This window comes from Agelaius phoeniceus, chromosome 14 (assembly GCF_051311805.1).
Source record: "Agelaius phoeniceus isolate bAgePho1 chromosome 14, bAgePho1.hap1, whole genome shotgun sequence".
In the NCBI taxonomy this organism is placed as follows: Eukaryota; Metazoa; Chordata; class Aves; order Passeriformes; family Icteridae; genus Agelaius; species Agelaius phoeniceus.
Genome location: NC_135278.1, coordinates 10211210 through 11149436, shown reverse-complemented (window position 1 = coordinate 11149436; position 938227 = coordinate 10211210). Strand labels below are relative to the sequence as shown.

Sequence of the window (938227 nt, the reverse complement as noted above, 5' to 3'; positions counted from 1 at the left end):
TGGAGTCAGTATGGGAGCTCTGTCTGCAGGGGACAAGCACCAGAAAAGTCATTCTTGCTTCAAATGGGTGTTTTGCAAAACAGATGTACCAGAAATAACAATTGGACATCTGCAGCACAATTTAGGACTTTTATAACTTTGTCAACAGTTGCTTTCCTAAAGGGCTAATTGGCAATTGCAAGTTTCTTTTAGGAAGATCCATGTTCCAGGTTGGAAGCTTCACTTCTGCTAGACCTACAGTTGGAACCAGAGGTACAGGGAAGGGAGAAGTGGGGGGTCCCTGGGGGACTGAGAGTGGGAGTTGCTGTGCTTGGTGTTTATGGTGAGCATCCCAGGTGTGCCCCTTGCCACAGAGGGGAAAACACTTCCTTCACAGCTGGCACTTTGCAGGACTGCTACTGTCACTCAAGAAACTCAAGAAAGTTAGAGTCTGAAAGAAGTATTTTTATCTTAACGGTTTTGAACATCTGTGCAACCCCCCAACATGCCATAAACTGCTGTATTCCTTGCTGCTTGTTATGCATTGTGCCATTTACAAAAACCTTTAATCTCAGCTAATGACACCATCACACTTTGCTCTGCTTCCACCACCCACTGTGTCAGAGCTGAGGCAGCAGAAAAGGCCTTGAGCCCCAGACACAACTGGCAGTAGGGGAGTGACTTGTGAGCAACACAGTCTGAAAGAAACCTTGAAGCTGCTTGAAAATTAAACCAAAGGAAACTTGTGTTAGGGACAGTCATACATAAAGGATTTTGGGAATGTGGTAGGTCAGCCCCAGAAAACCATACAAGTTGATCTGAAGAGTTAATCTGTTCCTTGATTTTATCTGTCAGTAACAACTTCCCATTGCCTAGACTTCCCCTTTAGGCCCCTAAGTTCCAGACTCAGTAATTTGTGGGGAAAAGACCAAGGTGCATCATCTAAATCTTGTGTTTGCCTGCACATACAGAGTGCTGTCCCATATATTTAATAGAGGATTTTCTTCAGAGCTTTAACACAAAAGTATTTGACTTTGTTGTTCATAATTGTTTTGCTCTATGATCCTGGGCAGAAGTTGAGCTGAATAATGTTGTTTCTGTCTCACTTCCACTCTAATTTCACCTAACCACAAGCCAGCCTCCTTTCTCCCCTTTTTAGGCAAGCCCTGGCTCCGTGTCAGAGTCTCTGGAGAGGGGTCTGGGGCCCCATGAGCTCTGACCAGCTGAGAACTGCTTTGTGTTCCTGATGGGTTAGGTGCCCTACACATCCAGAGAATGATAGAGTTTCACTGGGTTTTAGCTGTTTCTCAGCTAAAGCTGCTGCCCTTACTTGGCATCAGTTGTGCTGTTTGGCCTGCTTGACTTTATTTCAGTCCTTGGCAGCTTCCTACCCCAGCCCTTTTTCTGTCACACACTCTGTTCTTTGCTGCCTTTAAGGGAGCCCTGCCACTTACCTGGCTTACCCAGTTTCAAACATGTTTCTCTGGTTCCTGTGCTTCCTCCTCAGACTTTGTCACTGATGCTGTCACAGTGCCCGACCCATCAAATGGACCTTGATTCATGGTCCCTCTGCCTGGACTTAGCTACAGAACACAAATAATGTCCTGCCTGTCTTCAAAAACTTCCCTGCATCCAGAAACTGGAGCACATTGTGTCCTGAATCCAAGAGAGGTGGCCTGATTGGTAACACTTGCTCCTGTACCTAGGGTGAGGTGATGCCTCAGGTGAAAATGGCTTGTCCTGACTGCAGCCAGGGGAAGGGCTTTTCACTATTTCCTACCAAAAACTGCTGTGGCCTTTACAGCAGTTTGCTGATGGAACTTTAGAATCCAGCTAAGGGATTTTTCTCTCAAAGAATGAGACATAGAAAGAGTACCTCACTCAAACAGGGGAGCTCAGGACTTTGGGTAACAAGTGGCACAGGGGACTGAGTAAAGCTGCTGCTCATAATGCAATTGGCAGGAAGGCATCTGCAGCTTACTGGGATTCTGTTCATTTTTAGAGCTGATGATGAAGGGGAGTTAAAACTTCCTTTGTAGTGGTACAGGACAAATTGATTCTGTGCTCCTTCACAGAAGGAGCAGGCAGAAACTTACTGAATCAAAGAAAATTCAGACATGAGTTGGGTGTTCTGGAAAGACCTGGTGAGAAATAGGGGCACACAAGGGAGACTTACATAAATGGAAAAAGGAAGAAATTATTCACAGAGCAGGGAAAGACCTAAGGAGCTACTGATGTGCAATCTCCTGCAAATTATGGGAAAGTAACCCATTTTTTTGTCTTTATTTTTGTTTCTTATGTAATAGCTCATCTTCAAAAGGATTTAGAGCAGATTTCCCTGGAGTGACTAAGCCAGATTCAAAAATCTGGGAAAAAAATTTTAACTGGGAAGACTGCTTTTTCCCTCTGTATCCATCTCAACAGACAAAAGTATGGTCATGGCTTATTCAGTACAGGCCATCAAAGCTAACACCTCACCTTGGGAGAAATCCAGTATACAAATTCTGGTTTATTTTTCCAATTCTCAAAAAGAAAAGTCTTTAAAGAAATAAATGATTGTGGGTGGTGGTGTGTTGTTGGTGGGTTTTTGTTGTTGTTTGTTATTTTTGGGTTTTGTTGTTTGTTTTTGCTCGGTTGTTTTGTTTTGTTTATTTGGGTTTTTTAAATAATACAAATGAGGAAATGGACCTCCAGAGGGGCTTCCTATTCTGCAGGAGAAAGAAAAGGAAGAAACATGAAAAGAAAAGGAAGCAGCATGAGCATGAATCTCCTGCCTGGGAAAATGAATCAGCCATCTGGCAGTTTGAGTTTATTCTGATCTTCTTTCGTGGTGAACCTCTGGCCATTAATTCAGACACAGAATTGATATCTGCCCTCTCCCTGCTCAGTTTCCTGTGTCACTGATCATGAAGCTCTCTTTGGATCAAGCATAACAGTGCCTGTAAAGTCTTTGTTAAATCCTCTCTAAATTGGGCTCAATATCAGAAACGGTGGAATTTGAAGCACCTAAAGAGTAGCTTTTTTGAAAAAGATTACATAGTCCTGTGAAATACTTTCTCCTACTTTTTCACAGAACTTCTTTTCTATCAGATATAAATCCTTTCTAGACGGGTCAGAATTTAAAATATCTCTTTTTCTTTACAATGCTTAGATAGCACTTATTTTTCTTTTACATTTTTCTTTGTATTGGAAAGGATGCTAGTATGCTAAAACTATACAGAAACTTCAGGATGATCTTGTTTCTTTTCCCAAAGTCTGAACTGATGGTAGAAGCCCACTCTGGAAGTCGTAGCTTAGAAAGAAGTGATGAGCTTGCAGAGGAATTGCTTTTCATCATCTTCCCTGTTGTACCAACTCAGTCCCAGCACGATCTCTTCATGAGGAAAATGCAGGAGTCAGGCTCTTCAGAGAGCCACTTTGGCGCCCTTAAAGGAGGAATCCTCACAGGGCTCAGTTGACTTAAGAAATTCCTGTCTTCTGGTCACTGGAGCAGAGCAGAAACTTTCCTGGCCTCAGCACAGCGCTCAGCACCTTCAGCTGTGCTGACTTCAGTGCTCTGCAGCTGTACTGGAACAGCTCAGAGAAATGATCTGGGCTGGGGGAATCAAACTTCAGAAAACAAATGTTCTCTCCCCTTCTCCGATGAGGCAACAGCCTTGCTAAGACAGGACTGAGCAAACAGCTGAATGAAACAACTGCAAGGGAGGAAACTGAACTGCAGAGTGTGAAATCCTCTTAGGCAGGCTCTGTGACCAGGGGTGTGTAGTGTGCTGCTGCACCTGGAGCCTGGGTTCTAGAGCACTTCCATGTTTTGGCTCAAGCAGAAAAAAGCAAATTCTGTCCTGTGAGTCAGGACACCCAGAAGTGTTATGGATCTGGGCTTTCAAGGCCTGAGTCAGCTTTGGGAATGGGCTGAACTCTGCCATGGTATTGTCAGCACTTGCACACTCATTCGAAACCACACCTTAAAAACTATGTCATGTTGGCTTCACATTAGGTAAGCACATTTACCTAAAACCTCTCAGCTGTGAGCTCGAGTGTGAACTGCAGTGCTTTTGGAATAGAACAAAATCCATGTGCTGTACATGTATTTCATGTACAGCTGACTGGAGCTGCCTCGGGTTCCTGCCAGCTCCTGCAGTAAACTGCTATAATCTTGCAAAGTTTTGGATTGGAGTTTTAATATGAATTATCCCTATTGTATCTCAAGCAGAAGGCACGTTATTGGAATTCTGTGTGCAGGCAAAATGTTGTAGTTTATTTTTATGGAAAGGTTGTCTATATGGCAGCTGTCAGAAGTTGACTTTGTGTGGGAAAGGCACAAAAGGATCCAGCTCCTTTCCATGTATTCCTAAAAGTTGTTTTATAACAATATAGAAAAATTTTAAGGCTTACATTAAATGCAGTGGGTTTGTTTATTTTTAATACACAATTCTTCAACATTTTCCAGACACTATCAGAGTAACATTAAAGATCATCAGCAGCACCTGTAGCTGTAATTGAAACCGTGAACATGGTTGTATGACTGGGCACTTAGGATGCTATTTTAAAGTGTTCCCTACCAGGCAGTCTTTCTGCCTTTTTTGTTTTGTTTTGTTTTGTTTCCCCTGAACTTGACAGAAGGTGCAAAATTATTCTGAAATGTGAATTCAAGCTACAGAACATAATTTATTTTTGTAAGCCTGTCTCATGTACCGACAGATTGTATCTAGTATTCCTAGGTGTGATCAGTTTATATTATACTGGCTTTAGTTTTTGGGGGTTTTTTTAAGTTTTATTTTAAACACTCCTAATCTGATCACGGTTTCCATTGTACGCATTATTTTCTCTGCGGGATGCCTCATCTTAGTTTTGAAAAGACTGGAGCTGGTGGATACTCTTTTCTTAAATACCCTGCCTTTGTTAGGCAGGTGAGCAGAGTAACTCGCTTGAGCGACTGCTTAGTTATGCTAACGCTGTCCCCAAAATTATAAGTAGATAAACACAAGAGGGTGATTGGAACCTAATTACCAGGACAAAACTATTATTGTGCTGACTGATCTAAAGATAATCGTAAGTGGAACTACTCAGCATGAGCAATGTGCTTACCATTACAAAATAAAGTGAAAAAAAAAAATCAGGCGTCACAAATTGCATATCTGGTTACTTTAAGAATTCTGCACTGCTTATATGGATCGCTTTAGGTTCACATAATCCTCATGCAGGGAGAATTAAGGAATCCCACAAACGCTCATTGAACTGGGAGCACACGGGGCGATGGGCAGAAGCAGAACGCATTTCTGGAGAATGCTGAGTCCACGGGAGCTGCCAGCGGTGCCAGCAGCCCTGGCTGCGTGCTCGTCCTGCAGTGCCCGAGATAAGGCACCCGGCCCCCGCGAGGGAACCGCGCGTTTATCTCCCGGGCCAGGGCTCCCTCCGGCCCAGCCCCGCTTCCCGCGGCACAGCGCGGGGGGCGAGCAGGACCCTGCGGCATCGGCTCCGCGGGGCACTTCCGTGAGGCCCAGCTTTGCCTCGGCCAGACAATTACATCCAATTACTGCAGGGTTACAGCAGCAAAGCCCGTGCCTGCGTGCGGCCGGGCGCGTCCCGCGGGCTGGCCCCGTGTCCGAGCGGCCGCTCCTTTTTAGGCCGCGCCGGGCCCCTCTGCCGAGCCCAACCCGGGCCCGCCCCGAGCATGCGCCGCACCTTGTTTACCCCGCTCGGCGCGGTGCTGCCGCGGGCGGCCGGCAGGTGTCGCCCCACGCCCAGGAGAGCGGGCCCCGCTGGGCGGCCGCCAGGTGGCGCCTGCGCCCTCCATTCGCCCGCGAGCCGCCGAGCAGCGAACACCCCAAACAATCCCCAGCGCCGCCGCCAAATTAAATAACCCCGACCCGCCCGCGCCCCGCGCCCCCTCCGCGCCCACAGCCCGGCACCGGCCGGGACGGGCGCGCAGCCGGCGAGCCGCGCCGGGGATACGGGAGCGGAGCTGCGCGCCGGGGCCTCCTCGCTGCCTACGCCGACACTGGGCAAGGTAAGTTAGAAAATGGCGGCGAAGCTTCTGGAAGTTTGGCGGGGGGACACGGGATCGCGGAGCGCGGCGGCGATGAGAGGCCGGGCCAGGGCCCGCGGCGCCCGGGCCCGCACGGGGCGCCAGGCCGGCTAGCCGCGGGGACTGCGCGCAGCCAAGATGGAGGACGGTGGGGCCGAGCCGCGAAAACACTCCAGCCCCCCGCTTCCCCACCCCCCGTTCCCGGCGCGCCGCGGCGGGGAGGGGGGAGGTGAGCGGAGCACGAGTGAGGGAGCGAGAGGGCGCCGAAAGCGGCCCCCCTGCCCGCCCCGGCCCCCTTCCTCCTCCCCAGAGCCGGCCGCGGGCAGGCCGGGCCCGGCGCTCGGCGAGCTAAAATGGAGAACCGCCTTCTCCTCCTCCTCCTCCTCCCCCCTTCTGCCGAGCCGAGCAGGGGCTGCCGGCAAGATGGAGGACTCGGGCATTGTGTGCGTGGGGTGTGTGTGCGGGCGAGCCGGGCCGGGCCGGGCCGCTCGGGTGGGCAAGCCAGGGGGATGGGGTCGGGGCCCGAGCCGCGCTCGGGGGGAGCGCTGGGCCGCGCAGAGAAAATGGTGGGGCTGCTGCCGGTGCCCCGGGGTCGAATGTCGGGGGAGGCCGCGGGCAGGGGACTCGCACCCCTGACAGCGCTCCCTTCCCCCTGCTCCCCGCTGCCCAGCAGCCGAGTTCTTCCTTCCAGCCCGCTCCCGGCGGGTTCCCCGCGCAGGGAAGTGCCGAGGGATCGGGGTTTGTCTCCTCAGTCTCTTCCCAGAGCTGGGGAACTCTGGCTGCCCTTCCCCGTGGTTGCATAGGAGGGCTGGCGGAAGCGGGGCTCCTTCGGCCCAAGTGAGGACGTAGGTAGGGACTGACCTGCACCTTCCCCCCCCCGCCTCCATTCGCTGCCCCCCCGCCCCGGCGCCCAGCTCGGCGAAGGCCTTTGTGGGTCGAGTTTTCCCCTCCGAGTGACTTTGGCCGAGCTCCTCGGCTGCTGTCCGCTAAGAGGAAGAGTTGTGGCAGTTTCCGTTCGGCTTCCTTTATTTTTTTTATAAAGAAAGGGCGCTTGCCAACTTGTGCCGGGGACGCCCGATGCCGGGAGCCGCGTGTTGCTGGAACCCCGCTGGGCTCTCGCCGGCCCCGGTGGGGGAGGGGGGCAGGAGGAGGAGGAGGAGGAAGGAGAATGCTTCTTACTGGGGGGTTTTGGCGCCACTTTTGTTTTAGATAGTGCTCCTCTGCCCCCTCCTCCTCGGCACGCACTGAACTGAGCTGAACCCTGCCCAGGTAGGAAACGAGAGCTTTCCTGGTGTTTCTCTTTTCTGGGCGCTTATTTTTTCTACACGGATTTAAAAAATTAATATATATATATATAGATATACGTGTAGATATAAATAGTTGCTGCGGTTAGGGACGGAGGGACAGAGGAGTGAGCGGCCGCAGATGGCTGGGCTGGGAGGCCCTGTTTTCCGGGAATTCCTCTCCCTGCCCGAGCGCATCCCTTGGTGCTGGGCGTGCTGGCCTTGGGGGCCCGCACCGCTGTGCTCCCGGCCGCGCTGCCTCCATGCCTTCCTCTGTTCTGCTAGCGTTGTATAATCCGTCTACCCCGTGGAAATCCGGGACCCACCGACCTCAATTTTTTTTTTGCCCCTCTCTCCTCGCCCCCGCGAGCGGGCGTGGAAGCGATCGGGCTCTTCTGTCGCTGCTTTTATTTATTTATCGTACTGCCCGGGCCCGGCTCTCCTTTCTTGTGTTCCCACGGGATGCGGCGTTAGGAGGTGACACAAAGTTTCGATCACCGCCGAGTCCGGTGTTCTAGTTACTGAGGGGGAGTGTGTGGCTGGTTGTTTAGTTTGGAGTTGAGTTTTCTTGTTTTTTGTTTGTTTAGGGTTTTTTTTTCCGTTTGTTTTATTTTTTAATTACTTTTTGGCAGCCCGGGTAGCGCTGCTGCCCCCCCGCCTGCCCTCTCTGCCCGCGCTCGAAAGCTCTCCCTTCCCGTTCGCTCCCCGAGCCACACCCTGGCGTGTCCGGTCTCCCGAGGCGCCCGAGCCGCCGGTGTGACCCCGCGTTGTCGCTGCGCGGCCCGGGGCCGCCGCCCGGCGCGGTTGCGGGGGGGCCGTGCCGGCGCGGCCCGGGCGGGCGGGCGGTTGCCCAAGTGCGTCACGGCGGCCCCGCCGGGCCTGCTCGCCGCGCCTCGGGCCGCGCCCGCCGCCCATTGGCCGCCGCCGCGCGGGAGGCGGCCGCTTCCTCCGCGCCCGGCCGGGCCCCTCCGCTCCGCTCCCCGTCCCGCTGGCGCGGCTCGCCGGGCTGCTGGGAGGGAACCGCAGGAAAACGCCTTTTGGATCGCTTCTCTGGAAGCCTTTGCACGACCGCTTTCGGGCTCTCTGGGAGCTGTGTTGAATCCTGTGTTAAATGACCAAGATTGAGAGTGCCTAGGGTTTCCTACAGAGAGGGGTTGTTCTCCAAGAATAAGTCTCCCTGTTAAGTCTCCCTGTTAACTCTTGGCAGTTCCGTCCCCATTTGTGATTGATTACTTCTTTCTCGTTTGTAGTGCTTGCCCATTCGACGCAACTTTTTCTGTTTTTCATGGTCTCTTTTCTTTAAATCAGTAGTCTATTTATTATTATTCCTGGAGTATTTATCTGGTGTTGAACTCTCCTAAGACTTACCCATGTGCAGGCTGGCTGATTGTGTGCAGAGAAATAAATACCACGAGTGTTTGTGCAATTGACCATCATTAATCTCTGTCATCTTGGTATCACTTGTTCATTATCCTCAACTCATAATTTTGTGGATCTGTCTTCCTGGTGATCAGTCACAAACTCCATACCACAGATCTGGTATAGGGCTCGTTATTGGGTAACATAGTTTGTTTTCTTTTATGGCACAATAACAGTTTCATTGCTAAATGAAACAAGGTGTGAGAAATGCATTTCTTTTAACATTAACATGAATATTTTTTGCTGCTGAACGCCCTGGAGGTGAACGGGCTGGAATCCCCACACTGTTCTGCTTAATCAAAGACTAAAAAAACTTCAAAGTTATACAAAGGAGAAAAATATTGATTGAATCTCATCTCTGGCAAATAGATCTTGCTATGTAACTCATATGGCTCATGTTGGTCCTTCTTGACAAAACCAGTGACATTTCATTGTGTTGTCTACAGGTGGGCTTTGTGCAACCTGTGACACAACCCCCTGAATTTCTGTTGCTGTTGTTTGTATCAAGTTACCTGTGGTAAACTTTAAGTTGGCTGTTGTATAAGCTTGAATTCAACCAACCAAAAAACCCACAGGCATGGAACTGGGAGAGAGGAGAAACTTTAATTTTTCTGTGATGCTTCCTAGCCTTCAGATAACTTCCAAGTTATTACTTAGGCCAGTTATGCTTTTGGAGCTTTTTCATACATCTACAGTTTCAAGAAGATAATGCTGAATAAAGTCAATAACCAATGTAAGGATTTTTTAAACTTGTATTTAAGAAGTTAAGGTAAAATTTGTGTACAGGTCTCATCTTTCAGATATAAAGTCTTGATGTTTTGTGACTGAAAACAAATTAATTTGAGTTGATTTAAATCAAGGATTCTGTGATATTTGAATATATCTTTAAAAAACTGGGTTCTGTGAAGTGACAAAAAATTGCTATTTCATAGCTTATTTAAATACTTAGTTTAAAAATGCATTATGTTACTTGAATAGCATTCATTTTATAAATTGGACTATTCAGTTAGCTGGTTGGTAATCTAACTTAGATTCCATAAATATATCACATTTGAACTTTACGTGATCAAGTCTTTACACATTTGGAGTGAAATAATTTCCACTTGGAAGGAGTGTAAATAGAATTGTCAGTTAAATACTCTCTAGGTTTATTTCATCCCAGTATAACTTACCAACAGTAACTGAATTATAAAAAAATAAAGTAATGTAGACAGCTTCTCTTGAATATTACATGCTACTGCATTCTCCTGTAGAAAATAGCTGCAGGCAACAAACCACTTGAAAGTTCCTGCTCTTGGTGGTGGGAGCAACTGTGTTAGACTTAGTTAAGTCATGAAATGATGTTGGCACATCAAAGCTTTATAAACTTTTTAAAATTAGATTGCTCTTTGTCACTTATGGCTCAAATTTAGAATGATTCCAGAATCCTCGTTTGTCATTTTCATTTGTGGTCTTACTGTCTCAGTTGTTTTGCTGCAGGCAAATATTTTAGGAGAGATGAGCTTTTCTGAGACTTGTGTGCCAGTAAAAACAGGTTGTATGTTTTACAGAAACCTGAAATACTTCAGTTGATTATTTTCACCAAATGAATCCCAGAAAATAAGCAAATATTTCTGCTTGTTACTTGTGCTTGTTGGTTATGGTACTGGAATTCAGTGTTTTGTCAGGTGAGACAAGGTTTCCAACTTAGTGGGATCTCTTCCTACAGTGGCCATTTCTTCTCTGACTGATTTGAAAACTTAGAAGAATATTGTAGGTGTGAACTTCCAAAATGGTACTGTTGGGTTTTGGTGGTGGATGTTGTTTTGTTTTGTGTTGTTTGTTTGTTCCTCCTTTTTCCTCTTTTCTTTTTTTCGATGTGTGCAATTAAGAAAACATACTGGATAGAGGAATATGTTGTCGATGTGGTCTCTGTCAGGGAGATGTGAGAATTTCCAAGAGCATCATCTGGTTCAGTACTTGTTTTGTCATGGAAAGAAGTGATTGATAGCAGCCAGCCACATACCAGTTTAATACTCTTAAATAAAAGCTTTGCTCTCTTTCTCAGCATCACTTACAACATTCATATTCTGAAAGCTTCATCTTATATGAGGATCATTGACAAGAAGAGAGTGATAATCTAGTCCTTGGGAAACAGAGGTGAGCGGGCAATTGGAGTTTTAGGTAGGAAAAAAAGCTTGCACACAGCAAATATATTGAGGAATGGAAAGAGCTCTTTTTCACGTGCATCTCAAGAACTTAAATGGTGACATACCCTGTAGCTGTAGTTTCGATTCAGTGCCGTCCAGCGTTTTAGGTGATCTCCCTTTAAACTCAAAGGCTGAGTACAAACGGGAGTTCCTCAAGGTCCCGCAGTTCCTGGGTCATTGGCACCGGCAGTCGTGCGGCGTGGGCTGTTCCGGGGCTCCTTTTGCCTCCTGCCGCTGCCGTCCTTTGGCTCCGCGCAGAGGTGGAGCGGAACGGGCCGGGGGCGGAGGAACCGCCTGGTCCGGAGCGGGAGCCCCCCCGGCCGGCCGGGACCGGGCGCGGGGCGTGCCGGGCTGGCGGGGGTGCAGCGGCCGCCCCCGGTCCCCAGGGGGCGCCCCGGCGGCGGGGCCCGCACGGGGAGGGGGCGCGGGGGGCGGGAGCGCCTTGGGTCACCCTGGCCCTGTCACATCTGCGAACTGCAGCTCTCGGGGCAGCGTTCGTTCCCCTAAAGGCTGCTCTGAACAGTACACCAGTGAAGCTCTTCCACTCAGTGAACAGGTTTTGTGTTTGGAGATTGGTACAGTGACTTCAGTTGGCTTTTTATATTAGAAAAAAATCTGCTTTCAAAAAGTTCTGCATCTTTGTAGTTTAAGGGTAATAAGCCTTGAGATCTGATGTGACTTTTGACAAGGTCGAGTATTTATTTAAGAGTGATGTAGCAAAAACTCATTTTGAGAGTACAAGGTTAAAATTGTAGTTTTAATCCTATGCTGTTTTAACTAGAATTTAGTTTCATTAAATATTCTCATCTTGAAGTTCATAAAAATCTGGTGAAGTTGGAAATTAATTTTTTTGTGAGAATAAATACAAAGTAAGGGAAATACCTGAAGGTGACCCTCATTTAGATCATCACAGATAATTGGAGGACTGGTGTTGGTTTGTTGAAGTTGGGAAGCTTGTATCAAGAAAGATGTTTCAGTGTTTGGGGGTATCAACACATAAACTGTGGGTCTTTTTCTATATCTTGTCAGTTTGATGGGTGAGATCACTGAGACTAGACCAGAATTCTAGATTTAATGGGTTATGCCATTCCATTATTTCACAGAATACTCAATCAGTTTTTAGTTTTTAGTATTTCTGTATTTCCAAGTTTTCCACTGTTTAATTTTCCTAGATCTGTGAGATCTTGGGTAGAGAAGAGGGAAAGGAAAACCTTTCACAACATTTTCTGAGATCTGGCACCCAATTTTGGGGATAGGAATGTGGGAAAATTTGATCACCCAGGGTACCCCTGTGGCTTTCATGTGGCACCTGGGTTTTCCTAGCCTTTACTGGCTACAGATTTGCATGGAGGAGCCTAGGACCAGTCTCTATTTAAACCTGTTTATGCCAATTTGAGTCAGAAATGAAGGACAGGTAGGACTCGATTTGTGTGCAGCTATCTCTTGTGTTGAGGGAAAATAATTCAGTGGTCTGGTAGCTGCTTTGTCCATGTATATACTTCATTGTTGTCTATTCTGCACATTTTTTACTTGAGTAGCTAGCTATGATTTCTGCCTTTGGAAGGCTTATTTTTGTAAAAGAATATGATCAGAAGAGGGAGTAGATGTAAGAAGATTGGCATATATAGCAGGGTAGTTTGTGATCTGTGATTGAGAGGCTGATCACAATACCTACCCAAAAAAGTATCTGAGAACATGTGTTGGTTGGTTATGGGTTTCTTTGTGAAATTTTTTTTGGTAGGTAGGTGAATGGTTTATTTTCTTATGGCTCTGAATTTAATGGCTTATTAGTCCTGCCCTTACACAACATTATATGCATTTTACTTTTCTATGCTTTATTTCAGTAAATGTTAGTTATTATATTGGAGCAAGGGAATATGTGTGACACTAGAAATCATTTTGTTTCCTGCAGCAGGTTTTTGTTACTGCTTCTGTATAGCTCTAGAGAGGAAAGTATTTTTGTATCTGTTCAAGGGTTGATAGAACAAGCTGATGACTTCTGCTTGTGTTTTGAAAAAGGTCTCAAAAGGTGCCTATTGCCACGTAATGGATCTCTCTGCAGTGGTTTAGATTTATAAGAATTATAGCTGAAATTTTATGGTTTCCTATTAACAAAATAATGAATCTGAATATACTGGCATTTCAGAAAAGACAAAATATTCCTGAAATTACTGACTATTTAAAAAAGTAACAACTTAGGTATGCATATTTTATTTAGTTGTGGTTGCATTCCAAATCTGGCTTTGGAGTTGCTGCAAAGCTTTGGTGAGATGCTGCTTAGCTTGTGGCCCGTGGGTGAGAGCTGTGGGTGATGTGGAGGACACCTGACCCTACCTGCAGGCTCCATCAGCTTTCTCCCTGCTCCCCTCAGTCCCTCAGTGCAGGCCCCGTGTGCTGAGCAGTGCCCGATGCTGCTGGGAGGGTGTGTGCTGTGCTTGGTGAGGTCACACAGCAAAGAGGACTTCATGCAGGTATTTTCCTATTGCTTAGGCCAGGGAACTGACTGCAAAGAGGTGGGCATTGTTGATGGGGACTAATGTTGCAGTTCTTGGTTGTGGCTGGATTGCAGTTTTTTACTGAAAAAAGGATTTCAGCCTCAGTTTTAAGGCCTTCCTTGCAGCATCCTATCTGGGTAAAAGAAAATTGACTTCTACTTTGTTTACAAATAAAAATAAGCTGTACAAGCTAAGGCTTTTTCAGTCTTTCAAGTTATTACCTATTATTCCTTTATGTAAAACTTTTGGTTCATCCCTTAATAAGAATCAACAGAAAATTTGGACAATATCAAGTCTTAGTAAGCAGATAATAAGCAAGTGATATAATTGGTTGTTTTTTTTTTCTTTTTTGGTCAGAGTATAATGTTCTGGCAAGGAGAGTTCATTATAAGTAGAGTTTGTATGGAGTAAGGATGTGAATATTGAAGGTCTGTATTTTTTCATCTCTTATTTTTTTAATGTGCTGTGGGTATTTGAATGTATAGATTACTGAAGTACCAAAAATCCCCAATGTAAGTCATAAATATGAAGAACACAGCTTCATAATTAATGCATGCATTTGAGGTGTCTGGTTTTCAATTTGAAGGTGACTGACTGACAGGAATCCTGGAATAAGACATTTTTTATAATTATGGATGTGGTGGTGAACTAATTTAATTTGTGTAAGATGGTGGTGCATCCTGACCACTGGCCATTTCACTTCTGATTTTCTTGGAAACAGAGGACTGATTATGATGATGTTCTTTCCAAGGAAGGAAACTGGGAAGGCTTGATCAAGCCTTTTTTTTCAAAGCAAGAATGACCAGTGGCTACAGTCTGTATATCATGTGGCAGAGCTGTGCTTGCAGCAGGGAAATAGAGAATTGATATATTATGTTTTGATTTAGGGTAAAGAATACAATTTAAATATATTTGAACAAGAAAGATGATCATATTAATAATTTAAGATTAACATAAGAATTTGTAAAACATGGCTGGTTTGTACTATTTGGGGATGGGAACAGTATCCTTGCAGGGAAGGTCCAGTTTGTTGGTGTGTGGCTATGTACTATTTTTGTTGTTTCTTATGTAGCTGTTTGGACAACTGTATCCAAAATGCTTTGTTTTAACACCACATGAAATAAAGCTTTGCGTAATGAATGCACAGTTGCTTCCTAGAAGTGATGCCACAATGGAAGAATTGTGTTCTTGGTCCCAGAATTGCTTAGGTGGGAATGGAGCCCTGGAGGTCTGATCCAGCCTTCTCCTTAAATCTTGTCCTGTAAGGCCACTTGTCAAGTTTTGAATGTCTCAGAGGATGAGGTTAAGTTTCTCAATGTCTCTGGCAATCTTTTAGGCTGTTCCTATTGGAAGTTTCTTCTTTATTTCAGATTGTAAAGTTATCTAAAATTCCTGAGAAGATTCATGTTTTTCACCCCCAGTATATGTTTAGAAAGTATCCTTTGATGTGGGAGGATTGGAGCTCTAATGTCCTGATTTAGAGCTGGTGATAGATTTTGCTGGGAATTTTAGAAGAAGAGTCAGGTAAATGGCTACTGAATGGCTTTTTGGTACCTACTTTTCCCTCTTTTTCCATGTGCTCTATTTATCCTTCTTCTGTCTGTGCTCAGGCTTCACTTATTCTGTCTGACAAAGTCTTGCAAATAAAACTTCCTTTCCTGAGCATTTACCTGTTCACTTAAGTGCCATTCCTACACTAATCAAAATGATTCTTCTTGCAGTTTTCATATTTAAGCAGTGATATTTTTATTCCTTCTCATAAGTATTATTTCTAGAGATCTACAGTTCATTTGAAACTATGGTAACCAGAAAGGAAAGCTGCACAAGTATCTCTCTTGGATCTGTGGCATAGGTCTGTTGTTACTTGCCTAATAAACAATTGACTAAAGAAAGGTGAAACTGGCTTTTGCATGTTGATTTATCAAATGTAGAAATGGTTTAACAAGGCAAATGCTTCAATAACACTGGAAAATGTTTGGGTTTTCTTCCCCACTCAAGTACATTTATTTTCAATATTCTACATTTAAGCTGTTCTTGTTTTATTAAGTGTGCTTCCCTTCAACTAGTTTTGATAAGTTCTGTTTTCAAAACTGATACATATTAGTATTTGATTAATTTAAAAATGTTTATCAATTAAAAGGTATTGCTGATGCAGTGACATATTTATTGTATTACCACTCTGCTATGAAACAAACCAGAATTTGTACACATGAGCTGTACAGATGAGATGTGACTTGACAGTTGAAATATAATTTTAAAAAAATCAGCTTTTAGGAATTTTATTTATCTTGCTGCATTGCATTGTCTCTGTTATACTGCTCAATTTCTATTTGGCAAAACAGTGATTTTATTAAAGTTAGCTTAGAGCCTCAGAGCAGTACTTAGTGCTAAGTAGAAATTTTCAAAGGTGGCAAGACAGATTGTTTACATCAATATGATATAAAAATGTCAAAAACATTTTTAGACACTTTCAGTTCAATAGCATTGGATAAAAGAAAATACAGAAAGTCATCCTCTTCATGTACAGTAGGGTACTCATTAAGATTCTTCCTATTCCCCCCAAATGCTGTAACAGTCTCTGTAAAATTGAATTCTCAAGGGTTTCCTTTTTGTGCCAAGAGGCTGTAAACTGCAAAGCATACCTTGCATTCAAAACTGGTTAGAGAAGTTTTGTTTACAAGAGAGGATTTATGCATTATTGCAAGAGCCTACAAATGGGTTTGGTCTTCCCCTATCTCCAGTGAAGGGAAGCATGGAAAAATTCAGATGGTTCTTTTGGATGCATGATTGACTCAATGTTCCTGGGAACTTGGGAATTTAAGAAACTTACTGAAGTTTTTCAGTTCCTTTACAATAAGCATTATCTGTTAGTGTATAAGGAGTTAAGCATCCTGGGAGAGGAAATGGGATTACTATGATAAAGGAAAATAGAGCAAGAAAGATAGGAAAGGTAGGAATGTGGAAGAAAATGGGGATGAATACTAGAGCCATTTCAAAAGTACCTTGTGTGTCCAGTTCTATCATCTTCTCTTTTTTATTCTGTTGTGGAATATGCTGGCATTGAGTTATTAGATACATACAGTACAAGTAAATGCTTTAATGTAAAAACTTAATCTTGGAATACATTGCCAGATGTGGAAAGGTGCAGATGTTTGTTTTGAATGTTTAATTTTTGAATGCCAAACTATCAAACATTTCAAGGCTTTTTGAATGGGATTTGGAGGGAGAACTCAAACTGGCAATCTGTTGAAAACAGTTTTTTCTGTCAGGGTAGTTGGTGGAGAGACTAGTTACTTCATTGATATGAAAGAACAGCATGGAGCAGTTATGTAACTAGGTAATTTTTCAAGATAACGTCACGTGCAGAGTTTCCTCTCTCATTCATAGTGTTCTTCCTTCCACACTTGTTCACTTCAAGCTACTGAAGATGAGTCTTCCCATTCACAGGGCAGTTCCATGAGTAGGTGCTGCTGCTGGGTGGTTCTGTCTCTGTGTCCTGATCCCCTGCTCTGTTGTAGCCTTGTGCCTGTGTTTTATGGCCACTTGAGCCCTACAGGTGAACTGGTTTAAGGAGCTAGATTCTGAAAAAAAGTATTTTTCTGTGGGTTAAATTCCTTTGAAGTCAAATGTGTGCTGCTTCTGCATGAAAGAGGATATTGCAGCTTCTGGCTGGTAAGAATACAGAAATACTCAGTATTTCAGTAGTTGAAGTGCTTTAGCACTTACCTTGTTCAACAGTAGTAGCAATCTCTTCTGTTACTGTAGAGCCAGGAAAAGGAAACTTTATTCCTGCTGTCATCTACTTTTCCACCTGGTCTTACTCATAAAAACCAGGCTGGCATGCCAATTGCAAAAGTAGCTCTCTAATCTCTGCAGTGATCTCCATTTTATCTTTTTTTTCTTCCCCTGAACTGTTGCAAAGTCTGTCACAGATCAATTAGAACTCCGCAAGGAAATTCAGGACTGTGGTTGATTTACATTAATTTATGCCGGCAGGAGGATGATGTACATTTTTCTCTGGTTTCAGTCTGTGTGCTGGTTAGAAGTTGTGCAGGTGTTACTGGGAATAAGATGGAAGGGCTAAGAGAAGATTTTAAGAACAGTTGCAGAAGATTTTTCTTGCAGCTTTGGCATGGTTAATCAGATGCTGTTGTAAAAACCCTGCTAGACCTCCTCCTTCAGCTGGATGCTTACCAGCCTGCTGTGGTTAGATCTTATTATGAGCCTTTGCACTCTTGAGTTTTCTGTGGTTCCTGGAAGCTGCAGTGCCAGTTCTATACATGAGGTCTGGCTTTGGCCTGTTCACAGAGCATGGACCATGCTCTGCAATCCTCTGAAGTCCCATCCCTCCTAGCTTTGGAGATTTTTGGGGCATCCTGAGGCTACAGGATGGTCTTATCTCGAAGAGCACCTGATAATTAAATCAGACATACCCTTTTTTAATCTTGTAAAGTAATAATATTGTCCTTCAGAAATATTGCAAAATGCCTGAACATGCTCTGTGCCTCTCCTCTTTACCTCACTTTTGGCACAATTTAGACCATTTTGTTTTCTTCCATTCTTGGAAGAAAGCTTGTAGAGTGTTTTTTGCAGCATGGGATCCTAGCTAAGAAGGTGCTGGCTTTCTTTACATGTTTGGGAAGAACTTTGCTCTTGAATGATCAGAAGCTAATACATTGTGATTCATTGCCTAAATCCTCACCATTTTAGATTTTAAATCTGGGAAAACTAGTCTGCTCTAGACAGAACTGTGATGTATTGAAAATAAGATTCTATAAGAAAATCAAACTGACACCTACATTGTAGGCTGACTTTGCTTTGTGAAGTTGTAATCTGGTCAGGAATACTAGGCAACAGGAAAGTCATATTTACAAGATGTTTGGAGTTCTGCAGATCATTTCAGGTTGTACAGAGGATTAGAGAGATGTGGGTTGTTCAGCATGCGTTTATATAAGCTGTGTTGGAACAGGAGTTTCTTTTTTGGTGTTGGAATTTGTAGCAGGCAGTGGGCATTGGTTCTCCCCAGTTCTGCAGGTGCTCCTTAGAAGGGCTGTTGTGAATATAGCTGCAGTTGCCTGAGCTCTCTGTTTCTCCTTACTGCTGTTGAAATGTTTCTGTGGGACTTCCCTGCTTGGAAGCATGCCAGAATGAGTGTGTGGGAAGACTTAATACTGGCTACTTACATAGCATTTTGTATGTTCAAACTCTTCTGCAAATATTAACTAATCTTGATTTAACATTTGAGCCTAATTTCTGTCAGTATAAATCAATAACAGGCAGTTATGACCCCTATTTTTTTATGTCAAATGAACAAAATACTGTAACTAGAATAGTAAGAATAATCTGTATCATCTCATTAACATAGCATTTTTTGTCACTGTACCCTTCTGGTTTCACGTGGTGTAGAGAAGAGTTACTGATGGAGTGCAGTGCTGCTCTTCAGGAGGTCTCTGCATTGTAGGATGCTGACTGTGGGAATGAATTGCATTGTGTTCATTTTGTGTGTGGTATTTCAAGCTCTTCTGTGTTGGTTTTTGTTTCTGCAGTATTAAGGTTTATTTCTTTCCAGTCTGGGGAGCTGTAGCATATTCATAACAAGTAATGCTGTGAGAATAATGTTCATTCTGAGCTTGCTGCTTAAGAGCTATCATTCATCTAAAAATGTATAGTTAGGTTGAAAATTCCTGTAAAAGTTACTAAGGTTTACCCTACTTGTGTTTTGGCACTGTAAATGCCAGTTTTCAGTTAACTGGTATTTATTAAATGGAACTGCTATGACAAATTCATTAAGCTGGTAGTGTTTTAATTACTGTAAGGTTCTTGCAGCACCAAACCTAAAGCAGCTGGGGATGTTTTTATTGGAGTCCCATATTTTACTTTGAAAATTACTGTCACATTGTTTTTGTGGATGCTGTTGATCAGCTCTAAATGACTACTGTGATGTAGGGAATTGTTTTGCTGCAGCAGTGTATAAAATATCAGCATATGGATTTCAAACAGATTTATAATTAATAAAAATGTCCCTTCTGAGTGGCAGTTTTTGCAGATAGTTTGTTTTAGTTTATGTTAGCCGGATTTTCTACAGCTTCTTTTTATTTTGAAGAGATAATAAAATAGTTTTCTTCATGTAATTTACAACTGTAGTTTGCATGAAGTGATAAATGTGTGTTTTTGCCATTTGGATTGGATATGTTTTCATGTTAAACATCCTTTTAAAATGTGGCCTCAATTCTGGCTTAAGTGTTAAGATTTTGTCATTCCAGTTTTGCTTTGTGAGTTAAACATGAAATAGGTTTATACAGTGAATTGCATGCTGGAAAGAGAGTGGATTAATAGGAGGAAATATTGAGGTCAGGGTCCTTAGCATAGGTGTGGTTGTGTGCTAAACCAGCTCCTTTTTTGCACCACAGCTGGCCTGGACACTCTGCCATTGTATTGGGCTCCATCTTGGAGACACTCAATGAAGTGGTGGATTGGGTTTATTTGTCTTAAACTTTTAACAGAGAATTTAAAGAGAAATTTCCTAAGTTAGTGAAAATTTTCTTTTCATTTGTAATAGCATTATTTGTAGAAACTACACAGATCAATGAAGAAAATAATTGGAATGAGAACTAGTTCTCATTACATACTCATGGAGTATTGAACTACTCAGTAGTGAATGCTCTCTGTGTTGGAATAAAGCTGCTCCTGGCTTTGCATGGACAAATGGTAGATTCTGATCATATCTCATGTGTTGAAGTAACTTTGTAGTAGTAATGGAGTAGAGAACCTAGATGAGACCACTTCAGGTTGTACTTGGTAAAATGAGTTAGTGGTTCATTTTTCTGCAGGAATTAAACAATTTCCTATTTCTGTCACATTTCTGCTGCTTTCATTGCCATTTTATGTAGGCTTTAGGCAAAGGTGGTCAACTGTTGGTTTATCAGAACATTGACTTTATTCAGACAGCACAAACCAGAGCGAGTTAAGAATTTTCATTACTGTGGGAAAAACAGCATGTGGGGCCAGGCTTTTCTGTTTCATAGCTGGCTAGGTACCACTTGGTACAGGCCCTTGGGTGTTGTACTAAATATTCCTCATGGTGCCATGGCCAGAGAGAGTAGGCTGGATTTGGAGCAGGGTATGGCAACTTCTAAAGCAGTTGTAGCTACCAGAACAGAACAGACATCTCTGTTTGCTTTTGATGGAATTGGACAGTTGATTTTGTCTGCCATAGTGTCTCACTGACTTTCAAAAGAGCTGTTCTGCACCAGCCACAGGACTCTTTTGTTGAGCCAGCTCAGCTTATTAAACTGTTGGAAAGCTAATTTATTTGAAAAGAAATTAATAGATTGTTGCTCAACAAAGAGTATGACAAGTGCCCTTGACTATGAAGTATAGCCAGAAGTAAGTGCAAGAAGGGGGCAGTGGGACAGCTCTTTTTTCCAGTAGCAACTCCTCTATTTTATTGTATTATCAAGCTACTATGATTATTGTTTGTAGTTTTGTTCATTATTTAGCAAAAAAGAGGATAGTTAAAGCAATCTCTTCAAATACTGGTATAAATGTTGAATCACTTAGTTGATAAGTGAAAGGAATAACAGAATAAAATTTGAAATAACTAGATTTTGGCCAAATTGTTACTGTTGAACAGCTTCCTTTGCTGCAGGTCAGTGGCAAGTTGAGAAGGTGTAGAAAAGGCAAAGATTGTGAAATAGGGAGGTAAGTGGGAATGGTGGAAATGCTTAAGTTGTAGACTGCATTTTGTATAATATGTTTTATATTCTCAGTATTCAATAATAGTGGTGTAAAGCCTTTTAACTGCTGGAGGGCATGATGGTTTAAAATTTTTAGATTTGGTAGCTTCTGTACAAAATACTTAATAACAATACATAACAATTTAGAGTTGAAGGGTTTGTTTCATAGGTCATATATTGGACTGGTGTACTACAGTATCATAGAACATAGTCATGAGTCTTAGAATCATGGGGATATCTGTGTTACTTCTATTTAAGTGGTTCTCTGGAGCCACTAATCTGGGAATATATTGTAGTCCAAATGAAATGGAGGAGGATTCTTCACGTGTTTTGGGGAACCTGTAAATGGCTGAATTAATCTGTTAGATATCAAACAGTATAAGCTGCATATTGCTGTAAAATCACTGCTGTTGTGGGCATCATGCAAAACTTTAATTATTGCAATTGTCACATCCTGAAATAGTATATTGTAGCAAATCAGAAGTTTTTATCTTCTATGGTAATAAACAACAGGCAAAAAAGTTACTTAAAAATGTGTTTCACCCGTGTTGTTACTAAATCCTCAAATCTTGAGAAAGTGATGCTAAGGAATGTCTGTCTATGGATATACATGGAATGAGTTCAAAAGGAGAACAAAATAGGTTGTTTATGTTAAGAGAAACATGAATGGCTGAGAAATAGAGTTGCCAAAAGTGGTAAGAAAACACTGGTTTAGACTATTTTAATGATAAAGTATAATGATAAATCAGCATTGAAGAAGATGCAGACTCATGGCAATAAGGAGTGTCTTTAAGGAAAATGTAGTTGGGCATATACTACATTATTTTGGTTTGTTTTAGTCTATATTTGTTCTACTGGACAAATAAGGTGTTTACTTTTGGAGATACTTGGTCCTACTCTTATAAGTTAAGGTTTCTATTTCAAAAATACTATTGTATTTTAATTCTTTAGTGACTTTTGAAGCTGTGTTCTCTACGTGTCTTCTCTTTCTGCATTCTTGACATCTTTTCCTCCAAAGCACAAAATTCAACTGGTACTATGTAAAGGAAAGGTTTCCATTGTCTGTAATACTGCTTTTAGTATTGCTTCAGACTTTTTAAAATTATAAAATAATTAACTATCATATTTAGTGCCCACCTCTTGTGCTTAAGGCCTGGCAGCACTCTTAAGTGTCAGTAAATCAAAAATGCCACACCTACATGTTAGGAAGATGCTGACTTATTCTTCCTATGCTGACTTCTTCTTCCTGTTGGTAAAATCAGTCTGTAATCCAGCAGGTTTAATGATGGATCACATATCTTCTGTCCAGGACAGGTCTGGTTAATGCAGAATTGCAGAAATGTGGTTGTGGGCCTCAGTCTTAGGGACATCAGGGTTTTGTGAGTGTGTGATCTGGTACTGGTTTGTACTTGTCCAGGTATAAACACTTGTGGTATCACTGTCAAAGGACTCCTGGGTGTGCTTGTGTGTCTTGTTGGCACAGAAGGCAGATGCTCATGCAGAAGCCTGGAAGATGGTGTGATTGAAGTATCATGCTGCAATTTTTGACTGTCTCGTAAATTAATCTGTGTTCAGACTCCTTGGTGGCTCAGTTTTGGAGTGAGATGGTTTTTGTTCAGAAAATTCCGTGCGGTAGCTTGGAACAGGCTGGGTTATTGTTCCCCTGAGTGCTGTTGCTTGGGGACTGTGGATGTTGACACTAGAGGTGGGCATACCTGTTGTGTGCATTGTCTCCTTGTATTGCATCATGGGGTACAAAATGAAATTCATAGGTTGTATTGTTGTTGAACTTCCTAATAACTGTGAAGTGTTACTAGACTACTAAACTGCTCTTCATTGAGAGCTTAATTAAAACAAAGACAAAAGATACTACAGAAAAGCCTAATTTTACTTAAAGAATACTAATTTTACTTAATAAATACTGAAATATATGGTAGGTAAATACAGTCCATTTCATAATGGCAGAATATTGATCTTCTGATCATAATTTGGTAGCAGTTACTTTCCTGAAGTAATTCTTTACCATACCATTTTAATTTTTTCCTCCTGCTCGCTCATTCCTGCCCCCAGATATTTAGGTTTATGATTAGCATCTGTCATTTAACACTGTTAACTCCTCTGTCTTCTGGAATTCTCTGCAAGACACGGTAGTGCTGCCCTATTTAATTGCATTAAATTTTTTTCTTGCATTGATGTTTGCTAATTCATCTCATGAGGTAAGTGGTCTTTGGAGTAACAAGTAGGAAGGGGGGAGTTGTCAGTAATGGAGATGAAGGCTAATGGGTGCACATCAACCACTGCCACTGACAAGGCATAAGAACTCTACCAGGACCTTTTAAAAAAATCTGCTAAACCAGAGGAAGTGTAAGGGGCACCCTGGGGCTTTGGGGACCTGTTCATTGCTATGGAATAGACTTGATCACTTAATACCAGTTAGGGCAAAAGACTGGAAAGGGAGAAATAAAGTATTTTCCCTGATTTGGTCACTCATAATTCTTTAGCTAGGTGTGCAGTTTCCTGTGCAGTGTTACAAAGGATTTTTAAATTTTTTTTTAAGAAAACATTTTAGGCTTCTACAGATAAGCCTACCTGTAAGATTGTGAAGGCCCACAATCTTCTTAGTCATGAATTCAAGTTCATAAAGCAGTCCTTGAACTTAAATTTTGTTTTGTTCTTGTATATATTGATGGAGAGGGTGAAAAGCAAACACTTTCAAAGCAACAGCTTTAATTGAAATTATTCATTACTTTGCAGTGAGAAGTGCAGAATTGTACTCATTAATAAATGTTTGTAAGAAATTTTCAGGTCATAACATTCTCTTTTTTTTTTAAGTGCATACTGCTTCTGATCTAACTCGGGTGTGTAATAATGTGTGCTACATAAACTGGGCTGTGAAAACCCAAGCTTAGAAAAGTGATTGTTGGAGCCCCAAATGAACAGGCAAGCAGGTGGATTGCTGAGCTCTTGAGGGAAGTGGGGTTTGTTGGGGCTAAGTCAGATGGGCACTGCAGCTCTTGCAAAGCTAAGGGAAGAATTTAAAAGGAAGGTGTGAGCTTTGGTGGTCTCACTCTTTCCTTTATATGATTTTAGTGATGGAAGCCTGAAATGTTATAGCTCATCTCAGTTTCAATTTTTTAACTTTGGGGTAGCCTAAAACCCCCAGGTAGACTGACCATAGTGGAGAGTCATGCCACTCCTTATGCTTTGACCAACCATGTTTAACTTGGTGCAATATACCTTGCTTAAAGGTCCGTTGTAAAACTCACATCCTGCTAAAAAATCCTCCAGTTTCTTGTCAGTAGCATTTATACTGCACTTGTGTCCAGCTGTGGAGGAAAAAAAAATTGCATGCACTGGGTGCTGGGTGCTTTTTCACATACACGAATAGTGTGTGAGATTCAGGAGGTAGCCACTAGAAGATTCCATAGTATTTTTCACAATTTTGTGCCTTAAATATAAAAAAAAAAATTGTTGTCTTACAGCATTTATTGAGAACACTTGTGTCAATCTTTTGGCTTTTTCAGGGAGCAATACAAGATTGCCTTGTCTGAAGGGTGACTGTTAGGTTAACAGCCTGTTTTAAGGACTGAGCTTATATAGTTAAAAAGCTGCCTTTTTAAAAAATAATGGTTACATATTTGCAAATATTTATGGGGGCAATATTTTTGAATTTATACACTTTCTCCAAGTGGATTTCCCTGAACATCATTCTCCTTGTGGCATTAGAACCACCAGTGAATCAGCTGATGGGTTTATAATTGGACTGCCCATATTCCATGCAATTGTAGGATTTTAATTAGGGAATTGCAGAAGCCTTCCAGGAGTTCATAGCAGTTGTCACATGTTAAAATGAGACTTAAAATTTTTGTGAGAATGCCTGGTTCTTGATTTTCTTCTGATGGATAAGAGATCTTAAAGGAGACTGTGCTACAAGGATGGATAAATAGGCATGCAAGTGTGAGTGCTGTCTATATGCTAATGTTCAAGAAGGTTTTGAAGAACTAGATATCATCTGTTACAATGTCTTTTTTTCTTGCTCCTCACATGAAAATACAGTCAGCACTGGAGCAGCCAAAGCAAAAAAAAAAAAATTGTCTACTATAAAATGGCTGAGGTAAGATTAGAAAGATGAATACTTTTTATTCCAGGTTTATAGTTTTGTTCAGGCTTTTTGTGTTCTTTTTTTTTTTGGCTTTCGAACTGTTTCATTGGAGCACAGATAATTTGTGTCTGGTGTCACTTATGAAAGTTTGAGAGGTTTGTTTCACATGACTGGAAAATAATGAATTATAATTGTATCAGTTTTTCTTTAAAAACTACTCTTCATGAGTAATTTGGTCTGGATTAAAAATACTCAGATACCAGTATTTCCTGTGAAAGAGGAGAATTTTGTCAATTGTGGCTCAAAGATTTTTAGTAGTAAGTTCTCTCCACTCATGACCAAATGTTTGTGTATCCCTCCTTTACTGTGACTGAGGGACTGGAACGCTGCAGTAGTGCTGTTTGATATTTGTGGCTTTGAGCTGAGAAGGTAACCAAGTCATGTGTTTGTTCACTTTTTATGTTTGTTCACTTTTTATTCCCTCCCTGGCAGTGGGGGGGCATTGCTACCTGGGTGTGCATCCCTGTTATTGATGCTGCTTCAATCAACCACAAGCAGCTTCAAGAGAACATCTTGAAGACATATTGTTTCCTTGGGGATTTCCTGCACTTGCAGCCTCACACCTCTGATCCTGCTGCTTACAGAATATGATTAGCAGCCATTAGGGCTGAATATTTAAACGTGGTCACTACAAAGTGTTTCCCTTCTCATGTCTGTTTTTTTTGTTATTGTTTTTCATCATTAAAGATATCTCTCCAGTCTGTTTAGTTTTTGTGGACTTTTTCCATGTGATGTTTCTCCTGTATTCATTGTTCCAGTAAGAGTTCTGTCTACTACTTATTCTTGCTGACAGACGTGCTGATAGATTTTTACAAAATGAATTTCTATACCAAATGCATTTTCTTCATTTTCCTGAGGAAGATAAAAGTTCTTTTTTTCTAGTCATCAATTAATCTGTAGATGCTTTATATTCTTTCTAACCCCTGACCCCCTGTTCACCTTGTGTGCTCCAGAAAACAAAAAAAAAAATTACATAAAAATGTTTAGGTTTTGCCATCATGTTGCCTATATGAGAACTGCTGAGAAGTAGTATGTCATTGCACATTAGAGACTGTGTGGTATAGAAAGCATCAAATGGTATTTTTACCTGGATAGTTTAATTTTTTTTGGTTGGTTTTGTTTGTTCCAGCACACCATACAGTCATACTTAGTTTACATTACACTTGTGCGGGAGAGGCACATGTTTTAAATCATCTAATGTATTAGTAAATAATAAAAAAGATTTGTTTACTGTGTTATTTTAATGTGGATTTGGGGAATGGTAAGTATTAACACTTGTATTTTGTCTTTTAGTTTCAGAATAGGGAATTGTCATGGTGCATGTACCCTGATGTGTTAATTGGTGAGAGATGTGGTTTAAATAGGCAGCCAGGGCACTTCTTTGTCTTCTCTCCCCTGCAAATATTAGCTGCAATTTTGAACATTGTTTTGGTAAAGGGGAAACATTTAATAGCATAATTTTATGCCAGTGCTTGAGGGTTGTAGATATTGCAGTCCAGCAAGTACTCAGAGATTCCTTGAGCTGGGAATTGCTGCATGTGTTGCTCCAAGGTTGTATCTCAGATGTGAAGTGAAATGCTTGATGACATAAATGAATTGCTTGATGAGCACTTTGTTTTCTTCAGTTATTGGAGGACATGAAAATACTTTGGTATCTGCTTCTGGAAATAGTGTTCGACAATTGTCTTTTTCTCTTCAAATTGATGTTTTTCCTTCTATTTAAACTAAGGGTATTAATTCTTGGGAAAGTCAGGTTGTTGATATTGTTAAGATTCTCAATTTATACTGTGCAGTGCTTAACATATCAATTGAAGCAACTTTAATTTTCTCCATTAAATGTTCTTTTGGGGGGCTTTAGGGGATTGTGATTGCCATTCTAAAATGTGTATATTCAGGTTGGGCTGTAATACAGAATTAAATACAGAAATACTGTAATGTAAAGAATGATTAACTTTTTCTTGCTGCAGAATGTAGTCTGTAATCATTATACAATTCTTTTGCTTGGAAGGAAGAGATGTGTATGTGTGTATGGTACAGAGAGTCCTGAGGACATTCTGTTGGTCCTAAAAGGGTAAGGTATCCTTTGTGGACTGGATTTTTTTGTAGTCATAAAATGCCAGAATTATTTGCTTAATTATGTCCTAGGTGTTAAGAGCTTTATGCATTTGTTTGTGAGAAAGCTGTGTGAACAACAATTTTGATGGAGTACTATTTTTAGATATTGCTACAAGAGTGAAAAGGCTTATTTAGAGCTTGTCACTGGTGATATGTTTACTGTGTGTAAATGCAGTACTAATATCTGATATCTAAATTTTAACACTTGCTATGCTGTCTTGTTCTTATTAACATACATGGATGTTAATTGGAGTTAATTGCCTTGGAGACCTATGCAGATTTCTGTAAATTAAATGATATCTCTGGGTCTTGCAAAGCTTTTTTTCATTTCTCAGATGGTGTTTGTGTGCTGTGATTTTCTTTGGCTGTTGAACAGCTGTGACTTTCCCATTCTCACGCTTTAGTCTTTCAACTACTCCAGCTGTGTCCTTAGACCTTTCCTTACCAGTAAGTGAAGTTCAGGAGGAGCTAATTGCTGCTTGTTTGGGGCCTTCATCCATCTTCCCTGACCTTTGCAGAGGTTCGGTGCTGCTGCCTGGCTCCCTCTGTGCTGGGCTCTGTTCTTACCTTTGTTCCTTCCCTGCAGCTAACACTTGCACAACAGGAATTTTACTGCTTTGTGGCCTAGCAGGTCTATCTTGCTATGATCAGCTGCAAGAAGTGCTTACATACCTTTCTGGTGGTTTTTTCCTTCTACCTTGTTTTCTTAGTATACTGTGTATTATACCAGGATCTGCAGTTCTGGGATAGTTTTGCACTTAGCATACCAAGTCTTAAGTTAATTCACATAGTAATAAAATTTATGTTCTGTAATTAATTTTTTTGGCAGGCATCTGTTTCACAGTAATGAATTGGTAGCAGTTCCTAAAATGTCTGTTGACTGTCTAGAGAATTGTAGGAAAGTTGGCATTTAAAAATGTTTCTCATAACTGAAAGAAGTGGGCAGCTTTGTCTTAACCCATCTTTTCTCAGAAAAAGTTCAAAAACTTCCAACTGAAATCTCTCTATCTAAATTTTAAAGAACAGGATGTTGTTTTTGTCTTGGTCTCTGAATTTAAAGGATAGTTACTTTCCCTTAATCTCAAAAACACCCTGAAATAAAAATCATATACTAAGGATAGAGATAGCAGTTGTGTTTCTTAAAAAAAAACACAAAAAAAACCAAACCTAAAATCTGCTAAAGAAAAGCCCAATTTAACATTGTGTTATCCATTATCACTATTATCTGCAACACTTAACAGCAGTTGAAAACTGTGGCTCTGATTGTAGATTCACTTTAGGTTGCTTGCAAGACTAAATTTGTAGCATTTAATGATCTAGGATTTTCATACCCTAGGGCAAGATTATAGTAAGTGGAGGTCAAGCTGAACAACTGCCAGACCTGATTTACACTCGGATAAAAATGTTCTTGTCTAACAATTAGATTGAATGATATTACCTCTTCTTAACTTCTGCTGGAAATTGTTCTATACTGTTTCAAGACCAAGGCAGTCAGATGCCCAGAAAGCATCCTCTGCATGGAATATAGTCTTGGAATCACAGAGGATCCAGGTATATGCATCAATGGCCCCTGCCACGTGTATTGTGGGGGATAGGAAACTTACTGCAAACAGAATCTGATTTATATACATTATATATAAATATATATTTATATATAACATTTATATATAACTCTTCTTAATGTTATGTCCATGTGTAGGCAATGGTCAGTGATGCTGAAATAGGGAGAAGAAAAATCTTGGAAAGATGTAACTTTTGGTTATTGATGTTTGAGTCTTCTCAGACATGCCTGCTGCGTGTGTTTCAATAAGGTTTGTACAGTTACTCCTCCAGAGCAGGTGATTGACCAGTAACCGATGTTTTGACACTTGTGTAATAGATCATAACCAAAACAATGAGAGTTTTCTAATATATGTTAGGTGAGCAATTAAACCATACTCTGAAACATTAAAAGTGATTACATTTAGGTAATGTGGGCAACCTAAAGGAGAGATGGTAAATACATTTCAATTGGAGCATTGTGTTGCTGTAACTAAACATTGTGTAGCTACTTTGTCAGGTGATACTAACTTCAGTGGAATGCCTGTGTTGAATTCCATTTCTGTTGAAACAAGATATTACACTTGTAATCCTGATTAGTGGTACAACAGCATGAGAATCCTATACTGCTGATTTATTGCCACAGCAGTTCTAAACAGTAAGTGACTTTTTGAGTAAGAACACAAAGTTGGCAGTTTGCATTAGTAATGTAAAGAGATTACTGTAGTGTAGTAGTAGAACAAGCTCACTGTTCATCCACTGTTTTTGAAATTGGTGCCTGGGGCATTAAAATGATGACTTGAAAAAATTTGCTACTTGATGATACTGAAGTGTGCTAGGTTATTTTCTGTATACAGGTATTTAAACATGCATGAATCCTAATCCAGTTACCGAATTTTAAATATCTTCCCTTTTCCCATAATATATAGCCCAACCCTGTGTTGACAAACTGCATGTAATTAGGTTTTCTTTTGTAAGCAAATCATGTTTCAGGAGCTGTGAACTTGTTGTAAGTAGTAAATGCCTTTGCAGAATCTTACCTCGTTAAAAAGTTATTTGCCATTAGGTGTTATGATTTGATGTAACAATCCTGAGTGGTGATCACAGATTTCTGGTAGAAGTAATTGGAGAAGCAAACCTGTTAGACATGAGTAAGAGCAGAGCCTGCTGAGTTCAACACAGGAGTAATAAATTATATCATTGATGGTAACTAATTAAGTCAAAGAAACACTGCTCTTGAGTAGGTATCTAGGAGAACTGAATAACTTAATATGAGGGATTCAACAAGATTGAAATTCTATTTCAGAAAATTAAATATGTGTTTAGAGAAAATGTATTGAGTTATTTCAGCATTGCATCAGTGTACAACATAAAATGGAGTAGAAAGATCAAAGCACTCTGCAAGAGGTATTGCCTATTTTAAAAAATCCCTCTTCTGTCCACCTGTTCAAAATACTTGGAATTTTGGTTTACTGAGATATGTCAGAGAATGAGAGTTTAAAAACTCAACATGTAACAGTATGTTGTGTTCTCAGTTGCTGAGTTACCTGTTTCTGATTTGAGTGTGGGGAGGTGGAGGGCAGGTATTTGGTACAAAACAGAGAACCCTGTGCTAGGAGTAGGAATGCAGATCATTGCAGAACAGCAGCAATTGTTGGGGAAGACCTGGTGAGAGATACAGCACTTGCATTCTGGCCATTCTTGTTCTAATAATTAGAGGTAATTGCAAACTGATAAGGTAAATATTATCATAAACTGAAAACCACAAGAAGAAGACACAGTTCAAATAAATTAAAAGCAGAAACTATGGTGAACAAAGTATCTTTCCATGCAGTTGTTGGACAACTATAGATTTGTTAGTTGTCCTCTGGTGGCTTTCTCTGTGGCAGTTGACTTTTCCATTCCTCTGTCAGAGGTTACCCCCCATACCCTCCCAGCAGGATGGGATTTGTCAGCTCTTCAGTCTTCTCTGTTTGCAAGTTCAGAATATTAGCTTTAATTGTCACTGCAGATGAATTGCCATCAATAGATCTGACTGTATGCCAGAGCATACAAAATGGTTTCTTTAGGTTTTTTTTGAGTTGGGTTGGTGGGGTTTTTTGGGGTGATATTTTTGTTTGGTTTTTTTTCTTCTCCAGTGGAATGGTAATTATCAGTCTAGTAAAGTTCTCCCCCCAAGCTCCTCCCCTCCCCAAAAGCATCCTGATAAGGATCCTAGAAGATTGGTCAGCATTAACTGTGTCTGAATTTGCCACACAAAATCGTGATTATGAAACTGCTGTACAAGCTAAGCTGTAGCTGATGTAAATTCAGTCAACACTGCAATGTAACCTTATTCTGTCTTTTGTACATACTTACCAACTAACATTTAGCAGGCAGAAATGATTTTTGGTATGCCCTATGGTGAAGGAGCTGGTGAACTGTGATGGCTAAAAAAGGATGTTCTTTTTGTGTGTGACATTGGCTAAAAACAATCACTGGATTTCTTTCCCTATGCCCAAAATGGCATTTTTGTCTCAGCTGGAAGGAAGAAAAAAGAAAGCAATCTTTAGCCTGCAAGCCTTGTTCCATGTGCTGGAGGTGAGGGGATTGGTACCTCCAGGTGCTGCAAAAATGTGCAGGTTTCAGGCACCTCCAGGAGCGTGGGGCAGTTGGGAATTCAGCTCACCGGTGCTATAGGGTACACCCTGCTCCAGAATGCCTCTCTTGGAGTGGGGGAAGGGGGAGAAATCATAGCACATGTAGCTTGTTTAAGAGACATCTGGCACTACTGCTCTTTTTTTTTTTTTTTGTAAAGAAAATACAGGAAAAAGGCTGAAAGTAAATACCTTATCTCAATAGCTTCTACTGTGTTGTTGAGTTGGTAAGTCTGATAGTTTTAGTTTTAATATTTTCATTGTATTGAACATGGCTCAAATAAAATATTTACTACAAATTGTGGTACTTGCATAATGTCATCAGTGAATTTTCAACATAATATAAATTTAGCTGTAGGGTATAACTATCTTTTGAAAGAGGAGGGAGCTACTAGCTTTATTTACATGATGAATTTACTTGAAAGCAAACATGTAGGGGTACAGCTTTATGGATATATTTTTTTCTTTTAAGATTAAATGAAGAAACTAAAGGTTTAATTTTGATTGATTTAACTACCTCTACTTATATATTTTAGGTCTGTGTAGAATGGATGCTTCTGTGTAAAGGATAGTCCTGCACAGTAATAGAGGCACTTATAATGGAAGATAACTTCAAAAGGACAAATTTCACTACCCTTTTCCTCAGAATACTTTACACACATGAAGACTTGCTCAATATTTGTCAGCTTACTTGGGAAAATGAGATTGGTCTCTAAATAACCTGGGTTTGATACTCTTTTTCATGTTAGCTTTCATAAAACAGGCCTGGTTTGTTAGAGCACTCCCAGCTGGCTTAATTTTTTACCTGCCCCAAGTAAGCAATTACAGAGTTGAAATGCCAATATTTTTGCAATGTTCTTAAGACACATTCAGGTGGCCAGGCTGCTTTCCTCTGGATGTTCAGTGAATGGCAGTGGTTAACTCTAGGTCTCCATACATGAGGTTTCAGTGCCAGGTATCTCTCTCACAAAATTATTTTAAGAGGAATCTGTTTTAGGATGAATAAAGGAAAAGGGGAGAGTCGTGTTTAGACGTAGTGGTGATAATATATTTTTTTTGTCCATTAATTAATTAATTAATTAATGGGTTATGAAAAATTTTCATTGTGGATATATTCAGTTCTCTAAGTCGGATGGGGGAGAGGCATGCACATCACAACTACTGCTTTGTATAAAATTGGTATTCAGTACTGCAGATCTCTGAACAAACCAATTGGGCTTTTAGCCCAAATGTTATGAGGGAGAACAAGAACAAAATGTTGGGTATTAAAAATGTTTAAGCTATGACTGAGGATGTATGGAGCACAGATGTTCTGAGGTTGGCAGAGTTGCTGAGATAAGTTTTTAATGAGCGATAACAAGGTTTTTATCTTCATTTCTTCTGTTTTAGAAGCAAAGCCAACTCTTGCATACGTGTGTAGTTTGCTTGAATTTTATTTTGTAAGGATGATTATTTAGTTTGATTGTTGAAAGAACCATAATCCACTTATGAAAGGCTTAGGTTTTAGCTTCCTACTGCTTGGTTTGGATGTGCAGAATATTTTTTAATTTTTTTCTTAAATACTCCTTTTCCTTTTTGATGACATAGATTTTCATTTGGGCCAGGAAGGATGGGCATGGATGGCAAGGTAATGGCAGTCTTTGGAGCTGCCCTTTGAATTAGTTTTCCAGTGCTGCTGTGAGGCTGTGGGTGATGGATGGGGTGGGTGGGAGAGCGCCCAGCACTGGGTGCAGAGCAGCCATGGCCCTGCAGGTGGCCTAGGGCACCCTGGGCAGCGATGGCCTTGCTGTAGCCCAGGCCTGGTAGAAAAAAAAGCCTGGGCTGGTTGGGCAGAACAGGATTATAGTGAATGAAGTATCCTCCCCACCATTTAAAATTTTTTTGTTGTTGTTATTGTTGTTTTAAAATTAAAGGTCCAGGTAAGACTAACACCATTTGGCTTGTGTCTGTATTCTTTTCTATTTACTTCTGTGGTGAATTTAGTATCTTTTAGTTACTGTGTGGAGCCAGTTCAAACATTTTGAATGGTGTGAAGCTTCAGCTAATAAACTGGTGAATCTGAGCTGACCAAACATAGAACAGAGTTGGTCTCTTTTTGCCTTCAGATGTTGGGAGGCTTGGGATCAACATGCAGGGGAGTGCAGGGGGCTCTGCCAAGGACTATCCCAAGTGTGCTGTGACCTGGGCTGATACAAGCTGACTGGGAGATGTGCTTGAGAGATTTTACTTCCCACTCTTCAGTAGTTTTATTTTATAGGATTTTCCCTTATTTCAGCCATCTAATACTGACTGTATCTTAGAATAGCAGCTGAAACTGTTGGAGTGTGCTCTTGTATAGTCCCTCCTCCAGAATTTGTAATCAAACATAGTTGTTCTTAAAAATGCCCAAAGTTTTGGGCACAAACCCCTAGTGACCTGGACCTTTTAAAGAGGAAAATCTATATGGTAGGAGAGAAAGCAGTGGGGCTCCACTAAGCGAGGCAACTTGCAGGCTCACATTGATCAGTGGCAGAACAAAAACCAGAACTTGCTGGATGGAGGATGCGGTGTCAGTTGGAAAAGCCTGCTTCCACCCTGTGTACTGAAGTGATTCCTTGCTCTTGGCTGTGCATTGAACAATGCTAATTCTGCTCAAGGATTTGCTCTGGAGCAGTTTACCTGCTTGCTGTGGACTGTGCGTGTCTTCATCCCTGGCTTTTACAAGAGCAAAGATTTGGGGGGGATGCACAAAGTACATTTTTGAGAAATCAGTATGTGAAGAGGCAAATTGTTGTATTCTGTAGTTTAGTTTGGAAATTTATGGTGTTCAGGCAGCTGGAGGGTGTGCTTGCCTTGTATCATAAATGAACCAGTACTCCTTTTTTGACTTAAGTAGGCATGTGTGGCTTTTCCCCCCACTTTTTTCCCCCATTTATTTATTTTTTTCAAGTCTTGGTTGTTATCTGACTTGGCTTTTATTCTTCCTAAGAGCCTAATTTTCCACGCAGTCAGACTAGAACATCTGGAAGCAATCTCTTCTTTGGCAAGGAAAGATGTGACAAACACAATGAGGTGTAACTTCTACTTTTGTTATCTTACCTTTGCGTTTCTTAACACATCCAAACTCAAACCATTTAAAAGATATATGGGAATTTCAGGTGTGTTTTAACAAAGCTTGGGAATATTGTTGGGCAGGATCACTAGAGAATAACACAGGTATTTTCCCCTTTAATAAGCATAATAGTTGCATTACTTTACAGTTCAATAATCTTTCAGATATTGTAATGCATGTATTGAGTGTTTTACAGCCACATTTTACTGGACAGTGTGAATTACTAGTTGCCACTATTAAAACCTCATAGGACTCAAGCAGTAACAGTGTACTTATGTTTCAAAATAGCATTTAACTTCATTAAAGATATGGATGTTATTAATGGTACTTTAATGAGCAATCCTATGACTGTGAAGCACTCACTGTAGCAAGCTCTTTTCCTTCTGTAATAGTTGTTCCACATATTTAATAAAACCAGCAAAAATCAAAAAAGTACTTTTAATGAGAGGAGAATTATTTGGTGGTGCAGTTGAGATTGGCAGACTTATTAGGGTGCCACAAAGGTCCTTGTATATTATTCACTTTTCAAGCCTCTAAAATTGGGGTAAAGTCTCAACTTTCGCTTTGAATTTTAGCCTGACTTCTTTCATATGCCATTTAAATTTGTTTTTTCTTTCTTCTCCCCCTCAATAAAGCCTGTTTAAGATTTTGCTTTCATAGCATTGAACTGTGAAAACAAATTTTGCTTTGTGTTGACCAGTGTGTGCATTACCTCTGGGGGCCTGTGTTCTTGGCTGTTTCCTGGCTGTCCCCCTCAGGTTCTAGGGGTCCTCAGATGCTCTCAGCTGGCTTCTGGCTGAGGGGTGGTGAGAGGTGGATGGCTGCTGTATAATGAAAATGGAGGAGAAATGCATGTGGAAAAGGGATAGGGAGAATGCTTGAGGAGACAGCTGGGACAGGGCAGGTGCCTGATGAGCTCAGAGACAGAAGGTGCTGTCACAGGTGCTGTGTGTGTCCCAGGCATGGTTCTTGTCTGCAGGGCTGCTCCTCCCTTGGCAGCTGTGTGACATGGGCCATTGGGGCCTTGGTGCCTGCTCAGCCCCACGGAACTGCAGGCTTGGCAGTGCCCCTCCCAAGAGAAGGGTGGGAATCCTGGCAGGAACCATGCAGGGCCTGCAGTTTGCCTCGTTGGTGCAGGAGGTGCTGTGTCACAGCAGAGCTCTGCTGCTGCTGGGGATGCTCTGACCCTGGCAAAGCTCCTCATTGCCTTTGTTGAGAAGGTAGAGTTCAGCTGCCCCTGCTGCACCATCCAGGGACTTGGGTGGCTGCAGGAGGAGTTGATTCAGTCGGTTGATCCAATGGAGGGCTAATCATGGGGGAAGGAAATGGCTTTGGTTTTATAATTTGCTTGCTGCTGGTTTGCTTGAATGCCAGAATGAGCAGAAACTTTCCTGTGTGTTTGAAGAGAGGAAAGGAAAACCTACTGCTTGCAGTAACAGCCCACGGTGTTGGAAAAGCATGTTCTGAGATGGCTCTTTCCCACTTATTCAGCAGAGTTTTTGTATGAACTAAAGAGCAAATGTTATAAAAAATTAATAAAGAGCAGGCCAGGGGAAAAATTGTAGTGATGGCATAAAATCAACAACCATCATAACATGGCTTTTAAAAAATTTTTGAAAGATGGAGGGATGTATGGTCCCAAGTGGTGTGGAGGGGGTGTAACAGCTGGAAGTTGAGGGAAAAAAATGTGAAGAAAGAGACTAAAAGACAAGAGCTGTGTGAATTCAGTCATTTAGGTTCTTTGTTGGCATGTTCACTGTTCAGTGGCTTTGGCACAGTGGGCTGGTGCTGGGTATATTGACCATGTCTCTCTTGGTAAGCAAGGAGGATGTAGATTGATGGTCTCTAGTTCAGGTCTTTCTGCAAAGGAATTGCAAGTCTCATTTGTTAAGCAAACAGTACAGAAATAACCACACAGATAAAGGTATTAATTGCATTATTGTTTTGTTTACTCTTGATTGCACTATCTTAATATGATCAAAACTGCTGATATGGTTATAACTAATATTAAAGTACAGTCACATCACAGAATTACACTTGAAGTATGTTTTCTGTATTTTACTCAAATTGCAGAATTGCTTCAAAGCTTGTTGGCAGCTGAAATACTAGGTTGTGTACTGTTAGTAGAAATAACACACTCTTTGAGGTCTATAGAGAATGTCATGCACTTGCTCAAATCTTGCTTACAAGTCCACTTACAGAAACAGAAGCAAAAGGAATATGAAGAAGCAGATTTGTCTTTTTTTCCCCTGAATAACTAACCCTTTTTAATCAAACAAAAGGTTAGGCACATTCTAGTTTGTCAGAAAAAGGGGTGAGAGGTATAATATAGTTGATGCTTTCTCTTATAAAAGAGTTGAGGGAAAATACTGGACGTATTTCTGATCCTTTATTTAAATTTTATCTGACTAGCATTTTAACTGTTGCTGCTGCATAATTGGTCCTGAATCAACAGCATCTCTTATTCATGGATAGGTAAATGATTCAGAGATGAACTTCAGCCATACTCTTCAGCATCATAGTTGGAGAAGTTCTAATTTTCTGAATTAAGTGAGGTCCTTGATTTTACAGGTGATTAATTGAATTACAGAGGAAAAAAATCAATACATCTCTGAACAGCCTATTCTGCATTACCCAAATCTTTGTCCTGGCCACGTAGCCATTTTTAAAATTTGCACCTTTGCCTTCCCAACAAAATGATAACTGTCTTACTGATTTGCATTATAAAACTACCATGTGATAGATTCCAAGGATCCAACAGCATCCAAAATAAACAGGCTGTGTAGAAAATAATCCCCAACCAAAACCCATCTACCTGAAACCTCACAGTGAGCTTGATCAGTAACACTGGAGTTGCTGCATTTACACAAGTGTGCAAAACACAAACATTTGGGACTGGTTTTGTGATTGTTTATAGTGTATGTGTATACATATATAATTAGGTATATCTTAGAGCAAACACTGCTCACTGAATTGCGTTCATAGATCTGTGCATGTAACAGGAATTGTGGGAGGACAGGTAGCCCTCAGCAAGTGCTGATGACAGCATATGTGTTACTGTGTGAATTGTGCTGGGGAATTCTGTCCACTTTGGCAGAGTCAACATTTGACCAGTGTATTTGAGTAATCACAACCATACCTAAATATTTATGTAATAGGGATAAATAGCCTTTAAGGTTTAAATCTGTTTTTCAATGAATATGCTTTTGGAGTTTTAATAGTGTTTCATGCTTGCCTCTTGCTTTTAACAGTCAAATTCTTTTAAGTAGGAACCCCTCCTAAATCTATAGTTGGAAGCATTATATATGATTACTATTGCTGGACTGCTCCTGTTGTTCCAGTAGGGTTTTTAGTTCAGTAATGTTTTGTTAGCAAAGTTTTAAATAGCAAGGTACAATAAAGGGATGCATTATTTCTGCTCTTACAATGTTTTTTGAAATCCTTCTGCTTGTTTTGAAAGCCAAATACTGAGACGAGTCATACTACAGTAGCTGTATGCATTTTTGTCTTTGTAAGAGTCATTGGAATCAAACATGTATGTGCCTTTATTTCAGAAAGATGAAGAAATCCTCTGGTGTCATAACAATCTAAATACAAATCTAAAGGAAATGTGCTACAATATTATTGCAATTTTAGCAATCTGTTATAAAGTTTATTGCAGAGAAATAACTAGGTCAACCTCTGGATGACCTGTCTTTTGGAGTTTCTTCAGTTAGCTTTAGGCTAGAGCTCCACCTTGTGATCCTTCAGCAGGATACATTTTCTTTTTATAGTTAATAATTTAATTATGAGTTCACAAAGTTGAATGCCTTTTAAAGTTTTCACAGGCTTGAGAGGTTTCAGTATCTGCTTGGGAAAATTAAAGTTAAAATTCTGTGAACATGCCAAAAAAGAAACTCAAAAGCTAATTTTTGATAGTTTAGTTTAGAGTTAACTTTCTAGAGTTCTTAAAACAATTTGTTTATTAGAACTCATTTAATAGAGAATGTAGACTTGCACTGTTTGGAATGACATGTGCAAGAATTTCCTTTCTTTGTTTTCAGATTTCACTGTGATATATGAAGTTGATATATTTAAAAAGTTTAGGTAGGAAAATTATTCGTATAAGCATCCTTCCTTATTGACTTCCTGAACCACATGCTTTGAATGAGTCACCCAGTGTGGGCATGAAGAAGACATGGCTGGCAGTAGTCTTGAATTCCCAGAAGGTGTTTAATGAGATGAAGGATCTTGAGGAATGACCGGTGTCACTCTTCTCCCATACCAGAACAAGAGAACATGACATAAAGTTGGAAAGTAATAAATTCAAGGCAAAGAATATGCCTTTTTGTAGTATGGAATTTGGCTGTGGGAGTTCTTGGATGGAAGACCCTCCATTGAGTATTGAGTTCAAAAACTATTTGGAAATATTAATGGAAAAAATAAGGTGTTGTGAAGTATAGAGACAACCTCTCTTGCCAGCAAAATCCATAGATTATTTCTGGATGCCAGGAAGGCATTCAGGGAAACTTTGCTCTAAAGAAAGTAGAGTTGTTCCTTGGGCAGCTTCTCTTGGCCACTGCCAGAAGGGGATTACTGGACTGGGTTGACCCTGCTGGCTGAGCATTCTGGATATGTGCAAATCTTGTAAGATTATTCTCTAGTAGGACAAATGCAAGGGGGTTTTTGCTCATTGCTGGAATTTAAGCGTGATGCCTGAGATCTGTTACACTCTTTCTTTGTACACCATTGCCAGGTGTTCATCTCTAGCTTCTGTTTTCCAGAATACCAGTATATAATTGCACACATGAGGGCTAAGTTTGTTCTACCTTCAAGAAAAACAAAAAATATGAATCTCAGTAGTTAATGCTTCAGCAAGAACTTGATATGTCTGTTCTGTTCCAGGAGGTGATTCTGACAAATGCTGCGTTTCCTCTCATGTTTTGTGGTCTGTACTAAGATGAACAGTTCTGACAAGAAGTTCAAGTTGGTGTAAATGGCAGACAGCTTTTGTTACTGATTTATTTGGCTTGTTTGATGTAGAGAACAAGTACTCTAATAATTTGCCCATTCTTTTTCATAGTTTTTGAATTTTTTCTTTAATTTCTGTGATGATAAGATTTTACTGAGATTTTTGCAAAATTTTGTAGTATGGTATGTTTGGGTTTCATATAAGGAGCCAATTTGCTTGTAAGGATCCAGATTGTCACTTTAGTAGATGTCTTGCCTCTTAACATTGAAAAATGTAAACTAGAAAGAATCAAATACCAGCACATTGATAGACAGGTTGAACTTGAAACTGGTGGTTTTTGAAGTTTGCATCTCTGCTTTGCACTGGGACTGAATCACAAGCAGGCCTCAAAAAGAACTTGTGTAGATGTTTAATCTTTCTTGTTCGTTTTTCTTTTTCCTGTTCCCCCCTCCCTGTACAGCTGAGCAGGTGCCAAGCCTGATGACCAAGTCATTAAAGTGTGTCCTTCTTTCCAAGTTCGAGTTGCTGATTGGAATAAAAGTAAATCTTAAGAGATAAATAAATACAAAGTACACAAAACAATTCCAAAGTATAAAGCTTTTCGATATGTTAGCTTCTGAGCAGGGCATTTCACAGATGGCCTGGATGGTATAATAGCACCTTGCCACCAAAGAAGGGAATTTTACCCTTCCCTCCCCTGCTGGTGGCTATGCAGTCTTGTGTTTCCTGTGGCTTGACTCTGGAAATCTGCTATTGAACCAGTTTAACTTGAGAATCTCAGGGAAAAATCCTTGAGTTGTATTTTGCCCATTTTAGTGGGGACTTTGATTGGATGATACTGAATTGGCAGAGCCTGCCATGGTGAGTGGCTGGGCAGAGGTTGCTACAGAAAGTGTGACTGGAGTGCATTGGTCGTGTGCCCATGTGGTGCCTTTAGAGAAGGGAGGAATGCAGTGGCAGAGGGTGCTGCCATTCTGCAGCATGGTTTTTCTTGAAGCTTTTTACCTTCTGCTGTGTTTTGGATGGAAGATGCTTTTGTGTTTGCAGCCTGTCTTGAGATTGATCATCTTGAATCTCCCTGCCTTTGCCACTATTTATTTCCACTGTGGTTCTCTAATGTAATTATGTGAAATGTGAAGAAAGAGAACTTCATAAGTTCAGAGTTTATGGTTTCTCTCATTTCTCTAAATCTGGAAGCTACAGTGTCCCCTAGCATTCAGAATAAGCACTTGCAGGAGAAAACCTGTCCAGCCTCTGCCACACGCTCAGTTGAAATGCAGTCTCTGGAGCAGAGCTCCCAGACTTTGAGCAACGTGTGCTCAGCATGCCAAAGTGAAATCTTTCCCTCAAATACCTCATCACTCCAGAAAGCTGTAGAGTCAGCAGACTGACTCTGAAGGTTTTTCTACTTGGTATTCTGTCTTTACAATACCTGAACATCACACTTTCTTAATTTCTCTGTGTAAAAGTTAGCCGGGGGAGCAAAGTGACACAGAAAACTTAGCAGATGGCTAAAACTTGAAGTATCCAGGGAAATTTTTTCCCCCCATTGATAATAGGAAAAATAAGAGAAAAAACTATATTTATTATAATGAACAGTAGTATAATGAAGTTTAAAATAAGTATTTCACAATCTTTAGTTTTCTTGCTAATACAGTTGTGTTTCCAATGTTTTCCTTTATACTATGTGGATAGTGTTATCTTCCTTGATACTCCTAAGAGTCTTGGCAAATGCTTCAAATGTTAAACCTGCTTTAAGTCTGGTTTATCAGCTCTGGAAGACATGGAGTTGTGAAGCAGCTGGTTATAAGAACTTGTTGTAAGAGATTATATTTATGGAAAATTACATGGAAGTTGGCAAGTAGGAGATGTAAAGTTGCTATATGTAATATCTTGAAGTATACACATATTGTGCTTCAAGTTCAACATCAAGTCTGGTTTTGGTTTGGTCAACTAGAACTGGAATTACCCTAGTGTGGTCAGTTCTGGGCTCTGCTGCTTAGAGGTGTTAATGAAAACTATTCCAGTTTGCTCATCGTCATCAGAAAATGTGGGATGGTTGGTGGTTTGTTTGGTTGGTTGGTTGGTTTTTTGGGTGTTTTTTTTTTTTTATTGTTACATTTTGTTTGGTTGAGTTTTTTTAACAGTATTTCTGTATTATTATTTTTCTGCAATGCTTTTACCATTTGTGGAGTCACTTTGTAGTAGGATCATGAGAGGACTTAAAATCTTTAAAATGGGGAAAAGCTTGGTTAGAAACAGATGATAGTGTGGTTTATATTTTCTGTGTTTCCAACTCTTTATCCTTCCATATGTGGAATAATTTTCACTGTATTTTTTGATTTATTTCATTCTAGAAGTTGTCTGCTACAAAGGAAGAAAGAAAAGTAAGCTTGCACTTCAGACTGCTTTTTGAATATCTTTCTAATACAGTGGTGTTCCAGAAGATGATAAAGAAATGATAGCAGCTCCAGAAATACCAACTGATTTTACTCTCCTTCAGTAAGTGTTTTAAAAATTTGTTGTTCTGTTTGTAAATGTATTGTGTCTTTTTTGTGTTATGGTTTACTTTCTCTTGGAAACAAGGAAACATAATAAAGGATGGTGTTCTAGTTTTATTTTCTAGTGAGAAGTTGGTAGAAGCATTTTAAAATTTTTCATTGAGTATTAATTCAGCAGTAACTTAAATCGGATTTTAAAAAAATATTTTAAAAACTTTATTTTAAATCAAATAGTTGAAATATTTGCCCTTAACTGGGGTGAGTCACTTAATATTTAAAATATGTCATTCCAAATGCTTTAGTTAAAGCCAAATTAATGGCTTCCCTCAGGCATCAGTTCCTTGGTGTTTTTGACATAATTTTACTAAACCTTTTGTCTTCCCACAGTTTTTAAGAAACTGACATTTGAGTTTTCAAGATTTAGAATTGGGTACCGATTACGCTTTTGGATAGAGAAGTGATTATTTTAAGCAGACCAAACGAATCCAGTTCATCCCCTTTGGTGTTGACTTACTAGACTGAGAACATACTGTGATTTTATATAGTATATTTAAGAATGTTTCTGATGAAATGTGTGAATGGTTTGTCTTTTTATCCTTGCAGGGAGTCTGAAACACACTTCTCTTCAGATACAGACTTTGAGGATATTGAAGGAAAAAACCAAAAACAAGGCAAAGGCAAAGTATGTTCACTCTTTAGGGATACTGAAACATTTCTACTATTATAAATTGAAGACTTTAGCACTTTCTTTGAAATTGAATGAGCAAGAAGGAATATTTTCTGAAAATGCAAGTGTTCTGTGAAGAGAGTTCATATTTGTATTTGCATGGAAATTCTTCATCTTGATTGTTCCTGTGATATTTCCTTAGTGCTCTGAAGGCATAAGGGAGGCAGGGGAGGAAAGGATAAGCTTTGATTTGATCAGTCTTTTGGCATATTTTCCATCCTATACTTAAATTCATCATATATTCTGTGTTTTTTAGTTTGAAAAGCAAACAGAACAATAATTCAGTTAAGAGTTTTTTTAACAGGTTGCAGACAGGAGGTTACAGTAGTGGGGTGGGAGGTCTAAACCCAGCCCTTGCCTCCCTTCCTGGGACAGTTGTCCTCCCATGTGCCTTTCACAGGCTACACAGCCACCACGTGTGGCTCCTTCCCTCCCGTGCTGGCCTGGGCTGTGACCCTCACTGGGCACCCCCTGAGCCTGCACCAGTGCAGGGCACCTGCTTGTGGACAGGTGCTGATGGATTTTACACTGTGCTCATGTCATTTGTACTTTATGTTCTTTCTACAAACACATCTGTCTGCTCTTCCTCACCCCCCACTTGCCAACTTAGTCAAATGAAAAAACAAAAGGTTAATGAATTGCAGAGAGACTTTGTGATGTGTTAAGGAAATTGCTGTAGCTGTTTAAAAGGAAATATGTAAAATCTCTTTTACAATTTAAACACAAGAAAGATCTGTGTTGTACACTATCACTAATCGCATATTTAGTTGCTTAAAGATTTTAAATGAGGGAAGGAGGAACCTGTAGAGTTCTTGCTGGTCTTTGTATCACTCAGGATCAGCTGCTCTCAACTTTTGAATTTTTGTTTTATATATATATAAACATACACACAGATACACTGACATGTAAAAAATATGGTTGCTGAAAATCAAAGGCCTTGCCCCTATTTTTCATGGTATGGATAATGATTTTTTTTTAATACTTCATGATAATTAAATAAAATCTCTGTGTGTGTGCTTGCAGACCTGTAAAAAAGGAAAAAAAGGACCAGCAGAGAAGGGAAAAAGTGGAAACGGAGGAGGGAAACCCGGTGGTCCGAATCGGATGAATGGACATCACCAACAGAATGGTGTGGAAAACATGATGCTCTTTGAAGTAGTTAAAATGGGCAAGAGTGCTATGCAGGTAAGACCTGGGATAGCTCTTTGGCTTGGATGTAGATACAATTTAAATATAACAATATTTTCTTCTACATGCATTTTAATCAAATGAAGTCTAAAGTAATTTTTTCCCCTTCAATTTGCTGTTTTTACTTATATATAAGAATCAAAATAAAGTGGTTTTGCTTTGTTGATGTTTGAATTTGAATGAATTGATTTTTCATTTCTGAATGTTATTAATAAATAATCACATATGAAATGATTAAATTTGTACTACAATTCAAAATAAGTTTTTGGTATCCTGACCAAAGAAAGGTTATTTTAGATTGCATGACTTTAAAGTCCTTCATGTGTGGTGGTAACTAAATACAAATGTGGCTTAGACTTATTGTTGTCACAGAACTTAACAAGAATCTGTAGTTTTTACATGCATCCAGAGCTTAGATTATCTGAAAATAAATAGTTGCTTCTCTTCTCTCATGTAAAGTGAAATCACTAGCTAAAACTTACAGGCTCCTCTTTAAATTTCCTGACCCAAATTCCAGCCAATTGCAGTGCAGCAATATACTCTGGCCAAGTCAACTTAGGGTAGATTTAACCCCTTCAAGTGTCTATATTAGGTACTCCCCCCACTGCATTTACTAACAGGATGGAAGTCAGACTATATAAGAAATACAGCACTGTTTTTGTTGGTTTTTTAAAATATTCAGATAGGTAACTGAAGTGTTAGCTTGGCTGTGAGTCTCCCAGTCGAGATAGGGTTAAAGTGTAATAAGTGTAAGCCTGTCAGCCATGAAGCTTTGCTGCTGACTCACTCATGTGACTCCTGGCAGTGTGGAAGCAGGACTATCTTTAGCACTGGAAATGGGGAGTTTGCAGCTCCTGTAATACACATGCAGGAAGCTGGGTTGCTGTGCAGTTCTCTCAGGGCTTACAGCTGGGAACAAGAACAAATTACTTGGATGTATTTGCACAGAGAAATTCTGATTCTCCCATTATTGGTTTTGTTCTATTTCAAAGCAGATGGAAAAGCAATACTTCTCTAACTGTTGCTCTGTGTGCAACTTCTTCAGCCAGTAATCAGTAATTGTATCTTCATGAATTTTTAACTGTTTGAAATTATATACAGTCAAAATATTTTGCTTTCCAAGAGCAGAATTAACCTTTGCCAGGTCTGATTACTTTTTTGAATTGGGAAATTGATACCTGAATCTTGGTCAATTCTTTTTAAGCTAGGAAGAAAAAAAATATCAAATTATTTTTAAACTAAAGTCCATTTAAGCAGTCAGAGTACAAAGTTTTCTCCATGGCCCTCAGCGTTTGCTTATCTGGGAAAATTTTGGTAATAATTTAAAGTTAACTGTTTTATTTTAAATTCTATTCTGTACCTTCTGAATTAGTTGACAAGGTGCTGTTAAGTCATAGGTTGGACTTGACGACCTCAAAGGTCTTTTCCAACCGAATCCATTCTCTGATCCTGTGAATTAGTGTCTGTTCCCCGCCAAAAAGAGGTGGTTCATTCACTGAGACAAAATGTTTCATGAAACAGCTGTTTTGCTGGCACTTCTTTAAATTGAATAGATTCTGAACACAAGGCTGCCTAATGGAAATACTTGTTCCATTCCTATCATTCTTCAGTTCTTATGTGGTGGCCTTCTTTGAAAGCCAAATTTGTTTTCTCCATATTTCATTCTCCCCTTCAGGTCAGTCCACTCAGGTCCAGTTCATAGGTTCTTTTCCTACTGGAAATAGCATGACAGTTTCACTTGGAGTTTTTCATTCTTTTTGTTGTGCTGACAACAGTTGTGCATCAAACTATAAAAAATCTGAGATTCAGGGAAGAGGGATTTAGCTGTATCTCTGTTCAGTAATTTTTCTTCAATATGTTTTATTTGTCCTCACAGCAATATTGGCTGTGAGAGTGAGCACTGAGAATACAGACAGGGAGCCTTGGAGATGGTGCATGGTCCAGCTGTCTTTTGAAATTCTGAATTATTCCATCATTTAGGGAAGGGTACTAACATATTAAAAAAAGTCAAACATGAAAACTTGATGCTACAGCGAATCTGTTGTACCTGTGTTAATAAAATTGCATGTCTGTGTTTTATGACCTTGGCAGTAAATGGTTTGTACTCTACAAATGGATGGTTAAAACATAATTGCATGTAAATTCTGTTTTCTCAAAATGTTTTTCACAGGTTGAATTGCTTCACATTAAGGTCTTTTAATAAAACGTGCTTGTTCCTCTTTGGCTTAGTGACTCCAGAGTAATTAATATCCATGGAGTGTAGGGCAGTGCTGTTCATCCTGGTATGGCAAATGTGGATGAAGCAAAGTTCATCCAAGGGACACATTGTTTGAAGAATATAGGGAGCTGTAGCTGTTGGAATTGGATGCACAAACAATATCTTCAGAGAAATATCAATGGCTTGGCAGAGCCAGGGGGAGGGTGTAAATAAAAAACCTGATTCTGTAAAATACCCCAATTATTTTTTGGATTCTTCCCAAAAATGTTCCTGTAGAAGGATATGGTATTCCTGCACTTTATGTTCAGGTGTCAGTTTTGTACTGGTATATGTTTATAGAATAAAATGAGTTCTTGAGAACATACAGCAGTAAAAGAACATTTAAACATTTAGTTCTGTATAATCAAAAAAGAGTTCAAGTTACTTAAAGGGATGAAGAAGAATCACTTACTTGAAAGCAGTTAAGTAAGAATGCCTTCAATTTATGAAAACTGAGCAGTGCCTTTTTATTTGTTTTCTTTCAGTCTGTAGTGGATGACTGGATAGAGTCATACAAACATGACCGAGATATAGCACTTCTTGATCTCATTAACTTCTTTATTCAGTGTTCAGGCTGCAAAGGTAAGATACTGAATTGATTACTCATCCATTTAAGCAATATTACAGCATGATTCTCAATCTTTGCTTTCATAGCACTGAGGCTGTAAGACTGCTTCATCCCCAGAGCTAGTTTACATTTTCAGGTTCTTGGAGTTAAACAAGTATTTCTGAATGTGGGAACAGGAGGTTCAGAAATCTTAAACTGTACTTTAAAGTGTTGATTAAGCCTTTTGTATTTACAGCAGATAGAAATCAGTACTGGTACTTAACATGTGCTTCCTCTTCCTTTGTTTCTGCTATTATTTCAGAAAATCATCTCTCTTATCACTGATAGTTCAGGTTATTCAGTCTTGGAATTCTAATTTGGATGTACCTATGTTTTATCATTGATTAAGATTGCTTCATAGCTTTTGTAGACATGCTTGTTTCAAAAGATATTACAGACAACTTTATGGTAGCCTGTCTACAGTAAGGTTGTGCTTCCATATTTTTTCTTTATTTTCTGATTTTTCTTTCCTCATTTCCGTGTCCTCCATTCTTTTATCTCTCACCTCCTCTTGAGGAGAAGGTAACTTGCTTTGCAGTGTCACTATGCATGATAGTGGAGGACTAGATGTAATTTGTTCTGCTCAAGTGCTTCTCTGTCCTGATAAACTTTTAAACAAGTGTAAATCTCCAGAAAGCTAACAGTGTTCCTCAGGGGTTATTTGCACTTTCAGGAGTAGTGACCTTTTGATTTTTGTTACAAGATAAAGCTGCAGAATCTTTTAATGATATCTGTGATGATCCTTGTCATGAATTTTTGCAGTAAACTTTGGGAGGTCTAACAATTTGAGGCCAAGACAAATAGAAATTTTATGAAAGTGCTCTGTTTATTACAGTGCAGAAGATAATAAGTAGCAGTACAGCTGTTGGAAATTGTCTTGCACTATTTAGAATCTTGAGTCCCAAAAGGTCACTTCAGATGGTGGAATGCTCACTGGTACAGAGGCCTGGCACAAGTACCTTTGACTTCTGATTGAGTGAATGAGTAAATTCTAGATGTGTGTGAACATGCCTCTTAAGAAGAGTAAGACTAAACCCCACATAAATAAATTGATACTTGTTATACATGAATGCTAGAAGAAAAAAAGTGAAATTTATTAAAAACACACATGTGTAATCAGTAGGTTAGGTGAAAATGGGTTATTTTGAAATTGTAGCAGGACCTATGTCATCTGCCATCTACAGCTTTCATATTAACACTGCTAATGACCTAATATCTAAATTGTAGGAGTTGTTACAGCAGAGATGTTCCGACATATGCAGAATTCTGAAATTATCCGAAAAATGACTGAAGAATTTGATGAGGTAATTAAATGAAGTGCTGGTTATATATTCATTTTTATTTTCTTTGTACCTGTCCTAATCTTGCTGGATCAGGTTGATTTCAAGATATTTATTTCAAGAATATGGAGTTACAGAAATTACAGGATTTTTATGAATGAAAATGTTTAACTCTTCTTTCACTGAACTTAAAAGACTAGGAAATAAAGCTCTGCATGTATGCAACTTATTTTATTAATGGTTTAAGAAATCAATATTGACTTTCAGTTTTTAAATAGTGGGAACTCCTACTTTGGTGGCACTGTGGGGGATGCCTCCCTATCTTGCTGTTTATATAGGGCCTTATATTGTCTCTTAAAATGGTTGCTGAATTTCTTTCTATGCATTCATTAATCTACAAATCGTGGGGATTTAAATTTGATTATTTTCCAGTTGAAGACTAATGCTTTTCCTTTGATGGGGATTATAGTTTTTTTCCCTTTAAATTGTCACTTTCTGTTCCACAGAGTGTTGGGGTAAATGAGATGTATTGGTTTTTTTTTTTTTTGGTGGGCGATGGGGTTCTTTTTGTTTTGTTTGTTTTTTGTAGTTTTTATTTTGTTTTTGTTTTGGGGTTTTTTTTGTTTGTTTGTTTCATTTGGCTTTCATTTGTTTTTGATTTTCCTGGGTTTGAGTGGTGTTCCTTTCATCCTGTGTTCAGAGAACGTAAATGTAGCTTTAAAACCTCCTCCCCAAATTCTCTCCACTGCCACTCCTCCAATAATTAAAAAAATCAATAACTTTAACTGAGGAGAAAATGTAATATCCTTTTCTTTAAAGGAATTTTAGTGTTCCCTAAAACTACCTCAATGCATAAATAGATTTGATTACTCTAAGGCAATATTGTGTGAAATTCATAAAGCCACACCTGGGACTGTTGGTACACGGGTTTTTTAATCACTATGTCATGCTGACTCTTTTTCATAAAGAATTCTAATGAGCAGCTCTCAGATTTCTAATCCCTTTTCTTGGATACTTTCTTTATTTTTCAACCTGTTTTGTTGCTCAGCCTCTTAAAGAAACTGTTCACAGTGGCACTGACACGAATTATTCTTTATTTCTCCCCGTCATTTTACCGTTATTTGTAAAGGCTCCCATATCAGGAGAGGGCACACATTTGTTATATTTGAGGTGTTGTAGTTGGTAATTTTATGACTTCAGGAAGTTTCAGTCTGATATGTAAGCATTTCCCTGTGAACTTCCTTATGATCCTAGCCTGTTCCTAAACTTGTCACCTAACTGTTCATGTGATGATTCTAGTGTAACGAAGATTTGTAAGGCAAATCAGTTTTTTCCATTTATTTTGTGTCAAACAAAAAAGAGGAACTTCTAGTTAGAATGTTGTCTTCGTGTTATAACAAGCCTCAGCTGCAAAGTATATTCATATTTATGGAATCATATTCTTCTGATGTATCATTTTTAAGGCCTCTGAGCTTTTTGCCTTTAAAGTTGCATGTATCTCTTCTTAATCTTTATTTAATGAAATAACTTTTCAAGTGTTTGAAAGAGTTTCCTGTTTCCCTTTCTGTGTTTGAATAGGATAGTGGAGATTATCCACTAACTATGGCTGGCCCCCAGTGGAAAAAGTTCAAATCCAGTTTTTGTGAGTTCATTGGAGTGCTCGTCCGACAGTGTCAGTATAGCATCATCTATGATGAGTACATGATGGACACTGTCATTTCCCTGCTCACGGGGCTGTCAGACTCTCAAGTCAGAGCCTTTCGGCACACTAGCACACTGGCAGGTCAGTGAATTCTGTTTATATGACTATTATTATTAATTATATTTATTTGGGTATTGCTTACATTTAATGTTTTGTGTTGCACAGGACAGAATTACTCTGCTTGAACTTCTTGAGATTCAACATTCAACTTGTGTTTTATTTTGTGATACAGTTTTCATCTTTGGGACAGCTTTTTATCTTGGACTTTTGTTACCTTTAGTAGAAAAGTAAATATAAGGAAACTTTTCAGTTGATTCTAATAGATTGTCTTTGATCATAAATAAGGGTGTAGGTGTCTTTTAATCTCAAATGCAGTTGAACCTCTACGTGCTCTGCATTAAGTGAAACAGAAGTTGTAGTTTATGTTGGATGCAATTTTTGCTACAAACTTAAATTGTGCTACATATTGAGGTCATGGCACTACATAAAGTAGCATTTCCAGTCTTTGCATTAGAAATAATTAAAAATATTTTTTTCATCAGTAATACAGTCTCTAAATTTTTTTATGTTTTATGTAATTGACCTCTTCACATAATTTTTTTCCCAATATGTTAAATTGTGAAGAAATCCTTTATGAGATAAGTATAGAGTGTTTCAAAGAAACATCTATTTGTGTGGACAAAGGATGAGCTTGGATAAGGGAGTCCTAAACTTGCACTGATTACTGAGGAAGGATTGTGAATGGCGTTGTGTGGCTGTCAGCTTATGTGAGGTTGTGGTAACAATTTTACTTTGAACAAAGTAAAATGAGGCAGAGTGTGAAACTCAGGTTTTGCCACACTGGGAGTAATTATTGTTAGCGTCCCTTGACCTGGCTGATGTACAGCTGGCTTCAGTCCTGACTGTCATGTCAGTCCTTCTGTATCCTTGATAGCCCTCTTGAATTTACATTAGCACACTGCACTGGGGCTGCTGCTGAGTGACTTCTACCAGCCAGAACATTTCTTATGGACATGGAGAGAGGAACAAAACTTATTATTTCAGGAGAGTTTACAGATTCTGCTGTATCATCAGTTTTGACTGTTGTACTATATGACTTAATACAAATTCTATTCTAGGTCTTAAAAAGCAAGTTATTACCTTGGTTTTTTGGGTTTTTTTTGATTGGAGTTGTGCCTGAATAAAAGTTGCAGAAATTGCCCCGTTGTGTTTTAGTTTCTGTCAAACAAAGTATTTTTTAATGAGCCATGTGTTTTCATTTTTTCACATCAGCAGTCAGTTCTGTTGGCTTTGTGCATTCATCTGAGTTTTACTGTTTGTATTGTTGAAGATCATATTTTATATGGAAAAGAGTGCCAGCAAAATCCTAGTATCCATATTTACTGGTACTTCTGTTAATTTCAGCTTCTGTGATTAACTCAGATTTCCTCTTTAATCTTGGAGATCACAATGTGAGATAATATTTCAATATAACTGCATGTCTTTAAGCCTTGCTTATTAGCTTTATGCTGGTGATACATGCACAAGAATTTTCTGTGGCTGCTCTGCCAGTGCAAGCCCTCGTATGCCTTATTACTGAAGCTCACAAGACAAGCAAGTATACAATTGATCACCTTCTAGTTTCTGAAAAAGGGGTTATTTGTCTGCACTCTTTTAAAAAGGATTGAGCTAAAAATAAAAGGACACAAAAATCCCACGCAAGTGTGTTTTATATTTTGGTTTTCTTAGCTTGTAGTCAGCTAATGTGCTTTCTCTGCTTCTGCTAATAATTGAATCTTTGGAAAACTTGCACCTTTTTAAAATTAAATTGAGGAAAAAGACTGGTGTGATATGGTGGTGTTGGTTGTCTAAGACATTTCCTTTCGAAGAAAGAAACTTCTTGTATATTTAAGACTGAATGGTGTCAGTCTAACTGACTCTGATAACAATTTTTCTAGTATTTCTTGGGCTAAGTTTATTAATCTTACATTCTACCTTCATTTTGGGGAGGAAACAGATCCTGTATCTCTCAATTCAATCCTAATAATGTACATGTAATAAAAATAATGATTATAGTATTAAAGAAGTGACAAAAAAAGAACAGAATAGCAATATCGCATCTATTGTCTTGATAAATAATGATGCAGTGCTTGATAAAACATTGCATAAGTTTGTGTAGCAGAAAATTACACTAAATATATTTTCATAGATACAGCAAGGGTTGACCAGAAAAGGTGTCAAGATTTTTCTTCTAAGTTTTCTTAGATCAGGTAACCTTTTAAATAATCCTTATTCTTTTCACTTACTTTTGTAGCCATGAAACTGATGACTGCTTTAGTGAATGTGGCATTAAATCTAAGTATTAACATGGACAACACACAGCGGCAGTATGAAGCAGAACGGAATAAAATCATTGGGAAACGAGCTAATGATAGGCTGGAACTCTTGCTACAGAAGAGAAAGGAGGTTAGTCTAACTATGTGTTCATAAATATAAATGTTCATAAATGGCCACTAAGAATTAATTTTGTTCTCTAATTGGTTTTGGTAGTTATCCATCTCTTTATCTCTTCAGGTTGTTCATATTTAATGCTTCAACAACTTTGCGAGGTGCTTCCTACTGTCTGGTTTTCTGTAAAAAGAAGTAAATGTAGAGTCTTAAAAATAGTAGTGTTGCAGTGGGGTTAGTGAGAGAGATTGCAATCAGTAATAGATACATTTTTGTTGTATTTCTTGAGGAGTTTCCTCCATTGAGCTCAAATATGTATTGAAAATTACCACACATTGACAGGTTTTGGCTTCCAGAGAAGATCTCCATGATCTTGGAGCAAAATACTGCTTTTATAATGTCAGTAATGATCTCAGCAGGAAATACATTTAAAGGCTTTAGATAAGGCTTTTTTCATGTACAGAAAGCACTATCAAAGTTGAAAATGCAGTCTACTTCTGTTTTCTTTCTTTTGTGTAAAAGAGACTTGCTGATTCATTGCTGACAATGTTGTCTTGTTGAAAGCCCTAATTCAATCAGGTTTCAGTTTGTACTTCTGGGGCAATTGGTGGTTTGGTTTTTGTTTGTTTTTTGGGTGGTGGTGGTGATGTTTGTTTTCTTTTAGGTTTTTGGTTTTTAGACGTTAGGAGTAACTTTTTCATGATCAAAGATCACCTTTGCTCTTCAGCATTTGTACTGTTACCTGTTAAGGGTTGTTTTTCCTGACAGTTGAGACAAACTAACAAGTTTGCCTTCTGATCATCTCCCAAAGATCTTGCAGTTTGAGACTGATCTCTGAACAACCCATTCAATGTAGTTTTGTTAGATGCCTGTGCAGGGCCTGTCCTAGTGTGAGTAATACATAGATATGTTAAAAAGCAATTATGTTACTAGAAAATTAAATCAGTCTTTCTTACAAATTAAGAAGGACCTTTCAGAAACACAAGATGTCTTTGTTACACTTGAAGAACAGTTTCCCAGTAACCAGAATTACTAAAATTTGTATACTGTGGTAGATACAATTTCTTAAATAATAGCATATTGTACTGTGAAACAGATCTGTGAATATTTCTGAATCTGTGAAAGGATTTAATGGTCACACTTCTAAATGTTAATTTAGTTTGTCTAGCATCAGCACCATCTGATCTGACTGTAAAAATGCTGCTCACTGTTTATGTACTCTCTACATTCTTTCAGCTTCAAGAAAATCAGGATGAAATAGAAAACATGATGAATGCAATATTTAAGGGTGTTTTTGTGCATAGATATCGGTAAGTTTCTCTCAGTAAATAATGTGTAACATCATTAATTTATTCTGGAAGCTGGGGGCAGGTTATTTCTAATTATTCATCTCTTTGAACTTACTGCCCCACTTCTCTCCACAGAGATGCAATTGCTGAAATAAGAGCCATCTGCATTGAGGAGATTGGAATATGGATGAAAATGTACAGTGATGCCTTCCTCAATGACAGCTACTTAAAATATGTGGGGTGGACTATGCATGACAAGGTAACCTGCACAGAGCAGGAGGAGCAGAACCAAGAGGCAGAACTCCTTGGTTTTAGTTATTGATCTTTCCAGACTAGGTTTGGATCTCTTAACTATTTGAACTGATCACTGCTTTCCTTATCACTCAGAAGTACTGGCATTTCAAAATGCATATAAGCCAGGCTTGAATGTTTTTAGAAAGAACGTATAGATTTTTTTAAGAAACTGTTATTTGTAGGCAAATGGTCTTTTCTGTTTATTTGTTGCTGATGCAAACTTGTAGTTCATCATGCTTAACTACTTCAAATTAACTCATCATCCCTACAGCCTGGCAGTACTCTGTTTTGCCAAGTTATGAAACTCTGGCATTCTCATCTAGCTGCAAAAAGTATGGGAAAAGCCCCCTTTTGTGCTGGCTAGTGCCTCAAGCTGTTATTTACCAACTACCATCTGAGACTATTCTCTGCTTGGAGGGGTCAGTATGGTTTACAAATAGTCCCTGACTCATTATTGAGTCAGCACATATCAGAAACTTCAAGCTGTTGAATTTTAAGTGAAAGAACTGAGGGATGCTTGGTCTTGCTGTTCATGGGCTTGGTGTAAAAACCCAATAACCTCTGGCAGTGGGGTGAGGTCATCTTTACCTTAGAGCATGTTCTCTGCTGAAGCAGCTCTTGTATTTCAAGAGGAGTATTTCTCTCATTATCTACTTAGTAATTTTGATTGACCAAGGAATGGTCATCAATGATAGAAATATTTTGAGTGTTTAGAAAGAATGAAACAGATGTATTTTGATTTATGGAGATGGTAACTGCAGGGAGACCTTGGAGGGTTTTGTTAGTTTTTGTTGCTTCACTGCCTTGTTACAAAGAAGGTTATATCCTTATGTCATTAATATGATTATTCGTAGAGTATTGTGACAGCATTTAATCTTTGTTTTTGAATTAATTCTCACTGTAAAAGAAACTTGTCCTGTATGACATGAAGATCACATCAGTATCCTATATTTGACTTTTAATTCAGTTCTTAATTTTATTTTAGCAAGGAGAAGTAAGACTCAAATGCCTAACTGCTTTGCAAGGGCTTTACTATAATAAGGAGCTTAATTCCAAATTGGAACTCTTCACTAGTCGGTTCAAGGTTAGTGTTATTTCTTACTTTGAGTATATATGATTTTTTTAAAAGTTGCATCACACATCTTTCCTCTTCAAAAACATTTTCTTTTATGTTCTTAGGATAGAATTGTGTCTATGACTCTTGACAAAGAATATGATGTTGCAGTCCAAGCAATAAAATTACTCACTCTTGTTTTACAGTAAGTACATGTATATTTCCTTATTTGACATACAACAAATACCAAAACTTAAGTGTTGCCCTTGTGGGTGAGGCCAGCAGCATGACACTTCAAATAATCTGAAGGCTATAGAAATGTCTGTGCATCTTACTCTCAAAGAAAATGGAATTCCAAAAGTAATCTGTCTAGAACAGTGTTACTGCTTATCTCCCACAGGTCAGTAGGTGTAAGGGCTAGGGACTCATAGTTAAAAGCTATCATGGAATGGTTGAAATGAAGAACACAGAATATGTTGAATGTTACACTATATTCGAACTCTTGAGCATGACCTTCTAGCAATAGCTCATACTTCATCAGTGTATTTTGTTCAGGAAGACTTTGGAGCTAAGACTGGAGTTTTAGGATGATAAATTGAAGGAAAAAGTTGAGGTTCTCATTCATTTCCATCTCCCTCATTAGAGTTCATACTTTGTTGACTCAGTCTTTTTGGTTTTTTCTTTCTTTTTTCTTTCCTTCTTCCCATCCCTACCCCTAGGAGTAGTGAAGAAGTTCTGACTGCAGAAGACTGTGAAAATGTCTACCACCTGGTTTATTCAGCTCATCGGCCAGTGGCAGTTGCCGCAGGGGAATTTCTTTATAAAAAGTAAGATGGAGAAATTACAGTTAACTTCTTGGTCCTGTAGATTTGTGTGCATTAATATAATGATTCTTATTAGATTTAATCAAGAAAAGGAAAAAATGAAACATAAAGTGGCCTTAAGAAAGAAGAGACAATGTAACATTACTCTATTTTCTAAACTGCTGTAGTTTTTCTAAATGGGAAGTAGAAGTTTGGATTGCACTTTGAAAGCTTTAGGGAATATAATAAAAATGTTCCTTTGTCTTCTCCTTTCCCATTCTTCCTGTGAAACATCTTAAAATGCTTATGTAGTTTGAGGCCTAAAACTTGGGCTTACATCATGAGTGTTTTCCCATTTGTAGTTCCTCCCCTGTGCCTGTCTCCTCCCCATTGTCCCATATGACCATTTCATAAAATATTTTTCATTTAAAAAATCCACTAAAAATCCAGCATGTCAGGTGTGTAGGAGAACAAAATAGAGTTTCCATCTAGTATTTTTCAGACCTCCTTCCAATATTTCTTAGCTGCTTTAAAGTCTCCTATAGGGAGGTTCAGAAAATAGCATTTGCTGAGGAGGAGCATAGGACCTCAAGCACCTGCAATTATCACTGATGTTTGTAAAGCATTTTGTTGTAATCATACATCCTACTGGAAACAGTCAGTGGCATATTAACTCAGCATATATAAAATGCATATTTGAAATTGGTCAAATGATACTTGGCCCAGATTACTTCCTTTCAAAGTAAAATATGGAGTGAAGCAACAAGGTATTTAGAGTGTAAAAACCCAGTATCTTGATGTGAATTGACTGGTGAAGACAATGAAGAAGAAAGTTGTCAAGAAATAATTTTTCTTTTAGGCTTTTCAGCCGCAGAGATGCTGAAGATGATGGAATACTGAAAAGGAGGGGAAGACAAAGTCCAAATGCTAATCTTGTGAAGACATTAGTGTTTTTCTTTTTGGAAAGTGAAGTAAGTAGGGTTTCAGGGATGTCCTTGTTTTTGTGGTGGGGGGGGGGGGGGGGGGGGGGGGTTTGTTGTTGTTCTAATTTTTGTCAGTTAAATTTTGTTGGTGTTTTTTTTCCCACTCATTGGCTAATAACCATGGTCCATGTCCTGGTTTTCCTGTTGTTTGAGCAACCTGGGGGTCAAAAGACTGTTTTGTAAGGTTGTGTTTGTTTGAAAGATCTGTCAGTACAGTATTGAGACAGGCTGTGAGTGCTGCTCTGACAAACATGATGATGTGTAAGTGTAAAGAAATCGTGAATTGATAGATTTAAAAGGGGAGAGAGAAAAAAGCAAAAAATCCCACAATCCCTACCCACCTATCCCCCAGTTTCTGACAGATCTTGTAGCTGTTGGTCTGGATTAATCTTTTTAAGTTAATTGGGGAAGAAAATCTTCTGTTTAACCAGAGAGCTTGCAAAACTTGCTCTGTATTTTTGCCACAGGCAGGAGCCAAGCATGAGAAATACTCTGTATTATAGTTCTGTAATAATCTTCATTGCTGATAAAATACTTAACCTGTTCTTATTTTAGTTGCATGAACATGCTGCTTATCTTGTGGACAGCATGTGGGACTGTGCAACAGACCTCTTGAAGGACTGGGAATGTATGAACAGTCTTCTGCTGGAGGAGCCTCTCAATGGAGAAGAACGTAAGAGATTTTTGTAGATCTTTGTTTATATTGCTGTGCAGTTTTTGTTAGGCTTGAAAACAGGAAAAAATATGTTTACATATATTTTCTGTGTTTCCATGACTATAAGAAGTCACTAATACCAATTATGAAATGTGAGGAAGTGTAGAAAGAGATCACCACCTGGTATGGAAGTGTTACACAAGAGCAATGGTTAGAAGAAAAGAGAAGGAATTAGCATGCAGTGTTGCCTTGGTGTTCCACAAGTTCAGGCTGCACTTTTGGCATAGAGAAACTAAGTTACTTGTGAAACTGGTTAATTTATTGTTAAAACTACCATAAGGAAAAATACCATCATTTCTTTGACAGTAGACCCAAACAAAACCCCCTGGTATAATTCTGTATTTCATAGGTCCTACTAAATGGACCTCTGAAAAATTGAAAGGAAGTAAAATAATTATAAAACTTGGGTGTTTATTCCATCCTATCCTGTGACCCATCCAGTGATATTCCCTAAATTTTTCAGTATTTTCTGGTGGTGTTTTTTAAGGTACTTACTTTCTATATCCCCTCTGTCACCCCCATCTCTGGAAATGAACTGTTGGTCTACATGTCTGTCTTTTTGCCTTAAACAAAAAAGCTGGAAAAACCCTCAAAACCCTAACAAAAACCCCAACATATCTCAATCCTTGTGGAAAATAAAAAATAAGTTGTGTGTTAACATCTGTTTCTCAAATTTCAGCTTTAACAGACAGGCAGGAAAGCGCTCTGATTGAAATCATGCTTTGTACAATTCGGCAAGCGGCTGAATGTCATCCTCCGGTGGGAAGAGGAACGGGGAAAAGGGTAGGAAGCAAAAAACCTGCTCATCTAGAGATGTGGGAATGGCTCTGTGGGCCACTGGGGGAAGAAGGAAGAGATTATAGGCTATTGCTGCTGAAGGGACTGAGATGGGAGATTGAGCTTTGCTCTCCACAACTGACTACCCTGGCTAGTTTGCTTTTTCTGGACTTGGGCACGTGCTCGGTACTGTTCAAACTACTGCATTTGTTTGTACTAGTAAAGATAATAAAAATTGATTTTTAAAACAGTATTGATTTGAGGGAGGACTAGAATCAATGTTTGGGAAATGCTAGAACTATTTTCAGTGGGAAAGAACAAAATGAGGGAAAGGAAAATACACCACATAGTCTCTTGAAAGAAGGCCAGTCCACCAGCTGGCCTTTCTGTGATTGTATGGAGTTTAGACAGCCTCTTTTAGGAAGACATTAAGCAGTCTTCTCTCAAGACTGGTTCATGTTTTGGTAAGAAACACATTTAAGAACAGGTTGAAAACTTGTATGAAAATAGGATCGAGAAATTAATTGAGTAAATATTGCTAAAAATTGTAAGCTGAAGGGGTCCCCATTCTTGCATTATCATTTCAGTCATGTTATTTTGTTGCAGGAAAGGTAAACCTTTTGTTATAGGTTATCACTTCTGTTTTCAAGATTATCTTAATAGTGTTAGGACTGACTTTTAATTGCATTTTTTGAATGCTGAATGTTGGGGTTTTTTTTTAATTGCACACTTTCCTCCTGCTTTACATTGATACCTTACAGTGATTTTAGAGGTCTGTGTACCTAATCATCATTTCATTAATGTTAATGAAGCTTTGCATCAGAGCTTTTAGCTGTAAAATCCTCACAATGCCAATATTTTAGGTGCTGACAGCAAAGGAAAAGAAAACCCAGTTGGATGACAGGACAAAAATTACTGAGCTTTTTGCAGTGGCACTTCCTCAGTTGCTAGCAAAGGTAGGTTTAATTCCATTTCTTGCTGATGGATGATTGCTGAAATGTTTACAAGTATATTTCTGTAATTAGTTATACAGCTAGCCATGAGTTTTATAGTCTTTTTTACTAATCTTTGTTTATATTTACTTGTTCTCTAATGAATTGTGTTGTCCAAGACCTTTTCAACTAAACTTTTTTCCTTGCCAATTTTACAGTATTCTGTAGATGCAGAAAAAGTCACCAACTTACTGCAGTTGCCACAATACTTTGATTTGGAAATTTATACAACGGGGCGATTAGAAAAGGTACAGTAACATCCCCACATAAACATGAAAGGAAAAGTCCCAGAATTTAGACTTTGGCACTGGAATTTCAGTCACCATTTTAGGAGTGGTTTTTTGTGTAAAGAAGATTTTATTTATTGTAACCCTTACTGATAGTGTGACTTCAATTTCAGAGTTGTGACTGGCTGCTCTTCTTAGAGATAATGAAAATAGGAGTTTTCTGAGGCCTATCTGGCCAGCTTTAACAGAAAATCTTCCAGTTAAATGAACTTAAATTGAGAACATTTATTGCTGGGTTATGGTCATATTTGTGATAGCTGTTTGACAGATAAAGCTTGTAGAAACAGCTCAGTAAGTTCTCTTTTTCTGTCACTGAAGCTAGAAAACCATCATCGCATGAAAAAGAGGAAGGATACCAGATCACAAATGTAGTTACTGCTCTCATTTTATCTGCTATGATGATGAAGTTGAAGCTGTCCTCATCTGTCTCCTTCTCAGATGTGCTACTGCATTGTGAAGGAAGTGGCTGGAAATCATTAGAGTCACAAAGTGTTAAAATGTGTAGTTGACAGCACAGCCAGCAGTGATCAAGCAGCAGTGAGCACCTCAGGTTGAGGGGAGGAATATATGAAGTTGGCTTTAGTTGATGGACAGCTGAAGTTGGCTTTAGTTGGTGGACAGTAGATTGTTATGAAACTAAAACTTCAATTATACAACTTTTAAGGCACACATAAACATGCATAAATGTTTGTGTGAGTGGGAGGTAAATACTTCTGTGTTGTTCAGTTGTCATTGCAAATTCAAATGTTAGATAAGACCATACCAACAATAGCAAACTTTTAATTACTTCTGTGATTTGGTCTTTGACAAGCTCCAACTTAATTTTTGATAAATAGACAATTTCTCAGAAGCTTCACTGATTTTCTAGAAGGTGTTTGTGTTCTGTATCATAGTACAAAAGTAATTATCAGAATTTACCTTTTAAAATTCTTGAAGGTTTATTAAATATGCCTGTGTATGTTTGCATGTATATATATATATGAAAATAAAAATACATCTTTTCTTCTTTGGCTGGTCTTCCTTGTAGCATTTGGATGCCTTACTGCGACAAATCCGGGACATTGTGGAGAAGCACACAGATATAGATGTTTTGGAAGCCTGTTCAAAAACCTACCATGCTCTCTGTAATGAAGAATTCACAATCTTTAACAGGGTTGACATTGCAAGAAGTCAGTTAATAGATGAATTGGCAGACAAGTTTAATCGACTGCTTGAGGACTTCCTGCAAGAGGTATTTTAATGTGCAAGATCACCTTTTCCTGCCCTTGTAAATATTTTCGGTATTTTTTTTCTGTCTTTCTCTGCAAGTCAGAGCTAGGGATGGGAGCTTCCCTCTGGCTTTCAAAACTCTTAAGTCAAGTGCAATAATACTACAGTGTCACTGCTGTGATAGTGTGAACATAGACTGTTCTTGTAGTGAGTCTTTAATTTTGGTCTGCTTTTGACAAGAATCCTTTGGGAATTTGAGTAAGTTTCAGATAAACAATTAAATACATAAACTTTTTACTCTTAGCTTTTGAGGCTTACATTTTTGCAAGTTGTAGTATTGTAATTCCCCTAGGATTCTCCTCAGATGTACTACTGTTGCTAGTCTTGCCTGTGGTTGCATATTGCTGTTGTTAAATATCAAAATCTCTAGAAAACACTCCCTCTCCCTTCCTGAATGCAAGCAGATGCAGTTAGTAGATCAAAAATAACTTTGTTCCCACACTGTGTTGATCTGAGAAGTGAGAATCTCCTGATAGAGTATTTAACTTCACTATGTGGGATCTCTGACATTCAGACAAAATTTGTTTCTCCTTTTCATCGGTGGTGAGGAGCATAGGAAGTGTCTTTTTGACAGCTTCATTCTTGACATTTCTCAGATGCATGTAGTTTATCAAGCTCTCCTTTTTTCTCTTGCTTTTTGTTCTGAACTAGAATTCCATTCTAGAAATCCCAAACAAAAAATGTGGCCATTTGTTTCCTTTGTGATGAAAAGAATGAGAGGTAAAGCAAGGAAAGAAGTTGGAAAGCATGTCAGAAGTTGGCTTGAAGGAAAAATGCAAATACTCTGGTGGAAGTGTTGAAATCCTTAGTTCTTTGATAGGTTGTGCAACTATAGAATAGTAAAACTTGCATTATCTCTGCTAGACTAAGGAGGAGTTTCTTGACCTCAGATAGTTTATCTTATGTACAAATAGATACTTTTTTGACCCTTTGATTTTTACTTTTTTTTTTACTAAATTCAAGTTTGTCAGAACTTACAGGAAAATTAGAACAAGCCAGTTCCCATACCTCACTCAAAGACTCTTTTCTGTGATTAAAGGAAGACTGAAGTACTGACCTGTGGCCCATCTAGTCCGGTGTCTTTTGTCTGACAGTGGCCTCTGCTGGATTCTTCAGAGAAAATAGAAGCACCTACATTATACATTGTATTTCACTAGCCTAGGCTTCTCCCTTTTCCCTTCTCCTTCCTCCCTGCCCCCCTCCCCCTCTCTCTTCCTCAGCTGCTATTTTATAGAATCCTAGAATTGTCAAGGTTGGAAAAGACATTTAACATCATTGACTCCATCTCTAGATATGAACTGCTGACTGCCCTGTCTCTCTGACTCTTCTGAAAGCATATATGACATGATAAATATTTTATCAATAATTTAGAATCAGGTCTGCACCCTCTCCTGCCCCCAGTGTGGGGGTTTGTGGGTTTGGTTGTTTTAAGTTCCCCAGTTCACTGAGAGTACACTGCTTGAGATATCTCACTGTATGATTATTAAATAGGGGGAGGAACCTGATGAAGATGATGCATATCAAGTTTTGTCAACACTGAAGAGAATCACTGCTTTTCACAAGTAAGTGGCTTCTGCACATGTCAGTCAGGGTTTGTGGTGGGGGGAATTGTTTGTTTTTAATTCAGGATCAGGGTTTGTGGTGAGGGGGTTGTTTGTTCTTAATGTGATGCATCTTACTTTTTAATGCAACTTAATGGGATTGTTTTGGGGTTTTTATTATTTTTTGTGTGTATGTTGGTTTGGGTGGGGAGGTATTCAGTGGCTGGGTTTTTTCAACATAAATTTAAAAACTTAATTAATTACTTAATTAATTTTGACCAGTTAAGCTTTTAGTAGTTGTTACCCTCAAATTGCAGAAAAAGTATTAGTTAAATAATACTTTTTGCTTCATTTCTAATGCTTCCAGTGCTCATGACCTATCAAGATGGGACTTGTTTGGCTGCAACTACAAGCTATTGAAAACTGGCATTGAAAATGGAGACATGCCAGAACAGGTCTGTAGTTAAAATGTGTTCTTTAGACACAACAACAAATACCTTTTGTTGGTGTCTTTTATTGGTCTTTGTCATCTAATGCTTTCTTTCCTTTTGATTTCAGATTGTTATTCATGCACTGCAGTGTACTCATTATGTAATCCTTTGGCAGCTAGCAAAAGTTACTGAAAGCAGTTCCACAAAGGTATGCCTTGTTCCAGTTGTATTAATAAATAAACATTTGTACATAGTGCAGTGTCATCAAGTGGGAACTGTGATGGCATTAATTAAAACTAGGAATGTTCTTTATATTGATACCTACCTAATCATGCTTTTTGAATAAGTTCTTCTGAATTAATACTTTTAGTAGTCACATTCTTTACTTTTACAAACCTAGTACTTCCTTTAATTGGTTTTATTATTTAAATGTCAGTATTATATTTCATTTGACTGAATTTTAAAATAACAGTAAATCAGCACGATTTGTTGATTTAGTATCAGCCTATCAGCCACAATAACAATACCAAGAAGGGATAGAATGGAAGTTACCAAACACAGTATAGTTGGTCTTTCTACTCTCAGGTAGTGGGTTTGGATTTGTTTGGAAACCTTGAAGTATCAGTGACAAGTTGGTGAGATCTAAGAATTTGTACTATCATAGTCTTCTTATTGCTCAGTATGTCACAATCCTACTTTACCCTTCATCAGTCTTTTAAATCTATTGTTAAATAAAGATGTGAAAAGATTAAGTTAGTTTTTTTCAGGGAATGATGAGAGGCCCTGTTCTGGTTCTATGTATAGTAATCTTGAAGGGCAAAGCTCTGGCAAATGTCATCTTTCCAATTTCACTTCTTGAAAAATCTTAGAGAAAGGATTAAGGTTTCCTGTATCCAGCATTACTTGAAGAAGTTGATTAGGTGGTTCACTGTGTGAACTGCCAAATAAAAAAAGGCTTTTTTCAAAAGGCCTAGCTAGTTTAGAATGGAGTTTGTAAGTGCTGAAGCATTTTAATTATTTTTCAAAAATTAAAAAATGTAATCCCTGTAATCAAACATACTTTTTCTGCAGTTTCCAGTTTTTTACTGGAAATCTATGCTGGAGTTGCACTTCATTATTGGAGTTCCTGTTAACACACCTTTCTTTTTGTCAGAGGGGAGAAAAGGAAATTCTTCACCTTTTTTAAACACTTTGATTATCATGCCTGTAATTAATACAAGGAAAAAAAGTTATGACTGTCACAGTTTACTAGGGAGAAAACAAAGGGAACTCATGACATTAATAGTGTATGAGTAATTAATAATCCATTACTACACAATACTCTCATTTTAATGTGAGGACATAAACGTTTTTCCTTTAATTTTTTTTTATTTTATTTTAGGATGTTGTAGTTTGAGCTTCTGGTAGATGCAGGAGTGGAAAATCATGCTATGTAACTTGTACTAATGATCTTATAACAGAGAACACCTGTATCACATTACTGTGGCTTTCCCCTATCTGTTGAGACTTCTTTAGTCCAGTGAGTAATTATAGTCTGAAGGTGTTAGAGATGAATATGAACTTCACCACTGGCTGGTTAGTTTACCCATCTGTGTCTAATGGCTTTGAACAGTTCCAACCCCAAATACCTGATAAGAAGTGGCTGCACAGATTGTTGAGAGGTGGCGTAGGTGTATGAAGGATCTGGAGGTTTTGTTACCTTATTCCTTAAAGGGTAAACAGCAGTCTTGAGGTTTTTGTAATTGTGATTAAAGCTTTATCACAAGCCTAATGGCAGATGAGCTAAATACTGACAAGTTAGTTTAGAAATGAAGATTAACCTAGCTGTTTTGCAGCAAAATGTAATTTGTAGTACTTTCAGAAGGAATGAAAAGAACCTAATGGAAAGTTGTCCCTTATTGAAATTATTTTCTGCTCCTACATAACAGGTTTTTTAGTTACTACTTTTTTTAATAAAATAACATGATTTTCATCCCAACTACCATCTCTTCTGTGCTACACAGAATGACAAAATTAAGGAAATTGCTACTTGCTAATTTTATTTGTAATAGTGATTTTTTAAAATAATATAGTGGACTTGAATGTTGCCACTGAGGTCTGGTGGAATGCTCTGTGGAAGTGAATGCACTGTATGGGACTATAAAATTGGAAAAGCAAAACTGTTACATGAAATGATTCTTTTTAAAGGAGGATCTTCTACGTCTAAAGAAGCAGATGAGAGTGTTCTGTCAAATCTGTCAACACTACCTGACCAATGTAAATACTGCTGTTAAGGAACAGGTTAGTGGCTGTTGTTACTTGGAGTCTTCTAATACTGTACTTTAAAGCAGCTGAAAATTCCTCTTGCCAATATTTTTGGCACTTATGTGGGAGCGTGATGTCCTGGCTGTTGAGGCTGAGTGCCCTTTGAGTGTCAGTGCACATGGTGCTTGTATGCTTGTCCTCCTCCTGTACATAGGATTTCAGAATCCATTTAAACTTGATTCTTTTGAGTAATTTTAGGCAGCATAATGTTTTATGCAAAGGAACTTTTTGCTACTTTTAGTAATGACTCTGCAGGTGCACTGTAGAAGCCTCTGGGTATAAGCTGAGTGAGAGTTCCATTTCAAACCTCTTGCTTACCATGTGCTAATGACCCACATCTCCTGTGGAGCTGTGGATTCATAGCCTCAAAACTGGCTAAGGACAGCAAGTTAAAAGGGTTTTTTTTAGTTCTGTCTTTGAATGCATCCAGGTGCAGCTTCTCTTCTCCTCCTTCTCTCTGTTGCTTCATAACACAATATATTCCTCAGTTTTTCAGAGTCCCAAGAATTTGGGCATCTCAAAATCAGGAGGAAAAAAAAGACTACTCAAGATGAGTGTGTAAATGTTTATAAGTGCACAAAGTATTCACTGTAACCTGGGAGAGTTTATTGTTGGGAACACTCACACTGCTCTGTTGCTAATAGTGTTGTTCAGAGATGCTGTAGCAAATGCTTGGAAGCCTCAGCAATGATACACTGCTTGATGAGCAGTTTTATAGTTAGTCCCTCATATAGTTGCCCTTTGTGGGGAGAGTTTTAGCTCCTGAATGTTTCAGACATAAAAAATGTAGATATTGAGCTTGAGTAAGTAATGTGTGACAGTTCAGGCAGGAAACAGAAGTCCTGACTTTTTTTTTGAAATGCTTGCATGGAGGTTTTGGGGGTGGTCCTTATTTTTTGTTTCTGTTTCAAAAAGAATTGAGACACTGGGAAACACTTGTCCTGAGTTCTGAGAATAACAGAGTTAAAAAAAAAATTAAATTGAATTGTAGGGGCTGAGTCTCTTCAATCTGTGAGCAAATATTTCTTTGGCCAGGATACTCATAGGATTTTGAGGTTCCAGTGAAGAGCACAGGTTACTGATAGCAGAATTAATTCTAAGTAAATGCCTTTAACAATCTTTAAAATGCTAAAATGAAAGAAAATGAAGTATGTCTCTACAGGGGAAGGACCAGATTATCTTCTAGGTAGACTGTTTAATTAAAGACATAGAAAGCCAGGAGCCTTTTTGCTGCTGAAGATAATAATAACCTGGTTAAAGTGGAAAATCTGGTCTGCTGAGTCGCACAACTGCAGCTTTTGAAACTCTTGCTAGAACAAAAATATTCCTGGAGCTTAATAGGCATGTTCTATGTCAAAGAGCTATCTAGTGTAATAATCACAAGGTGTAGGGTGTGAATGTGCTAGTAACAAAAATTACTGAAGCTCTGAGTAGGTCCCTCTAAGAGGCTGTATGACTCTGACTCTGGTGAACACTCTAGAAACTGGAGCTGCCTGGTTACACAGGGTAGCTGTCACACAGGTACAGTGTTCCACTTCCTGTGGGTTCCACTTCCCTCCTTTAATCTCATGGAAGGACACAAGGGACTTCAGAGGAGCACATGTATTTTTTGTGATCAGGAATTAGTAATATTCATTATGAGGAGTTAGAGAACAGAGCTGTTCATGGAAGTACTTAGGAGATTAGAGCCAAAGAGAAGATGCAGCACAAAGCAAGTTCTTGCCTTGGTCTGCTAGCTTGAAGAATGTCAGGTACTAAGTCATTTGAGCCTTCTGGGGCAGTGGAGTACAGACATTTAAATCTGATATCAGAAGTACAAGTTAGCCAGCAAAAGAAAAATTTGGTTGCACTTTTGCATTTTTGGACATTAGGATTTAAAGGGATTGAATAATCTCAGCTGTTGTATGTTAAACAAATGTGATTGAAACATTTTTAAGAAAAGACAGCAAAAAGGAGATTGTACTATGGTCAGAGTCCACAAAGTTCTCTAGTGACCAAATGTAGTATCAGTCAGGTAGAATTTGGGAGTTTCAGGCTTCTCATGTTTTATTCTTGCAATATTTTCACATATAATTTGGCATCTATGCAATATTTTTATTTGGAGACCCAGTCTTGATACAGTAACCAGCTATGTGAAGCTATGCACATTTTAAATTCAGCTGGCCTTTGTAGTTGTGTAGGACTTTCGTGGCCTGTGTACACTGTTGAGATCTTGAGTATTTTGTCAAGTGCAAATACATTATTCTAAACAAAATCCACTTTCCAAACAAGGATTTATTAAGGTTTCTTTTTAACAGGCTTTCACAATTCTGTGTGATGTGTTGATGATCTTCAGCCATCAGATTATGACAGGAGGACGTGACATGTTGGAGCCACTTGTTTACACTCCTGATTCTTCCTTGCAATCTGAACTACTCAGTTTTATTTTAGATCATGTCTTCATTGATCAGGATGATGATAATAATAGTGCAGGTTTGTACAAAACTTAAATTACCTTTTCATTTTTTATTTTCTAATTAATATCTTTGTTTCCTTGTGCATTTCTGGGTTTTTGTGGTAGTGGTATTTTGTTGTTGGTTTTTTTCTTGTTTGTCTGGTTATTTTTGTTTTAATTTTGTTTTGTCATTGAGAGGTGTGCATGTACAAAAAGGTAGGGGTGGCTTTTAGATGTCAGCAGCTGATTAAAGGATTTTCTGTATTGGGAACATGTAGGATAATTGCAATAAAGGTTTGGTTGAATAGGTTCAAATATTTATCTCTGTATCAGGGTAACAGACATGTCAGTGGACAGTGAAGTGCTTTGCCATCAGAACTGGGATCTGATTTTCTGAATCATGACCACTACCCCAAATCAGTTTTATATATAAATGTTTAAACATAGAGTTTTAAACCTGACAGGTTTCCTGTTCTGAACTCTTTCTAGATGGACAGCAGGATGATGAAGCCAGCAAAATTGAAGCATTGCACAAAAGAAGAAACCTGCTTGCAGCTTTCTGTAAGCTTATTGTGTATACTGTGGTGGAAATGAACACAGCCGCGGACATTTTCAAGCAATATATGAAGGTAAAGTTGAAGCTTAGTAGTGCTACTTAATAAAACTACTAGAATACAGTAGTTGTAGGATTTCTAACTATTGTTTTTTACCTTGCAAGGTAACAGGTTCAAAATGTGAAGAACTCAAACCTCCAGAGTTGTAGGCCCTTTTTTGTATGTAGGGAGAAAAATTACTAAGATGAGATTTACAGTTCCAGTGTTGTGTGGGTGGTGGGGACAGAGGAGGGAAACTAATTATTTTAATGTTGTTTTTACTAGTTTTATTTTCTTACTCTGATTGATGGTGTCTTTTTAATTCACTTATTAGTTTAGTAGGCCTTTTGAGAATGTTCTTCCCAAGATCAACTCCATAATGTCTAGTCTCATCCAATAATTTAAGTTTAAACTTTGTAGAAGAGAAGTAAAATTTGAGTTCCCTCTCCCCATTATCTTTATATCTGTTTCAATCTTACTTAAATATAAAAATCTCTCCTGGCTCATGGGATTCATAGCTGCACACTAATATGAGTTCTCATTTTGTGAACATGATAAAGCTTTGCTCCTTGGTGATTACCTTAAAATCCTAAAATTTCAGCAGCCTGCTTTTATATCTGTCTTGAGTGCCCTACATATAATTTTGATTCTCCAAATAACTAATTGGGTCTTTCTTAAACCTGAAATACTTAAAAAACTGAACAGACAGCTGTCTTTGTTGGACAAATTATGCCTATGATGCTGTCTGTAAGTGCATCCTTTCAGCAAAGAAAATAAAACTCCCCACCAGAGTTACAGGAGTTGGTAAAAAGATTAGATTCCAATACTGTACCCTGAAGGGGTGAACACGTGTCATTAACAAATATGTCATGGCCCTGAAGATAAATAGGTCATTCTGCCTCTAAAGTAATACTGCAAGATTGAAAAGTGGGTTTGTTCTTTCTGCATTTAGGTCTTTTTTCAATTATGATTCTGGAGGTAGTTTAGGGTGTAATTTTGATGTAATCATGAACATGTTGGGGTTTTTTTCCCTTTAGATAATGTTAGATTGTTTTCAGCTAACAATGACAGTTAACCTTTTTTGTTGTTGTTTTTTTGTTTTTCCTAGTATTACAATGACTATGGTGATATTATTAAAGAAACAATGAGTAAAACAAGACAGATAGACAAAATCCAGTGTGCTAAAACACTTATTCTTAGTTTGCAGCAGGTAAGAGTTTACAATATTTTTATGCATGAGGTTCCATACTGTAGTGATGTCCTGTTGTTTAGTAACTAGTTTGAGATATCAGTGATGAAATTGAAATGGGCGGTAGGGATAAGGTGGTCTAAACCAAAACACATTTTCTGCAACTATGTGAAAAGCTGCCAGAAGTCTTCCTATACTTACCAAATATTGTACCACAAAAGATGTAAGAGAGGTCAATCAATAAAAAATTAATGAACTCTTAGGAAACCTTCATAACTCTAAAACAATAGTTTAAGTATTTAGATATATGTTGTGAAATGGCCAGTTTACTTGTTTGTGAACAGATAAATACTTCCTGCCTGGTTTGGGGGTTTTTTGTGGGGGTTTTGTTTTGCTTTTGGTGTGTTGTTTTGGGTTTTTTAAACTATTCTGAGAATTAATTTGAAGTTTTTGTAATTTCTTAATGTTTAGTAGAGACTTCACACATTTGACAATAAAACATACTTTAATGCTCTCTTCAGTAAAGTTTGTATGGAAACCTGATGAATTCAGTTAAAGTTAGCATTTGATTCATCTGCTCACTTAAACCATCTGCATGGATTTTATTCACAGGCTCAGAACATTAGAGACATATATCTCCAAAGCACTGTAATCCAGCATAGATCACTGCTATCCATGAAAGGAAAATCTACCCAAATATATTTTCTCTATCCCTGGTTTTTGACTAAAGGTTATAAAGCTACATAGTGACTGTGGATCTGGATATTGAGCCTGGTGGAGGCCAAATGGAAATAGTCCTTACTAAAGTAAGGACTGGTTTATCAGTGTGGATATTGCCAAAACAAGGCAGGATGAGGCCTTTCCTTTTGATAGCAGCATGACTCTTAAGTAGCTGGTGGAACTGCAGTGTAAAATATGTAACTAAACACTCCTTGTTTCATTCTTTGTGATACAAAAGAGTGAAGGGTGTGTTAAATAATAAATTTTTCTATTTTTTAAATTTTGTCTAAGTGAATTATAGTTGAATTCAGTAGGATTGAGAAAGGATTGATCAGAGAAAAGACTGAAGTTCAGAATATTTGGCTTTGACAACTATTGATAAGTACTTAAAAATCTCATTGGTGACAGAATTTCTGGTTTCTTTGGCAGTTTCCCTGAACATGTTTCCATTTTAGGGTTTCTTTTTGATACTTGTATTTTGAGAAGTAAAAAAAAAAAGAATTGGGAACTAGTAGTTTGATGAAGTATTTTAGTGAAGACCAGGTGAAGATCACCCTGTTTATTTCTTCTCTGTCAGTGTATGTAATTAGGGAATCCTACTAATTTTTTGAATTCTCAACTTTAGAACACCTGATTTAGTGAAGCACTGAAATCTGTCATCCACTATATCTACAATTTGATGACTGCTTGATCAGTGCATTTCAAATTATCTCTGGGCTGCAGACTCTTCAAGAGTAGCTTTGACTTCATTGTCCAAAATGTCCATGTTTGTCTCCTGGTGTTGTCAGATTAGGAGTGGGGGGAAAAAGCTGTGAAACATACTTTTAAACTGAAACTAATCTCTGGTCCAAAGTTTGACATAATCTTTTAATACATGAAAATTTCCCTTTTTATTCCATGCAGCTCTTCAATGAAATGATTCAAGAAAATGGTTATAATTTTGACAGATCATCACCAACATTCAGTGGCATAAAGGAACTTGCTCGACGTTTTGCTTTAACATTTGGATTGGATCAGTTGAAAACAAGAGAAGCTATTGCTATGTTACACAAGTAATTGTGTGCTTTGTATTACTTCCATTTTTGACAACACTTCTTGACTAACATAAGATAATCTTAATCTTTGAAAATGAGTTTGTTAATATTAAGTGCCTCAGCCCTAGAGATGATATAGCCTATATATTAATTAGGGGATGACTGCAGTTTTGTCTCTGAGTAAAACCTAAATGTTTAATATTGTTGGTGTTCTCCAGCATCATTGGATATGCATGTAAATTATAGCAGTGGTGCTATAATGAAAAAGCCTTTTTAATGTCTGGTCCATAACAATAAGAAAAGATCCACTTCATTGTCAGTGGTGATCATGTTGGCCTCATGCAGAAAAGCTGCGATGCAAGGTAGAAATTCTGACAGAAAGAGTGTGTCTAGATTAAAATAATAACTAGTGTTCACTTTTTTTGCTGGAATATGGAAACATCAAATTACGGCTTTCTTGATGTAAAGGAAAGGGGTTTGGTTTTGGTAGCTCACAGTGCTTTGAACTTCTGTTCTTTGTCTGATGTAATTTTTTGTTTGTTCTTAGGGATGGCATAGAATTTGCTTTTAAGGAGCCTAATCCACAAGGTGAGAGCCACCCACCATTAAATTTGGCATTTCTTGACATTCTCAGTGAGTTCTCCTCGAAACTTCTCAGACAAGACAAAAGAACAGTGTAAGTATTTTCTTAATATTCTTAGTATTTGTAATGATAACCACAAAAGATGTGCTTCAGAGTAAATATTTGTGTATTGTATTCATCTAAAATGGATTCTTTGACACATCAAGGTAAGTTTACATAATGTAGTCAATATACTCACAGAAGGTAAATTGTGCTTATTGTTGTTATTTTTCATTTTATGGTGGATAAACAGAAATTGTGTTCCAGATTTGCTGTTGTCAGGTCTTTATGTTAACTAGATAAGAAACATTGGCTGTTAATTTCAGTAGTTACTTATCTTGACATGGTAACATTCATTTTGTTACAGATTTTTGCATCTCTGTATTTCTTGTTTCATTTAAAGGTATGTTTACTTGGAGAAGTTCATGACCTTTCAGATGTCTCTACGAAGAGAAGATGTGTGGCTTCCTCTCATGTCCTACCGGAACTCGTTATTAGCGGGTGGGGATGATGACACCATGTCAGTGATCAGTGGAATCAGCAGTCGAGGATCTACAGTAAGAAATAAGAAGACAAAGCCAGCAACAGGCAAGCGGAAAGTACCCGAAGGTAGAACTTCTCTCATCTTAAATTTACTAGAATAGATTTTCATATAAACTGCACACATTGTTCCATATTTTTTAGTGTGACTGTATTGGTATGCCTTTATGTATTTTTTCCTGAAGAGGTAGCTTCTGATCATGTATGTGTCTTAGTGGGAAAAGTATTCATTTTATTCTCAAAAGAAGATACGGGCACTATACAGTGTTGAGTCATACAATAGAAAAGTATAGAAATGCTCCAGCCAGTGATTATAAATCAGGTCCTTTGAGGCACATATAAGACTTTGTGGCAAAAAGTAAAGCAATTGATTCTCTGTATCACGCATTTAATTTGTGTTTCAGCATTCACTTTTAGACTAGTTTGAAAAAAAACTTCACTTATGTTCTTGCTGTGTTTGCTTCCAGCTGAAGAAAGCAGCAGTAGTGACAGTATGTGGCTGAACAGGGAGCAGTCAATGCACACACCAGTGATGATGCAGACACCTCAGCTCACCTCCACGATAATGAGGGAGCCCAAGAGATTGCGACCCGACGAGAACTACATGGGTGTCTATCCTATGCAGCCCGAGCACCACCAACCGCCGCTCGACTACAAGTACGTACAGCAGTAGGTCTGCTTTGTCTTAGTGTCCATACACAAAACCAGTACATGTTTAAAATAGAATAATGGTCTTTTTAAGCACGCAAGTAACGTGGATGTTGGCTCAAAGGCAACAGGAAGAAGCCGCGCGACAACAACAGGAGAGGGCAGCGATGAACTACGTCAAGCTGAGAAGCAACTTGCAACACGCCATGTGAGTGGAGTGAAATGCTCCTTCCTTCTGTGGGTTGGGGAGGGGAGGGCAGGGTTTATAAATGCAAGTGGTAACACCTGTATCTTTTAAGAGAGATACATCTTCTAAGTTCAAAAGTTCTCTTCATTCTTAAGGACAGTGTAGTTCTGCAGAAAAAAAGTACATGTTGCAAACAAAAACAAATGTATTGAGGAGCTTTGCATCTTTCCCCTACTTTTGATTGTTTTATATCCAGTACTTCATATAACATTGTTTAAGTGGTGGCTTTTTTTTAATACAATGACACCAATTAGTATAATTAGAATGACTCCTTAGCTTTCTCATAAGTTCTGGTATTTCATGTGGAATTTATGAGGAGAGAGGATGAAGGACTGTGTGGGTGTATTTGTAATGGTTTTACACATCTACTTTATTTCAAAGGCATTCTTTCTGGCCTTTTTTTCTTTAAGTGGCAGAACTTAAGTTCTTTCTCACTTGAGCATAAATTAGGTATGGTGTAGATCTGCTTACCAGTTCTCACACCCTCTCAGAACACCTATTTAGAAATGTCCCATTGTTGTCTAAACTGACTTTTTTTAGGCACTGTCTCATGCTCTCTTAATATCTTCTGGTTAAATACCAGCTTTCTTTAGTAGTAGTTGTGCATTCATTTCATTACTTCATTTCTGCTTTATCTAATGGAATCATCATTTGTTAGGAGTCCCTTACTGAGCATTAGCTTTTTAAATAGATAGAAGTTAACTTGATTTAGTGCTAAACAGTATTGCTTTTCATTTCAGTCGACGTGGCACAAGTCTAATGGAAGATGATGAAGAGCCAATCGTTGAAGATGTGATGATGTCATCAGAAGGGCGGATTGAAGATCTTAATGAAGGCATGGATTTTGACACCATGGACATAGACCTAGTAAGAAATTTACTTGCTTTTAGTGGTCTTGGGATTTGTATTTCTGCTTTTAAAGTAAAATATTTGAATTACATTTTCTTTCTTATAAAAGAAAAATACTTCTGGTTGCTTTCTGCCTTGCTGAAGGGCTGTGCCGTTGTCTGTATACAAGAGCCATCTGCTCCAACTGCCTTACAAAAACAAGAGCACTTCCTGTTGTAACTAATACCATTTATCCCTTGTGAATTTCTACCCCTTGAGAGTTCAGCTTCACTGACTACAGTGTAAAACCTCTGTTTTTCTGGTGAAATTGCACTTAACCTGTTTGTTTGTTTGCTTTCTAAAGCCACCATCAAAGAACAGGAGAGAACGAACGGAGCTAAAACCAGATTTCTTTGACCCTGCTTCAATCATGGATGAATCGGTAGGTTCACTTACATAAGGGGAAAGTAATGTAAATCAGTCTTAAGGTTGCCATACTCTCTTACTTCAGATTTTAAATGGAAAGAATGCAATCTTCAGGTTGTCATTGTTAGCTTATTTTGACAGACTGGTACAGTAATTCAGCTCCATACATTCTAGGATAGTCAGTGTTCCTTGCAATTTTATGGAATTTTTGTTCTTAATATCTATATATAGCTCTGTAAAAGTTAAAAGCCTATGATTCTGAGCAGAAAACACATTTGTTATGGAAAAGACTGTAGCAGAGACTGATAGCAAAGAGCATTAGAAAAACGAAGAAATGTGCATACACAGTATTAAAGGCAAATTTCCTGTTGTGCTGAGCTTAGTTCAGTGACTGATGTCATTACCAAATGTCAGCAATAGATGATTTGCATTTTGTGGTTTTTTTTTTTAATTGGCATATTTACTTTTGTGCATAAATAAGATAATGGAGAAAATAAGAGATAATACAGATATCTGTTTATAGAGATGAGAGGTATTTTTTCTTTCCATATAAAGTTTTAGGTCCAAAACATCCGAAGTCTGTAGTTTCTGCTTGCAGTTGCCCTTTTATCCGACTTGATAAATCTGCAGTCTCTATTCTCTTTTAAAAATCTGCATGAGGGATTCCTTCTGTCTTGAACCACTTGTAAAGTATGCAGCCATTTTTGACCTTGGGTAGCTGGTACAAAATTACACTGGAAATAACAAGCTGCAGCAAGCCAGCAGAGGACAGTACAACAAGGCTTCCTGGGAATCTTGGACAGCTTGGTGGAATTTGGAAGATGGTTATGTATTTTTTTACAGTAATGTTGCAGCGTGAACCTGTTCTTGTTTATGGGAGAAAGAAGTCCTAAATACTGTTTTAATAATTGCAAATCCATATATTTTGTACCAGTAGGGCTTTGCTTTAGTAATAATGAATCAGTTAGGCTGTGCGTCTGGCTGTTGTGTGTTCTTTTCCTGAATTAACACCAAGAAAATATCTCGCCTGTTCTCTGACATTCTGTTTTACAATAATTCTTCCCCTCCTCTTCTCAATTTTTCCTGGACTGATCTGTGAAGTACCAGTCACTTTTTAGTCTGACAATGCTGAAACCTTGGCCTTCTCCAGGTTGCATTTAATTGCTGTGAGAGCCCTTTTAGCTCCAGCTCTAAACTCCTTGGGCTGCTCGAGCAGGGCGAGGTTCCCGCCCGGCCCCGCCGTGCCGGGTGCAGTGCGCGGGAGCGGCCGCGCGGGGGCAGCCGCCGGCAGCGCAGCGAGCGCTGGGCGGGGCCGGGAACCAGCTCAGTCTGACAGAGAGCGTTCAGCGTGAAAACATCACCGCATAAACGCAAAAAGTTCTCCGAATAAAGTTAATTTGCTTTAGTCATATAATTTATTTCAGAGGTCCCTTATTCTTGGAGCTGTTGCACTTGTTTTTAATAGGCGTAGACATAATAAAGCTGTTTAATTTATTCAGATGCACATGGTTTATGACTAGACTTCTAGTCGGATGTGCCCAGTTATTGCTGGCACCAGAGGCAGTTCTGTCTGTGTGCTCTGTTATAGGAGGCACCTAAAGTGAATTTAATTCAAAGAACAGTAAAAATTGATTTGTAAACAGATAAATATGAACAGCATTGTCAAGGTTCAGGAAAATTTGGTCTGTTTTGACTCTTGCTGATTCTATAAAGTCTTACAAACATTAGGACAGTCACATAATCTGGATCTTCTTTTTGGCACATCAGTGGTCATACATACTTTCATTGACATAGAAAGCTGTACAGCTTGTTCTCACATGGGAAGTGGAAACTGATTTTTTGTTTCTTTCCCTAGTTACACAATCTCCTGAAGTACAGTTGCTTGATTTTACCTGATGATTGTTTGATTTTTCACTGTCTTCCTGACAGAGTGAATACATTTCCTAGGAAATGTTAAATTTGTGTCCTGGTTGGCTGATGTGGGATGGCCTGTGGTTTCTGTGATCACAGACACAGCAGCAGCCAGTGTCTGCAGTGTTTTGTCCCAGGTTTAGTAGCTGGTAATAACACATTTGATTTCAGGTTAGTGCCAATAGAATGTCAAAGAAGTCTGAGTTAGGCACCTCACTAAAAATTCTTCTGCAATTATTACCTAAAATAATTAAAACACAGGCTTTATTCCTACTGGATCTAGTTAATTTCAAGCGTCAGAAAAATATTTCTAATGAATGAGCAGCCCTTTTCATATTATTATCTAAATCAGAAGTGTGGTTAATCTGGTTTGAAAGAAAAATAAACTTAATAATGCCTTAACATATCTTGAAGTGTCTTAATCTTAAATTATATACTAATTGCTTTGTTATTTGTTAAATGTGTATTAGACTACAAATTGACACCATTTCTAACTTTTTTTTTAGGTTCTTGGGGTGTCAATGTTTTAATACCAGAGCAGCAAATAAATCAGTGGTGAAGTCATTTTCTAAGTGGAAGAGGAAGTTTTTCAATACAAAATTGTGGTAGATACAGTGAAATTCTGAACAGATTTTTCTCTAAGGAGAATGACATGCTTTCAAGATCAAGTGCATTGAAGGGGCAGTTTTGTTTGCCTGAAAGAAAAAAAGAAATGTAAAGGACAAGTAAACAATTGAGGATAAGCTACACTTTTTGTTGGGAAAAAAATTCAATATTTTATTTATGTGCTATCAGTTTATTTCTGGATCATAAGAAGTATTCCCTCTGAGTTTTAATCTTAACAGTCTGAGAGGTGTTTGGTACAGATTTGAGCCCCTCTCTACACATTTGCTGGCTATACTAAATAATCATGAGCTCTGCTGGATTGCTGTTCACGTCCATGAGCTGTAATAGTAGATGGATTGGTTTTCTCACAGTGTAGAACGAACCAGAAGAGTTGTCAGTATTTTCAATTAAATGCAAACTTCAGCAACAGAAGGTTTGTATCAATTAATCATGGAAATAAATACATAAAGCAGAATTTTAACAGGTTTTTAATCTAAAACACACTTTTTATTCCAAAAGCTTCATGTTAGCCTTCTCAGAAAGGTCCATAAGCTATAAGCTACCAGAACGTAACAGATTTCACTCTTGCTTGCCCATTACCAACCCTGAAAGTTTGCTTGTCCTTTAAGAAAAATGTAATGTTGTGAAATTCCTTCCAGTAGTGCCACTGTATTTTGTCTCCAAATAAAAGAAGCTTATTGTAGTATGTTTGCAGAAAAATTCTAAACAAAAATTATACAGCTTATTAGAGTGTGGGAATAGGGATCTAAATTTTAAATAAAATTATATATATATATAAATTGGTGCTGATTTTATAATTGCGCAGTTTGTTTAGTTTTTTCTTACTTTTAAATTCCAACTTAAAATTATGAGGTTTCAGAAATATATTGAAAGTTTAACAATGTTTAAAAATAGAAGAGCATGAGAATTCATGCTTTAAAAATGATTTTTAAATTTGTATTTTATATTGTTTTATCTATCTGTCTTTGCAAGCAGTCTTCAGGTTAAAGATACTTCTAACAGGTTACAGTACATTTCCTCTATATGTAAATTAGATTGGATAATAGAAACTCATAAACAACCCATAATATTCTTTGAAAGCTAAGCTTTAAATTTCATTTTGTGTCCATTCACAAATAAATTAAATTTGGTCTAAAACAGAAAGTGGATCTATGCCATTTTGACATTGACTCATTTTGCAAGGCTTAGGCAGCTAGACATCATTTTAAAGGAAATATTAACTTATATTACATATGTATATTTTTTGTCAGTTGTCTCTCAGTTCTTGAGGTATATTATTTTAATCATTCCATGCCTTAATACGCTTGCAATACAAGAATCTCCCCAAATGGGTGAATACAAAAAGGCTTCCTGTTTTTAGACTCAGAAATTAAACATTCGGCTGTGGTAGCCAAAAACCATAGATTATCTAAAGGATCATGATAAAATATAATTATTTTACTAGGTCATGGGGTAACAACAAAATGAAAACTAGATCTGCCTAACTCATTTTACATAAATAAATACTCTCATGTCTAAAAGTACTGCCTATATTGTTTTCCACACCACTGCATTTAATAGAACTGCTGAGAGGACTGTATATATGATTTTAAACTTAAGTTGATTTTTCTTACTCTTGAAGGAGTGTTTCTTTGTGAAAGCAGTTCTTACAGCTTTGTTTTCAACCAGCTAAAAATGTTTTATATATTTACCTTAACCTGTTGTCCTCCACATTCTATTGTCCTAATTGTACTGTTTTCTGATTTGTATTTATGTCTTGAGACAGTAACTTTTTGAATAAAAATAAACCTACAGTATGTTGTATGTTTGATCTTTTTAAATTGGGGTTATGGGAGGACAGTGAAGAAAGGGGTATGAGTAATGCAAATGTTATGTTTATAGAAATCAAAATCTTTTTCCATGTCTTTTAAGTGTTTGTCTCAGAGTTGGGATAATGTATGAAAAACTGCACTGTTTTATATTTGTAATAAATTGTACAAGTTTTTAAAATGTGAATAAAGCACTAATTGGGTAATAATTTAAAGCAGAAAAGTTAATGCAATCATGATTGTTTTAAATATGCTTTAATTTGAGATAAACTTGTTAAAAGAATTAGTGTAAATACAGAGTGAGCTTTTGAAGAGGTTAGTACCTGCAAATAAAATTTTTAAAATTTGTATAGAACTTTTACATGCCAAGAAAGCAGTGGTTAATTATTTTTGTGTTACGTTTTTTAAAGGTGTATTAATAACCTTTCTGTTGGTTTCTTTTTCCTAATAACTATTATCTGATTTTACTCAGAATGCTTTTGATTCTGACATTGGAGATGCTGTACATAGTCCAATGGAAATGCCATTAATTGTGTATGCTACTTTCCATTCCATAAATTGATCATACACCTGGTAAGCATTTTGAGCTTAATTGGCCAGACAGCAAGGGAATGAGGGGAAAACCCTAAACATCCCCTCCCATTCCCCTCTCCTCAACTACTGAGCACCTCTAGCTGGGAATTGAAAACTCCTTTCTGGTACGAGACTTTTTAAAGCAGTAGTTTTAAGATCTTAGAGAGAGAAAACTTTTAATCCTTGCTAATGTAGCCTTAGGAGTTTTGGGTTGGTTTTCATTTTAGTTATGATTATTGCAAATGTTCATTATTCCTGTCTCTAAATCCTGCTGTAAGTTCAATAGTATCTTGTGGAAAATTGTTTTAGTAAGTTCTAAGTTTACAATGCAAGAAAAATACCTTCACTATACGATGTAAAGTCTGTTCTAGTTAAGCTGCTTTGGTACAAAAGCCTGTAAATGGAAAAATTGGAGTTTTGAAGAGAGAGATGATAAAAATGTAGGAAAAAACAAACTATTCAGAGAAAGTAAAGCCTGTCCTCTGGTGTACCAGAGAGGCCACAGGGAACGTATTGACACAGAATGAGTTTCAAAGGAATAGTTTCCACATATTCTGTAAAAAGTATTTCTTGATATTAAACAACCAAAGACAATATCTAAGACGTTAGTGATGGCTGTTGTTTGTTTGTTTGTTTGTTTTTGTCTCTCTTGGATGGTGTGATGCTGGTTCCTGTAGCATCTTAGAGATCATAAATCCCCACCTTTAATCTCAGTGTAACTAAAAATGCACCTCTTTAAAATCTGCCCCTCTATTCCCCCCACATTTACCCATACACTTGTCCTTGTGTGGGATTTCAGCACAGCAATACAATTAACTTCCTACACACACTGGATTTTTGGAGCTGCTTTGATTTCACAACAGTGCTTTGCTACTTTTTTACCTATAGATTTTTTTTTTTATCATTATCACCTGATTAATATCAAGGACTTGTTCATTCTTTGAAGCATTTGTCAAAATTGTGGATTTGTGCTTCAGAATTCTTTTGATAAAACACAATTTGATTCTTTAAGAAATATTTTCATTCCTACTTAACTGCTTTAATTTAATATTCTCTGACTAATTTGTGATACTGAAATGTAGCTTATGCCATTGCCTCATTTTTCATAATCCTATGCAATTTCTTGTCCTGAGATTGTTTAATTTCATACATATTCGTTGGCATCCAAAAGTGATCATATTTTTGATGGAGGTGGATGATGACACGTACTCAGAAAACAAGATAATGCAGGACAATACTGTTCTATAATAATTCTCTTTTAAAAGTAACAATTCCATGTGAATTGTGCCTGTCATTTTCCTCAGCTGTCATTCTCTCCTGTATCCCATCTTCATGTTGCTGTTCTTTCTTGAATCTATTTCTTTGATTAAATATCAATTTTCATATTTCTTTATAACTTTTACCAGTTAGATGTTGTTACAACTGTTGCAAATGGTGCCTTCCAGCTAGAGATTCAGTTGCTGCTTTTTGTTGTGGTTTTTTGGAGCTACTGCCAGGTTTTATGGATGTAAGTCATAGTGGCAGTACAGTGGTAAGAAGCTCTAACTGTGCCCAGAAAAATGATCCAAAGTGTGGTTGAGTGGCTGGCTGACAGAAAATGTCCCTGTCCTTCAGAGAACGTGTACGGTTCCATAATGTCATCATGCTTCCCAAACCTGACTGGGTCATTTCTGCTGAGCTTTTCTCAGCAGTTTTTTGATTGGAAAATAAGAGGAAAAGTCATCATGTTTTGTGTATATTAACTGTTTTTGTTGAAGAAAAAGCTGCAGTTGCCAGCTTTAAAAGTGAAAGTTGTGTTCAGCTGATAACAGCTTGAATTCTGCACTTTCAGAAAAGCTATTTAAAAGAATCTAATAAAATATAAAAGTAATAAAACCTGGAGGCCTAGAACATCTCAAATTATTAAGGAGAGATGTGAAGTTGGTAGTTACTCCGTGAAAGCATTCAAGTAATACAGCAGGACCTGGGACAATGGATTAATGAGCTTGCAGACAGGTTCCTGTTGGTTGAGGTGGGTGATGGCAGGAGCACAGAGCAGCAGCTTGTTCCCAGTCTGGTGGGCTCAGGGTACAGCTCAAATGATCCCTCAGAAATTTAGCAGGGAGGGTCACCTTGTGCTCATCTAGCCCTTCTCCAGACTGCTCGTTCAGTACCTTTGCCCTTAGGCTTTTGTCCCTAAATCCCCTGTGCCATCTGTAGGCCCTGGCTGTGGGACATTGATTGGTGTGAGCCCTGTGCTGTGGTTCCTGCAGCTCCTGGGAGGCTGGGCTGGCTCAGGGCTTCAGCAGCCTCTGATATCCCGAGCTGCCCAGCCCTGGGGTGTCCCTGCTGCAGAGCTGCAGCCTCTGTGTCCTGGCCAGCAGCTCCACATGACACCTGTTTGCCAGGCCACATTGCCAGCAGGGAAGCCTTCAGCTGGCTGCTGCCTTGTGAAAAGCAGTTAAACCACAGCTCTTGAGTGACAAATGCACCCATCTCTTATTATTTTAACGCACTCTTTTCACAGGCTTAAATTCTGTTTTCTTCTTTTCAAACTGCTGCACTCCACCAAAAGCAAAAAAGCAAACCACATCCACTTGTTTTTCATATCATGCACAAAAGCACTTAAAGATGTGGCGTATCTTATATTTAGCCTGCTCTTTATTGTTCATCTTAAAGCATTGAGCTGTCTTTTACACAACTGTTCTTACGTATCAACTGACAAAAGCTGTCTTTCCATTATTTCTGTTGCCAGTTTATAATCTTCTGAATCTTGAAAAGCAGATTTCTTGGGGTGTTTTATTTTCAACTGAATTCTTCCATTACAGACAAGAATCAAAGTGCTCTGTGAAACCTAGCGTGGATTAGGGAAGTGGCATTGTCAGTGAAAACAGTATCTTGTCAGTTCCATCCTGTTTGAGGGACTGATGGTGTTCCAGTTTAAGGGCTTATTGTGTAAATGTTTGTAACTGGAGAAATCTACAGATTTGGACTATTGCTCCTTTCCCTTGTTAGGGACTCTTTTATTCTTGCTCATATCAATAGCTTGTGTGTGGTGAAAGCAGCTTGTTGAAGTGCTGTGAAGTAAAAGAAGCACATGTTCTATTTAAAGCTGCTTTCATTACAAATCCTCTCTTTTATTTATTTTTTAACCTTGCAATGCTTCATCTTCTACTTCAGACTGACTTTTAAATGCATAGTTAAAACTCACTTGGGTCAGATTTGTAGATCTGACAAGAAAGGTGCCCTGTGGAGCAGAGAGGCTGCCAATGATGCAATATCAGCTGTTTGTGTTGGCTTTTCCTGGGAATTGTGTTGAGTTAGCCAAAGAGAAATAGGCTGTTTGTGTTTGTTCTGGCACACTACTGATTAGTCTCAGATTGTGACAGAGCTACAGATTTTGTGGATTTAGACAGTTTAGAAGCATTTTCTCTCCACATGCTGTTTCTGTAGTTAACTGTTCAATGCAGGCCACTTGATCCATTAGTAAAGTTCAAAATATATGTGTCTTTTAGTTTTTTCCTAGTCCCTACTCACAAGGAAAGTAAAATTTCTTCTTTTCTTTTTGAATTTGATTTGCTGTTAGTATCTCATTCATTTATAAGAAATGAATCATGTGTGGAGTGTTCCATGGAGCCAAACCACAGCACTCAGTGATGTATAATCAACACTGTGGTAACCTGGCAGGGTGAGTCTTGTGGGTGGGTAACGACTGGTGTTGCACCAACCACAAACATTCACACAATGACAGCTCCAGATCCCCTTCACACTGGCACAACTCACAGCTGGAGAGCAGAGATGCTCTGACATGTTGGGCCCTGGCCACCGTGTGGTTCCTCCTCAGGCTCTGCCTCCTGCATGGCATCAGACATGTGGGGTGCCCATCTTCTCTGAAATGGCAGTTAATTATTATTATTATTAATTATCATTCCTATTATCACCAAGCTGTCAGCAGCCTTCCCAGTCCTGTAACCCGGGGTCAGCCACCTTATGACTCCCCCAATTTAATTTTAAATTGCTTAGTGTGGTCAGCCTGAGCCAGGAAATGCAATCATGTCTCACCTGCCTGCAGAGTGAGATAATTAATTTTTTTTCCAGGAAAATGTTAGAAATAAACCAACTTGATTTTGGGTCAAGGCTTTCAAGGTGTTGTGGTCTAGGAATAAAAGTACAGATCTGATGCATCAGCACACCCCTGATCCCTGTCAGAGTTGGTGGGGAAGAGGAGTGGGGACCCTCCTTCACTGTGTAACATTGAATTGGGGTGATTATTTTCTGAATTTCAGAACAATGGTTCTTGTGATGAGGGACTTTTCCCACACAATTTTAGGGTGAAGGAGGGTGCATGTTACGGGAATTTGGACTGAATGAGCCATGTCTTGGCTCAGGTACACATCATTAAATTGATATTTGTGGTACAGCTGATTATAAAGAGCTCTGCTTCCAAAGGACAAGTCTGGCAATTACACAGTGTAAAGCTCAAGTCAGTAGTGCAGACAGCCCAAATCAGTGTATTTTATAAGGGATGCCTTGCAGCTTTTGCAAAGTCAAAGAATTCATTCTATTTTCATTCTAGTACCATAAGATTTAGGTAGAAAGTTCCCTGGCTTTGTATGAGAGTTAGCTCTGGGTAGATAATGATAATTTCTGGTAACTTAATAATTGAATTTGGCCTCTTTGATTTGTCCAAACATTGGGTATTCTCTCCATTATTTCTGTTTCTGGTGCTACTATCTTTGGTGGAGATTCAGGTTTTTGGGTTTTTTGTTTTTTTTTTTTTTTTTTTTTTTTGGTCACTGTTCCAAAATACAGGGAGTTTTTCTACTTATCTTTGGTCCCTGTTGTATTTTTTAATAGATATCATCTTTGGACAACCAAGGCTTTTTAATGCTATTTCAGTATAGTTCTTGACACCTAACAGATTACCAGGTGAAGATAACCTTCATATTGGCAGACAACTTGAGACTTTTATCACAGCTCCTATCTCCAACCAGGAGAAGAAATTGCAACCAGATTGAGGAAAAGTTGCAGGTAATTTTTTATGACATCCAAAAGGTTGTAAAAGCAACAAAATGTTTGTTACTATATCCAAAGCAGACATAACTTTTAGTGTGATTGTAGAGATGTAGGATGGGAAAGGGGTTCTGTGCCTGTCCCAGTGGAGCACCCTGTGCCCCAATTCCTGTTCCCATCACTTGGCCCAGCCAGGAGGAGCCTGACCCCTGTGCTGGGGCTGCCCTGTGTCCAGCAGGCACAGCCTGGTCCCTGCTCTCTCCCAGCCTTCCTGGGGCTGCCTGTGACCTGGCATCCTGCTGGGAATGTTGCTGCCATGCCTGGTTCACAGCTGTCTTCCCTCTGCAGTAAGGTCTCTTGGAGGGCTGGGAATTCCCACCCCCCCTTTTTATTCCTCTATCACTTTGTTCCTGCAGATCTTCACAAACTGCATCTCTACAAGAACATACAAATAAGGAGAACTGGTTTTGTTACTTTGCAGTAACAAAAAAATCAATCCTTTTTTCAGAGCAGAGAAACCACAGCAGGGTGAAAGTAAACTTGGTTAACAAAACTTTCATAGAGAAGAATAAAAGTGATTAAGAGAGCAATTCTGTTAAAGAATACTTGCAGGGGTGTTGTGGTGAGAGCAGGGCATTAATTCTCCACTGTGTTTTGTGAACTGTGTCTGGGGGCTCCAGCTCTCCCCTGTCACTGGGGAGCTGTGCCAGGACAGTGGGAAGGGCTGTGGGTGCAGTGGTGTCTGACTGTCCCTGGAGCCTCTCTGCAGTTTGAAGTGCTGAATGCTGTTCCTGCCTGAGAGCAGCTCTGCAGAGGGTGAGGGCTTACCTCTGCATTAATGAACAAAATGGAGATAGTTCAGGAGTCAGCAGGAATTAATTTATCAAAATGGGCTGAGTTCTTTGTCTTACAAAAATATTAATATGGAAGAAAAATATTAAATTACAGGAGCCTCTGAAATGAAGGACCTGACAGAATAGAAAAATAAACCAGGAGATTTTAGCATGCTTTCAATTTTCAGAGAAATTTGAGAGCAGATTGTACTTTTTAGTAGGGTCAGGATGTGCTTTACAGATGCTGTGGTTCAGATGTGTAATGGAAAATAGGTTTTCAGTGCTGGAATGTTGCTGTGGTGAGGATGGCTGTACCTCCTGGAGAGGGGCTGGGTGAGGGATGCTGGGCTCCCTGGAGAAGGTTTCAACATTCTTCGTTGCCAGAAGTTGTGGGAAGAGAGAGACTGCTTTCTGTTCAGGCCTGGGTGCAGTGTAGAAGTAGCTAAATTTACACTAGCACCCAAATAGCCCAGCAGTGGATGTTGTGGTGCTTTATGCTGTACAGAAACTTTTGTCTCCCCATGTGGCTCCTGCAGTAGCCTGAGAGATGAATGTGTGACCCCTGCAACAGCAGGGATGTCTCCCTGGTGTTCTGGGGATACATGGCCACCAGAAGGGCTCCCTTAAGAGACTCCAATTGCAGTATAAATTCTATATTCTCACTCTGATGTCTCTGGGGAACTATCTGGGCTTGTTTCAAATCCACACTTCATTATGGATCAGTGGGGATGAATGCTGTGTGAGCTGGTTGTTCCATTTCCATCCCAGGGGCTGCTCCCTGTTCTCCTATAGGGCCCTTCTCAAGATAAAAATTAAAATGAGAGGTCCTCACCACATGGTAGTGGTCTCTAGCTGGGGCCTTATGAAGATGTTCTCTCTGAATCATCAGCAAAAAAAGCTGTGTATCAATGTCTTCTGGATTGTGTTCTCTGCTGATATGTCTTACCATGTCCTCTCAGTGGCCCTCCAGCTAAAAAGAAAAAATAAATTAAAAAGTCTGAGTATGTTCAGCAGGAATTTGGGATGGCAGTTACATAGAAGCCAGTCATTCAGCTTTATGTATTTTCCCTGCATTTCCTTTTTCTTTTAGTCTGTCTTCTGAATGAATTTGTCACAGTGACAGAGTTTTTCAGTCTTGGAAATACTGATGATTTCCCCCCTTTTGTGGCTGCCTGACCTAGCTGTAGGGCAGACATCTGGCAGTGGTGCCTGGGAGCACCCACCTTGGCCTTTGGAGCCTGTGGATACCAGTAAAGCATAAAAGCAGTAACATGGGAAACACCAGGGCTACTGCCAGGTAGCTGATGGTAGAAGATACACAGCTGTATCATTTCAGTAATAGCCATTAACTTCATCAGTTCTCTTCAGCCTTGGGTATGAAATTGGCAGCCTGACCAGAGTGCTGTCCTTGACTCTTTACTGCCTTCCTTAAACATTTCTTCTCAAATTGTTCCAATTTCTTGACTCGTTCAACATTTGCACAATTGTCAAATATATTCTTGGCATAGGAAAAGAAAAAGAAACCCACAATTTTTATTTAAAATTTGAATAGTTTTCAACTAGACTTTGACTAAGTGTTCAGGTCCTTAGCGGATGTCAGGGCTGAGGTAATGCCAACTCCTGCACTAATTAGGACTAATCAGTGTCATTTAAAAAGGAATTTAGGATCTATCAAACTTGATATGCTTTCCATTAAATAATGAATGTTTCTGTCTCCACCCTCTCTGTGGTAGTTGAAGTCTCCTTGGCTCTGTAGAGGGGTTTGTTTTAAGCCAGACTAAAACTCTGCAGGTTCTTCTTTCCATCAGTGGGGCATTGTTTGAGTGATAAAATAAATGCTAGAGGAAATGGGAGCAAAACCCTCATTTCCTTCTTGAGGAAATGACCACAACACCTTGGATGACTTGGTTTTCTTTGCCTCCCTTTTGTGCTTTGTGTAAGTGGATCCATTTATTGCATCTCTTCAGTGCCACTGTGCAGAGCATTGTGGCCATGGAGCTGAGCTGGGGGCTCTGTGTTTCCAGAGCTCTCTCCCCAAGGAGGGGCTCCGGGCTGGGGAGCCCTGGGGGAGAGGCAGCAGTTCCCTGGAGATGGACTGGGAGTGGCTGCTGAGCTGGGAATGGGAATGGGAATGGGAATGGGAATGGGAATGGGAATGGGAATGGTGCCTTCCATCAGCAGGGAAACGGGCCCAGGAGAGCCTCCCTGGAAGGGTTTGAAACTGCTCCTCATTGCCCTCCTTGGAGCTGCAGGACAGTGCCCCCAGCTCAGAGGGGCTCATGCTGGAGGGGCTTTGCAGAGGTGAGTTCTCAACACCCCATGACATCAAATTCTTTGTGTTGAGCAGGGCTGCTCCCCACAGCAGCACAGTGAAGGTTCTGCAGTGCTCTGGGTGCAGCAGAGGTGGAGGGGATGGGGGTTTGAGCTGCTGTGAACATTCCCCTGGGCTGTTGGTGAGGCCACACATCCTGTGCTGCCCTGTCTCACAGCTGTGTCTGGGTGGCACGTGTGGGTGTGAACATCCAGGGCTGGGTTCTGGCTCAGCAGGTGCTCAGTTCACTCCCCAGTGGAGTTTTAGCAAAAACCTGATCCTCTCTCACTGTGACTGCTCAGAAGGCTGAGCTGTGGGAGTGGCTGAGCTGTCTGATGGACACACATCTTCTCCAGGGCCAGGGTGGTGTCCAAGCCAGATTTTCTCAAGTCATTACAGTATCTTTCAATAGTGGTGAAGTCTGTGATTCCCTGCAATACTGTTGGAGGCCACGTGGAGCCTCCCATCTAAATTGTCATTTCCTATGATTTCCTTCATTCTATCAAAAAAGACCACCTTCTGCAGCTTTTAAAAGTTCATGTGCAAATTAAAACCAGAATTCCACTTGAAATGTTTCTACATATGTCTGAATAGCACAGCAGAACACAGAAGTTGAAATTTCACAGTATTAGGGCACATCTCTACAAACAGCATCACACAGTGGTACTGAGTGCTCTCCATAGACAGGGGATGCCACAGTCCTCTCAGTGCCTTCCCAGCTCCTGGGAGCCCCCCTAGCTCAGAGGCAGGGAGTGCCAGGGCTGCACAGCCTTGGGACAGCAGGGCAGGAAATGCCTTGAGGGAAGATGGGCAGTACCAGTTGTCTTCCTTCATTTAGGAGCCCTGGGAGTCCTTTCTGCTGTTTCTCTGCCACACAGCAGAGCTCTGTGTTTGTCTTCCAGCCATAAATGAGGCTGAGGAGAGCTATGGGTTGTACAGGGCATGCACCTAAAAACTCAGTGTGAGAGGAGCTGTGACATCGTGGGGCCAGCTGAGGGCTGGCCTGTGCAGCTGTGGTGAGCTGGAGTAATTGAGTTTTGGGGGAGAGACTGGGAGGGGATAAGAGGAATGGGAATCAAATGAGATATAGGTTATGAAATTAAAAAATACTGTAAGAGAGGGGAAAACAGGGAAATTTGTTAATACCAGTCAAGCTGGTTATTTGTTGGTTAGGTGGACCCACGCATGTCCTGGGAAAAGAAGCCATTAAGGAAAATGGACCTGCCAGCACGTGGAGAGAGATGTGATTGAGGAGGAAACTACTGGTGCTGCTCTAAAAACCTGGGCTTTGAAGGAAACTTAAGTGTTGGGTGGAAAATCTGAAGTCACTAAAATGGAAAGGAAGTTGGGAAGCCACAGAAGGCAGAAAGCTCTGCCTGAACCTGCTTGGTGATGCTGAGTTGGCAGAAGCCCTGCTCAGGTAGGTGAGGCAGCTCCTTCCTGCACAGAATGGGCCCCTGTGGCAGGACAGTTCCCCTGGCAGTGGGGCTCTAATGCTCCTCACCATGGGGCTATTGCAGCTTTTTGAATCTTGTTCATCACAAAATCCTGTCTACAGCAGATGAACGAGAGGCCCTGACTCGCTTCTTGTAGGTCTTGGTTCAAACCCCAGGGGGTGAGAGAAAAGCAGCTCCAAGGCCTGTGCTGGGTTCTGGCTCCTCTCCAGGCCCCCAGCTCTGTGTGATCCCACAGAGGAACACTCAGCCTTTCTCCATGCTGGAGAGGCTTTGCTGGTGTTGCAGGATCTATGGGTACAGCCCCTCATCCCTGTGCTCACAGAGCCATTCCAGGGAGCCCCTGGGTACTGGGATGGGGCAGTGCTTGCAGATGGCTCCAATCCCACACCCACTCAGCTGTGGGCAAGAGCTGAGACCTGGGTGGAAGCAAGAGCTTGTGGATTTCCAGTGCACTGAGCAGCAGTGCCCTCCCTTTAAAGAGGTACGTGAATGATGTAAGAACTGATTTAGTCAAACACCTCCAGTCCCTGGTCAAGCGTCTCCAGCTGGGAACAACAGTGTTTCCTGTCCCTGACAGCCTCCAGCTCTCCCCCTGCTGGGTGAGGGGCCATGAGTGCTGGACCCTGGGAACATTAAGCCATAGAATTCTTTAGGTTGGGAAGGATCTCTAAGAACATCTTGTGGTTTGACACTGGCCAGACACCAGGCAACCACAACAGCCAATTGCCCTCCCCTGCCACAGCTGGGCAGAGGAGAGGGGAAAAAATTAAGTAAGGGTTCATGAGTGGAGATAAAGACTGGGAGAAAAACACTCCAGGGGCAAAACAGGCTCAGCTTAGAGGTACAAAGTGAATTTATTACTAACAAAATCAGAGGAGGATCATGAGAAGTAAAATAAGCCCTTAAAACACCTTTTCTTCTCCCAACCTCTCCCTCCTTCCCACTGATAGTGCAGGGAGACAGGGCCTGGGGGTTTGGTCAGCACATCCTGGCTTTCCATGCCCTGGAGCCTGGGTGTGAATACTCCCACCATCTTGGCATGGGACCCTACTGGCTGGAGAGGAAGCCCACTGTATTCTGGGCTTGTGACAGGAGTCTGCAAAAGTTTTGTGACCTTTCTTCATGGTTCAGGAAGGGGAAAGGAAAAAAGTGGATTTTTTTTTAATGCTTTATTCTTGCTCTGGGGTTCTGCAGCCTTTCAGGCACCTCAGTAAATGTTTGTTCTGATGAACTGCTCACTCTGCATTGCTGTGGTCAGACTGAAGTGGTTTGTGCTGGGTCACTGATGAAAAATAGATATTTGTATTTCTGTTCCAAACTGTGTTCAAAGCACCAGGCACGAGCGATGGCACTCAGTGAGTGATCACCTTTCATTGCTTGGCCTGTGACTCCTGCCTGTCTGCTGTTTTGATGCCAGATCTCCAAAAAGGCCCAGAACTCACCTGGGGATGAGTTTTTAAATGTGCATCATCTAATTCAAGTACAAAGCAGATGAAGTCTTATAAATGTGATCAGTCACTCAGGTGCTGAAGTTAAAGCACGATCTCTTTGTAAATCCCAACACCTGTTAATCTTCAATCAGAGCTGCTGGCTGCTGTGTTTTTACCCAATTTATTTATTTTTAATATCTAGCTACTGGTATGGCAGCACTTCACTCTTCAATGCCAGGGGGAAAACCTGTGCAGCCTTGCTGGCAAGAATGTCTGGGGAAAGCAATGTGATTTGTGTGTGTGCACAAGCAGTGACAGAATTGAAGTGTAAATAAAGGTTTGGGCTGTGTAAATCTGTGCTGCAGGAGGTGCTGCTTGGTGGTAAATCCCTGTGTCCCAGAGGGAGGAGGCAGCAGGAGCCTGTCTGCATGAGGAAGGAAGCAGTGACCACACAACTTTCCCCCTGTCCCAGGTGAGACCTGGGCACTTTGCAGCGGTGGGGTTTGTGCTGCCCCATGGCTGAGCCCATGGAGATCCCACTGGGTGCTCCAGGACACATTCCCTGGCTGTGCTCGGTGCCCCTGGGACAGGGAGGGAGGGTTTCAGCAGGCTGGGGTTAGTGAGTTAACCCTGGATGGGCCCCAGAGCAGTGGGCAGCAGTGCTGGACAGTGCTGTAGTCCCCTGAAATGGGCTTTGTTTGCTGGCACTGGGGAAGGTGCTGAAATCACCCCCAGAGCCCTGCAGTGGGAGCCCCTCTCCCCAGGAAATGCACCTGAACCTCCTTGCAGCTCACACTCAGCAGGCACTGGGTGGAAGCTCCCTCAATAGCTGTGTCTGGGGAGAAAGTTTCAAATCCAGAAGGAATTTTGCTCAGGGAAGAGAGGAGGCCAGGTGCAAAGAGGAGAGGTGAGGGGCTGGGCAGAGGTTTGGCCTCTGCCTCTGAGGGTGGTTTCCAGACAAAAGGCATATTTATAGAACAGTCCAGAAATAGCACTGGGATCTGTCTGCTAGACACCTGTTCCCTGCCAAGACATTTGGGGGGCTTAGCCATTTAAAATACTTTAGGTGCAGAGCAGCATCAGCTGCCATCAAAGCTGGCATGGAAGAGAAGAAGTGTCTGGGAGCAGTGGCAGCAGCAGCTCTGAGCCCTTTGCCCATGACTGCACACCAGCCATGCTGTATTTGCAAGCAATGAAGTCTAATATTAGGTCCTTTAACTTATTTATGTTTGGAGTGTAAGGATGATGGAGAGAAAAACAGTTAAACTTCTCTTAATCCCTTTATTTGTGCCTCCTCCTGCTCAAGCCTGGCTTTCCCAAGGAAGCTGCAGCTCAGCCCTTTCCTTCTCTCCTTTCACAGAAGGGGACAGAGGAAGGCCTGTCCCACACCCAGATAAAAAAAAATCCAAAGTCTCTTTTGTTTATTTGTTAATGGTTCATGTGTGAAATGAAAATCCCCACATCACCACCTCCTATCTGGTGTAACCAGGTTTTCCTTATGGCAATGCCTGCTGCTGCTGCTCTGCAAGAACAGAGATGCTCTGCCCTGTAAGTGTGGTAAATGCAACCATCTTTCAGCAGTTTGGTGTTTCAGGGGCTGGAGGTTTTCCCCATTGCATTTGTTGTGTTTCACAGGCTCATAGGAGAGGCAAATGGCAGAAATCAGACCCGAGCTATAAAACTCATTTAAAAATTATGAATAAGTAATAATGAATACATAATCCTGACCCAAAAGCAAGCTGTGCCCATCTCATCCCTTTGTTTTGAGCCAGACAAAGCAGGATTACTGGGCTGCATCCCAGGAAAGAGGAAAGCCTGAAGCCTCCCTGTGTGCCCGAGTGGAGTCAGTGCTGGCACTCCCAGGGATGCTCCAGGTGATGATGGGGCAGTGAGGCCGGGCTGTGTGAGTGCCAGAGCCTCCACCTGCCCCGTGAGCACCGAGAGCTGCAGGTGCCCCAGGTGGTGATCCCTGGCAAAAGCATGAAGCTGTTCAGGATTGGGCTGACCTTTCCATCCTTTTAATCTGGAGGAAGTGGTAAAAAACCCTCAGAGGCCCAAAGCAGGGAAGATCAGAGTGCTTTGCAGAGCCTGTGTGATCACTAAAGCCACAGACATTGTTTTTCTTTTGTTTAACTAAAGCCCAGGAAATGTAAACTGTGATGGTTCTGCAAGGAGGAAGCTGTAGCACAGATCACTTCCTTGGCAAAGGCCAGGAAGGAAAAAATCAGGAATTTGTGGGTTTTTTGTGGTCTGCAGCTGCCAGTGTGACCACTGGGCACTGGCTGTCCCTGTGCCCTGCTCACACTGGCACCTGTGGCAGCAGTGATGTGTGTGGTGCCAAGGAACAGGCACACAAAGGTTAAAGCCCACAATGCTGTCTGCTCTTGGAGGATGGAGAGAATTTAATTCAGCAGCTCATAGCCAGGTACCACACAAGCCAGGAGGAGAGCTGGCTGAGAGGTGCTGGGGGGAAGGAGATGGGAAGCTGAGGGAGTGGATTTGCAGGTGCTGGAATGGCAAATGAACAGGTCAAACAGAAAACCAAGCAGCTGCTGTGCTGTACCTGAGCCTGGTGCTGGGAGCACCACAGTGAGCACAGCTTGGCTGGGGAGCCACTGACTGCACCCTCTGCTGTGTCCTGGGTCCATCCAGCTCAGGAACTGCTGACTCCAGAGCAGCTCCCACACGTCCCTTGTTGCATCAACCACTTCTGCTGCGACTGATTTACCCAGGGACCAAATTTTGTCCAGCAAACCCTCTGAACTTTGTGAAATACTAATTCTTTCTTCCCTGTGAGGGTGGTGAGGCCCTGGCACAGGTTGCTCAGAGAAGCTGTGGCTGCCCCATCCCTGGAAGTGTTCCAGTTGGATGGGACCCTGAGGAACCTGGTCTGAAGGAAGACATCCCTGCCCATAGCAGGGGTTTGGAACAGGATGATGGCTGAACTCTGTGATTCTGTGGTAAGAACTGGGCTGAGCTCTCCCACCCTCTCTCTCACCCCTGGGTGAGACAAGGGGCAGCTGCTGCCCTTGAGCAGGGTTGGGCTGTGGGCTCTCAGGGGGGAGGAGATGGCTTCTCTGTCTTCCTTTATTGCCAGGGTCTTGTGCCAAGTGCCCAGCGCTGCTCAGACAGCAGCAGAGAGCCTGCAGAGGGCAGAACTGGAACCTGCCTTTATTTCTGTGGGAATCACTGAAGTCTCTTGGCAGTGGGAATGCCTCACCTGGCTCAGTGCTCCCAGTGGATTAAAGCTCCTGGTGTTAGATGTGTGTATTTGTTACCCTGGCAGAGCTAGCAGTGCTTGGCTCTACAGGAGCATTGTAAATCTGAGCCTTTCCCTGTCATCCACACTCGTCTTGATTTTAGAGCACTTGGTGGTACCTGGAGTATTTAACAGCACCTGGCTCTGACTAATGGTTACAGAAGCATATAAGATAGAAAGATTAGCAGCTCAGCTGTCTGATTAATATGTAAATGTACCCAGATATGTGTGAGGGCTCTTAATGAAGTAGCTCACACTTCTGCCTCTGTATATCAAAGGTGATTGATGGGAAAGTACTTCAGGTGCCTGCTGGAAAGTGTAAAAGTTGTTTTTGTCTACATCTTGCCTTCAAAAAATATCTGTAGACCTAGGGCTGAGATTTCCTAAGGGAGGAAAACCAACCCAGTCTGAGTTTAATCTCAACTAATCCAAATTGTTGGCCATGCTCCTGCAGTATCTGTAAATTCTCAGATAGGAATAATCCATCAGGATCTTGTATAACAATCCACACGGTGTCTTAAATAAACCTTCCTTTTGGCTGTAGCCTGCAGCTGACACCTCCTGTAAATTATTTGATGATACTTTATATGAAAGGCTGGAGGCTGAGCTGAATGTTGTGGTGAAGGCAGGAGGCCCCAGCCCCATGGAAGGGGCTCCTGTGCTGCTGCTTCCACCCAGCTCATTTCACATCCCAGCCCCAGTCCCTGAGCCTTCCCCTGGGCAACCTGGGGCAGCTGCATGGGTCAGGGGAATCACATGAAAATCCTGGGGCACCAATGGATGTGTGGAATGCAGGGGTTTCCCTGCTGGAGAAGGAACACCCTGGATGTCAGCCCTGCACCCAGGGCAGGGGCTGTCACCGCTCTGTGCCCTGGTGGGTGCCCTGAGGTCACTGTCCTGAGTCATGCTGGGCTTTCATCCCGCCCCTACAAACCATTGTGTGCATTTCAAGATTACTCTGCAAAATAAAGCCCATTCTGCTGAAACTGGTGGTGGAGTGGAAATTTGGCAGTGGCAGTGAGCCCCGGGGTGCTGCAGCAAGCGGAGCAGAGCTGGTGCCGGCTGCTGGCTGCGAGTGATCTCTCACAGATAAGGTGTGTTACAGCACCTGGCTGCCAGAGCAGTTCAAAACATTCAAACCCTGTTACAGCTCTCTTTTGCTGCCTCTTTCTCGCTCTCACAGGTATCTTGGGGGCTCAGAGCCCACATTGTTTCCACCTCTCTCCAGGCTGTGGGGAAGCCCAGCCTGTCCCCCTGGAGTGAGCCCAGCAGCTCCACCTGGAATGTGTCTCATGTTGCTCTCCCTTTGTCAGGATGTCTCAGAGCTGGCTGAGGCTGCAATTACTTTGTTTAAAATTTTCCATGCCTCTAGCCAGGCTTTTTTTGGTGCTGATTTTAAACAGAGAAGGGATTGGAGCAGTGTGAAGTTTCCTTACAGAAGGTATTTGCTGATGTTCTCTCTGTGAGCAGAAATGTCATCGCAGTCGGTGAGCGAGGGAAGAGGGAGTGAGTGACAGGGCGGAAAGGCAGCAGGCTGCAGTGCCACCAGCCACCTCACAAACCATGGCCACACACTTGCCATTCCCTGGTTTCAGCTCTGGGGAGGAGCATTTGGGACACAGGTGCCCTTCAGCACTTGCAGGGAGCCCTGCAGAAGGTGTGAGGGCAGCAGGGTGACCCCTGACCAGCCAGGGCAGGGCTGTCAGGGTGGGTGCAGCCCCTGGCCACCATCTGGGCAATTCTCCATAAATAAACACTTCTGCTGGCTCTGAAGGGTTTTTTCCTATCATCACATTTATTGGCAATCATTCACATAATTTTTCCCCTATCTGCAGCAACCTGGGTGCACACTCTGGCATTTTTAAGTGTAGCTTCTTATTTCCTTCCAGTTCCTCTGGTGCAGGAGAATCACCTCCCTGGAGGCACTGCCTCAGATAATGGTTTTCTGTATTCCTGATGACAAATCGGTTCACAATAATTATTAGGCTGATGTTTAAAGCTTTCAGTGTAGATCAATGCAATTAAAAAGAAAATAATACTCCATAATTCATACAGATAAAGATATTTGTCGATGGCTTATGTTTCAGAAGAAAGTTTTATCTGAGGATTGTTCTGTCCCTGTGACACCAGTGTCCAGCCAATGATGCTGCACTGGGACTGTAACTGGGACTGTTTTCTCTGTGTTTCATGGCTACCACGTGTGTGGGTCCCCAGCACCACCTGAAATGCTGAGGGGCTCAGAGTTCCCTCTCCTGATTCTTCATGACAGCAGAAAGAGTCGGTGACTTCAGCATCTTGTTCCAGACTTCCATGATCCTTCTGCTGTGTTCCCTGCTGTGCCCTCTCTTCCCACCCTTCCATGAAAGGTAGGTAGGAGAGCAAATCAATGGGTATTTGGGTGTGTTCCTGTGAGTTGGTCTGTTCTTCAGCTGGAAGATATTTCTGAGACTGAATTCACAATTTATGGCTTTAACAGCTTCATGTAGGCCTCTTCATGCCTGTTATAGCAAAACTGTATTGCCAAGGCTGCAGAGAAGACCACCACACCCTGAACTGAGTGACCACCACACTCAGAACCCTCAGGCCTTCTGACTGAGGCCCTGAACTGCCATGAGCTCCAGCTCCATCACTGATGGAGATAAGAAAGGAAACTCAGCTCTGGGGAGAAAAGAAGACCTTCACAGAGGGATCAAGCTCAGCACCTTTGGGGTGGAGACCACAGCTTGCTTTCCCTCTTTCCCTCTTTTGCTAATGTATCCATTTTTTGACACCAACATCTAACCTCATTTAGTTTTAATCACATTTTTGGGTATATTTTGAACCTTTCTGGGTCCAATAAATTTTATTCACAGAGGCTTAGCTTCCTTTGGTCTTCTGTGTTAAACCAGTTCGTAAACAAGATATTTAAGGGTTCACAAAGTACAGAAGAGTCAAATAGCTTTGATCTCCCAGCAGAATGGGGAAAAACACAGGGAAATATCCAGCCCTCCTTTGACAGACTGAGGAAGGGGACTGGTCCATCACTCCCTCACATGATAAGCCACTGTTTGTAGCAGGTGGGAGACACCCAGAGTGGACTTTCATTCCTGCCCGAGCTGGCTTTGTGTCACACCTCCTTTTTTTGGGGCTGTCCCTCCCTGTCAGGCTCTGGGCTCCCCTGGGCACCTGCCCTCTCCCACTCAGCCCCCAGCAGCAGCAGCAGGAGAAGGTTCACTGGGCTGGGAGGGAAGGACCATGGCTGGTGGGCTCAGGCTGTCCTGGAAGATTGGCAGTCTGGGTTCTGACTTTTGTGACAAAATTATTAATAGAATTTTACCCAATGACCATTTGGTGGGTTTGAAAGGTTAATATTCTCAGTGTAGAGTGAAATTTAGGAACTGCAGAAAATTGGGTCACTCCAGGGTCACTCCTTTACAAAATGATATTGTAACTCACAGGCCTAATATATACCTATATTTACACATCTATTTCTATATATTAAAATATGTATACCATATATATTCACTTTGCTGTCGTGTAGCAGGTTACTCATATATTAATAATTACTAACAACACAGATCTTAGATCTGGGTGAATATCCAAAGTTTCTGCAGATCAGTTTTGTTTTAAAACTTCAAATCCTTTGATTCTACATTATAAAAACAGGCCTAAAATTATTCAAGAGAAACCCAGTATTTCAAAGCCATGTTTTTTAATGTGACAATGCATTAAAATTTGGTCACTCAGCAGAGTCAGCCCGTGTCCCTTGCTAAGGGACAGTGCTGTGGGTGTGCACTGCAGAGTGCTAAAGCGACATCACAATGAGTTCAGCTTCACCCTGGAATTTGCATTCAGCTGTTTACAGCTCTCTCTGGGTCTTTTGGGGTAGATTTTTTTTTTTCCAACTCTAAACCAGTTGAAAGCCTTTTAATGGCAGTAAGTGTACAGCGGATCTGCCGTTTTCAAGCAGCAACTTAGGTTGTCTCACAGCAGCTTTAATTCCAGCCCCAAGGCAGGAGAAGGGCTCAGGGCAGCCAGGCTGATGAGCAGGAATGGATCTGTGCTGTTTAATTAGGAGCTGCCAGCACAGGACCTGCAGGGAGCCCAAGCACCAGACACCCCATGGGGCATGGGCAGCCCTGGCCCCTGCCCAGCGCCCACCGTGGGGTGGAACCCTCTGGGTGGGCAGAGCAGGAGAGAAACTGGAGAGATCTGGGTGGGCAGAGCAGGAGGGCAGCTGGAGAGATCTGGGTGGGCAGAGCAGGAGGGCAGCTGGAGAGGTTGGGTGGGCAGAGCAGGAGAGAAACTGGAGAGATCTGGGTGGGCAGAGCAGGAGGGCAGCTGGAGAGGATGGGTGGGCAGAGCAGGAGAGAAACTGGAGAGATCTGGGTGGGCAGAGCAGGAGGGCAGCTGGAGAGATCTGGGTGGGCAGAGCAGGAGGGCAGCTGGAGAGGTTGGGTGGGCAGAGCAGGAGAGAAACTGGAGAGATCTGGGTGGGCAGAGCAGGAGGGCAGCTGGAGAGGATGGGTGGGCAGAGCAGGAGAGAAACTGGAGAGATCTGGGTGGGCAGAGCAGGAGAGAAACTGGAGAGATCTGGGTGGGCAGAGCAGGAGGGCAGCTGGAGAGGATGGGTGGGCAGAGCAAGAGGGCAGCTGGCTCACAGCTCCAAGCCCTCACCAGCACTCACTCCCAGGTGCAGATTTCCCATATCAACCTCTGGGCACAGCCTCCATCACTTTTGAATTGGGATTCAGTCTCGTTCTGAGAATCCTAAAGATTATGTGTAGCACTGTGTAGAGTAAGAGAGGAAAACCCCAATTTTCAAACTCAAATTTCCCTTTCTGTGGTAAAGCACTGATTGTTTTTGTGCTACAAATTGCTCTTTGTTTTTAGGAAGACTTTCTGACGGCCCTGCTGGCTCAAAACCACCTGGGACTGTGAAGTTGTCACTCTTGGAGGGAGGATGGCTGACTATAAACTCTCTGTGATTCCTAAAACCAGAGAAAAATTGTCAAGAAAGCTACATTGCCATGCATACTGGCGAAGGTCTTTCAGGTGTTTTTCAAGGGCAGAAGTGAAACTGCACACAATGTGACAGACATGAACCATCACAAAACCTGTGTGTGTCAGAAGAGGTGTAATGTTTGTTTCTCTGCCTTTTCCACTTCCTATGTCCCTGGCCTTGCAAGTGGGACAAATGCTTCTCAAATGCTGCTGGGACAAATGCAAGTGGGACAAATGCTTCTGGGAGACTCTGGGGGAAGGGAAAGAAAAGATGAGGAAAGAGAGAGGCAGATAAAACGGGAAGCAGCAGGACGTGATGGATATATTTGCATATCATTTTGCATTCATGAGAACAATCATAACCCACTTATAGAACGATGACATCAAGCAAATGACATATCAGCAAATCAGTTTTAAGGCTTTTCATTTTGTTTCCAAAATAAGTTCTCTGCAGTTATTTTCCTTTTTAATCTAGCTCCATCCAATCTATTTACCGGAATTTATGGACTGAAATTTGGGATAGCTTTGTTTTATCTGTCATGCCAAAAATCAGATAAATAAACACAGCCTTGTTAAGTGGGACTGGAAACTGTGGGGCCAAGGGATAATGATGAGAAATGTGCCTGAATAGGGGATGGGAGCATGGCCAGGCTCCGGCACTGTCACGGGGTGGGGCCAGTCCTTAATCATCCCGTTTAATCACACAGAGCCCCTGCCCCTGGGGGAAACCAGTCCCGAACCCTTCTTTTCAAACATTTCCCTGCCTAATTCTGGTTCCAAAACTTTCCTATATCTGAGAAAATGGGGCTTCCTTTTATGTGAGAAGAAAATTATACAAGAAGAGCTCAATAATTTCCAGAATTTATTGGGAAGAAAAGGCATTTATTTCGTCAGGTACCAGCTGAGCCCTGCAAAAAATTTTTTTGCTAATGCAGAAAAGCCACTGATGATGCAGAAAAGGCATTTGATCCTTGCAGAAACGTTCAATAAATGTGTCATGTTTGGGGGAAACCAGTTTCAGCTGTGGCCATACTGCAGGATGGAGTGTCCCACTGTGCCCCTGAGTGAGCAGCACAGCACAGGGCACCACTGGTCACTGATGCTGGCCACACAGCTCTGTGTTTGTAATGATTGTCAGTGGTGCTGGGGCCATCACAGATGGGCAGCAGGGCAGGGAAAGCAAGCTTGGAAACCAGCTGAGGACAGCCCAGCTTAACAGCAGACTGAGGCATGGATCAGCACATGGGAGGGTGTGGCTAATGAAGGATGGGGACCTATTCCAAGTTATTCCATTCACTGTAGGGTTACAGAAAAGAACTTCATATCTTTTTAATGAGATTGAAAATTAGACTGCTAAAGGTAATAATGTTGTTGTGATTTACGGAGGTATTTGATTCTTCAAAACTGTTGATTAAGGAATTAGATCAAATTAATGTAGTACATACTGAGTGTATTTCAAGGCAAGGGACTTACAAGCCTCACAACAGAACTGCAAACAGGGGAGCAAGAGAGCTTGTGTCTGCCCAGCTCTGGTGGGGCACAGGTCTTGCTCTGTCACAGTTTAACACTTCTATCTGTGGTTTTGGGGAGAAAATGAAACACTCACAGATGACATAAAATGAGAAGAAAGGTGAAAAATGAGGTAGGAAGTCAGAGAGGCTGAACATTTGGGCTTTCTACCTGGGCACAAACAAAGAATGTTTGTTTGTTTGTTTTTAAATAAGGTCAAGCATCAAGCCCTGCATCCTGGAAGCCAGGAGCCAGGCTGTGTTTGCAGGACAGGAACTGCTGCCCAGACAAGCAGGGAGCCAGAGAACAACTAAGAGATTATGGAGACTTAAAGCACTGTATCTTGAAGGTAAAGGAATGATTGTGGTGGGATAGAGGGAGGAATTTCAGCACTGGTAAGGAGACACTTTTGCTTCTGTGTTGGATGGCACATGAAGATTTTTGAGACAGAACCTAGCAGGGTCTGAGACAGGGCTGGTAATCTATGAACTGTGCTGTGTGTTTGAAATAATGCCCAGCATGGGTGGATGAAATATGTGCCAGCTCAACCCAGATGTGCCTTGTGCTCCTGGAGCCTCTTGTTGGAGCCAGGTGCTCACTCCCACCTCCTTGCTGAGGCTTTGTGTGCTCTGAACACACTGATGAGTACAGAGGCAGGGAAAGAGGGATTCAGGTGATGCATTTTACATTTCCCCTTTGCTGCTGCCTTTTGCTCCTCTGTAGCTGCTTGGTGAGAGCCAGCTGTAGCCTTCAAGCATTAGAAATATTTAAAAATCATCCCCTTTGCTCAGGGGAAAGGTGGCATAGCAAACAACTGCCACGTTCCCCGAGAGATCAATAACACCCTGCAGGAAGCTAAATCGTCCTTTATTAATCTGATGAATTAGCCTGATACAGGGAGGAAGAGATCAACAGCATGGAAAATAAATGCATGCCCTGAGGCAAAGCTTGTCAGCTATGGAAATAGAAGTGTCTTTTGTTTTATCCATAACAAATAATGTTGAAAGTTAGGCTGGAAGACCAAAGTGACTTCTGAGATTTGTTAGTGCAATGTGGATAGAGAAACTCACTTCTCTTTGAAAAGCAATTACACAATCACTCAGAGACAAGCAGTTTCCCTGCTGTGCTGCTGGATTAGAGAGCCTGAATATCTTCCTCCTTATACTTCAAGAGGGACTGATTCAGCCAAGTGCTTAGGTATATGCTTCAGCTCCAGAGTCATTCCAGGGAGCTCAGCTTTAGCCTTGAAGAATCAGGATCTAGGGAAAAAGACAAGATTAGATGGCATCAAATGTCTATCTTTTATTGAAGAAGGAAAAGAGAGTTTTCATAATAAGAAACAAAAATCAGCACCCCTGACCAACTACCCTGGAGAGGCAGCTCTGGCCCTGGGTTATTCCCTTGCCCCTATGGGAACAAGTTGCACACGGCCAAGAATCACTGTGGTTTTCTCTCTGAAATGGCATAATTCAGCCATTGCTTAGAAAATGTGATCAGCTTTTTGAAAGTCCCCACACTACCTTTGGTTGCATTTATTTGACCAAATCAGGGCTAGCTATTTTGAGTTTTCAAAGCTTATTCAATTTCCCAGTGTGGAGAGACTTCTGCTGTGACTTAGGGATGTGGTTTGGTGGTGGACTCGGCAATGTGAGTTAATGGTTGGACCCAATGATCTTTGGGTCCTTCCCAACCTAAATGATTCAATGACTTTATGGTTTGTGCCTGTTTTCTTTCAGGAGCATGGTGCAGCATCACCCAACCATGCTCTGCCTGGGCCAGAGCAACCTGAACCCAGCAGCTCTGCAGAACTGGGGCAGCTTCTTGTGGCTGCTGGAGAGTTTTGTTTCCTGCAGGTGCAGGGGCTCAGCAGGAGCTTTTGAAGACCTGCTCATTTCCCAGTAAAACAAGCATGAATGCTCATTCTGGAGCCAGGATGGTTGACATGTCAACTCTCATGTCATGTAGTGTTTTCACAAGAGTGAGAATTTCAGTGTTCATGTCAAAAGTCCACAATTCCTACTTAAACTGTCAGAAACTGCTTGAAAAAATTTCAAGTCAGGTTTAGGATTTAAGGGCATGTCAGAATTTGCAAATGGCTGTACATGGCAATGTGAATTGATAGACATGGCTCTAAAATTGCCATTGGGGGTGGTTTTTTGAAGGCGTGCTGTAGTAACTCTGGAAGGTCTTCAAGCAGAGTCCACCAGGATCTTGGTGTATTTTCTTGGTGTAGAGTTAAGGGCTACATTTTCCCCACCAAACTCCACAGCCTGAATCAAAACCAAAATAAACTGAGGTCTCTAATTCAATCTTCACAACTTACTATTATTTTTTATTAGATAGAAAATTCAAATATACAAATGGTCCCTTACAGTTATTGGGTCCGTGCAAGTCACAAGGTGTTGCCAAAAAGCAAGAGAAGAATTCTGCAGGTGCAAAACCCAATTCAAAAGATAAACTACCTTCAGTGTCACTGCTTTGCTCATTTCCCATCCCTATGGGCAAATATGAATTTTTTCTGAACCTTTAATCTACAACACTGAATAAAGTTATGTAAATCTGGTGCAATGAAGAAGGCTTTTAAGCTGTGGTAGGTATATCATGGTCCTCTCCCATTCTGTGAAATTGCTTTACAGCCAGGCCATAATCACAATGACAGACATGCTTGATTGAGTTTTGTCTCTCTGTTAATCTATGGAGTAATTTTCAGGTGCAAATGAAGAGCTGTGTGTATCTGGGAAACTGGGGATGCACTGAAAAATAATCCTTTTAATACTGAGCATGGAGATTCCCTTGTGCTATTATAGGAGTGCATTTTAGGATTAGAGTCTTTGGAACCTTCTCGTTATAACTGTAATTTATTTTTAGTGGTTTTTCCCCATATAGTAATATTAGATATTAAAGAGCATATATTTCAGGTGATAGTGAAAAACTGAAGATTTAGGCAAGGTACTGTGAATGTGAATGCATGAGAGATGGTGAAGATGACTCATTTCTCTAATGCACAGGGTGAAAGCTTAACTGAAAGGGTGAACAGATGAGAGGCAGAGCACAAGTGGTGTTTTATTGTCAAATCCTGAGAAATGTCATTTCAGACTCTCAGGGGAATTCTGCCTGGGCTCTCCTGTTATAAGTACAATTTGTTGTACATGAAAGAAGCTGGTGATGAGGAGACGGGTGGCCTTTGGCAGTGGGATGAGGAGAGCCAGGTGCTCCAGGCAGGGTGGACTTGCAATGGCAATGATACCAAAGTAGCCAGGAAGGCTGGCTGTGTCCTGTCCTGGTTAGGATGAGCCAAGGAGAGCTACATCAAAGTGGGGGAAGGTTATCTTGAGTCTACAATAACAGACTTGGTGGCACTCACCAGATCCTGGAGCAGTGAATGGGGTTAAATCCACCACAGTGCAGACTGGAAGGGTTTTTCTCCTCTTTTTTTTTGCACAAGGAGGTGCACACTGCTGCTGGAACCTGGTGTGGCTGCAATCATCCTGTGCAGACCCAGAGGGTTCACATTGCCGCTGTGAAAAGGAGATGAAAGCTCTTCTTATCTACATAGCTCCTCTCAGATATCAAGATGATTAAGCACATGCATTTGTAAAATGTGCCCCAGCACCTCTTATTATTGATGACAGGGATGACTGGCAGCAATGAGTCAAAGTGAAAAATCAAAAGACAAGGTGAGGCAGTGGGGAAATCACGACTCCCAATCACCAAGGCTGTGCCATGGTTCTTGCTGAAGGACTGCTTCCCACCCAGAAGGAAGGACCCTGACAACAACCAGGTTGCAGATGGGGCAAAGAGGTTCTGGTTGCTCCTTGTCTAGTTATCATCATATGAGCTGTCCCCCTCTCCTGAGAAGGCTGTCCCTGGACAGGTGACAGTGTGGAGCAGTCCCAGAGCAGATGTCAAGAGGCTGAAGCAAGGAGGGAGTCACTGGAGAGGGCTTGGTCCTCCTTGTGCAGACCCCTTTGATTTTCTCGTTTCCCTTGGAGAAAGAAGAGGAAGAGTATACCAAGTGAAACAAAGAATACCTTGACATGTTGACTCATTTCCATGCCCAAACCTGTTTCCTCAGGCTCCCGGCTGACTCCCCCTATCTGCATCCAATTAGATGATGACTCTAATGGGATGGTGATACTGAGAGATCTGATCATATTTCTGTGAAAATCAATGGCAAGCCTTCCCTGGTGCCAGGCCAGGCTTCTCTGAGGGAAATGCTTCTTGTGAACTAGGAAAGCTGGTGGGAGAAAAAACCCAACTTCTTAAAAATCCTTTGCGGTGATCAGCATTTAAATTTAGCCATTCAGGGACTTTCGATCCAGTGTAAGTGGAAAATTGTAACCTTTGCTGATGAGTGTGATCCTGCTCAGGAGGTGGTAGAGTGCTCCGGATCCCGTGGGCTTGGACCCAGAGGGAGGTTTATTTTTAGGTCTCATGTTGACTAAGTTCTCCTCTCTCGTTCAGAAAGGGCAGCCTTACTGTAAGGAGGGATATTGAGACGATCGTTGCCTTGGGCCCTTCAGAAGAATTGCCACATTTTACATTAAGGGCAACCTTCCTCACATAGCACATCTCTGCAATTAATTGTCTTGACACATGATTAGTACCTAGGGGCAAGGACGGATCGTTCTGTTGATTGGGCAGGGATGCGTTATTAATTGTATAAACTGGCTTATAGTCAAAGGACACAAACCAGTGGCTGCAGTTGCTGTCACCATGGATATTTGAAAGAGCACTGGAGATTTGTGTCAGGGCAATGCTCCTTTGCCATCCCAATATGATTAAGATTCTCTTGCTGCAACTCCTAAGAAATTAGTCTTTAAACCTGATCCCCTGCAACACCAGGTCAGCTGGTGTTTCTGGTACCATGCTGCACCCTCTCATTGTCTCTTGTTTGTTTTCCTTTATTGCCCACACATGGAATGTGGCAGACAGAAGCATGCAGGCAGCTTCTCCCCAGCTGGGAGGGAGCAGTGTGGGGTTTTGTACTTAAAAAAAGGAACCTAGCCGACCTTGACTCATTCTGAAATGATGTGATATCCATTTTAGAGTTCTAATGCCATTTTTTCTGCCAAGAAGTCATTCTGAAAGAAAATAAGTTTATGAAGGATGTTACAAAATTTAGCAGAAGCAAATGTCAAAAAACTCAAAAATAATAATAATGATCATATAGTGTAATTTCTTCTCTCTGCTTCCCATGTAGCTGAAAAAATTTTATAGCTGTTGTTACACTGCACAGGATCTCCTCATAGTATTAATTGCCAGATGAGATAATACAGTTCAGGCCTTACATACTTCACTAAAATGAAACCTAAAGTTTTTCACTGCTGATTACACACTGTTCATACCAATGAGGATGCTTTGGAGAGCAGACCTGGACTTACAGGAGGCAGCCACAGATGAGTAGGAATGGTGGCTCCTTCCACAGGTAACCTTGTACAGGAGGAGATGCGACGTGGAGCCAAAGGAAAGTCCAGCAGCCCAAGGTGGGGGGAACATGTGAGATGTGATGAAGGTGGAGCCAAATATCAAGGGTTTTTTTCAGGTTAATGCTAATAGCTGTGAGTTGTGCATTGCAGCACCAGCACCAGCTCTGCTGACAGGAGGCCGTTCCATGCACTGCGTTTATTCATGTTTGTTCTCTTTGTTCCCAGCTCTGTGGGCTCTGAGGGGAGCAGTTGATGCTTGCAGGTTTTCAGTACCTCTCACATGAGCAGCTCCCATGCTCATTTCTAAACCTGTCTGGCATCTCTGGAACTGGTGGCAGTGCCAGGTCTCTGGTGGTGCCCGGGTGGGGAGGACACTCCTGCCCTCAGCCTTGGGGTGACCCTCGTGCCCCCAAGTCCTGCCCAGGTGTGTGACAAACTGCCTGCCTGTGTGCAGCTTCACACAATGCTGCCAAAATTCCTCATCTTGACAGCATCACCCTCTGCTCTCATTACTTTAGAAACAGAAATTGTCCATACCAACCTTTAAGAGTGACACCTGAAGGGAAATGCATGTTATGTTACACACTGTTATTAAGTGCCTCAGGCACCAGCAATCTTTTTTCCAGCCAGCATTGATTCATTAAGCAGCACACGGAAGTACAACAGTGACTGGTATTAGCTTATATCTCCCTTGCTAACCAGACTCTAATTTGTCTTATTCATTTTTATTTCCAGTCTTTTGCATTGTTGTAATGAAGAACAAATAGCACAGGAGAAAAAGCACCTTCAGAGCTGTAGCTTTTTGGCTTGTGCATTTCTACTAGGCCCAAGTTGTCCACTGATAGGACTTTTATATATTGCAAATTCAAAAAGAAAGGCTTCTTGGTCTAAAAATTGTCTTGATTTAAATGGGATCTCAAATTGAGAATAAGCTTCTCAAGTTTAAGCACATTCAAGAGTTGCAGCCATCGTACCCGGTAATACACAGAGGTGTCCAGGGCCCTGGAAAGCTTATTTAGAAGCATAGGGAGGAAAAACAGATAAACCAGATAAAGACAACAGCCAAAAAAGGCATAATGAGAAATGTTGACCATGTACACTCTCCCCACAGAAGAAAACCACTCAAACGTCAAGAGCAGCCCAGTCTGGCTCAGCTGGAGCACGGTGGGTGCACGAGGCTCCTGGGCTCGAGCAGGACCTGCTAAAGGCTGCGGTTCCTTGGTTTTCACAGGCCTGTGCAGCACTTTACATTTACAGTTGATCACCTTTGTGTTCGTGTCAAACCTCATGGAAACAGAATTAAAAATAAACTGAAGTAAACCACTCAATGTACCGAGGCATGGGACCGCTCAGGGGACGCGGTGGAGATGGACTGGCAGCCCCAGTGCACAGCAAGGCTGAACCCCCAAAATGCTGCCTGGCCCTGGGTAACTTTTTACACCTTGCTGGACATTTTTCTCAGCCAGTTGTGCAGAATTTCCTTTGTTTCTGCCTTCTCCCCTCTGTAACATCTGTGGCGATTGTGCAGGAGGAGAAGTGACAAAAAGCTCATCAAATAGGAGCCCCAGTGCCTCAACCCTGTACACCTTCCACAGTATGGACACTTTTACAAATGCCTTTTTATTTTAAAGCCACGTCCTGGGAAGGCCCAGGTTTGTTGCTGGGCTCTGTGGTGCTGCCCCAGGGCTCTCAGTGCCCTGTGCCAAGAGTGGCTGGGTGGTGGCAATGGCCCCTCTGCCTTCAGAGCTTGGACCCCGTAACATTTCTTTCCTTGTCCTGTCCAAAATTACCCCCCTGCTCTTCATCTGCTCACATCCTGAATTTTTAAGTGTCTTCAGAGAGTAATGACTTCAGAGCAGCTCCTGAAAAGAACCCCGAGATTAACACTGCAACAGCAGTAAAAGTGATGCACTAACCTCTAATAAAGTTTAAGTGCCCTGTTAACCAAATACTTCATGTCTCAACTCAATTTAAACCCTACTATGAAATATTTGTTCCTTTGAAGTGGACAAAAAATGTTTTCAAGTGATGATGCACATTTAAAATTAATTTTTAAAGTATTATATTAAGGTGTGCACTAATGACAATGAAGAGACATGTAGGTGCTTGGGGCAAGACCAGAGCAGACACATTCTTCAATATCAATTAATTTCTGTTATCACCTAATATGTAATCACACATTGTGTGTTTTATTATTGTTATTAATTAATTTGCATTATATTAATATTTATTATTGTTCTGGCCCTCAGAAGAATCCCAGGGGTCTGGGGAGCAAAACGAGCTCTGTCAAACTCCTCATGTTCCAGCTGCAATGGGAGGCTGTGATCACATTGCTCCATGTAGGCAGAGGTGAGCCCTGTGTCTGAATTTAGAACATCACTGAAACAAAAATGGAGAGATACTTCTGAGGATGGGTGGGTTTCCCCAGGTCTTGCAGTGTCTCTGGTGCTCTGGGTGTGGACAATCTCCTGTTTTATTTATTTTTGTTGTAGGCAGTAATTTTGTGAGAGGTTTTCTAGACAGAGCAAAGGTTGAACTTTTGAAGCAAATGCACACAGCATGACCTTTATGTCTCTTAGACACTGTCAGGCTTCGCTGAGTGCTCTGCACCCTGACATTCAGTAGGGCAATAAAGAAATGAAAAGTACTAATGTAACCTTTATAAAAATAGTTGAAATGATAGTTTAATTTTTAATCTCCCACTATGGTGTTAAAATAAGCTCAATAAACTTTGGTGGTAAATTACATTCAGAAGGAATTCAATTTAAATAACATTATGGTTATGGTAGTCAGCAAATTATGTCCTAAACTGCTGCTTCAAGAAAAGAAAGACACATTTAGGGTGGGATTGTTGACCTTACCAATTTTTGCATAATACTTCGGCCACTATTTATTTTTTGGTAGTTGATCTGGAACCTGAGGTGCTTTTGTCTTGCATATCCTGCCAGTCAATCAAGAGGATGTTGTAGATTAGCACCTCTCAGCAGCCAGGGCAGATGAGTATTTGAGCTGCAACATTGTGCTTCATCATCTTTAGAAAAGACCTGCACAAAAAATAGGACCAAAAAACCTGTTTGAAGTGAAGAGGAAGAAATTAAACAAAATCATGTTTTAAACAAGGTTATAAAGTTGTTTGATAGTGGAAATAATTTCTTGGCCTTCATATAAAGTGACATGGTTTGCAGGGTGATCACTGCAGATCAGGCTATAAAATCAGGCTGAGCTTGTGACTCTGAGGTACCTGTTGGAAACTGCCATAGGCTCACACAAATGAACACGTGCTGGAAACAAGTGCTGTGTGCTGATTGAAGCCTGAATGTGAGATACAACTTAAGCAGAGCTGTATATACAAGACTGTGTCTCACATCTTACATGGAAGGATCTGAAACTATTTCTCAAACACGTATTTATCAGAATTTTTTTAACCTAAAATGCTCTCCTTTTGCGGTCTGTGGTGATACAGCAATATTTTTCCATTGCCCTGGATGCAATTTTGAGCTCTGTTTTTTTTTAACTGCACAAAACATACTCAGGAAGGTAAGGGACATGTGCCCTTACCAGTTTTGTTGGATATCTTAATTCATGAGAGATATCACTGTTCTACTTGTTCTCTTGCAAAATTAAACCCTCTCCCATGTACCAGCCTTTAAATGCTGGTAGCATTTAGACAGAGCTTGGAGAGGAACAATAAAGTAATTTTTTAAAACAGGTAGGACTAGAGAAAGCAATGGTTCCTGAGCTCTGCTCACCCTCTCCTGCCTCTGTGTGCTCAGCCTGACAGCCTCTCTCCCAGTGGGACATGTGGCCTGTCAGGGGGACAGCAGCAGGGAACATGAACACAGGGAAAAAATGCAGTATTGCCACCAGTTCAGATGGACCAGGAGCTATTATTGGAGGACTGACTTTATTTCTTACAGCTGTTGGGAGGTTTCTGTTCCTTTGAAGCTGAGGAAAGCACAGTGAAGGTGTGGGAGATGATGTTCAGTGTGGGGAAGAGGGACAGAGGAAAAGCAGTTTGCACTACCAGGGAAAATGCACTGAAGGGAAAGAAACTGATCTGGCCTGTGGGTGATAAAAAGATTGATGCACATTATAGACTAGTGGGGGCTATTTTCTGGAGAAATGGTGATCTCTACTAGCAGGCGAGTGGGATTGCAGTGCTAAAGACTCATTGCATTGTTCCCAATGCTGCTCTAGGCTTAAGTAATTTCACACTTTCTCACTTTCTCTATGAAGAAATAATCTGCTGAACGAGTTTAACTGTATAATTTTCAATGAATATAATTTAAAAAGGTTTCAGTAAAACAGCTCTTTACCCCTTGAAGGAAACTGAGAAGTAGGAGGTCAAAAATTAGTGATCTAGTTTCATGTTATTAGATTTCCCCCAATCAAGGCAGCAGCAAATATACTGCATTAATAGAGCACCAACTGTGTAGAACAAATGGATTATGATTTTTTTTAATGGTGTTGCTATAAATACTTTGTCCCTACCTAGATTTGCCATTGGAAGTGAAGTATGAAATTTTAACACATGTAAAGAAAGCACATAACCATATCTGCATAAGCTTTTAACTTTTTGTGACTGATTAGGAATATGGGGACTTTTAAAAAAAATCTTGGTTCTTTCTTCTTGAAAATTAAGGCAGATAAGTGTGTTCCAGATGCTGAATTGGAGGGGGTTTCAAACCTACATTGTTGCTAGTTGGACTTTAATCAAACTGGGGGCATTTATATATCCTTATGAATGCAAGGTGTGGCTGGTTCCAGGGGGTAAAACTGATAAGAAAGGAATGGGCTAAAAATGTGACACTCCATGAAATTACCTGACCTCAAATATCTGGGAGTTAAGAGAAACATTTCCACTGGCTTGTACTCAGGACATGGCTTAGTAAAGGAAAAAGCATATTTTGTTTTTATTCAGTGACTGTCCCCTCTTTCTATGAAATGCAGCATGTTATCTAGAATTCACTCATTTCTTGCCATTTATAAGTTTTCCCTTTTTTCACTCAGTATGCACTCAGTAGTTTTGCAGTTAAAGTAGGTACATGTTTTCATAGAATATTGAAGTTGGGTTTACTTTGCTGAAATTTTTGTAAAAACAGAGGAAATTTTGGAGAAGTTATGAAAATAGAATGCTCTAAATTCTGCCAGATTTGTTCTATTGTCTCTTAGAAATTTTAGGTGAAAATATTGCAGGAAGAACAATAAAGAAAGTGATTCAACAACACAAGAAGGAAAGTATTTAAGGAAGTATTTATGTAAAAAACTAATTACATGAAACTAAAATCAGAATTGTATCTTACTTTAAAGTTTGCAGTACAATATCCGGTGGGGGAAAACCCCTTCATATTTGGTGAGAAGCCCTCTAAGGCAGGAAAAGAATTCAGGTCAGAGATTTCTGCCTGCTTTATCTGTCAAACAAGAGCAGGAAACTGAAGTCAAACACCTACATTTAGGAGCACAGAATGATGTGCTTTCTACAGCCCACAGGGCTGGCACTGTTTCCTCACCTGGCACCAGTGTGGTCCCCGAGGGTCCCATTGCCACTGGATTGCCCCAGACCCAAGGGCTGGGTCTCCCTGGAGGGCTGGAGTCTCTCTCAGGGCAGGTCACTGCAACCTGGCACTTGAAGTTGTTCCTGAGCACATTGTTCCTCTGAATGTAAAGCCCTGATGGGTTTTTTTGGACAACCTGAATGTGCTTATGAATAGTTCATAGTAAAAGCTTCCACGGAGAATATAAAAAGCAATTAAATCTTAATGGCCTGATGTTTACATTTTTTGAACTACAGGTTGGAAAGCCTGAGTGCAAATTGTTCCGACACAGCTAATGTTTCTGCTGTGAGGGGATTTGTGATAAGCACTGGGCAAAAAAAAATGTATCTAACCAATCTAGTCTCTCATTTTTCCATACACATTTTCCTTGTACCTCTAGAAGTGAGGGTTTTCAGTGGTATTTTAGGTGACAGTTCTCTCAGCAAAATGACCGTCAGTACCTGCAGATTTACAGTCCCAGGGAGAGGGCAACGTGGTCTCACCTGGGCAGGGAGGTCAGGATGAAAATGCTGTCCCCAAGCACCATCAGGGTACTTAGACACTGTCCCCACGCGAGCCATGATGAGTACACACAAATAAAACAGGACCCAAGTACTCAAAGTACTTTATAGTTGCTTTTAAGGAGCCAATCCTGCAGGGGCAGCAGCCTCAAGGGAGGTTTCTACCCAGGCTGGCACTTGGGACCCACCTACACAGACCTGCTACCAGCCTTTCATGGGTGTGTTATGCCAAGTCAAGCAGCAGGTTTCAGCTCTAAATAAAACTTCCCCTTTGACATGAGGGAGGATGATATTTTTGGTGCTTTTGGCTTTTTCCGCTCCCTATTGGCCTTTGCCATCTCAAATTTTGTTACCCAAGAGACACATCAAGGGAGGCAAAGGTGAGGCTTCCCTTTCATCCTTGAAGATTGTGTGTCTTTGTGCCTGACACAGTTTTATTTATCTTAAAATACAGTAGTAAGCCACCACACAGTCATAGAATATCCTGAGCTGGAAGGGACCCACAAAGATCATCGAGTCCAATTTCTGGCTTCGCAGGGGACAACCCCAAAAATCACACCATGTGTTTGAGAGTGTGTTCCAAATGCTTTTTGAGCTCTGACAGGCTTGCATCCCATGCACTCTTGCTGATCTTGTCCTTCTGGCTCACCTTGCCTCTGACACGGAGGGCTCAGCCGTGCCTGGGCCAAGGCTCCCCAGCCAGCAGGGCTGCCAAGGCACGCCAGCCACGGGAACGGCTTCCTGCAGGCCCTTGCAGGAGTGTGCTGGCTCTCAGAGGGGACCCATCTGTACAGACCCATCTGTACAACTGAAAGCAGTGACCCAGAGTCATGTGGATCCTCTGCATCACCCAGACTTCATCTGCTTAGCTTCTAACCTTTGAAAAACCCTCTTCTGCCTCAGGGAATGGCCTTAAATGCACAGAGCTGTGACAGTGATACAAGGAGTAAGAGTCTCTTGAGGCATGTAAATGTTGTTGTCTTGGCCAGCTCAATTTCTTTTGCTCTTTTCTCTCAGTGTATTTGAGTCTGTAATCAATAGTGAAATTAAAAGGACATGGGTTTACTCCACCCACAGACTTTCACTGCCCTGCCTGGGGATGCCAGATCTGCAGTGTTCTGCTAATCTGCACTCAAATGCTGGGTAGTCCTTGCCTAAAGATTGCTGCTCTCCAAAAAACCCCACGTTTCCTGTTGTCTGTCAAGGGAAGTTTCACTGGCTCACGCTCTCACTAGAAGCAGGGCAGCTCTGCTGTTGATTTCAATCAGAACAGGATTGGAACTACTGTCATCTTAGTATCTGTGTAGGTTATGAGCAGATGGTATTGCCTGACATTGAGTTCAGTGCAAGGTTTCTGGCTTGGGCTGAAGCAAAATAACTCTACTGCAGTCTTCTATCAGTGAGGAAAGATAACATTTAATGAGGGCATTTTTCAGGATCTGCCAGAAAAATAAAAGAAATTTAATACACATAGATAATTTAAAATGCATAAGCTCCACACGCATGTGTGTGTGTACACATGAACACATCGGTTCTGGGTTTTTTGGTTTTGGGTTTTTTGTACAGAAACATAATTTTTCTTATTGCTGAAGTCTGTGATGTAGGCCAGAAAAGTAAGCTGTGCCCAAAATACTAAGGCAAAACTTTCCAAGAACTATTAATATAACCATAATATGTCTGTGTTTTTTCCCTTCTGGTTTGATGACCGCCTGGTGTCTGAAGCAAGCATGCAATGAGGGCCACAGTTAGTGTGGTATCTATATAAAATACTCAGTGCAGGTATGGGTGTGTATTTCTCTGTGCTGAGACCAATAGAATATCACCACAGTAGCTTTTGAACAACTCTTAAAATGAAAAATCCCAGTGCAATGAGGGAATACCTGCTGGGCTGTACTGAACTATCTGTTCAAACTGTTAGCCTAAACTTGGTTAATAAGCAACCAAACGCCTCCCATCCATATATTTTCCCTTTGTGCTATTACAGGTAGACTTATGATTGGAATCTCAAAATATTAGAAACTCTGGCTGGACACAGAAATGTGCAGAGAGCACATTTTCATTTTGCCATGAGCAATGTTTGGTTTCAGGGGAAGCAGTTTGTGTATCACCACAAATTGATAGTATGGGATGATGAGGTGAGAACTGTTATAAAAGAAACCTGGATTATACCATAAACTGCTCCCATTGGGATCAACTGGTACATTGTGAATTCTGTAGTTATGAGCGTTCAGCACAGTGTCATTTGCCTCACCCCACAGCTGGGTACTGTGGAGGAGAGACTTCATTATAGGCTAGAAGTTCCTAACAGGAAAGCAGCTCAGGATGTGCTGCCAGGGCAGCAGAGACTCCTCTGCTCCTTGTGTGCATCGTTGGTACTAAGAGAAAAGTCTCGGCACTGTTGAAATAGATACCAGGTAAAATAAAAATACACAGAAGGACTGCAAAAACAATTTTGCCTTGTGAATTTTCAGAGTTCATCAAAGCTTATTAGATAAAACCAAAACAAAATACTTGAGACGTGACTTGACTCCAGGGAATAAACACTTATACAGGGGAAAAAATAGTGGGTGTCAAAGAGCTTTTTGACTTAGCTCTGAAAAGTGTAATGAGATCCAGTGGATGGAGTCTGGAGCCAGACACATTCAAATTGGAAACATGACCTACATTTTTAATGGCGAGTGTGCTTAGCCATTGGAACAAAGTACTCACAAAGTGGTGGATTCTCTCCTCTTGATGGCCTCAAATCAAGACTAGGTGCCTTACTGGGAGATAAGCTTTAGTCAAAAATAGTTATGCTTTAGTCAAACACATGTTACAGGGCTCGATAGAGAGGTAATTGGGAAAATGTAATGGTCTGTGGCATCCAGGAGGTCAGGCCAGATGGTATAATGATCCCTTCTGGCCTCAAACTCAATGAATCTCAGAATGAATATAAATGCCATTATCTGGATCTGCATTTGAAATAATTGCAGGCAGAGATTAGGCACGCAATTGCATATGGTTCAGAACTGATAAAACTTTCCTGCCCTCCAGAAAAAGGCCCTTATTTATGCCTAATTACATGGTGCTGTTGTAATTCAGGTAAATATCTGTTAGAAACTCAGATGCCATGTCAGCAAATCAACTTTAACTTCTGTGTGTGTGTGATGTGAAGATCTAGTCTCTAAAGCTGAATATTCAACTGCAGACTTGCTCACACGGGAATGTATCCAGGTAGAGCTCCTGTGTGGACTTTTGCTTCACCCTAAGAGTACCCTGACATGATTTAGCCCTATCAACTTTGAAGTTGGTTCAGCTAAATCATAAAGACATGGAGGTTCTGGGCTTCAAAGCAGCTGGGTGCCTAATGCTGATGACTGCCCGCACATTGCTGAATTTTACGGGAAAGAGTTGTTGAAAGAGTAATAGCAATAGCAAAAACTGAAAAGGTTCAAGCTTCTCTGAGTAGATGTTCCTATGCTGATATTATCACAAACAGCATCTCTGCTTGGCAATGCACACGCACCTGCAAAATAGCCCGCTCTTGCATCGCTTCTGCAGAAAAAAGATATAAGAAATATTAGCTGGCAAAAGAAACCGCATTAAAACACAGATGACTCTTAATATGAATTTCACCTATATTATGTAGCTTTCAATTTTAGTGTTATCTCACTCACAAAACTTTCAAAACAACTGCACAGGTAAGCAGTGAGGCTACGCAGAGGAAATAATATTGTTAAAGTTCAGTGAAATGTCGTCATTTATGGTATTGTGTGCATTTACCTGTGCTCAGAAGATAAATGTTGATGAGTTTCATTCATAAAGGTCCATAACCTTTTGCATTCTCAGTTGTTCTCCACGATGAGTTCTGACGGATGGCACCAAACACCTAATTTCCAGGTGATATGAGAAAGTTTATTTTTTCAAGTTCTCAGCACCATAGGGGAATTCTTACAGTAGCTAATGTGCACCTTGAAGACTGAAAATGCTGAGGTAATGAGGTTTTTCCCTAGGCTATACATTTAATTTAAAGGGACAAAAGCCTGGATCTGCAACCACTTTCACAACTACCATGTCCACCATTAAATAATGTCCTCAAGTTCCATGCCCACACATTTTTTAACACTTCCAGGGATGGTGACTCCACCACTTCCCTGGACAGTCTTTTCCAGTGCTTTACCATCCTTTCCAAGTAAAAAACTTTTCCTAATATCTAATTTAGTTCTCCCCTGGTGCAGCTTGAGGCCATTCCTCTCATCCTGTCACTTGTTACCTGGGAGAAGAGCCTGACCCTCACCTTCCATCACCCTCCTTTTGGGGAGTTGAAAGAGAGCAAGAGGCCCCCCTCCTTTTCTCCAGGCTAAACAAGGTTGGCCTTTCTCAATATGAACAATGTGTGTGTCCCTGAATATAAAGCTGCAATCCACACCTACATCCAAACTCTATTTATTATAATCAGCTTTCATTTCTGCCCCCTTTTTCCCCAGCAACACTCATAGAATATGATGACTAACGTGGAGGCTGTATAAATACATGCTTATCTGTGAATTTTAAGCCACAAGTTCTTTGTATTCTCCCTCTGCATTGATGCCCAGAACCTTGCAGCTAATTACACATTTGCTAATTGTAGCCTGCTTTTCTCAACCTCTTTCATTTCAGCTCAAAAAGGAAACATGATAATGGTGACTCTGCAGATACTCTAAAATAATCAATGTTTTTCTGAATCTCAGCATTATTTTCTTATGTGAATAGCGAATATCTCCCTGCAGATACTATTCTATACTATTCTGGATATTTTTTCAGGTTACACTAAAAATGAAAGTGACATGAAATAGTGAAAATCATATTTAAAGTTAGCTGTGTTTTAATGTGGCATTTTACCAATTAGATATTCTGTCAAAAACTTTACAAAAGCTCTTGATTTTGAAGGTGCTTTTTCCGTACTTCTCCAGGGATGGCATTTATGGTAACACTGTTGTATCAGCAAAACTACCAATGCAGGTATTTTGCTTTTTATCTTGCTTTATAGCCCTTTATACAAGGCCTTCCTATAACAGTTCTGCAGTAGCATTAATTTCATAAAGGTCTCAAAGGTCGTTCTTATTTTCAGTCAAATAACAATAACTGAGAATTTTAATGACGCTCTTGCATTAGTGTTATAATATTCAGAATTGTTATAAAATTCAACAACGTATGAAAATGTCATTGCTAGGGATGAATGAAGCAGCTCCTCTGAAAATGAAAATCAGCCAAATCTTTCAAAAGGTGTTAAAGAAACTTCAGGTAATTTCATTTTCTCTCTCCCTTCTGCCACTTCTCAGGTACTTCTACAAGTTCCGGCACCTGAAATATCATCATAATTGATTTTTCTAGACAAAGGAAGTGCTTACAGCTAATTATCTAAACTTAAGTACAGGATTTGGTACAGTGCCATGTGGAAAATTATTACCTAAAAGGGGAGATAAAGACAGAAATCAAAAAGTGAATAAGAATGTGAGGGTAGGAGGAGATCAGTATTGAGGGAAGGTAGTAAGGCTTCTCAAACATCAGTCTTGGGCCTACTAATATTTAACATTTTTAATTAATGATGATCCCATAAAAAATAAGTCTGTGCTAATGGAATTTACCAGTGGCATAAGGGAGGCAGGCACTGTCACTGCAAAGACAAATAACACTCTCATTTAGGAAGAACTGAGTGATCTTGAGAGTAGGATAAATTAGAAAAAATTCAGAAGGGTTTGACTGCCAGTTCATGCATCTGGGTTTTGTCAATCAGGTTTCTACTATACCTGCTCATAGGTAAGAAAATACTAAGGAAGGGAAAACACAGGCCATACAAATCTGGGTATTTTCACCAGGGTAATGAAACACCTGTAATGGTATATGAGGCAAGTGTTAGAAATCAGCCAGGATGGTGCACACTCTTCACAAATTATTTGCTTCAGTTTTGGGAAACTATGGAAAAAGCTGATTAGGGTGTCCATGGAAAGGAAAGCCTGCAGTGCAGAGGAATTTGGCAAAATGAATGCTGAGGGAGGCCACTATAAAAACTGCATGGGCAAAAGCTCTAGGAAGAGCAAACATCTATTTAAACTGAAGGACAACATTGGCACAAGAACAAATGAGCATAAATTGATCATGAATAAATTTAGGATAGGAACTGGAAGCAGGTTTCCAAACAACAGAATAGCAATGTTCTGCAATTGCTTTCCAGTGAGAACAGTGGAAACAACAACAAAAACAAATCCCAAGCTACTTTTAAGATGGACTTAAATGAGTTTCTGAAGGGTATTATATGATGTGTTTGGTTAGATAGCAGAGAAGTAGACTTGATGACCCAAGAGATCTATGCAGTCCTATCTGTCTGAACCTGTTTTTCATGACCAAATATTTCAGAGCACTTTTAAGTACTTCCTTTCCTTCATGTATTTTTTAGATAAATTTTTTATAGCATATTGCAGGGATTGCTAGCTGGACTGATTTAGGAAAGGCATAAAACAGTGGTGTCCAAAATATACTGAATACTCTCCAAACAAAACAAGACAAGTGTGCAGTGTCCTACAGGGCAGTGCTTGGGTGCTTAAAGAAATCACCATTTTCTGTGGAAGGTGACGGGGACATAATCCCAACAGAAGCAGCATCCCTTTGAGCCTCAATTCTCTCTCATTTCCCTATGCTCCCAACCTGCTGCTCTATTTTGCCTTCTCAGCCCCATGGCACAGATGCAGTGTGAAATAGGACGCCAAACAATGCTTTAGATCCACAAGATTAAAGGGATGAAACCTGGAGCGGTCAGTATGAGTGTGACTGGATGCCAAACTGCAGTGAAGATGGCTTGTTTGGGGGCATTCCTCCAGCCTCACTAGTGTGGTACAGAGCTGTGTTAGCATGTCGTGGTTTGTCTTCTTTCAGCCCTATGTCCTTTAGTTTAGTGTATCCTGCTTGGTGCTGTTATGGTCTGGTTTTACAGTTATTAGAAAAGCCTCTGCCTGAATTAAGGTGCAAATGAGACCATATGCCAAAGTCAATAGTACGGATTTTATTTAATAGTAAACATGAGAGAGAGAGAGAGAGAGAGAGAGAGTGCAAAAGGAAGAGAAAGAAATAGAAAAGTGGGAGGGATGGGGACAAGAGAAAGAGGGACAGAGACAGAGTAAAGACAATATCACCACTTTGTGGATCCCAATGATGTTCTGTTGATCCTCTCCAGCTGGTCTTCTTGGTGGTGAGGGTGCCCTGAAAAGCACAGAATCCAATGGAATAATATATGCTCAGGCCAGGTGGGAATGTCCAGGTACCTCCCCCCAGCTTGGGGGGCAGTTTGGTGGCATCTTGCAACAGACTCTTGGTCTGTTACATCACTTTGTGTCACCTGCAATGCTGTAGTGCAAGGGCACAGGAAGGAGTCTGGGGAGCACTTTGGGGGGTCTTTGATGGATTATGACACCCCTTCAGCTGCCTCTCACGTGATGTCCCATGCATGTGGCCTGTGGGGCTGGGGATTTCACAGCTAGGCCTATTTATGTAAGGAAAGATGGGTGTTCAGTGCCTGTGACCAGAGGTTATGCCACACACAAGAAACCTCCTCTCCCCACCCTCAGTTGTGGGAGGGTCTGTGTAAACCTGGCCTCTGTAGGCTGTGGTCTCCCTCACCCCAAACATGGCCAGAGATGATTCTCAGCACAGCTGCTGGGCTTGGATTTCTTGGGGATGCATTCTTCTCCCTCAGCCTGAGATTACTGAACAATAGTGTCCCCTTTATCTTATCTACGTGGCTTAACTCAAGGTCTAAAGTTCCAGTCAGGCATCTTCAGGGAGGGGTGGATGCAGCTTCTTTATACCGTTTTGCTATAATGGGAAAAACCTCTTCATAACAATGTTTAAGGCATGAACCATTTCAGTCCCTGACAGGTGCTTCAGTGTTACTGTCCCTTGTTCCCAAACACAGCATTTCCATGATTTCTTAATAGCTGCAATTCCCCTAGTCAGTGGGGCTGTAAAGGGATTTGTATGGAAGCCTGGGGTTGAGATTCAGTACCTGGACTTTTATAGATTCTTAACCAGACTAGCAAAGTTGTGTGTTTACAGCTGTTTTACAGTAATAGATGCTTCTTCATCCAAGTGCTGGAGAATGCAGGTTGGCTGGGTAAGGTGGTGACTCCACATTAGGAGAGGATCTCACAGTGAAAAGTTTTATGATTTTCTTTAGTTGAAGTCTGATGAGTGGGACAATGAAATCTGCAGAATTAAATTATTCTGGCTGGTTTTCCTCTCCAGCTAATTACACAAATACTTTTTCTGATATCAGCTATTAATATTGAGAATAGGTTAAGAAATGGGAAACTTGGATGAAATCCCCAAGAGCACAGGTAGTTTGGAAAATGAGAAGAAATAGGCAGCAGCTTTACAGCTTGTTGCTGTCCACATTAATCAGATTTGCAGTAGGCAGCAGCTACTTTATGTGCAAATACTTTAACAACTGGCTTAAAAAACCAAGCAGGATGTCTGAGTCCCCAGGTTCACGTAAAGGGGGTAATGAATACCTGCATAATGAGATAGAAAGGCCATAAACTCGGTGGTGGTAGTTTTCAGACTCTCTTCAGCTGAAGTTTCTGCAGCTTTCTCAGCCTCCCAGTGCCAGCCAGGGAGGCAGTCACTTACCAGGGTCCCCCTGTGGGGAAAGAGGCTCTTGGCCTCCAAACGCTGCAGCTTTGCCATCAGTGACTTTGTGCAGTGCCCCATGCACGAGCTACCCTCTGACTCTCACATCAGAAATGCCCATCCCTCAAAAGGAAGAACTAAAGCTAGTTTGAAAAAAATATTTCCAAGGAAAAACTATATTGAAGACCAAAAAGTAAAGACGTGCACTGTGAAATGGTTGAGAGAAAACACTTTGATTGATTGAGGTTTAAAAAGAGCAGCTATTATTTTTGCTATGTTTTAATTTCATTTCTGTTCCTCAACTTTGTGTATCTTAAAAGCTATTTTTTCACCTATCCTTAACTTCAGCAAGGACACAGCATCTGTGAGCAGCTGGATGAGATTATTTAATTCTGTCCTGTCCTGCTAGTAAACTCAATTTAAAAGCAATCAATCATAACCACAACCCATACTTATTGCTATATTTTACTGACTTCTTGCTCACGTACACAGATGTGGGAAGGTGGTTCTTTGAGAGAGGGTGGCATCCTCATGCCAGGGATGAATTTAGCCCTGAGCTTGCTGAAGCCTCATGGTGACCATAACTGCAGGGAAACATGTTCAGTTTTTCCATGGGTGGAAATATCTGTGGGGTGGAAATATCTGTGGGGCACATTAAAGCACATTGACAGCTTGTTTGCAAACAGCTGTGCATGTGCGTGTGGGAACATTCAGTTGACAGGTATACCGAGGAATTGTCTTCAGCCACAGCAGGTGAAGAGAAATGGCTCTTTCAGACACGGCTCAGGGTTTTGGATGCCAGCTCATGCCCCACATGAAGACAGCATTGGCATGGATGGCATCCAGGGAGATGTGAGCCTTGTACGTGCCAAGGCTGTTGCCTGCCTCCAAGTAGGAGTAATGACCACCCCGACATTAACAGCGATTGAACAGCACCAAAGGCTTTGAAAACAACCCCTGGTGAAGTGAATCAGCTGGGGCTGGTGTCTGTGGGCACTGGAGCAGCTGCTGTGGAGCAGGGGCTGTGCTTGCACCTGCAGCCTGAGGTGAGTGCTCTGGTGGGACAGGGAGATCAGCTGACTTCCTCCAGTCTCATATCTGGGGATTTTAAAAACAAGAGGTTTAAAAACAATCCCTCCTTGGAGTAATAATCGCCTTGGGTTAACAGCAGAAGAGGGAAGAGCCTGGCACAGCCGCTGACAGCAGTGCCCTGGTCCTGTCCCAGCCAGGGCAGCCGCTGCCCCCCTGGCCATCGTGTGCCCCAGTGCCATCTCTGCTGAGCAGGAGCCACATGGCCGAGAGCCGATGTGAGATGACACCTCTGCAGGAGAGCTGTGAGGGTGTGAAGATGTTATAGTCTACGTAAAAGGAAGACAGAAACGGGCACAGGAAAAAAAAAAAACCACAAAAATTGTGTGTTCGTTCCTCACTCTTCCCTCAGTGCTGTCTCACCCCGTGCAGAGGTTCAGAGGTGTGAACACATCCTGTTTACATCTGCCACCAAGCCGGGAGGCTGAGGGAGCACACGGCTGAGGCACGGGAGAGCAGCTGCAGCGGGACAGGCCCTGGCATGGACACGGTGCCCGTCTACCACGGGGCCATCACCCGAGAGGCTGGGGAGAAGCTGCTGCTGGCGGCGGGCACGGACGGCAGCTACCTGCTGCGGGACAGCGAGAGCATCCCGGGGGTCTACTGCCTCTGCGTGCTGTGAGAGCGGGCCGGGAGCAGGCCGGGAGCGGGCCGGGAGTGCGGGGCTGGCTGGGATAGAGGGCCGGGGGTGCGGGGCTGGCTGGGACAGCAGGCCGGGAGTGCGGGGCTGGCCGGGGTAGCGGGTCGGGAGCGGGCCGGGAGTGCGGGGATGGCTGGGATAGCGGGCCGGGAGCGCCGGGCTGGCCAGGGTAGCGGGCCGGGAGCGCCGGGCTGCCAGGGCTGCTCAGGCGGCAGCTGATTGCTGACAGTCCCCTCCACAATACGGGATGCCCCACAACAAAATATATTCTAGTGTTACCATCTGCTTGTGTGAGTGAGACTTTTGGGTCCTTGACGTTGGCTTAAGAGAGAGGGGTGCAAAAAGTGGTGTGGGGTCCCTTGCAAAGCAAAGAGGAGCAGGTTTTGCCTTGCAGAGCCCACGCTTCCCACAGACAAAAAGCCATAAAGAGAAAGCAGGCAGGCACATGGGAAGGATAAGCAAGGTGCCATGGAGAAATGCCAGGCTACTTGGCTCAGGATGGTGTGTGTATCCTCTTTGTGCTGGATAACCCTCTTGCTTTCTGTCTGTGTTCTTCTGCTTCCCTGGTGTGCTCATGGGTGTGCTCAGCAGCATCCCCAGTGACCCTGTCATTGGGAAACATAACACGGAGTGCTGCCATCCACAATGTGCCTTTGTTCAGGATGCTCTCAGTCCCACAAGGTTGTGGCTTGTCCCACAGGCCACGAGGCTTGGAGCAAACTTTCTGTAATGCACATGAAATACTGATGGTAACAAACTAGGTGATAATGTTTCATCAAATTGGGTGAAAAGGGAGACATCTGATGGGATGGTCTGTCAGAGAGAGAGTAAAGGTTCCCCTGGGAGAGCTAAGGGGCTTTCTATTCATAGGACATCATTTTAATGAGGAAACTTAATTACCCTACTGTTGGCGAAATTCTCGGAAGTCCTGGTGACACTGTACTGTTGCATCAGAAGAACAAAGATGACACTTATGCTGTACTTCAGTAGGAGAAGGAACACTAGAGAAAACCCTTTTAGGTCCAGCATGAAATCAGCTAACAGAAGGAACTCAGGTACCTGGCAAAAAACACAAGGGGAAGAAGGGTCCTAAGTCAGATTTTCCCCAAATCTCTTGAATAGATTTCTGATAATAATGTAATTGTCATTTCTGTCATGTTATTGTCAAAGCCCTGGGTGAGCATCATTATCTTCATGTTATAGACCAACAAATGGAGACATGCAAGATGGTTATAGACAATCCAAAAATACACAATACTCTTCTCAGGGAAAGTCTTTGTGGCAGAGGATGTATTTTTTCTTCTCTCATGAAATCAGGTGAACCAAGTTAGGTGTTCCTGCTAACAAATACCTTAACAGCAAGCTGAAAATGGGAAATAAGAAGCATCTTGAGTTAAATGAAAATGGAAGAGACATAGCAAGAGGTAAGGAGTGCTATGATTCCTGGGATGGGAATAGGCAATAAAAGCAGAATCTCTTTAAAATAACTATCAGAGGAAATGGGGATATACCACCCTTACACTCAGAAGTCATTCAGTGCAGGTGAAACACTAAGGCATTAGAGAAAGGGTCAGGAAGAGTGTTACAATGCTGAATAAGACAGAGAATACTAAAATTAGTCCACCATCAGGATGTAGGTATGTATCAAGGTCTTTCAGTTGTACACTATCAGCTGGGATTTTTTGTATATTGGTAGTAATTTATGCCCTTTTAAAGAAATTTCATTAATGAAATAAAATATAGAAAATGAAAATAGGAAGAAATTAAAGCTTTGCTAGCTGTGAAGCTCTGCAGTCTTTGAAGGAAAAGATACTTCAGTAAGAAACAGACCAAATTGCTCCTAAAATTATGGGCCATTCATGTCTCCATGGTATGTTGCATTGAAACATATGTATGATAAACAAAAGGGTAAAAGCAAAAACCCAAAAATTAATGATGAGTGTTCTGCAGGCTCAGAACATAGATCCTTAATAGTTATTCTATAAAGGAAATTTGAAATAGCATCTTGGATAAATCCAGATGAAATTTAAATGAAAACTCTTATGATGAGTATGAACTGATACAGAAAGAAAGGTGGCTGAAAATGGTAGAATTAAGCCTTGGTTCCAATACTTCTTAATAGTCAATTCAAATAATTACGTAAGAAATAGCAGATATGGTAAACAGCATGTCACACACTAACTGTGGAGACAGTTTTTATACCAGGAAAAGATCCCACACTGAGATAGCAGTGACAGTTTGAAGAAATGTGGGCTATAAACCAGAGAAGTGCTTTGACAAGCTAAGTTTGCCAGAGCAGAGCACTTTAGTGGAGAGACTGCAGGAGCAGGAAAGGAAGGTGTGAGAGGTAGAGATCTGTGTTTGGTGGAGAGTGCTAAGCCTGGCTTTTGCAAAAGGAGCCAATGGACATAACCTGTCCAAATTCCAGTCTGAACATCATGGGCAGAGATGGAACAGGTAACAAACATGCATGTGCAGGGCAGCTCTGGTAAAAACTGAGGGAAGCGTGCAGTTGCTGTTTTCACTCTGTAAGAAAAAGAAAATTAAAGAAAGAATAAGTATTTCTCTGCTTTTTAAAATGCTTCATTCTAAATAAATCATGGAAATTATTAGGAATAAATAACAAAGTTATTAAGCAGTTTACATTATGGTTCAGAATCCATGCCAAGGATCACTATAGGAATATATAGACATATGAAGATCAGACAAAAGATGAATTTGCTAGAAGTAATGAAGTGATCTTTGAAACATGGGAAATAAAGCTGGTCAGCCATTAGATATACTGCAGTAAGTATCAGAGCTAAACAAAATATTTTTCATGTTTCCAGTGAAAATTTCTACCAGGAGTGTATGTGTTTTATGCTGTCAGTAGTGTTTCTATTTCCCTTAGAAAACAAAAAGAGAAAAATAGTCCAGTTTTCCAAAATCAAGACATGTTCAGTCTGTCTTCTTTGCCCTCTCCCTCCACTTCCCTGGGGAAATAAAACAAACTAAAACAAATATAAAGTCCTGCACCTTCCTAGTTCTAACCATTTTTAGGGTTCCTTTTCCCGTCACAGGGAAATAACAAGGCACAGTTCTGATCAAGAGAAAAGAAATATTTATCAAAAGAGCAATTAAGCATATATTTGGATGACAGTGGTGTCATCTACTTGAATTCACATTAGTGGCTGCTCTGCACTTCCAGCTCCAGGTACTGTAATGGTCAAGCCCTGTGCTTTCACTGCATTGCTTATGCTCAAGCAATGTCTCCTTTTCCCAAGAAACTGCATGAATTTGTGATGCCACGATCACCACCACATCCTCTCCCTCAAAAAAGCCCTGACATATTTTGGCAGGCTTTGAGCCTCTTAAGGCACACAATGAGGACTGCAGTGTTCATGGTCAGGCTCATTCACCTTTTGCTTTTCCAATTAAAAAGCAGAGCCCTGACCTTTAAAAAGGAGAAGAGTCAAAGACTTCATGAATCCCTTGTGACTGATGCTGATTTTACAGGGCAAGCATAAAAGAGACAGGTAGTAGCATAAAACCTGACCTATAGAGGTGGGTAGCTGCAGCAGGCAGGACCCTGTTGGAGCATTCATCTAGAAAACACTCTGCTTTCTCTCTTCTTTGTTTCTCCTGAGCTACTGATTTATCTCTCTTGAATGCCACTTTCCACTTTCTGAAGCTGGGATGTGCACATGGTGTGCCTGAAAGCTTTCAAAGAGACAATGAATATTTTCTTGGTGTGACTGCAGCAAAGCACAAAGGACCTACTTTCAAAAATATTTTAAGACCACAATTAAACAATGCATGGAAGAGTAGGAAGGTTTTGATTTGCAATTGTATGCTCTGGGGCTCTTGCAAACAGAGGTGCTGCTCTCAAATTTTGGCAAAGATTTTAATACCAGATGCTCCTGGGTCTTCATTGTATGAATATTATTATTGAATTGATAATGTCTACTTTAAGGATGTTGTGAATATGTCAACAGAGGTACACAATTCTTTCCTAGAAGTTTTTAGAGTTGAATTGAAAAGCAAGATTTTTGCTGTTCCTGAGAACTGTCTAGAAGAATTGCATACGCTTTATAAAACATACACGTTTTACCCATAAACAAGTTAGACACTACACACAGTACACCAGGGTTTTAATATCAAGCCTGATTGTTCCAGGGAGCTTTCTTTACTGGTTTGGTTTCCTCTCTGCTCAATGCCCCGTTTGACATTTTTAGCACACTCAGAAATCCTCTGTGCTCACAGCTCCTAATGAAGTCAATGGGGGACACGGGACACACTAATGGCAACAACTTTGAGGAGCAGCCTCTTCAACCCTGCCTGAAAATGTATAAAGAAAATGCCTGAGAGTGCCAAAAGCCCCATGTTCCTTTACAGATATATGAGCACACATGGAGAAACAAGCAGCTCATGCCTGAATTGGCAAAGATAAAGCCTTTGTAGTTTGGGTTTTAAAATCCGCATGCTTGAAAATACTGAGAATGTTAGTAGTTGTTTCAGAGCTGTAAGTAAGACAAACACGACGTGCTTGTCAAAGTGTATGTTCAGATGATTTGTTTGAAACCAGCCGTTTGTGTACTGTGCTGCATTAAATTTGTGGAGAATAATCAAAAGCTGGAATTGAAAGCTGTTTAGAGCTCTTGAAGCAACAGTAATGGCAACAGGGATAGGCTGCAGTCCTATCAGATTTTACGTGTGCTATTTTTTCTGTCACTGTAACCACGGTGCAGAAGTTCAAGGCAACGTGCTGAAACTTTCTGATGAGACAGATACATCAGCTGTGCAGTATGAAGGTGTAATACAGGATCACAAGCCAGCTTCTGCTTAGCATTTCCTTTGTTTCCTATGTATTCTTTTTGATAGACATGGCAGAATAATTGCATTTTTTATAACACTGCACATAATCATCATCATCATTTAAGATGTAATTTGAAACAAAAGAAGAAACCCCTCAATTCAACATCACTGTTGCAAATATCACATGCTGTTTTCAGCTTTGAAAAAAGTCTTCTGTAGCACAGTGGTAAATTTTACTGAGGTGAGTATTTCAGGTGCCTGCTAACCAGAGTGAGTCTTGTCTTTGCTGAGCATAACTTGGCTAATGACCTTCACATATTCCAAGGACTTTACTTGGAAAGGTAGGCAGCCTGAATCATGGAATTGATGAAACTTAGTGGGAAGCTAAGTTATTGGCCTGCCATAAAGTAATATCCTTTTAACTAGTATCTCAGATTTGAATAAATTCTTACTTTATTTCTGAATTTCAAGAAATTCCTCTTTGAGGTATTGTTTTTGGCTGGAATCTCCTTGTACCACACTGACACAAACCCTGCTCAGAAAGGCTACACACTTGCTCTTTAGGTAAATCAGCAGCATTTCTTCAGAGAGTTAGGAGTGTTGAAGTGGTAAAGATATTGACAATCTTCCACAGAAATCCCTGCATAAATTCAGAGCTATTTCACAAGACTTAACTTTCTCTTTTAAGCTTTTGTTAATTTCAGAAGAGAAAATCAAGATAATGCATTTTTTTAAATAATGCTACAGCATTACAGCAAGTTAATATGTATTACTCATGCAGTATTGAGGGTAAATTTTTCCCACAAGAAGTGTTGATAAAGGAATCAGTGACAGAAATCAGTGACAGGAGTGTTCACTCAAGTGCTGCTGTGATTTAAGCTACAGTCACTCCGTTGGGCTTTTCAAATGTTGTAAACACCAGTTTAACCTATTTTATTCACTCTTGCAGTATCTTGCACATGATCTCAATGTGAAGGCTATTTCTTCAGCTTGAGTTAGCTGAAGGGTGGTGATTTCTGAGTTGCTGTACTTAGCTGAGACCTAAATAAGGGGAGAATCAGTCTGTTTGTCAAAAAGAAAACACAAATTCTAAGAGAGAGTGAGGAGAAGCTTAAAGGCTCTGAGGCACTGCTGTGTATTCCCCTAAATTCAGGAGTTTTGGCTTTGTGGTAGCCATCTCCCACCTCTGTATCTCCTGTTGTGCCCATGCCATCACCCACATTCCCTGTCCAGGGTTGCCCACCAGGAAACTGCCTGAAGTTGTTTCCTCTGGGCACTCAGGAGCTGATCTGCACCTACATCAAACCCCTGTGGTGGGGCAGAAGTGGCTCCAGCCTGAGCTCTGGTGCTCATTTGCTCCGTGCCATTGACCCCACTCCGGAGCCCCCTTGAGCTCCCAGCAGGGCTCCCCTCCAGAGCAGTGTGGTGCTCATCTCCACAGATCTCCATAGCATTCAGTGGTTTCTGAGCATTATCTCTGCTTGAGACATGAAGAGTTTAACCCTGTTTCACAGAAGAGAAAGGTGACACAGGAGCCCCAGGTCTGCAGTACCCTCTAGCTTTGGGTTCCCAGTATAAGGGCCATGGGAGGGGATTCTGAGGCTGCCCAAAGTTATTCTGCACAACTTGCTGACTTTGCTTGCATTGCTGAGGTCTGTTTCCTTCTTTCATACAACTTTGGCTTCCAAAACACCCATCTTCTTCTCCTGGTTGTTTCAGCATTTTGTGCTCCTCCCAGACCAAGTCCCCTCATACTTAACTTTTGTATATCCCCTTCCTTACTCATTTAGTCTTTCTGTCAGGGGTTCAATGTTTGTTGCTGTTTCCTTGCCCAGCTTGCATAGATATTGGTCCCCTTTTCTTTCCTTCCACATCCATCCCACCTAATCCCAAACTTCCTGCCCAAGACATCCAATTACTAAATTACCTTCTGGTTTTAATCTCACTAATCTAGGCCAGGCAACACACATGCATTTGAGATCATGGACACTGCTTGTCTGAGTGCCCATGGTACAGCCAGCCCAGACATGGTGATGCTACAACTGCTAACAACCTTTAGAGGGTGCTTCTCTTGCAGCCTAGAGAGCTACTACTGCTTTCAGAGAGTGCAAGAGACATACCATCTTTCCAACAAATTTTATGTCTTACTCTGAAAACTGGGCACCCCCTCCTCTGACAATTAGAAATTTTTTTTTTAAACATGGGAAAAGCACTGTTTTGCTTAACATGTTCCCTTCTGCCTTCTTCATCCCTAAAGGAGGGTGAGGCAAATACCTAAGAAATGAAATTTCAGTCTGAACTGCTGAAATGTGGCAAAGTTATAAGAAACAGACTCTGGGCAGTCTAATGCTCAGAACCACTGTTTGTAGACTACACCATGGTCTGGTTCTTAAACTATGTTGTAAAATGAAATCCCAAGGTAAGGTCAGGTTGTAAATGTACCAGGTAAGAAGACCTGATTGACATAACACAATGACATCTGAAGAGAAAGATATGTACAGAGGAAGAAATTGATGTAATTTATTGCTGACATGGCTTTCCCTGTTCTCTGTTTTTCTCCCTTTTAATGTGTTCAATTTTGGGCTCAGAAATGAATAAAAATTAGTTTAATAAAATTTCCCAACTGAGATGCAAAGTATTTGGAAATGATGTTAAAGTATACCATGCAGCTGAAATGCCATCATTAATTTTAATTTGCAGCATGCGTGTAATGTCCTTGGGCTATTTCAATGGTGCAGAAGATTGTAAACATTCACCTGTTAAAGTAAATGCAGCTTTAACAGGGCTGATCACAGCTAAAAAGGAGGAATGGAGAGGACAGGTAGACAGATGGTGTTTCAGTATGTCATCTGTGAACGATGCCTTGGTAACTCTTTGGGAGGAATTATCTGGCTGTAAAGAAAAAAGAAGCCTATAATATAAAGTATTCCTGTAATAGCAACTTTTTCTAGGTTTTCCTTTGACAAAGTTTTCCAAGGGAAAGTATTGAAACAGAGCCTGTGTTAGTGCAGTTCCCAGCTGGTATAACATATCCTTCCCTATGGAGACAAAAGAAAAGTGAGATGTCACAAAAATGTCATTAGTGGTGACCAAAGCACTTTTCGTAAGTGCTATCTGGTATTGTCCTTACAGCAATGGCTCTTTTCTGCTTCCCCTCACCAGCATTTTGGTATTTTTTGCCTATGATCAAAAACTTATAGAGCCTCATCAAGATGTTAATTCATGATTGTTCCTGTCCCCTGAGCTTCACTGACAGGAGAGAGGAGCTTTGCTGTTGTGAGTGGGGCTGTGTCTGTCCTTGGGACAGGTGAAGCAATGGGGGAGCCCCTCAGTGAATCTTTACCTGGGTGTCATGAACTGGTCCTCCTCCAAGATGTGCTGATACACCAGGGTCACTGAGAGTGCTCCCTGAGCTCAGACTACATATAGGAACTTTATGTCTCTCTAGGAGCTTTTTTCCTTCCCTGAAGAGAGTAAAATGTAGAAAATTGAGCTGTCCTCTCATGTTAGCTGGGGAATTTCTCATTTCCTGAGATGTAATCTTCAGTAAATGAACTTTTTCACCTGCTTTTTTCCAGTGTTACATGCTTTACTCTTTGGAAGGTAATGTCCTCTGCAATCTCAATTTTAATTTGTGTATATAATTTTTCTTTTAAGAAAAATACCTTGATCTTCCTTCAGCCCACACTGATCTTAGTTCATGTAAGGTAGATTAAATCATAAAAACCTTTCTCATGGGAGGCTTTTGCCCATGTAGCAGTAAACTTTACCCAAAATCATATCACTAAATATGGAAGGTAAAAAATTCTTTGAAGTGGTAATGAAGTAAGTTCCTGCTGCATGACAGAAAGTTTTGATAAGATCACATTCACTGGGAGAGTACTGATCCGAAGAGCTGTAATTCATTTGGTGGAGACCAAGGTCCCAATGGAAAGTAATTCAATGGGAAGATCTAGCTGTTCATCCTCTTAACAAAATGCACCTTTCTTCCTTTGTGCATTGCCTTTGAAGAGGCAGATGGGGATGTCCAGGTCATCTCCCATTTACACAGTGTCTTGCTTTCCTGGTGGCTTCAGAGCTGATAACAGATGATAATGTTTTGTTTTTCAACTTAAGCACAATAAAATTCCTTAGACCTTTCAGTCTTTCCTTCTCTGGGAAAAACATGAACATTTTCCAAGAGAGTGGAGAACTCTCACTTGTCCCTCAGGAAGCTGTGATAACAATGTCATTCTCTTCCCACTCTCCACACTGTGCTCAAAGCATCCATCTTCTCAAATTCTTGTTCCTTTTTCAGAACCTCATGGGCTTTTAATCTGAACTATCCTTTGTGCTTTCCCTGTGCTCAGCTGAAATATTTTACAGTGTTATATTTTGAAAAATGCAGGATAGCTGCATTGTATCTCACCATACTTCAATACTGAATATTATTTTACCTGACCTCTATTTTTCAATTCATTCTGCTTAGAAAACCTTTCTGGTATAGAGCTGAGAGCCAACAGACAGAGTCAGAATAGCACCACAGCCCTTCAGCCTCTTCAACTCATGCAATCTCTTATGTAGAGAAAACAGTGAAAGAAACAACAAATAGTGGCTTTCCAGATAACCGCGCTGTTTGTGGAAAAAATCAGATTTTAAGGGGACTGAAGCAGTTGGGAAAACCAAGAATCAAGCAAGGGTAGTAGAATCATAGAATCATAAAATGGCTTGGATTGGAAGGGACTCTAAACATCACCTAGTTCATCTACTCATCTAGTTCCAACTTACCCTGACGTGGGCAGGGATGCCACCCACTAGACCAGGTTGCTCATATCCTTATGCACAGTGTAGTGTTGAAAATAGAAGTCAAGAAAGTGAGTTTTAGATGTGTAGAATCATACTGGCAGATTTGAGACTTGAAACAAAATCACTGTGTAAAAGGTTAAATACCCACTTCAAAGAGATGGAACAAAATGCCAGGACCTCTCTGGTATTTTCCAGTACATTATGGCCTGTAAAATCCTCATTTCAGTAACCATGTGTTGGCTGGTGTTCTACATGTTTAGGTACAGCAAAGCTCCGTGTGATTTTAAAGAAAAAGATTCATGTGAACATAATGCTATAAAAAGCTGATGACACAGGCACAGCTCTCAGTCTTTAAGAAGAGATGGTACAAGACTGTCTGGGGGCCCTAAAGGGAGACACTGGATTCCCTGAACAAGAAGAACATACATAATCTAGTGACTTAGAGGAATGTGCTTTTAGTCAACTGGGCTTGAGTTGTGGCTTCAAACACCACTGACCATGGTGCTATGGCATGGGCAGAAAAGCAGCTCCACATTCTTCCCTCCTCCTGCAGCCACAGCAGGTTGTTCATGTCTCTCCCCAAGGTCCAAATCCCTGATGGACTGCAGTTTGCTGGGGAAAAAAGAGGGGAAAAGCAGTGATGGCTGTTTTCCTCCTTGGGTTTCCATGAAGTGAGCGTGGCCAGCTGCTTTTCATGTCTGACTGGTGGCATACATAAAGTCAGGGAAAAGGCTCTCTTGGTAGACATGAAGAGGTGGATGAAGCTGGGGTTGTGGGGCAGTATCAGCACATTCCCATATTTGAGGAGAGGAGGGCTGTGTCTCAGCTGTGCACAGGGAGCTTGTCCCTGCAGCAGCCCGGATGGGAGGGAATGGCTTTGTGTCCTTCACCTCTGTGTCTAATCACAGTGGGACTGGTGGGGGCAGAGCTCACAAATCACCACAGGCATTTTGCTCCCACTTTTCTGGGTTGTAGCAGAGTGCCAGCTCTTAAAAACTTCCTTCTATTATCAGCCACCACTTTGCAAAGGTTGCTGTAATGACTTTTAAACAGGAATTTGACACAGATCATGAGTAATTGCAATCATATGATGTCTGTGTCACTGATGGTTTCTCATATTTTGTAGTAACTGCTATAATGCCATGCATAACTGGAAATAAATACAGTACATTTCTGCTTTCTTAAGAATAAGAATTGATGGCCAAATAGGGAATGGTCCTTAAAATCCTGCTGTGTATTGATGTAAATCTCTGTAGTGTGAAATAGAAGCACAAAATAATAGAATATGCTGAGTTAGAAGGGCCCCAGCAGGGATCCCATCATTGAGTCCAGTTCCTGGCACAGCAGAGGACATCCCAAGAAACACACCATGTGCCTGAGAGCCCAGTCCAAATCTGCTTGAACTCAATACAGTCTTTCTTATCTGATACCATCTAAACTAATGTTGTACCCATGGAGCTCCTATTAATTGATTCTGAGTTAAATTTTTGGATATTAGTGTAGTAATCTACCATGGAAATCATTCACTGAGTTGGGTTTGTGAGAGAAGCAAGAGTGACTTTGGCACAAGTTGTGCCTTGTGTTATTAGTCTATGGCTCCTTATTCCCCAAAGACTCTGATTTTAAAAGAAGGAAGATTCCATACTCTTGTATGTCTCTTTTTGGAGACAGTATTTGAAAGTTGGGAACGTATGGGCAAAGCAAAGAGTAATTGATTTAACTCCTTTTTGTGGGTATAGCTTTCCAAATAAATTACAGTAATGACATTGCTGCTGTTAACATCTGCATTTAAATGAGTCACAGAACATTAATGTTACCTGTCAATAATACACCTTCTCTTTTTGCAGGGAAAGTGTTTCTGGTGTGTGTCAGTGAAAGGACATCACTAAAAAAAATTAATAAAAATGCTGAGGAAGGAATAAAAGCAACACCATTTAATCTAAAATAACTGAATACTGCTAAACTAGATCCCAGCCAGACCAATCCCTCTCATCCCAAAAAAACCCAGTAGGTTTAGCACTGCATCTAGCCAGTGGGTTTTTTAGCTACCCTGAGCCTTTAGAGGTGAATTTATTTTTAAGGAAAAGTTAGCAAATGAGCTAACTCTCACATAACAGTGTAGCTCTTGTGAAAACTGTCAGGAGAAATTAATAATAAATACCTGTTTTTTTTGGTTTTTTTTTTCCCACAGGCATCAGGGTTATGTTTATACCTACAGAGTGTCCCAGACAGAAACTGGATCCTGGAGTGCTGAGGTGTGTACTTCTCCTTTCCCTTCTGAAAATTTCTACATCCTGTTTGATATAGATTATAGATTTAATGAAATATATTCAAATTATTCATGTTTCTGCCTAGTCTGATTTTCATTGATGGTAATCGATCTAGAGTGCATCCATCAGTAAGATGTCTTGGTGCCACTTCTGACAGTCTAGAACTCATAAATTAATTCCCTGTTTCATTTCAGCTGTTGCATAATGCAATAGTGCATCATTTTGCATCATTTTAAATGGCAAAAATATTGTGGTTTTATAATTTGACAAGCACAATCTGTTTCCGTCTATCCTACGTACCATCAATGTCAGAATACTAAAGAAATAATTTTCAGTGTACAGAGTTTTAATTCATTAATCCAGATCAATTCATCATTAGTGCAAAATATAGCTAAATCTTGATACAAAATATATTTTCGCCCATCTGACGGGAAACTGGTAATTTGGGTGCAGAAAAACATTATTTGTAATACAGACAACATTTAGGTTGATGAAATTGGGATGTTAATCTCTATTTATTTTATGATTTTTTTCCCTTTGGATGTACTCTGTGTATTAATTCATAATTGCTTTCTGTTTGTATGTTAATGAACATTTATTTAAAATACTATATAATTTCTAGACAGGCATAATTCCTTGGCCATTACTGTATTAGAAGTGATTCTGGAACACAAAACTGATTCTTGGGGTTACTCTGAACAGATCAGGGGATGGAAATGACTGACATTACTGTGGAGTAGATAATTATCCATGTGACCCTTGGGAATAGTGCCCAGTAATTCTTTCTATAAGACATCAGGAGGTTGATGTAAGGGTTAGGATTTGTAGTACCCAAGACAGAAGTTTTTCAGGACAGGGTGAGGGTGACAGTGCCCCCTTCATGCCAGGGTAAGCACTGGCATCTGTGGAAGGATTCCAGGATTCCAGGGACCTCCACCTGTGGAGGGTAATTCCCTGGCTGAGGCTGCAGCCTCCTTTAGCCCTAGATGACATCAGCATCTGCAGTGAGGTTTTTCTGGTGCTATATAGACCTGCAATGATGTCTGGCCTGTGACCTCCACTGGCACTCTGTGTGTGGCTTTTGGGCTTTCCCTGGCTGTATTTTAGGCAAACCTTACCTGAATTTCACGTCATAGGTGTGTTGAAGGCCCAGGCTTCTCTGTACGTCCTCTGCAGGAGAAGGTTCTAGCTACAGATCCATGATGCCAACCCTTCCCTTAAGGAACAGAAGCCTTTAAGTAAATGTTGCTAAGGCCATGCTGGCAGCAGCCTAGGTCCAGCTGATCCCCATAGAGTGTGTCTGCAGGGCCAAAACAGACTCCAGAGGCAGCTGGTCCTTTCCTGCTTCTGCTTCCTTCCCTGTGGCTGGTTAGTCTGAGCAAGCCCAGGTCACACCCATCTTTCAAGGATGAGGTAGGGAATTTAAAACAGTGCTGTGAAATCTCAGCTAGAGTGAGGATTCCAGCTGGTGCCAGGGAGGCTGGATTTAGCTCACAGCTGCTGGGTGAGAGCAGTGTCCCTTGAGTGGGACTATGCTGGCAGGACCCATACTTGTCCTCCCTTGACTTTGGTGAAGAGGAGTTATCATGAGAATGCCCTGAAGGATTTAACACAAACGTTGGATTTTTGATTAAAAGCACACATAGTTTCATTTAATACTGTTTGAAAAATTGCTAATGTAGAGAGATAGAAAGCGTCTCACTTTTAATAAATAGGTAACATTTGGCTGCTCTTTGTACAAGAAGTAGACAGGAATACTCAATGAACACATAAGCCAACATTGAATGCTCCAAGAAGGGTTTGCAAAGAGGCAGTGTCCTTGCTGGAATTTAGTGGTGTGAGGACTCCTTCTCTATAGTAAGCCCAGGCTGCTCTCTAGGTTTTCTCACTGGTGTTTCTAGGATGGAACTATTTTACTGATACAGGCTAGAAAGTTATTGGTAAGGAGGTTAAATCACTGGCTGCAGTAAGTCAGGGTCAGAAATAGCAAGGGGTCCTTGTAAGTCTGCCTAATTAGTGTGGCAGATGACTGTGGGTAATTAGTGTTGGTTTCTCTTGTATTGATTTAGAAATTGTCCCTCTTCCACCTTTCTATCACCGCGCTGCTGGGAACGGCTCAGTGTAGGAAGGCTGGGGTGCCCCGGGGAAAGCAGAGAGCAGTACAGCTCACTGACTCACCTGGAACTGGCACATCAGGGGTTCACATCCATGGCTGGCTCCTTCCCTGGGAGCTGTGTGCGTTTCTGAGGACAAGGCCTGTGTGCCAGCACAGGTACCCAGCAGCCCTCCTCACCTCTCCCCTCTGGCTTTGCAGACAGCGCCCGGGGTCCCCCGGAGGCTCTTTCGGAAAGTGCACAACCTCATTTCAGCCTTCCAGAAACCCAACCAAGGCATTGTAACACCCCTGAAGAACCCCGTTGTCAACCACGTGAAAGCCAACTACTCCCCAGGTACTGGTGGGGGGAGGAAACCTTGGAACCTTGGCTGCAGCTGAGCAGAGCCCTCCATGGTGGCAGGGATAGAGGTCTTAGACTTACTTGTATATTTGACCTGAACTGCCAGCAGAGTGACATTCCCAAAAATGTGCTGTAACTTTGCTATAGTGTAATTTGAAATGTTGTCACTCAGGTGCTCATTACAGACAAGGCCTGTCAATGTGATAAGAAAATGGATTTTGAATATGTATTCCTGAGCACTAGGGCAGCAATGGCTGCCTTCCCTCACCACCACCCTCGCCCATGGAAGTATGAGCCTTCTGGACTGTCCATTTTCTTACAGTGTTCATCTGTTCAAATATTTGTGATTATTTCTCTTAGGGAGGAATGAAGGCTATGACTTCCACCTGCAGCCATCATGAGGATGTCTCCCCAAGTGTGACAATAACCACATCTTCCAGCATCTCCTCTAGTCTATGGTTTAAACAGAATGGTTTATATGATAGTAAATACAACTCTGTGAGTTTTCTTGTAACATTTGCAGAAATGTGTATTTCATAGAACTTATTGCTTAAGATGTAGAAGTTTAGATTTCAGAGTACTTTGAACTCAGGGTAGGATTTTTTTGTTTTTGTTTTTGTTTTTCCCAAGAGAGGATAAAAAAGCATGAACTGCTAAATCCTTTATGTCTTTTTTTTCCTCTTTGTACTGTCAAGTAAAGACATTTCTCCCTTCAAGATCAGTTCTTAATTAATAATTAGTCATTAATTTTACATTGCTTAACTTTGAATCCTGCTTTGCTTTGTTCTGGTTGGCATTTATGCAGAATTGGGCAAGTCTCCTTTCATAACCTTAGGAGAATTGTTTACATTAAAGTGTCCTTGCCTTGCATGGTCTGTGTGTTTGTCATTCATATAGTTCCTAAAGATATTCCAGATGTGATACCATGAGGATCCCCAATAACTGATTTCCCATCAAAGCAGTTGCTCTGCCCTCTAACAAAATCTGTAGTTTTCACCAATGACCAAGAACATAAGTAATGCACAGAGTAACCAAGAACACCCAATGAAGTGGAAAGCCTTGTTCTTTGCTTTTAGGTGTTCCCTGTACTTGAAACAAGCCATTCTTGCATACGAGTTAAAAAAATAAATTATTTTGGCATGACAGCTTTTCTTTTCCTCTCTGTGTGTTTCTATGCTGCTGCTGGGCTCCTGGAGGGGAGTTTTGAATCTAGAGGACTTGTCAGCTGTGCAGGGTTAGGTGAGGCTGCTGGAGAACTCAGAGGATGTGCCTTTTTTGCACTTGGGCTGGAACAAGTGTGATGGCACTGGGCTAATGGACTGGTAGACAGTAGGAAACACTTTTGAATACTTTTTTTGGGTGTCCTATGGCCCTCTTGTTTGAGGAGACAGGGCTGTGTTTGAGGAGATATGCCTGTGTTGCACTGCTGTCCACAGTCCAGACTACCTCCAGGTGGGTTTTTGCCAGGTAGGTTTGTGTGAGTTCCTGTGGGCTTTGGGAGGGACCCCAGTAGGGCCCAACCTTGTTTGTGTGCAAGGGGGATACATCTGGTCCAGATGCTGGTTTGTGCCACCAATGGCCATGCTTCAACAAACAGAAATGGTCCTGACTACCAAAAGAAAGAGAGTCTCACATGCTCCCTTCCAAAGCAGAAGACTAAGAGTGATTACAGATGGTCCACAAAAATATATGTAATTACAGAAAAACAACCCTTAAACATTGTATAGGAACCTTTGGGTTGCTCTAGTTATGTTTTATGCCTGTACTTGTCTCTTCTGCAGATCTTGGAAGGCTAAAAATATTTCCTAAGAGAGAAAGAGGCTTTTTCCAGAAATGCCAGGAGACAGACTCAGGGAGAACATGACTGACTGAATTTCACCAGACACTGTCACCTGTGGCTTGGTGGCACAGTAAGAGGCCCCATACCTGCCTTGTTTTCACCTCACTAAAGGCAAGTTGGATGTGAGCAATGACAGAACTAAGTGGGGTGCAAGTCCATGATGCAGCAAGGTGGATGCTCCAAGTAACATTTGATAAGGCTGAAAGGTTTACCTTTTTACCCCCTCTGAGTGTGTGAGTGAGACACTGCAAACAATAAAAGATTTTCTATGGAACTCAAGTTTCTTGTAAATAGGAATAAGTGCAATAAATGAACAGCCAGGTCTTAACAGGGACTACTGGGCAACAATGTTGTAAAGTTGTGGTTGAGACATTTTCAATTCATTACTCAGTTTCTGTCTAATTGAAGGCCAAATTTAATCTACGGTGAACTGTCCCATCATATTTTACACTGCCTGTACATGTGTTTCTCTGTGCCTTTTTTTGTATGTGTGCTTGTTGGCTGAAATTAGTCTTACCTTAATACAGTGCCATACAGTGGCAGATCCAGCATGATTTTCTCTTTAGTAAAATATTTAAAGGCTGGTTTTTTTTATCATTACATAACTCAGCAAATGCTCTGTCTGGTTTGCTGTCACTTGTGCCCACTGAAGCTTTCCCTTCTCCTCCCTGCCTTAAAGGTTTTCCAGCCTGCTGTGAGCCTGTGGCATCTGGTCCCTGGCAGTTCCTCTCCAGCTTTGCAAACCACGCTTCCCCAAAGCCTGCTGAGCTGCTGGGTGCTGGCAGTGTGTCTGTGCAGCCCCAGCCTTCCCAGGGAGCTCCTCTGCTTCCCAAGTGCTGGGTGTAAACCCCTCATTCTCCTGGCCTCTCCTGGGAGCAGGAACAGGTGTGCCTGGAAATCATCCCTGGCAGATGATGGCACAGTGTAGGGATGCATGCAGTGGGAAGAACTCTGCCCAGGGGCTGTTTCCTATTGAACTGTCCTCTATTGACTCGAGGCTGAGGCTGCATGTGGAAAACCTGCAGCACTCAAGCAGCAGCTGCTCACCCGCTTTGCAGTGCAGTGAGCTGAGGATAACTGGTTTGACTGTGGTTGACTCCAGAAGTGCATTGTTCTTCTGAAAAATACATAAAATAGGCCAGAAGATGCCATTTCTGTTTAAAGCTGAGAATGCTGTTTCAGTTTCTGGTGTAAATTATTAAGACAGAGGCTTGTATTGTTTCTTTTGGATACCCAAGGGTCTGGAATTGCTGTAGGCTTAAAGAAGGTGGAAACAGAGAGAAGCTGGTGGTGCCTGTGAGACAAGTAGATGCTTGGTTATCTTGGTTATGGGAACAGTAATTTGGAGATTATATTGATTTCCTACAATGACTTAAGTGTCAAGAGCTACAGATCCTTGTAGAGAGCAGCAACTGCATTTTGCTGGTATGACTTCCCACATGATGTCAGTATTGCCTGCTGCTTCCCTCCCACCATCTCCTTCAGGCTGCAGCCCCACTGGGCCCAGCCCCTCGCTGTGCCCTGTTCCCCTGCCAGCCCTCCCACCCCTGTCCCCTCGCTGCCACAGCCCCAGCTCTGCAAGGCTTTGTGGCTCACTGGGCTGCCCCCTGTTCTGGCTCCCTCCCCAGCACAGACAATGCTGCTCCTCTGCAGCAGCCGAGGCTCCCTCAGCTCTGGCTTTGCCTCCACTAAGCCCTCCCCTGTCCCTGCCTATGGCTGTGACAGCCCACCTGCAGCACTCAATCAATACAATATCCCAGGCTGGCTTTCTTCCCTTTCTACTGGAGCACCCACCCCTTTGGAATCACTTCCTTCTCATCCACCCAGCACAGCCTCAGCCCTCCTGCTTGGTTCTTACCCAGCCCAGCTGTTCCATGGTTTTTCACCATGTAACCTTTCCTTTAGCCTCATGCATTCCCTGTGCCCCTCCATTCATGTGCTCCTTCTCTCTGCTGCATGTACTGGGCTTTTAATGTTTTATTTTCCTGAGCACATACTTTTGATAACACAGAATCATTCATCATCATCTATTTGAGGCAGCTCTAACGAACATGCAGATACTTAAACTTTGCTGCTCACACTGCCAGCACTTCACTCACACTGTTATCAGAAGTGCAAAGGCATTTAATAGAATAGTTTTTCTCTCTCACCATTGCTTTGATGAAATATAATAACCTTTACACAGAAACTGGCTGGGATTTCACCTGCAGTGAAACCTGCAGAGTTATAAGCATGAACTTTGGTGAATCAGAATTACAATTAAATCTTGCTAAGCAACATCCTGCCCCCAACTTTTGAGTCAATCAATATTGGCTGAAGTCCTCATTTAGCTCTATGGAAGTACCTTTTACTGACATGACCAGAATATCTCAAATACTGATGTAAACTGATGTAAACAAAGACAACATCACATGCCATAAGTTTGCACCTTTATTTTTTAAAAATGAAATAGTCAAAGTACTTTCTTTTTCAAATATCGACACATAATATATTAACTTTCAATATTTACAGTGTGTTGCTGGGATGTTCTTGTAGAAAATGCATGCTTCTGGTCTGAAACCCAGAGCAAAATGCATCAGACCATTTAACTGCAGCCATATAACATAAACCTGTACAGTATCCAGTCACTATTCAGCACAGGAGTTAGAGCAGGAATAAAAAAATTGGGATCTATTGTTTCCTAGCAACGAGGCTGAGGCCATTATAACACAATTTCTGTAAGATCAGAACCTCTAACTGGTGTTAGACAGAAAGTGAAGATCTTGGCATACATTGTAAACATTTTTTACTGTTGATGAGAAAGCTAAAAAGGAACATTACTTTGACATATATTGTATGCTATGCTTCTCGTTCTTGTTTATTGACACTTCTGCCAGAAGAGTATGAAGATTTTAATGTTTTATCATGGTTCATACAAGTAAAATACTGTCAAGGACACAATCTGATATACTAACATTTATTAAAAGGCTAAAGTCCACCACGAGATCTAAGGAAAAACTGGAAATTGTCAAACACGTTTCCTTAGACAAATAATGGCAGGTGACAAATGCCCAGACAAATCCACAGCGAGTCCAACTCCACCATTCCCAGTTTCTGCCTGGAAGCGATTCCTCTGGCAGTCAGGGTGCTTTCAACCTGGTCATGTTTTGTATCAAGGAGAGGTTTCAATAGCAGCCAGCGTTTGATGGGCAAACCCCTGGGGCTGTTGGTGCAGCCTGAGCCGGGTGTCACCCGGGTGTCACCGCGCCGGATCGGCCGCACCTGGCGAGCGCCCGGACACGCGGACGGACACCCCCGGGCACTGCCTGTCTCCTGTGGCTCGGCTGAACCGTGAGCTCCTCTGCCTAAACCACTTTCCCTTCTGGAACAGCACCTTGGCTTCCAACAGCTCACCTTGGAGGAGCCGCTGCCCCTGGCCCAGCCCTCGGGGCTCCGCGGGCAGGGGGTGCAGGGTGGGACCCCAGAGCACGGCCAGGGCACGAGGCCACCTCTGCCCAGGGCCAGCTGAGGGATCAAACCAGAGCGCTCCAACCACAGAGCCAAGGTGTGTATACCCACTTGCACATTGACCAGTTCATATATATTTATTTGGCTATGTTCTACATAGATATCTATATATATATATTTATAACTTTGAAATGTTCTAGATTTACTAAATAAATATGAAAGCAAAGGAAATGTTACTTGTACACACTATTTGTTTGGCGGTCATAAAAAATATAGCATGTATTTCTTATGGTAGGTACTTTGCTACAGGATAGTGTGCAATAGTGGATTTTATTTATTTTTATTTATTTTTATTTTATACTTTATTTTAATTATTTTATTTTATTTTTCCCTCTTTCAGAGCCTTGTTTGCAGTGCAGAATGCTAGCATCAAATTATCTGATCTAAATAACAGTAAAAATTTCCATGCTATTGTTTTTCTTTTTTCTCAATTGGGTCTCTAGGTTATAGTGCAAAATACAAAATTAAAAAAAGCAAAAAAAAAGAAAAAGGAGAACTATATTAAAAAAACCCCAAACCCACTGAGAAATTGCTCTAACTACTCAGGAGAAAAAAATGGAGACTGAAATATTCCCTGCCTCCATCTGAGGTTGTTGATGAACAAGACTGTCCAAAGCTATTTGTTCATGTAGTTCTCACAAATCACTGCTGGCTGGCCCATGTGGAGCTGTGATATGACTTCAATCTCCCATGTTTGCTTTTTCAGCAATAACTTGTTTCTTGAGCACTGTCATCTCAACACAACATTTATATTTAGTTTCCTGAATTTAAGAAACTGTTATGACAAAGGCATTTTTTTGCTTTTGTAACTGGGCCATGTAATGTCATGTGACTCTTAATGAAACCATATTCTCATAAGAAATATTGTTCAAAATGCACCTTAGACTGCACCCAGGAAATGGGAAAATGCCAAATCTACTTTCAAAGACAAACTTTTAACACATTTAACTCTTTGACCTTTTGGCATAACATGAGAACAACAGTAATCAAGGCAGTATTAAAAACCACAGCTGTAGGTAATACAAAGTGCATTTCCTGCATATAATACAAATATAACTTTAAGAAACTAAAGGCACAAGCTAACTAAATATGTATTACATACTAGAAATGCACTGTTCAAGGTAACTCTAATAGCTCCAAATATTTGTTTATAATGGATATTTAAAGCAGTTTGAAAATGATCCTCATTAGTGAATTGCAAAAAAGTATAATTGCTTAAAATATAAGTAAAATAGACTCTAATATTGACATCTTGGATCAGTGATAAAATACATCATCACATTTATGAATGCACTCTCTATATACAATTCATAAATTATTCTTCCATTGATTAAAAGTGTATTAGAGGCTCAAGGATTTGAAGGTCCATTTTTAGGCTGGTGTGGAGGTATTCAAATTCTCTGTGATTTGATGGAAAATTACAGAAATCTGAGCTGTCAAACCTGGATGTTGCCAGCTCCCTGTTCTGTACATTAGTTAATGATGAGCCTGATCACGATGTGTATGTGCAGATTTTGGTCCACGGGTCCCCCTGGCTGGGGACAGAGGAGGATTTCAGGGGCCAGGCTCCCACTCAGCCTGATCCTGCACCCCCAAAGCTGCGCTGGCTCCCAGGGGAGCAAAAGGAATCTGGGAAGAGACTGTAATGGGCTGAGGCTGAGACCTGAGCTCAAACCCCAGGGAGGGGGGCTCAGATCTCAGCTGCCAATTCAGGCTCATCTCTAACTTGGGTACAGTCTGCTCCACTTGCCCAAAAACAAAGGAAAAAGAAAACTGGGGGGGGGAAAGACAGAAAGATAAAGAATGCACTTTGTTTGCTTCTGTAAATATGAGCAGAAATTGTTTCAATATATTTACTACGGTTGTTCTGAAAGAAATGTGCAATAAATTCATTGTTACGGATACACAGGCTCTATAACAAGACTTCTAGATCCCTCTGGAAAGCTGCTTGCCCGTCCTCCCCTCCCTGTGTGCCTGGCCCACCTCCTGAAAATCAGGTACTTTAAAAATGACAAGCTGGAGGAAGGATCACCTATTCTGCTATGAAGTAACTGTGCCAGTAGTGCATGTTACCTTGGGAAATAAAAATTTCTGTCCATGCAATATAATGCTTTTCTATGTGCTCTAGATATTGAGCTGAAAAGTGAAGAGTCATCCCCGAAATGTTCTATGTTTATCAACATATTTACTATCCACACTTAGGTTCATCAACTCCCAACCCACCAATCTTCTTCAGACTCGAAAAAATGAGTACTACAACAGGATTATTAATCTGAGATGAAAAGAATGTGATGTCTAAACCAAACAACACTGCACCTTCCAAATCATCTGAGTGAAGACAAGTCCTGGCCCAGTGACTATGGACAGGACTGATGATGCACAGCCTTACAGTGCTCTGTGAGGGCTCCCAGCTGGGGTGTCCCCAGAGCACTGGGTTAAAGCCCAGCCTGGAGCACACACGCCATTGGAGAGCCTCCTGAAGACTACAGTGCCCACTAAGCCTGCTTTAGCCACCCCATCTCTGGCTGAAGCCTGGCCAGCACAGTGCCACTGGCAGCTCTGTGTGTGCTGCCAGACCCCAGTATATCCCAGTGCCGAGCAAAACCCTGGGAGAGAGGCCTGACATGCACGGATGGACACAATGTGATGTTCAGCATGGAGCAGCTGGCAGGTGGCCATGGCTGAGCAAAGGCCATAGGAACATCCTTGTACGTACTGAATCCAACTCAAGTCAGATTTCCCAGGTTAGAAAATCCCTTTGCTTTTAACTGTGAGGAACATGTGTGGGGTTGGTGAGCAGCTGCAAAGTTTCCATACACAGTCTGGTTTCTGTATGCAATCCCTTGAACTTAGGGGAGATCTCACTGGGATAAAAGACACCCAGTAAATAAGGGTTGCAGAATCAGGCTCTGTAACCATTTAAATAACTGGTGAATTATTAAATCAACAGCAACAAAAAACTTGTGTTTCTTTAGGGGAAGGCAGAGCACGTGGCGCTCGCCCCTACCCCGCAGGGCTGTGCGGCGTCACCCTGGGCACCTCGCGCGCAGGTCGCGCCGCTCGGCTCGCAGGACTCTGCTTCTGAAATTTTTGAATACTGCCACACAAGAACTAAAAATTGTCACTGTCATCTCTCAAAGAGTTAAACAAACGATATTAAAATACCATCTTCTGTCACATTTAAAGGCAGTTGGATATGTTTTTTCCTCTATATTTATATATACAGAGTTCTGATCTAGAAAAACCAATACAATAAACCATTTTACGTTTAAAAACAGGCAGTCTTTGGTGACGCAAAGGCAGAGATTTTCTTTGTTACCTTCTGCCTATTTCACTCTGTCTCATGAAGTGAATATTATTGGCACTGTCAGAAAGTTCGAGATACTGCTCCACAGATAAAACAAAATATCCATCGTAGCCTTGTACCCGCCCAGTGCTTAAAAGCTGCTGTTTCTCTCCATCTGTCCACGCCCGAATTCCTTCCTCCCCCTCCTGCAGCCGCCTCTGCTCCTTAGTCCAGGCCTGAGCCACAGCTCGCTGCCTGGCTATCTCCAGGACGTGGTTCTTCTCCTCCTCCACCGTGGTTCCGTAGCGCACGTTGAAGCAGAGCGCGCCGTGCTGCAGCTGGATGTCGGCAAAGCGTCTAGTCCTGCCGTTGATCACCGACGTCATCTGCGACACCGTCACGTTGACGCCGTTCTCCAGGATGCGGCGCCCGCCGGTGCTGCCAATCAGGGCCAAATCTTCTTCCAAAGAGCCCAGCTTGATGAAGTAATGGGTGTCCCGGCCCTCAATGGTGAAATGCAGATTCTCCAGATAATGAGCGTTGTTGAGGATGGCAGCAATGCGCCGGCTGTCCTCGTTAGCCACCCCGATAATGTCAGCTGTCACTATACCGTCCTTTATAGCGAATTTGATGCCTTTTCCAAATACTGAAGGAACAGCTGCAAATCTCAGTTGCTTCACTCCTTCAGAACACTTGCCATCACTATACCTGGGTGTCATAGGAAGTTGGTCTAAGGATATAAAGTTGCGGAGTTGCTTTTGTAGCTCACATTGAATACCAAGGATAGTCTGGAAAAGAAAACATCAGTCAAGTTTGCAGGCAAGGTACCTCGCCCTACTCATCTCCTAATTGCTTAGAATGGCTCTTCAATTTGTTTGGAAAGTATCGTGTACTCCTACAGAACCTGGACATTTGCACAGGCTTTTTAATTGCTTATGGTAGTGCTTTCTGTCTCTTGGATTCCTTAATTTCTAGGAAACAAATGCAAACAACATATTTATCACAAATGCTATTTTTGTATTTGTTCTTTTTATTTTTCCTCCCCCTTGAACTGTTACTCTAATGTCTTTTATTTCAGCCCTTAGCAGTTCAGGGAAACCTGAATTCAAAGCTATGCCCTTTCATGTGGCTCTACTTAGTCTCTGTGTGTTTAATTACATCTTCTGTAGAACTGTGGTAATGACTTTTATAGCCCATTCTTTAAGGAAAGCAGGTTGTGAAGGTCTTGAGACACTAGAACAATAGGCAAGTACGTCACATCTTGCTCCCCATAGAGGCCAGAAGAAACCTCACTCCAAGCCCCTCATTGTCTTTTAACACTATCACTACATCTTTTCTGTGCCTTGGAAAAGCTTAACATCTCAGTGATAATTTTCCATGGACATGCTCCACATCTGGCATGAGCTCTGACCCTCCAGCCTTCTGCACTTGGTGAATGGTAACTGTCTTAAATGCTGGGAACATGAATGTGAGCTCTCAAATGCTCTATGCATCTCTTTCCTGACTACAATAGAGGAAAGGCATCTTTACAAAATCATGTTTTTTTGTTAACAGATGCTCATATGCAGAATGTGAATGCCTGCTCAGAATATCGGCAGTTGGTCCTGTTGCAGTCACATTGATTGCTGGACTCTGATAGCTGCTGTCTGGCTCTTTGTTACTGAAAACAAGCCCTGGAGTAAGGCTAAGATTTACAGGCCCCTTACAAATCCATAGCAGCATTTCTGTTTCCTGCAATAATTATGCAGAGCTACTGACTTGTAAAGCTGTTTATACCCTCAGTGATTTTCCACTGCTTGTGGCATCTTTGCTAACAAAGATGAAAATCTGCTGTTCTGGTTTTTTAATTCCATAAGATTTTCTGTGGTTTTTTTCAATATTCACAACAAATACTTTTTACCCTTTTGTGTATTCTGAGCCTCAAATTTGGATATTTTCTCTATAAATAGCTGCAGATTTTCTTTACTGTGTTGCTAAAAGCTTCTCCTTGAACCTCTCCTCCACTCTGATGACAGTACATAATCGACAACATTAAAGTTTCTAGCACTTTTAAACAATTTGCTTTGCCTTATACGTTAAAAGATATAGTCACATTTTTTCTTGGTATCCAATATTTTCTATTAAAACTCCTTAATTTAGTATTAAAAGCAGCTGAAGAGAATGTTTGCTAACCTTTCCAGGATCCCACTCCTGGGTTTTTGTTTGAAGCTGTAGAAGTTCGTATGTTGTCCCCAAAGCTTCTATCTCTGGTTTTGGGAATCCAGGCAGCACGTTGTGCAACTGGAAACCAAACAGCTCTAGCCAACTTCCAATGTCTACAAAACAAGAAAAGGATGCTGGCAAAAAGGCCCATAAATCCTAGAAAAAGTGAGGGCTGTCTGCAGAAATTCCAGCTATGCAGAAATAATGATTTCACATCAATTTATGTTTCCTGCACTAGCTACAGCATTTACTGTAGCAAAGAAATTATTTGGTTACAAAGCATAGCTATACTAAAATCAATAGTGTTCCTTCTATCTGTTTGTAACAGAAAAAATTCAAATTAAGCTGCTTCCATTCTTCCCCTTATTTTAGCACTGAGAAAAGCAACAGAAGCAGCTATTAATTATTTTCTTGGTTACCATAAATGCTAGAGAAAACAGATCAAGCTCAGTAAGATGCAGTCTATTAAATAAATTACTTCAATAGATTTAAGATTAGAGACTTTTTGTATGCAAAAGATTTCCGGAATGTTGAATACATACCACAATTCAAGAGGAAGTTTTATTTTTGTTAAGAGACATTTTCATGAGAGACAGGGTACTTTTACCTGTTGTATACTTAGCAACATCTTGGATTTTGCCAACTGGGTAATTATTTTCAAACGAGTAGAGATTAAATGGTTGTGGGACAGCATTCAGGTGCTTCCATATACGGTGATTTGGTGTTGTCCACCGACCAGCAATGACATCATAGTCCCGCTGCCCCAGATGAACTAATTTAGTAAGAGGATCATAGAGTCCTCCATGAAAACCAATGATAACCTCGAAATCTGGATTAGTGTCCTGGTAGATCTCTCCATAAGGGGTGTACAAAATTTCTTTTATGACTTGGCCTCGACTGCTAAACACAGCTAGAGGTGTCCCAGTGTTATCACAAGCAACATAATATTCTTCTCCACTGCTTAATTCCATTGCAATGAGATGACCTTGCAGATCATAATATAGGGATGTTATTTCTGAGCTAGTGTGATTGTACAAGTGAGTAACTCTTATTGGGTTGGAGAGATCAGCATAAAAGAACTGTAAGTGTTGTCCTAGGCTTGATTTGCTTGCAACTCGTCTTCCAAGACCATCATAACAGTATTGCACAGTCCAGCCAGACACTTTGTTATACGCTTTGTTCAGCAAACCATTAGAGTTGTACTCAAAGATCTCATTGCCTCTTTGCCTGAGAAAGCCGTCTTCGTCCATTTTATATTGAATTTCCCCAAGCCTGGTAATGCGATCTCTCAGGTCGTATCTCAGAGGAGTGAGGCGCGCGCTGTTCCCGTGGCTCAGTAAGTTGATGTTGCCATTAAGGTCGTAGCTGTAGCGCCACTGGGTTTTATCATTCACAGACACAGTCTGGAGCTGACCATCAGCGTCATATTCATAAAAATACCTCGTAATGTTGGCATCTACACCCACGCGTATGTCACAGATCACCATGCGACCCATGTTATCATACTGGATGGTCATCCAGTAAGCAATAGACTTGAGAATTTCATACTGTACTTCTATCACCTGACCATTGGCACTGAAGATTTTGGTATGCTTCATCACAGTGGTGGTTATCACTTGGTTTAAATCGTAATTAATGACACTGAATTTTCCAAATTGTTCAGTCCTGCCAGAAACATCGACGTAACGGTACAGATCTATGGGGAGGGGCGTCTCGTTGATCATGGCCTGCATGCTCGTGACACGGAAGTTGTTATAGCTGTAGTCAAATCGGGCATTTACAAGCCCTTCTTCACTAAACCTGAAGATTTGGCGACCAATAAGTGGACCTGTCCAAAACAGATATGGGAAAGAGGAAAAACAAGAAAAATAATGAATTATGTCCCTGGTTTACCTACCCTACAGATCTAGGACAGACAGGACATGACCTCAGGTATGCCCTTTAGCCTTACTACTCCTTAGCTGTCTCAGAAAATACCATTTACTAAGAATATGTTAGATTGTTCTCTCACAAACCTTCATTAATGCTTGCTCTACAAATTATTTCTATTTTATTAGTATTTGTTTAAATGAATGCTGTTTTATTCCTAATTATGATTTCTATTTACTTACAAGATAATTCTAAACTAAATTTATTTCACATGGTGATTTCCTTCCTCATGTAAGCAGTCCTTTTGAATTTATGTTATATTACAGTGTAAACAGGGAAACTTGAAAATACAAACAATAAACCAACTTGATTTAGTATTTAGCAAATATCCACACAGAGGAATAAAACCAACAAAACATCCTAAGAGCTATTCCATACCAAGCAATAAAAAGAAAACTGTATTTCATGTGGGACAGCTATATTCACCTATGGACACAGACACAGATATACACACATATTTTTCTGGTGAAACATAAAATATAAGAACTTGTAGACATAAAAATAATGGAATTTCATGCCAGGTAAGTGCGAGATCAGGGTGTTGCGAATGAGGAATGAAGAGACAAAAACTTTAGCAAAGCAGTCACAGTTAGACAAACCTGTTTGCCTGTATCTGATGGTACAGATGAACCCATCGTGCATTAAATGTATTGTTTTAATAACCCCAGAAGACTCCTCGTAGGTGAAGGTGACTTGCGTGGTGTCGTAGAGGATCTCGGAGAGCCGGGACTGTTTGGTGTACTTGTAGAGGACCCTGCGGCCCGTGCCGGGGTACAAGGTCTGCAGCAGCCGCCCGTCCCGGGCCAGGTCCTGGACGAAGGCGGCGCCGCTGTCGGGCGGGGTGTAGATGTTGCGGTAGTAGCCCACGGACAGCATGGTCTGCAGGGCGTGGCGCACCATGCTGGGCATTGTCACCGACTGCAGCGACTCCGACTGGTCGTACTCGAAGATGTAACGCCGCTGGCTGTGCAGCAGGAGCATCACCGACTGCAAGCAAACAGCAACGGCACGGTCAGGGGGGACCAGGCACATGGGGAGCCAGCTAGGGAGAGCCTGGAGCCTATGGAAATGCTGAAACAACCACTCACTCTTGTAGTTTGCTCTTACTGTTTGTACAATTCCAAGTGAAGCTTTCAGCTCCAGGAGACCTGGCCAGCAAGGTGGTACAAAACAGGAGGAGAATCATAGTAAGTCTAGAGGTAAGGGCCTCCAAACTGGAAGGCAGATGTGGCTCTCAGTAGCATTTCAGCCTCATGCTGACTTGCTATGTTGCTTTGAAATATTTAGGGCATCCTCTCAGGAAGCAAAAACACAGGGAACCTCTTCCTCACACACAGGCAGGGCATCGGCACCGGCAGATGTGTCTAGAGGAGTAGGAAAGGGGAAATTTTGTGCATGTACAATGTGTTTAGCTTTTATTGGCATTCTGCTTATCTCCAGCACAGACCTAGCCCTTTTTCTGTCTATCTTCTTTTAAATACACATGGCCCCAGAGTTCATAATATCTCCATGCCTACAGATGGATAAAAATACTCTGCAGATGCTTTGGTGTGACTACTTCTATTGCTTATTTTTAATGTTTCCAGAGAATATAATTTCTGCACAGGTAATTGGTATTTGCCCTGTGTTGGTTAATTGTGGCTGATTAATAAAATCTGGTTTGCTTATCTGACAGATGAATGTGCAAGCACAGCAGACTTTTCCTATTGATAATTAAAGTTTGGGTTCTGCGTGCCTTCTCACCCACCATGGAAAGTCAACAGTGTCACAGAGCACTGGCCCTGACTGGTGAACAGTCACTGTTGAAACAAAGATATTGAAAACACAGATTGAAAATGTATGGGGAGCTCTGTCACCTTCCCCCAGCTCTAGCAAGTGGCTTGGCTGGACCAGAGCACTGCACATTCCTTGCCTTGTCTGAGCTGTGCTGGAGCACCAACACTGCCCAGCTCTTAAGCCACAGCTCAAACCTACCAGGCACAAAAGCAAATTTGTCAGGCTTCTGCAGGACTGAGACATCACACAAAAGAAACAGCACAACTACTTTGTCATAGAGTGGTGGGGAAAGAAACGACTTTCTTTCCAGTAGTGGGAACAGCACAACTACTTTGTCATAGAGTAGTGGGGAAAGAAATCAGAAAAATAGGATCTTTTCCCCTCTAAGCTCAAAAATCTTCTCTGGGAAGGAAACACCTTAAGATCAGCCCTGCAGTGTATTAAGTAACACTGGCCCTGAGCCACTTTTCTCTGACAAATAAAACAAATGCCCATTCAAAGGGCCAGAGACAGGCTCAGCCTTGGCCATCCTCTCTGCACCCCCAGCCCCCTGCCTGCCCAAGATGTGTCTCTTCCTGCCCTTGGCAAAAGACATCTGTCACCTGTACAGCAGCCAGAGAGCACCAACATATGGCACTCCAGCTCCCTCTCTGCCAACTGGTGACGGCAGACCTTCACACCCAGCCTTTTCTGATCGCTTTACTGCTGCTCCACCAACCATTTCCAACATGCACCGTGTTCATTTTGTTTCCACCTTCAGTCAAGAGTCTCCAGTCTGCAGTAAACCACTGGCTGAACTCTCTCCTAGCCCTGCTGTGACGCCTCTCTCTATATACTGCTCCCGTGCCTGTTTTTAAGCTGTCTGCCATTGACAGAGTATGAATAACAATATCAGAAACATCCCCAATATAACTTTAGTGCCCCTGTGTACCATTTTTACAGCACTTTGTAAAAGTGCTTTGGCTTTTTCACTATTGTCCAGGATAATAAAAAGATAGACAGTACAAGGGCTGGAGACTGAGTATCCTCTCAAGCCTATTAGAGGATACCATAAAGAGAAAAAAAAAATTAATTCCCAATTCATCCTAATAACATTACAATAGATTTTTCAACACTGCACAAATTGGGTTCTAATTGTTTTAAAGGATTTCAGAGGGTAGCTCATAAAACATCCAAAAATCTGTCATTTTATTAAAGCAACCAGAGCCTGGTCAACCACATAATGATTGATGCCGTATGGCCTATCAAGACAAACAGCCAGTGGCCAATTACTGGGAGCTCTGCTGGGAATAGACAAATGCTGAGCATCACCACTAGATGTCATTTCTGTCCAACAGACACACACAGACACTCATCTGTTTTGTCTACCAGATTTTGAAAGCGAGTTTGGAGTATTCAGATTTTATTGCAGTTTTAACTAATTGAGGAAAGTGACCAAACAAGAGGAACTGAATCTCATCAGTAAGAATTATTTACAATGCTAATGTCATAGTGCTTTTTAAAATCATATTTATTTTAGCTAATTTTCTAAGGGGCAGAGATTTTTGAAGGTGTACAATTAACTCATCTAGTGATAAAAATGAAGAATTAAATAACTATGAATTGGAAGTGACCTATATAATTGATTTTTTTTAATGTAAGGAATTATTGGATCTTACAAGGCTTCAGAAAACCTTTAGCAATCATTACATAATTAACACAATGAGTTATTGACTTTAATGGAGCCACAAAGTTATATTTCAATGTCTAATTTTGACAGTGAATTAATCTTTCTTTGGCACAAGAAACAACAGTCACGGAAGTACATTAAATAGCTTGGAGATTATTGTCCATGATGTGAATGACTTTCCATTATTTTAATGACAAGTTACAGCATTACCCAAGCTACTACCTGAACCAGTAAGCTTTTGCCACTGCTTCTACAAGATCAGGATTTGGCCTTTTGTGTAGAATTCTAGAATAACAGTGTTAAGTTATATGACTTTATTTATAAGCTCATCATAAACTAAGAACAAACAAAGTGGTTTGGAAAGATAAGAAGCATACATCTTTCCAAAATTACAGTCCATTAGGTCCAAAGAAAAAAATAAGAGATTCCTCCAAAAGGCACATTGCACAAATATTTGAAAGCTGTAGAAAATGCCTGTTTACTTGTAATTTGCTAAAGAGCATACAGACAAAAAAAGCCCTGACAAATTTATCTGAAACAAACTTCTGAAGCTCCTGGGGTTTGCCAATCTTGTTAACACATGCAAGAACCACATTGCATGCAGACAAGGAGGAATCACATTTCTATGCATTTTCCAGTCTTGATAATTTTTTTTCACTGGGTTAGGTTTAAGTTTTCTGAGGATCTTAAATATATTCAAAATAAGTACAGCACAGTTTATCTTAAAAGTACACATTTGGAACTCTTTAATATACAAGTAACTTCAAAGTCATTGGATTTCCTGTGTGGATTTCCTCCTATCAGTGTTACCTCTTCTCCCCCACACCTCCCATAGCCTTTTCCTGTGGTTTACAGGTTCAGACAAAATGTTCTGCTAACTCTGGGTGTATTGGATAGTCCAAGATGCTGCTATTTAAAAAACTTTGTATATGAGTTTGCACTGAGTTCTGAAAGCTTTAAAAATACAGACTGGCTTTCTGGTTTTGAAAGACAAGACCAAACAAAATGTTACTACAGATGAAGATGGTCCTCCTTGGTTTGTACAATATTTATCTCCACATTTTGTGACCACTGCCTCTAGACATACATGGAACTTAAAATATTCAGGGAATTTAGATGCAAGTCACCAAAAAAGCAGGGCAATAACTCATTTCATATCAGTATTTCCCCCCAGAATGGCCCCCATAAATACTGCAGTAAGCTTTCTCCTCACAGGATCAATCCCTTGTTTAAAATACAGCCTTGAATAGGTAAGCTTGTGCTCATGGGTTCCTAATTTTGGCCTGAAAGAACTGTTTGTGGGGAGAAAATATTATCTTTCAGGACTGTTATCTTTCTGACTTATCCAGAGTAGCAACATGATTTTCAGCAGTTTCTTCAGAACTTTCTTCAGAACTAAACTGTGTCAGGTTTGAGCAGGTGATATATAGGTCTGAGCATATCCAGAGCCATTTTTATCTAGTTATGTATTTCTATGCATTTTCTGTTTTAAAAGCCTTAAATACTCTTGCAAGAGGCAGCATTATAACATAGTTCAAAATATAATATAATAAATAAATATAATAAATAAATACAATATAGTAAATAAATATAATAAACCAATGGTTGGGTTTTTTTTTTTTGCCTTGGCACAAACCCCACTTTTAAACTAACTTACCTTTTCTAGATATGTGTAACTCCATATTTTACCATCTGCCCATGTTCTGGAGACGATGTTCCCACTTGCATCATACTCCATTTTCTCAGTCCAGGTTCCTCTTTGGATGTAGGTGACCAATCCAGAGTGGGAATAGGTGATATTGACCTCATTGTACTTGCTGATGGGGGACCATAAAATGGGGCGTCCTGTCTGGTCGTACATGATTCGAAGAGTGAATTTCCGATGGTCATCATAAATCTTCCCTGTTCTGGTCACGTGGTCAAAGTCAATGGAGAGCAGGTTTCTGTTGTGGGTCTAAACACAGAGGTACAGTACAGTAAGAACACAATGCATCCTAAGCACAGCCAACACAGACAGGTCAGGCCTAATCAAAGCGAGCGATGCTTTAACTTTGTGAGTTGGGCCTTACTGAAGACAAGAAAAGAGAAAAGATTCAGATGAGAAACAGAAAAATTGTTCCTTGCACTCAGTGTTATTGTATTTGGCATTACAAGATGTTATTATATTTGGCATTACAAGATGTTTCCATGTGATAAACCCTCACCTCTGCTCTCGCCTTTTCCTGAATTTTTCTTCCTTCTTCTCAGCTGTGGATCAAATTCTTGATTCCAGCCAAAGATGTGTAATTAAATCCACACAGTAAGAAAGATCTGCTATCTCACATCCTCTCTTGAGCACAGTTAACACTGCCAGGTCAGCTGGTGCTCTGGGACAGCCCTCCCAGCCCAGGTCACATCCTGGTGCTGCAAAGGGCAGAGCTGACCCTGCTCACCAGTGTCCTCATGCCTCCTCACAAAGCCACCTCACTCCCAGACTCCTGAGATCCAGCAGTAGCCATGCCTGGCACTGGCCATGCTCCTTGTTGCTGCTCTCACCACATCTGGGACCAGCAACTTGCTGTGTCTGACAGGTGGAACACAGCCCAGGGCTCAATTTGAAATCAAGTTCAGAACTGAGTCAAACTCATGAAGACAGAATACATTTATCCAGTGCTATCATCATCTTTACAGGATGGCATCTTTAGATCATTCAGTCACTGGGAAGTCTCTATTAAACACCATTTAAATCTGATAAATAATTTAAGGAACCATAAAATATTGTTCATTGACATGTCTTTTTCAGATCAATGCTCAATGTGCTTGTTGCATTAATCTACCACATTTTATCTGATCCCTCTGTTCCCATGAATAACTTCCTGACAGCACAGACAATGCCAGTGCAGGTGTCAGCACAGAGAGGGGCTCAGTGCTTGCTCCTCTCTGAGACCTGGAGGCACAGGCACAGAGTAAAGGGTTAATAAACCCTGGTAAAGAATTCAAGATGTGATTAGAATGAACATTTCTTTTTTGTTCCTCTTGCTGTTTTTAGATACAAAATAATCTGAGAATCTAGAAGAAGCAGGTGTTCTTTCTTCAACTACCATTTCTGGAGTTTTATATACACACATGTCTAACTTTGATAGTGTTCATTTACAATAGCTGTAAAATACCTATATACCCCTGTAGACTGCTGTAACTATTACAATTTATGCTCTAATGATAGTTAAGGAGCCCAAGTAAAATGTGATGCTCAGTTCAACTACATTTGCTTGTATACAGACTGATGGTTTAAGTTTAATATAATATAATATATTTTTTAGCAAACTTCTTAAAATTTCTGAAATTTTTATTTTTCTTGGTGGAAAAATAACTGAAAAGCAAGCAGGAGGCATACCCTGTGTCTTATTCATTTATGTTCCATGTACAAGTTTAATGTTCTTATTGCTATTACTATCATTGTAGAATGCAGTTAGGAGAAAGAAGAGCCTTGAAAACAAATTGCTTGCAATCTGAATTTCAGAGACTATACAAAAAATAAGAATGAAAACCAAACAGAGGCAGAATTAGCAGTGAAGTGGAAAGCAGCAGTAATTGAAAACTCACAGAGTTAAAATAAGGTTAAAATACTTCCCTCATATTGCACATTTTATGTCTCATTTGTTTACTTTCTTCTATTAAAGTGAAGTTTAACACCCTTCTCAAAGCAAGACAGGATCATAAATGGGTAGGAGGACTCATCTCAATGTTGCTATTGACAAGCTGATTTCAAATCCCAGTGGCTTCATAAGATGACTCCTCCAAGATACATAAACCATAGCAAGGAGCCCCCTGAGAGTGGCTGGAACTTGTGCTCTGCTATGAGCCAGGGAAAACTGGTTTCAGAAAGCAATGTCAGGTTGGAATACCAGCTAATGAAAATAGGGAGAAAATTCAGCTGACTTCAGTAATGTTAGAAGTACATAAAAAGATATATTTATTCTATATTTTTAAAACATTTGTTGACTCTACTTCCATTAGTTTTTACCTAGAAATTTTGCAGTGTAAATATCACATAAATGTGCACTTCTTTTGATTTAATTTCCACCCTGCCTGGTATGTAAGTCAGATGAGATAATTGCATTCTTTCTTTGTCTGTGTTTTGGTTTCAGCCAATGCAAACTCATACACCCTGGCAGAGGACTTAGTCCCATCTTTAGAATTTGCTGTAAGACTGGTAAATTAAGGGAGATCATTTGCTAAGTGCAATAATGAACATGGCTGTCAAAGCCTGAGTCTGCAGGACTTTTGAACTGAGGCCAGTGAGTTACTTTTGTTGTTGTTATTAAAAAAAATTAAAAAAAAGAGGAAAAAATTAAGACTGGCCAAGCATTCAATTTTCAATTTTGTAGACATTCAGTTATAAAACCTGGACTGCATCCAATGCCACGTTCCTCAAGTTATGCAAAAGTCAGGAGGGAGCAGAGCTGCATTCTAATCAGTGTATTACTATGCATCATGCTCATCAGATTTAACAGCAGTCTTTGCTTCATTTTTAGAAGTCAATTAAAATAGCAGTTCAATTGATAAAAACGAAGTCTTGCTAGATTAAGATTGATGTTAAAATGCCTGATTGTACATAGATTTATTATTAATATAAAATGCATACATGCCCACAGACTATTTTATATATGTTCAGGAAGTGCTGGGGCAAGCAGTTCTTCACTTAAAGGAAACTTGTGGTTAATTTCTGTTTCCCACATTGATTTAGATCCTGAGATAAAGTTAGATGACTGTTCCAGCATTTCAGTTAACTTACTTCTGTCCTATCTCCAGAGCAGGGTATTCACACCATGCAGAAATCCAATCTTTTAAAACCCAATATTTCCAGAATTATTCAAAACATGCTAACAGTGGCCTCTTTCCAAAACTGGAAATAACACTAATAGAGTCACATGCTTTCAAGATGGTTGCTAATTGCCAGTAGAATTAAAAAAGTTAGGACCAGGCAGATAAGGAAAAGCTTTATTCTCTTTCTTCTCTTCAAGTAGGTCATCCTTTATCTCATCTCCAGCTACCTGCCTTCTAATTTATACCTTTTAGCAGTCAAAGCCATTTGTTTCACTGATGGTATCAGGACTGATTTCTAAGTAACATCTTTATACCTCATTTCTATGCTATTTTTTTCTCTCTTAGAAAACTCTTCCATTGTGCTGTTTTTCTTTCTTTAACTGAGGGCTCCTGCAAGTCTGTTCATTTCCATTGAGAACTGCTCCAGTCCCCAGAGCTTTTCTTTACATGTATTTTCAAAGTTCAGCATAGCTCTTTCTGCCCTACATTACAAGCTTTCTAAAACACTTCCTATTGTGCCAGGCATAGCATATTAAGTGTTTAAATACTTTATTTTAAAAATATAAAAAGTTTTCAGAATGTCTGTCCAGAATCTCATCCAGCATAATGACTTTCAATGCTACTATTTTTTTTCCCAGCAGTACTCAAGGATCTGTCCACAGCAAGCCCTAAATCCATTTCATTATTTGGTCTACTGTTTCAAACACACTATAGGATGGTACTTTTGTTCCTGCTGTGCTGCATTTCCTATAATCACCAAGAAAAGAGAGCTGTCTCTGGGTAGATTCCTTTGCTCTACTGTTCCAGCTCCTTCCATCTCCACTGACTCTCCATTCCACCAGCATACCATGCAGGCATCTCAGTGCTACAGATGAACTCCAGGATCCAGATATTTCTGCTATTCTCCAAAGTCCTTCTTCATGGTCTTACCAGGCTCAGGAGTCCCTGTGTCCCTTTCTCTTGTGCCTATTTACATGGTGTCTCCTTTGTGCAGAATACAATTGGACTTGATGATCTTAGAGGTCTTTTCAAATATAAATGATTCTGTAATTCTAACATTTCTCCTCCTTTCCACTCAAAAACCCTCCTGTTAGAGGAACCTGTGCTGTCCCACCAGGTTCCCTGAGAGCTCTCAGAACAACAATCCTAGAGCTCAGTACAGCCAGGACTGCAATAAAGGCAGCTGGCTTGTCCTTCTGAGCAGGCAGGGACAATTCCTCAGTCCTCTTGATCTTGGGTAGGTATAAAAAGACACAGCTTACAGAAATAAGAATGCAATGTTCAAGAGCTGTGTTGCTAGTGCATACTTTAGAAGGACAAAGAGTAAAAGACATCAGCATACTAAAATTATTCTTATGCTTGTCTTTCGCCTTCCATCCTCTCTCCGGATGGAAGTGAAGGGGAAGGAGGAGGAATACATGAGTGGTTCTGTCCACCAACAGCCTATTCCAAAGGCAGGTCAATCAGTTGACCTCTGGATGCCTTCAGTGTTGCAATATTTCAATGAACATCTTATGCCTCCAGCCAGAATGCATTTAATCCTGAGCAATTTGTGAATTTCCTTTTTTTGTTTGTTTTTTTGCCAGGCAGTGTTAAAGATCACATAGAAACAAGTGAAAATGCAAAAGAAACTGCAGTCAATTTCAACAATAGAAAACACAAACTGCATAACTGCATAATGGAGAAACTCTGCAAGATGAAGTAGTTGTATTAAACAGAATTGTGATGAACAACCAGTCCCTGGCAATGTAAGCAGAATAGATGACTGATTACATCCTTTCTGTTTACCATTTTTTACATAAGATTCTTGTAGAAAAATGTGCCATGCTGTTATTTAAGCACAAAGTTACACAGAAAGCCTCCAACTGAACAGGCAGCATGAGCCAAGGAAGCCACAGCTTGGATCCTGCCATCTTAACATGTTTGTCACAGTGCTAAGTTCAGCTGCCTCCCCAGACAGGGCTATGAGGCCTCACACTAATTTGGAGAGGAAGGAAGCAGGAAGTGGGCAAGAAGAACTAAAAGAAGCTTTTGCCTGCTTGCAAAATCCTAAAAAGTAACTGTGACTGTCAAATCTGAACAATGCCCTTTCAAACAGGTGTTTTACATACAGTGCCCAGTCTGGCCAGATCTTCCAAGTTTTGCATTTTTGATTGAGCAGTTCAAAAGCAAACAGATGGTACACTTTAAAAAAAATCTATAGTATCTCATAATCAAAATAAGGTGGTTTTGATGTTGGTGGTTTTGACAATCCAGGGATTTTAATAACCATCTCTGTATTTTCAAAGCTAACAGGTGTACCTTCAGACATAATTCCTATCCAGAAAGGTTGTAGTCAATAACACAGTATTTTTAAGGCAAAAATTCCCAGTTGTACTATTGGTACAGGCATTTTAAGTGGTATTCATGTGAAAACCAGAACTGATTTAATAAAAAACCTGTTTAGCAAAGTAGCAATCTCTTTGAGCCATGGTGTTATGTAATTAAATGCTAAATGTTGACCATCTGTCATTGTACTCACAGGTAAAAATAAACCAACGATGCAATGTTAAAGCAAGTCTTTCTTAGAGCTGTGGTGTAACCCATGCAGAGGGAGTTGGGGGTTTGAGAGCATGTGGCAGAGGGCAGAATTAATACACAGCCTGTCTGGATACACAGGGAGGCTCTACATCACTCTGAGTCCAAGGAAAGACACAAAAAACATGTCCTGCAAGAGGCTCTGCCCTGGGCAGCAGCTGCCACCCCTCAGCTCCCCCAGAAGAAAAAGGGTTGATAGATCTGAGAGATGCAGAATGTGGCTCCAACTTTGCTGCTGTGCCAGAGTAACTATGCACTGTCCTCTGCTCACAGCTTCTTCCAAAGCCATAATTAAGTTCTTAGTTGAAAAATAATGGGAAGAAAAGAACTAATTATGTCTTGAGGTCAAATCTTACAATCAAAATCAAACAGAGATCAAACATCCCTGAGACTGTTGGAGGAGTTTGGTTTTGAAATTCATGGCTGGGGCCCACCACTGATACAAAATTTTCATTCTTATGAAGTCTAACATTTCAACATGATTTTACTTCGATGGCTTTCAAAGGCAACACTGCACTTACACAAGAGGAAGCCTTACCCTTAGCCTTCTCTCAAATGTAGAGATATTGCCTTTGGTCTGCTCCCTCCTTTGCCTCCATTCAATGAGATTTGAGTTATGCTCTCCAGGGAGGGAGATATTGCACTTCCCCAGCGTGGGGCTGACAACCCCTGCTAGAATGTGAGGTTCTGTGTTCAGAGTGATTTCCATGCCGCTGGCAAAGGTGACTCTCAGGGACCCATCTGGGCTGATCCGGTAGATGTTCTGTGTGTTATCTGTCAAAAAACAACAAAAATCAGGGAACAGAGAGAAGTGCAGATCTCCAGATTTATAAACCAAATTTTAGGCACAGCAGGGCTCAGTTTGTAACCCATGGAGGTTACAGACAGCTGAGCCCCAACCTCAGTGTGAGTTTTGCAAGCTGTAACCTCCAGGCCTTCCCAAGTCTGAAGAGCTTTTTATTACATTTGGCCTGATCATTTCCATTGTGAAGGTTTCCTGCAGCAGGAATAAAGGATTTTTGCTTTCAGCTTAAAAGTATATAAAACCATAAGCTGAGTACTGACCACAGATATTGTGGTGATCTTAGCATGTTGCAGAAAACAACAGGAAAATGTACAGCTTGAACAACTGCAAGAGTGTCTGAGGTCAAACAAGAAAGCTGGTTTCCAAATGTCTAGGATGACAGCCAGTCTCCCATTCTGTCCCTTTTCCCTGTGTCACTGTACAAAAGGCTCATCCTCTCCCCCACTAGCAGCAGGACCCAGGGCTGAGGCACAAGGATGATCAGCCACAAGGCTGAAGCTTGGTGCAACACAACAACTGGGAAGTGACTGTGGCCAGAAAAATCAATGGATCAGCAGTGGTGGCACAGTGAGCAGCTCCAGGGGCTCAGGACTGTGCCACAGAGGGCTGTTAAGGGAGCTGAGGTGACCCAACACAGCCTCCCTCTCCTCCCCAAAACTACCAGAAGTGTGTGGAAGGTCCAGAGCAGGTCTCCACTGAGAGTAAATGAAGGCAACAGACACTGGAGCTCCTTTCCCTTGCCTGGGCAGTGCAATTCCTCCTCTGCAGGCAGAGCTGTGCCACACTGGCATCTGCTCACCTGGGATATGGAGGTCCCTGCAGCTCAGCTGCCAGGGGGAACTCCAACATGAGCCTGAGTTTAGTGCTAACATACAAAACAAATGTCTCACCCTTACTGAACTCACTCCAGCTAGGGAGTATCCAAAGCATCCTTTTTTTTAAGCCAGTCCACATGGAAGTAACTGGTCCAGCTCTTGAGATGTGAGTACAAGGAAAATAGTAGGGTATGCCAGAAAGTAAAGATAATTGGATGTAAGGATATCACATCTGACTGGCTGTTCACAGGGTGCTTTGTGCTAGTTTTTCAGAGATATGTAAACATGTAAATTATATGAATTTATGAGACACATACAATAATAACTATAGTTGTTAATTTCTGGCACTGCCTGTTGTGTGCAAGCACTTTCCTGAGACAGACTTTGATAATTGAACAACTTTGAAGAGTTTCAGATTTAAGGACAGACAGATCAGGCAGCAGACGGTGCAGAGAGCAGATGGAGTCACTTGGACAAAGCCTAGCAGGTGACAGAACTATATAATTATTTCTATTTATGCAGCGCTGTCTCTACCACACAATAGTAAAGAGGAATGCATGGGTATCTTTTGAGATGAGTTCTTCCTAGTTTTTTCTTATAGATCAAAACTTGAGAGAAAGAAAAGTTCTGTGATGAGCTCAATTACAAAGCTTTTTTATAGCAGACCTGGAAAGACATCAGAGAGCAATTTCCCAGCACCTGCTCTCTCAAAGCCTGAGCAATCCATTGACAACAAAAAAACCCAACAAGGACAAAAGACCCCAGATCGATTAAACTATGTAAACCCAGAACTCTGGTGATAAATCTGCAAAATCTGCAGGAGGACACTGGCACACTTCTATTAGGCAGAAAGCAGGGGTTTTTTGAGATATATGATATTACCAGGGAAATACTGTGGTTTCTACAGGGATAAAGTCAAAATCTAATCCCTGAGGTAGCCACTAGCAGAGATGGGCCACATTCTCCCCTTTCCTACAAGTGCTGTCACCAGGTCACAGAACTACCAGAGAGAATGCACAGTAATGGCCACAGAAGGCATTTCAGTGCTAAAATGTCAATGGAACCTGCCACTCTTCTGGGATGTATTTCTTAGAATAACAAAGCTCCGTGTATTGCAGGTTAGTTGAAGTCCTCCAAATACTGCAGCAAAAAGTAGCATGTAAAGCCTGAAGACATCAGAGATTTCAATAATTAGGTTTTATCCATGGAATTCTTCTGGGATAAAAAGAATTCACTTGTGGCTTGTTTCTAACTGGTAACCCAGCACAATTGTAGCTGTTGGTGCTGAAACAAGGAAGAAACAAATGAACTAATTCTAATGTGTTTTTTTTTTTCTGGCTGCATTAAGAAAGCACTAATGTCTAGTGTTTAGGGGAGAAACAACAGAAATGCTTTTATTACCTTGTTTTAAAGTATATATTGTAGAGGTAGCTGAGAAGTTTGTGGCTGTGATCACATTCTCCCTGTTTGAAGTATCAAGTTCCACTCGTGTCAGTTTTTCAACATCGCTGTGGAAGCTGCTGACTTCCCCTGTTGGGAAGGTTGCATTGGTCAGGTGGCCATCAGAGTCATACCTGCAAAATGATGTTAAAGAGCCATCAAAATACACCCCTGCTGTTGTGCAGATACTCCTAAAAGCAGAAAAAATAGTGAAAGAAGTAGGAAGTATTGTCAATGCTGTGCAGTAAGTAAAAAGGTAAGAATTGGTCCATTTAGTCACTCAAAATGCACTCAGTACCTAGTCTGAATTCCTGCCTGGAGGCTTTTTCAGTGGTTCTGGATCAGATACAGTTATCTGGATCAGATAACTGTCAATACTATGAGATGCTACCTACATCACTCAGCCCCTGCCAGAGGTTTCTGTGCTGCTCATGGCTGGGCTTCCCCCAGTGGGCTGTGATGCAGGAATGAGGCCACTGGAGGTCACTCGGTGGTCAGGCATCCAACTCACCCTAAAACAGCATTTCCATACCATAAAATTAAATAAAACCAGTTCTTACCTCTGCAACACTTAAAAGCTGCCTTTTGTCACAGATGTGTGAAGCACATAATATGAGTGGTGAATGCAAAAAGGGGACCTAAAGCGTAACAACAGTGATAAAATTAGATTGAAATCTGCAGGAAATAAGTTGCCTACATGGATTTTGCTCTTGTGTTTTGTTTCCCATGGGTCTACTTAAATCAGCAGGAGCTTCTCACCTAGAATCTAGAGCACTACATTTCAGTTCACCTAAACTTCATCAGGGCTAAAGAAATTCTTGCAGCTCAAGGTACTTGATTGTGAATCAGGCCATGTTACCAAAAAGTCAATAATTAATTCCAGAGCTCTGGAGCAGCATTTCTAACAGGTCATTTCAGTTCTATCAACATATTTCTTCTTTCTGATGGTTCACACGGAAACCAGCACAAAGCATTGCTTGGTGCTTCATATTGCTTCATAATAATGCCTCACATCTTAAAAATCTTATTGATGCTGACATGTTTTTATTCACCTAGGACAACTCACTGATATTGCAGAGTATTTGCATGAGCAAAACCAACTCATCTTCATAAAATAGAAACTTATTGTGCAGGTATGAAAGCATAATTAAGTTTTCATGTTTTATTAGTTGTCTCCTCTCACAGACCAAACCAGTACATCAGCTGGCAGAACTGCACTGTTGCCAATGAAGCTCTTTCCATTCACATCAGCAGATGATCTGGCTTTGTTCTTTCCTTTCAGGTATTGGCATAATTTCTCTAGGATCTTTATTTGCCCCTAATTAGTCAGACAAAATCTATATGTCACAAAAAGTATTGGTGAAAAAATAACAGGATTTTTTTGTCTTCCCTCCAATACAAAAAAAGAAAAATAGAGCTGCTATTCTTTTCCAAACAAACACTAGAGAATGAACACCAGAGAATGAACTAGTGACCATCTTGTAGTTTTTTAACAAATAAGTTAAAATTAATCAAATGTTAAATTAAAAATAATCTCTCTCCTTTTCACCTCTCACTGCCCTTATATATATTGTGTGACTTATTTACATTCTCCCCTTATGCTGGTTCTGTGCAAGTTGACTGGGTGCCACAGGCAGTGACTAAAATTGACTCAGATCACTACTTTTCATCATTAGAAAACTCCATGAACATTAGGCAGTTATATTTCATTTACTGCTTGATCAAACAGGTGTGACAGCTTGGTAGACTATTTGGATTTGCTACTGTACCACAGAAAATCCCCCCTAACTGCATTTTTAAGGTGCAAATACAGCTGGTTTATTGTATGTACTTGTGCTCAAGACACGGGATCCATCTTCACTAAGGATCCAGTTTGGCTGCTGATAGTGCAGCTGCTGAAATGCAGAACTCCCTGTGTAGCTGAAAATGGGATAAACTGGTCCTGGCTGGCTGGCCAGAAAGGTGCTGGTTTGTAATGAGACCCAGCACATGCCAGAGGCCTCTCACTCCTGTAGATGGTCCCACTGACTTCAGGAGGACACACAGAAGAGTGTCTCAGTATTGATTCCACACCATGATCATCTAAAGGGTTTTTTTTCCTTCCAGATTGCTCCAAGAAACTCAGCCCTCTGAGGACAGGTTCTGTCACCTTCCACATGATGAATAGCAGCACGCTGGGACTCAGCTCCTGCAATGTCCTACCCATACTAATAGGGGTGGAATCATGACATATTTCTTAATGTTAATTTGGGGCTCAGTTATGCCACTGTTAATCATGTCAGTGACCATTTAATCATGCAAATAATTGCATTGATTTCAGTACTCACATGAGGAAGTGCTCACTAGTATTTGAAATGCACACATGGGGATATTGCTTCACAATCCATTTGCATTTCTATGTGTAGCACAGTTAAGAGTTATATCATTTCAAAGGGAAAGCAGTCTAATTAATTTTTTCAGAGAGAGTTGTTTCTTGCAGGTGTTTTCTTGTCCTTGATTTAATAGAGGACTACTGCTTCTCCTCCCCTTTTACAGCTTTAATGACACAATATTAAAAGAAATCTAGATGACTTAAAATTGTACATTAGCTATAATTGTATGCAAGAGCTCTTTCAGCACTTCAATTCCATCAGATTAGAGTAGATGGATGACAAGTACTTTTGTAGGTGGTTTTCTACCTCTTAATAATTTCTCTCTGCGAGTGAATCTGACATAAAAGTAGATGTTCTGAACAGGTCATTATCTTTGCTCATATTCCCAACTATGTGTGATATGTGTTGTTAAACTGACTCCTCCCTATTTCAGCTTGACAGTGCCACGGGTTGAACTTTTGGATGGGAATGCAAATCTAGCTTAAGCACCAAAGATGATTTCAAACAATTTCGAAGTTGCTCTTAGTTCCAATGCTACATTCTCATAGTGCTCACAAGCAATTCATATAAACCCTTCAAAAATTCTAATTTTCGAACTGAAATTGGCTGTCAGTACAGAATGTGACCTCCCTGGAAAACAGTATCTGGGTAAAAGATAACTAAGGCCATCATAGTCCATGACCTATTCATGGTAGCAGGTGAGCAGCATCTCCTGAAAGCACAACTATTCAGCACAGAGGTAATTACAGTCCACTGTCTCTCTGACTGGAGCAGATCAAGTGACATTCTGCATTTCAGCCATTGAGGAATTTGTAATGTATTATGAAAATGACATAATACATTGGATTGAATATAAATATTAATGACATGATTTTATTTAACTGATATTATTTAATTTTGTTGCTGTTTTTGCAATGCTAAAGCTGTAATTCTGTTAATTTTCCCTGACTGATGTAGGCTGGCAGGAGTGTGTGGCCATGCAAAGCCTGGACAACTTGAAGCATTGGTGAGGACAGTGTTACCCAGCCTGTAGTTAAAGCTGGGAAAGTATGTAAAACTGTTTAATTTAGCAAAATTTCTTTGTATTAATCATATACATCATATAAATCCTCCCAAGGTACAGGTACTTCTTAATGAATAAATCTATCCTACACACTGCAGGAGGCAGTTGCAAGCAGGTAAAGTCCTTTAAAAGATCTTTCAGCACTTGAGCCCTACTTTGAAAAGAGGACCAAGCAACAGTATAGCAAGAGCAATAGTGTGAAATGGTTTATGCTCAGGGTCAGTGGGACAGAGTAAGAATGCCAGGACTGAAAGGCACATGACTAAAAATAATCCGCTCTCCTAAGCTCTAACAATCAAGGCCCTGCTACAAGGCCTGCTGTTCAGCATTTTAATAGACATGGAGTTAACTGTAAAGGCTCTTTGAAAGTGTCATTGGTCCGTGGTCTGGACTGACATCATCATCAAGTGAGGATATAAATGGCCAACTCTCAGCACTGAAATTATTAAAAAGAAGCATACATACATTTACAGTCAGTTCTGTTTATAAAAGGTGACTCTGATCAGTATTTAAACAGCACCAGGTATCAGTGAGTTTGTGTTGTTGCAAGAGAGTAGAAATTTCAATCAACAGATGTTTGATAATGGTAACTGAACCAGGAAGATCCTGTATGCTTTTGTTTCCCAGCTACTGTAAAAAAGGCCCTCTCGAATGGCTTATACTTATGCCCACCCTATTAATTTAGTCTTTGGCAGAATAACAGAGAACAGGATGAAGAAACATCCTGTTGAATAAAAACCCACACACACTAGGCAGCATTTTCACCGCTTTTATCCTACTTTCATTTGAAGAAATTATAATTCTAAAAACCTGTAATGACAGGGACTCAACTACCTCTCCAGGTGACTCAGGCAGTAACTCACTTCTTATCAATGTGTTTTTTTGTTCCAATCTCACCTAGATGGGTTTCGTTTTAGTTTTTGTCCATAAACTCCTATGCTCTACAGAAAATAGGTACTATTATCCTCCTTAAGGACTCAGAACTAGGGACAGGATTTCCATCCAGCATTTGTTCCATCCTCAAACAGGGATTAGGACAATTAATTACAAATAATGAGAAATCCTGATACAAGGCACCTCTTTGTAAATCAAAAATGAGCTTTTTCTTGGGTTGTTCTTTTTCTGGGACCAGACTGAGATGTCCTGACTCCATCTTTAATTATCTTGTCTTGCTTTTTAGAAGTTCTGTCAATGGTCTTGTTTATGAAGCCTTCCCCACTCCCCTTATAAACAGCCTTTTGCTATTATATATCCTTTTGCTTTTATTAAATATCTTCCTCCCCTGCTGGTAGAGACAAGCTCACTCTTGTCTTTGGATATTCTTTCCACTGATATTCTCAATTTCCTTTGCAACACCCTGTTCCCTGATGAGTATGCTAATTTTCCCCTTTTTGCCTTCTTCGGGAATTTTGCAAATTCCTGATTCATATCACAACTTGCCTGTACCACTTAAGCTACCAAAAAAAAAAAAATCTCATCTTTTCATTTAGAGAAACAGATTCATAACAAGAAAGTGCAAATAAAGTGTAATTTCAGGCAATTTCTGCTGCACTTAACAGGCACTGTGCACAGAGATTTTACATATGACAGGTTTAGGCACCTAAGAAACAGCAGTGCTTCATTTTAAAAGCTTGTGCAACAGCACTGCTTGTCCTGTCTCACACAGTGTTAGTAGCAGGGTGTCTTTTTAAATGGCTAGAACTGTCTAAGAAAGTTTTAGTGCTCATATATAAGTTTCAGTCCTCATAAAAGAGGACTCCTTGCACCAGGCATTTAATGTCGTGGACTCACTCATAGACAGTTGTCCATCCGTTCTCATCGCTCTTGGTTGCTAAAAGCCCCGTGTTTCCAGGATATGTCATCAGGGCCAGGTTGTATCCTTGGGCATAGACCCTTTTCAGAACCCCATTGCTGCTGATGGTGAGCCAGTAGACCTGGCCCCCTGGCACCACCACCCAGAGGGGCAGCCCGCTGGTGTCCCTGCGGATGTGCACCGAGTTCCCGTTGCTGCTGGTGATGGTGGCCACGTCCCCGTCGCCGCTGTAGGAGAAGTTGTAGATGTAGTCCCTGGTGATGAGGTTGAGCGTGTGCAGGTGGGTGCCGTTGATGGTGAACTGGTAGAGCTCCTGGTCGGCGGGCGAGGCGATCTCGTACAGGCTGGAGTCGCTGAGGTGAGCCCTGTTGCGGCTCACGGCGCGGATGCGCACGTTGCCCAGGTCCGCCACGTACAGCGTGTCGTCGGGAGACACCGCGAGGGAGGAAGGTGCTTTCAGCCTTGCATCTTTGGCGTATCCGCCATCACCTGGAGGAGAAACGGGAATTTTAGCGATCTCTAATGCCCTTGTTAAGCTGATCTTCTTAAGCCTGACACGCTGCTTCTCTGCAGTATCATTTACAGGTCAATAAAACAATATCCTCTTCCAACTAATTAAATCCCTATTATCTAAGGTTGGTGCAATTCTAAATTAGTCTCAGTGAAGACAAACAGGAATATAAATTATCTAATTCACAGCATTTTTGCTGAGTCCCAAATCCTGCTGTTCAGGAAAGCTTTAATGCAGAATTGTGAAAGAAAAGACTGTGATACCTGAAGTTTCATTCCCTACTTACTGTCTGTTGGCATGTTGTTAAAGTAGAATTGTGTTGTAAACAAAAAGAAAATAAAACCCAGTAATTCAGCTAAAATGACACTGAAAGAAAGATTAGTTTATACTTATTAAAGACTCAACACTGCAGGAAAACAAAATCAGAACAGTAGCCAAAAAGTGCCTTGAGAAACAATCCCTTTCAATATCTCTTGACAATTTACTTGATTTGTGTCATTTAAAGTTTCAAAAGGATTTTTACATTATCATGGTCTGTATGTGTCTATCAAAATGAGTTTACATGAGCAGGATTTCCTGTAAATAGCAAGAAAGCATATTAAAACCTCACTCTTAGGGAAAACCACATTACTGTGTGTATTTCTCTACTTCTCCTGACTGAGTCAAGAAATTGCTGGAGTGTTTGAGCACACCCTATGCTTCCTTGGAAATGGAAAAATCAGTGGATCTTTCTGCCAAGCTGACCCTGCCTTTCACCAAACCAGGCTGGCACAATCATTATATTTGCCACAGTTTTTTTCATTTTTCAGCACTGAGACTAGTTTTCCTCAATAGGAATATGGTCCAGGATTCTGTTCCTCACTGATCTCCTGCAGCCACTGCTAAAGCTGGCAGCACTCGGCAATGCACAGGAGCCTTTGATTATCATCACAATGCTGGGTCAGTAACCCACCTTCTGTGGAAGACCATTTGCATTTTTTCCTCTCTGTTCTTGACATACTTAATGTTTTCGTGTCAGTAATTAACCTTTTACTTGAAATGAGAGGCTTAAGAATTATGATGACATTATTATGGAGCTGAACATGGCGGTTCTTAGAGATGACAAGATGGCAACATACTGCACACCTCTGTATGGGAATGCTGCCCTTTGTTCCATTATGTTTTATGAAATAAAAGAGCCAAACTTTGTTTTGGTGCATGCAGGGGAGAGTGGCTGTGTTGCTGAGAATGTCCAGCAGTGCAGTGCAGGTCTGGAACTAATTCCAGTTTAAAACACACAAAGAAAAAGGAATTCTGCACAGTATATGTTTGCACCATTTTTCTGGTGGTGCAGTATGACATGAGTGATGAGAAAGCATAAGCTGGTGTTTTGCACTTTATATGAAACCTCTTGCTGAGCAGGGCTGCCTGTTCCAGTAGCATTTAGGTACAATTTGGTACCACCTTCAACAGGGGCAAATGCAGCTTTGACAAATGACACAGCAAGGCAGATCTGGAAGTAATTCTGAACAGTGTGTAATCACTGTATCAAAAGAGAAAAAGCCTGCACCATCCTGAAGTTCCTCCAGTGGCATTGGAAGACTCGCATCTCAGAAGTGAATGGATTAAATTCCTGAAGATCTGCTGATAAGGTTTTGGGCTTTCCAAGGAAACCCAGTCACTGCTTGTCTCTCCCTCCCTTGTTACTTTGCTGATCTGAAGCTTTATCAGAGAATCCCAACAGATGACAGACAGAAGTAAAAAGCATCTCCTTACCTGAAAAACAATCACAATTGGGATCAATCTTGCAGTCACAATCTGACGGGGCTCCAGCAATGACAGAGATTTCCCCGTTGGTGGTGACCTGCTGGATGCGGTTGATTTTCCTCTCGTCGGTCTCGGCGATGTAGAGGACGCCGCTGTGGGACACGGCGATGGCGCGGGCGGACTCCAGGGTGGAGTGGATGGCCACCTTGCTGACCAGGAAATGGTCGATGCCGGGCACCTGGCAGTGGATGGGGCGCCCCGCGATGATCCGCACGCGCCGGCTCTCGGAGATCTGCAGGACTATGTTGTTGTCCAGGACATACAGGGAGTTGTCCAGAGGGTTCACTGTCAGGTCTGTTGGCCACTCTAACCGCACCTGGAACAAACATAAAAGGGAAAGCAGGCAAAAAAGGGAAGGAGAATGATTAGGGCAGTACGGCAGTTTAATTTAACCATCTCTGATCACATCATCAGGACGCCTGGCGGATTCTCTCAGCACTGATTCTCTAGTACCTTTAATTAGGTTTGGAACAAATTTCAACAAGTATACTCTTTTCTGAGGTCCCACTCCAGTGTGGAACAAAATGTGATTTGAAAAGTAATTTAGCACCCTCTGAGAGGTATTTGCACAAGTCCATTAAAGCAGGAACTTTATTACACCTATGCAGTCATGCAAATAAAAACACACACTTCATGTCATGCAACATCAGCCAGAAAATTTTTTAGGTCTGAATGTTATTGTTTCAAGGTTGCAGTCAATGCTGGCAGAGTGGAGAACAGTGAGAGGTTGTCAATGTCGTGACACTTTAATTGCCTGTTAGCACAAAAGGAAAATGACATAGCAGAAGAGTAGGACTCATTTCCACTGTTATTTACTAAGCAAGAAATGTTTATAAGACTTATATGCTACAAGAAATACTAGCTTAATTCTTCGTAGCAAAATAATACACCAATTATATCTTACTTTGTATGATAATGCAGCCAAGCTTAATTATTTATAATGATTTTGCTTTGTGAATCCATTATTTCAGTCATGGAATAAGTAAATTTGTCATACTTAAGGGCAGCTTTTTGCCTTTCTTCATGCAGGTGAGAGTGCTGACCAAAGAAGTTTCAAACCAAGCTGGAGGAAATGGCTGAAGAATGACCTCACTCAAAAGGTATCCTCTGATACCTTTTGCATTGTGATCTGGAGGAATTAAACATGCTTCAAATTAAAAGTGGGGCTCCCTGTCAACCTGAAAGGCAACGAGTACACAGGCTGCTGATTACAGCATGTGCTGTCCGGAGCTTCAAACTGCTTCTGCTGAGAAAGGCATTGCAGGACTGCTGAACTAGGAAACAACAACAGAGAAGGCTGGTCCCTGTCCCCAGCTCATGCCAGTGGAAGATTTGGATTCCAGGTTGTCTCTGGAAAGGTCAGAAAACAACTGAGCCCCTGGGATTGCAAGAGATCATATTTAGGTCTGTCTCAGGATGCTTTACTTGTTATCCTTCATGAAGAGATGGCTGCTTTTATCTGAGTGGAATTTTTCTGGTCTAAATATTTCAATCATCAGAAGACAATAATAACCAGCCTAAAATGTGACTGTTTTATATGCTTTATATGCCACAGAAGCTTTTACTATTTCACTTATTCTCACTTTGATGCTGGTTTTGCTCATTTTTCCACTGTGCTAATTAAAAGCATTATGAGTGCAGAGACTGCTGATGCTACCACAATGCTCAATGCCATATGCTAGAGTGTGTGGCCATCAGCAGCCACCTGCTTGCCTGGGGTCAGCTCAGCACCAGGCTGGAGGCCAAGTCTCTCCCTTCCTCAAGCAGCAGTATTTCCTGAATCATCTCATTTCCAGAAGTGCATTGCTGGTTTGGTAAGTGATGTTTTAATAATGTGAGGAGGGCACTGTGGCTGCTGTGTCTCATCTTGTGTGGGTACCACACCATTACAAAGGTTCACAGAGCAATCCCACTCCTCCTTGTGCCCAGGCCTTTTGGCCAGGCAGCATCATAACTGGCATTAAGATTAATGCTCTTGGGCTCAAGATTTCTTCTGAACCATGTGGTGGAGTCCCTCCAAATGATGCTAAATGTGGTGAAGCAGTTGGAAACAGATTCCTCCCATAGCAGTGCTAATTTCTGTGCACGTGTGACTGCCTGGGTTCCACCCACTGCTCTGAGGCTGGTTTGCACACCACTGTTAGCTCTTGCTTCAGCTGAGAGCTCACTGGGACACCAAATAAAACTCTTCACTTAACAGAAAAATCTCTACATGGTTTTCTCCAAGAAGCTTGGGAAAAACCATATTTGCAATGCACCTTTTAATGCAGAATAATTGCTTTTCCTTCCAAAGTAGATGGATTAGTTTTAATGGCAAATAGACACCTTCAACTTTAGGGCCTCTACAGATGGCATTGCTGTAAAAATAATCTTTGATTATCTGCAACTAGATTATTCATAATTAAAAATCTGGGACAAAACAATCTATTTTACCATAATGACCTTGCCTAGCACCTGCCATGTTTTGATAGCTGGTTTTCTTCTTTGGACCAGCTACACTGCCTTTGCCCAGCAAATAATGTGAATTTCTCCTGCTGTGAAGGTATATGTCTGGCGTCCTGCAGATAAACAGGGACTGGTGTGGGCCTAGAAAACTTTTTCTCTGGTTTATTTGAGGTGGATTTGGTTTACTGAAATAGAAGAAACTCTTATGCAGTTGCACATTTCACTTGAAGCAATGTGCCTAAAGCTTAACAGCTGTTAACTGCGAGCATATTTGCTTTCATACTGCTCACATCTGAAAAACTAGCTGCAGTGAGGTAAAAATAAATAAAATTTTAGTTGGATACATCCAAACAATGTTTGTTACTACACCAGAACTGCTGCCCAGCTCTCTGCACTGCAAAGCTAACTGAAAGTTATTCCTACAGCTTCCCTTCTGCAGTTTAAAGCAGTCATGGATGTATCCCTGCTTAAATTTCATCTGAAATATTGAAGGTAGCATACACCTGTCTGGAGTCTGCAGCATAAAAACCAGCTGCTGCACACTGCAAGCTTGTGCTGGTCAAATTGGAGGGAGAAAAAAGGTGAAATAGCTCAATTAAAATCAAACATACACAATAACACAAATCACTGAGCATTCCTAATCTGAACAAGAATTTCAGAGATTTAGATGAAATCTGCACTCTCTTGTCAGGATTCGCCTTCATGACATCTTAAAGTGGTGGAAGATGGGACTGCTGCTGTCCCACTCCATCCCTTCTCCCTGTGCAGTCCCCAGCAGCAAGGCCAGTTTATGCCTTCCTACAGAGAGCAGGTTCAGGACAGGTTGCTGGTAAAAAACTAATCACCTAAATCAGCTTAAGCTGAAGTGTAACTGCACCCTCAGGTTCACTGTTACCTTGAAAAGTCACTGGTTGTTTACTCCTCGTTAAAGCAAGCTGCCCTCTGGCAGCTTCTGTGACCAAACCATCAGTTGTGCTTCATTCAAAGGTAATAAACATATTACAGAGAAGCACCTCGATTTTCATCTGATACCACTGTGCCTGCTACAAAGTTTTTCCAGACAAAACCTCAGTTAGAGTTAGAACATTAAATCAGTTAATATACCTTTAAATTTGAAGCAGTACTTCACAATTCTGTGTAAAAAAAGACTTTTCCATATATGTATATGTTTTTTGTAACTCAAAATTGGGCCAATTCCATTTTTTCTTATATTCAGTGGGGCTTTTTTTTTTTTTAAAGTGTTGAGCAGAAATGGCATTGCTGATTATCCCATTATAAACAACCAGCCAGGGTTTGTTTATTCATCACAGACTGAAATTTTCAGGTGACAATACAATTCTGATTTGGTTCATGGGAGACTTGAGTATATGCAATAGAAATCACTGACAAAACAAGTGAACCCTTGAGCAATGAGACTTTTTGCATATAAGTATTAACATGTCAGCTTTTCTGGGAATTCAGCATTTAACTGTTCACATAAAGACTCCAGCTATATCTAATAATCCATCTCTGGTTTGAGAAGGGCAAAATTAACATCCACCAGGTCTGGCTTTCTAATGTATTTTTTCATGTCAAGTGCTCTGGAAAACACAAAGTGCACTAAGGTGGCTTTAGTTTAAATGAATTTTCACTGGGAGATCTTACCATGGGCTGCAACAAAGGCTGCAAAGGAATCTCTGCTCCAGCACCTGGAGCATCTCCTCCTCCTTCCTCGTTGACCTGGGTGTCTGCAGAGCTGTTCCTCTCACATATTCCCACTCCTCTCTCTTGAGGAGGTTTTTTTCTCCTTAGACACATCATCCCAGAGGTGTTAGCAGTGCTGCTAATGCCTTGGCCAGCCTTGGATCCACTGGACATGGGAGCTTCTCACAGAAGCCATCCCTGGGGCCCCCCTGCTAAAGCAAACCTTGCCACACAAAGCCACTCCATCCTCCCACAGCAAAGCTTGACAACTAAATTAAACAGCATCAGGTTTTTGCCCAATGGCACTGCTAGGAGACTCTACACATATACTTAACCATAGGTGTCTGTAGATGTACACACATCCACGGGTTAGTTTGTAAAGAACACTGCTTCACTTGTGGTTTTGAGCACATGGAGAAAACTTTCTGCACATTTTGCATGATGTTTGATGGCTGAGCCATTTTTGGTACTGTTTTAAACAAATCATATCAAACAATTTATACTCTTCATATCAAAGTAAGACAAGTAAAGAGTGAAAAATTTATCCTTGTCTGCAAATGCCAGTTTCAAGAGCTTAACTGTTTGGTTGTAGGGGTAAATTTCACTGGGATAAGTTTCATTTATCATGGATTAAAAGAAGCTGCATAAATCCCTAGAAAGGCTTCACCATTGCTTTGATTTCTTGCCATGCATTGCTTGTTTATTTTGATTCAATTTCACGTAACAGCATGAAATTCATGCCAAAATTTTTCTGATAGTCCTGACTGATGGATTACTTCCTATCTGTGCTGCTCAGCTTCAAGCACTTCTGTTTATGCTACTTCTGCCTTTCTTCAGCTCTATGATATGCACTTGCAGACCTGCTCATGGCCTCCTCTGTATTTCTCTTTTGCTGCTAACTTCCTTTTTAAATTTACTTTTATTTATCTTAAGAGTCATAGAATATCCTGAGAGGGATGGACCTGCATGTATCAAGTCCAACTCCTGACCTTGCACAGCACAGCCCCAAAAATCACACCACGTTCCTGAGGACATCATCCCAATGCTCCTTGAACTCTGTCAGGCTTGGTGCTATGAACCCTTCCTGTTCTGGAGCCTGGCCACCCTCTGGGTGAAGAACCTTTTCCTAATATCCAGCCTACATCTCTCCTGACACAGCTTCATGCCATTCCCATGGGTCCTATTTATACTCCAGATGTTGTTTCCAAACCCTTTTACTCACCACAACGTCCTTCTAAATGCATTTTTCTCTCTTCCTGCCTAAACCCTTCTTTCTCCTTCCTCCTGGAGAGAAGTGGCTCCAAAGAAGGGCTCACACAGGCAGGCCATTAGGAGTGAGCTGGTAGTTTACAAGGCTGAAGGAGACTGGTTCTGCCTCCCTGAACTCTTCACAGGATGTCTCACTACATATATTTCTCTCTATTTTTTTCCCTGTAGACAATCATGGATATTTTTTCATCATTTTCTGTCAGTTTGCTCTCACTCTGGGCTCTTCCTTTTGTTGACACTGACACTGTCAGCTCCCCTCATCAGCTTTGCTCCTTTATTAATGGCACACAGCAACACAATTTGGGTCCTGTGGTTTGACACTGGGGAACCCTTCCCTGTGGTGGGATTACAGCCTCATCCCACGCTGGAGGAGCCTTTGTGTCTCCTGCTTCTGATGCTGCATAGCATAAAATCCAGAATTTTACAGTTCAGCTGTAGCAGTCCCTGCCCTAGACTTCACAAATGTTGCTCTCTGCACCCACTGGTTCCCAGTGAAAAACTCAAATAAATGAGTTTTACAGCCTAATGGCTGCTGTTTTGTACCCTGGGCTGGGAAAGCAGCTGTGGCACATTTACAGATGCAGCTCAGAGGTCTGAGGCCACCAGTTTTCCAGGATCTTGGCTCAGAGAATCTCCCTGCCAACCTGCTTTTGCTGTCAATTATTTCCAGCTGATGAGGGACCTGCTGCAGAAGTATGAAGGAAAAGCACCACTTCAACAGTTTTCACTGCCTGTCTTTGCTTGCCACAAGACTTGCTGTGCTCTCATTTCCCAGCTCTCTTCTTGTTTCATAATTTCTTGTTATTTTTTACTGCTTCACAACTTCCAAGACTGTATCTGGGGTCTAGTAAATCGATAGGAAAAGTTGATTTCTATGGGGACGGTTTTCAAATCGTCCTTATTTAACAATAGAGGGAATATTATCCAGTGTCACATAAGCACACTGACTATAAAAATCAATGGGACTTAGATTGCTAAGCCATTTAAGTCTGCTTAAATATGGTACCCATGGTTTACACAGGCTGTGAAAGGAACACTTTGTTAAATGCCCAGAAGGAATTTATGAAGTATTTAGAACAGACTGGTACCTCAGAGAGGAGGAATCTTGGACTCTTCAATTAAACTATCTCAAAATAGACCATGAATTTGAATCTAACCCAAACATGTCTCCAGTGCTGGAGTGGGAATAGATGTCCTCCAAACATGCTGCTGCAGGTAATTTGCACAGCCAAAAGGAGGGAATGGGACCAGGTGGAAATCTAGCTAATAACAGGACTGGCTCCATTCTGCCTCACTTTGTAACTCACGGTTCCAGGTCCTGGGGCTTGTCAGACAAGATGGCACAAAAGTGGGGTTGCATAAATCTTGAGTTTTGGCTTCATCTCTCTGTTTTGGGCTCAGAAGTTCTGGATACAGAAAGCCAGTGTGCTGCCAATGCAGATAAGGGAAAGGAGTATCTGGAAAAGCTTTAATTGAGACAGTAATTAAGAGCTGTTTGAGAACAGTGAGGGGCTGGAGCTAGCATGTTATTGTGTCTTTCGTTTCCAATAACTGCTGAGGTTCATAAAAGCATCTGGCCTGAAAACTGAGAGGATGAAAGGATACATAAAGTGAAATTTCCAAAACTGAAAAAGGCAAACCCCCTGCCTTTCAGCAACACCAGCCACTGTGAATATATCACCTAAATACTCAGACTCTTCCCTGAATTCTGAATGAAACTCATAATGAAAATTTAAATTAAATTATTGAAATTAAAACTTCCTGCAGATTTGTGCTCAGGAAACTGTGTGCCTCTGCAGGATCTTCACCTCTGACAACTCCAGGGATGGCAGAAAGCAGGACTGGGGGCAGAGAAGGATGAGGAGCTGCTGCCAGGTTTCCAGTTGAGATGTGGGAGCCAAAACTGCTCCTCAGCCAGCTCAGGGCTGTGAAACACATTCCCACAAGGATCAGAACAAATGCCAACTCCACAGCTTTCACAAGAAAATACAAATCCACTTCTGTGGTTTAAGCCTTCCCTTAAGAGTTAAACTCACAAATACAACTTCTGCAAGGGAAAGAAAATAGGATGGGAAAAATAGCTATCCTGAAATTCATGCTTAGGGCAGAGCATCTTCTATGGCAAATTCCTACAACATTAGGCAAGTCAACAGTAACAGCTTTTTAAAATCCATTGTAAGAGTGAACTAATCATTTACTAAATTTTAGCAGAGCGTTAAAGCAAAATAGCTACAGAAAAGTTTCATGATTACATTTAAATGATACACTTTTTTCTTCATGGATATAAAAAATGGTAGGCAGAAAAACCAACAGAAGTAATTTGACTTCTTACTTTTACAGAAATTAGCACCAAGATCAATTGTTATCACAAGATGATTTTCTGCAACTAATCTTTCACAAGTATTTACACAATAGGTCTTTCAACTGAGGAAAATAAATGCAAACACACTAACTGTGGTGCTGAACAGAAAGCAAACACATACTGCTGTAAGACTTCAAACAGCTAACAGAAAAAAAAAGGCACCTTGCATTTTGCAGAACAAACAAGACAACAGCATTCTGTGCAGCAACCCTTCAGTGTGAGCATTTGTATTGATTAAATGCAAGGAAATGCACTGGAGAATGTTTGATTCTAGTCTGAGACTGTAAGCAGGCACTCTGCTTTAAATTTCTGTCAGTTCAGGGCTTTGGTTACTGCTGTGATGCTTATTTGGATATGCATTGTCAGACTGTGCCAGAACGGCTTACAAGGATAACGTTTAAGACTAAAGTTTTTTAAGCAAAATTCAATAACTACCACTTGACTGAATAACATATCTCAAGCCTGTGATGGATTAACTTGGACATAGAAGGAGAGGCATTCTCTTTTCTTGCCTTCCAAAAAGGCTCTAGAAAAGAGATAGTAAAAGTGCACCTGAAAATAGTTTCACAACAGGTTCCTAATCAGATCAAGCAACAGTTTTTGATTTTCAGTAGCTGAGTTCTAGATCTAGAAAGACACAGCATGGCTTCAGGGCTAGGAAGGCTGAAAGGGCTCCACAGAAATGCCAGGCAGGCTCTAAGAAAAAGCTCTAAAAGGCTTCCAAACTACTCCAGGAGAGAGATCCAGTGGCTCTCTGGCCATGCTCCAGAAGCCATCATGGGTTCTCCTGCTCCTTAAGCTGTAGATCTAGAAAGGCTGCATACCTTAAAAAGTCCTAAATGCCTTCAGAATGATCCTCAACATCTCTAGTGAGGTCCTAAATATCTCTATGTCAGGCTTCCAGCAGCTTCTAGACCCAGAAAGCTAAAGGAATCCCTAGCAAGTTCTAGGTCTAGAAATGTCCTTTTAAGTCTCTTCCTTATTCCTTCAAACCAAATTAAAAAAAAAAAAAAAAAAGGAAATAGCATAAGTCCTTCTGGCTGACTGAAAGCATACAAAAATGATTTCACAATGAAATTAATTCCTTAGGACTAGACTACTTATACAAGTTTCAACCATTGGAACTCTTCTGATTCCCTAAATTTTTGGCACACCTTTTGTGAGCCACCCAACAGATTTATAGCTTATGGTTACAATAGCAAAAATCACATTGTTTTTATTACCACTATTGATATGACAAAGAATTTTAATTCTGAAGTGGCAAGAAAAAAGAAATAAAAATGTAGTATATATGGATGGAGGACCTAAAGGGTTTTACATCATATCATGACTTTGCCTGGTTCTCACTGGAGACAACTACACACTGTTCAGTTTCCCATTTTGCTTTGAGCAGTTGATTGAATGGCTATTGAGTGATGTTCAGACATTTATGATTTCCTGCAATGTGACCTACATTGCTAAACTTCATAAATTTATTCTCCAAGGCAGTGTATCATTTTGCATGCCATACTCATCCCAAAGGAAGCTATCAGCAGGAGATGAGGCCCAGTTTATAAAAGCTCAATGTCCTTCAGACACTTTCAACTAATTTGTTTGTAAATGTGCTATTGTCAGAGTAACATACTGTATAAAACATCTATCATTCTGTTTACAGCTCTCTGTGACCTGAACTCCATCATGCACAGCTTTAAGAACACCCTCTCTGTGGCACACTACAAATGGGTAGAACCCATTTCTGTCCTGACATTTGCAATTTTTTCCCTCCACTGACACGGTGTCTTTTCATTACTTTTTTCCTTGGCACAGCCAATGGTAGAAAAGATGCTGCAGCAAACATGGTATCATGGAGAGGTGAACTCAGGCATTCTTAGCTGTCACTGCCCAGGCTGCAGCTCCTGCCATGGTACTTACTCTGACCAAGCCAATGCAAGAGTTTCTATCCCTGCAGTGTGACATCTCTGCAGGACAGATCACCTCTGGTGCCCTCAAACTCCAGACTTGTGACAACCCATTTGCTTGTCACTCCCCTGGCCCCCTCCCTAAAAAACAGCTGTGCAACATTTCCAAATGGCCAAACCAGAACACAGCATGCAATCCAAAAGGTTTGGAACAGAGGCAGTAAAGACAGCTCCACACAGAGCTCAGTCATTAGTGTTATGCACTTCGTAACACAAAAAACCTGTTACAGCTGTGGGAGGTCCTTTGGCCCATAAATATGTGAAGGACTGCTTGGTGAGAGGAGGGAAGCAACGTGCACACAGTTCTAGTCCTGACAATTTTAAAAACCATGGCTAAAGTAGGAACTGCCTCCATCAAAATAGCTGTTTCTTAAATCACAGGCAAACCTTGCTAGTGGATGTGGATGAACCACTGGGTTAAAACAAAAGGAGGGACATTGCCTGCTTGGCTTGGCTCTGCATCTTCCCTTCAACACCCACATTCTCTTTTCAGCAGACTGGCTTGGGGCTTGGAGCCCAGGAGGGCAGGGACCAGCTTTCACTATCTGATTAGTTATGGTAGCTCTGCAGTGTAGGGAGAAACCACACACACCTGTATGTATACAGACACAGTTAAATATGCATATATAGATAATAGATTAGGTATCAGTATCTCCTTCATGCTTACATTTTGTCCATTATGTCTCTGCAACAGATGAAAAAAGACAGATGCAGTAACCAATGTATCTCAACACATTGCAGACTCCCACCAGTCTGACAAAGTTGTACTGAACATTTTCTGCAGTGCAATTCAACACAGTAGAGATAATAATTTTCTGCCAAAAATAACTGATCCACTATACTCCATCGTACATATTTAGACAGAGAGATAACCAAAGGCTACTTGCACATATGGAATAAAAGGGAGCTTTGAGAGATGCTGGTTGCTCATGAAAGCCTGACAGAAGAGCCCAAAATAAGACAGGCTTCTCATCTGGGAACCCATTCCCCAGGTGGCTAAGACAGAGTCAGGGGTTTGTGGAGCTGGGCAGTGTGACATGGGCAGAGAAAGTCTGGGGGTGGCAGGGCAGCTTGGACAAGCTGGTGGATGGTTATGTGCAAGGGCTTTGAGCATGTGCAGGCAGCATTTGGTGAGCATGGAGGTTTCTTCTAGTTGGAAGGATGCATCTAAGAGCACCTGGACTCAGGGTTCAGCTGCCTCCTTCTCACCAGCCATGCAATTCTTACAGAAGATTTTTCCTTCTTGCAGTTGCTTATTAGAAACAAATTTTTGAAAAAAGGATTAAAACCTGTGTCTGTGTAGCAGGAAGTAAGAGGGAAGTCATGAGCAGAGTCTCCTTCACTTCCCCATCAGGTGTCTAATACTGCCTCAACAATCAAAGGAAAGGATGCAAGCGCTGGAGAGTTCATTAAAATGTACATAGTCTTTTACTCAGTCATAATGGATTATTTATGGCAGATAATTGAAATAAATTGCTGCTTTGCAGGTGCTCAATACAAACAGAATATCTGGGCTTTAAGAGAGAAATTGCAGTATGACTTCATCGGATGCTATCTTGTGTCTATGACTAATTTCAAATTCACTGATAGAATAATTTGATTGGAATATAAATTAGTTCTGACGAAACCAGTCTACTTTCTGTCTGATATTCAAAAAATGACATTGTACACCTCCAAGTTTGATTTATGAGCTCTCAGACTTTTTTTCACCTGCGGTTCTAATCCTATGAGCCTCTTTCCTCTCAGCTTCTGTTGAAGAGAGGCTACTTAGCTGATCCTGTACCCCTGGGAAAAGATATTTGCCCTTATACCCAAAGATCCTCTTTTAAAAAGGCTTTCAGCTTGGTTTTGCTTCGAAGTATGGATGCTAGTGACTGATTCTTCCTGCATATGCTATTATGGCTGGAACAGTTTTGTTACAGCTTCTGAAGAGTAACACTTAATTAATTGGAGGGACAGCTCATTTTTGAAAAGGTTTGAAAATGCCTCAGTGAAGACCTGTTCTGGTCTATTTCTCAGAAGCACATACTTTCTTGTGAGATACAGCTGCTCCTTACTGCACACTCACCTCTCACTACCCTTTCAATTAAGCTTGGCAAAGTCCTGGTTCCACTGAAGTCAGTGGCAAAACAGTTGCTGACTTTGCTGGGGCCACGACTTCCACTCCAGCAAAGCCAGAGAAGAAAGAACATGAAATTAAGCAGTAGAGTAAAAAGAAGCAGAGAACAAGACGACTTCATTTTGGAAAAAAAACTAACAGCTTTGTGGGCTCCTTCATCCAGCAAGACCCAGAAAAAATAATAGAGTTCTTTTCTAAAAAGAAAAAAGCTCTGAAATTCTTCTGTAAGGGAAGACCACAAGTAAAATAAAAGGGTCTATTAACTGTTATTTCTGCTTTGTGTGTTTTTGTTCAGCAATTTGGAATATTTATGCTACATTAATTACAGCTAGAATAATGTATCAAAAGACACAGTAGAGGACTAAAAGGAAAGGAAGAACAGGAGTAGTTTTGCAATACTTTGCTACAGTGAAAACACAGTTGTCCCTTCTTGATGGCACAATTAGAATATTGTGCATCTAATGTTAAAAGGTGCCTTTTCTTCTTTCTGCTTTTACAAGAATGCAGTTTATAATGGCAGGTACGTAGAGAAATATCTAAAGCAATGGTGTGTGTTCTGACCTACAATACTAATTAATTAATCAGCCTCATGTAATATTGCAGTTACCCTGCAATATTCTATTCTCAACCTGGCTTAGAAGTACTTCAGCCTAAATCAATTTGGTTTTTTCTGGCAGCTCGCTTCCCCTGGTCTCACCTGGTCATCAGATCATATTTTTGTCTTTCACATATTTCTTTCCTTCCTCCAAATGTACCCAGTGAAAGTTCTGTTCAGGCTGTGCTTGCTCCGATGAGCAGACCCTCATTGCTGCTTTCAAGCGAGGTCACCATGTCCTGGGAGCTTTTTGTTCTGCTCAAAAGGCTTCCACAATGCCACTGAAGCATATTGTGCCTGTGCAGATGCTGCTGGGGAGCGCCTGCAGCACTTGTGACTGCGGGAGCAATGTCAGCGTTTGCATTTTTGAGATAGAGAATACATTTTCAAGCAATTCTGCTCATCTCACTCCTGCTTCCCAGCAGTCTGTCTCTCACTTCACTATTTCAAGTAGGTCATCAACAGCATCACTTATTACCCTCTCCCCTCTTCTCCATCATTCAAAGCAGGCTGTCCAGGACACAACATTCCTGCCATGCATGGGTCCCCTTTAAACCCTGTTCTAGAATTCTGCCTTTTAATTTGACCTGTGCAAGCAAATTGCTTACGTAAGTAACACTGTCACATTTTTATAAGGGAGCAAAACATTTTGCAGTGTCACTGAAGTTTATGTGAGGCAACACAATATAGATGGTTCCCTCACGTGGAGAACTGCTGAACAAAGGCTGATGAAGTGCAAATGTCAAGAAAAAGTCTTCAAAGCAGACCTTTCATTTTGGAACACAGCGGTGACAGTTATTAACACCATCAATCAGGTCGGAGCTATTGCTTTGGCACAGACTCGTGCCTAGTGGGACTGACATAAGCACAAGAACAAGACCATGGTTACAGGCAAAGAAAAAGCTCTTGGGATTCATTTTCTGTTGACTTGCAAATGTTTGGTCTCTGTATTTGCAGTGACTGTGCTCGAGATTGGTTTAAACAGCTCCCAAATAATACCTGCAGCCACTCACACAGATATAAATGACTTGTGGTTTGGAGCAGTGGAAATTCAGCCCACATATTTCTCATGGGAGGAAAGATACAGGATGAAATTGCAAGATGGTAGAAATATCTGCTAATTCTCTCAGCTTTCACTGTAGCATTGGAGGCAGAACAGCAAAGCTTATCACTCAAGATGAGCTGTAGTGTTTTTACTTTCACACAAAAACTCCCACAACGTCAATATAACTTCCAAGAACACTGGATCTGATGAAGTCTGGTTTCCTAAGGACTTCTGTCGCATGGCTGACTGGCTTGGGAGTTTAATAAGATCCAAGTGCGAAATGAAGTTTTCTGTGAATGGGGCATTTATTACATCCTGAGTAGAATCTCTGGAGTTTAATAAAAGAAAGCTTATGCTGCAATATTTCCTTTTGAAAGGGCACTTTAGGTTTCTGTCCTCCAGCTGGATTAATATTTTTTATGGAACATGTAGGAATTTAATTGCTGTGAAGGTGGGTGTTTCTCTACAAATTTGTTTGAAATTGGCCCAAGCTTTTAATTTACTGTGAGGAGGAGAATACTGACAGACAGACAGACTGACAGACAGACAGACACATACCCACACAATGTGCTCTCAGCTGCTATCAATAAACTAGCTAAAAAATATCAGAGTACCCTAGGGATGTGCAAACACGAAGAGAGTGTGTACATGTGAGATAAAAAACAATCTAGAGAGGCCTCTGGTCTAGACAAGGATCCAGCCCAAAGCCATCAGGCAGTGAAACTGAATGATGATCCCATCTCTTTTCTTTCTCTCTCCATCCAAGTCCCTTCCCTTGGCACTCCTGTTGTGGCTCATGACCATGTAGGTGCCTGCTGAGCTCCTGGCATCAATAGTGAGTGTTGAGCACATCCACACAGATATTCACATGCAGAGCTCTGAAGAGCCATTTTCTTTAGGTTTGCTCTATTAACTAATTGAAGAACACTGAAATGATCTGTGCAGAGAACAAAAGTCATCCAAGTTCTGAACAGGCTGAAACAGTACTGAGAATGCTGGTGCACCATTTAAACAGTTCAACTGAGTGTCCCTTTCCTTCTAAATTCAGATTAAAAGCCCCCAGTGAAGTATGGGATCAAAGTAATTAGAGCTTGGTCATTTATTTCCCACAACCTATAATCTTTTCAGCCCCATCTGTCCTTTCTTGCCCTGGTTATGAATGCAGAATATTATGCTTAAGAAGGAGAAGGTGGTAAATAACAAACACATAACAATTACCAAGAATAATACCATGAAAACTGATATTGGAAGTAATGATTAAATCCTTTCATAATCAACTCATTTATTAAAGTGAATGCCTTAAAGCTAAAGCTTGTCATTTATGGTGGTGTTTGCAATAGACAGTTACTCTACATATTTACTCCAAGAGTACATTTTTGTACTTCAGTAAATTAAGAAATACTGATTTTGGGCAAGTTGTTGATTTTACTGTCAGAACAAATTTAGCTTTGAGAAATGATTTTATTAACCTATTTCCTAAGTCTCCCTATATACACAATTTGTGAGCAACCCACATTTCTCTTGATTTAAATGCCATTTGTAACTTAGCCAAAAACTAATTTAAGTGGAGATGGGCCAAATGCATTTTTCATTTATGTTTATGCCATTCTGGAATAAACTCAGCAGTCTTGCAAGGATATACACTTGTTTCTAAGTGACAATATCATTCCGTTATTTTCATTGATATAATTCCAGATCAACATGCTTGACTTCAAGGGGGTGTGGTTATACCATAGGCTTTTCTGGTTATCAGCAACAGTTTTAGAAGAAGATGATTGAGCAAATTTGATACAGTTACTTTTCAGAACATGCAGTCTCGGTATTTATTCCATGTCTATGATCTACTGCGTATGTGAAATATCTCAAGGGTGTGGATTTTGTGGAACTTCAATAAAGAGGTTTACTTAAATCCCCTCAAAACAAATCCTCCAAACAAGAAATGCATCCAAAGGCTTCATGTTGCAGTGTCCACACTGTGACTTCCCTTGAGTGAAAAATATACAGAAAATTATATAGTATTGCTACCCTTAGAAAATGAGACTGGCCACTTTTTAGGAATATGTTTATAATCCATAATTTATTATGTTTTTTAGAATATTTACTGTCATGCCTTCATAATTTAATTGAAGACTATCTCAATTTAGGGGTAAGGCCATTTCTCAGTTTCCCAGAATACTGACAAAATTGAAATTTTTTGCAAAATATGCAGCCATATTTTCTTGTAGCATGGAAACATCTGAAGTGTTCATAAAAAAAAAAAAAAAGGGTTTATTCCTGCTTCTGTGAAAAGGAGACTGTACCCCAGATGAATGAAGAATGATTTGCTCTATGACATCTTTCTACTTACCTATGACTTTGTAGAAGCCCATCCTCCATGGAATTGAACTATGTTGTAGGGTGAGCTAAATGAAACTGGTTTCTGGCAAGTAGCCATCCTAAGAAGAACTAGGATTTTAGGGCTACTTAAATCTACTTTACACATTCAGCACATTTGATTTCAGCCCCAAATGTTTACTTTTGAAATTCAGTTTTAATTTAATAAAAAAAAAAAAAAATTCTAAATTTGCCAGCCCTCCTGCTGAGACTTATTTGCTAACGGGGAGTCACATTTTTCAAAAGGAAATGAAAACGATTAAAACTCCCAATTTGAGATGTAGCGAGACATTTTCTTACTGAGCAAAATCAGCAAAAATTTGAACACAAATACACAGCACATATTACATTAGGCAAATAAAGCAATTATTTGTAGAGCCTGAGAGTGCAGATCCAGAAGGAGAAGGCAGGGAGCAGACGCTGCACCTGGCACCCTTCCCTGACCTCAGAGATACCTGATCTGGTTAGGGGTGCCCCAGGCAGTTGTTAGATGCATCCAAGGAGTGAGTGCATGTGCTGCAGGCAGCTGTGGCTCCATGAGGCACAGCTCCTGCCAGCTGGTGGGCAGCAGTGCAGCAGGAATGCTGCTGCCTGCCAGCTGCTGCTCAGCACCTGCAGGACAGGCTGGCCTCAAGGCCAGGGGCAGAGCAAGAGCCAAGGTGCCCAGAAGCTGTTTAATCTTAAAACAATTACCAGAATAATTGAAGTTTGGGTTTAGCACAACTAAGCCAGTTGACTCTGTTCTGCTTTATATGGAATAATTGCACATCAACTGCACCTGAGAGAATACAAAGGCCTGTCTGTATTAGAACAGGGAGGCTGAGATTACCCTCCCCACATTTGCAAACACATAGGGTCTACTGAAACAGTAAACACACAAAAGAGAAAGAAGTTTCAGCTCAACATGAGGAAGAAGTTCTTTCTGTTGAGTGTGGCAGAGCACTTGGACACCAGGAACACTGGAACACCTCCCAGGGAGGTCTTGGAGTCTTCCTTCTCTGGAGACATCCAAACCCTCTGGATGCATTCCTGTGTCACCTGCCCCAAGTGACCCTGCCTCAGCAGGAGGTTTGGATTGGGTGATCTCCAGAGGTCCCTTCCAACCATAAGAATTCTGTGATTTGGTGACATGTGAAATGGAACACAGACACTTTTCCCTGTTCTGATTCTAGTAACAAAATCCCTGAGTGCTTCTGCGACAGCAGCATTAGATCCCTTCATTTGACCCTTCTTTCATAAGAACTAACCAAAACATTGACCACACATTCTTCAGGTATGTGAATGCAACACCACAGTCATTTGCTATTACTCAAAATCTACTTAGAAACAAGCAACAAGCTCTTACCATTGTTATGCATTGAATTTTAACTGTGATTCTCCAGTTGTGAAGGACGGAGGAAAGGGCAGGGAGAAAATGAAATGAAAAATTAACCTGATCTTGGTTATTAGCTGACACAGTCCATAATAGCTTAGTATGTCACTTGAATGCCTCAAGATTTTTTCAAGTACAGCTTCTCCCCTGTTTTGAAGCTGATTAATTCAATTATTTCTTGGCAAAGGCCAAGTCCTTCCTTGTGCTGTCTGTAGGTATGGCTCACTGACTAGCCAAGAGTACCATTTATGTTTCTCCATTATTATCCATATTTCTTTTTTAGCACAAACTAGAGATGTGATGAGTTCTTTCTTTTATTCCTACTTCTTTCACTATTCTTTTTTTTGCTCTTGATATAAGAACTGAAAAGCATTTTGAGAAATGGAAATGCAATAGTTTCACCACAATATTGCTGCTGTGTAATTACTTATTCTAATTCTCCTCCATGACTTAGGAGAGATTTAGATGTAAACAGAATATCTATTTTTTTCCATTTACTAGTTCAAGCAAATCAGGCTGAATGCTGGACTAAAGGAAAGCACTTTAAACTTCTGATTACCTTCTTAGAAGATCAGAGTAGCAAGCAACTTTTTAAAGCAGTTTGTATTTACCTAAGAATGTATATATATTCTCTATATATTCACAGGCCATCTCCTGGGAAAAAAAAACAACCAAGTGTAGTTTTCCATTTATACACCTTAAAATAATCATGTGAGTGGAAGAACTACTCCATACGGTGCCATTCAGAATGATCTGACTCATCCAGCATATTCGATATACAATCTTGGTACAAGACAGTAGGTGATCTGTCTCTACAATGTGTATCAAAGTGACAACACATAAAAACGAGGTGTCTACCTGAGTGATGTCCATCCCAGAGTCACAGCTCAATGGCTGGGTTGATGTGAGGCCATTTGAACCTATTATTGTTGTGATCACACCATTCTCATCAATTTTCCGTATCATTGTACCATCAACGAAGTAAATAAATCCGTGCTTATCTACAGTGATACCTGGATGAAGAGGAAGAGTAAGAAGAGTGTTAGTGCTGGCATTATCTGGATTAAAAAGTAACAGCTTAAAATGTTTCCTCTCTTCTTACACTACAAAAATCTGCCACTTTAAAAAAGTACGATTTTTTTCCCCCACCCATTACTATTTGAGGCTTAGACAAACTGTATATGGAATGCTCATTCCCATCTATCAGATTAGCTTTGACTTAAAGAGGGAACATGTGAGGATGAAACAAAACAAAACAGCAGAGGCTTTGCTTTTAATGTAATTTTACATATAGAGAACAAGGCTCTTCAACAACTTAATGTCTATCACCAAGTGGGCAATATTAGCTTTTCTAAAAACTTATCTTACAGTTGATTTGTCTTCATTTCCATTTCACTTTCTTCATTCTTATGCACAGACAATTTTTAAATTGCTGCAGTCTCTGAATGATGAAGAGTGTCTGAGCAAGGAAGAAGAACCCACAGAAGGCCAAAGAGACCTGTTCTGATACGGGCTGCACATACAAGTGGGCAGATCAGGCTCTACTCAGCAGGCAGAAGGAGCAGCTGTGCTGCAGGATGGATCACAGTGCAGTGCTGCCCAAAATGATGGTCCTGCACTGGAACCAGGCTCATGACATTTGTGGTCATCAGCTGGGGCAGTTCTCCCATTCCTGGATCTGCAGCAGCTCCTGCAGCACTGCACTGCACAAGGGATGGAACTCAAATGCCAGGGATGGAACTGCAATTCCAGGGCTCTGCACAGGAAAGGTCATGGTCCTCTGCATTTCAGTGGGGAAACTGAGGAATGGAAGGTTTGCTGTCTCCACCAGCACCTCATGCCACAACTCATGCTCAGCCCTGTTCTGCCTCAGTTTAACAGCTCCTCTGCAGCTCTTCCTGCATTGGAACTGTAAGTAAGATCTAATTTCCCTCAAATATTGAAAATATAACTAGAAGAGCACTTCTATTCATGTTAGACTTGTGAAATCCTTTCTACCAAAACCGCTCAATTTCTTGCTTTAAACTACTTCCTAATTTCCCATTTAAAATTGCATAACTTTGCAATTACAGCAGCTGCTGTGCACAGCCAAGCTATTTTAATAATGAATTTATGTTCTGCTACACAGAAATGAAAGGCAGAGGACTTGAACAGATGGTCTGGACAGTGGCTTATATGGTTCTTGATTTTTGTCCCCTGCATTTAGCACAACTGAAGGCTGTATGTACTCTGAGTTTACAAAATACTTGTCTGCAGGCCAGCTTAGGATCCCATACAGCAATTCCACATGCCATTAAAAAAGAAAAATAGCCTCAAACTGAATTTCCTCAGCTTCCAACCCCAACTCCTTGTACTTAAGGTTTTTTTTTTGTTTGATATATAGGAGCAGTTACAGCTGGAAGAAAGGGAGATTAAGCAGTCTGGGGGGAAAAGGCAAGACCAGGAAACCCTGATGCAGAACATGCATCTCAGGACTGGGAAGAGGGGTGATGGTGTCTCCAAGCCCCTAAACATATCTTTACCTGGCAGCTGGAAGTGCCTGGGGATTGAGTTTGAGTTGCACACATAACTGAGTGTAATATGCTTTCTCTTGCAGTGTTAACACCTGGGGGCAGGCTCCCAAGACAAACTGCCCATGACTGGTTCTGAGGTGCCTCTTCACCACAGGTGATGTTCAGGCACCTTGCAAAGGCCTGAGGGTATGATCAGAACGTTCTGAGGGTATCACCACATAAAAAATCCAAAAGCCACAGCAGTTAACTTTAGTGTGCAACACTCCCGACTGCATCCAGCTCTCAGGTTATCGGAAAAGTGTTGGGAATTGAAACTAATTCTTTAAATTACCAATGCAATGTCTCCATCTGGCTGTGAAATGCCCTTAGAGGAGGGTATTCACCATCCTGTCACCTCCTCCATCCAGGACAAAAAGTGCCCAAGGTACAGGGCTAGGCTCTATCTCCTCATTATGTGAGATGGCTGAAGGTTCTGCAGGACAGATGTCACCTAGGGAACTGAAATCATCTGGTGGGGGTTGGATGGGTCAGCTGGGTAAAACTGGAAGGTTATAAAAAGGCTGAAAGAGGAGCAGACAGTCTCAGAGCCTGACTCCCTGCCAGCCTGCGAGCTCATAAATCGTGACTCCTTGGTACTGGCTCCCTTAGAGGATCTTCACTCTTTAATTAGAAAGTAACTGCACCTTTGGAAACTCCAGAGTGACTGGCAAGCTCCTGGCTGTCATCTGTTCCTGAGAAGTCCAAACCTAAAAGGCTGAAGGTGAGCTGAGGTAAAGAGCGAGTCTGAGAAGCAAAGAGGTTTGCTTTGGTGTTGGGGTGACATGTGCACTGCAGCTTTGGGAAGGGATGGGCCCATGTACCTCTATCACTGATCCTGCATCATGTAGTGACATTAGATGGGATCTGATTTGCTTTCCAGTGTGCTTCACAAGCTGAAATGAGAAACCTGCTGTGGGTGGGAAGGGCAGCAATGGGCTGTGTCTGAGCCTGCCTTTGCAGAGGGGAGGTGCTGCACGGTGAGCTTTGCTTCTCAGCTGGATCAGATCCACAGCACAGACAGCACAAGGCCAGGATCTGTCACCAGGGCAAGTGCATCTTCTGTTTTGCGCAATTTGCCTGAGAACAGATGGCTGTGTTGGCTGCAAACCATCCATTATATAAAAATCAAAAATTATGCTGCAATGAAATAAAGCTACTCAGCTGTGTTGTTGAATGGATTTCAAACACTGACTATATAAGAAAATCAAGGATCTTTTAATGTTTCTAGTGTTTCTAGCCCTCCAGCCACTGCAGAAAAGCAACCTGCCTGCAAGGGAAGGATATAGGCCAGTGCAATGGCATAAATAAAACCATCTCTTGAGTATTTGCACTAAATTCCTGGTACTTCCTAATAAGCCACTTTCTTCAAGTACCACTGACTGTATAGATGTTCAGCAATGACTGCTTCCAGAGCTTATGACTCTACAGTAAAACAACACAACTTTACCTACCTCAAAAAATGACTTATGCATTTAAGTCTTGTTGACAAATACCCTACATAAAGCATCCACTGGAAAACAATACAGATTGGTGGCTAAACTGTCCCAATTTATTCATTAGAGTTGGATTCATTAATGCTCCTGTCACATCTTACATGATGCTACATATAATCTGTACTCCAAGAGCTTATTTTAATCCTTTTCTGACGTACAGTGTAGTGCAGAATCAAATCACACACAGCACAGCAATTGTGCTTTAATCACCAAGGAACTGGGGGAGGAAACATGCACATGCTGAGGGTAATGAATTGCACTTGAGTGCAAGTGGGAGCATTGCTCAACCCTTGAGTGAGTAAGAAAGGTAATTTTTTTTTTTCCAGAGAAGGAGATGTACTTTGTATCAGGATCTGGGTCTGATTCTGTTTTTCTTTTTTTAAGGAACTGTAACACTAAATTCTATGCCTAAATGATGATGTCTTTGGGCACTAAAGGGACCTATGACCTATTGCACATATGACAGACTTACCCTGCTTACATACAGATTGCTCATTAAAAACTGATGGCTGGGTAAGGACAAAATAAATCTGTGCCAGGATTTAGTCTCATTGTTTGACTCAGAGCTGAGTATCAGTCTTGCTGAGTGAGATGCTCATGCTGCAGGACTGGTTTTGTCATATTTTAGTCCTGGGAATGCCCTACATAGGATTGAATTTTGTACCTGAATGTGAAACAGTAGTTTTTATGAAGATCTATCTCCAGTGGATTTACATGCAGACATTTTTGAGCAATATTTATAACACTCAGAGGTCTTTTAATCAGTACCATTTGAATTCTGTTAACTAACATTAAAAATTAACTGCCAGTAATGCTGTCAAATGTGGTGACTAAGTATTATTACTAGAAAGACTATTTTATATAACTGTTTTCTCCAACAAATAGTAATTAGTACAGGAGCTGGGTACACCCATGATAAACATGACTCTAACCTCTCCTGTTATTTGCTCTCCAGAGTTTTGGTTAAAGGGTTATTTCCCTTGGCAGCTCTGCCTTAGAGCACATACATACACCATTATAAATGCAAATAGCACTCAGAAAGCAAACTGACTGCTTTTTGTGTAGTTATCATAGGTATAAATTCAAAATATATATGATCATTCAGTCTAGAAATTTTGGCATTTCAGGAGTTAACCTTATAGTGCTAAAAATATGGATTAAAAGTAATATAGTAAATACCCTATTAAGATATTTTCTTTTTTACCCTGTGTCATATCCCACACTTGCATTCTAAGAGAAGCTTTTTTTGGGAACAAATCCTTTTCAAACATGTCAATAAGGAGCAGCTAGAACTATATGTTTCCCACTTCTTGAAATTCTGCTTTACACTTTTTGCTCAGCTGAAAAGTTACAAATGAGCATTCTATATTGAAAACTTCTAATTAAACTTCTGAAGAATTTTTAAAACACCATCTACAGCTACTGGTGAGGATGGATAAAAGAGAATGCCACCTTCTGCTGAAGAACAACTGTATTTAGAAGGAACTTGAGATTCTCATAAAACTTTTAATAGGAAGAAGTGAATCAAATTGGTTAATTACCATTTTATGGTGCTAAAAGGGCAAATTGCATGCCATCCATTTCTAAACTTCTAAATGTCTTCGATGCTTTTAATTAAAGCTGCCATCCAGGAACTAAAGCAATTTTATGCAATTAGTTATTTATAGGTTACCATAATACGCCACTCAAAATATGATTCAAGTGATTTGCAGTCTGTTGCCTTGTGATCTTTGTCATCTTTACTTCCTTACTGTCTCAGCACTAGCTGCAAAATATTCAGTAGTTTTTGTCAGTTGGAACACGACTTCAGCACTTGCACTTGAGTGCTGTTCTCTTTAGAGGCAGATCAGTAGCCTTGGAGCAAACAGTGTTTTTAACTACTGACTGTGAATGAAAATGTTCAGCTTCCAGCCTGAGACATGATGACTGGGGTCATCCTGCTGACATGGGTGAATGGAAAAGTGAATGATTTATGAATTCAGATGAATGTTGGATGAAATTTAGGAGAAAAACCTGCTATCCAAAAAGTTTATAATGTTCTACAAGTTTCCCATAGTTTGGAAATCATAGGTGGCTAAGGCCACTGAAAAGAAAAATAAGGAATAAATTTAAATGAATTAAAAAATACATGAGATTGGTGTTTTTTTTGCTGATTTTATGATGCATATATAACAATGACTTGAGGCTGAAAATTACTTTGGCTTGTCTATTTCTAACTTTATATACTGCTAATGAAAAATCTAACCCATTCTACTTTCCTTTTTGACTTCTATGGAAAGGTTAAAAAGGTCTTAGGAATTTACAGAATAGCAAAGATTGCTGGAAAAATAGCATTAATCATTACCTTTGGCAAGTGTGTCTGTTGTCACAAAAGGCTGTAATAGGAATTTGGTTGTGCATCCTACTGAAAGTAAAAGGAATCTTCCAGCTGAACAGGAGCAATCCTAAATGGGCTACTGCCACTTGACAAGAGCAAAGGTTTAGTATGAACAGCTCTTACAACTTTATTTCCTTTAGAATGTATTGCTGAGGATGAGGAGCAACAAAACTGATTATTTCAGGATGCAAGCTACTAGGATGAACACATCTTCAAAACCATGATTTCTTAAAGGAATATTTCCTTAGTAAAGTAATTGCAAGCAAAATAGATAAAACTACACTGAAGAACTGATTTTTAAATTATGCTTCATTTGTGTTTTTATCTCATGGCCATTGGTCTGAGTGAAAAAGTTCTTTCCTACAGCTGTGGATAAGGTATTTTTGTGCATTGGATTTAGAACTTACTCCAACCTTCTCCATTCCCCATGTGCTTTCTCTGAGGTCACTGCACCTGCAGTGAGGTCACTGCAGTGCATCCACTGTACTCAGTGTGCAGTCAAATTCCTCGAGGCACTGACATGGCTTGCACAGTGTGGGCACCTAGTTCCAGACACTGGTCTGGACCCAGGAATCAAAAAGTAGACACTGCAGGACCTTAAACGTTTACATCTTTAAATTTAGTCCTTGGGTTTCCAAAAGGTGTAAATCACCCTGATGTTTAGGGTGGCATCACTGGAGGCACCTACTGTTTTCACAGAAGTTACACAGCTTGCATTCCAGCAGAGCTGTCCTGGGTGAGTGCTGCTCACAGACACAAGGCAATGAAATCAGATGTTAATGGACACTTTTCTCACCCTGCTGCTCAGCAAGAAAGTGGTAACCTGATTGTCTCAAACTCTCACTGCCTCTGTCAATTATGCTTAGAAAGTCAAATCTATTTACAGGTCTAAAGCCCACTGATTTCAGAAGGGGAGGGTAGGTAAGTGTTTAATGGTGTTGATTCAAGCATTGGCTTTGCACAAGTCCCAAGTATTTCCACTCATTTTAGTGCCTCTCACTGCTCCAATACTTGATGACTAATCCAGTTAAAATCAGAACATGACCCTCAAGTACCTTACCATAAATACTAATCAGATTGTTCAAAAGATAGTGCTGGCAACTAGATGTGCCATAAATTATTTCTATTAAAAAAATCTCCAAACCCACCAAACAGAATTCCCCACCCCAAAATTAAAATCTGATACTTGGTAAAGTTCAAGTGATTGGAATTCAGTCAATGATTAATATCTTGTGTAGTTACTTCTTCATTTTCAATATCTTCTTGTGTAATAAATGTGTTCAGCTTGTCACAGATCTTATTTTATGTCCCCACCTTGTATCATTTCACATTCTGCTTAAGTACTTGGTCATCTATTACATGACTCATTAGTCTGAGATCTCTACAGAATTAAAGAAAGTTGCAGTAAAAATAATATATTGAAGTTCAAATTTCAACTACATCAGCCATGCATGTTTGAAAGCATCTTTCAAAGTCAGCTCAACATACAATAGTGTAAGATTAATTTTCACTAAGCCCCATCTCCAGTCCTTCACAGAGAATTGGGAACAGACTGAACAAAGCTACATGTGTTGGCTATCTGTAAAATGAAAATTGTGGAAAGATGAAATCAGAATTGATTAGTGTTACTTCATTGTATTTTCCTGTCTGACATTTAATTCCTGGTCACTAGGCAAAGACAGTCTTACCAAATAAAGATAATGAGAAAATAAACATTGATGAAAGAAATAATTAAATAACAATGTAGGACTCTCCTCAAACCTCCCTGCATGTTCAAGGAACTAGAAAAATGGGTATGAGTTCAGAAAAGTTAAAGCACTTTTCAAAGCAACTTTCATCCAGAAAAGTAAGTAAGAAAGAGAATTTGAATTTCCACCTATTAACAAAGCTTTGAGGATGTTACCAAACAGGATTAAGTTTCACAAGTGTTACACAGTAGGTTTTTCATATCAATTTTGCAAATGGAAAAAGAGGTAACTAGATAACTCCTTATACTCTAGATAACCCCTTATATGCTTATACAAGCAGCTATTAGCAAAAATTAGAGTCCAACTTTTAAGATATAACTAACCAAGGTCAAACAACCACTAAATGGAGTCCTTTTTCACATACTATCTTTCTATCAAGTAAGAGGGAAAATAATTTTTCATTTTTAATGGGAAAAAGGAATACTCAGGACAAAAAAAAAGAATGCAAGCAAAGTAAAAAAGCTAGCAATATTCATGTATCAGCTTAAGAAATAAATACAAATTATTTATTGAATAATGCAAGCTATTAGATTTAATAACTTGGCAATTACTGTGTCTGGGACCTATGGTTGCACTGTAAAAATCTCAGAGGTATAAAACCAGAAACAATTCATTTATTTCTGTGGTCAAATGCTATATAAAACTGTGTGTCTGTGTGTCTAAGGACTTTTAAACATAGTTGAGTAGTTTTTGTCAAAATTTCCTGCTTCCTACAGGGAAGTTTTCTTTACACTGTTTGAATGCAATTTCAATAAAATTATGACATCTTCTGACTTGACAAATATTTCAAGAACAAAGAAAATAAGTGATCCAAAAGAATCTCTAAAACTGTAAAGTATGAGAGACATCTCTGTTTCTTAACAAAGATCTATGGGTACCAGGAAAACACCTCCTTCTACTTTCCAGGGTTATTCAACCTCTTTCAGTTCAGGGGAAAACAAGGACCTGTAGCTACTTGGCTGTTACTGATCCCACTGCTGGGGACCACGAGCTGATGCTGAATTTTGTTAGGGCCTGCACAAAAAGGGCATGTGGCTGTCCAGACTTACTTGAGATTAAAATAAAAACCTAACAAATTGGATCATTTCAAACTGATGTTATTTAGAGGAGATGCATAAATCTAAAGCACCTGGGAGTCATTGCCTGAATTTGCCAACAGAAGAGTCACTGTCTGCCCACCATTTCTTTTTAGTAATTGCTGTCTGCCCAAGAACTCCTGACTTTTGTTCTTATTCCTCCTCATTTCTTTATGACTAGAACCTTCTATTAAGGAAGCAAGTATGAGTATCTTCAAAGTAAACAGTGTATCACAACATTTTCATCAACATATTTCCCACTAAGAAAAAAAGATGGAACAACTGATTGTATTGTAATTGGATATCATCAATTGTAATCAGAAATAAAACATTGATCACTTTCATAGAATCACACGTTCCTGATAAAGGATCTGAAAACCTTTGTTTTCTACTATTTTTAGAAGTGATTCATTACATTAATTAGCTGCCTGAGATCAACATTTATTTGTACTTACCTCACACTTACCTTCTATCATTAAAGACATACTAGTCACTCTATAATTACAATGTGTCTCTTGCTAAACCTTAAACCAGGATTATTTGCTTGTCTTAGAGGTATTTCTGCCTGGATGTACATTCTAATATCCTACTGATGTACAGCCTTCCTTTATTAGCTCAGGAAAAAGAATCAAAGCCCTTCCTTGGAGCCAGCTGTGAGCAGGCGCAGGGGAAGCGCAGCTCAGCCCACGCAGGGCTCTGCCTTGGGAGCTGCTGAGCACCCTTTGTTCCAAGGATTTCAGGGGGAGCTGAGGGTGATCAGCTGCTTTAGAGCACCAAATCCAGAGACTTTATCACAGTTCTAGTGCACACTGCAAGGGGATTAATTGTGGCTTTGGTGGGGATTCAAGGCTTCACATGCATTTTGCCTGTGACAATACTGGATGTACACTGACAGGGAGGCTGCAGGAAAATGCTTATTTCATGTGCAGCAGGGGAGATGCTCATCTTTTGCACAGTGTGTTAATAAGAAAGGACGAACTAGAGTTCCAAATAAACTCAATTTTGCTCGCTGATTTGAACAGCCCTGACTTACTGTGTATGAGTAAGCTCTGTTAACATTACAACACTCACCTGATGCATAACATCTGAAAAATGGACTTTGAAACCATATAATTTGTTTCAGAGTTACATATAATTAAATGTTGCCACCTTGCAATTGAAAGGTAATGAAAGAGGAGTGCTGTCAGACAGGGAAGAGTAGTCAGAGAATTCTAGCTGGAGCCTGCTGCCCATGCTGATCTCTCATAAAGGCTATATGGCAGACATGAGTAAGCCTCATGAAGTGATTTGGTTAATAGTTGGTTAAATCATTGCCACAGACACATTTCTGTACATCCAGTTGCATCTGAGTTGCTCACTAATGACAGGAAATACAGGTGACCAACCCTAAGTACCCCAGATACAGACTTTTCTTACCTCTTGGGCTGTTGAGAGAGGCCTCGGCTGCCTTTCCGCCATCCCCACAGTGACTCTGGTCAAAAGGAAGGCACTGATCACCTGTTCCTGCCACCACGTCTGCATTTTTGGCCAGATCCTTTGTTTCAGTGAGAGACTTTGCTTTGTAGACTTTTCTGGTGTTGGTATCTGATAAGTAAAGGGATTCTGACACTGGATCAACAGCCAAATAATATTTATGTGCAGGACTTGTACTGAAACAGAAGAGAAGAGCATCAAAGTCAACTTGTTTTTTTCTTGATAGTTTCTGCAGCAGCACAACAATTGTACTCTACTAATCTGAAGACATCAGCTCAGAGATTTGAAGAGGACAGAAGTGTGAGCAAGAGCAGCTCAAAACACCACCAGTGTCCTGCTACAGAGCATGACCAATGAGTTATGGGTCAGGGAGCTGGGGCAGAGACTGGTACTGGGGCAGTTGATCTGCCCATCAGTAGCAAACCACTCAGGACAAAGCTAACTGGAGTGAATTCAGCTTAGTTGTAATTATTAGTATCAAAAGCAAGATCATTTTTCTATATCTGATACCTCCTAGTACTCTTGGCACTGAAAACAAATCTATGAGTCGCAGCAAAGTGAATCACAGGCAGTTCTGGATAGGCACAAATACCTACTCTTGGTTATTTTTATCTGTTTCTAAACCTTAGGAAATACGAAGGTGTGAAATATGGTGCCTTAATTCATGCCGCCTCTATTGTCAGGAGCAAGGCAGAAGGCCAAGCACTGTCAGTGCAACCAGGGATGAATTAATGCACCATAATTCATGCACTGTCACTGCCTTATTGAGATTATAAAATGTTATTTAAAAAAATATTTACATATGTTAATTAAATGGTGGGGATCATAAATTCTAATCTGAAAACCGAGCTGCATCTTATTATCTAGTAAGACTTTAAGTTTCTTTTTCAGTGCAAAGTTAATTTCCAGTTAGAAGAAAATTTTTAAGCACATGGCACACCATGCTAGTGTCCTGAGCCTGCAGTAGGGCCTTACTAAAAATCCAGATAGAGAGCCTTTAAATCACACTGCTGGTTACTGAAATGGTGGGAGAGAGGCACAGGCTGAGAGTTTAGGTGCTCAGAAAATATTTTTAACAACTACTGTGCTCCTCTTAGGGGGAGGAGGAGATTTCTGGAAAGTGGCTGGGTTCTATATGCCCAGTTAGATTAAAGAAATTGCAAAATATATCCCCCCTTCTTATTTTTTCAGGAGATATTTTATTAATATTGGTAAAATTAACTAACACCTAAGATTGCTGCAACAAAGTTGTGAAGTGAGTTCCTCCTCTCACCTGGGCCAGTTCTGTTTGTGGTGGGTTTGACAATGCTCAGTGATATCCCCAGAGCTGGGGAACAGATGTGAAACCCAGTCCTAGGAACCACAGGGAATGAGAGGGCAGTGGTATGATGAAAGATGAGTAAGAGGATGAGCTAAAAGCAATTAATCCCAAGGTATCACCACTATAAAATTTGTTTCATGAAAATATCAAGAATCATTTTTGCTCTTTGGATTGAGGTCAGGAGTCACTGGCCAGCCAAATGATGACTTTTAAATAAAACATTTCTATGAAAAAAGTTGCAAGGAGAATTCTAGATTTTAAATAAACATGTTGTTCAGTATGCAGAAACTGCAGAGAACCAGGGGTCACTCTATATTCTCCTTGTAGACACATTTTCTGTCATCCTTGTCGTTAGATTTAATAGACCAGCTGTTAGAAAACTCTTCATGTTTATGCTTAAAGCCTTGCATACTAAAATGCTTAGAGTATAGTAAAAAATGGAACACAATTAAAAAAACTTGCTATTTTTGCAGAAGATTGTAATCGATATAAATCTGAGTTGACTTAAATTAACCTTTTGAAAACTATATGAAGTAGACTAGGATTTAAAATTAATCTTTGCAGTACTGTTCTGTACTAAATTTTTCTCTGTACTTTTCTTGAAGTTTAGTTTCCATTTTTACCAGTTAAATAGCTTTGCTATAGCTTATTAAAATCATGATGACAAGAAAAACAAATGGGATAAGGTGTTTGTAAACACCAAAAATAAGATCAGTGGCATTTTCTATTTACTGGTTGCCAAACTCTCCCTTTTTACACTTTATTGTCTTTTTTACATGGTAGAAAGAACTCCTTTGAAGGCTAAAAGTTGTGTAGAGGAGTTGGATTTTGAAGCCTTTTCCTGCCTGTAATGTCAGGAGCCATCTTTTACCTGCTGCTTCTACGTGTTTTTTTGAGCAGTCTATAAATTTCCACCATGACTATGACCTTTACAGCCTCAAGAGAATGGCACACAGTGGGATTGTTGAGCACTCCCCTATGACCTCAAAGACTACATTAACTTCAAGTGATTTCCTTTTATTTTCTCCCAAATTTGCTTGGACAGAATAGCGACAGAGACACTATTATTGTAATTAATAGGGCTGGAGTACTTGATATTGTCATAATTAATTAAGGTTGAAGCTCATCTCAAGAAACGAGTACTAGTGAACAGGCGTTAAAAAGAAAAAAATCTACTTTATGAAAGAAACCTCTAAATGTAAAAGCTGCTTTATGCTTTGAATGCATTATAGAGAAATTTAGTTTACAAACATACTGGTCAGTTTAAAGCAAGTGGAAACGACCCTTCAGTTAAAAAATGGAACTTTGCACTTACCAACTAGGAATTATTCTTCCTTTTTAAGTTTTAATTGCAAAATATATGAGATGTGACATAATCTGGTAAATAATTTATAGTACTCAATAGCAGTCCTGTGGCTAAAGTGAGCAATTCCAACCAATATTCTCACGCTGTAAACACAGCTCAGTCCACACTCTGCTCCCTACTATGCCATGCAGTTACTGTTTTATATTGTACTAGTGCTGGTTTATTAATCTCATTTAAGTACTGGAATGCTAAAAAGTTTATTTCTAAGGAGACAGAGTGCCTTGCTGCCTCTTTCTAGCATGCAACATCACTTCTGCAGCTGGACTGTTGGAACCAACTCCCTCACCGTCTGTCACAGCAGCCGAATGTGCAATGTTCATTCCTTTAAAGAAATCCCTAAATTGCAATGCAAAAATGTCAGCTGGAAAGGGGGAAAGCCACTTGCTTTGTCTTTAACTGGAGCAGCAAGGACTGAACTTTGACACAGCATCTTCAGCTCTGGGCTCTGCTGTGTGCTCTGTAACTGGCAGGTTTTAAAGCTCATGGTACCCCAGAACCTCTGAAGCACAGAACACCAAAGTACAGTGTGTTTCTGTAGCCCTTTAAACTATTTTTTAAGTAGCTAAAGCTCTTGTTTCCTTGGATTGCTATATCTGTGATCAGTTAAACATCATGTGAAATGGGCATGACAGCTATGAAATGTACTCTCAGTGTTCAGGTTTAAACCTGTCCATCTCTTCTTGGTGATCAGGAAACTGATATTTAGAGGGAGACTTTACTCCTTTACGGAGAACAAATCAAACTTTCTGAACTATAAAGGAAGGTGAATTTGATTAACATTTGCATTTATTACCATTTATATTTATTAAATTCAGAGTGTTTCTCTATATCCTGACTTTTAAAAGGACTTTTGTAAGACTGTTTCCTCGAACGTGGTTTACATACCAGTTATTACATTTTACTTACCTGTGTCTTGTGTCTCTATTCCTGGAAAGGCAGATTGGTTCAGGTTTAAAAGGAAAGAGAAAGACAAGGAATGTTAGTCCCTGACAGAACTGTGCTCTTTGCCTGACTGCTCACAGACCTGTATCCCACTAACAAAATACTGTTTATCCTCTTACTCGGTATTTCATTCTCTCAAAATGTTTCCTTTGCGCTGCCCACACATTGCCAAGTTAATTCTGAACAATCAGCACACAGAATCATCACCAGAAATGTTAGCTAGGTGGATGCTAAATAAGACAAATTTCATGTATTAATGTCCAAAATCTTTCCTGCCTTCCCCTGTGTACCTCAAAGGGAAAGGGAAACTGAGGTGATAATTACAGGGGAGTCATTAAGGGCAGCCCAGGCTCAGCCTCTGGCATGTCTGTGATGCCAGGTTTGCTCCTGCCTGCTTGAACTGAGCTCCATCCTCTGCTCATGAGAGGATTAATTGCATTAACTGTAAACATGGTAAGTCACAGTGCTGTGACTTGACATGATACTCTGCATGTTTGCTGTGGAATTATGCAGCTTTCTTCAAAAATATGCATCATGATATATTTTAACTATTGGAGAAAATGTATGGAAAACCTCACAGGAAGAAAAATCAGCTTTATTAATTCTGCAATTATTCATTATGCAAGACCTGTTCTACAGGCCACTTAAAACATCCTATTTAAGTGATAACTACAAGTAGGTGTAAGTTTTCTGCTAAGTTGGTTTGATAGTTGATAACACACATGGCCTCAAAGCAACTACATGTGGCTATTTCATCAAGTCCCAAGAGATAAAAGCTCACCCAAGTTTTTACAGGCATATCACAGCCAGGATTATGCACACTGATCAGAGAAAGCCAATTATTTTTTTACCTTAATTCTAATATACCAATGGAATTTCCAGAGGGGAAGATCCGTCTGACATAATTGAAATCCCCAATATAGACACTTCCATCAGGCCCAGAAGCAAGTGCAACTGGGGCAAAGAGTTTGCTGTTGAGGGCAAGCCCATTGCAGTTGGAGCAAGAGACACTCCTCTGGTGCCCATTGCCCATCACAGTGGAGATGACTGGAGGCTGCTGGGAAATGAACATGTTTTCCCCATTTCCTTTGTGCACAATTCCTAAAGGGAGGGGAGGGAAGAAAACAGAGACAAAATAAGCAAATGAATGGCATTTAAACTATTCTGCAGGTTTGGATTACAAAATCCTCTAGAAAACCAGATTACCAAAATAGCAATAAACATCTGATATTTTAAAGTCGCAGGGTTCCCCTAATCTTTTCCAATTTTGTTCATCATTTTTTTTCACTGTCACCATTTTGTTCAGCAGTGGCTAGTGGCTATTTTAAAGCCAACATCAGGAGGAAAACTCATGGTTGGTTAATGCTCTAACAAATTGACTGCTAATTGCAGTGCTATCTGATTTCTTGGGGATTACTGCTTTAATATTCATTTTATTCATAAATTTTTATTAGGTAGCAGAGGAATTTCTTAGGCAGTTTGAATATTTAATTAAAGGAGATTAATAGCAGGACTACTCTGCATTTTTCACAAAAGAGCACCAAGTGGCAGTACAAAATCAATATTCAAATTCAGCTGTGAGTCCTTCATGGTATATGAAAATGGTGCCAAGTGCAGCAAAGCCAAGTGAAGAGTCAAGGAGCAATTGTGAAGCACCAGTGGCTTCCCAGCAATATCCTACCTTCTGCCATAAAGGCTAGAACAGTTTATTCTAGCCCTGCTCTGCAGCATACACTGTTTAAAGTCTTCCCAATTACCAGGTTGGTGATACCAGAACTAGTACAAAGATGTGTTTTCTCAAGCTGACAGCTATAGTGTTTATTTTAAGTAACAATGTGGTAATATATTTAAGAAGCATCTTTGAAATGACATGTTATTCCAAGAATTTGGCTTCTGCAAACAGAAGATAGGTACTGTTTTAGATCCTAGTCCAAAATTTCTTATTTCCCTTGAAAGGCCCAGTACTTCATCAGAACATTGACTCTATTAAAGGAACAAACACAAGGGAATTTACTTTCTGGAGGACTCCTGCTGGGAAATGAGAATATTCTAGACACTGTAGGAAGTACATGTTGAGACATGTCTGAGTTTTCCCAAAGTACAGCAAATGTATTTATGTATCGTCTCTACCAACTTCTATTTAAACTATTTTTTGTGACTTTCAGGTAAATCTGAAGATAAAATTCACCTTGGAAATTACTGAATGTTGCCAAAGCTATTCTGAAGGGAATTATATTAAAAAAAAAAATCTAGGAACAATAGAGGACAGAATGCACAGATTTGTTTGAATGATGGCTAAAAAAAAGCATCCTGGAAATATTCCAGTAAAATAAGTGGCAATATTCTCTCTTATGCAGGGGATAAAAATACTATGAAATGAAGATGCTGCCCTTTGTCTGAAATTACAATGTTAAGGTAATCTTTCAACATCCTCTTACAAATGCCAGTAAATAATTAGGGCTCTGGAGAATATGTTTTGCTGTCAATAAATGTGTGTGCTTAATATCAGGCTTGAGAGCTGCTGCTTTAATTTCAGTTGATGCTCTGTTCCACTGGGGTTGAAATTACCTTAAAGCATAAAGTTCCTCTAAAACTACTCCTCCTTGCACCAAAATGGAATCAGTCCACTTTTCCATCAGAAAAAAAATTTAATTCAAATAACACCCTGAAAAATTGGTTAATACCACATTCATTTGTATTCATGAGACACAGGTGTCTTTAAAAGACATCAGTGTAGGAGCTAATACTTACAGTATCTGTTTTCTTCTTGATTATGAGAAATGCCCTGATGATCTTCCAAACTGACAAAAACCTTGGTACCAGAAAACATCAAACTCTAATCATGTCACAAATTAAAAAGTGATCAAACCTCCAAACTAGCGAGGAAAAGAAAGTAGGAAAACAGCAGAGGAGTACAGCTGAGAACAGGATGTGATCCTTTGTTAACCTAACAGCCAGACTGATGCTAAACTGCATACATTTAAAAGAACTGAGCTTCCAGTGACAGCCCCATTGGAACAGTATTTGTTATTTCACATCAATTCTACTGGAATCAGGCAGAATTTTTTTGTCTTTCTTTTTGTAAATCCTTACATCTGTCAGTAGAACACAGTTTTCACTTGCTAAGGTTTCTGCATGTCAATACATGTACTTCCACATTACTATGAAAGGCAAGTCTGTAAAATTGCATCTATTTCTTGTAACTCAGTTTATTTTGTAACTTCTCAAAATTGAGCAACCTTCATGGGGAGGGAAAGAAGAGTATCTATCCTGGCTCTGAGCAGAAATGTTGTGCACAGTAGCAGACCTGCTGGGCAACCAGGCTTAACAGCTGAAGTTAGATATAAGCTCTTCAGGACTAGTAAATCAAGCAAAATGCTTCTGCTTTTAGTTCGAAAATAAAATTGCAATTTGCAGTAGAGCACGTTATATTCCAATGATGTTTCTGTAGTTAATCCAGTGGCAGTGTTTCAAAATCATAAAAGTTTCATCCTTCTAAAAAGAGCAGTTCTTCATACATACAGAGGAGATGCTTTAATTAAAAAGTGAAAAATCTTAATATATTCATACTCAAGCAGGCTACTCAATGCTTTTCATATCTGTCTTGGTGGCATGGAGAGAAGTCTAAAATACATAATTCTAGTCTGAATCATATTCTTGTCTTTATTTAAAGCCCATGTTATATATCTGAAATGGAAGTGCAGTTCACTTGTTTTTAGGTAAGACCAGAAGCACACTTGTTATTTTTATCCTTTTGGTTACCACAGTTCATTATTTTGTTTTGTTGCTTTAATATGAACCTACAGGCTGCTCTGGTAGGTGTGCACCAGCTTTGTTATAGTAATTGTTTTCCTAGCTGCTGTACATGAGCCAGGTGTGGGTGCCCAAAGCCTGTAACAGTCCTGAGGAAGCCCTGGCACACCCCTGAGCCTGGGCTTTGCCACCTTGCTGGAGATGCTCTGACAGGCAAACTGCAAGCAGAACAGCCCCTGGATTTCAAGTCAGATGTCCTTATGCCCTCTCCTTCCCTCCTGTGTCTGCAAGTGATGGATAAAGGTGTTTGGCAGCTTTCCCTGCCTTCACCTTTGATGGTGTCCAGCACAGGGGGAACATGTGAGGAAGAGGAGCAGCTGCAGGAAGCTGCACATTCCCCATCAGTGCAGTGGGCACAGCCCAGCTGACCTGAGAGGAGGTGGCCTGGAGCTGACAGCTCAGGGCTCTCTGGCATTCTCAGGCACACAGCTGAGATGGGGACAGGAAGCAATTTGTCACCACACTCCTCGTGCTCAGGAGAGCAATGGCTTAGCCCAGCTTGGATTATAATTGTGTACTTTACAAAATCTCAGAACATGTTAGTGCCTACGGGGTGAATTGTGGTAGTAACCACTGCAGTTATCAGACAGTCATATAAATTAGAGTTACTGCCAGCAATTTAGTCTTGAAATTAAACTATGCAAGTGGTAAATTGGCACTAAGGAGCAGACTATGGGACTCACAGTTGGGGGCTCAGCTGACTGAGGTCAGATTTCTCTTTGTTAAATGTCAATAGCTGGCATTTAAAAGAGACAATCTATACAAACCAATAAGACAGGGAATGAAAGAACTGCTGTTTAAAATGTCAAACTATTTTAAATCAAAACAGAAATCCAGATAATTTACAAACTAAATCTGACCTTTTGTATTTGGAATATTTATACTGTAGCTGTGCATTCAGCAACAGAACTTGTAAAACTTGAGAGCCATACATCTGTGCATGCATCTTTTTACCAACAGAAATTTGCAGATGGAAATAGATTTTATTGGACTGACTCTCAGCTGGAGCAAATTGAGAGAACTTTTCTGAATCCAATACTCTGTTGACTTATAAAGTGCTAAAATATGACCTCAAGTTTCTCTTCTCCTGGACGAGATATCAGTTTATTGGCAAAACCATATATAGTTACCATAACTTATCTACAAGAATTGTTTTAATAATTCAGCCCCACTAGTTCCTGATCACAGATGGTCATAGAGGAAAAGAAATCTCCCCAGGTGTAAAATAAAAGCACTGGGAAAAAAATATTCAAGCCTCCATGCCTGAAGAATATCTCTGCAGGGTTAATGTTATGACACCAAAAGCATTTACAGTTTGTTTTACTAATGGTTTGAAATGTGTTGGATTGCTTTTACTGAGGAGGGACTTACTGTGCTTCTGCACAGAGTGGGAGCCACAGAAACTGTACAGGGACTGGCAGTGTAGGATTGGAAGTGCTGCTCCGTGATCAAGCAGGGGTTTGTCTGCCTGGGGCTGTGGCTGTAACAAACTGGTGGCAGCCATAGGATGAATTAGGGGTGAAGACACTTCACTGGGAATGTAACACTACAGACTGACCTGAAATGTGGCACTTCTATACCAGCTGGGTGAGAATGAACCCAAATTAGTTTGCCCTTTTCCCATCTGAATGACCACAATGTGTTAACAATTGCAAGAGTCAGTGATATTAATGTCTAAACCCTGAGAGCTAGAACGTTCAAAATATCCTTTCACATGGCATTTACAGTTCAGCTCTCAATACATGAGGGTGCACCTTCAAAGAGGATTACACACTAGGAAGTGTAACACTTAAAATCTGAACAATTAATTCCTTTAAAATTTGCATTCTCCTTCTGCGTGGGCAGTTAATAAAGGAGGGACTTACCACTTTGTGGATTTAATACATGGTGTTTGTTTATAGACCAGCCACCCAGATTTGAAGCATCCATTTCAAAGCCTTGAAGGATTACTGTTCTCTTCTCCCACAGAATAAAATCAGGACATGTTTCATATTCATATCCCACCGACACTGCAAACAAATAATTAAAGATCTCTCAGTCTACCTTTTCCTCTGTGAACTGCAAGGCACTTTTACATTCCAGGTTTTGATATTCATCTGTCAAGTAATGATGCCACTAATTTTCCTCTGCCTGATTGTTATTGTATGGTATTTTTTGAAAAAAGGGTTTAAAAAGATTATTATGTTATTACAGCTATAGTTACTACTGCTTCAAAGCAGAAAATAGTCTGTGGTATCAGTTATGGATTTCATAAGATTACAAATCTCCTCCAATGACTCCTGACTTGATTGTTTATTGCATTTCTGCTAATTACCTGAATAACAGCTTAAATAGAAAGGAATCCATGCTAAAACAAATTGGTTTTAATTTGTTTGCAGACTATAAAAATTATAGTTAGGCAGACATGGATTGACAAGCTGAACATTTCTAGAATTACTCATTTATCTTAACAAGCTTGCATATTACCAAAATACCTGATGAAAAATCTTGAATTTCCCTAAGGATGGTGGGTCTTGGGAACTCAAATTGATTACAATCCTTTTCCTTTAGTTTCCATAAAACAAAACAAAACTTCTACTTTTTGGTATCTCTAACATACCAAACATTCAAAAAATTATATATCTCTAACTTTACTAGATTTCAGTGAAATCCATTAATAAAGGAAGAAAAATTTTTTGACACCAAATTCCATAATTTGATCTAGGAAATACTGAAATAGTTCAATCTTTCCAAAATAGAAATGTTTAAAAAAAGATTTTAAAATAGAAAAAAAAAAATTAAACATTTTTAATAGTTTCTTTTCACTTTTTCTATGTAACAGCTTTAGATATATTTTACTTTAACCATAAATAGTTTTAATACCACCTAAATTCCATTATTGTATACAATCAAAATATTTTGACCAGCTCTAACAGGGAACATTTCTGTTTGTAAGATAAATGTTTTATGGCAAACTGAAAGCTGTTCCTTACAGTAACAGCCCTAGAGCTCCTTCACCATTTTAGCAGAAAGAACCTGTTTTTGCAGCAGAACTCTGACTTGTAAAGATCACATTTCCTTAAGTACTGTAAATATGGTACATTTCAAACATTACAGGTTTCAGTTTGAGGGTCCAGCAGCCACTTTGTCCAATTCCTCTGTTCCAGGAGCTCTTACAACCAACACCAGCAAAGCTTCTGGGTTCACCCTGAGCTGAGAGCCCAAGAAAGGGCAGGGAACTTCCAGGGCAGCCACATCCTGTGCTGGCATGAGTCACAAGGGTTCAGTAACCAAGCACACTATTCTCTAGGTGTTAATGCAGAGAGAAGATAAAGGGCAGATTTTTCCTCTGAAGCAACCTCACATTTGCCACCTACACATGAAAATTTTTCCTCTGTTCGTGTGCTTAACACGTTCAATCCTGGGTCAGCTGTGTGTGCCCTTCAACACAGCCCCCAGCCTGGCTCAGGGACCCATCAGGGACACACAGCACAGTTGGCAGCTCCTGGGAGGGACCGTGCTGAGAGCTGGGCAAGGGAGGGATAACAATTTACAGAGCCTGGAATCTGGGCCCATGGATCCACTAGGGCATCCTTACCAGGGTTGGAGCTAACTCTGCAAACCTCAGTTTTCCCTGCCTACATCTGATGTTTCTGAGCTGCCAAATACTCTCCAGGGGTTGTATCACCCCCTTTCTTAGAAGTTCACTGCTCCCTGCTCTCTTACTGTGCATAGCTGTCATTTTGTCCCCTCTCATCAGTGAGACACATATGGACTACACTCTGTGTGTCTACAACCAGATTTCTATGTGAATTTATCCATATTTATGAAAGACACCTCTGCTCTGTGCTCCAAAAAGAAATATCTGTGTGATCTTAGACCAGGGTTCTCCTGATCCATCTAACTGGAAGTCCTGGTGTTACTCCCATGAAAACTTCCTATCAGGCATTTTGCAAGCCGAGTAATCAAGGCAAAGCATAACACTGGTAAAGTCAGTAGGATGATTACAGTGCCACGTGAGAAGTATTCTGTTAGGCACAGGTTTGGAGAAATGTCATTTTGTAACTGAAACTAAAATCTTGGCCAGCTTACCCTCGTTGTGGGTTGTTACTTTCTGGTCCAATTAATTTATAGCAGATTTGAGGTGACTGAGATTTCACTGTATAAATGTGAACTTGAGCAACTATGGCTTTAGATTTTAAGAGTCAGCAAGTAGTGTTCCTTGCAGTCTCAAAACGGATTTCAAAAGATCTACTGATCATCTGTATCAAAACCCAATTCTTTTCATACAACTACTAAGAATAATCAGTGCCAGACCTACAGCTTAAGACATAAAAGACACAATTAACCAGGACAGTAACCTCGACTTCAACCTCCCCTGAAATATTTGTACTTATCTGCATCCATCTTCTTTGGACAATGAATAAAATTCAACCACAGCACCAGGTAGGGCTGCTGGAGAGCTCATTTATGCTCATCCCCAAGAGAGTTCATCCTTTCAGTCCCCTCAGTGCTGCTGTGTGGGATGCAGGGATTTGCACGAGTCTCTATGGAGTTCACAGGAGCATTTATTGAGGATTTGACTGAAATCCTTTTCCTGGGTTAGATTACAAGGGGACATAGACTTTACCCCCAAACTTTTATGTGTCAATATTCACATGATGCTTATTTATTCAGAACAAAAAATGCTGCTTTGTCATCTCAGTTGTTACTCTGAGAAAATGGCCTCTTTTGGGGACTGGACACATGCCAGCAAACATTTCTCCAGCAAGTTTAAACAGAACCATTTGCATGCAGAAATATGCTCAGAAAGTCTTGTTTTCTGTAACTGGTTATGTGACCAGTGCTGTCAATAACCCCAAAGAAAAATATAGATGTTTATAGTATTCAGAAAACCAAAAGCAGATGGTTATAATCCTGAGTTCTAAGACTTCAACCTGCTCCAATTTAATTTAATTAAAATGAAAACTGAACAGAATGCATTATTAAATATTGGTAATATACTGACAGAAGAAATTATTTTGACAAAAATTCATATAATGCATGCAGATAAAGGTCCCTGAGTAACCACAGTGTGTCAAATTAAATAAAGCTTTATTGGAATCTAACAAAGCATGCGAGTAATGCACTTAAAATATCAAGATTTTTGCTTCTATTTTGAAAGAAGCATAATTAACCTAACTTTAAGGAAAAGAAAAAAAAATTAAGCACCAATTAAATAATTTAATAGCTGTTACCCAGCGCTATTGTGCAAGCTTTATTCATATTTAAACACATGAAGCTCATCTACTCCTAATTTGGGAAACTAACTACAGTATCATTTCATGAGATGCTATGTATTAGAATTAAAATGTTTTAAATTCTGGCTGTGTACTGGACTTCCCAATCATTAGAGGACTCTTAGATGATGCAGTGGGAGCAGTGTAGTCAACTGCTCCCTCTCAAACATGAGACAGTGACAGCCTCTGGACACAGGGCACACACAGCTGTGCTGAGGAAAGCCCCAGGTGGCACCTGTGACCCACCTGGTCCTGCCTGATCACCCATGGCAGTGCCAAAGGGGAAGCTGGAATATTTTTTATTGGTGGATTTGCACAAATATGTGCCAACAACTCACCTGATACCTTCCTTTGCTGCAAAAACAAAAGGAACTGGTATCAGCAATGGGACAAGGCTGGATTTGCCCTCTCACAGGGTCTCTTGTATCTCAAGAAGCTGAGAAGGGCACTGCTGTTCCTTGCCACACACCACACCTGGGATGTTCAGAACCTTGGTGTCAGTGCCAGCACCTGACTGATCTCAGGAAAAAGTTGGGGAGTCTGATTTCTGAGGTTGGAGTTTGGACTCCTTGAAGCCAATGCAGTATGTGAGCTACAGCTGGAATGAGAAGACCTGAGCTTCTGCATGAGCATTCATAGCAGATGAGGAAACTAATGAAGCCAAAAATGTATCACTTATTCCTTGGTTGCTTCAGTTTTCAGCTGAATTTGTTCCTGATCTGGCTCATTTCATGATCAAATGAATGTGAGTGGTGGCCCATGGGTAAGGAGAGAACGTGGGACTGTCCCTGCAGGCAGCAGCTTGTGTTGTGTGGGGTCAAGGAGACAGCAGGACCACAGCCCTAGGAAAACCTTCATCTGACCTTTTCCTTAGCATATTGCATTATGTAATCACACTGCACAGCTTGCTCTCATAACCCATCATGGACATCCCTGTCTGTCTATGCCTGCATCATTCTCAGGGAAGAAATGCCAAGGAAAATGCTGAAATGCTCATTTTCCCCACTGCCTCCCCACAGAGCCACGTCCCAGACCACCTGTCTGGGAGCACACAGCAACACTGTCACACACCAGAGCCCTGTCACACACCAGAGCCTGGCTGGCACCTTTTGCCTCTGCACAGGCCACTCTTCATGGACAACACAACAGGTCCTGAAGGAAGCTCCTGGCTGCCCCTCAGAGCAGCATTTCAATGTGGAATGAAGCAGATTCCTTGAGAGGGTGCACAGCTCTGTCACCCCTCCCCTGCTACTCTTGCCTGACAGCCTGATCTGCCAGTGCTGCTGCTTATTATTGCCCTAAAAAAAAGAAAACAGAACTGCTACCAAAGTGAATGGGGTTGATTCACAATTCTAAGCTTTGCTTGTGAAGTAAGTAATTCTAATACAAAGCATCTATCAGTCCATTAAACAACATAACATCAAATTGAATTAAAAAATAGAAAGCCCTTACAAAAACAAATAACAAAATTAATGAAAAAAAAATGCTGGCTAAATAAAATGTGTTTGCACAGACAGCACTTTTGTAGCAATTCTCAGAATAGCCTGTGCTGCTTGCTGAACAAAGCCTATGAAACATGATGATTTTTGGATAAACATCTTTAAACAACAAATCAATTAGTTTTAACTATTGGGGACATGAAACGTAGTAAGAAAAGATGCCCAAAAGTTAGAATTTTGCAAACCCTAAGTGGAAATGACATTTTAAATGTCACAGCCAAAAAATGACAGAAACAATGACACACCAAAGGTCATATTCAGAGTAACATTCAAAAACAGAGACAGCTGAATATAATGCCATTAGTACATAACCATTCTCTGAGGGAAAAAGGAATTTTCAAATTGATTAAATTAGAAAGATGACATTGGAAGAACAAGAAAATAAATGTTCTTGGGAAATCATACAAGTCATTTCAGTGACTTTAGCTAAAGAGGCATTTGATTTAAAAGAATGTAGGAGCAGCAACAAAATTTATCTGCCATATTTTCCTGGCTTGATGTATGTGAGTGCTTCTGCTTACATCAAGGTGATTGTACATACCCATTGCCTCAGCCAGACCAGAAACCTTCTGTCCATATATATCTGTCTTATTCCAGGCAAACGTGTACACCAAATTGGCTGCAGCAGGAAACCATTTCTGAAGCAGACGACCTTCAACAGCAACCATGAGATGGACTTTGGCCATTCCAGAAGGGATGGCTGTGTGTGTCAGAATAATGCGCAGCAAAGTTTTGTACCCCGGTGTCCGACTGCTGAGATAACTGAGCTTCACAAAACTTGATGGAATTGCGATTTCCTCTTGGACCACCTTGGAAAAAAACACATCATTGTATCTACAGCCAAGAAAAATGCAAAAATTGTAACACTAAGACAAGGTAATTATTTCACATTTCACAGTTATGGTGTGAACACAGCACCACTGAAACAACTGGGTTTATTTCAGCAATGCAGTAGTCAGGCACATGACAAAATGTCCAACATCAGACCCTGCTTGGTCAACTTACTGGATAGCAGCCTGTCTGTCTGATAAAGAATCTCTTCCTCTGATGCTTTACTCTTATCTACTGGGGAGCAAATACTGCATCCATGCACATATATTCTTACATATAAGCTGCACAGTTTTACCTTGTCTTTATACTTGGTTTACTTAATAAGTGCTCTTAACTGGAATACAATAAATTTTTTTTAAATATTCACATGCCTTCTATCATATACATTGTGATGTAAAGATACTATCTTACTTTGGAGACAATAACTTTAACTTGGGGAGTGTTAAGAAAGAAAAAAAACCTTCCTGCTAAACCATCTGTGCAGTTAGGCCAAGCTCCAGCAAGAAGAGGCACGGTGTATAAAGGAGCAGCATTAGGAACCTAGCAAGCTACCTGGGAAGACACAGCAGTGAGGATCAAACAGCCTGAGCAACAGAGTCACCCTGCTCACAGGTAAGTCCCCAGGGAGTGCAAGTGCACTCAAATCCCAGGGCCCTGCTCTCAGTGCTGCTGTCTGAACCACCTGGATTAAAGCAAGCTTGGATATGCCCACTGCGGGCTGGTACTGATTCCCACTGCAGTGGAGATGAGCCCTCAGCTACACGAGGACTGCAAAGGCTCTGAGCTTGTTAGGTGAAAAAAGAAATTTGTTCTTGACCTTTTGAATGATGTGGGCCTTGGAGCTACAAAAAGGGATTTAGCTCCTGAGAGAAAAGAGCTGTTCTGGGACAGACTGTGAGGAAGAACAGGCAAGAGACAAGAACAGCTTCTTGGAGGATGCTACCACAGTCACTCAAAAGCCACCTGAAAACTAGACTGTGCTTAACAAGGTTAATGATGTTTGTGCATTTCTGTACTAATGAATAAACCTGTCACAATGTTAAATTCATCACGCTTGGAAAAAGACAAACTCTTTTGTTTATATTTTCCAGTTTTAAAATTTTCCTTATTTAACAATAGATTACTTCACTTTCAGCCAATTTTATTTACACACTGCAACAGTATCACTGTCACAGCATTGCTGCAGTACAGCTGGAGGCCTGCCAGCACTTGTCGTTTCAACATATGAAATGTAGTGTTGCCAGGGAAATCCTGCTCCCTTTATTGTTCCTGATTTTCAGAGTTCCCCTTCTTTCCTGCTGACATCCCAGCTGCCCTCTCTGTCATGCATCTGACATTCCTTTTCATTTTGTAATAAAAAAGTAGGAAGGAATACTCACACATTAATACATGCTAATGTAGCTCTGTCTCCTATTATTCTCAGTTAATTTTTGCTCAATTCCCAGAACCATACAATGAAACTCAACACTATGAAACCTCCAATGACAAAAAAAAAAAAAAAGCAAAGAACTGGGGAGTGGTTTCTGAGTAGACTGCATCTTTGAGTACCCCACTGTTCAAAAAAGACCATGGCATACCTCATGTGGAGCACTGTGACCCAGTTTTTTCTTACTAGTGTGCAGCACTTATTCTTAATTTATGTTCATTAGTTTCACTTAGTACATTCTGTGAAGCAATGCTATGACCATCAACTGGATGAAGCATGATAACAGTTATGGAGGTGTTTAGACATAATTCAGTTCAAGCAGAGGTGTCTCACATGTAGAATAAAGTAGCAACACTTTTATGAGGCTACAGGTACCCCCCAAAGTATCTTCCAGGCTTGCTTAGTGAAATTAAAAGAGAACCCAGAAGAGGTCAGACTCTTTAAAATCTAACTGCTCAAACAACATACTAAAAATTAAGGACTTTAATATGACCTGAGCTGTGTTTTGTTGTGTGCTTGACTCTCAAATGTCTTTTAAGTCCCAAGTAAAACAACAGTTTCTCACAACGTTAATTAGAAATTACTTTAAACACTTAAGAGAGAGTCCAGAAAAAATATATTGAAATTTAAAAAAGAAGTCCTAAAGATCATGTTAAAATTGCTCTCTACCTTGGTAATAAGTAATGAAAGTAATAAAACCCAAGAATCTGACATAAAGCTGTGAATGGATGAAACACCCCTAGGAATGTTCAAAGCATCATGTCTCACATTGATGTCTGGGAAGTTGTACAGTTCATCTGTAACTAGGAATGATTTTGTGCTTCACTACCAACAAATCAGGATTTCAATAATAATTCATATTAGCATTCCCCACTTTCTTCTACTTGAAGGTAAGAAATAAAACACTTTTAAATATTAAAAGTAAAGAAAGAATAGAGACAACAGAATCTTGTTAAACAGTGCCAAAGAGATGCATTGGTGCTATTCTGCCAAGTGAGTGGCATTACAGCAGTTACTGGCTCACTATCTTTGAAGATTGTCTAAACCTGGTTCTGCAACAGAACAAACTGTTAATTTAGAAGTCTTTTCATTACCTGTAGTTCTGGAATAACAGTTCCTCTTTCAGGACAGGACCCTCCAAATGCTGTCAAGGGGGAAGGGAGTACAATTGGATTTGGACTGATAAAACTACTGATGTCACAGGATGGTGTGTCCGACTCTGTTCTTTGCATTACAACTTTGTCTACAATGATAAATCTATTCCAAGGCAACCAAAGTGTTCTTTTTTCAGATAAGAAAGGAGATCTGTCAAAAACTAGAGTGACAGAGATTCCTCCAACAGCCACAAGGTCAAAACTGAAAAAGAAAAAACAAATAGTTTTGTTTCTTTTTGTTTTTCTTTTAAATCACATTACCACACCTTTCAATGCATCACAAAAACTTTATGTTTGTTATTACAGCTCTTAATTTAGTATGTGAAACCATTCAAGTGCACATTCCCTGTATCCACAAAGAAGCTTTACCTCTGTGTGCTTTCTCCCTGTATGCATCAATACCAAGACACAGAATTTCACTGTTACTTGGCCTCTCTCCCCTCTATTTATCTACTAGCATCAACACCAGTGAGCCATCTGTAACAGAACTATCAACCCAGTTGTTTTGGTTTATATGAAAAGACATTCCTATCTCAGAAAAAGGATGCCACTCATCATCTGTGCAGGAAGAGCATGCAGAATAAGAAGGCTTAAAGCCTGTTAGGCCTTAGCTCTATTAACATAACCCTTTCCCTTCTTCTAAAAGCAGCAGGAGGAAAAGGTTGAGCACACTGAGCATATGACCTCCCTGAACAGGATATGGAATTTTTGTGAAGGATGGTGATTAATTGCACTGAGAACTGATGAGCTCTTGAACACAAGGAGGGTGATCCTCTGGGAGCTAACTGTGAAGAACTTTTGGCACATCTGGGCTGCAAAACAGTGGGATATAGAAGGTATGATGTACAGTCTCAGTTTCCAGAGTTTCTGACATCCAGAGTCAGGCAACACAAGGTAATATGTAAATAGCTACTTCACTCTCTGTATTACTGAATGCATCTACTATGGAGGTTTTGATGGTAACAAACTGTGATAAGAAGTCAGACTTAATTATGCATATCTCATCACATTTCCCAAATGACACCGATTACATTCACAGCAAAATACAGGTAGCATATTTTAATGCAACAACTTTATCCAGGCTAGTGTAAGGAGGAAATTATAATTACTAACTTTCAGTAGTGTGATTTGAAAGTCAATAAACCCAGGTGAAATAAATATGCACACTCCCTGCTTCTATAAATTGGCAAAGCCAAACAAAAAAAATAATTGTGGAAACAGTGACAAATTGCACCACTTTTTCCCTGCTGGAAGACAGCTTCAGATTTCTTGTAATTCACAATCCAGCCAAGAAAGATGAAGTCTTAAACTGCCCTTAAGAGCTTAATTGAAGTTCAGGAGCAAGTCATGACCCTATTGCAAATGGATGGCCAGCCCTGGAGTGCAATATAGAATACATTGAAACCTCACCTGCTTTGAGAACTGAACTTAGACCTGTGAGGGTGGGGAAGAAGGGGAAGCCAGGGCTGGTTATGGAGCAGCAATTTAACCATCTGTCTTTGGAAAAAGTCTGCTCCCACTTTTCCCTGTATGCCTCAGGTGATCAACTAAAGGATTTGACTTCACTGACACCTCAATAAACTACTCGGATGATTCACACTTTACAACAAAAAAAAAAAAAGCAGAAGACAGGATATTTCCTGGAAAACCTGACTTGTGAAAATATTCCAATGTCAAGAAGGTACTGTTACAGCAGACCTGGCACATTTTGACTCCAGGAGTTTGAATGTCACTGTAGTTTTGTTGCAGTTTAGGCTTTTTTCTTCTCTTTCTTTGGTCCCTTCTCTACAGAGAGCTCCAATCAACTATGCTGGCAGAGCAGACGGCCAGATGTCATCCTCAAGCCACACTGTGAACTGTGATGTCAATGAAAATTCTGTACATGAATAGAAGTTGGCAGATGGCCTTAACCACACAAACCTAAACCAGTGGAGGATAATACATGAAAGCCTGACCTGCCATCCTGTCGACTGATGGTGTATCCATACTCATTGTGGTGCAGGAAACTGACGTTCACTCCAACCAAAGGTGTTCCGTCGATTGCTACAACCTGGCCTCGGATGACACACGCCCGTCTGCAACAAGAAGAGTAGAAGGCAACAAGTTACAAACTTGTGAGTTACAATGAGGAGGGTGAGAAGGACATCGATTCCAGAAACTGGGCTGTGCTTTGGTCCCAAACAGACAGAACCACTCTGATATCAGAATGACTGCTGATTTTTGGAAGAGAAGTCATACAAGCCCAAAACATTAATTTGAAAAAGCATTCTCTCATAAGGATGACACACAGACTCTCCCATGAACTATTGGTATGAGGAGAATATGCTCCTGTTTCCTCACATATTTTAGGGTACTATTTGCTCTGCCACTGAATGGCACTGCAAAGGTTTCACTGATAGTGTGATTTAGCTGGCTGCAGCTCTAGGGAGTGATGGTTTGTGAAAGGAGAGAATGAAACCTCATTCTCTGCTGCTAGGTATAGGGCATTGCTGTCTATTAGAAAAAAGCAGAACTAATGTGATAAGGCAGCAGTGAGATACAGGGGCTTCACCGAACTTCAGAAAGTTATACAGGTAAATTCACAGGGTGCCTAATCAAGTGTAACATACATTTTTCTCCATCCCCCATCACATGTGATGTTATTCTGAATTCCCTCCGGGATGCATTGACTTGCACCCACTTTCCACTTTATCCTCACATTCCAGTGAAGAGGGTGGAACATGGCAGCACAGCAGAAGACATCAAAGTCAATGGACAGGAAAGTGAACTCATTACTAAGTGTGTCTAATCAGAGGCTAACAGGATCACAAAGTCATAGAAAATGAGAGCTGAAAGGAAATACAAGACTTTATCTTGTCCACTCCTTTGCCTCGGGTTAGATCAACTATGCCTACATCAGTCCAGACAGATGCTTGTCTAACTCTATAAGCTCACCAAGTTACCCATTCCAATGCCTCTGCATGAGTGCTCTACTCATGGTAAGTTCTGTCCAATTTGAACTTCCACTGCTGTACTGTCAGACCATTGCTTTCATCTTAGTCACAGAAATGGTGAAGAAATTACTCTTTTTCTTAGCTTTAGCCTTTTACCTTTCTGAATAAAGAAATATACAGGAATCAAGTCTCCTAAGGATGAGAAATAAGACATAAAATATCCTTATGATGTAGATTAGGACCCAGTGGGATTTTCTAAGGGCTTACACAGCTACATTCCACTGAAATTCCTCCCAGGAATTTTGCTCTGGGCTGTCAGCTACACCACACCCCCACTGGCTGAACCAACCCAGATCCTGGAAACTCATGGAACTACTGCAGCTATTTCCTGGAACTGCAGTTTGAGATAAAGTGATGTGAGCAGTGTATGCAGAAGTCTTTTGCTAACATTAAGACATTTAGGGTCAAAACCAATGCAATACTTTTAAAGTGAACTGGCATTAATTACTCAATATAAATGACAAGCATAAATATAGGCATTGTTTTGTTTCTTTCTCAACTTGAAAATTTGTGGCAAACCTCAATAGACACATCCACTGCACAGTGACTATGTGATCTAAAGGAAAAAACTTAATAGCTCCTCAGGCAAAAATAATTTAGGAGTCTACGTATGAATTTTAAAAATATACCTAGAGAGATTAATTGACCATGATCCAATGAAATCATATGCAGAAACTGGAGAACATAAATTTCTGAAAATTTTGACATGCTTCTCAAGATCCCATTCTCCCAAGCCACTAACAGGACACTGATTTATCACCATGATATCATCAAACCCGTCTGACTATGACTTGAGAAAATACAACTGGTAAAAATTAACCTCTTTGCCACTACAGCATTCACCACAGTTGCTAATAGGAATTCCATGCTCCCAGGCCATGAAAAGATGCTGATAAATCCTAGAGGAATGGGAGATGCTGCATTACTGCTAATATGCAAACAAGAGTTCTGACTTATCACCTGTTTTGTTTCCTACATGAAGTAAATGGTTTGTGGCTCTATTTGTGGCCCAAAATCTGCTGCTCCACTGAAGGAAATTGAGCTCCTGTTTGTCTCAACAGACTCACAAGACTCACTCAAAAGAACATAGCCAGGTCTAATTACTCTGATTTCTTAGAGCAAAAAAATACTTGTTTATATTATTTTCCTGTATTTCTAACATCAACAGATTTGCATTTTCTTTTCTAATACCTTTATTAATGCACTCCACATATTTACAACACACTTTGGTGTGAGAGTGAGACCCCTGAGAGTAATCACTTTTAACTGCATTATTCTTGCACTCCTGTTTGTTCATTCCACACAGACCTGTCTTCTGTGCTCATATTTTATCAAGCACTCAGATTTGTACGATAAAAGCTCATCAAAATCTCCATCCATGGTCTTTCTTTCCTTTACTTATTCACTTTACTTCCCATTATTCTTAAATAATATTAAGAGACTTATATTTCAACATTCTCCATTTTATAAATCATATTTTACAAGCCACACATATTTATGGTATGTGATAAAGACACATAAACCTCATTATTCTCCATTTATCTGTACTGAGTTGTCTTTCTAATCTCTTAGATTTTAAATGTCCTAAGCCTGCCTCTGTGCTTCTACATTTGTCCTCATTATTTAATGTCTCTTTATGACCTATTCTGAGTTGAAGAGTCTTCTCTGGCCTCTTTTTGAATTACCAGAACCTACTAAATCTTTGACTAAGCATTTGATCAGAATTAGCTTTAATTCTGGCAGTTACTGCAGCTATGAAAACATTTTTCACTTCCTTCATGACCAGCACGAGTCTCCAAGGCTCAGGAGGTAACCAAGAGCCCCCGCTTGCAGCCAGTTCCCCCTTGGCAGCTGACAGAGCAGACCCCACGTCCCCAGGCACGCTGGCAGGCAGGTTCCCTGCAGCTCTGCTGCTCACACAACACCCCACTCAGTTCCTTCCCTTACAGAGCTTTTAGAGCATGTTCCCTGCAGCTCTGCTGCTCACAGCACACCTCAGTTCCTTCCCTTACAGAGCTTTTAGAGCATGTTCCCTGCAGCTCTGCTGCTCAGAGCACACCTCAGTTCCTTCCCTTACAGAGCTTTTAGAGCACGTTCCCTGCAGTGATGTCCCTTCACAGTCAGCTGCCACTTCACGCTTCCTTGCTTCAACATCCATCCTCTTCCCAGATGAGCTGGAGGCCTTGCTACCACTCACTGCTTCTCTTCATTTGAGCAGAGAAACCTCTAAAGATCATGATGTCTCCTCAATGCACTGTAGTTTCTGCCTCTAAGACTTATTCCACACTCTTGTGACTGCCCTGCTTTGCTTTCTCACGGGGGATAACTTGTACTATCTGTCCAACAGCCACCTATTTGTGATGATTGCATAAGCTCAGACCTAAGGCTTTCCAAGTTGTTTTAACTTGAAAGTCAGTGCAAAAATGTCTTTTCTAATTTGGTGAAGCTGGGCAAGAGCATGCCCCTGATAAGCTGCCTTAGTGTTTTCAAATGCATTAAAAATGTTCCCAGTCCCCTGGCAAGCTGTACTAATTCTGCAACTCCAGAGGGAGCAGTTGGCTTTTTGAGAGAAAGCTGAGATTCCCACGGGTTGCAGGTGGCCTGAAAGTAGAATTCCTCTGTCAATGCTTCATGGGTCATTCCAGGAGCAACTGAGGAACTCACTACTCTTCACTACTCTGGTGATCTCAGATCTCTGCTGTCAGGCAGTTTGTTTGACATCTCTAATTTAAAATATGAATAGAACTTTAAATTTCAGATGTATTCTTTCAGTACTTGTGAAGTATTTTATTATTTTACCATCATTTTGCCTTGCTCTGCTGCTACTTACCTGCTATTTTTTTGCATGTTAAGTTTCCAATAATCACCTCAGGCTGAGACATTAGGCTCAGATATGGAACTCTATCAAGCAGCTTGTGAATTTGCAAGTGTCACATTACCAGAAGATGTCATTTACTATATTACATTTCTGATTAAAAATCTTCAATGAGAGAAATGAAGCTGAAGGCTAGTGAGGTACATTCGTTTCCTCCTGCTGACAATGTTGCTGTAAGCAGCATTTGAAGGGTAATTAATTCAGTACCATACACTGGACCCTTTTCGTGGGCAATTTACAGTGAGTCAAAGAGCTTGCCTGCAGCATGCATTAAAACAAAAAAAACCTCAGCAAACAAACAAGCTAAAAACCTTCCTGAGAACAGAAGTTGACAAAAACATTATAATCTGCTACACCCTGCCACATGCAGTAGGTTAAAACCATGCCTGATGTAAGCAAGTACATTTCCATTTATCCAGAACGCCTCTAATCTGCCTTTCAGCATGCCACAGTTCAAGTGGGAGTTGTAAAAACCCAATGTATATGACGTAGATTTGACATAACAAAAAGTCAAATGTTTTCCAAACATGTAGCCCCTTAAGATTATTTTTGGTGTAGTATTTAGCCATGGCTCAAGCAACATCCTGACTGTACTGTAAAGGCCAAATGATTAAATATTAGACCTAAGCTGAAGTCCAAGATGCAAATGCAGAGGGATAGATGTCTCAGCAGCTGTCAGAACAACTAGTTTTACTATTTCAGATTATTTGGAAAATTCCAGGATATGGCAGAGACCAAACACATCCAAGTATGAAGGACAGAGACAGTCTTTACCATTTTTGATAGCTTTCCAAGATCTAATCAACATAATTTTGTCTCCAGCCAGATTCATGCAAACATCACCCATACTAGAGTTCCACTGACCTGTGGTACAGTAAAACACTGCACAATGTCATTTGAATCAGAAGACTGAAAACACTGGGTAGATGTCTCTTCCTTAATGCTCCTAATGGCCTCAGAGATGTCTTGTAAAGGGAAATGAAAAAAAAAAAAAAGGCAGATAGGGCTTTGCAAAATTGGAGCACCAGTGGGAATGGATGGCAGTACTCTGAAATAAATACATGCCACTATTCCATCCAATCCTTCCAACTTTTCATGCTGAACCACCAATGCTATAAAATCAGTGCCATTGCAGGCAGACATGAGTTAATATCATTTGCCTAGACACAACCTTTTCAGCAACAGCCCAAAGGAGATTAAAGCCCCTCAAGCATTCTTTGCAGATAGGCTGGATCACAGATTTCTGATGTTTTTTTACTGTAGCAGCAGTTGTCTTTCTATATTTTTTTCAGTAATCTTAATTCCCAGGAGAAGAACCGACACAAGATGACAGTCAGATTGGCAATGTCAGAGGAAGATTTCTGAACAGAAGCACCACAGTTTAGCTATTGCCTCTTTCCAAAACCCTGCTTTTATCTCTCATCCTTGAGTAAAATTCTGGCAGTTTTTAATAACATTTGACTTCTGGATGAACAATATTTCAACAGCCTGGAAGACTCAAGAATCAAGCAAAGTGTGGACTGAGGAACCCTTTGGGGTGCCCAGTACATTGCAGATTGATGTTGACAAACCTCAGGAGACACAGCACAGCACGAGTCTCCAGGCACTGCCCTGTCTCCTAAGATGCAGCCACCCCCATCTGAATCCCAATGATCTTCTCAAAACAGCTATGAATTTTTCTACAGTGGGAGGAAATGGTATCTGGGGTGTCAGTGATACACCAATTCCAGCAGAGTCCTACTCCTCAGTGGCAGGAAGTCAGAAGCCATGGCGAGGGTGGGCTGCTGCTCCCACAGGGAACTTCACTGCTCTTCAGTCTTCAAAGGCATGGCAGGTAACAGAGTAAAGAAATGAAATACTCAGAAACAGCTTTTAAATCCAAGTTAAATCCCATCAATGATAGCTTTAAAAGATCAATTCCTTATATCTATAAAAGCACGTTGATGGGATTATGTACAATCTGGCTGCTAACATTTGCAGTGTCACAGAACACTGTACAGGCAACTTGAGCACTCACCTCCTCTTTGGAAACTCCCCACTGTGAGGCATTTTGATGAGGAAAATTTTTCAGTGGCGAATTTTGGTTTAAACTGCACACAGAGCCAGCCAAGGACCCTGGCCCAAGTACAGTGGCCTCATTCATAAGTGCAACAGTCCAGGAGACCCACCAGCAGCAGGTGGGTGCTTCTCATGCAGTTCATCTTCATGGCCTATTGCTCTACATATTTATAACATCCTGTTACATTATTGATAGTGATGAAATGTTTAGGTATTTCAGATCAATAATGACTGTTTACAAATTTACTTTATTAAAAATTAATGCTGAAGAAAAAAGTGCACTGAATTTGTGTGCAGGATTGCGTTGAGGTCGTAAACTAAGTGCTGTGTAGTGTGAAAATAAAAAATTCTTATATGCTTATTACTGGAACATGGTTTATCTAGTGCAGAGGCCTAGTTGACAGGGTAACAGTCAGGTGATGTGGATGATTTGTGGATCTCTTTGTCAGCATGTAAGTTATAGCTTCCCAAGTGAACTGCAGCATAAAAACTTATATGCCCCTTTACTTCAAATGTTCAAGAAAATATGTGTTACCAGGTTTTCTGAGCAAGTAAGTGCCCTTTTCCTGCTGCACAGTTCCTTCCTGTTAAAGGGCAAAGCCAATCTCACAAACACTCAGGGATCACTCCACTCTTTGCATGATAACCTGCAGCACAAAGCAGTAAACTCCACACTGCTTCATAAAGGTGTAGCAAAACCAAGGAAGTTTTTAAATTATGTAACACATAATAAATTAATTGCACTGTAAATACTGATCGAATTGTACTGGGCAGAAATGTGACTGAAGACAGCAGATGTGAATCCAATTTGTCCTTCTTCATCCTGCCATTACATATGCACAGTGGGAAGGGTTGAACTTCCTCTGCTGATTTTACAAGTATGAAACAACTTACCTTCCAGAACAGCCAGTCTTGTTAATAAGAGCATTAGAGTGTGTTGGTGGGACACTTCCACCAATCAGACAGGTAACACAAGATTCTCAGCTGTTGGGACTTTAAAGTTTGCTATCCTCTTAAATATTTTATGAGCAATGGTGAAAAATTTCCAGCTACCCAGGTATCCCCAATTTTTTCCTGGTTAAATAATTAAATTGCAATTCTCAATATTCAGAAAAGTCTTTCATTTAAAAGACGACTCACCTGCTCTCAAAGGAGACATCTCCTGGGATTACATGAGTGCTTTCCTTCCCAATAAGGAACCTGATTCGATCATAGAAGAGCCTTGGAGGATGCTGAGAGAAGGGTGGTTGGCTGTGCTGGATAAGGTCAAGGGGATCAGGTGAACCCTGGCAGAGAGGACTTGAGTAACAATTGCTTTGCTGACAACAGTCAGGGTCTACACAGTCTGTCAAGCCATCTAAAATGGAAAAAATGGAAACTTCAGGAAATTGAGCAGTTCTGAGAATAAAGCAGCACATTTATTATCAGAGAGCACAGGAGGGCTGTAATCAATGTGAAGGCATGCTGATTATGACACAGTCACATTCACTAAAGCATGCTTAGTCCAGGAGTGTTATTTGTCTGTCATTAACACTGTATCACCTCACCAAATCCCCACTTGGTAAGAAGAAAACAGAACCTATAACCAAGTGAAAAGGGAAGAGCAGCACAGTCTTCCCTGCAGACCAGGCAGAAGAAAGGCACTACATTTCACCTGTCAGTGCAATGTGATCCACACTGTGCAGCTGCTCCCTCTAACAGCCCTTTACTGTCAGCACTGCCTGGCCACCCCAGGTGGGACATCCACTCACTAACTAGACCCCAGTAACGAGCTCAGAAATTTACCCAATTCTCCTAAGTGTCCCCACTGCAGTAAAAAAATGTATTTTTTATAGTTGTCTAACTTCTGTTTAAGCCTTACAATAGTTTTACAAGTGGTTTAGGATATTTACTTTTCATTTATTGGTTGTAATACCAGAATGATCCAGGAAGGGCGTAATTGTAACTACACTCCTGCAGCTGATACATGAATACACACCCAGATTCAGGCTCTATCCCAGTGACCAGACAGTTACAATCCTCTCTACAGATGTTTGCACCATGAAAGCAAATTTGGAAAGTGAAAATAAAGCTACTTCTCCTCTGTCCATTTTCAAGTATGAAAAATAGAAGAAATAATAGATTTTTTCAGAAATCTACATTTCTTCATGAACAAACTTGCAGCAACACTTGTGGGTGAAATTAAGTTACTTAAATATCTAAAGCTTAAGATGAAAATTGAAGCACTGAAGTGCATCTAAATTAAGCACCTAAATAAAACTTAAAATTGGGCTGTTGACATTTAATTGTTTCTATCAGCAGCTTAGATGTCCAAATTGGCTAAATTACATACTCAGTCAGAAACAGATTTAATAGGAGATGGTAAAATGTCCAACAATCTTCTTCAACATCCACTTTATGACTTAGCAGCTGCAGTGTTCCTTGCATCTAAAGCAAGATAAAGGTGTTTTATCCTTCAACAAAGACACTTTGTATTTCTAACAAGGTTGGTCTGAATAAATGCAGAGTTGTCACATCAAAGTATGGATCTTATTTGTGTTGAAATTGGAATGCTATAGGATCAACATACTGTTGATATTTTCAGATATTTTGTTGATACTGTCAGATATTTTCACTTCATGTTTTGACTTTCTATGTTCTGTTTGTACCAACACTTTGAAGTCTATCAAACTGCACCTCAGGGGTGCTCTTGGAGGGAGCAGGGGAGCTCCTGGAGTTTTGTTGTTGACTTTAATGGGTGCAAGACCAATCCCCAGCCAAGCAGCTGCTGCTTCCTCAACAGAGCTCTGTGTGAATGCTCAGTAAATGGCAGCATAAAACATTCACTTTGAAAAGAAAGCAAAAGCCCTTCTACAGAACAAACATATATAATGAAATAGGCTTTCCTGGCATCTGAAAATCCTTGCCTGACCTAGAGCAAGATAATTGCTTGGCTAAGCAAAAAAATATTAACAAATCTATCCTCTGCAACTGGGAAATCAGATAGAGCATGCTAGTTTTTGTAAAGATGAGCCAAGGGCAACTGTAGATAGCTAGCAACAATAATCTAGGACCCTCAGCTCCAGCAGAGCTGGCATGGCTACAGGTCAGTGTGTACTTTCCACATTCCCCAAATCCTGGAGACAACAGGCATTTGCCAGCAGTGGAAGAATAACTTCACAGGGCAATGTTGAGTTTATTGACTTTGAGTGTAGAAGTCACTTTAGATTCAGGAAAGCCTAGGAAGCAACTGAAATCTGCTAGGAAGTCAGGAAGCTAAAACAATAACAAGGGGCCTCCAGTCTAAACAAAAGCACACAGGAAGGGATGGAGGGGTTCACAACATAAACCAGTCTTTTTCAGTGTGTTCTGATGGGAAAAAAAGTGTTTTGGGTTGAAACTTGAAGAGCATGCTTGGAACTGCAAGGAAAAAAGTTGTTTCATCTATTTTTCATCCAAGGAATAAAGCTCTCTATATTCTTAATAAGAATTGAAAATCATCAAGTTACAGATGCTTTTCAGCAGATCATCCAAGAATACAAATATTAGAGAATTCTACTAGATCTGAAAATGTCATAAAGACATGGAAATCTCTGTGGTTTATAGTAGTGGCTCTGCCAGGGGAAGGGTTATTGCAGTGACAAGTCTTGTTCAAGGAATCCACAGATTTTCTGGAAGATAGCAATTTCTACAAGCTCACCACTGTCTATCTGAGAAACCTGACAAACTTTGGTCTAGCAGATTTTGTGCTAATTAAAAAAAAGGAGCACTTATTTCAGAATAACAGTATCCATGGGGAAGCTATTTTGGAGTAATTTATTCCACACTAGCAATTCTGATTAATTTTTTTCCTTGTCAACAAGCTATTAGATGTGGGAACTGAGCTGACCTGATTCTCTAATATATGTAAGAAATAAGAGTGAAAGGTCACAGAAATATTAGAATATGAAGGTCTGCTAGGAAAGAAACAGCTACAAAAATAACACTTAACTATTTTGCTTTTTCTAATAGAGTCCTCATTTTCCTCTGCTTCAGTCAAGAGCTTACATACCTGGTGACCAACACAGTGCATTCAGGCTGGACACAAAAAGAAACCAAGGAAAGGGAAAGCAGTTTTCCATCTTCCAGTCAGACTAAATTTTCCTCTTTTCTTTGCAGCTTACTTGTCAGCAACAAGACTGCCTTATAAAGGCTTCCAGGTTGTGCTAATGGAGTTATTCTGGTTTGAATTACCTGCACCTGGTTTCATTTGCCTCTTCAGCCTCCCAGGGCTACAATAGGGAAGGTTTCCCATTAGGAGGGTGTGAAGTCCCAGAAGCACATCTGAACAGGTCATTTTGAGACTGGTGTGAGTCCTAACAGTACTACAAATGTATGAAATGCTGGATTCAGCAGGAACAGCTTACAGGCAACAAAGGCTACAAAGTCATCAGAGAAAGAAACTCCCTACCCAAAATATCAGTATTAATGCAAAGGAGCACGGTTCTAGGTCACACACCATCATTCATGGGCTCTCTTTCTCTCTCATGGTGTTTTTTTTTTTAAATATTTTGATTGATCAGATGGGAATTTATTTCCATCTCCTCTCACAACCATGCAGAATGAAAGAGAAGACATGTTAGGCTCAGAGAAGATGCTTCATGGGCAGTAAGGCAAGAAGTGAAGAAGCGGCAGCTTCTCTGTGCACCACTCAAATAATGTATTTGGCCCAGACTGCTGTGTGTATTTTAGGATAATTAACTACAATTATCTGAATAATGAAATTCCAGCTTTTCTCCAAACAACCAAAATTTGGAAGAGAAACTGACTTGCATAGAACTTAAAAATATTTTTATCATTTTGTGAAGAAGTAAAATAATAAAACACCTGTTTCAGGGCAAACAGGGCACTCTTAAGCCAAAACAAAATCTTTTTTCCTCTTTAGGCTCATTCAAGACATTGGTTTTGAATTAAACAATTTAAAAGAAAAAAAAGTAAGAAAATCCAAATCTAAGACCTGAAAAGAAAACTATAATTTAGCACAATATCCATCAAAATGAGCCAGGCAAACCAAGCTGGTACAGAATCACAAGCTACATATGGAGGGAGGTCATGACAATGCAAATTGTATTAATAAGTGCACATGAGGATAAAATTTTCAACAAGCCAATCCTATTTGAAATTAGATTTTTAATCCAGGAGAATAACCCAGGAAAAAAAACCAAACAAATAAATCTTGTTTATAAACTATATTGTCAAATTCATGCACTTGAAAATGCTACAAATACATTAGTAGTTCTCAACCAGTGGTCACAATTTTAGTTAAATTTCTGTATCAGGAACCAACTATTAAAAAGCTCACTGTGTTAGAAAATCAGCAGGGTTTCTTTTAAATCTCAGAAGACAACAGCCAGGAGTATGAACAAACTACTACAAACAGCAAACACTGTAATTCATACAGCAGGAGATCCTTGTACACTGAAGTTTTTACTGTCAATTACTCCAAAGAGCATCACAGCATAGGTGCAGACTAAAATGTATTACAGATGTGTAAATGGTTTTGGTTTGTTAATAGCATTTTAAAATTTATTTTACATGAAAGACAGGCACATTCACTGTACACTACAGACTTATTATATAAAGTAATTTCCATTTTGATGAATCTGAAATTAGGGCTTCCCATCCTCCAGGTACTTTCTTTTGTATGCAAGGATAATGATGAACTGGGATTTTTGTTTTGAAAGTGAATTAGAAGATTAAAATATGTTTAATATTACTGCTAAAACAGAATTTACAAAGATCAACTTCAAGATAGAAAGCACTTCATAGTACTCTTCAATAATTTAAACAACCTCAAAGAGAAGGCAGAGCATGCCAAAACAAGTTCCTCTGTTTTCAGTCACAGCATTCCTATCTGTATTGCAATAGATCTCAGAACTAGGACAAGATTTTCTCATTCCTTTGCTGGGGAACAGATTTTTTCAGGAAGCCTTCTATAAGGAATGATATTAATATTTATTGGGTCAGGACTGTGTGTCAATGGAATCACACAAAGTTTTCCATCAAACAAAATACATTTTCTTGCTTATACATTTATATATATATTCCTTCTTCTATATGATGGAAGGGATGTCACAAGTGCTGTGAAATTACTTCCTCAGCCATGCTTCTGCTGCAGTCATAGAAGGCTCATGTTGTCCTTGGTGCAGCACATTTTCTGATGTACACATTGGGCAGCAATCTCTCTTCTACAGGCATGATCACCTTCAGCAGCCAGAAAAATTGGCAATGGACCTGTGGCTATGGACCTACCCCTCCACTGGCTACTTTCCAGCAATATATATCTCTCTACTATCTATGTCTGGAAAAATGCTGCACAGAGAGTGCATTTCACATGTTTTGCATTTGAGCTTTCCATGTGCTGCAGAATACTTGTGTTAAGTTATCTTTAAAATAAAATAACAGTTGGAAACAAAAACGGCATTTTGTCAGCTCTAAGTTAATTGCAAGAACATTGAACAAGTCATATATTCTGTGCCTGATACAAACACCTGTCACCTACTTTTAAAATCCCAGCATCTCTATTCTTCTCATGCACCCTTGTAGTACTTGCAATTCATGAGCACAAATATGGCAATATCACAATAACTCTCATCCCATCCCTGAAAATGGATCTGTGTCCACAATTGGTACAAATTGTCTAGATACAATTTCAGGAGCACCCAAGGACAGGAGAGAGGCACTGCATGGGAACACTGGTAAGGGGACAAAGAACAAAATGGTTCACACCAACAGTGGTGGCTTCCCTACCTCACCAGTGAAGCAGACAACAACCTGCACAGCAGCTTCTTTTCTATTAAACCACTCAGACACTTCATTAACTGGCTATGAAAATGAAAAATTCAATCAGACTCTACCTCCCATGTTGCTGATGTTAGTTATTTTAATAAACCATCCACTATCATTAAATTCTGGTGAGGAAAACATAGCTAGTTAGCAATAAAACTTACAATTGCTCTTCTTCTGCTTAAAAGTTCATTAAATGAGCAGAGCTCTCACCCTTTCAATATTTTTTCACACATGCAGAAGATGTACTGAAATTAACTACCTGGTTAATGTAAACAAATAGATTTGAAGTTTTATGGTAATGTCAAACCCAGAATACTACAAGAAGTGGTGTAGATGCTTATATGGTGCACAAACATGAATGCAGACATGCTCACAAACACATCCTAATGATGCACTTGCTCAGTGGCACAAAAATCTAATCTCTAAATTAGATATGTTGTGCTTAGTTTTGGGCACCATGACATAAAGCCACCAGAAAATGTCCAAAGCAGAGCTATGAAGATGGTGAAAGCCCTCTAGGGGAAGCCCTAAGAGGAACATCAGAGGTCACCTGGCTTGTTCCTGGAGGAGACTGAGGAAGACCTCACTGTGGTCTCCACAGTGCAACACCTGCAAAGGACAGGCACTCATCCCTCCTCTCTAGTGACCAGTGACAGGACTTGGGGGGACACCATGAAGCTGTGTCAGAGGAGGTTTAGGTTGGATGTTAGGAAAAGGTTCTTCACTCAGAGGGTGGTAGGACACTGGAACAGGCTCTCCTGGAAAGCTGTCACAGCACAAAACCTGACAGAGTTCAACAAGTGTTTGAATTACTCTCAGATACATGGTGTAATTTTTGGGGCTGTCCTGTGCAGGGTCAAGAGCCACACTTGGATGATTCTTGTGGGTTCTGTCCAACTCAGGATATTCTATAATTCTGTAAGTACCAATGAGTTTCATTTTCACTGCTGCAGAACTACCCAGAGGGGTGTGAGTGTATCAGTGCACTCCTGCTCCATCCATACTGATCCCAGTGAGTGCAAGCCAGAGATGGAGCTCTGAGATCTGTGTTCAGAACATTTTCACAGAAAGTAAAAAATGGGATTTAAGTGTCTCCTTAAATATTGCCTGTGCTGACTTTATTCACCACAGGCTCAGTTCAGTCTAATTAGTGTTGCCAGGAATCTAAGCAAACGGAATCAAAGAGTAACTTCAGAAGAGACGAAGCAGCAGCAGCAACTGTCAAGAGTCTCTAATGCTTATTCATATGCATTAATTCAAAGTGCCCAAATTTTATCCATAATACATAGCAGGCAGCAGACAGTGAGGCTGTTAACTGGGAATGCTGGTGTTTATATAAGGAAACCCATCAGTGTACCTATGGAAAGGCTGTGAGCGTTTTACCCAGTGAGTACCAGCAGTGTTTGGCCTTCCACACTCGGGACAATATGAATATATCAAGGTTTTCAGAAACTCTAAGTATCCCTAGAGAGTCCTTGCTGCTCAGCAACAATGAAAACCATTCCCATCAGTATTATTTATATTGGGTAATAATAGCATATTACTTATATATGGACTCAATATCTCTGTGATGGATGGGTTATTAAAACGCCAATGGACGGGTCAGAAATACATCAATATTTTAGCAGCACTGGTTATCAACCCAAGGCTATGCTGAGTCATATATTTCCTTGTGCTGGGAAAAGCTTGGAGAATGCTACAATAAGTGTCTGAAGTGACTGAAGGCATATTTGGAAAAGAATTCAAAGCTTGTAGTAAACAGCATTTTCCTTAAAAACAAACTGGCAAGATTGATTCATGAAAGACAAATGATAAAAGGAGATGCAGGCAAATTTAAAAGGGAGATCTGTATCAAAGAAACTAATGGGAGTGACAGGCTGCAACTTTCAGCTTGAGACAAAGACCTGTTTGTGCAGCAGCTGGGTGAAGGTATGTTCAAAAACCAGGCAAATTGTAGCTTGGCTACAACTGAGTGGGGTGTGACCCAAGAGTGCCCTGTGCGTCCCCACACCTCAGCAGTGTGCTCTGCCTCCTGCCCCAAGACACAGGCACCTTGCCTGCAAAGAGCTCAGCAGAGCTTTCTAGAGATCTTCTGGAGCTACTGGAGCTTCCAATGAATCTAAATTAGTGGCAGGACATGAGGAAATGACTTGCTTAGATGAGCTGAATGGCTCATCTTATAAACTGAAATCAACTCAGTTGTGACAGGAAAGGAGGAGGATAAGGAATGGGGAATTATGCTGAGGGAAGCCACAGTGAGGGAAAGGCCCCACTGCAAAGGACACTTGCTTGACTCCTTGGCATTTTTTAATGGACATCACACTGCTAACAGACTGCAGAAGCACTCCATGAGAGCAAGTGCAAACCATGCCATCGTGCATCTGTTATAATGCTAAGACCTTTCCACTGATATTTGTAGTGATATTTGAACAGGTAAACATGCCCTTAAGCCTGCAAGCAGGAAAAAGCTAACAGAGACTTATGAGCTGGAATGGGAAAGGCAGCTCTGGTACAGCCAGGGAACAAGTGCAGCAAATCCTAATGGGGCTCTAAAAGAAATTACACTTTCCCTGCCCCTGAGAATAGCTCCACATGTGTTTTATCTTATCACCAGCAGTAACTGCACCAAGGGGGTCCTGGTGCTTCAGTGGCTGCAGGACCAGGATGACTGTGAATATGCAAATGGCTTTTCTTTATATGATTATATCAGTCCTTAAAAAATTAATTCAAGTCTTTCCCCCTCCCAAAGCCTTTGTGCTCTTAATACAGGGTAAACAACAACATTAACTCTTCCTCATGCCAATTAAATGACATTACTGAATCCTTATGGTTGGGACTAACCTGTTTTTTTTTTTTTTTTTACTGTGTCACTGAATGTAGTTTTGAATTATAAAAATCTCAGGTTTTCCATCTCCAAAAGTACCATGTGACAAATTAACTGAAAAAATAACGTAAAACTACACAAAATTATCCCTTTGTCTAAGTCCTAAAATTAGATTTTGTTTGAAATTATAATTGCTGAACTTGACTGCAGCTTTGTTCCTTGGTGGTGACCTCCTCCTCACGTACTTGAAGTACAATAGGACTGAGATATAAATGTTTGATTTTAACACAAATGGAATGATTAAGACCTTTGCTAGGTGAGAATTCCATGATTTGGCCTATAAAAGGGCACTTAATTATCGCTTGGGCTATGTGTCACTGACTATGTCACATCCTAAGGCCTTAGGAAGCCACCACCTGTCAGCTGTGTTTAACTCACCTGAGCTGCAGGGGAAAATACTATTAACTTCCATCCTGATGAACCTACTCCAGGTGTTTAGCTTGGTGGATGAAAACTTGCTATGCCACCATAATATTCTCATAGTCTAAGGCCCAACCTCCCAGCAAACAGGACTTAGGAGGTAATGTCACACCTCCTTCCCACTTCCTGATTTTCCTGCTGTGTTGGTATACAAACCCTGAAACACACAGCTTCTAATTTATTCTAACACTGGTATAACTCCAATGATTTTGGGGGAATTTTTCTAATTTATACTTATGGCAAATTAGGTCCTACAAACTTCATATATATATATAAAGAGAAGTGGTTATAATATGTAGATATAATTTTCTTTTCTTATAGAAAATTGTGAAGAAAATTTAATTACATTTAGCCCATCTGTAGTAGTCAGATTAATTAAATATTTCTCTCTGCACTTATCTCTAATTTTAATGTCAACAGAGCTGTCCTAGTCCATGTTATGTTCCCATTAAAAGGGAAAAGAAAATTGCTTTTAAAACCTGCAGTGAAATGATGTGAAGTGTCTGCCTTAAACTGACAAATTCAAGGAGATTTAGAGTTAAAAGTGCCAACTCTTCCAATAACTCAGTGTTATTGCGGAATATAAAGCACCCAAAATCACAGTACAGGGCAGTTTATACAGAGCCAGTTCACAGAGAGTATCAGAAAATGCTTTCCATACATTGAGGCTAACCAGGGTTTCAGTGGGCAGATCTAAGAGCGCAGTGAGTCAGAGGCTCCAGCAGCGGGGGAGAGCAGCGACAGATGGGAGAGCACAGGGGGCAGGGACACCAGCTGTGGGACCTTGTGTGACAGGGACACACTCCAGTGCAGGAGAGCACAGACAGTGGGCAGAGACAGGGCTCTTGGACCTCTTGGAAATAAAGTGGAAAAGGAAGGATATGAGAGGAATAAGGCAATTTTGAATAGGGTTCAGAAATGAGGAATGTCCTTTGCCAAAGGACAGCAGGGTCTTAGAGGCCACAGGATACAAAATCAGAAGGTCTCAAAATATATCTGTAAATGAGGAATCATCACTGAGTCAGAATGTTTCTATTGAGGTCCCACAGTGACCTCAGCTCTTGGACCTACATCAAGCTTGATTTATCAATGACCTAGAAGAAAACAGACAATCATCATAGCAAGCTTTGCTCCTACAGTCAAGTGTAAGATCTCATCCAGGATACTGATATGGTCTTTAGGTGTGACACAATAAGATAATATGTATTTTAATACAACTCACTGTACAATCTAAGAAAAAAGAAATTAACCATGTTTGGGGCTGATCATATAATCATAGAACTGTATGGGTTGGAAGGGACCTTAAAGATCACCCTGTTCCAAGCCCCTGCCATGGGGAGGGACATCTTTTGCACTGTTGCAAGTTTCTGAAAGCCTGACAAAACCTGGCCTTGAATCCACCCTCTGCTGCACAGCTCTGAGGATGGGACAAGCACACAGTAAAGGATGGTAGCAGGTGAAGGAGAGAAAAGCAATAGTCCTTGACCGTTCAGTAAATGACTATTCCTAAGATAGACAGGAAAAATAATTAACTCTGAGAGAAACCAGTCAGGAATATTGTGCCTTCTCTCCCACTGGCAAGTTTGAAATAGAGCTGGATGTTTTTTCTTAAAAAAAAAAAAAAAACAACAAAACTCCAACTCTTGTATTAGAGCAAACTATTGGAAAGGAAGCAGAGACCAATGTATGAAAGAACTATGTTTTCCCCAGCAAACCTAAAACTTATGCAACATTAGAGTGAAATCAAGATCACAGAGGACTGAGGGGAGCACTTAGTGCCAAATGCCCTTATTCAACTGATAGAAAGAAGCAAATGATTATTTCAGTACAGGGCTCTGTTTACAGTACTTTCCAGAATCTCTTCTGTGCACTTTCTACACTAGTCTCCTCAACAGTCTTTCAAAAGTAGGTCCAGATAATTGCAAGAACTGGGCTGTGTCTCAGTAGAAATATTAAGAGAGACTAATGTTAAAAGCAACTGCAAATGTGCACTTTATTCCGGCATATATATTAAATTAATAATAATAGAAGTCTAACTGGATGCATTTTGACAGGCACAGAGGTTTCTTTCATTTGGGTTTCTCTTGGCTGTTTTTTCTGAAAGACTGACAGAATTATGAGGAAGAGTGGAAAGGAGATACAGGAAATTACTTATTACACTTTTGTTTTGCTTTGCTTTTTATGAGAAGAAAAGCAAGTAGTGGGATGGTAAATATGGCCACAGATATTTTCTGCCTTCAGTAGCATCCAGCTCAAGGGTCTGTTTCCTCGCTGTGTTACTTCAGATGAAGTCAGTGGAACAACTGTCTTGAGCAAACAGACAAACAATGACATTTTGTGATAAAAAGGAAAGCATACACCAAAACTATGGATTTAAATGGCAGTCAAGAATGTGACAGATAAACAGAGACACATGAATTATGTATCATACCTCCATCATTGTCCAGGTTATCTGCACACACCATTTCCATGACAACGTTACATCCCGAGCCACTCCAGCCCACTTGACAAACACAATGCCACCCATTCTGATCAAGAGTGCACCTCCCATTTCCATAACAGAGACCTGGGCAACCATCTAAAAGAGAAAGTATGAAAAAAAGCTTTCATGAAGGGATATTTTCTCTTATTTTGCAGTTGCAATTATTCATTAACATTCCTACTTCTAGCACTATACTTGCTGCCTTCAAATGTTCACAGCTTGAGAGCCACTTACATTTCTGGCCAAATATGGAAAAATCCCCAACTTTGTCCTTCCCTTTGCTTGGCCAAAAGTAGTTTTTCAGTGAGGAATAAGGATTTTTAGTGTTTAATATCTTGTTTACAGGAGTAAAGTCATGATATAAAGTTCTGAAGTCATGTCCATCTCTTTCTCTATTGAAAAATAAACTATAGTTCACTAACAATATCACACACATAGTCAAGATTTATATCAAAGATGCACACGGAATATATTGTCTAAATGACAAACTGGCATCTGTGGACCTAATCCTACACATTGCAGGGAGTGGAAGTGACCTTTTTATTCTGTTCATAAATACTCATCTGACTGAGAAAAAGCCAATTTGATTTATACTACAACACACTCTTCCCACAGAAGGCAATTGAGGGAGCACTGCCTTCCTGTTCCACTCTCTTCCTTTAGAGCTGATTCCAATAGGACCAACACATGCCCCTTGGTGGTGCTGATTCTAGATCAAAACTGGACCAAGGGCTGTAGCATCCACTCAATTATAGACTTGCAAGCTCTGAATCAATAGTAATTTGGACATTCACATTTAGATTTCTTGCCTGTAAGAGTGAGAGAGGAATGGTCTCTTGGATGTGTACACTCATGTCCATCTGCTTGCATGGTGCAGTGCCAGCTCAGACATTTCTCAGATCCTCACCATGTCACACATGGAGCCAAAGGACAATGGATAAAGCTTGGCAGTAAGACTGACAGAGTGAGTGGCATCACTTCTAAGCTGGCTCCTTTCTTTTTGCCAGCATGGACATACAGGGTCTGAAAGCCCCTGTGCACCTGATACTGATCATCAACACATAGGTGCTATCAGAGAGAGGGGTTTTTTGAGAAGGAGAGAAGAATCAGTGCCTGACAGCCCCAAGATCCTCCAATGGAGTTTGGAGGAGCCAGTTGGAGAGTCTGGTGTGTCAGGCTGTGATTCACAGCCCCACATGCAGCACATTTCCTGGTAACTTTACATGAGACACATGATCTCCCTCCTTCTCACCCTTGGCACAGTTTATCAATCACATCTGCAAACAGAGGAATCAGAGAGTCTGACTCTCTTACTCAGAAAAACTGGAGATGGGTGGCACCATTTTCTCACACTGAGTTATGGAAGATGCTACTCCAAAACAACATGAACTTGGCAACCACCAAAGATACAGTAAAAGCCTCTTTCAGGGAGCTGGGGGAAAGGGCAGGATGTGAGAGCTCTTTTGGGTAATGTGGACGTTTTTCCACTTTCAATCACTGTCCTGCTGAATTAATTAATTTCTTGTACATTATTATATTTTGCTACTGTGTATGGTTACCCCCTAAGTCTATAAATGCAACAAAATGAATGCTTAGGTGCTTTTATTATTATCTAATTCCAAAGAAATAAAACAAGAAACAGAAAATAAGCACTGAGATCTTTCTGAACTCATGGTTATTTTGGTGTTTCAGTGAGCAGCATTTTTGGGAGGGGCTGTGCACCACTGGTGTGGGGCAGGCACAGGGAGTGCTGTCACACTGGGAAGGTTCTCACACTGACATGAACGAGCAGGACCTGCAGCAATGCACGGGAATCAAATGAGCAGCACCAGACACAAAGCAACATCAAACTTAACTCTTGGATCGTATGATTTGAAGAGAACTAGATCACATCTGGCACAGACAGCTTTAGAAAACAAGAGCATTGCTCTAGCAAAAGAAACTTACTTCAAGCATAAATGACAAAAGAATACTTTTATTACTTCTCATGGGAGACAGTATCAATACAAGTCCTCAGCTCTGGCATTACTTTGGATGGTAAACAAGACCAAAAAATGGATTTGCCTAACAGAACATCAGATGGCCCTGTAAAACATGCTTACATTGGTACAACTTTGCAAATGAGTTGAGCACATTACTTATTAAAAACTGCACTTTCTGCTGTAAATCTCTGTGTGTGCATATATATCTGTATATATTTCCATAAACAAATGTGTCATCTATTCTGGGAACCTAGCAGTACAGAAGCTCAAACAAAATGAGTAACAGAAAACACTCCATTCCCAATACTTTTGTATATTTTCATTACTTTTTTTGGAATGCTGATATGAAAAACTTACCTTGAACAGCATCTAAGTAGTGAGCTTAAAAAAGAAAAGAACAAAACTGAGATGGATCAAACTTCTGTACCAAATGAAAATACATTTGCTTATGGCTTGACACCTGGGGGTTGATATACAATGTCTCCCTCTTCCTGCAGGTAGAGCTATTCCTGCTGCTGTGACCAGAGCATTGTGTTTGTGATCGTTCTCCATTTGATGACAAGCGTGCAGGGACCACACCTGGCACTGCCTACAATGTGAACAGCAGGTCTTTTTATCCCTTCAAGTATTTTGGTCCTTCTCTGGATTTGCTCTAAACAATCTTCAGAAAATTAGGCTGTTCCTCCATCACAAACCTAATTCTTGACTTAGTAAATTCTAGAGCCAGGGAACTGAATTATCTTAAAATGCTCCAGATAAAGATAACACATTTTAGATTTTTTTTCAAGAAACAAATGTGAGATCTTATGCTGCTCATCTCTGACAATTAGATAATAATTTCACTTTGGGACATTTTAGGAAGAAACTCTCTTAGACTTTTCAAAAAACTGTTGAATTTCATTAAAAATAAAACGATTACACTTTAATAGTAGACTAATGACTTCTAAAAAGATCCAAAAGCTTTACCTTATTAGGAGTATTGTTAGCAGTCAGCTCTAGGAAAAATACCATTAGCAGTAAGTAAAATATGTAAATCCTCAGACAGAAAGGCAAGAGATTTAATGCAAGAATTATGTAATGTAAATAATAGCTTTGTTTCCTCACACCTTCTACTTTTTAAACATTTTTTTCCTTCCTGACTATAACATTCATGTTTGAACACATCCCAAAGATATGTTAGGACTGAGCTATCTTTCCTTTCTGTTTTTTTTTTTAATTAATCTGTTATTTCCTCTACACAGAAAGCTGTGCCACGCTGCTATTCTGTGGGACAAACAGAGTGCAGAGGCACCTTTTTTACACCTGCCTGGATTCTGAGTCTCAGTTTTTCCAAACAGATTTCAATCAGAATGATGGTTATCTGTATAGGACTGGATTAAGGTTTTATGTATTTCATTTCTTGAGGTACAAAAGCCCCTTACCTATGGTGCAGTGGTCCCCTTCCCATCCTGGGCTGCACTCACACTTGCCATCCTTGCACTGCCCGTGCTCGGCGCAGTGGGAGTGGCAGGTCCGCTCTTCGCAGGTGGGTCCCACCCAGCCCTCCTCACACTGGCAAATCCCTCGGGAGCAGACACCGTGGCTGCCACAGTCCAGGGTACACAGCTCTGCACAGAAAAACAGAAGTACAGCACGTGGAACAGCACTTCCATACTGCAAACAGACTTTGCATCAAGACTAATTCACTTCTGTATGAATGTCACTCATCAGCTGGACCAAACATGGGATTTTATCACTCAGTACTGACCTTATGCAATCTGGCTGCCTCCTTCTTTAGCAGTTACTTTATTTATTTGGGGTGTGGACTGCAAATGTTGGCTTTGCAGAGTAGAGTAATAGGTCTGAAGCAGACAAACAATGACATGAAAGAGTCTGTATCTTTTGACTAATTCTTCTGAGACTCAGTTCTAAAATCTCTTACAAACTCAAATATTGTGAACTGAATTAAAGGATAAAGTAGCACATAAAATACATATAAGCAAACCAATCTTATAGATATTCAAATGTCTGCAGTGATGACAAAATGCCCTTCACTTGTAGGACAGAGAGCCACCAGAAAGGGAGTAAGAGATGAGGCAAGCACCTCACTCTGACAGCAGCATGCAACATGACATGACCTACAGGCCATTCAGATCCCCCCAGTTCTAAAATGGCTTTCGAGGATTCAGACTTTTTTTCCTTCCTGACCTTCATGAGTCAACTGCTAAGAAACCAGGAAAGCTGTTTCAAGTAATACCTCCTTCATTGCCCTTGGAAGATTTCTCTACCTGGGCACTGTAGAACAGCCCTGATTGTGAAGTGGTATGAAAGTCCTGAATTGTTTCAACACATCACCATAGGCTAATTGCAATTCTGCTTCTATGTATACTAAAGTTGTTCTGTGAAAAGAATGGTTTCATTATAGAAAGGTTCCACGTAGTTTGAATTTATTTAGAATAATTATTGTAAAGATACAGAATTTGCTTGTTATCCTGTAATTAACCTGCTACAGAAATGTCTCCTCCTTCTTCCTCTCAGAAAGCAGCTGATAGCACTTAAAGTATAAGCCAAGCTCATGTCTACTCCCATTTCAAATGTCAATTCTACATATTTAGTTGTGGCAGGATTTTTCTCTTGACAGATTTTAAACAATGATCATTTAGATCTTGGAACTATTGTATATAAGCATCCTTAAAACCATTTGTAGTGACAAATGCTGTCACTTACATACCAAGAAAAGTTTTTAAAGTTTAAATTGAAATCTTATCTTCCAATCATTTTAATACAAAGGAAAAAGCAGCACAGAACTGGAACAGCACAGTGACATCAAAGACATGCTGGGCTCTGTCTTGAGTGAGAGCTTAGCCCTTATTTTTGGTAATAGCCAGGGTGACAGCACAGTGCACAGTCAAAAGGATGAGTGAGTGACAAACTGCAAGAGCATTGTCCAACTCAAATTCAGAAACAGAAGGCACAGTAAAGAACATCACACAAAATTCAGTAAAAGCAACTTTAAAGTATTGTCCTTAGGAATGAGGATATGATTCTATGATATTCCTGAAAGACAATATGTAAGACAAGAAAAGAGACTGCTCTATTATATTCAAATGAAAAACTGTGCTGAGTCTGGGGCATTATACCTTAGAAAGTCTTGATTGCTGCCTGCTGATCACATATTCATCTACTGCTTCATGCCTTGGACTGCCTGCCTGCAGGTACTGGAAAGGATTTCTTCCCCCTTGCTGCATAATTTGTCTTGGCTGTTTTGTTTTGTTACTTGTTTGTTCTTGGAAACCTGGGAGATTGCTTGGAGGACCATAGGAGGACTTGATTTCTTACTCCATTGGTACTGAAGATGTCCAAATACTTGCTCCTATGTTTAGAAAGTGAATTGATCCCACCAGTTCACAAAAGCATCACTCCCAAGCAGACTGGCAGAGGATCACTGGTTTTATTTGAACCTATTGTTCCAGCTTGGACATTGGTCTACTCGTAAAATTAAATCTAGCAAATACTTTAAGAATTTAGGCTGCTAGAGGGATGTGTTTGATCTCCCCATATCTCCCTCTAGTTCACTATAATTATTGCTTATGATATTTTACTTCAACTGGAAAAGATTGTTAAGAGAATATTAATAAATATTGTGTAGTTTACAATATACTGAGCTAAGTGGAACTGATGGCCATCTTGACCCTCTGGATTGACATTCTACTACACAGACTGTTGCAGCTTTGGGACTGGCTTAGTTCAACTGATTCCAAAACTTCAGGGAAGACTGTAGGCATTGGAATACAGAAGTGGCAATGGCTGAAGTGGGGAAATCAAGCAATACAGAGAGTTTCTGACCCTCTCAGCAGTGCTAACAGCTCCTGCCACTTCTCTGTCTGTAACCAGACCCAAGCACCAGCTGTGGAAAAGCTTGAACACATTCCCACACACGGCATGCATGGCTGCACTACCCCACAGAATCTGATCATGACAAACTCATCTTCCAAACAAACAAAAGAAATAACAGCATGGAGCTGAAGGCAATGTAGGCACACTCCTACCACAGGGACAGGGATAGATCTTGCACACATCTCCCTTTTAAAACCAAAAAATTTAACGGACCTTAAACTGTTAAAAAGTTTTCCACTGTTTTCCCTACACATGGAATAAAATGTTTAAACATAACCTAATCTTTAATGAAGTGGAGATACTAGATTACTATCTTATAAAAAATATCCTAGGTCAGTATATACAGTATTCACTCATAAGGCTACTTTTTGTTCTGTTTTCCAACACAAGATCATACTTGAAATTAACTTACCTAGTTATTGCATTTCCTGCTAAAAATTAATTTTTCCCCAAAATATTGAGTCTGAATGTTCTTTAATGAAAACCAAACCAAATTTTGTAAGCACCAGATGCAATGATATGAGGCATCTTAGTTTGGACCAGACACTTTCCTCAGCTACCCTAGCTGACCTGCAGTTCAGCCAATTCACACTTTGTCATCACTGAGGCAACCTTGAGACTTACATTCTTTTTGGTGATTTCATAAGCCTTCAGAAGTGCTGTTTACCATGATAATGTATTCTTCTGCCAAGCAAATCCAAGATTCTCCACAGACTTCTCATGCAAAGCAAGGGAAATCAAGCCTAATGTCATCTTATTAATGCTGTGGTAGAACATGCAGCTTTAATCCACAGCTAATTCAAACAACTAAGATCAAAAAAAGGATTATCAGTTCAGGTTGTCCTGCTTTTAAATGCAAAACTATTTCTTAACTCCTCCTGCAGATAAACAAGCCCAGAAACCTTTGTGTAGCAGGGAGCCACATTAGCATTTGTGTTTGTATTGAGGGCTTCTGCCAGAGACTGGACAAAATGAGATACTCCAGTGAGTGCTCAGGGACCAACTGCAATGGGAAATTATACAGTAACTTTAACTAGGTAAATAGCTTCAAATAAAGCTGATGTGGCAAAAATTCACACAGAGGTGAAGGTGGACAGCAAGTCATACAGCTGTTCAGCTCATGGGAGCATCTTCTTCCTTCCAAAGCAGTTGGTCCTAGAGGACACAGAAGCCCCACAAAATGCAGCAGAGCCAGCACAGTGGGGAAGGGCTCTGAGCTGTGGGTCAGTGCAAGCAGCTGAGACAGCCAAAAATGTCTTTGACTGAAATAGCTACTCCTCCTCCTCCTCCTCCTCTCCATCCATCTCGTGGCTCTGTGATCCCTGCCTAGTGCTTAGCATGGGAACACTGGTGAGATGATTCAGATCATGGAACTGTCAGATAATTATTCAGTTTATTTTCCTGGGTTAATACCTGCCAGCTAGCTCAGCTAAATCAGCCCAAGGAGAGATCAAAGCAGCCATAGAGGCAGGATGAGGGAGGAGATGCAAATCCCAGCCTGGACAGAGACTGTCCTGCTGAGGAGCCACAAGCTGTGCCATCATCTGACTGCAAAGGACAAGAGCAGAGAGATGACTTCTGTAAGGTAACAAGGGAGGCAGGTGACAAGAGGAACAGTTTGGATTAGTTGATTCAGGGATATTACATCACAAGCCTTTACTTGTGCTGCTCCATTAATTGCCATTCATTCCTGCCATGTACAGTGCCATGCTCACAATACCTTAGCTCCTTGACCATGCTGGTGTTTAGGTTACACAAACCCATCTCTTCACTGCCACTCCTGTGTGTCACAGTTTAGTGGGACCTACACCTGCCTGCCTCAGCTCTGGGCAGACCTTGTGCAGCAAGCTGGGCTTCAGGCTGGTCTGTGGCTGAGACCCCACGCCTCAGCACATGTGAATTTTCAGGGTTCCCAGGACACCGAGTCACCCAAATTCACAGTAATTCATGGCCCCGTGGCAGTTTTTGTACCTGTACACTTTGAAATTCAATAAGGTTCTCTAAATGTAGGCCTGGAAAGTCAATTTTGGTTTTGAAAAAAGCCCAGGCATGCAGAGTCACTGTGAGCATCCTGCTGGCACAGCACTGGGGATGGCCTCAGCTGACCCCAGCAGCTTCCCTCAGACTTTCATCAAATACAGTTTGCATCAAATCTGAAATTCCAAGTCCTTAGACTCACACCAATTAATGAAGAAGAGACTTAAAAAATGTTCAATTCAGTCTAGAATTTTTACTGACATGCCCTTAATTCTGAATGCTCATTAATTTCTTGGAAAAAGGCAAATGTGAGCTGTGAACCATTATTTGTACATATTCTTGAGGAGGAGACAAATAGTTGATCATTCCTGAGCTAATCTAAAAAGCATTAAAAATTCACTCCACACTCTTCATTTTAATTACCTAAGTCAACAATAAGTTCTTTCAAATGTGTTTTATAATAAGTTCCTACTTATGTGTTATGAAAAGGGAAATTAAAGCTAAATATTTTATAATTTGTAATGATAGGGAAGATTTTAATGTTAATTCAACATGTGTCAGAAATAACTCCTAGAAAATCATGCTAAGAATACAAAACTATATGTAAACAAAAGTGGCCAAATACTATGAAATACTCATTATACTTTTGTTCAGTGGTGAGTCTTGTTCTACAGACAGTCTAAACTTTCAGTATTATATTCATAATTTTGCTATCCATTTTTTAATAAGTGGTTTTCCATAAAGATTAGAAATTAATCTACCCTGACTTTCACCCAATAAGCCTAACTGCTAGAGGCAGCAAAAAAAATCACCTATCTAGCCCTAATAAAGAAGTTTTTTCAATTTAAATATACATTACATTTAATAAGTTTGCATGATAATTTCAACAATGTTCCTGAGCTTTTTAAATTACCTTCCTGCTGTGTCCTGGAGACAACACTGTTCTAGCTTTTATTTTCAGCAACTGACTATATTAATATAATTTTTTACACCACAAGAAAGTTCAAAAATATAAAGTTTTAGGAGTTTCAAAAGCATTTGAGTTTTTTTTTTCTTTAAAACCTAATGGAAATTTGTTCCCCTTAAAGAAGGTTACCTAGGAGTGCCCAGTAGAGCTTTCATGCAGACATCAAGTTGTACATATCTGTATTAGAGAGATGTTATTTTTATGGTGCAGCTTATCTTATTTTCCCAATTCACATGAATTTCTTTGGTAATCTGGATGTTAACTGCATCTGATCTTGGCTTTCCCAGCAGTGTCACAGAACCTTAGTTAGGTGTGTAATTTTGAACATTCTTAGTAAGCCACAGCTATGCCAATAAACCATCCCTGGAAGTGTTCAAGGCCAGGCTGGATGGGGCTTGGAGCATGCTGGTCTTGTGGAAGATGCCTTTGCCCATGGCAGGGGAGTTGGAATTGGATCATCTTTAAGATCCCTTCTAACCCAAACCATTCTGTGACCTATGATCAAGCAAGGGACAGCTTTTTTAGGGGCAACACAGCAGTACTACATGGGTTATGCCAGTGTCCGGTGAGACTGGCTCTTCAAGCTTGAGATGGAAATCAAAGGGATTTGCAAATGTCTTCAAAACATTAATGCTGAAGTCCTCCTCTGTCACCTGCCAGGTTTTGTGAACATATTGCCTTTGGAAAACTGAAATCAGGTTCCTGTGTGGAGAGGCAGCAATGGTGCATTGCCCATCTCTTCCCTATCCTCCACACCACTGAGGAACATGTGATGGGAACTTGCCACAGAACTTAATGTGAAATTTAGTACCATAAGAAATAAATCAATACGATAGATTATCCCCAAATGACTGATCTATTTTAACATAAATTTATAAAGAATACAGCTGCAAAAGACTTCAGAGGATTATCTATTATCATTTCAAATTAAATCATACCTGGCATCCCTGAAAGCTCCCAGCAACAGAGAGCAGGACTGTACTATGACAGGTAATTCATACCACTATCAGACCATCTTCACAAAAAAATATTCTCACAATCTGAGTTTCTCTTGCTGCAACACTCTTCATGCATTGCATGCTAATATCTGACACTGAAATATATTAAAGGTCACCTCACAATACCACAACAATGTGCTACCGTTGTGCGAATAAATTCAAAGCAACTCTTTCTGGAAAACGATTGCATTGAATTTATTATCATATATCTTTCCAAAATAATTTTCACAGTCATTTCCAAAGATTCTGCCCTTGCCCAAAGTGGGACATGGTGGCCCATCCCAACAAAAGACTCAAAGAGTGAGATTCATCTCACCTGACCTGAAACATTTGTCTGAAATACTTTTCTATTACAGTCTGTTATCAGACTAGAATGCTTAAATTTATTCAGCTATTGATATTTATCCTTTCTGACACTGTCACGAAGCAAGACTGTAGCATGCATATAAAACTACGTTAAGCGAAAGAAGAATTATTTGGGAAAAAACTTAAGGAGAAAGCAAGTCCAACTCTAAATTGCATCTGCCCTCATTTCTGGCTCTGAACGATGTTAGAGAGGTTCATAACATATTCCAACTATTTACAGTTTTCCATGAATTACACAAACATGCCTTAGCCCCCTCAAATACCATTTCTTTCTTGTGTCTTCTTGATGTCTTCCAATACTTAAATTCATATTAAGTACCCTCTTTCCTGCATGATTACATGACTGATAACCTGTTTCTATTTTCTCTTCAATAGATCATTGGGTTTTGTTATGAAATGAATTAGTGATTCCAGAAAATAAGCTTTTGTGTGGTCTCACTAGCATTTAAAAAAAAAACAAACCAGCACAGCTGAAATCTGAGTAAAGGACTGGCCCAGGCACTCTTTACGTTTTGCTCAGTATTATTTCAGGAGCTGTTCTACCAGGAGGCAAAGAGGCATTTCAGGAGGCCGGGTCTTCCTCAGAGAGACAAGAGTAGCAGAAAAGAACTATTGAATAGCCAGTAATTCAGAAAATAAATGGGGGGGGGCAGATCTAAACTTCACACAGCCCTGACTTATTTGGGCTAAGTCAAACACAATTATTGCACAACCACAACCATCAACTATATCTACCAAAGGTAAAACTTCCCCAAAACTTCTTAATTCCCCAAACATTACTTCATTTTAAACCTTCCTACTCTAAGTTCTATGTAGAAAACCTGCCTGGTGTCTTGCCTTGCAGTTACCTAACTACCTTTCTTATCTTCTTACCACAGGCCACAGCATATAAAATAAACCCACTGGAACTGAAATGCCATATCCTCACTGTTTGTTACTCACAATGTTTCACTACCCATAAAGTGGTGGTTTTAATTGCTCTCTGGAAATAATCCTTCCATCATCTCATTGAACTTATTCTTGATGCATTAGGTACTCTATAAATAACTCTTCTAGCCTCCAGTAGGAAGGTTACCATTAGCACTACCGTGTATCACAAAATATATGAATGCATTGCATTTAAAAAGCCCTTTTAGGTAGTTTCTGATAATGCTACATCTATTTACAAGTATCTTTTTGAAACAGGAAGCCTCAATTTGCTTGAAAATTTATTTGTGTAGAAAAGTAATCAGTGGACAGACAGAAAGGTCTAGAGGGCAAATACAACAGAGGCTGGGGAAATGACAGAGCAACTTTTTCCTCTTCTGAGATCTTTTATCAAACTTTTTTCACCCAGCTTTATTTTTCATCTGATGAAGATTTTCTTCCTGATCCAAATCCAATTTATATATATATAAAACCTCACTCTATATCGATTTTGCTGGGGTTCAAAATGGTATTTTTACAGTACAAAAATTTAATCAATACAGCCTGAAGAAGCTGGACTGGTAATGGTAAACATACTAACAGATATTTCATTTCAGGCAGCCAGAGCACTGAAAATTGATACCACTGAAAAGGATTCCTCATTTGGCACTGGGAACATCTCTGTTTACCCAGCCACAGCACTGGGGTAAAAGAGAACACAACTATGCTGGGCTTGCCACACAAGAGACTTCAGCTGCAGAACTTGTCTCTTTTTTAGATATGATACAGGTTGGCAGGTTGGACGAGACCAGTGTGGGCAATGTTTAAAATAAATGAGCAGAAGTGTAACTTAATAGCAAGGAAGATTAGACTGACACAAGGGCAAGGAGAAGCACAAAGAAATCTGACCAAGACATTTTTAAAATATTGTTACCCAAGTAAATGTGGAGTTTCCTTGTCAAATTTGGTCCTGTTTTATAATTTGTCTTCACTGTTTCATTTCAAGTTGTACTTGTAGCACAGCAGTGAGATGTCACTCATCACTGGAGACTTACACTCTGATTAACAAGCTCTGAAATTCTCTGCAACACCCCAAGAACCACAAGAGGAAGTGCTGTGCAACATCTACCTTGTTGGATATTTTGTTTGATCAGGAGACTGGTATGAAAGCAGTCCAGAACAATCTGTCATGAGCTGTGATGAGCGAGATGAAAGCAATGCCTTTGTGCTCACTCACAAGGGGAAATGCAATTCACAGCTCCTCGGACTGAAAAGCCAGTTGTGCAGGAAAAATGGGAAATGTGTTGAGCAAGTGATAGACCACAAGAATCAGGGAAGGCATGAGGCCTGTGATAACCACGAGGAACATGGAGAACAACCATGGCTTTGTGGGGAAAAGGGAAATAGGCAAAGAGATGGCTCAGTAGGTTCATACACTGTAGCTGTCTCACAGGTACAGCCTGAACTAATACAGCATCAAAAGAAAATAAAGGTTTTGAGACACCTATTTTCAGCAAAAGTTCACCAGATTGTCTGAGGGGATCAGGATATGTCTATATAAGCAATAAATCTTCTGTGGTACACAGAACAATGATTGCTAACACTGATTCAGGCTCTGCTCAAAGCTTTCCACAATTATTCAATTACTAAGTTTGATTAGTGATATCCAGTAAAGATGTAATGTTTATTTAAGCATTATTTGTGACAAATAGGCACCATCTTTAATTCACTGGCTTACAGGATGACCTTTGGATATGGGTCCACTCCCAAAAATTGTGCTGGTCTGTGCTCTGCATGTTGGATGTACTTGCTGACTTTAGTAATGAAGATATATTTTACTTATCCTATTTGAAAGAGCTAAATATGCTGAAATTGGCAATACTTCTCAATGTATAAGAGGAACAGCTATTCAGATTCAGCTGTGTAAAAGCAATTGCAGCCCAAAAGTGACAGAGATGCCATTGCTGCCCAAATCAGACACAGAGCTGGCACTCAGAAGGAAAGGGGATAATGATCTGCAGAACACACATCTATGCACTGGGACTGAATGCTTTTAAAAGGATGTGATTTTTATCTTATTTTTTACACTGAAGAGCCAGTCTACATGGACAGATGGAAATCATGTTAAGCCTGGAAAAGAGAAGCTTCAGGGTGACCTGACTGTGGCCTCCCAATACCCGAAGGGAGCAAGGAGGAGGGAGAGGAACAGTGGACAAAGGCATGTAGTGATAGGACACAGGGAAATGGCTTTAAACTGAAAGAGAGAAGGTTTAGATTAGGTAGGAACAAATTTTTAACTCTGGGGATGGTGAGTCACAGACACAGGTTGTCCAGAGAAGTGTGGGTGCCTCATCCCTGGAAGTGTTCTGTGCCAGGTTGGATGAGGCTCTGAGCAACCTGATCTAGTGGAAGATGTCCCTGCTCACAGCAGGGAAGTTGGAGGGTGCCTTTAAACCCAAGTCATTCTGTGATTCAATGAAAGAGCGAATCAACTAAAATAAGGCTCTGTGTGTTCCCAACAATCAGTCTGTATGACAAGAAAAACTATTGTGAGAAATCAAAAGTCATTACCAGCTTCTAAGTAACATCTCAAGTTCACAGGCAAAAGCAGATGAAGAAGCTGGCCTTGCTTCCTCCCATTTTAGCACAAATAAACAATTCCTTGGACAAACTCAGCAGTGAGGCATAACAAGCTCTTGCACAAACCCAAGGAACACAGCCTCAATCAGCACAAGTTCCACAGCGCTCAGCATCTGCCTACAAACACTGTGTCCCTCCACAGGCAGGGAGCAAATGTCCCTGGGCTCACAGCTGAGCCTGGGCAGGTGAGTGCAGACACAAAGCAGCTCCCAGTAAATAAACCATAACTTCCTCTGTGTCAGCAGCACAAACAGAAATAGCAGCATGCATCTGGCAGCTGCTCTCTGCCCGACTGCTGCCAAACCAAAGGTGCAGCTCATGACTTGCATTTTTTCTGTGGAGCCTGGTACCAGCTCCTCAGAGCTGGCAGAGGCACCACCAGGCTGGCCACCCTTTTTCAGGGCATTTTTTAATTCAGCATATGGGGGACCAGAGCAGGAACTGAACAATCATGTGTCATGTGAACAATCAGCTCTCTGCACTCCATCAGAAAATGATTTTGGACCCCAAGGTGATAGACACTATTTTAACAATGTCTTTATAAAATAGCCAAGGCTTCCTGGACTGAAGAATGACATACCTGAATGTACACTGTAGCTACAATACACAAGGAGTTTTTGCCCCGTTGCCATTAAAATATTCTTAGATAATTATTATAAATTTAATTTTCTTTAAACATATTTAAGCAAATGTCCTTAAGGAGGGCAGTGACTGGGAGACCCTTATATGTCTACAGATATTACCCTTGCAACAATACACACAACCAAAACCCTTAGAAATGCATTATGTAGGGAAGTTCTCATGGGTTTGACTTCTACCAATAACAATTGCCTATTTTCAGAGGAAGTTAAAATTCACAGACTCTGCTGCATAAATATTTTGAAATGATAGCTATTTTTGTACAACACTTACCATGACAACAAAAGATATTATAAATATCTGCCTTTTAGGGACTGATGCAGCACATTTTACACAATAGTTGCTCTGAAATTCACTGAAGGACAAAACCTCTAGTTCTATTGCTCTTTTGTACCCTTGCTCTTACAATTCTCATTTGTGAGGAAACAGAAGGTCACTCTAACACAAGAGCCCTCCTTTAAACCATGGTGGTATGGATAATTTGTGAGAGTTTCATCTTTGGATTCAGCTTAGCAAATTAAAAATGTAAGATTTCCTATGTCATTCCTGTTCTGTTCATCTGGGCTACTTTTCCACCTCCACTGCAGCATCCACCAGCAGAATTCTCCCACAGCTCCTCTACCTCAGAGTCCTCTTTTACAAAGGGTTATTGTAGACTACAAGCCTTCCAAAGTCAGAATATCCATCTTGACATTTTCTTGAATACAGACTGTTCATGAACGACCTTTCCATCCTATACCCTGTCAGTTGTTTCAGCATGGTTCTTAACCCTGTTCAGTACATTGAGTTCTGTGCAGGTGAGAAGGCTGAGATGTGAAAGAGGAATGCAGGCATTTAACTATAAATATACACCCTTAAACCCCTTGCTTACCCTACTTAATTCAAAGGTCCTTGAACCACTTCAGCACCTGAGTTGCTACTGAAATCCCACTTACCAGGTTTTGCTACTAGATAATGACAGCAGCTTTATGTTAAGAGCTCTACCTTTGCAATCTGTAGGACCTTGCACCAGTGCTGCCCAAGGATCCTAAGGAGCATCCCTCCCCTGTAGAGGCACAATGCCGTGCAGACAGAGAGGAAAGGCTCTGTCAGCCTCCAGAGTGGAGGATAAACAGAGCCATTTTGCCATCACCAGAGCAATTTGGGTCCCTCCCTCCTGGGTAAGCCAGGAGTTTCTGAGACAGAAGCATCCAAAACTGGGTCTGTGGATTCCACCCTGTTGAAAAAGTAATAGCTGGCTGTGAATTAGACTAGGATTTACAAAAGCTGACTTAACTAAATTGCATTTACATTGGAATGAGGAGTATTTCCATAAATTGCTGAATGAGGTGCAGACAGCAATAGATTAAGAAACTTAATTTTCAGGAAGAAAAAGGAAAGGAAAAGGCCATTAATTTTGGCATATCTGCAAAATAAGCAGCAATCAGTTGAAAAACACCCCATGTTTCCTCATTGTATATCTCATACCCTTGACTTATCCTATTTCTTAAATCAATAAATTACTACATCAAGTATTTTTGGTTCCCTGCGGACTGATTTAAACATGAAGGATAATTAATTTTTATTAGAGTGCTTCTTCACTGTCTTAAATTTCTCATGTTTTAAATTTTGCAGCAACACGTATTAAGTGTTCCAATCTTTAACTAGTATGTTTTTAATAGAAACCTTGCTCACCAGATATGTTTTTGCAAACTCTTGTAACTCTACAGGAGATACAAATCAAACTAGTCACACATTGTTTTTTCTCCTCAATGAAATATACAGTAGTAGGGAAGAGTCTTTCTACAATGTCAGACAATGTACAGCAGGGGAACTTCAATCATCCTTTTAATTAGCAGAGCAGTACCAGGCAAAGCTCCTCACAAATTACAGAAAGAGGACAGTTAGATGAAATTAAGCAAGTCCATCATTTCTTAAGAACAAAACAGCGAAGGACGTTTCCAGTATAATTAAAAAGTTCTTGAGATTTGTCTAAAATAGGGAGCAGAGTGGCAGCACCAATGTGCAACTGAGCAGTCTACAGAAAATGCACGACATTTCATAATGTACTGAGGAAATTTCAAGGCTATTTTCACTACTGCAAGCTCTTTGTAGTGAACATCCTTGTCCTTGGTAAATGAGAACGACTGACACCCATACACTGCAATTCCCTAAACCTGAAGAGTTTCTGATTACGATGAAATGGGTTCACCTAATTATTTTTTCAAGCTGCAGTTTTTGATGTTTAATTTTGAAACCTATTTGAGATTTCTTGAACTACATTAATATACTGTATTATGCCTTAATTTCTTTTTGAAGTACTTTACTGTAAAAAATGCAGACTTCTAATGATTTTTAAATTACTCCACTCTGCACATATCAATTTACAACAATTACAGCATTTTGCATTTTTCAAAGCACTTCAGTTTTAAAGACGTTTTTTGCTTCACAAGATATCGAAGGAAGAGGCTGCTGATTCATTTTTACCCTTTGTAAAATTACCACCAATCTTGCTAGGAGAGCTTAACCAAAAATAGATATGCTAAATATATACCATCTCCATATAATCATTTTAGGATGAATGTTTTTGTGACTAAGAACTGCCAGTATTCTTTTCCCAATCATAATTAGGTTGCTTCAGTGATATAAATGGATTCAGCAGAATTATGACAAATGTCCTGGAGTAAGGGGACAGAAACTGGCCTACTTTGTCTGAATAGAGTCTAAAGAAATGAATGCAGGACAGGATGTCAGAGGCATCAGCTCTGTCACAGATTTCTCAGTCTATAATATTTTAGGCACAGTGCTGCAATTAATTAGTGACTCAGGGCTGGATTCTCACCTAAAACACACTGAGACTGCACCGCTGGTATCACTGCAGTTACACTAATTTATGCAAGGCTGTGCCCCCCTGAACAACTCTGTCATCCATTTTCTCTTGATTTCTCTCCCTTAATCTCAAGGCTCCATGTTAAAGGTGTCAATCTGAGAACAGAAGATGAGCTTTTTTGTTCAGTTGATGCTGCACCTTCAATTAGCCAGAGCTTGCCTTCTACCTGACAGGAGCAGTCAGCACCACGAGTTTGATTTTCTCTTTCTGAAAAGCACTGCCTAGACACCTCAAGGGGAGATGACTCATTAACATCAAGGCATTTTGGGTGACAGCCTATAAACAAAGCAACAAAGATCCATAGACAGTAAGTAGAAAGATGACTATACTGAAGTCCTGGTGATATTAAAATAGTGCAATATCAGTCTTCCATCCTACTGACTGTGTCATTTATCAGTAGATCACACCCCTACTGCCCAGGTCAGCTGAAATGTATGCTGAAGGTCTCTAATGGATTTTCACAAACTATCATAACAGGGTTCAGCATGGTATAAAAATGCTGAGACTCTGAAATACTCCAAGGATGACCTTTTTCAGTACAGGTGACTTTCACAAAACATATTATATAATCAGTCTGACTTGGAACAAAGTATGAAATTTCTGTTCTCCACATCTCGTAGAGGCAGGGGAAGACTAAATGAGAAATGGAACTCAGCCTCTTGTGCATTTCTCTTGGGCACATCTACTGTCAGATGGCTAAATTGGTAATGGCTGAACGTCCTCAAGCACTTTGGTGTGACTTGCCAAAGGATGACCAAACTAGGGAAAAACCCTAAAATTAAATGGGCAAAGTGACAAACAAGATAGCAACGAATTAATTCCAAAAGAGAAGGTGTTCATCTGTGTTGTGAGCATTATAATGGATTTTTAATTTTCAGTGCTTTATATCAGAGAAACATTTGTTTTTTCACAGGCTAATTAATCTTTTTTTTAGCATGAGCTAAAGCCATTTCAATGTTTGAAGATGACATGTTTGCTCTATAGTTGATGTTACTGTTGGGAACATCTTGGATAATGTAGAGCTGTAACAGAGCTGGTGCTGTTTCTTTTTGCCTTGGAAACACTCTGAGAATCAAAATGGTGAAAGACAGCTCTTCTCAGAGATGTCTGTGGATCACTGCCTGAGATCAGCTTGGCTTGAGCCTGATGCCTGTGCCTCTCTTCAGGCAAAATGCACCTAACTCCCCTTAATCCTTGCACAGTCCTGCAGAAAGCAGGACAGATGACTGTTGAAGGTACAGCAAGTAAAACAACAACAAAAAATAAAGTTCCTGTAGAAGAAGATGCTGGATCTCTGTGTATTTCAGCATGGACCACACCACAGGTAAAGGCAGCAAGCAGCATCTGCCCAGGGCCAGTAGGAATGGAAGAATCAACCATATTACTTGAATAATGACTGCAGGCTTGGGATCCTTGCAACTGGAATTATAAACTGTGTCCCAGGTACAGCACAGAACTCTGCTGGAATAACTCTGCATGGTTTCTCTACAAATTTCTGACACTGATATAATTTTGAAGCAGTGAAAGCCACAGCTTGTTTTTGACCTTCAGCATTAAGGCCAGTTGGCAAATTGGCACAACAGACTAATCCATCTCCCTCATGGTAAATACATGTCAGTATATATCCACATAGAACACCTTGATCTTGTCCGTATAATAAACCAAAGACAGACAGAAGGTACTTTTAAAATTTCTTCTCCTGATCACATATGGCTGTCAAAAAGACACAACAATGTTGTTTTGATTGGTGTAGCTAAAAATCTGCCAGAATCCTTCCAGGGTGAAGTTCAGTTGATGCTGCCTAAAGAAAGCAGAAGACTCAGAGGCATATTACCTGTGTGTTTGTAGTTAGCTGATAGGAAGAGCCTTTACAAAGATGCTCATAAGGAGCAAGGCAAAGCTTAAACAAAAACCGCATCATCTCTGGGGGAGGTAAATTGAAATCTGAGCTAACAAGTGAAAATGACTTCTCATGGAAGTTCAATATCGTAGGGTGGAAAGAGGCCAAATATATCTGAAACAGATATCCAGCCAAGGATATTGAGAGGATGGATCTTAACAGAGCTGAACAAAAATGCAGCCTAAGTTGTGTCCTACAAGTAGTATAGGATTAGCAATACTAAGTGTCAGAACAACTTTCAAGCCATATTGAACTGCTTTTATTGAGAACCAATTTAAACACAATGAAAACATATCCTGACAGCTGCTTTGGAGTTCTGCAAAAGGATTTTCTGGCCCCCAAGGGATGGCAATTGTGTGGCAATAACTTTAAAATAGAAGTATCTGGAGGTGGTGCAGTGATATTGGGTTGTGCCAGTACACAGGTCAGAGCAGAGATCAGGCTGGACACTGGAAAGGACTTCAAATAATTTGCCAGTCTTTCACCTCACAGAAAGAAACATGATTGCAAGACTTAGCACCTATTCAAACTAGGAGTGGACGGTGCACTTCTTAGCAGAGAGGGCCAGACACAATTGAAACAATTTATCTAGGAAATGGTAGACTACTCTTCATTTTCTGTCTCTGTGTGAAGCTTCACGTTCAAAAAACTAAACTGAAACTATGAGTGTCAAGCAAAAACTGAAGGATGACTGTTATTTTTTGGTAATACAGAAAATCAAACAACATGAACAACGTGGTGTTTTCCAGCCTCAAAAAAAAATCCATGAATGATTCCAGAGCTCAGGCAGGGCCTCCAAACGTGGCAATTCTTAAGGATATGCACAGATCACAGTTACTTTCATCTCTCTTCTTCCACCCATACTGATTCTCGTCTTTCCCCAGTCTGCCACTTTTAAAGTTTCTATTGTTTGAAGAGCTAGGGATGGGTAGATAGGGGAAGGTATCATAGATTTGGCTCATCCCTCTTCAGGTTGGGCCACACTGTATTGGGACCAATATATTCAAAAACATTCTAGAACCTTTGCTATTTCTGCCTTTTTAAGTCTGCTAAGATATACTAATTTCCATTTAAAAAATATCATAAAACTAAATATAATGTATCCCTGTGTTTTGAAAGTATTTGCAATTTGCTGGGGAACACAGAAATCCTCAAGGCAAGACCCTATATTCTTCAAGGTGCTACAGAAAGGCAACTTTTCACAGCACTGAGAATGATGTGCTACAGAGACAGCAAAGTTGCAAGAGTTTGAGGCAGGCTGAGAGACTGCTGCCTTCTCAGCTGCAAAGCTCTGCTGTTGGCTGACTCCAGACAAGCAGTCTGTGCCTTTACCATTTCATCCTCTTCATTGCACAGAACCTCATAACTTTCTCCATTCACATGTGACAACTCCTTTATTGTGACCTTGTTACTCCTCTTATGTTTCCTTACTAAATTCATTTAGTGTTTTCCTTACTCACTAAAATCAAGTTTTATTTTCAACATGTACAGCAATCACTGATCCTAGGAAGAGCATCTCAGGCACAAATGAACATCTATACTTCAGTCTAACACTCAGCATATTGCCAAGAGCATCCTGAATCTAGTCTAACACCTAAGAAGAAACATATTTGAAAGGAGAAGTCTGAAGCATCTGGCTATGCTGCCTGTTGGTAGTTGGAAAAGCTTCCTTTGATAACTCAGGATACACTAGGGGTGAAGAGAGGTATTTTCTCTACTGATTGAGGTAAAGAGGTTTCCTTCCAAAACTGTTCAAAACAGCACTGGAGGTTATTTATTAGCCTTTTGATTCCTTAATTAATATCTAACTGCCCCATGCAGCTGACACAACAGACCCATCTGAGACTAACATTGCTTTTTGAGCTACAATAACATTTTATTAAAACAGAATTCGTTTGCAATAATTTTGAGTAAAAAATTAGTACATAGCTAACACCTCTCTTAATTATTTGCTTCATCAGTGGAAATATTACTATAATACTAAGCTTCAGAGAGTATTTTTAATATGTAATAAAATACAGGATAAAAATGCAAGCAACTAGGCTTTTGCTGAAAACCAATAAAAAGTCAATTCTTATCAAAGCAGGTGCCATATCTGACAGTGTCAGACTGAAATTGCATGCATTAATTTGGGAGTGTAGAATGAATGCAAGGTCCTTGTAACAAACACTGAAAATTATTAGCAGGTCAATATTTTGTTGCTTAAAAATTCATCATGTAGAGGAGCATTTTTATAAGTCCCTACTTACAGACCATAATCACACACTTTGAAGAGCTCTGCAGAAATTTATACTGTTCCAAGTGCTCTTCTGAATGATGATTTCTAAGAAAAATTGGTGACTTGGACCACTGGCTGTATTCCACAGTATTCAGCAGATCTGTCACTTGCATCTATTCTCTACTGGGATGTGCTACTTATCATCTGAGATTCTGGCTCTGTGGGCTCTATAGGGGAAAAATAGTAGTACATGCACTGGTAATGACATGCTCCATTACAGAGCAAAATGTGCAGAGTGCATTTATTTCAGAAAAACGAAATGTAAATGTATAAAGCATGTAGGAAATCTATTTCAACTCTTAATCTTAATCCAGTTTAGGGGGATCAAACCTTGATGGTCCTTTGAGGAAGAAGGACCCAGCATGAGAGAATTATGGTCTTTTTTGTTTAAAGATTTTTTTTCTTGACAGAGCTTTCTTACTCATCAGTCATTGTATTTGGAATTTTTTTTTTTAAAACATCTTCCCAATCTCTCTTGGAACTGTGGCTTCCCTGATTGCTTGAGCCTGACAGGTGCTCAGCAGCTCAGGTGAGAGTCACATTTGCCCCCAGTGCATGCCAGGAGGCATCTGCCCTCTTGCAGGACTACTGTTCTCAGTGTCATGCCACCAGACAGAAACATTTTTGTCACAGAGAAAATACATTTCTTATCCTTGGCAACTGAAAGCCAGCTGCTGACAGCCATGAAGTGCCATGCCACAGTACTCATGGCTCATCCCTATCTTGTTTTTTAAATTCCTATTAGCACAGCAACAGCAACTACTTTCTTTCATGCCTCCAGCAGAAAGCGCAGGCAATGCTGATAGAGCCAAGTCTCATCCTACCTGTGGAGCAGTCTGGTCCTGTCCACTGAGGCTCACAGCTGCAGAGTCCTGTGTCCAGCAGGAAGGTGCCATGGCCTGAGCACTGCTCCTGGCACACGGGCAGCGCAGTCTCGCAGTTGACCCCGCCCCAGCCCGTGGAGCAGTGACATTCCCCCTGCACGCACACGCCGTGCCCAGAGCACATGGGGTCCAGGCAGTCCTCTGGAAAGCAGGGAGAATACAACTTAGAGCACGAAACTCACACCTTTACAGTTATTTACTAGTGAAATACAACAGGGATTTAGATTCATTTGATGGTTTTTTTGGTGCAAATACTCAACTGAAACAATGTTAGCAAACACAAGGGAAAAAGAGTCTGTTAACATCTGTGCAAAAGTATAAGTAAAAAACAAGGGAAAAAGCAAGCACATAGACTGTTAGAGGCCATATGAATCACTTGTTGTGGATTTTGTCTTATTTTTAAAACACAGATTCCCAGGACAGATCTAGTGGTCTAAGTTGGGGAGGTCTGTGCTTCAGTAGTAGGGCTGGGAAACAGCTGGAGCAATTAATAGTTAATTCTGTAACTGTGCTTTGTATTTCCATTTGGGTATTAGTGCACTGTGTTTTATTTACATCTGGGAAAAGAAAGATTTATTCTTTCACCTTCCTGTGAAAAGCTATCTCTATAGCTGAAAATCTGCTACAAAAAAAAAGGTTATCCGCTAAGATTGAGTAGTGAATCTCTGACTCAATGCTTGCTGTAAAAAAAAAAATTCCCATACACATAAAAAATATGTGCTGGGCAATTGCAGGTAATGAACAGCTTCATAAAAGTCATAACATACTGATGAACAATTTGCAAACAAAGAACTAAATTTGTTCTCAATTTGGATTAAACTATTCCTAGTGAAAAATTCAGGAGCTCTGTAGAGGAATTTAAATCAGCTGGTTAGTGCTGTATGAGCAGCATATTCTTTCACAAAGCCCCAGCACTGCTTTAGCAAGACAGGTTTTAAGCAGGAAGCAGCCAGCCTTCCCTGGAGGCTGCAGGAAGACCATGGAGCTGAAGGATCTGTGGGGTCTGAATATGGGAAACAATTAGCCAGAAGCCCATTGATGTTATACTGTGCTTCAGACTGATGTTAAAGAGACACTGTGAAAGTTCTGCTAGGTATTTCTCAAGTATCAGCACAAGTACTGTTTTAATAATTAAACTGTAAACAACAGTATCCTGTGTTACAGGAATGAAAAGATGTCTTCTGCTCCAGGAAGGGAAAGCTAAATACTTCAGACATAGAAATTAATGGCCTCCAGTTTATAGGACATTTCAATCTAAAAATAAAGAAGTACAGCTTTATCTTTTGAACTGCTTTGCCACCAATTCAACATTTTGTTTCAGGATTTATTCTGTACCTTTTTAAGCCTTCCAGGCTTGTGCACAGTGTAATTCTGAGAGAGGGAATCAAGTGTTTCTGGACAATGCACATCTTGCTAAGCATAGGACAAAAATACACAGCAATTTTCCCTCATCCTGAGACAGCTCTTTATTTTGCTGATATTTTAAAATTAATAGAATGACTCCATTTTAGGAATGATAATCTGGCAGGACAAATTCAAGGGACCCCCAGAGCAATGAATACATGGAGTTACTGGTGCTCCCTGGATAGTACATCTGCTGCTGTGTCTGTTAACAGCACTGCTATAAGACTAAATCTTGTTTACATATAATAAAATAATCTTAATTCCTTACAGAATTCCTTAACTACTGCACAAGCTATGTTTTACAATACAAACTGAACCGTCATATCAAGGACACACTGTTACAATAAAACCCCACCATACTTGGTTACACAGGTTTGTTTCATCCACCATATTTCAGTATTTCTACATAATTACACCTTATTTTATAATTTAAATAAGTTTCTTACTGTAAAAATCTAGTGTTTTCCCAGTCTCAGTTTCAATAGCTGTCTGAGTACATTTATGTCAGTTTTTCCCCTAACCATTTTGCAGGATCTCATTATGGCAAGAAACAAAGCAACTAAAAACAGCAGTCAGCCTCTCACCAGCCACAGGCTTGTTCAGCATCATGGCCTCACTGAGGAAATCTGTGTATTACTTGCTTTTTCCCATTTGGGTTTTCTTGGTTTCTGAAACTACCAACAATTGACTATGTCAGAAGCATTTTCTTGATCCTCCCTTTAAAAACCATTCCAGGTATGTCAAATCTATCAAATTCATCCTGGACATTTTTCTGACTAGAGAATTCAAGCAACATAAAAAGCCTCCAGTGTGTGCTACTCAAAAGAATTACTGAAAATCTCTATAGCAGGACACACAAAGTATGCTGTCAGAAGCTCCAGGCTAAGGGGACTAGTGAAAAATCATCAAATCAGGGAAAGCAAGAGCAAGGCTTCTGCTTTCTGAGGCTATGCACAAGGGAAAAAAGTCAAAGCTGATGAGCAATCTCAGACATGCTGAGGGAAACAACAACTGCTTCTGTTTATAGATGAGGGCAGAGACACATCAGTACCATAACCAGCAAAAACACAATACCTTCTTCTCACAGAATTCCCCACTTTTTGTTAGCCAAGCCTTAAAGGATGCCAGTTTAGTGCTGTGAGCAAAGGCTCCCAGTAAAAATGACATATGACAATAGAATTACACAATATGTTCTGGTAAACTAACCTGTTTGCTGCCCTTTCAGCTTTATATTGTTAGAACAATCTAAGATGTAACAGAATGAAAAAGGGAAAAGCTGATTACAGTTGCCTGATTGCTTTGGAGAACTAACATATCTTGTTTTGTTTAAACGATCTTCTGACTGCCTTACCCTGAGCTTTTGGCCAAATAAAAAGAAATAATTTTATCTTTTCAATTAAAAATGTGAACTTAATGTGATCAGTTCACAGGACTGTTACCAGGACACGAATACCTTTACCTTTGAGAAACTTCTATTTAACATTACTTTCTGTGAGATGGTAAAGGTAGGTTTGAGCAAAATAGTTCTGCTTCACAGAAAACTGATCACGTCCATGTGAGTTTTTAACTACCTCAAACCAGGCGGAAATTAAAGACAAAAATCAAACCCCCCTGACTACAGAGAAGGAAATTTCACAAACCTTCCTCACAAATCTCTCCTTTGTATCCAGGGACACAGATGCAGACGCCCATGATACAGGTACCATGGCCAAAGCAGGTTGGATCAATACACTGCTCTTCTGGAACATCACACTCTGGACCTTTCCAGCCATTTCGACACACACAGTGACCTTTCTCATATTCTCCATTTCCACTGCATAGCACTGGACAGGAATCTGAAGAAGGCAGTTTGACCTTTTTAATGTATTTACATACTTACATAGATTAACATTTATTGCATTTATCGTTCTGTAAAATTACTTTTCCACTCCAGCTCCTCAATTCTTCATTTGGTTCAAGGGTTGTCACAGAATGAAATCTTTGAACTAGGCAGTGCAGCAGTAATACAATGTCCTTGTCTCCTCAGTCTGCCTCTCTTGTATACCTTCATTTTGACCAGAAATGGGATATCTTAAAAGATAAGACCAACTCTCCCCTTGACTGGCCTCTGCAGAAAATTTGCAAGGGTGCCTGATTTTCAGTAAGATTAATATTTATTTCCTGTGAAGTGAAGCAAGATCTTGCCTTTTTCCTCTAGGAAGCTTTAATATCATTGAAATTGTAGCCATTGCTGATCTGTATGTAAACCAGCAATGTGGAAGCTTACTTTTACAATCCAGTATCAATTTCTGAGCCAACTGAGTCTTAAAAAAATAAACTCTACATTTGGGGAGACATTGGGAAATCATGAGAACTTCTGGACATCACATGCAGCGGATAATGGATAATACTGACAGAAATATCTGAAACAGAAGTAAGCTCACTTAACATGCTTTTTTGCCTTAATGCTGGAAAACTGTCTCTAAGCTGCTTTAGGTTTCTTATTTGCACCCTATTCAAGTTAAGACTACAGAAGCATTTGATTTACTTATGTTTTCTCCAAAGTGAAACTGTTTGTCACTTTTAAGTAGCAGAAAACATTATGCTATGCTAACCACCTATTAAAAATGTATTTTACAATTACAGACAGGATGCAAAGGTGGATGGAGGAACCTATTAAATTTGAAAGTCGGGGAGGGAGAAGTGGTTGATCCGTGTTAACTCAAGTACAGCATAAAGAAACTTTCCACATGTGTGCTTGTACTGTATCTGCCATCTGGCTGGAAAAAGGAATTTAATCTCCTTTAATCACTTTGAATCTTTGCAAGCCCAGCAGTCACACACCATAATCATGATCCCTGTCATGCACCATGGGTCAGTTAATATGAGATTACCTTTTGCACAATCAGGACCAAGGAATCCTGGGAAGCAGTGGCAGTGGCCTGAGATACATTCTCCATTCCCATTGCAATTAGTAGAGCAGTCATCCAGGATTTCTGTTTATTCAGGCAATTGTGCACAAAGAAAAACATAAATTGGTTGAATTTGAAATGAATGGCATCTTCACCTCACTCTGCAGGACACATCGCAACATACAAATAGGTGCAGAAGCAGTAAAAAGCCCATTTTCATTCATAGGGAGCATAAAACAAAACTCCTGTTCAAGCAGCTTACAAATATTTATTAGATTTTTTCTTGATAGCTTTGAGATAACAGGTGCATCATTTATATTACAACAAAAAGCTTTTAAACTAAGTGTTCATGTAAAATTTACCACCATTAAAAGCACTGCAGGAACCTGAGTATTTGCTGAAAAATGTCCACCTTAAACACTTTCTTTTCTTGCTGAAGTAATTTGTTTGAAACCTGTTTATAGAGTAAATTGCCTTCTATCGTGTTCATTTGAACCATGTGAATTGAATCCCTTAGAGAAGGGCAGGATTTCCACTTCTATACAATCAGATAAACAAAAAAATAATCTTTTGTACAGTGATGAAATTCAATGTGATAAAGAACTAAGAACTAGATTTGAAGGGAAAAACACCCACCTACAGTTCTGATCATAAACTTGCCCATGTTTTATCTCACAGCTTTGGATATTAAGCCACTTAACCTCACACATCTGAGGACAGGCTCCTATCTGTACATGGATTAGCTGGCTCCAATTTACACATGTATTTCCAACAGGAATGCAGTGGATTCACTGATTTCTATGGATTTTCCATAAAGAATATGGAGTAAATTCAAGCTAAGATGGTCCTGTGTGGAGTAGGTGACTGTCAGACCAGCTCCAGGACTGAGGGGCTCTGCAGCCCATGCAGGTGCTGGGTGGGAGAGAGGCTCTGGAGCCAGGGGAGCTGGGACTGTCCAGTAGCCACATCCACTAAGAGATGGGGTAAAGTACCTCTGGCTATAGGAAAATGGGAAACTTGACACCTTTCCCACAAAGTATTTGAGGAGAAAAAAGAAAAATCAGACATACAATTAATAAAAATAACTGATACATTTTGATCATAATTATGGACACTTAGATAACGATTAGCTCCTCTTGAAAGCTCCTATGGTTATAAGAATTCATTCTTTTCAGGCTATCAGTTTTTACCAAAGAACAGACATTTGATATTCATCTATTCACCAGATAACCACAACCTGTACACAGATGTCTGTTTCAAAGTTAAAAATTAGCTCATTTTTAGAATGAAGATTTTTTTCTCAGAAATGCTGGTCATTACTAATTTGGTTATATTAGTTATATAATAGTTATATTACTGTTCATTATCAACTCTTTTATTGCTCTATGTGTGCACTTGCCTGCCTTCTCTCAGTTTTCCTAGAATCACATGGCAAATGATCCCTACACTGGCCTGAAGTGAAGAATGAATGGTTTGAGAGGTTACTTCCCCTCTGTGCAATGCCCACTTTGGGCTGCCCTTTCTTTAGTTAACAGAAGTACTTGAAGCATGTCACATTTTGCATGCAATTTACCCTCCTCAGGAAAGTCTGATCAGAATTTCAGTAAAAATCAATTTTGTACATAACTAACATGGAGCATCTTGAAATAGAATCTGACAGATGCTGATGAGGGGCATGGCTGGTTCTCAGGAGCATTTGGCAGAGATCCAGCCAAGCTCTTGCTCTGTTCTAAGGGCTTCTGGTCCTGGCTGATTCCTTTGTTGGCAGAGATGTCAAATATGACTAGACCAGTCTGGGTAAGAACAAGAAGAATGCCTCAAGGATATAGATTTTTTTTTTTGGTGGAAAAGAAGAAACAATCAAGTTATGATGCACATAAAGGACATATATATATATATATCCTCTAGATATAGATATCCTTGATATATATATCCTAGATATATATATCAAGGATATAGATTATTTTTTTTTTGTGAAAAAGAAGAAACAATCAAGTTATGATGCACAGAAAACCAGGAGAAAATGATACACAGGTTATGCAAACACAATTTCTGGCAGCATGCTCAAATGTACAAGCAGTAGAGCCTTGCAGCAGCATGAACAGACTTTTTCCCAAAAATATCTTCTTGCAGGCATTTTGAAGATGAAGCACAAGGATTCCTGCCTGCACTGTGGCTCACAAGCTTGCCCCTTTAATAGTCTCTTCTGCTTATTGGCCACAGAGGGGATGGAACAACAATTTTTTTACCACATGCAACATGAATTAAAGTCTGGCAATTAATTTCATTTTTGGGGTGGGGGGTGTGGGGAAGGGGAGGAGTAGAAGTTATGCTACTAAATGAAATATTATTTAAACCCTCCTGTATAAACCCTGCTGTCTTACAATAAAAATAAACAAGGGATCAGGAATTTGGACACTGGGCTGGGCTGGAGTTTGGACAGGTTTTATGGTCTTTGTAGAGCATCTGCAAAGATGCTTCATAAATTGCTTGACTCTTATTTTCTCAGATAAAATTGAATAATGGCATATTTTCTTGTAGAAGCTCAACTTTTTTGAACAGAGCAAATATGAAATTTTACACCAGAACTAGTCAATACAACTCTTCCTCAATTTCTAATTTTTTTCTTCTATGCAAGTCCTTCAGAATCATACTGTCCTGCTCTGCAAGGTGTTTATCACACAGTAAAAATAGTATCCACTTGCTCTGAAGAGCAGATGGCACGTCCATTACTAGTAAAGACATCTTGCTCAACATATGGTAGAACAGGTTAACTAAAGGGTATAGTGGTTAAAGTCTTGCAGCAAACTGAGACTGTCATAAATACAACACTTCACCTAAATTTAAATTCCAAAAGAGCCCTATGTGTGAGGACTGCTCACTCACAACACCTACATCTGCAAACACTTGCCCACCTATGCATGTTAAAAAGGCAGGAAGAATCTCATATGCAACCAGGACACTGCTTCCTGTATTTGTCCTCTGTATTCCAAACAAAATGGTGCATTTGAGTAACTGCATAAAAACCCAGCATCCATCCATCAAAAAACACTCACAAACAAATCCACAAAAGATTTTCTAAATTACAGCTGACTAAAATACTGGAAATAAAGACTTAAAGCCTGGATAATTTTTGTAGGATTTATGGCCCACATAAGTAGAGAGGGCAGATATAATCTCTTTTACTTGGAAAAAGATAACACCAGAAATCATTCAAGCATTTAAGCTATCATATAAAAATCTTAACACATGAAAACTTCACACTTAATTTGATAACATCCATCTGTAATATACAAATATTGCTATTTGTCTAATATTGGCTTAACACGCTGTTACTCCACTGAGGTTAATTAAACTAAGCTGAAATAAAACGTATTTAAGAGGATACTTAAGAGGAGCTGGAATACATCAAATACATTTTTGCAATGTAATAATCATAATAATAATAATTATATAGTGATTTTTCTTACCAATAGCTGTAGTTAGTACAAACACTTGCTCTACTTTCTTTCCATCATTGTAGAATGCCATATGCCAAGCTCCTTGATCCATGTACTCGATGAAACCTGTCTCTTGCAGTGAAGTCAAGATCAGGTTCCTGGGAGCTTGCTGAGGCTCCTCTGAGTTTTTTGGTTCCTGTTTAATTAACTGTTTTCCATCCATCAGTTTTACAAAATCAAACTGAAATAATAATGAGCAAAAATTAACCACCTAGCAAATATTCATGAATCTACTCTGCATGTCTCCTTCAAACATGAATTAACAGTTGAAATCTTAAGAGGAATTGCCTAAGTATTCACCAATGTAGACAGCAATTGCATAACCTAATCAATTTGGCTTAAGTTTACATACAGAAAGCATTATCATAGTTCAGAAATGTGGCATCAAAACTGGTATAACTGTTTGCTATGGCAGGGTAAAATCAGACTTGCTACACTAGATACAGCAGAGTCAGTCCAAAAATTGCATCTCTTCAATGGGAATAATTCCAAAATTCCCAAAGTGTAGTGCCTGTGTTATGGAGCTATTCATCTCAAATGCCAAGAGCAGATTAAAAACCTGTAGTTCTTTATCAGATTTTTAAATCCTTAATCCCCTTGATATCACTATCAGATATCAAAACCTCAATCTACTTTTTCTTTATATTTAGTTTTAGTAATGCAAATAAGTATATATTTTTTTACAGGAAAGTTCTTAATACCAGGTGGATGCTGACAACTTCAATGCCTGTTAACCTCAAAGCACCAGAGATTTCTATGAATCCCTGTTCAAGAAATACATATATTTCTCCAGGTTTTTTAGGCATTCTGATTTTCAGTAACGTTCATTGTCAGCTCAACGGAAGATCCAGCTTCAATTAAAGTCAGTGACAGCTGAAAGTGCATATTTCTAATATCAAAACTCTAGTAAAAATTTTTTGAGGCTAGAGTAGATGATCTCCAGTGGTCCATTATAGACAATCTTTCCATGATTCCACATATGTTTATCACACTCTGTGGAGTGTGATCCTGCTATAAAGAAAGATGAAAAATTTACTATCCATAAAAATGACAGCTTCATATGCCAAATACATTAGGCCTAAACAAAAAAATTGAATGTGACCAGCAATATTGCATGTGACTGCTTAGCTAGATTTTCTCTTGCAAAATCCCCAGGAGTACGCACTCAAAAATAATTTTGATCTTAGCAACCAGAGACAGTTTTTTCCTTTTCTATTAACTCTTTAGACTGACTGTACAATCTATTTCTTTTAAGGGAATCATATAAAAATTAAAGCACTTTCAAGTGAACTGGACTGCATAGAAGACAATGGATCTATGCAGCAGGACAGTGTGTACCTGTCACATCCCTGAGGTCACAGCTGCTGACTTGTGTGCTATGACACTGTGCTCTGAGAGAGCATGGTTTGAGATATTGCCAGAGCTCAGTAAAAAGAAAAGGATAACCAGACTGGTTACAGCCAGTCCTTCCCTCCCTCTCTGCTTTGAAAGCATCTTTTGATGCTTTCTGATTGAAAACATAAGTGTGATAGAACCAGGATCATTTCCAATTACCTGAGTGTGAGTAGGTGGGATGTTTCTTCTGCCATAAATCCCCAGCAGAGAATCCTTTGCCAGTGAAATGTTGAATTTCAGGTACACGGGGTGATGTATGGTAATTTGGAAGCGCCAGAATAAACCAGGTGGGATGGTCTGCATAACCTGTGCTCCAATCTCCACTTCTCCCGTGTCTATGGCCCGGCCCTTCTGAAACACTGATTTTCCAGAAACAAACATAGTCAGTTGAGTATTTACAGTGGGTGAAGAGACAAGGTTACAAGGTATAAACGTGCCTTAGATATACTGGAATATACAAAAATCAACTTCTAACACTGATATCTGCATTTTTTATTCAACAAGTCGGAAGACACAAACAAACATGAACAACATATTTCCAACAAGTGTCACAGCGTATTTTTTGTCATGATTTTTGCTGATTATGAACACTTTACTGATTATGAAAAGGTAGAACTGCTGCTGTGTAAACCATGGTCTTTGCCCATCAACTATGCAACCAAAACACATTTAACTGTGAATACACAGAGTGAGGACAGTGGAAATTCTCCCTCTGGCACAGATTTCAGACTGCTCCTGAAGGGATATTGCAGAAGCTACACAAATGGTCCCCAGTGAGGACAGAAAATCCACCAAATCTGGTAGTTCAGAGCCCCTGTCCAAGGCCCAGATTTCTATTGATCACCATTCCTAATGGTTTCATTATGGTAGTGTTAATCCAGTCCTGAAGAAGTGAAGAACATCTGTTCTGGCTTGGTCTTCAGGAAAGAATAATAGGGGCATGAGGACAGGCAAAGGCACTCTGGAGATAAAACTGGCATAATTTCATAATGCTGGACAATAAATTTGCAGACATTTACAATGTGTACCTTCACACATGTGTGTGAGAGTGCTGAAACACAAAGGGAAATGGAAAGCATAAGGAAGACTTTGCCAAACTAAATTGGAGCTGGCTTGCTTTGCTGGCTTATATCACCATCTTTATGTTTTTTACTGCCTGTCTGTGATCAGCATTGTGACATGCTGCAAATCCTGACTCAATCCTGCTAACATTTGAGCTAATTCCACTGAAAGGTTTGCAAAACTCTCTTGACATTTCCATACTCTGAACTAAAGTAAAAGCAGCATAGTGTGTGGCATTAGAGGACAAGTCAAGAGAAGATTGAATTCAGCAGCCATACCCATCTATGCTTCATTTCATTCCAGAATCACAATGAAAAATAACCAGCAGCAAAGTGACTGAAGCCTCATCTTTTAAAATACATGGATATAAATATCTAAACCAACATAATGTACATGAAATTTTATCAATCACCCATGGAAATGAAAACAGCAGTAGCAAAGCTAGGGCCAGCTTTTGCCTGAGTGTGTTAATAACAAAGCCCCTCTGTGGGACCTTACATAGGCTTTAACCAGCGTAGGAAGTACTTAGCATTCTTAATGAATAGAGATTTAATTTACAAGGCAGGAGCAATTCTCAGGGCACCAGATCTTCCAGCTTTACAGCTGCTTTGTGTCATCAAACCCACAGCAAGAATGAGGGACTAACTTATAACACCTCACCATGTAAATACATCTATTTTTAGAGTAGGAATTTGTAATATAGTACTCTAAAAATATACCACTTAGTTTCTGAGTTAAAATATTTCCAAATTGCTACTTGAACAATGTTCAGAATGAGACTACTTCTGCCCAACTTGCTTCACGGAAAGAATTTTGAATGTTGAGTTATGAAAAGAGAATTAAACTTTCTCTGTTGTACAATGAAAGTGGATCCCTTTCCACCCAAACCCATAGAAGATCCTACTTATGTAAATTTAAAAACCTTCTCCCCTATTTCCAATACTCTAGAGATATTAAATCTTAATGATTCTTTTCAAGCAATTACCCTGGGTTAAGTAAAACACTATGGTACTTTTTGATGATATTGACACATGGTAATTAATATGATTCAATTACAAGACAGTAGAGCACTAAGTAAAAAGCCAAGGATACAGTATAATTTTTGAAGTTAAAGGCATTACTGGTCAGTGTTCAAGGTCTTTAACAGACAGTAACTACTTCTTGTATTTTGGAATGAGAAGGTCTGTTTCTTTGTTGAAAAGAAAAAGTGTTATGTTGTCAGCCTGGGTAAATTCTCACTAATTGATATTATCAAATTATCCTGAATATGATATTATATTGCGATGTACACCTTGGGAGTTTTTCCACATTGGGCTGAATACCTTTGCTTTAGCAATAATTTAATATAAGCTTAAAAAAAACCCAGATGCACTTATATGTACATATATCTCCTCCCTTGGGAAAGAAGTGCAGGCTGCTGTTCACAATGCTAGCAGGAAAATACACATACTGTGTATCTGCCCCTACTGATAGGATGCAGCCACAGAATCTCCACCTTTCAAATGGTAATTTTTCACACAAGCACAGAGCATGGAAAGGCCTTTGTAGGAGTCCTATCTGAAATGCATATTTTCATCTTCCTGGTGCCACTCTGCTTTCTTTACAGAAAAATAATTTAGCTTTGTTTCTGTGTTTAGTTGAACTAAGCAGGTATTTGGCTGTACAAAAAAGGCACCTGAAAACACGCTCCTCACAGACTAAGCCTGTGTACTTTTTTGCTCTTTCTTGAAAAAGTCCAAAATAAGCTTCTAAAGTTACAGCACTGCAATACAATTCTGCCCTTGTTGTAAAAACATTTTTTTTTATGACAAAGTATCATTTAATTATCTATATTCAATTCCTTGTACAGCTCCAATATTGCCAACTGGGATATTAATTCTCCCCTATGCTTTCTAAGCACAGTTTCCTCAGAAGTCTAAAACAGAAGATAGATTCCTAATCACAGCTTTCTCTTGGCTTCAAGAAAGAAAAACTCTGAACAGCGTGGTGCCAATTACCTCCACAAGAATATACCCATACCCACATGCTTATTACTACTGATCCTGCAACAATCAATTTCCTTGTACTCCCCTGATAAATACCAACATCAATAGGATATCTGACTTTTTAATCACATTACTACATATTAAAATGTTAACTCGTGTTAACTCATAGCTGTGGGTCAGTGTGTTATAAGGTGACTTCTTGAAGAAATTTGACTTACTGGTTTAAATTATTGATTTTCATTAAAAGATTAGTTTAAAATACACACTTTCAAAGTCTGGAAAAGCACTCTCTGCTGCTGCATTGAGTTCGGAAAATGTGAGGTCACCAGCATCTGACAGCAGTTATTTATTCCTATGAAATTACATCAGAGGCTTCAAGTTTACAGGCAAAGCATCAAATTTCTGTGGTTCCTGCTGCAGGGAAAGGAGTTGCCTGTTTCCAAGTCCTCCTTTTCATCACTTCTAGACGGAGAATTTGTTAGGAGGATTGGGAATAAAATTACTGATACATATAAAAATGATGGAGAGAAAGAAAATGAGGAAAGACTAGCCAGAGTCAGACTATGCATGTACTAATTCCACAAGATTTTCCTTGTGTTTTCCCAACAAGTGTATACTCCTTGCTACTTAAACTCTGGATTACATGTTACTCCCAAAATGTGAAAGGGGACAAGTGAGACAACAATGCAGATCTATTCCTGACTGACCTCTGAAACTGCTGGATAAGCCCTCAGTGAACTGGCTCTGCTATTACAGGACTCTGTTCTTTAGTGTTGTGGGGGAGTTGTGTAGCTACAATAAAACTGGGATTCCCAGGGGCAAGGCAGGTGGTTTCCATTTTTACCTACTACACTGAGTCTTTATTGACTTGCATATTCTTTTCTCTATTCCAACCATCTAACTTGGAAGCTATCTGATGTTTTTGATGTTTTTCTACACATCCTTCTTTGGAAGCCAAATGCATTGGAAAAGCTTTTATTAAATCTGTAATACATTGACAAAATGATTTAACACAGTTGGGGAGAACTATTGGAGATATTTTCCATGGTGCACCAGGACAAAAATACAAAAGTGTACAAAACATTTTCTACAACTCATTACAAATCCATTCTAAGGGATGAAATAATGCAAAACAACATCATTGTCTCCTTACATGTATTTCTATTGCTCATTTATCTAATATGATCTCTATCCAGTTGTGCCACACTGATTTGCAAGATTATTGATGTGTGGTGCAATCCTCCTCCTGGAGGGCCTGGTACAACAATGTTCCACTTTGTTGCCTATTTTCAGCCATGGATCTTACCCAGAACACACAAAATCAGATTCCTGCTCTGCTCTAAAATTCAAAAGCTCTGTAAGTCTCCTATCACTGCAGAGCTACCAGTACAATTTTACTTTTTTCCTAACAACTGGAAAGATTAGGTTTCATATTCCACTCCCATTGACTTTGATCTGATCTGATTTATCCACTTTTTCTGTGTACCATAAAAAGAAATGGGAAAGTCATTTTCTATTTTCTTTTTATGGTCAGAAAGCATTGTCATGATGGTTGATGGGAAGCACGGCCAGAGCATGTGACCAGTACTGGAGCAGGTGATCAAACAACAAAAACATCAAATGACAGGACTTAAGAGGAAGGAATTGCACATCTCAGACAGATCCTTCTCTCTGTTTCCCACCCTGGCTGCACAGCCCACTCCTTTCCTATCCTAGCTCAGGCATTTCAAGAGCTCTGGTTCAGCCACTTCCTTGGCAGAAGATGATTTGCATTCTTTAACAAAGCCATTTTCTGCTGCCATGAAGGACTGATGTGGGCAGGCTGTGGAGGTGACAATCCCTGCAGTGGGCACAGGGACACAGCGAGCTGCAGAGGGAGGTGGGAGGGCAGAGCAGGGCTGTGCCCCTGGCAGCAGGGAGCTGCCACACTGGCTCAGGCATTTTGTGAGAGCTGTGGGAGATTGCTGGGAGCTGATTCACTGTGACTGGGTCAGCTGGGATGTGACAGGATGCTGTGCTTTAGCTTACAGCTTCAAGAACTGCCCTGATGCCTTGAAAAGCATTAAGATTTCTACTCTTCTGCACTTCTGACCTGTCAATACAAAGAGGTTCCCTTTGTCTGAGACTGACTTTGGTCTGCATGACAGGCACAGTGTCAGGCCCTCTGCACAAGAGGGAACAAGGCAAATATGGTCTCCCCTTCCTTGTCTTAAGACAGAAGCCAAACACTCATCTCTTCTCTCACTGTGCTACTGAACCTTCCTTTTCTAATGGGCTGGGTGCTAATTTCAGAGAGAGTTCTGCTAAAGGAACCTATCTGGTTATGGGATTTTCTTACCTGTTTTAAAATTACACTAAAGAAGATAGAACCTGAACTGAAAATACTGTCAAAATGTAGACAATAAAGGACCTGAAGAGCAGTAATGTTTAACTATTCATCATCTGCCTCCTTCTCATTTACACTTACCTTTTTTTTCCGTTTTGTCTGAAGCTTTTCCTCCGATTGGTGAGTAAGTTGTATCCATGGATTCTGTTCCTTTATTTCCTTTGCTAACTCCATTTTCATAGAGCTGCCCTTCCACAGGCTGTAGTTGCCAGGTTAAACCAAACAAGTGTACTGCTGCAAAAAAATGAAGACCAATTAATTGGTGTCTAAACTACAGCACCTTCAGTGAGACTATGGAAGAATGCTATGACCCAGTTTCTGCAAAGTCAAGTATTACTTTATTCTGTTAGTAATAAATCAGAATTTCAAGGGGGTAATGAGCAATTTACCATTTTACCTTAAAACTCAATGTTTAATTAGTTTCCACACTTTCTTCTGGAGCTCAGCCAGGTCAGGGTGATGCATTTCTGCAGCAATTAATGGAGTTACTCGCATTTAAAAGGATAACAGTTGAATAAATTCAATATTGCGTGATAGATTCTAATGCTATATCAGTGTTGTCCCTCAGCTTTTGACTGTTAAAGATCTCAGATTTTGTTGACAAAAACAATGACACCAACTAAAACATCTCATCTTTCCAATCCAGTTTGAAGTGAAACTGTGCCCACTGCACTCTGAAACCCTTTTGTTTAGGTTAAACATTAGCAAAAACGTACTCTTACTTACTGGTTACTTACTTAACCAGACTTAGTCTAGAACTGCACTGCAGATAAAAAGCTGGCTCTACATCTAAAATATATGCAATTATTTAACAACACAAATTAACAGAAATATAGTTGTTATTTATGTATGTACAAGGAAAATTACTAAATAATCCTTTTTAGAAGTTATAAACTATCTTTATTGCCATATGCAAGGGTTGCCTACTCTACTTTGCCTGCAGAGCCATTCATGTTTTCTGCTTTCCCTTCTTTCTTTCTGATCTGAGGCCTTGAAGGATGGTTGGAGAAAGACAGCAACAGAGGATCTTATTTTAGTACAACATGACAGTACTGCAGTTAGTCTAGACAATGGCTTAGGTCTTAGTGAGAAGGGCAAATTATTCTAAGGAAGAGGTTGCCTTAGCATTGAAGCAGCTCAGCAGGGAGGACTGATGACCCATTAAAATATGGATTGAGGCTGATCCCTACTGAGGAGCTGAAATTGTCACATGAAGAACAAAGCCTGAGCAGCAGCTCTTTAGCCACATGCAGCAATTTGCACTGAGTAGGATCTGCCCACAGTGGGAGCCTAAAAGGCAATATATTTGCTCTTCCTGAACCATGTAGAACCTCAGAGACTCCCAGGAGAAATAAGTGTGATCTAGAATAGGTCTTGCATTAAGAAAGTACATTCTGCACTTGCACATACTTCAAGGAAAATATCTCAATACAACCAGAAAACTTGGAGTCTATTTCCCATGTGTTTGGTTACAAGTCTCCCTTGCACACTGAAAAGTTAAATTATAAAAATTCAACAAAATCCCAAGCCTTGAATGCATTCCTGTCCAGGGCTTGGGAACACTGCTGCAAGAATGCAAAGCTGCCAAACTACAGCCATTAATTCCAGGTCGCTGCACTCCAGGGTCACCCAACTACAGATACGTGATCCAAATCAAGCAAATGAGAGCATTACTACTGAATTAGTGAGGTGACAGTATTTGAGAGAAATTTACTGCATCTCAAACCACTGACTCACCATCAGATCTGGACTCTGGAGACTGGGCAGCACATACCCACTCCCCACAAGAGGTATTAGAAGTGTACTTCTAAGCTTTCTGGCGTCAGTGGTGAGATCTCAAGCCTGGATTGCTTCATATTCTATGGTCTATAGTCTTGAAATCACCAAGGGACCATGATAATACTTGGAAATGTGTCTTGCAGTCAGATCACACAGAGTTAAGGTCTGCGTTTTGAGATTCTTAATGTGAATCACTGCCACGTACAACGAGAAGCAGCCCTGACATCTCTAGAGTAAGTGCTCTTACTCCTGACTTGAGCTTCTGGACGTTATTATTATTTAAAGAGTCATTAACAACAGAAGGGAACACAGTTCAATGAGACTGATAGCTAATGAATGCACATTTCATTTATACTAATGCAAATAATTATATAAGCACTTGAAACAGATCACTGGAAGCAAAACTCAACTGCCCACATCAATAATAAGCTTTTAGTGGTTATGGAATCCTGAATATGATATTGTTGCTTTCTTACACTATTCCCATTGTTGTTATCATTCATTTCCCAGGTCAGCATTTGCACATGCTGCAGAGGGTAGGTCACAAAGCCAGGGCTGAATGTTTTCCTTGGTGCATGCCCCTGCTCACATTATCATCCACTCAACAATTCCAGTCCTTTACTGGCTTTGTCTTGCCTCAGGCTGGGGAAGTGCTGTTGTTTTTATAGCTTGTGCCAAAGCTTGGCAAGCTGCAAAACGATCTAGGTTTGACAGTCAGCTTCCTCCTTGGAAACACCAAGTGTGTGGCACAGAGGATGGGCTCTGCCAGCCCGGATGTCTCATCCCCAGGCGCTGACACGGGGCACTGGACTGGGCTACACAATGGGCACCACTGAGGGCTGTACACCAAAGCACATGGCTGTGACAGTAAGAGCTACGTGAACTGATCTGAATGACTTCAAACACTGCAGAAACCCAGTCACCTTGCAGTCTTAAAACCATTCCAATTTTTATTACATTAATTATAGCTATTGAGGAGTTACCTTCAGATCCAGGTGACACTCTGGGACTAACCAGACCACAAACACCATTGAAGGCATTAATTCTGAGAGATACTTTATTCAGAAGTTAACTATAGATATTTATTTAGCAGACACAGAGCCCTCCCTAACTTCTTCATTTCTGTGATACTTTTCTTTTACCTGGGGTATACAAAATTCCTATGGAGCTTTTTTCCTACAACATATGTACAATTATTTCACCAAATAAGATTACAGAAAACTTTCAAATCTCCATCTCTCAAATCTCTTTAGAAATAAGTAGGCATGTACTGAATTTCATTAAAAAGCTCAAAAGAACCTCTCTTTTGAGTTATTTGCCCTTTGATTTTTTTTTCTATTGGATTTCTGGCTTTTACAAAAAGGGGCACAGAAAATGCTGTGCAATTCAAATGTGGGCCACAATGTCACTTCCCCCAGCATAAATCCATTTGCAAGGTTCTCAGCTGTATTTCCCATGTGTAATACCCAGGTGTAAGCTCCTACTCCACAGAACAAATAGGAGATGATACCATCACTCTGTCTAACTTAGCCTAACTTAGGGCTAGGTAAGAAGGAGGGAGATTCACTTTCTGATCAATGTCTCTGCCCTTTCCTCCAAGCTCAACCTTCTCAAGATCTTGACTGCAGCACCCTTGAGGGCTGACTAACAGTGTGAAACCCACCATTAGGGGTAAGGATGCATTAGATGATGCAGCTCAACTTCACACAGAACAGCCCTTGAAGTTTGATGACTACACTTACTTTACAGAAGGAGCAAAAGCTACTCTGGCTCTCCCTATCTGGCATTCCAAAAAATTCTGCAATCACATACCCTGTATTTTGCAGCACCTAAAACACTTCAGGTACTGGTAGGGCGTGTAAAATCACTGCTGAGCTGCTACAGTTCCAGGCAATGCTCAAGGGCCAGCAGGCAAGTGGAGATGAAACAGCCTGTTAGCTGGCATGATTGCAAAATTCACACTCCTCTTAGGAGGAGCTGTGGTGAGTCAGCATGAGCATCAGACCCTGACTTCCATCAGCTGGCCTAACCAAACCTCTCCTCTGACAGCTGAGTGCAATATTCTCCCTGCTGGGAGGAACTGCAGTCATCTGAAGAGATATTCTTTTTTGGCTTGCTTGAACATCCAGTATAATCCCCTGTAAATAATTACATCATTACTTTGCTCTGTACAATCTATGAGTTGCACATTGCCATGACCAGAATTGTACATTGCTTTCACTGAGGTGATCTGGAGGCAAAATTAATTTGAGGTCAAAATTTGATCCTCTTTACATAATGTGGGGAGATAGGGCTTACATGATGGATACTACCATACCTATATTTCATTTATATTTTATTAGATAGCCCTTTTAAATTCAAAGTCTATGATAAAATTCTAACACAAAAGTTGACACAGATTTTTTTTTTAACATGCATTATGAATGTTATGGCAAAAGCTAAATCTGGAGGAGTCTGTAGTCTGTGGATTAGAAGAGACTGGAGGATGCCACAGGATCATGATGAACCTAAAGAATGTTCTCCTCAGCCATGCTGCCCTGGCCAGGCCACACAGTGGAGCTGTGCAGGGAAATTTTAAATGACCTCTCTCTAGTACAGAAGATCCTAGTCATAGTACAGAGGTTTTCTTAGGTAAATTATTATGCTTCTTAGGTAAAAGAATAATTATTAGGTATAAAACAGATCTCTTGCAGAACAAGAAATAAGGCCTACATCATCTAACCTTTCAATAAATTTCTTTCATGGAATCTCTCAGCAAAGAGATGAAAAGTGAGTGTAACTTTATGCTGCCTAAGGGATTTTCCCCACTCACAGGCAGGTTTCTGTTGCTTCACATTACTGCTGTAAGTAAAACCAGTAGGGCCACGCTCAGAACAAAATTTGAGTCTTTATCTCTGAAGTAACTGACCAGATCACTTATTTTGTTCAACATTTAAACAAAACAAACTGACAGTTCCAGACTGACTACCTCAGTCCCCACAATTCTACCGCATACTCAGGTAAATATCCACAAAAATACAAGCAATTTTTTCAGAACTCGCTTTGTAAACTGCATTAACCTGCCATCTGCTAGGAAGCCAATGATCTAATTTAATTTATTCTTATCTACCTTCTGTGTAAGCACAGCTTGTCAACTCCGGTGCTACATGTTTGGCAGAATGTGAATAAGAGCCTTGGCTCCAGTGCAAAAGAGACACTCAGTAGTGAGGAGACATCAAAAAAGTCCTGTGCAATAAGTACTTACTACCTGCAAGATGAACTTCAAAGGACAAAAAAATCCTGCAAATGTGAAGCCCCTCCAAATTGCTGACCTCCACTAAAGGCTTCTGTTTAGCTTTCTCTTTTTTTTCTCTGCTTTTTTACAGAATCTCAGTAGATCATCCCCCTGAAGCCCAGACTTCAGAAGAGCTGTTAGAGAATGTATATCAGCAGCTGACTACTCCTTCTGCACCTGCTCTAAGTGCCAGAAAATTGTTTCTGTAGCTGCTAGCAGGTTCTGTTTATAAAACTGGATTTCACTTTGGCATAAAGCCACAGATACATCAGTGTCTCAGTTCCAGTAAAGGTGAATTAATGAGAAAAATACCTGGACACAAGAGCCAGAATCTAAGTTTTGATCATGACCTTTAGAAGAGGTGATCTTCTGTAAGCTCATTTTACAAATAAAATACTATTTCATTCTGCTGTAAACAGATTTCATGATTTGAGACTTTAAATATTTGATAATTCAGATTATTTTTTAAAATCCATATTAAAGTGTTAAATTGTTTTGATCATGCAGGGCATTTAATGAAATAACGACTTCTTCCATGTGTTTGTTAAAGCCATCTTAACTCTCAGCACTCTCCTCTTTCTCAAGAAGTCTTACCTTTATACCTAATATATTTCTATACCTGAAAATACAAATATACCCCCCTCTCCTGCAATCCTCCTAGAGAAGGAGGTGAAATGATGGTTCATTTTTCATTACTGAGTCATATTTTATACTTAGGAACAAACAAAACCTAGTCTTGGGCAACAGTAAATGTTTCTCCTTTGAATACTTAGAGATTTGTGATAGTATCAAGCTCCTCAGTAATCCAGGAGAGCAGACACGACAATTCCCAGCTGAGACCCCTGATGAATCTGTCTCAGTGAGAGTTCCCCCAGTAAAGAGTTCAATGACATTTCAGGGTTATGCATCTGTATCTCAATGTTTGCATAGCCCTGAAATGCCTAGCACTGTTTGCTATACCATTATATTCTTCAGTGTACAGCAGTGTATTTTCCCCTTGATCCCTCTCTGCATAATTCCTTTTTTGTTACTGTTATACATTGTCTAAAGAGATGCAACCAATGTTATAAATTCATGCACTGAGATACATATGTCCTTAAAATTTGGTCTGGCCTTTCCCAATGTTGAAACCATCACTCCTCTCCCTTGTACATGGAGTGAGAAATGACAGGTCACAGTGTCAGGCAGCACAGAGGCTTTAATTTCCTTACCCTTCATGTGAATATAATTTAAGACCCAACACCCACCTCCAGTGCCTACTCATAAATAGTGATAATATCATGAAGGATAGGGACGACTTCATATTCATACTTGAGAATTCATTTGTATATAAAATAGTCATTTCATAGTCAGGGATGGTTAAATCCAAGAACATGAGATGCAATTTTCAGAGGCACTGAACATTTGCATCACCTGCTGAAATCAATAGGAGCAGTAGGAGCTCTGCACCTTTGATCAATACGACCAGTGATTTGCAAGTCCAGAATCAGCTGCTGATAAAATGGTAAAGTATCATGGAAGAAAAATCCTATTCACTAATGGGCTAAAAATAACTACTAAATGAGCAGCCACAGCACCCATTCTACTGGGCTTAAAGGAAATGATGTGCTGTTGCAAAAAACCAAAAGAAATACTGTATTTCTTATTCTATCTCTTGTATTTGCCTAATTTACTCTAGAATTTTTTAGCAAGACTCTCAGGCAGACCAGGAACTGCTGGTGGAGCTGCTGCAGCCCCCCATGTATTGGTGAGAGGCACCAGCATCACCTCCCTGAGGTGCATCCCAACTGCTCACCTGCCTCTCTTGTGGGCAAACTCAACAACCTTGCCCCAGATTTACGTGATTTACATTTCTCAACTCATAGAAATACAGAAAAAATGAAAAATAAAAATATGTAGGACTTTTTCCATAGAAAGTAATTCAACAAATTTACAATTACACCTCCAACAGTCTGAAGACCAAACATTCACTTTATGAAATAAGGTTTTTTTGGAGTAACTACTATGACTTTAGAACCTATTCACAGAGATTACTCCTGTTGAAGTGAAAATATGTGTTTTTCTTGATAAACTAAAGATTTTCGATAAATCTGCTGTTACACAACCATCAACGGTGTTCTATAATTTCCTTACTGTCCATATAATAGTCAAATTTATTTCAGAAAGGCAAAATAATAAACACAGCAATTATAGGCCAAAAGAGGATTAATGGAGAAATAATATTTTTTTAACTGAGTAGTAGTTCAAAGGAGAGAAAATATAGAAGAATTACATGTTCTTATGTAAAAGCTTTGCTATTGAGTCTCACTGATAAGAGGGAAAGGATGAAAAATAAAAGAACAAAATCATTTTGCTAGTTTACCTTTTGATTGGAAAGAAATCACAGCTTAGAGCACTCTGGCACAGGTCTCAGCTCATTACAAATGTGAGAGCCACTTGTAAATTTTGATGTGGAATAAGCTTCATGTCTCTAAGACTTTGGAGATGCTCTGACTTGAGGCTGAGATTGGGCGTAGTTTTAAAAGTAATGTATAGCTTAAGCATTAAATGGCAATGAAAAATACTTGAAAAAGAACATTTAAGTTCTTAGATAAGGAGAAGAAAAAGCTTGATGTTAAATTTTCATCAACACTCATTTGGCCTGAAATTGTAGTTCATGGTAAGTTAATGCAGGCTATGCCAAAAAATACAATGATGAAAACAATTTTGCCTTTTAGAAGTCTCCATTATTTTTCCAGTAACAACTGCTGAGCTATCACAGGTTAAGTTTGGTCCTGAAATTAAAATGAGCTTTGTTTTACAATGTAGGCCCATATCTTTTGTGATTGCTCAGACACAACTTCCTCTGATTTGAAGAAAACCTGGTGGAGTGAGTGATCTGAATCATGGTGAGCAAAGAGAAAACACTTGGGGGAGTGAATTTTAACTTCAGTGTTACATACAGTCTGAATGCCTGTATTCAGCTACTCATTTAAAACATGCACATTTAAATTTTTGATGTGAAAAGATATGTAAATATACAAGCCTACAGAGCCAGTGAACTCTGGAAACAGTTTCTATGCTATGATTCAAACCCAGCAAAAGGGAAAGAATTTAGGTATCTGAGTCACAAAAAGAGACCATAAACTTATTTAAATATTTAACCAACCAGAAATGGACAGAGGGAATATTCACTTGGAATAATCTAACTAAGACTACCTGCAACTCAAAAATTCCTGGGAAAAACAAGAGCAAATAATGGCATCCTGAAAATTTTTCTGAATTAGAACTCCTGGTTGAAAAAATTGTAATTTTTCCATAGAAAACATAAATACAAATTGTAATAATTTATAAAATGCAAATACATTTCCATTTTACCTGCTTCTGCTTAACTAAAGAAAACATGCTATATCCTTGTGTTACCAAGATATGACAGACAGACACATCTACAGGAGAGTCACACAGAGCTCTTTAATTCCTGGTGACAAGGAGTGCTTCCAGCCTTCTGAGGGTGATGACATACAGCAGTATATCCCCAGAAAGTTACAGAAATTTCAGTGGCAGACTTGAAATCTAAACAGGGATGAAAGAGGCACTGCTTCAATCCAGATAAAATCTAAATGGTGTGGGTGGGATAAAATGTGCAGCAAACAGATGAGGCTGCAAAAATGATACAGCCTGTCCTAACCGAGGGCATATGCTCACCAGCTGTTATGTAAATCTGCAATTAATGGAGCTTACAAGATCCTCAGGTGCTTTCAAATCATCATGCACCAGAAATGCTCAAATCTGCTTTCCCATATGCATTAGGTGAGGATGTTAGGAAAAAATCCCTCCTGATGAGCACCTTGCTGACAATCACCAGAACTTTGTCACTATGGGACCAAAGAAAACCTCAGTGGGAAACAAGAAATTATTGAAATTTTAGTAATTTTCACTATAGATTCAGAGTTATTCAGAGAGTATAGAAAATCAGTGGCCATTTATCAGTTTGGAGGTATCTGTACTTGTATTTCTGTCGAGTTTTACCAGGTACGAACTGCACTCTTTCAGGCAAACCTGGAATTATTCCTATTCAAGCTACAGGGTATCAGGAATACTCTGGCTCCTGCCACCTGTGAACTGCCATCTAAAACAACAGCCTAAGAGTGTGTGAGATAGCAAAAAGAAATTAGTTTTCCCTTTGTTTACAGAAGCCACAGTCACATTCTTAAATTCTACACACAGAATGTTAATATTTTCAATTCAGATTAAAAACCCAAATGCAATAATTCAATTTCAGGCTAAATGTTATGTAGGAAACTAGAAAGAATTGCTCTCTTATGTATACTTGTAACCACATTGACTTCAAGCAACCTCCAATACACCTGTCCTCCAAAAAGAAAAAAAACCAAACCAAATAAACCTCAAACCTGAGGAAGCCCTTTCTTGCTACTCTGATAAACCTGTCCAATGTATTTTGCTAACAAAATGGCAAAGTTGGTACTATGTAACCCACTTTTTAAACAAAAATTCAATAAAGAGATACCAAAATCTATCTTAGACAACAAGGTATAAAATTATTTTAGAGCTAGTTGTCATTCTAGCAAATGATATAACAATTAGGAGGAAAATCATGTAAGATTTAAATGGTGATGAGACTGAAGAAATTAACTAAGGGTAGCAAGGCAAAACACAATTAAACATTACCAGTCTTTCCAAATAATTCTTTAAGAGAACCAATGTTGTAAGGCATAATATGGAAATCAAACGTTTAAGAAAATATCGCAGCAATTAAAATCAGCAGGAGTCCTCTGCCAGTATAAACATGCAAACTTGAATAATATTTCCTTCTCTGTTAGGCAGCATCAAGGTTAACAGAGTAGAAAGTTAATGAGAATTCTATGTTCAACCTTTAGCCAATTCAGTGTTTTGTCTGCCAGGATTTAAAAAGCACCAATGGCAAATATTACCAGTAAGACATGATTTGTATTAGTGCAGAGCAAGCAAGACAGAGCAGAGGAGGTGAAAGAATAATTCAGCAGAGGAAAGGGTCAGCGCTTACCGATGACATAGGTGAGCAACAGTGCCAGGGTCACTGTGATAGCAGTGGCACTCAGAGCTGTGCACTTCCAGTTGCAACACCTGTAAGGTTTGTTAAAAGTGAAGGCAGGTCTGGAAAAGGTACTTCTAGGAAGAGGCCTAGGAGGTGGAGAGTAAACAGTATTGGATGTTAAGGGATAGTTCTGACTGGCTGCGCTGAAGATAGCTGAAGACCCAGATCCATGTTTAAACAGGAAATGCCTACAAGAGAAGACAAAGAATGATGTTGTAAAACCACTTGGTGATGTAAAAAGCAAAAGGAACTATATAAGCACTGTATAGCACATACTTCATACAGCCACAGAAAATATCAAAGACAGGAAAATATGTATTTGAATACCCTCTGCAAGGTTTTTAACCATACCACAAGATGTCCAGCAATGTTTTAGTGAAACAACACACCATAAATAAATTCTAAGCAATTTCCCCGTGTTTCAGAGTAATGCTGAGGGAAGGTTGTTTCTCAGTAGAGTACTGGGATCCTCCAAGATGAGCAGCCCATGTACCTTCACACAGGTGTGACAGAGACATGGGAACTGCTGCCAGCAGTATCCCCTCCATCCACACCTAACTGGTTGATTCACCTGGAATACTCCCAAAATGCTAAAGCCAGTGCCACTGTGAACATCTATTTTTTACCATGGAATATAGGAAATTTAAAAAAAAGTAACTAGCCACCTGATTTACAAGGATAATCCATTCTGAAACTGTAGTTACTATATAGGTGAGCACAATTGCTTTACTGCTCTTAATTGAGCAATTCTGAGAGTAGTTTTTATTCAAATGCTTTTGCCTACTGCGGTGATTCTCAAACATACTAAGAAAGAATTCATTTGGAGACCTATTTCAGCATACTTTACAGGACTGATTGCCTTCAAGAAAAAACAGTGAAGACTTACATTAGCACAAAAAATGAGGTACAAAAAATGTGCCTTGCAGAACAGGCTCTGCTGCAGAACTACAGAGTAGTTTTTTATAGGAGGAAGGATGGTTTTTTAGGACTGGTAAGGGCTCTCCAAGAGAATTTAAGAAAGGTTATTTAATGTTAAACAATAACTTACTGTGATATGTGCTCAGAAATTGTGGCAGAAAGGGCTACTTCAGGGCTGACCATACCAACCACATATTCTTTTAGAAACACCAGCTTTCTTTGGTCCTTCTTGCCTTTGTTTTATCTAAGGGAGCAAGCTTCTTCAGTGCCCTCTTTTCTGACAGGTGCACCTCTAAAACTCATGCCACAGCATGCACCCAAAGGAGTTTAGAGCAGCCTGGTGTTCCTCTGTCTCAAGCTGAGAAAGCAAGTGACATGGTCCAGAATCTTCCCAATGACAAATGTCTTTATGCCTTCAGCAAGGCACAAGAAGAGTTTTTGAATGTATAAATGGATCAACCAATCCATGCTGGGAGAATTTCTTTGACGAACACACAGCGGGATGTATGCAGGATCAAACACTCAAGAGTATGAAACATTGTTATACTGTGACATTTGACTTTAAGAATATTGTAAATACATGTTCCTGAAATGGTAATTGCTAAAATGGTGTAATGAGTATGGTATTATGTATTTCTATTATAAAATTTTGAAAGAAAGGTTACGGTTTTCAAATGCCAGATTATAGAAAATAAAAAGGTATTACAGAGCAGTTTTATCTTTTAAAGAGTCCTTTAGTTACATAAAAAAGAAAGCAAATGAGAATAAAGGTTAGCTTGCCTTGCAGTTTACAGGGCTTCTGTATCAGGAGTTTTATGACTAAACCACAAGAATGAAATTTGAGTATTAGTTACTTCTGCTTCATGAATATTATCCAAATGAGCTGCATTCAGACAAAACTGGACATCTGACCCTGACTGAGTACAGCACCCTGGCAGTGCATCAGACAACACATTCTAGCTTTCCTTCCCACTGACTTCTACAGCTGTAAATGCACACATTAGAAAGATGGCATTGCTCTCCACATTGTAATGTTACCTCTATTTTAGTCCAAAAATTATAAACTCATATACAGTAAAATAATAAATTCAAATGAAGTAATATAACTGTTTACAGGACTATATAAACCTGCTTCCTTCCTATCAGGCCACGAGAGCACAGTTGGTTATTTTGGATTCAATGCTTTGCTGTCACACATGAAAGCCTCTGCAAGTATGAGAAGTTTTTTCTCAGTCAGCAGTTAACGAGATACACAGCCACTGAGACTTCTGGAAGGAAAAAATGTCATGGCAAAATTCCTACTGATATTCAGGGAAATAGAAGCAGAATCACCACATAAAATAAGACATGTTATTAGATACAAGCACATACATATGACAAGTATGTATGCATATATACATACATACACATATACACAAATACTACAAATATAAAAAGTCAATTATTCTTTGCATGCTTTACTTGTTCAAGACATAATGATAAAAGCCTACTTATCTGATAATTTCTCATTTAAATTTTTTTGGAAATTACAGCAAAAAGGTCTGATATTGGCAGTATTGATTGTCCTTTATGGTGCATAGCTCAAAGGTATCAGAGGTAAAGGGAAGGAAATGCTGAACAGAAAATTGTTATTATTACAGTTCTAACAACCTGCAATCAATAGCCAGGAATAATTTCATACTCTTGCACAGGAATTTATAACAAGGGCTTGATGATATAGTGCTAATGTGCAGAGGCACTTCTCTATTAGCAGCAGAGTGCACAGAACCTGGATCCAGGTCACTCTCTTCTGGACAGATGAGTCCATTCACACAGAGGAGAATTTACATTGCTCTTATTTGTAATAAAACTGAGATTCTGAAGCAATGGCACACTGAAACTGAGCTACTAGTGAAATGCTGAGAAAACGTTTAAAAAACCCAATTGTTTACAACCTCAATTTTTGGGAGTGTATATTGAGTACCCAAAGACATTTCTATAGAATTTGAAAAACACTGGTGGCACAAAGACAAATTTCCAAAGCCAGACTGTGACTATGTTCTCATAAACTCAGATGACTCCTCATCTGTCTGAGCACACCACAGTTCCCAAAGGAGTCAGGACATGCTAAACTGTTGCTATCAATTCTATAAAATCAGGCTCTCTTTCTAAAGAGCAAAATAATAAAACCTGCAGTTCAAAAGTTTAGATTTGACTGCAGCCTGATGTGTGCTTTAATATTTGATCTAAGAGAAAAGCTAAGGCCTGTGGTGGATTTTTTTGGTAAACTGAGAACACAAGAAAAATTAGAGCATTTATAAGGGTGATTGATAACACCACTTCTTCCAAGTGGAGAAAAACTAAATGTTCACAAAAACATCAAAAACATCCATAAAGAAGATAATAATATTCTCTTAAAAAAAGAAATATAGGACATAATCTGTAAGGCTTTTGTTGGTGAAATGAAAGTCACTTAATATTATTACACTGATAACTCCAATACATAAATAAATACTAAAGGCTCAGAAATAACTTCACATATAGAAGAGGCAGTTGGAATTCTTAGCTAGGAGAAGGCTGGAGAAGAGTTCATTTCTTTACACACCTCTCCATCAGGATATTTCTTTATGTACTTTTGGCTTCTTATCTGGAACAGCAATTTAAGTCTTATAAAAGCTTGAAGCAACATTCCAACTGAATTCATGTGGCAATAACATAATACTATTGCCAGAAAGCAGATTAACCTCACACAGAATTCTGTAATTAAATTCTGAGAAAATATTTTTATATCCTGATACTGTAGAAATGTCCCTCAACTTTGTCAAGGGCTTGGTATCACTTCTGTAACTTTTTATGCATCAACTCTGTACCAAGCATCTGTAGGCTCACACCTTCATTTGTTCCTATAACATGCTTTCCTTCCATTTCCATTAAAAATCATCAGTTTGTAAGAAGAAAAAATGAAGAACAACAGCAGACTTGAAAGGGAGCCAACAGCTAAGTTAGAAACACAAATCTTGCTGTACCTTGGCCGAAAAATTAGTCTGCATTTCTCCTGGATAAACCAAGTAGGAATACATTTGCACTTGTATATGTTTCACATTCAAGAAGTAGTTACCCACAGCATTACAAATTGCTGCAAATCTATGTGATAGAAAAACTAGGAAGACTTCAGTTCAATCATTAAAGTTGATCAATTTATTTTCAACTACATTTTACAACTGCATACCATGTATGTAATTGTATATCTATACTGATATTTAATTGAGTAATTCCTTTAGATGTCAACAGAAGTGCAAAGGAAATTTTTAAGAGGCATAGCAAATGAAACAGAAAAAGGATTGTTTTTTTGGCATAGCCAGAAAATATATAGAGATGGTAGCCAAAAGGGACTTGGAACCCATACAGTTTCCCATTTACTCTGGCAAACACTGACAAGAAGACATTGGTACCAGCCCATTTTAAGTCACTTAATATTTCCTGTGACAGTAGTAAGAAGCAGAAATTCACTCTCTTCTGGTTTTCTATCCATTCTATTCTGTACTCAAAGTGGGAAGGGAAAGAAGAGGACACTTCTAAACTTACATAAAAATCAGAATATATTTTTTTTATAAATCTCCCATATGGCTCTCAACAAACTATACAGTATAAAACCACGGCAACTATTTTATATATATATATATATATATATAAACCAAGACTCCCACTTGATCACAAAGATATACACACTATACCCTCATCTTGAAAAACAACCCAGGAAAACTGTATCTAAATATAAGACATGACTTATAATTATAGATAGACCTGATCTGTAATTTTATAGGCTTTGTTTCACCTTTTTGTGTACAAGAACTATGGGAACAAAATAGTCATGGGTGAAGACAGAAATTGCCATGAAAACTACTTATCTAATTTATTTTATAATTGTATTTTTCCATGATTTCCATCCAGAGATTTGTCTTTGGGAACAGAACCACTTTGTTAAAATTTCCTCTTTGAGCTGGACTTGCATTTTGAATCATTCACACAGAATTGCTTCCCTTTATTCACTCATGTTTTCTTTACAAGGTATCTGAAAACTGAGCAGTGTGACCCTGGATGTGAAAGGATGTAAAAGGAACCTGTGTCCCTCTCTTTTTGCCCAAGCAGTGAACAAGTGATGTGATTCTGGCTCACTTGTCTGCTCTTGCTGTAGGCAAGCTAGGCCTGCTAACCAGGTGACTAAACTTCAAAGTCTGGCAGAAATCTGGGATAATAATTATATAAATATAGGATGGTGCCAAAATCAATCAACAACAGCTTCTATATTGGAACTGTTGTCCAAAATACAACTGCTTTCTGCTTTCATTTGCTATTTAATGAAGAAAATAAAATGAAAATTACCACACTGAGGACATAAATTACTCTTGCATATACCAGTATGAGCTTTGTTACTGTGATACATGGTGACATCTCCACATTAATTCAGTAATCCTCAAAAGTGCTTTCTGTGGTTTAAAATTTGCTGTAGTACTCCAACTCAAACAGCAGTTGAGTAAAACAACCAATCGACACAGAAATTTGTGATATAAGGAAGGAATAATCTCATGGCTAGCTCTATCTTTTTTCCCCTCAAGAAATTTTAAGATTATTTTGTGGAAAATATGAAAAACAGTAACTACAAGAATATTTATGAAAGTCATATAAAGTACATAATATTTGCAGAGCACTTTGAAACCAGGAATCAAGAAGGATAAAAATCCTAATATTGTAATTTTATTGCCTATATTCTATGGTTGGAAGCATGACTTAAAGAAAGGAATGAGTGAATGAAGTAGCTGTCCCTCAGTTCTATTTGCCATCAATTTCCTTCTATGAATATTCATGCATATTCTGACTTTTGTTCCCAGCATTTCAGTCTGCTACCAAGTACCTACACTCACCTGCATATGATCTAATCCAAGCTGTACAGCTACTGTGAAAAATAAGACAAAGTTTACCAGACAAGAGATGTATCACATTAACTACATAGATATATTTAGTCTTTGAAACCACCTTAACTACATAAATACCATGTAGTCTTTGAAACCAGCTTACCTAGAAATAGCTAGCCAGAAAATAGTAACATCACACATACATATCTGATTTTTTTGGAAATGAAAAGGTAGAATTGTTTGCATGCCTCTGACCACTTCTCACAACCTAGACTCTTTGTATTAACCTGTATTTATTGTTCTCTTTCAAAGTTTAGATTCAGTCTATTTCTGGTTTTGTAAAATGAGACACTATTTCATAGAAAGCTAAAAGGCTGTTTGCTCATTGGTGGCCATAAAATGACAGCATAGCTTTACACTTAGTTATAACTTTATATACCATCACATTATTCAAAATAATGAGCAAGGAGTATCTGCAATTGATTATTCAAGTTACTATATTTAGTCTCCATAAAAAACCCTTACACAAATATATCCCACTATTCCAGGGAAGTCCACACCAGAGTTTCTCACAAACAAAAAATACAACAGAGTGCATGAACAATTTAAATTGCCCTACTGTCCTTAGTGACTGGATCTCAAACTGCTCAAGGCAGGACCCTCAAGTGCCATTGCTGCTGACATCAAAGTTGCACTTCATTGTAGCTGACAAATGTTTATATTTTTATTTCCATAAAAGACAGCTTCCTTCTCCCATTATTAAATTTAAGGTCATATTTACAACTTTTATTTTCAGTTCATGGTCATCTTGACAATCTTCAATTTATCTTTTGGAATTCAGAAGACAAATATTTTCAGATCTTTTGTGCTGTGCACTGAAAACACATGGGACTCAGAATTAATTTAAAATCCTTGCTGTGTGTCTGTTTTTAACATGGTCAGCCTCTGTATGTGTTGATTTATTGTTTAATTAGGTAGAAAATGAGAAAATACAAGAGAAATATCATAATAGAAAATACTGACCACTGTAATTTGAAGAAAAGATCATAAAGGAAGCTCTCTCCTCCATTTACTCTTGGAAAGCCCCAAATCTGGTCATTTAACAGGGGAGAAGGCTCCATTGGCAAGCAAGTTCCCAGTGAATTGCATTGCTCAGGTAGCCAGTGTCTCCCTGTTTGGTGGCTTATGATCATTAACACCTGTCTGCCTCAGGAGCTCTAAAAGTTGCTCTGTTTGCTATGGAAACCTTGAACTGGGAAAAAATCTCAAGGCATAAAAAAGTGTTTTCTGAGTCTCTGCACTGGAGGCAAGATTCATGAGACGCACAAGATGTTCAAATGCCAAGACCAAGAAAAAAGATCAAACCTTCCAAGAGCCCACACTGAACTGAGTGTGAATTTCTAGATGCAGTTTTATTTAATAATTTTTCCTTTTAAAATTACTCAGCTTACACAGAAAGGGACTATATACAGATGTCTGTGATTTGAAAGGCCATCAATGTACTTCCTGAAGAGAAAAAAGTAATTATGAGGTTGATTTAAAAAGATAAACAGTAGCACAGAATTACATCAAACAGAAGTATAACCAAGTTATTTCCAGGAAAAAAAAATAGAGCTAATCATACCTATACACCTCAAATAACTATGTAACAGAGAAAGGAATGATTCCATCTATATGATGATTCAAATACACTTCTTGAACTCCAAAACTCTCAATGTTTTCAAGTGTTTAGAGACATAATCAAACTTTTGGGCTCTGAAATATTGCTGAATTTTTACTAAAAATAATAACTGCCTTGAACCCCAAATACTCTTCTTATTATTCTCGTACTTCAAAGTTTTATATAAATTAATGATAATTGCATCTCAGGTTTATGGTCTGGTACCTCACTGTCCCCTTAGAGCAGCTATTACCATGGTGATAAGATTGCTTAAATTAAGCTGTCTTTTTCCACAGGACTTGGCTCATTGCCAGTGCAGTGAAGGGAGATTTCAGTCCATTCAGCACAGCATTAACCTTACTGCCAACACTGCTAAATGGGCTAGAGGAACTAGGAAGAAATCTGATTTAAAAAAGGAAGGAACAAGCAAATATCTTAAATACTGACGCACAAAACAGGAGTAAGAACTCCACTTTGAAACAAAATCAAAATTAGCTAAATTTTGAGATTTAGGCATAAAACTTAAAAATTCTAATGCTTTGGTAATCTATGTCAAAACTTAACTCAAAATAAGTGTGACCAATGGTTTATCCATGACGGATCAGCAACAGACTATAAGGAGGATAAGAAAAATGTCAGGTAAAAATCCCTACTTAACATCTAGATTTTACTTCTTTGGGGATTTCACTGAGGTGGGAAAATAAATAGCAAACAGCAGGAAAAAATAAAGAAAGTAAGAAAGCAATATATGGAAACAAATACTGAGTTAACTAGAAGGACATGGAGAAAATGAAAAACATTCCTTGGAGTTATCAGGGTTTAATACTTACTCCATAAAAAGCAGTAAGCTATGTTCAGATCGGGCTGTCAGAGATAATGACAATGTATTACACTGTAAATCACAAGATTTGAAGCATTAGAGCAAAGTATCTATGAAGCCTGATAAAACAATTATTTTAGTGGAAAGGAAGGGAATAGGCAATAGGTTGCAAGTACTTTATTCTGGGGGAGAGGGAAAAAATCAATTTTTGTGAGAGCCCAGTAACATTATCCTAAAAAAAGAGAGTCAATGTTTCCTGTGTTTTTATGTGGTGTGAGAGATCCTTGCAGTCATTTTCTGGCAACACATAAAAATTATTTCTTTGTGTGACAGTGAAATTACTGCATGTTCATAAGTAATTTTAATAATGGCTATGTTTATTTTTCCCAAACCGTCTGTGCATGCATAGATGGAGATTGCATTTGCATCTCTGGGCACATTACAGCGTTGAAGGTTGCAGCACAGTCACCAGTTTGAGCTGCTACACCTCCTACAGGTACAACTCTTCTCCAATTCCCTCAGCAGCAGGTGTTCCATAACATGTCCTCTGGAGTTCTAAAGCTGTTAATTCTTATTTTTATTTGGGTTGCTTATAATCAGAATAACTGCCAGAGTTAGGGAACTGGCCTTGGCAACCACACACAGACAGACTTTAATTTTAGCTTTTAGTGTGAACTTGAACAAGAAATTTCATCTTTCCAAGTCACTGTCATCATTAAACAGTTGCATTAGTAAGCTAGGTCTTGACAAAACTGCTTTGCAGATTAGTGCGTGTAACACCTCTAGATGAAGCACAAAACAAAATTTCTGATTTGCCCTTTTCTATAAAAATGTAACTACATTTCACTGTACAACATATATGTATATGGACACATACTGTACCACAGTATATGTCTTTACTGCAGCCCTTTGCCATCTAACCTAGGGTTTCAAACTCTAATTATATAAGAGAACATGTTTCATCTGAGTATTGCAAATATTTTCAGAACTAGAGAATTTTCTTTTACATAAATATGACACATTATGAGCAGACTCAAAGTTGCTTCATTTCTGTCTGTCCAGAGTGAATAGGTTTTACAGTCACATGATTAGATTCAGGAAATCTTTTCCTGTCTGAAAATTCTCTAATATTCCATGGCAGTAAAGATAACATCAAACACGTTCTGTTTATGGATTACCAAGGGATACAGTCGGAAGAAAAGCTGAACATGTGTATTCTGATTTTTGCCTACTTGTTACAGTAGGGAATACATTACTGTCTAAGTTTTCTTTTTGATTGCAAATGTTCTAAATTTAACAACAACAAAAAAACCTCCTTAGCTATATTAGGTATGTAGATATTAGCTAGATTTGGTATTATTAAAGATCTGGCACAAAACACATCATTGAAATGTTTCACTTTACTTTTAGGATTATTTTTAATGGGCAGCTAAACACTAATGGAGAAGGAAAACAAGGGAATCCAGATCTTAGGCCAAAGCACCAGTTCAATTCTAGCAGAATCATTCCTTGGTAAAGGAGGGATAAACAAGCTGCAAGCCCTTCATTTTCCCTAAGGCTGTGCTGTGCACTGTAGACTTCTGGGAAGTGGTGATCACAAATGTTTCTTATTACAGTGGTCCCCTGCTATAGCACTTGTCTGCACACAAACTGCAGATATATTCTGGCAAATACACTCACAGGTTTTCCTTATGGATTACCCAGCCTTTCAGCCAGCTTCTTCAGAGGCTTCTGGAGTGACCAGTGGGGGCATGAAATCAGCTGCAACAACCACTGAAGGGTCAGAACATGGAAAATTCCCAGGCTCTGTGAATGACTAACATGTAGCCCAAAGGATGTTTTCCAGTCTGAATTCTTACTTCACTGCACAGCCCTTTATATAATTATAGATATAGCTACATATCTCTGTATTTGTCCTTGAAGAGAAGCTTCAAATTGCAAAAAATAGTAAGAAACCAGAAAATTTAAACCAAACTCAAAAGAAAAATAAATTGCAAAGTATTGTCCCCAATGAAGTCTGATGGAAATGACATGAACGGGGATGCAGAGCCTTAAAAAGATCTACTTGACTTTTAATTCAAGAGAACCAAAAGTTAATGGGACAGAACACCCAGAGATCACCTTGCTTGCAGAATTAAGTATAGACAGATAGATAGATAAGCTTGTTACACCAGAAACAGAGAAATTTATCTTTATAAAGACTGTAAGCCAAAGCTTCTAGCTCCAGACAGATCAGCTGAACTAAAGTGTTGTTTATGTTCACTTTTGCAGAAAAGTTTCCATCCTCCTTGATTCTTTTTGAGATTTGTCCTTAAGACAAATAAGGAAAGTTTTCTTTCAGAATGAATTGGCGTGTTCTTCAATCCCAACTTAATAGCAGAACTAAACTTGACACTTCTGATGAGCAGCAGTCAAGTGTTTAAAGACATATATTAAGATTAATTTTTGTAATAAAATAAAACCAACCTTGTTATAAAAGAACAAAATTTAGATTTCAGTGATTAATTGTGCTAACTGGGTCTCTGGCATATGTAAAAATCAGACATATGTTAAAAATCCCCCAAACATTTCCGTGCATAATATTTTATATTTTCTGGATCTAATTAGGTGCATGTCAGAAATTTATCTGTTTCATCAGACACAAATTTCACAAACTCTTGCCCTTTACATGGTTTAGAATGGCAAAACCCAAAGGAAACCATAGTTAAAACCTCCTGGTGCTCTGTTGACAATGAAGAGGAAGAAGACTGAAAATTAAGATCTTGTTTTAAAAATCAAGTCAGCAAACACAGCTGTAGTTGAAAGCCATCAAATTAGCTAATACTTATCAGGCACAGGTGAAAAAAAAAGCTTATTATGGCCAAAAAGACAAAGGAGATTGTGCAGAGTTTGGGTACTGAAAAGTAAGTTGCCTGAATACAGAATGTGTTTGCTCTCAATTGTTTTTCAGAGTAGATTATTTGTGTAAATTGTGAATGATCCTGAATTTGAACCCTCCCTTTCCAGCCATACCCAATGTCCATCTTGGTATCGTTTCTCCATTGCCAAATGATTATAAAATTATATTTGGCTATCTATGCAATAAAGTATTAAATACATATTGAGGAAAAGATAATTTTAGTATTGTTTCTGGTCTTTTCTTATCCACAGAAAAGCTACAGCTACTAGATAAAAAAAAGATACTAGATGATCTCCAAAGGTCCCTTCAAACCTCAACCATTCCTGACTCTGCATGACTCCAGAAGTGCCAAAGTACACTGATTAAACCAAACTCCTATTTGCTGGTTACAAAATGGTCCTGGGAGAATATGGGAGGGCAAGACAAACCCACAAGCACAAATCCTGAAAGCACACAACCATAAAATGCCAGTGTAACCTACACACGTTAAAGGAAGTGCTATCTTCCAAAACTTTGCATAAATGTGCTTTTTTGTGTATTTTTGACCTAGATCAATCAAGCAAAAACCACCACACGTGGCTACTTGAGATGGGCTCAGAGTAAAACACATTGGCATGTCCTGAAGGACACCACCAGCTTGTGTCCATGCCAGGCCTCCTCCCCATCTCGTGTCTTTTCCCCTCTGTGCAGAGCCGCGGTCCATACCTGGTTTCCAGCGGGATGTTGCTGTTCAAGACCCAGCTGTTATGAAGGTGCACTGAGTCCTGCGTGCTGGTGGGGGGCGTGGGGGCAGCGGGGCTGGGCTGGCTGCGGGTGGTCATGGATCTCCTCTGCAGCGAGTCGGCCGACGGAGGCGGCTTCCTGGCGCACGTGCACGCGTGAGGCGGCGGAGGCGGCGGCGGCAGCGGCCTGAAGGTGAACTGGTTGTGAGGGCTACCAGGCATGTCTGAAACAGCAAGGAAAAGACAACCAAACACACACGGAGGGTTATTATTTTAGAAAGATCAAGACTGTCTTTAGAGGTTGTTTTGCCTTTCGCAGCTGCAGTGTGCCTGGAGCTCAGGGCTTTCTGCTTTAAACATCCTAACCCTAGGCGTAACCCTAACCAGATAAATCAGCCTAGGGTTAGGGATGGTTCATCTGAATTAAAAAAAGGAATGGGGAGACTGAAGTCTTAAACTGAAGGAGGGCAGATTTCCATGAGGTATTAGGAAATAAATCTTTGTTGTAAGGGTGGTTAGGCACTGGAACAGGTTCCCCAGAGAAGTTTTGGGTGACACACACCTGTAGGAGTTCCAGGCCAGGTTGGACAGGGCTTGGAGCAACCTGGTCTAGTGGAATGCATCCCTGCCCACAACACGTGGTTGAAACTAGTCCCTTCCAACCCAAACCATTCTGTGATCCTGTGGTACATTATTAATGGGAATAAATCATTGTACGTTATCACTTTACCCTGTTTCCTGTAAATGTTGCTGCAATATTTGAAATAATTTAAAATAAAACAGTCTATTGAAACACGAACAATCAGATACAGACACACCCTACAGCAGTGTAATTCAATAACAGCCAAACAAACAAAACCCAAAAAAAAACCAAAAAAGAAGAAGAAAAAAAAAGGTGGTATAACATTCACCTAATTTGTCAGGATTTTTTGGGGATGAAGGTAAAGAACATATAAATTAACAGTGAATAGCATCACAGATACTAACTGATTTTACAAGGTATAATTCTCATTTAAAACATCTATGAAAAAAATAGACAGTATAAAAATTAGTCTTGCTCTTCAATTTGAGAGAGAAAATGACTGAATAAGTCCAACCCTCCCTAACAAACATCTTCCCTAAAATAATGTTAACAGATTTCTGGAGTCTGTTACTGCATTTGTTAAACAGAGCTGAGAAAAGGTCTCTGAAGCACGAATGATCCAGACACTCAGAGAAAAGGTTTTATGGCAGATGAGCCGGCAGGGAGCTCCCAGCCACTGGACCAGTCTGAGAAGGAGCCTGAGCCTGTGGTGGGTGCCCAAGGCCCTGCTCCCCGTGCTGCCACTGCCCTATGGGGCACTCAGGCTGGCCCCAGGACCTCCAAGGGATGTTGTACCTGCACAGGCTCCTGTCCCATGCTAACAAATGCTGCCACATGGCTCAGGGTGGCTCAGCCTCAGCCGCTTCAACCCTCCTGCAAAGGACAATGAAGACACAAACATGGTGCAATGGTACTTTCAAGAAACAACAAATCTTGCTTTCTCTACTTCTTCAAAGTCTCCAAAGAATCTCACTACAGCCAGATACACAGCTATGGACAATAGTGCTGTGGTATTTATAAAGAAGATAGGGGTAAAAATTGCTGCCTGATTGAGTAATCAGTGAACTTTTTCACCTGAAACTCCTCCAGCTACTTCACCTCAGTGTCTAACGAGGCTTTATCCTATTTCTGTACTCACCCTCACTCTCCCTTTCACCTTAGCAGATGTCCAGTTAAATTTGCAGAAATCCAGCTGGAGCAAAGCTCTGATGAACCTGCAAAAACTCCCTGCAAGGAGCTGTTGCCATCCATTTAAAACACGTATTTTCTTTATATTATGACATGATGTGTCTTCAAGGAAAAAGATGAAAGTGTATTCCCTCCTTTCCTGGAATGGCTGGTGGAAAAAAAAAGCACCTTTTTCTGTGTGACAGTCCCAATTTACCCCAGCTGGAGAAACAAGGCTGTTTAGTGCTCCACATAAGCTTTTCAATGCTGTGGTAAGCAAAGCTGTCACAGATTTGGCCCAGGCTTAATCCTTTTAATTTCATTGATCTTTTATCAAGGCAGCATTCTTACAGTTGCACTAAGGTTTATGCTGTAATATTTGTTTGCATACACCAGAAAAGCAGTTCTAAGCATAATTAGAAAACTGGAGACCTCAGTAAATTAAATCACCAGAGTCAACAGTCCAGGGCTCCAAAATAATCTGCTAAGGCACTTTCATATAATAATTAATCTAGGTAAATCCTGTATCCCGCTATTTTAGAATTGAAAGCTACCCAGATTTTGCACATATTTGATGTCCAGCATCCTTATGTATTTGATCAATTACACTTCCTTACTTAAGGTATCAACTTTAAACCCTCTCTACAGAAAATTTGCAGGATTATTAAACAACCTATAATTTGCATGACAAGCCATTTCAATGGTTGAGCCACTGTCCTGTTAGAAAAATGCTGATTTCTGCCAGGACACACAGTTAGACTCTACAAGGTACATCAAGAGCTGTGCAGTAAATGCCAAGCAGCCAAGGTGACACTGCTTCTCTAGGTATTTGGGAAAAACCTGTATAATCTATATGGAAGCACAACTTTTAGTTCCCTTCTTCCCCTTTCATCTATCCTGTCCCTATCCCATCAATGGCACACAATTGTCTGACAGAGTTTAGTTTGTTCCATGCAATAGATTGGTTCTGCTTTTGAACCATAAAGTCTCTATGGCTCAGAGGGTACCTTAAATCTCCCAGTGCAATTTATCACAATACATCAACACATCAGATTTCCTGGGGGAATTCCTTTTTAATTATCACACTTGTCACCCTTTCATCTAGCTACTGGCATCACAGAAAACCTCACACTGGAGCCTGATTATTTTGGTGATTTAAAAAGTCTTCATCAGACCCTCATTTCAGTGAAGCACTGCAAACTCATTAGGCTGAGAATCAGCCCTAGTTTCCAATTAGTTTTTACAGACTTTCTTATTTGGCAGAGTTGGTTTTATTTTGCTTGAAACTAAGTCTATAGCTCATTATTTTTATAACACAAAAAATATTGCTTGGGATATAAAGCAGCACTAAATCTCAATATGCACACTTAGGATGCTTCAGGACTCTAAATAAACAGCAGACTATGTAAAATAACTTACTGCAAAATCATTTAAATACCTAAAAGGGAATATTATGCAAGATAATATGTCTAAAGCAAACAAACTTCCAAAATATATGAGACTGATACAGGAATTGGCTTACCTAATGCTATCTCTAACAACTGCTGCTTTTATTGTAATGGCTGCTAATAATGTTCATATTTTTAATTCTTGTACATCAAAACATTTATGTATGATATGCAAAGACAGACTTACTTGTTTTCATTGTCTCCATTGATGAGATAGAAATTTCCATTTATCTAAAAATGTAGCTATATAACATTATTTCAGCTCAAACTTTACACTTGGAATAATTCACTTCAAATCAGATTTCCACCTGAGGAATAACCAAGCCAGAAATTGTCCTCTGGATCTTCATCACTGGCTTTCTCATCTGCATTTAGCCCATTTTTTTTACAGACAAAAGAGACTGCTTAAAAAATTTATAAATTCTTTCCCCTGAGAAGTAATTTTTTAAAAATAGTCCTCTCCTTTCAGCAGAACACATCTAAAACTGCAAAGTTTCCTGAAAAGATCCAGACAACATTCTGGTGATTTCTTTTACTCCAACTTGCACATTCCCCATCCACTTCACAAACTCAAACTTCTTTCTAGCTGTTGATTTTTAAAATATGTATTTATTTTTAGGGGTTTTGCTTTCATTGTTCAATTACAAGAATAACACAGTAAGTGTTAATTTGATTAGCTCTTCTGCTTTGAGGCACTTTGCAAACTTCATGCACTCACACCAAGAGAAACTGCAGAGGAGATGGCAGCTGGAAATAAGAATTTCTTGCCTTGAAATTCTGCTAGCATGAAGGAGTTCTACTTTCTCTCTTTCCTTTGAAATTGAAGAAAGGAGTTATTTTTATCCCCTGAATATTTCTTCTAACATAAACTCATTTTCCTTAAGAGTCAGGCTAAAATGCCTTTGTAATCATAAACATGTAGCTAAATTGCTTTACAGACTGGCAAAAAGGAAATAAACAGCTTAATCAACTAGTTAGCACATAATTTAAAGTTAGTTTTGAAAATTAGCCAAGCCTTGGCAAAACTATTTTCCTAACAGTTCTGAAATATATTTCACTATACTTTCTGGATCCATATAAAAGACAGGGTAATTGAACTGTTTTATCATTTACTGACAAGGCTACAATAGCCTGTACTGTTATTAGGTGAAGTATATCAGAGAGAGTATACTAAAATGTAATGAACCATAAAAGGTTTGCATCTAACCTGTAGTGCTTTTAAAATATTTTAATTTTTTCAGTTCCTGAATTTATTATTTCTTCGTATGTTTGGATTTTTTTTTTTAATTTATTGGATGTGTCTCAGTAGAGAGTGAATTAGTTGGCAATCCATTATTTAATGAACGAAACAGCAACATATGTTCAGGGAGCTTAATTCAGTTTATTTAAAAGTTCTGTGGGTATACTACTGCTCAATTACAAACCACTCTGTGATTATTTTTTAAGCATGCTTAGAAATATAGAATGGTTTGGGCTGGAAGGGACCTTAAAGATCATCTAGTTTCAAGCCCCCTGCTGTGGACAGGGACACCTTCCACTGTCCCAGGTTGCTCCAAACCCCATCCAGCCTGGCCTTGGACACTTCCAGGGATCCAGGGGCAGCCACAGCTGCTCTGGGCACCCTGTGCCAGGGCCTCACCACCCTCACAGGGAAGAATTTCTTCCCAGTATCTGATCTAAGTTTGCTCTCTGTCAGTTTAAATCCATTGCTCCTGTCACTGCATGCCCTTGTAAAAAGTCCCTCTGATGCTCCTATAACCCCTTTATGGACTGGAAAGCTCTGTAAGCTCTCTGTGTTCTGCACAGGAGCAGTAAGGACTGCTGACGATGGCAGCACTTCCTTTTCTTAATGTTTTTATATTAAAAGCTAAACTTGTCCTGTAAGACCTAAGTAACTATATTTTATAAACACTCATACTGGACCTCATTCTAGGAAACTACAAAAATGTAATTACCCAGTTTTGAACACCAGAGGAAAAAGGAATGATGAGACCACCACCAGCATATCTTTCTTTAAAACTCTCTTATTTTCACAGAAGTGCACGTTTTATACTTCTTTAATTCTGATTAATCCAAGTCTTTTGTAGTACAGCACTAAACTTGCCTGAAGTTCCTAATGGAGTCCATATTTATTTAGGTAGGCTAACATGACCCTGGGATTTTCCCATATTTTAATCTACACTCTCGATTCATTTCTAAGAAACAAATGCTGTCTACTAGAAAATCTTGACAAGTCAAATAGCATAAGTGGACTTTATTACCTGCATATGATATCAGCTATTAATGCCTTAAAACCCTTAGCAACGGTGAGCATAAGGAATTTTCATCATCAAGACTTCTGCAATTGCCAATAATTTTCCATTATCATTGCACATCAGGATGGTAACACTGCTGAGCTCCATTTCTGGTAAAACTTCCATTACTGATGTGACAAAAGTGAAAAAATACTAGAGATCTCAGAGTTTTCAAAAATAAAATCTAAGTTTCTTGAAAGGGTCTCTGTAAACAACTATATCTTGACTCAGCTGCAGAAAGATGTGGGAGAATTTTATCAGGCAAAAGAATGGAGGTTAGAACTTATTAGAGAAGAAGAGGCAGTGATTTCACTCTAGGGAACTATCACACAACCACCTTTTCCAACTTTCTGGATGGGATGCATTTAATAATGTCTTTCAGGACTCAAAATATTCTGGCATCTGTTGTCTTTGTACTGTATACTTGTCAGTTTTACTCTGCACAATTCTTGAAATAAGACCGATATACTTGTTTTTAAAGGTGTGTGTGGGGGAATGTTTTTGCTTTTTCTGATGATAGAGCTGTTAATATACTCAAGCCAAAAGAAGGGCTTCTGGGCCCAAAGCTAGCACTTTTTTCTCTGCAGCTGTATCAGCTGGTGCATTGAAAGACATTACCTTTCCTGACAAACTTTGCCTCACTTTAGAAGCACTTATATATGTACAGCATTAGAGCTGCAACAGCACTACTCCTCCTTAATTAACTCCATCACTCAGTGTTTTAACTTGGGAGCCTGATTGCTGAAGTAGAATAATTTTGGTCATAAACACTGCACTCTAAAATGTCCCTCTCTGTGTTGTAGTTTGTAACCTGAAACGAGTTTCAGGTTATAATGCTGTGTACTGTGGGTGAGATGCAAGGTTTAAATGTTATCATACAGAAGCACCTGACAATATAAGCATGCCAATATGTGTTCATATAAAATTAACATTGCCAGAGGGGAATGAAGAGCAACAGTTCCTGAGGTGCTTTTATTCTACTGAACTGCCTGAATTACAGCTTTGTTCTATGGTACTTCGCATAGCTGCTAAATACTAATGTGCTCTATGTACAATATTTATGTGAAAAACATTCCATTTATGCGAAATGCTCACATTTATGTCAATTAATTTGAAAAATTTGCACTGAAACTACTACTCACTTCCTTCACTCTCCTTCATTGCAGGTGGTACAACTGCCAGATTTTAATACCCATCCAGCTGAGACAGGACTCTCTCAAATCACCACAGTCTGTGCCAACACAAGACAGGCCCCTCGGAGGCTGAGTCAGAGAGGTCAAGGACAAAATGTGAAGGGGGAAGAAAAGCAGCACTCCAGCCCTGATGGAGTCTGAGGGAACAGCCTAAACAACCAGCTCAGGCTTCCAGTGGTTTGTTTAGCAGATCAAGCAGCTGCTGGTACAATTAACATCACACAGCATTCAAAGGACAGAGTGAAGATTGACAGCTCCCAGCCAGCTTAAAGGTGGTATTTTCAGGGGAATGTGTAATTCCTGCCATTACTTAGAAGTGGTGTGTTCAGTCAATATCATGAGCTGTAACTTCTATCAGTGGGAACTCACAGCGGATAGTACAATCACTATTCTAAAACTCTGAACAAAGTGGGAGAGATTATATGTTACAGAGTAAGCCTATCATCTAGGTTTGCAAAAGACAGGCTCTTACAAGTAGCCTGGCAGAAAATTTTTGATGACCTTAGAGGTGAACAGATTTTGATTAAAGAGCAGTTTATGATTGCTAAAATAGGTTGCAAGCAGTCAGGGCTGTAAAAATTAATGTTTCTGCAGTTATTGATGGTTTTGGTGGTGAAAAATATTCAAGTTTTGGCCCTTGTGTTATTAAATTCATTAGCTGTGAGGGCTTTCTGAAAGGGATCTGTGGGTAATGGAATTAGCAACTATAAATCATATTGAAATACCCTGTGTATTCAGCCCAATAGGTCAGTGGAAATATCATGAATACAGACATATTAAACCACTTTGTCACCACCCTGCCTGCCTCTTACCTGCTTCATCTGTGTTCCTGTTATTTTGCAACATTTTCAGGGAAAAAAGACTGCTTGAGGATGTGCCCTGTTACAGACCCAAATAACATAAAGCTCTGCAGCATCTGAGCTTGCTGCCCCTGTCAGGGCTGAGGGGAAGACTCTTTCCTTTTAGTTCTTGCCTCCTTTGGGAGGGGGACAGTGACACCAGTTCACCAAAGTACAGAATCCTCTTCAGCTTAAAGCCCAGCCATCAGAGACATCTGTTTGTTGATTCATATTTTTTGCAAACATAGACTATTCTGTGGCTCTACAGAAACATGATAAGCTCCAAGTCATGGTTAAATCTGCCAGTTATATCAGGACCCAAACTTCAACCCTGATGGGCTCTGAAATTACTGGGGGCAAGATCCCAAGTGTCTTGGAGCTATCTGCACTGAGACTGAGCTGGTGCTTTGTTGGCAGCACTGCAAACTTACTCTATGTTTACTTCAAGTAAACTTCAAGAACTTTATCACTTCAAGGATGAACCATACTCCAGTTTCTCCCACCTGGCTATATAAAAGCATTTCTCAGGATACCTATCTGCACTGCAGATTATCCTGTCAAAACCAGACATCCAGAATGTCTCCTGAACATGATTTTGCAGAGCATAATCCTGCATCTATTTTTACAATCAATATCAAGTACAGATGTAGAAACTTGAGGCTCTTCTGGATCATTTGGGACTTGACTCTACCCACATCTATTTACTTCATTTTTAAGACAAACCTTTTTAGAAAAATACTAATTAGGGAACATACACAGAAACACAAACTAGTGCCTATGTTCATAATAATCTGAAGAACATGTTTATAGCTTAAAGAGAAAAAATAATGCCTCTTTTATTCAATAAAACTGCATTCCATATGCTTTATTATGGATTTCATCTTGACATTAAATTGCTTGATATGAGCATCTTCACATATATTTACAGTGACTGTTATAGGGAGTATTAAAAAAAAATCACTTATAATATGTGGTTATATAATAACCTGTGGAGGGTGAGAAAAAGCTGTTGAATGCCTCCATAATATGTAAACATATATAGAATGTGGCTCTATATGCACATCAGCCTCAAATTTGTCATAATCTGGTAGTGGGCAGCAGGGCAGTGCTGGGGCTGTCCAAATGGCTGCACTCTACAGGAGCAGGGAAGTGGGAGACAGCTTGCTCAAAGTTGGCTGTTCAGGACAAACATCCCTTTTCCTAAAAAGTTTAACCAGCATTCACTGGGTGGCATCTGATTATAAATCTGTATCCCCTGTACTGGCTCTGCAGAGATGAATTCTGGTATATTCCCTGAGATTCAGTTTAAGAGATTCTTCTTTCTCTGTAGACTGTAAAGCATAGCAGAGCTGTTCCTACCATTTCCTGCTTGTCATTTTGGATATCAGAGAGAAATCTTTATACAGAACCAGGCTATCACCCAGGAAAATGAAGGGCTTTTGGTGAAACCAGTAAAGCCTTTATCTGTCTCTTCCTGAATTCAAATTTCAATTTTCCTGAATTCACCTACATTCAAATTTGTTATGGGAATTAGGAATATGATCACCCACCCCTTCCCAGTCAAGAAGAGATTTTCACTTCATTTTAGTGGAATTTAGTTTTAGCCACAGTTAATAAACTGACCAACAGCAAGCACGTGTGCTTAGTACTGGTCAAGAAATATAATTTACAGCATTTAAAAAAATAAAATCCAAGTACATGTGCCCCTTCCTATCCTTTCATCAGAGCAGTATGACCTATAAACCAATTTGCAAATAAAGCAAATTATGCTAGGACAAATTTTTCTCAGCAACCTTATTAGTTCCCTGTTGACCAGGATAGAGAGCTCACAGGAAATCAGAGACTGTTTCCTTCATCTTCACTTGCATTCCACTTCACAAATTTTACTTGAAGAATTTCTTAGAGAAAAGTTCTTTAAGACAAATTACAGTTTTAAAACATATATTGTCCTTTTGAAGTTTTGCTTTAGAAGAGAAACAAATTTTAAAATTGACACTAATTTCAAATTATCTTTTAATTCTCTATTTAAAGAGCGAAATACTGTTTTTAAAAAGGGAAACATTTTTTTTAAAAAGGAAGAAGAATGGTAACCTTAGCTGTAGGACAGTTAGCATCAATTTTTCCTTGGTAACCCTTAGAATTACAAGGGACCACTTAAGGAGGCTGCATGTAACTGTCAGATAGCATAATAGAAGGCTATTTGTTGCCCACCAAATGATTTTACATGGTGTCTAAATTACATGATATTAGTTAAAGGATATACCTCAGTGAAGAATTAGCTGATTGACTACTCCTGCCTTTTATCCCTGGAGGAAGTTTACAAGTTCTTGTCCCTCTCAATGCACAAATAAAACAAATACTTCTACAAAAAGATCTATACCTGCATTGATGTTTGCTAACATTTTATTCAGGAATGCTGACACTTCTCCTATAGTCCTGAGCTGGCTGGGAGGAGAGACAATGGAACATGTGTAACTGATGGTAAACAGCAAATCCATTATTTTTCAAAGAAAAGCTAAACTTCCGTAGGGAAAGACAAAATAAAAACATAGAAACAGGTAATGTAATGCCTGAAAATGACTATGAGACAAGGCCACAGCCTCCAAAGCAGTCTCTCTAAAGCACATTTGGGCACTTAGAAGCAAGCATATGCATTTTCTGAAATACCAATAGGCTTCAACCTCTCCACTAAACTGGGGATTATGCCCTGATTCCACAGAACTATTCAACACTTTTAACTCCTCTGTCATGTTTATTGTTAGGAGCCCTGAACTCTCTTAACCATCTGCAGTTCTGAGCAGAGCATCCATCAAGCACCAACAAGGCCACTGCTGCAGAAGCAGATTGAGCTGGGTAACTTCAGCCTGGAAGGTTCAACAAGCTTCTGCTAATCTGGCTCAACTTGCACAGGAATCTAGTGCAACTCAAAATGAACAAAGATTACATTATTTCACAGCATCAATAGGCTATAAAAGTTCTTTGTGACCGTAACCTCAGTTCACCTCACAAGACATTTCTTTGTGTTTCGCTCAAAGCTTATCTATATACAGTTATTTAAACTCATTGTAAATAAGACACACATTTTTGAATATTACTAGAAATTACATCTATAAAATACTGAATAAAACCTTCAAAACAAATGCATAAAGAAGTATCAAGGGAAAAATACTTTTTCATATGAATCTACCCAACAAAGTATTTTAATGAGCGCAGATCTATTAAGAGAATTCTCAGGATACCGTAATTATTATTCATTTTCTAGAATTGTTTCACCATGAAGCTTTATGCTACTATGGGGACTTTAATGTTTATGTTTTGTGACGGCTGCGTTGACTATTAAAAAGCAATTTGGCTGACATTTTAAGTCTTTTGTTGCCAGTTTTAATTGGATTGTTCACCAAGCATCAACTCCCCCGTTAACTGCAAAAATTACAGGCCGACGTCAGTTTATAGTAATGACTGTTTAATGATTTTATGCTTTCAGGATGCCAGCTTCATATGGATGCATGCATGATTAGCTTCATATCAAGACCTGTAATTAAATAATTGAAACCTCAACAAAAGAAAACATCAAATGCGAAGACATCCTTAATAAAGACTCCAAGATTTATCAAAACACTCATTCCAAATAAGAAATGATTACTATTTTGAGGTCAGACAGTGCAAGAGTTGGTGCTAAGGCAAAAACTTCTCTCACCCTTTTCTACAGAAGAAATTATCCTTTAACTGATTCAAAGTCTGAGAGCTTGATGCAGTAAATAATTGCACACCATTCTGAAACTTAACTCCAAATTATTTAGAACTCATTATTAGCTATTTTTGTTTACTTTCCAGACTAGGTGAAGCTGCTTTTATAACAATAAGATATAAAAATAATTATAACAGGAAATGGCATCACACTGCAACATCTCAACTGAAACTTACAGTACTTACAACCAAAGAAAACAAGCCCACTAACTTCTCAGTAATTCTTGACAGAAAACAGATTATTAGTCTTTGTTCAGCTCTGAATCCCATGCCAAACTCCCACATATTTCAGAATTTCAAACAGAGAAAAAATGGCTTTTAGAAGAAAACTCTTTGAAAGTGTGAAATATCCATGAAAATAAAGCCAGAACAAAGACTCACAAAGCAGGGCCAGCACTGCACAGGCAGCGAGTGCCTCCTGACAGTGCTCAGAGAATTTCACACCTGATGGCCACCCAACATGGCTGGAAAATTCCTGTAGGCAGCTCAGCATTTGAATTTTGGAAAGAACTTGGTATTTCACACATTTTTATACTTACCAAGTCCAGGGAGAAAAATTACCAACCAAAGGCTTTCACTGTCTTAATCACAACAGGGCACATTTTCACTAGAAAATTTGGGATAAGGTTCCTCTTTAAACTGAGGCTATATATATATGGATTCCGATTAATTTTACACCTCTAAGGTCAAACATCAGACTTTATTGTGTTACACAGTTGGTATTCAGGCAAATTTCAGCAATTTATAGGAACTTCAAAGAACTCAGGTTAATCTGTTTCAGGCTTGACTTTTATAGACTATAGTCACCTAGTAGAAAATATTAACCTACTGGAAAGTCAATAGGGTTTTAAGGCTGCTTCATTTTCATGTACAAAAAGCTGTATGCCTCACAGAATCATTCATTCTCCTTTTATTGCCAGGATGATGGCTTAAAATCTGTTGTGATCAAACACCTGAGCAGAGGGCTTTATTTGAAAGATTTAGGGGTAAATTTAGGGCCCATCTCTTTTTCCAGTTACAACAGCACAATATGGGATTAACTCCATTGATTTCAATTATGTTATTCTGCCTTGGTTTGCTAGATGTAACCACAGAAGGAAACAGCCCAACTTTGAGAGGGCGTACCTACTTTTAATATGTTTCGAAACAGAAAATTTGCCACCTCAAAATATGAGCTGTGCAACACTGTACAGTTCTATTCCAGGAACAGAGTTATTGTATTTGTAATTTAGAAAGGAATGAAGCACTGAACCAGGAAAATACAGGTTGGCACAAACGTACTTCAATTCGTAAAATAAGAACATCCAGCAGAGGAATGTGAAAGGACCCTACATCAGCAGCTGAAAACCCACACAGGCAAAGGCAAGGTACCTCAAATTGATTGCTGAGATCTAAATTAACTCCAAGTCCTCAGAAAATGGCCCTGGGTATGTCTGCAAACAGCTCAACGAAAATTTCTTTTCTATGTACAGGTTTAGTAAAAGAATGTAGCAGCATGGAAAATAAAGTAAAAAGGCAAGTAGTGTTAAATCCTCACACACACATCTTGTAGAATACTTTGTTCTATTCTTGACATGGTTCTTCAGGAAAAAAAATGGTGCAAATAGAAGGGATCTTACAAACAGATGAGTAGATTGCTGATGTTACACTAAACAGATTATGTCACCTAAAGGAAAGGAAAATGCAAATGACAGAGAAACACCATCATGAACTCAGGTACCCAACTATTTATACTCACAATAAAACCACAGTATCACTAAATGAAACTGTTAGGACAGAAATTTAAAATTGATAATAAGGAATACTCCGGAGTAGGTTTTGTTTGTTTCAACAACAAATTTAACCTAGAAACTTGTTGCTACTAACTGTCATTGAGAGGAAAAGGTTGCAATATTTAATGTGCAGAATTTCATATAGATAATTATTTATCCACATAGAGTAAGCACGCAGTATACACACAAATGTCAGTGTACATAAATTTAAACCCTACGTATGAAAAACAATGTGTGTACATATGTAACATAAATGTATATATTTTACACACACAGAAAGTCTCCACTGAATTTCCACCCAATTGAAAGAATAGAAGTTAGGTTGATATTTCCTTAGTTTATTTCCAAAACTAAATTTCTGTAATCTTGAAGGATTTCATTTTAGAACATTATTAAAATAGCATGGAGCAAAACTGCACTCACTGACTGCTTCCTGCTCCAGCCAGAGAACCTCATCCAAATTCCAGAAATTGGTGAATTTCTTCCTATGTGATCAGGTCATCACTAGTCTAGTCAGAAGACATTTAGGGAGAAGCGTGTAATTTACAAGGAGTGTGTAATTTACTCAGCCAACTGGTGAAACAAGTTTAAGGCAATCCCTTCTGATGGCTGAAAAGAAATGAATGGATCTGCCTTGAAGTCATGTACCACTAGGAATAAAAAAGTTAAAAGCTAAAGAAAAAATAGTTTATTGACAGATCTCAGAGTGAGCTGGGTACTGACACTTGAACAGCAATTTGAAACTTAGCATATGACTTACTGTACAGAACAGAATAGCCTCCTTCTAATCCTCATGTTGATGTTTAAATTCTAATTTTGCTGTCTCCTTGCAGTCTTTTGAAACACATGACTCTTAGCAATAACCTCATACAGATTTTGTGAGCAGTACAAATGGGACTCCTGCTCTTCAAGCTGAATGATGCAATAACCAAGTAACAAAGCACCCTCTGCCAAACTCAGGCACTGAGGAACAGAATAACCAAGGAAACAAGGATAGAACAAGTTCTGTTCATTGCACTGTGCTTTATCCACCTGCCTCCCCTTACTATGGAATATCCAAACCAAATGCAAACAAAGCAATCGTACCAGGGAAGTGGCTGGGAACAATATGTGCAACAGTTAGCTTTTACCAAAGAGGATGGACAAAATGGATGAAGATCTGTAGGTGGTTTCAGCTTATAAAATTTCAAAATGTTCTTTTAAAAGTAATTATCAGAGCTGAAATGCAGCATTCAGCTGAAATGGAACTTTGCAGAATTTCATGTTAAATAGAAATGAAGAAAGGAAAAAAAAAAATCATACACATGAAAAAGGAGAGGGCTGCTCAAATATAGCTTTCCTCCTCCTCATCCTCCACTTGGTCTTTTACAATCTTATATTGAAGGAAAAGCAACACACCATATATCTATCAAAATGAAGCATATCCTACTGCAGAAAAAAACACAGGGCTGAAAAATGTTCAAGTAAACATGTCAGTGAATTGGTTCCAGCTGAAAAAAGAAGAACTGAGTATAAAGACATAATCTAAGCCAGCTGTACGGCAGTTCACAGTCCAAATTCAGATGAAAATTTTGCCTAACATAAGAGGGAACATCAGATGGCTGCAGAGACACTTCCAGGCTAGTTTACAGCCTGCAGTGATCTTGAAAGATCTAATTCTGTCCTGTTGATTAGACAGTAAAAAAGAGGGAAGGGAAGGATCTGTCACCAGCTCAGCTCTGCAGTGCATGTGCCAGCACCCAGACTTGCTCTGCGAGCTGCAAACACCGGCGCTGGTCCCAAAGAGCCTGTGCAGAGAGAACATCTGCCGAGCTAAAATTCATCTCGTGGGAGTATCTCTGCCATTTGATAGCACAATGTGATTATATTGCTGCATCATCTGTATAAAAACACTGCTGCACACACGTGACAGCGTAGCTAATGCAAAAATGTTTACTTCAGGAGACCAAACTGAATGACAGAAACTGTAGTTGACATTTATGGTATTGATCAAGCTCCAACGTTAATACAAAGTAAATGGTTTGGGAAGTTTATTCATCTACTGATTAGTGATTCATCCCCTTCCAGATGATCCCTGAGGATGACAGCATTGTCTATGTTTGCGTTCATCTTCATTGTGAAGCATTTGCTTCATTTCACATGCTGTATAGGCAGCACTAAAATTATCGTGGGTTAACTATACAAAACCAAACACGTCATCCTGCTTTCAAAATGACTATTTCCCTACAGAAAACCCCTTGCAATCCCATAGCAACAGCAAAGACCTCCATGTCTCCTCATAAAAGCCTCCCCACAGACACTAGTCAAAGACAAAGCTGCTCTTTTAGGTTGTATTATTAAAAGAATCATTAAATGGCTGCTATTAAAGCAAATGACGTTGTCCACATTATCATTGAATATGCAAAATCACCTGGAGAATTTCCAGAACACATTTTTTGAATTATAAGAACATTATGAATCTGAAATGCCACAGATTCCAGCAGGACTGCAGGAAGTTACTACTGGAAGCACACAGAGAGCACAAGCACAAGCGGTCCGTATGTGTATCAAAACCAGGTGGCAAGCTGCTATCATTAAAGGCAATGATGCTCCCCACCCAAAAGCAGGAATGGAAAAGCATAAACCAAGTGAGACACTCTGTTATTTTCCTTTCACATAAGCCAGGTGAATACAAGGGAACTGCCAAGTGCACTCTCTTGATGGACATAGTAACACATTCCTTCTCTCTCACAGTCTGCTGATGATTCCACTGGTGCAATGAAGCCCTTTATTTTCTGTCCCAAGTTCTTACTGTCAAGCAAAACTGAGCAATGAATGGGGATCCAGTTCAGCTGAGAGCAGTATTTGATTTAATATTCCTATAACACTTTGAACATAAAAATGCACTATAGAAGTGCTAAGTCTTATTAAGCTTGGCAGTAGTGAATGTAGGGTGACAAGTTTCCTGAGACTTGACAGTATGGCTCAGCAGACTCCAATGCACACAGGCACAACCAGGCAGTGCAGAGAACACTTAGGGGTAGAAAGCAGAGGAAACACGACTCCTCATAAATCTAGAAAGCCAATCTTTACAGCTTTCATCTGAGCATGGGAGGCCCAGCTTTGATTATTTATATGCAGTGAGGTAGCTTACAAGAGATTAGAGAGAGTGAGGAAGGGAGAAGACTAATTGTGTATCAGGTATGAGGGTATAATTTGCAACCCTCTTCCTCACCATTATCTGACTTTCCAGGTGAGTATCTTGACAACTGCCTTTCCTGTTTGACTCTCTTGCTCTGATGAGGAGCTTCCCCTAGAAACAGAGATCTCTTCTTTGGGGAAATGTCACTGGCATTGACACATTTCCTGAAATATCTGGGTTTCAGCACATATTCAAAGAAATGAGATTTTACATTTTAAAGTCTTACCACAGAGATACAGGCAACACTTAGTGCAAGGCAGGAGTCAGGGAGGCAGATTTCTCTGTCAGAGACTGCACTCTGAAGTCAGGGAGCTGTTCTGAGGAGGCACAAGGGCTCCTGCACAGCGCGGGGCTGGTGCCTGGGGCAGTGTGTCTGCCCTGACCAACGTGTCACCAGTGCTCTGGTCTTTTATTCCTTTACCTGCCAAGCCAAGTAAACAAAACATAGCCTAAATATAGCCAATGGGGGCTTCTTGTTGATTGCAGTAGGAACTAAGGAAAACTCTGTGCATAACTTCAGTCCATTTGAATAATTTACTTTTTTTTTTTAATCTACAAGAGAAACACTGTGGATTCTGAATACATGCACATACCCCTGATGCTATATAAACAGTCTGATTCTACTCTATAGCCCAATAAAAGACAAGATACCTGGTAATCTGCCTCTTTGTGAAGCAGTACTTCTCATCTCACACAGGAGAGATAAGAGACAGCACAGAAAGCTGAAAGGACAGCACTTTATCCCTTTGTTTGAAAATCTTCAATAGACAGCATTAAAAAAAATAAAATGAGTTCTATTCAAATGCAGCAAGAAAGAAAATGGTACCTAGTCCAGGCTGGGCACAGCGACCTGCCCTAGTTTGTCACTTAAACAAAGGCATAAAGGCAAATGATAAATTTCCATTTTGTTACACAATATTTCATTAGGGAGCTAATTAAACAAGCTCTACTCAAACACAGCATATAAACAATTTATACTGGAAGGGGAGCATTTCTCAGAAGATATTAGCTGATAGTCCTAATATAAATGATTTAATATTTTTTTTCTTTTCTCAACAGTTAGGAACAAAAAGCTTTTCTCCCCATTACCTCATCCCAAGTAGTTTGGCAAATCAAGCCCATGTTCGCATTCATGCTGTCACTGATAATGGATCTTGTGTCAAATAAGAAGAGAGTAAAGGACCTGATAATAAGTGCAATTATAAAACATCAAAAATGGTAGATCAAAGTGGATTTCCTTTATTCCACTGTGTACAGTCACTTCAGAGCTTTTCAATGTTCCTGTCAGGCGGTCCTGACAGGATGTATTAATTTTCTCCATTATCCTAGCAACAAGTATGGCACACTTCAGAAAGCAGCTGACAAATGCAGCTTCTCATTATTACTCTGTCTTACTTTTATTCATTTTGTTTATAAAAACACTTTTAAAATCCCCTTCTCCTGAGATTCTCAGGCATGATGATAGCCATCAAATGGCTGATAACCTTGTGATAAACAAAATTCAGGGACAAAGCCTCAAGCCTTCCAAGTACTGACACTTCAAAAAAGGACTGAAATTTAAAGCCTCAAAAAATTTCAGTTCTACAGAGCTGATGTTAGACAAGCTTGAAAACTTCATCAAAATATTGCTTTCTAATTAATTTTGGAAGATTATCAATTCTCAGCATATTTACTAAATTCTGGATGAGAATTTATGGCATAGAGTGCCAATTTAACATACAAATTGCCTCTGGAAAAAAAAAATGGTCAGGAGTTGAGCAAACTAGCTCAGCTTCATCCTTCCTGCCTCAGCCCCATGGGTACCATGACTCAACTCCTGGTGTGGCTGCTCAGGTTTATCACTCCAACAATAGTCAGAAGCTTCTGAAATGAAACATGCATGACAAGAAAATAGTTCTACAGCATTTTCCCCACAGGAAGAAATTAGGAGAGAGGCTTTGAGCTGGTGGTCTCTTCAATAATCTCTGCTAACACTTCCCAACATTCAGGCTTGCTCAGGGGGTGATTGCTTTTGAGCTGATCACAAAATGCTGCAGCTGGTATTGCCAATATACAAAGGAACACACACTCCAACACTAAGAAAGCAAAATACAGATCAAGCAAATTGCACAATATAAACAAGCGCACAGAAAATTTAGTCCTGAAGCAATACATTGTCATAGAAAATTGCATATCCTTGCTGAAGTGAGTAAACCATGACAATTTGCACTAAGTGAGAAGATAATATTCACACAAACCCCTAAAAACTATTATATCTGACATGCAGGATTTCATAGGATAAAATCTACTCTAAGTATGCATGCTAATGTAAAGTGCCGTGTTCAAAAGTATACAACGTTATTCTGAATTTAGAGCATACTTGACTAGTATTGACTTTCATTACTAGTTTGAAAAATAAATCTAAATTCATTAATTCAGTTGACTGTGACATGGCCCTACACAGTTGGAAATAAACTGAGGAACTGCACCATGCTGCCATCACAAAGAGTATCTGTCTTAAATATCAGTAGAAAAGCGGATGCAGCAGTTTCATACCCTATCATAAGAATATTATGGCAATGATGCGTGGAAGTGATTTACATCTTCATTATTTCTAGGCTGCAAGAATTGCTATTGCAAGTACTTTGCAGAGTCATTTGCTAACATTTAAGCAAGTTATGATTAATGCAATTTGAGTAGAATACATATTGGACAGATAGATTATAGCCCTGCTGACACTGTATGTACAATAATTAGCACTGTGACAACAGCTAATTATTTATAATTTTAAAGCTTAAGGATTTTATCCATAAATATTGTCGTTGAAGTTAATAGATCGGTTCTTTCCATAGCCAAAATAAGGTGACAGAAATTATGTATTAAATAAATGAACAATTTCTTATCAATATTTAAAACTAATGGAATGCCAATCAATAACATCCCTAGACATTTAAAGCACTGCTGCAAATTATTACTGCCAAAATTAGTATATAAAGCACCCACATCTCATCCTACTTGCTGTGCAACACAATGAAACTCACTAAAAGACAATTGAAAACATAGAAACTACCTCCTTAAAATTCAAAAGATCTAAGATATCAGTATGAAACACTGCTCCAGCTGTATGGAAGACCATCTGTCTGTGTAAGAACTGGAGTGAAAAAACAGATTCTCAGATGGAATCCAAAGGAATTACTTCATTGATTTCAATATGGCCACTCTAGAAGAGCATACCTAAATTGTCCAGGCTGCAGTCAGCAGCAGGACCTGACTTACCTGCTAAAGGCCAAAGCACTGTTCTGTACAGAATGAACACAAACACCTAAGAATTCAGGTATCAGAATGCCAAGAAAACTGTGAGGACTTCACTCATGAATGAATGATCACATGGCCTTTTTCAGAGTGGAAGTCCTGACTTTGAAATATTCCAGCAAGTTTGAAACTTTAGGAAAAGAGATTTGAAAGACCTTAAGGTGATGTGGTGGGATAGGGGAAGGAAAAAATGTGTTTTGCTGACACATTAAGATGATGCACAACTTGCAGCAATCCCGAACGGGCAATGAAGGACCTATTCCAATATACATGGCACTTTTCACTTACCCATGCCCCAGGTATAATTTGGGAGGGGAGAACAGCACTGAAGTGATTGCTGCAAGCATTAGTGCCCACTTTTCCTACCCCTGCAAACTCCATTAACCAATAAGCAACTTTTGATTTGTGCACAAACAATAGCTACTGGCAATAGCAGTGCACAGCAAGAGCAGGCAGCCCAGCACAGGGCTGAGAGGTGGGACTGAGCTGCTGCCAAACTGCGTGGTCAGATCCAACACAGTGAGCAAATCAATGGGGCACTGAACACCATATAGGGATGCAAACAATAATTATGACTGAATTGTATAGAAGTAATGACTAAAGCTCCAAAAAACAAGGTACAGCTCTAAATGATGAAATTTTCTTAAGCCCTTTAATCCATTTCCCTGTGAGTGCCTTGAGGCCCAATGGAAATAATTTCATGCTTTCCCATGACTGAGGAACACTGTTTTCCTTGAAACAAAAGCTGAAATCCTCACATCACCCTGTCAGCACTGCCTCCCAACACGCTCTCAGGGAAGCAGGCAAAGCTGGGGAAAGCTCAGCTGGCAGAACCTTGGGTGTGCTCATTGTTCTCTGGGATTGGAGCATACCGATTTTCTTTCAGTTCTTCCAATTTTCCAGCATTACAAAGCATTAATAATTGATGTTTCATTGATTTGATTATTTTCTTTAGAAAGCTGTCCAGTTCCTCCACAGCTCAGAGCTGCAGAATGCCCTCAGAGGCATTCACATTTATCAGTATTTCTCTGACTCACTCAGTATCAGTTTATTAGCCTTAATTTGTACCTTTGTGTTTAACATCAAGGAAGTTGCTTTTTGATTGACTCTGAAGAAACAACCCTTAAAAACAGAAACTCAAACAAAAGCTTTCCCAGCAGAACAATTTTTAAAACTTAATGATACTTGAACAAACTTCTTGGTTTCATTACTTGGGTAGCAACTGCTCAGTGCAGCAAAGAAGCCGTTTCTAACAGAAGACTCATATCTCCCCAGCTCCTTTAAGTGCTTTTGGTATCAGATTAAATATTAATACAAAACAAACTGTACTGTTCAACTATTTTTTTTGCATTACTATTCTGTGAAGGATCCCACGATGAAGCAGATCTAAGACTGATGTCAATATTAAATGTACTTAGCTTTTCTTTAAAGTCAATGTGTCAATTTACACAAACAGAAAGGTACTCATCTTCCAGCACTTGGGATTTTCTTGAACATCTGCATCTCAGAATCATCATGAGATGAAAGAACTGGTCAGAAATGCACTGAGGTTGAATTACATTAAGAACAGAAGAATCTAGGAAAGCAGTGAGATAACTATGCCACCCCATTAGTTCATTAAGAGATCTGACAAGACAGAAGAAGCAGTCTTAATTTCAAGGTACATTGAAAAAGAGAGAAAACAGTTAGTACAAAAGATTCACATTTTACTTGTCACTACATTACTGCCACAAACATGTATAAATGTAAATAGCACTACAAATACCTTATTCTGTTTTATTTAGAATTCACCATATTTTGTCTCATAGGCAGAGAATGATGAAGAACCAACTTTTTTTTCAAGTACTTAAAATATGCTCTCAACAGCATGCAATTGAAGAGGTAGCAAGATCTCCTGTCACAAGTGGAAAGTGAGACATGATACTTTCAGTCCCAATAATTGTTGGGGAAGGAAGAGTAGGGAAGAGCTCTCTGCCAAAGGAAGGGGGCTATCAAAGAACTCAGATCTATGAGGGACTCCCAGATCACTGCAGAAGCTCAGGCTTCTGTGGAAATGCAGTCCAAGTAGAGTACCTGACAGAAATTTTAGGCCCACTAATTAGGGTATAATTAATATTAGCTTGCCTTGAGCTCAAATGGAAGCACGCAGAAGTAGCATGTAACCAATACCAGTAACAGCTCCACACAAATATAAGCATTTTATTAACACATGGGAGCAATACAACCAGAAAGACAGAAACAATGACTGATGCTCAGGTGTCACAGGAAAACATGTCTTTAGTACCCAAGTAACAAAATTTACAAGGTAAAGTAGGGTATATACACTAGGTATTGCAAAGTGACAGGACATCCCAGCAAGGGGTGTGTCATTCCTGAATAAATCTAATAAAGTCTCAGACTGGCTGATCAGATTTACCATTCTTCTAAAACCCACCCCACAGCTGCCATCTGGTTCACACATATTCAACAACAGCTAAGAGCACCCCAGCTTCCCTGGGATCTGGGCAGTTTGCCGTAGACCTTATGTCCTTTAGATGTATAATAAAAGAGAGAATTAAGTGATTAAGTGCAATCTGACCCAAGTTCCCCTTTCTGCATTATCACCCAGACTCTCTTCTCCTCACACATCTAACCTGTCCATGCAAATGTCAGCTTGAAGCCCTAATCAAGACTGAAAGTAAGAACAGATGCCTAAAAAATGAAGCAAAAGCAGGAAACCACAAAAAAGTATGGGTGACAAACTGTGTTCCTGCAGGTTTTATTGTTTCTTTTTAAATCATAATTGGCCCTAATTGCACTACTTAAATGTTAATGCACAACACCTGGCCTCAGCTGGATAGAAGGAAGCTAACAATGTTTTCCTCTCACCTCATTGACAAGGAATTAAAATACAGTCTCTCAAAGCTAGGCTTGCCAAATATAAGGCATCAATAATTAGGACAATGTGAAAGCAATCCAATTTAGTCACAAAAATTAAACATGTGCAAAGCCACTGAACATTCATTTTGAATTATTAATGAATTAGACTGAAAATAAGTCCAAAACACACAGATACAGGAGAAAAAACAATACCAATAGGCAAAAAGCTTGAACAAAAAACTTGTCTTTGGACTTAAAAGAGGAAAGTGACACACCCCCACCAAAAAAAAAAAAAAAAAAAAAAAAAAAAAAAAAAAAAAAAACAAAAAAACCCCAAACCAGCCAAAAAACCCCAACAAACAAAAGAGAAAGATTCAGTTACCTTTTGGACAGCATAAAAAAGGTTTCTGGCTGTTCTAGCTGGATGGGTGATCTGCTGTATTATCCTTATAATAAAAGTTCAGTGCTGCCCTGACAAAGGTAAGTAAGTACCCACAGAAAACTTTATCAGTCAGAATAAACCAATGGTAAGGAAGCTCAAAATGCCAACGCAGCTTCTAACCAAAGAGTGTCCTTCCTCCTTCCTGCAGAGCTGCCCTGGACCAACTGAAAACCATGTTACCTCTTTTGTTTAATCACTGAGCCATTTCCAGTACAACTGCTCTTAAAAACGTCCCCAGCTAATTCACTTTTATCTCTTTTAAACACTTGGTATTTCAGCAAAATTACCATGGCTATACAAGTACTGCTCCTGAAAGCACTCAATTATTGCTGCTAACCAGCACATCTCCAGAATTCATTTCAGAACTCTCAGTCTTCAGCATCTTGCAACCTGCAAACAAAGAAAGGCAGATACTGATGTGTGCCTTATCCAAGGCCAGTGCACGCCAACACTCTCCATCTAACATTACACTACAGCACAGCCTGAAGGATTCAGCCCAGCTTTTGTAGATCATACAAAACAATCTCGAGATATGATCTAATGAACTCTGACTCTTTAGGCTATCTATTCAGATTTCCTAATAATTCTAACTGGATTTTTGTAGTAAGTATGTTCAGGAAATACTTTTTTGAGGCTAAATTTTTAGTTCTGCTTTGTTTCAGAAACTTAGTAATATCCTCTTGAATAGAAACAACATAATTAGCCATATGTGGCTAATTTAATGTTGTTTGAGAAAATATTGCTCAACTACTGGGTTTATTCTAATGTTCTAATTAGAAAATTCCTAAACATTATTATAGATCAAATTAATATTGTCCTATATGATATTTCTCAGAAAAAATTTGCAGAAAAGCTAAATCCATTGAATACACTGTCACCTAAGAACAAACCACACCAAAGTTCTATTACAGACACACAGGGATCAATTATATGTCAGAAAATAAATTTGCATATAATGAAACAGCTCGTGCAATTAAAACACGTTCAGAATAATAACATTTAATTTCTTTTTAATAATGTAAAAAAAATGGAATAAAATTTTGTATTACTTCAGTTTGACTGAAGTCAAAAATATTATACAGATTTGGCCTATTAACCAGAAAAAGGCCACTGAATTCCCTATGGTTTTCCCAAGGGCACTTATGAGTTCAGTCCAATGGTGGAGCTGCACCTCTCTCCAATGAAGTGACAGGAATTATGCTTTCAGAAGAACAGTGTCCCAGCAAACACCTGGGATACAGCAAGATGAGCCACAACCTCTTCTGTGCACACCCCCCCAGAGCTCCACTGGCCTTTGCACCCCTCTGAACTTCCTCCTGTGGTGTAAACTGATGCCAAAATCAGCTCTCTTTCCTCTCCCAAGTAACAAACCCATCCCAGCTCATGCAAATCAAACCTTTTTACTGAACCATGAAATAATCTTTACATCAGTAATTTTCCCAATAATTTAAAAACAGGACAGTAACTTCAACACCATTGACATTTAACACAATAAAACATTCAATGTTCATGTACATAGAGACGTATTTCAGAAAAAAGAAAAAGAATATCTTTGCATACTTTTCCCTCCAGTTACCTCTTACTCCATTTGTCCCACTACTGAGTACTTGCTAGAAAAGACCAAAATAACAAACCTGGTATGTCCACACAGACACATAGTCAGTTCAAGAACATACGGATAGGAAAGAAGTATACAAACACTAGATGATGACAGTGGACAACAGAAATCATTTATGTTGTGAGAAGCAGAAAAGATTCATCCCTAAATCTATTTCTGAGCCCAAGTCTAGTATCAAACTGTGTGCAAGTGAGTGCCCATACTAAACACATGTAAACACCTTGCTGTGCATGCAATAATTAAATTGTTGACAAACCCCGGCTTCTAAACCTGCTTGGCTTTTTAGTAACAATATTGAGAAACACCAGCAGAGGATATGAAATGCAATCTTTATGAAATTCAGAGCGCCATCCATCCACCAAGGAAAAAACCAACTTTATGAGAGTTCAGGAAGAAAAATCTAAATCTGCAGCAGAATGTGAGAGGCATTCCTAAAGGTATGTTTTTCCCACTATGTTTTAGGTCTGGGGGGAAAAGATTTAATGTGAGATGAGAGGCTATACTTTATATAATATCTAATTGACACAGAAAAAAAATAGTTATTTTTGTGGAAAATCAATAGAGAAAGACAAATCTGAAAATAAATAGTGATTTAAGAACTCAAGAGTGTGAAACAGAATGACAAAACATTCATTACAGTTAAGGCTGACATTCTGTAACAAATGACTTTGCAACTCACATCTGACAATGCTGATTTTATAGAAGAGAATTCATTTATAGGGACAATTAGGTAAAGATTTAGTATTTGAATTAAATTTCTCGCTTTTTGTCAATTTAAGTTATGACTCTCTTATTTATTTGTATTTTAAAAATCACAACTCATGTTGAAGAATTCTTTTGATGAAAGCTAAAATTGTATTGTACTTATGGTTTCTAAAATATTGATTTGTAACATAGATCAGCAAATACAAGTGCTGATGTAACTTCTTTCCCAAAGGAAACCAGAGCTTGCAATGGTCTTTACATCGACTTAAATCAGACAATCAGAAAACTACAATTTTAATACTGAAGCAACTTTTGAACAGACTGGTTTGAACCTATCAGTTTTCCTTCATTGTGAAGAAAATACTTTATTAGAAATTCTCTTCCTCTCTCTCCTTTCCATAAACAACAGAACTTTCTGGCAGTTGTTTTATACCCTGAAGCATCTCTAGTTGTTTTCCCAAGTGATATTTGACAGAGGAAGTCAGTTCCTTTTCTTTACATCTGCTGGCAGTTTTTCTCATTCACGTTAATTAAAGTACATTTACATTTGGAAAAGAAAACAATGGTCTTTGCCTTCTTTATATGAGAATCTTCTACTATCATAAAGAAAACACAACTCAACTGAAATCATCAAATACGTGTCCTCAACTCTGCAAGAACTGATGGAACAAGGAAAAAGATCCTACACAGGAAGAGTTACTACATAAATGCTTATCTTGTAATATTAAAAATAAAAAATTCCAAACACAGATTCTTGCTTTAGCTCTATGGAAGATTACGATTCTAGAAGTCCAGATTTTGAAGAAAACTATATTCAGTTAATAACATCATAGTAATTTTAACTCTGCTTGTTGTCATCCTGAAGCCCACCACTTCCTGTGAATGCAAATCTTTAATGTATTAGGTTAGAATTTAGAAATAAGGGCTATCAACCAGTACACCTATTATACTGTCATCTAAGTCACACTTAGATTGGTAAGATTTTTCATTTTGAAGAGCCCAAATTTCCCTTTTGTGATATGTTAGTCATTGATGTTTTTACAGTTGTAGCTTTAATTACCCTTTCTCTCACTTCAGAGATTCAGGAAATAAAACTTGCATTAGTAAATATCATGAGAAATCCTTGTCTGACATTTCAACCTGACTTTCGAATTTAATATGCATTTTTTCAATTATGTTTATTAATAAGGTTGGAGGTAACTTTCCTGTTATTAATATGAATTGCTTTGCCATATCCCCATAGTTCTGAGGTACCTGTGTATGGTATGAGACACACATGGATGAGAGAAGGTTTCAGGCTTCTACAGGAGAATGACTTGCATTTGAGAGCTGTCATATTCTGTGGAGGTAAGGGAAGAGCTGGCAGAGCTCCAAGCACATCTGGAGAACTTGTCTCAGTTCTCCTCACTCCCACACATGCTCCAGGGACCACAGAGGAAACGCTTCATACGCCCCCCTCTCCATCCTCTTCCCCAAACCCCAAACCAAAACAGGCATGAGGAAATTAAATAAAGCAGCTCTGGATAATTGAATCGATTATCACAGGAGCACAGCAGCTAACTGGAATTTGGAGGGGATGGTGTAGGCTGGGGAGATCACACCAATCCCAGCAACACTGCCTTAGGAAGTTGATTTCAAGACTGTCTTTCATAAGAATCAAGATTTTTGGTGATCATTACTATTCAAGGTAAACTGGAGGCTGAAGCTGCTCCTCCCAAATGTCCTAGTTTACATAGAAAAAAAACAAAGCGGAAGAAAAACACACTTTAATGAACATGGAGAGATAAGGAAAAGTCTTCTATATTCTATTCTATAATATTCTATATTTTCTGCTGTACTCAAAGGGTATGAAGAACATCTCCTATGTGCCTTGACAAATTGTTAGATATATTTCTAGTTAGTCAAACTATTAGGAAAAATATTAATCTAAGAAGTTGTTAGGAATCAATTCTATCACATATTTGGATTAGATGGTGCAGAAGAAAATGAGATTTCACAATCCAGTAACAGAACTACAAAGCCTAATGGGAAAGATTTTCCTGTATTGTCTGTTGTTGTGGATTTAAAAGATCAGCATGCACAAACACACAGGAGAAAATAATGCAAATGTCAATTGGTAAAGCTCCAGCTCTGCTCACTGAGCCTAAGTACTGAGTGAGATCCAATGGCATCAGCACCAGCAGAGGGGAGAGCTCCTGTTCAGGAGGCACCAGCTGTGGCATTTGGTGACTCTTGGAAGGAAAAGAAAGTAGAAAAATAAAGATATGAAAACCAGCTGCAGGGCTGAATTCCCAAGAGCACTCTTGATAAGATCACTGAGGTCTCTCTCTCCACTGAGATCAGAAATATCTTTGCAAAGGAATATGGTTATTTTACAAATATATTGCTGAAACAAGTGCACAGGGAACAACTCACTCAGCAGAATCTGCAATTCTTTTATCATCAGTTTAACTGAGAACAAAATCACAGGGTATTTATATGTATTCTCAGAGAAAAGTGAGGATTTTTTCCCAACTGACCCTTCAAAACAATTCTGCAGAATCGAGACCTTATGATACCTAAGCTTGAGGATCTCTCCTGGCAGTGAAAAGTCAGAGGCAGTTCCCACCTTCCTGAGTGTCTAGAAACAATCTCAGTGCTACTGGGGAAACTGGTGCTAAGCAGTCAACCTCCACCAGCCATTTCCAAGCCTTCAGCCATAACGGGAATGTGGGGAGGAGAAAGGAAGAGAGCATCAATGGAAGTAACCACTGAGCACAAAACAGTCATGAAAACTAAACTTACATGAAAATAAACATGACAAATAAGACTGAACTGATGAGCAAAGACCAATTACATGAAGAGCCTGAGTATATTTGGCTAGATCTTACCTCTATACCTCTCAAAACCCAAAAGGAAACCAAAAAATAAGCTGATCTGAAAAATGATAATATAGCAGTGTGAAGAACCTTTTGTAGGGCAAAAAGAAGTTATTAAGTAAGAAGCACATCAAGCCAGAAGGTGCTGCATAAGCTTCAGATCCCCCCTCTGACTCACAGGGTATTACCATGAACAGAAAACCATCAGTATGGGAAAAGTGAAGGAAAGACTAATATCACAAAATGGAGCTTGCAGCCTATTATACTTGGAAAATCTATTGAGAGTGAGCCTTTCCTGTGATGCAAGAGTTTATGATTTCATTAGCTGTGCTAGAACACAAATAAATTGAGATATTAATCAAAACAATTAAATGGAAGACAAAACTTGTTGAAAACAAAGTCTAGTGGGCTTTCCAAATGTGATTTTACAAGCACATATTGTTACAACTGGGGTTTTTTTAAATTCCCTGCCAACTTTTCATTACCCATCAGCAGGTCTTCACTGATCACATGTCAATTAATAAACCTGCAGACAAGCTGGATACTGTAAATTAATTTAATGTGTGAGAGAAAAGTTGGAGAAACCACAATTCTGCTTGACCTCCTCTGGTTGCTTCACCTGGCTTGGACCCCTGTACAACTGCATTGTGAACTAGCTCAGGGTTCTGCATTGAGAATTAACAGAGAAAAGGAACTGGTTTTTTTGTACAAGTCAGTTCTGATCTTGAGCAGAAGCAGGGTCACCAGGCCATCACAGAGATGGCAGGCTGGGGGTGGTCAGGGTGATCTAAGGTGTAAGTGCATTTTAGGAGTGATAAAAGAACAGCTTCAGGGTAACACAACAAACAGTGTCCTTCCCACCCCTGCAGTGCTGCCAGTCCAAAACCTGCAAACACACAGGAATTGACTTCTAATCATCTCCACAGTACTCAAAATGGAATTTAAAAAATAAAAATTGAGGCAAAACCACAGAAGTCCAGCTGGTACATACCTATGCATTTAGTTTTCCAACCTCAGACTGAGTTTACAAAAAAAAAAAAAAAAAAAAGCAAGAAAAGAAAGTTAATTTAATTGAGCTATGGACTGTGGAATACAGGCTGACTGAATTGGAACCACAAAGGGTTCCAATCCAGGAACAGTTGGAACCATAAAGGGTTCAAATTCAAGGGCAGTTGCACATTCTTTTCCTGCTGTCTCTTCTCTACTATCTCCAATTCCCAATGCAAACATGGGAAGGAAATTAGGAGGACCTCTCCTTTCCTCCTAGCAGTACAGTCACTAAAGTCAACCCCAGCTTTGAGTATGTGCTGGGAAGACAAGGGACTCCTGTGGAAAAATGGTTTCAGAAAGCAAGTATTTAAAAACAAGACTTCTTTTTATTTAATCATCTCACTATGGATCTTTGTCATTCTGGGCAAACAGCCAGTAAGGGGAAGACAAAAATCTCCTGCGATCCATGAAACAAGAGAACACATGAAAATCATAATGTTATGATTCAGCCATCTTTTCCACCTTCCACAGATACAATACATTGTACTTGGAGTTTGAAATAGGCTCTATCTCTTATTACAGAAAAAATAAACTTTGCAGACATCATCAAAGGTGCCTCAGGGTGTGTCCAGCTGATGCTCCCTGCGCTCTGCTGGACTCACAACCAGGGCACCCTCATGACCCACTGTGATTTCTGACAGGAAACCTGCAGGGCTGATTATGAGCACCAGGATCCCTTATCAACCACTTCACTGCAGAATTGTGCTAAAGCAAAATGGAGCTAATGCACTTTCTAATGCAGCAAAACATTCTTGCATCCTGACCTGTTATCCATTTGGAAAGAGGCTCTGTGAGAGGCAAGTTAATACCATATTTCTCTCTTTTTGGCAGCATTTTTAAATACTCTTGTGGATATTGAAACAGGTGTCAGCTCAGGGACACTGCTGCTTGAGCAGGTTGTTTGATGGGACTGCATTCACTGCTGGATGGAATAAAAACACTTCCTACATGTTTTATCCATGGAAAAAGAATAAATCACTTCAATAGCTTATCTAGGATTCAAAGTGCACAGCATGAGAGTATGTTGTTTCCTACAACATTTTCAGGACCTCATTACTCTTTTTTTGAGGCTGGCTTCCACCAGCTTCACAAATTCCCTCTATTTTCCCCCTCTTTCTTCTTTCCACCACAATTTGTTTGTGGTTTTGCTTCTAATAAATTAGGCTTTTCAATTATTACATTTTATTAATTTAAAAAAGTTGAATCTGGTTTTTGAACAAAATATATGGTTCTTAGTGAAGACCATCAGATTTTCTCAAGTTCAGTATCTTCTTCCCTCTTAACCTGGAAGCCAGATTGGCCTCCAAGCCAAACAGTCAAACATTTTCCCCTACAAGTGTTATAAAAGCAAGAATTTCCAACCTCAGTGGATCTTAACAGATTATAAAACTGCCTCTATGACTGGACTAGAATGCTGAGCTTTTTTTTATTTTAATGCCATAGGAAAAATCCTCAAGTAGAGGAAGGCTGAAGAAATTCTGCTTCTATTTATGGATTTTTTCCCCCCTCTGTTAGTTTTACTGGCACAAACTCCTAAAACTAGTACTGGTGGTGTAGACAGGCTTGCTGGTAGCCTCACCTGCCCTTCTCTGGCATTATTAATACATCATGTGTGACCTCTAGGAAGGCCTCAAAGTGACTGGAAGACTCCTGAGGAGGAGACCCTCTAGAGGAACAGCACACTGAGCACTTCTTGGAACACATCTATTATAAAGTATTTCAGCAGCCTGAAAAACAGAGGAAAAAATATAAGCTGAAAGGATTTAAGGACCATAAAGCTGCTAGCTCAGAGAGCTGTGAAGGATGGAAGGAAAGCACTACATCTGCTAAATTTGAGTTTCATATTCTAGAACACAAAGATGCAAAGAGCCTATACTTTGGTCTATGTTCAGAAACTACATTTCTCTTGGGAAAAGTGTCAGGAAACGTGTGTCAGAAAAAGTGTCAGTTTAAAACCACTGATGAACAAAATGTAGGTGTGAAATAAAAGTGTGGCAGAGGAAGTGAGTAGATTTAGGGTTAATGGAAGGCCCTGGATAAAATACAAAAAGAAGATATTTCCTTTCTCAAAGCATGGAGATGAAGAAGAGAAGTAACAAACAAGAGGAGAAAAAATTCCTCCAGCATGCCACTTTTCAGAGGAGGAAATGTGGCAGTGGGTCTCTTTTACCACTCAGACCACAGCTGTGTGCCAAGGCACTGCAGAACAGCTCAGGTGAACCCCAGCTAAACCTTCAGAACAACAGTAAAATCTGCAGAGGCAAAATTATTTGCTCCTTACAGTATCTGTTTGTAGCTTTTAGTAACCACAAAACACAGAGAATGTGGGATTTTCACTTTCTAAGAGCCTAACTCAACCAATAAAAATGAAGAGCAAGGAAGCTTTCTCCATTTGTCTGGTCACTAAGTGGCAGCACATGCTTAATTTCATAAATAATTCAAGGTAATAGGAAGTATTAACTTTAAAGTAATTATTAGCAAAAATAGTGCTTTCTATAAGAAGCCTAACCAGCAGCATAAACAAATACTTGTACTCTTGGGAATAATTACATTTATATTCATGAAATGAATATTTTTCAAGGACATCAGTTTAGATAAGCAAGGGTTAGGGCATAGCATTTCTTGCAACTTACTCATGATGCTGCATGGAAAAATGTATTTGGCTCAATCACAGTTTCAGAAAGGAACTAGGGTGAGACATGCTGCAACACAACTACACATAAATCCAGACATATTAGCAATAGAAATTAAAAGCCAGAGTTTTGAATTAATTTATGTGATATCAGTCTTTTTAGTGCTCCTAAATAAAGTTGATTCTACCAGGAATGGATTTTTTTGTTTGTTTGCCCCCAACAGTTAGGACAGGTTCCCTGGAACCCTGCACTTCTCAAACCATCAAATATGCATCAGAACAAATGAGAGCAATCCAAACTAAGGATTCATACTCCCTGGCTGGATTGTGTGTGTCATTCACACCCATCAATAAAACAGAACTCTTCAGTAAACTCTGCATAATGTTTCACTCAGAAGCCAGGTGACACTGGACATTTGTCTCACCTCTCCAGCAGAGCAGGTGAATTATTTGGTATACAATCATGCTGACTATTTGGTGAATGTGTTTATTCCAGAATGGCTTCTGGAATATTGCAAGAATGAGAACTAATGTAAAACACTGCAATATGACTGTTCACTGGCTGTTTTTTAAACTGAAATTATAGCATGATAATCACTACACAGCTGAAAATCAGGAAACAACCATCACATTACCTGTAAATTAAAAAACCCTCAGGCCACACATCACATCTTTCACTGAGCTGAGATCTGTATGTGTGCTTACATATATTTTTAATGCTGTCAATCAATTGTTATGTACTGTGTGCAGAAATTACATTAACCAGTGTGTGGATTTACAAAGCAAAACTACAACAGGCTCTGGATGTTCTGGGGAACAAGGGTAGGGAGCAGATCACTAACCTAATGTCACAGAACTTCAGAAATTGAATTAGTTTTGAAAGCATTATTTTCAGGGGAAAGTTGTAGGAAGCTGGTTTATCACTGAAACTATTTGTCTAATCTTCATTCCTTACTGCAATATGACATTTGGTTTTTTCTAAAATTTTAACCATTTGGAATGAATCTGTCATACCAGGCCCCTACCTCAGGGTGTTCAGGGAAGCAGGATGGTTATTCAGATTCACCCAGACATCTCTGAGGATGATGCTGGGGACAATGTGTTTTACATATGTCACTGGAGACCACTCTGAAATGCTCCAGGGCCCCCAGCTGTTGCTGGAGCTAATCTTAGTCATATATTGTACTAATATTTGAAGTATTCTAAAAAATACGGCGTTGAGCAGTTCAAAATAGATGCCCAAGTTTAGCAGGTATTTTTCGCTTAATTTATATTAATTTGAATCCCTACCCATAAAAGAGAGGTAAATATCCCCCACTGTTTCCCAGGGTTATTGCAAAGAGAAATACATAAACATAGATGAAGTATTTGAATAACATAGTGATGAACACCATAGTGATGAACACCACAGAATTGCCAATAGGAATTTAATACTACTGTAAGAACAAGGTATGATCAGAGGCAATATGTAAGACTGAAGGTTATACACTGAACAATTAAAATGAACTGAAACATCAAATAGTTTGCCATCATGGTGGCAACAGTCTCTTCTGTGGACTCAAAATGACAGGGAGAGGTCACAGGCAGAAAATGCAATCAGTGACTGTAACACAATGTATATACGGGAGATCTTTAATTCTGACACTAGAAATATTTCTGATGATCATTATTGTAAATGATCATTATTGTAAGAGTAGGAGAATAAATATAGAAAAGCAGCATTGTTTCACATGAAAAAATCAAACAACACTGAAAATACACCTCTAGGGACATAGAGATATTCAGAGGGCTGCAAAGATTCAAGTTTAACAGTGATGACAACACATTGTTAAATTATTTTTGCTAGAAGCCTTTGATTTCCCATTGCATTTTTACACTAACTGAGGAATATAGGAACATGAGTTTCCTTTGTTCCAGAACTCTTTCCCTTGGCACATTTCTGTTCTCAATACAGAAGATCACTATTCCAGCTTGCTTGGGAACATGTTTTGTTTAATTTCATGACATAGTGATATACAAAATACATACACATTCGTATTTCATTCCCCTGCTCAATTTTCTGTGATCTTGGCCTATATGAAGAATTAAGGTAGAGATTTCAGTATTTGTTGTGGCAATGTGATGAAGCAAATTCTGCTCCTGTATAAATGGGTTTATATAGCAGGTCTGAAACCTTCTCATTCATAAAACGTATGGATTAATCAGCATGTAAATGACAGCAAGAATTAAATTAATTTAGTCACGTGTATTTACACATAATGAGTGCCTTTGCCATGAGCTATTATTAGCTCTTATAAGTTAATTCATAATGAGGTAGTAGAATTATGTATTATAATGCCAGCAAAGTGCTTGAATTTTAGAACTTCCAGAGCACAAGATTGTGTTCTGTTCCTATTTTGGCAAGTGGCTCAGTGAATGTCAAATCACACAGCCCTTCCTCAGGTAAAACTCCCAGCTCAAACAAATGTTTTCACCCAAGGAAACAAGTCAGAAGCCCACTAAAAGTGCTGGCTACTTTTTTAAACAAAACAAATTGTGACTGGGCTTTGCCACCAGCGCTGAGCTGGGCTGAGCTGCTCGGATGCCCTGTAATTGCCAGCTCACAGAACACACTGCTGTAGGAGCTCACTACAGTCCCTCACCGCGCTTTCAAAACAAAACCAGACTGACATAACTTGAATTCTGGACATTGCTAAAAAAAATTCTAGGCCAAGGGTCATTGTTTCCTATGCCTTAATGCTCATAGGGCAGTCATGAAGTGTAATGCTCTAGTGTGAGATAATAAAATGCCTTTAGTACATTTCTTTGCATCAGTAGATGCAGCAGTCACAAAAGAAGAGTAGCACACAACTGCAATAGATAATGAAAGGGAAGGCAGCCTTTTCCACAGACCAAATGCATGTGTAAATGTATTTAAAAACACTGATCTTTTGCAGTAAAGTTAATATACTGTTTTATATTCAAATACAAGTCAAATTTCTCTGGTTCTCAATGAACAGTGGCAGCCCTTGATTTACATTTGTTTCAAAGCAATTTAAATTTTTCCAATGGTCTCAAAATAGCCACATTTCAGCCCACAGATAAGAAAATCACTGTTAGCTCTATTCCAAAGAAAGTCTGTAAGGTTTAGACAAGCAGAATTCTCCTCACAATAACTTTCAGTTAAGGATTGCCTCAAACCAGGTGCTGGACTTTGCACTTGGTCTTGTCCAATTTCATGAGGTTTGTGCAGACTCACCTCTCCAGCCCATCAAGGTCCCTCTGCATGGCATCCCATCCCTCCATCATCACCCACACCCCACAGCTCAGGGGCACTGGCAAACCTGCTGAGGGTGCTCCCACTGCTCATGTCACAACAAAGATGTTAAACTGCACTGGTCCCATTTCTGACCTGACCAATGTCCCTCACTCCTCACTGGCTTCCACTTGGGCATGGAGATGTTGACAGCAACTCTCTAAGTCCAGCCATCCACCCAAGTGGTCCTTCTATCAAATCCATGGCTCTCCAGTGCAGAGACAAGGATGTCACAAGGACAATATCAAGTTCCAGGCAGATGATGTCAGCTCTTCCTCCATTATCCACCAACACTGTAACCTTGTCATTGAAAGGCCACCAAATTTTTCAGGCATGATTTGCCCTTAGTGAAGGGATGTTGGCTATCACCAATCATCTCCTTTTTTTCCATGTGTCTTAGCACAGTTTCCAGGAGGATTTGCTCCCTGATCTTGTCCAGCATCAAAGGGAAAATGACCAGCCAGGTCTTACCTCAATTTCCATGTCAAGCATTTGGCAAGATATACAGACAATGCTCAAGAGATAGAGCACATCCCCAGTTCAAAGTTTGCCACAGGAAGTATTCACAAAGCCTGCTTCTAACAGAGGAGATGAAATATAACTACAGGTGAGATCCACTGCACTGACAGGCACTTTGCAGATCAGCCACTCAAAATGCAAACTGGATTAATTAGCAGTCCCCACCCTTAATCAAGAGCCCTAGGAACCAAAAGATTAGATCTGTCTGGACCCACCAAAAGACTTCAAAAAAGGTTCTCAATCTTGGCACAATTTGATTAGATGTAGATTTCTTTAATTTCTTTCCTTAAGTCTTTAATAAACATTTGCCTGTTTGGGTTACATAGATAAATATCTTGACCTGTATTCTACCAAAAATCCCCTTTATTTAATGACTAACTGATTATTGTACAAGTCCTTCTGTGATGTGTAGGCATTATTATTTTACAAATGGATCCCACCAGCCTGTTCCCAGATGTATCATCTTCAGATTCAATAAGCTTCCTGCATAAACAAGATATTGAATGGCCTTTGTCCTTATTAGCTAATAGAAAATTAATTTTTTAGTGTTAATTTTTGGGCTTGGGCCAGTTGCCAAATGTTTAGGGCAGCTGCTACATCTACAGACAATACACACAAGTCAGAGATGGAAAGATCTATTGGGTTATTTCTTTTGACTACAAAATGATGAACAGCAATCAATAATCACATGCTTGTCACGTCCTCTGCAGTATATAATCAGATGTGTTGGCTGGTTTTTAACAACTGCAGCCACAAAACCTCTACCACTTCATTTATTGCTTCATACTACTCTAAAACAAGCAAGTTGGAAAAAAATAATAGTCAGTAGAAACATAATAGCCTTACAGAAGCAAAGAGAGAGCCAATGCACCCATCCAGTCTGATCACGTTCACACCAGAACAAGTTTGAACCAGTGACCCTCACATTAACCCTCATAGCACAAGGGCTCCAAGTACTAAGTACGGTTCCTTGGCAAATTATTCCCATGTTGAATGACTACACTGTTTAGAAACTGTTTCTGATTTCATATCTAAGTTCTCAGACTGCCAGTTGCAGCCCCTGAGCCAGCCCTGCTGGGTGTCCTGTGCGCTCCTGGTGACAACAGCATCACCCGGGAGGCGAGAGACACGCAGAGCACCTCCCTCCCTGCACCCCAAGCTTGCTTCAGTCATCTGAGTCACTCAGACTTTCTCTACAGGTGCAGGCCCTTAACAAAACCCTTTCCTTGAGTAACAAGTCCCAAAGACACAACTGCATTTTGTGCTGCTCTGAGATTCTTTGATTTTATACATCCCTGGTGTTGAACTGCTTGGAAGTGACTCATCTGAGAAGCGTTAATGACAGCTGCTGTACTTCATAGTTCCCTGACAAGACACATGTACACATACAGCCCTACAAGTAGCATTTGACTTGTTGGCTCCATTTATCTCATTTACTGGCCCTTTAGGCCCCTTTCAGCATTACTGCTTTCCAGAGTAGCTCCTATTAAATATTTTATATTTGGTTACTATCCCACACACTGAATTTCATTCAATTTGCTGTGTATCCTTCTGGATATTTGAAATGTTCAGTCTTGACTTTTGTGTTGGGGATGATGCTTTAATGTCTGCAGTTTAAATATTAGATTGGAATCATATTTCTAATATTTCATGAAAATTTCTCATAAAGATTTTTATGTCCCTAACACTGTGTCATGTTATCATCCCCATATTTCAGATATTAAAAGCCCAGGCAGCTAAATTTTAATACTGTAATAAACACCTATATTTTTTAAATTTAAAAACTGAAAATACTATATTTAAGTATATTTGGTAATTAATGCTTCAAAACATAGCCAACAGCAATAAAGGCAGCAAGTATTCCTTTTAATAGTCTACTTCATTTTCCTGTTTCAACAGCTACTACCCCTATGCTACAAAATATGACATAGGAAACAAAGGTTTCAATAAATTAAAAATGCAAAATCCAATTATCCTTGACATAATAAAATCTTTTTTCTGCAGAAACGAAACAGTTGTGCAAAGTCTGATCTGATACCACCTGAAAAACAGATAAGAATAATAAAGTTCTTCCCAGTTAATAACAAAATTCTTTACTGAAGAGTTTTATGCAGATTACATGAGGCTTAGAATGAACCTGTGGAAGATAAGAGATAAAATAATCAATGTGTATATAAGTATACATATACCATTTGGGCTCTTCAGAGGACTGGCTCATCTTTTACCTGTATCTGTATAATGTAAAGTAACATAAGTCTTGATTTTGATGAGAATCTGTTAGCTTTCTTCTAATGCAAATAATAAAAATCACTGTCTGGACGCAATGTTTGGGAGATTAGAAAACAGCCAGCTAATAAGGCTAGCAAAGTTAACTAAGTCTTTGGTTATGTCCTCTATCTATGACAGTGCGTTATTCTGATTTGGCTTCTTTTTTGCATTTTTCCTACTATTTCATTAACTGATAAAACTTCAATGCATATACTGAACACAGGTAAGCATTTCTAGTCCTTCTAGACAACCTGCAAAGAAGAGGAGAGCTGGTGTAATGAACACAGAGTATTTCCAAATGCTTTCAATTCCACCCAGCAGAATGGGAGTAACTATGGCTCCCTCTATGCTTTCACTACAGTTTGTCATATTTCAGCCTCTGAAATAACAGCTCAATGAAACCAGGTTTGCTACTTCTTGGATATTTTCTTTTAGGATGACTGTAAATTTCAGTCACAGTTACCAGTTTATCACAGAAGTGAGGTGACCCAGCAGCAGGTCTCTAACTAATGCCCTGGGTGCCCTCACATTAGCAGAACAAGCTACATTTGAGAGAAAAGTCAAGAAACTAATTTAAAGATGATGAGTTAAGAAATGCCACTGAATTTGGTAGGTATTAATAATCAACCAGGTTAGATGAGCAGGTTATTTCCTATTCTGCTAGTCTTAAGGAAATAAAATGGCCAATAAGAAAAAACACCAAATCAACATTGAAATATTTATCATCTGTTTTCAGATCACTACCTCTAAAACACATGTAGAGGAAATATTTTTAGAAGCAATTAAATCAAACAAACAGTGAGCCTCCAAGAAAGACCTACTTGTGGTAGAGAATTGTCCCTGTTTGTCTTCTTCCTGCTCTGGTGACACACTGTAAGCACTCAAAGAAGGACCCATATTTGAAATTACCATCACAAGCTGCTGGGCAGAAGCCAGTTGAAGAACTCTTCCAAATACTATTATTATTCATATGAAAAGAAGGAAATGCTTGACTGCCCCATCAGCTGCTTTTTGGGATGTTTGCTTTTCTTGTATTTGCACACTGATCAATACATGAAACCAAGAGAAGAAATTCTCTTAGCTGAGGAATTTTGCAACATTTTTCAAATTAACTGGAATTTTGATGTATTAGTTGTACAAATCAATCCAAATGCCAACAAAAAATTTACAGAGATAAACAAATTCCACACTTTTTACCTGCTTACCTTTTTAACTTGTGTAGTGATGGATTTCAGCACAAGCACTCACACTTATGAGGTATAAAGATACTGCAGCCTCAAAGTGACTAAGCTGCTACAAGAAGCAGCTGTACTGAGGCAGAGCAGGTGTGCATTTACCACCTACCAGAATAAGCAATGCAGCCAGCTCCAAACTTGCATCCTAGAAGGGGTTGACAAGCACTTTAAAAGATCTTTCACTCTATCTCAGGAGTATTATTATTAATTTTAAAATACATGTAGAACTTTGCAAAGCAGTTCTCTAGGAATAACTGCTTTGCAAAATTGTACATGTATTTTAAAATTCATTTGACACCTCAGGTTTCCACTTCTTCAGTTGAGTAAGCTGGTTTTTCAGATTTAGCAGAATATCACCAGTCAAGGACTTCACTAACACCATCACTAAAATATGTTGGTGTTCTCAAAGGACATAAGGAATCTTTAAGACAGACAAGCACCCAGAGAATGTTATGGCAGGAAGGAGGCAAAGCAGCAGGATGCAAAGCTTCTGCCATGTATTTTCTGGCTGCTTTGTCATACACCTGAGCTAGACAACTACACTCTAAAGAGTACTCAATGCTGTTTTCATTTCTCTTCCAGGGGCATATAAAACTTCAAATTCCATCATCACAAGCTGAAAGGGCAGCAGCAAGAGGGAGAGCTGGGCAGGAGACTGGGGGTGGGTTTTGTGATACAGAAAACTTCTGCCAAAGATGATCATCAAAACATGATCTGAGCTGGCAAAGCCAACAGTCAAACATCTCCACTTTGTGGACTGCCCCTCCTGCTCCCCAGCTGGCTGAGGCTCTGCTTTCACACTATGACTCTTAAATTTTCGCTGTGGGAACCCAGAACCTGAGCTCTGCCAGCTGTCCAGAGCCCAGATCCACCTACATGAGTCCATGCACAGGAACTATTTTTTTTCATGACTGCACAAATCTGGAGTTTTGGAAGAAAATAATCTGAAACCATTTGAAAATGGCAACTCACTGCCATTTCTCTTAGCAGAAGCTTTTTTCCATAAGAGTGGCCATGATTCAGTATCTCAAGAGCTCTTACTGAGCCCAAAAGAGAAACTTAACTGAAACTGCAGGATTTGATTTAGCTTTCTGCAAAACCTGAAGGGACACGCAGTTGTTTTTTCTTTCTCCCAAACAGAAGGTAGTTAATAATTCAATCTAAACTGTTATACAAGCAATGAATGAAAAAAAATTCTACACAGATTTACACAAAAACTCAGTTGTTTTAGACTCTATTTATTATGGCTATTTAACATTAATAAGCACTGTTTGAGTTGCAAAGCAACTGCAAATAAATGTGTTTATTTTATTGCATGTACAACTGTAGTATTGTTTTTTGCCATTATTAGCCACCAAGCAATGTATAAGCTAGAAGAAAGCTCAAAAGATTCCACTAGAGTTGACTGGTGAAGTACAGAAAAAGCTTTCTATTTGATTTTGTATTAAAAAGAAATTGGATATCACAAGTCTAAAATGGTGATGCCAGAAAGATATTTTGAGAGAAATCATAGAAGACTGCCTTTAGAGAAAAGACGTCAACAAAAATGAGTGACTGAAATAATGTGGAGTACTTCAGACATGGACAAGAGGTACTAGGGATCAGAAATGAATTATTATGCTCTAAAATGATCCAATAAAAATTGAACTGTAGTGCAGTAATCAGAAAATGTATTGAAGAAGAGATAGGTTATAAAAAGAAAAAGGAGCTTTCAAGTACTGTAGGCTATTAGCTACTACTGAGAAATCTGGATTCAGGAGATTGTATTTCTAAAAAAACATGCACACAACCAAACATAGCTGAATTTGCTGTTCAATAGGTAGTGAACTATAAAAATTAAAAAGATAGATTGGAGACAGAATTACAGGCTAAAATAAAAATAATCAATGCAACCATCAATAGGAGTTTTGAAATGAACCCTGTACTGGCTGAACACACAACCACGCAGGCTTCAGGAAGAATGACTCAATTATGTTTTTCCCCACAGGCAAAGATATAAAAGATAGTTGTAGACACATTGAGCACATCAGAGAAAAGCATTTGGGCAGTGCCCCTTGCTGCAGAGGAAGAACTGCAATTCTGAAGGGTGAATAATTAGGGACAGCCTGGAAGAAATCCATTTGGGCTCTGATGCCTTTGGCAGAGCAGCCCTGGCCCCTGCAGCCCCTGTGCCCACCTTCACAAATGCTCACCAGCACATGCTGCCCACAAACCCACACAAAATGGGAGGGAAGGTCTTCCTTAGGGAGAAGCACTGGAACAACTCAGCTGGGAGAGAGGAAGGCTGAGGATTTTTAAAAAAGGCACAATTTAAAGTTTTATTTCTAGTCCTATACGCTTCCTTATAAATATATATCATCTTCCTTATAAAAGGAAATTACGTAATATTCTGGGAAACTTTTTTGGCCTCAACAAAAATTTACAAGCACATAAAAAAATAAATTTGGAGATTTTCCCTTCACCAGGAGCTTTATTGCTTTACAGCAAAAGTTCCACCCCCCATCTGTGATCAGCAGCATAACCTAAACCTCTCCATGGTAATCAAAAGGTGCAAGCATCCACAAGTTGTTTTGTCATAAAGAAAATAACTGAGAAGTCTCTAGTGCTGAGCTGTAAATCCTGCATCACTCATCAGGTCCCACTGACAGTGCACAGCTCACAAGCAGCTCTCTTACTCAACAATTCAAGGAGATTCAAGTAAGATTCAATTCAAGCAAATTACATCAGATACTTTCTGATTGTGTAACTGGAGGTATGTTTATACCAAACTATGCAGAAAAACAAATTCCAAGCATGCATTATGACCCTGCCACATCTGCCACACTAAAATACTTGCTCTAAAAGACCTTGGTGTGATTGGGCAATAACAGAGTTTGCTGTCTCAAAAGCACAATTTGGTGGAAAATTAATAAAATAGAATGTTCCCAAACCCTAAGTGCCACTTGACACTGATGTTGAACAAAGCAATGAGAAGGGCAGACAAGTCTGAACAACACTTACTGTGACTTTGGTACATATAAAAGGTGTGTATCAATTTATAATACACATTTACTCAAAAATCATTATAGGAAGAGAGGGGAAAAGTTTAGAAGCTACATTAAAAGATGAGAGTAAAACCCTTTCAATTAAACAGGAGGGAGAAGTACTAGGAACCATAATTAATACAACACACAGTCTAGAAATACCCTTAACTTTTGTCCCTTGGTTACCTGCTTTTGAGATCTTTTCACAAAGTTTCCAGCAATAGAGCTGAACAACCCTAGCCTGATGTTCTAAGCCATCCCCACTTGCAGGTATTTCCTCTCACATGGATATTTTTTAGGATATCTGGTTTCTTGGAATAAAACCCCATCCCCAGCTCCCCTTGTGGATCACCCAAGGCAAAGGAACGTGGTTACTCCACAACAGGTGGCTTGTGGTGCCCAGGGGCTGCCCCTCTGCGCTGCCAGAGCAGCTCCTGGCCAGCAGCTCATGACCAGAGGCTGACATGTGCTGCTCTGCTCAAAGCCAAAGCTGGGAATATGGTAAAAAAATCCACATTGCACATCATCTGGGGTAGAAATTTAAGACAAAATAAAAACCACTGGCAATATAATTAGTGATCAGAATATGTGAATCTGATTAAAATATTACTCAAAAATATCTGTAAGGGAAAAGCAGCAGCCTGCAAGAATTATTCAGTGCTCCTGACCCCATATGCTAGAAGAGCTAATTGCATACATTTCCTCTTATGCTCATGTTACAGAGTGAGGGTATGGAACTAGATAAGATTAAATAAACAAAATTAATATAGAAAATGCTGAATTTTATTTTGTAAACTCTTTATATAAAAGCAAATTGAAACAAGCAGCATTCAAATCTGCTTTATTCTGAAAAATCAACTCCAATTTCATATACAGCTTCTCATTCTTAACCTATTTTCTATTGCAGAAATTAGAAACTGGCTAATACATTAAGTTTAGCTTTCACTTTTAGAAGACTGCAGCCATAGGCCACTGCGTTTCTTCTAGATGAAGCAGTCACTATGTTTCTTCTAGATGAAAGCTACTTGCTACTATTAATACTCCCCTTTTGTGAGACTTTTGTGAGATATGCTAATATTCCTAACCCTGAATAATACAGATTTATGCTGATCTTCATCTTACTCCCAAGCCCAAGAGGAAATGAAATACTAACAAATTTGAAAATGTAAGATAATACTTTCTCATGTAATTTAAAACACAATGAATTAAATGAGTAAAAATTAAAAAAGGTTGGAAAAGAAGAATGAACAACCTTTACACCCATAAGACGACAATAAATTCTTAGATCTCACATCATCAAGAAAAAATAATATTTAGATTAAACCTTGCTAGACTCTAAAATGGTAATTTGTCAGTATTTGTCACTTCTGTATCCATCCTGCACTCATTTGCTGGATCCCTTCTTATTTCACTAATGGTATCACAGTTTGGGCAAGTCAGGGGGAGGCCATGAAGATGCTCAGAGAGCTGGAGCTAAGGAGACAGGTTTGGGCTGGAGAAGAGAAGGTTCTGGGGAGATCTCAGCACCTCCCAGTAAGGAGGTGCCCTAAAAGGGCTACAACATAGATGGAGATGGCATGGAATGATAAGACAAGAGGGAATGGCTTTAAACTGACAGAGGGTGGGTTTAGAGGAGATATTGGGAAGAATTATTTCCCTGTGAGGGAGGGGAGGCCCTGGCACAGGGTGCCCAGAGCAGCTGGGGCTGCCCCTGGATCCCTGGCAGTGTCCAAGGCCAGGCTGGATGGGGCTGGGAACATCCTGGGACAGTGGAAGGTGTCCCTGCCATGGCAGGGCTGGACAAGATCATCTTCAAGGTCACCTCAAACACAAACCATTCTGTGATGTGGCAGCTGTAACTCATTCTGCTCATTTCTAACTCATTGTGCGGGTGTAAAAAGCTCCAGTTCTTTTTGTATTTAAAACCATGCTGGCTGCCAGTATAAGGAACCAAATGAGAGCAACTTGATCTCATTTATCTAGCAGCCTTAACTGTAACCTTACATGATCAGAGTTCACAAGTTTTTCCTTAGCCTTATTTTACACTAATGATATTCAACTTTCAGCTTTAAGCAGAACATCCAAAACTTTAAAGAAAACCAGGTTCCAACTGGTAGTAATATCCACATTTTAAGACATATAAGGAAAATGGATTATATTTCAAAATAACTACAAAACTAAACTAAGTAATTCCAAAGGACATAAATACAAAATATGACTGAAGGTTGTTTCTGTAAATCAGATTGCTGATCTCCTAAAACATTAAAAAAAAAAAAATTTAAAAATTTAACCAAAAGAGAATAGAAATAAACAACACTGTAAACTTAATAAAACAACATAAATAAAACATCAGGATAGACATGCTGACTGTTTAGAATGGAACTGTTCCCAGCAACACACTTGTCCAGAGATGCCCTCCTGTAGAATTCACAGTAAATGCTCAACAAGAGAAAAAGTATTTTGTTCAGTATTTCAGTATTTGCCTGGTCTCATAAATACTGTGAAATGAGAAGTCAGACAATCCTCACCTTTCTGCACTGCAGCACCCTGACAGAAAGCAGACACTTATCTGTCTACCCCATCTCAGTTTCCCCCCCTGTGGCAGCCTAAATAAACTGAGCTCCCAGAATTGCAGAATCACTGCAAAGTACTTTTGCACTGTGAAGTATTTCTGGAGATAATTTTCCTTCGCATTCATACCCAGAATACAGAGAAAATAAAAAGGATTTAAATGAAAGGAGTAATAATTTATATTGCTGCTGGCTCCTCAAGGCACATCCACTATACTTGCTGTATCACACAGGGGAGGAAAGCCAAGATGTTTCTTCCTGAGCTCTAATGCCAATTTACTAATTTCTGGAATAAAAATCAGACTTGACTCTTCTCCTCAAGCCTTCCTGCCTCCTTTCCTCCCCCACCATGAGAAAAAAAAAAAACATTCAGAGAAAACAATATTACACAACCTTGTACAAATGGACTGATAATTTTTACTATGCTGTGGGAAAAGGTCATTTAGATTCTGGAATATAGAAAGTATCAGAAAGTATTTCTGCTACATTCTAAACACTGTTTCATTATCTTTAATGTAAGATTCTAAATACTGATATTTGTCTTTAAATTAGTGTTCATTGTGCTTAAAAGAGAACCACAAAAAAGGGAATGTTTTAATAACGTGTAATGATTTTAACAGACCACATGAAAATTGTAAAGATTAAAATAGCAGGCATGCAGATGCAATGCCCTTGTTAGTCAGAAAAAGTAATAAAGATGGTAATTTTAAAAGGCAGAATTTCCCCCACAATACTGACAAAAAAGTCGTTAGCTGAATTTCCATACATAAACAATTTCAGAAATGGCTTAAATACTGGGGGCACAAGCTCAAGACTTGCATGATATTGCAGCTGAGGTGATGCTGCAGTGCTTTCAGAAGCATCTCACACTTATCCAAGGCAATTTGGATAACTTACATGCTGCCTTTGAGACAGTAACATTTCCAGAGGAACCACTCTAAGGTCAACAAAAGCATCTTACACTCTGAACAACTGCAGCAGAGCAGCTCCCCTGTCAGTGGATATGCCAATGCTCCCCAAAAGACATTGCTCTGTTACTGCAGGGGCTCACATCCCTCCTTTCACTCTGAGGAGCTGCCTTTGAAACAACAGCAGAAGAAACCAACATAAACACCATGTAAACACTAAATGATCAAAAAACCTCCACAACAAAAGCAACAGAGGTCTTTTATTAAGGGAAGGTAAGCAGCCCTTTTCTGTCAAATATCTGAAAGTATCATAAATCAAATATCTGACAAGCTATAGCAAACTACAGAAGGAATTTCACCATGAGGGCTTTTGCATTTTATTGATGAGGTTGCCTTAATCTATTAGGTGCCTTACAAGATCTGATAGGCAGGAGTGTACAAACAGAATGGAATCCATACCACAACAAAAAGGCAAAATAAAGCATACAAGGAACAAAGAGAAAAATATTAAATGACACAGAGGGAATGGGATTAAGACCAATATTTACCTTTATATTTTCAAGACTACTTACACATATTTAACCTAATGGGTCTACTTGCAAATTAGTAATTCAATTTCTTAATTGCACCACTGTAAATAGAAAGTGACAGGACAGGAGCTAATGGATATACTTCAGCCATCATTATTAGAAACAAAATCCTGCCTAGAGAGGCAGCCACATGCCCACTTCTCAGAGCATGTATTGCTATTGTAATGTAGCTGTTGGTAATAATTTCCTGGAGAAATGAGAAAGCCAGAGATCAGCTTAATGCCTGAGTTGTTTACAAAATAACCGTAAATAACAGCAACATTAATCACAATGCTGTCACTTTCTTACATTAAACACAAGACTTTTATGAAGAGCCAGATCCAAGCCTAATTTAAACAGGTGTGAATTCACAGTAGGTCTATTGTCACACACCATAAATTAAATCAGAGCCTTGTCCTTAGCTAAATCCTCCCCATGTCTGCATAGCTACAGCATTCACAAAGCTGGGCTTCTCACAGAGCATCAGCCATTGCAGTATTTCCTTTACTAATTAAGTATCTTTACCCCTTTAACAGATACTGTAAGGATACTGAATATGAAGTGCAAAGAACTAAGGTGACTTGTCCAAAACTCACCCATCTGCCCAGCAATCAAAAAGAAAAATCCCCAGAGATTTAGAGACAGTCAAAAGCTCTGTTAAATGGATCACTGCTCCCAGGCTATAAAACAAATACTTGGATGAATTACACAAGAATAATCTTACATGTTTCTAGCTCATTAAACTTAGCTTTGATCTGTAACCTACTAAATTCTCTACTACATCTACTTATTAAAATATGGCTAATACTATTACCCCATCTTTGCAGCCTGCTGTTTAAAATGTTTGTTATTATTAGAAGTATCGTTTCAAAGAGAATCTGATACCATACACTCATGATAAGAAAAAATTTTCCCAACACTTTATGGTGGGCAAAAAGGAAAAATTACATTTTTCCACAGCTGTTTTTCCCCCCCTCTTGCTTTGCTTTTAACAAGACAAGTATGTTATTAAAAAAGTCCCCACACCCAATCTCACAAGCACTCTAATGCTACATTGCATGACCAGTGGTATTGCAGCCTGTACTAAAACCCTACTTTCTTTCCTACAAATCTCAAAGAAGTCATTGTGAACTACAGCTAATACCCACATGTCATAAAATAATTCAGCCAAAGAAATTGAGCAGAAATCTGGATCCAAGGTGAGTCTGCATTTCACAGTACACTCCTCCAGCACTGGGAATCGTGCACTCTCCTACTGGTTGTCACTGTGGTGTAGAGAAAGAGTTACCAATTACATAAAAACATCTAAGCAGATGTCAGGAATGAGCCAAACAAGTCAGACTTAAAAGTACATCAAAGCAATCTGACAAAATAAAAGAGGTCAAAAATTGTGTTATTGTAGGAATGGCTGTAGTTCCACACTAGCTCTCAGCTGAGATGTAGCAGCTAAAAGTAAAAGAGTTGATGGCTGTGCAGATGTGCTAAATGTGGCTCAAAATGGATTATGGAATGGCATAAATGCACTTGAGGTCAAATTCATCATGTCACAGCTGCATAGACATCCTGTAAAGGCAAACATAAGAATTGAATGAACAACAATGAGAAAGGTTATATGGACACAAAATGGACTGTGGGCTGCCTTTTAATACACTACCTAGTGTGGGAGGCAGATCTGTGTCAAGTCATGTAATTTTAGGGATATATCTGGAGATCATGCTTTCTGCAGATCAGGTTTGTATGCTCTTCTTGACCACATACTCCAGAAAAACAAACAAACAAACAAACAAATAAATTTGCCAGCTCAGTAATCCAGCAGACGAAAGCACTGAATTGGGTGTTCTGACACACAGCAGTGACAGATACCATTGGACCAGAGAACTGAGGGCAAGTGCAGTCTCCAATGGAATAAAGGAACTATTTTTGATATGGTTATTCTGTGGTGCTGCTGTCTGAAATTTACATTCATATACCATAGAGTAACACTGTGTTTAAATGGGGCTATTTACACTATACCAGAGATAAGCAATGGTCCCCAAGAAATTAGTCATTCATTTTGTGCAGTCAATATATATTTTGCTTAGCCTCAGGCAAAGCTGAAGGCAGCCTGTGCCCTAATAGGCTATTATTAGTTGCCATTAACTTGACAACAATAAATGGGAACGTTGGTGTTTCATACAATCTGTTTAATGCTGCCAAAACAACCAGAGTGTGTTTTAACAGTGATTATGACAGAGTTGGTGTGTCTACTAAGGAAAACAAGCCTTAAATAAATTCTCAAATTGGGCTACCCACAATGAACAGAGAAGTATATATCCTGTACCAGGGAACTTCAAGCTAGAGCTAAGAATGAATAGGAGAATGTCAAGAAATAGCTAAAAAGAAGAGAATTTTACAAAGTATATTAGCTCCAGATCAATGTAAAGCAAAAAACTGCCTTGAAAACACATCTACTGGAGTCCACACAATTAATTGTCCCAGTATTACCACAAAAAGACCTGTCCTGCGTTTGTAGCAAAAATTGTGTTCTTAGAGGAAGAAAAAAAACCAAACCCAAACCCGAAACCCTACTGACCCTTTCAAAATATGGAAAACAATTACAATGTTTTCTCAAATCATGCAACAACTATGCCTTTCTCATTAATTTTACTCCAGTTCCAAATAGCTGCATTCACATACCATGTGGTCAATCTCTCGAAATCCAGAATTTCTAAAATACTTTTACAGAAATTAGGAAGTATAATTGAAACTAATATTTCATGTACTTGCAGCAACAGATCTTATGCACTCTCCCATTTTCACACCAGAGTAGTTACTGGCAGGCAGAAAAAAATACATTTCCATGGCAGAAACTGACAAGGATAAATGCAGCACTCGTGGCTCTCTGATAAAGCCCCTGGCACACAGGGCTGCATAGAAACAGGAAGATGTGCCATCTGTGACATAATTTAAGTAGAGATTTATGAACTTCTGTATTCAAAGAGTGCTTTGTTGCTGAGTGCCAGCCCAGATGAAAAACACACTGCTCTCTGGATCAGCAATCTTGGCTATGAACTTACCTGTGAAATAATAGATAATATAAACAAATATAGCTTGAACTGCAGTGTTCAAATTTATTCAGACTTAAACTTTCAAGACTGTAATTATTATAATGCCTCAAGAGCACAGGAAGCACTGATACCTGTGGAGTTGGCCCTGCCTGGAGACATCTAAAGAGTTCAAGTGAACCTGTGCTCTCAGCTTCTCTCTCTTCCAACTTGCTCTTGCCCTCACTTTCCTCTCCCAACTATTGAGTTAAAACTGGTACTCAGGCACCTCAAACTTGAATCCCCAGTTTAAAAATTGTTATAAGGCTTACAAGAAATGAAATATTAAAGCCACATGCAAAAAGATTATCTACACCAGTTTAAATTGATTAAAATCCTTTTCAGAGACAAACCTTTAGAGGAAAGCATTCTCTGGTGGGGAAGCACAATGCTATGGGTCCCTATCTTAACAACACTTAACCCATAGCTCTTGCTGCATCTGTGCAAGATGAAGGTGCACTACTTACAGCAATCTTCATCTACAGAAGATTACTTATTTAGTGGTACATGTACTACTAAGCAACATATCAATACCCAGCTGCACCACTGCACTCCAGACTGAAATACAGAACTCAGTTACATGATTTATTTGCTTTCAATACTTCTGCTCCCCAGCACCTTACAAGAGAAATGTGTATTTTTTAGTCTAAATGGCACAAGTATGCACATTCCTTGCATGTAGCATTCCCTTTCAATCATTTTCACAGTTAAGGGCCAACCAATGCCAGGCAGACCTGATTCAACTCCTTCAGCCACCACCTAAAACCCAGTGTCTCTAGGAAAACACAAACACAATTCCCCCTCAAGCCCAAAGAAAACCTCTCTATGCAGCAAACTTGACAGAGGATGGATCCCACAGAAGCAGGAAGCTGGAAGACAGGCAGCCATTGCACACTGGAAATGGGGTGGCATCTAAAAATTACCTGATTCCACCAACACAATAAAATGTGGTAGTGCAGAATGCTTAATCCTCAATGGAATATTTAATTAGAAACAAGCTGTGCACTAAAATCTCTTTTTTAACCTCAACCAGATAATGTAATGTTTTTGAGCCTAATATTGGACATTATCATTGGTACTGGCAGACATCCAGGTGAAATTATATAATTACGAGCTTCATGTTTGATAAATTCAAACATGTAAGTATAGAAACGCCATTTGTACTGAATCAGTTGTATTAACCTTATGACTACAGAGGCACTAAAATATGATGTTGTCAACATTGAAGTGTCAATATTTAATGACATCTAGACCTGCCATAACATGCAGCTATTAAACACAGAAATCAAAATATCAGCTAAGCTTGTTGATCTTAAGCATGATAAATTTGTTTACTTACTATACTTTGTAAGGAAGCAGAGTAAATTTTAATCAATTTTAATGCAGAGATAAAAACCACTAATTCCTCACATTACTTCATTAAATACACATTTTTTTCTTCTGTGACACACTTAATTGTAAGAAAAGCAAATGAGTAAAAAAAATCCCAAATGAGAATGAATATTTAGAAAACACAGATAGACAAAAACCAAGCCCATGTGACGCACAAGCCCACTCTCTATATGCAGAGAAATACAGAACTGAGACATGACAAAGACCTGTTCAGTCTATCCTACTGATGAAGACACATGTTCAGGTGGAGCATAAGATTAGAGGTAAATAGAGAACTCAGGACTGCAGGTTGTCTTTCTCAAGTCATCTGGCTGAAGAGCCTTAAAACTATGCCCAGAAGTAACTGTATGCAAAACACAGTATAGATGTACATATATAGATATATTTTAGAACCTAATTCATAGGCCACCAAATTCAAATGATAAATATCTTACCACATAAAAATGAAGAATGTGGGAAAGTTATTAGCCTTTAGAGAAATTATGTTTTAACAAAAACACTGTTTCATTTTTTTCACTTATTTTCTGTCTAAACTATAAATACAATACACACAGCAAACAACCCCTTCACCTCACATACAGTACAGGGATCTAGGAAGGAAGGGGGAAAAAAGAAAGAAAATAAGGGAGAAAAAAAGAAAAAAGGAAAATAAGTAGGAAAAGAAAGCTTTGAATAAATTACTACTACTATTGAGTACATGAGATGCATTTCTTTATTACCATTCTCCCCATCAGACTTCCTCTCATGGTCAGTGTCAGTGAGGGACAGTGCTGAGTTTGCCCGGCTGGACAAGCAGGAGCTGTGCTCTGATTTGATGCCCCTCATCCACATCCTCAGGGCGTGGTCCGGGGATGCTCCTCCTTCTGTCTCAGTGTCCACATCCGAGCCCACCTCCAGAGGGTAACTGTGCTCAGCTACACCATGGAGGTCAGTCTGATAGCCAGAGCACAGGATATGGGGAGTCTCACAGAATTCCATGTCTGCAAAAAACAAAAGTTCAGAAAAAAATGTAGCAGTGAAAAGCAATATAACTTTGATTTTCTTTTGGAGAATCTGTTTTGAGAATTAACACTGTTCACACTATTAGAAGACTTTTTTTTGGTCAGTGACTCACTCTGCTATCTAATCTGCTCTAAAGGTAATACAACTAGAAGAATATATAGTAAAATATATAGTGCTGCACTGTAATTGTGCCTTTTTGTCTGATAGAAATATGCATTATAGCTCAAACATGTGCACACCCACACACTGATAGCTGCACATCAATTTACAACTGAAGTGAGCATCTGCAAACACAGACACTTTCTCACATTTTGCCAGGAAGGCAACAGCTCTAAATTAATCTCAGTATGTTTTTATCTTAGGGAAAGTGTAGCAAATTTCCCAATAGAGAAGTTAAAAAAATAACATTTAAAGTACTTGGTTTATGGTGGAAGACAAAGAAAGGGTACTTACCATTGGCTTGCTCTTTGAGAGTGCTGTCCTTGCATATTCACACCAGTGGGTTTGGGTTCTCCAGTGCTGGTGGCCTACAGGAACTTCCTAGAAGAGCAGTGACTACTAGGACTGTACAAGGGCCATCTCATGACACCAAGCCATCTGAGATTTGAGAGCTGTACAGTGCTACAAGTTATTCTTACTGAACACAGCAGCTGCTGGGCAGCAGAAATCCAAGGACAAACAGAAGGTGGACACGACCCATAATGTGAATATGCAGAGGAAACATTCTCGAAGAACTACAGGTAAGTAACACACATCAGCAAATTGCAACTCCCCTTTGAGGTAGCCTCTGCATATTCTCACTTGTGAGAATCCAATTACAAATGCAACTCACAGGGACTATGACAGGGAGTTCTAATTAAATAAGGATTACAGAACTGCACTTCCTAATTGAACATCAGACCTGGGATGCCATCTTAAGAGACTAAATACAATATCAAATATGCATACAGTATTTCAGTTTCTAGAAAAGAAACATTAGAGACAAGAGTCATTGTTTAAGATTAAGGACAAATACTCTTTCCTACTGCCATCCTAACCAAAGCTTTAATTTGCCAAACTAATCCACTTACCAGCTAGTGAGAGGAATGATTCTGATTTTAATCACTCTCTCTGAAATAACAAAAAGCCCTAGTATTTTCTTGAAGGTATCAACCAAAACCTACAAACCAAATGCTAAGACATAAATTTAACCACCTGAGGAAACTGTAATTCATCTGTCTCTATACATCTTTCTTCCGCCATACAAAAATTCCTGAAGGTCTTGGCTGTAGTCTTGGCTTTGAGCTCAGGGAATGGCAACCTCATTTGTGGAGGGCAAGGGAAGAAGGCAGGCAGCAAACAGAAAAGCATGGCCACAGCCTCACTGTCCTGCAGGAGTCATGGAAGGTCACCCTGTCTTGCCTGGTGTTGCTGCATCCCCTCGGAGCAGCCAGACAGGTGTGGGGATGATCCCAAGTGCTCCAGCACCACTCTGGTCTTTTCTTCTTGTTCACAGGAGGAGGAGGAGGAGGATGTGGTCTCAGCCCTATCCTTGAGAAGCTGAGATGTGCCTTCACAAGCCCTGTCCTTCAAGACTCTCAAATGCACTGAGGCTGACTCCAAAGTTTGATGGAGATGGCTAAAACAGCCAAAATACGTGGAAGCAGTTGTGTAGGGAATATTTGGCATTTGAATTTTGTCTACCTTACAAGTATGATTTCAAGAAACATCATCTGATCCTTCTTCCCCTTTAAAATAGATCTTTGCTTGTTTTCACCATCTGAGGAACTTCCCCATAATTAAAAATCTTCCTATAACTTCAAGAATCACCTCAGCTGATGCCAGGTCCTCAGGGGACAAGGATGCAGGATTTTTTTACACGGCTGTCCCTCCAGGCAGATGTCTGCCATTAGCAGCCTGGAGCCCATCTTCTCCCTGTTTGCATTTGCATATGCCACAGGGAAAACTCATCCCAGTAAATCCCACAAAATGCTAATTAGATTACACATTTTTAAGAAGGACAGAATTTACCCTTCAGTCTATATGTTAATTCCTTTTTTTTTCTTTTTATACTCTAACTCATGTTCAACTCAAGTTTAACACAATCTATTGCCTTAATAGTCTATTTCTTAAGTATACAAGCCTTTGCAGGATTTTAACTCCCACAGGAAGAATTTTCTGAAAAGCTTTTACAACGGCAGAAGTGGCTGCTTTTAGTCTGCATATCTAACCTTTTTACCTAAAATACTACATATTTCCACAAGGAGATAAAGTTCAAGTAGATTTATGATAGATTCGGTATTACCACAAAGACATAGTCACAAGAGAAATGAGAGAACATTAATACAAAATTCAAGGTTTTGCATGAACAGAGGACAGAGGAAAAAAAAGTGGCAGTTATGAAGATGATGAAAGGATTTTCAACTCTGGACCCTCACAGAGCCTGCTGTAACACAACCATTAAAAAACAAGTATTTTATCTCACATTGATACTAATTAGTTTTTTTCAAAAAAGTAAAGCATGAAGAAATATGAAATAGCTAATGAGCAATAAAAGGAAAAAAGACTTGTTAAAAAAAACAGCATTGCAATTAAGAGACCCCTTTCTTTCTACCACTAAATACAATTTTCTATTAAAAAAAATAAATCTTCAGAGATAAGCAGTTAAAGAGAAGTTGGAGAGTGGTGCCTCTGCTATTTAAGGCTGATATGAGAATTGGGCAGCTGACCAGGCAGTTCTAACACAGCTGCAGCTTTGCTCACAGAGTTCCTGAAAATGCCAGGCAACTCACGAAGGGTTTATTTACTGTGGCATCAATTTAGTCACCAGTACAGCTCAAAACCTAAGTTAGGATTTTCATGCAGATACAAAACACTTATCCCAGTGCATCTTCCATTGTATGCTCAGGAGTAACTGTGTGCCAGCTACTCTTTCTGCAACTCTTTTAGTTTTTCTGGCACAGGTTAAAAAAAATAATAAAATTACCCCAGTGAAAGACCACTGAGGCCCTTCTCTCCAACCTAGTAATTCTGCAAACTGGGACTTGCAGGACTTGTGCAACCTCCTCACTGTGTCCATTTACCAAGAATTCTGCTAATGTCTATCAACTAACCATGAGTATAAGTAAGTATTTATTTCAATAAATAAATATTTAAAATATAGAAAAAATGATCCAAACAAAGAAGGCAGAAGAAACATAAAACTAGAGTATAAATAGTGATGGGCATGAAAAACTTTGCTTTCCAGTCCTCCTATCCCCTTATGGAAAAATATTATTTTGTATTAATAACAGAGTGATAAGAATTAATTTAAATTACTTAATTGACCTATGTTTTCAACTAGAGAAAGATCTTACAGAAAAATATAATTTATTTATAAACTGGAATAGTTTGACATCTTGCAATTAGGTGCCTTTTATGAACCCCATCATATAATTAAGCAATTGCAATTTATTGATTGTGAAAGTCTTTAAACATCACTGATTCACAAATTAATTTTATTCTTGATTCTTAGTATGAGGTGGTTCTTACTCTGAGAATGCTCCCTGCTCAAACACACACAAAATCAGTTCTCTGGATGAAATAAATACAAATTATTCTTTCTGCAAATATAAAAGACACTAAGTAGCTCAAAGGCAAGGTGAAAATATCAGTCTTGGAATTTGAAATCCATGAGACTGATTTTGGCCTAGTGTCCTCTTTGAGACTGGGTTTTGGAAAACACTGGAAATATCAGAGTCTGGGGAGGAGAATGAGGAAGGAACTCCAGAAAGGCAAATAATATACATTAACCTGAACAGAGTCAAGTTTATACTTGTGTCTGAGGGAATATATTGGGAATGCAAGGGAAAAATATCCCAAAGATGCACTTTTGTTTCTGGGCTGGGATTTTAGTGTTACACCACAGCTTGGTGGGTATTTTTCCCACTGAGCTTAGTCCAGTGCTTTAATCTGCAGGTGCATCATGTGTGCTGCAAAACAAGCAGAAAGGCAGACCAGCCACTCATGGTGTAAGAGACTCAGAGACACTGGGAAGGAGGGAGGGAAGGAGTGAGAAAAAATGCAGATCACATGGGGAAAGTGAAGTTTGCCTTCATTTTTGGAAGCAATACATATGCATTCTCCTAAATGAGAAATTTTGAGGGCTATTGAACATTCTGCTAAATTTCATGTGTTCAACGGCCCTTAAAATTTCTCATTTTTCACCTGAGGACTGTGGTTTCCTGGCTGGTTGCTGGACTTGAGAATTAAATGTGCAGAGATCTTAAGCTGCTTCATAAAAGCATTCATGAAACACAACCCACTACATATATTTTTAAACGCTTTTGTGTACATGCTTCTCATTTAGTCCAAGATATTACTTCTTTCCATGTTGAGAGCATACCACATCTTTCCTAGGACAATATAATTCAATGAAATTAAGCTCCAGTAACCATCTGTACAAAAACCACTGAGGAAGAAACCAAAAATAAATTAATTTTCAAAAATGCATTACACTGACTATTAATTTGTTTTATAAATTTCTTGTTTATCAGCAATTGCATTATTGCCCGAGCCTGGAACTGTTTCTGAGCTGCATATATTATAATAATTAAAAATGGATATCCATATTACACATAAATAACAACCATATAAAATATACCATTTGATTTTTTTTTACTTCAATAGCAAATGTATTGTATTATACATTTTATTTTGCTGTATTTCAAGTTTTCCTTGCATTCCCTTATTTATGTGGCTTACTTTCTTACATTAACCTCAAGTTACCAGGAGAGCTGATAGAAAGTTCAAAAATATCAGCTGTAACAACCGAAGGAGGAATAAAAGAGGAATCAGAGTCTGTTACAACACTAAGGAGGGAAATTTGCAGGTTAGGCAGCTAAGGGATTAGGAAAGGAGGCTGCACTTTCAGAAAGCTCTTTGGCTTGTGAAATTTATAAGGAAGAAAAAGTCTTTATTCTTCAGGTCCTTCCCTAGAGGTACCAGAGGATGAGGTTCCAATCCATGCCTCATAGCAAATATCTTTCTAGTCTCTTCTTCAGACTAATTCTTCAAGCTTAAATAAGAGCACAGAAATAGACTGAACCCCTTAAAATATTCTCATGCAGTTCTCAGATATTAATTTTGATTTTTACTACTACTGAAATCAACATAAATAAGGAAATTTTACACAGAAATAATCCTGATCCTATGGGGACACAGATGAACCTTCTCTGTCCCCAGAAGCAGAGAATTCTTTTGGAGATCACTTGAAATTCTTCATGTTAGAGATTTTGTTTTTCAAGAGTTTCTCAACTAACAAGATGCCAGAGGAGACATCTTTGGAGCTACAGTGTGGATGCAGCAGCTCTCTTTTTAATTTTGGAAGAAACGCTTTCAGTACCATATTGGTTAGAAATTTAAGCCTTGAAGTTCAAATAGATCTGAATTATTGCTGGCTACAGCCTTTCCTACTCTAAAGTGCTGCTCTATGAGGTAAAATACTTCCATTCATAGGATTCTGTTAAACAGAAATTTCTACTGCAGGTACTCATAAATATCTCTCCTTTAATGAATTTTACAGTTATAAAACCATAGCAAATGCCAGGAATTAGCATTTAACCTAAATTTCATATAAAGGAAACCAACTTATTCTCAACTAATGACCACACTAACTCTACCCTACTAAAGACAAGAGGATTAAAAAAAAAATAGTTACCACTGATGAGAAAGAACCTCAATATCATTTGTGCAGATAAATTGAATTCTTCTAGTATTACAGTTGAAATAGAGTTTGGAAAAGCTTGTCTTACAACAGATTCATGTATAATTTAATTCTCCATATGCAATAATCTATTAAGAAGTTAAGAATTTTCAAGCAAAAAATATTTTCTGCTTCCAAAAACCCTGTCACAAGAGAAAAGCATTCCAATTTTCTTTCAAGTATTGTAAAGGTTCCTTGGCTCAATAATAATTTTTCTATTACAAGTTTTGGCATTTGCATTTGTGTTTGAGGGAAGCAATAGATAATGAATCCTTTCTTCTTGTGATTAAATTTTCAAAATTAAACCTAGCCATAACTAAAACTTTCATAAAGGGCAATAGAACTATGAATCAAACTATCTCAAGCAGATTAACTAACTTTCCCTTTGAAAGAGTTTCATATGAACAAATAGTTTTCCTCCAGATGCAGCAGGGGCTGTGAAGCAGTGGGTACTGCTCTGCCACCTCACATCCTGTGCATTCACAGCTCCAAACAGGCAGAGCTGGGCTGGGATTCTGTCTTGCTTTCAACTCTGTATGGCACTTCAGACAAGAAAGGCTGACAAAATTATTAGAGTGCAAACAGAGTACCAACATTCTTCACAGTGAAATTACCCTCAGATTGTGGCTCTAGCCCTACAAACTTGAATTCAACTCTGTCATGCTTTTCTGGTAATAATTTCTGAAAGCAGTTAAATTTAAATCAAAATCCCTTTCATTCAAACAGATGTCCATGGTCCATGACATCTAAGCATGACAGCTTCCAAAAAAAAAAAAAAAAAGACAAAGATATGAAAATAATTTCTACCAACACTTTTAATTCTGGTTTATAAAATACATTTAAAATACACTGTTTGTTTCTCAATTAATGAAATTTATTTGTTTTTAAAATTGCAGTCGAACCAGTACCTTTAGATAATGAGCACCAAAATCTTTTCAAGATAAAAGATGTGCAAAGCAGGTATCCTTATAAATTTCACTGACTTAGTTTTAGAAGGCGACACATGCAAAAATCCAGAAGTCTAAATTCAGATTCAATTTTCAAGGCTGTAAATCCAGAAGTTAATTCTATGCATCCAGTGGGCTAGGGTAGCACTTAGGCTTTAGGTCATTGTGACTGTCTCAGAGTAACCACCTGGCAACTGCAGAACTTCGTGATGGTGGAAAGACTTTTGGAGAGCTGCTATCAACACCCATTTACCAGAAATCTTTTCCTTTACTGCTGGGACATTCAGCAGACCTGAGGCAGTCAGATGACAGATAATGCTCAAAAAGAATCATCAGAGTAACTCAGCTCCTCACCTTAACTTCCACCAGAAACTACAAAGCTCTAATATCATTTTAAAGTAGCTTAAGAGAGTATCAAGGGTACTAGTAGCCATCTTCCTTTGAAGTGACATGAATGGAAGGCAGGCAGCAAAGGGAGCCAGGCTGGAGCAGAGGAAGGTGGTTTTGATGCCCTGAGCCAGTTTCAGTGAGTGATCAGTGAATGAGTAATTTCAGCACAAGTGAGCAAAAGGCTTCAGCCACACTGCACTGACCAAGCCCCATTTCTTCACATTCCAACTAACTGTTAAAAATGCTGGAAATTAGGAAAAAGTATTTGCAAGGGAGAAGGTATCTCTAAGCACAAAGAGACAAAATCCCTTAAAGGAAGGGGTGCCAGCCCCCAGCAGCACCTTGTGTAGTCAGAGCAGGAGCCAGAGAACAGCCCCTGTGCACAAGGAGCAGGAACTGCTGCTGTGCTGCCATCCCAGAAACAAGGAAGGAGCAAGAAGGAAACAAGGAACACAGGAGCAGCACCCTGCCCTGGGCACAAGGAGATGTGCCCAGCAGGAAGCTCTTGCCCTCAGTGTCCAATTCAAGCTTGACAAATCCCATTCTGCAGGTTCCCAGGTGTGATGGCACAGACACAAACATTCTGCCAGCCAACCCCATCAGGTCTTGGGGATCAACCCCACAAATGCTGCCCATCCTAAAGGTGCATCTGATACCCCCACAAGCATCCAGCTAAAAAGACTGTCTAATGAAGCCCAAATGTGGAATCTACATCCATTGAATTCTTGGTGGGACGTCTAACACCTGCAGAACACTACACCTAATTTTATAATTTTTTTATCTTTAAATAACTGAAATTGGAACCAGTTTTGGCAGTCAATAGCACATCCCCAGCTCAAAGAAGGGCCAAATTAGATCACTGTGCCCAGGGCTCTTTATCAGGAGAATCAGAATCCTACAGAGCAATGACTGCTGGCCAGACTACCAGACTATGAAGCATTTTAAAGCTGTCTCTTAGGTGAGGCATTCAAGAGACACAGGGTTATGCCTCAAAAATAAAACTGGAAATCTAGTTTTGTTCTGGGACTTTGAATATCCAATCCATGAATCTATTTTTCACTGTTAAAATATTTCATTTCCCCCACAAATTTACTAAGAGCTTTTTAGTATGTAATCACCTTTTCTACTGGAAAAAACCTCAAGTCAGACTGCAATATGCCCCCTAATAAAACCTGGGGCAACTAAACAGTTTGATTCTGACCTATGTTCGATTAGGGGTGCAGGTATGTGCACTTTTTTTTCCTCTTTTTTTCCAGATTATGCAAAAATTTACATATGAGGGGCCTGAACTTAATAAATTAACATATACTGTGAAAGCAGTATATTCTTTAATTTGAATTCAACTGCTAAGTAACATTCAGACAAAGAAATTCACCCTTCAGATTAATGTTGGAAGAAGAAAGAGAAAGCAGAAGCATGTGCACAAGCTGCCCAAGACTTGCACTCACATCCAATTAGATCCTGCTGTCAATCTGGCATCAGTGGGAGCACATGAAGACAACTTGGCACGTCCGTTCCGTTTGATCAGCCGGCTGGGGACACGGCCTGCCACTCAAACAGCCCCTCTTCCCCCCAAATCTCTTGAGGGGTTTGTCATCAAATGTTCCATCTGATCAAGAGATGTGGGATTTAACTGCCTTCACATAATTCTGACCACTTTGGCTCCCTCCTTTCCTCAAGTGTTCAGTTTACCAAAGAAATTTCAATAACAGTTCAGACTTAAAGGTCAGCTCTGCTGCAGTTTAATATTTGAACAATTGAAGGAAAATCATTGAGTTTGCATGTTGTATTTTTACACATACAATCACAACAACTTTTTTCAACTGTTTAACTAATTTTCTTACAAGACCGCTATTAGATTTTCTGATATTTCCAGACATTTGTTCTTCTACACTGTATTTCTAAAGGCAATTATATAAGTTATAAAGACTACTACATTCTGTATCTGAAACTGCAAAACATAAAAATATTGGGGTTTATATAACCAAAAAGCATCAAAGAAACTCAGCTGAAGGTGGTGGCACCATTCCAGCTGCGTATCCCCAGAAAATCATTTTGGGGTAATCTTGCATCACTATTACACAACATCATTACTAATTAAGTTAAAGAAGTACTTCTTAAAACATATACTATCCAAAAATGCACATCATGATTACCAAGGAAAGATGAAAATCTGAGACACTTTTGTCAGCATGACAGTTCCCAAGCATATAATGTGGTATCTACAAGGTTTTCCATCTTGAGATTTGATGTAGAGCTCCCAAAGAGGGAAGTGCCCCATCACTCCAGTGCTGCACCAAAGATAATTAAGTATGAGGAAATTCCAAAGATGACCAAATCAAAAGACCTCTGTATATTGCCATAAAGTTTGAACAAGTGTGAGACACCATGATCTGGCATCAAAACTTACCCAAACTTTGGGAACACAGTCACAACATGGTGAAATGGCTCCAGTATTGTTAGGAGCAAATGGCTACAACTTTTACAGCTCTAGACCTCTTTAGTTTCCCTGCCCTTTCTTAATAAGAGCTGTAATTGTTTAAAATACAAAATCACTCCTAAATGGCCATCAGTAGCTATTCTAAAACCTCCAGCCTGAGATTTAACCACACAGTGTTTTAATCTTTCACAAAGACACAGTCATACAATTGACACCTGGGAAATGACAAGGCACTGACTGATACTGAAATGTGATTTCTGCTGTTGACAATTAGCAGGCAGGCACCTTCTCTTTCTAATTCAAATCACAGGTGGTGTTGACTATCCACAACTAAAACGAAATGCCCTCGTCATCAAATAAATAGATACATATATATTGATAATGCATAGAAAGATGGTTGGGAGGCTGACCACCTAACATGAGAGAGCTCAAAGCTGTTACCAACTTTGACAGATAAATCCTGGAAAAGAAAATCAGAAAATGAAATCATTTGTATCTTAACAGATTGAAAGCCACGGGGAAAATTACCTACTGTATTGCACTGCCCATAAAAAATTGCTTCTAAAGTTTTCCAGCATCTGCCTTTCAGACATTTTATTTGTGGAACAGAAGCTGCACACTGGTGACTCTCTTCATAGCCAACCTACCTTGGGTTCCACAGCTGTGAGCCCGTGAGCTCTCCTTAATTCTTGGCTCTGCAAAGGTGCTCGATCAACAATGCTCAGGAAGAGTCAAAGTTAAGAGCCTGCACTGCAGCTGAGACTAACCCAAAGAAAATAAATCAAACCCAAATGGCACTAACACATTAACCTACAGTGCCTCTGTAAACTCTGCCGTGCCCTGAAGGAAAGCTTGCCATAGGCTGATAAGCAGAGCTCACACTCTGTATTGCCAGAAATACTTTGTGCCTCGTTATTAAAATATTCACACAGTTGGAGGTGAACTAATTGAGGCAGTGGAGACAGTAACACAGAAGGCACTTAAAATGTAATTAAGCCATGATCAGAAAAGGGACACATAAGGGAGAAAGCACTGAAAACAGACTCCAGAGAAAACACCAGATTCAAACAAAATTGAGAGCAATTGTGTATTAAACCATGTTTAACGACATTTCTATGTACTGCTAAAAGAATCTGTGCAGAATTCAAACACTAAGGGCAGAGATAATCAGGAAAAACCACAATATATAAATTTGGTTTAGGGTTAATATATGCCAAGGTGTTTTGAGAGGAAGATGGCCCCACCCTCACCTGAGCAATTCTCAATCATGCTGGAGATCTAAGGAAATAAATGCTATAGGAGCATTCAGTGTCTCAATTCTTTTGGTTTTATTCTGTAAAAACACAGTTAACTCTGCTGCTGGCTGTTCTGGAAGGACTGCAGCAGCAACTGTTCCCTCTACTGAAAAATCCAGCTCACACATGCACTCACCATATTAAGGAAGGGGAAAAAAGCCCCAAAACTAAAAGACTTAAAACATGCAACTATCAACTTCACGTTTTCAACACATATAGCATACTCTTTGTAATAAACACTGTATTTTAGAGATACTTAGTGACAGTCTGCTGAATAGTCAATTTTTCCTTCAGTTTAACTATTTTATAGGGAAAAAACATCAGAAAAAATCCCAGGCTAATATCCAGTTACGCAAGGATTTTTTTTTCAGATCAAGAAAAAAGGAATCTTTGCAAAAAGGTTTCTTCTAACAGACAACTCTATGTGTTAACCACACCTAAAACCCCTTTTCCATTGTTTTTTCCTATTAAATTTGTTTCATGCAAATATGCTGAGTGAAGAGCCTTCACAAAAACCAGCTCCCCATAGAATGTACAAGTCACATGTGGATTTTGCCTTTTTTCACATTTTCTCCATTTAGTATTGTCTCATTTCCCTACCAGCTGCTTCACCATTTCCTGAGCTGCACCATCTCGTGCTGTGTCCAATATTAGACACAGCAGTGACAGAGCAAATGGGAAATAAACAGCACAGCTGATCAGGACAACTGGCAAAGGATGCAAGCAGCACATCCAGAAGTGGTTATAAGTGAAAAAGCCCCAAAACATTTGGTTGTAGGAGCTTAAACTATTGATCTTTAAAAACACAGCAAGATCCTCGCTGACTTGACTCTAATCAGACAGAGAGAGCTCTGAGAAACCAGCCTGAGTCCTACTCCAAGGAGCACATGAACTGGGCACTGAATTGGGAGCAGACATTTTCCAGTGCTGGCACTCCCAGTGGAGGGAGAAGGAGGGAAGGATGGGCTTGAACTCAAGGGGTCTGAACATGAGGGTAACTCAAACCTAAGCAGGATGAACAGTGACCGGCCGTGCAGCTAAAGAAAAAGTGAATATAGGACAAAGAACTATTTTTGCCAAGCTAATAAAAAGTATTTATTTGAACTATCTTGTCAACAATATACACATTCAGAACAGTATTTACACCCCTCAGTTGTCCCCTTCCCACATCCCTCTGCTTTTCTTCAATTCAAAATGAGGAATCAGTGGACAGATGCTGGGACAGACACCTGAACACTGAGTGAGAAGCAGCTGTCAGATGCTCTCCTACCGAATAACTGAAGAGACACTGGCCAGGAAATGTTACAAGCCAGCATTTTCCTGTTTAATACAGTTGTCTTCTTGCTTAGACTAGCTTGCTGAAATGATAATGGACAAATTTGTTGAACGTGTTTGGAGGCTAATTTAAAAAAATAATGATGCAAACATTGTAAAATTGTGCTGCATGTTGTCAAAGACATCAAGTTTGTAAACGCCTCATTTGTGAACAATCTGCTGCTGAACTCTAACCAGTTCAGACACTTACTGATCTCCCACCACTATAACTGTAGCTCTTTAGCAGTTTTATTCATTTTAATAATAATGATAGCAATAATACTTAGAGCATAGAAAGAAAACAATATTTTTGTGTATTTTTTATCCTTTTGTAGAACTTATTAGCCATTAAAATATATTTTACACATATAAGTCTTCCAAAAAGATCATAAAATTAAACTGAAATACTGGTACTTCTTAGCAACATTATTCCACTCAATTGACAGTTGAGATAAAGCCATTACTACATCCAATTTAAGGACTGAGATTTCTTTTAGTAACAACAATCTTGGAGAAAAACTAAAAAACCCTGAAATATAATGTCTGAACACTCAATTGGTCACAGTGGGTATCTAAACTGGAGCAGCAAGGCACAGCAAACAAGCACCTTGTTTGTGGCCACTGTGCTCTTAGCTCGGGTGAGGGACGTGGGGGAGCACATCCAAAGGTAAGTGCCAGGTGCCTCTATTTTCTTAAAGCACTGCATAAAGGAAGAGTTTTCTAACCCTTATGATGGTCATTTGACCCAAATCTGATAGCACAGATGATGGAGCATTATTAAAGCATGAGGAATCATAAGCTCTGTGCTGCCAAAACAGCCACAGCGATGATGGGTTGCGTGAGAAGTTTGGGCTGTGTGAGTGGAGCTGCCCGGGGATGACAATAATTACCTGTGAAATGAATATTCATCACTTGGGTGAATTCAAGGCTGAATAATATTTCACTGGAGAGTTGGGATAATGTTAGGCAGAAGCTGGCCAAAGCTGACACAGCTCACTTTGTACCGAGGTCTAGTGCAGCTGGATGACACACAGATGGGTGCCAGGAATTCATGAACTGGAGACACAGCCTGCAGCAGGCAGAGCCACCCCCTGTCATAGTTTGTAAATACAAGCTGAAAATTAGCTAAATAGCTTTTTTATTCCTGAATGTATGCCCAACTCCATGCCAAGAAATACATTACTACTGTTATTTCTGCAAGCAGTAAATAGCATTGAGCTACCCAATGGAAAAGGAAGCTACCCTTCCTTTTCTCCACAACTCGAAAATCTGTCAGAGTACACCTTCCTTTTTTAGAGTAATAAAATTTTTCAGAGGCAACCAATTCTTAAGGTACAGTCAGTCTCTGCCAACTGCTTTGTGAGGAGCACAAGCCTCCAGCCAGCTGAACACCTGGCAACTGCCCCAAAAGCACAACAGTCACTACAGAGGGACTGAAGTAGAACACTTAATTTTTCATGTTTTCCTTCTTTATTTAATAGATGTTATCAGACTGGGGGAAAACAAACCAATCAACCAGACAACCCAAACACCCAAAAAACCCCAAAGAAAATGTGTGCCAAAAGTCCTCAAATGCTACCAATGAAGAAGTGTGGGGAGGATCCAAGAGATACTTTAAAAACAATGAAATCTTCAATAGTCTGATCCAGCAGCTAAGGCATAAAGATGCACAAATGATTCTGTAAGTAAGGCTTTTCCTTTTAATTGTCTGAAAGCAGATTAGTTTCCTAAGCATAAATAAAAGTAAATTTATTAGCATCCATCCCTGAACACCAACACTCTACAGATCAATTGCCAGCAACTCAACAATTAACTGCAAACTTTTAAGTAATTGCTGCTACAGTATCAGCTTAAACTCACACCTATAGGCGTAATTCTCACTGTTACCAGGAAGAATCATAGCCCCAGAATCAACAGCTCAATTACTCCCTTGAGAATCTATATGCAAACCAAACCAACCAAATAAATACTACAAATATTTCCTTTCCAAAGCCACTAATGACACACTTCTGACAAAACACTACTCAAGGTTATGTATTGACACATGCACAATACATAATTTGTAATGTACTCCTTTGTTGTTAAAGAAGAAATATTATTTTGTGATTTACAGCAGTATGACTACTAAAGGCAAAGGACTATTTTCATATAGAATTAGTATTAAAAACAGGCACATGGTTTTTCATACTTTTATGGATAAACAGACATACAAAATCAATTCTCCCCTGTATCTTGAAAGCAAAACTCTACAGAAAAGAAAGTCTTAATCCAAAGACCACAGCAAAATACAAAACCATGTGTCAGATAGTTTCTCCTAGGACTAAAACTGCAAAACTATAAAAATTAATGGATTAATTTATTAATGAATTAAATAATTAGGAAATTAATTTTTAAAATCAATAAAAACCTCAAAGTATCTGCAGAAATTCTTCAAGCTAAGTTTAAATGTTGGGGAAGCAATGCAAACTGTCATCAGCCTATCAGAACACCACCCTGGCACAAGGCATTTGTGAGTAAGGACATTGAAGTTACTGTGTTCAGCTTTGGCTTCACCTGCAGAAACAGCACAAATCTGAAAGTTCTGCCTGTGCTAACTGGGCAGGTGCAGGGCACACTGTGTCCTTCATCACAGACACAAGTACAGGGTGTTTGACATTAAGCTAGGCTGTGCTCAATGACATCATGCAAACAGATACTTCTGTCAATTTATTACTTTATTTTACTTTTTTCACTAGAAATTACTAAGTATTACTGAATATAGAACTGGCTCAGAAAATTTGGATACACAGGGGGAGGAAAGAAATATATTTAAAGCAACCAAAATATTCTTTATGTGGTTGCAGGCACAATGGGAGGAGAAATGCTGTTTATGCAGGTGGAAACTGTTTTCATTGCTATTCTTACACTATGGTAACTGACATGATGATCATCCAAAATATGCTGGCATAAATGAAGATTTATCCAGTAAGAGCAGGCAGCTATTTCCCTTTTTTCCTTTCTCAATTGAAATGCAAAGATTTTTTCATACCATGCCCTTGTCTTCATGAATTCTGTATTTCCTTTCAGAGAGTGTAAAAGACAAATGAATTTCATAATCTGTTCCCAAATACAAAATGAGAAAAGGAACATCAGCAAGAGGAAATTACTAACACATTTTGCAAGCAACAAAGGTGAATACCTCTGGGGGCAACTACTAGTCAACATTTCTAATACTTATCTATTTAAACTCTCAGTAATTGACTCCAATTACAAAGAACAACCCCAAATTTGTTCAAAGTTCACAAGCATGTGCACACACACTTCTGATTTCTGCCTTTTCTTTACTGTTCTGTATCTCCATGTATACAAAAAAAATCTCCCAACACATTTTCTGGCAATTTTTCTGGACTAAACAGGTAAGGTACAAGACTGCTCCTTAAAGTAATTCAAGTAGTAATGTAGTAATGCAGGCCATCAATTCCAGGACATTAATACTGAATAAAGCATAGGTTTTTTACAAAATTTATTTACATCTGATTTGTCACAGTGCTAATATTATAATTTGAATTTTCTGGCTTCCTAATAATCTCTTGGTGACTTTCACAGCAACTGTTTATATTTTGGTACATGACTTTCCTATGTTTTTCCTGGGGTTACAGCTGGAAGTGACCATATCAATGTTACTCAGTAGTCACATGTTTTGTTATGTAACTGGTGCTTGGGGGGTAGGGGGCAGTGAAAGAATTGTTCTGCTGGTGTTAAACATTTCATTATTCCTTCCATGTTGTTTCAGCCATCTGAGCTAAAGACACTTCATCCACTTGCAAACCCTTCCTACAGAGTGACAGTCAGCAGGATTTCAAACAATGTCCAATAAAACTGAAACTTCGAAAAGGGATCCTTAGATTTTAAATCACATTTTAAATCACAGAGTTTATTTCACATAAAGACCTAAATTCAGAAGAACCTGAGCCTCTTTCTCAAAAGAAAAACTAATTCAAGCTCTATACTTGTTAGGGTACACCCACTCTGCTGTATATCTAGATATGCAGCAATGTCATCGACTCACTGAGCGACCTCTTGACAGTTCTTTACTTTGAGACATACAAAACCTTCTGACAGAAACATAAATGAGAAACCCTGGGAAGAAATGTTATTTTGTTTCAGCATCTGCTCTACAAATGAAGATAAGCAAAGCAGATTTCTAGTTCCAGAAAATGACAGCTCTTCTTTGTTTCAAAGAGAGTGACATGAAAGACACAGCAAGAGAATGAACATAAAACCAGACTGTGGGGCAGGGGCAGAGCTGTGTGCTGGTTCCCTGCTCTGACACCCACTTCCTCACTCTGCCTTGATGCTTGCTCCCATCTTGGTTTAACTCTTGACATCTTCTTGGACACTCTTACATGTTATAGGAAGAGGCTCTATTAATATAACAAGAACTTTGTTAACAGATACAATTCCAGGTTTTGCAAACAGAATTCCAAACCATTCACTCAAAAGTTGAAGCCTCTCCTGTAGGTATTCCACCAGTATTTGGCAGAGGTTACTGCAAAGGTTGCCATATCTCATAGAACCATAGAATGGTTTGGGCAGGAAGGCACCTCGAAGATCATATAGCTCCAATCCCCTGCTGAGATAGCGCTCTCCACATCAGGTGGCTCAGGGCCCCACCCAACCTGGCCTCAAACACTCCCATGGATGAGGCCTCTACAAATACCTTGGTTCCTGTTACACTGGCTGCGTTACTCGGCCCTTCTGATTTTTACTTTTATGATTTCTGGCATCTGACACCATGGAAAACTGGTGATTCAGGGAAGAGAATGGAAATTCAGATAGTTTGTATCCGTGCACTGACAAATGGATTGTTAAACTTGTGTAACATTTGGAGAATGCTTTTTTTATTCTTCAGATGAGATTTGTTAGTAGGAGATTGGAAATGCACTGTGATCCTTCACTAGTTTATTTCCTCTCTCCGTAGGTTTTTTTTTCTCACATTTCCCCCCCTCTCTTGGATATCCAGTTTTTAAATCAGAAGAATTACTTAAGAGAATGAAGCTATTTTTGATCATATGAGGCATTTTTTTTTCACTGAGATGATGGCAGCTGAGACAGGATCAGAAGCAGTGTTACAGGAGTGGTGACAGCAGGTTACAAGCTTTCGTAACACCTTTGTGATCTAGGAAGGAAGCACCCACTCCAGCCTCATGGGGAAAGAAGTGTCTGCACATTCCATTCACTCATGTATTGTGATTTGATGAAGGCAAGGAAAAGTATTCCCCCTGTGAGATTTCAAATGAAGGTACAAACACAGAGTTTTCTCACCCCAGTTATTCCAGGGAGAGAAATTTCCAATTACTTGGCAAATCAAGAAAGAATATCTGGAGGGGGTCTAAACCTAAGTGCTGCTTTCCTTTCCTTAGAGTTTGCAGATCCTCCCCACAGAGCAGAAGGCTGCAGTCCAGGAAGCCACAGGGAGCTGCTCATGGCACTGTTTTTCTCTGGGAGACAGAAACACCACCATGATTAGAACACAGCCAGCCAAACAAAGCACAGCACACCAGGAATCCCTACTTGTGCAAGGGAATACAGCAGCAGACAATGCACTAAAGCTTTAGGAGTGTGGAGTCTTTTACTTTGCCTCGTATGTAATTTTTTTTTGGACAACATGAAGCTCATAAACACTCAGAGCAGATGGTGTAACACACAGCAACAGGAGATGGAGCTTATTAGCTGTCGCTTCCTTCCGCTAGTCCACAGCCCAGAAATCTGAAGGACCTTTAAATCACCCTCTACTGAGCTGAGTCCCTCTCAGGAAACAGCACGAGGGATAAACTGTGTGCCCTTACACAGAAATCACTTCATTATGCTTCAAGTCTGCTCTAAAGCACACAGGTACATAACACGCTTCAATTCTCAGAAGATTTTCTAAAATTAGCTAAAAAAACCAAACCCCAACACTAAAAGTCTAAGCATTTGGTATTTGTAAAAAAAAAAAAAAAAAAGGAGAAAGAGCCTAATACTACAAAAATAACTCTACTGTTTTTACAATGACCCTGTCTAGTAATAGCATTTTACCAGAAGTCCTCTATTTTTTAGACAATTTTCTTCACTAAATCAGAATTTCAAAGAAAGTGCTTGCAAAAAAAATTGGTTTCATTTGTAACCAGCCTGTTCATAACATCCTCTTACAGTACCCAGGAATGCTTCATTCCACTGTCCTACAAACACCTTCCACAGCAGCTCAAGGCTCAGCTCTGAATAAATGATGCAGCTTAAAGATTGAAAAAATTCCTTCCTTCATTAACCAATGAATATCACAAAGAAAATACAGAGAACAGGAGAAGTAACTACACCTAGCTGAAGACTTCCAAACTACCATACTTCTAAAAGGCTGCATAGCAGTAGTTCTCGTTAGAGCATTTTTTGGACATTCTTTTTCCTACCCTTCTCAAAACTAATGATCTCCCTTTCAGCTACAAACATAAAAATATGCATTTCACCATGTGCTGTTTACATGTCAATGAACAGCCAATGAAATATATTTTATTTTGACAGTCTTTATCACATGAATACTAAATGGCTCCCAAATATGTAACTGGCAGGTAGAGTGACAGTGAACTGTAACACCCAGTTCCACTGGCCACCAGGTTACCACTGCAGCTTCTTGATATCAAGAGACTTGGGGTGCCCCCCAATGAAATTTTCCCTTTCACTTACTGCTCCTTGTGGAAGTTCATGAGCATAGACTCCTAAATTCACCCAGATAAGTGCTCCAAATCTCTATCAAAACAATGAAAAAATCACTCTGCTGGCATTGGTTTCCTCTGGGAGAGCTCCCAAGAGCACAGACTTGTGGTTTGCCAGTTTGTTATTCTAGTGTTATACATAACAGATTAAGGGGAGAATCTAACACAGGACTTTTTTACCTTTACACACCATTTAAAAATAAGATAATTCTAACTAAAAGCACATACTACATATAGCTCAAATTCAACTCTCCATGGCCCTGGTATAGACACAAAGCAGATCTGCTGTCCTGAATGGATTTACATAATTCTGGGATCAGAGTAGAAAACAGTTATTACATAAAAAGCTTTTGCTGCTTCACAATTGACAAAACACCACCATGACATTTTCCTGACAGGACAATTTCCTAGCAGTGCTTGTCAGCATGCCTTTTATTTATGTCTAGGATGACCAGTAAAACTGGTTTTGACTGGTCATATGATGTTACGAGCTACATGTGTTTAAATCTTCCTTCCTAGTAAGCTGAGAATTGCTGAACTTTAATGCATAGCAAAACAGACCTCCTATTCCTGTACCTCAGAAGTAGTTTTTCCCTTCTAGGGAACAAAAGTGCTTTTCAGCATGGAAACATTTCTGTTGCCTCTGTATCCTCACTGTCGCTGGGACGTATCAGAGGGCAGAAAGGGAAATTGGATGGCAACATCAGAAAGCAAAAAAAGAGAGGATGAGACAGAAATGGCCTTAGGCTGCAGAGCTTTCTCACACTGTGACCCAGGACCCTCTGTGAAGTCAGTGGAGTTCATTTGATGAAGGCTTTGAACACTTAGCTGGATCTGTTTACCTATTGCTCCTGAAGATAATTTTATATGTGCTTTTCAGAAAACATTAATCATGTCACCAATCTGGAGCTTTTGTCCACAAAAACGGTTCCCTTATGTTTTAAACGGGCTAAAAGCAGAATAGGTCAATTCTTTGTGAGGCACTCTGTCATTTCCTACAATACTAGTGATGCTGATTTTCTCACACGGATTTACCAGAAATTATTTGCTGTTGGATTCTCCTGTGAGGAATAACTCCATTTTGCTTTGCCCATAATGCAGTTCAATACACTTATCTTGCCAGGAAATGAACATTTGTCTAACCAGAAATTTACTGCCATATGCTCATATTGTTAACAATCAATAAAGTTTATCATGCCAATGACTCGATCCCAGATGATTATCCTATCAGGAATTCATTTCTCTAAACTAGTGTTCTCTTACAAATCTATAATTAACCTAAAAGCCAGAAAGCTTTTCTGTACTGCCAGTATTTGTAGAGTACAGCTCCTTTCATATTTGCTTTGGTGGAAACAGAGAAAGCTGTGGGAGAAAGCAGTTCTAATTATGTAAACATGTCACAAATAAGCTTGAGATGCAATCTACGTATGGTGCATCTGTAAGAACTTTTTTTCCTCACAGCCAGGTCCATCAATGATTTTCCTAGAAGAGCAACATTTCAGACAACTTCTGCCAATTCTACTCCATCTCCTTCAAGGACAAAACAGTATGTTTACCAATTCTTCCAAGAATTCATTTACTCCATTTGCCAATATCTCCAAACTCTATGATATTGGGTCTGCCAGGAATTTACTTTGTAAGATGATCTTGCCAGGATGAGATATTGCAGGTTTACATATCTTCAGACAAGCAGGATTCTGAACCTTCCAGTTACTAAGAGAATGCATTTTTAGATATACACATTATGTGTTTAGCACTGACTCTTCAGGAGTCAGTGATGCTTTGTCAGGAGATTTTTGTATCTGCTCACATTGAGTTGTTAGGCCAGCAAAATTCAGTTGGGCTTTAAACAGTTTGTGGTGTTATTTGGTAAATCTCAAATTTATAAATGCAAGTTATCTGTATCTTATCCAAGTAACACCAGACAGAATTCAGCTGGCACTGGACCCTGTATAAAGGACACCAGTATTAAACCTGAACAACAGCATGTAAATAAACTGCTTGATCAATAGATCGATTCTGTACTTATTTGGGGTTTCTTTTATTTTATATTTCCTTAATTACCTGCAAAACCAACCAATCTGAAGTGTAACATTTGAGATACAATTTCAGGACCTGTAAGGAGTTAAAAATACTGACACAGTTAAGTATTCTATATTTGGATACTGTTTTCAATGTTTGCTATTTATGTGATCACACTATGTGGCCTTTCCAACAGACACAAAAAATGTTTTGGAAAACACTAACAGCTCTGTTCAATTCTAGAGGATGAACTCTTGAAATGATTCCTTTAAGTTCATGTCCTGTAAAGTTCTGGTTTAATACAGATTGTCCGTATATGCAAACCTATAATATGCCTATGATTGTACATAATCTCAGATTTCTATTGAAACTTTTCATAGAAATAATTCCTCAGTATTGACATTAACAATGAAATACACAAACTGTTTATAACAGCAATCTTCACAGAAATGGCTGAGATACAGCAGTATTTTGTGCAACAAATCACATTTTACTCTGAAGCTATTTACTAAATTCAGATGACTGCCCAGTCTAAATTACACAACCTATCTTGCTTAAGTAGCCAATATCAATTCTTTGAATTTTCATAAACATCTAAAGTACTGACTCTTCTCACAAAACTAACTAGATCAGTATACTCACACCCCTACATTTGTTCCTGTTAAAAGTTTCTCTGTATTAATGACTTTATTCTGTCAGAATTCCTTCCCACATGCCATCATTAGAGCTCCTTGGAATGCCACCTCACAGTCATCATTATCACCCCAAGCAGGGCTGTTACTGGGTGTGTGTTTCTCATCTCTTCTCACACTTTTCCAGGATGAAGTTCATGGGCATTATCCTCACTGTGCACTCTGTTAATTCATCACACTCAGGGAACTATTTCAGTTGTAGCTAGAGAAGAATATTATGGCACTAAAGAAGAGTATTTTGGCACTAATTGGGGATACAACCTTTGATGCTCCAACAGCCTTTACAGGTAGAATTATTTTATGCAATTCTCCAGCACTGGCATGGTACAGCACTCCTTGCAGAACAGTCCCCTTTGAAAAGGGGGTGCTGTGGGGGTTTAGGTTTTTTAATTTCTTTTTTTACATTCAGAAGATGTGAAAAACATCTAGAAAAATCTTGTTAAAGATTCTGATGAGGCATTTTAGAAAAGAATGGATTTAAAAAATAAACCATTTAGAGTTTTATGGATTCATCCAGATTCACAGTTCAAACCTGAACCTTTTTCCTACCAAGAACTACCAGGAACTTCCAGGTCCAACACTGTGAAACCTGGGATCCTTTTGGAAACACTTTGATTTCACTAGAACTGCAATCCTACCTGCCTGAAGTCTGAAATTTTACACTCAGCTTTACAAACTCTTTTGCTCTTTGAATTTAGAGCACCACCAGTTTTATACTTCAAATCTGCACTGCTTGCCAGGCCAAATATTCAGATTCAATTTGTGGCAGAGAAAAAGCATCATTTAAATGACTAGAAAGATGTCAGGATGAATTCCTGAGAAGCCAAATGGAAATACTCGGCAGTGCAATTACAGTATCAGTTATTCCAAACTGAATTCATAACATAAGACAAAATTGTGATTTCTCATACAGGTTCAACTCCATCTTTACAAACCAGTGCATGTGAATAGGATTTTAAAAATATTTTGAGGTGAATAACACAGTGTTAAATAATTATATACTGACCTACACAATTCTGGGAAGAGGTAAGGAAATATTTAAGAGCTGCCCTGTGTATTGGCAAAGTACTCTTAGAAGCTTAAGTAATTTTTCTAGAAACATGGACATCAAGCCTCATCCTGCAGTCTGAAGCAATAAAAGACTATCTTTAGTCCAAAAAGAAAAATACCAATGTTTGAAAAATAGAAGCTCTTAAAATTCACATAGTATCTTGTAAAAATTAATTTGAATGGAAAAATCTTGGGGCATATAACTTCAATAAAATAATCACACAACATGAGTGCAAAATACTTCCTAGTCAGCACATGCACACAACTGATTCATTACAGGTCACTCCTGAAGAACGGAGCTAAGTTCATGCCTGACAACTTCTTACAGAAATGCACACTAATTTGGCTATTTCTCCAAAATTATTAATGTGATTGCTTTCAGAGGCAATGTTCTGGAAGAATAAATTCAGCATGACACAGAGGCTGGTTTCTGATGCCTACAGCAGTGACTGCCAGCCTTTCAGACATGCCCAAGCCAGTGATGCTGCAGCTGACAGGAATATCAACAGCAGCACAGCCCTGCACACCCAGCTCCATGCTGAGGTTTGCTCCCACAGGCACAGGCAACAAGGGAGCTGCTCCAAGGAGAGCTACAAGAATGTTTACACCATCCAGAGGTACAACAATACAGCCATATCTCAGTTAATTAAACTCTCATAGCCTGTTCAAAATAAGGTCACAAACAACAAACAAATCTGTTTTCTAAACAATCCTCTGTTGAAATCTATGTTTATGACTTTTTCTTCCCAAAAATGGCAGTTTTGTAACTCTTTGGAGGGAATATATGCACACAGATGGAGGCAGCCAAGTATTATTGCTCCCATGAATTACAGGTACTTTCAGACAACACCAGTATTATGGGTGTAACTTGAAGTACAATATCTGCAGTAAAAAACAAAAATGCTGCAATAGCTTTGTAGCACAGCTGTTCCAAATTTCACATTAATTTACACATCACAGAGAAGACAAATTTTCCATCTTCAAAAAGCCTATTTTTCATTCCCTTGTAGAAAAACATAATTACTTTTATCTTCAGAAAATTGAAGGCTTTTCTGAGTAAGCAGCGAGGGCTTTGGGGGCAGGGTGTGTGTGTGATGTGGCTTGTTTGAGGATTTTGGGTTTGTTTGTTTGTTTTTAAATAAATACCTTAAGTTTTAGCTGAGAAGTACTGACCACACTTGAATGTAATTTAACCACTTCCTTGAAGAGCAGAGAGTGACTGGCCCCAGGACCCTGCTGCTGTTACCTTTAAGGGACAGAACTCTCATTGAGTCTGACACACTGATTCCTACAAATACTCTCCCTGTCCCACCATCCTGCCTGGACTGGGGACAGAGCTGAAAGCAGCAGATAAGACCCTTCTGTGCTCACTGTGTACAAAAAGCAGCACATGGGTTTACAGAATCTGTCAGGAAATGCTGCAGTAAATTCTGCTCATTCCTTCCATTTCTTGAGTCTTAGTCTTTAGCTTCTGTCTCTAATCAAAGAGAAGCTTTTCCTAACTTTAGTTCAACTATCGTCATTGCTCAAATATTTGTCCTAATCATGCAAAAGGCTAAAACAGAAACTTAACTCTTGGGGTTTTTTCCTTACAATACACTAATTAACTTCAGTTTTTAAATTACTCAATTATTTATATGATTAGAAATGTTAAGAGAATTGTTGTATCTGAATTAATTCACAGGCTTCGTAAGCACATGCAGAGATAGCCTGCAGCCTCAACGTTGATTTTATAGCAAAATGCACCCAACATATGCAAAGGCAGTAAATAATTAATCACTCAACATTATTAAGAAGAGTAGCTCCTACTTAAGAAAATATTTGTCTGTAGCTCGCATGTGATGGTTTCTAGAATACCAGTCAGTCCATCCTGCTAAAAATGCACTTTATCTTAAAAAAAAATTCCTAAATTTCTGATATTACAGGATGATTAAAACTAGGTAAAAAGTGGGTTGATACTATGAGACTCTAAGAATAAAAAGTTTGCTCAATTCCTGGTATGTTTTCATAGTGCATAATCAGAAAGTAATAATCATAATTAGTAGATAAAATAAATGATTTACCTTGCGTGGACTGGTCAATGGCTTTTCTTTTTCTGCTATGACTGTTATAGTTAAGTCTTAGCTCTTGGCTATATTCATTCAGAGTTTCTCTTGAGTCATAGGATTGCCTTTGCTTTCCACCATCTTCACTTTCATCTGAAGAACTTGTGTAGGTTAGATCCACCTCATGTTTAACTTTTGACAGTGGCTGGTAGGGTTTGCAGTCCATCTGCTCCATCTCTGATTAAATAGGCTCAAAGTCATGAAAACAAGCAACTGGAATGCCTTAAGGAAACAGTCCTACAAAGAAAAAACAACAGTAATTTATTTCAGACATACTATATACTTTTAGGTCAAAAAGGTCAATTTTTTTTTATATAAACCAATTAAATTTCATTAATATCACTATAATCCAGGAAAGAAACTGAACGTTTCATATTTTACTGTTTGGGCTCTTTAAAATAGAATTAAAATAACAACTACTTGAAGGAAGAAATCAAAACCAAATCTTAAGCACTGTCCTATAAGACCAAGCAATAACTGTATCTTATATATAAAATATATTACAACAACTTAGATTTGATTTCAAAGATGGAACAGTTACAATTTCTCTAAAGGGATGCATATTCATGTTAAGTGAAAATAACTTTTTATGTCTTTTAAAATATGAAATCTAGAATGCAGAAAGTTCACTCTTTATAAGTATTCTCCTGTGACTTACATTACATCTAATCAAGAATAAGGCTTCAGACAGAAAACCACCACATTTCTTATAAATAAAAGTATACCACATTGTTACTCCAGAAGAGCATGCAATGCTTCAGAAAACACCCTTTTCTTTTAGATTTTGTGGACATTTCAACAGGAAGAAGCTTCTACCCTGTTCTACAACCCCTTTTCTTCCCCTCCATCTCCCATATGAATTTCTGCCCACACAGGGGCTACAAATCCTCAATGGAAGCTTCCAAACTGCATCTTGAGTTTTCTGTATGTATTTTTATAATGATGTTCAAATCCAATATCCTTAAAATCACGTGCACTGCAGCTGCAAGTGCAACTGAGGCACTTGTCCTGTATCCTTGCCTTCATTGAGCTGTTTCCATCACTAAATTTAAGACAAACACTGGGATGAAATACCAGGGATTACAGCACAGCTTTTACAGCAGTATGGCTCACAAACCAAAAGTCTGTTCAGTTTGGTTGTTTTCTTTTTAGATTAGCAGATATTAATAACCTAGAAAAACAAATGCAACAAAAAAAGGTGCCTGTAAACATTATTTCTAGAAGACAAAAAGACCTCCATGGAAATTCAAAGAGATTTTGCTTAATTAGAAGATAATTTCTCACAGCTTCTTCATGATGTTAAGGTCAGCAGCAGATGGAAATAAGTTTAATACTCAGTTTGATACTGACCCATTTCCCATCTGCCACAAGGACTTTAACCCTACATACTGCCAGCTGAGAACATAAAAACAGAAAAAGTGAAAACACACAAAAGGTAAACACAAAAACCCCACAGAAAGCACTTCCAAGAGAGCTAAAGAGATGGCCAAGTTCTGAAACTGAGTGTTTGAGACACACCTGGTGGTACTGCACAGTGCTCCAGAACTCCATCTCCTGCTTCTGTGTCCTTCCAATACTTGTGAAAGGATCAATTTCCTGAGCAGGAGTGGAAAACACTACACATGATGTGAAGAGGGAATAAGGCTTCTAACATTGTAACAGGAAAACAAAATCCAGATCCTCAGAACCCTTGGAGGGAAGAAGTGAGACAGACCATTACAGCAGAACTAACACTGTGGATTGCATGCCTTGCTTTCTTTGCTTTTTCCAGGTTTCAGGAGGTTATCTGGGGAAAGAGGTTGAAGGCATGTCTCTGCTTGAAACACTAAACCTCAGGGAGTCATGTCCAGCCCTTCAACCTGACATGGAACAGCCCTTCAGAAACTAATGGCACCTGGATAAAGAGCTTTAGTATCAAAAAAACCCCAAACAAAAAACAACTCATATCTCCTACTCAAAGTGGGCTTGAAAGCACCTCAGTCAATAAAAAACTCTTCAAGAGAGAGACAGAATCAAAGCTATGAACCAAGGAGCTGCCAGACAGCAGAGCCAGCTGAGAGAGCATCATGGGGCTGCAGCCCTGAACAGGGATTTGTGCAGCGGGTTGACTGCACTGTACCCAGCTGGTGATAAGCTGCTGCTGTACAAGGCTCCTACTAAGTAATACTTGCTTCTCCAAAGCTATTTGCTTAAATAATTTACTGTTATTTCCCCAAGACTGCCTATTATTGGCAAAGTTCAGTGCTTGTTCTGTGAGTCGCTTTAATAGCGACAGAAGAACGCAAAGGGGCCCTGATTGCAAGCACAGAGTTGGCGTAAAAGATGAACTGAGGACTCTGTAGAAATGGTTACTGACAGGAAAAAGCCTTCCAATATATCCTGTCTGACAGAATAAATGGAGACAAAGCTACAGAAGCCAGAGGAAAACAAGGAGAAATTAAGGGCCTCTATTAAGAAGATGCAGTAGAGAAGAAATAAATTTTGCCAGGAAGGCAACAAGTGCAAGCAGCCTTGGACACAGGCACTGCATCCTACTTTCCAAAGTGCAAAACCACCAATCTGACAAATTTGGCTCATTACTCAAACAAAAAAACCCCACAAAACCAAACCACAGAAGTTCCCCCTAAAAGATGCTGTGCATCTATTTTGTGGGAGGTTTCAAGTGATTTTTAACAAGTAATAAAAAATTATTATGATGCACAGAGACCTGTAAAACTTAAGTTGCAGTAAACAACTACTTAAGGAAGATTTATTTGTACTCTTTTAAAACAAGGTTTAATAATCAAAGTCTACTTTGTGAGGACTGTTTGTAGCAGGAATATATTTAATGATGTTAACCAAGGCAGCAGACAGACGAAATAATTTAATGTAAGCAATTAATATTAATTACATATTCCAGGTATTCTCTTTTCACTGTGGTACTTTCACTGTGCTGCCTTCTTACGTAAAGGATGTGCATTTTCTCAATTGTAAACTAATGAAATATGCCCTTAAAAGCTATAATTTTCTTATGTCTTGTTATATAAGGACAAAGATGATTAAAAAATACACCAACTTCTGAATATCCCAACAGCCACTGCCCCTGCCCAGGGATGCTACTGCTGCCATTGCTGCATGTGCCCACATCTGCAGCAGCAGGGGGCAAAGCCCTGGCACACCTGTTGGCCACAGCTCAGCTTTTCCCACTGCAGTTCTGATCACCAGCCACATCAGCACCAGGCTGGAATCCCCATCACCTTCAGGGTGCTCTGCACAGACCAGAAAGGCCCAGGATGGAGTTTTAGACCCTTTGTGGTGGAAGGGTATGGACACAGATGTAATGCAGACACATCCCAACTCATCTACTCATTCACCACCTGAAGGAAGAAACCCTGCAGCTCACCTGCCCCACGCCAACCCCACTGCACCACAGCCACTGGAAAAAAGGCTTATACAAGGACTAAAGATCCAGCACCAGAGCATGGAATGGCACAGCAAACTTTGGCTTCCTTTCAGGGAAGCTGAAAGGGACCAAGCTTGTGCTTCCTTTATTTTTGCTTAGGGCATTAGTGTCTCATAAACCCACAGACTCCTGGGACTGACATGAGAGCAGGTGATAAATAATTTTCAAGAACTGAAAAAATACTTATTAAAATTTCTCATCAAAAAATGTTTTTATGCATCAGAAACAACAAATCAAATATGCAAGTTTTTCTACAGTAAGAGATTCAGTTAAATTTAACAAATGATGGTATGGTACAGAAACCTGAATTTAAACACTGGCAATCAAATACTTGAACTTTATTTCATATTTTGTTTGGAAAAATACAATACATAAGCAACTCAAAATGCTGAAATTGGGCAGGAGTATGAAGAATATTGCCTGGATGTTAACACAGGCTTCTTCAAATAACTGGCCCTCAAGTAACTAAGCAGAACACCCAGCCAATCAATATCAAGTTGACCTTGTCAGCAAAATGATAAAGTCTCATAAAAGCTTACAGTTCCTGTAAGTGACCTTTCTATAAGTGTCTAATGCTCTCCTCCTTCACAAGTAGCACTTCTTTGCCCTTTCCATCACTGTTCTGTTATTGAAAGGTTTCACAAAATATATAATAAAAATACAAAAGAAAAATATTACGTGTTCATTATATACATAGACATATAAATATGCAAAATATATATTTAGGCACTGAATAGCAGGTAATGCTGAACCTCATTTTAAAATAGATATCATATGCATCTTACAGTCAATTTTGTAGAAGAATGAACAACTAATAACTTCAATTCACAATGAAATACCTTTGCAAAACGTTCTATTGGATAGGAAAATACCACTCTTGAAGTAATGGCACTAACAGCGACATCTGTAGGATTTTTATGTATGATTTGTGCAGCCCTCTTAGTGCACATTGTACATGTTATAGAAACTATTTTCACCTTTCCTGTACATAAAGATGCTCTCCCCTCAGTCCCCTACTTCCCTGTTCTGCTCAGATCAACCTTCCCGCTCCAGAGCTCAGTAAGGTCGGGCTAAGTGGTTATGAGAAAGGCTGGGCTGAGGCTGTTTGCAGTGCCCATCAGAGGGTATTTGAGAACAAAACTCACCCTGTGCATTTACACTGCTCAGAGGCCCTGCACTCCAGTGCCGCGGCGCCCCAGAGATCACGGTACTGTAATAGTGCTTTCCATAAATTCTTAATAGGCTGCTCTGATAGGGTGCCCATTTAATGAACAAATTTCTGTAGTGATTACCCACCATCAGCCCCATCAAATCACCAGTGGCATACCCAGTTGGTTTCCAGTAAGTCCAGAATTATTTAGAGAGGTCAGGTTATGGCTGCTAATGAGTATCATGTAGCTGAACAGGGTCCTCCAGAAGTGCCAAGATCAAAAACATGAATAAGGGTAACCTTTGTTGGCCTCAGCTAATCATTATGTTTAATACTCAGATATTCCAGACTATTTGGAATTAAAATGCAATTGCAATTATAATGCTAAAATACAACCAGGGAACTGTGCTCTTTCTCTCCCACATTTCTTTCCTTTCAACACATACCCTTATCTGAAAGCTACCGTTTGCTTATTGCCTTTTCAGCTCAGTAGTTTCTGAAAATGAACTGCTAAGCAGCAATATCAGCTCTGGACTGCTGAAGGCAAAAAGAACAGCACCTTTATTCTGCAGGTCTTTCTGAAATACAAAACTGTAAAATATGAAAGGCAAAACAGAGCAAACACTCTTGATTTAAACCTTTGAGAAATGCGATACCAAGAAGAAAAGTAAAAACATTCTGACCTTGTACATACCTTCAAAAATTTACCCCTCAAATATTTGTCTAAAGATTATAAACAAAGAAAGTCCCTTTGAATTCAATCTTACAGAACACAGCAAGGAAGATACCAGCTAAAGGAGCTGAGCAGCATTAGAGGAGGAAGAATTTCTGTTTCAATGTGATACGGCAAATTAGATATTATGAAGAAATAGAGAAAATCTGCCTAAGTCTGGAGGATGGAAGCAGACAATACTTTTCAATGGAAGGAAAAATCTCATACTAAAATCAAGCAAGAATGCAATCCCTAGAAGATGAACTGAAGAAACAGAACTTAAAAAAAAAACCAAACCAAAACCTACCTAAATTGATACGAACATTTTCTGTGGTTCATGAAGTATTAACACATCAAAAGATGTTTGAAAATGACATAAGGATATACGGATCAGTAGGTACAACATGTCCAGTGTTTATCAGGGAATGAGTGAGACTGCAAAACGTTGAGACATTGTGTTATTCCTGCAGGTGGACTACATTGCACCTCTTAAGAAGAACAGATGCACAGATAATAGATGACAATCTTAGAATATGTTTTTTCACATATCAGTCTAAATCAGATATGTAGATGCAAAGCAGAGTTTTCAGGGCCATGCTACGGGTTTAACATACTCTCTAAAGCATGTGCTCTTTTAACTTGGATGGATTACACTGGCTCATACATTTACATGTCATTGTGATAGATGCAAGCAGAATAAGGTTCATTTTCACATTTAATGATCTTCATTTAAAATTAGTCAAAGTCTAATTTAATTCTAGTAATTCAAAGTGTTGTCCATTACATCTCAAGTTTCAGAGAGCAAACACTGCAGAGTAAAATTGTGAAGAAAGTCAGGTTGCTGCAGTATTTTTTGGCATATGGCAAGACTGAAAGTGATCTCAAAAACATACGTTATGTCAGCTACTCAACTGTGCTACAGAATTCTTGTCCAACACGTGCCCTTCACTTTGCTTGGAGAACTGCCACTGACTGTAAGAATCACACAAGTCCCTAATGTTTTCTTCTGGAAACTCATTATCTGATTTTACTGAGATTCAAGCTCAAGTTCTACTTCTGTGGTACAAAGTACATTCAAGGTGATATATCCTGGGCAGGTTCAGAGTACCTCTGGAGCACAAAGTCTTTCTCAAGAGCTGTACTTTAGGAAACACAATTCCTGATTATATTGCAGAATAACTCCTAGTGTGAACATTTTTTCATTTAAAAAAATGGAAACACTGTCAACAGTCTCCTACCATCTCAACACTTCAACTAAGAATGCTAAAGAACATGAAAACATCTGGGCTTAAGTAAAAGTAGCCAAGTGCTTAATATCTACAGATTTGATCCCTAACACATGGTCAAGTCCTTTACTGCCTTTTACACTTAATTCCTAACTGTATGGTAGGGACAATACAGGGAAAGAGAGGAAGGAAATCTGGCCTTTATGAGAGTATAGTTGAGACTACAGCAATAGATATTTCAAAACAGATCTCCCAGAACTGTTTTTTTTCCCTCCAAGGAGGAAGTGTGGTCAAAGCTGTAAATTTCTTAGTAAAAGACATTATAAGAAGATAGTAGAACAGAAGAAAAGGAATGTTCTTCCTCACATTCAAGAATGCCTAGGACAACTAAGCTCCCTTGGGCTGTACAGGTAATTTCCAATACATCCCAGGCACTTGCTTATACTAAACACAGCCACATGAAGTGTTGAAATTCTTGGCAGTGGAAGCTCAGCTTGTTCTCCACTGTTGTAATTGCTGCTCTGTTGACAAGAGCATATTTCTGTATTGTAAGGACCTAAAATTAGTAGTAGTTGAGTTAGTAGTTGAGTTCTATGAAAATACAGTTGATGTTGGTGTTTTCTGAACTAAAGAGTCAAATACTATCAAAATATTTATATCTATACCTGTATGTGTGCATATATACACATCTACACTGCTCTAATTTATCTAACAATAATACAAGAGTGAGGTGTACATGCACTTGTGCATATGCAGGAAGGAAAAATGGAATGTTTCTTTCATCTAGGAGTAACTTTGGAAGGTATTTGTTTTAAAATACACTGGTGCTTGGCAAATAACATTTGTATGTGACAAGAAAATTAAGCATGCTTTGGTTATTTTTTGATAATGCAAATTGGCATTGCCATCAAATTGAGATAATTATTGTCTCTTTTCCAACTGTGTGCCTAATTAAGAAGGCCCAGTAAGGCTTAATTAGCAAAAAAGCAATTGTTAAAATCAGGTTTAGCTGCTCAGAGATTACAAAAATGGAAAATTACATGTTCTGTATAGATACTATTAATTTTTTGAGATACCAATTTAAATTTTGTATCACAATAAGCTTAGCACATGAGAATAATTTACAACACACGGATACCATGGAACATCTAAACCACAATGCAAGTATTAGATTTTCACTGATACCAGGATGCATCAGCAATGGTGTTGAAAAACATTCAGCTGACAATTTTTTCATCATGTTCACTTACCCTGTTTTTAATTAGAATAATGTAAGTTATTTTTATATTATCTTTAAGCAAACTAGACATTCACCAGAGGATTTATGGACTACCAAAGCATAAGAAGAAGTCTCATTATTGTCACATTCGATGAGATGAAAGATTTCATCAGTTGGCATCACAATAAACAAATCTTCCTGGTAGATTTTCCCCCCCCGGGGATTAGGAGTTGGTGTGGTAGATCTCACAGGACCTTAACAAGTTTCATTTCCCTTTTCAAAATAAAAACAAAAAACACCTACTAAAAATCTCTGAAACAAAATGCTGACACCAGCTCCCCCCTCCAGGTGAAATTTCCTAACAGAACACATTATCTTAAATATTACCAGCACCTCTTTAGCACTGTCCACTTCTCAGATTTGATGTGGCTTGTTCATATTCAGATTCATGACCTTTTTGGGGCAATTTACTTTTTGCTACATTCTAGGATTTCTAAGAAGTAGCAGTGATTCAGCAAGTTGCTTTATTTCCAGTAGAGGCTCACAACGTTGGTGCACTCACAGAAGGCATAAGAGCTATAGCTTAATGTCTTGCAAGATTCTCAATTAAGTTATCAAAGCAGTGTGAAGAACTTTTATGAAAACACCATTATTTATTGCACACAGAAAGCAAACTTTCCAGTCTTTTCCAAAATAGTTTTCTTAACTTCTGTTCTTCTAACTCTGGGAAGAAACACCATCAAGTATTATGCAGTTCTGACATCACCCACTAAGTTAAAACTTGAAAAGCTTTTCAAGCATTTCAAGTACTTTTTGCAAGAAGGTCTGACTACTGCCTGACCACAGGACCAACATCTGCTTCACCTTTATCTGAAGCATCACTCAGGTTGCTATCGGTGTGAGTGACACCATCACGCCTGAGAAGGGATCTTTCTGTTCCTTTTCTTCTTGCTTTGATGTCTGTCAAAGTATTCAGTGTCTTCAAGTGCCATTGTTCTGACAAGCAGACCCTCCCAGTAGACTTGTACTATATCCTGTGACTCCCAGAACTGCTATTATTTGAGCTGGTGTCAGATTGATTTTCTTTCTGTTCATGATAGTGCTATGATCTTGCAGAGTTGAAATTACTGCTGATTTATGCCTTGATGCAACCCCTTGAGAACTGGCTTGTATCAGCATGTCACCTATGAAAAGGTACATTTGAATCCTTTGAGATCTTTTTAGTGGAACCTTTGTTCTCATTTCAATAGAGAATCCTTTGTAATGAATGTTTGCTAGAAATTTCTCCTGCAAGTACCAAGAGTCTTCTGTAGTGCAAACTGGAAGTACATTATGCATCCATCCACTGTCACCGGTCTGTGAAGCCTTCTTGGCAGAGATTATTTTAAGCTGTCCATCCAAAACTTTACAGTTCTTGCAAATTGATTGTGCCATTTTCTTTAGCACTCTACGAAGAAAATGCAGGTAGGGCTGGCACTGAAGAATGGGGATATTTCCCAGCTGTATTCCCAAAGGCTCAGCTACATCTGGGAATGCAACAGACTACAAATCCAAATATGCCTCTAGTGTGTTTGTGGAAGACTACTGCCTTTTATAGCCAGGCCTTCTTTTATTTAGACTTCAGAACACCCAAGATAATTATTCTTTAAGCATTGTTCACATTTTTTACATATTGTGCCTATTAGCATCACAGTTTTTGCACTCTTGTCACAAGTAGCCTCTTGATTACATCTTTGCGAGCTATTTTTCAAAAAATTAGGGAAATAGTGTCTTCTGTAGAAATACACAAACAGGAAGGCACTGATCTTACATTTAAACAATTCTAACATGGTAAACTGCAGTTGAAATAATCTTCCTGCTCTTACCATCAATCTCCAAAATACAAATTTTCATTTTTTTTACTGTTGGTAGAGCTGTTTGCCCATGCCTTCTTTCAGTGTAAGTCCTTCTAGAACAGATACTGGCCTTTCTCCTACTTTGGTCTGCACTATCCCCAAAATCCTTCTCAAAAGGGACTGAAGCAACCATTTTCTTTTGGAAACTGGTATTCTGCAATAACCAATTCCAGTTCAAAAGTAAATAGGACTTTGCTGCAACTTCTTCTTCCCACTAAGCAAGAACAGAGGTGTGTAAAAATCAAGCATGCTTCTGGTTTGAGTGTTCCAGGAAGATGAAACTTCAGAAAAAATCAATAGCCTCTGAATCCCAGTGACTGCCAAGGGAGAATGGTGTGACTACAACCACACCATGGGTAAATACAATTGGAAAAATTAAACCATGCCACGCTTCTGTTTTTCACTTAAGTCCTCAAAATTCTCAGCTACTTCAGCTCTTCTACATCAAATACATTACTACCACTATGACCACCCTACTTGGCAAGAACAGTGTCCTTAGCACTTGTACAATGACTCCTTTTAGCTCAGCTTCCTTTCTTCAGCCGAGAAGTCACAGCAAGGAGAGAGAGAAGGATGAGACTAAAATGTGACTCTTGTCTGTTGCTTTTATATATGTGTACACACACAAGAACACATATCTTCTATACTAGCTGCATTAAAAAAATAGAATCATTATCCTTGTGGATAACAATTTTGCCCCTGCTAATTCTATTTACATTGGGAGCACTGTGGTGTACATTTAATGTGAAACTGCGTTTCTCTCATGAGCAAGGAAAATGTCACTTTCCTTTCCCAAAGCACCAAAAGACTCCTTTTACTGTCACAGAACACAATTATATGTTAGAGCTCTGCTGTCTCTTTCCAGCCAACAAGGCAAGAAAATGACCTTTCTTTAACCTATGGATGAATTGCATTATGTTTGGTTCAGTGCATATCCTTTTTTATATTCTCCCACATCAAATACATCCACATACTGAGGTTATGAAATGGGCACCTGACTTTCACATCTGCCAGTGATTTAATTTTTTCCAAAAATTTTGAGTGTTAACTCTCATCTCCCATTTCATACCCTAGTTTACAACATTTGTAAATATCTGAAAACACTCAAAGCTTCAAGGGCACTCTGCCAGCAGAATCTGGTTATTGGCTGCTGCATTTTGCCCAATGACACAATCATGTAAAAGGTCAGGAAGAAATCTTTCACCCACACTCACTGTGTGCCACTCTGTGACCCTGTGCAGAATGACAATGCCCTGAAACAGTCCCCATCTTCCTTCCCCATTCTGTTAAGGAACCTGCATTTCTGCTCTGTCTTCATTTATGGGCAGGTTGGTAATGAAAGGAGAGACATTCCCAGAACAGGTATCTTGACTGTGCTGTGGTTTATATGCACAAGATGCTGGGGGGGAGCAGAAAAATGCAGCTGTGACATGAATAAAGTAAGCCAGTGCTCATCTGCACAAGAGAGCAAGTCAGCAGGGGAGGATTTGTGAACGTAATGCTGAATGATATATATCCTTCTGAAGAAAATTGTGCCATAGAGCTTCACAGAGTATTTAGAATATTTTTAAAATTAAGAAAGTTAATGTTTTCTTTAAACAAAAGAAAACCATAAAAATCACATAACTCATATGAGTTATACACGCATAACTCATATCAGAAGTAGCCACCTAAATAAGCTCCCCTAGAAAACATCTGGCATCACTGTTGATCTGGAGGCAATTCTAAATACACATTTCAGTGCTTTTAGGTGAAGAGGAGCTCCAAGGTTCAGCAATTTGTTATATGACAAGATTTATGTCAACTGTTATTAAAGATGACTCATATTAATATAAGTGCTCTTATTCTTCTTATATAAGAAGAAAAGTTGTGTAGCCTAAGGAAACCTTCCTGGTAAATGGTGCCATTTTACCAGCACTCTGTTGTAAATGGAGACATGCACCAGAGACAGGCTGGAAACATACATTAACCTTGTGAAGATCATCCTTCTCTTAAAAGCTTATGTCTGATTTTCTGCTATTACATTACACTGAAAATGGGAAGTACCCAACATTCAAAACAAAATGAAACAGTCATTTCTCATTCTGTAGTTAAAGAAATCTCTGTATACACGCAAAGACCAGTTTAAGACCTTTTCTGAATTCACTGTGAAGTAAGGATAGGATCTCCATAAAAAAAGACATGAGAAATGTCTGCACTAATTCCTCTGAAGCAGACCAAATAAAATACAGCTTCATGTGTACCTACAGCAGCCTGTGAAATTAAGGAACGGAAGTGCACTGTTCAAGATGAAACGAATAAAAGAAACCAGCTAACCAACCAACCACATGAAAAAACCACAACAAAACCAAGTGAAAAACAACCCCCAACCCCACCCAAATTACTGCAGCTGCACAGTGTGATCCTCTTCATACAAGGATCAAGTTTGCAGATACTCCCAGAGCATAAGTTCTGACACAATCACTTATTAAGCACTCAGCTCTTGAGTGGTGATATTTGTCTGTGGTTTTTACAAACACACGTAAAACCTCTGGCTTCAAAAATACTGCAAGTAGAAGAACTTTAAACTATGCAAATTTTTTTCCCTCCTAGAAAAATCAGAAATTCCTCACACACAGAATCTACTTATATTTTTATATCATATCCTTATAAGGTTACAAGGAACTCAAATCTGTAGTCTAAATTATAAAGACTAGCAGGAAAATTTGATACCAAAATCATCAACAAAGGGCCTATTCCTCATTTCAGCTCCAACAATTCCCAAACATTATTAATAGACTTTCAGGTGTTTTCACCAGGATTGAAGACCTAATCACAGTTAAATAAAAATCCAACTCCTGTTTCTATTCCTACACATAATTCTTCCAACAGCCAACCTTGAATTACACGTGGTGATGCTGCTGCCAGAAAACCAAGGACAGAAATGAAGTGGCTCTGGCTCATGCACTGTTCTATGGGGGCTTTTTTCAGAACAGCAGAATCTGGTCACAGGGTGAAATCCCAGCTGGAGCACTTGACAGGGGAAACAATCATCAGTGGCTTCAGCTGATCTATATTAGCTGATTCATTCCCATTTTAGGGAATGGGTCATTGAAAGAAAACAGTGAACTTGTTACTGCAAATTGCTGAATAGTTGGAGGAAGGAAAAAAGTAGATTAAGAGAAAAGAGAATTAGTTTCAATTTTATTTCTGCAGATAATAGAATATTAAAAAAAGAAAGCTAAAACCAACAAAAAAAATTAAGCTATGGCATACCAAGTTTTATGTAACCGATATTGTTGCCTAATAATTCAATTACAGCACTTAATTCCTTTAAATAAATTTAAGGATGAACACACATAGAGAACTGGACCAAAAATTCCAAGGATCACCAGAACCATTTGCAGGTATTACTACATTCAATACCATGATGGCCAGTGGGTTATCTCTGACAGAAAAACACAGAAGTATTTCTATTTTGATTTCCCCCAGTTTAATTAAGACTTTTTCAAAAAGTTGCTTTGCCTTTAATTGCTAACACATTTATTATTCTTTAAAACGTTTATTTCAATTTCTCTCCAAGGTCAGTTGCACAGCCCAGGTATTTTTTTTCTTTCTGAAACCCTACACTGAAAAGCCACTTCTCAACAACACAGCCATGAGCGTGACTTGCTGTGAAACCTTCTCGTTTAACACCTAAAACTGCAGAGATCCAATCACAGTTTCACTTTAGCCCTTGTGAAACTTTTTTTGTCAAGCGAAGAACCAGGAGTCTTGTAAAATCTTGTAAATTACCAAGGTCTTTTGTTCTTTAAAATGACAATCCTAAGTCTCCTGCTTAAATACAGTGCCTAGGAAACTGGCAGGGGTTCACAACATTGCAACACCAGTACCTCGGCAAAACCAAGAAATGAACAAATGAACTAGCTTCTACTTTAGTGGGGAACAAGAGAAATTTTTATACATTACAGAGAAAACACAAATTGCAGCTGCACTAAACAGGCACCACCCTGTAGGAATGTCAATGCTATCGCAGAGTTTTCTAATTGACTTTGGAAAAATTAACTCATTAAGATTGAAAAACTGAAAAGTTACAGAATTAAGGTCATCCTCAATATTATCCTCTTAAACATTTTAATGCGAATTCTGAGCAAATAGAGTGAAACTGCCAGAGTTGCAATCCTCACCACTTCATTGACTTTTAAAATTAGAAATACTTGTCTGATTTTTTTTAATTTTCTGGGGTGGGAACACACATTCTTCTATATCTGAATTACTTCTAAAAATTTACATGCATTCCTCTAAAACTCAGTGGGAGCTGCAGTGACACACAGTACCATAAGTAAGTTTAAACACCAACTTCATGGATTTAGCAATGTAATCTGGTGATTTCTGCTCTGCAGCTCAAATAAGAGAACCATTACACTGGGAGAAACACTGAAAAAAAAAGTCTTATTAGCAGCTTGAGAAGGTCCATTTTACAACCACAGATGTTTTGAGGCTAAACTACTTCAATAACTTGGCTTTAAGTCAACTTAAGCCGTATTACAGTTCAGAAGTAATTCAGATAACAAACTATTAGGTGAGTTTGGAAATAAAAATCCTCCTTGATCCATTCAGTGGGATAAGAGACAAGTGAATACGTCAGTGAAAGTGCATGGCACACAAGATGTTAAACAGTGATTTAAGTATTTACTTTTTCTCTGTAACATTCAAATATTGGTGCACATTGATCACAAATTAATCCGTTGACCAAAACACCAGGTAAATTTATCTCCCTGATGAGTTTAAACATAAAAGAAAACATGAGAAATTGAATTCTTATATCATAAATGTCTTGGCTGAATTTGGAATGTAATCAACATTATCATATTTACTGAAAGTTAAAGACTTAAATTAATGAGTACCATGTGTTTATCTACCAAATTTCAACTTGCTAATCTAGTCTGATCATCATTTTCCAAGTCAAATGATTATGAGAAATGCTCAATGAATGTTTAATAACGATCAAATGACTTTTTACAGCAAAACAAACAACCCAAACTTAACTCAGAATACATTTTCAGTAGCACATGAAAATAAGGAACAGATCTGCCAGAGATACTGATGTTCATAATAAAAAGTAACCCATTAGGATAAATGTGTGCATTTCCTGCAATGACAGGATAAGAAAGCAACACATTTAGTGATCTGTGTGGCTCAATTGAAAAGTATTAGTTTGGATTTTAGCTACTGGATGCCAATACTCAAATTTAAAAAAAAAGTTAAAAGGCAATAACAAATATATTTCTGAAAAGTTACCTGAAACATGAAATATTCATGTAAAAAGTGAAGCATTCTGCCCAAGAGAAGTATCCTGCTCAAAAAACATGGATTGATTGAGAAAAAGCCTGAGTAATGACAGCAAAAGATGAAGAAATTTCACTGCCCATTTCCAGTGACAGGGCCAGCAATGTGGGGATATTGGTACTGCACAGCCTGTATCATGTGGTCCTTTTTCTCAGGTCTGTATTTTTCCATTTTTCCATTTTATAAAAACATAAACTGAAGAAATAAAGAACAGTACTCCTGACTATCAGGTTTTTCAGTTCAGTATCCAGACCTTTATATTCCCAACCCATTAAAGATATTCCTGATTAAGCCACATTAATCAATGAACTCCACAGTTGGTTTAGATTTTGTAATTCAGAGTTCTTTTAGCAGGATTAGGTTGATCTCAGCAGAGATGCACAGATTCCTGAGAAGTTAAGGTCTCCTGGATTTAAAATAAATAAATGAAGGACTCCAAGTTAATAATCAGAAAAGCCTAATCAGATTAAGGTTGTGAACTCTGGACTACCACAGTGTTTTCCAGCAGCTTGGTGTGCTTAATCCACAAATGGATAACTCAATACAAAGAATTTCTATAAAATGTTTCCTTGCAAGACACTAAACCTATCATTTTGGCAAAGGAAACAAACATCTCTGCTACAGCTAATATGATATTTAACCAAGATCTTTAAGCGTGCTATCAAGGCTGCATTTAAAAATAACATTAGTGCCCATCAAAAAGTTCTTCCCATATTACCTATTCTTTGAATTACCTTTTACAAAACATTTTCAAGAAAATATTCAATATATTTCAAGAAAATATGCCTTCTCTTTTTATCTATCCTGAGAGTAATGGGACTAAATAGCACAGAGCCATTTCAAACCACTACTTCATTAGAAGTGGCTTGGTTCACATCAAGTATGATGTAACTGCCTTATTAGCAAAGGTCATCCTCATAGTCCAATATTATTTGGTACATTTTACTTGTCTGTTAAGCTTGGATGAACACATACAGTTCACAGATTGAACAAGTTGTGCAGATGTTTCCTATCAACTCCTGACAAATGAGAGATAGCTAAGGACATATTCTTCACTACTGCAAGGAGAAATTAAAAGTCTGACATGGGATTCAACTTAGTTTGCAGCTAAGAAAGTGCACTTTCCTTTCACAAATAATAAGCCATTAATACATGGCATTTGCTGTAAAGTTTCAGAGTCACCTCAATAGTCCAAACTTATGTTTCTATTTATTTTACAATAAATACATAAAACTACAGATCCCTGATTTTTAAGTATGAATCTTTTCTAAGATCATGATCCCTGTTTGGGCTTCTACACCTCTGAAAAATCTTCTTCCTGCAGCTTAACATGCAGTGTCTTCTTGTTTACTCCCAGCCAAAGTGAACATTTGGAACATGGGATAATGCTACAAATTTCAGCCCTCACAGTCTGCAACAGAGGGTAATTTCTATTCCTGCTTCATCTGAATCATAGCATTGTTAAGGTTGGATAAAGCTCTCAGATCATCCAGTCCATCCATTAACCCAACACTGACATGTTCACCACTAAACCATGTCCCCAAATGCCACATCTACACATTTTTTGAACACTTCTAAGGATTGTGATTCCATAATTTCCCTGGGCAGCCTATTTCAATGACTGACCATCATTTCAGTTAAGAATTTTTTCCTAATATCCAATTTAAACCTTCACTGGTGCCACTTCAGGCCTCTTGTCCCAATTACTTGTTGCTTGGGTGAAGAAACCAAACTCCACCTGGCTGCATGCTCCTGTCTGGCAGCTCTAGAGAGAAATCCAGTTCTCTCTGAGCCTGCTTTTGTCCAGACTGAGTCCCTGCAGTTCCCTCAGGTGCTCCTCATCACATTTTTGCTCCAGACCCTTCCCCAGTTCCAGTGTCTTTCTCTGGACACTGAAGGAAAAAACTGATGGGAACTCTTCTGCAGCAGCCCCGAGATTTCCCTCAGCCCTCTGCAGAACAGCACTCTCAACCAAGACATCCCAGGCTGGATTAATTTGCAGCAAAGCAATATGCAGGAAATTAAACTGTGTTTGTCATGGAAGATAAAACATGCTCATCCATTTTACTGCACACCTCCATAATACAAGAGTTTATCCATGAGCTAATACTGATAAATACTGAAAAGAACCCTAATTTAGAACAAACGTTGACTGCTTGAAAGAATGACACACAACTGAACACATGTATATGTGACTTTATGGCTATGCTAACAATATTTCATTAGTCAATGTTTTTCCCCAACTATAAAGCAGCACTCACATTTATCCATTAGTTTTTCATGGAAATACTCTGAACATATATTGGACAACTTCTAATTCATTTTCACTTGTCTTCTAAGACAAGAACAAACCCATTTTTCTTTTGAACAAAACAGTTGTCTAAACAAAAAACCGTGAACTAGACAGCTTTTATTCTCCAATAATATTCCTATTTCACCACAAGTAACAAATTTAATGCCAACGAGCATATGTTTAATTTCTAAATAAAAATGTATCACCTCTCCTGTACAATCGATAGGGAGCTCCTTGATATTGAGCATATTTTTGAAAAACAGTTTATGCAGTTGTAAATATATAAATATTGCCCTTATTTTCCACTGTTCATTTTATCCCCATGAAAATTAGAGATAAACTTGAAATGTGCAGACCAGACACACTGACTCCTTCGTTCATCAAAGAACTGCCACTGACAATGGGATCACACATCTAAGTCACACAAAAGCATCAGCAGCTTTAGATTCCTTTGATAACATTTATCCTTTGTTGGTTCCTGAACAGCACCCATTACTTTATAACACCATGGTATTATCAAAGCCTCTAAGACCTATTCTACCACAAATAATACACATTGTTCATGCCAGTCTCATCAGAAGGAAGACACCTTTACTGTGTTTGGGAAAATATATTCTAAACATCTACATGAAGTTTAAATTTCTATCAATAGGTGGCAACACTGTTATGTGTAACATATAAAGCACGTGTTTATGTGGTGCATGTGCCCAGACAATCTCTGTACCCCTCTAGCACATTCTGCCCATATTGCCTCATTTTGTTTTAAATGTCAACTGACACCATTTTCCAACAACGTAAAACCAATTTACTTTGCGTGCTTTTTACAGAACATATGTATGGATTAACAGGATATTTTAAATTATTTTAGTAATTCCCCCTGACAGACTGCAAACTGTGCTAGCTGGATCAGGAGGCTCATGTGTATATTTGGTCTATGATCAATATGATACCATGGTTGCTCCTTGGGGACCAATAGATTTTTTAGGAAGACTGAGGGGTTGCTCTTGCTCCTTGTGAGGCCCACATGGCTGCCAGGGCACTCAGGGAATTTTAGGGGTATTGAACCTTTTGCTTGTCATCACAAAGAAATTTTATATTGCAATGCATCAGAAAAATTCCAACTTTTTGAACATGAAGCTTTAGACACAGTGATCTGTTTAACATCTTATATTGAGTCTCACAACCTGAACATGTTGGACATGTGCAGGGGGGAAAAGGATTCTGGTTGGTGATTTAAAATTGCTACTTCACAGAAGCTCCTGTCAGGATATGAGATTCACTCGAGGTCAGAGGAGCTGCCACAGGTAATGAGAAACAGAATCTGCCCCTCCTGCCCCATCCTGAGCTAGAGCCACGAGCAGCTGTCCCCTGGCAGATCACATTGTGCTCACTAGTCAGTGAAACCAGAGCTCTGTTAAAGCTGAACAATCTTCACACCAGCTCAAAGCACAATGGAATAATTAATTCACTTTCCAAATATGTTTTTGTAAGCTTCTATCACACCGAACAAGAATAGCTCTGGAAGGCCTAGTACTACTAAACCTACATTTCTATATACACTGTTAGTCTACAGAGAAAAGCTAAACCTTCAAAGAGGCAGGATTATACAATGAGATAGCAGCACAAAACACACAGATAGACTTTTGTTATTTTCTGAAGTACATTTATCTCCATTTTCAGCAGGAGCTTTTTTTTAAACTAAAGAAAAATCCAACTGTGTATTCCCAACTGATAAGAAATGAATTTGGGTGTCAATGCAACAGGAAAGCTGTAGGAATTTTGATAAAAGCTCTTTCTGGTGGGGGAAAAAAAGGCATCAAAAAGGTTATGTTGGACAATATTTCAGGTACCATGGTTACAGCTGCCCAGAGAAGGCTTCCTGTGTTACTGCTCTTTGGATGTTCCATGAATTTTCAGTTTAACAGCAATGTCACATGCTGGGTAGGGTTCAGATATCATAAAAGCAATTTACAGATTACTTGGATAACATTCAAAGTGATATCATAATTTAAACTATTCCAAGTGTTTTGAGGAGAGTTAAAGTCAATCAGGACTAATATTTAAAAACTGCACAAACTCTTCTATAAATCTATGCACATAAATACTGTTGTGTCTCAATACACACACGTAGACACAGCACAGTTATTCTTATGGGAAGCACCATCTTGGCAGTGCCACCAAACTTCCATGGGAATAGCAGTGTTATTCTAAGACAATATGAATAAACAAACTGAGTATGTTTTTATTGATAGCACAATGTAACCCTCTCCAGGTTAAACAAACTGAACTCAAAATATGCAGATGTACATGTGGCAGCAATAGTTAGATTTAAAACAGCAGTCATTACTTATCTTGTCAGTTATATTCCAGCTGGTGGGAAATATTTGGTTTATTGAAAAAAAACAAGCACTTCAGATTTAAATTTTTTCCTCTCTCTCTGCTTTCTACTTATTCACTTGTATTTTAAACATGGCTATACATGATGCACATCCTGAGATGGCAGCATTTCAATAACAGTAAATCAGGCTGCTGTGCTTACTGAAGTTATTTTCATGTTTGCAGATGATGAAAAATGATGTCTCTAGGACTGCAATCCACACTTCTTTGTGAAGGCAAACACACAGCCTTGGTACTGCAGTAAACTTTGGGAAAATACATTTGTCATAGGGAAACCATGGGATTTCTTGCAGTCAAAAAGGCTGCAAAATTCCTCCTATTCCTTGTGGAATCAATTCAGATTTATACAGTTTTAGGCTGGCCATTTGTTTATTTACTGCCTCCTGGGCAAAACACTGTGCCAAGAATCAGCATGCAGGATGAGACTCATGTACATTTTCCTCACACAGACACGTTTGTGTTCTGCTCATCTATCTCACCCTCACAGTATAGGCAGATCAACATATCTATTTACACCTTCCCAGAGAGCTGTTAGTGGTGATTTATGAAAAACATGCAGTAACTACTTATTAAGGTAACCCTAACAGGTTTATCATTCATAAAAGCCTACTAAATTCACCATATGTTTGGAACTATTTACCCCATCCTCTCTGTTTAAGTTCTTCCCTGCAGAGTAATAATTATCATAACCCAGTGATAAAAGTAGAAAAAAGATTGCCAGTATCTATGCAGAAAAGCTCAAAATGTAATTAATCAGCATCACAGATCAAATAAAAATACTCCTATAGACAAAATCTTCACAAAAACCACATGCATGTGCTGACTGTAATCTGTTCATTAGTTTATAGAAGAATCTGAAGTTTAAGTGTGCTAGAAACCTACACAATGTCTCAAATCGTAGCTCTTGCTTTCTAGCTTTTAGTTATCTGAAAATGTACAAAATACTGTATCATTAGACAGCTCTTTACAGGCAATCTACCTGAAGATGCTCCTGAGAGGAGTTCTAGAAACAAAAATGGCAGTAATTTACACAAAAAAAAAAAAAGCAGCAAAGCTTGGTAGATTGAGCTTTTTTGACTTTTTTTTCCAGAGTGTTTCAGGAACTGATCAGATCTGCTGTACCTCCATTTCTGCAGGTTGCCCACGCATTTTAGGGGGGAGAAGATGGGCAAAACAACCCTGCAAGTCTGCTGTTGATTTTATAGACATAAAAGGTGTTAGGTAGTTAAAAAATACAGAAATCCCTAACAGAATTTGGCATACCAAATATCCTTGGAGGGAAAAATCCTGATTTGCATTGCCATTTTTAGGCTGACTTAATGAAGAGAAAAATTGAAAAATTTCTTCAAAAACATAATATTATGAAGTATAGAAGAAACATCCCCCAACTGGAAGCCCTGGCAAAACAATTCTAGTTAACACATCTTGGCTCCACTGAAAAATGTAAAATCTTTTTTCCTCCAAAAGCCTTGCCATACACCTCAGAAATGCTTCATCCTTCCCTGATGCACAGCCATCTCTGACTGGAAAGGCAGTTTTACTTAACAGTGAGTAAAAACACCCCCCTCCTTTTAAAACTAAAGAGGAAGGACAACACGCCCAGTAAGTTAAGTTAGTTTATACTAAATATATTAATGTTGCAGAAACCACAATGTGTTTTCTGAATGCTTCTAACAAAGACTGTAACATAGACAATGATCATGTAAAATACACAGAAGTCCTAAAAATATGCATATAACACTCACATGTGTATGTGCAAGGGCAGGCTTAGAGAACAGGTCTGGAAATAGAACATTAATTATCATACCTTGAACAGAAATAGCAGTGTGAAGTATAATCATCCTAAAATAACACATCCTGGGGGGTGGGGGGAGGAACAGAATTACTCTATAAAAATGAGTATATCGTGCAACAGCACACAGTATTTCCAGTGCTAACTCCAGTATGAATTCCTTACAAAAATGCCATCAACAATCCTGCTATAGTAACTCTCTGGAGTTAAAGGATGTGGCAGCTCAGATTTTGCAGAGCCAAATCTCTTGAGGGGAAGAGGGAGCAGGAGGTGTTGAAGAAAAAGAAAGAAGCAGTATTTCTGTGCAGTTTCTAATATGCTGAAGTGATTCCATGCTGACATAACTGAGTTGCCCTCTTAGTCCTTTTCAATTTGATTAGGATAGCAAGGTCTGCTTTTACATGGTGTTTAGAAATAATCACAGCTAGAGTTCACTTGATGCACCTTGCATGCCAGATTGTCAAAGGCACTAAAAGTTTAATTGACAATAAAGATAATATCATTGCCTTACATTTATATGGGCCCTTTCACACAGAAGGATCCCAGAGGCACAGTTGACTTCCAGGTACCACCAGACTGGAAACGTGATTGCTGTTTGCTGCCATAGAGCAAAAGAGCTACAACAGAGCACACAAAATGAAATCACCACCCAGAAGTTCAGAATTTTCTTATTCACTCTCACCACCCAGACAGCCTCGTTCCTAGTTAACAACCACCTTGATTTAGACAAGCAAAAGTAAGATTTAACATTCACCCCTTTTTTATCTACATTCATTCTCCTTGATGACTGGAAGAGAATGCAGGTTTGAAAGATGCTCCAGCCCTGCCTTACCATAATTTGATCACACAGCTGCTCTGAAGCACACATGCTGAGATAAAGAGATTTTCAGGCACCAGAGTGACAACCTGGCCTGGGTTTCACAGGACTGGGTGAATTAAAGGCTGCCTCTGAGATCTCACCATTGTGGTGTCTGGAGAGGAAGGCAGAGCCACAGCACCTCCATTCCCTCCCACTCAACCTGTCCTTGTGCAATGGAGAGCTGCAGCTGAACTCCACTGATTACAAAAAATTTGAAAAAGCTTCTCAAAAGCACAGAACCTCTCCACATACAAAAAAAATGTGCAAAATCATCTGAACACGATCAATGCATCTTCAAGCTGATGGAAGAGTAATGACTGCCTTGTCTCTCATGACTGAAATGATCACTGCCTCAAATAGACAGGAGCAGGGGCAAACCTTCTCTCCTTTGTTTTTCAGGACAAACTGAAAATGGAGCCAGTATCAATGTATTCTGAGTGTTTCTAACTAGAGCCTGACAGCAGGCTGCCACAGCCTGATGACCAGCCACTCTCCTAGACCCTAGTAAGGGCAAGATTCTGCTCAAGGCATGAAGAAAGAAATAGCCTCAACAAGAGTGATGCACAACTCTCTGCAGTGATGAATAGTAAGCAGACATCTGTGCCCATCCTCCTAGACTTCCCTACAGCATTTAGCATTGTGGATCAGAGGGATGGCAAGGATCCAAAGAACTGCACTGAAGTCATTTAAGTCCTTTTTGAAGGCACACACTAAGTAGGGATGCAAAAGGCAATCTCAGCAGTGCAAAACCTCTCCTCAGAGGACTGACAAAGACACAGCCTCTCCATTTGTATTCACAACAATGTAGACTCGAGCAACAACACACAAATGCCATTGAAGCCAAAGTGCTGCTTATCTCATGTAAGCATAAAGACATCCCAACCCCCAATTTTGTAATATTTAGCTGAAATCAAAACTAGAGACTGAATCTGAACCCAGGCTCGGGCAAAGATGAAACACTGAAGAAAATGCAAACGTCAGCCCTACAACCGAGGGCAAACTTCAGCCACAGGCATTGATGCTTGGCCACAACCATTCACAGTTTCTGCATTCCTCATGATTCCTCATTACCAGTGGAGACTGGTTCAAAGGGATGTTTCTAGTTCTTAGTCTCATCACTTAGCAACATAGTGTACTTTCTATAAATCACTAAAGCCAGGCTAATTTCAGACAGGGTAGGAAACCTTCCAGGAAGAGCACCAGAAAAGTCAGCACCTATTAAATTAGGCATCAAACAATTTAATTTTAATTCTCAGTTTCCTGATTTGAAGAAGCAGTTACTTTTCTAAGCTCCTGATCTTGGCCTTTGTCATTAAGAATACAAAGAGGGCAAGGGGCGTACACTCCTTTTTCCCCCCACATTTGGAGAATAGTGTAACAAAATACATAAGAATATTCTTATATATTTTTAAAAACATTCATGAAGATGGACAGATTTCACCCCACATCTCCAGCTGCTAAGTCAGCTTACTTTACCAACGGACACAAAAGTAAAAAGTAATCTTTCACCTGCAGTTCAAATATCAAATTGTGTATTTCAGATGAAGGAAAAAATGCCAAATTTGTTGGTCTTATTTAAGCTCTGTCAGTTCCTTAATGTATGAAGGCTATCACAGAAACTAAAGTAAGTTACCTTTTTTAAAAAACTAAAATACCATACAAACCAGACCCATTTCATTCACAGAATTAGCTTCCACACAGATAAAAATTTCTTACAGACATGATAATGCTCTCACCTTCCTCTTCTATGATTATAAAAATCTGTTTCAATTGAGTTACTGTGGATGCTAAACATAAACCCAGATATTGACTCCATTTTTAGTGGACACACTCAACTTTAGACCTATATCTTTCTTGCTAACATTAAAATACATCTTCATCTTGCATTTTCTACTTGGGTATTTCTCAATCTATTTGTTACCTTCATGTATTTCAGAAAAAAATCCATAACTGAAAACTTCATTATTAAGATAAAAGCAACATATGAATATATTTGCTGGTTTATGCTCACAAGGGCAGATGTTTTTGGCAACAGAAATACTTTTATGGACATGGTATACAGTACATTTGGAGGAGAGGGAAGCTGCCAGTATATTCAGATTAATATCACTGTAGACAAATGCCAGGCAATTCATTCATTGCATCACACACACAACTGGGATCCAAAATAAATTCATTAACTCAACAGGAAAACCTCACTAGTACCCTGGACAATTTAATGAATATGTCACTGCTCCCATATCCCTACACTGGAAAACAAAATAAAAATATTAAGCTGCATTAAAAAATTGAAATACAAAGGGAATCATTAAATATGCTGAGTGATGTGGCATGAAACTAAAGCTAAGCCTGCTCTTGTAATACTAAAGTTAAGCTGTTTATAGTGGAAGTAATAGTCTCAGAAATGGGCAATTAAAATTGTTATTAAAATAAATACCCTTCAGGTTTTGAATGCCATGTGGATGTCTCATCTGGTACAATCCAGTGGGGATTCTTATTTATTGATCTACTGGACTATTAATCATTACAAGCTGATTCACTTCTCCATTGAGCCATAAACTTGACACAAGACTCCCAAAAAGCAAATAAGAAGTTAAATGGAAGTTTAGACTATACATCTAACAGATGATGGCAAATTCCCATCCAGATCTGAATTTCAGAGTTCATACCTGTCTCTTTTGCAAACCAAGATACAGACTGTGAATCCCATACTTACTCTCATTTATAGCATCTCTAAAGACCAAAGTAAATGAAATATCTCTTGGGATCTTCAGCAAAAAATGTTGAAAGGCTCAGCTTCAGCTTAGAAGTCTGTTATCACATGTGCTGTTATATACAAACAGCGAATGCTCTGGCAAATTAATTTTCCTGCAATGAATTATGTATGAACTGCTTTAACCCCCCTGTCCCCTTGCTAAGGGCAGCCAGCTCGGCGCTCTCAGACTGATCAGGCACTGAGCTCATCCCTGGGTTCAGTCACACTCACAGCTGAATTTGTCACATCACTGCACACCAGCACCTCCATGGGTTGCTTTTTGTTTTCAATGAGCAAAATGCCTGATAGTAAAATTTTCAGCAACAATGACTAATAATACCTCCTTTGGTATTAATCCTTTTCATAAAGCTTCTCTGATCTATTACAAATGTAAACCCTCATTAAGATTCATATATATATTTTTTTTTTTCTGTGTATATTACCAAAAGGGAAACTCTAAGTCATTTCTCTCTCACTGATCCTTTTAGAGCCTGTGGCCACTGCTGATCTGTATTAATTGGTACTGAAAATTCAAAATCTGCATCTTCAAAACAGGCCAGAATAGCTCTCTTCATCATTATGTCAACTGCAGTAACATTTCACCATAGAAACCCTGAGCACGATGAAGCTGGAGCCTTCTGTGAGTTCAGAGTACAAAATTATTTCTGGTGAATTACAGTTACAAAACAATTTAGGGCTCTTTCCTTAAGACAGTAATTTCAATAAGCACTTCACTCTTTTCAGTTTCTTCTAAGTATATCTGAATCCACCACACTTTGTCAATCTAGAATATAAAAACTTTTCTTTGTATTGTTAAGTCATTAGGCTTACAATTTCCTCTTCTCTGAAACAGCCTTTCCAGTGAAGATCATTGAAACTTCCCCAAACCTACACATTCAAAAACAACAGGCATACTCAAGTACTGAGTTCACTGGGATTAAACAAAACAAGAATAAACATACAAGAATAACAGAAACTTATCCATTTAACATATAACATTCAGGCAAGCACAAAAAGCTAGCTTTCAGGGTTCAAATAAGAATAAATTTAAGTCCATGTTGCAGATTTTAATAGAAACTGGATTGCCAAAGAAGCTTATCAAATATAAGAGCCCAAAGCAGGAAATGCTTGATTATATTGTTTTACATTTACTACTAGTTTTTAAGCCATGAGATACATTTTAGAGAATAGAATCTACAGTAAGATGTGGTTAAAAATAAATATTCACCCCTAAAGCTGCATAATTAGAAAGTTTGACCAATAATTCAAAAGAATTTTCTGTTCAAGTTAAAAAAGGAAGACGAAAAATTATAATACACAGCTGTGAAAAGTTCCAAAGTAAGGTCAATGGCAAGGTTTAGAAGCTGTTCTTAGCTGAACATCAAACCTTGCTTAGCCTCTCGAGTCCATATTTTCCAAAGAGAAACAAAATCCTAAAATCTTCCCCTTCTTACTGCACCAGTAAATAAAGACATATGCCAGCTCCAGGTGCACAGTGCAAGCATCTGCAGCGATTTGAAGACCATGGTGCACATCAATAATGTATTTAAGACACAAGACAGAGAGAAATCAATGGCTTAGATGCAATTCTGAGAGCAGATTGCAACAGCCATGCTCATCTTTGAGTTACAGAGGGGGCTCACATAAAGCATATAAATGTGGTATCTCAGTGTGGAGGGCTCATGGTAAAATGCAAAAAAAAAAAAAAAATTCTAGGTTCTAAGCAGTACAAAGATTCTGAGAAGGTAGCTTGGTAGGTGGCATCAATATCGTCATCTCAACATTTTATGGACACAGAACAGCTAATATTCCAAAATAAGAAAACCTAAACAATTTTACTTTTTTTTGTAGTTATTGTTAAGTTTACAAAAAAAAAAAAAAAAAAAAAAAGAAAAAGAAAAAAAATTCAGTCTAAACGCATTTATTGTTATTTAAAAATAAAGTCAAAGGACTCTCTAAAACTCTTCGGTCATATGTCATCTGTGTCCTACAGAGAATTCAGGTGGCAAAAAGCAAAGAAAACAAACAAATGAACAACCTTTTTCAGGGATCTGAAAGACTCTGGAAATAACATTATATATCAACAAACAAAAACTTCAGGGATGTAAAAAAAAAACCAACAAAACCAACACTCCAAAAACCCTTTATTCACTGAAAACAACGTCCTCTTTAAAGCACCATGTATTTCACATAGCTTCATCTGGAAATGCATATGGCATTTTCAGGTTTTTCCTCTACCTCTCCATTCCCAGGATTCAAATCCTGGTTGGTGAGGGATAGTTTCATTTCAGCTACTTTGATCTCTCAGAAGCAGGGCCAGTCTCACCCCTGGCCACTCAGCACTGCTCACTTAAGAGCATCAACTCACACCCAGCAGCCTCTACTCAACTACAAAGTAAAAATTAGCCATGAAGTATTAATTAGCCATGATGGCTGACTGAGCCCTAGCCCCTCATTTACTCTCTTGCTTTATTCTCCTGGTGTGGCATAAGCCACTCGCATTTGGCTATAAAATAACATTGCAACATGTGAGCCTCTGCACCAGTCCATAGACACAACATGGAGGGCCCGGCACCCCTCAGGGTGTTTCCATCGAGTGCCTCCACACTGAGGGTGCTGCATTGCTGAGCTCATTCAGAGATCCATATCCTGAAAACAGTTCCAATCTGCTCCACCCTCATGGGAACTTCTACATTTCCTTAGGTGCCACGTTCTCTTGGTTTGTATCAGCAATCTGAAATTTCTATGACTGTACAAAGCTAGTATGCACTTTATACTTCTCCCTAAAATGACCCCACTCCCTTCCAAAATCTAAGCCTAATTAGAAAACTGATTTAAAAATCAATGTAGTATTGAGCTATTAAGTAGCCTTTAACCATAATTTTTTAGAGAGAAAATAGCAAAAGACTGTGGAAGTCAGTTGCTGAAAAGTCACATGGTATTTGTTTCTCTCACAAATGTTCCTCTCCTCCTTTCTCCAAAAATGTATTCTTAAAAGAACACAGACTTATTTTTACACATAAAATGTAATTTGATGCCTCACTACAACAAACCCAGTACCGCATTCAGGCTAACACATGCATATCTGTTGTAGAAATCTTGAGATTTTTCCATCAGAAGAACCCCAGAGGTGTTCCAGCCCCTAGAGCATCACATCCCCTAGAACACTACCAGCCTCCAGTCTGTTTTTACTGACAATTTCCCTTCTGCCCAGGTTAGCTGTCTGGGCTGCTAAATGAGATCACTAGCTCAGCTGCTTTCCTACAGCTTTAGTACTGTTTGCATGGCAATGAGATTGCAAAGATAAAAATACGGATCTAATTTCCAATCTCCTTTTGGTAAGGCCATAATACTGGATGTATTACAGAGTAACAACCCTCCTAATGCTGTGTTAAACTGAAAACCAAACAAAAACCCTTGATTCAAAATCCACAGCCTGATCTCTTCCAAAAATAATAGCAGAATTCTGGTCTGTACAAGGCTACAGAAGGAAGTTTTACATGATCAAGCAAAAGAAAGGCAATCAGGTCATCTGTTCTCAGCACCAGGACAATCCCTCTGTGTGGGCTTGGAAAAGCTCTTCCATATTTCCACCAACTAAACAAAATATTTTTCATATTTCTGCCGTGAGGCTGCATCACTTCATCCACCATTTACAGCTTCTGGATCTGGAATTGTAAGATTCCTAGAGTGCCCATTAAAGAAACCCAAAAAGTGGGGTATGGAAAGGGCAGGTGCAATCCAACAAAAAGCTCAGCCAGTCACTTGGCTCTTGTGGCTCACCTAAGACATTTGGGGATATTTAAAGTGCACTAAGAACTCTAAATATGCTCAGCTACCTCCAAATCTTAAGATTAAATGTTGTCCCTATATAAATTGCAAATACTGTCAATTTATTTGTTTACTGACATCTTGAGTTTAAGATAACAATCACCTTAACCCCCTATTGACAATTACAATGGTAATAATTATGTAACTAATATTTCTCTTACTCCCTTTTCAAAAATAATTTTGGCTAAAATTCTACAATAGGGAACAATTCTTCAAGTGACTTTTAACACAAAATAGCCACAAATAATTCCCCTTGCCTTTCTGGTAATTCACTTATATTACACGAGTGAAGAGTGGATCAACTCTTCCCAGTTTTCTCTTTAGCTGGCTGTACAAAATCTTACAAACAGAAAACTCCAACTCTGTTGTCTCTGGCAGAAATAGAGGCAGTTCTGTTAGCATCATTCTCCTTTTGGATCTTGACTTCTACTACAGCTCCCAAACTGGGTCTCCTCCCTGCACTTTAGAAGGCTGATACCCACACACAAGTGCATTGTGACAATAGAGGGAAGGGTGTTAGCTGGGCAGACAAGAAAAACTTAATAGAATAAAACACAGAGAAAATACATGTCTCATACCATGAAGTAATTTTTCTTAATGTTTTAAATAAATGCTGCTTTTCATTCCTCCCAAACCACGTTTATAGTATAATTATATGATTGCTGGGGGTTTTATACAGCTGAATTATAGGGTGTCTCTTCCACATTTAGTTTGTGAAAGAGTCTCTCTGCTTCCCTTCATATCTCTCTAACCACCGACAAGGATACTCTCAAGGCATTCTATAATTCAATTACAGCTATCCTCTGAGAAACATATAATTTTATAGAAAGATTTAGGCCATCATGTATCCCTTTCTTCCCTGTTATGAAAGCATTTGTCTAAAGTCTGGGATTAAATTTAAGAAGGTCTGAAACAATCTTAACCCAATAGTTTTCAAGAGTGCCATTTGACAGTTGTCAGGCTGGCACAACCCCCGAGCTCCCGTTTAAACTCAAGTGCACACAAACCAGCACACAGGGAGTGTCTGATGGCTTGTGTGTGTCAATGTACACGAGGCATGTCCCCACCTCAGTTTCTATGCAGCTAAACTGGACAGAAACAGACACAAACATTTAATGCAGTTCAACTGTAACACCACATTCTTAGCTGCTGTACTGGATGTCGTACACTAATTAGAAAGCAAAACACAAATGCCTGAGCTAATTAATAAACAGCACTCTAGTATCAAAAATGCTTCCTCATCATGCAGGTCTTTCCAGGCACCAGAAATACTGGTTTGTAACAAATTAGATATAGGTTTGTAACCAATCTGGTTTGTACATACCAGAAATACTGGTTTGTAACAATCAGAAATGCTTATATGTGTTTCTTTTCCTAAAGGAGTGATATCATGCTGGTTCCAGTGAAAAACTGAAGAAATACTGAACGCATAATTCCCTCTCAGTTCAATTTCTCACACTCTTCACAGCACAGGAAAGCCTAACTAGTGCAAGTAACTATCTCAAACAAGCTACAGATGGCCTGAATTTGTACTCTAACAGAACAGCCGTAACTTTGCAAATAGCAGCTCTATGATCCCTGCACAACTCAACTGAAGATGTACATGGAAAATGGGTTTAGATTTGCACTCTTGAACAGATTTAATTGCCATTATTTATACTCAGTTAGTTCTATCACTCAGATGAAATTCGGTTTCTTGCAACCTCTGTTTTAAATCCACTGTAGGGACTTCAAAAAATGAATTCATTTAAATAAAGTTTATTTTACTGTTTAAAAATTTTAATCTAGTCCTATTTTTTCCTAAAAATCAGTATTTATTATACAGCATATATTTCCTATTATCCTGTGTGGAACAAAATATTAGAAGAGTAATACAAAATTTTCAACTTGATTTTCAGCTTGCTTAAATTTAAACACATGGAACACTGAGTAAATTGTAAAGAAAAACAATGCAAGTATCTCATAAATGGAGACAATTGTGAGAGGAAGAAAAAATAGTAAGAAATCCGCTCACAGTTCTGAAATGCTTTGACACCTGTGAGTTCAATCTCCTGACCAGAGGCAGAGGAGTTTGCTTACCCTGGTGTAAGTAGGGCTTTCCAGTGTCAGACTGCTCGTGCTAGGGATCTGAATTGCTTTTACAAGGCTACCAGCAACAGCTTTTCCAAATGCCTGAGCTCAAAGAGAAACAAGCTTTTTTTTCATCAGGAACTTTACTATCTTGAGGCATTTAGTCATGTCTAAAAAACCAGAGATGTGGAAGCAACAATGCTTGCTGTAGCTAACTTGTAGAACACAACAATGAACCTAGCACCAAATTCCAAACCCAGGGAAATAACACTGAGCCTTCCTGACAACATCCTCTTGGTCAAGTATTTTCTGATCTAGGAGTCTGTAGTTATTGTAACCATGAGGCAGGAAAGCAAGAATTTTCACTGTTAATACATACTATTTTATTTATACATAACAAAAATTCCCTTTGTGTATTTAAGTCATCACTAGTGATTTTTCACATGTCACCTGAAATGGATGCTGAAAGTATCCCTGGAGCACACGACTCCAGCTGTACCATGTAAGGAAAACAGACCTTGTATGTTTTCAACTTTACTTGAATTTACTGTAATGTTTTTGAAATTTGCAGCCTCAGAGCTATCTCTGACTCATCTCTTTCTTCAGCAAAATCAAAACAAGCCATCAGAATAATTCAACTGCACCATAGCAGTTATTTTCTATTTCCTAGGTTTGCAAGCATGACTGGATGGCAGCCAGTGCCCAGTGCTGATTTTTGTAAGGATAACCACAAGCTACCTAGGGAAGGGAAGAAAGCTGCCGGTTGACATATCATATTTCATCTATCATAATTTGTCAGCTAAACCCAAGAAGGGTTTCTAAAAAGAGAATCTCAATGGCACTTCAAGAATTTTGTTTTTCAGATAATGCTCACAGTTGACAAAAACTTTTAAACTCGTTCAGATTCCTGGTGAAATTACGCAGATATACTGAGTTATTTCACAATTATTTTTACATGCAGAGGTTTTCTGGAACAAGCAGTTCTCAAATGGTGATACAAATGACACTGCAGTAACACTAAATTGACACTGAAAAATAGAGCTGAATTTAATTACCTTCATTTTGCAAAGCAGACTGAAGCACCATAATTTTTACCACACAATCTGATTGTTGCTACAAAACAATCTAAACATTAAACGTATTTTTAAAAATACGTTATTTGTGTAAATTCAACAATTACAGCATCCGAGCTAACTAAAAAATGGTGACCTAAATCAAACTAATTCCAACAGAAATGCACCTGAAATCCATGTTCTAACAAAGACAACTGAAACCTATGCCAAACAAGAAAACAAATATCTGGAAATTCTAGTTTAAAGGGACCAAAAGATACCTCATGAACCTCATAAGTAAAACAAGTGTAAACCATTGCAGAGGCTGTCTGCAATGCCCAGCTACTGATGCACTAATGATTGTCAAAAAGGGATCAAGAAGCTTTTGGTGAGGAAAAAAATCAGTATTTACCTAATATTCTAAGTATATACCTACAGACCAAGGCTGTTGGCAATATTTTATATTCTAATTAAAATAGACGACTGCTGTTCATAAGGAAATTTTGGTGATATGCAGTTTTGGTATCACTTTCCACCAATTTTATAACAATATGAAAGGGTCCATCATACAGTAATCTGAGCTGTAGTTTCAGCTACATAGAAATAATGTTTACTTCTGTAATGAAGGCTGTCCTACTCAGTTTGACTCAAAATACATTTTCATTTGACTCCTTTCATTTAAGAAAAGCTGTGCAATACCCACCCCTCTACCTTGGGGCTTGAACAGCTTGTTCAGCTCTGCTCAGTCATTAACTGCCCATGTGACCTTGCACAAACCACTTTTCCATGTGTAAGGCTGAGATAATAGCACTCTTCTACATCATAAGAGTATTTGGTGGATAAGGATGTTAAGGAGAGCAAATTGCAGGGAAGGCACAATTGTAACTTTGCAGAGAAAGAAAGATTAGTCTCCACTTATTTCACAACCCATTATCAAAGTCAGGTATGGCAGAAATAGGCAGAAGATTGGTGAGAATTACTGATTTTCTTGGATATTCAGGTGCCTTACAGCCATACTAACTAGTTAAATTTTGTTAAGATATTGTGCTGATTCCTTTGTAGAAATCAAATTGTTGGTGCCTTGAAACCTGACAAAACCAAGCAGTAAAAAGGGAGGCAGATATTCCAGTTGGGTCTTGGTTTCTCCCTCTCTCAATTTATCAACCTTAGCACGTGCCTTTATTGGTGTCTGTGTTTCTGGGACTCATTTGTTTACTCCAGATTCAACATCTCTGTACACATAACTGGAACTGCCTACAGAAAAACCAACACAACACAACCCCCAGATTTTGTCCAGAATCAAAAGGCAGTAGCACTAATGCAGGAATGATGATTTATCTCTGCAACTGGTCAGAGCTTGGCAGCCAGCAGACATGTCAGGCCTACTGAGTAACTCCCATGTCACATAGGACAACCCAAAAAAACCCCAAACCAAAGAAACTAGAGCTCCTGGTCTACCACCTAATAACAGAAAATAAGGAGTAGAATCCTAGATTTTTCTGGGAAAGGGAATTCATGGAGATGGGGTTTGTTTTCAGTTTGTGATGACAACAGGCACCAGAGGATTCTGTCATTAATCTGCCTCCAGCTGTGGTGCTGGAGAGCACTTGACACATACAACTGAACTTAGCATTTAATTTCCTTTCACCTACATGGCAGGGTCAGAGGAGTGCTGGGCACTTTTCCTGCATTTCAGGCTTCCAGCTCTGTGCCTCAGTGCAGCTAATTGGGAATTCTACAGAGTGACCACTTAATCAGCACCTTACAGAGCCACCAGACTCATCTCTCTGAATATGAATGCAGTGAGTTTCATGACAGAACTCTTCCTTAAAGATAAAAATGTATTTGAGAATGATGTAGATGATGTCAAAATCATGCCTCAGATTTGCTACTGGCCCCTATGACATGGAGAAAGGTTAGCTTGGATATTGTTGGCAAGCTGCCTAAACTCCACTGTTGGGTGCATGGACTCAATCTTTTGCCATTGCCAGAAAGAACCATACACTAAGACAGGGAACCAAGTGGGACGGAGGGAAGAAATTAGTACAATGAGAAAAAAAAGTAATGGGATAAATAATAACACTGCAGGGCTTTAAAGACAAAAAGATTGCTGGAAAGAAAATACCATATCAGATTTGTTTTTAATAAGAAAGTGAGATTCTGCCAGGAAGCCCTGAAGAGGAAAACTACTAAATCTTCTTGACACTGATCCTTGCAACACAGTGGAATAATACATTTTAATACAGTGTTGAATTTCAACAAACAGCAAAGGCCTTATTAAAATGTTAAGTAAATAATCAAAAAACTATCAAGATTTTAGACTGTGAATTCCTTGCAGCTTTAACAATAAAGGGGAAGTCAAATACATTTACCCTACTACATTTTTATTGTCATATCAGAAAGTGTCCTGATAGTTAATGAATAATCAACAAAAAAAGCATAAACATGCTTAGATTACTGTTGTGACAATTGATATCTAGGGGGAAGCTAAACAAAACAGGAATCCTCTCCTTACTATGTTTTCAAAAGATTATGTTTTCAATATGTTTTCAAAAGATTAAAACGATAGCTTTGTTTTTATACAAATTCAAATCTTTTTCAAGGGAAAATCTCTTACATGTTAAAGATCATCTATGAATATCATAATTTGGAATCCTTGCAGCAGGACAAAAAAATGAGAAGTAGTGTATGATATTCCTTTTAAAATTCCTCTTATTAAGTTTTCCGACAGCTTCCAGGTGCAGTCAAAACCTAAGGAAAAGTTACAACTTGTTATCTATAGTTGGCATGTTATTAACACAGAATTCTGAATGGCAAGGATGTTACTGGCTGCTGTGCCAAGTCCTGTTCACAAACCTTCAGCTTTCCAGTGACTCAAAAGAAGAAAACAGCTCATTGTAAGTGTGTAATATCTGCAAATAGATTCAGAATATTGTCCCATGAAATTAATTATTGGCTTACCTTGATTAGGTTGAAAGCTGCAGAATATGCTATTAATAAACTGAATCAAAACCACTTAGCAAATAAAAATTACCCAGTCACAATATCTGAATTGAGTTTTACTCAAAGGTAAGTAGAAATCTCTGTAATATTGTGTATGGTTTGCCACAGCTATATAGATTTTTATTATGGTGCCAGTATAAAAATGAGAAAAGATTTGCAATTTACCTTCTAATAAGTAGGTGGTCTTTGAACAAGACTACAAAGTAATCTTCAAATAAAACGAACAACAAGGAAGCATGCCTGAAAACAGCAGATCAATTGCTTTCATTAAACACATACCAGTATTCTTTCAAAGATTCATTTGTTTTAGACAATTAGCTGATGCTAAAAGAATTTTCCAGATCTTCTAAGGAGTACACAAAAGGCTAAAATACTCAAAGTTCAGTAAACATCCCTGTTGTCCCCCCCAGCAGCCCTCATCTGGTTGAAAGTTGTGGCAAGCCCTGCTGTGTCTGGTCTGTGGCAATGCTGGCACATTCTATTCTAATAAAAGGAAAACTTTCTACACCTGACAAGCCTCCTGAATTCTTTTCCATAAGCCCAGAGGTTGATCATGTCAACCTGTGATAGTTAAGTGAGTTTAGGTGGAGATATTTGAGAAAATTGTGACTTCTTTTCACACAACAGTTAGAGAAAATAAACACAAAACAGTCCAGCTTAGAATCTAGAGGCAAAAAGTGAGATGAAAATGTAGGCCTTAATCAGACAAGGACTTAGATCAAGCTGTGAAGACACAGCTTTACCATTCAATCAAGTATTTATCAAAGTCCAATACAAAGCTGTGTTAACAGAAAAGCATAGCTCCAGCTTTAATAGAAAGGCATAGAATTTTGGTTGCAAACACAATCTTGGCTTTTCAATTACTTTGGAAATGCTCTGTTGTTTAATAAGCAAAGTACTATGTATTACCCCTTAATACAGCAGCAACAGAATTGGCTGGCTGAAGCCTGGCTGGGGGATTGATTTTTCATTAATTTATTTCCCTTATAAACATACAAACACTGTTGGCCTTGTAAACTTTCCTTCAACCTTTTCTGACTCTTCAGACACATCCAGCTGAGATGCAGGCCCCCACCAGAGGATTTCTTGAAGTTAAAACCATAGCCTTCACCAACAGGATTGTCTTTGAGCCCATTTCTATCCTTGGTCTGCATTTACTTCCCCTCTTAAGTTTTTGAACAAATGTTGACATTCTCAGACTGCACAGCAGTCAGAAGATGACTAATTCCTAATCTTGTGTTCTTAGGCAACTGCCTCAGTATAAGGGGAAGGGAGCCAGGCTGAGATATATCCTTATCAACAAATGCTGTAAAAATCATTTTTACATCCATCTTAATACCCATACATTCCTAAGACAAGGAAAATACTAAAGATCCTTCTCCCGAAATAACAGTTATGTTACATTTTTCAATGCAGTATTTTGATTAAAGTCCACACAGTTAGAAAAGCACAACTAATTCAGTGCACTCAGGACGTGTAACATTTTTTGACTGCTAAGGCCACATGGACAAAGGCAACAAGGCCTTTCAGCTCTAGCCCAGCAGCTCAAATTTAACTCAAGTGTCTGGTATGAGCTAATGGATAAAAAAAGCAGTAACACTGGAGTTCAGATTATCTTTCTTTCATTCACAGCACTGCTGTTTAATCAGTATACAGCAAAGTCAAGACACTGACGAACAGTTTTATCCAAATTCTTAACTTTCAATGAACAAATGGACTCTAATTTGAAGCAAAGGCATCAATGGAACAGAGAAGGGTGTTAATCTGACTCTAATGAAAGACTCTCTAAGGTGAACTCCCTGGGCAGAGGGCTGTACACAGCACTAAGTGACAGGTGAAGGGAGCAAACAGGACCCAGCTCCTCTGTGAGCACATCTGCAGTCACAGGCCAGCCCTGGGACACAGGGACCAAAGCCACAGGAATTCAGGGACAGCACAGCTACAGAGCAGCAGCTGGCAGCCTCCTTGCATCTGCACTGTGATTAGGACAGAGGATTAAGATATTTGGATTTAGATATTTTAGATATTTATGGACATTTTGATATTTGCAAGAAATACTCCAACACAAATGACTAGTGGTGATATATTTAGTATTCATTATTTTTAAAGAAAATCACTGCATTTAACTGAAATTAACTGCATTTAAATTTTATGGAATAAGAAAGAATCCTACAGCTAAACAATCATGTAGCCACAGGATGTTGGTTTATAAATTAATGGAAACACCTACCTCAGATATTAAGCCAGCTTGTCACTAATAAAAAATATATCACAGAAGAGTTGTCAAAAATGTACAGAACAATTCCCAGAACAATTTTTAGCATATAAATTAAGCAATAATTGAAAAAAATAAAGGAAATAGTTAGAAGTCAAACAAAACAATTCAACACTAAAAGAGTTTTGTTTTTAAGGGGCCTTGTAAAGGTCCAACACCATGCACAAAGCAGGTGTAACTTTAACAGTAGGCAAGGTTCCCTGCAGCCCTATTCAGTCAAATTTTGACTTTCCTAGGGCCCCACAGCTTCCCCAGGCAATGCATTCCCAGGTCCATACCAACCTTCATCACCAAGAATTGACTGTCCTGTTTTTCTAACCAGCATCTCCCTGTATTCCCTCCTGCCTGTTGCCTCTTGTCCCTCTGCACCCCTGAGGGCAGCCTGGCCCCTACAGCTCATCATCCATGGACCTGCAGGAGGCTCAAGAGCAGGTGAAGGAGGAACTCAGCCCTTCCATCTGTCCTTCCCCACAGGGTCACTCTCCCCCAGCCCCCATTCAGCCCACTGAAGCACTTCAGAGTGAGGAAGACCTTGTGTGGGAGAGTTTCAAAGCCATTTGCTATTGACTTCACACTGCTCCCACTACTATGCTAACATCAAATGCTTATGCAAATTTCAGCTTACCACCCTGCTAGCTGAAAATACTATTAATAATTAAACTGACCAAAAATACTCCATTTTCCCCTATTCCCCATAATGGAGGTACCATCTGTTGTCTATTAACCCTTAGTTTTTAAGCAAAAACACTAAAGTTCTTCCTGTTCTGCAATTCCTGGCAGGCTGACTATTTATAGCCCATCTGAATGATTTTGTTTCAGTTTTTACTGGGAGTGAAAGAAATAAAGTATTTTTACTGTAAAGTATTTTTATTTGTCCTTAATGCACTATGTTTGGTACGTACTGAGACATTACCCTTTTTCTGAGAAAAAGGGTCAAAATCATGTGTATATCACAGCATCCTTGCACCAAACAGATTTTTGCCTAATAGAAGTTACACACCAACTGTATATTTGTAGGTTTATATAAAAGTACAAGTAATTTCACATGCATTTCATGGATGAGATAACTGTTCTCTCCTCCCAGATGATACCTTCAGACTATTCATCTTTTGTAGAAAAACACAAAAGAAATTATCAGCATAAATCAAACAAAGTGAAACAGAAACTTATTCTTTAAAAGGACTGACTAATCTTTAGTCAAATCCTGATAAAATATCTCACCATGTCTCCTCCAGAAGCAGAAGAAACCATACATAACAATGATTATTTTCAGTAGCAGAAGCACTGCCCTGGTATTAGACACTTCTTTCCCAAACTGGCTGTGACCATCATTAGGAAGGGTCCTGGTGGACCCAAAGAGAATCCTACAGGCCTATCCAGGCTGAATTCTTTTCAGACTTCACCAGTGAAGCTTAGAGCATACACTTAACCTTTTCTTTCGTCATTGCTAAAATGTTTAGTTATTACAACATTTTAGCTACATTTCAACACATACTTTAAAAAAAAATCTAGTGATCAAAGTTTAATTATTTTTAATGAAACTATCAATTACTAATTTAAAGGTTAGGAAAATAGTTAATATTTGGAAACAGCAAAATGGCATTCAGTAACTGGGAAAACCAGTAGAAAGTGTAAAGAACTTATTTTAGCATGCCAAATAATCTGTGTCTAGTACAAGTGTACAATGCATCCCAAAAGCTCCTATACATGCACTCTACAATAAAGAAAATAATTTTTGCTTTTTTTGCTGCAGTAAGATAAATATATACCCAGTAGTACAATCAATCCAACAACATCTTCAACTCCTATTTGAATTTGGACTTGGAAAATACTATCTTTATTTTGCATTTCCGTTAATATTTTTGGAGAGGCAGAGGGGTGTTCAGCAGATTTCAACAAAATTGGTCCAAAAAATGGTAATCCACAGCTACAAATGCAGCAGTCCTTAAGGGCAGCATGCTTAATAGTGACATTGATTAGAGTCTCTAAAAGTTCCTGCTGGGGTTCAGACACGTGACAAAATGCTTCCCTGTGAAATCACACTGGCTGATGGAGCAGTCAGAACAAGATTATGTGTTCAAGCTGATGTTTCTTTGAATTTCAGCAGAGGAGGAATTCCCATTCACATCTTATACCACTTCTAACTGAAATATATTCAGAGCACTTCTTTGCTCCATTTCTCACCATCAATTTGGCAAGTTGAATAGTAAACCCCACAGCACCATATGGTAGAAGACAGCTGAGAGATAAACGTGTTGTGTAATGTCAATCCTAATGAGTGATAGAAATAAAACTCAAAGAGCTAAATATCTGGCTTAAGCAGCAAAAACTCACAGTTAAGGATAAAAGCCTATTGTACAGCCAGTGCCAACTATTTCCAAACTGTACTATTGTAACTTACAGATGTGTGGTACCACTTCTGTTCCTCACAGCAGCCTAAGAAATATGCATTCTCCCAAACTCTCAATGAAGAGTCAGCAATGCCATGAGCTATGCCTAAGAGCTCAAAGCTGCTGGAAGAGAAAGGGAATGTAAACACATCCTTGTATCTTTCTCCATTTGAGTACAGAGATGAATGGAAGAGAGGAGGAGAACCTATTTTCACACTGGTTCAGTGCAGCTTATTGCATATGTAAAAATTCAGCTTGAAAAAGCAGATAGCAGGAAACACTTAGCATTTGAGGGAATGCAGGTTTTAAGATGTCTCAAGCATTTTAGCTGTATTTTTTTTCAACGTCAAACACACTACTGACAATCCCAGACACAGTTTCAGTTCTCGACACACCGCAAGCAAATCTGTTTTCCCTCCTACTCCCTCCACCCCTTTAAAAACTAATCCTATAGTTCAATCTTTCCCACTAATATGAGACTCAGATATGGTAATGCCTTCAAAGTTTGATTTTTCAAACTTTTGTCCTAGTCTCTTTCTTCTTTTAGAATACACCTTAAAACTGGAGAAAATTAAGTCCCCGCCAAGAGTGGCTGTTATTGAAACCCATCTGTACAGGCCTAGAGTTGTAAAAGCATCACAACCTGATACATTATTGGGTAGAAAAAAAGGTACAGAATATTCCATAGAAAAAAATTCTCTTGGAATATTCAAGACAAGTATACAGACAGGAACAACTACTGAGGAAACCAAGCCTCCTGAACAGTCTCCAAACTGCTTGCATTACCTGCATTCCCCAAAGAAATCAATCATGGCTTCTATGTGCCCCTACATTTAGTTGGCAATAATGATGAGAAGGTCTTAAGTCCATTTTCTTGCACCCCAATTCCTGTATTCACAATACAGGAAAGACCCCGAGATGCTGGAGCAGGTGTAGGGAAAGGCAGCGGAGCTGGGGAAGCGTCTGGAGCACAATTCTGATGAGAAGCAGCTGAGAGTGTTTAGCCTGGAGGAAAAAAAGGCTCAGGAGTGACTTTATTGCTCTCTACAGCTCCCCAAAAGGATATTGTAGCCAGGTGGGGGTTGGCCTCTTCTCACAAGACTAGCCATACAATGAGGGAAATGGCCTCAAGCCATGACAAGGGAGTTTCAGGCTGGGTATCAGGAAAAATGTCTTCAGTGAAAGTGTGGTAAGGCGCGAGAGCAGGCTCCCCAGTGAGGTGGCTGAGTCACCATCCCTGGGAGTGTTTGAAAAACAACTACACTTTATCATCTTGAAGTATCTTTTCAAACCTTAATGATTCTATCCACGATTGCCTCCTGCTGCCCTCTGCCCTGCCAACAGGCCCTACACTGCCCCAGACAGACTGCTTTTACAGAAAGCCAAAACAAAGGTCTCTGGCTTTTCTCCCTGAGCTAAGGACAGTGTTTTATACAAGTTTTCACAACTAACAGTACTTTTAATCTGGCACTGTTTCTTTTTAGAACAAAATCATAAATGTCACGTTAAACAAATCCAGCTGCCCAGACTTTTGTCCTCTTGGCATATATGCTACCTATTACTACATTCTGTTAACCTTAGATTATTTCATTATTAAATATGCAAAATGAAGACTAAAAATTCTTATCTGTTTCTTTCCCAATATTTGATTCCACCTCTTGAATTTCAGGAACACTCCATAGTGTGACTTGTCCCTATTTAAAATATTGCACTTATACTGCAAATGTGCAGATCTATTTTGATTTGTATCACTCAGCAAAGAAAGCAGCCAACAACACTAAGCTCACAAATGCAGAGGAGGTTAAAGATCTTTGGTACTCAGACCACTTCAATTTTAGTCTGTCAAGTACCAAAAAGTTCTTACTCTACAAAATTATTACTACTCTTCTATTAGTTTTTAATTGAAATTGAAACATGGCAAATTTCAATTTCCATTTAATGTAGTAAGAGACATTCACTGATAAGATTTACTAAAAAAGATAACTCAAAGTAAAAGGCACATTTGCTCAGATACCCATTGCAGGCCTATAGAGTGATAGTGTCAGGAACACAACCTTGGACAGCAGAATGAACATCATGTTCAGACACTCAGAAGTTGGATGCCAATTTTTATAAATGCTATCTCAATTATCCATGTTTTCAAATAGAGTAAATTTGTGTGTAATATCAGAACAATTAGAGCTTAGTTTAAAACTATTAATTCATAGGGCTGAGGAGATCAATGTTTTACTTCCATTTTGCTGCCATGTAAAATTAGAAATTTTAGGAACAATTTTAGGCACAATTAAATTATGCACAAGAGTTTTAGGCTCTGACTTGTCCCTAAGCTCCAAAAAACGTTATCAAACAAATTCTGAGTGAAGGAGTAGAAAGGATAAGGTAAAGGAGTATAGGGAACAGCTTTTCCATGTGTTCACTTGAAGCACTTTAAGCTTAAAGTGCTTCAAACAGCATTAACTTCTCCTTAGATCCATCACTTACTCCAAAAGACTCCTATCCTAGCAGACACTGCCCACATGCAAAAAAGAAGTGATTTGAGTGAAACAGTTTACAAATCAAGAATGAGGAAGGAGAGAACAGATGAATACAGCAAACAGATGGGAAAAGCAAAAGGGAAAAACTAACAATACAGTCCTGGGTAAAAGACAGTGTCAGAGCAGTCTGGAGTGTCTGGCATTAATCATTACAGAGATACCACAAAAGCAGAGTTATACACAAGCACCTGAGGATAATGAACTTGGCAGGCATTATGGATTACCTTTTGGTTGAGTAAATAGGACAAAGGTGATCCAAACACTACACAAGACTGAGATAAAGCTTGGGACAGGCCGATCTGTGCATGAATTTTGTCTTCCTCTAGGCTACAAACAAGGAAGTAGGCCACAGCAATTTCAGACGAGGATCAGGTATTTCAGAAGTTAAATTTCAGAAGTTAACCAGTTTATATTTGATAAGGCAGAGAAAGTGAGTTGGGAGAGATGTTGAAGTGACAAGCCAGAAATCTAGTTTTTACAGAACAATTTTCAGTGGTTATGTAAGGAATGCGTTTAGGGAAGACTAGAGGCAAATGGACACCACAGTCAAGAAGGACAGAACAAGATTAAGAGATTTAACTCTTCTGTCAGAGGAGTGATGTTATCTGAAAATGTAATTACAAAAAGCCCACTCACTTTGCCAGTTTAGGTCAATCATAAGTCATAGAAAGGGGCCTGCTGCAGTGGTGGATGTGAGCTATCAAACCCTGCCAGAGTCCTTCAGGCAGAAAGCAACTGCAGATAGAAACAATCCAAACCAAAGAAACAATGACTAAGCTGTTAGTGCCAAGCCTGTACAAAGAGAAGTGGGCAAGAAAGCAGTGCTAGAAATACAGGGGCAACAGTCAAAATTCATCTGTAAAGCAAGAGGAGGAAAGATAAGCAGGAAAGGATTAGAGACAAGCAAATGATCCAGGAGACCTTTGATTCAGGAAAGTCCAAGGAGGAAAGGATTTTAGGAACAGAACATGGTAAGAAATCTTAAAAGGCTCCAAGGGCTTTCAGAGGATAAATGGATTTTGTTATGACCTTTTCTTTGGTATTATTTCTTAAGCAAAACAGAAGTCATTCAGCAACACACCCCAGGTTCTGTCATTGGACCCTAACAAGCTACGAGAACGCTTGGTAATCAAGACTTACCCTTAGCAGCCCCATACATCACAAAAAGTCATGGAGGTCTTCACAGCAAAATTTCCACCAGTAATTCCCTACTTCTAAGAAACTGTTATTAGACTTTAGAAAAAGAAGCTCAAGAATATTTTTAATTAGTATTTATGCTAAAGCACAAACATCCTTCTCATTTGAGCACCAACATGAAAAATCAGCAACTGACAGGATATAGAGGCTCCCAAACACAACAGAACGTGGGCTTCACTGGCCCTCTGCAAAAGGAGGAATTCAGCAGAAATTTCACACATCAATGATAGTTACATATTTTAACCTTTATAGGTTATTTTTACACAAGGAGAAACTAAGAACAACATTACTAATTAAAATCTGAGGAGTGATATGTCTGTTTTAAGACTTCTCTAAGATGGTGGAAAGCAAGTCATAACCTTATAACTCCATTGCTTGAGCTGAATTTTCTCAGCTAACTATATGCAAGCAGATAAAGTTTCTTTTCACTTTTTCACAAAATCAAGTATAATTATTATTTTGGAAATAGGATTATTTTTCATCTAAATATTCTCTTCTAGAATAGGGAACACAAAGTACAGAATGCCTAATGCAATACTCACTTAAAGATCTAATTGTCCAACCAGTATGTCAGAAGTGACTTGACTTTTAAGGGCAAGAAGATGCTGAACCTGATCCAAGTTTGTTAATTAATAGCCTCCCTAGATAAATTCGTTTTTACTGTTGTACTTGATTAGTAAATCTCTCTGCTTCAAAACAGATGGCTTCAATTCCCCCCAACCCAAAAAGTCCACAACTCTCCATACAACAACAATCTAAATTTAGTTAGAATGTTAAATATTAGTATTATTTTTAATTGAGTAATGAAACAGCCATGGATAGATGAAAAATTCACTCTTCAAATTTTCTGGACAGTTACAAGTTCAGAAAATTATTGCTACATTCTTGTTGTTTAGTGAATCCTTGATCAGCACTAGGAACCTAAAAAATAAACAACAAAACAAGAACAAAGCACCAAATCCTTGACAGCAAATTTGAAACCACTATGAGAAGGATGATGAATCACACTCTTCTGTCAAGACTGCCAGTTAAACATTCTGTGTCATAAGAAAATCAAAACACAGTGGTGCACACTCTCAAGATTTCAGTTCTGTCTCTCCAACAGTCCCTTCCACTTTTAAGCTCCCCCCCAAGAGCAAGGAACAGCCTTTCCAGCCGACCTACGATTACTGCAGTGTTTAAATAAAGCCCACAGGAACCCTTCTCTTCAGTGACCATGCACACGAAGACTCCAAACACAAACACCACTTATTTCCTCCTATTTCTACGGCATCATGACCTAAGGGCCACCAAAGTCAGCAGAAACCTTTTAATTGATTTGAAAATATGTCCTCTCACCCTGGCGTTGCAAAGATCTGACAGACAGATCCTTGCTTCAGTGATTCCACCACTCTTCACAGAATCAGGACTACTAAAATACAGCTGCTGGTTCTTTGTAGCAGTTTTGGATTTTACACCATTGCAGTTATTGAAAATGCTGTGGAGTTTCTTTATCAAACTGCACTAACACCCATAGAAGGATAAATTGGAACTTCTGAGAACGTGTCAATGTGTGTATCAGAATCTTGGAGTAAAACAAATGGGTCTGTTGTCAGACACAAAATGAACATTCTGAATAGGACCTGCCTAGCAATTTATTAATGCTTTTACAGTAACACTTTCAATACATACTATTAAAATAACTATTTTAAATTTCACCCCAATTATGTTCATTTTTCTCCTCTGGAGTTCATTGTATCTCATGTTTAATACCTCGTGCATTGAAATGAAATCTTTTCAAAACACTGAGGTTGAAAACTTTGAGATAATTTCATTTTTCAGTACACCATTGCTTGTCACTGCATTCTGCTTTCTACAAAATCATGTCAAAGAGAAGAGAGTTCATCAGCATTTCTAATACATTAACTTGTGGTGGTTTTTTTTTAACTTAAAAATTTTAATCCATTCGTAAGAGCCTGTTCTAGTTAGAATTTAAAAGAAAGAAAGTCAAACCTCAGGGAAAGAGAATTCAATTAATATGTATGTGTCCACTGGTGCTGGGGGAGAAGCTGATCTATGTGTGGAAACCACAACACAGAATTCTCCATTGGTTTATTTAAGAAAAACAGCTTTCATCTGCTGAAATGGTCAATATAAGAATACAAAACTTCTAATCTGAATTTTAATTAGAAATAGGTCAAGTAAATGCTCTTCCTCTCCCCCCCATGACCCCCAACTTTCCTAGTACAAATCTCATTGTTCTGAAAAGCCTGGTGTAAAGCAAATCTAAAAATAAAACTAATAATATACTTTTGGCACTGCTATCAGGAAGAGTGACAGTTTTCTGTCATTTTTGCAAAACACACTCATAAAAAGAATAAAATTTGAGAAACCTTGATTAAAGCAGTCACTCAGAATTATCTGCTTGACTATTAAATAAAATAATAATTTGCATAGAATACTACCTGACTCTCCTTATGCAGTTATTTCCTTCCCAGGAGCTCTTAGAAGGCAGAAGTGTGGAGATGTCCTAGATACAAAGGCTCCCCCATCAGACACACACACAGTAGTCTCACAGGCACCCAGTTTCACTGCATTGCTACAAGTGGGACAGCAATGAGACATTTGATTTTCAAGACAAGCCCAAGTACTGCAAGAAGCAATCCCAGTTGAATAACCTACTCCTGCCTGCCTCAAACTGAGCTGAAAGCAAGTCTAACATTAAAGGTACCCTGGCACATTGTAGAAGAGTTGAGAAGTCATGTTCCTTGCAAGAAAAAAAGCATTGCAGTAGCAGGAGGGAAAAGTGCTCAGTCCTGCACTTATTTACATGGGCACCCTGAAATCTGTGAGATACAGCAGGGAAAACTACAGGCTCCATCTCACAGCTATCAAAGACTAATTTCTGTGTATCAAAGACTAATTCTCTGTCTTATTCATACTATGGATGTAAAGTTACTTACAATAGGTGCATTTAGGTTTTGACCTCACTTGGAGAAATATCAGAACCCTTTGGTCTACAAGGTTTACTACTTAGAATTGTATTTCAATTCAGAAGCCAATAAAGTAGTTTAAACCAATGAAAGGACCTAATTATTAGATAACAACTTATCTGTATATTAGACATCTGAATTGTTATCAGCTCTGTGTAGGTTGTTGCCACAGCTGAGACAGCCACAATACACAGAGTGCCAGTACACAACTTCAGAAGGCTTTAAGCATTCACCCAGAGGAACACCTCACCACACCAGAAGGCTTCAGGCACCTGCCCACACAGAACAACATCAGGGCACTTCAGAAGGCTGCAAGCATCTGCCCCTCTTGTTCTTCAGCCCAGCCTTTTATACCCTCCTGTTCATGCATGGCACCTGTGCCCCCTCTGCTCCCTTTGGTGGTTGGTCAGTGCCCCTGGGCACTCCATGGCTCCTTGTGTCAATGCTGCTCCCCTGCTTTTCACAGCTGTGCCCACTGGGGATGAGGCTCAGCCCCATTCCCAATTAACACACACTGTGCCTACAGGTTGTTATAAAATAGACACTCAAAAGCACCAACAGGATTTACTTGAGTAAATTATTAAGTACCTACATATAATGAAGTTTGTAATTGGGATGGTTCAGCCTGGAAAAGAGGCTTTAGGGTGACATTAATGTGGTCTTCCAGTCCTTAAAGGAAGCCTACAAGAAAGGTGGAAAGTAACTTTGGACAAGGGAGAATGGTTTTACACTGAGAGCCAGTTTAGCTTAGATTTTAGGAAGAAATTCTTTACTGAGAGGGTGGTGAGGTGCTGAAACAAGGTGAGCAAAGAAGTGGTGGATGTCCCTGAAAGTGTTCAAGGCTAGGCTGGGTGGGGCCTTGAGCAACTGGATCTGGTGAAAGGTGTCCCTGTCCATGGCAGGGGTGGGTTGAAATGAGCCGATCTTAAAGGTCCCTTCCTACCCAGGCCACTTTGTGATTCTAGGAACTCAGAGGAAAACGAGATCTATTTAGTGGCATTATTTCTCAATTCACTTTCTTCTGCTCACGTATTTAAAATATACTAAAACTTAGCTTTTGATTTTATGCCTGTATGGTTAGTTTTCCCAGATAATTACTGCATACAAAACTAGTTTATGTGGAATAACAACAGAATATCACAGTTATCTTGCCATTTATTTGGAAGCACATTATTACAAGAAGACTCCTCCTTTGTTGAATTTAATTGCCTATGAAGATCCTGCCATTTGAGTCTGTCTTCTGGAACATGCATTTCATCATTATTTTTTAGCCTTGTTACATCAATCACCACAACTGCTACAGAAGATTTCTGGGCTGTGAAGTGATAATTTGTTCCAGCGATATTAATGAGGCAGGCATTGGTCTTGAGGGAGGTGACAGCCCAGTGCTTTACAGACAGCAGCAGATTAAAGTGTTGTACTATACATTGTTAGAAACGTATCACTGGAGCATTCCAAATATTATTATCTACACTTAAGGTATTTTTGCCACCCACACTACAAATTACCCATCGAGTAACGTTAGCATCCGTCGCCACAGTGCACTGTCACTTCAGGAAGAAACACACCAGTGCTGGGTGGTTTGGAGAGTCTGGGAATGACACCACGGGACCAGGGAGAAAAAAGCCAAAAAAAAAAAAAAGGGAAGATTAGTTGATGCTGTAACAGCATTCCCAGTATACTGCAGCAGGAAGCAGTACATCTGGAAACAACAGATGGTCTGTGTTTAAATGGGAGGGAATAGAGGATTTTAATACCCATACATCTCTAATTCAGTTCTACAAGTTTGATTTCTACGTTTTCTCAGATTATGGAGTGTTACAGGATCTGTATGACAGGCTTTACCCATATTACTGTTACTATCAACATAGCCAGCTAAAGCCCTAATGTTGTACTATCTTTATCTGTGAACTCCGACTTAGCCATATGTGCACTTGCAGAAAAACAGACTTGGTCTTTAAAAAAAAGCTTACACCGGAAATTTATATGAACTAAAACACTATTTGTTACAAGACAGATGTTCTATCACCCTGAATAATTCACAATCACCTATTCAGCCTTTTGCACTTGTTTTATGACATACTTTGTACAGGTACACATGGTTTTACAGAGTATTTTTAACATCAAGGAAAAAAAAAAAGGAAAAAAATGACAGAATACAGGAATTTTTTCCATATATCCTTTCCACATAAATGTCTCAAGCTCTTAACTGATTTATACATAAGAGCTACTTACAGGCATTCTAAAGAATAATCCTAGCCATGCATGATTTACATTTACACATTTTAACTCAAAGGAGTGGAGGAAAGAGGATATGGCCATCTGCACAGAAAGCCTTCTGTGGGTAGCAGCTAGAACTACCAGCTCTCCCAGCTCCTAATGCCAGATTGAACCATTTGTGACTGCTGCTTAGGCAATGGCTGGCTAAGAGCTGGAAGGTAAGCTTCTAGAAAAAAAGACCACATACATTTTTGTTAAGCAGAAAGCACAATTATCTTCCTGGTGATTAATCTCTAGCAGAAATACAAGACAGTAAAAATGAATGAAGTGAAAATATTCTAAGAACTTTTCATTTTATATTATTTTCAAGAGCATGTGTTCCAAGTATTGGAATTTTTATGCCTGAGACATCCTAAGACAAATTTAACAGGTATGTTATACTGATCCATACCCTTAGAAATGTAAAAGGATCCTTATAGGTGGCCAAAATTGGAAATTTGTTCAAGAATAATTAGCCCTTGTGCCTTTGTAATATAGAGGTCAGCATCTGTTTGAAGTAGGATTTGACATCAGTTGAAGCATATGGATAGGAATCCAAACTCTTTTTCTCATTAAAAATACACCATTTAATTTGGCTCAGTTCTGGACGATTAGCAATATGTGATCAAAGAGAAGCTTACAATTGGCACAGGCAAAGTTGGCTTGGGCAGAAGACCAGAGGCAGAAGAGAATCCAGAAGCTTGTAAAGATGGCCTGCATAAACTATGCCAGTCTCTTGTTAATACTATTAGCTCTTCATTTTCATAAGCACTCAGATATAGTAAAAACATTCAGTCAACAAGAAACACAATAACAGTTTATATATATATATATATATATAAAAATCAAACAGTATCTCCTTAAAATACCCAGAGACCTGTCTTCCAAGCTTTCTAGAAATAACAGACTTCTAAAACTAAGACACATCCTGAGGTTATTTACTCCTAAGCATTATTAAAATCAATTAGACAAAATAGACATTTAATGAAGAAAGACATAATGCTCCAATTCATGATTTATGCAATCAAACACATTGCTAAGTTTAAGGCTTACACGGTTATTAGACTGTAAGGTTCAAAGAATGTTGCAATGCAAGAAGTATTTTGGAGAAGAGGTTTTAAAGCAAGTCCTAGAACTTTCCAATCTCTGTCCTAGAAATCCAAAAAGAAACTAACAAACCCAGAAATAAATCCAAACTGAAAAAGTACACCTGTCATGTTAACATTCTCCTCTCTAGAACTTCTATATATGCACAGAAATTGCTGCATTGAATGATAATCCATCATTTTATATTGACATACAGAAGGTGCTGGATCCATCATTATAAAAATAATTAGCTGTTTAATATAGATGTTTTCAAAGTTACTATGAAACCTACTACTGAAACCTCAAATGGTACCCAATGTAGCAAACTCATAAAAGCAGATCTAGTACATTTGCCTAGGTATCTTTTTTCTTCCCCCACAGAATTACAGAAAAAATATAAAAGGAACAAAATACATTGTGTTTTTACACAGTAAAATTGACAATTAAAAATAAAAATTGTGGGAAACTCCTTGCTGTAACTTTACATTTTACTTCCTGTAATATAACTAAAGTTATCAGGAAGACTGAAAATTCACTGGCTTAAAGTGAACTGACTTTGAGACTGGACTTAGTGCAAACTGCTCAAAAGAAAGCAAAAAACTGATTTCATCTCACCTCCTTGCACTCTCCAATTTTATGTGCTTAATAATCTTGCTATAAATACACAACATCAAGCCAATAAACAGAGTACACCCATGCCTCCTCCTGCCACACATGTATTTTTTGTCCATCCACTGTTTATCAGCTGGATCATCTGATGAGTCAACCAAACATCTTCACAAGTGCAGTGACTCTGCCATGACACAGCGACAGCTCATTTGCTCTCAGCTCTCCCTGCTTTTACAGAAAGCGACTCAGAAATTACTTTTCACACATCACACCTGTATTTCTAGCAATGATGCTGGCATAACAGCACACAAATTCTCCCTCTGTGGTCCCAGGAGTAATAGTTCACTTGTACTTCATTTTTAGTTTGTTTTAGTAGGACTTCTATCAAAAACCTTGCCTTGTTGCTCTTCATAAAAACTCCTTGCTTCAGGGGCACAGCGTTATGACATAAAAATGCAAACATTCTCACTGCCTTCCTTTTCTTCTTACTAAGAATAAGTAGAAACAGGGTGGACTTCAGTGCACCTTCATATTTACTATTAATGCATTCACATAGAAGTCACACAAAAAATTTACCTTTATTATAAATTATGCTTTTTGTTAAAAGGCTCATTAGTTGTGCTTTAATACAGACTCGTCTTTGTCTATTGGGATAACAAATGGTATTTTGGGGAAAAAAAAGAGCTTTACACTGAAGCTTGTTTCTGGGTAATTTAAAACCCCATGACAGCCTCTGACTGTCAGACTGAAAAGCAGAATAAGCTAACCACATATCTCTTCTTTCTTAATAGGACTGACTGCTCTAATCAAATATGTGCAAGAAGAAAGAAAAAGAGGCGCTTTTTTTCCTCCCTTGGATTCTCACCTGGGAGAGAATACACTTACCAAACAGTTTCAAGAATATCAAAGTAAAGCCTAAATCTTCAGCTGCATAATACAGTGATTTTCAAAGGGTATTCTTTATAGATGTGCTGAATGTAACAGTGTTAATGTGTACTTAGAGCAGCACTGTGATGTACCTTTATTCTGAAGGAACAATAAAGCAACAGGCATGGCCATCCAACTTGGAATTTTAATTTACATAATGCTAAGAACTTTTCAACTTCGAAGGAGGGGCTGATTAAAAACAAAACAAAGCCCAAACCACTTACCAAACCCACAAAAATCCTAATACAAAACACATACCCCCCCATCAGGCCTATTCTGCAAGATACATTAAATTTTGGAAGCAGTTGTGTCATGAAGGTATCAAAATTTTGATAAATGACATTTATAAGGATTCAGGTTACTTAATATGATATTAGAAAGAAACATACAATTTTTAAAAGAACTACTGCTGTTACAGAGACCCAAACAATCACAGTAATGATCTACTGCATTAGGAGACAGCCCACATGTATTCACTGAGTGATGTCCTGGAATAGGCCCCCTGTAAAACCCATTTAAAGATTCCAGTATTCATAACTACAACTCTCCCATTGTTTTCCAAAATGGCATATTTGTAAGACTGTCTAAAATAGAAGTATACTAGGTAGAACATGTGTTACACTCATTTTTCTATCCCATAAAGCCCAAACAGATGACTGAATTAATCAATATACGGTCACTGAAACCTGTTTCAGCTGCTTGGACTGTACAAAACAACAATAAAAAAAATATTTGAAACTAATCGATATGGTCATGTAAAAAGCAAAAAATAGAAAAATCATTGGAGATGATTGTGGAGAAACAAATACAGACACTCCCAAAAGAAAAAAAAAAATCACATATAGCCAAACTCAAGTTTTCCAGTAATTGCTTTTTCCAGCCCAGAAAATAATTCTAATCACAAATTAATAAGATTAGTAGTAATATTTGAATAGACTAATTAAATCTATATGAAGTGCTTTTCTGTTAACTGTTTCTCATTAGAGCAGTTAAATATGCCAAGCCTCAGGACGGGCATGGTGTTGTGTGCAGAGGAATCCTACTCCTTTCATATACAGGAATTCCAAAATGATAGTAAGTAAATGTCTTTAAGAAACTTTTTTGGACAAGCCTAACAATTTTCAAAGCCACCCTCAACATCATGCACAATTATGACCATTGTTCACACTCAAAGACCAAATGCTCAAGTCTAACATAGCACAACCTTAATTCTTTCTAAAGCAGCTACTTACTGAGAACTGTTCACTGCAGGTAAGGAGAGACTCAACTGATTGTTTCCTCTTTGCAGTATTTAAGATTTGTTTAAAAGAAAACTGATATATTTTTACAATATGCAACTTCCTAATGCATATTCATGTTCTGAGTCCCCTAAGCACTCTATAATATTAGGTTATAATTCATTACACAAGCTCATACTCACCCAATACTTTTTAATTATATACAATATTAATACACCCCATCCTCTTTGTCTTTACTAACAATACTGGTAAACTGAAACAATGACTGATATCTTTTTATGTCTGAAAGCAGAAAGAAATTAGAATTTTCCATCCATTTTATTGTAAGAGAGAAAAATAACGCAGAAGCCATACTAAGTATGCATGTTTTCACAAGCCAGACAATGCAGACTCAATTTAAATTACACATGAATTCTGTAATTGAAGAAAGATTTAATCCGGCCACATGAATGCTTAAAGGGAAGGGATGAATGATGGAAAGGAAGTTGCAGCACCTGTCTCTATTAAAGAAAAAGACTGTTCCTTGTATAAAAGTCTTGGAATATATTTAAGACTTCATGTGGGAGCCAAAGCACTGCCTTGCAATCAGAAACACCACTTCTATGGAAATGCAAAATACTGAACTTGCACATCTTTTAATCATCTGGTCTCAAAATAGAAGACTTGAATTTGCTGGTTGATGACTTGACTTAATCTATAGATACAAATACAGAGAAAGAGATTGCATTAGTCCAAGACAAAACAAATGCTGTGAGTTAACTCCCCCAGGCAGCTCAGCCCTGCACAGCTGATCCCACAGTCAGCTCCTGGGGGATGAGAAGGGAATTGGAAGGGTAAAGGCGTGAAAATGCGTGGGCGGAGACGAAGCCAGTTTAATATGTAAAACAAATGCTGTGTGCATAAGCAAGGCAAAACAAGGAATTCATTCCCCACGTGCCAAGGGTGGGCAGGTGTTCAGCATCCCCAGGACAGCAGGGCCCCAGCCGGGTGAAGAGCAGGAACGGGGTTCAGCACCGTGCAAGCATGACTCAGCAAAAGCATCTGGGTGTCAGCAACCCTGTTTGCATCACAAAACACAGCCCCAAACCAGCTACTCTCAAGAAAAGTAGCCAAAAACCAGTAAAAAAATCACATTTTTAATATGAAGGGTCACGGATAAAGTCAGTTTCATATCAAGAATTCAGAAAGAATTCCATTTTAACTCTGATAGTTTGGAAATTTTTGACTTAACTGAATAGTCAAAAAAACAGGTTTTGAGTCTCAAAATTTCCAGCAAACAAAATGGTGTAGGTCAAAAGAAAGGAAACACCTAGAAGCACTGGAACCACTGCAATACCTACTCCTCTGCAGGCAGGGAGCAGCAGCAGCCCTGCCTGAAGAGCTCCAGCATCCTGCCGTCAGTTCCTCTTGCAAGAATTAGGACTGTTTCATGTCCTGTCTCTGCACAAAGATTTCTCCCTGTGTTTCAACCAATATTTAAAGTTCTGGTTTAACATCTCTTTTTGTAATTAGAAGCAATGACTCAAAGTATGGGAAGGTTAGAAACTAGAAATCAAAAGATTTTAACTACTTCCAAATCTTAACACAAGACTCAGCTTTTTTAATAGTCACAACAGTTTAAATAACTAATACACAACAACAATAAGAAATAAGAAAACATGCTGATATTTTTTAACAGAAAAACTTCTTTAATCAAAGAAAACAGGAAAATAACTTGGCTTTGAACAATTCCCTTTCTTTCTCTGGTTTTACTACATCAGAACATTACGTACATCCTCTTACAATCACTATGAAAACATTAAGATGAATATTATTTTCCTAAAGACAAATAATTCACCCACAGAAGTTTTTTTAGAGCATAGTTTTAGGAAATTTACTTCATGAAAAAACTGTTTCAATTATCTTATAATTGATAACAGCTGAGACTCCATTTTCTTCATGTGGGGAAAGCCGAATCTTTATTGCACAGCTCATATTTTATAGGATTATCAGAAGGCCCCGTGTCAGATCTCATTGGTGGACAATACATTCACACTTAGTTCATTGGTTGGTACATGGTATTTTGCACATCTATCAAACTTCTGTAAATTTTTAGTTAGTTTACATATTTTTTCTACTGATTCTCATGAGACAGATCTTATTGTTTATACAGGTGCTAGTTGTTTTTTACCCAAGAATAGGTTGTTGTGTTAACAAACCTTTCATACCTAAGATTGTTTTCACATGGGAACTTGCAAATTACTTAGCTGCACTTAGAAGAAATGACAGCTAGTTATTAGTTTAACAGAGCAGGCCTGATATTATGAGGACTTTCTTTTATAATTCTTCTACCTGTCTACGACAATCTTATGCTGCAGTAAGTATACATGAAAGCTTTACACACCACAACCCAACAAAAGATTTTGATCATATCCTCACATTGCAGAGTAGGAGATTTGGTAAAATATGACATCTAAAAGAATGCAAAGGAACTACTGCTGTACACTGCCCTCAGCAGCAGCCAGTTTTACCAAAACCTGAACTAATGGCATCTGGAGACAAAAATTTACACCAAAGCCCAGGCAGCACACGTGAAGGAGTCAAAATCAACTCCCATCTTCATTTGCAGCCATTTCCTCTACCACAAACAAAACCAGTGAGGTTTCTGTGGGAATGTAAGATGAACACATACAACACCTCTTGTATTTGTATATACAAGCAATAGTGAATTGCCCTTCTGCATTCCAGACCACCAGGGATCTGCCTGGTTATATGGTAAAGCTACATCAAGACAATAAAGCATTAGCTATAAGATGACTGCAACATTTTTCAAATCACATCTCTGAGTCAATCAGAATACTAACCTGGAGGAAATAAACACATTTTTAGTAGAAAAAAAAATCCAGATTTATTTTTATTAAATTAACCAAAATATTAAAATACATAAATATTTTCTCTTCCAGAGCCAACACACATACTCTTAAAAGAATAGGAAATTATTATTCTGTTAGTCCTAGCTTTATCTTAGCTAGCATATGTGTAACAAGTATAAATAGTTTTATAGACATATTCCTTCTCAAACCTCTATGTGATCACTATTTCTGAAAAACTACTTTAATTAACTTCATTCTCTGATGAAATCTACAAGGTACTACTCTTTATTAATAAACATCTTAATCATGGACTAGTACCAGTATAAGAAACAAGAAGAACATTGCCACCTAGCTGTTTCAGCAGTGCCCATAAAGAATGGCATGTTCATCTTATGTCTCTCAAACACTCCAGGGAAAAATCAGTCCATATAAAAAATGTAGAAAGGGCTAGCTAAAAACACGGGGTAAGGCTAAGTTTCTGTCACTTTTATCTTATGAGCTCTGAAAGAAGGTGGTCACAAAACACATGAATTGAAAGCCTATTCAACACAACCATGAATCAGTGTCTGACACCATCTGTCTTTCACCAGTTTCAGCAGAAAGACAAACAGGCCAACATATATGTGTGTACACTGACACATGGCAATTAAACAAGACCATGAAATTCCTGCAAAATCTAGAATATCCTTAGATAAGGTATCAATCTATATGCAAATAAGTAACTATCTGTGTTGGAGAGATGTTTCTTTAAAACACATTTCCTGGCTTTTTGTTTTAAATATATTTAATAAAGGCTCCATTTGAAAAGTAGTGCTTGTACAATTTATAAAATGCAACTGGCTACACGTCAGGACTTCCCAAAAAAATTGAAAAAAAAGCAAAGCAGTTGAAGCCTGACATTGCAGATGCCCAGACTGGTATTTTCTAGGCAAATGTAAGAAATGCCACAGCAGAAGAGCATCCTGCCCTGCCCCACAATGCAGCAAGAGCAAAGGACAGCATCACAGAACTGGCACATCATCTGCTTGGCAGCTGTGTGTTCCAGCTCTGCAGCCTGGAGCTCACGCATTCCAAAAGCATTTGGTAGTTTCTCTGAAGCTTTTCAACCTGATACACTAAATTTAGGAACTAAAGTAGTACTTCAGTAGTACTGAGTAAACAGAAAAGGAGATCAAGCTTCTGTATAGCTGCAATGCTTTAGATGGGGATTGGATCTCCCCTTCTATGAACTTTATGATCTTCTTTCTAAATTAATGCCATTTTTTGAAGAATGAAACTATGCTATGGCTTGTTAGGAAGTAATGTGTAACATGACAAAATGTCCAATCTCATACACTTTTCCAATAAAAATTGAACCTTTACCAGTTAGCTGCTGGTTACTCCTCATCGCTGCAGCTCGCTGGTCACGTCAGTCTGTGAATCTCATCCTGCTGACTGATCCTGTGCATTGAGAAACAAGCTCTGGACTTCAGGGAACATCTCTTCAGGCTGAGCCTCCATCCTCACAGTGCAGGGAGTCAAGAACAGGGTCCCAGGTGCCTCCAGCCTCCAAAGCAACCATCCACTTAGTGACACTGGAGGAGAACTTCCAGCTGGGAGCACCTCCCTCCCCAACACCACCATGGCTCAGCCAAGCAGGGCTGTAATATTCTCCTCTTTAATACCAACATTTTCATTATCACCTAGGGGTAAGTAACAATTTGAGAAAGAATAGGGGTATTCTTTTAGTACTTAACACTTCATCTCAAACATAGTAAAAGAGAAACTGACTGGGACTATGCAAGTCTATTACAGGCACGGGTAAGTTCCAATTCTTCCTACAGCAGAGTGCTGGAGACCTGTAGGTTCTTCAACTCCTTCCTGAACCTGGAAATGCAGTGCAGTTCTGAGGCAGCACAGGGATGTGTATGTCTATGCTACATTCAAACATACACAGAGACTTGGGAAATCCTGACTATTTTATACAGGTGGAAGGAACAACAAGGAAGGGAAAGGAAGCACGAGTGGAAGGAACAAACTCAAGATAAAGGTCCACAATTTCCACAATGCAGATAAAAACTGTCAATTGACCTGGAACTAGTATGAATTATACTCATCTGCTATAGATATGCCAACTAACTAGTTATATATATTAATTGATAATTATATAGAGACTCAGAGATAAAACCCCAGAAATTAATTTAAGACAAATGAGCATAAGCAGACAAAGGAAAAAGATCTGCACTGTCCAAAGAATAGCACTAGTTCGAGAAAAAAGCACACACCAGAGTGTCAGTGGTGCCACATCATTGTCTTTTTGAAGATTAAACACATACAAGGAACTTGAAAACCAAAACCACTAAAAATTAAAGACACTCAGTAAAATTATGTTAATCACTTATGCAAGCTCCTTAAAAAGAAAATTTCTTCTCCTTAACATTTCTTGATTAAGAAGATTTTACACCTTCACCAATGGAAATTATACAAATTGCTATTAGTACTTAGAAGAATTAACTGAAAATAATATTTTTGTGATGACACAACCTCTGCAGAGCTTAGCTTGCACAATAGACAGAAAATGAACACATCATCTCACCCCCATACAATTTCAGTCTTTTCCCATGAGCATTCAAATTTTGCATTCAGAGGTTCATTATTCATATTGGCCACTAGATACTTCTCCTGTGCTTATCAGATATTAAATCAGGGTATAATTTATGCAAACAATTGGAAACCAGCATGAGTTCCTTACTCCATCACTCCCAGTCCTTCCTTATCTCTGTCCCATAATTATAATGATTACAGAGTGAAATTTGCTTAAAATCATTCAGAGGTTTCAAGCTGAAATTATTCTATCAGACGTCCAGAAGCAGATACAAGACAAAGCTAGCCAGGTTTCTGGAGGAAATGGAGTGTTTCACACCTACCCCTTCTCTGTGGCCAGCCTGTGAGCACACACGTTCCAGCCAGCCACAGAAACTGCTGTCACATCTGGCAAGTCAGGGCCAAGACAGATAAAGAACAAAAGAGCAAGGATACCCTGGAGACTGCAGGAAGAAACTCCAACTGCTCCAGGGTATTTTCATGATGAATAAAAGATCATAGAGAGAAGATCTGGCATCTCAGATGTAACAGCAGATAAGACAAAATCTGCAGGAAATCACCTTTATTTCTTTTGTATTTAGAGAACAAAAAATAGAAATGGTTAACCTGTATTTAGCCCTTCTGTGTCTAGACCTGAACCTACACAAAGCCAAGCAAGTGTTTTTCTTAGCACAGTACACAGCATTTACCCTCAGAAGAAGAAGAAAGTGCCAACCTACTTTGAAAGGATACTGGAAAAAAAAATACATAGCAAAGTTTCCATGTACAATATGCATTTGAACAAACATATATATACACACATACATAGGTCTATGTACATATGTAATAAACAGATTATAATCAACTAAATGCAAAACTCTAATGGTTTAAATTTCTTCTCAATGATTCCCTTCAACACGAAGGAAACAGATGATTGTTAAACAAAATCTGACAAACTACCACACAATTGCCACTGAATTACTAATTATGTTTACTATATCTTTAAGGCCATCCAGGAAGGATGCTATCCTGGTTCTTCATTTCTCTAGGCCACATGCCCTTTATTCTTACTTTTACAACCATGTCAAGGTGAGTGAGTCTAAAGGAAAGGAAAAACTTTCACAGCCTTTAATAAAAGCAACAAAATGTATTTTTGTGCTTCAGTCAATTGCCATCAGTACCTACATGGCATTGCTTTTTCCTGATTTGAACACTAAAAATAATATTCTATGTTCATAACATCATACTCATGAATTGCAATAAAGAAAAAAATCCCAAATAATGGCACTGTTCAAGCTTTTGCAGAAGAATGTTCAAGAGAAATAACTGAAACTTTCTTGTGAATTTTTTTCTGGAAACACTGAATTTATAATAAATCCTTTACTCCAGCAGATATGGTAATTATGCAGTAACAAATTAATTTACCTGGTTAATAGTTCTATTTAGATTCCTCACAATCATCTGGTTTCTAGTTACTTGAATCGGTGTATTTTAGATTTGCTGTGATGCTCTTACTATGTCTGTTCTTCCAGGTTTGTTGACTCACATTTTCAAATATTCTGAAAAGTTTGTCTAATTTTCACAGTCCAGCTGTAGGTGAGGGGTAGAAGAAAATTTCAACATTATGTAAGAAAACAGGATTGCCTTAAGTACAAGAATGGTTCTCCCAGATGCATTTCAGCTATTTCATACTAAAACTAGCAAGACTTGACAGAAATTATTAAGGTGTTGCATCAAAAGCAACTATTGCTTCTTCTGCAGATCTAAGAGGTACCACAGCTTCAGGCCAGACACCAAGGCTCACCTTATCCTGCAAGCCACACTATGATCCACGACATCACAGGATGGAGAAGGAAACTGCATTTTCACTTGAGTCCCTCTGTGTTCCACAGACACCATGGGCACTCCCACCTTCCCACATGGTGCAGGCAAGAAGTCACACAAGTGCCAAAGAAACCATTTATCAACTGAGCAACAGACTGACCTGGCAGTGTCCCCACCTATGAGTGAAATGCTACAGTGCTCCTACAGATGAGCCAGGCACACAAGGAAAACAGTCCAAGACTTACACAAGAGTCAAAGAGAGATTAATTATGTCAGAATAGAGATTAATTATTTTGCCATCTGAAGGCACGTGGGTTTCAAACATGCTCTCCCCATTGTCCATTCTGTGTGTCTGTTAATCAGTAGTGAAAAAAAGGCACTTTCTTCATTCCTGATCCTTGGATATTACACTCAAACCATAACACTTGTGAATTGGTTGGGTAATATATGATTGAATTACAAAAAAGGAAGGCTAGAAATTAGGGGTTTTTATGATAACATGAACACTGGTGATTATGTTTTTCAATGAAAGGGTGGAGAAAATTATTTCTTCAAGGTTTGCAACTTCTGTAGTTCATTTTCCTTTCATTTCAACTCTCTGGATAGTGCTCAAGACTTACCACTGGTCTTTGAATATGAAGTGGCATCACAAACTTAAATGAAAAACCCCAATGGACAAAGCAGCTTCTCAGGCTCAGTGGAAGACAGGATTTAGACTCCCTGTTTGGGAAGTTATCTACAAAATAAAGCAATTACCAGGTCTTCACACCAATTATTGAGAGGTGATGCAGGTTTCATGAGTCTCTTTTCTACATAAACACTGGCTGTGATACTGCTTTTCAAGAACGAGTTAGAAACTAGAACAAATGCAGAAACCTAATGCAAAGGAAGCAGACACAGAGGTTTTAAGCGCACAGTCCTGAAATACTGAACATTTTATGGCAAGTAATACCATTTTTTTTCTATGAATGAGGTATTCCCAGCCCAAAAGAAAAAGAGGAAGTCACGTGAGACAAATGCTCATCAATTACTCTTACATCATCACTCTAAGGACAGCTGCAAATATTGACAAAGGACAAAGTATTGATATGGCACCTGTTTTGTCAGGAGGGAGTTGGGGGATGAGGGGTGGAAAGTGACCTTTGAGTACAATTCACTGGATAGACAAACACTTGAAAGGCTTCAATACACCACATGTATACAAGTCTGCATGCACAAAGTCTGTCTACTCCTAGAAAAACCAAACTATTAAATTTAGAATTTGCAAATAATTACAGGAAACCTTAAAGTGTTTTGATCTATGGCAGGATTTAATTTACATCTATACAGCTTCAAAGAGCTGTCTCAGCTTCCTCTGAACTAATGTCCAACTGCCTGTTTTGGGCATCTCTTGATTTTTTCCCCCTTTAACTCTGCCTTAAGAATTTTTAAACACATAAAACATGTTTAAGCATAGCTGTCACAATATTTTCCTCTCAAAAAGCAAACAGTTCTAAATCTCTCTTGAAAACCACCAGAGTATTAGGGTCTTATGCAGCACCATATTCACAACTTCTCAGTCAGTTCTTTTTTTAAAAATAAAGTTGATACAGTTTAACTCAGCTCCACCATTCAAGACTGAATTTCCATATTAGGATGTTTCACTTAACCAGTAGTCTTAGGAAATCAGTATCTTAGGAAAATGCATTTTGGAGAATTTGTTTCTCTTCAGACCGAAGAACCCAAATATTCTCCCCAACTCTAAGACTAGAATGTGGTCTTATAGACAAACTATAATTGTCATTGTGCTCTACTACTGGTACATAGTATTAGACTAAGCAGTAAGCCAAAACCTTAACATCTAACATGTACACAAAGAAAACAGGAATTATTGTATGAAGTCTAATACCTGTGTCCACAAAACACCACATAAAACTCCTCAATGCTTGCAGCATAGGTAAAAAAACCCAACTAAACCAATAGTTGGGAGGAAAAGTGAGGCTTATTCTCATTACAAAGTGATGAGAATTGATGAAACAAAAATTGAAACAAACATCAAGTGTGAAAAAAAGTCCAAGAAATGTTTTTGCAGAATAAAGGGCATAATTGTTCAGACAAAACTGAAAAGAATATGAGCTGAGAGATGCTTATAAGCAAACCAGCAGAAGGCTAACAACAACGTGGGCCATTGTGACTTCCATAATGTAAAATTAAAAGCTGATAAAGACTGAGAATACCTTTTACAGTTCTGTAGGAGGGCTTTTACTAATTGGAAGGCAGCTACTGTCTGCCCCCAGTCTGCCAGAAAACAGAACCAAATATTTACTACTTTACTGACATTTTAACAAATTTAAAAGATGACAAACGTGTTGTATTTGTGTTCATACATTTCAATCCTAACATGCAAATAGAAACAAATGTTTAAGATGTACATAAATTTATTTTTTTTCAGCCTAAAAGGAGTCTGTTATGTTATGTTTTTTTCCCACTGGTATCAGGAAATAGGAATGAAAGCTCATATGAAGAAGACTGTTTTGCAAAAACTTCCACCTTTAGAGTTGTAAAGAGAGACTCAAATTGGACTATGGAGTAAGTGACCTCCACTTAAAAAATTAAAATCGGAGATCTGGGAGAAGGAAAAGTACAAACTCTTTACTTCCACATCATCCAAATATCCACTATTGCATCATTATAACTTAAACAACAAATACAGTTGGGGAAAACAAAGTCACAGGAAACAGATACAACCAGGGAGAGAATGACAATTCCTAAATTCTTGATTATTAGGTGTGGAGAACAGTATGAGCACTCCCTGAAGATACACTGTCCATGGTAGCTGCCTTCCATCCTGCCAGGCTATCCAGAACTGCTGTGCTCTTCTCTGCACCCTAGACTTGAACTTGGCTTTTTCTCCTAAATATGAAGTTGCCCTCTGCTCACAAGCTCAAGTTGAAGAGCTGATTTCCAAAACAACAATTACATTGGCCTCTCTGGAGTGTGCAGGAAGATCTAACAAAGCTGTAATTAAAAAAACCATGTAGATTGAATGAAGAAATTGTTGATGTGTTGGTCTTAACTATCTTTTGTGCTAGTTTGTCTACACCCCATTTTAGAAGGATACCAGCCATATACCTTGGGCAACATTTGAGAGAGAATTCAAAACAAAAGTCTCTAGATTTCATTGAATGTTTACTGATTTACAGCTAGTGGTTCTTAGTCATACTATAACTCAATAAAACCCAAAATATACTATTAGAAATCGGGCACCCAGTGAAATGTAGCTTTAGCTACTCTCACACACTCTTCCTAGTGACCACCAAATTGTACTGCACAATGCAAAAGACTGCCCAAATTAAAAGCCAAGCATAAGGCAAGTAAAACTTCAGTTTTACCATGGAGCTTAGAGTACAAGTGATGCAAAAATATCAGCCTGACTCACAAAGAGAGTACAAATTCATCATTGTTGGGTGGTACATTTATTTTAAAGTGGAATATTATGACAACTGAAAATAAAGTCTATCCATTTCCAAATGATGCTGAAAAATCACTTCAGCTGTTATGCTGTTATAAAAGCAACATATCAATCATTTCCCAGTAATACTGCACTTGATTCAGTACCAATGCCAGCTATATGACTCACGTTAAGTACATCCAAGTACACACAGTTTCACTTTATGATCACTAATTTTCACTATTTAATAGCAGCATATTCAGTGTCTCTGGACATGCTGTTTGAATACTGATATAGATACCTCTTTAGATATGAGAAAGAACAAGAAAAACAACAGCAGATTCTGTTGAGAATGGCACACATATGCAACCAGCACTTTCTGTTGGATACCTCCTCTGCTGTACAAGTACAGTAACATAAGCTGAAGTTTGGGCTCAGAAACTATTTACTTCATAGCATGCAAAGCATTAGGTGCTGAAGAAAGATTAGGGGAGTTGTGTCAGTGACCCTCAAAACACAAACCAGTTATTCTCCTGAATATTTCCAAAGATTAATTAAATGCCTTTAAAATGAAATGCCTTAAAAAATTAAACAGATGTGAGAAGTGTGAGCAGCAACATGATCCACAATGCATAAGAAACAAATGTGATACTACGACCTGCTGTTCCTCAGTTCATCTCCCAGGAAAGCTAGTACTCCATGGCTGAAGGCTACAAATACTTTTCCCTCTTATCCAAACCTGAAAATTTTATCAACATTTTTAAATGTAGCCATAATAGCTCAAAAGTCCATTGCCTCAAGAACTACATAGATAAGACTTACCTTTAAATTTCATTCAGAAAAGGACCTTTAAACTCCAGCCATTCACCTTACCATTGCAAATTACAGCTTCAGTTCCATTAGGCAAGTTGGAAAAGGCGAAATTGTTGTGCAAAAACCAAACTCAAAGTTTGGATTGTTTTAAATAGTCAGAACAACTTGTTGCTAAGTTCCTTACATCATTCTATAAACACCTTTTACTATGGAAATGATTTTTATCTGATATCCTTTGAAATTGTTTCATATATATGAGGGCAAAGGAGGAATTAACTGATTTTAATTAATTTGTTTTTTCAGTGAAATAAAATTCCAGCAAGTCCAATTCAGGAAGTATTGAGAATTCAAATGGACAACTGTCATCTTGATTGCCATTCATTACAAAGGACTAATTTCTAGGAGAATTATATTCTTTAGCTAATGCTGTCCCCATCCTTAGATTAATAATTTGAATGAATGCTCATTTATTTAGAGGCACATTCTCCAAATATACATATTTTTTCTCTACAACTGTGCCTTTGTTCAGATCAGAGGTACACTACCAACAGGACCTGAACACTAAACTGAACCTTCCTGTGTCTGGCCACCATCTCTACCATCAATGAAGAGTATCCAGGTCAAAATAACATTGCTTCTTTATGGGTTTGTTAGAGAACTGCAGACAAGAAGCATGACACTGAACTAGAACATCCATTTTTTTGATCTGGTATAGAAAACCCTATGTCTGACCCCCACATTATCCCCTTACCCATGTAAAATTTTTTACCCATGTAAAACTGCTTGTCCATAGCAAAGAATTCCATCTAAGTTGCTGAGGGAATGTCAAGAGAAAGATTTAGAAGAGGTATCTTTAGACTTTTAGTCATAACTAAGAAAACACAGAAGTGGATGCATACTTGGCATTGCAGATCTCTGATTCTAAAAATAATTCCCCACCCACCCACAATCTTCTTGGAGAAGTTTACAAGTTGACCCAAGAGTTGAAAATTGCAACAGAGCATTTATGGGTTTTTTTTAGATTCTCTTTATAAAGAAAGCTTCCATGTAATAGAAAGACCATGGAGAGAGTATAGATTTAGGTCAGCTTTGCTGCTTTGAAACCTAGAAGGGTAAGACCCCAAGCAGGACAGAGCTGCCTACATAGGAATGTGCAACAGGCACTTAGTACTTTACAGTCCTGCTTCAGAAACTGTTCTGCTAAAAAATCTGACACCTGACTATTTAGAGCTACCTTACTCTGCCACTGCTGGCTATCCACCCTCAGAGATCTTCCCAAATACCACTGATGGGTGTGTGGAAGGAGGGAAGAACTGGAGAGGATAAAAAGGCACCCAGGAGGGGAGAACATTGCTGCACTGGAGAGAGGGCAATGCACCTTCAGAGATGAGTGCAACTGCTCTCTCAGAATTCTAAGGCCAAGCAGCAGAAGCAGATAAAACAGAGCTGCTTAATTTCCCCATTAACTGGATACCAGAAGGGGAAAAGTGAATTTGGATATAATCTGGGAATCCTCAGAAACCGTACATAATAAATTACACTGCAGGGAGTGCCATCTACATATTCCCCAAAACAGATGAGTTATTTCAGCAAGCAGGAAACAACAAATCTTTATTTCTACTAATTCTGTTATCATTGCCCCTTAGGCCTATACAGCTCATCTACTGTCCAATTTTAGCTGTGTGCTTCCCCAGAAAAATAATCTTTCTGAAACAGTGTCCTTTCCTGCCCTTCTTTTTCTTTAAATATGCAAATCTCATCCCATGTAAGAAAAAGCATTGAAACATTTAAAAGGGCTAAAATAGTAATTCCTGCAAATGATAGATTTTTTTAATGAGCACTACTTAGCAGAGAGCTCAATTTGAATTGCTATGGTAGAGAAAGTTTGTTTTCCCATTAGTAATGAACTATGCCTTTGTACTCAAATGGAACAAGATGCTCAGCTCCCAGGATAACTATCAGGAGAAGAGCTCGTTTTATTCTGCAGACAAAGTAGAAACCATACTTAAGGTTTTGTCCCTAGGAGCTGAAACCATAACAGAAGGCCACTTTTGTTAACAGTTTAAGGAAATAACCTTTTAAAAGTTTCCATAATATAACATTACGACCTAAAGCAATTTTGATACAAGTTTCCTGTGGTCATAATCACCTTCATGGTACATATAGTTGTTTTCTCATCTATTAACAGCCTTGTAATTCCACAGCTCTTTTATGTTGGAACACTAAATCAGCTTTGGAGGGAAATTTTTGCACCAATGCAAACAACTTCTGTTAATAGGCACAATGCTATTTAAGCCTTCTAGTGCCTACAGACAACAGGCATCAAGAACACATTTCTGACCCCCAGGCAAAGCATCAGGGAAAAGTCAAAGCAACAACTATGAGGTTTATTCCTTAATTACAATGAGCTGTCTGCAAATTCAGGGTATAACAGCCTTGAACTGATCTCACTCATCCTCAGTGTAGGAAATTAATACTGAAGTTGTTTCTGCATATCAGTTAGTAGTAAATAAACATTTACTGGAGGGATTTTTGAAAAATGCCTCATTTCTACTTCTAATTTATTTCAAACTTTGTCATTTGTAAGGTTTCCATTAATACATTATCCAAACAATAATGCAGAAAGTTGGTTCCAGATTTGTCATCCTCCTTCACTTCTGTAATCCTCTTCATGAGAAATCTGAGGAGGGGGTCACAGTTCATTGAAAATAAGCAAAACCCATGCACACACCAAAACATTACATCTTCCCTCACAAATCACAGCAGTCTCAGTGGTCAGTGTGAAGATGGGTCAGAGAATCACAGAATTTCCCAAACTGGAAGAAACCTACAGGGATCATTGAAGTCCAGCTCCTGGCCCTGCAGGGGACACCCCAGTGATCACAGCCTGGGTCTCAGAACACTGTCCCAACTACTCCCTTCAATGCTACTTCTAGAAAAGCTGTGAAGCTAAGGTTTTACTGACCCTGTTGTCACAAATCTTCCTGTGAGATTTGACATAAACAGAAAATATACCAGAAGTTAATTACACAGGACCCCATTGTAGTCTAACACAAGCTCAGAGGTAGGGGAAGCACATGTACATGGTCACTACAAATATTTAGACAAGAAGAGCAGTGTTTGATTACATCAGTCAAGGCAAATTGAGAATAGTTCAGATTTGCCAAAAGCATTTTGCTAACAATTGTTATCAGTGCCATAAGTCTGCCTGGAACAGTGGCAGCCTACCTGGAACATGAGAGCAAATGGGGAACACCCTTGGCCTTTCTCACTGCTCCAGTCACACAGCTTTGTTCTCCTGTTCCACCTCACCTCCTCATTCTGCACAATTTTCAAATCACCTTCAGCATATTCAGTTTTGCTTTGGCCTAGAAGAGCAGCTGGTTTCTTTCCCTTCCCATTTATTTCTCACCTATCCTTTCTGCCCAAATCTTTCCTAAATGGTTCCCAACTTCAACTCTTAAACACCCAACGTTTCTCTGGTATCATACTATCACACTGAAAGAAGCAGGTAGAGCTCTCTGTGGAGAGACACTGAACAGCAGCACTCTACTTAGAGCCTTTTCCTTGATATTTTAAAATTAGCTTATAAATTCTGAGGAGAAAGGGTGACTGCAGATTTGTATTGTAACATGCAATAGAAGATGATTGTTGATTGAGGCTCTTCCTTTTACAGATGTAGGCAGTCTGAGTTACTTTTTAGATAGAGACAGATCTCCTCCAGAAAAGTGTAACTATTTTCATACATAGAAAAGTGCTAATATAGAAGACAATTTTTTAAAAAACCCCAAAATCTAGAAAACATTCAGTTTTATCTGGAAGTAAAGACAACTATTAAGGGTACCCTGGTACTATAGCCATGCCCTTTTTATACAAAATATTGGGCTCCCAATAACTTTATTTTATTTAGGAGTACATCTTTAATATTCTTCCAATGAAATATTTATAATGGATATGGTACTTATGTTTGCAAAATATTTTGATGCATTTACGACTTAATCTGCAGCCCTACACTTATCCCTTAGGTGTGGCAATCCCCACCATTAAAAAGGCAGAGCAAAACAAAAAAGCTGAACACACTATTTAAGCAGTCTATTTCAAACAGATGTCAGAGACACATTTTATTATTTTTAGATCAGACCATTGATCAGCAAGATGATGAACAAAGAAAAAGATCTGCTAACCTAAAATGTGTGACTCTTATTTACTCTCCATGTTCAATCAATAAAGTAAAACATTCCTAAAATATGAAGAGCCATGATTTGATTTACGGCTGCTTCTCATGTTCTGGTGTGAAATCCACCATCCACCATAGAACTGTTTATATTTCACTCACTATCACTTTGTTATTACATAAATACACATTACTTAGGCAGAAATGGTTCCAGATTTTCAAGCTGTAATGAAGGTGCTGGACTTGTGTGGCTGACTGACACAGCTGAGCTCTTGGTGCTTATCCTCAGACACTGGCTCACCCTGTAAACACCTTGCATGCTGACCACAACTGTTATGATGGAATAAGAGCTGCAAACCCTTCCTCACAGCTTCTCTTTGTTAAGAACTGGTACACATTAGAAAGATTTTATGCCTTTTAGTTATCTACAAACAAAAGCACATGTGGAAAAGGAGCAGAAATACACATTTCTCTTGTGTCATTCCTGTATTTGACTTTGATTAATTTCTTTTAAAAATGAGAACTTGTCTCCATCTGGTAACAAGGTAGACAGTACACTTAGCACCCAGCATGCTGATGGTTACTGAAATGTCAAAGGTTACTCATTAAGCATGGGCAGGAATGACTAACAAACATTTCAAGGGCCCCATTGCTGTTGGCTTGATGATTTATGGCATGGCAGTAGTGAGCAATGATAAAACACAATATAATTGAATGTCTGTAAAAACTTCTGAACATAGAGAACCTAAGAGAGGTTTTTAAATCACAAGTGACACAGACACCTACGATCCAGCAGTCATATTCTGAGCCATATGAAATAAAAATAACTTTTAATTTAATTTTTGATCATTTTTATTAATTTGAGCATATGGTCTACATTCAATGTAACAGCATGTGTATATATATATACACACACATACATATACAAGATGATTTCCAGCATCTCTCAATTTCCATACATCTGCCATTTCTGTCTGAAAGCACAAAAGGTAACATGGCAAGTACCTAACAGAACCCTGAAGCTGCTCCATTCAATACCCAATCACACAAACTCAAGAAATCCAACATGCAGGTTCCATATTCAGCAGAGGAGAATACACAAGTCTTCAACATCTCAGTTCTCCAAAATAAATCCCATCCTCACTCCCGGCTGATGAATCTGTTACATTAAATTTTGACTCTTCATCAGTTCAAGAGAAAAGGGAAACATGCTGAGTTCAATACAGAAGCTTCAACATCAAGCCACAGAAGAGACAAAGCTTTAGTGCTGGCAGGAAGTGAACTGCTTCTGAAAGCTTGAAAAGAAAAGAGCTTCCCTTTCTTTCAGACTAACTGGAACTTTAACAGAGAAGCTTTGAAAATACCAGTTACTTACTGACAGATAATCAGAATCCAGCTAGACTGGCAACAAGAGCACTCAACTCACATGCCCAGGCTGTGGAAAGGGCAGGAAGAGTCAAACATCCTTGGATCAAGAAAGTAAGGGAAAGAACTACCAAAACTTACTCCATGTAAGTAAATAAAGATTACTCAGCAACATGAATATGAGAAATGCCTCATCTCCTTGCACACCAGAATGCTCTTCACAAAGTCATCTGTCTTGTTTTCCCCTTAGGGACTTTCTATGGAGATTAATTTTTATGCCTCGTTTCATTATTATTCAGGAAACGGCTTTAGATTTTGTGTTCAAATATAACAGCAACAGTTAAGTTAGAAACTGCAGTTTTAGGATGCATTTTCCCCACCATTTTAGAACTCATTTCAACTTTTAAAACACCTTGAAATTACTCTCAATGTAGAAGTTACAAGTAAAGGAGTTTTCATCCTCTGGATGGTATTTTTTTCCTGACATTCAATTAACCCTGTATCACTGATATTAATATTTCAATTTCCACTAAAGTTGTATTTCTGGTGCTTTTTCGTTGCTCAAACAGGTTTTTAAATTTATTAAAGGCACATTAAGGTAGAACCAATGGCATTTAATATAGTGAATTAAATGAACAGGTAACACCCATAAGCTATTCAAAAAAAGTAGAGAACCACCTAAATTACTTCTCCTGTCAAGTATAAATACCAGTGGCATTACCATGTTGCTAACGACAGCTATAATTTATACACAAAGATTTCCATGTTATAGTGTTGTCATCTTATTGCAAGGGTTCCATTCTGTTGTCTCCTTATCACAAAAGTTTCATGCCTGCTTGGTGTTTCTCGTGGGCAGCTCCTCAGAGCACTGACTCTTTCTTCTTCACAAAGCAGCCACTGACTCCAGTTCCTTCTCACCCAGCCACCCCACTCTTCTATAGCATCTTCTTTTCCTTAGTTGCAGCTGTGGCCTGGTAAAGTCAGGCCTATTCCTAATCTTTGATAATTAACCCAGCTGCAACTCCTTAGGGGTGAGATTACTTTCTACACTATCTTGATTTTTCTTATATTCTATCCCCCCAACATTATAGTGCATCAAATTTCTAGATGTATGAAGGTTTTCAAGCAAACAAACAAAAAACACTTAAACATCAACAAATAAAAAAGGAGTTTTTCTGAAGTTAGATGGCAATGGCAGACTTCAGCTTCATCCATGTGAACTGATTTTTAAGCCTACCAGTAAAGACTTTTTTTTTTAAGGAATTAATATTTATGTGGTTTCAGCCATAGGCAAAGATGGATGAGGACTGAAATCTGCTCATTTAAGCATAGTCTCATTATTAAATGCAACAGAAGAATCTCAAGAACAGGCTTATCAAAGTGCCAAGATAAGAATATAACTAATATCTCCTTTTTACTTAAGCAGCATCAAAATCTTACTTTCCATCCAACAGAAGTACCATTTAACATAATTTCCCTCTTATTTTACTCATAGAGATCAACTGACACATAGCACATTTCTGTCTCTTTCTTAATTGTTTGATTCACAGAAAGCAGAACAATAGCAAGATACATGTTGGATAGTCATTTTGGAGACAGCTACCACTGGCAGTTCTATCATAGTCTAAAACTTACAGCTACAGCTGTACTACAGAATAATTCTGTGCCTCTGAGATAGCCCAGCCAAATATTACTGTACTGTGTCCTTGGTCAAGAAACCACAACAAGTGAATTAGTAAAATGGCAAGCTGAGGGAGGGACAAGTCTACCTCTAAGTGATTTCAATAAACTTTGAACATGCCACTTATCATTACATCAGCAAAATGCTCAATCTTTTAAAATAAGTATCTAGCTGGTAAAATAATGATGATGCTCTTGGGAAGATACAAAAGCCCTCAGTGATGCAGTGCTGGTCTAGCAGAACAATGGAAAGGTTGAGATGCTGGCAGCTGGCTGGTCTGTCTGTCACCACAGAGGAGAGATTTGCATGCTACCTAGACTAAAGTTAGATACAGAGCTTTTTGCTCTCTAATGAGATTTTCTCTTTGTCATACCAGTTACAAACCAGCATCATACAGAAATGCAGCACTGGTGATGAACAGAAGGTTGGATAACCACCTGTAAATTTCCTGTATCAACAGAGTGGAAAACTAAATCAACCTCTACAGGAGAGCAACAGCATCACTTTAATACATGTCCACCTAGGATTCCACACAACCTTACATCATAAAAATCAAAAACTTTTTCTAAACACGGTATTTTTTTCTGAACCAAAACCTTCACAAGTCTTAGCTTCAATGTAGTTTCCCCAAGCACAGCAAACATTTTAATTTGTGACACAAGAATGATTTTTATTTATTCATTGGAAAGGAGCGTAGTCAAATACTGCTATCAACAACAAAGACTTAAACAGGATAAGGCGTAATGGCTTCCAGCTGAATGTGAGTCCATTTAGATTAAGGAAGAAGTTTTTATAGTATAGGTGATGAGACACTGGCACAGGTTGTCCAGAGAGGTGGTAGAGACCCCATCCTTGGAAGCATTCAAGGTCAGGTTGGAAATGGCTCTGAGCAACCTGATCTACTTGAAGATATTCCTGCTGATTGCAGAGGAGTTGGACTGGATGACCTTTAAAGGTCCATTCCAACCCAAACTATTCTGAGTCTGTGAAATTCTCCTTACTGATTTAATACTGTGATATTTATTGGTAACTTCTGCATAGGTTTTAGAAAGCTAAGTTGTCATCAACTTGTGTATGTAATGCACAAAAATCTTGGGAAATCTAAAGTTTGTACACAGGGAGTATAACTGAACTTTAAAGGTGAGCAAAATAAAGGTGACCAAAAAAAACCCCAACACTGTATTTCCTTTTCTTAACTCATATAAAGGCTGCACAAGTATTACAGTACTTCATGCACCCACCACTCTAAAACACTAAAGAAGCTAAACAGATTAGTGACTACAACACATAAACTTGTCTTCCACCAACAATTGCCAAACTACAGTTTGACTTGATCCATTTTCACAACTTTGAAGGCAGAAAATTTTGGACCTCAATTCAGTAGACTCAAGACTGGGCCTTTAGAGAAAGAGCAAAACTGTATTAAGTCTGTTTGGTCTCACAAAAGTTATCATTAACTCAGTTGTGCTGAACTGTCGAATACAATCAACGGGCACGTCTAGATGAACAAGCAGACAAGAAAACAGAAACTCATGAATTTCAGTTATAGTTCCATCACCAGTTTATATCTGGACTCTAAAACATTTCAAAATCTAGTCCCATACAGCCATTGTGAGATACCGGCAGTCATTGTGACCGAAGCAAAGACAGGATACATCGTTCTCTCAGTCTGTAAAATGGGAACAAATAATATTCCTGACCAAATGAAGAGGACTGTTCTCCCATATTCAAAGCCCTGAGATTGTGATAAATTAAGCAGCATTATTCTTCGTACATTTTTCAGATTAAGATCATTTAAAAATTAAATGCATACCGTTTAGACCTCATGAATCACATTGAAATAATGTCCTGCCTGCTCCAATTAACATCAACACCAATTCTCTAAATTTCCTATCTCATTGGAAAGAAGGAAGTATACATCTACCTGTTCCTACACCATTACTGCAGAGCATAACATTACACACCTCCATTTGAGACCACAGGCACACGTGTGAGCAACCAGGTAATTGCTTCAGTTTTCAAAACTACCATTTTAACTATGATGCCACATCAAATGAGTAATAGATTTCCTTTGCCACAGTTTTCCTCAGATGACACTGCTTTTATAGAACTCTGAATACACTTCAATGGCTTTTTTACACATAAGCCATCAATACAGTATGTTCATTTACTTTCACATCTGACTACTTGAAGTGTTGAGAGTAGTCATTTGCATTCCCACATTCTTAAAAGCTGCTTTTAATAAGAATTTTCTCGTTTGCTATTTATACACATCATTTAAATACCTAAAAATTGGCAACTGAAAGGAACTGTTCCCTTTAAAATAAAGGATTTTTATTTCAGTATTTGAAATATAAATTTCTTGGGATCTTATTTGGTTTTGATTGAGGTTTTTTTTAAGATCAGATATTCAGAGAAAAATTATATTGGGTATGTGTTATTCAGAAAACTTCTAACCATTCTTTAAAACAAAACTGTGATTAAAAAAACAAACAAAAAAGGCACACCAAAAACAACAATACAAAACACCCAAGACTGAAAGAGGTTCCTAAAATCCCCTGTAGTTTAGAGATTTGAGTTCTTAAAACAAACCAGCAAGCCAAAATCCCCAAGACACACAGTTATATTAAAACTACAGTATCAACTTCTGATGAATTTATGTTATCAATATGATATCTGTAGGGATAGCAGGCTACTAGGAAGATTGCATTTTGTCTGTGAAAAAGTGTTTTGAGATTAATCCACAGCATTAAGGGTCATGTATAATATAAGCTTAGAAAAGAAACTATGGACAAGAAAGAAGGAAAGCTACTGGGGCTGTGTCTCACCTTCTGATGTATAGCTCTTCCCCTACTACAGTTTATCTTGCTATCTGTGATTCACAAAGTGCTCACTACAACACCAGCAATTCCATACTTCAAATATCAAACTGCTTTACATTAAGCTTCACAATTAGCAGGTAAAATCCAGGCAGTAGGAGTGGTGGGGGTTTGTTACTGCAAAACCATTTGGAGACACAGAAGATGTCTGAGATGCTTGCCCCACCACACGGACAGTTGGTATTTATTTCCATAGTCAGTGTATCTGACCCGTTAATTATCAGGGAAGCATCAGCACAATCAAGATGGGTATCTACAACCTTTGGATATTGGGAAAACAATCAATAAAAGACTATCACTAAGATAGTTAGTTACTACACAACCTAAAGAGGTAGCATATATTTAATCCTAATAAAGGGGAAGGCGGGGAGCTCTTGGCATCGATTTCAGTATTAGAACACGTAAAGCCCAGATCTGCTAAGGTAAACGCGTCGCCACTCAGCACGGTAAGAGCATACAGTTAATACTACAGAGGCAGGTTCCTCACTATGTACCACAATCGGATCCACAGCTGGTCTGAGCATACACCAAGCTTAAACCGTCAGTCACGAGCTACAGCCGTAAGGTGTTTTAGAGAAAAAACAGCTGGAAGCAGCAGAGCAGTGTAACGCCTGGATGTACACACGCCTTGACTAAAGGAGATTACCAGATCCCACAACCGGCGGCAGGGAATACACCAAGCACACGTTTAGCAGATTACGCCTGAGGAGCGGTGAGACATCAGGCTGCTCCATCCTCCAGCTGGGAGCAGCGTGGTCCCGCTGCCCCGGCGGATGCGCCTCACGCTGCGCGCACCGAGATGCGGCTTTTCATGTGAGCGGCCCCGCAACGCCAGCGCGGAGCCGGAGCCCGGCCCCCGGCAGCGCCCCGCCTTTCGCCGCACCCCGCGGAGAGCCGCGCACCGCGCCGCGCCCCGCTCCGCCTCGGGCACGGGGAGCCGCTGCCGCCCGGGGCGATGGCACCGCGGCCGGGCGGTCAGAGCGCCGCTCCGCGCCGACACACCGCGCCCGGTAACCGCGGGCGAAGGAGCCCCGCTGTAGGCGTGCGGGGCGCCGGGGCTCAGCCCCGAGCGCGGCATCGCTGCCGGGCGCCCGCTCCCGCAGCCGCGCGGTGCCCGCACGCACCGCCCCGGAGCCCGGCAGCCGCCGCCGGCACCGCTCCCGCGCAGCGCACACGGAGCCGCACGTACACACCCAGTGCCATCCAAAAAACCCCTCCGGGAGCGCCCGGCGGCTCCCGCTCCGGCGGGGCAAGGCACCCCCGGCGGCGCCCGGCGCTCCCCTCGCCGCCCCGGCTCGGACGCCGCTGCCCCCCGCGAAACGCGAAGTTCGGGCGCCCGCGGCGCCGCTCCCGCCTCCCCGACAAACTTACCGAGCGCGGCCACCGGCTGAACTTTCAGCAGCGCCCCGGCTCAGCCCCGCCGACGGCTTCGCCCATCGCCTCTAGGTGCGGTGCCCGCGCCCCGCTCCCCGGCGGCTGCGGCGCGGGCCAGTATAAATCCACATCGCCGCTGCCGGCGGCTCCCCCGCAGCCCGCCCTGGCCCCTCCGCCCCGCCGGGGGGACGCGCCGGCTGCTGCTACCGCGGCTCGCCCCGCAGCTGCCCGCGGCGGGCGCTGGGAGCCGAGGCGTGAAGGGACGCGGGGCCGGCGCGACGCAGCCCCGCCGCTGCTGCCGCCGCCGCTGTTCTCCGGCGGGTGTAGTGTCAGCGGCGCCGCTCGCTCTCAGGGTGGGATTTTTCTTTTTTTTCTCTCTTTTTTTTTTCCCCTTTTCGGCTCCTCCGCTGTTAATGAGCATGCCCGGGAGAGCTGCGCAGGCGCCTTGCCCGCCGCCGCGCCTCGAGCCGCCTCACGCCGACCTCGGCGGGCGAGGGCTGAGGGGGCGCGAGCGGCGCCGGGGCTGCCCCGCGGCGGGCGGGAGCGAGCGAGGGAGGGAATGAGGGGGCGCGGGCCGGGGGAGGGACCGGCGGTGGCGGCGGCTGAGGGGGCCCCGCCCGTGGCCGTGCAGGATTTGGGCAGAGTTCGGCAAGTCTGCGGGCAGGTGAGGCGGCTCCGCTCGCCTCAGGGAGGGATGCTGCCCCGGCTCGCCGCTCGTCCCGGGGAAAGGGAGGAAAGAAAGCCGCACCGGCGGGCCTCTGCCTTGGGATGTAGCGCAGAACACCTAAATAATTTACCTTGCTGGGGAAATCAGACTGATAGTAGAATCAAGGCTTGGGAGAGGGACGCTGATTTATACAAGGTGCTTCAGCAGCTTTCCTTTCGCGATCTGAGTTTATTAAAGTGGGGATCTCCGGTGGCCACCTCAATTAAGCGTCCCGGAGGGATAACAGTGTTAGTGGAGGGGAACTTCAGCTGGTGATGATCTCTATAATTTCATCATTTCTACTCAAGAAAGCATACAAGGTGTAAAGGTTATTACCACCTCTCTTTTCATAGCAGCTAATTCTGCAGCAGCACTTATTCGTAAAAATTTTATTGTGCTGAAGAAATGCAAGGAACTGGAAAAAGTGTGCCTCTGAGGCTGGAACTGGCTCATCAGTCTGTCTCCATCCTGGTCTATGTTCACATGGATACTGCATACACATACTTATCAATTCCTAAAAATCACTGAGGTTATTTACGTCATTTAGCTTGTGCATTCAGTCCCAGGAAAACATTGGGAAAAAGCATGCAATTCACTATTGTTGTTACTTCCTTGTAGGTTTTATAAGTAGTTCGTAAGTTTCTGCACAGACCACCCAAAGTGGAGTCCTTTTGTTTACTATGTACTGTGCCCCAGAATGTACTGCCTTTGGATAGTTTATGGTGTTTACATAAGTATTTGGGGAAAATAACATCTTCAAGGTACCTATATAATATCATGGAATGCATAAATAAAAAACAATAAATTAGGTAAAATCATGTTATTCTATACATTACTTTCATACGAAGCCCAGAAAAGCCAGAAGTAACCAAATCTATTTCTCAATAATCTTGAAGCTATTCAACAATATTCATCATTAACTATTTCTAGAAGTTAATTATTCTAAGCCAAAACAGTCCTCTCAAATTTCTGTGATTTAGTCCTGGTAGATAGAGTCATTCTTCAGCAGCATAGATCAGTCTGAGTTCTTCTGAGCCTAAAGTAAAACGCAAATTTCCTTCCCAGTAGACGTGTTTGTTTTGGTTTCTTCTCTCTCTGGACAGACTTTAACATTTGTTTTTCATTTACACAAAAATTCGATACCATGGATTGAACTCAAAACCAAAGAAAGAAAAAGATCTTGAGTGAAGTCACCATGTTAGTCACAGAAACATAAACCAAGACAGCTGACCCATCTGGATTCCAGGGTTTAAGATAGTACCAAAGTCAAGTAAATATTGGTCTGCTGTGGGCAGACAAGGAACACAAATTAATATTAATTCTTCTTGGAATCCTAGAGAATTGCCTGTTGTAGTCATTAACATATAGTAGTCATAAAAAGATGATAGCTTCATCAAGGGAAGGCATAAAAAGATAACCATTGGAGGTGGATGTTCAATTCTACCTCTGTCTCTTCAGCCACTGCTGAGGAAAATGAAACAAAGTGGATCAACTCAGCAGTGGAAAATTGTTGCCAGGTATCAAGTGGAGTGTCTGATGAATATGTGTATATATATATATATATATATATATATATATATATACATATAGTAATTTCAGATACCCATGGATGTTCCCTAATGAGTTAAAAAAACTCAAAAGATCTGCTTGGAGCACCACACAGATACTATATATTATTCCATGAGAATGATGCAGAAGAAAGTGTGAAATTTCAGGTGTGTTACATGCAAGGTCCAACAGAAATAGGAGCAGATCCCTGTGGGCATCCCGTGGGATAATAAGAGTTATGGGGAAATGTTCCAGTAGAAGGAACAGATACGGATAGAGAGCTTTCCAAGAATCAGGATGAATATTTTTATACCTGGAAACTAGAGTCCTTAAGCACATCAAACCTAAATGCAGTTAGAAAAAAGAATTCTGACCCTCTGATTTCACAGCCAAGCCTGCTAAACTAGTTTAAAAGAAAGCAGCAAGTAAAAATTGCTAGATATGCTGGTGCCAAATGAAGTTTTCTTACACAAGTAGGTTTATATAGTATTACAGCTCTCTGCAGTGGAGATTTTCTCTGTAAGTAGCAGGAGAAGCTATCTCACGTGCACAGGTGCAACACTGATGCTAAGGACTGGCTTGACACCTTTTGGCTCACTCAAGTTCAGCTGAGCCTCCTGAGTGAGTCATTGTCTCTACCTGGTGAGTTATGCTGAAGCACTGTTTTGAAGTTATTTTCATGCCTCCTGTAGGAATAAAGATCATTGACTGCATTGCAACAATCTGAGTTGAGACCTGAGACACAGCTGCTGGTCTCACAGCTGAAGAGGAACTTTTCAACCCACCTGGGGTAGGATTATCACCATTCCCCAAAGTTCTGTCAGTCTATGCTTCTGAGATGCTGAAAGTTCCTCTTTGTGCCTCTATTGTTTCAATCAGATGAATTCCTCAAAAACTTCTCCGAAATTCTGGGGAATTTTTCCAGTTTATACTAGACTGCTTTCCTGATGACTGTGAGACATGACACTTCCCTAAACAGTTGAAGTGGTTGTTTGATTTGCCATTTGTAGAAGTTACTCCTTCTTACAGTTAACAGGCTTCAAAACACTGAGGCAAGAGGTCAGCCACATCCCAATGCTAAATACACAAAATACAAGGCTCAACTTCATAGGATGACAGAATAGTTTTTATTGGAAGGGACCTTTAAAGACCATTTCATTCCAACCCTCTGCCATGCACAGGGTCACCTTTCACTAGACCAGGTTGTTCAGAGCTCCATCCAGTCTAACCTTGAGTACTGCAGGGATGGGGCATTCACAGCCCCCTGGACAAGCTGTGCCAGTGCCTCACCACCCTCACAGCAAAGAAGGTCCTCTTAATACCTCATCTAAACCTGTCCTTAGGCAGCTTGAAGCCATTCCCCCTGTCCTGTCACTCCGTGTCCTTGTAAAAAGTTTCTCTTACAGCTCTCTCATTGACCTGTCAGGTACTGGAAAGACTTAGTTTCTTTCTGTCTTTTCAACAGAAAAAAACTATTCCAGAAAGGTGATGGAATATTTACAGTAAGTCCCTTAATACTGCTAGAAACTACCCAAATATAAAGGGCATTGAGATCCCAGCTGTCTGACAGAAAGTGACAGAAGGGACTGAGTAGCACTAATAACAGTGCCCTGCCTCTTTTGGAACAGGGAGAAAAATTACAAGGACATTAGAGACATTGTCAACCTCTAAAAGGACACTGTTGAGGAAGAGCCTGTTGGTGTACATCAACATGGGATCCCAACCATATCACACAAGGTTGCATTGTTTTTTTAAAACCCAGGTTTATACTTGATAAAACTAATGAGACTGATCCATCATGCAGAGTTTGCACCGTGGGTTTGGAAAATATCCATTTTTTAAAATGATACCTTACATCAGTCTGAAAGAAGTGCATGAGGTGTGGATGTAAAAGATGATCAAAACAGAAGCTGAACTTTCCCCGATGCAAATTCTCTGTAATGATGCACAAACTGGAGGGTAAACAAGAATCAGGATAATTTTTTTAACACTTATGAGCATACCATCTCATTTTATGTTTTTCTAGTTATGTGTGTGCTGAAAATTGATACATCACACTAAAGTGACATACAGGCACAAGGTCTTGCACTTAATCTGGGGACATTCAATTTTTAAAGATGAGAAAGGTGAAAGTGAGCTGTGAAACACCAATCAGAAATTTTTAATTTCTAGACCAAAAGAAGGGGCCAGAAAGTAGGGACAGTTGCTATTCTGTTTCATTCTCAGATGGCAGACCTGACTTTTGTTAAGCTAGGCTAAATACACTGAGGTGTAGAAAACTCTCTATGAAATTGCTTTCTCATATTATTACCAGTTCTTGAACGGGTTCTGCCCCAGAATTTCTGCTAGAAACTGTACTTCATATAGTAGAGCTAAAAGAGAAGTAACTGCAATTTCTGATGAGATATTTCTTTCCAGAAACTCTACTCCCAGAACCAAATGGATAGAGAGAAGTGGATTTTTTTGAAAAAGAAATTAAAACTGATGCATTTTCATAGTCAAGTTGGTGGAAAAATGTACCAGAAATAGATTTGTTTACAGAACAGCTTCTACCGTGCAAAAGACTGAAGGAATCAGCACTGCCTTGTAGGATGTTTACAGCTATGAAAGAGGAATCCAAACATGATACTGACTCTCTCTCAAGGCTCTCCATCACTCTATGACACCGGTCTCCTTTGTTCCCTTTTTAAAATTTCAAAGAAAAGAATAGGTTTTACAGTGTCATGTCTCACATTCAGAAAGAACTCCTGTAAATAACTGCAAAACATTGTCACAAAATTCACCTCTAAGCTATCTTGTTGCAAGATGCCTACTGAAAAAATCTGGCAACAGTTGAGCTGTTCATGTGCTGTGGCTGCTGCCTAACCAAAAATGCAAGCAAGTTTCCTGATAAATTCTCATATACTTGGATATATCGATTATTCTAAACTTACAGTAGCAAAAATGATGCATCTTTCTCCCAAATATGGCTCCTTCGTTAGCTCGCTATGGGGAGCAGAGGAAGCGCTGCGGTTTCGATGCCTGGGGAGGCGTGTTCCGGGCTGATTTTCCCATCCCATGAACACAAGGTGGTGCTGATGCTCCTGGCACCGGGGCTGATTCGCCACTTCCCAGGAAGCCTGGCTTGGGTGGTGGCCGCCGATGTGTAGTTCCAGCTATTTCATTTGCCTTAAGTTAATTATAAGAAATATTATCTATTAAGATAAAATTTTTTGTTTAAAATTAGACTCTTGGGTTTTCTTTTTTTGATAAACTGAGGGAAAAAAGTCAATTTCCAACTGACATAGAGAACTTTTTTCTTCATTATTTTGGTTTGAATTCCAGAACCCTCCAAACAGACCAGTTGGATCTCCCAGCTTCCCTCCAAGACCCAAATAAAAATGAATTCTAGGTCATGAATAAAAAGGCAAAAAAATGTAAGAGCATCCATATATTTTCAGATCTTAAGAAAAAATTGAGAAAACCCATAAATTCACATGAAAGCAACATGCAAAATGTATAAATAAGTATACTGCCAGGTAATTGAAAGGAGCTGGAGTTATGAAAAGATTAGTTTAAATGCTTTGCTGCCTTTACAGGGAACTTCTTTGGTACTGCAGAAAGCTGTACCTAAACGAGAAGATTTGAAAGACCTTTTACTAAGAAAGATGACTATTAAAAAACATTGTTGAAAAATATTCAATTGAAATGTGCATTCTGGAATATGAATGCATGCTAAAAGAGGTTTGAGTCTATCCACTTGCCCATTAGGGTGGAACTGAGGTAAAGCACTTCTGAAGAGAGATTAAGCTTCCATAAAACAGGGATCGTTTCTTTCCCAAATGAAATAATAAACTTCTCATTGCATTGAAAGCTGACACTGGAGAAGATAAGGAACATAAAAAACAAAGGCATTTTTAATAGAGTATTTTGGGTACTTTGTTTCATCAGTCTCATGGTTACCTTCCAGTTTATTATATAAATAGGAAATCCTAATCAGGATCTGTTTTCAGATATATTTTATAAAGACATAAAGTCCCTTCTTCCATATTTCTCTTTTAGGTTCATCTGATAAATACACATTATCATGTTAGGGAGAATTCACAGTTCAGTGCAATATTTTTTTGACGCAAGTGAACATACTTTAGGAAGGATAATCTACCCAGCCTTTTCCTGCTCCCTTATATTACATAATAATCCCCTGTGTTCCTGCTGCTTTTCTTCTTTCTTGTATTTCTGCTGATCTCTGTTGCTTATGTATTTACTTTTCCCTTAGGAGAGTATACAAAAACAAGACCTAAATATCTTAATCTCTTCAGCTTAATTAGACATGAAAGTAACTCTGGCCTCATTAAGAAATGTCCTGAAGCAACAGGTAGAATGGAATAAGATGAGTTTGAAATCTGATCCTGAGATCAGCTTGTCAGACAGTCCTAGTTATTAAAGAAGCCTGGGAAATAGCTACTGTAGAGGAAAACTAAATGCTTAGTATAAGTCTCAGTGGAAGAGATGACTAATTAGAGATAATTATACACAGATTTCTTGCATTAAAAGTGCTTTAAAACATAAACATTCAAATTTTACTTAGACTCCCAAGTGCTTCCTAGGAGGCAAGCTTGCAAAAAATGTCTTTTAAATTATGTCAAATGCTTTTAAACTAAATGGTTTTTAAGAGGCATCTCACTGACAATTGTGATGCCTTGAATTTTCTTGTTCACCTTCACTTTTGTAAGAAACTGCAATAAAATTTATGGCCTAGGTTAGTATCCCAATTGTCCTATAACAAAGGTAATTGAGAGTCATGCTGGACTAATTCGCTACTGTTCTCTAGCAACTTCAAATATTGTACCCAAAATTCACTTGATAGGAAGACATCGAACTGTCTTCAGAACTGAGGCTGAAACTATCAGAAAATTGATAAGTAACATAAAAAAGGATGCTGTGCTAAAAAATACGTTATCTATGAGATAAAACCAACCAAACAAAATCAGAAATTCAACTCAAATGAAACAAACCAAATGACCCAAAGTTTAGGATACAATCCATTAGCAAATTTCTGGAATACTTATTGAAAATGACAAAGGTTGGTGTAGAAGATTGTCAGATGTCTTCATCCCTTAGCATCACTTACACTAGAGCAAATAGAGAATTTCAAATTTTTACAACGGAATTCCATGTTTTTCCAGCTTTGTGCTTGTTAGCAAAGTCACTCAAATTACTCCCACAAAAACTGCAGGTTGAAACTGATGGACATGGGGTTTTTTTGAGGTAATAAATTAAGACATATTTCACACAAACTCTTCTGAGGCTTGCATCATGATCATGCAGGTGTTCAGGAAAATCTAGATATATTTCTTTATTCAAGATTCATTAAGAAATTTTTAATCTTTTAAAATATTGTAAATTCTTATAGTTCCTTTGGAAAAACAGGAACACACAGCAATCAACCATTCATCCATCCACATGGATACCTGTCAGATTCCTTATCTTCTATTGATGTCAGAAGAACATAGAATGCCTTTATTAACAGCCTGAACAGTGGGCAAGAGTGTACACTTGGCAAATTTGTGAATAATAGCAAGTGAGAGGGGTGGTCCCTGCACAGCCCAGGGCTCGCAGGACCCTCAGGAAGTTCACTCAGGGTCACACAAAGTCCTGCATGTGAGTGGGAAGGAGCCATGAGCCTGTACAGTGAGAGGTGAGGCAGGACAGCAGGAGCACCTGGGAATCCTGAGGAACAAACTGAACAAGAATTAGCAAAATACCCCTGGAAGACAGCAGGCCAGGCTGCATCCAGCAGGTGGGGAAGCCTTGCTGTGCCTCTCTGCAGGATGTCTGAGTCCACACCTGACAGATGGTGTAGAGCTCCCCTAGTGCAAGGCAGACAGTAACTTTCTGGAGTGAGTTCAGCAGCATGGGACAGGAAAAAAGGCAACAGGCACACATGAGAAATTACAGCTAGATATTATGAGAAATGTTTTCATCGTGGAAATACTAGAACATGTTGCCTGGAGGGGTCTTATCTTTGGGAATATTCAAACTTGAAAGGTCCAGGCTCCCAGTGGGAGTAAGATCAAAAATTTCTTGAGATCCTTTCCAGCTTATTTTTTACTTCTATGATTGATCACTTTTTTCATTACACCAAAAGAAAACAGGATAAAACCACTTTCATATAAAGCATTCACAGTCACTCTATTTATAACAAACTATTCCTTTTAATTTATTCAACCCAATTGTTCCAATGAGATAATACTCCTGAATAGCCACAAAAAACACAATCATTTTTTCAGCACTTCAAGTGAGGTTTATATCATCATTGTCCTTCCAGCCCTTACTGTCTTCTAGTTATGGTCATTGCTATCAGCATATATTGAAAGAGATTATTGATTCTGAGTGAGTAAAGAGTTAGATTATGCAGCTGGTCATAACAAATAGTGAGTGTTTAATCACTGTGAAAAGTTTTAAAAGGAGCCGTTCTTCAAGTATAAAAATCTCAGGTTCTATAACTAGAATTGGTGCTTCACTACTAACCATGTCAATAGTTTGAAGTAAGAGCACATGTACAAGCTAAATATTCCCACTATTTTTTTTTTCACTTGCCTCCCATCAGAACATACTGTCAGTGGTGATGGGGATAGAGAGTCAAGGAAAGCAGAGTGTGGACACCCATGATCATACAAAATACACTGCAATGAAAATAAGCACTGCAGGTGGCTATAAAAATGCCAGGAAAAGGCAATGAATTTGCAAGATTTGTCTTGCCAGTAAAAAGTGAAATAGGTAGAATATTGTGGCCACATTTGTTCTATAACTGGATTTTTTTTAAGCAGAAAAGAATCTTTTTAGAAACAGTCTTAAGTCAAAATGGAATTGGACAGGAATTATTTATCAGACAGACAGTAATAATCTGTAACTGGAGGGTGTCTGAGTCTTACAGTGCTATAGCAAGCACACAGACAATTACAGAAATATTCTGATAATTATTAATGGAATTTGAGGGTGCCAGTTGCAGAAGGCTGGATCCCACATTCTGTAGCACATTTTTAACTAAAAGTTATGGGATGAAAATGTTAGTATTCAAGGCTGCTTGCTCTTCCCTGCTAATTTACATTTATATTCTTAATGTCTAGATTGAGCCTAGGGAAATTTAAAACTCTATTTCATTAATACTAACTTTTACAGAAATCCCAATATGCAGAGAAGTTCCTAGATTGCAGGGCTAGTTAGATGAGAATGCAGAAGCTAAATGTAATTGCTGGGTGGTTATGATAGTTAAATATGTACTGTCAGTTTTGACTTCTGAAATCCTTATAGACATCAACCTACTGTTCTAAAAAATATGAAGTAACAGAACAATTAATTAAAATACCTTTAAAACAAGCATTTTGAGTTTACAGATATGTTTGAAACTGTTCCAGCACAACAACATTGTGTTTGGTTTTTCAGAAGTTCCTGTGAAGAGTTAGATAATTTGATCTCTCCTTTTTTCACCTTCTGAATGGATGGCAAATTACAAATACATGTGCAGCCATTTTAAGAGTCCAGACTGGGTCGTGTTCTGGCAGGCTTTTGTGAAGTGCAGCAGTTTTACAATGCTAATGCAGCATTAATGGGCACCCATTTACTGGCTTTCATCAGCTCTGAGCAGAAGGTTCTGATGCAACTTCTTTAAAAAGAAACCATTTAGAGATCTGGGTGCAGAAATCTTGGTCACCTGCAGAGATCTTTGCATAGATATATATATTTGTGTATATATGTGTGTGTATACACAAATATATAGATATATATCTATACACACTTCTGCTTGGGCAACTGTGGGCTCAGGAGGAATAAGACTTGATAATTTTGTTACACAGAGATTTAGTGCCTTAGGTCTGCCTGCAATTTCTGCTAGGTACATTACTCCACACCTGAAGTTCTGAACTGCCTCAACCCTTTGGAAGCTCTGTAATCCATATTCATTAAAAAAAAAAAAAAGGCAAAAAAATAAGAAAAAAAAAAGGGCATATTTTCTTTAAGTCCACAAAATTCTGTTTGTATCCATCTTGCACAGGTAAAACTGCATCAGTATAAGACAGTAGAGAATCAGATGGAGAATAAATAAATTAAAAGTGATTATGAAATATGCATGGGGCATTTATGAAAAAACATATTTTCTGCAAGGTAATCTCTTATGGAATTTATAGTACCGTATATCACCAAAGAGAGAAACTGGAGAAAAGGTTAATAACTGGACTAATTAGAAACCCAGATATATATAATTCAGCCTTCTAAACAGCATCACACTCTTGCACTTTAAATAAGAAGCTATATGGGAAATACTCTTTTGGAACCTATTGGTCTTTTCTGTAATATTTATTAGTAAACTAGCATTCAATTCATTATTTATAAGTTTTTGACACCCATCTCATTTGTTTGATATCTAATTTTTATCAATAGTACTTTGTAGACAAGCAAGTACTTCAGGAAAGCAGAATGCACTGTAAATCTGCAATAGCCTTTGGGAAAATGTATTGAGTATGTAAACCTGACTAAATAACACATGGGCATATAGGACAGTAAGTTAAACTTACAGTTTTGCTATACTTGAAGTAAATTTTTATGTTTCTGTTATTCATCCTAAGTGCAAAATCTTTAATTTGAACTTTCACTGTGCAGCAATGGATCAGAAACACAATCATTCTCATGGGAATGAGAACAAAAGCACCAGAGAGTTCCCTCATGCTTCTTTCACCTAAGGCTTCTTTATGTTGTTTGTGTATTGGATGGGAAGAGAAGAATCAGTTTCAAACAATCTAACATAATATTTGGTAAAAAAACCAAAGACTGGATGAAAAGTCTGTTTATAAATGAGTGAATTATGTGCAGTTCAGTTGTTTGCAAACTGATCAGCCCACATATGTACTTAGATATATATATATATATACACACAGACATAATAGGGAGCCTTTACTCAGTATGGAAATATTATTACATATCCTGTGGTCTACTGATGGGATGTACATGTAGTATAGCAGCTCCCAGAGCTTTGAATTTTATAATTTGGAAAAATAGGGCCTTAAGCCTATATACTATTTAAAAGAAACTAATATCTGGCTGTGGAAATGCATAGGAAAGGTTTCTGGTGGGAAAATAAATGAGATATGTCAATCTTAGTCGAAAAATGTAGAAATACTATGAGTCATGAGTAGAAATAATAATGAAATATAGGCAGAGTTGAAAGATAAATGGAAAAGTGCAGTAATACTTCTTAAAGCTGTGCTTTGCCATGTAGCATAGCTAAATAGTATCTATCTCACCAAATTTTTACAGCTGAAGATAATATTTTGCAGATTTAAATGCATTATTTCTTTTCCCTCTTTCAAAGATGTTGCATTACTATAAATGCCACAATTCTCAGTTGTTTGATAATTTTGCATATTTGTCACAAAAAGGTAAGTTTGTTTTTTCAGAGAGCTCATCAGAGGTAATTAATTATTCTTTTGCTGGATAACCTATCAAATGGAGAAAGAGCTTCTGTTCCATAAAACTCTCAGTGGTCATGGAGAGCAAAGAATTACAGCCATTTATTTTTTCTCAATACGAATAAAAGTGACAACTAGCCAAGCCTCTCAGTAACTGCAACTAAATGTGATGGCTTTCAGACTTTTGGATTCACTGCTGACATTCTTCCTGAATCCTATTCCCTCATCCTTGCTGGAGATAAAAAAGCAGGAGGAGCAGAACTGATGGAATGCAAACTGCAAGGGTCAAAGGAGTTACTGCAGCCAGTGGTGCTGGAATCAATCTTGGCTGAGGGGAAATAGGAAAAAGTCCCACCTACCTTGCAGCTCCTGCTTCCTCACTGGCTGATGATGTGGGAGCAATGCAAAAAATAAGTAAAGACTCTTATGTCACTGTTTCAGAGCCACTGACTTAGGAAGCAAGCACTAAGTTAGATCTACTCAAATTATTAGGTCCTGTTCCCAGTTTGGCAGCTGGACCATATTCCAGACCTTATTTTTTCTTCTGTTAGAACAGCACTGACACAAAGAACATTAGTCTCTATTAATGAAAAATATGTCATGCGAATGTGAAAAATCCCTATTGTTATTGTGTGGAAGAACAGAAGAGAAAAATGTAATAACTTTACAAGTGAAGAAAACAACTTTTGATATTTCGCTGCATGAAGACATGTACATAATGTTTACTGCACAGATTCTTTTGAACAAATATACTATTCTTTTTAAAAGAAATTGTAAGAAATCTATACTCAAGAAATTTAAATTTTTACTTTCAAATGTGACCAAAAAACCCCTTCAAAAGCCCACCAAACAAAACCAAACTGTGCTCCAGTTGATAATCTCACACAGGCCTCCTATAAACACAAACATTAAATCTTTATCTCATTACCTCTTTCCTTGTTAGAGGCTAAATGATACTTCTTTCCATTGTAAGAGGAATGAAGAGTATGCATTTTCTGAGCTGCTGAAGCTTGTTATTGAAATTAAGCTTTATGACACTGCTGTTTTCCATACTTGGACCCAGTCTATTGGATTTGTTTGGCTGCATCCAGAAATAAGAAGGGCAAATGTCAATGCATTTTGAAAAGTAAAAGCAAGGAACAGGTTGTTAAATGGGCTGAGTTAAGCAATCTCCTAGAAAGGACAGCTACTAATAAAAGTAGTATTGCTTGTCCTAATGTGCTCCTTCTGTGACAGCACAGTCCACACTCAACAATGTCATTTCCTTTTACATTTGATACCTTTGCATCTTTGTGGTTTTCAGTAAGATTGATTCCTTTAAAAAGGCTGGATGGCAAGGAACATCTCAACCCCTTCACTCATCCTTACATAAAAGAATGTATATTTCAGTGTTTATGAAGTGGTGAGAAAGTACTGCTTCTATTTTCCAAAGAATTCTTGTCAATTTTCCTTTCCACGTCTTATAAACCATATTGATGTGAATGCCTTCTGAAGTTACTCAGTCAAAAAAGTAATTCATTTCAGTAGAATGATTTCTGAGGCACATCACTGCCCTGTAGACTTTCATCATATTCCTTTCTTCACATGAAAAATGAGTACATTTCTAAACTGCAATTTTAAATATTGAATAAGGCTACTGATATCAATAAGTTTGATTATTCAAGACATGAGCTTACAAAGTGTTGAACACTATTATTATCAAGTACAAAGCAAGAGTGTGCAGCCTTTTCAATGTAGCTGCAACACTTTGGAGGATTGAACCCTAAAGAAAGAGAATTTACAGTTTACAAGAAATTAAGGTAGAGAGAAAGAAGCCAAGATCTGGCCCTTTAGATTATTTAGATATCTTAATTTAAAAATATATACTTAATTTATATTAAAAATTCATTCAAGCAATGATCAATAATTTTTATCATTTTAGCCATGTATCACATCTATTTCATAGTGTTCATATTCCCTTGGATCAAGGTGTTGGCAGCTCTGGATATTTAACACTTCATTAACACACAGTATTAGTGTGTAATAACAGGTTATACTGACAACAATATGCACTTTGCAATTTGACAACATTCATTTAGAATTAGTAACAGAGGCTGAGCTAGGAAGCAATTATGTTATAAATGGGATGGAAGAGAAAACCAGATTTTTTTGTACTTTACTAATAACAATGTACAGATGTTAGGGTCCTGAGGAGCTTCTATGTTACCTTCATATTTTCACACACTGGTATGGAAGTAGAAGACAAAGGAAATTAAACATATGACAACCCTAGTTGCCTCTGCAGTTTGTCTGTATTTTAGTGTGGTAATTCTGGGGGGAAATGTTTAGCTCTGTGTCCCATCAGTTTTCCAGTCAAGTTTCTTTCTTAGAAGTCAGATGAAATTCTGATGAGGAATGGGCACATATTTATCTTTCTGCTGTATATGTATCATCTTGGAACATTAATGTTTTAACTAAAAAATGTCTTTTTTTTTGAGCAGCTTAATAAATAGCAAATGCACTTGTTTGGAATTAGGATTCCTGTTCTGTAAATGGTTTTCAACATACTTAATATGTGCTTTGATTCTTACAGTTCTTTATCTGCTCCTTTATTTCAGTAGAGTTTTCTTCTTTAAGGAGTACACGCTGTGGTTTTTTTGCCCAGGGTGTTCTGATTCATCTGATTCTACTGTGCTTTACTATTCAGTTGTCACAATTTCAAAATTTATTTTCTTTTCATCAAGAGCTTTCTCTTTCCATGAGGTATAATTTTATTTACTTTTCCCTTTTCTTTTGCCCTTTCTGGTTCTTTTTGATACCTCAGTTAAAGGAAGCAGCATTTTATTTAATGCTGTTGTCAACCATGGCTGAATATATTACTACAGTGTAAATTATTCTGCTTTCATGAAACACTGGAGGAATTGTAATCATACAAATTCTGTTAAGTCAATGGAATAACTTTATTGAATGACAGAAAACAATATCCTCTCATTTCACTAATCTAGAATCTATAAATTTGATAGCAACATATCCACAAGCACTGAGCCTTGTTTGCAGGTGAATAGATAAAGGCCAGTGGAGAGCAGGTAAATCTCAGAAAACCTCATCTTACATTGTTTGCTTGGGCTGGTTTATGCTTTAGGGGAGTTCCTTCAATTTGTGTATCTGAGAATGCAAGACAATGAAAAATGGTTCGTTAAGTAACATTGGGGCATTTTATATCTTGTCACTGTGATTCCAGATTATCCTACTTTACTGTATTTTTTTTAAATGTTGCCTGTTTATCAGAGTCAAAATTAAGATCAACATAAAATCTCAATCTAGTCAAAGATGTCAAGTAAGAAAATGACATAATTTATTGGTTTTTATAATACCAATGTTTTGACATGATATCACAAATTTCATCTTCCCTTAAGGGACACTGTATAGAAGGAAAAACTTTGTAATTAAAAATTTTAAGATAGCATCTGGATGTGACTGTTACTAAGGTTTTACTTTGGCAGGAGATTGCAGAACTGCAAATGAAGGTCTATGTTTTGAGAAGAGATTATACAAACATCTTTAAATCATGGATTTCCATTCTCTGAGTTTCTGTATTTTGCCTAGAATTCTGGCCTTTGTCTTGCTCTTCAGCTATGAATTAACTGTAAAAGAATTCATCAAAAATTGCAACTGATCCAATCCCTAGAATAAAATTCAGTTCAGTTTCTTCAGTTTTTGTTGGTCTGACTGGGAGTAACACAGCAGGAGAATTATTTTTGTCACTGAAATATGTACAGGAAGCAGTATCACTGAGTAAGCAAACATCAAATTTGTAATGACCTGGATACGCTCCTAGGTTGATAAATGGTGCATAATAAATTGTACAGCTCACCAAAACAGTGGTGGCTTTTTAAGTGAAATTCTTGCATGTATCAAAGTTTCCCTTTAGCTTTTGAACAAAAGGTTTGCCTTGCAGTCTTCAGTCCTCTTGAAAAATAATGCTGATCTGCAGTATCCTCAGAACAGATGTGTTTAACCTGTGTCTCCCTCGTGCTGTGAGTAGTTCTACTGCCACCAAAGAGCTTCAGCAGCTCTGTCAAGTTCTCTGCTAGTCTGAGTCATATTTACTCCATATTTTCAAAGGGTTTCTCTGATATGACAGGCAAAAGAAAAAGCAAAATAAGCAAGGAGAGGTTTATAATGGCAGCTATCTGTTGGAAAGTATGGGCTGTTTTATTCTTTAATGTTCTACAGACATTAATCTGATTATTCCAAGATTTCCCACTATTCTCTGAGAGCCATCGAAATAAGATGTCTTTACAATACAAGTTATTAAAATCTATTTCCATGAGACTCTCAATAGTGTGTGTGTTTAGGTATTTAGTCTACATCAGAATAGGAAATCAGTATGAAAAAAAAAGGAGTCTCCTCCTTCCTAAGGGTGAACATAGTTTCTCATCTTTGATCGTCAGAACATGTTTCAGTTTATGGTTGGGAGACAGGCTCATTTTCTTCTGGTACTGATAGCAGCTATCCATCTCTGCTCTGGGAGCCACACATCTGCACCTTCAGACAGAATGTTCTGTCAATTGGTTAAGGCAGCTGTGATGGAAATTTTTATCCAGAGGACATTTCAAATACAGAGCAGCAGCCCCATGCTGACATTAGACATAAGTGCTGCTGAAGCCATGCAGCTGGCAGGAACAGTGTGCCTCCCCACTACCTCTGGCCACCAGCTCCAGTGACAACATCCTGTCCATAAAAGCTGCTTCTCAGGGGTGAAATGGACTGCCTTTACATTCCTTTCTACTGTGTGGTAGACAAATAACTGACTATTTAATTAAATAGTTTAGATTGTACCATGTAACAAAAATTAGTATGTCTTGGTGCTGATCTTCAGCTGTAGTCAAATAAACATAACTTTCACTGCACGTGCCCCATCCGGCCCCAGCCAACTGTATCACAGCAAGGCTTGGTGATGAATATATCCACATCACTAATACCATAGTAACTACTATTAAGAGAAGGCTTCATTAGCAGCTCTGACAAGGAGGCAAGGATATAAAAGGGGACAGCAAGAAACTTCATCCAGTTTTTAAAATAATGACACTTGAAGGTCATGGCATAGTAGCACTGAGAAAACTCCAATGCCATGTCTGCTCCTCGAGCCAGCAGATCTTTTGGTGCTGAGACCATAGACTTCTCTCATGGCACTAAAATTTTAGATTACTATATCATCTGAGATATGCTTCAATCTATAAATATAAATAAGTCTTTTAGCTTGATATAGCAGCAATGAATATTGAGAAGTGGATATCTTTCCATTACTATACTCAGTTTATTCCTTTGTGTTATCTAAGAATTCTGATCTATATGCCTTTGCTCTTACTGAGTGGATGTAATCCAGTATTCACAGCATATTGATAAGTCTAATTTTAAAATCTATTTGTTACATCTATTTCTCTCCCACCCACCCCCAAATTTGTCATCCTCATGGAAAATATAACACTGCAACCCTGAGTTAAAAGATGAACATATTGAATAGTTGTTTTGCAGCAATATATTTGCACAGCATTATCTGTGGCTGGCCTCTGACTCACCCCAAATTAAGGCCCTATTTTTGCTGTGTAATGAGCACAGTAGAAGAATATCTTGGGACTGAAGACAATCCTGAGCAAACCCTACAGGTATGAGATGTGCAACTAACCTGCCATTTGATGCCTTGCTTTACAGTTATTGTTTGAGAGAAGTGGATCTCCGTGGATAGAGATGAAAATCCCACGGGTGACATGATCAGGACACGTACAGTGGAATCTCCTGCAATCTCCTCCCCCTCCATCCCCACCTCTCCACCTGCACTCTCCTGTGCTTTCTCACCTCTGCCCTATCCAAGCACCCCAGGTGTAGCACAGAACCTTTCACAATCACTGCTGTGCAATCAGGGTGATGTTCTGACACACAGGGAAGCCCAACCTGCCGCACACACCCGGCCATGCCCCCAGCCCGTGCTGCAGCCTCTCCCCAGCTGCTCTCAGTCTGTCCTTCCATCCATCAGATGACATTTCAGGGACTGTATTTGAATGGACCATTCAATGGCTAATGTGCTTGCCTTCACTTCAACCATTGTGGAAAGTGCAGGATTTGGTCACAACTGTTCCTAATATTCCAACATTACAACACTAGAAATGTCAGCTGTACAGAAAAGCTTATACAGAGAAAATGAGTGACCTGACAAGTTTTCCAAGTACTTGAAAAACTATGATTCCACTAACACTTAATCTGTATTTAATTTTTTTCCAGAAGCATTAAGATTTTGCTGATATCAGAAGCTGATATCAAGATCATAAGGTGAAGTGCATCCAATACCAGGAAAATTGCTGCAAAAGGGACTGATCTAAAGAATATATCAAAAGGAAAAAAATACTTTCTTTTTTTATACATTGTTCAAATACAGAATGCTTTTTAAAAGAAACTTATTTCAAGTCCAGCTCACTAAAAAATCTCGGATAGATATCAACAGTTAACTTTTATTTATTTCTTTTTTATCCAGCCATACCTCAACACCATTTTATTTTATCCTTAGCTGACTGAAATCTTTGTGTATTTCTCTAAACTCCATCTGTATACTAATAGTGTCACGTCTGTTTTCAGGTTTTCAAGCTTGCTGCTGATGGAGACTTTTTCTGGACATTCTGTACAGCATTTTCCATTTTAGTGGTAATGCTATTGACCTAAGAGTTTCCATCATGCACTAAAAAGTATTACAGGTATAAATCTCTATTTCTTTGTAAAGATCCATAATACTCCATGCCAAAAAATTCTCAAAGTCATGAAAAGAATTACAGAATCATGTTCCTATACCAAAACAGAAAGTCCTTCTAGAAGTGCAAAAGTAACATAAGTTATTAGAAATCTTATTAAAATATTACTGAGGTATTAGTGCCTGACTTTAAATAGACTGTGAGTAGCTATTTTAAGAAGTAACTAGGGAATATTTTTAGATACTCAGCCTTCTAAGCTGGAGCTTTAAGTACTCATATCACATAAGGTTAACATTCTTGTACTATAAAATCTCTTAATAATAGTTAGAAACAGGAAATTGGGAAGGAGAGTACACTGTTTCAATTTAATTCAAGTATTCCAAAAGAGAATTTCACATTAAATTTGGCAAGAGTTGTCTGGCATTTAAACTAGATGCAAAATTCTGAATGCAAATTTTTGTGCCACTTGAGAATGAATACAGGATATACATATGCTTTATTTGAACTCAGTTGTAGTAGTAAAACTTAGCAAAATTTGGATTATAATAATATCAATTAAGTTTCAATGGATTCAGAACCAAAATGTGGATTTCTTCTTGGAGTACTGCCATAGAGATATTTAAGGTCAAAACCACAGCTGGAATAAGGAGTTGTGCCTATTCTTAGCTCTAAGGATCCCATTAAGGTTTATGGGAAACACAACAGTGAATCACATTGGAATCAGACGCCAGAGGTTCATTATTTCATTGGAATAAACCTACTAATCTTTCCACAGATCATATCTCAAAAATATGAAAAATCAAGTAGAAACACAGATTTACCAACTTTTTATGTTGGAAGATCCTGCATAGAGATCTATTTCAGCTCTGAGTGTGTCAGGCTTAACTTTGAATGACCTGGTTTTGGCCAAATGTGTCACAACTTCAATGTTATTTAAATGTGGGGTGTTTTGTGTGTGAATATAAGCAAAGCCCTTGCTGCTTTAGATAAGCAGATGACATTCCATTCCTCTTCGTTTCCCTCATTAAAGCAAAGAAGTTGAATATTAATGAGTGTGGAGAATTATGTTGTCATGCATGTTAGTCTAGAAAATATAAATTCATCTCATAAAAAAGTCAAAGGATCAAAGAAGGTTTTTACTGTTAATTGGAAACAAAGTGTCAACGGTGTCCTGATTTAAAGGGCACTCAAGGAGGATAAGGGAGGGGTGGGGCTTTTTCTTTTCCAAAAAGGAAACATAATTAAGTAGAAGAAAAGTTATTAGTATTTTTTTACTAAAATCCTTTTCGTTGCCTGTGTCATTCCATATGGCATTCTTGATGTTCAAAGTAATATTAAAAAGAAAAAATATATTCTTGCAAACATAATTCAACCTTAATAAAAGTAATATTAATATAGCCAAGAGCACTTTGTTTTTAAATCTACACATTTAGTGCAGCTAGTATGTTTTTATTGTTCTCTTGGTAAGTAAGCTTAGAAATAGCACATTTAGCTTGTGGCTAATTAATAGAAAATAACAGAGGATAACCTCCATATTTTTCATTCTTGTGCTCAGCCCTAACTGCAGCAGCAGAAATTGAGGCTGTGCTTCCATAGCAAGTCTGGAAATGCTGGATTTCTTGCACACACTCATGCACACAGCAGAGCAATAGAGTGAGGGAACAGTTCTGTGTTAATGTTTTTTGTTAAATATGCAAACTGTAAACACTAAGGGACAGACCTCTCACTTTTCTGATGAGAAAACCCCTACACCTTTACAAAACATAAGGACATTACTCAGTCTCCTCAAACATTTCTTAGTTACAGAATTCTCCAGATACAGCTTACAGAAGGCTCTTATTCTTTACTGCAGCAACAGTAGATGTTAATTCTTATTTTCGTATGAACAGAAATTTGATGAAAAAAGGTGAAAACCTATTGTTTACATTCACCCTAAAATGCAGTGCTAAAGTCAAGTGGATATTGACAAACCTATCTGAAACCTTCCTGGTCTTTTTATATGATCTCAAATGTAAAGCTTAAAATGTTGTAAAGTCATATCATTTAGTCAACCAATTAAAATGCTCTAATATGTATTTATTTGCATGGCAAAATCCAAACAAAACTATTCAGTATGCTCCTCCACATGCCTCAGCTGAAATACTCTGAGAATAAATTAATACCATTTCTCAATTCTTGATTTTACTAGAATACCTGTTAATAACATCAGGATTTAATTAACCTGAAATAGAATAGAATAAAGATAGCAAAATAGCATGAAAGTATGATACTGGAAATCATTACTGCTTAGAACAGAGTCATGTGAACTTTTTTTCAGTAGTAATGGAATTTACATGATTACAAGTGCAGTGGGTGTCATTAAAATTTCAACATTTGCCACCTTTTGTCATTGTAATTCTGCATATATTCAGGGGCAGTGAATTTGGAGGTCTTAAAGCATCTGCTGCTTCTATATAAGTTGCAAATTTTATTTCATTATAAAATAATTTGAATGTTCTGCTGATAGGATTATTCTGCTTCCTGAGCTTGCTGCTGTCACTTTTCTTTGAACACAGACCCTCTGGGGCAGTCACCCCAACGGGCTATTCCATCACTATTGTTCAAAACCAGGACATTTGTTTTTAATTTTAAAGTTTCAACTCCATTCCATTAAGCTTGCAAAATGGCAAGTCAGTGAAAAAAAAATCTCTTCTTAAAGACACGAATGCATGGGGAATATTTTAGGATATATATGACTAATCACTCCTTCATCTCTAGGTAAGCTGTAGACAGGAGTTAATTGCTCAGCTTTCAGAAACAGGACTTGGTGCATGCCTGGGTGGGGAATAGCCCTGTGCCTATAAAGCAATTCAGCAAGAGTCATTAATTCCAGCATGACATGAAGCAAAATCTAATGTGGTTTCAGATTGATGGGAAATTAATCATTTTTTCTTGTCACCGCTTGAGACACAGAATCTTCGAATCATTTAGGTTGGAAAAGGCCCTTAAGATCACCAAGCCCATAGGAGAACATGAAGGCCAAGCCCAAACTGGAGAGCTTAGGGAATCCATGCTGAGGAGCAGAAGCTTTTAGGCTTCGCTCCTGGATCCAGAACTGTGGGGTCACAGTCAGGGGGGAGAGAGGCTGGGGCAGGGGGCTGAGCCAGGGAGACAGAGCTGCTCAAACACCCTCCCAGCTGGGCAGCCTGCCCTGTCCTGAGAAAAACAGACAGCACCACCAGCTTTCTGCATGAAATGCCATGTGTTCTGCACTTACATCTCCTGTGTCAGGGCTGGATGGTAACCAAGGCTTCAGCACTAATGTCTAATCATGGTGGGACAAGCAAATGCTCTGACTTCTCCAGGAGGGCCCTGATACCTCTTTCCAAGAGCAGCAGCCTAGCTACTGTCCTCTGATGAAAGGATTTTCAAAGTTTAGACTTCAAAATAAGCTTGTCTATTCAGCTCCAAGGAAAAGATTAACAAAAAAAGATCATTTTTAACTGAACAAGAATGTTACATTATCTTCTTCAGTCACTGCTTTCATATATTTGCTTAGATTTAAATATATAATTTATAAGATCAATGTAGTTAGAAATGTAAAAGATCTTTTTAGATTACTTCGTCCATCTTTGCCAGCACAACCTAATTTCATCTCTGTGTTGTCTGTTTTCTCTTGAAACCTTGATAATCTATGGATTTTTTTTGTCCATCACAAAATGGCAATAGCTCTTGGTGTTGAGTGAAGTCATGTACCACACAAGTTCACCTCCATTCACGGGGTTTATATGTTTTGACTACAATACCCTGCATAGAATGGTGTATACTATTTGAATTTTGCCTAGGAAAACTAATTCATGATGAGAGCAGAATCATACTGTCAGGGAATTGGTTTAAAGCTGTAACCCAGAGCTTCCCAACACAGGTAATTTGCTATAGAAACACAGCACAGGAGATATGTCCACAAGCACACACAGGAGGGCCATTTGTGGAGGTACTTATTAAGAACAGTGGGAGTTTCTCCAACCCAGTGTGCTGCCTGTCTGTCATGTGTTCAAATCACTTAAAGTGAATATAGGAATATATAAAATACATATAGGAACTTTTTTTTTAATGTAGAAATACATAAATCTGCTGCTGAACCACAAAAAAATCAATGTTTGTGATACAGGTGAAGAAGACAACAGCCCTGGATATGCTGAGAGCTGCCCCTTAGAAGTGAACAAGAACAAATAGCTATGACTTGCAAGAAATCAAAACTGCTTTCAAACAACTCTTAACTTAGCACAGCCTTCTTCAAGGGACTGAGGAAAACCGAAATCTTTTTTATCCATTTAGTTTTAAATATTATTTGTGTGTGTATATGTATATGCACGTGAAAGTACATTGATATTTTAAATGACTTATTATGAAGGAAACATTCAGTTTGGAACCAAATGTTAATAGACTGGTTTTTTTAAGTCTGAAAAAATGCCTTGGAGCTTTCCACACTTTCTTAATGCAGCAAAGTCTTAAGAACTTAATGAGAACAATTAAAACATCAATATTGTCAATAATTGTACTTCAGAGCATTTTCACAGAGACCTCAGACTACTGAGGTTGTCTGCAGTCTGAAAGAGTGACAAATTCTAGAGTGAGGAACAGCAGAAAATGCTATCTAGAAAAACCTGCTGGGACAACATAACCTTTGTTGAATATCCATTTAAAATTCAGACAACTCAACAACTAAAACCTCCACCTTAAAGAAATTAAAGGAAGGGGCACCTTTTCTAACATCCAAAATCCCCTTGCCAGAGCCAGCTGTCTCCAGGCTCTAGCCAGCTGTCAAAGGCTCTAGCTACAGATTTTCAGCTTTTATCTATCTTTTTGGGAACAAACAACTCCCCAGTTCTCTGTGGAGTACTCTAATTAATGAAAGCTCATGCATTTATTCTGCATAGTACATAAACCTACTCACAAAACAAAGCAGAACAAGGTTCATCACATCACTCTCAGTCTGAATTTTCCATCACTGGGAAGCAGGAAAGGTAAGATCAGTTGACAGATTCAGGGCATGGGACTGACAGTCAAGGAGGGGAATGGGGGCCCAAAGAGCTTGTGCAGTTTCTGTCCTTGGAGGTTTTCAAGACCCCTCAATAAAAATCCCTGAGCTGCCTGGCTGAGCCTTGACCTTTCTCAGCAGGAAGGTGGACAGGGTGTGTGAGCCTCTGAGCTCCTGGAACGTGATCCTGCTACCATCCCTTCACTTTCTGTCTCTATGTTCAAACTGGTTTTAAAACAGGAACTACCCATACAGCAAAGAATAATTAAGATGAGTGATAAGTAGACTCGGTTATCAAGGTTTAATACAACTCAGATGTTGCCTGAACACCCTCTTGAACAGCTTTGATCACCCTCCTATTTCTAGGAGTCTCTTCACTTTATGATTATAAAGTCCGCCAAGATGAAACGCACTCCATGAATGCCATGTATATTCATTTTTCCTGTATTTTAACCCAGTTGATGGATCAACAAAGACAGAGTTTACTTTCATGACAGATACCTGCTAATTTTGCTCTGCCTCGTGGAAACATGCAGCTAATCTGAATGCACTGCAGTGATTTCTCTTCTTGTTTTATCATGTCAGACACCTCTCTCCTATTAATTCAGGACATCAAAATCTGTGCCAGTATGCAAGGGATTCAGAAATACTCCACTACTTATTTTATGTGTAAATCCACAATTTGAGGGTAAACCAAACAACCAGAGCACAAAGACTCTATGATTCAGAATTGGCATGCAGAAATAATCAGGTTTGTAACCAAGATTATGACCAGAGATTTTAAAGATTTTTTTAAAAAATGTAAGGATAGGAAATTTCCTCCAGTGAATCTTACACAAGTATTAATACAATCTCATTTATTTTAAGCTTATGCTATAATTTTCCTTTTAGTTTATGAAGAAGAAAGCATTTGAGAATATTAATTTTCTTCTCTACCAGTCTTTACTTGATTTATTAGTATATTAGATTTATCAGCATCAGTTAGTCTAACTTAGGGAACAGTCTGAGGCATTACATAATGAATGCAACAATGAGATTGCTGTTTAAAGAGTGAAAAATTTCCCTTCTGAAAATATGCCTCATTCCCATTGACAAATTGTATCTAAACTTGGATATCCCATCAAAAAGGCTAAATTTATAAAGGCAGTGAAATAATTTTCCCTCCACTTCCTTCAGTACTAATATATACAAGATGAAAGGAAAGTATGGAGTCCATAATAGCACAAGACTTCGTTTAATAGAAACAACAACAAAATCTATGCAGTGCATGTTGGAATTTGAAGAACATATTTAGCTGAACAAAGCTTTAGCAGTGAAAAGTTTCAGGTGTTCTGAAACTTGCTGACTGCATCTGTTGAGAACTCCAGCTCTTACAGTGCCCAAACCCTCTGCCCTGGAGGCAGGACAAACATCTTACAGAAACTTTCTCTCCTCTTTAGTCTATTCATGCAAAATTACACTTTGCAACCTATGTGAACTGGGGAAAGGGGAACAGTAACAGAGGGAGGAGAAGGAGAAGGTTGCCTTCATGTAAACTAATTATTTTCTCTCAAGATCCTTGCAGTAACAGAAATAATTGCTGAGTTTCATGAAATTCAGGAACTCCTCCAAATAACAGTTTGTCCCTGGCCTCACAGCAATGCTTTGAGAGGCACAGGTGGAGGCTGAGCCAACTCCCCTGTAAGCTCATCTCCTGATGCCACAGCCCCAAATCTCATACACCGCTCCAACCAAACACCAAACTGAGCCACAGCTGCACTGTGAAATCCCATGAGATGTTTACACCAGGATGGAAAGGCTGCAGAGCTGCTCAGATATGGTCTCTACATTTCTTGTTTCTGAATGAGGCTTTCTGACACCCAATCCAAAACTGAAATGTGTTTGACAGAGGGTGAAGTTCCAGTTAAAATATGTAAATAGGAAATTTCTGCTTAAAATGGCCTCAGCTGTGACATATGAGTTGTGATACATGAAGCAGTTACAGCTTTTTACTAATTAAATTAGATAACAATTTTCCAGTTTGTGTGATACAGTCAGAATATGACTTATTACCTCTGAGTAGCTAACTAGGCTTGAACTAGACAATATATTTGAAAAAAAATAAAAGCTTTAGCAAGAATATTTGTTGGATAATTTTGACCTCATGAAAATACATATGTACGTTAATAGGCACAGATTGTCTTGTGTACAAGAAATGTACATACAATATGCATACATACAAAAATCCTATACATACAAAATGCACATACAATACATTCAATGTATTGTATGTAACATATGGATGACATATTTCACTTCCATCTCACAAGAATTAGAGAGACTTAGCTCCTTAAAATCATGTAGCCCTTGTATAGAGAATGAGGCAATTGAAATTGGGATACTGATGTGACCTGTTCCTGTGGCAGGTCATATCAAAATACGTTTATTGGAAAGAGTTCCTCCAGACCTTTCATTTTGAGCACTCATCTGACATTGACTCAAGAGCAGAAAAGATACCAGAGGACAGCAAAGCCAGGTACAAGATGACCAGCCTGGAAATATGGACTCTAAAATTTTCTGAACCCTAGAGGTTGTACCCAAATTTTCTCCAGGACTGTACTGGGAGAGTTGTTCTGTGGACTGGAGGATGTCAGTGATAGGTAAAGGATGTGAGCAGTGGAATGAACGTGGCCTTGAGCATAGGCTCAGACTTGGTCCTCCACCACTATGAAAATGTACCTGGTGAAAGAGTTCCTGTGAAAATGTTTTGCACACCATGCATGTACAGACTTATTACTGATGTTCTTGGGACTCCAAAGACTGTGTCCCTTAGATTTGACAATGCGTATAAGAAAAATAAGGTTTAACTAGGAACGTATCTGTTTCTGACAAGAGAATGATGGATAGAGCCCCTTTACTCACACTGACAGAAATATCTTTGTTGATGAGCCTTGTGTTTTGCAGAAGAGAAGGAATGGTGAGTACCTACCTTTATATATGTGAGGTGAAATATTGCATTTTAGACTGGAATGTATAATTTCATAGATTATGAGTTTTGTCTAATGACTGACTGCAAAACTGATATTTCAGGGTTGAGCACTTCAATGATTTATGGTCTTGTCAGCAAAGTTTTAATACGTTCTATGTCTGCAGATGTTTCTGCAGTTGTGACATGCTATAAAAAATCACAATGGTCAATTGCCCTCCAGTGCTTTTCATGACAAGTCTGTGGCAGAAAAATCAAGTGTAGTGGAGCTGCTATGACTGGAAGGGATAGTTTAGTCATTAATTTGTGATTTCTTATTGTTACCAATGCTTGCAGCCCCTTGTGCTTCCAAAGGTGTCAAGAAAAGAAAGATTAATTGAAATAAAAAAGACAGGAAATTCAACTGAAAGCATTGCAACAATAACACCTTTTGTATGTACAGACCTGACTTCCTGATATCTAATTTTCAGCTAAATTAGCTCCAGTAGCTAAACAGAAACAAACTTAGAAACAAATCCCCCTCATGTTTCTCTCTCAAAATGATTTTCTCCTAACTGGAAAAATTGACTCCTCAAAAAATCCCAAGCAGGATTGGTTGTTATAAGTGGATTTTGTTACTTGTGAAGTACGGCACTTACAGTAAGGTGTTGCTCTCCAGCTGGTTTGGGGTCCATCAGGCTGTGGAAGAACCAGCATCTACAGCAGTGCTGCTTAATACAGGAATATCTGTATAATCTTTTGACACACATTTCTCTAAGACCTGAATAAATTTAAACTTCAAAGCACTCTCTGTTCTCAGAAGCAGCACTCACTAAATCCCAAGACTACTGACAGCTAAAGATCTGGTCCTCAGTTTTGTTTGTTTTAATGTTTATTTTTATCCTTCTGTTCCATTCATATAATTTTCAAAGCTGTGTTCACTACCTATAATTTTGATTTGCTGAGTACTTTTGTCTCATCCTAGGCATGAGAAAGAACAGGGAACAGTGATACTACATTGTCGTGTGGCAGATCAGGGGTGATACACAGTCAGCTTGGTAGCTTCTTGGAAATTTACATCATTTATTCTGCCTTCCTTCCTCCAAACAGCTTCTCAGTCAGTCACTGGTTTCATGTTTTGTTTGACAGACTTATTTTCAGTCTAACTGAGGTCATTGAATTGCAAAGGAAGCTAATGAGTAGGAGCACTACAACACTCCCACACAGACAGGCTCCTCCAGCTGGGTGCCACACAGAGCCCTCACAAAACTCCAGCAGACTTCTCGAGCAGCAGTGATGCATCAGAATGATACATTGCTTAAAGAAAAAGCCCTTCTTTGATAAATGTGTAAGTAAGAATACAAGTAAACAAAACTAAATTGCAAAAGTTGAGATTTAGTCTTAGACAATGTTTGGCAAATGAAGTCAATGTACATCTAAAATTGGTGTGTCTGCTACAGGGTGTTGTGAGGTAGCTCCTAAGAAGCAAAGAAAATAAACCAAGAATTGAGCAGTTTTTCTCCTGACTGATTTATCCAATGGAGTAATATTAAAAGGACATTCACACACATACACACACACAAAGGAGAGAAAGAAAAAAGAAAAAAAGACAGAAAAAGAGCTGAGTTCCATCATGATCCTATCATATACCTCTTCTTCCACAGCATGGAACCATCAGCAAGTCTGACTGCAGCACTGCTGTAGGTACCCTGTCCCTTAAAGCCCTCCACATTTCTCTGTGGACCCTGCATGCCCTTCCACAAAGCTCAGACAGGCTGGAGGTCACATGAGAAAGCTGTTTATTTCAAGATTGTGAAATTCAGTGACTCTGGGATATTTAAGCCTGGATATCTCTGGCCCTTTCAGTTTTATCATTAGCTGCCTACATTACCAGTGCTTGCACTACTATTACAGCTACTACTACTGATCAGTCTGGCTTAAGAAATAGTTTTAGGAACTTGTTATTTAAGAACTTTTTTAGAGAGAAGCAAAACCACAAAGTAACTAACTTCTTTGATGTTTACTCTCCTAAACAGTCAACATCTGACTTCATAATTTATCCTTTATAATAAGGAAATCAACAAATTCAGCTTAAATTTAGCTGTAAAAGCCTTAAAAAAATTACTATGAGTAGGCAAACACATGGCAACAGATTTTAGCTCAACTAGAATATGAACAAACTCCCATATGGTTGCATGAGCAATCATGACCAAAACAAGACTATATATCTTGTAAAACGAATAACAAACAACTATGTTTTGACAAAAAAACCCTTCACTGCTTTATTTGCATGGAAAAAATAACTGTTTTTCTGAAAGTTTAACTACAGGAATTTCTGGATTACTAAACACAAAATGTCCTTTACCAAGCTGATTCCAGAAGTAACAGATGCTCATAAACAGCATATATTCTTCTTTCTGTAGAAAAATGTCATTAAAACTGCATAGCAAAAAATATATTTATGTATTTCACTCTGTGCAGATACAAAAAATATTCCGAAGTCAGAATTCAGAGAAAATAAACTGGGCAGTAGGTGAAAAAGGGCATAAATCAATAGATATCCAGCCATTCTCACAGAAAAAGTGGATACAATATTCGCATGGAGAGCAGACAGTGAATGATATATGCAGCTTCTACTTACAGGGCAACTTTCTGGGTCCTGTGCAGTAGCACTGCAGGGCTGGGAAGTTCAGAGCTCCAGAGCAATAAACTCAGAGCAGAATATCTGCTTCCCTGCCAAAGGTTTCATTTTCTGTACAGCCCTAGAGACAGGATCTTCATATCTGGTACACAAAAATGGGATAGGATGGCTCACTGGCCATTAGAGAAAAGTTCTTTTACCTAGGAGCTTTTTCCAGATTTCAGTACAACTGCACTCAGGCTCTACAATTAAGCTTATTGCACTGCAAATTACAGGAAAACGATAATTTTTTTTCCTTTTGAAATGAATGTTAGCTATTCTTATTTAGACATTACAGCAAATAAACACCACTATAATACTAAATAAACAAAACAAAAGTGCATTTATATTCTAGGATTCTGTGTGATATCCTGATCTCATTAAAAGAATTCTCTGCAATTTTGATATATTTTCCCGACAAATTTCTCCACCATTTGCCAGGTGGCATGTCTGACATCAAAATCTCTTTCCAAACAGTCTGCTGTTGCTAATGCAGTAGAAATTCAAATAATTTGTTCTACAGAAACAGGTTGAATCAACATGCAGACAAAGTGCAACCCCTATATTTGTTCAATATTAATTGCACTTCTGTCTAGCTCAGCACTGGACATCTTTCTCAAAGCCATCGAGAGGATGTCAGTTGTAAGGAATAACATAATGCTGACTAAAGATGTGTTTAAACCAACAGCCTGAGCCACTGTGTCAATCTCTTACCTCTCACAAACATCACATATAATCCATCTCCCTTTATAGCATAAGGTGAGTTCACAGAACGATCAAAAAATGTTAAACTGATTAAAAGTTATCTCACAATATGTTCATACATTCATTGAGATGTTAACAAGAGCTACCTCCACACTTTTAATATACTGTGGTATTCTCATACTGCAGGAGACACTGTAGAAAATTTCTGAAGTAAATAGAAAATAAGTTTCTTAAATTGCACTGGAATTTGCTAAATATTTGTGAATTCAGTATAAGGAACTTCATCTCCTCACTGGATTATGGTAACAACATGGTAAAAATTAGGCAATATTTGGAGGTTTATGTTTCCAAATTTCAAAGGACTTTGCAGGAGGTAAATATCAGTATCCCCAGCCAAGGCATAAACAAGTCCTTTGAGACCTGGTGCAATGTTTTGTCCATTACCTTCCATGGATACCACTGAAGAATAACTGGATAAGAGACAACAGAACTCTCCCTCCAAGGAGACAGATAGTGTGGACAGTGCACTGGGAACAAAGCTTTGATAAAGGCAGAGATCTCTTGGTGCACATGCTGTCCCCCTGCAGAGCTCTGGGAGAGCTGCTGAGGCTGAGCAGGGCCTGCACAGGCAATGAGCATCCCAGTGCTCCCAAGCTGTCAGTGCTCTCCCAATGGAGCACATCTGCTGATCCTGCCACAGCATGGTTATGCCCGGGAAAGAACCAAAATACTCTCAGATTTTCCCCAAACTCACTCTTCATCCTACAAACTCTGTTTAAACTGTTGGCAATGATTATTAAGGTCAACAAATTATCCACGCTGAGAATTTGTGCAAACCATGAAAGGCATGGTTTGATTCTGAAAGGTGGCTTCAGAATCTCCACAGAAACCCCTCCTTTAATCTGCATGGCCAGTACCTTTTAGAGTTGAAAACAGGAAGCTTACATGCTTTTTAATTTATAACTAATTGCTCACTATCAAGTTATGCTTTCCTCTCCTACCCTTTTTAAATACTATTAAGGTCATTTACAAAACCAGTTTTAATTATATAGAGAATACCATGGAAGACTTGCAAGATATATATATTTTTTTCTTTACACCTGCCACAAACTGCTGTATATTAAATGTGATTTAGACAAATTGGGCTGTTTGCCAGTAATGAGCTGAAAAGAACATCTGGACACATGTAACACATGCAAATTCATCTCCAGCAAATCAGTCTGGTGCTGGCGAATCTTACTTTGTTTCTAACTACTTTTTGATTTGTGGCCAATCACTCTTGACCTCTAAAAAGGACTAAAACCTTTCTAGACTTGTAACTTTTTAGACACACACTTCTTGTTTACTCTGTAAGATCAGATTTGATGCAGGCTTTCACTACAGGAAAAAATGCATAGTTCCAGTAGTTTCATGAAGATCTTCTATAGACAGAGATATTAATAATTCACAATATAAACATCTACAAGATATTTTTAAATCATTAGAGATATTTAATTTTAGAAACTTTTCTAATAGAAGACTTAATTTTTTCTGGAGTTCTTTGTTCCCTTTGGAAGCCACAATGGGTTTGACAAAGTGGCCAGATTTATCCTCACAAAGGCTGTCCTGAGGTCAGTGGTGTCAGTCTGAAGTTTGCATTGAAGTATGAAGTTGCTTCAGGCTAATTCCATTGGGATTTCACATTAGAGAAATAACAGAGACTTCGATCAAGCTTTCAACTTCCTATTATTGCCTTTAAGAGACACCATTTGTAGGATCCCCCACACAGAGCACTATGCTTAAAAGGATTGGGGAGAGTTCTCCAGATCATTTCATTTTCTTTAAAACAGAAAAGTTTCTAGTTGCCAAAGACTTGACACACCCGACTTCTGCTCTGAGTGATGCCCTCCTGGAATGCCATTCATTTCAACACCTCTTAAAGCAGATACCAAAACTAATTTAAATATCAACATGGATATGCATTTTGCTGTGCTTACACAATCTTCCAGGCTAAAGAATGAATGTGAAGTTTCATGGTTTTAAATGGGAGATGAATCTATAAGTCTGGGGAATTCTATAGCCTGGTAGCATAAGAACACCTGAAACAATGTGAAATATCTTACATGTATCCATGGTTCTCCATTATAGGTTTAATTCTGCAGGAAACACACAAGAATTTATAGTGTCCTGACGTACCTCATGTTACCTTGAAATTCCAACAACTCACCAGACAGTGGTATCCACCAGTGTTCACTATTTTAACTTCTTTAAAGACACTTTCTAATTAGTGAGAAATGAGGCACGTGCCTTCCACGTGCTAACACAAACCATGGGGAGGTGATCATTTCCTAGTAGGATTTTCAACATGACTGCAAATTTTCCAGGTCAAACCTGGAAAAATTGCTTCCCTTTTAAACCAGAACAAAAATAAGTTTGCCCTCCTGGTTATTGTTCTGTAAAGCAGCAGGGCAAAGCAGCAAATTTGTAACATGCTAAAAATTGAGAGCAATTGTTATACCGGTAGTATTTCCCTCATGATAGTAATAGTGAGAGTGGAAAATTGACACTGTAAGTCACAGAAACAATTACTGTCTGATGCTGGAAGACTTCAGATCTGTTCTTATGTTCCTTATCTTAGGGCTAAACAGTCACATAAAACTGGAATTTTTTTTTTAGAGCATGACAATTGAGGAAACCTAAATAGTTTGGCTAGTTTGTGTGTCTTTGAAAATGTAAATTTTCTGCCTTACATAGTATAAGTAACTAGACAGATGAAATGAGAGGTTAGCAAAAGAAACAAGCTTTGGAAAGCTTCTCACAGCATGCAATAGGCTGCCAAAGTGTATTCTTGATATCAGTAATGTGTATCAGTTGGAGGTAATTTTTTCCCCTGTTCATTTTCTCTCTATTTCCCAAGAGAATATTTCAGAGATTACTGTATAATTATAATCAACAGTTATTTTATGAGGCCGACAAGACCTCCCTGAACTAAATGACTTTTCCCTTTTAGTCACAAGACTTTCTATAGCACTAGTAATTTCTTCAAGTGGTCAATCATACAAATTCAAAAAATGAATAGCAATCTTTATTAATACTGGGTTCAGCTGCTTTATCCAGTGATGAATATATCTTACACTATATATTTTTTATGTGCAGTCACTTCTATTTTTGTTATTTTTTTTATCTGAAGTAAAAAGTTTGATAGTAAGAGATTTTGACTAGGACTGTAGCTGTACCTTAAAAAAATGTATTTATAAAGCATTAGTGTCTTTTGTTGCTTCTGTGATCATTTTATCTTCCTTTTCATTATTTTCCCTATAATTTGAAGGCTGACATGCAATTCACTGCTATGGAATGGCCAAGTGGAAGGAATATTTTCAAAGTCATTTATACTTAGAACAAATCAGAGTAGTTAAAAGAAGCACTAACAAGGGAGGACTCCACTCACAGCCTGAATTTCTTTTTACAATAGTTCACATTTTTCTGCTTTGAACCTCTGACAGAATATAGTAAGGAAGGACTAAAATAGAGAAATGATACTGTAAGTGTTGCAAAGGAAGATGTCATTTATAATGGTAATCACAAGTGTATGTTATATCCTATTGAACATACCTTTTTTTTACATGATTTACAAGTTCCGCTGATAGTGATTAAGCCTTATAAACCTCACAAGAAGTTAGTAATTCCCAACAGGAAACACATCAAAACTATGATATTTTTATTTCCACTCAGGGGAAGAATCTCTGCTCTAAATATGAGACAAAATGTACCAAACAGTCATAGGAAAAATGAGACCAAAAAAATAGGTGATGGGTTTAGAATAGCAGGAGCAAAGAACTGACAAGTTTTTTTTGGAACAGCACAGAAAAGACAGTGTGGGGCTGAGGCAGAAAAACAACATGGCTGGGCAGAGGTTTGCAGAAAAAGCCAGCATGGAGGCAAGCACAGGGCTGGGCAGGCAAAAGTTGACATCCTTGTAGCTGATTAACAGATAGATTAACAGGGGATAGAAAGGAAGATAAAGTTTTAAATATGATGAGGAAGACCCAGAAAAAAGGACATAGGATGTTGAGGAGGGATGGAGTCAGAACCAGGGGTTGGGATGATGAAGGAGCTCTGCAGCAGAGCCGTGGGTAAGCTGCAATTCCATAATGGTTAAACAAGAATGGTGCAGCTGAAAGAGGGAAAATCAGATGCCATTCCTGAACATGGAATTTGCAACAGCAGTTATTCTACTGTTAAGTAGAAGGTGAATGGAGAAACAAAAAGTTCTCTGGGCAGTTCTAGACCAGAATTACACCTGAGCAAATGAAGAAAAAGCCATACCACAGCTCTCAGAGCAACCCGGGACTAAAATTCAGCTGTTCCTCATGCTGCCCCTGTCTTTGTGGAAGCCCTGAGGCAAGGCTAATTTCCCAGCTGCACAGCTCTTGCTTGTTGTCATCTTATTGCAAAGGTCCCATACCTTTTTGGTGATTTCTCACGGGCATCTTCTCACAGCACTGACTCCTTCTTCTCCACAGCAGAACTAACAAACCCCATCTCTCTCCTCACCCAGCTAACCCACTCTCTTGTAGCACTCTTCTCCTTATTGTTCACAGCTGTGGGCTATTAAGGGCAGGCCTGTTCCTAATCTTTGCTGATTAGTACAGCTGCAACTCCTCAGGTGTAAGATTACCTTTGCACTATTCTCTTACATTCTATCCCTCCACACTTGCTGCCTTTTTTTCTTTGCTTTAAATAAATGCATACAGGCAAGCTGTACAGTTGCAGTCCCCTCATGAGGGGACAGCTTCTTCCATTTAATATCCTTAAGAATCCCTAAATCCAACACCCAAACCTTAATGAACATAGATGTTTAAAAAAAAATAAATTAGAAGGTTTGGAAAAGGCAGTTAGAAGAAGTCACTAGGAGAAGTCAATGAGCTGGGTGAGAGCAGGGTGTTACTTACAGCCCTTTCTCTGTACAAGCACAGCAGAGCTGCTGAGATTTGCTCATAAGGTGAGCATTCCTTCCAAGCTTCTCCCATTATCTCTAATTAAGAAACATTTCTTTTTAAATTAAAAGATTCCCATGGTCACATTATTCACCTTCTTTAGTTTGTTCTGTATACAAAAAAGCTGTTGGACTGGAAACATCATTTACTTAAATAAAAAAACAACACCCCACAAGGTGTGTGTTAAAGTGAGATAACACATGCCCCACTGCCCTTAAAATGATCCATAAAAGGACTATCTTACAATACCACACTCTTGGAAATGTCTTATTGTGATAATGAAATGGCTCCAAAGTTCATGTGATTATAGGAAAGCTGTGTTCATCCACATACTATGAATATTTTTACACAATTTCAAGCAAACCCAACCAAAGACAACCTTCCTGTTATTCTGAGGTATAGCAGAGAAATACACACTGAATTATTTATGATATTAATTCTGTAATGTAATAATATGTGATAGTTATCAGATGCATTCTTTATCAGCATCACAAGATTGTAGCAGGAAGTTCATTGCTCTGTAAGTCTCCAGTAAATTCTGGACAGGAGACTGCCATTCCTTCTGTATCAATGATACTGTTAATACTGTGGAAGGGAGAAAGTAAATCAGAATTTATTTAAAGGTCCATTCCTTCCCCCAGATTTTATATTTCTGCCATTATTACTGAATTTTTTCTACTGGAAAATTACCAACATTAGAGACACTAAATATTCTTATCATGTGTAGTTCTCTGTAATTAATACTTACAGACAACCAAAATATATTTGCTGCCTGGACAGTCGTAACTAAGACACTTGGAAAGCAATGAATCGCTGCAAGACAGGAAGAAGGGATGACATTTATGATCCTGCAGATTTTCAGCCACAATCAGAGCACAGATCAAGGGCACTTGTCCTCTCAGCAAGGCTGAAGCCTGTCCTTAAGGGCTTGACTCCTCCCATTTCTGCCAGCAGAAGGGCACTATTTAAACACAGAAGCAGAATCACAAGGCCTAGCATATAATTCACCTTTTCTATTCTTTAGCTGGTGGCTAAAATAGAGACCAACTCTCCAGTCCCATTCTGTCACTGTTGTCACAGATTACTTCCTAAGTCTTTGTTTCAGCTCCACAATGAACTAGGAATTTTTTTTTTAGTTTTGTAAAATGTTCTGCTCTCAATGAAATGGTAGAAATTAAAGCGATTAAATTGTTCTACCTATGGAGTAAAAATTTTTAAACGACTTTAAACATCCTAAAAAGGCCATCTACAGCTTCATCCTTCAAAAAGCAGAAAGAATGATTAGAAAACCAGAAAACTAGGTCAGAAGAAAAAAAATATTTCCAAGCCTATTTCAGTGTAATATTTGAAGTTGAAGTAAGAAATAGTGAATAATGGCTAGGAATTTTCTTTCTGAAATTATGTTTTGTCTCCTCACTGTCTTTGTATATGGCATAGATAGTCATCAGGGATAATGTTAGTTCTTTATTTTAACTGTGAGTATTAAGATAATGGAAGAAATTGGCTAGTCAGTTATGAAATATTATAGCAATAAAAGTCTTTGGTAGAAGATGAATCTTCTTCAAAATAGTACGAGGGTGTCCATAAATGAAGAGTAATGTGAAGATCACTTATATTTATTGAGACTGCAGCATTTATCAAAGTCATCAACATTTAATTTGAGTTAATATACGTGCTAGCTTTTTATTTCTTCTCAACTAGTTTTTTCATAGGATAAAGGGCTAAAATTACTGGATTTAAACTTTTTTTGGCTTTTATATTAACTATTTTTGCCTTTTATCTTCCATCTTTAAATAAATGTGCATTTGGATTACACCTGTAGAATTCCTTTGGTGGGACAGCTGGGCTGGTCTTTAAATGCATTAATACTTCCCACAGTGGACCTGCATGTTAGCAAACTCCCTGCGCTGTCTTAGAGGCATTCTAAGTAAAAATCTAGGAATTTTGATATCTGAAGTCAGTGAAAACACTTTTTCTGCAAATGTTTATAAACCACTGCTTTATGTTTAAGAAATTGTATGATAACCATATTAGAGAAATGAGTCCATTCATGATTGGAATGGACTGGATCCAGGCATGAATCTGAAGGTTGTTTGAGCTCGGAAATAAATCTAAATATCTGGGCTATCCCAAGCACTCATATGTCAGGACCTGTGACAGAAAGGAGAGGAGAGCAGCAGGACCTGAAACCATCTCACACAGGAGGCCCCCTTTTCTTTCAGGGAAAGAAGGAGCTATTAGAAAAATAGGAACTCACAACCTTGCAATTGTTGGCATTTCTCTTTTAACACCATGCTGAGCTGCCACTGTGGGTTCCAGCTGTATCCAGTGGGCAGCAGACACCTGCTCACCCTCGTTTCCTCGAGGCTCTCGGGAGCCAGGCATCCAAGGGCAGCTGCAGCAGCCCTGGGCCCTCTCTCTGCATTCCCTGTGGCTGATGTTATGTGGTGTGACAAGGACACATCCAGCTCTGTCGGGGACAAGGGATGGAGGCAATAAGGCCCACCCAGGAAATTTGGGAAGAACACTCTGTGGTCATTCTGGCTGTGACAGCTATCCTCTTTCCTAGTGCTCCTCTGGCAACTACTGACCTGGGAAAAATTATTTGTGAAAAGGACTTACAGAAAGATGAGTCCATGACTGTGTTTTACGGGAATCCGCAGCCCTACTGGGACATTTATGTTATTGATTTTTCCCATTGATAGATTCCTCTTCCGAATGTAAAAGAGCAACCCTGCATTAATGTATGAATGCAGATTTCATGAGACTCCCTAACCAGCTGCTCATGAAATAGTAATGCCATTCTTGAGTAAGGGAAATGGTGAATCTAGTGGTTGTTTTAACTGCTGTCTAATGCCTCGACAAAAGGTATCTGCACGATACGACGTAAGACAAGGTTTTACTGCAGCTCATATTTCAAGCCTGAATTTGTAGTAGTTGAAGCATAATTCCTAAAAAATCCTCAGATGCACTGTAAGTTGTAAATTCCTACTACACTGTAAACAGGATGTGTTGTTTACAGCTTTAGATCCACTAAATATTTCTGGATTTGCTTCCTCAGCTATAGCAGGAACTTACTGGTGATAACTCCCTGCCTTGTTCAATAACTTCCAGTAATTATCATGAAGAAAATGCAATAAATTTATGTAATAGACTGCCCCTTTGCTATAATATACAATGAGAAGCAATCAATGCTCCTTACAATGAGGAGAAGAAATACAACTGTGTTCTATTTTATGGCTTTAGAAATGCAGCTTTGGAAACCACCAGAGGGAGTAGAGGGAAACTCCAGTGGTCAAATTCCAGCCCTGCGAAAGACAGCCCAGGGCTGGCATTTTACAAAGCAGCAACACAACAGTGCACTGAGTACTTTTTAGGAGACTGTTTTATTTGCTCACCCATCCAGCAAATGCAGCATCCCCAGGAACTGATGCTCTTATTTCACATGCTTAGAAAGAGAGAAGAAACATGAATCTTGTAAATAACCCTCAAACTTAGCCTGTGGCAAAATAATTGTGAAAAAGGCAATGCAGGAAGAGGATAGCAAAATATCTACTTCTGCTGCTAATAACAATTTTGGAAAACAAGATAGCTGTATTTAATAATTGTGGGTTTAATATATAGTTTTACTGCAACTTAAATCAAAGGGCATTTCTGAGACCATCCTTGTTATGCTTTAAGTATAATTACACGCTATATATATTGGAAAGTAAATGAAAGCCTTTTCCTGGTGATTTGTTATACATTTCTTTTTTGCCTCTGGCTTAGTGAAGGCCAGACCTCTGAAGAGTTTCAAGTATAATTCACATTGAATATAAAACAGTCCATTAATTGGGATAATAGGTCCTGGCATGTAATTGCATTGCTAAGGTACTATGGATAGCTGCTGAGTGAAATGGTATTTATTCAAGGTTGTTAGTCATCCGTGGATAACTTTATTTGTCCACTGGTGCTTAAATAAATGCATCATCCATCAGTAAGAATACTTATGAAAAAATTTATTGCAAAAATCATTATCACGTCTCAAATTATAAAGGGAAACAATATACAAAAATTGCTGAGCAGTGGTACAATAAAGCTCTGCCATGGCATGTTTTTCTTGTTTTTCTGCCAGTGGACAGTAAAACATTGTTGAAAAATCAAGGCTAAATGGCAAGTTTGCACGCTGACAATATTTACCCTTGCCACTGAATATAATATATTTTAAAAAAATCTAATAATTCATTCTTAAAGTGCTATAGAAGTTATCTAATCTAAATAGGAGAAATACATTCAATAATGAATGCAGCAGCAACAGCAAAAAATTTAAAAATAACAGTGTGTTTAAGCTACACATTGAGATATGGCAGCAGCTTTTGTTCTCGACATTGTTTTGCTGATACTCTGCAATGATCAGTAATCCTTGAGAAAACAGTGAAGAACAGATTATAGGCACAATAGTAAGACGCAAGAATTTCTTGGTTTTGGACAGTCTTAAATAAAGCTTAAATAAGACAGAAAAGACCTACAAAGAACTCCCATTGTTAGTGGCAACAGCTCAGCTGAAAACACCTTTGTATCTCATGTGGATAAAGAAATTCTTAGGGATCTGGTTTTCAGATAGAGTGCAGCCACATCCTCTTTTATCTTCAGCTACATATGCAAACACTCATTATTATGACAATCCTACCCTCAAGATCTTATCTCATCATACATTCCTGCTGAATAGAACTGAAATAATACATAACATACAAGGGATACAGGTATGCAAACAATGTTTGAAAGAAAATACATACATTAATTGGCATAATGGTGCCTGCAGCTGCAGCAAATGTAATTTCTATTTGTTGTTTCTTAGTAATGTTCAGCACAGTTTGACTGAGGTCCTTTGCATGTTGGGTTTACAAACTTTTTCAAAGGGTCACACCCAGGCTTTTGGATAGATATAAAGTCAAAACAACCTCTTTTGAGTTCAAAAGTTCTTTGCCATTCCCAGCAATAAATCACAGGTCAGCTTTGGCCAGGTTTGATTTCCACACCTTCCACCGTGGTGGCCAGTGGCCACCTCTCCACCTGCATGGGAGGCTGGACCAGCATCTTAGCAAAGCCATGCTGTTTTTCGAGTGTCAAAGCCACCCATCTCATGGGATACAAAGGCTGGCAAATAGATGGATGAGAAAGACACCCCCTTTAAAAATGCCTACATTTATCAACACAAGAAATGGTGGTCACAGAGCAGTAACTCCTCCCTTCCTAATGCACATCAAATTTCACAGGAGACAGGGAAAATTCCACCCAACTCACAGAAGGGGTTATTAGCTACATCTAAATATAAAGCTGATCATTGAAGCCAGATCCTGCAAACACATATGCCTGCTATTAACTTCAGATGTACAGGGTGTTGCAGCAATCTTAGCGAGGTAACTCATGCGTTAAATTAACCACATCTATATTATGGGGATTAGAATCAGCAGCAATGTCTTTCCTTGGGATTCACTTCTAAGGACTTCTGGAAGGTGCCAAAGACTCGGTGTCAAGTTTTGAAATGTCAAATAGCATAATATGATTGAAGAATAAGTAGGAAAAAACCCTCCAGTCCTGCCTCGAAGACTATTGTCAAAGCAGGATTTACAGTTTTTCCTCTAAGTTCAATGCTATTAACAGGGGCTCTCACTCTCTCTGCATATTACTTTATTTCCAGATTTATCAACTTCACTGAATGTGCTCCTTTTATTTCTTGATAATTCTATGTTTACAAGTTAATGACCAAAATAGGGAAATTCAGCCTAATGGTTGTTCTTTATGAGCTGGTTTATAAAACAAGATCAATTTTGTATTAGAAGTCCATTTGGATGCATTAGCCTATATTGCTGCTATACAATGAAGTAAGCAGTTAACGCTGCACCTGTCAATAGCATGCATTGAACATTTTTTCCTGCCTGTTACCTCATTCAATATCAAGTTCAACTACACTTAGCTTGGGTAATACGCCAACCCAGGAGCATCACTTAACACTTAAATCTATTGCATTTAATTTTTCACCCCCTGGTCTGTCCATTTAATTTATCAGAAATTATCCTGTAAGGCAATTGCAACCATCTGCCATTTAAAGCATCTTTTTACTTTAGTACCACCTGAAATATTTATTACCTTACATGTTTAAATTGGATCAATAATTAAATTATTGAAGAGAAATGATAGCAACAAAGAAAGAAAAGAATTCTAGTCTTCAACAATCCACCAATATGCACTTCCCATTCCCTGCTACTCTGGGTATTATCAGTATTAAAAATCTCAAGCATCCAATCCCTATTCAGATAGCCTGTACAACAATCTGTTGCGTAAAATTTTGGTAAAAAGAAAGAGCTTTTTTTTGACATAGAGAAGTACTAAATCTGCCATTTTCTCTTCTGCCAGTCACTTATAAGGTGGTAATCTTTTTTGTTTAATATGACTCACCTTTCAGAAATCCTCGCTTACTCACGTCCTTTAAGTTATAATTTTCTGTGTGTCCTTTTGGCAACCATGAATTAGAATTCTCTACCAACAGACTGAAAATATTTTGCTTAACAGGACTCTAATTTTCAACCTTTCATGTATGCTGTCATTTTAAAAACAGTGACTAAATTCACAGCTTTCAGTCTCCTGAAGACTTTTGTATTAAATATGCATTAAAATAATAATGGCATCAACAATTTATTTTCACTGTCACATATTAAGATATGCATAGTACCTTCTTGTACTTCAAGTAATTTTTGCTTGCCCTAACACTTGCTTACTAGCACTTCTTCAAATATTTGATGTAATATTTTCTGTATTAGCAAGGTTTTAAAAAAATCTTAAAATACCCTCAGAGCCCTCCCTGCAACTTTCCCCCTTTGACATAAGAAAGCAGGGTAAAGACAATAATTATTAAGACAAGTATCATTATTAAAATTTGGGTCAGTCTCTGTAACATGACATGTTCCTTGCACCTGCTGCACCAGGCTAGAAGAACCCTGGCTGTGCCTCCTGCCTGGAAATAAGGAGAAGACCTGAGAACACCTGTAGCAGGTGTTTTTCAGTATCAGAGTACTCTTCCAGCATCTAAAAATGCTGCTGAAGGACTCTGACACATCCAGTTTGCATTCATTCATGCCAGGTTTTAGGCACTTTATCAAATGCTGGCAATAACCTCCTCTCCCTTCCCTGTGTTTAACCCTTGGTTTTATTTACAAAGATGAATCATGTGCTTCTGTCTTCATTTTACCAGTCTAAATAAGGAGGTCCTATTATATAACACACTAATTTCTTCTCATATGATAGATTCACTGTTCGCTTAATCATCATAATTGCACCTCTTTCCATCTGTTCTCATTTAAGTTCATTTTTCTTGAACAAGGATGACCAGATTGTACCTACCTCTCAAAATAAGATTAATGCCTTCAGTGATTCTCATTCTTCATTATTTCTTCAGAAGATCTTAATGCATATTACTTTTTTTTAAAAGTGTGTTGCATAGATTACAGGATAACCTGAGTAATTCACCATAAATAACTGAAGATCTCCCAATATTTAATTTCAAGCCCTACTCCTAAAATGTTTTACTTGGATTTTGAATTTAATACAAGATGTCTTTGATATAATCACATATCAGTGTTATACTTGGCATCGGGTAACACCTGATTTTCAAATCTTATGTGTCACATGTTTTACAATGGTCTGCAAAACTTATTTCAGATTGTTTCATCATCCTCATCAAACATCCTCAGCTGGAAGGAGCCCACAAGCCTCATTGAGTCTCCTTTTAAAACCATGAAGTTTGAAATCTACCATGAAAGACAAGGAAAAATGGCCTTCATAGCTGAATTTGGGATCATTCTCTCTCTCTGTCCCTTCCATTCTCATTAATTTTCTCCACTTCTGCCCCAATGTCCTCAAGCAGAACTCTCAGAAAACTAAAATCAAAGCAATAAGTCTCTGTTACTGCTCCTGCACTCAGAGAGATTTCATCAAGCCAAAGGTAGTTAAATATGCTTTTTTCTCTCCCTTATTATGACTATTTTCAAACTAATTAGTAACACTACCCATACAATCAATGTGGTAGTGAGAAGCTCTCATTAGAAAATTGTTGATATTTAAAACATACATAGGAGATAGAAAAATACATGTTAAAATCTTTATTTCCATTGTTAAATGAGCAACTTACTTACTACAAATTTTCAGGAAAAAGTTATTGAAAAGCCAAGCCCAGATGTAAGACCTTAAAAAAGTGAAATTATAAAAGAAAATCATAATTATGAGAGCCAACTCTATTTTAGAGAGGGGGCAAAAGATCTGTTCTAAGCACCACTAAATACATTATGTTCTTTAGGGAATCTTCAGAAGTGAATCCAAATAATAAAAAATAATTAAATTCCCTATAGGATAAAACAACCATATCTTAAAAACTCAGTGCTTTTAATTACTTGCCATTTACATTTATAGTAAGAAAATACTGGAAGATCACAAACTGATATCAGGCCCTATTGTGTGGAAGTATAGCTCATTATGGTCCTCTCCCTCTGAAGAATTTCCTATTTAGCCTAAGATAGAGCAAGAAAAAATGAAAATGGGTGTTAAAAATGTGGTTGTTAAAAACCACAGGTACACTGGCCTATCATACCTCTAAGGTACTCAACTTGGCCATTTCTGGAATGGAATAGTATAAAGCAATTAATATTATTTTTTTCTCCCTATTTTTACTGCAATAAAGAACATACTGATCACACATTACAAAACTTGTAATATTATTTCATGTTAGAAGGAAAATTTATTACAAAATAATAAAGTGTGTCTAATCAAAAAATATCCCCCCAGAAAACACTCATAGCATCTGCTCAGCAAAGCCTGGCTCCAACTTTGGGGCTGCAGGATCTCCTGGCTCTTCTGTAATTCACATAAACACAAAACACATAAAACTCTTCCAAGAAAAGTGCTTGAGCAATGGACATCAGTAATCACAAAAGCAGAAAGAGCTAAAGTAAAAGCCAGTGCTACTTTCAATCAGGAGGAGAATTCTCATTCATTTGTATATAATTTTCACACTTACTGTTCTACAGCAGTGATCAGAAAAATAAAAAGTGATTTTGCACTATCAAAAGGTGAAGTGATTGAAAGTATCCACACAGATAAACAAGTAGCTCAGTATCTCTAGGTTCCCCATGAGACATTAAAATTCACCGACAGAATGCCATAAAAATGAATCCTACACCTTACAGTAACCTCTTAAAGATGTTATTGCCTTGTCTACCTCTACCCTGGTGCAACTTTCAAAAAACAGCTCTTTAAGTATAATGTGAATAATTCAACTTAGAATTTCCTAGTATAAAGTGGAAGTCTAGCTATTAATAAAGGAACCTTCCAAACACACTAAAAGTACCTATTTCTGAATGTAGAAACCATACCTTTGTGAGGCTTCTCAAACTAAAATTCATTTTGGTCACAGGGAATTGGGACCAGATTCTCCTCCTTCTGCTTCTACATGGAGCCAGCAACAGAGATCTGGTATGCAGAGCATGGAGCTGCTTCTCCTATAGTGAATACAGATAAATGTAAAGGAACCTCAGCTGACTTTGCTCAGGCACTTCTCCTCACTTAATGATGATGTGCAGTAATTCAGCACAGCTGAACTCTCCAGGAAGTCTTGAAGCTCTGCCACAGAACACTTCCCCAAACACAAAATAATATTGGTGAGTTTGGGATTGACTTCTATCATGCTGTAATATTTTTTTTCCTATGAGTTTGTTGGATGCATAAGCTATAATGGGCTTAGATTGTTTGGGTAGATGTGGAATACTAAGAGGCAGAATCTCTCATTTCAAACAAAATTTACTCTATCTGACAAGACAGCAAAATAATTTCACTGAAAAAAATCCTAGTGAAGGGAACTGTATTAGTTTAATAAATCTATCACACACCAATAGAATTAGCATACACACATCATCCTGTATAAAAATCACTATCAAGTGATGTAATGTGTGACACATTGCAGACTTCTAAACACATTTTTTGTGTTGAACATCAGTGTGGTTGAGTGGCAGTTTACAGTTTTGGATGTATCTGTACATGCACGAACTACGAGCACAGAACTCTGCACGCAACAGAGCAGAGAAACCTCTCTGCAGTGGATAGAAGCTGCCTGTGGGCATTAATGTTAGCTCAGACTTTTGCTTGGCTGTGGAGTAGAATATGAGAAGGCAACACTGAAGTGCCTCTGAGCCAGACTACACCCACTGGCAGCCAACAGCTCCAAGAGGAGTTTTGGCTAGAAGGTAAAATATAAACCCCACCTAATCCAACCCAAGACTGGCCAAGTGCCCACTCAGTCACTCTGTCACTCCTTTTCCTCTGGGACAGGGGAGAGACTAAGATAGAGAATGACCAGCAGGGTGAGATAAGGCAGTTTTATTACAGCAAAAAGAAAGAAACAAGTGGAGATCTGCATGCAAGAGCTGAAGAGGAAGAAGCTCAGTCTGTACTTCCCATCAGCAGCCATGTCCACACACTTCCCAGGCAGCAGGAATCAGCCTGGGTAATGGTTCCTCTGCAAGGCCAACACTGGAAACTCACTGAATTGAAACTCACTGACACCCCCTTCCTCCTCTCTCCCTTAGCTTGGATATCTGAGCTGCCATCACAGGTGTGGAATAACCCTTTGGCTAATTTGGGACAGCTGGCCTGGTTGTGTCCCCTCCCAGGACCTTGCCCACAGCCATCCCCTTTGGTGGGGGAAGGAATGTCACAGGGTAGTGCTGCTCAGCAGCAGCCAAAACACAGCCAGAACACTGCAGTGCCACCAGCTCCCATCCAGCTGCCTCTGCAAGCACTGGGAACTCTGCCTCAGCCAGTCCCAACACACCTGGCCTAAGCAGAAACCTCTCACTATCACAGGAGCAGAATCGAGGTTGAAAGGGATTCTGATTCTGATTCTGATTCTGCTCAAGGAGCATCTGTTCCATCCTTTCTTGACAAAAACATGGCCTTGGCAAGGTGGCCCAGCACCCGATTCAGCTAAATCACAGAAGTGTCCAATAGCAGGAAAAGGCAAGAAAAGAGATGTAATGAAAAGTAATGTATCAGATAACAGAGAGAACTGGTGACTTAGATTTATTATTTGACTTTGGCAGGGGCTGGGGTTTGGTTTATTATTAACACTCATTTCTAGGCTTTGATGCTGCCTGCAAAGATGCCTGTTTTCTCAGGATACATAATTATAATAGCATTAAAAAGTAATAAAGAGTGTACTCTATCCTGCTTTAAACATCAGGAGAAAGCCTAGTTTATACAGAGCAGGAACCTGTAAAGAAATTAGTGTTAAGCTTATTTTTAGTAGCACTATTAGCAATCTTTGGAAAGTTTTTCCTCTGATTTTAACAGTTCATAAGCATTAAACTTCATAAGCATTCTAGAAATCAAAACCAAAGTTTATTCAATTAAACTCTACACATAAGGAAATTTCCATCAGCTGTTGCCAGCATGAATTTAGATTGGCAGCAGAATAAATGCAGTATTTCAGATGCTGGCAGTCAGTTCTTTGTACACATGAGGGCAAGCAGCACACTGAAAAATATTTCAGGTTTAACTACTAGGTTTGAGTGAAAGCCAAGTAGCTGAGGGAATCTGTTACACGTGATTGGGCCCATTGCAGTTCAGGAGAAGTCAGTGACACGTGCACTGCTCAGCCTCTCAAGCAGCAGCTGTGATGAGGACAGATAACAGGAAGGTTTGTTTTCTATAGGACACAGAAATAACATATTGCCCTGCCCTTTCATACAAGGTGAGAGAAGCTCACAATAGGTTATTGGTTCAAAGAAAAAAAAAAAAGAAGAAGAAAGAGAAGAAAGGTTTGTTTCTGTGAACTTTTGGATCACTTAAAAAATTACATGAGAGCATGGCAAGTTAGAGGCTTAAAATCAGATTCTGGAATGTGAACTATGAACTCCCACTAACTCAAAGTACATGGTATATTTTTATAAGATCTCATAATTAGGTCTGTGAACTTACTAGGACTAGAGGTCCTTCCACTGAGTTATGCCTCCCTGGCCCCGGGCTCTGACATTTCACAATGTGAAATGATGCTTGACAATGGTGCTGTCTTGGCTTGACATGTGTAATAGCAAAGCTGAGCAAACCATAAACCCACACTGTGCAAACCTTTCCTGTGCTGTTGCAGTTGGGGCAGTGTTATCTACTCCACTAAAGCACAGAATGTTTGTACCAACCTCCGTGATTATTCACCAGCAACTTTGTTCTTTCCTTGCATGTCAGCAGATGCTTCTGGAAAAGTCAGAGTAGCAACCTCAGCTCAGTGGTATAATCACTGTATTGCTCCTTGCCATAATACATTCTGTGTTCTTTTCATAGTAGGACTAGAATTTACACCTAAACAAATTGATTGTAAAAATTATGTCAGTTTTATTGCATACTGTCTTTCACATGATTGATAGCATTCATTCAATCTGTTTTTTATCCAAAGACTTGTCTGATAACTTTTTTGTGAGAATATAAATACATCCAAGGTATTTAATCTCCTATTAGTCCACCAAGTAACAAGGAATTAACACTATTGCATGGACAGTAAGCCAAACTAGCACTAATTAGGGTATAGGCTCCCACAGATATCCACCAGCATGGTAGTGACCTGAACCCAGTCCTGCCAAGTCCCAGCCTAATGCACTGACCACGGTTTCACCTTCTGGACAGTAGAATAATGAAAAGGCATTAGAAAAAAAGCAACATAAAATGTTTTGCAAAGTTCTTTCAGGAAAAGCATATTGTATTTTGAAGGAGAAGGTGGTTCACTACTTTTCTTATAAACTTTGACATTTTCTTCAGTTATGGGCACTATTATAATTTAAAGAGTGTGTCACTTTTGCTCACTCTGACTTTGCCACAGGAAAAATCACTAGAAAGTGCTAAGAAAGCTTCAAGATGACATTATTTAATTTTCCTGGCTAAAAGGACTTTAGCACCTCTTGTCCACAGCCCACTGAGTTAACCTATGAAGGAGCAGGAGAACCATTTCCCCTCTTTGCCACACTGTGCAACAGGTTCCCTTGGTGCACTGCTCTCCTGGCACCACAGACTGCTGCCTCTGAGATGGGAATCACCAAACCAACACCCCCCAACACACCTGGGAGCTGCCTTTCTCTGGGGAGAATCACCAAACCAACACCACCCAACACACCTGGGAGCTGCCTTTCTCTGGGGAGAATCACCAAACCAACACCCCCCAACACGCCTGGGAGCTGCCTTTCTCTGGGGAGAATCACCAAACAACATCACCCAACACACCTGGGAGCTGCCCCTCTCTGGGGAGAATCACCAAACCAACACCCCCCAACACACCTGGGAGCTGCCCCTCTCTGGGGAGAATCACCAAACCAACACCACCCAACACACCTGGGAGCTGCCTTTCTCTGGGGATGGGAATCACCAAACCAACACCACCCAACACATGTAGGAGCTGCCTTTCTCTGATGGGAATCACCAAACCAACACCACCCAACACACCTGGGAGCTGCCCCTCTCTGGGGAGAATCACCAAACCAACACCACCCAACACACCTGGGAGCTGCCCCTCTCTGGGGAGAATCACCAAACCAACATCACCCAACACATGTGGGAGCTGCCTTTCTCTGATGGGAATCACCAAACCAACACCCCCCAACATATGTAGGAGCTGCCTTTCTCTGACTTTCTGAGCAGCTGTCAGGAAAGCAGGACCAGTTCAGCATCACATGGCCCTTGGAGCAGCTCAGAGCCAAGGAACAGCCAATGGCCACAGGAGCTGACTCTGTGGGGCAGCAGAAGCTGCCTGTGACAACACAAAGAAAAGCTTCTGAGCTGCATGTTTCCTTTTCACATTTAACAAATCTCTTCAAAGCACGCGCAGAAGCTTTTCATGGACTCATCATTTCACCAAGTATGGATGCATTTTCACAGAAACGCCAAAACATGTATTTCTGACACAAAGAATTCTTTCCTCTTGCCTAATTTGAAACCTCTGCTTTGTAAAATGCAAATCAAAGTGGAGTCAGACCTTCCATTTCAAAATCTATTTGAATTTGGCTTGACAGTTTTCTACTCTTTCATGGAATAAAAATGAGTCATTTGAGAACTTCTGACCTGCATGTTTGTTTTGGTTATTGCTCTTCTTAAGATAACTGGTTTTTGTTCTTTTCATGCAGCCAGTCTGTCAAAATTAAGACATCATTTTGCCAGTTTTATAAATGCAAATATTTCTTGGAGAAAATGCAGACACAGCAAAAAAGAAACCCTTCCACAGCATTTGTGACAGGCTGCTTTCACAATACATTTTTGAGAAAATTTAAGAAAAAACCTTTAATTTATGGAAAGGCATATTTATGAAAGCACAGACACTCTAAGAAGATTATATCAAGTGAACAGCCATTAAGGATAAAGAAAATCTGCCTATAAATACATTGAGAAATTAATTAAGAAGGAAAGAGAAAGGGACAGAATGCAATGTCTGCTTGCCTTTGAAATAAAATATTTGCCATAAGTGTGATTGAATTGGATTAGAGATGTCGGGGAAAAGTGTTCAAGAAAAATTAACAAGTATATAAATAGATACTAGGTAACTGAATAGATAGAGATACTGGAACATCTCCTGGGATGGGAAAAAAAATTAACCCAAAAGACACAATTTTCTTGATTTGGGATAGAAAATAGTAAAATAATTCTAAGTGGTTTTGTTTTGTATCCGTATTAACTCATGCAATTTAAAAACACAGCAAAAAGGGAACAGTTATTTGAACAGAGCAATGCTGCTTGTTTCCACTTCATATTACAGCATGCTTGCTTTGTCTGTAGGGAAAGTATTGAAGAGTCCAACTTTCTTCAAGGTTTGGGAATATGATCAAACAATAAACAAGTATTCTTCTAGCACTCTAGAAGCTTTCAAACTTTACTAGAAGCTTTTCAAACCATTGGAAAACATTAATATTTAATGTAGAAAATGGGTAAATGTTAGGGATCGAAAATAAGGAGAGGTTATGTTGTTTGCTAAAGACCCCACAGTATTTTGAAAGTAAATCTAAGCTGAAAATTTTTATTTTCTTGAGCCCTTGGTTTGGTGGGTGATTTTTTGTGTGTTTTTTTTTTTTTCATTCTTTAAAAATTATTATTTGTATATTTTAAATTAATTTCATTTTTTCATTTTTGGGGTGAGTCCCCCACTCTTCTCTTGGCCTTTAATACAAATGTACCATAGAGGTGTTTGCAAAGACATTTTCTACTAGACATCAATCTGAGACTGTTGAGTGTCACTCCCCCTGCCCTGTATCGGCCTTTAATATAAATCTCATGTATCATCCCCCTCAGTATAAACCTCAACCTCCTCATTTTTCTCCTGTCTTTTCTTCCTTTCTCCTCTCTTCCATTTAAAGCCCAGGACTGATAATTGAAAATACTGTGTATTCCTTTCCCCATTCTTTCCATACCAACATATTTATACCCATTTGCACTCCATTTTATTCCATCATCATCATCACTGCATTCTTTTATCCAGCTATAGTTAAGTACTTCTGAGGCTAATCTAGGTCCTATTACAGTTAATGGACGCCTTGCCATTAACTTTGATGGAGGGAAAATTAGCCTCTAACCTCTACTCTGTTTAGTTCTTTCAAGAAGGAATTCAATTCTTAACTCTCCATTCCTTATTTATATAGCTATTACATACAGACGGTGTATTCCCCCCATTTTCTTTCCAAATGCTTTCCTGGTTTCTTTCTCCATATTATACATTTTTTCCTAATTTATTTTTTTAATATTTCCAAAGGTGTACCAAAAACACCTAAACATCTTCATACCACAGCTGTTCATTTCTCTGTGGGCATATATGGACACAGAGAATCTTCTTTGCAAGACAGGTCTATTTACTTCTAGGGAATTGCACAGGTACAACCAAGGGCAACATTTTAGGCTTTAAGAGACCTGGAAAACACAGTAGAGTAGTTTACAGTAAATACAGCATCCTAAGATAGAACATTGCAGTGGAGCTTCCCTATCCCTCATTGTCTGTATCCCTAGCAATTAATATCACAGCTGTCAGATGGAATTGACCTGGATAAATCATTTCCCCCAATCAATAATCACAGTAGCACGTTTGTGCTGCTTCTCTCTGTCATTGTATCTTACAAACTTCTTTTACCAGGTCCTTCAGGGAAAGCCTTTGGAGTGTGCCAGAGGCATCAGGGCTCATCTTGCTGAGGTGCAGCACTGACTACAGTGGGCTGAATTCTCAGCAGTAGAGTCACTGCAGTGCCTGTTTGGAAGCTCTGGCACTGAGGATGTTTTCCACACAACAGCAGAGTAAAATGAAACTAAAAACATTAAAACACAAGAGGATATTACAATAGAGTCTGACAAGAATTTGAATCTATTGTTCAGCTGTAGGGGAGTAATGGTGACCACTGAGTAAAACTGGATACAATCAAGCCATATTAAGAATATCCAAAAATGCACAAAAGTAAGATGGAATGTTTTAGTGTTGCTTTCTTAGTGCACTACTGGCATTTCAGAGAACTTACACAATAGTTATTATATAATATATATATAATAGTTATTATATATATATAACAATAGTTATAAATATTATTGAACATGTCATATGTGATGTAATGTCTGTATGGAGATTGGCATTAAATAGTTAAACCAGAGTGAGCTGCTGGGTGAGCTGGTGAACAAAATAAGGTCAAGGAGCAAAGACACAAAAACTTAAGCACCATAAACAACTCCAACTAATCCACCAGGCAAGGTAGCTATCCTCTGTAATAGTGCCTAGAGTGATCTGCAGATGGCCCTCTGCAGCTGGAAGTCTTTGCTTTCAGTCTTCAACTACATATCACTTCCTTGGAAAATTAGTAGCTGTAGAATCATCCATCTCTTTCTGTTGAACAGGTCTATTTATAATTACAAATTCATGGCCTTTTCTGGATGAAATATTCATGTAAACTCAACTGCCAAACTGCACTTATGGCATAGTAAACTGCAAAACATTATCATATTAAAAGCAATTCAGCAACGTGCTTCATGCCAACATAATAAAAATGTCATTTTAAATATTGTTTAGGAGCACTAGATTATTTTTCAATGTAGAATCCCAAAATGCATTCAGGACACAGTATATCTTGAGAAAATGAAATCAAAGTATGAGGCAAAGTGTTGAACACAAGCAATTTCCAGGAACTGGCAAATTGTTTTATTTAGTGAAGAGTGTCTGTTCTTCCCAATGCTTTTCTAAGACCTGCTATATATGTTCTACTCTTTTGGATATTAGGCAAACTTATAACTAGTCATCAAAAATATGAAATATATAAAGATGACTGAAGAATATTTGGAATATTGAAATGTTTATGGTAATATTTGCAAATGTATATGAATGTATGTATGCTGACTTCAAAGATTTGTGAAGAGCACAGAAATCTTAGATCTGATGATGAAACAAACTGAGAAATCATTAAGCATTTTTAATTGAAGTAGTAATATGTAAAAATAAAGGAATATGTATGTAACAGAATAGATAACACTATACCCTTGTAAAAAGTCCCTTTGTAGCCCTTTTAGGTATTGGAAGGTGCTCTAAGATCTCACTGGAGCCTTCTCCTCTCCAGGCTGAACAATTCCAATTCTCTTGGCTTTTTGTCATAGGAAAGGTGACTCAGATGACAAAGTTCAGAAGGAACATATTCTATATCTTCCTATTCTCAGCTGGACTACTAATTGTTAATGACAATACCCTGAAATCAGCAATTCTGAAAACAAAGATTAAACTGGCAGGTTGGATATGGAAAAAATAGCCTTTAACTCATAGGTAAGAAAGGGTTATCTTGTTTATAAAAATAGGGGAATTTTGAACTGATCAAATGATTTTTCCTCCCACTAAAATAATTTTAAAAAAACACATCCAGATTAAAGAAAATATTTCTGACTCTGTTTAACAGAAGGAAAACCAATTCAAATATATGTAAATCACAATTTACAATAGGAAAATAAAAATGGTCACTCTGGGACTTACTTTACTTAGTAGCTACTGGATATGGTCCCGGTTTCTGCTTTATTAAATATTTAAATATTGTGTACAACATAGAACAGTGGGAACAGTGGAGAATGAAAGCAACTTGATGTGAAGCACTGTGTGTTCTCAAGGAATAGTCTGTATTCAGACACTCCTATGAGGTTGCTGCTGAGAACTTGGATATTCTTTGGCAAAAAAAGAAATGGAATCAGCCCTTCACCTCCAGGCTAAGCAAATCCTGAGCTGTGCTGCAAAACATGCTGCTTCTGCCAATACTCCCTGTTCACACCACACAGCCCACCTAAATAACCCTTTCAGCCCCATATACTGTGCTATTTTCCTTTGTCATCCTAATTTGATGTTTAATGTGTCCCTCCAAAACCAAATTATGCAATTTTTTATCACTGAAGCATGAGTGACATCCTTGGAGCTTGCAGAGATTACTGTAGATACTAACACAGCTGAAGATAATTTTGTCTGTCTTGATGAACTGTTTTCTTCGACAGAAGGAAAAATCTATTGGATAGTTGAAGAAAGAGGAAAAGAAGAAAAATATCCTCTTTTCTCAATTACACCATTTTTTTTTCTGCTAGGAATGTGAAGTGGTATCTAGGGGGAAATAAACCCAAGAAAGTAGAGGAAACAACAAAATTATTGACTATGTCCAAGAAGCTTATTACAGGAAGGTATTCTGCTCATAGACTCCAGCAGTTCTGTACCTATTTTAAAAAATATTGTTCTTTCAAAGCTGGCAAGAGCTCCACTTCCTGCTTTTTTGGTAGTAGAGCAAATCTTTGTGCCCAGGGAAGTCTTTCCTGCCCAGGGTGGTGTGAATGCCCTGCAATGTGTGCTGCAGTGTGAGAGATTTGCAATAGCCTAATGTTATTTTCTGTAATTGCTTTGTTCCAAAAGATTTTATCTGTAGGAATTTTGTTTTAGAATGTTTAAGTTATTCACCTCTAGCAGATAATTTCTGTATGGGAAGAACTGGAGAGGGATGACAGAAAATCTTCATTTTTAATAGCAGACCTCCCTAATTTATGAAAAACTAGTAATTCCATCTTCCCTTTTTTTTCTTAACAAAAAGATACTAATCACTGGAGTAAGACTTTGCTATCGAAATTTTACTTATAAAAAACAGTATTTTCTACAATAATATTCTGTAAAGAAAGCACTTTATAGTTTAATTACTTTAAATTATTTACTGGCCTTGCAGCATTCAGTAACACACACTAACTTTCTCTGCAGCTGAAATTGCTGTAGAGAGGTTCCTTGACAGCAGAAAGGGCTCATCCCAGCTCTGAAATACCTCCAAGGGTTTCATGTATTGTGGAGTGCTGCAGAATTTCTTTGAGACAAATGTGATGCCAGATGTAGACACTTCTGTGGGTACTGACTGAATGCCTTCCCAGGTACTCCAACAACATTACTGTGCTTAATCAATAGAGAGAGTTTATATTGGCCATAAAACCACAGAGCATGATCCTCTAACTAGAGCCACATGATGTGTTTACTACCAAACCTGAAAACTATATTTATTCTCTGTACTCCACATTATGGAGAGGAGGAATGACTCACAATTACTATCAGACATCTGAACCATTTCACTTTAACTGTGGAATATACTCACTAGGTAGCAGTGTCAGTGTATAAAGGAAGGAGGGGGTATAATCAGGCTGGGTTAATGCATTCTGCAAAGTATTTACATGTGTGTGGGGGGATGCTTGTCAGTATTACTATTCAAAATTTGCTTAAAATTATGCGTCCATGGAGATCAAAAAAATTCAAAATATTTTTCACTCTAAACACATAATAGCATTTTATCTATAAAAATCTCAGACCAGATAGGAGTAATTAAACTATGAGTCAGAAGAGAAGCAAAGTAAGGAAAGTCTGAGATCTCATTGAATTGTATCAGTTTTGGTTTTTTTTTCACGTTGTCCAACATATTCACTGCATAGCTTTGAACACAGGAACAGAGCATTGTCAGCCAAGGTCAGGGTGTCCAGCCCTGAACCCAGAGCAGATTGCTGCCCACCCCCGTGGTGATGGATGTGGAGTGTGCTGCTGCCATGGTCACACCACCCACCCCCTTTGCATCCCCTGCCCTGGCTGCCTGGCACAGGGGCTGCTTCTGCTGACAGCCCTGATTACACCAGTAACAGTCAGCATCAGGGGGTGTGAGCTCCAAGCTGCTCTGATTCAGAGTTTTATAGGAAAATGACATAATTCTCAAAGTAAGCAAAAAACCTGGATCCTCATTATCTTGTTAAGGAGACAAATATACATTGGCTTTTCTTAGGCCATACTGAATGAAGCTTTTCACACTTTGAGCTCTGGAAAGGGAACTATGAAGATGATGCACTTAGAAGGGTTCAGAAGAACTCAAGAGGGAAATAATGGATTTTACTTTGTGTTTCAAATACTTTTGAAGAGTACTCAAGGACCAAAGCCTAAAGAAGTCAACATAGAAACTGTTGTTCACTTCATCAGGTTTTCAACCAGGCCTTGATAATTTTTTTAAAAATGTCACATCACATTCCATTAAATAAATCCAATAAAACTCCATTATTAAAAGTACAGCCTCTCAAACAAAGTGGTGAAATTATTTCCTTTTTTCTAATCAGTACTGGTCATTTTGGAAAGGGTGCTAATATTTTCTTTGAGTTTATTAACATTAGTATGAATCCAAGGACCTGAATATGCTTTAGAACAGGCACTACTCTTGTTGGTGATAGTGTTAATAAGAAATGTTTCCAACACAACTTGGAAACAAACTTATGTGCTTGCTGCAGACATGACCAAAATAAAATGCCTACAACTGTTGAAACTTCTGGCTGGTAAATATGTAATTTCTATGCTGTTTTCTGAACAAATCTTTGTTATTGTGAAAAACCATCACATCTCCTGTCACTAAATTTGGCCTCAAAAGGTAGAAATGCACACAAATCCCCACAGGATGCTGTGCTGCAGTGCCAATGAAGGTAAGGCCAGTGGCTACTTCCTTCAGGGACTTTACAATAAATGCTATTTCTTTTCTTGTTTTCTTAGGTCTTCAGTTGAGGATTTATTTTTTTTTTGACTTTACAAAAATAAATACTGCAGCTCTAGATTCCTGTTCACCAGAGTATTTTGGCAAATAAGCCTTTGAAACTCATCAGGCTCCTGACTTCCCCCCAGAGAGCTCCCATTTACCTGGGGCCTGGCTGCGTGATGCAGACTAAGTCTAACATAATGATAGGAATGAATCTAAATAGCACCTTCCAAACCACCAGACCTTTGGGAAATTCACACTTCTCCTTGTGTGAAAAAGCCAACAGACTCATTTGATAAAGTGCTGCTTTACTGATAATGCCAGTGAGTTGTTGAGTTCTCTTTCCTGACATGACTCACAAGAGAAAGTCACTTTTCCATGTACAGAGTGAATATCACACTCTCCTCTGTTGTTACTGCATGACTGTAACAGAGTCATAACAGCAAAAAACTTGTATCTTTCTGCTCCAAGTTCATGTGTTTCTAATTTTAGGGTTTTGGTTTGGGATTTTTTCTTGCTGTTTTTTTTTCTTTTTCCATACATGAGAAGAAAATCTGATGCCAGTGATGATGAAGTTGCTATACTGCCTGGTTAGGCCTTATAGGACTTGCATGTTGACATGATCCTCCAGTAAAATTGCTCTCTTAAAAAATTTGCTGCTATGCAAGATGATAGAAAGGGCTGAAATAGTAAGGACAAGAGATATTTAAGACCATATGAAATGATTATGGGTCTCACAAGGACATAACCTGCACAAATCACTAAAATGTTAGAAATAGGCACTGAAAATTAGGAAACATCATGATCCAGATAGGCTACTTTCACATACCCAGTTCAAATCACAGTCTTTGTGTGATAAAATCCCACATTAGTTCTGAAAAAAACCCTACCATTAATCAGTGCATGAGATGCAAATAAATCACTTGCTGACACTTATTCAATATTATCAGTTTTACCCCCACTGTTTACTGTATGGTAGTGTGCCTTGTTTATTGTACACTATTTAAACCCTGACTGGATAAAATGATTAATTTCTTCAGAGCCTTTCTGTGACACTCATCAGACATTAGGTCCTGCACTACACATTCATAACAACTATCTGAGATAAGTGCATATTGATATTCCTTTCCAGAGATAGCAGATGCAATGCCAGAAACCCTAAACCTGATTTAGTGCTATATTGTACTTTATATATCCAAGGCAGAAGAATTTTCTCCATTTGCAGCTGTGAAGTCCCAGCATTGGTGTGCATTGCATTCCAAGCCACATGTCCAGGGTGTTCCCAGCTCAGGCAAACCCTTATCAAGTGTGGGTTTGGTAACCAGCACAGAATTACTGAGTGCCAGGAGCATGCAGAAGAACAATTCTCCTGAGGTCACTAAGCACGAGGACATATTTTTTCTTCCTGCAACACCCTGCCTCATTCCCTCAATCCTATCCAGAAATAAATGAGGTGGGATTGAAACATTTTTCTGTCTACAAAAGTCACAAGGCCACCAACTGCTGGAGCACTGGGAAGTTTAGAATGACCTCCCCAAGATTCCCTTGTCCTGCTCTGCCCAGAGCATCCCCTGTAGGCAGATGCCTGTCACAGAGTACTGGGACAGATCAGCCCTCTCTGCTTTAACCCAGAATGTATTTTCTTTTTTTCTCCTCCAAAGAAATCCTCCTAAATTATTCTATTACATACCATCTTCTTTAATGCCATATGCTTCCTTACAAGTGTTCCATGGGTGCAAGGGCTGTAAACTTCCTCGTGGAAGTTCTGAAAAAGGATCCAGAAATTTCTCAAATGTTTTCAGATATTTACTGACAACTGAAGAACAGCAGAATTCAGTTATTTCCTCTGCTCTGCTTGGGGGCTGTGGAGGATACAGGAGGGAGAGTTTCCCTGCTCATGTGCTCTGACTCTCTCCTGGCAAAACCTACACAATCAAAAGTTTCAGATGCAGGAAAAGTCTTGTTTAGCTCCAGGGCTGGATCATACCCACTGTGAATAAAACTTCTACAAAGTTTGCTGCAAAAATGAAAACTGAGAAAAAAAAACCTGAGCAGACGGTTTAAAAGAGGATTTAATTTTCAGTTTCATATTAAATATTCAAAAATAATACTCTGGGTATAACAGCTACTCTTCCTCTTACCTACTTCTAGTAATATCTGTGGATTGTACTATGAGGTGTCAGATCATCTTTTAGTTGAGCAAACCGATGTGTTTTCCTCTTGTTTCATTCATCATGTTACAAAAAAATACACTAAAGTAGATATTTAAACTCATATTTATCAATATATAAATGGCTTCATGGAGACTTGAACTAAAAATAATACCTAAGTCTAATTTGAATATTCAGTTTAAGGAAAATGCTGAAATACCAAAAAAATCTAAAAGGTGACAAAACCTGACTTAGCAAAGTGATGTCTGATGTCCTCCACACAATATTAATGTGGATGATACCATAACATCACAGGAGGATACACATACATACAAAAGCATGTGAACTTGGCTTCCAAAACAGCTGGTAAAATAAGAGAGGAAAGAGGAAAGGATAAATTTCATATTAGTTTATTATTAAAAAAAACAATGTAACCTATCTCTTCTCATCCCCTAAATAAACATTTACATAAATATATATATAATTTAGTTAGTAGAAGTGCTTTTTTTATTATTTTGTGTGTTTGTTTGGTTTCTCTCCTTTTAAACAGAGCTTAAAGTTGAGCAAATATTATTCAGGGACAATTTTGGTTTAATTGATCTTGGGCTATAGGAATGAACTGGCAGATTTCTTGAGACTGCTGCCAGGTCTAATCTCCTGAGATGAATAGCCAGGGACAGCTGTAACCTGATGCATCTTATCAATCATAAAATAAAATTCTGTGCAGACTGCAGAGCAAGCCCTGCTTCTCAGCACAGTCATTCTGGCCCTGGCAAGGTATTTAATTGCAATGTGATCCTCACTATTAAAGATACATGAACTTTTCAAATGAAAGTGCAGGGAAGTCTGGGAATCTCTCACTCCTCAAACCTATTGCTTGTAATATTGCTGGTATTCCCACTGCAGGCATCATTATCATGATACAAAGCACTAAGTGTTTGAAGAACTGAGGTTTCAATCAAGCTCCATATGCCCAAATAAAGTGTAGATGAAAAGCATAAGAAAATACATTCTAAGTCTTGAAACAAGCAGTAAATAAAGAATTTTATACAAAGACTTCTGTGCTGGAGAGGAAACTCATTCATTCTTTTTTATAATTCCATGCATTCCCTCCCACATTTCACATTTCTTGTTGACACAAAGCATAGTATTGTTTTATCTCCCTGTCTCCCCATTCTGTTATGATCTAAAGCCTTCCCTACCCGAGTAATATCAGCTCAATCTATCACTCCAGCCTAATGTTCTCATCAGAGCCAGGCAGCCTCGCTCCATTTCCCCCCTGCAAAGTGCCAGTGATGCTCACCCCTAACCCCCCTGCAGGGCTGGGCTGTGCTCTGGGGAGGATCCAGCCCTGACTGACACACAGGGGGTGAAGGCTCTGCAGCTGCCACTCAGGGGCCACTGCTCTCACACTGACCTCACCTGCTCACTTCCCTCTCACGTTCCTTTACTGGCTCCCTGGAATTTCTTCTACCTGCAATCTATTTCTTACTCTGCTGCCACAACCCAATTCATTAAGGGAAGCCCGGCTTTAAGTACATATTTATCCAGAACCAACAAAAGCTATGTGTCAAGTCCAAAAACATTCAAGTGTATGTTTCAATTTATTTCAGTTTGTACCTGTGGTTTACCTAAATTCACAATGATATCAAATGCTTGCTCATCTATTTCCACTTTTGGGAAACTGAAACGAATTTGCATGCACACATAGATTACAGAGCAGGAAAATGTGTGTCTAATTAACATCAACAAATGGCTAATTATGAACAATAAACATTGGATGAAGAGAACCAGTCTGCAAAAGAGGCGTGGAGGATGCCAATTTGATCACATAAATCCTTGATCAGATATTTCAGGGCAGCTAACACCAACAGGAGGGAAGTAACTATTGGCTGCAAGGTTTTCTCAGGTCTGTAGATATTTCTTTCTGACAGGAGCATCTTATCCCAGACCCAAATCTCACAATGGAAGCAGAAATAGGGAAAAAAATGTTGGTCATTTAGGAGGAAATGTTCTGTTTGAATCAAAATATCTATATGACACCCCCCCCCACACACACACCAAAAACTGGAAAAAACTGAACACACATGAAGTTTAAAACCTAATATTGTTACAGATCTTCCTATGTTCTGTTGAGGTCTCTCCAAATATTGTCTTACATCCAAGCTAAAACCTTCTGAAAATACTTGGAATTTTTTTGTTTGTTTTTAGTTGGTTTGGCTATTCTTTTTCTTTTCATTTCAGTGTTTTTCTGTATTTTCAGAATACTCCAGAGGTATTCTCTGGATTACCTTTCTTTTATGATATCTGAAAACTGTTTCTTTTCCTTTAAGGCAGTTGTGAAACAGTACACTTTAAACCTTATCCAAATGCTTTGGAAGAATGAGCAGATGACAAAGCAAGTTTCCTTCTCAATTTCTCTTTGTCCATTAAGGGATTACTAAGGAAGAAAGCATCATGTAGCCAAATTTCAGGGTGTGTAACTAATTAAATTCAATTTTTTATCTCTTTTTTTTATTACTTGTTGGAAATGTCCTGCCTAACATTTAAGAGTAAAGAATCCCAGACCTAGCAGATGGAGAGATTGGTTTACTCAGTAGCAACACAATCCTTGAGCCAAAATGCTCTCAAAAACTCTCTAGTATTTATCTCTTTTTGACTACCTAAGTGTGTGGGTAAAAACACAAAAAGTGCACAGAAAGTTCATCTATTAATATCAGACTTCTCATGCATTAATTATAGGTATATGTTGAATCCCTTCTTGTTAAATAAGAAACATGACAAGAAGCACCAGAGAAATTCAGAGTGTCCCAGATGTGCTAGACTGTCTGGTGGCAGTGTATTGCAGAAGCCTCTGTGTATACCTCACAAAAATTAGAAATAATACTTGCAATACTCTAAGGCAACCACCAACCAATTTCAGAGATCTTTAGAAATCTTGCCCTTATGCTATTGATAGGTCCTGTCCTTGTTGCTAATTCTTAAAGTGTTTTAAAAATGTTGCAGGAAAGAATTGGCACATGGTTTTGAAGGTAGGTGGATGAAAGGTTCCCAAGCAAACATGGAACAGGAGCCAAAATTCAGAGGTCAAAATCATAAACTATTTGTTGAAGAATACCTATTCATTCAGTCCTATTGAACAGATCCTTAAGGGCCAATTTAAACAAAGTACAGCAAACACTATTTCAGCCCAGAATGCAAAAATGTTGCTGTTTTCCCATGTTCATGTATTTGCTTAACCTAAAGTTAGGCTCACACTGCTGCCACTGGAGCATTACTGCTTTTTACATGCAGTATTTAGTGAAAAAGTAGAAAATCACCTTTGGCAGCAGCCACTAGCAATCTATGTTTAGTATAATTAAATTGCACAGCCCTCTGACTAGATTTTAAATGGAGACAGACTCAAATGAACTTGCTGCTGGTCCTAGAAAGTATTTATATATTTATATATATATATATCACAGCAATTCTTGAGCAAGCACAGAGAACTCGAGCTGCAGCCACACCATACATTGAGCAGCGCTTTCCCCACCCTGAGCAGCAAATGGATAGGCAGCCTGTGTCTCTCCAAGGAATTCTCATCTGCAATTTAATACTCTGAGTACCCTGGGAACCTGTATGTTATTAGACAGTAGTTACTACAATGTTTAAATTAATTCATGTAACAGTACAAGTTCCTGTGAGTGTAATTACACGCACGTGGGTGGTGTTTGGATGAATGACTCCCACACCTGTCCACACCACTGCTGCAAATATCAAAAAGATTATTAAAAGGCAAACATCTTACCTGCTCCCAACAACACACCACAACAGCATTTTCCCTTCCCTCTCCTCCACTCCAGCTGATGCTTTCAAAGACGCATCCTGGCAGTTACCAGCCACAAATAAGCTCTGAAGGCTCTGCTGGGGTCTTAACAACAAGCCCTAATCCTGCCTGGCATCCTGTGATAAATAAGTTGTTAGAAGCTGCTAGAAGTTGGATCAATGCAAAGAAACATCACCCCAACGAAATATGCACAGAAATTTTGCAAAGCAGGAAGATGCTGAGAGAGAAATGGCATTGTTAGAGTGTTAACAGCATCCAAGCAGCTGTGCCTGGTCCTTGGCAATCCCAGTGCAATGTCAATAGAGTTACTCCAAACGTTTCAAAGTCTCTTAGCACTGCAAAAATAACTATGAATACTACCATCTAAAAATACTGCAGTAATTCATCCTCATTCCCCCTCCCAACACCCACTCTGGGCTGTTGCATTTACACTCTGTTTGCATTTTACCATTTAGGGCGCCAGCTGAACATTTGCAATGCGATGTTAACAACTCTGTGCTCACAGGGTGCTTATCTGTCTTGGCATCATCAATTGTACAGCTCAATTACTTAAAAGAATGAAAATTTGCAGCTCCTATTTGGACTGTACAGCACACTATAAGTAGGGATCCTACAGATTTGCCTTCCCCTGTCCAATCCCTGAATCATATTACAAAGCACAAATGACACAGTTATCTTGGATTTGCTGCATTTGTTCTGGGTGCTGGCGGACCAGAAGAAGTAAAGATGAAGGTAAATATTCACTTAGAACAACTGTGAACTGAAATGCAGGACTCTGAGTCCTTTTGAAATAAGAAACTGTCATGGTCAAGTGATTGCATAAATGAACTGAAGATTGAATGGTATGAAAATCACTAAGATTTTTTTTCATTCCTGGCTTCTAAGTTTGGCAAGGAAATAAAAAAGATGAAGAAAAAAAGTAAAATGTGAGATCAAAAGTTTTTTCATCAAAATATTAATATTTTTTTAAGATCTCATGCAATTTTTTATTAATATGGATTTCAAAATCCATCCACTTTCAGGTCTTTGCTTGATAACTGGAACATTTTAAAGAACTCTGATTTACACTAAAAATATTCTGTACAGCTCTAACCAGAATACTCATGAGTTCTCTTCTGTGACAGCTACTCCCTCTACAGCTTTTGGCAAGTGACTAAGGATGAAACTTTATCCACTAAAGTCAGAGGGTATTTCAGTGCTGCTTTAAAGGAGGCCAACATTTCATAATCTGATCATTCCCATCTACAGTAAGGCAATCAGGCATGCCTGAAGAGCAAGAACTTGTAACATAATTTATAATTGACATAGAAAATCATATTCTAAAATGCAACATTTTCAGTCCCAAACTGTATTTGCTCTACTAAATAGATACTTCATGATCTTCAGAGATCACCAGTATTGTTTTTCTTAATTACATTTGCAAGTAATTAATGCCATTGCTGCCTTCATGGATTTGAAGTATTCCCTAAATGTTCCTCTACTGAGCAAAAGGGGAATACAGTGATAACGTAATCTAATTGCAAAGTCAAATTGTAAAGATTTTTAATAGCAACCACTCTATAGCACTTTTAATTTTCTGTCTGCTTCATGAGCATTAAATAATTATTTCTCACATTACCCATGTGAGTGGGTTGCAGCACTCCTGTCTGTAGGCTTGGTACTGAAATGCTGAGCATTTGATGCTTGAGAGGTTTCAGACACAGCCAGTGCTGCAGAGGAGTGCTGGGGCTGTGGATGGCATCTTCCTAGCAGCATCCATGGAAATTTGGTACATGGTCTGGAATCAAGATTTCTGTATGCAGAGAAACTCTGAATGAAGAGCTTTTCCAGTCAGCAGATGAAACCTTAGGAAATCATGGGATGCCATCTGCTTTACTCTACATTTTAGCACCTCATATCCTAAATACCTGCTTTCAAATGCATGTTTTAGAATATTATCTCTAGGAGCCAGATTGTGGTCAAAGTTGAGGCCAGAAGAAGAAAGAAATGTAAGGACTTAGGTGAAACAGTTGTCACTATCTGAAGAAGGACAAGCCTTGCATGGTACCTGTAGGAATGCACAATGTTATTCTGCAGACCAAGTGAGAAGGATAAATCTTTAATCTTTCACAAGGCAATAACAATTTTATTAGCAAAAGGAGCTCTGTGAGACTACCCACTTTCTCTTGGAGCAGAAAACTTCTTCAACCATATACTGCCATGAGGACTGCAGAATTATTTGCTCTGATTAGGGCAGATTCACAGGCCATCAATGCTGCCCTGAATCTAAACAAAAATATGGCTCCAGCAGCTCAGCTTGTGTGTGAGAAGGTGAGGAACTCACATAAAGGATTATCCCCAGAAATTGTTTTCCATGCAACTCAAATTTTCCTGAGAATATATGTTTACAAATTATTTTATAAATTGTTTAAAGCTTCCATTGGTAAAATCCAAATCAAGAGTGGGGAGATGGTTAATGGAATAGGAGAAAGTTTTTAATTCAAGTCAATAGTCTTTGAACTCTTACAATATTTAAGTCAAATCCATTTTATGGCCTCAAACTTTAGCTTTTTTAAAATGTTACAGACTGTCTAACATTTACTTCAGGGTACTTTGTTTCTGTTCATGAAAGGAAATTTTGTTTATATCACCTGGACAGAAGCCTAGTGAGCCTAGGCAGGTGGAACTTTAAATTTTCATCTGTCTTTTATATAACCACTCGAGTCATCTTTCAATGGAATCTGCCCTATTAGGTTCAGACAGAAATAAATTAATCATGTTTTGAGGGTAAGTCAAAAAACCTCAAAACAAAGTAAGATTTACTATGTGTTCTAGTCCTATCAAAGAGAGAGGCTTGGAAAAGGAGTTTGAGAAACTTGTTATTAAGAGGTTAATGTGTCTGTCAGACTCTTAAATCATAATGCCAGAAGACTCAATGAAATGACAAATTGAACTATAAAGAAACACACAAGCAATCATTCTTTAAGCTAAGTATTGAAGGACCAGTTTTCATTGGTTTCTTCAGTATTTCTGTAGGCTTGAATGATTTCAATGCAAACTCTGAACCACATATGAGAGTTTAACAAAAGACAGAATTTCCTTCTCAACTTTTTAATGCTTGTCACAGACAACTGCCAGAGCTCTGACACTCACCAGCCATTTTAACTCTCCACCACATTTTTATTTCCAACTAATCACCATTAAGTATGTAGAAGATTCTATGTTAATGAAATTATATCAGACCAGGAGGAATGACAGAGGAAGGAGCATAAAAAAATTCCAGAATAAATAATTATTGGTTTAAAGAAATACAAAAATAATTTCTCATTTATGTGAGATGCATGGGGTCTACCTGTATGAAACATTATGCAATGGGAATCTTTTAAGCATGTATTATTTTTTTAGGTCTGCTTCCTCTTTCATTTTTCTGCTATTATTGTAGAATGTCCAGAGTATTCAAAAAGATCAACACAGCAAAATTAGGCAAAGTAACCTTATTGTTGAAAACTGTTTGACAGAGAGTAATAAAAAATTATTCATACAATTTAATATTTTTGAATTTTTTTGAGCTTTTTCAGGCCAACTTTATAACAACATCTCTTCCCTCATTTTTGCCTAATAAGAAAAAAATGTCTTGAAAAACAAATTCCTTCTCATCTCTCATTCAACTTCTATCAGAATTGCACTGACCACTGCCCTCCACTTGTCCTTCCACTTTGGGACCTCCCATGTGCTTGAATTCTGTCCTTCTCCTGTGCTGGCTTTTTCCTGCTCCCATTTCTCTTCCTTTTTTCTGTGTTTTTCTCCTCACTGTTGTTGAGTCCTCTCTGATTCCACAAGGTTTTGCTAATTAACAGGCACAGAATTCCTATGAGGCTGAATGACAATGCCTGATAGACAGGTAGAATTAAAGAGAGAAGGCCTAATTAGTTTGATTGGGCCCCTGTAGGATTCAAAAGCAGAGGTGCTATTAGGGCACAAGTATCCCTTAGCAGTTCCTCTCTCCAAAAGTGGAGCAGGCGGGTGAGGCTGTGCCAGCTGTGGCTCTGGGACTGGCAGTGTTGGTGGCAGTTTGACAAACACCCCCTCCAAAGCTACCAGAGCTCTGTGCTTTTATGATTTCTACCAAAAAAAAAAATCAATATGAAAACATTCTTGTGTTCATTCTTATATTGCATGATCACATTCCATATTTATGACTTTTCAATGGAAGGACTGGTACAGCACTTGTAAACATGGATTTTCAATGCCAAGCCCACTTTACTGTGCAAAGTAAAAAGCACAGTAGGGATGCTGGGTTAAGGGAGACACAGAAGTTCATGTGTGAAGGGCAGTTTCTTGGAATAAATTTATCTTCCATGGAAATAGCCTGGATTTGGTGTAGAAGAGCAATGCAGAAGCCAAGCATGGCTCATTTCCCCAAGGGAAGGGCAGGCCCAGAGCACACCCAGGGCTGCCCTCCCAAGGATTTCACCCACAGAAACTCTTCTGCTGCTTTGCCTCTGCTCCCTGACTGCAGGGATGGCAAACAGCAGCACTGACCTCAGCAAGCCCAGAAGATTCTGGGATGGAGTGAAGCACTCCTTATGGCATGCTAAAGGTTAAATTTAATGACTGCAGAGCATACATAGAAAAAAAACCCAACTCAAACCATTATGAATTTTTACCTGCAGCATAATATTGGTCAAGTTATGATTCTTAATAGTTAGTTCCCTCATATTTAGGGGACACAGAGAAAAAAGATACACTAAATCTATCATAATCTCAAGAGAAACAAGAGATGAGAAACAAGATGGCCATTGCTTGCACCTTCATTTCAAATGCCCCATTAAATGGCTGATTTGGGAGCAAAACTCATAATTTCATAAGGGTAATTGGATACACTTTCTTCTGTTGCAAGCAAATTACCCCCTGGCACAAGAATTTTAAAATCTTTGGCAGCAGACCTCCTGAAACCCATCTGTGTTGGAAATTACTTTTTTGCTTTTGGGTATACTATATTTACATATTTTGTTTTATTTCTCAATATTTAATCTAGAGAGAAAAGAGACTCTTAGGACTCACATTGAAGCTTTTCAACAGATTTTAGAAAAATGTAGGTGTCCAGAAGAAACTGGCCATACTAATATAGCAACATGTCAAACTGGAACCAAACTGGCATCTGTTAGGCAGGCAAACATTCATTTTAAGCACACCTATTTTTAAATTATCTCTTTTTTACTTTATAGCAAGAGTAAGACTTTGCTACAAATCAAATTGACGAGTACCTTATCAAATCCTTGTAACCCCGCTAAAATTTCCTTTGGTGAAATCTGTCATACCGGGTTTCCAGCAGTATGGAATCCCTGTTGTTTTCACACACTCTGTTTATTTAATAGAAATAATTTATGAAATATTTTGACAACCAAAGCTCTGGACAGTTGAGCACAGAATTATCCCTCTCAATGTAAAACTTTGGTGCTCCTACCCCCTCCTCATCAATAGCAAGAGATGAAGAGATGGTAAATCCTAAGGTACACCTGTATTACACTTAGCTGGGATGAATCAACTTTCTTGGTTTCCTCCTGCTAATATTCCTCTTGCAAATGTGGAGTTACAATTAAATAGGAAGAGCAAGTGATATATTCACTCTCTGAAATTGTGATTTTTAAGACTGTATTTAACCATGTGGATTTTTGGGGAAAAAAAAGAGTGCAAATTTTTTGAACCTAAAAGGGTAGTTTTCTAAGTAAATAGCACAAATGCCTAAAGGACTTTCCAGCATGAATTGTCTTCCATACTTCTAACCAGAAACATGTCAGTATAAAGAAAATATTCCTCATATTGAGTGGTATGGGCATAAAAGAGAAACACTCAATATAAAAGCTTACCCTCTCTTGTAGGAAATAATCACTTCTAAGACCCCAACCACTTTGAGAACTTAAAAAAGTATTCAAGGTTGTCAAGGCTGCAATCTATGAAAAACATGAGCTGTTAAAAAACCCCATGAACTCAAATGTGCTAAGATGATTTACAGAGATACACCACTCTAAAACTGTAAGTGGAAAAAACAAATGAAACATTTCAAAGGACATGTGTTGCAAAAATGAAGAACTTCAGGGTATAAACTTGTTTCCAGATGAGGTTTGTAACAAATTATTTTCTGGTACAGCATCTGTCAGTCTACTGCCAAAGAAAAGGTACCCAGGTAGCTGAGCTACCATTCTGCTTGCAAATGTCTCTATTCTGCATTATTTAGGAGGTTATTCCTACATACCCTGCAAGAGTGTCCATGGTCAGGGACAAAAGTAAATGTCCTTAAAGGACAGATGCCAGAAATTACTCATTATTACAGACACAAAAGGACAGAAGAATAAAAAACCTTTTAAAAGAAAAAAAAATGCCTGAAAAAGAACTTCCAGCTGTGAAATACACAAGCACTGTGAAGTTGGCTATTCCTGTGTGCACTGACTGGCCACAATTCTGCTGCCTAAATGCTGCTTTGTCAGCCAAAAATTGCATAAGCCTCCCCAGGCAGACACAGACAGATGTACCTGCTAGGACTCACATGGAAAGGAGGGAACATTCAGAGTTTTGAGGTACATTTTCCACACTGTGATATTACTGAAGTATGATAAAATTCCATGCTGAAGCTTTGACCAAAAAATGTGAAAGGCACTGATCCAATTGACCCTGAGGAAGGCAGAGGGCAATGTCTGCAGATGATAAAACAGCCCAGACAAGCCTGACAGCAGGGACACCAGGGCTTGTACCAACGCCTCCCTGCGACAGCCAGACTCAGTAGGTGATAGAAATGGCTCTTTTTCTATCTTTTTCTTTTTCTTATCTTTAAACCTTTCTTGCTGTCCTCATTATTTCCCAGTGAGTAATTAAAGCACTTGCTTTCAGCCCAGGCATTTTCCTCCACAATGGACAGGGTGGGAGGTAGAGGGGTGCTGTCACTTGGAGCTGTCAGAGCCAAGAGGAACGTTGGGTGCTGCCTGCAAGGACAGACAGATCTGGGCTTGGAACCTGTGCCAGCACCAACCTGTGCCCTCAGCAGAGTGCAACAGGGCACAGCTCCAGGCTGTGAACATCATCAGATGCTAGAATGAGTTTTTCACACCAATTTATCTTGCTATTTTCATTTGTACTGCGTGTATTTTAATTTCCCTAATTTTCCAGATTCTGGGTGGGGTGCCAATATTTCAGTCTTTCATATGTCAAGTCTCTGGCAGTCCTACTCCAGACTTTAGCCCCTGTTATGCCAGCAGGGAGCATCAACGAAATGCACATGAAAGAGTGGTACTAAACATCATTTCCAGTCTGCTCCCACAGAACACTGAGCAGGCAGGGGAATAAGTTGCCATTACAAGTCACACGTGGGGAACCTATGGGTGTATCTGTAACACTTTGTCAGAGTCACACTGCAAGGAGCTGTTTTAGCCATTCAAGGTGGAAAAACCTCCAGAACCATGAAATAAGAAAATGGAAGCAAACTCAAGAGCTGTTTGGGCTGGACACCTCAGTAGCACCTAAGGACACAACATAAGCAAACCCAGAGGAGAGAGAGAATCCTTCCCCCTTGTCAAAGCACTGGTAGACCAGAAAAGGAAAAATAATTTCTGTCTGCATCTGGAAAAAAAGCTGGAACCTGATTCAGAGCAGGAAATGCTGCTAATCTCTATAATGCAATCGAATTATCTGCTACAAAATAGGACATCAACTTCACTGAGCGCACACGTGCTCAGATTTGGACAGAGAAGAACAGTTCCTCATTCAGGATGGCCAGGCAATGCATTCAAAAGTTTTTCTGGCCAAAGGGATCATTATGATCATCTGCTGGTTTTCCAGAAAACAGGCCATAGGATTTTGTTGAGTATTTTCCATATTAGCCCCTGGGACATGAAAACTAAACATAAAAGCAATAATACTGATTTAAAAATATCTTTCTAGCTATAAAAATGAAAAAAATACATTTAGTATACAAATTAATACACTTAAAAAAAGATTGATTACATAACCAAAAGCCCTAATTTACACAGAGTTGACAAATACAAGTAGGAAATTATATTGAGGAAAATCAAACCATATTTCATGACACATAATGTAGCATTACTGCACTGTATTGGCATTTTTTAACAAAGTAAGTGGGGTGGACTTCCTACTTCTCATGGTAAGGAAAGAAGGAAGGAATAAAAAAATGAATGTATCTCCACTTGGAGGCAAAAGAATGAAATATTCTTTGTAATGTGTTGCCATGCTGCTGTTATGTTATGAATATTGGAAGAGCACAGGCAAATTCCTATTCTCCAAGAGGAATTTCAAAAGATGTAGAACTTCAGACACTTCTGTTTTATGAACGTGATGTCCAAAATCTAAAGGGTGTTTTATATAAATCTTAAACAGATATATGTACAAGACAAAAAACCAGATGGGTGATGAGAAAGGAAAGCAAATTTCCCTCTAAAAGAATAGCTGCATGTTATGCATATTTTAAATAATCTAGCAATTCATTTGCATTTTCATAGCATTCATACTCACAGCATAAGCCCCAAAAATAAAATGGAAGGAAATTACTCTACCTGCAGCTTTTTACAACATTTCCTCATGAAAAAGAGTAGGCTTTTACTAATTCTACAGCAATTTAACAGTCCCATCATCCTGCTTCTTTCAAACAGAAGAAACCCATTTGTTTGGTTTTGCTGTATTGAGTATTTCTAAAGAGAGGCAGTGTACAGTCTGTCAGTAATAAAATTATTAGATAATATTCTTGAATTTTAAATTTATGAAAAAGAAACATTGAGGTTTTGGCTAATCTTCAGTGAAAAAGAGATAGGACAGCTTTTGTGAAATAAACCACCTAATCAGATTAGCTTTAGAGCCCTGATTACTGTACTTCACATTCAAATAAATGCCAAAGAATAATTTATTTGATGTAGTAGTTAAGCTAAAAATGCAGAATCGACAGAATATTGAAGTTCTTTGATCTTTTGTAGGTGTTCAATGTACTCTCAATGCTGCTTGATGAGTGACAACAATTCATAATGTTTTAAAAATAAATCTCTATGCACAGGGGGCTTTTTTGGCTTTAAGATTCTGCTTTTATTGTATAACTGGTACTTTGAAGATATTTTTTTCTTCTTATTAAACAACATATTTTATTCTTATCTTTGAATGCAGAATTAGGAGCTAAAATAGGTTTGTGAAAGGGGGACAAAGTTGACTCAGGTCCTTTTTCAAGAAGATATAAAAAATATAGTCAGCAAGGTAAGTTTCTCATTTACTTTCCTTTTCAAAGCTGATAAAAAGTGACAAGAGTCAATTTTGGTTCATTCTTGTAGCATCTAAGTACATTTTTCTGAATGTCATGTTCAGACAGGCCTGCCTTCAAATTTGTCTCCCATTTTCTATTCATTCTGCCAGCACAGAAAAAAATTGTGTGAAACAGGAAGGGACATTACAAATTGGGAATAAGCCTCCCTGCCATTTCCCACCACCACCCTTGCTTCCTCTTGACATCATATAAAAAAAGGCAAAATTTTCTAAGAAATACAGGTAGTCCAAAATAAAGATCAACAGGAGGATTATTCTCTCAGAAAATTTTAACAAAAAAAATTAACAAAGTAACTTATTTTTTCCAACTGGAAGGATTTTAAACTTTTCAGCCAAGCTTCTCCTATCACTTTCTGCTGGTACTGGATCAAACCGCTCAAGTTTGTTTCTTTAAATTGCAAAACCATGATTCATTCCATTGGCAACTTCTGGTCTGCAGCTGACACAAGGGTTGGTTATTTTGGGTCTCCCTCACAGCATTTCAGAGACTGGAAGCAGGAAGCTCCAGTCAGCACAAAACTGGGCTTGGCTCACCAGAGTCTGCATCAGGACAATTCCTGTAGGGCAACAAGGGGGCAAAGCATTCAGCCAAGCTAAAATTCCACTTGCAAGCAGCTGTTAAGGTTGGCAGATAATGGAGAGAGATTGTATGTCACATCCTCTTCTTTATTTATTCATGCCTTGAATTTTCCCCCTTAGGATTTTTTGATATGAAACCATTCTGTTGGTGCTGCACTGCTGAAATATGGTCATCAATTGAAATAGAAGGGAATGGACTGGGCCATGCACTCTCAACAAGACTAAAGTGAAACAGATTTTAGAGAAAAGCCTTGAATGTCCTTCAGGGAAAGGGAGGGGAATTAATATTTTCAGAAGCCATGATTTTATTTGCCTTTATTTATATATTTAATAATATTCTTCCACGCCCCAAAAAATCCAACTATTATAAAATTTGAGCTTTCAGTTATTTCTAGAGAGAAATCAGTAAAAACCTACCAGTCAACCAACCAACCACCTGCACTATGTGATTCCAAATGTAATTTACATGCATGTAATTATTATTCTCACAACATTTAAGATCACAATAAAACCTTGGTATTTAAAAATAACTTGGTGCATCATTATCATTTTTTCAAATTTCTGGGATATTAGAACTTAAAAATTTAACATAGTTTCATTACAGGTCTGTTTGTGGTTTTTAGTCAATACTGACTGTGGCTTTAAAAAGTCAATTTCTGCTTGGTAAATACTTGGGCAGCAAGAATTCAGGATTGCAGCATGTCAGATTGCTAACTGGGGGCAGGGAGGGAATGATTCGAAGACTTTTACTGCTTTTAAGTTTGCATGACTTTATTCTATTTTTCCGCATCCAAGGGAAGAGGTAAAAGATAGCTAGGATGGGATTTGCTCAAAACAAAGACACTTTGAACAGCTAATAATTTTCTGCAACCAGTTGGACCAACTTCCCATCTCTCTGCCTAGCACACACCTCTCAGCTGAGCAGATTCTCTCAGCTCCCCTTCTTTGTCTTGGTCCTACTGCATTATCCCCCAGGCATTTCTGCCTCCTCCCTGCTCTCCTCCAACCTTCCCTCCCACCATCCCTTCCAGCCACAGGGAAACCTCCTCGTGGTATCTTCATTCAACCCCTCAAATCTGTTCTTCCCTCAGGATGAGAGCTCACACAGGTACGAGCACATCCCTGGATATCAGGGACAGGAGGGCTGTCCCAGTAAACCCAGTCAGCGTTTTCCTTTGGTCATCTTTTTAGGAAGTGCAGATCTCAGGAGTGTTTCTCTCAAAAACCACATTCCAAATTATCAGATCTTGGTTCCTGCATGTTCTGAAACTCCTTTCATCATGACTTTATGTTGAAACACCATTTTCATAGACTCCCTCAACCACTCTGTGAAGGAATGTATTATTTAAAGTTCCTAATGCAGTGTCATGCCATTTTAAGTCAGCATGACTGTTTTCTGCTCATATAATTTTCATATTTGTCATATATTCTTGGGTTTTGGCCTTCTTGGTGTTTGTGCCAGAGCACCAAAATAATTTTGGTTTCAAGTTCAAGCTAGGACAAGACCTCAGACTCTGGTAAACTGCAAAGGGGGCTCTGGTGGATATAACGACAGTCGCGTGTTTCTGCTCAAATGTTAGCAACAGAAACAATCTCTCTCCAAGATTAAGTGCTGTCACATGACCTTGTAAGTTGATTTTATGAGGGATTTGTGAAAAACTGTGGTCTTGAGCGTGCCACAGTGACTAAACTGCTCACAAATCATGCAGGATTTACATAACTGAGCGTCTCGGCTCTCACACAGTCAGCACCAGACCCACTTACAAACACATGAAAAATGCATCCTCAGACTTGGCACACGGCTTCTGCAGCTGCCAAAAACACCCCCTGTGAGACAGGAGCAGGCTGCTGAGGAGGAGATCATTTCCAACACTGCTAGCGACAGGAAGAAGAATGAGAATACTGTTTATCTTGTTAGAGATTTTGTGATCATATTAGTGATTTCATTATGCTGTTCCTAGAGACCAAACCTTTAAAAATGGCACAGAGCTCAAAAATGCCCTGTGAAAATTGCTGCTATAAATCAGACTCACACCATATTAACAGCACAGGAATTATACAATGTCATGGAAATTCAAACACTCCTTGCAGCTGGTGTCTGATGCCCTGTTGCACTGATATTCACACAGGTGAACCTGTCTCCATCCCATAATTTATCCCAGTGCCTGGTTTCTGGCATACCCAGATTTCATCACAGGCTTTTGTGCTTTCAGGCAAGGCCTGAAAAACAAGATGATGGAGTTACTGAAGGGAAGAACTTCAGAGCAATAAGTGTAGCTCAGTCATGATCAGAAATAGCCCAAATTCTTTTAAATGCACAAAAGGCTTCCAGCTGGATAATTAAAAAAAAAAGTCAATTTCAAAACTTCTGCTGGAATAGGAAAATCTACCCTGCATGTTATTTTATTCTTTAGACCCAAAAAATAACTGGGAGAAAACTCTCCCAGGAGAGAGAGTTGGCTGAGGACTGTAAGTGTACTGCAACTGTTCTTTAGAAGCATCTGAGCCAACAACTCCTCTGTCATACTTTATTTCACTCACAGTAACTCCAATAAGGATGAATCTCAGGCTCATTTTCTGTTATCTTATTTTGCTTCATCAATGTCACAGTTTCTGCTGCTTCTCTGACATCTCTCTCTATGATAAGCACTGGTGTAATTTTTCATGTTGGGGCCTCATTTTATTTTTCTGTTGTTTTTAAAATTATGAATATTAGGGATCCTACCAGGATATTGGTGCTTTGGCCTTATTCTCAGTCATTGTCTCACAAGCCTGGCATTGTGTCTCTGCTGTGCTGTGCCTTAACCTTCCTCACAGTAGCACATCTCTCATGGCAATGTTATATCACAACCAGCAAATCCCTGATTCTGGTATCATGCACATCACTCTTTGCCCTTTCAACACAAAAGGTGCCCTTAGAGCTTCCTTAGTCAGAGCAATTAATGTCCTATGATACTGCCAAATTATCCAGGAACTCAACTTTGCATCTGAAGCAGAAATAGAAGAAGTAGATTGTCTGATGTGCTCTTGGTTCAGAAAAAGTCTAAGATAAATGAAACACCATAGCAATAGAGGTGAAAGAAAAACAAAGAAGTGACGTCACAGATGTTCTGATGTCATGAGTGATTGCACTATTTTGGAAATACTATTCAACCCAATATATACACAAAATATGCGGTGGCTAAAATAACTGAACGGTGATGATGGTGATGATGATGATTGATGGGCATGCCTACCTGTTACATGGTTTATCTTTGCTCCTGAATGATCTACAACTCTGCAAATATCTGTGTTCTATGTGAAAATATACAGAGGACTATGTAATCCAACTATTTAATAAATAAAAGTCAGCTTACTGAAGCTAAACTTTGTGAAAACAATAGAAAAACCTCCTGATAGGTGTTTTTGATAGGCTGAGCTATTGAAGACACTCAATAAACATCTCAAAAATAATATATGATCACCAGCTTGTGAGAACAATATGCATCCCAGGAGAGCTGTATCACTGGTGATGTAATCCATTAAAATAAATATATTTAATAGTACACAACAGGTGAATACCTATTTCTTGAGTATTTAATGTAGGACAAGTTCTTGGCAATTTATGTTATATAATTTACAGAACAGATTTTTTACTGTATTACATTTCAGTCCTCAATTCCTCAACATGGAAGTTGTTACTTTCCAGCCTATAAAAATTCAACAGGATTTTTCAGAAAAATATCCATCCTTGGCACTCTTCAAAAAGGTGCTTTTTTTTTTTACAGGCAGAATTAAAAATTTCATTTTTTCAGTTACTAAAGGAGATATCACTATGACTTGTTCTTTTTCATACTGGTGACTTTAGTTGTCAGATGGAAACGCTGCCCTTATGTTTATAATTTAACTGTGTATATACCTCATTTTGTAGTGAGGATACATGAGAGCCACATAGCTATTTATGAATATGCAAATACACTTTTTAGTGGTGTTATACCAATTTCAAAGATACATATGATGATGAAAGTAACAACAATTACTTGACATACAAGATGAAGTTAAAATAAGGACACCATATGTCAATGTGATATTCAATACATCAGGCAGTACTGACACTACCTAAATATCAGAATACAATAATATCCAAGGGTGCAAAATGAGAAACAGGAATGGCAACTGCTGAGCTAGAGAATGGGTTTGAAAATCTGGGTTTGTAAATGTATTTGGCCATCAGGCCCCCTTTCACAGAAAGCACACTGGATCTCTCAGCATCACAAATTCCCTACTTCCACACACTGCAAACCCGATTGCCACTTTTGCCTATGGAGACTTCAGAAACCTCAGGGAAATCTTCATTACTACCTTTCAATGACACCTTAGCAATTGGAAGCAGTGGAGAGAGAGCTGAATGCTTCAGCTTGAAAAGTAAAGCAGATTTATGTCCTGCTTTGTGTTTGCACCTTGGCAAAAATGAAAATAGACTTTTGTAGCCAATCCTTAAAAACTCCTTAATTTTCATTACAGAGACCTTGATAAAGAAAATTCCTTACTAATGCAATGATGTTGCAGGATCCTATAATGTCTTCTTTTTCTCCTTTAGACACTTTTAAAAAGAATTTCTTGATTTCTTTGTGATTATTTTTTATTTTTCCTTTATTTCTTGCACAGGAAGCAAATATAATAGTCTTGGGAAAAAAAGGCTGGCATCAAATTGTGCATTCTTTATATAATTTTAGGAGTAAAATAGTTAACATTTTATCCTCATGACTTGCAAATGAAAGAAAATAATAATGCCTAGCAAAAGACATTAGAAGAACACATTTACCATGAATCATACTGCCCTTGAAGGTGCAGCTTAAAAAAGCAGAGAAATAGATTTGACACCACTTGGACTTGCAGCTCGGACATGCTGCATTAAACTGTTCAAAATTAATTTAATCTGAGCATGGAGAATAATAGCCTCTCAGTTCAAGGCTTCTGATAGCAGTAATTTGCACTCGAAAGTACTTCCAAAGGGAAAGAATAAATGAAGGGCGACTCTCCAAAACTGAGTGAGCAAATGGATTCACTAAACGAAAGCCTCTTGATCACACTGAGAAAGAGCATCCAGGAGAACGACACATTCTACATCATTTGGTGGGTTAGGAATTTTTTTCTTCAACTGCTTGCTGCTCACAAGGAGAGCCACTGTTCTTCCTGGACTGATGATGGGGTAAGGAGCAATAGCAATAAGCTCTAAGCTTACTTAGGGTTCTTGCATTTCAGCTCAAAAGCTGTGAGATCCACTTGCTAAGCAGGGAAGTTAGACTTGTGTAGTGAAAAATCCTCTGGTCACACTTGTAAAGGCAATTGTAGACTAATTGCATACAGGGTATTGGCAACTCCCCTTGCTTTATCAGCACAGGACTAAGATCTAACTGTAATAAAGTCTTAACACTCCAGCCATTTAAAAGTACCTTATCAACTCAAACCACTTTTATATTTCATGAAAGTCATATACTCTTCACTTACACATTCATAACTTTCAATTCCATTTGCCATACCTGCAGCAAAAATCTTTTGACAGCAGTTTCCTTTCTTGCTGAGCTCCTAGGAGGCTGTGTGATCTCACTGAGAGGGCTCTGGGACACAGGGCAGCACACAATGATTCTCTGCTTTAGCTTAAAAGATGCAGTTGGTGTTTTACAAAAGCATCAACTCAACAAAAGCTGCTCAGGTTGCAACAGACTGGATGGGGACACCTCCCTGCCTTCAAAGTCCCATGTGTACAGAGACTGCAAGGCTGTGCTCCACTGTCAGAGTCTGGCCTTTGTGGTGACTCCTGCAGCCCAAAATGAGTGTCTTGAAGTATTCCTCAAGAATGAGGCAAAGTCTGACCTGTTTGACCCATTTCAAATCTAGGGAAGACTGTGGGGAGAATCACAGGGGTCAAGGGTTGATCATCAGCTGTGTGAAGGTTAATGCTGTATCCAGAATGGGGCGATAGGAGAGCAAAGGGACTGGTGTTCCTGAAAAGTCTGGCTTGGTAAATGATTTGGAATGTCTGGAAGACTTGTTATAGTTTTAAATGGAAAAGTGGGAGGGACAGGGAAGAACTGGAAAATAATCTTCACCTTTTCATTTCATATTCTGACTCTTTCTGAATGATGTTCTTACCTTTTCATAGTAATATTAATGAACAAGAGTACACATGACCTCTCTTTGTAAAGCAGACAAGCCAAATATCCCAACCTTGTTAATTAGGGAGTTCTAGTAAGGAAGTGGTGACAGAGCTGTGAGCATCTAGGCAGGACTAGAAGAGGCAGCAGTGAGGAGGTGACTCAAAGCCCCAGGGCACACACTCAGGCTGTCTTTTTTAGGGTCTTGGGCAGGCTCTTGGTTTTACTTTTTTAGCTACACTTCAAAAGGAAAAAGCCAAAAATACATTTGGGGACTTGTGTACATTTCCTGATGTGTGTGCACATGCCCCCACACAGGCACTTCATTTAGAAAATCCAGCATTGTTAGGAGCTGAATCCTGTGGATGTGCAGCACAAGGCAAACTGACTGCTTAAGTAAAGAGTAATCATTAATGTACTTTCTAGGCAGAGAAGCATGGAGAATGCTTTACACTACAATGCACTGACAGGATGAAAGAACAATACATTCAGTGAAAAATAAAATTGTAAACCAAAATCAGTTCTTGACTTTACACCTTTTTGATTTAAATATTTTGTCTCATTTTTCTCTCTCTTTTTTGTTTTTTAGGAATTACAAAATCTCTACTTTTTTTGAATGAACTTATTGGCTGTGAGAAAGTCTTAGGTAGAGATACAAAGAAAAAGTTTTGTCAGACAGCAGAAGAGTAAATAATGTATTACTATTCAAATTTCAGTTCTAATCCTACAGTTGTGTTACTTTTGCAAATTTACAACAAAGAAAGCCAAACGGTCTTTTTGAATTCTCTGGTGCTACTTAATTTCTTCTGAATAATTTACCTGCCACTAACTGTTTGTTCTATAATATTTCAAAGAAAACTGGTTGTGCCAAAATTCTAAAAAAACCCAGAAGAATGCTTTTAGAATGAATTAAAAAGTTAAAATAAGTTGAAAGCCTTCAGGATATTGTAACACATATGCTCCTGATATAAACAGCATTGCCAAATACTGGCACTTAAAAGACCAGAGCTACTGTAGACACGATGCTTCTGGTACCTGTCATCAGATCAAAACTGGAGGAAAACTGTGAATTTACATTGTCTCTATGCAAATTACTCTTTGAAGAAAATGTAGGTTGCAAGTGTTTGAGGCTCATCCTTTTATATCCAACAGCTTTCTTGAAACACGTGATTTTCTAATGTTCTTGACTAAGAAAAGGGAAGGATATCTCAGCTTGCTCTTTCCAGCATACAGCCATTTAGTTGCTAAGGTAATTTATCTAATTTCATTTGAAGTACACTGGTATTTAACCCTTGACTTGGCAGATGAATTAGCATAGCAATATTGAGAGACTTATGGGAAAACGACCCTGCAAGTTAGCAAGTAATTGATGTTAGAAAACATAATAAAGTATATTATCCCACATTTTAGTTCCTTAAGCATATTAGCAACAGAGAATTACATTGAGAAAATAATGGCTGGTCAACATTTCAGCTCATTTATGTCTTTCAAAACTCCAGTACTACAACCACTGTTTTTCAAAAGGGTGCTGGTTTTGGCTTCACAGCAGCTGGTACGAGGCTGTGGTTTGGATTTTTCATGAAAACTGTGTTGATAATTCAGAGGTGCTCTGGTATTGCTTACCCAGAGCCAAGACCTTTTCTGCTCCTCACCCCACCAGTGAGGAGGCTGGGGATGAATGAGGGGCTGGGAGGGGACACAGCCAGGACAGCTGATCCCAACTGACCCAAAGAATATCCCAGACCATATGGCCTCATGCTCAGCAATAAAGCTGGAGGAGGAGGAGGAAGGGGGGCATGTGGAGTGATGGTGTTTGGCTTCCCAAGTCACTGTTATGTGGGATGGAGCCCTGCTGTCCTGGGGATGCAGAACACCTGCCTGCCCTGGGGAGGTGGGGAATGAATTCCTTGGTTTGCTTTGCTTGCATGATTTTTGCTTGTTAATGTGTCTTTATCTCAACAAATGAGTTTCCTCAGTTTTACCCTCCCATTCTCTCCCTATCCCACCAGTGGGAAGTGTGTGAGGGCTGAGTGACCAGCTGGTTAAACCATGACAGCCAGGGAGGAGTGCTTAATGACTTTTGCTTCAAATCACTTTTCAAGAGTAAAATTGGATGCCTATCATAAGAATTACTTCATAATGAAACTCAGTTTAGGCCAGGAATACACCTTTCAAGAAAAGAACAATGCAATAATAGCAACCTTCAATCTCTAATCAAATTTAGCAACATATCAGGAACAACAAGTGAAATGGCAATGGATACCAACCCTATTTTTATTTTGAAATGAGGAATGAGTTTTTAGAGATTGGAGTATCTCTAGATTTAAGAAAAAGTTAAAACTCTTGGTTTTATAATATTTTATAATTTATATAGATTTAAAATGTTTGCAGTTCTCTGAGATAAAAATAAACAAGACAATTACTAGATGTGACCCTTTAATTTTGTTAGGCCATAAAGTTTCATGACCCAAGTACATTTGAAAACCAAAAGCTCTATCACTTTGTCAAGAATTAAATGGTATAAAAGTGTTTTTCCTAAACATTATATCTTTGCTTTAAAAGATAAGTACAAGCAATTAACCTGTTCAATGACTTCTGACTGCACATCCAGCTAAGGAGCCTCCTCATGGCCTGATATCACTGAATCACCTTTTTTAAAATAACTTGGACCCACAGTTCAGACAAAGTTTATGCAATCAGGAGATTAACAATGTTTGTTACTGTAAGATATTAAGGTCTTTCCCTGGGAAAGTGAGATTACATCTAAAAGTTTTGTATATTTGTTTTGGAGTCCTCAGCTTTGTTCTAGACCATGGTGCAAGGGCTGTGTAGCTCGTCTGAGCCACAGCAGAAGGAGGTGAGCTGAGGCACAGCCAAGGGCATTGGAGAATGAATTCCTGGCCCAGGGCTCCTGAAAGGCTTCTTGTTGCATGCCAGGGAGGGGCCAAATATTTTCATAAAGAAAAATTTGAAGCCTCAGTTTTGTAAATCCTTAACAAAATCATTTTCTTAAAATGAAGAAATATTGATTGAATTGAACTATCAGGTAGGGAACTATCAGCCACACAGAAAATTAATAAAAAGCCAAGTTATTATCCCTAAAAACGTTTGTTCTTTCAGTTTGCTTCTTTGTATAGGGGAAACGTATTCTGATGGCTGAAAATGTTTATAGACATTATGTTCTAAGGATAACATGGAGAAATGAAGATGCCCACAATAATGACAATTCAGAATAGGAAACCATCTTTGAAGTACCTCTGGTATGGCATGTAAAGCTTTCTGTGTTCATGAGCTCACTAACAAGAGAATTCATAGAAATTCAAAAAGTTTATGATCCGTTAAAAGGAAGCATCTGTGCAAAATGAATGCTGACTGCAGAAACCTGCATAGGAAACTTGCAGTTATATCCATCCCTCTGGTGAGAGAAAACATCAGATCACAAAGTAGCTACTCAACCAAGTCCAGGCAGAACTACTTTACTTTCTGGGGACTCCACCCAATCTACAGAGCACTGAGTATTTCCACACTGAGCAGGGATAACCAGTTTCACTGAGTACTACCCAAGCCAAGAGATGAGTGTGTGTAAGAGAGAACAGAGAAGCTGAGGTGAGAATGAAAAATTACTTTTGGTCTAGCATTGTACAGAAATGTAGACAACCCCAAACCACTGCAGCCCAGTCAGGCTTTGGTCAGGTACACTTATATCTAACTGTGCCACAATTTCATAGCTGACAGAGGATAGATTAGTTGGGGTTTTTCCAGCACCTGGAAGTATTTATTCTTTTTGAAATGTTAGTTATCACAAATTACAAATATAGAAATAACTGAAAATAATGCAAAGTACTGCTGAAAAGCAACAAGCTATTATTCTTCAACTCAGGAAAATTAATAGTTGAATTCATTCATCCACCTTAATGATTCTATGGTTATTGATTTATGGAAAATCAATTTAAAACTTCTCAACACCACCCCAATACCACTGGAGACCCTGTAATTAAAGAAAAACCACATGAGGATTGCAGTGGCTCTGTGACACCTCCAGTTCATTTCTGGCCATGTGTGGATGCATTCTGTGGTAAAAATACCATCAGTACAGGGGTTGTGAGTCACCCTGGGGTTCCTCTTCAAACCTCCTGTGGATACTGAGAGAATGTGGTGAAGGGACAATGCAGGGGGATTTGTTACAGAGATGAAATGTTTTAAAGGGTTAGAGAAACGAGGAGGCCATTTTTGCATCTCAGAATTACCTGTAACAAGACAAGGAGCAGTGTAATTTAAGGAAACCTAGTGATACCTCCACATCACTTACAGGTAGGGTAAGGTTTGTTAAAATCTGCAGAATAGCTGTGATGCAAACATAGTACCTGCAAATGTGTTTGGCCCTTCCAAGTAAAAGAAATGAATTTTGCCTTCTGAAATGACAGAGCAGATACAGCCTGCTTTGCTAGACCAACAATTACAGCCTCAGTGCTGTGGACTACTTGAGAAACTAAGCTAACAGGTAGGGAAAAAAAATAACTCTCTCATAATATCATAGCAAGAGAATAATGCCCCTTTTGCAGACTGTCTCAGTTTAAAGGATAAATGAACAGAACTAAAAACATGAACTATGAAAAATATTCAACAAGCAGATGGTGTGAGAATAATTTGAGAAGCTGATATCCAGTTAAAAACACTGCCTAATGACTGACAGCATTAGGGATTGGTGGCATTTGTTATTTAAGTGGCTACACTGTGTGTGGTGCTGAAGACCAGCTGAAATGTGGAATTACAGAAGAGAAGCAAAATGAAAAGAAGCAGAAGCAATTATTGCAAAGACGAATTAGAGCAGAAAAGTGGAAACATGGAATTGAAATGAAAGTATGGCAATCAAGCAAAAGTAGTAGGGAAAGCGAAATGAAAATATTTTGTTTCCAAACAATTAATTAGAAAACTAATTTAGGATCTTTATCAACCATATCTGAAGTCTACTGGATATGGATCACAAACTCATATTGCTATTATTATTGTGTTAGTCACCATCCTTTTATTAACTCAATTACTTTATATCACACTTTGTTCACACACTTACCTATAATTAAGCACCTCTCTTATGCTTCATCTTTTTAACAGTCCAAATCACCTTGAAAATGCTGCAGGGTGGAATAGTGACATGCCTCTCAGCACAGATTATCAGAAACAAGTTAAGAACATCAAATTAACTGTGACTGATTTTAAGAAGGCTCCTTCAAGAGCATATCTGCACTTGACATCATTCCAAGCCTGGTTAAGTTCTGACAGTGTATTTTTACCTTGCAGCATATCTGGCAAACCTTGTTAATCTTTCTAGGGGCATGTATGTCACCAGATTGGTGATAACACATGAACTGCATTTTAAGAAGCCAAATGTCATCCCTCTAGAGGCCTCTTAGCACTTTTGAAAATGCTGATGGACAATCTAGTCCTTTCACCATGCCCTGTCTTGCCCTCTCAAAATGATTAGCTCCTAGAAAGCTCAGAGAACTCAATCTCACAAAATATCTATTCAGAAACTCTCCCAACTGTCCAAATATTCATGGATCCTTTGTCAGAATAATCAACAGGGCTTCTGCAGAAAAGTCTTTTGCTTTCCCCTTTTTGCCAAAGAAATACACTATAAAATATTGCCACAGTAATGACCAGTAATTACTGTATAAAACATCAGGTTACACTGGAGCTATCCTCCACCTTTTTGGGTTTATTTCCATCTTGATTCAGCAAAAATTTACGTAGTAAATATCTCTCATGGACATTCAGATTTACTATTGTTATAACATTTTTCCTTGCAACTATAATGAAGATTGATTTAATCTCTACAGCATTAGCCTCTTGCCAACTGAATACTGTCTTGCTCTCATAAATCAGAAACAAAATTCTTTATGATGATGCTGTTTACCATTCAAATTTCTAAAGTATTGAGTTTCATAAAACAGAATTTATTGATTTATAGTTAAATGATTTACACTAAAGAATCAAAGATGATGGGGGAAAGACTGCAAATATTTCCTCACTTCTTAGCAAGTTAAGAGCATCTTTGTCAACAAGTCTAAGGAGTTAAATATTTTATCTTCTCAGGTGCAGGTGAATTAAACGTCACTTTTCTCATTGGGGTCATGTAGTATCAATTTCAGAAACACTTGAGCATGCAGTCATCAGTGTGGCACTAAGGACTGCAATCCTCCCAGCGTCTCAGGAAGCATCCTGTGCAAGAGGAGCAGCTCCACACCACGGTGAGTGTGGCTGCTACACACCACAGCTGCCCAGGTCAACTGCAGGACCCTGCTCTGCTCTTTCTTTTTCTTTCCTGTCCATCTAAGAGACACACAGGGTTTGCAGAGGTACTAAAGGAGAGAGTCAATTTTTTGTTTCAAATGTGTTTCTCCCTGCAGGGATCATTAAATGCTTGAATTCATTGCTGAAATGGAAGGATATCAAGTTTCCTTGGACTTAGATCATCATTAAAACACTTTTCAACTGTTTTAATTACTCTTTCCCAGCTGAACTTTAACCACATGAAAAAGCCCCATCTACTTCAGTCTATTCCACTTTTTCAGGGCATGGAGAGTAAAGGCCAGCCAGTGTATTCTTATTGACAGAGCAGGCTGAACACAGCACATGCTAAGATAAAACATTGGACATAATAATGCAGCTGTTTGGTTTTAATCCAAACATTCCCAAGCTGTCTTTAGAAATTCACTAGTAAGAGTTCAGTAATTCTACAAAGCTGGCATATGATTTATGGCATGTGCATGATACAGGAATCTGCATATGGCAGTATTTTGAGATCACTAACTGAAAAAATGACTGGAAAGCCCAGGGAAAGAAAAAGAATGCAAGCAGCATGGTTATTACTGCAGCGTATTAATTAGACTATGATGACTTTTCAAACCATTAAATGAAAAGCTGATTATGTTGTCATACTGTGTCTTTAATGAAAGACCTAATTGTAAAATTGCCTGGTATTTATTTTGATTTTTATATAATTGACATTTTAAAAACACAAGGTACAATTATGTATTGGGCAGAGGTTTATACCTTAGCAAAAATATAAAGTGAGTGTTGTACTGCTGTCATGTGATTCGTGGCAAATCTATTAAGTTAAAATAGTTAAATAAAAGATAAGGTAAAATACCTTAAAAAAAAACTATTGGACAATTTTACAGAGGAATCCATGTCCCACAGAATATGAAAAAAAGACTTTTTCCAGTCTGGAATTTTCTATAGAGACCCCTCTTTAGTTCAGCTGCCTTTTGCTGCATGCATTGCTTCTATGCTGTTCTTCAAAGACACAATATATTACATTAAATACTAGCATAAAGTACATTGGCAGCTACTAATACAACAGTCAGACAAAAAAGGATCCCTTTTCTTAAAGAGCAGAGAGGACAAATTCCACATGGGCAATAGTTTCTGTGCCTTTTTCTAGAATTGACAGGTCCTAAAATTGGCCAAAGTCCTTAAAAATTGACTAAAAATAAAAATTAATCTGGGTCCAAGTTTAAATCTTGTAAGTTTTCCTGATATCACAGTAACCTTAAATCTCAAGTTAGAATCTTGTATCCCCATATAATTTAGAAAGATAGAAATCAAAACAATTCTCAGCTTGATTCCTTGTATTTCTGAAGCATTTCTAAATCTATCCTTTCACAGACCAACAGAAATACCTGTAAAAATATTCCAGATTCAAACATATCCTGCCTATGACATATGGTCTCTACCTGAGAAAGATCAAAAGCTACACAGTGAAAGTGAATCATGAAACTTAACTTTAAAGAATAATTTTTCATTCGCTAGCTTGAGATCATTTTAAGTTCTTGGTATGATTCCAATACTTTCAGGATACTTGTCAACAGCATGGATACACTCATGCAAGTTAGATTAGATACCAGGAGCTGTGAAGATGCAGCAAGAGCAGCCCTGAACATAACAGGAAAGGAACCTCAGGTTCCTCCTGAAGCAGCCTATGGCTGATGTTCATCCTGTCACATTTCCATTTTGACCAAAACAAAATAGATTACAGCTCAGTTCTGTGAACTTAGTCATGCAGCAAGCAGAACTTTGGGTAAGGGTGGGAGCTTAACCAGTGTGTTCCAGAATTTTTAGAGTATTTTTTCCTGTTCTGTGTATTTTGTTATTCCATTATCAATTTATAAGCGTGGCAGTTGGCTAAATCTGATTTATGTGAGGAGTGAGTTCCATGTGATAATGTGGAATTCCAGCCCTTGGTGGCACAGGAGCAGTTTCTGAGTGGGGTGAGGTGAGTGCAGCTCACAGCTGGGTTCTGTGGCCAGGGCACCCCCAGCATCAGCCCCGTGTGGCACAGGAGTTGTGTTTGCCCCACGAGCAGGCAGTGCCTGCTCTGCTGTGCACATCTGCCCATCTCTGCACTGGCTGCACACAGCTGATCTCTCACACACTGCAGAACAAGAATTCTGCTGTTGCAATGCCTGTGTTTGGCAGGAAGGCTGTGAAGCACTGTTGTCTTGGTAGGTACACAATGGATACCTATACTGATAAACTCAAAGGATTCTTCACAAGAAATGTATTTTTAATTCTTCTGTTGCAACTGTGACCTGGCATGTGCACACTAACCCATCTCTAAAGAGCAGGACACAGAACAGCACAGTGTGTGGGGATGCCAGCATGCTGGGTCCCTGGATTTTGCTGCCCCATGGCAGAATTGCAAGGGGAAACAATGCCTGTGATTAATAATGATGCATGTAGATGCAGAATTGTACTCAGATGTAAAGTTAGCTTCTAATCACTACACTCAGCATATTTTATCAGTACAGATTCTGATATTTATGATGAAATGCTGATTTTTAGTATGCACACTAATACATTTGTTTACAGCCCAAAGTCTGGAACAAAACACTTAGATATTTATAACTGCACATTGAAATTATGCCAGTGGTGGGGGTTGATTTTGGCTGGATGCCAGTGGCCACCAAAGCCACTCCATTGCTCTCCTCCTCAGCTGGAAATTTTAAACATCTTTCTTGTCTTCTCAAAGGAGACATTTCTCTGATCTTTAGGGTGGTTCTAAATTACTTGGTCTGATTGGAAATAAGTGTCATTTCACATCTTTAGTGATTTTTGCAAGCTATCTCAAACTTAATATGAATTGTCCTTTCCTTTCAAATCTTTTTTGTACTTTGCAGTATAGAGTAAAGAAAAACATTAGTAGCCAGATCAAAACTTTGGAAATATAATAGTTTCAAAAATCAAAATAACTTAATGCAATTACCAGCTGTTGTCTCCTCTAAACAGTCAGATGGGTCCACACTGAAGTCAATGACATTTGGCATTTGAGAAAGGCATGGAGCAAAGTGTTATGCCATAAGGTGAAGGTTTGTCCTTTGGAATGTTATTGTAGTGCTATTCAAATTCTGCCAGTCAGCCACATTGATTTGTCTTTAGTTAAATTCTGACTTTCCCTCATTCACACCAGAATTAATGTTTAATTGCCCTGTCATTTTTTCCCACAATTTTTGAACCTGTTTATATTTTTACATGTACTTTTTGAACTCTAAAGAGTTATTTACATAATATATATTTTTGTTATTATGTTGAATTTATGCTTCTATTAAATCTGTGGAACTGTACAGTGCCTGATCTGAAAGATGATATGCAAGCACAAGACCTTGCACTGTTCCAGTCAGTAAACAGAATTAATGTAGAAAAAATATCAGATTACTGCCCATCTAATCATGCTCAGAAATCCACAGACTCAAAACAATAGCCCACTAATTTTGTCCTGTCTCTCTTGTTTAAAAGCTATTGGTTAAATTCAAGCAACACAAAAGAAACCCCAAATTTTAATATACTGACCTATGCATATACATTTAAATAAGCAATTAAATAAATTCATTTAAAAAATGGAATAGATTATGTTTTGTGGGGTTTTTTCTAAATGCATATAGTAATTTGAGGGGCCATATTACTTCATTCAGAGGGTACTCCAATACCTCAGACTGGCGCTGTGCCTATGACTGTGCTCGGTATTAATTTATTCCTGATCTAACACTATTGATGAGGAAGGACTTTTTGAACATCCCCTGATGCTCTATGGGCTGTTAAAAACATGCCTGACCAAGGACAGCAGTTTCAGGGACAAAATCTTGCTTATCTTTCCCTCATTTTCTCTGTCAAGGGAATCAAGCTAAAAGTTCCAGCAGCACTCAGTGTGTCAGCCCTGGGGCTGACCTGCTATTTCCTGTATGGCTATTTCCTTCACAGTTTGGAAATCTGAAAGAATAGGAAAATTGTCAAATACACAGTTTCAGAGGCAGACAGAGGAGAAGGAATAAAATCAGTACACCTTTCAGCTTTACTATAGGAAGCTACAAATGCATTTGCAATAATTAATCACCAGAAAAATCTGCCAAATAAATTCATAACAAAATAGTGGAGCAGAAGGCCACTGTTTGTGGAATTAATAAAATTATTTACTTTATTCTCTTCTGATAGAAGCTAAGCACTTTTCAAGCCTTTATAAAAGAGGAACATTGCAAAGCAATTTGAACTGCTTAGAGACCAATTTTGAAAAGTTTGGGGTTTTTTGTTTTTTTAACTATATTCCCTGACACAATGGAATAACCATCTGTCAATCTATGCTATTTAGCATTTTATCTGTGCTTTATATCCCAAAGATCTATATAAAGTTCTTTGGGAAAAAAAAAAAGCATGCCCAGATACCATCTTTAAATTCTATCTACAGGCTTGTAAAAGTATTTTAGATATGAAGCATATTTTTATTCCTGGAAGCATTAGCACCTTCCTGACCATTCTCATTAATTGGGCCCAAACTCTGCAACACAATTTCAGGTATGCACTTTGACTTTTGAGCAGGTACCTGCTGGCTCCAGTTAAATCGACATAATTATCCCTCAAATTAGTCAATCATTTTGCATTCAGCCAGCCATACTCTGTGAAGTCCTGACTATTTAATAAAAAATTAAATGTGCATGTGAATATGAAGTATATTAAAAAATTATATGTAAATGTCAATCTGGCAAGAACAGCTCCAGAAAAACATAAATCATGAAGACTGATAGAAGACAAAGCAATAGATTACACCTGCAGCAGTCACCTGACTTTTTTCCAGATGACATTCAACCCATAGGACTTTACTGAAGCAGCTGAGGAACTGCTTTTTATTTTGTTGATCAGATAATATGTATAATTCTAATACCTTCTATATCTTAATGAAGCACTGTTAGACATAAACTTCACAATAAATGCATATTTTATGATGAACACATTAAAAATTTAGATACAATTTATGAGTACTGCGGATTTTAAGGAGAAAGTTCTGTTTGGCTGTTGAAATACACTGAGTGAAATAGGATGTTTAATGCAAGACCAGAGATTAGATAAGAACTCAATGTGAAACACCCCTGTTTTTTGTGTATGGAAATATAGAAGGTCCCTACTGACTCATTCTTTTTCTGGACAAGATGTCCCCAGTGGTAAAGAGGAAAAATGTGTATGGAATGTTGAAAATTTCAGGACATCCCTATGAAAGTGAAGGGAAAATGTTCACATTTAGGGGGCACCACCAAGATACAGCTCATGGTGAAGAACATGCAGAAATGGGTCGAGTGAATTCTGTAATTTAGTCTCCTGTGGCTCTGACTCATGAGCTCAGGTTGTGTTTCAGTGGATTGTTGATCCAGGAATCTTCAAACAATTTCTGGCATTTGTATTTCAACAGGTCTGTCTTACTGCCTGCTTGTGTGGATGGACATTTTCCTTTGCAGTCATGTTGTCTGTAATTTCTGATGTAGAAATAAACAGAAATACAGGCTCTGTAGGAAGCCTGTGAAGCAATGAAAGGATTTAAAATAACCAGTGAAATAAAAGCTGTACATACGGCCTCACCTTATTTATTGCTGAACTTCTGCCCACATAATTCTTGCAAGGAGCTGTTTTATTGCAATTCTCCCTCAGAATCCCTAATTTCTACTTTCACATTTAACCAATAGTCTAAAATATATCCACTTGGCAAATATTATGATATGCAGTTCAAGAGACACTTGACTTTTAATCAGATTGGGGATATGTTATTTTCTCTTTAAGTGCCTACCCAATCTGCTGCTGAATTTGGTATCCTTTTTATTCATGGTATTTATAAATATTTGTTGAACCCAGATAAACTTATCCCTTCCCTCATCCTCATAAAACACTCCAAGAAAATCCTAGGTTTTAATGATTTCTTGAGCAGAGTAACAAATAGCCTGTGACTAGGCTTCTGTATACAGAAGTTCTTTTTCAAACTGCTGACATGAAGTGAATATAAACTAGAAATAACCAATTTTAAGACCTCCACTGAGGTTTGTTCTTTGACAGTTGACAGGAAGACTGAAAAATTAGTATTTTGGTAAAACCTTTATTTGTTTAAGATGCCTCTTAGCCAAAGAGACTGTCTGTACAAAAGGATTAACCTATTGACAATGACTTTCTAAATCCAAACTCATTGAATAACAAGTACTGAATGTGTTTACCTTCCTAATGCACTCACAATGCACAATGAAGCAGGCTTTCTTGAAAAGGTCAGAATGTATGAAGACCTGAATTTCAATAGGAAAACATTTAAAAAAATAGACCTAAATCGAAATGAATTTATTTTATACAAGAATCGGTAGGATTAGGTACATTTTGGCAACTGAAATGAATAAAAATATTAAAAAAGGATTTAAAAAGACTGCCTTTGTCGATCTTTTAGGTTTACCTGCTGCACATTCAATTGCCTGGGTCTTAAACACAACATCCAATAATTTCTCCATTAATCTACTATACATGAATTTGCTAATCCTAAATCACTCCCATGTTCACCCCAGCTGTGTGTCCCCTCTGGGCAGAGAAGTTTAAACATGTGAAATGAACAATTATCATTTATTTCAGTTTTCTCCTGAGGAACAGTTTCACTGTGTGAGGCAACTACACTTGAAGGGTCATTTTCTGAGCTGGTTCTGAGCTGAGTTCCCTAAAAAACTGTTTTATGTATTTTGCAAGGTAAATTGGAACAAGTTGATTATTCACCATAAGGCATACTGGAGAGATAATTATTAAGATAGATCACTTGTCATACACTGAAACTTTTTTTTTTCAGATAAGACTGCAAATGAAGCAGTTTAGATTAGGCAAACATCAGTATTTTGCAGACAACACAATGTGAGTACTATATACATGAAAGGGAGCATTTTTATAGAAAACATAAAAAAATGTGATAGAATCAAACCAGAACCTTGTGTCTGGAAGAATAAAATCTTCACCACATTACAAAAATGCAACTTTGTAAAAATCCATTAAGTATTTTGGCTACATTTATTATGGCCCTTAAATTACACACTGAGGTCAAAAATTATGTTTAAAGTGTTACCCAGGGACCCCATGTTCAGGTGCAAAGACTGGGAAATCATGCTTTAAAGCAATTCCTGAGCACTTAAGTCAATTTGAGGCTTGTGAAAAGCTTCCCTCAAATCTGTATTCCTTTAGGCAGCATTTTCTTTTCCCAAAATTGCCAACCTTTCGCTACATACAGGATACATGTGTCAGGATATTCAGATCTTGGCCTCCACTATCACAGCTGGATTATAAATTCTGAACAACTCAAAATTCACTCATCCCATTCACTATTTTAAGGTGCTAACAATTATGACAACTAGGGATACTTTAAGCATCCAAAACTGGGAGAGATAGGAGTCCCTATGGAAGGGGTTTGGGGGTGACTCAATCCTGGAAGAATTTTATGACTTGTGCTCTTGAAAGAGGCCTCTAGCTGCAGACTGTTTTGTTAATTTGGATGCCCTGATCTCAGAATACTGCCAGCATTTCCTACTGCATGTGGATATGGGTGGCGAGTTTGCTCTCTCTCCTTGGCCAGGACATTCTGGTTTTGATGAGTGAAGACATGACCTTGGTCACACAAACTTTCTTGTGTGTCAAAGTATAGCAAAAAAATCTTAAAAGTTTTTTGCTATGGGAACCCCCAAATGGTACAGTCTTGTTTAAGACAGACTATAGGAAACACAAAATGTTTTCGCTGCACATTGGGGGTTATTTTTTAGCTTGTTTTTGTTTTATTTGTTTGCTTTGGAGGGTTTTTTTGTTGTTGTTTTTTTGGAAGAGGGAGTCTGGAGAGGGAAATTGTTTATTTGTTTTTATCTTTAAAGATTTTAGGATATAATTCTTCCCTCAAGACCTTAAATTAAAGGAATTTAAAAAGTAGCCTGTAAGCTTCATCCTGCTGGCAATTATTTTGGGGTGTTATTTGCAGAGTAGGACTTTCTACATTACAAATAAATCTCACTTATATTTTAGACAGAGCTTTCTCCAAGGCACCCTAAACCGAAAATGCCCATGATAACAAGAGGTCACATCAGTGAAGCCTCATCAGCACCTAATACAAGTGGAAGGTAAATTCAGTGATGCTTGTTCCACATTCTCATGCATGAGCGACCAAAGATGTTTCCACTGCATGTGCCTACAGTGCTGGTGTTAAGATGATAGAGAAAACATGACAGAAACACTAATTATTGTGTTACCAAAGGTCCTTCAACTTGACAAAGATTGTTCTTTGAAAAGAACATGGACACAAAAGCATCATTATTGTCTTACTAAATATGTACCACAGTCCCCAAAGAGATAAGAATGCTAATGATGGAAAAGCAAGAATAAAAAATGGTGAAGATTATTCCACTTACAGGAATACAGTAATGAAATATGATATTGCAGATGACCTCATTGAAATTGAAGCAGTGTTCTGTCAAAATAATAATTCAATATTTTTAGAGAGGAGCTTGAAATGAAGCTTCTGTGTCCCTGCATGTAACTACTTGTACAGAGAAGGACACTTACCTGCTGTAAGTACATGGCCAATCACAGGCTTGTCCTTCAAGATATGAAACGTCAAATAAGTTGGGAAGAAGAGCTCAAATACTAATGTTATGTAGAACTCACAGTTTTTTGTTTTGTAGGATACAAACATGGACCTTTATATACAAAGTGGGTACTGTGCAGAACAAGCTCTGAAATGAAAACTGATTAAATAATCAGACTGAAGCTGCCTGATCTTCAGAAATGTGATTTGGAAGACAAAAGCTAGAGATTTAGGAAATGACTACTGCAGTGCTAATATATGTGAGCAGCAGTAGATCACTGAGACTGTTTCAACCAAAGCATAACTTTCCATTAATGCCAGCTGAGACAAAGAGAGAAATTTAATATACAGTAGTGTCAATAGAAGGAACAGATGTAAAACCATTCTTAGCCACAAAGCACAGATGACAATGTAATCAACCCATGCAATACGTGTCTGAGAGCACTGCACCAATTTGCTTTATTATTTGAATGGAGACTCACATCCAGTTAGAAATTCTTCAGACCCTTCCAAAGTTCTGTATATTAGAAAGGATGACTATTGGGGGAAACAGTGATGATAATTTCTCATGTGTTACCATGCACAGAATCACCTTTTTCTATTATTCTTCAAAATTTTCCACAACTATAAGGTACAATATTGATCATTTAAGTGATCAGTTTTAGCATTACCTAGAATTATCAGACAAAATGGAAATATCTATAGTTCTTTTAACTGCATAGCAATTGACTCCTGCCTAATAGTGTATCGCAGGAAAAAAAATCCATAGATTAATTTATTTAGGGAAAGCCCTGTATTTGCACAATCTTACTGACATCAACAAAGGCCTGTTTATATTTGAAAGTCGAATTCACTAGAAACTGTGCCTAAAATTTACAACTAAGTTAAAAGTGAAATCTGTCTAGGTGATTTTGATCTTCTTAAATGAGAAATTACTTAAAAAATAGTTCAATAATGCAGCTTTGGGGCGAAAAATATCTTTTTTTTAAACTGGTATCTAAAATATGCTTAATCGAGTCTTTCCATTGCAAAAATTCTCCATAATGCTGAAACTCCATGACATTTAAAGTCAGTGAACAAACTATGAAAATTAAGCATCTGGATTATAATTTAAATGTTAGACATAAACTAATTTCACTTAGGATAAAACCTTTTGAAATTATAGAGTGTGTTCCTGTACATGTTTAATTGCCCTCTGGTTATTACAGTGATTGTATATTCAAGGTAGCTTAGTACTAATTTGGATCCTAGAATTGTTTCTATATTTTGTTGCTACATCAAAATAATAATAATAATAAAAAAGTTTTCTTTTACAACCATTGTAATCAATTAGGAAAATATCTTCTCTGGTTGTCAGAGGACACGTTTTTCAGTAGTTATGGGAACAGAGAGTAGGATCAGAATAACATAACAAATAAAAAAGCTTTCTGTTAGGGTATGTATTTTCTTCTTTCCTTTGTGTATTTAAAACACTCTAAGTATGACTATTGCCATATGACTTTGTGCTACTATTTCCACTTTAACAAATCTTACTCTGTCAGGCTTTTGTTTATTTATGATGAACCAAAAGAGAAGTGTGGGGTGAACATGCAGTTTCTGACCATGGGGAGCTGTAAGTGCACATGCAACAGAGCTGCTGTGAACAGCAGGTCAGTTGTGAAACAGCTGGAAGTGTTCCCTCTCCTTGGCTCTCCTGATATGGTTCAATATAATTTTCCCTTGATTTTGCTATTCTGTTGGGGTAAGATCAGTTAAAGCAGGGTTGAAGTGGAGTATCAGTGCTGAAGTTCATAGTAGATGTTAGCAGTCTCATGGCAATCAGCCATTCTCCAGGTGAGGAGAATTCTGTCCCAGGTAACCCTCTGTGCTCCTACCTTCATGAAATCTTAAGGGTGATGAGACAAAGAGCAAACAAAACCAACAGAGAATATTTCAGCTGCAGAGAATATTTCAGCTTTTTCAGTAACTTCTAAAGTCACACGTGTTTAACCTCTATGCTAAAAACACCCCAACCCCCCTCACAATAAATTGTGCTTCTTTGTTTTATATAAGGGAGGGCTTAAGGAAGTTAATGTTCTTTGTGTGTGTGTTTTACAGAAATACAACAAATCTAAATAAGAGAAAAGTGTGATTAAGAATAGCAGGTTTTAAATTAGGGCATTGGCACAACAGGCATGTCAGAAACTCAGTATAAGGAAAATAATGAACTGAAAACCCTAGTATCAACAAACATTACATAGAAATAAGACAGTAAATCACTGCTGGAAAAATGCCCTAGGGTAAAGAAGGCTTAACAAATAAGTTACCTGCATCAAGGTTTCAAATTCCAAACTTAAATAGAAAGATTAGTATTGGACCTATAATAGTGACAACTTGACCAGGTGCAAAAGACTGTGAAATGCTGAGGCAGATTAAACTGCAAGGGCAGAAATCAGAGCAGGACTGGGAGACTTCAATTATTTTTAGACAGATTAGGTAAATGTCACAGTGTTCTCCCACCAAATTTGTTTTTAGAAAGGGCACAATTTTAGCAGAGAGAGGTATCAGGATTTTCTACCCAAAACAGTGCACATGCTCTTGGCTGTCCTTGCCTCTCAGTGTCCCTTTTCCTCACACCTTTGGCTCTTGGAAACTGAGCTTTTTCAGACTCCTGCTGCAGAGGAAAGGTGCACTGCACAGACAAAAATATAATCACAAATGAAAAACTGCTGTAATTGTACTGTGACATAGGAAAAGGAGATGGCATCCAAGGAAAGTTTGTCTTGAAGACATGGAAATAAGAGCAGTTCTTTGGGGGAATTTGGAAACAGCGAGTCACTGAAATTTGGTTTGATGCTGAAACAGAAGCCCTGTGCTGGCAATGTTGGATACCATTGTCACCTCCAGGTCTGAGTTTACATATGGACAGGAGAAAAACAGCATACAACTTGGCTAGTGAGAGAAAAAGATCTAAAACTAGTTGATCTTAGTTCCTGAGGATGCTAGGGGAATATTTTGTTATAGATGAGGTGCACCTTTATGCACTCCTCTGAAAAGAAGCCATGCTGTTTTACATTCATGATTCTGCTTTAAGTACAAAGAAATTGTTAGAAAGAAGGTATAAATCATAAACTGACTTGGTTTAGTTTATCTAATTCTTTACACATATATTAATCACATTGTAAAACTGAGGTGTCATTTTCCTTTCTCCAACCCTAAATAAATCCTATCATTGTGTAAATAAACATCTGCTCCTTAAAACACAGCTGGAAAACAACCCATATTTACTACAGGATAACAGGATTAAAAGGTATTGCAACATTATTTTGCTTTTGCTTTCTTTGCTTCAGCAACATGAAGGTCTGAAAATACTGAAATTCACTGTGACTTATATTACAAGTAATATGTTTCTTCAGATTGCAGGAACCACAGAAAGAACCAATGTACAACAAATCACAGCTGTTTAAATGTAGCATGTTTAAGGCAGCTACTCCCTTTAAAAGAATAACCTCCAGAGTGATCTGATTACATAGATTTAAAATATCAGAAACACAGGGACACAAGAAAAAGCACAGCTGAGCAAAAGCACTTGACTGCAATTCAGCTTCCTAAATCAGGAACACACCGAAGTGCACATCTGCAGGTGAATGTGCTTTGTGCTCACACCTGTTTATCTTACTGGAGTTGTTTTCCAGTGGAATGAAATGCTTCCATTTTATGGTTTTATTTTCTGCTAGGACTTTGCTAAGATGTGGAGCTGGCATTCATCACCTCAGTAATGTCAAGAAAAGAAAGAGGAAAGCAGAGAATAAATGGAAAATGTCCAAGTATTTCAGAAAGGGTTTCTGAAAGATTAATGAAACTCCACTTTAAAAAAATACTATAGAAGTGGCCAAAATTAAGTAGGAATACAGTAGCTATAAATTTGAAATATTTGACTGACCAATAAATATTTCTTATATTATATGACTATAGTAAAATGACAGTAGTGTTTGCATCCAGCATAGGGCACAGAAATTTGTGCAAGGTTCCATTATGGGAAATGATACTCCAAAGCCAAACTTCTAAACAAGAGTCATAGATAAGCTGAGGGGTTGCAAGAGACCTGATAAGAGGAGCAGTCTTTTAGAGATTATGATGACAGACAGAAATATAAAATTTTCAAGAGAGAAGAAAACACAAATTCAGACAGATTTTAAAGTCCTTAATCATGAGCAAAGTACAAACTCTTTTAAAGTGATACTTCTGTTTGAATGAAGGTGATTGTGAATCACTGTAAAAATCTAAAGATATATCTAACAGCTACATTTCAAAATGCTACAGAAATAGTTTCAAGGCTTCTAAACTCAAGATCAAGGAAGATATTATTACAGTTTGAAGGTTCCATGCAACAAGAGAAAACAATGCTGCTTATTCTGTTACAACACATTTTCTGATACATTTGGGATAGGAGGGCACATAAAAGAAAAACAAGAAACTGCTCACAATTCTCCACATTGTCATGCATATGCAGCAAGGCTCTCTGGTCTATTCTTTCTTTCCCTTTTCCCTGGACAGAATGCAGACCACACAGCTTTCCAAACACAGCAGTATTGAATGATAGACAGAAAAAAAATAATTGTTATCTCCTGCTTTGAAGAGATGGGACTTTAACCTAATATGCAAGGGGCTGATTCAATGGAATATGAGATTTTCTTTATTGTATCCAGAAAATGTACATGCTTATTTTGAGGACCGGTCAAAATTGTTTGAATTCCCTCTCGGGGCAGTGGATTTTTTTAATGCTATGTCCAGGAATAAAAAAAGGAAGATAGGTCTTGAAATAATTTTTTCCCCTCTGCATTTCAGATGGTAAGAGTAAGCAGCACTAAGGTTGATACAGACATCTTTTATAAAGAGCTGGTCAATACTAGAGCATACCTTTGAGAGAGTGGTTATTTCTCATAAGAAACAAAATAACTGAAAAATTCCTATCTCACATCTAAATCAAGAAGGCAGATAAGTAATCAGCTTTTAAAATAATATGTAAAGTTGTTTGTCTCTCTAAAACAGTTTTCTATGATTTGTCTTGGGCTTTAGTGTATTTAGCACATTTCTTCAAGTAGAAGTAGCAGTATCTTTTAAGATTTCTTTCATTTAAACTTCTAAACACCTAATGAAAAAGGTAGGGTACTTGTTTATCCAATAGCTGGATTTATAAAGTCTGAAAATAGCTCTATTTTTCTTTTTTACCTCTTATGTTATTGACAGTAAGAAACACAAAGCACTTCATACAGCTTTTCTCACTCCACTTAATGATGTAATTTCTCCTTATGGCCTCAAGTCTTGCTGTGATAATTTTGCACTTCTTTGTATACCAAAATATTTGAAATTAAGTGTCATCACTAAGAATACAGCATTTGGTAGCAGAAATTAGAGGTCTCTTTTGATGTTCTTTCATAGCCATTGTCCTTTGCTAGAGCCTTTACTTCTAAGCTATATAACAAAAACTTAGACCACAACATATTAAATTAACACTATCTACTAAGTTGCCTCTAACAGGGACAGAATGGAAAGATATTTCTTTTTCTGTGAACATGGAAGCATTGCTGTATTTCATTCCAGGTTCAAGTGACATAAAAGCTAAGTTTCACAATTATTGAAAGCATTTCTTTGGTGAGTAGTAGAAGTTCTATGTAGTTGTCATGCTCTAGGAGCTTGCTCTATTCTTACATCTCATTTACTCTCAAGAGGATTTCGGAGAGCAGAGTGTAACTGTTGCATGAAAACAGTTTTGGTCTTAGTGGTGTTTTAAAACAAAATCTATGAAACAAACACTTTATCACCCCATCTGAGAAGATCCCTCAAAAAAAAAATCACATTAGACGCCAAAAATGAAGATTCATAGCACATTTCTCATTGGCAGCACAGAGCTGGCACCATTGAAGGATTTGCAAGTGCAGTCTCAAACACAAAGCTGAAGAATCCTCATTCCACACTCTGTAATTATTAATACTAGCCAGGTATTCCAGTGACAGTCACCACACTAAAAGTCACCCATTAAAAGACGTTATGCTTTGATCCAAATCACAACATGGAAATGAATTTAAAGAGGATGCTGCTGGAGTTTCTTTATGGCTGCATGATGCTCAGAAAATCATGGCTACTACACCAAGTGAAAGAGCAAACAAACTGCTGTGAGCCATGAATCAATTGCCACCAGGAGCACAGAGTCCTGCAGCATGTCCAGTGACCTTGGCAGGCTGTGCTGAAGGCCATGGTGTGACAAATGCACAACTGGGAATCTTGCCTGGGACATCCTGAACACATGGAACCTGCAAATTAAATAGTCTTAGTTCTACTGTAGGAAACTATTTTTTGCCAGGCTCTTTTGCCTGGTTTTTAGTGAAATGTGTGTAAATTGGGATGACTTTTTTGCTTTCCAAATTGTTCTTACACACAGCAGAGCACAGCACACCTCCTGTGCTTGCTTTACACATTGTGTAAGCCGCCCAAGCGTAACCTGAAGGGATTTGCAGCTACTGCACATCCTTTATCTCCATCCACAAACCACTAAGACAACTGCCCAGTCTGAGGGAAAACAGACCACATGAGATGAGGGCAGAATATGTCTCAAGTGATTAGGGAAGAATAAAAAATTCTTGAAGCTTACACAACATAACAACAATGCTCCCTTCTCTCTATTTCCTGTCTTCCATGCCAAAACATCAAAATTCCAAACTGAACAAAGACGGTTTTATTTTAAAACTCATGAAAAAATTCTGCTAGCAGCCAGGCACTTAAAACCTGAACATTCAAGGGAATAGCTGTTTTCTGCCTAATCCTGACTAACATATCCACATGAGCTTGAAATAGTGATTAATGGACAGAACCTTATTAATTTTATGAAAATAGCAGATTCTTAAGGGAACTGTGCAGATCTTCCAAATCTGTTACCAGAGCCAATGTTTCAAAGGTCAGAAACCAGCTTGATGGCAGCCACAAAGCCACTCCAGCTCAACAATACTGCTGCTCATCCTTGTTCAAAATGCTGGAACCCCCAATGATTTCCCATGCAGAAATTAAAGGAAGAGATTTTGGTAGAAAACACAGCAGGCAGATGAGTCACAGAGGAACAGATAGGCACAGGAGCTGTGGTAGGATAAAAGAAAGGCTCCATTAAAAATCTTTTTTGAGGTAGTTTAAATCATGAGAAATCTATACTTTTAAGTTAGAAGAGAGAAATTAGACTTTTAAGTTAGAAGAGATCAAAATCATGGGAGTGCTGTAAATAGAAACACAATGAATCAGGTCCAGATTTTCAAAGAGTAGGATTATACATGCTTCAGTAAAAGGACTTTCAGCATGGGGATATTCCTTTGATGGGTATAAATTTATTTCATATTTTGCAATGGATAGTACTGCACTAGGTAACATAGATATTAAATTGTTTTCTTCATGTCATTCACTACATTTACCTTGTGTTTTCTGTATTTACTGCATTTCAGCAGCTTATAGAAAGGCAGAGCAGTGGAAAATACAACCTGGGATTTTTCAATGCTTTCCACATTGCTTCCAAATACAATTTAAGCTGCGGATTTCAATCCCTATGGCGTTAAACATCTGTACTCCTTGGACCTTGGTGACCACACGTTCCCCCGTGTTTACACAATTCCTTTCACGTATCCAACCTTGTGCTTAAAGCTGAGATTGCCTGAAGCAGTGTATTTTTGGGAAGGAGTTTTTAACTTTGTTATTTACTTTTTTTTCTCCAAAGGTTTGCCAGAAAGCATCTCTACTTTTTTTCCCCCAAACTGCAGATCTGGAGGTAAGCATGAAAATAAGCAATACAGAGCAGGATCTTGCTTAGGATGATACAAAGGTTTGATGCTGTTCGGACCCAGCCTACATCTATTATGTAGGTGATTATTGTGTGCTAAATTTTGTAAATAAGATACATTTCAAAGCAATGGACTACTCTAACTTATGTTATAGGTGAAAAAATTGAAGTGTAAAATGCATTTTTGTTATTTCACCCTTGACATGGAGGATTAACAAATGATAGATGCTAAATTTCTATTTACTCTTTTGCAATACCACAGCAAGGATTCCAGCTGCTGAGCTGGGTAAGCATCAAGAAACTGAGGTCCTGGCCTCCAGGCAGGAAACCTCTGTACACTTCCCAGTTCACCAAAAGACAGTGTTTTTAAAGGATTATCCTTATGAAGACAAGGCCCCTACTGATAAGTCTCTTTCACCAATTAAATCAATAGAATCACTGAAGAATACACAAAAGAGATTTCTGTAAGAGGTAAATGGAATTTATATTTCATAGCACAAGTGGTAAATCTCAGAAACAATAAAGTGGAATTAGTAGGAATAGGTAATTTATTCACAGCCACAATGTACTAGGCCCAGGAAACTGCAGGAGAATAAATTGTTTTCTACAGTTTATCAGAAATGCTACCAGAATGAAACAGGCATTTACAGCCTTCACTTTTTGGCATGGGCTTTTTGTGAACACAACAGTTACTGCACTGTGCACTACAGTTTGCATCCCTATCATCATTCTATTCTAGGTTTCAAAATCTTTCATTTCAGTTTTTGAAATAAATATTACATTAAAGGACATCAACATAACACCTTAATTTATGAGACCAAGAATGAAAAGATCTCTGATTTTGCAACAAGATTTACAGCTAAGTGAGATTCTCCTTACACCAGCGAGAGTACCAAAAACTGAAATAAATGAAACTATAATTTAAAAGAAAGTTGAGATTTCAAACTTGCCAAATAATTAGCATGGTCAGAAAAATGAATTATATATTCATTCTGAGTACATTCCCTTTCTTATTATAAAGTAGCTGGAAAGATTAAACATAACTTTGAGAAAATAGAAAGCTGTTCTGACAGTCATTTCAACATAAAAAGGCTTTATTATGGTGGCAGAAAAAGCATTCTTTTTTGACAAAAAAAATCATTACACAGATTTTTTATACATGTTCTAATTTCTTTATCATGGCAATATGATGTCCTATATGCTTTGGCAGACTATCATATTATTTATTATTAAATTTGCAAAGGGTATTATTAAAAAAGGAGTTTTAAATTCACAGCTTCTGGTAAACAGAAAATAAACTCAAGATGAAAATGCAGTGAGCCTTTGAATTATGCACAGAGGCTTTCAGTGCATTGCTTGGTAATTGTAAAATCTGTGGAAGTGACCATAAATAAGTAAACTCCACAGCTCTCCTAATCCTTTTTCTACAGAGCACAAATAACTACCTCTTTCCTATCTGTTGAAATAATTTAGGAATCAGAACAACCAGTGGGAGTAGTATTGGTAAAACCATGGTTTTTAAAGGCTTCCTCATTTCAGGTATCCATTTATACCTGAAATTAGCAGGACTAATTTGTCTGCAGTGTACTGATAAATGCTGACAGTCATAAAAAATTTGGTCAAAGGAAAGAAAAAATTAACAACATTATTTCACAGTTTTGATCATCATCATATTTTTATTATAGGCTGGTAAAAACTTCTAATTGAGATCTTGATTATCCCAGGCCTGTAATTCAGATTGGTTATATTACAATTTTGCAATGCTTTCATTCAAAAATTTTGCACAGGACTGAAACAATCATGCCCGACTTGCTCTCTAAAATCTGAAAATTCATTTCACAAGTTACTCTTGCACAAGTGCTTCAAGTTTCTAGCCTCATGGGATCTCACTAAGACACTGAGAAGCTTGTGCCATTCCCAGATTTCCACGTGTTTTAGATATGGTGGCATGGCAGTCTAAGAGTAGCCCATTATCTGCTTGCACGGTGCAGCCTGTCCAATCTTCCTTTCTTACAACATTTACCCTAGGATTGACGTTAATCTGGCAAAGTTTTTTAGGTTTTAATGCAAGAATTGCATGAAAAGGGACAGTGGCTGAGTTTTGCTGCTAATTCATGCTTTGCTCTATTTTTGCTGCTAAGTGAGAGACGCAGTGATTGGGCAGTGAGTTGGCTCAAACAAGTGCTGCTCTAAGGGAAGCATTTCTCAATGCCTGCTGCACTGAAGAATTTTCAGGCTGCATTGGCCATAGTACAGTAACAGAAGACTTCATTTTGAAACCATGCAGTAGATACAATTCCTTCATGAAAAAGATAACATGGAGTTTACAGAACAATTGGAAATTAGTGACACAGTGATGTAAAATAATGGTTATTATATAGTCTATAGACTTTAAGTAATTTTGGTTTGAAATTATAATAATACTGAGCACTGGAAACCTCAGTAGAGATTGTCTCTCATGTTCATGTTAAAAACAGGAAAGCCAGATTTTTATTCAGCTAAAAGTCAATTTTCACAGTGGCTGCTCACTTATAACATGTACAATTAGAAAGTATTATCTGGATCTTTCCTCTTGTTCTTTAAGGAGATTAGATGAACAAAATCCATTTTCTCTGGTCTCTTGTAAAGCTACCACATCTATTCAGAGCAAACAAGAAATGAGATTTGCAAACACTTCCAGCTCTGTGAAGGTATATTGTAAAGTTTCAAGTGCCTTGTGGACATTCAGGAATGCAATTTGTGCTATGAGGAATCTGGAAACTTCAGCTTTAAGAAAGGAAGAAATATTTCCTGATCTATTTGAGTGCTGGAAGTTACTTTTGGCAAAAATCCTAGAACTATTCTTACTGTTGCTTTGTTAGAAAAAGATATTTAAGACGAGAGAATGAAGGAGGAGAGAATGAAGCTCTAACTCATCAAGGCAAACACAGAGCAAGCTAGAAGGCAGAGCTCAGGTCAAAAGCCTAAGAGGAATGGAAGCCATGGCTGAAATGAAGAATGTCCATCAGAAGACTCAGCACTGCTTTTAGGTCCCATGATGGAAGGAGAGAACTCTTATATGGGGTCATATGGGGGACACTTTGAGAAAAGACTGCATTAAGACTGGATGTGAAAAAATCTGTTTCCCTTTAATGCATCAGCTACAGTAATGGTAGAAATGTTTGCAACCTAAAGTACTTTTAGTCCCTTTCAGAATCTACAAAGGGTAATACAGTGGAAAACCAAGGGTGTCTCAGAGTAATCCTGTGTGCCACGCTTTCAGGGAGAGCTTTTAAAAGGGGTATATGTGACTTTTTTAAAATGCATGTACAAAATTGGAAGCAAACCTCAGATCAAAGGAATGGAACATATATTGCACCTTTCTTTGGAAACCTGGAAAGGTTTGCAGCCTGGTTTTTCCACAGGATGTTTATGAGACTAGGAAAGCCTGGAGGGTGTTCTTGCTAGACTGACAATTCCAGTTCTGGGATCAGAGCTGGCTTTGCTCTGAAATGGCATTTAAACTGTATCTCCAGTGGTTTCTAGCCCATGCAAACACAAACTGAGAATCCCTAAATCCCACAAAGTGTTACACAATTCACTTGCATTCTCCACATCCCAGAACACACTCAAACGTAGTGCCCATTTCTTGTCACCTTAATAACTTGAAGGATGACAGGTAAAATATGTTATTATTTTTCTTTCTTTGGAAAAACATAATTAAAATCCAGTATTCTGATATCTGAAAAGTAATTAAACTGATATGCATAGAATTCTTCAAATTTATCCTAAACTTTAAGCAATATAACGATTACATGACCATTTACCAATGACATCAACCAGGAAGATTTCTAAGGACTTAGAAAATGCTTCCTCTATATATAATGTGGATGTGAGGAAGAAAAGCATCACGTCTTGATTTATGTTCATTTTCTAGACCAGGGCAAAGTATGGAGTCCATTAATCTTGCATTTAATGTAATTTTAGCAATGATTAACAAGAATAAAAATCTATATTTTTATGCCAATAACCTCACAGTTAAACCAGTGAAATGACAAATATATGACAAAAGAAAAAGAGATTTGGACTAAAATATTGTCTAAAAGTCAGGTTTTTTAAACTGAGATATCTAGATTTAATTTATGGTACTGAAAGATATGGCACAACAGATCAAACTGGTCTAGCATGTGTTTCTACTTTCACTTCCAAACATATGAGTGAATGGCAAAATGACTAAAGGTAGAAGTTTTCACCACAAAACTGGATTAAAATTCTGCATTAAAAAAATACTTCTGGTTGCAATATTTTTCTATACTTTTAAAAATTTACAGCATAAATAATCTTTTTTTATGCTCATGAGAATATGTTGATAAATAGATTTACAGATACCCTACCTACTACTTTTGTGAAAACTGAATAGAAAAAGATTTGTACACTGCTCTTACACACATTCCAACCAGTGTTGCCATCCCTTCTAAGCAGCAGATTCAAAAATCCTTTCAGGAAAATATTATCTAAAAATACATTGCAAAGCTCTCACTAAAAAATGTGACTTATGGTCTAGTAGTGGCAGCATTAGGACAAGCATGTTATTTGCTGACCTGGATAAAATATTTTAGCACAGCTAAACATCTGCTGTGGCCACCTCTCCTTGTTAAATTTCTACCCATCATTCAGCCAGCGTGAATTGCTCTCAATGCATCAATAAACAATATTTGTTGGGAGGAAACCCTTCAATTTAAACACAAAATTCACATTCTAATCTAAGACTTTGTCATGAATTTATAAGAATAGAAGCCTAATATATGCAAGATCACTTTCTCACAATAGACATTAAAGCTATCAACCTTAGTTGACAGTTCTCAAAAAAGGTTATAGCTTGAGTAATTGGAAAAGAAATTCACAGAAGGGATTAGAATGCAGCTGGAAAAAAGGAACTCACTTTTAGAAAATTCTAAATTGATTACAGAGCATTCACAAACAAGTCAGTTGATAAATTATTTACTGTTTAACTGCAAAACATTGAATAAGACTGTATCTATATGTATTGAATAATAAGCTACATGACACTTCTGCCATTATTTAATTGATAAAATGAGCACTCAGGAAATAATCAGTCTTTTTATGTCAAAGTGCTCAGAGTAAGTGATGGTGATGATGACAAAGATGACAGATATTTTTCTCCCTTTTTAGTACTTGTTTGACAATACCAGCATCCCCTAGATTTATGAAGTGTGACATCATTAAAATCTCAATATTTCATAATAAATAGTTCAATTTAGTATAGATTCAAAAATTGTTCATGTCTTTCCACTGAGGGACTCAGATATAGATGACACTGAAATTAATATATGAACTTCACCAAAGGTTTCCTAGCAGGGAGAGGCATTCTAACATCAATGGAGCAATGCCTCAAGCATGAAGCTCAAATGCTGCTTAAAAAAAATCTCCCTTACTCAACTGCTCATGGGCCCTGGTATCCTGCACCCATGTTGCTGACCCCTTGAGTGTGGGCTCAGATCATCTGTGCTTAGCAGGAATGGAGCTCACAGTCAGCAGATCAAAGTTTACAGCAGTTCCTCATTAGATTAACCCTGTCTGGAGCACATGACCACCTTTTAATTAACATTATTTCGCATCTTGCAGGGGCTTTCTGAGAAAACACTCAAGATGTAAGATTTGGTGTGGATATTTCACCTGCAGCTCTGGAACATTTTTTACTGTGCTAAAAAATAACACTAACTTAAAAAAATAAAAACAGCAACAAAAAAACCCACCAAAAGACCAAAAAAACCCCAAAAACCCCACAAAAACAAAGAAACAAACAGAAATATCACATCTTCCCTGAGGCAGAACAAACAAGATTCTGTCCTCTAGGTGGGCACTCAAGAAATGGAAGCCAGTTTGTAGCATCCATGCTCCAAGAAATTAATCCTCAATTTTTAAACTGGCCAGTCTAGGCTTAAGGACCTCACCACAAAGCTTGACATATTTCCTCTGTGGCTGACCTAAAAGTCTGAGCTGGGAAATGAGAAAGGGGCCAGGGTCCCAGCTTGCTGGGACATCCACAGAGCTCTCCTGTGCCCCGAGCTCTGGGCCATGACTTACATGGCCTGACCTGGCCATAAAGCTGGGCCAAATAATCCCTGTTCCCAAGTCAATTATTTGAAAATAGAAGTGGTAATGTGAGAGTTCCTGTGATACTGTTAACTTTGTGGAGAATTGAAGTGTTTGTAGCATCTGTAAAACTGATGGATTGTTTCTCATAGAGCCAGCAGTTCCATAGCAAATGCAGCTTTTATGGGCAGGAAAGCAGCAAGGTCAAGCAGCTGTGAAGGGTATGCTGGAAACACAGCTGACTTCCAGGGGAATAATCCATGCCCTGGAACTCACTAGTTGTTGCTTTGAAATGAGACCAGATGTGAAAATATATATAAAAAAAAAAAATCATCCATTCTTTTTGAACAACTTCATGTACCTAAGATGAACAGAAAAGCTCAGAAAAATATTGTGAGGTTTTGGGTTTGCTTTTAAAGAGGATTCAGCAGAGATAAATTCTTTTCCAATAGGATACTGCAACCTAAAATACATGCTCAGGTTTTCCCAAATGTACAAAGCATAGCCAGTGTCTGTGTTACCACTGCTAAATCTCAGAAATTTCAAAATCCAAAGAAGGAACTGTGTTTATTTGTTTATCTACTCAAGCATGGAATAATTACAATGCAAGAAAAAGCAACAGTCATTCGAATTTTACTTTTTATTCTCATCCCTCTATGTTCTCAGTGCATATTTCTGTCATTGACTTGGCAAAGAAAACAGCAAGTAAACCTCCTCAGAGGATGTATTTCTCCATAGTATAGAAAGTATCTAATGTTATAGAAAGTCTGTTGAAAAATTCACTGGCAAAAAATGCCTGACAAAATATAACTTTTGATTTTGAAACTACATCAAATAACATTCTATCAGATCTTGTAAAGATATTGTGAAAATCACACAAGTTTATGATACAGTCTAGTTTAAGACAATCCTTGGTTCTGACTGCAGCTTGTCATCATGGAGGAAACATTAACTGTAAAACACAGGTCTCCTTTCAAGCTAGGAAAGGTGGCTTGACTTTGGCTATTGCCCAACCAAAGAGCCATAATTGAAGTGCCAGAAAATTATGTTAAGTAAATATAAAACTAGATAATTATTACAGATCTCTGTTTAATTCCTGGTTTTGTTTGTCTTCCTGTGTGACCTTCAATGAGGCATTTAATCTCTTTCTGTATAAAACTGTAAATAGTTATCTGAGAAGGACTATGGGATACCAGAAGGCATATAAACAGCTAGCAGCAAAAAGTGACATAAATTATGCATCTGTTTTATGAAAAGCTTGTCCAATTGAGTAAATAGAGCTTTCCAGTCTGAATTATAGTGTGTGAGCAATATTTTCTTTATAATGAATTCATTTTATTCACTAAATGCATTATGTTACTCAAACACCAGGAAAATGGTGTCAACCATACCTTCCATCATTTATCATAGAATTACAGTCCCTCTTATTAAAATCAGAGCTTTAATACCATTCCTAACATCTTTTTAATATGTCTCTTCATGGTAGAGTGTTACCAGACCTCATATTCTGACCAAAAAATGTGGAGTTCTAGGTCTACTTAAATCCAAATTTCACATTTATCCCTTGAATAACCCTGCTCCAGTCAGTCCATACTGGCAGGGCAGTCTGGCCTCCTCTCAGTACCACTCAAGGTGTGAGCTTCTCCCACAGCTTGTGCTCTGTGAGCACTCAGGATTATTTAGTGTGGAAAGCAGAAATTAAAAAGCTGATTATAAACACACCACGTAGCAGAAGAGTGGTGCAATGACAGTAAAGTCTTTTCCCCTCATTAAAATGGGTATAATTATTTTCAAAATCATTTATGCCTAATAGGTTGCCTTGCTATTTAAAGGATCTTATCTCTGCCATGATGTCATGAAACTAAATTCATAGAACTTCTTTCCTATCTCATTTAGCAACGAGATGCAAATGTAACTAATGTTTCCCTGAAAATTGAGAAAAATATAAGTACAGTGCCTAATCAACATCAGTAATGTTATGTTGGTAATCACTCACTATTAGTCTGAAATTACTTCAGCAAAATAAACAACCACCTTTCTCAGTTTGCAATACAGTTTAAGAGAACTTTCAAACTGAGAAACATTTTAGCTAAGAGGTGATGAAAACCAGATTCAGATTTTACCTTCTTCCCACATATACCCCCAGGCCAGATCCTTGCATAGGCTCAGTACAATTTGTGAAAGCACCTTCAGTGAGTTAAGTACCTAAATCAAAAAGTTATGATTAACCCCCTATATAACCATGGTTTTATATGTATATGTAAGATTGATTGTTTCTGAATACAAAACAGTTGTAGAAAGTTAGGTAAGAGCAGTAGTATTAACAAGAAAAGTTCTATTTTGCTGCAGAATAAGATATCAAATCCTTCAATGAGCATCTTAGATACAACAAAAGTCTTATAGATCAGAGACAAAAATTCCCACTGCTTACATTTCTGTTACAGATAACCTAAATGAAACAATTCTTTATCTGTTAAGAAATTCCCCGTTCCAAGTCAAAGTAATACTGCATAGCAATAATCATTAGCATACAAGAATGAAAAAAATAAGAAGGCAGATATATAAAATATAATTTATCTCACTGCAAATCTGATATCAAACATTAGCCGAACATCCCAATTATCCCTTCACTTTCTCTGAAGCTCTTTTAAATAGAATAAATATTTATACTGATAGTTCTTGATGATTGGCAATACCCCTCTATCCCACAAAAATCCCCAAACACCAAGACAACAAATGGAAAGCATGGGAGCTTTGTTGAGGATGTTCTAATATGAAAGTAAATTATTTACAGAGCACTGTGCACACTGACCTTGAATATTTCCAGGCATGGGGCATCCACCACCTCTCTGGGCCACTTGTGCCCGTGTTAATCGTTCTTTTATTGCATTTCTTGATGATAGGGCACTTATTTACCAACCAGTTTCACTCCAAATCTAGTGCAGCCCAGGAAGGCTGGGTATCCTCACCCCTGTGCTCCCAGGCTCCTGCTGCTCAGGAGGGCAGGAAAAGCTCACAAAGGACAATTCTGGGAAGCTGACTGAGAGCTGCTGTAAGGTTTTTGCCATACTGGGCAGTGCAGATCTTCCCAAAAGAAGTAAAATTGTATTTCTGGACCAGAATCCTGAAAGGCTTCTTCAACCAACACAATTCATTTCCATCCAGGCAGTTTCACTGGATGAGCATCAATATGTTCAACTGCCATATATTAACTACAGTCATCAACATTTTAAATTACTTCAGAAGTTTGGCTCCTCGTTTCTAACAGATACAAGTCTGTCTATAATTACATTTTTTCTACAAGGCACAAAACAGCATGCAAAAATAAGTCACAGCACTCAAAGCAACCTCAAAGAGTTTTGAGGTAAGCCACAAGACCTTTTTTATATGAGATCCTGAAATGAGGTGAGAATTCAGAACTTCCTGCCACTATCAGAGTCATTACTGGAAAACTGGGATCATTAAGTCACTCAGTTAAAAAAGAACTTTCTGATGGATAGAAAACTTGATGCATTTGAGATATATTTTTGAATAAAAAATAAAAGCTGTGTTGCATAACATTTTTCAAATAAACAGAATATTTTAGTATTGCTACAGTACAACTATTTTTTTCTATTGAGGTATTATTGAAAATGCATTTCTTGCAATGAAACCCTAACTACTGAAAAACAAATGCTTCAAAGACACAGACAGACAGATCAATGTTTGAAAAAGTCTTGTTACTGTTATATTTCCCACACCACTTGAACAGGAAGCTGTTCAAAACTTCACAGCTGCACTTCTTACCTGCCAGCAAGTGCTCATACTCTTGTTTTGCTGCAACTTTCATGCCTCTGATTTCACTCAAGTTCATCCTTCTTTGCACTTGAGTCATGTCAACTGCTGTGCTCCAGGTTCAAGTTTCAGTCAAGGAATGAATGATCCTAAGGTTTGGTAAGGATTTTAAACTTCCCTGTGCCATAGGAGACATATAATTCAAAAAGAATGGACTAGAAACTGGTTGATTTTATTAAACCATTTTCACTGGACTTGCAAGTTTCCTGACTTTTCAGCTCTACCCTATCCAATAAACGTCATTGTCTGATTCTTACTACTCTGATTGATTCATCAAAGACAATGAGACTTGTAAATGTGCAAAGGCAATGAACTCTGGTACCTTATATTCCTTTGCAACCCTTATTTGCTTAGGTTACTGAATATATGGGAAGAAATAAATTTCAAAAAAGTCTTTATCAGGGGGTATAGACATCAACCTGGATGTTAAGCAAGCATAAATTATCTTGAAATAGAAAAGTGCCACTATACTCCTAATAAAGGATGGTTTGTATTTTTTGCTGTGGTATCTCAGAGATTTTACCAATGTCAATGAAACTCAGTCCCTACTCTAAAATTACTTCTTTGTTACCCTGTATCTAATGTGAAAAAGCTTTTTTATTAATTTTACAAACAATAGGGATTAGGGATTTTTAGTATCAACTTTGCATAAGTCAAAAACAATATAAATTTATACCAAGTCTAACTGAAAATTATTATCCAGCCAAATATGCTCATCAGGAATGCATAGTTGAGGTCTTCACAATGGCATTGACTAGGAACCTAGCTTGGTTCAGGAATGGTCTAAATGCAGCTGTTGGACAAAAGAAGAGAGAGCAAGAACAGAAGAAAGCAAGGCAGAGGTGAGTGGGCAGAGAAAAGCAGAGAGATAAAAGGTGGCTAAGGAGGTTTCCCTTTTGCTCAGTACAAGCAGGAATGTATCAATACCTGATGGGTCTCCAGATTTAACACAAACTCCAAAGCTGAAAAAAGCTATTTAGGTTTCCTAATGCCCATATCAATGCAATAATGCTGATATTTTAGGTTGACAGAATTGCACCAGTTCAACCTGCCCAGAAATCACTATGCAATGTAACAGCACTTTCAGGAAGAAATTTAGACTCTTTCATATGTCCAGTGCAGCTAAGCTGAACACCTTTGAGATGGCATTCAGAAGAGAGACTTAGCACAAACTTGAAACTCCAATAAGCATACAAATGTCTTCACAATTAATACAACACTGCAGTGATGCACCACACCTCAAAACCACCACATTGCTGCCTCCTCACTTCACAGAGTTGCTATATTAATTTTTATGAAAAAAGGAATTAATTTTAGCAGATGAGAAGTCTGTGCATGTTGTCTACCTGGGATTTACTAATGATATTTTCTTGTTGTTTCCCACAGCATTGTCTTGGAGAATGGCATGGATGGGAACATCCTTCACTGCGGGGTGGGTGGCTGACACCACCCAAAGGAGGCTGGAGCCTGGTGGTCAGTCACTGGTCTCTTTTCTCAGATGACAAGTGACAGGATGAAATGGCCTCAAGGTGTGCCAGGGAAGGTTTAGATTGAGTATCAATAAAAATATCTTTACTGAAAGGAGACCCAATGTACTGGAAGCACAGGCACAGGCTGCCCAGGCAGTTGAGCCACCATTCCTGGAGGGATTTAAAAGATGTGTGGATAGAGCACTTGGGACCATGGTTTAGTGGTGGACTTGGTTGTGCTGGTTAATGGCTGGACTTGATGATTTTAGAGGTTTTTTCAAGCTAAGTGATTCTATGACTCTAAGTCTCCAGCTCAGTGGGGTTCTTTGCTGAAAGTTAAACCTTATCACACTACCGACAATCCAATGTCAAAGAACTTTATTGTTCTCTGGTTTTAACTCTCAGGTCTAGGTTTATCCAGATAAATAAATTCTCCAGACACTGAAATTTTTTTAAGTCTAGAAAACAGCTTAGTAGAATCAGCACTAAGGTTTCTATTTACTTCAGAGTATTTCAGATCAGACCTTTGGTTAACCTACAACACATCAATACAGAGATGTCAAATTTTATAAAGTCTAGGAGTTAAGTGACCCTTGTGAAGGGCACTCTGATATTGGCCAATCAGATATAACAGGAATATCTGTACCAATCACAGGGAATTTCAGTTTGAACAAGATAGTTTCTACTCTGTGATATCATTTAACCTGAACTCCATTTATCTATTAAATATCTGCTAGTCTGCAGACTACAGGTTCAGAGTTTTCGTTTTATGGAACTGCTATTTTCTAGTCAGGCAAAAAAGTAAATAATTAAGAGATTGCATTTATGGATAGAATGAGCCTTCAAGTTTTTAATTGAGCGGAATAGCAAGAATCTGCTAAGGTATACTGGGTGGGAACAACAACTCACACTGCCAAACTCATGCTACATCCATCAAAATAAAGAAGTTAAACAATTTTAGTCTTTGTTATCACAAGCTCCAATGTGTTGTATCAACTTTTGATGAGATGCAGCAAAAAGAAAAAAGACTTTATATATATATATAATGTGCACATAGCTGTGTTTTATATCTATTATTTTGGGCATAAAGAAATTTGACAGGAATTGTTCTGAAGTGGTTGGTGTGAAAGCAGCCATAGGATAAATAGATGAGTACCTGTGTCATGCATTGCCATTTTTATTTCCACAAATGCTATCATATGGATTGTGTTAGAATGGGAAATTCTAACAAAGTAAATAGGCAGACACACTCACCTAGAGAATGGCCAAGGAGCCTTTCTGCATTTAACAATATTTGGATTATATGACATTTTGGATGCCAGATAACATATAAATCACAAACCATATGTTGTTTTGAAACAAGGTAGAGATAGGTAGGAAGTTCACAAACAGAGCACTTTCCCTGTGACTTTCTGCCATTTCTGTAGTACTTTTAACAAGTACAAGAACACCAAGAAATCATGAAACAACCAGTGTTTAAGGATTTGTCTTTGCTTGCAAGGGTTTTTGAGTACAGCTTCTCAACCAGCTTTAAACACATATCACAGTTTAAAAAATCAAGAGTACAAATTCTGGTGGAAGCTTTTTCTCAAGTAATCAATTTAAGAATCTTGAGATAGTCTGAAGAGCTTTCACTACTGACAGAGAACTGTGTAGTGACTGGCAAATCCTGCACTGAAAAAATACACTGAAAATACAAAGTATTTTACAAAGACTCAGCCCCTCCATGTACAGGGTCAGGAAGTGTCCCTGCCCTCACTGATAGGTCTCTGCTGGCAGCTGAAGAAACCCCAAATAATTAAGTACTCACAGTATCAGATTTACTTAATTATGGATGCACATTCATAGACTACCCATACTTTGGCTAAAAAGTGAAGATTTAATTCTCTGGGTGGAGGAGAGGCAGAAAAATCCAATCCAAGTGCTTTTATTTATCAGTTTAATAGAACTGTAACTTTTGAAATAAAAAACATTTGTCAGAAAAGTAGCTGCCGTGTTATCTTTGTGACAGACCATTTCAGACATACAATGGTAATATCTGTGTCCTCATTCCCTGAATTAGGATCATCAATTCCTCAGCTACTGCCTAGAGTTCTTTTGAAAGTAGAAGGTTTTATTTTCCCATTACAATTTTACACCATTTTTAGAGGCAGAAAGTACATGTTTTAAATTTGGGATGTTTGTCTCAGATTCCATTTCAGAACTTTGTTTTAAGATGCTGACCAAGTGTCCCATGATATAGATCACACTTTAGGCAAAATTGGACAGGGGACTCTGAGAAGAGGTCAGTGTTGTGAGGAATGAGTGAACATATCTTCTAATATTAAAAGAAAATTAAATTAAACAGAAAAAGTGATGATCCTTTAGAAGTTTCAGACTTCTATGGAAAAAAACAAATCTAGCATCTAGTATAGGGTATTACAAGAGAGTGCAAGTGCTCAGGCAACTTCAAAAGGTTAAACACTACAATGATAAAGAATTTACTCACCATATTCAGATTTACACTCAGGAATGTGTATGGCAGAAGCTAAGATCAATCCAAGTTTCCAACCAAACTGTTAATCTTCCTGACATCTTTGGCCACATCCTAGTGTTTTTACCCCCTCAGGCTCAGCCTTATTTTCTAACTATTTTGACTTAAAGGGTTTTTCAGGGCATCACTGCAGGATGTAGCTGTACCAACCAGAGCTCTCTCACAGATATGCTCAAGCTCTATTTTCTGTGAATTGTTTTTGTTGTGGTTGTGCTTTTGTTTAGTTTCAGTAGCATATTTCTGACCCATCAGATTCTAAAGAATTGTTATCTTTCATGCGGTTAAGAAGGGTCCATATCACCTAAGCCCTAAGATCAGGACAAAGATAAGATTTTTAAAAAAATAATACATGGAAAAGTCATAGTTCTTTCAGGATCAGGTACTGAATATTCCTCATCTAATCAGTAGCTGCAGTAGAGATGATATCAAAACAGATGAAGCTGAGGACAAAAAATCTAAAGACTTCCAAAAAGTCACTGAGACTGTTGAAATATTTGCAAATATATAGGTCAGAAAACCCCCTCAATTCTAGAATTAAAAATGCTTTGCTTTCTTTAAATAAATAAATAGAAAATGAAAGAACTTGAGGTTGCAGCAAAGTAGGTGTGTTCTCTGTAGTTAGAGCAATAAAAAGGAAATGTATGTAATTTTAGTTTGCATAATCATTATAGCTGACCATTCAAGCATAAAAGTGGATTTTCTGCTGGAGCAACAGTTTTAGTTTCTGTTTTTCATCATAAAACTAATTAAAAGTAGACACAGGTTGAACTGTTAAGAAAAAAGGTTTGGGTGTATTTGAATCCTGGCTTAGCCATTAAGGCAGTATATCACAAATACTATTCACGTTTCTTGAGTAAAAGTTATGCCTCAGAAAAAGCTCCAAAATTTAGCTGAAATAATTTCACTGGCTCAGTATCCCCCAAAATTATCCCAAAATATGCTTTTCCCCCCCCATTATGACTTTCTAAAAAAATTTCTTATTTTCTCTTACAGTTGATAAAAGGCAACATTCCAATGTTGATTTTCTGGGTTGATTCAATTACTGCAAAAGCCATAGAAAGTGTTTGAGACAATTTTATGAAATGTGTACATATCTCCTCTTAAAAGCTTGCTCTGAAATTCAGCTGTGTCACAGCCCTATTTCAGCACACATAAAACTAATGGAAAATTGCCTGATATAGAAACACAAGCTTGAACTCTGGGTAGCCAAAATGTTTTAAGATCTAATCCACCAAGCTTTCTACTTATTTACTCAGGCATGTGGGTGTAACTTGAAGCATTTTCAGGAGGAAAAAATAAATGGAAGAGACAGTAGGTGCAGCAGATAAGCCATATCAAAACTCAAGGGAGATTTTAACAGGAAGATAATGGATGGCTGTTAAGAGCAGTTACCAAAGACTTGACAGAATATAGACCTGGAGGCCAGAAGATGGGCTAATGGGGCATAATTTTGCATTTTGCATTTCTAGAACTTCATACCCAAAAAGCAAAACACACAAACCCACACACATTTGGAATCCTTCATGCTTCAGTGGCCAGCTGAATGTCCCCAGCGGGCACAGACACCCAAGCAGGGCTGCAATCGGCCTGTTCAGGAGCTGTGTGCCTGTGCTCCCTGCTGGCCCCTGCTCCGCTGCTGGGCCGAGGCTGGGCCTACCTGAGCTCAGAGCCTGCACCCTGAGCCCTGCCTGGCGCTCGACACAGCCACAGCTGCCTGCAGAGACCTTTGGAAGAGAGCTGGAACAACGTTTTCCTGAAAACTTGTGCCATTGTTTTCAGATTGCATTCTGGGATCATGCAAATGCTGAATCTCAGCCTCATGGGAAGCAAATGATTTTAATAAACCCTCTCCCTCCTAAATGTTACACTTGTCCCTTGGCAAACTCCTGTCCAATTTCTAATTAAAGTGTCTCAAAAGCTGACATTCGGTTCTGCTTAAAAATACTGGGTTTTTTTGTTTTGTTTTGGTTTTTTTAATTCCAGATTTGAAAACCATAGCCAATTATTTAGTCATAGTACTCTATGCAAATGTTCCAGAAGCTGGATGTTAATTTGACATTTGTAATATATTATTTCTGGTGCTCAAGCCACATAGTCAGTTTGTAATAATCAGACAAATACTGTGTTATCTACTATAGGATTAAAAGTTCAAGTACATTTCTCCTAAATGGTTGCACTGAAGTAAAATAATTTAAATTCTGAAGAAATACCTATCATAATCTAAATCTAAATCTTAATAATAACTAGTTTAATGACTAAAACTGCTTAAAAGGCAGGATTTAATTTTTAATAAACGTGCCTATAGATACTTTTGGTTGCATATTCAAAACTTACTGGTATTTTAATAACTTTATTTGTCATTGTTACTGGTTGTTGGCATACACTTGCTACAAAGATAAATGCTTTTTTTCATAGATCATCAAAAAAAGTTACTTAGATTAAGACAACATAGCAACTACAATAGTGGAATCAAACAATAATTTTTTCCACTAAGCGTATTTTTTGTTATGCCCAGGATCATCTAGAAATTTAGAGATGCACATTTTAATGAACAATTATCATATGCCAAGGAGATTAAGAGAAGGATAAAGCACTGAATAGAACTGAGAAATAGAAACAAGTATAGAAATAAAAAGCTGGAATTTTGCGGCTTGGAAGAAAAAAAGAAAGATTCAGGAAATATGGCAAACTGCACATGACTGAGGAGAATTAAATTGATTGCCCTAATTACTTTTATGCAAAATTATCTTTTCAGTGCAGAGTATGCCCATTAATTTTTACTAATGAAATTAAGCTTTCTCAATTATCTGTATTTATACAACTGTTATGCTTGGTGCAGATCAATAAGGGTCACACAGCAGTGAACATTATTAAAGTCTTTGAATATCTGGCCAGAGCTTTCCTGTAAATCTCCAACACAGTCCAAGCAGAAAGACAGTAAATGGAAATAGAAACTGAAAGGGAAGAAAAGGAAACATTACTTTTTTGTAACAAAAGACTAACTCAGGATTGTTGTGTGACATGATCTGCAGTGCTTTTAGAAGGCTAAATGGACAGATAACACTTTGAGCTCTGCAGTCTCAAACATCAGCAGCTCAGGCTTCAAACCTGCAGAAGGAACACCCTGGCCCCGGATGGGATCCTGCAGCAGGATTATTCTTTCACCTTGATTAGCACAGTGACATGCTTGAGCAGGAGGTGACAGATAGGATACATGGTCTGGTTCACCACAGATAAATTCTCTGCTCTTAAAGCCAGAGCATCCAGAACATGAAAATTTTGGTGGGAATTGAAATTTAGAATTTACTCTGAAATTTGCAGTTCAACTATGTAGACAGTTCAAATATATTAGTAAAAATATCTCTATAGTTTTATTTGCTCAATATCCATATTTTTCATACTCATGTCAGTCATTCCTTTAGGTACATGCACGACAAAGGTCTGTCCTATATCTCATTAAATAAACAGAGATTTGTATCCAGTAATATTTTACATGGCAGATGAAATTGGAGGCCAGTTTAGAACCTCCAGGCATATAGTCTGCCAGTTCAATACAAAAATAATTTTGCTAACTCAAGTTAGAAAATATCTAAGATATTATTATATTCCTTCTAGCAGAAATTGAATTTGTAGTTGTGGGAGAGTGAAAGCTGAGACCTTGTGTGGACCAGTAAAGACCAGTGCTCACAGACATTACTGGAATTGACCATATTCCATCACCAAAGTAGTGCTGCACGCCAGCTTGTAAGAGAAGCATCTCTACTGCATCTAATTATTAAATTTAAGGGACTTTCAAACAAATGCATTACAAGCTAGAAATTGTATTTTTAATTCCTGTAGCAGAGTCTCAATGAAAATGAAAATCCAGGTTTTGCTTTAAGATCTGATCCAATTTAGAACGTGATTGCTTGATAAATTCTTCTGGTTGTCTAAGCCTATTACACTTGGTACAGAAATAGTATGAACAGAATCTTTGTAAACTTTTCTTTTTTTTTTTTTTTTAGCTTTTTCAGCTTTTAATATATAAATTAAGCTAAAATCTTGCAGACACCACATAGTTTCTCCCCATTGCCCGTAGCAGATATAGTCCATGAAACAACTGTCTGAAACAATATCAAGAGTCTCACTGAAGGTCTGCTTAGTCTGTTAAATATTTCCATTTGTCACTACCCATGGACACCACATGTCATGCTGCTGGTAATTCTTCTCACTGATGTTCCCTTCACCTTCCCTGCCCACTTCCACTTGGGCTGCAGCACCTAAATGTTGATTTATTGTAAGGACTCGAATGTGTTCTGCTGTCCCTGTATGGACAGTTGTTGGACAGTTTGAAGGTCCTTTCAGGATCTTTTAGATTGCTTCTGTTTGGACAAGAAACTTGAGTCCTGATTTGGGCATCTGTAGGGCATGATTAGCACTATATTAGAGCCCTAATGTTAACACACTTTCTCTTTAATGCAAATTCCCTACCTCATTCCAGCTGGCACATCAGCCAAAGGAACTCTCTTGTCATGTAGCTTTCAAGGTCATATTGCAGCCTCTTGGTTTTACTGCCAAGCTTTCTTACTCCTTATTTCTATATTTAGCTTTTCCTTAGCTTAAACTCTTTTGTATAAGCTTCTTGATACAACTTTTAGCATTCAGGTGCCAAAATTTCCTGATCTATATTGGCTTCAGTCTATATATCCCACTGCTCTCCTGGCTGTCAGTAAAGGAGTTTGCTTTACTTTTCAGCCTGAACAAATAGCAGCTGTTGTTCTTCAGCAGCTTTCATGACTCAACTCATATTTTATATATATATATGTGTATATATATATATATTTGTGTGTGTATATATGTGTACATGAATTTATACATATATATGTATGGATATACATACACACATACGTGTAATCCCTTTTTCAGGAAAGGTATACGATTTCCTGAAATTTCCACCAATTTCCTATTGGTGGCCAAATCTTCATTGTGCTCAGATTTTTGAGTACCTAACAATTAACTACTGGGAAATGGTTTCTGAGAAAATACTGAGTCTGCCTGGTTCCTCTGTGGTTTTCCAGCTTCAGCAGTGTCAGCCAGCCAGTGCAAAGAGACAGAATGTCTCCAGCCAGCCTGTAAATGCCATCTCCAGAATTAGAACTTTGCCAAGTTAAAAAGAGATGACAGAATCCCATTAGGTTACTAATGACCATTTCTTTCCCCTGCTGAGGTGCAGGAGCTCCCTCTAAACCTCCTTGCCCAGCACAGCTTGGACTGAAGTGCTTCAAGCACAGCTGTCTTCACCTCCCAGGTACAGAAGAAATTAGTGTAGTTGTAACAATCATGTACAGTTTGCATCTTTTATGTGTCAAGTGGTAGTGAAAGATGGGAGACTGAAAGTTAGAAAAGTTTCAAAATCAAGCAAGATTATTTCCTATCTGTTCTTACCCTGACAAAAGTTGAAAGGTAATTTTCACAACTTTTAGATTTTTTTCTGAATACTCCTAAGCAGGTATTTTACTCCCTGTTGAAAGCAGGATCTGCTACTTGTCTCTTTTTTTTTGCAGTTTGGGGCTGTTCAGATGTTTCATGGTGTTTATCTGGGCTGGACCTTCATGTGGGGGCCAAGCAGAGCCTTGTATTCAGGCATGGCAGCTCCAAGCCTCACAGGCTATTTCTGAAGAAGTACTGCACAGTGGAGCCACAATTTCAAAATCCCTTATCAACAGTTAGTGACATGAAATATGAATGTATCTCTTTATGATGAAATGTAATGACTGTCAAAGTTGTGATGTGACAATTGCTGTCTGTCTCCTTTCCTGTCCCTGTTCAGTAAAGAATAAATTTCTGTGTAAAAAAGGCTCATAAATGTGTGGATGACCAACAGATACTGAGTGATAAGAGAGAAATAAGTATTATTTCACAGTAAAATATGCATTATGCTGGATATAGTGTTCTCCAAGAAGCTGTTAGGGCTCTAATTGAATGCTGAAAATGAAAAATAGACCCTCTATTTCAGATGAGAAAAAGAACTTTCCTCTTTCAGCTCATTGCAAATACCTCTCTCTACAAAGTAAAGCAGGTCCCTCATGAGACAGATGCCCATTAGTATTGCAGGCAAGGCTAACTTATTTCAAAATGCATAAAAGACACAGCAGTTGATAAAATACTCAGTCTTCAAGGAACAAAGTTAAAAGCTTTAGTGCCTTAGCAAAGCATACAGGTTTTAAGAAAACAAATGAGTTACAAAGCACCTCTTTGGAAGTTGGAAGTTCAATCCCTCTCATTTCACTGTTCTTTATTCTTAAAAATAAACCAGAAAAACTTCTATACAGCCTGGGAGTGGCAGGAAGAATTGTGCTTTTGGTTAAGTCATGGGAAGGTCCATATCTCCTCAGTGTGAACTGGATCAACTCACACAGAAATTATGTGATAACTAAAGTCAAAAACCACAGTCACTCTGGAGCTACCTCCTCAGCACCTACTTCTTTATGGAATAAAGGGAGTGGTTCATTCAGCTTTGTTTTCCCCCTCCTTCCTCTCCTCCATATGTATGTGGACTGTCCTGCATTCCTCCTGAAGGTCTGGTCTGAGCTGTGTTTAAGTCAACAAGAACATTTCCACAGCCCTCAGATCACCTTGGTGAGCCTGCAAAACTCCAGCTGCACATCACATCAAACAGAGCAAAGCCTAAAATCATCTCTGCAAATCTGGGGGGCTCAGGAAGATCCAATGCAGAAAAAAGAGGCTCTGGGATTCCAGCACCACAACTCCTTCTAGAGAAAATATTTTGGAAATTAAATTAAAGCTGGCAAGCTCTGTGAAAAGTGAGTTGCTAAAACTGGCCAACCTACTAAGTTTAAAGTGAAATAGGCACACTTTTGCTCTGACTGCTCCTCCAGAGATCAAGCAATCTTCTCTTGAACTAGTTATTGTTCAATATGATAATTTACAATATGAGCTTTACCAGCATTCAAAAAAAAATCCATTCAGTGCCTTTTTAATGGAATAAAAGTTTCCCAGAAATACTAAAAAACAGAGAAAATAAGTTGCACTGAACTCTGTATCTGCAATACCTACTGGACAAGAGAAAAATACTCATGTATACAACCCTCACTCACAATGAAATTTAACTTTCTATTTAACACCCCTCTGCTTCCTCATTTGGAAATATTTTCATAGCATTTTGTCAGTGCAATCTCTGCTGTTTTACAGAACCATTATCTACCACTAGCAATGAGATAAACCACTGCTTCTGAGTTGCAGTCCAACAATATTTTACATATAAAAGAGCAATACAGCTGGAAAAACAGGGCTACATTGAAATGTATGTAGCAGGTACAACATCCCAGCTGGAAGCTGGATTTGATGTTGAGTACCAGAGATGGACTATTTCCTGTGGGTATCACAGTAAAATAGAGCAGCAGTTGAAGCAAAACTTTCAGTAACACATTATGGGAACTTCATTTATCTATTCAATGAAGAGGAAATCTACTTAAGCCACAGTGCCAAGATATGCTATTTCTTTTGCCTGAAATGCATTTTTCACATTGCTATACTCCTATACTCCTAATGGAAAATGTGTTGTAAGCAACAAACAATGTATTTGATCTCACAGCACACTTAATTCAGGCAGTGAAGATTTTAACTGAAGTTTCTGCTTTAGGAAGGGACAGGAATTGGTCAGTGGGTTGTGAGCAACTGTACTGGACATCAATTTCTTTGCTTGGGTTTTATTTCTCTCTCTTTCCCTTTAAAAAGTTATTACTATAATTTAATAATTATATTTTACTTCAATTATTAAACATTTCATATCTTAATGCAGGTTTTTCTTTTTTCTGATTCTCCTCCCAGTCCCATAGCAGAGGGGTTGTGTAAGCAAGCAGCTGAGCAGTGTTCAGTTCACAGCTGGGGCTAATTGATGACAAGGCTCATAAAGGAATAGAAAATATGACTGCATTCCCGGTGGCACATCTGGCAGAGCAGTGGTGGTCAGTGGTAGCTGAGGGCTGCTTTGTGCATCTCTTCATTTGCACCCTCAAATTCCAGCAGAGGTCAAGAATGCCATTTTCTGCATTCAGCTGGGAAGAAAACTGTTTCCAATTTGCTGTGCCCATATGACACTTGCTTCTGTGTGAAGCAAGCCCTCAGCATTTCTGTGCACAACGTCTGCAGCAGCTGACTGCGGAGTGGTTGGGTTCTGGGAAGGGTCCAAACCACAGCTGTCCTGTCAGACCACACCAGAAACAGGAGCTCAACAGGTGTCTTTACCTTACTGGGGCCTCAAAGTTCTTGCTAAATATTGTTATGTACAGCAGTATTTCTCAAGTTAACAAGAAACAAGATGGTGTTTACAATTCTATCATGAATGCTCCCGAGTTTTGATGTCAATATCCTTCCACCTATAAACAACAGAGTTGAACTAGACTCTGACCAGCTACAACTGCAGGCATGTCCTCTCAAGTGACAGGATGCAAAAAGTTGTCTAATTGTGTCCTATACAAATAATTAGCAAATTGCATTAATGTAACATATTGAGCAGAATGAGCCATAATTTCCTAATTTGTAATCACTGAATCATGTAAGGTCAGATGCATGTTGTGTGATGCTATAGACCATCAACAGCTATATTGCTTTCTTTTCATGCAAACACAAAGGCAGATGAATAATATTTTCATTTTCTGAATTTAGCAGTCTATTTCCTACACATTCAAAATCAGAGTCCAAAAGCTTATGCAAGAGATGTCTTGTATGATGGGAAAGAACAAATGACTAATTGAAAGCTGATGGATATTTACAGAAGGTAAAGCATTCTGAAATCTCCTGTGAGGAAAAGGTGTCCTATAGTACTATATTTATTTCTCATATTTACTACCTATTTAACAGACTCTTAAAAGACACACAGCTATACAAGGCCACTCTTCTGCTATGACAGCACTCTATTTTACACTCACTGATGATTTTCCTAGAACAAGAAAACTTCCCTAGTACTATTATAGTAAAAAAAAATCATGGAAAATAGCACCATATTTTGGGGTTTAAGTTCACTGTTGTTATCAAGCAATATTCACAAATCTTTGTGGCCTTCAAAGTTTACTTATACTTCACATTTCCCTTCTAATCAACAGGTGCAGGTGATCCAAGTATCAGACATAAATTTTCTAAGTGTGAACATTTCAGACATGCTGCCCAATTCACAATAAAGTGTTTTATTTTCACTGCTGCATGGCTGTGGGCTTTGATTGCATGGAGTGCTATGAAATCAGTTGTTGTGATTTGTGAAGGGCACAGACAATCAAACACGACTTTTACGTCATTACCCTGCAGAAAAGCACACGTTCACTTTAATATTCCAGAGCTGTAGGAAAGGCCAACAAAAAGAAAAACAATGTTTGATTGTTTACTCACCTCATTTATCCCACATTTATATGGAATAGATAAAGGAGCTATAAAGGAGCTCCAGCAGCACAGCAAATTTACCTCTTGCTGCTGAAAGTCTAAAGCACAATAGGCAAATACTGGAACAGTCAGAAAAATGTGTTGCTCCTTTTCCAGTGCAGTCTATATCCCAAACCAATGCAAAACACAGAGTGGAAAATATTTAGGAATATCTATTAAATTTGTAAGCAAATTTTTTGGTGTGTATTCTATTGCAGTTAAAAGCCTGGCTTCACTTAGGCAGAAAAACACTTTATGTGAATCTTTCAACAAGTAACTCCAATAGGGTCTCTATAGTTTTGGTCTATTGCAGTGGGAGGGGGGTACAGGTGATAACATACCTGTGCTAGTAACTGCCTGGAATTCTGCAGACTTCCCAGTTAATTGTACACTTAACTGTACTTAAATAACATATAAATTGCATTTGGATTTAGCCAAATGCATGGTGACTACACAGGTATGGCATATATTTTCACCTCTGTCATAGAGATGATCTTCTACTCAATTATGGTTATGGATCTTTTACTCAATGTTATGGTTACCATGGACAGTGGATATGATTTTTGACAAGTGCATCTTGACACAAGTTACACAGATTTTTATCAGGCTAAGAATATATACAGCCATTTTCTAATTCAATACAGTACTTTATCTTTTAGCCAAAGCTATTTATTAGCTTTGGAAAGGGACTTCTTGAAATTATGTCCTCAGTCTATTATTCACTATTTGATACACAAGAGAGAATAGGTATTTTTTCATAAACAAAAGCATACTAGCTTCTTTGTAACAAATATAGATGTTTTTAAAATGTGTTTTTTAAAATAAAAAGCTTGCCATCTATAATTTATTAAAAATCCTTCAATCAATGGATGAACATAATTTTCAAGAATTAAAGCTTGAAAAGAAAACCAAAGAGCTAACTCAGATGGATGCAGCTTAAAAATGTAGATTAAAAATTGCCTTGAAATATGCTGACCATATCATGTTCCTGCAGTGATAGAGGTTCACCTGACCAACAGTCTGTGTGTCTTGAGAATTTGGTTTGGATGTCTGAAGATAACATAACCACGTTGCTACGGTAACGAGTGTTGGGCTGTTTGGGTTTTTTCTTGGAAGAATAAACAGGCATGTAAAACCAGCACAAAATAGACAAGTAATATCTTGATGCCTGAGGGCTTTCCTGCTTTATAGATGGCACTTTGCAGAGATGCTTGATATTCATCTTTCACAGCTGATTACTCATTTCCTCATTTAGAGACTCCATTAGAAACCATTTGTGTAAAATGGAGAAATAACTAAAGATTCAGAAGAAAGAGCAGGCTGGCCTAGGCAGGCAGTGCTGCAGCCTTGCTTGGCTGCTGCATCCTCAAGTGAATCACTGAGCACTTTTGTCCAAGGCATAGCAGAGAGAAGGTCAGTGCAAAGCCACTCATACATCAGGGAAATCTAAGTCATTGTATAAATAAAATAAGGCAGTACTGTAAATACCACCAAAACCCCCCCCAAAACCAAACAAACCAAACCCAAAAGATCTGATTCCATTTAAAAAGTGAATTACACTCCACTCTTTTCTCCTTTTGTATTTATTTTCTCTTAACTATATTTTGTTTGCATGAATCTCCCAGAAAATTGTACTACAAATTGCATTACAAATTGCATTGTAAGGGGAAATCTCAGAGCATAGAAAAAAGTTAATTACTATCAGCACCCAAATCACTGTCCTAATATTTTGTCAATTAAATGAAATAGAGAAGATATTCAACTATGAACACCTTGTTTCATGTGTTTAAGACAGCCCAGGTCTGGGATCAGATGACATTACACTGCAGCAGTGCTGCTGTCTCACTGTGAGGTTTTATTAAAAGAAGGCAGAGGCTGAAGTGTTAGAGGTTTCCATTTTACCTAAAAGCAGGTGCCCTTTTCCACTACAATCTTTTTTCCTTTGCTTCATTCCCCCATCCAGTGCTTTCCTCCTCCCAGAGAAAGAAGCATTAAATAAGGATTCATGGAAACTTGAATAACCTACAAATTTGAATCAGACATTTACAGGAACAAATTTAGCTTTGGCTCTGAGGTTTTTATTCCCCATAAATCCACTAGTTGCACTTCTAGTAAGTAACCATCTTTCCATCTACTTTGAGGCAATTCAGAGCTGTATTTTTAGGAAGTGAGGTCAAAGACAGAAACACAATTCCAACCTGTCCACATGCATCATCACTGCAAAAAGAGGAGCTGCTTCTAGTTTAATAGTGTTCAGTGCTTTGCCAAGCTAATGAGCATCACTAGGTCATATTTCAGTACATGATTTGCTGTTGAGCAGTCTCTTTTGGCCACGAGAGCCATCGGTAACATGGTAACAGGAGGCGACAGCGTGAAATGGGGGTGAAGGAGTGAGGCACGATGGAAGTGGCAGCATCTCATCGTGCTGGAGCAGAGGCAGAACAGAAGTTGTGTGAAGGGCTGACATGGACATGAAGAACAGATCACTGCATTGATGAGAGGAACTGGGGAATTAGATTGGGAGCTGCAAAGAGGAATGGAGATTAAGAGGAAAGGACAGGTGGAAAAGGATGAGCAGAACACAGATGGAAGATTGAGAGTTTTGTGCCAGGAGGAGGAATGAGGAGTGGATAGCAAAGGGGTGTGAGTCCTGCATGCACTAAAGAGGGAGCTGCTCCCCGAGATGCAGGAGGGGCTGGGACAAGAGACCTTGGCACTTCACTGTGGTAGCTCTAAAGCCATCCTAACTGTGACCTGGTCTGGCAGTGGACATCATGGACAAACCTCCAGGCCTCTCTCATCATCCTCTCATTCAAGTCAAATGAATTCTTTTCAACTGCAATGCATTGGGGCAAAACAGAATGACAGGGAATCACTGTGAAGGAAATTGAGGTTGCAGCCTGATCTAAGCCACTTGTACAATTGCATCATACTAGTTTATGAGCTTTCCATACTCCAAGCCATAAAAAATCATCTGCAATCAAACCCAACCATTTGAAACATTAAAATAATGAAGTACAAATCTGCTTCTTAATACAGAAGATCTTTAAAAAGAATCATTTGAAAATGATGTCTTCATACACTGTTAGTCTACAAATCTTGTCTACTACAGGAGCATAGTATCTTACTCCTTCACATGAACAACAGGACCTAAATTAAACATAGTTAACCCCCAAATGTTTGTAGATTAGTTGGAGCTCTGAAAATTCCAGGTTTTGCATTCTAAATAGAATGCATTTGTTTTCAGTGAACTTCACCTCTTTTTCAACATCAGCTACTTGAGATCTGTCAGATATACATGAATAATACATGAAATTTTAAAATACAGCATTTGAAGCTGTTGCAGGCATTTTGAAAAGAAGCTGTAAAAACAGGTAGAAAAGAGGAAAACAAAAATATTTAATAATGTGTTGAGCAACTGACCACCATATGCCACTCACATAAAGAATTACAAGCATTCTATCATAATTCTGACAACCACTGTTATTATTTTTCATATTCAGTGATCAGGTATTCAATAGTTGTACTCAAGAAAACAAACGTGGAACAAAACAAATCTATACCAGCTTATTACATATGGAAGGTGTCCTACACATCACTAAGTTTGCTCAACAAGCTCTCAAAAGCAGTGCCCAGTGTTCACAGTACAATGTTGCACAATGCTCTTCTTCTTAGATATTAAGAAGTTATTTCCTATAGACCCTTTGAATGCATTGTTCCTTGAAAATCATCTGTTTTTCACTTGATGTCTCCCAAATAATCCTTCTACTAAAGAGTTCATTCAGCTCATTGACATTTTTGATGCCATCTGTATAATTTATTGTTTTTGAAAGGGAAAAATATTTTCAGAAGAATGAGCCTAATTAATTATATTGATTATGACAGATATTTTGTTAAACATTCAGACACCTTGAGCTTTCCTGTAAGCTTGGTGAGAGAATTTTGTTGTTTTAGAACCTATAATTAAAACCAAACCTTCATGGACAGGTGGCAGCACCAGTGGAAGACCTTGTACAGATATACAACTTATTCATAAGCTGAAAATTAACTTCATGCTTTTTGAACTAACAGAATTGTTAATTAGCAAGACCAGAACACAGTTCTGCACATTTGCTTTCCTGTTTCTTCTTTTTTTTTTTTGGCTACTACCTGGATTATTTACATTGCAACTGTCCTTGGTACTGACTTCCCTCTAAAACCCTAATAATCATTAGCACTTATTTATATCAACACATTATATTCCCATGAAACAAAGTTCCTTTTTTGAAAACCATTTCAATGCTCTTCAACAGCTACAGAAAATAAAAAAAAAACCCATTCCAAAGAGAGCATTGTGGATTCTTTAAGAAACTTTGGAAGAAGAAAAAGAAAACCCTTTTTTTAGGCTGAGTAGGGCAGTATGCTGCATACCATGCCAAAAATGCTGCACAGCAGAGAAATACTTGTCCATGAATTATTTCTACTCTCCATTTGAATAGTGTCCTAAATTGAGTTAAAAATGCTAACTCTGAACATATCACATAGCTGTTTCTGAGTAATTACTATATTTTTTTCCTCAGGGGTAAACTTTAAAATGTAAATTATGTGGGTACTTGCATGTTAAAAACCATACCCAAGTTTCTACAAGATGTTATTCATGAATCTTTGCATCATGTGGCCTGCTCCTCGAAGTACTCAAAGGACCCATCTGTAAACCAGGATGGGCTAAAACTTATTGATTTGCTTAAAATTAATTTTTAAAAATCTTGTTACTCCAAGATACATGTCTGTGCTGGAGAATTTTCAGTGGGATTTCAAACCAGGTCTCCTGAGTGGGTGAACAGCTGCTGGTCAGCCAGGCTCCAGTCTGTCTTAGCCTTTGCATTTGGGCTTTGGCTAAAGATGCTGCTGAAAAAAGATGAATCTTCTCTTACAAAATGAAGCAGGCTACCTTGGAACAGTCCCAATTTTCCAGAACTGCTTGGCTTCAGCTATATGCATCTGATCACAGAAATTTAAAAGCAGTGAAATGACATTTCTTTCAGTGTTGAGGTTTATGGGAGGGGGGAGAAATAAAAGTTTTAAATGTCCCATCTTTCAAAATAGCAGGAAGATTCTACATTTTGAATAACCTTGATGCAGATGGAAAGCAACAAAACAGCTCTATCTGAAGTTTGAGAAGAAGCTTCACATTACCATTACAGAGCTGACAAGAAGTGACAAATGTTTGCTTCGTCCTATAAGCTTGTTTAAAAACCAGAAGGGGACAAAATGTAATGTGTCTATCACAGACATGCTGTTCAGGATTCAAGTGGTAACTCATAATCTCAAATACGAAATTTTAAAATGAAAAAACCTGGGTGTCCATTTCTATTAAATTAGGCCAAGATGCAAACTCATTGTGATAGCCCTGTCATCCAGTCTTATCCCCAGCTCCCAAAACTTGCACAAAGAATGTTGCAATCAGCTTCTGGATGACACAAAATCTCTCAGGCCCTGTCAGGCATAATCCTTTGGTAAAATAGGCTTCTTTACCTGTGACACTATCACCTGTCATCAGGAGTGATGTGATGCCATATCAAGGGCAACATATAACTTGATTCAGATATAGAATTTTAAAGAAAAAAATCTATTTTGTATAAGTAATCTGATTTAGAGATTTCTGGCAAGTGCTCTAATTATTTGAAGTAGTTGTGACAAAATGACAATTTGTCAATATAGTAAAGATATCTTCAAGGTGAGTAGTCCAAATTATTGTGATTAAACCACTTCCCAGTTACTGTTTAGGTGATACAGTAAGAATGACAACACAATGCAGTTAGTGACGTTTAGAACTCTTGGAAACATTTCAAATGCCTTTGTAGTCATGTATATGGAGAAATAGTTTCTATTTTGATTTTGACATTATAAAGGTGTTTAGTATTATTTTTTTCCCTGTGGCCCTGTGACTGAGAGTCTCAAGTCTTGCACAAGATGTCCCATGAGTCTAATACTCGTCTAAGTCCTGTGTATTTTCTAGAAGAGACATATAGTTCCTGCCACTCTTTTATATCCATATGGGTCCTTTCATAGTGTCTTAAGATGACTGAAAAAAATAGCAATGTCTAATGTGTTTTCCATCATTTTTCTACATAATTTCAGGCAGATCACTACATTTAACCATTTATTCCATACATGCATAGATTTCTAAGTAGAGAGAAGACCCCTCTATGATCATCCAGTTCATCCTCCTGCAAAAAACAGAACCCATAATTCAGGCTGCCAGATTAAAAAATGTGTTACAAGCATAGACTATTAAAAAAAAAAACAAAAACAAAAACAAAACAAAAATCCCCAACAAAATCTGTTTTCTAGTTAATGACTTCAAGAGTCAGCAACTCCATCATATTGCCACTTAAAGATCATAGAATGCCAGAATGGTTTGGGTTGGAAGTGACCTTAAAATTCACCCAGTTCCAAACTCCCTGCCAGTTTCAACTTTCTTTTGAAAATATGATGTCTGTTAATGACATATTTAATATCATACACATGTGATAAAGGATCTGTTTGACCTGATCACTTCCCACTTAAAGGCAAGCTTTAGAGCTCTCTCTCATAGTTAACTTTTCACACAGGGATAAATTACATTTTACTTCACTATGTTGACACTCCAGTTATTTTCAGAATTATATTTTTTCAAGAGTACATTGTCACCTCTCCCCTCCCTCATTTAAATATGGCAAAGCCTTTTACTCCTTGAGACATGACTTCTCATTTTAATAAAGAGAAGAGCTGAATGTTCTATTTGACCAACTTGCCAACTGATCTGAATTCTTTACTGAATTAAGACTTTCTTTAGGACATACTATATTTTTCATTCAGCCTCTTAGAAGACTTTGTCCTCTGACCAAGCCATTAACACCATGCTTTTTATTAAAGTATTTTTTCTAGTTCCTCCAGACTCTACTATAAAACAAAAATGACATTTTCACAAGCCTATAATTTGTTCTCTATTTTGAACACTATATTTAGTCCAGAGTCTCACTAAAGCTTTTTAATAGATATTAATCAAGTTGTAATACCTATAACTCTCTCTGCTCATGGGGAGTGCAAAAGATTGTGGTTGGAACCCTTCTGTTGGTTCTGTATGCAGCTGGTGTATCAGTTAAAATAAAAGCTTTAAAAATGTATATATGGACTCCCATATTCATGTTCTACATGAAGAGTTTCTACAGACACACTGATCCAATCACAGCACTGTTTAACAGACCTTTAACATGCTCAGTTCTTCCTGAACTGAATCCTTATTGGATCCCCACAGTGCTGACAGAGCCATGAGCCTGTAAAAGAAGTATGACCACCAGAATGCCCCCTTGGACTTGGGAGGACAGGACACAGGAGATCATTATAACAGCTATTAGAGAGTCAATGTCTTCTGGTATTTTAACAATGCTGGTTAGTGTAGTAAAAATAATGTGCTTGAACTTTGGAAAATGCTGTTAAACTTGTGTGGCACCTTCAGAATTTTGTCCTCCCTACCTAAAACCTATTATATGAGAAGACTGTTTATCTATTGACTGGATTTTATACAGCTATGACAATTCTTTGCAGAGAAGGATGAAAAATATTCATCTGCTTTCATGATCTAGCTAAAAAACCCAATCAAACAAACAAAAAAAGCATTCTAATATCTCTTTACTTTCAAAATACTCAGAGGCTTATAGACCTGACATTTTTAATATATATATTGAAACCTTTCTTTGGTAGATGGAAGGCTCATCTTTTAGTAACTTTCTATTACACTGACATTTAGAGAAAAATCTGATCACTATATTCTATTTGACAAATACTTCAAAACTTATATTCTTGAATATTTTCTCAATGAATTACATTTTCTCTTTAATCTTTTTTTTAATCATTCATCATTCAACTCACTGAGCTTCTCTATATTTTTTAACATTCATCTTCAATTGCAGACATTGGAAATGAACACAGTAAAGGGATCAGTATTGACACAGGGAGCTCAACCAAGAATAAAAACTCATTAGAAGCACAATCAGGAGCCTGTTCTTAAAGTCCACCATCATTAGAAACTCAAAGACATGAAGGAATAAAAAACCCTCATATTCCATATGCAGATAGGTTATAGCCAATGTTAGCAACATCCATCACTAGTGAGCCATTTACAGTATTCCCTTCCATAAAAACCTCTGGTCAGTGACAGTAACTCCTGCTGAGACCCTATCACTGGAAAGGCTAAAATGCTAAACTGGGTGAGTGGACATTATATAGTCTTTCTCCTACTTGCTGTTAATTCATCACCATCACTTCAAGAACATTGGTTAAGATTACAGCTTATGAATGCCTTATTAGCTGAGTTTAAATCACAGAGGAAGTAGTTCAGATGGGCACCTGAAAGTATATTATCAGGAATAGTGGGCCAATGAATGAGGAAACAACAGAAAACACAGGAATTTGCACATTTCTTTTAGAAGGGCTTTTAATATATTTTTTTTTAATTGGGGGATGAGGAAGATGAGATTGTGAACTTTCAAGTATCCAGTAAATTTTTAGCTTCCTTACAAGCACTTTTGTTATTAAACAATATTTTTATTTAATTTTTTTTTCTAATTAGTATAGGTACTCCACTCATTTCTTCCTCCTGTACACCTTTTAAAGCAAAGTGTAAATCTGTTGAAGTTCCAGATAAACTTTGCATCATGGGAGTATTAGTGGATCAGCTGAAATTGCTTTGTTTGAACTGAAATAAATTGCCAGGCCTGGCTTCTGGTTCACTATCCTGGTCAACTAAGTAATGTGCATTTGCTCTGTCCCCTTTTTTATACACAGAACCAATCTAGCATGAAGAGCTTTGAAGTTAGTCACTTACAGTACCTGAAAAGGAATGCACTTAAACGCTATTTATTTATTAAATAGATATGTGCTGGTGTACAAGCAAAAGAAATTGAGGAATCAGTGAATAAAACTAGCTGGCAAATAGATTTGGAAGATCAAATGCTCGCTTTTTGTCCACAGAAAGTGCATACACAAAAATAGGAGGAATGGGAATATCTCACTGGCCTGAACTGAATTGTCACCATTTTATTGTCATCTTTCAATCTTCCTTAAACTCTTTGGGAATCTGCAAATAACAGCAAACTGTATTCTGTTCATGACATTTTAGAAGAAGATTGATGTGTACTCTTCTCCTGTTCTAAATGCAGTGCTGGGATGCCACAACCCTTTGTGGGGCCATGATTTTCAAAAGTAGCATAGAAACTGTGCTGCAATCATTCAAAATTACACTGAGCTCTACAGTCCTCTATTACAGGAATTTTTCAATACTTGCCATCCCTACATTTACAGCACAGTTGCACTCAGAATATCATAACAGGCCTTGGATAATAGAAATAATACTGGTTATTGTAATCCCTCTGACACAAGCCTGCCTAGCAGTAGCCAGAGTAGCCTCCCATTACCTTTCCATTATGCTTAGTGTCATTTTGCTATTGCTGGGCTATTACTCTCAACACGTGTCCCTGCAAAAACAGCCTCTCTATTGTACAGTGAGGGATCAGCTAAACATCAGTGAACATCCTTGTAAGCATACAGGGGACAAAATCCAGCACTAGGGAACAAGAAAAGAGGCAAGACATGAACCGAGGGATCTCCTGTGTAAAACTGAATCCAACTGCCCTCCTGGATGTCTATCAGAGTGATGAAGTATCTGGTAAAATTAAAATATTTCCTCACATGCAGACACTGATTGAGATTTCTTTTTATATTCATCTCCTGGAAACTGATTAAGTAAATTTAACATGTTTTCAACTACGACAGGGCATAATCTCTAATATTGACTCGTTTGAATGGCCTCATCAGTAGAGTGAATTAGTTCATCACTCCATGTGTCACTTCTACCTGCTATGACATAATAAGGCCTTTTTTATGGTGATGATTTAATGAGGGAAGCTCAAAAGTGTAGCATGTATTTTTGATATTCAAATTCACTTGTAACCCAAAATATTTTTTTTAAAATAAGTGCTGATTGATTGGTGAGTATGTTTTCTAAATAATGTTTATATTCTGTGTGTGACAACACAATGACAAATAGAAATGAAGGCTAAATCTAATTTTGGGAAAAATGCTTATTTTAACAATCCGTAAGGCACTTTGAACAGCCTGTGTGATTATGCTGGTTTTAAAAAGAAATTTTAAAAAAAGGATACTGAATAGGAATTCAAGAATTTAGCTTCTTAGGCATTTTCATTATCATAAACTAGCAATTTTTCATTAAAATCCAGATGGACTGGAAAGGAATAGATACAGATTCTTTCTTCTTTTATTCACACTGGATATTCCTTTCATATAACTTATTGATATGAAAAGGTTGCATTTTTGCAGGTAATGTTAAGAAACAGTTATAAATGTAAACGTAAACAGACTATAAATGTAAATTTATTTTGTAGCCTGAGAGGTCCATTTAAAAACATTTGTCTAGGACTCATTCAGCTTTATTTTTATACAATTTCCCTCCATGGTCACTGCAAGCTACAGGCACATTATTCAAGGAGATGCCAGCCTGATGCAAACATTCATGGGTTCAGTGGCTTAGGGAACAATCACAATTTATACCAGCTGAGAAGAAGTTAACAGAAATGGGCCTTTATTCATATAAAACCAAACTGTGTATAAATAATTTCTTACAATTAAGGAGAATACAAGTTGAAAAGGTCCACTTGCTGAAGGGATATGTATTTATTCAGTCTGCCTCACACTGAGGAAAGGCTGAGTTGTCTCTTTTAAGTGGTCATTTAACACTCAGATTTATGATGGACATGGTATTGTGGATACAACGTTGTTCTCATGACACAGGAGTTCTTTTGGTCAAACCTACAACAAGACTTTGAATATCATAGCCACTGCCAGAAATATATAAAAATGAATAATGTATTTTCCTTGGAAGAGAATTCAGGTAGAATGAGTTGAGAAATGCTATATATATTAAAAAAAAGTGTTATACTAAATGCAAAGGTACTTCAATCAAATTCTTCCCCTAAGCGTGACTTAGCCAGGGGAAACAGGTATGAGAAAAACAAATACAGATCCTATGTATGTTTCAGGTTTAATTTTCTTTTTTGTTGCTGTATAAATAAACAACAAATTTCAATTGGAAGGTTCTTTTGATAACATATACACAAGTATTATGCTAAATAACCATTCTCTAAATCTTGAGGAAAAAAGTTAGCTTGATACACTTCTGCAGACTTTTGTCCAACTGTATTCTTCAGGAATGCAAGTTTATAGATTTGTATGCAAATCACATAGGTGGTTTGTCATTCACTTTATATACTAATACTACTTATTGGGACGTACAAGTTGCCCAGAGAGGCTGTAAAATCTCTCCCCTTGGTGACATTTCAAAATCCATGTGGACATGGCCCTGGGTAATCTGCCCTGGTGGTGCTGCCTGAGCAGGGGCTTGGACCTCTGGAGGTCCCTGCAGTCTCATCCAGTCACTGATTGGGTATATGGAAAGATGGCTTCATCTACTAAAATTATAGTTATTATTAAAGTATCTACTTACACAGCCACATGATTTAGAGAAATGTGGAGCCTTAACTATAAAGTCAGCTGTTTGGTGATCTAATAAAAACTGAAGAGTTACCAAACTCCTGAAATACATTGAAAACACTGAATGCTATTTGGTTATGGTAAGGATGGGTTAAAGGTTTCCTTAAAGAAAGATCTCCCAGGTAGGTTGATGAGGAACTTGCTTACATTACCCACCTACACCACAGCAATTTATTTCACATTTGCATGTTCTATTTGTCCAAGACTGAAATATATTCTTTCTCCCCTAAGTTTATTTCAGTCATTACATGATAGCATATAGTCATTTTGGTATGCAGATATGAAAAGGAGGAACTTAAGCTGGAAATAAAATGTTAAAAACCTGGTTCATATCTAAATTTCATTGTTTAGTGTTATAATTTAGTTCAGTCCATTCACCTTGCATTTGCCTCCCATTCCTCTCCCACTGTAATTACCTTCCCTGTTTATTGCACACAAGCCATTTCTATTTCTAATCCACACTATTTCCACATGAGATATAGTAAACACAGCACCTGTTATTGATCTATATTTCAGTAAATTATTTAATGTTATGCCTCAAGGGAAAATATTAGCAAAATGTTATAAGGTAGATCAGGAAATTATTACAAAAAGAATGGAAAAAACAAAAGAAAAATCCTGAGCTTAGAAAAGGTTAAAACATTTCATTCCTCAAGGTTCAGTTTGGACCCATCCTGTAAAACAACCTCACCGTTACAGAGAATTCTTTTTAATAAAAATAAAGAATGTTCTTGCCAGCTTTGATGATGGAAGAAATTCAGGCTGTTTCATCAATGTAGAAAAGCTCAGGATACCATACAAAAGAACTGCATATCCTTGAGGACTCATGTGACACAAACAGAATGAAGTTCAGTAATGCAGGAAAGGCAAAGCTAGAAAATAGGAAACTATTTGCAAAACCATGTTCCTCAAGTTGAAAGATCTCAAAATAGAAAATATGAAAGAATCAAATGTTTGGCACAGTGGGATTCAGAGTGAGATGACCAAGTGCAATGCTGGGACACATCAGTCAGTGAGGTCACTTAAAGAACAGGCACACAGAAGTATTAGTGCTACTCAAACTGTACTCCTCTGTGTAACTCATCACAAAGAATAGTACTGCAAACTGGAACTAGGTTCAGAGATGAGTTTTCTGAATGATCAAGAAAATGGATTCTTAGCAGAGCAAAGATGACCAGCCTCTCATTTTTACCCCAGCAAAACCAAGGTCAAGTGTGAAAGGCAGATTGACTTTGAAGGCAATCTGATATCTCAGCTAGAAACTCAAAGCACAACTGGGTTTCAGATAACAAGAGTTCAGGAGACACCTTTTTACAGTTTGATCCTTGTAACAGAAATTTTCTGTCTCTGTTTATGGGAGTGAAAAGTAATTGCCTTTGAGGTACATGCTTGCAGATATAGAGTATATAACTGTAGAGAGCTTTGTTAGCAGTTTACATCAGCTAGGAAATGAAACAATTTCTGTAGCATAACTGTAAACCAGGAACTTAGAAGATTGTACTTTTCTTTACATTTCTTTCTGTGTTGTTTTTATAGCACATCAAAGATCTCTCATTAGAATTACATTGACAAAGAAGCCCATCACCACATCAGCTTATTACACCCAATTACAGAACCTGAGCTGCTTTGTTAAGGTATTCATTAACCTTTTCAGAACTTACAATAAGAAATCTAATCAAACAGAGGTGGTAGGGTGCACTCTGAAATGAGAAAAGTTGTCATGTACAGTAAATTTTAATGCACTGACTTTTCTTAAATTAGCTAGTTTTATTAAATTGAATTAGGTGAATTTATTTTAATTAGCACCAGCTGTACAAAACAGGAATTATTCTGCATGGTAAAAATAGTATATGTTGTCTGGAATGAGTGTTACAGACTATTTTGACTCATATTCAAATTAAAAGTGTAGCACTTATTAAATTTATTCTTTTTAATTTTGTGCCAGGTGAATTTGCATTCTTAAAGGAACAACATAAGCAATTATAAGTAGACCTAATTCAGTTCTTTAGGATTTATCATTCTAGAAGTACATAACATGCTTAAAAATAAGTAGAGTGAAATAGCAGACACTTTATAGAGCAATTTTACCAAAATAGTCAGTAGCTACCTTACAGTAGTGTATCAGGAAATAGCCCTGTGAGAGTTCATTGAATATGAGCTGAAGCCAACTGCTGGGGGAGTCTGAGGCACTGTCTGAAGCCAATAAACCCAGAAAAATTCTCCTGTGAAGGTCAGTCTGCTTAAGAAAGGTGGAGAAAGGGTTCTTGGAAAGGGACAGTTGAATACAGGAGCTTTTCGGATCAGTCTCCTTAAAGATGTAACATCTGGGATTCCATTTTCCAATGGAAATTTAAATATTCTGTAGGAAATGAAACAGTTTCAACAGCAAAACCTAAGAGAGACCTCAGTACATTTTATAGAATGATATTTTTGAAATATACTTGGGATAAGAGAAATTATTTTGAACCTTTGTTCTGACAGATCAACATGGTTCCTTTTGATCTTTTTCTCCCTATCATTTGTCCATATATTGTGCTGCACACATGAAATTTTCCTTCCTAAACACACCACTTCAACTGAAACAATTTTCAATTATTTACTTTTTAGATATCATTACAACTGCAGTTATCTCTTTTAGCTCCTCCTCCCAAACCTCTAACATATCCCCAGCACATCATTCCTGGCTGTGGGGGGACTCAGATGGAGGTAGTTTCATAGCAATATAATTTGGACTTAATCAGAAATCAAAGATGCATTATTTTACCCACAGCATATTGTTTTCACAGAGATTTTCTGTTCTCTCTAACTTTGTAGAGAGAGCTCCTTTTGTAGTTATAGCACTTTTTAGGAGGGGGCATTGATTCCAAAAATACAGAATTTAGTTTTTGTTCATACACTAATCTCAGTGTTGCTGAATCTTGCAAGGTGATACTTAGGAATCTTATGCAGTTGTGTTCTGTTGCACAATATCAAAGTATTTGGAAAAAATTGCAGCTGTGCATAAAATACGTAACCAGGTTAAACTTTTAAGCTATTAACACTCATCATTTAATCTCGTGCACTGAAAAATGGTTGTCAAATTTTTGAAGCTCTCTGGTATACTGTCATCTAGACCTACCATAAAGATACAATTTTTAGATTGCAATACCAATTGATAAAAATCACAAGTATTGCTGTATTTGCCCTATAACTAAGATATAAGAGAAAACATTAAGGGCTTTATGAAATATATAACATTTACTTGCCATAAGTTTGGCAAGTTGGTTTCGACCTCTTATATCAAATCCTTATAACCTGTCTCAATGATAACAGCCAGTTAATCACCACCAATTATTCAAGGGATTATTTCACATGCATAATTACAGTTTTTGGTTCACCAATTCCCTGTAAAATATTGACCTATAAAAACTCCTGCTAACCTGACCTTGCTGTAAAATACGTTATTAAATGACCAAAGCTATTAGTGAAGAGAACTAAAGGCCAATGTTTGAAGGACAGAGACAACCACCTCCACATTTAAATGCCTCTGGTACTACATGAAAGTGTGTATGAAGCCAAGGTCAATTAACTGATTGCATCCTGATTCTCAGTTGGTGCTGTTGAACGCAAAGTTCAGCAAAATAAAATGTGAAGTCCTGTGTCTAGGGTGGAAGAATCCCACAGAAGGAGTAGAGATGTGGGACCAGACAGAGAGAAAGCAACTGCAGAAAAAACCTGAGTGTGCTGGTGGACAGCTTGAGCCAGAGCCAGCAGTGTGCCCTTGAAACAGCAAATGGCCATCTGCATCCTGGGAGGAATTAGCAGGAATGCAGCCAGCAGCCCGAGAGAAATGTTCCTTCTCCTCTACTCAGCACTTGTGAGGCCACACTCCAAGGGCTGGGTCTCATTTGGGGTCTCTGGGTACAAGCTGGGTGCACTGGAGGGAAACCCTGCAAAGGGCTGGAAGGTTGGATGAAGCACAGGGAACTGAGGAGAGGATAAGATCTGGCTTTGTTCAGCCTTGAGAAAAGAGACCCAGGGGAAACCTCACTGCCACCTGCAGCCACACAGTGGGAGGATGCACAGATGGAGCCAGAGCTTCCTGCACAGGATACAGGCAGGACAACAGGCAACAAACACGGGCTGGAGTGTGGGGAATTTTGACTAAATATAACAATAAATGTTTTTACAATGAAGGTAGCCAGATACGAACTAGGGTCTCAAGGATTTTTTGAACCTCCTCCCTTGGAGTAATCCAAAACACCTGTGCAAGGTTCAGAGCAAACACAGAGCCAACTATACCCTGCCCTGAGTGCCAGCTAGAACCAGAGATAACAAGGGTCTCTTGTCACTAAGTCATTATAAGTGTCTGTGAGTCTTCTGGGGACTCCCCAACTTCTGCTCTATTTTATTAATCTACTGTAAATGTGTCTTTTAAAGTCTTCTGGTAATTCACTAGCATGCAATTCTTGCATTAATAAAATTTTTGCCCACAATAAATTCCAAGTGTGCTACTAAGCTGATAACAAGTATGTATTAATGGTTTTCAAAACTTGGCTCCTAACATGTAGCAATATTTGGTAATAATAGCCTCCAAAACTTAGAGCAGATGCTCACTTCATTTATTTTCTATAATTCAGTTATTATTCCTCTGCTATAAAGAGCATTTAAAAAAGATATTCTGGCTCAGTGCACAGGTAAGACAACCTGGGAAAGCCTTCCATGCCATGTCTACCAGCAAACCTTCCCAAAGCATTTCATTACATGCAGTTCTGGTTTTGGTGTTAATTTATTGTTTTTTGGACTTTGATACAGACTTAAGCATTGTTGGAGATAAGAAAAAGAAACTTAAAGAAAGAAAAATGAGAGGAGAACAAAAAAAGAAAATAACATCTGTAATGCAAACCTGATGCATAACCCCAAAATGAGTCAAACCATCATAAAAGCCAGGATAATCCCAGGAAGCAGTGAGGAAAGCATTGTTTACATTGGTGTGGCTTGTAGTCATTTTGATTTTGCATGTAGTTCTGCTACTTCAAATACAGAGCCTCTGGGCATAGAAGAAGCATTCCTCAAAGCATCCTTTTCTTCCCTTGTTCTCCCAACGAGCTCTTTGGTCTGCAGCAAAGACCAAACTCTTTTGACTACACCTGCCACTGAACAAATGTTCTGCAGTGTTCAGCACCATCAAAGAGAAAATGAAAGACCAAGGTGCAATCCTTGCCTGTCAGTACCTTTGAGCTGCAGATTTGCTTAGGGAAGCTGTCAAATTTCCAGCTTCTCCCGGTGCACTCTGCCTTGCTGACCTATCACCCCTCACATCCAGAAGCTGTGCTCCCACTCCCTGGTGTTTTACACTCCCCTCACCATCTCACTCTCTTCATGAAATAAGCAAAGACAGAAAATTCTCAGAGAGCTCATGTGTCGAAGGGAAACAGTACTATGTGGTCTTGATTCTTTATGTGAAGTATAGCAATTTTTTACACTATTAGATGAAAATTTGATATAAGAACTATTTCTACACAGACCAACTCATTTCTTCAATGTTTCATCTTTAAAAAAAAAAGTGAAATAATGTGAAACCAGCCAGATGGTAGCTGAAGGGATAAGAAATGGTTAGAAAACAGCAAGGATTTGGGTTTGGACTTCTTTGTTTGTGGTGGGATTTTTTTTTTTTTGCTTGTTTATTTAAAATTAAAGTAGAAAAGCACTCTACATTTGGAGAGACTTAAGGATGATTTTTACAACTGAAATGTGACAAGAAGATTACAGGTTTACTATTATTCATGATGTTTAATGGACAAAAGCTGGAACATGGACAATTCAAAAGAATGTGCTTGAATATATTTTTGAAATGAATAACTGCAACACTGTGTTGACAGAATTTGAAGAATGTTAAGAAAATTAGTCCTGCATTCCCAAGGAAATTCAGAATTTAAAACATATAGTCAAAGACCATATAATGAGTTAGTGCCATATATCAAATCAATAATAATCTGTTCAGCTCAAAAGTACAAGTGTTCTCAGTGTCACAAATGATCTCCCACCAGAAATGTCGTGTTCTCAACAGAAAATGTGCTCCAGAACAAGTAGCTTATAAACAAAAAAATCAACTCCTCTCCCCTCCTACTAAATAAAAAGCTAAATTCTTCACAGTAAATTGTAAATTATTTGGTTCTGCTTTCATAGTCATACATCTCTGAATACATATAATAAAATTTAGTTCAGCCAATAATTCCTGTAAGAGGCAGGCTCAGGTCCGAGCCAGCACTGCACAGTGAAGGTTTTTCCATTTGTGCTAAGTGACAAAAGTTAAGCAGGAGCTGAAGAGGTACAGAGGGAGCACAGGAGGATCATAATAATGAGTGCAGTACAAGCTTTTCCTTTTTACTGTATTAACTTAGAGCATCTTAAGCTTCAGCGGAAAGCTGGAATTGTGTGTTGTCATGGATGACAGCATCAAATGTGCTCTTTTAGGAGGATAAGGAAGCCAAGAAGAGCTGAGGAGAGAGCTCCCTCAGTGCTTAGGAATACAGCAGAAAGGCCAAAGGGGCAGAGGAATGGCACCACTGGCCTGGCATATTCAGGAGAGGATGTTGGTTTATCAGCAGCTGCTGCCGTCCGGCTGGGGCGAGCCTGGGACTCCTGGCAGGTGCCTGCAGGAATCGCTTCCCTTTCTGCAATAAGCAGCAGGCACTGGGCTTGAGGCAATGTGCTTGAGGAGGGAGCTTCAAACCCCCACTTCCTGACTTCTGGTAAAGACTCCAAACGTCTTTCAGCCCTGCTGGGACTGAGGGATTCATCCTACAAGATGGATTATTGTGGTTTGGGGGCTGGGAGTGGAAGAAAAAATCCCTAAAGGAACCCTAGAGTATATCACTCACTTAATTTCACTAGTGAATTACTGCTTTACAAAGAGCAGAACATAAGCTTATCATAATTTCCTCCTTTCATTTTAACCATCATCCATTTGACTTGAAAATAAGCTTTTAAGCAGACATACATGAAGGAAAAAAAACCCCACTAACTAGTTTGATCTACCTGCTTTTCTGAAAATTGGAAAACTAAAAAATGAAAAAGAATCAAATAAACTGTAATGATTTACACAACTCTGTTTGGTCTATGGTTAGCAGTCACTCTGTGTGCACCTTTCAAGACTCTTATCTAGCAGAATTTCACAGGACTGTAACTATTTTGGTAGATGTAGAGGAGAAAAATCATTGTTCAGCTCTGATCCTATTCTGCTATTTGGAAAAGACAGGAAATCACTTGTCCACAGAAATGGACATGGCAGTTTATGCAGAAATACAAATATGATATGAGAAGCTTCTTTAACTCAAAATCCCTGAATAAAAGAAGCATGTGTGAGTGCTGTCACATTACATACTGCTCTTTGGAAATTAAATAAAATTAATTATTTCATCACCATTTGAACTTATTTCTGATAGTCATGTTCTAGGGAAGGGGAGAATTTAGTTATCAGTTAATGAGCTGAATATATTTTGAAAAGAGGAATACTACAATGATGCTGGATCATCTGAATGCTGAAATATAGGTAGACAGCAGATGGGGTAGAGTGTTCATAAGTAAATTAAGCTTTATTACTTTTCCTTTGTATTTGCTTAAAGCATATTTGTGAATTCATAAAAATAATTCCTCTGGCTAAATGAACTTTTTAATTACCTGATGTTCAGTGATACAGAGAAATGTAATATCTGTGACAAGACTGGTATCCAATTGTTCATTTAATTCAGCATCTGCATCGTTGCTAGGGAATGAATTCACTTCTCATCTGTTTTTCAACATATGAAACTATTCCTAATATTAATATTAAGGGTACCATGTATTTCAGATGAGAACAGGTTTATTTGCAGCTCAAGTGTTTTTAGATAAATCATGGAGAAGCTGTGATATCTACCCTTGCCACTATGGTAAGTTATATAAGGCTGGTCTGACTTTTGGAGTGCTCTGTAGAAATTACTCTTTCTTATTAAATAATTATTCCAATGTAAGCATCTCATAAGAAATGGTCAAATTGCACAGTGAAAACATTCAAGAATGGCTTAACCACTGCTACAAGACAGAATTTGGAGAGATTTTTTTTGTTTCATTCTGCAAGATGGCTGTTTGCTCTATACTGATAACCTGTCTCAGAGCAGAGCCTTGACACACGCTCACTTCTTTCTACACTGAGAACAAGCTGCAGTTGTGCAGTGTCTAATTATTTTTTTTTAAATCTGATCAAGTATCTAGAGAAAGATAAGTGATCTGATCTCCTCAAAACAGTGAGCATTCAGAGTTCCTTTGGAAATGCATAGCAACACTAGAATTTCTAGTCTGGGAAGAAAATTGACATTCAGGGAGATTTCCTTTAAAGGCAAAGGTCTAAATGTGATAACTTAGAAAATAAGTTTATTTTTTCCTTGCTGAGCTTCTTCTAAAAGAATCCATGCAGAATCCATGCAGATTGCTAGCAAAATTCTTCTGTATATGAGTAATACAACCCCAAAACTGCAGAATAATTTAAAACTGAAGAATCCTCTGTGGAAATAAGCAGTTATCTCAAGAGAATTATTTTATGCTAAGGTAATAAATCTATTCAGTAAGCAAACAGATGAAAAACAATAAATGAGCCATAAGCACAGGAAGCAATACAAATTTAGCAGAACTGCCATCCAAGGCAGCAAAACAACTAATCACAGTGCATAAGAGAAAAACACTGTCTATTAGGAGAGCTTCAGCTGCTAATGGGTGTGAGGAATGTTTAGGTTTGCTATAGAGAGAGTCATTTTGCTGGCAGTACACAACAAAGATGGAACTCTAAAGACTGAAAGAAGCTTTCATATACTGTTTGAGAGCTGATGAAATAGAGGTTTATTTTCACAGACTGTTCTGTGAGTAATAAACGTATCAAGAATTGTATATGCAACTTCCACGTATAGCTGGCATGAGTGGCATGATAATAGCAGACACTGCAACAAGTTGGGGAAAGCACATTTGGAGAAGGAAATAAATGATCAGCAACATGTTCTGGCTATATCAACAGAAAGGAACAAGTCAGCAGTACTGGTGCCATCCATGGTAAAGTAGCAGCAAGTAGTAAATTTGTGCCTTTGATAATACAATAGCTGCATTTTCACTTTTGCTCCATAAAGAATATTTTTATATTTTACAATGCAGGCAGTATGCAAATACCTGCTGAAATAATTCAGAATGATAGCATAGGGATAAAGACAAACATTAATCTTGACTGAATTACATGTTGATCATTAATGTAAATCAAGCTCTAATTCTTATTCTTTAAAATAGACTTTTAAAGTGCCATAATATATAAAGGTGATTGAGTCTAATGCACTGAGATGATCTAGACTCCTCACCTGCTATCTGAACGAGATATGAAATACCTACTAGATGCTTGCAATCTGAATGATGCACTGAAAACCAAGTTAATAATGGCTGTAATAGAAATATTTCTTAAAGCAAATTCCATTAGTGAGAGAATGAGAGATTTTTCTTCTTATGCATAGAAAACTCCTATATGGACTGAGCTATACCTAGGCAAGTAAGAAGCACTGTGTATTTTTAACAATAGACCAAGGTCCCTGAAAGTAAAACAGTAACATGACCACTCCATGACACTGGAATCTTTCCTGCTAAAGACTGAACAGCAAGATTTCCTATTTTCTATCAAGAAGCCACAACATATTTCCTCATTTTGCTACATGAAATAGGGCAAGATAGGCACCAAACTGCTGAATCTGCTCCTGGTATTCACGTTTAAGAAAACAAATGAATAATTTTATTGCATTAGGAAAATACCAAATCACAAACATTTATGAAGGAAAGGACTAAGAGCGCACCAAGGCGTTTAAGTCTCCATCTAAGAAAAAACAATAAAATTGAAGGGAGCAAGTGTAAGTCTAACAGAAAACCAGAATCTAGAAAGAAGCTCAGGATGGAAATTTTTGACCTGGGAATAAGGCACATATTTTAAGGGTTGATTAATCTTTGAAGTAAAAGACCAAATGACACCATCACCACCCTCCCAAAATCACTACTTTTTTTCTTATTGGTATCTTCAAATCAGAATCAGATGGATATTGAAGTACATAATATCAATGTTAGCAAAATAAAATACAAGGGAACATGTGTAAAACAGAAGGGTCAGTGATACACAGGAGGCTAAATCAGATTATTTCATTATGCTATTGTGCCTCAAACTGTGAAAGCTTATTCTTAAAGGAACAAAAAGAAAAATCTTTTTCTGATCTTACACAATATTAACATGTTGCACTATTTCACTTCACAGAATTCAGCTGAGTGATGCTTTCCCTATGACACATACACAGCTTTACAGTCAATGTCTACCATAAGGACAAAAGACATATACCACATTAAAGGCAGAATTATTCTGATCCCAGATCTCTCACTGAGCCAGAATGAGAAAGTAAATACACAGGATTGATACATTTGTACCTGAAATAAGCATTATGCCAGCAAAAATCATGTAAGTGCTTAATATTGATTGTTTGTATTCTGCTGTATGTTACATAAGAACCTTTCATGGCTAAATTAAGTAACTGCCAAATCTTTAAATGCTTCACAAATGTATTTAATTTCAAATTTGCTTTGTGTCTCAAGGCAGCTCTTTTGCTTTATTTGTTTTGGTCTGTGGGTTGGGATTTTTCAGTAGCTGCAGTTCAGGTTTTTTTCTCACAAAATCAGTCACAGACTGGTTTGGGTTGGAAGGGACCTTAAAAGATCATCTTGTTTCTACACACTGCCATGGGCAGGGACACCTTCCACCAGACCAGGTTTCTGTGGACCCCATCCAGCCTGGCCTTGGACACTTCCAGGGACAGGGCATCCACAACTTCTCTGGGCACCCTGTGCCAGTGCCTCACCATCCTCACAGAGAGGAATTTCTTGCTAAAATCTAGTCTAAACCCACTCTCTTACAGTTTAAAGCCATTACTCCATTGCTGCCATTGATGAAGTGTCCTCTGTATTTCATTAAAAATTAAATAAAGACCCAAGGGGTTGAAGGAAAATGGATTTTTCATTTTTCTCCCTTTTGCTCTTGAGAATGATTTATGAAGTACAAGTGCATTCATAAAATAGATACTATAGCCTGGAGAAAATAAACTAGATATTATTCAATTGTTAGTGATTCATAATATAAATTGCCACCACCAATTTCATATTGTTTGTTAGAATCATTTTTAACACATAACTCTCACTCAAACCATGAGCATTTGAGCAGTTTGGGTCAGCTGTCCTGGCCATGCTCCCTCCCATTGTCTTGTGCACTTGTTCAAGGACAGAGCATGAGACACTGAAAAGTCCTTGACCTAGGGAAGCACTACTTAGCAGCAACCACAACGTCAGTGTATTACCAACATTATTTCTATATTAAATCCAAAACACAGCACTATACCAGCTGCTAATAAGAAAATTAAATGTATCTGTGACATAACCAAAGCAGTTGGTTAGATTGAATAAGATAGATTGAATGGGACTTTTGCTGTTGCTGATGTCAAATGTGCTGTCAAATTAACAGTGGTGAGTTTTAATGGATATCGGTCTAATAAAACCAGGTGAAAATACAGCTTTACTGATTTTAGAAAAATGGTTGAAACTTAAAGAAAACCTATATTTTTGTATAGGTCTTGGCTTGTTCTGTCTTGCCATTTCAGATACAGCTACTGACAGCTACTACACATGTATTTAAAGTTCAATAAATAGCCACTGGCAGGAGTATTGCAAGGACCTGTATGTAAACATCACCTCTGCAACGCTTCTTTTTCATTCCCTGCTGGCTGCAGAACTACAGCTCCTGCAGCAAAGCTTTCAGAGAGTTCACATTTACTGCAGCTGTGTCAGAAACACAATTACCCTACACAAGAACATCTCCAGTGTTTAATTAATGATGAGACAAAGAGTGCATTAGACATTCCATTTGTAGGAGACAAAGTGATCCAAGCCCCATCATGTAAATATCAGCGAGCTCCATGAGCATGTGCAAGGAGCATAGAAGGGGAAAATTATGAGATCCAACAGAGCTGCCAAACCTTGCTGAGGCTGGAGTTACTGCAGCTTCATAAGGCTGATGTCTCACTGAGGTGACTCCTCTTAGCCCCTGCTGTGTTTGGTAAACTCTAGGAGCTCTGGCACAGGTAGGAGCAGGCACTTAGTGAAGGTGAGGGTGTGAGGGGTCCCTGCCTTGTCACACCAGGGAGGCTGATCAAATGCAGCACAACTGGCTGTCTAGAGAGGCCATGCTCCAGGCAGGAGCAGAAATGCCAGCAAGAGCCTCTTTCCTCCTATTAACAAGACAAGTCCACTGAGAGCCAATCAACCCTGCCACCACAGAGCCGGTGTGAGCCTTGTTCTGCACTAATAGACTGGAAGAAAGTAAATAATGACTTTTTAGTATTCTGAAAGATCTCTCTAAATCACAGAAGGCTCTAATAGCATAGTTACACATTTAAAAGTAATATTCACGTTTCAGTAACATGAAATGCTGGGAATGATTCATAGAGTAGGTTTCAAAGCCTTCCCATTCCCCACCACATCAACAAATAGCAAGAAGCTGTTACAGAAAATGCTTTTTGCTCTACAAACATGATAGCTTTTGTTTAGTGCCTCACCAGTTGGCCTTTAAACAATTACTGAAATAGCATTTTTAATCTGGGCACTAAATTCAGCTAAGTATTTTAAGAAAGGCAATGGATTTAGGAAGGATGCAAATCACACATCAGTGTGCTTATATTTCTTCCTTGTTAGAAGCCTGCAACAATCTCAGGCAAAAGCCAAGTGGCTGCTTGCACATGGATGGAGCAGGGATGCACCTCTGCAATATCTGTCTTATCTAGACCTCTGGAGAGCATCAAAATTGAACTTTGGTTCAGCACAGCTAAATCTGCTGAACTTCTGGAGTGTGCCAGTTGTACACATTTTACAAGAAAGGGAAAACACACTTAAGTAACAGAAATGGGTTTAAAGTGTTGTACGTATAATAATATTAAACAATCTCATTTTTCTGATAACCACAAATTTGGTAGGGTTCCAAGATTTGAAACTGGGCTCAACAATGAATCTCCAGTGGCACTGGAGGTTGCTTTGAACATGGCACACAACCAAAGGACAAAGCAATACTTGGAAATTGGCTGAAAACAATTATGACCAAATGCTGTGGATTTGTAAAGCAACAGAGGAGCCCGGGCAGTGTCTGCATATGCACACCAAGGTACAGCCAGGCCAGTTTCAGCAGTAGATTCCCAGTATTTGCAATGGGCATTATTTGTAATACTTGAGAACAACTGCATCCCATGAACATTACTGTCCATTAACATTATAATTGTATGTAGCTTAATAATATCATGTGTAAGTGCTATTTAATCAGGAGTTTTTTCTCCAACTGTGATCACATTCTTTTCACACAGTATCAGAAATGATTGATTTTGATTTTGACATTGAAAACAGCTGATTTTTTAAAATAAGCAAAATTCACCATCCTACATGAAACAACAAAGTTTATCAAGACTGTTGTATTTGGATTAACAGTGCAACAATGCATTCTTTTGGGAAAGACTGGGCTATTCTAAACAGACCAGTCCTTTTCTTTCATATGCTTGACTTGCCCCTGCAGATGAACTTTCCCAACAGCTTTTCACTGAGAAAACTTGTTCTTTTGGGGTGCAGCATCTTTGACAAGTATGGCTGAAATGGTACATGAGTGACCTTCTGATATAATACTGTAGTTAAAGTTTTCCAGCTGATTACTAAAACAGGATCCTACACAAGAAAACTTCTGCTCTGCAATTCCAGAAAGATTTCACCATGCATGGAGGAACAAACTCCTCAGGAAAGAACTACTTGCTTCAATGAACAACCACTGCAGTGCAAAACCTAAGAGGTTCTGCACCTTAAATCATCTAATTGATTTTAAACCTAGAGCTGTTGGTTACAGCTATTTTCTTAGAAATCTTATCCAATCCAATTCATCTAATCTTACTTTTATTTAAAACACATTATTGACAGAGCCTTTATTTAAAATATGAGAATAAGTGAGTGGAAAAAAGTAACAATGAGAAGGCAATGATCCAGAACAGACAGCTTTCCTCAGATTTCACAGTTAAAGCATCACGTTCCAACAGGCAGATAAAGAACACAGTAATTTGTAGCCACATCCCATATGTGCTTCCTGCTCCCTCTTCTCCTCCCACCAGATTCATACACTGCATTACTTTGGTATTAGACCAGGACTCCTTAAAAACTGTCTTTCAGCCTGGATTCTATTGGCAATTAAACCACTACATTGTTCAGATATACACAAGCCAAAGTAGACATAAATAAAAACAAAACAAAACACAAGAAAACAAATAAATACTATTAGTTGTATAACTCAAAATATAACTGCACAATGGCTGTTAATATGATCCACACCTCTTCTACAAGAGACAGCCCCTAATATATCACTGCCTATTTCACATATGCAATAAGCCAAAAAAGCTGCAAGGGACATGGTGTGATTACTCAATAACTTCATTAACTCTAGAAAGTACACAGAGATAAATTATACAGTGCAGAATATCATGTATCTCAAAAAAGCTTCTATTTTTCTCAGAATGTTAATAAAAGTTTTAAGACATATTAAAAAAATAAAAAATATAAATATCTTGGGATAAGTAGCAATTTTATGCCTGGGCCTCGTGTGTCACCCAGCTGAATACACAGCATAGGTAACAAACAGGGCCAAGAGAAGAGGGCTGCATCTGCCAACATCAAATCTCTACAGAAGAAAACATTATTCTTTATTAATAATGGGTTCATGGAAAAACAATGAGTCAGGAACTGCTGCAGAGTTTTCAGCCATTCAGCAGAGAGTTGGCATCATCCTGTCCCTCACTGGTTCAGTGTTAATGTGGGGGGAGAGAAGCCCTGGGCAGCAGTGAAATGCCTAAAGAGGCCATCTGGAACAGAGGCTAGGCAGTGTTAAAGGAATACAGAAGGTATTTATTAAAAGGCCTTTAAAGGATACACCTTGGGCAATGCAAGAGCCTGGCCATGGCTCTACCCAAGATGGACCTGAGCTGAGCCCAAGATGGACAGCCAGTCACATGTTTTCATACTTTTATAAGTGTTGGTCCATTTACATATTGGGGTCAATTCTCTAATTACAGCTCCAGGTTATGAAGTCCAATCCTCCCAGTTTTGTCTCCTCAATTTACTGTTGTTTATATTTTTTGGGCCTAAAGCTGCACCAGAGTCCTCAGTTCTTGGGCTGGAAAAGGATTGTTTTGTCTGACTAAACTGTGAAGAGAACTTGCTCCACTTCATGTGGAGTTCAGAGTCACACACTAAGGCAGTACAGAATCTAAAAAATATGAAAGCTGAAACTTAAGGCATGAGTGCAGTGTGTCCTTCTGCCAGTGGGAGCCCCAGGTGTTCTCCTCACAGCCCTGCCCACAGTGTGCAGCAATGAGGGGGGAGAAGGGCAGTGCCAGCAGGGCACAGAGAGCCTGCTGCCCTTGGCTGAAGGGCTGATACCGTGGGACCTGTGCCTCCTCTGGAAATTAGCTCACAGAAAACTAAGGAAAGATATAACTACTCAGTGATGTATTACATCTCCTTTGTCCTTCTGTTTGTTCTCATATTTTGCACAGAAAACAATACCATGTCCATGAAGGTTTTATGTACACACACCCTCCCTCCTCCATCTCATTTGCAACAGTGAGAATTTTTGTGCTATATTCTGCAAATACACGGACTATTGTACAAAATTGATACTTTAGCCTTTTCAGCATTCTTTTCAGGATAGGCAAGTCTGGGGCCTCTGCAGATACATTATGAAATGATTGATTCTGCAAGAGTATTCCTTGGTACTTTTCAACATTTTAATGATACAAAAATAAATTGAGTTTAGAAATTTCCATCATTTTCTCTCTTTTCTCTCTAAGGAGAACATGTTACACTTTTTCTCTCAAAGGAAAAAAAAAAGCAATCACACTTCAACCATTAATGTTCTCACTGAAATTGCAAAGCATCATGCTAAATGTACCAGCATCCCTCTGACAGACATATAAGAGCACCTATTCACCAGTGTAATGGAAAAAGTTAGTGATTGCATATACTGAAGTGATTGAGCCAACAACTACTCTCATGAAAGGAAAAAACCTTGATTAATAACAAGTGCCACTAAAAGAACAGATTGTTTTTTAAGGAATGAATCACACAGAAAGTAGTAATAGATTGTGTCCTTGTCCATTGGCTGGGAATTGGTAAGGGAAAGAGCACAAAGACAAATGCCTGAAGATCAGCCACAGTTTTGCTAGAAGGATTTAAGAATGAATTTCTCCCTCCTCCCCATGTGCAGGTGTATGGGAGAAGGTATTTCATGATGATATGTTTCTGGAAATCTCTTTATGTTAACTATGCTGCTCTTTTAATGGTTTGTACTTTGTGTTAAAGTGAGGAGGATTCAGGTGGTTCTACTAGAAAGCACTGCTTTTGTATTTTAAGTCAGCATATTATTTCTATAAATCAAAATAATAACTGTGCCTTTGCATACTCCTAAACCCTGAAATGTGCACACACCCCTAATTTGAATAATTTAAATTCAGTAACACAAAAGGCAGGAAAACATTTTCACCTTTAGATAAAGGGAAACTCCAAGGGATGCAACACACGTTTTAGGGTAATGACCAACATTAGATGCAAGCAATGCTCAAAAGCAAAGAAAACTAATCAGAGTCTAAATGAATCAATTATTATGATTCCATAAACCTTTGCTACACTCATTGAGATATTTTGTTATTTCTAAAAGTGGAAATGCACTGATTTAAAGAACAATCCTAAAACACTGTCATACCACAGCAGTACTGGTTATCTCATGGTACCATTGAAAGATTTGTACCAGGTAAAGCCTAAGAATTGCCCAAACAAGAAAATTCCATGCAACTGGTAAAGTTCTATACAGCCATAAATAGAAGTCTGTTAGGCATATTCTTGTAAATCAGCTGCTTTTTATTTATAGTAAATACTGACAAAGAGAACTCAAGAAAGATTTTCAGTCAAAAAGAAGGAAACAATTTTAAAAGAAAACCCTGAACTTTTTTTTCCTCTGCTTTCTAAATAAGAAAATTATTTGAGGCAATGTCTGAATCAGAGGTGATAGTTTTGGAGAAAATAGTGTTGAATGAAGTACATAGATCAGCTTTGTAAAAAACATTTTAGAAGTCACCAGATCTCACTCCAAAATAACTTTGCTATTTTACCATAGCATTGGTGGTCATTACTGATGGATACTCCCTATCCAGATTTAACAACTACCCACGTGAGACTGACAGCACACAAACATGAGACACCAGTTTTCTGAGAAAGCAGAGGATAAATACACCTCCTCTCTCACATAACTTCAGAGAGAGCCAGCAACTGCAGCCACCACCAACAGCACTTCCACCATTCCCAGGAATTTCCATCTGACAGCGCTCAACATCAAACACAAGCCTCATCCACACATTCTTGTGCCAGTTCTCCTGCACTTACCCAGGATAAACCAAAGCAAATGCTGCTCAAATTTAGTTCTTGGTCAATATGGGAATTTGTGCTTGAACACTATTTTGTACAACCAATGCACTGCATGCTTCACTTAAAAATATAATCACAACAGTTTTCCACTCCTTTCTCCTAAAACTTACAAAGCAGATGGGCTGTACACACAAACACTCATGTGGTAGAAACTCTGATAGCCACCAGGAGGTCTGGCTTCACCAGCAGCAGAGTGCAATAGAAAATCACCTGTGCTGATACAGTGTGCAGGTCTGGATATGGACTTAGTCAGACATTCCATTACTTCCAATTTTTATCAATTTTTCACTTGTTACAGTGCTTACATGAACCCATCATAGCTGGAACAACATATTTGGTGCATCTTTGTTTATAATTTTCTCAGTGAAGCAAACAGATCTACCTTCTTAAGAGCTACAATCCTAATCTCTTTAGCAATATCACTAACTAGATATTGGCTTTTTTTCCCTGAAAACATCGAGATTTGTTACTCTGCAGCAAATTGTTTCAGACACAATGTCAGAGAATTGCAGCTTGAGAAACCTGCTTGGTGAAAACAAAAAAAAAATCTAAACACAGATAAAAATAAATAGGCCCTTCCTACTGATTGCCACTGCTATAAAAACCCCTTTTTCAAACTAATATCTACACACTTTTTGTGGGGAAAACACTAATTTATATAGTAAGAGTAGATGGAACTAATTTATATAATTTATACAGTAAGAGTAGATGAAACAGCTGAAATTAGTATTGGAATATTGAAGAATTTGGGAAACTCTGCAAACTGCACCTTTCAAATGAGACAGGCTTTGCCTTTGCAGCAAGCTTGGATATTCTGGCTCTGAATCAGCAGAACACTTAAGTAAATGTCTCAATAGGATAATTATGCCAATAAGTATAAAAGTCATGCCATTGATTTTAGTGGCGTGACTCAAATCTAAGTGCCTACATATTCCAGCATTTTTCTGCATTGTGACCTTTAGCAATCATCTAAACAGAAACACTGCCTTCTGTGTTTGTAGCTATTCCTGACCTCAAACAGAAGCTTTGTATTCCACACATATCTCCATATTTTATTTTGAAAACAAGGTAATAGGCTTCCTTTCACTGTTTCAAACTGAGCTTCTTGCTGCTGCCATAAACCAGATCAGTAGGTTCAATAGAATAGAAATAGGAATTGGACATAATCCATACTGATGACACTGTATTATTAATAAATTACCTACTATGAACTTTCCATTAATTATTAAAGCAAATAAATTCTATTTTAAAGTGTTATAGATACTAGATAATTTATAAATATGGGATCATTGAATTATAATTCAATCTTTCCCCTGATCTCTGTCCTTCTATTTCCAAATGACTTTGAAAATGTCCATCCAGCACTATTTGGTGTGACTGTCCATGCATGAACTTGAATGCACCTGCAGAGCCAAGCCTGCTCTGTATCTGACAGCCTGCAGGAACCATGAAAGGACAGTGGCTGATCCAGAATCTGCTCTTTGCCATGAAGAGTTCTTTGCAGAATCTTCTCCTCTCTAAGAGCACATACTCGCTCCTTCCAACACTTGGAGCTGTTCCTGTCCCTTGCTCCTGGATGGTGAACTGTAATTGTATTTTAAAGAGACTGAGAAGGAAAAAAAAGCAGCAAAGTGTGAAGGAGTACGTCCAGTGCTCAAACTTGCCTGTTAGTTGACAGGCGAGTAACCTGTCCTCTGGAAATTCACTTTGCTCCCTCACAGCTGATGGCCCCCAGCAGTTCTGCCCTGAGATTTCTGGGACAGAATCTCCAAGTGCTCTGAGTAAGGAATGACTGCAGACATGGCCTGCCTAAGGCAAGTTTGGGGGTGGCAGAGCACTGAGCAAAGGCATGGCTGAGTGCCCAGCATGCTGATGTCACAGTGCTGCTGCCTGAACTCCCTGAGATGCTCCGAGACAGGCTTGAAATTTCCATTTCTACTTATACAGCACACAGGCAGAGATCCACAGCACAAGTTGTGCTGAAACTGCAAATTTTACACATCCCACTGATGAAAGGCAAGAGCTGGGTGACTGTAGCACGTCTGTACCTACCCAAATGAAAGAGTCTCCTGACACTGGGGATGTGAGAGAACAATTTTTTCCAAGGGGATTTCTGAAGGAGTCGGGGGGAGTAATGGCCTGAAAAATCTAGATTTATCCAAGTTGCTGTCCCTAAACTTCTTGACACTACAAGGAACAAGCCATGCTGCTAAAACAGTTTGGATATATTCAGTATTACTATCTATCTCATTATGGTTTTTATGATGAAAATTACATGTAAAATCTTAAATGAATAGAAAATACAGAGACAAGTTGATTGCATTGAAATTATCTATTTTTCCAGCAAATACAATCCTGCTGGCTGTGGTTCAGATAGAAATCAAAATAAATCTGCAGTAATTAAATTAAGAGCTTATACAAGAGCTTACACATACTGTCTTGGTTTGGTTTTACACAGTTTCTTCCCATAGTTGACACCTTTTTGTAATTTTGGTGGTTTTTTTCAGCTGGAATTATCATGTACAACAAAGAATAGCGTCACCAAAACAGTGTTACTACTGTTCCAACTTTCTCACCTGCAGAAGTCCTGGCCTGCTGCACCTATTCTTTTTTAATCCAAGTACTCAGCTACTTGGGTTAAACAAAAAATAAATTACTTTGACATGACTACAGTTGTAGTTTTAAGATTTGGAAGAATGCCTACCAGGGATTAGACGAGATCAGTCTGCTTACACAGAGTTTTATCTGAGTCTCAAGAGTCACAACTTTAGTATCCTAAGCTACCTGAAAGCTATCTAACATTTAAAATCCAAGAAAATCTCCAAATCATTTTTCTGGGAATATAGAGGAGTTGCAGTAGGGGTTGCTGCAAGCAAAGAGATTGCTGGTTATATTATTATTTCTGGTATTATTATTTGTTAGTTGTTAGAACAATGATTACTTCAATTATTACTATTATTACTGCACCATTATGTGTAGTCTTAAGTGAAGTGGGGCTTGGACAGCAGCATTTTAGAAGCCATGAACCACTGAGGAGCAGCATGAATGCTGTGCTTGGTCTCAGCATTGAGAGAGCAGGGAGCTCAGACATGAGCATAAACACTCCTGCAAGTTTGAGAAAAAGGTCTGGAAACGACCATCTCACTGCAAGGCTGGCAGAATTTCACTGGGATAAAAGTCACTTCTGAGCTCTTGTGCCTGGCATGATTTGAGTTCCTCTATGATGTTTGATGTTTGTAGCCTCACTGTTCCCTGGCAGCCTGAGGAGGGAGGCTCAGTGCTGATCCTCCAAACCAGGCACCAAAGTGTTCAGGTTCAGCAGCATCCCCATGCCCTGGGAGCTGCTCTTTGGTGCCACAGGCCTCCCTTCTGCTGGAAAGCATGACCAGCCAGGAGATGAAAAGAGCAGGATGTGATTACACTTGTGGATGTACAGGTGAAATTTGTCAGGCAGAAGATATATCTTTAATCACTTACTGCCTTTTTGATGCTGGCAAAATGTATCACAGAAGGTACAATCCTTCTAATGCTAGAAAAAGCACATACTGCTATTATTTATGGTATATAGTGATCAGCTTTATTTACTCCAAAAAATGTTTTCTATATAAAATTATGGCCTACAGGCAGAAAACCAAAAATATAATGATACTGTAACTATCTCTGGTCTTGGGTCAGCATTTATCTTTGGAATTATTCATTTTATCTTTCCTGTTACTGATTCACTGGTTTACAGATGTTGGAAGAACCACAAAACATCTCTACCACATGTGCTTTTGGAAGCCTAAATGCAGACAGATGATTAAGCCAACTTAATACATCAGTGATGTGTAAAATAATACTTTAAAGATTGTAAAATAATTTGAACTGTATAAGAATACATTTATCTTAAAGGACAGAACTCTGGAATATTGCAAGAAGCTGTCGCCATGGTGCACTACTGAAAAATTGCATTGCTGGAATTCTACAGCAACTCCATTTTTTTATTTTATGTACATAATTAAAGGAATAATGAAATTTCACTGCTAGATAACTCAAGATTTCTCCAAGAAGTGCTTTTATTCTGTGCTTAAAAAATACTTTTTGATGTTCTAAGTAGAAACAACGAGAGTTCACGAGATCACAATTCAAATGGTAGTGTACATTTACATGTGATTTATAGTACTGGACAGTGTGAAAAAAACGCCTTTACATCATAGATTTCCATTAATATCAAAATGAGGTTTTGTTACACAAAAGACTAAGGAATAAGGTGTACTATTGTCTGCTTTGGTATCTCTGGAAGTTCCACTGACACTGTAGTCCTGTCTTGGAATTACTTGGCAGTAAATTGCTAATGGATTGTGGAGGGAAAGTTGGAATGAGGCTCCATTCCAGTGAGACAAACTGATGAGACACAAGCATAACAATTTGGCAAGCACATTCTGACACTGGATAATTCACTATTTACTGCCCTACATTAAGACATCATAGTTAGGTGTAGCAAATTAGAATCAAAAGGTTTATGTTATCATACAGAATACACTGCAAAATTTAAACAAGAAATTTATGGAAAAAAGAGGGGGGGGAAGAAGAAAGAAAAAAAAAATAAAATGTCTGTCAAAGTAAGAGAAGACTTTGCTATTTGACATTTGAATTGCTCACTATTCCTCTTGCTAATTTGCAATTGGGGCTAAAGTTTCAACAGTGTAAAACTAATTGAACATTGAACACAGTCATTCTAAGACAGTTTCTATACTCCAACAAGGTGAATACTGCTATTACAAAACGTTGTTAGTGTTTTTGTTTCCTTCTCATTCTTCAGATTATTTCATAATTTAGCTCAAGCAATTTAAAAGCTTAAGATAGACCAGAGCTCTGATGGAATAATCAAAGATTAGCTTCAAACATTAGATTACAGAGATTGGAAACTGTGAGCCACGAGCATTTTTTGAAACTAAACTCTATGGATGTCCAAGAGGGTTCACAAAAAGCGGAGGCAAGCAAGAGAATGGTTTGTTTCCACTGTCACTGCATAGCTGTTACCTACTTTTAGCTTAGGTTAAATTTTCTAGAAGTGAATGCTACAGAGATTCAGGAGGTTACTGTAATGTGTTATTAATGCTTGTAAAGTGCTCTCACAACCTTTAATAAAAGTGAAAAGGACAGTGTTGTTGCCAAGTATTTTTCATTGATTGCCTGGAGATTCCCAGCAGTCATTCTCCTGTTTCACTATGGCAATATTAATAGAGATTCTCTGATATGAAAACCAGCAGAAATGAATGTTTAAGATCCTCAGAGCAAACCATCCACTGTATGGATGTAATCTCAAGCATTTCAAATGGTGCTGTATCTAGAATAGAAACTGCAAAGCATGCTTCATCTTTTATGGCATATAAATCCACATATGTCTTCAAAGTATGAATACCCCAAAGATCCATTACACAAATTGTCCAGGAAACCACAGTTCATCTGGAAGGCCTGGAACCCTTTGCAGTGGTGAGAAGCCACATGTTGACAGATATTTCATGTGCTTAAGAACTTCCCTAATTGTACAAGCTAAGAGGAATTTATGAAATAACAGCATAAGACACTGTTTATGAGGGTGGTGTCTAATCACATACCTAGTATGCTTAAGAACACAGATAAATCACATTCTTTCATCCATAGCATAAGGTTTGTTACTGTTCAATAAGCACAATAAGCTGCTCCACAAGCAAAACAGATATTTTTCTGTGTTTACAGTTGAAACTGCAAATATAATAAACCATAAACATGATCTCAGCCAACCGCAAGCGTGATAATGGGGTTTGGTTTTAAACATAGAAATTATAACCTGAAGATAAATGTTCCTCTGGCTGCAGGACAGGTTTTTTCACATCAAATATCAGCATCTTCCAGGCAAACAGGATATATTTACCACGAGGAAGAGGGAGATATTCAGAGCACACAAGGAGGGGGCCAGTCGGATTCCCTGAGCAGAATCCTGCAAATTCCCTGCATTCACACATTTTCACTGTGGCCCCTCCCATGTTGGAAAGGTGCAGATTCTGACAAAATGCCTCTCCCAAACTTGGCATATTAATTAAATCTCTTTCTGTTGTAGAATCTTCCAGAGAAGCTCACAAAGTGGCCTTCCCTTAGTCAAGGCATTTTCAATATCCTTTTTCTGACTGCAAAGCCACGTATTTTCACTAGAATTTTAGGAACAATTTTGTCTCAAAATTCCACCTTCATGTTAATATCAGTCATTGGGGTAAAAAGTCCCTTATGTCAGTGAATGAGTTAAAAATTACTGGGGGATACAGACACTCAGACATCCCAGATATAACACTGTAATCATTTAAGTCTTGATTTTGTTTCAACAAACCAACTGTGTTCAGTATCAGTAGGGGTCCCAATTAAACTGCATACATAGTTAGCACATAACTCATTTTAGGCACCATTTCAGTGTAAGATTTTTTTTAACGTCATCTGCACTAATCATAAGATAATTATGTTTATAAGAAGCTAATAATTACAAAGATTATCTGTTTTAAGTTAATGTGCCTCACCAACACATGAAGAAGCAGGAAGGTTTGGAAGGTAAAAAAGTCAATTTTTCTTAAACCAGAAAATATAAGAGAATCTTTTTAAAAATAAATTTGAGATGCTTATCTATTGAAAGAAGAGCTTTGAAATGCAATTATGAGGAATTGAAAGAAAATTGAAGAGCAACAGACAAATCAACTGCTTTATATTCTAATCCTATTAAGAGTAGTTAAATTAAAGCTTAATTTTTTTGAAGATGGATCCTGTCAGTAACTGATTCTACACAAGCATCCCATCTTGCTTCCATAACAATGGTAGGGAGTTAATATATAATAATTAGTACAGAGAATTATTATAATTTTGTTAAATTATAGAAATGTTTGTTGTTTCATCATCTTTTTCAGTGTCAGAGACCAATACCATGAGAAATTGTAGCAGACATGAGGCAGTAGATGGGCAACTTAGAAGACAACTCTGCTGTAAGACACAGTCACAGCAAGACAGGATTCAGAAACCTGGAAAACCCAGTTATTTGGCAAATCTAAAGGATTTACATAGCAAAGCCAATAATCTACACATGTAAAAGTAATTTCTGAGAGAAGTTCTAGGAAATACTTCAGGAATGCTTCTTTCAGTGAGCCATTTCCATCATCATCTCTGGATGTGGAGGGACAACTCCCCTCAGCAACAAATCTGCTTTATAAACACACCTACTGAACCCAGTTCTACTTATTGCTGACAAATACCACTGGCAATTTTCTGCCTGGCCTATGGCTTTCCATGGTCTGATGATTAAACATTTTTTCCCAGCTACTTAATAACACCCTTTACACAGCTTGAAAAGCAAAACTATAAATAGCATCCTTGAGAGAGACCCTAGAGGAGATGTGTGGTTAACACTCCCAAACCAAATACATGATATTTTATGTTGAAAAGGTGAGAGGCCAACAAACTTTCTAACCTGCTGGTTTTCATATAAAGACCCTGAGGTGAAAGCATATTAAGGAGCCACTGAGCCTGCTCTGCACCAGCTAATATTAGTTTGAACTTGACCCTGGGAAGGATTGTGAGAAGGCAGAAAAAAATGAGTGGGCAAAAAAAGAAAAAAAGAACTGAGATCCCGATATTGTCTCTTGTGCATGTCAGCAGCGGCTGCAGGGCTGGCCACTGCAGGCTATACTTTTGCAACTCAGGAAAGGTTTATATTTTTCAAACCATATCTGCCTTACCTCCTTAGCCTGTCAAGGCTAAATCACTTTACTACTCTTCTCTGTCACCTCTAGTTATGCCTGCCTTGCTCTATGTTATTGGAATCCTAAGTGACAGAGCAAAAGTCAATTCCAGGTATTTTGGACAGATCTATTATCAACAACAAAGGGTAGTACAGCTCTAAGTGCTGAAACAGTTTAAGCCTTTTAATACAATACCCAGTGTTGCACTATGCGCATTTGAAGAACATAAATCAAGACTGACCCAAAAGTGAATTTTAAATAACTTCAGAAATGTTAATTATATTCAACAGTTCAGTATTAAGATGTCAAACAATCTTACAGAGGACTCAGTAGTACAGAGAAGCACACTTAGCAACTACTCCTATCAGTCATTTGTGTCCTGTGGCTACATCAACAGTAAATCTCTTAAACACAAACAACAAAACCCTCAATATATGCAAGAACATGCAGGTACTTACAGATTCTTTACAATTAACATGCCTAACATGATCACATTTAGTGCTCAACAAATAATTTTTTAATGTCATTGATCCTGGATTTTTTTAAAGCTACTTTCGGTTGCTTTGACAGATGTGCTATGCTGCATTTCATTACTTTTTCTCCTTACCTTGTTCTTTTGTTTTAGATAAGTGATGAGGCCTTCAAAAAAGATTAAGTACTGTCAGGCAAAGCAATGGCCCAAACACGGATTTAATTGGAACCTCAAATCCTGCGGAAAGAAAAAAAAAAGAAATTAAACCATTAATAATTTAATTTTACTAGCAGACAGAGTGAGTTCATGTATCCTGCTTTAGGTAGCTTCTTTGTATTTGATTTCAATAGGTATGCAGCCTGCTAGTCAAACCATGGTGGAAAAATAATCATTAGCAGGAGATTTCAGGGGGGTGTGCACAGCTGCTAACAAGTGCTGATGGGTCTCATCTGGAGAAGTAATCCACTGATGATTGGTAATGTCAGAATTTACTTGATTTAAGTTCAAAAGGCATTTTTTTCTGAAAAACTTAAGAATCTTCCCATGGTGTAGCATTCAAAATGCTGTGTCCTTGTGCTGCTCTTTGCCCCGTGAACACGTGACAGAGCACAGCCATTATACAGCAATGTGACTCAAATGCAGCCAAGTCATAATGCTAAACAATTCACGCTTCAAGACAAAAGCCACTGAAAGAAATTTCATTTCTTTCAAGATTGGAAAGGGCTCTAAACATAAAAACCTCCATAAAAGTAAACAATAAAAGCAATTTTTTAGAGAGTCAGAGGTTATAAGTTGTGGTATTGGGCAAGCAACAACCAAATAACCAACAAAATTAAGCAACCCAGAGTATGAGTAACTTGCTTATTTTTGCAGTAAGATATCTCTGCATTAGTAATTTTTATTCAGACATACAGTACAAAAATCTCAGGTGCATCACAGAATATCTCTAATATTTTGGTCACAGAATTACACTTTAAATTTCAAAAGACCACAAGACCAGACTCTTACACAGTACATGGCATTAACACAAATTATTTCAATGGACCAGGAATAACTTCCCATGTAGCCAATCTGACCAACAGAGCTATAATTTCCCAAGCTCTCAAAGCTACATTGGGGAGAGGGCTGGTTTCATTTTCCTGCTTTGCTGTTATTGAACAACAAATATATATAAGTTTAATTTGGGAATACAATCTGATTTATGTACCACGACCTCAGTCACACTAGGCCACTGGAATTCAGTAAACATTCTGAAGTAGGGAAGGAGTTATCATTAAGTGTGTTCAATTACATACATAGTTATTATTAAATGTGGCAAATATATCTAAAGCCTGTACAGAAAGTGGCATTTCAAACTGCTGTAAGACCATAATGCAAAAGCTCCTTGCACGATGATGGCTTGTATGGATATTGAATTCATTTTTTATTGTTTGTTGATTGAGTACTCCAAGATGCTATGTGGGTTTTAAAGACTAAAGATGTCTATGACTATGACAGCAAGATTTTTCATTAAAGTTAATTTTCTGGAGAACAAATTTACTGAAATGTCTCTCCAAGCATCACATCAGAAGCATTTTTTTTAGAATGAAGAGGTAATCTGTGGTCAAGACGATGATAATATAAACGTTCCATGCTCAGATTATCTTGTACATCATTTCCTTTCCAGAACTGATCAGCTAAAGGCACAACAAGGAGTACATGACAGCCTGCTTGCAAAGCTGCTGCAGAGGGAAAGCAGAGGCAGATTCTTTGCATGGCATAGAGACTGTGTCAACAAAAGCTGCAATGACAAGATGAGATCTCTGTGCATGGTCCCATCTGCCCCTGATGCTGTCCCAGGAGCCCAGATTGCAGCAGAGACATGCAGGGAGGCTGTGCCAGAGCCCAGCAGCTGATGGGGCAGGGCTGGTACCCTCCCCACCCAGGCAAACCTGGCTCTGGCACTCAGCTCAGGGTCTGCATCCTGCACCCACGTTTCCAGTGGCTCCTGGCTCAGCAAGACCTTTTCTACTGCCCAGCTGGGCCCACCTTGCCTCAGCCTCAGATGGAGTCACTTCATTCAGTGCACAGGCACCCAAAGAAAGGCTGGCAGGAGCACTGGGAGTTTTAACTTAGAGCTGGAACCCAAAGCAGAAGCAGGCTACCCTGTCAGCTGCAAAGCTGAAGTCCTCACATTCAGCTAAGGACATACCTGTGGATTTCTAATGTACCACAGAGAGAAAGCAGCAATGCTCAGCACTGGTAATTCAGCCTCAGATATTTTTAGAGGTTTATGACTGTCTTTTCTCCCAAAATTCAGAAATGAGCTTGAGGGGAAAACAGGCTATTTCTACCTGAAAACAATTCTTGGTCTAAATATCACTCTTTCACTTACTTCTCCATCAATAAATAATTTTAAATACAACTACTGTGCTTCCTGGTGTTCATTTCAAAAATGTCTTGCAAACTGCAAGCTCTCTAAGCAGCACTGCTCCCTTTAGCACAAAGAAACATTTGAGTTAGTCATTTAATACACAGCCATTCAAAGATATTACTGAAGTTTCACAGGAGGCAATTTCAGAGCCTGGAGCTCTAAATGACACTCAGACATTGAGTCCCCACCTAATATTTACTTACCTATGAAGCTATAAAATAACAAATACAAAAATAACAGCCATCACAATAGACATCATTACACTTTTGTAGCAAAACCTGCCAGAAACAGGACAATATCCTATCCTGAGCAGTAAAAGCAGGACAAATCAGCTGTTAGGTGCCCTCTGGAAATATGTGAACCCTTGGGACATTCAGATGCTGTGCTGTATACGAGACAAAGGAACATGCCAGTTGGGGTCCATGAGAACAATAATTGAAGAAAAACCCAACAAAATTGTTCAATAGCTTTACTATAAATATACTTATTGATGCTTCAGGCATAGAAAATGCAATAAAGTGGTGAAGAAACCACACAATGTCTTCAAATTAATTCACATTCACAGAAATGTCACAAAGATAATTTTGGGGGCAACTGATTCCATCTAATTAACAAACTGAGTATTTATTTAGAGAGTGACTGCACTGATTGATTTACTGCAAGCACATTTTGTACTGCTTTAGCTGTTGTATTACAACCACCAAAATTTTAAACCTTTGAAATTGTGCCACACCTCACCAAATTGCAATTTACTATGATATTAGATTTTTTTATAAGTTTACCCTACCATGATGAATATATGCTTGGAGTGGAACAAGAGAAGAAATGACAGCATCTCCTCCACAGCCTGTGTTTGTGAAAGAATATACTTGAAAGAAAGAGCATGCAAGAGCTTGACATGTCCTTGGGGTATTATTAAAAGCTCATGAAATAAAATAATTCAAAGATGACAGCTCTGACTTTAACCACCACTGGGGACAAGAGATCTTTTACTTAAGACATGCCAGTCATTCACAACTATAACTGAAATCATACAGAAAATGCATTTTAAAACCCAGTGATTTAGATACAAACACCAAACCAGAAAGATCCTATGGGTGACATAAAAATACCACAAAGTTTAACTAGAGCTTCATTTTTTGTAATAATATTAGGCCCAAGTTTAAAAATGTACCCACTTTAAATTGATAGCATTGAATGATAAAGAAAACTACTATACACACACACATATATATATATTTAAGTATATATAAGTCCATATAAAACCCCACATAGAATATGACTCTTTATTAAAGAGGAAATCTTCTCCTCCAGGCTGTTTCCTATCCAATGCCACATCTGGGCCATACTATCTTGGCTCTCTAGCAGTGGTCTGAGCTTGTTCAAAACTACTGAGATTCATAACCTGGAATCTTTTACATTTTATGTAGCACTGCCTTTTAAGTGGATGCATTTCATTAAACATATTCTTTCCTAAGCTTCAGAGTCTGTTCCACTTCTGTGAATTCCCTTCATTTCCTTTTTGACAGTCCTACAGTTAACTCTCTACAGAGATATAAAGCCAGCTGCAGCTCACATTATAATATATATATGTGTGTGTGTACACACACAATTTACATGAGCTCTCATCTCACCCAAAGTTATCTTCAACAATTTCTTTTTAAAAAGTAATGAGATTGACCCACACGAAACCTCAGCATTTGAAACACGAAATATCTTGAACAGAAAACTGATGGAGCCTGGTTCAAAGCTAAATTTTTAATTTCCAACTCAACTTTCCAAGTGTGAATGCTGATCTCATTTCTCTCCTGGTGCAATAGATGGTGTTTAGAACAGAGCACACACACACTGCAGCCTCCCTGCAAACAGACCCAGGGCTGCTCACAGGGGCTCCCCACCCAGCCCTTGGAGGCTGATAACTCAACTGCTTTGAGGATTGTCATGCTCTGGGAACTCACTGCTTTTCTGAGCTCTCTCTCTTCATGAAATGTGTTTCAAAATAGGTTCAAAGTTACCAGGGAAAAAACCCAGATAGATGTGAGGCATAAACCTCCATTCCTTAGCAAAAAAGACTAAAAATATATTGCATCTCACACATTTTCTTACTATAATTAACAAACTAAAAGACCAATAAAATCAGAAACTGCATTTAAACTGTGTGTTAGAATCTGTTTAGTGGTGTGATGTCCTAATCCACTTGAAGTTAACAAAGTTCAGATGTTTACTTCAGCAGTTAAATATTCAGAGGATAGAATTGCACAGCTTTTAGACACAGAGTCCCAGTGGGATTCTAAATCATTCCAACACTTTTGAAAAAATTGCACCTTTTAGAGACACATCCCTGCTCTCCATTGCTGAGAGCCAGAAGGAGACACTCTTTCATTTGGAGGAGAGGTGTGATGTTCAGATTATTTCAGTGCTCCCTGTTCTTGCAAATGCAGCTCAGTTATCAATATTGAGATCCCATGAATAGATCACCCTTGCTTCTCTTCAATATTAATTATGTGATAGGACTTTGCTTTTTAAATATTAGGGTAAAGCATCTTGGACTTTTGATTCAAAGTTAGCTCTTCACATAACAAGTTCTAAAACTGATACTATTTATTCTCAAAAAAATATTTACAGTTTTTTAAGGGAACTTCTGGCTTCCATTTAGCAGCTGCTAGAATTTTTCTTTGTTACTGTTGAATTGCTTGTAAAAATACAAAAGTAACAGAAGATTTGTTGCATGCTTCCTTTTGTATGTTTGTATCTTTGGAAATTAGTTATAACAGTACTTTTGTATTAATAAGAAGCCCATTAATAACAAGCTAAGCTGATTATTAGATAGTGGTTTTGTCTTTATCAAGTATGGATGTCAGATGAGGCTGTACAGAGTACAGTTGCATTTTCAGAGTTCAAGTTGCATTTTCTAGTGTGGAGAGTGTCATGATTTTCACAAGTTTAAATCTGTGTGGCTTCCTGACAGAAGAGAAGGCTCTAAACATGGGCTTCCTCCAGTTGAGAAGTGTTTGGAGACTTTTAGAAAGAAATTTTAGACTTTTAGTATTAAAGAAATTTAACACTAATAAAGCAGTTAAAGCTCTGAAAGCATTTTTCCAACCCAAAAATTCATGATTTCTTACACTTTCTTCTCTCTTACCTTCGTCTCTGGAAACATCTGCCTTAATTTGTTCTGAAATCTTCTACACCATGTTTTAGCCCATAATGTGTATCCAGACTCAGTTTAAGGCACATTTTCATTGTGCTTAAGGATCTTTCCTCTTGCAGTGCCACACCTGAGATTTTATATTCATCTTTCAGGCCAGACCAAAACCTGGCCCTTGAACAGATTCAAAATTCAGAGTGCTGAACAAACATACATTGTGGTTTTTGAACACCAATCCCTTTTCTACCAATATATTAAAGGCTGGCTGAAAGAAAACAGAGTAGCACTTTCTATTTGTGCTCTCTTCCTCAAAGAGCTTACATCCTTCTACCTTAGATATATTTTCAATCTTTGTACTATCAAAAACCAATTTATTTCAATAAAAACCATTTAATTCAAATTTTTCTTAGGCTGCTTCTGTAAAATAAATTTCCAACCAATGAACAGATTTTCTTAGTATTCCCATTCTCTCTGTTATTTGCTGCTATGACAATCTAAACACATATTCATGCCAGTCCCTACCCAAAAGGTCTCAGCAATACCATGTAATTACTTAGTTAAGCTTCTAATTCGTTTGTTGTTAGTTTTGTTCCTTTGAAATTCCCTCATTAAGTTATTGCAGGGAGCTGTGTTTGCACAGTAAAAGACAAAAATACAAGCTCTTTATTGCGTTCTTTTAATACCCCTTTTATCTTTAAACTAGCTAATTAGCATATTAATTACCTAGATATAGTAGACACAATCTTACAATTAACTGTGGGTACAACAATCTACTGATTTGGTGTAACACCATTTGTACTTACAACATAATAACATCTTCACTTGCTCTGATATACTCTGTCAAGTACTTCCAAATTAAAACAACTGGTATTGGTAGACATGTATAAATGATAAGTATTCAAGTGAATACTTATTTGTGTACTTTGTCAAAAGCTTCCAGTCCTAACAAATAAATACACAAAGCTTATTAATTACATAAGAGTTGAAATTACATTTGCCAAATATATTAAAAGCTTATTCCTTCTCTGTTTTTACAATCAACACTTCTATTTGTTTGATTTAGACCTAACTGCTTTTCTTGCCAACTTCCAAAATTTCAGTGGAGATGATCTTCCTTTGTATACCAGTAACAGCTCTGAATGAGGAAAACACCCTGGAAAATGAATGAACAAAGCCCCCTTCCCTGCTTGGATTCCAAGTGCTGCTGAGGGCACTTTGGGTATTACCAGAAGCTCACAGAATATAAACTTGGCATCACTGCCCATGTCTGGCTTCTCTCCTGCTCGTGTTCCATCTGCTGTGGGTGTAATTACACCAAGAAATTTGCCCTTCCAAGCCCTTTACTCATTCCCAGCCCAAACTGTGCCTTCCAGAACAGGCTGAGCTGGGAACAGACACCAGGTGAAGCTATTTCAGAACAAACTAGGTCAGTAATCAAGTCACAATGGAACAAATTCTGGTTTACAGTGAAATAAAAATTATTTTGCACTTGCAGCTTAAGTAGACTACAGTTTGGTCCAGAATGGTCAAAATATGTCAGTCAAGAAATTTCTGATGGCAATTTCAGCACAAGTGCCTACACCACCAAGTATGATTGATCTACTGGAGCCATAATGTTACATTTTCTGTAGCTGAGCATTTTGCAATACAAAGAATGAATTTTAATGCAACATTCCAGTAATGCCCTCATAAAACTATGGTAGCTGAGAGGTATGTTTGCACATGAATTGAAAGGGACACAAATATTTAGAGCACAAGCCTGAGAGTGTGAATACAAAACGAGGATCTGAATAGCCATGCACTGGCTCCAACAAGTTTATTCTGACTCTGAGGGTTCCATGGGTGACTACACTGGCAAGTTCTTCTCCACTGCAGTTGTTCCTGACAGCTCCAGTGCACAAAAGCTCTGTCCCTGTACAGTGTGGTAAGTGCCAGCCCATTCTGCAGTATTCCTTTCCTTTCTGTGTCCTATAACTCTCCTCAAGTCCTCTGAGCTAGGGCAAAAATCCAAGGCAATTTAAAAAATAAAAAGATTAATTACAGGCTGACCACTTATCATATTTCCATCATTGCAACAGCACATTGATGCATTTATGAAGTCACATATTTGAGACAACAGTATTTCAAGCTTGCTGTGGAATTGTGGGAATGTACAGAATGTACATTGTATTTTTTTATTTCAGAAATCTAGCAGACCTGGACATTTTATATTCGGTTTCATATAGACATTGATGTATCAGATGATTTAGAGAGTATATGCTTTGCATTTGTTTGAAATATCTCTGACAAGTAGATATTTTTGAATTAGTGATCTAAAGATTTTTTTTTTGATGATATAATTATGAGCTGGAGGCTGAATTTTTAGAAGTGAATATGGTTGTAGATTTGCAATTCAAAGAAGTTACTTAAATTAACAAAAATGCCCTAAAAGAACAGCTGTCTACCTGACTGATCCAAGAAAATGAACACTGAAAATAAACAGCTGCCCCATGGAAGACTATGTGATAAAACTAATCACCCTTTGCATAATGTATTTATTTTCCCCTGTGCTTATTACAGACCTGGTGAACCTTCAAAGCTATAAATATTTAAATGTTACAGACATCCCAGACATGTGAGTTCAAATGAAAGTAGGATTTCAGTAGCCTGACTAGAGCAAAACTGAATCTCTTAAAGAAACCAGTTCTGATTGTTATATAACACTCCAAAACATGCTTTATTTTTTTTTCCAAAAGCTTGTTTTTGTTATACCAACAAATTTTTTTTAAAAGGACCTTTTTTTCTGAAATGTTCTCCACACAAAACTCAGTGTCTGGACAAAGGATACATTTCCACTAATGTCATCACAGCAACATATTAGAGACAGCAAAAAAACCCCCAGTACTTGTCTAAAGTTACTAGGATAAATATCCCTGGGTGTTATATTTTATCATAGATCCTCCAGATTCAAGTCACTGAAATTAACCAAGTAATGACATTATTCAGTAGTTGAGACTGAATTTCAGCCATGTATTTGTCACTTTGAAAAAGCTAGATGAAAGCAGAGATAGAAGCAGGCATGCATCAAAATAATTTCAGGGTTCAAAGCAAGGGATTTAGATGGAGGTATTTTCACAGCACTGAGGACTCAGCAGTCATGACCCAGAGTAAGGCACTGGATGGAGTCCTGGTGGTGAAAAACTGCTGTGTGACAAATGAAGCAAAATGTTTCAAACCAAACATTTCCCTCCTTTCATGTCCATGCACTAAGGGAAAGTGGGATATTCTTTCCTTGGGTCCTTTTTTTGCACTCCAGTCATTCTCAGAGGCTTACATACCCCCCAGAATACTGTTTTCTCCCCCATTCCTGAGCCACAGATCCTACTGGGATAGTCCAAATCTGATGCCAAGAAATGCAAAGGACATAGGAGATAACATTCAAAGCAAAGCCAAGCCATCTATCCATCATTTGTCATGCCTTGTGGGTGTTAAGTATGGCCTGGTCTGATTTATGGGGAAATCCATGGTGCTCTGAAAGCCTCCTTAGGGAAGCATAATTTGGGATGCTGCCACTGGTCCTGAAGCAGCCAGAAGGCTGTGATGGCTGTGGATGTGCCCTCAGTAAACTCTCTTAAGTTTTAACCATCACAACAGCCCCAACAGTTTGCAGGGCTTTTTTCTAAAAGCTTTCCAGCTTGCAGCCTCCCAGGTGCTGTCAGCCCTCCTGCCATCTGCACAAGCTGCCAAATGACCACAGTGTTCTGTTCCCAAGGATGGAACAAGCCCCTCTGTCTCCAGGGGCTCAGTGTCAGAAGCAGGGCTGATGCTCAGACTCCCAAGTGATGCTCAGCCCCCACAGAGTCAGCCAGCACATGGGTGATTTGTCAGACTGAGCATTTCACCCATATCCAGGCACAGATCTTTATCAGAACTGCCCACAAACAGCTGCAGGAGCCATTGGCCAGAAAGGCTGTGATAAGAAAATCTAGAATATTTACTGTACTTCAATTGCTGAAGCAGAGAGCTTCAATCCATGCTCATTTATTAAGATGAAGACCTGCCTATTATCAGATCAGCTCACTGCCTCTTTCAAATCCAACCATTAAAAGGCAATTATTGCTGTCACCTGCCCAGGTGGAGGAACATGCAAGGAACAGTCTCCTTTCTGATGCTGCCATGAGGGCCCTGCTTTCAGACTAAATCCTACAAAAAGCCAGGGGAGTGGGTAGAGATGCTTCAAGCAGTCAGCAGAAGTGGCAGCCTGGAAAGAAGAGCACAAAATGTACCTTACAACAGCCTTGCCCTTGAAGGCTCCAACAGACTTATGTCTTTTTTTGAGGCATGTCTTTTCTTCCCTTTACCCCTCCAAAAACCATGCCAAGTAGATCCACTCTGAGCAAGGTCAGTAGAAGATTTTCACTGATTTTAATGAGACCTGGAGCATGTGGGCTCTCACTGAGGACAGCATTTCTTTCTTTTCTATTTCAATTCAAAAATTTCCTTACACAGGATGCCTGAAAGGATGCAAAGAAGATTAACAATAATGTTCCAAACTAGTTTAACAAAAAAATATTTATTCTAAAATGTCTCAGCACACACTCAGATGTTATGAATATTCAGTACAGCCCGCCTCAGCAGACATTCTTTGCAAGACTATTTTTACTAAAAGACATTTTGATGTGACATATAGAAAAGATAAGACTTTTTATACAAAAGAGGATTCACAGGAAATACTTTCTAATGAAATTTTTATGCTATTTAAGCTAGCCTGCCTGCACTCCTTTGGATTATCCTCCATGGTCTGCTACAATACATCCCATGGTACAGCATATTAAAAGAAGGACCAATCTGGTCATTTTTTGAGTCTTTGTATATGAATATGTTATTACAAACAGAGGATGACCCAGGAATATCTCAGGAGTAAAACACTTGAATAACACACCCTCGCTGTGCTATCAAATCTGTTACACATTCCTTAAAATTAATAATAAAAATAGATTTTAAAAGACCAATTATAAACAAGCACAAAAGAAAAGCATTTTAAATAGCTCATGCTAATTGTGTTTATCTCAGTGTGAAGCCATGTCAAAGAGCCTGCAGCAAATGTATTTTGTTAAAAATACCACTTGCACAGCAGGCGTTAAACATTAGAAAACAAGCTTGTCATTAGTGGGCTACAGCAGAAAAGGCTACTAAAACTCAGCTAAATTATTAATATTGGATCTTAAACATGTCAGATGGAGAATTAAACTCCTTTTACACAGCACATGATTTTAATGCTACTTTTCTTCATGCTAGTCCATCAGTAATGTCCCAGTGTATAAAGTCTTGGGGACGACCAGAGGGCCCCCACAAGCCAACCTTGGTTTGCATTCCTCAAGGTGGGGAAGCTCCACTGCTCTCCTTTTCCTTCTGGGACTCATATATTTTATTTATGTGCTTATAAATGGAGTCAACTTTGTTTTTTTATTTTCTCAGGTTATTTATAAGGTTAATGAAATATATAAAATGTAAGATTTTTTTTTTTTATTTACATCCACTGTGATGTTTGAGACTCTTAGTATTTCTGCAAGTGCAGTTCCAGGCTGCTTCTAGGCCAGTTTAACACTGAAGGGGACAATTCTCCTCTTTCTTGCCAATCCATGTCTTCTGGAGAGATGACTTAGTTGGCTTCTGAGATGAAGCATTATCTTTTTCAGGGTTATTTTTCCATTGGATCAGTCATGCTACCAATATGTAAAAAAGAGAACTATGAAGAGCACTAAGGTGCAAGGTAGAAAACATTTCTTTAGATGGTGATACACCACCTTCCTTTAACATGAAATCACCAAGTCTGGTTTAAGGACAAGGGCTGAAATCTGGAAAATACCACTAACTACTAAGAAGTGAGTGAAGGGGATATCTCAAGAGAAGAATTGAGCTACATATTGTATAGTCTATTCAAAGGTTTTCTTGCTTTTGCAATCAATTCCTAACTCCTCGCCATGAACAAGAAATACTGAGACACAATGCAACAATTTTCCTCTTGGCCTTTGAAATCTGACAGAGAATAAGAAAGAGGAGAAACATGAGCTATCCCTTAGCAACACAGCTATGATGAGAAATTGTGTTTCCTTAAAACATGAACAGACTCTCACCTCAGCAGGTTACACTCTCAAGCACCAGCTGCATGGGTCAGTGCACACATTCATCTACCATGCTGAGAAGAGAACTCCTAACGGTTTGAAGTTGATTTTGCTTATTTCATTTTTTTCCTTACAGAACTTAACTTCAATTCTACAGATTACTTTTAGTCACAAAGGCATTCTGAGAAGACAATGCAAGCCCAAATACACAATCCTACCCAATTCCTATAGTTAAGAAGAAGATACCAAAGGTTATGTGTTCTTATATCATCAAAGTTCCCAAAGCAAAACCTTTACAAAATAAGTATTTTATTCAAAAATGTTATATCTGTAATGCATTTGGTATTAGCTCCTAGCAATTTTTGTATGTTCTTTCTAACTTCAGAGAGGATGAAATGAAAAGAAGTAAAATGAGGAAACTCACACTTGTGCCAGCAGAGTAGAAAATACTTTGGTATCAAACACAACTCATTTGCTTCCAGATTATTTGGAAAACAATAGGAGAGGGAGAGAGCAGCTGAAATGGGTGTGTGCCTTCACTGCTGCCAGAGATCAAATGTGCTGCTCAGCATGCCTTGGGTGAAGCTGCTGTGACAGACCAGCACGTTTTTCTGCTAGTGGTCCTGCAGACTAAACCTGACAGCAGTGAGATACTCTGGGGGTCCAGCCATCCTTTCTCCTCAAGATAAAGGTCACCTACTTAGTACAGTCTTGGGGAGCAAAGGAATGCACTCATTCCTGAACTTTAATGTCTTTCAGACTGAAATATTGCTCAGGCTGCAGTTCAAACATCAGTAGAAAGGATGCACGAGGTCAGTAATTCAAGGTCTGATGAAACATAGCACACTTCTAAATGTAAGCCAAAATTATATTCTAAACTGGCCTTTTTTTTCTAAATAAGCCTAAGTTAAAAATTACTTCCTATTCCAGGCAGCCCTTGACCTTAGCCCATGATGGAAACTCAAACTAGGACAACACATGTGCACAAGCCAGGTTACAACCCCCTTGCAGCCCTTTCTCTGCTAAATGGAGCTGAATGTCTCTCATTTCACTTATACAATCTTAATGTCCAGGTTCCTGCCTATTGGAGGAATCACACTCTCCATAAAATATGGTATTAAGAAAAGTATTCAAGCCTGAAAGTCCTTTCCATTAAAGAACTAATGTCAAGATATTATCCATCATACAAATCCAGGTAAAAATATGTTTCTTCTCTCTACTTTGGTGAAAAAATATAAGTTTCTGGTCATATAAGACAATGCTGATTTCCTCAGAAAAGTGGGAATTATGACATTCATTTAAAAGGATGGACAGGAGTTAGAGAGTCAATTGAAGGAATAGAATTGAGCTGCAGGGAGTTTTGTTACTTGATATTTAGTCCAAATTTGAACTTAAATAAATAACTGAATATCTTCCTAACTAAGGTGACTTCCAGGAATTTCTCTGGGAAATTTGTCCTGAAAGCTTTGACAGAGCCAAAATTTACACTTGGTTGTGTACTTTCTGTGGCAGGGACATGGGGATGGCTCTGGGAAAGACCCACCAGGCAGATTTCTCCACGGCCAAGGAACCATGAGTCCAGGGTCTCCTGCAAATCTACATAGCCAAACCAAAATATTTTGAACTTCAAAAACAGCGTCTCCTAGCCAGCAAATCCTGTTGCTTTGGTTGCTTAGATTGAATTTCATATTTTCAATAATTGAACAAGATTTTTTTTTTGGTTTTCAGTTCTATAGAAAGGTGTGGTTGCATTATTTTTATTTTAAAAACACACATTCAAAGAAATGTATTAATTAAAACATGGGAGAGACAGCAGACTGCACAAAACTGACAGAATGGGAGAATAAAGGAGATCAAGGTGAGTTTTCTTTGCTTAGCTCTTTCTCACAGGTTAACCAACTCCTAGCATGAGTTACTATTAAAATGCTTCTCCTGCTTTCAGGTCCTAGTCAGACACTGAGCTACTACATCCCAGTCGTTTCACCCCCATTTTATTAAAAATAAATATTTAAAGATGTTTTTCATATCCATTCATCTCTCTGCCATTCCCCTACCCTGTTTTATATATGAATATTAGTATTTTTGACTGCAATAAATTCTAAGTACTTCAGTTTTTCAGCCTTCTTGAGCAGTTTCTTCAACCGATGACTTTTATAGGGAGGATCCCAAGTGTTGGTATAAATGTTATACGGTTGACAGGTTAAGCCAAGAATAAATAAAAGCAGTACATTACTGTAGCAAGGATGCAGCCAGTGTTGTGTGAAATGAGGTGGTCCCTCTGTTCTGAGCTGCTTTAGGAGGCTGCACACAGTCATTGCTCTGAGCCCAGACAAGGCCTACTTAGCCACAATATCTAGAAATGCACAAATAAATTCCAAGAAGACTAAGACTTCACTGAGGAGACAGGTTAATTGCCCACTTAGTGAGTATTTGGGGTCTATGCTTTTACCTTTAGATTGATGTACAAAAGTACTTGGATTAAAATGGAACAATACTTTCATCAATGTTACCTCAAAAAAATACACCCTAGTGCATTTGAAGACATTTAAGATATTTCTGCCCCACTTTTGAGTTCTTTGATACTTAGATTTGACCAGTGTGATCACAGACTATTCAACATGAACAGCAACCTCACCTGTGTTTACCTCTGCTGAGATAACTGAGGCAGCCCAGAGTACAATGGCACCAGAGGAACACTGGGAGACCTTTGGAAGCTGACAATGACCTCATCCCATGGACAACACATGAGCAAGAGATCAGATTTCATGAGACAGATTCAGCAGTCAGACAATTTATTCTCACTTCATGGAGTCCAATTTTCTTTCTTATTGTGCTAAATCAATGGCTCATATTACAGAGCTCCATGCCATTTGCAGTGTCAGCTGGACTCCCCGTGCTTGTCTGGGAATTGGTTGCAATGGGATAAAGTTTAAGTCTCTCCTTCAATTAACAGTTAAGCACAAAGAAGAAAATCACTACAGGTATTAGCACTTTAAATGCAGACATTTTCCTGCATTAATCAGCTTCTTTTTCCTTTTATTCATGACTAATATGGAGGTAGGGAATTTGTATGTCACATCTGTCAAACAGTGAGGTTCTGACCTACTTTGCTGCTATAATAAGTACAATATACCATCTATGAGTGCTTCAATAAAAGCATTGATTTAACCAGAGTTTTTTGGAGGCAATAGTGACTGTCTTAAGTGAAAGGAAATATTTTTTCATACAGATATTGATGAACACTTAAAAAACTTTAAGAAAATATTCTAAATAGTTGTTATGAAGGTAGAATAAATCAGGACCTACAACAACATTTCAAAATACTTATTTGCCTAAAAGAGGTAGAAAACCCCATAAACCAGACAGATGCACTGGCAATTTCCTTGACAGATTGATAAACTTACAGTTTCCAGAACTTGTGTGTTCAATAACATTTCATTAGTATACTCCAGTGTATTTACTGCTATTCATTATTAGTACAGATATGTGCCTAGGAGATGTACAGTTTGTAATTATTTTTACTTTCAAAGCATAACAGCTCCACACTGGACTTGTTGCACCTACAATATTTCATCTCGGGATGTTCTTTCAAACATTCTGGGACTGTGACAGAAATTTGTATTTGAACAGAAAAGCTGTCAAGAATGTGCTGTGGTGCCATCCATCACAGTTTTAATCCCAACCATAGCTGGATGTTAGTGAAGCTATCTGTCCAGCACACTAAACAAAGGTTGAAATTATGCCTTCTGTTCTTCCACATCAAAGCTACCAAGTTAGACTGAGCCCTATAGGCCTGTATTACACTCTATTAATTTCTTATTAGTTCTCAGCTATGCAAAATCCAGCCACTGTGTCACTGTGGTTTAGACATGCAACCTTGATTTCAGCATCAAAAAATGGAGCCTGTCATTTCTTATAATTTTACAGAAGATTCTCTAAATGTAAATCCTTTTTCATCCTGTCATCCTTTTATGTCCTTAATGAGTTTGCTCACTAACAGTGCAGATTCTTAATTTCACATTCAGAAATATTAACAGTTGCTATAACTTTAAGCTCCTGAAGTAGCTGCTCAATTAAAGCCTGATTTATACATTTACACTTAGTTTTACACAAAGCAATGACATTTAGAGTCTTGATTTTCTTTCTTTTTCCTTTTCTCCCATTTGCATTTTACATTCCCAAAGAAAAAAAAGTTGCAGCTAAAAACTGAGCTAAAGATTCTAAAACAAAACCTTTAATCGGGAGCACATTATGTAGTATAATATGATTCCTTAGCAGTTAAAATCTAACATTTGTAAGAACAAATGGCACACACTTGACAGGCAAATTACACATGGATTACCATTTGTTAAAATTTCATCACAGAAAATAGTTTAACTGTTGTGGATATGAGCCAAGATCAGCCTGACAAGTACTTCACATGAAAGATTAGCATATTCTCTTCCAGAGGTTTATGCTTAATTTAGATGCATCGACGTTTTGCCACCATTGCTGACCTTTATGTCTAATCAAAGTCCCTTTGAATCCAAATCCCCAACCTTTTATCTCTCCTGACAGCTTTTAATTTGAAGGCTTGTAATAAAGTCTATTAAAATTCAAAATGTATCAGTGTTTAAAGCGTGGTTCACTTGCTGGATTTTCAGATATGGAGCTTCAAATGGGCTGATTACAGAATCTCCAAACTTTCCATTTAAGATTTACACCAGGTTAAAAAAAGCCCTTTGGAGGGGGATATCAATCTAGATTTTTAGTTATAAGGCACAAAGGTGATGTATGTGGCAAAACCATAAGTGAGTATCTAAAAGCAGCATTTTTCATAGATATTGGGTAAGTCAGGACTGTTTCTGTGAGAGTCCTGTCTCTCTGGTTCATTTTATGATGCCAATTCACCCAGGGCAGAGTTTCCATATAGGACAGCATGAATTCAGTGCAGTATGAATTCTGTGCAGCTTGCAGCCTGCCAGGCTACATGATGCCCAAGCCAAGCAAGCAGCAGCTCCATAGCTAAATCTCCCTGGAAGGAAAACAAGGTCAATTTTCCTGGGTCACCTGTAACTGTCAGAAGAATAAGCAAATCACCTTTTCCATCTTAATTAAGGCAATTACTTTAAAAATAGTAGGGCAATGGAGAGAAAAACATTCCAAAATTGCCAAAGTATACAACAAAAGGGCTTTTATCTTTTTTTTTTTAAACAAACAAACCCCTCCACTTGTTCAAGTATGCTATTCCTTCAGCTGGAATTTTTCTATTCTCTCATAGTAGCCTGTACAAATCCAAACATTATATATCTGATTTTCACACAATCCTCTTGTTCCATCAGGCAGGAACTGCCCTACAGAGGAGAAGTTGTATATGCCAGAAGAAGATGAAAATGTAGCCTGAAATAAGTTGGTGTTATAAATTCTTTTAAAGTAGAAACACATGCTGAATCCTACAATGAAATGTGAATACAGGTGAGGTTTATATTTGCAGGGCTATCAATTACAGAGCCATGTAAAAAATTCCTGCACACCCACAAAGAGCACAGGTCAGACCACAGGGCCCAGAGACCCCTCCATACACATCCCGTGGCAAGATGCAAATTGATTGCTTTGTAGCTTAAAATAAATAAATAAACAGAGCTCCTGGGGTGAGTGAAGTTAAAATGCAGCTGATTGTAGCCATATGGGGGTTGGCCTCTTCTCCCAAATAGCAAGTGGTAGAAGAAAAGGAAACAGCCCCAAGCTGTGTCAGAGGAGGTTCAGATTGGACATTAGAAAGATATGTCTCTGCTGAAGGGGCTGTCAAGCCCAGGAACAGGCTGGAGTCATCATCCCTGGAGGGATTTAAAGCATGTGTGGGTGTGGCACTTGGGAACATTTAGCTTTGGACTTGGCAGGGTTAACAATTGGCCTTGATCTTAAAGATCTTTTCCAAGGTGAAAATGGTTCTATTCTTAACTTACACATCATGTAAAAATTTTATTTTATTACAGCACCGTAGTTTTAAATATAATGTTTCTTAACCACAGAGCACAATTGGATTTAAACCACAGCTTTTCCCCCCTCCAGTGATACTGTAATTTAATCTTCTACAGCTGTTTTTAATCTGTTACAAAAAGGCAAAACTTCTCACATCTAATTAACTTACTCTCTAATTTCATCTCAGTAAATGATGCATCACCCTCATCTCAGCTAGGTTATATGCCAGGTGATACAAGGAAATGCTGAAATACAGAGTCCAGGACACAGTTCCATGGATGCATTGAAGAACCCAGAAAGGCTATTTCCAAAATTAGCCCAGATATTGTACAGAAGAGGAAGGTCTGCACTCATTTCTTAGGACTGAAAGCACCAGGACATTGCAGGTGCAAGCATAGCCAGGCTGCAGCAACAGACACTTGTCTTGCTTTTATTTTCCCCTGTTCATTTCACACATGTCTCTTTATAACTTCCTCATTTCCAGAGGCTGGTAATGAAAATAAGCTGAGCATCTTCCACAATTTCATCTGCTTCCAAAATATTATCAGAAATTTTCTGGACAGACAGATGCTCCTCATGTCCCAGTGCCATTTTCTGGCACTCCAGTGAAGCATGTTCCAAATCCCCTCAATGCCACACTCACAACCAGATGAGCTCTTCCTTCCTGAACCAGCATTGTATCACCCAAAAAATCTAAGAACAAACAAGTTTATATAAGTCATATACTCATTTTTTGGAAGCAGATTTGTTTTGGCCTCACTAAGAACCTTTTTATACCCACAGTGAGTGTGTCAGTAACCAAGAACAAATGCACTTTGCTCTACACCCTTGACCACCAACATGAAACTGACAATTTCTCTGATCTTCAACCAAGATTTAGATTTCTATTTTTCCTGCATAAATAAGCAAACAAGTAAAGGTGAAATTTAAATTTCAAAGAATTGTCCTTTAACAAAATTGTCAACAAATATGATTAACCTATGCAAAGAACTAGAAAAGAAACAATGCATAGACTTAGAAACTGCAGGGACAGAAAATCTCTTAGATCCAACAATAGTTTATATTACAGGTTTACATTGTGCAGTGACAGAATGTCTCCCATATCTAACAGTATTTTATATATCTACAGACATGTACAATTCCTCAGATGTTTAAAAAAGAGAAAAATAAAAGCTCAAACAACAACCAACCCACAAACAAACACAAAACCAAAACCACCCCAACAGAAAACCCCCAAAACAATTCTCCAGCTCTGAAGTAAGTTTTTTTAAGAGTTTAAGGTGTTCAACACAACACCAACCAACATAAGCTAAATATCTATGGCTGTCAAATACTCATTGTGTTTTACAAATTACTAATCCACCTATTTGACCTGAATTGCCCATGTTATTTGCAAGCATTTATATAAAACTCTCACTGCATTGTGTAGACAGAAAGGAGAAAAAAATGAGACAAGATGAGACAAGTTGGACATCATTATAATTTTAGGAATTCATCATTCCTCTGCCACATTTCTCTGCTGTTTTATCACTGGGTTTTTTTGGTCAGTGTTTGTGCATTAGCATCACTAAGAAAGCCCTACTGCTGATTCTCACTGTGATTTTAAAACAGGCTGCATAATGATTTGTTTACAGAGATACATGTGCAGAACATTTCTGCCTGATTTGCCAAATGTTTTGTCATTGGCAAATTCTTCCTGTGTAGAGGAAAAGGAGCACCTCCAACCTGGGCTGCATGACACAGGAGGGGAAGTTAAGTGGTAAAGTAGTTATTTCTGTTTTTCTCCTCTCCATGTATTTTGTATGTATTTGTCACTTGATTGAGGAGACAGTTTATTTACCAAAGTTAGAAGGCACATAATTGCTCATTAAATCTACATACACACAATCAAGTTCGAAGGTTCATCTCTATGAGGAGAATGAAAAGTAACCAGTATTGTCTGTTGATTTCCTACACTGTGTGCAAAAAAGAAAAAAAAAAGAATTTTGATCAAGTGTGCCTAATGATTTCAAGAATAAACTTTAGACCTTTGAGGGCAGAGGGGTGAAGTGTCAGAAAACAATGAATTTAAAGAGCAACCTTTAAAATACAAATTCTTTAGAACTCAGCACTAATTGTTATCACAGACAGACTGAATTTGTTTCCAGAGACCTGTGTTCTTTACAGGGTCATACATGGCTTCTAATTAAGAGATGACAATTTCCATAACAACTCCAGGTAAATATATGATTCCCATTTTATGGATGAGGCACATTAACCATCAAGTAAACAAAATGTCTTTTATTTTCAGATGCAGAATTTGAGACTGTGGGACCCCATTGTTTCCATAATCATATTTTCTGTTACAGCATTTGATGCTTTCAAAACACAGCTCCCAGCCCTCAGTATTTCTCCAAGTCAGACCTTGGTTACTAAGTTAGAAAGCAACAAAATGAAACACAGATGGTGACTGTCTGGGAAAATATTTTTTCCCTTGTATGCCATGAGAGCTTTGTGGCAGAGGCTGGGTCATCACCAGTTCTGCTGCAGAACATTCAGCTCCCTTTCATGAGGTTTTCTTTTCCTTACAATAAGCTGCATCATTGCTTAACACTGTTCATATTCTGTAACCAAAAATTTGGGAGTCCCAAAAATTTGGGAGAGAGGAGATACACCTGCCTGTGGTTCCCATCAGAGTACCCACACTCCACCTCCAAAACAAGGAGGAGGAGAGATCTCATGCTAGATTATTGAAATTGTTTGATATGGAAACTAGTTCAGGTCTCTAAAGGATGCCAGAAATAATAAGTTCATAAATGTACATCAATGAAATCCTGTGATTCTGACAGTACCACCACAAATGCCAATGTGCTTCAGAATAAAAAAAGTTATCTGGAACATGCCACTACTTGAAGCAAAAATGACATGAATACAATTACCCATTCTTTGAGATATTATAATTTCAGCTAATCAAGTCAAAATGTCAACGAAAGCAAAGGAAATATAACATTTTTATGCAAGTTTTCCAGAATCTCAGGGGATGATTTCAAAAGCTCAAGTGCAGTATCCAATGGTATATTCAGTATGATTAAGAACAGAACAATTTTTAGTCAAGTTAGACTGGTAATTCTCTATTAAAAGATCTGATTTATGTAAAAGTATTATCATAATATTAACTTTCTGTTTGTAACTTATGCCTACATCAATTAAATTACAAAGCCATAAAATATGTTTAATAGTTCAGCAGCAATAAACCACTTAATGAACCAAATGACACTTTCTGGTACCAGTACTTCTGGTATTGCATTATATGGGAAAACCAAAGTAACCCACAACAACCATTCTCAGTTGAAATGTTGTTTCTATGCCAGAAGAAGCTGTAGAATTATTTATATAGTTTACTAGGAGCAGTGGACTGTTCAGGATGAGGACAGAGACAACTGCTGCCTTGACTTTCTGGAGGGGAGCTGGAGATGGTGAGTACACGCTACAGGAAAAATCAGCTGGGAGAAATATTAGAATATTATCCTTTGGGTCTCATCTCTCTAAAACTGAGATGTGAGGCTGAGCTTAATAATTCTAAACCAGAGGACAGAAATATAAACTACCTGATTCCCAAAATTCATGCTTCACTAACAGTGGCAGGTCTACCTAAGGAGAACACTCATAACAGAGAAGATTCCCCAGGAGCACTGTACCTGAAATAATGTTTCCTAGTTGTGAGCACTCTGATAACATGATAACATGAAAATACTACCAGAATAAGAAGTGAAATTCTTCTATTCTTGGCTTAGTTTTCCATAAAAAAAGAGCATAAAAGGCATCTAAACCCAGTCTTGATCTGTCACTTTAGCAGGAAAAAGCATATAGAAATCCTTTGGAATATATATGGAAGAGGCAAAATGTACTATATCTGAGACATTATTGAAATAACAAAGACAAAACCTGATGAGATTTTTCTATGTATTGTAGGAAATGTTTGACACTTTTGGAGATTATTTTAAATAGAAGAGCTTTTTGGCTTTTCATTACTGGTTTGAGGCTTTGCCAACTCAAGAGCCTACACCATCTCATTTTTGTAGTAGAACCCAGAAGTGCCACTGGGAGTAATGACTGATAAAGAATTTAATTGTCTAATTTATCTATAGAAGCCTTTCAGGGGACCAAAAAATAATAATAGCATCCCACACTGAAGCATCTCATATGATTATCTCTAGTCCTTAAGTTTGTGAGGGGAGAATGTTGCCATAAGTAACATAACAACCTGGAGCAAGGACCTAAAATTCTGAAAATATTGAAGTTTACAACCAAGTTATCAAATCACAGAACAATCAGTGGAAACTGAAATAAAAATATTGGTTTGGTTTTTATAGTAAAAGCAGCTTTTACTTTTGCCCCATTAAGAATTCCCAGCACCTGATTACCTGAGAGACTTCCTTGCATTGCTGATTATGGCATTCCATGCCACAGGGCAGGGATGGGTCAGTTCAGCATGAGCTGATTGCAGAGCCATAATGGCTGAGGAGCACACGCCAGAGACACCCACAGGAATTCTCTGGTTCAGCTTGGGCTAAGCTAAGAGATTATTGCCTTCTATTTCATTACAGTAGACAGCTATGCCAGAGGATATCTTTATGGAGAATTTGTGTTGATGGTGCTCCCAAGCTGATCATGAAGAAAAGGTCAAATTTTTCTCCTTTAGCCTTGAGTTTGCCACCATCTATTTTTGGCTTACAAACAAATATGAGGCTATTCTGTAGTGCAACCTCCAGGAGCAAGAAGAGCTCTCTCTACCTTTGACATGACTCTGAAAATGAGAAAGAAAGTTTTCTCAGAGGATGTAGGTCATAACTATGTCCCCTACCATCTGGTCCTTGAAACCCAGTAAAGGAGGCTGAATATATTGCATTCCAGCACTCTCCATTGACAGACAGTCCCTCAAGGACTGGAACTAACTGGTGAAGTTTCACACAACCTCCAAACTTCTCCAAACACCATTAGAGCTACACAAGTCTGATATTGGCTGGCTCAGTAGGAAACTACAAACTCAGTAAGAAACTGCATGAACTTCCTTTATTTACTTCCCTTTTTACTACAGCTAATCTGCCTTTATTTGCAGTCAGAAAGCATTCGTACCTGAAAGTTGACTATTTTTTCATGTAATCCTCTTAATCAGCAACAGAGCATTTATATATTTAATTTTAGACTACATTTGATGGTGGTTAATACTTTAATTAGCTATTTACATATGGCAAAAATTACAGAAAAATTACAGAAGCAATTAGGAATATTCAGATTAATTAAAAGTATTAGGGAGTATTAAATGTGAGAGAACCAATTTTAATTAAATCTTTAAGTATTTTTTAGAGTCTCCTCTGAGATTTCTCCTTGAGAAATAAACTATAGGAACACAATCATATCTGAATCAGATAGCTTTGCACTACCATCACCATAATGTTTTAAAAGCATCCAAAAGGAGTTTGTTAATGAACTTATTCTATAGTATTTATTAAAAAGACTATCCATGAAAACTTTTTTTCTCTCCATCTATTTGCTTTACCAGTACTGATACAGTGACTTGTAGTGAGCTGAACTGATTGAAATGCGGTCTTAGTCTCACTGTAGCTTATTTATACTCCACAAAAACATTAGAGAGAATTACCTTTCAGCCAGTCTGAAAAATTCTATTCAAGAAGGAAGGAACTTTGCATCTACTTAAAACTCAACAAAACCCAGAGGACTGTGGATACCCTGCAGAGTCCAGCACCACAGCTCAGGCCTTCCTTAGGCAAACCAAGAACGGTTCTGTGTGTTGGGATTCCCAGTTTGTGCTGTGACAGTCCTGAGACCCACCCTGACCCTGTGAGCTGGCCCTTGCTGCCCAGCCCAGCCCTGGGAAGGGCACAGCTTTCCCTGCCTGGAACCATCCCTTGGGGGCTGGAGAAGCACATGGAAACACTGAGGTGGAATATCAGTTTTGTGATTGTCTCCTACATACAGGCTGTGCCTCAAAGCATAAAACATGCATAGTAAATGGACTGTAATAGTCAAAATACCAAGAGAAATAAAAAACAAACAAACCAAAAAACCCCAGAACAAGGAAGCAAGACTTGCAGATAGCAGAAACCCTGATATTCATGGTTGATGAATGACACCCTCACCAACACAATTCCCCTGCAACTCCTTTGATTAAATTACCAGAAACAAGACAATATTATCGAACCAGTACCACAAGGTCATTTATGTGAGGCAGTTTAGAATGTTGGAGCATACAGGGATGTAAATGGCACATCTATTTGCATTCATGATATTGGCAAGATATGGGCTGCTTAAGCCAACCTGGAAGAGGGTGGGTTTAGGTTGGATATTAGGATGAAATTCCTCCCTGTGAGGGTGGTGGGGCACTCAACAGGTTGCCTAGAGAAGCTGTGGATGCCCCATCCCTGGCAGTGTTCAAGGCTCTTCCACCCCAAACCATTTTGTGATTCCATAATGAATCTTTTACAAAATATCATGAAGAAATCTAAAAGGCTTTTTAATTCAGTGTTCTTGCTGTATATATGCAAGCCAGAGTAAGATATTTAAGTTCTTTTACTCACAAATGAATCACCCACGTAGTGTCAGTGCTGTTTGTTCCATTCCCATATGTTCCAAGATACTATTTTGTCCTACTTTTGCATGTATACAAAATTAGAATTGCAAGTTGCATCAATTTTCATCTTTAAATTGGTTTTATTTACAACCTCTAAAGTTCCTTGATTATTTCTGGTAACATTTGCATCAATGTTTGCTTAAATTATTCATGACATTTCAGTTATATCATTGGGTGCTTCAAAGTAAAACTCAAAGTAACTTTTCTTTCCTGAGAACAAAGATATACTTTCCTTGCTCTCAAGCAGAAATTCATAAGAAGATGAAAGAAATGCCAAGAATTGTTAATAAACAAATTTGTGGTGTAAATTATAAACAGAAAAATGAAAATATTCCCAGTGGAAATAGAAAACACTGTCTAAAAATGCCTCCAAACACCAATTACGTACATCCAATTAGGATATTATTTGATTTATCTAGGTCAGGACTCAAGAAATTTTTTGTTGCCTAAGTAGCATCTGAATTACACAACCTCCCTGTGTGGGACAAGTGTCTGGGGACAGTTGCACTGACACCAGGCAGAGCCAGGGGAGGACAGAGCCCCCCGTGTGCTGCTGGTGCCACACGAGCCTGTCCCCAGCACAGGGAGGGACGCTCCTGTCCCAGTCTGCTCCAGCCCCACAAAGCAGGGGACCCTGGAGCTTCCCTCTGCCCCTGCTGTCCTCCTGCCACACAGACACACTCTTTTCCTCCAATACATGTAAAGCAAATGAAACTAGATAAAAGCACACAGCAGTAGCACCTCCATGCATTTTTTCTTCAATTCTTCACCCTTAAGCCATCACCCTTTAAAAAACAAAGCATGTTTAAGAACTCTGTAGATTTCATTCACCCCAATCTTATTTTCATGTCCTAACATTGAGATAAACACTGTATTTGTATTTCCCAGTGGAAGAACAGGACATTATGAAACTTCCAACTTACAGCCTTCACTTTGCACTCTAAATCAAATGCTTCTCTTCTTTCATTAAATAAATATAATGACATTTTTAAATATAAGAAATTATATTTATGAATGAAATGCAACTTTACTCTAAGCAAATCACCTATTCAGTTTAATGTTATGGAAATGTGCTAACATTATTTCATAGGACTGAGGTGAATTATTCCTAAACAAAAAAAAAAAAACCAACCAAAACCAACAAAACAACCCAGCACAACCAAACCAGTACAAGAAAACTTATATTTGATAGTAAATTGGCTTCCTCAGAAGCCTTCCTTAAGTGCATGATTAGACATATTTATGTTTTCACAGCACATTTGAAGTCCCCTATGGCTTTGAATCACAACCAAGTGGAAGTGTCTAAAAGGCTGCCAACATTTACCCCATCATGACAAGAGCAGTTGATACTGATATGGCAGTGAATAACAGGTCAGACACTGACATTGATGGGCTCTAATCTCACCAGGAGGAAAACATCAAAATGTGGTAAAAAGTTTGGCCTGAGCAGCCCTCCTTGTTGAATGATTTCACTGGAGGGGTGGGAAAAGGGAGGGAAAAATAAAGTTTGGACTTTGAATCATTAAGAATGGGAGGAGCTTAAAAGCAGTATATTAATATTTCTTAAGATGCTGTTCAAGGATGCTGTTCCAATCTTAAAGACCAGTAAATTAAAATTTACTTGAATAAGCAAGCTCTTATAGATATGTTAGAGACTCATTCACAAGGTGACACATAGCTTCAGAGATGAAAACTGCCAACCCAGTTAAATTTTATTAAAGTAGTCACATTTTTAGGTATGATCACACTGCAAGCATTGCCTGTTAAAATAAGATCATTTCACCTTCATTGGGGAAAACCCCCTTCATATAGCTAAAAGAAAAAAAAATAAGATATTTATACACAAAAGGAAGGCATTTCTACTTCATAGTTCAAATAGCAATATTCTTTGTGTTCTTCAAGACCTTGAACCAAAATGTAAAAAGTCAAGAAGGTTTGCTAAAGCAAACAATGCAAAGAACAGCACTACCTTGTCTAAAGATGATTTTCTTATTGGCTGCAAAAAATTCAGAACTAAAGTTCAATTTTCACCTCCAAAAACTAAAATGCACCCACAGCTGTATTTGAGATAACACATATTTTTTCCAGTTTTAAGTTTTTGTTTGCAAATAGTGCTGTATAGCAACCACTGGAGCAGTGCCCAAGAAAGAAATATTTGATTTCAAATCCTTTCTTCTGGAACTCTGGCTTGTTTGAACAGGACAAAAGGCTTGCAAGACAAAATTCTGCAAACAGTTGTTAAATTTCAAAGATAAAACCAAACAATACCTTACAGCAAATTCTCATGACAAAGGGCTGCATTAAGTGGAATATCATTCCGGATCATGCAGGGCTGTGAGCTCTGGTTCTTGGCACATGGGCAGACTAAAGGCCTCACAGTGACTCAGGCTGGAGAAGCTTTAGTGACATACAGTGAAAAACTGGTTCTTTTATTTTCTTCTCTAATATCTCAGTACCTATCTTCTTTCTGCTGCTCCAAAAGAACTTTATCATAAAGCCAAAGGAAACTATTTCTTTTGTTGTCAAGATAACTATGGTCCAAAACAGCAAAATAAAAGCCTTGTGTTTTCAGACATATCATTTTGGTGCTGGTTGCACTGTATGAACATACATATTAGGATACATCCTTTCATATATTCAGAAAAGAACTCACTAGGCATTTGATGCAACCTATATTAATAACATCAGCATTTCAGCTATTTTATGGATGCTTCCTAGAGAAAAAGTAAAGTACAGAGCAGCAGCAAATGACCCTTGCTGTGCACGTGCACACATTTATATATTGCTAGCTGTCAAGACAAGAAAGCTGATCTCACATCAAAAGGATTCCCAGAGAATTCTGGGGAGAGGGAAAAAAAATCCTGCAAACAAACCTCTTACTCCTTCACTTACAAACAAATAAATAAAAAAAACACAGCAGTGAGTCAGTTAATGGTCATTTATCTGAAACCATGAAGAAGAAATAAAAAAAAATAAAGATCCAAGAAATTAAAAAAAAAAAAAAAGATCATTTTGTTTCCCTCTTCCCCTCATGATTCACAGTCTTGGCTCTGCTTCTGATGACAAATGACACAGTGGTAAATAGCAGTCCTTGTTATCAGGACAGGTCCATATCAGCTCTATTTAATAAAGCAAGAGTTGTAGTTACTGTCTCTCTGATTTGTACATTTCTTGCTCCTCAGAGAGCTCTTTAGGTAATGCTTTCTTTACCTGGACTCACTCCAGAGCAGTCGCCTGCCATTTGTTCAGGGCTGGGTTTCCAGCTGCCCCAAGGTGCTCAGGTGGGAGGACTAAGGAGTACCACCAAGCTCCAATAACTCCACTAATTAATTAGGGACTTTGGGGCACAGACAGGATGCTTTACTTTTAACATTTTTATTGAAACATCTGCCCTCTCAGTTGTCTTAGAGGAAATCCTGGGCTAAGTGCACTCTTTCAGCTGCCAGAACTGACATTTCAGCTCCTCTTCCAGTCCACGAGGTGGATTCCTCATTAGGGACTCTTAGGGGTCTGTTCATGTGCTAGGGCTTGGAGGAAATTTTTAATGCCCTTTCTGTGATAAAACACTTGACAGTGCCAGGGCACGCTGAAGTTATAATTCAAATAAGGATGTTCGTTGGAATTTCTACAATCTTTAAAAAGCAGCTTTTGAAATGCTTATGAATATGGTGAAAAAATTGAAGAAAAGCAACTCACTAGGTTGAGGTAGCCTATGCTATTCACCTTTTTTTCTTCAGGTAAATAAATGGCTTCATTGATTTAGTGTCCTGAAGGCATTATCTTTGACATGAGAAAACACAGAGGGGGAAAAAAAAAAAACTTTTTCCAGGAAAAAAAAGAAAAAAGGTTAATCCTAAAATTTCTGAAATAGGCAGAAGACTGTTCCAGAAGACCAAAAGTCTAGAAGACTAAAAGTCCTCTGGAAACCCTTAAATGCTGTTCTTATGCCCTCAACCTGCCTCACACACAGTAAAGAAAGTGAACTATATTGCACTAGAGCTAAAAAGTTGTGTGTTTTAAATCCTCTGTGCAGACTAAAATGAGAAACAGAAGTGAAACCCGCACAGTTATTACTGCCCTGGTAGTGGAAATGCAACCCCAAAACAGTCTCTGCATCCCCTCAGCCCTACCCCAAATCCTGATGGACACCACCTTTGCTGTGGCCCTGCTCCTCAGCCTCTTGATTCCCCCTCCTGTCAAAAGCTTTTAACTCAAAGACTCTTTTAAATAAAGAACTCTTGCTAAATGAAGGACTTGATCTGGACAAAGGTCTCTTCCAGACTCCCTCTAGTGAGATACACTTTCAATGCCAGCAGGGTTTTCCTGCACCCAGAAATTTTACCCCAGTGACTGCCTTGCTTCCAGCTCTCTCAGGAAGATTTCCCAAACAGATATCACAAGGCACTGATGATTTTGCTCTCCTAACATTCATAATATAACTCTTCAGTACAGATAACTTGGCAAAATCCATGTCAAAATCTGCACTACAGAACACTGCCTGTCTGAAGGGAACACTCACTCTCCAAAGATGACATTTTCAGAAGGATTGTTGCTTCTTAACCAAGAAACATCTGTGGCATTTAAATGATTATGTTAAAAGAATTAGGGCCTTTCTGAGAGTGTCACTGTACTTCTGTATCTTTGGAAATAATTGGTAACTTGAGCTAGACCCACTCTCACATGACCAACACTCTTGGTCCAAAGGTACCTTCCTGTCACAAATTCATGATGTGGAAACTCTGCTTACAAATAAACATGCTATTTTTTTAAAAAAGGCCCCTGTCTAACAAGTAATGAAAGACAAATAGCATTAATAACTTGGTCCATGTTTTGTTACAGTCCTTTTCTTACCACAATATTATCCAGCAAATGAAAATCTGGTAGAAAAAAATTCCTTAGAAATACTCCTTCTTACACATATAGCTTAGACAGCATCCCTAATAACAACTTGTCTGTTTAATGCCATGATTTTTCTATGCTCACCATTTGATAAAATTTGACAATGCACAATTCAGCTGCAAAAGTGCAGGCTGTAACATCACACTGTTTTCCTTGGGGCTACCCATTTTATAATGAGTTTAGTGGAAAGCACCTATGCAATAAGTTGTAGCTGACAGCAGCCCAAGGGAACCTCTAAGTGCTAAAAAATTAGCTGCTGAGGGATGTTGAATCTCATTTTTTCAGGATAGAAAAAGGGCTTTTGTAAAAAATACACATATTTTCAAGTAGACATAAATCAAACAACAAAAATATTGTATTGCTTTGGGCTTTATCCTGTTTTTATTCTTACACTCTTAAGAGGTAGCATATACTTAAAAAAGAGTAAGATTAGTCATCCTGCTAGAGATCCAATTATATTAATTTTTGACGCTGTACCACTTGGAATTCAAAAAAGGCTGCTTTGAATCAACTTGCCTTTGTGAGTACAGAGCTGGAGACCTCTGCTCCCATTTCAGGGGGCAGAACCTCAGAGTACATCATTCCTCCCAACAAGATTCACAGAGTGCAACTACACCTTTATTTAATTTTTCCCCAGCAGTAAAAGCTATTTTACTCTGTACTGTCAATACAGACCTTTGTCAATCTGAACAAGTAGTTGCTATCATTATATAGCATGTTACACGAATTTAAGTTATCACAGCAGAAATCTGTGGTTTCATGTTGCAGAGCAAAAAAGCCAGGGAGAAGCTCAGCCCTTTCAGAAACCAGGGATAATGACCACAAAGCAAAATAATTCTGAAACAATCAGCTGGTAACACATACATATACAGAATCTCTGAGTTACAAACCCACTAATTCTTAAATGAGAATACAGCTTTTGCCACTGCAGTCACTACAAGGATGGGCACTGTGTCCATCTTTGCCAGCACCTTTTCAGGCTGATTTGATAACTGTTTAAAATGGCCCCAGGGAAATGTGCACAGCTTACAACACCTGTCCTAGAAATTTGACCAGCACGTTTTCAGGATACTAAATAAATCACTTTACAGAATAACCCAACATTCCATAATGCAAACTGCCTTAGGAAAGTTATTCTTTACCTGTACAACTTCTAGATGAACTAATGTGTGTAATCCCATCCTGGCCTCCATGGAGCAAATGCACTCAGCTGAAGAAATACAAATCAGCTGCACGAGATTAGCACTCCCTAATGTATTATCTGTATGCACAACACCTGTCAACCACATCTCCTTAATAAAAAACAGAGTTATATTGCAATTTACCCACCTCTCCACCCAAATACATATAAATTTAACAGAATCAAATGGCCAGCTACTCAGGTATTAGCTGAAAGGTAGAAAAGAGTAAAAATGCATCTAAAATAATCATTCTAAGGTCTCTACAACCTGGTTGAAAATGATTCTGTTTTGACATGCTATAATTATACCTGACACAACTAGAGTTAACTGCGATCCTAATTTGCATATCTACCTACATTCATAAATATATATACCTGCTTATTATATTTTCCTCCAGGCTACACTTTTATCTACACACTTATGAAATATAAACCCACAATTATTAGGAAAAAATATCTTTTTCTACAGTGTAGTAGAATGTTTAAACAGCAAGGAAAAATAGAAAAAATTTCTTTTGCACAAAGAAAATAATTTTCTAAAATTTTGAGAATACAACATTTCAACCTGAATTCTAACACTTATAAATGAATGACTTGGAATTAATTTATGCTGTTTTGTACCAACAAACCCCACTAAGATACATAAAATATTTAATCGTTTAGTCCATTAATTTTTCTTTCTGCGTTTTTTTTTTCATCTGAAGATGAGTTTTCAGAGGCACAGGAAATCTTTAAAGAATTCTGACAATAGCTTAGTTTTTCAGACCCAGAGCATTCAAGATAAGCTCCAAATATGAAATACTGCCTGCTTATCTGAATTGGAATCCACATCCAAACCATTTCAAGTGAGACATTATGTCTAGTGGCCCTTAGGTTGCTGTGGCTACCAGCAACACAGACTTCATTTAGAGATGGGATAAAGTTCATAATTCAATTACAAGGATGATTGCCTAATCCACTGAATAAAATGGACATAAAGGGTAAAATAAACAAAAATCCCAGCTTAGTTTAATGAGATTCTTTGACACAAAAAGAAGCAATTTTATGCAGTTCTTCCAGAAATACCTGCTGAAAATGTAGATATTTATCACTGAAGTCAAAATTTAATTGTAGCACAAATTCAATTTAAACAGAGTGCACTGAGTTACTATATTGTATTAACTGAAAACATGATTCATCCATGCTTGATAGTTAACAATAGTATGGGCAGAAGAATCACATTTGAATAATGACCACTATTTGAAGTCCTGAGCACGCTAGGTAGAATTCTGCCATCAAATAGAGCAACATAACAATTACAAAAATGCTTCCTACATTGTTACAAATTATGGCAATAATTGTTGGTCTATTTTCCAGGAACTATTGATTGCTAGAATTGATGTTGCAATTAATATCTACCAAGATGCACCGAAGTTAATTAAATTAGTGTAAATTAAATCTTCAGAAAGATAATAGCTATTAATTTAACATTAGCACATCAAAGGATAAAAAGTGGGAAATAACCAATAGTAAAACAAATTTGATTTAGTAATGTAGGAAAAAATTCTAATGACTATGTGAAAACTGCTGTGATCTCATGGCAGATACAACTAAAACAGTTTAATTTCCATTAAGCATTTTTTAGATTAAATTCAATTTGTTTGGTAATTGTTTTATGAAATCATCAAATTTGAGTCTGAGGAAGGCCAGTAAACACATCCACAGCAAAAAGACTTGGAGATTCTGGGTGTGTGAGTCTCATAACACACCACAGGCCCTGGCTTATTCCAGTACCATTGTGATGAGCAGCTCCAAAGCTCAGTAAGCACTGTCTTCATAGAAAATCTCTGCAAAGACAAGCAAAGGCCCAAACCTTCCTGTCAAAGGTCTCTCACCTCATTAGAGTTTTGATAAGTGCATTTATTTCAATTGCTGTAGTGCAGTAAATTTGTTACTCAAATTCCTTGTGGGAAGTCAGAGAATGCTCCCTACAACCTGAGTCTTTTTGCTGTGTGGGGCAGGTGTCCCCTCCTGAAGCTCCTCTGGGAACACCACACTGGGTGCTCCTCTTTCCCAGACCTACTTGTCATGGCCCTGTACGAGTTTTAGGGGCCTCACAGATGCGACCCCTTTTCCTAGGCTGCATCTGCCACAGGCTGAAGGACCCCAGCTCGCTGTTTCTTTAATGCTTCTCACAGATCTATCAGAAAATTGCTTTTGTAAAACAGAGGCTCTGCAGAGTAAACACGTGGTCCTTGACCTGGCAGGTATAGATCTCTCTGGCAAAGGGAAAACCCAACCTCTACCTTACAGCTTTGCAGGAAAAATTGTTCTCCTTGGGTATTAGCTCTCAGTCATAGCTACATCATTAAAAGAGATGAGAGGAGATATCAGATAGACAAAGTAAATTTTGCTTATTAAAAGCATTACCATAAATCTGTACTATTTACACTCACACAGAACAAAGATGTCCAAAGAACTACATGACCATCTATATTCCAGTTTCTTACACAGCCCCCAATACCACCATTTATTTTGCTCTCTGTTTATGCTTAAACTGAAATGGGTGTAAACAAAAGCAATTGCTTTGTTGCAGTCTTGGAAATAAGCCAAAATTCAAAAGGTTTTAGAAAAGTAGTTCCTTCAGGAGATATTTAGGAAGTTCCTGGAAATATGTACACTTTTAAAAAAGAAAACACTTCTACTATCTCTGTACTAAGACAAATTAACCTTGGAATGGGAAAAGAAAAATAACCAACAAAACCACAACCAGCTTGAGCTTCTGCTTTGATGAAATGTCTTCCAACAATTAAGAATCTTTTTCTACACGAGCTAAAATTTTGAAATTTTGGATTTATATATTCCAACTAAACCAAATTCCAGAATTACATAAGTACTGAAGCATTTAGGTTGATAAAGGCCTCTAAGAGGAGTCTATCCAGTAGCCCAGTACTGTCAAGTGCTAAGAATTCCTGCAATCATGACTTCCTTTGCCGTGAGCAGGCAACATTATTGTTTTTTGGCTACACAAGGATGCAAGGTATGCTTTCAGCCTGTTGCAAAAATATTACATAATTCTGCTTGTACCATTGCCATAGTAAATGAAGATTTTCTTTACTGCAGTTATTTCTACATTATGTGAATGCAGACTCTTAAACAAGTGTTCACTTTGCTCCAGTCACCAAAAAATGCCATTTGAGAACAACAGGTAAAACAAACTCGCCAAATAAAAATCAAGAAATAGATAGTAGATGAATAGTAGAAAAAAATTGCAATCTCTCCCTTGCTGTTTTCAACTGAAAGAGACTGTTTGAACAGGAGACTTCTTTCTGTGACACAGAATAGGTAGATTTATTTTCTAGTAAGCACAAAGCCCCATAAAAGGCTAAATCTTCAAAGAGCATTTTCCTGGTGTCTGCTGCTAAGTAAACACAATGTATAAATACCTCCAAGCTTAAATGGCAGGAAGAAAACCCACTGTTATAATTACAAGCTAAAGATATTAAAACAACTACCCACTTCATAAATAAATACAGAGGGAAAACCTCACACTTGTACTTGGTAGTGGTGTAGCTGCTCCCAGGCGTGAGATAATAACTGGGAAGAAACAGAGACTTGCACTCTCAGCAAAACCAGAGACATTCATGCACCAAAAATCAGTTCCATAGTCACACATCTTACTAGCAAGCCATGACCAAACAGGTCAATGTGTTTTGGCTTCCACCCAGGTCCCTCAGGAGCCAGTGGCAAGGCATCAGAGGCAACGCGACCTCCCTTTTGTAATGGGGCACTAACTTTGGAACACAGCTAAAATACTGCAAGCATTCCTAGGCTAATGGGTCAAGGGAAGATGTAATTTTTATATGAGGCTATTTCTGCATTGCACCAAGTCCCCTTTAAAAAAAAGCCATAAAGACATTGATTTCCTAATTTGGGAGTGCTCCTGGAGTACAGGGACTTGGGAAGGTAAAGTGCCAGTGTAGCCAAGCTGTGTGCTGCAAGGCTTGAAAGGACTGGGTGAGGAAAGGGCACTCAAGGGGATATTTGTCACAGCACACGTGGCAGTTGAGACAGCCATCACACACAGAATATCACCACACAATTTCAGAAAGCTTCAACCCACCCAGAGTAACACCATACCCTCCTCAGAAGGCTTCAGGCACCTGCCCACACAGAACAACATCAGGGCACTTCAGAAGGCTGCAAGCAGCTGCCCCTCTTGTTCTTCAGCCCAGCCTTTTATACCCTCCTGTTCATGCATTGCACCTGTGCCCCCTCTGCTCCCTTTGGTGGCTGGTCAGTGCCCCTGGGCACTCCATGGCTCCTTGTGTCAATGCTGCTCCCCTGCTTTTCACAGCTGTGCCCACTGGGGATGAGGCTCAGCCCCATTCCCAATTAATACAAACTCTGTTCCTACAGATATTGGCATGACACAAGTTCTTGGGACCCCTGCTTGCAGTAAAAAGTCAGCTGCTATCATTCCATTTAGATGTTTTGTGAAGTTCATTTATGGGATATCTGCATACAAATACTTAATTCCTATTTGACTTCCAAGTATCCCAATGCCCTCTGCTGGTATGAGAATGAGAGATGGTCTGTAAACATTTTCACCTATTATTTATAGGTTATAATGACTTTTAATAAATAAAATCTCCATCCTTAAAGCAGTTTAGTTCACAGGCACTGCTTGGCACGTGAGTTCTGATGTGTCCACCTCAAGTAAGTCCAAATCTGACATGAATTTATTGTTACACACAATTTCTCATAAGACAGACAAATCAATCGGAATTCACTTTCATAGCAAAACTGAAGGAGAAAAATTACACAAGCTCAAGTCCTGTTACTGTAGCACTGAAACTGAAATTTAATTCCTTTTCCAGTAACTTGCCAAAAGAGACTTCAACCTCATGGTGTAAAATCCTTATTGAGATGATGTTGCCAAAGCCTGAACTGACATGATTTGCCCAGCTTAACCTTCCTGTTATGCTGAAAAGCTATTCTGTTGTTAAAACACTTATTTTAATGCAAGGAAGGACTCACTTTGTTGAATTAAGATGATTTTTGGTATCAATTATTATTACATCATACTGCTTTTTTAATTTATTAAAAAAGCCCTCTCCACCATCTTTCATAATTCTTAGTTATCAACACTAAACATAGTTATTTGTTCATGTCATTCAAAAAGCAATAATAAATTAGCTTTTGTGCATTTTCTTCATTGCTCCAAGTCCTGCGTGAAATAGGTGTTCAAAACAAATAAAACAATTACTCTTTTCTCTATCTGCCTCTATTTCCAGCCAAAAAAACCCCAAACCAACTCCTACTTGTTAACAAACCAAAGTATTTAAAACAAAAAAAGGCAGGCTTCCTTTGCCCTCCAACTCCAAGAGACACAGAGGTCTCATTTCACCTTCCTCAGTCACAAAAATGCTTCAATACAACTTTTACACCAACCTTTCCTTGCATGGCTTTTTCCATGAGTCCCAACTGCTCCTTTCCATCACCTTCTCCAGATTTGACAGTAATTAGAAACTCTGCTTTATTTAAGATTACTGAACAAAGTGAGAGCATGTTCTACAATTTTACAACAGGGAAATTTAAATATTTCACATTATTTAATGTTACTGTAGTCACTTCAGTTGAGCTAATGTATTCCAACTCCTGTGAACCCCTCCTGACAGTCCCAGGCATTGAGTATTTATTTACTTGTTACCATCTATCCTCTGCTCCTTGCAAGTGCAGAATCAAAACACCAAAAGGATTCATTATCTCAGTATAAACAACAAGACTGGTTTCATGTTGCTCCCAAAATAAACAAACAATTGAAAATACAGAAAAACCCTTTCAGAGATGTTTTAAAGGAGTAGCAACACTTGGTTTCTCTACTTCAAAGAATGTTAAAAAATCTGACTGGAATTTAGGTCAACCCCTAGTTTAAAGTATTTAATATAAGAAAAGATGTATTTGTTTAGCACTGTTTGAAACAGAGATGTTTGCAGCTGAGACTCAGAAAATCAGAAGAAAAAGGTATCTCAAAATTGAAATCATAAAAACCCCCCCATCTACAAACATATTTGTGCTGACACATCTTTAGCTACACATGTCCTTACAAAAGAGGAGGACTGAAACATAACTTTATAAAACATACTAAAAACGAATGCTGAAAAATGCAAATAAGTTTTTAGAATTTGAAGCTGAATTTACCTGGACAGCTACAATGAAGTATTATTACTTTATGAAGAGATAACAAATGAAGAAGAACTATGGAGTTCCATTTCACACCTGTTTAATTTCATATAAAATGTTGGTACATTTTATTATTGTCTTCCTGTGTTTAAAATTCTATTACAATATTTCTGAAGGATAACTGAATATTATCCATGCTGTTTTGTTATCAGTTAGAACTGGTTTAAGATGATTCCACTCACCACTAAAGGCTCTTTACTTTTATTATGATTTTTTAAAGAAAAACATCCCCATGACCATAAAATCTGTTAAGGTCTAAGTATATATATGTGCTCTGAGAAACAGTTTGCTTTTATGAGTGTTTATTCCCATTAATCAAAACAAGTTAATGTCTCAGAAAGGCAGCTGGAATCAGCTCTAACTTGGAGCTGAAGCAAAAATGACAGAAGTTGCTGCTTTCACAAACAGGCAGTTTCTATTGACTTTAAAAAGAGCTGTCCCTTCACCCTTTAAATTGATTAGCACTTGTTTGTAAGACAAATCAGTATAGCATCCATCTAATCTTAAATGTAAAAAAGTAATGAAGGATTTTTAAAATTTTCTATAAGTATTTAATTTATGAAATAATGGCCTCCAAAATCAAACAGTAGGTAACATCATTTGTAGCAATGACAAGTATAAACAAACCTTAAGGAATTCACTTGAATTCTAGATAGATACTGACCATTAACAAGCATTTAATTGGACCTCAAAGAACTGGATGAATTTTATGCTATTGATCTCAAATTTTTGAATTCATATTAGTTAATGGAGGTTTGTGAAATTATATAGCTTATAGACAAATGCCTAATTAAACATCCTAGATCACTAGAATAAAGACTTCAATAGAACTTCATGTATCAGGAGACCATCCACACTACCATACAATCCTTTGAGTTTTTTTCAGAGGGAAAGAATCATGTAGCAGATTGCTGAAGTAAATAAGATTTGCTTGATTATGTGCTTTGAAGAAAAAGTATGTAGGTTAGTTAAGCTTTGCCTCAGATTTTTGTCCCTCTGGTCCTCAAATCAAAGCTTTGATTTTGTATAGCTCTGTGGAAGTTAAATCAATTTTCAATTAGAAAAAAAAATCACTTCTGTTCAGAGGATCAGCCCAGGATCCAAGAAACTTTCACATCCTTGTTTTAAATGATACAATTCAGGTAGTATCCTCTACCCATTAACCACTGTAATCCAAAATCAATTTCTCATGTACTGTATGTCCAGGACAGATGAATAATCTTGTCACAATCTGAAAATACAATTTGAGACACTCGCATGTATTACCCATTATAAGGCAGATGTCTGTACTAACTTTGATTTCTTCCTGTTAAAAAGGGCTTAATTAGAATTAAAAGCCAAACACAGGCAGAGAATGCACTGGAATTTCATCTCAAAAATCACTTACATTAATGTGTGATACTTTTAGTCATATTAAGTCAGACAGTAGTTTGTATTCATGCTCTTTCCCTCAAGAAAACACTACCCCAAGTCAGGCTGCTGCAACAATTGCCTCCCACACTATCAACAGCAAAGCAGGTTTCAAACACATGTGCCCATCAAGATTTCATCCAACAGCACCACTCTGCAAGTCCTTTTGTTCAGCACTGTGAATAACAGAAGTTGCAGTGCAAATTAGGAACCCAGCATTTCTGAGCACAGGCAGTCTGTGCCTATTTCACTACAAAAACCTAACAAATGGAGGCAACCCACTTATTAAACTACTGCCACTGTCTTTTTTATTTATTTCAGTGAGATAGCACTCTAGAGATGTCATGTTTATTCCTGTCAGACACATTTCAAATGAACAGCTTATCTCAAAAGTTTGGCTTCTTTTCTGAGGATATTTTCCCTGATCCAGACAATAAAAAAAGTGTGTTTAAGGACAGCATTGCATTAAAGGCTTCTTCCAGAAGATAGAAAAGAGAGGGCCCTATTTCCAAGCCTTCATTGATGCCCACTTTAAAAACATGCAGTGCAAACAAAACAACAAGGAAAAGGAACATTTTATGTTTAGCAGGACTCAAAATGCAATAAAATATTAATTGTGTTTTTGTTTTAAAAATTCAGAGGGACACAATGGATGGATATCCTTTGGGCTGTAACAATGTCACAGGAGTCTGCAGTCTGAGGAAAGGACCAGAATTTCCAGTATAATTTTGGACAGCTTCCATGCCAGCACACAGTGATTGAGTAATAATCTCTCTTTCCACTCCTCTGTGAGGAAAGTGCTTTATTGTTCTTGAAACATCTCTCTTTGGTCTTAGGAAAGTTGGCACATGCAATCCCCCAAGTACATAACAAATTTATTATTTAGGTCAAAAACTCTTGATTGAAAATCCAAATCCCAATATTTGCATCTCAAGAAATTCAGTGCAAAGAACTTGCCTCTCCATGATGAAATTCTACCATTGTTGTTGAAAATACCAAGACTAAGGCAGACAGATCCAAGAACTGAATTAAGCATCTACCTCAGGTTTTGCAACAATCTCAAAAGATGGGTGTTCAGGTCCCAGGTTCTACAATTATATTATATCTTTTATTATTCTATTATTATAGACAGATGTTCCCCCCTCAAAACAAAACAACACAACCCCCAGTAGCTTTTATTAATTACATTATTTTTCCTTCTATAGCTTTCCCTTGTCCACCACACCTGATGAAGGCTGAGAGGCCTTTTACCAGCTCAAATAAACTGATTTGGTACAGACAGAAAAGGCAAAATATTCATGCATTTTTCTCTCTTGTTTTATGCACATATCAAATACTGGCAGAGCAAACAATTTGGCCAAGTAAAAGCCTCATGGGCCCCTTTGCTTCCTGAAGAGTTTTCTTCCATATTTACTTTTAACTGACACTGGAAATTTCACAAGGTCTTTCTAGACTTTTCCTACATGATGATTCCTTTTAACACAGTTGAACAAAACTGCTGAAAATCTTTCCTTCCTCAAAGTAATTTCTTTTACAAGTAAAGAATCATGCATGAGCCACATAAATGAGTTAAAAATAGGACATGCTTGACCCAGATAAAAAATGCCATGGTCACATAAATGGACAGTGATGCACTCATGGGGACAGGAACCCAGCACTGGCTGTGCTCAGCCACCAGCAATCCTTCGTGCTGCCAGCCAAAGCCACATCCAGGACCCAGATGGAAGCCCAGATAATATTCCTGTAAACAGATTTGAGGAGTAAGGATCTTGGAATCTCTGTTTTCAGAGTTATTTTAAATGGATTTTGAGCGTTACCATACTTTCTTCATGGGTTAGACTGGAAAAGAACAGTATAGCCTGTATATTATATGGCATTTTACTCTCAAAAATATCCTTTTTACTCCCTACTTAGGTTTCAGGGAATGTGCCTAATTAGAGCCAATACTTTCTGGGTAAAAGCAAGGTTTTAGATCTCTCAAAACCACCTCAGGACCTCCTTGCAGAGAGTTGTGTAACAGTAGCTTCAATATAAAAACCTCTTAAAGCACTTTGAAATAAAGGTTTTTGTAAGACCAAATATATTCAGATATAATTGAAAATTGTAATTGTCTTTGTTCCCCAGTTAAATATTGTTTTATATTCCAGCATAGGTGTTTATATGGCAAACATTATGTTAAAAATAGAAAATCTGGTCTAAAGATCTGTCTGAAGATGAGTTCCCTTTGCAGGAGCATCATGCAAAAACACAAAACATGTTCTATGCAAAAGCAGTTTGATTGGATTCTGGGACATTATTGATGCCAGTACAAATAATTTATACATTAAATATTTACAGAAAATCAGCTCCTAACTGCAATTAAATGCCTTTATTTTTTACAACAACACTTTCACCGCAAATCCGCATAGGTGCCTGAGACTTATCTCTGCAGGGACTAAAATCCTTTAATAATTTGGTTTTAATTTTCTAAAATTAAAGGAAAAAATGGCATTTAATGCTCCTTGTGGTGTTCAGATAGAGTAAAACAAGTTCCTGATGAAGAGAAAGCCTTAATGAAGAGTTAGACTTCAGGCAGGTGCCTAAAATGATGCTGCAGTCAGTAGCTGAAACCTCCTGGGGGTTTTGCATGTGCATAAATGGGTCACATAATCATCCTGATATTTGAATAGTCCCTCCTTAAAAAAAAATCTCATTTCTCATCTGTTTACTGTGATCACAAAGCAAAGCAGAAAGTGTGATAATAAGCTAAGACTATTGTTACTTATCTACTGCAATTCACAAAACAAGAAATTGGGTAATTATGTTAATGAGACAATATTCAGAGACCCGAATTTAAAGAATTATTATGCAAATCACATCATGAATAGGGAAAGGAAGCAAAAGAAAAGTTTTCATACCACAGTCAAACAATTATCCCAGAATTCACACAACCTACTGTACTTTAATTAGAATGAATGGAATTGAATAATGTATTTTCATACTTTCCTAAACACTAAATACAGCAAGCTCAATTCCTCCCAGCCTGGGTAAGTCACCATGTAAGCCTGCATGCACAGAGCACTTGTACGCCAGCAAGAACTTCATTTCAAGTTTTAAAAAAAAGAAAAGAATGGAGCGGCTAAACTATACTGCTTTATGTAAAATCTACCATTTTCTTCAGTTAAAGCTTTATACAGTGTTGATACTTCCCCAGATGCTCCCTTCTGGTACCACAATATTCCCTTCCACCAAATTCTGCAAATAACAGAAGGTCAGAGCCAACAGTAGGGACAGGTATGTTTCAGTGATCCTGTGATGGGGGCTTTTGTTAACCTTCTTGAGAGAAGACTGGATGCCCACAGCTGAGCCCAGGGCTGAGACAGAAGAATGCCAGGTTGTGTTGCAGCTACTTTGCTGTTTCTCTTTCAGAAAGGTGAAGAATATTTATGTTTGGTTTCTTTTTTTCCTTTTTTCTGCTTTTTTTTTTTTGTTGCTCTCTTACAATCCTTCCCACCACACCCCAGAAAGCTGTATAACTATTATACCATTAAACACTGTATAATAGTGTTTTTCTCAGGAAATGAGAGAGATGAATTGGGAAAATCTCAGAGTGAGGTAATATTCAAATACAAATATTTATTTTTTTAAAATCTGTGAGATTCTAACACACTGACTTTTGCACAGCTTAAAACTTCAATGACATGATATAGTCTCCAATAAATTACACCAGTCAACTAACTTACTCCAAAAGATGCTTGAGCTCTAAAAGAAGAATATTGCAGCTAATTGAGAGATATCCTGTAACTTTTTAGGGGATCTGTGGAAAAATACATTTACTTGAAGGGGTTATTCCACAATGAGACCAATGAAGCCATGAGCAAAACCATCCAGTGATCCCCTTTAAAAAGATAAGGTCAACACATTCATTTCTCAGTTCGTTAAACCACAATCTCAGTAGCATTTTTTAAAAGCTGCTTTAAAGTGTTGATGAGCTCAGGCTAATTTAAATGACAACGGGAGAAGAGCCAAAGAAAAGTTTGAAACCAAGGAATGGCCTGACCTTGAATAACTTCTTGTGCCAGAAATGGGCTGGACCAGCAAAGGAGCAAAAACTAAGGGAAACACATAACATCCCCAGCAGTATGTGAGATGGACAATACAGAAACAACTCCTATTGATTATCTCATTACTTTAGCACTTGTCCTCCTCATCCAGCAAAAAGAAAGGTTACCCCTGGGACAGCTCAGTCTTTCATGAAAGGGAAATCAAATAGGATTTACCATTTCTGTAATGTGAGACTGACTCTCATAATGAGGAGGAGGGGACTATGATCCTGGGAAAGCTTTTCTCATTAAACTGTCAATTCTGTGTTTCTAAAAAATTGATTAATTGAGGTACACGTTGATGATCCTGTGAATTTTAACAACTTTAAGTCAATTATACCAGCATCCAGGCACAGAGTTTCAGTATTGATGCTGGGGTGTTATCTTTCACATCTCACTGAAATAAAGTCTGGAAAGCCAAAGCCACAAGGAGCAGTTCAAAATGTGAGAATGCAAAGGGCAGAGCTCTCCATGTTGCTGTCATGAACCACATTATGGTTTAAAACATTTTGTGATAAAATACTAGAAGTTAAAACCATGAATAAGCATTGCTTCTCAAAGCCTAAAATTACTGTGGCAGAGAAAGCATCTACTCCTGCTTTACCTGTGAATCAGGCTACATAAAAGGAAGATAAAATGGAAGTTGGCAGCAGAGAAACTCTTGAGCTATTTCTATCTTTTCAAGCAGGAAATTATGCAGACTATGACTAGGATTAAGGACTCACACATATCCCCTGAAGTCCATGTTTGGGATGAGTGCAGCATTGACATGCCCTAGCAAAACTTAATTACAGGATATATGGAAACAAAATTAACAAATCAGGAAAGAAACAGACAAACAAAAAGCAAAACTAAAGAACCAAATAAAAGGAAAAAAAAGGATCAAAAAACCCCCGAGCACCCTAAATCAGTTTAAAATATCAAAATTAGTTCAAAAAGTTAGACTGAAATATTTTATCAGTGAGACCTTGACTTGTAGTCAGGCATTGTTACATTCTGTGAAAAAAAAAAAAAAAAATTGTTTATCTTCCTTTACTTGCAGCTTCTACCCTTTGAAATTGGGAAGCTGCAATAACAAAAAGCCAGTGCATGTTTGTGCATATGCTGTTTCCAGGGCTGCAGGTGGAATGAGGGAATTGCTTTATTCCTCATTAGTTTGGGAACCACACTGCAGTTATGATGACTGAGAAAGACATTTATTTTAATGGAGCATAGCCTTTTATGCAACAATTGTATCAAATAATAATGTTAGAAAAGTTTTTGTTGGTTGGTTTTAGTAATTTCTGACCAGGTTAATGCTTAGGAAATAATTCTTAGGGAGTGAGCATATAAATTTCCATTTCATTTCAATACTCAACATAAACATGAAAAGGTAATGCTGTGCCCAACTATTTAGGGAAGAAGAGCAATATGCTGGATAACATGCTGAGTTCTTAAAGAGAGACTGAAAATTCTCTGCATTCATTCACTAAATTTCAGTTAACATTTTCCTCTTTTTTTAAATCTGATAAATGCAGAGTATATTGATTTATGTTCCAGACTGGCCATTGCCCCAACATTATTTCTCACATCCATACTTATGACAGTAGAGCTGATATTTCAGAGAGAAGAATATAATTTATGTAGAGACAAGCCAAGATTTTCTTGCTCTATATGATTGTGCTATATATTGTACTTTTTGAATACTGGCTCTATTTTACTTTTAGTACAGAGGCATTCAATACTTTCAACCTATAATTAACAGCTCAAAACAAGAGGGGACTAACATTCTACACTGCATTCCTTCCAGAAGTATTAGTCTCATGTTATAATTTTGTAAGGATTGAAGAAAATGACATCTGTGATTCTGACATGAATGAAATTACTTGATTGCCTTCAGCTTCACAAGCCCTACTTTTGGAGAAAAATAAGGGTTTGGGTTTTGTTTTTTTTTTAAATTAAGTGATTTGATTCAAAAAACAGATTTGCTTTCCACTTCACTTCTATTTAATACACACTCCAATATTACTCTGCTTCAACAGCACCCATCAGTCCAGGAGCTGATTCCTACCCATGAACTGGTGCAAATGCCCCATCCAAGACCAACTTCCCCAGGCCAGACAGACATTAATGACAGCCATGATCATGGAGAGGAGTACTCCAGGTTAGCTCAGTGCAGCTCTGCCTCCCTGCTAAACTAAGCCCAGGAAGTCCCAGCAGTTTTTGAGAAGCTTTTTTAAGCCTTTGTTCAATCTTAAGTGATGCCTCTGCAGAGTCATGCACACCAACTGACACTGCACCAGTTTCCAACAGCTGGCTCAGTTAAGACCCAACTTTTATTTTTATCTACTCTCAGAATTCTGCAGGTATTCTGTACTATTATTAGTATTAAACAAACAGGCTTTTGAGAGATACTGCAATGGAAGTAAAAATATTATTTTTAGTATTAATTGCATTCCGCTATATATTAAAATTATTTTAAACCTCAATCTTTTTATTCTAATTTGATTAAAGAACAAGAAATGATGTATCATATGAACAAATGTCAAGCAGCACCTTCCTTGGTAGTATGGTTGGAGTATTTTGAAGTTTATGGACTTAAAACAGTCTGTCTTGAAGTTATTTTTGATACAGTGCAGCACCTCAGGTCTGTAATATATAGACCTAAGCTGGGTGAATCATACAGTAGAAGAATGGTATGAAGATGAAGATGGTATAAATGAGTAAATATACTCATTTATTTATATACTCAAATATATAAATATACTCATTTATACCATATGAAGATGGTATAAATGAGTATTTTCTTGGGAAGGTTTTCTATGTATGTCAGAACTTAGACATTTTCATGAATGCATGACATTGTATTAAAACCATCTTAAGCATTTAATGCCAAAGCTTATTTGTGAGTGGTTACTGTGCTGTTTCATTATCTACAACCTTCCATGTCTCAGTGGAAAGAATGTTTCTAATTTATTATAACACAAAAGATAAACTAGCAAATACTATATATTAATCATGGCTAACCCTAAGTCAACCTTATGACAGTTAGATTGATATTCTGAAGTTATTGCTTATTATTATGCTCACATTTCTTCCTTTCTTCCCCCCAGTGAAATACGAAATTTTCATTATTTTCTTTTAGATTTAGAGTCATAGAATCATTTATGTTGGAAAATACATGAAAGATCAAGTGCCAGCACTGACCTAACACTGCCAAGTCCATCCTTAAGCCATGTTCCCAAGTGACCCTTCTGTGCAACTTTTAAGTCCCTCCAGGGACAGTGATTCTGCTGCTGCCCTGGGCTGCCTGTGACAGTGTGTGACAAATTTTGGATGCACATATTTTTCCTAATATCCAATGTAAACCTCCTCTGGCACAACTTGAGGTCATTTCCCCTTGTCTTACTGCTTGTGGTTTGGGAGAAGGGCCTGATCCCGCCTGTCTACAACCTCCTCTCAGGCATTGTTACATTCTGTGAAAAATATTAATTTATTTTATATTCCTCTACTTGCAGCTTCTATCCTTTGAAATTGGGAATCTGCAATAACAGAAAGCCAGTGCCCTGTTTGTGCAAATGGTGTTTCCAGGGCTGTAGGTAGAGAGTGATGAAGTCCCCCTGGAGCTTCCTTTTCTCCAGACTAAACACCCCCAGCTGCCTCAGCTCCTGCTCAGCCTTGTGCTCCAGACCCTTCCCAGCCCTGCTCCCTTCTCTGGACACACTCCAGCCCCACAATGTCCTTTCTGACATGAGGACACAGAGCTGGACACACATTTGGGGTGGTCAGGGGGTGGTCACTGCCCTGCTCCTGCTGCCACACCATGGCTGGACCAGCCCGGGTGCCACTGGGCCCTTGGCCACACCTGGCCCATGTTCAGCCAGTGCCAACAGCAGCCCCAGGTCCTTTGCAGCTCCTCTGCCCAGCCTGGAGCCCTGCAGGGGCTGGTGTGACCCAAGGACAGGACCCAGCACTTGCTCTCATCCAACCTCACCCACCTCAGGCCGCTGGTCCAGCCTGGGCAGGGCCCTGCAGAGCCTTCCTGCCCCCAGCAGATCAGCCCTGCCACAGGCCTTGGTGCTGGCTGCTATCAGCTTCTGCTATTGCTATTTACTAGTCCAGACAGAGTCACATCTCTTAAATCTGTAAAAAACCCCACTCACCAAATCAATTAACACATTTGATTTTTAATAGGTTTGGCCAGTGAGACAAATTCTATAACAATCTACATTTTTAAGGCCCCTTTATTGGATTGTTTCACTGTTGACATTAGGGACTTTAAAACATCAGATTAGAGCCTGTGAATTCCAGACTTCTCTTGATAAAATTGGATTCCTCACAGTTTGACCTGTGGCAATTGTTTTGCTTTGCTTTCTTCCCCAGCGGCAGCAGTTTTCAGAAAAAATGAAATACACAACAGCCAGTGGATGACTGAATGCACCAAATATTGTCACAACAACACTCACATGGTAGGAAATGGATAAAATGACAGTTAAAAAGGACAAAAAATGATCTAATAGTATTCATTTTGTTCTCCCTTGCCCAATGGATTGCCTGTTGGTTCAACACCTGATGTGAAGTACATTTTGCTGATAAATTAAAGAGCCTTATATTAATCTCCAAAATGAGAGTAGTTCAAATCTTTTTATACACAATAAGGGTGATTTTTTTTTTTTCCCACAGTGAAGTCTTGGGGACATGTGAAATACATTTCTGAATGCAGGCTGCACAGCAGAGAGCAATTCAGCAAGGGTTAGATTCAGTTCAGCTGTGCAGCCTAGCAAATCTATTGGGGACATAAAACCTGGATGCCATGGCATCTCCATTCCCTCTCTGCCAGGAAATGTGGCTGCATGCTGAGGCTGCCCCTTTCAGTGGTGGCACAGGGAAGTTGTGCATTTCATCCTAGGAGAAAATGCTGTCCTCCCAGTGTTCAGTACCACTAAGAAATTGCATTTTAGCCTTTCATCATAGGCTTAGACTAGAAGAGAAGGAGAAAGGTGATTTTACCTCCCTACATTTTCCCACTTTTTCACATTTATAATTGCTCACCACAGGTTGTTTTCAATTTTTAAAAATCATGCCCCCAAAAAGGTACATCTTTTCCTCACAGAAATCTTTCTTCTGTCTCCATATAAAATTAGTTTGTTTTTTTTTTCTAAGTACCTTTACTAAATCACAGCTGAATTTCCAACATCTGGTACCCAATAGCCACATAATTTCATCATGTGAATATCAAATCTTAAAACAGTTTGCCTATAGGTGTGCTGAATTCTCCATGACTTGAAGTCTCCAAATCAGCATTCAATTTCTCCTAAAAATATAAGCTCTAAATCAAGCAGGAGCCACATTATACCTCATGCAATAGTTGCTGTGGCAGATTCTAGGTGTTTCTTACACAAACAAACAGACAAAATGACAATTATAAGTCTATTTAAGCTTAAAATATTTTAATAAACACATCTAGTTATTGGGTAGAAACCTAGAAGTAAATGTAAAACAGTAAAACTTTTGTAAGTGATAATGGAATAGGGAGGCAGTTTGGACAAAGCTAGTCTCAGTTAAGACCAACAATTCAGAATTCACACAAGTTCCTTGAAAATACACTATTTTATACTGGTAGAAGTAAAAGTCTCAAATAGAAAAGATCCTCTCTGGTCTTGAGAGACTGGGGTTGGCATGAGGGTTTTTGGCAAGGGCAAACCCCACCTCACAAAGATGTCCCTGTGCATTAGCCAGTTTCAGTAGCATCCCATGGAAAGTCACCTAAAACAGGCAACAGCACTGATAAAAATTCTGTACTTCCTGCATCTTCAAGTAACATCTTCCCCTCAAAGTGTCCTTACATAACAAGGAAAATTAATGACTGAGAAAATGAGCTTTGTTCTTCCATTCTCATACTCAATAGGTGCATTTATTTGTTCTTTAATCCACTAACAAACTAGATTTTCAGCATTCCAGCATTTTTTTTTTTCTCAAGTGATGTTTGTCTGATAAAAAGGAAAGTGATTAAGAGAGAGAAAAAGCTGAACTGCTGAGTGCAGTGTTCTGGAGCGTTGTGATAAAAAACACATTGGTAAAACATGTCAGGATAAATACAACTCAGAAAAAAGTAATGGACACAAGCAGAATCGGGAGCCTGAGTACTTTTCCCTGATCTCTACTCTTTCCTTTTAATATATCCTTTTTACATAGCTCTTAGGAGTCACTGAAGCCACTGCAAGACTGATTTTGCTGCAGAAAGAGCAACAGCCAGACCTTGCAGCAGTGCCAGCAGATTAAATAAATTACTGACTTCTCTAGAAAACCACAGATCTCTCTTCCTATGGCTGAAATGAAAACCAAACAAAATGGAACCCACTGCAGGGGCAAAACTTAGACTGTGAAACTTAAAATCAGAATGGATGCCATATTTGCAAAGTTTTCATGCTACAACCATCACTCTGGTAATACAGTTCAAGTGAGTGAGCAATACACAGGAACGCTTCAATTTCTGACCAGCACCATGTCTGAGGGGAAGGTGGGGTTGTAGGAGGTTCCATGCCTCTGAACAGATTTTTACAAGAGTGAAAGATAATGAAAAGCTATAAGAAGATCATTGTTTGCAAGCAGAAGAAAGCACATGACACTTAAGAGTCTATCTGGCATCACAGACTGTTCAACATTTTCCTTTTAATAAATCAAGGCCATTCCTGATTACACTGGGCACACAGAGATTGCATTTAATACCAAGTTGTGTCTGAGGCCATTCACCACTGCTAAAACTCTGACTTAGGAAGCCAGAAGGAGACACTGGAGGGATTTATGAGACATTCCTTCAAAATTTCTCATAGAAGACAAACTTTTTGCAATAAAAGCATCAAAATAGTTCACAATAGAGTGAAAAAGTTCTTTAATTAGGATGTGGCACCCTGAAGCTCTCCTGTATATTTTATACAGAAAGCACTGAGAAAAGTTGTTTTATTATTTTGATTAATAAAAATTGCATATAACTCTCCAGCCAAACTCTCAAAGCAGGAAATGTGTCCTGTATTATCAGCACTGCTTTCTGAAGACATCCTAGTACTAAGAACAGACAGTAAGATAGTGCCAGTTTGGAGGCTGCCATCTCTTTAGCAAACTATAAGGGAATAATCCTAACTAAAGTTAAACTTGTACTGTAAGTGAATGCCAAGGTAAAGAACATTTTATCAAAACCATTTCTCTTAGACCAGTCAATCTAAGTGACTCTCCTTTTGCATTGCTCTTGCCTGAGCTCAGGTAAGACTGTCCTCTTTTCCTCCTTGGTGGTGGAAAATTTGGCAGCTCTGTTTCTGCCTTTCAGACAAGAGGGAGCAAAAAAAGTGTTGTCAACTTTCACACTTTTGGAACACACATAGTTTGAAAAATAGGCATGCAAATGACTTTTTTTTCTGATCAGCTAGATAGAGAACAGAGGTTACATCTGCTAAAATGAATGTATTTTTTTCCTCTGTTGAAATAAACCAACCTTTATTTTCTATTTTTCAGAACTAGTGTATTTTGCAAGAGCTGTTCAATCCAACAAATCACTTGAACATATGCTTACAGATAAATCGAATTTGACAGGACTACATTTGCTATTAGACCTGTACTGAATACTGATATTGTCACCAGATTACTTCACTGGCCCATCTGCCCCAGCCAGGCATGTCACAATCATGGCTATACTTATTTCAACAGGTATTAGTAATGCAGCACCTGATACATAGGCTCAATAAAGAGTGTTATAAAATATCATACCAGAAGATTTGTTTTACAGGAAAAATTTCTGCAGACAACCATATTAGGACCAACCCAATATCCATTCCTAAGAAATCAAAGGCATACACTTATCCTAGGCTATAGAAAAATTCAAGTGACTGAGGACACCTAGGTGTCAAATTTCCCATGCAGAAAACTCTATTCTCTAAAGCCTTTGAAGACCTTAAAGGCAAAAGCAATTTCTACCAACAGAGATTACAAAAAATAAAAGATTTGAAAACCCTAAAGAAATGTTTTAAATTTCTCATTGCTAACTCCAAAAATATATTTATTCCTCACAATAAGGAATAGCTGTCAGTGGTGCAAGATCAGTTAAAGAGGCATATGACCTGCCCAGGAAATTAGCACTGAATCTGATTTTTACATTGACAAAGTTGCATCTGGTAAAGCTGGGGTTAAAGAAGGAATGCAAACAAAAATGAATTATGTTGCACATAAAAGGTAGTTTCAAAGGGGAAATAAAATATGAGGTATAATTTAATTGGAGTCACTAGACTATCCTTCACATTATGCATAGTGTGCATACAATCACTCGTGCAAGTAGGTAAAATTCAATAAAAATGAATAAAGTTTCCCAACAAATTTAATGCATTTATCTCTTTTACTATGAATCATATACAGAAGTTGCACAGGTCTCCCAAGGACCCTGTTTCCAATTACATCCACCCCAGATAAAGGAGTGCATTGAACACTGGTTTGTTCATCCATTCCTTTACAGTGCTCATTCATTATGAAAAAAGGCACAGAAATTGGATTGAGCCAAATCCCATTTCCATTCTTTTCTGCAGCAAAACCCCCACTTACTGGTTGTTTCTGTAGTATTTAATTTACAATAAAGTCAGAGACAAATTTGGGGGGAAGGGAATGTGTGCCTCAACTGCAGCCACAGATCTTCCACATCTTTATTAACAAAGATAATCACATAAGAAAAGACAGTAATTTCTTCTTTTGTGTATATAATTAATGGTTTAGGATAGGAAAAAGTAATCAAAGCACATATATAAGAAACAGATAAGCTAAAAATATCAGCACTGAATTTCTAGCTTTCCTTTTACCCAGCCTCAGCCAAGTCAGTTTTCCAAGACCTCTAACTCCACATGACTACAGGGAGTTACTGGTAATGAACAATAAACGTTTGCAAGGGGTCCTCAAGAAAAGAATAATATGTGAATATATGCCTAAGTAATTTCCCCAAGTGAGCTGGTCACTAGTTATACCTACCCCTAGCCATTACATAGGGAGCATACAAATCAGAGAATATCATACACCTGGAGAAATAAAAGCCTAATTTAGCAATTGTCAGCCCATACCTCCAATTCTGCATTACCAAAAAATGATAAATGCCAGTGACACAGGGACTGACTACTGTGCAAATTATTTTTTTATAGTTTTATTTAGAAGATGAAAGCATCTCCTTTGGGACACTGAAGCAGAGGACTTGGCAATACATGATGCATGAATCATGCAGTACTTTTAAAGGAAATATCTATGTGCCCCTATAGCATAATTTTGTTAGAGAAATTTGTTTTAGAATGTAGTGCTGGAGGGGTCAAAGAAAAACATTACTGGACAATGCTGCCAGCAGACTACAAGTGTGAAGTGTAAATTACATCAGCCCAATTATAAAGCAAACCACTGGATATGTTCTGACACTGATGTGACACAGATATAATAGAGATTTTTCTGGCACTATGAGAAATATGTTCTGCAGCTTCTCTGCTGTGCACAGAGCACATCAGGATAGCATCTAATAGGGTCCTGCAGAAAAACCCTCATAATTATTTTGAGATGGAAACCATTTCTTATTTTATGCATAAAATAAAGATCCTTTCTCAACTTCCCATTTACAGGACTGATTCAAACCCCCTGTTTCCCAAGCCACAGCATCTACTGCAGTTCAAGGAGAAGTGAATCAAAGGTAACATGGGGCTTCTGATTCAGGAATTGTTGTTTTTCAGTGGCAACTAAACACATCTGCATGAATTAGAGTACTAATGAGGTAAACAACACTGAGACAAACTGAAAAAATGTAGTGGAATGGTTTCATAATACTATCTAGATGCCCTGCAAAGTAAATCAAAGGATATAATTCATTAATATTTTATTGATTTCTACTTATAAATAGTAAAGAAAACCAGCAAATTCAGTGGACAGAGTGGGTGTAATAAAGCTAGCTACATAAATCACATATTGCCTCAGAAAAAAAAAAAAGAGGAAAACTGAATCTTTAAGTAGTAGAGGACCTACTTTAAAAGTCAGCTCATTTGAAGATGTCTAAAATACCAAGAGCTGGTTGTGTAGCACTGTTCACTTGATTGAAAGAAAGAGGGAAAGGGAGAAAGGGAGAAAGAGAGAGGAGGGAGGGAGGAGGGAGCTGAGAAGGGCATCCTGACACACTTGGGCCTCAGTGTATCTTGCACAAAACTTTCAGATTAATTCTTAGCCCCCTTTATTTTTCAGAGGGAAACTTAACTGTTATTTAATCAATTGAAAAACTTCTAAAAATCTCTATAAACACAAACATTTAATGTGAGGGTCATCAGGCTTATCTTCTAGCCACTCTGCAGCCACAGCCCAGTTCCACAACCTTTGATTTTCAAAGCTGGTGACAAATCTTGATATGTCCAACTGTCCTTGAAGTTGGAGTGAGCCAAGCATCTAAGCAAGTGGCCTCATTTTTCAAACCCTCAAATTGCCTTTTTCACCTTTCAGAATCCCCCTGCCATTACCACAGAGCAGATCCTGACAGCCTCTGCTGATGCACAGGAGGCAGCATTTTAGCAAAGCTTTCATGTTCTATGTATGGGTTTGTCAGAATCACGGTGCCAGGAGAGAAAGAATATCTCACAGCAGGAGAGGTGGAGGCATTTTGAACCTCCACAAAGGGCTGCATCAAAGTTTGTCTTTTCCTAGGCACCAAATTAATGCCGTGAAAGAAAAAGGGAAGAAAGAGACCCTCCTTCTCTGAGAGAATGGAGAACTAATAGAGATCTCTGGAAACAATTCACAATTTGGTCGCATGCAAACCTTCACAGAGATAATGCTGATCATGGATTTAACAAGAGGCTGCTGCAGAAATGTTAATAAGGCATGGTGGGAGATGGAAAAGGTGCAGGAATGCTGCCCTGAGAAATAACTCACTATTTTGCTGCTGAATGGATGTGCTGGGAAGAAGGTCTGAGATTTAGTGTCACATTTCCATTGCTGCTGGAATGTCTTATCCCTGCCCCTCATCCCAGTTATTATTGAACATGACTTGCCAGAAACCAGAGTATGCCAGAACCTCAAACACCACCAAGCCTCCAAGCTTTAGAAGTACATCTGGTCACTTCTGGATGTTAAAAATCTCTAGCAAAGGTGCTTAATTAAGGTACTTCCTAATCAAAAAGTAAAATGTATGGAAAACATTTATCTTGCAATGAAATTCTTCTCTACAATGAACAAATAAGAAAACCCAACCACAAAGAAAAATGGCCCACAAACCTTACAGTGATTTTGAGATGGAAGTTGATTTCAGAGTCAGGTCTGCTTCAGAGCAATTTCTGTGTAAAATCCCATGGCTTTAAGCACTGAAGGATTTTTCTGGACCACTTGTCTGACACTGTTTTCCTTCACAACCACTCCTACACTGTTGCCCTCTTACTCCCAGCTTTAAGTGACACAGTTGAATGCTTTGGCCCTACACTGGAGCAATAGGAGTTATTTCCATAGCCCCTCTGACATTCTGGGAGAGCTGCCACCATAATTCACAGTATTAAACCCCCAGACAAAAACGTTTGTACAGGAGCTTTGCAGCTTTACTTGCACCTGAGTTTAATGTCACAGCACAACTACTGACATGCATGAATAACTGTGAAGGCAGGAAGTGCTCACAGACAGACTCAACACATCCATTTGGTCAGGTAGTATGAAATCTAAACATCACACAACAAATATATGAACATCTGATGGAGGTGAAATACAGTTTTATATGGTGTTACTGTTAATAAGCAAAACAACTTTCAACCTGGTAGGAATTTCTTGGAATTGTTTTAATAAAGTAGAATATTTCTATTAAGCATTTATTTTGCTAATGCATAGATTCATGGGTAAAATTAAATTGTTTTAATTTTGAATTATACTTTTGGTATGAATTCCATATAATTAGCCAGAAGTCCTCTTTTTACAGTTAACTTTTTTCTGTGTTGAAGGATACATCTAGAATCAGAGAATTCCCATGGACAAACACTGCCAGACATCCAGCTGCACTGCAAGTTACTGATATACATGAACATGATTTTACCAGGAAATCAGTCACAGTTCTGAGGGAAGGAGGAATTTTTGCCTGCATTCAGTACATATTGTTATCTAGCACTGATATTTAAAGGATTTTTGTAGGGCTCTAGGCATAGATAAGATTATTTCCAAGTTAAGAATAGATCACAAGATAATCTTTCATGCCTAATACAGAAAATGCATAAAACCAAACTAATCCAATATAAATCTGTCAGGGTTTAACCCCAGTACCACACAGCTGCTCCTCATGTGACTGAGAGGGGAGTCGGGGAGGAAAAGAAAGCCAACACTAAACCACGTGGATTGAGATAGGAACAGCTTAATAACTGAAACAAAACAGATGTAATAATGACAATTATTAGAATGCTACCAATAATCATTGCATTAAAAAGTAATGGAGGAAAGAGAGAAAACCCAAGAAACACAAGAAAAGCACAACACAGTTGCTCAGCACCTGCTGGCTGGTGCCCAGCCCAGCCCTGAGCTGCCACCAGTGGCCCCTGGCCAATGCCCCCAGTTACAAACTGGGCAGGGCTGTCTGTGCTGGGGCCATCTCTGGTCACTTCAGGCCAGCTGTCCTGGCCGTGCTCCCCCCTGGCAGAGCACCAGGCACTGGCACAAGGGTGACACAGGGCTCAGGCACATGTCCACTCCACAGCATCCTCCAGGATGGGCTAGGAACACATTCCTTTCTTTCTTGTTATCTCTTGCAGCCATATAATGCCGCCTTTGCTCTAGTGGGCTCTGGAAATAAATACTGAACAAAGCAGTAACAAATGCGTAATTTTACCTGAAAATATCTATTTCAAGCCCCAAGCTACCAGAAGTTTCCCTATATTTGTTGTGTAAAAGACCCCAAACATCCAAACACTAAGAAATGCATAGGCAGCAACAATAATTTTGAAATTGGTGAGACAATTCTTTTACAGAAGCAGAAAAATCCTAATTTCAGCTATTCCATTTAATTTTTGCTACATGCTCCCAACTGCAGGATAATTTTGTACTGGATAAGCCTTTAGTGACACAGCTTTTGTGTAAAATACAACTGTAACAAAAGCAACACCAAAGGCTTCTGACCAAAAGGTTTTTCCCCCACTTTTTTTAAGGTGTCAGAAAAATTCTGCCTTGGTTTTTACATCTATGAAAGCCTCCAAAATCCACTCAGTAATACTTTTGATATCCAGGTAGTGGGTTATTGTACTGGCTTCCACTCTAGTATGGCCATAGATTTCAGTTTAAAACTGTGAGAACATAAGCCACCTATTCTCAGGTCTGGCCTGATGTTCAAGGGTCAAAACAGAGAATAAAATCCACAATGAGATCTATTTACAGCATCTTTGCCAACTGGAAGAAAGCCAGGTAGGGCAATGAGAAAAATCCACTATTATTTTAACATTTACTGGGTTTTTATCCCGTATAGGACACAGCAGAAAAGCAAATTCTTTCCCTGAAAAATACAGTTAATTCAGTAAACTAGTTCATATGATCAATATATCAAGCTTCACCTCTCATGCAACTGAAGGTATAATAGATTTAGAAATGTTTTTTTTCTGCAAAGAGTAAATTATGAGTCAACAGGGAGGAAAAAACCCCAAGACCTGACTGTCTCTGGGTACTGAGCTCTTGGAGTCCAGTCTCAATTATAAACTTGCCTTTCATGCTTCTATCCCAAGTCTTTCATTTTGTTTTCTTATTAGAAATAATAGTTAAAGAAAGAAGAACAGGGTGTATTTGAGCTGACAACAGATAAACTTCCAAGAAATGTTAGTAGAGAAAGAATGAGACAAAACAAAATTTGGATTTCACAATCTCGACAGCATGACTTTGAGTTTTCTGCTCCAAAGGCATTCAAGATCACACACACACTGTTAGAACAAACTCAAGCTCTGCTTATTCAGACATCCATGTGGAACACAACCTTCTGAGCTACTCTTTGACTTTCAGCTCTGTCCCTACCAGTAAAGATTCAGCCCCAATTACAGATTAATATATGCTTTTTTGTATAAACCATTTTGACATATGGATCATGAAATATCCTCTTATTATGACAAAATCAATATCTATAATATAATAATAATAATAGTATCCCTACAAAGCCTTCAACTAAAGAAGCCAATGCTTAAAATTAGAATTTCAAAAAGCATTTTTTAAAGTAATGGACTGGCCTAACCCACTATAATTTTAGAAGTGTAAACTTCTATAATCTCTTTGCAAAACTAATATACAAACTAAATGAATAGTATTATTAGTCCAGTATGCATGTCTGAGTTATATACAAATAATTTTCTCCTAATCCCCAGAAGTATACATATAGTTCAGGCAAATCAAAAAGACCCCTCAAATAAAAGAAAGTGAAATAAGTCCATAGATCAGGCCTCCAGGAAGTGCAGTGTGTTAGACTGATAACTGCTAATTTCTGAAGATACTTCAGAATACTCCAGGAAGAATACTTCTGGAAAATTAATGTCTTCATAAAAATGTGTAGAAGCAATAAACCCCTGAGATAAGCAATAGAGCATCTGTTAAGTAGTTTATTTTTTATGTTAGTAGAAGTCTGACAAAGGGGTCATGTGGAGTTAGTATGTATGTCACAAGTTACAATACATTTATTTCTCTGTGAACTATAAAATATTTACTGTACTGTAATATGTTGCTGATATTAAATAATTCTATCAAAGCCAAGACACACAAGGGTTTGATGATTTCCTGAGAAAATACCAGCATAAATCTTAGGCTTCTGTACAATTATCTCAAACAGCCAATAGACCTCATATGGTTTCTTCAAGCTTCTTTGTTTTTCAGGGCAAAAAGTGAAATGATGCTTCTTCAGGGAGAAATTGCTCAAATATACAGACATTTACACTCAGACTCGTAAGTCCATGAAACCTCATTAACTCTACTGCTACCCTGAACACAAACCAAATGTTTTCTCAAATACACCAACCAAAACTGACTTTAGGGTACTAATGGCAGTGTAAATAGAGGGAAATAGCCTCTTTATTTAAGTGAGCATGGACATCTGCCTTTCTAACTTTACCAGTCAGAGCTTCGATCAACTCTTTCACATTAGGATGTGGCAGGACCTATGGAAGAACCATCTCCTGAACAGAGTTATCTAATGACATTACAAGAAGAGAGTATTCTTGCTTGAGTCCCTAGGAATTTGTAAATTGATGCACTTTGATTGACTTTTTCAACAAGTTTACACTACCTTGAATGTTGTTCTTTCCTAAACATAACCAAAATATTATTTTTTCAGATCTCCATGCTTCTGTTATTCTTCAAACACTGACAATGTGTAGTGTACCTCTCCTACCTTGTCAATGCAGCAACTGTTTGCTGCTACTTACTGTCCATGAGCAAGAAAATAACACAGTCAGGACTTAAGAAATTCAAAATCATTTTAGCTGCAGTGTTCTACAAATAGTCACTTTTTTCTTTAGTGTGATTTTAAGACTGAAAATAATATTTTACTTCACAAAATCATCAGCTTAACATTCTTCGTGAAAGCAGAACAGTGGGGAATATTGAAATTTCTTAGAGTTATAGTCACTGTGTGATAAAAAGCCCACTACTCCATTTAAATCTTTGCAAATTTTGGTGCTCCCATGAAAGCTTCAGAAGCAAATGGATCTTTTCCTTTCTGTGTACTTGTGGCCACTTGTGCTGATCTAATGGCTACTATCTAATAAATAGCATTTAGCATTCCTTCAGATTTACTATTGCAATACTATTCTAAATAATGCTGCTTTAACATCTAGGTTTGACTGTTTTTCAACCAACATTTTCAATTAAAGATTAGATAAACCCAGTCCAATTTAAAATAAATAAATGAAATATTTAAAAGAAGTCATACAGCCATACCGACCTTATCTACCAAGAGCATTTTTAAGTTTTAACTAGCAATGTTTCCAAGTCTCAAACTTTTTTGCAGATTTTCTCTCATCTTTGCCACTGAAATGAGACGTTCTCTCCTAAAACATTAATCAGCACCTTATGGTCTGTCATGGTGAGCCTTAGATAGTTTAGCTCTGAAGTTCTTTTCAGAGGAGTAAAAACTATTATCTTCCAAGCACAAAATGGAAAACAATCCTAAAGTAATCATCAATAGCATCATCAAATTTCAGAGAAAAACTTACTCTTTACAAAAAGTTATCCTTCCAAACTGGTCTCCCCTTCTGACTTCTCTTGTTTGATCTCAGGAAGTATTTGGACAAGCAGCCTTTGCTGTCTGGGGCACAACCAATCCCTCTGATCATCCTCAGATGAAATTAAAACAACTTTGCTATGAAATATGGGACAAAATATTCCATTCTTCAAACATTCACTTATTCCAGCTATGCACAAGGAGGAGTCCACCAGTCTCATTTTAATTGGGTCTACTTCTCTCAAATAAGGACATTCAGTAAGCTGGCTAACCTTTTAAGGATTTATTCAGTAATTTGTACTTGAAAAATGGAAGAAGGAAAAAAAATCTGATTGTAGTTCCACTGCACACAATCAGTTTAAATCACAGAAATACTTTACAAGCAATATAACCTACTCAAGACTAATGTCAGGTTTCCCTTCTTTCCCATGCTCCAAAACTAAATGAACCACTTTTTTTTTTTTAAATTTCCCTATTCCATCTAAATGGCTTTGAATTTGAAATGTCTCAGATGCATTTTGAATGACAAGGTTAAACATATATTGCTTCAGAACACAGTTTAGATACTTGTATAATGAGACCACAGAAAATAGAGCACTCACCTTTGTCAGATATATAGGACAAGCACTACCCCTAAACACCACCATAATCCTGGCCCTGAACACCACACTAACCTCTAACCATAAACCTGATCCTACCCCTAACCATTACCCTTAAAACTGCCCACAACCACTACCCAAAATCTTCCACTACAGACTTCACTGACCACTACCCCTACAAAGTGACCTAACTTCTACTAATAATCACTATTAGTATATAATCACTAACCCTAAAACCATCACCAGTAGGGGTGGTCCAGATCAAAAAAGATGCAGGAGCAGCAGTGCTGGGGCCTGGCCACGATCACCTTGGCTTGCCCTCCCCAGCTCCAGTGTTCCTGGGCTCTGTGACTCATCCCTAACCACTACCCCTAACCCCCACAGATGTGTAATGAGATGGTTCTGCACGTATTGCACAATTCAGCCTACACTTCAGTCATTCTGAAAATGGCCCCACAGAAAATGGAGTATTCATCTTTGCCAGATATTGAAGATCTTTACCAAGTTGATCAGGCTGTAAGTGGTTGGCAGGAAGACAAGTAATGCAATAAATAAATACAGGTTTAGGGACTATTCACAAGGACTAGGATCAATCCCTTCAGCTGCCTGACTGATCAGATCACATCCTCAGGCAGCTTGAGACAACTTCCTCAAATAATTGTTTCAGCATGAAATAGCCTGTTCAACAATTGTAAGAGACAGCATAGGAATTTCATTATAGGATGCTTACAGTATTCAGTTATAATTCAGATTACAAGTGAAAACGGAGTTCCCAAAGAGCCTTGCACTACTGCAGTCAATACTATCTATAAACACAAAGTTTGATAGCCAACAAAAGTTTCAATTAATTACAGTCTAGCTGTAAGATAGAATAATCAGGAGATGAAAGAGACCAGACTTGAAAGAATAAAGTAGGTGGAATTTTGTGACCTATCCTTTTGTTCAAAGCAGATGTCTCTTTCCCCAAACATTTAAGGAGATTGTGCCCTCTAGCAAGACAGGCACATTATGTACATCTGTCCTCGACTGAGGAGCCTCTACAGAAATAAAATCTTTTACATAAGAACTTCATCCTCAATGTTAACTACTTTGCCTAATGAAAGGGCACAAACCCTCTGATTCTGGTTCAATTCAAGTCTCCAGTGCAATCACTGTCAAAGACTGTAAGCAAGCTGCCCTCTGAGCATCTCATTACAGCCCCTGACAAAGGGATGAAGCCCAAATACCAGCAGTATAAAATTCCCTAATAACACTCTGGTACATGACCACACAGATAATCTCCCTAACTTGTAGAATTCCCTTCTTCATCCCTTCCCAACACTCCCACAGGCTCTGCTAGGAGTGAATTCACGTGGGCAGGTACAAAGAGTGAGTAGGTCTGCAGCACCAGAGGCACCCTGGAATCACCTTTGTTCCCACAAGTTTTGTGCAGCTTGTGCAAGCCTGCATTCCATCACAGCCATGGAGAAGAAGGAACACAAAGAGCCATGCAGGCCAACTCCAGGAGAAGGTGCCAGTTTGTTTAGGACTCACACAGCAGTTCTGCTGCACATCTCCACTTGCCTACACTGGCTGAGTCTGCAGAGTCAGCTGCCCTGCAAACTCTGCCTTGAGGAAAATAAATTTGAAATGCCATGTGAGGATCCATAAATGTGTCCCAACACCTAAGCCAGACATAAGGATCCAAAGCAATGAGTTTTCTTTTGGACAGCTTCAAAGAGACCTAGTGGAGATTACTCACATCAGGGACCATAGTAAAAACAGGTGAAACAAATGCAGCACAGCATAGGTAGAGATGAAAACATCAACTGTTTTATCTAGTGAACTGTCAGATTGCAGTGAGTTCCTTGCTCATGTGAGATGTTATCATGTCTTGTTTTAAAGGGTTCAGAGCTTAATAATAAAAATAGCTGTGAGCTAAGAAGTCAAACACAAAATTTACTATATGTTTATTGTACTTTCCCCTTATGATTTTCCTCCACAATTCTGGGGGGAAAAAAAGTTTTATTTCTAAATATAGCCCAGCACATGTCTTCCAAAAATGTACTCAGCCTTGAGAAGACAATAATTCACAACTAGTCTAAATTTTATTGAAGGGCACAATTTTCTGAAGAGAAATATTGGTGTCTCTAGTTTTATACCTACAGAAAACTCAAGTCTGAATTAGCTCAGTAGTGGTCTCAAAATGTCTAGTTAATCAGATTTAAAGACACAGCACAGGACTTTATTGAGCAGTTTAATAACATGGATTGCCAAGATCAAATGTGCTTGTAGGGAGTAAAATAAAAAACATTTAGGCTCTAATTATCAGTGGTCTACATGAAGGGGCCTATCAAAAATTTCTAACAGCTTTTAGGGATAAATCATTTTCACAGGTCAAAACCAAAGTCTTGTTGCACAGGAAGCCCTCTGTGTCCTGGGGCTGTGCTGATTTGAGGATTCACAGCCACTTTTTGCTCTCCACACAAATCAAAGGACAGGGATGCTCACACACAGGAAATAAGGCAATGCACTGTTTCCTCCAGTGGGCAGAGACCCAGCAAAGTGGAAGGATGGCAAAACACCTGTTACACACACAACAGCTGGGGGCACTTTGAGGTTTGCACATGGCAGACTTCCCCCCAGGTTCTGAGTTTCTGTCATTAATATTTCTGTTTCTTTCTTGTGTAGTAACTGCAGAGAGGAAAAAAAATAACAGCAAGGCCTGATCCCAGCCAGCCATACAAACAAAGATTTGAAACTGGTCACAGATAAGGAAAATCTGAACCAAAGAGCACATCCATGAAGAAGAAAAGGGTCATTTCCTGGCTACCCCAGATTCTTTCCTTTGCAATGATGAACAGCACTGCTTGGGCTGTGCTTGTAACACTGTGCTCCAAATGCCAAGCAGGTGATGGTCAGCAATGGCTTGGTTATGTTACTAATTTTATGATGAGCTTTATGGAGAAAAAGAATGACTCTCACTAGATTCTTGACTTTTTCAGTCTGTTCATAATCTGTTCACCCATTTCCAAAGCCCTTGGTTCCCTTGCTTCACTCCCAAATTTGACACACACACAACGCTCTCTGTGCCATACGAAGCCACGCAAATGGGGATGCTGCCAGCTGCAGACTGACCCACAGAACTGTGCTTCATCAGCATCCTTGCCATTTGTTCAATCCCAGCTGATAAAACAGTATAATTGATTTAAACCACTATAACAGATAATGCACTTCATTTGATATTAGCAAACAGGAGTCTGGTACAATGGAAATTAAAATAGGCTTGCTGCCTAGAACAGAGATACTGAAGCATAATATTTTTAAAATCCCATACTCTACAGATAGGGAGCATTTAAAATTTAATTTACAGCAATTCTATTTTTCCTAATATGTCCATATTTAATTTTTATTTAATTTTTAATAATAAGCTTATTAACCTAGGAATTACTTACTTTTATCTACCTTCTTATTGGCAGAAGAAGTGACTGTGATTGGGACAAGGAACCACAATAATGCCATAAAGAAAGATGTGAACCTACTTTCAAAGTCTCTTCACACCTGTTTCCTAACATTTTAATTTATTTTCATATTTTGCACATCATGCTTTTATCTTCACCTTCCCAGCATCATGTATTTATTACAGTTAAACAATCAATGTCTTTATTTTCTAATCTACTGGGCTGTAATGTTTTAGTCTGTATATAAAGTGAAGAGACTATCAAGTTAAAATCTGATTATTAGAGTACATTAGATATTCTGCATAATTATGGGCCCAGTGGAAGGCTAAGAAGATAATGCATTACAAACCTCATTTACTAGGGGTTATTTTTTTATTACAGAAATGAAGCTTTCCTTATCTTAAATTGTATCTCACTAGAATTCTTGCTGAGCTTAAGAACAGTTGTCCTTTTTTTTTAATGAATGTTGTTGCACTTTGCCATGTGTCAGCAAAAGGGTTCTGAAATGTAAGGACTGTAGAAAAAAAATAGCAGCAAGACCTTCGCCACTAAGGACCTAATGCTTTATTACTTGTCAAGAAACATAAAAGCAAAATAAATAAATTAAAATGATGCACCACTTTAGTGAGAATGGCAGCCTGTCATATAAATTTAATCCCAAAGATTTAAATTGTGTTCCGCAGTAGCATTAGAAAAAGATAGAATCCAATTAAAACCATGCTGGATTTCAAGGACATTGCGATATTCACTCTGCTTCTGTCATGTAAAATAAATTTAGTCCTGATTCAGTGCTGAGTACAAGGAATTAGATTTTGTAATGATCTATTTCCTCAGGTATTTTGCAGTACTACCTTAAAATATTGGAAAACAGTCAACAAATTTGCTGAGCCAAGAGATATATTTATAAAGAGGCATATTTATAAAGTAGATCCCACCATTAGGCAAATAATTTTCAGACCCAGATTTAGGTCCCCAAATCCACATGCAAAAGTGAGCATTACACAGTTTTCAGTAGGTGGGACACAGAAAATAAAGAAAGTAAAACTGCAGGGTATAAACAAAGCATTGCACATTTTGTTAAGAGAAGGGACAGCGGCACAGCAGAAGGAGCTCACTTTGCCCCTTTGTCCTGGCTGCCCCTCTACACCAGAGCAAACAAGAGCAGGAAGAGAAGATGCCACCTTGTCCCAGCCCAGCTGGGCAGGCACAGCAGTGCCAGGCAGAACTCTGGGCAGCAATGGGGCAGAACCTGTTGGCTACAGGCACAGCCCAGGCAAGAGGGCCCAAAGCAGCATCTCTGCAAGGCAGGGAGGAGGGCAGAGCTGGCATGGGGACTTACAAAAGGAGGAAAAGACAAGGAAACCCCCAGAGATACTGAATGGAGGAAAGGCCGTTACACCATTCCAGCCACAGCCATTCCGCCATTCCAGCTAGAGCCATTCCAGCCACAGCCATCCCGCCATTCCAGCCACAGCCATCCCGCCATTCCAGCCACAGCCATCCCGCCATTCCAGCCACAGCCATCCCGCCATTCCAGCCACAGCCATCCCGCCATTCCAGCCACAGCCATCCCGCCATTCCAGCCACAGCCATCCCGCCATTCCAGCCACAGCCATCCCGCCATTCCAGCCACAGCCATCCCGCCATTCCAGCCACAGCCATCCCGCCATTCCAGCCACAGCCATCCCGCCATTCCCCCCACAGCCATCCCGCCATTCCCCCCACAGCCATCCCGCCATTCCCCCCACAGCCATCCCGCCATTCCCCCCACAGCCATCCCACCCACAGCCTTTGTGCCATTCCACCTACATCTCATTTACAAAACAATGGAGGGGGGCACATATCTTGACCTTGAAGTAGGCATTGATCTTCGTGACTTTACATGACAATTATGTCAGGTTGGTTTTGTTTATAAACAGGTTGTTTCTTACCAAAGTCACTCTTAGACAAACACAATTAAAATATATGCACAAATTCAGTCAGGGAAAAATTAACCTAATTATTTGTAGAAACCTCATTATAAGAAAGATATTAAAATTATTTTCTCTCCAAGAATTTTTAAAATGAAATTAATACAGCGTGAACTACAACTGCTGTTCTTTAGTGAGTATATATTTTACCAGACAATTAAGGATATGCATATAATATCAGGGCAATATTACACCATAACCCAGTCTTCAACAGCCACAGGGCTTTGCTCCTTTGTTCAAAAAAATTTAACACAGTTGTGCTGCCATGGGAAAAAAAAAATCTGTAGCTTGTGTGTGCCTCTATGCATCTCTTAGAAGCAATGAAATAAATGCACTTTGTTTCCTATACATAGATCCTATTACAAGTCTGTTTTCACAAATTGCAATATCTCTACAGCTCTGGTGTTTCTAATTAGGTCACAAGAAGAGAAAAAAAATCTACAGACACATTTCTAATCTCAAATAATGCACACAACATGATTTCAATAGAAATTCTTTTTCGGATGTGATTGCTTTTTTATCTTTAAAGTAATTTATTCTTTAAGTCTTGGACAACACCCATAGTATACACTCCACACATATGTTCACTTAATGAATTGGTTTATGAAGAATAACTAATGGTGCCAAAAGTATTTTAGCACACTGAACAGTGGAATGTCTCAAACTATAAACTAGGATAGAAAATGCATCAAAGTAATATATTTTAATAACACTTTTGTTACCAGAGATTAATATTTTTCTAGGTTGCGATAAATTTATTTGTTGCTGAAAAATTAAATTCTAATAGTTGCTTTTCAGTACAAATGTTATCTGGTCGAGTTTGGAGGCAAGTCCTTACACAGCACACCACTGAATTCAAATGCAGCATCATTTTTTAGATTTATTAGCACTACTATGGTTACAAAAAGTAACTTGCACTTATAAAAGTGCAACTTATCCAACAACTTAAAAAGGAGAAATGTATGTTCTGTATCTTCAGTTCAGCATAAAGAAGATTCTAGTTTTTATAATGCCAATCTACTACTGTCAAAGTGAAAAACCTCTTTTCTTCAAGTCAGTCTTTTCCTTTTATCCTCAGCGACCTTTTTAGTAGTCTCAGGTCACAAACTATACAGCCTGGTGACCTAAGATTAGCCATCAGTGAAAAATAGGCTACATCTCTACTCTGCCCCAAAGAGCAGGGATTTGACAAGGTAGTGCTTAATAGAATCTCCAGGGTAAGTGACATAGTTTTCTGTTCTGTGTGGGGAGGAGGGAAAGTTCACCTTGCGGGGCTCAGACTTGGGTCACCAGGTCAGATCCAAACTGCCAAGAGGAAGCACATGGCCAAGTGGAGCATAGTCAAGCAACAGAAATTCAGATCAATTATATCTACCAAAAATTCATACAGGGCTTGGCATTTTACATAAAGCTACATAAAGGTATCTGAAATATGCACTTATGCTGAATCAAAAGGGTATAATGGATATAACACTGTGCCCCTCACACAAGCAGGACATACAAGAGACATCAGAAGGCCATCCAGACTTCTATACCAACATTTGCTATGTACTTGTCCAAGTGAATTGCCAAAGATGAAAAAAAATCCTGCAGTCAATGGATTGGGTGCAACCCAAGGCCAACCAGAGAATAAGAACAAGATGCATCTTCTGCATCTGTTCTGTCAAGACTTGGTTTTTTTCTGCTTTTGAGAAAACAAAGAGCACTCAGGCATCTCATGGTGTGACACCTATCCCACACTGTTAATTGTGTGCATTATTTGTCAATGAAAATTTGGTTCTAGGGTGATTATAATCCTATATTTCCTTTTAAGAAGTGCTAAAATTTGCATTCCTGCTGAATATTCCACCATTTTACTGGACAACCTATGTAAAGGAAGACCTTTAATAAAGTAGGTACTGAGAACTAATCCTTGCATTTTCTCTTCTAGGAGAAGTCAGGAAAGAGGTCAAAAAGTAGCATCCTATTCATCTATTATATCTATTAGTTTAATTTCCTGAACATAAATGAAATAGGCTTCTCAATTTCCACAGTGATCAAGACGAGAGTCACGTTCATATGACTTTTATCTGTAACACTTTGTTTTCTCATCTGTGACAATAACAGCCTGATAAACTCTTAAATTGCTCTGCACCATTGAAGCCTTGTGACAGAAGACACGTTTTCAGAAAAGCACATATTTGAACAACATTCATAGATTTGAAGACAACTTATTTTTCAAAGCACCAAAGACAGCTCACCAATTATCTTGTTGAAAACCAAAGTCTGATGACAATTAAACAGAACACCAGATGTACAAAATGACATTCTATCCTGAAAGTCATTCAGCAGCACAGTCAAACTTAGGTACTTTCCATAAGGAAACCATACACGAACTGTGAATAATGTACAGAACTTTGACATTTACCAGTACAAAATTCTGAGTGACTCGTGCCCTGTGGAGGGTCAAGTTTTAAAATGCAGAGTTACTGAACACGAGGGCAGAATCTATTAACACCAAAAACATCAAGAGGCTTTCCAAACAAACATTTCAGCAACTGTTCAAAGCTACACATTCCACATCACAGTGAAGTGTTCATCAAAGGGAGAATGGAACAGCCTGTAAGAAGTGATCACTTCTGGCTCTTTATTGTTCACAATATAACCTCGTGCTGTTGCTCCATTTAAATAGCTGCACATTTTGTCTCTGCAGACCTCAGAAAGAATTATATGGCACCAGCAGTCAGTAAACAAAAACTGCATTGAATACTGACTCAATTGCAAGCCAGAAAGCAATATCCCCTTTCCCTGCCTCCCAGGCCTTAGGGGCAAGCTGCAGTGAGGAATGAGGTGCCTCCAGCTGCAGCAGGAGTGGTGCAGCTCTCACTCTCCTGCTGAAATGCGGCTGCTTGTTTGTACCGCACACAGGGAGGGAACAAGTCACTCAAACCACACAGGGGTACTATTGAGAGAGAGACACTTTCCCTTCCTGTTTTGTGGCTGCTGGAAAGAGAAAATTATTTCTATTCTAGGAGAAGGAGCATAATACTGTATTTTAGACTTCAGGTCTGCCAGTATTGCTGAGTTACCAGGTCAGGCCACAATGAAGGCAATAAGACCAGCTCACTAAACCCAGGAATTTTAGAGGTCAAGACTTCAGAACAATAATTCTTTTGAAATACTTTGAAACATATTGCAGCTTCAATTTTTTTTTTATGATAGCCAGGATGATTGGATTGTCATAGCAGTGTTATTTGCTGGGTTTAACATGTAAAATGATACAGATATGTTCACATAATTCAAGAGATGAGACTTTAAGGTAAAAGAGACCACCTGGGTCTTGGGATGAAATGACTGGCTGTGTTGGCCATTACAGCTCTATTCCAAATTCTATTGCTCTTGAAATATTTTTTTTTTTTTTACAATACACCACTTTATATCAGGTATCACTTTAGTTTCCTCTAATTTTCCTTCAATCACTTATCTTTGAAGTGATTTAAAATGCTCCTGGAATTGCTACTCACAGGTGCAATGAATTTGCAAAATATTGCAATTCTCTTACAAATTGCCACATTAGGGCTTATGACCTGTTCCCATAAAGGTGTTGGATGTTGACTGGTTTTCTCCAGTGGGGTTGAGGAAGGGAGCATTCAAACCTGTTTTCTTCCAACAAGTCTGTGAACATAAAGCACCATCTTTTCATCTTAGTCTCCTCCAAATAATCAAGAACCGCTTCTTTGGTTCTAGTTTTCACCTCTGGAACTACTTCATAAAAATTAGACATGAAAATATTTTAATACAAATAGAAAACTAGTCCCACTGAACAATACAAGAGGACTCAGAAAGCTTCTAGGATACCAAGTTTATTTGTCCATTGCAACGGCTCATTTGGTAATGAACTGGGAAACTAATAATTCATGCTAAAGGCAGAATTTTAATAAAGCTATTACAAGTTTATCATTTGCTACTTTTCAGCTGTAAGTAAATAAAATACTTTTGCTCCATGAAATATCCTTATCTGTAGAAGCACAGAGAACTAATCCTCTCTTTGATCTCTGACAGATGCCTCTACCAGAAGAAAATTTGAAGTGGGATGCACATGAAAGAAAATCCATCTGGGGAAAAATGTTATAACTACCCAAAACAAGTGTGCCAGGTACAGAACCCCATTGTGGAGACATGAAAAAATTAAATTAACAATAAGAAATGGATGTAAGGAAGGCAGTGTTAGGAACCATAACATGGATGACCCCTTCAAGAAATTACAGAAAACAACAGGGTTCTTTTCTAACTGAAAAGAGACTCTCAGTAAGTTCAGAAGGTGTATTTCCAGAAATGAGTGTATCAAAATGTGATCTTCCTCTTCAGATCAGCAGCTAAAGGTCACTTTCATTATTTTTAACAGCTAGTCCAAATATCTTTAAGCTTCTATGAAACACATTCCAAGATCAGAGGAGGATGTTTATAGGATTCAATAAATATATGAAGAATATGTATAATTATAAGGTGTGAAGTCATATCCAAGAAAAAAGGAAAATACGGACAGGAACTCTTTTTCACATATTATGTTTCCTTGTTGAAAGTGCAGTCTTGATTGCATCAAGATCTTGGAATAAGCAACAATTAAATATGAATTTGAGTAGTTATTAACATTCAAAACATTATGCTGGAGGTACTCTTGCTTAAATACACACACCAGAAAATAAATATAAAAGATGTGTAGCCGACATGACTTCTTGTTCAAATTACAACATGTATATTTTCTGCCGTTAAGAGAAGTCAGATCTGGTATGAATTAAGGTGATTATCACCAATCTGAGACAGCTGAAAAGCTAAAAAAGCACTGCTAAGCAGTTAAAGTCCCAAGAACAGTGACCAAGCAATTATTGCTGCAATTATGAATTAGAAAGCAACTTTGCCTTCAGGTCATTGTAGAACACACTGGTTTTCAGCTGCAAATCTCTGCTGGCTCCTAGTAATGGGATATGTTATAGAAAGCAGAGGAATGGTGCCTAAGCATCATTCTGAGTGCTACAAGAAACTCAGCACTCAAAATGCTGCAACTGTTAAGGGGATTTTTATTCTTGGTATATCTTTTGATACCAAAGCTACATCCATCCAGGTGAGGATGAAGATTTAAGGAAATGTTCTCATAATTGTACATTTTGTCTCACTTTCTTATTAGAAAGAATTCCCTGAATATTAAATTCACTGAAAAATCCCCAAACCCTAGCACAATACCCACATCCCTCCTCACCAAAAAAACCCCAAACCCAACACAAAGCAACAAAACAAAAAACAAACAACAACAACAACAACAAAAAAAAAGCGCCCCAAAAAACCCCTACCCAACCAAAAATACTCCAAAACCCCACAAAAACCAAATACATACTGAAAGAGAGCCCTATTCTCCAAGAACACCTTGTTCTGGATTAGGAAAATATTTGTTAATAATTAAAAAAACAGGCAATGTATCACTCATTTTTTATACATTATAAATAAGCAACGCTGCAGTGATGCCTCACTTTCATGAGTGCAAGAAAAGATTAACACGGAGTTAGGAGGGTTTTTTTAATTCATAGCCCTCTTTTACACAGCACCCAACCAAAAAGCCTCTCTTGGAACTAATTTTTTTCCAAGCTCTTTCTGATTTTCCCTGGCTTACAGTGATGTGTCTATGATAAGCTCTCATGTTCACAGTCTCTCCCCCTTGCACATCTAGTCAATCACCTTTTTGAGCTTCCTCATATTAAAAAGCATGTCCTCATTTAGGATGGGGAAGTAGATTTGAGCTCGGGAGTGAAGCCAACAGAAGTTCATAAAAGAAGCAGAACCGTCGTTTGCGTTTTTAGAAAAATGCAGTGCTTACATTAAATTTATTGGCATTCCATCCAAATTCCACCACCACAAATGAAATAAAACCTTCTTGAATTTTAAGTCCACAGAAGTTTCATGCCGAGCTCAGAGAACAGTACATTAGCATAGTTATGAAGCAGGTACCAATTCAACCCTTATTGTTATGTTTAATTTAACACCCTATAACTTCCAGCAAATATTACACAGCCTTAAATGCATAACCCAATCTAATTCATGGCAAAATTTCATCTATTTCTTAACTACTTTTAAAACATGTATGCATTACATTGTGGATCTGATCCTTTCTAGCTTCGCTCAGCCCAGATACTGCTAGTCCCTTTTTCTTCAGATGAAAATATTTGGGAAAAAAAGCAGTAGATGGTTAAATGAATGACCATGCTGAGATAGAAAAAAGTCTATTTGGTCTGCAGTTCCAAATCCCACAGCAGCCAGAAACTTGTGTCTGAGGAAGAAGTTAGGAGAAAGGCAACTCTATAATGACTATTTTCAGGTACAGCCCCCCAGGCTCCTGTGCAGCTCAGGAACCTCCAAAGCCAGAGGTGATGTTTTGTGTGCCAGGGAAACCACATGTGCCAGAATCCAGCTCAAAGCTAAGTCCTGCAGCTAATAATGGAAAGTTCAGAAAACTTCAAACTAATAGAGAGAAACAATGTTTGTTAGAGAAGAGAATAAAAAGTAGAAGTTGTATTTAAAAATAAAAAAAAGGAAAAATGAAAGTTCTTTTTTAAAAACTTCTTTCATGAAAGTTTTTAAATAAAATTCTTTGAGACTTAACTCTCCAAAGGAACTTTTATTTTTCTTAAAGTGTAAATCCACAGCTCAGGCCTGCTCCCCTGTGTGTGTATATACACTCTGTCAACTCAGAGGGGAGGGAGGGAGGGAGGCTCCCTTAACTCCACAGCCATATGTGTCAGTCATGTACATATAGAAATATTTATCCCTATCCCTGTTAAAGAATCACAGAGATGTTTAGCTCTCCACATTTGCTGTACAGTGGTACCTTTGCAAAGTGAGATTTTTTTTTACTTAGCTGCCCATCAGAAAAATCCTCCTTTAGCTGTTAGTTATTATGCTTTCTATGCTGCATTACAGAACTACCATATTATCTAAGCTGGTTCCATGTATGGCTCCTTATCAATGCTTAAAGCCACAGAAGAGCTGTCAGGACCCCATATTTTACTTCTCCTTAGCTGATACTGTACTTCAGGGTTTGTGCACTTGAAGCTCCTAGATTGCCATCTTCTCAACCATTAATGCTCAAGTCTACCTTGCAGTGTTGCAAATTCTCCTCTACTGCTGCTTTTTCTCAAGAGTTTGTAATAATGTCCCATCTTGAATTACACCATTGAAATACCAGGTATTTCTCTGAAACACAATAGATTATTTTAATGCTCTTATGTTAACAACACTTGGGTGAAATTAGGGGGCTGTCAGGAAGCCATCAGGTGAGGGTTTAGCCAGGGATTGCATCCAGAGATTATTCTGATTTAACAACTACCGGAAATCTTTCTTCAAGAACTATTTCAAAGCACAGTTTAGTGACAAAAATAACTCAATTTTTAGTTATTGTTAAAACTTGAACAGCTGATACCCTACTATCATTATTGTCAACTCAATTATTGGTTAGTTTTGATCAAGGAGTGGCTCTGATTAAAAGAGTGATATCAGCAATCACTTCAGGGCCAACCAACATCAGTGAAACCTTAGGATGCTTCTGAGTGGATTCTGAAATTGCCCATTCCTACACTGAAAAAGCTTAAGTGGAGTTGCCCTTGCTGGTGGCACCATGGTCACTTCAGGACATGACACGGTTACTTAAGGACATCACATCAGACAGGCAGTACAAATGCACACAGCACTCATCTAGAAACACTTAGAAAAGAGCAACAGTTGGTGCTAAAGGTAGGAAATAATCTTTGAGAAAGCTGAAGCCATAAAAATAAAAAAAAAACCCAGACAGCATCAGAACCAGACAAAATCAAAATCTGGCTGGCACAGTATGAAAGAATAGACAGGCTAAAAAATACTTAAAGCTGGTGAGTCTTTGAGTCCAGTTTTAGGTATAAGAGAAGCCCTTAAGGAAGATAAGGTGGTAGCATGAAAAGCTAGAAAATATCCAGCAAGTGGGTCTACAAACTGACTTCAGAGTAGTCAGGCACGAGCTCAAGTTGTCAGATACTCTGGCATTGAGAATTGCATGTTTGAACCTCAGCATTTACAGAGTTTATATGCATACTGAAAACTTGTTACCTACCAGTAAAGCAAAAAAAAAAAAAAAAAGATGTTTTTTAAATTTTATCTTTAATATATTTCCATCTTTTCTCTCTTCCTTTTTTTTTTTTTATTTTTTCTTTCTTCTTTCTTCCAAGGGAAAACCAGAGAAGCTCAAATATTTTATCTAAGGCTTTTTTCCCTTCCAAAATACTAGAATGAAAGACATTAGCAGCCAAGAGAACCTGACAATACTGGAACTTTCTGAAACAAGGTTTTGCATATCTCTCTTGGCAGCTGGCAACAGAATGTGACAAATGAGAATTCTCACTCCAAGCTGCTGGCTGCCAGTCATGAGTTATCTTATTCCTTGCAGTGAGAGCAGACCACAGAAAAAACAGGGAAGCAAATAGGCCAGAGATAGAGGGAAAAGACAACTGAAGGGAAAAAAGAAGGGGAAAAAACCCACAACAAAGAAAGCAATCAGATGATGAACACATTCATACTCTTGATGCTTTATTTAGCGTCGAGAATTCTTGTGTCACATTATCATAGGCTCTAATGAAGGTTATATAAAATTAAAAACACAGCCCTTGCTACAGGCATGTTTTAATTTGTTCTTGAGTTCATTTGAAGTGTGTCAACTTTTAATTGTTCTTTTAGAGGAACTCGTGGCTTGCTGAAACTGCTTATTATAATACAAGGCCTAGAGCTAAGCCCAAGTGGCCCCCATCAGACTCTGCTTGTCACATTATCAACTTCAGAGCACGTCCTGGCCAAATAAACACTTTTTCTGCAACCACTAAGCTCCCATCAAAGGGGGAATTGAAGGGAGGAACTCAAGGGAGGAACAATGTTTCTCTAACTCATTTCCTCCTGTTCAACATGCCATGTGTGTTTTTACTCCAATGTTTTTTGCATTGTAACTCACCTACTGTAATGTTCATTTTTTCTATGTGTGAATCTCATAATCTTGGAGTAATGCACTTGGGTTTAACTTCAGATGTGACCTCCATTTCTCCCAGTACTTTTGGTCACTGCTTAGAAAAAGAGCCCTCTCTTTGACAGCCTTTTATCCATTCCCAGACCATGTTTTGTTCTTGGACCCCAAGCATTCACTCTGCACTCACAAACCCTGCTGCTCCCACCTCATCAACTGGCAACTGGAAACCAGGGGAGACACCAGGTGACATAACATTTTCAGAAGATTGTTCCTTCAATGGAAGACATTCCAACAGCAACTGAAGCCAGAGGGAGTTTGTTTTCTAAGCAGTCTGGAGAAAGAGTGGAGAGCATTTTTTGCATCTTCTCCATCACCACAGCACTGCTCATCCTTTCACAGGGGCTGCATTTTCTCCTGCAGCCATGGCATCCTGGCTCTAAGCCTCTCAAATTACCTTTATCTAGGTTTTTTTATGCCAGAAATATGCAGATGTTTTTACAGTAAGTTGCCCTGAAGTTTGAAGAAGCAACAGATAAAGAACCAGCTAGCACCACCACCTATTGGTGAAAACAGGGAATTTTAAGTTATTGATTTTTATTATATTATGTAAATATGTAGTTATTAATACTTCAGGTTTAAAGGGCAGATACAATTTATTGTAAACACTGAGTGAGGATGTTTAAGAGTAAATAAAGTCCTGAAAATGACAGGTAGCTTGTAAAAAGTCCTTCAAAAATTAAGGGAAATAAGTACCAAAGCTTCCTATAATCTTTTTCTGCATCAGTAATGAAAACTGGGAAACCACATACATGTGGTTTCTTAAGCTTTTTTTTTTCCTATTGTTTTGACTTATTGAAGTTTAGAAAGACCTAATAAGGGTTACTTACTGCCAGAGATAACCACAATTACAATCCCTGAAAGGGATTTGTGATTTTTCAGGCATGTCATGCAGAAACTTGTCAGAATAGCATTAGATTTTAGAGAGCAGAATAAAATTAGAAGGCATCCAGTATCTTAATATCTTGATGTTGTGAGGATTCTACTAAGATTTACTCCAATATAATTTAGGAAAAAAATTAATCTTGTGGATGATTACTTTCTCCTTCTTAGATTATGGAACTAGGATATTCTTACTTACTCTTATTGGGTATTAGCCCCTGAAATAAATATTTTTATCAGGATTAAAAGAGTATGAGATTTTTTTTCAGTGACACCATTATCTCCTGCTTATCTCTTTCTCCTTACCTATCCCTGTCTTTAAGAGCAGAAACTCTGCAGATTAAGAGAAACCCCAGGACTGCACAGATAACTTCAGACTGCATATCACAGGATAACAGACTATTTAGTTAAACACCACATTTTGCTAAATGCTATTTATTGAAAACAGGAACTCCTCTGGTATTTCCTAACAGCATGAGATAAAAATAAAGAACCTTAACATTTTCCAATAATAATGGGAAAAGCTGATTTTCCTTTGGACTGACATCTGAGATAATATTTGAAGACATTCTTTAAGATGTAATAAGCATTTCTGGAAATGGATCTTACCAGTACGTGGAATAATAAGAGCTGAGATAGCACACTTACCTAGATATGCACTAGTTCAGGAGTGTAATAATTGAAGAGATGCTTATAAATATTGTTTTGAAAGATTAGTTAATTTTCTAGATCATTAATAAATAACAGGTTCTTTTGAAGCTCCTGAAGAAAGAAATTTTGAGTGATAACACTCATCTAGGATCCAACTGCTTAGAATAAAAAATGCTGTTGCTGATTAAAGCCTTGCTGATGTCTAGTGAAGATTCTTTGTATGTTTCCCTACATAGGAAATGCCTGAAAAAATCTTGGATAAAGACACAGAACAAATAGTGAAGCTACTTATGCTTATTGGCAGTAAAACAAAGGAAGCTTTAAGGTGCATTCCTCAGATAACCTTTTTCACAGGAGATCAGCTTCCCTTTAGAAGAAAGCTATTTCAAAGAGACAAAACACCAGATTATAAAAAGTTTCCAGAAGTAATCAAAATCAATCAGCGTACAAAAAGCAGGTGAGAGCTTTAAACAAGGAGAGCATTGCTTGGTCATTGAAAGAGCAAGGGACTTCAGACCCTTCTGCCTTGCCCAGAAGATGAAAAGCCGTGTGACCATTCCCAAGGTGTTCTTTCCCATCATGTGTCTGCATACAAACTGCATGACCTGAGAGAGGTGAGGATCCCAGGGCTGTGTGAGCATATGGCTGAATCCATTAACTGTGCTATTGGCACACCTTAAAACAGCCATTACACCAGTGTTCACGTTTTCTTGGACATCATCCATTTAATAACATCCTGAAGACACCAGCACAGTCAGATGGTCGTGCTGCATGCAGAAACTCAGTTCTGATGGCAGCTCAGCCACCTGCCCTGGGAGCTTCAAGCCCCTGGAAGGGAGGCTCTCACAAGGGGCAGCACAAACACCTCATTTTAGTGCCCCTCTCCCTCACCTCCCATTGCCATAGAGCCATCATTGCTCCTTGGCCCCTGGTGATCATGGTGAGTTTAAATCACACCATCTTACAGGCAAATAAGGGTTGATTCCCCACCCCTTTGTCATTGTACACATCTATACAGCAAAATCCATTTGCTGTTTCTTTGTTCAGTCTCATGTCCTGTTAATCCCAATAGGGAGATGCAGAAAATTTAATTCTCTGATGTGGAATCATCCCTGTCAAAACCAACTGCACCCTCAAATCAGCCTGCTCCTGTCTGCATACAGATAATATTTGCAGAAACACAAACCTCAGCATGCAGTGCCCCCCTTCCCAGACTGCACAAACACAACCACACAGCTACAGCTCACGTGCAGGTTTATATATCCTAATCAATCAGGATGATTTTAATTAATCCTAATTGTCCTATTAAGGTTCCTGGCTAACAACAACACAGCAAAAAGGATTCCCTAAGCAGCATAATTGACTTAATCAGCTTCTTAATAATTCTTCTTCAGGCCTTTAAAATGAACTAACCTCTGGTTCATTTTAATAAGCATATTGAGGAGGAGTATAAAGCCAAGTGCTTGACTCCAGGAGTCAGATCTCATCTCTGCAATGAAGAGCATGGCAGGCAACAGACATGTTCAGGCCCAGAGGCAGAGAAGGACTGCATCAGAAATCTGTGACCAGCTATCCTCCAGGAAATGGGAAAGGTTTAAGGAGACCTAGCTGCATTTTCCAACAGGGAAACATGGGATTTTAATATTGAACTACAATTACAGCTATTGAGGAGTCTTCAAATGCTAATTGAAAGTACTGTAGGTATCAATATAGCCATGAATTGAAAACCCTATGAATTAAAAAATACCCAAGTTAAACTAAGGTGTGAAAAAATAGTTAGCTACTTTTACAGTATTTTTAATTCTGAATTTCTGCATTATATACATTTAAACTGTGCACATCAGTTATGTGTTGGAGGCCTAAAAGTGCAAGCCAAAGGTCAATTGCAAAGGCAATTCTTTTGTTCTGGCCTTCTGATTTATTAAACCTTTTAAACTATGGGAACACAGTAGCACGATATGAAGTAATAAAACAATAATTTGAAGCATTGATTTTGTTAAAGTTCATCATGTTAAAGTGTCAGAGCATCTTTATGAAGCCAAGTTTGGCTCATTTCAGTTCACACAGTGATACCTTTCCTGCAGGCTGCTCAAAGTGCTCTCTGTAAAGATTTAATTTATGTGAAAGCCAAATGCAACAGGGGAAAGCAGAATTTGGAATTAAAAAAGAAAAAAAAGCTGAAACACTGTAATTTCAGTTTGTTTTAGCAGACAACCTTCTGCTGATGTTTAGCTTCTCCTCTCTCTCAGTGAGAGCAAGAGGCTGGGGGTACCTGCAGATACAATTCCAAAATGAGACCCGTGGATGGCTTAGCCAAAATACCCCACCCAAGCTGCAGGACCAGGAATACTCTTGCCTGGGGGCTGAGGATGTGCTTCTCAGCAGAAGTCATGGCACTAAATAGATAGCAATGTTCCATTCCTAAGAGTCCCTACTTACATAAGAGGCTTATTCTCATGCTTGGAAATCCACAATTTCAGAAGGTTATGCAATTCTGGCCTCCCCATGACATTTTATTCCCCAAAATGAAAGCCAGAGAATGTGTAATGGATTATGAAGGGATTCCAGCCCGTTAAATTCAATAGAGAGCAGTTTCCTTTAAAACAGTTACAAGCCTCAAGACTGAAAGTACTGTCCATTCAAAAATTAGTTTTCTAACAGTTCTTTTATAAATCAACTAAAGTATTTTTTTCAGTGACTTAATGGAGACTTACTATGAGCATTATTTTAAATTAAGTTCTACTAGATGGCAAGAAACTTCTTCATCTTCATTGACACACTAAAGAAATATGCAAGAGTAAAAAATGCTTTGAATCAGAGCATTTGTCTTCCTAGCCCAGGAGTCTGTCTTGGATACAAGGAACAGAAAAGGACAAACAGGAATAATCCCTGGATTTCAGTCCATAAAATGAGTTTGGTTTTTGAACTTGCTGGGGCTGCCCACCTGCACAGCCTCCTGGAACACTCCATTCCTGGTACCAGAATCACCAACCCTACTGATCCCTGAAGAAACCTTGTGTCCCCCACCTGCTTTATGCTGTTCTCCTACTGGCATCTGGAGTATCTGGAGTTCTTCTATTACAGGAATCAACCAGTGCTCTGTACTCAGCTTAACAAACCCCTCTGCAGTTTTGTAGATCCTATTCTATAGTTCTCTCAGCCCCTTTTTTCCCTCCAAAGTGGAGAGTTCCAGGTTTTTTTGGCTTTCTCTGCAGAGGGCCTGGCCTGTTCTGTGCTGCTGTGCTGTAACCATGTCAGGGAGCACCTGAGGTGTCCGTGTAACAAGGCTGTGCTTTCTCTGTGTTTTCTGTTCTGCATAGCTGCATCAGCACTCTTGCAATATTCCATTTTCACTGATTTACGTTGACATTGCATTCAAGCTTATGAAAATACTTGAAAGATCTTTGTGTTCCTAGTGGAAGTGACTATGTCATCTTGACCAAGAATATTAAATAAAGACTACTCACATACTTTACACTTTTCTCTTTTGCTGTAACTTGAGAGACTTTCTCTCAAAGTATGTGCAAAAAAGCAACCCAAATAACTACAAAATAACCAAACACCAACCCAAATTGTGCAAATGATTCCTGTAACTGTCTCCTTACACCTCACAACCACATTCTTGACACTTTCACCACGTAAACTAAGATATCTTAATGTTTGTCTATGTACTACTGTTCTGAACTAGCAATAGCTATTTAAAACTAACCTCCTACAGAAAATAATTGCTTGGCTACGTTCTAAATCATCACAAAGACCCAGTGACATTCAAATATTGTTTGTCCTTCTACTGTATGTTTGAGGAAAACATCTCAGTTAAGCATTTTGAAAGTATTTAATCTTAATCTTTCAAACTCAGTTTTATAATTATTTCAAACTGCTGTGACAGTATGATTAATTCCTCTATGAAAGGCAGGAAAAAAATAACACAGTGTTTAGGCTTTGCATACACATACAAATTATTGAACTGCTGATTAACATAAAGATTTTGGATATGGTAATAGCCAATTTGCATATACCCCTTCTAATATTTTTAGGAAGTTGAGATATTTCACATTTAATTTGCAACAAGATCATCAAAATAGAATTACAGAATCTGAAGGTGACTGCTTTTTAAATCCTCTATTCTTCAGATGTGCAGGACTTATTTAATGGAAATAATACATTTCCAGGCTCCAGATGAATTTCAGTGTGTTCACTGTACATTAATAGCCCAAAGAAATTCAACATTAGGTTGCTGTTGAAATGAAACTCCTGTAAGTGTGCTACCATTCTTCCATTCAATAAAGGTCAAGCTGTTAGTTGACTGTCATTAGGCATAGTCTCTTGACTGCTTAAAGGTTATATAAATATTAAAGTTTATGAAGTCAGCCAGGAAACTTTCTTTTCAAATATCTGGCCACATTATTTCTATCTTTTACCAGAAACAATTACACATCATGTAGAATAGGATGACCTGCTTTTCTTTTGAGACAAACAACTAGTTTTCCATAAATAATGGCTTTGTCTGAAATCACAGTGTGCAAATAAAAGGAGACAAATCTAAGTTAAAAGTGAGGTTTCTTATTCTTATTAAAAAAATCCCAAAGCACCCTATGACTTTATTTCATTTATCTAGACTCTGAAAGAGTGGCTTTCATTATTAGGTTACAATAGATCAAGATTTATGTCCACACTAACATTGCTCTCATTTCCATTTATATTAAACTGGTATTTGTTTTTTAAAAGAGGCACATGAATGAGCAGAAATTTGCCCAATCTCTGTTTGTTCAGCTTGCAACTTGCACAATAGCAAATTCAATCTTGTTAAGAAGCTTATTCTTCCATTGTAGAAGTTACCTGAATTGTAAGCAAGTTGGAATCTGCATAGGCTGTGGGTTTATGTCAAAGGAAAATGACAAATTGGGGAAAGGCAGATTGGGCTTGCACTAATAAATTTCATATAACTGCCTCATTTCAAATACCCTTGGCAAATTTTATTTCAGAGGTGGAGAAATGCCTCCACCCGACAATGGCAAATGGAAGGCCCTCTCACAACACCGTAGGAATAACCATGGAATTGCATTTCAGCTGCCAAGGCAATGAACACCTGGCCTTGTCCCCTGCTCAGGGAGGCAGGAACAGCCCCACAGTCCTGGTGGGAAACCCTGGCCACAAGCAGGTCTTGAAAAGCTGATCACAGATCTTAATTGTTCACCTGAACCACTTCCAAGCTTGGCTCCTCCTGGCTTCCCATTGTCCTCAGCAGAACAATTAAACTGTGTCCAACTTCACAGCTTGCACCATGAAAGAAATAAAGCAGATCTCTCTCATAAGGATGCAGGGGGTCTTGTTTGTGCAAGGCTCCTAAGCATCAACTGGCAGTTACATTTACCTGAACAGTTATGGGGGAAAAATATCTGCTGCAACAAGTTTAGTACCTTGTAAACCACACTGATCTTCCTGAACTAAGATTCCAGTGGGAAAATCAAAAGCTTCTGGTCTTTTGTTCTATCTTCCTCAGTACAAAGGAAAAAAATAATTCTTCAGCAATGCTCACTTATTTGACAGCAAAAAACACAGGAGCAGGTAACTTCATGAAGGTAATGCAAACCTAGTTTTTTGTGCCATTTCCTGTACTAAATATTTATTTAATATTATAATCATGCCATTTGGCATTTACACCCTGCACATTCATTAATTATTTTAGCAAAACTTGGACTACACCAAGACCTTGTTGATTATATTTAAGACTCCTCAGGACCTCTAGCAAAACAATAACCAACCAAACAGAAACAATGCCAGTCAGCTCTAAGATTGCAAACAAAGACTGCAACAAAAAGCAATTCAATTGTAATCCTTAAACATCACTTTCAATATACTGCAAAACAGTGGGTTAATTATCAAAGTTGTTATGCACCCCACATCTTTCAGACCTACAAAAATAATTGAATTTTCATGTGGAAATATCAGCTGCAAAGAATATCATCACTAGATATTGAAAAAGAAAATTAATTATTTAAATGCACAAGACCGACATGCTCAGACAGACAACAAAAGAGTTGAGTGAAAAACACATTATAGCATTTTGATGTTTCATTTTTATACTATATTTAATGAGAAAAAATACATTGCAAGATATCAGCTGTGAAAAAAAGTTACAAATTAATGTCTATTTAATGGGCCTGGAGAAGAGAACAGAAGTGGTAACAACATTATGAACAGCAGCAAGTCTCTGTGAAACCTTTCCTAAATATACAAGCTCACTGCAAGGGAGAAACTGTTAAACAGCACAGATAACTTGCACCCTGAAGTCATCCTGATGCCTAAAGCCAATCAAAATAAAATTAGATGGATAATCCCTTTCAGGTAAAAGGCAGTGATCTTTGGAAAAGCCAAATATTTAGATTAGTAATTTACAGCATCAGACTGTAACAGGTTGAAGGAGAAGAATGGATTCTACCAACTTCCATTTCTATTAAGTTTACATTGTTTTTAGAACAATACAAAGACAAACCCTTTTCCAAGCTCAGCCTCTATAAATTTGCTGAATTAACCTGGTTACATTTCCTATCACTTGTCTTTGCTGGTTTAGGGGGGTTCTTTGTTGGTTTTTTTTTTCCTGTTAATGGTGTTTGCAATGACTGATGTGAGATTATTTCAAATAATGAGATACAGTGCAAGAAAAATTAAACTACACAAAATCTAACTAGGGCCAGTCCTGGATCTTTAACCTGCAGCTTCAAAAAGTGCACAGGCACCTCACTTCTGTGTTGGACAAATCAGAACCAAGCATGTTTAGATCTTACATAATTTCTGAGTCTGAAAGATTTCATGGACTCCTGCTGACATTTTAAAATGTCATCATTTATTTATTAAACAACTTGAAAACAGTTTAAGGATTTAATAAATAGTGCAGACTGACAAGCTTAAGACCTATTATATCCTCCAAAATGAATCCCCTGTGTACTAGAACAAAACCTAAGGGGCAGGGAAAACTCCCAAACTTTTTAATATTGCCTAGAACTACATCACAGCCTTAAAGAATAAAATCTTTACACAAGCATTCAGATCAATATAGACTGTGGACATTTCCCTTTCTCAGAGGAGATGGAATAGCTCAGTATAAATATCTTCTGAAGGCCAAAAGCTCATAGGGAGATTTTTTTTCTTCAGGAGACTATTGGGTAGATTGTGTATCTAGCATGACTTTGGTACTCCTGCTGAGCTCCCATGTGGACAATCTAGTGCCCAAAAGAAGAGTCTTTATAGGTGATAGCTAATCAGCTTCAGATTCTTCCACATAGCAAATTATTGTGGGTAGTTAACACGCCATAAATTCAACATTGTTTTTTATTCCCAATTACAGATAAACCCTAATTAAATGCTGCCACTGTAGTTATTTTAGATTGTAAAGAGGCTGGCCTACTGAAATGGGTGAAAAAATTCGTGCTGATTCACATCTGTTGTCTCTAAGATATTCAAAGTCAATTTCCTCAGTTTGTAGCAAAAGGAGTTTTATTCTCAAAGTTGTCAGAGCTACAGATCCTAATAAAAACATGAAGGTTCATCTCACTGTTTTATTGCTTGTTTTCCCTTGTCCAGCAGGTAAGTAGAGTCTCTTCCTTACCTGGAGCATTTACTAGCACAAGTAGCCAAAGAGAACCCAGCTCAGATGTGCACAACCCCACTGTCACTGCTAGGGGACTGCCACAAGTAAAAGCTGGCAGCTGCTTGTTTCTTACTGAAATGCACACCTAAAACTTAACTACACCCTGGCAGTTCCCAGCCTTAAGTGAAATTTTTCTCCTAAGAGCAAAGTTAAGAACTTTTTCCTACCCTATTTTTAAAACCATAATTCTAATGGAAGAATATACTGCTCATTATAGCAATATTCCTGATTAAGAGAGAACTGCTGCTGCCAGTGATTTCCTCTGTGATTTATTTTGTGATAGGGAATATTAAAAGCTTTTAAAACTTATTTGGTGTACTGCAGGTGACATGTGATTGAATACTACTGTAGAACCAAAGCTCCCAGAGGGTTTAATCAATACGTTTTTATGTTTTCCTATCATATCTGCCTTGTTTTATTTCCTACGAGCATGCTCTGACCATGGAGGGTAGATGGTTTATATTCAAGCAAATATGAAGAACTGGTGAACCCAATTACTCTTTTGCCCTACTGATATGGAAGAAAAAAAGGACCAAAAAATTCTTATTCTTGTAGCATACACAGAAAAGAAGTCAGGAATGTAAATGTAAAATCTTCTTTATATAGAACTAGCACTGCATATTTCTATACTAGTAGCAAGTAGAAAACAGGTGTAGTCCTTAGTTAGGAGGTTCACATATTGTAGCTTTTCGTTTTTTTTCCACCAGATGGCAGGTGAAAGTTTTTGATTCCATATAGAAATATGTTATAGCAAATTATACTATTTCTACAGTTCTAAGTGTTATCTTGAGGCACACTAAAAGCTCTGTGTCACTCAGGGGAAGGTCAGTGTAAGGTTTTGGCACCTGGATCCGTGGTAACTTCAATCTCAAAATTTAAACTATATCAACTTAAAGCTTAAATATGCTAAACCATTCCGATTATAAAAAAAAAGATTTAGGAGAAAAAACACACATATATGTGATGTATTTCTGTACTCAACATTTTAACTACAGGCAAGAAGAGCATAGTAATTTTCTTCCTCCATTATATTTGCTCACTTGTGGACTCTCAATTTTGTTCCCCTTCTGACTGTCCCACATCTCTAATATGGCTCTTAACCTTAGAAGCAAAGCTGTCATGGGAAAGTGCCCCCAAAATACCCATTGCTCCATTTTAAATGAAACTAGAAATTCAAGAAAACAAACCAGAAAACTAATTATTGCAACACCTCAGCTCCAGGGGCTAAGCCCTGCAAAAACCAGTTTTCTCTGTCCACATGAAATATCTGTCACAGAACACACCAAGTGTTCAATTTTACTTTCTTCAGAACAGAACCCTTCTGGCTGGGTGGGAGCCAGGAGCTCACGCCAGGTTTGGGACTCCCAGCACTGTTACCTGGGGCAGGCTCGGGCCAGGAGAGCCAAACCCTCCTTGGGTGGAGCTGCAGGAGGCAGCTGGAGATTCTCCATCCCCACATGGGCACTGGGCCCCTCAGCCAGCCCAGAGCCACCAGGAAAAAGCATTCCAGAGGCACTGCCAGGGCAGGTGTTGGCTCATCCCCACCCGCTCTGCCTCACCTGTGCCCAGCCTGAAGCAATCCACTTCTGGTGACTCAGCCACGGGAGCCCTGGTCTAGCAATCGCTGCCAATTGGCCTGACAATGTTCAAGCAGCTTTGAAAAACCATGATATTGTGTATTGAACCTTTCCCATTGAAAGAATAAATGTTCACAACAAAAATGTCAGTGTTATGCTGGAATAAAGAATATTTCTTCCTGCAGTGGGGCATCTAAATTATGCTATCTTGGCCATCTTTTACTGAATTTCATCTCAATGCTCTACAGCTTTTCAATATTTGGCCTTTTTCTCCCCTAGTCTGCTACTTAAATATTTCAGCAAACAGAACCTACAAAAAGCCCCAGGACACAGAGTGGAAAATTACCAGGCTGCTGAACCCTCAACCAAGCTGAGCAAGCTGCATTTGATTCTAGACACAAAAACATATCTGGAAATTTAATGGTGATATTTATTAAAATTAAACATATTTTCAAAATAGATTTAAGGTGTATCTAATATAGCTTAATTAGAGTAATCCACAGAGAATATTTTTATCTCAGTGAGAAGATATGGAATTACATTCAGAAATCCCTGAGCAAGAGGATTTAAAAATACCTTTTGGGTTTTATGCTGTTTTATAGTGTAAGCTATGTGTTTGATCATTTCATACATGTTGTGGTCCTACCTTCAGCTCTCGAGCTTCATCACAAGAGTGACATTACCATAAAGACACAGTTTCTCTGGCTAAGGTGACCTAAACTAGGGACATTTAAGACCATGTTTATGTTTGAAACCACATTTTATCATGATATAGTGTTTACATGAGTTATATAAGGCACGTTTTCAAATACACTTCAGGGTAAATGCTCAACAGGATATTAATAATTTCAGGGCAGATAATATTTAATTTTTTTGAATTGTAAAGAAATATCCCTGACTCATTTGTTTCTCTTTTAAACAAAATCAGCAGAACCTGAGGTATGCTATTTTAAAGTTTGTCCTTTCAGCTGGAGGTTGGACAGAATTAATCTAAGGTGCTATACAACAGGCATCTTCTACTAAACAAAGCGATCATAACTGTTTTCATCATTACTACTCAAAAGGAAAAAAAAAAAATCGATAAGTCAGAATCTGTGGGGGGAAAAAAAAACCCCCAAACCCTCACTAAAAGCATTAAAAACAAACAAAACAAACAAAAAACCCAAACACAACCAACCAAAAATATCACCCCAAATTACCTTTGCTTAAGGGTGTGCATGTCTGCCTGCCCAGGTGGTGGCACAGTGGTGAGCACACGTGTAACAGAGTGCTCCATCTCTGATGGCAGCACACAAACCAGGGACACCAAATTAAGCATAGAACAGATTACTAAAGATTAATTGAACAACTTCATTTCACCCATTGGTGATCAGGTCAAAAATAAAACTTCTGTTCCCGTGACTTTTACAGTCCAGCTGTTCAAAATGTCTCACTGTCCTTCCTCAATAACACTGATGCAGAGAAACACACAAGACTTTTCCATCTAAAGTCACTTCTCACAGATATTGAGTAGATAACATTCAAGTTCCACACATTGAAGTTCCTGACTCTCAGTGCCTGATGTCTTGGACCAGGGCATTTGATGGCCATAAGGATGAAGTCTAATGATGACTTGGCTCCTCTTACACTCCAGGATCTTCTCTAGGGTTAATATCTCTCATCAAAGTATTCCCAGGGTGCTCCAGGAGCTGAGGAACTCAATCTCAGCCTGGGGAGACAAATCTCTTTGCCTTTTGTTCCAAGAGCAGAGCACATCTATTCATACTGACTTTCATATCAAACCTATAAACACAATGTTATCTAGAAACAAATAAACTCTATCACAGTCATTGTATCTCTCTGAGAAACAAAGACAAAACAAAGTCACTTTGCTTAATACACTCCTATCAGGCACAGTGTTGAGCAGAGTAAAGAAAGAATGTGTACACCATAATACAAACCATCAACAGTGCAATAGAACCCCTCATCCATATGCAATTTATTTTTTATTTGTGAGGGGAAAATGTTTTTGAAACAATAGCAAATATGCTAAAGCAAGTTTGTCTTTGATAATGCCTGTCCCCCTTCTGTCCCACACAATTCCATAAACATTCCACACAGCTCTTTGGCAAAGCCTAAGGAGGCCCATTCCATTACCCACCTGGCCAGACATTGTCAACTCCTGCCTGTGTCATATTTGGTCAAGCAGGTGAAAAAATGGATGAAAGGTTGGCAATGGGATATTTGATAATTGGTGATTTGATATTTGGATGCAGAACTTACACACTCAGTTTGATTCAGCACTGGCCAAATGCTTTAAGTGAATGAGCAGGTCAGACTAAGCAGAAGTATCCTGCTAATCTCCTGAAGGAAGTGTGTAACAGCTAGAATGGGGAGGGGAAGAGTAGGCAGCAGACCATTGCTGCTTTTCACTGCACCTTGCAAAAAACTCCCATATATTTAGCACTCTGTCGATGCCTATCACAGTGATCTTTCCCTCAAGCCTTGTTTTCCTCTTAAATTTTATCTGAATCTGACTCTGCATTCAAAATAAAGAATAGGAACAACATTACTGCAAAGCAAACAGGTGTCTGCCCTAAAATGCCACTTTTGCATCACTCAGTGGACAGATGGGTAATTCTGTACCTTTTGAGTGCAGGGACTAAACTGCTGCTTTGATAGTTCCCATTCCCAAATCAGAATGATTGAGGAATCCATATCATTGAAAAATAATGTTCTGGTCACAGTGTTGCCCTCAATCCCTCCTGTCTACTTGTAGGAAGAAAATGTAAAAGTCATACAATATCAAAATTGAGTAAATGGAGGAATGACCCTACTTGCTGCTCTTTTTGTGAAGAAAAAAACCAAAACAATGCAGTCCACCAATTCTTTTAGTGTCTCATTTCACACTCACAAAGTAACCCTAACCTAGACTGACATACAGTAACATCAAAACAACAAACAAAAAGCTCTAGTATGCACTGTTGCAATCTTTCAGTTCTCTGCCTAAATAATGAAGCACATTGAAATAAGAACATTTTGAATTTTGTTTATGTATTTATTATTTCATTGGCACCTTCAAATAAAAACCTCATCCATTCTACAAAATGTTTCCCATCTGAGCTAGCAACACACTTCAAAAGCTGCCAAATTAGATAGTCCAATCTCAAAATGAAGAAAATATATCAATAACTGCACTTACTGTAATCACACTTACTTCTGACTCTGATGAAATAAAGCTGAAGGAGGAACTGGCAGAAAGGCATAACTGGTCTTTTGCCAGGCCACATTCCCTGTAAAGTCAGAAGTGAGAGAAAGTGCTCCAGAGGGTGGGCTACTGCAATGAGATACAGGCAGCAAGAAGAAATAGGAGCTGAGGGGCAAGGAAGGCAGAATGCTGCAATTTTAATATCCAAACAGATTGATTTTGAACCAAAAGAGAACAAGCATTGACATCTGGAAATCTTGATTGGAACAGAGCAGGTGCCCTGAACTGCTGTTTGCCTGCCTTCTATCTGAGCCCCACGTCTGTCACTGCTGCAGCTGTGCAGGGCACAGGGTGAAAATAATGAGCTCATCTGTAACTCAGAGAGGATGAAGGTCCTTCTGCTGCTCTTGGCCCCAGAATTTAGAGGCAGCTCTGGCTCAGCTGAACAGGAAAGCATGGATGTAGCCCCTAAGGGATCCCACACAGGTGGCCATGTGAGTGCCTGGTACCTGAATGCTGCTCAGTAGCTGTTACCTGGGGCTATGCAATGCAGCTGGCTTTTTAACAAGTGTGCCATAAATTCAGAAATTCTGGTTCGGCTTCTTTGTTTGAGAGAAAGCTACATTCTGAACAAAGGAATCACTCACACAGGAAGCTCTGGTAGAATTAGAGTGAGGGTGATAATGGAAGAAGAATTAAAACCTGTTGTGTTACAAAGATGCTTCATTAAGTGCAGAAAGCAGGCCTGTTGGAATCAAAGAGAATATGTTTTATTCAAGGAAAGGTTCTTAGGGAGTTTTCAAAGGAGCTGAAAGAAAATAGCTTTCTATTTCAATTTTAAATAATGCAGTTCAGGAGATAGTAATTTTTTATCAAAAATAATAAAAATTTCCTTTGATAAGAGAAGCATTTAGAAATTGGCTCTGTAAACATGTCTCACTACAGATTGAAGCCAAATCTGATGAAAATGTTTGCTGGGTCCAGCAACAACCAGAATACTTTTTATATTGATCAGATGTGGAATTCAATTTATTTAATCATTTCTCCAGAAAAAGCTTTCAGCACACAAGGTACCTGCACAGTTTCCATTTATTATTAGCCAACTTCACACTCTTCTGTCCTAAAGAACTAACTACAGCAAGTGTAACACTTCTGTTTGCCCCAGATAAAGGCAAGAAGTTTTGAATGCAATGAACAAGTGTCAAGAAACGTGAGAAAATTTACTACAAGTTGCATGGTCAAACACAGACTAAAGTCCATCATATCTTGACATATTTTGACATCATATCTCTTCTCTGTCAAACCCAACCCCAAGGGATTCTGTGCAAGTGAGCACCAAGCAGCACACTGCAAAATGACACAGTGGGTTCACCACCCTGGTGAAGAGATTCTGCAAGCTCACCCTGAAATTTCCCCTTCAGTAATATGCACCAGCTCTGTTATGAAAAACAAACACATGCTGAGTGGTGAAACATCTGACTTGTTCAAACTAGATAGAGTTCACAACTCTGAGAGGTAACTGATGAGACAGAAAGCTGTTGGAAGGTACAGGTCACAAAAGGCAGGTGACTCCATCCTATAGAAATTATTAGGTTGGTTTGTTCACTGGTTTGAAATGGAAATTTGCTAGTACAGCAGAGAGAATGCAAGAGTAAACTTCAATTTGGAAACCTGAAAAAAACTGAAAGCAAGGAACAAGTAGAAAAGTAAACACTGGGTTGAATAAGTTAAAGACACAAAAGCTACTTTTTCATGTTTATTTTTCAAAAACTGTCTGAATTGAAATGCTTATTGTTTGATTTCCATACCTGTCACTCACAATTATTGACACCTTCCCCCAATACAAATTGAAAATATACTCTCATCAACTGAAGAAAACATGAAATGGGAAAGACAAATATTTCCTCAGTGACATTGATGGCAACAATGCACTCACACAGAATCTCAGAATGAACTAGCTCAGAAAAGACCTTTAGGCTCATCTGGTCAAACCTATGACCTAACCCAGCACCTCATCATCAACCAAACCATGGTGTCACATTCTATCCAGTGTTTTTTTAAACACATCCAGGGACTGTGATGCCACCACTTCCCTGGGCAGATGATTCCCAGTTAATACAGTCATGCTGGTAACAATCCATAAAAATAAACCCACCACATCTAGCAGATCACTAAAATTAACTAAGGCCTACCGACAGTATTGTAAATTTTAAGAAACAGAACAGACACATTTGACTGTCTTGAACAGTACAAGGACAGCTCAGAAAAGGAAGAAAGCCTAAGTCAAAATGCATTATATTTAGTCTTTTTAAGGTTTTTGGTACAAGCTATTGATCCCAAATCAGCAATTGGATATCTTCTTTACAAACCATAACAAAACCCTAATAATCATAAATCAGAGGGAGGCACTACTTTTAGAGATTCTCATGTTAAGAGGTTATATTTTAAAAATTATAATCTGTATTCTTCTCTACACAATCAGAACCAATATTCATTTAGTTCCAGTAGCTGGAACTTAACCTCATATGGACTGAAACATAATATCTAACCTTAATTTTTATTTGAGAATAGAGGAAAGTACTAAGGAAAATTCATGAGTAATCAGAAAGCCAAAAGGATGACATAAAAAAGAAGAAATGTGAAAAGCCCTGTCATTTATCTCATAACAGTTGAATGCATTGTTAATCAGTGACTTTTGTTATGGTGACAAAGGAAAATGAGAGCATCCTTCCAAACTAAGACATCTATTCAGCCTGCAGACAACTCAGTTCTTAAAAGCTGTCTGAATCTGTGAATTTGATTTCAGTGCTCTTTAGAAAAGCACACTGTACAAGCCATTACACCTCACAATCCTGGCAAATTTAGTGCATCTGTGTCTATATTATGAAAAATTATTGCTGTAATGATATCAGAAAGATCATTAAATACATGCATATCTTTAAGGCATTGGTATGGCCAGCTTGAACTAAAAATTTTTTTTGGTTACTTAAAATTCCCTGTTTCCTCCCAGGGCATGTTTGTTTTTATTGATTAAAAGATCTCATTTGTGCAACCATTTCTTGATGTTTTTTTCCTTTTTTTAAACAAATACTCTGGAATTCTTCTCATATTGCATTTCTGCTCTCCTGTATACAGGTAAGTTGAATTCATAAAAAATTGGAGAGATATGAAGATTGCCCATAGTAAATACAGAAGTTGCTGGAATTTCATCTGTTTATACCAACTCCTAACTTACTTTACAGTTTTGTGCATGAAAGACCCTGGATGAGGCACCCAGAAAAAGCTGGCTACAAAATCTACAAAATCAGCTCCTTGTGACCTGTTTTTCATTTGTTCATGCACTATCTGTATGTTATGTGATGATGTCATTGTGATTGTGTTAGGATAAAATGAAAATGCATTTTCTTACTGCTCTCCCATTTTCTCAGAACCCTCATTATCACTCCTCCTCAAGCTCCCAGTGTGTTATTCAATATGAATGAAGCCATACTTGGTCCATCACTCAGCTGTTGTACAGTAACTAGAACCCAAAGGCACACAAAGAATTTCCAGGCTGCCAACTGGAAAAAATGTCAAGAAAGGATGCAATGAACATTTGGATTCTGATTATTTAACTCTTTTCTGTCTAAAAATCAAGAGAGAGAACATATTGCCAGAGGAAGAGAAAGGAAGATCCCAAGAACTTCAGTTTTATGTAGGCCCAATGGGAACTCAAACTTAGACATGAAATAGAAGAGTTAGTACAGCATACCTACCAGGCTCAGTAACACAAGTGGGTTTGCCTGTTCAAAATTTCACTCTCACTATTTTTCTTTTCCTTCTTCATCAGCATATTAATGCTCTTCATCATCATTCTTTGGAAGTGCAACACATCCCACATTTCCCATCCTTCTGAGCATATGGTCTGGAACTATTCAATAGCTGCCGTGTGATGATTCCGGGCTGCTGAGCACAACTGATAGGCACATTAAACTGCTGGGAGACTCTTATCTGGGCCAGACAGGATTCTTTCCAGTGCAGTCCTGAGGGGCCCTCAGTAATGAAAAATAGTCATTCTAAGTCTTTTCTACCTGTCTGTTGCCAGGCATTTTAAAATGCAGTTTCAATAGTTTTTCATTCCCCATAACCCTTATTAAAGCAAATCAAGTGTAAGCCAGAAGGACCTGGAGAGTTTCACCAGAGACCCTGCAGTTATCAATTTAAGAATGGGTTTTTTAAACCTAATTTTCCCTTGCTTTTAACACTGCAAAGCAATCTAATATAGAAAGGATGCTAATACAAATAGGTATAAAATTAACTAAGCAAATACAGCACTATGATGTTTGATTATTAATTTTAAAAAATCTGCTATTTTAAGAGACTTTCCCTGTCACTATGAAATTAATAAAGATTAAAGAAAAAACCAATTTCTTTTGCAATAAACAAAGTTAGTCAAAATCTAATTGAAGATATTAAGTTTACCAGATTTAAAGAGATTCCTTCATCTTTTTCAGTCTCTTCTTTGCTGTGATTATAGTGATAAGCACTCATGCTCTTGCCTGGAAGTATTTGTTTCCAATTCCCATTTCTTCAGCTAAATGGAAAAAAAATCAGCTTCCAGACCCATGACTCTTTACAAAATAAGAGAAGGATTGTTCTGAGAATAGTGATTGCCTGAAGAATCACTGTAGGAATAGGATACTGATATCATGATCTAAAGACAGAGCTTTTGTGGTTGACACAGTGGCAATTCAAATGGTTTACATGTGCTGCCTTTTAACTCAATAAGATAATGCTTCACTTCCTTTCATCTGTAAAACTAGAAAAAACTGATTCTTTTCACCTCAGTGTAAGTTTTACTATGCTTAGATCCTTAAATAGTGACTCTGTCGCTCCTTTCCAGGAGATCATGGGAAATTCTGCATAGATATGAGGCTGTACAGGACTTTGCAGCAGGCATACCTTCTGCAGTAGTGCACAAAATTAGATAAATGGAGCATCACAAGAAGTCTAGGAAATATTCTCAATTGTTTTATGTTTCTAATGCACACAACTTTCTTTCTTATGTTTACAACTTTAGTAACATTTCTCGCACTGGATGATTCACATCACTACACCCTAAATTCCAGTTTCTGTAAGGTTATAAATTTAGCACTCTCTGTCAAGGTCTTTCAGTTTAGAAAATATGGATAGAGTAAGGATGTTATTCCATAAGAGTCAGCCATTCATATAACAGACAGCACTGGAAATTAGAGTTCTTACTTTTGAGGTTGTAAAAAAATCCCAGAGAGAATTCCATACTTAGGTTCTCTTCACAAGTATTGCTAAAATTTGCAATTAATCCCCATTTTTGGGGATTAAATTTTATCATTTTTATTTAAAAACTTCTCAGAGGAGAAATAATCACTAATTTTAAGACAGCTAGAAACAAATCACACACAAAATTGCTTATTCTCACATAAAGAGCAATATTTAAGTTATAAGCTTGGCTTTACACGTCACAAAACCAGCATTAACGTTTTCATTCTTCATGGAATCACAAATATTTTCCTTAGTTTCCAATGTTTATGTGTTAAAAGCTGCATTTTCCTCCAGCATCACTGTAGGTGAGGATCTGGCAATGCTGTTTGCACTCAGCTTGGTAAAACTGAATTCTTTTCAATGGTGATGCATTAAAGCAGTTGGATGCACTAACATTTGTACAACTCTCCTGCTGGATATTTGTAAAACCATTTATTTCCATGTTTACCTATGAAAGAGAAAATCACTTATTTGGAGAACTTTGTGAGTGGTTTCTTGCAGAGTAATCTGCTGTGACAGACAGAGCCATGGATCTCAGGACAGCTGCCTGACATGGAATATCTTACATGCACAGTTGTACCTAAAGAAATTTTTACCCATTTTACTTTTCTTCATGGCTTTTTATTTCTAGACAAGCATCTCTTCAAATAAGAAAGAGGCAAGAATGAGTTACAAGCAGTGCAGTGACCACAATAAGAATTTGAAGTGGACAGAAAGGGAAACTTTCAGGTACTGGGCACAATCTGTACTTTTTGGGGGCCCTTGGGGAAGAAGCAGCAGTTAGGAAATTCTATCAAGTATGTTCTACTGCTGTTAGATGTGTAGTACTTCTGTAACTCAGCAGGCAAGATTTACTCAGCTGTGCATAAACTAAACTAACAGTTTATTACATTTGTAACAAAGCTCTCTGTTTAGCCAGCTCTTGTCTCCTGCCTACTCTGCTTTTGGAGAAAATGGTAGTACAAGTCAGAGGGTACTTTAGAATTTCAGAATTTTAGTGTGCTTCTTCCACACAAGGGCAGATGTCACATCACCAATATAATGTATGTTTTTCAAACATACTGTAAATTAGAAGTGGCTATGGTAATCCTAAGTATTCAAGACTTAGAATATCTGTGACATGTATTTTTCAAGTAGTCTAAGCTGAATGCCTTCTCTCCTGACAGACTGTTGAGGGTTCTGAATTTGATTTATAAGTAAATAAAATATCTATTTTACTAAAAGCATGTTGCTGACAGAGTTGGAAAACTAGCATTATTGATTTTAATACATTTAATAAAACCCTTCTACCAAAAATCAGCAGATAAACACAAAACATTGTATCTTTTCTTCTTATGTTTCGAGAAATACCCTTTCATGAAGTTGTACATTACTGCTGTACTTTAATGAATATCTTTCATGAACAAAATGTTTAATTTTTAGATATATTGGAATTTGGGGGATGCTTAAAGAAAATGAGAGCACAGTGAAAGAAAAAGTCCTCATTTATTTAGGCTTCTTCCCACTCAAATCTCAGACATGCTCCTTTTCCCACCTTCAGGAGGTATCATGTTCCCTGAATGACTTTAGAAGTATTTTTCCTCCAGTCCAACAGTCTGTCATTAGCACAAAGTAATCCTTACTGTAATGGTCTTTAATTGCCTCTAATTATTTTATATCTGAATTACCGTACACTGCAGGACATTCAAAGCCATAACAATAAAATATCTTATTACAGTGGCTTATTGAAGTACTACTGGGCTCAGACTTCTGGGAATCATTCTAAAGTCCAGCAGTGACTGTAAATCATTCTGATTTCTCACAGTGTAAGTCAATGGGGATATTGCATAAGAAACTCCACTTGTAAACTCTAACATTAAGTCCTACTAGAACCAAAGGCATTAAATTCCTTCATTCATTGCACTTGGGTTAGGCTAAAGCTCCAAAAGCAAGGCAAACATCAACTATGGCACAAAATCAATGCTTTCTTTTCTCCTAAATATCCAGTGTTGGTGACCCATAAACTCCCTGAAGGGACTTGCTCAGGAAAGTAAGCACTGCTCTCTAGTTATTAAAGCCACCTATACACAGGCCATGTCCTGAATTCATCACCTTAAATCCATGCTTTTAATCTGGTGAAGTTTTAAGGTAAGGTTATTTCTTGAAAGGCAAAGATAAAAGACAGCCTATCCTCAGCAAGATCTGAGATAGCAAAATGGTCATTAGAAAAGTTATTTAATGTATTTTCTAAAGGCAAGTAAGTATTTTAAAAAATAAGTCAATTATATTAACAGCAGAGGGGTGTTTTAGAAGTATTGAATGCTAGCATCAGTAAAGCCTTTAAACAAATTGACTAATACCACCTCCTAACAGGAGACACAGAACTGCCATCACAGAACCAGAAAATGGTTGGGAAGGACCTTAAAGATCAGCTCTTTTCAATCCCAGCCATGGGCAGAGACACCTTCACTAGAACACAGTGCTCAAATCCCCATCCAAACTGGTCCCCAGCACTTGTAGGGATGGGGCAGCCACAGTTTCCCTGGCCTGCCTGTGTTACTGTCATTACCCTGCTGTTCTAGCTCACACACAGCTCCTCTTGGAGCCAAAACATCAACACCTAAAATGTGCAGGCAGGGCTGCTTCAGCTGTACATGGGCCTGGCTGGCAGGTGTGGGCTCTGCACTCAGGAACAAGGATGGTCCTCAGAGGACACAAAGCAATGAACATGAGATTTCTTATTATGCAGCACACTGAGCTTGGTGTTGCTGAGGTGCAGGAGTGCTGAGCACCACGAGTAAATGTGTGTGTGTGCAGAAGAAAGCTGAGCCCAGGATTGGAGCAGCCCACTCTGGCAGCAGCACAGCAACAGCAGAGATGGGGAAACAGCTCTGATTCGTGTCACACAGCAGCTGCCAAAGCACAGCAGCTGCCAGAGTGCTCTGCTTTGCTAACCCATCCTTAACGCCTTGGGTCTGCATGGGCTTCAGCAGCCTGTTCTTGCTGGGGAACAGGACCAGGAAACAGGGAGCAGCCCTGAGCTAAAAACAGCCCCAGCTCTGCCCTCATCACTGGAATTCACTGCCCTCATCACTGTCCCTCTGCCCCTGGAATTTCTCCCTGTTTTTGTTAACAAGATTACCAGCTGGAAGATATGTTGCATTTGCAAATGACATATCACAACTAGCTTTAATGTGAAGTCAAAACCATCTCCCTTTAAAATAACAGACTGGGTTAAAGCACAGTGAAAGCTGAAGACAGGAGCTTCACTGGAAAACAAGACAGATATGGGAATCTCAGGAGAGGGTACTAGACAGATCATATAACTGCCCAGTGGTTTCAGATATTCACAGCAGTATTAGTATCTGTAGTACCACTAGTACCATTAGTAATGATATTTGCAGTACCACTACAGAAAATAAATCAATAAAACAGTCTGATTTCAAAGCATTTTTACACATCTTGAAGGAATTTACTAAACTTTTGTCTTGCTCATCCTTGCAATCATTCTTTTTCTGTCATCAGCTACCTCAGGCAAATGTCAAAAATCTTCAATCCTCTCCATCACAAGCTAGTTTTACCATCAAATCTTTTCTATTCAGATGTGATACAGCCATTATGTCAATGTTGTCCCAGAGGATGTGCCCTCAGCGAGACCAATATTTTCATTTTATTGTATTATATTTTGTCTTTCATTAATAGTGTGTATTAAAAATCACTTATAGAGAAGAAAGCAAACACAGAATTTGCTCTTTGGAAGACAAAATGTTTGTTAAGTTTGTTGGCACATGCCTATCAAACCAGCACAGCTGAGACCAATAAATAAGAATTTGATTAGCATTCAAATTATAACTTCTCCATTCCTCTTCATAATGACAGCCTGACTGAGATTGTGTTTGTCCATTTTCAGAGATGAACAACTGTGGCACTTACTAAAGAAGTGAGAAAACCATCTTTGGTTTTTAATTTGCTTTACTGACTTTCTTGGCCGTGGTTAGTTGAAGAAGAGTCTATCCAGATGTCTTTATTTCCTCTTCTGCTAGATTATGATCTCCCTCAAAACAATACTTGAAAATAGTTCATCTGAACAAAATTCAGAAAGGGCTACAGAGCAGCTGAATGACAAAAAGAAATTGTGCCAGCAGGACTAAGCTAAATTCAGCAGAATGATTTATGCTAAAAAAACCTGGAGAAAATTGGTCCTCAATCTTCCTTATAAATAATTTGATTTTCAAATACAGTCTAGAACTGGGCTCTTGTGTTTCTCTGTCCTGAGGCACAAGGCATTGTGGTGTTAGACACATTTTCAAGAGCTTGTTGCATTCTGCCTTCAGAACCCACAGAAGAGAGAAGGGAATTGTCTCTGCTGTAGCTCAGGGGTGCACCCTGCACACCTGTACCAGGTGTATGTGAGTCACTCGTGCAGGTGACAGCTCAGGGAGCAGCAGTTCTGAAATGCAGCTCAGGAAGGGCCTTTCTGCAAGTGCCCTGCATATCAACCCCCCTGTACCACCCCACCTTGCTAGGGCAGGGCAGGAAGGTGCCAGCCCATCCATCTAGAACCTTCTCTCTCTGTTCTTCATCCCAGTGAAACAATATTTCCACATCTATCATTCTATCACTTTCCACAGGATGTGCAATCATCCAATAGTTATTCCCATATTCTTATTCCACCTGGTCAAGTAGGAGCATTTGTAACTAGAGAGCACTGTTAAGTGGCAAGACATAAAAAGATGAATTTACCAAAGGATTTGCAATAATTCTTAGGCTATGTATGCTAAGCAGAATAAAAATTACCCCTGCCCAATTTTGTTGGTCTTTCTATGAAGTGTTTTAGACAATTTGTTAGTTATCACCAAAATCACTAATCAATGGATATTTCAAAACTATTCTTCAGTGTCCTTGGTGATTTATCTGAGAATAAGGGGTTTATTCTGCTTTGGGCTGTGCTGTTAAATTCTGGTCTTCCCTCCCACTGAGAAACTCTAAGAGCAAGGCTCACTTTATTCATGTGCTTTATTCATTTACATGTACAATATGGATTTTTCCTCTCCTCTGTTACATATTCAATATTACATGCCAACATAATTCAAGCTCAATTTTTCAAATGTGATTAACCCATTTAAAGATATTTAACATGTTTGTCAAATGGCTTACTTGAGGTGTTGCATGTAAAAATGTGCTATTTAAAAGAGAACTAAAATTGTGGAAAAAAGAAAAGTCAAAGAAGTGAGGCCATAAATCTCAGCTGTCTCAAAGGGTTTCCTCTGTTCATGGCACTGAGTAGGAAGTCAGTGCATCATGCAAAATAAAGTTTATATAAACATTACACTATCCACAGACCATGCTTACAGGCATCAGGTAGTGGCCATCTAATTAGTGGTGATAGCCCCCTAGTGCAGCTACAGAAAATTCTATCCTAGTGAAAATTCCAAGATTAAATTAAATATTTGTGGGTTCCTGAGCATATTACAATTTCTTCTTGCTAAAGGAAGCAAACATCATTGCACTGAGCAACAAAACATTCTCAAGTATGATAATTAATTAAAATGAAGAACTCCCATGTGGCACCAGATTCACAGTGGAGTAGAAAGAGCAAACAGGTTTCCTAGTCAATGGAGTATTTGTTTCACCTTCACATAAAATGTATTAATAACAAAGTAGCTAAGATTGTTCAAAAAGCACCAATTTTACACAATTTTAACCTTTGTAATGTAAATCAAGATATTCTGTCTTTGAAAGTGCAAAGCTAAGAATTTCTTATTCTAAAAATATACTTTTTTTTTTTTCCCAAAGCAGCAGAGGTTTATGCTTGGACAGAATAGTGCCTCTTTCTACCCAAATTCCTGGCTTAGCAGGAGCTCCTAATGTTACAATACATCTGTAATGATAAGTGTTAATGGGCCAAAATTCAGCACAAGTTCTGAGGTTCATTCATTGTGAGGCTTTCAATCTGTGGGAAGTATTACATCCACAAGCAAGTACCCCCTATATATACAATACCATCTCATGGAAAGATTCCTGGACTGATTTTTTTTTATTATATTTACATAATAAAATGGAATTTTATAAGTAAGTTCTGGAGTTTTTGAGGGAAAGGGTAATTTCAAAAGAACTTGCTTCTAGAGTTCATCTTACTATTGAAATTCACGTGTCCATGTATGCACCCAGAAACAAAACTGCTTTACAGATCTGTTACATTTGAGTACTTGTTATTTGGATATTTACTGTGTTCAATTGATCATTTCTTCTTTAATATCTTTTTGACATATTCACACTTCATTAACATTTTCTCTCTCTCCACAGTTGTGACAGGATCAGCTGAAAATTAATACTCTGAAAAGTTTGCTGAATTTTCTTTCCTTCTGTGAGCTACAACTAATTTTCCATGCATTGTGTTAATGCTTTATAATTATCTTATCTCACCAACTGCTGTGCCACAGCAACAATGGCTTACTGCTACCAGTATGGATGAGGCATTTTCCTCCTATTGAAAGCAGGAGATGCGGAATCCTCACTGCTCCCAGCAGGCTCCTGGGGGTGGCTGGAGACCCCTTGAATATCAGCTCTCCTATGACAAAGACTTTGCTACAAACTTAGAAGTCTGTAAACAATGAATACATGATGAGGATGTCACAGTGGTAGATAAAAGTCATAGTGAAGACATTAAAATAGCAGCTGTCAACTATTCTCTTTGGTGAGCCTTGCTCTTACAGTTTCTCAGTGGGAGGGAAGACCAGAATTTAACAGCACAGCCCAAAGCAGAATAAACCCCTTATTCTCAGATAAATCACCAAGATAAGTCAGAGTCAGCATTTGGGCACAGCACAGCTCCTGTGCCCTGCCCAGGAACCAAAATCTGGGGACAGAAGAGCTCCTGTGCCCTGCTCAGGAATCAGCATTTAAACACAGCACAGCCCCTGTGCCCCTCCCGGGGATGCTGCCCTGTGGTGGGTGTTGGGCGAGGTAAAACCCATTCTGTTCTGCAGTGCCCAGCTTTGGGATTCCCACAGCACCTGCTTAGACAGAGCTGAAGTTTTACAAGTGCAGCTGAGCTGTTCAACACAGCTGAGCAGTTCTATTAGTGCAGATTTTAGCAAAGGCTGTTGCTGAATTTTAAATGCAGCTTTTCCTTGAAAAATGTGGAAAAGGAAAAAAGTGCTTTCCCTGGTATACAAGGTGTGATGCATTTATTGCAGGTGCTCTGTTTGTAATCCCAACTGGCTCATTCTGAAGGAAAATAATTATGGTTTATGATATTTTTTTTTTGGCATTTTTGTCCATGCTTAAAAGAAGTGGTGCAATAGGGTTTAATGAGAGACACTGAAATGGTAAGCCCTGGACAGACTCTGAAAGCATCAGTACTTCTTAACAAATAAATAAAAGTATTTTTAATATTAGAAACTATAAGGATGAGTACTTTTAGTGTACATATCTGCACTAATTCCTATAGCTGTACAATTCAAGATGTAGTCACAGCTGTTCTATAGTCCTGAGCTTAATATCACTTGAGTCATGAAAAAAAATATTCTCAGCTGATAAAAATACTGATTGTTGTATTGATTTCCTAGAGCTATGCTCATTGAAACCAGTCCAGGGGTACAGTTGCACAGATATCACTGCAAACTCATCTGTGTGGGCCTAAATGTGCAGCAGAGCAAAAATCACAGGTACCTATCCTCCTCTATTTTTACATATTTCCTCCTGCCTTGGAGAACATTCAGAAATAGAAGCTGCAGTTTCACATGTCATATTTTGAAAGGGAACATCAGAGTGAGTCAAGAAAAAGGATTTTTCTGATCCAGATCCTGACACTTCACCATTTCAGAATGTAAAGACATCCCAGTGTCAGTGTGGAGCTGTCTGCACTCATCAGACACACTGGATTGACTTCTCCCCTCTCTGCAGATTCAGTTCACCAAGGGGATTCAAAATCAGGGTGAGAGAAAAGGAGAAAAGAGAGAGGAGGAACTGAAGCACCACTTCATAGCATCTCTGTCAGCAAAATAGCCCAGTAACTCCAGCATTATTAAAACATGAATGCAGAGCACCCAGCAATGATGCAGGGCTCAGTGGCACCTGATCCAAGATCCAGCACTGCCCTGGCAGTATCTCCATGGTATATCACACACTGCAGCACAAACTGAATGGCAGGGATATTGCATTAACAAAGGAAAAATCACTTGCTGAATACTGCTAAAGAGAGAACTTCCTATCTGCTTTCTTCCAAGATCCGCCCTTCCTCTGAGCACTTTTTACAAACGCTTGTTAAAATTTTCCTTTGCTTTTGAGAAAGATGAATTGTATCTGAAGCCACCGATAAATATACATATAAATTGTAGTACATAGTCAGAAACATGAGCACACCTTGACATGAATTTATTAGCAATACAGAACTCTCATCACACCACTTACAATTTCATTTTCACCTGCCTCAGGGGATATTGGCATTAATGTTACCTACTGCTTATAAGCACTCCCAGGCTGTAGGTAATCCTTAATATTTTCATTATTTCAACCCAGTATTTCATTATTTCAATCTAATCCTACTTCATATGAAGAGTTTATGAAATCACATAGATTTGGATAGCAGCTGGGGATAGCTGAACTAGGACTGTTTTATACCCATAATTTTTTAACCCGTAGTAATTTTTTTAAACCACAGTTTTATGTACTTGCTTGTGTGGTTGACCAAAGAAAATAAAACTTGGACATCCATGAACTCAAAAATGGCTGTATATTCCTTAAAAAAAAAAAAAACAAACCAAACCTCTCATAGCATTTTTCATCCGCATATTGTGAAGTCCTTTTATAAATCCTTATCATCTAGTTTTCACAATTGGGAGAAGCAGTGATAAAGATAGATTTATTCGCTGTTAAGTACATAAAATAGTTGAGACTCAACACTTAGACTTGGTTTTGTCCTGCAAGATCAGACCAACCTTCCCTGTTCTGGAAGTTCTCCATGTACTATCTTTTGGCACAAAAGATTTCCAATAAGACATCCTGGAGAAACAGCAACCTTCTAGCACCATCAAAATCTGTATTGCTGCTTTTATCTTAGGTGAGGCATCATTCAGCATTCCTTTATTCACCTCTCCTGTGTTTCTTATCTTCTTGCCCTGGTCCTGTCCTGGTTACACTTAAATCCTTGTGGCTCCCAATTGTGGAATTGTGTACTTACACCACAGTTTATTTGGTGTTACATTACATATATTACCCAATTACCTCTATCTTTGTTTCCACTGCAGTGAGATAATGAATTTCAACACCTGGAAAGCAATTTTCATTTAGAATGGAGCTCACTGCAGTTGATGATCCAGTTCAAAACAGTGTTTTTAGGGGAGTGGGAGAGCCATAACAGAATGCAACATTATCTTATTAATGGGAAAGAAACTAAGTAGGTGTGGAAAACTCACTGGCCTTAAAAAGGGATATGTAATGAGTGGCCACCAGGTGTAAAATCCTGGAGCACAGCACCAACCTCACCTATCCCAAAAGATAGAAAGCAAACATGAGAAAGGTACCACTAGAAACCAGTATTTTAAAGTTGAATGATTGATAAGGATAGGTGGATGTATATTGAATCCTAATTCAACCTGCTTAGAAAGTGATACCTGATAATAGCTAAAGGATACCAATCATCTCACATAGGTTTTTAAGTTCAGTTCTCAGTATTAAATTGAGTCATAGAAAAACACAGACATGCAATTGCTCCTCTAGCCTTTCTGAGAGGAAAAAAAAAAATGGGAATCTTATAATATATCACAAGTTCAGACACTGCTATCCTTGAAACAGTCATTAAGAATCAGTTAAGTGAAGTAACCAGTTTTGAAATGCCTTCCTCTTTAACTTGATTTGCAGAAGACACAGCAGGTGACAAGGAGACTGTTAACAAGAGTCTCTACTCACGAGTGTTTTGCATTTCAGTACAAAGCAAAAGGGCAGAAAAGCCATGAAGCCTTAGCTGTGACACATCTGTCCACATCTGTCCAGCCCTGCAGTGTCAGCCAGGCTTCACTCAGCAGCAGCCTTGTTAGTGAGGCTGACACAAAACTTGGGTTCACTTTGTGTGCCAGGGATCAGGGGCTGAGCATAGTCCTTGTTTTTTAAAGAGACTCTGAATTCCATCAAGAGAATTACATGCATTTCTTCTTTACCCTGTCAGGTCACCTCTTCACTTTATTGTGGAAAAGATAATCCAGGAGCACCAGGCTGCTGCATTTCAATAAGAACATGGGTTTACTTATTTTCCCTGCCTTACTATAAGAGACAGACAAGGTCCCTCATGCAGCATCTCTTCAAATGGCTCTTCATCATCTGCCCTATGAGCACTTCACACCCAGTACTTTCATTTTCCTCCCCACTCCATTTCCAGATGTGGCTGTTGGGAATTTACATTTGGAAGTAGCAGTGAGTGCACACAGCACCTGTGTGTGTGAGCAACAGCCCAAGGCGAGCACAGGGACCTTTCTGGAGTAAGGCAAGGCCACAGGAAGGATGCTGGGTCTGCACTGAGGGGATGTGCAGCAGGGAGGAGGATTTTCCTTCTCTGCACAAAAGAAATGCAGGAATTTTTTATTGCACATGAGGCTTCACCTGTCATTCTGTGACAAATAAAGGTTGAAGTTTAATTTTGAAGGGTAAGAAAGACACAAATCCTTCCTGGTGATCATAAGACATTATGGCAATTTGTATGCAGAGTGTCTTTGCCTCAGTGCATTTTTAGAGAGTTGGAGCCCTCAGTTTCCATCTGTCAGGAATGAGGTGTGTGGAGAGGTGCTGGTTTCAGGGGGATTCAGGATTCAGAAGAATTCATCTTAAGAACAGGTGGCATTGTTAGGCTGTGGAGATGTTGGCTAATTTAAGAGACCCATAACCTCCTTAGAACCCATTAGGTTCCAGCAGCCATGAACAGGGTCCTGCAGGCTCATATTTGGGCTTAACCTTCCAAACAGAATAAAGCAAAAAACTAAGCTCAGAGCTTGCACTGAAGTTAGAGCTCTCTGATACCATCAGTGGTATTTTATAAGGAAAGGGGAGAAACAGGCTTAACATACAGTCATAAATCATGATTAAAGTTTGAATGCTTGCCATGTTTGAGTGAAATGTTCACTCTGGCTTCAGCACACAAAATACAATTTATTTTTTTGTGATGAAACTAACAATATTGCTCCAAGTAAAAGGGATTTAACAAAAAGGATTAGTAAGTTGTTCCTGTTCTCAAGTTCTCTCCCTGCATTTAGCAAAATATGTGCATAGCACCAAAAATGTTGTTTGCCTGTTGTCAATAAAACACAGTAACAAGGTAAACATTAAAAAGGATTAATGATCCAAAAGCATCACAGTTTCACAAGCTAATCATTTGTGACAAGTGTAATGTATTGACCACTAAAATGCCCCAAGGTTTCATATTCAATCTGAAGTTTAATATATTTATTAACGGCAGTGCAGGTGAACAACAAAGCAGCAGTATTTGCAAACAACAAATTAAATTCTGGGAAAGCTGTGAAGAAAGCTGGGGGAATTTTGCCATACAGGATGAATAGACAACAGGTAGAAGAGCAAGGGGAAGGAAAGAATTTAAAGTACTTGCACTCCTGCTAGGTTTGGAGGTGGCTGCTGTAGCACAGGAGGCTCAGTGAGAGCCCCTGCTCAGGCTGATATCACATTAAGATGTGCAAGGTATGAGGGGAAGATGATGTGCAATCCATTCTAATTCAGCCTGCTCTGGAATGCTACAGGCTGCACTAAAGGAGGACAATAAAAGCAATACAAGCATAGAGAAACTATCACAGAGAGAGAGACTGCAAGACTTAAACAGTTTGTCTTGGAAAAGAGACAAATAACAAAGGACACAAAAAGGGCATATTCCAAACTAAAATGACAGGGAAGATAGATCTGACTTTATCATTCCACACAGATCATAAAGCAAGAGTAAAAGGAAAGCTAATGAAAGATGGTGGAATTGAAAACACTGAATAAATGCCTTCACTATGACAATTACACTGTGAAACTCCCTGCACCAGGTACTGCAGATGTGAATATAGGAGTGCATCCTATGACATTTGGGATTGGACATTTGTTTGTGTACAGGCAGGACATACTGAACTGAATCATAGAATTTTCTTTTCTTATTGTTCTTTCCTATCTCACCCTCTAAACCGATATCTAAGTAAGGCAGTTGAAAATCCGACCTCAGGAAGAAGAGTATGAAAACTTTATTTTACATATACCTACTTGACATGTATCTATGGCAGTTCCCCAGTGTTTGCCATAAGCTACTATCAACAGTAAAATTCTGAGTAAGATGGACCACATTTAGTACAGCAAGTCATGCCATGATTAGCTTTTCTCAAACAAATAATAATTTTATATGTTTTTAAACAGCATATTGTTCAGTCACTGCTCCAGCAGACACTTTCTGTATCAGAAATTACTCCAGAGAGGAGCCAGAATGTCTGACTTCTCACACACATGGACCTGCCAGACTCAGAAAGCAAAACAGGGAGGCTTCACTGCTTATGCTTTTGCAAATCTGTTTAGGCCAGCACAGCTATGTTTATCCTGGTGTCTGTCTGGGCTGTCTAGAAACTGTCTTAACATATACTCTGATCCTTCTGCAAATAGGTACATAACATAACATGCACAGACAGAGGTCTGAAACTATCAAATTGAAAGATGCCATGCTGTGAAGAGTTGCAATATAATTGTAAATTACACATGCCAAAACCCGCATCAGGTATATCAAGCGAGCTTAAAGTCGCTCATTAAAGCAAACAAAAGAACATGTTCTGATTCTGATTGTTTCCCTTGGCTAACAAATTTAAAACACTAAGACTGAAGGGAGTTTGCTGTTGCTGTTTTGATCCATTACAAAAATAATACTGAAATCCCCATTCCCCTTAAGCAATCTCAAAAACAAGAAGACACATATTTCCTGTATCTTTTATGTTTCCACAGTTCACTTGCTATGATGCAAGACCACTTTCTTTTCTTTTTTTTTTTTCATACTCTAGTATAATACAGAGGAAAATGTGACTGCAGAAGAAATAGTAAATGTAATAACCCCACTGCTTGGTGCCTGAAATTACCTTCCAAGAGAAAAGGCTTTCAATGGAAACACATCATTTCCAACTCCTTCTTCTTCAATGACTTTGAGAACACCTCTTTCTCAAAGGGACTGTGGCCAAGATGTACACAACAATAATGTTATCATCTTTACCTACATACAGATACTGGATATTCTTTTTTGTGTTACCAACAACTTTCCATTTCAGCAAAAGGCAACAGAGTAAGGAAAAGAAAGAAAGAAACCAATCCCAACGCCCCCAAACCCCCTCAATCTTCTTTTCCGGTTCAAAGATGACCCAGTCTAACACTGATTTCTATAATGCTGTTAAGGGATCAGTGAGATTATGATCTTGCCTTTCATAGCTGCCACAAACCTATCATAAATAGGTTGTGCCACCTTTTCCATTTGCACACAGACCAGCACAATTTCCTGCACTTTCAGGGAATAACTAAGCCTAACCTGTTACTTCTAAGGGACTGTGAATCTGCCTACCCAAATTAAAGAAACCTTCTTGCTTTCCTGGTACAGTATGATTTGGCACTCACCTGGCCATTGCAAGTGGGTTTCATCAGGAGAAGAAACAGCTCTCCAAGAAAACCAATATTTTTAAATGGTCCCCAAATCCATGCTGAATTAAGGATTTTATGTTGGAAAAGCTGAATTTATAATTTGCAATTAATTTCACTTTCATGAAAATCAAAGTGACTAGAGAGATGAATTATCACACAGCATGATCAAAACTGAGCTCGGCACCTTGGTCAATACAGCTTAGGTTTATTAGTGCAGCAACTAAACTTTAAACAGCAGCAGGTTTGGGATGGATAGTCATCATTATCTATTCAACTGGACACAAAATAATTTGTTACAGCCACTTGGTTTTATCATTACTTGATATTGAAAACTGACAAGCATCATAATTCACTGGCATTTTGAAATCTCTTAATACTTTGATCCTTCAGAAGATTTGTTTTCAGTAAGTAATCTAGGTCTGGCCTGCTAGGCTTATAGTAATTAGTTTCCTAAGTGTATATACTACCTCAATGTGGCTTATGGCAGGAATGAAAATGATGAAAAGGCCTGTCATGGTTCAAACTAATAGTTTCTCCAACCTCTTTGTGAATTCCCCAAGCATATCCTCCTCAGCTGCTACACTTCAAGGCTTTTATCTCAGGCAAATCACCTGAAGCTTTCAGACCAGAAAATGTCCTCCTGATTAACCGTTCTTATCATGAGGGCAGCTCTCTAACCTTATTTATTTTTTTCCACCATCTACTGCCTCCTCTGCATGCTATATTTCTCTCTCCTTCTTTCCTGGTGCAGAACTCCTCATCAAACAGAGAGCCACTGATTCCTTCTGTCCCTGGGCTCTCTGCTGCCAAAATCCTCTATCCCCAAGGCTCTCCCTGCCCTTTCCAGCCCCCCATTCCTGCCTCCTCTCCCTCTGCTGTCCTGTGGTCTGGCTCCACCCAGATTCAATTTCTTCAGTGCACCTGCACCCCTCACTGCTCATTCCTGCCCTGGTGCTGCCTCTCCTTCTCTGCTGGCACAACTCCCCCGTGGGACCAAGAATGGACTAAACATGGGAACTGTTCCAGAAAAAAAAATGGAAGCTCCTTTACAAGCTGGATCAGTTTTTTGATGTGACACACCAGCTAATGAACATGAAAACTGAAAATAGAATAATTGGGCTTTCAAAGTACCAAACTTACATGTAAAACCACAGAAGACAAAGGGAAGTATTTTATGAGTGCTGATATAGCCACCTTGCTCCCTTCCCCTTCTAGAATTATTCTAGAGTTTTCCAACATTCCATAAACACCTTCTGACCATTCAGAAAATGAATAATTAGAGTATTCATAATTTCACTTAGAATTCATCACAGATTAAAATCTAAAGAAATCATAGACTAGCCAATCACATCAGAACTTACACTTTCCTTCCATTTTGAATTCAAGCAGCTGTAACAATGCAAAGTTCACTTACCAAAGAGATCCCCAAAAAGTTGTGATGCGTTCTGTACTGGATGCTACTTCCCTCTGGCGTGCAGCCCTTGTAAAGCCCCAGGGACAGCAAAGTTCATGGTCTGTCACAGCACATGTTACAGTTGAGGTGGCCACAACACACCACACAATTTCACAGTTTCAGGAGTAACACCACAGAACTCCAGAAGGCTGCAAGCATCTGCCCTTCTTGAGCTTCAGCCCAGCCTTTTATACCCCTGATGTTGATGCATGGCACCTGTGTGCCCCCTGCTCCCTTTGGTGGTTGGTCAGTGCCCCTGGGCACTCCATGGCTCGTTACCTCCAATGCTCCTCACCTGCTTCTCACAGCTGTGCCCACTGGGGATGAGGCTCAGCCCCACTCCCAAGTACCACAAACTGTGCCTACAATAACCCTTAAAATCTACTCCAAAAAAAATCAACTGCAAAGCTGTTGAGTCTTCAAAGAACACCACCTTTCAACATCATCTCATTTCTTTGCAGTCTGCAATCAGAATGTAGCCTAACATCTTTTCCATCTTCTGAGTACAGCCAGCATTGCTAAATATGATAGAGCAGATGTAAAGCGCAGGCAGAAACTTAAAAACAGAAGTTACCTTCATGACACTGCAGAAAATCCTGACTAAGGTATCAGCTAGTACTTGTATGAGGAGGTGGCCAGCAATAACTAACTGATTATTCCTTGGATTCACTCATCAGAAATTTGTAATAAAGTACTTTGTCAAAAGAAATTTAAAAAACCTGTCACAATCTGTTACAGTCTCGCTCAAAAGAGGTGATTTTTTTGAGTAAATTTGCCACCAGCTCATACTTAATGCAAAAGTCTGTAGTAAACTAACAAAATCATTTTGAGCATTATTTGAATCAATCTAACACATTTATCATGCTGACAATTTGACTTTTGCCTAAATTGTAGATAACTGACAATAAGCATTAGAGGAAAGATCTATTCCTGTCATTTCAAAGCACAATTGGGTTTCTGCCCTTCCTCTGACTGTTATGACAGAGTATTTCAGAGTACACTTTCAGAAGCAGTTACTTAAACTGAGCATTTGAGTTCCCCATTCACATGCAGAAAATGAACATTAAATTTTCCTTTTAGACAACTTCTCAAAATTGTCTTTGAATTTTTTTTTCTCCCATTTCAAAATCAACCATTAATGCACTATATGAACCTGCCACTGGCCCTAAGAGAGTGGGGAGACAGGGAATGGGCAGCCAAAACAAATAGTCCCTACTTCCCTATCCAAAGGTGACACTACCTTCAGGAATGTTATCAGCTGCCCATACCGGACAACTGTCAAGTACCTAAACAGGTCCAGAATTATTTCTTCCTTTTCTCAGTCTGCTTTCACTGGCAACTCACACATTCCCTGAAGAGAAGTCCCATGACTTCTCTTTAGCTCCTCTTCCACTAACTTGTCAATCAACCAGCTGCATCTGCCACAGCAGGTCTCGAGCAGGAGAGGAGCTGTGCAGCTGTACAGTTTTGTAGCCTGGAGAGAAGTAAACAATTTTAAGTAAACAAGTTTGATAACAACTGTCAACACTGCACTAACTATACAGGTACTAAACTGTTAATGGCAACTAGAGAGAAATGAACTGTACATGGATACACGTGGATTCTTCTACTGTTGATGTAAAACTTGAGTTTCCAGGGTCCCTGAGAAATCTGGGAAACTCAAAGTATGAGTGTCTGTATTAACAAGAATATATTAAGGCAAGCCAGAATCATTCTGAGAGAACAATAGTGAGATTCTGTGTTCCAAATAAATGTAAATCTGTCTCTAAGAAAAATATACCCTCCTGGTATTTCTGAAAACTGTTGATTCACAAGATGAACAGGTTATCTAGGCAATAATACATTGATAGATAGGCTGCCTTCACTGAGAAAACCGCTTAAACTCTTACAAGAATAATTTCATTTAGTTATTTGGGGAATCATTAAAGATGATCAAAACTAATGGCATGAGCAGCATCATCTCTGTGTTGACTCTAAGAACACATCAAACTCCAATGAGCTGCACAGGCACTTCTTTATTTGAAGCGAGTTTGCAGAATTGTGCTTCTGGAAACCACAACCGTATTTCTTCTGTGCTGCTACTTGTAAGCCTTGCTCAATTATTATCATCATCCAGGCTGGAATTCAGATGCACAAACAGCATTGGCAGAGTAGGAGCACCCTTGCACTTCCCAGGTGCAGGTTCATAGTGCATGGCCTCTGAGAGTTTTTGGGTTTGAACACTCTTCTAATTAACTCAGTGTCCTCTTTCTTCCACTCTTCTAATTAACTCAGTGTCCACTTTTTTCCACTTCCCTGATGCAGTGCAAGCTGGCTTGTACTGGGCAATTAATTCTGCTATAAATAAGAAACCCAGCTCAGTTCTGTGGATGCCATGAGACAGAGAGAGAGAAACAGCAAGCGTTTCTCACTGGGGCTTGTGAGAATTTTTAGGGAATTGTAAAGGTGTAATAACTTGTTAAGTATAAAGAATCTGCAGGTGATGTTTTTCTACATCATCTTTCTGTTCTTCTCAAAGATGGTGTATGAGCAAAGTGTTTTTGCTAGTTAGCCAATCAAATAGAATTATTGTATCACTCTATAAAAACCGCACGGTTCTCTTGAATAAAGGCTTCTTCTGCTCTTTCTACAATACCTTCTCCCTCCTGCTCCTGTGTCATTCTCAGCACAAAAGTGACACAGTTCCATGTTCCTGTCTGAGCAGTGATAGGATGGATTTGAATACAGACAGGGACTCCACCCAGTTCCACCTGGGCTGCAGACATCTTACTGGGCTGGGAGCTGGGCAGTGTTAAACCAGACCAATGAGCTGTTTGGACCTGGGAGTTGGAACTCCCTGTGTAAGAAGGCTGTAAAAATAAACCACCCTGCTGTCACATGCAGATCTGAGGTGTGTGTGGTCCCTGTCTCTGACCAGCCACTCCACAAAACTCATGGCTCCCCACATGATATTCACTCAAATCACTTTTTCTGTTTTCTCAGCCACGGGACTGGGACCAGAATGGAGTATAATGGAGCACCTTTCACATAATGTAAGACACACCCCACAAAATCAAGTAACAATTCTTCATAGCTTATCAAAATATTCTTAAGCTGGGGGAGCACAAAGGCTGTTCTTTCCACCCTTTCTAGTTCTCTGTCTCCACCAGTCTTGTGTGTGGGAATGAACAACTCTGTTTCTGGATCCATCACTAGGGCAAGCTTCAGTACAACAGAGACAGGTATAATCACTCCATCTTTTCAAACCACTTTTCCCTGCTCTCATTTTGGGTGTAGCTAAGCCAGCTCTGCTACCTTATCACATAAAGTCAGCTCCCACTCCTTTCCATTTTTTCAATTTTGGCCATTTACCCTCACTTCTGAACTCAGGCTCACTGACACCTAACTTTACTGAAGTGGTCTAAGTTAAAAATAAACCCTTAAAAGCAATTGCAGAAATTAAAAGAATAAAAGAGAGGGGAATGCACAGTTACATGGCAAATGTTCAGGGAAAAAGGTGAGAAATTTTTCAGGCCACAATGCCTGGTATAACATGACCCCAGTCAGCCACGGGGTTCTTGGGTATTATAATAATTAACAAATAATTAAAACTAAAAGGAACTTCGCTGGTTAAATCTTCAGGGTTTCTTTCCTGTTAGGTTCCTTTTTACTTTAGTTGTTTTGCCTCCAAGAAACTTGGATTACTGAATCCCTAACTTAATTTTTAGCAGTGTAGCAGAAATATTTAATGCTTGTTGCACATTAAATATTGAAAATACTTATTAATAGAACATAAAACATAATAGAATATAAGCCTTAACAAAATAGACCTGTTTGAATGGGTGTATTAAATTCAGCCTCAGTACTGAAATTAAGAAAAATATAGTTTTTCTTTTCTCATTAAACCCCAAGGTCTTTTGGGGTTTATTTCTGAAAATATGTAGTTAAAAAAAAGAATAATTCTGTAATGAGAGGAACTCTTCTAAAATCATTATACCTTGCTTCACATGCCTATATTTAAAATCCATTACCACAATTGTATTCTCATGTATTTTTTTGCATCAGTTTCTAATAAAGAGCCATGCTCAGATTTGGAATGGTAATGAACTTACAGATGTCCATCTGTCTCCTTTTTTATCCATTCAAAGTGTTTCCAGCCTGTGGCTGTGCCTGAGGCAAAGTTATATCATCTTGACACAAAGAAATACCAAGTCTTGCCTTGGAGATTCCCTGGCTTGAAAGCAGCAGTACTGTAAAAGCTCCATGGTGTTACGATTAAAAACTTATCAATTAGTTATAGAGTCAACTAAAAAAAAATGTCCAGAATTATTTTCATCCATATAACAAACCTTTCCTTGTTCCTTTACATTTGTACTTTTAAATTACTGATTAAAATGCTGTGTTCCTTGCAGAAAAATCACACCAAGTGTGTCTTAAATGCCCCCAAGGACTACTAATCTATGAACCTTGTTATGTATATATTTAACATATATTTGAAATTATATCAATTGAGATGCAGATTTTCTGACCATTGCTTTGGGCAGCTGAATACAATCTCTCTCTCTAGAAATGCTAATATCATTTTTGATATCACACAAGAAATTGAATTCTAATTAAAAACCACTTTTTTTCATTATTTGATCCTTTTTGGGTATGTATACAAATATGGAATATAATTAGACACATTGTAATTAAAGAAATAATTAGCACTGCAGGCTGCTAGCACAAACATTTAGGGCAATTTCAAGCTTTTACCACCATGTCACACCAGCAAATTCCCTCCCTCATGCAAAGTTTGCTCAACAAAATCACCATCTCTTTAGTCATTTAAAATGAATAAGATATATTAACAAGAAAATGAAAATTTTATCTTGTTGGGAAGGGGAATAAAATGATTCCTGCATAAATTAAACTGCAGAATCAGTTCTACTTGGACAAATAAGAGCAAACAAGTTGCTCTTTATAACCAGCCTTATTTTATTTTAATTAAACAAGAGACTCTACCCACTACAAATAATTGTGGTGTTAATCTCACTACATTAATTTGAGCAGAAACTGAAGAAAAACTGGTCAATGTTAATCAGGTGCCTTGGAAAAAGACAGTACTTTTTGACAGACTTGCATAATGGATGAAGCACAAAATGAGATAATTGGGAGGTGCTTGTCCTAGAGGGTGCAAAGTTTGTAATTACAAGTGAAAAGATTCATTATATTCTTACATTAAGTTCTTTTCATGCATGATCAGGGTGTGTTCAGAGAAAAACAGCAAGGAAGGGGGAGGTTGGTATAATTGTATCAGATATTTAAAACTATGCTTATTTATTATGCTAAGGAAGGCCTTAGCCAAGAGACTCTCACCTTAGGCAATCTTCAGCAAACTAAATTGATACAACAAAAGAAGAATGTTTAAAATTTGCCACTTACTTTGCTTATAATATATAAAAACCTGCATAAACTGAAGTGATGTTTACTTAAATCTAACTAAGGAAATTCCAAATCCCAATATTTACTTTTTCCCCCTTACACTGAGCCCTACCATTACTGACAAAATACATAACAATAAAAACTGACCTGTAGAAAACAAAATCATAGAGATAGCATTTTCAGAGGAAAGTAAATTTCTTGGATTACTTGTTGGATGATAGTCTATTATCAGAAGCAAAAAAGTAGAAAATTTGGAGATGGTCTAAAGACACGGGCTTAAAATAAAAATTCCCCCCAGGAGAGCATGAGAGCATTGATCACACTCCTCACCAACAGATGCTGGTTAACACTGAGGTATTTGCCCTATTTTCACCTTCTCTATTCATAGGACAGGATAAGCATTAAGAAAACCCTAGTATGTTATTTCATGTATAATTATAACAAGGACTTGGAACCATTTTCCTAATAAAAATCATAATTCACTAATCCTTTAAATTGTAATATTCTGCTTTCCAATCTTATGTTATAATACTAACATAAGAAAAAAATGATACATAAATCATAACACCAAATATCCCAGGGGAACTTTGAATTTCTGACCATGAGTTTCAGCAACATAAAACTGGAATTAAGTTTTATTAAATAAAACTGGAATATAAAACAGGAATTAAGTAGTGACAAACAACATGTCAAAGTGCAGCACTTGTTCCAACCGCTTGTTGGATTCAGTAATTTAAATTATTTTTTTGATGCTGCAAAGCAACTTGTTAAATTTTGGAAGTAATCTTGAGAAAGAAAATTCTAAAAAGCAAAACAAATGAAGCTGAAGAAAGAGATCTCTAGGTCCAGATCTGTATTAACTTTCAAGGATTCAGCAAAAGTTTTGGTTAACACTATAATCTTTTAACTGATGTAAATTCAGCCCTTGCTCAGCTAATAGCAAGTAGTTCCTATCACAAGACAAAACTGCAACACCTGAAAGATTCAGAAGTCCTTTCATGGGGAGAATTCAACCAATTTTGCAAAAAGCTTGAAGAAGTTCCCATCTATGGTATGTTACAAGGAATATTATCAACATAATAAAATAATCACATTTTTCTAATGACTCAGCTGTGAGGAGCAACAGAGTTTTCTAATTTGCACCTAACTTCTAACAGCACAGCAAAGCAGGCCCCATCTTTCATCTTAGTGCTACATTTATCAAACTTTTTTGATTGCTTTGTCACTTTTTTCTTGCTTTTCTGCCCACCTACAAAGGTTCACATCTGTAGTCATCAACACCTAAATTGCAAATCAGAGTTTCTGATGGAGAAAGCATGTCATGCCAATAAAAGACTGTTTTGAAAGCAAGCCAGTTTGTCAGTAAATAATAAGCTTTATTACAATAAAACTCTAGCAAATTGGACCTAATCTCCTTCACTGAAAGCACAATGGCTACAGCAATATTTCTCTCCTGGAGGAACCCTTATCTACTGGGGGAAAAGATGGAGCTTCTGCTGAGACGTGCCACTAATGATAACAATAACTTTACATGTTAAAGAATGTCTGAACACTTCTGAAAATACTCATTTCCACCTTCAACTATGCTGTTCTAATTAAGTTACTGTACTAATGAATTAGATGAATTTTAACTTTTCTCTATCAGAGAACTGCACATTAATTTAAAGTCAGAAAAATGTTTCATCTTGGATTTATTTTCATTGGCTTGCAACTTTCCATTTCATCCAGTAGAATAATTTGTAAATTGAACTTGCTCTTGACCTGCTCTACACTTTGAGGAAAATTAGAAGGAATATTAAAGAAGAACTGCTCTGCTGTTCTTGAGCTTGCCAGGCTTAGCTTTTATTTCTAAAGAAATTTATTGTGTTTCTATAGACTGTTGGAAACTTAATTATAGAAAGCAGAGAGGAAAGTCTGCTCTGCAACACATGACATAAAGCATTGTAGTGAGAGCATCAATTAATGAAGGCAAATACCACATTAGGGTTTCCAATCACTTCACACTTCTTACAAAAGCAATCATTTGGTGCTCTCAGCCAACATCCCAAACTCACCCTGCTAGAAAAGGAGTTCCTGCAGCTGTGCAATAAAAGGCTCTGCCCAGTGTGGAAGGACAGAACCACAGCCCCACCATGGTCTGAAACCAGCGTCCTGCCCCAGCAGCCCTGCACACATGTGCTGCTGTTAGCACAGGAAATATGACCTTAGCTCTGTCAGCCTTTCTCTTGGCCCTTTTTATCTCATGAGCTCTTTGGGAAATGTCTACTGCCAAAACTCTGGGTCATTTGCTTTGATCTGGGTATCACTCTTGGACTCTTGTTTTTGGTACATATGAAACTCTCAAAAGAAACTGTAAGTCTTAAACCACCAATAAATGAAAACAAACCATGAAAACATGGTTACATGTATTCCATGTATCCCTGGAATCTCTGGAATCTCTAAAATCGCTCTTTTTCTGAAATGTATTTTTTTTTTTTTTGGTTGTACAGAAACTGCATGCATGGGAATGACAGTCATCACAAATAGGTGGAAGGTATAATTCTAAGGTGACAGTAGGATATAATTTATTTTTGAAAGCAAATCTATCATAGAAAAATTTACAGACAAAATGATACTATGAATATAACTTGAAAAGAAATTACTAGGTTGTGAAAGTCATATAGCTCTTCTTCCTTTATTCAGTCCAGCTTGCTTGATTTTCTTCTGTAATGATAATATGTACTTTTAAACAAAATAAACAACCCCAAAACAATTTCAGAATTCTCCTTAAATATCACATAATATATTAAAATATTATTTTAATATTCTTCACTTTCCAAAAGTGTTTTAGACCAGACCACAATTTTTGATTCTGACCTATAGAACAACCATAAAAGACAAATTTTAACCTCAGATATCAAAGTAAATATATAATAATTATTTATTTTGAAGGGAAAAGGTCAGATCCATGTAGTGATACCATCGTGATATCAAATGTGGCTTCTTTCTAAACAATATTGGACAGTTTAAGTTGGCATTTCATATACATTACATGAAATTTAATTATGTGATATTTAATTAATTGTAATAAACCCTTCCTGCATTTTGAAATTATTTAATATTAGATGTGGTCTACTAAATGTATGAGACTAGAGAGACAGCAAAAAATCTTGTTGGCCAAAGAGAGTAATAAGAAATACAACTAAAGCAAGATAGTCTGTCTGCAATAGGTTAATGGACCCTTGACCAATGTGAATCAGAGCAAAATAAAATCCCTGCTAAGAGATTCTTTCCTGTCTGGTGAATCTCTTCAGAGCCCTGGAGCTGACTCTACACCCGGTGCTGTGGCTGCTTCTCCTGCCAAGCCACACTGCACCATGCAGCTGCTTGCCAAATCAGTTTGGTTTGATAAATAACAGTGCACTCACTGAGAGCAGTCTCCCTGAAAATGTAAAACTAAGAGAAAAACAGTCTTAATTCCTGGGAAATTTTAAGCCTCATGAAAAGCATGGGTTCTGCTAGGACATTCAGCCTCTTGTGAGCCTTTCAGTAAATCAGGTCCTCCTGCATATGTTTCATTTCCTACAGTTTATCTCTTGCATTTATTACCCTGTATGTAGTGCAGCAGAGAGACCAGCCCCCACTTCTGCTACTATTGTTACACACAGATGCAGAAGTGCAGAAGTTATTAAGATTATTTTCAAATTTATTTTGTGATCTAAATTTTATTGAACATTACCTGCAAGATTCCAGAAGTCCCTATATCCTAATAGCATCTAGGAGCTCATTTTTTCCTTTTTTTTTTTTTACTCCAATCTCAGAATTCACCTTAGCTCTAAATAATTTTAGTAGGTTTATACTAATTGTAACACATGGTAAATATTGCTCACAATTTCCCCAATACAATTGTAATACAAAGAAAGAGATTGTTAGTGATGAGATTTGAAGAATTATTATCAGGATTTTTTTCCTACTAGATATTTAAAACTGCAGCTATTAAAGATATATAGTGATAGAATATTTTCCTTTTCTCTGTTTTTCTAAATATTTGGACAATGAACTGGCAGTTGCCAAGAGGCAGGAAGTGATGGAATCAGCTTCATGAAGCACAACCAAACTGAGGTCAGTTGTGCAGCTCTTGTTACCCTGATGCAGCCACACTGAGGAAGGACAGGAGCACCCCTGAGGCTCTGAGTGTGCCTGGACTGGGGCCAACACACACACCCAAACAAAAACTCTCCCAGACCAGTTCTTTAATATATCACATCAACACAAAATTAGGTTGACCTCACATTACTGCAAGATGTCATTACCTGTGACATCTCTGGCTTATCAGAGTTATAAAGATCAGACAATACTGACAATCAAAGGTATTCCCATTTTTTGGAGGATCTGATTCTATAATACTGCAAATAATGAGCTCAGTAAATAAGACTTGAGCTGTAAAGTGAGCTGAGGCAAAAATATTTAAAAGCTTATTAAAAATAAAATCTTATTAAACATTAAGGTCATTGCACAGCATTTATGTTTACTATATATGGATTCAAAAACTTTTTCACTCTTGTTTCTGCAGGTGTGTTTACACCATTATTCCTGCAACTCAAAGAGATTTTTCTGTTGGATCAGTGGCAAAGTTTCAGCTTGACAACCTACCTTTGTAACTACTTTCCACAGCACCCCTACAGCTTGTCTTGGTAGGCATTAAAAGTAGAAAATAGGCAGCAAACTGCTCCTGTCTTATTCAAGGAACTCTCCTGGCAACAATGCTGTGTATGACCCAGGTAGCCACAAGCAGAAAGACTGGCCAAACAGGACCCTCCTCCATTTGTTCTTTCATTTTGGTCTCTGCCCCTAAGATTTATCCCAAATATAAATGTCTAAAATGAGAGGGTTGATTTGTGGCATTCTATGGCAAAGAAAGCATGGGCTGGCTGGGCTGTGGTGGAATGTGGAAGAGCAAGAAGCAGTTTGGGATAACCTTCAATAAGAGTTTTGAGCAAAGGAGCCAAATCCTGTGTAGATTATCCTTGTTCAAACTGGTCACAGAAGCTGTTTCCTGGTCTGAACTACTCCGTGAGTTTTGCCCAAGTTTTCCCACCTCAATGTCTTTGGAAGGTTTAAGAAGAAAAAAAATCAACTCATACTTGGAGTAGAAAGGTGGAAGACAAAGAGACATGAAGAAGAATGCAAGTGCTCAATGATGTTACAGAACAAAACCAGGCCATTCTTCCAGAGATCCAGCAAAGACTTCAGACTTCAGCAACTGCACCTTCCTGCCAAGTCTGCCTCAAGCACTGGCTGGTCTGTGGGATCTGCAATCATAGCCTGACATGCAAAGTCTAAATATTAATAGAATTTACATTATTAAAATTTTAGAACTCCCTCCTAAAATAACTGAGCCCTTATTTTGGCACAAAAGCCACCACACTTTTAATACTTCATCATCTGTGTTACATGGGCAATTGCTCCCAGGATGGCATATTTTGATTCCACTACCATATTGCATTAAATATGAACAATATTTATGAACAGCCCTTCATGGGTTGATACTCAAAAGAGAATAGTTTGTACCAAAAATTTTCTGCAAGCCTTCCAGAATATTTTTTTCCTGTCTTCTGAAGACAGGAAGTTTTCTAAGTTAATACCTAGACCACAGCCCAGACAAGCTCTGTATTACAATGAATAATAAATACATTACATTGGCACTTGTAAACTTTCCTGTAAACTAGCCAAAACACATATCTGCATTTTAGCTAGGCTAAACAAATATAATTAGTTTTTGCTGAATAAAGTTATTGTTTGTTTAAATGTTGTAAGCTTTATACTAAATATAAGACAGAAGTTAATTTGATGGCACAAGTAAATGTTTCAAAGCAGTTTCATCCAAGTTACCTAATATAGCTTTTCTTATTCTTTCCTCATGAAATTTACATTTACATAATTAGAATTCTTTACAATTTCTCCCAGTGTTTCCTACAGATTGGTTAATAGATCTTTCATGAAGAAAAAAGACAAGAACAGGGAAAAAAAAGAGCAGCACTTCAGTTAATTTATGAAAGGTTTGCTGATTTCTTGGTGTGTACACATTATATTTATATGCAGATGTGATAGAGTGAAGAGGAAAAGCAAATCATATACCTGAGATTTTTGGCATTGGATTAAATTGTTTCCAAACACCCGTGCCATCCCTGGGGGATGGTTTAACCACAGCCTCTGATTCAGGTCTAGTCCATGCTGAAATCCTTGGCATTTTCAAGGGCCCCAGCCCATTGGAGCGTTAGTGCTTGGCTGCTGCAGAAGCAGGGTTGATGCAGCCCAGTGCAGACCCCACAGGCTGCAGGGGGCTGTGCCAGCTCACATCAGGCACCCTCAGCCTCCCAGCGTGGCTGAGCCCAGCTGCTCTGTGCAGCACAGCCCAAGGTCCCTGCATTTCTGAGCTGCACTCCTCCACTGCAGGCTCATGGCACCTCTGCGCAGGAGAGGGGATGGAAGGGGGAAAATGTGCCTGAAAAGTCAAAAGCAATTCACTTTCACAACTTGTGAGCACTTGTGATGTGTTACACAGAGATTCCAGCCATGAATCATGACCAATCCACTTTCAGCAGCAGGAAAATGAAATTTGAGCCATGCCAAATCTTCCACTACTTATTAAAATCTGGGGCTTTTTGACAGCCAATTCCTTTTAGCATTTACTCACTGTGCAGGGGGAAAAAATTCCTTAACTGGGGACAGTAAACATTCATGTATTGTTACCAAGGATGTGAGAACCACTTGATTTAAATGCCAATTAATATGTACCCTGCCTAGATAATCAGACTAGCACAAGAGTGAAAAGCAGAAGGTAAAAAGATTCCATTAGGTTCTTTCCAAATATCCAGTTCTAGATTTGTTTGTATTCAGATCTCTCACTGCTGAGGTCTAACAATGTCAACTTTATCCCAAACACTTGGAAAGGAAATAAAAATGAAATGGAAAAGGTAAGAGTGAAATAAAAACCAATTCACCTTCATCAGCTCTTCAGCTGGGACATTCTGGCTTTTTCACCCTTTCTGAGATCTATTCCAATGGACAATAGGCTGATTCTGAATAAGCATTTCAGAGCTTTCTCTTCCTCAGAGCATTTCCAAGGGATGAAAACTGTCATATTTAAGCCTTCTCCTGACAATTTTGCTCCTAGTTTTGGTGGAACAGCAATCCCATCTCAGGAGTGCAGAAAGAAGACCTCTTTGCTGATCCCATTATTAAGGTATGGTTTTCTGCCCATTGGAATCCATCTTACACTTCACTCATATGCTTTAATTGCTTTCACTACTAAGAGCAAGTTCATATTTATGTTTCTATTACACTGTAATTTATTTCTTAATTATGAATAATGTAGTAAAGTGCAGAACACTGACTGGGAAGAGGCATTTATGAAATGTACAGGGAAATTATTGTTTCTTCAGAAGAACACAATGTCCTTATTTAAAGGCCTTGAAGTCAAAGTCTGAGCATTAATTTCTTTAAATAAGATCTGGTGAATCTCTATCCCTCCAAATTAGAAAACATTTAGAAAATGGGCTGGAGCTGACTATAGCAAGGTGAAAAACAATTAAATCTGTCACTGCATTATTAACTCATTAATATGAATTTGCACAGAGCTGCTAATACAGGAAGTCAATGGTCTCTCCATTTCAGACAGACCTGCTCCAGCTACACACAGAAGCAGCATTGCAGTAAAGGAAGGTTCTCATGCTTTTCAGCTGGCACTCAGGCATGTAATTAATCACTTTCAAAATGCTGATGTAAATGTTGGGCTTTGCATGTGCATATTTACCATCTTCAAACACCATTTCAAAATTTAGACCACTCAAGTAAATAATCTATAATCTGCTTCTTGTCCTTTGCTGTATGTCTCTTTTAGAGCAGTTTGAATTTTACATGCTGGTTTGTACTGAACGCTTTGTTTCTTTGCATAAATAAATAAAATGCACAAAAATAACAACAATCTATTTCCATATAATAGCAAACAATTTCAAGGCAAAACAGCAGCCTTCAACTGACATTGGACCTACAATGGCACTTCAGAACTGAGGAAGAATTTCTCTGTTGTGCAGCAAAAAGCACATTAAATAAATGCATTTTTTTCCAAAGTTAAATAAATAAAACAATTTTATATCAAATGACAAGCTAAATACAGAGGCAGCAAGACAGTTCTTCAGTCCTTCACAAATGAGGAAATAGTTGTTTACCAGTGATGATTAAAGGCATTTTTTCCTAAACAAAGTGATAGCAAGAATCAGGAGTGCTTCTTCTGGGTGGACTTCTATCACTCTATTAATTTTGGGCCTCACCATATTTTCTTGCATCTTGAATTACAGGCAGTATATCACATTTCATCTTCCAAGATGTTTATTTGATTGTGTAAGAAAAAAAAATATTACTGAAATTTTTTAATGTATTAAAATCACTTTGCAGATCACATAAGCATTCTCCAAGGGATACAGGAAACAGCCATCCTGGTTCCTCCCTCATTTAACTATCCACCATCTGAACTCTTTCAGTTGCTTTCTTCTGTTATATCAAACCTTCTTGCAAGTTGAAAAGGTGATTACAATTGGCATCACAAAAAGGGGTTACAGAAAAGAAAGACACGGATGCTTTCAGGCTCCTGGAGAACCCCACACATGTTGCTGTGCATTGCAGCCACTACATGGAAGGAAATGAAACAGTTCCCATGTCTGGATGAGATATTTTACTATTTTCTTAAGTGTTCTGACCAGAAAAACAACAGCAGCCAGTTACATAGGATTTGAGACTTAGAAAGAAAAAAGAAAAATGCTATTTATTTGTGAGTTTTGACAGTATTCAGCACCAGAAACACGGTCACAACTCATTGGAAGTTAAAATATGCCTTGGCAAGACTACTTTATACTTAATGCAGTGAACAATGAACAGCTGAACCTCAGACAATATTTCTTCTCTAATTTTCATTTTAATAAAGCTCCCTTCGTGTTCTTTGGAACTAAAAGCCTATCCAGGGATTTTATGTTATTCAGACAGGAAATATAATATTCTGCAACATGACCTGTATTCATTTAAGGTACTACAAGAGGTCCTGTATATTTAAATGGTTGAAAATCAAATTCTTCTTACTGCAGGCCCCAGCACACCTAGGAGCGAGGCAGGAAATCACTCCAGTCCTGTCCCTTGGTGTTCTTCTCTAGATCACTTCCTTATCTCTCCCTTTCCAAAGTTTCTCCCTCTGCTAGGTGGCAGCAATGTGATCTTTTACTTCTGCCTTCACAATGGATTCACCAAGGACAGGCCATTATGTATGAAATGCTCTCCCTAAAGCTTTTCATGCCACCTCTCACCAGCAGCTTCCCCCTGGTTCCAAATGAGCCAGACAGATCCCAGTAAGAGCAAGAAGAAAGCAGCTAACAAATATAATTATCAGTGTAAAGGGATGCCTGGAGCTATTTGGCTGCTGAAGTAGTTGCTATTGATTTAACTAGAAACTTCTTAGCCTTGACTCAGTCAGCCCAGTATAACAGAGCTCAGGCTTTCTCTTCTTTGACCTTCTTGGCCTAATTACAGGAGAGGTTCAAGGGAATACAGGATATCTGCTGACTGACAGCCCACTTCCACCCAATCACAATTCCAAAGCAATTCTAATATGGACACTTTAACTTTTTTTAAACATTTATTATTTACTAATTAGAAAACGCCAATCACACAGAACCACACTCTTTCCATTCTCACTGTTCCCTAGCAACACTCAGAAATTGAAGCTTGTGCACTGTCTCAAAGCAGCACACTTACAGCAGAGCCACATCTGTTAGCAGACCTTTCATTTTTCAGACTTAATCTTTCAGGAAGCACAATTATGCTAGAGTTTGTGTTTTTTAGAAGCATTTTGAGACCTACATAGTATACAAAATAATACAGAAAAATTTAATTGGCCCTTTCTCTATTACACTCTTTGCAAGAAAAATGCATTATTTTGACAATGATGGAAATTTAAACTGCTTCAGTATTATTGAGCTAGAGTAAATATGCACATGTAAGGTTTCCAGCTGGAATTTCACCTCAAACCTCAAAAGAACTCAGCACCATCTTTGGAGTTCATTTCAGTTGAGAGGCCATGGATAATCACTATGAACCAAATACTCAGATGCTTTTCAGGAAAGTTCTCAATCCAATACTCTCAAAGTCAGATATTTCATTTTCTAATTGTGTGTATTTATTCCCCTTCATGAGGGTTTAGAAATTTTATCACACCAAAGTGACTCATGTGCCACGCCACCCTCATGGCTGGATTCAGGGTGCCTTGGGATGGAGAACTGGGTCCAGCTTCCTGACAGGCTTCTCACAAGAGGCAGATTTAGATGACATCAGAGTATCTAACACGAGTGAGTCCATAACAGGAGCAGTAAAATCCTGAAATAATGAATAATTATTTCAAAGCTCCAAGAGGAAAACACCAAGTGACCTCGGGAATCCTTTCTGATGCCAGATAGAAGCTACAGGAGGAATCTGATCTGCAAAACCAATCTGCAAGAGCACCAGTGGTGTAGGGAGAACAGATTTAGATTAGTATAGTTGTGTGTATGGATTCTGTGGCAGGTCTGTGAGAAACACAGCTTATAATCCTGTTACAGACAGCCAAGAGTCTTGGAGATGCCTAAAATACAACTGGAGATGTGAAGAAAATACTGATGGTATAAAGCTGATTTTCAGGTCTTGACCCTCTACCTGTAGATTTCTCAGAATTTTAAAGAAAAGCTTCTGATTTTTATACAATGTGGTAGCACTACCCAGTTTCTACCACTGAGACAGTATTTAAGTATGAAAAGTTATTTCTTATCTCATTGGCAGTTAGAGAAGTTGTTTTTCTAGTGCCCCCTGGATTTACTTCCACCTGAAGGAATTCTTTTTCATCTAACATCATTGTGTTTTGGGTTCATGTATATCATTCACTAAAATATCAAAAATTCAACTTTTTTTATCAACAGTAAAACCTAAATGTTAATCTCAAATAGTTTTGGTAACACCTGGATGAAAACAAGCAGAATTTTTTGGGAGCACTGTAAGAGAAATCAGCAATTAGAGGATGCTGAGCTGAAGTCTAGACAATTTATCTTGATTTCCTTACAGTTTACAGTAACTCGATCATAGGATTCCTTAGGATGAATTTTTTTCTTTAATAAGCTATTCCTGCATAGTTATACCAATCTTAACAAATAGCAGAAAGAGATTTTGAAAGAACATCTGGATATTGGCAGATGAACTTCTTGTTGTACATTGTGAAGAGGGAATTTATTCCAAAAAACAGCAGTGCCTTAAACAGAGACATTTAGCAAATCAGGTCACAAGTTCACCTTGTAAGGAGACTTGGCCACAGTGGGATAAACCCTTCCTGCATTTCCAGAGCAAAAGAGTTTTGGGAATCCTTGTGAACATCAAAAATAATATCTGTACTACCTGCAGGTGTAAAACCTAAGCCAGATACAGACAATGTGTCAATAGCATCTAATTATCTGGGTCTGTGGACAGTTTTATAAAGGGGTGGTAATGGCTTTATTTCAGGTCTACAAACCTTCTTGCAATCACATTTTTATTCATGTTATTGGAAGTATCCACATCTATGCACAATTGCCTTTCATGCAAAAATGTTACCTTTTAAAAGAGTGTCCATGGAAAACAGTGCATTTAAGATCCTTGCTGGATCCAATTATACTTTAAAATCCCTTTCCTCTTTCTTACAATTACAGATATTTAGAACATCCATCCAAGGAAACATCATCTTAATACGGTGAGAATGAGTTGAGAATTTTCTCCCTCTTATGCTTGTTACAATCATTATCACAAAAAGAGATTCATGTTGTGCTGTTTATTATTTATGGTTCTCATTATATTCTTTGTCACAAGACCACAGAATCAGAATTTTAATGCCTCATATATTCTGTGGAAGATAATAGTAAAGTGTACTGCTCTGACCTTTTCAGTGTCCTGCAGTTTGATTCATTAGCCATTCCTATTCTCTCCTATTAACAGCATCAGTAACCTGGGAAGAGGTAGCTCAGGCAACCAACCAAAAAGCAGAATATTGAAAAGGTTAAAATCTAGATTTATAAATCTATTCAGAGTTTACAATCCTTTCCAAACTATGCTTAGTATAAAAATTATTTCTCGGTCTTCTGGCGAAGGCTGTCACTGCAAACAAGAGTGTAAATAAACTACTTACAGCCACTTTTGAGATTGAAAGCCTTTGCTTTTTATAAAGAGCCAAAGGTGAATGAGCTCAATATATAGTCTATTTGTCACATACCATGTCTGTCAATTTATATCCAGGTTATAGGTGCAGTTTGAGGAAATACTGTAACCACTGCATTGTCATGCAGTAATGATATTATAAGTGCCAGAGAAGTGCTGCTTGCAAGACATTGTAAGGAAAATACATTGAAAAACAAACTTGTATTTCATTTCACAACAAAGAGGATTTCAAGTAGGAGAGCTGAAGCAGCTTATACACAATTATTTCATGATCAGCAAGTATTCTCAAATGATTTCTTAGGCAGTGTTTACTGTGCAATACAACTAGACTCTTGAGTACAATATAAATGCATTCCTATTATATCAAATATAATGAAGCTAATAGCAAATGAAAACAATATCAGAGTATAGAGGAGAGGTAAGAAATGCATTGTATCACCATTCCATTTTACTACTTCATGGTCACAATTTAAAAGCAAAATTCATTCAAATATGGTTAAAAGTTAAACAAATGATAAAATGGCAGTAAAGTCATATCCTTTATGTGCCTTTGCTTAGCTTAAAATAAAACACATTATACGCTATTGTGCATATAGAAGATTCTACAGCTCAACAATTCCCTAAGCCAATAAGGATTTTATAAAAAATTTGGTTATGCTAAATCTCCCAAAACAGACATATTTCTCAACACAATATAGCATTCTGAATGGAAACTATAAATAAACCAATGAAGTAAACAAATTCTGTAAACTCAGAATTTCTTTGCCTAGCTCCTATGAAAATCTGGTTTTACTGTGTATCCACAGATAAATTAAAGAAACATGGGACATTATTATTAACAGATTAGCTTTGTTAGAGCAATAGGCCCACGGAGGCTTTACTTTCTACTTCAAACACTTTGCCATAACAGATATTTATGACTTTGGAATCATGCACTTTTTCCTTTTTGGTTATCTGAAAGCTCATTGTTTCCCTTTTTCACATCCTCAGCAATTGTGTAGTTAACAATTTGCAGAGGTGAAGCTAGGAGGGAATCCACATGTTTTTATTCAATGCAGTCTTCATCAAGCAGCCAATAAATGTGTTTTATTGCCCTTCCCATAGTAGGCATTATTGCCTCCTCCATGTAAAAATGGCCATATATTTTGAGTCCTTATAGTCACTCAATAGCTAATCAGGAACTCATACCATTATAAATGTGCTAAAGACAATGCATAATGTCACAGCCTGAGTGTTGATTATTCCTTAAAAAGAAACTTCCACTAGTAATAGGTCACTTGTGCGGTCTCATGGCTAACTCTAGGCATAAATTATTTTTTAAAGCCAAATATATTTGAATAATAGGAATTCTTTAAAGATCAACAATAGAACATAATATATTTACACAAATCACAGGATAAAAATGTTTTTCAGGTACTAATTTAATTCCCTGCTTTTTCTTGGACCGGTGTATAGACTGTATAATGCTGCATCTACCCTCAGCACAAGCTCAACTTTGTTACTTTCTGTACTAAATTTGGTTTTTTGTTAATTAGAAACAACATTTCCACATAATGCATGAGACACCTTATTCCTATGCAGAGTACTGTGAAGATTTTAGTAGTTTCCTATTGGCACAAGCCTTTTATTTCATCTGAGCTTCCTGCACTATGCTTACACTGCATTTGGCTTTGCCAGATACAGGAGAATTTGCCATTTATCCCAAGGCACTGGAGCCCTTTCTTGTTTGTCTCTGCACAGCTGGCGCTGTCCTCCCCAAGAACTGAGCAGCATTTCCCACTTTCAGCACTTCCACCCTGCAGTCACCCCTGGATGGCTCAGCAGCAAGGCAGGAGCTCAGGCATCCAAAGAACAACCCCACCTGGCAAACTCACCAGCACACTGAGCTATCTAAGCTCAAAACAATGAACTGCAACCACATCCCAGCTGCTGAGAGATGCTGCACCCTTCCTGCCCACCCACAAGGCTTGAATTACAGGAGGTTACAAGGACCTTTCCTCCACATCCCATGATAGCCCAGCTCCATAGGGATGCTTCCAGTCTCAAAAGGCAACCCACTCTTCAAACAAATGAGGTATGTGATGAAATTTCCCTGGAGATTGTTTAATTATAAAGTCAGCACCAGAAGTACATGTGTCCAGACTATCACATAATGATGAATACTGTGGTATTGTGTGTACTGTTGTATGTACTGTTCTCTATTACTTTCCCTCTAAGTACTGTAGAGTTCTTTCTCCTATGTTTAGTCAAGAAGTTGCATTAAAACAAAATCACATAGAAGAGCCATTGGGATATCCCCAACTGCAAATGTTATTCAGATTTCCTTCTCACCACAACCATCATCTAAGTGGAATATGAAAACCTCTGCAGATTATAACATTCAGCTTATGTTGTACTTTGAGAAAAGATAACATTAGCTTTTGAATTATTACAGATGAGAGGTTTAACTATTAACTCAACTATTATACATCCTATATATATATATATGCTCAGAATAAGGATCAAGTGCAATAGCATTTTTAAATTTCATATTTTACCCTAGAAAGGAAGGGTAGATTTACAGTAGAAAAACAGCAAAAGCTAAAATAATTTTCCCCCCAAGGCTTCAATTATCATCATGAGATTTCTGCAGACTCTTTCACATTGCATCTGTCCCTAACACAGTAGAAACAGATGTTAGAGATGCAAAGTAAAACATTTCAGAAATATTCACAGCCATTGTGATGTAGAGGGGTGTATTTCAAGTATACTTTCTGGAGGAAAAAAAAAATCATTATGGTCCTGAAATTTTAAAGCCCTGATAAAACAATTTACATGTAATTGCAGTGTCATACAATACTACATACCGAATTTGCAGCAAAAGGGCAATTAAGAATGAAGCCCTTTCCTCTTCAGTGAGGTAGCTGGAATCAAAAATGGGATAATAATAAACTTCCTGTGAACTAAACAAGTTCCTTGGCAGTTGTCCTTCATTTGCCACGCTTTGAAAGACCCTGTGTGGCACACAACTCCTTAAACACAAATCCATCAAGCACTGCAGCTCTATTCCCATTTCAAGTGAGGCAACTTATTTAACAATTTCTTAGGCAATGTCTCTTGGGTTTAGCTGTAGGCAGGAAATGAAGCATAATTAGCACTTTTATGTGGCATTAACAAACAATCTTGTTACTTCATTACTTTTTAATATTTGCACCAGTCTTCTGAAAGCAGATTAGGACCAACTGCAATTTCCATATGTGAGATTCCGTGACTGTAAAGCTCAAAGAACCTTCACTTTAATCAAAACACTATGATGTCTTCCACTAATTCTTTCCTAAAAATCTTTTTCAAAACTTAGCTTTATGTGAATAATGTGCTAATCTGAAATGTTTATTCGCTTGAGAATGATTCTACAATTCACAAACATGGCCAGGGTCATAATGAAAGGGCATGTACACCAGCACAGAGCTAAATAAATTTTTTATTGGAAAAAAATACAATAATATTAACTCAGTTGCTGAAAATGGAAAAACAGACAACCAAATCCTCATACTAACACAGATATTCTGATTTAAAGATAGATCCAAATAGGGAAGTCAAATAATTCCTCGGGGCTTCTCAGTCTTATACCTATAGGAATACTTCAACTTTTGAGTTTTATTTATTACTACAGCAATTGATGCTGTTGGACAGTTTAGATCCTGGTATGTGGCAGCTTCTGTCTTAGTATGTGGATTCTGAGGAACACTCTCCCAAAACCCCTGGCATATGTGCCTTTGGGGTGCTAAGTAAAAGCCAGGGATAATTAGGTTTACTTCACTTGCTGTAAATGAAAGCAGAGTGAATCAAGTGGTTGAACACCCTGCTGCACCATTCCCTACAACATGCAAAAGAGAAGAAATTTTGGAAAGTTCTTCGAAAGTTTAGCTCCCCTCAGGTGTTAAATAAAAGCTTTCCTTTATAATAGTTTGTGCTGCAAAACAGGTTCAGAACTTGCATTTAAATTGAAATTGGAAAAAGTGTATTGAAATCTTTGCAATGCATGTTTTCCTTAGACTGGACATTAGAAACATTTCTCTGCCAAGGGAGTGGTCAGACACTGGAACAGGATTCCTCAGGATGCCCCAAGCCTGTCAGGCATGAAGAGGCACTTGGACCATGTTTAGCTTTCTGTCAGCCCTGACTGTGTCAGGTCACTGAGTGACCACTTCAGTGAAACAGCCTGTTCTATTGTCTGCATTTGCTTTGATCATAAATTCAAATTACACTAGATATTCTTTGGAACATATTGTATTATCACTCTGTAGTCACAGAGAACCCTAAATAAGCCGATTTTTTTATTTTCAGGACTGCCCTTTAGGCTCAGGTTTTACACTGAATCAAGGATTTTATGTTCATGACATTTTATTTATTAATGTTTATATCTCATTCTAAGGAACTTACTTTTCAGGCCAGAACCTACATCTTCGATTAGTTCTCTTTTCTTTTAGAGCCACTTTGCCCCCTGCTGTACAGAGAGTTAAACACGGCAGCCGCCGTGCCAGGCAGGTGTCAGAGCAGCCATTCCATGCTCAGCATCTCTTTCCAGAGACTGCTCCCTCCGGCCTCAGGATAACCAGGACTTGTGCTGTCCCTGCATTCCAGACCTGGGCACAGCCCGCGACTGCTCTGTGCTGCGGTGAGCACAAACACAGAGCAGCGGAAAGGAAAGGAAAGGGAAGGGAAGGGAGGGAAAGGAAAGGAAAGGAAAGGAAAGGAAAGGAAAGGAAAGGAAAGGAAAGGAAAGGAAAGGAAAGGAAAGGAAAGGAAAGGAAAGGAAAGGAAAGGAAAGGAAAGGAAAGGAAAGGAAAGGAAAGGAAAGGAAAGGAAAGGAAAGGAAAGGAAAGGAAAGGAAAGGAAAGGAAAGGAAAGGAAAGGAAAGGAAAGGAAAGGAAAGGAAAGGAAAGGAAAGGAAAGGAAAGGAAAGGAAAGGAAAGGAAAGGAAAGGAAAGGAAAGGAAAGGAAAGGAAAGGAAAGGAAAGGAAAGGAAAGGAAAGGAAAGGAAAGGAAAGGAAAGGAAAGGAAAGGAAAGGAAAGGAAAGGAAAGGAAAGGAAAGGAAAGGAAAGGAAAGGAAAGGAAAGGAAAGGAAAGGAAAGCAGCAGCTCACAGCAGCCCTGCCATCAGTCAATAAGGAAATTAGCCAGCTGTGTTTGTTTAGAAGTCTCCAGGCAAAAATGGTGAGGTAGAAAGTGAAGATGCATGAAAAATTATCTTAACTGATAGAAGATTTTTTTTTAAGGTGTGAGTAGCACAGGGGATAAAAGTACTTGGCTTTTTTTATCTTTAGCAGGTGAGAAAACCAGCCTAAACTAATAGTAGTTCAAAATCAATTTGCCATTTCTGAGTGAGAAATTTTAGGTAGAGTCTGGTAAAATGTGGAAATATTTATGCTTTGTCATGTGAGCTAGAAATATCCAATGCCACCAATGCATGGCATGGCCTGTTCATAAGAAAAGTCCTAGAAAGAGATGGGTTGTTTTTATTTGAACAGTGTACTTCTGTTGATCCAGATACTTCTTTGTCCAGAGAAAATTTGGTTCAGTTTACCTCCATCTTGTCCAAAGCAGAATTCTCTAAATTGTTCCCTATATTCTTAGCAAGTTTTGCTGGTGACCAGAGGCAAATTTTATCCCTTTAGCAATGAGGTTTGTTTCTGAAAACAGCTTGGGAAAAACTGTCTGAAAAACCAAAAGAGTAGCATGGTTCAGAAATATATACACACATACACATATATTCTTACACACTTTAAGAAGAAAGAAAACCATAACAAAATAAAATTAATAGAAAAAGAACCCCTAGATCCAGCAACTTAGAGGCTTCTAATCTTAGCTAAAACGAGGAGGAAGAAAAACCTGTAACATCACTCTGAAGAGATAGAAATTGGAAAAAATTGTTTATCAACCAGAGAAAATGAAGGCACAATAATCAAAATATGATGCCAAGGCCTATATGACAGATTTAAATGTTAAATAATTCAGATATTAAATAATTCAATCACTATTCAACAGATTTGCTGTTTGTTAGACATGCAGAGCTGCATCTCAGCAATCACAAGTGCAGGCAGTCACTGGACTGTAGGGAGCACCCAGCACATTCTGCTCAGAGCAGGTTCTTTGTGAAGGTGCCACAACACAACAATAAATTCCAGTGAGGTACAATTACAGTATTGGCTTGAAACAGTTAACACTGGCCAACCCAGCTCAAAAGTTCCTTCTACTATGGATTTGAGCCGGATTCTTAATGGCATTGAAACATTTTTATTGTGGTAACATTATGTACTAGCATATTAAATATTTACTGCAGGCTTTTTCTGGATGTGAGGTGAAATACGTCTCAACATCTCTGAAATACTATAAAAATAAACACATAGAGATGGGATATATCATAAGATCTCTAAATCCAGCCTACATGACAAATGAATAGAAGCTGTATTGCAGAAATATTTTCATTTCTGACTTTCCTTTGAAACACACAACCTCCTTTGAATTTCACTTTTAATTCTACATTTTACATATCAAAGCTGGCAAGAGGACACCATTGCTTTCACAATGTCTGTAATGAATACAAGTGGAAATTTAATTGATTACTTAGGCTACAGTCTCCAGATTTACAAAATATTTTGGGCAGCATACATTGAACCCCTGACAATTGGCAACCGGCATCATAATGGGAGGCACTGCTGCTATTCCAGTGCCAGCTCGTGGTCAAGTTGCTACTCAGGCACTCAGAAGTAAAGCTGAGCCCTTGGTCACAACTGCAGACAGTGAACTTTTGAAAATGTGGCATTGCATTAACTTTTAAAGCTGTGTCTTGGCTTCAGTGCCCACTGTACATTATAGGAACAAATAGTAATATAATCATTAATACAGCACAGTCTCCAAACCAAATGGATACACAAAATAATCTAAAGCCACATACTGTCTACCCTTTCTTAAAGTAGTTGAAATGTGCATATTTTTGAGCATGGCACGAGCTATTTAAAACCTATTTCATGCATCATCTTGCTCTTCCCTAATATCAGCAGATGAGCTGATTTTATAATCAGAGGCACTGTCAGCTTGTCACATTCTGCAGTTCAAAATGTCAGAGGCACTGTAAACAGGCTCAGGGTAAGCCAGGCACTTTAGAACAGAGGGGCTGCATGCTGAGCTTGGATGTAGAGAATAGATGAACCCTCTTTATATTACACAGAATAATACATGAGCCAATACTTGTTACAAGGGCAAGTTTCCTTTGAGGGATTATGATGAACAGGATAACTGTGGGCAAAGAAGTACCCATCAATAGAGCCCTAGCAGCCTCATTCCTTTCCTCTCTCAATTATACTTTTAGAAATGTGCCTGCTGTATGAGGATAAACACACTAAAAGCTGCTTCTTTCAATTAATTTTCTATGAGTTTTGGGAGTGTTCGCCCCTACTCTCTTCCTAGCCCCCTAAAGCGTTTGACACATGAATGGTGGACTTGGCTGTGAGTAAATATTTGAAGGAGATTAGCATCTATACAATTATGAGTGTGAAAAACAGCTATGGAGCCTTGCATGGTTTTGGAGAGTCAGGAAAAAGATAAGAACACATAGTATGTCATTTGTTGAAACACAGCAATTTCCTTTTTTTTTTGTTTCTATTCAGTTGAAAAGGTTAGCTTACCCTTTGCATTATATATCTGCCTAAGAGCTACCTGATCTGTGGAGGAAGAATAAAAATCAGCATTTGATTGACAGGTCCATGTGAATAGAATCATTTGTTTCAAAAGATCTCTGAGATCATCAAGTCCAACCATTAACATAACACTGCCAGATCCACCACTAAACCATGTCCTTAAGCAGCACATCTACATGTCCTTTAAATCCCTCCAGGGATGGTGATTTAGCGAAGAAAAACCTTTTTCTAAAGCAAAGAAGATTGAATTAACCAAAGCTTGTTAGAATGGGGATAATTTTTTTTAAGAAAGTGACTACATTATTATCCTAACTTTACTAAGCACAAAACATGTTAATCATATTTCCTCTGGGACCAAACAGTGAAATAATAAAAGCCCCACAACTTTGCTTTAAGTATCAGAGAATACATCTAAATTAATCCTTGAGCCTTTCTTGATGCATTGATGAATAATAATTTCCTAGAGAATAAAAGCAGGATTCCCAAAGACTGGAAAGCAGAGAAGCTGAACTACCACTCCTCAAAGGTGCTTGAGCACCTTTTAATCTACAGCAGCAACTCTGAAGAAAGTAGGATGGAGTCCATGAACGTGACTCCTCTGAAATGTGTCATTCCTTAGCTGAAATGGTGGGGAGGCTACAAAGACACACAGGCACACATAAATAGATCAGAAAGACACTTCTCATCTGTGTCACAGAAAGGCTAATTTATACTTCATGCTTAGACATTATTCTTTAAGGCCTATAATGCTCAAGTCTGCTCAAAAAACTTGCTGTGAGCAATCTCAGGCATCAATCTGTACTGAGACCACTTTTCACAGGGTAAAGTAAATTTTAAGAAGGAAGATGTTATTGATCACACCTCTGGCAATGTGGGTTTTTTGCTGTGTCTTTCTCAATCCCTGTAACCTTGCTCTAAAAGTATTACCATCAATATCTAACATCTTTATTCTAATGGTCAAAATCCATTTCTGTTAATACCAGCAGGTGCCACCGACTAAGGCTGAGTTAACTGAGTGCTGCTCCTCACTCTTGGCCCTGAAGTATTGGCATCAAATGTTTTCTCCTCATAAAGAATTCACGAGAAAGATGATTGTCACTGGTTTTGTCAGTTCCTGATTTAAAGGCAAAGACTTGTCAAGGTTTGGGTCATTAACTCAAGGGAAAGTGGGGAGAAGGAGTCTTAAGAGTAGCATAATCTGATTAGATATTTCTTTCCATTACACATATATATTATTATTATTATTTGTAATACTCCTATATCATTGGTACTTTTACCAATTTTTAAAAGGACTTTTATTCATTTAACTTGTATTTTGTGTCCTTTTGTCAACTGGTGTCATTGTGGTACTTGTTCATTTCCATTCTGAAAAGACTAAGCTGCAACTCACATGATTTCTTAAGGGCAGTTTATTTAAATGTGCTTCCAAAAGTATGATCTTGAATCAATAGAAACATTTGTTTTCAACCTAGGCTTCCTAGGTGTGAACCCCGAAATTAATCTGTAAATCACTGTTATCTACAGAGATCTCTCAATTTACAACACATTTACTGTGTAGCTAAAAATATAACAATATTTAATTCTGTGAAGAAAATGAAACAGCAGTATAGAAAGAAAGATTTCTAAGTATGACAATCAGATTTTCTGCATCCACAAGGTACTTGATAATTCTCTGTAAGTGCAATAATGTCTGCATCTGAGAAAAGTAGTGGCCCTTAAATCATGGTTTCTGCACAGATGCAAATCTGGTAAAAGGGGGATAATAATGAAACCTCTTGTAATTGTTACCTGACAACAAAATACTACATTCCTTTAGTGACAATACTCAAAATTTTACTGATACTAACACTGGATTTTTTTCTTCTGTATGAAACTGTTGCAATATCCAGTTGGGTTGCCATGATTAATTAATCCATCACCTGGCTAATGAGGTATGGTAGCTGCATGTCACAGAATTTCAAGGATAACTTCAACTTCTCAAGGATCTCAAGCTGAAATTTTTCTGCTGACAAGTGGTCTAATTGAATTTTAATGAGCTGAAAATCGAGTCTTTTTAGACGTCTTAATTTTCATAAGTAGCTTTCTTTGTGGCAATCCTATTATAATTACATATAGTTTAAATTGTTCTACATCACATATGACCCCCAAAATGAGTCTTCCCAAATCTATCACCTTACTTTTGAAAACACATTATCTCTATTGTCTCCTTAAGGCTTGTTCTTGTTGGTTTTGGGTGGCTTTTTACTAGATCTACAGTGGGAAACCTGGAAGCACTTCCAAGAAACCATGGCTCTGCTTCTGAACCAATTTTAATTCCACATGAAGTGAATTATGAGACTGCCTTCTAAATACTTCTTCTCTCCCAGCCAGCACTAAGAAGAAAGAAACCTGGATGCCTGGGAGTTACAGCACAATCCCCAGCTTGGACCAAACAAATGACAGAATTCCTCTGTGCCTCATGATCCAGGTCACCTGTAGGTGTCAGGTGAAGTCTCTGCAATGATAGGTAGTTACACCAGTACATCCCAAACTAAACTCAGCTACATTAATTGATTCTTTCCATGATGGCAATACCTGTAGCTAATATCAGTTGTTAACACTCCAGAAAAAGAGACTTTTCTTTTTGTGCATGTCCTCAGTCAGTAATAGCGAGGCTTGTTTTCCCAGACATCCTCTCTGAAGTGCATGCAGTGCATTTGGCTCTCAGGCACAGCCTGCACTCCAGTCAAACACAAGCTGTGGTGCTGCATCACATCAAATACTCCCCAGGGCTACAGGCTGTACGTGGAGAGAAGAAAAAATGTTTCTCCTATATTTCTGTGTTCATTGGACATGTCTGCAATTGTAGCTAATACAGTATTGCCACTCAGTATGAGCTGAGTAGGAGCAGCCTTCTTGATGGAGTAATGCATTATTCACAAGGAGAGAAACAGTGAGCTGCCTCTGTGCTGCTGAGTTAGTTCATTCCCTTTCCAAGAACATTCCTTCAGTTTAACATCTCCCTTACTTCAAGTTTTACTGCCTTGGCCTTCTAACTAAAAACCAAACCAAAACAAAAACCAAACCAAAACAAAAACCAAGCCCCCCACAGTCTCAGGAAGCAAGCTAAAAGAGGCACTGTGTGGCAAGAACAGGCACATCCTTCCTGGGACAGCAGCAGCAGTTGAGGAGGAGCAGTGATCACTGCTGGGAGTGGATCTGAGTCAGGATCAGCTCAAACCAAGGAGAGCTGGGCAAGCACCTGCTTTCAAAAATGCCATGTTGGAACCATCTGACTGCATGTGCAAACAGCACTGAAAATGCTGTTCTGGGGATAAGGAGAGGGCTGAGTTCAAAGCAAAGCTGTTAATTAGCTATGAGAAACTGAAAAGCTTAGTCAGCACTAACTCAGAGTAGCATCTCACTGATTTGGGGAAGATTCAGAGCTCCTAATTTTAGAAACGTCCAGACACTAAGAAACATTTTACTCTTTTTAATGTTTGAACTTCAGATCCCCTGAGATCTGGCTTCTTAATTAGCTAAACAAGGACAGTCACTTTACTAGCACTGACAAATCAAGCAGTGTCAAATTGGTTCTTTCAGTTAAATGTACATCACTGTCCTCAAAGTCAACTAAAATTACTTTTTTATAACCTCATGCTTAACTCCTGAAAGTGTCCTAGAAACCTTTTCCAGATAGTATCTTGAGTTTTTCAACCACTTTAATGCAGAGTTGTCTTTATATCAGCAGCTAAACAGACAAAAATATTCAGAGCTGAGAGAAACAGAGATTCTGCTCACACACAGAAAACAGAAAAGAATATCCAATGTTATTGCCTCCTTTTCATTATCATCAATTATGAACAGGTTTAAAACTTCAGCTAAGTTTTATTCATCTGCATAGTCCTCTGGAGCTCCCACATTTCTTTGTTTTTAAGATGGGACTGCTCAGTCCCTCGGGTGTTTTTCTGGAGTACAGACAGGTTTGCCTGGTTGGTTGGGTTTGTTTGATGAGCAGCAGCTCTCACACTTGTAATCATTGCAAAGCAGAAGGAAATAATTCTTTTACTAAAAGATCATGCAACTTTAAAGAGAAACTTAACCCCATAAGTAATTTTTAAGGAGTAACAGCAGATTGTGACAAGACCACAGATGACAAGAAGTGTCTCTCAGGTTATATACAACCTGATTAAATAAGAACTGTTTGTCTTTACCCACTCCCCAAAGCCCTTTAGGAGCTAAGACAACAGATGTTTGTCACTACAGCCAGTCACATGCTCCAATTTCACTCTGGTGAACATGTTTTGGAAACAAGCTAATGAGGTGATCTGTAAGAAATAAGTTTGGTCCCCTTTGGCTAATATTTCATTACTGATGTCTGTTACCCTCTATCATTAGGCAGAAACAACCTGTAATTACTTTATCCTCTAGAAAGAAATACCAAAATTTGTAAAGAATATTCTCTACAAATATGTCTAAAAAGTAAGATTTGCACAAGTGTCTCTAGTTCTTCATAACAACAAAACTGAGAAATCAGATATTCAAAAACTCCATGTTCCCATAAAAATTTGAATTACTTTTCCTTTTTAAATTTTGTTACATTGTAATGTGATTTCTTCCCAATTTGGTTCTCTCCTCTGCACTATGCTTTCTGGAGCATTGCTTTTACCAAGTTTACCTATCAATCTCTGTAAAAGTTACACTGATATATTCAAGTTTTTTTGACCAGAAGAGTTTGTGACAGATTTAGACTCTTCATTGGAAATTGGAAATTTTTCAAGGATTTCTCTTTTTCCAATTATTTCTAGTCATTACATTTTAGAAAAATAAATTATTTTATTTTATTGACTGTTGTAATCAAGATACAAAATAAATTTTAATTGCATCATTGAAAGCAGCTGCTATTTTGTACTTACTGGCTCAAACTAGACCCATTCTCTTCTCCATAAGCCACAAGACTGAAAAATTACCTGAAATTTCTAAGCACTTTTGTCGAAGTGGAGCCCTTAAAGCTTTAGGAAGTATTAGAGACAATCTTTAACACCTATTAGTCATGGTGAGATCCTGTTAAAAAATAAAACCAGGATAGCCTTTACCTAAGATAATTGTTATTAAATTAGCTAACAGAATTCTAACAACATTACAGACTGTATGGAAAGACATTTCTAAAAACTTCACACAATTTCAGCTTTAATTAGGCTGCTCATTTATGTACTCATCATGGCTCAAAAAACAAAGAAAAACAAGAACTTAGGAAGGAAGACTGAGTAAATTTGTATTCTGGTGTGCTTTCTTTGCTAACGACTTACTGTGCATTTCTTTAATGGGATATTTTCACATTTACATCTAGTCAGTTAAAAAGAGAATTAAAAGCAGCATCAAACACTACATCCACCCTTTGGACATTCTGCCAAATTTTGTGATTTTACAAACTCATTTTTTTTCCAAACGTTTCTTCCTCCTTTGCTGCTGTGTGAAATAATCAGACATAAAACAGATGAACTGAAAAAAGTATTTCATTTATGATCTAGCTGTCATTTGTAAAAATGGTAGGGTAGACTTATTGGAAGGAAGTATAATGTTTATGTAAAAGCATTAACTTTAAGTTGGATATCAAATCATTTTCCATTTATCTGCAATGGGGTTAGAGAAGACTCTTGAAAACAGAATAAAAACTTAATCTTACTGGGACAGTAACTGTGACACTACTGAGTGTGATGAGCTGAGCTGCAGTGCTCACAGAATCACAGAATATTCTGAGTTGGAAGGGTCCCACAGGGATCAATGAGCCCAACTCTTAAGCAAATAGCCACACCAGGATAGAACCTTTTTCTTGAAAGAGAGAAAGCAAAAGCAGATCAGCGCTCAGTCGGTTTTACCTGTACACTGTACAGTTGGTGTCTGCTGAGGCCACAATGAATTCACAAGGTCCAGGGGTCAAGATGAGAGAGAGGTGATGGCACCACCAGCATACCCAGAGCCTGTGGTGAACCAAACCTGGGGAGCAGCAGCCTTTAGGAGAGCACAGAATGGCTGAACCAGCAGGCAAACCATGAAATCACCGCTGGAGAGTTCAGGTCCGATCAACATTTCCCCTTACTCATGTTTTTGTCAAGATTTTTTTATTTTTTTACTGGGGTTTTTGGTTTAATGCCATATAAAACTAATACTTTAAAAAATGGTAGATTAACATAGTCTAAATGTTCCTGTGTTTGGAACCTGACGCTCTGCTGGTGACTGAAGATGCACAAAACACCACAGAATCAGTTTGTGTGCCTAGAAACAAAATTCCTAAAAATCACCCTCAGTCCTTCTCACATGGAAACATCCAAAGATGTGACTCAGAAACATGACACTCATGACTCCAGTTTGTGACACAGCCATTTGGGACAGTCACAGCTCTGGAAATAATAATGTTTTAAGTTATACTCAGACCCTTAAGATCTGTCCTGGACTAAGCAGTCATGAAAGGAAATAAATTATCAGTAACGATCAATGGCTATTGCAGAGATTCTACAGACCTCTAAAATATTTAGATTCTCCCTTACTTTCTCTGCACTGCACAGCTCAGTGAGTTTGTTGTTGAGTGCTATGCAGCAGTAGGCAACGTGGAAAAATGGCTTCCACATAATGAAATCAGCTATTTAAACTAAAGCAAATGACAACGTTGAAATAAATGGGATAGATTGACTGATTGATTTATTGAAGAAATGATGAGATATTAACTGCTTATACTAAAAAGACATTTTAACACAGTTCATAAGATTGCCAATTAAAAATACATTTGCAAAGAAAAAGAAAGGGAATAAGAAGTGAGTACCTCTGGAAAAATGAAATTTATCAAGCAAAATTGAAATTGATTAACAATTAGTAGTACTCTAGGACTTAATAAACTTGTGCTTAGGATGATGAAAATAACCAACATAGTTTCCATAAATTTAAACTCCAACCTTGGGCAGACACCCTAAAGTGAATAAGGCTTCACAAGTCTACTTTTACAATATCTAAAACTACATCTGTATCCTTTGATAGACTGCACAACAGCTAAGAAAGTAACATGAGAATTTATTATAAATGGCTCAAGTAGGGTTAGATTTAAATAATTCTAATAGGCAAGAATGAAAATAATCTCAATTTAACTTCACTAATTTATGTAGTCCTAAAATAGAGCCTCTCTAGAGCCTTCTAAGCTATCAACTTTTAAACCTAAATAAAAGAGCTAGAGTTCTTTTTAATCATAAAGTTTTAGTTCATCCTCTGTCATTATTTACAAGTCTATCTTAAAATTTTCAAGTTTAAGAGTCATCCTGTTTGATATCAAATGAAATAAGACCTTTGAATTTATAAATATAAGTAATAGTTGTACAATTATTTTTCAGTGTGTTTTTCACTTTTTTCTGGTTCATTACAAACCTTTTCACATAATAATATTCTTACCCCTCATCTTTATTCCCTTCTACATGCATATGAAGATCATATCTTTGATAATTCATTTCCTTTGAATGTTACTATCATTAAGTGCATAATAAAGTCAATAATAAATGAACTCAATGAACTCTAAACTGCAGGCACTTTGAATCTTTGCAGTTTTTCTAACACAGCATGGATTACAGTAAATATTTCTTTTATGTTTTTCATATTTTTTGAATGAAGCCTAAAGGGAACTCAGTCTTAGTGACACAACTGAGTGTACACCTATAGTAAAGATTTATGTTGTCATATAAAATTGCCTTCTTGATTTACAGAACATCTCTGTATCCTCTCTACAGCAGCTCAGGGACTTTACTCTTTTCATACAGTCAAAGAGTGGATTGAGTAGGGTGAAACTACAAAACAAATTTAAGCTTGAAGTACTTCATCATATGAGCTTTTGCAAAACAAAGGACAGAGTAGGCAGGTGTGGAAAGTACAATCAGTTATTACTGAATCATTTAGGTTGGAAAAGCCTCTAAGATCATCAAGTCCAGTTGTTAACCCAGCACTACCAAGTCCAGCAGCTAACCTTGTCCCCAAGGGCCACATTCTACATTTCATTTGAGCACAAGCACAGTGATGCCATCATTTCCTTGGGAAGCTGTACCAACACCTCACAACCCTTTCAGTGAGGAAATTTTAAAAAATATCCAGCCTAAAATTATGCAAGTATTTGTATTCAAAATTATGGGAATTGAACATTTGTTCTTAAAATGTTGGCTGATATCAGATGCCTGACAAACCTCTCACCAGGGTTATACTCAGTGTTTTTATTTGTAGTTACTGGCATGAGTTTATCTGAAATAAAACAGTTCTGTTATTAACCAGGTCTGCTAATATTTACTAACCTGTCACTTGCAGTTTGTAGTTGAGGAAGTAAATAGGAAAGAGGAATGGCTCAGCTCTAGAAAGCTGGGAATCAAGATGCACAAGTCTATTTTCAAATGGTTCCAAAGCTGTCAATAATACCTACCCAGAGGAAATGGCTTTTTTACAGCCCGGGTCTAATACTGGCACCAGGGTCTCAGTCTCTGCTCAGCTCCAGGCCCAGTACAGATCTGGGCTGATAAATGTGTGGATCCTCCTGGCTGCTATGAGATTAAAGCAAAACTCCTACTATAGCAAGATGTTTACACCCTCTGACAAATTTCCTTTTAGTTGCTGAATTTTCAGAATAATTGCATATATAAACCAAACACTTTGCTTATTTATATTCTCATATTTAATGACATAGTGTTGCAGTAACTTCTGAAATTATAATGAATGATGTTTTTAAATTACTATTCCTGCCTATTTTCATTATATACGTACTTGATAGAAACAGGCAAAGTAATATTATTTCATATATATTCAGAAATAATGTTTTCTCAAAAATGCAATCCAAAGAAAAAACTCATCTATAAACTGTTCCAAAAGCCTTCTTAATTACATTTTTAACTGCAAATGATGGAATAGTCAAGCCATCACAAGAAGATAAATTATATTTATTTTTTCCTATGTCAAAATGTTTGGGATTGCAACCGGAGTACTCAAAACATTTTACAAATTTTATGTGTATTTCTGAGCATTTTCAGTTTCTCCATAGGGTTTAGAATTTTGTTTTTCTCTTACTACCCTTTCTAGCTCTCTATAATTCAGCCCTGATGCAAACTAAGCAACCTGAAGTGGAAGAGTAGGTCCCCTGCATGAGCTGCCCAGATTCATAACTGCTTTTCTTAGGCAGCCAGCTTGGATGCCATAAGGGCTGCCCATAACAGTTTGACACAAAGACTATAAAAAAATTCATTGATCAGCTACTAATTGATGTTTGCAGTTACTCCATAACTGTCTGAAGCAAATTTAAGATATCTTGAGGCAAGTGTCACTTTATTCTTTTTTAAACATTAACTTTTGGGATTTAGTGAAGGTTATAGGAAAAGTTTTAATAAGAGGAAAAAGTATGCCTTTTAATCATTGACCCAGACTATCATAAACTAAATGCCAAATAATACATAAATGCTAATTTGAACCTACTTTCACTTCCATGCAGAATGCAGGGTAATGAATAAGCAACAGACTATCCTCCACAGAGCAATATACTCTATCACAAATCTGAGCTGCATTTCCTCCTTTATTTTTAGTCCAAAATATGATTCAAATAAGATATTATTAAGTTATAACATCTTAGTCCTTTTCAAGCTAAAGGCACTTAATATGCTGAATTTTAGATAGGTTTTTTATATTCTGCCTGTTCCCACCTTCCTTATTGTATGTTAAGGTATTAAAACTGTCTGCTCCAATTTCTCCTCTGCTTAGGAAGACATGACAGAGAGATGAAAAAGACCACCTTTCACCTTGAAAAGCTAAACAGACCATAAAAAAAGAAACAGTGGGAGCTAATAGTGCCTTACTAGTTTACATGAGGCAGCCACTGAAAATACACCAAAATAAGAGTGTATGACATAGCACAAGTCCTGCCAGGTTTCTTCCAGAAAAACTATAACTTCTATTCCTCATATTTTGAGCTTCTATTAAATGCCTAATAGAAAAAAATCCTAATAAATTAGTCTCATTAATAAAATTAAAAATAAAAATCCTGAAAGTTTATTCAGTACAGTGAGAGCACCAATTTTTAAATTTCAGTCCACTTAAAGTCATTAATCTGGGGTGAGGGGGGAAGGCAGTTTCAAAATATCTTTAATGACTAAAATTTAGACTGAATCAATCTCCATTCTCATCGATTTCAATGCTTAAAATTGAATCCTGGCAATACTTTCATGTGTAGCTCTTACTCTCTTGGCAAAAAGAGGAAGAATCGGGTTTGGATCTCTATGACTAAAGTACTAGATGGCAAGTCTCTATTTGTAGGTGGAATTTGAGGCTATAGTATGGAATCCTAGAGACTGTTGCACCATAGATAACATAATTTGTGGGGAAAAAGAAAAAGAAAACAGCTTTTGCATAGATTTTTTGGGTTGGAAAAGACCTTGAAGGTGAACACACACACAAAGAGAAGACTGCTTTCCAGACAGCTTGGGACAAATTACTTGTGCCACCACAGAGCAGGAGTAACACCACTCTATGTTTTCAGGCCTTCTGCATAACCAGGAAATTGCTGATAGGAAGCCATGAAAGCCAAGCTCTGAGCTCTCAGTCTGCACATAGCCAAAAGGCTGATTTTGCTCACTCTAATACAACTTCACAAGAAATATTGAGCCATTAGTAAGAGCAAAGGTAAATGAAATTATTTCAGAACAGGAAAAAAAGCGCTTGAAAAGGCTCATTGCAGTAAATGAATGGGCATTCCAGCCTGGATCAGCTGGAAGAGGTTCCACAAGGAAACAGCCCAAAGCCCAGACACCAGAGGGCTGCTCCATGGATTGGCATCATGGAATCAGAACTCATGTCCCTCAATGCAGCATTAGTCCAGCCTCACACTCTGGGACACACTGAGCTGCTGCACCAGAGAGAAGGGGTGCACTGAGTTCCTCTTCAAGCTTAAAGAGTAGTTTGATAATTTTTCCTCAGAGTTTTTGCCATTAATGGTTACTGAGCCTATTCCCCCTCGAGTGCTCAGCAGAGCCTTGGCAAGGCTCAATGGCAGCTGGTGCCTTGGGGCTGGGGGAATCTCCCACTGTTTCTGGAGAGCTGCTGACAGCAGTGCAGCTGATTTTATGTGAGATATTTGCATTCCTTTTATGCTAACAGCTCACTTTTAATGTTGTGGAAATCAAACATTGCAAGACAGAATAATCAAGCCACATCTCCCTAAGTAAGACACTCAGTTAATTACCCTTTTCCACAGAGGTGAAAACAGTGGTAGCCTCAGATACCTCTGTAAAGCAAGAGAACATAAGCAATAATTTGAAACAAGGGACTGTTTCAAATATATTTATTTTAGGTGTCAACTGGTGGGAAATTTACTTTATAATTGTTGGGGTGGTTTTGTTCAGAGATCATTCAGAGATCACTAAGATCATTACCTAGTGAAACAGTTTTCCTACATTGATAATAAAAGGGGGAAAAGTTTCACTTAGGAAACTTGGAACACTTTCCTACAAGCTCATTTTGACCCCATGTTGGTGGTTATGGCAACATGTTCCAGAATTTTCTCTCATATAATGTGGAACAATCAAGACAAGTTATTTTTCTGCACTGTAAAAGCAAATAGAAGAAGTCAGCTCCTGGTCTGCATTCCACAAGCTGCTTATCTGGACGACCTGATGGGGAGAATTTTCCTTTTAATTAGCAAGTGAGAAGTGCTAATATGAATATGCTGACATAGGATAAAAATCTACCCATCCCATCTTGTACAATGACATATATATATAAATAAATATATATATATATTTATATATATATACACACATTCAGCCTACTCTGAGAATCAGCTTAAAAGGCAAGAGACTCTAATAAAGATTGATACGGTCTCTATGTCATACAAAGGACAATGTGTAGCAGAAGGAGGAGCAAAAACGAGTACAGTAATCAAGGTAATTACATATACAACTGCTTTGCATTCAGCCTTTTTTCCTGCCTTATAACCCACTCACCCACCCATGCTGTCTTCCTGTGCTAAACCCCACTTCAGAAAAACTTACAAAAAAGAGTAAGAAGAATAATCAAGGAATTTAACTTGCAGACATGCTACAAACTCTTGCCATGCAGTGAGAAACTGATTAAATTCATATACTGATAAAATAGAACTTCAATAATTGTTCAGACAGTGGGCTTTTGAACTAGAAGAGAAATTAGATCTCAATATATTTCACTAATTAAGGCACAGTAAAAAACCACAGTTCATACCACTGGGCATCAGATGATGATTTGTTGCATGTTACTTGTGATGACTTGAAGGAGTTATTCTGGATGGAAACCTTTACATGCAGGCCATGTAAAGAATTCTCCATCAATAAACCCATCCTGCCTGCTTTCAATCCCTCTAGCATGAAGACTGAGCCCTTTGCTGTGACTACCCTGGCAGAGAACTGTAATAACAGACCCTCCCAGCTACTTGGATCAATACCACGAACTTTGCTCTGAGTTTCCAGTGGGAACACACCTTCCTCTGAGCCCTGGGAAGGGCGGGAGCATGATGCCAAGAGCTCCATGCCGTTATTTTTGCAGTGTATTTTCACTGTGTCTCGTCTCGTGTCGCCCCGCGCAGCAGGCGCGGTCCCCAGATGGATGCTGCAGCTGTGCAGCCTGGGCTCAGGGCTGTGTCAGCTCCTGTTTGCTCACACGTCAGCCAGCAGGCTCCTGTCACAGGAGCAGGGACCAATCCAGATGGATGCTGAAAAGAGCAAGTCAGTCCAGGTGGGCTGTGGTGCCCATGCACAGCCCTGTGTGACTGTGGGAGACACAGTCTGGGCACTGGCTCTTTCTCAGGTTCACCCTCGTACCTGGGGTGCTGGAAGGGCAGCATAATAACCAAAAAAAGAACAATCAATAATAACCCAAATGGAGAATTTACTTTTTCAGTATTTTATCATTTGTATCACACTAAATACCAGTGAATTAGTATATTTGCATTTTTCTATATATTTAATTTTCATAATTCAGCTCCAAATACTTTAAAATTGTGCGGATTTTACTTTATTTATTCTTTCCTTCTCTAATATTTAAAAATTACATCAGATTTCAATGTAAATTATTTTGTTATAATTGAGCACTTCTTTCAGTACATACCATAATCCATATAATTATTTTGTGTGACCTTACAGAGGCAGGAGGCAGTGATTCTCAGTGCCCTCAGCCCATTCCAGTAGCTCACTCACATTGCAGTGCTCTAAAACTACAAAGTTTAAGATGGTCTCAGGGTTACCCATCAGTACCTATGGTAGCTACTAATGTTCTTTTGAAATTGTGCTGCTCCACAGAGTTTGTTTTCCTCATATACATAGAGATGACAGCTCTTATCACCTCTCTTGCAAGTTCATTTATTGTGAATCTCACTCCTGGGGTGACCAACTGAAAATATCATATTTGATGGTGATTTCATGACTGCAAGATTTTGGGGAAAATTTGAAAATGGAAATCTGCAATTATCCAAAGCATCAATGGATATTCAAGTATTCAGAATATTTTTTAATAACAGTTCTGATTCAAAGGCCATCTCGTAGCTTTTAAAACTCAATTCACTATTTTTGAATTCCTACAGCACAAATATCTTCATCTCCATATAAATAAATATGAATGGTCTGTCAGAAGAATATGGTCTGGATGTAGTTGTTTGGCCTAGGACTGCTTTTGTAGCTAAAATTATGAAGCAATATTTATTTTACAAAATGAATGTATAGATATGAGTGCCCATACTTTACTGGATGTACATATGACAACCTGATAGGTTATTGCTGGTTGCCACATCCCCCACAACCCATTCACTTCTCATCTACCCTTTCTCAGTATATTTGTTGATACACATGTTGCATCTAGACTTCTCATTTGCTCTTCAAAACATAATTGCAAAGCTGAGGAAAAGAAATAAAAAATAATAGCAAAGCTCCAAATGCAGCTATTCAATGCCTAGCAACCTGTGAGAGACTGAAGGAAAAAATCACAAATTATCTGCGAGAGGCAGTTGGAACAAGGCTTGGGGTAAACAGACACACAAACAACATGTCAGCCATGATAAAGAGTGTAAATTTGAACAGATGTCACTTCCAGAGCAGCAGCAGGCAGATTAAACTGAATTGGCTTTGGATGAATTCCAAGGAAGAGTGAGAAAATATGACGCTTTCGCCTTGAGCACTTACAGAAATGCAGTCTCCAGAACCTCTTTTCTTTAGTAATCATAATTGAACCAGGCTAAAAATAGTAAGAATCTTCAAGAAAGGCAGTTTAAAATAAACTAATTCATTGCACATACACATTGTTCTGTAAATGTTTCATTCTAAGGTAAAAAGAACAAAAATCCCTGTCTGCTATGAAAAAAAAGTGCTAAGTGAGGAGCCTTCAAGTTATGATAGTTTACAGTGGCAAAAATGTCACCAACATGCTACTTGTGCTTAATGAATCTAGGCCAGTACTCTGAAACAAAACATAATGTTGCAATCTTCAAGTTAAATCACACTTATTATAAATTTTTGCTGTATTCCTTGTTTCTTGAATAACTCTGGTTGCCCCTGCTTTGTGCATGTGTGCTCATTCTTACTTGCATGTTTCAGTTTATCATGTATAATGTACAGGAGCAGGAACAGTGGGAATACAGAGCTCTGAACACCTGAGCCAAGGAATAACAGAAATATCTATCTGGATTTCCTCTAAAAACATTCTAAAAAAACTTCATCCTCTAATTCTGGTCATTTACATCATTATTACACTTTCCAAAGTCCTAAAGATGGACCAATTGCATCTCTTTCTCCAGCACATAAGATTGTCTGTTGGGTTTTGCTTTGCTTTTGATGCATTTTTTTTCCCTGGGACTGCAATGTCTTGACTTTGAATGCTAAACAATGAAACAAAACTTTATTCCAGTGGCCACAATTTTAATAAGGACATTCCCAGAAAAGTTCTCACTTATTCCATTTAGAAGTGTACAATTATCTCATGAATTTTAAATCATAACACTAGTAGAAATAAATGCCAATAAATGTCACCTCTCTGTGTTTCCACACTCTAAAATTGAGAAAATTATATCTAATCCCCATAAATAATTTATCATAATCACCAGCATTATTATCTTTTACTGTTAGACAAAAAAAAATAAAAAAAAAAAAGAAAAACAACACTTTGAGAAGTGGCAAAATAAAGGAATAAATTGCAGAGGTAGATTATGAAACCACGTGAATTTTCAATTATTATCACTGAAATGGACTCTACCATGTGACCTTCAGATCCTTGAAAATACCTGCTTTCAGCGTGGCCCACAGAACAGCACAATTATTTTCATGAAAGCAAAATGAATGACAAGTCATTACCTCTCAAATTAATTAATATCAGCTCTCCTAGTTAATACTGAGCTCCATGTGGAAGAGATAAAAATCACACGCTTTGTTTAATATTCACAACAGATGCCATCTCCTCACATTTGAATAGAGTTTTCATACTTGTAAGTCAGTATTTCAAGCTGAAACACTGCAGGTTTTTTAAGTCAATAATACAAGCCTACAAAATTAAAATGCACTACTTGTGTGAAACACAACAAAATCATTGTTTGTTTATCTTTAAGGTGATAATAAAAAAGATTAATGATACTGCTGTATAATGAAACAATCTGCCACAAGGCAAGCTGCAGAATATATAGTGAAGCTCTAGCAAAAATACTGGGGAAAGCTTCAGTTTTCTCCCAAACACGTTAACAAGTCCCTTTTATTACCAGGTGACATTTTTACATTTAAAAGAGAGTTGATTTTCATGTGGTTCTTAAAGGTCAAACAGTTAATCTACCTCTGTAAGGAGAGCATATTCCTCTGAAGAGATTTCTGGGGGACATCAAATCAATAAGAGTCAGACTCAAAAAGAATAAAATCTTTGCCTGGTCTCAAGGCAAAAGCTTATACCAATCCTAAAGAAATTGGATCCAGCTCATGAAAAAATCAGTCATCATGCAGCACGCAATAAAAAGTAGCAACCTTTAGAGTAGAACAGAGATGTAAAAGATTTTTATATCAATAATTCTGAAGAAAAAAACCCTATTCAGAATGGAATCTGGAAAAGTATTGGTTTCATCATACGTGCTCCCTCTGCTTTTGCATTTTTAAGTGGTAAAAACATTAAGAGAGTGAAAAGTGGAACCTGCCACGGTCCTACACACTGGAATGTTCAACAGTGCATTCTCCATCCCTCCCTGATGTGACACACACACCCACAGTGCTTCTGCTGGAGGCAGGAGAGACAAAAAGGGAACCCCAGTGAGAACAGGACAGGTCAGGCTGCACACTCCAGCTTTGCTCAGTACAATCAGCCCAGTTTTATCTTCCTGAGCAAACTGCCTTTGCCTGCATACCATGGCTTGAGAAGGGTTCATTGGGGGTGCCTCAAATGAGAGTAAAATACTCAATTCTGGAAACTGTCATTTTAAAAATATTTTTGGGTTTAAAAGTCAGAAAGGATATTTGTGAATGTGCTGTTTAAAATGGGATTCAAAAGAACTGGTGCTCTGTTTCTGGCTCAGTACAGCCTTGTACAAGAATTTTTGGTGTCAGTTTCCCATTTAGAACATGATAAGAACAACAATACCCTTTTTTAGTCTTTTCCACAGATCAGGAACTCTTCTAGACAGTGATGTGCCAAGATAGAAATTGCATATATAAATATATATACACAAGTAGAAAGGAAAACTCATCTTAATATCCTAATCTCACTTAAAGCTACCAGCAACTCTACAGCACAAATAGAAAATGCAAAAAATAGGTTTTGACCTTCACTATATGTGCAAAAGACTCCTGTCCTGGAAAGGAAAGGGGGACTGAGAATTTCATAGGAATATTGAACCTTCCATGAGCACTGCTCTTTAATGTCTTTCTGCAGGTACAAAACAGCCCTGGCTATGATAGCTTTGCTTCTAAAGGAAATAAAAAGATATACAGGGAAAAGAGACTGAAAAAAATTCAAAAGTTAGAGAATGGTAAGAGAGGAAGTGAGAATAAAAATTCAGTGAAATCCATAACTGCAAGATTGCATTATACAAGCAGCATTACAGTATGATTATTTAATTTGTTGGAAAGGAATTATTCAATTGATAAAGCAAAACAATAGAGCTGCTTGGCCTGTATCATGTCTTGAGGAATTCACCTTGAGACCGACATTGCCATTTCTATCTGAGTTTTGTATTGAAGCTAGGGTACATACATTTTTAATTTTCATTCCAACTTCAGCTAATCTAGGATAAATCTCAATCATTACTTTGCCTAGCTTGCTTTCAAATCCAGGAATAAAAAATCCATAGCCTATAGGCTTTGATGCTTTTTGTTTATATGATAACTGCTTTTAATTACCATTTTGTTTGCCAAGTCTCTTCAATGAAATTTAAAATGCAATTATTTTCCACTCAAACACACAGTAATTTGAATGAATTATATTTTGATGTAATTAAGGTAAAACTAATCATTATATATAAAACATCTTATAACATTTCCTGACAATACATTATTATTATAATTTATCTTTGAATTCTCATTTCATTCATCATTCATTTTGAACTGTTTACAAGGTGCACACAGATTGGAAGAAAATTTTGTTTTCCTCTTATGTCCTCCCCATACACACCACTCCATTAACTCCACTACACTTCAATCCTGCTGCAGACTCAGCCCCAAAGCAGGAACCAGGTTTGTAGAGGTCTGAAACCTGAGCTAACAAAGGACTCTGAAAAGGGTGTGGGACAAGGAGACCCCAAATTCCAGGGGCTTGGAGAGATGGAAGTTTTGGGTATATTTTTGTTCATAATGGAAAAGTGAACACATGGTTTCTAAAAGAATTCGGCACAGTAAAACAATTCCATCTTGGAATAAACAATATAGTCCTTTAGTTCTAAAATCTTCTGGGAAATTATTTTTCTCTGTTATCAAATTAGTTGCATTATACCATGGCTTCCTGAGAGCTGCATTCTGCTCTCCAAAGGACCAAAAGTTCATACCACACAACATGTTCTCCTATACTTAAGTCAAGGAGGTATTGCAACCCTGTCCTTTGATAATTTTAAGACCTGCCCTTTACAAAACTTACAGAGCTAAAAAATGTGACTGAAAGCACTCATGGACTTGGAATAAATCAAGCTGACAGAACCTTTTCCCTTTTTTCATCTTTTAAGAAATCAAGTCCCAAGGTGAGACTAAGGGTGCAGCTCCACAAGGATGTGAGTCAATCTAAATTTTGGGCTCTCTCAGTCCTCCTGCCCTCTCAACTCTCAATTTTGAGTTTCTTGTTCTGTCAACTTCCTGAACTGGCTCACCAGTGGATTGCTAAGAGGAGTTGAAGCTGTTTTCCCCTCCTGCCCACCTGCACTGCAGCTCCTTCTCCTCCCCATCACTGACAATCTTGAGACCAGCAGATAAACCAGTCAGAGGAACAGAATCAGCAGAAATTGCTGTTAAAAACATCCCAGAATCCAGATCAGTTTTTACCCCATCTATCTTGCACAGAATTGGGTGTGGATAATGAAACAAGATCATCAAAAGCAAGACACTTAAATAGAAAAAAATCCCATCCTTTTTAAACATTAAAAAATACAAAATAATTAATTGTAACAACATCCTCATTATATAAGTGTATCTCTTTGCAGGCTCACAAAGAATGGCAAAACAAATTTCTCTGTTAACAGACTCTTCAGTGAATATTCAGACTTAAATATTATGCCTTGTGAGCAATGCAATATAGCCAATATCAAGTCATTCTTTCTTGTCAGGAAGTTAATACACAGTAATAATCACTGTTCAGTGAAATTTTAGTGATGGAAAATAGACAGTACAAGGACTAACATGACTCTGATTACAGTATTTTTCCTGATGAAAGCAAGAGAGAAGCTCTACAACATAGAAGTCTATATCCTCTGTAAGAGAAACCTGGGGTAGAATAATACAGGGATAATGATGACATTTCCTTTTGAATGTACAAATAACAGGGACAGAAATTATTGGAAGACAGGACACAGAAGCAGGATGAGTTATACCATGGCTTCTGTGGTGGATGAGAAATGGTAAATCAGCTACAGCAGCTGACATGGGAAATGATGAACAAATCACAGAGCAGTAGGGTTGGAAGGGCTCTCTGGAGATCACCCAGTGCAGCTCCCCTGCCCAGGCAGGATCACCCGGGGCAGGTGACACAGGGACACATCCAGGTGGGTCTGGAATGCTCTGGGGAAGGAGACACCACAGCCTCTCAGGGCAGCTGTTCCACCCCAAAAGAATCTTCTGCTTGTTGTACAGAGCCATAATTGTCATTTTCATACAAAAAGCAGGGAATAGTTAAAAGTATGTCTTTGCAACACAATGAGGACGTGGAATGAAAATTCTGTTCCTATGCCCCAAAAGAAGTTCTGCAACAGATGAGATTCAAGCCTTTACTGAGTCATCCATTATGCTTAAAAACACAGAGAAATCCTAAAGGTTTCACTCATGGAACTTTAAAAACACTTTGACAATGTATTTTTTTTTTCCCCAAATGTGCATGTGCATTAAATACATTCCAGCTTTCACTCCTTCCAACACTTCACAGCAGTATTTTTAGTGTGTTCACTTAAGATGTTTGTTCAAGTTTTAAAGGTCATCAGAGTTCAAGAAGTATGTTCTATACTTGAAATATTCACCAGACTTTTAGAGTTATTAATAGATCTCATTATATTTTTCATATATGAGTAGATCTCTTAAAGTTTGTGTTCAATTTTAAATAACCAGAATTTCGAAAGGTCAAATAAATAATGAGGTGTCTCATTGTAACAGGAAATATATTCACTATTTTGCGACAAGGTTTTTCTATTTAGTTACTTCTGGAAAAGAATTACTTTGCTCTATTGCCTTGTTGGATGAAATTCTCATAATCCTTATCATTACAGAATAAGATATAAACCCATGTTAGACAGAAGCATAATAAAAACTGTAGTGATGTTTATTCATGATAACCTCTCAGAAATTAAAATTTGTTTCAATATTTAAGATTAGTACTTCACCACCACCTACAGCATCATACAATTTCTTTATTGTTGTTTGTTGGTGACAACAGTAGAGACTGCGGTCCAGGTTCCCTGAGATTCTAGGAGGACAATGAACCTTTTTGTTGCTCAGACATTGATACTCTCCTCCTTTCAAAGGCACAGGTCTCTTTTCCCAGCATCCTCCCCTTCCCCAGCTATTACTGACACACACCTGGTGCTCCACTCCACTGGTGACAGGGATAAAACCCTCTGAATTACACAAATCACTGACATTTCTGATCCAGACAAGTAGCACAGCACTGTGGTGTCCCAAATCCATTGATTCTTTCTTCAGTATATTCATTATACACTTCATAATTGGCTAGCAACTTTAATAACTGGGAAAAAAAAAATCCTATGAGGAATTTATTATCAGTAGCATCTCTTTAGTTTTTCACATTAAGCTACACAACCTAGAAGCTGCCTGAACTACTCCTAGGAGCAGAATGCCATCACTGTTTAAAGCCTTTTTGTACCAGCTACCTGTCAGAGCACAGAAACACCTTGAGGGCTAGACACTTGTCAGTCTTTTGTTCATTTGCCTCTCTTGAGGAACTCAGCCTCCCACAGCTCCAGCTGCACTTCCCCGTTACAATGAAAGAGTTGAGTCTCCCTTTCACACCCTTGCACAGTCTACTCTAAAGCTCAGAGTCTTACCCTAAGCTGAATCCCTAAGCACCCCAAAATTAGGATTTTACAGGTAGGTGAAGGAACACTTTGACATTAAGGTCTAATTTAAATCAAGCTCAGGGAAGTCAAGGTCTAAAAGGATTTGTGTAAGTAAGAATGAATGTCTGACTTTCCATAGCAGGGACTTGCAACTTTGCACTCCCCAGGTTAGAATCAGCAGGCTGGGTATTCTGGGGGATTGCTCTGTGGACTGCCTCATCAGGTGCTCTGTTATATTGGAGAAGTAATCTAAGCTCAATTTTTAGTGATTTGATATTACAGACTCGATTTTTGTGTTCACTGGAAGTTTCAGATGAAAAAAGAATTCTCACCAGTCTCATCCAAATATTCTTACCACTGGCCTAATTAAATATTCTGAGGACCTCTCTTTTTTCTTATATAAAATCCAGACAGGAAAGTACATAGATTCTTAGGTTAGTCACATGTACAACGAATGGTTTCACAACACAGGGAGCTCAAAATCTGTTTGACCACATTGGTGCAGCTCATCCTTTATCTTTTCTTTTTTTTCTCCAGGAGCAACTCCCTGCAGAATTACATCTGCACCTCTTAGCAAATGATCAGCAAGAGACTGAGGATTGAATTTGATTGCAGGGTGAAACTCAGTAATTCAATACTTATTTCAGAAACTACTGCTCTGAATATTTTTATATAAATATTCATATATACATGTACATACATACAGATATACACATATATATCCACAGATCTCTTTCTGGGAAAAAATGCCTTGCGACTCTCTGAAAGTCTCCATTAGATAACTGCTTGCATTTATGTAGCTCCATAACCATAATATTAGAGTGGCTCTTAACTGAAAATTCAGAGAACTTAGTAGAAACTAGAATCAAATCCAAACCTAAATCTATTTCAAGTTTCTGTGTGTTTGGAATGAATGGCAAAAGCCTTCAGTTAGAATTTTCAAATCTAACTTTTAAGAGTGTTTAGATACTCTGTACTTGGAAGTCTCATAAGCCATATATACATTAACTTTTACCATCTATGAATTTTAGGGCAGTTTTGCATTCTAGTGCTTTCTGTGTAGCTGTCTGAACTGTCATGTGGCTTTCTACTTGATAAAGCTCTTTGTCAAATTTAAAGCTTTGTGTTCTTTTTTTTAATTATTCTGTTCATGAATATATTTTGTATTTTGTTTCTTGCCCATAATTGTGTAGAAGAGCCTTGAGGCAAATTAGAATATGAAAATCAATAACAGAGTTTTATTAAGAGATTGAATGATTGAATTTAGATAGACATGCAAACTGAACGTTAATTTACCAATTTCTTCTGATATGCAATTTCAACATAAGATTTATTAAGAAATATGCTGAGACAAAAACATCTCTATTGAGGAACAGTTTTTCTACTTTGAAACTGTTTTAATTTTTTTACTCAGCTACAATATGCCATAGGTTACACTTTCAACCAATTCAAGAATGTTTTCTATGCTCACAAGATTGGCTATTTGCAAGTCTTGTCACTTAGCAACTTCTGAGAAGCAACAACACTTATGTGAATGACCCATATGCTGCCACTCACTAAATTATTTAGGAGATAATGGAGAAGGATGAGCACAAGAGAGATCTGGTAAAAAAACCTCAACCCCTCAATTTTTCTCTGTAGCTTACTCTAGTGAATTAGGAGGCAAAAAACCATAATCTAGCTATTTAAAGGCCTGCACAGAAATAAGAAATAATAAAAAAAGCCTTTTGGCATTGTTGAAATACAAGAAATATCAGTATATTTACTATTTGGTCTAATTAGGTTGAGAAAGAAGAACAGCATAACTGCAGGCTCTGCTCTTGTGAAGTCACCACAGTCCAGACCAGAAGCACAAAGAAAGTCTCAGGACCATAATGGAGTAAAACCCCCATACTTGTATTGGTGCATGTCACCCTGCATTGTGAGGGACTGGACAATTCTCAGCTTTAATGAGGATTATATTTTGTCTCCAAGATAGCAGGAAGAAATCCCAAAAGAGCTTCCAGAGCACTGATGAGATCAGACCAGCTGGACAGATGTGGGGACATTTGGGAGAGGAACAGGTTCAGAAAAAGGCTCTTTCAGCCAGGGGCCACAGAGCCTTGCCCATCCTGGCCTCCAGACACCTCCTGAATTCTTTTTCATTCCTTCAGCCTCTCCAGGTTCTGATATGGTAAAACCTTGCCTGTGAATCATTCTGCTTTGTTGAGGCCACCCCCTTACATCTAGACAGTACCATAATAATTTCACAACAGCAAAGAGCTGAGCCTTCAATCAGGCTATCACTCACTGACATAACACATTTAATCACAGAAAAGTTAAAAGAAAATATGCAAAGAGCTTTCGCCTTTCCTCCACTTTCAAGTTTCAAAAAAACATGAACAAACTGTCTCACACTACGTCAGACCTGTCTAACTAGATCTGTATCTCTGGGAGAAAGAGTTTGATGCAAAATAAGAAAGACATAAATTGAAATAGATAAATAATGCCCCATAGAATGTTGATTTTATTCTACAACAAATTGATCAAATATTTCCAAGAAATTTAATCAAAAGAAATGTGTGGTTTGAGCTAACATTCCTTTGACCTTTAAGAGTCTAAAATTAACAAATACTTCATTAAAAAGCAGAATCAATACCTGAATGCTTATGAGTTTCTAGGCAATCATGTTTTAAACTTTTAAACTAATGTAACACCAACCAATGGTGAGTGTATATGTTTTCTCAAAAAACATTCAAACCACACTCTCTAGGTCAATCTTTTCATACCATCCCTATGTCAGATAAGAGGGTAGCCACAAAAATAAAAGATCAGACTATATAGATAGTGCTGAAATAAGAATTCATTAAAAAAATTGAAAAAAAAGATTCACAGGAAGATCTCAGTGAATTTTTTTTTCTGCTGTTTTTCCAATTGAGTTATTTTACCTACTTGATCTCATCATATCAAGAAAACAGATTGGGTACTAGAAAAACTTCTTCATTGAAGGGATTGTCAAGCACTGGCACAGGCTGCCCAGGGCAGAGGTGGAGTCATCATCCCTGGAGGGATTTAAAAGATGTGGAGATGTGGCACTTGGGGACATGGTTTAGTGGTAGGCTTAGAAATACTGGGTTAACTGTTGAACTTGAAAATCTTAGAGGTCTTTTCCACCCTTAATGATTCTATGTTTCTAAGTGCATCCATTCAAGTGCAATCCCTGTCAGTACTCCAAATCCTTTGTTTCAACTGGGGAAAACCATTACACTCAATGGTAGCATAGATTGTAAGTCATTAACAGATTGTGGGGTAGAATTATCTGAAGAGATCATGTTTGATGCATATTAAGTTAACAGTTTAACAGAATTTTCATAATAAATTCTATTATATGCTACTACACAGCTCCATTGGGCAGCTATGAGGAAATCCTCATGTTTATGAGTTCTTCAATGTATTAACTGAATATAAGAATTATCTGTTGCTTTACTCTACTTACTTTCCAGGTTTTTCATAAATAATGTCCTAGTTCCATCTTCAGTGTTCCATCTTTAAGGTTTTGTAATGATGTGCTGTATTCAATTCACTTTGTCCTGATTTTTACTTCCAGACTAGAAAATTTAGAACCAGAGCTCCAACACATCAGTCACACAATCAGCCAAATTAGGCTACTCCAGTTGGTTTAACTGGCAACTTTCAAGCACACAAAACAAAGCAGCAAGGTTTTAATGGTTTAAACCCTCCAAAGTGGATCATAATACAAAATGTATTGCTCATCAGCTGGCAGAGACGGCAAGGAATGCCATATGCTTTCAGTTTCATTTGTGTTGTTTATCTCTAATACTAAACCCTAATGCAATACACTTTCTATTACTCTGCCATGTCAATCTTTTTTATGTGCAAGGGGATCAGGAAAACAAGGCTATATTGGTTCCAATAGTCACAAGCCAATACAGACTCTACTAATTCAGGGGTAGCTCAGAGCTATGGAGTAGTAAATTACTACTCCATGCATGAATTATATAAATACAGGTAAATTTATAAATACATGTAAAAACAACACAGTCAAAATACTTGTTTTGATGGCTAGCTGATGGCTCGGAGTTAATGCTCAGACAAACCTGAAAACAAAACAGCAATAGGTCAGAAATATGGGTGAGCAATTTGAGTTTTAAAGCACTGGGTCCAAAGTTCTGCACATGTAACTATGGGCTAACCAGTATGCGAGCAAGGGGATTCCTGCAAGACAGCACTGCATTCTTAGATTCAGGATAGCACTTTTTCCACTTACAATGGGGGACAAAAGGCAGTGCCTTGGTGACAGTAACTCACCACATTGCAAGAAGTCAGTATTTATGAAAAGCCAAACTCCATATGTTCCCTACCCCTACCAGGTTGGTGGTGTTTTCTTTTATCAGGCTCAACACACACACAGACAAACATCCAGGTAGAGACAGGCAGCAATGAGCACCTCTGAAAGCAAGTTTCAAAAGGCAAAAGATTTAATTCCAACCACATTTTGGATTCTTAACCCCACTCATCTTTGCAATCAACAAAGACGAAGACACAAACACAGAGGCAATTTTCTGAGGATCTCTTTGCCCCTAAATAATCCTTTCAGTTGCCAATTTTTTCCCCTCTCTAAGATGGTGGAGTTTACTCCTTGATGACAAAATGTTTCCCTGAGTATGTACACTACAGTCCCCTCACAGAAGGTGCCACTTGGCTGCTTTGCTCCCCTCACCCTTGGTACAGAATTTGAAGCACTAGCCTTGATCCTGTTGCAATCTCTTTTAGTTCTCTACCTTTCTCTGGTCCTGAACTACCCATTGTAAACAAGAAAGATGCTGCAATATGACATGCTAAGGGCTCAGAGGTGGCAGATTGCCAGCTGGCCAGTGTCCTGAAAACTCTCCAGGAGGATGACAGAAGGCAGCAAGCAGAACTGCTAAAAACAGTCATGGGGGGAAGACAGAAAATGCAGCTTAAGAGAGATGCTGTAGAAACTAAAGCAGGAAACAATATGAACTAGATAAATTTGATGATCACCGGGGAAATGGTCACTTAAAATTTCATTCAAACTCCAGACCTTTTGAATCAGGAGAACAGTAATTGCTTTAACCAGAAACTTTGGTTTAGATGATAAAGAAATGAGAAGAAACTGTGGACCAGAACAAGTTCTGTGGATGATGAAAGTTTTCTGGATGATGGAAAACTGGCAGATATGCAGCTGAATTAGAAAAAAAATTGAGAAAAAGCAAAATGAGAAAAAGTAAAGCAGATTTTGCAATAGAGGAGCACATTAATTATCTTCTAGAGAGAATTAAGTCCCTGAAGTCTTAAAACTCTTTGAACACAGGTTCACTGGGATAAGGTCAGAAAAGCAACTGCTTTGTTCTCAGTTAAAACATAGAATAAAAGAACACAAACAAACAAAAAACCTCACTAAACAAACAAACAAGCAAAATGAACCAGAAAGCCCCTGGAAGCCATGTATTTTCTAAACTGTCAGTTGTACATTAGAAGAAAACAATTCAAAATAAAAACTCAACCCTTCTTCATGTATTGATCAACTCAACAATTATAAATGTCCAGTATTGCTTAAGAGTTTCTAAATAAAAAAACTATAATCTAAATTTTCTTCTTGGTTAGGAGATACATTTGCAGAGAAAGATGACTTTCAAAGCATTTGCTGGAGGTGTCCCAGAGAGTTAAAGATTCCTAGTAAAAAGTCCTTGCTTTGATGATTTTAAATAAGATTTTGGTCTTACTCTCGGAGCTCATGACACAGCATTTTCTGCAGCTTTTACAATCTTCTCTACTGCTTAGCTTTAAGACCATTACCTAAGAAAGATTTCACTACATATAAATGTGCTAAGACACAGATTAAAGTTTAATTAACGAGATTCATGTTTTTCAGTGACATCCTTGCAAGGACAGCTTATATAATTATTTATAGAATTTTAAAATTAAATTTCAAATACTACATCAGTAATATAATTCTTTCTAAAAAGTTATTTTACTCTTAATCTTAAGGTGACATTATCCAATACTACCCAGCTGAGAATTCTTGAAAGGTTCTGACTTGCATTAAAAATTATCATTAAAAATTATCTATATTTGAATTAAGTTCACTTTTTGTGGAAACATTTAACTTTCAGTGTAAAAGCTTTGCAGCTGTAGAATTTATCAAGATCCTTGGCAAATATTTAAAAATTAATTGCCTTCTCTTAAAAATGTACTTATGGTCTGAATTTAAATAGGTTCAACTTCTGCCCAAACAGCCATATCACAGAAGAGCTGAGGTCTGCAGGGACCTCTGGAGATCACCTAAGGGCTCTCTACTGAAGCAGGTTGCCCAGGACTGTATCCCACCAGATTTTGAATATTACAAAGGATGGTGATTCCACAACATTTCTTGGCAATTGTTTCAATGTCCAACATCCATTACATAAAAAGAAAAAAAAAAAGAAAAAAAAAAAAAAGTTGTTGTTTTCCTTTGTTTTAATGGAATTTCCCAAATTTCAATTTGTGGCAGTTGACTCTCATCCTGTCACTGATCACCACCGTGAAGATCCCATCTCCATAGGTTACTGTCTCCCACTGGGATGTAAACTCATTGATAAGATCCCCCTGAGCCCTTTCCACTTCTCCTGAAACCAATTCCAGCTCCCAGCCTCTTCTAGTACATCAAATGCCCCATTCTCAGTCATCTCTCCTGGCCTTTGGCTGAACCTGCCCATGTCTCTGCTGAACAAGGAAGCACAGAACTGGACAAGGTGTTCCAATTTCAGGCTCACCACTGCATTCCCATAGTACATATATATGCATTTATAAAGCAGAACAAACTGCACACTGATTTACCCAGGGTATTCATAGAGGTTCACCCTAAGCTCTCCTGCATTTATCTAACAGTTACAAAAGAACTTCTTTCTCCACTCTCTCAACTGCTCAGCTGAGCTGAATAATGTTGTTGTCTGTTGCTTTTAGATGGCACATTTAGTTCTCCATTCCTAATCTAAGACCCCTCTCTATATCATGGAGAAATGAATTTCTGTTATGAATTCTGTTTTGCTCACTTCAAGAGCTGTATTCTCTGACATGAGATTTTTAGCCCTGGATGGGCACAGATGTTGTCTCTATTGTTCTGGCAAAGAGCACAAGCACTAAGAGGTGCTCCATTTGTTTGGCCTTTAAAACAACAGCCAAAAGGGATCAGCACCTCTAGGATTTTAAAATTCCCAAATCTTCTAGCTCTTTGGTAATCTGCAGCTCTACTATGCCCAGAGCCTCAACCCTACCACTCTTCTGAAACAGAAAAGGAGCTGGATAAGAACCCCCACATCCTTCCAGGGCCAGTGTGTGCTGTGCACACCCATCCCATCAGGGCAGTCTGTTCAGGGACCTTCCAGAGCAGCCACCACCCAACCCTGTGCTCAGGACTGGGGCTGGTGATTTCTGCTCACATCTCTGCATTTCCTCCTGCTCTGAACTGAGTGCACTCTGAAATTCAGTGAGTTTCAGGAGTGGAAACCAATACAGTTTCAGAATTCCCTTCTCCAGGGAAGTGAAAGAAAAGAGCCTGACATTAAAGATCTATAGCTCAAGTTTTGATTATACACTGCCATGCATCTGTGTGTAGTGACCTGGATATCACTGTGAGCAAATTCTCAACAGGAAGCTAAAGCAAGCTTGGGAATTTTCTTTATGTTATCAAAATACAAGAAGCAAAGGTAAAAAATTACATCTGCTTATTCCTTGGTGCAGTTTGCAGTTTCCATATACCCAGAGAAGCAGTTGTAGACTACTGTTACTGTCATGAAAGTCCATTATTAATGCTAGTTTTTATTTTTCTGATTTACAGAATGCAGAATTACATGCACACAAATTAAATGTCAGAGTAAATCCTACCTGGTATTGCCATAATTTTGGAATAATTTCTCAGGATAGTTTAGACTGTCCCAACCATCATTATTCTTGGCCACATTCAGATGGAGAATGAATAGAGACAACTCTTAGAAATATTAGCATTTTTTTTTCCCCAGAAGAACCTTCAGTTTTTGTTTATTTGGTTGGTTTGGTTTTTAATACTACACATTAGTTCCCTAGGATTCTATTGCTTATTAATCCAGTGGTTTTAAACATGAAATGACTATTATAGCAAAAACATTTTGTCATCTTTCAAAGGGAGATCTAAGGAAGCAGAGAGAAAACACTTTATTAACTAAGAGATGAAATTTTTTGTTTATACAACCTAATCCTTCTTTCCTAAAAGCTCTGCCATCCATGGAGCAAACAAACCGAATCCCTAATAAATGAATATAAACATACTAAATCCCTTAATAAAAGTTCTATTTTTCAGTCTCAGTGGAGTTGGGAGTTTCCAGCATCCCTTGATGCTTCTGACAGTGGCCAGCTCACTCCCAGTAGGATCTCTGGGCATTTTTCATGCCAGACACCAAGAGAAGGTCCTCTGGCTGTACTCCTGTCCATGTTAGAGCTCATTAATCAGAGAAATGCATCTCCCCAAGTTTGAAGCCTCAAAAATGGAGACCTGAGCTTTCAGAGCAGCCCTGGGCCGTGTGCCCTGGCTCTGCAGCTCTCAGCCCCAGGGCAGCTCTCCAGCTGCTGGAGGGCACTGAGAGGATTCCGCTTTCCACCAGCCCCTAAGTCACTGCTGAGCAGTTTTCTGGGGACTGAAACTGGAACTCTTTACCCAGGCTTTGCAATTTACAGATCTGAACCATTGATTTCAACAATACATCATGTTGTTTCATGATGTTGCCACCTCCCATCTCTCTGTCCTTTCACAGACTTCAATTTGCTTTATTAGGAGAAAAAACTTGTATTGAAGAGAAAAAAAAAAATCACTACACCGCCATATAAATATATGATGAGCCTGCATCTTGTGTGCTGCACGCAGCTCTGGTCCCCCCAGCTCAGCAAAATTATAAACAAGAGGGAAAAAAAAATAGTAAATAATTCTGATGAATGATGCAGAACTGCTTCCCAACAAGAAGCCAATCAAAGAGACTCGAATTCCTCAGCTTAGACCACAGGTGCACAAGCTGTACCTGCTGGATATGCACTCACAATACCATATTCCCTTTCTAAAGCAGGTTTTGAGGCGCAGCACAGTTTATCTTTTAGAAAATTTTACCTTACAAATTCTACAAGAGGTTTCTTTGGAGAACTTGAGTGCCACAGAAAGTTCTGGAAGCATTTCTAACCAAAAGTAAAACCTTGATGCTTAGTGTTTTAAATTCTGACAGTAGTAAAGATATATAATTTAATGAGCACTTTTAAACATGTAAACTTTTAGTTCATCATAAAATCAATCTATTTAATTTCAGATTACTATAGGTTGTATAAAGTCTCTTTGTTTTTTCAACATCTTTCTATTCTCATCAGTTCATCTTTCTAATGAAGTCACTTAGAATTTCTGTGTAAAAGTCTTAAATTAAGAAAATCAACCTTTCTACCATTTCGGTATACCAAAGAATGTTATAGTGAGAGCTAAGAACTCACTGAGTATTAATGAATCTTTTTAATGATCTAGTATGTTATTGTTTAACAAGCAAAAAATTACCTTTAGATGAATAAAATCCTTAGACTTATTTATTTTACATTTCTGTGAATGTGAATGTCAATTTTCTCACAAAAGTAGATCTGAAAATTAAAAGGTATTTACTGAGAAAGAACTGAATAGCCTGGAGGTAAAAAACATAGAGGGAATTAGTAAAAGTAGCATGTGAACAGATCTAGTATAAAAGATCTATAATTTCCTCACTTCTTGTTTTTTTTCAAGCTCATTAGAAAAAATCCAGCAAAACACAAATGTCTGCAATAATTTTAATGGACATTGAATAAGTTTAATAGAAATTGCTTTAATTGCTTTGAGATAGGACTATGTTATAACATTACTTGTGTCCCTATTTTGGAGGAATAAAGTGGCTTCACAGAATAACCAAGTAAAACAATCTATCTAAATAATTACTATTTTCAGAGGGAAGGGATTGCTTTTGTGCCCAACTACACTGAAATCAGTGCAGAAAGCTGGCCATTTACTAAATACTGTATTACCAGCTTACAAATACATCTGCTGTCTCAGCTAGAACAGGTGGTAATAAACAAACCCATCTGCCATCATACACTGCAGGTAAAATTCACTTACTTTTGAGACTGGGCATTATTACAATCAACAGTTACATTTTCAAAGACCTTTTTTCCCCCCACTTAACACAATATTTAATTTATGAAATGCAGCCTTCCATGAGGCCCAAAGAGAGCTCAGGTGAGCAAGAAGGCTCTTTGAGGCTGGAAGATGCTGAGTCGACCCCACCAATCCCTCACCCTCAGCCCTTCCAGTGCAGCCTGGTGCCAGCTCCATTTCATTCTTGAAGTGTCACAGACCCCTGCCATAAGATGAAACCTTGCAGAATAATGTCAAATGTCATCAGACATTTTGTCTGACTTTTCAAACAAATGCACAGTTTCCTTTTCCCTGACTCAGTCCCTTTGAGCTACACAGCCTCAGTGTCTGAAGACTCTACAGAAAGTTGCTAGTGTTGTATGGAATTATGAATTCATGTTCAGTGCATAGAGACACTCTTTTGTGCATTCACTATGGCAATATTTGTTCAATGAAAAGATTACTTTTCATACTACACAACTCCTTCACATAATTATCATAAAAACATAATTAGGAAAATGCATGCGACATCTTCAGAAAAATTCCTGATGTTCAGAGTGCCTGATACACATGTAACTTCATATGAAATCTTTATAAATATAAATATTTAATTTAACCTTATTAAACATCTTCCAGCATCCAACTAACTTTCTTTTCCTTCATCTCACAAGTAATTTTTTCCTTGAAATCTGATTCTGGACACTAAACAATCTTAAATATGAAGCTGACTTGTACAGAATTCTGAATTCTCCTGTTTCTTTGATCATCTATCAGATTCAAGCATTCTACCCAGTCCTTCAGACATGACTGAGAATATCCAACACAAATATTAAAGAAACTGCAATATCTGACTGCAGTAGCTCAACAAGGACTATTACTCCAGGTTATTAGCAAAGGAACTCTGCCCAGCACAGGACATCAGTCCTCACTCACACAAAGAACACAGCAGGCATATTAATGATCTCACCTAGACACCAAGCTTTGAAGGATTGCTACCTTGAAAATTCAAAATCCTGCTAAATTATTTATCCTGTTCCCTTATATAAAAAAAATCATAATTAATTTCTAGGCAAAGTTAGCCTTTTCCAAAATATTTTATGTTACTAGAAAATAGTTATTAAGATGAGAATTCTATAGTCTTGCTTGTTGTCATTATTATGCCATGTCCTTTTTATGTCATTTGCAAGCCAGAACTCAGGGAGCTGGTGCTTCCAAGTGACATTTAGGTGGTGTCCTGTCTCATCCTAACCACAAGTCCCAGGCCCTGACACTGGTGGCAATTCCCTGCAGCTGGCAAATCTGCATCTTCCCACAACCCTCTATCAGATATTTTTTCTTCATATTGTGCTCTCCCACCACCTCTTCAAGACCCTTTATTTTCAAAAGTGTTTTTCAAATTATATTCCTTCTTAGCAACAGTCCCTACCTAAAATTTGTACTCCTGGAGATCTAGAGAACCACCATCACCTTTAACTCATCAAATCTAGATATCACCTCTATACATTCTGTTTAATTTGGGTATTCCATTTATGTAAGTATTCTGTTTCATTTCCTCCTGGTAATTCTGGGAGAAAGATTTTAGTTATTTAAACTCAATAACCTGCTGACTGTTAGCCAGACCTAATCAAGACCTTCCCATTGTTTTAGCATCTGTTTATTCTCAGCTGCTATTTTTTCCTAGTTTCCTCTCCAATGATTATTTGTACCATATCTGTCTCTTCCATAAAATCCAACTCACCAAAGCAGCATGCTGAAAGAAGTACTGATATCAACCAAATAAACACAACATAAAAAGGTAAAAACTTCCTGCATGATCTATGGGGTTTTAGGAACACTTCCACTTAGTGGCAATTTGGCTGATACACAAAGCAAACTGAATGCATCTCTAAGCATATGAGGACAAGAAAATGACACAAACAGAATGTGAGGAATCATTACTGTATTCTCAAATACTAATAGCATTCATCAGGTTCATTTCAGCCCCCTAGAGAAGCACTGCTTGGGCAGTAGGGAAAGATGAAGCTGATAAAGGAAATGAATAGAGTCTTTTAGAAATAGGGACAGTCTTTCAGGGCTCTGCATTTTGAGCACAGGTAGATGGAAGTGACATGCCTGACCTTAAATGTAACACTTCACTTTATAGATTGAGGTATTTGTGCTGGACTTGTCAATCAAATCAGGCATGAATATATTTCAGCAGCTGTGAAATTTGATTAAAACTTATTGCAGCCTTTCTTTTTCCTAAAGTCTGAATACATCTAGATGGCCTGCTGCTTGTGAGATTTTGATTTTGCTTGTTAATTGTTCATTATTTTTACTGTTAGGGAAACTATTCTTGCTCTGCTTTCAGCTGAAGAGCAGTTAAAATCAGCCCTTTTATATTAACACTTCCATACCCTGAGGCAACATTTAAGGTGCTTTTTACAGCAAGAATCCTGACTGCACACACTGCTAAGTGTTACGCTTAATACTAACAAAAAAATATAAAATCTTAAAATACTTGCACTGTAAAGAACTAATTACAGGAAACTAATGCTTTGGAAATTTAACTATCCAATTCTGTTTAACTGGACTTCTTCCTCAAACAGCTTAAAAACCTGGGATGTCAAGGAAAAAAATGGGAGACAGATTAAAGCATTTGGTAGAACTTTAAAACTCTTATGGACAAAATAATTCAGTCCATCAGGACAGTTACTCATTATTATTAGTTTAATATAGAAAATTCTGCACTGCTATGAAAGTACTTATTGAGGAACTGCTCTTTAAATATTAGGTAAATTGGCTGAATATCAGAGAGGCATAAGATTTATTCACTTCCCACATCTTAGGAAAATTATGTTATCACTAAGATAAGTCTCTTTGCAGCAACAAGAAAGCTGTAAGGTTTTCATCCTGATTTTGAATTTTTGAAATTGTTCCAAAAGGAACAATTTCAAAGGTACAAATGGCAGTGAAGATGTTTTATGATGAACTTAGTTTTATGACTCTGATCTCAGATAGACAGGTCTGTCTAATTGTGTCCATATTTCTGATGCAGAATTTTTTATCATTAAATGACATCAATTGCTCTCATTATCTGCAGCTCCAACTAGGAGGACTGGGTTTAAAATTCTTTTGCTACTTATAGCTCTTTAAAGTAATTTCAATATCTGCAATATTCTTTTTATCGTAGCCTTCAGGGTGTAAAGAACAAAGATATCTAATCCTTCTTTCATCAGAGATTTTTAATAGCAGCATGTAATTATTTTAGTGCATTTATAGAGAGAAATGTTACAGTTGGCTAAAAGAAATACAATATACGGTGTGTCTAGGAGGTGATGTGCATGTATCATCTCTGCATGTATAACCAAATTAATCTGAAGCTGCATGGCCTGTTCTGTCCCCCTCCTGTAGCAGTAGTTTGAATTGAACAAAATTGTTGAAATAATTATTTTAATTTCAATGTTCTCACCTAAGTTAGAGATAATTTGATGCTTTTTGTCAGTATAATATGCAGCGTCTCTCTTATTTTACAGAAAAAATTTTCTGTCTGCAATATTCTACTTTGGTCTCAGAAACCTAAGGAAGACTTTCTGTTTTCATAATTTTTAAGATGGCAGAGAATTCTTAGAAATATTATCCATAATGTTATGTGAGCACCCAGAACTAGTGTTGAAGATAAACTTTCCTCCCCAGGAAGCAATCTTCTCTGTGCTTGTAAAGAATGGAAATATTCCAGAACTCTACTTGAGAGTAAATTGTATCCTTTCTTCTGTCTTTTCAGAAGACAACAGGTGTTTTTAAGAACAGTCTGGTATTTGGCCAATATTGTAATATAAAGAGAAGATTCTGATGGCTATTCAATTTTTATCACTGACAATTCCACCTGTCTGGAGGATTTCTGCATAAATACTGTTATAAATAGTTCTGGCCCCTGATTTCAACATGTTGTGTCTCACTGAATATGATGGGTTACACTGTTTTTCCTTCAAGGTTATTTGAAAACCTTTTTCTCCTCTACAAAATTTTGTTTTCTCCTGCTCAGAGCAGCAACAAATCCCAGTAATGCAGACCAGTTCTTTCCAGGGAGCAGGATACTCTGGAACATCTTTGGACCACAAGGCTTAAACAATGGGAAAGCCTCCCCAGTTGTCACAATTACCTCTGACATGATAAAAAATGCAGTCACTCTGAAGCTTAAACTGGCAAAACCCCAAACAAACGCCAAAGCAAAACCAAAACCCATTAAAAACCAAAGAAAAATCCTAAAAAACCCCAAACACCAAAACCCAAACTAAACCAAACAAAAACCTAAAAAGAAACAAAACTTCATCTTCACAAGTTTTCAAGTTGGGCCTTTATCATTATTACAATTACACCCACAGGCAGATAACTTCAGTTTCAAAGCCTTGCAGGGGAAATTACAAGTATTCCCAGTCCTGAACAGGTTAAAGTGGAGAGCTTTAGGAGGCTCACTGCTCATACACACTCCTGTGGAATTGTGCATAGGTAGGGCTCTCCAAACATCCACTCTGCTTTACTAAAATAACCTGGAGCATGAACAAAGTCAGACATCCCTTTTATGAGCACAGCATCGTTACAGGGGTAAAACCAAATATTAGTCCCACTTTTAATAGAAATATCACCCATTCAGTCAAGATTGTAGAAGAATAATAGCTAAGCTATTATAAAGATCATAAGTGTCCCAGTTTGGCAGCTGACAGGGCATTTTAATGCCTTCAATGAGTTCTCTCTTCCTTTTAATTGTTTGATGAATGCACATCACAGATTCTTCTGCTAAAAGCTGTGTTTTCTATTTCCCTTAGATTACCAGAGGCTGAGTAGCAATATATAAAACACATTAATATTTTTATCCATTACTCATGACTTGATAGAGGAGGATGAGTATGTTTTTCTACTTAAAATAGAAAGATGGCCAAGATTGTCAGCAGGAACTTGATTGGTTTGCAAAAGAAACTTGCCCAAGAGACACACTGTAAAAGCTCTGTGAGATTAAAGACCTATGTGCCATTGGAGTACACAGGCAAATATAAATATAAACATTCTATCAATGCAGAGATGCACATTTCTCAAAGAGCACAGTCTAATTCAGAAAGGTCTAAATGCTCTTCTCCAAAGTGTAGTAACCCTGTCAGTGCAGAGTATTACCCCCAGAGAGATTTCTCATGGCAGTTTTAGATTGGCTGACGTCCTGAAATATTCTTTTGTTACTCTTTGAGCTGAAGCAATGTAAACCTTTCTTATTCTGGATGTGATAAAAGGTACACAGAAGTTATTTTGGATGAGGAAATCTTTGTTCCAAAGGTTGGGAAACAAAATGAAACTGCAATGAAGTTCACTATTTCACATCCCCATAGCCACTTTAATTTATTGCAGCACTCTAAAACAGCATAATAATAACTCAAGCAAGGCTTGTTATGGACAAGCCTCCACTCTTCCCTGTGACCTCTACAGAGCCTGCTAAAGCCAAGGCTGTGGGGATCAGGAAATCTCCTTCTGATTGACTCACTCTGGTGAAGCACAGGGACAAAGGCAGAGGGAATGTGTGGGGTGGGAATCTTCACACGGGGATGCACTGCCAGGCACTGCTGATCCAGGGCACCTGTGCTGGCACTCTGTGTGCCAAGAGCCTGGAAGAACATGCTTTATTTGGACCAGAAATATACAATATCAATAAACATTATAAGTCCTTTTTTCTTCCTAAACCAGCATGCCTTGGCATACAAACACCAGTCCAGGCTTCTTGTGTTTCAGTTTACTCAGAAGTGATCTGTACAAATCAATAAACCCTGCATAAGCAAGTGAGAAAAAGTCTAAGCAAGTCTAAGCTTGTCAAGGGGAAAGTGCTGAAGGAAAAGTGCAAGTTACAAACAATTTCTCTTGATTTGCCTTTGAAATTCATCTTTAGTATGCTGAACTGAATCAGGGCAGAAAAGTGGTGGTGGTATTAAACACCCAGTACAACAAGTAAACACCAAGACATTTTTTTGCCTATCTCAGTGAAACTTCTAACCCATTAGTTGGACTGTACATGCCTGCAACCAATTTACATGTATTTCCAAATCAAAGAAACTTTTAGAAACCACACCAGAAACACAATTAAAATGCAGTAGAGATACATGGGAACAAAATAAGCAAATCACAATTAATTACCTTCTTACTGCTGGAGTGCATATCAATATCTAGAAACAATTGCTTTAGTTTAGTTAATAATAGTTTAAGTTCTATGAATTTATAATATTTTGCTCATAACAGTCAGGCAATGCAAGGATAGTCCAGAATTTCTATTGTGGAGGCTAACAAGCTCAGAAGGAGCATTGATACCCATTTAGGCACCCAGAAGCAGATGGAACTGTCTTGCCATCTCATGAGATACTAGAATGTGGGCACCAAAAATCCTGTTAATAACACCTCTTAATCTAATTACAAAGAATGTGCATCTGTAATAAATTATTTTCTAAATCAAATAGCTTCCAGCACATCTCTTATGACTGCTGATTTGAAAGGCTGACAACTCAGTTTTTTCAACCAAAACAACAAAGTGCCTTCTCACCTGCCAGAGATTTAAAAGTCTTAATAGATCAAACATTGATCCTTTTGTTAGGATACAAACCTTGAACTTGTACATCCATGACACCAAACATAACAAGAACTACAAACATTTCTTAAGACTAGTATTCAGACTTAAAGGTATTTGGACTCAATTTGAGTTTTCTTACCAATTTCTCTATTTTCTTCGTGAAACTGGCTCTCAGATGAGTTTAGCAGTTGTTACTAATGATGCACATGTGTGTGAGAAGATAAATGGGCATGGTCAATTATGCAGTATCTGGTGAGAATAATGTTGTATCTGTATTATGCACATGTATCATTGAGAAAGACAATTTTATCCACCAGACCAGGCAATTGATTAAGATGAATCATCAGGTCACTGAAGCTCATTTTACCAGCCAGTACTATGGGCTCTGTCAGGCAATTTCAGTGATTTGGGTTAACATGAACCTCTTTTCTCAAGCTGTTTTGAGGGAGTAATTCAAGAGCAGAAAGGCTCAGTCTTTACTGTTAGATAGATGAAGTTAGAGGGGGAAATTATCATTATAATTTATCTTCAGTGTACAGGTTACCTTTCATTTTACAACATTTCTTTTGAGGGTGAAGCAATTACATGTCTCCACATTAGAGCAGGTAAGGCTATCACCTCTTGGCCAAGTACAGTCTTACACTTAAATTAGTCTAGGTATAAAGGAGATTGATCAACACCATGAAAAAGACCTGGCAAACTTGCACTATTAGATTTACTACATCTGAGCTGCTGCAGCGACTTTCACTCTAAATGAATGATTTGATTTTACTGTCTCCAACACAAGACTTACAATTCTCTCCTTTATAAACAAAGGCTCAAAGGCATGCAGTGCTATTCACACTGGAAGCCACAAATCCAGGACAGGTGAAATTTTGCCACTGCTTTAATACTTCTGTGTTGTTGGCTATTCAGTGCTGACCTCTGTGTTTGCCAGCAGTGATGAAGAAAGAGGCATTTTAAATGTAGGTTTAAGCACCGTTACAAATGGACAGTAGCAGTCACATCGGATGTATTTTTAAAAATGGACCCAATTGGGTCCTGCACATCTGCCACAAATGTAGCAGGCAAATTTAACGGCATCTTTATTGCCCACAAGACAAAATGCTTGGATTAGGTTTTTATTTCTAGATTGAAATTAATCTGCACTCACTGGAGACTGAGTTTACATTAAGAAAAAGATTGAAGAAGTCTGTCTTGCATCTGGAATGGAAGCTTTGTAATGATACTCAACTCTTGTGGGAATTTTTCCCACAATTAAACACTATTCCCTGGAAGCTCTGTTTGCTAAATAAACTGCTTTAACTCTTTCCAGAGTTTCTTCCCAGAAATCACTATCACCTAAGTGTTATTGGAGGATGCTGAATGACTAAAACAAGCCTAGAGATTTAAACCTGCTTCTATATCATGGGCACAGTAAGAATTCAGCAGAGAGAGAGATGTTAAGGGACTTGCTGATGTGTTGCCCCACCTAGATAAAATGGTGACATTCTAAATGTGTGTAACATGTTTCTATTTGAAGGACCTTTACAAATTTAAGGGGATGGAAAAAAAGGGACGTTTAAAAGACCAGTATATTAAAAATTAGGCTGCTGTAAAAACATTTTTGGAAGTGGTAACATTTTTCATGTAGCAAGTCGTGCGCCATACTATAAAATTTGGTGATTTTATAATATCTCTTAAAGAGTAATATAAGCAGATGGTTGATGTTTTAGTGGCAATCTCTTCTATGTGCATTTCCAATAAAATAAAAAATGAAACCTTTTCTGGCCTGAGATGTTATGATGATACAGATAACTGAACTGTGCTGTGACATAACCATTTAATAATGCTTCCTATGAATTGTACTTTTAAAACGTAGAGGAACATCTCCATCTAATCCTTAGGAACGTTCCATTCACATTTCATGTAACTAAAGCATAAGAGTGAATCATTAATTAGAACAGACTCTCTTATGCATTTTTGTATGGGTGCAAGAGAAAATGAAGAAATAAATATCTGGAGAAAGCACAATGAAATTCTATTTTTCTGTGGAATGTATGGCCAGTGTTGAATTAGACTTTGATCAAGCTGTGTATTTTTGAGAAACCCTGAAGAGTTTTCAGCACCTGAAGGTGATCAGGCCATCACACTGTCAAGGTCCCAACCTGTTCTGGCTAACTAAACTCTCCCAAAGGATGGTGACACTGACACTTCCCCAGGTCCCCCAGGTCTCTGCTCTGTCCTGACTGCAGTGCTCTCTCTGCTGCTGCTCTGTTCCTCCTCAACAATGGACAGCAAACCCAAATTTCAAGCCCCAGGCTCCAACAGATGCTCCAGGCTGCCAATCACTCTCGAGCCAATTCAACACACACATTTAAGCCTAACAACAATACCCTTTATGCAATATTTACAGTCTGACACAGCAGCACCAGTGAGGGCTCCTGCATGGTGGGGATATTAGTTCACAGTTAGAGATAATCCACTTTGGTAGACAAGCTGTCCTTTTGTCATTTAAAAGTGATAATTAAATGCTGGTGTTGCTTACTGGCCATGCAGGATGCTGTTATTCCTGTGACCCTTTGGATAGTGAATTTTTAGTGAAGAATACAGCAAGGCAGCTCTCAGGGCTTCACATAGCATGAATTGAGAGGGTTGTGGTTTGGCTTTGCTGCTCCAACTGTCTTCTTCTTATCTTACCTTCTACTGTCAGATTTGGGGGCTATTTTTCCATTATCTCACAAAGGTGTTACAAGGTTTAATAAAATAGAAATTGTAAAACATTTTAAGCCTGTTGAATGAAAACCACTGCAAACCATAAACACCACAAAAGATGAGTATTGCAGCTGAGACTCCCATTCTTTGCACTTGCTATGTTGAAGAAAGACCAGCAGTACTCCTGATATTGCAACACTCCTCTCTTGCTGCAAGGATCATAATTTCTCTGCCAGTTTAGCACTTCATGGGTATTTTGAATTCCTCTTCCTTTTTATGCACAATGCGAAATTAATAATACTCTAAAATACTTATAGTCTAAAAGAGGTAAGCACATCAAAAAGTTTAGCACTGGCTAATAGTCATCTGCTCTGTGCTAAAATGATTCAGAATTATGTAAATTTAATGTCTGTAGATAGACAGATAGCCCTCTAATCCTGCAATGGGAAAACCAAAACAAGACAATATTATTGATATTAAGGAGATGAGAAGCAAATTCATCTGTTGGTCACGATTTGAACATTTGAAGACCAGACTTGTGACAGTTCAGAGGAAGCAATGATTTCCTTTCATTTCCCTCTGACATTTCCTATTGAATTACAGACTTTGCTGTGTTGTTTCATGTTGCAAGGAATGGTGGTCACCCAGATGGATAATGTTTCCTTTCCCCTGCAGAAGGGACATAAGATTTACACATCCTATAAAGGAAGACATCAGAACATTGAAATGCTTTTAAAATTACATTCTTCACTTTTCTGTAAATATATTTCTTTGACTGTGTGTGTCCTACAACATAAAGTACATTTATAGAATCCAAAGTGGCATACATTAGGATGCTTTTCAACAGGAAAATAAAGGATAAAAGCAGAGCACTACTTCTCAAGTATTTTGAACTTTCAGACATCACCAAAGATGGGAACTTTTTTTTTCTCAGTCATTTTTCAAAGGATCAGACTATGCCTTTATATTTTCCTGTATGGCTGATAAAATGCTAAGTGCTGCACCTCATCTATCTCCCTGCATACAGTTCCAGAACAGCTGTCAGAGGCTCTGAGCACCTCTGAAAAGGTGATGAAGCTCCACTTCTGGAAACGAGCGTTTGTTGCAAAAGACTCTTCAATGTTTTCTATCTTTTCCTCCATATGAAAGTCATTGTTGAGATACCAGCTATAAATAGAGTTTTCTTTGTACACTAGGTGCTTTTCTCTCATCCTTTCTTCCTCCCTCTGACTCTGCCCACTGAATAAGCACTTTGCTGAAGTAATTCAGCTTCTTGGTGAAATCAAACATTCTGTTTTTAAAAATAATGAGGGCTGGTTGCAATTCTTTAATGTTTTCATCTACTGTGATAAGCCAGCAATCTTTTTCAAATATTTTCCTGTGTGATAGCTAATGGTCTTGATTTTGGAGGTTTCAAGTGTGAGTTTGAGGATTAGGATTGCTTAATTTTAGTTTTATTCCTCTAAAAGTTAATGCTAAAATTACATTTTTTATTAAAAAAAAAAAAAAAAACCAAAACATTAGGCATCCTGGTAGTGACAAATATCACCCAAATAGGCCAGGCTCTGTTTGAATGGTTTTTCAGTCCAAGACTCATAATCTCTCTCCTGATATCCCATTCTACCTTAGTGGTTTTTCATTCCTTCACAAAAAGAAAAAAAATCTTTTAGCAGACAAGATAGTGTCAAAACATGAAGAAAAGAGGTATGTCATGCCAAAATATTGCAGGAAAACAAAAGGTAAAGTCTTCCACTCACTCTGAAAATAGCAGAAATCAAACTCAATCAAACATTGCTGCTGCTACGGGAACCTTCCAGCAAAGAGGATTGAAGACTGCAAATCACCACTCACACACAGAGTTATGTCCTCTGAAATTTTAAAAGCTTAAGCTAAATATTGAAAGAACATCAGTTTAGAATATTCATGGGTCTGATAATGATATTTAAAGAGCTTCCCTCGCAGCAAGACATAAAAGCACAGGATAGCTCCTGATACATTGCTGGCTGTAAAACAACTTTCATTGCAATCCTTACTGTGTTCCCCACATAATGTGACTTGGAAAACTGATAGGCAGCCTTAATCGAGTACACATCTACATCATTCAATATTTAATGCTAAAAACTAGGAGAGGAAAAGGTAGCAAAACTCATATAACATTAAATACTGCTAGACATTTTTCCTGTTTCTGCTGTCATAGATATTAAATGTGTGCCACTCCATCCTGGAGACATGAGTTTTAAGATCAGAGTAAACATTCCCCCTTCACCCCATTCAACTGTCCCCTATGACCACTCAGTTTGAAAATGTTCCATTCTGTTCTATTATCTGAAGAACAAAAATACTTTATCTGGGCTTACTGCTTTTATTCAACACCCAGAACAATCTATGTCTATTCCTTTAAGCTCCTTTGGATGTGAAAAAATATGGTTACATAAATCTTTGTAATCCTGTGGGGAGGATAGCATATAAAGAGTTTACTGGCATTAGGATTAAGTCTAGTGTATTACAGTGCAATCTTTAATCTCCTAAAATCTACCTCACCATTCCAAGCTGTTTTGTGTGAGTAGATGAAGCTTTGGAAATAGGACACAGCTGGCAAGAGTGACAGACAGAAAGACTTAAAAAAAAAAGAAAAGAAAAGGAGAAGAGAGGAAAGAAGCAATTGGTAAAACTGTTAATGGGCTGATTTAACACAGTGACATGCATAACATTATTTTTATTAACTAAGAAATGACAGAAGTTGTATGAAGTTCTTGTAAAACAAATTAGGAGGAACAAAAATCATCAAGTTGGAAAACAGGGAAGATTCAAACATGGACCAGAACACATCTGAAACCATTCTACAAGATAGAAAAGTCTTGTTTAGTTTTGAGACTCCTTGCTCCAAACAAATATAATAAATGTTTCTCAGGTAACATAAAAGGACACAACTGCATGCTGAAATGGACTTTTTGCTCTCTTTTGATGAAAGTGTATGGAATGAAAGCACTGCTGCAGCCATGTGTTACTCAAGAGAACAACGTGGGAAAAGGTTATTATTAGGCACATTTCTATAGAATGCCACAGCTCTCTTTGGACTTGTGGTTTCCCATTCCCAGTCTCCTGTTGAGGTACCTGTGGTCTCTGCTGAGTTGAGAGGCTCAAAGGCCAGAAGCAGTGCAGCTCAGTAATACACAGGCTGGACTGGGTGAGCTACTGGAGCTCTGACCCCAGCGCTGCAGCCTCAGCTGCGCGATCGCAGCGCCTGAGTCTCCGTTTCCCTTGGCTCTGGTAAATGCAGGGAAGTTTATATACTGACAACAAAATGTAAACATTTGCTCAAAGGCTATTGTGACCACTGGTATCTAAACATGTGTTAAATTATGACTAAATTAGGCCTTAGATAGTAAATACAGATTGCATGCTGGTGCTGTGTTTGGAAAAAAGTTTCCTTGCTCCTCCTGTGTGGCTGCAATCCCAAGGCACAGGAGTAACACACAGTGAAACAAAAAACAATGGAGCAAATTCTTCCACTTCTGTCCTGAAGTGAGACTTAAATTTTGAACCCAAAATGACTGTTTTGAAAAATTACAAGTGTCAGTACAACAAATCACTGGACACCAGCACAAACCTCTGCATCTGCCTGGGACACTGCCAGCACACTCTGGGTTTTTTTCTTCTCACCCACTCTCTTTAAAAGGAGTTACCAACTTTTCTATAGCTCAAATTGTTCAACCTGCCTTGTCTAATTTTTAAATACACTAAAGGTCTGGCTGAGGATGAGCCACAATACACAGAAATATGTTTATCTGATAAATTTATGCAAATAATTCTGCATATAACTGATATTTATCAGCTTTTTAACTGTTAGGTAAGTTAAGTTTTATGTATTTCCAGCACTAAAGAGAAATATGAGCAAGAAGTAATCATGGTACTGCAGAACCTACAAGACATTACAATAATAGCATTTCTTTCTTGTTTAGTAGTTTGTATTTCCAAAGCAGCACAAAATCATGAACAAATTAATCTAGGGCTTACACTGAATTTTACTGATAAGGATATTAAAAGCCTTTAGCAAATGTTTAATTGAAATAACTGCTGCACATGAAATCCAAGAAACTTGTTTTAGTATCTTAGAGATTTAGCAAACACCTAATGAGTGAACTCAATATGCCCCAGTGCACAGAATTCTGTGTGCTCTTCTTGAGTCTCAACTAGCAAGAAAATGCTTTGAAACGACATCTTAGAAGCAAAGGAAGAGCACATTAACAGAAAGAATCTAATGATACACTGTCCCATGGAGCATGGGCAAAACCCCCAGTCTTTAAGGCTGTTTTTTAGCTGACAGTATAGTTTTTCATGGAGAAAAAAAAGTCACTCTATTGTTTCAGTAATTCTGAATTTGACTCCCAAATCCAAAGGTTTGCCCTTTTTAAAGCAAAAGTATAACTGTCATCCATTTTTCCCTTCAAAACCAGTAAATTATTTGTGATAACTCAGTAAAACCATGCACTGTGATAAACCCAAGGGATTTCTTAGGAAATTATTTTTCAAGGAAGAGCATCACTGCTTTTGTGCTGTCTCCTGATAGAAATCTGAATCCTCTGGGTTCCCCACTGAACACCACTATCATGAATGCAATTTTTACTTTGAATTTCTTCTTCTTGCACACTCATTTTTGACTACAGTGCCTGGCATTTAACCCATTTGTCTCTCTCCCTGGTAAAAGTTCGATGCAAACAAAAAAGGTGGGGTTCTTCACATCCACACCTCAAACCTTCAAAATGAAATGGGTTTCATTTGAAAACTTCTCAGGGTATACTTGATCCCATCTTTCAGATGAATAATAATGACAGGAACCAGTGTCAGGCCCAGCACTGATCCCTGGGGATCCCCCTTGTGCCATGTTGCCGGTTCGAGGAGCAACTTCCCAGCACACTCGGGTGCTGATTGCCAATGAATTCCCCATTCACAGCATGGGCTGTGACACATCAGCTTCTCAGGGAGGAGACTCCAGGAAACTCTACTAAAAACCTTGGAAAAACCCAGTCAGTTGCTATTTATTGCTCAGCTCACATCAACAAAGCAGTTACTCAGTCCTAGAAGGTGACCAGCTTTGTCAAGCATGATTTGCCCTCAGTGATTCCACGATGGCTTTTCCAATCCTGTGCTTCACCTGACCTGTGACAGCCCCAGGGGCATCCATGCTCTCATCTCCCCAGGGACTGCAGTAGGACTGATGGGCCAATAATTTCCTCAATACTCCATTAAGACTTTTTTGTAGATGTGTATGGCAATAGCCTTCTTCCATCCTCTGGACATCCCCTGACCTCCAGAACTGTCACCACATTTCTCTTCACAGAGAAAAGCAAGGCACAATCCTTCCCAATAATATTCCTGGGTTTCACATTCTCTGAACCTCAGAGAAAGAAAAAACAATTCTTATCTCATTTACTGCTGCTGTGTTGTTCACAAGTGGAATGCATTGTGGAAGATTGTTTACCTGAAGGGAATTGGTGATTGGATTCTGGTTGTGATTCACTGACCAATTGAATGCAGGTGTGTGTTGGGACTGTGGGAAGAAGGTGGAAATGAAGTGTATTATATTCTTAGAGGAAGGTGCCCTGCAGTTGCAAGCTTGAAGTTCTGTGGAGATCCACCAGTTCAGCCTACCTGTGCAGTATTTTGCAAAGTCTCTACCACATTCTCTGAATTATGTTTCTGCCAGTGCTTCAGGAAAACATCTGCACTTTCATATGAAAGAAAAAACTGACAATGTATTTTCCTATATGTAGATAACATGATGAATTTCAATTTAACATCAATTCCTCCTTGAATAAATGTACAGAAACAATAAGAAGTATGCCAAGAAAAGAAACAAAAACCTAAACTGCTTAGACAGTAAGTAAAATAAAAATTATACCTAACACAACAGCAGAACTTACCAGGCAGATATGAAGTGGACTCATTCTTCTCAATGGATATTCAAATGCAAATGTTTGCCTTAGTTATAAAGAAATGAACATTTAAGTTACATTGCCTTGTATTATGTTGTTTCTATCCTAAATGTTGTCAGAGAAAGTATTTGTCATCAACTCAAAATTCTTTAACATATTCAGCATATATAAAATTGACTGATTTCACTAAACAGTTTTAAAATCCATGAGTAATTTTATTTTCAACAGTTTTATGGAAGAAAGGAATGGTAAAAAACTCATATATTCACATTCACAAAACACTCAACCTCAGGAGAGTTAAAATTGAATAAATTGTGAACAAATGTTGATTTGGGGGGTGGGGTTAAAGCAACTTCACATTAGTGAAATATCCTATGGTGCCTTACATTATTGATTCTCTGTCAACATCATGTTAGTTCTTTTCTAAATTAGTTCTGTGGCTTGACCTTGAAAAGATTGTGATGCAGAGTCCACAGGTTCATTCTAATTGCTGTTTTTCCTGGTGGACTTAACCATGCCAACCTGTCACTCATCAAGACCATTTGTCTGTGAACAGACTTAATTAAACACCTCAAATCCAATTTCTCTGATCCTTTCCACTATTAAAAAACCCCACATGTGCTCCATTAGCTATTAAGAGTTTTCTAAAGGAAAAACTCTAACATCCTCATTGCCATTACTCTCTACTGTTGAAGAAAGGCAGAATTCAAAACCCAAGATTATTAATTAGGATGGGAAAATAAAATATTTCTAGAGACAACAAAGAATTGGCTGACTCCTAAACATACATTAGAAGATTAAAGAATGATTCAAACTATACAACTTTTCCCTTTGTTGTTTTCCTCATTTCCTCCATGTAAGATCTTCAACATGCTGTACAGGCTTGATTTGAATATGAATTTTAATTTATCTTCCTTCAGGTTTAAACAGGTAAGTGTATTATTTTCTGTGAAAGAGGTAAGCATTTTCAGCTCCCTTTTTCATGATTTAAATGTCTAGCACGCTGGCAGAAACAGTGAAAGTGAAAATACCTCAAATATAAATGTGAAGTTTCATTAAAATTATTGACAAAGTGCTTTTGCTTTCTATTCTTAACAAACTTTCTTACAATTTTAACTTTAGTTATTAAATTGTTTCCAAACTACATTTAACTATGTCTTGTTTTATAATTGCATTCCAAAGTATTTTATCTTTTAAAAAAGAACTAATCTCAGTTTTGTAAAAGATTATTCTGCATTTGATAGATATTCACTGCACCATCAAGTACAGATCTCTTCAATGCAGACTGCTGAGAGCTATAATTTAAAAGCATTTCTTAATAATTAATTTATGAATCATTACTATCTCTTAAATTGGGAAATATTTAGAAAATGCTATTCCTAGAACAGCTTTCATGAAAGCAAAGTTAGTGGTTATGGCTGGTTTTATTGTTGCAAAGGCTTTAATGCCTGGTGATGTAATTCTCTCTTCTTGCTCTCAGTTACATATTTTCCAGAATTTTATGGCTGCACCAAGACCCAGTCTCTGCAGCAATGTTTGAAGAGTTCCTCCATGACAGATACTTAACAGGCTAAGTACTATTTTACCACTTTAATTAAGGCTGCAGTAAGATGCACTAAATAAATGCTCAGCCCAACCTCTAAATTTGAACCATACTATGAAGACATCTCTGAATTCAAACCATTCCCAAGCACAGGAACAGTTTTATTTTATAGCTTCATCAGTTTGGAGTTTGGGAATACAAAGTTTATGTCACAAAGTCATTTAAAGAAGAAAGGCACTGAGGTTTCAGAATTACTGTGAGCTTCTAAAGCAGTGTTCAAATATTGCTTCAATGGGTTCTGTCATTAGAATTTAGATCCTTGATGCTGAAAAAACCTAGAGGCTTATTTTCATGTTTGGTGCAACGAATTATGTGAGCTGCCTTAAAACACAGCAGTAATCAATCTAGGAAAGACACATATACCCCAAACAGTGCATGTGTCTAATCTGTGCACTGCCAGGCTTGACAATTCTCTTCTGCTGAGTTTGTATCACCTCCAAGAAATATAAAGTTACATGACAGTGTCAAATAAAGCAAACTAATGTAACATGATTGGTCTCTGGTGCCAGGACAGCCAGACTCATGCCTGTGTCATTCCTAGGGCCAGACAAGAGACATTTCCTCTAACACTCAATAACATATTGTGTCTCTACAGCTGCTATGGTGTCTGCCTCATACAAATGCATACATTAGCTTTTTATAATACTGGTAAATCTCCCTGCATGCAAAGGTTTTAATTACCCTACACCTCACTGGGATTGGAAGAAGAAGAAAAAAAAATTTGTTCTTCTCAATACAATCTTTTCTCTGAATGAAAACCACTGCCTGAAATAAGAGCAGCAGCACCCAAATCTGCCAATATTCAAAGTACTATTGGAGGTGATGGCTCTGCTGCACACAAGCACTGCAGTTTATCTGATACTGAGAAAGACTGAACATTCTTATATCAGATATGCTCTCTTGGCAGAGAGACACATCCCTGAATTTGAAGGCTAAAAATATCTATGCTGAAAGTGTCAGTCCATTCCCTCTTGTGGTGACTATCACTCTTACTATTCATTTCTCCCATTCTTTAAATTCTATTTTACATCACACCAATGTACATGTGTGCAGCATCACCGATATAAATGGAATTAATCAGCATTCAGCCTGATATGCTTGGCAGCAGTACTTTATTTTTCTAACTGTTCTAGTTTATTAGGCTTCCACACATCTCATTTGCAGGGAAGTATAAGAATGAGAGTAGAATCTTAACAATGGTATGTGTTTGGCAAGAGCCTTAAAAAACAGATATGTGCTATGACAATGTTCCTGTCCTGCACAATAATTAAAGGAAAGAAAGCACCCTGAGCCAGAGCACCTGTCCTGGTGGCTGCTGTGGTGTCTCTGACCTGTCCAGTGGGTGAAGCTGTCACAGGGGCAGGGAACCCTGCCTGCTCCCCCTGTACTGACCCAGAACCCACAACTGTGGGACTGGGGTCATTACTGGGTACAAATTGTCTCCAATTTCAGCACTGCCAGGGATGAAAAACCCCATATAATACCAGCCAAACAGCCAGACACTGCAGTGCTCTATTATTTGTTCTCATGATTACTCTTGTTCTGCCAGTGTTAGCTCCTGACAGGCAGTCAGAGACATCCTGTGCTGCACAGAGGGCACTTGGACAGCACAGTCCAAGCAAGGCCTGGTCAGACATGCCCAAACTGCAGGGAGCATCAGTGCCCCAAGGATGAGGGGGAAAGGCTCAGAAACTGGCACGTGCTGAACCCCAGAGGTGCCTGGCAGCTGGGGCAGGGAGACAAAACTCTGCTCTCAGCAGAAGATTTACTGATGTGATGGTTTTTGTTCTCACTTGTTGCTGCCACAGCTGGGGCTCAGCAATTGCCTCCCTTGCCTTATAACTCCACACCTTCTAAGCTCATCCTGACTCAGAAGATTCATTGCTCCTCTTGCAGATTTAGCATTAAAAACAAAACAAAAAAAAAAGGTGGTATAATATTTGGACATATAAAATATCAAAACAGCAAAGACAGGAGAGAAAAATCAATTTATAGACAAATTACAATCAATTCACTAAGTGGGAGGTCTCAAGCTTGCCAAACTAATAATAGGCCCCAGTTCAAGATCTTTTGTTCTATAATTGCACTTGGAAACTTTTTCTGATTACTCAAATAGACATAAGCACAACTTAAACATCCTGGTTTATGGTTTCCACAGGGGCAATAAGTCCAATATTTAAGCTTTTTGTCCCCCAGAATAAGGACTGAGAGGTCAAGTTTTCTAAATTACCTCCTTTTTTTATGCTACCCCTTAAAAAGAATTAGAGTTGGCTTTTTCTGTAATTCTAAGAATTATTAGAAATAAACTTTGGACATATATTTGTATATAAAATATTTACTTTCCCTTTTGTTTGAATGTTTTGTCTAGTAATAATCCATTATTAAAGAGACAAATGTAATCAAAGAAGAAATCTCTTTACAGTACATTATTCTTTGCTCACTAAGTTTTTAGGATGCTTTAGATAATGAAAATTTTATGTGGAGAATGCAATAATTCATATAGTGTTTTTAGAAGCATTTTTGTTTCTTTACACAATTAAAAAATAAAATTTATTTTAGGGTTTACTTTTGCTAAAGTTGTAATGCTTATGACAGAGATTTCTAGATTAGACAATAGTACAGGGTTGCTTTTATTTCTCTTCCAGTCTCTTTAAAAAAGAGAAGGTGTTTTTGAAAGTTTGAGGAATTGTAGTCTAAAACTTATCATGATCAAAGCTGAAAAGTGGCATTACATGTGTTTAATAAACCAGTGTTAAAGGAAGGTAGAAGGAAGCCTGAGAAAAATAGTAAATGTCATGTAGGCTCAAAAAATTCCCATTTCAGCCTGCAATGATGCTCATCTGTGTTATTGCCTGTTAAAAGAGTTACACAAACAAAGCACAGCCAGCCCTGCTGTATTTCCTTCTGAGCCTTACCAAATTACCAACACAGATTATTCTCAGTACACATGCAAGGCAGACTGCACTCTTTTTTTTCCCAAAATCCAGCCTTTTGGTCCTTTATCCTTAAAATAAATATGAGAGGAAGGATCTTACATTGTTGTGTCTTAACCATAAGTCCTCACATTTTTCCAAGGCATAATGACTCAGAATTTCTGAAGATACTTGTGACATACATTTCCAACACTAGAGTGTGAACTGTAGCAGCTTCTACTTCTAAAGAATTTATCAGAAAATGTAGTGGCAAACTCTGTTGCTCTACAAACTACAAATTTGTCCTAAGAACACTTTTAAAAGATTGCAAATAACATTTTCTTTGTACATTGCAATGGCAAGTGGTTAAACTGCAATTTATAAAATGTCACACCAGTCTTTAATCCCCTGATCTCCCAAGTATTAGCATTTGATCTGTATTGCAAATAGTACAGGTCCATTTTTCCTTTGGCACGTGGCTACAAGCAGTTGGAGGTTAAGTGCCAAGACCAAAATATACATTTTTCTCTGCTTCCAAACAGTGCAAACTGCATCATTTGACTGAATTCTGAGGGGATACCATCAGTACTGAAGTGTTACAAGAGTCAAATGTGGCTGAATTCACAAAATACTCTCTTCTACCTCATTATCCCCAGCAAGTCCTATAAATTGTCTGTTGCTGGAAGGTGCTTATTGAAACAATATCAACCACAGGTAGCATGTCTCCTGAATACAAATAACTTTCCTGTAGAGAATGTAAATAACTTTTTTTCAAGAGAAACTAAGCAAACTTGCACTTAAATAGGGTGTTGGTCTGCCCACTTTATCAATCAGAGACCTTACTTTGAAATAGAATCAACAGGACTTCTTTTTCTTACTTTTTAAACTGTATTACCCTGCAATCCACTAGACTTTTCTGAGAAAAAAAATCACTGAAAATAATCTAAATAAACTGAGTGAGTACAGGGGAGAGATGGTTAACACAGCCAGCTCTGATCTCCATGGAGTATTCAGTTAGATCCAATCACCAAAGGGTCTTAAATTAAGCTGCCATAAGATAAGAGGCAAGGTCCTCACAGGGATAACTAACTGAAAGATCAAGAAGAAAGAGCTGCAATAAATAGTCCATTTTCTCAGAGAAGGGAAGGTACAAGTGGAATCCCACAGGGATCTTTGCTAAGGCCTCAGCTGCTCAACACATTCAGGAATGATCAGGAGAAGAGAATGGAAAGGAGATTGAGTTTGCTACTGGAGACAAGTTTTTCAGGGGAGAAAAGCCAATAGTGGACTGAAAAAAAGGGAAAGTTGCAGAAAGACTCCATGGCACTGAGTGATTGAGGATAAAATGGCAGATGACATTGGAACCAAACAAATGTAAAGTAATGAACATGGCAAAAAGAAAAAAACCAACCAAACAAAACAAAAAACCAAAATCCCACACAAAAAAAACCCCAGTTTGAAATTTATGTACTTAGGAATTGATTCTGAGAGAACTATTGCCAGAGGCAACAGAGATCTTAGGTTAAAATCACAGCCTTATGATGCAGCAGTTCAGTGGCTTCAGAATTATAATCACAGGAAAACCTGGAAGTGTAATGCTTCTGTGTAAAGTTTGCATTGTGTCCACATCACAATTGTTATGTGGTCCTTTCATCTGAGAAAAAGCATTTGAGTAGAATTTGAAATAGAACTTGACAAAAATGCTTAAAGGTAACCAAGTAACTTCCACAGAAAGAAGATATTTACAGACTAGCACTCCCAAACTAGAAAAACATCAAACAAGAGCCAACTAAAAATCATGACAAGTGTGAAAAAGGTGAAGGAAGAATTAGAAACCCTGAAATACAAATTCACAGGTGGAGGTTCAAATCAAAATCAGGCAGGCACCACTTCACTTAATGAAAACTGTGGTTCCTATGGACTATGGAACTCCCTGACATAAGATATAGAATGAATGCTAAAAACAGGCACGAATTCACAAACTTTGAAAAATATTAATAAAAAAAAAAAAATCTTACAGGCTCTTAGACAAAAAACCTACCCTGGACTCAAGTGGTCCTTTTTCCTCAGATGCCATGAAAATACCACAAAGTGTCACCTTCTCCCATGTCTGAGCTGGATCCCAAAGCAGGGGGGCCTTGGTCTGACCAGTTTTGGGGATTTCCATGGGCTGCCAGCACCATGTCCCAAAAAGCATTGCAGAATCCCAAGGAAAACCATTTCCAAATCCTCTCTCAGCAGGACTAATCCAGAGCGTGCAATGCTAACCAAGCAGTCTGTCTATCTTCAGCAATTCTCCTGAGCTTTGGGTTTTAAAAGACTTTTCTAGAAACAAACATTTTCTTTTTGGAGAACAGATTTCCATTCTGGTGAGAAAAAGTATTTCAAATGAGGAAGAAATAATAATTATATGCATATTAATAACTTCACAGTTATCTGTGTGTTCAAAAGTCCTTTGTAAGGGAAAGGAAGATTAATCATCTGTTCTGCAGAGCAGGAAAAAATGGCAGAGCAAGCTGCACATGAACCCAGACTCAAATGCTGGTTCAGTGTTCTGTAAATTGGGCAATGCAGTCTCCTTGGATATACAGGAAAACCTCAGTGAGAGTTAGAACAGAGATTTTATTCCATACATTATAATAAAAGGTGTGTTTTCCTGAATTCAAAATTATTTATTCTCCAGTCTTAGAGCTAGTTTGAGCTGCAAGAAAAGTGTCATAAAAGCATGTTGTAAAAAAATTGAGGAAAAAATAGGAATGCTGCACCTCAGTTCATCTATGCTTCTAACTAAAATGAATTCAAGAATTTTTAATTATAATTCCTAGCAAATTGGAATTTCCTGTTTACAAAAACGCTGTGGGTTTTTCTTTCTTTCTTCATGAGCTGTACTCAAAACATTTATTTATCTTGCAATTCTACAAAGAGAAAACAAAAGCTGCAGTCTTACAAAATAAAAATGTATTTCAGCTTGAAGATTGACCTACACACTCTGTATAAGGCTTTTAAAATCCTATCAAATGCATTTTAGTTTTTGGAGCTCTGTTTTGATCTGCTATCTGTGACCTAGAACTAAAATCTGTAAAACAGTTCACAGAGTGGGGGGTTTTAGGTTGTTGGGGTTTTTTGGTTGGTTGGGTTTTGTATTTTAATTCAAAACAAAATCTCATAATTGCACTTAATGGGTTTAGGATTGCTTATCCTAATATTGAGAATTGGTCATCTACCCAACTATATCTTAAACAGCCTGTTCTCTTTACTGAAAAAGATTATGCTGATAAACAGAAATGCAGGACAACTTTGATCATCCATCTGTGCTGATCAGCTAAGACAACTTCACAGCAGTTGGTACTGAGGATCCAAAAATAACAACTGAAGTTGAACATTTTGGGCAATGGGTGAATGTAACTCAGTAAATACTGAGTTATGTATTTCTCCTCATCTCCCATTGCATGATTAGAAAAGTAAAATATTAAAATAAAAAAATCTATGTCCTAGCTGTGGCATTTAAGGGCTGTGGTTTGCTATAAAGGGCTGATAACATTCTTCAACTTTTGTTTAATGTTATCTTTTACAAGGGGCCAAAAACATTCAACCCAGTCCAGAACAGGAAAAATCTCCCCTCCCAGACTATGAATTTTAATTCACTCTGTCCATCATATCATTGAACATTTAGATTCTTGACTTTAGGCTTCAGGCAATAGCTATTCAATTATTTTCAGTAGCATTTCTAACTTCCCTACTCTGCTTTTACAAGAGCACATTCAATAACTTGTATACTAGAAGTCCTGAACAAAAAATCCCAAATTTTGCATCAAAGTCATGCTTGGGATAACATAAAAGTAATGGAATCTATAATGAGGAATGAGCTGAAATTCAAATATTTAACAGCTAAATGCCTCTGGCTACCCAACACACACCCAATGCACCAAGCCTGTAGGAACAGTAGGGGAATAGGCAATGAAATTGTGATGTTTAAAGACCAGTACCTTCAAAGCCATAGCAAAAAAATAACTGGGAGCTAAGCACAAACAGCCGAGATGCCAAAAAGCTTCCTTAACTTTGCAAGCTGCACTAGGTCCCAGGTAATGGCAAGAAGGAGCTCATTACCAGGCAGGCTGTGCTCAGATCAGTCAAACCTCCCTGAGCCTCGCTCACTGATCATCTCTGAGCTGGGGTGAGTCACTTTAAAGATCAAAGTCAGCAGCTGCTTGAAGGAGCTCCAACTAAGTCCATTAACATTCCTCCTCCTGAGAAAGGCTTCTTGTACAAGGCTCAAAATGCAGCCAAAACCACCCACTCAGAGGATCCACAGGTTAGAAATGCATGGCAGTGAGAGGACTGCTCTGGGGTCACAAACACAGGTAAGGAAGGAAACGGACACTGCTCTCATATCCACTCATTTAACATTAGGTGAGGATTGCAAACAGTTTGAAAACAGATGGTTATGTCAGAATTTTGCAGTGTAAGAAGAATTTATTGCATTGCTAACAGGAGCTTAAATTTTACATTCAAATCCTCGTTATAATTTATTCAGGAATGTACTCTACCTTTCTGGTGCTGTGTTGCCTTCATTGGCATTAATTTGTGTTTTCCCCTGATATCTGCAACAAAAAACTGAGTGCAGGTAAAAGATTAGACCAGACAGAATCTGCATTCCTTTACTGGCATTAACCCTGCCCTCATTTATTTATGGATGAAGCTCTGTAGTTTAACAAACACAGGCACTGGCAGGGTAATGAGAGGATGCACACTCTGATATTTACTGCACAAAATTCAAATTGGGAGCTGAAGGTGTCATAATTGATTTTGTTGTGGGTTTTTCTATAGTGATCATCACTGTGGTATTTAAATTATTCTCCAAAATATAATTTATTCAATTCCATAATGCTCCTTAAGGACAATTAAAGCTGAAAATCTCAATGCAGTGAGTATTATAGTATGTTACAGCCAAAATGATACATGAGATAAAAGTTTCTGATTTTTTGTTGGTTTTGGTTTTTTTTTTCTTGTTGTTGGTTGGTTTTTTTGGTTTTTTTAACCGCTGGATTCTAGACTGGGGGCAGACAATTATTTTTAAGGAAAGAGGAGCTTTAGATTGACTTCGTGATCTTCTGTCTCTTGATTACACAGTTACTGACAGAAGGAGTATAACTTTTAAAATTTCCCAGTAAAGCTGACAATAAAGAATTATTTTCACTGTGAACTATTTTTATTTTTCAAAGTAGAGAACATGGCACTTATTTTAAAAGAATATGATATTCATGAGAGCACTTGACTTGCAAAAGTAAAAATCTGTGGGATTTAAATAATGTAACCAGCTGATTTGAGAACATTTGAATTAACATTGGTGATAAATTTTTTCACAGTAAAATTATTCAAACTCAGCAGGAAATTAAGTTGTCACAATAGGTTAGTGTTAAAGTAAGTGTATCTCTTATCTACCCCTACATATGTTGCATGACATCACTGAATAGTGGTTTCTCCTGGTGTTATCTAGAACATATTCCCCTCTATAAATGGAGAAAAGTCATGTTGCTTACTTAGTACAAATTACTGACTTCATCAAAATTACATTGAAGTCCTACCTCTCTCAATATGTGAGCAATGAAGGAGTTCTAGAAAAGCTGCTCAGTGATTGCATTTTTACAGAACAGTTAAAGAAACTGTGAGCAATATTAGAACACTTTTTGCTCAACTTCTGAGAGACAATTCTAAAAAACTGGTAAAGTCCAGAATTCACAAATTGCCAGGAAAAATAATGCCATTTCTGTCCTGTGTAAGTCTGTACCTCCTAATTTAAAAAATCTGTTCTGTTTACTTGAAATTAATGAACTTGTTCTTTACGAAGTTGTCATTAGATGTATCTATAACAACTTTTCCTAAAGTGTAATTTTGCAAAGGAAACAAATGCACTGAAAAGGCAAAATTCACAAAGCACTGAAGACAGTGGTGTGGTGATGCCTGGAGAGGCTACCTAGAGCAGAGGCTGGGCAGTGCTAAAGGAATAAAGTAGGGATTTAATCAAAGTCCTTCACAGGATACAGCTTGGGCAGTGCAAGAGCCCAGCCAAGGCTACACCCAAGATGGACTCTGAGTCACAACTTTTCACACTTTTATAAGTTTTGGTCCATTTCCATGTTGGGGTTAATTGTCCAATTACAGCTCCAGGTTATGCAGTCCCATCCTCCCAGTTTGCTCTCCTCAATTCACTGTTTACACTCCCTGGGCATGGAGCTGCATTGGGTTCCTTGGTTCTCAGGCTGGAAAAGGATTGTTCTGTCTGACTAAACTGTGAGTTGAACTTCCTAACACTTATATGAAATTCAGAGTCACACACTAAGGCAGTACAGAATCTAAAAAATATGAAAGCTGAATCTTAAGGCATGAGTGGGAGTTCTTATCCTTCATAATTCAGGTGTTTTCGGCAAGTGATATTTTCTGCCTGAAGAAAAAAGCCAAATTTAATTGGGATTTGGAAGAAGTGTACAATATAATTTTGGTTTTAAGGACTGTTTTCCAGTCCTTGATGTAACAATTTAACATGGTCCTAATCTTGTTATTTTCTACCTAATAACTAAAGCACTCACTAAAAATGTTGAAAGGCATGAAGAACTTTTGCTTAAGGCATCTGTTAGTCAATCCATTTTGCTTTACTAGGTAAAATAAGATTTATTTGTATCTTATAAACTGCTTTTGAGTGAGAAAAGTCATTGTAATGATTATATTTGACCTTCACTGCTTAAACATCAGGAAAAATAATCACAATTCAGAGAGCTAATTAAAAATACACAATGATACAGAAAATTGAAAACTGCTTGAAAATAAAGAGAAACTTATTTGGTAAGTAAAGCTCCAGGTGCAGCTGTTTCTTAGGGAAAAAAAAAGATTTTTTTTTTAAATATCTCTGCTGTTATAAAGATAGTAATTATTTTTATTCTGCAGTTTCCCAAACTTGCCAGTCTCTTGAATACCATGGTATAAACCTACTGCTAAAACTACATCTGTTGATAACCCAGATGTTCCATAGATTGGCCTGAAGTGTAAAGTGGTATTTTGCCAATCTGACAAGTTTTTCCTGATACTAAAATCAGTGTATGTCACACATAAAGACACATAGTTTGAGTATGTCCCTCTTCAAACATTGCTAATGTAGACCACAAAGCAACCCTAAAATAGCTGGGTCTATTTCTTTGAACAGATTTAAAATGCATTAGTGGAATTGTCTATTTGGGGAGGCTTCAGATTGTTTTATAATGTTGTTACTTTAGCAGTCACTGCTTATAATAAACAGACAGAAGAGCTGCAGCCAAAGGGCTTGGCCAGAACTGGGATCTCAGTAACTTTATTCACTGGATAGAGCAGAGACTCTGCCTGTCCTGCAGCCTGACACCTGCACAGGGTGGGCATTCCATCAGACCAGAGGCCTGCAACAGTCTGCTCTTCATGGGGAAAAAAGGGTTGAATTAATTCTATATAGGCACACAGCCATGGGTAGGGATGTGTTTTACCTTTAGACAAATAAGCTGTTCCAAAAAGCCATTTCCCAGCTTATTGTCACAGAGGTCTTCCATTGATCACAGCAAAACAACACAGTGATTGATCCTTCTTGTTTTTATTATTTCCAATATGCTCATTTTTCTGGCATTATAAACTTGGTTCTGAAAGAAGTAATTTCTTTGATGTAGAAAAACTTACTTGACCTGTGAAACCAAACCAGTTTTCTCACACATATTTTGAGTAAGTAGCCTTGGCTCACAATGACTTCTATGCATACACATAATCTGCATATTAAATCTTATTTGGAAGTAATTTTGAAAAATGTGAGTTCTGTACAAACCAGTATACAAGGAACAAACTATTAATCAAATTCTTAGCTCTAATAATTCCCTGAATTTTTTTGTCTACATTTTTCCCAGATTTTACTCTGATACCACACCTGAGACCAGGTGATTCATACCAAAATCTTGCTGCAGTTGCTTTTTTAAAACTCACCTAATTATTAATTTGAAAATTCTTCCCTTTGTGAAGACTCAATGAAGCCTCTCTGCATCTCCTGCAAGCTCAGCTGAAGACTGGCAGGGCTATGCTGCTGTAAAGAAAATGACAGATAAAGACAATTTTATTCAAATCTGAAAAATAAATTGGACTTGCAACAGAGCTGCAAAATATAGAAGATGTGTTCAAAACAATCATTTTAAAGTAAATGCAAGTTACTGTTTTAATACCATGACTTCAGCATTAAATAGTATTGCTTAATCAAAGAATTAATGATATTTGTGACCCTGCAGATTCTGCAGTAGCCTCCACTCCTGGAGAGCCCTCCACATTGAAAATACTTGCCTTTACTAACACTGAAATATAGCAAATATTTAGGAATAACAGAGAAACAAGGTGTAAAAGCAAGACACACTATAAAGAAAAATTCTATAGCAGAATTATTTTTTTCCTTAAGAAAATATCGAGAAGAAAAATAATCAGTTCTCAGTTCTACCAGGCTAAATCTACTAGAACTCCATGTGATTTGCACCAGTACAGCTGCAACATCAAAGGTCCCTTCTCTGCTTCATGATAACAGGACTGGGTCCATTAATTACTAGATTTGGAATTGGGCTGAAGAGTCATCAGTTTACACAAATTTTGAAGGTCAAGATATTGTCAGAGAAGGGATTCTCTCGCATTAATGTGTTTATATAACACATATTAACTAGGCTGCAAGATATTGAAAAATGAATAAAGGCAGTTATTAACATATATTGCTTGTTTGGGAACTGTGAATAAGGCTACTTTGCAATTCTCTTCTACATAGGAAAAAATAAAGCTTTGTTTCCATTTGCACTATTGCATTTTTTTATTATTTTTCATATGCATTAGGATATTTTTCATGCTGTAAGAAATAAATGTATTCAGAACAGCTGCAAAACATTGCAAAGAATTATTGTCTTAAAGCTGGCACTGATTTCAAGCAGATAGAATGTTTATTATTTCATCTAACAACCAGCATACTTAGGAGGAGAGAAAAAGCAACCAGATAAGCATTTGAATGCATTGCTTTACTTCAGTTGCCCATTTTGGTGAAAAAAGAATATGGATTCATCTACATCAGAAAGCTTGCATAGTGATATGCAGGGAAAATAAATTCAATAAACAGAATGTGAGAAGTATCTATTTTGTTCATCATAACTTAGATGAGCTTACTTGGTAGGCAAAAAAAAATATCAAGGCTTTCACTAAGATGTCAAATTGTAGCAAGTGTTCTTCTGGTAACAACTAGAAAACATCAGGTGTATGAATTGGCTTTTGCCCTCCTTGATTTCAGTCAGTCCCACAAAGACAAAAGTATTGCTTACTTGTTTTACCAAGTGATACATGTCCTCTTGCTATTGAAAAATAAAAACTTAATTCACAGAAATAATATTTGTGTGACTGCTCCTGCATACACTTTCATAAAGCCATATAAAAAAAGATTTAGGTCTCAGATCAAGACTGTTCCCTACAGAGTCCGTAGGGCAAACATTTGGACAATACTAGAGATTATTAAAAGAAAATAAAAACTGAATTACTATTGCACCACATTTGCTTTTAGGGACCTGAGCCTGACCTGTCTTTGAGTAGTTCTTGTGGTCTTGCTTCCATTGCAGGTGCTAACAGCTCCACAAAATATGGACTTGGTCAATGTCCATGGCCTCAGAGAGCTGCAGGCAGACACCCAGAGCCCTCCCCTGTCCCCAATGCTGTCACTGCATCACAGAGGGTCCCTTGCCCTTGGTGACCCCGTGCTGTGTTTCCAGTCCCCCCCGTGCCCCAGCAGAGCACCAGGGGATCTGCTCCCTGCTGGAGGGGAGGCTGACTGCCAGCCCTGCCCAGGGGCTTCCTTTCTCACCTTTTTAACGTGGTCACTTTTTAAGTGACAAGCTTCTCTTAAGAGCTTTTATAATACATTGCCTAAACTATTAAAAAAACCCCAATTCCAATGAAACCAAAAAAATGAAATCAACAAATCTGAAACACTTTTTTGGTCAAATCCTGTAGGCCTGAAGTGATACATTAGATTATTTGATGTAGAGAGCTTTTTGGATAATTGGTTAGCTGAGAAAGGACATTTCGATGTGATACCAATGGATAAGGATAGGGGAAACAAGCTGGGAACTGAGCAACCAGTGTCCAATCACTGACAAAGGTCACAGTGACCTTCCCTGAAACGGGAAGACGGGGGAGAAAATCGCTTGCCAGAAAATGTAGTTATCTTAGGTAGAGAAGTTAGAAGAATGCAAACATAGAAGCAAAATAATTGTTAGAAGATAGAAGTAGGTGTGGTTGATCTAAGTGTGCTTTAACCAATAACGAGCTCAGCTTTTGCAATATGTATAAGCTTCATTAACACCAATATAAATATGTGTGGGGTTTCAATAAACTTCGGGATTTGCTATTCACGCATACGGTGTGTCGCATTTCTCCCGCCGTTCACGACAATTTGCAATTTTTTTTCTGTTTCAAATCACCAAACAATTCTATTTAACCACAATTTCCCCATCAATTTTTCCACTCGGACCTATTTCCATTGCAATTTTCTAGAGGTCAGCTTAGACATATATAGAATATCTATCATTTTAACCTGAGCAACAAACTATAAGACATGAAACTGCTGGTGGAGCTAGTAATTTTTCTCTACAATTGACCTTTCAGTGCTCCATCTATTTCATATTTCTATGTAATCACAAAGCCAGGGTTATTCTCAGCTACTCTATATACATTTTACAGTTTTGTTATTATTCTTACCATTGTTCTTTTCAAATCAGGTTTGAAAATTTCTTGAATTTTTCACCAAATTTAAGACTTATAATATTCCATGGTGTTCAGAAGTGGTATATTCTTTCCTATGCTATAATCAGTTATATGGACTACTTGTAGTTTTGAAAACAAGATAGAATTAAATTAATCACTGTTGAGTTGGCCCTTACTTTTCCATTCAAAAAAAATGGAATGGCAGCTTTAACATGAACATTTAGGAAGTCATTCAACATAAAATTTGAAATACTTTTGCTTGCACCTCTTATGGAACATTCTCACAGGTCATATGGGAGAAAACTCAATTCAATATAACCTTAACTCCACCACAAAGAGGACCAACACTGTCCTCATATCCACCATCAGAAATGCTGTGCTTAAAGAGCTGTGCTCAAAAATAGAAGGTTGACACTTAAATTAGAGAATCTATCTCAAAATATTTATAAGTCTGCCAAGTGTGGATCCTCTCTGATTAGAGTGGTAGCAATTATATAATTTTTCTTAAATTTAATTATATACCTCAATTTCATCACCTGCTCTCAATCAGGAAGTAAAATATGTTTTATGAAAGGAGAAAATCAAACTTGCTGACTGTGCAAAGGTGAAAGTAATTCTTAGAGAAGCCATCAAGGACAAAAGCTGTTTGCCTCCAAGTTTTCTTTAGCTTTCTACCAGCATGACCATTTCTCCTCCATAATTTATACCCTGGTATCAGAGTGTATCAAAGCTTGTCCCCTCCTTCTCAGGAACATGCCCAGTGTGTCAATATCCTATTTTAAAATACGTGCATTTATTGATAATGTAGTTTAAAATAGGAGTATTTACAAACAAATAACTTGTATTATACTAAGGCTGTCTGATACCCAGCAGAGTCCTATGTACAAATTGGAAATATTCTGATACCATGGTTGCAACACCCTGGGAGTAGTCCAGGGATCTGCAGTTAAAAGTATCAATATCAAACATGACTATTAAAAGTAATATTCAAACATGACTATTAAAAGTAATATTCAAACATGACTATTAAAAGCAATATTCAATCATGACTCTCCCTCAGAGCTCCTGCCCTGGACTGCCATTAGCAAACCCAGTTCCTGGTTCCAGTCTGTCTGTATTTATATATAAAAGCAACCATCTCTATGCATTTCAAGGCCAATCAATTTTTTGTTTTTAAGCTTAATAATGCCTTATTTAAAACAAACAAACAAGCTATAATTTAGCTATAATCAGAAATCAGTTTTGTTTGGTACTACAAGGTTTCTTTCCAGAAAAGCCAAAAACCACCAACATTTTCATTGAAACAAAACAACCTGAAATCCCAATAGTTGATAATTACTTGCAAATTATGAAAATAATTTATTTTCTATAGGAATTACTTATTTGCACGATAAGCTTCTTTCCAAGTTAAAGTTTTTTTTTTCAAAACACAACAGAAGGATAATCAGGCCAGCACTTCTGAGGATGATTTTCCATAGACACAAATGTTAGTTCAAAGCAGTGAGAGGAAAAAAAAAAAGAGCCCTATGTCCACAAGTAACTCAAAGGAGGGACTTCTCAGCAACTTCTGATTGAGAAAATGTCAAGTGTGCTCTTAAATGCTTTGTCCATAGGACAGAAGTGTGAAGAGACTGAAGTGTAAACAATTCAGCTTTCAGCTTCCTAGCTTTAAGCTAGTAAATCTCCATTTGTATCTTTGCTAGTTCCCTAGGAAAGGGGTCTTGTTTTTACATCAACTTTCATGATTTTGCAACATAATAGAGTAAAGCAAATTTTTGAGGCGGGAAATTGGAATTTGAAGTGTTATTGTTCTGGAAACCTTGAGATTTCTTGGAGTAGCACAACATTCCTGCCATCTGTTTTGCTTTCTCTGCTTGTACCAGGGACCACGTTGCTGTGGCAACTGATTCCAGGGTGGCTCCAGAGCTGTTTGCTGCCCTGGGCAGCGGGAGCAGCATCCTCCGGGGAGGGGGAAGCTGTCATCACAGCACTGAATTCCCCAATGGAGCAGCTCTGGGGTTAACCTGTTTAATCCTACACCTGGTTTGATAAAGAACACTAAGGAACAAGAACTAAAGTTAAGAAGAAATATGGAAAACAGCCTCCAGTTTAGGCTGATTGTTCAACCTGTGCTATGTCAGGAAAGAAGTTCACTTTTCTTTCTGTTTGCAGGTTTGTCTTTAACAGCTCTCAGAGTTCTTCCTTCATCACATTAACTTTACTTTACATATATAAAGTAAATACATATTTTTTATATATATATATATATATATATATATATATATATATATATATATATATATATATATATTTACTTTATATATGCCCAACAACTTCTATTAATATGAAGCTTCAGGGCAAAGTCCTCACTTTTCAGAAGTTAATAAGATGTTTATCACTCAGCTTCCTAGGGCCATGATTTCATTGCTGGAAAAGGAGAGACCAGTCTACAAAACTTGCAGGTGTCACCTCTGTAACTAATGTACTCTCCAAAGTACACAAAATCCTGAAAACAGCTTACCAATAATATAACATTCCTTTAGCTCAAAAAAGGGCTTGTGTTCATTAGAACTGTATTGAGATAGCACTTATCAATTTGGCAGATCTCATTATTTAGATTTTTGCCTTTAAAATCTAATCAGTATCTTCATCCCAAATCATTTTTATGCTCCTTCCTCATTACAAAAACTGCTATTTTCAACTCAATCAGTTTCACTACAGTTATATTTCATTAGACACTAAAGAGCTGTGAGATTGGGGTAGTCTATTAAAGAAAACATTAAACATAGAGCTTGATGTCTGAGAAATAAAGTGCTCTACAGGACTCCTAATGGAAGAGATTGGTGGGAACATCATCCTAACAGAAATTTAGGAACTATACCTTGCAATATATAATTAGGCTTTAAAAGCATTGTGTCTGAAAGAATTCTCAAATACATTCAAATGGAATTATGGCCAGTCTATAACTACAGTCACATCTATCTTTCGTGTGTACAAACCTTCTAAATCAGGAGTAGCATTCAAACCTCAGATATATTTTGACACCAAAGGCTGATGATATGTCAGCTTTACTGGGATGGGCAAGGTGGGGATAAGGAAGGAGCAAACCAGAAACCCAGAAAAGTTTTCCAGCTTTTTTTGGAGCTGACAGCCATGTCAGAGAGCACTGAACAAAACCCCACTGCTTTCATGGTTCTTGAAGGTTGTGGGTTTGCTGAGGCAAATTGAAATTCTCCTGAAGGTCTCATGAAACAAATTTTGTGGGACCTTATAGAAGAGATATGGAACTGCCCTACACAGCAAATACCTGCTACTGTCTTTTGGTGCTCCTCTGCCTGCATGATGCACACCTAAAGATGAACACAATAATTTTGCTTAACAGCAGAAAGAAATTGGTTTATTTTTGGTCCAAAAAGTCATGCTTCAGTTCAATTCACCTATTTTAAGAGAAATAAAAGCAAACAACAGAGAAGAATCAATGTGAAAAACCCAAATCCCATAATGATACTTTAGAGGAGACACTATTCAAACTGAAGTCTGTCTGAGCAAAGAGGGATAATGGGTCCACCAAGCTCAAGGCCAAGATTTTAGTTAATAATGAGATGCCAAATGTTCAAGTAATAACTTCTTAAAAAGACTGATTTTCAAAAAGCACCAAGGGCCAGGTGAAAATAGCCCAGGTTCTACAGGTTTATTTCAGCCCACGTTGCTGTTTTGAATACAACAGGAGTTCAGGGCATTTGGCCAGCCCAGACTCAATTTAAACTATAAATCAGGAACAGACCTAGAAATTTATGCCAGCAGGACTGCTAATGTTTTTTCTTTGGCAACAATCTCTTATTTTCAAGGAAATAATACATTTCCCTCCATGTTACTTTATTGAAAACAGGACAACACAAGCATTAAAATATTGCTTTCCAAGGATAAAACAAACTAGGCCATATCACTGCTTGAATAGAGGTGAAAATGTGCACAATATAATATTTAGATATGCAAGGGCTACTGCTGATGTGTCTGCAGCTCAGAGAAAATTTACAGCACAAACTTTGCATGAGTCAGTGTGATGGCTGCTGTCAACACAAAAATCAGCTGCATCTTACACATCTACCACATGCAAAACACTCCTGCAATGATCTCATTAAGGAGGCTCTGCCATATATCAAAATGATGTTAGTATCTACAGCAGCCTATAGATACTAAAATATGCCCTCCCTGCTTATTTTGTACACAGTGAAAAATGAGACACTTGTGGGTAAGCTTGCTCATTAATTCTGACAGATAATTGAGAGTACATGCTTGATACCACAACTTAAGTATTTGAAAGCCACAGAAGTATATAAGTGTTTGTGGAAAAGAAAGAAAGGAAGAGGAATGGAGACAGCAATTATTTGAACTACACAGAATTTTAAATGGGTAATAATTAACTACGGTGGTGAGCAGCTGAGATGAGCCACGAACAATTTCCCAAGCTTTCTTGAGCAGTATCTAAAAGTAGGGCTGAAAGAGAAGAAACACTTTTCCAGCAATTCTGAGTTTCTTTCTTTCTTTCTTTGTTGAAACACCAACTTCTATTTACTTAAAAAAGCTGAGGAAGTTCTGTACGTACACACGAAAGAATTGAGGACTCTCTTTCACTTATTCATGACCTCGAGTAGATCAGCATCCATTAAGATGGGTTAAAACTGAAGACAGAAATTCCTAGTAATTTTCTCTCAAAAAGACACAATCAATCCCAGAGGTGCCTTGTATGGCTGAGATCATTCATATCTCAGCACCTTTGTGCAGCATGGATATTCCTCTCCATTCCTAGTTAAGGTTCCATGCACAGCCCAGGGCACAGCTTCCTCTCCTGCACAGGAACACCCCTGGAATAGCAACATGTTAGAATGGCCCTCTGAGCACCAGCCAGCTGCAAGAGCAGCCTTGGCAGAGCTGCCTCTTCATTCCTTAATCAGAAAGGGAAAGCAGCCCCCATCCCTCCATTCATGGGCAAATGTGTCCAGAGGAAAGGAAAAACCTGCTGTGATCAGACACAACCAAAGCATTCCTTAGAATGGCTTGTGTCTAGGACTGATCCTGCTCCTCAGGAACTGAGTGGATTCCTCTCCTCCAATTTTCCTTTGCTGTATAAAATCTATACATAATCCACTCTGTTCCATATTTTCTAAGCAGCACCCATCACATTGTTCATTCCAAGGTCAAGCCAACACATATGGCATGCAATTCAGAACAGCAAACATGAAAACATTTGTCATTAGTCATTATAAACCCTAAGTATAAACATAAATAGTTACCTAGAAAGGATATTTTATTTCCTAGGAAAGGAGGTGGCAGTGGATGCTCACTAGCAATGAGTTGCAGCCAGTACAATAATTTGAAAATTTATATACACAGTCAGTACTCCAGCCAACAAATAACATAGGCAATTACTGCTCCTGTTAATGTGTCTGTGTGCCTAATTTTGGGAGCAGCATGCCCAGTGCTTTCCCCTCAAGGTGGCTTGAGCAACTGGTCTGTATTTTAATGGAGAGAACCATATGTAATGAAAGCAGAACTTCCAGGAGACAAGCCACAATTTCAACTTGTTCTTGTTGCCAGAGTAATAATTACAGTGAAATGGAAAAAAAAACCAACCCAAGTACACACCTACTATAAACAGATGGCTAATAAAAATTTGGGGAGCTCTTACAGTACAGAAATTGAGTACTCTGAAAAGACACCTACATAACAAATGCTTGGACATGTTGTCTCCTTTTATAGGCTACTTAAAGATGTGCCCTCTGGCTCAGGAGCTGAACTGCTTTTTCTTTTATTAACAATTATATGCAAAAGAGTCAGAATATGTTTATACTAAATATTAAGCTTTATTATAGAATGTTTCAAATATTCTCATTAAATACAGGCAGTAGGTATTAACTATTAATGTAACATACTCTAACATGGTCATGAATTTTTATGTTATTGATCACAAATTTACGGTCTACCATCTTTAAATAAAGAATAATCTTGATGAAATTAGGAGTTTACAATATATATTGTAAGCTTGGTCCACCGAGATTTACACATGCCTGCAAACATCTGCTCTGTTTTGTACTTCCATTTGAAGACAAGAACAAATATTTCCATTTGCTCAAAAATGCTGACAGGTGAATCAATGTTTCAATATTCAAATAGTTCAGCCCATGTTGCATTATTCAGTGTAGCAGCATGACTTCTCAACAATAAAATATGGTCTAATACAAATTTGAAGTGATACAAGCAAATGTCTGTTTTTCTTGCAGAAAAAAAAAAGCTGCTTTAATTTGAAATTGTCCCTTCTCCATCTGTAAGAAGAATGTGAAATATTACAAATGAATTACTTTTGCCTGCCTATCTTCTTCATCCCAGTTGATAGCAGAGCAAACACAAGAAATAAGGAGAAATCTGTCTGTTCCCAGGCAGCACAAGTGACAGCAGATTTAAAGAGACATCATCACCTTCAACAATTGCCAAGTAGAAGCAAAAAGAATAAAAGCTATTTCAGGTACCACAAACTGCCTGAAGTCTTCCCTACCAATTTAGGGAGGCAAACCCCAGCCATTTTCTGTTTCTTAGAATGTTTTTTTTTTTTTACCCTATTTGTGTTTGAAACGCTGTGCCCTTAAGGGAAATGCAGTCCCAATGTTGCACATTATCTGTACACAGAAACACTTGTCAGGGGGGAAGTAAACAAAGCAAAGCTGGCACCTCTCACCTGCCTCATTTGCAGTAATTCTAGGTAGCACTTTAATGACAGGAAGCTGGATATTCTCAGGAAGTGTTTATCAAACAGTTAGTTGGCCCAGAATACGACAAAGAGAAATCAAAAGTATACTCCTACCAAAAAAAACCCCAAAACTATAATGTGATTTACACCACAAAATACCCTTCTATTCTCTTTTTGGAATATGTTATTCTGTCACAGATTTCTGACACCAAATGTCTACCATACAGTTTCCTACACAAAAAGAAAAAATATTTTTAAGATTGCAAACACAGACCCTCAGTAGTTTCTTAGACCATGTGCTACTTTTTCAGAAAGACAAGAGTCAAATCCTTTTCCAAGAAAAAAAAAGAGCAAATTCTGTATATAATTAAAAGACAAGACAGAAATTGAAAAAGACCCCAACCAACCAACAACAAACGACGAAATGAACAAAAACAAACAACACCCCCCAGAAAACCAAGAACATCTTAGTGTTTTATTAATAATCAAGCAAGGTGTTTGTACACAGTCTCAAACACTAATTTATGGAGTAACCAGCTTGAAATGCCATTTTTTGGGGGATTGGGGAGGATAAGCTTCACAACATTAAGTCTGTTCATTCATCTTTGTGTGCAAGCAATCTGATTATTCAGCAAAATCTACACAGATGCTTAAAGCCAAATACACCTGAAAATATCCTTGCAGATGGAACTGCCCATAATCATGGTTGCAGGGGATATGATTGAAGAAGAACTTTACAGCCTCTTAAAGCAATATTTGTATTAGAAATTGGTACAGGTTTATCCAAGAATGGAGAAAGAAAAGCTAAGCCTTTTATTGTATTATATATTACCTCTCCACTAGCAGCATGTTCCTGGGTGGGGGCTTTATTTGCCTCTGACCCCTAACAGATGGGATACAACAGATTCAGCTCTTCCCTGCCACACTTCATAAAACCTCCAAAATGACAAATGGATCAGAGAGGGGAGAAGAGGGAGGGCTGAGACACTGCAGGTAAAACAATGGTCACATAAGCCCACAGTTATGTAAACTGATTTCTTTAGTGAAAAACCAACCAACCAACCCCTCACCCTCCAACTGATTACAATAATAAGGTCATTCCAAACAACTCTTCTGTCAAATACTTACCTGCACAAATCACAAAGACATTTTACCTCTGACCACATTTCAGATTGGCCCCACTATGATCATTCTTTTAAACTTTCTGATCAACTACATCTAAACAGATTTATCATATGACCAGGCTTCTATTGCTCTATTTGCTCCCCTCACTGTATTTATTAAGGAGCTGCTCTTATTATTTTTTAAAGCAGTCTTGTTTCTCTCTTTCCTAGGTCAGTTATCTCAGTAATTCAGACACTCAAAGTGCTGGCTATGTCCATCATGTTGTCACACAGCACCAAACTGGGAGCCTTTAAAACACCCCTAACAGCTCTCACTTCCATCCAGGTGATTCTAATTATGTTACTGAGACAAATTTCTCTGGTAGCACCATCCAAAAGCATGGATGAAAGGTTCAGAAGCAGTTTTTCTAGGCAGGAGTTGGCAGTGCCTGCACTGGCAAAGAAAAATAGCATTTGTCTGAGGTCTTTCACTTAGCTTTTGCTCATGTTTTCCCCCACACAGTTCCCTTCACTAATGGCAGTGGAATGGATGGCAAAGAAAGAAGGAAAACATATGATAAGATGACACATCAGTTGCTAATTTTAATTTGTTTGGTTTTGCTATGTCTTTAGAACACAAAAACCCCCATTGTTTTTCCTATTGAAGTGTGATTCTCCGTAGAAAACTGACTAAACAGTGACACCATAGGGTGCTCTGCCTATTCACACTAATTAATTTTTACCTAAAAACATGCAGCATGTTGAACATTTCAACTGCTACCCCCTCCAGAAAGGATAACAGCAGCATATATTGGGCACTTCAGGCAATGAAACCTTTACAGGGACTCAGTGTTTTTGTAGAGGGATCAACAGGTCCCTGTAAGGAGCAACTCCAGCCTCACATTCCTCTATTTTCCATAGACATGGTATAAAAACTGTTCTACTGCTTTCTCAATCAATACTTCCCAAAACAGCAAAATAGCTCTGAATGCAAATTAATCTGAGGAAGCTGAAACAGATCTAAGTTCAGAGATAGCAAAGTTGTGAAGTGATCATTAAGATGCTGGTGACAGAGAGAGGCAGACAGAGACACATTTGTTTTCCTGCATAGAACCTTTGTCTTTTTTTCTTTCTTTTTTCCTATTTTAAGCCACAAATTATTTGCATTAATTTTGACTTTTAGGGGGAAAAAACCCAATCAAGTTAAAGTGCTGTTTTAAGAACAGACATTAAAAATACTTCTGGAGATGGAGACAGAAATACAGATTAAGTACTATATTTTTAAAATAGTTTTGATAGCTAAATTTATGGCCAACCCATTAATTTAAATGTCTGTAATAATTACAACTTGATCATGTCTCCAGTAGAATTTATGAGTCCAGAATCACATTAATGTTTATTACTTTTATTTTAGTAATGAATGGATCCCACATAAAGGCTTAGAGTCACTTTCTTTTTTTAAGGTATGAACAAGTGTTTCTCTCACTGTTACTGATCAATATTTTTTCCATTTCAATGGAATTTTCAGTTCTCACTTACTTAGGTGATAGTAATAGGTGGTTTTTCAGAGGCTCAACATCCTTCAGAGACACTTCACATGGTCTGTCCTATCCAACTTTCACTTTAACCAGCTGGACAATTTTTTCCAACAACTTCAAGATGAGCAAGTCCCCCAAGTGACCTCTGCAGGTCTGAGCCTGCCCTGCTGAAGAGAATGGGAAGCTTGGGACTGACTTCAGGGGACCTCAGAATCCACATGTTGTTCTAAAGGCCAGGGAAGCTAAAGCTGAGATTTGGAGCAATAAACTCAAATTTGTGAAAGCATCAGGTCCAGTTGAGCACCTGCCTCTAATGATCAGAGCAGTTGTCTCTGCTCTAACCACACATGAAGGAGTATAAATACAACTTTGTTTGCATCTGGACACCTCAGCTGCAGTAACTAAACTGTGAGAATAGTAAAATAAATTCCAAATGCCATCAATGAATACACCAAGATGGAAACAAATTATGCATTGATGCTACATGGTGCCTTCCAGAGTTAAAAGGTCTTTGTGGTTAGCTGTTTGGACATTCTCAACTTTGAAAGCCAAATGTGAAGTCAGATCACCTCACTGAAACCAGAAACACTGCTGAGGTCACAAGCTGGGTATCCCAAAATGGGAAGCTCTCAAAAGACCTTTTTGAGATGGACATCATTGTGCTTTAAGTGAGGAACAGAAAGAGAAATTACTGTTGCAGAAAGTTTCATTAACTCCTGTATAAATGAGGTTCATTCAAGTAGGCCCAAAAAACCCCTCATGTTCCCTAAGGAAATGAATTTAGCACTCTTGTCTTGCTCTGTCCAGAAGGACCTACTTGTTTTGGGTGCCTGTGTGCAGACACAATGCCATGGGTTATTATTTCTTTTGTAAAACAACCCTTAACTTTGTTTTTCTGAAACCTGTGTCTCTCTCTATTTCTCAGGGTGACACTGTACATGGTGAGAGACATCATGTCTGATCACATCAGTCAGACTGCATTAAGCTGTGTCAGTAATGGCTGCCAAAGTGACTGATCTAACTGCATGTGACACACCATCACTCTGTTTCCTCGTCTGTGAAATATGAGATGGATTTTGGGGGCAAAAAGAAAAAGAAAAATCACAAAAAACTTCATACCAATAGGAAATTAATTTTAAAAAAACTGTTCCCATGCTTCCTTTCAAAAACAAAAATGAGTGAATATCTTTAATTATTTTAGAAACTAAAATACTGGGGCTTAAGATATCTCCACAGTCAGCTGTGCAGATGCATATCTTATTAGAGAAAAATCATGAAAACTGCAGGATGAAACCTAAAGAGTTTTGCAAGTAAGGAAGTACTGCTTATTTGAAAACCTTCATGGACACCCCTTTGACACTTCTAGAAGAATGCTCTTATTAATTTTATATATGTGAGCATAGGAGGTTAAACAAAGCAGTTTAACACTTCCAAACGGGAAGAATAAAAATTTGGTGGACCTTAAAGGCTTCTGGTTACTGCTTTATGATGAAGTATTTTAACACTATCAGCATGCCAGTCACTAACAAATTTCCAAGAACTCTTTTTGTGGCCATCTGATTCTTTTGGCAGTGGCTCAGGCCCATCACAGGCAGGGATTAGGATCTGAGTGTGCCCAGGCTGCAGAGCAGGGCCAGGAAAGCCTCTGGTACCAGGCCTTTTAAAAGCCTCAATCTTTCAATACTCATGTAAGCTCACAAACTGAATTTAAGCTATCTTCAGCAATGCCAATATTACAGGAGCCAGCACATTATTTGCCATGGATACATCCTCCCTAACCCTCAAAAACTAAGCAGGCATGAGAATCCAAAACAAATCAAAGCCTGGAGAGCAGCTAGAACAGTAAGACTTTCATATGGTGCACAGCAGAAAAAAAATCAGCCTTTCAAAGCAGATCACTTTCAAAAATCCCATGTGAAACTAAGGCACAAAAATCATGAGTAGTAACAAGCACTTCAGGGACATTTACCCTTTTAACTTCCTGCTATATTTGTTTTCCTCTGGCCAGTTAGGGGATTCTCACAGCCAAATTCTCAGAATGGCTGTAGGAGCTGCCACACTGCTCTCTGCAACACAGAACACTCAACATGAATTGGCAGACACACAACTTGAGCAACAAGATGAATCAGTGGCTCTTCATTTCCCATCTTGGCCTCTCTGCTGAAATTACATGAGGTGTGTTAAGTCCTTTGTACCAACATCATGAAATGGAGTTACCAAACATTTTCTATGGGCTGACACCTCCCTGATCATAAGAACTAAAGAGTGTCACACTGCTGTCAAAAAATAAATCACACACAATCAACATAATCAGGCATGTAATAACATGTAATACTTATTGCTTATTATTACCTATTGATTTTCTTTTTTTCCTAAGCACTGCCAGGTAAATTTACCTCTATTAATTATAAAGCCCATTACAAGCAGCAGGAATTACATCCCATGCAATTCTAGGGAAATCCAGTCTTCTTTTTCTTTTTCTTTCCTTTTCTTCCAGTTGCCCCAGCAGTTCTGAACCTCATGACCTAACAGAGCAATATAGCAGCAGCCATGAAGTGGGGTGCAGAAAATCTGCCTTGCAGGGGCTGTAGGAACACAAAGTAGTCCCAGGTGCAGCAAACTCAGTCCCACAGAGAAATGCAGGGCACGTTCACAGCACACACAGGCAGGGACTGGCAGTGCCCAGCCCAGCAGCACTCTCTGCTCAGCCCTGCATCCTCAGCTGCAGGCTGGATTTGCCTGGAAACCCATAAGCTCATGTGGCCTGTGATTTGCAGAGGGGAGAGGATTGTTTGAGTTAAAGAGATCTTTGCTCTGTTTACAGCAGAACAGCCAACAAGGCTTTTGCCCTGTATACAAATGACTGTGTGCAGGTCCTTAAGCAGCTTTGTGGTTCAGTGGGAACTTGACCATATATAAGCAGAGGATAAAAATAATCTTTTGGGTTCATTTGCTGCAGAAATAAAACAGACTGAAATATGTTTTTATATGTGCACTAAAATTTCTAAAAATACAAAAGATGCATTTATATTAGAGTATCCTATTTAAAAAAAAAGTTTTCATATTTACACACAGAAATACCTCTCCCAGACTGCACACAAGGCATTTAACTGCCTTGATCACGCTGAGATTTCACCTCAAAGACTTGTATATGACAAGCGGGGGAAAAATAATTGGCCAGGTAATGTTTAGAGTCACACAGGTACATTTGAAGGTCCATCCCTGTTCTTAAATTCCTTTTCTAAATGCATCCAAGTGTTCTGATAAAAATCAGCCTTGATGTGAAATAGGAAGAGAATGCATTTTTGCTTGATTTCAGCCTTATCTCCGAAGGTCATCTCTCCCCCCAACACATTTTGCTTACAACAGACAAGAGACTATATTTTCCATGATGTTGCCTCACTAAATTGTATGAGTCAAAATAATTTGTGTGCCCATTTTCCACAAAAAGTTCTCTGAAGCCTAGAGCTCTGTACAAGAGAGTCTGTATAAATTAATCATCTTCAGAGAGAAATCATGTGAATATTGAAACTGGGAGCTCAGTATGCAAGCTTCAGCATAAAGGAGCTCAACAGAATGCAGAGCATAAGCCCACTAGTGTAAATATGACTTCCCACAAATGTCTTTATATCTCATGCAGAAAAGTTGCATTTACCTCTTCTCCAACTTACAGTCTGTTGAACAGAAATGCAGTTACAAGATATTGCTCACTGGACTTGTGCCAGGGAAGAAATTAGTGATATTTCTAAATTTATCTCATCAAACTTGAATTGCAATTTTTAATTCTAGTTCTGTTTTTTAAATTCACAACAAGTCTTGGAGAGATGGAGTTTTAGGTCTGTTTGAGTATTCCATTGACACCCAAACACCATTTCTAGGCCACAGGAATCCTTGCTGCTTTCAAGAGGTTTTTCTTGTCCAGAACAGCCACAAAGCTGCACAATATATTGCCATATAGCAGTGCACACATTAGACAGCAATAAGGTCACAAAGCCAAGAATTTATTAACTTCTTATTCAGTGGCATTCAGAATGAGCCTATGTTAGCCATGTTATATTTCAAAATACCTCTCCAGAATGTTAAAAGAAAAAATTCAGCTACAAAGAAATTATTAAAAGAATAATCTCCTTCAGAAAAGTGCAATAGAAACTTGTCCTCTTCCATGATTCAGAGTAAACTTAGAGTTGACTGTAGTATCCTTTGCTAACCCTAATCCTACCCCAAAGGCATCTCAGCTGGTTTTATGCAGAGGCTGCTGCATCAGAGAGCACATGTACATCCCAATGAACAAAAACCTACAGCCATGCTTGGAGCATCCACTAAGAGTCTCCTTTCTGCTCTGTGTCAGCTGAGCCAGCCATGCTTGGTTCAGGTACTCCAGGTTTCCAAAGACTGGATTAGATTTCAAACACTGCCAGCAGCAAAGGAAGAAATGCTGATGAGATGTTGCTATGGGTATCCCTAATTTGCTACAGACCCAGAGTGAGCACATGCAGAGCACCAAAGAAGCTATCAACACTATCCAGAGCTCATGATGATCTAAAAAGAGTTTTAAACATATTGAACAGTAGACCAGGACTTACTCTCTAGAATTGCACGGGCTAAAAATCTAACTCTTAGCACCTATGAGTGTACTATGAATGAAATTGTGAAAAGTTAATAATGCCTTGTTGTCCATCTGTGAGCAATGAACACTGACACAGCTGAGATGTCTGCCTGGAAGCTCTCTCCTAACCCACATGACAGCAATAGAGAAAAAATACATTCAAGAGCTTGGCATCTGAGTCTTGCAGCTGTCAGAGCACAGAGTGGCCACAGGTGCTGCTCCCAACCATGAAATCCACCAGGGAGGGAGAAGGCAAATAAGAATAGAAATGCTACCAGCAAACAGGGAGTAAAGGGCAGGCATAAAATCCCTTTCAACTGCCAACACACTGGTACAGATCCCTTCTGACTGTACTTACATGGTGACATAGAAACAGCAGTCAAATTGGTAATCTTCATGTGTGGAGTATTTGCCTTTGATGCAGGCAAGTCAGCATTTGGCAGAGAGTGTCAAAAAATAAGAGGGATGGGGATGCAAAAATTATAAATAAATAAAAAATTAAATTATTAAATAAATAAATAAATAAATAATATTAAATGATTGAGGGGAAAACACAGCAGTTCACTTCTTTCTTCAATGATTGCTCAGTGATGTGGAGATGCACCCATTTCTATTCATTTTTCCTCTTGTCATGTTCAGGCCTTCTCCTTTCATCCCTGTGGTCAGCTGTCATTTCTCATTATACGAGTAGTCACCCATGCAAGATGCTACCTCCGAGTGTCTCCCTCACAACTGTGCTCATGTCCTCCACAGTGCTACAGAAATAGTTCCATGAGAACCAGCACTGGCAGAGATGACTGTGAAATGGCCAAGGAACTCAAGCCAACTTTGTGTAGTTACAAAATTAAGGTAAGGGATCATTTGCAGCATTCCTATCAGAAGACATGTCACTCCCAGTAAGCCCAAGCAAAGTCATCCCCTCCCTTTTCCTTTCCTCCCTCCAAAATACACCTACCCTTAAACTAGAAAGTTTCAGCAGCAGAATATTGGAAAAGCCATTACAAAGATGCAGTTCTGCAACACACAAAAGTAAATCAGACAGCCTTGCTATTACAGCTAAAGGAAGATGAAGGTCTCAGCTGGTCTCCTATAAGCTGCTTACTCACCCCAGGAATGGAATCCACCATTATCTTATCTCTGTATTTTAATTCCCCTCTTTTAAAAATAGAACTTAACACAAGAGCAATAAAAGGCAATATTCCTCATGAAAATACCCTAATAGAAAGCATTACTTCCAGCTCATGGAATTCCGATTTTACAAAGTCCTTTGATTTTCCTATAAAAATAGTAAATATGGATTACTATAAGGAATATTAATTCCAAATGTTTTGACAGGCATTTCCCTAACTTTCTATTTGTTCCCTTCATTTCTAGATACTTCTCTAATAATCAAGTATATACACAATACTAACAGACTTGATTCCTTAATCCACACAAATTCTGAAGAATTAGCTAAATCCCTTCCTGTTATTTCCTATCCAACTTTAAAAAAAAAAGCACACATTTGCCCCAGACAAGACAGCTGGATGTAAATTCTTTCATGCATTTCAAAAATGCAAGAAATCAGCTGCTGTGTAAGCACAATGATTAGATCAGAGTCCATTATATTTATGAATCAGGGCATGGTGTCTGCCTAGTTTTTAACTATTGCATGGTGGCAGATCCATGTGAGCCTTTGCAATTGTAAAAGTAAAACATGGATTAATCTCATGCAGTATTTTCTACAGCTACATGAAAGAGACTAATTCCCTTAACAGCCTTTACATTACAACTGGTTTCCATGCCCATTTATTCCAAAGCTTTTCCACTTAGCAATCACATTTTGCAACATGGTCTGTGGCCATGAGTACCTGGCTGATTTACTCACACTGAAAAGCTGATGCTGATGTTTTGCACACAGTTAATGCCTAACAGCTCATTTGATGAGATTTCCCAGGGTGGTTTACTTGATGGGATGGTTGGAGTGCACAGGGCCCACATTGCCAGAGCTGCTGAGAACACCGAGGTCAAACACCGGCCCGTGGCTGTGAATTTCACTGGGCACTGAAAAACTCTGTGGCAATTAGTGATTGAAAATGTTTTCAAGGCACTACTGGTACTTTTGATTCCCCAGCTCTAGCCCAGTGCATCAGAAGATACAGATGTCTATAGCATGTAAGAGGTTTACAAACAGTATTTTAATACAATGGAATTTATGCCTTCCACTCATTTAAGCATTTTGTTATCTAACCTGTCACTAATTTTCAGGTAACAGTGCCTAAATACGTTAATAATAAATCACTTTTATCAATTTGCATCATACAACATCATACATCATTTTCACTTTAGGGACAAACTAATTTCATGGTACAACACTCTATTTTCATTTACATTCTGGTGTAAGTAAAATTGTAAAACTAAAAGACTTCTAAACTATGTAAATCCAGGTAACAATGCACATAGTCTGGAGACAAAAAAAAAATATTACCACAAGACAAAAGCACACGTTAGCTTCCATCTAGTGTCTGGGAGATCATTCAGGTGCTCCCTCTCCTCAAGGGCTGCAGGGAGACTTCAGCATGGCACAGTGCAGTGAGATGGCAAAAGTTACTCCATGTTATTGTCAGAAACTGAGACCACTGAAATTCTCAAAATAAAAAGGTGTAACCAAAAAGTTACAGCTGTACTTTTCCCTTATAATCCCTCCTGAACCCCAGACTCTTCTCCCTCCCAAGTACTCTGCCTCTCCCTCCCTGTGCCATCCTCTCTGCCTTTACTCCCAACTGTGTCTGTCCTATATTAATTCTCCTTCCTCACCCAATTTCTTATTTCTTGCCAGCAATCATCTCTACAGAAGCTTCTCCTTCACCAGATGAGATTTCCAAAATGGAGCTGTATAAACTCTGTTTCTCTAGAACCTCCTTGGGGAAAACTTGGCTACATCTTAAATTCAAGACTGAAAAATGGAAAATGCATGTAATCTGCAAAGGCTATCATTATAATACTGTGCACACTCTGTTCCTTGCAACACAGTTCCACCAAAGCAAACCCAGAGAATAGGAATCCAGCAAACTCTTTCTATAAACTAGAGCTTGAAAATGGGAGAAACATCATGGTCTGAATTAACCAAGGACGGTGGTTTTGCTCAGCTCACAGATTCCCACACAAACTCCCCCCTTTTCCATTTAGGGGTCACACAAGCACAAAGGACAGAGGGTGCTGGACTCTGCAGGACCAGAGCCAAACTCCATTATTGGGATTGGAGTTTTGTGACACCAGAACCACCTGTATAAAGATCTGAAACCCACAGAACCTAGAAAATTAATGCATATATTTAATCTTAACATAGACATTTGTCCACCTTCTGAGGGTGTATTTGTTTCTTTTTACACTGAATTTCAAGGAGAGACTTAATATTTTATCATTTACATGTGGAGGATTCTCTTAGTATCTCCTGTGTGCAAATTTGTTTACCATGAAGAGAGCTCATTTATTTTGGGGCAGAATTGTTGATTTCTTCTAAAAACAAATAGAATTTCTGACTTAATAAAGAGATTATGTCTCTATCAGATTTATGAGGCCATAGAAAATATTAAACCCATGAGAACTTAACTTCCAGTGATTCATAAATGTTATTTCCAACTGCTAAGTTAATGTCTTATGGTATCATTATGGAACTTTTTCAATCCCATTGGAGAATTTCATCTATTCCTACTTCTGGAATAAATAGCCTGAAACAAAGTACTCCCAGACTGTTCTGGCTGAAAATCTTATGACACCCTATTGAGAATCATAGTTAGATTATTATTTCTTGCAAATACAAATATTTGCCTCTCAAAACATCCAAGGAAGCTATATTACTGAACAGTTACTTCTTATTCATCTCCCACCTATCTTTTGAAAGGTTTAATAAGTTATTTCAAAGTGATGGGTAACAGAAAGTGAAGTATTAACAGCCATCTCACTAAGCTTAGAAGTAGGAAAAGCAGAGGGATGATTGGCTGGTGTTCATTTAGAACATGACTGACATTTTTTCAGTATTTTTCTCGTGTCAGAGGGAGTGACAGCAGGCAGGGGTGGTGCCCTCCTAGGGCAGTGCCACTTCAGGTTTGCACTGGCTTCAGTCATGGAGAGGGCTGAAACAACCAGAGTGAACAAAAGGGCACCCAGAAACCCTTAACAAGAGATGAACAACAAATCAGAACCACTTGCAAAGGTGTTAGCTTGGTGTTAGCTTATGTAGCTCTTGTGTATTTTAAACTGAGAATTTTAATTCAGACAGGGTTTCTTTGTGTCATTCTATTGCTTCCATCAAGACTATGCTGTCCTTACCCTTTGGCTATTTTTAGGGTGTAAATAAATTCAAGTTAAACACTAGGTCCTTGTTTGAGAAAGTTTTTTTCTGTTTTGGCATCCAGCCACTCCTGTTAAATGCATTTACTGTGTTTCCTCTGACAGCAAACTTCCCCTGCTGGGAAACACAAAGAAATGCTCAGAGCTCCACTTGTTCACCCAAATCTAACAAAAGGCTCATCTGGTGCATTAATCTGTAATTAAATGTATATTGTATACATGGCAAATTAATTTTAAGCACTATTATATCAGTGGGGTTTTGAAGCTGACCCCTCATGAAATCAAATTTTCCTCCTGTACCAGACACCACTTTCTGAGAAAGGCGTCTGCAGTTCCTTAGCATCTCTGCAAGAAAACTGCATGCTCAGTTCCAGCTGGGACAAAGATTACAAACTACCAAGAAAATGGAAACTGAAACTAACTTTTTTCTTTTAATTGCTGAAGTAAACTTCTGTTGAAGATCAAGTCCTTTGAAATAAAAGCACTGTATTATGCTTATATCTAGAATCTTCTTGTTGTAATTGAATAGCAAATAATCTCTGTAAAAATAAAAATATGGCCTTGTCATTGTGTTCTCCTGGAACACTTTGTGCATCTTATCCAAGAAAAAAAAAATTCAGTAAGAAAGAAGAATTAGCTTCTCACTAGAAAAGCTTTCTGACTATTTCAGCTTTCTACATGGTCATTCAGGGGCAAATGCTTCTACTTTCTTCTGATAACCTTCTCATACTCTGCTTTATGTTGTTTTACAAAACATCTGAGCACCACTCTGGCTCAAATTAGACAGAAAACTAATGCATTGGATCCTTCCTTTAATCTTCTTTTTTAAAATTGCACTATGTTAGAACTCTAAATGTAGTCTATGTTGTTAGGAAGAAAGTTTTTTTTCCAAATGACATTTAATTTAGATAAAGATGCAGACTAGATTAAACAGATAGCAGACAAATATAATATATGATAGTAGAAAATTGGTTTCTATCTACTTTATCAGGATCTAAATCAATGTTTTGCACAGAATGCTAAGTAAAATAAACAGCCAGAGGGAAAAATTTGTTCTCTCTGATGGAGAAGTGAAAGCCAGCAATGTGATACAACAATGTTATTATAGAAATGCACAAAACTGCACCACTGGTCCATGCCCTGCTGACGGGAATCTTCATCTCTTTTCATAGCATGAAGGAAATCCTAAAATACACTTCAGAAAGACACCTTCAGATGGAGGAAGAAATACCTTGATAAAACTCACTAGTGCATAGTTTGCAAAGAACTTCTCTGGAGGATTTTAGCAATCACTATGTTTATTAAAAAAAAAAATTAAAAATACACCAAATATGAGCAAATCCCACTGAGGTCCATACTGGAGACAGGAACTGCTGCAACAATTTACTGTGAATTAGAAACCACAACATATTCCCCCTAAGTGCAATGTCCAGTCCTGCTATGATGAGGATTTAGGTCATAGTTTTCAATAAAAATAACTTTTATTCACTCACACAATCAACCTCAGTGATAGCAGTAAGAAGCATTAGATTTTTCTTGCAACAGGTGGTAAGAAAATATAGAAAATCAGACACATTCTGCCTTTGCGACTGTTTTACTTCTCCCAAAATTATATTATTCAAGAGGTAGGTGGTAGATTATTCAGGGTTTTTTGTTTATGTTCCCTGTCATTATATATCATCTGCAAGCTTCATTCCTTCAAAAATTGGTCTAGTCATTATTTCTTAGTTACACTATGACAGGCCTCCACTGCAGATGACTTTCAGAAATAAAATAATTCCCTCTCTGAAGGTAACAACACTGCATGCCACTCAAACTTCAGGCTGACATAAATCATAAGTCTTTTTTTTTTCCTTCAAATTATTTAATATTTACAAGCTTCTTAATAATTTCTTCCAGCACAGAAAAATTACTGCTTAGAAACAAGTTTTCCATATTAGTTTTTAGCAGCCCTGTCCATATGCCTGATTATATTTTGAAGGTACATAATTGTATTTCTATATTAACTTTGCATTTTAGCTAATTGATTATATTCTGCATGCCAGCAATGCAGTTTATGAACTGTTTACATTTCAAAACTTTGTCTTCTCTATGTTTTAAAAGAGGGAAAAAAATTCTTTTCTGTTATAGTCCTGAGGGGGTCCTGACATTTGCTTTGTCATCCATCTGTACACTGAATAAACACATGGATCATCTTTTAGCCTTTTACATAACTTCAGCATGGTGCAAAGATGCTGCATTTTAAGTGTCCATACATTTCTCCACTTTCAGGTTTGATTTATATTGTTACTTTAAAAGGTTTTGAGCTTGTAAAACTTGATGCCAAACCCTGAAATGTGCTGGAAAAAACAAATGGTCAAGTCAACAATCAAGTTCAAAATGGTCTCTGATTTGATGGAGAACTGGCAGAGATTGAGATAGATAAAGGGAAAAATAAAACTATATGTACCACACTGAAAAATAGAGATTATAACTCTTGGGGTGGTGGGAATAGAACAGGTGAATGTGAGGAGATTAAGGAAAAAAACCCAAACAAACAACAAAATAAAAATGAAATTCACATAACTTGGTTTGCTAAAGGTCAAGTGCATAAGAAGCACTCTGACTCCAGGACCACACTTAATACATTACTTTTACCAAAAATTCAGTAAGCAACTTTTTTAGAATAAACAAGTCAACCTTCATTCACTTCTGATCATAAAACTGAAAAAAAAAAATAAAAATATCTGGAAAATGTATGTGAGAAAGCACAAACTTGCAAGCTTTCAGCAAAGTGCAGTAAACAGAAAGCTCTCCAGTTATAGAGCTGGCTACTGCCACAGTGCTTTTCACACAGAACACTCTCATCAGTACAAAACATTAGGGCTGGATATTATGCTTATCTGTAATGCAGAAATAACATTCAATAACACAGAGCACTGGACTATGTGTACAGAGGAAAAATGCAGATACACACCTGGAGAGAAAGAAAATAAAACACTGCAGCATTTGTTGATCCCACCTGGCAGCATGGGGTCAGAGACTCAAATATTTTATTTTATGAACTGATTACAGCACTTGTGCTTTTAATTTTTTGGCATTAAAATTTCATAAGAACTTTAATGTTGACTTACTGCACTTTTACAACAACCACACAGATCCAATCGACCACAATGGCTTTAAAAGCTTTTTAACAAACTATGTGGACAATAAACCAGCCTCGACAAAGGAACCTTGAGAGACTCCCCAAGGTAGTATTGTAGGCTTTAATAGGGTCTGCTGATAATTCTTTAGAGAACACTGACATTCCATCAGACTGCTGTTTCTCTTTGCTAGACCTTGCTAAACTTCAGGGTTATCAAAAAGCTGTGGGAACAGGGTGAGGTGGGACCATTTGTGGGCAGCTTTGAAACTTCTTACACTTGCATTAGTTCCCATCACCTCAGTTTCAGCTGAAGTTCCAGTTCTATTCTCTTTCAAGATATACAATAAACAAAGCAGAAAACAACACAATGCTCTATTCACACTCTTGAGTAATTATGCATAATTAATTTTTTCAATTTTTGCTTCAATCCATAAAAAAGAATTTCATAAGCAAGCAATTCATGGGCTGATTTTTGAGAGTATTCATCTCTTACTTCACAGCTAATAACTTAAGTGCAAAAAACTTTTAGTTTAACTACTCAAAATCCATAGTAAGATAATGAATTCTAATGAATTGGAAATTCAGTTCACGTGCTATTATTTTCTCCTCTAAATTAATGTAATTCTTCATTTCAATGTGCAAACACCTAAATTTCCATTGGCAATTTCAACTTCTTTTTAACATTTCGTAAAATTTGCTTCAGTATCCGTTTTCAGCTTTTATACTTGCTTCCACACATGGTCTTATGCAGAGCAAAAAGTCTCCTTTTTTTACTGTTTTGCAATTTAAACAATCGACGAATTAAAACTGGTGGTAAAAATAGCAGTCAACTCATTTTGGTATTTTTCACATTTACAAAGAGATTTCCTAAAAAGATGTCAGAAACCAATATGCTTCAGGTTTTTTATTCATCTGGAGCAGTCTAGGCAATCCTCCAGGAAACTAAAAGGGAGAACAGAAAAAGGCAACTGTGCTTTAAAGTACCTTTAATACTTAATCACAAGGAGGCTGACACATTAACTAACAGCTCCAAACTGCTCTGTGCTAACACATGAGCTCACTAAAAATGGTCAGTCCCACCACCTCATTTCCAGCATTTAGGAGTCATCAGAATTCATTACCAGACCCTTGAATGCCACTTCAGTCACCCTGTGTCACCCCCATCAGCCTGAAGGTTGCAGCTGCTTCCATGAGCCCTGCCCATGGTAAAGCACTGTTGGAAAACTGCTTTCACCCTGATAATTCACATGCCAAGTGCTATCTCAGCAAAAAACCTTTCCTAAGTGAGATAAATAATGGAGCAGAAACTAAAAGCACCCGTTTTCATATTCCCACCACTCTAAAGAGAATTACAATTCACATGGAATTTTTGCATGTAGATAATATTTGTATATGTACATATATTTTATATGTATATATATATATATATATGTATATATATATTACATACATATATAAGTATAGGTATATAAATGAGGCAGTGTACTTTATCTTTCAGGGAAAAAAACCCTACAGTATCCCAGCTTTCTCCAAAGGTGACAAAGAGAACACTTTCCCCCAAACCAGAACCCTTTGCTTTATCCACACACTTCTTTCTTTTTAAAAGATATTTTTCATTAACTGCCCACAGCATAAGAAATGTAATAACAATATTACAAGCAGAAAAGCTGTTTGCAAATGGGATTGGGAAAGGCAACTCAAAGACAAGTGGAAAGGTGAAGAGTTGAAATATCTGCTGGAGTCTTGTTTGTTTAGATTAGCAGCTGATTACCACTTGCCCACATCAATTGCAATCAACTGTATTTATATTTATCCTTGGCATTTCCTTCTGAGATATCAATCAAAACATTTCTTTCTGGTTTTTGTGTTAACACACACTTCTAATCTCCAATCTGCATTTAAGACTTTCACTTTAAGTGTTTTTAAGCCACTTACATTTAAAATCACATTATTAAAAACATGAAAGAGCTAAACATTTTAGTAATTTTGAGTGGAAGTCGATTCTTTCCTTTAGAACTTAACTAATTTGAAGCTTTATGAAGAACAAAATTGCTCCAAACATTGGAAAACTTACTTTTCCAGTAAAATGACTAATATTAAAATTCTGTTATTCTGTATATTGCTATATACTACCAAAAAAACCCTGTTATTTCATTTCTATAAAATAATTTTTTAACTCATAAAGCTTGAGCTTTAAATCCATCATCCCTTTATGCCAAGGTCAAAATGTTCACCTTTATGACCATAGTTTATTAGTGATGAAAAGCACATGGTGCACTTCTGCACCAGATGTAGCACTAAAACTCACTATGGCAAGGTGTCCATGTAAAAATCCCTCATCAGAAATTTGCTCCTTCTAGCTCTAAGTCCAGCTATTTACAGAAAATATGGGGCTTTAGTGGCTACTGAGTATAAGCAATTAAAGGAATGCACACAAGGTGGATTCTTTTGCACATCCACTGCACATCCCTGGGTACACAGACATTGCCACCTACTTTGGCCAGTTCTTCCAGGAGAGTTGGAACATGCCAAGAATTTACCTTCTGCTGTTCCAGAATTACCCTAGAGCTCCTAATTTGTATGATATTCAGCTCCCAATAATGTACTGGATTACTATTTTAAATACAAGTATACAGAACTTTCAGACTGACAGAACCTTATGAATTACTTTTGAAAACTTAAAAGCCAGGCAAAGACTTTGCATTTAAATTGATTTTTGAAGGGTTTCCTGAAAAGGCCTATTTTCTTGACCATACTTAGTGATATCTAGCAGGATCCCATAAAGCATGGGCAGCCTAGAATAGAATGACAGTCATTTACATACAAATGAGCTCATTACTATTGCATTTTTTACCAGCTGTTGATTCAAAATTTGAAAGATGTTTTATGAATCTACATAAAATATTAAGTGATGGCCATTCTATTATCAGTGTCCCTTATTAATTCTTTGTACCAGTTTTTATCTGCATTTTAGTAACTGTCGCTCCATATATTGATTTTAATCAAAGCCATCACATCCCCAAATTTTCATCTGTGTTAAGAACTATTTCCAACTGCAATGCACACTGAATTGCCTAGCCATGAGTGTAAGTTTAAGCTAGGACACGACAGGCTAACAAAACATACACTCATTTTTAATGGAGCCAATATGCTACAATTCCTTTCAAGGAAATAAGCATTCTATCCATTGCTTAAAGCAACATCAAATTTATGGGCCACCTCTGCAGAAACTTCCTTGAATAAAGAGTCACTTCAAAAGGATTAACATGCATCTTTTCAGGAGCCAGCTCTTAATAATTCTGGTTTCCTTGCTGTCAAGCAGCAGAACTCTTCTTCCTCCATCTACTGTACAACAGGAAACGTGGTACAGCCCCGGCCAGAACCCTCATCTGGCCAACCCCAGGGAAGCCCCAATTTACACACTCACACAAATCTTCCTTTAGTCATTCAGGATTGCTTATTTACAGAGTGACTTTGACTAGGTTCATGCTGTATTTCATGCACACTTTCACACAATAAGAACTAAAGCCAAGGAACACATCCTGGCTTCAAAGATCTGCTAAGCAGTGTCTGCCAGGAGGCAATTGCACACCTTCAGTGGTGCAGATCAGCAGCACTAATTTGTATTACTCATTTAACATGAAAAACTTTAAAACTATCTTGAAAGAAAAGGATTTTGTCTTAATGCAGAAGCACAAATTCTGGATCTCATGAAATAAGCAAACACAGTGGTGAAATCTATCCCAAAAGAAATAAGGCCCTCCAAAGCAGGGGTGGTCTCACTAGGAGTGTGATGTCTCAAATAGCAAAGAGAGGAAGCCATGAATGCAATATGAGGATAAAAATGTCTATCCCTGCTCCTAAATTACTGCCCTTAATAAGAAGCGCCCAATGAGGACCAGAAACTTTTCATGTCAAAGAATTTCTTACATCCCAGATTTTGTTGCTTTACCATCTCAGAGAACCCAGCTCCTCCTCCTGCCATACCTGGATCTATTCCTCATCTTGCTCACTGCCCCTTCCAATCTTGACCAAAGGCAGAGCTCACCCTTTCATCACTGTGAGGCACAATTTGTTTAAGCAGCAATTAGGCACCCACAGAATCAGAAGATGCACAAAGCAGGAAAAAGAAAACAGAAGGCTTGGAACTTGCCAAATGAGGACTAAAAAACCAGCCCAGTTTGCAGGTCTAACCACAAAATTCCAGAGGAATTTCCAGCAGTAGTTTAGACTGACACCATTCCTGCATGCCAGCTTTTGATTCTCAGACCTGCAGCAGTGCATCACCCTACTCCACTGCCCTTCGGAGTACAAACTTCCCCATCACAGAGCATTAATTAGTAATATCTAAAGTGGTGGATTTTAATTTAAACATTGCAGCACATTAGTGTTAATATTATAGCCTCTGCAACTGCAGATTGTGTAGTATTGTTCATAATTTTCCTTCCTGCAGAGTTTTTGGAGGAATCAAGCATTCATGAACAAAGCTTTGCTAATTAGCTCAGAGCCTGCCTGTCTGAAGGGGCCATCAGTAATGAAAAATGAGAAGCAATCAGCGAGAGACTTCAAAACACAAGAAACTGGCAAGAAGAGCCCAGCAAACCAAAACATAATTGTATTCTAAATATTGCATCACCCCTGAAATTAAAAATAAATAAATATAGGAGCAGTATTTAAAAGATATTATAAGCATAATTGGAAGGTATATAGAGCTGATTAACACATTCAGAAAAACACTTTCATATTTTGAATACACTGTTCATCTCATGTCCTGGAGGGTGTGTATCTAGCTGTAATTTCACACTTTTCATGAGCAGCCAAGCTAGGAAACCATTGAGGCTATCAGCAAAAACTCATGTGAAATTCCATGTTATGCACTTGAAACAAAGCTTATTCAAACTGATTGTCACTGAGAAGATCCTGACACATGCACAAAAATGTAACCTCACCCCAAGGGAGGCTGGTGCAGTGTCATGTGGAACATTGCAGAGCAGATGCAAACAAGACTCACTCCTGCAATGCCACCACACAAACACAATAAAATCTGTCATCCCCACATCACACTGCAACACTGATCCCATCTTCACACCAAAATAAATCCAAACTGGTAGATGAAGAAAGGCATATCCAAAATCCCTCTGTTGAATATGATTAATAATGATGTTATTAAAACAAAATGCCCTATTTCAGGTGTTAATGAAGGAAATTGTTGTAGTGTGTTTTGTTAAGTTATTAGGTTGGTTTGTTCCAATCCCCTTCTGTCTGAAAATGGTTCTGCCCCAGCTCTCCCTTCCCGCCTTTGGAGCTGTCTGTCTCCCTGGCTCCACCCCAGCCAACAATGTATCCCCTAAACTCCGCCCTGGTTTCCCTGGAAACCCTTGGATCTTTTCTTCTGACCCCTCCCCGGTACCCCGCCAATCACTCTCACTGCCCGCCCTCACTGCTAGAATGTTCCAGCAGGGGAGTTCGGTGGTTGGCTGAGGGACCGGGGCCCCTCCCCAGTGCCCCGCCAATCACTCTCACTGCCCGCCCTTACTGCTAGAATGTTCCAGCAGGGGAGTTCGATGGTTGGCTGAGGAGCCGGGGCCCCTCCCCGGTACCCCGCCAATCACTCTCACTGCCCGCCCTTACTGCTAGAATGTTCCAGCAGGGGAGCTCGATGGTTGGCTGAGGGACCGGGGCCCCTCCCCAGAATGGTTCCCGTTGGTGCTGCCCACGTGTCAATCCCTCGGACCCCACTCCCCACTGCACCCCCATTGGCCCAATGCCTGGCACCTCCCTTGTTCTCCCTACCCCTTAAAACCTGCTGTCACCGCCTCCCCCCTGTCTTCTCCTGTCGGTCCCTGCGGGGTTCATTAAAGCCCGGATTAAGCCACAGTTGGAGTGCGCCCTCTTCTTTCCGCTGGCTGCAGCCTTTACCAGACTCTGTCCTGCCCAAGGTGTGCCCGCAGCCGCAAGCTGGGCCCTGCCTCAGGCGCTGTCCCGAAGGCCGCTCTCGGGAGAGGCCCCCTCGTGCTGCCGGCAGTGCTGGAGCCGGCCGGACGCTGGCAATAGAGTCACACCACACTGCTGCAGGGAATGATGACAAACCTGCAGTACTGCAGAAGCAAAGCATGGAACAGGGACGCAGGCTATCCCATGACCCTAACACACCTGCAACCAGTCAGCTGTACCCTGAATTGTTTCTGAGAAACTCTTTATATTTACAGAAAACACAAGGGTTATATGCTTACAAGACACCTTCTAGATCTAATGATTTTTTATGCTTTCTGTCATATGTTTCTCTGTGCTAAGTTTCTCAGTAAAATTCAAAAGCCAAACAGAAGTATCTCCATCAGAAGGGATTTGCTTATTTTATGCTTAAACTATTCCCTTAAGAGATAAATCTTGTCAGAGGTTCAGCAGTGAAAATTAAAATATTTCCACTACATTTAACTTTCCAAAAACATCTTATTTGAGCCAGGGTTGTTGTCCTTGATGAGTAAGACAGCTAAGAATTGGACTAGACTTTGAGAGAAAGCATCCTTTCACTGTATTTTATACTTCATTAATGTCTATCCTCATTTGATGTAAAGAAGCTGCGCCAAACCAGAAATCCAAAATACTAAGAGAAATCATTGCTTTAAATTTTAAGGCTCCAAGAAGAAAGAAAACAAATGTTAATTCAAATCTCAGATTTAGATTCTTCAGAGAAGTCACATGCAGATATTATTTTTATAATACCTGTTCAAAGCTTAACTGAGTATTTAAACCTGCCAAACTTTGACTATAACCAATTAATTGTCTGTGCAACTGCTGATAATTTTCTAGAAGTTATCAAGGTCTATTGCACAAACTTCTTCGGGGACTTAAAAAATTCAGATTATTAGCATGATAGAACATATAATCTTTGAAATGGTTTAGGAGCAGACAGAACAAGAAGTGTTTAATACAATGCATATACCTACTTAACACAGAAAATGGCCAATATAGAAACTACTATGAGAATGAAGGGATGAACCCCACCTCCCTCTCCTGATCCAAAATTATATAGAAGCAAGGAAATTCAGAGCAAAATGTGTACTATAAGGTTTATGCAGTATATTTTTATATTCCCAACTGTCTGCCTTCTGTCATTTGTTTTTTGTCAGAGTCTTTGTGTCAGTTCTCCTGAAGGGCACAAGTATTGGCTTGCCCTTCCTATATTGCTGGCACAAAGCAACAGTCCCCAGGCTCCAGGAACTATTTTCAAAAATATCACAAAATAATATTTATGTACATAAACACAAATACAGATTTGTGTCAGGTATAAGCAACTTAGGAAATGGGTCATTAAATTGGATGGAAGTGACAGAAACCAAAGAGAGAAATAAAGATTCTGCAATCCCATATTATTTGCTTCCCATAATAGTAAAATATTACAGATCATTTCTGTAACAGTGAAAGATATAAAACCCAGAATCCAATATTTCAATAAAGGTTTCAATAACCTTTACAGAGTTCAATGGATTACTCATGTGAATAACCAGCTAAAATAACAGTAATTTTTAAGATAAGAAGGCCAGTGAGAGAGTACATTCATCTATAAAGACTATTTTTTTTTCTCTTTTAGCAGTAAATTTTAAGAAGCAGAGCCTATTCCAATTTTTAAAATTTGGATTCCAAGAGAAATACAGCTTTTCTATTCAAAAATAAGCATAATAAAAATACTGAAAATTATGTGTTCAATTGAAAGCCATAAAATTGTTCCAAAATATTTTTCTAGATTGCAAGGAAGTGTCCAAGTAAGGATCAAGGAACAGCTATATTATATAACTATGCACAGACTAATCTTGGTAATATTTGCCTTCATAAAATACTTTACAAGTCAAAACACATTTTCCACACACAAAACAACTGCAGGTGAATGAAAATGTGACATAAGCACCAAACTTCAATAGGAAAACCTAATTTATACTCATAGATCTGAACAGGAATGTAAAGAACCAGGAAGAGGTAAAACTGCCCACAGCATTGGTGTCAGCTGCCAGGCTCTAAGGAATTCCCTTTGCACGATTCATCCTGATCAGGACATTATCCTGACACACCCAAACCAGAGTCACATCTGTCAGCAGAAAATGCTTACAGGTCTAAGAAAGGCCACGTGTACTTTTGTATAAAAGAAAGCTGGGCTTGCCTGAAAGTACAGCACAATGACCTCAAGGAATGAGAACTAAAGAAAGCATTTGCCAGATTTAGGCAGAATCCAACCAAAATTTGCATGATTTGAACCAGAGTGAATGAGAGGGGACCATGGGTTGATTTGTTGCTGTGTATGGAATTGGCAGGACACCAGGAGCTCTCCTTAGCTGAGCTGAATTTCTGGACACTAACAGTAAATATTAAATAACAGCTTGATTTAAAATACAGCAATCACTTTACGATGGGATGATCCCTGTGATCAAAATTAAATAATTAAAATGCTGAGAACATAAATACACATTTTTCATGGCATAGATAGGTATTTTGCTGATGAGTTTATGCTGTTCTTTATATGGCCAGATTATTTGACAGGCCATCTTAGAGTCAGCCATGTCAGAGGCAACAAACTCATCCAACAGACCAATATTCAATTTCAGTGCACAAACTCAAGTGTTTCTAAAAGCTCTTTATCCCAATTCTTCAAGCAGAAGCCTTTATTGTTGTCCCATAGGGCTCAAAATAACCTTGAATATTTGTGTCAAGATATTAGGATATAAACAAGTTCTACCTTTAATGAAAGATGATATTGCTCATATTAGTATCAGTAGGACACTTTTAATCTTGTGCTTCGGTTTTTTTTTTCCAAATGAGAAAGAAGATAAATTTTTATTTATCATTGAAAGAACTTGTACAATTGCAAAGGATACATGTGGGAAATAATGATGGAAACTTTGCTGATGGCAACATTTTTACTAATTGCTTCAATCCACAGGAAGTAGAAAAATATCCAGAAGTAGTTGGCTTTAATCCCCATCTCCCAACAACTTTTTGATAATTAGCTCTTAAGCATCTCCTGATACATTAAGTTATTTCCTGTAGCTTCATGAATTTAAGAAATAAACTATGGATGTTTGGTATTGTTCAGGGCTTGAATTTTTACATTCAGATTAAATGTAAAAAAGAGTTTTAATTTCTTCTTTGAGCTTGCCAAATTTGTCAAAATGATAACACTTTCTCAAATCCAGAGATAAGAGATTTGAAAGTACTATTTGCAGTACTTTATTTTTCAGCCATAGCCACTCTCAGCCTTTTTGTTCTCAACTTTCTAACTACATGGTTCACATTTGATTAATGAAAGCACAAATAGCTAATGAAGAAGAGGTCACATTTGATAAGGACTGGAAGCACACTGGAGGTTTATCCTGAGGAGTGACAAAGCAGAAAACATCTCCCTTCTCATGCCTCAATGCAAACCTTGATTGCTCCTAAGTGGACCCAGGAGAATCATGACAAGGAAGGCAGCTGTAAAATCAAGCAAGTTTCTTTCTTTCTCAGGATTTTTCCTCTCACTTGTATCCCTTACAGATCTATAACACACAACTCCTCACATGTAATCAACTTGCAGCAGGAGAAAAAAACACTGTTCACAGAACACAAACTGCTTTTGTGTGTGTGTACGTGTGTAAAATGAGATTGCTACTTTCAGGTTGCCTTCAGTTTTCACTATCTTCAATTTGTTCAAGATCCTGCCATTTTCATCACTTCATTCATTAAATGAAAAACATTCCCTTCTCTTTGTTTGAGCAAATTACATCCCAGAGAAAGTAAAACAACACTTAGAGTTGCTAATAGATTCACACATAAAAACCCAAACAATTCCTTTAAGGAACTTGATCTTTAATTTTCAGGAACCAAAATAAGCAAGCATTCAGTGTTGTAAGATAAAGTGCCATGGAGCAACCTTCACCCCTACTTGTATCTCTGAAGCTGAAATTATAATCATAGAAGTCATCTGTGATTTGATAAATTTTGATTCACTTGGGATATGAAACTCTGCACAAGCAGAATTTACTTCCTCTACATTGATCATGGATAGCATAAATACTTGACCAGAGTGGAAAGGCTCCATTAAGGTTTTATTTTTAGGAGCTGCAAGAAGAAATAAAGTGTTCAAACAAAGAAAAACAAAATGCACTCAATACTTCCCAGGAGATGGTGACTTGGAAGAGCCAAAAGATTTAGGGAGCAAGATGAGGTGTTGAATACTCCTGGATCTCGAGAGGACCCAAGGGATTTACAGAATACACCCACAGCTAAATGGAAGAGTTCATTTCCTTTAAAACATCTTTTCACTTTAACTCATTTGTTTCTTTCAGCTAAGACCTGACCATTGAGATGAAGATGCTGTTCTTGAAATGTCTTGCTGTTCCAAATAACCTGAAATTCAGGGCATTGCTCAAATTTTCTTGTTATTTGACATACTGTATTATTGGGTTTTAATGTCAGAGGTATGTAAGCCTTTAATTCTACAAGTAGCAAAACTACTTTTTCAAAACAAAACATATTTAAGGACAGGGATCTACTGGGGGCACAATATGTCAAACTTAAAGTCCAACATAGTTATTACTAAGCACTAAGGGGTTTAGACGAAAAACCTTCTCCTGATCAAGTCTGAGCAATAAAATTCCATTTATAGATAAACACCCAACAAGTTATTGAATAAGGAACTAAATGCTGTAAATATGAGCAAACACCGCTGCAAAGAAACAGGGAACTTCTCTGCAGCACTACAAGTGAACTTCTCCCTGCTATCACCAGAGAGCAACAATTTGGAGAGAATTCTCTTGTCTGCAGGAGGAAACAGCTCTCAGACTCAAATCCATGAGCAGATACGTTTTTAGGAAAGTTTTCTTGAAAGAAGCATCCTTTTAGTTCCAATACATACTATCCTATTTCAAGTAAAAAGCAGAAGCCTTGTTAGGCACGAATGGTTTCTAAAATGTTAATAGCTCAATTAAGTGAGGAGGGAGGATGGATGGAAGGAAAGGGACCCATATTTTCCAGCTGCACGACTGAGACACCCAGTGCATTGTGCATCAGCCTCCACTCCTGCTCAAAGGTTACTGGAACCGCTGGGTATCAAACTGCTCACTTACTGGGACACAAAGGCCCAGTAACAAATAAACTATAGATGGCTATAGAAAACCAGGGGGATTTCTCTCACCAGCTCTGTTAGCAGCTCTGAACACTCCAAACAACACATTTGAGGACATGAGAAGAAAAAAGATGCTCATATCAGGTTTCAAAGAACATCGTAACAATAAATCAAGTTTCTGCAGAAAAAATTCCTTTTCCTTTTTAAGCACCCTCCATCATCAACGTGGAGTTCTAGTTGCCAGGGAAGATCTTCATCCCTTCCAAACATCCAGTTTATTTAAATTCAAGCACAGTTTAGTGCATTTCTTAATCCTGTCTTGGGTTTTTGCTACCAAGAGCTAACACACAGATGGTGTCACACAGCTGCTTTTGAAAGGTGCTGTTTAAAACAGTGTATCATCATCCTACTCCACAAATATCATCTAGCATTTGACAAATTTTGCAAGCATGTTATGTTTTTTAAAAACTTTTCACTTTTAAGCATATGATACTATCTCACTCTTCACTTTTGGTTGCACAAAATCAAATTTCAGAGCAACACTCATAGCACTGCAACTGCTGACACTGGAACTGTCCCTGCTGCTGACGCCATCCACCAAACCCAGATCTAAAATAAGGCCCCTGGGACCATCCATACCACCCCCTTTTGAGCAGATGGAAGCATGAAAATAGGACTTGATCAAACAAAGCAAAATACAACTTAATTATCTTAAAATGTTTGCCATTGAATTTCAAATAACTCAAAACTGCTGATGGTTTGTCATATGAAAACATCACATTACCATCTCAATGAAACTGACTTTTATATACACAACAGTACTGCCAATTTTTTTTTTATTTAAAGCATCATCTCTCTTGAATAATATATATATATATATATATATATATATATAGTGCTATAGGTCCTAGAATGACATTCCAATCCCTTATTGCATTATTTACTAAACAAAGTGGCAAACTGTAAAAATACGGCCATGAAATTAAGGTAGCTTAACAAAAAAGTCTGAATTTTAATCAAGTTATGGGAATCAAGATGGTTTTGAAGATGCTAAAGCAAGACAGTTTACCCAACAAAGACAGGAAAGGGTTTTTTTTCCTGCATGACAGAAATTAGGAAAGCATTCTAGTATTTTCTTCATCTGAAGTAAAAAAAAAGAAGGAAAAATAAAAGAAAAAGCCAATATTACTTTTCCTCAACAGAATTAATATGGATAAATGCATATTATAAGGCAGTTCTGGGAAGAAAATTAAAATTAACATTCTAGCAGATCCCTTTGCCATCAGCATTTTTAAAGTCTTTGTTCTCCAAGAGAGACATTCACAAAATCCACAAGTGATGATTATTATGAAAAAACCTGAAACCCAGAACAGATAACCCCCATATGGTCCACAAGTATTAACACATGCATAACATTTACACAGCTTTCCATTCATGTAAAGGTGAGCATATATGTCAGCTTCACACTCCTTTCTATAAATGTGCTCCATATCTGCAGTACTAACACTGGATTTGGGAATGCAGCTTGCCTGGATTTCCTCCTGCTTGGAAAAGCCTCCACTGCCATGGAGCTCTGAGCCATGGTGCATTTCCTGAGCTCGTGCACCCCACACTGGCTCTGCCCCAATTTCAGTGCCCTACTGTTTCTTCACCAGACATAATCATTGTGCTTTTGCATCAGAACCCAAGCCTGAGAACGGGGTCACTCTCTGGGCAACTCCTGAAGAAGTCAGTAGGTGCTCCCTGGAAAGCTCATTCTGTAATCCACCTAATTACCAAACTAATTTATTCTCTTTAATGAAGACATCAGGAATTTGCTTTCCCTCCAACATATGTTGGGTGTTTGGTTCCCTTAGCAAGCTGGGGAACAGACCAGGAACACAGAGCAGGATCCTTCACTGCAAGGAGCAGTCAAATCCCAATGGAGCAGCCTGTGACAATCAAAGGCTCCTTGTACAGAGCCAGGTGGGCAAGCAGGATGGAAGGGTCTGGAATATCCTGCTGTTACTTCTGGCAAAATGCACATATCATATTCAGGCACATAAACAAAACCAAAACAAAAAATCAAGTTTGACAGGTCTTCTCTAAGTTTTGATTAAAAAATTAACTATTTAAATCAATGTCTGGGTGTCTCCATTCTAAAATAATGACAACTGGTACAAAAATTTTGTAAATACGAACACTGTTCTAGAGAACTTATATATATATATATATATGTGTGTGTGTGTGTGTGTGTATACACACGCACTTCTGATAATCAGTGATGTTTTAGGCTCTCTCCAGCCCTCTCTGTTATTCAAACAGCTATTTCAGGTTTTTTTTTTTCTGAGTTATTCCTGTCTTTTCTGGATCTGTCTCTTCTTTCTAGATAATGGCAGCACAAGATTACTTTGGTTCTTAGTATTGCGCTTTCTGAAGGGAGAAGAAAAAAATTTATATCTGATGTTTCAGAAAGATGATATTCTCCTGACTACAGCAAAATAACCCAATCAAACATGAAGACCAAAGGCTTTTTCTTGCTATTGCAATGACATTGTGCAATGTTTCTTCTCTTATGGAAGGAACATAAAGGAAACAGAAATACAGCTCATTCCATGTTCTAAGATAAAATAGGCATTGTCCTTTTCTAAAAGGACATTCACCACTTGCAATAGGGTGCACATAGAGTGAAGCAACTCTTAGACATGGAGCTTTTTCCCTCTGAACTCACCTTCAGCTATGCTAACTTCCAGAGTTCACAGAACCTGTGAGATGAAGGACAGAGAGGCAGCAGCACCACGAGCCAATATAACACACTGAGATGACAGAGTGACAGTGGTGACTGAGATGACAAATCACAGCATCCATATTATTCAGTGCTAGATGACATTCAGGGACTGTCCAGTCCTGGCTACAGTGAAAGACAATACAATGCCTTGGAACAGCAGCAGATGACTGGTGACTTTTTAAAGTCTTCCACAACTTGAGCAGTCAGCAGGGAAGGGACAATGCTACACACATCTGTAAAGAGCTCTTGTGGAGTTCAGCAAAACAGAAATTACTCAGAAAACATACATGCAGAATTTTTCATTGACCTGGTTAGCTGTGTTTTCTTCTTTCAAATCCATAAATTCAAAGTTTTCCCATCATATACAAAAAGGGTGAAAAATAAATTATTTCCCACCCTAAAAGAGAGGCAGGAGACATTTCTAGGCCTTCCAAATCATTCTTTCAATGGACTTTTTTGCTCATTTCATCCATATACTTTATGGATCAAGTTGCTGAGCTGATCCCATTCTGGCTGCAGAGTTTGACAACAGGAACATTCAAATTCCCTTCTGCTCCTTGCTACCTCCCCTGTCCTTGGTCCTTCCTCCTTGGAGCTACAGCATGTATTTCAGCCTCCATGCCAAAACCCACCAAAATAAAATGTCCCTTCTTCAAAGCAGGTGCCTTTCCCACCCTGCCAGCTGGGGACAGACCCACACAATCCTTTCACACACAGCCTTGGACACCCTGTATCCCTGTCCCTGTCCCCCTGCTGATCCCATTTTGTCAGCCTGACAACTCCCAGGGCAGCTGGTTCAGTTGGCTGCTTGCTAAGAGCTGAACAAAGTCATGAGGTCCTTCAATGTCACCCTCCAGGCTGGTTTTGGAGTGGTTACATCCCACAGTATATTTATTTCCATCAGACAGCGTTTTTCATGGATTTTCCATTTTGGTTCTGCTAAGAAGCTTTTCCCAAGCCAGAGTGAAATACTCAGACTCTACCATGTTCAGTGGGGCTGTACACCAAGGTCCAATAAAATAAATGAAGCACTTCCAACAGAATAAAAATATCCTCACAGCTGAATGCATTTTTAAGCCTTAAGAAATACACACTAAAATAGAGACATGAAAAGATAGAGGCTTTCTCTCTCCAGGCTGTAGGCCAGTGCAGCCAAAACCAGAAGTGAGTTTCAGATGAGTGAATAATCAATGTTAGACTACACAGCTACAAACACTTTCCTGCCCCAGGCTGCAGCTCAGCTGCTCTTCAGTCAAGCCCTGACTGCCTCCCCAAGCTGGACCATGGGCACTCTCCACCTCTACAGAAAGGGAAATCAAAAGAAAATGCTCTTCCTTACAAGAGGATAACAAAATAAATATATTTATCCTGAACTTTCTAACCTGTTAGAGCACAGTTCAGCTTTCAGACACTACACATTCCATTCATTATTATTCCAGCAAGCCTTGCTCCTGCTCTTGCATAAAACAATGTTAAGTCTGTGTTGTTCATATACTGGCAATGAAGGGAAATATCCATCATCTTCCAAATCTTTCAGTGTCTTTTGTGGCATGAAAGCCATGAGAATGTGGCTCTCGGCAGTCAGTATTACTGGAGGGGTGGGGGCATGTGTGTATATGCAGCTGAAACAGGCAGCCCTCCAACCCTGTTTGAAAAATATGCACTCATTGATTTTATGAAATATACAGAAAATCCACTGGAAGTTTGGTGTGGAGATGCTCTACAGTCTGAGCACTAACACAAAGTTAATAATTTCATAAAGAAAGCTGCCCATAGTAGTTACATTACAGGTGAATATGAAGATATTTATATATTTTTGTATTATTTATATAATACTCTTAGTAAGTATGGTGCAGTGATATAAAGTATTCAGTGTTAATCTGAAGTATTAATTATTTGTATGGCATGTTTTCATGTTTTGCTCATTCCAACATACAAAGCAGAAATAACTACTAACCATATGCTCTGAATCTCCTTTTTTCAAACACCTGCTCCTCATTTCAGGTGTTCATGTTTCCCACCAAGAGAAGCAAAGGTAGTTTAGAATTGGAGTGCTTTAGCAATTAGTAACCATCATTAAAAATATTATACAGAAATTATTGAAGCCTTCTACATTCCAAATGACTCCAGGATTTTAATACTGTGGAAAATATTACAAGTTCTAGATGTAATCAGATTGCACCACTATGCTGAAGCAGACAGTACAAGAGTTATTGTAGCAGTTTAGTGTCCATGTAGAGAAATTATGAATCAAGCAGACCACAGCCAGTTATTGTAACTAAATCAATGAAATGGGAAGAAAACCAGCATCTTACTCTAGGCACAGTTTAATATTATATGGAGAGCTTCTAACCAAAAACTTTGGAGTTAGAGCTGACAAAGGAAGTACCAAACATACACGCACTACACATACATGGACAGCTTAGCCACTCCTCTTGGCAGAACTTCTTTACCTATTTTGGACTAAAAACTATAAGACCATATTTCATTTAAAAAACTGATATTGAAACATGACCACCAATTAATGAGAATCTTAAAATTCCTAACACACAACGTGATTATTCATAAATGCACAAAGCAGACAAAACTTGAACCCTTAACAAAGCCAGCCCATTGAACACTCAGCCACCTGAAAATTACTTTTGTATAATCAAATATTTCATCCACTCTGCCTTAGGAGTAGAGCATGATCATCCCCCCTGCTTTGTCTTTCTCAGGACAGCAATGCAGAGGAGTTTGTGATCCAGAAGCTCAGCTTTGTTCCAGAAAACTTTAGAGATCTGCCCATTTGTCAGCCTCTGACCACATTTACACCACTCAACAATTCTTAGTTTTTCTTCCTGCCAGAGAAGAATGCTAATGACCAGCATGGGTGTTAATTTGTGTTACAGTTCCATATAAAACCACAGAACAGAGATAGAAATCTCTGTACTTCATAAATTTCAGCAGGGCTACTCCAGCTGATCAGGCACTGTGATATTAGAACATGACCAGGAAGCCTCCAGAACACAGCAGAAAAAAGCCCTAATGCATGGGGGAAACAAATTATAGAAATATAATCAAAACATATCATGTCTTAGTGCTTAGAGTGGTCAGGAAAGCTGCTGAGACAGAACAGCCAGGGGAACATTTTTTTTCCTGTATTTTGGCAAAAAAGCAATGCAGATAGGAATTTTATACCTAACTGATGAGTCCAGTGCAGTACTAAATCCAGCCTGTTAGCACTAGAAAATAGCTTTTCATGGTGATGGGATGAGTGTATGAGAAGCTGCATGGGATGGCTGCAAATTCAGCACTGCTTGAAAACTGCAAACTAGTTTGAGATGTACAGCACATCTGTCTGGAGCCAGCCACAACCCTCCTGTGAGATACTCAGTGATGGTTCAGGATGAAGTCAAACCACACAAGGAATTCTGACTTCCTACAGGAAGGGATGAAATATGTCTTTTCATACTCCACTGAACTGTGCACGAAAAGTATGCAAAGATTTTGTTGGCACTTTATAGTAAAAGTTTTCCTTTTAAACGTTACTAGTTTTCACTAAAACCACAGTGCACAATATCCATTACCACTGAAAATCCTGCAGAAAGTAAAAAAATAATGTGTTTCCATGCTTATCCTCCTTAATAGTAATTGTCTTGGTTTAGGAAAAATTTCGGGAGCAAATTTTTGAAGTGGTCTCTTTTAGAAAGCAAATTGAAGCTGCCCTTTTCATAACTTGTTCAGGAGGAAAATCTTTTTTGAAAGAAGTGGAAAAAATTGTTTATTTAATAACAAAGTACTCACAAATATGAAAAAATGAATGATCTGTCAGGAGCCTTCAGTACTGGGGATTCAGGCAGAGGAAGGGACAGTGAGGGCAGGGAAATGACACAGAAGCTCACTGCTATGAGTGACAGACCCTTAAGCATGTCCAAATCTTATTCAGACTAAAACAGGATCCAGGAAAGCTCCTAAAATCTCTAAGAGTTTAAAACTCATTATATGTTTAAGTAGAATAGTCAGTTCCTGTCAGTGAAATGAATTTAGATGAGAGATTGGGGAGGGGTGGGAAGCGGTAACCGACCTTCCCCTGGCCCTTGGCACACAGCTTTGCTCAGCAGGAGTTGGCAGGGTTGAAAAACACCTCGAGCCCTTCCTTCAGCTGTGCTGCAGTGCCCGTGCTGAACCCCATGAAGGCAGCCCCAAATGTGCATTGCAAAAAGATGTTCCTAAAGGCTCTTTTATTCTCTTCTGTTTTCCTTCCCCACCCCACAGTGGCTATCAATGTATTGAATGACATTTGATACCAAGGGGGAACTGATATCTTTCCTTCTCTGTATTAAAAATCCATACCTAATAAATAAGTATGACTTATAAAAGTCTTTTCCCTAACTGTTGCATTAGCATGCTTTATATTCTTTTTACCTGAGCAACTTAATTTAATTCTTACCCTTTTTTCTTTGAGCTGACAATCTACTTTATAATAACCAGTGAGCTCTATTTGTAAGCTTTATTCTACCAGAGGAATCTGAACTCTTCTCAAACACACACCATTACAGCACAGATAGATTTACTAAAGAAAACAGAAGTTGTTCCAAAATACTTCTCACTCCTAAATTCAACTTTGTGACCCAAAACCTGCGTTGTCAGTATTTTTTTTCTAGATAATAGGTTTATCCAGGTCCTAATTTGTACAAACATAAATGTAAGTCTAATTATTCAATAAATAAATAAATATTTAATAAATATTCAATATCTTAAATCACCAGGAGACTAAGAAATGGTTAAATCAGAGCTTAGAATAATTCTAATTAATCACAATACATCATCTTTTACTGATACATTATTTTACAAAATAATTTACAAAAGTAAATTAACTTTCCCATTTTGTGGAAATGAAGTAGCAGGGATCCCAGTCCATTACAGCCTTACTTTTGAGCTCTCTTTAGGTGTGCTGGCTCAGCTGCTCTTGAGAGACCATCCCCAGCAATGCCCTGAGTCTGTACATGCCCGTACAGGGGGGCTGAGGGGTCATCACTTTTAGTGACATCAGCTGTGGGCTTGGCTGTGATCACCTCAACACCTGGCACGGGGCTAACGATGAGCAACGGAACAAAATTATTTGCCCACAGAGAAATCAGCTTTCAGATTTTTTTATAAGAGTTTTACAAACTACATCCTTCTCTCAGGAAAGATACTATAAATGTTCCTTGCTGGTCAACTGTTTTGTTCCTTCCATTGTTTGTTTTTCCCTAGTATTGGTCTGGAAAATAAAGTGTTGATGGAAACAGTGAGTTCATTATACCCAGTGCTGGACAACAATACTGAACAGAGCTGTTGAGTGAGATTTTAACAGCAGTGTTACTTTGAAAATAAGTTGTGTCTTTATACTGTTCTACCTTTTTCAGATAATATTGCTGCTGTCCAAAACATAATAAACTGCAATAGTTAAAATTATGGTTCATCTAAATATGATGAAGATAAGAAGAAAAAAATAAACCAAACTGGCAAGATGAACAAGTTGCAATTAAAAAAAAACCCAAAAACCTATAATGATACATGGCAAACTTCTTTATGGCTTAGTAATTATCTGATAGCTAGATTGGTTCAATAAATCAGAAAGGGAAAGAAATAGGAAGACAAAATAATGCTACATTGTAACAACTTAGACGTGCAAAAGAAGGAAGACACAACAAAAATCCAAATAAAATGATCTATGAAAAGCAAATGGTTCACCTCACTGATCTCATAAACATGAGAACTGTTTTTGAGGTTTTGTTTATCCTGAAAGCATGAAACCCTGCTTTACTTTCTTTTAGTAAATTGTAGATGTAGTTGTACAGTCACAAATCCCTGCACCTGCAGTGGACAGGGAGAGAACAAGAGCAAACAAGACAGGCAGAAAGATGAACAGTTGTGTGCTTTTTTAAAAAGAAAGAAAGAGATCAAAAATATGAAACCTAAAGTGGGGAAGATGCTTGCCAAAGGATAATCTGCAGACCTTTAGGTGAGCAAGAAAGTGAGCCCAGCATCCTGAGCTCCAGTTCAGCACCTCTCAATCACACCACATAAGAAATGAATAATTTAGTGTCTCCAGCTATTAAAGGTGAGACATTAAAGAATGGGACCTTTACTTCTATTTTTTAAAGCACCACTTCTAAAGTGTGCACATCCAAGCTCAAACAACAACAAATGAAGCTTTGAAATAGGAGCACCATCATTTTTAGAACAGCACACTGCTGTTGTACAGGAGACCTTATTACTCAGTGTTTGCTTCAAAAAAACCTGCCAGGCTCAGTTTGTAGCCCTTGTACCTCATGCTGCTTGAAGCCCAGCCATCATTCAAGCTCTCTGTGTCTCGATTAGCTCATCTATAAATTGCACAGTGAATTCAAAGTTTGTTGTTAGAAGAAAACGCTCCATTGAAAACAAACATTTTTAACTTCAAAATCCAAATATGTCCCTTTCTCCATTCACAAAAATAAGTAAAAGAAGTGGCCTTGTTTTACATGGAAAGTCTCTGGGTGTCACTTTCAATAGAAGAGGTCAGGCAGTGCAATAATCACAGGACAGCTATATCTGCTGGCAGCAATGCCTGCATCAGGGGCTGAATAAAAGATCTTTTCTCTTTTCAATATGCTTTAGTTTTCAAAAACTTCTTTCCTCAGCTCATTAGAAAATCATTCCCACTCCCTTGGACAAATCATTACAAGTTAAATGCATTTAGTAATAGCTTGTTGGACACAGCTGAAAGAAAAATCACATATGAGGCTGAGCACACAACCCTTTTGTGAGTAGAGGTGGTTTTCACTTGATGAGCTACATGCAAAGCAGTCATCCTTTGGGAACCCTTGCTATTCTGTTTTGGGATTAATGCTACTTCTCCAAAATTTTAAAAATTCCATCTGTTTGACATCATTTACAGTCAGTCTCTCTCAGCTGAGTATGATTCACAGCTGAATATGCCAGCAGTTACCAGCCAATTATGTGTAGTTCATGCTTACTTGTGTATTCTTGTAGTTATTTATTCTTGCTGCATTTCCAGGGTGACCTGCAGACCACACTAATACACAGCTCCTAAATCACAGACTAATTTTTCAGAAATGCTGAGCTTTAAAACAGCATGAAAAATCTTCCATTGCTTAATATTACACTGTCAGCTTCTTATGTGGCCATGCAGTTACTACAGATACACTTTCCACAGCTTAAACAGAGCAACCCATAAAGGCTCTGATTTAAAACATCAGTGAAATGAATGTTGCTAAACAGGTAGAGGATTCTCCCCAGCCTTCAGCCAAGGTGTAAGTTCATGATTAAATACTTTGCTGAAGAACACATCCTATCGTAAATGATCAGTATTATTTTTTTACAAACTCCTGTAGGTAAGAACTCCATAGTTACTCCACAAGGCTTTGGGTTAAGACAAGAGAAACAACATTTTCTTTAATATACTCTGTTTTTCCAGTTATCACAAAGTATTTGTTTACCAATACAAAGCACAATAAATATTTTATCATTATGGCTTATTTTACAGTAGCCATATTTCTCAATTTATTTCTATAAAGTAGTAAAATATATTTCTCTGGCAATAAAAAGGGTGTCACAGCAGCATGTTAGTTGAAGAAATCTTAATTTAATAATATATATGCAAGCACATAATGAATAAACTTGAACTGGAGTGCAAAATCTAACTGAAGACATTTATAAAAAACTGTGTGTTTACACGATTCCTGAAACATTAATTTACATTAATTAAAATTACTACTATTGAATGTGGTTACTCTTGTTTTGAAATGCTTCTTCACAGGGGTTCTTCTATGAAATGTTTTGTCTAACTCTAAAATTTCTCTTTAGCATTGTGACTGATTGGTAGGATTTTCTGCCAGAGCAACGTCTGCCAGAAAACTGTGAAATTAGGTATTAACATACAAAGTTTAGAACACCAAACACAGTGGTTAATTAAACAATTACCAATTACCAGATTTTTAAGTTCCAAAGCTGAAGGATGTCAAATTATCAGACAGAATAGTAAAGTTAGGATACAAACTTTAGCAGTAAAAATAATTTGTTTGCCTCTTTTATTACCTTGGTTACCAAAAAAGGCCACTTGATTAAACTGTTGATGACAACAGCTTAATTTGATGAGTTAGCAGTACTGAATAAAGAGTGACAGGTCACTAAAAAGTGAATTTAGTTTTCACATCTTTGGAATTACACAGTAAAACTTGACTCAAGCACTGCAACATTATGAATAGTTCAGGCAGCAATATTAATACAGCTGGACAAGTAATGCACATCTATTTGTGAGAGGTGTGGAATGGATACATCAAGAGCATTATTGTTTAAGAAAGGACAACAAACAGAGATGAAAATTCAGTTCACCTTACCATAACCTTCCATTTGAAGCTGCAAAGATCTGAGACTGCCAGTTTACACATAAAATAGAAACTTTATTCCTTCTGCTGCCCATTTCCATTTTTCTGTGAAAGCTACCAGTTTTCTGGTTAAAGTAACTACAGTGATATCATCTGCTCCAGGGGTGAGTATTAATTCACTGATGATTTTTATGTAGGCAGTAATTTATTGCATTGACATTTTCTTTGCCTGGTTGACAAAGGATATGACTATTACAGGTCCTAAAAGGAAGCTTGGTTTTAACGTGTGACAGTTTATATCTTTAATTTCACATACATACAGAAACCCAGGTTTTGGTGTCTTTTCTGTCAGCTCAGAAAAGGTGATGAGCACTTTATTTATATAACATAATCTCTGCCTCTCAGTCCCTCTTCACTCCAGTCTGCTCTATATTGCAGGCATTTAACAGTATACTTAGTTTTCCTATCCCTGGAGACCCAAATTGAAACCCAAGAGCCAGACACATTCTAAATGAAATCAGGAACTTACAATTGAACAAAGCCCAAGCCACTTGCCCTTTTTCTTAACTGCATAAGACTTGTATGACTTAGTGATAAGATGTCAGTTTTGGCCCTAACAATACAAAATCCTTCACCCCTAGGCAAGCCTGGAAAACCATACTTAGCCTGAATTTACCATAAACCTTCACTGTTAATAATACTCTCCCTCACTGAAAACCAGTAAGCCTGTCTGAGCCCTGAGATTACCTGAGATTTATTCTAAATCTAATCCTAGCCTACTCTGAAACTACTGATAAACTCTTCTTCCCTGCTGGCATTTCACCCCAGCAAGACTTCTAGAATCCCAAATAAAAAATTTGCATTTTTATAACCAAAGTATATTCAGCACAGACAATATCTTAGAGGCCAACACCAGCTTGACAGCTATATCAGCTGAGGGCATACTGTGAAAGAACAGATCTGAAGCTGACAGCATCACTTACTCCTTCTCCCTTCAAAACCTCCTGGCCAGGCTCTGCAGTCCTGGACAATCACACTGGGTGCACCTGAGGCTTACCCTGGACTTGCACTTACCCCATCTGGTTCTTGGCTCTCAATCCCAACTCTAGTTTCATACCAAGGCAATGGATTCAGCCACAGGTATTATCCCAGGCTTGTGAACCTTGAAGGACAAAACTTTTGCTCTGCAATTCAAAGCCCAAACCCCAGAGATCCCTTTTGGTCACCAGAACTTGTCAAGAAACGCTACAGAGCACTGAGCAGTTTTGATCTCAGCCCCAAGGTCTGTCACCACTACCTTCACCTTTTCTATTCCAACACCTAAAGTCACTGCAAATATAAAACAAGGCTTTCTTACATGTCCTGGGGTCACAAGGGTTTATCCATCTCCACTGCAACCAGCTGTGAGCTACACTACAAGCACTAATTCTAAAATGAGTCTGAAGGATCCTGAGTTTTATTTGACCTTGGGGATATTTACCCAACCATTGACCGTAAGTTCTCCAATATTATCACCACTGGATTTCATCTTCTTTCTGTCCTAAAATGTAGATCATAACAGGGATTACCTGATCTTTCCTTTCAAAGGATTCCACAAGGTATTCTTGGACTACACATTTATCTAGGACTCAGGAAAGAAACACAAGATCTTGATATATTCCTTGATCTTGCAAGGCTGCAGGACTAACAGGGAGTGTGGCAGCAGTAAAAAATAGGTGATTGTTATTTCTCAGAAGACTGAGCAACACTCAGGGCTAGAGTGTGAAATGGGTTGGAATTCACTAAGGAGGACAAACATTTATTGCTGTGTCTCAAAAGGCAGTCAGAGCTAGAATGGATGCTGGTGGGGTGGGCCAGACAGTTGGCACTTACCTTCAAGCAAACATATATCCACTGGACTGTGGCTACAGCTAGAATTAGAGGTGATTTGGGAAAAAGAGATTGAGGATCTCAATTTACTGCAGCCTTCTACATCTGTAAGCCTTCTGAGATCCAGGAATAATCTTAGCTGCTCAAGCAGTGCTTTCTCCAATACCTGTCCCTATTTCATCATTAACTCTAAATTTACTCTAAAAATGAATTTTCTCTTTCTCACCCACCCTCACTGTAAGCCTTTTATCCCCACCTAAGCCACCTTCTTCACACTAAATCCTACAACATCCAGAAACAAATGTACCCTTTGTCACTCTATACTCTCCAACACTAATCTTTAGCACATCCCTAACTTTAACCTTAACATCACAGCAAAGACATCTGGCAATTCTGGAGCTAAGCACAATTCAGTTATTCTACTATATTTCACTTCTGTACTGTGTTAGAGAAAAAAGATTGAGTTTTTCAACCTGATTCTCATTTTGCTGTTTTTGTAGAGTTTAAAATGATTTTTTTTTGTGATGTTTTCATGTGTGTTCTTCTATCTTGATAGGTCTGTCTAAAAAAAAAAAATCCATCATTTCTATAACAGATATTAGTGCAAGTTAGAATTGTTTACATTTGAGCAAAATGACAGTGTGTGTTTTTCAATGGCACATGGAAATTAATTAATAAGATAGAACATTAATTTGCTAACCTGAAGTGTTTGTAATGCGGCAATGAGGATATTTTAGCACCAAATGTAAGACATTTGTGGAGTCACTCAGTGCTAAAGGTAGACTTTTTAAGATGCTTCTAAGTTTAAATACTTTAAATTATGCATATAGCTTTATGCTGCTATTAATACCCCCAAAAAGTAAATTTAGTGCTAATTAACAGAATGAGATTTCCTAACTATATATTACCAGAAAAATGAGCATGTATTTGGGAGATATTAAGAGATGAAAATGTATATATCAATATAACTGGTTTGAATGGTATTTTCTGAAAAGGATATCACTTTTGGTCTTAATCATCAAAAACTAAATGATGGGTGAGCATATGAAATTGTTGAATATTTGTTCAATTAAACTCTCAGAGTATGAAGTTGCATCTAGTTGTTTTTACTGTGAAAACACTATGCACAAAAACAAAACTATTTTTTTCGTATGCCTCTTCAAGGTTTCTACCTGATCACAAAATATTTCAATTATTGAACTAATTAATTTTTTTGGCATCACAGTCAAGAGATAAAAAAATCCTGGTAGTAATAAGGCCAGGAAAGTCTCAGACTGGGAACGTCTGACCCCAACCTCAGTGTTCCTCATTCTCTGCTCACAGTAGTTGTCCATTGTGGGCTCCCTCACATTCACACAAGATCATCCTCCACTTGCAGGGGGTACTCAATGCATGCAGGATCAGACCCCAGCATGACACCACAAATATGCAATTGCAATTAACTGCTACGCAGAGTCACAGGTGTCACACATCCATGCAATAGCACAGAACGTGCATTCAGAGAAGAATACTGAGAGAAATACCTTCACAGTTAATAATTACCATGAAGGTAGAATGGAATGACCAGAATAAAATGTACTTAAAGTAATGACATGAAAAAAATTATATATGGAATTAAAGTATTACAAAATCACCCACTGAAAATCTAGCATATGCCATAAAATGCACATAAAGAAAAAGGTTTTCTTTACCCTGCAAAACCCTTTCTGACTTCTCTTACCATTCCTAGAGCACAGATTTATTATTTTCACATGGTATATATTACTTCTCATTAACCAATGGTAGAATTTCTGAAACCTTACAAGCCTAATTAAAAAGTGATTAACAGTTCTTTTTCATCTCATCTTTGGTAAACCTTGCATTCATTACTCCCTCAAACTTGGAATAATCAGCAGATTTGCTGCTTCATCTTTGTATTCTGCCACCTGAGCCTTTTATATAGGTTAGAAATGGGGATAACAAGTAACTCCTAGGAGAACACAATTCTCTCTGCACTTAAACATCCTGAATGAGCTCATTCACAAACACTCTGTTCATTCCATTTCAAAACTCAATTCTTTATCTGTCTTCATGCTCTGCACTCTGGCTTTAAAAAGTGTATGTTATGTATGGAAGCCTGCCATGTGGAACAGAGCTTTATATAAATCCTAATGGAGTGTGGATCATACTGGCTACTGGAATCTAAGGTCAAATTCTGCTTCCTTTAGTTGCTCTCAACAGGGCAACAAGGAGGAGTGAAGCAAACCCAGGTTTCTCTGCAGCTCTGAAAAACAATGGAATAGATTCTGTTACACAATGGATGTCAAAAGAGAACTGCAGCAAGTGCACCTAAACCAGAGCATTTTGTGGGGAAAGCTACAAACGAGATGCATGACACAGTGCAACTGAACAGCATATTGGAATGAAAACAAACATTCAAAAAGATGTAATTAGTGCTGCAAGATATCTCGGTGCAGGAGAGAAGGAAGCAAGCACTTAGACTTTTAAACAAGAAATGTGCTTCAGAATGAGGCACCAATGAGGCTCAAACAAGAGGTTTTTCACTGTAGCATAAAACTTTTTGTGTTTTGGACCAGATTTCTCTGACTTGTTAAAGAGATGTTCTAGAATGAGTTGCAGGCAGGACAGTGAGACAGTGATGTCTGGGTAGATATATGCTTCAAATATCACAAAGGATAAACTCAAAAGCATAAATCCTCATACGTGGCAACAGTGAGAGATTAAATAAACACTTCTCTGCTGCAATATATGTCAGTGCATCCTGTGGGACATTTCTCAGATCCATCTTTATTCAAGCTCTCAAGTTGGTCATTGAGTGACTTGCCCCTACATTGCTCCAAAAAAAAATTGCCAAGAGCCATCTGATTTATACATTATAACCACAGAATGCATGACTTAAATGCTGACCATTATTAACATACATTGAATGTTTTAAAATGGATGTAATAATAGTATTTAGAGACAAGTTTCTGAACCAGCAAAGGCTCAGTTCCAGCAAACACAGAACTGTGATGTTTGCAAGCACATTGTAGATTATGAAATTTATCTAAGGAACAGCTAAATGCCATATGATGCTATTTCTCAATGCCATTCATACTTTTTGTCTGTGGAAACTTGGGGTTTTTTTAGTATTCTTAGAACTCTTCAACTAGCTGCTACCTACTAATGCTACCCCTTGCTTTTTCAATTTCAGCACCTTACCAGAGAACAGCTGTATTTACCTTCTTTAGTTCTTTTTAATCTGTGTTGATTACAGAGTAAGCTCCTAACATGCCACTCCAGTATACTCAGTATTCCAATAATGTCAGAACGCTGCTACCATTTAAAATCAAGTTCTTGTACTGCCTTCTGCCCTAAAATCTCATGTGGGACAGTTGCTCCTCTAATGTAAAAATTGCTTTATAAGGGAAGAGACTATGAAGTCAGTCCCAACACCACAATGGACAAAAACACCCTCAGGGTAGAAGTGTCTGACAAGCAGGATCAGGTGGCATGAAAGGACATTTCTTTTGTAGTGGCAACAATTTCTGCGTGGGCACGGAGGCTTAGATCTCCTGAGGAATGTGAGTACCGTGCTGTAGTGATTCTCAGACACACTAGATGCACACAGATGTACAAATTTCTCATAACAAAAAGATATGCCAAAGACAAAGTATTCAAATAATCAGGCAGTTTCAGTCCACTGCAGATTTCACTGAGCAAAGGGCTTAAAATCAGATTCACCATTATCAGTGCAACTCCCACTGGGATCTGCAAGGCAAAAAGGATACCAGTGACTGATTTCTACCACAGAATAGTCAGGCTCTGTGTGTACCCATGGCTATTGACTTTTCTGTTGATGTACATGGGGAGAAATATAAGCTAGAAATATTAATTGACTCCTTTTCTGAACTGTAATCAGGTATTTACATGAAAATCATTGCAAATATCAACTGGGCTTGAATAATAGAAATAGAAATAAATAAGGCTTAGGCTCAAATTTTATAAACAGAAATAAAACTCCTGTAGTATCAGTGAGACATTTGAGACAATAACAAAAGAACCTGAGAGTTGTCCTTCATATTTAAACAAATTAAATTAATGTTTTTGTTGCTGCTAACAAAGCACATATGCACACAAGTTTCCTGGGAAAATCTGGGCAATGGTGGATGGGCAAGAGCCTTGGAACACCTCTCCTCATTTTCCTGTATTCCCATAAAGGCTGACCACAATCTTAATCCTTGGGCTCTGAAAAATCACAGTCACATTCAAAGGTTCTGGCCAAGACACGGACTCAACCTTTGTTCTTATCCAACAATATAAACAAATAATTGGCAGTAAAACTTGCAGAATGACCAGAGTGCCAACCCCAAAACTACCATCTCTCTAAATACACCTTACACACGTGCAAACTGGAATTGAGTCCTTCTTTCAAAACCAGCAAGCCTAATTTCACTTTGGGCTTTTGCAAGGCATGAAATAAGCACACATCCATGTACCACAGGTGTTTTTGTATCTCAGGTAATTTTGCTTATGTGGAACTCTTCATCCCTCTTTTTAATTTTAAACAGTTTTTAAAGTTTAAGATAGCTCGGAAGAAATTCTAATTTTGAAAGTAACACGTGCTGTAAAACCAAACAAAAAACCCAAACCAGATAAAGCTGTAATTAATGTATATGCTGACTGTAGCAGCACTGAAGTCAGCATTTTTTTTGCTTTGACTCTGGTCAAATGCATGAAATCAATGTGAATTATTACAAAAGAGTTAGGAGATAATTTTGAAAATATGTCTGAAATGCAAAAATTTGAAAGTTAGATGAATGTGCGATGGCTGTATTGATTTTGATTTTACACAGAAATATCATTCTGTTTCAAAGTGGATCTCAAATTTTTAAAGCAAAGTCTAACATTATAAATGGCTTCCAGTGCTCTATTTCCAGCTCTGAGCAGACATAGTCTTAACCCTTGACCAATTTGTAGATTGGTGACTTCTGAAAGTGAGAATGAGGTCCTGAATTCCTGATGCCAGCCTGGGTCATGGCCATGCTCTTTTGGGAGCCTTCTAGACCAGTTCATTAAGCAGCCCAGACTCAATATTGTTAATACATACTGACATTACATACTGCAAACATTTTCTGTAACTGAAAAATTTACCCTGAGCCCCCTCAATCTTTCACAGGAATCAAAGACATTCAGTTGCAAGCATTTAAATATTCCAAACTTTACCTAAAGAGCTAAGAACTGTAACAAGTCAAAAGTCATAGATACATTAAAAAACCCAAATACACAAAAAATGCAATTATCATAAAAAAGAAAAAGAGTCTAGGCTTAACTGTAAGATAAAATTTATCTGATCTTGTTCCCAATCACCCATGTCAGGTTGCTGAGAAATCAAGCATACTTTGTTTTTAAATACATTAACAGCAGACAATTTAAGGAAACAATTTCTCAAACTTCTCTCAGATAAACCTACCTCAATAGGGATAATGTCAAACTGAACATTTTTTCTCTGATATTTTCAGAAAAAAAATTCTTCTGTTTTCCCAAAATTATTCTGTTTTCCCTTATGCCTATGTGCTAATAAATATGGGAACACTCAAAAGGCAAAACATGCAGCAAGGCAAGCAGTTTGCACTTCCAGATGAAATCACCAGAGTCCAAACTCTCTGGGGGGAGGGCATTGTAATTAATTTGACAATACATAGTATTATATATAGTTATGGTGATCTAAGCACAGTAACACATTCTAATTAGTGTAGTGGAATAGGATGAGTAACACGGAGGCTGATTGGTGTTTGCAAGGAGTGAAATATTTATTTTCATTTACTATGGTTGCCATTTTGATAACAATGAGTCTCCTGGCTTCTGCAAGCAAATATTCTTAGAGGATGAGAGTCCCAGCTCTTCTTCCCTCTCACACCCTCATGTTGTACTAGAAGAGGAACAACTTTGTAAAGAGTAGTTGTGATTTCCCATTTCACCCTCAACAATTGTCTGTGTCTCCCAAGAATTTTCCTAACCTATAGGAGTTATCAGATCACCAATTTCTGCCTATTTTCAGTACCTTTAAATTGCATGTCTGAGAATCCAGAACTGAGATTGAGATCAGCAGTGTAATTCTTACCCTTTGATGATTGAGTTGGCTCAGAGAATAAATTTGATATGTTAGAAACATTTAAAATACCCTGAAGCTATAGAGGTAGAATGAACAAAATTTTTCAAAAGGGTAAATATATCACTAACATACTATTTGAAATTTAATGCACAAATATTAAATTCCTCCTTTTTTCAGTAAACAATCAGATTAGAGTGCAATTATCATTAAAGAGAATTAAATAATGATTACTAGAAATTATTAGTGGTAATTACAAAAGACATTAAATGTAAAGAGAAACTCATCTTCAAAAGAATAATATTTTTCCTATGCATTTAAACTATGCCTTTATTTCTATTAACGAGGTGCATAATGAGGACTGGCCATTTGAAAAGCTAAAAGTCTTTAATTGAACAATTATTAGTGTCATGCTGCCTTAGGGCACTATTTGTCAAGAGATTTATATTATGGTAATTATATCCACTCAGGCTTGAAGGATAGGTAACATCTTCTAATGGAAATAAATTACACTTTAAGTTTAATTTTTTAAAAAAATTCTAAGTTTGAGTTTTATTACGTAGACCTTCCATACGAGAGTCATGGAGAATATCTTTTTCCTCCACTATAAAACACTATCAATTTCTCTAGGATACAATATGGAAAAAATACCCAGTGTCAACTCATTATTTAATTACCTCACCACAGGTTTAAAAAAAAAAAAGGATTTCTTTAATTCAGGTCTTTGGTCTGTTATGTTTTACTTAACTTTAGTAATGTACAGAATTGCATCTATAATCCCTATTGAAAGACAGAAAAAGCTTAATGAGTACACAAAAATTCTTCAAACCTTTGAATCTATTTAATTACAAACTCATTCGTTCTTTAATACCTAAATGAATTAACAGAACATCATGGTAAAACAAAGCATCCAAGTCCTTGACCATTCTTTCCTAAATGCTTTTCAAGTCCTCAAGAAGCGTAGAGATAATCTCCACCTCCTCCTCCAAATGTTGCTTTATCTCTCACAAGTAAGAAAATAAAAAAGGGAAAAAAAGGGGAAAAATAAAGAAAAGAAAGAAAAGCCTTGCAATTGCTTCTGATAACAGAGACTGTGGGTGGGCTCTCATAGCATAATTCATTTTGTGAGGTCCAAATTCTAAAGTAGATTAAAAAGAGCTTCAAAAATATGAACATAATGATTTCTAAATGCAGAGTGTTTTTCTTCTCCTGTTTTCTGTTATTTTTCAACTGGCATTAATTAAGCTCAGAAAACCTGATTGGACTTAGTAGATCATGATTTGTGGGAAAAACACTTAAGTAAAGGAGCTTCAAACGCTGGCAGGATGCTGAGGATGCCTGAAGGATGCTACAGAGCACCAAAGGCATGCAGGTGTAATTTTTCCCTCTATCCTCCTGATGTGAAGAGTGATTAGTCCTGGAGCCATGGCTAAGGCCACACATTGTGTGCTTTAGCTGCTGCCCATCCCCGGAGAGCTGATCTGCACACTGGAAATCTTGCAATAGATTCTCAGATCAGAAAGGTCCATATGTCTCCTTAAAACCCTTCCAACACAGATATAATCAACTTAGAATTTACAGAGGAGGCCAAAACCCACAAATACAGCCTCTCACAATGAGTGCAGAGTGATCCCTAGTTTAACAAACATTGTGTATTTTTCCATAGAGAAAATAACCCCCACAATGTAATAAAAACCCCCACAGCAGATGGGGCAGGATGAGCAGTGCCCTGACAAGACTGACACTGATTATTGCAAGCATGAGCCAGATAGAATTAGGAAATGAAATTCATGGTGGCATCAAGACTACCATGACTGTGCACTGCATGACACAATAGGAAAATCAATAGCCACATATTAACAAGCATGACCACAGGCCCACTTTACACATAAAAAACCCCAAACCTTTTCCAGGAAGGATCTGAAATCTGCCACTCATTAACTTTGGCCACCAAAAAGAATTGCCTTTGGAAGACTTACTGCAGTGTGCTTCACTGACACATTGCTACTATCCAAGTCTGAAATGCCCTTCACTGTTATTATTTGTGTTAAATAAAACACAGTGGTAAACACTTCATTTTTTTCACAAATTCTATTTCTGTCAGCTCAACCATTATTGCTTTTCTTCTTGTCAGTTTTAGCAAATAGCGTACTAAAAAGCTATCTGCAAGTTAATTAAAAGACACATTATTAATGTCATGTTTATATGGAAAATCTTTGGCAAAATAAGTAGCCTCTAGCTTTTGAAGTAACCACAATTAAGTCTGTCAATATGTACTTGTTGCTGAACCTGAAGAAAACAAGACTAAGGGAAGCAATTTGACCTGTTTCAACCATCTCTGCATAAACTGCCTTTTCACAGAATACTGGACCTAGAAAATTATCCATGGATCAATTATAAGAAACTGTCATTTATGCAATATAATGTATAACTGAAGGTGCTAGCTAATTTTCTTTAAAGAGAATAAGTAAAATCCTATCTCATACATGGAAAATTTATCACTAATTTCAATAAAACCCATAGTTTCTTGGTAGTACATAAGAAGTAACCTTAATTTAACTACAGAATAGGCAGTGGCCGCTCAAAATATATGTAGCTAGATGAAACCATCCCAAATTCCAAGGCTAATAGTTGAAATATTTGTTGGTGTTGCAGGTTTCCCTGCTGCCATCCTCATTTCATGACTGCTCTCTCTATTTTGATTGGTAGGTAGCTCAGCCTTTTTTCCTGGATGCCAAATATCACTACGGTTCTTATATGACCTTCTGCCTCTGAATCACTGCAAGAGGCTGTGAAAACTTGCACTGAATAATTTCCATGTCAGTAATATTTTATCTCCAGGATTACTCTACATATTACACAGATTTTTTTTTTTTTTAAGAGTCAATTTTCTACTCCTTTTCTTGTTGTTTCCTTCCTGGTACCCCTGACAGCACACACTATGCCTAACACACAAAAGTAATTTCTTTCTCATGGAGCAGGAACTTAGGGAAGGTGAGATGGAGGATCAGGGGGATTACTTTCCACTTGGAAAGTGGCAGGCAGAGAATTCAGCAGCTGAGAGGCCATGTCACAGCACTGTGGGAGATACAGACACGTGTGTGTGCTCAGGCAGCTGGTGTGGAACAGAATCAAGAACACATTCAAGTAGTGGACTTCTCAAGAATTTGTTTTAGATGTTATAGCCCTGAAAATCAGGGATCTTGTATTTTGAACATAGCTCTGGAATGTTTGAAGTAGGACATTACTATTGTGTCTAGTATTCATTATACACACAGAAACACATAAATCATCAGCCTGTTGCTACAAACATGATACACATGAAGAGGCCAACCCAACCAGTGCCCCTCCTTGGGAACTGTGCACCTCACACCATTTGCAAGCTCAGGTTTTTCTCCTCTCCCATAGCAAGACTAGAGGAGAAGATGTATCAAGGTTTGACTCACTCAGTGTGAGATTAGGAGGTTTTTCAGATTGAGGTTAGGGATGAAGAAGTCACCAGAATGCACTTCCCACGCCCCTCTAAAGCAGGGCCAGGTAAGAGGGGCAGAGGCACATGAGCATCACCCATGGGACAGCCAGAGACAGGGAGAGGAGATGTGATGGTGAACAGACTGCTCCTCAAAAGGCCCCAGCACAGAGCAGGGATGCTCTCACAGCCACACCTGAAGCAGAGGCTGCTGTGAAAGAGCAGGGGGGAAATCCAATAACACTGACAAGGTGTCATGAGCACAGTGAGCTGTGCAGCAATTCTGCTAAATGCATGTATCTGACAGGGCAAAGAAAATCAGCAGGTTTTATGCATTCTCTGGTTTTGTGAATGCCAATATCTAGATTTATGTGTTTGAACTTTGTAAAACACTAGATGTAATTAAAAGTGTCATTATTGAGCCATTTAGATGAAGAAAGTGTTAAACCACTGGCAGAAAGGCATTTAAATACCATATTTTAGAAGCAGATCAAGTGTTTAGGTTCTATAAAAGGTGATTGAAACCTGGTATTTACATTTACTGTCTTGAATTCCCATAGTGATCTGAGAGAGAAAACAAACAACAAAGTATCCACTATTCTCTGGTATGGAAGTCCCAAGAGTTAATTGACTCTGGTAACACACATATATTATTGTGACTGTACTGGGGAAAAATCTAATTTGCTTTCTAAAGTTTGACATTATTTAATATTTTTATCTCTCTATTACGCCACAGCTATTAACACAGGATAGAAAAGAGATCTATCACTCATAGTGACCAATTACATATTTAGTCACCACTGTTCCTTTATTAGGGCATTAAAAAAATCACATTTATGGCAATTACCAATTCTTGAGCAAAATAACTGTAGAAATTCTTGTACAGTGAAGTAAAAAACTAATAGCTATGTAACATGGCTGAAGTTAATGCAAGATCAGAAGAAGACAACTGCAAACCCCTTCACAGCCCAGCCACATTAGTGGCAGTTATCCAATAAAGATAATCCAAACTGTGTGCATTTGAAGCATCAAAAATAAGATCCAGAATTCTATATCTGGTGAAATGACTTGTGATTCCCTTGGCTCTTGTTTCACATAATTTCAGACTCAAGCCCTGCCCTCAGTGTGATTGCCATCAATCCTCTCTGTGATGCACCTGTGGCAATGCTGGGTCCCCAGGTGCCACCACAGAGTCACAGACAGGTGCAAGATGATAATGACAGGCCAGGTGCCTTCTGTAAAAGGAAACATGAAGCAGTTTTGGGGAACTGTGAATGCAATGAAATATGAGAAAACTTTAAAAAGTCACAATCCCTTCACAGTAGCAAACAGCATGAGTTTGGAAGGAACAAAATACCCACAAAACACCTGCCTTATAAAACAAACCCAAAGCAGCTTAAAATATGTGTTTTGACTCCATGATTTCTTCAAGAACAAACCCTTGCATCACACTGGATGGAATTCTAGACCCAGTGAGTGCAGTGAAAAACTTCTACTGATTTCAACAGTCACAACTTTGTCTCAGAGCCACTCAGTTCACCATGGTCCTTGTCTGCATCCTGTGAGCTATAAAAGAGCATAGGACTATTCAGAGGCATGAGGGGTACAAGAGAAACTTTCCAGAGTGCAAAAATGTGCAATAGGACATTATTTAGAGCACAAAATGTATAGTAATTCAATTATGTTTTAAATATGCTAATTTAATAAATGTTCAAGCACCATTTAATGATATTATATGATATAATGCTTAATACTGGCAAATATGGGATGGGATTATGGGATTAGAAAAAGCAAATACCTCAGATGATTCTCAAGGGATAGAATCAATGCTATATGAGTTCACAGCTGTTACACTGTTCAATGCTCTTTGATAACATCAACAGAACAGCAGACCATCTTACAACCAACAAATTAGGTGCTCTGTGCAAAAGCAGAGATGGTCACAAAAACAACTTGTAAAAGTTGCTGGTTTATATGCTTAAATTATATTTAATCTCTATACTCAGACATGGGAACAAGAACCCCTTGAGCAGTGTGGATACAAATGTATTTACAAGGTAAGGGGGTGTATAACCTCATCAATGTCTATAACAAAAGAAGTGAAAAAAGACTAAGGTAAGTAAGAACAGAAAATTAATCCTGTTCTAACTGCAAATATTTAGGCTTATCAGTGTAACTCCTAAGATGCTACCAGAGAATGATTTTGTGCAGCAAGTAGACAACAAATGTCATGGTTCTCAACTTCTCTTGGCTGAGCTAATGGGCTAACAGCAACAATGTAACGTTTAGTTAATTATGACAAGTTCCATAAATTGAAACACTGCAAAATGTAAGAGTTCAATCCACAATATACATCTTGCTAGATCCCATTTTCCACTAACACAATGTTGGATAACCTTTCACTGCAAATCACTAATGAATTTTTATAGATGACAAAGCACAAATAAAGACTTCCCTGCCTACCCTCTGTCAAGAATTCTACTTAACTGTAAGAGTCATTAAAGACACAACCTCAAAATTATTGAAATTTAGGTAAAGTCATCATAAATCAGAAGAAAATGAAATATTCAAACACACATAAAAATTGTTATTCAAGACCAATTCCAACAAGCTGCCTCTGATTATTGTCGTATGCACTTAGGAAAGTCCAAGTAAAATCAGAACTGCTGAGAACAAAAAGCTCCTCTCTCTCCAACCTGCAAAAGTGTTGCACTCCCCAAACACAGGTTCAGTAGCAAAATACAAGTTATAATGTTAAAGCTTCATTTTCACTGGCAAGAAAAAGTAGATAAACTTTCAGGAGAAATCAAGTATTTCACTGTTTTATTAAATGCTGTCTTCAAAGATATCTTCACAGGAAAGCAGATCCCAAATAGTTTTCATGCCTTGAAAAGCCTATATTTAATGTTTTTCACTCTGCCAGAGGAGCAATGAAGATAATATATTATCTTACAGAATATCTGTATGGTCAGACATTCACATTTGCTGATGTACTATTGTCTATGGGAACAAAATATATATTTTTTCCCTTTCTGAAAGTGTTTATATCTCCTCCCAATAATGAATTAGTGCAACAAATTTTTCTTACAGAATAAAATAAAATTTTAATATTTCCTAGAGGGAAGAAAGGAAGATATAGGTATTACAGTATTTCAGACAAAGGAGTGGTTTGACTGAAGTGACATTTGAGACACAAAGACTGCCTCATCTCCTTGAGCTATGGGTCTACAAATATTTTTGTGCTAAAGTTCTAATCTATCAATACCTAAAGTCCACCCTAACACAGAACCATGAAACTACACTAAGAAACTTTTCAGAAGTGGTAGTCTTACAAACCAGTGAAAAAATGAAGCAGAAACGTTTTGTAATGCTAAGTACCGAGAATCCAAAAGCAATCAGACAGATCACTCTTCTCACAAATAGATGCCCATAAAGCATTATCTACCTCAGTGTCACTGTAACAATGAAAGCAGAAATGCCTCGGATAAAACCCCTCACTGAAGTAATAAGCTTGCCAAAAAGAAAGGAAAAGCAGGTCAGGCTTCATGTGCCTGTGTGATTTCTCAGGGCAGCTCAGGGTGCCAGATGCTGCATAGAGCCCAAGGAGACAATATCCCTGCTAGCTGAATCGTCCTTATCCTCATCACTCAGAAGGTACAAGCTGTGTTTTATTTGGTATAACAATGTTTCTTAAGTGACAAGTCACAGAATGGCTGTGGGTTCAATGGGAATTGCAGCAAATCTTTTGATTTAATACTTGGACCATGCTTCAACTTAAATTCACCAGTAATTTTTTACACTCAGGGTTCAAAAAAAATTCAATAAGCTTTCGAGTGTCCTTGAACAAACTCCATTTCTTCTTCATCTCAAACTTATCAGTGTGGTTTGGGTCCTCTGCAAGATACTTTTGTGTAATGTGTGATAATTTTATCTGGCCCATGCAAATTTAATGTATTCTCATGTTTCTGGAAGCATTTCACATCCCTTTTGCACAGTAAACAACTCAACAGGGCTAGTGTAGAATAGGATTAAACATATTGTGTGCTGATAAAAAGTTAATTGTAATCTTTTGAAAAAATTGGTAGGTACTAAATCAGGAACTTGAAATATAGTCCTTCCTTCCAAGTGGAAAAGACTGAGAAGTGCTTGTTCTGCATTATCTGAGATATATTTATAAGCCTCCAAAATCATCTAAAATAGGGATAACCTGAAAATCTCCAGCTCAAGACAGGATACTCCCATTCATAGTGACTGACAAGAGAAACTAGGGCTATGAAGGAAGGCTCCAGGCTAGATGAAATTTGCTGCAGGAAAAGAAAACTGAACTCAGAATAAATTGATACAATGGATATCATTAACAACTGAGATACCTTTCTAACTTCTTCATAAATAGGTGGTTATTTAGAAAAGGACAGATTTGTCATTGGAATTGCAAACATTCTAGATAATTTACTATATAAATGATACTTCTAATTCAGAATAGGCAGGGATACATCTGGATTGCTTTTCTATTTAACTCTCTGATGTGACTGACCTTTAGATTAAATTTGGTGGAATAGATTTCCCATTTATATTAAATGGCATCAAAGAGTTTACCTCTGAACTCCAGACTTAGATTTCCTTGGGTTTGAGATTATTTCTGTGTTCCAGTTATTTACTGAGCCTGATATGAAGATACCCAAACCAACATCATGACTAGCCTACCAATATCATAATTAAACATAACAGTACTCTGGTCCAGAGACAAGGCCTCTCATTCATCTTTCATCATTAGTTCAAATAATTCCCTGCCTGTTTTGTCTGCAAGTTATTGTTTTCCACTCCTGAAGAAGGTTCTTTTCCCTGTAACCAGAGGTAAACAAGTAGATGTGTGAGCAGCAGAACTAATGAAGCCTGGTTTACAAATCTCCATGGGAAGATTCTGATGCTTAATAAAAGGAAAGCTAATTAGCTTTGGGGTTAATAAGTTCAGATATTAATGGGGTCTTTCTCCTCCACTCAGAAACCTGTATTCAGAGCTTAACAATTGGATTCTTCTAGGTTTCTGACAGATATAAAATACTAGCCAGTCAAAGAGCCAAATACATCAAGTGTGATTGAAAAGCCTTATTTTGGGGGAAACAGTGATAAAAATAAAAAATCTTATTTCCTTTCATAGCAAAAAAAAAATAAAGCATTTCATCAACTGGATAAATAAATAATACTGAAGATAAAACACATTATTAAATATTTTCCAGCAAACATTCACAACCCTTGTCACATATTTTCTTTTAATAAATGAACATACACATGGCCAGTGCTCATGAAGACAGTAGGATTCTGCTTCAGACGTCCTAACACCAGTATTTCCTTAGTCTTTTCATCCCACAGAAGCCAGCAGAGTGTATGGAAAGAAAGGATGCCAACAAAATGCTCATGGGAGCATGCAGAGAAATAATTGTGGGTGAAATAATTGCCTACAACCATGCAGGGGAAGGATTCACATGTCACTAACAGGGGGACAATGATGGTGCAAGGAATGGCTGGGTCTATTTGCACCACTGGCCAAATCTGAACACTCTGCCCCTGCTGCTGCATTGCTGCAGGACTTGAGAAACTTCCAGCCCCTGTGGCAGATTAACAACAATTTAGATGATAAAAGCAATCTGAAATCTCTGTAGAAATTTCATGTTCAGAACAGGCATCTTCACATTCCTGTTAGAAACAAGAATTTGATTTGATTCACATGGTTGCAAGTCAGTGCACTCTGCCAGTGTTGGGATGGGGTTTCCTCTGCTCTATCCATTTCTGCAGTCTGGCCTTGTAAAATGCTCAGTTACACAAATCAGGAGCTCTGAATCCCATATCAAAACTGTTTGTGCAAAGAAATGGGAAATCATTTCTCTGGATTTTGAAAGCTACTTGTAGATGCACAGAGCTGTCAGACATCTCATCATAATGAATATGATTATGATCCTGCTTCTCTTTTTCCATCACTTCATGGCAGAAAGAAACTGAGTATCACAAATAAGGAGAAGACCTCAATATATTGAGCCTGTCATTTACAGGTATATAGATTTATGCAGTAATACCATAAAAATGAAACCCTTATTCCATCCTTGAAATGTGCTTTGCTTCATCATATTACATTTCAGAGAGAAGTGAAGCAACTGTTTAATCCAATAGTTGTTCACATTACACCAAAGTGCAGAATATTAATGTATATATTAATGCTTATGATTGAGTGCCACTTTACTAATAAATATAAAGGAAAAGCATAAAATTATGTAAGGAATACTAAAAAAATTTAATCTTATAATTCCTTATTCTGTTTTTGAGGGGTGGTGGGGTAGAGTAAGGGTGGAAGGTCATTGTAGATACATGGTTTAAAAATACAGTCAAACCAAGATTTTTAGAATGAGCTAATACTTTTTAGTTAGACCAGCAGGTGAAGAAAAAGTAGATAAAAGTTCTGGCAAGTCATTTTTCAGATCTGGAACAAAAGGAGAAAATTTTAAGAAGAACTGCAATTAGACATTAAAGGCAATTGCTTAGAATTTAATTAGATATGAATTACACTGCTCAGGAGAAGAGGAAGGTTTGCTTGGGGTGTCAGACACTCAGTAAGGAGCTGGGGTGAGAGGGGGCTGCCCTCTCTCAGGGGAAAGATCTCTGTGTGATCTGTAACCTGTGGAACTCTGTAACACTAATGGGAGGCTGAGGGTGGACAAGGGCTTGGACAAAGCTGTAAAGGACAAGAAAAACAGTATCTGCAGTGAGTCCATAGCTCTTGGTATTTACTAAGTTATGAATTGGAGTTTCCAGGCTTATCTTTCAAAAGTATTTTGTAGGTCATTCTTTAATTAAGTCAGAGCAGTTGCTTCCAACTTGAATTTTACTTTGAAGTTTCCTGCCTCTGTTTCAGACTTCAAGAACTACTTATGTGCCTGAGAGCTTATCTGTTTTTTATTTCCCAACTATACTTAGTCTAATTAAAGATGTTACCCCTACCTGTAAATCTTCTCCTAATTAGCAACTTCATGGATTTGCTGATGGCAAGTGCAAGAGTGGATCACTCCACTGCTATCAAACCAACAGGGAATTAAACTAAGCATGCTGAAATGTTATTTCCTCATTAAGAAAATGCAGAAACACCTTTTCCTCTCTAACAAGACCATTACTGCAAAATGCTGCCCTCCAAGATTGGAGTGTTCTTGTTGAGGTCTAAGAGAACACCTATCTCATGCTGTAGTGGTTGCTAAACAACAAAATTGTGGTTAAAAAAATTAAGTTTCTCTCATACACAGGTGTCACATAGGAAATTATGAGATAGAAGCACAAACACCTGTAAAGAGGCAAATCAAAACAGAATTAATTAAAAAATAATATGTTGTTAGTGAAATGGAATAGAGCATCAAAGAATAACGTTGGAAGAGGCAGAGGGAGAGTAAACACTGAGTGGACTGGCACACTGATGAAGAGGGGAGGTCTCCATGGTCAGTGCATATTCCTTACAGAAGTTAAATAGGAATGACAATCAAAGAAAATGTCTTCAATCTCCTGGATTTAAAAAATTCCCACTGAAGGATCTATGTGCTCTCTCATGTAAAGGCAAAGCCAGAGGACTCAAAAGGCAAATTAAGCAGATGGGACATTGTGAGTGATCCAAGAACTGACTTAATTGTACAGCAAAGCATGGCTGTACAATCAGCTTTAAAGATTTACACACAATGTCAAGAGATGGAGAAGCCTCTGAGCTCATCTAAAAAATTTTGCCATAAAAGGGCACTTTCTTCATATACCTCCAAAGGGAAAGGAAGAGCAAATAAATCTGATATACTATAGAAGAGCAATTTTATAATTTAATTTTCAAGTTCTTAAAGAAGCTCTCAGCATTTCAGTGATATAATGTACAATGGTGCTCTGTAAAAAGATCAGGAAAAAACATAATATGATTGCAGTTCTTGCCATGTATTTATCATATAAAACAAATTCAACATCTTTGGAGGCTAAACAAACAAGCCTTCTCTATTCTGGCTTTCTATTAAAAATCAAAACAAAACAAAAATAATGAAACTAAAGACAAGATATAAAATACTAAGAAGATAATTGGATGAAGACAGTGCAAATGCCAAAACTGTGATTTATTTTAGTCTGTTCTCTGAAGCTTCTCTGCCAATTTTCTTTCTTCCTTTGAGGATAATTGTTTAATATTTTATATTACAGATCAATTACAGTTTCAGAAGGAGGTAGATATAGTTCAGTAAAAGTACTCCTTAGACAGAATTCCCACAACTGAAACATAAATACAGGATTATGGAAACCACCTTAAGATGGAAGAAAGCAGGAACTTGATTTCCCAGTCTGTTTGCTGCAGACACTGACAGACACAAGAAAAAGGATTCAGACTCTACCTGTGGATGAGCACTGACCACAACATGGGCTAAATTCCAGCTGTTTCTTGGTCATATAGTGAGACAGGAGGAACCAGATGCAAAGTCCCCCAGCTGACTACACCAAAACAAGCCAAAGGCAGGTTAGTCAGTGATCTGTGTCATTCTGGGAGAAGGAGCTGGACCTACATAGACTTAAGAATAGGAAAGTAGATCCCACTGTTTTCTTTGTACAGTGACTCGTGCCCTTCACTTCTGGTACCAGCACTCCTTTGTGATCCCCCTCCCTGCTCACAGTCTAGAATTGAAAGGATTTTCCCACCTTCCTGGCTTGCACACCCACATTTCTACAAGTCACTTGGATGTGACCTGCAACTTAGACAGCTTTATCTTAATCTGCATGGAAATTCTTTCTGGAGGAACCAGAGTTAAACTGAAGAAGGGGCTTTACTTGCCTGTTTTACATAGCTAACTTTCACCAGAATTACTAGAACATATCAAATAGAATTGAAAGATGAAAATATAATTTATCACAGGTCCTCTCAGGCACATCTGTCCTGATATTTATTTCCGTTGGTGTGGCTGCTTACCTTCCTAGCACAGAAACTTCTGTTCCTTGCTCACAAGGGTCTCTGGTGCATATTTCTAACAGATGTCTTCCTGTGACTGTCATATTCATAAAGCCCCAGTGAGATGATAATCATCCCCACAGCTTTCAGTTTATTCTAAGAATCTTCCCTTACTTAAAACTTTTTCTTTGCCTCACAAAAATCAAACCCTTTTTAACAACAGAGTCCCTCTGTCAGGCATATTCTCCTGATATAAAATTTCATCCCTCTACCAAGTTTATTAGCAAAATAGCCAAATTTTCTTTTGAAAAGACCAATGTCTTGATCCACACTTACCTTCTAGAAGACCCTTTTACTAGCTATTGAAACAGATTAGAAACAGAAAAGTAAGAAGCAAGAAGAAAACTCATAATCTCCAGTACAATGAATGTTGTAGTGTTTGGATGTTTCGTTATTGAGACCAGGTTTAAAATCCAAAAATCAAAATTATATTCTCCTGGGTTATACCCCTGAGACAAGGCATGTAACCCTGTATTTGGAGTGATGGTGTTTGTCTTCCTGTCACCATGATGTGGGACAGAGCCCTGGGGATGCTGAGCACCTGCCTGCCCTGGGGAAATGAGGAATGAATTCCTTGTTTTGATTTCCTTCTGCACATGGCTTTTACTTTACTTATTAAACTGTTTTCATCTTGACCCATGAATTTTCTCCCTTTTACCCTCTGATTCTCTCCTTCATCCCCCTAAACAGGATTGGGTCAGTTGATGTGTGGGGCTGAGTTGCTGGCTGGGGTTAAAATATGAGAGGAGATTTCTTTCTTAAGCTTCCCCATTATTTATCAAAGGACTTTAGTTAAAAATAAAGAGATGTTAGATTTTTGTTTAGGGAATTCAGTTTTTCCCATCAAAGGAACCCCTTGTTTACTTTGTTACTGCCTTTACCTCCTCCTGTTTCTGACATTACTGCATGTTCTCTACCAAGGGACATCAGTATCTGAAGTGAAAACTGGCAAGAAACTTGGCACACAGACAAAAATCAATATCATTTTGAAAAAACAAATTGAGAGGTAGCCATCAAAGGGCTCTGTATTTGGAGGTAAAAGAAAATATCTCCTTCCTTCCCTCCCTCCCAAATGTCATGGTTTAGGAATTATATTCTCCAATTTAGTAGTCCTCTAAAATTATGCCACTGCTTGCTCCCCCTTCCCCACCGACTGGAAGCACAAAAGATGAAAATCACAGACTGAAGATAAGAAAAATTTACTGGAAACAGCAATCAGATAAAATGAATAGTATTAACAAAAATACTAATAACCCATGGCCTAGCTAAAATTCTACATCCTAAATTCTCTTTTTTCTATTGTTTATTTTATTTCTGAGAAACAATATTTCATAAAAGTTTTCTATAAAATTCTAAGTTCATTTTTACTATTCATTCAATTTGAAGTAAGTTACGTCACATAATTTATAATTTTTCTTGTCAAGGACAAGCACTACTTTTGTTTGCTTTGATATAGCAGTAGAAACTCCTAGCCTTGATTCATTGCAAATGCCTGTGCTATAGCAGCCATGAACTCTGACAAGGATCTCCCCCTCTGCAGAGGCACCTACACAATTCTGATGCAAACATAAGCCCTTAACCAGGCTTTGTGCCTTGAAAAGCAGAATCATCTCACAGCACACAATCCTCTGCTGGTTTGAGACACCTAAACTGACACAATTACAAGCTTTCACAGAGCAGTATATAAGCTGTGCTCCTGAACTGAATGGTTTCAAACTCAGTCTCCATAGTAATTTGTTCTCCAAAATCATGACTTCACTAACTTATTAATCTTCCTCTGCTTTTGAACCAACAGCTAATTATTTTTCTTTCACAGTGTTATGAACGAGGTTTAGTAGTTTATGTTGTTGCTCCAACTCTTTCATTTATAGAAACTGTCTGTAAATAATAAACCCCCGTTTTTAAAGGCTGCTAGAAAGGTTATATACCAACATAAAACAAAAGTTTTATCTTAAAAGATTAATTTTAAAAAAAACTCCAAACAGAAAATACACTAAATTCCTCTCATCAATCCAAAATGGCATTGCAGAGGAACATCACATTCATTTCTATTTCTGTTTTAACTTACTGTTCATCACCGTGAATAAATTAGCACTCTTACCACTTCCACCCTTGGCCTCTTATTTTTGAGATGCAAAAGATTTCTAGAAGCAAAGACGTCACTTGTACTCCAGTTCAACAGATTTCACTCATGCTGCACTAACTCACATTGTTACACTCAACTCTGACACTGTTTTCTGAATCATAAAAATTCAACATCAGAACCAACATATTTCTGTTCAATATTTGCCTTGAGGCTGAATATCATACACAAACAGGGAATGTAATACTTGTGACTGTAACCACTGCTAACTGAATCATGTGATGTGAAAACAAATGCTTCTTATTTCACAACAAGGTAGAGAAGCTGTCATTTGATAGGCAATTATAACTATAGTTTTGGTAATTAAAAAAACAGACTAAAATATCAATAATATTTTTGTAAAACTGTTTGGAAGATACATTAAAAAGTCGTTAAAGATTACAAAATATATAAATGAAAGCTAATATAAGCAGAAATTATAAAATGCACTCCCTATTGCATGTTACTGAACAGCCTTGAAACCCTTTCCACTCAAACCTAAATCTTGCATACAGAATACCACCACCTACTCCTCAATCCCCTAATTATAACTGAACAAAATGAACTTGTGAGATGCCAGTATCACTTCCAGTTCTAATTTGGGAAAACCACACAACTTGTTCTGAGTAGGAAAAAAAAGTATTACTCTGGTTGAAATGGTGCAATCACAGTATGTAAAGGAAATGTGTTAAACCCAAACTCCAAGGCTTGTGTACACCTCAGAGACTGCAGCTAGCAGTGGTGTCATTTCAGCAATCTCAAAATCAGAACTGAAAAGCAGTATTGTTTTAATGCAATGCACATTTCTAAAGGAATGCAATTACTTTCATTAATTCCAACAGAATCTTGCTCCTGTCTGGAAAGTTCACTTAGCAGCCCAAGGACACAGATATATTCAGTCTACCAGCAACAATGCTCAGCAGTCTCAGGCTACAAAAGCAGCACGGCCTGTCAAGCTCAGAGAGATTTAGGGCTATTTACAGTAGATCAACATTTTTCAGTTTTCTCAATATGAAGTCTCAAAATCTCTTATTTGCTGGGCTTAAAATAAAAACTTGTTTCATTAGAGACTTTTAAATTATTTCATTACTTCTTCCAAAAGAAGTTGTGTTCCAGCCACCTCCAGGAACCTTTTAGCATTCACAATGCATATGCTGCACTGAAATGATAGGTAAGTCTAACCCTGTCAAGCAGATATCTTTAGAAGAACCATAAAAGACCTCTAAGTAGACCTTAATCACAACTGCATACTCTTAGAAAATAGTCCTTTTTAAAGACTCACATCTTGCAATCACTTGAACAGAGGCACTTTTGCTCATGGTAATAAACCCACAGGATGAAGAGTAATATACATGAACACAATGTTATTGTGTGAACACAAGGTTATTGTGTGCTCAAGAGTTTGCTGAATCTTGACTTTTTGAGTACCTGAATGTCTCTGATTATGCCCTGGCTTCCCAATCTGAAATGAAGCCACCCTCAGACTGTACCCACTGGATCTTTTCATGGACACTAAGCAGATCTGAAGGCTTCCATTTCAGAATAAACCAAGCTGTTTGAGCACCTCTATATAAACATGTCATGCCCATATGTAGAGTGCCGTTCATTGCATCCAGAGTGAGTGCAAGGTACTTCTCAACTTCTCTGCAGGGTTTCCAGGGACATACAGATGTTGTACGAATTCAGCCATAGGAAGATAGCAGGAATTAAGTGCGTATTCTGAAGGTTGTGTTTGGGGAGACTTAAAGATCATTTTATGTTCTGCTGAGTTTCTTGCAGGGAAGGAACAGACAATGACAATTCAACCAGCAGATTGGCAACTCTTGTCTTTGCTCATTTTCAAGTAGCAGAAAAAGAGTGGACCAATGTACCATGTCTCTGATGCTTTTTTCTTACCAACGTGTTTTCTCATAAGAGGAATAAAATCTGTGAATTAATAGCATTTTCAGTAGGGTCATGGTCCATATGGCTCATGAGCCAATATGTCTCAACATCTAATATTACAATAGTTCATGCAGGCAACAAGAACACATAGCTGGAAAGAAACATCCAGCACAATTTCAGATTGGCATGAACCCATCACAAAACAGCACAAGACCTTCTTACGCCTACTTTGATAATTTGGTCCAGCTCTCTTTTAATCTATTATTTTCACTAAAGTCTTTGGGTTAATACAAAAATTCTGCTCCTTAAGTTACCAAATCCTCATGCAAGTTAGCTGGAGAAAAAGCTAAATATGACTTAATCCAGTACTCAGAATGACTTCAGCAGCTTTCAGATTATGCCTCATGCAGAAGAATATCTAAAACCTAACTATGCAAAACTCAGGGCTGTGGAAGATGCTCTGTGCCTCCTTCCTCAAAGGCAACAGGAATCACCAAGAACTGAACATATTTTCAAGTCTGCATCCACTTTCCTCCCCTATTAGTATTCATTATCAGGCTGTTACAAAATGGAACCTAAGTACATAAATAAAACTCTGGTAATGGTTTAGGAATTTAATCCTTCAACCTTTCATCTTTAGAGCTATCCTTCTTCACATAAGGATCTCTCAGCATGGGAGTTACAGCACCTCAGGTCCAGGAGGAGGTTTTCCCCTTTAAAATGCAACACTTCACACTGAGAAATGACTTGGTGGTTTTGGCTCTGCTTTTAAATAAGAGACATTGGAAGCTGCTGTACCTTCCAATCCCATTGGTGTTAATGGGTAAAATTCTAAGGTTATGATTTAGTTGTGCTTCAGCTCCTGCTGAGATGAATAGACAAAAACTTTGTACTGCTTTCAGTCAAACAGGATTGGGAGTTCAGTTTCACCTCAGGCCTGGCTCATGCAAGTTTTACACTGAAGTCAGTGGGACGTGGCTTGAACAAAGATTAAGGACTTCAAGATCCAGCCTAGCGTGAGCTGAATCCTTCGGCACCTAACAGGATCAGGCACACACACATTACTTTAAGTGGAAAATTATGACAGAAAATGAAACCTATTTCTATTTGACTCATTTTTCTGAGATATGAGGAAGAGACTTACGATTTCAGAATAATATTAGAAAGTACATTATAATCCAGTAAAATATAAAGACGTATGAAAGAACTCTGTTCATCCACATATTCATCAAAATAAAACTTATTTGCAACTCGTATGGCTATCAGCTGCAGCAGGCAAATAACTTTCAAGCTCCAGCTATGGCATTATGAGCTCAAAGGCAGCAATATATTTCATCTATTTAATGCAGTGGAGAAAGGCTTGTATACCTCTTCATTTGTAAATTGAAATGCATTGTGAGGCTACATGAATAATGAATATTAAGAAAAGACACCTGCTGCCAACAGGTCTAAGAAACCCAAACTGTAACACAAACAGGTTTAAAATTCATTTCAGAGCTTTTCCATTTTTCCCAACATGACAGCTTTGAGAGAAAAGACTCTACCAAGCAAAATGGGTGCTGCTTCTTTTAGAGTTTATTATTTCATTTCCTCTGACATTTGGAAAATTTTCACTCCATTCTGCTCTTTCTCCTGCCTGGGTTATTTGTTACACTCTCCTTTTTCTTTCTTGCCTTTTATGTCAGGAAATAGATGAAATTATTTATCTCATCACTACAAAAGAATGGCTCATAATGTTTTTCTTTCAATTTTAGTTCTCTATTACTTAACTGCAGTTCTGCCTGGTTCTTTGTATTATGGTTTTCATCTCGGGAATTAATAAATTAAACAGAACAAAAATTTAATTAGACTTGGCAGGTTTGCAATAGCAGTGATTTAGGTGCTTTCTCATATCAAATTGAGATGGAATGTTTCTGTATCCTAAGGGAGACCAAATGAGATGAATACCTTAAAAGAGATTAAAATTTGTTAGGAAGACAGAAAGAATAGGGTGCCACTTTGGAGAAAGATCTGAGGTGCAGCAGTTTTATTTTTTCAAAATCTCTTTGAGAAAGAAGGAGTTATCTGATCAATCCAAAGACCCCTTTCTGAAATTTGCCACATTAAAAGTACCAAAATATCACAAACTTTCTGACAACCTGATATTGCTTCTACTAAAATTTTCATTTTTAATTCTAAGTATGAAAAAAATCCCATCAATTTTATTGGTGTTATACTAAAAGGAAAATTGCTGCAGAATTAAAAGTATGGACTTCATTTTATTTTGTGTGTTCTTAGTTGGCATGTGATACTTCTTTAAAGAAAACTGGGTCAGGGCAATTCCCAGTTTAGAGTGCTGACACAGGTGATTTTGCACTACAATATCAGGCCTATGACTGACATGTGAGGCATCCAATTTGTTTTGCAATCTTTATTAGGGAGGCAGTTACCACCCAGAAGTGCCATGAACCAAGAGTTAATAGGATGCCAGGTGAACTGGGGCAGTCACCCCTGCAAGATTTAGCAGAGGAGTCCTGTCATGGCTCTGATCCATGAGCAGAAAGTACATCTTTATCACAGTTTACATATTCATGCAGCAGCACTGACAGACTAAAGGAAACCACACATGCAGGCACGAGACTAAGGGAAAGGAAGAGCACAAAGTGTGCTTTGTAGGAACTGTTTACTTTACCAAACCAATTGTTACCTTATCAGGAGGAGGTTTATAGGAAACACGGGGATGCTTTTTAGCAGGACATGTTGCAACAGAATAAGGAAAAATGGTTTTCACTTGAGAGGGTAGATTTATATTAGGCAAGAGGAAGAAAGGGCGGTGAAACATTGAAAGAGGTTGCCCAGAGAGGTGGTGGATGCCCCTTCCCTGGGAACATTCCAGGCCAGGTTGGAGGCAGCTCTGAGCAATCCCACCTAGCTGAAGATGTCCCTGTTCCTTGCAAGGGGATTGGTCTAGATGACCTTCAAAAGGGACCTTGAAAGGTCCCTTCCAGCCCAAACACTTTTATGATTCTCTGGACCGTAAGTTGTTCTGTTAAGTAAATTGGAGCCAACCCAACATAAACCCAAAAATATTCTCTAAAATGCTATTATTGATCCAACAGAAAAGGATGTCTTCATGTTTTTGTCTGAAAATGAAGTCTAGTTAAGTTGGTAGTACCAGGCAAGAGCTGCAGTAAAACTGAAATGTATGTTACTGCTCTGCTCCATCGAATACATCACTAACACCTCAAGAAGAAAATCCCACTTGGTTTAAGAACTGTTAAAGTCATTCTATTTAATTCTCTGAAGGATTTTGCACCTAATGGCAGTATCAGGGAGATAACATATAAAATGATATACAGTATTCAATGGAAAGGTCTGGGCAAAAGAAAGAAATAAACCACAGGCAAATCAAATATAAAAAATTACATCTTGTTTCTATTTAGTTTAGAACTACTAATTAAAATTAAAGAACTACTCTATCACCTTCTCATTGTGAATTATTTCAGTTTTGAAAACCTTTTCCTATTATTCACACAAGCAGGCCAGTGATCATTCCATAGAAACCAGTTCCTCCTGAATTGACCTGTATTGTTTTATTTGTAACTGGAGGAAATACATTTGTTGTGATGGTCACACAAAGCCAGCCCACTATTAGCCACGGGGGCACAATGATCAAGCAGGATTTATTACTACAATTTACTCTAAGTGGGGATATAATCATAGCCCTTCTTTCTCCAGCAGAGCTGAGAAAACCATTAGGTGACCAGCTATTACTTTTTCTCTGTTCACTTTGGTTTCTAAACAAACCCACAGAACTGTGCTGCTTTTCAGACAGGACTTTTGTGTTCAAGTATATTCAATTCCAAGTGAATGCAGCTACAAGCCACATTGAACCATGCCATTTATTTGGCTTTGGGTCTGGCCTGCCAGATAACAATCCTGATTTTTCATGGTAAATGTGACCAGTCAATGAGAAAAGTTAAATAAAGATATCTCTGCTAACAAGCAAAATTGTAATAATACATTACAAAGCAGACTCAGCTTTTCAGACCTTTCATTACAAAACCTAAGTGGTCATCTGATTAAAGCTGGACAGAAATAGCTATACATTCTTGCTTAAAATGCTCACCAAGCTTAATACATTTAATGATGTTAGCTATGATTGGCTTATAAAGCCAGATCTAACAGAAATATTTTAGCACCAAAGCTTCAGATTTCCTGTCCTTTAGGATGAACCCATATCCCTGTTAGATGCCCAGACATTCTGTACAGAACACAAGAGAGCACAGACCCTTCAAAATGGAGACAAAGGTCCTGGCAAGAGAGCTTCCTCTTACCATAAGTCACCTTACTGAAGGCAGGAATAAATATTAAATTTGAATTACGACACTTTTGTCTGCTCGGTTACGGCTGCAACAGTTGGAAAACGGTATCCACACAATCTCTTTGGAAGGGCTGCACAGGCCAGCACTTTCCTTTTAAAAGATTGCTATTTACCATTAAGAATAGGCAGGTAATAGTATTTATATGTTTCATATAATTAGACCATTTACCCAGCAATAACTCTCCATGGGGGGATTTTAAGCAAACAGGATAGGTACCATGTTGAGTAGCAATTAAATGGTGCTTTTAAGGTTTATAATTGTGGCCTAGAGTTTTCACATAAATTTCATTTTATATCTAGCCCTAAGGATATCAACTCTGTGAGAAAAACATCCAAAAATCTTCTTAAAACTCCTTTTTTTTTCCAGCCCATCCACAGACAATAACTGAAATCCCTTTGCAATAACTGTCAAAACACTGAACCTAATTTTATTTCTTTGTTAATCAAAATGGTCATTTGAGAAACAGTGATCATCCTGAACACTCTCTAAAGACTACAGAGGAATTATCCTAAATGTAATGAGTGCTGGATAAGGCTACAGAGCGTCTTCATTTCAATTTATGAAATTGGTTATTTCATTTGTTCACCATTTGGACATGTTCTAAAAAAAGAATTCATCATAGATATCCAGAGCTAATTGATGCACTCATTAAAACTGTAGGCCCATAGGTAAAACTGCATGCCCATAAACTTCAATGAGAAAGCCAGACTTAAACCTCTTACTCATTAAAAACATTAAAAGTTATTTATTGCAGTGGTGCAAGACTGGAAATCAGTTCCTATATGAACTTTGCACTTTCCATAACATATTTAGCTCAGATACTTAGACACTAATGACCTCATGATTTTGCCAACTAATAACTGCTAAAGAGTTTTCCAAGAATAAAAAAAAAAAAAAAACAACAACAACAAAAAAACCAACCAAACCCAATATTTTCCACATGACTTAACATTCTATTCTTTGCAATCTCATGCTTCTTATTTCCAAAAAAGTGATCTACACTTTTCTACCAATTTTCCTTTAAAGTCTGGGGTGATCAGGCTACAGTTGAGGCACCTGCAAACCAACATGAGATGCAAAGCTCCATCTTTCTCATTCTGAAAATAGAGAATTCATTTATGTAAAGGTATAATCTTAGCTCTCATCACATTCTGTATGTTTCTTCTGAAACAATTTCCTTCTTAATAATGTGTGAGGGAAATCATGGCCACAGGGAAAAATAAAAAAACAATTTCCTCTCTGACAATTCTGGTGCCTGAAATTCACCTAGATTTTCCTACACGTTAACACATTTTTTTTATCAGAGAACTTCTATCACCATCAAGTCATAGCCTCTCTCAGACCCCCTCTCAAAGAAAAAGGCATTATTGTCTGCACATTAACAAGCAGATGCAAATGTGCAAACATTGATGCAAAACATTTCTAACATTCCTTTCATCCTTTGACAGTCAGGTGCCCCAAGGCCATTGCTATATTCTAACCATCCCCAGGGTTTTCTCCAAATTTACAGTTCTCCCCATAAGAATTGAGAGATTCTCAAGCAGCCTCTTCTTTTCACACACTGAAATTATGTTCCATCCACTCCTACAACAAGGAATGTGAAATGATCCTTTGAAATCAACCCTTGGAGTTATGAATACAGTGTCCTCTTTTATCTTAGCACAAACAGCAGGAAAACCATGCTGATGTCTCATCCTCCAACTTCTAATACACAACATAGCATCACTGCTGACCAGTCCTGGCTGTTTGCAATGAATACCTGCACCCACTTGGAAAGCAACATGCCACATCATGTGTTTCTAGATACTGAAATAAGATACAGGGTCTCCAAATTCAGAAAGATTTTTGAGATTGAATGAGAAGATGATAATTTGTTTTTCAAACCAGCAACACTGTATGGCCAACATACATTCAGGGATGACTAGCAGCCAGACAAAGTACTTGGAGGTATTTTATAGCAAATAAATTAGCAAATACTCTCATGGTAATGATTTTGAAAGATTAAAAATATTGGCCATATAAATTGCACAAAAAGCTAAGTCTGTTCTAAATCTTCCCAATGTTCATGCCTGCATTGCATATTGCAGTTGTACCTGCATTTCTTTCTGGTTACAAGTGCATGTTCTCTCTCCCAAGGGTAAAGTCTAACTCAAAAGTGGGAATTTCCTGTTGACAAGTGGGAGCGCATTGCTTTTGACAAGGAAAAAAGGTGGAATATGATTTATGAAGATCTAATACTATTTGAAACTACTCACATCTATCTCACTTAAAGAAAAACCCAAAGGAAATTTAGTAAAGAACTATTCAATCTGGCATTTGCTGTCTTGAGTATGAAAAAGCATTCCTTGTAAACATTACACTTCATAGCTCTATGAGAAGCTGTAATCAAAATTCATATGAAGAAAAACCCTTTCTGATTAAAAAACCCCAACCACACCACAATGAACAGGGTGATAAAGGCATTTCATCCAAAGAATTACCTCTAAAAAGACACAAATAAAGTAGTTTTTATTTAGCTCTAAGACTGAAAGCATAAAACTAAGCCCATGCAATCTAAGTTTGTTGTGTCTATGTCAGCTTTTAATACAGACAGACCTAAGCCACCCACACAGAAAATCCAAAACTGTTCTCAAGTCTTCTTTTAGTATTTTAATTCAATATATCTTAGCAAAAGGGGCAAGCATAACACAGGAGTTTGGAGATCTAGATTCTGAGTCCTAACAAGTCCTTATCATTATGAATGCTGAAAGCTTTTCAGAGGCAAGGGCAATGCTGTCATATCTGTTGCAAGGGATAAGATCTTCTCTTTGAACCTGTGCCACTTAATTCGATTGATTGTTAACTTTTTTCAAATTCTAGTTTAGATGAGCATTATTCTCAGATGACATTCTCAGAAATGCAAGGTTAGACATATCTGATAAATTAATTCCCTTTAGATGTTACAAATACCCCTCTTTGCAGGCCTCAGCTCTATTAATTACCAGTGTTTTGCTTTACGATCTGACATTTAAGCTAGAACTGCAATAGCTTTATTGTGAGATCCCTGAGCTGGTGGAGAGCTCACTACATGTGCCGGGTTCATACAGAGAGAAAAACACAGCAGACTCCAAAGACAATCCTGTGCAAGAACAAGAGGACTGGGACAGAAAAGGAGATAGAGTATCAGAACTGCTGTATTCATAAACCATAAAATTAGGATGTTGATGAAAGCCTGAAACATAGCATTATAATTCGCAGCTACTGTACTCCTTCAATAGAGAGTTCTTGTGCAATGTTAATGTGTCTAAACAACTTTTATGTCAGAATGTAGCCTATCATTTATACAAAAGTGAAAAAGAGAAGATAAACACAGAAAAGACACTTTTTAATTAAACAAAGGGAAAACATTAATGCCTTAGGAGAGAGCAGTTTCTGTTTGGCTGAGGAGTGAGAATGAAGCAATAGAAAGTCCAGAGAGATCTACTTGCTGGTCAGAATGATAGTGCTGCCTACACATCTCACAGGGAAAAGTTCAGTTTTGTTTCTTAAACTGGGCTTTGGCCAGAGCTGGGAGTGCCAAACTGGGGTGCACGAACCCTCTGTGCTGCTGTGGGAATGGGAAAGGGAAGAGGGCTCATTTAAACTGTGTTTTAATAGACAATTTACACAAGCATTTTAAATAAGTTATGCAAAGATTTCTTTCCCCTTTAAGAAAAAAAGGTTTTAAAAATTATTTTTCTTGTTTACTTTCCCAACAGAGATGGGTTTTATACCAACTTTAATTTCTTGAACATCAGCTACTGCTGGCCTGTAGTATGAGATAAATCCTGCCTTCAGCCCCAGGGCACGTTCAGGCACTCTGACTTAAAATTCCTTTCTACTTATTTAGCCTGAAACCACCGTTTTCCCCAGCAGTTGTTTCGTTTCCGCCCCTCACTCCCCGGCTCCCGAACAGCTCCCGCGGCTCCTCCCGCAGGCCCCTCCGCGCCCGCTCCCCTCAGGCCCGGCCCGGCCCCTCCGCCTGCCCGGGGCCGCGGCTCTGCTCCGGCTGAGCCCAGCGGGTCAGTGGCCATCGTCCTCCCGGAGCCCGGGGCTCTTCATCCCCTTCCTCCTAGGCTGAGGAGCTCAGAGCCGCTTTCCCTCAGGAAGATGCACAGAATCAGCTCCTGGGTAGCGGTGTTCCTGAGGAAAGGGGGATTCCGACCAGTAGTTTCAAAATCCATAATAGAAGATAGTTTAGAAAGGGAAAAAAATAAATAGAAAAAGACGATGAGGCAAAGGGCAGGGAGAGTGGGTGGGTGTCTTGGCCCGGGGCAGGAACTGCCATCTCAGGGAGCTCCTGCCCAGGGTGGCCACACACTCATTTCTCAGCTACTCTGTTTTAGACTCTTATTTGTGCCCTAGTAAGAGCTATTCAGCAGGTTTGGGGGCGGAAAAAAAGATTAAAAAACACCCCAGATGTTGAAAGAATAATTTGGGGAAATGAATGTTTTGAAGTGAGTGGGGTTCTGCAGGCCTGGCAGCCCCTGGAGCTCTTCCTGCTTCCAGCAGGTGCACGTAACTCTGCTCTCCTGTGAGGAAATATCGCACCTGCTCCAGTGAGAAAGTACTGGAGGAGTCGGTATTGATTCTGCATTAAATTAAAATGTAATCCTTTCATAAAGCAGAGAGAACACAGAATTTTTAAATAAATTGGGGAGAGGATCATTTCTGCTCTGAGTTAAGACACCTCTAACTTGGTTTTTCTTTCTAGTGGTTGTGGAAATATGTATGTGCCTACCTCATTTCTGCTACAGAACAAGCTGCCTTTAGCTCATCTAGACAGAGTTTTTCTAGCTGATACGGGGAAATGCAAATTACATATATATAGATACATACAGTGACAACTAGTACTTTAAACAAATTATAGCCCTTCAGACTACTTTTTGACGCCAGATCTCTTTCAGTCCTCTCCTACCCGTGTCCTGAGCCTGCAAAGAACGTGACACCTTCTCCTTCCATTCAGAGCCATGAAGCTGAGGATGCTCAGTGTCTTTGGGGATGTACTTGATGCTTCACAGAACTGTGTCTAAATCCGCTCATGGCTGGTACTGGTGAATTATTCTCTAATAATTCACCAGTATGCAATATTGAAGGGTCTTATTGCTGAGCTGTGGTTAGGGGGATGTTACTAACCTTCTCAATGTGAGTCAGTCTCCAAGCCTCTAAGGGCAGGACAGGAAGTCAGAACAACAAACACAAAAATAATTTTGACAACTAATATTTTACCTTTTTCTCCCTGCTTTATGCTGCTTTCCTGCTAAAGCAGCTGGGATGAAAATGACTTTCATTGGTCTTTAGGGAAACAGCTTTTTGTTATATTACCATTATATTTTGTTACATTTCCATGAACCCTGGAAACCGCAGAAGCAGATAAATCCCTTTGTCAAGAAGACATACTCAAGGTTCCAGGGACAAAACTGATCTTTGCCTTATGGGTTAATGGTATTAATAATTGCCATTTTGATAAGTCTAAATATAAAAAGCCTGCTTAAACTAAAGAGTCAACCCTTCAAAAATGACTATCCATGATAAATTTTCAAGAGCAATGAAAATTGTCACTCTGCCAACTTGATAAATTGTAGCCCCAACTGGCAGAGCCATTTGCCTTGCAGTAAGCACAAAATGACAGATCTTTGCTGAATACAAACTATATGCTTGCACCTTTCACAGCTGGTTTAGCTTGTAAACGCAGCAAAAAAAAGAGCCTTTAATAAAAACTGAAGGTTATGCACAAAAAAAATGGTTTCACATCCAACTGCTTCTCTCAGTTTTTAAAGACATTTCCTTCATATTGGTAAGTAATCTTGAAAGAAACCCTCCAGCAGTCTGTGGGATCATACTCTAAAAATACATGTACAACCACACTGTGGTGGTCTCTTCACCACTACTGAAATGATTCAACAATCATTTCAGAGACAGAAAACTCACATTTTGTAACACCTCAGTATGTACCAGAACACATGCACACCCCTCATATGTGAAGATACGAACCCTTGTACTGAACTGTGTATCATGATACAAAAAAATACAGCACCTACTCTAATTCCATTGTTTAGCTGCTGATCTGTCTCCCTGATGACTCATCTAATCGTCCAAGTTGCAGAGCATCTTTTGCATGCTCTTAGAAAAAAAGAAATTGCTTTATCAGAGATATATTCAATTCTTCAATAGATGGAATCCCTTCTTGAAAGAAAATAAAAACCCACACTTGCCTGAAGCCACTTTTGCATAATATGTACATTATGCAGACACAGTGAAGTATCTATGGTTTTACGTTGCTATCAATGGATGCTTTGTGTCTTCAAAAGGAGATTTCCGTGTACTAGACATAGCAGTCACCCCTAGTCCTGGCAAAACTTGATATTAAAAATGTACAAATGTAAAGATGTGATACACATGAGCTATTTTAGGATGAGCTGAGGGATTCTCAGTTCTCCTGAGCCACAGCAGACTCACAACATCTGACTAGCACACAGCTTGATGAGCAACAATTGTACAAAGCTCTTCCAACTTCCTGAAAATAATCTGCAGACATTGCAATGGACAAGAGAGGCTTATTTTAAAGTCTTCTTACTTGGTCTGTCCTGTCCAGTTCAGAGGGTTTTTTTTTCCTCTTTAAAAAGCTACCTCCAACCAGCTTATTTTATGTTCTACTAAAACACAGCTTCAAAGATCAGAGGGCCTCTGCTGTATTTTGACATGTTCACTTCAAAGAAAGCTCTTGAAGCTCCACCTCGAGGCTCTGGCTGACTCGATTCCTCCATTGTACTGCTGTGGGCAAATATGCAGACAGATCTTGAAAGCAAAGGGTACAACTGAGTTCACATATTAAACTGCAAATTTACCAACCACTGGTATCCTTTAATTCCCTAATTTCTTACTTCCTCAATCTGCATCTTTGCTTAAGTTCATGCACAGTTCATCTTGTTTGGATCTGCCTTGTTCACTCCTCTCCGTACTCTTCCTCACCCCATTAAAAACAACCTACAAACCAACAAATAACAAAAAATGAACAAAACAACCGCCCAAAACCTGCAGAAAAATCTCATCAAGAGCAGAGATGAAGCATGGGGAAAAAAACCTCAGAACAAACAGTTAATATCTTTGAAAATTGTAAGAATCTATAAGTCAGTCACGTAGCTTTGCAATTTATATTTCCTAGGAAATCTCTGTGATAGGTTCACTATTTACTATGCTTGTTAATGGAAAGCTACAGACATGCAGCTTGTCTCACTACAATGATTTGTATGGGACAAATTTTGCCAAAACTATCTTATTGTTTTACTTTGCTTATGTAATAAGATGTCTTCTTGCCTTGTCTTGCAGACAGAGAACTTAAGTGGTTCATATGATACAGGCCAGAAAATCTGCATCACACTGCTCAGCTCTTGGATCTTCTTGCTATCCTGTATTTGACAAGTAGATAGTGCTTAATGAAACTCAGTACTTAAGGAACTTAGTGTATGTGTATACATGGTATGCAAAAATACACATCATGAAAGGAAAGACAGTAAAGGAAACAAGTAATACTGGGTTGCCACTTCCATTCTGAGGAGTGCAGTGGACCTGAGTTTGTGCCAGGCAGGCCCCACAGCTGAGCTCCTGCTGGGAGGATGAGGACCAGCAGCTGAACTCACCTCTGGAGCGACAGTGCCCTTCCTGCACACCTCTTTTAGCTGTCTCTACTTTAACTATGCAAGCAGCATGCAGATCCAAAGGGCTTTATTGGGTGGCTTTATTGAGGCAGCCACTCAAATAATCATGCTCACAGATTAGAATATTCCTCAGTATTGCAGCCTGTTACACTGCTGACAAAATTCAACACATCATAAGGAAAAATACTGTAGTTCATGAGAGCATGACTAATTATCACCTATCAGAGAATGTATAATAATCAATGCTTTTGACCTGCTCAAATAGAAGATCAATTGAATATTAAGCTTAAGGAAACAGATTGTGGGGGAAAATTAATTCTATCTGAAAAAGAATGTATCTTTTAACATGCATACAAAATATGGCATATAGAAAATAAGACTCAGATAATACTGCAGTTAGTGGTCAAGGTGAAAATAGGATACAGCTGATAGAAGAACATGGGCATTTGCTGTGTGGAAGAAGCATACATAGGATGGGAAGGATGTCAAGAGATGTGTGACAATATCCTCTAAATAGTAGCTTAACCTGAGATCTTTAGTACAGTAAAATGGTCATTGTTTTCCAGAGGAACAGTTAATGGTTACAATGAATCAGTTACTTGGGTAACATTCATAAAATGCTGTGGATAATTTTATTTATTTGCCTAGGAAAAAATGGGCACAAGTGGGTAAAAAAAAATTACTTTCTAAGAAAAGATAAGACATTTCTAAGCCCCACATTCAAGAGTTTGACGTAGCCCTCCAAAGGAGAGGTAGGCAAGGGAAAGACACCCAATTTTAGAAGGAAAGATATATGATGCTGCTGTCCAAAATAATAGCAGACTATGACTTGACCCAGAAAATCCTTTCACTTCTTACATTTATAGTGCTGCCAATAAAAGCAGGAAGAACATGCAGTCAACAGAGAAAGAGAAAAATGGGGATGGTGTCTAGATTCTTGACTGAACTGAAAGCATATTGTATGAGGGGAGAAAAAAAGGGAAAAAAAGAAAAAGAAAAAAGAATGAAAGAAAAAACCCTTCATCTTTACTGTGCTACCAGGCTACAGATAAGGAGCTTTCTTTTTCCATTCTATGAAATGAATTTTATTTCATCTGGCCTAAGGCTTTTCTCTCCCCACCCCCTAAATATTATAACAGGAATTTTTAATCTGAAGAAGTCAGATAACTGCAGGGTTATCACAAAGAAAATGTCGTCATAAGTTGATGTCATTTTCCTGAGGAGAGAAAAGCAAAGCGAACACGAGCAATGTGTTTGGTTATGCTTATTTTTTTAACTAACTGGAATATTTGTTGGCTGGGGAGCAGCCCTGACTGGAGTGCTGAATGCTCTTCAGCTGCAATAATAGACTGATCAATGAACATGTCCAGATGACACGATCCAGGCTGTGTGAGCAAGTAACTCCATGTCCAGTGTGACTTGCTAAGCAGGATACGAGTTGGGAAGATGCTTCTAAAGGTTTAATATAAGAAAGTGGTTGGTTGGATGGTTGGTTTTCCCCAAAGCAGATAACAGGAACCCAACCAAAATAAGACTTTTGAATTCTCCTTCTAGAAATCAAGTGGTAATTCTATTTCAGCTACAAAGAACCCAAAGCTAATGAAGGTAGTTTTTTTTTTCCCAGTCACTGATAAAATACCCTCCATGAAGTACACAAATACTTCACTGTAGTAGATTAATCCAGATTAATCCAAAGTGTTATATTTACCAAAAATTTTTCTTTTCACGTTGTCAGAGCTTATCTTAGTTTGATTATTTGATCCAAAGATGAGTTCCTTTAAATCATAGCGTTTTCAACTGGACAATGAAACTTGGAAATGAGAATAGGACTGTTCTACAGAGAAAAAGATATTCCTGTGTAATGTCTTAGCAGAAGTCAGGGAAAATGCTATTTTTATGGTATCAGGATTAAAAGTATATGAAAACATCTAGGAACAATGAATTCCAGAAAAGCAAACACACATCAAAACCACTATTTGAACTATTACAACATCCTTCTGTACTGGTTGGCATTTCCCTTCATGTGTCTTACACAGACAAGCTTAGCCAAGGCTTTTCTTTTTTCTTTTATAATTCAAGATAGAATCCTCTAGACAGTAATATGTATGTACTGAAAGAAAATAGTTAAAAGCAATTATGAAATCAAAGAGTCCATTACAATTGTTTAACCAGTATTAATGGTCTCTTCTTTGCTCATGTACCATTTCTCTGATTTCACCATTGTATGTAAACTGAAACAGAGGGGATTTCATGTTTTCTTACAGGCCACAAGTACTAAAATTTCTAATAATAAAAGGATGAAAATACATATTTGTGAGACATCTTTAATCATACAAGTCTAGCTATACCCACACCTTCTGGTCAGTTCAGCATTTGCTGCTATTAATTTCTATAATTCTAATGTCTCAAACAAAATTCTTTACAGTATCAAGTCAAACATCTTCTTTGGTTCTCTATATACACCTATGCTGTTAATTTAGGCTGTAAGATGAGTAAAACAACAGTCTTCTATAACCTCAAAATTGTAAGCTTGCTTATGTTGCCAGTGTTGAGTTATTTTGTTTAATGCCAGTGCTGGTCTGGCATTCCTGCTGTTACCAGGGCTGTCTACCTTTAATCTTTATAAAATATTGTAGCAACATTTCTTTCATGTTTGTGGCCTTCAGTATTTGCTACCTTACTAAAAGCTGATACTTTCTAAGCCAAATATTTCATATCAAGGAGAAAACCAATTTAAGTTCTTGGTAGAGCACTCACTCTGGTCCTGATGTTCTTTCCTATTTGGATTGCCTTTAAAGGAGAATAAACTGCAGAACATGATGTTCTTATGGTGAAAAACTTTGTGAAACAGCAAAAAAATTTCCAAGGACCATGTTAAAAACTATTTTTTTAGAGATCTGCAGCAGATTTAATCATTAAGTTTTATCTTGTGCTAGTTTTGACATATTTGTGAAATATTTTTTATGAACATAAACTTCTGTAAATGAAAATACTGTATCTATTAGAAGTGCCTCTGTGTCAATGACTTAGACCTTACAGAGAACTGAAAATTGCAGTGCTGAAGAAGGCAGGAGGCTTTGTATTTGCAATCTGAAACCACTGTTGGCTGTGTTCTCTATTATTTAATCAAAGGTACTAGGAACTCAAACTATGCAAGTCATTATTTTCAGTGGACAACAGAGAAGCACAGAAACAATACATTACTGCAGATAATAGTCTTTCATTAGTGACCATAGCTCACTGCAGATGATCAGGATACCATTTAGAGTTCATAGCTGAGCATGGAGAATTAAAGGAACTGACAGTCAAAAACTTCAATAGAAAGTTTAAGGTGGAAATTCAATGCCTCATTTGTAGCATAAGCACTGGCAGATCTTCCAGTGACTCAAATGAAAAAAAGATGTTCTACATTAGATGCACAGTACTAATTTCAGTATGGAATTTACTCTTAGACCTATTACCTTTTTTGACTAATTATAATTTGGAAAAGCAACCAATCAACCCTTCACCCCTGCCCCCCCCCAAAAAAAAACCTACCAGCTCATATTTTCATGTTAAAGGATCTACATGCTACCTACAGTGATGAAAACCACAGTAATACCCATGATTAAAAAAAAAAAGGAAAGGAACAGAAAGGGAAAAAAAAGTCTAGAAATGAACCAAAGTCTTGGAAAATAACAAAAAATTCTCCCCATCAGTTGGAGAGAATCTCTTGTGCAGCATCTGACTTGGCTTTAAAATGCTGTCATTTAAAAATGTGAACCATAGTATTTATGAAATTGTAAAAACATTTCCTTCCTGAAATCTTTTTTCCCTATTAAGAAGATTAGAACACCTTTTTATTGAAAGAATGCTTGCAAATGTTGACTTGCTGGCAAAGAATTATCTCTTCTGCTATTTAAAAATGGCCCTGAAGATTTAGTTTGGGGTATAAAAACACTTAAAGAAGCAAATGAACTCTACAAAAACAGATGACAAAAAAGAAGAGCCTTGGCAGCTGCTAGGCTAAACACTTCTGCTGTAGCTACAAAAGTAGCAGGATAATCGACTTCCATGATCACTTAATATTTTGCTTTATCCTGCCGCTCCTATTCCTCCTGCCACATCCTGGGGCTGTATCAACAGGAGGACACAGCTTCATAATTTAGCAGTTTTTAACATGGGAAAAAACCCTATAGGATGGGTTTGACCACATAAATAGCCTTGAATATTTGTCTGTTTCATTTCATTTTGAAGCTGAGCATATGGTGAAGATGATGTGTGACAGCCAGCTTTTGGTGCAGCATGTTTTCTGCAGCAATGTATGGAAGCTCACTGGCAGGGGAACAAGCTGTACAAGGAGCTTCCTTCCCCACAGTGCCATCCATGGATCTGAGTGAGCTGACAGCACCAGCAGAGGGGCTTGTGCAGGTACTGGGCTGCAGCCACCACAGCTCGAGAGGCAGAGCCTTTGCTGAGGCCAAATCCTCATCTGATTCAAATTAATTTGGCCTAGTAAATGGTACAGCTTGATCGTGAAGAGCCAAAATAGCCTTGATAGAAAAATGCAAGGATGCAATTTTATTTACATTCTGGAGAAACCCATTAAAACTTGATGAGTGATGCCTTTTAAACAGCCTCATTTGACCTTTCTCTGCTTTCTCCAACGCAGCTCAGAGGGCTAAAACTGATGAGTTCAACTCAATCCCATGCTTATGGTGCAGGCTTTGATCTTGTGCACTTAGTGCCTATTCTTCAGCCGTGAAGAATACAGGTGTCAACTGCTACATATAAAACACTGTAGTTTCTCTTCAACTCAGTAGTCTATATATTTTTAAAGCACATAAATAAGGAAATGGCGCAGTGGACTGACTGCCACTGTCATCATGAATGAGGCTTGTATTTAACCAGAACACAGACACATTGACTAAAGGAGCAATAATTGCTGGTGCTCAGGGGAGAAAACTGGCACAAGGACTGCAGCTTCATAGTTCAGGGTAAGGAGGTTCTCATATCAGGGAAACGAGAATTTATTAGTACAAAAAATATGTAAAAATGTAAATTCCGACCTATTTCATGTAGGAAACTATTTCTGTCAATTTGCTCCTGGCTTCCTAGTTTGGAAAACAGAGTGTTCCTCCTAGAAAGCAGTACTTTTTGGGCAGAATAGGCATCTTTGAAGTTCAGTATTAGATCAGTCCTTTTCAGTAATAAGACAATGAAGTAGCATTGCTAGCATGCTACTGTGTCTCTCAGAAATAAGTGTAGACTCTACTGCTGGATACAGCTCATGTAGGATAAAGAAAACACAGGAGGAATATGAAGGAGTAAAAGAATTAAAAAAAAAAACCCATAGGCAAAAAAGAAATCTTATTACACTGGATCCTGTGATCTTGGGCAGCCAGATAAACTGTTTGTGGCTTGCTGGGGGTGCTTTCAGGTCTCCCTTCTGAAGGCCACTTGCACACTGTCACCAATTAGTACTGCATTGTGGAGCTCAACAAGCTGCTAAGTGTCTTTTGAGCTACCATTCTGTAACCTTTCCAAACCTGACCTTTTCATTATCATTTCTCACCACTCTGTATGTGTATGAGAGAAAAACAGCCTTTTTAATGTCATGCTTATTTCCACTGGCTTTTAAACTTCTTGTCAAAACATTCTGATTTATTGTACACTAAGTGAGAAAGAAAGATCTGATCTTTCAAATACATTCAACACAAAGCAAAACATTTCTTTCTCTTTTTCAGGAGGAATACAACTCTGCATCGTGGTCATCAGCACACAGTGCATAAACATTATTGCTAATAGTGGCATACCATGGCCTCATATTTCAGGTCTGGAAGCAAATGTTGGTTCCTCTCTGAGTGAATTGCAACGAGGCCCCTTCTCAAGCAGAGCAGGCTGCAAATGCCCCATGCCTTCATGAGGAACTGTTTGTCACAACAGTTGTTCATATTCTAAGGCATCACTGCTGATGGGCCTTATAAAGCTTTTACAGAGTGCATTTGGTTTCTTAAAATTCATCAAAAATACTCTTATAAAAATTCCTCCAGAGCTGTGGGACAAGTGTTGGGAAAACTACATACTGACCAAAACTTTTATATCCAGTTCTGTTTCTCAGTTCTAAAGAAGAAGTGCCTATGACAAAGTTCCTAAGACTGAATCAAAAATAGCAACTGCCTCTGCTTCTGTATAAAGATGTGTTGAATGTATCTGCATGAACTGAGGCTAGTTGTTGGTTTCTGGCAATTTTAGACTGCCAGATGATTTGAATTTCTCCATTCTTATTGCTGCAATATTTCTATTGACTGTAATAATAAAAGACAGCTATTTGCACAAATAAGAGCATTTCAGTGTTAATCCATAACTATCAAAAATACTGCATTAGTACCTCTAGAATCGTAATAATTTCCTCAAAGACAAGGCATTGCATCCCCAGACGTGCACACACAAAAATGTAATGTCCATTTTCTCTTTTACAATATGTGGAAAAAGCTTCTATAATGCATTCAACTTTAAGATTTTGATAGAGGGTCTGTATTACCAAATCATGTACAAAGCAGCACAGAAACACTCACACTAAGTGCTAGTTTTCACACATACAACAGTTGTAGGCAAGTGATCTTTTTAACCCATACTTGAAATATGATTTAGGTGACTTTTTGCTTTGTGTGCTGAATATTTATGTATCTAGTGTCATATCTGTTCTACATACAAAACTCTTTGGTGCAGTAAAAGTGCCAAAATAAAGTGCCCCCTCACAAAACCAAGAACAGAAGTCTTACATTCCAACTCAGGATATTCTGTGATTCTAACAATTACCCAGTAGCGCTGTAAATTGAAGAAAAGATAAAAATTACAGTTCCACCCAAAGCATCTTGATCTTACAACACACAAATCACTACCCAGACCAAGACCTGGGTACATATATCAGTTTGACACTTTACATTTCAGTGACAAACATAACTCCAACAAGTAACCTCTGTTTGAGTGAAGGACTTGGGAGATTGAGCAGATGAGGGAGATTATATGGAAAGAAACTGCAGTGGTTACTTAGCTAGTCCTCATGAAATTAATTTGTTTGTGGGTATAACACTTTTAAATACAAAATGTTTCTCATGACACAAGATCCTTTTGCTACAAATAATTTTTAATACCTCTTGCCTTCTGAAAAGAGGTTCAGAAGACAATTAAAAATTGAGTTTCCAGCATTCCTATCTTGGTGAAACCACCATCCTTTCATTACAGTGAGTTTCTAGAGGTCACTTACTTAATAAAAGGGAGTGAGCATCTCCCACCTCACCTTGGGCTCTCTGCATCTTTTAGGTTCATATTCTGTGTATTTGCTCATGGGCTAGAGCCCACCCTAAGGGTGCTAAATCTACTCTGATGACAAACCTGTCTAGTCTTCTGAAAGGGTTTCCCATCATGAAGCTGAGCTGTTGCTGATCTGATTTTCCCTTTTCACTCTTCTGATCCCTCTGTCTTCCCTGCCCTCTTCTCTAAGACCTTATTCCTTCCTCACAGACATCTATAGAGCACTCTCTTTACCTCCTGAGCAATGAGCTCCAGTGCATTCATTCTTTCTCACAGCTTTGATTTCTAGAACTACCAGATTTCCATGTCAGCTGCCCCAATTACTTGCCTTTTTTTTTTTTTTTTACATCTTCTGCTGAAATTGCCTTATTTTTTAGCTTTTTGCTTCCTTCAGTTGCCTTTGGCACATGGTGAAGACCACATGCCTATAATAGTTCCCACTGCTTGTCTAAAGATCTGCCTTTAGGTCCTAGCCATAGGTTAAGAAATTTCTAGTTACCCATGAAATCTGGGGATTTTTTCCCACTCTCCTCCCTCAAATTCTCAAAACTCTTCTGTACTGCCTGCTCTCAGCTATGTCTGGTCCTTGAATCTTGTTTTACAGATTCCACAAGTTTCAATGGCAATACTTTACAGGCAAACAAATACTGTCAAGCACCTGCTTGAGAGTACTATTGGTTCTTGACCTTCTTCACACAGTTTTGCTTTCATTATTCCCTCTACTATTAAGAGCACCTCCAGTGCTGCATCAAAATTTTCTTTTCAGAGAAAAAGATAAGCTGACTCCCATCAGCCCTCTCTTTCCTCCTCACTGCAACCCAAGAATAATCACACATTCAAGAACAAGTTGACTCTGCTACTAAGTATGAACAATAGTCTAAAAGAATTTGTCTCTTCAGGGCAAAGTTAAATGTCAGTGGATGAGCCTAAATAAAATATAAGTAGGTTGAAAAGCTGTGATTCTGTGTTTTCATATGTTTTAGTTCAGAGAAGAATTCAGCAATTCTTTATAATTTTGTAATAATGATTATTCTTGTATATCCACCAGGTAATGTTTACAGGCTCTTGCAAAACACAACTTCTTTATTTTACACAGCAGGACAAACAAAGACTGATATTACCAACTCCTATTAGCTCTGCCCTGAGACAGAGGTAGAAATGGGTTTGTTTCCAAGCCATCACCCTCTCTCTAACCTCATGGCCTTCTTCAATGAGAAAGACTATGCAAAGCTTCAGGACAAGAAGGCATTAATGCAGCAGCACAGCAACTCCATTTACAGTAGGAATTTTTTCCTAAGAAAGAGTATTACTGCTCTCCTAGTTGTGAGGTATATATGCTGGGTTAAAAAACTTTGGGGGGGGGGGCTACTGTGAAAATGACAAATAGCTCTAGGGCATATTGCATATCTCAAGAGATTTTATTGTATAGATATACTGTAGAAAAATGGATTTTTGAGTTCATGGGAGGTAAACTGTGGACAATATAATCAAGATCAACCCAAATACAGAGTCTGGGCTAAGACCATAGGCTATTCACCAAGTTCCAAGTGATAACTGTACTTCCTCTGAAGGTGAAAATTACTGTTCTTGCAGTTTTTCCCTGTTACAAGGCAGTATGAGAAATTCCGGGTTCGATACTTGTAAGTCAGCCACACTCAGCATCTAAGAAAACCTTCTAATTTCAGTGTTCTGGGAATTAATGAATGAAATATATTACAAGAAATTTGGGGAAAATACAACTATTCAAATACAGGCACAATTTAAAGTATTACTAAACTAGAGGTGGACAACCAGATTTTGGTGACAGAGGGACTCAATATAAGAGGTGAACCTCTGTTTGTTCTGCTGATGTAGTTGAAATCACTTATTGTCAATACCAAGAACTCAGTTTTGTGTAATCCCAAATGCAATGAGGGTTTTTTTTACTCTACAGAGATTTTTCTTTCAGAAGTTCTCAGTTTTGTCCTGACTTCACCTAAGAGCTTACAGCCCCCTGGGTTAAAAAAAAAAAAAAAAGAAAAAAAAAAGAATCTAAGCTAGTTTTTCTAGCAGTGAGTCATAAAATAAAACTAAGATGGAAGAATTATTAGTCTCCACCCTGCTCCCTGCTCTACTTGCTGCCTATGTAGAATTGTTCCCTATGGCATAGTATGTAGTGTTTCATCCAGACTTATTTTAAGTGTTCAGCTCAATTTCAGCCATGAAACGGCAGCTAACGAATAATCTCCTTTGGTTTATTTTTATCACATTCTCAAGTATGCATTAAAATTAGCATAATTGATGGTGTAATTAAAGATGTCAGCACAGCCCTGAATACAGAGTTTGCTAGTTTACTTGTACTCTTAGGATATTTTCCTGAAAGCTTTCTGCCAACATCACACTGGATTATTTTAAAGACATTTTTAATTCCTGAATTACTGCCCAGGAGATCACAAGATGTTTTAAAAGCTTTTAGAATTACAGTCAAATGAAAAGTTTCATCCTATGAAAACCAGGTAAGGACACAATTCCACCTGCTCCCATTCCATCTCTCCATTTCTGATATAAAACTGATTCAGTGAGGAAGGTAGAGCCTCCCTGTGCTTCTTTTGTAAAAATTGATCTGTACTAACAGAATGGGAGCACAAGCACCTCAACAGGCACACAATTTCCAATTGCCTACACAGGTGTCAAAGTTTAAGCACCTATGGTTAAGAAAACATTTCTCTTGAAGCTGTGAAGGAGCTCACAGGCTCACTACAGCTCTGAACAGAGTGGCAGCCTTACACTTGCTTCTCACATATGCCCTGGGTCATAAAGATTCCAGGGACCAGCACTGAAATTCAACTTGAGCTGTTAAAATGACCAGGGGAATGAAGGAAGGAATAGTCCTACATGCCACATCACTGAGGGTTTTTTCCTTTCATTTATGTCCTGATGAGCCCAGAGTGACAATTACTCTGCTTCAAAGATGACAATAGTTGCAGTAACCTTCCTCACAGCTTGCTGTTTATTATGTTAGCAAAATAATTAAGGATGGCGCTCATTTCACAATCAACTTTTGGATCATGCAGAACTTTTGGTTGAACCTAATTTCATGCATGGGGTGTTCTCATGCTCTCATGCATTCAGTAAGAAATGCTCCTGTGCTGTCCCACTGTACCAGCCAAAACAGATACTTGCTGCCTTCAGAGGGGGCACATTCATGGAGCAGATTTCTAACTCATATATGAACATTATGAAGAAATAGCTTGCTTTTAAACCTGACAATTAGTGCCTTTTTTTCCTGCTAAGGCACTATTTCCTATTGTACCCTTCCCATTGTACCAGAAACCTCCCACAGCTGTTAGCCCTAGCTCCACCGATGTGCCAGAATTTAGAAGGCTCAAGGAAAAAGTGGATTCTGAAAAAAAAATGGTTTAGAGGAATACTGCCACAAATGTATTTTCTTGCAGATATCCTGCTGAGTATTATGCACTTCCACAATGAATGGCCTGTTCCCAGCTTATGACGGAGACAGCCAAACTTTTCACAGTTGTTCATAAGTTCAGTTAGAGAAGCTTTCCCTGTTCCTCAAATTAAGTAGAAAGAAAATAGTAAAAATGTCAGAATAAAGTATAAAACAATCTCTCGTTTCCCTAAATAGCCAACTGAAGCAAAGGTGGAGCTGGGAATACCTGAGGGCATAGAGCACGTGTCCCCAGCTTGGGGAGGCACTGGCTATGAAGTGAGCTCAGAGCTGTCCCTCATTTGGGGCACAGCAGAGCTGCAGGAGCTCATGTGCTTGAAGAGAACCACACTGAGACTTTAATCAAGGGTGATGCACAGAATGATGCAGTGGCAAAGAAGAGATCTTGATATCCATACAGATATGTATAACAGTTATCATAACCCTTAATGAGAACTAATGGAATGCTTCCATCTCTTTAAACTCTTTAGTCAATGAAATATTCTCTGTAAGTCAAAAACTCTTGACTACCATGAAGCAGAAAAAGAATTTTTGAATCTGTGGAGGTCTTTCTCAGGCCTGAGTTTATGGCTGTACAGTCAAGAGTCTTGAAGATTAACTGATGTTTGAACACAATTTGTACAAATAGTAAAAATGCAGTATGTTACCTTGTCTTGGTTTCTGATATGTAAACCAAGCAAAAAAAAATCTATTTTTGCCTGTCATTTGGCACAATTCCATTATAATTTTCCATTTAATTCTTTCAAATGCTCCTTTGCTGCATTTCAGCTACCTTATAGATCTCCTCTCATTCAACTTCCTTTTCATGAATCCATTGCAAAAGATACTTTACCTGTCTTATACTTCAAAACACCTTTGTTTCAAAAAAAGATGAAAGAGGATAAAAACCATCAGAAATAAGTGTTGATAAAAAGGCAGACTTTGAAGCTCTGATACAAATACAGCACAATGCTTTCTAACAGATTTTTAATTTAAACTCTCACATTAAAACAGAATAATTACTAGGCCCAGTGGCAATGCAGGATAATACGTAGCTAATATGTGGCTTCCTTCCCTGCTTCTGTTACTTTAATGACATTTCAGCTATATAATGGATCTGGCAGCTGCCCCCTCTAAAGAGCTTTCTGAAAACAGAACCAGTCCATACAGTGCGAGCAGTGCAAGTTGTTTTAAGAAGGACACTTTGGAAAAACATGTTTGGGCTGCATTTGAATAAAGTTTAATAGGTACTTCTCAAATGTCTAAGTGGACATAATTACCCTGAAGTTCTTAAAGATCAGGAAACATAGTGCAAAAATACTCCCACTAGCACACCTTTATATAAGAGCAAAGCCCTTTTGGCAGCCATGTCATCTCCTAACAAGGTATAGTGTCTAAATGTCATTTGTTGTCAGTAGTTATTAGGAAAACATGACATCTGTCTTGGTAAAAAGACTTAAGAATGTAGTCCATGGAGGTCATGAGTTTTTAATAGAACTCAAAAGTAATTACAAATTTGCTTTGGTTACTTTGGTTTGCTTTAGAATTAAAGTAGTAATTATTTCACAGGTAAGGTTGTATTTTCAAATGAATTACATTCAGGTAGCAAAGTCATTTGGCCAAAAAAGCCCCTGAAAAAACCTAAAAACATCACACAGGGGTAGTGGGAACAAAGACCCCAAGGAGACTATGACATGCTAAACTGGGACCTCCACTATGGACCATTAACCTCAGTAAACCAAATGACTGCATGCTTAAATTGACCCTGAATCAGGGAGACTTGGAGTCTAACTGATTAGGAATTCATAAATTATAACACACAGTTAACCTATAAGGGTGGCTTTACCTCTTTGGCAGGGTTCTAAAGAGCTGCATCTAATTTCAACAGCCATGGGTACCTATCCCATTAGTTCTGTTTAATTCATTGTATTTCTGACTCACAAGATAAATAGGTCTTCCATTTTAAAATATCAATCCTACTTATTTCTTACTACTTTTTAAAAACATGAATGTATTTTGAAATAGACATTCTCAAAACCCTTTATCGCTAATATAATCAAATTAGATTTAGCATTTCAACTGTGGCAATACCAGCAAGTTTGAGTAGACAAGTGTGTAGGCATATAAATAAGTTTATTCCATGTTAAATGAAAATAGCAAGTGTGAAATGAACTGGATTAAGAGTCAAACTGAAGTATAACTACTTCATCTACAATTTCTCTGCAGTTATATGTATAGTCAAGACTCTTAATTCATGCGTGCAATTATAGTTGGCAAATACCTAGTGTAAGCCAATATTCTGTACAACTATCTTTCCATCTGCAATTCTGGAAGGAAACTAGGAAAAATGCCTGAGAATAATATCTACAAGTTGGAGGTTATGGCACTGAATAACAAGAATGACAAAGTGAAAGCACAGAAAATCTGATTGAGTGACAACCACTGACAAAACTTTGGAAGAAGAAAGGGATGCGTAAGCAAGCAGACAAGAAAAAGCAGAAGTATTCCTAATCACTTCCACTATGTATAAACTGATTAATGCTTAAAAATAACCAGCACGCTGTCATCTCACACTTCCAAATACAACTCCTCAAAGCAGTTTCTAATGTGTGCTTCTGACAGCCATGAATCAAAGAGATCTGCTATTTGGCATGAAAATCTAGAAACCAAATTGTACACTGCCAGCATAAATGTACCAAAAGTAGCGAGAGTTTGAAGGCAATATGTCAAGTTGTCCACACAGTCCTCTAGACTGAATATTTTGTCAAGATGTGTGTCACACAGATAACAGGAAAATAGTTTAAAGGAATATGGTCCTTCTAGTGAAATACTTCAGTATAATTACAAATCAGTTATCCATTCTTCTGCATTACCTAGTGCTATAGCACACCTTAAATGGACAGATACTTCAACTTATTTTTTAACCTCCACAGTAGGTCAATGCCCTACCCATCAGTTTTACTCTTCCTTCCAGATAAATGAGGCAATGACCCTATTAACTGTTTCCTTGAGCAGCTCAGTGATGGCACAGTGCTCGCTTTGCAGAGCATGCTACAAATACAGTAATGATATGGCCTGACAAGCTGCTTGACTGCATATTATTTAATGCTCACAGGCCACTAAGTGTGCAGTGAAATTTGTGCTCATAAGATAAACTAGGGAGCATTGGCAATTGTTTCATTCAGTGGCTGGAATTCTCAATAGAAGATTACCTCAATCATCTCAGAGCTGATGGGCCAGCAGTGTGGGCAGAGGAGAAAAGGACAAAAGCAGAGAGGACACCTGGGAAAATGCAGGGACAGAGCAGCCTTGAGTCACATGCCTTTAGGTGAATTCTGAAATCCAACCTATTTGAGAGAGACATTCTGGGGTGCTTCTAAAGTTCTGAGATACTACCAGGAAAAGTTGGAAAAAAATTCATATGCTAAGCTTATGAGTATCACATACTCAGCTCATCACGTACAACACTACAGAAGTCAAAATTGGCAATATTCTTTATTCATTACTATGCTTCAGTCAACTTTCAAGTCAATTTAAAAGAGCTGAGGTGCATTCATGCTATTCTCCCATTGCTCCATTGCAAAAAAAAAATTGAGATTATTGCTTGACACTTGTCATTTTTTCCACCTCATCCCTATAATCCAAATTGTACATTCATTGTGCATACATGCACACCCTGGGCACTGTCAGTTCAACAGCTTGAGGCAGTTGGTACAGAGGGCTGAAAGGAATTCCACTGGTCTTTAACAGCATCTACAAGAGCTTCACAGTGTTGTCAGGGATAAAACACATTAAATACCTGTCTGAAAACTACAGTCTTTATTTGCACCATTTGGTATTTGGTTGCTTCACTTTTTGCCATTCTGAGGGAAGATTTTTTTCCCCCTTTTTAAACAACTATGATGCTCCTGAAATAACAACAACCACAAAAAATTTGCGTAGTATTTGGGACATTTGCCTTAAACTAAGCAACAGATGTGGAAAACCCCAGGATTGGTTCCATGTGTTGATAACTGCTGCTTAGAGAAGTCAGAAAGAGCAGAAAATATGGATAACAGAAAAGTGAAGAACTGTTGCTCCCTAGTGCCTAAAGAAAGTAATCCTTTGACTACAGAGCTGAGCTTTACTGTAAAGCAAAAACAATTAGGTGATCCATGTATCTCGAGCATTTAAGTGTAAGCAACATGATATGTTCATGGTATTCTTAACATTTTGCTCCAAAATAAGTATTTCAAAAACACTGACCTATACAAAATAGAAATAGCTTCCCAATTCAATCATGCTTCAACCATCTTGCAAATAATTCATAGATTATAGAAGGTAGTAAAGGCAGCTGTCAGAAGCTGGATTGCAGTATCTGTGTTGTGTGTGTGTATTACAGTGTTTACAAAGAATGGATTAAATTTAGGTGATACTGCATTTGAATTTAGTATTTATATTATGAATTAACATGACATTTTCATGCATGGACTGCTTTATATGTATTTTCATACACATCAAGGAGTACAAGTGCAGAAAATAGTACATTTATCCATTCTTAAGGCATTAAGAACATAATCGTCTTGTGATTGTAAGCTGTTTTGTTCTATTTTATTTATTATTTGACATAGTATTTTGGTTTTGTAGATTGGGCTACAGCATTTGCTGGCAGAAGATGAACCCTGACATAATTTTAACTAGGCTTTTACTGCTGTTGTAGTCAGAGCTCTGTTTATTGTCCAAACTATGAAAATTACAGTACATCTTCAACTAAAATTACTCTTTATTTCTCCAAGCCCATTAAATGTTACTCTAAAAATTATCCTATTTTAAGTGTAGTGCCTCTGCAGGGTACTTCCAATGTCCTTTTAAACCATTAGTGAATCATTTAACATTTCATCAAGCTATTTGGTATATTTTTACACATTTCAAACAAGACCTTCTGTGCTTGACCACAGTGAACAGGACAGTGACAGTGCTGTGACAACCTCCTACCAAGGCCCAGCCAAAATGGGCTGCCACATTTATTTAACACTCCAACGTTCCACACAACTCTCTCACTTTTTTTTGTGCACAGACCTGGCCAGCCTCACAGTGCCATAGGAGTCAGGACATGTCCAGCATCTCTGGCCATGTGAGTCAGGACACATCCTGCCCCTCTGGCCATGGGGGTCAGGGTCAGGACATGTCCAGCCTCTCTGGCCATGGGGATCAGGACATGTCCAGCCTCTCTGGCCATGGGAGTCAGGGTCAGGACACGTCCAGCCTCTCTGGCCATGGGGATCAGGACACGTCCAGCCTCTCTGGCCACAGGAGTCAGGACACATCCAGCCTCTCTGGCCATGGGGGTGAGGGTCAGGACATGTCCAGCCTCTCTGGCCATGGGAGTCAGGACATGTCCAGCCTCTCTGGCCATGGGGGTCAGGGTCAGGACACATCCAGCCTCTCTGGCCATGGGGGTCAGGACATGTCCAGCCTCTCTGGCCATGGGGGTCAGGGTCAGGACATGTCCAGCCCCTCTGGCGATGGGGGTCAGGGTCAGGACACATCCAGCCTCTCTGGCCATGGGCGTCAGGGTCAGGACATGTCCAGCCTCTCTGGCCTCCACCTGAGCAGAGGAGCAGCCAAAGGGCCCTCCACTCACACAGATTTGAGATCGAGCACTCCAAGCAGGGAGCTGAACTGGGAGAAGGTCAAGGTGCCCAGCCTGCCAAAGAGGGGAGGAGAGGGACACGCTGTCAGCCCTGCTGAGCACAGCACCTCTCCCCAGCTGTCCTCTGGAGCCCACTGGGCTCTGGGAGCAGACTGGCTCTGCAGCTGCACCCCACAGCTACACCCTGCAAGCTCTGGCTCCCCAGAGAACTGGAAATGATCTGCCCCACACCAGTGTGACTGCACCGTGCAGGGTTTCTCACTGAAACCCTCGTTACTGTGCTGGGTTTGACCTTGGCAGCATTTGAGAGGCTCCTGCTCCTGACAGCCAGTGCTGGCCTGTTGTATCCCACAATAATGAGCTCCACCTTAGCGGAGCCTGGATCGATTTCCCTGCCAGTTGTCAGCCCTTACTTATTCATTTCACAGCACTACAGTAAGATCAACAGTGCTATAACCGTGCCACCCGGATCATGGAAATATGCACTGTGATATAATAAAGTGACACACTTTGCATTTAAGCAATGGCCTAGCAAAAAAAAAAAAAAGCCTGATAGTGCAGAAACTGTTTCTCCTCATAAGATTGATGGCAATATCACTCAGGAAAAGAATAATTAGTTTTGCTCTGGTTTTATGTAGAAAGCATAATAGGCTTAAAATATTACCCATACTTTTTGTTCAAATGAGTTCAAAAATTAAAAAGCATGATAATTTACATATGCAAAAAAAAATATCAGCAAGATCCTTAGAAATTTTAATTTCTACTTTATTTTCTCTATAGAGCAAACATTCATCACATCTATGCACTATGGGTGGGTGTGACTCATTGCAATAATAGACCAATTATGAAAATGAAGTAGCATAACAATCACGAATATAATAAAAAATATTTAAAAACCTCAAACAAAATCAACTATGAAAAAGGGTGGTTTGCCAACTTCAGTACTCATGTCCTCTCTAATACCATTAAACACTACTCAGTTTATAAATAGAAATATCCCAAACTATTTATTTTTAGGAAGACAAAAAATGAGGATTATTTTCATGTATTTAATTTCAAGATAGTGAAATTGTCCTTATTTAAACCAAACCATTAATAGCATTTCCTAAGCAATGCAATATTTCTGCCCACAAGAAGTCTTGCCAAAACATGAAGAAAACCTGGTGCCACAAACGGAAAGACAAAAGCATTTTCACCAAATTAGGCTACATTTTAATCCTGAAGTACAGCTGAAGAGTGTTTTGTGTCACATCATTGCAACCTTCAAGTGAACTAAAACAAAACTGAAACTGGAAACAAAATAAAGGCAGAAGTGAAAACAAAATACAGTCAAAACTACAGAATTAGAAGCTAGGGTATTTATGTTGCCCAGGCTCAGGGGTTTATCCTCAGGGACTCATCTTCCAACACCTCACATAGACAACAGTGAAAACTGTGCAGGAGAACAAATAGAGAATGTGGCTTTGAAGTGTGACCAGCACAGAGGATGTACAAAGAGTTCAGCAGAGACAGGGATGATGGAGATGTTATCACGCCCAAAATGTCATTTAGTGGTAGGTTCTGAAAGGCAGGGGTGACAGCTGCCTGGGAAAGACAAGGGGGCTGGAATTAATGAAAGGCAGATGAGATCAACAGTGGTGCCTTTTGACACACCGGTCTTTTGTAGGTAGAGCATGTGAAGACCTCTCTCAAATGCAGACCTCTCCCGTGCAAATGTGGAGAGATTAACATCTTTAGAACTGCCAAAAGCAGAGTGGAAGGAAATGAAGAGTCATGAAGTTATCACACGGATTCATTAACCAACTGATTGGCGCTTTCCTGTTGCTGCTGTCATGAAAAAGGACGGGAAGACAGATTCACATTTATCTTCAACACCTCATAGCAGCAGTTCTCAGGGAAAGTACATAATCTTGTCTCTGAAAGGTCTCTAACACTAAGGTATTTTCAAGACAGCACGTGCTAACTGTAGAAAGAGCAACTTTTATGAAGTACAAACTTACTAAGAAAACTTTCATTTCACATGGTGTTTGTTTTATTGCCGTTCTGACCGTAATTACAAATGCTACAAGTCCAACCACTCAAGACCTAGATATTAAAAACAGGACCTAAAAACCACAGCAAATACTAAACAAAAAAAAAGTGTCCTTTGGTTTTCAATTTAAAAAACCCAACCAAATAGTAAATGGTGGCAAAGTAATACAAGCCTAGAAGATTAAGGCATACTTTATATCATTTGCTTACTGACAAAATCATCATCATTAACCAAAAACGAATTGTACCAACAGTTTACACCGGAAATGACTGCAAATCACTAAGATAAACATGAAAGAGTAATGAAGAATTCCTGAAGCTAAACTGAGTATTCTAAAAGAATAGAACATTGGTACAAAGACCCAGCCTTTACCAGCAAATCATTTACACAGTGTTCCGGACAAGCCTTCGTATATCACAAGCCTTTGCAGAGTATGCTTCAGAAAGGAAGTATTCCTACTTTCTATCTTTTTATCTTCATAAAGCTCAAGTTCTCTATACAGAATAGCCTTAAAATCTTTCCAATAGCACAAACCATGAGATTTTACAGCTAGCACAAAAATAGGCTCATTAAAATGCCAACAGAGATACTACAGTTACACTGCTATCTACTGGCAGATTTCTTCTCTCTGAGTTGTAGGAATCTACAAAGGCACATTAAGAAAAGTGGTTATTGATATGAGCCTGTCATTTTTTTCCTGCATAGACATTGCCATTTAAAAAACTACCAAAATCTGAGTACTATCAGTAGTTATACTTTTTATATGGCAAGATTACTCAGAGCCAATTAACCAATTAACTGCAGGGTTGTATCTTACTGCATAGAAATACACAAAGAAATGGCTCTTTTCAAATAGCTTAAAATCTAAACAGACAGTTGACACAAGAAGCCGGAAGACAAGATGGGAAGAGTCTACTGTAGACAATTAAATATACACAGAAACATATGTGAAAATACTAAACACATATGGAGAATGCTTACTAGAGTTAAGAAATTAAAAAAAAGGGCTCAATGAGAAACAAAGAGAAGTAAAGCTGAGAATTGCTGCTCTCCTCCCTGCCACCACCAATGTGCTATTCTGATTCATTTCCTCTCCAAGGTGAGTCAGTGTGGCAGGAGCAGATGCCACAAATGCTATTGTAGTAAGAGCACTAACTGTGACAGAGGAGAAGAGCAAAAAGTGGGGTTCAGGGTGCAATAGCAGTTTCTGCAGCAGAAATTGCCCCCTCCCCATTTCAGGGCAGCATCAGACCTTGGTTTTCATGAGAGCATGAAAGAAACTGCCAGAGATAACATTAAACTGTGGGGCTACAGCTCACTGTTGTCACAACCCTGCAAGCACTCAGCTGCAGTACTGCAATAAGAATCACATGGTGGGATTTTTGGCTTTGTCTGGTGCAAGGCCAGGAGTTGGACTCAATGGTCCTTGTGGATTCCTTCCAACTCAGAATACTTTATGATTCTATAATAAGAGCAGCACTCCAAGTTATGAATAAATGGCCTGATGCACAGTGCTGCTGAACAGAGATAACAAAGTGTTTGACACTTTCAGTAATAAGCCATGTGCTCTAAGAGGGTCAAGGAAAGTTCTCTTTGAAAAGCCCAAGTAACACCTGGCTGCTGTCAGGATGTTTGTTCTCACCTTTTCTGCATTCATCTCCATTCTGCATTGTGTTCTCATCAGCAAGTTCATGTACCTTAACAAAAAATGCAAGAAGCTGGCTCTACTGAATGTATTTTTAATGTGTCTGAAAAGATTCAAAGTAATTATAAGGTATATTGGCACTTGGCTGCAGTTGGAATAATCACTCACTTTATCTCTTTGCCTGCAGTTCTGGAGCATGAGTGTTCAGCACCAGCAGCTCCTGGAGTCTGGTGTGAACCCAACACAGATGTTTTCCACTGCTTAATCTGTGACTGTGACCAATGTCTCCCAACAGGAGCCTATTCTAGCTCCAGAAAGACTGAAGACAGTGCAAAGTGAGACTGGCACAGCTTCATATTATGCAGTGCTCTCAACAAAACTTCCAAACCGTGTCTTTGGACTTAATTTTCTTCCATGTTCACAATAACTGTGGCTTATAAAACTGTCACATTTTAACACAACTATTGTATTCTTCACACCTGCAGCTACAGTAATTACTTCAAAAAGCACAGGTTAAGACCCGTGTCTCTCTGAAGTAAGACAGCTTATCCTAAATCAATTCAAGCAATACTCCATGAGATAAATTTATGTGAAAGTTTGTCAGCTGTGTGATTCAAGAACTGAAACTCTTTATGAAGCATAGGCAGAGATTTTTGAATGCTCTGAGGTGATGGATATGAAGAGTCATTTCTAATACTTCAGTCTTCATGTAATCATGCATTTTTCTGATAGCAAATGTGCTAGAAGTACATATCTCCTAATCAATCTATCACAGTGCTTCATTTTTCTACATCATGCAGTCATTCTCTACATTATGCTATAAAAAAGTTGAGTTTTCAAGCTTCAAGGAATATTTGAATTTGCAGTTTAAAATGAGTATCTTATTCTAATATTTCTCCCAAAACTCACGATATCTCTTACTTGCTACCTCTTTTTAGGTATTAAAACTGCCAACAAAATCAAGTCTATCCTGGCAATACCTGTGTTCTGAGAGCACACTTAGGGGTGTGGGGGTTGGTTTTGGTTCTCTATCAGCCTTTGATTCTGTGGCAGAGAGATATTATTTCACCTTCTGAGGAGAATTAATTACTTTTCACTGAAGCAGGAATTGTCTAATCATCACAGGAACTGACTAGCTTAGAAAGTATGCAGAGTATTTCTCTGACTTCCATTTTGAAAAGAACATATACAGTCAACATAAGAACAAATTTTAAAGGAGCAACACGGAACATTATTTTGGAATAAGACTATTTCTTGTTAAAAGTTACTTCATGATCACCTTCAAACACAGTCTAAAAGAAAACACCTTGGCTGCTCATCATTGCCTGCCTAAGTGCTCCCCATTAACTAGGTACAACCAGTAGTTCAGCAACAAAATCAAAAGATAAACAAGTGTTAATATTGAAGGTAAAGAAGATATAATCCAACAAAAACTCAAGTTAGGGGGAAGAAAAAAGAAGATTCTGTACCGTGGGCATGGTGGTTCTAGGAATTCCCTCCCAGCAATTCTACTTTGTGACAATAAAGCTGCAATTTGAGCCCACAATTACCATTTGACAGTGTTTGAGGAACTTCAGTTATTATCTGCTCTCAGAGCTGCTCCAGTACCCTCAGGCATTGTAGAATTTCTCAACTGATTTCACTGTAGAATTTCTACTGCTATAGCCTGTAAGTGTGCACACAGAAGGATCAGATACAGTAAGTATTCTACAAGAAAAAGATTTGGGTTCTCCCAAGGTGACTAAGCTTGCAGAGATGTCGATCCCAGTGTGAAAACTTGGGAAGGAATAGGATAATTTTATAGCATGGCACAAGAGCTCAGTGTGTCATGAGCTCACAAACTCCTGACTCCAGGAGTTTGTCCTTCAGGGCTCACTGTCCTGGCAGCATTCCTGGGCACCTTTTCTCACTCCAGTGGCACAACACTCCTGCAAGTAAGTCTATCAGCTGGGGAAGGGTTCTTCTCTCCTGGGAGACTCTCCTGGAGAGATGGCTACTCCCAGCCTAGATTACCCTTGGTTGTGAAGCCATCATGGAAAAACTGGAAATGGCTACAAAAAGATGACACCTCTGGGGTGACAGAACAGCCATGCAGACCAGGCTTTGGGCTGCAGGATCTTCAGGCTGGGTTTAGAGACAGCCTTAAACAAGGGTGAACGATTTGAGCCTCCTTCAATGCAGCAATAGCACTGGACACTGCTCAGGAGGAGGCTGACAGACACTTTCAGCTATACAACATTTAGCTCTACTATAAACTTTGCAGTACAAATTGAAATTGATGTGACTTGACTCGTGGCAATTCTTCTCAGCCTAAATAAATAGTTAAAAGGGGTAATTTGCCATACTTATGTTGGTCTTGCTTTTATCAATATTTCTGCTCCTCTTCCCTGTTTTTCATTGTGAGCCTTTCTGTCTTCATGGTTTTTCTCTTCATCCTAGTCTCTGTCGTGTATATCACATATATTTTTCACTCTTTCCCTTTTCTCCAAAATAGCTCTCCATAGCCATACTGAATGGACTTCAAAGGAAGCAGTTCCTCCTGTTTCATGCCCACTGATTTCCCACACCAGAGAAGAGATGTTGTTTTTCAAAGTCCCAGTTCAGCTCAGCAAGGAAGAAGTGGCTAATGCCAAGAACAGCAAAAAATTAGTGTCAGCTCATTATGAGGAAAAAAAAACAAGAAAAAAAAATGCAAAACACCCAACACCTGCAAAGCTAGAATTTCTGATCAGCAGGATGGCAGAGATGGTAATTTTATGGGAGTTCATTAATACCATTAAGGCAAATTCTCAAGAAAAAACTGTTTGCATGACAGGAGTTCAAGCCTTTCTTTGCTCTATTTGTGATCAGCATGGGGTCCAGTCAGATCTAAGCCATTGGAATTTAGAAAAATGAGATTAAAAGTAGATTGGAATGCAATATTTCAGCAGAGCAAATATCCAGGAAGGTATTTGTAGGATGTGTCCTTACAGAGAGAACAGAAAGAGAATATGTCAGTGAGCATAAGCTGCATTATCAATGCCATTATAACACTGTGGCTCTTCCCAGTCTGACAACTCCATTCTGGCAGTTTATGACTTAGGCTGATTTCTTCCATCTCCAATACAATCCAAATAAACAGAGGTTGAACCACACATGAACCCAGCAGTACCTGAATTATAGAACTGATTTCAATATTGGCTTTTCCTTATAAATGCTTAGAAGCAGTGGAAATTATTGCTTTCTTGTTCCCTTCAGTCACTAGCAGGCAGGCTAGATTTTCTCCTCTAAGACAAAAGGATCTTAGCTCAAAGGCTGGTAGTTTGTAGGGGGTTTTGATCACCAATAAAATTGGGTCCAAAATATCACACCTCTGAAAGCTGGAGACACTTATCTCCAACCTATATATATTTACATAATTTTTCTCAATTTATTGTTCAACTTCTGATAAACTTATCTGGTTGGACTAAGCACAACAAAGTCTCTCAGACTCTTCTTATAAGACTTCCAATTCTCCTGAACATCCTAGCTGAATTTCAACTGGTGCATTTCTTTGCACCAGTTCCAGCTTGAATTCACCTTAATTAAAATCAGGAAAAGAAAATGATTACAAATATCCCACATTATTGTTTTGGTGGGACCTAGTTCAGGTGTTTGTTATTTCCTTTGCTAACACAAATATCTCATCCAGCACAGTGTAAGATTGTATTTGTCCTATTCATTGATGTTTTGCACTGATGACTTGCAGTCATTCTATGACTTTCTCCTCTTCTGTCATTTCCAATTAACAAGCTCCTAGCTTATAACAGAATTGTATTGTTTTTGTGCATGATCTTGCACTTTGTCCTATTGAATTTCATTCAGATAGTATTACTGCAGTCCTCAAGGTCATTTTACTCTTCCAATATGGAATTCTGAACTCCCCCTGTGACAGGGCCCACAAACATTTTGGGCTTCAGAAAAATTGGTTTTGCTAATTTATTTTTTCAAGGGAATTACTAAATTTTTAAAACAAGATATACCAGGAGCATTTCTTGAGGGATTGACTTGTAGCCCCACTGCTTGACATAACCTCAGTGTGTCCCTGGCAGATTACAGTAATGGATAGTGCCACTGCAATGACTTTGAAGTACTTGAAGCAAAATTCCAGAATATTTTGTCTTTCTCTCTGAAAAACAACCAGAGTATTCAGAGACATCCAGGCACTTTACTTATCCATGGTATCAGTTGTTTTATGCATCTTTCACATTCCTGATGTGAAATTCCTGATGTGAAATTTCTCAGTTTTATGCATCTTTTACATCACCATACAGCACATGGTCTAAACCAAATTCATTGTATTTAAAACATCACAGCACTGAAGTTGTGATATCTCTACACTAAACAGTTCCTGTACCTGGAGATGTCCCAGGTGACTGAACATATTTACTGGATATAGAGCAACTACTTCATTTATCATGAAAAAGTTACCACAAGGAAAACCATATGTCTCTAAAGGCAAGTCTAACCATTATCAATTTGTGGCACTGGAAACTTCCTCAAGTTCAGAGAAAAACACATGTGTATGCTAGGTCCAGGATACTGGAAAATTGAAATATAAACTTGAGTGATGAACAAACCAGTGCTAGCCCCAAGAAAATGAAGTTCTTGGCCTATCTCTGATGATCAATCTACCTGTGCTACAAAGAAATCTATTTTTTAGAGTTTTTTCCTCCTGCTTTTGGGTTTTCCATCTCAAAGGTTTGAATGATGATCTGTCTTGAAAATAACTGTTTTCATAGTATTTTACCAGACAGTTTAGAAATAGTTAGAACACAATGCAGTTGCTACACATGAGGCCTTCAGAAAGATTAGCCACACCACCAGCAATAGTCAAAGAAAGAATGAAGAGTGGAGAGGGATCCTTTTACTTCTTAACTGCACAGAAGCACAGAAACTACATGTCAGTTTTGCCCTTGGGTTTATTTATGCAGCAAAACAATTCTTGAAATTCAGAAGTCCATTTCTATCCTGCAGGAAAATATTAGTGAAACATTTTCCTTCTGCTGTTACACTAAACACTGCATTTGGGAACAGGTATTCCAATGTGCTGCATAGCAAAAATCCAGCACCTTGTGAGAATCCTTTCTTCCTGTCCCTTGTGCCTCTCAGCATCCTTTTTCCTCTAGAAACACACAACATTTCACTTGGGTGTCACCTTCATTCCGCCTTCTGACCACATGGAATTACGTGAGGCCAGAGGACACAGCTGCACTGTTCTTCCCCTGGAACCTGCAGAGATCACCCTTGCCAAGGTACAGCAGGCAGCCCATGCAGACCTTTGCACCAATTCTTAACACCTCTTTTCTTCAATGTTACAGAACGTTTAACGATGGCAGCAGCACATGGTATTCACTGGGCTCTATCCTCATATACTGTGCCACTGCTCAAAATGTAAATGCAGCTCCAAAACATTCCAAAATAATTAGGCAAACTTCATGAACTTCAAGAGTGTAATTAATTGATAGTGAAGTGGGAAAATTGGAGGTTTTCCAAGAGCCTCCTGGAGCACTCACCTGAGTCTAATAAGCAAAACCCTCCCAGTGTCACATCAAAATCTAAAGACATTCATTCCAAAGACTGTAATGAGAGCACAGTTTCTGAAAATCAAAATAGTCTTAAAATTAAGGACAGAGTTTTTTATAATTTTTAATTTCTTCCTCTGGCTTTGTTACATTTTTCATTACATAATTGGAAGAATTGCCTTGAAGCAATTTTATGAGACTGACAAAAGCCCATTTTTACCTCTCTGCAGAATACTACATATTTAGATTTTTATTAATTAAGCATTACAGCTCCCTGTCATATTGTCTTATAGAATTTCAGAGAGGAAAGTCACACAGAGAAAAAGATGATTCAAATTTACTACAGAAAGAGGAACAAACTCTCAGAGTGCATGTCCTATTGCAATTCTCTTCAAAATTGCCAGCAGTTATGGCAGTAAAAAAATTTTAGTGTCTTGGGCTATTTCAGCTAATTCCTGTCAGCTCATTCCCTTGGTTTTATACTTGAGCAAATGAAGAAAAAAATGGAAGGAGAAAAAGAATGAAACACAGGCATAAGTGACAGGGACTATTCTTTATCTCCTCAAATATAAACAAGGGTTCTGAGGAAGACAGGTTTTGTCACTAGCCCCATGACTAGCCAAGTTCCAGATTTCTATGTGGACTAACATTGCTTGGAAGCAAATTGCCATGTACAGCAGAATTGTGAATAAGCATCTAAAGATAAGAGAGAACACAGGCTTATTTGCAAAACAACCTGGGAAGGTCTCCCGTGGTGTTATCCTTGGTGCAGGTATCCAAATCCCTTTTGCACAAATCAGGAAATTTCAGCATCATACCAAATGGATAGACTAAGAAAGACCATGTTATGCAAGGACACAGCATGTAAAGAAGACATTCTCCCATTGCTGTGATTTATTCTTTACCTCCCACCTAACACTGGTCTCAGTACCTGGAAAAAATGGCAGAGCCTTCCTTAAGGCTACAAATTGAAAACATGAAGTGTATTGGGGCCACTGAAGGGCCATTCGAAGGGAAGGGTACCAACAAGTTCTTTTTAAATAATGCCCTAAAAAGCTCAGTGTCTTCTTATGAATGAAGACAAATGCTCAGCTGCCAGGAAGCCCTGGGTGTTTGCACTGCAGCCCATACCAGGGAAGGAATGCAGCTCTGGAATGCTGTGTCTAGGGACAGGGCATGATCGTGGACCTCAGAGTCAGGGATCTCTCACATTTAGGCTGCCTTGTAAGGAGCTTCTTAGGAAACTCAACTAAAAATGGGGACAATTCTCCTGGTTAACAAAGACTCAAGTGCAGCTGTTCTTCTGTCTGGCTGCAGGGGCTCCCAGTGGTGAATGCTGGGCTGGAGCCCCAACACAGCTGATAATTCAGCTTTGAGCAGCTGACCTTTGGTTTCTGTTGCAGTAAAATCACAGTGAGCTGTTTGGGTGCAATGTCAGTGCAACATGTAATTCATCTGTCATTCTGCCTGAATTATGCTCCCCTACAAAAATATTGATCTTAGATGATAAATTGATACTTATATACCAAAGAAAATTAATTTCAAGTATTTGAGTACTTAAAGGCCACAATTAATTTGAAAGAGGGTTCTAATTTCTTTACTTCTATATGCCGTATAATGTCCATTCTCTGATTTCTAGGTCTACAGATAAAGTATTAATAAGGCAAAATTAGTTTTATTCTATGCAAACCATTTTTGTGTTTTATTATCCAACTCAAGTATTCTTTCATCCTGGCAATAGAACACAGAAGCCTGTCATTCATTTCTGCTGACTTAAAGATCCATTATATTGTGTGGTGATTTGCTGTTAATCTGGCAGGTGTTTTGTTGGCAAATGTAAATAAAGGTACAGCCAGTCTGGAACACTGGGGTATGCCTCACAATCAACAAAGCACTCATGTCAGCAGCTTGGATATATTTTATACCAGGAAAACCTATTTCAATTAAATGCCTGTCATTTTAAGAAAGGACATCACAAAATGAACAAGTTGTCTGTAAGAACAACTGTTTTACCTTTACTCCTTCTCTTGAATGATGTCTGTCTTCTCCAAGAGATTTGTACCAGTCTGATTGACACTGAAGTGAAAAGAAAAAAGCACAGAAGGAAACTACACCCAACAGCATGGCCACTTCACAAAAGTAATTTCTTTCTCAGAATTTGTGTTGCTTTCTTCTGCTTCTTTACAGGTACCTTCAAATTGCTGCACATTGTGCTAGGTAGGGTGCTGAACACAGTGATCCTCCTTCTCTCCACCTCCCATAATTTCCACAATAAGTTGCTTTATCCAAAGAGCTACTTCAGAGATGCATTTATTGTACCAAACTAATGCACCATAATATAATAAAAATTGCACTCCCATCTTTCTGCCTCCCTTGCAGCTCTACAATAAGTAACCTTAATCCTGACAAATTTTACCAGCTGTCAACCCTGGCACTGCCTGGTTGCTTAAAATAAATATAAAAACAAGAGCTTTTGAACTGTAAAAAGAGTGATTAATTTTTCATAGAATCATAGAATGGCTTGGGTCAGAAGAGACTTTGAAGATCACCTGGTTCCAAACCCCCTGCCATGAGCAGGGACACCTTCCACTAGACCAGGAGCCCCCTCCAACCTGGCCTTTAACACTTCCATGGATGGGGCATTCACAACTACTCTGGGCAACCTCTTCCTGTGCCTCATCACACTCACAGGGAAGAATTTCTTCCTGACATCTCATCTAAATCTGCCCTATCAATTTAAAGCCATTGCCCCTTCTCCTCTCACTCCATGCCTGTATAAAAAGTCCCTCTCCAGCTCTCTTGTATCCCCTTTAGGCACTGGAAGGCTGCAGTGAGATATCCCTGGACCCTTCTGTTCTTCAGGCTGACCAAGTCCAACTTTCCCACCCTGTGTTCAGAGGAGAGCTGCTCCAGAGCCCTGAGCATCTTTGTAACCCCCTGTGGACCCAGTCCAGCAGGTCCATGTGGTTGTGCCCTGGGGTGGACACAGCGCTCCAGGCAGGCCCTCAGCAGAGCAGAGGGGGCAGTCCCCTCCTCAGCATCCTTTGGATGCAGCCCAGGGCTGGTTTGGCTTTCTGGGCTGTGGGCACACCCTGCTGGGTCACCCTGGGCTGTGAGCACCCACTGCTGGGTCACCCTGAGCTGTGGGCACGCCCTGCTGGGTCACCCTGAGCTGTGAGCACCCACTGCTGGGTCACCCTGGGCTGTGGGCACACCCTGCTGGGTCACTCTGAGCTAGGAGCACCCACTGCTGGGTCACCCTGGGCTGTGAGCACCCACTGCTGGGTCACCCTGGGCTGTGAGCACCCACTGCTGGGTCACCCTGAGCTGTGAGCCCCCACTGCTGGGTCACCCTGGGCTGTGGGCACACCCTGCTGGGTCACCCTGAGCTGTGAGCACACAGTGCTGGGTCACCCTGAGCTGTGGGCACACCCTGCTGGGTCACCCTGAGCTGTGAGCACCCACTGCTGGGTCACCCTGAGCTGTGAGCACACCCTGCTGGGTCACCCTGAGCTGTGAGCACCCACTGCTGGGTCACCCTGGGCTGTGGGCACACCCTGCTGGGTCACCCTGAGCTGCTCATCCCCTACATCCCAAGTCCTCCTGCTCAGGGCTGCTCTCCATCCATTCTCCAGCCAGGCTGAGCCTGTGCTTGTCTCAGCCCACCCATGGCCTGCCTGCTGAGCTTTGCACAGAGCCCCCTGCCCAGCCTGCCCAGGTCCCTCTGGGTCCATCCCTTCCCCAGCACCAACCACACTTCACTGCTCAGTGTCACTGCCAAACCTGCTGAGGCTGAACTGTACAAATCCTTGTGTAATATTTCCTTTTGGATTGTAAAAATAGCATCATTTTCAGACTAAGAATCATGTAAGCCAGTGTCTGGGTTGGTTTTTTATTTTAAATTACTCAGATTACTTATTTAACTTTAACTTTTAAGAGGTTTCTTTTTTTTTTTTTTTTGGTGCCAGTATTGTATGTGGGGCTCATTAAATACTGACCTAAATCCATCTCTCTACATTTCATTGTAACATGGCAGATTTTGTGATGGTTCTAATCAGGCTTAGTAGAGCTGCCCACCTCAATTCCATTAAGGAAAAGTCAACACATGCACACTTGCACCCTAAGCTAGTGGTGATTCCTGGATCAAGCAAGCAAAGCCTACAGAGATAAAACAGCTGTCCTACTTTATAAAAGATATAATTTTATATCTAGCCTGCTTCTTTCATTTTTCTGACCCCTGAAAAGTTAAACAATGAAATAGAATACAACATTAAATAAAGCCAGAACTTTAAACAAACTCATTAAAATAGCAGTTTTTCAGCTTCCAGTTTATTTTCTGTGTCTCTCACCATTCAGTTTTGCTTTCCATTTTAAACCCTAAATGAGGCTGAGGATATCAAGAAGGCAAAAACATGACAAGCTATTTTTTCCAATTCTGCTTATTCTACAAATGACCTTTATCAGAACTTCCTTGTGCTAAACACTGCTGCTAGGACTGATTGAATCAGATCAGGGCTGTTATAATTTCATTTAGGGGAAAAAAAAGTTATAAAAAAATCAGATATATATTTTGTTTAAAATTATTATTTAAACATAAGTATTGCATTAAGTGTCTTTTAAAAAGCAGCAATAAAGTCTCAGGCAAAAAATAACAAATTTTTCACATTCTGCCAGAAGGGTAGCCTTATAGCTATGATAAATACAGCTCCAACACCACAGCCTTTCCACATAGCATCAAAAGGCACTAGCAGAGAATAAATTATTTAATGATTCCTTATCTGTTAAAAAAGTCTAGGGCAGATAAAAAAGTTACATAACACAAAACCCGCAGTCAGAGCAAATACATGCATCAGAATTTGTTGTTACTGTAGTTAACAGCCAGTTTGTCAGAACATTAATGGTCCAACAACCCACAAACCAACAGTTAATTGCTAGTAATGATTGGCTTCTTGGGGATTATTCCTTAAATAAATCTTAAAAGTTGTGTGCTGTTAAGTAACTTACAATTTTCTTAAAGTTGGCAGTGAAGTCCAATGGTTAGTTAGTGTAGGCAGCCTTGCCATTAATCCTGATCCCCTGAGTCCAGCCATTAATTCTAATCCCTTGCACACGTCGAAAGCAAAGTACAAAAGTCCCTGATTGTCTTCAACTATTCATTTGGAAAAATGTTACCCAATATCTTGACAGTGGAAAAAGAAAAATTTAGCCTTGTAGTCTTGTTCACACTCACAGGAGAAGGAAGACAAGCCTGAGTGCTGACATGTCTGCTCAGTCTAATTGCCACCTGTGAGGTTGTTTGGAAATCCTCATGTATAAATTTGCAGTCATCACACATTACTGGGACTGTGTGTTTACTGTTTTGCTTCCAAAAATACCAGGAAGTTATTAAAATTAACTAAAGCTAGATGAAAAGATAATGGCCACTCTGGGGACCCACAGTACTACAGAATTATATCAACACATAGAGTGTCATACATTGCATTTGATAGTCCCTTTACTGACATCAGACTCTCAGCTCAGGCCAATTATTTGATACAATAAAATGTCAAAAAGCACCAAGAAACATCAATTAGCTGTAGAGAGGGACTTTTCCTTTCATACATCAAGAGATAAGACCCTTGCAACAAATCTGAAACTTTGTCATGTGATTTCCACAGGCACTAGGAGTCCAAGCTTTCCCTCTTAAAAGAGCAGTTCTGGGAGATGATAGAGAGATTTGGTGAAAGCCACCAATGTAAAGGAATACCCACACATTGCAATATGACAATGCAATGTCAGCTAAGTTTGATACCTCTGGACAGTCAGATTTGTCTGGTTTTATATTTTAAAAAAGCTACACGGAACCAATTGCACCATTTCTGCTGAGAAATCATAAGATTTCTGGGAGAGTAAATCCAATCCACTTTTAGATACACAGACATTATAGATTTGCTATCAGTGACTCCTGAGCCTCTGAAGGGTCTTGTCAAAGGTAACAGGTTCCCCCATAGTCAGGGCCATCCCTTAATATCCCCAGTAAGCTCTCTGCAGTAAGGGGAATCTCTTCCAGGGTAGGGATGAAGCATAAAGATTTCTTCTATCTGTTTTATAGTTTAAAACATGATTTATAGTCATAAAGAAAGCAGCATTAGTTCAGAAGGTTTTTAGTAGGGTAAACAACAGGTAATAAGAAATAATTAAAGCCAAGTTCATAAGCTACAAGGAGAACTAGAGTCACAAAAAAGCAAATCTTCATAAAGCACTACTAGTGTGAGTGAGGACAATCCAGAAAAACTGCTATCTGCAATATGTCCCCAAATAGGCAGCTGCCAACACCTGTATTTATGGGTAAACTGAGGTTTACTACATAAAAATGTAGTGACCTGCAAGCAATACCAAGCTAAGAAACCTATAGATTCCAATGCACAATCCTGGTGATCCCTTTTTCTCAGAGAAACCTACAGGTGTGACACTGCATTAATAAATAATTAGCCATTGCAGTCCAGAACTTAAGGCCTGAGTCAATTAATAATTTTAAGATTGTTTGAGAATTCTGCATATCCCTAGGGTGAGCATTTGAACTGGAGCTTAAAAAATACCCCAAACAAATAAAAACAAACAAACAACCAACCATAAATCCCAAACCCACCAACTGTAATTCACCCTAAATATTCCTAGAAACCTGAATTTTATGAGTCTCTACTGAAATACATTGATGTGTTCAACTTATTACCTTCTTTTTCTCTTCAAGGTAATGATTCACTTCAGTTTTAGATCAACCTGTTAAAACAACCTGAAGGGCATGAGTATAATTTTCATCATCTCAAATTTCATATATCAAGAGAAATTAAAGGAGTCAAGACATCACTTTCCCATTCTATTTTCTTTCCCATCTAGGTTGCTAATTGAACTGGTACTTTCCAAGTGTGAATTTTCTGAAGCATTGAATTTCTCAGAACAGATAAAACAGAGGGTAAAACTGTTCTCACCTACTGCCAGATCCTCAAACCAGTGCTGGTCACTGACTAGATCTCACCTCTATTTCACAGCTGTAATTTTCAAAGCTATTTCTTTTGTACCTTCTTAGCTTTTATAGTTATCAGATACAATTCTCATTTTCTAAGAATTGTTTTTTTCATTACGCTCATCAGAAAAAAAGGCTATGGATTTAGACATCCTCAATAGTTTTTCCTACAGATAAGAGTCACAAGATACCTTTAAACAAAATATATGGAGCTATTTCTGCATAGAGCAATTACATATAAGAAAAGGTTGTGTGGCTATTGAGAGAGCTGTGCTATTATCAGTATTTTCTTTTATTACAGCAGTGGTACCTAAGCTCTGACTATTTTGAACATTATTTTCAGGTATTTGTGCAAGCAACAGAATCCTTAGGCATGGTATACTTGCTGATGCCACTGCTTACACATTAAAAATACGTAGAGATATTTACCCTTAAGAATTCCTTGTCTGGGCAATTCTGGTCTGTAGAAGAAAATGTCAAAGAATGCAAAAGTTTGCCTCAGACTCCCTTAGCTACTCAGAAGACAACAACTTACAGTGATCCCACAATGAAACTCTGAGTCTCACAGACACCACGGTGACCCTCACAGGACTGACTCAATGCAGAACTCATGGAACTGCTGCTCCTGTTTTTAATAAATGTATTGGGTCCCATCCCTGCCACAGCACACACTGCAGAGGTGGAAGAGATGTCACCTAACCATTCATTCCTGCGAGCGAACACAAATAAAAGCACAAGGAGGAAAACACTGCACAGCAGGGTCACAAAGGGCAATGCCAGCTTTCACCTCCTCCTCACTCTGCCCTCTGTCCTGTAGTACCAAGGCAGGAGAAATGAGCATTTGTGACCTCGGGCTCCATCCCACCCCAGCCCTCAGACACCTCAGGAGGTGCCTGTGTTCCCACAGGCTTGCAGCAGGCAGCCCTGTAAAGTGAATATCGTAACCACTCACTACAATATTACATCAATTATTTGTTAGCAGCAATGCTAACCTGCCACAAGACAGCTGCCTCGGGAAAGTTTAGAAAAGTCTTAATAAAATATGCATAAGTAACTATGAAAATATAGTAGATAACTGTCAAAATAACTTTGAATACGGCAAAGCATATCTGCTGACTTTCCAACACAAAAAGAATTTATGGTAATAAGTTTTGGAAAGTAATACAGCCGTGTTGCTAAAAATGCAGAGCAGCTGCTTCAGTTATTATAAAATGGCTAATTTTTACTCATTTGTGACATGGTTTTGTAGATGGGTAACAGCTGCAGTTCCACCCAGCTGCATCCTGATGCTAAATGCACACTTTAAGCCATCAGATGAAAGTATAGATTTCTTTACTTTACAGCACTAAGTACCAGTGTCTTTCTAAGAAATACCCTGAAGGTCATTGGCAATTAAAGCTCCCCAAGGTCTCTTTCACTCGGGGAATGGTGACTGGCAGACACAAGGTCTCCACAAGTCAGACACTGTATAGCAACATAGCAAGTAGTAACTGAGCTGCATGGATTTAAAAGGATGTTGAAAGGGCTTCCTACCTGGTACAAGTTGCTACTCCCCCTCACAGCCTGGAACCCTAGATGCTGGCTCTTCTCCTTAATTGCTGAGGTAACACGAATTTCTCTAGTAAGAAGTGGGGAGAGGAAAAAAAAAAAAAAAAGAAAAAAAGAAAAAAGAAAGAAAGGTTCTATTGGCTGCTGCCTCCTCCTTAGAAAGGTTACTTCAAATGCCTCTCTCGCTCCCTATTTATTTTCTCTCCCTCCCAGAAGAGCAGTTTAGAGGGAGAGTAACGGAGTGTTTATCCTGGCTCTGAGGATGCACGCTTGTGCGATAACTGCCTGCTCGCTGCAGTACAGCCGGCATGATGTGATGTGCATACTAAAGCAGTTTGCATTAGGCAAGGCTTAGCAGAGCCAGCTTCCAGTCTCCACCTTCTCTATCACACAACCAGCCTGCTGCCCTGGAAAGAGTGGGGCTGTAATGACAGGACTATAGGGCTCTGCTTAGAGTATAAATGCATTTTCTTTGAGGGTAGTCTTTAAGGAAAAGGTGATATTTATGTATCACCTCACCTATGAGAGCACAGCAGCAGCTATAAGTGAAAATGCAATACAGTCATACAAATGTGCAAAAATTCCCTGTTGTTTGCTGTCATATGACAGATGATACTAAAAGCAAAAACTAATGAGACATCTCCAGTTAGGAAACATTTATCTGCTGCCATCTATCAAACAAGCAAAGGCGTAAATAAATAAATAACGCCCCGAAGAACAGAGAGGCTTAAATGTCTACAGGCTCAAAGATAAATGCGTGATATTTATACACTTTAGTCATGACTGAACAACAGATACATTATGAACAAGAATTAGCTCTAAAGTACTACATTTATCATAAATCTGAATAAATATTAGAGAAGGGCTCAAGCTGTAAAGCCCTGATTTGGATTTTGAACACTCCACGGCTCAGGAGTGCCTCAATCTGGGGATTTGGCTCTAGCCTCTCTGTCCATATTAGCTGCTCATGCACACACTTACAGAAGTACACAAAATAAATAAGACTATACATGATTATATGAAAAATCCCTTTGCTTGCCCAGGTGTATGAGTACAGTAGTAAGGGCTAGTCTGTTGGCTGCTTATACTTTTTCATTTTTTTTTAATCGGGGATTTAGTTCTTAGTTAGGAAGCATATTTCCAAAGTCCACGAACAGTTGGAGTACTGTTCAACTTTATAAACTATCTGGGCATCCTTTCTGGATGATCCCCTTAGGAGCATCAGGAGTCACCAGGGTCATGTTTCTTCCTTTGGGCTACACCAGGCCTGACCAACCTAGAGGTAGGGAACTTCCCCTGAATTCTCTGCATATTCAGAGTCATTTTATAGCCACTTATTTATTCTTTGCTCTATATTCAACTGTTCTACAATAATTTTTCTCCCTCCATGCTGTTTACCTCTCTGGCATGTTTATCAAAGGATCTGAGCTTTGGATAGGTGATTTAAGGGAGCTACCTTAATCTTTTCCTTGTGTGGACACTTCTGACCTGCCTGGCTGCAGTAACAGGTGTGGGGGTTGCTTTGACTGCTTTTGTTTTCATAGTGAGCATGAGTGACTAAGATTGTGCTGATGTTCCAGCAGACAGCTGAAAAACATTTTGTGTAATTACATTGTTAGTATATTTTCCTCTCTATTAGAAAAATATTGCAGTGCTTTGAAAGACAGTGTTTGCCTTTTTATGCCTCCATCACTCGGGGAACCGTAATCATCTTATATCAGCTTGTACACCTAAAGCCTTCCCACTGGGTGAGCTCTCACCTTGCAGAAGTTAATGTTAGGGTTTCCCACACCCATGGATCTGATTTCCATACTAGACATTTACTTTTATTCACAACTTTCTCATGGCTATCTATTTTGTATCTGATATTCTAATACTCCTTTATACTGACAATGCCTCTTATGTTTCCATGCAGCAGACTTGATCACACAGCATTTATACAAGGATTTTAAATATATGTTTTATTGTTCCCAAGACTGATTCTTGATTAATTGTCCTAGTAAATTTCTTCCAGTCTATTACTTCCATATGTAAAGCTTCAAGCCTGCAAAAAGCACTGGGATATGGATGCAAAATACCCTTTTACAAAATATCTCCATTCAATACCCCAATGCCATATAGTGAGATAAATCTATAGCTGGGCATCCACATAAAGAACTCCCCTTTCATTTCCATGTCTTGACTGAAAGTTCTTAACAAAGTTCTGGAAACATTGTGTTAAAGCAAAAAAAAAAAAAAAAAAAAAATTACAGCCACACACTTGAATTAGTGCCACTGCTTGAGGAGAGACTAGAGACCTGAGTTTTTGGTTCTGTATTAAAAATCTGGGGATGTAGTCAAAGTCTTCATCAGAACACTGGCAGTGATGCTGATGTGTGCAGACACAGGTGCACAATAATACATCTGTATTATTCACAGCAGCAAGTACTGAAGCTTCACAACCTTACAAGATGACAAAAGACTCTTGGGTTGTTTCTTCTCTTTTGCTCTGTGTAGCTTTGATATCTTTTAAAAGATTGTGGGTTTTGCTCACTCTTAGTCATGAAGCTTGAAATCTCTATTCCAAGTATAGTCAAAATTGACTCAAATATTGTCACTATGGACATAAATAATATAAGTCAGGAACTGCTGAAATTAATTGCAAGCCTTGACAATTTTTCATGCATTTTTGTGTAAGACCCAGCATATCACTTTGTAAGATATCCATTAAGATACCTATATCAAACATACATATATGCACAGACATCTGTGTATAGATTGTAAATTACCCTAAGATTTTCAATAGAGCACTCCACTACCCACAGTCAGCTAAAGAAGACTGGGAAAGAAGGTGTTTTATATATATATATACACACACAATTTCTGCCAGGGGTTCCTCAAAAGGCTAGCAACAGGAAAAAATTAAACTGCCTGTAGCCAATTTTAATACAACCTGTTATTCTTCCCACCCTATGACAGACATGAGTTCTGAGTGAAATAGAAGTAACATTTGGCTGGCTAAAAAATCTTTACAGACAACTCTGCCAACAGACATTACACATTAACATTGACAATGTCTGATGTTCATTGTGCAAACATTCTCCTTGTGTTTCAAGTCAGAGCCAAAAGATATTTTATGGCTTACATAAAGTTTAGTGGCAACAGCAGAGGCATATTTTTATGGACAGTAGAGTAAAAGTCCTCCTGTTCCTGAAAAGGCTATTGGGGAACAGCTGGCAGTCACTGCCTGTTGAGAGGTGCAGATATTGGAATGGAGGATAAAATATACCTGTCACTCATGCTTGGACACAAGGGTGGACACAAGCACTAAACCTTTTCTAGGCAGTAATCACATCTTCCAAGAAAACTTTAGAATCTGAGTAACAAAAGAGTCAATTCCCACTGAAATAGAATAGAGGTGGGCTTGGTTGGTTATTTTTTGGGGGTGGTTAGGAAGGAAATGGGAAGGAGCTGTTCTAAAAATCCTGATTCCTTTGAAACACAAAGGTCAGCTGCTCACCCAGACTATCGAATGATCAAAGCTACACAGCTGTATAGGTCAAGAGAAACACAAAGGTTTTTCAAAAGGCACTTTCTGCCTTTTGAGACAAAAGGAAGAAAAAGCACATATTCAAAGTGAAAATAAAGTCTTCCAAAAAAAATCCAAATTCATAAAAGTTTGACACAAAAGGTTAGTTTTAAAACAAAAGGAGTACATATAATTCATAGCAATGATAGCGTTACTGTCTTAGATATATAGGCTTTAATCATTGCTTATCAAAATGTGGTATATTATGTGTATTTCAAATATTTTAGTGCTTCTTTCCTTCCTTCTTACAGTTGGCAGGTATGAAAGGCAAAAAAAAGACTCTGTGCCTCTTGGTGTTTAACTTTTGGAAGTCTTATTTCAGAATGGTGACATCACCATTCCATGCTAACAAACTTTATTGCCAATAATTTCAATGCAGGATAACCAGGAAAGTTTGACATGTCATTATGGACCAAGAATTGGAAGTAAAGAGGGGCACAAAGCTGCTCTCATTCCTCACTTGCTCAGGAGCATGAAATGTTTTTAACAAGGACACAGCATCTTGGCCCACTAAGGAAAGTTTGAGACTATTTCAAGCCAATAACTTCTGTTGACATACAGATAGAGCTCTCTCTCCATCTCAAAAGAAAAAAATATGGAAATCCTTTATAGACACACTAGAGAAATCTGCTTTGCAATTGACATAAGACCAGCCTAAAGATGAAACTGAGTGGTATTCAGGAAGAGAAAAAAAAAAAGAGGAAAAAAATCCTGCTTTTTGGCTCACACACTGAGTTTGCTTTAGCAATAGGCAAATTATTATGCATCTTCATTAAACAGTGTCTATATTTGAAAGGAATGTTCCTGTTCATTACCTGACAGAGCTTAAGTGTAAAAAGGCTGAAGGCCAAAAAAAGTGCTCCATATGATTAGCTCTGATTTTCTGTTCTACATGAAGTACATCATTAAAATGAAATTACTATTCAGTGTAACCAATGTAATTCAGTCCAACTGTTAGAATTAGTGTTTTCTCAAACTCCATTCTGGGAGAATGATCCAGTCTCCTCCTCAAATACATATTTGCTCAGGGACAGAGAAGAACAGGGTACCAAACTCCCATCCCCTTTGGATACAAGCAAGTAGGAGATGGATAGAAAATTTTGCTCAGAGTACTAGCTTCTTTGATAAAATAATTATTTAAATACTTTTGGCTGGAATTTTAATATTAAAATTAAAAGTTGTAATCCTGTGGGTGAGAATAATAAAAGAAGTTCTGCAAAATATTTAGGAGAATAATAAGATCTAAAATATCAGAACATGATAGCACTTTTTTTTCTTTCCAGGAAAGCTAATCTATATTTAATAACAGAGCACCAGGAGAGGGGCACTCATAACAGGATGAGAAATATTACAGTGTTTCTCTTGTTAAGCATGAAATATAGCCATTAAATCGTTAAAACCTCTGTAGTGCTTAAATATGACAGAAGAAAATTGGTCCCAATGAGATGATATGATCCTATTACAGTCTTTTAGAATCATGAATGTGGACAGCAAGATTGGGAAGTACACTACTTTTCAGTGAAATTTCAGGGCATAACCACCACTGTAGTGAATCAATTTTGACTTCCCAGAGAGATTTAAACAGAGATGCAGAATACAGCACATGAATCCCTTCATGCGTCCCCAGAGGGGAAACCTTTTGCTTAATTAACAACTCTTTTTCAAAAATTATTTTCAGATACATATTTGTTCTCCAAAACCAAAGTTAACAATTTGGATAATAGCAATATTTTTATCGAGATAAAAAAATAACAATATTTCCACACATTTACAATAACATAGGAGACAACAGGCAGGTTCTGCAGAGGCCTTGCAGTTTGTGTCTGCCTCTGCAGAGCTGTGGGCCTGATGGCACAGATGTGGCCAGAACCTGAAATGCTGCTTTAGGGACTGGCTCTCTGAGCCTCCAACAGCTGGGCAAAATCTGAAGCTGCTCAGTGCTGCCCTGGGATGGGTGAGACACCACCAGTCCCTCAATTCCCCAGGCAGGTGTGGTGAAGAAGAATTGTGTTTTCAAATATTTCAGAAGCACAGGAGTTTTCTGGGTTGTTCCTATTAATTATTTATTTTAATACCAGTTTGCATCCTGCCAATTGAAGTATCTCCCCTATGTAAAAAAAAAAAGCCACCCAAAGCTCACAAAACCTGTGAGTCCTGCAAGTGTTTAAGTGCCCTCCCTGTGAATCAGGGAGGTGTTAGAATGTCTGTAAGCCAGGAGGCACAGCCAGCCTGCCAGCTTCCCTCTGTGCATCTGCTCAGCCCAAGCACAGCCAAAAGATATTAGCAGACTTCTTTGAGGACAGGAGCAGCACCAGCCAAGTACCAGCAGCACTGCAAAATGGTCACAAAGCAAACTTCTGTCAGGTGATTAATAGGCAGTGTTTCTAAAATTTCAGTTTTAATTACCTGCAGACTGTTTGCACATACTAGAAATGATATTCAGTCTTATCACCACTTCTGCATTTTTATCCAGACTATATCTTGATAGAAGCAGCATCTTACAATTCTACTCTTTTTTGAATTTCTTGCCATCAGCCATTGAAAATAAAACAAATGTCAACAAATACCATTTCCACTGTAATTTTATAGACCCCGACAGCCTTCAGCAGCTTACTGTCTGCTAATTCCTTTAATAACCTTATTTCTCTGTGTCATGTGTTCTAGTTTATGACTTCCTTTTTAAATCAAGTTGTATACCCCAGAGGAAACAGAACATCTACTCCTAGCAGTGTGGTGGAAACAGCACAGCTGGAGAAAGCTGGTATCTAATCATGAGGCATTATTGCTTTTCCAGCAATGGTACCACCAGTGGCTCTGTGGTGCTTTCCTGAAGCATCAGGCTTCTCTTTTTTATGTTAAGTAACTTGATTTTTATTTCATTTTCACTACGTGCATCAAAAAATAATATTTATGAAATGGATTGCATTCTAAATCTAAGAGTCCTGGGCTAGTTCTGAAATCTTGATTTTTTTTATTTATTTTTAAATCCTTTTTGGAAAGGCAGAAGGCATATTTAACATACACCACTCCCTGTCCCTATGGCATCAGTTTGTCAAGGGTATTTTTTTCCTCTGGGGAAATGGGCTGAAAATTCCAGGTTAGAAGACAATGACTTAGTCAGGAAAATCTAAATTTTCATCTTCCAGGTAAGTGCAATTCTGGTGCCCCATGCCAAAATTGCATCCTGAAAAACCATGGTGGGATTAGGTCAAGACTGAAGCACAGACCCTGGTGCAGAGCAAACCCAGGCACCCAACAGGAGCCAATAGTAACAGCTTGTGACAGTAATGTTCAAATTCATGTGGAATTGTGCTAAAAAGTCTGGGTAGAGCCAAGGAATGGGATTGTGACACAGCCCAGAAAGCTTCTGAGGTCCCAGCATGCAGACATTAATCAATGCTGCCACAAAAATCTTCATTTCAGTATCTCAGGAAGAAAACCAAAAATCATTAAAGAATGTAAGACTTGTAAAAGGATGGACAGGAGGCCCATGTGATGTTTTACTCATGTGGACTTGGGCTGTGGAAGTAATGGTGAGCTATTTCCAATCACTTTTCTGCACATTACACTACATATGGTGGTAGGAGGACCCATATTTTAATTCAGCATTGGAGACAACATTAGCTTATTTTTATTCAGAGTCCTTATTTCAGCTTCCTCCCCATGTACTAGGGTGCTCTTGTGAGAAAGCCCTGGCTCAATGACCTTTGCAAAGATAAGAATTTATCACTTAGATTTTGTAGAACTCAGTCAAAAATACCAATATACCTTCTACATGCAGTAATGTCAAAGTAGGTAATAAAACATTAATAGAAGAAAGTGAGGTTAAATTATGCTTAAAACTTAATTCAATATCTGTTCTATCCCAAGTATTTTATTCATGTACTACTGGTCAATTTAAAATTTACCTCCATGTCTCTTGTCTTTTCACCTTTCTTGCTAAATTGAACATAAAAATGCAGATATAAGATCCAAATAATACAAAACTTTTCAGAGAAACTTTGCAAACTTCATATTTTTTAAATTAAATTTTGTTAAGTAAATATTTACTTCTTACTCTAAAGGAGGGGTTCTTATAGCTTTCCCTCCAGAAAACAGATCCAAAAAGATATTTAGGGATTTAGCTAGTTATTTGTTCTGTAGAAATACAGTAACTCTGATACTCAGAAGATATATGTCTCCAAACTTTTCTGTTCCACTAATTCCTATATATATGGATATATAGGAATTAGTGGAACAGAAAAGTTTGTTTAAGCATATAGGATTTAACATTGTGGGGTTTTTTTACTGTTTTCCTTTGTGATTCACCTACACAAAAGCCTCAGTATCATCATAGAATTAATATTGTGAGAAAACTCTTTTTAACTTTATTGAAAAAAAATTTAATCAATATAATCCAAATCAGCTCCTCTACTCCTTGTTTTCATTTCAGAACAAAATGAAAACAAATTCTCATGGGTAAAGAATTATTATCTGTGGAGGAGAATCAAACAAGATGATTCAACAGGAGGGAGGCTGACACTAGCAGACACCAAGTACTCTGTCAGAAACTCAGCTTAGCTAAAATAGTTCAACTTTTTTTTTTTTTAAGATGAGCACAAGTTTGTTTTTTTGAACAGAATTAAAATTATTCATGGCTCAATAGATGGAGAATAATTCACTGCATCACAGGAGCTATTAAACTGGGGGGAAAACCAGCAAAATGGCCAGTCTGTTTGATTAGCAAGGTGACTCAGCTCCTTGTGTCCACCACAGACATCAGTATTATTTTTAGATAAGTCAAGAATAAGACCTCAGTGGGGTCTGGACTCTGTCATGTGTGCCATCCATTAATGCTATGCAGGTCAGCCCTGCCAGTGTGGGCACTGCACAAGTTGGATTGGCAGCTTGCAATAGCTCATAAGAGACACCCCATGCCTTAAATGCAGTGGCAGAAGTAGGTCAGCTTTGGTTCCAGCTGAACCCTGCTTTTCCATCCTGTTACACAATGGCCACCCTCTTAGGGAGAAGGGCAGAGACACAAAACTCTGCTCTCTTGTGCAGAAAAACAGATACTTTATCACTATTTACACCCTTCTGTATCACAACTGAAAAAGTGCACATCACAGCATGGGAACCAAGAATCCTTTTAAATGTTCTTTCTGCCCCTGTGCAGACACCAGGGCAGCTGTTGGAAGCACAGCATCTCATGCACAGTCATGAAGCTCAGAGCTGTGAGGAAAGGTCTCCAGGAGTAATGGGCTCATGTGAGCCCTGAGCAATAAACAGGAGCATGCCTTCTCTAGGTACAAGGCTTCTCACACTTAATCCTGAGTCTGAGCACCACCTGACCCACTGGACCCCCATCCACCCAGTTCCTGGCCTTGGCTTAACCAATGCCAGCTCTAATGAGCCTCTTCATCATTCTGAGGCCATCGTGGCAGAACAGCACGGCAGTAACTACCCAGACTCTTTCCAGAGGACACATGCAACCCTGTTCCTGGGAGTCAGAGGTTTGTTTCAGGTGGGAAACATCTTTAAGATCATAGAGTCCAACCATGCTAAACCACATATGCACCCCTTTTAACTTCCCTCAGATTTAAAACACTTAACTGAAAAGCATGTTCCAGTGTTTGGCAACTCTCTCTGTCAAGAAATTTCTTTATTGAAGACACTACTTTTGTGATCTTTTCCAGAATACTTGGTTAATTTTGAATGCCTATATATAGTTTAACAGAGTAATTACCATCCCCAGAGAACTTCAGATAGCAAATGCATGTTTTTAAAAAGTCTGTTTTAGTTAGTCTGTTTTGGTGGGTTTTATGTATAGTTTCTAAAACCCTTTAGCAAATGAAGACATTTGCAGTAAGCACTGAAACATTAAACACAGATATTTAGATCAAAAAAAAAAACCAAAAAACCAAAACAAACCAAATTAAAACCCATAGCAGCACAGAAGTAAGATAAAGGAAATCTGTTGTCAGTCATTACATAAAGCCGTATGACCTGGGTAACCTCACCCCAGATTAAGAGAGGTGATATTGTCTATCAAAATTTAAAAATGGGAAAAAAATAAAAAAAAAAAACCCAAAACAAAGCCTAAAGAGCTCAGGCAGCCCAAGAGCAGACACGGGACCACAACCCTGCAGCTCAGTGCTCTGTCACAGATGACAGTGCTGTTCTTTCAGGCACCTTCTCATGCTCGCCTCTGGCTACCGCAGGATATTTTGTGATTTTCTCTCATTCAAGCAGTAGTTCTACCTCAGAATCCCGAGCACGCTGCAGAAATGCCCTGAAGGCAGCCCTGGGGAGGCAGGAGGGAGCACAAGGAGCTGCAGCAGAGAAGGCACAGCCTGTGTCTCCCTCTGCATGGGATTGGGCTGCTCCTGCCTGCCAGCGAGGAGAAATCCTAAATGGCTTGGAAGTAACGACTCTAAACATTTAATTTCCACTTGCTGTTTCTGCTCCTAATTTTGCCTTTCAGTGAAATGGTGTTTATCCCTTCCTTATTGTTAGCATGCAAATGCTGTCCTCATTTCCTCCACAGCCACGCCATCATTATACTGTAAGATATTGTACATTAATGCTAAATGAAGGTTTATGAACTATTGCAAAACAAACTCATCTGCATCCTCAGCCTAGAATGCCACACCACAGGCCTCAGTCACAAGCAGATTACACCATCACTGATATATTTCTATCAGGACATGGTGGGGGCTTTTCTCATCTGACTCTGGAACATGTGAAATTCATGCATAGGGAGGGAATTTACAGAAGGCACACATTGATCTGGAAATCTGCCTGATTTTTTATGTAAGTTGCATAGAAAAATGCTGCATATCTCTAAGCTGAGAGGCAGTCCCAAAGTAAACCTTGTGTCTGCAGCATGAAATTGCCTGCATAATATACTAAGCAACAGCATCTGATGCAAACAAGTATCTACCATTAAAGGAAATTACTGTGGAAGCCAGGTGTGCTTAGCAAAACCTGGAAATTTATCTATTTTCTTGCTAAATATGTGGCATTTACTGAGATACCAACAAATCTCCCCTTTTTTCTTTTTGTATCAACACACACAGAGCAGACACAAAACCTCTGTGTTATTACACAGCAAACACATTACAAAGCATATTCCATTTGGATTGACTTTGATGAACTCTGTGTACCTCAGACCTGAATAACTAAAACATTCCCATCAGACTTTCAAAATTAAATCAAGACAAAAAAATATGAAGAAAAAATAACCTATTTAAAAAATTAAATTTCATTAGCTTTGTTCATTTAAGTGCTTATTTCCTTCCACATCTGACAACAACTGCACAGAAAACATCTCCAAGTTTATCTAAGAGACACTGGGAATGCTTTATAAGAGCTGCATCCTTCCTTCTTGAATGCACCCTGCATGAACTTATTTATTTGTACTTGAATAATGTGTGGAGCTACAGACATGGGATCAGAATTTGGCTGTCCCTGGTGTGGAATAAACCAGTAACAGCAACAACAACAAGGCTTCTTTCCTCAAGAGAGGTCATACAAGAGACAACACATGGAGACAGAAAAAACAAAGGGAGCACAAAAACCTCTGAGAGCACTCTTCTCAGCAGGGAGGCAATCCTGATACTAAATCACCCACTCCCTCCTTGTCAAGTTTTTGCAGCCTCTTGCACAGAAGATCTCGAAGGGGGCTGTGAAGTCGGATGCTTGCAGATGTTTACAAAGAGCTCATCTTACCTGAGCAAAGCAACAGGGGAAAAAATGTGACAGGCTTGTTTGGAAACACACACAGGCAAAAACACAGAATAAACCTTTCTTTGCTATTACTGGGTTGGAGTTCATTCTTAATCAAGAGCAATCACTGTTCTTGGGATTCTCACATGTCAGAATGAAATTTAAAAAATCGTTAATTACACTGACAATTCCCAGAATTGCAGTTTTGTATAATAAATGCCCTGTTTCTCTAGAGGGGCAAAGAGACATGAAGGAAAAAGGGAAAGGATTTACCAAGTGGCTTTGAGATGAGCAGCTCTACTAATTCAGGGTAGTGCAAGTCAAACATTCCTGCTCATTCCCCCTGACCCAGATTTAGATGGCAAAATGCATTAGCAAAACTGAAGATTATCCATCAGCTATTACAAACCAAGCACCATAAGAGCTGGATTGGGGGGGGTGTGCCAGAAAAGGAGGAGAATGTGCCTAGTGAGAACAATCAATATTACTAAAACTTGTGCTCTGAGATCCATTCCTTTTATACCACCTGAGTGGCCCAAAGGGGCCCTAAACAGACACAAGTTGTCCATCAAGAACAACCTACAGCTGGAAACTGCTGCAGCATTTGTGTGGGGCCCTGGTCCTACAAACACCACAAGACAAACTCCTACAATTTCCTGAGTTGGAAGAGACCCACAAGGATGATCAAAGTCCAGCTCCTGGCCCTGCCCAAGAGAGCCCCAAGAATCACACCATGTTCCTGAGAGTGTTGTCCAAGTGCTTCTTGCCCTCTGTCAGGCTTGGTGCTGTGACCACTGCCCTGAGGAGAATTGCAGTGCCCAGCCACCCTGTGGGTGAGGAACCTTTCCCCACATCTAACCTAAACCTCTCCTGACACACACACAGAGATGAGAATTCTCACCAGCTTGACCTCCCATCCACCTGAGCCACTCTTGAGTGTCTTTGAACTTCTCCAGGGGGCACAGTGAGATGCCTGCAATGCCCTCAAGTTTTTTACACCCAGCACAGTCAGGTTGTACCAGCCCAACGAGGGCAAGGCCAAGCCACAGCTGGGCCAGCATCACTGGAACCTGAAACTAATTTTCAGTTGTTTCAGACTGTCTGGAACCACATCTACATGATCACAGAATGGGTGAGGTTGGAAGGATCCAGAGTGGGTCACCTCATGTCTGTGGTCATCCCAGAGCGTGGGGCACAGGATTGTGTCCAGACATCTCTTTGTGCCTTCCTACCACAAGTCTGCAAGAACACAGCAACAATTTATGGTCAGCTCTGAAAAACCCATCTGTCAGGGTCCACTGAGATTACTTGGGCTTCCAACTCCACTGTTACATGCTTGAGAGATAGGTAAATGGAGCAAGCACTTTTTTCCCTTCAATTTTGGACTTGTACCATAACAAATCAGTCTGCTTTTACTGGAAGCTCACAGGGAAGAACTAATAAAATAAATATCAGATAACAGAGGCCTCAGTAAAGTAAGAAAAGAGGAGTAGCACTACATTTATAGCTGGAGAACTCTATAATAAGCACAGATTCTGGAATAATAAAAAAAATAGTAAATGTTTCATTCTTTAATTTATTTAAAAGTCATTTAGAACTGCTTTATAAAAAATCCCAACTTTAACCCCATGTGAAGATAATGCTGTTCACCTATAGCCAGGATTTATCCTGTCAGCTTTTCCTACACTATGTGTGTTCTGTGTGTATTGCTTCCACCAACTGCAAATACCTCTTTGCACTTAAGATATGGCTCCTGGCAGCTGTCCAGCCTATTTCTATGTCTATGCTCCATCAAAGCTCAATTACCCTGAAAACTTCAATAAATGTTACCAGGATCCCTGTCACAGTTTCTTAGAGGACACACAGAAAGAGTGGTTTTGAGTTACAGTATCACAGTGAGAAAAAAGTACCTGCAGAATTGCATAGTTTTGAGGGAGGGGGTAAATAAAAATATCCAGGTTATAAAAATATATTAAGAATGCTATTTTAAGTGTATCTTATGAGTGTCATTGTTTTTCTGCATCTATCCTCTGAACTAATTTCTGGAGTACTTACCTTCTTTTGGGCTGCTCACCAGCCACAATATAGATACTTTATGGTTCTACAAATCATTTTCTGTCCTATGAATGTTTAAGCAGAAAAAGTCTGAATGTGATACTAGTACAGTTTATTAAAAAACATAAAACAAGGTGAAAGGAGTATAAGTACAGAATACTGCAATGGACTATTATGGCCCCAATGAAAAGTGCTGTACACAGGTGGTTTTGCAGGGGGACACTGAACCCTCGGTGAAGATCAGTTTGCACTGCTAACACTGAAGGCACAAATTCATGGGTTTTTGCCAGCACATCTGTCCAAAGCACAATAGTTTTGAAGACATCACAAGAAGCCTTCTAACCCTCCCATTGGGAGCACAGGGAGACATGGAAGGGTAGCTCTGAAGCACAGGACAGAGGAGACACCACACACAAGCAGCCAGGGAGAGCCCTGCAGTAAACGTGAGGAAATGGACCCGCCAGGGCTGCTGGAAATCCCTGCAGCCCCGTTCCATGCACCAATTACACACTTGGGCTGCAAAATTTACAGATGAACATGGGGATTTTCTCTCTAGCTCTATTACAGACAAACTGCAAGGGAAGAGCAGCTGTGAGGGAGCAGAACAGAGACTCTGCAGGAAGAGCTGGGACTCCACAGGAAGCACTTAGTGCTGCTGAGGCTTCATAAATGATAACAAATGTTCTCCAATTTTAGATACTGATAGAAACAACTTCTTAATGACCACACCAATATGAACAGCATCCCATGTGAGCATACATTCTAGCATTTTGTATTTTCAATTTTTAGATACTTGGTTATCACTGAGCTAATTATGGAAAAGCTTTTAAAGTTTTACTCCATCTCTACAGAGCCTGAATGTCAGAACCATCCAAAATTGAGCAAAAATCTGTTTCCAAACAAAAATTTGTGGTAAAAAGTGCTATCATTGCAATAGTTACTGACACACCATAAAATCCAACTTATTTTATATATAAAATTGCACACTTACAATATACACTATATAAGATCCCAGCTCAAACCACCTACTCTGTTAAACTCATTTTAAACTGTGAGCAAATTGACATCCAAGCTGAGGCACTGATCCACAAACCAAGAGGATTGCTCAGTGGTGTAAAAATTCTTAGGAAATTGCCATATCCAGAACAAGATAACATGCCCAGGGCTAAATTTCAACTATTCACTTCCATGGCTGTGGCAGCTGCAGGGCAGGCTTCTCATGCTGGATGAGGAATCTGCCCCTCAGGGTATAATAGATGATGAAGTCTGTGCACACGTATACCTGTCCCTTCATTTCGTTCACATTTTGCACTTGTTCATTTTTATCATTCAAAGACACTGGAAGTAGCTCCTAGTCTGAATAAAACCCTTTCAGAAATTTATAAGCAATGGCTTAATATATGGGGTTTAAATTTTGTGGGTTGAAACTCCTTTTCTCTTTGAGAACAAATGTGGCCCTAAATCCTGCAGGAGCTAATGAAGATTCCCAGCTGAGGATTCCCACAAATCCCAAAGGCCGTGACATCTGCCAGATCACAGATAAAGAACAGGACATTTTACAAAATGTGGTTTTAGTACTGGGTGACTGAAATTCATTGTGCACATTTGCTGAACAGAGTGGAGTTTTCTGTTTGTTTGTTTGGGGGGTTATTTGCTGGGGAATTTCTTTGTATTTTTGGTGGGTTGTAATCATAAATAAACTAACTTCTGGCCTTTGAAATGCAGATTTTGAGATGATCTTAATATCTAGTGCAAGGATCTCAAAATCCCAAAATTTTTTCAAATGGGCCATCACAGCCCTGGGGGCACTGATTCATCTCAATGTCCACGTCCAGCATCCCCTGAGCCCCCACCCAGTCCTGCTCAGGAGCTGTTCTGGCTCAGCCCAGGGTCCCCACCACGTCTGAGGCTGCTGCTGCACCTTGTTGGCAGCACCTGGTTCTGCCACCCATCCATGGGGAATCCATTTGGTGCCCCCTGGCCAGAAGGAGCCTGGAGAAGGCTCAGGTGAGGCTGAAGGAGATGGAGGAACCAGTTTCACCCCCCTCAACTTGCTTGGCAGCTGACCCAGCACACCCAGTCAGTGCAGAACAGCTTTCCAGGCTAAAAGTTTAAACAGAGCTTGAGCTGAGTGCTAAGGTTGAGTTTCTGTACAGCCTGGTGCTCCCTGCTGCCCAGCAAGTGCCAGGGACTGGCTGCAGGAGAAGCAGTTCAGGGAGAAAAGATAAATGTTTTGGAGAAAGAACAAAAACACAGCAGGAGAAGTAAAAGTAATTATGGAAAATATGAAACATCAATATCATTAGCTGGAGATAAACAAAACTGACCCATAAAGCCCAGAACTGGCCTTCTACTCAATTGCTTTCGATCAAATTGTTTTTTGGAAGAACATATTTTGAGAGCTACTTGGAAAATTTTGCACTATACTAGAGAAGGCCACAGCCAGCAATCATTAGGAGTGCTGCAAAAATCACTGCATTTTCCAGGTTCATATAGCAATGTGATCAACAAACTGGCAAAGTCAGCTCCAGCCCTGTTCAGAGAGCTAGCAGCAGAAACGTGGCATTCCTGCCCTGCCAAGCCCAAAGCAGCAGCGGAGGGGAGGAGTCAGAGGTGCCTGTGCTGAGGAAAGGCAGGTCCCAGCTGACTGTGTGAGCATCTCCCTTCAGCTGCCCTTCTCCCCATGACAAACCCAGAGGCAGAATAGAGCCCCAGAAAAGTCCTGCACCCAGTGTGACAGGGCTGCACATGGCCCCTGCTGCAGGTCTGGCCCAGCTGTGCCACGAGGGTGGCAGCACCAGGGTGTCCCCCACATCCTGCCCCGTGAGAGGGATGGCTCTGCATCAGCCCTGAGCCTCAAGGGCATCACCTTGCCAGCCCAAACACACGGTCTGGATGGCAAACCTGCACACCCTGAGCCCCAGAGGGATCTATTATCCTGCTTTTTTCACCTTTACACTACCCAATCTTCTTAGCTTTAAAGAAAAGGTCAGACAACTCACTGGCTCTAATTCAGCTGTATTTATACTGAGCTTTATTTTAAGGAGTCTGTTGAGAGACCTTGAGTAGTGTCTCCTATCAATGTGTCCAAGAAAGCAGAGAAGCACAATTGTTCACATTTTTCTAAATACTTACACCTTGTTTTAACCTACATCTCCCCTCTAAGACCCAAACTCTCCTCTGCACTCCTGCTAGAGCAAATCCTTTCTGTAACTTGTCCCTATTCATGGGCAAAAACCTCTACTTCCAACAGAACAGCTGGCTGACACCAAAAATACATGGAAATAGGAATTGTGTATTTGGTTTTGAGAGCATGAAATCACACATAGAAATACCAAAATATTCCTCTTTACCTTGTTTCTCTGAATTAAGTAAAATAACCCAGAGGTGGGTGCCATTTCTGGCAGCTGCTGTCACCCTCTGGGGAGCAGCAAGGCAAGGGGAATACACAGGGACAGGCTGGGGGCCCTTCTTGCCCTGCTGAGCCACAGCACACACGGCTCTGCCCCTTCCCACTGCCTGCCACAGCTGCCTGCAAGGACAGGAGGAGAGAAGAATTAAAGTGCTTCCATTGCAGTGCACACAGGCACCCATCTAGAATTAGATGTGTTTGCAGATAGGAAAAATAAAGTCCGAGAGCTTCAGATGTCTGGATGCCTCACACTAAAATTATCAATCAATTTAAAAACCTAATAAAATTCATAAAGCAGTCTAATTATCTAAAGAGTCTATTCAATTACAAAACACAAAGAAAACACTGACTAAATACAACTGGTGCCTTGTATTTACCAATCCATGTAATGTTGCTGGTTGTACACACTAAATTAGTATTTTCCTCTTGAAGGTAGCTGGGATATGTATTCAGGATACCAAAAAAACAATTAGCATTTAAAGAGAGTAGTGAGAGCTACCAGGGCTAGCTTTTATTTATTTATAAAAAATAAAGTTTTTATTTATTATCTACAAATTAAAAGTACATGGACACATACACACATTTATATACACATTAAATGCCTGCATAAGCACAAATGTTTATACATGTACATGCTTACATATCTGTTTATATATTTATATGCTTACACAAACATCTATGTGTATATAGAAAAAAAAGCAGTTTTGATATTTTTTGTGGTTGATCAAATCTATACAAGAAATTAATTTGTGATTAGGAGAAGCCTCATACTGTCAAACTTCTCATATTAAGGTCATTATTAGTGTTTATTTGATGCAGTCCCAGAGGAGGTTTCATCAGAGTTTTTAATAAACTGTTAATTAAAGTTTACAGCTTTGGGAGGTTCTTTTCTGACTGAAAAAATAGTATTGGCCAGCTCTATTCTCAGAGGCTTTTTGCCTATGATTGCCAGATCCTGCCTCTTCCTTAAAAAAAACACCATAAAACACATTTTTACTGAGTGGTGAACTACCACAGCTTCCATTAGCCACAACTGGATCTGTGATTTCTCACCATTAGAAAAAAAATAGTATGAGTTGGATTAGTTGTTGACGAAAACTTAGATTGTTCCAGTTCATCCAATTTACATGAAGGAGGGTTTTAAAAGAAAGTTGATGCAAAGGCAAATGTAACCCCCAGCAGTTTCAATTATCTTCTTGGACTGGTCTTCATTATTTGTACCTTGTCTATTCTTTAGCCACACTGCAGTATCATATTAACTTAAACATCAAATAATTATGCCTGGGAGTACTAAAATTATATTAAAAATACCAAACTACCTGAAGCATACAGTACACCTTATGTCACTCAGAAGTAAGCTCCCATAGTTACAAAAAAAAAGGTGAGATTTCATACTCTTCTGAAGTGTGGGGTTGTTGTTTTGTTTTTTAAATCTCTACCTAGAAACTCAAATACTGGGATTACCTACCTAGAAACTCACATTTTAGCTCAGGGTGAGCTAATTTTGATGTCACTCATAGAAATCAGCCAAATTTCCAAAGATATTTTGCTAAAATACAAATCCTCTACAGAGGGAGAAATTAGCTGAACAGAAAAACCCCAGACGAGCCAGTAATCATCAGCAAAAGACCCCACAGATAACAGCAGAGCAATCTGAAAAGAGAAGGAAACAGATTTATCACCTGCCATGGCTGCCACTGTCAGAACCTGAAGCTGAGGAGCTGCAATCAGCACCTCACAGAACTTGGACAATTTTAGTCATGAGATCAGCTGGCACAGACAATGTATTTCAATAGCAGCCAAGTTGCCAGTGCCAGGGGAAAAGAAAAGAGAAGAAAACTCCTGGAAAAAGGTTTTCTCAGGAAATAAGCTCAGAAAAGGACAAAGAGAGGATTTCTAGCAGGGTTTTAACTACCACTGACTGCACTCCTGAAGCAGAGAGGCAAAAACGTGTAAACAAGGGAATAGTTCAGACTTCTGGAAAGGTCATTAAAATTAAACTGGTTTTCTCCCAAAAGTAGTGCTGTTTGAATTACCTTCTCAATTACCTGAGCCTTCCTGGCATGTTTTGAAAATTTGTGTTTAGGAAGCCAAGGACAGTCTAATCCTCACAATGCACCAGCACTTAGGTACCTGTGCATTCTAAGTGGTAAATTAGAGTCAGTTGTTTAATCCCCTTCCCTTTGTGATTTGTTTTAGGCAAATATAAGTACTTTTCCACTTGGCTTGGGTATTGAGAGATTTAAATTCAGAGACAGGTTTCTCACAAAATTGTAAGATTGCTCATTTGATCTCTAGGTATAAATATCTCATCTAATTCAATCATCCTAGAAAATAAAGGTATGGAATTACAGAGCTACTGAAAAGAAACATCTACTGTGATTTACAAATGTGGAAACTTTTATTTTTTCATGTTTTCTTTTTGACAGTACACTTTTCTCCATTTACCTAAAAGTTAAAGCCACTTAATTGCTTCAAATGATGCAAAATTAAAATAAACTTAAAAATCAGTAACTTTTTTTTATAAAGGCCCCATCTAAAGCATAGAAAAGTGTCTATGAAAATATGAAACTCTATGTCTTTGCATGTCTGTTACAAGATGAAACCCAGGTGTCTTTGGTATTACTGAACTCAATTTCCATGCTTTTGAAAAGCTTTACTTCTAAACTCTGCTCTTTCTGGTGGTTTTTGTGAATACCAAATTTAATTAAAATGAAAAATGAAATCAATTAAGAGGCAATATTTGACATGTTTGACAACATAAAGGTTACTAACTACAATACAGTGATTTATCCTCGATCATAATGCTTGTCACCAAAACCCATTCACATCACTATCTGGAAGCCAATTCCTCAGGTTGCTGAGAAGGACAATAACCTGGAAATTAAATCACTATCAGATATTCTAAGCAAATTATTTCATAATAGAATACATTAATCAAAAATATATAATTAACTGTAAGTGCAATAGAACCAATTACTGCAATTCCTAGAGATACAATTATTTTTAAAAGGCAGTAAAAAGTGAAGAGAAGAGCAAATTGAATTTTGCCAGAGGTTATTCTCCATGAAAAAATGAAAATCAGTATTTTTCAAGTGTGCTGTGTCCTGTGTTTTATAAATGAAGGTGGCATATTGCCTTTGCTGAGTCTGTGTCAACCTGCTCGAGGTGTGCCAGGTGGGACACACACCTTTGCACCCTGTTCTGAGGCTGTGATCATCTGGCATTCCCATGAGTGCCACAGCCTTGGTGCTCTTGCCCTTTGTATTAAAATGCAAAAACAAGACAAGCCATTAGTTGCCTGCTGTGCCAGTAAAAGCAAATTTCTGGTGAAAAGTCTGTGATGTTATTGAGAAGAAAAATCTCAAGTGCCATTATTTAAATCCCCAGCTAGGCACCATGGGATCTGGGACAGTTTGCCCATTGCATGGAGAGGTTGCTGCATTTCTGTTTGTTTTCTTTGGGGATCTGCTTTTTGATTGATCAATTTATTCCATACCATAGTCTGCAATCACTGAGAGGTACTATTCATGAAACTGTCATTCATTATAATTCTTGTAATCACTTCATTAGAAGGGTGTTCTTAAAAGAATCAGGACTGAAATTGGTGATTTAGGGAAGTATGGGTAGATATTGAATAGTTGGAATAGTTTACTGAAATGTCTCTCAGTCAATTCTTCCTGTATTTACACAGTGATCACATAGAAACCAGAAACTAAAGGAATCAATATAAACTTGAAGCCTTAGGTCATTCCTGGAGCTGGCATTATAAAATGAATCTTTTTTATTCTTTCCACTTCCAACATGCTTTAATAGTAATGAATACTAATGCAATATCACTCCTTGATGGGTTTTTTTTTTCTAATGATACAGAGCACTTTAAAGATTTTTTCCCCTCCACCAAGTGTAATGGTATTTTAATTATGTAGTTCTAAATGCTCAAGAACTTTAATGAGGAATTTGATAGACTAATTGAATGAGATGCAGCCAAATATAAAAATTTAAATGGATGCTCCACACACTTTACGATTCCTGGCAAAGGTGCCTGAAAAATGTGTTGACCCATTTACACATCACCATGGGTATTTCACTTCACTGCCTCACTTTCTAATCAACAATCCATCTGATGGCAAAGCAAAGGAGGGTATTAAACTGCAGTGGCAATACCACCACCTCCATCTGAATGTTAATAGCACAGAAACAAAAATTCTGCATGTTGGAATGAGAGGTTCCAGGACAGAACAAGGGAGGTATCAAGAAACCAGAAATGTAGTTAACTTTCTTCAATAGCTGAGACCAAATCTTGGGGTGAAAACTGCAAATTTAGAACATACAAATAGTTCTCCCCTTCTCCTCAAGAGCTCTTACTGTGTACTCATGCAAGCCTTTAAGGACATTTGTTTAAAGTTCCCCATCTCATTTCCAGCAGCTTCAGAATGTGTGAGAGCACAGGAATGGGGCTGGGGCCGAGCCTCACCGCCCATGGGGTGCAGCTGTATGGGACAGGTGAGCAGCACTGAAGGAGA

The 938227-nt window shown here is 38.6% G+C and overlaps 3 protein-coding genes and 1 long non-coding RNA gene across 13 annotated transcripts; 3 read left to right on the top strand and 1 right to left on the bottom strand.

The window, feature by feature from the left end:
• Positions 1–5753: 5753 nt before the first annotated feature.
• STAG2 (STAG2 cohesin complex component) lies at positions 5754–78666 on the top strand. Of its 6 annotated transcripts, none has more exons than XM_077186058.1 (34): positions 5754–5989; positions 41981–42125; positions 42728–42806; positions 43875–44036; positions 46782–46878; positions 48131–48207; positions 49762–49966; positions 52179–52330; positions 53549–53622; positions 53737–53860; positions 54881–54979; positions 55075–55154; positions 55669–55776; positions 56612–56723; positions 57291–57408; positions 58130–58233; positions 59091–59183; positions 59378–59467; positions 60534–60737; positions 62267–62337; positions 62684–62771; positions 62875–62955; positions 64935–65027; positions 67349–67523; positions 67975–68114; positions 69187–69288; positions 70891–71039; positions 71569–71697; positions 72047–72252; positions 72651–72840; positions 72956–73039; positions 73819–73945; positions 74271–74348; positions 75434–76649. In XM_077186058.1, exons 2-34 carry the CDS (start codon positions 42082–42084, stop codon positions 75491–75493), a joined length of 3795 nt encoding a protein of 1264 aa, XP_077042173.1. In that variant the 5' UTR covers positions 5754–5989; positions 41981–42081; the 3' UTR covers positions 75494–76649. The 6 variants fall into 6 exon arrangements, with proteins under 6 accessions (XP_077042173.1, XP_077042174.1, XP_054497600.1 ...); XM_054641625.2 differs by having other exon boundaries at positions 5755–5989; positions 72926–73039; XM_054641627.2 differs by lacking the exon at positions 75434–76649 and adding an exon at positions 74888–75302 and having other exon boundaries at positions 5756–5989; positions 72926–73039.
• A 42911-nt stretch (positions 78667–121577) lies between these two features.
• Positions 121578–137051, top strand: SH2D1A (SH2 domain containing 1A). The gene is made up of 4 exons (XM_054641561.2): positions 121578–121856; positions 133649–133712; positions 136042–136177; positions 136544–137051. The coding sequence occupies exons 1-4, from the start codon at positions 121720–121722 to the stop codon at positions 136582–136584; spliced, it is 378 nt and encodes a 125-aa protein (XP_054497536.1). The 5' UTR covers positions 121578–121719; the 3' UTR covers positions 136585–137051.
• Positions 137052–140435: 3384 nt separating this feature from the next.
• TENM1 (teneurin transmembrane protein 1) lies at positions 140436–917259 on the bottom strand. Of its 5 annotated transcripts, XM_077186191.1 has the most exons (34): positions 916945–917259; positions 799901–799997; positions 608482–608583; positions 371619–371897; positions 346673–346933; positions 295396–295636; positions 283451–283689; positions 273456–273608; positions 268101–268300; positions 266517–266727; positions 263029–263130; positions 261796–261990; positions 258692–258892; positions 239873–240058; positions 238809–238832; positions 236419–236565; positions 225017–225233; positions 217906–218025; positions 215891–216152; positions 213081–213348; positions 207648–207791; positions 202821–203070; positions 201934–201954; positions 198284–198516; positions 188480–188634; positions 170350–170716; positions 168062–168572; positions 162797–162969; positions 160314–160549; positions 154050–154346; positions 149547–149934; positions 147626–148846; positions 146989–147131; positions 140436–145604 (listed from the first exon to the last, which is right to left on the bottom strand). In XM_077186191.1, exons 4-34 carry the CDS (start codon positions 371833–371835, stop codon positions 144846–144848), a joined length of 8142 nt encoding a protein of 2713 aa, XP_077042306.1. In that variant the 5' UTR covers positions 371836–371897; positions 608482–608583; positions 799901–799997; positions 916945–917259; the 3' UTR covers positions 140436–144845. The 5 variants fall into 5 exon arrangements, with proteins under 5 accessions (XP_077042306.1, XP_077042307.1, XP_077042305.1 ...); XM_077186192.1 differs by lacking the exons at positions 608482–608583; positions 799901–799997; positions 916945–917259 and adding an exon at positions 447123–447604 and having other exon boundaries at positions 273456–273605; XM_077186190.1 differs by lacking the exons at positions 608482–608583; positions 799901–799997; positions 916945–917259 and adding an exon at positions 447123–447603.
• Positions 796093–821506, top strand: LOC143695237 (uncharacterized). The gene is made up of 3 exons (XR_013184320.1): positions 796093–796269; positions 817436–817531; positions 819501–821506. It is a non-coding gene; the product is annotated as an uncharacterized LOC143695237 (long non-coding RNA).
• Positions 917260–938227: the final 20968 nt, after the last annotated feature.

Bases quoted from the DNA above. Each gene is read 5' to 3' on its own strand.
- STAG2 (XM_054641625.2), top strand. From the start codon at position 42,082: ATGATAGCAGCTCCAGAAATACCAACTGATTTTACTCTCCTTCA. The intron at 59,184-59,377 runs GTAGGTTTAATT...CCAATTTTACAG, and splicing joins TTCCTCAGTTGCTAGCAAAG to TATTCTGTAGATGCAGAAAA. The intron at 67,524-67,974 runs GTTTGTACAAAA...AACTCTTTCTAG, and splicing joins TGATGATAATAATAGTGCAG to ATGGACAGCAGGATGATGAA.
- TENM1 (XM_077186191.1), bottom strand. From the start codon at position 371,835: ATGGAGCAGATGGACTGCAAACCCTACCAGCCACTGTCAAAAGTTAAA. The intron at 346,934-371,618 runs GTAAATCATTTA...TGTTTTTTGCAG, and splicing joins CATTGACCAGTCCACGCAAG to ACATGGAATTCTGTGAGACT. The intron at 240,059-258,691 runs GTAGGATGAGAC...TTTTCTGTGCAG, and splicing joins AGGACCAGACTGCTCCACAG to AGCTGTGTACCCTGGACTGT.
- SH2D1A (XM_054641561.2), top strand. From the start codon at position 121,720: ATGGACACGGTGCCCGTCTACCACGGGGCCATCACCCGAGAGGCTGGG. The intron at 121,857-133,648 runs GTGAGAGCGGGC...TTTTTCCCACAG, and splicing joins GTCTACTGCCTCTGCGTGCT to GCATCAGGGTTATGTTTATA. The intron at 133,713-136,041 runs GTGTGTACTTCT...CTGGCTTTGCAG, and splicing joins CTGGATCCTGGAGTGCTGAG to ACAGCGCCCGGGGTCCCCCG.